Source organism: Helicoverpa armigera, chromosome 3, assembly GCF_030705265.1.
Source record: "Helicoverpa armigera isolate CAAS_96S chromosome 3, ASM3070526v1, whole genome shotgun sequence".
Taxonomy (NCBI): Eukaryota; Metazoa; Arthropoda; class Insecta; order Lepidoptera; family Noctuidae; genus Helicoverpa; species Helicoverpa armigera.
Window position 1 is genome coordinate 5,408,293 of NC_087122.1, and position 1,153,433 is coordinate 6,561,725.

The 1,153,433-nt window shown below is 36.2% G+C and overlaps 52 protein-coding genes, 7 long non-coding RNA genes and 2 other non-coding genes across 114 annotated transcripts; 32 read left to right on the forward strand and 29 right to left on the reverse strand.

The window, feature by feature from the left end:
• Positions 1 to 205: 205 nt before the first annotated feature.
• Positions 206 to 12,943, forward strand: LOC110383775 (sodium/hydrogen exchanger 6). Of its 9 annotated transcripts, none has more exons than XM_064043549.1 (16): positions 206 to 683; positions 1,392 to 1,547; positions 2,041 to 2,201; positions 2,552 to 2,767; positions 3,493 to 3,566; positions 3,886 to 4,032; positions 4,483 to 4,583; positions 5,608 to 5,810; positions 6,511 to 6,622; positions 7,278 to 7,437; positions 7,776 to 7,827; positions 8,667 to 8,696; positions 9,283 to 9,351; positions 10,435 to 10,626; positions 11,009 to 11,110; positions 11,589 to 12,943. In XM_064043549.1, the coding sequence occupies exons 1-16, from the start codon at positions 455 to 457 to the stop codon at positions 11,652 to 11,654; spliced, it is 2,070 nt and encodes a 689-aa protein (XP_063899619.1). In that variant the 5' UTR covers positions 206 to 454; the 3' UTR covers positions 11,655 to 12,943. The 9 variants fall into 9 exon arrangements, with proteins under 9 accessions (XP_063899619.1, XP_063899618.1, XP_063899620.1 ...); XM_064043548.1 differs by lacking the exon at positions 9,283 to 9,351 and adding an exon at positions 9,692 to 9,766; XM_064043550.1 differs by lacking the exon at positions 9,283 to 9,351 and adding an exon at positions 9,692 to 9,766 and having other exon boundaries at positions 207 to 683; positions 11,444 to 12,943.
• A 150-nt stretch (positions 12,944 to 13,093) lies between these two features.
• On the reverse strand, positions 13,094 to 14,275 carry LOC110383778 (metallo-beta-lactamase domain-containing protein 1). Its single transcript, XM_021344671.3, has 4 exons — positions 13,909 to 14,275; positions 13,663 to 13,827; positions 13,467 to 13,580; positions 13,094 to 13,373 (listed from the first exon to the last, which is right to left on the reverse strand). The coding sequence occupies exons 1-4, from the start codon at positions 14,057 to 14,059 to the stop codon at positions 13,165 to 13,167; spliced, it is 639 nt and encodes a 212-aa protein (XP_021200346.3). The 5' UTR covers positions 14,060 to 14,275; the 3' UTR covers positions 13,094 to 13,164.
• Positions 14,276 to 14,484: 209 nt separating this feature from the next.
• LOC110383774 (aspartyl/asparaginyl beta-hydroxylase) lies at positions 14,485 to 24,924 on the forward strand. 4 transcript variants are annotated; one of them, XM_021344659.3, is made up of 18 exons: positions 14,485 to 14,641; positions 14,775 to 14,884; positions 14,971 to 15,162; positions 15,404 to 15,513; positions 15,764 to 16,165; positions 16,257 to 16,496; positions 17,099 to 17,234; positions 17,707 to 17,855; positions 18,383 to 18,491; positions 20,185 to 20,262; positions 20,548 to 20,637; positions 20,715 to 20,878; positions 20,957 to 21,296; positions 21,748 to 21,845; positions 22,760 to 22,994; positions 23,079 to 23,184; positions 23,265 to 23,975; positions 24,103 to 24,924. In XM_021344659.3, the coding sequence occupies exons 2-18, from the start codon at positions 14,833 to 14,835 to the stop codon at positions 24,251 to 24,253; spliced, it is 3,363 nt and encodes a 1,120-aa protein (XP_021200334.3). In that variant the 5' UTR covers positions 14,485 to 14,641; positions 14,775 to 14,832; the 3' UTR covers positions 24,254 to 24,924. The 4 variants fall into 4 exon arrangements, with proteins under 4 accessions (XP_021200334.3, XP_021200335.3, XP_063899617.1 ...); XM_049836765.2 differs by having other exon boundaries at positions 14,594 to 14,645; XM_021344660.3 differs by lacking the exons at positions 15,764 to 16,165; positions 16,257 to 16,496.
• Positions 24,772 to 28,350, reverse strand: Nkain (Na,K-ATPase Interacting). Of its 2 annotated transcripts, none has more exons than XM_021344669.3 (5): positions 28,108 to 28,350; positions 27,719 to 27,856; positions 27,096 to 27,176; positions 26,738 to 26,990; positions 24,772 to 26,655 (listed from the first exon to the last, which is right to left on the reverse strand). In XM_021344669.3, exons 1-5 carry the CDS (start codon positions 28,159 to 28,161, stop codon positions 25,946 to 25,948), a joined length of 1,236 nt encoding a protein of 411 aa, XP_021200344.1. In that variant the 5' UTR covers positions 28,162 to 28,350; the 3' UTR covers positions 24,772 to 25,945. The 2 variants fall into 2 exon arrangements, with proteins under 2 accessions (XP_021200344.1, XP_021200345.1); XM_021344670.3 differs by lacking the exon at positions 28,108 to 28,350 and adding an exon at positions 27,947 to 28,094.
• Positions 28,351 to 28,708: 358 nt separating this feature from the next.
• On the forward strand, positions 28,709 to 29,850 carry LOC110383831 (ubiquitin carboxyl-terminal hydrolase isozyme L3). The gene is made up of 2 exons (XM_021344744.3): positions 28,709 to 28,867; positions 28,966 to 29,850. Exon 2 carries the CDS (start codon positions 28,979 to 28,981, stop codon positions 29,669 to 29,671), a length of 693 nt encoding a protein of 230 aa, XP_021200419.1. The 5' UTR covers positions 28,709 to 28,867; positions 28,966 to 28,978; the 3' UTR covers positions 29,672 to 29,850.
• Positions 29,851 to 31,104: 1,254 nt separating this feature from the next.
• LOC110383828 (major facilitator superfamily domain-containing protein 12) lies at positions 31,105 to 39,114 on the reverse strand. The gene is made up of 8 exons (XM_021344738.3): positions 38,173 to 39,114; positions 37,855 to 38,062; positions 37,493 to 37,577; positions 37,215 to 37,406; positions 36,742 to 37,039; positions 36,319 to 36,469; positions 35,795 to 35,922; positions 31,105 to 35,713 (listed from the first exon to the last, which is right to left on the reverse strand). Exons 1-8 carry the CDS (start codon positions 38,450 to 38,452, stop codon positions 35,640 to 35,642), a joined length of 1,416 nt encoding a protein of 471 aa, XP_021200413.3. The 5' UTR covers positions 38,453 to 39,114; the 3' UTR covers positions 31,105 to 35,639.
• Positions 39,115 to 39,203: 89 nt separating this feature from the next.
• Positions 39,204 to 41,236, forward strand: LOC110380470 (GPI transamidase component PIG-T). Its single transcript, XM_021340476.3, has 3 exons — positions 39,204 to 39,492; positions 39,597 to 40,883; positions 40,969 to 41,236. The coding sequence occupies exons 1-3, from the start codon at positions 39,327 to 39,329 to the stop codon at positions 41,187 to 41,189; spliced, it is 1,674 nt and encodes a 557-aa protein (XP_021196151.3). The 5' UTR covers positions 39,204 to 39,326; the 3' UTR covers positions 41,190 to 41,236.
• A 136-nt stretch (positions 41,237 to 41,372) lies between these two features.
• Positions 41,373 to 54,097, forward strand: LOC110380491 (myosin-11). 2 transcript variants are annotated; one of them, XM_049836759.2, is made up of 8 exons: positions 41,373 to 41,828; positions 41,910 to 42,021; positions 42,398 to 42,494; positions 42,593 to 47,313; positions 52,033 to 52,137; positions 52,752 to 52,929; positions 53,003 to 53,141; positions 53,232 to 54,097. In XM_049836759.2, exons 1-8 carry the CDS (start codon positions 41,809 to 41,811, stop codon positions 53,950 to 53,952), a joined length of 6,093 nt encoding a protein of 2,030 aa, XP_049692716.2. In that variant the 5' UTR covers positions 41,373 to 41,808; the 3' UTR covers positions 53,953 to 54,097. The 2 variants fall into 2 exon arrangements, with proteins under 2 accessions (XP_049692716.2, XP_049692717.2); XM_049836760.2 differs by having other exon boundaries at positions 42,599 to 47,313.
• A 3,234-nt stretch (positions 54,098 to 57,331) lies between these two features.
• LOC110380471 (ras-related GTP-binding protein C) lies at positions 57,332 to 60,057 on the forward strand. The gene is made up of 8 exons (XM_021340477.3): positions 57,332 to 57,500; positions 57,582 to 57,724; positions 58,006 to 58,234; positions 58,322 to 58,417; positions 58,813 to 59,031; positions 59,109 to 59,251; positions 59,447 to 59,595; positions 59,777 to 60,057. Exons 1-8 carry the CDS (start codon positions 57,498 to 57,500, stop codon positions 59,956 to 59,958), a joined length of 1,164 nt encoding a protein of 387 aa, XP_021196152.2. The 5' UTR covers positions 57,332 to 57,497; the 3' UTR covers positions 59,959 to 60,057.
• A 4,684-nt stretch (positions 60,058 to 64,741) lies between these two features.
• Lpin (Lipin) lies at positions 64,742 to 88,047 on the forward strand. The gene is made up of 16 exons (XM_049836766.2): positions 64,742 to 65,111; positions 72,234 to 72,546; positions 74,670 to 74,902; positions 75,256 to 75,738; positions 75,860 to 75,955; positions 76,787 to 77,157; positions 77,359 to 77,500; positions 77,640 to 77,832; positions 84,226 to 84,359; positions 84,453 to 84,685; positions 84,768 to 84,880; positions 84,959 to 85,107; positions 85,216 to 85,354; positions 85,585 to 85,800; positions 85,881 to 85,984; positions 87,079 to 88,047. The coding sequence occupies exons 2-16, from the start codon at positions 72,358 to 72,360 to the stop codon at positions 87,227 to 87,229; spliced, it is 2,946 nt and encodes a 981-aa protein (XP_049692723.2). The 5' UTR covers positions 64,742 to 65,111; positions 72,234 to 72,357; the 3' UTR covers positions 87,230 to 88,047.
• A 1,315-nt stretch (positions 88,048 to 89,362) lies between these two features.
• On the reverse strand, positions 89,363 to 91,000 carry LOC110380486 (mRNA turnover protein 4 homolog). Its single transcript, XM_021340492.3, has 4 exons — positions 90,800 to 91,000; positions 90,401 to 90,645; positions 89,936 to 90,184; positions 89,363 to 89,616 (listed from the first exon to the last, which is right to left on the reverse strand). Exons 1-4 carry the CDS (start codon positions 90,825 to 90,827, stop codon positions 89,404 to 89,406), a joined length of 735 nt encoding a protein of 244 aa, XP_021196167.3. The 5' UTR covers positions 90,828 to 91,000; the 3' UTR covers positions 89,363 to 89,403.
• A 950-nt stretch (positions 91,001 to 91,950) lies between these two features.
• On the forward strand, positions 91,951 to 97,022 carry LOC110380469 (14-3-3 protein zeta). Of its 6 annotated transcripts, none has more exons than XM_021340470.2 (5): positions 91,951 to 92,111; positions 94,722 to 95,057; positions 95,552 to 95,675; positions 95,780 to 95,943; positions 96,560 to 97,022. In XM_021340470.2, the coding sequence occupies exons 2-5, from the start codon at positions 94,758 to 94,760 to the stop codon at positions 96,713 to 96,715; spliced, it is 744 nt and encodes a 247-aa protein (XP_021196145.1). In that variant the 5' UTR covers positions 91,951 to 92,111; positions 94,722 to 94,757; the 3' UTR covers positions 96,716 to 97,022. The 6 variants fall into 6 exon arrangements, with proteins under 6 accessions (XP_021196145.1, XP_021196150.1, XP_021196146.1 ...); XM_021340475.2 differs by lacking the exon at positions 95,780 to 95,943 and adding an exon at positions 96,038 to 96,201; XM_021340471.2 differs by lacking the exon at positions 91,951 to 92,111 and adding an exon at positions 92,243 to 92,402.
• Positions 97,023 to 102,194: 5,172 nt separating this feature from the next.
• Positions 102,195 to 104,633, reverse strand: LOC110380492 (uncharacterized). The gene is made up of 2 exons (XM_021340499.3): positions 104,195 to 104,633; positions 102,195 to 103,632 (listed from the first exon to the last, which is right to left on the reverse strand). Exons 1-2 carry the CDS (start codon positions 104,328 to 104,330, stop codon positions 102,731 to 102,733), a joined length of 1,038 nt encoding a protein of 345 aa, XP_021196174.3. The 5' UTR covers positions 104,331 to 104,633; the 3' UTR covers positions 102,195 to 102,730.
• Positions 104,634 to 105,799: 1,166 nt separating this feature from the next.
• LOC110380493 (A disintegrin and metalloproteinase with thrombospondin motifs adt-2) lies at positions 105,800 to 125,612 on the forward strand. The gene is made up of 13 exons (XM_064043555.1): positions 105,800 to 106,451; positions 113,291 to 113,457; positions 113,901 to 114,072; positions 114,218 to 114,541; positions 114,646 to 114,854; positions 115,524 to 115,715; positions 116,112 to 116,240; positions 116,802 to 116,916; positions 117,319 to 117,465; positions 117,723 to 117,956; positions 118,254 to 118,377; positions 118,585 to 118,760; positions 124,532 to 125,612. The coding sequence occupies exons 1-13, from the start codon at positions 106,377 to 106,379 to the stop codon at positions 124,817 to 124,819; spliced, it is 2,352 nt and encodes a 783-aa protein (XP_063899625.1). The 5' UTR covers positions 105,800 to 106,376; the 3' UTR covers positions 124,820 to 125,612.
• An 11,673-nt stretch (positions 125,613 to 137,285) lies between these two features.
• On the forward strand, positions 137,286 to 153,765 carry LOC110380473 (carbonic anhydrase 1). The gene is made up of 5 exons (XM_021340479.3): positions 137,286 to 137,613; positions 148,272 to 148,463; positions 149,255 to 149,472; positions 151,328 to 151,549; positions 152,385 to 153,765. The coding sequence occupies exons 1-5, from the start codon at positions 137,577 to 137,579 to the stop codon at positions 152,514 to 152,516; spliced, it is 801 nt and encodes a 266-aa protein (XP_021196154.3). The 5' UTR covers positions 137,286 to 137,576; the 3' UTR covers positions 152,517 to 153,765.
• Positions 153,766 to 155,106: 1,341 nt separating this feature from the next.
• On the reverse strand, positions 155,107 to 157,738 carry LOC110380478 (sesquipedalian-1). Its single transcript, XM_021340483.3, has 4 exons — positions 157,404 to 157,738; positions 156,765 to 156,936; positions 156,516 to 156,663; positions 155,107 to 156,208 (listed from the first exon to the last, which is right to left on the reverse strand). The coding sequence occupies exons 1-4, from the start codon at positions 157,510 to 157,512 to the stop codon at positions 155,603 to 155,605; spliced, it is 1,035 nt and encodes a 344-aa protein (XP_021196158.3). The 5' UTR covers positions 157,513 to 157,738; the 3' UTR covers positions 155,107 to 155,602.
• A 2,788-nt stretch (positions 157,739 to 160,526) lies between these two features.
• Positions 160,527 to 186,142, reverse strand: Gpp (grappa). Of its 4 annotated transcripts, XM_049836310.2 has the most exons (15): positions 185,900 to 186,142; positions 184,218 to 184,258; positions 180,146 to 180,284; positions 172,271 to 172,411; positions 170,172 to 170,357; positions 169,636 to 170,064; positions 167,850 to 168,010; positions 167,599 to 167,768; positions 167,184 to 167,341; positions 165,856 to 166,086; positions 165,079 to 165,285; positions 163,645 to 164,547; positions 163,376 to 163,574; positions 163,058 to 163,249; positions 160,527 to 162,991 (listed from the first exon to the last, which is right to left on the reverse strand). In XM_049836310.2, the coding sequence occupies exons 1-15, from the start codon at positions 185,981 to 185,983 to the stop codon at positions 162,681 to 162,683; spliced, it is 3,552 nt and encodes a 1,183-aa protein (XP_049692267.2). In that variant the 5' UTR covers positions 185,984 to 186,142; the 3' UTR covers positions 160,527 to 162,680. The 4 variants fall into 4 exon arrangements, with proteins under 4 accessions (XP_049692267.2, XP_049692266.2, XP_063899626.1 ...); XM_049836309.2 differs by having other exon boundaries at positions 160,527 to 163,249; positions 169,648 to 170,064; XM_064043556.1 differs by having other exon boundaries at positions 160,527 to 163,249; positions 165,079 to 165,198.
• Positions 174,058 to 174,783, forward strand: LOC135119303 (uncharacterized). Its single transcript, XR_010278152.1, has 2 exons — positions 174,058 to 174,527; positions 174,701 to 174,783. It is a non-coding gene; the product is annotated as an uncharacterized LOC135119303 (long non-coding RNA).
• Positions 186,143 to 187,035: 893 nt separating the features above from the next.
• Positions 187,036 to 188,874, forward strand: LOC110380489 (ankyrin repeat domain-containing protein 49). Its single transcript, XM_049836311.2, has 3 exons — positions 187,036 to 187,333; positions 187,421 to 187,726; positions 188,261 to 188,874. The coding sequence occupies exons 1-3, from the start codon at positions 187,171 to 187,173 to the stop codon at positions 188,503 to 188,505; spliced, it is 714 nt and encodes a 237-aa protein (XP_049692268.1). The 5' UTR covers positions 187,036 to 187,170; the 3' UTR covers positions 188,506 to 188,874.
• A 140-nt stretch (positions 188,875 to 189,014) lies between these two features.
• LOC110380472 (uncharacterized) lies at positions 189,015 to 197,339 on the reverse strand. The gene is made up of 2 exons (XM_021340478.3): positions 196,440 to 197,339; positions 189,015 to 193,770 (listed from the first exon to the last, which is right to left on the reverse strand). The coding sequence occupies exons 1-2, from the start codon at positions 197,199 to 197,201 to the stop codon at positions 189,064 to 189,066; spliced, it is 5,469 nt and encodes a 1,822-aa protein (XP_021196153.3). The 5' UTR covers positions 197,202 to 197,339; the 3' UTR covers positions 189,015 to 189,063.
• Positions 197,340 to 199,057: 1,718 nt separating this feature from the next.
• Positions 199,058 to 201,623, reverse strand: LOC110380477 (probable ATP-dependent RNA helicase Dbp73D). The gene is made up of 7 exons (XM_021340482.3): positions 201,463 to 201,623; positions 201,058 to 201,373; positions 200,697 to 200,978; positions 200,441 to 200,618; positions 199,702 to 200,353; positions 199,441 to 199,621; positions 199,058 to 199,322 (listed from the first exon to the last, which is right to left on the reverse strand). The coding sequence occupies exons 1-7, from the start codon at positions 201,483 to 201,485 to the stop codon at positions 199,116 to 199,118; spliced, it is 1,839 nt and encodes a 612-aa protein (XP_021196157.3). The 5' UTR covers positions 201,486 to 201,623; the 3' UTR covers positions 199,058 to 199,115.
• A 1,642-nt stretch (positions 201,624 to 203,265) lies between these two features.
• LOC110380488 (cullin-associated NEDD8-dissociated protein 1) lies at positions 203,266 to 777,538 on the forward strand. 2 transcript variants are annotated; one of them, XR_010278155.1, is made up of 25 exons: positions 203,266 to 203,503; positions 203,596 to 203,765; positions 203,852 to 204,065; positions 204,289 to 204,423; positions 204,647 to 204,804; positions 204,880 to 205,042; positions 205,197 to 205,370; positions 205,640 to 205,748; positions 205,832 to 205,965; positions 206,489 to 206,649; positions 207,071 to 207,276; positions 207,637 to 207,830; positions 208,109 to 208,237; positions 208,319 to 208,450; positions 208,902 to 209,073; positions 209,481 to 209,629; positions 210,017 to 210,177; positions 211,567 to 211,765; positions 212,055 to 212,174; positions 212,280 to 212,417; positions 212,863 to 213,051; positions 213,468 to 213,711; positions 214,134 to 214,280; positions 214,398 to 214,591; positions 777,517 to 777,538. XR_010278155.1 is itself a non-coding variant. In XM_049836316.2 (24 exons), the coding sequence occupies exons 1-24, from the start codon at positions 203,462 to 203,464 to the stop codon at positions 214,529 to 214,531; spliced, it is 3,774 nt and encodes a 1,257-aa protein (XP_049692273.1). In that variant the 5' UTR covers positions 203,266 to 203,461; the 3' UTR covers positions 214,532 to 215,131. The 2 variants fall into 2 exon arrangements, 1 of the variants encoding a protein (XP_049692273.1); XM_049836316.2 differs by lacking the exon at positions 777,517 to 777,538 and having other exon boundaries at positions 214,398 to 215,131.
• On the reverse strand, positions 215,063 to 236,876 carry LOC110380485 (golgin subfamily A member 4). Of its 2 annotated transcripts, none has more exons than XM_049836313.2 (40): positions 235,900 to 236,876; positions 231,498 to 231,607; positions 229,181 to 229,336; positions 228,864 to 228,973; positions 227,887 to 228,054; positions 227,559 to 227,708; positions 227,007 to 227,261; positions 226,691 to 226,854; positions 225,993 to 226,146; positions 225,313 to 225,495; positions 224,991 to 225,119; positions 223,716 to 224,475; positions 222,922 to 223,043; positions 222,671 to 222,847; positions 222,468 to 222,589; positions 222,254 to 222,395; positions 221,929 to 222,171; positions 221,694 to 221,847; positions 221,269 to 221,592; positions 221,023 to 221,183; positions 220,748 to 220,873; positions 219,836 to 220,153; positions 219,583 to 219,754; positions 219,377 to 219,503; positions 219,188 to 219,302; positions 218,959 to 219,117; positions 218,623 to 218,844; positions 218,410 to 218,541; positions 218,169 to 218,333; positions 217,933 to 218,088; positions 217,764 to 217,862; positions 217,535 to 217,687; positions 217,299 to 217,436; positions 216,889 to 217,043; positions 216,434 to 216,551; positions 216,154 to 216,263; positions 215,773 to 215,947; positions 215,594 to 215,694; positions 215,320 to 215,440; positions 215,063 to 215,203 (listed from the first exon to the last, which is right to left on the reverse strand). In XM_049836313.2, the coding sequence occupies exons 1-40, from the start codon at positions 236,088 to 236,090 to the stop codon at positions 215,147 to 215,149; spliced, it is 6,894 nt and encodes a 2,297-aa protein (XP_049692270.2). In that variant the 5' UTR covers positions 236,091 to 236,876; the 3' UTR covers positions 215,063 to 215,146. The 2 variants fall into 2 exon arrangements, with proteins under 2 accessions (XP_049692270.2, XP_063899630.1); XM_064043560.1 differs by lacking the exon at positions 223,716 to 224,475 and adding an exon at positions 223,486 to 223,576 and having other exon boundaries at positions 235,900 to 236,873.
• Positions 237,144 to 241,771, reverse strand: LOC110380482 (sialic acid synthase). The gene is made up of 5 exons (XM_021340488.3): positions 241,467 to 241,771; positions 240,658 to 240,873; positions 239,765 to 240,112; positions 238,585 to 238,735; positions 237,144 to 237,775 (listed from the first exon to the last, which is right to left on the reverse strand). The coding sequence occupies exons 1-5, from the start codon at positions 241,593 to 241,595 to the stop codon at positions 237,570 to 237,572; spliced, it is 1,050 nt and encodes a 349-aa protein (XP_021196163.1). The 5' UTR covers positions 241,596 to 241,771; the 3' UTR covers positions 237,144 to 237,569.
• Positions 241,910 to 248,710, reverse strand: LOC110380483 (hydroxymethylglutaryl-CoA lyase, mitochondrial). The gene is made up of 6 exons (XM_021340489.3): positions 248,472 to 248,710; positions 248,184 to 248,329; positions 244,524 to 244,647; positions 244,214 to 244,426; positions 243,195 to 243,383; positions 241,910 to 242,335 (listed from the first exon to the last, which is right to left on the reverse strand). Exons 1-6 carry the CDS (start codon positions 248,529 to 248,531, stop codon positions 242,063 to 242,065), a joined length of 1,005 nt encoding a protein of 334 aa, XP_021196164.3. The 5' UTR covers positions 248,532 to 248,710; the 3' UTR covers positions 241,910 to 242,062.
• LOC110380484 (protein KRTCAP2 homolog) lies at positions 248,895 to 253,691 on the forward strand. Its single transcript, XM_021340490.3, has 4 exons — positions 248,895 to 249,056; positions 249,134 to 249,288; positions 252,996 to 253,123; positions 253,522 to 253,691. The coding sequence occupies exons 1-4, from the start codon at positions 249,053 to 249,055 to the stop codon at positions 253,628 to 253,630; spliced, it is 396 nt and encodes a 131-aa protein (XP_021196165.3). The 5' UTR covers positions 248,895 to 249,052; the 3' UTR covers positions 253,631 to 253,691.
• On the reverse strand, positions 250,782 to 251,732 carry LOC135119306 (uncharacterized). Its single transcript, XR_010278156.1, has 2 exons — positions 251,071 to 251,732; positions 250,782 to 250,917 (listed from the first exon to the last, which is right to left on the reverse strand). It is a non-coding gene; the product is annotated as an uncharacterized LOC135119306 (long non-coding RNA).
• On the reverse strand, positions 253,765 to 257,139 carry LOC110380481 (rab11 family-interacting protein 2). Its single transcript, XM_021340487.3, has one exon. The coding sequence runs from the start codon at positions 257,013 to 257,015 to the stop codon at positions 255,588 to 255,590; it is 1,428 nt and encodes a 475-aa protein (XP_021196162.1). The 5' UTR covers positions 257,016 to 257,139; the 3' UTR covers positions 253,765 to 255,587.
• Positions 279,466 to 280,915, forward strand: LOC110380474 (uncharacterized). The gene is made up of 4 exons (XM_049836325.2): positions 279,466 to 279,619; positions 279,718 to 280,354; positions 280,430 to 280,560; positions 280,745 to 280,915. The coding sequence occupies exons 1-4, from the start codon at positions 279,592 to 279,594 to the stop codon at positions 280,879 to 280,881; spliced, it is 933 nt and encodes a 310-aa protein (XP_049692282.2). The 5' UTR covers positions 279,466 to 279,591; the 3' UTR covers positions 280,882 to 280,915.
• On the forward strand, positions 282,200 to 284,026 carry LOC110380475 (uncharacterized). The gene is made up of 4 exons (XM_021340481.3): positions 282,200 to 282,395; positions 282,460 to 283,081; positions 283,251 to 283,378; positions 283,709 to 284,026. Exons 1-4 carry the CDS (start codon positions 282,368 to 282,370, stop codon positions 283,834 to 283,836), a joined length of 906 nt encoding a protein of 301 aa, XP_021196156.3. The 5' UTR covers positions 282,200 to 282,367; the 3' UTR covers positions 283,837 to 284,026.
• Positions 286,790 to 397,079, reverse strand: LOC110380494 (uncharacterized). 2 transcript variants are annotated; one of them, XM_049836326.2, is made up of 6 exons: positions 396,937 to 397,079; positions 362,104 to 362,523; positions 299,656 to 299,822; positions 295,184 to 295,317; positions 290,307 to 290,489; positions 286,790 to 288,788 (listed from the first exon to the last, which is right to left on the reverse strand). In XM_049836326.2, the coding sequence occupies exons 2-6, from the start codon at positions 362,221 to 362,223 to the stop codon at positions 288,670 to 288,672; spliced, it is 723 nt and encodes a 240-aa protein (XP_049692283.1). In that variant the 5' UTR covers positions 362,224 to 362,523; positions 396,937 to 397,079; the 3' UTR covers positions 286,790 to 288,669. The 2 variants fall into 2 exon arrangements, with proteins under 2 accessions (XP_049692283.1, XP_021196177.1); XM_021340502.3 differs by lacking the exons at positions 362,104 to 362,523; positions 396,937 to 397,079 and adding exons at positions 312,704 to 312,923; positions 314,272 to 314,410.
• Positions 435,157 to 440,437, reverse strand: LOC110374066 (snurportin-1). The gene is made up of 9 exons (XM_049836320.2): positions 440,299 to 440,437; positions 440,056 to 440,218; positions 439,653 to 439,743; positions 439,075 to 439,239; positions 438,509 to 438,700; positions 437,942 to 438,072; positions 437,237 to 437,385; positions 436,839 to 437,014; positions 435,157 to 436,394 (listed from the first exon to the last, which is right to left on the reverse strand). The coding sequence occupies exons 2-9, from the start codon at positions 440,205 to 440,207 to the stop codon at positions 436,293 to 436,295; spliced, it is 1,158 nt and encodes a 385-aa protein (XP_049692277.2). The 5' UTR covers positions 440,208 to 440,218; positions 440,299 to 440,437; the 3' UTR covers positions 435,157 to 436,292.
• Positions 443,304 to 445,640, reverse strand: LOC135119319 (uncharacterized). The gene is made up of 2 exons (XR_010278166.1): positions 445,154 to 445,640; positions 443,304 to 444,450 (listed from the first exon to the last, which is right to left on the reverse strand). It is a non-coding gene; the product is annotated as an uncharacterized LOC135119319 (long non-coding RNA).
• LOC135119304 (uncharacterized) lies at positions 446,097 to 447,836 on the reverse strand. Its single transcript, XR_010278153.1, has 3 exons — positions 447,680 to 447,836; positions 447,236 to 447,412; positions 446,097 to 446,275 (listed from the first exon to the last, which is right to left on the reverse strand). It is a non-coding gene; the product is annotated as an uncharacterized LOC135119304 (long non-coding RNA).
• Positions 449,003 to 467,141, forward strand: Ints6 (Integrator 6). Its single transcript, XM_064043001.1, is given in 20 exon segments — positions 449,003 to 450,228; positions 450,326 to 450,403; positions 450,919 to 451,158; positions 453,679 to 453,797; positions 453,799 to 453,857; positions 455,509 to 455,717; positions 456,798 to 456,968; positions 458,598 to 458,750; positions 460,322 to 460,556; positions 460,796 to 461,088; positions 461,692 to 461,901; positions 462,657 to 462,793; positions 462,795 to 462,855; positions 463,234 to 463,433; positions 463,435 to 463,482; positions 463,484 to 463,532; positions 463,850 to 463,967; positions 464,379 to 464,542; positions 464,989 to 465,115; positions 465,650 to 467,141. Coding segments are annotated over 20 exon segments (3,018 nt in total). The 5' UTR covers positions 449,003 to 450,111; the 3' UTR covers positions 465,880 to 467,141.
• Positions 532,483 to 647,926, reverse strand: LOC110374106 (lachesin). 3 transcript variants are annotated; one of them, XM_021331688.3, is made up of 9 exons: positions 647,705 to 647,926; positions 571,920 to 572,036; positions 545,004 to 545,110; positions 542,450 to 542,635; positions 539,835 to 540,027; positions 534,794 to 534,922; positions 534,401 to 534,520; positions 533,816 to 533,986; positions 532,483 to 533,554 (listed from the first exon to the last, which is right to left on the reverse strand). In XM_021331688.3, the coding sequence occupies exons 2-9, from the start codon at positions 571,978 to 571,980 to the stop codon at positions 533,301 to 533,303; spliced, it is 1,221 nt and encodes a 406-aa protein (XP_021187363.3). In that variant the 5' UTR covers positions 571,981 to 572,036; positions 647,705 to 647,926; the 3' UTR covers positions 532,483 to 533,300. The 3 variants fall into 3 exon arrangements, with proteins under 3 accessions (XP_021187363.3, XP_049692279.2, XP_021187362.3); XM_049836322.2 differs by lacking the exon at positions 647,705 to 647,926 and adding an exon at positions 607,058 to 607,125; XM_021331687.3 differs by lacking the exon at positions 647,705 to 647,926 and adding an exon at positions 600,416 to 600,636.
• Positions 638,132 to 638,205, reverse strand: Trnai-aau (transfer RNA isoleucine (anticodon AAU)). The gene has a single exon. It is a non-coding gene; the product is annotated as a tRNA-Ile (tRNA).
• LOC110374086 (monocarboxylate transporter 2) lies at positions 648,154 to 664,526 on the forward strand. Of its 2 annotated transcripts, none has more exons than XM_021331659.3 (8): positions 648,154 to 648,310; positions 658,131 to 658,320; positions 659,420 to 659,690; positions 659,985 to 660,187; positions 660,493 to 660,742; positions 661,500 to 661,666; positions 663,115 to 663,280; positions 663,469 to 664,526. In XM_021331659.3, exons 2-8 carry the CDS (start codon positions 658,204 to 658,206, stop codon positions 663,816 to 663,818), a joined length of 1,524 nt encoding a protein of 507 aa, XP_021187334.3. In that variant the 5' UTR covers positions 648,154 to 648,310; positions 658,131 to 658,203; the 3' UTR covers positions 663,819 to 664,526. The 2 variants fall into 2 exon arrangements, with proteins under 2 accessions (XP_021187334.3, XP_049692275.2); XM_049836318.2 differs by having other exon boundaries at positions 648,155 to 648,306.
• LOC110374091 (NADH dehydrogenase [ubiquinone] iron-sulfur protein 3, mitochondrial) lies at positions 695,026 to 695,973 on the forward strand. Its single transcript, XM_021331671.3, has one exon. The coding sequence runs from the start codon at positions 695,084 to 695,086 to the stop codon at positions 695,891 to 695,893; it is 810 nt and encodes a 269-aa protein (XP_021187346.2). The 5' UTR covers positions 695,026 to 695,083; the 3' UTR covers positions 695,894 to 695,973.
• Positions 696,957 to 721,856, forward strand: LOC110374097 (lachesin). Its single transcript, XM_021331680.3, has 9 exons — positions 696,957 to 697,170; positions 704,796 to 704,922; positions 705,478 to 705,584; positions 705,666 to 705,851; positions 708,725 to 708,917; positions 709,153 to 709,281; positions 710,018 to 710,137; positions 718,436 to 718,606; positions 719,309 to 721,856. Exons 2-9 carry the CDS (start codon positions 704,853 to 704,855, stop codon positions 719,677 to 719,679), a joined length of 1,347 nt encoding a protein of 448 aa, XP_021187355.1. The 5' UTR covers positions 696,957 to 697,170; positions 704,796 to 704,852; the 3' UTR covers positions 719,680 to 721,856.
• Dip-beta (Dpr-interacting protein beta) lies at positions 743,469 to 814,949 on the forward strand. Of its 2 annotated transcripts, none has more exons than XM_021331700.3 (9): positions 743,469 to 743,862; positions 756,538 to 756,733; positions 784,004 to 784,110; positions 787,033 to 787,218; positions 787,624 to 787,816; positions 795,979 to 796,107; positions 804,908 to 805,027; positions 813,962 to 814,132; positions 814,446 to 814,949. In XM_021331700.3, the coding sequence occupies exons 2-9, from the start codon at positions 756,661 to 756,663 to the stop codon at positions 814,670 to 814,672; spliced, it is 1,206 nt and encodes a 401-aa protein (XP_021187375.2). In that variant the 5' UTR covers positions 743,469 to 743,862; positions 756,538 to 756,660; the 3' UTR covers positions 814,673 to 814,949. The 2 variants fall into 2 exon arrangements, with proteins under 2 accessions (XP_021187375.2, XP_021187374.2); XM_021331699.3 differs by having other exon boundaries at positions 743,470 to 743,862; positions 784,004 to 784,137.
• Positions 814,950 to 887,691: 72,742 nt separating this feature from the next.
• On the reverse strand, positions 887,692 to 891,638 carry LOC110374094 (G2/mitotic-specific cyclin-B). 3 transcript variants are annotated; one of them, XM_021331677.3, is made up of 7 exons: positions 891,419 to 891,638; positions 891,138 to 891,340; positions 890,762 to 890,903; positions 889,798 to 890,214; positions 889,498 to 889,620; positions 888,993 to 889,213; positions 887,692 to 888,876 (listed from the first exon to the last, which is right to left on the reverse strand). In XM_021331677.3, exons 1-7 carry the CDS (start codon positions 891,446 to 891,448, stop codon positions 888,489 to 888,491), a joined length of 1,524 nt encoding a protein of 507 aa, XP_021187352.2. In that variant the 5' UTR covers positions 891,449 to 891,638; the 3' UTR covers positions 887,692 to 888,488. The 3 variants fall into 3 exon arrangements, with proteins under 3 accessions (XP_021187352.2, XP_021187351.2, XP_021187350.2); XM_021331676.3 differs by having other exon boundaries at positions 891,138 to 891,343; XM_021331675.3 differs by having other exon boundaries at positions 891,138 to 891,346.
• A 572-nt stretch (positions 891,639 to 892,210) lies between these two features.
• Positions 892,211 to 1,016,911, forward strand: LOC110374071 (guanylate kinase). Of its 3 annotated transcripts, XR_010278158.1 has the most exons (6): positions 892,213 to 892,375; positions 892,447 to 892,714; positions 892,996 to 893,219; positions 893,975 to 894,082; positions 895,210 to 896,292; positions 1,016,323 to 1,016,911. XR_010278158.1 is itself a non-coding variant. In XM_021331642.3 (5 exons), exons 2-5 carry the CDS (start codon positions 892,458 to 892,460, stop codon positions 896,493 to 896,495), a joined length of 609 nt encoding a protein of 202 aa, XP_021187317.1. In that variant the 5' UTR covers positions 892,211 to 892,375; positions 892,447 to 892,457; the 3' UTR covers positions 896,496 to 896,936. The 3 variants fall into 3 exon arrangements, 2 of the variants coding, with proteins under 2 accessions (XP_021187317.1, XP_021187316.1); XM_021331642.3 differs by lacking the exons at positions 895,210 to 896,292; positions 1,016,323 to 1,016,911 and adding an exon at positions 896,476 to 896,936 and having other exon boundaries at positions 892,211 to 892,375; XM_021331641.3 differs by lacking the exon at positions 1,016,323 to 1,016,911 and having other exon boundaries at positions 895,210 to 896,936.
• On the reverse strand, positions 898,008 to 899,854 carry LOC110374098 (uncharacterized). Its single transcript, XM_021331681.3, has 2 exons — positions 899,545 to 899,854; positions 898,008 to 899,401 (listed from the first exon to the last, which is right to left on the reverse strand). Exons 1-2 carry the CDS (start codon positions 899,671 to 899,673, stop codon positions 898,244 to 898,246), a joined length of 1,287 nt encoding a protein of 428 aa, XP_021187356.3. The 5' UTR covers positions 899,674 to 899,854; the 3' UTR covers positions 898,008 to 898,243.
• LOC110374078 (uncharacterized) lies at positions 901,430 to 912,440 on the reverse strand. Its single transcript, XM_021331650.3, has 6 exons — positions 912,196 to 912,440; positions 908,141 to 908,180; positions 907,266 to 907,669; positions 906,976 to 907,184; positions 906,702 to 906,900; positions 901,430 to 904,518 (listed from the first exon to the last, which is right to left on the reverse strand). The coding sequence occupies exons 1-6, from the start codon at positions 912,233 to 912,235 to the stop codon at positions 904,307 to 904,309; spliced, it is 1,104 nt and encodes a 367-aa protein (XP_021187325.3). The 5' UTR covers positions 912,236 to 912,440; the 3' UTR covers positions 901,430 to 904,306.
• LOC110374102 (uncharacterized) lies at positions 912,753 to 914,905 on the reverse strand. Its single transcript, XR_010278115.1, has 3 exons — positions 914,761 to 914,905; positions 913,968 to 914,189; positions 912,753 to 913,268 (listed from the first exon to the last, which is right to left on the reverse strand). It is a non-coding gene; the product is annotated as an uncharacterized LOC110374102 (transcript).
• LOC110374100 (uncharacterized) lies at positions 924,026 to 925,473 on the forward strand. Its single transcript, XM_021331682.3, has 3 exons — positions 924,026 to 924,524; positions 924,613 to 924,918; positions 925,314 to 925,473. Exons 1-3 carry the CDS (start codon positions 924,183 to 924,185, stop codon positions 925,359 to 925,361), a joined length of 696 nt encoding a protein of 231 aa, XP_021187357.1. The 5' UTR covers positions 924,026 to 924,182; the 3' UTR covers positions 925,362 to 925,473.
• Positions 928,008 to 930,971, reverse strand: LOC110374104 (uncharacterized). Of its 2 annotated transcripts, XR_002429409.3 has the most exons (5): positions 930,797 to 930,971; positions 929,524 to 929,685; positions 929,131 to 929,185; positions 928,530 to 928,662; positions 928,008 to 928,212 (listed from the first exon to the last, which is right to left on the reverse strand). It is a non-coding gene; the product is annotated as an uncharacterized LOC110374104 (long non-coding RNA). The 2 variants fall into 2 exon arrangements; XR_002429408.3 differs by lacking the exons at positions 929,131 to 929,185; positions 929,524 to 929,685; positions 930,797 to 930,971 and adding an exon at positions 928,782 to 928,948.
• LOC135119289 (uncharacterized) lies at positions 932,216 to 933,272 on the forward strand. Its single transcript, XR_010278122.1, has 2 exons — positions 932,216 to 932,457; positions 932,923 to 933,272. It is a non-coding gene; the product is annotated as an uncharacterized LOC135119289 (long non-coding RNA).
• On the reverse strand, positions 939,215 to 940,091 carry LOC110374092 (uncharacterized). The gene is made up of 2 exons (XR_002429406.3): positions 939,526 to 940,091; positions 939,215 to 939,449 (listed from the first exon to the last, which is right to left on the reverse strand). It is a non-coding gene; the product is annotated as an uncharacterized LOC110374092 (long non-coding RNA).
• LOC110374113 (uncharacterized) lies at positions 940,935 to 943,372 on the forward strand. The gene is made up of 4 exons (XM_021331697.3): positions 940,935 to 941,628; positions 941,711 to 941,765; positions 942,187 to 942,595; positions 943,205 to 943,372. Coding segments are annotated over exons 1-4 (549 nt in total). The 5' UTR covers positions 940,935 to 941,626; the 3' UTR covers positions 943,288 to 943,372.
• Positions 944,452 to 945,718, forward strand: LOC110374087 (uncharacterized). The gene is made up of 3 exons (XM_021331660.3): positions 944,452 to 944,884; positions 945,060 to 945,161; positions 945,293 to 945,718. The coding sequence occupies exons 1-3, from the start codon at positions 944,672 to 944,674 to the stop codon at positions 945,434 to 945,436; spliced, it is 459 nt and encodes a 152-aa protein (XP_021187335.1). The 5' UTR covers positions 944,452 to 944,671; the 3' UTR covers positions 945,437 to 945,718.
• Positions 956,746 to 994,220, forward strand: LOC110374064 (myosin-IIIa). Of its 2 annotated transcripts, XM_064043562.1 has the most exons (22): positions 956,746 to 957,102; positions 975,488 to 975,679; positions 976,908 to 977,063; positions 977,146 to 977,427; positions 977,620 to 977,922; positions 978,175 to 978,456; positions 978,764 to 978,952; positions 979,076 to 979,278; positions 979,604 to 979,784; positions 980,586 to 980,736; positions 981,307 to 981,517; positions 981,765 to 982,060; positions 982,139 to 982,431; positions 982,695 to 982,969; positions 987,915 to 988,080; positions 988,340 to 988,553; positions 988,860 to 989,000; positions 989,441 to 989,589; positions 989,906 to 990,081; positions 991,569 to 991,655; positions 992,065 to 992,169; positions 992,687 to 994,220. In XM_064043562.1, exons 2-22 carry the CDS (start codon positions 975,515 to 975,517, stop codon positions 993,039 to 993,041), a joined length of 4,380 nt encoding a protein of 1,459 aa, XP_063899632.1. In that variant the 5' UTR covers positions 956,746 to 957,102; positions 975,488 to 975,514; the 3' UTR covers positions 993,042 to 994,220. The 2 variants fall into 2 exon arrangements, with proteins under 2 accessions (XP_063899632.1, XP_063899631.1); XM_064043561.1 differs by lacking the exons at positions 991,569 to 991,655; positions 992,065 to 992,169; positions 992,687 to 994,220 and having other exon boundaries at positions 978,773 to 978,952; positions 989,906 to 990,637.
• LOC135119160 (uncharacterized) lies at positions 973,601 to 974,164 on the forward strand. The gene has a single exon (XM_064043011.1). The coding sequence runs from the start codon at positions 973,601 to 973,603 to the stop codon at positions 974,162 to 974,164; it is 564 nt and encodes a 187-aa protein (XP_063899081.1).
• LOC110374065 (alpha-catulin) lies at positions 994,518 to 1,068,164 on the forward strand. 10 transcript variants are annotated; one of them, XM_021331629.3, is made up of 15 exons: positions 994,518 to 994,641; positions 998,422 to 998,599; positions 1,051,672 to 1,051,814; positions 1,052,449 to 1,052,658; positions 1,055,539 to 1,055,676; positions 1,058,827 to 1,058,856; positions 1,059,806 to 1,060,063; positions 1,060,131 to 1,060,317; positions 1,060,473 to 1,060,555; positions 1,060,665 to 1,060,943; positions 1,061,181 to 1,061,350; positions 1,061,444 to 1,061,597; positions 1,061,675 to 1,061,881; positions 1,062,817 to 1,062,916; positions 1,063,614 to 1,063,754. In XM_021331629.3, the coding sequence occupies exons 1-14, from the start codon at positions 994,555 to 994,557 to the stop codon at positions 1,062,913 to 1,062,915; spliced, it is 2,223 nt and encodes a 740-aa protein (XP_021187304.1). In that variant the 5' UTR covers positions 994,518 to 994,554; the 3' UTR covers position 1,062,916; positions 1,063,614 to 1,063,754. The 10 variants fall into 10 exon arrangements, with proteins under 10 accessions (XP_021187304.1, XP_021187302.1, XP_063899633.1 ...); XM_021331627.3 differs by lacking the exon at positions 1,062,817 to 1,062,916 and having other exon boundaries at positions 1,063,614 to 1,068,164; XM_064043563.1 differs by lacking the exon at positions 1,062,817 to 1,062,916 and having other exon boundaries at positions 1,060,131 to 1,060,305; positions 1,063,614 to 1,068,164.
• LOC126053843 (uncharacterized) lies at positions 1,040,807 to 1,043,218 on the reverse strand. Its single transcript, XM_064043569.1, has one exon. It carries the CDS (start codon positions 1,043,065 to 1,043,067, stop codon positions 1,041,472 to 1,041,474), a length of 1,596 nt encoding a protein of 531 aa, XP_063899639.1. The 5' UTR covers positions 1,043,068 to 1,043,218; the 3' UTR covers positions 1,040,807 to 1,041,471.
• Positions 1,068,165 to 1,068,241: 77 nt separating the features above from the next.
• On the reverse strand, positions 1,068,242 to 1,093,308 carry LOC110374080 (septin-7). Of its 6 annotated transcripts, none has more exons than XM_049835996.2 (11): positions 1,092,702 to 1,093,308; positions 1,077,233 to 1,077,553; positions 1,076,444 to 1,076,603; positions 1,076,125 to 1,076,335; positions 1,075,651 to 1,075,906; positions 1,075,265 to 1,075,460; positions 1,075,014 to 1,075,182; positions 1,073,925 to 1,073,966; positions 1,073,061 to 1,073,139; positions 1,071,786 to 1,072,006; positions 1,068,242 to 1,070,927 (listed from the first exon to the last, which is right to left on the reverse strand). In XM_049835996.2, the coding sequence occupies exons 1-11, from the start codon at positions 1,092,789 to 1,092,791 to the stop codon at positions 1,070,876 to 1,070,878; spliced, it is 1,797 nt and encodes a 598-aa protein (XP_049691953.1). In that variant the 5' UTR covers positions 1,092,792 to 1,093,308; the 3' UTR covers positions 1,068,242 to 1,070,875. The 6 variants fall into 6 exon arrangements, with proteins under 6 accessions (XP_049691953.1, XP_049691949.1, XP_049691951.1 ...); XM_049835992.2 differs by lacking the exon at positions 1,092,702 to 1,093,308 and adding an exon at positions 1,087,040 to 1,087,596; XM_049835994.2 differs by lacking the exon at positions 1,092,702 to 1,093,308 and adding an exon at positions 1,084,397 to 1,084,943.
• A 6,293-nt stretch (positions 1,093,309 to 1,099,601) lies between these two features.
• LOC110374109 (regulator of microtubule dynamics protein 1) lies at positions 1,099,602 to 1,104,048 on the forward strand. 2 transcript variants are annotated; one of them, XM_021331693.3, is made up of 4 exons: positions 1,099,602 to 1,099,941; positions 1,100,020 to 1,100,208; positions 1,100,669 to 1,100,923; positions 1,103,376 to 1,104,048. In XM_021331693.3, exons 1-4 carry the CDS (start codon positions 1,099,834 to 1,099,836, stop codon positions 1,103,724 to 1,103,726), a joined length of 903 nt encoding a protein of 300 aa, XP_021187368.3. In that variant the 5' UTR covers positions 1,099,602 to 1,099,833; the 3' UTR covers positions 1,103,727 to 1,104,048. The 2 variants fall into 2 exon arrangements, with proteins under 2 accessions (XP_021187368.3, XP_049691961.2); XM_049836004.2 differs by having other exon boundaries at positions 1,099,602 to 1,099,860.
• Positions 1,104,049 to 1,105,220: 1,172 nt separating this feature from the next.
• Positions 1,105,221 to 1,106,983, forward strand: LOC110374069 (uncharacterized). The gene is made up of 3 exons (XM_021331634.3): positions 1,105,221 to 1,105,560; positions 1,105,758 to 1,106,556; positions 1,106,657 to 1,106,983. The coding sequence occupies exons 1-3, from the start codon at positions 1,105,355 to 1,105,357 to the stop codon at positions 1,106,882 to 1,106,884; spliced, it is 1,233 nt and encodes a 410-aa protein (XP_021187309.3). The 5' UTR covers positions 1,105,221 to 1,105,354; the 3' UTR covers positions 1,106,885 to 1,106,983.
• A 260-nt stretch (positions 1,106,984 to 1,107,243) lies between these two features.
• Positions 1,107,244 to 1,114,417, reverse strand: LOC110374070 (phospholipid scramblase 1). Of its 5 annotated transcripts, none has more exons than XM_021331636.3 (6): positions 1,114,228 to 1,114,417; positions 1,113,573 to 1,113,897; positions 1,112,090 to 1,112,355; positions 1,111,010 to 1,111,234; positions 1,110,749 to 1,110,910; positions 1,107,244 to 1,110,353 (listed from the first exon to the last, which is right to left on the reverse strand). In XM_021331636.3, the coding sequence occupies exons 2-6, from the start codon at positions 1,113,889 to 1,113,891 to the stop codon at positions 1,110,294 to 1,110,296; spliced, it is 1,032 nt and encodes a 343-aa protein (XP_021187311.1). In that variant the 5' UTR covers positions 1,113,892 to 1,113,897; positions 1,114,228 to 1,114,417; the 3' UTR covers positions 1,107,244 to 1,110,293. The 5 variants fall into 5 exon arrangements, with proteins under 5 accessions (XP_021187311.1, XP_021187313.1, XP_021187312.1 ...); XM_021331638.3 differs by lacking the exon at positions 1,114,228 to 1,114,417 and adding an exon at positions 1,113,992 to 1,114,136; XM_021331637.3 differs by lacking the exon at positions 1,114,228 to 1,114,417 and adding an exon at positions 1,113,983 to 1,114,135.
• Positions 1,114,418 to 1,115,078: 661 nt separating this feature from the next.
• On the forward strand, positions 1,115,079 to 1,116,989 carry Rap2l (Ras-associated protein 2-like). The gene has a single exon (XM_021331649.3). The coding sequence runs from the start codon at positions 1,115,423 to 1,115,425 to the stop codon at positions 1,115,966 to 1,115,968; it is 546 nt and encodes a 181-aa protein (XP_021187324.1). The 5' UTR covers positions 1,115,079 to 1,115,422; the 3' UTR covers positions 1,115,969 to 1,116,989.
• Positions 1,116,990 to 1,153,433: the final 36,444 nt, after the last annotated feature.

The window sequence follows — 1,153,433 nt, forward strand, 5'->3', positions numbered from 1 at the left end:
AAGATTATCTTTTGCGTTGAAATAAACACAATCAAAATAAAATATAATAAAAAAATAACAAGGTTTATATGGCATCTTTTTTTAAAAATAGTCATATTCAACACACGCTACTGAAAAATTATCTGAAGTTAAAAATCTATTTTTTATGCTTAACATCAATCCTATTAGGCATGAAACGAGTTTATTGACAATTTTCTGACAGGTTTGAAGGTTTGACTGACAGTTGCTATTTCTAAATCTCACTCACGGTTGTCTGTACGGTTTGTTCTTGTGTAAAAAATGTATTGACTATTTTTCTGGAACGAGATATAATTGGGCTTTATTACGTATTTATTTGTATGTGTATGGATTGTCCCGTCTATTGAAGGTTTAAACGTTATTTGAATAGATGTTTACTTTGAATTCAGTGCGGATATATGTGATGTGACGACTTTATTTTATTGCACTAAAAATCATGAATATCCTTCCGAGTTTCGCGTCATTTCTTTTATATTTAGTGGCACAATGTCAAGCTTCTGGAACAGACATTGCGTTGGACGCAAAAGCCACACTACTGCATCGTATAGACAGTTTAAATCTTCTAATATACACCTGTCTATTAACGTTAACTGTGCTGACTATTTGGGTATTTAAACACCGCCGTGTAAGCTGGCTTCACGAGACAGGACTTGCTGTTATTTATGGTGAGACTCATATTATATTGCCTAACAAAGCTTTATTAGTTTATAATAACAGTAACTGGTCATGTGATCACTCAATATGATGCTTAAGACCTTGAAGTAAATTATTATTTACCTGTTTGTACCTATCTGCCGCTAAATTACCGTTTTGTGTCTATGATATTGTATGTAACATCAAACTTAAGCAATACATACATTTTATTTGGATAACCTGTTGACCCTGATATCTTTTTAGGTATGTTCAGATTAAATATATTTTTTAAATTCACTTTAAATATAATGTACATGGTTTTAAATACTTAATGCTAACTAATTACTTCTTGTATTACCTTCTTAATTATCCCCATTTTCAAAAAAAATATATTCATCTTTACAATACATATAGGTAACACTTCAAACAACCAGTGTGATGTTTACTGGTTTGCAGTTTCTAGTGTTGTTTACATAACAGTTTAATTGTGCATGCGTCCATTGAAAAGTACAATGTACTTCTAGAAACTAATATTCCAGTTTTAGGTGTACTCACACATTTTTAAGAGAAACTATTGATGTAATCAATATAAAAATACCACATTTATTATCAACAGAAACCTACTAGTTTATAACTAAATGTTTTTTTCTTTCATCTCTCGAGCCTTTCCCTACCATGTTGGGGTTGGCTTCCAGTCTAACCGGATTCAGCTAAGTACCAGTGTCTTTTTTCTTTACCAGGTCTTATCGTGGGAGCAATAATTCGCTATGCAGCTAGTACAAACCAAGTTACCTACATCAATGTGCACCCTGCACCGGAAACAAAGTACAATCTATCGGTCCCACCAGACATGCTACGCCTGCACTTCCCTGATAAAATGCAGGTGTCTTCGGGAGGTAAGGAATATTAACATTGTCATATTATTTAATGAGGTAGTATATTTATAAGGGCAAAATTTATAAGCTTTTGTATTACTTACATACAGTGTTACCGATTTAATTTTAAAGAGATTTAGTCTAAAATGAGACACTACAAATTGATATGGAACGGTCCGAATGAAGTCACAGTCTGATAATTTTTATTGTCAACTGTCAAATATGTTTAAAAAAACTATTCAAATCATAATTTCCTTGACAATCGCCTTCTTCAAGAGTTTTTTTACTTAGACTTTTTATACCACTAATATACTTGCATGCAGAACAGTATGGCCTTGTTAGTTTTTTTGTCTCAATGGAATTCTTTATTTAATAACTTAAGTGTTTGTAATCTTATCATAGTTACGCCTAATTGATAGTTAAAATTTTATGATAACTTTATGTATTAGCAAATTATTGTGAAACCCCAAATTAATATTAGCAAATGGATTAACAGTAAATTATTTTTGTACAGATGCTCCAGTACCAAATAAGACTTATGCATATAGCTTTAGAGGAGAAATAGTAAATGTTGAACAGAATGAGATAGATCTGAAGGCAACATTTGATCCTGAGATATTTTTTAACATAATTTTACCACCTATCATATTCCATGCTGGATATTGCTTGAAAAGGGTAAGTGTATAACAGAAAGAATATCAATATGAAATCGATTTATTTTTAGCTTAATGGACTAGTTGTAGTTAAAACCAGTTTAAGTTGAATTATTTTCCTTCCTGAAATCATTTGCTATTTATTTATAGTAACTAAAACCTATTAAAGTGTAGTTACCTTGCGGTAATAATTTAAAATATTCGATTAAATACAGGTTGCACATTACAAAAGTGGGTTTTAAACCACACTTAGCATACACTAATTCAAGATGCTTTTGTCCAGCAGTGCGACAACAATCCATCTAGAATTTAACTAGATCGTATGGAGTATCAACAGTATGCACTGTGCTCATGTTACATTCATCTTCACAGAAATATTTCTTCCGCAATCTGGGCGCGATATTGACGTTCGCGATGGTGGGGACAGCACTATCAGCCCTGGTTATCGGCTCTCTGATGTACGGCTGCGTTCAGCTGATGCCAGCCTCCTTGGCTTCAAGCTTCACCTTTCTAGACACACTGTACTTCGGCGCCCTCATCTCACCCACCGACCCTCTGACAGTACTCGCCATCTTCTCACAATTGAAGGTAAAACACCACTATCATTTATTCAACTTATCATGTTTTCCTAAGTATTATGTGTGTCTGTATTCAAATGTGACAATGAGGATAATGAATATATTAATAAACCAACTTTCAATAGCTATGTACTTGTGTAGGTATGTAGTGGATAACATGTTGAAAGGCATCTAAGTACATCAACTTGGAATAAATTACGTTATCTACTTCGTTACTTCGCTATTCAACTATCTAGTGATACAAGTACTCGTATACTTACGACCGCAAACACGGAGGTTCCTTTTAGCGAATGCCTTAAATAGAAATAAGTGAAGTATTCGAAATATAGCGGTGGGCGCTTAAGATTTGTGCTTACTAAAATATATCGAATTCACATGTAATTTTAGAAGCTCTCATATGTTCGGTGCCTATGTTTTATGAAATAGTTAAGGCTATCAAGTTACTAGACCAACGCACAAACACCTAGGTACGACTATCGTACCTACGTATTTACCGAACATAGGAACATGAATTAAATTAAGAATCTGGTACCGAAAAGGTATTGTAATATTTAGTTTACAGACAAAAACATGCAATTACCATGTAGTGTAAAATTAAAGTAAAATACCACGGTGTTGTCTCTCCCATCAGACGCCATTATTTATCATATCAGCTGAGTCACATGCTTAGCGTTTTTTCAGGTATTCTCCCATTGTCACGCAATCGTCAGAATTAACGTGTCAATATTGTTACAGGTGGATGTCAATCTTTATGCGATGATATTCGGTGAAAGCGTTCTCAATGACGCAGTGGCTCTTGTACTCAGCGGGTAATCACTTATACAATAAAGACTTTTTTATATAATTGCACACAATATGCTATTTTTGAAAACACAAAATATTAACACGAGTAGGTAGAAATATTCTGTCTTCAAAATTATATCTGTATTTCATAATATTTTATACTATTACTTAAATTAATTGTGACGATTAACCGTTATCCAGTAATCGAGATTAAAGTCGGAAAAAACTATTTTATTTATTCTGCTATCTACATTAGACCGTAATAGCTCTATATATTTAATGGCATGCCTTCGACAATCAATAGATACGCTTATCAACGTTATATTTTTTCCTGTATTTTTACAGAGCCATACAAAACTATGAGTTGAGGTATTCCAATGATGGCGGGTTTGAAATCACGGCGTTCTTGGGAGCTATCGGAGATTTTATTGGGATCTTCAGCTTGTCGCTACTGGTTGGAGCTCTTATGGGATGTTTGACAGCATTGATATCCTTTTCAATATAATTTTCGCACATTAATATGCTTAAATATATTTAAGGTAATGTCTAATGATGTCTGTTAATCACTTTAATTGGAGTAGTGAACGCAAAGCATATTCAATTTCACAGTTGGGTGAATTGTTATCGTGTCTATAAGTTTTTATTATTCATTGGCAGTTTCTAGTTACAGGCGTTACAATGCGATTGGCGAAATATTTGTGTAATTTTCTCATTAGCTTAACCCTTCTCGAAAAACACCCGAATGGCGCGAATTTAAGCCATATAATTAAACTCGGCAAAAAACGCCCCGTCATTAGTATCGTAATCCAAACACTTCTAAAATTTTTGTTTATCTGTCTGACTCACCGTCCACGTGGCGTCTAAATATTAATTACTCTTCATACACAATGACTTTAGTACTACAAAGATAAGCAATGATTCCTTAACCAATGTTTACATGACCAAGTTCACTCACGTGCGCGAGTGGCCGCTACTCGAGTCGGCGTTATTCGTACTCATGTCATATGCTGCCTTCTTGATTGCTGAAGTCTGCGAGTTGACAGGTAATGTGGACTTTATTGCTTAGATCATACGGTTGGTATTCGTTTGGCATTGTAATACGAAATTTTTAAGGTAGTGTATGTGGAATACACGATAATGATTAAATACAGTATTTCTGGTATTTAAACGATATACGGCTAACTTTTGTTACGTGAAAACGTAACTTGGTATTGTTTTAGATAATAGTAAACACTTCGATTCAATGCAATCTTAGCTTAAAAAGATCTATTGATATTCAAAGAGAGATTCTACAATGAATAGAAAACTTCCGCATTGGCTTTTTAGACAGTCTCTTTGATGTAATATTATTGTTTCTACCACTAGAAATTATCGTTTGAGTTGTAATGAAAATTTTACGAGTTTTAAAATAGGTACACCGCGTAAAGAATAGTTTTTGTCATAGCGGCTTAATCGCTTCGTTAGACAGTCGAGTCAAATGCTGAGTTGGTACACAATTTCCGGCCGTTTGGCCTAGTTTGTTTTATGTTAATGATGTCGCCACTTGAACATTTCTTCGTGGTTAGCGGAAATAAACAAAGGTACCGTTAGTGCTATTGTGAAATTGACTTAGGACTGTGACATTGAAATAAAATGTTTAGAGTCCCCTAACTTGTAGACAACAAAGATTGTAATAACATTATTATACTCACATATAAAAAAAAACACGTATATGACAAATAGGTTGCTGGATAATTATATAGTAATGATATAAAGGGTAAATAAATAACAAAACAATCCAATGGTTGTTTGTTTACATTGATTAGGCTCCGAAACTGACGAACCGATTTGAAAAGTTATTTCATTGTCGTGGAGTTACACTGTCCCTTTGTACGCAATATTTTTGTGCTAATACTTAGTGCCTATATTTTTTAAACAAACGAATACTGTGCATATCTTTCGCACATTTCTGTAGTACTCTTTTTATGTTAAAACAAATGATGAAAATACATCTTACTAGTATTATTAAAGTATATTTTATTATATTACCTTGATATATTATAATTATAATATTACTTCTTTACACAGGTGTCGTAGCAGTGCTATTCTGCGGCATATGCCAGGCTCACTACACATACAACAACTTATCATCGGACTCGCGCAATCGCACCAAGCAACTGTTCGAGCTACTGAACTTTTTGGCGGAGAACTTCATCTTCACGTACATCGGCGTCTCTATGTTCACGTTTCCTAAGCATCATTTTGATCCGTGGTTTATTATTGCTGGTTTTGTATCCTTTTGAAATTATTTTAGACTAGCTTTCGCCCGCGGTTTCACCCGCGTCCCGTAGCCGGATGGTGACAAAAATCCTAAAACCTTCTCCCGGGTCTAAGTTACCTCAAATTTTCAGCCAAATCGGTCAAGCCGTTTTCATGTTATGTCGTACAACGGAAAACGGGTTTCATTTTTATATACTTATTATTGAATTTTACTTATGTCAAAATCTTGTTCTTATCGAATAAGCTGCAGGTCTAAGCACCTAACAATGCCTGATCAGAGTTTACTCAAATCTCTTGAAGTGCTAAGTTAATCTAATTTACTCCGTCATGTGTATTTTGCGTTAGGGTTTCGCCATATCAAAGGTGCTATTTATGCATTCTGAAATCAATGCAGAATCATAAGTGTTTCGCATACTTTTGTTTTGCCTTATTGATTACAAAGTAATGCTTTTAATATATCTATTATCATCAATAAAGCATACTATATTTACAAGATTACGAATCGATTTAAAGATTATGAAGTTTATCACGATGCTTGGTACAAATCATGTAGCCAAAATTCAATGATAATTAAGGACAAGGCTTGAGTGTAAGTAACACAGAAAATACACCAGTCGTACCTATAAGTGGTTCAACGCCTTTTTGCAGGAAGAATTATTTTTAGGCTGTGATCAATTTTCCATAGACATAATGTTCCTTAGCCATAGACAGATCACATCGGTCCTCGGACGCGCTGTCAACATATACCCACTATCGTTCCTGCTCAACCTCGGACGAAAACCGCCCATTCCTATGAATTTCCAGCACATGTTATTCTTCTCAGGTATTTTTGATTTGTTTAAATTAAGGAGCGTCTACACGGCAAAAATTTACCTGCCCATTACAAAAATATTTTACAGACACTGACTTCAGGCCAATCTATCTTATTTTATAGAAAGAATATTTTAAGGAAAAAATACTTGATAACACGTAATACTTACAAAAAATAGGTAGGTACGATATTTCTGTATCTTGGGGTATTCCGTAATCTCTAACCGCAGGAATTGTTTGTACCTATCTCGGTAAACAAGGTAAAAGTTTATTGCTACAGCCACTCCATATTGTGGTCTCGTCTAAAGCTAATTTAGAATCAATTCACGTTTTATTAAAGCGGGGGCCTAACCGCCTTTGACGCAAACTTGTGCTTGCTTACTTCAATAGTTTGAGCTACAAAACAGTAGAACATAAGTAATTAAAAAAATAGGTACATTGATATACCTAATTTGAAAATAAATATGATCGTCCAAGTATGGGAGATGTCCGAACATTTAACTTCTTGGTTATTTATTAGACTTTCCCATTCGAAGCTGATACGGACTTTTAGCGTTATTAATTATTTTTATAATTTTAATAACCGGTTAGAATTTCTAAGTAGTAGTAAGTTATTAAAATTATCTAACTTAGAAATACATATAATCATTCCAATATAATATTTCCAGGTCTTCGAGGAGCGATGTCGTTCGCGCTCGCCATTCGCAACACGGTGTCAGAGGCGCGGCAAGCCATGTTGACGACCACGTCTCTGATTGTGATAGCCACTGTTGTACTGCAAGGAGGCGCCGCTACGCATGCGCTCGCTTATCTTCGTATACCTACTGGGTATGTAGTATATTTTTTATATGTTCCCATATTTATAAAAAATCATATATTATCGACCAGACATGTCGAAAAATCTGCAAAACAATACAGGCTACAATTATTTACAGAGCATACCGAATTTCGACCTTATTTTATTTGATCCCTACGAAAATTTGCTTAAATAGGGTCTTGTTTGATAGGACCAAAAGTACTATCAGCACACGCAACTAATGACCTATTTTTTCTATTAAGTAGCAAATTATTTGAAAACAACAAAGACTCGCCCTTTTAGGAGCAGCATACCTCTGACAACAGGTTAATGTGTTTAACAATCTACTTAAATAAAATTTAATTTTCAGTGAAACGGGCAACGATGAAAATGACGCGCTACCATACCGGGATGTCAGAAGCGTAAGTTTTTTTACTCCCCTGTAAATATTGTGAATTAACTTTGGGTTGCAAGAAGTTTTAATTGATACACTTTGTAAAGTAGTGCTGGAATCACACTGGTTTTCTACTAGAAATAGACGAAATCACTTTCACTTTCGATTGGCGAAACAGTTATTTAGTAAGCATTTCGTTCATTTACATTCATTTGTATTTGTTAACTCCTTACGTCCACTAGATATTTTTTAAATTTCATTTTAAAATGTTTTGGGACGGTATCCAAAATTTTTCAGTAAAGTTTTTAAATCGTAGAGTGTAACATTTCTTCGTTGCTATTTATTTTCAATCAACCGCTGCTTTCTGTGTGCCTTATTTTTTTTCGTTTTCTAACTTCTTTAACTTCCCTACTTGCCTTTTAAAAGTATCCTGGTTAAGGCAATTCCTTTTATAATTATCTAAGAAAGCATATGTTTTTAAATAAAATACCTATGGATGTAACTTAATTGTCGATAGAAAAACGACAAAATTGACCGGATCGTTGATCGTCCATTATTTATGCTTTTTAAACAGTTTATAAGGCATGAACGTAATGTTTATACAAAATATTACCGACTTTAATTCGTCAATTGTCTTTGACAAATAATTGGCACTATTCACAAGTATATGTAGCTGACTGTACAAAGGCAAACTGGTCAAGCAATACTAGTACTTAATATTTTGTATAAAGAGTCCATATTGAGGTCATCAGAGCACTGTAGGACAGTCGCAGACGCGCACGTATCATGGCTCGTATTCGTACATAAGGCACGTTAGAAGCGTGTGTACGGGCAAGCATGTGATTAATAACTACATTATTGTGGCAGCTGTACCAGGCCACGGACTCTGCTGGACCGGTACGTATTCATAGCGCTATGTTTGCACCTTACTGGAGCTTTGGATGTTCATACCGAGCGCTTATCACGCATTGCGTTTCTCAATCTTTGTTGTACCGTATTTTTTGGGGGTATAGGGTGATAGTTGTACGTTACTAACATGTTCCATGTTTAAGAACTTGGTAGTTTTTAGACGATTGTGTTCAGGTTGAGAAACGACGTTTAGAAATCTTCTTCAAACTCCAAAGTGTACCAAATTCTGTATTTACAATTTTATTTGAATAATCGTAGGAGTGTTTGGGGAAGGTTTACAGATTCATTCATGTCATTAGATTAATTTACCTATTTTTGTGTAGGTACCTATTTATATGTCACGAGATGAAGGTTACTTTTGAAATTACAAGACTTATTCTTATTTATATTACACAATACTTATTCAATACAATTCGCTAATCTTTTTCGCTCACTCTGTGTGTTTTATCTTTCTTTACGCTCGAGTAATTTCATAGAGTACCCTTCCTACATCAATCGTCAAATTAGCAAAGGTGTCATTGAATTGACCTTAGCGTTTAATTAACACGTAACTAAAAACTGTTTTGTTGTTCAGCCCGCTGACATAGGTTTCGGCCTACGTAACATGGACTCAACGCAACCAGCCAGTTGCGACAGGGCTACAGTAAGACTAATAAATACATGCACGCATTACAATTCTGCACGAGTCTTACTAAAAATAATTATTAACTAACTTACTAAACTTCAACACCATAGGGATTGACAGCACATATCGATACTTTAACAAATTTTACTTTACAAACAGGGTTTGAAAGACAATTCTGCACTATGGCTGAAAATATTTAAGACAGTAATTTTCCACTAACTTTTTCACAGTCTATTTTATTCTTGGAATTTTCACACCACTGTATGAAGAGAAGCAGATGAAACTATAAATGTAGTGTTGTATCTTGCATGGTATTACTTTTACTTTATTGCTTTGTTTGGTTTCTTTTAATATCTAGAGAGGCCGCATGGTAGTTAAGTGGGCTAATGGAGCGAAGGAAGTGATTATGCCTTGGGAACTAAACGGTATCGAAGTATGTTGTATTTTTATTATATTGTTATTTAAGTATATAGTATTTACCACTCACATGCATGAAATACATGAGCATTATGCAAATAACACAAATCTCCGTGCATGTATTTGGTGAATGTTAATTTAGAGAAATAATAACATGACGGGTAGTGTTGCTTGGATAAATTATCATTTTGGCCATTTTTCTTGAGCTTTGAATTTTACGTTTTATTCAATTGAGTTGTTACATCCTGTTAACACACCTTTTCACTTACTTATCCAAGTATCACTGCATTTGAAATGACTGTACAGTTCTACACTGCCCTTAATTACACAAGCAGAGGGTATCAAAATCAGTTGTCACTTACAAACTTACTTCACTAACTTCAACTTTAACATGGTGTGTAACATTAACAACTTTTTGATGCCACCTGTGAGTAACTTAGTCCTTTGTATATTAAGGACCGTTTGACCTAACGTTGTTTTGTTGTAAATATGATTTTATTTCTTTCTGTAAATTGGACTTTAAAATGTTTTTTGACTGTCACATTCATGACAGTTAGCTGATATAATCTGAATAAATTAAATTTTCAAATTGATTCTAACTTCCCAACATTCCTTTGTACATAATATTGAAATGTCACCATCCAAGACAAACACCATGTTTACATACATACGTTGGTACACCAGGACACGCCCCGTGACCGCGGTGACGGCGGCACTGGACAGAAGGCTCGCCTCGCACGTCTATGGGGTGCAGTAGACTCCAAACTACTGAAACCACTGCTGACTCACGCGCGCCCGCCTCTGACGGAAACCTTGCCGGCGTTCATGAGGCCTCTAGCGAGGGTACTCACTACTACGCACCAGTATACACAGGGGGTAAGTTATATTAAAATTAAGAACACTAGGATGTCTAGGTATCGCCAATATGTATGGGCGTTTCAAGTACACAGGCACCTTTTTAGGTATCATTGAGTGGTGGAGATGCGTGCGGAATTTGAGCAACTTGTCGGTAGTGCTCGGAAGTTAGCTGCGTGCCCCCATTATGCTTGGCGAGAAATATACGTGAAAAATTATTCTAGAGGCTTTTGCAGCTCGAGTTCTTGTTACAAATATGTAGAGACTGCTTTATTTCAAACATTTTGTTTGCAGAGAAATCGACAATGTCCTTAGTATGCTTCCATATATTATCGCCGTTCTCGTTCCCGCTGCCTGCTCTCTAGCCGAAGGAATATTTTACCAACAAAAGTAAAGTAAACAGTATGTTTTGTGTCCACAGGACAGCTCGCTGCGTAGGACCGACTCCGATTCAGACCTTTGCATCGATGAGCAGCAACCAGTTCCTACGAGTATTGACCCTCAGGTAAACCGCATATAAAACCTTCGTTCTTCGACTCGCAATAATGTCAGCTGCCAGTTTGTTAGGCTTTACATTATAGCTTCCAATGTTTTATTGGCATGTTAAGTTGTTATGTATAAAATCGAGATGAGGTGTTGCACTCGATAAAAATAAGGATGTCTTCGTTAAAGCAAATGAGTTATTTTATTAATATACCATCGAAATAAAACTTGTTCCGTTATTGATGTATTTTTTGTCATTTTTGTTGATTTATCATAATATTTCTATTTATTCTATAATATATTATTATGTATACATATTTGTTTATTAATATTTCATATTTCCTTTTGGTTGCAGCTATCGATTAACGTTCGGAATGGATATGGGCATGTTTGAGCTTTGTAGCATTAGTGATCCACGGCTGTGATATGAAATTTGCTCTAATAGCATATAATAGAAAAATATGATTAATAGGAAATTCCTTTTTAATTATTGCACGCAGCAATTATGGCCTGGACTGGTGGACACGAGGATTTCTGTAGAAGGTATCACTGGTAGCAATATCTAAGTATTTGTATTGAGTACTTTGATATAACAAAATTGAAAATGGGTGCCACAAATGTTGTATAAATATTAATCATTAAAATTCTTCGCAAAACACAAGATTTTAACTGTTTATTCAATTTTCTATTCTTAGCTGAGTATTCAATACGTAAACCATTCGATATAAATGCCTTTTGTATACATAAGTAAACAGTTAAAATGTTTGTAAATGAATGTTGTTATGGCCAGTGTGTAATCGTAATGTTTACACGAATTCACTATTGGAGTTTACAATAACTTTGTATTTAAATGTGATCGTTATGAAGATGTGAATGTAAGATCTGATTATAAGGTCACGAATCCATGGCTGCAATGCAAGTAATTATAAAGTCGTAGGCTCGGGAGTCATATACAAAGCACTCCCGGTTTAGATAATGCAATTTATTTCCTATAATCGTAGCATCTTTATTTCATTCTTACTAGAAAGGATATTTTCCATTCGATTTTATTGTTTAGTTTGAGTCGTCTGTAAGCTGAATAAAATCGCGTGATCTTGAAAGCACTCTGTCCCTTAAATGTATCAATAGCTTTATTTAACTGACTTCAAAAAGAGGAGGTTAGTGTATTTTTCTTCACCAATGTTTCATTGTCTATTCGTGAAAGCTCAACACTCGCTTCACGTGATGTAAAATGTCGTCTCACCGTATGAAACACTTTTATATTAAATAATCTAGTCTACTATTATGTACCTACTTACTTCGTAATAAAATTAATGTCTCGCTTATTTCATAGAATTCGACGAATATTTTTGTTGACCATCAAATGGGAACTTATATTTCATGTTACTGGGGAAGGGTAATTATCTCATATTTGAATTTATTTTTAGTTTTTGTTTTATGTCTTTGTCCGTTTTGTATTATTAATGAAATTATTTGACATTAAGAGGTTTCTAAAACCATAAGGTTATTTCCTTACTGTTTAGATTTTCATAGAATAGTGAGAGGTACAAGTTACAGTAAAACTTCTTTTGGATCATTTTTAATCACATTAATGTAGATAATATTATGTTGCTGTCCATGTTCCTAAATGCTTTGTTTTATCGCATATCATAATATTACAAAGTATTTAACTAATTAATATGTAACATTGATTTGATCTCAGATAGTCAGGTGTCAAAAAATTTCGTATTTTTCAAAATTTTATACTAAATGTTACAAGTGTCCTCATCAATAGTTTTGTGTAATGTAAATCTGCTTCGTTTTAAAAACTTAGCAAATTGAATTTCTTTATGTGTATTAAAATCTGACCTTTAAATTGATTTTTATTTAATCTACCCAAACCCAAAAAGTATAATAGTATTTATTTCCATTTATGTATAAATCAACATTCTATTTGTTTTCATACTATTTAAATACTTGGACCCTATTCAAATACTGATAAGTGTTACAAAGCAAAATCCTTAAATAATTGCAAAGTAATTTTTATTATCTCAACAAAAATATAAAAATTGAAGCCTTAGCCTAAAAGTTTTGATCTTATGAAGGTGTTTCCGGACCCACTTGTTTCTGAAGTGTTTGTTTAATTTGTTCAGTGACTTGAAACTTGGGCCCATGTCCAGGAATAATCCAGTCTGCTAAATCAGCAACTTTTGACCTGTTCTTCATTTGTTGCACTGGGTCCTCACTTCCTGCTTCCAGCCATATGTTTGGATTTTCAATATCTTCAAACCTTTCAAATAGATCTCCTGAGAAAAATGAGTATTTATTAAACATAAAAAATAGGGGAAAATATGGTTGATTCTTACTACTATGGTTTAAATATGGTTATTAATTTTTACCAGCAATAGCTATGGTTCCTGATGGTTTAGATGTTACAATCACAGTAACATCAGATAATGTATGGCCAGGAGTTGGGATTACTTTGACATTTTCATCTATTTTGAAATCTTCACCTGAAATGTGGAAAATATACATTTTGTTACAGACATTACACAATATTTGTGTATAAGTATAAATATAAGGTTCTCAAATTACCTTTATCAAAAGGATGCATGTGGTATTCATCTTGAAAAGATACACTGAACCCAACTATGTGTTTTGCCATCAAAAACAGGTTGTTGTTACCTATGTGGTCTGAATGACCATGAGTTGAAACAACATAGTTTATATTTTCTGGTTTCACGTTATTTCTATCTAATGCTGCGAAAGAAAGAAACATAAATTTTAGATAATTTTACTTTTTTATATGTTTACATTCAGGTGAATAGAAGGTTTATTTACCAGAAATTATTTTCTGTGAATCCCAAGCCGTCATTGTGTCTACTACTATGTTATTGACTCCTTTTACCAGAGTACAACTGCAATTTGCAGACATCCTATCTTTTCCAGTCATTACCGAGTAACCATCATATAAAGTTATAACTTCAGTCATTTTGATCTACTTGTTTTCAATAACTGCGCACGAGATTTCTATGATTCAAGGAATATGGATAGCCTAGCTAATTTCCCACTGTCAAAAAATAAGTATGAATAGAATTCACTAAGCGCGCACTTTCATCATAACTCTTCTTTTTTACATTTATTTACACACTTTCTTCAAAACAGAAAAACATTCGGTTGACACTTTGACAGAGCGGAAACCAAACCTAAGAAACGTCATTTACGTCAATCAAAATTGAAATATGTGATATCGTGCTGAAACTCAAAAGTATATTTCAATGTTATTCTTTTAAAATTGTTTATAAACTAAATCGGAACATTATTAATTTAGCTTTAAAATACGTGTAAAGTAAGTTGTTACGTAATGAACTCGTTTTCATTTTTCGCAAATGGATTATTATCTGTTAAAATAATCATTGTAACTTTATCGTGCATAAGTTACGTGGAATAATTTCTAAACTAAGTAAACTTCTCGTCTATCCCTGTCTCCCTCCTCAGCTGTCTTTGCCGGTTATTTTTAGGTTAAAATCTAAAATAAATTGAAGAAAGCTGCGGTGGTACATTACATAGTTTTGTACGTAGGTTATTTTAACATTTCATCGTGCGCCATTCATTTTCTTTATTCATGAAAATTGCGCATTTGGATACTTGTATAACGCGTGTCATAATATATTATATGCAAGTCTTTATGTTCATTGTTTACTCAGGGTTATGAAACAATAAAGTGGATCTCTGTCGCCTCGGGAGCGCCAGTCTTTGTGAACCATGTCAGGGGACGTTCAGCCAAGGAAACGTAAGGATAAGAAGAGGAAGAAAGGTAAGAAATATGCAGTAAAGGTTTAATATGTGTTCTGCATACCAATGAGGTTTTATTGGATCATCGCTCCTTTATTTGCGTTTCAGATGAGTTAGGCGCAGACGAAACACCTCGTGGTACGGCTGCGGCGCTTGGTGAAGGCGATGTGTTTATGCATTCTCCCAATGAACATGGAACTGGTGGACATTGGTGTGCTAAGATCATATTCTTCTCATTACTCGCTGTGCTCGTAACTCTAATTGGACTGATTATATTGGAAAACAGAGGTCTTACAGAATGTGAGTAAACTTTAACAGAGTTTTTAAGATGTACTTTTTTTTTCTAGGATAGGACAAAGAAATCCATCACTAAAAGTAGTTCTTAAACTAATTTTAGACTGACAATGTAACACATAACTGTTCCCATTTTTCCACACTTGCAGTTCAAAATCATTTTTGCACTATTTAAGCATTTTCAACATTGTATAACTTGAAAACATTGCTCAAAATTTTTAACAGTTTATTATTTTTGACTTTACAGTGGAAGCAAATTCTGTGGAGTCTCAATACTCTGGAATATTAGAAGGTTGGCTTGAAGATGCACCGGAAGATGACCACCATGACGAACATACACTAGAACTAAAGCATCATGTAAGTAGACCCAATAAAACAATAAAATAGATACAACATAACATACATAATACAACAAGGAAAGACAATTGACTGCAATATCATTTTATAAACATTTATTACTATATTATTTACCAAGTTCCACAATCTTACAATAGTGGATCAACTGCATAGACTTCTGTAAGTATTTAATATCCATATTCTATTTCCATAAACGTAGCATTTATGTTTTTTTGTGTATAGCAATGTTTTTACTAAGATTATGACCTAGGATGATGATGAAGAAGATATTGATGATCACAGTCCAGAAGAAATAGATCATGACGATGAGGATGATGATCATGATAATGAGGATGACGATGATGATGATGATGATCATGATGATGGTGATGATGATGATGAACATGACGATGGTGATGATGATGATGAACATGCGGAACAAGATGACGAAGATTCTGCGCAAGAGGACGAAAATGACGAGCGTGAAGACAATGATGAAGATGAAAATTCCAATGAACTTGACGATGACGACGATGGTCAAGAACATGACGGAGATGGTGATGATGATGAAGATGGCGATGATGATAATGAAGACGCTGATGAAGACAATGCAGAACTTGACCAACAAGATGATGACAACGGTGAAGAAAGAAGTTTTGACAAATCAAATGAGGTCTATATAATTTTATTGTCCTGATTTGCTTTTGTGGTAACAGTTTGAAATTTGATCGTACAGTTCTTGTATTCATTACAACTTTCAACAGGATGATGATGATAAAATAGAAGAAGGCTATGGAAAGTATGAGGATAGTGGTGAAGACGACAAAAATAACGATGATGATGACGAAGATGACGACCTACAAAGGGTAGACGAAAACGATACAGGTGAAGATGATGACCAAGATGATGAAAGAAATGATAGTATTGAACACAATGATGACGGTGCTGATGAAGAAAACAGTGACGAAAATAATCAGGGTGGCAATGAATCGCGTGAAAATGAGGTGCAAAGTGTGATGCTTGGCAACAATAAAAGAGTGATTCATTTTGATTGGCACTAACATCTTCAAGCTTTTGTTTTTAAAATTTTAATTTGAGGCACCAATGTTCTAGTGCGTTTATTAAATAAATTAATGATATTATTTTTTTTTAAATCTAACAATAAAAAGAATCGCTATTAATAACATTACAGAAGTGAAACTACACTGTGGTATGGCTTATTATTGTGAATTTAGTTTTGTTGAATCTTAACATACTATGTTCGCGAATTAAGTTAATATAAATTTTCTGTCTGTTTTGTCACATTACCAGTTTAAAAAATTGATTATTGAAGCAATGATATTTGAATGTTTAATATTATGGCTAGGTATGATTTTTCAGCATGGACAAAAAAGATGTGCATGTATGCACTTGTCAAACTCATTTAAACTTTAATATGCAATGTTGTTTTAATGTAAAGGTGTATTTTTCAGACATAAGCACCAATCGATGTATTACGCTTATAGTCTACATTTCTAATTCAGTACATTGATTTGTAGACTACTATGGATGTGATTATAAAAATAAATAATTTAGCGTAGAGGATGACTATGATAAAATATTACAGGACGAAGAAGAAGAACACGAGGATGAAGAAGAAGATTTAGAGGTGGAAGTAGAGAGACTGGAGAAGGAAGTTTCTGATGATGATTTATCTGAGGAACTGCCCGCACCCGAACTTGATGATGACGATAAAAGCGAAGGTGATATTTTTACATTTAATTTTTAAAACCTCAATAAGCTAAACAAAGCAATTAACTAGTGCACATTAATAATGTAATATAACTCGAAAACGGTTGAACTGATTTGGTTGAAAGTTCGTGGAGCTTAGAACCAAAGGATGGACATAATATAGGCTTTCAGCATTTATTTCAAACTAGCTTCCGCCAGCGGCTTCGCCCGCGTAGAGTTCGGTTATATCACGTTTCCAAGAGAATTCTTCAAAAAGCCGGGATAAAAAAAATCCTATGTTCTTTCTCATGGCCAACTCTATGTCTGTACCAAATTTTATTAAAATTTGTTCAGTGGTTTAGAAGTGAACGCGAACAGGCAGACAGAGTTACTTTCGCATTTATAATAGTAGTAGGGATCGGTGTCTGTGATTTGTATCTCAGAAATCCTAAACTAAGTCTGATTCTGTTGTAAATAGTAGTAAAATATTAACAAACATTTCAGAAATATCAAACGAAATAGCTCAAGAAGATGACGCAGACGCTGACGATGGTGCCACGGAGGACGAAGAGTTTCTAGAACCCGACGATATTGACGACGCACTGCCTGAGATCGAACCTATCGTTGCGCCGAAGGGAAAACCTTTAGTTGAGGTAAATTATGATCTGTTTGAATTTTGTGCTGTCATTGGTAATGATTTTTCGAAAATAGTATATCCATTAATTGATGGTCCATCTTTCTTGTTGGTTTTAAATAATGAATCAAGCTTGTTAGCTGTTTTGACTGTAGACTTGAGATATTATACCTTCCGTGGTATACCGCTCATATAGTTATCGGCACGAATCTTGAGCTCTGATCTACATATGCGTAGAAGTGATTTATTAGCAAAGAACCAATCCCGAGTGACGGCTATGACGCGATGCACTGCGGGCCAATCACCGCTTTAGCTCGCTCCCCTCACTTCATACCACAAAAGGGAACCAAAAAATTACTTCTGCGCAGGTGAAGGTCAGAGCTCAAGATTCGTGCCTATGATTATATTAATATAGCGTTTCTGCCCAGAACTCGTGCAATGTTCAGTGACGACAAAAATTTTGGCTGGAACAATACTAAGATGTGTCAAACTTCAATCATTTTATTTGAACTTCATTATTTTTTAAATATGCTCAACGTTTATCAGGTTGAAGAAGACACACCTATCGTCAAGCCTGCTGATACTTTGGCCGAAGAAGAAGAGTACGAGAAACAGCAAGAAGAGTTAAGACGTGAACAGGAACAAGCTTCTCACAGTAAGTTTTTTCATATAATTTTATTAATTTGCATGCCAATAATAAAACCTTAACCTACCAGCTTATTACGGGCTTGTTTAGCTAATAATTCGTAATATAAAATAGTTCCCATTAACACCGTAATATTGAAATTCCATTCTGCTTAAAACATCGGTTTTGGTTTTAATAACAGGTCTAACAATTGATATAGTTTATTTCATAAAACTATGTAAAAATAAATGTTGTGGAAATTAATTTCTTTTATTTTGACCCATTTGCTTTAGTGAGCTAAGTATTTGATTTCTTTTTTCTGTTTTTTTTTAATTTTCAACACAGGTTTTTCTTTTTTTCGGAATTTGTTGTTTTCTTTTGTTGCAACGATTGTAATGTATTATTGGAAAACATATTTATTTAAAAAAGTATTGTTATGAAAACTAAATTTTCGGGCTCGTTTTAGATCAGTGGTCTTTTTTTATATTTAGATATATATACCTCGTACAGAAATCTCATACATATCTAGATCCCTAATAGTTGTCATTATAATGATTACTTTTGAATTTACATATTACAAATTACATTAGACCAAAAACCTAATTGTTAACTCTTCCACTCACACTCACGTGTACCTAATTTTGCTGAATTAATTTCATCTTTATCTTTGTAAATTTTCATACATTTAATTTTGTTTATGTTCGATTAATAACAATAATGATCGCTCTAGCTTACCTACCTCCTTACTCTAGGATCACCTGAAAATGGCTAAACTGTATCTTGTATCTTGTCTACGTTAACGCGGAAAGGGCTTTTGCAATTAGCCTACATCGAAAATAGATTCTCTCGAAGTTCTCATTACGGTCGCGCTATTTTTGTTTCCTAAGACTTTATACATATGTGAGACAAAGGACCATTTGGCATGTTAAGTTTTAAATGTATGCGACGCAAATGACCATTATTCATTGTTCTTGTTATTAAATAAATTATAATTGAGGATGTCGTGCAGACGGGCGACGGATTGATATGACCACTGATTAAATCCATGATAAACTTCAATATGTGTAAGAAATCTCAACTCGATGTAAGAATATATTTGACTACGTTTTTTTTCTCAATTAGTGCTTTTGGCCTTAAGTTTATTTTAACTGCAATGTGACCCAGTAATTTTCATGACATTGCTGTTTTAGAATCCTGTAAGTACGTATTAGGTACACCTTCAGCGTAAACATTATGTGCAAATTTTACGTCCGTAGGTGCAGCATAAAGCCTTTTACACTAAATGCGAACGATATGATTAAATACAGAAAAAAAATCTTACGACTGCAGTGTAATAGCTTGTAGAGCTTTTCGAAGAGCACACTGGTGACTTTCAGTTTCACCGCGTTCCAATCGTGATGGAGCCATGCAGCTGTCCTCTTGAGTCCATCTTTTCGCGTTTTGACTATAGCAGATCCACATCCAAAAACTACAGTTACGCGCTGTCTACAAAAAAGCTACATAACATTGTTAGCCCGCTTCGCCCAATTTTAGCGATTTTGTTTGCCCAACGATACTCCTGACCCGTAGGTATTTTGGCATTGCAGAACCTTACTGACCTGACAAAATTTTATTGATAATCAGACGTAAATTAATCAGTGCGGGCATAGTTTTAGCTATCGGCTTTGACCGTGGTGTTTGTGAGGTGTACGCAACGGTAACGCGTGTGGCGCGTGTGTTGCAGTGTGGCTGAAGCTGGGCGTGGGCGGCGCGTTGCTGTTGGCCACCCACGCCGTCGTGCGTCGAGCCACTGCCCGGCGCGGTGCGTACCATTCATTACTTTCTCATTAGAAACCATTGAATCTTAGAATAACTTTTATAAGTAGATAGAATTGGGATTGAATAATTTCTAACAATTTCATTCAATTGTGAATTGTATTTAGGGATTTGGAACTATTCCAATAAAGTTAACGTACCTATAGTTTAATTCGCATATGAGACATTGATAAATTGGCAAAGATTATCCCATACACACACACATTTAGCATAGGAAGATGTAGACCTATCAACTCAAATTATGGCAATTGAACTGCAATTTTCGTAACAGATGCATCAGCAAGTGAAGAGCACGATATTAGGGAAGAAACACCAGTGAGGGACCGTCGAATGACCCTCATATCTGAAGAAGCCGCAGCTGGTAGGAAATATTTATTACAGGCATTCATACAACATTTTTCCTCGAACCATAAGTTAATCAGTTTTTCGTGACTGCAGCAATTGATGAAGAAGAGGAAATTTCCCAACCAGTTGAGGAAGAAAATCTAGCTGAAAAGATTGCTTCTGTTATTAAATCTGCTCCACCTCAAAAGGAAGAAATTGAAGAAGAGGTAGTAGAGGAGGAAGAAGAAGAAAACGAAGAAGGACCGATAGGAGCCAAGGTAAGATTGTAATCGATATTCTAAATCATTTATTGATCAATCAATCTTCTTTGTAAACGACAAACCAATAATTCACAGGAAGTAAGTGCAAAAGGAATCACGAAAGATAAAGAACTGTACAGCGACGAAGAAGAAGATGAAGAAGTTGAGGAGGAAGAGGAAATTGTTGAAGAAGTAAAGGAGCCTCCGAAGAAAGCAGCTCCGACTCCACAAAATTCGGCGGAGACTAAACCAACGGCTGACGACGATGTACCTGATGACGTGGAAATAATCGATAATGAGCAGCTTGAGGAGGAATATGAAGAAGAAGACGACGAAGAGGAAGAAATATCAGACGTGGATGACGCAGAGCTTCTCAGCCGCCTGGAGGCTAAATACGGGCGTCTGCCCGAACCGGAGCGATTCGGACCAAAACCCAGTAAACACGACTGTATGCCTGTGTCCGCTTGCTCGCGTAGACTCGCAGTTGGCTTCATCACTTAACTTATTAACCCTCCCTGGCATGACTAACTGTAACGTGAGTGGATATGAATTATTCATTAATATACTTATATTTGTTTTGTGCTTTCATATTTTAGGTTCTGTGTTCATTTCAGATTTAATTGCCTTGAACATCTGATTCGATCTACATACATACCCTATTTAGAATTATATCTAAGTATGTAACATAGGTGTCATACGTCATTACAGATTCTGAATAGATCTAGAACTTAGTAATTACATTGACCTCCCAGATTTAGTTAACATTCATCTATTCCCTAAGCCCTAGATCCGGGCAACTGTCTATGAACTGCTCCAAATAACAAAGTGTTTTTATTTTTCACTTTTTTTCTTTATATTTTTTAAATTCTTGTATGTGCAATTTGCAGAGGATGGTGGGAACAGTATAGAGGACGACTGGCCGGGAGAGCCCAGTGATCAGTACTGGCGCCAGCAACTCGACCAAGCGGAGGAAGAGCTACGCCAAGTAAGCACTTACAAAGTTTTTTTTTTATTATTATTTCTTCAAATATATTGTATCTTTATATGAGTATGACCTGTTTTCCACACCTGTGGCCCAGGGAAACTGTTCCCCGGAACAAAATAAAAAGTCTATAACCGTGTCTAAATCACATCTATCTCAATAATTATCTAAATCAGGTCAGAGTTTAGCGTAAAAGCTTGCTTGACAAACAAACACATTTTCGGAATTTCAATGTTATGATCCTTCACACAGCAAGGATGCCGTATTAGGTATATCGAGTGTCTTTGCCTTGTTAAATTAAAATAATTGTTGGTGTATCATTATTTTCTGTTAATATGACTACCTCGAGTGTTTTGATTTTCTTATTTAATTTTAAACTGCACGTCCATATTGTTATTAACTGGCATGCTACCGAGTGAGTTTTTGGGTTTCCTAAAGCCTGTAATAGCTTTGCTCGCTTTCCACGTCATCACAACGATACACCAACAATACAAGAAATCGAGACCTAGGGGGAATTTGACTACTCCAATCGATTCAACCTCAAAATGTTTTCAAAAACGTTTCTCAAACCACTATTATATCAACTTTCAGGAGTGGCTCGACTAACTTATTTTTATTTTTTGCATCCAAAATTCGCATCCATCATACTTTGCTCGTTGTGCCATTTTCCTTTGGACTTGTTGTCGGCGGAGGGTCGGGCTGCGTCCCGCGCCCGCACCCCGCGCGGGTCGCCCCCGCCTTCCTCCGACGACATCGTCTCCCCTAGACTAGGAACTGTTGCTCACCTGCCTCAAAACAAACACGAAGTAGAAAGCAAATCGATGTTAATACGAGTGATTTGCTGGTTAGTGCGTGTTGTGGGCGGGTGAGCGGTTGTGTGTGTGCGTGTGTGAGTGTATCGTGTACTAACGTGCGAGGGCGCGTGGGGCCGGGCGCGGCGGCTGGCGGGCGGTGACGCGCTGGCGGGCAGTGCGCGCGCGCGCTGGCTGCTGGCGCGCGCCGCCGACGCCGAGGCCGAGGCGCGCCGCGACAACCGCCTGCTCTCCGCCGCCATCACCGCCTACCTGCACCTGCTCAAGATGAACGAACGCCTCTCCGACCGCAGGCTGCTCGAGGTCGCGCTAAGAACGCTTGACAGAATACGATTTAGAGGTCATTTTTATTCCATGAATATATATACATACCTATATTCCTAAATAATAATAGAAAATTATAATACACTATTTCTGTTCGCAGGTAATTATTTAAGTGCGGAACCTGTGTACAGGTTGCTCATTCGTCGGTTTCCTGACGTGCCCGACTATCACAATAATCTAACAGTGTCTTTCCTCATGGCTAACAGGTAGCTTTCCATCAAATTTTGATTCTTTCTTGCTGTATTAAAAAAATTATGTTATAAAAATATGCTTCAATATGTTTCAGGGCCGACCTCGCTGAACAGGTCATTAAAGATACGCTTAAAAAGTGGCCCAACGATCGCGTAGCACTGGCCCACCATGGCTTTGTGCTGAAAACTCAACATAACCGCAACGAAGAAGCAGTTGAGGCATTCCAAAAAGCATTGGAGGGCGACGTCGGTCCAGCGACTGAGCCGCGGTTTTATTACCACCTTGGAGACTCGCTCCTCTTGCTGGGCCGATTCAAAGAAGCCCATGAAGTCCACAAGCGTGGAGCGGCACTTGGCCATTTTCTATCACCAGCGCAACGATCACTATATAATGTAGATCGGCTAAAAAGTCAACCATGGTGGAACATAGAGCAGACTCCATATGCAAAGTTAGCTCGCGCCTTAGAAAAATCTTGGAAAGAAATCTTGAAAGAAGGAGAAGCTGCAAAAGCTCTATATGAGAAAGAAAAAGAAGGTCTCAAGGAGCGCGGCGAATGGTCGCAACTGGACTTGTTCGTTCGCGGCCAAGAAATTCCCAATAGATGTAAGAGGGCACCGGTGACGTGTTCGATCGTGCGGTCGGAAGCCGCCGCGGTGGGCTGTCGACGCGGGCAGGTGAAGTTCAGCGCTATGGAGGCAGGCACCCATGTCCGGCCACATGTCGGACCTACCAACTGCCGCTTACGGATGCACTTAGGTCTCAGTAATACCAAAGATACATACTTAAGAGTGGATCAAGAAACCAGGTGAGATAAACAAGTGGCCACTTTTGATTTTAGTGTAATTAATAATACATGTTTTTTAAGATCTTAATAATAGCCTCCTATATGATTTCATCTGAGAACTCGCTAAAACGTGTTATTCAATTGTCAGACAGTGGCAAGTGGGCAAGACGTTCATGTTCGACGACAGCTTCGAGCACGAGGTGTGGCACAACGGCACCGGCACGCGGCTGGTGCTCATAGTGGACGTGTGGCACCCCGCGCTCACGCCCGCCGAGCGCCGAACCCTGCCGGCCATCTGAACGTCCTCTCCGTCCTCGCAGTGTCACAACACTACCGTAGTCTTGGTTTATGACACTCCCATGACCCATGCGGGTGGCGTTCAGACGCCCGCAGACCATGGGAGTGTGACCCAGCTACGGATTACATGTCATAATAAGGCATCCGTTATGTACACACCTTTAGATACTATACCCATATCAAAATAGGGAACAGGACAAGCTAATAAATCCCGATGGGAAAAAGTATTTTTTATGTAAGAATGAATTAAACTAGTCAATTTTACATCATTAAAAACGCATACATCGCGTTTAGCGTTGCATTTAATGTTTACGTGGTTTCGCAAAAGTAATATTGAATTTCTTTAAAAATAATTTGACGCATAATTTTACCGTACTTATGGTAGTTACCTGTAAAGTCTGTCATAGGCATATCAGTTTAAAATCATAAGAGACTATAAATTCGTGAACTGGAAGTTATCAGTCGATTTTATAATGATCATTCATATATAATGTAACTAACATTTTTTTCTTTAAAACTAGTAAATTATTGTTTCGGCTTATTTATGTATATAGCTGGCAATTTTATAAAATATTCATGATCAGTGTATTGAATACCTTGTGATATATTTTTGAAGTCTTATATTTCTCTGTTAAGATTAATTTTAAGAATAAAATTATAGTGCTCGATATAACGTTACTTTTTATTTTCTTCTTCCAATGTATGTAGGTATCATGAGGAGAAATTGTAAAAAAATAAAGATCTGTATTTGCTTAGTAGGTGTATATTTGGTATAAAAATTACCAGATAGTCTGGTTCAAATATAACCCTATAACTTATACACTTAACCTAATAAAGCTCGTTGTAATCTAATTAATTGCTAGGTACAAAATTGGTCCACAGTTCATAATCAAGACTTAAGTAACAAATACAGTCCGATTACTTATACCTTATCTAGACAAATTCGACTTTTGCTTAAACATTTATTATGAGATTCTAGTAATTCGAGAACTTCAATCAATTGGACGGAAGTATAACACTGGAATTCCCATAACATTATAAAATAACTATTGTTTAATTTCTAATTTAGTAATAAACGGATCTTTATACAATTTATTTTGATATATACATTTACAGAACACAAGTAATGTAGTACATACATTACTTGTGTTCATTAAAAATATGTTAGGATCAGCTTCTGGAATGTAAGTCAATGGAATGGTTTAGGCTAGGATTCTATATAAAATGTAAGTATAAACTTATTTTGTGCCCAAACAAATAAGTATAAATTCACTGGGCAATCAAATCAACAATTGGATAATTTATATTAATCTTCAATTCAGTTTAAATGCTTCATAACGACACGTGCTATCGATGTAAAACTAATTATTTCTGGCAGAAACTTAACACTAACAGTTTCATTAAAGCTAATGTCTTGACATAATAATAACAATTCCTTAAAAATATGCTCGCTCAATGACCTAAACCCAAATGAAAAAATTCGTATAAAATCACATTCACATCTTGAAACACTCATTCGTTAAACACACCACTTGATGGCAATATTTCGATATGATTATCTAAATATAAATCAAAACTTAGTGACTACAGTTATAAGGCCAGCAATATTTCGAACAGCATTTACCAAATAACATCACTGAAGTAAGGCACTTAAGTACTCTGCAAGGTCAAGCATCTAGAACATTATTGATTAATTAAGCTGCTATATTCATGTTATAATGATCATTGGTGGGCTGATAGGCGGGCGGGCCAGGCGCCTGCGGCGTGGCGCGGGCGCTATAGGGCGGCGCGGGCGGCGGCGGCGTCTGCCACGCCGCCTCGCCGTAAGCGCCGCCGTACACGTAAGAAGGAGACTCGCAAGGAGTAATATTGTCTGCTCTATTGTCGTATGTGGGTGCGGTCTCATAATTTCTTTCAATATTGTCATAAGATGCAATGTTGGGCTCGTATTTCCTTGGTGGGTTTGGTTCGTTGTAAGGGCCGACTACATCGTAACCTGATTTCATACTGCTACGACCTATGGTGTTATACCTATTATTAGTGACTATAGGAACAGATTCGACTGGGGGTGGTGGGTCATAGGCATCTTCTACACAAGGAAAGTTTTCTCGCTCTGCTGTGTGATAAGAGACAGGACGCGCCGCGTGGAAATTAGAGTAGGACGAGTGCGCCGACGTCGGTCGAGACGCTCTCGACTCGCGCGGCAACGAAGCGTTTGACGATAAGTATCCAGCGTTTCTGTATGAACGACGGGACCTGCGGACTGACGAGTTATTTCCCCGAGAACCTGATCGACGTTTTACTCGACGAGGTGTCATTGGTTTCATTGAAGTTTCACTGATGTTTGTTTCTGTTGGACTTAGTTCAATTGTATACACTGGTCGACGAGACATAGTTCCTTTATCTGCAAATAAAGAAGTGAATGAGCACTACTGTTTATAGCACTTAAAATCAGTATTAAAAAAAATAACTGAATCCATTGTTACCTGCTGCTGGCTTCTGCTTTTTAAAGGATCTATAAGCCAAAACAACAGCGAGTGGTAATGCTGTGGCTGCAAATATAGCAGCAACAGCTGACTGTCCCAGTTCCACATGGTCCCACTGCATGAAACAACCCTCAACTCTTGTGGGTCTCCATGAGCCTGGACCATCCACTTCATCCCAAACTGGTTGACACCCCCAACCATTGCCTTCCCACCAGCTAACACTGCCTGTACCCAGGGATAACAGGCCACTATCCTGAAAAATATTAAAAAATATATAAATTACTTCAACCTATGATACCCCTTATCCTTTGATAAGGGGAAAAATTAAATAAACATAAAATCTTAAAATAAATCATACCCTGTTCAAAGAGCCCAAATTCAGGTAGTAGCATATCAAAAATATATTCCATACTAGCCACATGAAACTCCATATTGCATACTGTAAAGAATAAAAAGGTTTTTTTATTAAAAAATCAGGAGTCACAAACATGTAAAATCAAAAGAGAAAGGTTGAAAATAAAAATGACAATTTAATATGACTAGAGTCAAGATTGACTTATACATGCTGCATACATTCTAAAACTAGTTTGCCCAGCATCACTATGACCTAATGTGGAAAGGCAAGTTTGTTTACATAACAAAAAGATGTTTTCTTTGATAATATACACATTATTAAAATTTCCTTCAATGACACCTAACTATCTTAGGATACATAAAGATTCATTACTTTAATTTTACTTTGGAATAATAAAGCGTTAACCCATTCCCACACATGCATGAGTAAAATTCAATCAGGACCATAAAACTTCCTCCTTTTAGAGGATTGGTTATAAAGAATGTGATAGCAAATTCTTAAATGGTTACATAATGTTGTTTATGGAACCACCTACACATGGTGAAAGCAAAAGAAAAAAGTAGGTCATTTCTTTATCACTTGTTAACAATATACCATAATGCTAAACCGTCTAACTGTTGACTTACCGCTAAAAGATACTTTGTAATATACTGAACAGCTCCAAATGATCCAAATATTATCAAAATTATGTTCGTGAAGTTTGCAATTATTGGCAACCACATATATCCAAGAAAATCAAAGACTTGCCGCTGTATTGTGATGATCTGTAATAAAGAAACAATGATTATAGCAATCCAACCACTGAGTATGAGTCATTTAAATATGATTTCATATTATCAGAATCTGCATGGTACCTAGTGGAGGTCATCAGTAACTAGGTCTAAGAAGTACCTAATCACTACTCCAAGAAAAACAGTCCAATATGATAAATAAAAGTGGTAAGCTTATGAACAGTAATAAGGCACAGCCAATAGAAATATCAACATTTCGATAAGATTTTAACGGCAAGACATACCAATTCCAAAATACAGACGATCAACAATAACGTTCTTAGACCACAAACTGCCATTTCAACAAGTTATCCGACGGAATCGCACAAAAACTTTAAATTTATTTTAGGAAATATACAGGTACATTTTTATAAACACATAACTATCTAATTCTAATACATAAAACTAATAAACTAAACATTTTGAATAACAAAATTATTCCCGTTGTATGTGTGGTAAAAGTTTTTTTTTTTTAATCGGCAATGTTGAGAATAGTGATGTGGTGTTAAATCACTGTCATTATCCGATTTCAAATCGAATATATGAATATCGGATATCCCGTTTTTAAATCGGATTCCCCAGGAGCAAACACGCAGAATCTCTTTGATTTTGAGTAATTATGTGAAAATTTTGACAATATTAATGTAGCACCGGAAAGTAAATTGATTCTAAAGGCTACCATCATGCCATCCCACCCATCATGATCGTATGTAATATATTGAAGTTGAAGAGATGAATATATCGTTTGAATCAACCAATTTGCGCTTAAAATATCGCTTAAGTTTACCACATCAGTTGAAATATAATAACAACTTAGTCGATTCTCTTTTGATGAGCTTAATGAACCCACCTCACAAGGACTACTCTATGTTGATAATCAAAAAGTCAGACGGATTCGGATTGTATTGATCGGTCAGGGTTACTTACTCATCATAATTTGAATTTCCCGAATACGCTACCTCAGTCTGCCTTTGTTTTAGTATTTATTGAGAAGTTTTATAACTGGTAAGTACAATTCATTATGTATTTCTCATAGAGATTGCGTATTAATATCTGAATCCAGTAGGTACCGGTAACCTCACATGTTCGAATTTTACTTCCAGAAATAAAACCGAAATGGCGACTGAAACTTTAATCCCATTAGAATCGAACCCTGAGGTTATGAATAAGTTTTTGCAGAAATTGGGAGTACCTAGTCAATGGGGTATCGTAGATGTTATGGGCTTGGAACCTGAAATGTTGTCGTGGGTTCCTCGTCCCGTGCTTTCTGTCATGCTCCTCTTCCCGGTTTCCGATGCTTACGAAGAACATAAACAAAAGGAAGAAAGCGATATTCTATCGAAGGGGCAAGAAGTTTCAAGCAATATTTTCTATATGAAACAGTTCCTAAGTAATGCTTGCGGCACTGTGGCACTTGTGCACAGTGTTGCCAATAATACTGATAAAATAGAGCTGGCTGAAGGACACATGAAGAAATTCTTAGATGAGGCCAAAGATATAGATGCTTCCGCTCGAGGAAAATTATTAGAAAAGTCTGAAGGTATCATCACTGCCCACAAGGAATTGGCCCAAGAGGGACAAACCAATACTCCCAGTGCTGAGGAGCCTGTCAACCATCATTTTATAACATTTGTTCATAAGGATGGGTCTCTGTATGAATTAGATGGCCGCAAGGCTTTCCCTGTTAATCATGGCCCTACTACACCTGATTCTCTGCTAGAAGATGCTGCCAAGGTGTGCAAGGAGTTCATGGCTCGTGATCCCAATGAAGTACGCTTCACAGTTATTGCATTGGCAGCTTCTGACTAATGTATTGTTGTATAGAGTTGAGCTCTCTACAGCATTTTGCAGGCTGTAGTTTATAATGAGCCGTGCTTCTTATTCAAGCTTAAAAGTATTCTGACGTTTGATACTAAAAGGTGCAATGCAAGCTTTTGTGATACAATATAAAGTATTTATTTTGAAATAAACTTCATAAAAAAGTTAAATGTCTTTGTTTAGAAAACCTTTACAATATGTACCAAAAAGCTGAAACAGAGCCTAACTGACTAATTAGCTCAATGCCACTACTAAATCATAAAAACAAACTAGGCACTGAAGTAAAGATTCTTTAACCTTGTAAATTCATTCAACCAAGCCCTTTATGTGCAGAACCTTATGTTAGCTACCGCTTATGTTTACTGTAGCACAAAGGATTATATGGCTTCAGTTCTTAGGTTTGAAAACGTAAAAATCCGGCACAGTGTGAGTCGGACTCTCTAACAAAGGATTATCAAAATCACGTTATTATGGAAGCCTCTTAAAATATTACATTCTAGTTTTTTGGTTCTTGAGGTACTCTTCTTTATATACGGAACCCTAAAAAGAGCTATTTTGATAATGTAGGTAGGTTGATAGAATAACGTGTCTATACTTTTGCTACCCCAAATAAGTACCAATAGGTACCTATTTGTACCAGACCACTTTCAGACGACTTACGTTAAACTAAAAATCAATAGAGCCAGACAAGACGTATAGACACAGGTATAGGTCTGTATGTACGTACTGCTCAGCTAGACTGGAGTAAGTAGGTACCTACTAGGCAGAAATCGTCTCGCGTCGATAAACACGGTCCGTTCGCGAATTTACTGTCGGTATAATGCTGAGTGTATACCTATATACTATCATGGTATTCACCAGTGCGTGACGGAATTTCCATTTTTTTTTAAACACTAGTTGTTCCCCGCACCGCGGTTCCTACCGCATCCCGAACTCGGGTAAAAAGTATCTTAATAATAGCCAAGCTCTAGACTGACAATCTGATAGCCAAACATTTAAATCGGCATAGTAGTTTTGGCGTAAATGAGTAACAAACATACATGCTTGTGGAAAACTTTTCATTCATAAAATGTTAGTGGGATAAGTAGGTCCTACTACCTAATTCTATTTTAGATCACAAGTTGTCTGATCATTAGATTGTCTGGTGTTATTCACGACTTTATTTTGGGTTCTAAAATTATTTAATCAAGTCATTCCATCGCATCGGTAATATTGGCTACTATCGAATGAAATCTCACGAGATCCCAAGATGAGACGAAAAAAATCTCAATTAGGGTTCTTGAAGTGATAGGAAAATATTACAGGTAATATAAGGTACTCTGAGTACGTACCTACCTAGGATGAGTAGGATAATGATGACGATTGGTATTTGGTTAGGTTTAGGTGGTAAGAAGGTTAAATAACTGAAACAATTCCGACGGATATACAGATTCAAAAATAATTTATTTAATTTATAAAAAGTACCTACCTATATACCTACTGATTTACTGATGTGCAATTTGGCTAGAATAATACAGCGGTAATTTAATAATCACAATAAAAAAAATAAGTACCTACTCCATAGTCACTTTATAGTTAATATTAGGTACGAAAATGTAGCTCCATAATAATTACTTATATTTCAATAATAATTAGGTATGCAGTACTGAGTGAATATTATGTTTTTTTTTTCTAGTAAATATAATATCAATTGGTAATTAACTTGCAATTAAATATCATTTACACAATTAGCACCTGTACTATCATAACACAGTTAAAATCTTAACACAAAAATAACAATAGAATATCTAGATATGTATTAACTAAATATTCACAACAGTTGCCGGAATGTAAAATAACACTAGTAACGTGTTATCATTTTTATTATACTATGTTAATAGTCATTTTGTGCTCTAACTAAGACATCTTCACATACTACAACTTTCAGGCTGTCGCACGAGATCCATTTATTCTTCTTATACTGAATCTAACTTTAAAATATCAATTCCTAAGAGTTCCCCATTACTTTCTATAGAGATTTATTATGAGAATAAATAACCAAATAAAATATGTGAGTAAAATGCCTTTCGTATTGTTGTAACCAAATAAATAGTATTATGTTCACCTATAGGTACGTATTTTCAGCCCCGGATCTAGGGGGGGGCAAGCCGGGGCCCATGCCCCGGGCGGCAAATTCAGGGGGCGGCAAAATCAGGCGGCTGCCAAATTCACACTTCACAGACCAATGGACTACTCATCATTGATTTAACATTGACCACGGAATAAATAATAGCACAAGTACAGCAATTTTATGGCCATATCAACTTGACCGATACCCTGAGCGAGGAGAGAGATATGCTGCAAGACTGCACGAACATTTATTATTCACAAGACGAAGTTTTAACAAACTAAAACTGATTAAAATTATTTGCGATCATCTATGAGCCAGAAACGCTTATCACATATTTATTGTTATTTTAAATCCTGCTCCTTCTTAACCTATGGTGCAGGGCGTGCGAATAACCCGGGCGCCTCGGTCTCAGGGGCGCCGTAGGACGCCCCACCACCAGGAAATTTCAATGAAATTACACCCTTTTGATAAGGAAGTTTCACATTGTGATGATGATGATGTCCTCCTAGCCGATTATCGGCTACGGCGGCTGTTCTCATGTAAGGAGATTAGCCAACTTCGCAGGACATATTAAAGTGCACAAGCATTTGCGCAGATACAGGTGCACTCCCTATTCCTTAACTCTCATAGCCTCTCATAGCCCGATGGGACAGTAATCCGTTTAACATCCACTAAGTGAAAAAATTGGCGATCGCTACGCTCGCGGCTATGTGACACTACATGTACATTTTTTCTGATTGTTTATTATTTTTATTGACGCACCGAATCAACGAACACAAATGGCACTCGCTCTAATCACAGTTTCTTTTTATTTGTACTTACATAATTCCCAGTTAAATTTGTGAGTCATCAAACAAATATTTTTAAAAAGTTCGCGCTCGCTACGCTCGCGGCTACTTGTTGCTTTACAAGGTACTTTTGCGTCGTGGGCTCAAAAAATTTTGCGCTCGCTACGCTCGCGCAATATTATACATAGTTTGCCTTCGTTACTACATAAGTCGAATGTAGCAAAAAACAATTTACGGAGTCCTCAAAAACAAAAAGTTTGCGCTGCTTGTTACTTTACAGCGCTTTTTAAAACTTATTAAGTTTTTGTGTCCCAAAATTAAAAAAATTGCGCTACTTTCTACGGTTGCATGAATCTGTCTCGACTTTCATAACGTAATCCTGCCCAACAGTTTAAGCCTACAATGATTTGGACACAGGCCCGCCGTAAGCGGGCGTGCAGCGCGTGCACCGCACGCGGGCGGCACGTCCTAGGGGGCGGCAAATCGAGCGACTTATCACGTTATATTAAAAAAAAACAATATCTTCTTACCAATTATTTGATTTCAATATTTCCGAACACAGCAATAGCTCTAAGAATATTACTTACACTGCCGATTTCAGTTACATCTGTTGATCATTTTCAAAATTAAAAATTATTACAAACGATTTAAGATCAACAATTGGCGTAGCGTGGGGGGAGAGAGCAGGGGGGGCAAATGCCCTGGGCGGCACTATTTAGGGGGCGGCAAAATTAACCCATACGGCAAAATTAAACCATAATTACGTAATAAACATATTTTTACTAAAAATAGATGAGTAGATTAGCAATAAAATTTCAGAAAAACCGCCCTCGCTTTGGTCGTCCCCTATCAATTTTGACGGGTTCATCCTTTGCATCCCCAAAAAAAATCGCGCTAGCTGCGCTCGCGCCTCCATGTCAGATATCGCAGTCAGTAGCGGTTTTATGGTAGGGCGCGGTCGTACGACGGCCCAGGGCGCCGGATATAAGGGGCGCCGCAGGCGCCCCCAACCAATCCTTGTTCAGAATGTTACTCCTATTTTTGTTTTAAATTTCATCAAAGATTGCAACTTACAAGAACTGTATCCAAATGAATGGATAGCATCAGGGCCATCTTAACCTATGGTGCAGCGTGTGCGAATAACCTGGGCGCCGCGGGCTCAGGGGCGCCCAAGGCGAATTTGTGTTTAATTCGTCGTTAAATTTGAGAAATTCTCGAAGAAACACTACTTTTATGTCCCAAAACTCAAAAATTTTCGCGCTCGCTTCGCTCGCGGTTTCCTTACTTTACTCTTCAATTTTTTATCACATATAGCTACTTTTAATGTCCCAATACTCAAAAAAATTCGCGCTACCTTCGCTCGCGGCTTCTTCACTTCACAGTCGCTTTTTACTAAATATGTTTAGGACTTTTAGTGATCCAAAACTCAAAAATTTTCGGGCTTGCTTCACTTTACAGTTGTTTTTATTTTTCAAGATTTTTTAGTCTACCCTAGCAAAAAGGGAGCGTCGTTTTGAAGTTCTTTTATTAATAAGAAAGTAACTTCTAGTTTCCATATGAACTTTCTTATTTACGGTACTACTTTAAGTCCCAAAATTTTAATACATAGGCGCCATCATCAACAAAGAGTTATGTACGTTTGGGCAAAATTTTAAGTAATTTTTGTTTTGAGTTCTAAAATATTACAAAAAATTTCGCGCTCGCTTCGCTCGCGCAATCTGAAGACACATTCCAGTGTTTTTGCATTCACCAACCAGCAACCGATGGTTGAGTTAAAACCGGCACTGATCGCAATTTATCTTTGTTTAATTGTTGAGGCCTTCAATTCCGAAAAATCATTTTTCGCGCACGTCCGTTATAGCTTTTTGTTCACTTTGGCTTTTTATGGTATGTTTACTTCATGAAAACTCTAAGGAAAAAATCGCGCTCGCTTCGCTCGCGGCTTCATGTACATTTGCACTTCGTTTCTGTGCATATCTTACTTTTTGACTTTGCTTTGTTAATTTACAGTGGTTTTTATTTGTTTTGTGTCCTTAGACTAAATAAATTTCGCTCGCGTCGCTCGCGCTTCCTTACATATGAAATATGTCTCATGCGTTGATTTTTTCAACGGAAAACCCACCAAAAACCATTAATAACATATTTTACTGAAATTAAACATTGCTGTAGATAATTTAAGTTCGTAAGTTTAAGTTACCCATAATCTGTTCTAAGCACTTTGATATACATTATGTTGGTACCTACCCATTAATCACAATCTTTCAATAAATAGGGGCCACTTGGGTAATGATTGCACTGCATTGATGCCCTAAGCAATTGCTTAGTCTGCTTATGGGCTAACCCAGGACTTCTTAGGTTACTCTAAGACTTGAGCATTTCAAGTAAATAAAAAGTTATGTGTAATATATGTTATGTACCTATTGCAATATTTATGTATCCAAAAGGAAGTGCGTTTTCTGCAATCAGAGCGGTGCATGTAGATATTTTTTTCTGTTGGACAAGTAAAATGGATATGAATGGGCGGGTGGGTCCGGACCCCCTGGACCCCCACCCCCTTATATATTTTTTGACAAAACCCAGTATAATATGTAGTCGTAGGGCGGCATAATCGGTTTTGCACGCGGGCGAACAAACAGCTAGCGGCGGGCCTGTTGGACACCTTTTTTAAGTCCTTTACCTACCAAAAAAGTGACTTTCGTTCGAACGTTCTTATTTATATTCCTTATAACTACTCTAAGTACTTCGATCAATATGTACTAGGTATAGGTGGCGCTTGGGTGATGATTGCACCCAAGCGCTACATGAGCTAGAGGCGGCCCTGCCTGCCTGCATAGTGATAGCTGAAATTAAATGGATGATAAAGGTGAATAAACATAAGTAGGTAGGCAGGGCGGCATTTTTCAGTTTTTGCCCCGCCTAAAAAAAATTGAAGATCCGGGGCTGCGTATTTTAGGTACTCATCTTGAGATAATATGATACTTATGGTAACTACCCAGTCAATTATATACTTAAGAAATATATTATGTGTGCATTGCATACATATATTGTACTAAAATTCGCTTCATATACTTTCTATCGCCGCAGGCAATTGCTGTTCTTCTGAGATCACGTCAGAGTTATTTATTGAGGAGTCCACTGAAACATACAAAGACAAAACATGAAACTGTGTAGGTAGTTGTTAAAAATATACTACCAAATATATTATCAAGTACTTACCAGTGGATGATGGAGCATCAAATCTAAATCTTGGCAAGAGTAGAGTTAGCACGAGTCCTATAATCGCTGCGACGCCACACACCCACACAAGCACGGTCCCGTAGTACGCCGCCGGGGCGCCGTCTGCGCTGAAAACGTAATATCAAATTATTAGATATAGCAAAGGATACCTATATATAGCTTTTACTATTTATTTTATTGCGTATTGCACAATGAGGTCTTATGAGTTCATCGCCCTGATAGGGCACAGCAATTTAGAGCAACAAGTTAGGAATACTAATATTAGCACAGTTTGTATCATATATGGACAAGAATGCTTTGATATAAAGTAGGTACCTAAAGTAGTTGCAAAGTGGATACAGTTTTACATTGAAACAGTAGGTTGCTTACTTTTGAAAGTGACTAATAAAATTATGTGTTTTGATAAAATCAACACTATTACAAATTGTTGAAATAATATTTGAGTTCAATTAAATGTGTAAACAGAAGCATTATGTGTCACTATGAATCATTAGTTCACTTACTATGCCTGTATAATAGCAATTGCAATACCGCACGCGAGCTTATCAGTGAAACTCATGAGGCCGTAGACAAAGGCGGAAGCTTCTGTCCTAGCTCCGACTAGGTCAGCCGTCAGAGCTAGGCTCGTCACCAACATCACTGCACCACCAAAACCTGATAACAGAAATACAATTTATGAACGAAAATTCTGGGTAAAACCATATCATACACAGAATTGGAGCTGACTAACTACTTTTATCACAACAAAGTAACATAATATGTTATTACATTGTCACAGGGGTATGCGAGGCTCATTCATCAGGTTTGTTAGTTTATTTAACAGTACATAGACTAAGAGGTGACAGAACATTTTAGGATAATAGCATGGTTTTATTTACTACATAATTGAAATATAGGTCAATGTATGTAAGCTAGAGGGTACTAACCTATTAACACAGCAACCACATAAATGAAATAAACTTTGTAATCATCATCTGATCCAAGATAAATCCACACAAAACCAGCTATTGCGCATGCAGCACCGGTCAAATAATTAAGTTTTCGAGTGAAGGATCTTGGTGCCAACCTCTGTACTCCAGCAGCTGCCAGACTGCCGAGGTACAGGGCGAGAGGAACCACGGCCAGGGCTCTCGCAGCCAGCCCTAGCGTCCGGTGCAGGTACAGTGGGATGAGCACCTGAGATATGTTGACTACCAGCCTCGTACACATGTACACTCCTGCAACCTACAAACAACTTAATTAATTATTTAACATTAAATATTTGAATAGTAATGAGTAGGTAATGAGTATTGATAACTGTGTTAGTGTACTGATAACTAGATACAACATATTTATAGGCCTGTGTTCAGTTAACCAAGCTAATTCAGACATGCAGTATGTTATTTGTTTATCAACTTACTTGATACATGACTGGTTTTTGTAAGAACTCATAGTGTGCCCCGCTTTCACCTTCAGCTAGGAGTAGCTCTTGACGTTGGTAGTTGTTTTTTTCAGTAACAGAAAGATGAAATATTATTGATGTCAACGTTCCTAGTCCTAATACTATATAGACAACATGTCTAAACTTCCATGCATCAGTAGGCCCAACTTGCTAAAAGAATAAAGAAAATGTTTCAAACATATAACTCATACACAGAATTTACGATTTAGTGATTAATAAAAAACTAATAAACTTACATGCTTATCACATTCCCCAGTCAAATGTAATATAATCCATGTGATAATATAAACAAATAGATTAGAAAACACTGTAAATCCATATCTGGAATAGAAATATTAACATAATTAGTATTCTTATGAAACATATTCAATTAATATGTTTTTTTTACATGTTAAATCTTTTTTCCTAGATAACTGGGTTGAGGAGATCTAATAGGTAATCGCTCTATGTAAAACAGTGTACTCTATTGTATCCAGTTAGACTAGAAGAAAACCCGAACATAGTTGGAAAAGGCTAGGCACAAGATATAGATTTTTACCATACTATGCCCTTGATACATGAATTTTATCAATTTATAATGAACACAAAACATATTTACCTGATTGCAGTCAGATGTGTCCTTGTGTGATCATCCTCAGACAGCTCTGGTATTAAACTTAAGTGGGATATCTGAACAGCAGCCCACCCAATTTGGAATATAACAATAAATGCAGCATAATAATACATTTGTGCCCATTTGTGTGTGGATGAACAACCAATACATTCAGTGAATATGAACGGGAATGAAGCAAGAACACAGGCTGTACCTAAAACAAGTAATTAAGCATTGGTAACTATTACCAGTAAACTGATTTCATACTTAGCAAATATATAAACAGCAAGTAATTAATAATTAAAAACTTTAAAACATACTTACCAAATAAATGCCATAGTTTCCGCTTACCATACTTTATACTAAAACGGTTGTCGGTATGATCTGAATGATAGCCAACAAAAGGCGTTGATAGAGCATCCATTACTTGACCGATTAACATTAAGTTACCTGACTGAGAAGCACTAAATTCAAGTACTAAATGAAAAAATACAAGAAAATATGTAAACCATAAACTTGCACAAACATCGTTCAATACATGGCCTATACCGTAGCCCAGTTGTAACCGCAAGCTAGTAGATATGTGTATAAATTCGGTATCCATTTTAATGCACTTAATTCACGTTACTATAATTAATAAAAAAAGTTAATTCTTTTTTATTGTCGCGTCGTGATATTAGAAACTTCGTACACACATAATTAGTTCCGTAACGTTAAAGATTATAATGGTTTGGTATTCTATTCTATTCATAAAAAATATCGCGTCAAGATTTAATTTCCTTCACAGTTCACATTTATCACATTTTCTATTGTCTCACCAACATAGCACGTTCGCAAGCTGAGCAAGTATTTTTTTTGAATATCATGAAATTCAAATTGTCAACAATGTCAACACAGTAAGGTCAAAGTTGGCAGAAATGTCAATTTCATGTCATTATTTTGCCATAGACTTGGGCTTACAATTTTTAACGTTAGGTATTCTCAAAAAGCTTGTCGAGAAAGGGGATCGAGGTACGAAAAATTTGGAATTTTCTTTTTCATCTGCCATCTGCATGCCATTGCCATGTCACTGTAGACACACAATATCATAAATTAGCACGCACGCCTCACTTTCTCACCGTACGATAAGGAATATCACATCAGATTCGAATGACGTTACATTTACAAGACACTGAACTTAAAGCATCCTAAGATTCGGAACACACAATGCTCTTTATGATCTCAGTGGCGTGCACTTGGAGAGGCCTATGTCCAGCAGTGGACTGCGATAGGCTGATGATGATGATGATGATGATGAATGCTCTTTAGTCTTTGTCGTAATGTCATTTACTATTAAAACTATTTTGCTGTCAAGATTCAACCTGTCAAGTGTCAATTTTTTAGAAACATAGTGCCGAATAGGACTGATACCGAATGATTGAATTTGATTACACTGTTGATAATGAAAATCTTTCCTTAAACTCTATTCGTGGCTTACAATGGAGACCCTTCGTAAATTAGTATATTACAGTGTATTCCTTACTTATTTTTTATTTGTCCGTGGTGATGACTTTAAAGAGGAATTATATATAAAACCTTTGCCGCCGACTCATCTGTATAGCTACTTTCAATTCGTCACATTGGTAGATGGGGAGACTTCTTCATGTAAGGATTGATAACATAAATTGTTAACGGTTATATACTTGTTTTTTTCATTAAGTTGACATACTAGTGAACTTCCTTTATTCAGTGAGTATTTCTGTTTTTAGTTCATTCCCACTTGGCACCTCGATCATTGGCTGAAGTTATATCTCGCTTTCAAGTGGAGGAGTTACACTTAACTCTTACTGAAGGACAATGGAGACATAACCAATGGGGATATCCAGTACTGGATGCGGCACCTGGGGCCGAGTTGTATGCTTGGTTCTCACCTGATGTTACAGATGTTGATACACATTGGAAAAAATTAAGTGCTACTCTTTCAGGACTCTTTTGTGCTTCGCTTAATTTCATTGACAACTTTAATACTGTCACACCTCAAATGGCCCTTTGGCCCATGGGAGCAGTCAAATCTAGTCAAAATGTTACTTCACAGCTTCGATATGCTTCACTACCTAGGGAGATTGTGTGCACAGAGAACTTAACACCATGGAAGAAACTTTTACCATGTGAATCAAGTCGTGGCTTTTCTGCATTGCTCAACTCCCGGATGATCCATAACACAAACTACCATTCAATTGGAGTTCATGTAAGAAAAATCTGTAAATTAAGTGACTGCTTGGAGACTCAAATGGAATTTAAACAGACGGTGGCTCTTGTTTATGATTATGATATAATAAACAGCAATGACTGGTCATTCAGAAAATTATTTGGCCAAGGATTGCCTGGAGCTTGCCCGCTTTCTTCAGACAGCAAGATATATGTTGATATTACTTTAAATGATACACAGACATTCACATTAACACCAGCGCCAGAAAATGTTATAATGTCTCAAAGAGGTGGTAGCGAAACTAAATTAGCAGTCTACAATGTAAAGCCTGATGGCCAAATGATAAATATTGGAGCTAAATATAAATCTAAGTTACATTTACCCCTTTCTGTACCCCCACCTTTACACTTTACTCGCTACATTCTTGGTTATGGTAAAGAGTATGGAGGTATAGTGACAGAGATTACAAACAACTGTTGGACTTCTATAAATGTTGTTGTTTTGGAAAATGCTCCCTGGTGGTTGCCAATACAACTTAGTTCCCTAAGAATTAATGGTGAAGCTGAGAGTAATTTGGTTATGTCTCAATTCTATTCACCTGGTAGGAGCAGGCAAAAACCATACCATTTGGAGCTACTCATCAAACTTCCGCCTAAATCAACAACAACCATTACAATTGACTTTGAGTTTGTCTTTCTGAAATGGCAAGAATATCCTCCTGATGCTAACCATGGGTTCTATGTTGGTTCAGCACTCATTTCGGCAAACCTGCCTACAGCCAGAAACTATACAAGTCTGCCTATTACTGGCTCCACATTTGATTCATTTGTTAATGCATCAAAGATATGTAAGTAGTCCAATTTATACTATACATATATATATATTTGAATATGTTGTTTTGATAAGAAATCTCAAATACTGTTTATTTTCAGGGTACCCTATCGTGTTCAGAACAAATGGTGCTATGGTATCATTGCCTACTCCAGACTTCAGTATGCCTTATAATGTTATCTGCCTAGCCTGCACTGTGGTAGCACTGGCATTTGGCCCACTCCACAACATCTGCACAAAAGAGTTAGTTCTCAAGCCCTTGGGAACTCCTGTGTCACTAACGCAAAAACTGTTAAATTTATTTAAAAAGAAGAAGGATTAAGAAGAAGGAAGTATTAATTTTGGACTGAATAAAATAATACAGAATAATGTGGTTTTTATTCATATAAGTGAAACATTATGTGCCCCAATTGAACTCATTGATATCTCTGGAAAATATACATTAGAAAATGTACTTAGAGGGCAACCACACTACAAAGTCCGTAATTAAATCTATCATTTTTTTTTTTGCTTTTTGGCTAGGTACAAGGTCAGCCTGAATCTGGGTATCATGTATCATCGTACCTTTGTCGTACTTCATATCCGTAATGACTGGAACTTTAGCCACATTAGTTGAAAGTCTTGTGATGGAGTGCCCCGGTAGTCGCGCCGGCCGCGTGTGGTGCACGCCATACGCGTGGCGGACTGGACCTACGATGATCCCTTAGACTTGAGCGATATTGATTGATATCATTACTTATTTGTATACAAACTTCTTGGAAAATACAGAGATTACAGCCGAGGCGCGAAGGCATCTGTGCTCATCTTCAAAGACAACTTAGAAAAGGTAATCGTATATACATTGTAGTCTTTGAGGTAATCCAGTGTCAAATTGACAAATAAGACCGTTTTTGTATGTGTAACATTTTTTCTATTAGGGATTTTATTTTACATGTAGCTATATGATGGGAGTACTTGGAACGTAAGTGCAATGAGATTGCGGGGTTGTTCTAGTGTGGAACTTTTTTTTTCTAATATAACATTATAATATTATTATGTGCAGAGAACAGCAGTTATGTCCGTGCTACAAGGAGTGCCAACAACAGTTCTACAAACTAGCTGAATTTAAGGATACTGGGTTGGTGGTCTATTGTCATAGCACACGGAGAACGAATGTAAGAGAACACTTTTCCGTAACTACTTAACTAGGTTCTAGGTATGTAGGTAGGTAACAGTAATCTCTTAAAACTTTCTCACTTCATATAACTTTATGCCCACTCTGTGTAAGACAAAAAGACCTAAGATCCATAATGTGCTGGATAAATTAACCTACCTCATCATCATCCTCCTGCCCATATCCCAATTTCATTTGGGGTCGGCGCTGTATGTTTTCTTCCATGCTCTTCTATCACAAGTAATGTTATAACCGTATCTACAAATATACCTACCTACTAGGTACATTATAAGTATTGTATGTCTTATTAGGTATCTGAGCAGAGAACTAGCTACCTACATAAAAGCCACCCGCTATATTGCTATTATGATCAACAGGTCAGGCAAGGTGAAGAAGGCGCTGTAAAAGATGTATTTATATTGCATAATACGGGAGGCGTAAAAATCACAAATGCCGATTTAACTTCAGAATTGGGTAAAACGGCACTATTCATTAATTTAATTAGTGTGACAGCCTTGATTCGGTTTTCATTTACTTAAACTTTAAACCTATTGAAATTATATATATTAAAGTTTCAGAAAAAAAAGACATCAGCTGCCCAAGATGTAGAAAAACATTAGAGCATGCTCAAGAACTAATTAAAAAAATACCGTCGATAGGTAGGAGAAATACTATAGGTGTATGTGATCACTGTCGTAAGAAAGCTCAAAGAATTAAAAAGCCATGCTTTGCCTGTGAAGAGATTGTAAAGAAATTTATATCAGTTAAAGGTGAACAAAAAGAAGAGACAAAAAAGGATGTTAAATTATGGCTTTCAAGAATGGGGCATCTTTTGAAAGACACAATGAATCTTGACAATAGACACCAAACTCGTACCTATTCTGACGCACATATAAACCAAATATTTATAAAATCACCCAAATGTAGACGTGAACTAGAAGTTCAACAAATGTTTAGCCCCGAAACACACAAATCATATGTAGACATATTTGTGGATACGACAACAGAATTAAAAGAAATTAATGTGCCTGAAAAGGCTGTAGCTTTTTCTCAACCTATTGAACCATCGGAAACTGTCGTTGGAACGCATGTACCTGCACAGGAGCCCCCACGAACTTCACTAAAAGAAGGCAAACTAGAAGATAAGTTAGATTATTACAATAAACCTTCAATGGATGTTAAGGAAGCTATTAAAAATAAACATGATCTCAGTTTGAGACAAATGGTGGGATCTGGAAAAAATTTTAGAGCCGCATCGAAAAGGCCTGAAATATACGAAATTCTTAAAATCGCACCATGGGAACACCCTAAAACCGAAAAAGATCATGACGGCATATCAGAAATTTTTATTAAATTGCCTAAAGCAAAACAAGATTTAAGTTCAGAAAGTTCAGGTGATGCCGAATCTGAATTGTACAAATTAAAAAAATATGGATCAAGAACCTCTCAAAAAGAATCGAAACGGAAACCTTTGGAATATGCTGCTGATACCAAATTTAATGCTAAAGAAACCGGTAAAAGAAAGCACCCAACATCAAAAATCTCGTCACAAAAGAGTTTAAGAGGTACTCGCTCTGAGCGAGTTGGTAAATATGACCACGGTAAATTAAATAAAGAAATATCTGAATCTGAACTAATATTCCAGAAAATTAAGCGAGACGAATACCATTTACATGATAAAGAATTTAAATCAGAACAAGGTGTAGCAAAAGTAACTGGACAAAAATCCATCGGACCCAAAGATAACGTAGAAAGAAAATTGAAACACCAATTCAGCTTCTATTTTCCAAAAAAAGTCCAAAAACACAAAAAACAATTCAAAGTTCGTTCATCAGAGCTTATTAAGACAACACAGGAAAAGATACTTCAACAAGCTGAAGATGCGCAGAAACGGCTTGAAGTTGAACAACAACAAAAACAGGAAGTACATGAAAAGAAAATGCTAGCCGAAAAAGGGAAAACGCAGCAGGATGAAGAAATACGGCAGTCAATTAAGGATGAAAAAGAAGATATTAGAATGACAGTTGAAAGAAGCTTTGAAGATTTGGAAAGCAAATCATTGGCAGAGAGAGAAAAGCAAGATAGAGCGAGGGACCTCTCCAAAGAAGATAAATACAAAAGAGACACGATGTCGGATTCAGGTTTATTTGAAAAGGATTTGAAACAAAGAACACAACCAAGGGACAAAATGGAAACCGATAGAGAATTAGAAAAATCTAGGAGAGGCTTAAAATCGAAAAGTGACACAAGAGATACATATGCTGACGAGACAGACAAAGCAAAGAGAGAAAGTTCTAAAACTGAAAGAGAATTAGAAAAATCGAAGAGAGGCTTAAAATCGAAAAGTGACACAAGAGATACATATGCTGACGAGACAGACAAAGCAAAGAGAGAAAGTTCTAAAACTGAAAGAGAATTAGAAAAATCGAAGAGAGGCTTAAAATCGAAAAGTGACACAAGAGATACATATGCTGACGAGACAGACAAAGCAAAGGGAGAGAGTTCTAAAACTGAAAGAGAATTAGAAAAATCGAAGAGAGGCTTAAAATCGAAAAGTGAAACAAGAGGTACATATGATGATGAAACAGACAAAGCAAGGAGAGAAAGCTTTAAAACTGAAAGACAATTAGAAAAATCTAAGAGAGGCTTAAAATCGAAAAGTGATACAAGAGGTACATATGACGATGAGGCAGACAAAGCAAGAAGAGAGCTAAGTTCTAAAACTGAAAGAGAATTAGAAAAATCTAAAAGAGCTATAAAATCGAAAACTGACACAAGAGATACATACGAAGATGAGAAAGACAAAGCAAAGAGAGAGCAAAGTTATAAAACTGATCGAGATTTAGAAAAATCTAAGAGAGGTATAAAATCGAAAACTGACACAAGAGATACATACGATGATGAGAAAGACAAAGCAAAGAGAGAGCAAAGTTATAAAACTGATCGAGATTTAGAAAAATCTAAGAGAGATATAAAATCGAAAACTGACACAAGAGATACAAACGATTATGAGACAGACAAAGCAAGGAGAGAGCTAAGTCCTAAAACTGATCGAGAATTAGAAAAATCTAAAAAAGGAACAAAATCGAAAACTGACACAAAAGATATCTACGATAAAAGGACAGACAAAGAAAGGAGAGAACCAAGTTCTAAAACTGATAAAGAATCAGAAAAATCTAAAAGAGATATAAAATCGAAAACTGACACAAAGGATGCATATGACGACGGGACAGATAAAAATAGGAAAGAGCTAAGTTCTGAAACTGATAGAGAATTAGAAAGATCTAAGAAAGGTGTAAAATCAAAAAGTGACTCTAAACATACGTATGATGATGGGACAGACAAAGCAAGGAAAGAGCTAAGTTCTAAAACTGATAGAGATTTAGAAAAATCTAAGAGAGGTATAAAATCGAAAAGTGATACAAGAGATACATATGATGATGGGACAGACAAAGAAAGAAAAGAGCTAAGTTCTAAACCCGACAAAGAATTAGATAAATTCTTTCTTTCTTTCAAATCGAAAAGTGACAAAAGAGATATATATGATGATGGAATAGACAAAGAAAGAAAAGAGCTAAGTTCTAAATCTAAGAGAGAATTGAAATCTAAAAGTGATAAAAGAGATACATATGATGATACGATAGACAAATCAAAAAAAGAAATTAGTTCTAAAACTGACAAACAAGATAAATATGATGAAGTATCCGAAAAAGCCAAAAAAGGGTCCAAGGCTAAATCTGGACTAGGAGATAAATCTGAAGAAGCATTGAGGAAAGAAAAAGAGACCAAAAAAGACTATAAAATAAAACCCGAAAAAGATACTGAAGTTGAAGTTTCGATGAGGTCTGAACCAAAAGAAAAGGGCTTCGAAGTGCAAGAAAAAGGCAAAAAAGGAATTAAAGAAAAATATGAATCAACGGGCAAAGATGGTGAAATAACTGCCAAAAGTAGAAAAGAGGTAACAGATAAGCCCGGATTGAAAGGTAAACATGAGGACATACCCGACTTGAGTAAAAAATATCCGAAGCTCAAAAGAGAATCAGATTCAGATATTGAAATAACGTTAAAAAGTAAAACTGGACAGCAAGCTATCAAAAGTGATAGTCAGTTGAAAAAAGATTTAAAAGAAAAATCTGAACGAGTTAAAAAAGCTGAAGACAAAAAAGACTTTCAAGAAGAACACAAAGATAAAAATGCTAAAGAAAAGAAACCAGAAAAGAAAGATTGGAATAAAGATATGGATAAAGAAATGGCAACAGCTTTAAAAAATAAGGAAAAACAAGAGCTTGATGAAAAGCTACAAAGAGACAAAGAAGAAAAAGAAATGCGAGAGTTAATAGAACGAAAAGACAAAGAAAATCAGAAGAAACCATCAACAAAAGAAGCAGCAGAGATGCCAAGAAAGTCTATTAAAGAGAAAGAAACGCTCAAAAAGTCGGAGAAGCCCTCAAAAGCACAAAAATCATCTGAAATTGATATATCTATGACAAAAATAAAAGTCAAAGATCCAAATGCATCTGAAAATATAAAACTTTCAACTACGCAACAAGATTCTAAAAAGAAAAAAGGAGAAACGCCTGGAGAGATGCAAGAGTCTTCTAGAAAAGAGTCTAAGAAAGCTGAAACATCTAAAGAACCCATAGACGAAAGTTCTAAAAAAGAAGAAGCTTCTAAAGAAGATGCTAAAAAAAAAGCAAAAGAATCAGCAGATGAGGCTGAGTTTAGAAAATTACAAGCTAAACTCAAAAAAGAAAAAGAAGAAGCCTTAAAGCAGAAAAAAATAGAAGAAGCTGAGGCAAGAAAAATAACAGAGTTAGCAGAAAAAAGAGCCAAAGAAGAAGCCGAACGTAAAAAAAGTGAGAAAGCACCAAAGTCAATTGAACCACAATTGTCTGAAGAATCCACTCCAAGGCTAATAAAGATTAACCCTGCCGATGTTGACCCTAAAGTTGTAAGAGCTCATAGAAACCACTATAGATGTGGACACGACTCACAAACGTGTATACTTTGTTTCGATTCTGACTTAGAAATTGATGTTGAAAGTTATGATAATAAACTTAATCGTAAGAAGGCAGACATAACAGACATCATAATTGGCGAATACATATTGAAATATAAACCACGCCGCGAAATAATTCAAGAAACTAATGTTCCTTTATTATTTAAATCGAAATTTATAGAAGAATCTAATCTACAACCATCTAAAGAACTAGTGACAGTACCTACTGGTGTGGACGAACTCGAGAATAAACCAGTTCTGCCAACTGTCATGGCAAAGAAAGGCGCTAATGTGGTAAGTACACATACAAGTAATTAGAGGAGTGCCAGGAAAATAAAAAACCGGCCAAGTGCGAGTCGGACTCGCACACGAAGGGCTCCGTAAGTACTCGGTCGGCTAGGACAAAGCATTGAGTGGAGACGAACATGGCTTTATTTTTTTCATTATTAGCCAGTATTTTAATTTTGTTGGATTTGTTTTAAACATATATATGTCACCGGAAAATAACAAGATCCGTACGTTTATCAATTTACTAGGAAGTTTATAAACTTTCGTAAGATTCTAAACGGGAGATAAATTGTAATATTTTACGTCCACATTTATAGGTATACATTCTTTTATTTTTGCATAAACATGTCTTTGGTAGCCTATGGGTATATAAAAAAAACAAATAGTAGGTAACTGTTATTATCGTTTATTTAATATTCACTGTAATGTTTAATTTAATGTGATTAGGTATGGCACACTTTGTATAATGTACGTAAAGTAAATATAACTCTAAAAACCTACATAAAAAAAGTTCAAAGTATATAAATGTATTAACAAAAAAATTCAACACAAATACAAAAAAAATCGACTCCACTTATACATATATTAGAACTTTTATAATGCGACGAAAATAAGCAGGTCGCTGTATTGCGTTGTTCTAACACTGAACAAGTGGCCATTGAAGTTGGCCGTATTATACTTTGAGTGTTGGATTAAGTTTTTAGAAAAATAAATCAAATATTGCTTGCAAAAATCAGTCATAAAAACTAATAAATGAACTATTTAACTTACCGAAAATATGATATCCCATCCTTTTTTAATCTTCTAGACGTGATATTTTTACAGTTTTTGAGGGAACACTTCGGCATTTTTAACGACTGCTTACCGCTACTCGAGCGACGCGAGACTATTTGAAATGAGCGCAAAAGGACAATGGGCGATTCCGGTCCAAATGTCCACCACGAACGAGACCTATATGGCTAGATAGCCCGTTAAATGTAGAACATTTTTTGTTATGAAAGTAAAAAAAAATATTATGCCAGAAAAAAGTTATAGCAAAATCAAATACAACATTTTACAGATTTATTCAATTTCATTTTTTCAATTACTTTTCGTGATGTTCGATTTTCGTACTTTCTGTAATTTCTGACAAAATAGAATTGTTCATTATTAGAGAGAATACACCACCAGTTACCGCTGGAAACAGGAACCGCTGAGTATATTCAAGCACTTCTGGCGCCTCAATTGGTTAGTGATTCGTAAATCCATTGGGCAAAAATATGGGCTGTTTATATGCAAATGTGTCTTACTCATCTTAGTTTTAGATAAAATGCGGAAATGGAAGTGGAATAAAATAAAAAATTAAAATGATAACATACAAAAACTACCGAAAATTAAGAATACATTTTTGGCTATAACTTTTTTTTGGCATTGTTTTTTTTTTTACTTTCTTAGTCAAAGTTACTCTAAATTAAGTGGACTATTTAATTATATAGGTCTCGTTCGTGGTGGACATTTGGACCAGACTTCATACATTCTTGCCCAATCTCCTTTTAAATGTTGCGTTCATTTTGTGAGGACGTTTTTGACACGTTGAGTGTGCTTTTGGGTTTTTTGTATATCAATACTACATATAATAATACACATAAACATGATATAGTACATAATAAAACACAGTTTTCCCCTTCAAAGCTGCCATTTGCGTTTATCTGTGAAAATAATCATTAACATTAAAATAGGCATGTAAATGCATAGGTACACAAAGCCACAAATGATCCGTACACCTTATTTTACCGATAGTCGGGAGCAGTTAGTTCATGTTTATTTCTATATGAGTCCTTGGGTCCTTTAGGTTATGCCTTACATATTTAAAAATGACAGACGACCTTATAAAGGTCGCCGGAAAACGCTGGATGCAGGGCCCCGATTCTCCTAAGTTAATAATGTCAAAATCGAATAGAAATCGAATCGCAATATGATCGTAATAGCAGTTTTAACTATATCGGGCATTCTGGGGCCCGATTCTCCTAATTTTACTTAAGTGACCTTCGATTGACGTTCGACTCGATTCGACTGAGATCCAATCCCGACTCGATTACGATTGAAGCGTATGTGGCATTCCGCTATTTTTTCTTTGAAATAAACGTTTTTATCCTTTTCTGTCATTCAATAATGAATCATTTTGTCTGCAAATGATTTACGATTGCAAAATGATTGTACAGCAAACTACCGTATAGACCAAAATCATCAAAATAGCAGACCAATCGCACACCAATCAAATGTCAATCGAATACGATTGGTCTTTTATTAGTAGCAGAATGCCCGATATGGTTAAAACTGCTATTACGATCATATTGCGATTCGATTTCTATTCGATTTTGACGTTATTAACTTAGGAGAATCGGGGCCCTGCTACTAATAAAAGACCAATCGTATTCGATTTACATTTGATTGGTGTGCGATTGGTCTGCTATTTTGATGATTTTGGTCTATACGGTAGTTTGCTGTACAATCATTTTGCAATTGTAAATCATTTGCAGACAAAATGATTCATTATTGAATGACAGAAAAGGATAAAAACGTTTATTTCAATGAAAAAATAGCGGAATGCCACATACGCTTCAATCGTAATCGAGTCGGGATTGGATCTCAGTCGAATCGAGTCGAACGTCAATCGAAGGTCGCTTAAGTAAAATTAGGAGAATCGGGCCCCTGGTCGCCTCCGACAGGTATCTGTGGAGATCTAAGGGGGAGGCCTATGTTCAGCAGTGGACGTCCTATGGCTGAGATGATGATGATGATGATTTAAACATGTTAGCATAAATATTTTGAAACTTAGGTAGATACTTGCGTTATTTAAAGATTTTGCGTTACATAAGGCATATCCACTAGGTAATCATTTCGTTCTGCTTACTGTTACAGCCTTTTTATCGTCCCACTGCTGGGCACAGGCCTCCTCTCACGCGGAGAACGCTAATTAAAAGCTTTTTAAACTTGACTAAATTCAGTCGTCTAATGAGGTTTCTAAATGATTTAATGAAACCTAGGTACCTTCCTAAATGCGATTTTGTGAATTTTGTGACTGAATCATAGACGACTCAATTTAGTGAAGTGTGTGTAATAAGCCCTATAGGTACACCTAAACTCCACAGTTCGACTGCACATTGTAGTCGCTACGATGAAGGCTACACCTAATTCTAACCGAAGATTTGAGGATACAACTAGTTTTAAAGGGGCATATGGCCGGTTACACCTAGCTGTACTCGGTTAAACCTAAGTGGTGCACTTCGGGCTTTAGTGTGTTGTAGCAGGGGCCCGATTCTCCAAATTTTACTTAAGCGACATAGGATTCACGTTCGACTCTATTCGACTGAGATCCAATCCCGACTCGATTACGATTGAAGCGTATGTGGCATTCCGCTATTTTTTCTTTGAAATAAACGTTTTTATCCTTTTCTGTCATTCAATAATGAATCATTTTGTCTGCAACTGATTTACGATTGCAAAATGATTGTACAGCAAACTACCGTATAGACCAAAATTACCAAAATAGCAGACCAATCGCACACCAATCAAATGTCAATCGAATACGATTGGTCTTTTATTAGTAGCAGAAACTGCTATTGCGATCATATTGCGATTCGATTTCTATTAGATTTTGACATTATTAGCTTAGGAGAATCGGGCCCCAGTTTGTCAATGGCGATTTTCAGCTTGTACTTACTTAATATATATTTTTTGTGTTAGGTACTTAGATCTCATATAGATTTAAAATACGTTATATACCTGCTAGTTATCAAAATTTGATTTGAACATTATTGTCTATTAGAAAATCACGTCCAATTATTGTCTTCTCATGCTTCTCATAACCTTCGTCTGATGAATGGTCATGATGGGCAGTAGGTACGTAACCTGTGTAATGTAGGTTATCCTATTGTATAAGCCGCGATAATAACGTTTCTAGATAAACAATCGAGTTTTCTTCGTATTTCAATTTGTATAGGTAGGTACCCAACCATCACGACTTACAAGACAACAATCTATTATTATCTAATACAATCCAACCGCTAGAGAGAAGTTAGCCTTATTTTAAATTTTAGTAACCCGAACTGAAACTTAGTCTAAAAAGGGCCTACCTACGTTTCCTGGATGTACCAAATGAAGAAAATCCTTTATTCAGGGTGTTCCGCGAGGTATAAATAAATCAAATAGACATAAGGTCATTTTCGAACTTTTTGAATTCATTATGTTTTATTTTTATATGAAACTTCAACTGCACAAAATATTCTACCAACTTTAGAGCGCTAAAATAATCAAAATATCAAAATTGTCATCGGTTGAGTATTTTTTTTCTATAAGTTTTGTAAGTATTTTGTACTGGCCACTTATAATCTTTGAATATTTTCTAAATGTGACGTTAATATTTGACATTATTCTTCATAACAACTATTCGATTTTGATAATTAGGTATATTTGCGAGTAATTTATTTTATTATAGCCCTTTATTTTCATTATTTTCTAACCGAAAATGTCTAGAAACAAAAAAGCAGAACCAGTAAGTAGACAACATCGAGTCTGCCAACATCGCCCATTTTAGATTAATTTAGTAAAAAACTTACATTATTCTGAGCATAGGAAGACGCTGTGAAACGAATATATATATATATATCTTATATAGGTACCTACATAAAAATTGAGGCAAATACAAAATAAAATTTTTAATTAATTGTTAAAAACTCTTTGCAGATCGACCCGGAGCCCGCGAAAGGTATAGTACGATACGCTTTGTCCGATCGCACTTTCATAGACAAGGGTTGGACTATGCTACCAACTGAGAAAGTTGTGCGAAAGGTAGGTTTGTTTATCTCTATATTTATTGAAGGTTTGCCATTTTCCCGCTATCTCACCTGCGTCCTGTGGTAACTACTGCGGGCCCGTACCGGGATAAAATATAGCCTATATCACTCAGATAATGTAGCCTTGTGAAAGAATTTTTTAAATCGGTACAGCAGTTTTTGAGTTTGTCCTTTACAAATAAACAAACTAAAATACAAATTTTTACACTTTATAATATAGAATAGCTGTTTTCCAGCGGTTCCAGCCCCGTCTCTTTATTGTTACTCGAGGATAGACTATAGTTTCCAATTTCCCAACAGTGAAAGAATTTTCAAATCGGTTCAGTAGTTTGGGAGTTTTTAGGGTACAAAAAATGTTTCCTCTATATTATACTACTCCAGATTAGTATAGGCCTTATGGTTGTTTGGTTTCACCAGTTAGATTTTTTCAAATCGGACCAACCTAGTTACGGGTACCATAAACAAACAAACAAACCTATTCTCTTTATCTTCTTTTTTTTTGGTATTCTTTATATATTAGTACTTGATTCTTCTAGAATCAATAAAGCTTTAGGTATAGGTAGGTAACTATGTTTACGCATCTGGGATTTATATTTATATTTTTTATAGATGAATGTTTACCGTATGCGCCCCGCGCATCCCGAATTCGACTGGTTCGAACACAACAAAAATAAGCGATTGATGACTTACGACACTGGTGAAAGATTAGCAGAGTTCGACGATAACGGACGAGGTCGCTGGTATTACAGAAGTGGACGGCTGGCATTAGATTATTACGATGCTGAAGGTAATCTTGGTGTACCTACACATACTTTATTTTAAACATAATGTTGGGATTTATGCACCGTTGTGAATTTCAGAGACAAATGCTCAACAGCGGTTCGTTATATACAGCAGTGGTGAGCCCGATGAGCGCGGTCGCAGTTATCCTATTACGATACTTGCCACTTTTGACTATCTAGGAAATGGGATAGTTTTCGATCATGCGGGAAAAATACGGTAACAGCAAATATAGCTACATATATGTACGTAGGAAAAACCTCTTTAGTGTTCATACCTAATATCTTGCATAATATTTATGTTTCGCAGCCTCAAATACAATCAAACTGAAGGAGTAGTGCTCGATCGTGGTATCGGACCTGTTTCGCATTGGAAATGGCATACTCTGAACGATCCGCCGGTTCTACAACAAGTCATGATAGATACGCAAATGGCACATAAAGATCCTCAAATACTTAAACTAGGCGCGGCTGCTGACACGAAAGTTCGACCGGATAACGAAGAAATGTTAGCTATAGAGTTTGATAACTTCATCAAAGAGAAGAGTAAGAAGTTGTCCCAAAAATTCAAACCCTTCCAGATAAAAATGAAGGCTCTTAAAATCAATGAGCATTTTTCTCTGAAAGTGTTAGATCAAGCTACAATCTATCTAATCTTTAGAGACGGTACGACTAATTTGAAACTCAACATCGGCATGATATTAGACCATCAAGAAATTGTGGATACAGACACTGCTGAAGTAGGAGAAGTTTCGAACAATTTAGAAAGATTCCCAGCTCGCACTGATAGCCTCGCGGGCTTGCAGCGCAGTGTAGCGTACGCGCAGCGCTACGAGAGGCAGCGCACCGAGCGCGAGCGCAGACTGCGGCCCCCGGAACCTTGCGCCAGTGCGGATCACCTCATGGCTGCCGTCTCCGCCCCGTTAAGACCTCCTTTGAGGACTCTGCCCACTGCCTCTACGACTAGCGCCGGATATTGTCCTTGCCGAAAGCCATCAAGCAATTTATATTATAATACCCGCCTTCTTTGAATGATGTACTCGCACTTGTTAAACATTTTCTATTTCTTTTTAAAGTATTGTTATATTATTATTTTAATATTTCCATAAATAAATTAGTATTAATATAATTATTAGTATAATTACAAGATATTTCTATTATAGGTTTAAAATAAATAATTTAGATTATGCAATCCTTGTTTCATGCAACTAAAATAAGTTATTCACATCTAGTGGCTTTTAGCATGTTCTGACCCTTGGCATTCAACAGGTTGTGGTAATGCGAAATATAAAAACTACAGCGTTTTGCGCAAGTACGTTAACTATGTCTATATAACGCACATGTTAATGGCCAGTATAGTTATATCGAATAAAGCAACGACGACGCCACAGAATACATAGGTACAGAAGTCAATCTACATACAAAGCGCGTTCGAGTCACGCAGCCATAGGTGTCTATGTGTGCGTGTTCACAGACGCGCTGTCTCAAAACAACTCAAAACAGTGCGAGCGCGGCTGCCGTTTTCTTGAGATACGCGCGTCACACACAAGGTAGATAAATGTGCACGCGTCTGTAATTTGACTGTAATATTTTTAATTTTAATAACAAAAGAAAAAGTAATAATGGAGCAACAAAAAGTCGTATTATAATTGTTCAGTGGACGGTTGTTTTTATACAAAAATAAACAGTGAATTTTCGTTTTTTTTAGCCTGCCGTATTACCTTTAGTACCTATGTACCTACTTATTTTCTCATATTTCGATGGTTCGATTAAAACATCGGTAAAAAAACTTTTAAGTCAAACGGTTTTATCTTATGTGCACTGAAAACTAGAAAATAAAAAAATAGTTACTTACCTGTCAACCTACGTAGGTGGTCTTGGTCATATTAGACTAAAATAAAAACGTGGGGCCCATTAACTGTTGCTGTAGTACTTTCTTCTAGAGGTATAATAGGTGTGGATTGCATCGACTTACTATAATCGTAAATGGAGATTTTGACAATCAATAATCAGCCGTAGCGGCTTCACCAGCGAACGCCGAGCTCATGATCTACCAAAGTATAAAGATATGCTTTGCCATAGGTAGGATTTCAGAGGGGCCCCACGTTTTTATTTTAGTCTAATATGACCAAGACCACCTACGTAGGTTGACAGGTAAGTAACTATTTTTTATTTTCTAGTTTTCAGTGCACATAAGATAAAACCGTTTGACTTAAAAGTTTTTTTACCGATTTTTTATTTTCTAGTTTTTAGTATTTAATGAAAATGCCTACCGAATATTCCTCATTGTATCTAATTCATTTAGTGCATCATTATTACACGGTCTCTTACCTGATAATTTATTACAATCTAATTTAAAAAAAAAGACATTTTTTTTAACGACACCAAAAATCATCAAGTGACCCCTCCCTGGGTCAGCAGCGGTAAGGGAGTGCCAGACTCTTACTGACTAAAAATAGTTATGTTTCGTCGTAGGCCTTTTATGTACCAGGGCCATGGTAACTCTTTCGAACAATCCCGCAGCCCAGGCAGGCCTGGCGCCCTGTTGGGCCCTGCTGGGGTTGCTGACAGTATTCTACTTGTGTAGCCCTTTCATTTGATACCCATATTGAGGGGGTTGTGGAAAAATATGTAATCCGCCATTTTGTGCCAGCGGCCATATTAGATTTACAATGTTATTGATATTACTATATTGTATTGTCATCGGAATAAAAGGTGTATACAAAATTTCAGATTAATCGCTTGACAGGAAGAGGGTGTTTGAATTACTAAATTGGACCCAAGAATAAAACAAACGGGATGAGCTAAATAAAACCGTTTAAAAATTGTTATCAGCCATTTGGTAGCGGCGGCCATCTTAGATTTCAATTTTGCATAGTAAATTTTATTCTGGTTGTTGAGACCTTTCATTTGATACCCATGTTGATGGGATTGATAAAACCTAAGTTATCCGCCATTTAGTAGAGGCCGCCATCTTGGATTTGAATTTTATATAGTACATTGTATTCTACTGGTTGAGCACTTTCATTTGATACCCACATTGACGGGATTGATAAAACTTACGTTATCCGCCATTTTGTACCGGCGGCCATCTTGGATTTGCAATGTTATTGATATTACTATATTGTATTGTCATCGGAAATAAAGGTGTGTACCAAATTTCAGATCAATCTGACTACAGGAAGGCACTGAAATTTCAATTTCTAAATTTGACCCAAGAATGAATAAATAATAAATAAAACAAACGGGGTGAGCTAAATAAAACCGTTTAATAAACGCAGTAGGTAGGTACAGTTAGGTGGGTAGGTAAGCGCCCCGGGGAGGTTTCTGGCCCAATGCCGTAATAAGTTTTGCTAGTGTCGACCCAGGCAAACCTGCCTACCTACCCTCAAAGATTATTACTAGTAGGAGTTGATAATTTTTGTGATCATGGCGAGAGTATGTTGTAAGGTAGACGAAATAAAACTCGCACATCAAGGTTTCTGTAGGTAGAAGCAAGCTTAGATCGGGGACTGTACCAGCCCATTACATACAAAAATATTTTTTTCACAAGTAAAGAGTAGGGTAAGTATATATATGTATGAATAACAAAATTATAAATTGCGGTTTCTGAAAAAGTTCGGTATCTCGTTCAAACGAATTTCCGTTGAAAGTGTTTATTAACCTCTTGTATGCCACATTAATTTTTTGATTATTATTGGTTTATATTTCATTTTTCCTGTTTTATTCTCAACAATACATCAAATAATTAGATACGAGTACCACTACCACGTTAGTTTTATGCGCATAAAAAAGTTGACAACCCTAGCGCGACCGCCGAGTTTAGGCATGAAAAGTGAAGTACATACATGAGATTGACTTCTGTACCTATGTATTTTGTGACGACGCTGAGTGAAAGATGTCTTCAGGGGCTCAATTCTGCTAATTTGACGGATATCAATTGAATCTCAGGAGCAGTTTTAACCTTAGCGTGAATTCTGCTAATTCTGCTACTAATATAAGAGCAATTGTTTTCCAATGACGTTCCATTGGTCTGCCATTGCTTGCCCTATCCATTGACATATGCCCTATCTATAGGGTATTCTGCTCTACGATCGTGTTGTGTTGCAAACATAAGTTGCAGACAATTATGATTCATTATTGAATCTCAGAAAAGCAGAAAAAAAACTTATTTGAAACAAACAATTGCGGAATGCCACATATGCTCCAATCGTAATTGAGTCGTGATTGAATATTAGTTGGATATCAATCGTTTGTCGCTTAACCTCGGAAAGCCGTTCCAGTTAATGCGGTCGTTTGAGTGAGGCCCCCTCGTGAGACAAAATGGAAGCGTGTCCTTTTTTCGTAAGTTGCCAGTTTTATGTCAGAGCTGTCATGATTTTAATTGTCAATGTCACTGTCTTGTCAATCTTATGCTGATTCTGTTTCGCTGTGTATGTGTAGGTATTGGACACCTATTCATGTTTTGTTCATTATAAATACGCAGTGTTTTATAAAATGTTAAAAGTATAATAAACTCAAAATTAGAATATAATTATTTATAAACTGTATATAAATCTGTAATATAAATACTAAAATGGTAAGTTCAGTTTAGATTTCTACAATATCGCCATTGAAATAACAATGATACAAAATAGCTTTTATCAACTTTATGATTCAGAGTTATCAAGACGATCCCAGTTGTTATGTTGGTTCGTTCCCCAAGGACTTCAGCTATGGGCCTTTCGAACAAAATGGAGATGGTGACAATACTTCATTACAAGAAGATCACAAGCCTCGAATTCTTCTAATGGGTCTGAGAAGGTAATTTATATTGTGCGTTCTTGCACAACATGAATACCTAATTAGAATTTCTTAAGAGTATCATTCGACAGTCTATTAGATTAATATTCATACTTGATGTTTGCTTCCTTCAAAAGGCTGTGTATGACCTTTGCAGTAAAATTAACAACTTGACTAGTAATTTGTATGTTATGGACAAAGTGTATGCAAGAGCCTCTCCCTCTCTCTACTTGATATCAAGAAATTCATCTACAGCAAATTACCAGCTGAGCAATTTTTTATTAAGTGAATTTTGATTTCAGATCTGGAAAGTCATCTATCCAGAAGGTGGTCTTTCACAAAATGTCACCAAATGAAACATTATTCTTGGAGTCAACAAATAAAATAGTTAAAGATGACATAAATAACAGTAGTTTTGTACAGTTTCAAATCTGGGATTTTCCTGGACAGATTGATTTCTTTGATGCAACTTTTGATTCTGACACAATATTTGGTGGTTGTGGAGCCTTGGTGTTTGTTATTGATGCTCAGGTAAATGATTGTTTTATTCTAATTATAACTACAAATAAAATAAGGGAAACAAATGGGGGAGATACATGCAACTGTTATCTTTTCCAGGATGACTACCAAGATGCCCTAGATAAGTTGCAGTTAACAGTCACCAAAGCATACCGAGTGAACAGCAATATCAAATTTGAAGTATTTATACATAAAGTAAGTACTAATATTTGATAACTTAATTTACCCAAGCCTGATGTCAGATGTATTTATATTACAAATATCTGGGACAACTAATTGATTAAGCATGACTCATTTGTTAGGACAGATATCTGTTTTGTTATTCTAATTTGAAAATATTTGGTGAACTACATAAATTCAATAGCATTCTTAAATTTCCATAGCAAACTGACTTTGGAGTGAAATATTAATCCTTGATTCTGTATAGTTCAAACTGTGAAAATCAGCTATGTTGTCCTCTTATACGCAGATGTAATATGGTCTATGTTTGGGACTTCTACAAATTCATTTAACATTCATATATAGATAAAACCCTAAACATGATTTAGATTACGAAAACAAATAGTACACTTTAAACTGTCCATTTCCAGGTTGATGGTCTCAATGACGATTACAAGATGGAATCTCAGAGAGACATACACCATCGAGCAACTGAAGATCTGGCAGAAGCTGGACTGGAACATGTGCACTTATCATTTCACCTGACCTCCATTTATGACCACTCCATTTTTGAAGCATTCAGTAAAGTAGTACAAAAGCTGATTCCACAGCTACCAACTTTAGAAAACCTGCTGAATATCCTCATATCTGTGAGTATAATAGCTGTCAGTTTTTCTTTAATCAAATTGTTCTTAAGATGGTCTTTATTTATTTTTTCTTTTTCTAGAACTCTGGCATTGAGAAAGCATTCCTTTTTGATGTAGTGTCGAAAATCTACATAGCAACAGACAGCTCCCCGGTGGATATGCAAAGTTATGAGTTATGCTGTGATATGATTGATGTTGTTATTGATATTTCCTGTATATATGGGTAAGCAAAGTCTGTGGTTTAAAAGCCTGAATCAGTATAAATCACATTGCATACATAAACTTATAAAAAATGTTGAATAACAAATTTTTAATTAAATATCCATCAGTAGTGTAATTAAATATCATCAGTTTGTGTGTAATGTTCCATGTATATGAATGTTTAATAAATAGACATTTTTTTTTGTTTTTTGTTTAGCATGGTGGATGAAACAGAAGTGAACACATTCAACAGTCAAAGCTCAAGTTTAATAAAGCTGAACAATGGCACTGTTTTATATTTGCGCGAGGTCAACAAATTCCTTGCACTTGTCTGTATTCTCCGTGAAGAAAACTTCCAAAAACAAGGTACCTAACTAGTTTCTCTAAAATTCTACAACTACATTTATTTTGAATGGAATTTAGTTATTATCAAAGAATTGTGTATTCTAAGACATTTTTATGTTCAAGAGACATTTTACTACCTTAAACTAGATTTTTACTTTATTTTACACATTTTAGACTATTAAATATTTAATTTTATTTTCAGGTGTGATTGACTACAACTTCCTGTGCTTCAGGGATGCTATCACACAGGTGTTTGAGTTGCGCAACAAATGTCAGAACGTTATCACATCTAGAGCAGCGTCAGATACACCAGAACCCATCACTAATGGGGCAGCTGACTCGACAGAAAGTGCTTCCGACCGTTCACAAACCCATTTACCATAGCATATCAGCACAACGCTTATTTTTGCAAACCTTAATATACTGAGATATATGTAACAATGTTTTTAAGTATGTGAATAAAAGAGCATAATTATGTTATTATTAGATTAATTTATTTAAATTAACCCCAAACCATCCTTTGTTGTTATTCTCATTCACGTGTTTTCCTAAAATATATCTATACTAATATTATAAAGAGGAAAACTTTGTTTGTTTGGTTGTAATGGATAAACTCAAAAACTACTGGACCGATTTTAAATATTCTTTCACCAATAGAAAGCTATATTATCTGCGAGTAACATGGGCTATATTTTATCCCGGTACGGGCAGTAGTTACCACGGAACGCGGGCAAAACCGCGGGAAAACGATTACTTTGTAATAAAGGAGCTAGTGGTACAATTCGAAAACTAGAACGACATGCTCGTAAAAAAATACCTTAAATGAGGGCCCCCATTACTTGTAAAAACGACCAACTCCTTTCATTGACCCTATCGATTGCGTTCTCAAGTGCTTCAAGACTTCAATTTTAATTTCATTTGTAGCTTGCCTCAATACAAGACTTAGACATAACATATTAGATGGATGCATGCATCCTTTTTTTTTAATTTAACGCACTTGATGAAGTTAGCGTAATCGCCTAAATTTCAAATGGGCAGCTCTAATGCCAATCCATCAAATCACAAATGTCATTACGGGGAAATAAGCATTCGATTGTAGGTATCTTTTGTTTGTGCTTTGCTATTCTATTTGAGCTTATGGTTGTACTTTGAAAATAATTTATTTTCTCTGCAGTACGTTGTGTTATTGATCCTTATATTGTACGACGTCTTGATATTGGACGATTTTGGTAAGTGCTTTATTTCATAGTATAATTTCCTAGATATAATTCTGTGTACAACAAGATGTTCAAGTTCTTAGTGAAAACATAATTACAAATTGCGAAATTCTCATCTCTTACGCCTGCTGTTTAGCAATCTACAACAAGTGTAATATCATCAAACAAAATATATACGTGTGCTTTCATTATTATCGTTATTTCGCCACATACCATTCGTTTAACAAAAATACAGTGTAGGTACTAATTCCAAGGAACAAAGGATGAGTAATTTTTGCGGTTTACCCATAATTAATTTGCATTTCTTTTTAATTACCGAGTCAACTCAAACATAAACCAAACCTCAAACTTAAAAACAAAATAATAATTTTCCAGTTATTGCTGAAATCATAAACATACCCCTGTCTGGAGCTGATCTACTCAAATAAATTTCCTTATAAAAAGATCTTGGAGATTCGAATTGAATGGGCAGTTTAACTTTTTTTATTTATCTATTTAATAATTAAATTAAATATTTTTATTATAAACAGTGTATGATATTATGCTGACTAATTATTAAATTAATGTTTACCAACTTTCACTTCTGGTAACAGCTTGTTAGACATGGTGTATGAACACAGCTGAAAGTATGACATAAACAATTTATTCTTCCTGACCTGAGTAAATATTCTAAATTAAAGTTTCAGTCAGATCTTAACATTTGTTTCTAAATTATAGTTTTGTTTTGGTCTACTAGACGAAAACAAAGAATTATTGAAAATAAAAACACATTTACGTTACATAACAATGCATATAACTTCAAAGTTTTGCATCCTCCTCAGTAATATGAGTAGAACAAAGAAACAATTATGTTTTCCTTGATGTTTAATTTTTCTAGAATTCCACAGTGATGACTGTAAATTCTTATGAATTAATAACATAAATAAAAATATTAATTGTTGTGTACTTTAAATACTCCAAAACTACTGAAACAATTTAAAAATTTGATCACGGCTGGGAAACTACGATGTTCCCGTGTTACATAGGGTATCTTTTGTCTGGTCCAGAGTAGAATAGTTCCTATTGAAGCAAGTTTAGTGTAACCATGGGATGTAGCTAGCTCTTACAAAAAAAGAATGAGTGTGAATTGATTAATAGAAACTATCCACCTTATTATAAAATGTGGTTTAAATAAAGAACCAGCTCTTGTACCACCTGTAAACCACCATCCCCAACAAAATCAGTGAACAAGCTATTACTAAAGCGGGTACTTCTTAAAACCATGTTTTATAATAAGGTGGTTCGTGTTTAATTCTTTTATAGAATAATTTTAATATAGTGCTTCAAATTGTACATTGGGTTTATTTCATTATTAATAGCTTTTTTTATTTTGTAGTAGTCTACTATTCATATGATTATTAGATAAGAGAAAGTTGTATGTGAGATATAATTAAATGACCATTTACACTGTGAGTGCAGTGAAAAATAGTCATAAGAAATATATTGGTCATTGTAACTAAATGATCTTAATAAGGCAGCAAACTGGGACCTAATAGTTAGTTCTAAAGTCCTTGTAATTTTTTGGAATCAACACCTAAGAGTGAAAACCTTGTAAGTATAAAGAAAAATAATTTTGGGTAAAGATAAATAACCGAGTGATTTTCCTTTAAAAACGCAATAAAAATGTGGGTGTTCACTCTAGGCCATTGAAATGCAGTTTTTGATAGCTGATTTGAGGATATAAAAGCTTCCTTCAATCAGTCCATCTACAATTACCTATTCTCCAGCAACCAACAAGTACCAGCATAACAAGTATGTTTTTACTTAAAACAAAGGAATTTTTTTGTTATGAGAAATAATTTTCAGGCCTTGCACAATTTAGGTATTTTATACAGATTTTTATTATACATTAATGTATATTTGGATTAGCATAGGACCTACAAATGATTTTAATGCTTTTCAAAAAACTTTGAATTTACTTTATTTCATAATAGCCTCAGTATTGACCCTTGAGGGACACCTTCATCCTTAAGATTCATATTGAGCTTTTGACAAGATCAGCTGCCTTTACTTTTTGCCCTGTTATTTAAACTAATTGCTATGTAGTATAGTAAAATATAATATGCTGCAATCTTCTTAAACATTGTCACTTACATGTCTTTTGCAAAACAGTACAAGATAGAAAGGCAAAATATGTTTAATGGTTTTCTAATGAGTAAAAGTGTACTCCGATCTTTGCCTTAAGTATCACCAAGAAATTGTTGCATAATGTTTGAATTATGATGTAAAAACACTAGGGGGCTCTTTATCGCATCTTGATTAGAGGATTTCAAAAAATAAATGTTTTTCCGCATATTACGCCTCACAATATCACTGGCATGCGTATTAAGAAGTCGAAGGCCATCGGCGCGATAATGTTTGTGCGTGAATGCCGTTTTCGCAAATTTGCGAATTCGAATTTATTATTTAGAGTACTATATATACGGTTGAAAGTACCTTGCATGAGATAGTGTTTTTCAAACTGCTTGTTAAGCCTGACCTTCGTGGTTTAAATAATACGCAACAGGCATCGTATGGCGCCACATCGGTCCTCTCGGCTAGTCGTAAATATACGTCATGACACACCCATTCCTAGACTAATAAGGTGCCTGTATTTTGTTGCGCCGGTATTAATATTACCTGTTGAGTCTTCATTATAATTTGATCTTGTCTTAAATGTTAATCATCGTTTTTAAATGCGCATGTTTAGCGTAGAGCGTAGTTTAGTTAAAGAGCATAGATAAACATAAATCGGACACACCCCCTTTGATTCTAAAGATACTGCGTGCTTTTGCTGCACCTGTGTGCTTATTGCAACCTTTTATGGTGCTACTGAGCATTATTATGCAATAATTCAATCAATTTCTGTAAAGCACGCTTTAGAAATAAACATGCCTTTTCACCTTATTCTTAAAAATATGAATCATTCGACAGAATATGTAGATAATCTGTAAATGGAGTAATGAGTAAAGATAATTCATGCTAAAGTAATTTTCTGCGATAAATCAATGAGATAATACTGCATTCTGCGTTCTAAATAACGATAATTTTAATCCCAGAAGTTAAGTCAAATAATGATCACGCCATCGCCAGTGAGGATAACAAATTGTTCCTATTATGAATATTTAGTTATTTATTACGGTCAACACAGAAATATGGTAAAATAGATTCCATATTGAATTTATAAATATTTCCTCACTGTGAAACCTTTCCAGAAGATTTCTTAAGCAGGTTTCTATGGAGAATTTTGACAATACTTCTTGCAATCCATGCAACTTGGTTTTCAATCTGAACCTTATTGAATTGAAAATAAAATATCTGCTGAAATCACCTGTTAAGAAAATACAGTACATAAATACGTACATAGAGTGTACAGTGTACTTGTTTTTGTGATAGGTTCGTCTTGGCTAACCTAGTGCACTACGTCGCCGTCGCCGATACGCGGATAAACAAGCATTGTTTTGTTTACGACATTTTGGTCACATGTGTGACTAACACCTCGACTGAGCACAATAATACCTACAGATGCAAATGTAACTGCCATGATAGTACGTCTCGTTGGCTTGTTGTTGTTGTTTACATACCGAGATGTTTTTGCAGACTCTGTTCAAAAAGATTGGGTAAGTACCTGTTTTTATAGGTATGGCCTATGCTGAAATAAGTACTTTGTTTTGTATTAACTGAAGAGAATCGTTTTGTGATAAATCTACAAAGAACGTCAAGCAATGACATAATTCCAGAATTCCCGTCAGATATTATGTGAATGGCAATCTCATTACGCTCTTCCATATTAGGCGCCTTGTCCATGACGGCAATATCCATAGTTAACTTTTTACATTGCGTGTTCTTAAACTTGTGGTAAAGTTACTTTCGTAACAGCATGGCGCGACATCACGCCATGTCGCGCGATCGACCCAGCTTATTAGTACATGCAGTGCCGCATGCCGGCGACCGCGCGAGTGCGAGAACGGATTTCAGTAAAGAAACAAAGCAAATGTTCGAACCACATGGTTAGTGGTGTGAGTTGTATGACTGATATTTTGCGGTATCATATCAACAACTGAGCTACGTCACGCGACGTCAGACCATGGACGGCACTTGGACGTTCTCGCATCGTCCCACCCACATCAGCCACTCACAGGCAGTTTACTGGTAGAGTCGGCGCGGCCAACACGTGTCGAAATCTTACCTGTGTTCGGAATTGTGTACGATAATTACAGCTGACTGTAATTTTGTTTGTATAAAACATTTTGTGCCTTGGAGACATCACAGTGTAACTTTATCTCCTCAACCGTTCCTAAGGTAACAATTAATACGATTTTGCTTTTCAACATTTTATTGTTTGTAAGTGTATAGTTTTATGATGAACGTTACTATGCCATTTCATTGTAAGCGTGTAAGACCTATGTGTACCATCTTGGTTTGTTTTGATTAATAAAATTATCATTACTTAAGTGCTTAAGAAAGTCCTTTCAGAAACAATATTCTAGCTATTGATAAGTCCTAATCTTATTGTAATTTTTTCGGTTGGCAAAAATGTTGATCTGTCACTGTATCCAATTTATTCGGGATGTTTTGTGGGCTTAGTTAAAATGCCTTGATGTTGTTGCACTACACGTTTATTCAACGCACTGTTAGTTTTGCAATGTTTATTTCATTTCCACACAGGCCTTCATGCTTTTATAATGTTCATGTTTTCACTTTGCCTGAATGGACCGGATGAGAAATTAGGCAGTTTTCACTTTAAATACTTTAGTGTCTTTCTAATTTACCTTACCTTTCAGTAATTAGTTTAAATACAACTTATCTTTCAGTTATTTACTATGCTACTGATAATTTAAAAGTCAAAACAACTTAATAGTTTTAGCAAACAAAGCGATTAACTTGTTTATTGAAATCGAATAACTGATCAGATAATCATTATTGTTGTTTTAAACGACGTGGTGTTTACTCAACGCGACATACATATGGTTTATTTATATGGTTGTTTATATGTATGTGAGTCATTAAATAATACTTGGAATGGAATAGTTGCTAGAAGGAAAGGATTATCCGTTGTCCAAGCAGCACAAACAGTGCGCATATCGATCCTTCACCTTGATGATCTTGTCTTTGAAATGAAACTCGTTTCCTTACACTCCGATACCTCGCATGACTGACCTCCTTTCTACCAGTATTTTTTTTGGAATACTGAAAACTAACTAGCGCATTTCTTTAACTTTGTTTTTGTTATGCTTTATATCGATTTTATTTCTAAAACGTATTTGGTTAGGTTCTAGATGCTTATTATCTTGCATTACGTAATATAATACTAATTTGTAGATTTGATCAGGTCATATTAAGACGTATGTCGTTACGTACATCGATAAATTAAATTATCGCTGTTGTGATAAATATACTAATATAGTACCTACCTATATCTTTAATTCTCTACCTTTCCATTTGCAATTTGGTTTTTGTCTTTATTATTTGTGCTTTCAATTTAAAAGAAAATGCAAATAAGGCAAAGTTTCCATTTTCCATGCACGCTTGAATGTGTGTGTATAATGGATCTAACATTGCACTACAAACGAGTATAATGATTTCATGGAATCGATTTATTAAACTCTAGGTACATCATTATGTCATCATCTGTTATTCAGTTGAATCAAAGATTATGGTATTTTAGTAAAAAAGCCAATATAGTTAGTTCAATAATTATATCTCCCTTGAGATTCCACGAAATGTTCTAGTCTGACACCGTCGCTTCTATCTTGACACGATGGCCTTGTGGCGTGCTTATTATATCATGGGCACCAAAAGATATTCACACCAAAAACACATTTACCTATATATCAGCTAATGCTATTTTGACACACCGCTATCTTAAATACGTAAGTCAGAAACACTGTTCTGATACGATAACACTCACAGTCATTAAATCGGTTGCTAAACGTAGCTTACGGCGTCGAATGATCAATAGGTTTCTCAACTGACGTTAACATTAAACGGTAAAGAAGTTTATTGTGGTTATATAATGAGCTATATATTTCAACTTGTACGCGGTCCTGATGAATAAACACGAGCGTGGTGTCTGTACACGTGAAGAGTTGCGGTATGTTCGACCGGCTAACAGATAAGGTTTCATAAACAGTTGTTTGTTCCTGAGTCGTGTTGTTGGATCAGTTTTTCACGCGCGTACGTGTGATATGCCTTATTAGGTAGTAACTTACTGAACTATAGGTCAGTTTGAATAACCCGTGCCCGTGAATGACGTTCGAATAGACTTAGCAAGATAGATTAATTTCTTGCCAAAGTCGTATTGCCTCAAAAGTAGTTCAGTTCCAGTTTTCAGTATTGATAAACATAAATTGTACGCATATTGTTATGAATTTGTACCAGTGACTATTCAGGAAGTGCTCTGTGGTGACAGTGGTTCCACGTAACCCAATAAACTATGATAACAGTCGACTGTAAAAAAAAAACATGTGGAACTACCTCGTTCGCTAATATTAATGTCGTCCGTATTTTCAATTTTTAACTTGTTTTGCATAAATTATTTTTATGAGGTGTTCAATAAAGAATTTAAATAAGACCAACCTTGTAGTGGTGGCGGTCATATGGCTGTTTACACAGATACGAAGCCATTCTAAACACAATTTTTTGCATTTTATGGGTTCGTTACATGTTCAATTAAGTAAATAATATTTTGGAAGTTATGTTTGCGATTTATTTGCATAGGTAATAAGGTATAAATAACAAACCAGTGTCCCAGGCGAATGAAGCCTGAAGGCCAAAGACTTTTTGGTTTCATTATCAACTGGAATACGAGGAAGACATGCTAGAGCCATCATTAGGTTAAACAGTGAATCGTTATCTCTTCTAATAGAATATTTATCTTCTTTAGAACATCGGTTCAGGAACACGAACAACCTAAGGCATTTACGCTATCCAATTGTAAATAAGGTAATTCCCATTGTCTTACTACATAATCCAGAAAGAGCAAATAGCTTAAATAACCTAAACTTTCGTTAATTATTACCTACATTTGCCAAATGATGTGCTAGATTAATACTCGGGTCAATACACTTGGTCAAACAATGACCTTTGTGAGTAAGTATGAATATTTAATGATCGCAATAAGTATGCCAAACAGTTTCAGTCGGAGTTTCAATAAATTCAACGGTTCCAACCGACAAAGCGGCCGGTTACCGAGTTCCGTTTTCCGCGTAAAGGTGCGTGACCCTAACGACATGGCTGGTTTTTATCTCGGTAGACATTGAACTTGAAGCCCTTGGAACTAAAATACGTTCAGCTGCCATTCAGGTCTCCTTGGACACCTGCCACTTCGTCGCAAGCGTTAGTTGCTGAAGTATAACACTGTAAATGTATTTTCGGTTTCCTTGTTCGGAACAATATTTCATGAAATTAAATGCTAACCATACAAGTTAGGGATACACATACACTTATGCAGATACTACCTCTATACATACAGGCTCTTTACACATTCTGATATTAACCGGGTACTAGTTAGGGAAACAAACATTCTGCAGTAAATTTCCATCACTATCTATAAGGAAGTTAATTGAAGTGCTACCTTTTTAGGTTAACTCATCACGTATTGTTAGCTTCCTCTAACCTTAAGGCGACCGGAGCTATTCCCTACTATTTTCAGCATCCGGTAATCTAACCTTCACTGTCTGCTAGCGTCACTAAAATAATTTCGACCAACCGCCCATACAACCATTTTTGGTCGCAGATATGATAAAGATGTAACAAGTCGCAATAGTTTCGTAACAGGTACGACACAACGTGACTGTGTATGGATTAGCTTTTATGTGTTGTAACGGTTCAGTAAAAATGTGACGGAAACTAGATTCAGTAACTTTGTGTGGTCGCTGTGTCGATACTTTACAGCTTAATTGGTAACCACACATTTTAGAAACTTTGCGTTTGGTTTGTAACCAGTGTGCAATGTTGACACAATTGTGTTGTAACTGGGTAGTAACATGGTGTAGTCGATGTTCCAGAACACTTTGACACTAACTTGCATATATAAAAACATGATGAGAGCCAGTTATTCTCAAACTGTCTATGTTTTCTGCCGTTATCAACCATTTAATGAAATTTAAAATGAGTAAAGAACCAAAAACCTTACGTAAATTCCGATGGACTTCAACTTTTTACAGAAGAATTAAAGAAATAAGTACGCCCCAAAATATTGTACTCGTACGAGTACATGTAGGTTTTTTTATTATAATAATATTTTTTTCATGATGTTGCAATGTTGGTAGGGCAAATTGACGGATACCCATTTTATTGAACTCAAAACTTATTCTTTTCTAGGCCATTTACAGGAAAGCAGTACGGAATTTCGTACCGAGGAGCTTATTGGTATAGTCCCTAGTGCCAAAGTTTCAACTTTCGAGCTCCAAATCGCTGTTTTTTCTTTTTCTCGGCCAAAACAAGACGTCTTCGTCTTTAACCCAAGTACTCGGTACAAGCGATATTAATTCTGATGAGCCTTCTTTGGTTAGAACAATGCAAAAAGGCATCTTGATAAAAACTTTGGAAAACACTGTAACCAAATGTTAAGAGAAACCATCTTAAAAATCTAGTAATTTTGTAACAAGTTACCGTAACATGTCGACACGTGTCGACACATTATCGTAACTTTGTGACTAGTTGCGACGAGCATATTTTTCATAACAAACATCAAAAATGTTTTTTCATAGTTCATTATTTAGCAATTTTATGAGTAAATCTTGCTAAAATAATTTGTATTAGGATTAAAATATTTGATATTGTATTTAAAGGGAAGCTTTTGAGCACTCGATGTGCATCATTTTATATTTTTATTTTATTTTAACAAAGTTTTTCTTTCGCCAGAATTATTAAAACATGATATTACGGTGGCGCGTTGGAAATATCAACATATTCAAAGAAATTACACAGTAAACTTTTTTTCCCAATAAGATTTGAGCATTATTAACCATATTAATTAATGAAAACTAAAACTTTGTTTACTTCATTATCATTATCATACTTCAACCATCATTTTGGGATTTTGTATTATTTCGTCGTGTCACTCACGCACGAGCCAACGAAATTGATCGAACGAATGAATGATTGAATGATTAGTGCGAACTCTGGTTAAAATATGGTAACAATGTTACGACACGGCGACGTAAATTAGAAACCAAATGTTACTTGTTTATTGTGTCGAGATCTTCCCCATTTTTAGTTGCAGCGACGGCGCTAACACGGAACGTCGACGAGATTATGTTTCGAGATAGATCAGTGTCGACACTAAGTGTCGAAACGGTTACGTTATGTTCGCAAAAATGGTTATATGGGCGGGTATCATCTGATAGTCACATTATCCTCATTGAGTGTGCACGATGGGCAAAGTCCGCAGTCGTTACAGCTGTGTTATCAAATATATCAGTTTGACTTTACAATACTTATTACCATTTGCATACCTTCCGTCGATATATTTCATTATTTTTGTCTGATTTCTGAACACGTGTGTAACATTCTCTCCAAACAATTCTTCACACTTCTACATCATTATGTATTACCTATTATGAGATATGACTATTTGACTCGCTATTCTTGAGAATTAGTCATTGTAAGTAGATACTGGGGGCAGAGTCCCCGGTGCGTGGTCGCTGAGCACGCTCTCGGTCAGCACGCTGTCAGCGCGTGACGTTGCTAATGAAAATAGGGTATGATTTAAGCTGTCACCAATTTAATTCATTTTGTGTTTCTTAAATAATAGGGTTTGCCCTCAAAATAGTAGATTCGTCACCAAAATGTAGTCACCAAATAATATAAAATCAATTCCACAATAAATTACCGAAAATCATGGAGATATGGGGTCAAGTACCAAATAAATGGTTTCGTATGTATTATAATAGGTTTGTCCTAATATAATTTAAGCAAACTAATTTAAAGAGATCACCAATAAATCATATATTATATCATTAGAAAATTTCATGAAGGTCTAAAAAGGTAGGGTGGTCGTCATTATCCTTTCAACCAAAAGAGTCTACTACTTAACTGGCCATGTGCCTCCCCAAAGGGTCTTAATTTCCACAGGTAGTATAAATATATTAAAATTAAATTTCTAGCTGAATAGTAAATAAAACACTTAATTAAAGTCAAAATAATCAATATTTATTGTTAAAATGTAATCGTATGATCGTACCTACAACCAACCTACAACCCATACGTTGAGGCTCGAAAGCGTGCCAATTTGTCTCCCTTCCCTTCCTCTTCCCTTTGAACATATATTCATTAAAATTATAAACTGATGTATTAAATTGGTAACGAATACATTATTTTAATAACTGAACGAAATACTGTATTGGTGACAAAATAACAAATAAAAAGGAGTCGCAGTCAGGGATCGATTAATCGATTTATTTGGTGACAGATCTACCATTTTGAGCACCGAGCTATTATTTAAGTAATAAAACTATTATTATAAGAACGATGTTTATATTCATGTAATGCACTGCAATTTTATTGGTAATCCATCTCATATTTTACACATTATATTAACAATAATTTGGTTATTCATACCTGGGAACACTCTTTGTTTATCTGAGAACGAAAATATTTCGTGGCGATAGATTTATTTATTAGGTGATACAACATGATGACAAATATAAATTTTGGTGACAAAAAATATAGTTCCCATGAAAATACAAATCTAACTCTTATATAAAAAACCGTACTGCCGTTAATAAACGCGCCGCGTTGGTAACTGAAATTGCGACTGAAACCAGCTTCATCTTTATCAACTCCATACTCAAATAGATGCAAAATAACTGCCTCGATAAACTAAGAATATACCGTGTCAGTCAGCGACCTCAATAATTTCTACGAATCGTTAGTGAACTAGCAGATTATTTTGTATCTTGAGGACTGTACAATATTGAGCAATATCCTGCGTGTGCACTGATGCCTAGTTATAGTGCATGAACCCACCAACCCGCGCGATATCTGTAGTAATGAACACTTGCGCTATTTATGTCCATGTTTGTACCAACTTCGTTATAAACCATTACAGCTGCATTGAGATGTAATGTTCGAAGAACTGGGACGAAAACGTTAGTCTCTATGAGATCTAATTCTAGAATGTGCGTAGTGTTTAGATTGTTAGACTATAAAAGAACTATTACGATTGCTGTTGTTTGTTCCACAATCGTAAAAGTCACTTTCTACCAACAACAGAAGGTGATTTAAATAAATACATATTACGCATAAATAGATTATCTGTATTTACGTATTGTTAACCGGATAAGGATTTTAATCCATCTTACTTACTTGGAAGTACGACCAGTCATTATCCTTATTCTTGATTATGTAGTTATCTTTCACATTTCCTTTTTGCTAATCTTAAAACATAATAATCAGCTACCGTTTCTTTTGTTTCAGGAAACCTAATGTTTTTGATCTCAACCCCAAGATGGGGTAATTTATAAGACAATAAGTAATTTAGAATATTGTGTTTAGTGAAGTGAAAAATATAGTTGAACGAGAGACTGACAAATCAGCAGCCATGTATTCTATGAACTATATTGGCAAGTTCATTGCGAACTTTCGCGATTTTTACAATGAGATCAATGGTGCGACTCTGACGGGCGCCATCGACGTGGTGGTAGTCGAGCAGCCCGATGGCAGCTTCACGTGCTCGCCCTTCCATGTCCGCTTTGGGAAGCTCGGCGTACTGCGCTCCAGATTCAAAGTGGTAAGATGTTTTAACTTCTCTCTTTTTGGAACTAGACCTATCAGCAATAACCTCGGTTATTTTGTGGAATATGTTCTTTATTTAATTCGTTTAGTACCAAAGACGCAAGAAGATATTTATGTAATACTCGTTCTTTTGAATACTTGAACAGTGTCTGCGTCCGCAGACGCATATTATTTCGGTTAAAGATCTTATTGACCCAAGTGGACTTCGCAAGAATGTGTCGCGATGGTAATTATCGTAAATAACTAAACATCGCGGACGTCAATGAATTGTGCTTTTTGATATTACTGTTGTTTTATACTAAAAATATTTTGTTTCATTTTAAATGTTCGCTGTAAAAGGGATGTGTCACCTGCTTAATGCACGACAATTTTGGTTAATATTAGTCATATCTTACGCTGCTATAATTAATAAGCAGTTTCAGTCATGAGTGAAAACTATTTGGATCGTCATTTGCGTCACAGTGGAAAAGGGAAGCCGTACATTGAATATAAATGGCCACGCGAAGAGCAGACTTGTTTGGCCTTCGAATCAGTCATCCAACTAAAACATCTATACTTGCGACACCTAGCGACAGCCACACCTCTGTATATGTTTATTCTTTTCATATACGACACGTTACGAATGTTTTTTTGCAATATGTCGTTGGTCATTTCAATCCCATTTGCATTTATATAAGGCTATGTATTTATTATCTAGTTTATGTAAGTGTTTTCCGCAAAAAGCTGTAGGTTTTAGCCGAGTTCATTTCTTAAAATGATTCTTGTTAAAGAGTATCTACCGTCTATGGTTACTTCCCTAAACGAGTAAGTAAGAATAATTCCGAATGACAGTACAATTTTTTGCGAGTAGGTAGGTGCTATTGAAATTCGCAGCAAAAAGTTCTTAGCCAAATGATCTCTGTAGTCGTTCGGTCATGTTATGAGATGTTGAGCAAATATTATTTTAAATGATTGAATACACATCATGTAGGTAACATCTTTGAGTGGTGACATTCTAAAAACAATTCTTCTCCAAAATGATACTGACTGACATTATGTACATCACCACCAAGTGGGGTCAAAAACATATTACCTATAATATTTTTTTGTTTGTTTGCACATTTATTTAAGTCAACGTTAGTGTTGTAGTACTTATTGCAAATTGCCAGCTATCGCATCACTATAGTTTGGCACTCAATCGCCAGTATAAATTCATAGCTGACGACAGTTTCAGCTTTCGTGAGTCCGACACAGCAGTCACTTAACGTCCATTTTATTTTATCAAGCTATGTAGACAAGCTCCCCCACATTCTTTCTCGATGCTCTCTCAGTTTACGCTCCATGCACGCGTCTAGATCATTCGCTGATATTACACGTACAACCTTTTGCAGTAATAAATACGTATCTATGTTTAAAAATAAAACGTTAGTCAATAAGATAATAACACATTCAGTAATACGTAAGTGAAAAAATGCATTAAGCTGTAAGATAAAGTAATCTAATGTTCCTTCGATTTATGTATAAATAATGACTCGTTTTCTACACAAGATAAAACTAGATAATAGCAGATCGATAACCATTAGTAGATACCTACCATCATTATTCATTTCTAAATAATATTTTTAGTACATTGTTTAGTATATTAGTGTACATTGCCAAAATGAGCTTAAGAATCTGCGTCTTATTCGCTTCGGGTGAAAATTGGAATAATGCCAAAGTAGGATACAATTCTTACCAAGACTGTGGAGATTTGGCACAAATATTTTCTTTCATCCGGACACCTGTTAATATTTAAATGGAAAATAGGTAGCAATTGTCTCACGCACTGTGCTCTGGAATTATTATTTTCATTCATATTACTAAATATATTTTAATAGCAAATAAAAATGTTTTAAGCGAATAAAACATCTCTGATGATTCTTATGATGCACCGGTAGACGCCAATTATTTTAAACGGTACATGGTATCTTGAACCGCTTTACGACTCAAATGACGAATGGAAACTTTTTCTAGTTATGTATTTATGCACAACATTTCTGTAATATAAAAAATCTTAAGAACGTAAGAACATAACATTTAACACTTTTCGTATTTAGTTCATGTGGTAATCGTAGAATATAACCAAATTTTTGTGAACAGGTTGATCTCGAACTGAATGGAGAGCCGTTGGACATTCACATGAAGCTCGGAGAGTCGGGCGAAGCATTTTTTGTCGAGGAAGTTGGAGAAGATGAGGCAGAGTGTTCAGCGCATCTCGCCACCTCGCCCATTCCGGCTGCCCGCTTCGAAGATCTGTACGAACCTCGACGGAGAAACTCGCTCTCTGTGGTCGAGCCTGATCATGGACAGGCATCTGATTATACTAAGAGAAGGTAATTACAATGTACCAGTGTGAAACTTATCTCTAAATAATATTATACTCATTTTATAACGCAGCATATTATAATTTGTTTGAACGACAACATATTACATGCTATGGTTAGGAATGGAAAGTGACAGTTTGTTAAATATCACAATTACATTGCGTGCAAACTGCTCGAAAGCGAATTTCCCAACACATTTGCATTATTCACACTAGTGATTATGATAATTGTAACTATTCTATCAAATAACACTTTATCCGTTCCACTTTTGAATTGTCTCTATTAGATTATCGTAAAAAGTAAATAAGCTGTATATTATTATGTTCTTATAATAATTTGGTAACTTTCCTTTCATAAAACAGATACACTGCCGACGGACAATCTATGCAGAAACCAGACTTAAGTAAGATAACTAAAAAAACTACCAAAGAGGATACCACTCATGACGACACTGATGCTCTATTTGAAATGGATGGTCTCGACGAGGCGACTGACAAAGTTGAGGGGTTAGCGCCCAGAACCTTCGCGGCTACCCAGCTCGGCGGCGCAGAGAGCGAAGCGCACCAGGTGATCCAGAAAATCAGCGCTCACAACGACTTCAGGCCTATCGAAGCCGTGCCATCAAACCAGGACGACGTCAAACCAAACGGCGGTAACGGAAAGAAAAAGAAGAAAACAAGAAAAGCTAGCTCGAAAAAGCATCAAAGAAAGTCCTCGACAAGTTCAATTTCGAGTCAGTCGGACCGCGCGGGTTCTGAACAGCGCGCCACGCAGCCAGCACCCATTCCCAACGTGACTGACATCAACTTCTACAGCGACACCGAGGTGCATGCCGCCACACTCAGGTAAATACATCACCGAGTACTCCCTTGTGATGCGTGTGAAAGACCCCTAATAGTTGACATTGTTTGAGTGTCCAGTAAAGAGTGTTCTGTGCCTGTTGTTGAGCGACTCGCCTCATTTCAGTGAAGAGATGTCCAACCTCAAGCTGAACGGCGACAACCGCATCCCCCTGGCGTTGTCCGACACTGCGTTTGAGGTGCACGCCGCCTCCAGACACGCGTAATAATCTATAATCAGTAACATCCGTTCATTCACTCGCTTGCAATAAGCACGACCTAATTAATCGTATTGCTAGTTCCTGTTGATACCCTAACGGAAAGCCATCCATTAGAGCACACAGTAAATGCCGTAGTTTAAATAATTTTAAGTTATTTATTATTTTGTTTGCTATACCCTGATAGTTACCGTAGTGCATCCCTGTCTAACTAAAATTTGTTCGCACTTGTTGAGTCGTGCTTTCTTTCCACCTAAGTAGACTTTAAGAACACCTAATCACATTAAATTAAGCAATATTTTTTATAGTATTTAGTTGAGTAGATAGAAACCTAAAAAATTGGTATGTTCGACTTATTTGTGATCATAAATTATTATTTTAAATCCTTTTAAGATATCACCGAAGATTATCTACCTTAAGCCATTGCAATAAAGTATAAATTTCATCGCATTATTTTAATAAGCCAGATATCAGGGATCTAAATTATGTTATGACTCATGATTATTTGAGTCACTGACACTTCGTATTAATTGGGTATTCCAAAGTCTGAAGTTTAATCCCGTACATGATAATTGTATGCAATTTTAAATTATTATTTAATCACTGAATGACCTCGTTTTGCACTTACGTGATTTTACATTATTAACATCCAGCGAAGCTTGCCCAATTTACAGATGAATTCCAAAGCGAAATCTGATCTTAATGAAAAAAGAAACTAAACCAAATTTTTGCCTTAACATCCGGCACGTTTCCTAAATGTGTATTGCAATCACGAAAGCGAGGTTAGTTTAGTTGCACGAGCTGGTTGTAAGAATTCGCACGTTGTGTCACAACAGAGGCTCGCGTAGCGGCACGCCGGTGCAGTCCGACACGGAGGTGGAGCTGGGCGGGCGGCAGGGCGACAAGGCGTCGCAGTCGTGGCGCTGGGGCGAGCTGCCCGAGCCGCCCGTGCGCGCCGACCCCGCGGCCGCGGCCGCCTCGGCCGACTCGCCCGCGTCGCCCGCGTCCCCGGCCGAGCCGCTCAGCTCGGACGAGGAGCGGCCCAGCCGGCGCGGCGTGCTCAGCGGCATGTTCCGCTTCATGTCCCCGCGCGACGACGTGCCCGCCGAGGGCGTCTACCTAGACGATCTGGACCGAGGCCAGGTCGACCCTGATCTCTATTTCCCGAAGCACCACGCAGACAGATATCGATCTGGTGAGATCATTTGTAAGTTCTAAATCTGTGGCTCGGTGCAAGCAGTGCCAAGGCCATTTTTGGCTTGTACTTTTTTGTAAAAAATGATCTAAACAAAGACAGCCAAACAATGACTTTTGGACTTCATGACCTGAGCTGCGATAATTCGCATAACATTTTGCACAATTCCAGATAAAGTGGAGTAGTATCTTTAATGTTATATTGTCTATGTAGGTGCGAGAAGTGGTTCTCACCCGAGCTCTGGCCCCACGGAAGAGGAGTACGAGTCTGGTAACGGCCCCTCGCTGCCACAGTCGCCAGCCTCGCTAGAACCACCCGCACTCGACTCCGATGATGATGAGAAACTTCTTGCCAAGTAAATATAAATATGCCATTCTATACAATGAATGAAACATTTTATGAATGTACATAAGACTGAAATTATGTTCAAGTTTAGGTCTTCTAGTCTGGCAAACTTTGCCTTGATTCTCTTAACAGTAGATGTTTTGTGTTAGGGGCCAGGTTGGCGTATACGTGCAGGAGGCGGACGGGTCCCGGGAGCTGTCGTTCATGGAGTTCTGCCTGCGCGCCGGCGCGCTGGCGGCGGAGGGCCGCCTCGTGGTGCGCGTGGGCGACCGCGCCATGCCCTGGCGCTCCGCCGGCCCGCTGCTGCTGTCGCTGCTGGCGTACCGCCGCCCGCTGCCCTCTGTAAGTACATGTGTGTGCTAGGGGCAGGTATACGTGCATGGAGTTCTGCGCGGCGGCGGAGGGCCGCCTCGTGGTGCGCGTGGGCGACCGCGCCATGCCCTGGCGCTCCGCCGGCCCGCTGCTGCTGTCGCTGCTGGCGTACCGCCGCCCGCTGCCCTCTGTAAGTACATGTGCTAGGCAGGTATACGTGCATGGAGTTCTGCGCGGCGGCGGAGGGCCGCCTCGTGGTGCGCGTGGGCGACCGCGCCATGCCCTGGCGCTCCGCCGGCCCGCTGCTGCTGTCGCTGCTGGCGTACCGCCGCCCGCTGCCCTCTGTAAGTACATGTGTGTGCTAGGGGCAGGTATACGTGCATGGAGTTCTGCGCGGCGGCGGAGGGCCGCCTCGTGGTGCGCGTGGGCGACCGCGCCATGCCCTGGCGCTCCGCCGGCCCGCTGCTGCTGTCGCTGCTGGCGTACCGCCGCCCGCTGCCCTCTGTAAGTACATGTGTGTGCTAGGGGCAGGTATACGTGCATGGAGTTCTGCGCGGCGGCGGAGGGCCGCCTCGTGGTGCGCGTGGGCGACCGCGCCATGCCCTGGCGCTCCGCCGGCCCGCTGCTGCTGTCGCTGCTGGCGTACCGCCGCCCGCTGCCCTCTGTAAGTACATGTGTGCTAGGGCATACGTGCATGGAGTTCTGCGCGGCGGCGGAGGGCCGCCTCGTGGTGCGCGTGGGCGACCGCGCCATGCCCTGGCGCTCCGCCGGCCCGCTGCTGCTGTCGCTGCTGGCGTACCGCCGCCCGCTGCCCTCTGTAAGTACATGTGCTAGGGGCAGGTATACGTGCATGGAGTTCTGCGCGGCGGCGGAGGGCCGCCTCGTGGTGCGCGTGGGCGACCGCGCCATGCCCTGGCGCTCCGCCGGCCCGCTGCTGCTGTCGCTGCTGGCGTACCGCCGCCCGCTGCCCTCTGTAAGTACATGTGTGTGCTAGGGGCAGGTATACGTGCATGGAGTTCTGCGCGGCGCACAGTAGATCGACGCCATACAAGCGTTGGGACATAGGATATTTAAATATCCAAATGTCAATTTTTGAAAAACGAGTTATGCCATCGTATTTGTCTTCTTATTAGCTGTTAAAAATGTTACTAGCATTTTCTGATTGGACTCTTACATCGAGAGCTATAGCGCAAAATGTGATTTAAATGTATGGGAAGTGACTTAAAAACTGATGTATCTCGAGATTCCCTTCGCCTTTCGACTTGATTTTTTTATATGGTAATAAGACATATATTTGGCACATTTTCTTCAAACAAACATGGTGCGATAAATGTGCCCGTTTTAAGATACAAGTATAGACCGATTTTTGCAATATCATCTACATATTTATTTATAAGTTTCACATATTTTATCTCTGAATCTCACTTCAGTGGTGACTCACTGATATGGTCAGGCCATAACTCATTGGTGCACCGATAATATAATCTCTGGAAATAATTATATACTACTAATGAGGTAATTTGTTAATTTTTGGTAATTTGTTATTACCTAAATTTTAATGAGGTGATTAGCTATTTTTTTGAAAAATTAGCTAATTACTTATAAAAGACCTTTTTATTGTTTACAATAAGAACTCGAATCGATTTTTAACATACCTACCCTCATAAGTGCCAATTTTGGAAACCATATAAATAGGCGCATGGTTGACTGAAATTAAATTAAATAAAAGCAGTCGTTTTTTATGAAAAACAAAAAAATATTTTATTGTCACGCTTAGTTACTAAAAAAATAATAAATTACAAAAAATAAAATATGTAAAAACATCAAAATATACCTACAATTCTATTACTAAGATATTTATTGAAGTACTTAACTACAATTTACTAATAACTAATTTCATAATGATAAAGTAAGGACAAAATTTTAAATTGGTTGACACTAATATTTAGACATGATAAAAACAGTAAAAACAAATATTCAATATAACAAACAAAACGAAGAACAGCATCATAAAAATCAATAGTCTAAAAGAAAGTGTTAGTCACAGAAAATATCATCATCAGATTCTATTTCAGATTCTTCAGAATCGCTATCAGATATTAAATTCATAACGTCACAAAATTTTACTTGATTTTCTTCTGTGACTATCATTTCATAAACTTCTTTAAACATATTTCTCTTTACGTTACGATCCAATTTTGGTCGTATGGTTGTCAAAAAAGGATCTGAAGTGAGAAGCAGGTTATGAAGTACATCTTCATTACAATTAATACTACTACTTTTTCTCGAGTGAGCTCTAAATTTACTAAAATCTTTGTTTCTCGCTTCAGATGCTTCTTCTGACAAAAAACCGATTGGCACTATAGACAAATGCTCAATTATATGAGCTCCATGAATAAGCAACTTATGAATACTCACAGGCATATAATACCATGGATAAAGATTGGTAAACATTTTTGCAGTATCTATACAGAATTCATTAAATTTGTTTACAATAATTTTTTCACCAGAAGAAATACATTGTAGGATCACACCAAGTCTTTGCACTAAAGCAACGTCTAGTCCAGTTATATCAGCAGTTTTGGCTGGATCTTGAAAGAACCTTCTAGCTGAGTTTCCGTTGTTTGTCGTCCCACTGCCTTGTTTTCCAACGTCTAATAATAAACCAGTTTCTTTTCTGAATCTGTCTTGAATGTTCTTTTGTCTTTCATCTACAGATTTTTTGGCATCGTCTCCTCTTGATTGCCAAGATTTAATGTCTAATCTATATGCTATATGAAGCAAACATTCTATGGCACGGATCCATGCATGAAGACTGCTTAATCCATATTTATACATATCTTCGTCCACTGGTTTTTTCTGAACCAATTCTATATTGTTCATTTCCTTTGGACGCGCCTTACACAAATCGCAAACTGCTGTAGAAGTGCCAGAGATATAGGATGCCACTTTTCCATCTATCATTGTCAAGAGCAATTTATGCTTGATAGTTGCATTTTCACATTTCGTTGGATTTAAACTTTCTATTTCTGTTTCTATATTAGTCATTTCGTTTTTAACATTAAACTCCGTTTCTTTCATGAACTTCCACATAATGGGTCGGCAGAAAGACGTTGATGAAGGCCGTTGGTTTTGCCAAATAATACATCCATCTTGAGTTGTGAGCTTCAATGGCACAAGACTCGCCATGAACACGCTTTGTAGTTCTTGATTTGAACAATCCGACTTTTGTTGATGTACACTTTGATTTGAGGCTCCATCAAACCCCATTTGCTTATTAGCAGGAGTTCATCTTTGTCAAGACTTATGTCCAAACACTGAATAAGTCTATTTACAGTTAAATCTAACAGAGCTTGAAGTTTAATCTTAACAGAAGTTTCTGTTATTGTTACAGCACTGTTGTCAGGGTAGCACTTTTTCTTCTCTTCTTGAAGTTTATAATAACTAGGGTATTTACAAATTCCTTCCTTTTCACTGAAATCTCTTAGTGTTATGTATCGAAACTTTGATAGTCTTAAAGTGACATATAATGCCAAAGCTTTTTGGGATGATATTTCTTTCATTTCTCCAAATTGAATATACTGCTTTACTTTAGAGACTTGCTCTGGATTTTCTAAAAGGTACTGCAGGATTTCAGCCACATCTTTTTTTCCAGATGATTTGAGGCTCGTTTGAGCAGAGAAGACGATTTCTTCCGTGCTATAGGAGCTGCAACTCGATTCTGTGCGTCTTCTTTTTTGTTTGTTCGATAATTCTTCAAAAGGTTTGCGGCTTTCTATCGAAGTAGATGTAGATGCGTCGGAAACCCGACATTCCGGATTCATCACAACATTTGTGAAAGAATCGGATGTTGTCGCTGTTGGTTCTTCAGATGCCTCGTCTATTTCTTCTTCGGGTATAATAACATTCTCTTTCCAATTTTCTGGCCATTTGATATCTGCTTGCAACCAGGAGGAATACTTCCGCATAAATGCTTCTTGATTTCTTGAAGATTTCATCCATTTTGCATAGATCCGATAACAAAATCTACGACACCATTCTTTAAGTTCTTTTTCAACTGCGTCTCTTAACTGAAAATCACTATTGGTTTTCAGAGACGTAAATAATTGATTATAGTCCCGAATATCACCACCTTCACGTAGAGAAATGTAAAGGTCGAGGTAAGTACCGAAACCGTGAAAAGACATAATGACAACACTCGGATGAGGATGAAATTACAACTAACGCTCTTCAAGTAATGCACCTATTTATATGGTTTCCAAAATTGGCACTTATGAGGGTAGGTATGTTAAAAATCGATTCGAGTTCTTATTGTAAACAATAAAAAGGTCTTTTATAAGTAATTAGCTAATTTTTCAAAAAAATAGCTAATCACCTCATTAAAATTTAGGTAATAACAAATTACCAAAAATTAACAAATTACCTCATTAGTAGTATATAATTATTTCCAGAGATTATATTATCGGTGCACCAATGAGTTATGGCCTGACCATATCAGTGAGTCACCACTGAAGTGAGATTCAGAGATAAAATATGTGAAACTTATAAATAAATATGTAGATGATATTGCAAAAATCGGTCTATACTTGTATCTTAAAACGGGCACATTTATCGCACCATGTTTGTTTGAAGAAAATGTGCCAAATATATGTCTTATTACCATATAAAAAAATCAAGTCGAAAGGCGAAGGGAATCTCGAGATACATCAGTTTTTAAGTCACTTCCCATACATTTAAATCACATTTTGCGCTATAGCTCTCGATGTAAGAGTCCAATCAGAAAATGCTAGTAACATTTTTAACAGCTAATAAGAAGACAAATACGATGGCATAACTCGTTTTTCAAAAATTGACATTTGGATATTTAAATATCCTATGTCCCAACGCTTGTATGGCGTCGATCTACTGTGCGGCGGCGGAGGGCCGCCTCGTGGTGCGCGTGGGCGACCGCGCCATGCCCTGGCGCTCCGCCGGCCCGCTGCTGCTGTCGCTGCTGGCGTACCGCCGCCCGCTGCCCTCTGTAAGTACATGTGTGTGCTAGGGGCAGGTATACGTGCATGGAGTTCTGCGCGGCGGCGGAGGGCCGCCTCGTGGTGCGCGTGGGCGACCGCGCCATGCCCTGGCGCTCCGCCGGCCCGCTGCTGCTGTCGCTGCTGGCGTACCGCCGCCCGCTGCCCTCTGTAAGTACATGTGTGCTGGGGCAGGTATACGTGCATGGAGTTCTGCGCGGCGGCGGAGGGCCGCCTCGTGGTGCGCGTGGGCGACCGCGCCATGCCCTGGCGCTCCGCCGGTCCGCTGCTGCTGTCGCTGCTGGCGTACCGCCGCCCGCTGCCCTCTGTAAGTACGTGTGCTAGGGGCAGGTATACGTGCATGGAGTTCTGCGCGGCGGCGGAGGGCCGCCTCGTGGTGCGCGTGGGCGACCGCGCCATGCCCTGGCGCTCCGCCGGCCCGCTGCTGCTGTCGCTGCTGGCGTACCGCCGCCCGCTGCCCTCTGTAAGTACATGTGTGTGCTAGGGGCAGGTATACGTGCATGGAGTTCTGCGCGGCGGCGGAGGGCCGCCTCGTGGTGCGCGTGGGCGACCGCGCCATGCCCTGGCGCTCCGCCGGCCCGCTGCTGCTGTCGCTGCTGGCGTACCGCCGCCCGCTGCCCTCTGTAAGTACATGTGTGTGCTAGGGGCAGGTATACGTGCATGGAGTTCTGCGCGGCGGCGGAGGGCCGCCTCGTGGTGCGTGGGCGACCGCGCCATGCCCTGGCGCTCCGCCGGCCCGCTGCTGCTGTCGCTGCTGGCGTACCGCCGCCCGCTGCCCTCTGTAAGTATGTGTGTGCTAGGGCAGGTATACGTGCATGGAGTTCTGCGCGGCGGCGGAGGGCCGCCTCGTGGTGCGCGTGGGCGACCGCGCCATGCCCTGGCTCCGCCGGCCCGCTGCTGCTGTCGCTGCTGGCGTACCGCCGCCCGCTGCCCTCTGTAAGTACATGTGTGTGCTAGGGGCAGGTATACGTGCATGGAGTTCTGCGCGGCGGCGGAGGGCCGCCTCGTGGTGCGCGTGGGCGACCGCGCCATGCCCTGGCGCTCCGCCGGCCCGCTGCTGCTGTCGCTGCTGGCGTACCGCCGCCCGCTGCCCTCTGTAAGTACGTGTGCTAGGGCAGGTATACGTGCATGGAGTTCTGCGCGGCGGCGGAGGGCCGCCTCGTGGTGCGCGTGGGCGACCGCGCCATGCCCTGGCGCTCCGCCGGCCCGCTGCTGCTGTCGCTGCTGGCGTACCGCCGCCCGCTGCCCTCTGTAAGTACATGTGTGTGCTAGGGGCAGGTATACGTGCATGGAGTTCTGCCTAACCCCGCAAACCTTAACTTAATCCACAAAATTTAAGGGTAATTGAAAAAAATTGTCTATAATGACATTAACAAGGAATTGTTTGTTTCAGCTGGTATTAGAATCTCTAGAGAAGAACGAGAAGGACGAGTCTCAGTCGCGTCCGTCGGGTCCGTCGGACAGCACCGCCAAGCCGCGCGGCTACTCCTGGTGGAGCTGGCGGCGGTCCACTGCTGACTCCAAGCGGTAAGGAACAACATATGACACACTATCATCTTCATTGCGAACCAAATTCTAGTCACAGATTGATATGATATTTATCCTATATCACATTTCCAGCCCCGAAGCGTCCCCACCCAAAGATGACATGACAAAAGAAACAGTAGCCCAAATTGAAGTGGCCTCAGAGCCTAAAACCGTGACCGTGCGGGAACTTCACGAGGAGAAGCAGAATTCCGTCGAAGAAAAACCTGAGGAAGCGAGGGAAGTAGACATCGTTGAAGACATGAAGCCCATGGAGTTTCTAGAGGACAGCCAACAACTACCACAGATTGTCGAAAATCAGGATCAAGGTAGTTTTTGTTCTTGTCAACAGTATATTTTAATAGTATATAAAATGTGTATTGTTTTATTTATATTTATTCGTTTACTCAGTAGATCGACACGACCACAGCTCGTCCGACTCAGATCAAGACGGACAAGTCAAGAGGCCTAATCGCAGACATTCTTCCTTCAGAAAAACTCTTCGGTTATCTTCTGAACAAATTGTAAGATCTTTACCAATCAACATACATCAAAACCAATATTTAAAAATAGAATCTCAACATAATTTTGTTTTTTTGTAGAAAAACCTAAATCTCCGCGAAGGTATGAATGAAATGGTGTTCAGTGTGACCACGGCGTACCAGGGCACGACGCGGTGCAAATGTAACGTCTTCCGGTGGAGATATGACGACAAAATTGTCATCTCAGATATCGACGGCACTATCACCAAGTATGAATCATTTTAATAACGAATTCAAAACAAAAATAACTTTACTTCTTGGTATAAATATGACTGATTAGATAATTATAATTATTTTTATAAATGAATCATTTTTAGGTCTGATGTTTTGGGCCACATTTTCCCGTTGGTGGGCAAAGATTGGGCGCAGGCTGGAGTGGCGCAGCTATTTACTAAAATCAAGAATAATGGATACCAGTTATTGTACCTGTCAGCAAGAGCTATTGGACAAGCGAGAGTAAGTAATAGAAAGACACACTGTGCAAATCTTTTTTTATCGGTTTTAAAAAAGTTAGCTTTTTCCTTCTACTTACATCCTGTTACTGCATTAAATGAGACAGAGCCGACCCAAAGACCGAAAGAGGAAAGACAGCAAAAACTACTGTTTTTCCAAGTAAAGACTAGCTAGCTATATCTATCTGACTTCCCAAACAACTTATTTAACAATGGTTTCATTAACTTCATCAGGTAACACGCGAGTACCTTCGCTCAATCAGACAAGGTGAGCTTAGCTTGCCCGACGGGCCTCTACTACTGAACCCCACGTCGTTACTGCGCGCCTTCCACCGGGAAGTTATTGAGAAGAAGCCTGAGGAGTTCAAGATCCAGTGTCTCGCAGATATCAAGGCGCTGTTCCCGCAAGGCTCGAATCCCTTCTATGCGGGCTATGGCAATAGAGTCAATGTTAGTATTCAAATATTAGTATGTTTTTTTTTTAATAATTATGAATGTATAATCCAACTAAAACCTTTTTCGATCTACAGGATGTATGCGCATATCAAGCAGTTGGCATTCCGATCGTGAGAATTTTCACAATCAATTACAAGGGAGAACTAAAACACGAACTGACTCAGACATTCCAATCCACGTAAGTAATGCCGCTTTCCGCCTTTTTAGTAAGCTTTCCGTCACGTTCTGTTTCACGTTGCGTAGTCACTAACACCATATTTTACTCACTGTACTGAGTATTATATTTTTATTTCAGTTACCACGTGCAAAGTGACATGGTCGATGATTTCTTCCCACCACAATCAACTGAAATAATAGTTAGCTAGCGCGAGGTTTAGGTGTCAAAATTATATAACTTTAGTTATTGAAAATTTCGCGAACACACGATAATAAGCCGGTAAGCCGAATGAGATGACTTGTAAGGCTTGATCACGTTTGCGGCTGCACAATCATTCATTTTCAAAAACAAATAATAATACCATGTAACCAAAATTTTCTGTAACGCCATATCTAGCTGGATACTAAAATATTACTGACAAATAACTTGCAATCATCGACATGTCATCTGTTCTGTCTTTATATCTGTGTTGGTTTTATGTTTAGTGGTGTTTGTTTTAACATCTTGACCGTAAAGCTATACTTCAGGTCAATTTATTTTCGTTCATTTTCCTGATGCACACTACTCCTCTGTCTAATTTTATGTTTAATCATCACCAAAACACTTACATAAAATTTAAATCACACAAGGAACTCATGAATGACTTTTTCAGTTGAATGTTTAGCAGCTACATGCTCGTACCCGTAAAATAACTATTTGATTCTAAATAACTATGCATTTGCTATTCGAGAATCGTTTACTCATGATTCAAGTCTACTAATGTCTTTATAAAATCTATGTGGCACCTGTGAATGGACAATGAAATGAGCATGTCAAAACCAACTGTATATATTAAAACTGTAAAAAGCAGATCAATGCTAACATAAAGATAATAAGCGCCTGTAACAATAATTGTCGTAAAAGACGGGAGATGGTTGATACTTAGCACACTGAAATTAGCGAGAGCAAAATGTACTTTAATTTACATACAGACATGAAATATTGGGACACATCACAATGTTGCGTTGTCGATTCGGCTCATTCGTTTTGGAAAATGTCTGTTGTGATGTTTATTATCAATAAGGTAAAAAATATAATACTGTGTATGTAATACTAATTGTGATTGTCGTCGTCAGGTACCCCCACATGTCGGTGCTGGTGGACCAGGTGTTCCCGCCGGCGCAGTGCGAGCCCAGCGACGAGTTCTCGCAGACCGTGTTCTGGAGGGAGCCGCTCCCCGACGTCGAACTGCCCCCCGCATGCCCACCGCCACCCAAACATCATTAATCACTTTACTACCCACTTTCTATACACCTATATCTTATCCAAAAACTATCTCGCTTTTTTATTACATAAGATTGAACTATAGCAATGTGCCTAAACTCTGCTTGGCTTAATCTACAGTTAAAATGGAAAGACACTTAAAACTAGGTTATTAATTAACTAGTTTCGAAATACGTAGACATAGCTGGAATTATAGTTTCATTTGGGCTGCTTTAGATTTAGGATGTTTAGTTTCTTATGTCGTTAGTTGAAATATAATGATAACTGAATTGTATGTAGTGAATACCAAAAACAATATAAAATGCTTAACTTGTAGTATATCGTGTGTGTTACGTAAGTTCGATAGATGTTCTGTGATGTGTCTAGCGGATTATTTTCGTAAGTCTACTTTCTGCAGTAGCGTATATGTACTTTTGATGAGGGTGATTAATATTATTTACAATTTATTCTCTGCGAAGACTGTGAATGCATGATAGTAAATGATTTGCAGATTTAGGTTACAAAGGAATCAAGTTAAGTTTTGGTTTCGTCGATTATGTAAGCTGTGATGTCGTCGACTGATTACGATGCTTTATTTTTATACTGTGATTACCTATTTGTACGTGCTAAGTTATATTTGTGTTAAAGCAATACACATTCGTAAAATGCAGAGGCGTAGCTTCTGATAGATTTATTATATTCTTTGTAATCAATACCTCTTTAATGATTTTGAAACATTGATTTAGTTAATATTATGTCTAATTAGAATTTGGTATATTTTTTAAAATAATTTATTGTTGTTTCTGTGATTGTTTCAATAAATATTTTCAGAAATAACGAAATGTTGTTTTGTATTTTCCTCGTTCGATACTATTATTATCGTTGCCAATAATTAGATGTCATGTGTTTATCGTGGACTTATCGGTGCTAATGATTAGCATGCGCAAGGTTCAGGTACGTGATCCTGGCTGGGTCAATTATGTTTTGTCTACGGGCTTTCTTTAATTATAAGAAATAATGATAGTGGAGACTCTCATTGTTTCGATATTAAAGATGCACGTGATTTCAAACACCAGTTTACCTATGTAGAAATATTGTGATAAAATTCCTATACCGAAAGGAAAGATGGGGAGCGACTTGAAAACTCATTTTCTTGTTGTTGCCCGCGGTTTCACCTGCGTCCAAAGGGAATACCTCTCGTATCAAGGATAAAAGTATAACGATATGCTTACACCTGTTGCATCAGCCATCTGTCAGTGAACGTCCCCTCAAAACCAGTACACCTATTTTAGAGAATAGCCAGAAAAGACACGACAAACAGACAAAAAATGGTTTGCTGTAGTTATGTAACGTGAATGTATCAATAAGTTACAAGGTTATTCAATGTTATAACGATTATTTAAAAAATTGCACGGAGATGGGGGCAGCAGCATATCCGATGTTCACCAATACGGATTACGAGCGCGTTTGTGAGTATATCCCCTTGGCTTCGGAATGGATCCAGCAGTGGACGTCTTTCGGCTGCGACGACAATGAAACAGACCCGTGAAACGGTGAAACCATAGCGTAAATAAAATAGACTTATCAACTTCTAGGTATACATATATATGTGCTCAATCGACTCTGTTAGCCTAAGTAAGCTGCACATTAAGTGGCATACGAAACCGCGACCAACAAAAAAAAATTATATGTCTAAGAGTTTCGTGTGCGAGTGTACCTGTGCGGAAACTAACCCGTTCCAATTTCTGCCAGTATCCGAGGGCAAACAAGTTTTGGACTGACGGCGGTTTAAGGCAACTTGTTTATAGGCATGCATTGATTTAAAAAAATAAATTTGTTCTGACTATACTGTAGGAACGTGGGGTGCCCACTCACATCCAATCATGGGCGACTGATTTTTTGAAGGAGAAACATAGAAAACTCTGATAGCAATAGTGTAACGCACACATCCTACAAAAAGTTGGTCAGAAAATCCTTGTTAGACAGCCCAAATAAAAATCAGTCATTATATGTTCACTGTTCCAGATAATTGAAAATAGTTTGTTTCAAGGAGAATTGTATAACAACTGGGGAAAGAAAGAATTGAGTAGAAAGAACTATCTGGGTAGTGAATGTAAGTGAAAACGTGAAGAACAGTCGCTAAATAAAACAGAAAGGTAGTATGTAAAACAATATAATTCTTTTACAGAACTCCTTTGCTATGTTTCATCCTCCTCCATGGCATCTCCATCCTCAGCATCCTCATCATCATCTTCATCATCATCGTCACTGGCTACATCTAAATCTTTATGGAATCCTTTGCCTTTAGTCCAGTGGCACTTTATCACAACTTTAAACTTCGCCATTTGTATCCCCAAAAGTTTTAATATACTTGCTTGCTCTGGTGTTAGAGGAACTCCTTTTTTACAAACCTAAAAAAATACATAATAATAAAGTTTAATTGTTTATATTTATAGCTAATTTCCCTGTCCTTCAACATTTCTTTTATTTATTAGTTAACATGCCACTAATATAAAAAACTGGCAGAGTGTGAGTTGGAACCCTAATAAAAGGTATAGTGAGTGTATTTGATGTGCTTGATCCATTGTCAGAGTAAAGCAGCTGAATTGATTGACATGGAATTTAGCCTGAAGACCAGCAACACTCTCAAGATGGCAAGGTTAGATTGATAGATAGATTATTCTTTATTGAGGTTGTACAGAAAGAAGCAGATATAACCATAAATCTTACCTGATATTCTTTAATGAGGTTTATAACACCTCTTTCTAGTGACGTAGGTAGCCCAAGTCGTCTTAAGTGCGGTTCTATTGTGTGTGAGAAGTCAGCAAGAGGGCCTTGTGGGAGAATAACATCTTTTGTAGCGACAAACCCTGCACGTGCATATTCAGCATCACGGAAGTCTTTGAACCATTGCAGAACTTCAGGTACATCCTTATTTGTCATCAATAAACCACATTGACCCTTAAGTCTCTTGGACAACTGAAAAAGACAATTAAAGAAAAGGAAATTATCAATTACATCTATTAAAATTTGAATGAAGAATTACATAAAATGTAACGTTGGATAGGTTTTTCAATGTTACCCATAAAAGATGATCTGAGAAATAAAATAGGGGAAAAAAATTAACTTCAAATATGGAACTCGCTTTGGTCCATATAAAATTTTCAAAAGTTTATCAGAGATAACACAACTCACCAGGTTCAATTGGTCTTCTGCTTCATCACTTTTAGTTCTTCCAAGTGCCACAGCCATGACTTTATTTTTACCAAAGAAGAATCTTGAGTCTTTCCACTCATTGCGCAAGTCTTTTAACTTTGTGTTGCGCATGTTATCAACAGTAAACAGAAATATATGTTCATATTTAGACAGAGAATTCCTTATTTCTTCTATTATTTTCTGTTTTAACAATAATCCTTTTTTGTTTGTTTTTGTTAGTGAAACTGAAATATTAAATGTTGATTGACATGTGAGTAAAATACACAAAAAATATAGCAGTAATATATTTATAACTTTTGTATTCAAGAGTTGCAAAAATAAAATACACGTAATAAAGAAAAATTGTGTGGCTTTATTTACTAAATTAGATTATCATACCTTTCTTATCCCTTTTTGATTTCGGCATTTTTGTTTGTAATATTTACTGCACGTTTATTATATAATGCTAGATACTTCTTAAATGATCTATTAACTAAAAGATGGTTTTAATGATTAGATCGAACACATACAATCTAACCTCAAAATTCTATGAAAGAAGCAAACATGCCTCAGAAAAGAAACATGCTCGCTCGACAAATGTCAAGTATGACGTCTAATTGACAAATGACGTTAAAAACATGACAGTGACAGTAGTCACTCGACAAAATTTTTGTCTTTAATTGTATTCTTTGTAAATCGACTAAATCTTCAGATTTATTCGATATACAAAGTCGTCAAAATATGCATAATAATAACGATGCGATATATATACAGAAAAAATATTCCTCATACCTTTTTAGTAAAGAACGAATTTAAGACGAACTCATTTTGATCATGTTCAAGAACTCCTGACACTGTTGTTGTATGCAAGAATGTTCGAGAAGTGGATATAGTATTAATGCCCATTTTCACCAACAAATACCTAAATTAAGGGATCCCCTAAGAGCATTTACGGAACACTTAATAAGAATTCCGTTTCACCAAAAAGACAAACGGGACCCTATTACAAAGACTTCGCTGTCTGTCATCACGCTATATCTCGTACCCCGTGATATTTAGTCATTCTTCGCCCGACACTTCTAACTAGTTGAGTGATTGATTTAGGGGTGCAAAAAGTAAGGCCGGTGTTTTGGTGTTCATAAAGATTTGCCCAGTCATATGCTTTTCAGATTTCTTCATTACATGGTGATGGCGATATAATCTGAGATATGCTTCTCTGAGATCGTCTTCGATTCACCACCGTTAAACTACTTCCATTGTTATAAAATATCATAAATGCATTTTCATATTTTAGTGTAGGAATCAACAACCATAGCATGTGCGTAACACCTGAGATTTTACTTTGAGATCAAGACAGTTTTTAACAAGTCATTCAAAAGTTGCGCGCTTTTATCATCACTTCCTGTTACAAAACGAAGATACCTATTATGTACCATGATTTCTGTTCACTATTTGTTATCTCTTTTATATCGCCGTGTATTAGAAAGAGTGCGCAATACATTCGAAATACGTACTAAATGTGAATACGTAGCACTGAACTACGCTTCCATCGTAGTAATCCAAGATGGCCGACTCGTAATGTGAACCCTGTTCCGTTTTTGTTTCCCCTCTGGCCCCGCTGCCGTCAGTGTAGTATATCGTTCACCGCAAGACAAAAACCGATATTGTGTTGTAATTTGCTGGTTTAATTACTTTATTTCCCTTCCAACAAGTAAGTGTATTAAAATTATACTAAGTGGATGTAATTTTATGTGTTTATCTTGAAGTGTCTATGTTTAAAATTCGTTTTCTCACAAATCTGTGACTGTGACGCATAGAAGGAGTGCCCCTTTGCAGCAGCCATTTTGCCCGAGCCGGCGACACGATTTCGCGGTGCGGTTAGATATAATTCTAAATTTTTGTAATCGGGATTTATGTCCTTCTCAAAGGATTTACATTTATTAAGTACGTTGTAGTTTATACGTTAGTTATAATAAGAGTTTGCATACGACGAGATCGCCGCGTAAGTTGGATTTTTAGCTCTTATTTCATTTTCTTCATGATACGTGACTGAATTATATTTTTGGACAATTCATCAGGAACATGCAGATTGATTGTAAACTAACGATGTGATTTATATTTTATTCGTTAATTCATTTAGATCCGTTAGTAGTGCGTGGGTATCTTGAACGTTGGCGTATTCATAGAGGCAGCTAGCGATCACACTAGTGCGTCGTAATTTCGCCGTGCGTAGTCATGCCGTTATCTTGGTCAATTCAATAACTGTGTAATGTCATTGGAGGTAGTGCCAGTACATATTTAAAGGTAATTACTATCTACTTAACTTCGATGACATTCCACGAAAGTTAACGTTAATTACGTTGTGTAGGTAATTTGGTATACCTAGGTTGTAACTGTTAGACATTCAATATTTGATCTAACGTTAGTGTCATTAGCTTCGATTAACTTACATCGCTTTTCAGAAACCTAGGCACGTGCGTGACATTGAGTCGACAGCACAATGCTCTCGTGTTTGTGATACTGGATAATTATATTGTATATTATTATAACAAGGCTTACCTATGTTAATAAGTTAGTGAATAGTTTTCCTCATATTCGTTTCACATAGTATGAGATCTATACATAGGTAGGGCTCTTTCAGAAGTTTTCTATTCCATCATTGACTTGCACAAGTACTTTGTTGGTTATTTAGTAGATTATATTCATCTCATTTCATAGTTTTAATCCAGGTATATTAGCAAATTTTCATAGAGAATCAAAAACAATGTGGTTGACATTCTACATGCATTGTAAACGAGGTAGTCAGTTTGGACAATTTCAAATGATTTTATCATTATCAACCAAGTGGGCCATAAATGTCATTGGTTGATGGTAAAAAAATATAAAGTTCTTCGTAAGGCTTGATAGAATCTATACCCGAGTAAAACATTTGGCTAGACTTGGACATAACTTGGCATCCTAGCAAAAATTAATGTTTTATCTATGGCTTAAGTACGGGGCTCGGTGCTCTTGTGATATTACCCCATGCCAACTCTTAATTTGTAATAAAGTATCTACTTGAAAAAATGAATAAATCTAAAGTAAGTTCTCAGTTGTAACTGCTACATTTGTTATGACACATTGCCCTTCAGAGATTGACATCATGCTAAGTAATGACTGATACATACCTACCTACACTATTTTATTAGAAGACTAATAGACTGCCATCTCTAGGTATACATTAATAATTATTTGTTTAAGATTTATGTGGGTAAATGTAGCATAATTGCTTTTTTTCTTGATAGAAATACTGATGCATTCAGTTTAAAGCTATTTTTACAAAATGATGAAATTTTGTTTCATTAGCCGGATAACATCACAAATGGGTTTGATATCATGTTTGTGTATGAATTATGTCAAAATGAGCCCTTAGGAACTTGACTGTTCTGTATTACATCAGCTTTTGCATTACATTTGAAATACCCCCCTCTAAACAATTTGGCTACCTGTACAAAACATTCCTCCTTTATTACTCAATCCTTTCATCTCTGTAGATTGATGTCTTTTCATGAGTCATCTGCCAAAAAATATAATTGAATTGAGAAGCTCCTCCTATTTTTTGAAGTTGGTTAATAAGGACTATAGATATTACTACTGTATTTGGTCTAACTTAAGCAAAATCATTTTTAATCAATATTATTGATTTTTATTATAAATTGCTTTTATATTTTTGATGTGTTAACAGTATTATTCATTATTCAAAAATTTGATGAAATAATAGAACCAAACAACTTAAATATTATAGATAGTAATACTAGAGCCTCGCGTAAAAAGCTATAGGTAGGTAGATAGGGGTAGCGTGAGGTAGGCGCCGGGCGGACGGGCGCGGTGCACGAGGGGCGTACGGTGGGGGTGAGGGGTGTGTGCAATCGTCGCGCTAGTCGTATTTCGTCTGGAGTGTTTATCCCGCGTCGCCGGATCAATACTGTTGGCGCAGTGGCGGTGACCAAGCGGCGGCGCGGCGACACGGCGCGTGCCTAGCCTGCTAGTAGCTTGAGTCTGTGAGATGCTGTCAAACCGAGCGGACGCCGCGTCGATGTCGCGTTTGGCGTGAAAGGTGCTCTTTGAGCTTCGTTGAATTTTCATATTGCGCTAGTGCGCCCGCGAGCCTCTACCCAAGGTGCGACTTCCATCCATCCATGATGACACATACCCTATAAGCGATTCGCTTCGGTGAAAGTGACGCCCAAACGATTAGTCTTTCTGATAAACCTTAGGTAATTGCGATCCGCCATTTGTTTTCGAGTCAAATTGTTTATTCGTGGTTCATACTTAATTGCAGGGGCATCAGTGAATTAATCCTCTCCCATCGTCCACGATGTCCGTCGACAAGGAGGAACTGGTGCAACGCGCCAAGCTGGCGGAGCAGGCTGAACGATATGACGACATGGCGGCCGCGATGAAAGAAGTCACGGAAACCGGCGTCGAGCTGAGCAATGAGGAAAGGAACCTGCTTTCCGTTGCTTACAAAAATGTCGTGGGCGCTCGACGATCGTCATGGCGCGTTATCTCCTCCATTGAACAGAAAACCGAAGGCTCGGAAAGAAAACAACAGATGGCAAAAGAATATAGGGTTAAAGTAGAAAAAGAGCTCAGAGAAATCTGCTACGATGTTTTGGTAAGTTTCATTCATTATGTAGTATTTTAGATTGTTCCTCTTTAGGATAGGTAACTTCTTCGTCAGCGTGGTTATCAATTCACTTCGGAATTTATCCCAAAGTTAGTAAGATTAACGTCAGTTGCTGTCATCCTACACGAATGACGTCATGATATTTGCGCCTCGCCAATTTGAGGGGTGATGCAAGCGATCGTTGCCGTGGTCATTTCCTCCGCAGTCATAACGTTTTTGTTAATCATGGGCGTTATAATGTTGGGTAGCACGTGAGAGCATACAGGGCGCGGTGCGGAGTTTTCGCGGACCGGGAGGGTGGGGTGACGTATTGCGCCGCGTCATTGCGCGCGCTGCTATCCCATTTTCGTTCGTTGCCCTGACTCTAAACTATATTATGTATTAATTAAAGTTCAATTTTTTTGCTAGTCTCAACACAAACATTAACAACTAAGGATTTTAACAAAAAGCAACATTCAATTTTTACTTTCTTTTTGTTTCAGGGTTTACTTGACAAGCACCTTATTCCTAAAGCTAGTAATCCAGAAAGTAAAGTATTTTACCTTAAAATGAAGGGTGATTACTATAGGTACCTTGCAGAAGTGGCCACAGGAGAAACCAGAAATTGTAAGTATTAAACCAATCACAAGTTGTATTATATACTCAAATGATTTATAGGTCTAATGTACCTGTTTTATTATGCAGTAAGTTAACATCACTTTACATTACAGCTGTTGTAGAGGATTCACAGAAAGCATACCAAGACGCTTTCGAGATCAGCAAGGCGAAAATGCAGCCCACACACCCAATAAGGCTGGGTCTGGCGTTAAATTTCTCCGTCTTCTATTATGAGATATTAAATTCACCAGACAAAGCGTGTCAGCTCGCCAAACAGGTCATTATTTGTGTCAGTTACGCATAGGCTCTGTGCTGGCTGGCACGAGAGGGATGTGCAGGCTAGGCATATTAATGTACTCGCTTGTCCCCAGCCGTCGTGGAGGACTCGCAGAAGGCCTACCAAGAAGCGTTCGACATTGCTAAAGCCAAAATGCAACCGACCCACCCCATCAGGCTCGGCCTTGCGCTCAACTTTTCCGTGTTTTATTACGAGATAATCAACTCCCCTGCGCGAGCGTGCCACTTAGCTAAACAGGTTTTATCATAAAAAAGAAAATTAGTGTGTGAAAGACCAAAGTATTATAATATACTAACTGTAAAGTTCTTGCTAGTGCATTTTTCTTGTTCAGTTTGCATGAACATTAAAAAAAATAAAATTCGTTTCAAAATTAGACGTAATCTCATAGATTAAAGAACTAATAATTATATATTAGCATGGCCGTGTGAAAAGCAATTAACCCTTAATCCTCGATCCAGCCAGCATCAGAGTGTTTATTCCAAACTCTTAAAAGAGTTAGTTAATCATCCCACAAAGGGAATGATATTCAATTTATTGATGTCTCATTACTGTAACACTTGAGGTCAAATACTAATGAAGATTTGTGTTCTTTCAGGCGTTCGATGATGCGATTGCCGAATTAGACACACTCAATGAAGACTCGTACAAAGACTCGACACTGATCATGCAGTTGCTGCGAGACAACCTGACGCTGTGGACGTCAGACACGCAAGGCGATGGCGACGAGCCCGCCGAGGGCGGCGACAACTAATCTCGCGCCGCGCTCACTCCCAGCACACGCATTTGTTCTCATTGGTGTTTTATAAGAAAACGAGTAACATTCGAGAACGCCGCGCGGCGCGGGTCCACCGCCGCTGATGCGAGCCGTCGCTTGTAAAAAAATGTTAAAAATGTCGTTCGCAGCGGACCTTCACGTTCCGTCTAAAATTAAATGTTATGTGTCATCTTTGACGGTTTTGTATTTCTGTATTTACACTGGATTACAGATATCGAGCTGACCCGATGAATATAAATATTTATAACTTAAGTTATTAAAATTACGGTTTCTTAAGTTAAAAGTGTTTTCCTTTCAATATAAACTAAAAACATAACAGCCTGGTCGGCCCCAAATTAACATTCCTTTCGCCGCATGTCCGCAGTGAAATGGAGATCATGATGGTGAATGTTTAAAAATTATGCTATTCGTTATTTAAAATTTGTTAAAGTACGCCCAAAACTGACCCAATGAAATCAAAAATTTTCATCAAATAATAAATCAACCTGTATAATGGCTGTACCAAATTAAGGGCACAAAAAACTTGTTAGTGTCTTTCGTGGTTTTTGTGATGTCTTCTAACATTTTGAATATTACCAAAGGAACTTTTAATTGTTGACATTAACCATTTTGTTGTGCCCATCACCAATACCTAATTATAATAGCATTCTGAATTTTCAGGCATTTATTAGCAAAATAGTTTTTGTGATGGCCAATATTGTAACATTTCTGCTGCATTTTATCAGCCATTAATCTATTATATTTTTCATGTTTTCACCAATAAACTTTTGTATTAAATACAATTTTTAGTTTTAGAACCAATATTTAAATAAAACGCCACCTAATACCCCAAAGATGTTTGTGTAAAGTTACTAAGAGAACTAGTGATATTAATGACCCTAAAACGCAAGAAAATAACTAACAATGGGATAACTCTACATTAAGAAAATACAAAATTTTTAATTCATTAATGAATAAATAGGTTATAAACTGAATATAAATGAAGTCTAATAGAATTATCCAAAAATACTGGATCTCGAAAGCCCTTGTATATAGCTATCGTCCGTAATTCTGGCTGTAAACCCGTACCTACTTCTGTCGTGGGTTCGCCGAAGTGGGTATTGATATCAGGGGGCTTTTCGGAAAACCTACAACTAAGGAAATATTTAACTTATCGATCGATAATAGGCAGTAGAAAGATCTACTTTGTTTTCATCAACCCTCAAAAAGCTCTAAGAGCAGTTTGACTTAGGTATACTACGACAAGTCGACATAGGTGTCTATCTCGCTCGGTGCTAAAGTAGCGGAAGCTGCAGCATAAGCCGACGAAATAGTCATTGATTCAGAATCGCTTGAACAAGACAATTGGCCTAGCAAATGTATGGCAAAAAAAACCTTCCGAGGACTTGTATGATCAGCCAAATTAAAACAGTACGTTTTGCAACTGCTCTACTACAATACTCCTGCCATAGATGAACCAACATGGGCCTATTTTGGCACCCAGAACCATAGAATTGATTCCTCTACCTTTTGAAGATTGGCTGTGAGTAGGGCTGCCATCCGTCCGGGTTTCCCCGGATTTGTCCTCGTTTGTAGGCCGTCCGGGGACCGTCCGGGCGGGGTTTCATGTAAGGAAGCGCCTCATTGAATTTAAGTATATGTTAATAGTAAATGGATTACAAATTAGGTATTATTTTGTTTTAAAAATATTCGTTCGGGGTAAAAATGCGATTTACGCCAAATGTCCGGGTTTTTTTAACGTTTGTCCGGGTTTGGCAAAATTCGAGATGGCAGCCCTAGCTGTGAGTGGCAGATATTATGTGGTTGAGTCCAAAACACGGATAGGCTAGGTGCCTGTATAGCGTGACCCTGTATGTATCAAACACCTATCAAGAACCGCGAAATTTTGAAAAAATATTTCAATGTTAAATGATCAAAATCAAGAAACAACTAATATACATTGATTTCGAGGAAAGCACACTTATTTACACATACAAAAGATGGTCCGTTTAGGCTGCCTGTCCACCGGAGCGGAGCTAGGCTGCGAAGTGGAGAAACTGAGAAATATTAACCAATAGGATTGAGGAGCGGAGATTTTGTGCAATCCTATTGGTTAATATTTCTCAGTTTCTCCACTTCGCAGCCTAGCTCCGCTCCGGTGGACAGGCAGCCTAAACGGGTAAAATCGCGGGGAACACCTTGTATTAGGTACTTAATATAATATGTATGTATGTTCAATAGAGTCGGTTAATGAGATGCGTAAAATCTAGTGCTTATTTACTTTACGGGAATATTATGCTAGTGGCACTTCATCGGTTTTTGAACTTGATCGGAATACTGTAAGCGGATTTGCATTTTTTTATTTCCAGTACGTGGGTACTTATTTGAAACCTGGATTAGGATTAGGTAACCTGTTCTTTCTTTCACTTAACAGATTTAGTGACACTATTTCATCATCTGCCTAGTCTTTTCCCAAGAATGTTATTTTGGTCGGCTTCCAGTCTATCCGGATAAAGTTATGTGCAAGAGCTTTACATGGCCTCTCCGACCTCCTCCACCTAGTTACCGGGACATCCTGCTGAATATCCCGTGTGCGTTCGCGCAGCGGAATGTTGTTGAATTTAAAGATTTTAATTATGCAGATAATTAGTGTAAGACGTCCTATAATTGTGTATGGTAAATAAAAATTTGTGTATGCAGCCATTGTGGAGAAATTCACCAAAAACAGATTCCGCTGGGCGAACGTTGGCGAACGTTGTCCTGGCGGAACTTTTTAATCCATAGACTTTGTGTGTCCGAAAATTAGTGTGTATTTGTGTATAATTGATTATGTATGAATGAAATCAGTGCATGCAAAACTTCGGAGAAATTCAAGTTTCCGCTACGCGAACGTTTGCCATTAGCTAGTTTTCATATAAAGCGCTTACATAGAGAGCTGTAGATTTTTACATACGTTGTTTTGAATTTGTTTATATTTGTTTAAAAAACAGATTTAGAAAAAGTCGTAGGGTTTAAAAGATAAAAATATAAACGTAAAATACACTTATTAGGTTTTAGTTCTTAAAGTATGCAGTTTGGGGTCTAGATTTTCACGTTTACACAAACCTTGTAAGTGTCTCCAACATGTTGCCAAGTATCAATGATGGTCCGTTAGTAATTAAAAAGTTATAGGATATTTTACCATGAATAGATCACTGTTTACAAAGCAGTCGAATATCACGACGTTCTAAAGGAATTGCATGGTAAAATGTATGCCAATAATTAGTTTAATCATTCAGCTATTCACTTGCAAAATTTCATGTCATTAAATTCAGTAATTAAAGAAAGACAATTATAATACTGACTAGCATCGAAACCCTACATAATCCGACCAAGTTCGGATAGGCACTTCTACGGTAAAAATAAATCTTCAATTAATAAGTACTTCTCTATTTAAATATACGTGTACAAAAATATTTTTATTATTATTACTTACATAAATTACTTGACTACGTGATTAAAAATAACGTTAATAAACGTTACGTATTTTAACTAAAATGTCGTAGATAGTGGCATTATTATTAAAAAAATATTTTTCATTCAAGAAATGCGATTGTTTTATTTTTTCCTAACGCTTGTGTACGCAACTGTACCATATTAATAAATATACTAACCTTCCAAGTTAAGAACGTTGCTTAGACATATGGCACGGCCGCTTTTTTGTAACTATCCGAACTTGGTCGGATTATGTAGGGTTTCGTTGCTCCGTCAGTATTATAATTGTCTTTCTTTAATTACTGAATTTAATGACATGAAATTTTGCAAGTGAATAGTTGAATGATTAAACTAATTATTGGCATACATTTTACCATGCAATTCCTTTAGAACGTCGTGATATTCGACTGCTTTGTAAACAGTGATCTGTTCATGGTAAAATATCCTATAACTTTTTAATTACTAACGGAACATCATTGATACTTAGCAACATGTTGGAGACACTTACAAGGTTTGTGTAAACGTGAAAATCTAGACCCCACACTGCATACTTTAAGAACTAAGACCTAATAAGTGTATTTTACGTTTATATTTTATCTTTTAAACCCTACGACTTTTCTAAATCTGTTTTTTAAACAAATATAAACAAATTCAAAACAACGTATGTAAAAATCTACAGCTCTCTATGTAAGCGCTTTATATGAAAACTAGCTAATGGCCAAACGTTCGCGTAGCGGAAACTTGAATTTCTCCGAAGTTTATGCATGCACTGATTTCATTCATACATAATCAATTATACACAAATACACACTAATTTTCGGACACATCTCTTTTCTTCTAAAGTCTATGGATTAAAAAAAGTTCCGCCAGGACAACGTTCGCCAACGTTCGCCCAGCGGAATCTGTTTTTGGTGAATTTCTCCACAATGGCTGCATACACAAATTTTTATTTACCATACACAATTATAGGACGTCTTACACTAATTATCTGCATAATTAAAATCTTTAAATTCAACAACATTCCGCTGCGCGAACGCACACGAATATCCCTTTGCTAAGACTGGCTAGTGGGCAAAGATCTTCAAAAGACAGTCACGACCCACAATTTAACGTGCCATCGGAAACACGGAAGAAAGGTTATAACAAGGGGCCACTCATCCACGAACCGACCGCGTCAAGCGTTGCTTTACCTTGTGTCCGCGCGGCTGTTGCTTAGCCACGGGCGGGCTCGTCCTGAGTCTTAGCAAATGACGTCGTCGCAAATGATTTGCAAAACATAGTTCTAGGTCAACGAGTGTTTAGATTCCATTGAGGATTTTGAGAGAATCGGAATGCATTTTTACAGAATAAATGACTGTCCCTTCCCTCTATAATTTCGTTTACGTACAATTAGAAGTTTGATTCTTCCAAAGCCTTATGGGGTTTTATGGAACAGTATAAGGTTTAACTGGATAAATACTTTCATGCATTCTCAAAATAATGTAGATACTTTAAAGACTCCTTGATAAGCAAATTTTTCAAAGTAGGTAATAGTTGCTTTTAAAGTTTTAATTAATTAATTATAACGTTTTATTTTCTTTGAATAAGTGCCTACAAAAAACCGTGTCTATTTCTTATGATCGAGTTTATATCAGTCAGTCCCTACAAGTAAAACGACGGCCCTTGGCGAATAATCTGGAAAATCTATAAGGTAGGTTGCTATGTTGGTACTGCGGTTATTAAAATCAATAAAACCGTGAACTCCAAAATAGTTATTTGGCACTTGGTAGCAGTTGGTATATTAGTGCTTGTTGCATGACATCACCCGGGTCTGGGGTGGTTCGGGGGAGCGAGACAGACCCACCCCCGTTTACCTCGAGTTGCGTTTATTTGCGGAGTGCATTACATTGTCTGGATACTACATAACATGAAGTAGATGCTACCTACTAACTGCACCTTTAGGTTATAGTACACATACACAGTAAGCTTAGGTCCTGTTGTCCTGTTTAAAAAAGTAAAGAACTTTATTTTTATGATTTTTATTAAAAATTGGTATAAAATAGACAGCTTTTAAAAATATAAGTAGCCTACATTATAAGTATATTTTAAAATCGAAATATTCTCTTTTCTGCAATCAAGCAGAACTTAATAATAGCATTGATTATTACAAAATAAAAAGTATTTTACAAAAATAGAAAAATAACTAAAACAGTGTTCCTGATTTAGACATAGGTATCCTGTGGATCTTATAGGGTAACATTTGATATGTAGGCGTAAGGTCAGGCACTAAGGGTGAACTTTGGTAAAGTAGGTAGGTTTATAAAGGTACGTTCTTAGATCTAAGTAGCTTTTTTACTCAATGGCACTTACACAACTAAGACCTTTTTACTCGCACTAAGCAAATGCAGCATAGCGTTTGTTATGTTAATCCTTGGTTTCCTTTAATACCACTACATTTCACAAACTTTCAAATGCAACCTTGTTTAAATGCTGCATACACTACACCGTGAATAATATATCACCTCATCAGAGTTTGCAACTTTAGAAACGTTTTCATAATCACACATTATCTGCACTTGTATAGGATCCGAAAGAAAACGACTTCCTGACACGCGGCAGTAGCACTATGCTGAGCAATGGACGGACTAATGTGGCGAGTATGTACGTACTGCTGGCTGCTACGTTTACAGATGTCATGTCTGCAGTATGAGCCAAGGATGTCTCGTTACCTTGCAATGATTTCGAGTATATATTGAAAGCAGTGACAATCGACCGAGGACTACACAATACCATGTAAACGACAATAAGCCACAAAGATAACTTAAGAGCTGCAATAGATTCAAAGTATTCAATTCGAGACATTATTTTTTCATTCTTTAATTTAATGATGACTAGAACAGCAGCAGTACCCATAATGATTAGGGGTAAAAAAAGATTAAACATAGCTAACATCGAGTACATATGCAGACGTTGACTGGTGTCGACTATGGTGCATAGCACAGCATCCCTTTCTAGGTGCACTGTAGTGGCCAATACAAATTCTGGAACGCTTAATGAAATAGCCAGTACCCAAACAAATACTGATGGTTGAGTTACTGAGATTCTACGATCAGAGAGTCTGTAATCTAGGTTCATAGTTCTGGGTGGAGTCGAAGAGTCACTGCTTGTCACCAAACTATGGCGTGAACACCTTATTTCTTCATCTTCATCCTGTGCGTTTCGTTTCATTCGTTTTGCAATTGCCTTTTCTTCAATGTTTATGGTGGCCAGCGAGTGTAGAGCAATAGTTGCTACTAGATAGGATGCTGCCGTTGATGCAAACACGTTCAGTCCTCGATAGGCGACACAGCCATGATTACCGAAGTCCCATGATCTGCTATTGTAAGACCATAGCTCAGGTCCTATTGATGCTCCGAGTATAAAGTCAGCTATAGCCAATTGTAGAATGATGGTAAGCAAACCTGAAACACAAACAAAACAATAAAACGTCAGACAATGTGTTACCTATAATCATGTGAAGGTACCTAAGACCATATATAATTTCCTATGTAAATGAGTAATAATACATACACCACATACTTAGGGAAAATCCTTTTCTGTAGGTACCTACCATATATTTAGAAATTTTCAGAAAGGAACCTAATTATTGTATTTATGTATTGCGTTTTTAGAAATCTTATAGTTGAACCATCTGCAAGACCTTCATAATCTTGGAAGAGAGTTTATATTACCGATTGACGATATTAATTACTTAATTGCAGTTTTAAATACCTAAGTAGAAACATTTGTGTTGTTAGGACAAATGATAAGATGATACAGACAACTGGAGAAACGACACTGAAATAGAATTAGTTGGGCACCATAACTTCAGCTGTTTAACTATGTAACTTGTTGATACTTCGTGGATAATAACGTCATATTATATCAAAGTACTTAATGAATACTACAAACACTATTGAAAAGATATGCATGTCTGCGGACCAGGGGACTGTTATAAAAGTATTATCAAACAAGTTTGTTTACCAGTCCGCGAGGTTTTGAAGAGCGCAGCGAGCACCGAGCAGTTGGCGAGAGCGGCAGCGCCGGCGACGCACGCGACGTACGCGGCGAGCGCGAGCGGCGGGAGGAGCGGCTCGGCCGAGTGCGCGCGCTCCGACATGGCGTCGGCTGTCCGGGACTGTATCGGGATCAATGACTCGCGCCTCGGGGCCGCTGCGTCACCCGCGTTCTCCGCCGTCCCTCGGTTTTTTTTTTCAGTAGTGATTCACCGCTGTCCGAACATGTGCACCACACTAGGGCGCGCGAAATTGCTAACGATGTGAGGTATTTCTTGTCCTTACTGCGACGCACAATTTCTTAATATAAGTCTATCTAACTGGCCTGCACAGCAAGTCGTCAACTTGTCGTATGTTATTCTCGCCGACCAAGTGTGCAAATAACGTAATACTCGTAAAAGGGCTGTGTGCGCGTGCTGTAAGTTCATTATTATTCTGCGTTCGCAAACAACTACCGGCGACGGCGCCCGCATCGAGGAGTCACTCCTCCTAACTTGAGCATATCTACTTACACTCAAGTATATTCTTGGCATTTGCTGATTGATAGAGGGTGTTAGTTATATGCGCGGATGAATGATCAACCACATCAATAGGACATCAATGTAATTTGTAATTCATTCTTTATGAAAGGTTTTTATTAATCAACATAATGACTTTAAACAATTAACAAGTAGTAAGGTATTTCATGTACCTAAGGGACAGGAACTTTACCTATAATATAATATCTATGTTAAGCATTCAGGATTAAGCAGAACATCAAGTTCTAAATAGGCTAAGGCTAATACATACCACTTTAAAGGCACATGTATCTACGTACAGTCCATGAAGAGTCGGTAAAGCTGACAAAGAAACTGCGAAGCATAGGTACATACCTTAAAATTCTAGTTGAAGAGATTTATTTTTTGGCCAGTTTACTGTAGCTGACCCAAACTCATTGTACAGGAGGGTGCGCAGATATTATGGTGTCATGATTATCATCTATGATATATTAAAGATAATACCATTATCAGGCGGAGTTTAAACTGCAGGGCACTGGACATCAAGTAGACATCTTCCGAGCCCTCGATGATAACGGAGACGAGGGTCCGGCATAGCACTTTGTGCTCTTCGGGAGCATAAGTTCAGATTAAAATATGCTCTAGTTCAGAGAGTACACAGAAACATGTCTGTGGAGAAGGAATAAAGGTGAAGAAAAACATCTTGCATGTACAAGTTATTAAATTAAATACTTATATTTATTTTAGAAAAATTGATACAAATTATTTAAAAGTGGTCTATAAAAATCTGCAACTCTTTGAGATAGGTACTGATATGGTACAAATATAGAGCTCGTTCTTTATTTTGTGGTCTAATTGTGGCACAGACATGAATGAACTCACACGTCAATCAATAATTTCATGACTCAGAAGACCCTTTTCTGATTATATGAATGCGGGTCTGTCTCCCACATATCTGCAAAACCGTGATAAGATAGTACTTAAGTTATGTAGTTAAACGTAAGGGTACAAGTCGGTACAACATTCAAATAGGGACATAAATTAAGAAATGAACTGACAAGTTGTTTTTAATTTATTTGAATTATGAGAGGACAATTTTATTAGTTACAGTAGCTACTCATTAACTCATTGCACATGCTATGTAATAGGTTAGTGAGACATCAATGGGTACAATGTGTCATGGCAGTGAGTGTCGGAAGGGCGCGAGTGTCGGCGACGAGCGCCACGCCACGACCGCCTAGCGGCGTCCCTCGCTCGATATTGTTCATTTGTTGTGATTAGCAGAAGCCGATGACTGTCGGCGAGGTCGAGTGATGGATGACTCGCGACAATGCTCCTCAGGGGACGCGTGTGGGCGGTGCCTTGACAGCCAAAATCTACACTTTCCTTCGACTTTCTCTTGGAGGTGCGAAAGGTGTTCTGTTCACTTCATTCGGGGGCTCGCAATGCTTATTCGGTAGCTGGCGCCTCATAAGTGTACGCGTTCTAATCGTGCGCAACGACGGTCGGTCCCTCGCGGCACACGGTGCATCGCGGCAGCTTCAGATATTCAAAGCACCTGCATGCTACTTCCGAGTTAGCCTTTATAAACAGTGTGGCAAGTGTTAGCAAGTAACTCGTCGTGGTGTGTCTGGACAGCAATGTGAGGCGGCCATGGCGCTGACAAGTGACATAGTGCTAGTAGCGCTGTTGTGCGTGGTCCGCGGCGGTGCGCCTGCGCGGTTTCCCGTGAGTAAGCTCCGCTGCTAGGGCGGGCGGCGCGTTCATTTCTTATTTATTGATTTATTACACTGCTGTGTACTTATTTTTTCCTTTATTATGTATGATATAGATGCTAGCAATCTACACAGTTGTGTATCTATTAATATAAGTATTTTAAATATAATGTTAATGGAATGGGTGAAAATTTTCCAATGTAAAATAAATAAAGGTTAATAAAGTTAAAAATAAATTAAAAGTGCAGTGGCGCAAGCTCACTCTGCCTTTTTGATAAATTAATTTTCCAAGGGGTTACTGATTTATTTACTGACGTTCGTCTACGTGCAATGTGTAGGTACCATGCCCATTTATAAAATATGTACCTATACCTATATTTAAACAATGTAAATGTGAATAAAATTCCTATTATAAAATTGTGCTTGATTCGTATTAAAAAAACATTTACGAGTAATATGATATGAAGACACAGTAACCTTCAGTAGGTAATACACCGTAACATCAAAAAGGTTTTAAGGGCAGATTACGCGTAGACAATGTGCTACGATTTTATGGCAGCTACATTTAATAATAGGGGTTAAAGTATGAAATTGCCGATTTGTACTGAAAACCTAAATTGTATTTTTTTTTAATTTTTAACAAACTTATTTAATCAAAATAGTTGCCATTATTATCTATACATTGCGGTCATCTAATAAGAAGGTCATTTATGCCTTTACGATAGAACTCTGAGGATCTAGACTGCACAAACAGTGTGAAAGAATTTTGTTCTGCCTCCTGGGAAGAAACTTCTTGTGACGTAGATAATTGTCCAAATCACAAAAAAAAATGGTCGTCCGTTAGAGCAAGGTCTGGCGAATATGGAGGAAGACGAATAGTTTCCAACTGCAGTTCCTGAAGAGTTAAAACGGTTTATTTTGCTGTATGAGGCCTCGCGTTGTCATGGAGCAATAGCGGTGAAGGCCGATTCATGAGTCGTGGCTGTTTTACTGCTAATTTTTTCAACATTATTCGGTGTTCGGCTGGGTATCTGGGTAGTTTGACTAGGATCGGCGTTCACCGTCTCTCTTAATTTCTCGTTAATCACCTGTCAGGCGGTCTTTCTCATGGCTCGTTCTTCAAGTCGAAGTTTCCACCACGAAAGCGTTTAATCCAAAATCGCACGGCGCGTTCTTTAGCAGACACCTCTTCAAATGCAGCATTGATATTGCGGGCTGTTTCTGCCGTTCAATCCCGCGTCGGAACTCATATTCAAAAATTACTCAAATTTTCGCAGTATCCATCTTTCTTGTTTAAGTTGAATAACAAAAACAATTGAACATCGATAATCAAATGTTTCACATTTTTTAAAAGAAAAACATCACAGAAACCACGTGAAAAAAGTTCCATTCGAAAACCTCAAACCATGAAGACTCTATGGCAATTCAAAAACCTACTAGAATAAAACGGCAATTTCATACTTTAACCCCTAATATTTATGCTCATTTAATATTTAGATAACTTATTTTAAACAGTTTGCTATTTCATTTAGTTAGTTAGGTATCTTAGTAAGGTAGGTACTTTAAATCTTAGTATTCAATGAAATGAAATAAAAATATCGGTAATAATATTTTTTCGAAATTAAAAAGAACTCTAAGAGTATTTTAAAGAAACAGCTAAGTACTAACTTTGACTTACGTTTAGTCATAAACAATAGTAGATAATTAAAGTTTTCACTAAAATAACAAACACAAAAGTATGTTCTAATTTGTGAATAATGGTGTTAAGTGTTTATTTTGCAAAACGAATGTGTGATTGTTGGTAACATGTGAAAATTGGAGAAATTGCTACACTGGTCACTTTCAACTATTATTACGGGCTAAGATAATCATATGAGTTTTGGAAATCCACAACAAGTTGCGTGTGGCCGTCTAATAACTGTCCTACTGTCTGTCTGTTAGAGGCTTGACACGCTTTTGTTAGTTCTTGTTATTAAACCTCCTTGGGTTGTCCAAACCATATTTACTTGGAAGCCAATTACGTATTTGACAAATCTGAACAACCAAAAGCAAATAAAACGGCTTTGAGATATTAAAATTTCTTAGAATTAGAATATAAATCGATAGGTATTTTTTTGTTTCAATGACGGGCATTAAAAACTAATAACTGCTTAGTGGATGTTAAGAGCACCCATAAATTCTGTTTAAGAGCTTACTAGGTACCTAAATGTATTTGGAACCTTTTTGACATGACGTAAGTAGGCACTTAAACTAGCCCTCGCTTTACATATAATATATGTAATATATGTAAATATAGTATATTGTGACCTAAATTATTCAAATAGGTCATAGGATAAAGTTTTATTTGTTACTCTCTCAAGATTTACTTATTTATTGAGACTTAAAAACGTTTAGGATCAGCTACGCAGACTTTAAGAACACACATTAACCATTAAAAGGGTGTTTTAGGATGTTACAAAGTAGTATAGTGCCTGGATATAAGTAGTGTTCTATGCTATAAATTCAATTAGAGTAATTAATCCCATTACAGCAACTAAAGGTGCTTAAAAGGGAAACCGGAGGTACCTTTTTAGTTCGCAGTAGAATAAACTAAGTTCATTATTTTTGTGTTACGGATGTAAATTTATCCCAACAACCTTACCTTGAACATAATATTATTAGGTACATACACGAGGGAAAATTCTCAATATTAATATTCCCCCGGGCTCGCCATACGGTCTTGATTTATATGTGCGAAGCCGGTAAGGGCTGAATGGATTTCAAATTGATTAATGGACTACAATTCTTCATAATATGACAGCAGAAACCTCATATTACTTTACACGACACGGGAATTCGGTTTTTTACACATATTCATCACGTATTCGGATAATATTTCTGAAAATATCGAAGAATGGAAATTATTTGTTTTGTTGATAAACCGGTAAGCAAATTTTCTGAAGAAGCTTAAAGTTTTTAACATAACAAGTACTGGTTAAGTGAATGTTTTTCTTTAACAAATAAGATATACGTATTGGTCCATGTAGACCGCAATCTGTGCTCATAATTTTTACGCTACTTTTCGGACGAGGATTATATAACATGAATTCGATAACAGGTTACCTACAAAGCACATTTTCCGAAACTATTTAAACTTTCACCAAATTACAGTACATTAACAACGCTTTACGATACGATTTTATTTTGACAATTAAATTACGTAATAAAAATGCAGGTGTTTCGCGTACTGGATCACGTACAAAGTTACACAACGCTAACGTCAAGTAGAGTTTTTCAATCGGTCTCGATGAATCACAGCGAGGCTTTATTGTGGCGCTCGGAGACGCGACGTGCTCGCAGCCTCCGTATAATTGAGATCGATACCAGTAACTTTCATCATCGGCACATACCGACGTAACACTCGCAATTGAATGCCAAAATTAAAGTAATTACCGGCTCCATTATGCCCTGGCACTTATTCAAAGCCGCTAATAATTCACTGGAAGGCGCATTGTCTCGCGTAGAAGAAAAGGAAAAACAAATAGTTTTACTTTCCCCTTTACTTCGCTCGCATCCGCTAATATAGAGCCTACACTTAGCTGACTCATGTGGACTTGATTTCATTTTCACTGCTCTCCATCAGTTTGACTGACATGCTAAAATACTCTTCACACACATAGTTACAACAACAATGAACTACTGTAATAACAACTTACAGTTTCATTGGGCCGGCCGTTTGTTACACCGCTGCGAGATCATCAATCATTCGAATTGAGAAAACAATGAAACCAGAACTAACAAATACTTCACAAAAGCTTTTCGCCGATAACTTATCTTGTCGTGACTTACAAAAATGTTTTCCTGGTAGTGTCAGGAATCAGGATATTGTTTAAAAAGAAGCAGATATTATATTGATATTTTGTTAAAATATTTAATGTAATTATTATTTCTAGTACAAAGATCTTCGTGCGGTCATCATAAGCCGCAGGCAATAAGTGTCAACGATAGCATTAGTAGAGATGTGTGTGAGATGATTAGTAGAGATGATTGACCTAGTTAGTGTGAACTGCCGGATTAATATACATACGTTATTGTATTGAAAACGAGTACCATGTAACTGATTAACCATAACGTATCATGAGCTGCTGAAGTTGAGTGACAGAATATTTTAGGCGCAGGCCTAAGTATGTAGAGACTGGCAAAACACGTTCTTTGTTTGAGGCATGGTAGTTACAATTATTGCAATGAATTAACAAGGCTAATAAAAGTATGTGGTCTGGGCATTAATGAGAGCAATAAAAGTAGTGTGAGAATGTGTAGCAGGCGACACGTCCGTGACAATGCCGCGCGCCCACCAGACGCGCTCCTTGTCGCCTTCTTGTCCTACTTTATTAGACACATTTATCACCGCCTTGTTCGGATTATTTCGATGTTCCTGATACCCACATTGATTGTATTGTTAAATATTGTACGGAAGCTGAATAATCTTCATGAATGATAGCTTTAGTCATTCCGGCGAGCGGGACCTAGATATCATTTATTGTTAGAAATTGCATGAATTCATTTGGGTGATTAAGAGTTTTCGCTTCTGCAACTGCGAATCAATTCATACGGTCATTGCAGTTCATCGAAGTTAATAGGTAGATGTAATTTAATTTAACAACAATATGCCTCGCAGCGCTATTCTCTCTCGGTTCGTTGGGTGTATTTGTAAAGTTACCTCGCTGTAACAATATTGATTTCCCTGACCGAAAGGAATCAGACAGTTCACCGTGCTCTCCCGACTACGAAGGGTTCCCGACGCGACGCATGCATAAAATCGATAGCTCTATGCGACAGACATTTAGCTCATATAAACTGCATAATGAGCAGAGAATGCTTATAGCATTATTAAATTTTAGCCTCATGAAAATTCTAAGTAGAATATTATAACTATAACATACTTAAATTATGTACCTATATCTGTTGCATAAGTTATGCCATAACACATAATAACTGATTATCGTTACTATTTTTATGATCGAATTACATAACTAACAACTAGTTGTTGATCGCCTCCATGCTAGCACAAGTGGTTATTATCTATTTATAATGGTTTGAGCCACGTACTATAATTATTTACGTGTGGAAGATATTGATTTAACACGTGTTTATTTGTGACAACCCGGTTAGTGAAGCCAAGCTCGGCAGTATGAGGCCTGTCCACTCATGCGAGTGATCGCTCCTGGACCCCTGCGGTAGTCAGTCATTGTTCATCTCGTTTGGCATTTAGGTTTATAATGCTCGTTTTATATTATGGACTATTTTCATTTTCTCGGACATTTTACAGGCTGCTACGACTGCTACGAGCTGAAACCTTGTTACAGGTCTCATTTGGTTAAAAGAAACCAATAAGTTACGTACGAGTTGCTTTAGACTGAAAACATAAGTACCCATATCGTGGATGCGGTGTCATTACATTACATTATAATAACGAACATAATTAAAAAATAATTTATTTTGAAAAAGGAAAGTATGCTTGAACATATTTTTTTAATATTCTGCAAAACAGCATTTATTAGAAGTCTTGCTCAGCTTCTCATTTATCGCAACGCTTTTATAGACGAGCATTTTTCATTACGGTACTAAAAAGTTTTTAATATTTTTATTTCAGCATAGAATTTTATATTTCTGTAGATATGTATAAATAAAGTAATGACTAGAAATTTGTCATAAATATTTAAAACTCAATCAGACAAAGGGTTTAAAGAAAAACTTACGTGTCAGTTTTTATTTTATTAAACGTTGTTTATCTGCTGTTTCATAGACCAAGTTGCAATTAAAATTAAAATCCGACAGTATAGTCATCTTTTTATTAGGTACAAAGAAAAACAAACAGACTTGAGCTTGAACCCGGTTGAATCTGCGAAAGAATGTAGTTTCAATGAAACATGCAAGCGAGGCGAGAAAGAATGTCGGAGGTCGCTGGCTGTATACTTAGCATATACATATATATAGGTACCTTCGTCCATATACCTGCTTGCTACGTACGTACCGCTCGGTTCAGGACCCTTTTTAAAAATAAACTTTCTGCACACTTTCAAAGTGTGTTGACAATACACCTTTAAAATACCGAAGCCTCAAAGACAAACGAAGTATGTAAGTTAACTGACGCAGAACATAATAATCCATCCATTATACTTTATTGCGTAGCAATGTGCTACGAGAAAAATTTAGTATGTCGTGCTTTGCTACAATTTCTTTGATATTATTTAAAGTAATATAATATTTGTATTTGAAATAACAGCCAGACCTGGATCAGGATATAAGCTATTTAAGCAATTGCTAGAAATAGTAGGGAGTTGCCCTCTAGGGAGACTCGGGGGAGGCAGCAGAGACGGCAGAGAAAAAAAGCATACGAAAGGTAAAAGAATTTCAAAATTCATGAGAAATGGGTTGACGTCGCGTCGGGTAGATGAATTACGCTCGCTCATTCAGTTGCCTTCTCTACGAGAGGAAAAAATTTTTTTTATTTTTATTCCCCAACTAGCAAAAAAAATCGTTAAGAATTAGGGCGCCTGTGGCTTAGCTTGGGGCATACAAGTGCAGAATATAAGCTAAATAAGCTTTACAAGCAACACAATGACAAATGGGGCCTTTCAATATGGCGCTATGGGCCTTTCAATCAACAAGTAGTTGTATTAATCATCATTGACTAGGTACTTCGAATTCAAGTTTTTTTAGAACTCGGCGATACTTGTGTTAAAGAATTGCAGATTTGGATCCTTGGGACCAAAAAAAAATGGCAAAATCATGGAAATAATGAACAGACCTCGATGATAAGACTTCGAACAGGTCTCGATGATAATGCTAAAGCTTTCCTTTGTACTGCAGGAGTTACTGCCACTGTACGGCTGGTGGACGAATCCGGAGCGCGTGCAGGAGGGCTCCGACGTTCAGGTGGTGTACCTACCGGCGCTGCTGCCCAGAGAGGCACAGCTCGCCTCCGACAAGCCTGCCGATGACGTACCGCTTCCCTACAGCTTCGACGCTTTTGGGAGGTATGTAGATAGCTGACTTTTTACTCCTTCATGCCCAATTGCCCGTCCAACAGCATTGCAAATTCATGGATATGAAAAGCACATTCTCTTCGTTATATTTAATCACTCTTTTTGTTCCTGTATTTTTTCCGTTCTACATCTGCGTAAGCCAGTCTCAGACATGAATGTGACTAAGAACTTGAGAAAAAAATCGGGCGGGCAACCTAGACGCCTATTAGAGAAAAACCGGTTTGATCGAATGGATAACCGACTGACCTTGAGATAACTGATTGTTTTAAGTGTGTTGAATTGGCTTGTAATGCTCATACGATCGATCAATCATGTCGCACAGGAGAAAGCGTATGTAAATGCATTTGAGACATTAGATGACTAAGTGAATATAGCTTTTGGGGGTTTCACGAACGCAATTTCTGTGTATGTATCTAATTTTAATTTGTTTCTAGAAATTTTGAGCTACAGTTGGTTCCAAACCGTCGACTGATTTCCCCTGAATTCCGAGTGTGGTCAGACGTGGGCCACGAGGCAACTCTCTCATCTGTGGACCCCTCATGCCACTTCCAGCACACTGGCCCCAATGCGGTTGCTGCATTTTCAGCTTGCAGAGATCATGCTCTTGTGAGTACAGCCATTACTGATAGTAATTTTTGTAGCAACGGTGTTCCGGTTTATTTTACTCAGAATAAGAAACTGAAATAAACAAATCTTATATCAAAGTTCCACAAGTTGTCTGATGCATAAACGTTTGTTCCCTGCCTTTCAGCACGGGTTGATTGTTGTGGATAACTCTACGTACGAAGTCCGTCCCCTGGGCACCGGCAATGGGCGGGCGGAGAACGGTCGCGGTCGCACCGCGCATGTGATCCGTCGCGCTCCACCGCCCGCGCCGCCCGGCGACGATGCACGTCCTCTGCGGCCGCGCGTGCGCCGCCCGCGTGCTCACGCGCCGCGCCTCAAGCCAGGCCCGCCCAACTATACCATCGAGATAGCCTTGTTCCTTGACGAAGCTGCATACAAAATTTTCTACCCTTATCTCAACTATAGCGAGACGGATCTACGTGATATGCTTCTGGCGTACATAAATGGTGTAAGTTATTAATTGTGATAGTTGTCCATAACCAATCAATTTCTGTATTTCTTAATAATGCCTAAAACATATAGCTACTGTCAAATGTTTCGTAACTGTTCCAGGTGCAAGCTCTGTACCAGCACTCTTCCCTGGGCACGCACATTCAGCTGTCGTTAGTGCGGCTGACACTGCTGCGCTCGCAGCCGCCAGGCCTGCCCGCGCACGCGGAGCGCGGCCGGCTGCTGGACTCCTTCTGCGCGTACCAAAAGTCGCTGAACGTAGACGATGACGACGATCCACAACATTGGGATATGGCTCTGCTGCTCTCAGGGTAACTATGATTCAGTTATGATCTTCTCAGCTTTGTCTAAATATTTTAATAATGATTATTTAAATCGCACAAGTGTAAACACTGTTGACCCCCTTTTTCGAAACCGTTTAAAAATCGGTTAGCCTACTTCCTAACCATGAAGTGCTTAAAAAAACTGTCGAGGCTACCATTGTATTTAAATAATGTTCTTGAATCAAACATGCACGCATCACTGAAAAATGCAAATATGAACGGTGGTTTAAAAATTTCTTGCGGTTTGGTTTGTATTCAATGATTGCTAAAAGCCTGGTGATTCATACCGCTAAAATATTGTGCAATAATCAGTTAAAAATGCAACTGCTGTATGTATTCTGTAAGATTTTGAGTAAACCCCTAAAATGGCAAATATTTATCACATTCCAATGGGTTGTTGGCATTAAGGATCGACGCCGCCGGCAACATTATTTATTTTGTTCAAAAGTACAGAATGCAATGTAGGAGCACTTTTGCGCAATGTTTAATTATGTACATTCCCATGTAACAGATGATAATTAATTTCACACCCGGGAAGTATCCGGGATTATCTAGAAATTAATAAGATTGGACATAGGATCTCAACGGCAGGATCTTGACCCCTGTGTTAAGTTCGTATTATAGTGGTAAGGATTATATCGGCGGTCGTGTTTTCAGATTGGACTTCTACTCTATGGAAGGCGGTCGTCGCAACGGCGTGACAATGGGCTTGGCGCCAGTGGGCGGCGTGTGTCTGCCTGCACATGCCTGCGTAGTCTCGGAGTTTGGCACGGCCGACCTGCTGGGACGACCCTACCCGTCTGCCGGATTCACCTCCGTCTATATCCTCGCTCACGAGATCGGACACAAGTCGGTCACAGCTTGTTCATTTCATCTCTATATCGTTTTACAACCTGAACAATATTCATCATCCTCAATCAGAGCATACTTTCTTCAAAGATTTGTCATATTTGCCATTTTCGTCAGGCAGGCTTTGGCAAGGGTACCAAAACCGGCCAGTGACATTTCATGAAGTCGTTAACCTAAACATAATGCTTTTATGCGGGTGATGATAACTAAAATGTAAAGTTCATTTACTCAATTTATATGGTAGAATTGTAGGTATAAGATATATTTGTATCTCAAGGAGTATCTCGCTATTTTTACTCAACCGAGCGTGGAGATATTCCACGAAGATTGGACCGTCTGAAATAAATGATTTATTATTTTTATATTATATTGAATTTGATTATGAACTTGTTCCAGTCTTGGCATGCACCACGACGGCACGGGCAACAGCTGCGCGCGCGACGGCTACATCATGTCGCCCTCCCGCGGCACCAATGGCGAGGCGTCCTGGTCGACGTGCAGCGCTCGCGTTGTGGCTGACTTGCAGTATAGTTCCTTTATCTTCTGTCTGTTCTCATTTTAGTCAGTCATGTTCGCGAGAAACTATGTAGCTATGCAATTTTAGTAGTTTCATGATAACAGAGAAATTCAAATGACTCAAAAAACTATTTTATCATATCCTTCGTTCCTGTTGTAGTTCATCCTCTTCTTAGTTTTTAATAGCTTTAATAGATAATAGTACTGATCTCCCGAGGACAACAAAAGACACTGATAATACATTACTACTCACAATATTGTTTCGTAATTTTTGTTTTCACTGAAACTGATTAATCGGACGTGATTGTTGTAGTAATAAGAAAATGTTGCGTTCATTACAACGAGCATTTTGGGCAGTTGTATAACAAATGAATTCGTATGCATATATGGCATGGCAGGCATGTTTCCTCATTGTGTTTAATTACTGATTAATGTTCGTCATAACTTATGCTTTATTGGAACCGAATCTTTATCGAATTTCAGGACGTATTTAACAATAATTTAGAGCATCTACCAAGAGAAAATAAGCACATTAAACTTCATCTTTATCTACTTTTATTGTTTCCATAGATGGGCGACCTGTCTGTTCGATGGTTCTGATGACCTGGACGCGCCTACTGAACTTCAACACGAGAGGTTCGGAGGTGTTCCCGGCACCGTCTGGAGTGCGAAGAAGCAATGTGAGGTGAGTCACGACATGAAGAAACTAACTACAAAAATACACTTTAGAAAGTCAGTGCAAATTGGATACGAATTAGAAGTCTACACTAATACGCTGACCTAAATCACAGAAGATTTATTATGTTCATACATACATACCTCACCTTAGCGCCGTTTACCCGCGAGATGGTATTAATATCAAGTTAAAGATGTGTGATGTAGCTTGTTATAACACTGAAGAGAGGAATGCTTTTTGAAAAAATACAATCAGCTAAAAATATATTCTTTATCATTCTGTTTGTGTTTGTGATTTCTGGAGGTTCATGCGCCACAGAACTGCATGTTTTAAGTATATCGATATCCGCTATCCTTACCATTGTATGACTTCGAAATTCTGCTGATTTTGTATTATTTCCTTGTGCTCTAGATCCTGCTGCGTGACGCAGACGCGGCGCCTTCTCCTACCGGGCCTACAAGCGAGCACTGCACTCAGCTAGCGTGTCGCACGCCGCACAGAGCTGGGTACTACTACGCCGGACCCGCGTTACCTGGCACGTCCTGCGGCACGAATATGGTCCGATTATTTTGTTCTTAAGTCTAATTTTCTTGAAAGAATATTCGACATCACTGTCATCGTGGCAAATGTTAATATTATATTTTTTTCGGTATTGGCGCCCAACGTGGTCCAAAAATATATTTTTTTTGTAAATTTTGATGTTCATGACATACGTTCAGTACCAAACTTATGGAGCTTATTAACGTAGTTTGTATTCTTGTACCTATGTATATTAAAATATCTGACAAAAAGTAAAAATCTAACTAATACTTCAGTGGTGTCAAGGAGGCGAGTGTGTACCCGCGAGTGGCTCACCAGCCAGCAGCCCCGCTCCGCCCCCAAGTTCGGCTGGCAGTACGGGCGGCTGGGGCCCGTGGCAGGAGGCCTCGTGTCGCTCCGGCTGCTCCGAGCGAAGCCGTGGCTTCCGCGAGCGACGCCGAGTCTGTACCACTACGAGCGACGCCTGTCAAGGATCAGCCTATGATGTGCTCCTGTGTGATGATACCAAGGTTCCCCTGTCCTTTTATATATGTTTTCTCTTTATTATATTAGTGACTATAGATTATTATGTACTGCTAAGAAGCAGTTTTGGTTTTCGCAGGGCATCTTGAAGGGATCGTAAATTATTCATGATTTTTGTTAACCTGTTGTCATATTAATTGACATATAACACGTATCTGATCTGGACCTGCACTATTATATGTAGTCTAAATAGAGGCACTTTAATATTTTGTATAAACACTCGGGATTTATGGACAATCATGACTTAAGACTTAATAAATTCCTTTACCAAATTGTTTCTTCAGGTTTGTGGCAAGAAAACCCGTGTAGGAGCGAGTGAGTTGGCATCACGCAAGTGCGCTGAGTTCGCTGCTTTACTGCCGGAGCTGGACTCCCGAGGAGGTGGTCTGCAGGCGCCGCATGACCCTAGTGAGTGTACTGACAAGAAACTTTAATAAATATTAGTTTGGGGAAAAAACGAAGTAAATTAAAAAGATACAGACATTTTAGCAGATTGTGAAAAGGATTATTCAAGATTAGGTTTTCTACCTCAAAATTGGAGCATTGGAGACGCATGTATTTTTCTTTTAATTCTTAACAGTCTTCCTCCATTAATCCAAATATTTATTTTCACAGCTCGCATGTGGATGGGGTGTGCTGTGTTCTGTCGCCGCGCTTCTGGGGGAGGTTTCTACGCGCCGCGAGTCGAGCTCAACGATAAGGGCAAAGACCCCTACTTCCCGGACGGCACGTGGTGTCACAACGATGGCAGTCAGGATTACTACTGCCTTCAACATCATTGTCTCCCTGAGGTGAGCATTGATTTTTTCAAAAACAAAATGGCCGCTTTAAAGTGACTTACAGAAGGCATTAAGTTCCATTAGGTTTCAAAGAAAAATAATAATTGGCAATTCAAAACTGGCTTGTAGCATAATACTGCCATTAAGTATGATAGAAAAAGTGTTAATTCTTAATTCAAAAACCGGCCGATACCATAATTATGTCGTTCCACAAAAAAGTTCTTGTTACCTTGGTAATGCTTATTCTCAATTTAAAAAACCGGCTGGCATCATCTGCAAATAACGTATGAGTGTTAAGCCATTAAGATTACCTAATTGAAATAGAACAGTTTCTTATTCGTGAAGATTATCTAACAATATTGTATAATTCTAGAAGTTATTAATTGCGTGTCGATTATTAATTGTCGATATTGAGCGTAAACGCATGACCCCAAGATAATAATGCGATTTGTAATATCAAAACAAATTCTCACTCTCTGTACGCACTTGTATCTAAATCGTTAATCCTAAAGCAACGTCAGATTAAATGTACCGAGTGGCTTTGTTCATTTTGTCCTAACCCCGGTCCTAGCAACAGTTGCTATAGTAGTTATAAGTGGTTATAAGTAGCTTGACTCACTCGGTTACTACGATGTTAAGTACGCCCTCGCTCGGCCAATAAAGGTAAAGAGTCACTCCATTGGATCAATAGGTACGTGGAATGTTAGCGACCGTAGAGTGGTTACACGGTTTCTTCGCAATACGGTATGCTTCGTAGTGCCCATCTCACGTGGTAGATGGCGCCGCTGGTAAGTTTCCCAGATATTTTCCATCCATTGTTTGCGGTTTAAGATAAAATTGATAAAGTGCTTCGTCATACGGAAAATCGTCATTTCCACGGCTTAGCTTATCTACTTATCAGTTTATATTGTGCTGAGAGTTAGTTCCTGAATACCAGCCAATATTTTTGGGTCAAGGCTCAGGCGTGAGACTAACGAGATTTGAGAGTCTGAAAATTAAGAAGACAACGCAATTCTTTATAATCCCATTGTATGTAAACAGAATTTTTCTTCGTGCTTTGTATATGAAACACATATTTTGTTTAAAAAATATATAAGCCATATATTAAAGCATCGTAAAGCGCTTACCCCTATCCTCATGAGCGTTTATGTTACCAATGTAGGTAATAAATTAAATTAAATGAGAAATCAACAATATTAAAATAATGCATGCGTATTTATGAAATGAAATTCTTCGGTTTTTACTGGCTTTTGTCGACTTACGATCCGAGATGAAGATTTATTGAAAATTCCACGAATGTCGGTCAGAAAATAAAGTGAATGAGTTTTCAGTAAATTTTCCGCTCTAAAAACGTGAGCTGACATAAGTACCTATGCTGATGATGTCCCTTCTACACCTGAAGCTAAACCCACGTGCTGACACATGTTATTAACGAAGATACTTACAGCTCCATATACGTCCCCCCCCACATAATGAACAATCATTAGAAACCTATAACAAGTACAAGGCCCTAAACAATGTTTCATGATTCTATAAAAGGTTTAGAACATTTAGTTAATTTTATAGTGCATTGTCTTGTTATAAATAGGCTTATAACCGCATAAACGGCATTGCGGCGAAGTATAATCTTGTTGTTTGCTAATAGTGCCGTGTCATCTCACGTGATTGCTCTCACACAACGCTAACAATATAGACAAGCACCTAGGTACGCTATGACATCTGTAAAGTCACCAAAATAAATTATATAGCCTCCATAAACGGCAAGCATTTAGGTAATGTAAATACACTGCAGCGAACCGCCAATTTCCCCCGTTACAGCCCTTGCTATTTGGGTCAAATTGAAATTGAAAAAACCGGCCAAGTGCGAGTCGGACTCGCGCACGAAGGGTTCCGTACCATCCAAACTAATATTCTATATATACCTATATATTTATGGAAATCGAGCAAAAAAATCACGTTTGTTGTATGGGAGTCCCCCAAAATATTTATTTGATTCTAGTTTTGAGTATTTGTTGTTATAGCGGCAACAGAAATACATCATCTCTGAAAATTTCAACACTCTAACTATCACGGTTTATGAGATAAAGCCTGGTGACAGCCTGGTTACAGACGGACGGACGGACGGAAGGACGGACAGAGGAGCGAAAAAACGTCCCGTTTTACCCTTTGGCTACGGAACCCTAAAAAGAATATTTGGAAGTAATTGTAGAAAACATTATCTATGGTTTGGTTGGTTAATTTCCATTTAATTTCCCAAAAACAAATTCCTTTGCAGGATTTTGTTCTTGGAACAGGCAGTGAACTACAATTAGGTTTTATATCCACGACACCGAGGCTAGAGGTTTTTGATCCTCGCTCTCAGGTCACATTAGGATAACAATGTCACCGTTTAAGACCCCAGATCTTATCATCCCCAGCTGTTTGTATTTAAGGCATGTTTCTACTATAAAGTAGCAACTTGCATGCAAGTAAGGTAATGTTAGCATTCTGCGTGCTATTCCTATTTCGTATGTAAACTGAGCGCATTAAGTATTCGTGTAATGAAAACTTCTTCGAAGACATAGCTGCTGCATTTAAGGCGTACCTACCTTGTTCTCTGTTGATGTTTAGGACGACAACTTTAAAAATGACCGATTTACATCATCATATTTTGAATCTAGATTTCATTAGGTATTAGGTAATATTTGTGTGTGTGTACCGTGCATGCGTCAGGCGACATCTCATTATGTAGTGCTTAGTGTTGTTTGGCTGTCAAACATACGCGACACTTCAGTCCAACTTTCTTCCGTGCGTCATAGAAATTCAAAGATATTTACTCATTTAGAGTAAATTATGGGCCTAATTAGTCATCGTTTATCTAGACGTTTAAATTGGACTAAGTATGATAAATTGAGCAAGTATGTTCAAGATGAGACGTCAACATTTTAACAAAATGTTGACTTTTGATAAGTGTGACAAAACAAGCGCATAGTCCACTTGTCAGCTGAGTTCCGTCAAAGCTTGGCATATTGATATAACGCAACGCAGGTACATAAACCTATTATGAATTTAAAAGTTGTAAAATTTTAAGTATTTTAGATAACAATTTCAACTTTAAGTAAAGCGGAGTGCATTTATTTTCTCTCCGTCTATAACGAATCCTATTTACAATAATAAGTGTCTATTTTCAGAACAAGGTCCTGTGATAACACAGCAATTAGATATAAGATAAAGTACAAAAACAAATTGTTTACTATATTAGAGTTAAAAAGATTACATTTTTCTACTTCAAAACACAGTATGTAATGCGTTAAATCTAGCAACAGTACTCGCCTAATTGAATGACGCTAGTGTATAATTTACGGTTAAGACAGAATCTCATGTTATGCAGCATGTGCGGTTCACTAGCATGTGCATTAGAACCTAGATAAGCCTCAAACGGAAGCAGGCAAGGGCAAGCATTGTGCTGTACGAAGGCTGACGCTAATCGACGCCTGTTTACCTGTAGGTCAATATTTATTACACTGTCTCCTGTATCAATACTTCATCGCAAGACAAGTTCCGCAAACATTGATAATCATGAGAAACTTCCAAGTTCATGGATCAGTAATTTCTATGATAACACTGAAAATAGTCTCAGCAATTTGAACCAATTTGCTTTAATGGCGGACATAGTTTACAATTATTCTAAAATTCGTAAGCACGACAAAAAATGTTATCTAGATGTAATGCAGAAATAATTTTAAGTGCTTAATAATTGTTTTAAAATATATAATAATTATTATTGGATAGAGATTATTTGTCGTAATTATATTTTTTGTTTGAGTATTTATGTAGGTATATTCATAATCGTGCCCTTTAGCCTCATAATTACGAGGCTAATGATAAATTTACGAAATTTTAAGATTACCTACTGATAAAAAAATGGCCCTACCGCGTATGCCTTACAAGTTAGGAATATATTTGGGTATCGTTTATCTACTTTATCCGAAAAGATCAGCATATTTATTAAATATGTAATAACTACGCTCTTATGGGAGAATACGTTGAGTGCTTCGATTATTATAATAACAATAGAGCTAGTAGCATCCCTTGAGATAACCCTACACTCCCTGATGACCATTTCAATAAAGATTTCCTTTTGAAAGAATATTATAGTTATTGAGGCGTTTTGATTATCTTCCAACCAAAAGTATATGTAAGTAATAATATAAATGGTAAAGTTATAAGTGAAAATATTGAATACAAAGTAAGCACGTTTATAAAACTAATTAGGCTAAAAAAGAACGATTTACGCAAAACTTTGCAGAAGACTACTTACTAATAAAATTCATATGATTTTCACATTTCAAGGATCATCATAAAAAAGATAAACAAACCTATTCACATCTGGCTTCCATGTGTGATCGTAATACCAATCTTATTTATCTTTTATTTAGAGAGATCGAAGTATGGAAGCTTATAAATACTCTTCAATAATATATTAAGAAGCAAAATAAACATTTTAATTGGCTTTGAGTCAGTCGCGTCGTCAGTCTTTTAATATTTCTCATGAGCCCTCAGTTTCTCACGACAGATTTCGAACGTTTGAACAATGATAACGAGATAAAACTAATGTAATTCATATTTGACTAAGACTTTATAAGACACGATGAACGTGAAAGTCTCATATACAACAATGTTTTATTCAAATACATGATTTATCGCGAGTCTAAAGTACTGATAAACGTTTACCTTTTAAGATTTCCTGGATTTAATGTAGCCTTGTGGTTTAAGGTACATTTTAATAATAATGTAACAATAACAAGAGCTAATAATAAGGGAGGGATTACTTGTGTCTAAGGTTAATATATTCTTGAACCTTATGTAGCTGTAATGTGTGTACATAATGTACAAGCAAAGTTTGACTGGACAACGGCTCTCCGTTGCAAGGAACGAAAACAAAAGGAATACTTAAATGCTAGCTATTTATTTAAGTGAATGTAATTGGTCCAATTAATGTAATTTCGATCTATTCGTAAATGTAGTCTGTACTACATATCCCAGTTGTGTAATCTAAACGATACCATTTTGCATCCAAAAGAACTACGAAACTTGACTGTACATAAAAATAAAAATCCTAAAAATTCCTATTTCAATGTAGGTATAAAATTGAAAGCATACCAGACGTAAAGATAAAGATTAGCATGTTAAGTTTATTTCCAGTTTATAAATATTGCTATGCAATATTAATACACGGGAAAAGTTCCATATTTTCTGCGTAGGGATCAACAATAGTAATAATTTAAGTGCTACGAAATTCGTAGTCGCGTAGCAGTGAATTAGAAAATTAATCGCTTGTTAAATTTTATTGTAGCTTGCAGTTTCAAACTGTTGTACATGTTGGTTGGTTTTTTACATGTCGAAGTAAAAACCCGATACTGGAGATATTTTCAATGAGATTTCAATTCTATTGTTACAATAACGTAGAGCTACTATACTCCATTCAAAATAACATTAGACATTTAAGTAAACCTTTTTTACTATTTGTTCAACCGATTTTGACTTCTATTCCGTAGACAAAAGAACGGAATTAAAAGCAAAATAGTGGTTACAATACCAAGTATTTACTGCAGCCGCCATTAATCATACTACTAACGCAATAGAAGTCAAAATCGGTTGAACAAACAGTAAAAAAGTTTTACTTAAATTTCTAATGTTATTTTAAATGGAGTATAGGTACATGTGAAACAATCGATCAATTTATTATGCAGTTAATGCTACTCTACAATATTTTGTTTAATACCTGCTTTGCTTGTCTACAGAATTTTAAGATGACAGCTCAATGGCACATCTGGGAGCTGCCGAGTGAGGACGTGAGCGGTCCTTTCAATGCTCGAGCGTTATCTACTCCTGATGACGAGGCGGCGGCTAATGCGATCCGGGCTTACCTGTCCCTGGACAACGAAGGGGTGCCCATCGTCAGATCAGCCTTACCACCACAGATACCTGAAGAACCGGAGGACAACTGGGAAGTAGTTGACTATGTAGACATTCCTAACCAGTCGCTGAAGAGAAAGAGAACTCCCAGAATTAACTCGCCTGATACGTAATGACCAGGATTTTAGAGTCAACGGTAGACAATTACCATATCACTACATATGCTTAAATGGATCATTGTAAACAGTGTAAGATAATTAAGATATCAAATTAATGTACGAAAGTATTTATCAGTCAGTATTTTGAGACCAATTTACCTCTGAAAAAAATACGACGACGTTACAGTCGTAGATCGATTTTACAGATATTATTATTTATACTGCATTAGAAACAGCATTGCAAGTAGGTAATTCATATTTGATGTAGTTTTAAGTAAGAACCACAATCTTGCCAAATTGTAGAATGATAGCTAGATCTTAAGTACTTAATTGTAATTCCTAGTAATGTAATGAAATATGGTGCGGCCAGTGCCTTGTCGAAGCATTTATTAGAAATAACAGTATTATAGCTTGTAGAGTAGAATTATTTATTTTTTGATTCAAGAGAAAAATTGTCGGATCAAACTTTACATTCACAAATACTTTCAGTTTCAATTTCCATTTAAAAATTCGAAATCATGATTGACCGTAATACTTATGTCTGAAATTCTAAACCTATGTGAAATTGTTTAAAAAGAATAATGTTACTTATGTATGTAAAATATTTTAAGTGAACTCTTTTAAAATACTAGTCTTTGCACCCTATTTATAAGAACAGATCAACTGTTTTTTATTTTTAAAATCATAGAGTAAAATGTTTTAGTTTTATGCTCCCATAAAATTTATTTCCTTAGTTACTTTAGTTTTATGTAAGGTGGTGTTTTATTGCGTGTTTGTCGGTTTGAATAAACACCTGCATCATAATATACATGAGTGTTTTCTTTAAATTTAACCGACTTCCGATAATCTTTTATTTTCCATTCCCGGTTGAATGAAAATATTTTTGGAGAATCAATTACTTCGTCGGGCAAATAGAAATAAATCATCGATTAGTTGTGAATTCAAACAACCTCATTACACCAATCAAATAACATTAGATAACAGCATTAATTTCCCTATACAATACTTACAAGGAAATATATTCTCACTCACAAGTATTCTTGAATTTCATGCTATCCATATATCGAACTATCATTAAATTTTACGATCTTTTATTTGCGTTTGATAGGCTTTAAATCAATCAATGTACGCGGTAGATTTATTTGATTTATTTTTTTTCTTCTGGATGTTATGTATGCCCTGTATGTCCCTAGTTACCATTGTATTTAATAAGATTTATAGTTCATAGTTCGAAATAAATTGAACATTAGGCATATTTGTACACATTGTATAGGCATACGTCTCATACATTAGTGTCAGAGCTTATACGTGTAGCTTCCCCGTGATGAAGTGGCTTCAGGCCGCGCATGCGTGATGTGCGCTAAACGCTCTAATGTATGCTAACCATGTCAGGTGATACGACTTTTATTATATTTGCCAACAGTAATTGTTCAGTAACAACTTCGATGAACTTTGGGGTACCTAAATCTCATGCAAAATGTCCTCGTTTACATAGTTTTAGTAGAGCTACCTTAAGGGCGAACGCTCCGGTTTTATCTTCACATTATCTAAGAACGCAGACTACAAACAAAATAAATAATTCATTGAGCAGCATACAATTACATACAATCGGTTTGTTGCACTTGCAATGCATACTTTGTATGCCTATTGTTGTGACCCGTTTACACGACTATTTATTGGCAGTCACTTAGTAGATTCATAATGTACTTGCTTACAGATATGAAATATATTGTTCAGACTAACTGACATCTAAAGTATGAAGTTTATGACGTCACAAATGGACACGGTTGCCGGACACAATCATAAATTAGTGTCATCGTCGGTAATGAAGGGGCGGCGGTAATATCAACTTAACCATTTTATTATGATAATAACTTGGTTACGAAGACGAAACGATGGGCGTACCCTCTATTATCCCGTGTAATTGACGACACACATGAATGTATGGGGCCATGGGGCCTCACTCCATAGGAACAAAACAATGTGACAAAAGGCTTTGAAAAAAAAGACGGATGAACGATTTACACACAATATGTGTCCGTAATTCTGTGTAAATTTATCGGGACGGTGACATGTGCATTAATATTAATACCACGTAGCAATTAGACGTGATGCTAGGCCTACCAGTACCTTCACTGTCGCAGGAAACTATTTAATTCATGAGGAATAAGTAAGTGAGATGCTTAACATTATCAAACATTAGTAGTATAACCGATCATTCGCTCATCGATTCTATAGAATATTCAATATTTATTAAGGTATCCTATGATCTGATCTGAAAAACAAATAAAATCTTTTTATTGACACCAATTTATTCTTAGATCTAGAGTAGACTAATAAAATGTTAAAACTTCTGGCTGCCTGGAAAATAACCAGGCATGGAGTTCGCTGTTAAAAATCAGTTACGTGTAACATTTTTTATTGGATTTGAACTAAAAAAAGGCATTTAAATTATAGTAAACTGGATTCTTTCCTAGATTGACACTAAAATAATGATCTGGTCTTAAAATTCTATCGTCAAGTAATGGCGTCAATACTATTAATGGTCATGGTCAGATATGTTTAAATCAATCGGTCAAAAGGTTTCAGTTGGTATTGGCAAAAGTGCAGTCCAAAGAGTATTTTCTCTTAGCATTTTAAGTATTTTTAAGTTGACCGGTAACACAGAAAATAGAATGGTATCTACTTACTATGCCAATATTCGAATTCATAAACAAATACGCTTCAGATAATATATTCTAGGATTGATTTGTCTTTTGTCCGTGACTCCGTGGTCGTGCATAAATCTTTGTGTTTCAAATTTGTACGCCACTTTGCTATTCTGTTAGCGCTAAGAGATAAATTTCGTTTGTACGTTAAGCATATTTAATGCCAAAAGACGTATTAGGAATACAAGGAAGCAAATAACATAGCCACGTAATGTACCTAAGTAATTTACCTTCTAATAACCGATAAAGGATTTTCAGGAATGATAGACAAGAAAGCTTGAAATACAGGCATTATCAACACAACACTAGACTTTGAGAAACTACCTAAGTTTTTTAGTGAAACGAATTGACTTAGTCAGGTTTTTACACATAATATTATAATGTGCTATGTGAAACTTATGTACATTAAGCTTTCATAGCAGTTCTCTCTACCGAAACATACCTACTTCTAGGAAATTAAAGTGTTTCCTTACATTTTCGAATTTTCCCATAATGTTGCTCAACAATTGTGACACCCCGAAGCCTGAGGAGGGCACTTGTAGGTACTACTAACTGAAAAATACTATTTCCTAGAAGTATAATAGTTAATTCCATATCGCCAGAAGTCATTATGAAAAGTAATATCCAAGAATATAAAATATGAATTAAAATAGCCGAAAGCCCTTCGACAGAAACCGCAATAAATATAAATAATCGTTATTGTTAAGAATTTTAAAACCATCATAAACTCGTAATAATTATCTACGTAGGCTATAAAATAGACATTACCTTTTAATACTTTAAAAAACCTTCAGAGGTCCTACATAAAATGGGTACAGACTTACTCATTGCACTCGTACACACTGTACTCAGAACGAATGTGCTTTCGACCCCTGACAAGTAGGTTCTACTGTTATTTACTTACAATCTTTCATCGTCGATCTCTACTCTCCTACTATTTCCTTGGAAAATATACTTTAATGATATGGCCGGTGTGACATGCGGAATCATAAAACTAAAAAAATAATTTGGTATAAAATATTGTTAAAATGACCAGAAAATCTCACACACTACAGCTCCGAATCTCCTAGCTTGCGAAAAAATGGGTCAATTCTCGTTTCTGGATATAATTAAGTCTTTGAAGAAGAATAAAATCCATGAAGGATTCGACGACATTCAGCTGACTCCCTCGTGATGATGCCAGCGGTGAGGTGACGCGCGGATACGTATGATATCCCAGCAATTGGTGGAAGTGCTGATTGCTGTGTAATTGGTGTAAGTACACCCACGCTTCATTTATTTCTTACTGGTAGTACCAATGGTGTCTCTTACCTTATCGTCCAGAACATTTTCCAGATAATTGCTGTAGATTTTTGGGCTCATGGAATTTCTATTGCAAAATGGGAGTTATCAGGGAGCATGATTTGATAAAGCACTCACGTAACATAACTAACTTTTAGATAAGTTTCCATTTCGCCCAACATGTTTTGTTAGGAAGATTAATCTTATCGTTCAGACGCTCTTACATTCTGTTGTTATAACTAATCTAAGCAGTTACATTATCTAAGGCTCTACCTTCCATTTAAATTCTTCAGTCCGACATTCACAGGAATGAATTGCGGTATTATCTACTCTTGTAACTCTTGTAAGGTAGATACCACGGCAGTTAGAACTCGTACGAAACAGGTGAAACTCATTATTCGCTAACCTGCGAGTCGCGAGCTAATTGTAGCAACAACTCGGATTACCCTGTTCACGCTGCTTCCGATGCTAAAGTTTAAATGGGTGCGTTAGCCTGCGCTTAGTTTGAAAATCGGTTTTAACTTCATGTCGTTCTCAGTTTATACTTATTTGGAAAAAGAATAATTAAGTATAAAAGTATATGTAACAAGAAAGACATGCTGCGCTGATCGTAAATAAAACAAGGCATAGGTAAGGTAACTTATAATATAGTCAGGACAGAACTTTCAAAAAGTGTAATTATTTACATAGGTTCAAAAACATCTACTCATATCATACTTTTATGCTAAAAGGACCTCACTAATACAATTGACATTACTTACTGTAAAAAGCCTATTCAGATATAACTGTAGATGAAACACTTAAAGTAGAGGTAAGTATGCCGGTTCCATGTAACTATGTTAACAAGGTAATTTCAAGCAATTTTCCTTATTTCAAAGAAATGAGACGACAGGCCGAACGGCGAACAGATTATAATTGAACACTCGTTTCTGAACGAGAACATTCATGCTTACGAACGATTTTTAAACTGATTTAAAAATATCCACACCGATTTGGCTTTAGTAAACGCCGTTAATTAAACGGAGCAAGCAAACAACTGCGAATTTATGGGCACTAATGAAAAATGTGAAAGGGAAATCAGAGTTTAAATAAAGTTTGTACTAAGTTATAGCGCTGACATGAACTTTAAACAAAACGTCATTCAATACAACTCAATGACTTTGGGGAAGCAATAAGAAAAAGTCATTAGCCTGGTTAGGATTTTCCCACACAGAGCGGTTAACATTCATTCACAAAAAGATTCAATGTTTTTAAAATTAAAGAATCGACGTTATAAGTATCTAATTACGTTTGTGTTTAATTTGTAGTTTCTTAAGCCGCAAATAAAGAAGTTTTTATCTTGGGTTACGTAATACAAATTATGTTCCTTTATATAGATGATGTATTTAATTAGGTAAGCAGATGTACAACTTTCTGACACAATAATTCAAGAGCTTAGCTGCGTCATGATAAGATACTTAAGTAGTGAAAGTTATTTGCCTGTATCCGGGAAGAAATTAACCATCATCACTGTGGTTTATTATGCATATTTTACCTTTAATATTAGTCAGTTACCTTTTTACCTTTAAGATCAGTATCTCATCTGAACGAATGTATAGTTTCAATCCTTTATAAAACACTGCAAAACTCTTCAAATCAAATCAAATCAAAATTTATTTATTTATGTTTTGTACACAATATCTTAATTAGGTCTTACATTTTAATTATTCTAGGTAAATAACATTTCTGTGCCTGTATAGAAATTATTCTGTACCACAGGCGTCACGGTCACTTTCAGTTACTTTATGCTATGATTCTACCTTAACAATATTTATTTTATATACTTCTATATATCTAACACACAATTTATACATAGTCATACGTTTTATTTATACTTAATTTGAGAATACATTAAAACTTAACATTATTACTACGTACTACCCAATTATACCTAAGTATGTCTATTTGATCACAGTCAGCAAGTCCTCGGTTTCGTCGTAATTCAGTGTTTGTAAATACTGTGACGTCCGCAGTTTTGCTCTGTCATAATTCAGGTCGTATATAGGTACTACTTTATTTATTTTATTATACAAATATGGACCTAAAAATGCGAAGGTCGGTTTGTAAACACAAACTTTGATGTAGAGTGAGAAATACAGACAATATCTTACCTACTCTTAGATAAGTAATACTTCTGTCATAGAATACTTTTAAGTAGTAAGTTAGCTCTATCTTTTCTCATCGCGGAAAGGGTACCTTTATTTACTCTTCGATATCTGAGTGAACAACTAATATTCTATTCATGCATTCATCTCACGAAGAATTCATTATTATTTAACTACAATATGTAAATAGAATGACGAATTATTTGGAATGTCTATTATTGTCCAATTCTGTGGCATTACCGAATGTACAGATATTATACCATTTTCCTTGGTTGTGGTAACAGTTGGGGCTGAAATATTTGTTGCGTAGCTAAGTTGGTACCTATATTGTCATCGAATACATCGAATTTAACAGGCAGCCATAATAAAACATTGAGTATTTCAAATAAAATATCCAAAATATACGAAAGAAACATTTGACGCATCACGGCAATATTTTTATCGGACATCAAGTCAAGTGCAACATAAATGGACTGAGTGCGATGTTATCCCACGCAGTCGTAAAACAAAACAGTGTCTACCATTGGCTTAAAATTGTTTCAGTAGGTAATATAAAACTGAAATAGCTAAAGGACGTAATGCGAAATATCTGAAACTTGACAAAGGTAACACCAGAGATCGGAGCCAGGCATAGGAACTTTAAGTTTCCTGATATGTCAGGCTGTCATCAGCGGCAGCGACTTACTTAATTGGTATTGGTATACTAATCGAGTAGGTAGAGACATATTACACATTCCAATTATGTATCGTCAAATTATTTGTTTAGGTCATCTTCAGACAATTAACTAACAAAAAAAAATTGGATATACATGGGAAACCTAATCATGAATCAAAAATTGTAGTAATAGATAAACATATTTTGATAAATATGACAATTCCTGATACTTACAATCCTTTGGACAATTAATATGTCATACGAGGTCATTTAGATGAAGCAAGTACCTATCTCTTAACATAATTAGCTAGACAACCTGCATAATATTTGCGTTATGTAATCAAACACGTTTTCCTCAGAGATCATTCATAACTTAGGTTCGAACGCTTCCTCGACAAGTTCTAAATCCGTGCGATAGTCACATGATTGCGTAGAAATGGTAATTACGTTGTCCATTGAGTTCTCTTCCAAAGGAAATAATATATCTTTATAGCTAAACAACAAGTTTATTTCATAGTTTGCCTGTTTGCATATTGAAAGCGCGAAAAACAATAAGTATTGATTATGACGTAGACGATGAATATCCGTAACATCGTATGATGAGCGATGGTCGATTACTCATACTGAATGTTAAAAAGTACCTACATCATTAACATTTTCAGAACCCTCGCATGTGAAGCTTAGAGATAGTTTTCGCGGTATATTGGTTCATGGATAAATGAACACTTTTTCAGCTGATACCTAAAGGTTTTGTTTTCGGTAGCAGGAAAATCTTGTACCTTTTCAAAGAATAACTTTGAGGATAAAGATTGCTCACCATCGCAAAAGAGATGAAAACCTCACCTCCTTTATGCTTTATATATTTCTAAGTTGGTCACCATACTTTTTTTTATAGGTGTATTCTTTCTATTGTTTAAAGTCGTGGTGGCCTAGTGGGTAAAGAACCAACCTCTCGAGTATGAGGGCGCGGGTTCAATTCCAGGTCAGGCAAGTAGCAATGCAACTTTTCTAAGTTTGTATGTACTTTCTAAGTTTATCTTAGACACCAATGACTGTGTTTCGGATGGCGCGTTAAACTGTAGGTCCCGGCTGTCATTGAACATCCTTGGCAGTCGTAACGGGTAGTCAGAAGCCAGTAAGTCTGACACCAGTCTAACCAAATGGTATTGGGTTGCCCGGGTAACTGGGTACTCAGCTTAATCCGGTTAGACTGGAAGCCGACCCCAACATAGTTGGGAAAAGGCTCGGAGGATGATGATTCTTTCTATTGTTTACCTGTTACTCTAAGATGGAAGACATAAAGCACACCAATAGACCATGACCTGTAATTAAATACTTAGAGTAATCATTTTAATTAGATAAGAAACAACTTGAACTTCAGAGCAATTATGTAACATAATGATTGACTTTGTATTGTTGCACCTGAATCATTTATTAGCATTCTCTGATGACCTTTGCAAGTCTTGCATAAATAACTTTTTGGAATTATGTTTCCTAACTCGGCTTGCGACTTGCGACGTTAGTAGAATGGTAGAAATCGTCGCGTATGGTAAAAAAGTGTTATCTTCTACGACTACGGCCAAATATCCAAATTCGGAAAAAAAATGTTTAGAAAACAATCAAATGCTATTTTTATTTCTTCTTGAATATAATATGAATTATAGGCAAAGAATTAGGCCCAGCCTGCTAGAGATAATATAAAGTACTTTCATTTTCTGAATTATTATTTTCCTTTCCCATCCGGTCAATTTCGGAATTTTCAGTTAATTTAATTGGAATGACTCCAAGCGCTTGGTATCATGTGTATCTTGGTATCATATTGAATGTTTTGAAGCGTTTATGAAAAATATTTGTCATCCTTCATCTCTTTGGATGAGAGAAAATTAACTCTTCATGACCACATAGAAGTACCTACTACTAGTATATATAGACCTACACAGGTAGGCATATGTTCAGATGTAGGTAAATATGGGTCCATATGAAATCACAAAATAATCTATTTTTTTTAAACAAAGATAAAAAAATATAAATACTTTCCTCTTCAGCTGATGTTCGAGTATAGGGATAACGTTAACTTCAAATGGTAGGTTTATTATCATCATTTTAAGGAAAATAAGAAATGTTTGGAAATCTTATTTAGAGGTAGACTGGACTGAAATTACCCAATTAAATAAACAAAATCCGGATTCAGTAATAAACGCGAGAAGGACGAAAATAAAAGTCAGTTGCAAAAGAAAATGCATACCAATGCAAAAGTATTTTCGTAAACAAAGAAAAGCAAATCAGTGACACGATGACACGCCTGTAAAATAATGTTGTTTTAAATTAACTGTCCTGGTTTAAATCTTTGCTTTATTTATATGTATTTACTTTATTGGGTTAAAAGCGTCATCGTTCCAATTTAAAACATTTGTTACCTACACTTAGGTAAGTATACCTACATATGTATGTATATTGGTTTACTTACGGAACCAGCTTTCCACCTTCATCGAGATCACCTTTTTCCAGCAAGTTGTAGTAGGTTTCTAGTCAGGTTAGACGAGATGCGATTGAATAAATTAATATTAGTAAACTAAGTGAGAATTTTAAATAGCCCATTTTCTTTCAAGTTTATTATGCAAACATTGGATATTCGTTGCATCGGTTTTTGCATCTTCATAAGCAAAGTGCAAAAGCAGATTCGAAAATGTATCTAAGAGTTATATAGTAGAGTAGTAGAGTTATATATATATATATCCTAATATTTTTACATAAATGACCCTCAATGGTCCAGGATCTACTAACAATGGAAATAGATTAACCTTACCTACTCTACGCGAATCGCTCTGAAAAATTCGCAATAAATGTTTTTGTGGAATCTGCCCCCTAAACTTTCAACACAATATATTAGGTACTTAGGTAAAAGTTGGTTATAATTAAATGAATAAATACCACGGCACAATGAACACTACAATTTGATTGTCTTATTTACTTACTATTCATAAATGTGATCTTTAAACCCGACAAGTTCTATACACACGCTGTTATGTTTACACTGCCTTCAGATTATCCCCTTTATTTTAAACACCTTTTTTGACATTTCATAATTCTTCAGATTTATTAAACAATTAATAGTAACATCCCCTGAATATTATGCAATATAATGGATGACTCATCGGGTTTACCAAGTTTTCCTACCCCATCGAATCTTATGTCGTCATTTTGTTAAATTATCTTATCACTTATCAGAATTCCTTTCCCGTGACTTTTAAAAGTCTGTATTAATAATCTCAAAATAGGTTTCCAATCAGTATTTTCGCTGAAAAGGCGCCAAATCACTTTTGCATAAAAATATGTTGATGTAGGTAATTTAGGTATTCGTTTATAAATAAACATTATTTCTACGCGGTTGTTAAACTGTCTACAGACTAGGTACCTACTTATTAGTAATAACGAACACATCGGTCAACACATAAACATATTATGTAGTAGGTACCTATATCGGTATTGTTGCGACGCGCTTCTGCGACAAACTAGAACACAGGTTATCACAGAGGTCACGTAATTGCATATATAAATCAATGCGAATTATTATACTGTACTTGACAATATCATAATGATTATTGTTTAAAGGAAAAATATAGAATTCAATGAACTTCGTAAATAAATAGATACGTCACTCGGTTAACCGCGAGGGACCGCGCCAAGGAGTATTAACTTGCCCATATTACTTACTGACATGTAGTAAATGAAGACCGCCAATAACCTTGTACATAGCGTATTGGCTTTTGTAAATAAACCGACTTACGAGTTCTGTATAAAAAAAAATAGTACCCACGACAATTTTTTTTGTCAAAGTACACATTTTGCTATGCTTTATCATGAACTCACTCAGCGAATTTTACCCTATGCTGTACCTAAATGCTGTGTTAGATTTAAAGATATAAAAACAAATATGTTCCCTTACCTTTTTTTTATTTTACTATACCTATGAAAACTTGTACATAATTATTACCTAAAGTTGTCAAATTATTATAATAACCTGCGTACGCCAAGTCAAAGTTCATGAATCATACAAAAGAATTAAACGCATACGTTGTGACGTTTCTGTTATTTGATTGCTAAGTCGATAGAGCACTAAAGTTTTATTTCATGCTTATTTAACTGACGTTCCTATCTAATTGTGCATGGACAAACAAACGCAATATAATTAATTTTTTTTAAACCAGTAGGTAGGTACAATTACAAGATCAAAATTATTTAAAAGATATATAATATTTTTTTTATAAGATATGCCTAATCAAGACAAATATTACCTACGTAAATTACGTTAAAAAATGTGGATGAAAAAACGATCCTACTATTCACTTAAAAAATAAATAAATCGAATAAAGGCCAAGTTATGTGACACATTTCAAATAAGTTCATTTGAATGCTTTATCAATATAGTACAGTCAACTTCAGGTCAGTGGTAACAGTTTTATAGGAAAATCGTACTTATTACTATTCTGTTAAGGTGCATGACAGTTACCACTGATGTGCGGTCTACCGTACAATCTGGCTCTGATAATAAAAAAAATCTAAATTCTGATAATTTTCGTCATCTGCAGTTGAGTGTACCTGCATTGTTTTTTTCTTATTCATGGTTTCAACGAATTTAAACCTGAAAATATCCAGATTACAAGCAACCGATGCCGTTACTCATTTATTCTAATTATCACATACAAAATTAAATAACAACGTGGTTCATACGATAACAGAGTTAGCTAATACATTAAGATATACCAAAAGGAAACTTTATATATTTTTATCAATAAACACATTGGGTGTAAAACAAAACTTCTCGTTGCTTATCATAGGTAAGCATAATTAGTAAATAATTTTAACCATTAATGACTTACTTTATCTACATGTATTATGATTTATTATGTAGTAGTGAGATAAAGACTGACTGTTGTATTTCGGATGTATTTGTTACTACTGATAACAAACGGCCTAAAAAATCTGGTTATTTGAGGGCGATTTATTTGTAACGATTTTATACCAAATACAATAAGTGGCTTTCTCTACAAATTCTAAAACGAAGTCGTGTCTTTAACCCAAATTGAACTCAAGTATCTGCCTAGCCTACGGTTGGGACCATGCTGGAGTCGGCTTCGAATCTTACCAGATGGTGCTTTATTTTTATAGGCTTACTGTTCGTAGAACTATGCAAAAATAATATCCTCAATATAATTAAATAAGCAATCGACAGAAAAATAAGAAAATATATTATAGTACTATACCCGAACCCGTGATCGACAGTCCCGTCATCCCGTGCCACAAAAAAAAACAAAAATACACTAATTCTGAAATTACCTAGATTTCATTGAAAATCATCTAGCGTGGTCGTTTTACTTGATTGTCATTGTCGTTTATTTATTACTCAAGTGTAAATCGGGCTTAAAATATTCTATTAACGCCACGCACATAAGTAATCAATTTTTGGGGCACCTAAACGTGCGATCATATCATAGCCGCGCCGTGAAAATTAGGAAGCCTAATGAAAAGCTACACGGGGAAGACGTACACTCACACAATAAACGCATGTGCATGGGAATGCGGCGTATTATTGACATTGACATGTGGTAATGTATTTGATGAGTAAATAGAGTAATTACGAATGTTGAGTAGAAACAGTAGAAAGCCATCGGTGGGGCGGAGCGTGGCCTGCGCAGCGGCGCGCGCGCAGTGGGCCGGCGGAGCGCGCGCGTGCCAGTGCCTCCCGTCCCGAGCCGCGAGCAGCCGCCAGCCCGCGCCCGCGTCCGCGACCGCTCCGCGTCACACCCGGCGACGGCCTTTCTATAAAGACAAGCCGCCGCGAACACTCGCACGCAGTCACGACCCGACCACGTTCACTCGTGCACCCCGCTGACACGCGACATACATTACCCCGCGAAACACTTGACTCGTGACTCGCCTCAAGGAAGGAAGCAATCATCACCAGTGATAATATCAACGTAACAATGGCAGAAAAGGACTGGGGATACAGCGGTGAGAACGGTGAGTCCACCTTCAATGTTGAGTGCAGCGAGCGGCGCGGACCGGTTTGTTTACATCGAGGCACGTGACACACCATGTAAATAAAACTCCGAAAAGCTAACTTTTGATATCAGTTCTCGGTTCCGCGCGAATTCGGTGATTTAGTATTCTGATTGGTGTTGTGTTCCGGGTTGATATATTAATACTTTGAAAGGTATCAATATTTTGGAAAACAACAGGAAGTTAATTAACTGTTATCTATAAATAAAGGGCTCCTCTCCAAGTAGCCATGTTTACTTCTGATATCAGTTAAGCTGACATTAGATGATACTTTCGCTATGCACAGCGCTGCAATCGGAGCAAAAGCGTATGATTTATCAGTACATTACCGTGGAAAGATAAAACATGACAGAGAATAACTAAATAACTTTGTCATTGACGTCGTTTCAGCGCTGTTTCATATTTTATCTAAATTCGTTTCATTCATGCTTAACAAAGCACCTGTTGATTGCATGATCTAACTATTATTTGGAATGTGATTATGTTATTTGTTTAATCTTGTGGTACGAAATGAATGGATATCGTCATCTTATTCATTTAATAGCTACCCGCTATTAATGCCTTGATTAGAGTATACTTATTTCCACCTGTAATCAGGTAAACAAAGGAACCAGTAGGTGTTATTGACACCAATAAGCTATACAAATATAAGTACGTTAACTTCGCGATTGCACGCAAAATTAGCTGTTCAAAGCCGAGATAAACATTACTAATATTAAAAAAGAAAAATATATTTTCACGTAAAGTTCGATAATGGTGCCAAGAGAGTTAGCGTGGAGTCGCGTGAGGCGATGGCTGGCCTACTTACATCCGAACGGTGAGCCGGTTCCACTAATGAAACTTCTTCTGCACTAGTACGATACACCAACTGCCTTCTTTGTATTAACAACTTTTAACGCGAACCGCTGGAGGCGAACCAGTTTGCCGCCAAAAAGACGAAAAAGATCGCAATTCCGTAAAAGGCTCGTTTATTCAGACAGAAAACTTATGCCGAAGATGAGGAAAACCGTTTAAAAATATGTATTTACAGTAACAATCTGCATGAGTTTACATCAAGGATTTACTGCATTAAAATAAAGATTATTACTCGTTACTTTTAATTTATGGCTCTTAGGAGAAATGAAAACTGCCTTCCCATCAGTGTATTTGTTTTTCCTCAAATTACAATTATGGCAATGTATCGTATCATTGATAGCGCCACACAATGATTAATATAGAAATATTTCAAATGAGCTGTAATCAAAGCCATTGAAGCAACAAGTGGGTAACGATGTATGTCTCGTAACTCATTAATAAGTACGAGTACTTTGCCTTAACGCTTCACAATGCAGTTTTTCTAACAAGATCCAAGTTTTCGCTGACGTATAATAATTATTATGTAAACTAGCCTGAGAATCATGTACGAGTAATCCACGGTTGTCGCTTTATTAACCGTGACTAATGTCTTATATTGTTTTTCAAAAATCTTCAAATTACGAGACACCTTGCTTTTCTTGTCTTTCAGTTTCGTTACTTTACATTGTTAAATGTGTAACAATCAGGCTTAGTCACAGATTTTTCTGTGTCACATTTGAGTGACATCTATCGATCACAGTTTAGGCAGTGGCGTAGCGTGGGTATCTGCCGCCCGGGGCAGTTGTCGATTTTGCCGCCCTTTCCAGTGTATTTTTTTTTAACAAGTGTTACTGGCCGTTTGTCATTTTTAACCGACTTCAAAAAAAGGGTTTTTTTGTATCGACGTTAAAAATCATCAAATGACCCTTCCCGCTGTGGGTTAGCAGCGGTGAGGGAGTGTCAGACTCTTACTGATTAAAAACCGTCGTGTTCTGTCGAAGGCCTTTTATGTTTTATGGTAACTCTTTCGAACAACCCGCAGCCCCGGCAGAAGGGGGAGGTTCTCAAGTAGATTTTTCTTTTATATCTTTGTTACTTGATTTCTGGAAGGTTTTTAAATTCCAAATACGCGAGCGAAGCGAGCGCGAAATTTTTATCGGACTTAAAACAAATTTACGTAAAATTTAGCCCAAACGTACTTATCGTTTTGTTTGTTGACAAATACAAAAATAAGGACCATAATACAGTTTGTGAATACGCGAGCGAAGCGAGCGCGAAATTTTTATAGGACTTAAACCAAATATTACGTAAAATTTACCCCAAACGTACTTAACTTTTTGTTTGTTGACAAATGCAAAATCAAGCGTATACAGTTTCTGAATACGCGAGCGAAGCGAGCGCGAAATTTCAATTATTTTGTATTTAAGACTCAAAACCAAAATTACGTAAAATGTAGTGTCACGTGTGTTTTAAGTAGGTACCAAATTTTAACAATAATTAATTTTAAGTTTCAACTTGTTTAATGTTTTGTTATTGTTAGACAGATTTATGTAGCGGCGCAGATACTAGTTGCGCACATTTTTTTTATTGGGTAAATTTTGCCGCCCCCTAAAAGCTGCCGCCCGGGGAATGTGCCCCCCCTGCCCCCCCCACGCTACGCCACTGAGTTTAGGTATTGTATTGTAAGACTGCAAGTCTGTTTTTGTACAAAACAATTATATTTGAACTTTTCGAAACAGGTATATATATTTTTTGTCTAATAAACGCGGTTACATAATTAAATTGATCGATTAAACTGCATTAGTAAATAACGTGTTGCACGACGTTTAAATCAAACCTATTCAACTGCCTTAACGGGGATTCCCACAATTCTGGCAATTTAGAAATAACCGCACGGAAAGGGAACTATCCTTATTGAAACCAAAATATTGACTTAGGTATTATGATCTGTATTAAGAAATATTATTTTAGACTAAGAAGCGGGAAAATTACCTATAACCAAACCACATAGGTCTTCTATATCAAGGTGTGTCGAAAAATAAATGAAAAGTCTGGAACTGATTCGAGAAACGTCTCTGTATGCTTCAATAAAACCACAGATTAGGAAGATTTTGTTTAATTAAATAAAAAAGCGCAAAAACTAAAACCTAATTACGTGAGGCAATAAAAAAGGGCACAGTGATTACTTATCAAATTAAAGGAATCCCAGAATGTTGTGAGCCATTCAACAAGTAATAGCAAAAACATCATAAATTGAGTATTACTTTACCATAACATACTAAATTAACCCATCAAATTACATCAAAACAATATATCATAATCAATTGGAGCTGTAAAAAATTAATTAGTCAAGTGTTTTGTAGTAAACTTAAAATATCGGTTGGTCATCATTAGTCAACATACCTATACTATGATTCTCTTTGTGTGTAACTTAGATAAATTTAAAAAAAAATTGTTGATATCTAGAATCCTTTATTGTGTTTTGAAAAGAATTTTCTCAATAACCGCGCATGTAGGTATGTATAATGTGACAATTAACAGGGTTGTTTGTGCAGAAAAATTCATGCTGTATTCTATTTTTCCTTTTTATTTCGAACCATTTTCTTGCATAATATATTTTATTGGCTGTTAACATGACCGTACGCTATAAGACGTGTTCTACAATACAGCGTAAAGTTCTTATCTATGCTAACTTAACTATAGTTTTCATGGTCCATTATACACAAGCACGGAGTGCGCATTACTTTTCATAAAATCGGTTTGTTTTAAGAAACAACGGGTATTAAGCCATAAATAACAGATTAAGAATTTATTTCCTGTAGTTATAAAATTGCGCAGGCAGTTGGGCTGTTGCAACGAGGATATTATGTCTGATGGCAATTAAAATTGCTTCATGACAGTAATCGATCGAATACAATCGCAGCACTGCTGTAATGACTCTGGCGCATTTTATTTCCATGTACATCATAATTATATCTGTCGCTATTTCAGAGGAAAGTAGGGTTTACTCAATGTACCCATTTACCTATAAAAAAAAAACAATGAAAACCACTTAATAAGGATATAAATGCGGTTTAATAATCAGTGCCTAAAACTGAGCTGTAATTCATATCTGTTTACAAAATTTTATGTGCGATTTTAACTCCGTGCTAACGTAATTGTCAAACACTTGTTTATGGCTCGTTGACCACTACAATGACAGTTTAACCCGTTTAGCCGTAATCAAATAAAAGCCAAAAAACGCACGGGAAACGTTTTCTGGCGTACAGCAATTAATCTATTGTTTCCGTTTTATCAAATATCTCTTCTAGTGTGTGTACAACATGTGAAGAGAATTAATAACATAGCATTTTACGCAATGATAGAAAAGTGTTATGAATTCATTGTCTAACTTAGGTAGGTAAAAGACCTGAGTCACAATTCCACGTGGTCCACAGACATTCTGTCTTCTTCTAAACAATTGTAGACATAGGGTAGAGCATAATATGGAATGAATAAAACATTTAATAAATATGCAATCCATCTCATCTGTATGAGCCTCCATTACCGACCGCTCAGTCTTCGCGGAGAGCTAAGTAATTGGCCATCTAGATATAAAAACGATTACTATAACGAGAAACGTGACAATTTGGGGCAGATGATGTCAATAAAATGACGCATTTTGTCTAGAATTAGGATCCTCCAGATATCGATTCAGTTCAAAACACAGCATAAAACTAAGGCGTGGACTCAAATCAGGATCGTATAATAATTGTCGATCGCTAAAACCACGCCAAATTTCATTCTGAAGCGGAACAGCTTTAATGCCAGTTTCACGACTTTGAATCTGAAATAAGATTTGCGACTTTTCCGAGAGATTTACTGGTACTCAAATACGTGCTGGATATGCGCACGCGCAGAAGCAGTGATCTGAAACCAGAGAACCATTAGCCAGAAAATTTACTAAGCGAGGATAATGTGGTGTTCTGTTGTAAAATTACTGGAGCAGAGAGCTGACCACTTCAAATATGTCTTGCTTATTTAATATCTTCTACTCTAATCATATCAATTCTGTTTAAACCGATTAGGCCATCCCCTTAATTTTTGCACTCACTTCGCCTTTACCGAATAACCCAAAAGATATACTAGGTAATATTGGCATATCCTACAAAATGTTAACAACATTTATAAACATAACGTTTTACATTATATTATATTGGTCAATGACAGTTATTTATTCAGTAATTTTAATACCAGTGCTAATCTATACTATTTGATTTTAACTTTATCGAATTCAGTAGCCCATAAATTCGGGGCAAAAAACATTTCCACATGACTAAACCAGAACAAACGACGGTTAACAATACGTATTTACTTATGTCCGCCAACTGCGCTAACAGGCAGATCAGTCAGTCAAAACTCGCCAGTAAGTGACTGTTAATTAACTGTACTAACGCTATCATTATGATTTTATCAAGTTTGCAGAAGAACATAATAGAAATTAGAATGTATCTATAAAGTTCCCAAGTTGTTTTGGATATGTGGTAAGAACCAGATTTGCAGTTTGCGTGGCGTTTTTCCCTAGACATAACAATACATGTCCAATAATATTATTCCATTAGGAAAATTTTGGGATGTTACCTTTAAATATGACAAAATCCTTCAATATTGGATGTTTCAAAATCGGTTTATTTAAATACTTTGTAACCAAGTATCTACTACAACTCTCAAGTACCACTCAGACCATACTAAATTCAGTTAGCGTGAAATCTCAGGTTTCTTGAATAGTATCACATTTTATTTCAGAAACAAAAAAAAAAGCAGATAATATGACATTCTAAAAACAATACCAAAGCGAGTACATTTCGTGACAATACGCCTTACAGATCAATTTACTGACATTATCTAAAAAGTACCGTAAAAGTAAGTGGAAAGATGTGGTCCTTAACACTAATAAATAACTATGATAAAGAACTACTTACGCGTGACGTGACTGACTGACACACTAACTTAAAAAAACAACTAGAAAAACTGCAGGATGTACATATACTTGCGTCTATGGCAGTATATGATACATAGGTTGTATAGGTAGTGCAGTTTGATAGCGTGTAGCTAATGTTAGGTTATTAGAGTTCAGAGTAGCCATTATTGAACAATGATGAGACTGGAGGCGTACTCGACCCTCAGCCAATTGTCACTAAATACGTGTTACTGTTAAGATTCTTTTTTGCGTGCAACAAACATAATTAATGTTGCCTCTAAAAACATGCGTGATAAATTAAGAATAAATTGATATTGTTAACTGTTTCTTTTGATTAAGATTGTAGGTAGAAGGCGTTTTTGTATGTTTTCCGAAGCTTGCCGGACTCTGACGACCTCGTCCGTGTCGCTCCATTACGGAAATGAAGGTTGATCGCTCACCGAACAGTTCATATTTTCTATCAAGTGTTCTCTCAATAAGGAAATAATTATAAAATCTCAGGTTGTGCTAATTTGCTACAAAGATCTGGGCCTCGAACTCGCAATTCACTTGCACTTGCGCATGATTTGAATTGCAGCGTGCGCCTCGGGGTCATACAGTCGGTACGACGTATTACTGATATTGCACAAATACTCTTAGAATAGAAAACTGCTAAGATTGTGCGCCTATCTGTGCCAGGTGTTTCTTCAATTTTAGGAGGATATAACGAGTTTATGATGTTTTTACAAAAGCATAAAGATAAAATACTGCTATTTTGTTGTAATATTTAAATTAACTAAACATTTTCAAATCTCACTTAATATTTATGTACACTCGGCATGAAGTTCAACACGTAGTTCATTAACGGTGTGTATTGTGCGGATTATGAAGGCTTTTACAACAGAGACTATTTTATCTTAACATAAGTCTCCGTGACACTGCAAACGATAGCAACCGTTTACAGTCACTGCCATTCAGAAAAGTAATTGGCCTACAGCACGAACGAGTCAAAAGGTCTACTTCCCAACCGCACAGGGTTAAACCTAATTAGTCAGTAAAGGTGAATATTGAAACTGAAATAAAGGAAACAAGAGTTAATAATGACTTCCTGAGCAAAAATGTCACGCATTCCCAGTAAGATAAAATAAGAGATACGCATGCATGCATATGAGGGAGAGAGCATACCGGCTGAAGGCGCCAACGCGAGGGCACTTGTAAAAGTGGGTAAATAAATCTGTGAGAGATAAGTCTGGCCGAGGTCGGAGGCGACTGCACGCATCGTGACGTGTACCTACTACCAGCTACTCGAAACACCGATTGAGTATTTCTTATATCTTTTCGAACCAGCGTAGGTTTTATAAAATACTTACTTACGCATTATACCACAAATAACTTATTCCAGTATAAAATATATCCGTAAACACGTCGGATTCGTCCAAACACTGCATTAACACGAAACACTATAGTTTATCTTAAAATTACTCTACCGAAAAGATTACGTACACGGTGGTATCGGAATTACCTAATAATGGGTATCCACGTATTATAATCATTTAGGTACACGTTTGTATATAAAACATCTTTATTTATTTACACAGTTGTTTAATTCAACAAGTTACAGTTGAGGATGTTGGGATCGTGGTTTGCAAAAACGCCGCTGCCAAATCAGAAATTGTGAAATTTGAAAGGCTGCTAGACTGTGCTAATACATAATGCAGTTAGCATGTTTAACCCTTGACATTGTACACACTCTTTACGTAAACAGAAGGGCAAGGAGCGACGTTCTACGTGTTACCGAGTCAATTGATAGCTGTATGATAGGTCAGTGGATTTTGTCATTTGATAGAATCGTGTGCATGCTTCAGGTTCAAAGATCACTCTTTTATCACACGGAAGAATTTTTCTTATAAGTACCTAAATCTTATCAACACAAACTGCAACAAATTTTCGTTTACATCTGAAAGCTATTAAAAGGAAATGAGTCATGAATACAAATTAATTCAATAAATGAATCAAGTGTTTGGTTACTTAATATGCGGCTACGCACGGTGAATGATTAATTACCACGGTAGTCCAATATACTGAAACATTCCACGAAAATCGCTCTTAGCTGTGAAAACATTAGCGTCACTTGCAGGATTTACGATGACGCTATGACGCGCAGGCAAACTCTGTTTCTATAAAAAATAAATAATATCATTTACTCTTAACTGCAGTGGTTTAACAAGAGCAGATGTTTCATTTAGTCATAGGGATATAGAGTGGGAAGCTGATGATAGGAAACTTGCATTCATGAACACTATTGCCCAATGCAGATAGATGTCATCCGTGCACTGAACCCCTCAATTGGCTGACAGGCGGATGACACTCTACACAGAGCTGTATACTCGTAGGTACATATTAGAAAAGTACATATAGTATGCAATATATAGGTAAAATATGATCAATATTGGCGATTGTTATTGACACACGCGCATCCGGTCCCCGAGTGAGCTCAATTGGTAAAATGACCGGTACATATTTATTTTCATGAACAGCGCTGTCGATGTGAACTAAATTATCTATGGATCTTTATGAGTGCACAGCCTTCACGACTGATTTGTGTTCCTTCGACTGTAAAAAATACAGGTGGAATTGACGAAACTGTTTTCAGTGCTCGTTTTTCATTATTTTTTTGCTGTTCAACCTTAACTACAGTATTTAAGATCATTAACAGCTATTTACCTTGATAATTAAACGTGAACACATCGACTATTTTGAAAAATAGTATAAATAGGACATATTTTGTTATGAAGAACAATGAGTACAGAATTCCTATTAGATCTCACGTTAGAATTTAAATTTGGCATAGGCAATTGTAGATATTTTCTTAGCCAAAAAATACTGGTAACAACTGCTAATATGTACCTATACTCCAGATAAAAATATCTCCGAAAGCCGGCCGGCCGGAGGTTTTGAACGATACTACATTAACTTTCTCAATTTCTCGTGTCAACGCGTCGGAAGTTCACGATTACCATCCTCAAAATGGATTTGAACCAGCGTGGGACGAACATTAGTCATCACATAAACGATATTTTCAAGTATATGCGGTTAACTATGTAGCTTGATACCTATAAATACAACCTGATTTTAAAAGCTTCACTCCACAGCGGTTCACTTACTCCAAGAGATACAGTAAATATTTTGACGTTGACGATGATAACACATTTTCATCAAATATGTCTAAGAAGTCATAAATAAAGACAGGGATTCATCATTATAAAAATGTTTCTGTAATCGTTTCTGAGTAGACCGGCGGGCGGTAGCGTACTGATAAGATAACGCTAATGTGATGAGTTAAACAATCTGTCAGTCTCTGTGGAGAGGTGTTCACTCATCCCTCACGTTGACATTATGACATCTATGCAAATCAAGTTCACGAAAATTATATTTGTCTCTAAATTCTTCGTAAGTAATCTCTGCTTGACAAGTTTATAATTACATAACGTCTGTCTGAATAACACAGTTGTAAATATTACTAAGTTAATATTAATTACAAAAAGAGATTTTTACGTTACCACAAGTCCACGCCCCTTTGGCAGTAAATGAGGCTGATGACGCGACAATGACGTTTGTTCTCTTTCCCACAAGCACGTGGTTTGATGCGTAATTATTTTGTGGGTGTTGTCGCGATCATTTCTGTCAACGAAACGGGTTTTAAATACTTTACTTGTACTCGAACATTACACAGAGATTCATAATCCATCAGGTGTTGCTTACTATTTCAATGATTTTTTTAATATGCTTTTAGATGACAACCCAGTCGTTGCATCACAGCACCAAATCAATTTAATATTAATTAACCGCAATTTATTAATCTAAACCTATTTGTTAATGGCGATAACAGACAAGAATAGAAAATTCCAAACTTGGGAATTCCTTAGCGGATGACTCTAGAATTTTAATAAGTAGATATGTATTATACAATCGTACCTACTTTCATTTCCTTTTGTTTACTTAGCGCAATGGTATATTATATGGGTGTCAACTTTAGGTGCCTGCCTACTATCAAGCAACTTCTCTTGTAGAATTTAAGGTATTTTACTGATAAAAAATTCAGACAAAGAGTGCCTTCAACTCAGGTGTTTTGTTATAACGACTCTTTGTTTAATGTTCTCGGTTACATGAGAAAATTAATAGTCAACTACCATTACCTATATTAAACAAAAACAATGGTATTTAAAAATAATCTTCCTATATGGAGTTTCCTGCTTCTACCAAATATTTTAAAATAAACACCAGGAGCGATAATCAACTTTCCAAGAACTTATCATCAAGTACAGATTGCTTCTAAAAATATAACCAGTGGACAGTAGAGCTATAAGTGTTCGTCGGTTATCATATCAGCTGGTCCGTATATCCCACTTCTGGGCCGCTAACAATCGAGCCAATGTTTATGTTTGTGTGTCAATGAACGGCAAACAAAAAACAACAGTTAATGCGAGCGCTTAGGACGGAACAAATGTTGACCAATGAACTATTTTCTGGATTTAAGTAGACTAATCTTAGATGAAATAGTGATTCTTTAGAAATTTAAATATCATGTTGCCTATCTAAAGAATTTATAAAATGAAGAATTGAAAAAAGAAATGAAAATGAAAGAATTTATTAAATTTTTAATATGTTCATCGTGTGCACCAGAAAAGGAAAACCTTTAGTAGAATCTCGATCAGTTAACAGACTACTTTTGTAAAGGGAAATCCCCATATTGCAACCGCAAACGACTACTTAGGTACACAGCGACAACATAACGTTGTGTGAAAGGAGGCTATTTCTATACTTATTTAAGTTTATTAATTTGCAGGTCCGTCGACTTGGACGGAGAAGTTCCCAGAAGCGCGGGGCGCCCGCCAGAGCCCCGTGGACATAGACACATCGAGGATCAGCAGCGGAGGCAGCGCGCCGCCCCTAAAATGGCGCTACTCTGTCAACCACCCTCGCTCCGTCGTCAACCCCGGCTACTGCTGGAGAGTCGACGAAAATGGATATGACTCAGGTACGTGGTGTCCGAAATTTTCGAGATTTTCGTGAGCAAAATTGCTAGAGAGATACCAACTCTTCGCGCGTTATTCTTCTTCTTATCTAAAATTCAGTTCCAATCACACCTGTTGATACAGGAAATAAAAAAAAGCTATGTAAATTTTAATAATATTTATCATTTTGGCATTAAACGAAAAAAAAACATCTCAAACCAAGGTTAGTACCGCAATATCGTTATGGACTACGTTTTTTTTTTTCGTAATGTTTTATTCGAGATAAGTAATGGCTCATGTGCCTGTCACATTAGCATTTTACTAGGAAACCTTGAAATCTCTTTAATTAAGCCTGAGAACCAATCGGCACGAATCTCTTGCTGTCGGCACATAAATTGCAATGGGAATTGAAACAACTCGATGATATAACGTGTAAAAGGAAGTTGCAAGTCCTCGTGCAAAGTGAGGGCCAATTTGCATTTCCATCGACACGACGAGCGTCGCGACAGGCGTACCCCTCGCGATGAGTCACCGCGTCGTTCCTGTCCCACGCAATTTTGTAAACACCTAATAGGTGTGGAACGAAAATATCCCATATTTGCGAGGGTTACTACCCTCTTGAGAATTAGATAGGTATAGGTACATACTGAAATTCAGATTTTGACCCACTTGCCTCTGCCGACGATCCCACTGTTAGTCATTGTTAGTCTGAGTGTACAACAAACTGCTTATATGAAATCTAGTCTGAAACACTCGAAACTATCTCCGCATAGGTAATTATATAAACTCATTCGACTCAACGATTTATTTACAGAGCTTCGTGGTGGTCCTCTCGGCCATGACGTGTACAAGCTGCAGCAGTGGCACTGCCACTGGGGCGCAGTCAACGGCGAGGGTTCGGAGCACACAGTGGACGGCCGCTCGTTCTCTGGAGAACTTCACCTGGTTCACTGGAACACCACCAAATACAACAGCTTCCAAGAGGCCGCTGGACAGCCCGATGGACTCGCCGTTTTAGGCGTGCTGTTAATGGTGAGTACTTTATCTTCAATACTTTTAAGTTTTTTTGCTCTAATTACCAGCAGAGGTAGCTCCAATTACCAGTATGGTTTCTGGTAAATTAAAAAACTGAATGGCCAATAGCTGAAACTCAAAATTTTGGACAGATCAGACCTCATAAAAACAGGGGCGAATATTAATAGATAGGTATTCGTGGAGACCGTTCGTGGTTTCTGTTCTAGAATTGAAACTTAAATTCAAACATCAGTCAATGATTGTGTTAACATCTGCTTCCAGTCGACTTGTGTATCATTGCAACAGAGTGTATCAATCAATTTGTATGGTTTAGGCACGAGCCCCGCTACCTACGTTTTTACTCCTATCATACTTCACGCTGTATCAAACTAGTATTAAAGGCGAAAGTGTTTCTGTATTTTTTATTTCTTTGTACGAAAACTGCTGAACAGATTTTAATGAAACTTGACAGTAATATTTTGTAGTTATACCTAGTTAGTTTTCACAAACTAAAAGTCAAAAATATGACCGTTTAAAATGATTGCTTTGGTTGTATAGTTTAAATAAAATTAGCACGGTTGTAGCCCGAAGGTCAAAATTCACAGCAAAAAGAAACAAAGGAACTATGCTTATTTGATATCAGATGTTAATCAAATTCATCGTTGCGAAAGTTACAGACGAGAACTGCTTAGGTACATATTAGAAAGTAACTGTTTACAAGATCCTGTAGGTATTATATTACGAACGTACATAGGTACGTCTATAAATAATGTGCGATAATACAGGTCTAATGTGTTAAGAGTTCAATATCAGCAGATTAAAATACATACTTAGAGTGAATTGATTTCATACACGGCTACGTTTTATAAGTGGGAGATGAGTGCGATAACGAGCCGCTCTTTTGCACACCAGAGGAACTTTCTCTCGTCAAAGCGAGCGACGGCACAGCATTACAACCACGACAATAAGACAATTTAAACATCAATTTTAAGAACATTTCACGTCGCTTTCTTGGTCCAGTAACTTTATATTCAAGTCTATCTATAAGAAATGACTGCTGCTACTTCTTACAAGTAACAAAAAACATTTTAATTAATGCGTAACAAAGTGACTCAGTGACTACATTTTACCACAATATTAAAATAGCACCATTACTTTGAGCAAGCTGTTTACAAATTGCACAACAGTTTGTAAACACTTCAATACAATTTATATGCACCGCCCTTAATGTGCATTCGGATTTGCGATGGTTACTTAGTATATTAGAATGTTAAACTTTATGTGAATTTTATTCAGGTAAATCATTAGAACAACAAGTATTTTACTCTTCTTAAACACTCATCATTTTATGGGTATTTTGCTAAAATAAGACATAGATCAATATTCTCTAAAGCGATTTCACTAAGTTAATATGCACCGGGCAAAGTAGCGGTTATGCCACCGAAGCCTTACATCAAAATCCAGTTAACTGCAGTGTTCAATAATGTAGTGCACATGTCATTGAGCTAGATGCATGAGTTTATTTTCATGCACGCATGGGTACATCGAACGTTAACCGTCTTCTTTTAAATTATTTTCCTGATTTACAGACAGATATCGCCTACCTACTTCAGCTATTTTAATTAAATCCGCGGCAAGCCGTCGCAATCTGAATACAATAAGTCTCATTTAAATTTTACTTCATGAACACGTTCCTCTACAATGCCACTATAGGTGTAGCGAATCGGACGAACAATGAGTCTGAAGTCCTATAGAGCGAATAGTCTGAATATTCGTACCTTTATTAAATAAAATAGGTGGTTAATTTAACTTTGCTAATAGGTAAATATGTTATTTGATATTTGGCTTTAACACATTGTTTTTTCTTCCACAGGTCGGTTCAAGACATGACGAATTGGACAAAGTTATACGTTTGCTTCCGTTTATCACTCACAAGAACGACAAAGTGACCCTGTCAGACCCTCTCAACCCGGTGAAGCTACTACCTCACCAGCACGCGTACTGGACGTACCCTGGCTCTCTCACCACCCCGCCCTGCACCGAGTCCGTCACATGGATCTTATTCAAGCAGCCCGTACAAGTTTCCGCTGAACAAGTGAGTTCAAGTTTAATGTTAAGCCATCAACATTGCACGCGTATCAAAAGGCATTTAGTTTATTTGTATTGTTTGATAATGGAACTTCGTCACTTTGTTTAATAGGCTGATAATGTTCAAGTGCTGATATAGGTAAGCAGTATCTACATTGTGACGAAGGAAATGAACACACCTAGAGTATACATAGGGAAATTAGAAAACGTTTTATTTATTTTTTTCGTCATCATTAAATAATGAATGGCGCTAAACATGGGGAAACAATATCACCTAACTGAATGCGACAGATTGTTGTGAAGTTTTGTACTCAGCCCCTTGTTCCCTGACAAATGTAATTAGCGAACGTCCGAGAAAATGGGTATTATGTCGTGGATCTTTAATTATTTATGATGTCAGAACGCAAAAACTTAAGCTAAGTAAATAAACTAACACCTACAAAGTTCTACCCACATTATTATTCATTACCTTCTGCTTGGTTAGTCTTTTTAAAATGTATAATCGGATTACGAATAGTATATGACGCAACAGAAGCGATGTGTACCGGTTTCCGATGCATACAGCACTCAGCGTTCAAGTATCCACGGACTAAATAATAGCAGACGTCCGTTCACGACCTACTTTAGCAGCTACTTTCCAAATACTCATTATGTGGAATATGTTTTTTAAATGCGTATTACAGTAACGCTTTATTGCTTGCCGGGTTTAATAAACGGTGATCGAAGATAAAAATATTTGCCTATTCTCTCAGGCTAGATCTTTTAATTACTAATTTTAATGACTTCCTCTTGCACTACTTTATGCCTGAATGTACTAACATGGTATAACTGATTGGTTTCAGCTGGCTTCGATGCGGAAACTGAAGTGCGGCGAAGCGTCAGCCGGCACGGAGGCCATGGAAGTCCTGCACAACTACAGGCCGACTCTGCCGCTCGGCAACCGTGAGCTGCGCGACTACGGCGCCGGCAACTAACAGCGGCGTCCCGACACTAGTGCAGCACGGCTGCGGTGACGCTGCCACATGCGCTATCACGATACAATCACAAACAGAGCTGCCAATTGCGCAGTTCCTCCTGAAACTAGTGCCCCATTCGCATTCCGGCGAGTTAATCTAACGGATGACACGTGGGCCACGCAACTCTTATGAATGGTGCCTACGCAATGCAATATGTTCCGTATAAAACGAATCTCGTCATAGCTATGTATGTAGTATCTAGTTGTAGTTGTAAGTGAGAAATAATCTCCGATCCCAATTACGCACCTGATATCTTGTTAAATATACCTATGTACCTACTAAGGGAGGTTGTGTGATGCAAAGAGAGATTCGTTGCGTAGTTCATCGTATTCGGATAAAAAACATTCAATCACATTCGCATTTATCATGTTAATCGAGGTAATTTTAATACATAATGGGACTTCTCATGTGTGCTCGTAAGTTTATGTGACTGTAGCTTATGTAGACATTATAATGTAATAATCCTAATCAAGTGCCTCCAATCCTTCGAATAAAATGTTATCTATATTGAAATTTATATTAAATAAGATATATATAACATTTAAAATGCAGATTTAAGATGACACAATAATAGAAATGTCTTCAGATGGCTATATTTTATAAAAATTGACAGTCTTAATGGCTTAATTTTCATTATATTTTAAGAATTTACATAATACCAATAAGTTATACATTTTAATTAACAACATGCAAAAATCTCGGGGAGGTAAACCTAATGGACCAAATCTGCGAATTTAACAGATCATGAAATAAATGTAATAAAAAAAAACTTGCAGAAAGGTAAAATACAGTTTATAGGTTTATATGTCTCGAATATGATAAAGCGATGGGAACGAAATGAGTTTTCATAGTAATTTTCCCAAGAACATTGTCTGTTAACTGATAAGTATTTGGTCCAAACAAAAATTACAATTTATGTTAGGTCACTGATCTCTATGTTTTGACCCTGGCATCGACAAGACCAGTCCGTCACTGGGACAAGTCGACTGCAGTCAAAACGGTGTCTTGACTGAACAACTTACATAATACGTAATAAGTTAAGTATTGTATGTAGATGTACCTTAAAACGAGAGTGCCTCAAATGTATAAACGTCATAGTTATGTTAACTGGGACGTCGATACGATAAATTTTAATGTATTTATGTTATAACGATAAGTGTCGATGAAGCTTAAAAGCAATGTACACAATAAACATAATCTTTAGCTATTTTATGTTTTATTTAACGACTACAAAGAAGAACAAGTTAGGTATACACTTGTTGAGAAAGAAATAGATATTCATAGAAAAATAACACGACTGCACACTGCACGTGGCCTATCGCTGCAGTGAAACTGAGAGCCTTGAAATTTATATCTCGACACCGACACTCACATGAGACAATAGAAAATCCGTCTAACTTTGTAAGTAACTACTAAAGGCTCGAGCAGACCGGATGCGTATGCGTAGACGTAGACGTAACGACGCGCACGTCTACGCTACGCAAGCGGTGTGTGTGGCCTGTCTTATACATTTCCATACATTACAACTCAGTGGTACGTGCACTTCTACGCTTACGTCTACGCATACGCACCCGGTCTGCTCGAGCCTTTTAACTTAAGATTAAGAACAACTCAACCACAAATTTCACAAAAAAAAAATCTAGTTATAATTTAGAAGGCGGTTAGAGACGGTTAGGTGGTGTCTCAGTGTGCGTCAGCCAGATCATAGATTTCTATGATTTGGATCCAACCAACCTTAATGCAACCAATAAAGAACAAAAGCCAAAAGCACGCCTATATATGTCTTGTTCTTATAATTAAGTACATCAACCGAGCGAGCATTCTTAATGTTATGTAGTACTTACTGCCTCGTTGGTGTAGTGGTCGCAACCGCGGCTGCTGTGACCGAGGTCTTGCTTGGGTTCGATTCCCGGGTCGGCCAAATCGCTTTGTGGGTTTCCTTAAAACTTTCACAAAGCACCTGTAGTCTGGAAGTTGGTGATTGATTCACCCGTGCGTCGGAGAGCAGATTAAATGTCGGTCCAGCACCTGATTTCTTTCCGGTCGTGTCGGATTACCGTCCCATCGGGCTGTTAGAGTGAAGGAATATTAGTGAGTGCTCCTGTGTCTACGCGAATGCTTGTGCACCTTGTGCACAAGCATTTGTGTAATATGTCCTGCGCAGCTGGCTGATTTCCTTATATGAGAACAACCGCCGTGGCCGAAATCGGCCGTGGACGCCATTATTATTATTACTTATCGGAATGCAATTTATTAAACACTAACATTCGTTTTTGAGCTCAATTCGGGATCTCCTGAGTATTGTTTCGGACTAACGTACTTTTGCCTTTTAGGTGCCGAATAATAGGTCGGTCTATATGAGGAAAAGTCGCGGGAAATCGCTGATTCAATAATAAGAATGTAATTTATACAAGCGACTGAATTTAAGGTTTTTCAAAAACTGATTTCTGATTTTTCAAAACCAAGTAGCTTATATGGAGACACATTTGCTTGCTGGATGACTGCTACGTTAATTAAAACGCATCATCCTAAACAAACTAAAACACAGTTGTTAATTAAAATATATATTTTTATTTAAAAGCTTGTTTGCTAAGAGCACCAAATATATTTTAAAATAGGCAATATCCAAGCAAACATTACTACATTACTTTGTTCAAATACTTTACAGGACATAGCATCAAAAAGGTAGTTCGTTTTGTTTGTACAAATATTTACCTTAGAGTAAAACAAATTACAAATGGCTATCAAAAATGCTACTGAGTGTTCATTATACCTACGTTTTTGGTTTAATTTTACTATATAAACCTTATGAAATCTATCAAATTTATAAAAATCTCGAGTCCTTACTTCTTTCTATGAGTCACTGTCCCCTACAGTTACTGGAAGGCTGTCTTCCATATACTAAATATTAAATCTTAAACATTTGATATCAAATACTTTTCAACATTACAAAACATAATAATTATTGTAATTCCATAATTATATATACAACTGGCAAGTTACTACACAAGTAATAGGTGGGATCTCTATCTACTATACTACAACTAAAATTTTATCAGATCATCACTTCCATCTGTATTGTCTCTGGAAGTATTTGCTAAGTCTACAGTGGGGTTTGGAGCCTCTAAATTTTTAGGGGATACTTTTCTTCTAGGCGGAACAGGAGCTTCAGCTAAGATACTTGTTATGCCTAAATGTCTACTTTGTTCAGCAAAATACTTGACTTCTTGATTTATTTCAACTCGCCTAGTGTTTGGCGACAGCTTGGTTCTGACAGGCGGACTTGGTGCTGCTCGAGAATACAACGGCCGATTGTCGAAAATTGAAGTATCGATTGGATTCATGCTGCCCGGCATCAGAGCTGCTGTTTTACTTCGCCCAAGAGAATACACTTCACAAGAAGTTTCTTCATGTTTTTCAGTCTTTTTATGATCGTCAGTATAAAAAGTCGCCTTTTTCGAGTATTCTGCTTGGAAGTGCTTATGAGCCTGGACATCTGATTTGCTTCTTTCAAGTGTGAACGCGCCATTGGTATGCAGATGACAACTAAAGGAACTTGTGTTCACAGTGCAAGCTGGAGCTGTTGAAAATGGTACGGCTGGTGCCCACAAACAAGCTCCTTCATTTCTTGGTACCAGCAACAAGGGATCCTAAAAATATAAATAGACATATTATGTACAAAAATGTATTGCACAAAACTGAATATTATCGCTAATTTGCATTAATAAACATGTAATATTTTTATTTGAGATAAGAATTTTGAAGATAAATGGATTAATTCAATTTGATAAGTTTCTTATCAAAATCAACCAGCTGAGGTAAATTAGAATTAAAGATAAATTCTTGTCAAGCTGCTTATAGTATTCTAAAAAAGTCCCTGCCACGCTTTAGAAAATATTTTCCATGGAACTAATGCTTTTACAATTATTTATAGTAGAAAGGTGCTTAAATAATTACCTTTCCAGTGATAGCAAATATTTTTGACTGCAGAGCATGAAGTCTGTTGCGTAGATATTCATAGGAGCTCTCTCTTAGTTTCATTACCCATTGGACCACATTATCTTCAGCGCGGGCCGCAAAAACATGGCGTTTTTCAGGTTCATCTCTGTAATCAGTAACAAACATATGCTATCATGTAAAAAACAAAAAAGAGGTGCTAGTCATATGAAATACATTTTATGTAGTATTTACTAATAAACAACTTACATAAATGATATTGAAAATGAAAATGGTATACTCTGGCCATGTTCCATCTGTATTGAAGAATTCTCTAATACAAACATTCCTGCTGGACTTTTCGTATCAAACTTCCCCATTTCACTTATTTTAAAATAAAATAAATAATTATTTATCAGCCGAAACCATCGCTCTTTGAAAACTGAAAGAAAATATGTATAAAATGACAATCTGAAAGGTGACAACAGCACAAATTGAACTAATTGCTAAATTTAATTAACATGATTGTTTCAAAATCAAGGTAAATGTGTAGGATTGTTTTATTATATGATAAAATGATTATGTTTATCATTCCTATAGAAGGAAAAGTATAATATTCTCTCTATGTGTTTACTATGAGGTACCTTAACCAATCATGAGGCTTTAGTTAAGCATACAAAGCAAAGACTTGTCACACAGCTGAGTTAGACAAAATAAAGACTCAAAAATTTCATAAGTATGTTTGCATCACAAGCTATTGCCAAAAACAATGTGAAAGGGTCGGTTCTGCTGTGACTCACTCGAGGGGAACTTTAAGGAAAATCTATTTATATTTTTCACAAATTAATTAATAGTTCTCTGTGCTTTCCCGATTTGCTAAATCATATACCGACTGTGACACATACTGACCTGCCTGATTACGATAACCGCCATTAGATACTTTTTTATAGTTTAATCTTCCTTCAATAACACAAGGTTGATCGCTCAAATGAGCGAGTTCTCGAATATTGCATTTCATTTGAACAAAAATTTGTTAGGATAATAAAACATAAAAGAATACGTGGACGAAACGTAATAAAAGTAATCATGAAATGCTTTTGCACACCATTTGTCAATTATCTTTACTTTTTTTCCATCACATTCGTACCAAAATATAAGAACGAAATAAAAATTACTCAGCTAGGCTACTGACTACACCAGTAAAACAACATTTTGACACTTGGCATTTGGCATGGCAAATGGCAATTGGCTGGCAGTGACAACTGACGGGTTATTCCCGCTCGGTAACACCCTTTCGTCAACACTGTTGACGATCGGGAAAAAAAAGTTTCGTTTGTTCACAGTGTTGACGAACGCTGGTTTTTATTTTTAAAATATGGAAAGACTTGTCATGGATTTTTTAAATGTTTTAATAGATTATGTTAAATCTTTTGAAACACAATTAACTAGAAAATAAAAGTGGCCTTATCATGTGCATAATAACCATTTTACACTAATATAATAAGTAGCGTTCGTCAACACTGTGAACGAACGCAACTTTTTTTTTCCCGATCGTCAACAGTGTTGATGAAAGGGTGTTACCGAGCGGGAATAACCCAACTGACGGCTGACTGTTACATAGTTTATCAAACTTGTCTATGGAAAAAAAACGTAAATATTATTAATAAAATAATATCGTCTTTCAATAATTCTTTAAATCATCTTCTTTATAAAAATGAATTACTGTTCGTTAGTCTGACTAAAACTCCAGAATGGCTGGATTGATTTAGCTTATTTTGGTTTTAAAATGTTTGGAGAGGTCCAGGGAACGTTTAAACCGTAAACGGTATTAAGGTATTAGGGTCAGTTCACACCGAGACGCGACGCGACGCGACGATACTCAAAGAGGCCAATGATTTCGCGCTGCGCCGCTGCGCCGCACAATGTAATGTGTATCTTTTCGTGTAGTGAATAAAGTATATTCTGAGTCGCTCTGTGAAAAATGTGCGCGCAGCGTCGCGCCGCGTCGCGTCTCGGTGTGAACTGACCCTTAAACGTTCCCTGGACCTCTCCAAACGTTCGAAGTTCTCGGGTTTAGCTAGTCTATACTTATACTTTTAAAATAATATTATAAAGCTGAAGAGTTTATTTGTTTGTTTGAACTCGCTAATCTCACGAAATACTGGTCCGATTTGAAAAATTATTTCAGTGTTAAATAGCCCATTTATTCAGAGGTTAAAACGATACAAATTTCGCGGGATCAGCTGATTAAAATAATTTCAATCGTCAGTGGCGAAGTTGGTCGTCTTGTCGTATTACCGTCCAATCCGATTCTTAAGGTGCAAGCAGGACCGAAAGACCATCTGAAAAATTCTTTCACTATCGGATAGGTACAGTCTTCGCCGCGGGATATCGACTAGTATGAAATAAAATACAACTCAGTATAATTATTCGTTTATTTTTAACTTTTAGTACAAAATAAAACTAGTACACAGGGATACATCTCAAACCTAGCATTTGCATGTTGAATAGTCCGAGGCTTACGACGATAAGTCTTCTCATTTGTACTATTTTAGACACTATAACGTCACACAGATTAGCTCATTATTCCCCATCAAAAATTAAATTAATCGTAACTGAATAATGTAATCACTCCTCGAGTTAATCCGACCAAAATAGATGTTTTATTGCCGACATTACACTATATTACTATTGGTACCTACATCAGATTTTTAAGCTTACTTATCAATATACAAATACATACATAATTTTGAGGTTTGGAGCGGCATTGATGAGTTATTCAGGCACAATCAAACCAGTGCACCCCAATGTTTGTAACACATCAAACGACACTAGAAACTACAACCATTTTCTTTGATAACAATTTAATTTTTAACTTGGTTTTTTCCGATTCCAGAGCCGTCTATGTATTATAAACATGTCTGGATATTCACATTTACAGAATGTAATATTCATCGTTCTCAAATGATTAAAACTGCTCAAGTAATAAACTATTACAATCATACACATCTCACGTTACCTTGTTTTTTTTTTCAATCTTATCTATAAAACATTACACCGTGCACAGTAAGTAAATGTACTGTACAAAAATAACTTAAAAAAATAGAACCGACTTTATTGACGTCTCTCTTAATGGCCGTGGCCATAATAGTAAATAATATAACTAATACAAAAAAAAAAATACAGTTCTGAAGAACTATTTTCATTTAGTCCTTTTTTCCCATGATCATAATTTTAGCGTAATGTTAATTTTAGGTGAGCTTTGGATAAATTTGGATACACTTCAAATTTCCTACAATTCACCTGATAATATCAGTGCACATAATTAATCATCAAGTCTTATTTTAATCGTTATAAATACGATCTAGTTATCTATTAATTATTCTGAAACGAATATAATTTCTAAGCTTTCCGATATTTAATAAGTTATGCGCGATCTGATTACTACACGTACGTCTTCTTCGTCTAAGAATAAAGGCTCGAGCAGACCGGATGCGTATGCGTAACCACGCGCGTAGTCACGCGCGTAGTTACGGCGTAACCATGAGTTGTAATGTATGGAAATGTATGAGACAGGCCACACCGCTTGCGTAACGTAGACACGCGCGTCGTTACGCAAGCGGTGTGGCTGTCCATTACAACTCATGGTTACCATGCGTGACTACTGGTTACGCATACGCATCCGGTCTGCTCGAGCCTTAAGGCTGTGTTGCCCATTGACCGACACTATTATAATGCGGAATTAAATTAGGCCGGTCGTAAAATCCTAAGTGCGACCATCTTCAGAAAGTGCGTCACAACCTCCTTGCTTTGGGCTAACTAGCTAAAACGAATTCGTGGGGCCAGTACAAGCGAAAGTTGTTATGTTCCTTGAAACGACTATGTATCTAACTGTAGGCTGTCTAGAATCTCTGAATCTGCACATAATTGGTAGCTACTTGACACTAAGATTTGACGATTTGAATGAATTGAACACATTTATCAGTACTCGGTGTTATGTTTTAACTAGACATATAATAGCAACGCTCAGTGGGCCAATCAGATAATAATAATTAGAAAACAAGTCGGTCCTTACACTCTTACAGCACAATTACATTTTTACAGTTTCTGAATTCTTATTTTATATTTATACACAAACATTTAATTAACTGCTGCATCGACAGAAAGTATAAAACCGTATTTACTATTTTTCGAATATCAACAATGACTTCAGAAACCCCATTAAATAACAAATTGCTTATTTTTGTTTAATCTTATTCCTAAGAGGCGGATAATCGTCATGAGCGAAATAAAGTTTATTCCTAAGTTACTTGTGGCTTGTTACATAAACAAATGATTTTAAAGTAACTCGTTGATAAACCCCCAAAGGAACGCAGATATGTTTTGTAGAGTACTAAGAACAGTTTAAAGAGGTGGTGGATACAAGGCAATGTTAACAGTCTAATCCCTTGAGCTTGGTCTTTAAAAAAATCACTTCTAATAATTTTATTAAACTTATCAATTTCATTAAACATGTTTGTGGTAAAATAATTAAAATATAGATCCTTCCTCCCGTGCGAAATATAAATAGAGTCAAGCAAGGCAAAATTAAAATGTAATAAGTTAAGTATTATTATTGGGGGCATGGACAAAATTGATACAATTAGGCACGTCGCCAGAAACTCTTTGGTCCTATAATTATAGCTATAACGTGTATAACGAAATATATCTACATAACGTGCATTTAGTCAAAGTAAAGAAAAAGGAAATCTCGGATCGATTATACTATACTGTCTCCGAAGACAATTTGAATGTAACGTCAATTAAAATGTAAAATAAGTTGATAAAATTGAAGTTCGAATTGAAACTCTCTATCGAGCTTGTAATAAATAATACATATTGGGTTATAACAAATGGAAGTTTACCAAAATTACAATATTCGCCAATTTCGTTCATTCGTACATATTAACATAATATACTCTGTTAGTCTGCCATAATTTGTCTAGCAAAAGCAGGAATTATTATGATTTTATCAAATAATGTTAGGAAATAAACGAATATAATAATTATGGCTTCATACACGCCCTGCTCGTGTAGAACGTGCTGAACAAAAAGACATGGACAGCTTACATTTCATACAGCAATTAGTTTCTTAGGCAATGATTTTTATAGAAATTGATTATATAAAGAGACACGAGTAATCTGTGTACTTTTACTCCCGTACTATTGAAAATATGAAGATAAGCATGAATATACACGTTACCTATAACTTTCATAATAGACTTGGGATTGAGGCATAATCTTATCTAAAATAATCCTGTATAAAAATAGCGTGTCCATTTATACTATGCAATATCTACTGTTTATGCACCATGGTGTTTCTCTGGGAAAACTTTTTCTGAGGGATCACGTTAGACTTTATATTATCATAAGTATTACCACATGCTTTTAGTATACTATTAGTTTAGTCTAGCTTTTACAGTTTCACTAGCAATAAAATTGATACTCTTTACAATCTAACGATCTACCTATTATGGTCATCGAACAGCACTACGTAAAAATTAGTTAAGTTATTGTTATCACGCAGATTAACAAAACGATAGCAATAATGGTGCTTTGTGTATCACAGGACGAATGACGACCTCATTGCTAGGATTATGACAATATCAGATAGTTATCATTTCATTTCACAATGAAAATTTAAAATTGCGCTATAATTTACTAAAGAGTTCCTAATGCAATAACTTTCCGATTCGATACGTAAGAAAATTCAAAATGATCTATTCTATACAAACTCGATATAAGTACAATATTAAAAATTTAAGATTTCCCAAAGAAATGATTTACATTATTCAGACAAGAGCTTCCGTAACATAGACAAACAAAACACATAAAACAACAAACATTCACCAAACGACCGGCGCAAGAATGATCCGCTGCAAAGTCACCGAATCATGTATTTCAGACTCTAAGACCTAAATGAACACATGAAATACAATCCGCCACGGCGCAAACGTCTCGACGTCACCGAACGGAACGGCGACATAAAACTACTATTAAATAATTACACATCTTAAACGTAAAATAAACTCAATAATATACATAATTACATTATATATTCGAAAAAAATAACAAAAAGTCGACAGTCAACATCCCCGGACGCGGGTCGCGGCAGTGCTAGTCGGAGTAGCGCTAGAGGCGGCGGCGTCACATGGGCGGGCGCTCCCAGTCCACGGCGGGCGCGGCGCCGCCCCACGCGCCCCAGCGCTCGCGCCGGAAGAAGCGCTTCTTGAAGTGCGCCGCCGGCGGCGAGCCGCCCGCCCGCGCCGCGCCCGCCGCCAGCGCCGCGCCCGCCTCGCCGTGCCCGATGCCCGAGTCGGGCGACGTGTTGCACGCCTCGTCCGAGCGCCGCCGCTTGTCCTCCATGGCCGTGGACGCGAACGATATGATCTGGTCGAACCGGAACGCTATCCGGTCCTGCCACTTGCTCTCGTCGACCTCCTCGCCGGCCTCGCCCTCTGTAACGGAGCGGGCGGTGAGTGCGTCGGGCCGCGCGGCGGGCTCGGCGTCGGGCGGCGCGTTACCTGGCAGGCGCGCGCCGTCGGGCAGCTCGTCCACCAGCGGCGTGGACGTGTTGGAGTGCGGGTCGCCCGGCGGCGAGCGGCGCCGCGCCTCCTCCTCGCCCGCCGCGCCGCCCGGGCCCGCCCCGCTCGCTCCGTTCCGACCCCGCCAGTACTCCGACGCCAGTACGCGGGCCTGCAGGCAAGCTGCCAGTCCTGCGATCGAAACATTTTCATTGACTTAATGTATTTTTATAACTTCGGTTAAACAGTTACATTAATAGATTCATGGTTCTTAATATAAATATTTTACATAGTAATAGTAGTTATGGTGATGCATACCTTCTAGCGGCTGGTTGGCGGCGGCGGGCTCGTGGTACCGCGCGCTCATGTTGACGGCGGCGTTGATGATGCTCTGGTTGGAGATCTCGAGCGTGCGCTCGATCTCGCCGTTGACGAGGTCACCGATGGTGCGCGCGCCCGGCGCCGCCAGCCGCTCCTGCGACAGGTGGCGGCGCAGCGCCAGCTTGGCCGGCGACACCTGCAGGCGACGAGCGGTTAGTGCGGGGGTCGCGGGGCGGGCGGGGCGCGGGGCGCGGGGCGGGCCTCACCTGCGTGTAGTCGGGCTGCGCGGGCTCCAGGTGCATGCGCGGCGGGTAGCGCTCGCGGCGCAGGTCGCGCGAGGGCCGCGCGTAGGGCGCGGGCGGGGCGCCGCGCGGGTAGTGCTGGTGCGGCCCGTGCGGGGCGCCGGCGCGCACGTACCCGTTGCTGTAGGCGTGGCTCTGCGCCGGTCGCGACGCCTTTCGCTGCTCCTGATCCTCGTTTAGCACCGAAGTTATTATGCTTTTAAGTCTGTCCTCGAAGTTGATCACCTTCGGCGACTCCTGTACTTTGCCGACGACGTTGAGAGGTTTTTGCGGTTTGACAGGTGACTGCCGGTGCGCGAGGCTCGGCGGCGGCTGGCCCGGCCGCTGCGGTTGCGCTCTGTGTATCGGCGCGGCAGCTTTTGTGTGTCGGTGATGGTCGACGTGCCTCTCTGATTCTCTTGGATACCCATTCACTATAACATTCGGTTTAGTTATCTTGCCCGCCTCGATCTGCCGCCCTGTCTCCAGTATCTTCTGAGCTAAAATCTCTGGATTTTGCTCCTCAATTTTACCAACATCCGGAACATCAGGCCACTCTTGCGACCGCGACCTGTGTTCTCTAGATTTCCTCGGTTTAGAATTAACCGTATGTGGTTTAACAGTAGCGACGGGCACAGTCGGCGGCGGAACTTTTTGTTCGCTTGATCTTTCCATTTGAACTATTTCATTTTGCAGGTGTCCTACCTGCGCGTGTAACCTCTTCCGGTATGCAAGTGTCGCCGATATTTCCTTCAAAATGCAATCATGAGCTATGCTCTGGGTGATCTTAACATCGGGTGGTATGTGACCCAACTGGCGATACTTTTCAGTTATCTCGAAAGTCCTTTGTTTAACCAGCATCGTTTGGTCTGATTCTATATTATTCACCTAAAAATAATAACACAGTGATGAAATTATGGCAATAGTTGATAAGTTCTGGCAGCACAAATACATATCATATAACGTACTAATGTAAAATAAAAACCAATGGCATAATATCGTACATAGAAAATTAAAATTACATTCAATAAAACAATGAGCTACAAAATATTCATACAAATGTAAACAATAAATTGTATGTTACCATAAAACGGTATGATATAATACGTATAGTAGGTATCTCATGAAAATAAAGGTGATATACGTTTAAAAACGAAATATAATAATGAAATGATGAGTACCGTTATATCAAGTGTAGTGATGAACGTACTCTTCGAAAATGAGTCTAACCCGTCGCGATACCGAGACCGTACTATCTATCAGGTGCATGACCGAGTGATAGTGAGCTAAAAGAGCGAAAGTACCTAGGGACAGAAGCAGGGGTGGCATCCGGTCACTATAATCTTTGACGTTACAATAAAAGCTAATAGTTTTCAATGCACGATACTATGACATATTCAAATCGATGATGATATTTACCTGCGCTTGCAATTTGCTAGCTTTGCTCTGCAACTCTTTGTGTCTCCCCACAATTTCCTTCGCTTTGGCCAACAGATCCACTGTGTTATTGGCGTGAATGCCCAGCTCACTCATGCGCGCCTTTAACAGAGCAACACTGTCGCTTATGAGCACGTTGATCTGTTTATCTAACTGAGACGCACGTGACTTCAGTTTCTGGTTCCTCTCCTGTATTGAATACTTGCATTTAAGTTTTATATTTATGTATACTATTTCAAAGTTTTTATACTTATTTATTTATCTTATTTATAAACTGGCTGTATCCCGCGAATTTACTTGCTCCACGTTAAATATGACATTTATAAAAACTTACATGGTGTAATGTTAGACTCGAAAATATTTGAAACCTGATTATACCATCTTACATTTGAAATGCTTCATGTTGTTTTTTTTTTATCATCAAATATATACATCAAACTCTTGGGGGGACCTTCGTGGTCGCCGGCAGTCGCAATATGGTTATCGGATTAAATACTTGTCTGAATTATGTAAAGCAATTTCATCAAATGTGAGTCTAGTTTAAATGTAAAATCTATCGACGAGGATTAAGGCACACGTTAAATGCAAAAAAATAATTACTAAAACGGGAAAAATAATATGGAAACGACGCATCATTAACACAAGAAAACTAAAAACCTTTACCGTTCAAATGAGGTCGACATTTAAAACAAACGACGTACCTTACTCGTCATTGGCTAAAAAAACGTGGAGAGCCATGAAAAAAAAAAGACGACGTACCTTCTCTTTTTGAATCTGGTGTCGTATCTCGTCGGCGTAGTCGGGCGTGTTCATGCGCTCGATGAAGGCGAGGTACTGGTCACGGAACATGTCCAGCAGCAGCTGCAGGCTGTACGGCGTGTGCGGCGACCGCGGGATGTCCAGCTCCGAGTGCAGGCGATCCGCGGGCTGCAGCTGCACGCCTAGCGCTGACAGACGCTGCTCCACGCAACCCGGGGGTGGCGCGGTAACCTGAGACAATGATAAAAAATGGTTATGGTATTAATATGAAGGTGTGGAAAATACTCAGAATTATACATGATACAGAATCCTTAGACCTTGGCAGACCAACGCAACGACATCCTCGTTATAACAACTCTCGTTCAAACTTTGTTAAAGGGACAAAACTGTCAAATAAAGAGAAACTACCCACTCGTATTTCACAAAATCACTTGTCAAAATCAAATGACAGCAGGATTTTGACACAGTTGACATTAACGTACGAAAATGGGTTACCAATTAATTGTCTTACGCTGTGCCCATCAGGGTCCAAAATTGTGACTACCTCTATTGTTTTACATTTTCCACCAAATGTACATTATGGAATGCAATAAACGATAATATGGTATGATATGATATGAAATTGGGGAGATTTGGGAAAAAGAAAACACATTTAAATAAAACTGGATAATTCATTAAATAGACCGAAGGTGTTTTGTGTAGTCAGTGCCAGAAGCACCTGTATTATTCTTGTGTACACCTGTATTCTTGCTCTGGCGTCCAAGAGACGACGTATCGTAAGGTGACTGCAGAGAAATTAAAGAGATAATTGGCGCTGCGTTGATTGTCGTACGTCTAGTCACTCGCCCACTCTATCGGATGTACTGAAGGAGCTAAAAAGCTCTCCCTAGCTGTATTGATGAACTCAAAGCCAACGTCAACATTGAGAAGACCTCCGTCGAAGATTTGACCAAATTTGACCAGATTTGAAAGATATTAACTGTAGAGTAGAAGATATGACCACACAGATGAAAGACATTAACCATGGAGAGAAGATTAGACTGCGTCGAACTTCTAAGATAGTATCATCGGGAGCTACAGGATGCCAAAAATACAGTAATTGAACTTACAAGGGAGAATAACGTACGTGAACAGTATTCAAGAATAAACAACAACGTCGTTGTACGTATCTGTCGGTTCGCGATTGTAAAATCTTCATGCGAAAATCAGATCCGCCTAAAGTTATCCAATACCTCTAGTGATAAGGATTTGCCTCGCAATGGGACGACAATCTGACACGAGCGTAGAGAATTGAGCTCAAGAAGAGTAGATATGTATGGTAGACTCACAGCGCCATTGTGCAGCGTAGAGGCGAGCGTGGTGGAGTGCAGCAGGTCGAGGCCGGCGATGGCGGCGGGCGCGGCGCGGCGGCGCTTGGCGCGGGCAGCTCTGCGCCGCGCACCGCCTGCACTCGCGCTGCGCTTGCTTGCTGGCCGCCGGCTGCGATCTGTTTCAATATTAAATACGTTAAGTCGTGTCTATCCAACACTCAAATCAGACCCACAGCGTAAAAAACCTGTCCCGTTGTTCCAGTGGTCGCATAGGCGACTGCTGGTTCCCGGGATCGTGTCCTGGGTCGGGCCGATATCACTTCTGTGGGCTTTCAGAAACTTTCACAAAACAGACAAAGTATCGTGATGTCGCTGGCTATTTGTTATAAACAATATGGTCATAGAGCTATTGTGTTGCGTCGTGTATACTAACTGGAGTCGGAGGAGGAGGCCCAGGGCGCGCCCCACTCGCGCGGCGCGGGCTCGGGGTTGGGCGGCGCGTCGTCGGTGCCGCTGGACTCCTCGTCGCTGTCGTCGCTGGAGCGCCGCACCACGCGCCGCTTGGCCACCGCCGCGCGTGCTCGCGTGCGCCCGTTCTCACCCCTGCGTTACAAATCATTTTATGTTAGAAAGGCGCTCCAAGGCAAACTCTATTGCTCCATAGTTTATGGTGGCGTGTGTTACCTGACGGCTCTGGGGCGGGCCACCTTGCGGCGGCGCTCGGGCAGCGAGGCGGTGCTGTGGTTGCTGTTGCCGTTGAGCAGGTCGGGCGTGGGCTGGCGCGTGGGCGGCGCGCTGAGGTGCCGCTTGCTGCCCTCGCCCTCCTCGCACCCGTTCTGCGTGCCCTAACAATAACAACACCAGTCAAGCAATCAGCCAAACGTGATCCCATCTGTTTACACTGACGTTCATAAATATCTAGTTTGCTGAAATAAAGATAACCGCTGACCTGTTCGACCCCGATATCAAGTAACAATCTTCCCGGGTAGACGCATTTATGTTTACATTGGTAAATAATGTTCCACATGCATTAATGTATAATGTTCTCAGACATTATTTAAAAGAAAAACAGATCAAAATAAAAGGTGACTAATTTAGGTGTTAGGAAATCTGTGATGTTAGTTTCATTCACATACAACAATTATTATTTTGTTAGATTATTTGATTTAAAATCGAGAACTAAAAATCAGAATCAATAGCTACCAACTGTAGGTGTTCGTCATTTGGTATTTTAAATATTTTTTACCAGTGACTGAATTCGGAATACCTATCTAACTTAGTTCTAAATGAACTCAAACAGATAATAATTAAGTTATATTATTATATTACTTGGGTTTATTTTAGCAATGACAAGCTGAAGCAACATAATACTTCGGGTCGCATATTCGGAAAAATCATACCTAATAAAAATAACTGTTGATACAAACTGAACCAAATGTAGCAAGTTTGAAAAGCCTTACATAGGTCAGACTTTAGAAATGGAGGAAAAATAAAGATAACAACTAAAGAGATGCAGCAACCATACGGCGCTAGGCAAGCAATATAGCTGACCAAGAAGCAATGCTACCTCACTATGTAGGAAGAAAACCTGCACAGGATTCCGTAATCACTGTCCATTGATGGAGTACAATGTTCGTAAAGATATAAAATCTAACATTTTTGTAAGACATCACTGAAATCTGTAACTTGCCACAATTATGTTTGTGCAGTCGCCAAGGGACAGGTTGAAAGGAGTCAACAGCTAGATAACTTGGTACACCACATCTTCCAAACTTATTCATTGAAGGCTGTCAATACATAATAATTAAAACAAAGTTCAGATTCAATGCCTGAAAATGTTGCAGATTTTAAATGATTAAGAACTTAAGTACTTACTCTATAATTATTTTTAAGACCACCTGAGATCAAACTTTGAGTGATGAACGTGTAAGAGGCGCTGTTAAATTACGGAACCCAGATAGGAAAACTTTTTACTAAAAGCTGTTTTCATCTCATTATTCACATAACGGTGCACTTCTACCGCCAGCATTCGGCAACGAGCATTTAAGAAGTACATTAACATCAATTTTAAGTGAATGATCAGACATGTTACGAAAGCCAGGCCATGATAAGATTACAATCACAATTGACATGTGAAAGCTACTGAACTAATGCACGTGTACGAATGCTCGCGATGGATTACATAAATCCACCTAAAGCTTCAGTCAGACGAAACGACCACTTGACGTGAATGCAATTGCCACGAGACAATCTTTGCCTATCTATGAGGTATAGCTTGATATAGCACATGTAGAATACTAAGATACGAGTTCATCATGACGATTGGTTATATAAATAAGTTATGACTTTTAATTGATTAAATTCGTGTGCCGAAATGTTGCAAATATATCAAGTATGTATTCGAGTACCATATTTTTAACCACATTATTATGTTAATAATCTTATAAAACGTAAAGTGATTGGAACAGACCCTTTTGCTGACCTTGAGTTTCGGATTTTTCAGTCTTTGAAAATATCTCTCCAATTTGGTCCTATCTATAATGTGTAAATAGTAAGAGACTGGCTTCCCCGTCCACGAGACGGATCCTTTGAGCGGAGACATCTCGCTGACGTGCATGATGGTCCCGATGTCGCTGAGATTTCTGTCCGTTATCCTGAAGTTCAGCGGACAAAAACTTTTTGATGATACGATTTTAGCACCGTCTTTCAAGTCAGCAAATCTTTCTTTCAACTGATGGTCAACATGAGGGCCAAATGCAAAGTTATTCACAAAGACTATCGTCGCTGCATTTATTTTTTCTCTGTGTTCATCCAGCAGGAAGTCGCCCTTTATTAATTTATACTCTCCAAACTTTTTTCCATACCATCTCATCCACATTCTGAAGTGACCATCCATACTCTGGAAAAAAAACGTTAACTTTAAATTATACAGTTCTTTATCTAACTTGGATTATATTTTTTTCTTTGTCTATATATAATGGGCATCTGCATTTAAATGATATTCACCTCAGCATATTTACTAGGAACTTCCGCCTTTTCAACTCCGAGACAGACGCGGCAAGGTGTTGCGGCCGCCATTTGTAAGACCACCTGCCCTACGCCCGAGCCCAAGTCCACAAACACATCGTCGGGGGTTATATCTATTTGATCTATCATCTGACAGACCAGTTCATACGATGTTTCGCCGTATACCTGCCGACATTAGAAACACATAATATTAATACCTGGCTTGTGGTAAAACATATAATAATTTAACAAGATGACCATAAAAATAGATCTGGAGGATCTATTTTTACAGTTCTGAGTTTCTGATAAAGCTGGGTTCTTTTTTTCTAAACATTTGCCCTCTTATTATAAAACGCGGTATCAAATAAGTATCGGCTTTTGTACTACCTTTAATCCAGCTGTAAGTACGACCTTGAAAAAACGTTATTACAAAACGCAGTTTATCGCAAGTCCTATTACTATCTGTAGTACAAAAGATAAACCATCGAGCCCCCTAGTTTAACTGCAGTACTTAGTCGACAAACGTCAAATTCCGACATTATTTACTTTTGAGGTTATTTGTTTTGTGATGAAAAAAACGAAAGTGGATACAAATATGTGTAATTTGGAATACTTGGATGTGTTAGAATACTATAGAGAGTGTCCGGGGACCCAACAGTGTGCGTCATCGACAAAATCTCTTCAAATTATCTGACGACAATTTTCGATATAAATATCGATTTATGTTTTTCGAAATAAAAGTCAATTGAATGCATGATGATAATTAATCCATGATGATCCTATGATGCTCAACTGGGCTCGCCATAAGGTACGTAGCCTTTACAGGGCAATTAAGTTGCCAAAACATCCTATTAATTATATAAGAGTCGAAGTTTTTATTATGGATGTTTGTTTATATTCCACGCATAAACTACCACATGGATTTTGATGAAACTTCGAAAATATATCAGATTATCATACAGTTTACTGTTTATTTACAGATTCAAGACTATTTTGGCGTTTTGCACGCCGTATCTTTGCCAGTGATATGAAATGTTTGTAAAAGACTGGAAGCTTGCTAAAATGTAGGTACAAAAATGCCAAGATGAGCAAGGGAACACGATTGTGTGATGAAGAACAGTGTCCAACATGTATTAGTGCGTTTAACTGTATAAATAGACATCGGAATAAAATATAATTTTCTACTTTTATGTTGTTTCATTTTCTTTTCGTAATTTAATGCACACGATATTCTGTGTGTAAGTTATTGTGCACTTAATTTTGAAGAGGTTCTAATTAGATGCACAACGTCTTATTTAATCATTTAAATCGGGATGAAAATAATCCAAGTTATTTCTAACCTAAAAACAAAACATAACTCGGTTACGCGCGCTGACGTTCCGTTATACGCGCAAACTCGATAGTTGTTTAAAAGAGAATAATTGGATCATGTATATCGTTAAAAGATACTAGCAATATATAATTACCTTTAAATAATAACAAGTAATATTTTCAACTGCAGAGATATTTTTTTTTATTATGATAGTTATTAATTTTTCATCAAAATAGACTTAACAAAATAATGTAAAAAGGAACGGCGCACATAATTCGGAACGATTGAACGAATGATTTAAATATTTGTTGCTTATAATCTGTGGATATTATTTGAACCACACACACACAGAGACAAATCGAAGTACCAAACAGTCTTCTCTTAGTCTACGTTTTGTAATAAGGATGTAAAGACTATCGTAAGTACCGTAACAAACCAAGACGTCTTCAGTCTGGTTTAAACCACTACTTGCGGCAGTTTTTATAATAAGAGGGTTGATGTTTTTAATGTTTTATTATTTAGGTGTCCCTTTACTGAACTTTCGACGAATAAAATAATATATTTTTAAAATTCTTGTAGACAAAGATATGACAGACAGAAAAACAGAAAGAGAAAAAAAAACTGGTTACGTAATTGCAATGTCGTTCAATTTTCCTACTGAGTAAAATGTTCCATATTTTAAAATGAATACGCTATTAATAGCTCAGAGCAAAGTTAGCAACACGACATCATGACCGCGCAGCTATAAACAATACGGTTTACGTAATAAATAACCGTTAGTACTGACCTCAGGTGAGAAGGGTTCATATTGGTTGAGTTTATCCGGGTCTGATACTGCTTGGTTGTACGTCTGCTGTAATATGTGTTTTAGCAAACCCCTTGACGGATACTTGTTCAACCGTTGGGCTGGTAACGATGTGCCTTTTTCCTGTAATCAAATTATAATAAGCATATCAATACAATTATCAAAATATACGCACAAATTATTTCTGCAGAAAATACTTTAGCGCTTGATGGGGTATTTAATTTATGCTAGAGGCGGTTTCAACCGCGTCCAGAGGCAATTCTCGATCAATGGGCTATCTAACACTGAAAGAATGTTTCAAATCGGTCCAGAAATCTCTGAGATACCCATTGAAACAAACAAACAAACAAACTCTTCAGCTTCATAGTAAAAATATAGATAAAACATTAATTTCTTTCAACATTTTTTTATGAGGCGGAACCTATGTGGCGTGCTTAAAGTGAAACAATTGATTGGTTCATAAGATAATAACAATACCAAATCCAAACGAATGAAATATCTCTTGCAGTAATTGTAGCATACAGTAACTTTATTGCATAGCACACAAATAATACATTATTTTCAAGCCAATTGCAGTTAAGTAGGGCACGGTGCTTCAATAGAATTCCTGGATATTATTTCTGCGTTGTATGAAACTGTAAACTTATTATAAAACTCAGTAAAGCCTTGACATTGCGAACATGGCAAAATGACCGATCGATACAAGCAAATGCGTCATTTGAGAGCAATGTCGATGGCCTTGAGTCCGATTCACGGTTCAAGGTTTAATAAATGTAGCAACATAAGAGTACCTGCCAATTTGAACTTAAAGCTGAGGTCAATAACTTCTCACATTTTAAATAACTCATGTGGCATTTAATGCACATAAAAAACGAATACCTAACTCGATATAAAAATACTCGTTGTTTTATCACGCCCTAGCTACTAATATTAATAAACATGAATTTTGTTTGGCACTATTTAGGTATTGACATTGATTTTTAAAGACATGTAGTAATCTTTTATTTTATTTATGGTGTAGTTCCTATTTTAGTCACTAACCACTGAATGTTGGTGGTAACGATGTGGGGAATATGATTGCCGAGTTCGTTTGGTTTAGTGACCTTGCTGTTGATCTTTTATATGTATTTGTTTACGTTCTGTCTGATGCATTCATTCATAAAAGATAAAGTGTTGTATAAAATAACGTTTGATACGTATTACTTAATAGGTGTAGGTATTGAAATATCTTAAAACCGCTCTGATTCATTCAAAATAGCATCAGTGTTGTAAATAAAGTAACAATATTCGTAGAAGGGTCTTGCATGTGGCGTAGGTAGAATCTATTATGGTGCAGTAAGGTCATTGTAATGTTACCTTTTGTACGCGTAGGTGTTCACGATACAGTAAACACTAGTCTATAGAAATAGGAACGTACCTAGGTAAAGCTATCGGTTGCCGTAAGGCATTGTTTACTTTCTTTGAAGCTTAATACCTATCACAGATATAAATAATGTGCAAACGAAGTGGTGTGCGTACCCCACATAATTTGCTCCCGTTAAAATGAAGGAGGTAATGGGGTCAGGGGAGGCAGGCGTGCTCGGAAAATCAATACCAACTCTAAATGTAAACAATCTTTTTCGCGTCTATTTTTAGGATTCTTGCGTAACTTCCGCCAGGGGTAAATCTTATGTAACTTAATACTTCGTAAATCCATACTTATGCTTCGAATTATTTAATAATAAAGAGTATAATATATACAACATTCAATATTAGTGTGATGTAAATTCGATCCCTCTTATTATAAAACGCGGTATCAAATAAGTATCGGCTTTTGTACTACCTTTAATCCACCTTTAAGTACGACCTTGAAAAAACGTTATTACAAAACGCAGTTTATCGCAAGTCCTATTACTATCTGTAGTACAAAAGATAAACCATCGAGCCCCCTAGTTTAACTGCAGTACTTAGTCGACAAACGTCAAATTCCGACATTATTTACTTTTGAGGTTATTTGTTTTGTGATGAAAAAAACGAAAGTGGATATAAATATGTGTGATTTGGAATACTTGGATGTGTTAGAATACTATTGAGAGTGTCCGGGGACCCAACAGAATGCGTCATCGACAAAATCTCTTCAAATTACCTGACGACAATTTTCGATATAAATATCGATTTACGTTTTTCGAAATAATAGTCAATTGAATGCATGATGATAATCCAGGATGATCCTATGATGCTCAACTGGGCTCGCCATAAAGTAAGTAGCCTTTACAGTGCAAGTAGGTTGCCAAAACATCCTAATTAATTGTATACGAGTCAAAGTTTTTATTATGGATGTTTGTTTATGTTCCACACATAAAATACCACATAGATTTTGATGAAACTCCGAAAATATATCAGATTATCATACAGCCTATTGTTTATTTACAGATTCAAGACTATTTTGGCGTTTTGCACGCCGTATCTCTGCCAGTAATATGCAATGTTTGTAAAAGACTGGAAGCTTGCTAAAATGTACAAAAATGCCTAGATGAGAAAGGGAACAAGATTGTGTGATGAAGAACAGTGTCCAACATGTATCAGTACGTTTGACTGTTTAAATAGACATCGGAATAAAATATAATTTTCTACTTTTATGTTGTTTCAAATGTTTCATTTTCTTTTGGTAATTTAATGCACACGATATTCTGTGTGTAGGTAAGTTATTGTGCACTTAATTTTGAAGAGGTTCTAATTAGATGCACAACGTCTTATTTAATCATTTAAATCGGGATGAAAATAATCCAAATTATTTCTAACCTAAAAACAAAACAACTCGGATACGCGCGCTGACGTTCCGTTATACGCGCAAACTCGATAGTTGTTTAAAAGAGAATAATTGGATCATGTATATCGTTAAAAGATACTAGAAATATAAAATTACCTTTAAATAATAAAAAGTAATATTTTCAACTGCTGAGATATTTTTTTTATTATCATAGTTATTTATTTTTCATCAAAATAGACTTAACAAAATAATGTAAAAAGGAACGGCGCATAGAATTCGGAACGATTGAGCGAATGATTTAAATATTTGTTGCTTATAATCTGTGGATATTATTTGAACCATAGACAAATCGAAGTACTAAACAGTCTTCTCTTAGTCTACGTTTTGTAACAAGGATGTCAAGACTATCGTAAGTACCGTAACAAACCAAGACGTCTTCAGTCGGGTTTAAACCACTACTTGCGGCAGTTTTTATAATAAGAGGGGATAAGTTGATAGCACTTGTCATAAAAACGTATGTCAGACGTACTTCATTCAATCTACATACAATGTGCGTTACGCGGCCTGACGGGAGAAGGCGTTGCATCTCAGGCCAGTGATGCAAGCAGTTCTCACATGCCCGGCCGTTGCCCAAACAGTCCATATGGCGCTAAACCATTGCGTCACTCTCTATCTACTTACTCGGTGAAAATTAGAAAGCGGCCCCACGTTAATTCAGCGCAGTGCATGCAATAACATGCCGCCGTTTACTAATATTATGTTACATATGCAGCGTTAACTACTAGTTACCTGGCATTTCTAGTAAGAATAAACAAAACTTATGACGTCTTAAATGACAGAAAATAATCAGAACAATAAATTCTAGCATGACTTCTTATCTTAGAAAACATAGGTAGGTATCTAAAGTCTTCTAAACCTAATTTGCTTATCAATTAGAAATGGAGACAGCTAACAATTGCTATCACAATTAAACGTATAAGTAATTAATCAATGAGAACTTGAATTCGTAAATACCTTTTATGTATGTAGGTACTGGTTTGTCTGAACCCCATTAAAAACGTCTCCATTACGAACTTAATAAAATACTTAGAATTTAAAAAATGTTAGAAGCATGTACCTAGCTGTGTTTCAAATTCTTGCACTACTGGTCAAATAGAAACCATTTGTTTTAAAGAGTGTCCTTTGTAATATGGATCAAATCAAATGTGTGTGTGTGAGTGATTTTTTCACTGTACAAAGAACTAGCCGTTTCGTCGCGGTTTCATCCGCGTCCCGTGGGAACTACTGCCCCCACCGGGATAAAATAGCCTATGTTAAGTGTATCGTTCTAATGGTGAATTAATTTTTTGAGTTTATCCATTCCAAACAAACAAAGAAAAATTAAAAATTTTCCTCTTTATGATAATAGTGCAGATGACCAATTTAAGTTATTTAGTAGTCTATTTTATACAAAATGTTGCGTTTATTTAAAACTTAAGGTATTTTTGTATAACTGTCTTCCGTACAATACTTTAACCTCATAAACTTCGCTTAGGACCAATAAATATTATAAATAGCTTACAGTACACTACGAAAGAATAAACAGTCCAATTTTGAACACAGCTCCATTGAGTAATCTTTATTTGATAAGCGAAGGAGGATTTATATCTTCTTGTTAAAATTAAAACGACTTGTAGCCCGAACGAAGACGCTGTCGCAGCCGAAAAAAAAGGTCATTAACACTACGTGAGACATTCGCGTTCGCTCAATATCGCGGTCAACGCCCCCACAAGTGGCCCGCACTGAGTAACTCACTATAACAATGCGATTCGCGGTCCATTCTACACCGAATATAATGTGAAGTCAAGAAGCGTATTGGGACCTCCAATAAAATTAATTTAATATTTCAATGAACATGTAATTCATATTTATAAATCGCTTCAAAAGTATCCCGTATAGCCGGACATCTGTTTGACATTATTTTGAACAAATTCATTCGTAGTGAACTGAATTATTTTGAAATGCCAGACATCAATTTACGATTTGGACTTGCCCACCGAAGGCTTCGTAGCTGTGATCGTTACAGTAAATAGTTTAGGAATGGAAATATTTTTAATGGCGATTTTTAATCTTTTTGATTTTAAAGTTTCGTCGAAAAAATGCCATGAAATGAAAATTGAAGACCTTTCATCCGAACTCCATTTGAATTAACAGGTCTAGCTGTACCTATGTATTAAATACAAATATAAACCATTTTAAAAATAAAGTTACATAATTACCTAATTTTGTTAAATATACGATGGACTATGACGGTGTGAGTTTTTATAATGGGCACAAATCGAAATGCAGGAATCTGTGCTCAAATTGAATTAAGAAAAAAAAAATAACCTCATTATTTAAAATAATTTTGTCGATAAAATTAAACACACATTGCCCCATTTCGATATATGCACACTTTGAAGATTCACACCGTTTGTTGTAGAGCACCTGATTAATGTCATTGCTTTTTAAATACTTACTACGTAACGCACAAATTGTGAAGTAGTTTTCGATACCCACCATTTCATTCGTCAAACCGCAATTAGATCGCATGAAATAAACTTGACCTCGGCCACCTAATTGAAAACTAACTCTCAAGGTAAAATAAAACAAATACATACAATATTGCAAATAGTAATCTACGTGCACATACGATGCATCTTCTCGTGTATAAAGTACATAGTACGCGATAATAAATTATTATAAAACTTAGTGGCGTTAGTGTTAAGGCCAGTCACGTTCAAAAATTATGCCAGAATGAACGTAACGTTTAACTTCTCAATATGCTACTCCTCTAACCAAGTAACACAAATGACATCACCTCTTTACAACGGATTATTCTATTATTATGAAACGGCCATTCTAGATGAGTATGCAAGCCTTCGTATTTTTTTTAAATATGAACCTTAAACTGTTGCTACTTAACGCATTACGCATAAGCATTACTATTTAGGATAATCAATTTAGACACCTTCATTTAAAGAACGTCAGTCACTCGCTAGTTCATCATTAAAATTCCAAGGACCTATCAAGGACCATATCTTGGGTATTTTTAGAAAACTCATAAAAATGTGAACATCGCTATTTGTAACTTTTCTAACTAACAACGTTTTTTTATTTACACCCAGGAAGTACGCAAAATTATACAAAAATTGTCAATGTTAATTTTATAGGACTACATGTTACAATTTTTTATTAATATTTAGATGCACCTAGAATACCTACTAGATACTTCACTACAACGAAATCCCGAATGATTATTTTTGGACATCATTTCAATAGTCAATTCTCCATGTCAAAGAGAAAATGGTATGCAACGTGTATAAATAGAGTTAGCCTCGCGCGGCGTCTGCGGACATCGATCGTTGCGTCCTCGCCGCCATCTTGGCCCTCGTGTCTCCCTCCTGCAGCCCGCGCCCCACTCGCCTCTATTGCCCCTCACTGCCCCACATTCACCGCACCGTTTCGCACATGCTACATTATGCGATATGTCCGCTGTTTCTAGCTAGCTGACTCAACATTTGGCTGTAGAATTCGCAGCTCTACAAAAATAAACATCTTCAAGGAGATACTGCATAATCGATTTCCGTATTTTCTTGTTCGACCAGAATATACATACATATTTGAATTTTTGCCCGGTATTTTGTGATTTGGAATGCCTTTTATATTAAAACGCGGTATGTTTTATTATTTTTATTTATTTAATACACATATTGTTTCTCTCTAAAATACAGCTAGGCAGTAGGCAGTAAAGACGTAATTAAGTTATTCTGCCGACTACATTTTACCATACATTCCCATCTACTTCTATAATTCCATTTTTTTTTTCACATTCTGCAGACTATTTTCGCCAAAACCTTTAAAAGCTGATTATCTTAGTTTGCAATGTAGGTAAGATGTTACAAGAGTTTATTGAACTATGACATTTGTGATCTTTCTGAAAGATCCTACAAGGTCAGGGGTCGCACAGAAAATATCATCTCCTTTTTATATTATTAGAACGTGTACATCGCCAATATTTCCAGACATTAACGATCTTTGAAGTACAGGTGTGCCTGATCAACATTATTTAGTTGCCGACAGCGGATGGAACTGAAGTGAAATATAACGCAAATGAACTATATAAATCAAGTATTTTTATCATCTTTATGGGACAGTTTTGGGACCCTTTAATTGAGACCTTCGAAAAGAAGTTATCGATAATTGCTACTATTTTAAGTAAGAATTTCAGAACCTTTGCTCGGTAGACGAGACCGACTTGCAATTGGCCTGTTTTTTTGGTATACACAATACTTTGGGTAGTTTTTACCTGTATAATAATAATGGGTAATTTCGGTACAGCCTCTATTGAAATGCTAGTAAAAAGAACCGTATTGCTGACAGAATATTACATTTTATTATACGTATTTCCAAGAATGTCATGAACATAATAAAAACATAAAATCTTTCCTAGTTTTATACCAGGCATGCCCGGTCTTTTTAAGCCATATATTAAGAAACAGATGTAGTAGACAATAAATAACAAATCTCGAAACTGCTGCATACTAATTCTGATGAAACGTTAACTAGGTAGGTACTCCTTAAGTATCAGTAATTTGGGACAATGAATCGAAAATGAGCTTTTGGATCCTTTCACGCGATGAGAGCTCAAAAAAGCATAGGTACTCGTATAATACTTATAATAATGTGCCGACCATGATTTCGCTTATATTACAAATTAGTTAAATCTTATACTTTGTTATTTTTTCACCTATTTAACGACTCGTATTATGAGGTTAGTGGTCACCGAAGCATAAATGATAGAAACCACTTCATAACGAGTTTAGTTATTGCTATTATAATTAGGCACGATAGAATGTTCGGTCACTACACCGTTTGTTCTAATAACGTCCGTTCCGTTGCAATAACGTTTCGAGAATGTTGCAATTTTACTGTCGTAATACTATCGCAGCGGTCGCAAGGCCTTAGTCATAAGGTCCAACAACAGTTCCTTATAGCATTTTTTAAAGTTTGGATTAGGTATTTAACTAGAGTATTAACGTAATAACCAGTAACAAGTAGTAAATAGAACATTTGTATGAAGATCTCACCAGAGCGACGACGGAGTCGATGGCGCGGTTGAAACGGTCGCACAGGGCTCTCATGCTGTCGTACGAGTGGGTGTCGTAATCGCACAAGATGTTGTTCTCCAGAGCCGCTTTCATCTCCGGCAGGTCGTCGCACACCCACCTGCAACAAAGAAATCTTCATTAGCGATGACAAAAACTATCTAGCAAAACTCTTCTTGTTAAGACTTCAGAGGTTTCGTCACAAATATCATTGTGCCGCACCTAAAGGTTATTAAGCGTGGTCACAGGTCATATCTCTACAATTTTTTTTAATGTAAATTCGAAGTAATTGAAATGACCCAGAACATAGCACCCCTATACAGTAATAGCAGCAATCTCGTATCGAGTAAATACAGCAAAGCAGATAGGACGGAAGTGACTAGTATTGTGATACAGTGAAAATACCTACATACGTACAAAACAACTTATTATACGACATGATCTACATTTTTAGTCTTTCGGTCAAGGTTATGCATCGTGAGCCAATAATGCGAATACAAGGACAATGTTCTCCAGTACATTTTATGAGTAGAGTTATATAGGTCAATTTGAGACAGAAGAAAAGCCTAAAGTCTCGTGTAAACTACGTCTATAGAACGGATATTTCTCAACCACGTTAGCTCCTTAACTTAGAACTTGAATTACCTACCTATATTGGATTACTATCTACCATACCAGATTTCGCCCACGACTATGGATGTCCACATGGACTTAGGATATTGCTAATACCGAGCCGTTGCGGTCTCCGTTCCCTTTCCAGCATTTATTGTAGTATTATTGCGATTCTATTGCTACTTTATTCACATTCATAACTGGGTTTGTATATTGTTTATTTTGTTGGTCATTTTATTTTGCGATAAAACACTCCCTTATCATAAATTCAACGAACTTTACACTTAACAAATAAATATCTACCACCCGAGCAACAGATTTCAAATGCGCTGGTACCACCAGCTATTTCGGTCTCTAACATTTTGACATGATCTATCAGTATAATGCCCCTAAGTTTGTAGCTCGAGTTTTAACAAGTGTTGTCAAACAGGTCATAAGTCAGGCGATCTAAGATTTGACCTCTAATAGCTATCACTGTCAACACACTCGTATGATAATGATGTGTGTAATAATGTCACAGCTTTATCTTTTTTCCTACATTTCAACATCTGACAGACCTAATGCAAATACCTATGCTAATACTTACAATCAAATTAAACCATATATTTTCTTTAAATTATGGGCTAGTAGCACGCAGGCACGGCATTCAAAATTCTTATGCTCAGCAATTTTATAAGATGAAGAAATATAAAGCATTTGAGGGCCCGCCCTTATTCTGAAATAATTGGGATCGATTTCAAGGTCACGAGCGGGTGAATGAGCGCGTCCGGACAAAAAGAGGTCATAGTGAAGGTTCTCCCGCTCCCGACTACCCGAGCCCGAATCGACCTGTGAGACTTGTTCTCACTTTAACCCTACACACGATTATAAACTTTAATAAATAAAAAAATGGATTACTTAAGGTTTCGTTTTGCTTCTCTTATACCTAGTTTTGTTCATTTATTTCGCCTGCAGACATAAGAGATGTTTTAGCGTTGAACTGTACTTGTAAAGAGCATATTCTTTTTTACACTTTCTTACCAATTCCATTAGCCAATCATTTGGTCGCTCCGTTGCCTTTACTATTCGGTGTATGAATGGATCTAAGAACATTGTCGGAGGTTTTATTTATTTAACCATTTATGTTCACAGTAAACACATTTCAGAAGTAAATGTAACATTAAATAGCTTTTTAGATTTAGAAATATGAAATTCCGAAACTTGCAATGACAGCCAGAACCGGCACAATTTGTCGAAAGGCTTCATTCAAGTTAAAAGTGTGAACTTTGACCGTTATTATTGAAAGTTCCTTGTAAGGGGTAATCTTTATATTACGTTCGATTACCGAGTTGACTGTACGCATGTCGCGCACCGGCCGGTTGCCGGTGGCGCGTGCCCGACAGGACAGGTGTTTGCTATCTGCGATCTCAAAACAACGCACACGTGTGTCCTACGGGCTTTCACGTGGTACTTTCTTTAGCCGTTTTATACCACTATTATTCAGAGGAGGATGGTCAAAAATGTGACGTCTAAATGCGTAATGTAGATTCCACGAAAAAACCCCGCATTTTTTGTGGTTTTAGAGTTACTGTGACTTTCAAGTTTAATGAGCCTGAGGGATTTAATGATACATTTTTAACTTGACTTTTTTCGTACGTTTTGGTTACAGTATGAACGTTATCGAATGGCGCGTTTAATCATCAAATAGTAACTAATTGTTTCTAATGCAAATGTGTTTTTTCTACTGCAGTGAAAAAAATGCTTCTGGTCACGTGATTTGGATCCCGTGTCGATCTTGGCTCACTGTTAATTTGAAAAACATTAACACGTTTCTAAGCTTACATAACATAAATGTGGCCATGACTTACGGTTTCATTTGACTAAATTCATTTCATGGTACCTGGCATTAGCCTAAGGGTCAATTCCCACTGAAAGAGCAGCGGCCGGCAGCGGCCGTAAGAGCACGGAAAATGTAAGAGCGCGGCGCGGTGCGGCGCCGCGCGGCCCGCCGCGCTCGCGCTCAATCCCTTGCAATTACGGCCGCTGCCGGCCGCTGCCGGCCGCTGCTCTTTCAGTGGGAATTGACCCTAAAACAAGCCTAACACTCATGTATGTTTTGGGATTAGGGATTCGTAAACTCTACCAACTTGTCTGTGATTGTTATCTAATTGTTGTCTCAGTCTCCTTGATATTTTTTTTTCTTTCTCTGTTACCTTGACATCAGATTTAATTTATTTGATGCTTTGGTTAAGAAGATTAACGCTACCTTTTCGAACACCCTGTATATCGGATGCAAAAACATATTTATAATGTGTTTCAACAATTGAGTGCTTCATATTATGCAAATAAACGTTTAATATCGGTTGTATCAATGCAGACTAATATTTTAAGCACATATAATATCAGCTGGTTACAATAGAATAATGTAATAAATAACAATGAAGCTATCTGTACTTTAATGGTTATCTACATAATACAGGACCATTGAAAACAAGGTCAAGTTAACAGTTCCTAGTTTGACGACAGGAAGCTATCTGTGGCGCCAATTAAACTCATTACAGTAATAATACTTTATTTAATTAGGTTTCCATACATCTATACTCTGTGCCAATGTACACAGAGAAAAGATTTGATTGTGTGTTTCTTTGAATAAAATAGGCGCTCTAACTACTAAACCGATTTTAACAATTCTTTCACTGTTAGGAAGCTGCACTCTCTGCGCTGAACATGGGCATTGTTTTATCCGGGTATGGGAAGAAAGTTTCCACGAACAGGACTGAAACCACACAGAACCGCTAATCTTGTATAATAATTATTTTAAATAATAGTTTTTTTAATTTCATTTTAGCATTCTACTGCTGTAAACTTTTTTTTATCTTTTTTATAGGAAAAATTAACTATTTCACAATCTAACCTGCAATATTTCCAATTATTTTTTCCTCACTGCCTATGCACATAAAGTAAAAGATAAGTTAGAAATTTTGTGTTTGTGGAACCCATGGGGTATCCTAGGTTGCCAAGAAAAATATAAGTCCATTTGCAATTTAGGAATTTCTTTGGGAGATATTAATGTCTTTTTTCCAGCATAAACTATTGCTGGTTAACAAAATAAATTAATATTAGTAAGGCATAATAATATTGTTGCCAAGCAAGGATTTTATTAGTGGTGTTTTTTATGGATATTAAGAATAAGAAATCTGTTAGTAGCTAAAAGAATTGTTGGAGGCGATCTACACTTTGCAATCAATGCATGTAATGAAATTATATGTAAAGATCACCTTCATGGATTGGCTCAGTTTTTAGTGCATATTATAAATGGAGAGATGTAAATTATCATGGCATTCCTATCAGTGAGGAATCAACAAAGAAGAAATGTGTTAAATCATATTCCTTTCCAAAATTGGTCAACTAAACATTGAAGCATACAATTTAAAGATTTATTTTAACATAAAAAATAACATACCGTATGGTTTCTACTATCTCCAAGGCCCCATCGTGTTTGTCCTGAAACAATTAAAAATTATGTTGAAGCCATAATTCATAAATACTTAAAACTGATTTATAATTGGTCTTCATCGACTTTTTATGGGATTGTGTTGTTTAAAATTTTGTATTTAACCTCAAAGGCAATATTACAAAAAATTTGGATATAGGATATTAATATTACTTATTACCTACTGTGTCACTGACCTCTATTGTACCTACAGTAAAAAATATTTCCCCATAGCTTTTGATAACAATATTAGATTTCCTATATGTGTTTTGTATACATACATGTAAAGTCAAAAGGGGCAACCTAGTTTATAAAGATCAATTGCCAAATTTTTTTTAATCATAACATGCTGCAATTTTTTTATTCATGTATGAGCCCTTGCTCTGTACAGTTGTATAGTAGGTAAAAAACTATGCACTATGCCTAATTTGAAGTATAATTAATTAACACTTAATAAAAATACAATTATAAATATAGAAACTGTGCTGTTTGAAACCTGTACTTACTTAAATTGAAGATTAGAAAACTTTGTGAATACATAATTTGTGAAAAATGAGAAACTAGGTATATGTTACAAATTATCAATTCTGACTTTAAAAGTTAAATGTATATGTATATGTATGTAGGTATTTACTTTTTTTGTAGCACTGTATAAGAGGAATAAAACTAGATCTCAGCTTGCTTTTAGTATTTGACTCATTGGACAGTGATCTAGGTATAAGTATTACGTTAATATTGTAAGATCATATGATCTACAAAAAAATATTGGTAAATGACATTAAGAAATAAAAATTACTTTTTATTTCAACAACTTATCTAGTAACTTTGGTCAGAGTGTATCAAGCTGTGTGCAAACCAACATAACTCTTAGTTTTAGTTCACTTACAATATTGCATAGCAAAGAATAGGGGTTGTATTCTTTTTTGTGTATTTAATAATTACATACAAAATCAGGGTGGTCAGTACACTATGAAAACATTTTTGAAATAAAAATAGTATGAATGTACACATGTTGTGTTTATTGTAAAGCTGATCTGATCTGATTCATAAATAAATGAGCAATTAAACAGAGGAAAGCCTGGGAAAATTTGAATTAGGTAGTTGCCATCAATGAGTATGTGATACATTTATAAAACCAATAATCTATAAACAATATTTATCTTTGTGAACCACCACAATTATTAAAAGTCGCATTGCTATAATCGTCTAAAATGTAAATAAATGACGAATGAAAACTACGCAACAGTGTGTACATATCTAAAAAAAGCCGACACCTTGACAAAACACGAGGTCAATACACTCTACTGCAATACCCATGTGACGTGAAGAAGAGCTTGCCTATGTCTAGATGCTTGATAAACTTCTTGCAGTTACCACAATAAATATATTTACTTCGGAAAACTTTTATTGATGTCTATGTATAATTTAGAGGTTCACTCCATCATTTCAATCAACCTCAACCAAACACAAGCAAGTACTCAGTGTGAATAGTCACTTGTTGTACAATAGCGAGTATCGAGCCTTCTAAACAATTTAGTTACATCACCAATGATTATAAACAAATCTATAGAAAAATAGAAAATAGAAACCTAGTACTCTTGCTAGCATCATTGCAACTAACTACACGATAGTAAAATATACGATTTCCTTACCGAGCCATGACCTGAAGTGAGGGGCCATGTATAAACAACAGGTTCCGCGCCTGCAGGAGAATGCAGGCGTAAATCCAAAGCCATGATAAGAAAACCACTGCATTAAAGCACACACTTTTCACTTAAACACTAAAATAATCACTAAAAATTCTAGATAATAACATAATTTCACTGCACTTTCACACACACACACTCTGAACCACCGGGCGCCATGTTGAAATTATTTCTAAATTCCAATCATGGCGGAAAATCGGTGTTGCTAAGAAAATAATTATTAGATGGTAATAGTATTTACATAACACATAATATTAGTGCATTTTATGTTTACTATTGAAACTTTATTTTCTGTGTATCGTATATTGATATCATTACTATTGTTTATTCAGATCACGATTCTATAGGATTATACTACGATCCGTCCTTTATTGCTATCATACTATTCCCTATAACATTGATAACGCAACATTCCATACTAAAAATAATAGTAATAAGCGGTATTTCACAGGAGGTAAGAATTATATTTTAATATATTTCGTTTTATTACCGATGCTTATTACTAGCCTATCGTGATAGTGTGAATAGAACAGGAAAATCAGCAATGAATATTAAAGTTAAACTTAATCATAGTATTATTTCAGGGTCTACCAAATTGTGATGCTTTCGATTCGTCTTTAAATAAATATAAATAACAAAATACATATTCAAAAATAGGTTTAGTGGCGTCATAGTTGACTGCACGCTATGTCCATAACAACAAACATTTTAGTCTTAATTAAACCTGCAGTAACAAAGTGCAATATAATAAAAAAAAATATTGTACATAAAATTGAATTCGTTTAAAATTATTAATCATTTTTGATTGATACATTTAGGTGCAAATTACACGGTTATTTTAATTGCGCATATTATATTACGATATTGTGCTTTATTGTCGTTTACGGTAAAGATTGCGCAATAATTTTCAGTGAACAAAAAGATTGCACAATAAAATTGACCGTCTAGGGAGCTCTTAATAAAACAAAAAGAAGTTTACAGCTTCGTTTCTTCGTTTCGGCTTCGCTTTCTTTTAGCGTGTCTCTGTCATAGACATAATATATTACATCTATGGTCTCTGTACATGATTTTGACATTGACATGAAATGAAACGTAACGTCAATCTTTATTGTGATGGATGATTGATTGCGGAATTTTATTGACTTGAATTGAAAAGTTGTTTTAATAGCAAGTGAATTTTTGTGTTCTAATTCTGTTGAATTAAACAATATATAAAAATGGAAATGTCAGATTCGGAGGATGAAAACAAGGAAATTAAAAGCTTTGAAGAAATTCATGATGAGATCCAAGAGTATAAAAGAAACCCTGAAACTTCGGAAATGTTTGTATCTGGATGGGATGATGCTGATCAAGACGTCGATGTGGTTAAGGATCCCAAAGGTACACATATTTTATTAGTTATTTTATCTTCTGAACAGCAAGACTGACATTAGCAGATGCATTAATATTCTTTTTCTGTTATTACAGCAAATCCCATTGACTATGTTTTGTGGGCAGCAGAGAATGGTGAAATCTGTATTTTGAGAGAACTACTGAAAAAACAGCCAGGTCTTGTTCACGCACAAGATGCTGATGGCTACACACCACTTCACCGGGCAGCATACAGTAATCATATTGAGGTCATATCATACTTATTAAGTATTGGAGCTAACTTAAATACTAAAACACAGCTCGGGTGGACAGCATTACATTCTGCATCTAACTGGAATAATTATATAGCTGCTGCTAGACTATTAGCTGCTGGTGCAGATCCAGGGGCCCTGTCTGATGGAGGTAAGCAAAAATATAATTGTGTATGTAAATAGGTGTATCTAGAATGTAAATGTCTGTATAAATCTTTGCAGTCTTTTTCTTTAATTTTTTTTTGTTTGAATCTTAATAAAAGTTCTTCAAAAACTACAATAATTGTACGTCACAAATAACATGATAAACTATTGCTCAATATTGCTAGCAAGATTGCTTATATAGACATCTTTCTGGGCGTTTTTTAACTCTATATATTGGGTATATTCCTCAGTTATGTAACAAATAGTCCAGTCAAATTAGACCAAATGAGTGTGAAGTTACATTAATACACAACAAGCTGAAATTGGTGAGATCGTTTAAAATATAATAATAAACAAAATTTCAAAGTACCCCATGTTTCCCCTGTGTGCAAAAAAAATATATATTCAAGGTCAAAGGTAAAAAAATATGTTTTTATTTGCGTTTTCCAGTAAAAACAGCTACCAATGACTGTTAGTGAAAATATATTTATTCCATTTACTGAACAAATAAGTGATAGTTCAACATTTGCCATTGTTTCAGGACAAACCCCCATGCATTTAGCAGCAGCAATTAGTCACTGTAAGTCAACATTGTTAATTTTGTTTTTGAGAGATGATACTGTGGAAATAGCTCATAAAAAAAATAGTGCTAATGAAACTCCAGAACAGTTAGCTCAAAGACATGGAATATACGGTCCTCTATTTGAGATGGTGTCACCAGCAGTGTCATACATAAAATCTATAGCATTTACTTCTAATCCATATTTAAGACAAAAGTCTGTATAAAGATAATAAATAAGCAAATCAAAAAATATGGATTTTAATTTAACTTGCTAGAAGTTAAATATACTGAGGTTTATTCAAGTAATTGACATGAGTGCAATAAAAAAAAAATATAATTCAAGATTTTTTTATTATATTAAATGTAATGATAAATTTAAACCAGCACAGTCAGAAACCATGATTATTTAGTATTACATTCAAATAATTTTACCTTCTTATAGGCATATAATTTCTTATGCTAATTAATTTACACAATAGCAATTTAAAGACAGTACTTAGACTTAATTTTATTTGTGTGTGCAATGTGCATTTTAAGTTTTTTATAAGTAATGTTAGTGAAGCTACATAATAAAATCATAATATTATTTAAGATATCTTCTTTTTTTATATCTTCTCTTGTAAAACAATAACAGTGACTCGTAACAGTGTTATTCCAAAACATAAAAATAAAAGTAATTTCGATTGACAATCTTGAAGGTAATTTCTTAGTTTTGAGCACCATTTAAGCAAGATTATAATATGGCAGTTCAAATAAACCATATAACTCATGTTTTTAAATCCTTATCTGTAGGCTCTCAATGATAATCTCTCAATTATATGCATCGCACCTGATACAAGGTAAGTATCAGCATGTAGATTTTTCAAACTAGCAATCAGATTTCTTCTGTCAATTTTCTGTAATTCGGTAAGCGATTTTCTTGTTTGCGATGTCATGTATGGCAAAATTAAACAACCTAATCCAAATACTTTACATCTAAGGCAGTTTTTCCATATTTCTACTAAATCTTCGTCCTTTATAACAGGACAGATTGGTAATAAATTAATTGCATTTAAGCACTTGGTTCGTTGACGCTCTGTAATCGGGTAGTCAGCTCGTTGGAATGGAGATAAAATAACAGCACGCCATGCAGTATATATCACGCTATCCAGTTGAGATGTTAGTTTCAATAATAATGGAATCATTTCTTCATATAGAGCTGCACGTAATAGATGAGGAATAAGATTGCGAATTAATTGCGAGGTACCAAATTCACGTGCAAGTTCGGCAGCTGTTCTCAATCCATCTGCGTTACCTTCAGAAGCCTGAAGCAACTGTTCTAGACCACGAAGTTTATCATGCGTAAAGGTGGCCGCTATCCACGGCATATCAATGCTTTCCAAGCTAACGACACCAAACAACTCTAACAATGACATCCATAGCGCATCTCTCTTGCGATTCGCTACTTTGATGGCAGTGTCAGCATCTACTAAGCTCATTAGACACTGGAGAGCTCTTAATTTTTTTGATTTATTATTATCACTATCATCATCAAATGCAATACGAGATAAGTATATAGCACCCATCTTAGGGCATGTTGCTTTCAATATGTACTTTGCCGTCATTAATTCCTTTATATTTAAAACAGTCACCGTTTTACTGTCACCATTGCCCTTGTCGAGAATGTTTTCTAAAATCTGAATCCTTATAGAACTAACATTAATGGAATTCTTATCTGCAATTTCATTAACAGCTCGATTAACATCGTGTCGGCTCATTTTGGATATAAAATCCGGATGTAGGTATAAAGTACGAATGAGTTGTGCTGGCTCTGTTGAAAGCCGAACAAGCTCTTCAGATGCCCAATCAATTTTATATAAAGCGTGCCTTGTTGATAGAGTCGCATACAGCCTTTGCATTTGTCGAACTGCACGATTTCCAGGCTGCTCGGCGGCCCAGCGTTGCGCAAATTGGTAACAGAGATGAGCTGCAGCCACTTGGTCTGCTCCTCGTGCACATCCTTGTAGCACGTAGAAAAGACACGCTCCTGCCCACTCCATGTTGTTAATGTGTCGAACACATCTATGCGCTGCACGTAATAAAGCTTCTTCCTGGCTGGTCAAAAGCCATGGTTCATTTTTGGTATCTGCATCTACGTCATCGTTCCGTTTTCTTGAAGTCATTGTTTGTTTCACGGCGTTGCTGCAAATCATATCTCTAGCAATTTGTGCTGTAGGGTTTAATTCGAGCAAAGCAACAGCGGGTAGCCAACGTTCATACGTTTCTAAAGTTATTTCAGATTTCAAATTCGCCCACTTATCTTCTCGCATAAAAAGATGAAATGGTAACCTGAAGTGACCAATTTCAGGAAACATTCCTTTTACAGAAAACAGTTCATATTCATTTTGTTTAGGAGTACTTTTACGTTTGTATTCTTTCAGGTAGTGTAATAGAAAGTACTCTTTCGTATTCTTTACTTCGGTATCTGTCCCAAAAATCAGGCGATATATGCAAAGATATACTTCATAATAATATGGATTTATAGATACTGCACGACCATGCAGAGTGACTTCACCATTTTTCCAAAAATCGTTCAATATATCTTTTACAAAATCTTTATTTTCTATGCTATGCCAAATAATAAAACATTTGTTCAGATAGCTTTCGTCATTTTCTATGTATATTTGGCGGTGACCTAAATCATCTGGCACTATTTTATATTTCAGTTCCCACGTCGATAATAAAGCTATCAATTGAAGCGATAGGCCATCATTTGTGGAAATGTTTAACGCACGACATAATTCAATAAGTCGCTCAAAACTGGTATCCGGGCTATGCAGCAGAACATAAAACAAGATAACTTTTCCTTCCCAAGTTTCTTCGCTGTTATCAGGTAGAGCAACATCAGCCAAATTGATGTTAAACTTACTTTTAAGTATGTACGGAGGAGGATACGATACAGAACTACCAATTTCTTTGCAGACCGAATCATTGTTGAAAACGAAAGTGCAACGGATAATAGGTGATGAAAGGTACCCAAGTATGTTAGGGGGCAATTGTTCATTATTTCCTCTCAGAATATCTAGAACACTATTATCTTCTTCATAACTTTTCAGAACTAACATTAAACTTGTCATTAATAATTCATCAAGCTCTTGGTATGTGACAACTTTAGCTAACAATCGTTTTGCTATCTCAGACATGTCATCTTGCCATGTTGGTTTCACTGGTTCAGAGTTTATAATACAGTTTGAGACCATTCTCATGAAAGTAAAATCACATTTACTGTTAATACTTGACGATTCCGTTCCTAAACAGTTTGGATATTGTATGGTTTTGTAGAAATTTATCAGTTCATTAATAGCGGTACTCGACGAAATAGGCAGAAATATGTAATGGAATTTCCATGCTATTGACAAGTTTTTCACAATTATGCTAGCGTTGATCAGATTGTTCAATAAAGCCAATTGTTTCATTAAATTGTGAAGATATTCTTCACTGCAGTTCACTATTAGCTCAATTAACACATTGAAGGAATTCAGCAATAGATCACAGTTTTCACCATACTGAAACTGAGATAAAACTGCTGTAAAATCATCAACTGATACATCTTTCGTGGAAAACATCCTTATAAGGTATTCAACAAGTTTTCGCACTTGACAGCAAGTAGAAGTACTTCGCAACAAGGCCGTAAGTACTGAGTATTGAGAATGACATGCTTGTGTTAGTTGAATAACACTTCCACCACGACTAGAGCTTGCAATCGCTCCATCTTGATTGATCCAAGAATTAACTGCATTTTCACAGGTTCTTTCATTACGTATGTCGTTCATATTAAGTTGTATATTATAAGAATTTTTGAAATTGTACAGTGTTTCAATGTCGTTAATTTCAATATCATTTAGAAGATGTGTTCCCTTCATGAAGTCTATATAATTTCTTTCAACACTTAAATTAATTGTGTTTCCACAAACAATTTGTTCATATTTAGCCACCACAGTTTTGAGTAACAACTTTTTTTCCTTTGATGATAAGCTATTAAAATATACCAATGCTTTTCTAGTTTCACAATCCTGTAAGCATCTTTCAATGTATAAAGCATTGCCATAGTTTGAATAAATCGGCATTATGCCTATTATTGCTTTTAAATCTTCTAATTCTATAACTGGTACACTTAAAATTTTATGAAGTACTAACATGTAATCAGTACATGTCATTGGGAAATTATATTTCTTGAGTACCACTTTCGCATTTGCGTAATTAATTTCTGTTTGTATTTCTCTTGAGAGTAATCTTTCTGAATCAGATACAGTAAAGGTTTTACCAGCATTGGTGACTGTTTTTACTGCCAGTTCTAAGACATTTGAATTCCACGGGACATCTAGGACTTTTAGAACTTGTAATAAACATTCAAGTTTATTATTGTAGGAATGGAAAGCTTCCAGTAATATCTGTAGCCGTGCACCATCAATTCCACCACCACTGCTTGCTGCTTCGCTTTCAATGTATGAACCAAGAATTTCATCGATGTCAAATGAATACTGCAAAGCATATGGTGGCAAATAATTTTGCAAGAATGGTGTCAGGTCTTCAGTATAACAACGGCGTAGCATTATCAAAGCTACTTCACTTGGACTCTGAGAGCTCAACTCATTTAACAATACATTGATTCTATATTTATCCTTCAATTCCATTATGTATGATATTCTTGTTTTAAGCATGTCTAGGTCATCCATGGATATAGGTCTTACAGAGATTGATTTAAGAGATGTTTCAAGAATGACTATGATTTCTTCAACGAATTTCAAGCCTATCTTTGGCCAAAATGCAGATTGCTCTAACAAAAAAACTCTTTCCATAGCCCATCTGACAAATAAGTCAATGTAAAATGGATTTTGTTCTAACAGTGATGGAATAAAATTCTTTAACCAAATAATGATGGAAGCTAGTTTAGTACTACTACTTATAGCATTTAAAATACATGCAACATCATCTGTAGTTATAGACAACTTCAACTGAGAATATTTCAACCAACAAATACAAGCAATATCAAAATCACTTTTACATATAAATGTAACACAAAGTTCTTTGGGATTTTGATCAAAGATGTTGATTTCCTCGTATGAGTTATTGCCTGTAAATTGAATGTATTCAATCAAATCTATTTTGATAGACAATTCACTCACTATATTTATTAGATTATTATCATTTAGTGCAAATATTCTCTTTTGAAGAGGGTAAAGCAATGATTTATATACAATACTGAGTTGGCATAGTTGCTGAGTTATTTCAATTAGAAATTTAAAATCATCAATAGCCTCATAAAGAGGCTGTAATTCTGGTAATACAGTTTCTGGTTTTGTTGCAGTTGTAATAGTGTTTACCAACATCATCAGCTGAGCCTTGAGTGTTTCTTGAGATGCTTTTTGTACACTACAATTATCAGTATTGTTATCACTTCCAGCAAGATTTGAAGGGTCTTGGGTAAATCCAGCACACTTAATCTCCACCTGTAAAAGTAAATATTGTATGTTAGTTTAAAATTGGACTGAGGTCTAACTACTTATGGATCACATAACTAGCTCATAAGGTGCTCTCACACCACCAACATTACTGAAGTCATATAATAGACAGTATGTAAGACTTCAGTAATGTTAAGAAAGTTGATAAAAAACATTATAGTAAAATTATGAGAGCCAGCTGTCATTGCAGCCATACTGGGAAGTCAGAGAGCAAGAATCTGTCTTCAAGAGTTTATCACACTATTTGGGTAACCTGGCTGACAAGATCAGATAGTCAGTCACTCCTTGTGAAATGCTGGTACTAGGCATACATCAGAAAGAAAGCCAATTAGTTGGTGAAAAGGTTAAGCAGATGCTGACATTGATTAACCCCAAACTGGTTAAACTTGCTGCATAAAACGTGTGCGTTCGCGCAGCGGAATGTTGTTGAATTTAAAGATTTTAATTATGCAGATAATTAGTGTAAGACGTCCTATAATTGTGCATGGTAAATAAAAATTTGTGTATGCAGCCATTGTGGAGAAATTCACCAAAAACAAATTCCGCTGGGCGAACGTTGGCGAACGTTGTCCTGGCGGAACTTTTTTTAATCCATAGACTTTACAAGAAAAGAGATGTGTCCGAAAATTAGTGTGTATAATTGATTATGTATGAATGAAATCAGTGCATGCATAAACTTCGGAGAAATTCAAGTTTCCGCTACGCGAACGTTTGGCCATTAGCTAGTTTTCATATAAAGCGCTTACATAGAGAGCTGTAGATTTTTACATACGTTGTTTTGAATTTGTTTATATTTGTTTAAAAAACAGATTTAGAAAAAGTCGTAGGGTTTAAAAGATAAAAATATAAACGTAAAATACACTTATTAGGTCTTAGTTCTTAAAGTATGCAGTTTGGGGTCTAGATTTTCACGTTTACACAAACCTTGTAAGTGTCTCCAACATGTTGCCAAGTATCAATGATGTTCCGTAAGTAATTAAAAAGTTATAGGATATTTTACCATGAACAGATCACTGTTTACAAAGCAGTCGAATATCACGACGTTCTAAAGGAATTGCATGGTAAAATGTATGCCAATAATTAGTTTAATCATTCAACTATTCACTTGCAAAATTTCATGTCATTAAATTCAGTAATTAAAGAAAGACAATTATAATACTGACGAAGCATCGAAACCCTACATAATCCGACCAAGTTCGGATAGCTACAAAAAAGCGGCCGTGCCATATGTCTAAGCAACGTTCTTAACTTGGAAGGTTAGTATATTTATTAATATGGTACAGTTGCGTACACAAGCGTTAGGAAAAATAAAACAATTGCATTTCTTGAATGAAAATATTTTTTAATAATAATGCCACTATCTACGACATTTTAGTTAAAATACGTAACGTTTATTAACGTTATTTTTAATCACGTAGTCAAGTAATTTATGTAAGTAATAATAATAAAAATATTTTTGTACACGGATATTTAAATAGAGAAGTACTTGTTAATTGAAAATTTATTTTTATCGTAGATAGTGGCATTATTATTAAAAAAAAATTCAATCAAGAAATACAATTGTTTTATTTTTTCCTAACGCTTGTGTACGCAACTGTACCATTTTAATAAATACTAACCTACCAAGTTAAGAACGTTGCTTAGACATATGGCAGGGCCGCTTTTTTGTAGCTATCCGAACTTGGTCGGATTATGTAGGGTTTCGATGCTCCGTCAGTATTATAATTGTCTTTCTTTAATTACTGAATTTAATGACATGAAATTTTGCAAGTGAATAGTTGAATGATTAAACTAATTATTGGCATACATTTTACCATGCAATTTCTTTAGAACGTCGTGATATTCGACTGCTTTGTAAACAGTGATCTGTTCATGGTAAAATATCCTATACATTTTTAATTACTAACGGAACATCATTGATACTTGGCAACATGTTGGAGACACTTACAAGGTTTGTGTAAACGTGAAAATCTAGACCCCAAACTGCATACTTTAAGAACTAAGACCTAATAAGTGTATTTTACGTTTATATTTTTATCTTTTAAACCCTACGACTTTTTCTAAATCTGTTTTTTAAACAAATATAAACAAATTCAAAACAACGTATGTAAAAATCTACAGCTCTCTATGTAAGCGCTTTATATGAAAACTAGTTAATGGCCAAACGTTCGCGTAGCGGAAACTTGAATTTCTCCGAAGTTTATGCATGCACTGATTTCATTCATACATAATCAATTATACACAAATACGCACTAATTTTCGGACACATCTCTTTTCTTGTAAAGTCTATGGATTAAAAAAAGTTCCACCAGGACAACGTTCGCCAACGTTCGCCCAGCGGAATCTGTTTTTGGTGAATTTCTTCACAATGGCTGCATACACAAATTTTTATTTATCATACACAATTATAGGACGTCTTACACTAATTATCTGCATAATTAAAATCTTTAAATTCAACAACATTCCGCTGCGCGAACGCACACGCATAAAACAAACAGTTTGGATCACAAGTACTTTGAAAAAAGAAACTCGCTGGGTGCTGAAAACAGGCAAAATAGGTACCTATATGATTGAAACAGAATGAGAGGTTTCTTAAGTAATAAACATATATATCATCATTGGACTAAATATTTGTAGCAATATATTAAATATATTACCTTTTCCTTACTCCACACAAGGTAGTAAAAGAGATCATTGTGGTCCAGCACAGGGTAATAATTCCCTTCTATTTTCTCAAATTCATGTATTACTTGAGATTCCTTCAGATCAATAATCCACATTTGATTTCCATTAGTTAAGACTATCTGGTCTTTCCATGACACAATATGATCGAATTTTGTTTTTGTTGTTACATTTTCAACTATTCCAGTTATTGGGCATTTTATCATCGCAGTTCCATCCTCTATGTAAATATTCAAACCATTTATTGAATTCTCTGTTGCCTTAACACTTGAATGCGAGACATGGGCTTTCTTAAAAGGAACAGTGAGTTCATTGGTGTTCTCACTTAATCTCTTCAGCAACTCTGAGGTATCTAATGGAATAACAAAGGTATCTCCACTCTCACTGATGAAATGTAAATGGTTACTTATTCTTCCAATCTGACAGATTTTGAGGCTAGTGTTAGTATCATTTGTTACTTTAATTTGTGTACCTTTTACTACATCTATTGCAATGATATCACCACATTTGAAAACAAGCCACACAAAGTGATCTAATAATATTTTATCAACAATTTCCTTTTCAAATGTATAGTATTCGTTCTGCTCTTCAATTTTTTCATTGTTTTCCAGTAAGTTCACTACTCGCACACTGTTTTTATTTTCAAATAATACTACTTTTGGATATAATAGTTTAGCATCGATGTTAGAAGTAATACAACTATTAAGCGATTTTACTTGAGACAGTGTTATTGTCATGGTAATAAGCAAAATAGGTTGATTTTAACCTTTAGATTTAGTTTAAAAGATTCAGTTAAACTTACAGTATTCGTTACGTTTTATTGTGTAAGTAACCAGTAACAATTTGAAAACTTCGCTTCGGATTCATAACGTAAGTTTACGTCATTAAAATGTCAGTTACTAAAAAGTGTCAATGTCGTTCTGCTGTCATGTCTGTAATGGGAGATTATGTACTCTGTGGTTGTCCTTGATCCAAACCAAGCCCTGGTATTTCCATTTTAAAAAGTATCCCAAGCATGTGATATCGGTCCTTAGCAGAATTCGTTTAGGTCATTGCTGCACGCCTGTTTTTCTACGCAAAATTCGTGTTCAGGACTCGTCTCTCTGTGAGTGCGGATTGGATGAAGGGAGCCTGGAACACATATTTTTTAGCTGCCCCGTAAATTCCTCATCCTTCGACTTGTATAACCGCCTCATTAAATTAAAGATTCCTGTTCCAATTAACTTCCCTTCCCTTTTAACATATTCCTCTCCAGAACTGTTCCACATCCTATTGATCTTCATCCTTCAAAATAATATTAAATTGTAGACTTTGGCCTAGTTAGGCCATCGTCTATGTGGTTGTGGCAATATTTTTTATTTTATTTTATATATATATATATTTTGTGTGTTATATTTCTATGTTCTAACAATTTATCAATTTTTATTTATGTGTTTGTTTCAGTGCCGTCCTACTAACTCAACAAGTCCTACAAGAAGAGAAAGCAATTTTTTTTTCTTAAGTTTTATTTCTTTCTTACATTTTATAATAATATATACCTACTTGCTTCTCATATCACTTGTCAGTGGCAGAATCGTCGACACCAACATCGACGGCATTGATTGCCAGAAACAAAAAATAGAATAGAATGTACTCTGTGGTTGTCTTTTAAGATTGGATCGCACTATAGTCTGTTTTTTAATCTCGTAGACTAAATTGACACTTGCAAAATGTCAAACTTTCTAATAATTTTGCTAGCTCTGTGGTGCAGTGTTGTACTTACGACACCGGTTCGTTGAATCGTAACTTTTTATCTATAATAGACGAATTTAATATTCATTCAAAGTTTTATATTTAAAATTCACGTACGTACACATGGCTGTACGACGTGCTACAAACTGCCAGGGATATCTGACCACGCAAAGCCATGCGTTATCGCGTCTATTAGTGCGTCTATTATAGATAAAAAGTTACGATTCAACGAACCGGTATCGTAAGTACAACACTGCACCACAGAGCTAGCAAAATTATTTGGAAGTTTGACATTTTGCAAGTGTCAATTTAGTCTACGAGATTAAAAAACAGACTATAGGCGGAACTAAAAACGTTTTTCTGAAAATAATATAAAATTCAGGCTGCTGGTTACCGCCTGCCATTGTTTTAACCACATCGCTAAGGAAGTACTGCCCCACTACATTACTCTTTGTTCTACCCGCACTTGGATAAAAAGTGGACTCTAATGCTCTGCCTAGACAATCAACTTTATTGCGCCATTTATTTGGTCGTTCTATCCGTTCTAAAGACGGATGAATAGTGGCACTTCGGCTTACTTTGCCTCGCTGTACTCCTTCATTTGCTCCGATATATTTTCCCGAGTATCTCGCTCCCTGACGAACTTCACAAATAATAGTATGGAAGTTGTTTGCTATGAAGTCAGGGTTTTTCTTAAACATAAACGGTTCCTAGACCCACAATAAAATTCCGAAACATGTATTAAGATATTGTGCAAATGTATTGTCGTTTAGGGTTAATATTGAAAATTGCGTAATGATTTTTAGCGACAAAAAAAATTCACAATATACTTGTAGATCTAGGAGCCGCCTTAATAAAAAAATTATTTTAATGTTATATAACAATTTACTTCTTAATCTATTACAAAGTAATAAAAACAATCATGTAGTAAGTTTTCGCTTTTGTGGTTTTGATTTCAATCTTCTTTTAATTTCCAAAGACCTCTTAACTTTGTCATCAATCTCAGCATGAATTTGTCTTTTTGTCTCGCTTATTGCTTGCTGGTAGCTGCTTGTGAGACGGTCAAGAACATCCGCTTCGATTGTTATTTGTGGGAGTTCAGCCTTGCCACCAGCTTGTATTATTTCCTGAAATTGAAGATTTTAAAATCAAAATTCGTTACAATCTCTTTACTTACTATGTACAATAGAGCATTACGGTCTAAGTTGGATTTGAGAATGTACCTGTGATTGGATAAGTACTAACCTTGAACTGGTTTACTTGATTCTGTAATAGGATAGTAACGGCATGTCCAATACATCCAGCTCGACCAGTGCGGCCCACTCTATGTATATAGGTTTTGATATTTCTTGGGGGGTCATAAGATATTACATAATTGCAGTCAGAGATATCAATACCTCTTGCTAAAGCATCTGTCCCAATTAGGCTGCAAGTGAAATTATTAACAGAAACTTAAAATAACATTTTTAAGCACATAATGCATAAATACCCAAAGGGTTAACTTACACATTGATTTCTGATTGTGTAAACTTTTTTAGTACACTTTCCCTTTTTGACTTGTCCAATGCTGAGGATAATTCAGCTACTTTAAATTTACCACTACCCCAGGTATTAAGCAGGACAGCTAATCTGTGGGCTGCCTCTGCTGCATTAGTGAAACATAACACTTTGTCCCATTTTTGTTCAGCTAAGAAATGATAGAGCACAAGTGGTTTGTGCTCAGCATCACATGTGATACATTGCTCTGTTAATTCTTCAGGTGTGGCATATAGCCTTATTTGGTCCTCATCATCAAAATTTTGTGATTTGGCAGCAGAAAATAATTTAGGTTGAAATAGACCCCACTGTTCTAACTTCTCAGGGTCCTGAGACAGAGTTGCTGAGAACAGCAATTTCTGGGGTGGAGGCTTTTGTTCAACTAGACTGGACCATGCATTGAAGTGGCGTCCAGTCATTAGCTCATTCTCCAGTTTGATGTGTTTGTCTAAATGATAAAGCCAATCATTTTGTATGTGATCCATTATTCTGTCTGCTTCATCAATAACTAAAAATTTCAAATGTTTCAAAGAAAATCCTTCTGTGTTTTGTAGGTGTTCTACTAAGCGTCCAGCTGTGCACACTATAATGTCAATTTCACTAACCCATCCTGATGATTCAGCTGAAATAAAAGTGAACAATTGTTTTATTTACAAAACCTTCTTTTCACATTCCCTTTAAGTATAACAGGTCTTTGTTCTGTACTTACTGTATCTGACAATACTTTGTTGCTCCTGTTGCAGTGGTGTTGATCCTCCCAATAATGCAACCTTTAACCGTGTCTTCATGCAATATTTTTTAAATACCTTCGCAACTTGTGCTGCTAATTCTTGGACTGGCAAAACCACTAAGGCTCTAACATGGCATCCAATTTCATTCATGAGAATCTATACAAAAATGAATACAGTATTTTAAATGTGAATTAAATAATATAGAACATTTAATTACTGAAAACAAAATAATACCTGTACTATAGGCAGGACAAAAGACAGAGTTTTTCCACTACCTGTTGGAGCCGAGACACAAATATCATGAGGCCAAAATGGGTAACTTAATTTGTGTTCATCCAGGATAAATGGAACAACTTTTTCTTGCACAGGAAACAAATTTTTGACACCTTCACTTAACAATGTAGTCTTCAGTGTGCTGTGTAACCAATCTTGGTCCTCAACAGAACAAGATGATGATTTTAAACTTGTTGATATGTGAAATGGATGTGATAGCCAGAAAGGCAATACTCTGGAAACCTGAAAAAGTAAATATGCTTCAATTAATATATTACTAAGTAATTAAAGGTTACTTCTTCAGAATAGTAATAAGTCATACCTTCGCTTTTTTTTCAAAATCATTAACTCCTAAAACCTTAAATTCATGGGAAGGTTTAGCCTTTTTCCTCTCTTGTTTCTGTACTACGTTAGTACTAGTATGGACTTGAGGATCTTCACTCGCTGTATCCAGTTTTTCTTTATCTTTTTCTTCATGTTCCTCTACAACTATTTGGGGTTTAAGAGTAATAACATTAGATGGCTTTTTGGTAGCATATGCTGATTTCCTTTCTGCAATTCGTTTCTTCAAATTCTCTAAATGCTGAGCTTCCTGTTCTACTATGTCTACAACTTCATCTTCGTTCGTATCTCTATATCTGAAAAAGAAATACAATCATTTGATTAGGATATGTTTTTTGATATGTTTTCTGATTTATCTTAATTTTAGACAGTATAGATATGATACCTATTGATGACGAATAGATCCATGGTGTTGATATAAAATATTGAATTATATTTTCAACGTTAAAATATTATTTCTTTATTCTAGCCCCATGCTTACACACACGACTTGCATTTTATAACCTAATTCAAAAAGTCAAAACAATCAGACTGTCATTTAGACAGATTCCATAGAGTATAGTAAGCACGTAAGCACAGATTTACTATAAGGTGGCACCTAGACCTAAGTGAAATAAATCGATAATAGCACAGATTTTGTCGCTAAAAAACATTGCACAACCTTCAATATTTAACCCTTAATCATCGATATAATATGTGTACTACCTACGTAGAATTTAAGTCAATGCCCTTAGTAGTGCATTTTCATTGACCGTCGAGGGAGTGTCTAACTTTGAATGATGAACTGCTGATATTTTATTCCCAGCTCTAGTTAATGTACAATGAGTACATGAACCACTGTGTGAAATACAAATACTCTACTGTTTGTCGAATTTCTTTTATCGGTTGGTTGCTCAACTCTGCTCGGTACTTCTGCGAATCCTCCTCTTTCGAGCTTTCGTAAGTATAATAGTACCTTCAGGTGATAATATAAAATCTTGTACATATAACAAAGCTGCTGGCATGCTGCTGCTAGCTTGCTTCTGTTATCGTTCAGTTTTGGGACAAAAGTACCCAAAGACGCAATATCATCATTTCATAAACTCTCTTGTTCTCTATACTCTACAGTGAGTATCAGGGGGGGGACAGTTACCTTGACTGAGAGTTGTCGTAAAGAAAGTAGCGCCATCTTATACATGAAACGTGAAAACATGCCATATTGCTACCTATTTCACGATAGATGTCTCTGTAAGTAGATTGAAAATTAATTATTTTACCTTTTTATACAAAAATACGAGAGTATTTCAATAATTAGAAGATGATTTAAATTACGAATTCTAGTTAAATTTGGTTTTTAAAAATTCTCAATCTGAGAACCTATCTGACCTTTTTGTTAATTGGTAATAGTAACACATCATACTTCACAAGATGACCGCCATCATAACTTGCGCGTACGCTTGTCTGTGTATTTTGGTCATTTTTGTGTAATTCCTAGCAAATAAATATTTGATTTTAGTAGACCTGCTTACCAGTAAAAAGTATTTTGTTTAATTTTCCTGTTGTAATGTATTTCAAAGCATAACAATAAGAAAATTAAACATAACTTGTTACCGGCGAACGGGTATATGGGGAACTATGCTTATGTTTATAAATACATATAGGTAAGTATACGTATGTATAGCACACATTTACTTTTGGTCGCAAACTCCAGATGGCGCTTCAAAGTTGCTTGCATAAAAACATCGCGAGAGGGCTCTCTTTTTCCATAGTATTATTTTACTCTTTGGTGAGTATGGTGAGTAAAATAGTGATGTGACATAAAGATCATTTGATTCGATTAAATACGTTCCTCGAGTTTCACATTCCACTCGATCGCTGGGTAAGAAACCGTATCCAGGGTTCACCTGTTGTAGCAAAAATGATTTTTTCTTTATTTCATGATAAATTATCAGAGTCTAGCACCTTATTTGACTTGCAGACATTTTGATACTATTATCTTATAGATATATAGTTTTTTTAATTTAATCTTTGGTCTTTCAAGTATATTTTATGAATTTGAGCGATCAAATGCAAATTGGGCCAATAAATTTGTAGCAAATACCAATAAGGCTATGAAACTATTTATATATTATTATTAAAAACACAAATTCATGTGAAATCGAATGCAATATGCCACAGCGAATATTTAATCGATTTCATTTTGACAAGTCCTAAACTTGTCCTATTTTGTCTATACAATTTTAGCGAAGCACCACGAAGCAAGTTTTCGATTCGTCGCTTTTATTTCCCGAATAATCATTCAAATGTTTTTTCTTCACCAATTACTCATGATAAATTGTTAACTTTATCTTTATTTGGCTTTTGTAGTTTTCTATTGTGATTTCAGAGACTGAACACATTACAAAATGGCTAGTGTATCCTATCAAATTGCAAATCTTCTAGAGAAGGTAAGCCGGCGTTCTCATAATAACACAGAATAGAATTCATTAATCGTTCCCTAATTGCGTGCTAATAACATTGTCTTAAAAAATGTGTTCAGATGACATCGAACGACAAAGACTTCAGGTTCATGGCTACTAACGATTTGATGACTGAATTACAAAAAGACAGTATAAAGCTTGACGATGACTCGGAGAGAAAAGTAGTCAAAATGCTCCTTCGCCTCCTGGAAGATAAGAACGGTGAAGTGCAAAATCTAGCTGTGAAATGGTATGTGATCTTTATAACCATACTCACATCTAAAGTGACTTAAATTAATGAGTGAATTTGAATAATACCCTTCTGTTATATTACAGTCTCGGTCCTCTAGTGAATAAAGTCAAAGAATATCAAGTGGAGGGTATTGTGGACACACTGTGTGCAAACATGCTCTCAGACACAGAACAACTGAGAGACATCAGCAGCATTGGCTTGAAAACTGTCATATCGGAACTACCATTGGGCTCCAACACATTGGCTGCTAATGTGTGTAAGAAAATAACTGGAAAACTCAGCAGTGCTATTGAGAAGGTAATCCTTTTATAACATTAGTGTTTAAGTCAGTTTAAAAATAAATAACATACAAACCTTATACAAGCTTGAGGTGATGATGAATGAATGTGCTCTTATTTTAGATTTTTGTAAGTTACCATTAAGATAATACAGTAAACCCATTGATATTATATTTGTTGGTATTATCCCACAGTTATTTTGTTCAATAATAGCTCAAAATAAATACCATTTTAAATTTCAGCAAGAAGATGTTTCAGTTCAACTGGAGGCTTTGGACATATTGGCTGATCTGTTAAGCAGATTTGGAGGCTTGCTCATATCTTTTCACCCCATGTTACTCAATTCACTTCTGCCACAACTCGCTTCACCACGTCAGGTATTTTGAGATAAATTTAAATAACTATAGTATTTATAATTACAAAGCTATATGCATATGAAATTATCTATATGTACTTCATATAATTAATGTTATTTCGGTGGTTGTGTTCATTGTGATGATTTGTATAATTTAATTTCTCTGTGTAGTAAATATAGATAGAAATTGATGATCATGAACGTTTAGTTACCATAAACTAACCATGCTAACATCATTTGTACAGGCCGTCCGTAAACGCACCATAGTTGCATTGTCACATCTGGTCATGTCTTGCAATGCGTCATTGTACAACAAACTTATTGATCATCTGCTGGAGGGGCTGAGTTCCTCCACATCGTCCAGTGTCAGCCGCACTCACATACAGTGTATTGCATCTATTTGGTAAGATCACATACATAATAAAAAAAACAAGATAAACTTTATGTTATAAGGTATTAACTTAGCTAAATGTTTCAGTCGCCAAGCAGGTCATAGATTTGGAGAGCAGCTGTGGCGAGTTGCGCCACAGGTCCTAGAATATTCTACTGATGCTGATGAAGAACTCCGTGAGCATTGCTTACAAGCTCTTGAAGCCTTTGTACTTAAGTGTCCTAAGGAAGTGCAGCCCCATATCCCTACAGTAAGGATTTAGTTCATTATTGTACTTAGAACTTGATTTAGGATAAAATAAAAAAAAGTCCTTTCTGCAGTAGATGATAAACAAATGACTCAATCTTGACCTTTGCCTCTTTAGAGATATGTTACTTATTCAACAAATTTGTTTGTTTCTCTAGATAATCGACCTCTGCCTGAAAATGATCACTTATGATCCTAACTACAACTATGAGGATGAAGAGGAAGACGGTGGAGGTGAAGATGAGGAGATGGAAGATGAATCCTTCACTCCTGATGCTGAACCAGAGTCCGATTCCGAAGAGTACTCAGATGATGATGATATGTCCTGGAAGGTAAGATAACTTTTATACTAAGAGCCGATTTTTCAATCGCCACGTAATTTTTGTCTCAAGAATGCTTGTGTTTGATTAATTTGATGGCTTTTGTACAAACAACCACCATATTTACTTGTTGATTTCAAATATATAAATGGTTATTAAATTGAAGGTATTGAGCGTCCAAAACTGACCATCTTATTAAGATACAGTCACAAGCTATTGTTCCATAGATTTGAATAAGTAGTAGATTATCAGTTTTTAATCCCTCTTGCGTTTATCCCCAGGTGCGTCGTGCGGCAGCGAAGTGCTTAGAATCAGTTATCGCAACTCGTCACGAACTACTTGGTGAAATGTACCAAACTGTATCACCCGCTTTAATTGCTAGATTCAAAGGTACATTGCATTACTTTTATTCATTGTACACCAATCACATGTAAGTTCTAGGTAATAAACAGCCTTTTTGTTGAATGTTCTAGAACGCGAAGAAAATGTGAAGTGTGATATTCTGAGTGCGTACACGGCTTTGTTGAGGGCTACCCGTCCCCCACCGGCTTTGCAAATTACTATCGTGCCGACCGACAATTCACCGCAAGCTTTGTTGTTGCAAAGGGTAAGTCTAATTTATTATTTTTAAACTAGGAAAATATCACTCTTTTGCATGTAGTTTAAATTATAGTGTAACTAGAAAAGGGATGGTTGAGCTCATTGGTGACGCCTAAATGAAGCCAGCAGTAAATAATTTACTTTCCCATCAGATTTTCTCTTCATTCTACATGATTGGTATTCACATAAGATTTTAATGTGCTTTTATTTTTTCATTTAAAGTAAAAATGATTACGACTGTAGTGTCCACACACTACATTCGTAATCATTTTTACTTTTAATACATTAAGTCTCAGCGAAGTCGCGCAACATAGAGGATATATAACATAGAGGACACTAGAAAATTAATTAAACCTAATATTGAAGAAGGGTGAAGGCTTAAATCGGGGAAAAATACTTGCGCGTTTTCGCTATACCTCGCGCAGTTTTTATCTCATAAAAATCCTTTTTGTTGCGCTCCTATCGTTCTGCGCTGAGCCTAAGAGATACGATGTGGTGAGTAGAGTAGCTAATCCTTGTTCGTGGTGCAGGTGTCGGGCGTGGTGCGCGGCGCGCTGCGCGTGATCCGCGGGCGCAGCGTGCGCGCGCGGGGCTGCGCGCTGGCGCTGCTGCGCGAGCTGCTGGCGGCGGCGCCCGGCTGCCTCGTCGACCACGCCGCCCGCGTCATCCGCGCGCTCACGCCTGCACTCACGTGAGTAGAACAGATTTTTTATTATTAAGCTAACCTATTGCGGATTGAAACCGTTCTACCTTTTGTTTTGCGATCAGAATTTACTTGTATTACAGAATTTATTTGATATTATTTGTAAGGGTACTAACTTCAAAATAATAGGTTTTTGTAATCTGTAGTAAGTTAGGCAACACAGGGGCTAAAAATCTGTGGAGACTTATTTTCTGAGTTCCTGCTCATATCTTCCTTATTTGAAATAGAAATTCCCTTATACATAATAATATCTGGTGAAAATGTTCTAATGTGATGATGATGTCGAACACAATTGTTATGGTTTTGTATTTAATTTTATAGGTCCAAATCTTGCGCTTACTGAGAATATAGTATTTTTATTTTAATCAGGATCTTAACAATTTTTATCAAAATTTGACCTTTCCTACAGTGACAAAAGCACAGCGTCCTCCATGAAGATCGAGACACTAGTGTTCGTAGTGTGCCTAGTACGCGGCCACCCATCGGCGACCATGCGACCACACGTGGCGGCTCTGTTGCCGGCAGTGCTGTGCTGTGTGCACGACCCCTTCTACAAAGTCACTGCTGAAGCCCTGCGAGTACTCCAGACTCTTGTCAAAGTTATGCGACCTTTAGGTAAGTATCATTACGGAAATGTGTTATAAAGTTCGAGACACTAGTGTTCGTGAGATGGTAGTCAAATTACGAGGTACATATGTACTTGTTTTTTAAATTCAGTGATCAAGAGTCTGACGAAGGCGGACAGCCTAAATATTGTTATTTAGGCTGTCCGCCTTCGTCAGACTCTTGTAGGACAGGTTATCGGACCGATTTTTTGTAGAACGGTTTTACTACGATTTTATGACTTACTTTATGTAGGACGTATCTATGTGTTGTACTACTGCTATAAGTGTATACCTGTTTGTTTGTGTGTGTGTGTTTTTCTTCTACAAAGAAAAATCGGTCATTGACTAATGACGTCACTATTCACAACAGATCAGGTAGAACCACCATCAGAGACAGAGGAGATGCGCGTGGAGCCACCTCCGGAAGAACTGCAGAAGTTCATCCCCGCGATGTACGAGTGCACGCTGGTACGTCTGCGCGCCACCGACATGGACCAGGAGGTCAAGGAGAGAGCTATAGCTGCTTGCGGACAACTGCTATGCCATTTTGGTGATTATTTGCAAGTACGTTCAATATTTGTTTTATATAAATTATTATTTACTTTATGTATTTAAATTATTATGAACTAATATGTATTAAATGTTGCATTTCTGATAAAAAAAGTGTATTAATGATGATATATGTATGTACATGATGTCATTTCAAACATATACGTACTTATCAATTTTAATACACATTCAGTCCTATGTCAAGTTTGCTGGAATTAAGAATATCTTTCTTCTTTTAGACTAAGTAGTATTTATATTTATGGTACATTCATAATGTTTAATTTCTTTGTCAGCACGAGCTTCCCGTATGTCTCCCAATATTCTTAGAGCGACTGCGCAACGAAATCACTCGCTTGACTACCGTGAAAGCTCTCACCAAAGTAGCTTCGTCACCTTTGAGGATTGATCTTACACCCATTCTGGTAAGCTATTATATTATATTTCACAAAACATAGTTAAAATATTTAAAACATCGTTGTTTAATTAATAATTGTTTATTTTAGTCGGATGCTGTACCGATTCTCGGATCATTCTTGAGGAAAAACCAGAGAGCTTTGAAGTTGTCGACACTCGTCCTTCTTGATACTTTGGTGCAAAACTACAGCCACGCTATTAGCATAGAGCTGTTGAGCAAGGTATGTACTATGTATTATTTCTTCACTTGTTTTGTTTCCCGAATAGATCTAGGCTTTTGTTATTCACGTTCGATCAAAGCTGATGATCATTTTTCGCGCGCGGCTGGCCCTAGTGTAAGCAGTACACGATGAAGGTCCTATAATCCTATCCTATAAGTCGCATCTGCCACGTGAGTCAAAATCAACAACCGTCCCAGTTGAGAGTGTGCGTACAACTGAAGCTGCTTCGATGCAGTCTCCCTGACAGTTCACGGATTCTTGTTGCTTGTTCGATTTGCCGCGTGGTGTCGCGCACGCTAGCGAATGTTCGGGGGTTTGCCGCGTGCACTTTACGCACGTGGCACGTACTTTGCTGCTCGTATGCTTCGGGCGTGTACGTTCTAACTGGTTGATTTCAGAATATTTGCAAAAGTGCAAAATATGATTATTTAAAGCTTGTTCTGATGCACAGGTGCTACAAGAGGTGCCGGCGTTAGTGTGCGAGGCGGACCTGCACTGCGCACAGACGGCGCTTGCTTTAGTTCGCGGCGCCTGCATCCGCTGCCCCGCCGCGCTCACACCTGAGGCGCGTCACGCGCTCACCCCGAACATACTCGCGCTTGCCAAGTCGCCGCTGCTGCAAGGTGAGTGCTAACTGTGCAGGCGCTGGTGTGTCACGCTGCTCCGATAATCATCGCCCGAGCCTTTTCCCAACTATGTTGGGGTCGGCTTCCAGTCTAACCAGACGCGGCTGGGTACCAGTGTTTTACAAGGAGCGACTGCTTATCTGACTTCCTCTACCTAGTTACCCGGGCAACCCAATACCACTTGATTAGACTGTTGTCAGACTTACTGGCTTCTGGCTATCCGTAACGACTGGTAAGGATGTTGAATGACAGTTTAACGTGCCCTCCGAAACACAGTTTGGATCCGATAAATTACATAAATTATTTTGACCATTTTTCATTTGGGAACATGAAACGGTAACACCCGACGTACGAAACCGCGTATTTTATTGTATATCGTATATTTATTTTCTGTTATTGTATAGGTGGTGCTCTAAAGGCGATGCTAGGAGTATTGAGCGCGTTAGTAGCCGCTGACGTAGCGGGCTGCTCGCGCCGGGAGCTGCTGGCGCTTCTAGTAGCACCCGTACACCGTCTGCACGACCACAGCGCCTCTGCACATCATATCAAACAGGTACCTACTGCTGGAAACATGTGAATCAATGTATGTTTAATTTAACCGACTTGAAAAAACGAGGTTCTCAGTTTGACCTGCATGCTTGTTTGTGCGCAATTATCTCACGTTGGGCTGAACTGATTTGTTTGACATATACATATTATATTTATTTTTCAAGCACAAGAGAAGGTATATGTACTATATAAAATCTGTATTACCTATATATTTTTATGAAATTTTTATAAAAATGTTATTCTTACTTACTTTTGTTGTCAATTTACTTTCGGTATATTGCAAACTCATTATATTCGAAAGACATCACAACTCTTAAACGAAATCACATGAAATAACAATTTCAGCTGCATTTTTTTTTGTTTTTTATTGTATTCTCTATCGTTTCTTTAGGCGTTCCACTCGCTCGCGAAGTGCGTGGCGGCAGTGGTAGTGGAGGGCGGGTCGGATGCTCTGGAAGTGGTGCGCGGGTTCCTGCGCGACGCCGCTCAGCCTACATCCGACGCACATCATATGTTCGCTTTGTTGGCACTCGCCGAGATCGGAAGGCACTTGTGAGTATTGCAGTTTTGATTACTAACCTGTTGTGTACTAATCTGTTGTGTGGTGTACTAATGTTAAAGCTTCTTTAAATCTATTGCAGACTCTTTGTCAACAAGATAAAATGTGTTTAGTAAGAAAAAGTGTTTTTTTAACCCCCGACGCAAAAACGACGGGGTGTTATAAGTTTGACGTGTCTGTGTGTGTGTGTGTGTGTGTGTGTGTGTGTGTATGTGGCATCGTAGCTCCCAAACGGATGATCCGATTGTAATGCGGTTTTTTTTGTTTAAAAGGTATGTCAGTCGGGAGTGTTCTTAGCTATGTTTGGTGGAAATCGGTTCAGGTCTTCAAGGTCATCAGCTCGTTTGCTAGATGTCATAGGAATGTTACACGCTCAGTTTACTTGCAAGTATATGTGGGATCTGAAATTTGAAACACTAATGTCTTTTGGAACCACTGAGCTGGTCTGCTGTTAGGGCACGAAGGTAGGAAACGTAACCCTGAACTGCCTTTTAGTAAACCCATCGAGTTTGGGCTCGTTGAATTTGTCTTGATGAGTTCTCTTCATGTTTCTGATTGACGAGAACCTAATGCTGCAAATGGGATGTGGCGGATGAAACCCTGGAATGCCGGAATGAAACGGATAAACCGATTTATATTTTTGCTGAAAATCTAGAATGTCCAACGGTTAATCTTTATTGTTTCTCAATCTGTGCAATTCTCCCAGAGCCAGTTTGTCATGAGGATTGTTAAACAACTTCCTTTGGCCGAGATCGCATATAGCGACCCCATCTTGAGATAATATAAATTAAATAAAAAACCCCCGACCCAAAAAAGTACGCAATAATTATGACAAAAGGTTGAAAACGCTAAACCCTATAAAAAGCAAAAAATAACTTTTAACACTACGTAAACTAAATTTTGTCGTGTCGGGGGACCGCTCTAATTCATTACTTTAGATACGTGTTTTTTTTTTAAACGAATGTTGTAATTAGGTAGGTATCATTAGATTTATGTAAGTATTTATGAAGGTAAAAAGCGGTCCCCCGACACGTCAAAATTTAGTTTACGTAGTGTTAAAAGTTATTTTTTGCTTTTTATAGGGTTTAGCGTTTTCAACCTTTTGTCATAATTATTGCGTACTTTTTTGGGTCGGGGGTTTTTTTTTAGGATCATATTTTGTTGGATTTATTGTGACGAAGTGTCTTCCTTATCAATTAATCCTTCGATTTTTTATGCGCGTGGAATGGTTGAAGAAAACGTGTAAAAATGAAAAACGAACCTTTACCGATATTTTATTATAGTTGTTTTAGAGGCATTCTAAAAACTAATAACGAAAGACATTGTTCCCAACTGAGTGCCCATACGATGCCTCTTAATTAATTATTATCATTCCCTTTTAGAGACTTAAGCTCCATACCTAACTTGAAAGAGGTCCTCTTGGCGTCATTCACTCCGTCATCGGAAGAAGTGAAGTCGGCCGCCAGCTACGCTCTCGGGTCCGTCGCTGTGGGCAACCTGCCCGAGTTCCTACCCTTCATACTGGGAGAGATCGAGGCGCAACCTAAACGGCAATATCTGTTGTTACACTCTTTGAGGGAGGTAAGATGTCATCTTAAATAATTATAGTTTTAAAAAATGTAGTAAAAGAATGTTATCAACATAGTGAATATGTACATATTTACTGAATTTTTAGAATAAACATTTCATTTCATTTAGGGCAATTTCTCAATAGTCAAAATTGTTGTTTGACTAAAATGTTTGATGTTTTGACAGTTTTTTATAGAAAATATGTTGAACCGCCATATTTATTCCTCAGATAGAAGTTAACTGACGATTGAAAAATTGGCCCTAAATATGATGATGATTTCATTTTGTTATTTGTTGCCAGATAATCTCATGTGAATCGTGCACGCCTGAAGGCGTGGAAGCGTTGAGACCGTTTATACCTGAAATCTGGGTGCAGCTGTCTAAGCACTGTCAGTGCGCGGAAGAAGGATCTCGCAATGTTGTGAGTTTTTTAATAGTTTTGTAGCATTGTATAAAACATCTTTCATGTAAGTATAGCATGAAAAGAGGTAATAAACTTGTTATTTACTCAACAATCTTGTTCCAGGTGGCCGAATGCTTAGGAAAATTATGTTTACTAGAGCCTCAAGACTTATTACCACACCTTAAGGAGTTCCTCAAGTCGCCCGAACCACTCACAAGGACAACTGCCGTCACTGCCGTCAAATTCACGATATCAGATCAGGTAAGTTATTCCATTTATTTTTGACCGCTGAAATTTTCACAGGTGATTATTTATGTTGCCGCTTTTACAAGAATTACTTAAAAAAAAAACTATCATAAAATAAGTATTTTTACATTTATGTGATTTTTGTACGTGTCGAGTCCGACTCGCAGTTTGTCAGTTTTTGTACATACAAATTTTTATTGTGAAGTATTGTTTTCCTCATTTTTGTGTTGTTATATGCCACCTTTTCTTCCCAACAAAAACACAAAGGAAGTGGTGAAGGGTGGGCGTACTGGGGGTGGTCTTTTATTTTTGTCGTTCGAAAAGTGCTGATTTATTAGTCTAATTTGAATAAACCTCTTTGAGTTTGATTTTGCCGAGTTCGACTCGCATTTGGCCAGTTTTTGTATATGGAAATGTTGACGTGAAAACATATATTTTCTAATTTATATATTGTTGTTAGCCGCAAGCGATCGACCCGCTGCTGCGCGGCTGCATGTCGGAGCTGCTGGTGCCGCTGCGGGACCCGGAGCTGGGCGTGCGGCGCGTGGCGCTGGTGGCGTTCAACTCCGCCGCGCACAACAAGCCCTCGCTCATCCGCGACCTGCTGCCGCACGTGCTGCCCACCATCTACCAGGAGACCAAAGTCAAGGTAACCTAGATATACACCTGGTCTAGATAGCAGTTACTTTATAAACATGATTTCGAACAAGGGGGTGGGTTATACGAAGGAAGGAAAGATGAACGGAGATGCCGCAAGGTAGGGTCGGGCGGCTTCTTCTAGGTCAAAATGATCAGCTACGATAGACCTTAACGGTTTATTTGATACATCTGACGGAGATTACTGGTTTTACAAATCACGCGCGAGTTTAAAGGCGTATGAGGGCGTAGCCACTAACGTTCCTCGTCTCCCAAACACCTGCATTTTGGCACCGCTAGTTTCTTAAGAGATTTTGCGATATGACATCTAAGCTAAGCATTTTGTTATCCATTAAATAACCCTACCTTAATTATATATTAGTAATCATATGTAAGATATCTAAAGATGAAATATTAATCTCCCAACAGAAAGAGCTAATCAGAGAAGTAGAGATGGGTCCCTTCAAGCACTCCGTAGACGACGGTCTCGATTTACGCAAGGCAGCATTCGAGTGCATGTACACATTACTGGGCACGTGCCTGGACCGGCTGGACGTGTTCGAGTTCCTGCGCCACGTGGAAGACGGCCTGCGCGATCACTATGATATCAAGATGCTCACCTACCTCATGTGTGCTCGTTTAGCACAGCTGTGCCCCGCTGTTGTTTTACAGAGTAAGTTCATCGTAGTTATAAGTTTTTTTTTCTGCAGGAAACCTGTGTATTTTTAACAGACTTTATAATATTTATTATTAGGTAGTTTTTTGAGTAAATAACGAGTATCTTTATTGCTCATTAAATTTTGATGTCTCATCGAATTGAGCCTGACAAGTGGTCAAGTCTAATCACGTTCACTGTGATTGATGTGCATACCTGTAATTGACTTATTTACACAAACCCTTCTTATGTAATACCTAATTATCGTGTATAAGTTGTTGGTGTGCCTTATATAGATAAAAGTCACCTCAAAATGCAATAGAAGATACTGCTGCTTCTTAAAAGCCACTTAGAAAATGTCCTCTAAGAGACTATGTGACCCATACAGTTTGCTTTGAGTCTATGGGGGCTATATATAATATTTTTTTATTCTTATTCAGGGCTAGAAAGTTTAGTGGAGCCATTAAGAGCGACATGCACGATGAAGGTGAAGGCGAACTCAGTGAAGCAAGAGTACGAGAAACAGGACGAGCTCAAGCGGTCCGCGCTCAGAGCAGCCGCCGCTCTACTACAGATACCCGAAGCAGGTAAAATAATAAAATCTAATACAAACCTCCTATAAATAGCCTGCAAACTAGTCTTTATTAAATTCAGAATAATCAGTATTGTGGCGTTTGATTAAATGTCTGTTATCGTGATTACAGAGAAGAACCCCCACTTGATGGACTTCGTGACCCAGATCAAGTCGTTCCCGGACCTGCAGCCTATCTTCGAGTCCATCCTGAAGGACTCCGTGGGCGGCGCGGGCGTGGACTCCAACCTCATGGACCAGAGCTAGCCGCCCTCACACTTCGCATCTGTTCTCCCACATTGCGACCAACACCACGAGGTTATTTTATTTTGGTCTATTTTGTTGTTTCGTTTTTGTAAGAATGCATATTATTTTCATTCATGTCAAATGTAAAAATGATTGAAATTGAATAGAAGTAGTTTAATACTATATTTTAATTTCGCTTTTCATTGGGCTCGAATTAAAGAGAGTTTAATTCAACAGCTTTATTATAAAGTTACAAAGTACATAACTAAAACATTAGCACTGCTAATCGAATTCTGGACGTTTATGATAGTACGCCAGAACGCGAGTGTTCGCTATGCTCACAAGGAAACTAAGGACGTAAGGAATTAGGTCTCGTCACGGTTCGCATACCTATATTGTGACGGCGGAAATCAGACATGCATAACTATCGATATCCGGGCTAAAGTTCTTAATCCGCTTTAACTAGTACTCAACAGTTCAATAGAATGGCTAGACTCATAGATTGGTAGTGTTCTATCGATAGTTATACAGAATAATTTATTTTATTGATATGTATTGTGATATTACAAGCTATGTGGAAAAATCATAGGAAAATGGATAAATACACTATAATGAAGCGAATCTTTATAGTATCAGTTATTTCCCTTTCCTCTTTGCCGCTGGCGTGGCGCTCGCTGGCCTTGGCACTTCGTTCTGTGGGTAAAACATATTTTTTATAAGAACTACATAGGCAGCTTATATCTGCACAAGTTATGATAACCAGGAATCGCAAGCCTTACTTTATAAGGGTTTAGCAATAAGTAAATTACCGGTTTAGCTGGAGACGCGCGGGTCAGTGTGGTGCTGCTGGCGTTTCGTAGAGGCGGCCGAGACGATGAGCTCATCATACCGCCCATTGCACTCGCCGGCCGCTCCGGGCTCAGCTCTTTGCTATAAATATGAATATTTTTCAAACTATAATATTCAGTTGACACAAAAGAACATAAAGAATGGAATGTTATAAATAAAACATTATGTATATGAGCATAAAAGAAGGGAATATATAATAAATAAAAACATAATGTAAATTAATAATTACACTACCTGTTTGTTCGTGACATCTGCCCTTTTCTGCTGAATATATCGGATAGGCGCCCTCTTAGGTCGCGTTTGCTACCCGCTGCACTCATATCCGAATCTGAACCCTGTGTACAAACCAAAGATGTAATTAGGATATAAATAAAGCTACCTTTTAAAAATTTATTTATGGAACGCTTAGTTACCTGAGAAACAGTGCCAATAGGTCTGAATTCCACATGTTCCGTGCTGTCGTGGGTGTGCACTTGGTCGTCAATGGAACGGGACTTGGTTAGTTTCTTCAGTTTGCCGAAGATACTCTTCTTTTTCTTCTTCTCGGAAGGAAGCACTTCGCTTTGGGCTGATCCACCGGATAGTCGACTGCAAAATGATAATTAAGTATAAGTAAAAGGAATGCAATGAAAACCTTCGTTACCAAAACGTTCTTTACCAATATTCTTTGGAATTTTATCTTCTAGTCAAGATTTAGATATCGGGTTAAGTAGGGGTCAAAGGGAAAATTGAAAGACAAAACGTTTATTTGCAAAGAATGTTGGTAAAAAATAGAGGGTTTCCAATTATCATACCTGTCAAGGCTAGCGTCACGTTGCATCGTGAACAAACGGTTATCCGCATCTCCGTCTAGCGACTGCATCGACGACACGCTGCTTTCGTCCACGGATTTCCATATCAAGCTCTATTTACAAAAATGTATGTAAGTAAGTACCATCAGTATTTGAAGATCTTTTGTGTAAATTATACCTATTTATGGCCGTTTCCAATATTATATCTATCTAATGAATGGTTTGCTTAGTGCAGATATAATTTTGACATTAGCCTTATACAAAAAGTGACTCCTACACTTACTTGATCTTTAGTAGTCTGCTCAAGTGATATGGATCGCTTCTTGAGTGATGGAGCACGGGATGGTGTGCGCGTGGCCGGTGACACTGACAGCGTGTCTCGCGGCTCCGTCGACATTGCTCTAAGAATGACAGAAGCATTTCTTGAATAATCCGATGTAGGCACAGCCACAACAAGTCACAACCTTTAGCTAATTTATGAATTTACGATACAGCATTATCGCTCAATCCTTCTCCGTGTGAGAGGAGGCCGCAACCCAGCAGTGGGACGATAAAAAGGCTAAAAAAACAACATGGTACAGCAAAAAGGCAGTTGAAGGTTTTGCCAAACGAAGTACATAGCTTGAATTCCCATTTAGAAAGTATGTTTGTTATATAAAAAAATATCCTTAACATTTTATAGAACTAAAGCAAGAGGAATAAAAAACTTGTAGTCTATGAAGGAAGTAGCTATATCACCTTCTAGCAGTGGCCTGGTGTCGTCGCTGCCTCTCTGCGATGCGTGACGCTCGCAGCTCGTCGGTGAGGCGCCGGAGCCGCGCCGCAGTAGACGCGGCTTCTATGCCGTTCGCGCCACTCTCTGGCGTTGCCGACCGAGACCGCGACTTCGATGACTAAATGCGAAGAAGCAAATTTGGAATATTTTTTATTAAAAGCCCCAAAAATAAGATAAGTAAAGTTTTTATCTATACTAATATTATAAAGGCGGAAAATTTATTAGTTAGTGTGTAGGGGGTATCTTTGGAACCGCTGGTCGGATTACATTGTTCCCGAGTGCCATAGGCTATATTTTATCCCGGTACGGGCAGTAGTTCCCATGGGAGAAAACAGCTAGCTAATAATAATTAACTGTTTTAGAAGCGACATACCCTATTTCGTCTTGGAGGTGTAGGAGTGACCAAGTTCTTCTCCGGTTTGACAGGCGGCTCATTGCGGAATAGCTCTGGACTCTGCTTCATTAGGTCGTCTATTGTTTCTAAGAGTTGAGTTATTATTCTGTCATCCTCCTGTAAATGTTTGAAGAAAGGCAATATAAGTCCTAAGTTTGATATAATATCGAAATGAGATCTTTTAAGATGCGAAATCCCTTGCTTCATTTACTGACCTGTTGAGCACGTTTGAGCGATCCGACGAGGAGTTTGTTCTGATCGCGGTCTCTGTCATGACGCTCCTTATCGCGCCGTAGCTTCTCGTTGGCAGTTCGCAACTTAGCGTGTGCGTCTCGCAACTCTAGCAAATCACACTGCAACTCTGTCACCTGAATAGAGAATTTAGTTTGAGAGAATTGTTAAGAAATAGAGCAGATTTCGCTTTTTGTTTAAGTCGGTAGCTACCTTCTTCTTAGCCTCTTCGGTTTCTTCTTCTGTTGTTCTCTTCAATTGATCTATTCTTCTCTTCATGTCTAATCTTTCCTTCTCTCTTTCACGTTCAATCTAAAAATAGCAAAACTTGTAGTAATTCCGCAGACCTCAGCTTCTAATCAAATATGAACCTGTATGTTACCTCGAAGAGTGTTTGCCTAAGATCCCTGGCGAGTGTAGAGGTCTCTTGTAACAATCGCTGTTGTTCGTCTCGTTCCTTATGCCACGCTAGCTCCATACGAGTCGCCAATCCTGCCACTCGCGCTCGACCAGACGATAGCAATCTTTCTTCTTCATACTGTGGAGGTACAATTATGTCAAAATTTCCTTCTTCTGTTAACATTTAATTATGAAATTTAAGGTGTCTGGTGGTGTTACCTCATTCAATCTAGACTGCATTTCGGAGAAGCGTACTTCAGCCGCAGAGCGTTCGCTAATGAGTTCTGTGTTTAGTTTGGAAGCTAATAGTCTAGCCTCACACAGTTCATCTTCCAAGCAGGCTGTCTGCTGCTCCAGAGTCGCCACTTTGTTGCGGTACTCCTCCTAAAACATAATTTTATTTAGTTTTATTTTTATTTAAGCTGACCATTTTCCCATAAGAAGTGCATCCAAAACTTACCTCATCAGTACTAGATATAGAAAGCCTGGGTGTTCTTGCATTCTTGTCACCATTCTTCATTTCGGTCATCGTTTTCTGAGCTGCATCCAACATTTGCTTATAGTTGTCTCTTTCACGCCTGAATCTCGATACCTTGAAAAACAAATGTCATTTTTAAGAATTTGCTTTGGCTTAACTGCAGAATAATTTTTCTGTTGGTTAATATTGTATTACCTGGTTGTGCAAAGACTTTAGTTCGTCTCTCATGGTGTTCATCTGGCCTTCGTATCTAACCTTCATCTCTGCAAGTTCATGCTTCCTTGCTACATCAGCTTGTTCAAGTCTCGTATTCAGAGAAGACAATTCTCTCTCCAACTCGGAATTTTCTGTTGCCAAAGTCCTCTGTACCTTAGAGACTCTCTCGTAGTCTTCCAGTTTTTTCTTGGCTTCCTCCAACTGCAGAACAATATAGTTTTTTCAAAAGTGGTTAAAGCATGCCAGCTGTTTTAAACTTGTAAATTAATAACTACTATTGCAAGTATTTCTCTTGCGGGTTTTTTTCAGTCTTACCTCTTTCTTGGCCATGTCGTGATGATGCTGCAGGACATCTCGCTGGTCTTGAGCGGTGCGTAGTTCACGCTCTCGCTGTTCCAGCTTAGTGTTGAGCCGAGCTCGTTCCACTTCCCAGCCTCCGCCGCACAACCGGTCTTGTAGTGACGATATCGTATTCTACAATGAGGAATAATGAATGTAAAACCAGCAGAAAATTTTTGCATTCAAAAATACAGACGGTATTTACCTGCATTTCAGTCTTTTCTTTCGTCCATGCTGACGATTGCGTTTCATAGTTGTCTGAGAGAGTTTTGATTTCAGCTAATGCAGCGGTCAGCTCTTTTTGGACGTGTATTAACTCACTGTGAGAAAAAACATAGATATTAATATAATCCTTCACAATCTTGACTAAGAAGATTTGAGGAATAATAGTTACCCCTGTGCCTGCTCTTTTTCCACTGTAAGCCTGGCTTTAGTGACAACATGCTCTTCTTCCAATATTTCGTATTTACCCGTCAGTTCTTCGTACTCTGCCTTTTCAACGGCAAGAGAATGCTCCAATTCTGTAATCAACGAATATTTGGTATAACAAAAAGATTCATATATTTTATTTTTTCAAACTGTATCAAGTGAATTACGCACTTTTAACTGCTTCTTCATGTTCCTGCTTGAGATCAGAAATCTTCTTTGCACCTGCACCGGACGATTGCTCTAATACTTTTAGTTTTCCTTTAAGTGTAGCTAATTCTGCTTCTTTGTTCTTTATATCTACATCATGGGCCTTGCGCATACGCTCCAGTTTCTTGCGTTCAGCCTATGAAAAGTTATATTCTTAGAAATTTAATTCATGTTCAACGTCAACGTTCATATGAAAGGAGTGAATTTGTTAACTTACCTGTAGATCAGTTTCCAATTCCGAAGCTTTACTCTCCCAGTAGCTAGACTCTTTCTTTTCTGCCTGTAATTTGTTCTCGTGCTCTTTTTTCTCATTCTCTAATTTTGATATACTTGATTTTAATTGCGACATTTCGGATTTTATTGCAGCTAGTTCCTTCTCAGTCTTTTCTAGATCTCGTTTGGCATTTGCTAATTCTTCCTGTTTATCTTCAAGTTCTTTAGATGTTCTGTCTAATTTATCTTGCATTTGTGCCATTTCCACCGACGATATCGCTTCGTCGTATTTCTGGTTTGATGTATCTCGTAAGGCATCTTCCTGCAATTTTGTGGAATATTTTAATAAGCTTCCAGATTCATTATATCTGATCACTATGAAAGGAAAATCGCAATCTATATCACTAATGTAAAAGGGAACAGATTATAAGGCGTGGGGAAATAATTTTACATGCGCATGTTCTAAAAATCTATAAATAGCTGCTCTAACTTCGTAAGGGATAGTCAAACAAAATAACGGAGCACTAAAATTTGGAAAACCGGGTGAAATCCAAAATGGGGACATGCTTTGTGCTTTTCTATCAAAGGGATCGTCCAAATACCAGTTGTTTTATATGAATATCTTTGGCAGATATTGTTGATTCCAAATTGGTGATTTTATTCTCGTAATCAGATTTCATGTCCCTTAAATCTGTTTCGAGAGTTATTAGACTGCTTTCGGCTTTCATAAGTTTGGTTTGCATTTGGTCTTTTTCGCTAGTAAAATCTACCGATAGACGCCGCTGACTGTTAGCTAATAACTCAGCTTGCTCCTTTTCCAGGGAAAGCTAGTATTTTATAATAAAAAATGATTAATGATGTACTTGTATAGGCACAATTATATCAATGGAAGATTTGTAAAGGTTCGTGTTCTTACCTCTTTTTCTAATTTAGCTACTTTGTCTTTACGAACTGCTAGTTGCTTTTCGGTTCGCTTACATTTGTCCTCTGCTTCTTTGAATTTCTTTTCTAACTCACCTATCTTCTTAGCTTTATCTCCAACCTTGGAACAGATCATTTTAGTGTTGATCAATTTTATATGTTACAATTAACCGCAGTCCGCAGGACAAGACATTATAAGAGAATTCACCCATCACGGTTTGTTATATAATATGTCTCTCTAAACAGTAAATAGGTCGTTTAAGTACTTACCTCTTTGAGCAACTTTTGTTTATCTTGTTCTAATTTATTTACAACTTCCACTTGTTTCTTTAACTTATCAATCTCTTTATCTTTTACATCTATCTCTTTTTTCAGATCCTCTATTTTCTTCATACAGTCCGACATAGTAGTATGCAGTGATGTTGCATTTTCTGAAAGAGAGGTGTGAATATTCATTATTAATGTATATTATTTAGAATATACATTAGTAACGTTAATTATCATAGGAATACTCACTCAGTTCATTATTGAGTTTACTGATTTGTGACTCTAAACTCTTCTTTTCTTCCTGTAGCGTTTTGATCTGACTAGATATGCTGCTATTGTCTTTTTCCAGTGTTTTTAATTTGCTATTTATGTCTGTCTTGTCAGTTTCTAACTTTGCGTTGAGATCCTTTAGTTTAGCAATTTCTGTTTGTAATCGATTCTTCTCGTTTGTAAACTCGGAATCGTTTCTGGATAACTTGGATCTTATGTCTTCAATATCTTTTTCCATTTGAGCTCTAGTATTGATTTCAGTTCCAGAAAGTCCTGCGTTTTTCATAATGACATACATTTCACCTGTAAAGAAACCACAAAATTTAAATTAATTAAGCTTCAATTTACAATTAGGACTATCGCATTGTCAATAAGGATTGATATGAGTAATAATTATGTTTTACCGATTTCACTTTCCAAATCCTCGACCATTCTTTTCATTTGTAGTTTTGTAGTTAGATCAGTTGGTTTCTTGGGAACTCTGGGTCTGAACGATTTAATTGCATCTTCTTTCAACGCTTTTAATGCAACTTGTAATTGAGCTTTTTCTTTTTCAAGCTGTAAAAAAAAACAGTATATTATCGCGTGAGGGTTTGAAACATATGTATCAATTCTGCCTTCGAGTTATCTTTAATTTACCTTATTAAAGTTGAGTTTCAATTTATCTAATTCTTCCTGTTTTGATTTTAACGCGTCAGCGTCCTTTTTGTTATTAATTTCTCCACCGAATCTTACTTTTTTCTCCGTTTTGTCGTCTTTATTATTTTCAACTTCTTTTAATTTGGCTAAAGCTTCTTTTAGTTCAGTTTCTAACTGCGTTATTTTAGATGCATTTTGTTCTATTGACTTGTCGGATTTTAGTGTTTTTGCGTTCTTCAATAGCTGTAATAAAAAGGTATATGTAATAATTATTTACTTTTTATTATCCATCATATATGATGATTCTCAAGGTACGCAATTATACCTGTAGTTTTTTGTTTTCTAATTGCAGTTTTTCGTTATCTGCTTCTAGACTTTGTGTCTTAGAACGTAGAACATTTGCCTCTTGTTCTATGACTTGAAGTTGTCTCTTCAAGTCCACATTTTGTTGATCGCCATCGAGTGACCTACAAAAAACACGATTATTGTAGTTTATAGCTACTTCCTGTGTAATATTGACCTAATAAAGGTTTACTTACTTGCTCTTTATAAGTGAAGCTTTCGGTTTCTTTGATAAGCTGAGTTCGGCATGTAACCTTTCGCAGTCTCTTTCTTTTTCAATAAGTTTTTTCCTTAATTCTGCGATCTCATCTTCTAACACCTGGAAATCGAATACATTATTTAATTAAATAATCTTCTTTCTTTCATATATTCTTTGTTTTCACTAGTCAAGGTGACTTACTTTGACTTTTTCTTCTGCCAAGTTGTTGGCTTTCGAATTTGTTGTTCTACGAAGTGTTACTGTTGAATTCGTTTTAGATTGACTAGCGATTTTATCAGTAAGTTCTTTAACTTGTTTCTTCAAGGAATCCTTTTCCTGTTCCGTTTCTTCAACTTTCCGCCGCAAAACTGATGCTTCCTGAAATTTATTATTTAGTAAATTCTGGCTTCTTTGTATAAATGCGACCGTAGTTAATGTTTTGATTTAAGCACCTGTTCATTAAGTTCAAGTAAAAGTCGTAGTTCAGCTGCATCTTCTTCATCAGTTTTTCCATCTTTTTCATTGACATCAATATTGAGTTTATTTGATGGAGGTGTCGGTGACAGCTTACGACCTATAAATAATTTTTATTTGCTTTAGAACAGTGCATAATATTCTGGCTCCGAAATAATAAGCTTTAAGTCTTTTTAGTATATTACAGCAAAGGCTTAGATGAAAATTAGTCAAATTCCATGGTTCTGAGTCATTGTTCTGGATACGGATGTTGAATAATATGGTGGTATAAACCCAAACATTGTAAAAGATTCAATAAGGTCTAATTCTGTCTGGAGAAAATGGCTACCATCAATACGCCGAGTAATTCAAGTACACTGACAAGCGTGTTAGTAAACATCAAGGAACAAAGGTAATGTTATGAATTAATGGTTATGCAAGAAGTCAAATAAACATGAAGATTATGAATCACAACCGGTCTCAGAAGTGCGGTGATTCTTAGGAAAGGGTGTTATGTTAGAAAAACACAATCGATTTTTCACAATATAAGTAGTTTGACGTACTTCTGGCTTTGGTAGCCATTTTCTTCAGCTGTAGAAGCAAGGACTCATTGTCGTCCTCGACTCGTGACGCAGTTTTACGTAAATTATTTGCCTGTAAATATTCGTTAGTTTTAATTAATATTTCTCTAATCTAAATTATTACCAAAACTAAGATTGATCAAGATTCTGTTAAGGACAAATTACAGGTTGAAGAAAACCAACATTTAAATGGGCAAACTATTTATAAGTACCTATAAGTGGCAATCTTACAGCCAACGGACTGAACATTGATACGAAGGGGGAAGGATAGGGAGAATGAGATTCAGGTATTTTGTCTGGAGTAAGAGGAGGACTTTCAGATTTATCTTTTTCGAATATTCTGGATATTTCTACGGAATCCACTTGTAGATCTCTATAAACTGATAGCACAGTCTCTTCGCCATCAATACTAGACGTTTCAGTGCTAGCGTCAACATACTCTTTGCTATTATTATTGACTGCCTGCAGACCTTTATCATTGTATAATTTAGCTGCAGTTTGCACACTAGCATTTCTCAGTTTCTGTTTTTCAGTCTGAACAAAGTTATGTGTTCCCATAAATTCAGTTTGCATCAGTTTATTCTTCATAAATGCTACTTCAGTTTGGGTGTACATTTCCAAAATATCTATAGAGCTTTGTACAATTGAATCAAGTGTGATCTTTTTCGTGTCGGTCATTACATCGTGCATTAGAATGGTATCCGTTTGGCAACCTTCAGAGTAACTAATAATGAGATCTTGTGGAGACTGTGTGATCTGGTTAACACCAATGGACGACGGGCTACTGTCTAATGACGACAAACTCTTTTCTAAAGCGAGTTGCATTTCAAGTATTCTCTGAATCGTATTTGGTTCTATCATATCGTTATCTTTTACAAATGGCTGAGGTGAATTGGGATCAGATTGGGGAGACTGTGGTACAAGTTGTGGGCGTATCCTTCTGCCGACGACTCGTGGCCGATATCGACTAGCCTGTATGGACATAATATTCCTTATTTTTCTGGTTTAATTAAAAAGTAACATACGGCTTTTAGAGAATAACAATGTGATATACAATAATACATAATGAGTGTCGTCATGTTGAGTCACACATGTGTTGGCAATGGGCCAGCTGGCATCCGTCGAACGAGAGCTAATGCCCTAATGAATGCGTTGTTTTTCTAGTGGAACTAAATGATCGGAGAAATAAGTGGTTGTAATGGCATTTTACTGTTAACAAGAGATGAGTTATCGTTAAATTGTAACTATTTGTGCATGTTTACTGCATTCCAAGCTCGGCTGTAAAATTATATTAAGCAGAGAGGTATGTTGTGTTTACGCATGTGCGGAGATTATCGTGTTACCTATTTGCATACACTATACTAAAGAAACGTTATCGTACGATTGTGCATCTTTAAAATCATCATCATTCAAATTTTTTCGTGACATTTGGGAAGTAATGTGAAGTATGGTATATTATGTAACATAATTGTGGTGTGGATGGCTACCTCATCTTCAGCGTTACGCAGTTGTTCGCGGAGGTCAGCCTCACGTTCCAAGGAGTCCTGCAGGTCTCGCAGCAGCTGCGCCGGGTCCTCCTGGCTACCGCCACGCGTCAGCGACGACCGCGACACTTTCTGAATACAAATTTTTAATTAACACTTATTTTCTATATCATTTATCAATAAAGATAGGCTAAGATATACGCAGATAACTTAAGCAATCTTCTACTTTTGAAGGGGTAGGGCAATAACTTGGTACTTCTAGAATGAATCCGACAGAAAGTCCAAAAATTACTTCACAAGTTTATATCGCAAAAGAAGTACTGACCCCATCAGTAAGTTGGTTCTTCTTAAGGTTAGCAGTGGGAGTTCCCGAAGCCGCTGCAAGCTTCGCATTGGCCTCGGAGAGTTCCCTCTGCAGCCGTAACGCGACCTCCGTAGACCGCGCCACTTCTTGCTCCAAGTCCTTGATGCGGTTCTCACGTTGTAACCCGTCTTGGCCGCCAACTATCTGGAATACATGTATGCATAACAATTTAGCATCTTTTTGGCAACTGTGAAAGTGTATTTAGATCAGAACTAGAACAAGAGACAAATCAACAAGAACAAATTCTTTACAAGGAAACAGACGTAAAGTAAAGAATCTGATTGGGTTGGCACTTGGTTAAAAGCACCTGTCAAATCTTTAAGTCGTCTATATAAGTGAGTATTAGAAGATAGGTGGTTTGTGTCTAAAGGAGATTTTAGCTATACATAAAATAGGTGATGGTGACCTGCCTGAACATAAATTACAGGTCCAGCGAATGCTGAGATGATTTATTACAATTCATACAGGGAATAAATGACTTAATAGGATACCAGGTGTTCTGGCCGCTAGCCGGATAGAAACAGATTTATGATTGTAAATATTTGACCAGGTAATATATCGACATTGTTGTAGTAAATATTTATGGGCCATGCAAGTCTTTGAATAGACATGTACGTCCGGGAGTAAAACTTTCTTCTTACCTCTAAAAGTTTCTTCTCGTGTTCAGCTTTTTCTTGTTCAAGCTGATCAGCTTTCCTTTCAGTCTTTTTTAACTTAAACGATAAAACTCTACAATTCTTAATGGTCTGCTCTAACTCTCTTCTGAGTGATGAGTATTCATCTGCTTGGTCCTCCCTGAAAACAATATAGCCCATGACAGTTTACCTTATTGCAATTCTCATAAAATTTTATAACATCAGAAGTTTCTATATCGGATAAGTACCTACCCGCCTACATACAGGTTTAACATCTAAATATAATTTTGAGTGGTATACATAAATACCATTTACTATTTTAGTATTTCATTTGTAAGAGTCCAATGAACTCAGTTTCATATTTACATTTACTCATTAGCTTACGTATTGGTTCTGGCTATACATTGCTTTAGGTACAATTAATATTCATATCAGAAAATCGTATCACAAAGTTAATTTTACTCTCATATGTCAGTCACATCTGCGCGGTTTGTCTAAAAATAATGAATTTCATGCCTTTCTCGTGTCTTGCCAAATAACAAACCTACACCAAAAAGCTAATCTAAAAATAGATGAGTTCGCAATCTAACATTTAACCATATTTTTTCTTTGGATCTTTCTATTATGTATACCTTTATTAAGTTCTCGATTTGATTCCATACACACCTTGTTATTAAAAATTTATAATAGTGACGTAACCCTACCTGAAGTTATCCTGCATCTCCTCAATCTCCTCTTCTAGGTCTCTTAGCTCCTTCTTCATGTCTTCGTTCTCATCCATGAGCTCCTCGCACAGAGTCTCAGCAGCCAGTAGTTTGGCACGAAGCTGTTCTATTTGCCGGGCTTGAGCTTCCACTGAGGGACGAGACTGGAATTTGAATCGAATTTCAATCACTTAATAGTTCTTCATATCTTAGATTGCTGTAGGTGTATCTATTTTTACGGACTAATTACAGATTACGATTGGAAAAAAAGCTAGCATTAAATTTTTTTTACAATTGCATGTAATCGTATGCTTACCTCAAGTTCACTTTCCACTTCCCGAACTCGCAACGCGAGATGTTTCTTCTCATCTTTCAGATCTTCATTCTGTGATGTTAGCTCATTGACCTTCTGCTGCAGCTTCAGCACTTCCGAGGATCTGCCTGTACTGTACTTGTTAACCGAGTCAATGTTCGCCAGCCTTCGTAACAATATGTCACTCTTCTCTTTCTCTACCCTCTCGCAACGTTTCCTTAACGTGTCCACCTCTTGTTTCAAACTCTCTATCTGCTCCTGAAATTACGTAACAAAAGCTATGTACAGGACCTTGAATATCTGGTTTGCATGTGCGAGGTAATAAAGATAGCTGTAGTGTTTACGTCTGTTTTAACAACGTACACAAGTTGCCAAATCTGGACAGGATAATTCATAAATAGCACGCGCAGCATGTGCGCCATAAATTGGGAAATAATCTCGAAGCCGTTTAAGGGCAAATGCGTTGGAGTTGGATGTGAAACATGAACGTGATTTGAATGTATCATCGTCATTTCGTAATGTATCTTCTACTAAATCTAATGTTTCGTCCCGTACCTGATACTCCTTAACGTTAACATCAACGAGTGTGGTCTCGGTAGTGACAGTGCCAGTAGTGCTGGTGTCATCATCGGACTCGTCTCTGTCTCGTGAGGGTCCGCCGCGAACGGGAGGCTTCGAGCTTGCTGATGTCCGAGAACTCTTCACCTGAATAAACCATGGAATTAATGATTTGCGAGATTTTCTAATATTTAGGAGAATACTTAAATAGTTTACCCGAATCATTGTACATAAGTTAGACCCATGTATAAAAATATAAATCAGGAATGTGTTCTATTCCTTAGCCATGATTTTATCATAGGATAAAGTTAGGTGTATGAGTCACCTGCATCATAAAGTTAACATCGTCCTTCGTGGAACTTCTGTCTTCTTTAGGCCGAGCAGGTTTGTCTTCATGATGAGCTTCTTTACTTCTTGATAAACTTCGTCTTTCTCTATCTTTTTCTATACTTGATTCCTTTTCAAAACTATTTTGTGATTTGATTAACTGCATCTGTAAAAATAGAACAGTTCCGTAATAAGAGACCGAAACAGGTGCTACTATTTTTTTTATTCAAATGACTTCAGTTATTTCTACGAACGAGTTAGTCAAATAAACTTTGCGTCTTTATAATTTACGATACTATCGATTTTAAATGCGCAATCATTAATTAGGCTGTGTTACAAAACATTCGCCGTAACTGTTTTGCAACAACCTAAATATAGAGTAGAAACCTATATTTTAAAGTAGCGAAATCAGATAATAGGTCATTTCCTCAATTAATTATAAAGCTAGCGCATTGCCAAGCACTAACTTTCATGGTGACCTTTTATGTTTATTTTGAGCAGCGCATTGCGTTCGGTTCGGGTTGAAAGCTACGAGCATCGGCTTCAGCGGCAGACGGTTCTATCACTTTGACCCACTTCACACTCGTAATAACACGACTGTGAACCCAAGGTGAACAATACCGTGAATCGCTCAGTATATTTCTGAAGAATATCATAAATATTTACAAAGAACGTTCGACGTTGCGAAACTAATTTTACAAAACATTGCAAACTAATTTTACGATAAAGTTACTAGTCTGATGAGAAGAATGTTCTATTTAAATATTATTTATTTAGAGTAAATCTGATTTGAAAATGATTTATTATCTCTATGGACTACATTGACGATTATTCTGGAATGGCAGGCAAATGGGTCAAGGTTAACAGCTTTCTTGTTTGTTGTTTCCTCAAAATGTGTGTTAATGTGGTATGAAGTGCGGAAAGCACATGTTGTCAACACATGGGTATGTTAAGAAGATGCTGATGATTACTTACCTTTCGCACGCGTTCAGCTAGCGAGTCGTTCTTGCTTATAGTAATGGGTGTCTGCACCGGTGCAGTCGACGGCGGAGGAGATGGCGACGGTCGTCGCAGCGTCACCGTGTCTTCGAAATAAACAATACACTTTAAAAAATCCCTATCCATCTTTCTTTCTTTTTCCGTCTTGTACAATTTTAGGACCAAAAGGGGTCTTCTACCATTCCCCTTTTTTTATTATGCTTTATCATAGAAGTTGAGAACCTAGGTTCTGCTTTGTTTCGCCATCTCTTACCCTTCAGCAATTGGTCCTTATGTGTATCAATGAGTAATACCTGAAGTACTATTTTGCCCCGTATCCAAAGACGGCAGTGGTCCCGTGAGCCGCCGCTTGGGCAGCTTCAGGCTGACGGTGACAGCGTTCGTGCTCTCGGTCTCGTTTGCCCCCAGGTCCGGCGTCGACGTCCACGATGCACTGGTTCTTGTGAACCCTGGACACCGATTAAAGTAAGTAGACTTGAGTCCAGTATTTTTTTTTAATAGGTAACGTGTATCTGCTAATCTGCTAGATTTGCAGATTTATCAAGTGGGTACCTACTAAAGTTTGCGGGAAGCTTGATAGGAATGGAATGGGCTATGAATTTTCCATACAAAAAAGTTGGATGCCACCGAAGATCTATGCATTGCCTTAGGTAGTAAGTTTGATACCGATAAATAAATCAAGCCTTCATAAGCGTGCTCACTTATGAAATTATATCTAACCACTACGGCTAACGGGTTTAGCAAAATTATAACCTAAACCTGTATTGAATACCTAATGAGTATAGCCAAGTGTATCGGTACCGTAAATTATTATGTATTAACAAATATTTACCTAAATCTCGAAAGTATTTAGGATCTAGTATTATAAGCAAAGCCGGTGTTATAAAGTCATTATTAGAACGATGATTCATACATGAAGACGATTTGAGCAGTCTCTTGTGATTTGTAGCTGTTGTTTTCAAAGTTGTCGGGATATTATACAACGTTAACAACGAATAAAAAAATATGACTTAAATATGTAGGCATCTGAACTAAATATGTAGCATCAATTAAATTATTGAAGGACTATAAACTGTCATACATAGTGTTAGTTAAATGTGAAAACTTTTCAATTGGGTGCGTGTTTATAACCCACCTAACCCACATCGTAACATTTCACTCTGCGAATGTCACGGAGTTGTAAATTTAGATTTTCATTTGTTATATCGCCGACCATTGGTTTTTATTTAGCACGCACACGAGTTCGATCTTTCGTTGTTTTTTATTCTACTTACTACTTAACTGGTAAGAGATCTATATTTTATATGGCATATTACTAAGAAGGAAGTCAGTCAGTCTAACCAAGGGGTATTGGGTTGCCCGGGTAACTGGGTTGAGGAGGTCAGGCAGGGGAGTCGCTTCTTGTAAAGCACTGGTACTCAGCTACATCCGGTTAGACTGGAAGCCGACCCCAACATAGTTGGGAAAAAGGTTCGGAGGATGATGATTACTAAGAAGGAAGTACTTGAGGCACATAAACTTTATTTGCGCGAACAGTCAATAGAGATATATTCTGACGTACTGGCTCCATATCGCTTTTTCTATGCCCACGCTAGGCTGTGTTAGGATTTGATCATTATACTTTTTAAGGTGCAAACTCTTTTTGTGCCTTTTATGAGCCAAGGCATACCTATCCATTGCTAGAACTGCAGAAATATGACGAGGTGTCGTGAGCGCGATCCACAGGTTAAAAACAGAGGTTTAGGATCATAGATAGTTAATTGCTTTATATAAAGATAAACAGCGAAGATCGAAATGTGAATGTGTGGGCGCAAGACGTTTAAATTAGGATCCACAATATTGTGACTAATACAGGTGGAACATTATGGTCTTGGCTCGCGTTCTCAGATGTCTGGATTGATATTTTATTGTTGTGTTAGCGGACAAAACATTTGCCATTTGCTTTAAGTAAAGTATCTTACAACATACGGTTTGTAATAAAATATTCAGGGTTTGTCATTGCAATGTCCACAGCAGAAACGATACATACAAATACCTTAGTATGGAAATAATATATCAAACCTAATCGCAAATTGTGTACCTATGCAGGTAGATAGAAAAGGTCATCTGTCATACATGGTCATTAGATGCGCTAGAGAAGTACAATAGTAATTTACATTATATCAAGGTAGCTTAGGTATTCAGTGCTCATTATGGTAATTACGGCAATTTCGGTTCTATTGCAGTTTTTCAAGCAAACGCCTACTGCCCATCACATCGTATCCATTTTAATTGTATCAAATTTTTGGTGTTTGCACCCTTAGACCGTAGGTATGCCTACAGAAAGACAGCTTGTAGCCGGCGCCGGTCCACCAGCGCTGATCGACGTTACTCCATGCTGTAACAGTTACATTTGATGCACGTTGCTTCAATCTGCTTGCTTGCTTTATGTAACTATTACCAGCTTTCCTTCTGTATACGGCTATATTTGTATGCTTGCTTCTACATAGGTACACACTCTTAAGCAAGTAAACACAACCCTATGAAATAATCTCAGTCGAATCTACAGAGCATATTTGCTAAACCACAAACGGCTATAAACTTATAAGAAGCTAATCAAGTCCTGGTTACCTGTGGAGAAGGCGTCTTTCTTGGAGCTGTCGAGGGTACTGAGGTTGGTGCTGGACGCCCAACCTCTTCCCGCCTTCTCCACTTCCACACCATTGTCTTCATCACGACTCCTGTGTACAACGAAAGCACATTTTAGTTTTTCTCAAAACCACATAACACTATTCACCTGCAGACCATTACCAACTAGTTATTGGTTACACCTACAATAGTGCAAAGTTGCTTTGTAACCGCGGGCTTAATTTTTTTCAAAAGAGCACAAGGTTGAGAAATATTTGCAATCGAGTGCAACACGTAAGTTTTTATCCCACCTCATCGAGTAAATTACTAAATGACAAAAAAAAAGAAAATGGCGCGTGCATATGAGTATCAAATTAGAAAGAAGTATCTAGGTAGGTACCTATTTAAGTTTAATTATTTAAAAAATGGTTTAAAAACAAAAAGAGATTTAAAATCGATCTACAAACAATAATAAAAATTAGTAAAAATAGTAGAATCATTATTTTAAGCAGTAGGTAGTTTATTTGTTCAATATGTCATATTTGATTAAAAAGTCTTTCCAAGATTGTCACAAATGCAGTATTGCACCAGATGTTCTAAATTCAAATCACTTTGCCGCTCTAGACTACGGCTTTTGCACTCAGATATCGAAGAGCAAAACTACTCTTTTCGAGATGGTGGGATGAAAAGCTAGGCCCTAGGCTGCCGCATAATGAAATAGAGCTCTTCAAGAGCTTTCAAGAATCAAACGTATGGAAGCAAGAAACGTTGGTATGTAGTAATTGGGACAATCGATACCTATTATACCTATTGTGATGCTCTATTGAGAACACCTAGGTATTTATGCCCAGTAATGCAGTATTGTGTGCAATCTCATCGTAACAACTACATAATGTTGACCGCAAACCGAAGGTGAATGATACCTACCTATAGTTACATATACCTACTTACACATGCACCATTGCACCTGTCTTTGTTACTAGGTCTTTAGTTAGCGTTAATACTTTCAGCGTAATCGCAAAACATCTTCGTACGCTAGGGGATCAGTTTATACTACTTTCCCTTACCTTTTAAGGATAGTCTACCAACTGTAAAAGCCATTCGAAATGGTTACCCAATTCTCAATCGTCGATATTGAAACCTGGCGCAGGTTATCTAGTAGTTGCCTACGTATGTTTAGGAACCCATCTGGCTAATGGTGGTATCTAAACTCTAAAATGTAACAGGCCGTGTGAAAATGAATGATGTGATTACATGCGTTTGATCTCCAAACTTGTGCCAAGTAATATCAAAGAGATGTTTATTAATTATGCACTATTCCTATTTTGTTTGTAAATGTTGACAAACGGTGCTGTTTTGAGATCACGTGGTTATGTTTACATGATTGGGACCTATATGGATAATACTTTCAATACAGTTATATAAGGTAGATACACACAAAATCCTCACACACGTATTTTGAGGGTTCCGGCCCAAAGGATAAAACGGGACCCTATAACCTAAGACCGCTGTCCGCCTGTCACTAAGCTGTATCTCTCAGGGTGCTAACCATTTAGTTAGATACCTAGCTACGTCTGGGTCCTATTTGTTCAATTCATTCTATTGTACTAAATGACAAACTAACAACATTTTTATTTAAATGTGCTTAAAATGTTACTGTCCTTGCCTGCCTATTTTATTTTGCCACTTCGTATTCACTATGAGAGTGAATCAAAACGGTGAACTCTCATTTCAAACTAAATTGAATGCTTTTAGCAGTTATGGAGTTATGAATCATCGGGTTGATATTGAGTACGTAAATTCGGACTGCATCGTTCTGGGTGCACTTTACAACAATGAGATTAGACTCAAGTGATTTGTGCATTATGTTGTATGTGTTATGTATACTGTATGTAGGTATAGATAATGACAGAACGTGCATACACACGAAGGCGACTTGCGTCAAACTTTAACATCAGCCCCAGTGCAAACAATCCACAAAATGCTCAGGAATTTGGAATTCTGCCATCATTTTTTGTCAAAGATTAGAAATAATTAGGGATAGGTAGTAAAGTAGGACGGCCAAAATGGCACTTGTTATAGGTCATGGTTAACTTACGTTCTGTCTAGTTCCTTATGATGTCATTTACAAAGTATTGTGGTGCCTCCAAAGTTCAGGTTATAGGTCACAGATCATTACAACTACCCTTAATCTATAGCTGATATTTATACCTACCTCTACACAAAGATCGAAGATACACGTAACGAAGGATCGATAACCGTTTCAATGTGTGACATTAAAATAAAAACTATCTACATATAAAACATCGTGGGTGGGTTGACAGACATGCATATTTTTCTACATTTGCGTAAACACTCAGACGCAGAAAAAATGTCTCGTTCGCGAACAGGACCAGCACACCACTAATATGCCATTTTTGTATTTTTTTGCCATTTAGGCAAGTCAAAATAATTCAGCGATCTAAATATTATATACTACCTGGGTAGTTACTTAATAACATGTTTCACATGTTTCGGTCGATCATACACCTATACCTATACCATACAGTGTATTTCAAGATGAGTTTGAGTTATGTTCCCATTAGAGGGAATGCATGGTCGTAATCTCCGCTGTGTTATTTTACTGCACATTAATTTTACGCTGACTTGGTGATTGCCGTATGGCAATTTGTTGAATAATGTCCAGGTAGTAATATTTGTTGTTATCTAATAAACTTGTATTGTAAGGTTCTCCTTACTATCAAAGTTGGACAATTATTGAGCTCCATGTGATTAGGGCTGCCATCTCGAATTTCGCCGAACCCGGACAAAATTTAAAAAAAACCCGGACATTTGACGTAAATCGCATTTTTTCCCCGGACGGGTCCGAAAATAATATTTAAAAAAAGACCTTTAATTTTCTTTTTTTTTTTAATTTCACTCAATGTGTAATTTTAGCCATAAACAATTACAAAAACAAATCATTTTTTTACAAAAAAAATTTATATCTGTGTCTAACGACTTTCTGTCTTTCGTCCATTGCTGATTAATTAATGAAAATATTCGCTCTTCATTCGCATTATGTAGGTATGCAGAAAAAATATTGCGCAATCCTACTTAATTCAGTGTACAGGTGTGCATTCTTTGTTTTAAAAAAATTCAGCCAAAGCTGGTTAGCGCTCAAGTTTTTCTCTTCGTCTGAAAGATTTAGGCTAAATTCTTTCAAATTGACCCACTCGTCAAATAATTCCGAGTCGTCTATATTAATGTTTCTTTCTATCAGAAATAGAAAAGTTTTTTCTACTTCAGGCCACGATGAATCTACTGAAATGTGTTCCAACATCATCCAATCGAAGTGGTTGAACTCGCGAGGGTGTGGCGACGAAGGGCAGTCTGTTGTTATTTTATCGTGTTACTCTTACACCGAATGAAGTTAGCGTTTTGTATAATAATGCCGATAAATACGTAAATACAGTAAGGTGCTTTTTTACATGAAAAGTGTCCGGGTTTTCCCGGACGCCTCTTGAAAACCCGCCCGGACGTCCCCCGGACGGGGTCAAAACGAGGACAAATCCGGGGAAACCCGGACGGATGGCAGCCCTACATGTGATGGTAATCGAACCATAACTTTATATTCTCTTCTTCAAACTAACTCTGAAGACTCCCAACACTAATCAGGAATATGACAGATAAACTATTTGATTTCAAAGGTATATCTGGCAAATATATAAGCAGTCTTTATTTGTCAGATACCAACTTCAGATAACTAACTGACTTTAAGTTATCGGTAGCCAGTGAAACCGAGCCTAGGCTGAGGTGCACCATTTAATTATAAACATAGCCAAACCATAACCAGCCCTGAAATTGAAATTGGCTCCCATTGTTCAAATCGAGGATTTGACAACTGAAAATATTTCGGTTTCGGTTAGTAGGTAAGTATAAGGCTAACGACACAGTGTTAACCTCTTGAGTTTTCAGTGTTAACTTCAATAACAAGTATTACAATAATTAACATTAGGTAGTTAATTAAGCTTAATGAAGGAAACGGATCTAATTTTTGCACTAAGTAGTTCCTCCTAACTAGACCAATGTCAGGCTGACAGGTCAATGTTTTATGCTCAGCTATGAAATTATGAACGTGAATCTTGCATGTTTATTGAACTGTTTAGGGGTCATTATCATAATAATTATTGCTTGCGACCATTGACACACTGACCGTTTGATCAGTGAGTAAAACCTTGTGAACTTTATGGGTTGCTATGCTGGACGTTGTATCCCCGGTCTGAACTCCGTAGGTAATTTATAGAAAACTGCTTCCACTTCATCAACAGGTGGGATAAATTATTTAGCTTTAAGTGTAGACATATTTTTGAATAGACAAAAGTAGAAAAGGGTTGTTGCAACGTAAAAGAGCGGGAACACTGACCGTGACGACGGCGTGTTCCAAGTGGAGAGGCTGGGCGTGGACACTGTGAAGTCATCCTCCTTCTTGCGCACCCCGCCGTGCTCCTTGTAGTCGCGGAAGCAGCGCTTGCAGCGCGTCGGCCACCGCACCTGCGGGTGGAAGCCCAGCGGGCACAGCGGGTCGCCCTTCGCCAGAGGATACAAGTGATGCATCCTCACAACAACACACACAAATGCACTTTACAAATGTCAAAGATTTCACCTAAATGCTGCTAACGACAAGTTCAGTTCGTCACATTCCTCCTCTCTCACGCAGTCAATACCACGTCTCGTAACAGGATTGCACCCGACATAAAGGAAACTAGGAACAACCACACACACACACGCAAAAGTTTATGGAATGAATTTACGATTTTACTCTATAAATAATAATTTATTTGACCAGCAACGTGTTCAGGCGCTCGTACGTCTGCACCCAACAGTGGCAATAAAAATATCTCGCTGCTAGCACTGAACCGGGCGACCTAAATCGGCTGCTCTGAACTCGCTACTAATTCTCTGACTTTCTAGGCGCGTAAACACAAACGCGATTGTATCAGTAGGAGTATTTCTGCGAACGCCTCGAGCGTAAGCTTCGTCCACTTGGGTCGCAAAGGATCGCGTCTGAGTAGCGCGCAGCTCCGGTCATGTAACACGCAATAGCAAGGATTCGTCGGGCGAGCTAGTGGTGGGCGCGCATGCGATGCGGCGGGCGGGCCGGCGCTCCGGGGACTGGCGGCCGCGCGGGCACCGAGCCAACGCGAGCCGCGCACCGCTGCGCCACTTATGTTCTATTACACCACACACCGCTGAACCACTGCTCGCCTTCTGACCGTCTATAAAAATAAAACAGACTTGCTAATAAAACGGCTCAGGGAGTATCTCGTCGCATCGCAGCCGGGTGCGTGAGCACCGCCGACGTCCCGCCTCACTGCATTACCTGCGCAGGCGCACCTGGACCGCAAGATGAATTGCTGTAGCAATAGTTCAACAAATAAATTAAACAAAATTCTCTTTGTATGTACCAGAGAGTCATGTGTGTAAAATGTGTCCGTTTATTGCTGAGGAAATTCGCGTTAGGTGAAGATAATTTTATATCTGAAGAGTCAATAATAACTTTATGAATGAGTGTTGACGTCAAAGCGAGTATTTTTCATTGCGTAGGCAGGTATATACTTATCCATACATCCGAGACTCAGCCACGCAAATGTAAATAAAATACAGCTATTAATAGTAAAACTTTAATAAACCTGGTATAAAGAAAAATATTTGTAATATGTATGAACTATTTATGGATAAAGGTTTTTAAAGTATGTATTTTAACGTAAACTAAACTTATGTCTATGATCTATATTCACATAATTTACACTTTGAGACGTTTAATAAATTCGAATAATTATGCTGTCATTGTGCTTGCGACGATATCGTGTATAACACAGTGGCGTCGACGTTAGCGGTTAAATCCCTGTGTTATCTCATAATTATGTACTAGAAATAATAGGTAAATACTTAAAAATATTTTGTTTCTTGAGAAGGTCGTAGAAAGTTTACATGTAACGTGTGACCTGTTTCCCATATACGTTTGATAGTTACTTAAATAAAATGATATGTTATATTAGAATTGTTGGTCGTGTTGTGTACTTTGAGCGGGAGTTAGCAGAAATCTCCCTCATTGAGGGGTTCGTCCTCCTTTTTGTCGTAGACCAGAGTCTTGTATATGACATCTTCGAAGTGCAGCGCGTTCAGTCCCTTGGGTTCCGCCACTTTAATTTTGACGTCGCCGGGGTAGAGGATTTCACCTTTGTTCTTAGTGCAGCCCATCACGAGTGACTTCTGAAGTTTGTCGATGCATGGGATCTCTGAATGAATAAATAAGAAAGTGTTAAAATATACTCTACATCTTACAGTTTCCGACTTATTTAAAAGTTTGAAAGCGCATCCTCCATGCTACAGGAGGATGTTTGATGGATTATCTCTGACTAATCCAATTACGTATACTTTTAGGTTTTTGTAGTACATATTTAATTATTATTTAATTTTGTACACCGAACATGTTACTTCTTTATCCTATTCAGAAAGATTGGAAAGTCATGTCATGAGAGTATGGTGTTTGTTTTAACTCAGACTAAACACACATCAGATAAAAACCGATGCGGGAGTAACATGTGGCATCTATTTAAACTTTCTACAATGTTGTTATGTCAGGAAATAATTATTATATTGATTGGCGTGTCTATCATTTAACCGACACAGTTTCAAAACAAGGCAGGACATAATAATATTTTTTTTAACCGATACTATTGATTGAGCACGTAAAAACAAAAACGCCAATGCTCTGTCAGTCAGTACAAGATATAAGACAAAGGCCCTTAATAAAACTCCATCACAGATCAATTAACACGTACAAGTTATGTATAGTTGATTATCTTGTAACCTTTTGAATATTTAGATTTTCTGTGTTAATTAATTTTTGCTAATATTTAAAATGCCAAATTGAGTTTGTTAAACGTTTGCAGTAATACTACTAACATGGTTGTGATAATTAATATTTCGAAAAAGAATAAATGATAAAAATGTAGGAGATACTAAAGAGGCTAGGCTATTATCAGTACCACAGAAATTAAAATTGTTAGTTAGTTTTTATAAAGCTTAAGTTTATACCACGTACCAGAAGTAACGACTTTCTTGATAGGTGTGCCGAGTGCGTTCTCAATAACCCGGACATCTCTCACCAACTGCTGGAACTCAGGCGGAGTCAGCGAGCACACGTGGTCCGTGCCCTTCATCGTCTTCTCTAGAGTTATGTGCTTCTCCAGAACCTGGGTAACAAAGGGATTGGATGAATAATTGTATATTACTAACTGTTCCCCGCGGTTACACTCGAGGGAACTACTTCTCGCATAAGGATATAAAAGTAACTCATGTCTAGGCTCCAGAAGTCTAGACTATTTGTGTCCACAATAATTAAATCGCATCAGTTGTGGAACAGGCCCGGGGAAATAAACCTTTTGATGAGTCATCTATCAGCCAGTCATTAGCAGGAAATGTATATTTTTTGTCCCTATTCTATAAAAACAACGTGAGGCAACAGAAAACGTAATCTGTGTTGTAATCGCATGCTGTTACATACAATTCCATTATAAAAGCTTGTCAATATACCACCTTAGTAATAATATAACTATTTTAATACATAAACTGATAGGGTATATTTTTCATGTTATAAATGTTCATTTTTATCCACGTATCTTTGTTAAAATAACGTAGATGCCTAGTTGTATACAATTGGTATTTATTGCCCTACAATACCTATATATTTCAGTCGAACAAAGACTAGTAAAGTTTGATGATAATGATTCTGTGTACCTATCGACAATATCAAAATAAACCTTATCGCAACAGTGGCTATATAATTTCGACATCTTTTTCGATAAACCGTACTTTATTATCTAAACACGCTATCACACAACATAAATATAACAGCAGACAGACGTAAAACCACGTATAACTACAATATTAGATACATATTATATACCTACAAAAGCCTGAAATAAATAGATTTACCTTTAGTGCGCGTGCGCGTTACCTTTGAGTAAAACAGTGGTCTAAAAATGTGTGATCTAAATGTAAGCAATAACAATCTCACACAAAACTTTAATAACATTTTAAACGATGGCCAAAAGTTTTTGTGTGTGCCATTGCTTATTTCTAGCTATTCAATAAACAATGTAATTATCGACTTATTGGCATATTCAACATGGACTCTCGCCCCGATTGCATTGTACAACATAATTAATTGCATTCGTGACATCGCTAATTGTATGTACTTAATTAAAATAAAATTGAAGTACCTTTGCTCCCAAAGCGACTGAGGCCAGCGCGACAGCAGTGCCAACCTCCTGCCCAGAGTATCCAATTGGTATATCAAAAGTGTTCATGTAGTCTTGGATCACAGTCAAGTTGCAGTCTTCATAAGGCACGGGGTACGCCGATATACAATGCAGCAAGCAGAAGTTCTTATGTTGAGCAGAAATTATATCATAGATAGTCTTCACTGCAGACTTATCGACCATCCCCGTAGAGATAATGAGTGGAACATTTTTCGAAGCAGCATACTTCAAAAACAGCAAATTATTTGAGTCACCTGACCCAATTTTAATGAATGGAGCCTTTATGTTGACCAAAAAGTCGAAGGAAACCTGAAATATTATGAAAACATATTTTTAAATATTGCTGTATAATTTGTTATGATTGCAGAAAATAATAATATGAGCTTTATTGAATGACAGTCATTCATCTGGCCTGTTGGCATAATGTATTGAGTTTTACAATACAGTCTGTTTTTAATAATAAAGCTTATGCGATATTGAACTACATATTTGCTTTCTAAACCAGTACAAGTTAGTAGTTAGTTAGCGTACGTTAGCAATTTCTACTGCCTTTAATAATGGATTTGAGAGTATGAAGCGTGAAAGTGTTCGTACAGCCACATATTGCTAACATACTTTGTTCTCTGTCGTATTCATTTGAATGCGCAACTAATGGCAGCGTAGCTATCAGCAGTGATACATAAATCTGTTTACGCATTGCAACTAAATTAAGCGTCTACGAAAATATTTTAGGCCATAATTTTCTTAACTTTACTGATTTAAGACTTGTGATCAGTGAACGAATACATCGGCTTAATGAACCGCGTCTGGTTAACGTTGATAAAAGCTAATTAAAGTATGAAGAGATAACTCACCATGTCCATAGCCGATGCCGTGCATAATATGCCAACTTCATGTGCATATTTGAACAATTCCCTGTATTGGCTCTCCGAGAACTCCAGGTGGCGTTTGTGTTCACCATAAGTCTTGCCCCAAGAATTGGGGTTATCGTACGGTCGCTCCAAGTATTTCTTTGTGAATTTCTCGTTGAGACACGTCTTTTGAAACTTGACACAGTTGGCACCTGCATCCTGTAATGTCAATTAACAAACATACAACAGTGTACACATGTATTATACTAGGCAGGTATATGAATGCTATGTGCTAAAACTTTTTACAATTCTATGTTGACTGTGATAATGAAAATCTTATTAGGTAAGCCGGGTTTATTTTGTTTTGATGACATCATCTGTACAAACAAGATTAATAACAGGAAAATTTCACAGTATCACGATATTTTGTGATATAATCCAGTGTTAAAAGTAGATTTGGAAAGTAGGAGGCTAAGCTACACATCTTTGTAAATACTAAGGTGTTGATTACGAAACGAAACGCAAGCAAGAAGACATAAGATGAAATTATTGTGTAGACAGCGAAGGCATCCAAATTAGGTCTGTTTAATTAAAGTATCTACAATAGACCAATAGTAATGGGATACATCAAGGCTTAGGTGTCCGGTAGTTATCTATTGTGTAACTTTGCAAAGCACAATTCATTGTTCAATACTAATTCCACTCGAAGTCCATTGTAGTGAATGTCCGTTTTTCTTTGTTGTGTTTTCAATGTAAACAAAGCGCACAAATGTTTTCCGGCAACTAAGTATTTGTATGGAAAAGTAGCTTACCTTAGCGGCTTTTATTAGCTTTTTTGCTATTTCGATGTCTCCTTGATGGTTTTGTCCGACTTCCGCGATGATGAAGCACGGATTGTTGCCGCCAACTTTGACATCTTCGTTTATCTTCACTTCTACCATGTTGATGTCACGCTCGTTCCATAAAAACAAACAAAGCGAAACCGGCTTCGGTTCCGACGGCGCGCTGGCTCTACACTGGCACTGTGCAGCGAAGGTTTATCGACCTCTCGCTCAAGATCAAATCGGATAAATAAGGTCAATTCAATATAAAGCGGGCAGCTCGTTGCGCGGCGGCCGCTCGAGTGTGCGCGCCCGCGCCGCCGCCGCGTACCCGCACCCACTCCGCATGATAATTGATAAAACCTGTAGGTATGTACATGCCACTGTGTTCATGACCACCGGCGTGTCCTCCCGAAGGTAAAAATACACAGACAGTATATTAAAATATATTATTTATTGCACATAAATAGCATTTCTTGACTCTTATATAAACAAAGAAAATAACATTATTAAGTATGTACAGAAGCTCCAGTCTTTGTTTTCAATTTAAGAATGTTTACATTTGCACTGATTATAATTATTCATGGTCAAACATCGCACGAGGCCATTTTAGCGATATCATTGTGATTTTTGAACCTATCGCCAAGTGCACGGTTGACTTTCGACTCGGTGGGTTTGCCGAGGTAGTTGGAGATGTAGCGGCCCGCCTCCATGAGCTTGACGAGGTCTACGTGCGTGTTGACGCCCAGCCCGTACAGGAAGTACACCAGGTCCTCCGTGGCGAGGTTGCCGCTTGCACCGCGCGCGTACGGACACCCGCCCAGCCCCGAGATAGACGAGTCCACGGTTTTAATTCCATACTGCAAAAACAAGTTATGCTAAGAGGCTTGTCGGATGACGTAACTAGAAACATGCGGGTGTGTGCTGTAGTTAAGACACTGGTCAACATCATATTATTTTGATATACTTTTACAACGCTTTCAGCTGTTCTAGATAAGAACTGATAATTTTTATCAGCGGCAATGGTAACGAAGTCTTTATGTTGAGTATTTACAAACTTGAAGAGGTCTGATAAGTATACTTCTAGAATTGCTATTATTTATTCAAGCAGCTTGGGTACACCATAAGTAGTTTTATCTGTATAGAAATAGGCACATATCACGTAGTACTAAACGGTCGGTATGGACACATTGTATGCTATCGGTTAATAAAAGTGTAATAACGTGTACATTCTAAAATAATTTATCATACAGCAATAAGGAAATGTGTGCTATTAGACTATTTGTTACTGTGGGGCAATATCACTCAATATGTAGACCACAGCAATCATAGCGACCTGCCCTCATTTCGTCACGAATTTTGTGCGCTGATAAAATTCCATTTTGACTTTATTGAGCCTAATACTGATGGTTGACCGTAGGTCGTTATTCGACTTATAACTACTTAATAAAAGTTAAATATTTGGTATGAGTAATAACTATCCAAACGCAGACATCAGTCATATCGGATAAAATTAAATATGTCACTGTATCGTCACTGAAAAAGTTTGTCCTTGTTCACAAACGACGAAAACAAACTAAAGATAAAGGTCACCTAGAAATGAGCATAAAGATACACGCACTCTACTGCCAACTGAATATAAAAAAAATCATCTATCATTAATAACCGTTGTAGTGCTTTACCAGAAGCATTTGATACAGTCAATCACGTCATAGTTACCTCTAATCCAGCCAGAAGGTTCGACAAAGCCTGTCCATATGTGTCGTGGAAGTGGAGAGCCAGTTGTTCAGGCTTAGCGACCGTCAGAACTTCACGCATCAGGCGCTGGACGGAGCCCGCAGTGCCCACGCCTATGGTGTCCCCCAAGGAGACCTCATAGCACCCCATCTCAAAAAGCTGTTCTGTTATCTGTTAAGACAAATTCTATATATTATTGAAACGTAGATTTACGCTATATGTGTACGATCCAAAATGAAATTACATATAATAATTAAATGCATTTATGAAGGTAACATAATTCCGTTCCAAAATCTCAATTCCTACTTGTCTTCACTTGTACCTATGTATAAAACTGCATAATATGTATATAGCCTCCTATCCTATTTGCATCTTGTTAGGTATTCCTTTGAATTAAACATTACATCTAAGTTTACCTACCACTTTAAATGCATTACGTGCACATCAATATGGAATGCAAGCATTTGATACATTTTATGGTTGTAAATAATAGTAGTGATACAATGTTTTGTCTGGCTTTCTGTTGTACCTATTATAAGAACATTGACTATGTGAGTTGGCTTATGTTTATGAATGTTTTTTCATGATTAGAACTGTTTTCGTAAACAGTCAAGTGGAATGACGGGTAATATTATTTTTCCGTATTGTTATATTTTTCAGAACTGTAAGCTGTATTGTTAACAGATGCTAAGGTGCACGATGTCATACGAATGATAAGAATTATTGTTACTTACATAAAAATCGTGCGGGTATTGTTCGGCATTCGCAAATGACGTAAGAAATTGTTTACATTACATAAATCAAGTTTTTTCATAAACAACGCTCAACATTCGGAATTTTAAACATTTTATACTGCGATCTAAAAACACCTGTTGCATGTGTTTCAAAATTTCGCAAAATAATTCACTTTTAGTTCGATTGAATAAATTGTATTGAGGGACAATAATGGTTGAACTGCATTCAATACTTGGAATGGTTTTGATTCAAAAATTATGATTTACCTTGGCAATGCCTTTCGGATGTATCGGTCCGTCATAAGGACAACCCACGACGCAGGACACGTAGCCTCGAACCCTAAGGCCGTCCTTCACAGCCTGATCGGCGACTAGTTTGAACCTCTTTAACCCTTCTTCTACGGAACAGTTCAGATTCTTCTGTGAGAACCCCTCAGAGCCTGCTGGGAATATTGCGACCTCTTCTACATTGCATTGTCGCTGTATGGAAAGAATATGACAAGAAAATGTTTAGCGAAGTCAATAAGGCATTAACTACTTAGAAATATTATAACAGTCTACTGTTAAAAGACCTTACAGCAGTGTCATATCCCTTCAAATTTGGTACTAGTACTGGGTAGTTTACTCCAGGGGCTCTCGGAAGGTTCTTCATGACATCGACACCATCGCTCATTTGTTTCACCCATTTTGGACTCACGAAACTGTTGGCAGAATTTTTGATTACTCATCAATCGATCTAAAAATAAAGCTAACATGCCAGTTAAAGCCGGAACAAAGTCGGATTTTTCAACTTTGTGACCTGATACCTATTGGTAAAAAAATACGCGACGCTATACTTTCTAATTTTCAAATCTACTTTTTATCTAATTTGCTAAAAAATATTTCGACCATCGGCTAATGATTTATTGTATAAAAGGCCGCCAAAGGTTTCTATTATCTAATTGGACTGGTAGGAACCAAAAATGTTTTAATTACGACGTAGAAATTAGAATCAGAACAGCGCTAATTAATCGGAAATGTTTCTTAATTAGTAGTAGTCTTTAACCCAACACCTTAAGAACTAACTTGTGAAGCCGATAACGACGTAACTTCGATATGTTGTTACCACGACAAACTGTTTAAACAATGACAAGTTTCATAACGCAATGAGACGTAGGTAAAGTAACTTGATAGCTCGGAAATGTATTTGAGCGTTAACTAATTACAACGCTTTGTGATGCTAAGAACGCTGATGTTAAGAGTAAAGATTATACCACAGCGTTGTTACATAAGGCATGTACAACGAAGATACCATCTACTTTACGTGACTTTGCATAAATTTGAACCTCTCATTTTTACACTTCAGATGTAGAAAAAATAACAAATTTTATTATATTTAAGTCTGCGACTATGCGATCCACTCTTTCCGTTACTGATTATGATCTTACTCTCAGTTGTTTGATTACAGTAGTACCGATTTATTTAGTCTGCGTAAATGGAATGGACTTTAAAGTCTAGGGCACTCTAGAGATACCATTATTTACGATAGTAAAAGGATCCCACTACCGTTTGATAGAGATTGGCAATTCTTGACAGAACTATACATCCTAATAGAGGTCCTGTATTTAACGTGTTTACAAAAAGGCTGCAATATTTTCAAAATGTTTTTAATGTTCTATGATCAAACTGAAAAAACACCTAAAATATTGATATTGAAGATATAGAAAGCAGCACACACAGCAGCATATACAGTTTACATAAACAAGTTTATAGGGGGACTAAATAAATAAATAAAGGACTAAATAGGGTGGTATATAACGGTTAACATAGGGGAAGTAGATAAGAGATTACATAGATATCATCTCAGACGCAGGACGCCCACTACTGATCATAGGCCTCCCCCTTAGATCTCCACAGATATCTGTTGGAGGCGACCTGCATCCAGCGTCTTCTGATGATCTTTATAAGCCACTTTGCTGGTGGACAGACAACCTTATCACTAGGGCTTTCAATACCGGTATTACGGGGTCCCGTAATACCGTGATCACGGATATATTTTGGTATTTTTTCAATACCGGTATTGAGGAGCCAATACCGTGATTACGGTATTACAATCTTTTTATAATTTTAATTATTGTGGTTTGTTGTGATAAGTAGCAGGAAGTTGTATTAAATAAGATGAATATCTACGACTCGTAAGATGTATGTAGTTTTATCTCCAGCATACCCGCCCGCTGATAGTTCTTCAGCAGGGGTTTGTCTCCCTTTTTGAAGAACAGGACGACAACACTCCTACTCCACGCCTCTGGAGTTCTCCCTTCAAACAGGACGGCATTAAAAAGCTTCTGGAGCTCCCCCAGTACGGGCTTAGCTCCTGCTTTTAATAGCTCTGTTGTAATGCCATCCTCGCCAGGGGCTTTTCCATTTTTGAGCTGTCTCAGAGCGATCTCGATTTCGCCGCTGCTGACTTCTGGCAGGTCTTCGGTGAAATGGCGTGTTAATGTGGCTCTAGAATCCTCATTTCCGGGATAAGGTCGAGATGCATGCGATGCATATAACCGGCTCTAGAAGTTTTCCACTTCCGAAAAGACTGCCGGCACCGAAGAAATGACTTCTCCACTTGTTGTGGTCAGCTTCGTTAAGTGGTTTCTTCCAAGAGATTGTACGAATACCTTTGACCCCCAATGTCAAGAGTATTGGAGCACCGGAGGTGCCGCTAGAGCTAGAGCCCGCTTAGCTGACGAGGCGGGTTTTCACGTCGTTTCTTCATAAGCCCTGACGCTGCATATTACAGAATCTCGAACCTTCCTCCCTGAGGATCCGAACCACATATTCGTGGTTCTGGTTAACGTCTGTTGTGGTTTCCACGGCGGCAAATCGGTTCTCCAAATTTGACTGGAACGTTTCAGATCCTGACATGGTTTGGAGCAGTGTTGGTCGGAGCCTGGCCTTCATCAGACGGAAACGTTCGGCCTTGAAGTTGATATTCAGAGAGCCTCGGACAAGTCGGTGATCGCTACCGGTGTTAAACCTATTGATCACGGAGACGTCTCTGACTATGTGCTTCTTGTTCGTCATGATGAAGTCAATCTCATTTTTATTCATAGTGTCGGGGCTATGATTGGACGCTTTTTGAAATTAAAGGATTGTGTTTTAAAAGTTTTAATCGATCTAAAATTAAACTCCGATTTCGAATTAGACGAATTCGATTTGACAATATTAAAAAATGTTTACAACAGCCTTTCTGTAGTCAAAGTAACTATATTAGTTTGTAAACGGGGTGCCAATTTACTAAAAGCGGATATTGCGCTAAAATGTATGTTGACGAAGTTAGATGGTCAAGCTAATGACTAAGCCAAAATCTTGCAAAAGCACTTTTAATATCTGGAGTATTGCAATATTTGCATGACCGACAATACCGTGATCACGGTATTGAAATTTCTAATACCGGTATTGATACCGGTATTGAAAAAATCCGGTATTTGAAAGCCCTACTTATCACATTAGTTTACAAAGGCATAAGAGCATAGGGATATTACATAGGGCACTATTTTTGAGAATCACTATTGCTAAGCTTTTTTTTATATTCATTTTATTGCATTTTTTGCACATTTTACACAAATTGGTGAAAGTTTTAATCAACTCAACGGTTGAAATTTTATTTCAATAGTGAATAAGCTATTTGGTATTTAGCTAGTTTTCCTGTCTCAAATAAAAACAATAGCTTTTAAATTCATGACCGTGGAATGCGAATGAATGCTAATTAACTGTTACACAAGACTGAAGCATAAAATTAATTACTTAGTAGATATAACAGCACAAAAAATGGTGATTGCCTCATGTTAAGTCATTTTCTAACATAATAAAGTAGGAAAACTGTGTTTAAGAGTAAAGTCAACTGGTTGAATTAATATTAATTGGATTGGAAAGAAATCAAGAACAGCTTTTTTTGTTATAATTAATTATGCACCCAGTATTTAATATTCATCTACAGCCCATTTCAGTATGTACTACAATCTTCATGTGACTTTTTATATAAAAATCTAAATTATAAGACAAAGTCCGTCTTAAAAACATTACTTTAAGTAGTAGTTTACTTAACTAAAATGTATTTGTGTAAAAAGTTCCTTCAAGATTGTTTACTTCTAGATAGATAAGTGTACTCAAACAGTGTGGCTGGCTAAATTACAAGATAAAACTTCATCTATTGCTATTGAATATGTATAAAATGAAGTATTTACCTACTATATAAGCATACCTGGCTGATTCAATATCTTTTATTCCAGCCGCAGCTATTTTATTTATGAGTTCTATTTTGATATCTGTAGGAACGAATTTAGATTCATTTTGCAAGCCATCCCTCGGGCCCACCTCGTAAATTCGAACTTGCGGTGCTACTGTACTCTGAAAACATTGCAGGGATTTTAGAAAACAAAAAAACCTCACCATAATAATGTTGACTTTCCAATAATAACTCATTCAAGCCACATAAATAAGTTTATTTTCTGAGCAATGAACTTAAAAATATATAATTTTACATACTTACAAGACTACGTTGAGTTATAGTTTTCACAAGTTTTCTGTTTATTGATTTAGCAATGTTCATTTTAATTACTTTTTTTTACGTAACAATAACTACCTAAATATCACACAGTATACGCGGTCTGTAGATCGTCATCTACTTTTGTTATCAACCAGTATCAATCGCTGGAATGTCATTTTTGTTTTAATTTGTTTAGAGTTTTGATAAGAAAACGGCCTCTGAACATCTTTACTTACTCAGCAGAACTGTCATTTTCGATGTTTGAATTTGAAATAGACACATTGAACATGATAACTTTTCTATTTTCAATAATTATATTGAAATCAACCATGTAATACTAAATATTGACTTACTAAAATTAAGTATTTTACTGTTAAACTAATAAACATAATTATAAATTAACTTTTTGTCTAACGACGACAAGATCCTTCGTTTAGTTAGCGTGGCGGCGTCCTATCCTACCTATGTCCATCGTGTTGTCACTTTGCTGTCACTGTCAATTTCCAACTGAACATTGTGTTCCTTGCGGCATTTTTGTCGAAATAATTTTGGAATAAAATACTAAATAAAACACGATTTTTACAATGGGTTGAGTACTGAATTAGTTTTGAAGACTAACTTTTATAGTACGAAACATGTTTTAACTTATAATTTAATATTTTCAGCCGTGAACAGTGCCACGTCTTTCGTGTTATCATCAATTTTGACCCTGCTCATATTTTCCGGAATGCAGATGTACAAACCACTTCTGATAAGATCACCAATTACTATAATATTTGGTGGTTACCTTGGGTCCCTGATGTTCTTATTCTTCGTTACCGTATCCTTTTTATAAACATTAACGAAAGAATCTAATTAGCCGACCCCTAAGTTGTTTACAAAGCTACCTTCACTTCCTACTATTGCTTTATAAACTGAGATACTAATGCCCGTTTTCACCAACGAATACCTAAATTTAGGGAGCATTTACGGAACACTTAATAAGAATTTCATTTTCACCAAAGCCTAGGTGTCAAATTATAACCTTAAAATTTGACTTCAACTTGGGGGCCCGATTGATGCCTGCTTAAACAACCCCTATCATTATCATTACAGAATACAAACATATTTTGAACCGTGGATAGTGAAATGTACCTTTATATGTTATGTAACACCAAAAATACCATGTTTAAAAAGCAAAAAAAAAAAAAAAAATTCAACGTAAACTTTTAGAAAGTTTAGAAGCTGTGGAGGTTGTGGATATGTAAAATAATAATCATTAGAAGACCACGTACCTATCTTACGTGAAAGAGCAGATGACTGAGAAATAAGTACGATGATCATGACTTTTTTATAAGACTAGCCGTTTTCCCGCGGTTTCACCCGCGTCCCGTGGGAGCTACTGCCCGCACCGGGATAAAATATAGCCTATGTTACTCGCAGATAATATAGCTTTCTAGTGGTGAAAGAATATTTAAAATCGATCCAGTAGTTTTTGAGTTTATCCATTACAACTAAACAAACAAACATTTTCCTCTTTATAATATTAGTATAGATATAGATTATAGGTTATCACTTGCTATGAATGCACTTGCTAGGTCGTGATGTCGCTGAATTATTCAAAAATAGGTAGTCCTGCATGTCCATAGATATACAGACCATAACAGATGCAAATCTGGTAATCACTGATGTAGTTTCGCGGTGGCCGGGACATCTATAGGCCTATTCAGACCTAAGCGGTATTCGCTACCGTCTACGGCAGAGAAAACCCTGTGGGTATGCGGTAATATGACTGTTCAGACCTAAGCTGTATTCGCTACCACCTGCGACAGAGAAAACCCAGTGGGTATGCGATAATATTACTGTTGATGTTCGGGACGTATGCCGCTGCTGCCGCGCGGTATGTAGGTACTTCTACCCACAGCGGCAGTGAATATCGCTCAGGTCGCTCTAGCCGCGGTAGGTATAGTTATTGGCACGGATATTGACCCCTGACCTTAACCTGCGCAGAAGCCATTTATTGGTTTATTGCCTTGTGTACAGTGCGCAAAGCGATCCCCACTCTTCCGCCGAGAGCTCAATATCCGTGCCGGTAACTATACTTGATACTAAATACCTGAGCGAAACCCGTGCGGTATCTACCTCTACCCACAGCGGCAGCGAATATCGCTCAGGTTTGAATTGGCCTTAAATACCAAAACTGCAGTAGATACCGATGATTCGAAAATGGTGAATATGGAGGAGCCTATCTCCTAGGTGATAGGGGATACCCTCTGGAGGTAAGAAGTAGGCTAATATTGAACATAATAAAATATGTAAATTAAAACAAAGATAGTAAACAAATATTTTAATATTAGTCCTCATATGATGTACCAAACATTATCATCATCCTCCTGCACCAATTCAATTTGAGGTGGGCTGGGCGCAGCATGTTTTTACACGTCTTTCCAATTTCTCGCACCACCTGAAACTAAATAAATATAATAAATGTATAATTTTAACCCCATACTTAAATCCATCAACTCATGGAGAACAAAAATACAATGAAGTCGACAGTAAAACAAGGAACACAGTTGAACGGCAATATCTTATATTATTATACACAGATATTATTCACATTTACCTGTAAACGGTTCCTATCGCATTAAAACTATTTGTAACTGGATCCAAGCTTTGTTTTTGGCTTCGTTCGTGGTCCCATCCGTTTTTTGTTTAATATTGTGTCTCTATAAGACGTCAGCAATTTCACTAGCTTGTCTTTTTCTTCTGCAAGAAAGGTTTATCCTCGTTTTCTCTTCTCTGCCAAAATAAACTTATCTATTCAACAATAATAAACCCAAAATTAACCTCACTCTATGTACACATACACATCAGTCAATTTGACAAACGCGCGAATGACATAGGTAAAAATTCACCTATAGAAAACCTCTTTACTGTTTTATTGCATAAAACATAGCGTAATGTAGTTTAAGTTAAATTAAAATAACATCACAAGAAAAAAAACTCACAGGCTTTAGCAATATATACTCGATAGACGCAGTGTTGCCAGATGATGATTTAGCATTCTCCCCAAATCTCACCCAAAATCCCCCCAAAATGTTAGTGTTTTGAGAAAAAACCCCCAGTAATTAGAAAAACATTTAATTGAAAAGTTTTGGGAAGTTTATTGTAAAAGCGTATACGTTGACCCATGAACGAGTTGCTTACTCTGTGGAGGCGAGTAGCATGTACATCAAGATTATGTTTATTCCTAATAATTTTATGCTATGAACATCAGACATTTGAACAAAGTTAGATATGTTTTTACGAACGTACATTAAATTTTCAAAAATGTGTTGAGAGGCAACAGTCAGAATATTTATTTCTTTGAATTTCTCTCTAAGAGAAACTTTTGGACCCAGATTATAAATGGGTCGAACAGCTCTTTTCTGTAAAATAAATATAGTATCATCGTTCATCGTCGTTCTCCGCACGCAGCATTATTGTGGTAGTGTGTGTATGTTAAATGTATGTAGTGCACTTGGAGAGGCCTATGTCCAGCAGTGGACTGCGATAGGCTGATGATGATGATGATGTGTGTATGTTTTTGTGTGTGGTTCTATGGTGCGTTCAAATTAAGTAGTGAGTAATTTGGTCGTTCAGTCATAAAACTTTTTCGAAAAATCCTCCAAAACCCTCCAAGCCAATTTCAAATCCCCCCGCTGATCCCCCCAAAGGATTCTTCCCCCCAAAAAAACCCCCGTGGGCAGAAAATACCCCCAAATTTGGGGGGAATCCCCCCCATCTGGCATCACTGGATAGACGTTTATTTCTTAAGAAGTAGAGAAAAATCATTTTATCGATAAAATATCGACTTTGCATTATCGTTTGTAGAACTAGTAATCTGTCACTTACTTAAGGGATCCATGTATAAGTGTGGTGAAAATGAATTTAGGTAGGTGTCAAATTGGGAGGGGTCCTTATTAAAAGTAGCTTTTAGATAGGGAAACGGTAAGAGGTTGTTGGTGAAAACGGGCATTACACTATTATCTGACAGAGGAGTTATTGTGTATTGAAAATCCATCTTGACTTTCAGTGAATGAGATCTTGATCCAGTTATAATTGTTACCTCCTATATGATGACACACTACTTGCCATAGCATTATTTCCCATTTATTTTATCACAAACAGTAGACAAAGAAATAAATATTCGTGCATTGTTATTTTTGTATAAAAACTTGTATTGGGAAATGTTTTCATAATAAGAACAGTAATTTCAAAGATTTTCTACCACATCATTTTAAATAACTATATGACTGAGCATATCATATTTTTTTTACTTTTGCATTTTATAAAATTGTTCTCTAAACAATTCAAATCTTTGGTACTTATCGTAATAGTATACTTATTATAATAATAATCATGCAACAACATATTAAAATAACTTTCCTTATATTGTTGAGAGCCATGGCCAGTAAAGCCACGCCCATAACTAGTTAATGAGCATACTACATTGTTGCTATAATTGTTTCAAACAATATCAATATAATTTTCCTGAACCTACCACAGGCCATTGGTAACTTGGAGGCAACTATGTTTGGCAAGAACTTTCAGCTGAAGTTGCCTGAAATAGTCTTGTCTATGGCTATCTCTTTGATTGCTGCCGGCATGGTGCACAGGATCTGTTTCACTACATGGTAAATTATATCCTTTATATTTGAAACAATTTGTATATTCTACACAGCTAATAGAATAAACTTTTATCCATTTTCCTGTGGTTTCACCCGCATTCTGTGGGAACCACTGCTCATACTGGGATAAAATATAGCCTATGATGCACCAGAAGAGTGGTTTTCCAACACTGAAAGAATATAAGAATTTTAAAATCAGGCCAGAAGTCTTCGAGTTTATCCATTACAAACAAAATAATTTTTTTTCCCCTTTATAATATAAGTAGATTCAGAATACTCTAAAAGTAAAGTTTTATAATTTTTTCTGCAAAATTGTGTATTGACCTGGATGCCCTAAATAAATAAATGTACAGTTATGGTAAAGAAAGTAACTCAATTATAATGTATTTTTTTCTTATTTTCAGTTTGATATTCTCCATAATCACAATCTACTACATGAACAAGTTGTCACAAAAAACATATGCGACAGCAGCCCCTGTAGCAGTATCAACCAAAAGTCGACGTCACAAATGAACACATTAAAATAATAAGTGTACTTTTTCTATTATTCAATAAAAAATAATTATAATACAAATTGTTTCATTTTAAAGTGTCTTCATCAAGTTTCATTTAAGTTTCAGTAAAGGATTACAAATTAAAAACAAACATTTAAAAAACGTTTTATTGAAAAAATTAGTACCTGGGACAAAAGTAGACATTTTCTAACATCTGGTGGTGTGAACATACTTTCCTCTTAACTTCTTAATAAAATTAACTTAAGAGTAGGTAGTTCAACCTCATAGAAAAATAAATGATCTATTCATTATAATTAAATAAATAATCATGTAGTTTTCGATTAACAAGAAATTCAGTAATACAAGGCCTTAATTTTTCAAATAATTATACTTCAATAACTTTTTAAATATAGTTAATCTACTGTTAATTTGTTCTGTTTGTCTTTTGAACAAATATCACATGTTAATTTATGGAAGAAAAACAATAGGTATGCATATGAATCAGCTACTATTCTATTTACCTACCTAATTTTAGATAAGTCTATGACACTGTTAAATTATAAATGTTAAACAATCCTCAGATCCCCATGAATCAACTATAATATATTTGTTTAAAATATCTATAAATGTTTATGTTAATAAGTAATACTTCAATGTTAGAGTTAATCATAAAAATGTATAGACATCAACAAAACAATCTACCCACTAAGTTTTAATTATTGCACAAAGGCATTTCTTACAAAATAAGTATGATTTACGTAAATTACACGAAAGTTAATATGATTTGCACTAAAAAATACTTGATATATGCATGTTAATGCCACTATAAATAAATGAAAAACGTTTTAACACTAACAAATAAATAATGATCAACCTCATTCAATTAGATTTGGATGGATTCCTTAGGTAGGTACTTGTGTTTCAAGTCACTTTTATTAAGGCTTGGAAATTGTTTGAGCTATCTATGAAGACATTCAATGCCTTAGTCATTCTTATTATTATACCACACTTATGAATCATACACACCTAATGTGTCACAATTGCATGACACCTGTAAGATAGATAAGCCTTTTTAAAGAAGCAATAAGCATTCACATTCAATGGAATGAAACATTTTGGACATTAATTAAGTAATATAAGGAATACCAATCTAAAAAAAACCTCTTGCCAATCACACACTCATTATTATCACAAGTATGATGATGCTGTATCCGTGTTTGTTTACCTATGTGACTATTATAAAACGGACTGTGCATATAAATAAGTTTGGCACAAACTTTAGAATTGTCCATTTTCTGTTAAAAAGTAAGAAGTAAAATTGCTTTATAAAATTTTATGGCAGTGTGTAATTGTTGCACATTCTTTGATATATTACTCAATTAAAATTTCAGACTAACTATTAAACATCAATTATACTTGAGTCTGACCTTCTATAACAATACTGGCAGCAAGTATGTAACATACAGTATTTATGATTCATCATATCATTGTGATTTTAATCTTACTTCAGAGATTTGGGAAATGCAGATAAGATAAGTCATGCAAAACATGAATATGAGTAACCAAAATACAAACACAAAATTTATTTCTATCACAGACTTATTCAAATACATAAGGCACTAGTTTGTATGTGATTAGATCTATAGAAGAGTGAAAGTTGATAAGCATTAGAACATTTCCTTATGATTCATACATACAACTCTCCACTAATTTAGATACAGGTGTCACTGGGTACCCAAGTGATAGCCTAATACCTATTTTCATTATTAGAAAAACCAAGATTCCAATTAGAATTCTCTTGTTCATTTTATACTAAATCATATTAATAAAGCAACCTAAATAATGAAAGAAAGTTTCTTCAAATTATATCAGTGTTACACAAACATTGAAGAGAATGAGGCATGCCACATTAATGTTATGCAATCATGCAATCAAATTGATAATAATGCATTGAATTTTTAGGCAATTGCATAAAATTATTTGTTTCTAATATGCATGCTGTTATTTCTGGTATAAGGATTTTGTAAAATTCTTGGTGTTGTTTCCATTACTCTGAGTAGCAGTTCATCAAGATAATTTTCCAGGTCTTTATTTTTCTTTTTCTCATATTCTACATCCTTTTGCAAATTATAGACCATGACCATCAAATCTTCTCGGGACTTCCCATCAAAGTCTTTAACAATTGATTTAGGGATGTTATTGAATGCTGGATTTATGGAATCTTCCTCAGCAATATTTTCTTCTCCAACAATGATGCGTTCTTCTAACAATTTCTTTTGTTTATTGTTATTGCCAAACTTCTTGAAGAACTTAGGACTTGGTCTTTCTTTTAGTGAACTTGGACTGTCCAGTTTCTTGTTTCTCTCTAGACTTGAAGACTTTTCTCTATCAATAGCTAGTTGACTGTTGGATTTCCGCTTAGAGTAAAGTTTTTGTGACCACTCATCATTTTTGTCAATAACCTGTTCAGGTAGCTGCGGGGGAGTGAAAGTATCAAGGCTCAAGCGCACAGGTTTCTGTGGTACTGGTTTTTCTGGCACTGCCAAGTTGCTACTTGTAGATCGTCTCAAGAATTCACCACCTCCTAGGTTTTCCAATGATGCATTAACAGGTGAGGGTGTGTATTTATGTCCACGAGGTAATGTTTGAACATTTAGTGAGCTGCCAGAGCTCTTATGAGATAGGTCATCAAAAGCAAACTCGTCATCATCTTCACTAATGACCCCAGGATCAGCTTCTCCCGACAAGCGTTTGGGTGTGGAGTGATCAGGAGTTGAAAGTGTAGAACTCTTGAGGTTTCCAATACTACCACCCAAAGATGATGAATCACTCTTCTTATCCTTTTTACTCAAGTTCATTTTGGAGCCAAGATTTTTAGCAAATTTCTTAATACTCTTGCGTTTTTCGATACTGCCAATGCTCATAAGACTTCCACCTACATTCTGAGCGATGCTAGACAAAGAGGATCTGTGTTTATCTTTCTTACTCAAATCAGTCAAACTTCCTTCTTTAACAGTGAAAGCTATTTTGACTTCTAACTCTCCTCTCGGTTTATCGTTTTCTTTACCAGATTTTCCCTGCAGGGTATACCAACGGCTTCTTGGCCGCTCGTAAACATCGAGGTCTTTTAACGGAATCGATACTTGACCTAGTAAATGGTCCTTTAGCAGATCTTCATCGTAAATCTTAAGAACAATTTCAGCAGTATTACCCTGTGAAGGTATTCGTAACTCGCATTCTTCTATCCATTCGACATTCTGAGTCGCTTTGTGTTTGACGGAAGTTTGGAATTTATCTTTACCGAGAGCGATCGTAACAAAACAGTTATTCGCACCGTTTTTACCTTTGATCAACAGTCCACGAGCCCTTTGAATAGTAACTTGAACATGAGTTGGGTCCCACATCTTGATAGGCTGAATTAGATCACTACACTACTATTGTTAGGTTTTTAAACTATAAAAATATCATCGAAAACAACGTAACGATGAGCTGTCGACCGTCACTTTAGCTCATTTACTTTTTTACGCTACGTTCCGTTTGTCGCTATTCAACCTTTGCGGTTCTGTAGTTTGGTTTGTACATACTTTTATTTTAAGCTCTAATTAGGTTGTAATATAATTTAATTAAAGATTTATAATATCTACCTAAATCCAAATGATATCATAATTCAAGTTTTTCATGCACATGTTTCTAAATTAAAATATTGATTATAATTTTATTAAACAAGATAACGTTCCGAACTCTTTCCATTTTATAGTTACCGTAGTATTAATTGTCACTGTAGATGTCGCTGCGGTAGTAAAATGCATCGCAATGCAAGAGTGCAAATTAATATCTGAAAGCTCAGATGCAAAATGCAAGTGTACAAATATATAAAAGTAATCGTGTTCTTTTACTTAACATAATATGATCGATGTTTATAAAAGGGGAATACCTATGATAAATCGGATAATACGATTGAAATTAACCAATATTAGGCGTTGGGCACATAACTTGATCTTCTCGGCAGTAGGTACCTACCTACTTAACTATAAAGTTTTTTTTACGGTCATTATTATCATCAACCACTCATTCAATAGGTAGAAAAGATAGGACCTAAATCGGATGTTGAAAAATAGCATCACTAATTTTTGTAGGTAGGTAAATAGATCTTAACGGTAGCGAAATAAATAGGAAGCGGTCTCAAGGTTTCAGACAAGAAAGCAACTTCCTATTTTATGCTCATTCATTAAACATTAACAAGGCATTTAGTCTGTAAGAGCGACTATGAAAGATACGGATGTAAGGAAGCACTTGGTAAGTATGTACCTAGGTTTTTGTTAACTAGAGAAGGAGATTTTCAATATGAATAGGATCCCATGTTTTTAACAGGGTTTTTTACCGATTACTCAGAGGCAAAAGCCTATAAAACTAGCCAAGCTACATATTGACTTCTAGTTCTTAGTGGCCCGGTGTCAAAGTCGTACCTATTAACCTATTATATTTTGTAGGTAACTAGGTTTCATGTCTAATAATTTCACTTCTCTCAAATAAAGTTTCCAGAACGCACCACAAATAAAGGTGACCCTTGACCAAAACACCTACAGGCTATAAAGTCTAACTGGCATTTAAATCAAGTCTTAAATTCTGAACTGGCAGAGTTTCATTCTACCCACAGTGTTCACGTGCCTACCTACTTAAATATGAGAAAACAATTTGCTGGTAAAAAGTTATAGGTCCATTTCATTGTTCCTGGAAATCAATTTATTAGGTACTTAACTCGTAAAGTTTGTTTCAACTTGCGGTTTGTAGCAAAAACGGGTTTAAATTAATAATTCTGGAGTTTGTTAATGTTTCTAATAGTTGATTAAGCAGCCTTCGGGGTTTGCGACCAATTCAATTTTCGTTGTATTTTCAAGCAAACAACAGTAACGGCAACTTACATGTTCAAACTTTTTCTAAGAGTTCTAATTAATTAAAGTTAGTATACATAACATACACACATGCTGTAAACTAAAATTCATGTAATTTACTCACTCAACTATACCTACTTACTAAGTACTTTCCTACTAAATTCCAGTTTTTTTTTTTTATTTGACAGATATGAGACAGGACATCAAGTTGGCTTCTGCAATGTGCATTAACTGAACTAATTAAATTAAACTTGTACAAGAGACGTGACCTTTACGCATCATTACGTTTGTAGCAGATCTCAGCATTCAATATTCATCTTGAGAGCGAAACTAATATTAAGATAATTGCTTCAAAGTGGCGTCTAATTGCTTGTTATTTCCTAGACAAGTTAAATGCGATATTGATTTTTCATTTTGAAGAATTGAGCCTATATTTTAATTTACTTTAACTTATACAATAGATAAAAATGGGGGGAAACCCCCTTTAAGGATATAGGTAATGTAGTATGGAGGAAATAATGTAGGTTTATTTCCAATCTACATGATGGTTGCTAGTGTCTACAAAACATGTTTTGCAAATTGCATACTTAGGAAGCAATAAGCAAAAATGTAGGTCTACTTTAACCCGAAGAAATGACTGGATTCCTTGCAAATTAATTTTAACTCAGTCCAACCCTCTGTTTGCGTCTCCCAAGTCCGAAATAGTGGAGATCATTTGTAACAAGCCAAGGGTCAGGGTTAATTTTCTACATAGCGATGTCGACAATATAAAGTGGGCTATTATCGTCCCGTAGGGTAATTGAATCATCAGTCAGATGCCATGTCGTGGTGTTTGAGTGTAACAGACCCATCGCCACATTTCTCGGAACGATTAAGTTATTGTCTTTAATTGTTAGTGACGAATTTTACATTAGTTAAGATTTTAAATTAATTTACAAAGCACTCTCTTACCTACATAATTACGTAAATTACACTCATTAATTTACTAAGCAGATTTTTAAATTCCAGGAAATGTGGTTAAGGTCTTAGGTAGTTCTATTTTTAGGACCGCAGAGATTTTAAACTTATAACCAAACCGTATTTACCCAATGTTTTAAGAATATAACGTTGAGTCATAACATTAGGGTGTGGTCTTGTGAGCAATTATGTTCATGCACTCATCACCTACTATGGCTATTACTAGTTAAGAGGACGAATTGGAATTTTTGGCGCCAAGGATGTCAATTTTTCTCAGTAAATACAAAACGGATCAAAATACAACTTGGTTACCTGAAAATTCATGATATAAGCCTTATTTTGTTAGTTGTAGAAACATGATTAGGTAACTTTTATAACAGAGAAAAATATATCAAACATACCTCTTTTTAAAAAGAGATTCACATATTATGGGCAAACGGGACCGATTTAAGCCTCTTAACTTTTTTAGTAGTTGAGTATATACATATTCTTTAAAATGGTAGTAGGAATTTTTATTAAATTATCATTTCTAAATATTAAAATTACAAAACCATTTTGTCGCTTACGACTTTTAGTTATAAGCTAGCGCGCGTATTGTTATCCTCGCCCCGCTCAGACGCTCCGACCCCTTTTGGCGCCTTAGATGCGCGTGCCGGTTATGGAATTATTGTTGACCACTTCCTCGCCTTGAGCTGAGGTGAGCGTTGCGTTTCACCAATTACCTACATCAATGCCCATGATGTTAAGAACCAACAACAACATTGGTAGTTCTGATGTTACCTTTATATCTAAGATCTACGTTTAATGTTTGCTATAATGGTCTACATAAATACTCATCAGGTAGTCGTTACATAAACATAGGTTAACGTTAGGAAAAGGAAAAGTACTTATATTTTGCTCTTGTTATTTTTCTCTTCATAAGAAAAGTTGTTATGTAAACAGACTAAAATTGTTGTGGAATAACAGTCGTGTTTCACAAATTCACTTGTGTAAAGAAAACCTCCTTACATAATTTGTTAGTCATTTGACGCAACCTTAAGTTTTCGGGTTGCGTAGTATTTTTTATAAATAGAGGAAATCCTAGAAAAACCACAAAGTTCCAATGGTATCGTTCTGCAAGCAAACATCACAGTTTTGTGGGGTCACGGACTCAGCGCCTGAATATTTTAACACCGCGCTGAGATTTAACTCGGCCGGTGTAATACAGGAACAGTGCTGTTGGCGCGATATGTTTCTCTAAACAAAAACATTAAACTTTGCAGTATGGTTGGCTAACGTGAAACATGGTTTTGTATGTAGATTGTGTTTAGGGTTGCCAACATTTCATCAGCGAAATATAGTACATTCCAAAATAAGGTGTAAAAAAATATAGTACATTTAAAAAAAATATAGTATTTTATGGGTAAAACAAAAAAGAGACATATATATTTGTTAATTATTTATTTTTATAAAAACTATATTTTTTTGCACTTCTTGCACTGTGTAACAGTTTTTTGTTTAAAATAAAAGTGTCATATGCTTTGTCACACTCAATTTTTAAACGTAAATCAAAAGCTCATTTTTTATTAATGATAGGTATACTACTTCTGTTTCTGTTCTTTCTTCTCGCCACTTCGAATTCATAACCGAAAATATCCTTTCTGTGAATGCCGAAGTGGCGGGAATAGAGAGCAGGAATGATATTACTTTAAATAAATTTGGATTTTACATAACCAATTGCTATCACCAAAATCAAACCATTTATTAAGATAGTCTAAACATTCATCAATAAATAACAAAAAATTCTTTTGAATTGCATAACTTTCTGTAGGGAATTTTGCTTCTAATGATTGTAACATTTTTTTGGTTTCGTAACCAAAAAAAATATCTTTTTTACGTTGTTCTAGCGCCGATTTTAAAATTGACATAATATGATACACATCTATGACTGTGATGTTATTGCCTTCAAGTTGTTTAACAGCTTTATGAAAGTTATGTAAAAAATGACTCGCGAAATGCAAAAAGATTAGAACTTTACTGTTTCCATTACTTTTGTTCATCATCAAAATATTTTGAATATGTGTAGGACATTCTTCACCTAAACTAAAAAAATAATCACTCAAAGCCTTCCAATTCAAAAGTATGTTCTCCACGCAAGGAAGCAATGAAAGCCACCTAGTACCAACATGTCGTTTCAGCTCATGCCATTCACCTTCAACATGGATTTGGTTGTTAGTTTTTTCGGTGTTGAAAATATAGTATTTTTACGTACTATATATTTTTTCAACAGTATATAGTACGCAGACCCGAAATATAGTACAATACTATATATTATAGTACGGTTGGCAACCCTAATTGTGTTTGATATTTGTATTGTAAGCATGGGATAAGCTGATCAAAAAATCTACAAATTCATACGAAACAAGCAAAAAGTTCATAATAAATGTTTGCATTTAATAAAAAGGATGGCAGCTGTATTTTTTTATTTTTTATTATTTTCAGTTGGCGATACGTTATGGAAATTGATAGAGTAGAGTGGATATGGTACGTCGGTTTAAATCGAAAGAAAAATATTTTTCAGTAAAACTTAGGTATGTAACGATTGGTCTGTCAAAGGTCAGAACTGATTACGTCTCTTGAAATAAAAAAAAATGCCACAGTACAAAGAAAATTATATACCTGCCTAATACTTTACACACAAAAAAACATTATTTATCTAAACGCCTACAATTTACAAAACAGAACAAAAAAATACCAAGCTCACCAAAACCATGAGCGTTGTAACAAATTCACGCGTATTACTCAAGAGAATAATCATTGTAGTAATATCTCGTCTCACGTAGCGTTAACTACATACAATGAAGAATACAACAACTGTAGATACGTGAGAGTAAAATTATGATGGCCACGTACCTGCGGCTACAGCCCTACGTTCCAGGAATGTTATTGCCGTTTAAATATCTAAACACCTTACTGCTTACCTAAGTTTTTCGCCAAGGCTGGAAGACAGTGAGCAATCAACTGAAAATATGATGCTTCATAAGTCGGACAGACGGTAAAATATTTATAACTGTCGTAAACCGACAGATTATTAGATATTAGTTGTAATATTTTATGTAGCGCCATAGTTTTTAATTGCTGTTTTATGGTTACTAGCTACAGGACTGGAGGTTATTAGGTAAGAATAAAATTATGATGACCAACGCTTTGTTATAGGTACCTACTTGTAACGGGTCGGATTTTCAATATGAATGTTTTCGGTTGGCTTGTCACCTATCTTAAGTATACCTGCGTAACTTAGTTACTTCATGATAAAATAAAGCTTTTGTTTATTTTGTTCCTTTTCAAGTAGGTCCTGCGTAAATACGTAAGACCTAAAGCCGACATCCTATAAAGTATTCACTGCCTGAAATAACTATGTAAATATTACAATAGGTACGCACCCATTAGGTACGCAATATGTCTATCAATTACAGAAACGATGGTAACATGGTCGCATAAAAACGTACAAGGGTGGGTTCCATTATTCTCATTTTCACTGTAATATTTGGTATTCTGTCAAAAGATACAGATTGTCTTTTTTGTGACATGAAAAATATTCTGGCTGTGGTTATTTTTTTTTATATCTGTAAAAGGGACGCAGTCTATTTTCCTTGGATCATTTGTCGGGAATACGTTCTCCATTTTTACTGGACTGTACAGTGTACAGTCGTTGTAGCGAAATGGCAACGTCAAAGAAATACCTGTTTCATTCAGTTTTCATTATGGTATGCGAAGCAGGGCTAGATTATAAAACGGCTGATGATTGGGTCCTATAAATTCATTAAAAAAAAACCTGTTTACCTGTTACCAACGCATTTTTATTATATTGACTAAGTAAGCTATGGTGATCGTTTTTGAAGTCATGCAGATTAGTTATTAGTCATAGCGGACCCACCTATGACGACTGAAGAATTTTCGTATATCATGTCATGTGACATCATGATTGATATGTGTAATGAGGGGTAAAATGTGCAACTTCACCATAATTTGTTCGTCAAAGTACCTGCCAAGATACTGCGGTTTACATGGCATGTCTTGGTCACCAAGAACATGAACACCAAGACTTGGTGTTCATGTAACACGTACATCTGTACGCCAAAAGTCAGTAAGTACCTATTCCAAACACCAGGCTGTAAGATGCATTCGTGCTTGAAATTCCATGGTTGGCTGAAAGCCATCTGCGCCCGCCATTGTCCGCTGAACCAGTAAACGTTGCTGGCTGGAAGGTCCATTTGAAAAAAGAAGCCGCAAAATAAAACTGATTTGTGCCTACATTTTAGGTCTATTGTGGCCTCTTCCTTATTGGTTCTTCGCAGGTAAATGTAGCGCTACGAGAGTGAAGTCTTCAGTTCTATCGATGTTCATTCAGAATAGGATCCTCAAGGAGTGTAGGTATGTATGCCCTATTTCCTAATATAATTGAAGACAGGACTTGAAAAATTAGTCGATCAAGACATGGCCTTCACCTTCCACAACTTGTATTGAATGAAAACAAAACAATTTGATGAGCATTCAAGTGTTCAATTCAAAACTTAGCAAATACAATAAAATCGCCAACTCTATTCGAAGTTGGTAAATTAATTCGTAAATGTTCAGGATCTCTTCTAATTTAGGGCAATTACATTATTTCTGAGCAAAATATGAAACGTCGATGGTGAATTTAATTTAACTTGAGCGTTTAACATTTTCCGAGGCATGAGGTTTAATTAAACGAACCAAAAGTTTATTACGACGAGGTGAGAGTTTAAAATTTAAAAGAAGTGTTATGGTTAGGAATAAGTAGTAGTTTTAACTTCAAAGCTAATTTAGCTAATTTTATTTATTTTAACATAAAAAATATCTACTGAATAGGTATCAACTAATCGCTCGACAATGACAATCTTTAAAAATATCATATATTGCTCACTTTTTTTATCATTAAAGACAAAAAAGTATAAAACCAACTTATTACGACAGGTTTTCGCTACAGGTATCAATAATTCCGAGGTGAATTCCCACCAAAACCCTACCAACTTAAAAATTACATGGACTCTATTCTGCGAAATATTCTAACACCCAAATAAATTAATTTCGACCAAGAATGTATCCAATCGGCTTCATTGTGGCAACACCGCAATTAGAAGCATTGTGTGCAGAGGACGATATATTATAAGCGAGTAAAGGCTTACAGTCTGGAGATTGGAGGAGACGGCGAAGGCGGCAACCGAAGTACTTTGATTGATGAGTTCCTTGCTTATCAGAATAATAATTACACTAGCTTGCTACTGCCTAATCTCAAAATCTTATTCTTACTCATTTGCGGCCTTTCAAATGGTGTCGGATTGATTGATTGGGTCCCGTATCGATTATTTGTATTTATGGACTTCCCGTTGTCGATAATTTCATTCTTATATTTTGCTGCGGAAATTGACGAGTCTTTGATTATTTATGAATGTTTCAAACTTAACTGAAACTTCGATTAGATGACTTCTTTTAGATATTTGACAGTACAAAACGTAATAAGCCTCATTTTATTTGCTAAATACTATGTACGAGGAGTATGTCTTCATGGTTTCTATTAACTTTGGCCACCGAAATAGGAAGATAGTTACCTAATCTAACCATAGTTACGTTGATGTAGTTTGCTGGCTGGGCAAGCAAATGGCGGGTTACAAGGGTACTCGACTGCCAAAAAGTGCAGAAGTAATATAGGGTAAGTTTTTGGTTACAGACCGCTAATCTTTTAATACCAATTTGCAAAATCAAGTGGAGAGTGGTAATGTATTTACAGCTAAGATTACAAATCTTCTCTCCAATATACCTGATATCTGTAGCTTTATCGAACTAACCAAGACCTAAGTTTCAAAGATTTATCAATAACATTTCTGGGAACATACTTTGTTCACAAGTTGTTTCTGATAATAAACAACAAGTTTAATTTATCAGCACCCTAGCAAGTTCGGGTGAAATTCATTAGCTTATCGTGGTATCGATGCGGCGGTGAACTAAAGGCTAATGTCAATATTTTACTACGCCTCTGACTAGGGCTGTCACATCACAGGGTTTAGTTGAACTTTCGGCCTTAAAGCAGTGTATTTCCTAGACTAGCAGCAATTCTCCTGCTTAAAATCCTATACTCCAAGCTTAAACTGGTACCTATGTTTGTTTAAGACTGCAATTTCGACTATAAAGAGCTATTGTTGGCAAGCCTACGTCTTTCTTTGCAATTGTTATTTTTGGATGCATTCGTGGTTGCTGCTACACACATACCTATGTATAAGACTAACATCTGTCTGGCCGGTCATTAGTGGCATCCTTAACGATACTTTAGTAACTTTGGCAGTAAACAATTCTGCTTCCATTTAAGACCTCTTTATCATCGTGAAGGTAGCACGAGGTTAGATAATAATTATCAAGAAACATCTAGGACTAACTTTGTATCTAGTAGTTTCTAATAAGTACCTATACCTAGTGTTAACATTAGCAAATTGCCATGGGGTAAATACAGCCAAGTCTTTGTGGCCGGAGAAAGAGATATTTATCTATTGCATCCCTAGTAATATAACTTGATAACATATTATTTGCAGTAGACGTAGATACGTTAGTGAAATATTTATTACCTATTTTTTACCTATTGCATCCTTAGTAATATAACTTAATACCTAACATATTTGCAGTAGACAGATACGTTATTGAAATATTTATTCAAAATCTCTTTTTATATATCAGGATGAACCGGGACAATTTGGTATACTTTTCTGTGGTGAGATGAAATACCGAACGGGATAAGTATTATAATTGCTGGCTCAATCCGGATTACGCGGGAGCTGGCGTAATGCCGGCTCTTTGTGGATGAAATTCGTCTTTGTGATGCGGCCTTCGCAAACTTAACATTGACAATTTTCGTTTCATCTTCACGACTTGGGTTTAGACGCATCAATATGCATCAAATGATGTTGTGAATAAAATATAACAGATAAATCATAATTTAGAATATTTCGATTTCAAGAACAAAAAATGTTTCGGTCAAATATTTATGTCACGCATTTATATCATGTCTATTTCGGTTAAAATCGTGTTGTAAAAGATGCAGAGATTTCAAAGAAAAAAATAAAGAACGACTAAGATAGAGCTTTTTTATGATGTTTCAACTATAAAACTTTAAGTGTTGAATAATCATTATATTTGAAAGCTCTATGAAACTGGGTCGTAAAGAAAAGTGGTCGTTTCACAGCTGTATGCATACATACACAACACGATCTTTCTTTAAAAGAAACTAAAATAAAAACAATGCTTGATTTCTATGTTTATTAAGTAAAACAAAAGTATCTGTTCATACAATGTTGGAAGACAAAAAGGTGAACACTTCTTATTGTTCATACCAGTAGATGTTTGTCTTAAAAACAATATTTTTATAGTATTTTTTACCTCAACGTTTGATGTTGTAACGCCTTTTGTGGTTAGTCACTTGACGCTGAAAAACTCAGTCACCATATTTTTTTTCTTACATTTTTATTCGTCACCCAAAATTCGTTTGTCTTCATAAAAGAAGGGACGGTATTAAGTGTACTTTCCGTCTTGCTTTACTGAACATACTCTTAAATGATTTGTTAGGGTTGTTCGCTTGACCCAACTGGTCCAGAGGTCACCGCACCGATATCCGACTACCGATCGTATAGGTATTTATTGTTAAAAACTAAAGCTTTTCATTGCTTTATAAATTTGATTTTAAGTAGCTATTCTTATACATATGTTAACATAAGTACTAAATACAATTTCCAAGAAAAGAAATCAAAAATTTCATGACATGAAACATTAGAAGTACTCTTAAAGCTATCAGTTATACCTACCCCAAGGGATCAGACGCTTTATAAACGGCAAAACAAAATAGTACTAGATGTTCTTGTCATCTCTTGTACGTGAGGTGAATTCAGTTTCAAAAGTTAACTCTATGACAGACATCAGTTTCTGTTAAGCGTACCCTAATATTAAAAAGTTTTTTTTGGGACTGAGTATAGCAGTAAGAAGCTATGTAAGTAGATGAAGTTTTTGATGCATACTATTCTGATGACGTCATTCTATCGTTCGGGCGCAGTGATCTCGTCTTGATTGTGTGCAGTCCCACAAACGTTACAACGTAACTTGAATTCCTAGAAAAAAGGATTTAAAAAATTAAAATCTAGAAAAGCTAGGTGCACGGTTTCAAAACGTTGATTTCATAGAGAGGAATCGATAAGAAACTCTCCATGATTAAATGAATAAAATAATACATTTTCCTTAATTAATTCCTCTTTCTGATTGTGTTGCGCACTAAAGTTGAAAATTCTAAATAAATAAATTCCTGGGAAGCTCTAAAATAAAGTGCAATAGTTTCACAATTTCTCAGAGAAATATACTGAGAAATAGGTAACGATTCTCTGTAGGAAATAAACAACGAAGAAATTCTAGGTGCTGAGCAAGAGCTTAGCTATTTATACAATTTTATCATGGAAGCTATCGGCATCCTACGCAAGATCTATCAAGTATCAAAACAATTACGATAAAGTCTTGGATGTTGATCTTTAAAGGTTGAAACTAATAAGATGTAGGAGTGAAAACAATATTATTCGACTTAAATACCTTGGGGTATCGGCTCATGCTATGTACTTATGGAATTGGTTTATCGGCCAAAATATATTTTTCGAAAGTTGATTGAAAGCTACTTGGAAACCATGCTCATATTAATAAAACTGCTTACCAAGTTGAAGAACTGGCGGAGTCGATTCATTGCAATTTGACGAGTATTCGGATCATTAGTCGTGGTGCTCATGAACTTAGCTGCTATGTCCGCGAATTCTTCCAGCTCGACAAGCGTGGAGGGGCCTCTGTGTGCGTACAGGCTTCGGTTGCTCTGGAACCTCGCCCACATCTCCCCCTCCGGCACAGGGATGTACGACTCATTTTCTGGCAACTTCACCATCTTTCACTTCTTGACACGCTTAATAGCACGCAGCAAATGAAATGCAATAATGCCTACCTGGAACTTGCACTAGTGGGGATGGGACAAATGCATTCGTCCTATTGTCTATTATTTTTAACAATAAATGACCTGACTGGTTGCCCATTGTTACCTATCCCATTGATTAGCACGTGGTGTTTTCATATTTCTGAAAACAATAACCACATTCGGCACTAGCCGGTCGTGTTATTGACTCAGATATAATTTGTTGTGATTAGAGTAAACATGTTGTGGAAATGCTCTTCATTAATTAGTTAATTAATTCATGCAAATTACCAAATTAGCTAATGACTTGCACTTAAGTGTTAATTAGTTGGTCTTAGATCTTATTTAAAAGAAGGGTTCGGAAAGTTTAGTTATCATTATTTGAAAAGTGAGCATGGTGAAACTAACGGAACCGAATGAGCAGCCTGCGAGAGCGGTTGGGGAGCGCGGCAGTTCACGTGGCCCTCGGAGTCATCACAACTGGGGCGCCAGGCACAGTCGACGAGGAGAAGCTCGCCACTCAGAACCAAAAGGACTTTTAGAGTTAGAAGCTTTGGCCAACAGAACTGTTGAACTGATGGAGAAACATGCCCCGAAATCCGAACACAATTATGAACGAGCTATGGATCTACTACGACTTCAATATAATCTCGTAAATATACTTTAATACTATTGACTCTCAACTACAGTTATTACAAAGTTTAGATCCATCGAGATTCGTTAGCAAACATTTGCATTTTACTTCGAGATTAAAATATTCTGTGTTCGAGTCGGGCCCGAACAAATATTTTTTGTTTGAGCTATCGACAGAAACGTTTTATAGTTTTTTTGCGCTCGACTTGTTGGCAAGGGACCAATTGATCACAGACCCAAAACATACCGATGCAATACGTTTAATATTTTTATTTGACCCTTTTAACGGCTTGTCAAAAGAAGTATGAATATTTGAAGAAGCGCCTTTTAACTAAAAGACTAGTTGCTATTTTCGATGCTAATGTTATTTTTTATTACTTTTCAGAATTTCATAGTCCTATGTGAGAAGTGCCACGGGTCACATGGATACGATGAAATAATTGCTCCTGAACGGTGATTGATTAGAGCCTAGATTACGCTGTATTGTGGTGCGCTATGCCAATATGCGAAATGCTTTAAAATATCCATCATCAGCCTATCGCAGTCCACTGCTGGACATGATATTAAAATGTTACGGAATCAGAATTTAACTGTATTAGAAAATATTTTTGTATGTTGAAGAAATAAGCTAGTGAGATGTAGAATTGATCTTTGTAAGATATAAAAATGTAATATGTAGACAATATAGTGTTGTTAAATAATGCAATAAATAAACTAGTTTTACCATTACTATATAAGGCATAAGATTCTGTGTGATAAATAACATTAAGGTCCAATAAATATTTTAAGTTTAAAATAGAATGTAGTTTCAATATATTTTTCACCTAGAAACAATTTAATATTTTCAATAACAAACCTATGGTATAAAATATTATTTGGCAATATTAAAGGGTTATTGTACATTCGTCACAAAGTAAATTTGCCATATTCTGAAAAATCCATACATTGAAAGTAAATTCGTCACATGTATAAAAAATATGTGTAAACTCGTTATAGTTTCATAAGGGTTGTTGTTTTGTCACAAATCCTCAATTTTCATTTTTTATTGCTTCAGTAGCGATAGCAAGCAAGATTTTAGGGCTCGATATATAAATTAATAAATATAATAAGTTTGAGTTTGAGTTCGAAATTAAATATACTCCTGAACTCGCTGTCGCATCGTGCTCGCTCGTTCTCTGCATACCTACATCCCTTTCTAACAGTATCTGTCAAACGCATCTATAGTACGATGACATATGATACAACATGACAGGTGCAACTGTCACTAACACAAAAAATGGTGACCCACTACAATAGTATTAGACGATTATATCAATAGACTTAGAAGTTTAGTCATGCTTTATTTTAGTAGGTATCAAAGTGATTTTTTTATTGTAAACAATTAATACATCCTGCATATTAAAATGTCTTTCTACAACATTTCCACCGTGAAACTAAGATTGGCACTGTATGGAGATGCACTAATCGTTCATGTAGTGCAACTATTAAAATTTCGGAGAATCATGACATCAGAATTTTTCATGAATTGGCCCACACGTGTCAACCAAATATAGTAAAAACTGAAATTTTAAAGGCCAGAAATCTTTGCAAGTTTGTAGTGTTCATTTCTATGAATCTCGTTATATATTTTTTCTCCAGTTTTTGTAATAATGTTGTAGAAAGACATTTTAATATGCAGGATGTATTAATTGTTTACAATAAAAAAATCACTTTGATACCTACTAAAAAAGGAGGCTGAATATATCGATTGGAAATTAAAGAATTTCAAATTGGATATATCCTTAAAGATGAGAACACGTCGATCCATAGCCTATGATAAAGAATTGAAAACTATTTTGGACAATTACGATAAAATGTCTTTGACTGAAGTTCTTAAAAAACTTTCTGTTTTGCAGCATTTTAAAAACATACTTATAAGTCTTATTATTTTTGTATTGTTATAGACAAGTCAGCCATTCAGAACTGTGATTTTTACTTAGGTTAAAAAAAAAGTGATTATAACTGTGATGTAATTATTTTTCTTATTATTGTAATGTTGTTCGTAAATAAGCCACAAAAAAACTGTGATTTTTATGTTGTTTTTAGGTTAATGACAGACTTTAGCTGTTTTTCTTATTATTCGTAATGTTACGGGCATACCAGCCACTTGAGAACTATGATTTTTACGTAGATGTTAGGTTATTATATTTATCTATATTGTTGTTGGCAAGTCAGCAAGTCGAGAACTGTGATTCTTTATAAATGTTATGTTAAATTTAAAAAAAAGATGTTTATGGCTGTGTTTTAATGTCTTTCTATTGTTTATCTTATTATTGTTAAGGTTTAGGCAAATCGTTCACTCGAGAACTTCGTTCGATTCTTTTTATGTCAATGTAAGGTATATCAATAACCTTGACGTGATTCTGAAAAATATATAACATTTTATTCTACTTCTTGTTTATTTTTTTGCTATCGGTGCAAATAAAACCAATGTGACGAATTTACAATAAACAAAATTAATATATTGGAAATTTATTGTATAAATTAGAGTTGTGGCAAATTTACACATTCTTTATCGGGACGAATTTACTTTATGACGAATGTACAACAACCCATATTAAAAGCTGCTTTAGTTTCGTATTGTAGATAAATACATTAAAGTGATGACAGACTGCAATTTATTTGAACTAATAGCGAACTTTAACCAAATACCAGACTTTATTTACTTTTTCCCAAGAACCTGCTAACCGACCTCATATCTCCGTAAATAAAGCAGCTTTTAAAAGCCTTGTAAAATTAAAAAAATCTGTTCTGGTTAGCTTGCTTGACTGTGCACTTTATTATTCGCGTCCAACAGCACGTGCAGAGAAATAGGGGCTGTTCTCAGTTGACCACACTGTAACTTAAATAGAGTAAGTACCTCATTATTTACAATGCATTTTTTAGTACCGACTGCGACCAATTTCAGTCCAATAAAGAGTTACATTTGTTCTTTAATTTATTGTTTAATTTTGAGTTATAAAGTATAAGCAAAAACAGTGAGATTGAGACTAGACAGGCACCAACGCTCCCAGGCTATAGAAATTGGATACAACTTTCCCTTCAGATACACTCTCTAAATCCATACTCAATCATAATAACCTTCATTATTACTACCAAATATCATATTTCACTACACGAACAATGCTTTGTATCTATCTTCACGTGTCTGCCGTTTCATTTCAGGTTACTGACTGTAGTAGTAGATTGACTTGACGTGGAGTGCTATAACGTTGCGCAGTGTAAACTTTGTTAGCACAGCACACCCCACTACGTTAAATGTCAAATAAATTATATACGCGCGGAAAACACCCGGCCGCGAGGGAAACGCTTCAAAACAGATGTTAGGCTTCATATCCACACTTTGTTGGCTTCGATAATACGAGATTATGTACGTTAAAATAACTGGGTGCGCTTTGATTTTTACAGTATTTTGCTTAATAGGGTTTAGAGAACTCACTTAAATATAAATATTGTCCGTAAAATTGTTTGGTATAAAATAACATTAAGTAAGTCTAATTATATTACCTAAGTCTCAAACTTTTGATTTTAATGGTAAATGTACTTAGATCACAAAGTGTACAAAAATAGATACATTTAATTCGGTCTTAAGGAGAACTGTATGAATAGAAACTCGTCCTAAAATTAGAGAGATACGAAAGTAAACATGATGAATACGATTTCCATTTAGTAATCGACAAGAAGATAGGTCTATCTGTAGGATTTAAATAAAATAATTTATTCAGTACGTGACTTAGGAACGTAAATGGTTCGGATTCCATGTTTCAATAGGATCTTCGTGGATATGAATTGGTAATGACCTCCTTGGTGTGGCTGTGGTGTGGCTGTGGTGTTGCGGTGCGGGTCTCAATGTGCGGTCAGCGTAATACATTGAATAGCATCTCTATTACGTACGTAAGTATATTGCGTATGTCGGTATAAAGCTTTCAACTATTCCCTGCATGGCTTTACGCTTCGAGATCAAGATGGAATAGGATGAATAGTAAGACGTTCTACAATAGTAGAAAGCGATATTAGATTCACGATACAAGGTTATGTCTGCGGCGACATTGCAAGGAAGCCTTTTAGTAAACATAAAAGTGTACCTACCTAACTTTTGTAAATGAAATATTTTTAGAAGCTACAAGGAACGTCATACGTTTCACTATAATTATACTGTTTAGCAAGAAGTTATATTGTGCTTGTTAAGAATCATACTATACCTAGATATTTACTTACAAACCAAAGGATCTTTGGAAAATACGTGGTCCTACGGGGATACCCTCTTTAAGTCTCTAGACAAACAGCCAACATTTACCTGCATTTATTTTTAGTATTTTGAATACTTATCGAATTTGTCGTAATCATTTCATTGACTGTTTATAAACACGATCAGAGTAATTAGTGTGACGCGACTCTATTCAGTAATTCCTAGATTTATACAACAAGATAGGTTTAACAACTTATACTTACTATTTCAATACCCTTCGCTACAAAACGGAAATTCAAAAGCTAGTATTTGAGATTACCCTCAAATGGTTGGACATCTTGGTATCAAATGGCACTGATAGATTCTCATATTGAATTTTCAGTTATTGGTTTCAGCGAGTCGTGATCAGATTACATGACGCTTTAGATTTAAATAAGTTACTTTTTGCCAACATTTTTAACAAAACAGGTCTCTTTATCTCACTATACTTACCTCTTTTTAACCAAGTCTGCTGTTATTATTAATTAAAATTAAAATGGAGTACCTATTAGTGTACTTTTATATTATTTTCCTTGTTTTATACAAAGTAGAAGTTAATAACGGTTTCCTTTGCTAATTAGCAGTCAGTGTTGTTTGTGAGATGCAGCATTTAATTAATTTGCAACGTGTACGGTATAAAGATGGCTCAGTAAAGATTTGACGAGCTCACATCATGAACATGCTGTAGGAAAATAAGTTTGTACCTTATTCTTTTAGCTAAATAAGAAAATTCCGAAAACAGTCCAATCCTTGTAATTTTAATTTGAAAATGCTGAAAAATAATTCATCTATGTTTATGTATCGTTGAAACACGTGCTGGCATCCTTACGTGCGAATGTTAGTACTGTGGCTTGCACCTAATCTGTCAGTTTATGTAGCAAGATTGTTGAAGTGCATTAATATCTGACCAGTTGTTAGTCCAGCGGCCACTAGACTGGCTATCTTGTTTGACTTCTCCAACTTTGCACGATGATTAATGCTTCATGCTATGTTAGATAAAGTTAGTCTGCTCCTACAATAGACGTCCGACAATAGAATAGACGATAAAAACCTTAACAAGTTCCTGTGTATAGCGAACAGTTTCCGTACTTCAGTATTTATGAAGTACAACAAAAGCTTTATAATCGGAAGTTATGTTTGTGTGCGTATCTGAACATAAATATTCGTATTGTCAGATACCGGCGCCGATTAGTTAGCTTCGAACAAATATTTGAATAGGAACGACGACGGCTTTGCGGTTTATTCATGTTTAAAATTTATTAAAAGGAAAGTACGCACAGGGGTCGTCATTACGACGTCATTAACAACTCTCCACGTCTTTAGCAGGATTTCCTCGTGGCGCAGTTACGTAGATAAATAATTTAACTATATTCAAATAGCTACCTTATATTCTATTGTTCGAACTGCCACTAAACGTAAGTAAATAATTAAAGGACAATAACGCAGGGAAGGAATAGTTTCCTGGCTGGCAACAATGCTGGGTAATTGGAGTATCAGAAACACAGCTCTGATTACGATATTGATTTTCATTTGTATTGTGCATTGCTCGAAATGTTTCAAAGGGATTTATTCGATCGAACGTTGCTTTGTCGAATCACGGGAACTGCTCCTATTTCGTGGAAGTATGTTGAACATGGTTCTGTTGTTTGTCAATATTTGATTTAACATTTTCCATTCTGTTCCTAGCTAAATTATTTCGTGCAAGACCTTAATTCGTCAATATGCAAGTTAGACCATGTTAGAGTTTAACAAATAATATTTTTTACGGTCTTTTTATGTACTAAGTATTAGTGTCATTTCATGTCAAAGGTACCTAACTACTGCAATATGATTTTGTGGTTAAACTGCCAACGATAAAGTTTACCAACCAGCTGCGTTCAAATATTATGGGTTTAAAATTAATTATTTCTAGAATTTAATTAAATGCTTTAAGCGAGTACACAGTGCGGTGAACCAAAGCTATATTTATCCAATATTGAATTCAACCATAAACCAGGAAAATTTATGCACATCAAGAGAATATTTCGGAGTTTCTTTGATTAAATTAAGGTTGAAATCAACCGTGAAACGTAAGAAATGTACTGTGATATGTAAAATGTCGTGTCTCAGATATTTGGAAGGATGTTTCGAGATAGAACACTCCGGAATTGTACGCAGGAAATTAACTGTGCGCTTGGTGCTAATCTGAGGAAGCAATATACGGGCCAAGGTCCGATGTCTCCTTCTTTAATTACTGCAAATCCGACGCAACGCTTGATTAAACTATTTCCGAACAAATTAAGTGAGCCGACGGTGGGCCGCTTCACAAAATGGAACTCAATAAAGTCGTACTTGTATACGTGCTTCAGCAGGCGATAATCACGTTGAGAAGCCATTACTTTAGCCGTTTTATTAAAATCGTGTCGCTTCCATTGGCGTTTTAATGTTGTTTATGAAATGTGCAATATCGAAAGTGTAACTAGAACAGATGATGTATGATGAGGCAGCTTGCGAAGGCTAGATAGGCTTTTGTTTATCTATGAGTTTTAATATCACCCTTAGCTGAGTCAGAATTCTCAAAGTTATGGGATTCGAAGGTAAGGAGGATATTGACTGACAAATTGTAAAGCTGCTTAAAAACTGTTTTGAATCACAACTTTTAAGTCACTAATAAGGCAGCAGTTTAAAAAACCTGGTTGGTATATCATACAAAAACATCAAAATAACCATTTGTTGCAATGAGTAACACTAGATTAGGCTTTGCTTTCGATCAATTAATCCCTCAATCAATCACGGAGTTACGAGTCAAACGTCAAAAAAAGGTTACCGCACTTCGTTGTGACATAGAAAAAAAATAATTAAAGTTTTATTTCAGTTTTTATTTTGTTTCTAGCTGCAGTTATCAGGTCACCGTTATCATAAGTTAATTTAATTGCAATTCAGTTAGTAATATGACATTGTTATTTTAATTCTGGTAAATAAATAACATCCTATTATTTTAGGACCATGTGTTTTTGTAGTCGAGAGTATTATTGAATACCAATAGTGAGTCACGAGTGCAATATTAATAATCAAAGGGGAAAATAAACAATTACCATTATTGCTGATTATGAACTTTTATTGTGAAGTATATAAACTGAAAATTAAGCAAAAATACCCATATCGATTAATCCTAAGTATACATAATTGTTCAAGCTATAAATTGAAACGATTGCTTACTTCCTGAAAGGAAGTGAGTTAGCTATGGAATCACGAAAATGGCTTCCAACCAAGATTAAGTGCGATAGAGTGAGTTTTTTTACTAAATATGGACGTAAAATGGCTTTTTATCAATACTGGCAGTTGCTGTTGTAATAAAGAAACTATAGAGTATGTCTAAATCTACAGGTAAGTACTTTATAAAGAGCAAATAGGCATGTCAAATGAGCTTCATTGTTGCAATGTAATGTTTAGCCGAATGACGTGCCGTGTAATATTAACTTATTTATATTAACTTCTTTTCTATTTCTGTTTCTACCAATTATACAGTACCCATAAAATACAGTTTCTTCTGCTGATTTATTTTCACCAATATAAAAGATGCGAAAGTATTTTGGTAGTGGTTTTTCTCAGTCTACAGTGACTACAGTTGACATCAAGAGTTTAGGCAGATGTGGCTTGCCAAAAATGGGTCATGATTTCTTAGCAATACCTATTGTGAATTTGAGCTCAAAATTCTGAAGGTTATAAAGCAATAGAAGTACAGAGGCACTCAAAGCATACTATGATTGGTTCTAGTTCAGTTTTGGTTCACTGCAACCCCTCGTATAGTTCGTGACGCGAATCAAATGGAATATTCACCAACTAGTGTTTGAACGAGGTGGGTATTAGTAACCTACTTTACTGTTGTACTTGTGTAGGTATACTTGTGTGAGATGTGTGCTTTGTAATATTAGTCACGTCACTGTACATAACTGTAACAAGGTAGTAATAGATCCTTGTTCAAGCGTATACGATAGGGAGACCTTAAGAATGATAGTGGGGTAAAGAAAGTGTGAATTTCTTTAGTTAGCGTGGATTCATTACTGATAACTCTGATAAGTAACGTTCTATTACAGTCGTTACGGGTAGTCAGAAGCCAGTAAGTCTGACACCAGTCTAACCAAGGGTTGCCCAGGGAACTGGGTTGAGGAGGTCAGATAGGCAGTTGCTATTTGTAAAACACTGGTACTCAGTTGAATCCGGTTAGACTGGAAGTCGACCTCAATATTTAAGTTAGGATGATGAATAACGCTCTATTACATAAATTAGCACAATCTTATTTAGATTTTTTTAAATTGAGTCCTGTTCGCTTGATAAATAAATACGCTTTTTCCAAATCCTATAGCCTCGATATATCTAACGATAAGCTAGAAAAACTATCAACTATCAATAGCCATTAGGTACGCCTATCATAATTTGTAACTGTTTAATTATTCAACATCCTAGATCGTAGATTAACACATTTTGATATATCGTAATGATGACATTGAACGGCTGAAACGATTTGTTTACACGGTACAACTATCTATAGCTTTGTAGCTATTATTTTATTTATGTAGTTTATTATCCGTAACAACGTTAATGGATCTCTTCCATTACTAATAATAATGCTTGTTTGACGTGATTCTAACTAATGTGTCATTAACTTTCAGACTATCAGCCTTCGATCTGGAAGCTTGACTCGATCTTTAAACTCTTCATAATTATGGCATACACCTACGGATACATATTACAGAAACTATGTCAAATAGTACACAAATATTTTCCGATAATATAATGATATAGTTTCCTCAAAATGTAATTGACTGTAAATACTTTTATGTACTCAATGCAAAATAAATGTCTATCACTTCCATAAGTTCGTATGTGCACTTGGCATTGTCAGCCTTTGATTTCAAGCTTATCTACTCGAACAAATTCAAACAGAAATGATTACATTTTCTCGATTATTGAAAAAAAAATAAAACACAACTGACAGTTTGTTTCAAAAGGGCATTTTAGGCAAAAATATAAAATGATTTTTGCGTGTTTATTTTTAGTAATTACATAAATTGTTTTATAAATGCTCACAATAATAAACTTTCTCATTTATTTATTGTCTTTCCTTGTTCATTAGGTGTTGAATTACTGGAGTTTTCCTTAGCAACGGCAGTACTGTCCCTAGCTTCGAGCAATGTTAGTTGACATTAACTCCGTTTAATAACTAATTATAGCGACTTACCATTAGTGCTAAATAAAATTTTATCTTAATTAATTCTTTGAAGTAATTTTGTGTTAGTTTAAGAAGCCGTATCTCCGCAGAGAGCATAGCGAGGCGAGGAAGTGGCACAACAAACTTTCGCAGCCGACTACGGGGTTTTCATCGAACTTCACGATAAGTATTATTAAGTCATCATTTGCTTCGATCTGACTTTATTGGGTTAATATTTATATTGAGAATCAGCTCCTTCAAGCCAGCTGCTGTGGGTCAAACGTTTAATAATCTTGAACTTGATATAATTGCAATAAGTATGTTCTAAAGTTCCTTAGAATTTTAAATTCTCTGTGAAATAAGTCCGGTAACTACCTATCATAAAATAGCTCAGAAAACTATAGGATGGTGCTAAATACTTATTTTATTTTTCTGGGATTTAGTTTTATCTAACTGTAGAACGTATTGAAGTGGCAGCCATATTGGACAAATGTATGTATGCCATAATGTATGTACCTATGCTATAGTAGACAAATCATGATCATGAATCAAAAATTAATCACAAATGTCTGAAACATAATTTTATTATGATAGCGTTTTGTGAGCATGCAATAATACATAAAAAGCAAATAAAAAATAAAGTTAAAGTTTAAAATGCATTCTTAGTAATCTTATCATGACTTTTGTCTAGTGCGGTCCTCCAGTGCACAATATATGAGTAGATTTTTTTATTTATCTTGTCTGCAATGAGGACAGATCCTTGAAGTTATTAAAAAAATTAATAATTCAAAAGGAACAAACACCTTCCATGAACTGATTTTCAACCAAGTAAACGAAACGTTTTATTAATAAAATAATTTCTCAGAAGTAAATTCGAGCCATATATTTATTTTTATAGCGCGTTCTCACCAAAGCACTACGGATTTCATAAATATGTGATACCGAATGCGATAAGAGGAAATGAAAATTGTAAATTGCCGTGTAAATTTATATAGTTCACTGGTTCGATAACAGCTCAAAAGTAATTTTTCACGAGGTTTTCGACTGAGCTCCGATAATGTCGAACCTCGTAATATTTTTTCTAGGTAAGTGGTATAATTACTTATATTCTATGATGTGAATGAGCAATCAAATATTTTATGTCATTATTAAAGAATACTATTAATAAGGAAATCTTTTCTAGCTGTAATAGCAATATCAGGGCCACTGAATGTAGCAAAATCAGCTTCAGCACAAGGTTTAGACATAAACACAATATTGGAGCTAGTGCAACAACAACGTATTAACTCGGGAGCAAACAGGCTCAACAGAGTGCAGCTCGTTCAACAATCCTCAGATTCTTCCGACGATGATACTGACTCAGATGACGAAACTGAATCAGATGAACCAGAAAACCGCTATGGAAGGTCCAACGACGAGAAACTATTAGAAATAATAGAAACTTTAGTAAATGAAAATAGATATAAAGAAGGACGTAACGACTATGGGCCCAAGAAAAATAGAAAACCAAAGTATAGAGCCACCAATTCTGTATATCGAAGTGACAAGCGAGACAATTCACAAAATTATGCCCAAGTTAGAACACAAAATATTTTGGATAAATTATTTGGTAACAATTTGAATGTAGCTGAGAAGGAAACTAAGCCAACAGGTGACTATGAAAAGAAGAGACTGACTCCTAACCTTTTATTACCTAGAGCAGATGACAATTATAATAGAAACGATGACGTGACTGGTCTCGAAGATTATTCAAAAGTATACATAGTTTTGAATCCTAATGCAGTTCGACAAAGCAAGAATCAGAACGCTCTTAATGATTTGTAAGTTGCATATGGTATTTACTTTATTTTATCTTCATTGTTTTAAGATTAATTTATTTTGCTTTTAATATTTAGGATTTCAAAGGTACTCTCATTATCTGGTTCAGCATCTAAGAGGGATCGTTCAGTCAACATCAAACCCCGTCGTCTTAAAGGATTAGTAGTAAATGATCAAGTTGTAAGGAGGTCTAGAAGTTCCAGGGAGAGTAAGTATGACGACAACTGCTCCGTTTACAAACTATACTTAAGATTCTTTTAAAAGAGAATTTTTTCCAATAACATTGAAGATGTTCTCGGACCTACATATGTGTTTAATTGTCTGGGTAGACTTTCAAAACAACGGTTGAGTCTTATATAATTTATAAATGTATCTTTTGTCATCTGTTACAGTTTACGCCCCCAGAGATGATTCGAATGGCGATGAGTACAAATCGAAAAAGTCTCGTGGAAATTCAAATGCAGGACACACCGCCATACCATACGTACGGAACCGAGGAGATATATATGAGAAGACTCATCAATCATAATTGTTTTTTTTGGCAATTAAATAAATTATATTTCTGTTTGTAGCATTATTTTAGATTAGCCGAAATGTATTTGTTAAAAACTACCTGAGACATTCTAGAAATATAAATGTACTCACTATGTAGGGTTCATATTGTACCTACTGGACTGTGTTCATTGCTTGCTCCCAGTGCAGTAAGACGCCACTTATTTTCTCACAAATAAAGAACGAGTTAGTTTAACATTGAGTGTATGTTTGCTTATTCGCTGATTTTCACCGACGGCGACACGGCCAATTCACAGACATCGTAGGTGAATTTACAAAAATGAAAAATTGTTGTCAAGACAACCTAAGTCAAGTGCATTATAACCAATACATTCCACTTGTCTTTTTTGTTTGACTTAATAAAAAATAATGAAATGGAAGATTTAGTTTTTATAAGCTTTTATTTAACTGCTCCAGCATTAGGTAAATGACAGTATCGAACTATGCCACGTTATATAAAACTTATCTTTTCAAAGGTAAAGACGGATATAATTTCGCCCATGTCAATAAGTTATTGCCTTTATTATTTAGACTTTATCGCCGTTCAGAAAAAATACCGCAAAGTGATAAACGTGGGCTTTTTTACTTCGGAAACAAAAATAACGTAGATATATTCCCAGCATATTTAAATCAAGACGTGTATGAATATTCGTATGCTTAATTAATTTTAAGTAAGTTTTCCATGGCACGGGGCCGTTAGGTCAAATTACCTAAAACCCATTATACAAACACGCAAGGCGCTACGCTTCGCTTCCTTTCCCTTTACTTTGCATACGAAACTCTCACCAAGCAGGTACACACAGCTACGTCACAACATCCTTGAAATTCTTATGATATTAACGACCTTCAAATGTGTAATATTTCTGAAAAATATATATTTTTTCGATTGGCGGATTAAAATACCAAAAACTAAATTTTGAATGCATCCTTGCTGCATAATTCTCTCTTGAATTTTAATTTGCAGCGACTCACTCCGCTATATAAAGTTTTGTTTAGTGCGGTTCTCGAGTGAACAATACAGTTATTCTTATTTAAATAAAATGTCTGCAATGCAGACAGATCCGTGAAATTAAAGAAAGTAATTTAAAATGAATGTGAGACTCTTCCGTAGGTACCGGACTTTTTCTCATTTCAGCCAAAATGTTTTCAGCTATTTCGGTTTATAGTCGTCGTTTACAAATATCCGTATGTTATCATGGTTTATCAAATGAATATACCTAATTCGATATTAACATTATGTTTGAAGATATTATCGATAACTAATACGAGTGAATGAATAACGCCGAGGATTAAAATTCAATCGCGTGCGTTTACCAAAGTGCTACGCATTTCATAAATATGTGATGCCGAATGCGATAAGAGGAAATGAAAATTGTAAATTGCCGTGTAAATTTATATAGTTCACTGGTTCGATAACAGCTCAAAAGTAATTTTTTCACGAGGTTTTCGACTGAGCTCCGATAATGTCGAACCTCATAATATTGTTTCTCGGTAAGTGGCACAAAAGCATGGTTAATAAGCAGGTATATAAATTAATACATACTTATATTTTCAGCTGTTATAGCAGTGATAGAAACTGTTCCAGCTCAATCATTGGACTTAAATAAAATTTTGGAATTGATACAGCAACAACGACTTAATTCGGGATCAAGTAAGCAGGGCAGAATTCAGCTTCGTCAAGAACCTATAGAAGCAGATTCCGATTCAGATGACGATAGCCTTAGTGAATCAGATGACGATGATGCTTCTGATAATAATCGTCTTGAAAGGCTAAGAAAACAAAGTATAATAGATTTAATAGAAAAAGTAGCAAATGAAAAAAATGATAGACATAGAAATAATGACCGTAATTCGTACCTTAGTGAAAAATCTAATTTAGGACCTATACTATTAGGCAGTAATAGTGATAAGCGTGACAATTCTGATGGTGCTAACAACCTACAGAAAGATATTCTTGATAAATTATTTTCGAAAAGTTTAATTGAAGAAGAACGCAAAGAAAAACAAAGAGTTGGCTACCAAAAACAGAAACGCTTATCGCCCGCTTTGAATTTAAATAAATTAAACAATTATAAAAATGATGCACTAAAAGGTCTTGGAGATTATTCTAAAATATATATAGTTTTGAATCCTCAAGCCGCTCAAAGAAGCAAGAACAAGAATGCACTTAATGATTTGTAAGTCATGCCACTTTATTATTCTTTAAGAATAAGGTCTTTATGGTAGCTTGAGCACATTTTTAAAACTTGGTGGTCGTTGAGTGACTATGCATTTTATTTTAAGAATTTAATATTTTCGTAAAATAAAATCCTATACCTTTGTCACGTAATTTAAATTTTTACTTAGGATTTCCAAAGTACTTTTGGTGTCTGGGTCTTCATCGAAAATGTCTCGTCCAGTGAATAAGAAGCCCCGTCGCTACAAAGGATTTGTTCTAGACGACCGTGCAAGGCGGTCCAGGTCATACAGAAAGAGTGAGTATGACAACAGCTGCGGTATTAATGCAGCAATTAATCATTGTCCTGATGGGGCCGTTGCGGCCATGTGGCTATGGCAGGCCCATCGATAATGCATATTGCGTGTGCATTCTACAAGTTGGCAATTTCACACGTCTTTAACGCTTCAAGGAAATATTCATAGTTACTAATATTATTAACGTGAATGTACCTGACTTTGTCTGTTTGTTTGTTATCGTTTTTTAACGTCAAATGGCGATTTGGAAGTTTTGCATTGACTTGAAAAAAAAAAATTAAAGAGGACGTAAAGTACGCCAATGATGTAATTTACATTTTGTTATTTTGCAGATTATCGAAGAGATTCAATGGGCGATGATTATGGTCGGAAAAGACCACGAAATGGTGGCAACCCGGCTGGACACACGTCTATACCATACATACGTCATAGAGGAGACATATACGAGAGGGATGATTAAATTAATTCCTTTTTATATATTAATCTGGTTCTCCTATTAAAAAAATAAATTATATTTTTATGTATATCTACGACATGATGTGTCAAAACTGGAAACACCTTTTTAATAAAGATTTTAGGCATTGTAAACATTTAAGTATAGAACTGGTATTCAATAAACTGACCATCTTCCCGATTAATATTATGATCATCAATAAAACATGTTTTTTATTTTTGATAAAATAATCGAGTTTTTTGAAAACAATTCTTTTGTTTTACGAAAACATTTTTTCAGTGATGTATGTTTAACGAATTGAAACAAATAGGTTGCATGCATCGCAAGTTCATGTTTAAAGCAATGAACGCGAGTTGTGCCATGTTTTTAAAAGAATGAAAGGAGAAATACCGAATCAAAATATTTGAATGCAATTTTCAATTAAATTCACAGCGCAGGCAGGTTAGTATAAACAAAATTATAATCATAGCGGTGGATGGAATACACTCACTGACATATTTTTCACGATTCCGAAAATTGATATAGCTGCCGAGACAACAATACCCAACAAAATAATAATACACGGAAAATATGTATTTTGTGAATAAAGTCGGACAAAAATGCATTTGCCCTTAACAAAAAAATATGATCCGTTTCATAAACAAATATCCTAACATTTTCTCGCATCAAAATATTCCATTTCTTTCCATCAAAATTAGAGTGCAAAGCTTGCGAATTAAGATGTTTATTTCCTGCCTATTGAAACAAGGCTAGGAGGTACTTATTCAAGAGAAACGAGGTGCAATTTCCCCGCAATCCTTTATAATGACATTGTTTAAATAACACCCGTTTATTTCGTAACTAGGTTTCACGCCGCAAAAATTTGCTGCGGTTTTTCAGTTTAACTGCTGAAACAATTTTGGTTAGCCGGATAAAATATGGCTCATATCCATTTGTTTGCACCTGCTTGCTTTTAGACAAAGTTAGCCAATGGACAGAGCGTTTCCTCAAATATTTTAACACCAAATCTGTGCAGTGAATAGTTTGCTTTGTGTTATGAGCATAACTATTAATTAAACCTTTTTATTTGTAGTGTTAATATGTAATATACTTACAATGATGTACGTAGAAACCTGGCTCACTGATTCAATTTCTTCGTGGTTTTTTTAAAACAGGTTGATTTCCGACACTTACATTTAAATAAAACTACTTTTACGGATTTTATCGCGGTTACATCAATAAGTATTATTTAATCCCAACGTTACGGATCTTTTACAGCATCCATGGTCACGGGTAGACTAAAGTTGTCTTGATATTATAGTTACAAACAGCTATCCTACATTTTGATGAAAGATTACCGAAAATCCGTATTTGTTGTATTTGAATTTTTAAAGCCTGTTTTGTTACAAACTACAGACACCTACAACTAGAGAAAAGCCAGTGCACAAACTCGTCAATGAAATCTAGTTCAATCCAGTATTCAGTATGCATGTCGCAGGGATATGATAAAAACGGGGATTTGATCAATTCCCTAAGGGATTTCATCAAATCACGGAGGATGTTAAAATAACAACACGATTTTATCTTTTCCCTAAACAAATCTAGTGAATTGAACAAATCCCTAAATTGGTTCAGTGAAATGACAAAAAACATGTCAGTTCTTGGCTTGTGCCTGTAGAAAGAAATTCCTTTATGTAATTCACGATGCCACAAATCAGCTACATGTTTTAATAAGTTATTATTACAAATATAGGCATATCATACGCAACTAAAATATTTTTTATTTTTTTAAGAAATTTTTGTTCATTCTTTAAAAAAATTGTTCTAAGTAATGGGGATTTGTTATATCAATATTTCCTTGTATTACACACACCTGATTATCATAATTATGTAGGTATATCTTAAAAAATAAACCTTTAAAATATCAAAGCAAAATTATTTTTGTCATTTCACTAAACCAATTTAGGGATTTGTTCAATTCACTAGATTTGTTTAGGGAAAAGATAAAATCATGTTGTTATTTTAACATCCCTCGGGATTTGATCAAATCCCTTAGGGAATTGATCAAATCCCCGTTTTTATCATATCCCTGCGACATGCATATTAGATGTATTATGTAAGTGACTTAATGCAACAACTTGTGGCTGCGTCCGGTGGGTGGATTATGTGGCTTACGTGCAACTTGCTTCCATGTTTACGTACCTACATGAACAATATGTAGATAGATCGTCTTACCTTGTATATTCTTAACGATGCTGCTTCTTTGTAGAGGTACTGGAAATTACAGGCTTGCTTCTTTCTTGAAGTCTAGCTATAAACAAATGGCAATCTCATTGGGTGCTCCTTTTAAAATCTCGATGGCTGCTAAAAATAGCAATTCCAAACATTAGTGGCACAGTCGTCTAGGCTGAAAATTTTATCTTTGAGAAAGTTCTCAGACAACAGTAATGAAGATAAAGTGAAATTTTATAGTTATACACATTGAGGTTTAACCCTTCGGAGCCAAAAGAATTCCCAGCAGATTATCTGTCAAGTGAGGGCTTATCGGCAATGATTAATGTTAGTCTAGCAGTAATAATTTTACGTTATCAATGTTTAACTTTTACGAAACTATTTCAATCAGAAAATATCTCACTACTGGATAAAATATTACATTTCGCTTTGGGGTATTCTCATCGCGTCCTTATCAGAAAATCTGCTGTGCCCAACTAGTACAACCTCTTTACACAAAAGGCTTTTGATAGCACTACACGGATTTTCCTCATAATAAAAGCAGACACGTATAATTTAGCTTTCACGTTTTAAAATATGGTTTTATTATACTCAGTTTTAGAGGATAAAGTAGCACAACTAAGCTATAACAATTCCGCAAGGCTCGCCTCGCGCCACTGGACAAAGCCTTTTAACGAGTTGTGCATCCAAAATTAACTCCTAAAAATTTAAATTGGGTTCACAAAGTAATTAAAACTGCCTTGTAATTCAATTACGTTTTTACTAATGCATAATTATTTTCTTCTATAATAATAATTTTTATATTACGAGTATATCACAGTCTTCACTTTAGTAAGTGGATTATTATAATAGTGTATTACACAAATTGAACCGTTAGGCTATATGAATTTATAGTTCAACAGATGAAGGATAGAAAAGTAATAAAACATTGTTTGTGTCTACGTGTTGTGCCTATTGATAAATTAATGATATCGTGTAGCTAATTGCGTGAGCTCTAATTACTTAAATTAATTATTTATTAGGTACCTGTGTTTGCAGTGCACTACATTAAAATAAATATTTCCTATTTTTATTTAACAATTATCCACTTGTAATAAATATTTTACTTATTGTTTTATATCTTATTTAATAGCTATTATTTATTTATATAGATATATTTAGGCAACAGTTGACTAATACAATAATGTTTTACATACATGCGTAACGTAATAAGCTATTAGACTTCTTACTTAGGTACGTACATAATAATGTGGAGTATCAAACTTAACTCTTTACTATTTTGCATCAAATAATTTGTGTCAAGTTGTCATAACAAACGTATGAGTACGTACAAAAGGTAACATAAACCCGAGTGTACATCATAAAAAAATCCGCATTGTGCGTAGGCTCATCTGCAATTTAAAGCGAACACGCGACCGCTGGACGTGGGAAGTGGAAACAAATCCGCATTTTCATAGTATTATGCGATGTGCGTTTTTGAGGATTCTGCTGTTCGGACGCGCGTGTGTTCACGGCTTATATGCACGTGGTGAATTAAAAGTGCGTAGGCTGGCCTATCTATTTATTTTTATTCGGACCGCCAGGGGGCAATGTGAATTTAAAATGATGTACCCTTTTTAATTAACTCCAAAAAGTCTTACGTAATTATACGTTTTACCTATTAATTAATTGTTTAGCATGCTTAGTTTAATTAATTTAGCAATTTAATGGTAATACAATAATTGACTAGAATATTCAAGTTTAATCTTCATAACAATGACTAGGCCATCGATGAAAATAAAACTGTACAGTACTTGAAATATCTAAAGCCAGCTAATTATTTGGTATTTGATTTACTTAGGTAAAACTAGAGATGTAATAAAATATCAAATTAGGTAAAAAAACACATCTACTAAAAGATAGAGTATGTCTTGATTTAAGTTTTACATAAATTATATTTTATTTACAGGTATGATACAGCTATATATTTTATAAATGACTAGACAAAATAAAAGTCACAAAGTGTTGACAAAGACGAGATGTGTGGATGTGACCCGACTAGAGTTTACTTACTGAACGTTAGGCTATTCTGAATATCTAACAGCATACGAGATAGTTTTCTAGACTATAAATAATGTAGTGAGGGATGGAAAAACCAACTACCAAATTAAATATAAATAGATATCTACCTAACTCAGAATATATCATACATAGAAATCGCGTAAAAAAGTTAACCTAATATAGAAAATGGAAATTATAAACACGACACAGCCATCAATGCAATGACCCATGGTGCAAACAATACTAATTATTTGTATTATATACTACTTAAACGCAATTGATCCCATTCCAGGCAATTCATAATAATATAATCTATGCATGAATGTATGCAGTACTTACGGCTATTAAAATACTTATTTATAATTGAACTACAATTATGTGATAATAATATTTCAAATCAACCACTGTGAACATGTCAATTCGCTAATCAGTTACTAATTAAACAATGTAATGGACCCATTCATTAGCGCACAGCACGTAGCGTCACTCGACATTCACTATCACTGCGCGAGAGCCGGCGCTCTAGCACGCTGTGGAGGCGATGGCCGCTTGGGCGCCGAGCCGCCGCGCGGGCGAGCCCTGTCACCCTCAGAGGTAGTTGGGCCGCGACACGCAACAAAGCACTCCCATGCCTTTGTACAAGGATCCTCTTCGCTTATTCCTCCACAGTCCGTTAACGTCGTCGCCTTTCAGCGCGATGTTGCTCTCTGCAAAACACGCCCAGAGTTACTTACATTCGTTTGTGAGTGTGTATCGTATGAAATATTAAATGTCTATTTGCGTTGAGTGTTTGAGATAGTTTTGATGTCACGTAATACATTTGCTGCGACAGTTTTATGAAAGTTTCACGTGCTAGTGACTTTATTCAGTTAAACCAAATTCTCAAAAGAGTTTTTACATTTTATTATGCTGTCATATTCTAAGGGAATAAAGTTTTCCCAAGTGACGGTTTCTCTCGTAATGAGGTGGGTTATATCAAGGCCTGAAATTAGCAGATATTTCTTCGTCCCTAGACAAACTGCTCACATTAACACAAGTTCACATTTAGTGCGATGACTACGCGTGTTATTTCCCAGTTGTACACATAACTTCCGCGGAAAGGGCTTTCACAGCGCTAATAGTCTGTAACTACATAGATTGTGTTGGGCCAACAGCTTTATACTGTAAGAAGATATTTAGTGGAGGATAGAAAAACTATTCTGCTCCTTGGTTACAGAGAGCTCTTAATGTCAAGGAAGACGCGAAGGTGTTGCGAGTTCGTAATCCCTTTAGTTAAATAGGGTTACGTTGTTGGTAATGCGCTAACCTGCCAGAGTTAATGTACCTATTTCAGTATTGTTTCGACGGGAGGTGTGAAGAACAATAGCCACGCCGCAGAGACTGAAACTCCTTCCGGCATTTGCGTTTGAAATTACATTAAGGATTGAACCGGGTCGGTTATCAAATATATTTCTGCCAAAAATAATAGAATAAGGCGTGATTGGATACAAAACTAATTCGAACATTTTATTGACAAAAACATAGTTTTATCCAAATATTGAAATCGTGTAAGTACTCTAAAATGTTTGCTACACGCCCGGTTTCACTGACATCGAGTATACAAGAATCATTTCTACGTAAATGGTTGTAAAACGATGCTCCACGAAATATAAACGCAGTGTATTTCATGTTTGATCTGAATGTTATTATAAATTAAAATCCTGAGAGCACTGTTTCGCTGGAATAACAAATTAATACGGGATTGTTCGCATTGTAATGGCTTTAAAATGGTTCTACAAAATATAAAGTGTCTCATTAAATTGCTTTTTGTTGAAAATGAAATATTTTGTGCATTGCAGTACATATTTTTGGATTTAAGCTGGGATTAAAATGTTTTTATGTTAAAGTTATATTTTTTACATCGCATCATTGAGTGTAAATTCATAATAGTTTTATGGCCTCGTTTTCATAATTATTTTAATCCATATAGATCAAACTCTTTTGATTATTTAGAGTGCGGTCGGTTCAGGTCATACAAATAATTCCAATCTCTTGGGAATCACAGATAAACTGAATTATTTTTAAATTAATTTTATGTTTTATAGGTAGTTTGTTGTATTCATTAAATTATCGTTTATGCCTTTACAAGCACGACACCTAACTATAACAAATAGATCCAAAGTTTCACGAAGTTTTTTCTATTTCTGAAGCTTATACATCTAAGACAAGTACATAAAAACCAATACCTAAGTGATTTAAGTTCTCATGCTGCGGCAAATACTCCTGTATATCGTTGACTATCCGCGTGATCTCCTGCGTATCCTTGACGATGCTGCACAGCTCCTCCTGGTTGAAGTCAGGAGTGATCTGCTTGCATAATAGGATCTGACTGATGACGTTGCCGAAGTTGGACGGACCGGCCCGATTCTCTGTGAAAACGCTATTGATTAGACCTTCATTCTCAAATGATTTCTCCCGCTGTGGGTTAGCAGCACAAAATCAAAATCAAATATGTATTAAAACTTGGCTGCAAAACAGCACTTTTCGAACGTTCAAACGAAACAATTTTTACAAAAGACAACCCTCAAAACGCCCACCCTTCACCACTTCCTATGTGTTTTTGCTGTGAAGAAGAAGTGACGCAATAAACACTCCGGCAATATCAGCAAGGTTTTTTGCTGTGAAGGAGTGTTAGACTCTAACTGAATAAAATGCATCATGCTCCTTCTTGAGCTCTTCATGTGTCATTCACCAGGACCGCGGTAACTCTTTCATACAATCCCGCAGCTCTCGATCAGACCTTGTAATAATTCCTGGATAGGTCAGAGGTCATGGCGATGAAACAAACAATTTGTTTTATTGTTTGTGGTTTCGGTCATAAAGGCTTTGCTTTCAGGTATTTGTTGATATAACATCAATATTAAAGGACATTGTTCAATTTTGGCCTAAGAACCGATATGAATATAAATTATACTATAATTTTCGTTTATTTTTATATTGTTTGAAACATATTTTAGTATTCCACGGACACTTCAAATAAATAAATTCCAAATAAAAAGTTGGTTCACAATTATTGATGCCTTATAAAATGTTTCCGTCAGCCAGTGCTGCCAGTTTCAGAAGTTTTCGCGATTTCGGTAAATACGGATCGAATTGAGAACCTCCTTTCCGAAGTCGGTTATTAAAATTAGTTGGTAACGCTTTATTCATTTAAATACCTAAACTGACTAGCTAGAAAAAAACTAGTATTCTATATGTTTTAAGCGAAATCGCGAATTTCTAGCTTGGCATTCGAGTAGGATTATAGTTTTCGTAATTGACAACACTGGTGTACTTCAGTCAGTTTGCAAGAAGTCAGTTTGATTGCTTTGCGACTATCGTTTCTTTTGTGATTTTCTATGCGTTTCATGGTTTTATTCTAACAACTTTGGCTTGATTACGGACTCCGATTAGATTGCGTACTTGGTAGACTCGGCTGTGTGTAAAGGACTGGAGTTGTATTATAATTACAACAATGGATGCAGAATATAGTATATTGTATAAATTGTGGACCTGCTGGAGGTTTTTTGGTATTAGAAAACGAATATATACTTCGTTGCATACAACAATGGACTGTTCCCCGTATGGTAAGTGGTCTACGAAAGTGTTTTTCTAATTTTGATAAGAATGTTACTACCTACTTATGTTTTCATAAGCACACAATTTCTCGGTTTTTAAATCAATTGCCACAATTGCAAGTTACTTGACATTTACTAATGTTTTATTGTATTTATTTATTACAGGTTGAAGCTCATGACCTTATATGTACGACGTGTTGGTCTGAAGCAGTCGAGCATAATAAGATGCAATGCACTGTTGGAAGCATTGTGTACTTTGTAAGAAGCTCCTACCATCAGGCATTACTGTTGCAATTGTATCGTTGGGCGTAGAACAGTGGGCTGTTGTGCCCACATAATGACTATTATCTGGTATTTAAGCTGGGCGAGATACCAAAATTCAATTGAACGCCCTGCTCAGTTCTTAGATAATATATTATTGAGAAATATTGATGATTAAAAACCTTTAATTGAATATAAATATTGTTTTTATTGCACATCCTCAAAAACCTCTTTCATTGTTATTGGTAAACCTTACTTTAACTGTTGAATTATTTTGTGTGGTAATGACATTTTTAGTATGGTCTGTGCGGTCTTGGTAATAGACCGCGGGTTCGATTCCCGCCTTATGGCATGTAGATATATATTATGCATTTATGAAAACTAGTCACACGCACGTCTTCGCACGGTGGCAATGTAAAACCTTGGTGTAAACCTTCCTCTTGACCTACTCTATCTATTAAAAAAAATCGCACCCAAATCCATTGCGTAGTTTTAAAGATCTAAAGCATTCATAGGGACAGACAGAAAATGCAACTTTATAAAATGATCATTGTCAAAGAATTATCTTAAACTTGACTAGGTACCTACTATCTCTTTTCCTAGATCTAGAAGAGAACATATAGAGCTGTACATAGTATTGTTGATATTTTGTATAGTGTAGTTTGATAATACTACTCTGATACTTCACGCAAGCTTGGTTATTTTTATTTATAACCTCAAAATATTAACTTTTTTCGTAATTACTTTAATTTCCTGAAGTGTCCGTTCGTGAAAACTTATTTCATAGGATTCCATATAATTTAAAGAGTTTATAGAAGTCACTTTCCATTCCAACGGTTCTTAGGCAGAACATGTATGGAGCCGGAACAATGTCCTTTCTGAAAAGTGTAATGACAACATTGAAAATTTTAATGTAATTATTGTGAATAATTAATATTGTGAATGTTGAGAATTTGTGTATTATTATTACATTATGATGCTGTATAATTTCGACTGTAAACATAACATTTTGTACAAAAAGTCAAAGGCATTCGAATGTACCTACGTCATCTATCTAAACAAAGTTGTATTTTTTCGTCAACACAAATACGAGGTTTGGAAATGGATAAAATAAACATGAAATCGGCTATGACGGCTAAAAATAAAGCGTTATTGTTGTAAAGCACTTAGCCTAACAGCCCCTAAAATATTACGTTATGTTTGATTCATTCAAATAAATAAAACGTTAAACAAACTCGCATGGAATTGAATTGTTACTAATCCTACTGTAGCATTTGTAACAATAGAATAGGTATTGAACAGTGCATTTTCTAAGCTTATGCCGAAGTAGAAACAAAATTGGAAAGAAGTCCAAACGACATCCGCCAACTCCGTATTATCTGCGGATTCTAACCGAATAGGCTTTCAAAGGAAATATTAAACCTATACACGAACGAATGCGACGCTGGTTTGAGTTTCAATGCAATTGCTAGCAGATACTTGTACCGCCAGTCTGAATGGTGACCATCTCTGCCGCGAGCCTTTGTTAATGTTCACAGGTATTGTGTCGTAAATATCTTTGATCTTGTTACTCTTAGCAGCGGTAATGTTTCGCTCTCACAAATAGCGGAAATAAGTAACATTATTCCGGGAAATTTTGGCCGAGTCGAACTCCGCGGCCTGTGTCTTTAGCAGTGATTAATTGCTGCTAATTGTTCGTGGCAGCAAGCTATTAAAATGTTACTTTTATTATTGTACAATTTAGTGGTGATGTAGAAGAAAGTGTGGCTCTTGGTGTTTGAGAAAAAGTTGCTTTCAATTGGAACTGGAAAAATAAACTGCTTTTAAAATTAGGGCTTCTACAGTGACATTGATAAGTTAGCACTCCCGTCTGAGAAGAACAAAAAAGAGTAAAACAGCAATAAAAGTTAGAAATTGGTTGAAATGCTACTAAAGCATTTTTCACTTTACATTTTCGCCTAAAGCTTCACACGTATACAACTACATAATATGTATGTCCATACATGTGTGTGTGTAACTTTAATATAATCCCCTCTGCTTTATCTCGTAACTTTTAGTAATTCGCTCGCTGTCTGTCTGTTGTCTGTTTTTAATCTTTCATGTCCGTTTGGTTGTAATCGCTTTTAGCGATAAGGCCGGCCATTGTACATTGTATTTGTAATTCATTTTGTTCACTGAAATACAATGAACGATAAATAAATAATAGACAATCTAAACGGACACAATGTGGTAAATTAAAAACCATTACCCGCTACACAGTTTTCCAATACCGGTTAGCCGAAGCTCAGAGAGGAGCCGAAACGGGTCGTTCATTCTAATCGACAGGTGAATCACTTATTGTCTGCCATCCCATTACCCTCAGATGCCTCTAAACGAGGGAGGATAAACACCTGTCTCTAATGTACTCTACGAATTCGTTTCCTTTCTCAAACATGCCAAAAGAAGAAAAACTTTTGTTACAAATGAATTTATAATCGAGCCTTCCAACAATGTTTCAGAAATGTTTAAACTTTGTTTTCATTTGATATGGTAATATATTTTTTTGCTGTAGAAAATTAGAAACTGAACAATATTATAAAAATTTGGATCAACCAAAAAAATAATGTTCTAACTTTGTTGAATAATTAATTAGGTAGCAGTATAATAAAAAGAGCTACCGTCGTTAGGGAACGGACGATACTTTAGACCTTGCCAAACTTTGCTTCGGTATTTTGATAAGCGGCCAGAAGATAATACTATAAGATTCCTCGCCGGTAATTATAGGTCGAAGCCTGGATACATCGTCACCGTGACAAATGTCCTTTTCTAAATTGCCTTTCTTACTGCTTCAGGAATCTTTCTCGGGAGATATTGTTGTAATGGCCACAATTGGCAGATAGATAAGGTTTCTTAGAACGTTATTATTAATAGATAAGCGGTTGCTGGCCATTCTTCTAATACGGGTGTAATCCTTTATTCAGCCGTTACGACACCCTCGGGAAATATGGTGTGGTATATTCGACCACATACTCTGGTATATTGTTTACCTGAGTAATTTATTTTTCAGTGTTATCTGGTTGTAGGTATTTTGTAATCTACAACAGCTGCATGCGATATGTGATTTAATATGCATTAGTATTGCATGCGAGCCTAATAGGATTTAAACTGTAACTTTTTAAGCTGCTGATTTATTACATTTTGAACTGTTTTGTAGCTGAAGATATACCTTCAGATAAAATTCATTAAAGTTAATATTGGTAACATACCATAATAAGAGGTCATATCCATTGGCACGAGCTGAACTAATCGGTGGCACTTGGCGAGTTCCCGCAGCAGGAGTTGCGCCATGAAGTACAGGAGCACCATCTGCGGCTGTTCCGTGCAGCTGTCGCTCGTTGACCTGCATAACAAATATCTTTTTACATTCCCACAGCAAACGTTCGCGACTGTTCAGATCATGGAGAACAAACTAGCGGAGGTGCCATAACGGACAATCTCCTAAGAAAGCAGCGCACCAAAATGCGGGTGAGGACGAGGAACATTACTGTTTCAGCCCTTAAATGCCTTCTTTAGACCCGATTTTTTTTTGTAATACCATAAATAATTGTTGACAGATGTCTTAAATAACTCAAACGCATCGTTACTTCCCTCTCAAGTGAGCGTTTTGGTCATGCACTCGTACGAATTTGACCTAGAAGCCTGACCTGCCTGCATTATGGTATCTCCGCTTATCTTTCCTTACTCCGTGGTTCAGATTCACTCGCAAAGATGATTTACGTACGCCGTCGGATGCATCCGAAACTGGCGTGCATCTGAATATAACGGGCATTCCGCGCAATTTTGCAGGAAGCCGTTTATATATAAAGTAAGATTTATTCTGGCTTAAAAGTTAAAGAAATTATATATATTATTATGGATGTAGCTGCAATATTTTTGTATGATGATGAAGATATACGTATAAGTATCTATGGAACTGTGAATTCATTCTTGTAGGGCTGGTGTGAAACAAAACTGGAAAGTATGCAGTAAGTCAGTACATTAAATTTTTTTCCGAAATTACTGACATGGATTTTAATCTCCAAAGGACTGAAGCGATATAGCATAGGAACAGAAGTGAAGAATATTTGCACGCTGGCAGCCTGAGATTGACGTGAACCCGTATGGATTTGTACGAGATGTCATCCCATCCACTCTCAAACACACTACATGGCTGTAATCCCAGTGGGCGCAATATGACAATAGATGATAACTTTTGCAGCTTTTTTTGTATACTATACAGCTATATGCATTCGCGTCACTACTAATACATCTTGTAGTACTAAGTTACCTATAATCTGGAAGTCGATAGTTACAGATGTTTTTATTCTTGCTGAATATCAAAACAGTCTTTATATCTTTATGTTTTGAAAATTTAATCTCTACTTGTTATTTAGGTATAAGGAAACTACAGGTATCTTGCAACACTATTTAAGCTAAGCTTGGCTTAAGATAACCGCTTGAGGTTTTGTCTAGTTAAACTTGCTAGAACTTTAGTTTAGACTACCTGAACCTAGATGACTTTTGTGGTCAGTGCTAGAAGAGTTTTAAGTAAATGCTACCAGAAAAATATGAATAGACGAATAACGCAGATATAAATATAATTTATAAAGGCTCTGAAAGCATGTTTCAAAGAGTTCAAAGTACTATTTATTTCCAATCATTATAACAACAGAATAGCTACTTTGTAGAAATAAATTCAACTCGTTTTCATTTCATGAATTCAATGAATAAAACTCATCGGTACAAAGTTATAAATCCCGGCCGTCTCCATTATTAGACCGCTCAGTAAATAAATTTAATCGAATCTAAATCGGACTCGTGAACATATTAATTGTCTATCAATTCCATAAATGATGAAAACGTCTGCCATAGCTTCAGATTGTCTTTACTCTTTGCAGCAAAATGCAAAAACTTTTCCTGACGTAATTAGTTTTCTTTCGGATTCGAGATCACAGACTGTGAATTGGTTCGCCTTTTGAAATGCAAATGGCCGGGTGTCAGCGTGTACTCCGCTGTCACTGTGTACAGAAGGCTCACGGCACATTTATCTATTAAACTGAATGTTTTGTATAACATAAAGCAGAATAATGGAGCGGTAACTCCAGGGGGCAAAACGGTGCCGTTTCTGGAAATCCCTGAGCGAGCACGAACAAAAGAGTTCAATTTTAAAGACAAAATTTCCGCTGAATATGCTGTCATATAAGTACGTACGGTGAATTGTTCCGAAAATTGTTTTTCATGTGCTTTAGTGAATAATTCGGTATGCATTGTTTTGCGTTAACCGGGCAGCCATTTATCTAGTGGGGCTCGCGCATTAATCTAACGCCTGACACCGATTCGCGGCCACGAGGGGGATTCGATTTAGATACTCGCATCACTCGGTACTCGTCTTCTACTTTCTGTAATTTAATATTTACGTTATAAGATTACGAGGTTAGGCCGCCGTTCAATATTGATTTAAAATGGCTTTTCTGTCAGAGACAGAGTGGGCCGCAAATAAATAAACAAGGACGGTTAAACCCTTCTCAGATTGAGATATCGGAAATTTCTACTCGATCTTCTACGTGATCGATTCCTCGGTATGTGCAATGAAATAGGATCCGCTTGATATCTCGGTGAGCGGTGAACTAGGTGTTATCAATATATCTACGTTACACAAGTATACAGCTCATGAAAATGGAAATTGAAGGAAGGGTAAAACCATGCTTCGTTGGATGATAAAAAAACTACGTTGTTCTTTTGATAAGGGTTATGCCTCTGAGACTTGAAGGCGTGGAGTAGGAGTGTTGTCGTCCTGTTCTTCAAAAAGGGAGACAAAACCCAGTTGAAGAACTATCGACCCATTTCCCTCCTAAGCCACGTATATAAGCTGTTCTCAAGAGTGATCACGAACCGACTTGCGCGAAGACTCGACGAATTCCAACCACCGGAGCAGGCTGGGTTTCGGAGCGGATACGGCACCATAGACCACATCCACACAGTGCGGCAGATTATACAGAAGACCGAAGAGTATAATCAGCCCCTGTGTCTAGCATTTGTGGACTATGAGAAGGCCTTTGACTCAGTTGAAATCTGGTCTGTTCTGGAGTCCCTGCAGCGTTGTCAAGTAGATTGGCGATACATCCAAGTGATGAGATGTCTCTACGAAGCCGCTACAATGTCCGTCCAAGTACAGAATCAGCAAACAAGGCCCATACCGTTGCATCGAGGAGTGAGACAAGGGGATGTTATTTCCCCGAAACTGTTCACTAATGCAATGGAGGATATGTTCAAGACGCTGAACTGGAAAGGACGCGGCATCAACATCAATGGCGAACACATCTCTCACTTGAGATTTGCTGACGATATCGTCATCATGGCGGAAACGCTGCAGGACCTACAACAGATGCTGAACGACTTGGCTGAATCTTCTCTACGCATCGGCCTACGGATGAACTTGGACAAAACCAAGGTCATGTTCAATGAACATGTTCTACCGGAACCGATTGCGATACACGGCGCCGTTCTCGAAGTTGTTCGGAAATATGTATACCTCGGGCAGACATTGCAGTTAGGTAGAAACAACTTTGAGGACGAGGTGAATAGGAGAATTCAGTTGGGTTGGGCTGCATTTGGGAAGCTACGTCGAGTCCTAACATCGTCGATCCCACAGTGCCTAAAGACAAAAGTCTTCAATCAGTGCGTCCTACCTGTCATGACCTACGGAGCCGAAACGTGGACACTGACGGTACGGCTGGTCCACAAGTTTAAAGTCGCTCAGCGGGCTATGGAAAGAGCTATGCTCGGCGTTTCTCTGAGGGATCGCATCAGAAATGAGGTAATCCGTCAGAGAACCAAGGTCATCGACATAGCCTACCGAATCAGCAAGCTGAAGTGGCAGTGGGCTGGCCATATTAGCCGAAGAACCGATAACCGTTGGGGTAAACGAGTTCTAGAGTGGAGACCACGCCTCGGCAAACGTAGTGTAGGACGTCCTCAGGCACGGTGGAGTGATGACTTGCGCAAGACGGCTGGCAGGAGCTGGATGCGAGAAGCCGAAAATAGATCTCAGTGGCGTGCACTTGGAGAGGCCTATGTCCAGCAGTGGACTGCGATAGGCTGATGATGATGATGCCTCTGAGACTTGAAACGATGAGCCGTAATTTTAATAAATAAAAAATTAACATCAAACAAATTAGAATTTATGTAATGCTCAGGTTTAATTTTTAATCAGCTACCTACTGACTGGGCTCGGCAGCGGGCTGATTAACAAATATACGTAGGTATTTATATAACAATAGGTTCGATTTATGTGTGGTTTGCGGCTTCACGATACAAAATACTGAATCAATCAGCTACTGTGCCAATTGTGTCATCAAAAAGGTCACAGCTTACTTGTAAAATACCCAGCAATTAGCTTAAGTCCTCAAGTTGTGAAATGTTGGTCATAATAAATCGGGTTAAAACTTAACGTCCAAGGTTTAAGTATTTGAATAACAAATCAGCCGTTCTTCGGCTGTGTAAATTGCCTCCCAATATTTTTTTGTCTTATTTTATTATATAAATAATACACACAAATTTTTCAAACTAGAACAAGAATAAAAAATAAAATGTTTTTCTAGAAATTACTTGATCTGTCGACAGACATCGGAAATAGGTATAATGGGGACCTACAGAATTACGAAGTATCAAATACAAAAAATACAATAGGTATACTAACTTTTTACAATTAGGTAGGACTAGCTGGCTGGTGGTCTTGGTGGCCTCTACGCATGCGCGGCGCAGTCGACGGACGCGCTCGCGCAGCTCCGGACAGTCGTGAGGCTGGCCGATGTGAATCAGTAAGTCCCGGAATAGCGCCAACTGCACGTTGATCTCCGTTATCAGCTGGGAAAGAGAGCTTTATTTAGTAAGAGTTAAGGATTAAATTGAATTGGCAAGGGTATTATTTTTGATGATGGAATTTTATTTTCGTGAAGTTCCAATCGGTGATGAATTGGAGGTGAAGTCTCAAGAATTCACTTTGTAATATAATTCATAACATTTTACACCCACTTTATGATATGATAACTGTAAGTCTAGCTAGATACCAATGGAAATCCTAAGAATGTCTAAAATACAACAGTACCTATATTTTGTCTACGAATAAATAAAATAAAGTGAGCTTTCAGTCAATGTAATCTCAAAACAGCGATGGCTACCTGAAACCTTTTAAATTCGCTTGTTTACTTTACCATACCGTTTTGGGAATTAAAAGTGACATGTTTATTATTTGAAGAGACTTATCCATATTTTATTAGTCCAGGATTATAATCCTCAGATTAATTCATGTATGAGCTCTAAACACATTTGTTAAATAATGAAAACTTTTACCTGTCCTGTTAGATTCAGTAATGGATTTTAAATATTAAACTCTCTTAAAATAAGCAACAAAAATTAATAAAGCTGATTATATTCGGCTTGGGGCTTATTAACACTTGGTAAACATCAACAAGCTTAGAACTACCCTACCTTATGTAGGTGAGTAATAATTCCATCGAGGAATATCTAGCACTTATTTATGGCTTATTGATGGTGAAAACAGATTAGTTACGAGTAAGTGCGACATTATTAACTTGATTTTATGCCTGTACTTCATATGATTTAACGAGTTCGTATTGTCGTTGGCTCATTTTGGTTCTCAAATAGCACAGCATTAGCATTTATCGGTAACTAAACCTCGATTCACTAGTTTATCCACTCGAATTAGGAGACATTCATGTTATGAAATTAATAACGCTGTTCCCCGCACACACTGGGCGCTTCGCCAAATAGCTGTCAGCTAATATAATGACTCACTTTACTACCTATGCTCGTATAAACTTCCAAACACACATAAAACCTACTTCAAATTTTAATAAAACTTTCAAGTGTCACCATAGTTCTAACTGATTTATATCTAGGGGAAAACTTTTCCGATTTATTTCAACACGTTTAATAATAAATAAAGCAAATAGCAAACAATACGGCTGTTTCTTTATTCTCAGACACAAAGGGAACATAGATTCAATCAGACGGTTTCACGCTAGGCCACATGTACATGTTGTAATCAATGTGGTGTGGGCACGACCAAATTTACGAAATCGACCGAAAAAACGTAATGACGCACTGTTTCGGTCGGGTGCGATAAATCGAGAAGAGAATTCGCCAGAAGTAAATACAAGTGAACGTTAGTGTAATTAGTAGAAAGGGACCCTCGATCAGTCGTCACACACAGCTCCTGAAGCTATTTTTCAACCACCGAAATAGTACTATGGCGCCTATTTCTATTTTGAGTGCGAACGATTTGTTAGTTTCAAACTCGTGTGTAAACTTGATTGGTTTTCGTAGAATCAACTTGTAAATATGTCAGTTCGGAAGTCAGTTAAAAATATAATATCCGATCTTTTGAAGTTCGAACATCATCTGTCCATTGTGTATACCGATTCGATAACTATTGATAAACGGTCGACAGGAATACATGTCCGTCATTTATAACAGGATATAGCGAGTCGAAAAACCAGCTCGACTATGAACACGCGAATGATCAATTCCATAATTTATCAAGTACGATCGGGTTCCACACCCAATGTGCTTTGAAGGAAATACGTTTTTTTTTTGTAACAAACGATCTGGCCAATGAGGGTTTTTGAAATTTTTTCTGCCACCGGGTGGCGCCACGTATGCGTCTGGTCCAAACAGCTGTCAAATAGTATGGAATTGTAGGTGCCGAACTTATTGTTTATTGAAATTCTGTTATATTGGAAGTGTTATTGATTTTATTATGGACTACGGTCAGAATAAGGTTTCCGAACTAAAAAATGAGCTAAGAGAGAGGGTGCAAAAGTCACTGGTACTAAGGAAAAGCTTGTTGAAAAATTTGTTAACACAATATGATTTAGTTTTTTTTATTTACTCAACCGCAATAGTAAAACAATAATGCAGTGCTTTAATTATAAAATAAAAAAAACACTAAAATCGTTCACTATTCATAGTAAAGATAAGCACTTTGACAGTTATCTGGACCTGACGCTCGGTGCTGCCACCTCGTGGATTGCCATTTTCGAAAACCCTCATTACAACCGTTGAAATCTATTCCTTTTACTTTTATAGCTAGCATATAATATAACCAGTACCATGGAGTAAGGTTTTATAGCTTTTTATATGGCGCAAAAAATATGGCATCAGTTTATACTTAAGGTCAAGGCAGGTTGACTTATAACTCAATTTATTTTCACGGTGTTCGAAAGTTCAGATATATTTTGGTTTTATGGATATTTATAATATCACAAACATGTTTATTATTAGTTTTATGGCCCAAAAAATCTTATTCTTATTCCATGAATTTTATTAAGAGTTGATTTTTTAAAAGGAACGGTTTGCAGATAAATAAGAAAGGAAAGCTTGCATTTTGGAAAAATATAGCAACTTCTATATACTACTAAAGTATGTACATGTTATCGTGCACTATCTAACCGAATATGTATGGGTATGTATTTTTCTCGACCATCCGACTCTTCAAGCAGTGGCCATATAACGCAGAAATATACGTTTATATTTCCGACAAGTGTATGCTGAGGAAAGATTTATCGGAATCCAACAGCTTCGGATGATAAATAGGAGATGTGGGGTAAGGTCAAATACCTTCGCAAGAAAATCTACTATTGTGAAATTCTACGCAAATATTGATGCTTTCTAAAAGCGTGCTACTCCTTATACTTAATTACTTATAAACGGATATACGGACACCAAATTAATTCCCCATTACGACGGCTCCTAAGTATACTATTGTTATTGTTATTTGTGTTAATACACAAAAAAGTGCAATTCGCAAAATTTGTTAGTTGACTCAGTATACTTAGGAGCAATTTAGTATTGATATGGATCGAGGACTAAGTTGTTGTATAATATTTTTTTATTACAGGTACTATTTTGTTACTACTAACCTACCCTAGAAACCCCAAATTCACTGCGTCATAATATTGCGTGATGGTCGTGTGACATGTCACTTAATAATCGCGTGTATATTACTAAGTATGTAGGTAGGTATACTGGTTTAAAATAGATGTACTATAATTGCTTTATTCGGTTCAACTCTCCCAAAGCCCTTGGCCGAGGGAGTTGCGAAAGGGTGGGATGTTAAGACTTTAAGGCTAAAATATGTAATTGCTATGACGTCATATTGCAATTTTCATGACGTCAAAACAATGCAGTGGGTGTCTTCTAAAGATGTTTTAATAGAATAATTTAGAGGACATCAAAACTTTTTACTACGTAACCTCTTTTGTAAGTAAATAATAGAGTTTTATTCCCATGTCGCTAACTTTAAGACTTTCGAAGTATTACATATCCGGACGCAAAACAGTTATAAAACAGAAATTGTTTTCTTTACGCAAACGATAGTCGGGTCGCGTGTGGTATGGTCTTGACAGCCAGATAAGTAGCACAAAAGGTAAATAAAGCGTTTATTTATTCAAACTATGCCTATATTAGCGCTTGTTGCTACCCATGATTAATGGACGATAAAAGGCAAAAATATAATTTTAGCAATACGAGATTGACTCCATATTAAATAAACCTTTTTGATGGAATAGAAACGCAATTTGCAGAGTCGTGACCTGATTTTAGTACTTATATTAGGCTCTTTTTGGAACCACTTAAAAGACGTAGTCGGTACTTCAGCAATATTTTAGGGAGGACGATAATAAATGGTCTGCATCAAGAGTGGCTTTATGCGTGGTTTGTGCTGCCGACTAAGACATATGATGTACCTCACTAAAACATGAAGATTGTGATTGTGTAACATTTGTCTTACTCTCGGCTGAGTTGGGCGACCTAATAATGTAAATCTCTTTCATCCTACCATTTTACTAGCCTAGCGGCTAAGCTTACTTTATTCAAAGAATTCTTTTAACTTCATCTTTTGTTTCTATTAAAAAGATAGAAACTCTGAGCGACGACTAGAAGTTATTTTTAAATGTGGAATAACATAGTACTCGTGATCTTTAATATTACCTTCTCACTGGCCGTAACAAAACTGTCTATCACTTATCATGAACACACATCTTTCAAAACTGTATAAACAATATACACGTCTGTAGCAGTTGCCGTGTTACAGAGCATCTGACATCTCATCTCCGCAACCTTAAGGTTATCATACTTTATCCATTCTATATGTTTTCATACTATTATACAGTATAATAAACATGCAGGCGGATGTTTTCGTTCATCCATCTTATACTTATAGAATAATCTCTAAGATGTCGCTTACTCCCATAGGATGGTATCTCGTTGAAGAATTTGAAATGCAAAAATAGAAGAAATTATACACGGAATCTAAATAGATACCGCTAAGTATATCTAACTGCTGTGGAGTTTTAGACAACTAAGTACATATTTTATTTAAAGAAATAGGTAACAACATATTTGCAAAAGAAAGAAGTACCATTAATAATTTATTTATTTCTCAACTTTCATTTCATTGTGACAAAACTTGGCAGTCCAGCAAAGTTCGAATTGGTAAGTTGAATATTTTACACAAAGGACACAAATTCATAAAGACATAATTGGCGGAGGAAGCGGAGCCTACCCGCCAAAGGGATATAATTAAAATTCAGTTGAGCCGTGCCTTCCTACTGACAAAAGTGAATTGCATAGTCAAACGATCGGTTTTCATTCGCTTCCCTGAAAGATTTTGAAAGCGCAACTTTAACGTTTTAACCTTAATTACTTGAGTTTTGAGGGTTAAATTGTTGGTTTATGATGTTTTAACTTCTTTGTGGCGACAGAGGTGGCAATGTTGAAATGTTTTACTTGTTTTACCTGTTAAAATGTTTCTCTTGTTTTTTTTTTCGTGGAAAAAGGGTTAAATAAAAGGACTGAAATAACATTTGCAATGATTACACCCGTATAACACACGACCTCAATGTTACCTCGTGTTTTAATTTATTGGGTGGTATAGTACGTAGCAATGTTGCATATAGGTACCTAGGTACAGATAGCCCCACTGTGTGAACCTAGAAGCTAGGAACAGACGGCCCCAATAATTGCGGAGTTTGAGGTTAAAACTGCCAACAAACTGGTAGATCTGTCAAAATGCCAACACAATTTTCCCGTTTGGTAACAAACGTTCACTGGATTTGTGGTTTTGCCAGGTGGCATTGATATATTGGTATATTTACTTGTTTGTGTGTATTACTGATGTTTCTGGAAGTACTGAAGCGATTACCATTGCCCACTTACGAATTCTGATTCTCTTTAACCGACTACCAAGAAGGAATTATGTATGTAATACAACCATCTGAATTAAGAGCCCTTAGTAGGAAGTCCATTAAAAATAAGAAACGAGCACCAATTACATAAAGATTTTATATCTGTTCTAAGGTTCTATAATAAATTTGATGTAACCTGTATTAGGTGGTTTGACTAGTCTGAATAGGCTAGTTTCCTAAAAAATAATAATTAGTCCGTCTTGTAGATTGTCCAAAATTAAGCGATACGTATTTTTTCTTTTTTAAATTGGATCAGAACTTGTTAAGATATAGCGTGTTAAAGTTGAGTGTGACGTCACAAGTTGCTACAATTTTCAGGACACTGTGACGTAAAAGGCCCCCACTCCTAATTTTTGAAGTGTATTATCTTTGTCATTTTATGTTTAATTAAAAAAAGAAAAAATACGTATCCAATATTTTTTGATTATCTAAAAAGCGGACTAAATATTATTTCATTATTTCGACCCTGGACACTACCCTATTTAAGCCTAATCTCACGGGACGCAATACACATTAAGTAGGTAAGGTTTTTCAAGAAAGCTTTTACGCATCATCAAAGAAAATGTGTTAATTAGGTGCGAAGCCAGCGGTCGACCGTTACTGAATTATATAGAGGCGACGCGGTAACCTCTGTCATTGATTCTACATTAGGGATTTGTACTGAACCTACGAAAGCGAGTGGACCTAAATATCAGATTAAATCTGTTGAGAATTAAGTAATTAGACCTATCTGCTGATGTGACCGAGATACCATTACAGTAGGCGCTCAATATGGTAATTTTACACCATCGCTGCGACAGCAAATCTATACTAATATTATAGAGCAGAAAAGTTTGTTTGTTTGCTTGAACGCGCTAATCTCAGGAACTGCTGGTCCGATTAGAAAAACTCTTTCAGTGTTAGTTAGCCCATTTATCAAGGAAGGCTATAGGCTACTTTTCATCTGGGTTCGGGCAGAGGTTCCCACGGGATGCGGGTGAAACCGCTGGCAAAAGCTAGTCCTTTCATATACACAAGCCATGTTTGCTAAGAAGTGTTTCTTTATATAGAAGTATCTATGTGATAAATAATAAAATTGTCTAGTGATCTTTTATAACCGATCTAGAATAGATGCACCGAGTACTGTGGTTAAACGAAACAATGAACACAGTATGCTTTTGTTTTATTGTCTGTGAAACAACATTAAATAAATTGTGGAGCTGTATTGTTGGTGTTCTCGTCCATAGAGACCTCAAAGACCTTGGGACCTCAAAGTTTTTTTGAATATGACAAGTGATGGGGCGCTTTGTGTCCGTCATCTGTCAGTCTGTCATGTTTATACGTCAAGAATTAAACAAGTAACACACTTTTTGGCAGTCTTCTTTTCGTTGTAAAAAAATCATTTGAGCGTATTTCGCATTCTGTATTTCTTTGAAAACTAATCAAAACTTGATACAAAAGTTAATAATAAAACAGTTTTCAAAACGAGATTATTTTAAGTAGCTCCAGTAGCTATTGCATTCATCTTTCATACTTTTAATTTAAAGTTTATACCTGTTTTTATAGCGTGAACTGAAGATGCAAATTCATTCGAGCGCGAAGCATTGAATTTAAAAGTTAACTGGAGTAGTTCTAGACTTTACAGCCGTCAAGAGGTACGGAAACCTTATTATTATGTTTGTTGAAGTGCTTTCAAGATATTTTATATTTAGTAAGCAAATCAGGTGCAGTTTTCCGATGGTATTTTAATACCCAGTTATCATTTCTTAACTTTCTGTTGAGTTATGTTTGTAAAGCGTTTTGGAACGAAAAAAAATCTGATAGCCTCAATTAGGTACTCATAAGTCACTGATAGGTTTCCACAAAACATATTTATTTTTCGTTTAAATTAATAAGGCAGTGAGGCATAATTTGACTTTGAAAAGTCGTATCGCTTAAATAGGGACACATACTCAACCCAACAGTACAGTGAAAATTCTGATTGTTTAAGACTTTATTTAAAGTGTAATATTATGTAGAGTGTGATATTTCAGTATTATTAGGAAAGTTCCAAACCTTTTTTACAGTAAAATCTAATAAAGCATTCGAGCATCAGGGTACTAGCAATAAGTGTCAGACTACAGATAGATCTCGTTTCACAGTGAAGTAGAAGTATTGAAATCTTTTCCATCTTACTCTGAAACAGCGCTGAAGCTTCGAGGCGCAGTTTATATTGCATGAAGTCGGAAATGCGACGACCTATGAGACCCCACTAAGCTCCGTCGACAATTTTATTTACTCCTGATGTGAAATTTCAGACCTCGCAATAAAAAGACGCGGTTTTTTATTTCAACATTGTAATAAACTTTACGATTTTTTGTCACTAAGAGGTATTGTGTTATATGAGCGTTCGGGGACTCGACAAATGAGGTTTTCCACTGTTAATGGTGACGCGGCGATATTTTTTCGAATGTAGTCGCATTAATGTCGTATAGAAAAATATTTTTTATGTGTCTCTCTTGTCTATCACATGAACTACTCAGTATAAAATATTTTGCTGAAAATTTAGCTAGTCAGCAAAAATACAAAGACAAGGTATCTCTACAATAGCGTTACAATACTGTTTTACCAGTCCATCAAAGGCGTTGTTTGATATGACGACTGTAATTTTCAGCCTAGCCATTCACCCGATCATTCGAGAGCTAAATTCCAAATTCAACGTTTGGTATCTAGATGATGGGACCCTGGGAGGCGATGTAGAGACCGTATTTCAGGATTTCATTCATTTAAAACATAAATTTCGTTCCATTGGTTTAGAACTAAATTGTACAAAATGTGAATTATTTAATACTGACATGACTGACAGACAAATGACAATATCCAAATTTCAATCATTAGCACCACAGATTAAAATTATAGATAAACAGTCTCTCCGCCTCCTTGGGGCTCCCATCCTAGACCAATCTTTTTCTACATTTATTTCGGAAAAAATTGATAATTTCAACGATATTTCGGAACGCTTACAAAAAATTACAATGCATTCGGCCATCACAATTATTCGACACTGCTGTTTTGGTCCTAAATTTACATATTACCTCCGTTCTTCTCATCTCTTTAAACATAGCCACCTTTTAGACCCAATTGATAAAATTATCCGCCATACCCTCAGCTCCATTCTCAACGTGGCCCTGGACGACCGAGCCTGGCAACAAGCCACATTGCCCATCCGGATGGGAGGCCTCGGCGTCCGCAAAATTACCAGTATTAGTTTACCGGCATTCATATCCTCGGTTCACGGCACTGAGAAATTAACCAGGAATATTCTTACTCCAACACTGGCTGATTTCGAGGTGCCGTATTTAGCCGAGGCTATGGATGCATGGAAAATTACTTGCCCGAATGAAAATTTACCCAGCAACCCGTGTTCCCAAAGACAGTGGGATGAGCCGCTCTGCGGAGTAACCCGGAATAGTTTGATAGAAACGGCAATTACTCCTGCTGAGCGAGCGCGCCTACTGGCTGTGGGTAGATGGGAGTCGGGGCTTTGGCTTCAGGCACTACCGTCGTCAAATATTGGCACCATGTTTGACGATACAACTTTCCGCCTCGCTACTTGCTTACGTATAGGAGCACCGTGCTGCTCCCCTCATCGCTGCCACTGTGGTGAGGCTGTCACCAGCCTCGGACACCACGGCCTGTCGTGCAGCCGCAGTGCGGGCCGTATTGCCCGGCATGCAAACATCAATGACATTATACGTCGGGCTCTTGTTGCCGTCGGGGTACCAGCTGTATTAGAACCAAATGGCTTGGCACGCGACGACGGTAAGAGACCAGACGGCATGTCGTTATTCCCTTGGAAGATGGGTAGGCCTTTAGTATGGGACGCAACCTGTGTCGATACTCTTGCGCCATCACACCTTCCAAGTTCTGCGTGCTGTGCTGCTGCTGCCGCTGCGGCTGCGGAGAACCTCAAGCGGCGGAAATATAGTGGCCTTGTCGGAAACTATATTTTCGAACCGTTTGGGGTTGAAACCCTCGGGTCGTGGGGTCCGAATGCCCACATTCTATTTAAAGATCTCTCAAGGCGGCTGGTTGACGCTTCTCGTGACCAGAAGGCTGGCTATTACCTCGGACAAAGAATCAGCATGGCGATCCAACGAGGTAATGCTGCCAGCCTCTTGGGCACGCTCCCAGTTGACAGCGATGGGGACGAATTTTTTGACGCTTTTTAGTTGTTTGTTTTACTAGGATAGTTTTTGATTTTTATTGTAAATATGTATTGTAAATATCTGTGTAAATAAATAATCCAACTTATTCTTTTTTACATTAAACTGTGATAGGCAAATGTATTTGATTAAGGGTGATAGGAACGTGCTACTTAAATTTAAGCAAATGGAAGTGAAGTTATAGTCACTGTTACTGTAACGTACACCAAAAACAAAGGTGATAGGTTAACCCTAAAATACCTTCATCCTCCCAATACCTATCCCCAGTTTACTTAGTTCGATAAAAACGCCCAACTTCCTCCGTTATGAAGAGAAGAGAACGTGAAAGTTATGAATGAAGTTTCTCAAAGCGGAGTGATTGCCACAGAAACCTGTGCAGTTAGTGTTTCATGGTGAATGGGCTTTAACGGGTTAAAGGTCGATTCGCACTCTCATTATGGTAGGTCATTCAATCGCGTAGGTGGAGCCGTATCAACAAAAATAGATCATCAGCAAGTAGGAAAGGCTAACTTTATAACATTTATTTATAATCAAAATATAACGCCGTTTTATACATAGAGCCATATAGTGCTTTTTTCGTCTCCTATAAAGTAATCAAGCCTATGGCAATCATAATAACACAAACTTTTGCGTTTTATTCAACGTAGAGAATGACTGACAAGTCCATTTAAAATAACATAATTATAAATAAGTTTTTACCATACAGTTTGCAAGCAATAACTCATGAACAAATAATCACACAGAAGATAATAATATATAGCTTAACATACGAAGAGATAACTTATGTTTCTGTAAATTTAAAATCTAATAATAGTTTGATTAGAAACGACTTTAGATTTAGAAAGTTAGGTACATTTGTTTCAAAGTTTGAAAACCGCACTGTCAACCTCATGATGCAGGCCCTTGAACCTCCAAGCCACATTCATTTATTTATTTGCATTCATATGCGAAGAGTATTCATATAAGAGTACGTTAATATTTTCTTAATATAAAAAAGTACAGATGTTTTTGTTCCACGCTCATCTCATTCTGCTCAGTCGTACGTGGCGTAAGATATGTATGTATTATATTTGAGGTTATTTTTACTAGATAAACTTAGCTGTATGTACGAAAATCAAGTTCATAAATAAATTAAAATAGTTCGGCTTTGTATACCAATACGATAGAGTTTTTAGTTGAGTGTGACTCGTAATTTACTATACTCAGTATTGAAATGCCTTTTCAGTTGAAAAATCCTAATGAGTTTAACTTGCGAGTTTTGAATTCATTCTGAAAATAAGTGGATTACAATAAAGTTTGTGAAACTAATCAGTTTTAATGACTTCAACTCTAAATATTGCTATAAATACTTTTTTATTACAGTTTTGCAAATTCGTTAGAGGCACTCCCACAGTACTCGGTTCACGGGATGCGTAACTTTCAATAGTGACTGCACACAGGGTTGTTCCCGATTTCTCCAAAGATGATTTCCAATGTGATCAACGTAAACTACTCATATTACATATTGTCAGTGCGAAAAAATATTCCCAATTTGATCTGCTTAAAGTATACCTATCTGCTGCTTAAATTTAAACGTCAGTTTAGCACTTGTCTAAAAAAATGTCGGATTATGACGTTGAAATAAGGTCCATTTTGCATTCTACACTTTTTTTAGACAAGTTTTTGACACATGTTTAAGTTTTTGTAGTAAGACCACACATGTTTATACACTCAGCGGCACGGAATTTGGCCCAAACAAATACAAGTAGATATCAGCCCAGATAGCTGTTGTAAATTCTAATTTCATATGACATATTGTCAATCCTTTCGTAATTGTTAATTAAAATACAGAAAAATGTGTGTCTGTTTAACTTTTGTAACACTAGAAGCAGATTCCGTTGTTGGAACACAAAGCAGAAAGTTAAGTTTAAATTCAGATAGAAATTGCCGAAGTACTAAACCGGTTCCAAAAAAAAATTATGATTATGATCGTTTTTTGTTTCTCTTTTTCTCATAATTTGATCTGAAAATTACCCTTACTGCAGCTCAAGTTGCTCAAGTAGTGTTGCTAAGACGTCAAGGGCGGAAGCAGCGGAAGATGGTTGAAACTTTAAGTGCACCGCGTACAAGTTAAAGATATGCATAGAAAATGTATGACCAGACTAGCCTTTACACAAGAAGACCAGAAAGTGGGGGTGTAAGGTGTTCGTCGGCGCACGAAGACCGATTTATCGTACGTGCAATAATGAAAAATCGGTTTCTCACTGCGTTAGAGATACGCCAGCCTTTGCAAACAGCAAGAGAAGTCAACGTCCGTAAGCGCACAATAAGAAGAAGGATGGAGGAACGGGATCTGCGTGCTCGAAGACCAACTCGAGGCCCGGAACTTCTCCCGCACTATCGCATAGCCAGACTTAGGTTTGCAAGAGAACATGTAAATTAGACGCATGACCAATGGAGTAAAATTTTATGGACCGATGAATGCAGAGTCGTCTTAAGATCTCCAGACGGCCGTGAATGTGAATGGAGAAAGCGCGGGGAATGGTTTCTTCCCACCACTACTAAGCAAACATTCGGTTTTCATGGTGGGTCCATCTTGGTTTGGCGGGGCATAAGTTCAGAAGCCCGTACTGAATTATTGGCTGTCGAAAGTCGTCTGACAACAGTGCGGTATATTGAAGAGATCCTTCAAAATTATGTTTTACCCTGTCAGGGATTCATAGGAAATGAAGAATTTCGTATAATGCAGGACAATGCTCGACCTCACGCAGCTCTTTGCGTAACCGATAACTTGTTCGAGGTAGGTATTCAAAAATTGGACTGGCTTGCAAGAAACCCAGCCATGAATCCTGTAGAACATGTCTGGAACATGCTTAAAAGACAGGTCCAAGCAAGTCGTAACCCACCACGGACTCTAAGGGGACTGAAAACCGCGCTGGTAGTTGCCCGAGAGGAGATCTCTCAGGTGGAGATAAAAAACATCATCCAGAGCATGCCAGATCGTATGCAGGCAGTCATCAGATCAAGAGGAAGTAACACCCATTATTAAAATTCGATAACTTTCTGTTTTGTTAAAAATGTTGAATTCAAAAAGTTTATGGTGATTATTGCGGTAAAGGACTCTGTTTTCTAACTCAATGAAACTTAATGAAAATCCTCACAATTCTGTTGTTTGTCAGTCAGTTTCTTTTGGAAAATGAGTAAATTAAACAATTTTAAAATAAAAACTCAGATTTTTTATTTAAATAATGGTTATAAGGCTCAAATGTGCTTGGGCCAGATTCCGTGCCGCTGAGTGTATTACGTGGAAACTCACCGAGGCAGCATTAGGCTCCGTCTCATGGTGGTAGGTGGAGTGGTGTCGGATAGTGCCCGCCATGCCGTCGTCAGTCTACATGCCGTATTGTCACATGACTACACTCCTCATTGCTTTATCACATTGTCCTGCACAATCAGCTTTGAGAATACATTGCACTGATAGTTTTTGATCTATGATGTAGTAGCTCCGTGATTTATTAATAGGTAGATTTATACATCTAAATATGAGGTGAAATTTCGAGGTTTAAGGGGAATAAATAAAATACATTACGTTGTAAGGAAACCGAGCATTACAACTTAGTGTATTTTATTGGTAAGTACTATAAATAATTTAGCAGTTTGCTTTTGACACGCAATAAGTTTTTGTGCATTCCCAGCACTTACTTATTGGTAATTTATTTTCAATTTATTGGATTAACTACTTTATTTAAGTGTTTTTTTTTAGATTTTGAGAATAGTGTAGATTCGTGGAAAAGATTTATAGATATAGTAAAATCATTCACAGAGCTTCATTGTCAGATAAATCAGTCAATGGGGACTACAAATTATTTTCTCGAAACATTACTATTTTGTAATCAAGTGCTCAAAAAGTTTTACTTGTGATTACTTGTTTACAAGAATTTAAAACTCCATTCACCCAAGAGTGATCTTAAGTAACAGTAACAGCACAACTTGGTCCATTAAACTTCCAGCTAAAAGCTAACTAGCCTGCAACTAGGCGAAGAAAAAAGATGTACAGAAAAATGCAACATAAAATCCTTTACAGACTTTGGCAGAAATCTTTCTTCGAAGTTGTTCGGTAGTGGAAAACTTGAAGTTCAGCTAGGGGAGGGATTAGCAAGTGTGTCGTGCTAGGATTAATTCCGCCTCAGTCTTCGGGCGAAGGATTTCACGGGATGAGTGACCACTTCCATTGTAAACTATGTCTTGGGTATTGGTACCTCTATCGGGATTGAACCTTCATGGTTGGGTGTTTTATTTTTTTTATAGTTTGTGTTGTCACCTCCTTTCATTGTGGTCATGTAAAGAGGTTGAAGATTTTTTTGTTCTATATTTGAATTTGTTGTTTTTTTTTTGGAATATAATTGTGTTTTGATAGTTCTAATCAAGGCGTGTTTATTCGGAATAACTTAATGATTGTTATCAGTGAATAGATAAAGCTTTCTGGTCACGATTGTATTGGGATAATTACCACAGGATGGCCTTCTCAATAAATCCTATTTTATTGTTAAGGATTTGGTATAGATTTCTGAGGCTCAACGGTGATTTATTGGAGGGATGCTGAATAATTAGAATACGATTAGATGCAATCGATCGATTAGGTGTTTGATAACGGCCTTTAATATTTTTTTTTGTATGTAAATTGCTTAATCAAAATGCTTTTTGTAGATTTTACAAAACAGTACTAATTTATGAATAAAAAAATATTTCAACGAAATTATGACTTAATTTTAATTTTACGTTTGTTAAGTTATAAATCACTTGAAATTGAAAAAAGTTATTTTTATATCCAGAAAACTAACTAACAAATATTTTCCTATTTTATTCGACTATACAACAACTCACAAAGTACGACTTTATTCACTTAACATCGGCTGAGGTCGCGCGCTACGGCGTAGTCGTCGTAGCGCTACGGGGCTACGGGCCGTGTTCGTAGCGGCTGGCGCTCGACTGCCGCAGCGTGCGGCATACTGGTTGCTCCAACCCGCGCACTCCGCAACGTAATGATTGACAAAATACTTTACCTGTGTTTTCTACGAGAAGAAAAGCCCATTAACGAGGTGCAGATGGAAACATACGGAGGAAAAGTTCAAGGTTAAATGTGAAAAAAAAACTTCAGATATTTTTTTTGCATACTAAAATCAATAAAGCTGTTTATACCTATTTTTTTTAAATAATAAAAAACTAGTAGGTAAAGATTTTTATAAAATAAAAATCATTAAAATTTTTGGTACCTACTTCCATCAAGATCTGAGAACACTTGATAAAGTTTGAATATATCTAAAAGTTTTCTTCACCAAGATGAGTAATAGTGCTAAAAATGAGCTGTGCCTTCTAGCTTGCTTAGAATTAATGCAGCTTAGAATTATCAAAACTTTCAGCAGTTTTCATAACAATCGTTTTATTCAATAAAGAAGTAGTTAAATTGCGATTATAATAAAACATTTGGGGCCTTACTACAAAAACTTTAAACCCTGTTTTACACTTGTCTAATAAAATTTTGGCTGCAAAATGAACCATATGTCAACGTCATAATTTGACATTTTTTTAGACAAGGCATAAACTGACGTTTAAAAGTTTTTGTGGTAAGACGGTTGAAGTTTTAAATTTCAGTTACGCAGAACTAAATTATAGCTTTAATTTAAAACGGTAAAGTCACTTTGTACTCGTGCAAACTAACATTAAAGTAACATAAAGTGAAATAACATAAAAATAAACAAAAGGTTTTATTACCAACCCTTTGTTTTGGTATGTTACTCCACATTAAATGTTTGTAGTTTACTTAAGACTTACTTAGTAGGACGGAACCCTACACTTGCGTGCATCAAAGTATATGAATCTACGGAACCCTAATTAATACATGACTTGACACGCGCTTGGCCTATTTTTATGATTGCAAGTTTATATATGGAGGGTCGTTGAGGTAATATTTGGATATGTTTGGCTTATTTCGACTGACAAAATAAGGACACTCATAACATATTATCAAAAAAAAATATTAACGAAATTATTTGAACATCTCTGAATATTCTATTTATTATATCTTTACTTAGTAATATAATAAGGAAACACTTTTTTGTTTGTTTTTATGAAATGAAAAATTCTTTCACTATACTAAACCCACGGGGAAATAGCTAATAAAGTATGTTTGAATGAGTAAAAAAAAAACCATGTTATTTAATGTTTATTGGAAAATAAATATTTCACTTTATACCTATCTCATCTAGGTGTATCATTAAATGAAATGTTTCATAAACATTTAAAAGTAAACATCTGAGTTATCCGTATTTTATAACGAGAGTAGTTATTGCTCTCTAATATGTGTATAACGTTTTCTCTACAAACTACGGATTCTAAGAATCGTTGATTGTACCTCCAAGAAGAACTAATTAAAGAGAATTTCACAGAACTTCAGAACATTTCTCTGCACGAAAGAAACACCATTTATAAAATAAAATGCGGTTTTCACTAATAGGTATGTCATCATCTGCCTAGCCTTTTCCCAACTATGTTGGAGTCGGCTTCCGGTATAACTGGATGCTCTCTCTGACCTCATCAACTCAATTATCCAGGCAACCCAATACCCCTTGGCAAGACTGGTTGTCAGATATACCGGCTTCTGACTACCCGTAACGACTGCCAAAGACGTTCACTGACAGCCGGAACCTACAGTTTATCGTGCCATCCGAAAGACGGTCATTGGTGTTTAAGATATACTTAGAAAGTACATACAAACTTAAAAAAGTTGCATTGATACTTGCTTGACCTGGAATCGAACCCTCATACTTGAGAGGTTGGTTCTTTACCCACTTTGCCACCACGACTTTTCACGTATAGGTACGTCCAGTATTTTAATAAATGAATGAAAACAACCAGTTTTGCATATGCAAAATGGACGTTGATTAATGGTAACAGTAAACCATTTTAATGAGAATTATAATTGGGTGTAAAGTTAAAGATCTGAAGGCTTAAAAATGACTTTCATGTATTTTGACAAATTAAAGTTCGTATCACATATGCCTTATTTAGTGATTAAGCTGTAGACGCATAGTACAAGCGTAGAGTTAGTCACAATTCTGCTGAAAAATGACTCAATAAGTGTTAGTAAGTTTGACAGACGATGGGGCATTTTATAGTTAAGGCTTATACCTACCTACTAGCTATTGAAATCAATCTTTATGATGTGTTGAATTTAAGTCGTGTGAAACTTCAAGAATACTCATTTAATCCAATTCAATAACCATCCCATACATATCAATAAGATAGTTATACAACTTATTGACTGCATTAAAATATAACACCTCTACAAACATTAAACCTGCAGAATATACGATCACATTACACAGCATAACACGATACTGCTAACACGCTTGGAAAATTCAATTGAAATCAAATATAAAAGAGAGATAATATTCCTGCGTCGAATGCATACACTGCATCTGTGCTGTGTGCAGTACACTGTAAAAATAACTTTCATTCTGTGCAAAGGTAGCAGATACGAGAAACTTACGTTCGCTGATAAAACACGAGTCGACTGTAAGGTGATACTTCTTACTTTAAGAGTTCCTATTTACGCTTCGCTCGTATTTCACTTAAGGGATCAGTAAGGAAGTGTAAAATAACAATTGAAGTACTTGAATTGAATTAATTGAATAGAATTCAATTATGTAAAATGCTAAAGTTGTCTCGTTAGTGTAGTCAGGCAGTTGAGCGTGGTCGATTGTCGTTAATGCTAATTTAGTTTTTAATAGGTAAATTGGCTGCTTTGTTCGGCCTAGAAGTGTTGTAAGCGGTTGATTGTTACCTATATTTTATTGAGCACCATAGGATTTAAAAACAAAGTTGGCAAATTGGCAAAAAACCCTTCGTGCTATGTGAAACCGATGTGTGTATTTAAGTACTCAAGTAGTTACGTACTTAAGGTGTATAAATGTTTAATGATCGTGTGTATTTTTATTCTGAAGATAACCTAATCTAATTTTGGCCCATAAAACCTACAATGTTTCAATCAACCAAAGCACTGGTACTCAGCTGAATTCTGGTTTGAATGGAAACCAACCCCAACATAGTCGGAAAAAAGGCTCGGAGGATGGTGATGAAAAACCTACAATGTTTCTAAGCCATAATAAAATCTTGTTGTCATAGTTCAGGCTATTGTCATTTAAATACACAGATTTAATTGAATACAGCACATAATTCCTGAATTGCGTCTATTGTCTTATTAATAAAGGCTTACTACTAGGAAGCTGGCACATTATTCATGTCCTATCCTATAGTACGGCTCTCAGACTATATTCAAAGCAACGTGTACCTACTAATGTTATTAATATATTCATGTGTCGTGGAATCATGTCTTATTCACTAACACGGTATTCATGCACATATATCTACTAAATATAAGCTACAATCCGTACCTATATATTTAACAGTGCGCTTATATGACCAATTAGCTTCTGCCAGCGGTTTCACCCGCATCCCGTGGGAACTACTTCCCGTACCGGGATAAAAAGTAGCCTACAGCCACCTCGAAAAATGGGCTATCTAACACTGAAAGAAATTTTCAAATCGGACCAGTAGATCCTGAGATTAGCGCGTTCAAACAAACGAACAAACAAACAAACAAACAAACTCTTCAGCTTTATAATATTAGTATAGATTTGGGACCGATTAAAATGAAATTATTTTCCCGAAAACAGTTATCAAGTTACCTTATGTCCGGCTAGTGGTCTCGCGGGATGTAGGTAGGTGAAATCGCGAGAATCAGATAGTAGAGAATCTATATAGCAAGCGGCCATGTTATATGCTTAAATCAAATCACGACTATGAACTACTCAATGAAGTATTCATAACATGTAATGGATTGCAATATGACAGTCGTTTTAGCTCGAGTCATGAAGACACTGACAGTGACTGGGACTACCTGTTGAAATGGTACTTATCGATATTCGAAGTTATTTTTTTTGGGAATGGGCGTACGAAGGAATTTGTAATATGTTTGTTATTTGGTATTCCAGGTCGTTCCTTTGTTTCTCGGGATAATTACACAAATCTGGTACTAACTTTAAATTTTTTAATCGTCAATAAGTTTGTTTTTGTCTATTAAAATGTTATTGTTGACACGATAGAGTGTAACACAATAAACATCTTGCAAATAGTTAAAGAAAATCCAGACAGTAAAACGATAATGTACGTTAGCGTACTAATTTAATGATTCAAAAGGGATCAATTAGAAGGAGCAATGGTGCAGAATGCCTCAAAGAACCGCCTCATTAAATTTGACCTCCGTTAATAGCACACACACACGCTCGACTCACAAACCTTCGAAAAATTCGTTCTTAAAACACGGGGTCAATGACATAATGTAATTATTTACAGCGCAGATCCTTGACTCAATTTGTTTTTTCGGTTATTTTTACAGCGGTATGCCTCCCCGCTAAGTAATTTCAATTATGGTTTAATGTCATGAGGAAAAAAAATCAGTGAAATATGCGTGTTATCATATGTTAATGTATTTTTTTACACTGAGAGAATAGAGAATGCAAGTCAGCTTATTGATGAATAAAACACAATGTGAACTGTTGCAGCATAGTCATTTGAAATCTATAATAAACTGTTATCTATCATTCACCATGCAACACCTCGCTTATTACGTGCTAAGTAATTGAATAAGTGTCTTCAACAACATGACAAGAAGAGGCATATTCCCACAAAGTACGTACTCTTATTGCACCTTGTACAATTACAATTGAACTACCTAAATAATGTCTAAATATTACAAATTCCTTACTATATTTATTTGTAACATGTTGTTTCTTTAAAGACTTTTGACAGGTACCCAATTTTCCTTTCAATTACACACACTTGTGTCGCACGCACACCAAATTGTATAAACATTTTTTTATGAAGGCATTCCATAACGTCACAAAGGTGGATAACATCACTGAAACTGAAAGTAGGTCATTGTGTTACAAATAATTCGGCGTTCCCTACTCAGTACGTCTTGCAACAATATTATGTTACCGTGTTTATCGTTTTAAGGATAAACAGATAAATAGAATTAGTGAATTACTTCATTTATTTGAGTGATGGATTATACACATTTACTGAAGTCTGAGGTTATGTCAAGGATCGACAGCGCGGTCAAATATTTGCAGTGAGCATCGCTCAGGCCATCCCTGGGGAAATCTCAAGTTGTCTTTCCGTTTCAAACGAACAAAAATGTACAAGACGCGAAAACAACGCGTCTGAACCTTGGTTTCTGTTTCATTCTAAACAACACAGGGCTTTTAATTAAAATTAAAACCAGGTTTATTATCAAAAATGTTTTTGAAAGTTATTCTGTTTCTACATAGGTTGTGGGAAACAAAACGAAGTTAATTTCACGAAGCCCCGAGATGTGATCTCGGAATGTTTTATTTTAAACTTTCAGAATAGCTGCGTATAATAATAGAATACTTAGAGTAAAATAATGTTGTTAGAAAATTATAAGTCGACTGAGTCTGAGACATAGCTATTATAAGTATTTTCGCATAAAGTATCTACTTGAAAGTTTTGAGCTCTTTGGAAGTTTGAAAATGTTTTGTTCAATAAGAACACTGTACCTAAAACACACTACATATAGTACCTTATATTATATATTCTTCACAAGTCGTAATTAATAACAACTTACTTTTAAGAACATATGTAGATTATGTTACAATCCCGTCTCATTGAAGCATCTCGCAGCAGATTTTTCCACATACATAAAGTCAGTGAACAAATGACGTTTGTGGTGTCCTTGTAACACTTTCAGACGACGATGCGATCAGAAGGAAACGTTACCGTCATACTAGTCCAGCAAATACAGACTTTATAAAGGTCACAAGGTCCCCAATGTGATCGGGATTGGATTAAAACTGTGACTCGCTTGCATATCGAAGAGTGACGTCACTATATATTCTATCTTCACTATGTACGTACCTATACCGTGATTTCAGCTGACGTTTGAGCGTGATTATGTTTCCCGTTTCCTTGTACAAACTTCAAAGCGGAATGAGGCTTTTCCTCGGTAATGAGACATTAACGACGCTTATATATTATATCTTTGGTACACGTACGGCACTTTACACGTCATTTCCACGTTAAATTGTAAACAGATTTAGGTGGAGTATTGGTTTTATTAATTGGGTATCAGACGTGTACTTAATGTAAATAACTGTCTGTTTAATTTTACGAACTTGAATATCAAAATATAACCTAAGAACTACAATTAGACTTAAATTTTAAACTCGGATCATGTAAAGAAACAAAAGCGTACCGTTCTTTTTTCAAACACCGACCATAAACAAATGAATGGCGATTAGCAAATAGAAAAAAAAACAAAGTAGCGGGGCTATAAAAGTGGGTGATAGTGAAGATAGGCTACCTGTTGCCGCGAGCGTGGCATTGAGCTTCCGTCGCGGCCTCCGGTCACACGAGTTGTGATAGCTCTGATAGCTCTGATAAACAGACCGCGATGTTATCACAACGTAACACCGCTCTACATAATCTGATTAGGAAAGCGCTTCAATGTTGAGGAAGTCGCTCCAAGAAAAATACGAGACGTCTGCTTTTTATTTTCTTTAGCAATGAGTTGTTATGGTGTTTGTTGGTATTAAGAATTCTATATAGATTTAATATTAGTGTATTATTAATTTGATGCAATATGATCCGGAAATTGGGGCTGCTTTATTAAATAAAAGTTATGTATTGCACGCAATAATATACTAGATACATTCTTAGGCTTTATATAACGATCATGGGCATTTCAATAAAAATCTAGGAACGCTACTTATTTCATATGTTAAAAATATTTATCACCTGAAAATAACCAGTATTCGCAAAAAACCAAGAATTTATACACGTGAAATTATTCATAATCTGTATGTTACAAGAATAACGAATGTCGTGAACACGTGAACACAAATCTCGGAACGCTAAGCGTACGACTGAAACCTGAGGAAGGCGATTAGACGCACTTTCATTGCAAAACACCACATTTCTTAGGCATTTTTTACCATTAGCCGAGTTTTTCCGTTTGGTTATTTGGTTACATAAATTATTTGGTTAAGGTTTTATGTAGATATTATTTTTATAATGTTATGTTTCTCGTGTAAGACAAAGGTAGCCATTATGCAAGTGCAAGATTTTTATGTCTGAATTACTGACTAATCCTAACTAATATTATAAATGCGAAAGTAACTCTGTCTGTCTGTCTGTCTTTTCTTCACGCCTAAACTACTGAACCGATTTGTGTGAAATTTGGTACAGACATAGTTTGGAACTTGAGAAAGGACATAGGATAGTTTTTATTTCAAAAAAAAAATATTCCGGACATATAGCGCCATCTATTGGTCAAACCAAAAATATGCCGGAAGTCACTATATCATGCGAACGAAGTCGCGGGCAAAAGCTAGTATAGAAATAAAAGCATTCTGGGAAATTACTAGTTTTTATAACAAAAGTATGTTTTGTAGAATAGATGCGTAAATATTACATGCTTTACTTGACACATAAATTATAAAACCATTTCAGATTTCCCATTAAGTACTTATTAATTATTAATTAATCATTATTTAGAGTCAATGTCTGCTAATTGTGGACTGCCATAATAATACGGAGGTTCATACAAATCCCCATTTGAAATTACTAGAAATGCAATGTTGACTTAGTTCATTATTAGCAACTCTGACATTACCGAGAAAGTAGATAAATGTAGTTTCACGTTTAATTAGAGCACGGATACAAGGGGACGATTGATATATCTACTCAAGCCAATGTTTGTTGTGTTTATTTGTGTTTTAAAAAATTTCAAAATTACTGTTACTTAGAGTTAACTTTAATCAGTATACAACAATCGTACAACAAATAAAGTCTGTAAATAAAGATAATATTAATAATGCAACAACAAAAATACTGAAGAATCGAAACGTAGCAAACATCTTCAACTATCAACGACTTCGTTTAAAATAGAAATAACAGTCAATTCGATAAATGTCAAGTCAATCTCAATAAACAAAATAATTTCGTCTTCATTTAAAGTTTATCCCTATCTATGAAACTTAACAACGGGAAAAGTATATTCTTAGTCAAAGTAAAAGGCAAGAACATAGTTAAAATAAACAAGTGAACCGTTATCGCGATCTGCGTCACCCGCCCACGTCACGTTAATGATAACTCTTAAGAAAACACGCAAGTCGCAACCCTACTGAGTACACTCACGTGCAGTTATATTGAACCATTCGTTTTTGAGTACTTTTTGTGTTTTTTTTATAAAGTGCTCGTGGTGTGTGTACTTGTCATCGCCTGTAGGTAAATTAATCAGTTCAGTGTTTTAATCAGTTTAGGGGTTGACTTTACCAATGTGAACTCTTTGTTTAACTCTGGTTTGGGTATGTATCTGTTTGTTGTGCGTTATTGTCTACTTAATTGTAATTGTTAAGTATAATGTAATTACTATTACGTGAATCGGGTATGAAGTCTAAGGAATCCTTTAAAATATTCGAAAGCGTAAAGGGTCGGTAACAGTCGCAACATAATATTTTTCAGAATAATAGACAAAAGCATCAGGTTCACAAAATAGTGCTTCATTTTACATAATAAATAATATTTTTTCCTAGTATTTTCACAGGCAGTTTGTGTTTGGCTTCCATTCTAACCGGTTCCAACTGGATATCAGATTACTCGGAAAACTAACATTTCCACCATTTCATTTCCAGTAACTAATTAAGAATGGTAATCTATATTCTCTAAAATTGGAATTTTCTCGGTATTCTGGGTTTGTGATTTCAACCGTGTCATTATTTTTACTTTTTTACATAGTATGCGTTTTATGTATTTCAAAAATAATACGAACCCACATTATGTGTGAACGTTTCTGGAAAATTACGAATCTCATAAAAATATCCAATTATGGTTATATTTCTATCGCGCCAGCAAAATAAAAAAACTTTCACTTCATGTATTTTTAAAGTACCATTTCCAGCAACAATGGCGCATACATCAAAGAACTTTGTATTAGCAAATGTTATAATGACAAGATAAAACTTATCAGCGAAGTCTCCCGTCTGAGAAGTTGGCTAACTAATTCAAAGTAACTTAGGAAATCTGTCGCATAGTTAGTTAATTTTGCACGTGAGTGTACAGGGAGTGCACACTTTGTAACTTACAAGGGCTGTATATTACTGCTTTCTACAGAGCACTGATTGAATGAACGGTAATGGAGGCTAATGAGACTTGTTACAAGACGATTTTATTTTGTTTTTCCAGAAGTAAGAAGACATGCAATGTATATTCTAACGTAGATAGACTAATGATCTTCTATTGATGTAAACTGGGAAATCGATTCAGAAGATATTTTAAATATAATGCCATTGAAAAATTCACTATTTAGAAGATTTTTTACAAGAATAGAGAAACAAACGAGATTTAGGTACATGGTATGACTGTTCGGGATACCCAGAACGTGAAACCTTTTTTAATGTAAAACCTGTAAACTAGTAACCTCTTTATGTCTGTATTTTGTTTTATCTTTTTTTAAATGTTCTCTGTCAAAAATATGTCTTGCGGAATACAACTCTGATGAAATTTTCACGAAGCATTTTTTATTGATTTAACATACAATCCTATTCATTGGTCCTTCGAGCCGGATAAAATAAGAAGAACTAATTACGGCCTACGTGAATTATTATTATTTGCAAGTCTTATTAAGTTTGTGAGACATTAAGAGTTGGTATTAACTTCTTTAACATTACAGTGTAATTAATACCGGTCTCCAAAATGACCGACAAGGAGTCAGTCAGAAAACGCGCGAGTTGCAAAGGTCGGTTGACAGCATTTACCAACTATGTCAACGAGTTGGATGAGTCATTGGATGCGTCACAGGTGTGCGAATTGCAACTACGTTTGGGTAAGATGGAAAGTTTATTTTCACAATTTGACGAGGTTCAGTCGACCATAGAGTGTTTAGCTGATGATATCAATAGTCAACTACCGGAGCGTAACGAGTTTGAATCTAAGTATTATAAGATCTTTGCAAAGGCTCAAGAATTACTTACACGTAACTTGAAACCAACTAAGAATGAACCTTTGGAAAGTGATTATAGTTCAGCACAAACGCGTAATCGCAGGCTTGTTAAATTACCTACCATACAACTGCCTAAGTTTAGTGGTTCCTATGAGAAATGGTTGGAGTTCCATGACACGTTCTCTAGCTTGATACATTGTAATGATGATATTGATGATGTCAACAAGTTTCATTATCTTAAAGCGTGTCTCGAGGGATCAGCTGCTGTTGTGATCCAATCCATTGAGTTTTCCGCGAACAACTATGCTGTCGCATGGAAGATATTATGCGATCGCTATGACAACAAGCGGGTTTTAATAAACAACCATGTTGCAGCACTGTTCAACCTCGAGTTGGTTAAAAAAGAATCATCACTAGCGTTAAAACGTGTCATTGATTCTTATTTTTCTCATTGATGTCATTGATTCTTCTATTGGTCTGTAAATAAGAATTCGCGTTCACTGGAATCGTTAGGAGAGCCAACAGATCATTGGGACACACTGTTGATTCACATGGTATCAACCAAATTGGATGGTAAAACCTTTCGAGAGTGGGAAGAATTTAAAGGTAGGTTTGTTAAGGACAAGTCAGTTACTTTGAACATATTTTTTGATTTTTTGCGAAGCCGTGCAGATTTGTTAGAGACTATTGAAATGTCACAGAACAGTGCTAATAATTCATCTCTTTCTAACATTAAACATAAAAGCATGGTGTCTGTAACCAGTGCGCCAGATAAGCAGTCTAATTCATTTAAACATTGCCCGAAGTGTAGCGGTGAACATAATCTTAATAACTGTTCACAATTTTTAGGTCTTAGTAATGAAGAGAGGTTGGAGTTACTACCACAATATAAGATATGTTTTAACTGTTTCCGTTCGGGTCATTATGCAAATCGGTGCAAAGCAAGTGGCTGCAAAGTGTGTAAGCGCAGACACAACACTCTTGTTCATATTACTGATGGTAAAGCTAACTCGTCAATTGAACCATCAACCTCTATCGGTAACGACAATAACAGCAGTGAAGTTGCGAAGCCATTGCCCAATAACAACTTAACATTGTCGGCACAAGTCACGGCGAATGTGCGAAATAAAGGAGACGTTCTTTTAGCCACTTCTTTGTTCAAACTTTATGATAGCAGTAACCGCGAACATCTTGGTCGTGCTGTACTTGACAGTGGTAGTACGTGCTGCCTTATCACAGAGAAATTCTGTAATTCATTAAGTTTGCCGACTATTAAGGTTAGCGAGACATTAATTGGCATAAATAATTCCAACTCACTAATAAGTAAAATGTGTTGCGTTCCGATAAAATCATTGAATGAAAACTTTTCTGTAAATATTAATTGTTACATCTTACCTTCTATCACTGAAGAAGTGCCTTGTCGTCAACTTAATCTTAATGACATAAATATTCCGAGTGATTTATGTCTAGCTGATCCTCATTTTTATGCACCATCCTCCGTGGACTTCATTATAGGTGCAGATGTTTTCTGGGACATCTTGGGTACAGAAAAGATAAACCTCGGTATAGGTAAACCGGTACTATTTGAGACTAGACTAGGTTGGATAGTTTCAGGCCCTATGGTTAATAGTGGTCAAGTGTCGCGTTCACCCTCATTAATTTGTAATTTTACGAATATTCATCATTCTGAAGCTAATGTTATACAGAATGACTCAAGTACCGATGACATCCAAAACCATTTAATGCGTTTTAGGCAGCTTGAGGAAGTTAGCCATCAGTCATCAGTACATTATCTAGAAGAAAAAATGTGTGAAGAGCCCCTTATTAGAAACACTACGTGTCTGAAAGATGGCCATTTTTGTGTTAGATCAACGGTAAAACAATCACATTATAACTTAAGTCACTCTGAACATGTCAATCTAAGCAGTGTTTGCTTTCATTAGAGCGTAGCGTTCAGAGTCAGACATCATTTAGCATTCGTTATTGTGATTTTATGAAAGAGTATTTAGAGTTAAAACATATTTCTTTATGTGCACCTGATCCACAGAAGGTTGCATATTTAATAGCTCATCATGGCCTTATCTGTGAAAGTACTTTTACTACTGAAGGACCCGTTGAGCTGGCTTCAGCTGGTGTGCCATTACATAAATGGAAATCAAATACTCCTCAAGTATTACCCGATCATATAGGTAATTCTTCATTTAGTTTGAACATTGGTTCACTAGAACCTTGTAACATGTTAGGTTTAAGTTGGCTTACTGAGACTGACGTCTTAGTTTTTTCATTGAATCCCAATATTAATAAAGTCATGACAAAGCGTGGAATATTTTTTACAATTGTTCAAATTTTTGATCCACTGGGTATATTAGCTCCTTGCATTATTGTCATAAAAACCCTCATGCAAAAGCTTTGGGTATTTAAATTGGGATGGGACGATGAGCTGCCGTCTGAAATATCCAGAATTTGGTCCAAGATCTTACGCGACTTACCATTATTAGATGCATTGAGAGTTCCACGGATCGTACTATGTGACTTTTGGACGGACTCAACGATTGTTTTAGGTTGGATTAAAATGTTGCCAATAAAGTTACAACTTTTTGTACGTAACCGTGTCGCTGAGATATTGGACAAAACTGCGGTCTGCTCTTGGAGGCATGTTCCCATAGACTTAAATCCAGCTGACCATATATCACGTGGAACAGATGTATAGATAGTTCAACTCAGATTTGCGCGCGGCCCTATGTGTGCGTCGGCTTGTAAATATACAACTTTCATTCGTGTGACAGTGACGTCGTGCGAGCATGACGTGTTCTTATCACTTTTTGTTATGGGTACAGTCGTTTACGAAAATACTAGTTATTCACGGAGAAATTATTAAGGAGTCAGATAAAGCGTTTCAAAAAATAAAACAACATTCAAAGCTTTTTATTATTAAATATAGTTTTTCATTATTTTCTCATACGTCTTTTCAAATTGACATTGATAGTATGTAAGAATTAAATACTCCTTAAGTACATAGTTTCTAGCTCGGGGTACGCGGACAATAAATAAAAGTGTGGACTAAGAATGTAAAAAGAGGTACAATCTAGTATAATAATGTAAACAAAATGTGTGGGGAATTTTAAAAAATTATATTGCTTCGCATAATGTCGACCAACATAACAAAATAATGAAACTCATAAATGAACGTTTAAGTCAAATTGATGAAGGGATGTGGCGTAATACTTGTCGACATGTAAAAAAGAAAAAAGAAGAATACTATAGACATTTTGACATGGAAACAGAATTTATAATTCACCTTGGAGAGTAGCAAATCCGAAAATTAATCATTTGATTTTTCAATCAGCGATTCATAATCATTAAAAATAAATAAACATTAAATTACGTAGTAACCGTTTTTCTTTAAACACCCTAAATAACTGTATTGTACCCGACTATACCTCTTGTCACGCACACAAAGTCACTGTATATGTACAAGGGTTACGAACACATAAGGCCGCGCGCACGACTGAGTTGAACTTACTATAACTTCTTTGCAATCCTTAGATTTATGGTGGTCAGGCCCTGAATATTTACGATATGATATCTCTAAATGGCCTGATGATCCAGCAGTTGCAACGAAAAAACTTCCCGAAATTAGGTTCGAAGTTTCTCTACTCGTTATAAATAAAAAATCTCGACCATTTTATATAGACTTTGATAGATTTTCAAACTTCACTACACTCAAACGGTCGGTTGCATACGTATTGAGATTTATAAGTCGTTGCAAAAAAGAGAAGTTATCTAAACATCTATTTCTTACCACTCATGAGTTAAAACAGGCTCTACATGTTATTATACGAATTTTACAAAAGGTATCATTCCCCGAATACGCTGTTATTGAATAAAAAGGAACTACCCAAAAAGAGTCCCTTAAATAAGTTTACTGTGTTTTTAGACGACCAAAATTTTATTCAAGTTGGAGGTCGTCTTGATAATTCTCACTTTGCTTTCGATAAAAAGCATCCATTATTATTACAGTCCACTCATGTCGTTATACGATTATTAGATTATAGAAACCTCTTTATGTCTGTATTTTGTTTTATCTTTTTTTAAATGTTCTCTGTCAAAAATATGTCTTGCGGAATACAACTCTGATGAAATTTTCACGAAGCATTTTTTATTGATTTAACATACAATCCTATTCAATGACTGATACAATTTGTAGTTCTTTTCAGAAGCGTGAGCGAAACATGTCAAAACATTATGATACTATATTAAACGAAGCATATTACTCAGTAAAATAAATGCAATTTTAAATATTGCCTTTTATAACGTTGGTAAATTGCTCTCAAAGTTTTAAACATATTACTTTTTATGACAAGGTCAGCATTCCGCGTACTTTTCTGTACCAACTGTACCTCTTTAAAATTTCGTCAAAACGGATCATCATAAAATGCTGCAGGCAATTTATAGCTTAAATAAATACTTGGACACTTGAATTTTTCATTGAATTTCAATTAATAAGCGATGGATACTCTTTCATGGAATGATAACTCAATCAAGCGTTTACTCGTAACTCGTTATTTCCCTTTTTGAATATGTTGAAATTTTCTCAGAAATTCTCATCATATTTTGCAGTTATTTTCACACATTTCTGTGTAAAAAATGAGCGAATTCCTGCTCTCCTGAAAGGTCTGGGTCTGACTACTATTTGTGAGTTGGTAATTTTCAACAAGAAATATGATTTTTATCAAGCATGGAAGAGATATAAGTAGCTTAAAAAATGTGAAGCCATTCCATTATTTATTTGGGCTTAGCAGGATTGTAATATAAATCAATGAATAACAAAAAAATTGAAACTTTCTGCGTCACATAAAATACCAGAAGTTTATTGCACCTATCACATTAAAGTCAGACAAACACACATTTCCAACTTGAATGTGTACACAACAGCTGCATTCGCGGCATCGTTATTAAAGCACGTTGCCGGCGCATCAAAGTTTAAACGACTGCTTTCAGGTAAATTCAGGTTGCAACAAACATCCAAATAGTCGCCGTAGTGGGACGTCCCTCTATGAATCGCTAAACTGAACTGCATTAACCGTGTCTGTGCTAATCTGGTAGTGATGATATGCGTTTTGATTATTTGTATGACGGACCGCTTTCTGCCTTAAGTGATTGCTTCCATCTGTTTCAAAGGTAAGTCAAGATAATATGTTTGTTGAGATATAATTGTTACCAAGATTCAGCGTGCATCAAAGTCTAACGGGATAGTAAGAAGACCAAAATACTTATATAATACTAGCTTCTGCCAGCGGTTTCACCCGCATCCCGTAGGAACCTCTGCACGAACCCGGATAAAAAGTAGTCTATAGCCTTCCTCCATAAATGGGCTATCTAACACTGAAAGAATTTTTCAAATCGGACCAGTAGTTCCTGAGATTAGCGCGTTCAAACAAACAAACTAAAACACAAACTCTTCGGCTTTATAATATTAGTATAGATAATACTTGTCTTACTATTAATGTTACTCACTTTGAACATCGAAAAACCCAAGCGATACTGCATGTCTTCTAATAAACCCTTTGCTTTTGGAGTTATAAAACACGACTGCTGAGATCTTTGTTGCAAGTTTCATTCTCTGTCAGAAGATAGTCGCATCAGAAAACCTCTTTGCTCGATGTAATTAGGAGTCTCACGTACACCAATCAAAACAGCAATCGGTGCACTGTACTTTCAACAGATTGCATGTACACGACAAACTAATTCCAATCAAGCAATGCAGCTCAATCACGGCAGTCGATTTTATTTACTAACGAATCCGCACGGTACAATATGACCAAATAAGATAGGTACAGTTGTAATTTACACAGTGGGTTGTTCGCGCGGCCAATCGGCTGTGAATCTGTTCGCAGGCGTGCCTGACCATGTTACTTGTGAACTTTGGTTTTGGACATTGGCTGTAAAAACTGTATAGGTTGAAATTGCTTTCCTGTTAATCATAGTGTTATATAAATCTTTTCAAAAGCATTTTGGTTTTAGTTTTTTAAGGTTTCTTTAAAGGATTTACGAGTCCCTCCTATCCATATCATATATCCTTCTCCTTGTGAGAGGAGGCCTGTTCTCAACAGTGGGACGATAAAAAGGCTCTAACGTAACGTTTCTTTTAAAAGGATTTGTGAACACCATATTGAAAAATGTTTGAGGGTGAATTACTTGCCTCTTCTTTTAAATATCGTCTTTTCTTTTCTTTAACTACAATTTCTATAAACGATTTGACCAACTTAAACCTACAACCACCAGAAGCCACCATCTAATTAAAGGACGTGTAACCCCAAAACAAATGGTGGTTTTATTAGGTTTTTACACGTAAGCCGCAATAGTTGTTTTGACGTGAACATCGATAGCACCGGGCTAATTGCGGACGCTCGCACGTGCTCCATTACGCTACTGACCTACAGCAACTAAGCAACGTGATCCCAGCAACTGCAATTACACAGCCAATACTTCTGGATGCTCTATAAAACTGTGATTTTGTAGGCTTTAGTGTATGGTTCTGTTTCTGAGTAGCTAACTCAGGAAAGGCATAAGTCAAGATTTAGCATCTTGTCAACGATGTTGGGGTCGGCTTCCAGTCTGACAGAAGTAGCTGTATACTAGGGTTTTAGGCTGCCTGTCCACCGGAGCGAAGCCAGGCTGCGGAGTGGAGAAACTGAGAAATATTAACCAATAGGATTGCACAAAATCTCCGCTCCTCAATCCTATTGGTTAATATTTCTCATTTTCTCCTTATACTGGAGTGACTGCCTATCTGACCTCATCTTCCCAGTTACCCTGGCAACCCCATTCCTATTGGTACCATTGGTAGATTGGTAGCCTATTTAATAAATAAATTAACCAAAAATACTAAACAAAGAGCGTTCTTAATCAAAACTGAAATACTCATGGAATATTTTGGACTCAAATATACAATATTTTGAAATTTTGTAGTCACAAAACCTTGTATTATATCTTACAATTAAGAGCAATGTTTGGCTGATGTCTCGTCGAGGGTACGATGCCCCCATTTAGTACAAATCTAAGTAAACAAGGAAATTTCTTAATTTCCTTCGCCATCTTAGGGTCGCTTGAGCAAATGAACGACGTGGTGGAGGGTTTTATGTTAAATAGAAACAATATATATTTTAAAATAACTTTCTTCGGTAAATCAAGTATCAAGTAAGATTAACTTAACATTTATTTACTTATAGTATAAAATATGAGAATGATGATTCTGGAGAACGTCAATTGTCTTTCTCAACAAATGTCTTGGATATTTTAAAGCAAATTTTTCAATGTTCAGATAGCTTTAATGTGGAGATTTAGATTTATTGTAAACGTTAATGTTATCTGCGTGAGCATTCCAAGTTAATAGATATTGTGAAGTTAAAATAAATATATGAAGGAATATATCTTACTTTTTTCGGCACGATAAACGGAGCAGCAGTTTGTTATCAAATTGTAATATCAAATCTTACAGTATGTACCTACCTAAAATGTATACAAAAGTTGTACACACATAATTATAGAGGTAGTTCTACCTAGTTAAAACATTACCTAACTTGACAAACGACCACACAAAAACAAACTTCCTTTCCACATTTGCATTCCAATCACAATAAATCACACTAAAATTATAGGCAATACAAACATTGAGCTGTGAGCAACCATGTGCAACGGGTGCCGCAACCAGGTCGGCTAAATCAAACAACAGGGGCCAATCATTTTGCATGTGCCACCGCGCCCGCTCACGCCTTACAACTATTCAAGCGCAAACTACTTCATCATGCATCCAATCATGCAGCTAAACGAAAATTGATTGGTTTTGTTGTTCATTCTGTTTTAGCTGCTTTTCTGTGTAGGCACGTTAATTAGGTGTAGGAGATAATGTTGTAGCGAGATGTCGCATTAGATGTAAGTAGAAAGTATCGTTTAAGGCGCTACAGAGTTACAGGATTGATTCATTTGAAAGAGATTGACGTCATATTTATTTTAAGGCAACGTCATCTGTATGCATGTAATGACCTTTATTACACACAAGATGGCATACAAACACATGTACCTACATATTATAGGTAGGTAGTAGGTACACACGTACGTACCCGCAGGGACCGCGACGTGAATACCAAACGCGCGGTTAACGCCATGCCGACCGGCGACCGCTAAAGTGAAACAAAATGGCGTGAGAATTAAATTTAATCTTCGTGTTGCATAAAAATTGCAGCGACCCACATAAAATGCGAATAAAAGTTGGCAGACAGTGCCCTCTGGGACGGGTAATAACTTCTTTCAGTAACCATATTTCATTTTTTATATAAAACTAAGTGAAACTCGTAGAAAATAAGACACAAATGCAATTACTGGAAAATTTATGAAGTTGCGACTCACTCAATCCTCAGAAGATACTATTTAATAGAAGTACTTTTAGACGTAATACAACACAAATTGGTGTTTTGCAAAGAATCTACGTGTGTTGAAAATGTTCTCAGCTTAATTTGAGATAGGCCTATTATTGTCTGACTTACAGTAAATTCATTATTAATATAAGATAAGCATATACACAAAACTGAACATTGATAATTTAAAATTTTCGGACGCAACTAATGAGACGCAACTAATGATTTATTATGAATGCACACCAAGTTTTAAAGATAAATTAACAATGTCATATCACTACCATAAAAGCAAAACCACAGACGATACTGCGATAACATATTTCAAAGAAAATTATGATAACATGAACTTGAAACATGAACTTGAAACCGAATCTCAGAAGTCCAGGCTAAAAGTATGCCAAAGAAGCATGGAGCGTAGCCTGCTCAACATACGGCTAAGCGACCGGATACGAAACACCATTATCCGGTCCAAGACGGGCATACTCGATGTGGGCAATAAGTCTGCGAAGTTGAAGTGGGATTGGGCGGGTCACATCTGTCGAATGCACCCGGACAAGTGGGCCAATATAACCACAAAGTGGATCCCGGAGGATGGAAGGCGACCGAGAGGGAGACCAAGGAAACGCTGGAGGGAAGACTTGGACAGCTTCCTCTCGGACTGGCCTCAAGCAGCGAGGGATAAAGAAAAGTGGAAGGCTTTGGGGGAGGCCTTTGCCCAGCAGTGGGACAGCAAAGGCTAATAAAAAAAAAAAATGAACTTGAAAACTTGAGGAAAACTGAACATTTTCTTCATTTACTGAAGTTTCTAGTGTACACGGAACATTCTCATTGATGTTGCATTATTTCTTCAAGACGGAGTGCAGTGCGGATCCTGCATACCTGATTATAACAGTTGCAAGGCCATTTCTTAGAGCACATTGTGTACAATTACAAAGTTGTATCAAAAGGGTTCCTCAGAATTCGAATTACTACAGCCATCTCAGTTTTGAGAAAGTTGAGACCAATTAAAGCACACATCTTAGTCAGTTGTTGGGGACAAACTACACGTTTGGAGGTGATATACTAAACTATCGTTAAGCATGACACGAATGTTTGTAAACTGTGCATGACTTTAAGCACTAAAGCAAATCGGGTTAGTTGATATTTCAACCGAAAATTCCGTCGTGTGGTTTTAACTTTTGAACATAAAAATAAAACTGGTTGCAGGAGTCAATGTTGCAAGAATTAAATAGACTGTGTTGAAGCTAGATTTTCTGTATAAGAGAGAATTCTATTTTGAGTAAGCAAATACTCCGAGTAATTTACAATATCTCTCAATTGCATGCACTGGTAACAGACGTCATAACAGACATTATTATATAGTAAAAGTTTTCGTAAGACTTGACAATCTCCTCTGCGAGCATATACTAAGTTTGAACAGCATAATGCTCAAGCCATGCTATAGTGATAGAGTAATATCAATTTTCTTTTCACACTGCATAGCTTGACTGGTAAAGTACAACCATTTGTATGTATCAGTTCGGATTCACTCTGAATTTATGAATATCCATCTAACGTGAAATTGAATAGAGCAGACATATTTGTCTTAAGTGGCAGGTTTTCAAAGACTAGCGGAAGAAATTTAAATCTACTCTATTGAAACTTTATGCAATATTTCTTTTCAAGTAAGTACTTTATTAAAGAGCGAGCAATGATAGAATATGTACTAAAGTTTTTTTTTTATTGGAAAGGAATAAAAACTGGAAATGTATTTTATACTAAACTTTTAAACTTAATTTCGATGTGCAATGGCAAAAAAGCAAAATTGCTACTGTGGACATTGTTCTAATTTGTATTCAATGCATATTCGAAAAAATGCACATTTTGTTCCTACGGAACGTGAGTAGGTATCGAAAGCGGAATGTTATAATATTTCATACCACTAGTTTTATTCGAATAGCTTTGTGGTATAGATGGAATGAGTACATTTTTCACTCAATATAGGTTAGGCCAATTTATTATATTGCAAGTTGGTTACTCAAGTTTTGAGTTTGGTCACGAAGGTGGGGGTATCGCGTGCGCCGGGAATTGCACTTCGAATTTATTAATGGCTATACTATTTCATTTCGGTGTATGAAGTATTTATATTTATTTTTATAATTTTGTACAATAGTGAAACTTCCAAGAGAAATGATTATACCTACCCAATTTTATCGTAGAACAAAATAATTGAACTTTCAATGGGACTTTTGAACTATATTTACAAAATTAACAATTTCCAAAAATCTTGCAACAAATATGCGAGAAAATAGGTATTTAACACAACCAAAACTCTTTAGTTTATGTACTCTGCCTGTCTTCTGAACATTAAGTTTTTTAAGCCCTTATAAAGACGTAGCTACTTTTAGCTGGTATATCTCAACAGTTTCACTAAAGTTGCTGAAAACTTGCACTGAAGTGAATGGGCTCCGAACAATGAGGTTGTGCCTGTATTATCGAAACAATACAGCGACAGAATGACATCTTTGTGCAAGTTTAATCTAAAGCCAAACCAGCTGTTTGAATTTCGAATACTAAGCGACGTCAAACCGACTGCAATCTTCAAATGCGTTGCGTCATCAGAACTGTAAGGTGACTTGTGACTTGTTCGACCAACTATCTGTGAAATGGCAGTTTGGATCTTGCACTTTATGTAGATGCCGGTTAATTCAGGTTATTTTTGTATACTGAAAATTCATAGTAAATATCTAATTGTTTAAAGGAAATTGACGTCTATGCGGTCTGTGAACTGAGGCTAAGAAGAATCACTTCGTTGTCACCACTCACCATTCAAGTGTACGGTCAAACAAAATATTGAAAACGAAACTTTGTTCGGTTCTCCCAACACCCGCTTTAATTCCGTGTTTGAAAAGAGTACCATAACCATACCAACCAATATACCATAATAAGCCACTCCAAATAACTCAAGTAAGTAAATGAAAAGAGAAACTATTCAAAAATTTGATACTAAAAATATTTGTCAAGCAGGTCACCAGTAAAGTTATTTGTTTTTTCATGAACGTGATAAACCTTCATGTTGAGTTCGTGTATTTTTTATACTTAGATCCTTGCAGTTCCGTGTACCTACATCAGTAAATCAAATTACTCGTCGGCTGCGAGAAAGGTTGCAAAATATGAAAATGTTATTTATTATTTTGCTTACCTATCGGTTTTTCCATTCCATTTGCATATTACGTACAGGAGATTACAGTTTAAATATTTATGCCTGCTGAACTTAGGTACGTTTCGGGTGGCCGAAAGATGAAATAAAAAGATTTGTTTAAGTCTGTCATAAGTATATGAGATTTATTTGGCGTAAAGAGGAATTTTCTTTTAAGAGTCTGTGAGGCATGCGTACGTTGGAATATACTTACACGTTTGGGTAATTTTGATGGTATTATGTCAGTAGACTCAGTAGAGAGCTAAATATGTGAGCGCGAAGGCAGTGTAACGCGTTCAGGAGCTATCAAGAGGAAACCACAGCCAAAGGTCTGGAGTTAATTAGCCTTCACCGTAATTTTGACGCCACATACTTCAAGCCGAGACGAGCGCATAACTCACTGAATATCGTCTCACTTACAGCTTTTACATAAGGATAAAGCAGTGACATACGCTCTGTATAAATTCTCACATATTCGGAGATTTGACCTTTTTTCCTTAGTTACTTTTTTGTTGTGTTGAAATCCAATCTATTTGTGTAGGTATATTGTATCTAATCTATTTATTATAACGGTGTATTTGGACAGGGTAATATTTCTTATAGGTAAGCAACCTCCGCGGGGCATTCATCATCAATTCAGTAATCAATCAGGAAGCGTCGGTATACTAAATGCCAGCTCTGTTTACTACACAAACTATCGGACGAAAAACCTTTTTGTTTACAAACGGGCAGAAAAAACAATGGAAGACGAAGAAAACAAAAAACGGGAGACCTATAAGAAAAGAAATACAAAACATGGCGAAAATAGAATTCACGTTGAAGAAAACGTCGCGAAAACTGAATTCCACGTATTTATGTCAACTGCATATGTTTAATTCACTTCTGACTGAGGCAAATAACAATTTAAGAAAGCAGGCACACGACCGAGTCAGTTCGCGAAACATTTTTGGTATTCTTTGAATTGTCCGAGGCACTTGGGCACTCCAAACAGAATTGAATTCGCTGGAGTCGGCACAACTCGAGAATGCTCGGTTTACCCCAAAAGTATTCTTGAAAACTGTACTACCTACTTGAATTCAAAGTTGTATGCACTCGAGAAGGTATCCAACTGTGCTTTAGACAATATCGGTGTTCATTGAAAATGGAAGCTAAATTAAAACAATAGTCGCGACCGTGGTTGTTGCCTTATCTCGTCTAGAAAGTTGTTTTGTTTGTACTTTTACTTTTTTATCTTCTAAAATAATTAAGTAAGGATAAATACTACATAGTTATTATTTTTTATTTTCAGCAGTCCCTAAGATTAACAGTTCATTACCCGACTGCGCCAATAGGTTTTAATGAACAAGTTCAAAACCCATTGAGACACAAAAACACACTTTCAGAAATTCTATTTCTGCTTTGCACTACAAAGTAATTAACGAGTACTACTTCTAGAAAATAGAAAAATGCCACCAATACAAAACATGAAATCTAGATAGATGAGCGCTATCTATTACTTAGCCGTTGTCTTTATCCAGCGCGATGATTAATGATGATGTTTATTACGTTACAAATACACTCTTTTGCAAAAAAAACGGGCACCTATGCGAAATCTTAGTTTTAAGGACTTTACGTGTATTTCAAAGGGTTTTAATGATTGTAGTATGTTTCTAGCATCAAAAGAGTTAGCCGAGCATGCGTGAGAGTGTATTCTAAATTTGAATTTTGTACAATTGCTAAGAAATTGGTTAAACCCTGTTTTGGACTAATTACTGGCAGAAAGTTCGTCGGTGTTTTGAAAAGTTTTTGAAGTGATTTTCAGGAAAACGATAATGCAGTTTTAATTAATGATTAATGTACTTTTTTGTTAGATCAAAACATTTTTGAATAACTATGCGTATTTGATAAAATTTTCACCTGCTCTAAATGGGCTATACTGATGATTGATGGCAATGTTAAGAGTTTCGGTATTTTAGTGTTAAGCATTCTATTGTTTAGATATTGTACACACGTGTTTTAAAATATCGCTTCTTCATAAATAAACACTATTTAGAAGAGTATCAGTACCTTTGGCTGCGACAAAACCAATTTAAAGTAAGCAGTGCCGATCACAACCCGTCTCCTATCGGACTTTGACATTTAAAAAATACGATATTTTGTGATAAATGTTAAAATTAACCGCATGAAAAATGATGAGGAGGGTTAAAGCTATCTAAAAAGTCAAATTATTGCCGCGTTGAAGCTCTCGATAACTCCATAGGTATCGTTTAGTAACAAACGACGATTTAGCTGAAAGGGAGTCAAGCATTCAAAATGATTGGCCCAAACGTATGTTTCTTAGGAAATAAGCAGATAGCCAATTATTGTTATGATTTAAGCAGGAAAGTGCTGCAGATGCCAGAAAATCTCGGTGTAGGCAAGTTTATTTAATAAAATGTCCGTGGGATGAAAACACGCTATTTGAACGCTCAGACTCATAGATCTTCAGAGGTCTACGGAGTTTCCCAAGAGACGAGGTTGTTTAAAAATTAGTGATTACGAGACCTTAAGACCTCGTGCTCACAGTCTATGTGCTATTTTCTGTATTTTGTAGAATTTAAAGACTTTTAAAAATGTCTAAGTCCGATAGGAGACGAGTTGTGATGGGCACTGCTTACTTTAAATTGGTTTTGTCGTAGCTCAAAGTACTGATACTCTTCTTAATAGTGTTTATTTATGAAAAAGCTTTATTTTAAAACACATGGGTACAATATCTAAACAATAGAACGCTTAACACTAAAATACCGAAACTCTTAACATTGCCATCAATCATCAGTATAGCCCATTAAGAGCATGTGAAAATTTTATCAAATACGCATAGTTTTTCAAAAATGTTTTGATCTAACAGAAAAGTACATTAATCATCAATTAAAACTGCATTATCATTTTCCCGAAAATCACTTCAAAAACTTTTCAAATCACCGACGAACTTTCTGCCAGTAATTAGTCCAAAACAGGGTTTAACCAATTTCTTAGCAATTGTACAAAATTCAAATTTAGAATACACTCTCACGCATGCTCGGCTAACTCTTTTGATGCTAGAAACATACTACAATCATTAAAACCCTTTGAAATACACGTAAAGTCCTTAAAACTAAGATTTCGCATAGGTGCCCGTTTTTTTTGCAAAAGAGTTTATATGTTTTAGATGAAGCAAACACTTTTATGCTATTGTAATAAATAGCTGTATGATGTGAGTGCAACGAGACACTAGATGAAACTACATTTTGGTTCTAAATGATGAAATAAAGAATAGTTGCATTCAATTAGGGAAATGATTTAGCTAGATAATGAATACTTATTTGTTTAGGACCCTAGATTTCATAAAAGGACTTGTTATTTTAACCAATTGACTAAGTCGAAAATCTCATACAATGTTTATAATAAGTCAAGGCTATCCTAAATTAGCAAAGGGATTGACTTGTTTCCTACATATTTTGTCCATGGAACAAGCAGACTTGGTTATAGCGCATAAGTTTGGGTTGAGAACTACAATTTCAATGATAGGTGGCATCTATGAGACCATGACCTCTCATTCTATCAACTTGGTGAAATGTTAAGTCACCGTTTACTTGTTGTCGTAGGTCATAGTTAATACCTTTACCTAAATTATTAAGTCGTCTAGACGATATACATACTAGCGAATAAAATAAGAGAGGTTTGAGTTTAGTTAGGATTATCAAGCAATTGCACACGCTAACGAATGTTGTAAGTTTCTGCGAAATCTAAATACTTATTATAAACTTAAGTCTGACTTTACAACATCATATTTGAACTCTAAGAATTATTGGAATACTTGCAACAGTTAACATGAAATATTTGTGTTTTTAAATAGTTGTTGATAAGCAAAAGTTTTAGGGCCTTACTACAAAAACTTTAAACCCTGTTTTACACTTGTCTAATAAAATTTTGGCTGCAAAATGAACCATATGTCAACGTCATAATTTGTCATTTTTTTAGACAAGGCATAAACTGACGTTTAAAAGTTTTTGTGGTAAGACCATTAAATTCTAAATTATGTAATTAAAGTTTCGAAAAATATTTCTTTAATTTAACTTTTATTGAGACAGAAATATGGCTAGGTAGGTACTTCAAAAAGGACCAGTTCAATGTTTTCATCCACTTTGAGTCACGCTTAGAACTAACAGCTTCTGTGTATAATCGTGCTTAAGAAATAAATGCTTGATTGCAGCGCACTCAATTTGCGCAATGATAAACATCTGATTATACGTTTGTACTTGAATTTTCCTTTGTTTCAACGATTTTCGCGTGTTTTGTAAGAAAATTATTAAGTTCAATAAACTTCTGTGCATTCAGTTTTGTTATTTATGATTTAATAGTACAAGCGTTATACAAAACTGTGGAGAGCTTTTTATGTTGCTTTGTAACGTGAATGTTTTCATTACTAAAGTAACACTGAGCTTCGAAATAAAGCTTGTAAAATACATGGCTTTGAAAATAGTAAATTACAAAAAATATGCTTTCAGTTAGAAGCGACACCTAGCGAGTAAAGAGTAAATTACTATGAAGACAGTTTTCCCGGTTTTCCAAGGGAAGCTCGGCTGTCTCACTACGAGACTTGAGAGCAAACCTCCCCTGTTGATTGTGTATTTGTATCGATAGATGGCGCTACTGGTACTTTAAGAGTGAAAACCGAAGTGCAAAACTTTCAAATAAGTAGTAAGTTTTTCACACGATGGCTGTAGCAATATTGGTACTTATTAATGTAACGTTCTGTTATAGCAAACTGTGAAACTCCTATAAGTATACTTAGTTGTTAACCTCGTTTTTAACAAAACATGGCTTTTTAAGTTTTCTACTCTTTCCTACTACCAATCAAAACTAATACCTTCTGATCTTGATACAGAAAATTTTATAACAGAAGACTGTATAGGTACGTAATGGTGTACAACAAAATGGCACATAAGTAAGTACTCTATACTCTGACTTCAGACACTTTGATTAAAAAAATAATTGCCAACAGCTACGATTCGAAAGAAAACCGATCCATCGTGGAAAAGGAAAGCAGGCTTAATTCAAGTTGTTTTTCTATAACAGGAAACAAAGCTCCGGTTACTTATGTTTGTTCCAGTTTTACGTTTCAACAAAATATACGACAGCCAAAGCTCGTCTTCCAACAAAATATTTATGGACATCGAAGAAAGCCAATACAGTCGGGAACAAAATACTTACCGACTATAATATTTTAATTTATGATACTTTTATTACGCCAATAGTCGTTTGAAGGATTACGGAATATTAATTTATAAGGAGCTTAAGTTATTTCTGGATCTTTCTGCTAATAAATGTACTTTGTTTAATATTGATCAAAGTTTAAGTTGGTAAAATGTATTAAATTAGAAACCAGTGTTGTGGAAACCTAAGAATGTATAAAATATTTTTTTAAATCTTTCCACAATAAATGAAGTTAGAGAACAGTGGTTCCATGAAATAATATTTCTACCTATAAATCATCCATATTTATATTGTCAATACATAACATAAATACCGAAATATGGGTGAAATATAAGTTTAAGCATAAGGGTTCGCTAAAACAAACATCACTAGACACGTTTAACGCGCATTTTCATAACTCCTACCATAAGGCCAATTTACGAGTATTTGTATTTATACGTAATGTACTGTAAAAAGAAAAATCTTATATTATTTTGTGAAAGTTTTCAAAAGTTGTGTTCTAGACGATAAAGTTTCTAGTCTGGTGTTCTTTTAAGGTTTAGAACTAAATTGTTTACATCCATATTTATCAAAACTGTGCATTAATTTACGAGTTTACTAGATCGCTGTGAACATCAAAGCAATGATTTGTATAAACAAAAAAAAACTGTATCCATAATATGTAGGTTTATTTAGATCTTTTCTTCAAGGTTTTATAAATATTTCTTATGAAAAAAAAGCTTACTCAAATGATATCTAGACTGTTTTCGTTTGTTTTGAAAAGAAGATCGCTTTGTGTGAGAAACAATTTGGTGTTCGGGTGTAATACCGCAGACAGGAGAATTCTGGGTACTGTAGATAAGTAATGGGATTATCGTATACCCTTGGATACACAAACGTTTCACATTTGAAAGCGTATAGGTAACAATTATGGTAATATTTTTCTTAGTGTTTTGCAGACTGGTTATTTTCGTATGTGAGCACCATCTTTGGTAACTACTAAAGCTTAATTAAGATATAAATAGATAATTCATTTTGGTAAATCAAAACTAATTGAAAACAATATAATACATAACAATACAACAACATAATATAATATACACAACAATATAATTTGATTCGTCCATTTTGCTCAATTTGTATCCTTTGAACCGTAACCTCATAGGTAGCTACGTCCATAATTAATACATATTTGCTCTAAATTTAATCAAGGGGGTAGATTTGAGGGAGTGGTCTATTAAAGTTATTAAGCTCATTAGTCTGATACTCGTGTATTAAAAGCAAGGAGATAATAATAGAATAAATGAAAAATTAAAATGAGTGTAATAATGTACTTAATAAACAACGAGAAACTTATTGTGAAAAGTTCACAACACAATCGTTGAACTAGTCGTAAACATGTTTAGTTTAATCGAATGTTCAATAGAAACAAAGGTCTAGGGATTTTGATTTATTCATGTGAACTTGCGAGTAAACTTTGTTCGCTAAAACTATCGCTGAAAACAGCCTTGTTGTTACACCAACTTTACTTGCAACTCATATGGGTAACCAAACGTAAGCTTTTAACAGGACATTCCCAAAAAATACAGACAGAATTATTTTCGCACTCGTATTTAGTAAGATACACACGATATGATAATAGATACTCTCATTAATTGGTCGTTAACCACTTTAAAATAAATTACCTGTTCTTAATAACTTAATAGAAAACATTACGTTCCTAAGCTAAGCTCGTTAGGCGAGAGATATTTTATTACAGTTTACTGATAATCCGAACTCGAGAAGCCTAGGCACGGGTTGAACAGGATATTCTCAAAGGCACACAAGGATTTAGCAGCTAAATAATATAATTTTAAGTGCACGATATTGATACTTAAGTTACTTTGTTTACTAAAGGCGTTTAGCGGAAGTAAAATAATCTTTATTTTTTTGATTGAGTAGGATTGTACATAACAGGTATTAGCTAGGTATTATGATATATAGTAGGTACAACAATCAGCCCGTTTTTGCATACAATAATTAAGGCCCAGTCGGGCCTGTTTGTATGACTTGCGATTTCACATCTTTCGTAGCTTGTTATTCTGTTGCGTGGACTGTCCGGTTTTAACCGAGTTATCTGGTGCCCTTAGTCTGCGAGCCTGTGATATGGGTGTAATATCGGCAGGCCAGCGGTTAGCCAACTTTGTGCGGATGGAACGAAATCGAATCACGCAGAAGCAATATTCTCTTGAGCATTCGAGCTGATGCAGTTCGCAAATCTTACATTACAAGATTACATTTCGATAATATGAATGATATTTTAGGGGAGATTTGAACTAAAACTTTCATCGTACATATGAGAAATATTTACTTTATGTAGGTATGTTTCGTTTATTGTTTTGATAACAAAGACTTCGGCAATGTTACTACGTTACTTATTGGGATTAAATCATATTGTGTGATTTCATCGTCACACACGTGTAAACAGGTTTATTTTCAACACACATTACTTTTGAGACGGGAAACTGATATTGGAACGGAAATCACGAATAATACGATTGTAGTACACAGGTACATACAATGAAGAAAAAGGTGTCCCAGTTACAAGTAATTTCTGCCGCTCGTGTACATCTATAAAATACGTATGTATATCCTTTTGTAATGCTAATTATTTGGAACATTTTATAACAATCGAAAAATGAGAGACTTCGATAACATGGACAAAACATTTTCAAATACTCTTGAAACAAACGAACATCACAAAAATTTGATTACCAAGAAGTTTAACAAAAAATATGACCTCAAATTGGTAGTAAAATGAAGACAACGGCAAGAAAGCCAATAAATCGCGAAGTTATAAACAAACAGACAAAACGCAGATTTCATAAAAAAAGAAACATTAGCGATAACTTTCTTTGAAAACAGAAAACCTCGGTCGAAGCTCCGCTATCCCGTAGGTCGCGTCCGTAGGCTACCTAATTGCTTTTGTTGAGGACTATCCAACGATATAATAATTTCGCAAAAAGCCTTTTTAAGGGAAACGTTAATTTTAGTAGCATAGGGGCTAATAAATTATGGGGGACTTGACTGGCTCATTTTTTCGGATCGTTCGGTGTAAACGCAATCTGGCGAACGTTGCAAAGAGGTTGTATATCAGTCAATGTCCGAGGGGCACTTTAATTGCGTCCTAATTTATTGTCCTACATAACGAAGTAAAGAGGACGTAACAGTATCCTGGCATTTAGGTATTAGGGGGGAGGATCGTGATTACGACGATAAAATGAATATTATGGAGATAATGTGACGATGTTATGAATGTAAACGATTTGTTTTCGGCGTGAATACAGCTATATTCGGCAAATATGCCCAATATTGAGGCTCTTTGGTGTTCGTATTTATTTAAGGTATTCCCACAATAACATGTCCACATTTTGGACCCTTCTCACTCATGTTAAGTCACTATCTAATTACAGATAAATTGATAAACGAAAATATGGTTACCGCCGTTGAAGATAATCACAATTTATATCGTCCCAACATCGCAATTTAATTTACAGTTATCTGCGAGAATTGTTGCAAACATCTTCTAACAGCCATTAAAATGAAATTAATTGCTGTGTCGATAAACATCGATGTTACGAACTACTCGTTTCAACAACGCGTATGGGACAATAACTGTTAATGAAAGTGCTTGATAATAACTTAATATCCATTAAGAAGAGGTTTATGGTTTGTACTTAATCCGATTACACGTGCTGATTGTGAATTCTATTCCCAGGTCAAACGAAGTAATATTGAATTATTCTGTGAGGAAATTCTCAAGGTAGTTCGAAGTTTAGAACTTTTCGACAACAACAAGATCCTGGATGCCCCAATGGGATCAGTAGCAGTTTTACAGTTGGTGCAATAGGTAAGCACAAGATTATTAGATATACTCAAACTATATATTACTGATTCCGAAAGGTTTTTGTCGATAGCTGCAGCCAAATAATAGAAGAGCATAATTTATTATCTAAAAAAATCTTTTGAGGGAAAAGCGAGAATCGATTGATGCGGTAATTATACCTAATACTCGTTCCGTTTTAATGTTACCATAGTAGCCGCGTACGTCGAGTAGTACTCGAGTACTCGTAGATGCCGGTATCCATCTGGCTTAGCGCGGCGAACACACATCACCGCTTTTAGCACTAACACCTCATTAATCTTCCCCTTCACATCTGTTTACACTATCTTCATAACTCCCAGCCATTCTACGCAATTTATTTATTACGATTTTAACCGTATATTACACGCAAAAACACATTCCGAAAACAATTACCCTTCCCAGCATTTTCTATTTTGGTTTCCACCGGCCACCACTATGACACAAGGTTTAGCTTTTCATTGCGTTTTATTGCGGTCGTTCACATTACATTCGTTTACGGTGATGTAAATTTAGCGCAATGGACTGCGAAATAAACTGGGGAACTTTAGTATTTTTATAGACGTCTAATACGTCTATAACCGAGTAGTGGGTGATTTATCAGTGCTGGGTTACATTAGAACGTTTAAGTTTTTAGGTCATGTGTGTTCGGAGATGGCTGGTCATCCATCTAGCTAGAGATTGGTGACAGACCTTTATCTGCTAATGGGACAGATGTAGCCATTAATGGGTACACGAATTGGGGGTCGTTAGATCATGGCCATTAGGTATCGCCGACCGCGGTAGTATTAAATTAATTCTTTTAAAAGCTCTCCAGGTACGAAAATAATTATGATTCAATTTACAAAAGTGATACTTTACGTGGACTGTATTTTATATTTTTGCCTAATAAGAAGGACAAAGTTGTTTTCTATTCGCAGGTTTTAGATGTGCTTACTTTTTGGTAGTACAAAGTATTATTTTTAAAAGATTTTTAAGAGGACTATTAAGCTTTAAAACCTCATTAATTTTCCGAATTTTTAAATAATCCGTACAGCAATAAATCTTCGATGGAAATCCTAAACAAAACAGTTGGCTGCTTCCAATAGTTTTTTTACGTAAAGCAAAGTAAATCACTGTTAGGCCGGGATAACGTTAAAAGCGGGAGATTAATAGCCGTGAGAGGGGCCGTGTACCAACATTGACGAAGCATTTCGCCAGTTATATGAATTGTAGATTACATTTCGTACAATTAAAACCGTCGGAATCCACAAATCAAGTAAGATGTCACGAACGAGATCAGCGAAGCTCCGCGTCGATTGCGACCTCTATCGGAGATACTGTATTTTCTATTCCAATGTTATTTCAGCTCGTATCTAACGGAGTAAACCTGTGTGCTGTGGGATTTGAAGGATAAGTCTCTTAGCAAGTACTCCTTTTAATTGGAGAACTCTTTATACTACAATGTTTACGTGAAATAGTAGATTACAAAGAGGCTTGCTACACATGCGTAGAAGCGAATGAGTTATTAACGTATATAACGACTTCTACTTTGAAATTACGTAGCTTTCAAGAAATGCGACTTATAGTGCATTATATATCACATACATTGTTAGCTTTTAGTAGCACTGCTTGTAAAGTAAGATATTAAAACTTGCTACTGTATAATTACAAGTTGTAACATACATAAGATTTTATACATTGTGTAGGGTGGTAGGACATCGATTTATCTCTTTTTATTTACCGCCAGCATATGATGAAGCTGTCAGCTGGATAAAATGTCACTCTCTTTTGACGAATCTGCGCAATGTTCCGTAATTAAATTAACGTTGTGGGTTCAGTTACAAAAGAAATATGTTTATGTCAGCAATATGCCAGTTTCAGTGCATTTTTATGTAGTACGTTACACCCAGGATCTTTTTATATAACCGTGGTGGGAGATTAAATAGCTGATAGAAATTGAGCATTTATAAATATCCTATTCACAGTTTCAAAAGATGATAAAGAGACAGTTAATGCAAATACCGTAGGATCGTTTTTATCAGTTTTGTTGCTCAACTTTTTGTAAAAGGTCAAATGAAGAAAAAGCTCAAATGGAAAGTTTTTTTCATTAAAGTAGATTTTTGTAGATGTTATTTATAGAGTTTTCGTAGTCTATATATTTCTTTCGGAACGCGAGATTCTTTCTCTGTAAAATATCTGCTAACGAACGAAATGAGACTCAACGGTAGTCTACGCGCCACCTCTGTAGGTACCTATTGTTCAAATAGAAATTATTTGATAGGAAACGATTCGGCTTGTTATTTCTGAATTAATTAAGCACTGGTTTGGTTTGATTGAAGCCTTCTCTCATAATGAGTGTAACAATGTAAAGGCTTTAGTTAACATCAAACAGTATCGCGCAATAATTAATATTTTGTCTAACGAAGTCTTGCTTCGACATTAATGATTTCTGATTCATTCTATTGATTTTATTGCTAGATTTGTAAATACGACTTTTGTGTAATGCAGTTAATTTGTCAGAGGTAGCACAACGTTATATCTAAATGTGTCCAAAATATAAAATTGACTACGTTTATGAGAAAAGAGACGAAATACCTAAGTATGTCCATGGAATGAATGACGGCAAGGTGATGGATGGATGAAACAGTCATGCTGTGCAATGTTCAAATAGACTGTTTATTTATTTAAAAACATACACACTATCATTACAGTGATAAGAATAATGTGATTTTCTTAACACTATGAGCTGAAAATATAATAAAAATTGATTTAATCATAATTAAACTGTTAGTAAGTCGTCATTTAAGCTCTTATACTTCATTGTTTTTTGTATGCTTATAAGAAACAATATGAAACTTTCCATCAAAGATTTTAGGCGAAGAAAATATTGCTTCTGAATTATAATACGAGTATGTTGTTGCGAGATGAAGGCAATTTGATGTTACTTCGTACGTCTGTATCTCCGATGAAGTTATAATAATAAATTAACTGCCGAGATATTACTTCATCAAAAGTTTAATAAGTTCAGTTATATCGTATTGCGGTTGTGGATTTGCGTATTCCAGTATCTATACATTGGTGGAAGAGGAAAGTAGAATGTGGGATTTCTAGACAACGAAGTCTTTATTCTGTTTTTTTAGTTGGGATGTGATATACAATTACCGGTTTATAGGTAGTGTAGACTCCTATTCGCAATCTAGTGTTTATCAAAAGTATTTAGACGTCTCTACACGAACATTAGCACATGTTCTGAGATGTGAAATTGAGCCGTTTGACATTTTTATGAGACCTTTCCTACAAAAAGACACCTTACTTAATAAGTAGCCATTTCAAGCTTTTTTGTGACCACATTTTAATTTATCAAAAGCCCAGAATAATTATGAATATGTACATAATAACCAATAACAAACATAAGCTACAAATTGTAGCCTAAAGCGAACTATCTCTCAAAAGCGACGTACGAACAATACAAAGCGTCTCCGATATCAGGCGTCGAAACCTAACCCCGCCCTAATACTCAAACCGAGAGATTTGTACCGCTTTCTCACCAGTCATGTCTGAAAGGGGTTTAGAAGTTGATTCTATATTTAGAATTGTTTTGTTCTTATATTTAAGTTTGGAACGTATTATTTGGATATTATATTTCTATTTTATTTTTAAGTTGTATGCGATGTATTTGCTGTAAATTGTTTCTGAATGTCATCAATTATTTTAATAAAGGCTTCTTTAGATACCTACACTTTAATTTAGGCTACTTTACTAAGATATGAATGGTATCATTTTTTACATTGAATTGTCTTGATTCACAGTCTAATTACCTGTTTAAATTCCATCAAAAGGTGCCATATAGGATAACAATTTTTACTATTGAGACTAGTTGTCAACTGTTACCTACATCCAAGCATTTTATAATAACAAACTAGAACTACAAAGTACAATTAATTATAGAATAATTCAATTAAGGTTTCCAAGTAATTTGAAGTCATTTAATAAAATTAAGCAATCCATTATATCTTCGTGAAGGAAGTTAGGTACTTATCTGCTCCTTAAAATAACATTTACGATATTAAGAAGCGAGTTTTCCTGAAAACATCTCGGCTTATCTCAGCTAATTAAGTCATCACGTGGAACACCTGGCTTAAACGAATTAGCTTGCGTGCATATATAAGTTTAGTATGGCTAAGTTTGCAAATAAATAGATACAATAGAGATATATACTATCTATATATATCTATACTATATACTCTCTGTCTGTCACCGTTGTCTTACATATCAAAACTCCTGGACAGATTTACATGACTTTTGGTATACAGATAGTATAGAGCCTGAGAAAGGGTATAGGTAACTTTTTAACAGAGTGGTAGAAAGTAGTTCTCTCAGGTTGCAGGTGGCACCGTGGGTAACAGCTAGTCTATACTTCCGATTTTAAATATTCTTTCACCATTAGAAAGCTATATTATCTGGGAGTAACATAGGCTATATTTTATCCCGGTGAGGGCCGTAGCTCCCACGGGACGCGGGTGAAACCGCGGGAACACGGCTAGTAGTGGATAAAATCAAAAACAATAAGAACGATTTTTAAAAATCTTGCTCTGTTAGAAAGCCACACTCTTCCCGAGTAACATAGGCTAAATTTCATCCTGGTGCGGGCAGTTTTATCCACAGGAAGCGAGTGGATCAGCGGGTAACAGCTAGTATGATATATCTATGTATGCGGAAATCGTTAGCAAGGCTCGTTCCGTCTAATTGAGGCATAGTTGTCAAACTATTCGCGGGCACGTACTACATACGTCTTTCAATGACACTCGGGCCAAACAATGACATAATTTTAATGGTCACACATTTGTGTACGTGATAGTTACGTTAGATAGGATAACGACGTCGTTTGTTTTTGGCTGATTGTACTGTTGTCGTCAAAAACGGAATTACTTGTAAGTACATTGTGTAGAGTGATTTAAATATAGAGCAATATTTCGCTTATATGAATACCAATTATGCAAGTTTCATTTTTAATTTATTTTTTTAGTTTAGTAATTACTTAATAATTCATAAGTCTAAGTGGCAAGCACCATGAAAGTTGTTGTAGTGTTATATATTTATATTTTTCAATAAAACCCTGTAGTCTTGGTTCATACGGTTGAATGTACTAAGTCAAGTAAATAGGTGTTATAGATGTAGTTTTGAGAGATATATCTAGTAATACTTTGGCTTGTCTAATATATTAACCTTACGTGCCTCGTTTTCCATATAAAAGCAAATATGTTTTGTTCGTAACTCATTAAAATTCGTGCTGAAATATGTCTGAGCACGTATTTTGCTGCAGTGTTATTAGTACCTTATCTAACAAAAGACTCCTTCTAGCTGTTTCTATTAGGTCTTTTTAAATGGGTTTACTTAAAGCTTTTAACTTTTTTCTGTCAATCAAAATTTATTTTGTTTTTACTTTCACATTGTTCGTGAACTTTTGACGAAAAGTTGGTGTTAGACGACACTTGTCCAAATCTTCACTAATGTAACGCAGCGGGCGCTTCCAGTTTAATCATAAATTCTAAACATGTGTAACAGTCTGAAACTTGACCAAACAAGAGTTTGGGGCCCATGATACAATGTTGAATACATCGTTAAACAAGTATGTACTTACATATAGAAGGAAACAACGATTCGCAAAAAAGAATGCCATAGTTACTTTCAAAAGATCCTACTTCGAATTTTAATGTTAATATGTAATGCATGTTTTCGTCTACACGAATATTCGTTGGAAACAGCATCATGTACATTACCGAGATCCCCCTTAAAATACGCCAAGTAACTTGGTATCGTAGTCAAAAAATCATCATGGCGCACTAAACGCAGATGAAATCCTTCTACCTAAATCTTGACGATGTATTTTTGAAGCGGCTTAGGGAGGCAGTGGGGCGCTGGTGACCGAACAAGTTTGAATGCTTTCATTCAAACTTGTGGCACTGTTCGAGTCGGCTTTGAATGGCGGCTGCCACAGTTTGTCTCCGCAACTTCGACGATTTAACTCGCCGCTGTCTGGCGCACTGTTCCACGCTTATTCACACTTTGATAGCTTAAAAATTATCCCGTATTCTCTCGGATTGTTTTCTTTATTTTCAATTTAGTTTTAATTACTTTCCTTATCTTCGTCTGCTTTTGAATGTTCAATCTTGTTTCGAAAGGCGATGTTCAGAAATATTGTACAGGTTAAGTTTTTCTGATTGGGTAACTTCCCTTAGGGTTCTGTCAGTAGCAATATTAAAGTTTTCTTGACTTCCATTTAAAATATACTTCCTGTAAACTTGAACATTAAATACTTACCTACATCTGTTTTTTCATTGGAAAATGCAATAAGTAGGTACTTTTAGTGCTATCGTGGAGCCATCAGTCGCAATATTTTTAAAGACTAATCTTAACATATAATGTTGAAAGCTTAACAAATAAGAAATAACCTAACCTAAATGTAAAGCTTACATGGAAAACATCTTTATCTGGAAGTCGGTACCTATTGTCAGACAACGGATAGCCAGCGAGAAAGATGGTTTCCGCTTAGTACTGGCTGAGATTAACCTAATATCGTCAGCAAACTGTATATTTCTAACGCTTTAATGGACTCTGTATGTAGGTAATATATTCTTGTAAGCATAATAATTTGGTTTGCTGTCTTATGCATTGCCTAAGTTTTGGGTGTAACGAAAATGGCTAAAAGCGTAATCCTCTGGAACTTTAATATTCCTCTAAAGGCTTGCATAAATCCATATCTCATGCATCAACAAATAATAGGTACACTCCCGGACACAATCAAAGTGGTACCACCATCTCACAGTTCAAAGATCTGTGTACACTGACGCTAAAAGCCCCACGTCACAAGTTAGCGCTTATCGATATAGGGCAGACATCGTATTGTCACAGCACTACGCAGTGTTGCCAACCACAGCACAGAGGTAAACTATAGATATGCCAGAAAAAAACTGGTAAAAACTGAAAGTACTGATGGTAATAATTAGAATATATTTTTGGGAGAAGATTAAAAACTATGAATAATCAAAGAAAAAAATATATTTTACATAACATGACTACTATTTAAAAGCTAGAAACTATTCAAAAAGTGTGACCGAAAATGACTTTACTATAATTTTCAGTACATAGTAAAAACTGAGAGGATTTCCGAAAAACGGCAGATCTACAGTTAAAACTGAGGGGTTGGCATCGCAGACACTACGGTACAATGTGGTGCTATGCAGCATCGCAGCCACAAATACGGGAACGAGTAGAATCACTTTACTCGACAGGACGTGGTAGTACGTCGTACGTAGCTCGTCTTAGTTGTACATAGAGTTAAATACTGTTAGAAGGTACATGTTTGTAACGTGTTTGTGGGAGATTGATAGGGGTAATGAATTACAGAAGCGAGTGTAAATTTAAAACTATATAATATTTCGTTATAATAAATAATTATAATATGTTGTATTTATACGAAATCTGGGCTTTAAAAATGGTTACTAGACGAGATAAACAGTAAACAACATAAAATGTTTTCGCTAACTTATTATTTTATTTATTATTTATTATCCCCTCAAACAAGAGATTAACCTAAAAAAATGGTAATTAGGCAGCTTAATTTTATCGGTACCATCGGCTGTATAACGTTATCCAGTATGATTTAGTATTTATTGAAATCCAATGCCAGTTATTTATTTGATTAAGTATATCGTCATCATCATGTGCAAAATGATATTTAAATGAATGTCTATATTTTGTTCGAAGACCTCGATTTGCGTAGGATATTATGAAAAAATACGCCTTTTGCTACGACAATGTACAATGTGTCAACATGTTTTCACCCAGCTACGAATTCACAAGTAGGGTAATGTTTTACAACCGATGCATTTTCGAGGTTGCTCTTATCTGTGTGCTCTTCCTTTACGAAACTTTAACCCTAAAAGCGGTTGGACTAAAGAATTTCTTGTTTTTGAAGGAATTTCAAGTAGTTTTTTTCTTACTTAAGGAATATTAGTACGAGAAAGTATGTAATATTCAATAATTCACTCATGTCCCGTCGAAACTACTATCCTTATGTTACTCAGGAAGTAGGTAGCCAAGTCCCATCCAAACTAATGTTATAAATGCGAAAGTAACTCTGTCTGTCTATCTATCTGTTTGCCTGTTACGCTTTCACGTCTAAACCACTGAAGAGAGTTGACCTTGAGGTACTGAAATAATTTTTCAAATCAGTTCAGTTGTTTTGGAGCTTTTAGGGTAAAAAAATACAAAACAAAAAAATGTTTTCTGACAGTACAGTATAAAAATGATCTTCATAAAATTTAAATATTTTGTTTTATCGGTGTTCGCAACACGAATGATAACAATTATACAATTGTTACGAGTACCGACTCTCAAAGCTTACCGATTTTAATTGGGCTTTCGATGGGCTTATGTTTAATAAATCGACAATTTAATATCGTTCATTGCTGAATAATTCAGCGTTACAAGTACATAATAACAAATTAATTATTGAAGTATATTAGTGGATATAAATATTCGTTATTTACACTACAAACTTTTTAGAACTATCTACTTAAGTAGTATTATTTAATAAGCGCTTAGGTATGAGTGAAATATTTTGAATTGCATTCGAAATGCAATTCAACTTATGCAGTCTTACATAGACATCTTTTCCCCAAATGCAACTTCACTTATTTCCAACTAGTACATATTACAGAAGTGCTTACAGCTTACTTATATTTTTCTAAGATTCCATTTCTTTTAAAATCCTTGCAAAGGTGCTGCTCATATTATTCGGTATTTTATTCATTTCAGATATCGAGTGACGGCGTTTCGTGTCCGTTAACCTTTTTATGGCTCACAACAATCTCACATCTCGGACCTTTTTCACATTTCGACTTTAAATGGACTTCGAGATATTTTCTCGAAGTTATAGCGTTTCTTATATAGTTATTGTGATATAAAGACTGCCTCTTTATTACTAGGTTTATGATCTAAGTTATTACTTACATGTCTGCGTTTTATATTGGTATTTTTGTATCTTGTTCGGCGTTATTGGTTTGTTACGATTATGACGAAGTATGTGATATGATTAGTTATGATTTATGAATTGATGGATTCAATAACCTTTCTTAAAGTAATGGGTGATTGAATAACTGCGATAGAACAAACTAAGGTACTAATACATATTTATTTTAACTGTTCGTAAGCTCAAGAAACACTGTCTTTCTGCACTTTCATATTTTGCAAGTAAGTCAAATCCATAGAGATTATTGCTCAAACATTTTTCACCGAATACTAAAAGTTCTCTCAATACGTTTCAAAGTACAGAAACTGAAAGGCTATGCGCTCATATTTAGCCTTCAGACTACGAAGTCATTTGGAAAGCCTAAACAGTATACATTGAAATGAATGAATTGGCGGCTTGTACGTCGAAATGAAAAAGTGGTACTGAGCTCAGCCATTCATTAGACTTTCTCGCCTGATTACAAAAAGTACTGACATTTCAGCAGTTTTGAGGGTTATGTACCCGATTTATGTTAGAAACTATGCAGTTTCGTGATTTCTTCACAGAAAAGATAGCCTTTTATAGCACCAACAATAACTACTAAAGGCAATGATATATTAAAATTTTCGATGTTTACTGATTGCATATAATAAGAGATAGAGACACAGCTCCATAGAATAGTCTTAGCACTTTATGCAGACCTATCTCCTTCCCATAATCGCGATAATTGGATATTCGACTCGGTCCCACATATTTATGTATTCGCCGATACGATAAGAAAGGTATCTGAGATATTTGTATGAGATCTTGTCGGTATAGTATGGCACTAGGGCCGCAGTTACGCGTTCACGGCTCATCGCCTCGCCTCATGCTGATAGGAACGACTCCACTTATTGATAATAATCTTGTTCCATTCAACGACTAAAATACAACGTACTTTCTGCGAACAACTTGGCTTTTCGGATGAGATTTTTTGCAAAATATTCGATAAAGTATATTTATAACCGTTGTGTGTACCACTTACTTCGTCGAATTATAGGCAGAATTCATTTATTGTGCGTGCAAGTAGAAGCTTCAATAACATATGTAAACAGCATGATTTTGATCCATTTACGACAAGCGTGTCCTCGGCCAGAAAGTGTCTAAGCCTTAACTTTTTTCATTAATGCAAACTGTAATATTTTGATTTTGTTATTATTATATTTCCTTTCTTGTTGGCAGTACTCTTCTTATATAATGTTGTTCACAGATTTGTTTGTATATATCTGTATCTATACGTGGAGACCTGTAATTGGCTGTCCGTTTACCATACTGTTCTTAGTTTATTTTCTTTAGCTGTAGGTTTCCCATGTAAATTAAATAAATAAATAACAATATTTTTTTGTATTCGGTCTTTCATAAAACAAATTGATCGCAACTTGATAATGAGTTACATCATGACATTGTATTGTCACTTTCATAGTTATTTAAATATACTCAGTTTGACAGGAAAAGGTAATATCGTCAGATATTAATAGGCATTTATGGTTAGGTGACATCAGATGACCTTTGCAATTATAAAATTAGATGAATACCATATATACGTAACCTTTGCTGTACTCTGAACTTTATAAATATATCGGTATTTACGTTCAACATTTTTCGTATGAAAACCGGTCTGGGTTTGAGAGGTTTCCAAATTAATTTAAAAAGGCTTTCATCGACCCATCAATTTACTATATTGTTTCCATAATTAAGCAGACATCCCGATACCAATATATTTCTGAACGATTTTAAAAAGAAAGGTGGAACGACATATGGTCTTTGACCATGCCTCATTACCCATAGGTAACAAATAAGCCGAAAAAATAGCGATTTTAAAGTAACATCTATCGCAATTTTAGAAAGATATATGACACTGAAGTCTTATAGAGAGCAAAAAATAGCGAATACTTTTCACACTGAACTTTAAGCCATATTTCAGGCATTAGAAATCACAATTATTAGCATCGTGGTTATGCAATTGGCATTGCACCTGCAAATAGTTTAACCTGATTTGAATGTTTGTGCATTTCATAATTGTATTTGTAAACACAACGAAGTTAGCTCAGCTGAAATATTGCTCGGAATTTTCCACTATTTTTCTTCAATAATTTTCTACTTTATTGCGAATACAAACGGGACTTGTTCGTGACTATTTTAAAAATGAAATGTGTGAAATATAAAGCTAAAGAGAGACAAACCACTTTGAAAGTGGTGTTATAAATACTCGTCTATTTTGTCGGCGCGAAATAAAACGGTCACTTCCAAGTTCTGATACTTTATTCCGTAAAATGGAATGTATGTTTTTCTTTTGTTTAATGCGGTCTTGTTTCCTTAGGCTTTCCATTGATACAGGCGGCTGAAAATCTTATGTTACCGACGCTGGCTTTCAAAATCGAGGACTGAGATCATGGAATATTTTATACGGTTGGATTTTACTGTGATTTTTCCGATATTTTTGGCGTGTGGTAGGAAAGTCTGCACTGACATCAATTCTGATTGTACGTATAAGTATCTCTGTGTATTTTAAATGATTGAGCATAACACTATGTAAAACCCACAAAAGAAGAGTATTTATTTTACTACAAATTACCAAATAATCATTTTCATCAGGCCATTGTGGCATTAATCAACTTAAAGCACTACATAAATAACAAAACTATACAAGTTTACTGATATATTCTTCTGGTTATCCTAACCCAAGAAATTCGCGGAACGAGTTAATTAATGTTATGACCAAGGTTTTGACATCTACAACGTTTGACAAACAATGTAGTTTACGTAACATGTCTCAATAACAAATCGGGCTTAACCTGTCGCAAAGAGTATTACAAATAGATTCATACATCATCATCTCAGCCATAGGACGTCCACTGCTGAACATAGGCCTCCCCCTTAGATCTCTACAGATACCTGTTGGAGGCGACCTGCATCCAGCGTCTTCTTGCGACCTTTATAAGGTCGTCTATCCACCTTGTTGGTGGACGTCCTACGCATCGCTTGCTAGGCCGTGGTCTCATTCATAGTCTAGATTCACACATAATCGCAAGTTAAGTTCGGAAATTGCCATATCATGTAAGGTTCCTATACTCATGAATTATTTACCGTGTAAGCCAATTCTAGGTGTTTAATAATGTACGTAACGGTGTCATGTCAAGTGGCTGGGGACGCACTGAATTATGTAATAAACTAATTCCGCCAGTTTCATTCATGTCTCTAATCTAATGTATGGGATAGTAGAGTTGAACTAGTTGGCCTGTTATATTGCTTTTGGATAGTTTCGTAACAGTGCAGCGGTGGGTTACTATGCGAGACATCTGGATACACCAATATATAAAAAATATTTCAGTGAAAGTTTCAGTAGATAATAAAAACGTCAGAGGACATTCATCACAAATTGCAGTCTCACCTACTTTTCGTATCCACAAGAAGTATCATCCAAGATGCCCACACAAGGGCTTGTGTAAATTAGCATTCCTATATATGTATATTTTTCCATTCGAATTTCCTTTGATTCATTTATTTACACAACATTCCAATTAATTCTTCGTATCCCTTGAATGTTCATCAATTACCAAAATATAGGTATGAATCAATTTATTTAGCAAGAAGACCCTCATTTATATTACGATGAATCAATGTTAACATCTGAGTACCTATATATAGAATACAGGGCGCATTATTAAACCAGGGTCAAATACTAGCAGACTGTAGGAGGGAGAGCTAAATGAGATAAAAACACAAAATTGGAACATGTAACAAAGTACATATGCTGTAGGATATCAGATGAGAGTGAAATTAAAACACAGCGTGGTCCTCGCGGAAAATGCTTTTTTCACAGACGTAGGAATAATGACTTAATTTTCTTTGCCAACATTTCAAGTTGGAAGTAATTTATCAAATTGTTTCTGTTTAAAAGAACACATCCTGTTTATCCTAAGATTACGGTTATCGTAGGTCCTTTAACGAGATTACTTCTTCAAGATCGCGTTATGAAGTCAATGTTATCGCAGCTAAATAAAGAAGATTATTTGTTTTCAAGCTTTCTTTTTTCCTGTTTCCTCGTGTCTCTGACGAAATGAAAAAATATGTTGATATACGAGAAATGTGACGATAGTAATTTGTTATTGTTTGATACGTCTTGTTTCGTTGTTTTTATATTTGAGTCAAGTGATTTTCTATTACTTCCTATGAGGAAGAAAAAATAAATTCTGCTCGCTGAAGTAAACTAACAACTAGATCTACACAGAACCCTTCTCTTTCATACTTCAGTTGCTGAAAGAACATAGCAATCACCGAGATTTATTCTTGCTATTCAGCAAAGTCTAAACAGATTCAGTTTCATTAAACAACAGTCTAAAATGTTTTCCATCGTCTAAAAACCATTAAAGGATATCTAAAAGCCAATAAAAGTCTTTTATTCCAGCCACTGAACAGAAAATATCCGACAAGTAGGTAATGTAGCCTTAAGAGAAACACGCCCTAGCCACTTGTTCGCACATTGAACTAACTTTATGTGGAAAGCAGACGTTAAACTTTCTTTAGGTTACATCTTTCAGATACAACAATAATCACTTTTACTTATCGAACAAGATTTTACATAATTAGGTGAGTGTTATACCTATGTCCTAAGTGATGATGACAAATGACAATAGATCACACGATACGTAGATTCTATTTTAAAAATATCATGAACTATTTTCAGCAGATATCAAAAAAGTTAGGGTTACCTAAACTTAGTAGACTCGGCCACAAACTTCGTGTGTGTTATTGTTTGGGGATTATCGGTTAAAACAAGGTTTACTCTAATATATAATTTGTCATGAACAAAATAAAAATAAACAAAACCTGATAATTATCGAAAATGCCGCATTGTTTGAACTTTTGGCTTTCTCTGGATTTTAGCACAAATTTCGTTGTTTGCGTAAACCACTGGCGGAATAAAAACCACATCATCCATAACAATTAACAATAAATTAAATACCAAAATCACAGGAACATGTTGCGAAACATTTCATTGTTTTAATTCACATGTGAATAAAACTTTGTTTCGGTATTTGTTGGAAGTTCGCTGTAATGTCGATCAATTAGCGGAGGTCGGCGGGCCACCGCACGCTTGCCGTTTTTAACAACGCAATACAACGTGCTATTTGGATATATTGCTTAATTTCATTACTTCTATGAATTTAACATGAAGCGGTTTGGGTGCGAGCCGTGAATTTATGATTCGTATCTGAATCAATTTGCCATTCAAACCGATATATTGAACGATAAGCTTCTGGTGAATTTAATTGCTGTTGCCAGAATTATTGAATTACATGATGTATTGTTGGAACGCATGAAATCGGAAATACCGATCGAGAATTATTATGAAAATCACTCTCATTTCCTGAAATACACGTTTCCTATTTTTAAAGGTGAACTTTATGGGCAAAAAATGTAAATCTGCAGGTTATTTTTCACGTTTGAAATCTCAACTTGTTTGCTTTGAAAACATTCAGCGATACATATGACTTGCAAATGAGTTGCTTGCTGCATTTTTTGGTCCCGTGCATTTTATACGTTGTATACAAACATTTTGAAAATGCTTTCAGGTCAACCCTTTAATGTTGCTGAAAATTCAAACTGGATAATTATGGGCTTCTCGGTATTCATTTAATTCTAACGTAGTGAATATGAGGTCAATAAATAAAAGACATAGGTTAAGGCTCTTATAAGCGCATTTTGGGAAAATCTTAGGTGAAACGGAAAATCCCATTTCTTTTCAGAACTGGATCTGGATTTTTTCAATTTCAATGTTCGTCTCACCCTTATCCCCATAATTTCCCATAAGCGAGTACATCGTTTATATTCAAAGTAAGCAGGTATTTTAATTCTACGCCATTCGTACCCTTTTCAAAATGGCAGCGAGCTCAGTGTCACTTTTGCGTGATTTCGCTAAAGGTATTATCGAGAAAATTGGAATGCTAAAAACTCTATTTTGGGACCATTTAATTTTATATAAACGGAGTGAAAATGTTACGTGCAGCGAATCACAGATATGATATTTAATATAATTTTTGGCATCGGGAATACCTGCGCAGCGAAATATTTATTTGAATAAGACCGCATTTTGGAAATTCGCAACTCAGCTAGTTTTAGCTGACCTATTAAATTTTGACCATTGCGGTATATTAAATTATTTGCAATGGAAGTATTAGGTAACTGCATATTCAATGTTATTTGTAACAGCTGAATCATATTTAGAGTTAATATGAAGGGCTAGTTTATCACGCGTGAATCCTGCAATAATAAAACGTTGCATGATTGCACATTAGAACAATTCGACGAACAATAAAACGCGTACATGAATAATAAAAAATACTGTTGCAATTCACGAAAACGCCAACTGTGGCATGTATTGCGCATTTTAATTTAGCATATTCGCGAAATAAGACATTGTTCGTCGGATGAATGGAAGAATAGAGGCAAGCGTTGAGCGGTGGTACACGCTGAACAAATGTACGCAAGCCAGTAATAATACACAGTTCATGGTTATGTGTGCCCCCTGGTTGTTTGTGTACAGGCAAGCGAGTTACGCTCATAACATCGCCATTCGCCATAACTTCACGCAAATTGTTATATGGAATTTGTGACGCGAAAATTGTAATGCAAACATGGTGTGCTAACTTCTATGGAAAGTTAAACAAGGACGTATAATAGAGTAATAGCACTAATAAAACATTATACTGCTTGCATTATGTTACTTATTTCAGTAGGTATTATAAAAAGCTCCTAAAGTGCTAATATACCGAGTTATTTCTATCTATCCATCAATCATTTTGCCTTAAGATCGTTCAGTAAGATCCCGCACAGTAACTATGTGCTAACGCTACCGAGAAATATATTTTACACTCGTAAATCTGACAAGTAGTAGCGCTTTTCGTAAACATTTATATTACGCGAGCACTATCATTCATACCTCTTTCATAAATCGGTATAGTACACTCCTTTGATACGCCTATAAAAAGTTGTATACAAAAAAGTTTCGAAGAAAATTTATGGTAGATACGCTCATATTTATAATACTATCAGCCTATTCTTATCTGGGAACATGTTTGAGTTATTATTCTTTAGATGTTTCAACCCTATTCATTGTCGAGTTCACGATAAAAAGAACCTGACGCTTGAACGACAACATAATTTTCTACTTTCATATACTTGATGACTGGTTTCGTTCGACGAATATTGGTACAAGTATAAAAGTGACGTATTTGAATGTTTAGAGGGAGATACCAAATACTGATACCTGTCGCAATTACGTCGCATCTGTAATTCAGATTGATACGCGTTGAGCTAATTGAGTCATGTAGTTAAGCACTAGTATATAAAGGCGTGGGTAGACAGCTAACGCCGGTAATACGGTGTACGTACGAGGGACATTACCGTTGTTACGGCCGATTTATTATGCAAATTCCGCTCAGCTGTTACCGAAACCGTCGCAGCCTGATCGGAGGGAAAACTGAAGCCAATGATCAAATAAATACCCTTAGGAGGTACCTATAGCACGCCGCGTTTCTCAAAGTACCCTCCCGATCCTGAATTATTTATTTATTTATTTATTTATTTAACAAAACTACGCTCATATACTTGTTAGTGTTAGTTAATAAGGAATGCTGGGAATACCAGATTAGAGCAAGTCCTGATAAGGTTAATTTAAATGGGTATTCTTGTTTTGATGCCCTTTGTTTTAGTTTGATAGTGTTAAATGTAAATGTGGTACTGTTAAGAAAACGAAGTTCCTTCGTTGAATATACGAAGCTATGTGAGATTGTGCAATCTTACTTATAGTAAGACTAATGATATGCTATTCACAAAACATATGAGCGTCGGTTTATATTCCATACTAATAATACAGATTTAAAATATGTGAATATTATAAATAATTACCTTCGCAGGATCCTGGTGGTTCCCGGTAACGTAGACGGAGGCCCGGCGCCCGAGCAGCGTTCTACTGACGATGGAACTGCTTCGCCGACCAGACATACGATCCTGGGGCACCGGCAACATTTTCACTTCCTTGTACTCACTCACACACAAACTATGCCGTATATACCATCATATACTCCAATTAGCTCTCAGTAACACTCTTGATTAAATACACACTCATTTCTACACTCGCTTAATAAATTTTGCTTCCCTAATTACACAGCTTTCATTTTATAATCAATTTTACTCGAACATTACACTTTAGCACTTAATTAAATGACTTTAAATATTTTTTTTAATATAGGCACTATCATTTTTCACATCTGCTACTCTTTTTAATAATTATTTTAATTTAAAATGTTACGACAATATCTCGTTCATCTGAAACAAAATACAAATATATTTATTTAACCATTTAGTGTCGAGACAGAAAAAATGTGTGACAAGGGTCATCATAAGCGAACGCCTTTCTCGCGTCCGCCAGTCAGAGGCAATATGATATGGGTTCTTTTTCAAAATGGCAACATTGAATGGCCGTCAGATATCTGGGCAAAACATTGTCCGTTTCACCACCATACATTTACACAAAACAACATGAAGTTACGGAAACGTGTGCACATTGTCTAATTTGTATGTTTGAATTGAACGTGGATAGAAACATGTAACATGTAACACAATGTAAGTAATTTTGATGCAATCTCGTTTACTACATTTTTGAAAAGAAAAACTATACAGTTTTACTTCCACTAAATGCCAATGTTTTCATATTTTCAGACTTTATTTGCACAGAACCCAGCAAAAAACATTTCATTAGCATTTATAACTAAAAATATCAGTGATATATCACGCAACACCCACAGTGTATTTTTAGAAACGGAATAGAAGAAATAGACTTTATTCTTAGAAAGATCGATAAGTATCTCCTCGAAAAAAGAAAAAAGTTGCAGACTTAGCCACGGTTCAGAAACTATTTATTGGCTACATTTTGTTGGCGATTCTAAGTCGTACAATACGTTGGTAGTGTCGCTTTAATAATAAAATACGCTATATTTCATTACGTTAAGCTTAGGATTCAGCTCGTGTGCACTGAGCAGTAAACATTTTTACTCAATCTTTTTAAATCCCAAACGAAAGGAAAACGGTACACATAAAATCGAGTGCTAGAAATTGAATCACACTCAAGAGATACATTTAAAGAAGTTGTGGGGAACTTCATTATTTTTGCGTTTGAAACTTAGTTGTGATACGATTTGTTTATTAGACCTTCGAATATCAGTTTATATCGAAAATCTTTGCCGATGTTTTTCAGACAAAAAAAAATATCTTTGGAATAAAATGTATCGTAGGTGTGTACAGATCGTAAATATGGCTGAAAACCCATCCAGGCAAAGAATTAATTTAAAATTTTCAAAATCCGAACGAACATAAATAGCTAAGAAATCCCTTCACGCGTCATAAGGCGCACGTTAAGTGCTGATCAGATATAAATAAACGGGCACTTAGCGAGCGAAATATTTTCCCTTTACGTAAAAGAGGCGAAGTTTTTCTTTGGTTTTTCTAGGATTTGTGAGGCCGTAAATGGGCTTGGAAGTTTCCGTGCATGTGCTCATTTGGTGTGGTTTTCGGGGCCTCCTACCGCAACGTAATGCAAAACTGCCCACGCAACGGATCAAGCGAAATTGGACGACCGCGCTGTTTTCTGCCTCTTTAGGAGATACGGGGCTTTGCGGAAGGGTATACGTAAGTATGTTGCCTAAAACAAATATGTTTTGTTTCCTGTTTACATATAACTATATATCTAAAACTCTCTGAAGCGGTAAGAAACCGTGCGTTTCACAACACAGAACGGGGAGTTTTATTTTAAAAATATTTCCTCATTTAATTACGCTAATAAAACAAGCTCAAAACATTTATTTAAATCAACAAGTTCCCACTGATTACACCCGCAATCCATAAACAAAGCTAGAATCACACGGTTCATTAGCACTTAAACTGGCCCAGCTTTGCATATTTAATCACTCAACTGGCTCGCCTATTCAGAAAATAATATAAAAGAAAGAGAATACCGCCAGAAGCAGGTACACTCGTTAACCCCGCCGTGGCGGGCACGGACAGTCGTGAATTAAACACGCGCAAATACGTGACGACAGCCTCTCAGCGCAGAAAAGATGAAGCGTCGGGTTAAATTGGTGCCTTGCAGCTTTGTACTAGAAACTAGAGACCCTTTTGTCTGTGAATTTTTTATTAGTTGTTTCTTTGAAGCAGTCTTTAGAACGAACTTTCGGAGCTATGTCCTCCGAAACTCTGAAACTCTGCATAGTGTTCAAATAGGTAGCTGGCTATATTCACACAAAGGTAAATAGGTACAAACTTTTTCAGGGAGAATAAGTTTTTTCATTCATATATTACCTACAGCGATTTTGTTTTCCAACTTTGATTATTGAAGCAGACATTAGAATTGTTCGAAGTCTTCAGCGCGGAATTGATTGTCAACCGGAGACCGCTGCAATTAATGAATGGGGAGTGATTATGCTGTAATCAACGCTACGGCTATTCGAACAGTTCCGAACCACAATGTGATTTCGCACTGTGTCTGGTTGCTATATTCTGGAACGGGGCTTAGAATGTAGGTACTAATACCGATAAAATAAGGAGTTGAAAACGGAAACTAATATTGTCTGGCTTAATTAAAAGAGACACTCCACAGCTGCCCCGTGAAAGATTTAGAGATAATTGTAAATGCAAATGTCGTGGATCCACGACTATCCTGGTGACCTAATTCGTTGAGGTAACTTTTTTTAGTCACTGAGATTGTGAACAGATAAAAATTATCACTAAGTCCTTTCATCACTAGATTGGTCTCTTTGTAATAACCTTCTTAGAATATTGTGAAGGGAATTTCGAAAGAATAATATGTCAAATTGATCGATGTTCTCGGCGTAATATTTCCAGGAGTCCAGACAGATAAATGAGACATTGCCTCGTAAAAAAAGATTGAACGCTGATTTGAGCCAACAGATTCTAGATGAATGAAAATTTCAGGAAATCAAAGGATATATTTCACGGCTTTACTGCTTTTACATACTGATACAACAGAGTTTGGATTGTTTTAAAACAATAACAGGAATCTCCCAATCCGATCTCATGCATCAATAAAACCGGCCAAGTGCGAGTCGGACTCGCGCACCGAGGGTTCCGTACAAATCCTGTATAGATAAAAAGCGAGTCTCACGCCAACCGTTCAGTTTAGAACAATCATAGTTATGGTAATTTCGTGAGAGTCAAAGTAGTTAATATTTTTTATTTTATAATATAACTAAAATAATAGGCCAGTACCTTGTAAAAGTTATTTTATTAAAGGTATTTATATACAACATTTTATAGTCATCTTTCAGAAATTTTATTGAAAATAACTAATTATGTCTTAAAGGTCATTGGGCATATCTGACCCGCTTTGTAAAAAGTGGCGGACATGAATCAAAGTAGTTTTAAACTGTGGAGAATGGTATGACGTTTCTTTGAATATAAATATTTTATTAAAATTCCACGGAGACGAATGTCCAGGATTGTTTGAAAAATATAAAAGCAGTTTCAGAGGATTGTACAGGTTGCAATGCTAGTTTTTATTGTTAAAGACTTTTCGTAAAGAAGGAAGATGCCAATTCGGATGACCAGGATCTGATGCGGATCTGGAAACCCTGAGAAATCGAGGGCAACTCTTGAATATTGTAGGCACGCATCGAGTCATAACCAGACATGTGAGTGTATTTTTGAGGGTACTGGTAAACAGTGAAGGTTTGGAGCTGATTTGATTATGGAGACTACAGAGAGTCGAGGGAACTCCTGAACGGTATGTTACAACTACCACGTGCTTGGGCTTATTTTATTCGTATTGGCGAAGACTTTCCACATAGATAGGTTTGACTGCCATTGTGGGATCGATAGCAAAGATCAGATATAGTTATGGGAACTCCTTTACAATTTATAACGTAACCTTGTGTTGGAGCTTATTTTAGGTGATGAGAATTCACTACTAACTTGGGTTAAAGCAGCCATTGCAGGAATGGGATCTTTTATTTTTGAGGGATTAATCACCTAACGAGCCCCAGTTTCAGGTTTTTTTCGAAACCGCCTGACGACTTGTAGCTGTCGAATTGTAACAACGACTTCTAGAGAGTAGGATTCGGCTCTGCTGGCTTTACGTTTCTAGAGCCTTGACAAAAGTGTAATTCTGTCCCTTTCTTGGTTTTATAAAATCGGCTTTATTTTATTTTGTAGCATTTTGCACACAAATCTAACTTCAAACATTATAAAAAAGCAACAAGAAAACAAAAGCAAGAAATAAATTAAAAAGATGTTAGGTGCATCGGTCTAGAAGTCGGTGTCTAGAGGATGCATCTACATTTATTTAATAACCGAGATCTAGACCGATGCATATAAACAGTTTTCTTGTTGTTTTTAGAAGTGTGAAGTGAAAAGTTCTCGTCAATACGAATAATATAAGCCCAAACACGACGTAACTAAAACATACCGTTAGGAAGTTCTCTCGACTTTCTCACGTCTCCATCATCAAGTAAGCTCTAAACCTTCACTGTTTGATAGAATCACCAGACATACATCTGAGAATCAAGTTTTAATCCTATGCATGCCTACAATTTCTGATAGTTGCCCTCGATTTCTCAGGATTTCCATCATCAGACCCTGACCTGATGACAATGGAAATAAACGGTGAGTATACTCTTTCGTAGTGAAAAAGTATACTCACCGTTTTTTAAAGAAATTATTTCTTAAATCCGTCAAACGTGGTCGTTTAAATTCCCCAATGAAATGAGGAAAATATTTGATGTTTACACCTGATTTGCTCTAGATTCCCATGGTTCAGAAAATCAGAGCCTTTATCATTATACTGTGCTATATTTCGTTCGTATCCGCGGTTATATTGGTTTCCATACTAAGGTGCCCAGTGACCTTTGAATGGTTTAAAATTTTTCACAGTTTAGAGGCAATTATATTTAAGAAGTGTTTGATATGAATTTCACTTTTTATTCAAAACTTTAATATCTCTACGCGTTGATGTGAAAAAGGGTAGGTAGTAAGTTTATAATAATTAATAAAATATTTTATGTCATGTAAGCAAAAATAATATTTTTATATTTTATGTAACTTCAAATTTATCATTTTCGCAAGTTTTCCTTTATCTGTACTACATAACGTTGCTTCGTGCCGAATTTCAAGATTCTGAGTTCACGGGAAGTACCTTGTAGGTTTTGATTCCCTGGCGTGTGACGGAAATTCGTCTAAGGTTTCGGTAAATCTGCTGTATCTTTTGATCGCTTTAACTTAGAAGTTTGATTTTTTCACTGCTTAAAGGGACAATAGACCTAGGTATTTGATATAAATTTCAATTTGGTACCTTTATTCGTTCGTGAGAAATAAGGTAGTAAGTTTCATTTTATTAAAATATTTTTATTATATTATATAACCTAAAAAATGTGATTTTCGCAATTTTTCCTATGTTTGCATTATATAGCAATGCTTCATGCCAAATTTCAAGATTCTGAGTTTACGGGAAGTACCCTGTAGGTTTTGATTCCTTTGCGAGTGTCGAAAATTTGTTGAAAATATCGACATAATCGGTTGTATCTTTTGATTGGCTTGGCTTAGAAGTTTGATATTTTCACAGCTTAAAGGGACAATAGACCTGAGTATTCCATGTGAATTTCAGCTAGATACGTCCACGCGTTCTTAAGATAAAGGGTCTTGACAGACAGACAGACAGACAGACAGACGGACAACAAAGTGATCCTATAAGGGTTCCGTTTTTTCCTTTCGAGGTACGGAACCCTAAAAAATGCAATTCTGTTAAAAGCTTGCCAGTTATTGAAATACATTCGAAACCGTTTTAGAACATCGAACAATTTGCTTCCTTTTTCAAATTCAAATTGCGGAATATGGTCAAGCGACCGTTAGTAAACGGTTGTCAAGTCCAAGTCTCGGGCAGTGAGCCTGTTAAATGAAGATGGACAGGACACTAATAACTTTACCCTAGGGAGCCCCTCTTAGCTTAGGGCAAGATGGCGGTTAGTCCATGCAAATGAGTGTTATGACGCACACATACCGTGACGGGGAATGTACACCTTCATTACTCTGTGTAGAAAAATAAAGGTCCTCTATAGTCGAAGTTAAATAATGCTTAGTCCCTGAGTTATAACTAAGTTTGCATAATTAACTATTCTATGTTAAAAGTTCATTTTTCTGCCTGTTGTGGCAGAGGCGTAACTAACTCTTCATACTTTCCCTGGAAGTAATTTGCTTTGTTGACTGTTTGTATTAATTTTATGTTGCCAACACTAGCGGTGAGCGAAGTCACCGTTGTGTGCGTGTAATTAAAATTTTCCACATACCAGTTTAATAGGGTACCCACACATTGAACACAGTTTAGATGTGGTGGACAAGTATGCTATTATGAAGGCATTATTCAAATAGGTCGATGTGTATGCTCCCTGCAATTCCCAGTAGTCCGAATAAGTGTTTTTTTCCAGACAAAAGCTAAATTATTATTCATTTACAGTAACTAATCGCCGTCCCATCCAAATAGAGGAACAACTCAGTAATATTTACTCTTTTCTATTACTCGAACATTATGCGCAATAAACTTCTACCGTAAATAAAAACAATAGCAGATATGAAAGATACGAATGATAAATATAACATTTAATTTTCACCGCGCCAGTCGTGTGTGCGAAGTGGGTCAAACAATAGCACCCCTTGAATATTGCCAAGCTCACCAGACAGATAGATAACGCCACACTTTAATCCACTTGAGCTTATTGAATTATCTACACTATCATCGTCTTATATTCTTTGGGAATTCGAATTAAAATGCGAAGATGACGCTTTTATACCCATAAACTCTGCGCCTTAGCTCAAGAGCTAAAACATCCATTTAAGAGAAGATTTGTCTGAGATAAAATGTCATTAAAATAAGCCTTAGTAAGCTCCATTCAATCCATCTCTTAGATATCGCTTGGAATGGTGAAACCTGCCTTTGCGTAGATTGATTCATTACGGACAGATTCGCTGCTCATTGAGGCGACGCATAATAGATAGGCGTAACTCGAGTACTTATACAAAGGTTATACGTGCGGCGTTTAATTGTGGCACATTATGACAGAATAAATGCCCTTTAAAGGTTGATCAACATCCGCGTAAGTGGGTACTAATATTACATCCCGTTTCCCCGGATTTTGGACTCGTTCGTCGCTTGAAGAGCTTTACAAAGTAGAGCGATATTTCAGTGGTTCGCTCATCAATCTTACATCTCGTCTCATAATGCATGTAGGCCCTACGTATGTGTCACCTTCCACTAAATCTGTCAATCGATCAAATAAATACACACTTATTTTATTTCGGCCTGACGTTACTGAGGCTTGGAAACGGGTTCAATTGATTGGACAATTGGCAATCGGATTAAGTGACCGAAGCGAGTGGCAGCATTTAATGACATCTACATGCAGTTAAGCTTTTGATATAGTTTCAGTATTTTCAAGGGAGATTTTTATTTTTGAAACTTAGCATAAACTAATATAAGAATATCGTCAATCAGCATTGGCCATATAAACATGCTGGTAAGTTCAACAGATGTAAATATATTGACTTATTTCAGAGTCCGTGTTAATTTGTACGTTGAGTAGGAACTTCACTCGCAGTATAATTATGTACCTACATTCGGTGACATACATAGAACAAAATTAAAGTCTCAACTTAAAACTTAATTTAACACGACCACGACCAAATCTCATCGTGACGTCAGAGTACATAATTAGCGAAGTACCAACATAACATACGGCGAAGTTCCGACAAAGTTCGCAAAGATTTCTGCCACTATTATTCTGGAAAGCGAGCTCCTTAGCATATTTAACGTATTATGGGTTTAATGAGCAATGATGGCGGTTGTTCGTGCTCCCGACACAAGTCGGCTCAGCTGTTAATTTTCCGCCAGTTGTTAGTTAACGAGACGAGCACTGAACCCCAGTACTTTGCGCGTGGTGAAGGATTTACGGGATTTGAAATAATGTGCGGTGAGACTGAGAATAGTGCGCAGTCTATTTATGCCTAAGAGGGTTCCATGATACTAGGCAAGTTTGCATTCCTTTCATTAAAATAGCGACGCAAGTTATTCAGAAATATTATAATTATTGTGCATAGAGCATAAGGAAAATCATACTGGTTTATGTTAGAGTTACCTAAGTTCTGATAAGAGTTATCAAATTGTTAATATTAATTTACTGTTTGATAACACTTCAGTGATAAGACCCAAATACATTTTGGCATAAGTGCAGCTGAGAGTTAGGTACCGCGATGGCTTCCACTTCATTAATTTTTTTAAACGGTTTTTGCACTTTAGAGTAATTTAAAAAAGGAACGAAGTCCTAAAACAAAAGAAACCTGTCATAGAATTTCGTTTATTCAATTTTATCCGTATGAACCTACAGAAAAGAGAATTTCAGCCATCAAATAAAAACTAAAGGCACCAGGCAAACTTTCGTTCACAATAGTTTACCGATGTTGACTTTAAAAATATAAAATGGAACTGGTTTATTAGTTTACAAAACTATTCGGTTTCCAGAGAGCTACGGAACACAATTACATTTTAAAATTTTCCCTTAGTTTTTCAGTAACTGCGGTCGCTCGTAAATTTTAAGTCAGCAAATACACTTTTATGCTCTTGTCAGTAAATTGACATTTAAGTTTTAAAAAAGTATTTCAACGGTACTTATTCTATTTTCATTGCTGGGAAATAGAATGAGATTCTTGGTTTATATAATTTTAAATCATAATGATGCAACGAGGTTCATGCGTTTCATGTGGTTTTTCTGCTGCTGTAGCGGTTTAAGAGTACGACATATTGTGATGTTTACTTTTTAATACATACATATCGTTACATTAGGTATATTGATAAAAATTTTTGAAGAAGCATAACTTTGCTATTGCTGCAATGATGTTTTCTCGCCTTCAACGTCTCTATGTCTGTAGGTATCTATCTATTGTATTGTAAGTCATTATTCCTTTAACTCTTTCTGAGTACCTAGCTACAGTTGCATTATTTTGCTTAATAAATGGCCTCTTCTATCAGTGATCAATTATCGCCAGTAAAAGTTATTTAGTTAATATTTTTTTATCTACTTTGAAGGTCATAATACAATAGTCTTCTACATTTAAATAAATAAAACCATTAGGTAAAACAAACTTTTATTAAAAAGTATCTCGTATTAAATAACGTTAGCAACACATACATTTTCTATAAAAGGATTGGAAACAAAGAGTAAATCCTCTGAATAGCGGCGCCGGAGTTCACAAACTCCCTTAACCTAACATTAGTAGATTAACGCTCCCCCTAAACTTTCGCCTTGATTAAAACCACAAGACATCGTGACGTGAATTATAAAACGGTAGGTATAATTTATTTTCTTTGTTAATCTGTTTGGGAGAGAAAATCTTCTTTTTTATGTAAGGAAATAATGATGGATACACCTATGTACAGTCGAATGAGAAAATCCTCAAACCACAATCTTGAAATGCATTAAAGCTTCTTAATACTAAAACACTGTAAACAAAAAATCCAAAATATTATCCGCATCAAACCTCTAGATGAAAATGTTTCTGTATAACGTTTCTATAACTAGCTGAAATTTCACAGGTGTACCAAAACTAGCAACTACTAAACTAGGTACCAATCTATATTCAGAATTATCTCATCGAAAGCTACTGAGTTACCGAGTGCCACCGGCTACGTTTCATTGTGATAAACAAGTTTACGCAAACAAAGTCACAGATAACAGCTTGTTAACAATAATAAGATTAGCCTATTCTTGACGCAATCCAGTCACGGGAGATGTTAAACTTCTCATAACAATCACACAGGAATGATTCATGCGATATTAAAGCAAGGAGTTTGGCAACCATTCAATTTATCATACAATATAGTACACTAGTTTGTGTTTTGTTTCATGTAAAACAGCTTATCTGATTGACTGGAGATTTCATAGAAGTTTTATTGTTTGGCCAGTGGGATACCCGGCCAAGTTTTGAAGTGAGATATCCACTTTTTGGAGTGGTCTCGTCTTTGCACGAAATAGTAAAAGTTTTAAATGGGGTACAAAATCAATGATCATACTCACGTAATGCATTCTAAAATAAACCGTAACCAGATTCAATTAGGTACGAATGAGTATCCTTTAAAGTTTAAGATTAATCCTGAAATTGTAAACAAGAAGTCATAATGCAGGATAAGTATGTGAACTCATTCACTCATCCAGCGTCAAGTAAATAGGTAGGTACTCACATTTTACCTTAGTAATTTTAATTACTAATATTAAAATTGCTCGCTCACGTTTCCAAATAAAGTAATTTATTTATGGTTTTAATTTATGGATATTTATTTAAGCCTTAATTATCAGTGAATACAATCAGTGCATGTTCGTAATTAGAAAGGCATGCAAATTGCTACACGCTTTATTATTATTATTTATTTATTTATTGCTTAAAAGGTACATTTTACATTATAGAAAATATAAAATGTCCAACAAAACTGTATACACAGTTTATCTGTTGGATCAGATTTCTTAACTATTGACTTACTATTATAGGTTCTATTAAGTTGAGTTTACAATAATAATAAAATTAATATATTAATATATATTAGTATTATATTATATATGTATTAATATTATATATGTAATATTAGTATTATATATGTTAAGTTATCTAAGTAGTATTAGGAGGTTAATATTAAGTACGTAAGTATGAAAATCAAAGATTAGATAGATATAATCGGAGTATAGATATAGCATAAGTAAGAAAAGTAGTCGGTAGTTAGGTAGTAGTAGAAGTTAGTAGGATAGTAATACAATAAAAAGTTAAGGCAGTGTACTGAGTAGGTGTTTTTTTAGTTTTATCTTAAATCTATTTTTCCTATTTTCGTTTCTGATGTCGTCTGGTAAGCTATTGAGTACGTATGGGACACGCTTTTCTAGCGTTCGGTCCCCATAAACATTATTAACTCTGGGTACTACATATTTACCAGACGACATCGTTCGGGTGTTATAACTATTACTAACATTAGTCAACAATGAATTACGCTCTCGATTACCATGGCTATTAGTTGCGAGTAAGTACTTATGTTTTATGCTGACCGGTAATACTTTGCAAATTTTGTATAGTTTATAATAGTCTGTTTTATGTTTATTTTTAGTTTTTTTATCCACTAATAGTTTTAAGAACCTAATTTGTATATTTTCTAATTTTTCTATGTGAGATTTGAATGTAAGTCCATAGCAATCAAGAGCGTAATCAATTATTGATTCTACCATACATGAATATAATATTTTTAAGGTACTAGTAGGAACTCGATAACTTAGGTGATAAAATTTACTTAGTACAGTTTTAAGTTTATTGCACAAGAAATCTATATGTTCTTTCCATGAGAAATGCTCGTCGACTTTAACTCCTAAGTAAGTTACACAACTTACTCTCTGGATAGGTTTGCAGCCACAATTGACAAGGCCACCATGAATGCAACCAAATGTATGAGTGTATAGTGGTAGAGGATTATCCTTTAGTGGTAAGTAAGGTGAATGAATAATGATGTATTGTGTTTTATCCGTATTTAATACTATGCCGTTATCATGGGACCATTTAACTACGGCATCCACGTCTTGCTGCACCAGACGACACGTTTCAGCGAGGTCCGTACCGGCCCGCATGGCGCAGAGGTCGTCCGCGAACATATGCGCCGAGCAGTGTTGTAGCACATTGCACAGACTATTAACATGCATTAAATAGCATACGGGACCACTTCCTGAGCCCTGCGGTACCCCGCAACGGACCATTTTTTCATCGCTCAACGTGTCGCCTATCTTGACTCGGTAAGAGCGTGATGTGAGGTAGTCTCTGAACCATTCCTTCAGAGGCTTCTCCACACCACACTCTTCTAAAGATGTTATTAAAGTGTCTGTTTCTAAGGTGTCAAAGGCTTTTTTGTAATCAAAAAATGTATGAATGTTTATGTGAATTGCTCTATATAAACATTTTAAAATACTCGTATATTTATAGTTTGTTTATTAATATGATCTACAATACCTATGACTATGCTAATATGATAAAAGGATTTTTTTGAAGGCACCGAAACTACAGAAACGATTTGAAAAATTCATCCACTGTTGTGGAGCTAAATTAACCCAATTGGCAGAGACTATATTTTATCCGGGTACAGGCAATAGTTCCCACGGGACAAGAATGATACCAGGGGAAAACAATATGTACTTAGTAGGTAGTAGTATGTATATTGGGAGTTGATAAATTGATCAGAATTCCAGTAGATATAATTTGCAGAAATGTTGCTAATCCGTCGACTGCCAGTCCGATTAGTATACCTACATACAATCTGGAGCTTATAAAGATGATCTTGAACGTAAACAAACAGAATGCCAACAGTTCTATCGCAGTCTATTATGTAGAAGATGACTCAAAGATAGTCTATAACTAGTAGCGTATGTTATAATGTACTGGCTAAACGTACTGTTTCGTAGGAATGGTCAAGATTCCTTTGTTTGCGTGTTACTATTTAGAAAGATACTTGAGCTAAAATTCCGAAATAAAAGAAGCGTATGTAGGTGAACCAATTACTGGCATACTAATCTGGAGGATAGACACAAATTACTGTTACTGTTACAGCCTTTTTATCGTCCCAATGCTGGGCACAGGCCTCCTCTCACACGGAGAAGGACACAAATTAATGGGTAAAATTATTGACAACAATAGAATTAGTCGTTTATGAAAAATTGATGACCTCCTAAATACAAATGGATTACTACCCTACATCGTGCTATTGAAATGCATTCACCAGATTAATGACAAAACAGCCAACCTAATTTCGGCTTTTCAGTTTTGCCGCGAGCTAATGCCGGACATATGACAGTAAGCTCATTTTGCCCTTTTCGTGGCATGCAAACGCAATGATGAATGCTAAGTAATTGATACTGGCATTCGATTTTAATATTCATTGGAACTATCGTTGGACATTCGATACATCGTTTTTTTTTGGAACTGCATACCATACAGTTCCTATACATCACTTTTGAATTAAGAAATAACAGGCTAGATTTTTTTCTTTGTAAGTAGGTGGCTGTCCTAGTACGTACCTTCTTACCTTATTTACCTAGTAGTTCCTTTTCTGATAGAATTTCCATATTCTGTGAAACTGCGGTCAATCATCACCCTCCTGGCATAAATCCAATTTGTTTGGGGGTCAGCGCAGCATTTTTTACTGCCATTTATCTCCTTCACCCATCATCTTTGTATCTACTAGGTAAGTATTTCTTTCCTAGTCATGCCCATTTCACGCAATCCTGTCCTTAATTCTCATGCTTACATTATTGCAAATTCATCCTTTGCTTAGCCTTTTCCAACTATGTTGGGGTTGTCTAAATGGATGCAATTGTGTACTTTACATAGAGCGTTTGCCTATCTGGCCTCCCCAAAGCAGCTACCCGGGCAACCCAATATTCCTTGGTAAGACTGGTCGTCAAACTTTCTGGCTTCTGAATACCCGTAACGACTGCCAAAGATGTTCATACCTACAGTTTATCGTGTCATTACGAAATTCCCAAGTTTCCAGTGTCATTTCAGGGCTGATTTAAAGCCAATATGGTTGGAAACTCGTTCGGTTCAGTGTTCGCTTGAAACCGCGCGTTGTATGTTTGATGAGCGTTTGATGCGGTGTTCCTATAAATGTTTGATTTAAAACACGCTACGGCGCCTCTTTATGCGCCCCGTCACGCATACAGGTCGTTCTACTCAGCCACAAGTTTTGTGCATGCTGAGTGCTGACATTTCAGTTTATTGAGGAAGAATATTGAATATTGAACACCTAATGAAAATACCCACAAAAAACTACTATGAGCTAAAGTGTATGAGTAATGAAACTAATGCTTAGTGTGATTAGACGTCTCTAGGAACTGTGCTAGTCAGAGTTTTCCTAACAAACGACAATTGTATATGTAATATATGTTAGACTCACCATGTTGTCCGTAACATTGTTTTTAATATTTATTGAAAGCTATTCTGGAAAGTCTGACATCTAATAATATTCATCAAAAAGCATGAATATTGTCTATTCTCTCTATTATTAATAAGAGAAAGGGAGGGCCAAAACGATGTTAACAAAACTTAAACTTAAATTAAAATCTGCATCAAATTCATTATAACTTTTGAATAATTGGTTAGATTTGCACTAATTACCGTACTGTGTTGGAGAACTGGAGCACCCCGCTATTAGCCCAGGTGGAGGCACCCGACTGTCCTGATATCGCTTATCCGTCTTTTACGACGCTCATGAGATGCAATGGGGCAGATGCTGAGCTGATCCGACTATCGATGAAATTATTAGATATGGCTCGTTAACTAAATGATAAACTGAGAATATCTGCTGATTGTCCGCCAAAACGGTAAGGGGAGTAATGCACACATCCGATAAGGTAGCCCGAGTCCACATAAGGAAAAATCTTGGGATAATAATTATATACTAGCTTCCACAAAGCGGTTCGCCCGTGTCCCAAGGGAACCACTATGCACACTGGATTTGGGATTGGCCTGTAATGGCCGTCCGCGATAAATGAATGAGCTATCCAACACTGAAGCGCACAACAAACAAATTATCTCTTCAGTTTTATAATGTGACTAATTTTATTTGTATACAGCTTTTTCGATAAACTTCCCTACCGTATGTTTTTTCCTATAAATGTTTATTTTTGACTACGCCAAGCTTCCCACGCAGCTGTGTGCTCTGCCTCGCTGGTGCGCTTACATCGCTTTATTTTCTGCAGCGCTGCGACAGTTACTGAACAAACGACATACAAAAGAGTTTCTATTGTTACCTCGATATTAAACGGTATTCGTTGATTGTTAATTAATTGCTTGTTCTCGTGTGTGCAGTGAGGTGCAAAGATTTAATTGTTCTTGATGATACATTCTGAACTCCCTTTACTTTTATTCAGTGTTGCGAGCGGGACAATTAACCTCGAACGAATGCATTTCATTTCTCTGAAATTCTAGTTATTAAAAATTGAATTTACTTAATGACTTAAACTAAGATGTCGTCTTTAATAAGTTCTAAGTTATATGACCTCAAACATAAGTATGCTCTACTAGTTTCCAAGTTACAGTAGCCATAAATTAAAATTAAAACAGTTCAAACTTCGTACGAGCTCATAAGTGGCTCTACTTGAAACTTTAATTTTAAGTTCTTATGCTAGTAATTCAATTAGTGTTTGACTTGATTCTTAGTAACAATGCTACGTTATTTAAGCTAAGTTAATTTAATAAGCCAATGAAAGACTTGATAGTAAAACTTTATAATCTTTGTTTTTTAATAATTGACACAAAAAAATCAAGTTATATTTTGGACTTGGAATTTACCGATTTATTTACCTAACCGTATCGTTTAACGCAACATTTCCCCATCCATAACCCCTTCGATTTAACCGAGGCGTCGGCTTATCAATGAACCGTCTTAGAAAGGTTTAACGTTAACGTCCACGGTCGTCTTATCGGACGAAAGTATCGATGACGCTTCGCAGTGGCGTATCGCGTCCACGCCGAACTAATATCCCGGATAACGGTCATCCGTACGATATTTTGGGCTTATAGCAACCTGTTATCAATATGAAATGAGCTCCGTCCTGCTAATAATGGATCTGTTTGGTAATATTGCACGTATTTTCTATCGGATGTCAGTGATTGCATGCTCAACCGAACTTGTGATAATTCGTGAGCCGTGGGCGTATTTTGGCCGGTATTCGACGATAAACCTTATGATTTGATGACGTCTAGGCTTATATTCGATTTATGTATGACTATTCAGTTTTTATTACTCACACAAACATGACTATAGAATCTTCGGAGATGCGTATTTACAGTATATACATGGCTAGTACGCAAGCGTGTGAAACTAGTCGCGAATAGATTGGAATTCACTTTTTATACAAAGTCTTCCGATGTATACAGTAGCAGTACGCAAATACTCGCATATATTTTGTAGTGGCCAAAGTAACTTGCTTTGTTCCATAATATACAGTGCTAGTCCGCATGCAAACTAATCGTGTATACACTGGAATAGGCGCGAAAAACTTTACGATTTCAATCTGCAGTTGCATGCTGCCATTTTGATTAAAACACGACCTAGCATTTAATGTTAATTTAAATATTAATCATGCTCGTAAATTCAATTTCTTTTAGTATATTTTTTAAACAAGTTGATTTTTTTATGGGAAATATAAGTGCAGCCACAAAATTATTTATTGAACATATGATTAAGCTTCTAATTTTACAACATTACTTATACATTGTCATCTAATTTACTAACTGGGCCTCGTTTTTAGTATATTGCCATTTATAACCTTCAATTAAAAAACATTGTATTAAAAATTGAAGTTAGTGACGAAAACGAATCGCTGCAAAACCGACTCCACGTAGTCTTGTCTGCTCTACCCCTAGAGTGCAATTCAAAACCGCGTAGGCGCGGAGGGGCGAGGCGGCCTGCGAGCTGAGGCGCAGGTAGTTTTAACGCTCGCCGCCGCGGCTGAGGCTGACCGGCTGAGCCGGTCAGCAAGCCGAAGCTTCGGTGGTGAGCGTGAAAACATCTGCGACGATAAGCTCGCAGGGGACCGCCGGAGCCCGCAGCACCGGAGCCTTGACAGAAGCGATGCTTGCTGCATGTTGCTTGCTTACATTTTAAACGTACTGAGTTAAAAAATTAGAAGCTAATTAAATATATTTTATGGTGTCATTTAATAGTATTTTAGAAGTTTACTGTTAGAATGCATGCTACAAATTTAGATGCTAAAAAATAACCATCATGCTGAGTTGTATTTAGAGTGGTTTACTTAGAAGATACTACTGGCTAAGATAGTATTATTTAGATGCTCGTTAATTGTGGCTGACTTAGTAATTTAGAAGGCAACATAAATTTTTGGGGGCGAATAATGATATTAAAAAGAAGCCTGTTTAATTAGCACCCATTTTTAATCAACAAACTCAGATTCAAAAGCCTTTTTTATTTAATGCTTTACCTAATATTAATTTTGAATAGTTAAATTTGACCGTGTATAAATTGGAATGATGCATGTGCACGTCTAAGCTACGAATTATACTCGAGCAGTACGCAAAATTCGTGTATACTTTGAAATCACAAATTAAAAAACAGCATTACAAAATATCAGCGAGCAGTTTCCTATGGATGCGTTTTGGCTATGTACACTCTGTAAATACGCTTCGGAGATATAGCTCCTAGAATGTCAAAACAGTTATTTGTTGTGAGTTCAGTACTAGTTCTAACATCACTAATGACGATAAAAAAATATTACTCAAAAGTCTTTCTAAAACTGCAATGACTTAAAAAATAATCAAAACAAAGTTTCCCAAAACGATATTTCTAAAAGTTGCGCCGAACTTAGATTACTGTATGAGCCCATATTTTACTTTATTTGTTCAATACAAGCGGCAAAAGTGGTGATTCCATAAAAACGTTTCGGGTCCAAAAAAGATAAAACTCACGCGGAAGTTTTTCAATCTTTGTGAACTGTTCCAATTTCTATAGATACAGCCAAATGTCTACCTATTTTTATAAAGGTTTTCATTTTGAAACTAGTTTTTTTTTCACTATTTTGGTAACTGAAAAAAATGCGAACAAAAAATGGGGTTATTATGTACTTTAATTTGGCTATCGAAATTCGAGATCGGAATCTTTTTTATTTGATTTTTATTTATTTGTATCAGGCATCAGTGCATTTTGGGTACGAATCCTTATATGGTGTAAATTAGTTCACGAAAATACTTGATCAGGTAATTTAAATAGGTAGGTATCCTTAATTAAATTGAGTATCTCAAGAGGTAACCCCTGAAATAGTTGTGATAGTTTCATGCAGATCCAATTGGCGGTATTCCAATACGATTTCTTGCATATTTCATCCACCATAATCTCCTTTTCGGAAACATTAAAAGGAAACTTTATTTTTTAAATAGTATTTATGAACCTACTTTATTAGGTACCCAGATTTAAAAAAGTTTTCGCTAAATTCTGCTTCATGCTGGTCATTACCAAAATTAGATACATTTTGGGAAGAACAAAGAATTTTTAAGCCCGCACAAAATCGCTGTAAGTCACGTATAACGTTTTCTATTGAATATTCATAAACTTCAAAGTTTTAAGGCCAAAAGAAACTTGTGAGAACGATACTTTCCCAGATTTTCAAGAACTGAAACCATTAAAAGCCGGAGCAATATCGTTACTTCGTGTATACTTTTTCCTACAAATTCACCTTTACTTATCTCCTTCAAACAAGTCGCTTCAAGGCGCTGCTACGAATTTGTATTACAAAAATTGGGTTGGAAAAAGGAAAATTCTTCTATTTTCTTTCATAAATCTCTGTACATAAAATCCGTTTAAGAGTTGCAAGTCATAAGCCTGACATCTGCTAAGCCAAAACGTAACAAATGACGCAGACTGTGCAAACTGTCTTTCGGGACCACCATTTCGCACAGAGTGCATAAATTTTGCACCACGTAAAATGTTAGATATAAAAATATTGAAGGGTAAACAGAGAAAAGTGTGCAATCCAATCTCCTGTCGACAGCGGATCGATTTATTTTACACGACTTTATGCTTCTAGACATACGACGGTCTTAGCAAGGATCTGCCGTCATAAAATGTGACACAATAAAGTATAAAGTTTCTTGTCTATTCTCACACAACCCGGCACCGAGATAAAAATAGATTTATGATTAATTTAACTCTAACATTTCTGTGTTACACCCCCGCGGGGTTTGTCGCTGCAAGACTAAAGTATTAACGTCCAAACTGTCAGTCGTGACACCTTCCGTTTTTATCAAACTGCTGCAGGCATATTTTGGCTCTATATTGTAATCCCGGCTGGAACTATACTGCCACTCAGCAACTTGACATGTGACTTTTATTGCTGGTTTATAAAAGGCATTTTGTTGCCCCTAACTTATGTCACTTTTTATTATTTATTTTTTATTAGGTGAATACAATACTAATACGTAATTTGATTTGATTAAGCTTAAAATGTCAAAAATCTATAGTAAAACAAGAAATGTTAACATAGATATATCAAAAGACAAAAGATGTGTTCAGAGACGAAACATTGCGAGGAGCTTTGATGACTCTCGCTAAATGTAATCCCAAAATTCCCACTTACTCGCGACCAAATAATCAGTGGCATTATGGGCCCGACACGGTCTGACGGCGAACGCCTCCTAATGTCGGCTGAGACCGACGGCTTAACGTTGTACGACCGATCATTAATCTAGTTTAAAGTACGACGCTTGACAGAACCACTAAATGTGGCCGTCTTGGTCACTAACATAACAGAACGACGCGACTCTTTCTCATTGTATAGACTATTTATGTTAAGATTACAATTTGAATATTTTTATAGGCACAAACGTATATATGCCACATTTCATGTTCACATAAATCCAAGCTGCATATATTTCGCACATATCGCTATAAAAACATGTGACAGAAAATCTACAAGGGCTAATGATAATAATAAGCGTGCAGAGTAGTCCCAATAGGTTTCTCGAATAAAAACTAGGAATAACTGCGCTAGAAAGTTACCAATCAAAAAGTTCTCGTATCAGTGCATGTCCCCAGACTCTGTGACTACAAATCTCGTTTAGTCTTTCCAACTTCATTCGTCGGCAAAGCGGTCCCTTGCTTTGGCGAGTGCAAGTTAGACGCTACTTTCCTTTTGTCTTTTATACTTTGCTGCAATTAAATTTAAAGTTCCATAGGGATAGACGGTATTTATGTTTTGTAAGAGCAGAGAGAGAGAAGAGCTGTTCGAGCCATTTATAATCTGGGTCCAAAAGTTTCTCTCAGAGAGAAATTCAAAGAAATAAATATTCTGACTGTTGCCTCTCAATACATTTTTGAAAATTTAATGTACGTTCATAAAAACATATCAGACTTTGTTCAAATGTCTGATGTTCATAGCATAAATACTAGGAATAAACATAATCTTGCTGTACATGCTACTCGCCTCCACAGAGTAAGCAACTCGTTCATGGGTCAATGTATACGCTTTTACAATAAACTTCTCAAAGCGGTTCGTGATTTGCCTATCAAGAAATTTAAAAATCATATAAAATCCAAACTTTTGAAAAAAGGATATTACAAAATATCTGATTATTTAAATGATAAAAAAACCGGCCAAGTGCGAGTCGGACTCGTGCACGAAGGGTTCCGTAAATTACAGTTAAATCAACCTATCTCAAAAACTATAAGAGATACTTTGATCAAACCAAAAATCGTTGAAAGAGTTAATTAGCATGCATCACCTCTATTTTTTAGAATTTTATACCCCGTAGTTATAAAATAGAGGGGACATACTTTTACGACTTTGAGAGCTGATATCTCAAAAACCGTTCACTTTAAGAAAAATGTTTTTTAGAAAACTTTATATCATTTTAAAAGACCTTTCCATTGATACCCCACACGGGTATGTACATCGAAAAAAAAAATTTCATCCCTCAGTTACATGTATGGGGGGCCCCACCCCCAATTCTTTTTTTTACTATTTAGTGTCATATTTTTGTAGCGGTTCATACAACACATATTCCCATCAAATTTCATCACTGTAGTACTTATAGTTTCCGAGTAAATCGGCTGTGACAGACGGACAGACGGACAGACGGACAGACGGACAGACGGACATGACGAAACTATAAGGGTTCCGTTTTTGCCATTTTGGCTACGGAACCCTAAAAAGCTTGGGAATGAGCTGCTCGCTTAGTGAGTGATATCTTTTCAAATGCCTGTATATTGTTACTTTTGACATTTAAATATATATTATCATCAGATAACATTTTATTAATGACATTGTTTATTGACATTTATATATTATAATTGTATTTTTTTTTTATATATTATTTTTTTTTTATTATTATTATTGTGAATGTGAGTATCGTGTATGCGAGCAACATTATATATTCTTATAACATAAACACTGTCTGGCGGGTTTGAGTATTTTTGAATGGCCTACGCAAATGTTCTGCAGATCTGGTATCGTCGTGTGACAGGTCGTTGAGCTCCCTAAGATATGGTTGAGCTACACGACGACTGATGCATGCTTGCCGTCTGTTGGGACTGGTCAGCTCCAGCCTGATGTGGCTCTTTCCTCAAAAGGCCATTCCAGACCGCGTACATGGTGACACTCACAAATGATATTACTTGATTTATAACATGTTTGGACTTTAAAAGAGACTATGACCCTTGAGTTTGTTTCGGCGTTTCTTCTCAGGGATCAGTCAGTTAGGAAATGCCGACCTCAGCATTCTTAAAATGACGTGTAAAAGTGATGTAATGTCCAACTTGCAAAATAAACGATTTCATTTCATTTCATTTCATTTCATTTCATGTATGTCCTTGTTCGGTGTGAATGACCTACTAATTATTGTTATCAACTTAACGACGGTAATTGAAACGATGGGCAGGTAAATTACAATAATACGAAATGACGTAAACTGGATTCACAGTCTGGCCTATTTAGCTTGAATATAGGTACCTAAAACATCTTTAGTATAATAAGTTAAGCTGTCTTTTTTCTTTTCTTTAATTATTTCAAGTAATTAAAACCACCCCCGAGACATCCTGACCGCAATTACTGAATATTTTTGCAGATTTTTGAGAGCAGTTTACCGGTAGACTTATTATCATAACAAGAATAAATTAGCAATTAAAATTCGGCTCGGTCTGAGGCTAAATACGTGATAATTTAACGTGGCCACAGTTCTCTTTAATATGGAGCAGATGTGGAGTGCAATTTGAGCACTTTTGGAAACCGTGACTCGGAAATAGTGAGCACCGAAGTGTAAAGAAAATTCCGGCACTACAGCCTTTCAGCTCTTTGCTCATAGATAAATGAATAACTCTATCGAACTGTGCTGAATCGTATGCGAATGGAAAATTCTGCTTTGAACATCAACACTGCACTTTGTGAATTAATTTCGTGTGCACAAGTTTGAATATTATATTTTAAGGCTTTTTGTTTAATTACTTTTTCTGACTTTGCTGAGGCGTGTCCCCGCGTCTTCTTTGCGGCTTAAAAACTGAATGCGCGAGTTTTAAAGCAGTATTTTTTTATTGTTGACGTTCAAATGAAAGAAAGAGCTAATGAGCTTAGTTAGAACAAATTGTTTTTGAGCTATATTTTTCCATAAAAAGTTGAACGAAATTACATTTTACTTAAAACCTTTAGTTTTACACAGGTAAAAGTACATTCCAGAAAAATCGAAGCCTGCAACGTCTTCGAGCCAAAATATGATATTGATTCTCAGCAGCTCATCCTATAAAGTTATCAATATATCGTTATTATGTTTTGGTTACCCTACCCCAGATTTCCCAGGCGACAGAGAGACACATAAGCAATACGCAACTGATATTCAACCTGTAAATAATAAATGAGTTAAATAAATTACCAGAAAATGGTGCAAAAATCTTATAAAAAACTAAAAATATATATATCGGGTGTGTCGACCCGATATATAACTTCTATTCAATTTAAAAAAATAACCCGTTGTATGTCGGAGCGCAGATATACGCGAGCCACAATAGATTTTCTATTGTTATACATATAATTAGCGAAATAAAAGCGGCTCACACATTACATTTATATTTCCAAAATTATATTTCATTAAGTGTCCTTCCACATTACTATATTTTCTTCAAATGACCAAGGAACTTCATAACAGTGTTAATTTTCTTTCTACGTTATATTATGTGCCAGTGACCCGAATTCGGTCTTAGGCTAAGCTTACACATATTACTCGTCCAATCTTGTCCGCTGTCAATGGGCAGATAACAGATTTAATGTAGGTCTACGTATCAATTAGTTGACTGTTTATATTTTAATTAGAACGTGCTCGGAAAAGGGAACTATTCAATATTTTACTATAAGTCGAAGCTTTTACCAATTGAATATCTTATATTAGCAGAGCCGTACATCACCAATTAGCAACGCGTATAATTTCCTTCTTAAAGTGATGGGGTGAAAAAAAAATCCTCGAAAATATTAACACCTTCATCCATTGTCTACAGTTAGTTAAAAACTTGGCTTCCGAATCAAAAATGCAAACAAGCACCGATCAAAAATTTACTAACATTAAAAAGATAGGCAGAATTTTTCATTACATCACCTACGTTCAAAGTTCCACCCTGCGGTCGCTCAACGGGGAGAGGTAAATTCCACTTTCGTTACGTGGACTCCGCGTCACCCTGTGGTTCAGGCCGAGTCAGCTAACGTGTCGTGTCTGTATAGTATATTTTACAAAATTTTCAATATCACATAGTTTATAGTTACCTAAACGGCCTTTGGGAGTTGTGAGCCAATTTTCCCGTCTGCTTTGTCAAGTTTAGCTATTATTGAGTATGGAATTTTCATTAGGTTACTGTGTTTTATTCTCTACTGGACAAGTATTTTGAGGAGTCGTTCGTTAGATATCATTTAAGAACACGATAGCTCATTTAATCTCTGCACCTAAAAAGCATTTTGCAGTTTGAGTTATATCAGTAATCCTATAGCATCTTGAACATAGCATAGCTACGCTTATAAAGTACAGTTAATAATTCATGAGGGTGCGAAACGGCTGCGACAAATATTTACCTGCGTAGACGACAAAAGCGAAAATATTTTCACGAGAATTAAAAACAAACTGGGTTGATGGAACACATCTTTTATTTTCGCAGCTCTCAGGTTTATAATTTCTTTATAATCAGGCAAGAAATTAAAGTCTAATTAAATACGTAATTATGAAATATGGTGATTTGTACACGGGCCGGGGTCCTATGTTGCAGTTGCTTCTATGAAATCCATGAAAACTTTCATACATCGCCCGACTGCGTGGTCGTTGTCTCTCCGCATCCGCTCGTCCGTGCGGAAAATAATGTTTAGAATTTACACACAAGAAATTGGATCGCGGCCGTGCGCGTTTTTGTGCGTGAGTTGTCTATGTTACTTATGTACCGAAAAATAATCTTATCTTTGTTTTATTTAAAAACACAAAAAGGACACTGAATTACTTTCCTTCCAAAAATAAAAAAGTAACGTTCCAGTCGTGTTTTCTTATTTACTTTTTAACTGGAACCGTCTTGATGGGTCTGGGCCGCACACGTTTTTGCCTTCAGTACCCTTTCGTGACCTTCTCTCTAGTAAATGGAGGAAAAATGTGAAAACATATTTGTACTACATACCCGGCGTTCTTCGCTGTTATTATGTTTTTGTTGCAAGCGGTGTGAAAACCTACCTTTTTATTATTTGCACTGCCAGCTGCTTTCAAAGAAAATGCTGGTACATTTCTGTTCTAAATAATATGTATGTGGGAACGTGGTCAAAGCACAATAAAGTCTCGAATTAACAGTTTCAAATGTACTTCAGTAAACACACATTATAGATATCGAAACCATACATTTAGAATGTTTTTAGATAAACCAAAACGATAAATGTTGGGTTCTAACTCTCTATAATCTTTTCTCAAATGTTCCTTGTAAAGGACTCTAAGAAACCCATTAAGATATAGGTACTAAAAGGTTCCCGATAATCGTGACTTTTAAAACCACAACCAAAACAACCCCACAGCTGTTTACAAAAACAAAAGAACATTCTATCTACCATCTTACTAATGATGATTTAACAGGTCTTTTCAATAATGGAAAGGGTTAATTACTCGTCGTGTCATGTTTTCTCACCGTCATGGGTGCAATCAAAGTCCATTAACTAATGGTAGGTGATGTATAAACTCTGTAACGTGTGTGTACATCGACGTGAACAGTTGAGATTCTATGGAATAGACACGGCGACAAATCACGGGGTGTTCGCTTTAATTTGTTCGGTTGTACCTAAGCTTTAATTTGCGACACGATTTATTGCATTGTTTTCGTTTTGTGCCATCTGCATGTAAACTTGACAGTATTTTATAAATTCAGAAGAGAACAGGAAACGCCGTTCATCATCTTTTAAAGAAAATATAAATAAGTAGATAATAATACCACTAACACTGATCACTCATGCGATTTATCGAATGGATCCACTCACCACTCTATTAAATACTCAGCAACTTAACGACCATAAAGAAAAAAGAAATAACAATTGAATCACGTATCACCGTTTCGCAACGATATGGCAATAACAATAAGTGGAAACAGTCAAACATTCGCTTACAACAGCCCTCTACCCCATCCCTAGTTGACTCTAATACCACGCATAGAATCTTAAGTAGAACCTCTTTTATCCCCAAATCATGGAGATAATACAGTGCCTAATTATGCAAATGTAACATTGTTTGCTAACGAGATAATGTAGAAAACGGCCAGTCTGCGAAGGATTAGACCCTTCATTTGTTAAATAGAATTTCTAAATTCTATATTCAAAACTTTTTTCGTTGGTTATTAAGTACCGCTTGAAAATTTTCAATGCAAGGAGTTAGCATAGGCACCTATAAATTAGGAAAAAAGCTCCAGAATTATTTTTTATTTTTTTTTAAGTTTCGAATGGTATGGTTTATTACTAGTGGTCGAATCACCGGCTGCTATATATTTACCTTATTCGTATAATTTAGGATCTTCACAGAGAACTACATAATATCCTATTTAAACGTATTCAGGATTTGCAAAGCGGAATCCTATCTGCGAGTTTTGACAGTAGATGCAAATTAGTTGATCGTCAGCTGTCGCTTTTGTAGCAGCCCACGTAAACGGATCGCCTTTCATAGAATTTGTTCCAGTATAATGTTAGTACTTAAGTACTCACAATTTCGATAAAGTTTTCACCATTAAGATTCCTAAAGACTTAACTTTGACCTTAGGAAAATCTTCCTTCCCACTTTATAAATGAAAAATGTGACACGTTTTACAGAAATTCGGTCCGGAAATCATGTTAGGTACCCATATCTGGTCTCAAGATTCGTCCACTTTTGTTTTTAAAATCTTTCTCTCAAGTAAAAATGTTAATTTGAAAATGTGATTAGCATAATTCGCAGAATTAGGGTAAATTACATCAGGCGAACACAACATTACTGAAATACTTACTTCGTTAGAAAAACACGGAAATGCCTAATCACCTCTTTAACCCATTTCTCCCAAACGCAAACCGCTCCGTCATATTTCTTTGAGCTTTCATAACAGAATAAAAACGGGCAGCTGATAATAAAATTACTTTCATAGCAAAGTGATTGTGGCGCCCTCGTGGAAAAATGACGCAAGATATGTTAATGTGGCACTCACTTTAGGTTATCTCATGACGTTTTGGCAACACGCACGCCACGTTTATTTTAAAGTCTAGCTAAATAATTTTGTATTCGCAATATCACTCTTCATGGGTAGACCACTTTTTACTAGATACCTACACAATATGTATTGTTTGTAAATCAGAATTTAATTAAGATCTTTATCGAAAATTACATCGGGGATCATCCAAATTAGCTACAACAATTTAATTAACTACTTTGATGTAGATCAATATTGGACTACAAAAATCTGACGTAGCTATAGGTTTAATAATATCGGGTAAATAACAACAACAGCGTTTTTCATTTTTGTTCCTCAGTTTGCCAATACTTGCGGAAGAATGAAGGAAATTTCCTTGGCAAGGTCGTTCGAGATTTACGTCAGGCGACTTAAACTTGCTCAACCATTTCGGATCAGCAATATTTTTCAGGGTTTTAAGCGATTAAATAGTTTCCTGAAAACAGCTTTTTGTTTTGAAGTGAATTCAATTCATTCAAATTAATCATAATCAAAGCAACAATTTCCAATTTTTCTAAATAAAACTTATAGATAACACATAAGTGTCTTATGTAGTTACAGAAAAATATCGCACAGAATAGAACCCATAAAACCAAAAACATACCCTACTGTGAAAATCCCTTACTAAGCAAGAAAAACCTCGCGTAGGTTATTCACCGTTAATTATGAAATAACCCAAATCAGCGTTATCTGCCGCATAAACTGTTCCAATTAAAGATTTGTTTACGGAAATCATAATTATAAATACTAAGCACAATTGTGGTGCGTTCCGTGAGATGGACTAAAATCTATGTGATACATGATTATGATATGGGATTTCTACTTGGATATTATAAGGTTTTGTGAGCAATATATCTAAGCTAATAACTCTTCTTCCCTAGAATAATATTTATACCCATAATTTAACACTAAACCTAACAGACCTACTTTATATAATGTACTTACTCAATCGTTCTCAATTTCACAAATGATTGCCGACAAGGAGGTTACACATGTACGGTTATAAACCAAGTTATGATATCATGACGTCACAGATTGTCCTCCAAATGTTTACGACATTAACTGTTACTGTTGTACAATTATGATATAACTATCACGATTATGACATTCACAAACAAATAACATATATGTATGTACTGCAAAAGTAATTAATAATTTTGATATTTTTACGCGACGAGGGCGTCGCGTAAAATCTTTGTCGCAAATTATGTTGGCGCTAATTTTCCGTTTAAAGAGAAAACAGCCGTTATGAATATCATTTTAATTTGATGAGGAGTAAATTAAGTTGAAATTGACGCTTGTTTTCATGGCAAAGCCTACATTTTAACAAAAATGGAAAAGACTGACACTTTAAGTAGACACAAAGAAAGGATATAAACCGTTAATATTTTTCTTTAGTTTCAACTAACAGTAGGATGGTATACTAATAACTATATCTAAAATACATATGAATAAAGTAGATACGCTTAAAAACATTTATATAAGTAGGATTATTAAGTGGAATTGTTCTCCAGTAGTTATATTATGTATATATAGAATTAAGTTACACTATCGAATTAGATTTAATCTGTAAGGATAGTTGTAAGAGAGGAAAATAAATAAATAAATAAATAAATATAGTTAGGTATGTACATACGCCTAAACATATAAATGAGATAACATTAAATAATCTTTGTTATGATAATCCGATACAAAATTAAATCTCCTTAGCAACAGCATCAATAAAGCTGCAATTAATTAATATCCAAACTATTCGCGTCTAGAGCAAGACTCCCAAAGCTATCCAACTTGTTTTGTGTGAGTTAACTACATAATTCAATAACTATCGTAGAGTTGATAGCATAGCTAAATACATAATTTGTTGTACTAACGGCAGATTGAACGTATTAGATATAAGTAGAGGTTGCACCTAAATATAAGCGGAACTGCATTACGTTTATGATGATATTTTCACCGCCTTTCTTTTCCGTTTAACAGAAAATATTTAAGGTATTGTGTGTGTGTGTTTTTTTTATATTAAAACTTCATTGGATGAATAAAATAATTTTCCTTTAAGTCACACTGCACCAGGGGCCTTGGGAATTTGTCTTTTATTTTGTCATTTCGGTAATATTTTTGTTAACTCTATAAAAAAGTGTTAATATAGAGGTACCTACATTGCTATAAGTTGATGTATGTATGTATATCCTTATATGCAAGGAATAAGTCTGACCTTATACTTGATCTCCGAGCCTCGCTGCGCTTGGCTAAGCCTCTTATTGCCGCAACAATATTTGTCATGTAGACAACGCTCTATCTTCCTCTAGAATTATAAGAAAATAGATCTCTCTTAATCTGGATTTAGAGAATTAGATGATGAAAGTTGAGGAGCAAATACTATATCTACACTAATATTATAAAGCAGAAGAATTTGTTTTCTTGGTTTGTCTGTTTGTTTTCTTGGATGCCAATCTCAGAAAATATATGTACGATTTTGAAAAAATCTTTCAGTGTTAGTTAGTCCATTTATCAACGAAGGCAATGGGCTACTCTTTTTCGGATCTATGTATATTAACCAAAATCCAGAAGCCAGTCACTCATACCACCGCGACTTGTTAGTTCATCTATTGTGCAAACACTTAAGTCTACCTACACTGCAACACTTAGAACCTGACACTCACAAGATCGCCTGTTATTCGGTGCTAGACATTCGATGGCCTGATTGAGCAACAATATACCAAGAACGCACTCAATTGGGAAACTGTTCGATACTATGGAGCGTGTGAATTGTAAGCCCTTGTAAGTTATAGCTTCTACACGAGACTTTGTCTGCGTTGACTTCAGGATTTGGTCCTGCTATGTATGTAGGCATGTAACGCAAGATTACGGGGGAAAAGTGGTGAAGAAAGAGATAGTTATTTTAATACAGTGTAGTAGTTTTTTATGGTATATACTTTGTACGTCTGTATATTTTGAAGGCCCAGAAAAAGATACTCTCAACAAATAGAGAGCAACTATAATTGATAATTAAGTCGGTTAAAATTAATTAAGTCGGTTTTATTATTTAGCGAAAGCATTTTTCATTACAATTCGGTATATTTCAGTGCTGGATCTAACAATATATAGGCATGTACACATAGATTATAATAGTTATACACTGAAGAAGAAGTTCGCTTATAAACTCAGTTTGATTACGATAGAAGACGCACTGTTTGAAGTTTGAAAATGTTTATAGATACATCATGTGTATCCATTTTTATTTAGTAATCATCATGTCTGACTTCTAAGGAAGCCGTAAAAAATGCGATTAATACGTCTATCAACAACTGTTTAGAAAATAATTTAGTAACATAATCATATACCTAACTGTCTAAATCAAGATAAACCGTCTCAATGTTCAAGGGTATTAATTGATTACTACTAGCTAATACACGTAGATATTATCATGCAAAGCTGTTTAGATGAACAATATAAGAAATAATAAGACATTCACTTAACACTTGAACGGTCCACTCTTTATACAAAACTTTTTTTTATGTAACGCTCACCTCTCTCATCTGATCAACCACTCAAGCGGAATCCAAAACAAAATACAAATGCCTATCTAATAAAACATACCTAAACTATTGGATAGGTAGGCACCCCAAGTGTAATTGGTGTCCAAAATTTCAAGCTTCGTTAACCACAGACTGTCTAAGATCTACAAATAACACCCTAAACCACCCCAAAACGGTTTATGTGCTTTTGTGTCACAGAGAGGTTTCAGTATGAAATAGATGGTCACCCAACCATGGATCCCGGACCATCCACTTAATCTTGATCGATTGGTCTGTGAGACTGTGTCTCAACCGCAAACCCTTACAGTAACTTCCTAACTAATATTGTAAGTGCTAATGGGAGTTTATTACTTAAAATTATTGGTCATGTTTTCAGCTCAACGTACCTATTTACAAAAGATCATCATCCTCCGAGCCTTTTTCCCAAACTATGTTGGGGTCGGCTTTCAGTCTAACCGGATTCAGCTAAGTACCAGTGCTTTACAAGAAGCGACTGCCTATCTGACCTCCTCAACCCAGTTACCCGGGCAACCCGATACCCCCTGGTTAGACTGGTGTCAGAGTTACTGGCTTCTGACTACCCGTAACGACTGCCAAGGATGTTCAATGATAGCCGGGACCTACAGTTTAACGTGCCATCCGAAACACAGTCATTGGTGTCTAAGATATACTTAGAAAGTAAATACAAACTTAGAAAAGTTGCATTGGTACTTGCCTGACCTGGAATCGAACCCGCGCCCTCATAGTCGAGAGGTTGGTTCTTTGCCCACTAGGCCACCGCGACTTTTTTTACAAAAGAATTATCACAATAATTACTTTTCTTGCACCATTTCTTTAAAAAATGTGAGGAAGTGGTAAAAAGTCTTTAGAGGGCTGTATAATGTATTTTTTGACGTTCAAAAAGAGCTAATTCTCAGCCTAGTTTGGACAATTGATTCTATTTATTTTAGGTGAGCGCTTCGCTAACGCAGACAAACCATGCAAAACAACTGACAGTTACATTAAGTCATTGCACCTAATAATACAATTCCCTGAATTGTTACTAGGCTAAACCAACATGTCTGTTCAATTACTCATAAAGAATACGGGCGATTCGTGATGCTTATTGCATTAGTAATGCATACAGTATGCACAACGGCTAAGTTACAGGCTAACTATACTTAGCCTGCGAGCAAACTGCAGACTAAAAAGTGGGCGGACTGTCGGGCCGTAGTAGGAAAAAACTATAAAAAAACCGGCCAAGCGCGAGTTGGACTCGCACACGAAGGGTTCCGTACCATTATTTAGAAAATGAGCAAAAATATCACGCTGGTTGTATGGGTGCCCCCCAAAATATTTATTTTATTCTAGTTTTCAGTAATAGCGACAACAGGAATACACCATCTGTATAAATTTCAACTCTCTAACTACCACGGTTGTTGAGATACAGCCTGGTGACAGACGGACGGACGGAGAGAGGAGCGAAAACAATAGACCGTTCCAAAAGCCAAACGCCCTAAAAACGTGAATTCAATCGAAGTATTTAGTCGATCTAATACCGTATAAATACCTGATCGTTGTTACCTGTGTAGTTCCTTCATCTTCATACTGATTTATGAGCCCAAACCTACTATCGGCCTACTAAAAGTTTTGAGTGTGCGCATTCTCTTTAAATTGGCGTCATCCTCTGCAGTTAAAGCCAGTCTAATTGTGTTAGAAACCGGTTCACTGCAATAATTCAACGAAATTGTATTTGAACTTCGGACCTCGTTTGGCACCACAGTGTGTTTAAGCACTTACATCATTAGATAATTTTAAGTACGACTGAATTAACATTATGTTCAGAACACTACCCCTACCTACTTAAATTTTATTCCTGTAAAGTTCATAACGGCCAAAAAAATGTTACTCTATCTTGTAATATCACTGTGCTATTTCCATATTTACTTAAGAGCTATACTTAATTGCTAGGATTACGAGTCAAGCTAAACCCTATTTACTGACAGCGGTGGGTACCATATTAAGTACAACTCATAATTTCCCTTTATAGACTGAGTAGGCTATTAGGTTACACGCAACTTTAATCTTGAATAGTAGAAATAATAACATAGGAAGTTAACGCAAGCTATTAATTCTAAGAAATAAAATATACTTTCTAACAACGGAATTTTCCAGTAAGTACCCGATATTAATCATTTGTATAAAATTCACGCCTAACAAGCTAAATAAATCTCTCTGGAGCAAGTTAACGGGCGAGAATAAAAAGTCACGTCCACTCGATACTTTAACTTTTTCATTATTTTAATCTGTTTTTCTGACTTATGGATCTTGACAACTGTAAAATTAACGGGTTAAAAAAAAGAAGAAAAAGCGATCTATTACAAAAAGTATAATCTTCACTAAGTAGATATAGCCAATCTTTTTTCTTATTTCGCTGGCGGAGAGATGCCTGGGAGTTTTCCATCTTAGGTCGTTCACAGAATGTCAAATATTCAAGAACAACAAAACGAACCGAAAAGTAAGCATTTTCTCGTTTATCGGTAATCGTATTGCCGTTGTTTCGATTACAAAGATGACATGCCAACCTATTTTGGATATAGAAGCTCGATAAATTCTATAATATGAATTTTGAAATTGCATCAATTTATTATGCAGTTCTGTGGAGTTCCACTGTGCAATCACTTTGTGAAAGCGACATGCAAAGGTGTCGAGATGTCGGACTTGCAGGAATATGACTACTGAATGCTGACACTTGTCGTTGGAGATTGAGTTAAAAGCTTCCAAGGCTTCTATGGTTTAAGTGCTTATGGTAAACGACAGTTGACAATACCAAAAACAGTGTATGAATTACTAGCTTCCTATGGTGATTCATCCGCATCCTGTGGGATTTACTCCGCTGACCCGGATAAAAGTTTAAGTATGCTTGTAGCCTTCCTCGATAAATAGAAATAATTTTTAAAATAAGTCCAGTTGCTCCTAAAATCAGAGCGTTCAAGTTAACAAACTCTTTAGCTTTATAATAATACTATGGATATTCTCCGCATATACCTACAAAAGGTACTTAAGAAAAGAGAGTTTTTGCAGAACCCTTACTATAATTAAATATAACGTATAGCACATATGTGTCTCTACAGTTTCGTAATCCAATGGAAAGAGGGCCCGTGTTGTTTGTTGGTGTATAATTAAAATAATTGAGTTAGCCATGTGGTCGGCTAAAAATACGAGACCCAATCTTTCTCGAGGGCGCCATTAGAGGCGACTGAAGGTTAATGGTTAATGGCGAGGAAGAGTCAATATGAAGGTACATGTGTACTGGTATAATGACTTGTTGTGATCAGCGATAATTTGGTTAGCTGATGATGATTAACAACATCATCAGTGTATGTATCTATGATGTAGGCGAACTGACCAAGATTGGAATAGTTGTTGGCTGTCCTTTGAGCATGCTGTGTTGAGATAGTTTTAAGTTAATTTGCTGCGCCCTAACAGGGTAATGTATACCCAGGATAAGGATGCATTTCTGTAACTATATTCATTTTGCAATAAATAAATAAATAAATCCTGTATTAAGCTTGAAATATGAAATATGATGAAAGGGTAATAGGATCAGAACCAGATGTAGGATCCTGAGAAGGGGATCTTTCTTCAATGGTCGGTTTTTAGAGGTCATAAGGTCACCAGCGACCAAAATCCCTGTTTACACAGAAAATAATATTGATCCCAGGCTAATCATTCACTCGCAAATGAGATCACGTCCATTGTTTTTAACAAGAAGCCGAAGTCTAGTCAGTCCAATCACGATCTGAATACAAAACCAACAATTTATGTATATGTATTTGTACATGGTATATATATGTATATGTATCTAACTCAGTAACCCCTATAAAACTTGCGGCTACTTTTTAGCTGATTCGATTCTTAACACAGCTGGGCCTCACTCCATCAAGTTTTATTTACATATTTTCTTGAAATATGAATTACATATCGGTTCAGTATTTTCCAAGCTCCACTCTATAGGAATTTTTATTCCTGGAAAATAGGCACTTACTTCTACGAGTGTATGTCCTTCCCAAATGGTCAACTCCGTACCAAATTCTATCTCAATCAGTTCAGAAGTTTAAGTATGATAGCGTGATAGAGTCTTACTATGGATTGCACGATTTAACTGTAAAGTTAACTGAACCGTCTCCGGTTGTCAAATGACCGATTTCACCAATAGGCGACTATATCACGGCTGCTTATATTTAGGTTATTTTTATGGTCAATTGGTGCAACTCACACTTATATAACATATTTGGAATGTTCGTAAGTATCAGTTGAGCAAGATAAGGCGACATTCATTTATTTAGTTGGGTTTTATCACCCGGCTTACATGTCAGTCATCATTAATTCGGTGCTGACGTATTACTGGTCGTTTTTCAACTATTCTGCCTGTCAACGGCCAGTAACGAGCATGCATGGAAAGATACATAATTGTATTCAATATTTATGGTCATATATTTTTCGCGTGTCATTTAATTTTGTTAATAAATAAGAGACAGATGCGTCATTGAATTGAGTTTGTTGTATTGTTCTTATAGTTTGTTATTGCATACAGGAAAATGTACCGTTTTCCTTATCCAAATTAGAATATGTTATTTTGTATTTTATGTGTAGTACAGGTAAAATACTAATAAATAATACCTGTAACATATTTTAAACTAGTTTTTTTAAATTATAAATGGGTCAAACAGTCTATTAGTATCGTTATTATTTACATTTTTATTAATTTAAAAGAATTTCTTAAGAAAACAATTACGCTACACACACAAAAAGCAACAAACTTGAACAGTTTTGAAACTCATTCGCGTAATCAAAGACGTAACTACAAACAGTTCTAAACTCAAAATTCGTACTTGCCTTAAGCACGTGTGATAATGAATTCCAAGGAACAGTGAACTGGCACTTAATGGAGTTACGAAAGTGATCAATCGTAAATGTTCTGTGTGAAGTTGCGTAGAAGTCGCGGGTACAGCGGTGCGGCGACGGCCGGCTTCCACGGACCGCACGCGCTGACTGAGCTACGGGCTACGAACTACGGGCTACGCGCTACGAGGACCAACAGATACCGATACGCTGACGATAGTTCAATTTGGGTATTTGTTACTGGAAAAGTTAATCAACCTTCTTACAGTTTTAATGGGATTATAGAGGAATTTCGTCAAAGACAGCAAGTTCATGCGAACTTTTATAAACTAACAAGAAATATGGCAAATCAATCAGTTTTGCTTGATAATTAATTGTTCAAAAATTAATTTCATCTAAAGTTACCTTCCTATGCATTATTGCTTAAAAGGTGGTTTAAAAAAACCTGGGTAGTTTTTTTCAAGGTAATTAAACAAACGCAACAATAAAAAAACACGGCAATAGACTGCGCAGACTTCTCGTAAAAACAAGCGAAAGCTCTTTGCGTTTTACAAGACGGAGTGCGCCACGTGAACGGAACTAAGTTTATTGTTTCTCAAACATGAAGAAAACGGAATGCAGTAGAATCGACGTCTGACGTTCAACCGCCTACCACTTAAAGGCAGTTCAGACACGCCATTTCCTGACTACACAAGTCATAATACTGGGAAACGGTTTGTTTACTTAACTTTATTGAATGTGGGATTGGTGTTCTGGTTTTAAAAATATACCACTGGTTGTAGTTGTAAAAATTATACGTCCTCATTTCATGTTGTTGCTTTACTTATTACTATAAAATTAATATGGAGTCACTCACTACAAGTTACACACTAAAAACAATGTTTAGCCGCAACTCTCCATCGCAATTTTTGAACACACAGGTATATCAAATTTCATGCATAAAAAAAGGAATTGAAATCCACGTGTACGGAAAAATACAAACAAAAACACATGTTATATTTTTTTATGCAAAAGCCAATGTTTTGGAATTTCTGTATTTCTAAAATAGATTACTGGATTAAGTTACTTTATAACTAAGGCGTACTTTTACGATATGAGGCGTACAATCAGATTTAAAAAAAATTAAAATAGGTTCCTTAAGTAAGTCGGATGGCATGTTAAACTGTAGGTCCCGGCTGTCATTGAACATCCTTGGCAGTCGTTACGGGTAGTCAGAAGCCAGTAAGTCTGACACTAGTCTAACCAAGGGGTATCGGGTTGCCCGGGTAACTGGGTTGGGGAGGTCAGATAGGCAGTCGCTTCTTGTAAAGCACTGTTACTCAGCTGAATCCGGTTAGACTGGAAGCCGACCCCAACATGATTGGGAAAAGGCTCGGAGGATGAGGATGGATGATGGTTCCTTAAGTAGGTCGGTTCCTCAGAATCCAGTCGAAACCTCAAGAGACATCTCATACTTAGTAACATTATTACAAACACTAACAATGTGGTTTTACTATCGTCTATGTGCTCACACCCTTGGAAGCTAATAACGTATTTCCCAGCCAACTTCCCAAAGTTTCGCGCGTAATCACTATTACGCAATGTTGGATGTGCTATAGATAGTGAAATTTAAAGTTTTGGCCCTAATTCATGTCTTATGTGGCCGTCAGTATAATACTTAACAACTTAGATATATTAACCAAAGGATATAAAACTTCTTGAAGGAGTAGACGTGACCTAATGGGCAAAGCACTAACCTCTTTTTTTTTCCGACGTCAAAAATCATCAAATGACCCCTCCCGCTGTGGGTTAGCAGCGGTCAGGGAGTGTCAGACTCTTACTGACTAAAAGTCGTCGTGTTCCGTCATAGGCCTTTTATGTACCAGGGCCGCGATATCTCTTTCGAACAACCCGCAGCCCCGGAAGCACTAACCTCTCAAGTAGGTATGAGTTTTGAGGGTCCGATTCATGTGAGTCAGACAAATATAGTAAGTGATGTCAGAAATCATCAACCCTCATTGAGTAAGCGTGGTGTTCTTCTCTGAGTGAGGAGGCATGTGCCCAGCAATTAGACAATTAAAAAGCTGGCTGGTGATAATGAAACTTTATTATTTTAAGCATGAACTCCTTAGATGTCATACTCAAGTTATGCACTTCTTATACTGTTTCCATTGACCTATCCACTTTAAATCTGACATATATTTTTAAACAACACACGTAATTTAAAATAATGTCCTCTGAAAAACTAGTTTTATTTCGAAATAACAAAATCCCGTTGTCAGAGAGAATGTAGTAACACGATGAGTTATGGCCACAAAACGTGTATCCTGTTACAAAAATATCTACTCATGCAGTGAGCGAAACGATGACAAATGTTTATTATGCATTTGATAACTTAGTTGGAGCTGTGAATGGGTTGGGATCACGTGTAGAAAAAATAAATTATGACACAGGCAATTGGTTACTCTGAATAAGAATAATACATACATAGGTAATAAAGTATCAAATCAAATATAAATGAATCTCATAAAATCATAATGTTTTGTGTTATCAACCGGACACGGTTGATGTTTTAATCAACTTTCATAGATGTTAATAGGCCACTGGCTGACGATGATGAGTCGTTCCAAGTTCATTAAGTTTAGAGAAACTTAAATATTAAGCTCCAACCATTTTATAAAAACAACTACGATAAAACATCTCAGTGTTTCAAAAACATATTTTCTATTCCAATCCTACAACGGTTGTACTTACAGAACCATACGAAGCCAAGATAAATATTGAAGCAATACAGAACCCTGAAATTCAGCTATAAATTGGACGGGTAAATAATATGTAAATGAGGGTTTACATTATTGACTGGATCACACTGTTTGATACCAATACATTTACATTAAACCCTGACCTAATTGCAATTTTGATTAGCAACTCTCTACATGAGTTTTCATAAATATCAGACGTTCCTGTTTGTTTTGGATTTTATCCTGTTTACTTTTATGAAAAAGTAAATATGATGAACTAAAATATGAGCGCTTAGATGGCTTCTACGGCTATGAGAAAATCCACTCGATGCTCGTATATAATATCCTGTATCGAAGTTGGGTTTACATGAATCTCAAAGGCTTAATCTTAAACCTAGAAAAAGTAATATATGTGTCGTTTGACTATCACTAAGATTACCCGCAGACTGCAAACTTTTAGTAGAAAGTTTGGTTTATTTGGTAAGTTTCATACTGATTAGTATGAAGATGAATTTGTAGCACACACATTACAAAGATAGGTAAAGTATTTAGCTGTATCAGACCAACTCATATCATTGTTTGGAAGATCAAAATTTTCATTAAAAAAAATGACAATCATCCTGTCAACTGTCGGCCAAGCCAACTGTTTAGTCTGCACAGTTTAGTAGATCAAACGTTAGTGAAATTTTAAATTGTTCCTCTAGTGTATCCTCGATTTTTACTACTGTTAAAACAGAGTGTTAGGAAAAGCAATGACCGGACAACCTGAAAAATAATAACCCAATTGAGTCTTTAATTCTTAAAAAATCGAACTTGCAAAATAAATTATACATACATAATAAAGTGTCCAATCTTTCCTCCTTATATAAATAAAAAAAGTGGATAAAAAGGCCTACATGTTTCCATATAAAAGCTGTGTCCCACAGACACTAAAGAGGTTACACGCCATTCAATATTCAATAAAATCCGCCAGCGCTTTGAAGCGTGAAAGCGTTTTAAGTCAGATCCTATTTGGTTGGCACTTGGCATGTACACGGAACTTGGTGAATGGTCTTGCAAGACGTCAGGAAACTTTGCCGATCGCGGTTCATATATTGAATGTTATTGCTATCTAAACTTATGTCAAGTGATCATTGCAGTTTGTGTATTTTTGTGTGACAGACATATATTTGTATCAGTCTATTTATACGAGGAACGGGTTTGTATATGCAAGATAATTTTGTTCTGGCTTCATTGATTTCAAATAGATTTGCCTAAGCATCTTGGTTTTAGTCTATATGTATCTATCTGTATGATGTACGATGAAGATTTCCCATCGATAAAAGCAACGTAAGATAAAAGTTAGACTTACGAAATAAATACAATTGAATGAACTAATTTTTCACTTTTCCTTCAAAAAAAGTCAGTCAGTCAGTTAGCATCAAACGAACAAGAATAGCGCGCAAAAGCTACGTTTAGCACAAATATGTGCAGGCACTTGGTAACTGGGGCATAGTATGAACTACACTGCTGAGCATTGACCCACTGCAGATGAAAGGTCATGAGTCACCGAAGATGCTTGCCACTGACGTATTTACTCGCATATAACTCTGTTTCAATATATCTAAGGGTTTTTTATACTTCTAAAATAAATATTCGAAAAAGATGGTTCCACATTTGCACAAATTAAAAGCCACCATTTTAAATTCGTTAAATCAAAGTAAAAATGTTCTGTTACGTGTTTTAGTCGAAATACATTTTCAAGATAATTTGTGGTGAAGTTAGGCAAGTCTAACTTGTCCTATTAAATTCTTCTGCTCAAGTTATAATTTCTTTGTTAAAGCTTTTAACGACATCCTGACGAATAACTTTAGTTATCTACTGAGTTATTTTAAATTTCTTAACAAACTTTGCACTTTCATGAGCTTACTGCATAACAAAAGTGAAACTTCAAAACGCGGACATTGTGTGTTCATGTCAAAAAGTCCAGGAGATTTATTACGTTGGTTTTTGTAAATCTATACCGCGTTTTGTCGACAATATCCAATCAATGTGATTCCAATCAATCAAGATGATTTTGATGGAATATAATAGACAATGTCAATTATATTCCATCAAAATCATCCGATTCATATAGAAATGGTAAATGCGTTTCGCGTGAACAACTCTCAGGCAATGAATGGAATGGAGTGAGCGATGTAAAGCTCGTGACACACTCGAATGGCTGCGAGGGATGAACTAAGAGACGAGTGATTTGGACTCACGCGTCACTGCCGACGTTATTGCACACTCCGAGTGCCCCTTTTTGTTCTTGTTTGCCTACTGTTATATAAAAGTTTTTTTTTTAATCTACATGAGTTAGGTACCTTTACTATGATAGAAAACTGATATATATTTTAATGTCTCTAATGGGTGAGTACGTTATATAAAAATAGCATCTTCCGTGCGGTAATTGCTTAACTTAATAAAGTTATTACCTAAAGGGTAAAGCATATTTTACAAAGTTCACTAACAATATTACAATCACGATTATAAAAAAGTCTAGAGAACCCTTCTATCTGGACACCACTTTTCAAAAGCTTGAAATATAACGGTTAACCTTAAATTACATAATTAACACATTTTTATATCGTTATCATCTGATACAGAACAATAAAAACGCTTACCAATGACTACGAATGTTTGCGTAAACAAAGAAATTTTTTGTTTTTCGGCAAAATTTATAATCACCGTGTAGCGATGAATAAAGTCATAAAAAGGAAATAAGGATGAACTGTGGAAGGCTTTTTCAGCATTAATGTGTTTGCTGTGTAAATTGTGTTTTTAGTAGAAACAATGTTTTTATTAATATGTTTGTGGTATAAAAAATGCTTATTGTATTAAACTGTTACAGGTGTATTTAATGTACTTACTAGCACTACTCAAATACCTACTGATTTCCAAACTGAATTTGATAAAACTATTAACTTACATATAAGCATAAGACCCAACTTGCATTGTAACCCAAACAATGCTTGTCTTATCTCGAACACAAAGGTAGAATGAATTTCGCATAATAGGAATATAATACGAATATACACAAATGATAATAGTTATTATTTGCTGAAACTAACAAGTTGAAGCTAATCTAGCTTTCTCAGGCTTTAGTTATCCAATCAAAATGCAAATGTGCCTTCTACGACTGACTGACGTGCCATAAAATAAAACTTTAAAATTTTGCAGCCCGTCCCTTTTTTATATTAAAAAACCTCTTTTATTTAAAACCTTAGAGATTGAGAAAAAGAAAATGTGTTTTCACTTTCACACAATTAAAAAAAAAATATAATAAAAGAAACCTTTTCTTTGTAGGTAGCTCTCTACCATTGCAATTGTACCGACTCATTAATTAAAATTTTATCTCATTGTTTTATTCAGTACAATTAAATAGATAATTAGGTGTAAATAGAGGTAATAATAAAGATATATATTTTTTTATATTTAGTCATGGACTAATTTTACTAAAAAAAAAACATATAATTTCCCAACGAAACTACATATATTTTCCTCCAATTTTACCACCGAGATTATATTTTAATACGCAAACCAAGTAATTTACAGGGACTACACAGACACAGGATGTTGCTTAAATCATTGCACGTGTTTCTGACATCCTAGAAACTCAAAATATACACACATATTATCTTCATATGCACCTGCATGTACCTTTATACGTAAACCAGTTTCTGCAACTGAATACGTCCTCTAGAAATTAGGGTGCATTATGCTATATTAATTTTCTATCACTATAGAACATACCCAAGAGCTGTATGTACAATTTTATCGAAATCGGTTGAGTATTTTAGTCATGGTATGAACGTGGACGGATATGGTGGAAGAACGATGGTGGATTGTGTGAAAGTCGATATGGATAGTAGGAGTGTGGCTTGTGAGATGACGGCAAATAGAAGAGTATGGAAGAAGAAAACATGCTGCACCAAATAATATTGGGATAAGGGCAGGAGTATGATGATGGTTGAGTATTTTAGTCTTGAAAGGTACAACTCGCTTTTTATACTTACGTTAATTCCAGCCACTCGACTCAGTATAATGTCTAGTCTGCAAAAAATATACGAATGAAAAGAGATAATTTGCGACATTCATCTGATGACAGCCACTTAAAATAAATGAAGTTTTTTATACTATTCCTCACGCTTTTGTGCCATATTTTAAAAAATTGTTAGAGATGATTTCAAAGTTTGTTTACCTACGCAAGATTTTTTATTTAATAGAAAATCGTTCTTGAATTGTGATTAAGTCTAGATTCCAAAACTATTTTAATAAATAAATATGACACGTAATCTGACATCCTAAGAAAGAATTTATGATGACCACCCAGACTCTTAATAAATAATTACTAAAAAATAATTTGCTTGATCATTAAAAGTACAACAAAATAAAGCAATGAAAAGCGCTTAATTAGGTGTATTAAATATCGCAACATAATATTCACGTAATTATATAAATTTAAAACAAAACTTTTTGCTCATTATCTCCGTTACAAAGGTCCACGCAGTGACGATTATTCAAAATTATCTTAAAACGATGTTCTTATCCTTGCAGTGAGCTAATGGACGTGACAGACCTTCGTGGGTGATTACAAGCAGACACACCACTTACTAACAAAGAGTATAAAATAGGAATATTCAGAAACTCCACTTCACACGTAAGTAGTTCTAGTTTTGAGATCGTAAACCGAGAATGGGTTATTATGCTCAGCATTCGAAATAAACTATTAATTTAATTTAATACTGGCACCAAGATTTTGTGGTATCACTGTTATGTATTTAATCCATATACTCGAATTTGTACAATCGACGAGAAAATATAATGCTTATAGTAGCAGAGTTTTGAACAAAAATCGATGAGTCTTTTTATATCATGAGAAATATTTTTAATTGTTCCATCGACATATTCAGACATATTGCAAATAAAATTAGATTCCATGATAGCGTTACGTTTCATATTATTAATTTCAATGTTTTGATTTGACTAACAAAAATATTCAGTAATAAAACAAATTGCAATTCAACTGGCCAGTTTGCTGTCTGGCTAAACTGTGGAGCTCCCATCGTACTTTTCATTTTAAATAAAATGCAAGTCCTTTGTCTAATTAGGACTAGCTTTCAGCTGAGCTCTCGATACTCGACTGTCTTATTTAATTTTAATGTCATAAAGAGGTAACCCACCCAAAACAAAAATGTGAAAGACTGCCAAGTTCGATAATATGGGAATGCTTCGCCTATAAAAGAAGTGAGATCTGAATAAGTACCAAGTTCCATACACATACCTCAGTTAAAAATAGTTACTTTTTAATGATGACTTGGCAAGTTTTCATACACCTTGTTATAAACCTACTAAACGCAATGAATCAAGTATTTAATTTTCTATTAAAACTTGCCAAGTAATCATCATTAAAAAGTAACTATTTTTAACTGAGGTATGTGTATGAAACTTGGTACTTATTCAGATCTCACTTCTTTTATAGGCGAAGCATTCCCATATTATCGAACTTGGCAGTCTTTCACATTTTTGTTTTGGGTGGGATTTCATTTATTTTTGCAAGGTTGTTCATTTTATTTTTTTCTTATGATGAAGTTAGTTAAAGAAATGTCTCATTTATACTATCTTTTAGATTTTTTAATATGCACTATGTTTCTTACAAAGAAATTAACTAGATTAACTAAATGGACTAGATTTACCAACTGACTGACATGACATGTTATCATATATTATGTTCGTGGATCAAAGTTACACATTCGTTATTTTCGAAAGTGATTCACACTTGGCCGTTTTCAGATTTTTACTTTACTTTGACTAAATACAAACCTTTGTACCATTCGAAGATATATTATATAAATATAGATAAATTTAGTTATTTTTAGTTCCTTAGGGGTATAAATTTACACCGGGTATAAAACACCTTCATTATTTTGAAACCGACTCACACTTGGCCATTTTCAGATTTTTCCCTTTACCTTGACATAAAGACCTACCTCCATGCCAAATTTCAAGTCAATACGACCATTGGAAGTGGTCTAGGTTTTTGATGAGTGAGTCAGTGAATCAGTGAATCAGTGAATAAGTGAATCAGTCAGTGAGTGTATAGTAAAAATAGCGATTTTCTGACGTCAATATCTCAAGACCTACAATAGGTATATTAATGAAATTTTGTATTTTAGATAAGTGAGGGGGTCTCAACAGATACTAGAAATTTGATATGCGTAAATAAAATAGATTTTGAGTTACAGGGGGGTCGAATTTGGCCTGAAATGGTTCGTGTAATATAACCCACGGCCGGTGTGTCGCCTTTTTTGCTCGAACTTGGCGGACACACTGCCGTGTGTCTAGATTTGGAGCTAGTAGCCTTCCTCTTGTACTTGTAAGTCGACCTTCTTTGTATTCAGATATACAGCTGGTTTTGTGTTTATTAATGTGCTGAAATACGACCGTAGTTCAGGAAATACTGCAACCTCAGCTTGTAAACTGACCAACAGTTTGTACAACTGGTGGGATGCAATCAAAAATGAGCGAGGTACACTTGTTAGTAATATAATTAGGACATTCATTATTATTTTGCAGGCAGTAGAAGATAGTCTACTCATCTCATCATCACAATGAGTAGTAAATGGGGAGTATTCCCCCTAAAAAACCAAAACTAAAATTGTGATCACCATTCGCTACAGCACCATCACACTTTCAGCACAGATTGGAATTTGACATTGGTGCTGAAAGTAACAACAAAAAATAGAATTTTTTATTACACAATGGCAAATGGCAATGCAAGCCAGCATGAGTTTCAGTACACTTTGGTCAAAGCTCTTGTAGTACAAGTCTTGAGTACATTAACAATCCCCAATCATAATAAAACATTGTATAAAAGCACTGGGTGATGTGATTCGTGCACCAATACGCTGTAGCCATTAAACTTATAATGTAAGTTTAAGAACTTGAGTCAGCTGTTACGTGCACTGGACTGGAAATATCGTAATCGCTACATTTTAAAGGGTTCCGTCGAAGTACAGTTGACCTGTTTGATCTCTTAAAGCGAAGTTCTATAAGTATTAACGATGCTGACCTATATATAATTCTTTGAATAAGTAAGTACTACGTAAAGAGTAAGAGAAGTTTCTAATCGATCAATGCCTATAAAATATCTACTGAGAAACAAATTCAACATTATGTTAAATGCTCTTTTAGTATAAATTTTGCGTAAAAAAAGACTTCAAATACTTTTTAATTTAACTTTGCAAAAAATACTTCTTTTTCCATAAATTAAAGCTATTAAAAGTTACACGTAATTAACCTATTAAACTATGCACTTCCGCTAATTAATCACGCATATCAGGCCATATTTTATAAAAATTTACAACGTTGCATATACAACAGTCATAAAATTTAAATATTTACGTCGCCTTCATGAAATATTGCAAAGATTTTCAGAATTTAAATGTTATTAAAAAGCTCATTTCAATTAATTAAAATAGCCATAATAACAAAACAACAAAAGCTTCGATTAAAATTATTACGAATAATTTAATAAACAAAATTGGACCCGGAAAAAACGTGACCTCCCGACTGTACTGGAATCACGTTTAATATTTTCATTGCGAGTGTACATTACTGTCGGTAACAGCGCTGTGTGGCTCGTTATTGACAATAGTACGACAATTCCGTACAAATACGAGCTAATATCCTTAAAGCACTTGAGCACTGAAGTGTACCGTTTAAAAATAGTACTAAGCTTTTATGAAAATTCTGTGTACACTTTCAACGTAATTTGCTGATCTTCCGTCTTTCCAAATTGTTTAAGTGCCTTTAAGATCCATTAAGTAACAAATACTATAATGTTCTTTTACGAAGTTTGAATGTTTTAGGTAAATTAATAAGATTAAATGTTTATCTGACTAACAACCCACGAGTCTTGCTGGTATTTAAAACATTTATATTCTATTGAAGTACTTTCAAAATTAGAACACAAATCTATTCCCAATTAAACCTAACCTCCAATGTCCCAAATAACAGTTGGCAACTATAATCAGCAACAAAAAAAAACAATCCTATTTGAACAGAAAACGTGTTTGCAATACTAACAAGGACCTTTTCGATTGCACTGTTAGTTCGGCCGTAGGTAAACGACTTTATTGCATTGAGAGAAAAAATCGCTCGTTCTCCCAACGTTTCGGCGCGGGCCCGACGCCCATATATTTTCTTTATCACTACTTACACCCCTTGACCCTTTCACTCGAGTCCGATTGTTTTGAGCTTTAAAAAGCGAAATGTGTGTTTGTTATTACCGCCCAACGAATAAAACGCACACTCGTAGCTTTCTGCGACAGAATAACATTCAGGGGCCCGATTCTCCTAAGTTAATAATGTCAAAATCGAATAGAAATTGAATCGCAATATGATCGCAATAGCAGTTTTAACCATATTGAGCAGTCTGCTACTAATATAAGACCAATCGTATTCCAACGACATTCGATTGGTTTGCGATTGGTCTGCTATTTTGGTGATTTTGGTCTATACGGTAGTTTGCTCTACAATCATATTGCAATCGTAAATCATTTGCAGACAAAATGATTCATTATTGAATGACAGAAAAGGATAAAAACGTTTATTTCTAAGAAAAAATATCGGAATGCCACATACGCTTCAATCGTAATCGAGTCGGGATTGGATCGCAGTCGAACATGAATCGAATGGCGATTAAATAAAATTAGGAGAATCGGGCCCCAGTTCTCAGTTCACGAGTTATTTAACTAAGTTTCGGTGTCGCAACACATAAGGTTTGGTACAATAAAGAGAGAGCAGGATTGGCCTGATGATGCTTTTTGATGTTCACGCCACGTTGCACATTGAATGTAAGAGCGTTGCCTCCGTGGCTTTCAATGTTAAAAAGAAGTTAAATGACATGGAAAAATAGAGTTAAAATTATTTTCTAAGAATATATTTTTGGATCTCAATTTTAATAGCTTTAAAATTGGTATGATTAATATATTTTTGATGACGTCTTTACATCATAAAATCCAATGAATTGCTTTTCGGTAAATGATTTTAATTTCTAAAATTAGATTAATTAATGTGAATTTTTATTTCAATGTGTTACAAAAAAACTACGTCCCAGTTTTATGTTATAGAAGTTCACAATAGCAACGTATCATTGGGTCCACTCACAGTTTTCCATTAGAACGATCGGACGGCTATATGCAGACACGGCTTTGCTGTACGAATCACATCGAATTAATAAGAAAACAACACAAAATGGATATGACATAACAATTACACTAAAAGGATCGCCTTTCTGTGATGAGTCTCCGATTACTTGTTTCATACATCACAATCTCCCAAAATAGGTATTTCCCGTGATGTACCTGACAACGTCGAATTCAGTTTGTTTTGTTCCATTTCAGTATCTCACGACCCACCCAAAACAAAAATGTGAAAGACTGCCAAGTTCGATTATATGGGAATGCTTCGCCTATAAAAGAAGTGAGATCTGAATAAGTACCAAGTTCCATACACATACCTCAGTTAAAAATAGTTACTTTTTAACGATGTTACTTGGCAAGTTTTCACACACCTTGTTATAAACCTACTAAACGCAATGAATCAAGTATTTAATTTTCTATTAAAACTTGCCAAGTAACATCATTAAAAAGTAAATATTTTTAACTGAGGTATGTGTATGGAACTTGGTACTTATTCAGATCTCACTTCTTTTATAGGCGAAGCATTCCCATATAATCGAACTTGGCAGTCTTTCACATTTTTGTTTTGGGTGGGATTTCATTTATTTTTGTAAGGTTGTTTATTTTATTTTTTTCTTATAATTAAGTTAGTTAAGGAAATGTCTCATTTATACTATCTTTCAGATTTTTGAATATGCACTATGCTTCTTACAAAGAAATGAACTAGATTAACTAAATGGACTAGATTTACCAACTGACTGACATGACATGTTATCATATAAACTCTTTTGCAAAAAAAACGGGCACCTATGCAAAATCTTAGTTTTAAGGACTTTACGTGTATTTCAAAGGGTTTTAATGATTGTAGTATGTTTCTAGCATCAAAAGAGTTAGCCGAGCATGCGTGAGAGTTTATTCTAAATTTGAATTTTGTACAATTGCTAAGAAATTGGTTAAACCTTGTTTTGGACTAATTGCTGGCAGAAAGTTCGTCGGTGTTTTGAAAAGTTTTTGAAGTGATTTTCAGAAAAATGATAATGCAGTTTTAATTAATGATTAATGTCCTTTTTTTTTAGATCAAAACATTTTTGAAAAACTATGCGTATTTGATAAAATTTTCACCTGCTCTAAATGGGCTATACTGATGATTGATGGCAATGTTAAGAGTTTCGGTTCTATTGTTTAGATATTGTACCCACGTGTTTTAAAATATCGCTTTTTCTTAAATAAACACTATTTAGAAGAGTATCAGAACCTTTGGCTGCGACAAAACAAAATTAAAGTAAACAGTGCCGATCACAACCCGTCTCCTATCGGACTTTGACATTTTCAAAAGTCTTGAAATTCTACAAAATACAGAAAATAGCGCATAGACTGTGAGCACGAGGTCTTAAGGTCTCGTATTTACTGTTTTTTAAACAACCTCGTCTCTTGGGAAACTCCGTAGACCTCTGAAGATCTATGAGTCTGAGCGTTCAAATAGCGTGTTTTCATCCCACGGATATTTAATTAAATAAACTTGCCTAAACTGAGATTTTCTGGCATCTGCAGCACTTTCCTGCTTAAATCATAACAATAATTGGCTAGCTGCTCATTTCTTAAGAAACATACGTTTGGCCAATAATTTTGAATTCTTGACTCCCTTTCAGCTCAATCTTTGTTTAGTAACCCGATACCTATGGAGTTATCGAGAGCTTCAACGAGGCAATAATTTGACTTTTTAGATAGCTTTAACTCTCCTCATCATTTTTCATGTGGTTAATTTTAACATTTATCACAAAATTTGGTATTTTTTAAATGTCAAAGTCCGATAGGAGACGGGTTGTAATCGGCACTGTTTACTTTAATTTTGTTTTGTCGCAGCCAAAGGTTCTGATACTCTTCTAAATAGTGTTTATTTAAGAAAAAGCGATATTTTAAAACACGGGGGTACAATATCTAAACAATAGAACGCTTTACACTAAAATACCGAAACTCTTAACATTGCCATCAATCATCAGTATAGCCCATTTAGAGCAGGTGAAAATTTTATCAAATACGCATAGTTTTTCAAAAATGTTTTGATCTAACAAAAAAGTACATTAATCATTAATTAAAACTGCATTATCATTTTTCTGAAAATCACTTCAAAAACTTTTCAAAACACCGACGAACTTTCTGCCAGCAATTAGTCCAAAACAAGGTTTAACCAATTTCTTAGCAATTGTACAAAATTCAAATTTAGAATAAACTCTCACGCATGCTCGGCTAACTCTTTTGATGCTAGAAACATACTACAATCATTAAAACCCTTTGAAATACACGTAAAGTCCTTAAAACTAAGATTTCGCATAGGTGCCCGTTTTTTTTGCAAAAGAGTGTATTATGTTCGTGGATCAAAGTTACACATTCGTTATTTTCGAAAGTGGCTCACACTTGGCCTTTTTCAAATTTATACTTTACTTTGACTAAATACAAACCTTTGTAACGAATTTCAGATCGGTACGACCATTCGAAGATATATTATATAAATATAGATACATTTAGTCCGTTTTAGTTCCTTAGGGGTATTTTACACCGGGTATAAATTTCCACCTTCATCATTTTGAAACCGACTCACACTTGGCCATTTTCTGATTTTTCCCTTTACCTTGACATAAAGACCTACCTCCATGCCAAATTTCAAGTCAATACGACCATTGGAAGTGGTCTAGGTTTTTGATGAGTGAGTCAGTCAGTCAGTGAGTGTATAGTAAAAATAGCGATTTTCTGACGTCAATATCTCAAGACCTACAATAGGTATATTAATGAAATTTTGTATTTTAGATAAGTGAGGGGGTCTCAACAGATACTAGAAATTTGATATGCGTAAATAAAATAGATTTTGAGTTATAGGGGGGTCGAATTTGGCCCGAAATGGTTCGTGTAATATAACCCACGGCCGGTGTGTCGCTTTTTTTGCTCGAACTTGGCGGACACACTGCCGTGTGTCTAGATAAAGCAAGCTAACTATCAAAAATATTTTTATATTTTTTCGTGACTGAAAATGTAATCCAAAATCTAAAGCTAATATTGTATATTTCCCCCCAGTTATGTTACTTTAATCCGACACACGCCATTATTTAATATCTACAAGGTGTCGTGAGCTTTCCTTATAACACTACAGTGGATTATTCTTTCACAATATTGTATATTATTTCCTAGCTTGACGTGTTCAATATATTGCATTAGTGTCGGGTCGCGGCACACACGTGCTATCGCCGACTGTCAGCGAACTGTGATTGTCGAGCCGACTCTACCCTACATGTTCCTATTCATGAACACAACACCACGTTTTTTCACTCTTTCATTATTTTCTCTTTGCAAACGAACTAATGTGACTTTGTGCTTTGATAACAAATTAGCTACGCATGACTTTATAGACGCACAATTCCAACGATTTCTAATTAAAAACCAGTGATTCAACAAAGTAAATTCATGCGGAAACTCTAATTACTTTCGATGCCCAGAAACCGTTTTACAATATTGGAGTAACCGAAAAAAAATATCTACTTTACCGCGTAAAGCCTACAATCGTGAGAAAGCCGAGACGCCCGGCCAATTGACATTTCCAATCAACTTTTTTTCAAGCCAATTATCGTCGATCGTTTTCTTTCGCAGACCGCTTCCTCAGCTACTGAAGAGGAATAAAAGTGAGCTAATGAAATAATAGAGGCCAGCAGTCGTCCGTGACGGGAACTATCTCCGTTAATTAACGTCCATTCGTAATGTTTACCTACATGAACAATATTCAATTATTGTCCGCTTTATCGGACACCGCAGGCTCTGCGAAAAAAGCACTCGTGAATATTGTCAATAGGTTTACGTACCTGTCAGCACAGTGCTCGCCGCGATTGTTAAATGTCACTTCACTAGCGGTAATTTTAAAGTGGCTGTAGAAACAAAATGTTTTATTATCTTTATTTTCCTCGTCGTTCAATAGCTCCATTGCAAATTTCTGATGCAGCACCAGCTGACGGTTCGTTATTTTAGCTACTAACAGGATAATTGGGATTATTTCAGCACTGATGACATAATAGAGTGACCTTTTGACAATAAATCAATATTCTAGACTTTGCTCAAAGTGACCAGTCGTTAGAAAAATATGTCAAATGTTAAATCAAACCGTGTATGGGAAACATCATGGGGTTTCAGCGGGCGGTCATTTTTATTTCATTACGTTGGCGATGGCACGGCGTCCGTTTACATCCAATTTTATCAGTATCACTCCCGGATGACCATCTCACTCACCATAACATGTCTATAGGTAGATGCACTGAAGGTGACCTTTTTTAACACGTAGGTAATAATTTAATATGATATCCTATGAAATAATATATTGCAACGTTTCATAGAATGTCGAATGACAAAGTAGTTCATTATTGCTACAGATGATCGATGATATTGATGTAATGACAATCTTATCTTATTTTTGCAAGCCATACATCATCAAAGGCTCGATGTTTTGGCCCGGATTCAACCTTTATTATTACCTATTTCTAAATTGTAGTAAGTACTAACAAAGTAAAATAAGTAAAAATACTACTGTCGTACACCAGTTATTGCACGCGAATTTCCAATAAGATTCCGATCCACGGCGGAATAGTGAGGGGGAAGCGTTCATACGCACGAACGCCATATCGATGTAGAAACCCACTGACAGTTCATTAATTAACTTGCTTTACTGGATAAATAAGAACGTGAGGGAACGGATACCGTCTATAGTGTCGGTGTCACTATAGCTGCGGGCGAAAAGTATCGATTTAGATGAGTTTTCGTCACTAGGCGCCTCGGAAAATAAAGTTAAGTAGGTTTTTATTTAAATGCGATTTATCCTTTGCCAATATAATCATTTATCAGTTTTAGGATATAAATTAGCGGCATTAAATATATTTTAATCCATTAAGATTTGGCATTCAATTTTAGTAACTCAACTCTATAAAATACACTAGTATTTCATAGAGTTGTTTAAAATGTTTGTACATTAAATACTTACATAAAGTGCTAGTATTTTCTAAGTTTGAGAATCACTCGTAAAATTTTTATATGGTCAATGTAGAAATGGCTTGGACTCCAGCAACGGCTACCTAGGACATTTTAATTTTATATAACTGTTCAAGCACAGCTGGGTTTTATCGCTAGTCATATCGTAAAACAAAATTTCCCCCCAAAAATTGCTTTATTTTTAGGTCAATAGGTTGTAAGTAAGCAGCGTAGTATTAAACCCTTTTACAGGACATTTATTTTGTGAGAAATTGCTGCTATAATATTTTGCATTCTAATTCTGGCGACTACAAGAAACACAAACGAGAGATTTCTGAAATTTTATTTGGGTTGGTCTAAAAACAGTTCCGTACCAGCAATTCACTCATCGGAACTGAACTTTCAACTGTCTTTCCTATGATCCCAACAAATACAAGATGAAGGTGACTTTGTACGGTACCACTTTGTAACTTATTACAACCAAGCATGCCATGTTTAGGCCATTAAGTTCTTCAGGAAAAGTCGTTCGACGGAAGCTTTCAGAAATATATCTTTAACAGCATTCTTTATCGGGAGCACTTCATTAAAATCTCATTATAAAATATTCACAAGAGGGTCATAAATATCGAACAGAAAATAGGTTTCTACATTTTCCAATATCGCGAACGTATGCGTAATCTATCCTTTATCACGCATTTCAACAACTTTTTGGAGTGTCGGATTTTTTGGGTGAAAACTATTTGTCTCAGTATATCAGTGACAAAACGTAGCGAAGCCCGCTCGTTAATCAAACTCTAGGCCGACAAACATTACTGACAAATAGATTTTCTTTCGCAAAATCTTAATAGTAGGCGGCGAACAGTAAAATGATTTAAAGTATCATCACGCCTCCATTATCAAAGTAGGTTCTTTAATGTCTTTAGGCTACATTATAGTGTCGTTACCTTTTATGCTCGTGACAATATTTTGCTGGACAAATTTTGTTCGAAGTTTAGAAGAAAGACGAGATACTTTTGTTGTATATAATAGTTGTTTGTGATTATAATAAATCAAAACAAGTAAATAACTTCAAGATTAATTTCAAAGAGTAATTACTCATCTTCATTTATCAGTTGCACGTGTGTCTGAAAATTATCTAAACAATGTAGGTAATTGCCCGTTGCAGGTTCAATCTACATAGCTTTGAACATTATCAAGGCGAGGTCAATGAACAAAACTTGACAATAACAAAAACTGTTCAAGCCGCAACACCAACATTATTTTTGTAAAAGAAATGCCTGTTTAAACTCGTTCGGAAGAATTTTTGTTCCTCTTACAATATATTCAGGGGTGTAAGGTCGTCTATTATTCTAAGCCCTTGTTGTGGAAGCTGTGGTCCCACGCAGAGCCCTTTACATGAAAATAGAATATCCTCTCAGCCTTCCCACCAGCGGGGTACAGCCTAAGCAGATTGTCCGAGTTATAAATGAGCCAATTCCGAGGGAAAGGCGATCAAAAAAATACTTTAGGGGATTCTCAAACAAAATCTTCTCAATTAACCGCTTTAGTGTACGCGAGAGGCCAAAGCACGTGTTTTGCATAATTTAATTACGGCCATCTGTTATAATGTGTGCGAAACTACTAAATAACGGTAATCGTTTGGTCATGCGGGATTAGGGCTCAGTGAGAAAATTGTGCTATGAAGAGCATCGTAGCTGGAAAATGGTATCTAAACCAAAAGCCACTTAAATATAAAATGTATGCACTTTCTATACTATATATAATATTAGAAACATTGTTTGTTTGGTTGTAATGGATAAACTCAAAAACTACTGGACCGATTTTAAATATTCTTTCACCATTAGAAAACTATATTATCTGCGAGTAACATAAGCTATATTTTTACGTACATACTTTTTAAACTATAGGTACATCACACACACACACACTATTGATATATTTAACAAATTGATAGATTCATCACAGCTTTGAATTATCGGAACCATGTGCCTGCCCGAAAAAGGAAGCGTTTTAGGGATAGTGTCTTTGTTGTTTGCATAAGTGCTCATAAAATTTGAAACTGTCTATGACCGATACTCAAGATCGCCTGCAGAGATTGTTGCATTAAAAATCAGGAAAAATCTTTGCCATAAAAATTTTCATCGACACTTACATATATTCATTTCGACAGTGTAGCGATAATATCTTAGAGAATGTGTATTTGTTCTCTTCATAGAAAAATCGTTGTTGCCATATTCTGTTCCATGAAGCAAAATGTTCTCATATTGCACCAATAGATAAATCTTGGTAAAAGACAGGTAGCTCCAGTTATCGCCTTTAAAGGAAATGCTGCAGTCAAAGATTTTACAAAGTAAGAATTTTACGATTCGTACGTCCTCTATTTTATGTATTTTTTTGGGATTGTGACTGGGACATTGCATGGATTTTTGTTCAGAATATTGGTGGCAATAAAATGTACAGTGTACAGTGCAATTATGGACAGTTGTGCATAGAAATATCTTCATTCTCTTGTGTTGTTTTTTGAGACCGGTTGGGGTTTTTATCCAACATCCCAAAAAGGAGGTTCACAATTCGTATGTTTGTATGTTTTCCACATAACCGCGGATAACCCAACTTCATAAACTCCGACAGCTTTTTTAAATCATTTCACAGTTCGTATTGCCCAGCGCTCTATATCAGCAAAATGATCCTTTAAATACATTTCCCACTAGGTACGTACTACAAAGGCTGTAAACAAGCTCCCACTTACATCACAATACTTCCTACAGCCGACACAGAACATGACAGCAGCAGATAGGCAATCCGATGGTATCACACGTGCGCTGCAACTTGTGACAGACTTATTAATGTGATGATGTTATTGACTTTATAATGAACTAGTGGTGCGCTTGTTGTAGGTAGAAACCTAATCGTTTATAGGTATGTCGAATAAAGTCTGAAATTATTGTTGGTCTTTCTAAGTATTCCAGCATTTTACCCAAAAGGTAGTAAGTATATCTCAAAGTTATGAAAAAAAAGTTTTAGGTGAAAAATTTCTTTTAGGTGTTAATATAACAAATCACTCTAAATTAACTTGAATCCCAACTTCATAAACATATACAAGGTTTTTAAATCTTTCCACAAGTACGTAATTGCCCAGTGTTCTAAATTCGAAATATAAAAATCATCTAATCGTTTATTCGTCGATTGAATAAGTATAGCGCAGATTCCAATAGTTTCCTCAGTAGATCTCGTATAAATTATTTAAAAATATATATATGCATTCTGAATCTTACTGGATCTTACTATAGGTACATGTAAAATAACAATACATATGTAGGTAGGTACCTACCTAATTCATTTCTAAAATTAACTTATATCTCACTAAAGCGTACAACATAAATTCCTCATTGTTGAGTCTATTCCTTACTAAGTATAGGTAACTAAAGCAAACATTGGATGCTTAATCAAACCGTAAAATTTGAATAGATTTACATGAAATTTGAGACGACAGAGTTAGTCGGAAGTCGGAAGGAACTATCTCGTATTTCGTTATCAAAGGATTGACAAGTTATTACGAATGAGTTTCTTGTCTCTAAACTTCCTAAGCTATTTATTTATATTTTAAGTAGTATTTGCTACTCGTACTGTTATGTAATATTAAACATAATACAAAGTATATTCCTTTTTAAATGACAATGTCATACTTAGGTATTGTTAAATATGTATTATGAATGACACAAAAGCGCCTGTCAAAGCCAGATGTAGTTTGGTCAGGGAATTTTGGATGCATTTTAAGTTATATTTTGACACCCGTCACTGTAAACCACTTCAAACAACTACTACATATTGTTGCAGAAATATCAATCACTGTCAGCTCATAAATAGGCTGCCTACACTAAAATCTGCCCAGGGATTCACCCGCGTCATTTGATTCGCGTACCTAGATATAAATTAGCCAAAACTTTTCTTGGTAAGTAAGCTATTTAATATCTACTGATTTTTTTTTTCAAATCGGCCCAGTCGTCCCTGAGAAAACTAGCGAACACACTCTTCAGCTACATAAGCTTCAGCTTCAGCTATAAATGACAATGTCCTTTTCTTGTCATTCCAAGTTGAATCGAGCATCGACCGACGCATGATGCTCAGGCTAAATTGGCAACACCACGTGTCTATTTTTTAGCTATAAGACGAGCCTAATTTCCTATACAGCGCGTGAGTAGCGTTCAAAATAAAGTATTTCAGAATATAAGTCGAAACTTTCAAAAGTGACATACTACGGGTCGTTCGTCGTTTCGCCCCAATCGCTTATGGGGCGAAACGTCGAACGACCCCATACTACGGCATGTCATCAAGTTTAGAAAGCCTACCCATAGAAAACCTCAACCGATAGTGTGTTGATGTCAAAGTTTCAAATATTCAACATTTTCATCTATACTGCCCTGTAGCTCGGAGCGAAGGCACGCAGATTAAATATTTAGCTGAAATTCTTTGTCTTCGTAAATTGCATACAATCTTGGAATAGCTGTGCAAACTGAACTCATAATGGGCAATATTTCACGGTACCTTACGTCAGCGTGTTAAGCTAAACGACCTTATTTAATACTGACGAGATGTATTTAAGTTTTGAAAACCATTATTTAAAAAATAATTGAGATAAAGTAATGAAACCGAGTGTTATGACATTCCATGTTCATTTTTAGCGTAGCTAACATTGCTTTAAAAAGTTGTAAAATAACGGTTCACTGCTTTGCAATTTTATTACTACCTGTTTGGAAACGGACAATGATTTCACTAGGGAATTTATAAATTGATAAACAAATAAAACTGTAAAGTATCTATCTGTTGCTACTAAAGTGTAATTTTAAACTCAAATGAAAGCCACGCTCCAGTATTATTAGTCTCTTGCTGAATGAATGGCATAGCTGAATGATGAGTCTTCAGACCTCTTCCAACTTTCATTAAAATCGACACCGCAACCAAAAAACACCAAAACGAGAACCAGACAAACAGATACTCTGTGGAAAATAAAAACAAAATCAGCTAGAGAAAACATGATGAAAATTTCGGGCTTTATTTCATTGAACTCGTTCTGTTTAAACAAAAGGTTGGAAGCTCTCGACAGTTTGACTCAGGTTTTATTCCAAAACAAAAATGTTGAATGTTGGAATGCAGCGTGCAGTGGAATTGACTTGCAAAGCAGACAGCGACCCTCGGGACTGCATGCCGTCAGATTTGCTTACCAAGCCCGCAATCAAAACTTGTATTAGGCTGGAGACGTTTATTCGGGGCACTTGGCTTTTGACTACGTGCTGCGTTTTGGGGCTTATGTTTTTTTGATGTTTCTTTTTGGGAGTAGTACTTATGGAAACTCATTTTAGATGCTAGTAGTAGAAGAAAAATCATATAACAAAAAGTTATGTCTGAAAACATCAAACTATAAACTATACACATAATCGGGTTTGCGCAGAAATGCACGTAAAACCGCAACGAAATATGAGTATATACAAAATGGTTTGTTTTAACAACAAACCATATTACGGACGATTAAATTCGCGGAACAACAAATCACAGTTTACTCACAAAATTAACCACTGCCAGCCAGTTAGAAACTAAAATAAAACAACAACAACTATCTAAAACCAACCGCCAACATAATCATATTACCGCATGGTAGTCAACAAATATGATAGCGGCCATATTTCGGTCCCTCGTGGATCCAGCTAAACTAGTCGCGGTACATATCAACTTATATCGGGTACATGTTTGTGTGTATACCGATATTGACTTGGTCTAAGTCAATAAATATCCTATTATTGGCCGACGACCTCCGGGTTTGCGCATCGCACATGACTTATGATTTTGGTTGGACGAAAAATGATCGAAGGAAAGAGGGAAGGGGTCGTCAAAGGTAAAGCTGCATCAAGCAAATTTAAAAGAAGGTGAAGGCTGTAAAAGGAGGTTCAGAAGTTGGTACTCGATAAACGTAAATGGAAGGAGCTGCACCGACAAGAGCTGAGCTCTTAAATGTAAGAAGAAGAAAGTGGACTTCAGAGGCCATTAAAATGCAGAAAAAAAATCAGGTACAAAATAGTTTTCTGTTGTCAGTCTTGTTGTTTCTAGACAGTGTAGTTGAATCATAAAGTTTTTGAGTAACTCATCTAGTTTGCATATTAATTGCAGTCCGTCTGTATGCAAACATCCGAGAACCAATGTACCTACCTAGGTATCCAAGAGAAAATGTGAGTTCCATAACGTCAGTAGATTTATTTACGGAGAATTTAAAATATGAGTAAGTATGGCAAGAATTAGGCAGAAATGGAAAGATTTGGAGGAGGTCTACATCCGAAGACAGACAAGACAACCTAGGGGCTGTGATGGATGGATACAGCATTAGCATGCCTACGTGATATTTTACCTACCTATGTGTTTTATGCAATTATATTGAAGGATTCAAATCAATTAGCCAACTGTCAGCACCATAGCCTATCGTGGTAATTAAACCTTCTTTCTTTTTTCACATGAGTATTAAGGCTGGTGCTAAGATTATTCAGCGAGGATGCACTTAATAGACTTGTCGACTAGTGCACTTTGTTCGTCTTCTGCGCTACGTGACTCGAATCGTTGCAGTAATACACAAAATATTTGCATTACTAACGCGTACTTGTTCTATATTCTGTATCAGATTGTTTCTGTATTTGGTACCAAAATTCTGGAAACTTGGAACATCTGCTAAAAAGGCCAAAAAGTAACTGCAGTCTACTTAACAAAGAAGTCATAGCTAGTTAACCGACTAAGCTTAAAACCTGGCCATAAAAAATCATTGGTTCATCGCGTGAAAAATGTAATGAACCTTTTCAGCTTTGATAACTTACCTTTTGAAATATTTTTAGAAAAAAGCCGCTTTATATAATACTAGTTTTTTCGCGGTTTCACTCGCGTCCCGTTCGAACTACTAAATAGTCCGAAAAAACCCTTAACATTTGGTTTGGGTAAGCTCGTACTTGAGCTATAAATTTACAACGAAAAATTGACATATTTTATATATCTACCTTAATAGATTTTACATCAAAAAGGTACAACACGATCTAAACAACTTGTAATTTGGCTATCCAACACGTTTAACCCTGTAAGATTTCAAATGCAATCTCCAAATGGAATCTGTTTCCATCGAACACGATTCTTCAATCTTCTGATCCGTCATGATAGATAACGGAAGCAATCTATACAACGGCTCGAAGCCTTGTCATTCCACTTTAGATATATTGAATTTGTCACCGTGTTTAGTACAAAATGTACAAAGACAAAGTAATTGTTAAATATTTTTGGCACGTTTTTCGGTTAAGTGAAAATGGTACTAATTATCAATTTAAAAAATATGAATACTGTTTTTAGCTTACAGTTTTCAAGTTTCTTTTAATACTGCTATTATAGGTTGGTTGGTGTTTCTACGGTAGATAATCTACCTACCTTAATTAAGTGTTCCATCAAATGATGTTTGGTTAAAGACAGAAAGGCAGTGGATGGTCCCAGATTTTTACACACCGTTTTTAGCTGTCTATACTCCATCTATACCCATAAACGAGGCGTCCCGATTCTGAAATATACTTCCACTTTATCACAACGCTGCTAGATCAAACTTGTACATATTTCTGACGTAGTCTGCTATCATAAAAGGGTACGGTGAAATCAAGAGAAATAAATTAAGCATTCGTACAAGTATATAAAACTACAGCCAAAGTGACAAAACTTAAGTAAATATGTTTCCATAAAGCCAAGGTTAGATAATTGACACTAATTGGCTGCATTATTCAGAAAAATTATAAATAAAGATTAAAATATCACTTACATGCACGAAGAGTTAAACTGATTACATAGCAACGTAAATTATTTATAAAAGTGTATGTAAACATTTTCCATTACAAACGTTCCAGAACCTGTTGTAGCTATAATTTCGATAAAGAGACCCAATAATTGCCGTTTTCCCATCAAACATTCATTAAAAAGTAATCAACACGTTGCGCCGACACGGCTGGAGAGAAACTCGCTAATTTCTTACAACAATACAAGCCCATCTCAGTTGCCATATTTTCCCCGATTTTACTGCCATCACGAAGACCCAAAAAACTAATCAAGAAGAATAATAGGTATACCCTTCAGGTAACGTAATTTCCAAGTTGGTATGTTGCAATTGTACTTACCTAAGTCCGAGGTGTTTATAGCCCACCTTCTTAAAAGTTTATTTCAAGAACCCTCCCAACTTTACGTGTTAAACGAAATTTACACACACGGTTCGCAGTAAACAATCTAGGTAGTACTCAATGCATACAAAAAAGTCCCGGTATATTGGCGAACACCTGAACGACGAGAGGTCTACAGCTTCGCTTACGAATCGCTCCTGAAATTCCGATCACGTGCTCGTAGGCTTAACTCGACCTCGATTCCACTCAATTTAAACGTCTAACACGATTTTATTTCCACTAAAAGTATCAACGGGTAGTGAATTGTTGTCGACCTATAATTGTAATCTGAAAACCTTTGCTGTCTGGAACAAACATCCGAACAATCCTATCTCAAAGCGCTTATGCAAACTATCTCTTTGTGTTTTGGAGTGCATTTTTCAACTGTTGCCGCGTCTCGACCTTAATAAGTGTGCAGCAATTAGCGCTGAGAGAGACAACAGCGCACGATCGCGGGGTTCATTACCGCGCGCGCCCGCCATCCGACAGCTTTAATGATCGTCGCTCGAGAATTATGCATAAAGCCATCCCTATTACGTCAAAAATTTCAAGCTGAAGGATTAAGGAGGCACTGTATAGGAACACGTTATTCAAAACGGGCCCATTCACGGAATGTTGGCATTGACAGCTTGATCCACCCTGCGGGACGCAGCATCACGTCGCGTCGCTTAAATGTGGCGTAGAAAAAACTTCAATAAAACCAGCGTAAAACGTCTCTCTGTGCTTTATTGCTTGAAAGTCGTTCACTTGCTGAAACAACCATCCCGATGCGAAGACGTTCGTTAAAATAGCTTTTACGATGCCGTTGTTATGATATTGCGTAGGAGTACTGCCTACATAATATATAGCTAGTATTCTTATCAGAGCAACCCTGTAATAGCTATGAAAGCAAATTATTTGCTTCATATACGCGCATGATAGCGTTCGAAACATATCGTAAGGTTAATATGGGTACAAAAGGGCGCTCATTTACTTTTTCCTCAAGAAGTAGCTGAAATATGGGCTGACATAAAGCCACTTGTTTGAAAAAGCGTTTTCTATCTACTTGGGAATTCTGTCCACGCACGGTGTACCATTCGCACGTGTCTGGCGGACAAAAAAATGTTCTGTACAGTATTTGAAGTTTATGAGTGAAGTACAAAAACTTTGCACAAACTTCTACGAGTAAATCCAGGAAGCTTTAGTCATGTATTGGGAGATTAGGATACGACTCGAAGTAAGAATGCTCCCTTCTTGCTGAGGAATACAAATAGTGCTTAGTTTTATTAATACTGACCCGGCAAAATCGCATTGATGGGTAAAGTTAAGACTACCTAATAGTTTAATTCGCGTACAGTCCATATACAATTTACATTTAATGTACAGAATCATCTACGTACGTAAGTATGACATATTATTATCATAGTGCCATCAGGAATCCGGCAGTCAGGCGAACTAATTATGTCAATATCCCACGGGATTTTTCGCTATACGAAGGATCTGTTATGAATAATTACGAAGTGATGTGAAAATATTGAAGCTGTTATACAATACTTACCAACTTAATATGCCAAGTGGCTTGTGATCACTTTATTTATTTTAACGAGGATTATTAATAGCAATGCTAATCCCGTAGTGTTTTAATTGTAAAAAAAAAAAAAACATTCAAACTGTGTGTAGGTGCCCAAGTATTTATTGCATTTGTTTTTGTTAAATTAATTCTTTTTCAAGTACTACCGCAACCGCTATCGGTTCCATTGTCGCTACCACTATGGCCGGCGGTACCGTAGTGTCTCTTTTGACCAACTTTGTCTGTTTTGATGGCACTTTGACAAACGCCACACGTCAATTTTAATGATAATGATAAATGACAAGGCCGCGTTTCCACTGACGCGGAGCTGGGCGGAGAGGAGCTTAGCGGTGCACAAATTGACCAATGACTATGCTTGAAATCTCCGCTCCGCTTCAATGGAAACAGTACGAGCGGGGTGGAGCAGAGCTGAGCGAATATTCTTACATCGAGGCGGTGCAGTGCGGAGGACAGCGAGCATTGGGATGCAGAGCGGACGACAGCGGGGCGGTACGGAGCGGGGCGGTGCGTGACTCGCGTGCAGTGTGTCAGTTGTCTTCGTTACGTCACTAGGTGCATTCAAAATCTTCATCGCTCCTCTCCGCCCAGCTGCGCTCCTCTCCGCCCCTCTCCGCCCAGCTCCGCTTCAGTGGAAACACTGACCACTTTTCACCGCTCTTCTCCGCTCCTCTCCGCCCAGCTCCGCGTCAGTGGAAACGCGGCCTAATTGGTCACGCTCGCTTACGGACCCTGACACCCTACCAAGTACCTATAGTTACGCAATTTAATCAGATGATTGTATATAAGATCGCGTCAGAGATAGACGTTTGTTAGTACAATTTAAGTCCGCCAACAATAAAGTCCGTCATAAGAGTTTTATTGCGTCGTTTATCTCTGCTGGATCTTGGCTGAATCTCAGTTTCAATCTATTTTAACGACGCCCTTAATATTTATACACTCTGTGTACTCAACGAAGTAAATAATTAACATTGGCTCAACAAACAAAACACTCACACCGGATTTTTTAAAAGCACCCTCATGAATTAGTGTGCAATTTAAAATATAGGACTTTAAACTTAAGGACCTTAATCAAACCTGACAAATTGCAGTCAGTCAGTCTTAAATTCAATTTACTCGAATTCACTTTAAATAATTGAGTTGAAAGAAAGCAATCATCTTAAATCGAGGATTGTCAGACTTTATTTGGTTTGTAACCGACAAATAGCTTTTGAGTAACGACTTTAAAGAGCTTGAGTATTTTTTTTTATAAAGTGAAGATACTTTTGCTGATGCTGATAAATATAGTACCTATATGTATCTTACCTTTATTTATTGTCACTGTTCTAAGATATATTTGATGCATTTCTATTGTTCTATAACGATTTCTGTCTTGACAATAACGTATCAATGGCAATCATTAAAAAATATATATTTATCAAAGATCATGAAACTTGATTTTTTTATCATATTTCCTCAAACCGAAAGGAAATAAAAATGCGATAGTTTCATTTAACCCCTCATCTATCACTCGCAACAGAATGTATCGCGTTCTCGCGTGACGTCACATTTCACGACATGAAATAACTTAATGCAAATGGAAGAGCTCTCGGCGAGTTTGTGAAAGCACGATAAGTTGGATCCTGAGAAATGAGCTACTCGACTAGACCGCCGCTCATGTGAAAATTACGCTATCCGTTACTGCAAGACAGGTTCTGATACTGGAGAAATTGTTGTGGCACTTCTATTATTTTTATGTCTTCAGTTTCTTGGAAGGTGTCTCTATTTATAGTACATTTAAATATCAATCTAAATACTGATGTAGGTGTAAACATGCATTTGTCCAACAGAAAACAACTAGGTATTAAAATTAAAAAATTAGACCATTGGTTGCAATTTTAATGTCGAATGAAAAAGAATGAAAAAGTCGTGGTGGCCTAGTGGGTAAAGGATCAACCTCTCAAGTATGAGGGTGCGGGTTCGATCCCATTTCAGGCAAGTACCAATGCAACTTTTCTAAGTTTGTATGTACTTTCTAAGTATATCTTAGACACCATTGGCTGTGTTTCGGATGGCACGTTAAACTGTAGGTCCCGGCTGTCATTGAACATCCTTGGCAGTCGTTACGGGTAGTCAGAAGCCAGTAAGTCTGACAGCAGTCTAACCAAGGGGTATCGGGTTGCCTGGGTAACTGGGTTGAGGAGGTCAGATAGGCAGTCGCTTCTTGTAAAGCACTGGTACTCAGCTGAATCCGGTTAGACTGGAAGCCGACCCCAACATGATTGGGAAAAGGCTCGGAGGATGGTTGCAATTTTAATGCAGGTACACGTAACTAAAAATACCTTTTTAGCATTTACGTCAAAATAATGAATATTAAAGTTGATATCTTTAGCTATAAAAATATCTATCGTGAAGTTCACACTTCAGACCGTAGGGATATAAAACAATAACCAATCGAGGCTACTCGCCCCGAGGGATTGTACTACATCGGCTGCAGCAGATGACATGATACAAAATGATGTTATAATTTAATCAGCCAGTGAAACTTCATCCAACACAAGCGGTGGGTATATTAGAAATTCTTCACATAGAAGATGAGAGTGGAGACTGCTTCTAGACTTGCTAGATGATGTTGAATTTTACTCAAATTCTATCTTCAGACATCGTATAAAGTAATTTCGGACGAGATTTTCAAAAAGAGGTATAACCATAAGTAAATCAAAGTTATCTTGAAATTAATTATTACAACCAATTCTTATCAGCTTGCAGATTGATCGACCACCAGCACTTCAAATAATAATGCATAACACTTTTCTTAGCTATAAAATCGGGTGTTGCAAAGTTATCCCCTAAGCCCTAGGGTACGTCAGGAAAATAGCCTATTGAGGCCGCAGTCCTTGAGTGTAATCTCTCTATCTATCCTTTCAGATTACAAAAGATATCGAAATAGCCTTCAGAAATATACTTTAATCGTATATTCCGTCGTGGGTCCTGGTGTGTGGTGGGGTCGTGGTGGCCTAGTGGGTAAAGAACCAACTTCTCGAGTATGAGGACGCGGGTTCGATTCCAGGTCAGACAAGTACCAATGCAACTTTTCTAAGTTTGTCTGTACTTTCTAAGTAAATCTTGGACACCAATGGCTGATAAAAAGGTGAAGGAAATCATCTTGAGGAAACCTGGACTGTAGTCTGAAATCACCAACCCGCATTGAGCAAGCGTTGTGATTAATGCTCAATCCTTCTCCGTGTGAGAGGAGACCTGCGCCCAGCAGTGGGACGATAAAAAAGGCTGTAACAGTAACAGTATATTCCGTAGAAATCTTTATTTTAGAACGTAAAATATTTTGGTGACATATTTCTTAAACAAACTATGTTGGCATTACTACAAAAACTTAAACACCGGTTTTACACTTGTCTAAAAAAATTGTGGCTGCAAAATGAACCATATGTCAACGTCATAATTTGTCATTTTTTTAGACAAGGCTTAAACTGACGTTTAAAAGTTTTTGTGGTAAGACGGTGTATGTTTAAGGCTGTTCAAATATTGGTTCGCCTGCCTTAGATGCGGTTCTCGAATAAAAAGCTTACCAACTATAGCTTCCATAGGAACCTATTTTAAAATCCAGTTAAAAATCCCTCACACAAAAGTTTCGCGCACAATAGAATTGTCTGGCGCGAAGTTATCCTGGGTTTGATGTGAAACAAAAGCCAATCATGGCCGCTTTCCCACGAGACGGTAGGTACCAAGAGTTCCGACTTCATTATCCTAGATGCGTCACTGCAGTGGATGTCACTTCCAGTGAAGTGGTAATGTGATCAAGGATCTACCATTATTATAGAGATGATTATACCTATAGACAAGAAGTTTGTATTGGTCGTACGCTAGATTCATTTCATACGGGTGTACCGAGCAGGCCCAGTGGTTAGTAAAAATCTTACTTGTGTTCGTTTTCTAGACAGACTATAACTTGTAAAATTCAACTTCTGAGATTCGAAGCTATATAAAGTAGGATTTTATTTTAACGGTCAAGTACTGCAGACGTCGACGCCATGATACCTAGGTACCTACAAATAGATACCTATAGCTTGAGCTTCGGTCGAAAATCCTTTGAAATCAGGAAAACAATCTTAAATTCTATAATTCCGATCTCAGGCATTCGTTCTACCTATAGAATTTCGATTGTGCTACTGGAAATTTTCAGGTCAATGCTTATGGAATGGTGAAAATTCATGAGTTGTTCCAGACGTAATTTCATAAAATATTCTTTATAGCAACCATTTCAATATGCATATTAAAATTCCTTCGTTTCCGGCTTTATGAATGAAAAGCAAGCGAGCTGCATATCGTTTCGCGCAAGCTCTGAAAGTTAAATTGGAAAATATCAAGTATCTACGTATTGTAGAAGTACCTACAGCGATCACAAGAGATTAGTATGAAAACTAGTGACCTTTTAATCTAATCTCTATCATAAACTGAGCACTCGAGTTTGTCATCGCCATTTTTAACGAAGACCATTAAAATAATGCACACGAAATATAATGTGGGTTAGGTTCCCTTAACATCGCATTTTCTATCAAAACATAAGCAAAGCTGTGTGATGCTGAACTGTCGCCTGCAATCATAAGAACAACTACCTAGTCTTTAGATACAAAATCTTTTATGAACTCTGGTGCTCTAATATGTACAAAACCTCTATTCCCAATAAAATACTTTTGCCTACAATTCAAACTTTTTGCTCAACTTCCGTAAAAAGCACCTAACTACTTACCTAGATGACGAAATGTAGGCAGGTAGGTATACAAGTCATATATGTCATATAATACCTACATACAAGTCGAAAGACACGTCATCGCGGATACATCCATTATACACTCATTTAAATGATGATCGTCATTACTATATTTGACTGCAAAAAAACACATGTCGACTTCGCGCGCTGATCAGTGTTGCCATAAAAACAAAACGTGAGCATATACATGGTAGGCACAAAGTCACGTCTACAATTCATGGAGGTGGTGCGTAGTGGTTTTTCTATGTAAAATATATGACAAGCAGGGTGAGGGTCACATTTGGAGTCGCAAGTGAAGTTCGGGTCCCCAAAGCATATTTGAGAACCTCAATGCTCAAAGGATTAAGGGAATTTGTTTTTCGGATTCGTTTCTTGAAGTCTGTCTGTGGGCAATGTGAACATGATGACTTATGAACAATTGAAAATAGGTAAAATCTTCTTACCTAAATCTTTCTACTAAAGTAAAATTATGCTTTACACAACTTCAACCTTAGTAATTTCAGACATCAAATCCATTATCGTACATCTGTATGAACCAAACAATACGGCTTCTAATTTATACGAGCTATTTCACAATGAATTAGTGCTCACATTCAATTTAAAACCTATAAAACCACGATTTCATAGGCAATAAATTTGCTATTCAGTACTAATCGACGTCCTAATAAATCTGAATGACTAGAAGCGCCTTCGTTGTCTAACAATAAAAATCCTGATGTGGCTTCTTTTATAAAAACAAGTGAGTTTTATAGCTCATACATAGCGTGGCTAAGTGCTGGATACGCCACAAGACGTTTGTGTCAAATTACTCTTTTTATTTCCGCAGTTTTTATTATGGTAATAACGCGAAAGGCCCATGAATAATGTTCAGCCCTATATTATAATGGGAGCGTGAAGTTCTTTGCCCCTTTTGTTACCTACATGACTGGATTCAGTATTATGATAATGATAACGTGGCTTACATTTTTTTATCCTGTGGAAATCCTCCTCTCGCAGCTCGTTTAGGGGTGTTAAAAGGGTACGTAGGTCTTACCTAGTGACTAAACCCTCACTTATGATCCAGTTACGTAAGCGGTAATGGGCGATGGCAAAAACACCTTAAAATCATATTTCTAACTCTACGGCTTATAAAAATTCGTTACGATATTATTTTTAGACATTTGTGTAATCCCTGTTAGGTGACTACAGCCGAAACAAAAATAGGTACATGTCAGTCAGATACATATTGTAGCCTTACCTACGCGAGCTCTTAGTTGATCCGAAGTAACTATTAAGGTAATCTGTGTTTGAACCATGAAACTCTACCGAAGCTTGGTAGGTTCATATACATATATCATAAGCATGAAGGTTCATATACTCACCCATCGTTATTCAGTTAGATATTAGTTCATCAATCATGACCAAACTAATATCATAGAGAGGACAGTTCCGTTTGTTTGCTCGGGCATAAAAACCGCTTATCTGATTGATATGAAGCTCTCCTATCGCTTATTACCTATGTCCAGATTGATAACTCTAAAAAATATATACCCATAACTGAATATTTAAGGATATATATATTTTTTTAAATATTGTAAGCTTTCCTTAAATGTGAGATCCCCTTCATCCCGCTATAAATCATGGGATTCCTTCGGTCGAATAAAAAGTTCCTTTCACAAGTTAGTTTGCTGACCCATAATAGTCATAGATAGGTATCTGTGCAGATAGTCACTTTTTTGGGACAGTGACCATGACCGAATTCGGTTTTCAAGAAATATGTAGGTATCTATATGGTAAGGTAAGATTTTTATCTCATGCCCATAATCATCATCATCATCATCTCAGCCATAGGACGTCCACTGCTGAACATAGGCCTCCCCCTTTGTTCCCACAGATACCTGTTGGAAGCGACCTGCCCATAATTTTTAGAAAAAAATATAAGTAAGTAGATAAATTATGAAAGACTTATTTCAATGTTTTTGTAACATTGGGAAGGTAAATTACGCCACAACAAACAATACAATGTTATGGTAGGTATATAAGTAATAATTATATTGTGTTTATTGTTTACGTGTTCTCAGAATTACGTTGACCTAGTTACCATTTGCTAATAAATATGTACTTCATAACATGCAACTCCTTGTTTTCGGATGCGTCTGATTGACCCCCCACTGAGCAGCTAATGTTCACTTGTTATTTATTAGAACTTTCCAGGAACAAAACATGTGCCCTGTAGATATACACACATATGTATGTACATAAGTATATATGTACAGTTACCTACACATGTTTCACAATCCTAATGGAGGAAGGATATCTGCCTGATTCTTGTGAACTCTACGAGTTGAATGACCTTAGGCCACGGGTTTCTGATTATGTACCTATACTTAGGTACTTATTTCCTTATGAAATATATTTCTAATTTTAGATTAATGCTAAATAATAATCGTGTTAGTTCTAACATTCAAGAGTGGGAAGAATAAACAGCGTAATTTTCCAGCAATATGTCAATTTTCCCTGAAATAACTCAACCATACTTATTTTTAACCTATTACAATTTTAAAACAAGGCCTTTTAGCACTCGCTTTGGTTCAATTAGCCTTAAATCAGTGATTAATTGAACCATAAATACGTGGGTGGTATATTCTCATAGCTCGCGTTTTCATATCTTCAAAGGGAGCTTGTAAGAACGCGTCATGTGCGCTATTATACAAAATTTATAACCGTGTGGATTTGTTCGCAAGAAATAAATTCGTGTAACAAACACCTGAGACAAACCGCGCAAACAACCGGTAAAAATATTTATTTTTGAGGTTTATTTTTATAGAAACCTCGTATGTAAACTGTTGTTTCAAGTAAAGATTGTAGCCGACGTTTTTTTGTGCATTTTTACAACTTAAGGATGGAACTGCATTTATTTTCGAAAAGCAGTTTTATAAATGTCCAGATAATAAGGCAAAAACAGGACTCAAATTGAAGGTCGCTTTGGTTTGAATGGGTTGAAAGGTACAAAAAACCGTTAACTGTTCATAACTTCCCAGAGAATCATTAAAACGAAAACTAATATACTTCAACAAGTTTCTTGGTTCAGGAGTCCCGAAACTTCTAGAAAATGAAGCAAAAAGCTAGGAAAAAGAACACGGTCGGCAAGGAAAAGGCAGCGAGTTCAGTGAGGTTGCATTAAATCTTTATGAAATAATATTTCAGTCAGTTATTTTGAAAGCTATTGACCATCATCAATATCTACACTCCTTCGGGACACAATCATGGCAGATTGCCAAGCCAAGCTACAAGTCAGCCAAGCCGTAAATCAGTCCTTCGGTAAGAAGAGGCACTACTAGTAGTAGTAGGTACCTAGGTTGATCTACCAACCAACCATACTAATTAAAATATTTTTTTAAACAAAGAATCCGCCTGCATGAAAAATCTCAACAGGCGAACTGTAGAGAACTTAAAATTTTATTTGATAAATGTATTTCGACCAAAACGCAAACTGAAAAGGTCAAACCATGGAGAATAAAATGCAACGCCATTTTTCATTCGACTTTGGGTGAATCCTCATAACTTTTGGGCAGATAGTGAATTCATACGCGCAGGCATGGTCACGCATGGTTCAAGATTAACGGTAAGCATTTCTTTATAAAGATTATCTATTAAATATTCGCTGAATACCTACCAGGACCTTATGTGACATGGGGATACCGTAATATCTTACAAATACCGATTTATCGCGTTCTTACGGTTCACTTCTCGTTGGAAGAGTTAGGTGCTGGATGATATATTGTTTCTTACCTATTTCAGATGCTGAATGTCTCTATTTTCTCACGCAAAGGAGTTTTCATGCCAACCCCTTCTTATTCGACCATTCTTTAGCCAATAGATACCTACCTAAGTACCAACCATACCAACTTGCATATAGATAATAGAATGCCGAATATACCTAAGTTTAACTTATATTCGATTAGTAGCAATTCAAGTAGATCTTTTGTGTTGTTTAATCTTCAAAACAACCTCTATAAACAATGTTTAAAAAGTAAAACTATTTATCTCAAGAAAATGTGATGTTTATTAAAGAGATTTTACCCTGAAGAAATGCGTAAAATTGACGCATGCGGGGTCCGTAAAATTGCTCTTATCGTTTAATCCGACAAGTGATAGTTTAGTGAAAGTGAAGTGAAGTAAGATATCCTATATATAGGACATTTAGATATGCAGCTAATTAAATTCATGCATCAATTTCACGGAAGATATTATAAGGTATATTAATTACAACATATATTATTATCTTTCTACGGTTAGGTAATTGTAACAACACAGATCCAAGGAAATTTTACAAGAATATCTTATTCTAAGAGACCATACCTACTATGTAGAAGTACATACTAGAAGTAGGTAAGTTCTACACTTTCTGTAAATAGACATTAATATGCAAAAGTTTATCTACTAAAAATTCGGTTTTGCTCACAATTCTCAGTCCAAAACGATTCGTTTTACTTTTTTTATACTTAGTTTGAATTGTCCCACTGCTGGGCAAAAGCCTCCCCATTCCGTCTCTACACCTCTCGTTCCTTACGAGTGTTCTCACAGTTTAATTTTACTTACAATTATATTATTACATAATTTTTCGTCATTATACGCTTATTCGTCATTCTAGGGTGCGTCCACATCTGGCGAATGCGCCGCGAATGTGCAGCACGCGAGCCGATCGCGAGCTGTCCGCGAGCTGCGCGCGTGCAGTCACTGCAATAGTTCGGTGCGCCTCTTTAGCGCAGCTCACGCAAGGCTCGTATAGAGCGCGCGAGCGGCGCGCGAGCGGCGCGCGATCTGCGCGCAATCAGTTCTCGCCCTTACAGTTCCGTATATTGGCTCAGTACTATCGAAGATGGCAGACGTCGCGCGCCGCCTGCGCGCCGCTCGCGTGCGGCGCTTAGGTCGCGCGCGAGCTGAGCGCGGGCGGCGCAGAAGCGGCGCACGAACAAAAATGCACGCGCGCAGCTCGCGGACAGCTCGCGATCGGCTCGCGTGCTGCGCATTCGCGGCGCATTCGCCAGATGTGGACGCACCCTTACATCCCCTTTTTTCATACGAAAAATACGAGCATAGCCTACTATCACCACTGAAGGCAGGTTGTTGCTTTCAGTCTCTCCGATTTCTTCCTAGTTCTATTAATCACCCATAGAAATCTTAAAAGTACTTGTGTCTAAGATACAGTTAGTGACTGCAGAAGACACATTGTAACTTTTCAAGTTTTGAACCCTCAAGATCCTATTCAAAATGCTTGCACATAAACAGGACGTCAGAATATTACAATATCGTATTTACCTATTAAGATTAATGTTTTAAGAAGGTTTTTTTTTTGAGTTTTCATACGTAAATTATTTCTATTTCTACATTTGCTGATCAAAAAAACAAGAAAATCTGTCTTCTCTAAGAAAAATACTGCTAAATGCTATAGAAAATATTACGAAAGAAAATTATCACAATAACGAAAAAACAGGCATTGCAGCAACACATAAAAATAAGCTTACCTCATGGCTGCATGATCATTTTTAAAAGGCTTTAAAAAATAGGTAGGTATATAAATATTATCTGTAGCTATAGTAGATTTAGGAAAATAGCGGGCGGATGAAGTGGCTCGGAGCGTTGCAAGCGTTCTTAAAGCTGATCTGCAAACTCAAAATCAGGCAGGTAATATATTTTGGATGTTGTCATAAGATTATAAAAATAATAATAAAATATGTACACAGGTATTTGTACAAGGATATTTCCTAGTATGAATAGTTAACAACAACCATATCGATAAAAATCGCTACGTGGTCAGTCGAATACAAAACTAGATAAATTGGGGAACAGCTCTAAACTATAGTTTATTAAAAAAAACACAACTTATCCCATTGTAATGCGGTCGGCGTTCCTCTGCTCTCTCCATACACGTTGTTATTCTGCATACACATAATTTCCCGAGCCACCTTTGTTATAGGATCCTGTAGCCGTAGATACTGCTGCATTCGAAGACGCCTGTATAACAAAAAAAAACATGCTTTAATATATTTGTACGCTTCAATTTCTTTGCAGTCCAGGAGCCCGATTCTCCTAATTTTACTTAAGCGACATACGATTCACATCCGACTGAGATCCTATCACGACTCAATTACGATTGAAGCGTATGTGGCATTCCGCTATTTTTTCTTGGAAATAAACGTTATCCTTTTCTGTCATTTAATAATGAATCATTTTGTCTGCAAATGATTTACGATTGCAATATGATTGTAGAGCAAACTACCGTATAGACCAAAATCACCAAAATGGCAGACCAATCGCAAACCAATCGAATGTCGTTGGAATACGATTGGTCTTATATTAGTAGCAGAATGCCCGATATGGTTAAAACTGATATTACGATTCAATTTCTATCAAATTTTGACATTATTAAAACTTATTAGAATCGGGCCCCTGGTCGAAAATACCATTCGGTATTTATCATTTTGTTTACACAAAACCACTGCTTTTAAAGAATCGCTGTAACCATTTTTAAAGTAGGGTTGTATGTGTGTCTAATTTAGGTTATGAAAACAGAAGTGTAAGTAATTGTGACCCAACAAATAAGTGTTACCCTTATTTCGATACTTTTTGGGTCACAATTACTGCAAGTTTTCAGATGCAGAAGCACATCGAAGTAACTGTCTATCAGACACTCAAATCGTAATAACTAAAAGGTTTAAGATGGTACAAAATGAGGAGACAAAGGCAAACATTCGAGACTTGTATCCATTTATTTAGAGTTCATAACAGTTTGCTTAACTCTAGGTCATGCTACATTCAATAAATAACATTATTCAAAACTTAATTAGGTACAACAATTGAATTACGGTCAAATTAAGCAACTGCCCACTGAACACATGCAGTGTTAAATCTATTTAACATGTTCATCATTAAATATATTTTAAAGTGATAATATACCTACTAATGTTTTTCACATATGTTACATATGTATATTTATTTTATTTAATACTCACTAAGGATACTGACAACATAAAAAATATATACTCAGAGGAACAGTTAATGTCGAACTTAATGGTGACTTGGAAAATTATCATCAGCAGCCAATGAAAATAACAAGCGAGTATACCTACATGTGTTTAGCAGGCAGTTGTGCAAATGGGCCTTAATTCATTAAAAAATAAAGTTAACCGGAATTGTCTGAAGATGAAGTTAACACATCATACACAGAAGAGACTTATTTTATGAGTAGCTAATTCAGACTATTTCAATTATTTTAAAACTACTGTAAGTATTAAAATAAATTTATCGTGTACACAGGTTGAATAAATAAAATTTTTGCAGCATGCAAAATAAAAAACATCAACAAACACGTATTGGTAGACTGGAATCCGAAAATTCGCAGACGAATTGAATTTGAAATCAGTCTTAGAAAATATATCTGAAATAGTTTCATTTCAGAAAACTCGGTTCCACAGAATTTAGGATTCGACATCCAAAACGTGTTTTTTTGGCTACATAATTGTAAGCGACGTGAGATAACACAAAATACATAAAATTCCAAAACAGTAACATCATAAAAATACTACTTACGCCCATTATCACAGACAACATAAACGTCAGTCATTCTTAAAACCACAGATTAAAAATTGAATGTGAAAAATAGTAAGGTGTTGTTTTAAAAAAAAAATACGTTCATGTTGCGAACTTGGGCCTTATTTCGGTACCATGTAATCCTTCCAAGATTGGATGTAGATCTAAAACGACATACACTTAAAGACTAGTTTTTAAGCTCTAGCTACTGACAATTCAGTTTCTCAAAAACTACACAGCATAATCTAGTTTACAGCCTTGTAAATAATTCCACATTTATCAAACAGGCGAGAGTGCTTACTCCATCTGTTCGATACTCTTCTTGTCATCTTTGTTCCAATTTTGAACTTCTGTCGTTGGGTCCAAATTTTGAGGTACAGTCTCTGTCGCCATTGTATTCTGTAAAAAATGGAGATGGATTTATAAAAAACTGAAGTTTGTTAGCTTGAACGCGCTAATTTCAGGTGGTTTTGAACAATCCCTTAAGTTTAAATAACCCATTTATCGAGCAAGGCTATAGGCTCCTTTTAGTCTGAGAGTGTGAATTATTTCTCTCGAGACACCTGTGAGACCGCGGGAATCAGTAGCTTACATAAAAATTGAAATGAAACTATGAGGAGACTAATATTAAATAGAAGTTTTAGAGGGTAAGCTCTCTATATCTGCAGAATCGATTATTTTTTCAATTCCTATACAAAATATACAAAGCTGCGTTTATCTTCTGAGCATCGGAAGCTATGCTTTATCGAGTACAGGGAGTGCTTCCCTCAAACTCAAGTGACTTAGGAATCAGCCAGTACTTTATAATGATGTATAGCATTCCATTTATGCATCTATACTTACACTCTGGTCATTCTCGCTGTTGGCAACTACAACGGGCGCGATATCCATACTTTCACACCGCTGTTTCCACCTCCTGTTAGATTTTGCCTCTTTCTCTGTGAACTCATGGATATAATTGGCTTGGTTCACATAATTTTTAGGCATTCCAAGCATGTATACTGGGTTTACTGTTATTTCTGAAAAATGAATACATACACTATTAAGATCACGAATACTAACGCTGTCCAAAGACTTAAAAGGGGTTCAATTTTTGCAATGTACATAATATTATCAACTATTCATAGCCGATGAATTAAAATAAATGAAAAAAAAATGACCAACTTTATTCCAACTACAACACAAAAATACGGTATTTTTTATATAAAATACAGGTTCAGCTCAAAAAAAAATATATTTACCTCTTCCTAAAACTTCTGGTACCATAAAAGGGTACAGCCAGGTCACTAAGGGAGTTTCTCCGGCAACATACTGAGCTTGCTTGTGGTAAAACAACAGGCCATCCAGGCTAGGAGTACAATTTGGAAATGGTGGATACCTCATCATAAATCTGCAATTAAAGAACAGCCTTAAACCAGACATTAGATACAGATGATTAGATGATAAATAGTCGTGGTGGCCTAGTGGGTAAAGAACCAACCTCAAGTATGGGTTTGATTTGTTTCAGGCAAGTTCCAATGCAACTGTTCTAAGTTTGAATGTACGTTTAGCTTAACGTACCTAAGTATAGCTTGGATATCAATGACTGTGTTTCAGAGGGCATGTTAAACTGTAGGTCCTGGCTATCATACATCTTTGGCAGTTGTTACAGGTAGTAAGAATGCAGTAAGTCTGACAACCAGACGACCAGTCATACCAAGGGGTATTAAGTCGCCTGAGTAACTTGGCAACTCCTTGCAAAACACTGGTGCACATCTGCATCAGGGTAGACTGGTAGCAGACCCCCAACATAGTTGGGAATAGGCTCAAGAGAGGACGATTATTAGGCATTATCAGATACACACACATACTCAAATCTGTCAGTGTGTTGCTGTTTTTGAATTTATTTGGAAACAACGTTGCACAATTTTTTTTTTATTGAAGCCATTAAATAATACAATACTTACTCATTAAAGTTTTCTGGATCGCATGTTATTTTTGGTAGTATCTTAAATATTAACTGATTCTTTTTACTGTATGTCCCTAATTCAGGAATGTCATCTAGATTGGACAACAACCAATAATGTCTGAATTCAGCCTGAAAATAAACAGAATCAGTACGTTATTCATCTGACTACTATTTTTGGTCACAACTATCCTATAACTGCGACAGCAGCCTCAAAAAATAAAAAATGGGTAAAAAATGTGCCCACATCACAAATCAGGAAATTATTTTCAATTATGAAGTTAGAATTTTGCTTGACTCAGAACATTATAAAGTTTGATTAAGTATGAAGGTTAATTAAGGATATACATAGATAGCAATCTGCATTTGGTTTTTTCTGAATAATCAAATTTTAAAATAGTTGTTCAAATATTACTATATGGACTATTAAGTCTGAAATCACCAACCTGCATTGAGCAAGCGTGGTGATTAATGTTCAATCCTTCTCCATGTGAGAGGAGGCCTGTGCCCAGAGGTGGGCGATAATAAGGCTGTAACAGTAACAGTGTTCACATAAAAAATTGCTCACCTCTCCATCAGTCATTGGCTGGCAGTTCCAAGCCAAGAGATCGAGCACAAACATTGTTTTTAGAGTTTCTACATAGAAACAGTCTAGAATGCAGCAACGTCTTCGGCTCACGGTGGCCGGTGATCCTCCCGGTAATGCAGTTCTACATTCAAATCTGAAGTGACCGTATTTACTGTAGCATTGTGTTGTACCCTGAAATTGTGAATGAAAACTATTGAATAATTAAATTATTGAGTTTAATGGATGGATTTTTTATTTTACAAGCTTCTCCTTGGAGTTTCAACTGTTTCCAATATTAAAACTGTAACACGTAGCTTTGCTGCAATTATAAGTCTTTTATTTGGACCAATATTGTTAATGAGATGTTTGTTCGTGCACAACCTAGCAAAACAAATTGTTTTTGGGTACATTACCTCTGCTTATTTTAAGTTTATGTTAATAAGTAAATAACTATATTATGACAAAACAAAATACATTGTTAACAGAAATTAGGGGTTGTTGGACTGTAACCATGTTATGAAAAAAATCCAATCAAAGTAAACATACAACAGTTTTTAAATACTCACATCATTAGCAATTACTAACATCCTAACACCTTTTGGGCACGGCACCACAAACCAATTGTCATGGAAATCCCCTGGTTTCTCCACCATCCACTCAGATAACATTAGAGTATTGTTGTAATTACATCTGTTGAAACCAGCAACATATATCTGTGGTCTGTAATGAACCTGTAATATAAATGTTATGTTTACATTCTTAATTTGTTTTTTTTTTTAACTAAGCAAAGGGGGGCAGAGGTGAAGTGTTATTTCAAACTGCATAGTATGCACAATAAATAGAATTTTTTTTTAACTTAGCAAAGGCGGGCAGAGGTGAAGTGTTATGTCAAACTGTATAGTGCTGCATAATAAATAGAATGATTAGTTAGAAACATGGTTTCTTTGATTAAAAGTTAAGCAATATTTGTGTTGTCAGTTCATTGATATCTGACAGACCATGTCATTGCTAACTCCTCTGTAAAATAGAAGGTCCTGCTTGTAAAGGTACTTCAGCCATTTTATGAGTAAAACTATATTCCAGAAAGTCTGATAACCAGTTTAGAGTAATTAGATTGAGTACTTCAGACCGCCAGCTTTCTCACCTTCTTTCCTTTGAAAATTTGGCTTTGTTTGGCAGCATTCTCTACACCTTCCAATATACCTCGAAATGTGTCTGTGAGAGCATTACGGTGACTGAAATATTAAAACTTTAAATAAAAACAAGTGAATTCATTGTGAATAAATACTACAGTAATACATAATAGTATAAGTAACACTTTAATACCAAAGTGATAACACTATTCTTCTATATATCTTCCAAAGTAATAACGACTACAATATGAATGTCTCTGCAGTTGTGAAAACATTGTGAGAGAAAGGTTACACTTATGGGGATATTATAAACGAAAAGGACAATAATTATTCAGCTGTGAAGTATTTTGGCGGAATGTTTTGACTGTTTACTATTTCAATGACCACAAAAAAAACTCCTAGAGTACAACTCACGTCTTTTGGCTGGAAAGTATTTCCTTTCGTCGCTGCTCCTGGTTGTCCAATTTCCCCCAGTATTTGTACATTCCTTCAAAATTTGTACCGGCATCATTGCTAGGAGTATCGTCCTTGCTGAGCGCACTGAATTTTTGCAGTACTTCGTCCATAATTACAGGTTCTACAACATATATAGACATATATTACTTTCCTCTATGTTCTATAACAAATTGTAACTACTCAATCGACAATAACACAGACCACTGAATTAATAAATGCTAAAAGAGAATTGGAAAAACAATTTAAACCGAACACCACCGAACACCGAGCTAAACAGATGGCTCAACACGACCGTATGGCACAACAGTAATGTTGACATTACTTTGACATCACTGTCATACTGCCAACTGTCAAGTATTTATTGATTTTTGCGTGCAGCTTTCGCTGGTGATGATTCCTCCTTTCGCACGCATAATGTTGAGACATTCAATCACTATTTATTATAGTCATCTAAGAATAAAATAATTATTAACGAAAAGTAGAATTAACTGACTATAGTCATAATGGATTATATTAGAGGGACCCAAAGGATATTCTAAAGGTCTACATCTGTTCCGTGGTTATTTTCCGCGTATTGGCTCCCGTTGGATTCAAATCGATCATCTTAAGCGGGAAGGTTAAAATTGCAATTTCGTTTCTAACGATTCTCTAGCGATAGTAGTTCTTTGTCCTTGCAATTAATTCCTCTATCACTCGGGCGGGACGAACCAACCAGGGTTCTATCTAACAATGTGAATTTCATGAAAAGTGGTCCAGCTATTCTGCCGTTATACAGATTTAACATTGTATAACATTAAGAATAATTAGAAAATAGTAAATAAAACCGTTTCTTCATCATCATCTCACGAGCCTTTTCCCAACTATGTTGGGATCGGCTTCCGGATAACCGGATTCTTCAAATAGGTGCTAATATTACAGTATTGATAGTGATTTCTATACGCTCTACCAATATACCACATAAGGTAAAGGCAGGAACATATCAAAAAATTAAATGTGATTGAAGAATTTTTTTTCGTCTCTTCTTCTGCCTGCCCTCTTACCAATTTCATTTGGGGACGGCGGCGTTGTTTTACCGCTTTCATTTCTCTCTGCCATTTGTCTTTCTAGAAATGACTCCCTACTTATTCATGTCATCTCTCAAGCAATCATCCATCCGTATTTTCTACGGTCTTCCTTTCCCTGACCCTCACCACCATCTACATTCCCTTTCATTAGCTCCTCATTACACGTCCATATCTCAATATAGGTATTCAAATCAAATCAAAACGTTTATTCGCGTTCATGACGCACAAACAAAAGCGAATATACATAAAAAAAAAAACACACAAAAAAAAAACAGTAATAAAATATAAAACAGAAGAATAGGGTTAGAGGAAAATATGCGTCAGAATCACGCTCAGCTCAGCCCTCGCTCAGCATATGCAGCGACCCTATGCGAGACAGAGTCGAGAGAGTATTGGTAATAGGTAGAGGTATTATTTATGTCATAAATGAGTGGCGAATCTTGGCGGAGGTCTTTGTTCAGCAGCGGACATCTTTCGGCTGAAGCAACAACGATGGCGACGAAATGAAATAAAAATAAAATGGAACATTATATAGGTACCTACCTACTTAATACCTTTATACATTTATTTCTGTTCGTACCCTTAACTGTTTTTGTGGTGTTTTTGAAACCAAAGTTATAGAAATTAGTTTAACAACAAAGAATTTCTACTTAAAATTCTTTGGTAAAATTATGTACAGGTAAGTAGGTACTTCAGAATATTTTATTGTTATGTCAATGTTATTTATTTTATTTAGGTTTATTATAAAAAACGCCATATACTTATGTAATTCATTTTGCGTAAATAACATAATAACGATTTTAATAAAATGATGAGATTAAATAATAATTAGGTCAAATTAATAATCGAGTAAATCTGCCAAAGGTAATGTAGAAGCCTGCCCTATGCATTCTATATTTGAATTTACCGCTAATTATAGAGAATGTATGTTGAGTGCTTGTTGAATTTCATAAAATTGTGTTTCTTGTTCCTTGCAGCGTTTTATATTATGAAAAACTTTATGTGACTTTTACTTTAGTATTTTACTTATACATTTGTAATATATTACAAGTATCACAGTCGTTTCCATACTTATTAATTACACTTAATAGTTACCAGGGTTGCTACCAAAGTTTTATTTGCCCGAAATCAGGAAAAGTTGTTACATAGTACAGACACCTACACCTCATTTTTTTAAATCATTTGAATCTCTAAAATGGTGTAAAAATAATTTCCAATATTCTCACTGTAATAAGACTGTACCGTTGACACATTTTTATTTTCAATTATTTTGATTAAAGCATCTGTTGGGCATCTTTTGATTAAAAGAGAACCATGTAATTTGTGGACATTTATTTTTTTACAAATTATCTTTCGAAAGTAATATAATTACTAAATTTTAACTTAATCCCATTATTATTCAATAAAATCTTTTGCTTTTAATTAATATTATTTTGTTACCAAACCTTGAGGAGCCAGTACAAGTACTTTAAAAAGTGAGAAATTTTATAAAACAATATGTTTCTTACTTCAGTCCAAACACAAATTCGAAATATTTATTCGCAATGTTTCAGCTATTGGCAAAACACGATAGGGTTCTATAAACTTCCATGTCGTTAATTTTCTTTGTCTTCTATTCTATTTATTTATTTATTTCTGTAATGATCTGACATTTCTGTAATGAATGAAAGTAATATTCTAGCGGCATCAATTTGCGTAACATAAGATTAAAAAATATGGTAAAATTTTATTAAAGCATGGCAACATTTATCGCTAGTCAACGGACATTGCCGACGAATTCCGAACGTGTGATTAGGTCACGTGGTACTTTTGGAGTCTTCGTCGTGGCGTACATAGATAATACACTATATAGAGATAGATACGCAACTCATCGTTCAAAACAACTTACTAGCGTGAAAGTTAACGGGCCCCCGTCACAAGATGGCGTGGTTACTTCATGTATGGTTAGGGTAGATGGCGCTTTTCAAGAGTTCTCTTAAATATGTTTTTAAATTTGAAAATTGAAATCACTGTTTTAAATTCAATTTACTGTAAATTGAATTTAAAACAGTGATTTCAATTTCCAGTTCCAGTTTCCAGTTTTCAGTTTCCAACTTCTAGTCTAGTCAATAATATTATGGGAGATAATAAAAAAACAAAAGATAAAGAGTACATTTATCGGCTAAGTATATTTTATTTCCTTTTTTTATGTGTATTACAATATTTAAATGCTTGTAACTTAATTTCATCATTTACATCGAAATTTGTTATTTTTCCGTTAATTATTCTATTAACCCCGGTGCACCAACTGTGAATGATTAAATTAATTGACATATTAATTATAAAATCAATTAATTTATTTTTATGAACTATACAAGTAATTATACTAAAATCACAATGGCAATTGATGTAAAATTTCATTTTTCTTTCAGATATTTTATTTCAGGTGAATCTCGTAAACATGCAACAATCATATAATATATTTCATTTAATAATTTTATAAAATCATCACATGCATTAAATAAGGATTTTTCGTATAATCTATTTCATAATTAAATGATTCAAAATCAATTTCCTTTCTTAATATATCATTAGTACATGTTCCACATTTTTGAACACTTTACATTTCGATTTTTTACAATGTATCCTGCTACATATTTTTTTGATTCGGCATGCAAAATCGAGTCATTCCATTTAATTTGGTTCATTGTATTAATTAAAGAATCAATAGGAAAATCACCACTAACCAATTCAATTTCATTGTTTTGTTTTTCAGCAAGAAGATCTTTGAAAGATTGCAGTGATTTATTTTCATCTTTTCACAGTTGGCACTTACAGAATGGGGCGAATTTAAATTATTAAGTAACAAAGTTTTGAACGCATTAATAAATTGTAGGCACGAGGGATTAACATTTCGTATCCCATTACTTCTAATGTTACAAAAAATTTTCAAGAGGGTCCTGATTGAAATTTCTGGTTAAAAGGCTAGTAACTTTATATTTGATTTTTAAAACTCCCACATTTCTTTAAACGTTTTAATATTGTGGATCCAATTTTGAAGGGATGGCACTTTTTCATATCTTACTTCTTCTGTACCATCCCGTTTTTTTTTTATAGTTTTAAAAGTCATTGAATCCAATATAGGAACTACCTCTGTCCATAATCTAAAATGAGGAGAATTATTCATTACACACCCTTGAAAATTTTGGATCACCTGTATATGAATGTCCATTGAAAGAATCAAATAGTTTGTCCATAATGAGTAGAAAATCAGCAGTTTCTTCGCACTCCGCCGGAAGAAGGTTGTGTTCTGAAACAATATATTAAATAAGTACTAGAATACAGTTCATATCAATCTTTTTTGCTATTGTGGACCGAAATTAAAGAAAAAAGAAAGAAAATACATTTATTCGACCCAGATTAGGGGACACAAAAAAACAAAATACAAAAATTTAATTAAAAATTAAACGGTGTGCCTCACGGCTGTGTCGAAAAGGCACAAACTTACAAACTTTAAAGTGGCAGTAACGATTTACTGTGCGTCTTTATCAGTTGGTTCAGTAAATAGTTGTGGGTGTAAATATAATTAGTAAGAAACCAACATTAAACTATATTTTGTAGTTTCATAATGTCTCAAATTTTATTTCAATATGATAATTTTAATTTATTATTTCATTTCAATTTATAATGTTATTCCAACAATATATCTTATGCATCTTAAATATTGACATAGCCAATTTTAGATAAATTATTAGATATGAATTGTATTTTTATTTTGAATTTTATCGAGAGAAATAGCATCTCAATTGTTTGTTTTAAATATTTTTGAACTTATAAATGTAGCCAGGACATCTAATATTATTTTAAAGAAAAATAATGAACTTTCTAATTTGTCTGTGGAGAATGAAGATGGTTAAAACATGTAAATTAAAAATAAAAATCTAATTTAGTAAATTAATAGCAATTTTTTAAATATATAGAGAAAATAATGAGAACAATAAAAGCATACTTACTTGCTAAGAATCTCAATGCTGATGATACCCTTTGGCTGAAAACTTGTGCAGCATATTTCACTTTCATTTTGGAATTTTCTCTTTATTAACATGGTTTTCTGTTAATTTATTAACAAGCCTAATTTCATCATCCCCAACATCTAACTTCAACAGCATCTCCAAATGTTCCCACTTTGCATACTTTGTTTTCCCATCTTGTACAAATTTCAAATGTTTGGCGAGTAAATTATTTCTCATTCCCTTTAAAAGATGTGGAGGATCAAATAATGGGAAGACCTTTTGGTCTTCAAACTCGAAGGCTTGGGTCCTATATTCATTACCCTCTTGTAAATATTTGCGTTTTGTGTCTTCTTGAAGACTTTTATCACAGAAATATTTGTGGCTGATTGGTCACATATAGTGGCAATAACTATCAATCCAGTATTGGAGATTTCTTTTATTATTGTTTTGATCAGCTTCTTTAAATCGTCCTTTTCGTGGCACCTTGGCAAAATGAAAAGCATAAAGGTTGTTTCACTTTGCTTTTATACCCTTGATCATAAAGACCAAGGCATGATCTGCGAGTTTTTGTTTGTCTGTGCCCAAAATCTTCAAAACCAGTTATCTGTTTTAGGGCAGGGTTGTAAAAACACCCGGAGCCAATGATACCTCATCAAACAGTAAATTGACCAACTTTTTTCTGCCGGCAATTTTGCTACTGTAGCTTTTAAATTTTAAATATATCAGGATTGAAGCCTGGTTTCAGTTCAAATTTACTCAACATTTTTGTAGGCTGCGCTTTGATGGCAAGACAAACATTTTTCGCATGAGGTTGTAAGCTTTCTGACTCTGTTTGTAAATGGTCAATGCCATGATTTTTCGTTAAATGTAAATCGCCTGCCTCGTGGTTTCTTTTTCCATTTCATTTGGAGGGAAGTAAATATTTTTATTGTTGCAGGCATTTTATTTAACTCTTTCAAAATGATTTTGATGTGGAAATTTTCCTTGCAGAGAGTTTCTTGTTATTTTGTTCCTTATATTTCTTTTTCAGCTTCAATACTTTCTGTTTTAACTTTATTATCTCCTTCTCTTTGGAGGTGACGACTCGTTTTAAATATTGACAAGTCCCTCTTTTCCTAGAACCTGTAATTTAAATTATGTTACACCTCAGATCAAAGAAATAGTGTTACACAAAGTTTTAATAGAATTGTGATAAAAATATGTTACATAATATTGTTCTGTTATTATATTATGACCAGAGATTGGAATAGGTAGGCTTCGAGGAACAGATACAAAAGTGGAGACTTCCCTACAACAGCAGATACAAGCTTGATAAATATTTTTTATGGGGATTTTATGGGTAAACAAAAATGGATATAAAGAAGATCATTCAGACTCCATACATTTTTGGGCCTTTTCTACCAACGAAAAAAAATGGTATGGATGGTTAGAACTAGCTATTTGGATGAATAATTATTATGACACATAAGTTGTAGGATTATATCAAGTTATTATTATTAATCCATTTAATTCAGGTTTACAAGTTCGGAGATTTGTTATTGTCTTACATTTATTGATTCCTGCAAGTGCGGAAATAATCCTACCTAAAATTATAAACGCGAAAGTTTGTAAGTTTGGATGATGTTTGTTACTCTTTCACGAAAAACTACTGAACGGCTTTGGATGAAATTTGGTATGTAGATAGCTTATACCCTGGAATTAGACATAGGCTATTTTTTATTCCGGTATACGCGGGTGAAACCGCGGGACGCAGTTAGTATGAAATAATCCTATACTAGTACTAATATTATAAATGTTGTGAGGATGTTTGTTCCTCTTTCCCGCGAAAACTACTAAACGGATTTAGATGAAACTTTACAGTAATATAGCTTATAAAAAATGTAATAACACATAGGCTTCACTACATAGTATAAAACAAAGTCGCTTTCTCTGTCCTTATTTCCCTATGTACGCTTAAATGCCCACTCTCTCTCTCTGCAAGAAGTTTTATGACCCTACAGTGGAAACAAATTGGAATCCTGATGATGGAAAGAAAAACCTAATGTTACAAGTCAAAGGTCAATTGTCAATAAAAATATTTACCTTTAGGGCGTTCAGCTGTCTGTAATGCATTCTGTACATCACTATGATAGTGGGTAGAGCTGGATGGCTCAATGACAGCAAGTTTATCTTGCGAAATGTTTAATAAATTCGACATGTCTGCCTCGACATGTCCCGATGGACCTTCAAGAGTTTGACCAACTGGTAATGTAGATAAATCTGCAAAAGGATGAAATTATTTATAGTTACTGTATAATTATGTAGAATATAGAACAATATTCATTTAATTCTTAGAAGATAGCATGTTGCATCAATTATTTTGGTATATAATATTCATTTTATTTTCTTCTAATTAGGATTAGATTATTCAGTAGAAAATTTTATTTAATATTTGAGGAACAATTTTGTTATTACAGCGAAGGCAAAGAAATGTGGTTTTGTTTCTATTAAGATTTAAATAACATAAGACATCTAAATAGTAGGTACCTAGAGTTGGTATTGCATTTGGAGTAAGTCGGTGACTGGCTGAACGGTAACACTCTTCAAAATGTCTGTCGCAAAATCGAATTTGGTTATAAATGTAGATGTCGCCTTTCTCTTGTAAAGCTTTATCTAGTACTTTTTCCACGAGTTAAACTTTTCCAAATGTGGGTATTCAGGTTTAGGAAATCGGTGCAATGGGCCTGAAATCAAGAAGTTTTATACATGAACAACTCACTCTCATTAAAATACCGTAATAGATATCATCATCATATGTATAAAATTTTAGTAATGTACTGTGATACCATCCTTGAATATTAATCTAACACTAGAAATAATAGCTGAGGTCTAGCAGTACTAGAACAGGAACACCACAGTTGAAGTAAATAAAATCACAGTAGCATAGCATGGGGGTGCCGAGGGGGCCATGGCCCTGGGTGGCGCTACTCTAGGGGCCGGCACCGCCGCCTAGCTGCAGCATCAAGCCAAGTAGAAGCTGATAGCGTTGACAGTAGAGGCAAAGGCATTTTTTGCCGCCTTTACATTGTCAGTTCCTATTTATGCCACCCCATAATACAATTTTCTTGAGAAGAGTCACTATACATTAAAGGTTGTCTGTAAAAGATCGCTTTTAGCGATAAGACCACCCATTGTTACACCCCTTTTAGTTATTAAGTTTTAAATTGTAATTTGTTATGGTGTACATAGTGTGTATAGATACCACCACCACCACCATAACAAATACAACAAGATAGATAGATATCTATCTATACTTCTAGCCTACCTCCCAATAACTTCTTGTCTACTAAAAGAAGATCTAACCTATCAGGCAGGCAGGGTACTAAATTTTTCGACTCGCTCTTGAATTTTTACATCTGCTTGTTTTTCGTTTAATTTGACAATAAATGCTTAGTCCACACAAGGCTTTATGTTTTTTGAGCTTTAAAGGAAAATCTAACATATCCTAGTTTGCAAAAAATATTGTTGCATGCTGTATGAATCGACAAAGTTATACATAGATCATTAGTGTATGAATCAACAAAATCCTAGGTAGGATGCTAAAATTTTCACACTGCTGCACTACATATCAAAGAGAGCCAGTAACAATTTCTGAAAGTATTCCTTCCAGCACCCTAGTGAATCCCAAAATCATGGGCTGAGACCGCACCTGGTCATGAGTCGATATCAATAATAATTCTTTCTTGCCAAAACCATCTTTAGAATTTTATTAAATTGTAGTCATTTGAATTTAAATAAGTACCTAAATAAGGGGGCTCGCCCCTAAGACTACCCACTGACCGGCAGCTAAATATACCTGCGCCGGCGGCGGAATCCCATGCTACGCCACTGTAAAATCATAGTTTTAAAACCTGATGAAGTTATTTGGTCAGAGGGTCGTCTAGAGCGGGCTTTGTCTTATACGTAGATTCCGAGTCTTTTGATTGGATATAAAAGTTAATGTGCAGTTTCAATTGTTTGTGTAGGGTCAGGACAGGAGTGTGTGTGGTAGTGCATCTTAGATTTTTGATGACTCAAGGACTATGATGACCACAGATTGCACGGATGACAATAATGGATATTGTGCAGCCTATCAGCAAAAGATAAATTACGTGCATTATAAAGTTAAAAGTTTTGAACTTACCGTCATTGTCACAATCAAAGTAGCACTTATATCTTGACGTTGATGGCATTCCGCCCTAAGACGATCCACTGGACGCATTTTCTAGTCCTAAATACGGTGCCGGGTCAATGTAAAAGCAGTCGATCGAGGTTCCAAAATACAAAGCCGGGTCAATGAAAATGCAGTAGATCACAGGTCCAAAATACGAAGCCAGGTCAATCACAGAAGCAGTCAGTATCAGAGTCCAGGAACACGCAACAATCGTAATAAAAAAACCAGAAAATAACACTCAGAATAAACCAACACGTTAGAAAACGGAAAACGGTTTAATTTAAAAGTATGGTCGACTGTCAATGTCAATCGTCAGTGTTTCAAGTGGTTTCAAGTAGTGTGATTATTGTGATTAACTAAGACGTCCTCATAGATAAAAAAGAATTAAAAATAAATCATAAAATTATTTAATTACAATATTTGTTAATATTTCTAATCACAAAACTTTTTTTAGATTTGTTATTAAATCGATGAAATATCGGTCTAAGGTGCAGTGACATCTAGTGACTAAAACGAAGTACAAATACCCAAGTTACGGGGCATCCGTCACTAGATGGCGCATTTCTAAAAAAAAACCTCAGAAAATTATTGTACTTCAGTTGCATCCCCATGGTGGCGTAGCTTGTTCAGCTGCTCGTCGAAGCGGCTGTCGGACGGTCGCCTCTCAGCGAGTCAGCGTACGATGTAGCGGCCATTTTTGTTCTTAGTTCATAATAGCGTGCGCATATTTTAATGTATTTCGAAGGACATTTAGGCAATTTTCACGATGACTATTATAGTTTTCCTAATAGATACTTCAGCTTCTATGAACCAAAGAGCTTATTTGGGCGGACGCCCAACATTGCTCGATGTAGCCAAGGGCGCTGTGGAAACGTTCGTAAAGGTACGTGCAGTGTCATCGACTCGTCAACCGCCTCGTTTTTGTGATCGATTTGTTTATCGCGTGTTAGTGTGTTGGACTGATCAATTTTATTTCTTAGGTTCGTCAACGTTCCCCCGAAAGCAGAGGCGACAGGTATATGCTTCTAACTTTCGAAGAACCACCCGCGAACATCAAGGTTAGTATATCAGAGTGAACACGTTAGCGAAGATTTTCTTATGGATTGTGCATAAGTGAGAGTGTTTATGCCGGTTGAGTGGTGTCCAAATGTCAAGCACTGTAATCTGCAATCCAGAACATTTACATATTTTGAAAGTGCGAAATTTACTGAAATAGACAGCACGACGTAAACAGGACGAACCGCCGCCGTTGCTGCCTCCGCGATAGCGCTCGCTACTGCGCCGCTCGTCGCACACTCTCATTGGCCGAGCCCGCACACTACGAAATGGCGATTCGGGGGGGAAATTCAAACTGATTCACACATCACAGCCAATTAATTTCTTATTAGTTTTATGTGTATTGTTCTGAAATATGTATTGGATGATAACAATCACTTTATTTCATGTAGAGCTTCAACTATTGCTTGGGGTTAAATATAAGTAGTATCATCAGCCACTGTTATCTCTTGACACAATACTTCCTGAAGTACTTGTACAATATGTGGCATGGTTCTCAATCTGTTTTATGTTTCAGGCTGGTTGGAAAGAGAACCTAGCAACATTTATAAATGAACTAAAGAATTTGCAATGTCTGGGCTTGACAACAATGGGTGCGGCCTTGAAGCATGCCTTTGATGTTCTGAACATAAATCGCATGCAGACTGGTATTGACACATATGGCCAGGGAAGATGTCCATTCTATCTTGAACCTTCTGTGATTGTTGTTATTACTGATGGAGGGAAGCTTTCAAGCAATGCAGGCATTCAAGAAGAGGTGAGTTACTATACATTTTATTATTTTTTATCAATTGTAAAGTCATTCATTTTGTATAGTAAGTCAGGTACATATTGATAATGAGTTTGAAGTTTAAACATACTCATATTGTTTATGATTGCTAGTTTTACTAGGCTAACTTTTCTTTTATATCTTTCTACTTGTACAAAAGTTACAGATGGCCTTATTATCTTAATGGATACTCTTCTTGGTTTTATACTTTAGTTTGAAATATTCCAGTAAGCTTTTAAAGTATGATAACCGTGATGCATTCAAACTTAAAAAAAAGAACATACTTATTGAATCTACTTTAAATGTTGCTGCATGGTTGTCTCTGTATTTAGAGAGTTGTTTCAATAGTGGGGGCCTACATGTTGCAGTGGATTAATCCTAATAAGTTTCTAATATTATAAAAAAGAGATAAACTTTGTGACATTTTAGAATTTTATCACTGGATCAGCTGAACCAAAACTACTGAATCTCTTTTTCTGTTTTACACTTATTAAGCCTGTGAACCGTGCCTGTGAATATAAAACTTATTATTTAATTGTATATTATACTTATTAATTTTACACTGTTAGTAAATATTACCATGATGAAAGCTTTATTTCGCCTAAATAGGTACAAGTTGACTTATTAAGTACATACTTAGAAAATTTTTAAACATTAACTGCAAAGCATCAGTTACAATGTTTAACAAATTACGCTTCCATATCTTATCTAAGTGGGGCTTAAGTTGTGTTGAATTTGAGTTTTTAAACAGTTATCCAACTAATGTTGTAGGTATGATTAGTATGAATGCTTGGACAACACATTTTTAAAAGTGATTACTCCTTTCAATAAATGAAAACCTGGCTCTAAGTTTACTCTAGTTCAAGTTATCAGGTAGTTTTTGATATGCAATCAGAATAATATTATAATTTAAAAGTCGTCAAAAATATTTAAAGTACAGTCAGCAACAAAAGTTCATTAACACAAGCAAAATAAAGTTACCTGAACTCTAAAATCCTTCCTTAGTAATGACTCTCAACTATGGAACAAAATAGCCTGGACAACAGAGAACCAGAAAAGTCAGTTAAGACTTGTATTTTTGTACTACTGGAACTTATTTTAGGTTGACTAGTATTTTAGGTATATTGGCGGTGATTGCTTACTGGCTTTTTCACTTACTACGTATTTTAGATTGATATTTATAAATCTGATTGTGTTGACTCAGTTGCAGTGAGTGCAAACATAATTTTTGCTGACCTACTTTTGAACATCATTAATATCTGCAATAAATGATGCACTATAAATTTCGGCTAAGGTCTGATGCACACAAGACATTTATATCCATAAGTATAGGGCTTAGAATACCAGTCGTCAGTCTTTTTTTTTATCGGTTTTTATGTAAGCTAACTTTTGTCCACGACGTTGTCCACGTTTGAGATTTAAGAAATTAGATAGTAACAATATAATTTTTGAATATTTTGAAGATGATATTATTTTTTGCGTGATTTTACATAAATTATAAAATATTAAGTAGGAAAAAGGTTGTATGTCACATCATCATAGAGTAAACCAAAGTCACAGGTAAAATGTGCCACAAGCCTAACACGAGCTGCATAACTGCAGAGCTCTCCAAAGACTAAGTTTTATCGTTAGCAAGTAACTTCAGTTGAAATCCGTTTGCGTTCGGAGCTACAAGTCTGGTTGTCCGCGGTATTATGGCATCGACGTCTAGAATCGTGGCAATTATTGTTCCTCAGTGCCTTTTCAAAAACAATAAGTTTGTAAATAAAACGAAGAGGATATGTGACGTGTCTACAAGCATTCTCGTTGGTTCGACATGGTCATTATCCTTATAATGAAAACGTGGGAGGTGTAAGATAAATCAGTGTTCTCGCTACGGATGCCGTGGCTATACTGAAATCTGGCTAGTTATCTCCTATAGACATCCAGTTTTATTGAATGCGGAATGACTCATGTTGTAAAGGGGTGGAGTTTTTGACTATGTATTTAATGCGTAATCTCTGGAACCACTGAGCTAATTGTAAAAAGAATACAGAAAGCTATATTATCTTCGAGTGCTATATGATGTTCTATGTGCATATAGCGTATGCAAGGGCAGAAGTTTGACACACAAGTTTGGCACACTGACAGCCTGTAGCTTAAATCTGTTCAATTAACAATACAGTGTGCAGCCAGCTTAAAACTGACTTTGCCGACTGTTGGTTACGTACTGATAGGCTAACTCGTGTAGTCATATTGCATCTTACGTTTAGAGGTCGCTCATGCGTTATTCAAAATTTCACCAACAAGTGTTACATTTGAATACTGTGTCAATAGAATAAGAAAATAGTTTTTTTTTTCAATGTAGGTATTAACTATTAGTATCCGAAAAATATTCAAAGTTGTAGTTACAAACGATAGCTATTCACGTGTCATAGTTTTCAAATAGTGATAACAGCATTTCCTGGCTCTAATCATAAATGCATTTACCTACTTTTAGTGATAAATTGTCATCAACGTCTCTTGCAGTTCAATTTGCCGATGAACTGCCCAATACCTGGTTCCGAGTTGACTCGCGAGCCGTTTCGATGGGACCAAAGACTATTTTCGCTGGTGCTAAGGCTTGCTGGGACGCCGGCTGTCGAGAGACACTGGCCTAGTGCCTTCAGACTCTTCGCCTATCGACGCGATGTGTGAAGTTACTGGCGGTAAGTCAATATTTTGTGATGATGCTACACTTAATTTGTGACCTTTGTCCAGACCGGAATTTGGTCACGGCAAAACGACTAAAGAGACTTGCAAATTACGCAGTAAAAATTAATTTAATAGCAGAGTCTAATAAGACTATTAATTTAATAAAGAGCAAATTCAGAGTCAATTAATTTAATACATGAGTTTGAATTTGCATTACAGTATTCTCAGTTTTTTTTATGGAAGGTCAAATTGGCTGCTAATGGTGTTCTAAGAAATTGGTCACTCTTTCATGGATTGCTCGCGGCGAGCACTAGCTATACATTATATCGTTGCAGCTGTTAGACCCCTCATCCACTATGACGCCTTTCCACTATTTATACCATATTGGACGTCTTGATTTTGTTAATACTCTTTGCAAATACAAACAGTAATATGTATACTTACTGCATTTATCACAACTATCTACAAGTTGCAGCTCAACATAATTTTGCAACTACACTAATAAAAAAATTGTTTGAAATTACTTATGGGCTTAAGAATATGCACGAATGTAATAATAAGTATAAAAATGTAAAGAGACTTCGGTTGTAGAAATTTCATATTAACAGGGGATAGGAAGCCCTTTAGAAAACCAGTCTGACTAGTTTTTGTGCTGTTCATTTAGACTTTAGAGTCAAGGTACATATACTTTAAACATATACCTACAGCTTTGAGTAAAAATAATGTTTTATGCTGCAGTCCTAATAGCTGGTTTAATTAACCATGAGAAGTTATTGCCTTAAGTATTAAACAAGTTTTATGTATAAAATATTAAATTCAATGCAATAAAAGTTTTTGTTGACCAATCATGAAAATAATACAATGATATCAATGGCTTGGCATTCCTACAATATGGATTTTAATATCGTGTGATTTTCCTGGTAATTTTTATTCAGTTGGTAAGTAATATCGATGTCGATAACACGTGGCCCCTTTCAAGTCCAAGATAATGAGTTCGGGAGTTTAATAATAGTATTCTGGACGCTTTTGTGATTTATTTTAAAAGAGAACTAATTTCACTTAATGTTATTCTGGTGTAACTTTAGCTTCAAGTCTAACCTACTCTTTGACTAATATATTCCTGATAGGTTAAGACTAACGTAACTGTGAAACTATCAACAGACATAATGAGTCATTGATAAAATAATTTCCTCACTCTATATTCCACACACAAAGTACAGTTTAAATAAATTACTATCTGTGAAAAATGTGTAGTCAAATTATTATGTTCCTCATCGAAGGGAAGGGATGTCCCGTTTAGTGACCTTAAGTGGTCCATTTCCAGAAACATATAAAAAATCTTTTCCAAACAATTTTCTAGCTATTCATTGTAATGAGAAAAATGTCTCAATGTTACATGTAAAAATTAACTAGTCTTGCTCTACATTGAACTACTTAGATGTAAATATACTAAAATATAGACACATAGTTAATGGGTAAAATATTATGGTACTGACTGTACTTAAAACTTTAGCGAGTGCCCTTTACATGCGCACAAGACCAACTCTTTGGAACCATGCAACTAGTTTGACGTTTCGAAAGAGCTTTCATAGACATAGGAAAAAAAAATGATTTTGACTTTGAAAACTTCTAGATAAATTACAATATTTTTCTATATATTTGCAGGTCGCTCATACTGCATCACTTCCCATCGCATGCTGATGCAGTGCATCGACAGTTTGGTGCAGAAAGTGCAGAGTGGGGTGGTGATCAACTTCGAGAAGATTGGCCCCGACCCGCCGCCTATTGACGGGGCTAACAGCAGGGAGGGAGAGGGGGATGATGCCATCCATGAGGGGGAGAAAGATATTGACGGTGATGGGGAGAGAAATGGGGTAAGTTTCTCATACTTAGTGTACTTTTAAAAAGTTGCGTTATGTTTAAAATATCGGGTGTGTTTGACTGAGTAATTGTAGAAAAAAAAATGCAGGTGGTTTCAAAGGTTCTCTTTGTTCAATGTAATGGTTTTTGTTTCATAAGATACTTAGATTTTTTTGACTTGAGCTTCTGATTTTTTAGCTTAATCGCAAGTCCTATATTTACATTCTACGGTCCAATAAATTAGTCAGTTTACTTGAGAAGCGTGCTAAAAATAGAATTTGCAAATTAAATAGGATTTCAGAATTGTAAAACAGAGTTAAAAGATTTCAGACTCCAGTACCTAAAATGCAAATGTCCATAACATTAATATGCATCAGGCAGATAGCAAGTAACAATAGATAAATTATTAAATTCTTAACATAGTGGAGATTTTAGTAAGACACGTTCTCTTAGTCACGCTAACGGTACTGCGTATTATGATAAGCGAGCGCTTTGTGACGCAAGTGATGGGTGCAAAGCTCTACACACCTGCTAATCTATTAGCGAAGTATCGTTACTATTTCGAAACCACATTAGTATGCACAGGTCTTTAAATATGGTACACTACCACTAGCGGAAATTATACTCATTAACTCCTAAAGATTGATCTCAAATACCCGAATAGGTACTTTCTAAATCATAATTTATGCGCGCTTCGGATGTTATGATGAAAGTGTTCAAATTAAGATGGCTGTAAAGAGTTATTTGAAATACTTAGAACAAGAATTTGTCAATTTACAGTTTTCTGAGAAAATAGCGATTGATTTTGATCGTGTATCGATAAACGACTTATTTTTAATATATCGATAACTATCTTTAAAATGTAGAAAAAAGTGAACTACTTAATTTAAGTACTCGGTGGCAGTTTTATTAGTCTTTTTCACATCATTTTACACAAAATGTCAAATGACTTGGTCTGAAAGATTTGAGCACCTTAAAACCTGGTGTGAATTCTTAGCATACTATTCTATCACGATCATCTTCTTTATCGAATGCCGAGAAGAGTTATTTACCTCTTTGGTACTTATTTCTAAGACATAATAACCTCTTTGCAGCGTTGGAACAGCGGCCAGTATCAGACCCAGAGCGGTCAAGGAGCCCCCCAAGCGTGGCACTCGTGCCGCCGCCTCATCTACGTGCCGCGGACGGTCGCGCAGAAGGGCTTCGCTGTCGGCTTCTGGCCTATACCGGAGTCCTTCCGATCCGACCCTAACGCGCAGACATTGGTGAGTGTTACTTGTGTTAATTGTTGATAATGTGTGAGGACTAATTTATGTATTGTACTTACCTACCACTCTTTTTTGGAGTGGGAAATAAGGCAGGTTTCTTTGCTCTGTGGATAGAACTAAAGGGGCGCGGGGTTTTATAGTCAAAAAATCCACCTGTGGTTATTCTATTTCTTTACTTACATCTTTATGTACCGGAATCAGGGCAGCTCAAACCAATTTGCAGGACCTGCTAATTTTAATAACCCTTCATTTACGGACTGTTTATTAATGGGCTTCATTTTGATTTCTCCAAAATCTATTTGTACTGCAAAGGTTTACTCATACAAAAATATGAATGTTTACTGAAATAACAAGGACATAACAGTGGAATCAAAATTGTCTATACTTTCAATACGGTAGTTTCCAACGAGTCAAATTCATTACTTTTATTTAACTGTCAAAAACTGTCACTTTCTTTGCAATATGTATGTAAGCGCAACATATGACGTCACAGATTTTTCACATCAAACTGGATTCTTATTTAGCTTATATTATCAATAAAAAAATTTAATCAATTATTCCATCAAAACGATAAATGGAAGTGACATTATTTTTAAATGCTTCACTAAATGAATATGACAACGTAATTTATTTTTGACCTAGTCATCCACCCAATTCTATAAAACCAGCGCTTTATGCTCAAAGCTGCACGGCATGACAACAGCATAATTACTTCCAAGAATCGACAAAACTGAACGCAAATCAAGCATGATTGTTTTATAATAGATACTATTTAGTCGTAACTGTTAATATTTCATGTAACAACAGGTGCTGCATATTACTGCAGTTCCCATGACTTGGTCGATTTTTATTATCTATACTAATATTATAAAGCTGAAGAGTTTGTTTGTTTGTTTGAACGCGCTAATCTCAGGAACTACTGGTCCGATTTGAACAATTCTTTCGGTGTTAGATAGCCCATTTATCGAGGAAGGCTATAGGCTACTTTTTAACCGGCTTCGTGCAGAGGTTCCCACGGGATGCGGGTGAAACCGCTGGCAGAAGCTAGTTAACAATATAACACACTTTTATTACGTTGTTCGGATACTGTAATAATTAAACATTGTTCGTTTGTCCGTAAATATTGGTTATTTTCGATATTGAAGAGTTCTCGATTCTTGAAAGCGATTGCATTGTGTTTGTTTATTAAGTTAGTACTTGGTTCGGTCAATATGGAAATGTAAAGTTGAAGTGCAACAAAGCTTTTTTATTCACTGGGGATGTAATGGTAGCCTTGGCACAAATTGATATTGAAATTACTCGTTTTTACAGAGAAAATGGCTTACTATTATTTACATGGACTATTATTATTTAAATTTCTTTTGATAGCTTACTATAAGTGTTTTGCGCAAATGCCTTAGCAACAATTCTTAAAAATAAATATATTTATTTTTGTCAAGGTAGCGTCTATAATTAGCTGCAATTTGCGCATTTAACGTATGGTGTTAAACACGTTTGTGACATGTATGCGGCAGCATAAGGGCGTAACTTCAAAGATCGAAGTCAGATACACAGAATTCCCCAATTATATACGTATAATCTCACATAATTGTATTTTATTAAAAACTTTTTTCTGTTATTTCGCAGCCACCTCGTTCTGCACATCCAGTGGTCAAGTTTACTTGTTCCAGTCAAGAGCCTATGGTGATTGACAATCTGCCTTTTGACAAGTATGAATTGGAGCCCAGTCCACTCACGCAGTTTATATTGGCTAGGAAACAGCCCACTATATGCTGGCAGGTAAGATGTTCAAAGCAAATAGTTCAAAGCATATTTATGTTGTAAATATTTTAGGTCATCTAGGCCTAGTATCATTGGCTACCGGTAAAGTGACAGTTAGTTATCCGATAGTTAATGCTATCTACCAGATAAATATTATTTCTCTGATATTGTTTCTAATAAAAATAAATAAAATAAAGGCTGCTCTGCGAAACCAAAAGATACAGTTTATCTGTATGTATAGGCTATCAGAGATTTTATCAGTAAACTGTGAAACTGGCCATTGTATTATTATAGATGTCAAAGGACCATGGGCAAAAATGTATGAAGCCTGGGCTCACCCACCAACAGAGATGAGACCACTTTGAATATACTTGTAAAGCACTAAATATAAAGATTTTAACTCATTTTTGCGAAGAATCCATGGGGTTATTTTGCTATAAATATTTTTCTCCGACCATAAATAAACTAATATTCTGCAAAAAGTTGTGCTGTTATGGCATTGTAGGTTTTGTTATTGAACGCCTTTAACTAGTTTTAATGCCAGGTTTAATGTATACATGAAAAAAAAAACAGCTGCTATTAGTTAAAAATATTTTTGTTAACATTTCAATCAATATCAATAATAATGTCATCTAAATATCCTGATGGTGGATTAAATTGTGTGTGCCTGCCTAACCCTAGATACCATATTATTGAAATGATATGAGCACAACTTCCTACTGTGCATCTACCTATTAGACACGAGCAGTAATACTGAGCGATGGCATCTCGACCCATTTCGTTTCTGTTAACCAGAATGTATACGTAATAATGAATGTGCACGAACATGTCTTGACTATATCCTTCCTCTTAATAGCCAAATCGGTCTAGGAGTCTTCGAGAAATCGGTGAACATACAAAAAAAATAAAAAAAAAAGATCCCGACGAATTGAGAACCTCCTCCTTTTAAAGAAGTCGGTTAATAATATAAATCCTGCGAATTAAGCGCACTACGACTCCTAACAATCGTCTTTTTCTACAAAACCTATTTAGGTGCATATCTTTTTTTTGCCATGGAATTGAAGGTAGTGCCCATAGTAACAATTTTAGTACAAACAAAAACCTTCACAACGGCATATGCTATAACTCTGTTGGACAATGAGCCCAATTTGTCTCATGGTCCTTTAGTTTTAAAATAGAATTCTTTTCTCGCACTAGGGCAATGAGCTTGTCCACTCAAGCCAATTTTCGTAAACAGAGAGTAACTAAAGATATAGCCAATTGACTTCAATTTGAATTAATTTATTATGTAGGTTACCTTGTGTCGTGTAAACAAACTATCAAATTGCTCGCCACTAATAAGATAATGTGTGCAATTACTGCTTAAGTGTTCAATAATTCATTGACAAATAGACATTTACGCATTTGCATAATATTTTAGTATAATCGTTTATTGAACGACGAGACTTCACCACTTTTCCTGATCGAAATATTACAAATTCGTTTTGCAATAATATGCCAATTGAAAATGTAATTATTATGTGCTCAAAAGAGAATTGTTAAATACTTTATTCCGAAAAAAATCTAATATCTTTCCATTTATTTTCCAGGTCTTTGTCGCCAACAGCGGTTGCAAGAACTCTGAAATCAACCATCCTTTCGGTTATCTAAAGGCGTCGACCAACCTGACTTGCGTGAACTTATTCGTATTGCCGTACAACTACCCGATGTTATTGCCTCTTTTGGACGATCTGTTCAAAGTGCATCGATGCAAGCCCACGCCAGAGTGGAAGCTCGCGTTCCAACATTATCTGGATAGGATGCCTTCTTACTATGTTGCGGTGAGTTATATAATTATGTAAACTAACTAATATTAAAAGGTGAAGTTTGCTGGAGATAGTATAACCATATTGTTGAATTACATAGTCTTTTGCCTCGTGAGCATTCAGTGGATGGAGTAGAATTGCATTAAGGAGTAACTGGATGCTTTGTATTTTCTGCTAACCTTAATGAGAATTTTGCGTGTCGTCTATAGTGTCTAATCGTCAATAAAATCGAAAGTTAATTCAGAACTTGAGTGGGAGTTTGTATCGAAGTATGGAAAAAAACATCACTGATCAATATTTGCAAGACATCGTATATTTCTGCTACAGCAATTTATAAAATCATTTTTTCTTATTTCAGCCTCCGAAGAGCACTGACTAAAATGGGAGCATCAGCACAACTACTGCAGAGCTTGATTCCCGATTCTCAAGACAACTCGCTCAGTTTCTCCGTATTGAACTATTTGAAAAGACTGAAAAATCAAGCTAAGGTAGAATTCGAGAAACTATGTGCTGACGTCATCAACAAGTCTTCCAGCAACAACACGCAAAAGGTAAATTAATAAAAATATAAATCTCGTGTATAACTGTATATTTATTGGTAGCAATTTGCATTAATTGCCTATTCTTTGATTCGTACGCGCTATAAACGAAGCGATGTTTCTCCAATTAGTAAATGGTCATGCATAAAGATTATGCATATTTCTTATTCTTTTATGCATATTTTTCTTGTTCTGCCTCGTTGGTCTAGTTGTTGCATAGCGAGATTGATCTGCACGAGGTCTCGGGTTCGATTCCCGGGTCGGGCTGAATTCGTTTTGTGGGTCACAGAAACACAAAGCTACCTAGAGTCTGCAAGTTAGAGACTGATAAATCTGTGCGTCGGAAAGCACTTTGATGTCGGTCCTGCGCCCGATCTCTCTCCGGTGGTGTTGGATTGCCGTCCCATCGGGCTATGAGAGTGATGGAATAAGAAGTTCATCTGTGTCTGCGCAAATGCTCGTGCCATATGGCATGCGCATTTAGTTGATCTCCTTATAATAATATGAGAGCAGCCGCTTTGGAAAGGACGCCGTCACTTTTAAGGCTGTGATCACCACTTTTTCTTTATTGGACATTGCATACTTACTTAAACCTTTGTTAATATTAAATTTCAGGTAGCAGAGAGCGTAAGAGTAATGCCTCGTTCACCTCTTCGTAAAGACTTGACAACGCATCCATGTCTACAAGACAAGTTCTCAGCACTTCGCGATCAGTTGAACGAGTTCGGCGGTTTCGTCGTAGGACTTTCACGAGGAAGGCATAAGACGCAAGCCCATACGTATAGGAATCCCTTTGATATTCAGCGGAGAGACTTATTAGATCAGGTAAGCATTATAAATGTAATTAGCATGGATAAACTGTTTCTTATTGTCAAAATGTGGGTTAAAATCCAATAGAATGGGAAGAAGTGTTGCATTTCTATTTCGTCAGTTATGATTTGGTTGGCTCTCAAACATCCATCTTAAATTGTATGTAAGTACATGTACAAACATTGGTATTTCATATCTGCAATGTTACTTGGCAAGTTTCCAAAATACATGCCTTATTTACATATTTATCAGTTTTTGTATGCCATAACCACATTGTATTGTAATAAGGCAGGGTGTGCGAAAGCCATTGTTTGTTTTATTTATATGGCATTTTACCTAACGGTTTTATGAGATGTAGTCGGTAACAACGTTGAACGGACACTTATATAGATATTTTTGTTTCCATTTTGAGTTTGCAAAAAGTAACTGAGGGCTTTAAAGTCATGAAAGCAAGCAGTCAGAATGACAAACAATTTATATAGTTTTATCTTTAGTAATTATCCGGGTTTTGCAAAGTAATATGGCTATCTTTCCATTCAAACTATTCTGATCCACTTGGGTAGTGGAAGCTGTCTTCTTCTTGCCCTGTTTCCAAGTTATTTGGGGTCGACGCAACCTGTATTCAACTTCCATTTCTCTGTGTCAGACATACATCCACTTATATTTTTACCTACATAGCGAAATGCCCCTCTTATTGTAAGACTATTCAAAACCATCTCAATAAATATAAAACAAACCAATTTATTAACAACATTTAACCCAAATTCCAGGTAGTACGAATGCGAGCGAACTTCCTGCAACCATCTTTAGCACATACTCGCCTGGTCGACGAGGACAGCGTACACTCCATGCCGGTCGCGCAGATGGGCAACTATCAAGAGTATCTGAAGAGAATGACGCCGCAGTTGAGAGATCGAGTCCCAGCCTGTGCGGCAGCATATGTTCGGCAACCCGTTTAAGATAGACAAGGTATGCATAATATTTATGATGAGATATAAATTAATGATGGAATTTGTTATGATAATAAGATTTCTTTTAGTTGGACTTTGGGATTGGGATTTTTAGTAGTGGTGTTTTGCAATAGTTAAGAATAACGATAAGCAAACCATAGCCAGTGGTGAAATTGTCGCCCATTGGTCAATAGGCGACGTCGCTATTGAAAATGGTATGGTTATCGTTATGGTTAAATGATGCAAAGTTCTTACAGTTTGTTTAGCCAAAATAAGGTATAATAATGCCATCCTCGAGGCTGCTGAAGCTACAGTTTTGTAATTTAAAAAAGAAGTGTGAATAATGTGAATTGTTATGCGGTTTTCAAAATACTAATGGATGATTATACTATTCCAGCGCATGATGGTAGACGAGGCGGACATGGACCCAGTTGGCACGGTGCGGAGCGGCGGCGGCGGCGGCGGCAAGCGCGGCGCCGACAGCCCGCGCGCCGCGCCGCCCAAGCGCAAGCGGGCCCCGGCCCATGTCGTCGCGCGTCGCCCTCCGACCCCGCGCCGCGCCCCGACCCCGCGCCCCACCCGCAGCCCCACCCCGCCCGCAGCCCGCGCCCGCCGCGCCGCTGTCGCCCGCCACGCAGCGCCGCCCCGCCGCTGGCGCCTGTACCCTCTGATCTGCCTTCTGGAAGGCCTCCTGAGGTATGATGATGATGCTCTTTGTTACCTGCAATATTTTAGTTAAGATTCATTTAGTGAAGTACGTATGTGGTATATACTACGCCATCGTTCACGAATTATATAATAATAAACTAGTATCCTTTATTTATCTCGGGAAAGTTCTATGTCTATCTCTGTATAAATGTGGCTTGTGACTACCACAATTTTGAATGGTTAGAGCAATCATTTTTTTTTTGGATATTGGATATTTATTTATATCTATTTTTGATACAATGAACTTAATTTATATTAAGACCCATTAATGTTAAAATTTACGAATGTTAATATTTACATTCTAGGAGCCACCTAACATGGATACAGGCGGCCCGGCCATCGGTCCAGCATCGCCGCCTGCGTCTCCGCCTGCAATCGCGCCTCCCAACCTGCCGCCTGTCGTCAAACCCTTCCTCAATGGAGGTAAGTCCTATTCACATATTAAGCATTTAGAAAATGGGGCATTTTATATTCAATACATTTCTCTAGTAAACGTTGAAAGCATCCATGGATGAGAAAAAGATAAGCGGTGATGCCATAGGGCAAGCAAGTCAGGAGTCTCCTTCTTGATCAAATAACATACGGAGGGCGTGACCAAAACGCTCATCTTATGAACTAACGAGGCGTTCGGGTAATTGCCTCCGGAGAAGGGCGGGTTCTAAAGAAAGCGCCAGTAACGTTCCTCATCTCCCGAACACCCGCATTTTGGCGACGCTACTTTCTTAGGAGATTTTACGTTTTTTATTTAATTATATGCTTCGCAGGTTTTACACACAAAATCCAGTAACTAACACCACGATCGTTTATCTCACAATGCCCTGTATATTTCCATAGACGCGTACACGACAATGGGCAGCAAGATGTCCCGGTCGCCGTCGCCGCCGGGCGAGGCGCCGCCCGTGCTGCACGACTCGCAGGAGCTGCAGATCAACGCCATCCTGCAGGGCGTGGCTGCCGAGAACAACTCTAATGCTCGCTCGAGGAAGAGGAAACGAAAGGTACTGTGAAAAGTTAAGCTTTCGTGTCTGTTTGATTAGGCCTAATAAAGTTATCAAGGTTAGGGCAATAACGAAATTAATTTTATGAACGAAAAAGAGAGATGATCTCACAAAAATTTAAAAAGACTAAAAGCTCATGATCCCAAAAAAAAGCTAGGGAAGCCTACTGCAGTTATAAACTGTTCGATTACACTAGAAAAAGTATCATGAATAAATATTAATAAGGTGAATCCATAAAAAAATGGGTACACTAATACTTAAACGGGCTAAGGGACTTGTGTTCTGACTTGAAAAATTCTATTTGTGTTAGAAAACATTTATCATGGAAAAGTTATAGGTATAGGCCACATTTTGTCCAGGACCATGAAATATCGGGCGAAACCGCTGACAGAAACTACAGTTACAGTATAAGTAAATTAACAGTAATATAATTAATTTTATTTCAGAACGATAAACAGCCACTACAGTTGACGATGCCGCCGCAGCTGACCCGCAAAGAGCTCGCGGACATCAGGAAGCACAACCTGGACGTACGATCTGAAGTGTTCCGCGCTGTCAGACGACCTGGGAAAGGTAAATATATAATAGATTTTATCATCGTTATTGTATCATAATGATGACTATTGAAATAATATAAGAGACAAAACTAAATTTTCAATAGATCAAAAATATGTTTATGTTATGTATGCTTTAACTTTTGGGCTTTATATCCATCAAAAATAAACGTATTAGCTAATTTTCGAAATAACATCTTTCTTGTTAGGCGAATACGACGAAATTGTCCAAATTGAATGTCGATTCTAGTATTGTTTTCTTATAGTCATTGTCTGATTTAAGGAGTCATCAAACTCTGAAGAGCAATCGATAAAAAGCTTTACCTCGTCAAATATGTGTGCATGTTTGTTTTGATAACACAGACTCGATAAATATGTATTTCCTAAATAAACAAATTCCTTATTTTTGCGTAGTTTTTTGGTATTTCTGAGTTATCAGTGTTATCACAAGCCATTCCATTCAATGTACAATAATCGTCACTAAAACGTGTATGCTATCAAATGGTATTCAGCGATAACCTTGGATAATGTTGCTTAATCATCTTGTTCACAGATTACACGAAACTGTTCGAGAATTTAAAACAATTGCAAGGTGGTGTGGACGTTAAAAAGGAAGTGATACGCGAAGTTATAAACGAATCGTTAAGGTTTAAGCGAAAGGCCCTCGCCAAGCTTTTGGAAGACTTTTTAGCGGGACTAGAGAAAAACGGAAGCAGTGCCTCTATTACCATGAAGAGAGTGAACAACTCAGTGATGTACAGTAACTCCAACAACCACAGCTAGTAAAAGTGAACCCTGTGGACATTTAATGTGATGTTATGACTGGCCACATTTGCTGTTCAAAGTCGGGAACTTAGTTCGACGGATTTACGACACGTAGATATTTTAAACAATGGACACAAGCATGTGCTGTTATGATATTAATTTCTGTGTTAATTTTATTGTAACAAGCCAGTGAACGTTGATATTCTGATTGTTATTTCTACCATAGAATAATTATATTCGATGATTTTTGTATTGCGATTCCGCCTGATAAGTAGTCATGTCGTCAGTGTACAGTAATAACACGAGATGCGATGTAAATGATCTCACAGGCTCAGCGGTGACTCACTGTTGAGCGAATAGTTATTGCATTGTATGCGAATCATTTTGTTTATAAGATACTAAGCATATTTTGTCAATCTGTTATGAATCTTAACATTAAAACTGAAAGAGTATAAGAGTTGTTCTTTAAGTATAGTAGAAACATTAAAACATTCATAAGCGAAATATCATCATATCATATTTATGTTTCATTAACTTCAAAGCATTTTATGAAAACGTATGCATTGCAGCCATGTCTTGCTGAATTGTAACAAAGTTTATTGACCAAGGAACGTGAATTTGTGTCGGCCAAAACTAACAGTTTTCCTGTCATTTTGATATTTTGTGTCTTACACATACAATGTATATGAAGCAATATAAAATTTGGTTTTATTATCACAAAGTGTCTTATCCAAAGTGGCAGTAAAATCGTGAGTTTCATGTTGTAAATAAAGTTGTACATATTATTAGAATGTTATAGTTATTACCAATGGAATGTATGTGTAGGATGCTTTTATGCATCGGTCACTGCGACTGTTAATGTGGCTGGATGGACCTGACAGAGATAGATATTAAATATTGTTAATAGATTAATGTATCCAGGAATGCTCATACATTTTATGGACCTGATGAATTTAATAAAGACATTTATATAAAATGTTAGTATTGTCATTATTGACTTCCTTCAGTGGAATTTTAAATGTTTTTTATTAAAAATACTATACGCGTTCATCACGGTTTGTCTGTGTTACACGATATTGTGGACACTTGTACCAAAGTATAGTTTATTTTGGATGTTCTTTATCGGGAAACATCATTACATAAATAAAAGAGAACTGTGATACTCGAAATTTTAAATTATCGAATATTATGGGTGACCCGCCACATTAACATGAGTTCGGTCAATTGTAAAGTGTAATATATCATTTTTTAAATAAATTATGATCCTTATTGGATTTTTATGTAGTGTTTCATTCGTATCTAAATGCAAGAACGATTCCCCTTAGTAACACACCCCTCGACAATCACTTGAATTTTATATCAACTAATCAAAGTTTTAAGTATCGCATCATAACTCCCTACTCAATATTAATTATATTTTAGGCAGTATTTTGTAGAGATAGATTTAATTGAGGCGTCTGGCTTGCAACAACAGAGATAATGTAACGCAAAATTGGATGCGCCACGTCCGCCCGACCGATCTATACGAGTATAATATGGCTCGTCGCTTCGTAGCCCGGATAAAAGGGACTATATTCAGTAGATCATTATCTTCACCGGACATCCTGTTACAGTTTGCTGTTATGAAAGGTGCCCGGAAAAGTTCTGTAGAAAATGTATAACTGAATATTTTGCTGTGGGGTGCTTAGTTGTTTTTTGGTTTTTGAATAAAATAACAACGGCTCTAGCAACATATCACGCTAGCATAGAGTTATCATTTAAGGCTCCAGCAGACCGGATGCGTATGCGTAGACGTAAGCGTAGACGTGCACGTACCATGAGTTGTAATGTATGGAAATGTATGAGACAGGCCACACCGCTTGCGTAACGTAGACGTGCGCGTCGTTACGCAAGCGGTGTGGCATGTCTCATACGCATCCGGTCTGCTCGAGCCTTAATTAAGGCTCCAGCAGACCGGATGCGTATGCGTAGACGTAAGCGTAGTCACGCGCGTAGTTAAGGCGTAACCATGAGTTGTAATGTATGGAAATGTATGAGACAGGCCACACCGCTTGCGTAACGACGCGCATGTCTACGTTACGCAAGCGGTGTGGCCTGTCTCATACATTTCCATACATTACAACTCTTGGTTACGCCGTAACTACGCGCGTGACTACGACGTGGTTACGCATACGCATCCGGTCTGCTCGAGCCTTTAATCGATAGCTTACTCATTTTGCGATCTCGTTGAGAACGTTGATGAAGTACAAATCACATTGCTATCTTGTGAGCATAGAATATAAGCTATTTGATTTGAAATTCGGACTTAGATTATTAGATTGCTATTTAGAGACCTATAAAAGCTGAAATAATATTTTTGACAATAAATAGGTAAATAAAAACTTTATAATAGGTAACTTAACAATTGTTACGTAAACGGCAAGTTAAAAAAACTAACATCCTAATTTATTATCTCTTACTCCTATTTTACCTTTTTTAGAGTCGGTATCAATTATTTTCGTTCTATTTTCTAAATCCGTTAATAAATAATAATGGCCACGTGAAATATAGTAGTTACCTATATAGTAAGCGTTGGTCAAGAGCAGCCGATACCGCATTAACAGCTGGGGTTGCCTATGGCCCGTTATTTACGGCCAGCGCAAGATTTATTTACATTTGTATCCATTCCCCTATCTAAATTACCTGCTTTATCGCTAATAGTTTGTTTAATGTGATTTTTACTGCTAACGATAATATCATCTTTATTTCTTAGCAGTGTACTAAGGTTCACGCCATTTCCTGGTTGGGGGTAGGTTGAGACTTTAGAAAGTTAGTAAAATAGGTATCTATCAATTTAAATAAGATTGGTTTTACGGATTTTATCGTTTTTATATTAATATTATTTAATCCCGACGTTTCGGATCCTTTACTTACAGCATCCATGGTCACGGGCAGACTAAGGTGTTGAAGAGACATACCTACATAACCCAAACTAAAAGTAGAGAGAGATGCATCATATATAGGCCAAACTATTATAAAAGGAGCATAGTGACCCGCGTATAAGAACACATCGCCGATGTCAAACACCGCTGTTCCAGAAAGTCAGCAGTTTGTGAACACACACTAGACAAACCCCAGCATTACATCAGATTTGATAAACCACAAGTCCTTGCACGAAAGAAAATTTATTTAAATGTCTTAAATTGGCGTGAAATCATAAATGTACTTCCAACTGCCTTCTGCCAATGTGCCAATGTTTAACCAATTTTTTACCATTATTTGTTTCCACGTGCCCGATCTACTGTAAATAGCTAACTCTCCATAGATTTCGAGTGCCCAAACCAAACGTTCACGCGCTCACTTAATTTGTATTCTCCGTGTTGCGATGCATCATCACAAAATTCTACACCTAAATTACAGTTTAGAAACACAGCTCGCTCAGCATGCAAGCCAACTGGCTGTAAATCAACTAGGCATGATGTATTTTATAATACATATAAAAGGTTTGTTTCGTAGACTAGATCCTTTTTGGGGTGAAATTATGAGGTCCGCATAGTACGTAGGGTAGGCACCTATATATAGGTAGAGGTACTCATAGGTACAAAGCTTTCTTACCATAGACGGATATATTATGGGAAAACGAATTGTTTCGTCTAAATTCACCTTTAATTAAGTGCTAGCCATAAAAACTTTTCCCACTTTTTAATCTCAATTCTTCGTCTTAATTGGTTCAGTCGTTTTACGGTGCAAAACGCACGGACAGTAAAGCAGACAGATAATTATTCTTTTATGAAAAGGATAATAAACAAAATAAGAATGAATATTGTATGTAGATTAAATACCGGATAGCTGGCTAGCTACCGGATTCCGTAATTTCTATTGTATCGAAACAAGCAATAAATGAGGCTTAATTAGCAACATTTTGATGAGCTAGCTTTATTATCTATCTAGGTTTATTATTATACGAGCTTTTGTATCAGTGATTAGGCTCCTAAAATACGATCATCATTAACAGAATAATGCTGTATTTAAATTAATCAACATAATTATCATTGAATGGGTTTATATGTATGGATAGTTAGTGTACCTCTGTTGCGTAAATTGTGTATATTATTTTTATCAAAACAAGCACTAAAGCTTTCTTTTTAAATATGATGACAGTAAAATAGTATCCAATTTTTCCTAGACTCGTACTGGCTGGAGTGCGTCCTCTTATATTAACACCAACAATATATTTTTCATGAAAGTCACCTATGAAATTTTTATGGCATTTTTGTTAACTACACCGACGAATATCGCAATAAAGATTTTTTCATTTTTTAAGCTACGACTTAATAGACTTCGTAAAAAATGTTGTTAGTGGAATATTGCCGCGTGAACAGTTTGAAAGAGTTATAAAAAGTTGCCAACCTTTGTGGTTGTCTACAACTTGTGTTTATGACGTTTAAACATTGTTATTACTTTTAAATCAAAAGAAAGATATAAAGGTATCTAATATAAAGCTTTTTAGTTTATTCTACATTTATTTCGATTAGATTCATGATTATGGTATATAATCACCATTATTAAAATTGATCTATTTATTATTCGAGGCAGGTGTGCCACTTCTCTCCAAGGAGGACATCAGGTAAGATCTGAATCTATCTGTGTCTGCTTAAAGAGCGAAAAAATGGCTGCAGGATGTCTTGCCGGCTATTTCTGTGTAAGTATACAATTCTGTAGATACTTCGAGAATAGAGCAAAGTTAATAAGATGTTGTAGAAAACAATCAAGTTCACCTTGCGACCTAAAAGAGCGTTTATCTCGCTCCACAGACGAGGTGAACCGGCCTCAGCTATAGTTTAATTAATTAATCTGCCTTCGACTTTACATTTTGACAGTTTATTAGTCAAGTTTGAAGTTTAAAGAATTTTGGAAGACTTACGAATTAAGTTTTTGGTCGGTTTTTTGGAATTTATTTAATGTTTAATTAAGGCGTTTTTAATTTAAGACGTCCACCTGTGTTGGGGATTTTGGAGTCAAATGCAAACCATTTATTAGCTACATAGTTTTTTTAAGTAATTATTTGTCCGTCATTATATTAAAAAAATAGTAAAAAAACCGACTAGACAATTAGTTCACCAATTTTTTTCGATAATAATAACTATGTCGTTATTTACGTGTTATTTCTGAAAAAGTATATTAGATTCTCAATAGGCTAGTTTCCTAAAAAATAATAATTAGTCCGTCTTGTAGATTGTCCAAAATTAAGCGATACGTATTTTTTCTTTTTTAAATTGGATCAGAACTTGTTAAGATATAGCGTGTTAAAGTTGAGTGTGACGTCACAAGTTGCTACAATTTTCAGGACACTGTGACGTAAAAGGCCCCCACTCCTAATTTTTGAAGCGTATTATCTTTGTCATTTTATGTTTAATTAAAAAAAGAAAAAATACGTATCCAATATTTTTTGATTATCTAAAAAGCGGACTAAATATTATTTCATTATTTCGACCCTGGACACTACCCTATTAATATTCCGCGATACCAAAGGGCAACACAAAATAATCTGTTGAGAATTTCTCAATAGATACCTACATGAAATAATGCATGAGCAATTAAACTTAAATGTTAAGCAAAAGCTATAAAAATAAATGGGAATTATTTTCTTCTTGAATAGTTTCAAAGTGGGAGTGCATTGGTGAATTATTGTTGTACATTAGCTTTTGACTTTATTTCGGCCATAAAATAGTCTGAAATATATATTTTTTATACGATGAAACGTAAACGATTTCGTATAGTATTGGCAACGCTAAATTCAAATCTCCTTTTGTGAAAAATTATTGATTTCATAGTATTACATTTAGTAGAGCATAACCCATTTCCATCCATTCCCAAGTTAATAACTAACTATTTCCCGCGGTTAAGCACATACAGCCGAGCATACATGCTCATGTAATTTTTATATTTATCTCCTACTTACATGAAACACTACGCATTTCATTCATGTTTTCCCTTTTCCCACAATTTTTAAGCACACGTAATATAAAATAAAGCAAAGGTCAGAGCTCACGCGGCGTGGAGGCGTCGTAAATTCCAAGTGCCGAATTACACGACTCACTTGTCCCGACGTGGCGAGCACTGGCAGACAGTAGGTAGGTACTTACGATGCACTTGCCTTGTCTTCTGATTCACGCAGGAAGAGTAGCTTAGGCTCGTGGTTTTATGGTATTTTTAAATATACCGTGGATAAGCCTTATCTTCTTCATTTTGCTCTGTCCCCAATCTACCTATTGGGGCTAGGGCATGCAATTTCGGTAAAACAAAAATTACCGGTAAAAATTCGGTAATAAAAATATTTTTACCGGTAAACCGGTAAAACGGTAATTTTTGTAATTTTTTAAAATGTGATATTATAACAATAAGATTGGGTAGTCTTAAAGCAAAAACAAAATAAATATGCAAAGTATAAGGTGGTAAACGTTTTTTTGTGACGTGGGCCGTAACAAAAACATGTCAGTACGCGATGTCGCCGACAAAATGCAAGAGAAACGGCTGCGATGGTACGAACATGTAAAAAGGAGTGACACCTGAGGACATCGGCAGTGTGAATGTGATACTCAATCTCAATATACCCGGTCAAAGGCGCAAAGGCTGGCCGAAACCGTGGTGGTTGAGTGTCGTAACGAATGACATGAAAATCTGCGAACTCGAAGAGGAAGATGTCTATTCAGGAGGATAGAGCGAAGTGGAAGAAGGAAGATACGGAAAGCCGACCCCGTCACAAGACGGGATAAACGCTAAGAATTACCGTAAAAAATATATTTTTCATTGGAGTGAAAGCCCTTTTTTATGGTAAATCATCAAATGACAGACTCTTTCTGTCTAACACCCATGTTTTTTAGTAGGCGTTTTATGGACCAGGGTCGAGGTAACTCTTTCGAACAATCCCGGGAGGCCTGCTGGGCCCCACTGGGTTTGCTGACATCTCCCTGAGGAGCCCGTGGAACAACGCGCGCCACTGACACGGGTCTGTTGTCTATGCAGACGGTGGAACGATGAGCCACCCGAACTCACCGCCCACAGACCTACACCTACGGTGGCCGGGAGTCGTCTCTCGACCCTTGGCGCCCGTGTTGTCTTCCTGGTCCACTACAACGGCTGGGATGAGAGGTGCTACTCGCAGTCGCTCTGTCGTCTCCTTCTCGAGCATGACTGCTTCGCAGAAGGAGGCGACGGCTTCCCATTCCCTCTAGCTCCGGACCATGGCTTGAACCAGGGAAGGACGCGAAAGGTCGCCCCTGCCTATTGCCTCGACGACAACATGGCGGTACCCTTCCCAGGCAGTGCACACTTGGACTGTGTGCTCCACCGTGTCCTCAGAGCTGTCCGCATGGTGGTGAAGTAAAAGCCCTTGCTTGCTCAGTAAGGTCATAGAATAGGTAAAATAAGCATTAGCTACCGTACCTAGTATGAGCCGACAGCTATGAGGAAAAACAGAATAACCGAATGAATACAATTTGTTTAGATTTTATATATTAAGATGAGAAAGAAGATTTGTATCTAACCTAGAGAAAGTTAAGGACACACAAGTTTACTTTCCTAAAAAACAGCAACTTTAACACTCTTACAATACGTAATGTATGCAACATTACATTATATTCAAGCTACATAACAAAGATTTGACGTTAAATGAACAATTGCTATATTTTATCAGAAAAACGTAAAAACCGGTAAATTACCGGTTTCATATTATTTTTACCGGTAATTTAAAACTCGCAAAAACGGGCGATTTACCGGTAAAAACGAAACCGGTTAACCGGTATTGCATGCCCTAATTGGGGCGCTTCCATTCCTCTCTGTCAGCCGTCATAATATTCATGTCTCCTCTTTCAGGCAATCTATACATTTCTTCTTGGTCTTCGGTCCAATGTTCCTTCTTAAACTTATTGACATGTGGACATGCTTCTTTCCTATATGTGCTTTAAATATTTGTCTGCACATAAGTATATTGATGAAGACGAAGAGATTGACTGAAGTAACTTCAACTTACAACTACACGTAAGTAAGGCTGCAAAACTAGCTGTTTTGTGAAACCTTGAGCCTTACTACCGAATTAAACAATTTAATTATGTACATAATTAATGTTTATAACTTTTTTTTTGATAAAAACCTCTTCCTTTTGATGAGTTCAACTGACCTTTAAAATCCTTTTATTTTAAAGTTTGCTCTGTTAAAACTCTATTATTTACCATAACAGTATGTAGCCTTTAAAGTAAGTAGTCGTTCACAAAAGTATGTTCTCCTCCCGCCTTGTTGCGGTTCGTAAGGTGCATCGATCGATAACTTATTATCGTAGGTAAATTCAGCCCGTATCGTATTTTCTGTGTCGCTTGGAGTACTACTTAACATGCAAGGGGTTAAGATATAGATAGTTTTGTATGAACGAAGATAAATTGTATGCTGGGGTACGCGCGTTGCTGTTTTGGGACAAGTTAATAAAGGCAGAGTCTACCTTGATATCACTACTTTGTAATCAAGGGTTTGTATTTTTCTGTTTAGATGTTAGGGTTAAAGGTTCACTGATTTCGATAGGAGAATATAGGATATGAGCAAAGTCGCGTGATAATTTTACAAATATATGTTTCTTTGTTGTCTTAGTTTTGATTGGAAGTATAACGTTCATCTTCAAATACAATGATTAATGATAGCTAGTCATTGTACCTGAAAATGAATGGTTAAAAATAAATAAGAACTTCCATACATTACATATAATATCGGACCAAAGGTTCTATTTATTTATTCTGTAAACAAAATCGTGTTTACTTAAGTATCAATTCTAAGCAAACGTTTTTCCGCTTCAGGCAGCATTTGTCCGCGAAATTTTGTGGGTAACATTATATCGGGGTCACTGATAAATTTCATGATCATATCTTTCAATTTTATTGACCGTTAGATTCGATATTAACGTCGCGGGCGTTCAGAATAACATGTCTTTCAGCTGAAAGGCTAGCCATTTAGGAAAATGGCGGGGAATAGACGGACTGTGAAATATTCTTTAACTTTAGACTCTGTAGAGAGCTGTTTTGCTTTTATAAATAAGTAGTTATCTTTGTTTATTCTCGATGCTTGTAGGTAAATGTATTGAATATGGGTAAAGTATGACATGTTCAATATAATTTTATTTACTAAATAATTGTGTAAATGTTCCCAACACTACTTGGGAACCAAAAAGACAAAGGGTTCTCAAGACCATCTAGTAAAAAGTTATCTGTATTTTTTTTTCACTATATTGTAGTAATTTTCGCAAAATACGATTTCAAACAAAACGTCTGCGACATCATCAAAAGTATTGACAGGCTCCTACCATTATAGCACTGTTATTTTAGTTGACGAGACATTATTCAACGGGCATTTGTGGTCGCTTGACCCTCCGTGAAGTATTCTTATTCCAGTAATCTTATTTATGGCGTAATATAAAGAAGTTTCGGAGACGATTTCAATCGCTTCGGTATTTATGGTCAACTTTGGATATATTTTGTTTTTTTTTTTATTTCTAAGATAAGAATGCAGAAAATTTGGCACAGCTATACAAATGTAAGCCGTAACTTATGGTTTGGCGAAATTATTTGTTTTCTCGAGATTAAACACTTCTATTTATTTTAACATGTACTTATGTTTGCTTGGATTTATAACTGTCTGTTTATTCTTCAGCAAACAGAAAATACTGTAAGCTGTCTAGTGTCTGTCTGTAAGTCCTACCTATCTGCAATATTTTTTTTATAATATGTATAACTTAACTAGCTATTTCCGCATTTACGCATATCCCAGGAGAACCACTTCCCGTTACTAAAAAGTAACCTATGTCCTTTCGCAGGCTCTAGCTAGACTATCTGCGTACCCAATTTTAAGTAAATCGATTCAGTAGTTTTTCGGTAAAGGGTGACAGATAGACACAGTTACTTTCGCATTAATATTGCTGTTACCACCACTTCTGCTTACCCCGTGACAAACACACACATCCATTGTACTGTAAACACATTAGCTACATAATGACGGTGTATCTCGACAGCTAGATAAAATCTGGGCGTACCATTACAAGTGCTAATGGGGACTCGGTGATGATGTTCGATATCTGTTTAACTGATAACGTGATGTTACTGAGCTTCTGCCAATTCTCTTTATGAATATGTGTTGCTATTTTTTTTCATAATAGTCTTCCAATAAATACATTGTTGCTTCCTTTTAAGGTCTAAAAAGCACGAAATATTGACGCTACAATTAGGAGTAGGTACAAATCTTGGAAACATTCTAAAAATTGCTTGTGGCAATTTTTCCAAGTTTTCAGGCATCAGGTTTTTAACTTGGGTACTTTATATCAAAGGTCTTGCCTATAATATTAGGTTTTCCTGTGTTTCTACTTGCAATGTAGGTAGTTAAGTAGATATTGGGCAGCATGATCTTAAAACAGCTTTCTCTGTGAGAGTAGGAATGTGCAGATGAATGGATGGATATATTCTGATACAAAAACAACTTACTTAATGGATTTTGATGTAACTTTACAATACATTGTGTAACTCACGATAGCTTATTAGCTATTTAATATCCGGGAATCCCTTAGGAACAACAAGTCAATAAAAAGAGCAACCAGAATCCACGCACCATATGTTTTAACTTTAGTGTCCAAACAAAAATAAAAACACTAACAAACAGTACAACGGTAACACAGATCAGTAATGTATTCCCAAATAAGTAAACCACTTCATTTGCTTCCAATATTGTATTTTGGTAATCGAATTTTCAATTAATCCGATGATAATAGCGTTGCGTTCCGTTTTCCCTATTGCTGTAGGCTGTAGTGGTTCGTTCGTTTACGAGTGTTTCGTCTCTGATAAAACGAGGAAGCTTTCCTTTTAAAGATGACATATTTATTGTTCATGTACTTGGCACCAGCATTATTTTTGAATGGATTCTGAAAAATAAATAAATTAGATTTTTTGAAGACCTTTGTGAAGGCTCGCTTTGTATTGTGTGCGATTGTAATGTTTTTTTCAGTAGAATTTTGTATTTTGTAACCCATTTTATTTCCACCAAGGAAGTTTTGCTTACTAGGTATTCGTCCTATATTTGAATCTAATATTAGAGATGAATGTTTATTAATGATTTTATTATATAAACGTATACCTATTTACTCACTTATGTTGATATAAGAGTAAATTTTCAGCAGCGATAAAGATAGTTACAACCAACCATACTTCATAAAAATACTTAATTAAAAACAACGCTACCAAAGAAGCTTAATCATAATAACATAAAAAACAGCTAATCTACACCGAACAAGCCATGAATATTAATTTCAACAAACTCGACTGAAAGACACAAGAACATTCGCCAAACAAAACAAATGAACATACGTGCATTGTTTTTAAAAAATAAAGACAATGTCTGTGAGCCGTCCGTCGACAATTTATGTTTCGTTCTCGCCTCTAGTGAAAGCCCGCGATGAAAGTTCAGCGTATCTCCAAACTGCAGGCGTGAAAATAAAATTGAAGCGGGCTTTGGGTTTTCCAAAATGGTTGCTATCGGCGAGGGGGAGTGCGGTCTCAATGCTCGGTTTTGTTTGTAATTATTTCTTTAGCTTGTAGCGAGATTCTATTGCTTGTAATCGGTTTTTTTTGGTTTATTTTCTGTTTCGGTATAAGCTCGTGTACGTTCAGCGTAATACCCGATAGAAGTGTGAAAGTTTATTATAAAAACGTAATTATCTATTCAGTAATCAGATGGTGCAATTCGTAATAGAGAAGTCATAATATGATACACAGTATTGAATATGTGCGTATTTCAATTACTGGCTGTTTGTAATGGTAAATATGTCACGCACGTCGGAAATATTTGCTGCTGGGTTGAAATAATAGTTCAAAACTTGATTGTAGGAAAATTACTTGGGACAAATACATCAGTGCATTCATAAATTAAAATCGTGCAATGTAACAGTTATTCTGTGATGTATTTAAAGATGAAGTAATAATATTATAAAAATAATTTGTAGATAGCATCGTTAAAAATAAATCACTCTAGTCAATAAGTATTTTAAAGTATTCTATTTTATTCCAAGTCAACAAGTGAAATAAAATTAGAAACATTTGATTCAAGTTTCTAATGTATTGGAGTAATTAGTTACAAAGCCGTTTGAGTTTCCGATGAATGAGAAATACCTTTTTCTACAAAGGAAATTTCAAGAATATTTATGCTTAAGAGTTTCTTTATATTGAATGAGAATTGCTTTTAAAGTGGACGGTTCATTTACCTCGGATCTTGAGATCGACGGAGTGTGTTGTCGGTATGTCAATCTAGACTTTTAGTGAATCTATCGGCTCAGGTGACCTATTTTCTTTCTGGAGTGCCGAAAATAGAAATGTGATGGAACGCTCTGAATACGTTTCTATTTTGTTTTTATAGACAATGCCATTTATAGATTATTGGGCTGAATTGGGCATATAAAAGCCGAACGGCATTTCTAGTTTGCACATTATAATAAAGATAGTTATTAGGTATAGTTGTTGCTTGACTTGTTAGAGAATTAGCTAAATGAGCCTAGCTCAATTATGATACAAACATTCTTAATCAGTTCACGGAATGGTAAGTTTTCTCTGTCATCCATCTGTATGGAGTTTGAGGAAAATACATTAATTAGATCAGTACCAAGTATTAATGTAGGGATTCTCATATCGTATTTAAGATAATTACTTAATGAGGAGATTCCACGTGTAGCTGTAGCAATTTAATTTATCATTTGGCATCTAGAAGGTACTTTCTCTCATTTTCAATTAGGCTGGCTTCAATTGCCTTTATCAAATTCAAGGTAGCTTTTATATACTGTGCTAGTCAGTAGTAGTATAGGAGGTCAGATTGGCAGTCATTAAGTGTAAATTAGTATTTAATGGAGGTCAGATTGGCAGTCATTAAGTGTAAATTAGTATTTACACTTAGGTAATGACTGCCAATCTGACCTCCATTGACATATTTTGAAGTCAAGTATAGTCAATTCTAATTGGACGTTTAAGGACATGTGTTAGCATAATGTTCTCTGATAGACCGTTACGTCACTGTCTGTTAGACGATTGATCGTGCGACCATCGACAATAATTGTTCTACATGCGTTTGTAATCGCTTGAAGTTAATCAGTTGTGACTTTGGACTTAGTGTATCAACTCGAATTGGGTTAAGGAATAATGAAGGCTTAATTGTTGGGTACGTGCTGCTGCCGCTTCGATCCTAAACGATTTCTGTAAATACATACAAACTAGAGGTATAGTAGTGTAGCTGCAGCTCGCACGATCGGCAGTTGCCGCCGGCAGCTCGATTCTAAAACGTACCTTTAATTCGAATCTTTTGTGGTTTTTTGATGAAATTATAAGTTGACAGAAGTAAATTGACTTATATCTCGAGTCAATTTGCTATGTTAATTTTACATTTTATTTTAAAATGGCTTTTGAGGCATTGAATCTGCAATCAATAATATTTGTTTGGTGGATCTGTATCAATTTGCTTTCAGGACATATTAACCTATAAAATATCTGCAAGTGGAAATATTTATTTAAGTTAAAAATGTTTATAGATTTATAAAATATTGATATAATTGGAACTACAGGTACGATTCAAGGAATTGTTGTGTACATCAGAAAGCTGAACTTTACTTGAGCAGTGTACTTTGTGAAAGTGGCTTACAAACTATAGCGCTTTATTATTTATTGTGCAAACACGAGTAATTTTAAAAGAAAGAATGAAATTTTACGACTGAAACGAGAAAAGATTCTCCCAGTAGACTTTCAAATCATTTATTATAAGTGGTTGAACTTTAAACTTTAGTGTTTTCGTAACTTTTGTTCTAGTTCTAGAAATGAACAGATTTCAAAAACCGAAAATAGTTGTAAGCTTTTAAAAAGCTTAATTAATCAAATAACAGTAAATCCCACTTAATTTACCAGTAACAGACAAACGATGTCAATCGACAAGAATTTTATTACTTTCCTTATGATCATCCAACCTACTGCCAACCTCAAATACGCCCTTAATAAACTCATAAATACTAATACAAAATCCCTATTACGTAATATACCTATAAAAATACGCCGACCTCCGTTTGACAAACTCATAAGTAGACGGAGGCAGGAAATAATGAAATATTCAATAGAAAGACGTACCTATCAATCGGCGTCTTAATACCTTAGAGGTCGGAAACTCGGAACATTGTTTTCTGAGTAAAAAAATGTGTCGGAGAGCAAGTCATCTCGTTTTTATCGTAGCTCTTTCAGTTGGTTGGGCAGTCTGAATGTGGTGAATTTATTGCGATGTACAATCTTCGGTGGAGCGCGACGAATTAGCTGACAATCGGCCAGGGTGGATCGTGACGTCATCTTGCGGTGCAACTGATTTATTACTTGTTGTTCGGACGATATTTTAATATGAGTTATGGGTGTTGGTCCAGTAGTGGGACAATATGCGTCAGTCAATGCCGTGGGGGCTACACAAGGGCGGTTCTTTCTATGTATATTAAGGTGTGTATGATCAATTTTGTTCTGTATCTTATCAGGGTTATCCTGACTGATCTTACTCATTATTTTTTTACCCTATTAATGCAGAAAGCTAAATAAATCAATTTCATCTTATAATACTAATTGCATCAAATAGCGATGGCGATGTAATCATTAAATGTAAGCAGTAAAAGTGCTGTATCTATGTAAAATTATAATCTATCCTCCGATCATTATCATCTCGAACCTATTCATAATTAAAGTATCAATTTAATATTCGGCTCAGAGATTTCAACATAATAAGACGATAAACTCGCAGGTGCACTAATAAAGTGGTGTCTGCTATTTAAGTATTAATTGGGCACCTGTTGAGACCTTCCAATGATATAGTAGGGGGCATGTGACCTTTGTCCGGGCACTTGTATATCAAGCCAAGAATTACAGGAAAATGTATTGTCTGAAATGTACCTATGTTTAGGATTAACGATCGGACAAGCTTTGTTATCCTTATTTACTCCAAAATATGGTCCCACTAGTAATTTGAAAGTAGTAATTCATTTGTTTGTTCGATATCGAATGAATTTTGAATAATCGAAATCTTTTTACGTCAATACATATTAAAAACAAATGAATACAAATAACAGTGGAATTAAAACTCTTTTATTAATATTAAATTTTGAATCAAGTGAAGTCTTGCTTGGTATTCAGCGTACGATACGAAATATAAAGGTTAATTTGTATGCCTTTTATCGTAACTTAACGTTCAGCAGTTCAACAGCCTTTAGCAAAATCTTCGAAAGGATCATGCTCGATCAGATGTTAAGACATTTTAATTTAAACAACATATTTCATGACCGTCAGTACGGCTTTACAAAGGGTAGGTCTACCACTGACGCAAGTGCAAGATTGATCACCCAAATCTTAAACGCCTGGGAAGATTCGCGGGATGCTGTGGGCATTTTCTGCGACCTTTCTAAGGCGTTCGATTGCGTTGACCACGACACTCTCATTTGTAAGCTGAACCACTACGGAATTCGTGGTAAAGCTCTCGCGCTCGTCCTTTCTTATCTGTCAAATAGACAGCAAGTAGTAGACGTAAGTGGCTCAACTTCATCTGGGTCATTAGTAAAAATGGGCGTGCCGCAGGTCTCAATTTTAGGTCCCTTTTTATTCTTAGCTTATATAAATGATCTCCCGTATATGATGTCTGTGATCTCTGATATTATTTTATTTGCCGATGACACTTCCCTTGTCTTCAAAATTAACAGAAAGGAATCTAGTCCTATAGACGTAAACGATAGCTTGGTTACTCTGAGCAAGTGGTTTGCCGCGAATAACTTGCTTCTTAATTCTTCCAAAACGAAATGCATTAAATTCTCTTTACCTAATGTAACACCAGTAGGGCTCAATATCGTTCTGGACGATAATAAATTAGATGTTATTAGTCAAACCGTCTTCCTGGGCATCACCATTGACTCTAAATTGCAATGGGGTGCCCACATCTCAGCACTGTCAAAGAGGCTGAGTTCCGCAGCTTATGCAGTCAGAAAAATAAGACAGATTACTGACGTTGCTACTGCTAGGCTCGTGTATTTCGCTTACTTCCATTGTATTATGTCCTATGGTATTTTACTGTGGCTGACGTAAACTCAATCTTCGTTCTCCAGAAAAGGGCAGTTCGTGCAATTTATGGCCTCGGCCCTCGCGAGTCATTAAGAGAATTATTTAAAGAAATTGATATACTTACACTACCTTCTCTTTATATACTAGAAAATATCATGTTCGTACGCAAAAACTTAAATCAATTTAGTGTTAAAAGTGATATACATTCCATTAATACAAGAAACAAGCACAAGCTAGTAGTTCCGAGATTCAGATTAACGAAATCAAATAAATCGTTTTTAGGGAATTGTGTCCGTTTTTACAACAAGGTGCCTAAGTGTGTAACCCATCTCACAGATATAAAATTTAAGAAAACTTTAAAATCCACCCTAATTAAAAAAGCTTATTATAAAATTCAAGACTTTGTTGACGATAAAGATATTATATGGCGATAACTCATCTCTCCATGTGTGGCTTCCCTGGCAATTAAACGACTTTTTCTTCTCCCTTTGCATTGTATAGATTTACAGATAAACTTTCTTGCATTGTATAATTCTGTGAGCTTACTATTGTTATGTAATAGACTGTTTGTACTGTGACTATATTACTTTTTAAAAAGAGTGTCTATGGAGTTTCTTGCCGGCTCTTCTCCATGAGACCAACTTTTTGGAACCGTGCAACTAATGTGACGTTTCATAGGTGCCTGCAAAGGCCTATGTGAAATAAAAAGATTTTGATTTTTTGATTTTGATTCAGTAGTTATATTGCTTGTGATTGTTTTTTTTAAAGAACCAAGTATCTATCCGGAAACAATGCTGAAATATTTCACATGTAATTACCAAACAATTTGAAATAGAATACTGAAGGTTAGAAGGATAGTTTAGTAGTAATGCTTTGAATCTGTTCATAAAGAGCTTTCACTGCTTTTCTACATTCAAGTCGATGGACTCGACATTTTTTACCTGCTTATACTTAGTCCGAGTACCTACTTACAAATATATTTCTCTGCTATACTAATATAATAAAGGGGAAACATTTGTTTGTTTGTACCACGAAAGCTCCGATACTCCTGGACCGATTTAAAGCTACACTATCCCACAGTAACATAAGCTGTAATATATCTGGGCACGGGAAGAAGTTCCCATCGGACGCGGGTGAAACAGTGGGAAAAAACTAGTATTTATGTACAAAGGTGTAGATGTTTTACGTCATGAAAGCGGATGATCCCTTACATGTGTGTGTAATCGTCATTGTTTTTGTATGTATGAGCTCAGTAGGGATTAGTTGTAATCGAGAAACCTATTAATATTTTTTTATCGAGAGAGATTCGAATGAAGACGAGTGAGACTACAAGTTACTTACAACTTACAATGTGTAAACTATGTATAGTTGTTCACAACTAAGACTTTATGTAAGCATGTTTGTAGAAACTTGATTGTTTTCAGCCTCTGTTTCAGCAAAGCTATATATAATGGCCTATTATTCGTTGTGTGTATAGTGTGTTTATAATTAAACAATGTTGGGGAACTAAGTTAATTATGATACTTAATTAGTGATGAATAAATAGGCGGATAAGCTGTATGTTTAAGTAAACCTTGAGCGTAATATGAGTAGTGTAACCACACATATTTCTTCCGAAGTCTCGCAATTTTTTAGAAAAAAAGGAAAAGAAGATCAGCGATCCAATTTAATTTCTTAAATTTCATTTTTATTACAATAAATAAAATATTCTGAAAACCCTTCCGCTTTTTTGTACTGCAAAAAAGCTTATCCGCTAATACATTTTTTTTTCTTGTTGATAAGGTAATCATATGATTTGCCATTAATTAGTACCTTCACTGTTACTGACAACGCGATCAGACCTACCTACTTTATTAAATTAATCACTCACGCCAACTCTCTAGAAAATTAGCAAAGTCTTAATGAACTAAGTTAAGACTTAATTATTTTTCAAAATAATTGAATTCAGGGAAAAGGTTATGCTGTATTTATAAGGTCTATTTTTAGCGTCTTTGTAGTTTCTGTGTTAAACGTCACTGGCTGACGTCAAAGTCTCTGCTCAAACGACTTTCTTTGGTAAGTGATTAAAATTGATTAACCGATTCTGTAAATCTGCACATTTTTCTTACTTCGGTTGTATACTATAATCTAACTAAACAGAAAATTACACCTGTCTTGTCGTTGTCCTGACCTGTCGTGATTTTAGGGAATAACATAGGATTGGTAAACTATTCATATCAGACGATATCGTTCAAATGATAAAAACAGGTATGCTCTACTATACCACGCATCAAACCTTTATCTAACTTCATTTTCCAAAGTTGCACAAAACAGCGTCCCACCTGATAGCGCTCGCATCAGATAAGCGCGTTTTCCCGCCATCTGAGTCGCAACCCCGCGGACCGAGCGAAAATGAAAACAATTCAAAGCGATCTCGGCCCAGATCATTACTGAGATCTCCAACTTCAACGATGTTTTAATATATTTTTTTCCCGTCTGGCTATCAGATGCTGCTCCGAAGTAATTTGTAGAGAAACACGTTTTTCTTTAACGGTTTGATGGAAATTAATAAACTGTTGAGTTGCAGCTTGCGGTGTTACTTCTTTTTGTTTAGTACTTTTAGTGGCTGAGTCATAACTTTGATTACTTTAACTAAGGGAATTCTAAGTACCTTTATTCTAAGTATCTTTGCTTATCATCTAAAGTAGTGATAATGCACCTTATTTTCTTAATATGTACTCATTTTAATGGAAAAAGAGTAAGTCATTAAGAACGCACTTGCGATGCCTTTATAATTACTATAAGCATGATTTGTGGTAAGCTTATTTGAACTTCGAAAGGTTTCATTCGGTAAATTGATATGCTTTCAACTTCACAGTAAATAGCTCTAATATTATTACTCCTTCAAAAAAATTTTTTTTTTGGTAACGAATAATAAGGATTAAGGTACGTATAGGCAAAGGCCCTGTCATAATTTCAACAAAGCTTACCACACGCTTGCATCAAAGACGACAACCCTTCAGAACGTCAGTGAGCTCTCACTTCACTGGATGTGATTGACAATCGGTTTAGAACTGGCAGCTCAGACCAAATCAATTACTCAACCATCCACAGTTTAATGTAAGCCAAAAAAGTCGAAAGCAGGGATTGGGATCCGGCGCTGGCCAACCAAGTGAGGTAATTAATTACGCGTGGCCGTTTTTGTAGCGGCCGGCTGCAAGAAAACGGCAAAAGATTTATTGTTTGCGCCACTTCACTTCTCCGTCTCCGGACGGGGAATTACTAATCTTTTCTTTAATTCTGATCCCTTGTTTTCTTCCGTCTATAATAGAGCCGTAAGCTGGATTAAAGGGAATACTCATTTCAGGCTCCTTCATAATGCATTGACTCGGAATATAATGGAGCAACAATAAGCTGTTTAATATATACTTAGTACGTAATAACACGATATTTATAAGGTACTATAGGTGTTGCCTACGGATCCACCTGCTCCTATAGGGTCTCAATACTCGGATAAAAAGTTATTCCTTGTTACATCAACCATGTGCCAGTTGAATTCTCGTTATAATCGGCCCCAAGATATCAGTGATAAGCTAGAACAAACATAAAGTCAGACAGATAAAAAAGTTGCTTTGATATGTGTACCGTGTATACTGACTGACACCCACATTCATTTATTCTAAGCGGTTATTTTCACATTACAAACGGACACTCCAATTTTATTTATTTGTATAGCTGTATAGATTAACTAAGCTAAGATTAATTAACTCCCGTAACACAAAACCACGCTTCGGCTAATAATATAGGGTGTAGGCAAAGATAAATTGAAATTTCAACGATTTTAAACAAATATGTATGTTACTAATCCCAATTGATTAATAAGAGTAATTCAACTCAGACGAATGAATTAGAAAGTTGGTCCGTTTGTTCGGACCAAGTATTAATATGATTGGAAATTGCTCGGGTTATTTCTGTATGGTAATGAAACACGATTAATTAAAATAAAATAATGTTAACAAATAAAATTTTATGCTTAATACATTTTTGAGAAGCAGTCTCTCATTCATTTTATTTTAATCTAGTAAACTAATTACTTATTTATATGTAGATCGAGAGATCTATTAAAACTTATTATGCGGATAAATATTATAATAAAAACATGCAATGCTAGAAAACATATACAATTTGATATACACATTGGTTTTATTCCACGAAATCAGACATGAAACGGTTCAAAGATAAAATGCTACAATTAATCAAAGGATTCGTTAGATAGTCTTTAATTAGTCGTATATTTGTAAGGTAATTAAAGTTTCCAAATGGATGCCTTAACAAAATTTCAATATAACAGAAAGGTCGAGAATTTGTCCTTCCATTTATTATAATACCCAAAGGACAGTTGGTCAAATAAACTTGTATACTAGTAAATTGGGTTGTTCCCATAAGGGGTTACCTTGTGATTGAGATTGCCTGTATACAGATATTTAGAAAATTACATGGATTTTCCTATGTAGGTATAATTGAACATTGTTGATTTATGATACGTTAGCTTCCACCTACGGTTTCACCCGCTTGCTTATAGAAAAACTGCCTATATTAGGATAAAAAGTAGCCTATGTTTTTATTCTGATGTAGAAGCTGTGCTACTGCCAAACATGAAAAAAAGTTCAGCCGTTTGTGCCTGAAGAAGGAACAAACATCTACGGACATACAACCAAAAACTTTCGCTTTTATGTTAGTGTGATTAATAATTTCAGTGAGTATTAGAGCTAATTATTATTATTCTGTTTGAAGAATGTTTCTATATACCAGAAAAGTAAAGTAAGCTAAAAATTATTTGAGTAGATTTAATCTGCCTCTCAGGACTTTCGAACGTAGGTAATTATGTTCACTATAGTTTACATACGTGAAGTTCTTGGAAATATGTTCACATGCTTAATTATTTATGTTGAAACCTGCTACATCATTCGATATTTCCCTCTAAAATACTGAAACAATAAACAAGGTTTACATTGTTATCAAACTTCTGGGGAAATAAAATGTCTAATTAGGTTTTATTTCTACATTTCTTTTAAATAATGATGAAATACCCAGTAAAATAATATTTGATTCTTATTTATCCATCCAAAAAAAATTGAAAGTTTCTATTTGCATGATACTTTTTTATATCTATAATATGCACCAATTTATCTATAATATAAAAATGAATCGCAAAATGTGTTGGTAAGCGCATAACTCAACAACGCCTGGACCAATTTGGCTAATTCTTTTTTTGTTGTGTTTGTTATTGTCAGGAGAAGGTTCTTATGCAAAAAAAATAGGGTAAAGTAGAGAAGTCAGTTGACGGGAGCGAAGCCGCGGGCAAAAGCTAGTTACAACTAGATTCATTCGATACTAAGAAAGGCTGAATATTCATTGTAATCAGACAGAAACAAAATTATATCTGTAAAAAGTTACCACAGACACAAAACTTCATAGCCCAACTGGGTTAGAAAAAGTCTATATAAAAAAGAAATACATTTGCTCCGACCAATAGTTTGCTAATGAGCATAAAGCTAGTTTATATGAAAGTAAAGTAGGGTTACACTCGCTAACAGAAAAACGTGGCTAACAATCTATCAACAACTGCCAGTGAAGTTGCTGAACAAAACATTGACCCCTCTCAGAGATTGCTGTTTAGTGTTTAATCACTATGTACTGGGAAAATTGCCCTTTATTTTGGCACTAATTGTACCAGAGTCAGTTTTGTTTTCACCAGTTTTAGTATATAGTATAATATACTGAACACGTTTGTCGTTGTGTGCTCGAAGATATTTGAGAGCTTAGTGAGAGAAGAAGAGAAAGTAAGCGAATTGCTCATATTAGCTCCGAAATTTCTATCAATATGTTGTAAATAGTGGCTTAGTGCAAAGGAAAGGAAAAGAAACGTCAAGCGTGCACCGTATTGTTATAATAATCTGCTTACATGACACATACACACAACTTGACAAAGGAAAAAATTTTAACGTTACATACAGGACTTTTCGTATAAATAGGCAGGTAACTAGGTAGGCTTATCTAAGAAACCCAGCTAATATGTCTAGGATTATTGGCGGTCAGATACGGCTTCGTTATAATGTTAATATTGTTACTAGATATCAAAAAGTAAGTAGACTACGTATTACTAGGCTTAGGACAGATAAACGAGGGGTTTCAGTTCGCAGAACCGAATACTCAATCCATCAAAATAGCCTTAAACGCGTTGACGTACGACATTTCATTTTCATATCAACCGTGCAACATGACGCGGTCATTCAGAACCAAGCCTAACACAAAACCCATTATTTTTTTCTCATCAATTTACTTTCGAAAAGATATTTCCAAACTTTTGTGGGATAACGGTTTATTTTTCGTACATAAGTACAGTCTCTAATGAGGTATGGCTTTAGGTATTGTTGTTGTGAAACTTTGGTCGTTAATTAGTGAGTGGAGGGCGTGCTGTGGAGTTGAGCGTCGGATCCCAGGTGGGATGTGCTCCTGCGTTACACTATGTATTTGCATAAAAGTTAGTGCAGTTACAGAATATAGCCGCCGGTGTACCATGAACTACTGTTGACTGCGAGATAGTTTGCCAGCGCACAAATATTATTTGAAGTAAAATTGTTTTGCGACGGAAATGGGTTCCTATCTTTATTGTTCATATGAAATGCATATTGAATCGGCTGAGAGTCCATGGAATAATGTTTACGGAAGTTTGAAAACAGATTTGTATTTGTTTTCGTGTCAGCGACTGATATCTGTTGTCTGTGGCGCTCGTAGAACATCTTATAAGCTGTCGTCACGACACCGCGCCCTTGCTTTGTTACGTACTACTGAATCCATATTTCATGTTACATGCTTGCTCTTTTTGTACTAAGATGTTTTCTCCGATTTTCCTCATGATAAACGGAGCTTAGCCTTAGTGCTCCATAAGAAAGGAATGGTTGGTGAATTTGAAGTCTGTTTTTTTTTTAATTGAACATCAACGTTTGATAGGGTTAGGTACTTTTGAAATCGAAAATCATCAGTTTTAAATCGACTTATAAAATAATATATAGAAAATATTTTCAACAAGCTCGTTTATTTAAACAAGAGGCCATTACTCAGTATCGTGTAACGTCAAAGGAAACCTGTCTCGCAAACTTAAACTGTGGACAATTATCGGATTTACAATTTTCGCCGTTCCCCGACTCGGAATAGTTGTCTATAGGCCGCGGCGTCTTGCAGATCCCGGCGAGCGTCGAATGAGAGCTAATGGCCCGTTAATAATGCTCGCCAGTCGGTCTGTTAGCAGCCTTCGCCGCCACGAATTACGACTTGGGGCTTTCTGCTAAACTGCCGAGAATCGCACGCCTCGTCCTACACGCTAGCGCCGAGCCTTAATGAGACGTAGATGGGGAGATCGCTGCGCGGTCATGTAGGCATGATTAGGTCCCCGCCGCTCCACTATCCTCACGGAAATTATTACTTTTAGAGGAGGCCCGGGAAATATTCGACACACTTAATTACACAGTACGCCCTCAGTGTACTTTCTACTTTAATACATTTTAAAATAGAATTTAGGCGGAACAGCATTTGTCCTGATTAAACATTGTGCCTAATGCACAGAAATTAATGACACAGTGCTGTGAGTTCTGAAATGTAGCGCAAAAACAGTTGATAGGGAAGTGATCAGATACAAAACAATGGACAGTTCCAACGGCTGATACCCAAATATCAAACATCCATTACATTAGGTCTTTGTGTAGCGCAGAACAATAGTTTGAAACTGCGTCACACAGAAGAGACTTAAAATAGAAAAGGAATTTATAAAGATAAATTGCTACGGATCCGACGTCGGCGGTGATTATTTCGGCGATCTCTTCAATCGGCAGTTTTGTCTTTGTGTGCTGTTTCCTGACCTTCCTCCGACTCCACAGGTTTTTCTGCGAGGCAATAATTTTCTTCACTCACGAGGCTCGTCCAAGCGAAAAGAGAAAGATAAAAAAGGTGGTCTCAGCTCTTTTGTCGTTCGTCTGTGAGTGGGAGCTCGATTTGTAACAGATATCTACGTTATGTAGATGTATGTTCGTGCAACTTTTATTTTCTTACCGCGAACTGCACTGGAGAACCGCTTTGCAGTTTCGCTCTTTGTACGTTTACCTTCGTTGATTTAAACGGTAAGTTGTCGTAGAAAATAAACTTTGCACACACGTAGTCTATAAAAACCTCTTACTTTAATGTTTGCTGTGGTTTCTGGTACAAATATTCTGTGCTACTAGAATAGAAAGATCAGAGTAGCTCAATCTACAATATAAGTCTCCCCATTTAAATATGAATATAAGGCGAGGGTGTTTTGCCCTTGGTAATAAATTATTGCTCATGTGTTTCTCTCCACCTGCTCTGTGCAAAAGATATGGGGCCATTTTTGAATGTCATTACACACATGGCTGAAAACAGTATTTCAAGATACAGTGTATATTTTTACATATTTGATTCTTTATTTGGTACAGAAAAGCTACTCTAGACGATATAATTAGTTAAGTCTTGTCTTATTAAATGAACATAGCAGAAAGAAACGTTTAAACGAAATACTGTAAAAGGCAATCCTTAGAAGATTTTAGTTGGAGAAATACAGGCACTTGTACTAGAGGGAGTGTCTTAACGATCAAACAACTTGACGTGGCGCGATCTTCGCTATGAAACGCTCCTTAATTTTATTGGACAAAACATAGTCTTTGTCCCAGCGAACAAATCGCTCTGGGATCGTATTATTTTGTGCGTAGATTTATCGGCGCAGGCGGATCGAGGCCCTTTTGTTGGGCTTTTCCATAAATCTTTCTGCTATTTAAACGGTTATTAGGACAGGAGCGATTGATGTCCACTGGATCCTTCGTGGGATAGAGAACACTAAATTCTGTTTCGGATTACGATTTGACTTGTCGTTGATTTTTGTGGCGTCATTATTATTGGATTGGGCGGGGATTTTGGCTATTATTACTACTATAGAACGAGGTATAAAATATCATTTTCATCCCACCATCTCGGAAAGAGTAGTTTTACCCTTTGATATCTGAGCGCAAAAGCTAAAAGTTTTTATCCTCTAGAGCGGCAAAGTGATTTGAATTTAGAATATCGTGTGCAATACTCCATTTGTGACAATCTTGATAAGACTTTTCAAACATATACATATTAAACAAATAAAATACTGCTTAAAATAATTATTCAATTAATTAAGTAATTTTTATTATTGTTTTTACGTATATTTTTAACCTCGTTTCATTTTTAAACTGAGTTTTCAAATAAATGAACTTTAATAGGTACTACTTTTTAATTTGATACTCATATGTGCGCGCCATTTTGTTTTTTTTGCATTTAGTAATTTCCTCGATGAGGTGGGATGAAAAGTTACGTGTTGCACTCGAGTGCAAAGATTTTTCACCTTGTGCTCTTTTGATTCCCTCACTAACGCTCAGGATTCTAATTATTGAAACACTCGCTACGCTCGTGTTTCAATTTTAGAATCCTTCGCTTGCTCGGTCATCAAAATTGAGCACGCGGTTAAAAAGCAACTTTGCACTCTTGTATAACAAATAACTATTTTTTATAACAAAGATATTGTAGGTTTTAAAAGGCAAACTTTCAATAATGAACCTACATGAACCTACATAAACCATGTAATATCATATATCGTAGGTATGAGTGAGTTTAAAAATTGACTTCAGTTACGACCCCCGCGGGAAGACACAGGTTAACGTATTATGGTAGGACATGGCAAACGGACCATAAAGCAAAGGAACTTTTGTTTGTACGTTTAGAGTTCATTCAAATGGCTTTGTTGATTTATAAACACGCTTTAAATTGACTTAACTTGTAGGAATATTATTAGATTAGAAGCTATGTCGGTTTTTAATCAAATCTCGGATATTTTTGGCTTCCTAATTTTCCTGTTTAATGATTATATGATTTTTTGCTTAGATGGTTTTAAATGTTAATGCCTCCTGCTAGGCGTATAATACCTCTTTAGAAACAAAGAAAAGTGACTATCACTTAGATTAGCAAAAGCTAAAGAAGTAAGTCGCTCATCCAAAAGAAAAGTAGTGTAAGCCCTTTCGCGGGCTCTGTATCTATGTAACAAACATAGTAGTTCATATCTGTCCAGTAGCGTTGGTGTATAAGCGTGACAGACAGACGGACAGAGTTACTTTCGAATTTATGATTTCAGTAAAGATTCTTACATCTCTGACAATACTAAGTCTATGTTAAAGTGGTCACTATTGGAGGCTGTACACACCGAGATTAGCTCGTATGATCGGAACCACACTACGAGATCACCGCAGATCCAATTACTAGATAGCTATTGAATCTCTAAGACCATTTTGCATTTAGGACCATTTCTGATAAATCTTACAATTAAAATATTGTTCGAAGTGAAAGATGTTGACGAAAACTGTCTGAAGTGTAATCAAACATATTTTTAACTGAATAATTATATCTCTTTTACATATACTAAAGTGCCATGCAGTTTATATGACATGACCGTTAAACTTAAAGAAATGGATTTTCAGACAGTCCTATCTTGTCAGGAGTCAATGTAGTCAGTAAACAACACAGATAAAAAATCTGTAGTCGACAAAGACACGTCTTAATATATGTCGTGGCATACCCTACACGGTTTTTAAAGAGAATTTACCTCCGTAATATTTGGACTTTCATGATTATATTTTGGATATCTTTTTTTTCTTTTGCTACTAGAGAAGAAAGTTTCAGTGCTTGATACACTTTGTAAGGAAGAAATGAAAAGTCATGTATTTACCGCACACTAGTGTGTAAATTAACAGAAAAAGAAAATTAGAGTAAAATATGACTTAATGAAGTATAAGCATATGAATAATTTGTATGCCCTGAAATATATAAGGTTTCCAAGAAGCCGACGAAAAGCGGCTACAAATATAATTTTAGAAACTGTGTGCGTATTTCTACAAACAATGTACTGAACCTAATCGTAACATATTATCTTTCCACACTGATTAATAACCATTATTATATTCTATTTATATAAACATGGCCCAATTCCCATTTGCAGAAAGTAATAAGAGTAGATGGGCTATTTATAAATCCAAATTAATAAGGGGCAATTATAAGGGGGACATAATAAATGTGTAAAAATACGTTTTCTTTCCTCGGTCTATTCGTGGTCTCGGATAAGATATAAAACGTGTCTAAATATTTTTTTCAACGAATTAACAAAACACGATAAAAAACAAGTACCTGAGTGTTCTTTAAGAAAATCTGTCCTGCTGAGAGCACTCTGCTGTAATAAATTCACTCACAATTTATCTTTTTGTGGATTGCTTTGCTTGTAATAGCGGCCGGGCGTGGGAAATTCGGCAAAAAGACCACTGCGCCCTCTCTACTTTGCCGAACAGACCCATTACACAAAACATTATTCCAAATTACATTGGGCGCGTTACGATAATGTTTTTGTTCATTTGATAAGAGACGAAATGTTGTTTTTCAATTATTATAAAACAAAATTACACGGAGCTGTGCGTCTGTAGTTGTTATTGGTCAACGACCGACCGTTAAATAGATATTTTCTGTTTCAATTTTCTCCTTAATGATTCCTTTTGTGGTTGCGCTTGTAGTTACTTTACGAGTGTTGAATTTAAGTTTCATTTCTTCGAATAAGGGAATATCGCGGCTCTATTTCCCTAAGGGTAGGTTTTCTTCTCAAACTTTAGTAGATAAACACTTATATGCACTTATTATTATTATATGCACTTATTGTAACTCCCATGTGATATAATCCAGTCTATTGACATCAATGGAGCACAAATACGTTCCCTTGTGTAACACACTTGAAAATTTCACTATAATTTTTTCAAGTTTAGAAAAGAAGCATCACGCACACATGCATTTTCAATAAATGTCATTTTTACAATAGCCCTGAAATCGCTGACATGTTTCTATAAAGTATTGTTGTAAATGTTTTCCCGTGATCCGTTCGGTGTAAGTAGTGTCTGCTATTAAATATTTTACGACCTTACAACCTGTTACTATACGCCCTCGGGGTAAACATTCGGTGGAATTTATGTACTGCATCGTGTTCCTACAGAACGGACCGACTATAGTTTGATGTATTAAGTATGTAGAGGCCGCGGTTTGGCAAGCTTTTGTTAGACTTTATGACAGATATGTAAGTGTGTCTGATTTAATAGTAAGATTTTATCCACGAGATAAAAAGTAAGATTGAACACTACGTAGTTTAAAGGCGTATGTCCCTCTTTCTCCCTTTGTTGTAAGAAAAGAAAGATTGTGCATAGTATGTATATGTACTAAATAAACCAAAATTGACAACCTTTTAGTTAGCCATGTTTTTAGTCATATTAACAACATTTACCTACTAATATACCTGCTCAAAAGATTCTTGGATAATTATATATGTATTATTATATTATTAGTAGGTACTTTTACTTAAATAGTAATTTAATAGATCGAGAGTTTCAATTATAATATACTTTCAATAAGAAACTGATAGTTTTTTTACTATGTTTTCACATTTAGAAACTAGTAATCCGAGATAGAGAGTGCATTCTAACGTAGTATTTGACCGGTTGATTGCACCTAGAACCAATGAATGTGGTTCTTTGTTTCATTTGTAAGAAAATAAAGATAATGTTAAATTAATGCTGGTTAGGAGTTACTCTGAGCTTATTTCTTTATTTAAAGATTTCGATTAATTTTAAAAGCAAAATAATGTATGCTTTTCTCATACTTGCTCAGCAAATGAAGCAATTTTCCTTCATGTACTTTACAAGCACGCAATATTTTTAGGAACAATTACAACGGTACTAAAATTTCGAGTATGTTATGCGTTGACAGCGCAGTGTTCAAATATTTTGACTTGTTATTGACATCATATTTTTTACTCTTTTCGGGAATTATTTATTGTAAATGTTTATTTCAATTGACCATTTCATTTTATTTACAGAGAAAAAATATAAATGGGTATTTTTTCCCGAGGACGGAACAAATTTTGATTTATCATACTACCTTCGTGTATGATGAATGTTGTCATGGTTCCTATGGTAAAGCTTACTGTTATTGAAGAGAAATATCTGAATGCCGGTCCCAATAACACTTGACCTCTTGATCTCCAGACCATGATGATGCAGCCAAGAAAATTCATAAATATCGATATAGGTATTTCTTTGCATTTAAAATTATTCAAAGTTAAACAGTTTATATTTTTTTTTGTACGAAAAATGTCGCGGAAAGTGTTACCGCAGTTCTAAAACATTATAATCCTAAAGTATCCAGCTGGTCTCACTTCGGAGATTATTTACAACGACTACTAGAAATTAAGGTAATAAATAAAGTAAGGAGGTACGTTAGAGCTCGCAGTGGCCTCGATACTCTTTATATAACAACAATTTTACGCGTTCAACAAATGAATAATGTCCTCAACTTTAAAATGTACGTTTATGATATCAGTTTTATGATTATCTAATGTGAAATTCATTTGATAATGAGGTAAAGATTAATTTATAACATGTTTTTTTTATAATTTGTGAAGTAATTGTAAAGAATATTATAATTTTCAAACCACATTTAACGCCAGACATTGTAATGAAGTTTTTTTTATACGTTAATTAATAATTTTCTATGGTCTTTATTGTTGCTTATTACATTAGTTTGTGTGATATTAACGTGGCCTCTTCAAAATCGTTGAAACATAAAGATTCAGTTCGTAGTCACTGAACCATTCAAAATTTTATATTTTTAGTATTTATCTCAAGAAAAATATGACACAAAAGAATAATGTGTTCAGTACACAATGAAGACACCTTATTATCCTGAATGCATTTTCTAGCTCGAAATACAACAAAGGACTGTGACAACAAAATTGATTTATTCGTCTCCGAAGCCGAACTCGGCTCACCGTACCGATAAGCCCTTTATAATTTTGCGAACAGATAGGCATTTCAATAAGATTTCTCTGTACAAATAAAGACGTTGGGCGAAGACTAATGGGGCGTTAATAATTCGCACGAGTCTCTATTCAATGGAGGCCTTCGAGATTTATCACTACAGGATTCTGGCAAACTGCCTCCTGGCAAGCGCTGATTATGCACTTTTTAAACGTTCCTACATCAAATGTTTCAAACGATTACTTCAAAGATTTAAGTTGGAGAAATTAATTCTAGAAAATTCGGTTGGAAAAAAAGAATTCGGAAATTTGAATTCCGAATGCGATCTCTGAGTGTGTCATCGCCAAGCCTTTGATATTTTTCTTAGATAAAATTTATGGTTTAACGCCTTCGTGGCTCCAATTTAAACCGCATTACACATTTTCCTCTGGAAACTTACTGGAGATAATTATTCCCATTCTGTACTGCTGTTCAGAAAAACGTCTTTATTTAGTCAGCAAAGAAGTTAAGTGGGATGTTTAAATAGATTACGAACAGCTATTATTGATGAATTCGATACAAACTTTATTTTGATTCAAAAGATGAATGAGACAAATTATGTACGGGAATATATTTTTATTTTGTCAATTTGTAGAAAGCTTAAGAGAATTAAATGTCAGTGCCGATTAAAATCGGCTTAAAATTGGTAAATAATTATGAGATGTCAAAACAAAAAGGCTCGAACAAAAGATTTCATCGTCTAATTAACAATTTAATTATCAAGGTGTTCAATCTCAGCGCCATTACTTTAATTTAACGAAGAAAAAGCTGATTTAAGAAGAAAGTTTTTAATAAACATTTGGTAGAATTGAACAAATATACTCAGAGTGGTATTTTGGATTCACGCTGGCCTCAAAAATTTATACAAATTCCCTACGGAGTACCGCTTATTATTTTTGGTTACTTACTGCGGTAGTCCTCTGAAAATTGGAACACCTAGTGGCCTATGGTCTTGGGTATCAAGTCCTGATTGAGTCGTACATTATATATAGAAAAAGGATCGTATCAATATTAATATCCCCAAAACTCTTGACTCCCTCGTTAGTCTATTCGTGTGACTGATAAACTTAAGACTTAGAGAAAAAATTGACAAAAGCATTACCTGATTTTTAGTAGGTTTTACCTGATTTTTCCATAAGGAATTACTCAGTGAAATCGGAGAGTGTTGAAGAAGATTAATATCACACCTAAAATAGCAGTAAGCTATCTGACTCTTCGAGTAAAAATAAAGCCATTGAACACCCAAATACTGCACAACCAACGGTCTTATCTCCAAAGGGGAATCAGGCAACATTGCAAATCACCACAGGTATACTTTATCTATTTAACAAAATCCAAAAGTTCACTAATAATTTGCAAGCTGTGCCGCGCTTTACCTTATTATCCCAACATGTAATATACATGTAAACAAGTATACATAGATACCTGTAGAGACATAAACTTTGGTATCGGTAACAAAAGTTTCGTTTTGAAACAGGGTCGTAACATAAAATTTTACAACAACTTTAGACGTTACGTTATTATGGCTTTTTGATATCTTGCCATATCTAATAATGGGTTTATTACTTGTAATTTGAACATTTTGATACCTGTTTTATTCGTGCAATGATTATTTTTTATCGAAATTAGATTTTTGGTCGGTAATGTTGTCAGTGCTTCGGTCAGAAGCGGTAAAAACAGCGATATTACATTTCGTAGATAGAGATTTATTGTAAGTCTTTATCATAATTTGAACTTTTACAACTAATGTAAGTGTATTTTCGCCGCAATTTGAATAGCAGTGAAACAAATGAGCATCTACAAGTGACTACTACAAGTGATACTAATGGGTCAGCCATGTGTATACCGATAAGCACGTTCTCATCTCATTGGTTCTGAGGAACTGGTTAATCTCGATTATATCGATTTACTTAAAATAAATTAAGTTCCTTTGCGTCATGTTCACGAAAATAGCAAATAGTTGCTCTTGTTTGGGTAGGATCCACAGAAAAACATGGTATTTGATATTTTAAATGAATTTGACGCCCTGTAGCCTTTCCAATGTTTAAAAAACTTCCTGCCTACTCGGCTAGCCGTAACAAAGTGTCACAAAAAATCTATAACGGTACTAAATATAGAACCTTGTTTCAATATCTAGACCACACAGGAATAATTTAATCCAACAGTATTGTTCGCTGCTGACAAAATAATCCATCTTTCGCAGTCCCGACTGGCGAACGTACGCGAATTAGTTTCAACAACATACATGAACACAGTTCCGAAGCATGCACAGGAATTATCTTATACAACACCTGTTTCAGCAGATTAATTCGCACTTCACAGTACAAATTTCGCTTATACATGGAATCAATAAATCTATTGTGTATACATAATTGCCTGCCGTTATCTTAATATAGCTAATATAATACAACAAAGGTTTTGTACAATAGCTAATCCACTACACAAATGAATGGCGCTTTCTTGATAGGCTACCTTATTGTATTCTGTTCTACGCGAAAACTAATTTGCGCGTTTTCAGAGTGGCTCACTAATAAGGTAATTACCTCGTTTCGACACATTATGCGTTGCGTTTTAACATTGTAGCTACAGAAAGGGGAGTTTCATTCTTTGAGAGAGAACCTTGTGAGACGACAACAGGATTTAGAAAAGGATTGCAACGTTAATTACACTACAAAATTGCAAGTTTTATTGTACGTAATGCTACAGAAATGTGTGGAAAAAGAATGGCAATTTGTAATTCTGTACGGGCAAGAAATCGCTAGTTTTGTATGCCCAAAATGTAGCACTTAAGGGTAGAAATGAGGCGTATGTTGTGAAAGGATCAGCTCAGTTGTAGCAGAGGTTTGATGCTTGACATACGAACTCACGTATTTTCCAACAATGTCTACTACACTGTAACAGTATAAAAACCAATATTCAGCTCCATCACCGCTGTAAGCTGGTCGCAATTTAATTTTAAAGTTTGTAAGTTAGCATCGCGGGAGGACTGCGTAGATTTGCATATTTGTGCGTTTAAGCACAGCGGGCCCTCCGCCGGGAGTGCTGACTGATTGAATTATTTACTGACTGGCATCAGGCCCACAGGTACTTTGTCCGACGTGAGTTGTGTACGCGCCACGGATTTGCGTGGGCGCTCATAATTGTTATAATTACCCACCGCTGTCTCGTTCCGATAATGGGCGCACGTTTGCTCTAATAATCCCCCAGTACCATCTCTTCAGAATAATAATGGCGCAACATTGTTATTTATTGTATTTGTTATTGCTTATTGTGTGCTCCGATTGGTTATTCCCTATACAGTTAGTACGTCTGTATTTTTAGATCAATTGATTTCGACATCCTTTGTCGATATTTAATTTTGAAATTTTAGTTTTACGAAACAATCTGGTGTGGAAGTGGGTGGTTAAAATTGTTTGTTGTTTCCCTTTTATTATTGGTGTAATGTGGTATTTGCTGTTGGGTAGTCCTCGAGGGAATATCCTCGACTATCCAGATACCGCGTCAGTATCGTTGTCATGTAGGATTATTTGTAATTAGCGAGCAATAGAATTGAATGAATTTTGTTTGATTAAACTAATAAGGGTCATTTTAGTGTTTATAATATTATTATTGTGACGTTGAATGGGCATATAGGTATGTACATAGTTTGGGTATATTTCATAACAAGTTATATTTGAAGTGTAGCAAATATTAATGTTCAATAATAAATCATTTAGTTTTCACTAGTAGGTATTTATTTGGATTAATTTATGTGGATTTAATGCATTTGGACTGGCTGATTTAAAGCTCAATCATTATTAAATTCAATTAGTCGTGCATGCGTTTAATTGTAAACGTAATTACATATGGTTTACAAATTAAACAATTTATCATACTCAATGGACACGGTATTACTTGAGTGCACTAAAATATGTATAGGTACTGCAATATTCTGAAATGACCCTGTTGATCAAGTTAGGTATACAGGAAACAAGATAGTTGATGTATCATGTCGACAACGTGTTTTACTGTTTAATTAATTATTTTTTTCAGATTACTCGATATCTGTAGCTATTTCTTTACTATGTCCTACCTAATAACAATGTGTGTACTATCTATCTCATAGAAATTGAAACCTATAAGTAGTAAGTATGACCAAGTTCGAAAGTTTAAACGCAGTTCGAAACTTATGGGAAGCTGAGTGTTATAAGCATATAATAATGACTTGTGGATGTGCATTTATGATCTTTTAAGTAAAAATGTGTTTGTATGTAGACTTTTGTATTTATTTGTTTGAGTCATTAACATTAGATTACACCATTACAATATAAGGTAAATACATATAGTTATAGAAATATGAACACAAGTGTAACATCAAAATATAGGCAACTACAATATTGACCAAGACAATTATAGAAAAGAGATTTTATTATACATGTAGGCAGTAAAGGACATGTCTTATACTAAGAAGGATTTCTGTTATATAGAAGGTCAAAATCCCTTGTTCTAGGAACTGCTACTCAACTTCATATTGAGTTAGCTCCCCACAGTGGTACAGAATAATAACTACGATTCTATTTGAGCTGGTACAACATCTATATTATGTTTCGTGTTCCTCAAGTTTCTACAGTAGTTGTAGCCAACAATTATTGTTATTTAGATAAATTTTGTGCTTTGAACCCTGGGGACAACGTTAAATTATTGTTTTGTGATTTGATCTTGACCATTTGTATAAAGTAATAATAAACATTTATAATTAAACTTTACACCAAATTAGTTACAATTATTGTTTGGAGTTTCAAACTACTGTATTATTATATTACAATAGTACAGCCAATCCATCACATCCATGTTTATTCACATGCTATTAGCCTGTTTGGTAGATTAGGTTTATATATGTTCAATAATCAAGCGAAAACTGATTTATCTACGTGTAAATACCGTGGGAATAATAATGAGTAGCGCACATACATATTATTGCCCCACAGCGCATGTTGATGATAAATTAATATACCGTTGGCCATAGTAATGTCTTATAATAAATTGGCCACTTTATAGTGGAGTAGGTGTCAAGATCACAATGCAAACTTGGTGCGATATATCATACATTATCATGGCTGGAAACCGCGGCCCACTGCGGCGCGCGGTCTTCGTGAAAGTAATTTTACAAGAGCCCCCCCCCTCCTATTCTCGGCAGAATACCTCACGCTGGGAAATGGGTAGCGTGACGTGAACGATACAACATTCCTTTGAGGTGAAAAGTTCGTTAGTCGTGTGTGGATCACGAGTACCTACGGATGAATCTCCTCGATGCCGCAGACGGTCGCCAGACAACGCGCGCACCTCGCACGTCGTCCACACGTTTGACAATGGAAGCGGAACCCGACAGAATACATTATAATAAAATGCACTCAACATTTAGATTTAAATTGCATTACGAAATTCAGAGTGCCATCACAGTGACGTTGTTAAATTAAATCAAAATTGTAATCATAATAGAACAACTAAAACGTGTTAACGCCGTTATATTTCACGATTCAGCAATCCAGACGCGATTAACTTAATTAAACGTATGCGCAAATTATTATTCATATCACAAAATTATTCACAAAGTTTTGTATAATGTTGTCGGAATAAAAATTTTGGCACGCAAAGACTTTTTATGAAAACCAGCCGGTAAATAAGGCAAAGGTCCCAGTCGTACACATTTGTCCCCCCGGAGCATTCGTGGGAATGGCCAAAAACAAGTGAAAATAAAGTGAAAACATTGTTATTCTCGTGTGGATTACCTTGCGTCGTGTTATTCCAGCCGGTGTGCTGTCTCCTCGGATAACAAACTATGGACTTTACCAGTTCATACATTTAAATTTAAAAATAATTTTTGTGAGTCGCGGAATTCAAAACGAGCACTAATTGAGTCCATTAAAGTTTTGTGGGGGGAATTATTTTTGTTCATGATTATATTTTCGCAGCTATAAAAAGGGGGAGCGTAATTACTTAGGCACGTTAATGTCCGTTATTACGGGTAATAGGGTATAATGTGAAAAATTATGTTTGTTGTAATGTAATTTACTGGCATAAGACCGTGTGTAATCGGACAGTGGGATAAAAACTTTGGGAAGTTTTAATCTTGAAAAAAGAATTTGAACCTTTGCGTTTATTACCTGGAAACGAAAATTTAGAAAGCCTCTGCTTGTTTATGCTTTTTGCTGGGACATTTTTCATGGAAACGTAAATGGAAAAACCTTTTGACACAGCAAGGTTTGACTTGGAATATAAAAATTAGTAAGCAACAATTTTCTTTCACATTCCGCTCTATTTGTAGGGAAACTAACTAGGACTGGAAAACCAGCTGCTGAATATACTGGAAACGACATTATTCTTGTCGAGATTATTTCTTGGTATCTCAGACTTTTATTATTTTCTCTTGGACATGACTATTCTGCGGTGTTGACATTAATATAAGAGATTCTCTTATTGTATGTAGTCGTGCTTTTTTCCATTTTTGTATTCTTTGCTCAGAACTTTGAATGTTTTAAAGGGTATTTATTTACATGTTTTTACATTTGAATTTTTTATTTAGAGAAGTCTTGAAAACATTAGTGAGGCTTCACATAGCCCTCATTTCTATTGAATAGGAAATGTTATAACAACTCAATTTATTAAATGTTTTAAGAAAAGTATTTTTGTTTAAAGACGTATGTTTGTTTAAAAAAGAAGGCACATTTATAATTCTTTTTTTTTGCATAATTTCATCAAATTCATCATCAGCTTAAAAAAAAAACAGCATCATTAAAAGCCATCGTTACAGATAGAGACAACAATAGACAGACAGATATACAAGTCAAACACAATACCCTTATTTTTGCTTGGGGGACTAAAAAAAATTATATCATTATTTCTAGCAATAGACAATATTCAGTAATTACCTAAGTCCACTAACAATTTGAAACCTCACAAATGAAATTAAAGTACTCAAAATACTTCATACATAATTCACACAAATTCTGTACCTAAAGGTAAATAAAAATATTTAATATGTAAATTCTACCTTTATGTAGGAATGGTACGAAGTAATCTTTGAATAGTTTCAACTAAATTATATTTCTGGGAAGCTTTTAGTCGCAGAAATATTCTTTTTCGAGATCGTAACTAGATTGGTTTAATTTAGATATTACAGGACTTTTATATTTCTAAGGTAAGTAATTTAGTGTTCCGCAATATGAAGTATCCTTGATTGGAAAGAAGTCCCTTGGTGTCCCATGTAAAGGGCATGTTTATACGATTCAGGATTTTTTTCCAACTGAAAGTGATTATAAAGGAGAAATAAGAAATAATTGAACACAATCATATCAACGAAAATTACATTTCCATTCATTTCAACGCGAACAGTCAATTATTTTCTACGAACACATTTTCGTACCTAATAAAAAAACATAATACACAAGAAATCCACGGCCATTTATCTAAAGCAACATCGCTATGGTCGCAAGTTAGAGGAACTAGTGAATATTTATGGCGACCTATATTCTAGCGGTGGTATAGCGGTGGTATAGCGGTGTACAATGGAGTGCTTGTCGGCCGTATTTGCGAGTGTAAATTGAAACATGTCGAGAGTTAATTGCGTCCAGGCCCGGCGAGGGAGGGGCTTGCGGATAATCCTGGGACCTGCGACCGGCGACCGAGCCCGCGCCTTGCGACCTTTCGCCAAAGATAAACGCTTACCGACACCATCGCTTGATAGTACGAATTAACAACGAACATTGCTGTATTTTGTTTTAAATTGGTTTGGTTAAATTGATAGTTTAATAAATTAAAAAATACGCTGTTAGCACGCACAAAAATTTGCTATTTTGAATGACATTTCATAGCTAGTCATGTTTCGTCATCAGAACTCGGAACGTGTACATTTCATCCTAATCGAATGCCGGGTCAAATTAAGATTCCAAGATTTTCTTACGTTCTTACAAGTGAAGCTAATATAAGCGTGTTAATAAAAACTGCTACAGTTTTATAAGGCTCTAATTAAGCCATAAATAAGTCCTATGTTAGCGCAGACGAATTGAATTGCGTACTTAAGTAGTTATCAGGTCATTTATGACCGGCGGAACGTTGTTAAGAACGAATGCGTGACTATGGAATGTTATGCTACAATAAATGTAGCCTTCATCTGTTTTAGAGGGTGCGTGGTTATTTATTTTGTAAGAACCTTTAATTATGCAGAAATAATCTACAGAAAAACATGTCAAAAAGAGAATTGACCTTGCTAAAAAAAGGATTGTTAAAAATTCAAGTTAAGTCTTCAAAGTACAATTATGAAACTTAATCATAGATCAGAAGTTAACTTTTTTCTTCGTGGAGTATATTTATAGAATTAATCCTGCTTAAGATTTAAACCAATTAAAGAACCCGCAGTAATCAGTTATAACCCGTTCCTTACCGTGGTTCCTTCTTTATATTTACTGGTTTACGTGGCAGCTTTGTGTTCAGCGGCGTTCATTTACGAGCTGACAACTTAAATAGATAAGACAGTGACTCGTGTTGCAGTAAAACCTGAAAAGGGGGATTGTTTTTATTTTGTCGTCTTTGTGTATTCATCATTTCAGTTTATCGTTGAAGCGTACTTGAATGTTCTCTGTGTTCCATTCCATTCTTTACTCATTTGAGAAAACGAGAGGTTATGAGTTTTTAGAAAACTAATTTTCGCATTTAGATAAACTTCTCTTGATCAGGGAAAAAATATTAGCATGATTGAAAATTGAATTCATGAAAATGGATTCAATACTTTCCATAAAATCGTAGCGGACAAACAAATATACATAGTTGCATACGCATTAATAATATAAGTTAGTATTCATTATATTAATACAATTATTCATGTGTAAAGTGAAGTAATTAATAGATTGATCATTTGCATCTGAGTTGTTCTCCTTGCTATTAATTAGAAGCTGAGACGGGCATTCCTTGAATTTCTGGTTCATTGTGCCATCTGCTGCATTGTGCAAGATTGGGCTAAATGAGCGGGTTTATTAATAAAGATATTACATTATTTCAAAAATAGGTATGTCAGATTTAATTAAACATACTTTTCAGTAAATTTAACATCCTTAAAAATATTCACAAAATTAATAAAGATAAAAAGCGCAAATCTCAAACAGCCAGCCCTAAGCCGGTTGTAGGCAACAAACTTTACACAACACAAGCCAGGAGTGTCATCGAGTAGTAAAACAAAGGCCTCCTTATTACACAGGTTGAGCTCGTCATAATTTCAACAGTTTATGTGCGTTCAACAAGAGTAATGTCGTACCTGATTTATGTTTCCCGCCTGCTGTAGACTTAGGACGGAACGGGTTTATGAATCTTTGTTGCACGAAACTTTCGTGCAAAGGAATGTGTTCGCAGAATTAAACAATTGAAGGATATGTGTGTGATCCTGGATGTTTTCTGTGAATTCTAGAGTGTGTAGAGGTGATGCGCAGTTATTTTGTTTGGTATATGATTTGCCGTAAATAGTAAACGTGTTTGGGCTTACAACCAAATACTGTTTTCGTCTTTGTCTACTTGTATTTATCGAGCGTAGTCGAGTGGTGTCTAGTAGCCTTGGTACGAACTCAAAGAAGAAGTATTAAGAATGTAGTAAGTATGAAGTATGAATATGGCTAATTCACCCAAACTCCGTAGGCGTACTTGTTACGTGACAAAGGATGTTTATCCTTGTAGCTGTAACAGCCAAGCGGTTTTTGGAGCAAATATTCCTTTAATCACAAACTTCTCATACAAACCTAATTCCAATCTAAAAATGTCTATGTTACGTAGGACACGCGCGACGCGTGAATTATTGGACTGTGAAAGAGTGATATTAACTTTACCAAGTTGCTCTTCACTTCGACTTAACATTTCGCCGAAATCATAATAGCTTTCTTTTCGCTTCGATCGTCAATGTAGACTTTGAAAGTCGAATCCAAGCAGAGATTTTGTTATCTTTATCTTTCAAATCCGATCGAAGTCAAAGAAGATCTCTCTGAGTATCCGCTTCGCAGTAATTTACAACTTATATAATAGTGTACGGAGAACTTGCATAGGCATCTCCATCGTTCTTTCATAAGTTCCTCGGAGCCTCATCGCGGCAACTTCATTCCGTTGTTCTTAAAAGCTTGCACGCAAGTCAAAGCAATTGCAACTATTCCAAGAGTCTCAAAAGCGGAGTTCCAACTAGAATATTAACCGAGGATTTAGTATTTAGTCGGGAGTGGAAATTGAAACATGTCGGGAGTTAATTGTGACTAGGGCTCGCGGTCGCCTCACTTCGCGCCAAATTTGGAATTCAGGGCGTCGACACAATGCAAAGTTTACCTTGTTGTTTGACAAACTCTTTGTTGTGCACATCGAATAATAAATTCTGATCGCCGAATTTGTTGCATAAGTCACTTTATATTTTTCAATTTATTCAATCGTAGCAAAAAAAGTCTGTGATAAAGAACACAAAACAGAAATATACAAGACTTTATTGTGTACATTCTTGATCTATTTAGGTCATGTGTATAGTAGGTACACAAGTTTTAAGTAAAATAATACAATAGATTTCTAAGACTTCACATTATTTCATTTCGAAATATGAATTCTTGGAATTACGAGAAAGTTTGAAGTGTTTCACTTCAAGCGTAGTTAGTAGAACACACAAATACAATTTGCTATCCATACATCGACTTTATAAAATCTTATAAGATAAACCATAAGTTCTATAGAAATATTTACACCAACTGAACAAGCTTTAAGTGAAGCTTACACAAAAAGCGAATATAACCCGTAAACAGAAAACAAAGGTGTTCAATAGCGGAATGTTAAATTAAACAATTAAATAGATCATTAATGGATGAAGTGTGGATGTAAATGAATTGGGTTTCGACAGTTTTGTTTGTTTTCACGGGTGGTGGGACGATGGCCCTTGACTGGGGCGAAGCCGCACTCGGCCGAGCTTCGGTAACCAATTTCACATCGGACATGAGTGACGGACTTCGCTTGTTACATTAAAAGGTAACATTACGGAATCCTCGTTAATTTATATTGGCGTTCTGTTAATCGGTACGGATGGTTAATGATGGGGAAGCTGTTTTGTACGGTGGTTAAACATGTTGATTAACCTATAGAATAAGTATCGATATTTTTGACTGTCTTGATGGTTAGATTGTTATAGATCAGTAGGTAAATTATGCCTAAAATTGAGTGGGTAGGTACCTAATGCCAAGAAGAGCTATTGGGTACCTACCCACTCAATTTTCTACCACATATTAAACTGAAAAGTCTGGTTACCTTTCTCTTAAAAGATTACAATATTGGAGTCCGTCGTTGGATTAAAAAGGGACACATCGCAAAAAATATCGGCCAAGTGCGTGTCGGACTTGCGCATGGAAGGTTCCATATCTATAAGTATACTCATCATTATCATTATTAGAAGGCGGCTAAAAATTACGTTTGCTGCATGCCCCTAAATAATTTTTTCAGTACCTAGGTATAGCGGCAACAATAGCACATCATCTGTAAAAAATATGGTTCATGAAATACAGCCTGGAGACCATATGTAGGTATGTCGAAGGACGGACAGTGAACTCTTGGCAACAGGGTCCCGTTTTTCCCTTTGGTTACGGAACTCCAAAATATGAACAGCAATAAATATTCAATATTAATTTCAGTTGAAAGGATCAGTTATGCTGGAGTTAATTAAATGCCTGCTGCCAGTGTCATGCGCATAGATAAAAAAACTGATTTTATACTCGTAGTGTTCTGCTGTACGAAATTTCACGAATTATTTGCCATTTCCATATGCAATGCCAACGAACGATATTCGAAATATGATTTTTAAATCGATTAATTGTAGTACTACGATTGATCCCTTTGAAAATATTAAGTACCTATGTATATTGTAAGAAAGAAACCGCCGCTCATACATATGTAAATACATAATCTGAGAGGTTTAGTAACTCTTGATTCGACTTGATGGCTTTCTGCTTTGAGATCGAGAGGTCTTACAGACTTAGGGAATTCTTTAGACCTGTACCTAATCTCTCTGAGTCTTTATAAAGTATAGAATGTTCACTTGTATCTTTACATTATTTTGTACTTAGGTACATGTGCTAAGCGCTCCTGCATACTGCAGAATAAATAGTCAGCCCACAGTTGGCTTGATGGTTGAAACTTTTTTTTAAAGAAAATCGTTGGTCCTATCAAAGTTTTATTTGGTCTGGTAAAATATCTGAGCCAAATAATTATAACGTTAAAATGTGTACTTATTCATCTTCGTACTGATTATGAGCCCGAACAACTTTCGGTTGACAAAAAAAATAATGGACGGGAACTCTAGATTTTTTAGTGCATTTTCGAAATTCAGTAGACAATAACCAAATACCCTGATCGGCTACTAGATCAATACCTTTAAGGGTATCAAATTATTTTGTAACATACGTGTTACGATACACGTTGAATGCGATTAGTTAGCTAGAGATAATTACACATTCCATTTGTCCGGTTAATCCGGGCCTAATCGGATGGCGCTTGATAAGGGTCGTGCCCACCTAAGGTGAGATACCACTGCGTCACTACTTTGTTACCTATATTTTCGTTGTAATTGGAGTTCGTATCAGTTTAAGGAAGGGAGGTTAGGAATGGTTAGGAATCAATTAATTTTGTTTTTACACTGTCCCAAGTAAGTAACCCCTAACATTCTACTAGCAGTTCCCCGTGGTTCCACCCCTGTCCTTAGGAATCTATTTCTAGCAGCCTGATAAAAAGTAGCTGATACCTTTTTTCAGTCTGTAGACTATCTACGTCATTTTCATTTAAATTGGTTCACTAGTGTTGGCGTGAAAGCGCGACAGACAGACTTTTTTTCGCATTTATAAAATGAAGTAAGGGTTAGTAACGACATAAAGCCAATGAAATTCAATAGAAGTTCGAAATAAATAAAAACACCAATTTAATTTAACCGCAATGTCAAGTCTGGATCTTTGAATACAACTTGCTAACCTTTATGGATTGTTATCGCCCACAACACATGCCAACACAAAAGCACTGACAAGGTCCTTCCGAAAATAAACAGTAATCCGTTTTGAACGCAAAAATCTCGACAGACGTTAAAAGGAAGTAAGAGAAATCATTCCGATGGTTTTCCGCCATTTTTGGATATAACAAGTCATGAATAAGATACCGTTGAATTGATGTGACTCGCCAAACTTCAACGTTCAGCAGGCATCTCCTTTGGCCCTTTTATATAGAAATTTCACGGCTACTAACCGCGAACGATTTGTGAATTTAACACGGAATATTATTAGATTCTCCCCATCCTTTTCCATTCCTTCAATCCACGTTAAAGTGGTGCGAAATTTGAGAGACGTAGGCATCGCGGATATTATTAACATTTCCTCTGGTGTCTAAAATAAACGAATTATCCACCGCTAAATACTGAAACCTCATTTGTGTGAAATAATTCTAATTAATATTAATTAAGCTCAAAAGCTGTGTGACATTCCATAATTTTAATTACCTTTTTCATTGTGTGCTGTTTATTACATTTTGTTATCGGTTGTGTAATTAACATGAAAGCAGGATACTATGAAATATATTCCTGGAAACTAATTTATGGTATTAATTTCTCATTAGATATCTTCATGATTAGTGTTAAACAGCAACAATGATATCGGTTTAAACTAATTAAATTAATTATTGTTTAAAACAAATATTTATTGAAATTAATCCTCACAGCTTTGTGAGTACCATTTAATTGAAATTACGTTATTTATGTGTCAAATTGTGAATGTTCTATTTACAAATGGAGGAAAAAAGTGGCGAATGTGAATTGAACAGTTTCTTAGAAGCAATATTGTCAATAGGGAAGCCCTCAAGACTCAGCCCGCAATATACTCGTGGTAGGTACTTGTGGTCTCTGGGAGAGTACCGACGTAAGTAATTATGTACTGACTCCATATAACTTGAAATTATAGTCGGTATACATTTGAAGCTACACAACGGCACCCGCATTTGTCTGCTACTCCATAAGTTTAAAGTGACACTTCATAAGCGCGCGTTCCATGTAAGACGGAGAGTGAGTCTATAACTTTTTGCAGTTCAACGCGTTCGGAAGCAGTGTAAAAACCGCGCTGCCAACACGAAAATAACTCATGTGTTGAGAGACAAGAAAATGTAATAAAAATATTCAGTGGAGTTGAAAACAAAAATATGGGACGGAAAATGAGAACAGAGAGGAAAATCGCATCAGTTACTCTCACGCAACCTTACTGAATATTTTTTGAGAGTTTATTGAATAAATATACATAATTTTCCTTTGATGCTTCAAAAGTGCTTTACACCGTCGACGCGGCTGGTCTAATACCTTTCCGCCCGCCGACAACGAAATAAATACACGCTCTGTCAATGTAAGGAGCGTTACGTTTAATAGACAAATCTTATAAAAGACGTCAAAAACGGTTTGGGAATTACGTTTGTACTTATAAATTATATCGGCTTATGTTTTCCCACTGAAGCAACTAGGTTCATCACCACGCTTTATTCACAATGCGTGGGTAAATCGAAATATTCTCCAATCGCTAATTCGTGCCTACTCGAATGTACCAGTGCACAATGCACATACTGAGCGATAGTTTTTAATAAAGAAATCTTTAAAGCTTTCAAAAAGTAACTAATATTTGTTATTTATTACGATTTTGTAAAACCAGAAATAAAAAATCCAATTTTTATGCATATTTCAAGTATTTCTCCATCTATAAGCTGCTTATGTTTAGTCAATCATCATATTTCTGAAGACCTTTTCAAGTAAATTGGAATCTATTTTAACGAGATGCGGCTCTATTCCTATTCACATTTAATATGCTACTGCCTGGAAACTAAAGAGAAATATGAAATATTCTGAGACCTAATTCTATGACTTCGGAGTATGGGTAGGTAGGCTCCATGGTTTCTTATACAAGAAATCGGTTTTTCTAAGAAAATGTGGTTGCTCATCTGGTGTTCCTGGAACACCACGAACGTTACTCTAAAGATGAGCTCTGGATAGCTCTGTTGAAAAATTCTGTAGCCTCCCTCCGATATTACACAAGTTCTTCATGATCATCTTTCTGAGTACTAAGGTAGTTAATTTCATAGATGTAACTAGGTAATTAAATTGGAATTTTCTCACACTTTAGTTCACGAGCATGTATTGACACCGAGTAGAGCATAGCAATATTTTTTGTTTGAAGTTAAATTCATTGATTCTTTACATTTAATCGTCAAAACAATATACAATTTTAATACTTCAAACTCATACAACAAACTCAAGTAAAGAACTCAACACGCGCAATTTGACGTACAGCCAATTAGCCATAAAATAAACAACCCTTTAAGGCTATGTAATACCTAATTGGAGCAGCCGCTTCCCTCCATACATAGGTTAGTCGGACAGGTATCTCGTCAGCGCGACAGATGGCAGCTCGGAATAATTCTAGCGCAATTTTATCGCCACAAACTGCACCCGTCTGGCAGCGGCTTTGTATTCCTCCTATCTGACGGTGCTTGTTTTATGAGATTTGCATTCCTCAATTTATTGTATTTGCATCTTCTATTGTTAGTTTTTGTTTGATAGCTTTCATTTGTTTTTTTTAGTTGTGCGCTAGTGCGATCGCTCGTGTGATGTCTCACTCGTACAATACCTTCTTTGTGTGGATAAAAGTGTAGCAGTTGAAAATAATGTAAGTTTGCCTTCCAATTTAACGGATACGGGAAAATCGCGAAAATCGTTAGCAGACAACAAATTCAATATCTTGTACAGTCGGATAAATAAAGTGAGTTTGACCCCTTCATCCGCGGTGTATTTGTTATCATAATCCCCTCTGGCCCATATTCGTCATGTGTCGGGGGACGGTTCCCCGAACAGCTCCCACTTTCTGAGTATTTGTTTCATTTCTCAGTCGTCACTTTGTTTTGTGACAGGATTTCGATGTCGCAAATCCGTGAAGATAATTGAAATGGAATATCACGATTTTCATAAGAACGGACTTTGTACGTCAAATTCAGGTCACCGTAATCCTGTCAACGTTTATATTTTTCTTTTAATATCATGGTTTATTTATACGAACATCTAAATATTGGGAACATTCTCGAGATATGAAAGAATAAATTATAATAAAAGTGCTCTAAAGATCGTGTTTTCTTTGATTAGATATTTTTGCTGAGATAAAAAATCCCTACTTACATTCGTATTCATGAATACGATTTCCGTCAAGAGTGTTTCTCTCAATCTAAATAAAGAAACGAGTCTAGTTTACACTTAATGTAATATGCATTGGTTGACAAGAAGCGCCGTGAGAGGCTGCTAATCTAATCCGCGGCTTAGCTCAAGAATAATGAAACACACCCGCATTCACAGACACCGAAATAAATTTCCCTCCTGAAGACTGTTACGGGTAAAATTTAATAAAGCAAATAGGAACAACGTTACCAACTGGGATGCTTAAGCATATTTTAAGAGATTTATAAGCGGCGAAACAAAGCGCGTTATTTACAATTAATTTAGAATTATGTAGCTAATGAAAAGTGTTAGCCTGACGGCTGCGTATTGTTATCTGCGTATTTTAAAAGGTAATATCGACGTGGAATAACTGTTATGAAGTATTTGGTAATGTGTTTTTGATGTAGGTTATTCGATTACATGTATTATTAAATGGAATACCTACATTGTATTTCGGCTTAAAGCGATTTTCTTTGTTGAGCTTTATAATAAATTTACAGTCTGGGGTATTAATGTATTGTTCATTAAAATGGTTTCAGATGAGGTCAGTAGTGGTCAGCGCAGACCAAGTTTATGGCGAGAAGTCTGGACAGTTTGTAATACTTAGAGAGCAAATAACTATACGACTATTCTAGTTTGAGACTGTTCGTTACGACACTAACGTTTTGTTAGTTGGTCCACAGGTTGTAGCTTAAAGACTATTATAGTCCATTGTTTTAGACATGCTTTAATTATAGAAGTTTAACTTTACCATTTTTGAACTTAATTGTTTAATTTTCAAACACATAAACGAACGCTTTTGAAAATCATTAAGTTACTGGTACAGCACATCAATTTCAAATAAGTTACTCCGGTTATCAAACTCCTGGTTAATTTTATAGAGCGGAAACATGAAATAGATGTGTTAATCCCAAATGTATATTATCACATATTATCAGAGTTTCGAATTGGATTCGTATGCTTCAACTCTATTAAAAGTTAGCGAGAGTGACGTGAGGACGCGGCGCCGGCGGCGGACGCAACGGTTTTGTTCAAAATGCGAATGTCGACGACACGCTCCGAATCATAGTTACCTCCATTAACGTTTATTGTTCCGGATTTTATGTAACTGGTAAAGGATTATTTTAATTCAATGTTCAAAAATTTAAGCCTTTAACTTGTTGGTTGAAATGCTCTGTTTCATTTATTGGGAAAATGTTTGTGTGTTTTTTTACTTTATGCTGTTTCTGTAGGTTTGATTAACCTCTGTCTCTTTTTATACATGCTTTATCTTCGCTGATATATTTATTTAAATATTATCGGTCGTGACTAATTGTCTCCTTTCAATATATTGTTCAAGTATGAAAATTATTTGATACTTAAGTACGTGTTTATGATCAGTTAATTGATTGACCATCCTTTTTACGGTATCTACTTATTAAGTTCATTGGAATATTTTATTTAAAAATATGATTAATATTAAACTATCAATATGTTAAGCTAGTAGATATAGTTCTCTACAGGACCTCCTTTCCATATTTAAGCACTAAGACTTTTGCTTCTAGGAAAAGTTGGCCGTTACTGAATAAAGATTTTCCATTGATTACTTTCAGGAGGATGGCGCAAAAAAGGCGATTTCACCCTACATTTTTCTTGACCTCCCTCATTTAAATTTCGTATAACCCAAACTAGTTTATTTAAAACACTAGGTCAGAATTAGTGTCACTAAGCTTACGGAATAAAAGATAAGGTATACGAAAACAAGAAAATAATTTATTCCGGATAAGTTCATTGAAATAACTTACTTGAAAACTCTGTATAATGTTGGGGATATTATATTACAGTTTTACGTCCGACAGTATTTGCTCCAGATTTCGCTGAGTATAAGTGGGGTGATATTTTTTTTTATTTGCCAACTGTACGGCACCGTCAGGAGAACTTAATTTTTCCCCAGTCTCTTGGGAATATAATGGCAACAATAGTTAATGCAAACTTGTATTTTTAACGTAGGTGTCTTATTTAAGGCGATTATTATAAGCAGGATGGAAGGTAAACTTTTGCAGGTAAAAAAGCTTGACTTTAGGTGAACTGACTTAGTTTTAAAAGAGGTTGCTGAAGATATTTTGCTGTATAGTAAAGATGAAGATTCAGTCTGTATTGTTTGTTAACGGTACGAAGATTAGCCTATGCTCATAGGAGAAAACTCCATAGGAAAATTCAGTCAAGGGAAAATAGTTAGTGTCCCAGTCACCCAATTGCAGTAATAACAAGTATTTAAGAGACAGTATCAGGTCAAAAGCCTCACAACAGATGCAGTGTCACGAAAATTCATAGGTATAGGTACCGTACATTCAGTCTCACGAATCCCAAAGTCAGTCAACTAGCTATAGAAAGAGCAATGTTCGGAGTTTCTCTACGTGACATGATCCGGAATGACAAAGTCGAGGTGGAACCAAAGTTTCTTGGAATTAGCAAGTTGTCACAGGACAGTCCTTTTAGCTGCGAGAAACGAAACCGCTGTAGAGAGCTCCTTGAATTGCGATCATGAATTGTAACTAGTCTGGAGAGACAAATGGCTTACTAAATGTCAAACGTTCGCATAGTTGCGTTTAAAAGTGACGGGTTTGTTACTAGTTTGAAAAGAAGTGATTGGTTTTGCTTTGACAAATGTTTTTTTAAGATAAGTTTTTCAGATATGGATGTGTGTACGGTGCTAATATCCATGCAAACGGCTATCAGTTCCTGCTGTTCTGTCACACTATTTTGGTAAATGCGCGGTATGACTGGCAAGTTTTAATTGCGAGACTGCATCGATTTTACTATTCCTTTATTTTGAACCTTGAACAGCAAACAATAACCTTACCTATAAAAACACACACAATTAAAAAAAATCGAAAAAAAAACATCTGAAATCAGATTTTGTTTTATTTCCATCTCTCGTTTACATAAGCCCCAACCCTCGGCGTTTAATTATTGTACCGCAGCTCCCGGAAGGGCATACGTTAATTGCGGTTCTAACACGAACGCATTACTTAAACCTTTGAAACCCGACCGCGTTCTATTTCATTGTTCACTACTACATTTCGTAGGTTTGAACCAACATTTGGGTAACAATGTGTGTACATATCCTTGTGACAAGCACACAGGTCTTTTACGGCACAAATGGAATAAACACCGCCTTGTCGGGTAAATAAACACACGTTTTTGACTCGTACACAGCGCTGGGATTTATTTTGTCTCGGGTATCATTAGTACTTACACTTACAAAGTCTCTTTAAGCACCAAGTTTAGGGTGGCCATTAAACTAGACTTACTTAGTTGTCATCCAATTATTTATAGTATCTTAAATCAGTATGAAAACGATATAAGCGGCCTTATGGATGTTACCAGAAGAATATTCGAGTAGGCCTCTATCAAATATCTGATTTAGGTATCTGTCATTACCATACTGATTGTCTGATGCCCGCTAGGCAGTATTTTCGAAAACTATCATGTTGATAGACCCATATTTTTCTACAAGATAAATGAATTTTGTAGGCATGGAGATACAGAAGAAATTGGGGAAAATAAAATCTTGTTTACTGTTACTAAGGGGGTTTTCTCACGTAATGGCAGTTTAAGTAAGTCACATGTATAACGCACGTGATTGAGTTAAAGGAAGCCTGAATTTGACAGGTTTACGCAAATATGGATGTTCGTGGAATCATACACTTATGGTCTAAGGTCGTTGATCTGAGATTTAGTCAATTAATGGAAAGATAATTTTAGATTGGATCAATACGATTTAATTTATTATTTGTAACTATTTTTCTGACATCACAAACACTATATTTAAGGTAGCTACCAATTTTGTTGGAATTGTAATCATACGACATAAATCATATAAAATTGGTTGGTATAGTCAACCAATGTCATACCTAGAAATTTTATACTAGACTATTGAATACCTAGAATCTGCATTGAATATTAATTTACAAGCACACATTCCATTACAGTTTATTGAGCCCGCGATAATGTTTGACATATTATTGTTGGCATCTTACTTTTTTATATTTGATTCCAAAACTTATGAAAAATATAAATTCATTGCCCTCTGAAATATAAATAAAAATTCATTCCAATCAGGTGTGATCTTAACAAACACATAAAAAAGACAAGCTAGAATATAATATTGTAAAAATAAAACTTCAATCTTCAACCAACAATAAATAATTGAAATAACCATGAAATATAATAACAAAATTATTAAAAAAGTCAGTCAGCCGTAAAATTTATAGAAACATATTAAGTTTTTTTCTATTTTTTCGGATAGTTTGTTGTGACGAAATTTTCGTTATTATATTAAAAAATATCTTCGAAAGGCGTTCTTTTTCTGGACTCAATCTATTTCGACATGAAACCCGTTTTACATCATGTAATTTCGTAAGATTACTCGACAGCAAATAGCCTTTAAAATTTTATTGTGTGTCTTCAACGTTCAAATAATAATAAAGACCTTATGATAGGTTATAAAAAAATCATGCAACGATATTTTTTTTCCAATTTATGTTAACAACTTCTTTTTATAACTTAATATCTGAAGGCGATAACAGATTTACACATCAATTATAACTTTGCCAGCTTTTCTTTCGTTCGTTCGGTACTTTTCCATTCGGAGCCGGAGCGGATTTTCTTTGTCATTTGTATGTTGTGACCTAGAATCCTTTCCAAGTTTTGATTTGTTAACATTTATATTAGACCTTTTGTAACATAATAGTATTTTATTAGGGTACCGTAGGTATATAAATGATGAAAATAGAATGGGCAACCATTTTGGGTCATACGTACCTATATCACGAGCGATTTAGAATTTTTAGCTCATCTCTTATTTCACTTCAGTACCTAATCAAATGCCTATTCCAATAAAAATACCGGATTGTGCGTTAGTATAATAAAAATGAATTTTATTTAACTCTACAATTAAATTCTCACTGTAAAGCTAATCCGGTTAGCATACATTGAAGCGATGACTACCTGGTAACGACTATTACAGATATTCGTGTAATTGTAATGTCAATCGATGTGGAATATTTAACGGTCATAGACGGTTAGGTTGTAAGGGATTATTATCTGGGCTACCACGCTACGTCCCTGCATTTATGTACTCCATTATACAGAGACAAAATACATCCGCAATATGATTATGATGAAAACCCACCCTGTTAAGTCCCGGGTAGGATGTTAGCAGGAACTAACTTAAGTACATTTGTTTACGAAATGTAAACTAATATATTTTGTAAACAATCCAAAATAGACAGACTTCAAAACTTTTTCCATTAACGACCGCTTGGTACTGCGGTAAATAAATAAATCAAGTGACAGCACATAACAATTTGGCTGTCAAATGTTCAGCGTCAGATATAGACGGGTTCGTAAATCATCGTTGAAAAATTTGCCAGTTACTCGTGAATGGGAGACTTGTGCGGATTATGCACGCGCCATTAGCTCAGTTCGCGCCTTTGTGTGGGACGCTCCGTGAGCTCGACTCGGACTCATTGTGATTCGAAAAGGCCTGCACCCGAGACAGACTTAATTACACGCGTCTGCATTTCCAGCTTCAATCGAGTGTAGTGCCCCGACCAATTACATTGTTTACTAAATGCGGGGGGAATTTAAATTTGGAATATCAGACGCGTGGCTTGTGTTTGCAGATTGGAGAAAATTAAATACAATATACGTAGTACTTATCGCTCTGTTATAGGTTTGTTTTGTTTTTAATTATGGGGCAATGAACTCGGATAGTATTAGGGACCCGTTGTGTACCTTATCATACACATTCAGCGTACATTTGATCCTGTAAAGTGTCACTCGGGTGGAGATTAGTTTTCATTGACAACGCGAAATGTTAGCGAGAAATAAGTGTTTTTACTAATATCCTTTGGAATTTAACTCCTCTAAGCTGAGCTTAGTGAGATGCTTACTGGATACTTAAGTGCATCCAAGTCGTTTAGTATTCTGAGAGGATAGAAAGAACTTATGTACTTGCTTTAAATCACCCTGTATATTTGTAGACTTGTGTAAAATTAACACTTTTAAAATATTTTTACCCAATCTATTTTATCTTTTGTCTGCATACAATACGACAAAATATCGAAGTATGTTCTAGACTATTATAGTGTGTTTGTCCATTGTCCAACATTTTCATAGCCTTAGAGTCCATGAAAGTCTAAGCTATCATTAAAATAGGCAGAAGTTAAAGACAGACCAGTGTACACACGGTCGGAAGTCTCACCTCCACTGAATTGATAATGTTAGCACATTGAACCGTGTTCTCAACTCTATCCTGTGTATTTAGGTTTTAGAACTTAGTCTACACTGTTATGGTTTGCAAGTTAGATTTGCAGTGCAATATTAATATCTGATAGAGCTTTTAGGGGTTATAAATTTTTAATGGAGTATTTTTTAGTTCAGTTTAATGACGCTGTCGTGTGTGTGCGAGGTAAAATTATGATTATTGTCTACCTGTTAGAAGATTTACAAGCAGGTATTTCTAAAGCGATAAAAATATTGTCTTTATTATGGTATGGATAATTTCCGAAAAAATGGACCGATTCAAGGTACCACTTCCAAAATACGAGTATGTACATTCCGTGAATGTCCTTCTACATGTGTAGAAAGACATGTGAACAAAAAAACAATATAATTATTTCACTATTTTTCTTTGAGTACTTTTAAAAATAATTGCTTCTTATTTTAAAAGCAATAAAACAAGTTATTGAATTCCCGCATTTAAAACCTTCTTTCTGATGTCTATTCTTGAACTGCAGCGATTTGCTTTTGTTTTTCTCTAAAAAAGGACCGAAGCTGAGACTTTGTAGAGAGTTCCCAAGTAGTTCTGGGTATAAAGAAAGTTAGTTCAAGTTTAAAGAGTCAACGGGAAACTAGTTGTTTTCCTACCTAGTCGGTGTTGCTGGCAATATGTTTGCACATGAACTATTAAGCTTTGCTATTGTGGAAATACGAACTTTGATATTATATTAAGGTAAGCAATTTAACATAGACTCCAAAATAGAAAATATAAAAAATATGTTATGTTTTTACGCGAATGTCCACAAAAAGGCGTATCTTTTTTAGTGAGTATGTTTTGTTAAATGAACAATCTACGTGGATGATTTTAAAATTCCAATCAAAAGTTCTGACGTTTTCATCTGCAGTTTAGGTTTCTACCGTACCTATCTTGCCGAGAAGGTCAACGATCCTTCAAACTTTATGACGGTTTGGTCGAAGCAATATTGATCAGGTGCAAAGACATCGAGATGGTATATCTAAATATAAGCTGGGAACTCGGCACCTTACCGTTTGGAACAGCATCTTATGTAGGTATATGCACCTTAGACAGCTCAGTCGTATGAAATATTGATGCCCGCTTTTGCTATGCATCCTTGCTGATATCACTAGTGGTTTTCTCCGGTTTTACGTGTTACACTTAAACTGTTATGCTACGTTCACACGCGCGCCGCGCAGCCCTTCGGGCTGCCTGGCGGGCTGCGCGGCGTGCAGCCCGTCGCGGGCAGGCGTACATTCAAGCTGTTCACACGCGCGCCGTCGTGTCAGTCAATACAAGAATGGCGAGCAGCGAGGATCTCGGTGTTGTTGCTGTCATAGCCTTTGGCTTAACTTATTTTTATATTGGAAAAAGAATCAAAATGATGAACGACGTTAACCATTCCGCCATGTTGTAATCTCCGATCGTAGCGACTTTCTTAGAACGTTTAATCGTCACGAAAGCGCAGGAGAGACTGACTGCCCGCGCGCGTGTAAACAGTCGCCGGGCGCCCGCACATTCATCCTTTGAACTTTGCCAAAAAACCGACACTCGACCGGTTCGCGGCGTTCACGGGCACGGGCGCGCTCACGGGCTCGGGCGTACCGTTTACACGCTCGTGAACGTGATTGTGCCCGTTGAATGTCGATTTGAACGCGCGCGTGTGAACGTACCATTAAACTTTCTTCTTCAATACTGTACTACCGTATATATGGAAATATATGTATAGAAACTAACATTACAAAACTGAAGAGTTTGTTTGACGCGCTAATCTTAGGAACTGCTGGTCAGATTAGAAAAAATTGACAGTGTTAAGTAGGTAGTCCATTTTTAGTAGGGTGCATGGAGTAGTTCCCATGGCTGAGAGCGCTGGCTGAAGCTAGATAATGTGCATAAAGCTAAAGTCGAGACAAAGTCTTTTACAATAAATAATTGAGGCTATCAGGTAACTTAAGGTCACAAAACAGCTTTTAAACGCGTAATTCTTTAATAATATAAGCAAAACCGATTTTAACCGATTGTACAGCTTACAACCCATCAAAAACATCACGTTTAAAATGAACCGAATGAATTGGAAACAATGATTTCGTTCCCATCACAGTTGCCACGTACAAACCGCATATTTTGTACCAATATTGGGTGGTATGGAAATGTGTAACAAAATTGAAAAATATTTTAATTGCCTACGGTGGGCCGTTGTTCTCGACCGATATGGCATCGGTTTATTGAATGTCCGTTTAATTTTTACATTTTAACGATTACTTGCCATTTTCAATTATGTGTTATTATGTTTTAACCGACTTCCCAAAAAGAGGAGGTTTTTAATCCGTCGTTTTTGCCTGGACCGATTTATTAAAATTCTTTCTCAAAAGTCTTCCATTGACCTCATACTGAACATTTAGATAATTAGAACATTCGAGAAGGTGTTCGAATTTTAAAATTGATAAAAGTCGTTCAACCGACTTGACGCTACTTTTAAATTTGAAACAGCTACATATGGCACGCGTCATATGAAAGAGATAGATTGATTTGTAAGAAAGAGTAAACAAATGTTTGAATAAAAACAAAACACACGCCAATGACGTCACGCACGAAATGAAAGGGATAGGTAATATGAAAGAAAGAGAAAACAAATGTTTAAAACAAAACACACGCCAATGACGTCATGCACGAAATGAAAGAGATAGATAATTATGTAAGAAAGAGAAAACAAATGTTTAAAACAAAAGACACGTCAATGACGTCACGCACGAAATGAAAGAGATAGGTTTATAAATTAGACAGAGATAAATAGATGTTTAATGCAATTTTCAAGAAAGACATGCGTCTGGTTTCTTTTGATACAAAACTGGTTCTAATTTTGAAGTGAATGAAGGCTGTGAATGGGATGCTTGAAGGATATAATATTTTGACCAAGTTTTGCTTTTTTCATGCCATTGTTATCACTGTTGCTTGAATTTGGCAAACATTTTTTTTTCTATTTAACGTATATTTTGATTATAGATGTAATGTTGATTTATTTAGTAGAAGGTGATAAAAGATTCAAATAATAACATAGTGTTAATTTTCAGATCATTAAATTAATTCGTTCTATTTGCAACCAGCAGTAAGTATATACATCTTAGCAGATAAATAAATAATATAGTGCATTATTTTCCATCTAAAACAAGACTACCACTGACCTAATAAACGCTTAGTTCTATTTTAAAAGGGTTTCGCATTCCTTTAATTCCGAAAGTAGAATATTTATGCATGAATTCGAGAGACCGAGATCTAAAACTGTGAACCACTAGAACTATTATCTACATAGGTATTCATTTATAAATGGAATGTAACGGACTAGCTTAATATCAGTTTGACTCACACACTGATTCACATTAGTTCATATTTATGTAATTTTTAGTGTTTCATAATGTAATTATATAAAATAGTAGGTTTTAATGATGTCAAAATAAGTAGATGGAAATTCTCACGACCCAAGACGCAAGACATAAAAAGCTTTATTTTAACTTGTTATTGCCTAAGTAGATTTCGTTATACCGTGACAGTACCTGCATAGGTACTTACCTACTCGACAAATTTTTACGAGAAAAAAAAAAAACAAAAATTAGCAAGTCCTTCAAAAATATGTTTCAATTAGTCTTCAACTCTCTTAAATATCTGTTTTAAGTATATTAAATTATTTTTCCTCTTCCTTGGTACTTACAAGTTTACACCACCGCTAGCTTATCGCACAAACACATTATCACTAACCCCTGTAAACACAAATCAAGTTAATTCAATTAGCAATAACACATTCCAGTCGCCTAGTCTAATATGTTCCTAATCAGTTACCGAGCGATAGGGCTGGCCACGTGCCCGTCTTTCTAGAATGTTCATTATCAAGTACCCACATCTATATAGCTGAGTTAGGGTTGAAGCCACGGAGCAAGGAAGATAAGTAGAGATGCTATACTGCAGGTAGGTCAGACGCCTTATTATAAGTAGGTCAAATTCGTTGGCCACGACCAAAACGATCTGTCAACGATGTTGGTTACAAAAATGGTCGACTCCAAAGAAGGCGTATTGTACGGTGATTACCTTATACCTAGATTGCTTTAAACTGTTAAATGTTATGAGTACCGTGCCGCGACCCAGTTAGGGAATTTGTTTTAGTAAAACGATGTTTACTGTTACAGGGATTTATTGGCACTAAAGTAATAAATTGACAATTGAAGCGCTATGCACCGCATCGTGAGTGCAAGCATCAGCGTTATTACTGAACAATACAAAATTTACGGATTTGCTCGTACACGTATATAAGGGTGAAAAGAGTAACGTTCCGCCCGCATTTTGGCGCGCATTTGAGACGTTTTTCCGTCTTGGCATCTCCGCTAGTAATTTGTTTCTCCATGGTTGAACCCCTCCTATCACACGTGGCCCAACTTTCAGGGTTGCTACCTAATAGTTTTAATTAAACGTTAGTTAAGATTGCGCGAATAAATTGCGTTTTAATGTACTCTTGTATGTTGGTGCTAGAATTTTTGGTGTGCTGACGAAATGTTTTAAATGGATTTAGGATTTGAAATTAATGTTTTAATATGCAAGTTTGGGGTGATGTGAAGGTTGTTCTAGGTATTACAATGCGTTATAAATAATACCTAACTATTTAAAGTGCTGTTTTTCGTGTAGAAGAGCCTTTATGTCCTCTATATTGTTTTAGTTAATTATGGTTCATTATCTAAAAGTCTATTTTCACGTAGTATTGTTGTTTTTGTAGCAGTTCTACTTAGTAGTCTAGTATATCGTGCAATACAATAACACTGCCGGTTAGGTAAACTTCAGCGTATATCAAACCAATGTTCAACAGTACCTACTGTTTCAATAATAAACTTAATGAATTAATTATCTACTCAAATAAATGAATATTTAATCCGCAACGATGACACTTATATCAAAATTAATAATTAAAATGTTTTCATCACATAATGAATACAGTAATCAGCTTATTGCATTATGAAGGGGTGTTTCGTAATAACTAGCTGAAAATAATTATAAAATAAACACATTTATAACAAAGGGAAACAGTGACTGCACAGCACTGATTGTTTGAGGTCACATAAAGCTTGCCGCGGCCACTATGCGGACGAGTCATGATATTTTATAAGGTTAAAAAATATGTAGATATAAAATATGCTGTTTATAAATGAAATAAAAAAAAATAATTATATCTACTATTTAAACTATACCATTATCAAACATAACATAATTGTAAAATAATCTTTACAGAATTTTATAAAAATCTGTTCCTTTAAAAAAGCTTTTTTCTTAAATAAACCACGAATGAACCCAACCTACTTGTTCCGTAGTTTCGTAGAAAAATAGACTTACTTAACAGAACAAAAGGAAAATGATGGAAAAGTTTCGACACGGTATCGCGTTTCATAGCGGTGTTACAAGGGTTAAACAGTAAGTTGATCCTCACAGCTCAAACCAAAGACTGTATTTTTGCTCATAATAAGATACTTTGCAACTATTTTTATTTACTGTGGTATAACTTTTTGAGTACAACAGCATTTTTACACTAGCGGATTTTCCGCATGTAGCAAAACCGAGGTACCTATATACGCGTTCCGAGCGCTAAAAATCTGTCGCGTCGTTTTGACTTTCATCCTTCGAAACTGTCATCCGTACCTATGTGCACAACGCCTATTATTATTGTTTTCGCTCGGAAAACTGAGCGGAAAATCCGCTGGAGTGAAAGCGCTGTAATTTTATAAGGTGTTTAAATTATGATTATAATCTCTAAATATTTTATTATGTAAATCCTTATTTCGATTTACAGTTCTGAAAAGTCTTGTGTAATGCTTAGTGCTTAATGGCTACCTGTAGATTTATCTACTTATTGGTTAACATTTAGGAACGTAACCACAGTTTTGTGTGTAAGCTGCCAAAACTAAGAGACACGTGGCATAATTTGGACACGGCCTAATGACCCCAAAAACAGTGTCAACAATGTTCACCAAAATGTTTAGAAGTCCACGAATAAATTATTGTTTCTGACCTTACCCTTTCATGGTCAAGCACAATTTGACTTTGCTCTATTTAACTGTGAGGTCAAGTCTGTTTAACCGAACTAACTTCAGTATTAGTATTCGACCTCTGTTTGCTGCGGTGTGAATGGAAACCTTTAGGCTTGGTGCAGACTAGGCATTCTAGGGCTCGACGAACGCGCAATGACGCGCAACCCCGCTATCGCATTTATATGCACACAAGAAATGCGCTAGACAAGGTCTACGCGTCTTCGCTTACGCATGAAAACATTTTGAATATGCAGGTTTGTACCAACATACACCGTGCACGCTATTAAGTAATCTGTGGCCTTACCACGGCGTCAGCACTTGTCTTCAAATTGTATACGTGAACTCTAACTGAACTTTCGTACCTGTGTACGCGTAAATGTCTACGCGCACATTAGACCGTGTAGTCTGTAAAAGGCTTTAGCAGCGTAAGTCATTGTGATTAGCGTGTCAGTCTTCGTTACGTGTTGTGTCTTAGTGATATAAAGCACAGTTGGACTTTTGGTCAGACTTGACGTGTCTGAGACATTGATTTAAAGAATATTTGTGTAGGATTTAAGAGTATTCTTAACAGACTGTCAAGAATTGATGTCAAGTAATTTTTTGGCCTCGAATCGATGGTAACCCACGGGACGCACATATAAAAGTTTAGCCATACACACTTACTTGTTTGTTTATTTTTATAACATAGTCAGACTTTTGGATGCGACTACTAATAAACAATGCATTTCATTTTTTACCTTACATATTTAATTATTATAAATACCTTACTTCAGCAATATAAAGTTTGTAATACATTAAATAAAAGTTATAAAACTACGCTTTTAAGCGCTGCTCCAAATAATGTCCAATCCAGCTGCGGTCGGCGAGACAGCTTAAATTCTACGCCAACTCGAGTGTCATTGTTGCACGGTTTTCATTAGTTATCGCTTAATTTCGCCTGCCCGTCACGCTGGTGCAGCCTGACAGTTAATCCCCCATATTTTAGGATGAAACTCGTAAATATCAAGTTTTTCACTTCTCCGCCCGTTCTTCTCCCTAGGGAGCTGGGCAACTAGAATTTCTGACCTCCATAGGTGCTTGTAGAGGCTTAAATGAAATACATTGATTTGACTTTTCCAAATTCGGTTTTGTAGGTCCTAACCATGGAGAACAAAATGACTAGCGGACATGTCATAACGCAATACGTCCTAGGAAAGTAAAAAGTATCGCGACAGAATGGTGGTGTTCGGGGACTTTGACAGATTGGTGATCTGACAGAGCACCCGAACGTTCTAGTAACTGTCGTTTTGATCACGCCTACCGTACGTTACCGTGACCTCAAAGAAGGCGCCTGACCCACCTTATGGCATCTCTGCTATCTTTCCTTCCTCTGAGGTCTTAATGTGTTGTATTAAAATGACGTTCTAAATAATCATACTTACCCAAGAAACTGTGTCTGTTAGAGTAGAAAGGCTGAAAGCTTTATTTAGCCTATTACAGCTTTATAGTACCTACACGATTCCAGAAACTTGATTATCAACAATCAGATCAACAAAATATTCTACAGCATTTTAAATATACTGACCTAAACCTTAAGACATGCTTTTCCATAATCCTTCATTTTTCAGAATCTCACAAAAGTACGTCTGGAATAACAGGTTTAAGTTTGAAATTGCTTTATAAATTAATCCAATCAAATAATAATCTATCAAAAAATAGAATCATCTAGAGCTGGCACTACACAATTATTACGACTGATTGAAAAACCCTAAAAACTCTCCACAAATAAAACATTTCTAGCCTAAATATAAGTAAACTCAAATATAATTCTGCCATCAAAATTCATTTAAACACGCCAAGGCCTTGTAATATTCCAATATCTACCCAGACACTGATATTCTGCCCAAAAACGTCTGGTTTCTTCATTACATACATTCTGAGGTTATGAAATTTTCCTAAGTCTGAAAGCAACAGTTGTTCTAACTTTAGACCTAAATAATTTTATTCAAGAAGGTTTTACTTTAATTTAAGACAACTTTTTGTTAGGCAGGTGTTCTATGTCTTTGAGAATAATATGTTTTGGCTTTCCGTCAGTTCATTTCGATTAAAAGTTTCTTAATATCGTGTAGAATGTTCTGGAGTTCGGTCTGTTTTAAGTTTATTTTCCTGAGTTGTTTTATTTCGGCGGATATAAAATCGTGTTTCGTATGATCAAATTTTACGGTGCTTTTAACGTTAATTATTTGCTGCCAATCAAAGTTTGGTTGTATGAAAGTATTGTTTCAGTGAGAAGTGCTTGAGTAATGTTCAATAATTATAGGTTTTGTTATTTACTTTTCACATTTCAGAATTATTCAACACACGTACCTATAGTTATGCTTCACTGCTTTTTCTTTATAAAACAGAATTAAATCGCCCACAAAATATATAACCACTAACCATAACTTCCCACTAAAGAAAAACATAAGCATATAAAAACACACTTCCGCCCACAAAAAACGGGATAGCAAACAAACATCTTAAACAAACTACGAAGGGTTGCATACATTTCTGTGTAAACTATTCGATAAAAATTCCGAACAATAGCTCGAGTGTATATTTTTCAACCAACTAGCGGAGCACAGACACGGTCCGATAGGCTGAAACGTGTTACGAACTGACATTGACAAGTGCATTAACCTCTATGCATTCATACTGCGTCGATAAAGTGTTCGGGGAATAGGGATGCTAGAACGAATATTGTGTTTTTGAGGTATCTTTTGTATGGGGTTTTACTTTTTGTGGCTGTCGATTCTATGAGGTTTTCTTATAAAAGATGTTTTTGGTACATACTACTAGTCATTTTGTGTGACAGTATGTGTAAGTTTCTGTACATAATTTGAGTGCAGAAAAACACTTAAAGGTCTAAAAGAAGTGTGTGTTGTGTAGAATTTTATTACATCAGCAATTTCATATTAAAAATAATATAGTCGGTTCGCCATTGAAGCTATTTTTATTCAGCTATTTTTAAAGCCTTGAAGTTCCACTTACAAGATATTTATCAAAACAATTACAACAGTTTTAATTGCTCATAGTTAAGCTAAGTCTTGAATAGCAATCTTGCGTTCCTCGCCAACTATAACGACGGTGTTCACAGTAAGACGTTTAATATAACCCCAGTTTTAATTAGAATCACTTCATTCGAAGCTGAGAACGACAAACACTTGAAACATGAAAGTGTCAATTGAAACCGAATTCATTGAACTGCACTGCCAAACTTCAATTAGGCTGGACAACTATAGAAACGAATTTAGAAGTACTCGAAAGGTTGGGCTAATTGAAATAGAACATTTATACAGCTTTGGGCTAAACCCAACCCTAACTTTGAGTTGTTGAACATTGAGTTGGGTAGGTATGCTGCGGCTGAGGCAACTCGGGCAAGTTCACCGTATAATTATACCCGCTATTATTTTATACATGTATGTATGTTTGCGCACAAAGAAACTTCAGGTGCACTTGTAGTTATCAAACCTCTTTGTGTATGTGAACGTAAAACTGCTTCAGTGTTCGTTGAATAATACGCGTGTAGTGTGAATGACTGGTTGATAGAGCTTGCAGCTACGTAACCTACCCGCTGTTTTGTTTTCAATCGTCCATCTGCACTGAAAAGCTTGTTTGCATTTTCATCAACTAGAAAAACAATTAGCGCTGCGAAACTAAAGATAATTTATTTGCAACAATAGATAGTTTGAATTAGTTTGTGAAATAACTTATTCCACAATCGCAAACTCAAAACTTTTGTTTTGAATTGAATGGATTTTCAGTTTTCGGTAAGAACGGATTTAATATTTGGTGTTGAAATACTTATTTGTGGTTAAAATTTTATTTAATGGACCACTGGAATTTAATGATGAGAGGGATTGATGGTTTAATTGAGGCAATTTATTTATTTTTGTATAAGTAATAAGATAAATATATATAGGTACTCGATAGGTAAAAACAGTACCGCAGATTTATCAACCGTTTTTGTTGATCAATATTTTGCAGTATTCAACAATTCTGCTGTTGCAAGAGTAACAAAATTTCAATTTAAACGCGAAGCTAATCAAAACTGAGCATTATTCATAATTAAATACGGACTATATTGCTTGTAAATTCGAATTGATTTATCAATTTCCTGTAAAGCAATGGCGGCATTCTTCTTGATTACTGTCACGTAGAAACACTTGTTACCCAAACGGCGCGAGGGTGTAGGCATCAATCACTTTTGCTCTGCAATGTTTAGATTGCCCAAATTAAGGGCGTTTGTGAGAGCTCTCTCTTGTCTTGACGAAAAATAATGGTGATTATTCAACTCTTCTCCTTATGTTGCTCGGGAACACATGTGTAATTCAATTATGTGAGTTTTGTTTGATGGCGTCGATACACTGTGTGTGACTTTGTGGTGTGGAGTGAAATATTGAGATCAACGTCAGCTGAAGCAACGTCTAGAAAATTGTATAAATTGCGTGTTATGAAAAAGATTTGATTGGCAAATTGTTTTATGCATATACAACACAGTGCCTAAAATCATCTAAAGTCAAGAAAAATCTAGAACAACTAACAGATGCTACAAAAAGAACAACAGCGTACTAATTTTGTTAGACAGATACAATACTTATTATAGCATATTTTTAATTAAAACCATACTGAAACGGTTTACATTTTAACTTAATTACAATTAAGAAAATACGTACACATAATCTGACCGCTTCGACCGGCACGCATAAGTGGGTTATAGTGATTGACAGTTCGGGCTTAGCTAATTTGCCGCCCAATTACTTAACCCGTGATACAGCAGATTTTGAGCTTAAGACCAATAACATAATGAGGTCAGTTTCGGTGCAATGCAGTGAGATGTTCAGATAAAATTGTGGAAGCCATTAATTACTTTATAAGTCAAGTGTATTGAGGTTAAAATTTTAGAGGATTTAGTAGAAGTTGAAGATAGATTTTATGTTTTCTAGAATTATTTGCATTCAGTTACTTTGTAAACATAAAGCGTCGTACCACAAAAACTTTTAAACGTCAGTTTAAGACTTGTCTAAAAAATGACAGATTATGTCGTTTAAATGAGGTCCATTTTGTAGCCAAATTTTTTTAGACAAGTGTTCGACAGATGTTTAAGTTTTTGTAGTAAGACCGAAAGGGTCCTCGTAATACAAACCTGAAATGAAACAAATATTAGTAATGTAAACAGTCCAATGTGAAGTTTGTTTACTATGTCGAAAGCTGCTGAAAGCGGCTTTACTAAAACAGTTGAACGTACATAATGTTGCTAAACCAAAAGCACTCATGTACCTCATTATTGGAATACTAGTGTAATTATTTTATTTATCAATATAATATTAATTTTCGTCCATTTTCGGATGTTGAAAAGCCACCTAAGTTTCACAATTGTAATATGCATAACAACAATATTTGGTTATCATTACGCAGTTCTTAGAATATCTTTAAATACGTACCCAAAATATTGTCCCTTTTCTATTTATTTATATTCAATTATTTTGTTGTGACGATAGGAAAAAAACATGAAAAAATACAGTATTTATATGTGAATAAGGACAAATAACGTAAAATGAGGATCAATGAGCACGGTTGCACGAGGCAGACTTCTTTTGATGATTTTTCTTCGGTAAACTTAAAATAAACGCTATAAATAAAATACTTTAACAGAATAATTCTGTTGGTGTTTCCTCAAGACGTTTTCCTTCACCTTTTTATTAGCCATTGGTGTCCAAGATATACTTAGAAAGTACATACAAACTTAGAAAAGTTGCAGAATGATATTGTAGGTAATTTAGATAAGTGTGTAAACAACTTTATCTACAGCTGGTTAACAGAATAAACATATGTATTTTCATTTCATAGCTATGTTCCATTTTATCATCAATAATACTGATTTTCTTTATGCATACTGGTCGTGTATTGGCGTATATTATGTTGGAAAATGCATAAAATATGTATATTCAGTGCTGGAGAATTCAGACAATTTTACTAGAATGTCATCAAAGTACAATACAATAGTATTAGTACTGGCTATGAATAATTCTTCTTGCTTTATTTTACACTGTACTGGAAAATGCATTTGTTTGATACTTTTTTTCAATATGTTCTATTAAAGTAATTACGGAGAATTCGTGATATTTTTTTTCCTATATTTGGGAGTCTGTAAATTAAGTTCTTATTTGCAAACTAAATATGGGAGTATGAAGGATAGTATATAACGGAGTACATAAGGGAGTATAAAAGGGAGTACATAAGGCAGTACATAAGATAGTATATAACGAAGTACATAAGAGAGAACCTCAGGGAGTACATAAGGGAGTGCATAATCGAATGCATAATTGAGTACATAAGGGATTACATAAGTGAGTACATAAGGGATTACATAAGGGAGTAAGTAAGGGAGAACATGAGGGTGTGCATAAGGGAGTACATGAGGGATATAATGAGAAAGTACATAAGGGTGTACGTAAGGGACATAAGATAGTATACCTTATTCTGAATACTTACTTCTGAATTCAGTCAGACATAAATTGTTTCTGAACATTTGTTTTTTTTGATTATTATATACATAGTGTATCTTTCTTACTGCTATTGTCACTTTTAGACTCATATTATGGCTACGGATAAAAATAAGAGCATGAGTGGGCTATCACCTTTAACTTGACTTATTCAAGTGGTTAGGGTACTTAATCTGCCGACTACCCACACAATTACCAGAATTAGATTACCTTAATTTGCAGCGGTCAATATCTTTATTTATTTATCTACCACAACATTCAAAGGAGAATTACATAAATGAAATACTGTTTATTTGATACTAAAATTAAATCATCCCTTAATTGGATAACGCAAATTGATGCATTTGTAGTCAAGTTAATTGAATTAATTAGCCTGAACGTAATTCGTACTGTGATGGTATTGAAGGAATTTCTTTTGTTTCATATGGTATGTGGAACAATATTGATTGTGATTACGTTAATTGCTATGTGTACTTAATATACATACCGGTACGTTTTATTTCATGTCAGGCTGCTTTATGAACAGTGATTGCAATAAGTTCCTCTGATATTTAATAAGTATATATCTGTTGAAATATTCTAAACTTCGTCAAGTTACAGAGAACTATGTTAATCAGCTCTCAATACAATGCTAGTAATAAAGCTCCAAAGATAATTGAACTTATATTATATGAAACATTTGATGGAAACCTCACACAAAATACACACCATAATAGAATTCGATTTTCCCAATAAAGTTCTTTATCAAACTTAAATGTGAAAGCAAGTTTAGTAGCGTAAACTTATAACAATATTTGTGCATATGACGGCATAGCCAAAGGCTAGGTACCCGACTTTGTGCAGGTATATTATTATCATGAGACCAAAGTATTAGCTTCTTGCGAAAACTGCAGCTAAATTTAAATAATACGGTGGAAATATTGCTTCGTGGTGTCGGACGAAATTATGAATGTGTGGGTTTAAGAATATGTTTTGACATATTTTTACTCTAGCATGCTGTTATAATTTGGATACGTGCAGTGAGGGTTGTGACAAGGTTAGGACCGTCAAACACCATACAAATTCAATTGTATAATTTACCATATCCATTGAACCTTATTCTTAGAACGCCATCTGTCATATAACAGGAATCACGCAATGTGTAGATCAAAAGTAAACCTCCAGTGTAACCCAATTACCATGCAATTAGAGCAATACCTTTGACAGATTCGAGCAGTTCCATCGATCGTCAACTGGTCTTTATCAGTGACGCCGACAGATCCCAATTGAAACGGTTATATTTTATAAAACGTATGAATTTTAGTCAGAATAACGAAGAATATCATTACCATTTATCACCCCTCGCAACATTAGCATAGAACGCCGTGAAATATTCAATTAGGTATTAAAGTCCTCGAGAAACGAAGGTTTTGGATGAAATTAAGAGGCAATGCGACATGTCCTTGATTTTATTATTTTTTGTAACGATCAGGATATTAACGTACATTGTTCGGAAGAAGTTACATTATTATTCGACTACATTATTTAGATATACGCGGAAATTACTCCATCTGCAACTTTTGATATTCCATTAATAACTGTTTCAGAAACTGTTGAACAAATCTCAGGAACGCAATAGCAAGTTTGTTTAAGTGGTGAGATACTTTAGGCAGTAAATCTATAACTACGTATTGTATCTTGTACAAAAGTTGCAACTGGAGGGTAAGCACTGGAAAATGTAACTTTAAGTTGTATATACTCGGCAACTATTAACTGTTTCATATGTCTCAAACAAGTCATTAAGTAAATATGTCCTCTATCGCTTACATATCAATATATTATTTACAATTAAATTTACCATGCCCAATAAAAACTTTAATATAAATGTCTCTATTCAAGTTAATAGCAATATACATGGCACATTCATTTATAAACATTTGCTTAAATCTTATACGATCTCGTAAATGTATTTAACAATAAATATCAGAGATGAGTTACTATTATTTATATTCTTACAAACAGTTCGGATATTCGCCTATTACAAACTATATACAACGTTATAAGACTAGTTATTATCACGTTACACGCTGATGGAATAAAAAACTATGAAACATAATATTCGCCGACTCTAAAAAACAAAAGAATAAACGATGCCTACAGAAATTATTCCAATCAAACGTAATTACAGGCTGTGATTGTTGACAATTTACCTGAATTAGCATCAGGGCTGACGATAAAAAAGGAAAAACATTTATTGTAGCAGTTATAGTAATTATAGCAGACTTTTGATTAGACACAGGAAGATTGTTGTCGTCGTCGTGATGGTCGACGAGGCCCCGGTGGCTGTCATCACCGTTACCTTACCATCATTCGAGTACCATTTATTCGCTCTATCTGGTACTCTGTTACTCTTCATGCTATCGATATCCTCATCATCATCGTCATAGGCGTTGTTCCCGTACTCATCATCCGAGGTAGCTCGAACGTCAGGGTACTGGTACGCATGCCTATCGTTCCCAGGAATCTCTGCGACATCATCAAAAAGTTTTTTTTTAAATTCTATCAACACAATAACCAACGTGTGGCTTCAATATGCGAAGTTAATTGCGATTTTGCATTTATTTAAAGTATTTGTGAATTGGAATGCAGATTTGAGAGTCATTGAACACGTTTTATATGCGTTTGCTGTTGCAAATATTTGTATTCGAATATCCAAAAGCTGATATTTAAAGTATGCGGTGTGTCGTACAATGTTATTTTATCAGAATAAAGAGAGTATGAACGTACCATATAATCTTATCTTGCTCTCGACGTCACCAAGGGAATTCTTAGCGACGCAGATGTAGCTCCCCAGGTCTTCCCTTCGAATATTCTTGATAGTCATTGTCATCTCAGCTTCGAACATTGACTTTTGTCTGACCGACATCACGTGGTGCTCCGAAGGTATGATCAGCTCACCTGCAGAACAATTTATTACTTAAAACACACTTGTTTTCAAATTCAATATTAGAATTTCATCTTTCCTCAGCGGAAGTTTTATGAAAAATGTAAAAACTTCGTGCAGACACCTAGGAGTTTTATGGCTGCCTTATAATTTGTTTCGCTTTTATCGCGGATGCCTTACCTGCCAGCCGAGTTAATCAAACGGTATTAAAATTCGAATGTTGGACTTTTAAAGCGTATTTATATTCAATCCGGGATGTAAGATGATTTTTTTTGCTTTTATCACCGTATCATAATTTTATGTTTATGATCGTCAGAAAGTAACTTGATCTTGTTATCGTTTTCAAATTATGTCTAAGTATGAAGACTGCGAAGGTAATAAACGTTATCTTCTAAATATGATTAAAATATTTTCGCGCGTATTTTTACCTGGATCCTTAACCCAGTAGTTGATGGACTTGGGCGATGACTCGACGTAGCACTCAATGGTGACGTCAGTACCCAGCGGAGCACCCACCAGCTGATTGGGCACTTGGATCACCGGGTGAACTGCACAAAAAACCAATAAGTTAAATTACATCAACATTCATTAGAAGCTCTTTTAAATTCACCATCCCAACGCTGAAAGATTTACGAAGAAATGTTTACGAAACAGCATTCAATTATCTTAATTATCTCCAAGACCTTTTTAAATCAACTACACTCCCCGCCGGAGTGAGATTTGATACTTTCAAGTTGTAAAAAAAGGGAATCTTTTTACGGCTTCATTTTGCTTAATTGCCTGCCTACGAAATACATGAAATGTTATAAAGATCGGCTTACAGTGTACACTGATGTGGATCCGCTTGCTCACTGTGGGCGGGACCCCATTACCGGCGATACATAAGTATGTGCCCATCTCTGAACGTGATATTTTGGTCAGCTTCAACACTTCACCCTGGTACGATAGCACTGCGAACAATTGGCAAACATGTTACTTAATATTCTGGGCATAAGTTGTCTCAAGACACTGAAACTTCGCTACAAAAATTAACGCGTAATTTGGCAAATTCCGTGGCTTGAGAAGTGTATTTGGCCTCTCAGATAACCTGCTTCTGTTGGCACTTTCCAAATATTTTTCTCTTTTCCATCCAATCTTACGTATTTCCGCGCCATATATTTTGTCTCCCATTCTTATCTGTCCAGCTTTCACACTATAATCAGTCACCTCACCTCCGTATCATTCACATCCATCCACGTTTACACTCGCTATTTGCTTGGTAATTACATCGTACATTCATGCTATACCTGTAGTAATGTTTAAAACAAATGAAAATGGATTCATCTTAAATCCGAGTAAAAAAATATGTGAATGTTTTTTCCTCAACTTTTGGACACATAATATTGGGGTCCAACTTGAAACACAGAAAACTTTTTATCTGGTCATGGGAGAATTATTTATATATTTTTTTTCCCAGAGGATTTGTTTATGTTATTCTAATATCTACATCTAAAAAAGTCGCATTTTTCATATCTACAGATTCGAAATAGTTCCAAACCGCAATGTAATAATTTTACGCTCGATATTTGTTTACTAATACTAATAACATTCTACTGCCAGCCAGAATTTAGTTATTGGGTTAAAGTTTGGCAAATGTTGAAATGAACACAACATTGACTTTACGTTCAACTCAATTCGTCTGTTCGTGCGTCAAATATTATAGTGAAAAGTGGTGGTTAGATTTTGGTGTCATACCGCTACGCTTCCACACTAGCGGGTTTTGTCGCATCCATATGATATTTTGTATCCGTTTTTTTACCTCTCACGCGATTTCAGGTGTCATTGTTTGTACAGTCAACGTCAGGTCAGTGGTAACAGTTTTATAGGAAAATCGTACTTATTACTATTGAGTTAAGGTGCATGACAGTTACCACTGATGTGCGGTCTACCGTACCACTAGGAGTCAATTGTTTGTAATTGTCCGTATACTTGCGTCACCGCCCGTACGACCCGAGAGTTGACGCACGGAAAAACCGAGAAAATCCAAGGTATCCAGATGTGCACTGCGTGTTTTATGAAGCAAATCTTAACAGCTAAATCATTATGCCATTGTAAAATTATTAATAAAACCCACAGCCGTTTAGTGTGACTATAAAAGCGCTGAATAACCCCATTATTGTACCTACACAGAATTTATGTCTTGTTCGTTGGAAATTCTTAAAATGTGCAGTAAAATTTAATTACATTAATCGTCCAGCTTTGTGCTAAAGCGGTAACCATTGCTGGAAATATATTGCACTATTCAAGTACGACTTTACAAGATAAAATGCTAGTTTATTTGCCGAGTTTTTTTGTTTTCACTAACATGCTTTAATAAGCTTGATTTGTATGTGAATAAATTCTGGTGCATAACTGTGAGTTTGCGAAATTACCGCTTGTTTGTAAAATGTAAAGGCAACTGGAGTGTGCTGATGTTTGTCAAGTCAAACTGCGTACTGTGAGCAATGAAACCTCGGTGAAATCTATAACTTCTAGGTGAAGTCGAAAAGGCTATACGAGTCTAAGTTATTTAAGTACAGGAACATAATAATACGATGATAATAAAACTGAAAACAGCTTATTTACAACAAAATGTTACTAGTATCATTTACTCTGAGCATATAATTAGGCACTATTGTGCTCTAGTAAGCAGCACCACAAAAAACTCTTTTAATTTAATTAGTAACCTGCAACTCCCCATTCAAAAAGCAACACGACCGTAAATTAGTAACTATCCCATACACACTCAATAAATTATTCAAACGTTATTCACCATTCGTACAGTGAGACCTAGAAGTGTATTCAACGGCAGAACTCTACTAATTACGACAAACTTTAAACAATACTGGACGCGAAACTCATCCCGAGAATAGTCGCCGCGCGCCTCATTGTAGACCCACAAATGCGGTCACACCGACTTTCGTATTATACATATTCAGAAAAACAATGGCGCCCTTGCTCCATTCAAATAAACTAAGACAAATGAAATATTTTTTCCAGCTATTTAACGAATAGTTTTCGGCTTTATTAATTTTGTAGCGTTTCGTTTTTGTTTTTTGCGACGTTGATTTATGAAGTACTTTTAGTTGGGTGGATGACAATGGACATAATGAGAGCCATGTTTACCCACATTATAACTATAGACGTGATCATGTTTCAACCACTTATAGGTAGTGACATTTTCATACGGCACAAAATTCAAAAGCACTTCTGCATTCGGATCAACCTAAACATTCTTGATTAGGAATTCTGCGACGAAAATGTTTACAAGCAAAAAGTTCCTCCCTTAACTGAAAGTGGTCTGAAGATTTGATTTTAACTGTTTAGTAGTACCGAAGCTTTTATACCAACCATAAAATAACAAGCAAACTCTTTACAGTATTAATATAGATCATTACCTACATATTTCTCTTTTAAAGGATAATACTACACAGTCTAGAATATTATTTTGAGACACGAGGTTTCGTCTGCTTCCATTCTTAATGATACGAAAATAGGAAAAATTCCATATACCTACGTGGATACCTAATACTAAAGATCGGATTGAATAATAGAGTTCCTTTCATATCAAAATAGCTTACTAATAATATTCGATAAGCCTGAGATAGAATAAATAGAAATACTACGAATTGTCTCGAAAGTATGAGAAAAATGTAGTGCTTTCTGAATTTAATCAATAAGTATATTTTTACCTGAATGCGTGTCAGATTGAAAGTTTTATTTTAATTCAATTGCTTGTAAAAAAGAGATTTTTTATTCTTGTAAATAAAAATACTTTGGTGTCGGCAACTATGATTGAAATGAATAGGACACAATGCTAATAATTACTTCGGTATAAGGTTCGGTATTATTTTGGGTTTGAAGTCACTATTTACTTATTATAAAAAACATGTTATTTCTCAATCCATAGATACCTAATTCGACCAACCATAGAAAGGGTCCTAATTTTCACCTGATATGATTAAATATATTAAATGCTTTTAGTAACAATCTCTAGTTACCTAATCCAATTAGGAATTCCATCTAATAAAACTAAAAACTAGCATCAATACAATGAAATCCGTTGGTATTCCACATCAATATTTTTTAGCTTAGTCTTCGCCATAGCCAATCACTTAACTTTTGCGCCATATTTTTTTTAAAGGCACCGTATTGTACGCAGGCTGAGGTTTTTAGTAAAGAAAAAGTTTTATAAAAAAGTATTTACTTTTTACTGATTATGAATTAGTTTGACGCTCTATTGTAATTTTTAGTAATGTTTTGGTTATTTATTTTAGATTTTTCAGGCATTTTTTGTGTGTAGGCAATAATAGCATGCAAAACCATTATAAAATGGCTTTTTAAATCATTCTCATAAACAAATCAAAACAAAACACTACGACAAACCCTAAAATATTCACAAAAAATACAATAAATAACTGATGAACAGACTTCATAAAGAATTTAAACTGTTTATATTATGAATCTGCAAACCACAATCAGATTGCAACCACGAACTGCGGTATTTTTCTATCCGATAACTCTAACCGCTAACAATATTGTGACGTTCATTTATCAAAGGTTTTTACTAGCAGAACTAACCTATGAAATTGTTGAACAGATACAATTTTACAATACAAAAACAAAAGAAGTATGGATGGCGAGATAGCTGTGAAGGTAGCTTTTATTTGTTTTGGTTAAAAAAATACTATAGAAAGTCTGTTCTTTTTTGTGTGTGAGATAGTTTTTTTTTTATGTTCGTGAGCGTTTTCAATCTATGTATTGTAGGATTTACTTTTATTTAAAATAGAGTCATGATAATCTTCTCACAAATCTTTACACTTACCTGGCTAATTTAACCTTCCAAAATTGAAAGTATTTTTTAATTTTCGTTAATAGATGACCAAGGCTAGACGGCATGCAAGAATATTTTAGCGAATCAGTTCAATGTTCTAGCGTACAAGTGTACACGTAATTCCAGTAGAAACAAGCATTCAATCACTATTTGCGGTTAGCGTGCTCAATGTTGATTTTATCGTTGCCTTATTTCGTTGTTTGAGGGGTCTCGGATTGCCTTCTACACCGGTAATTTGTGAAACAATACCTCCTCCCTCGGAATTTACGAATTTACCCTAAGCATTGTAATAATAACGTTTACTATGAAATTTTGTAGTCGCCTTTAGCGATTTAATCAAGTCTCAAATTTGATCTTTGGTTAATTATTTTGTTTAATTGTTCACGATCAAGGTTGAAATTTGGTTCAATTTAACTTTTGTGAATTGAACTTTTGAGCTTAAGGTAGCCATTGTATTTTATATTGATTCACTGGAATATGGGACTGTTTAAAACATTCGCTTTGTAATTTTATCGCGTTTGTCGGAAAACCAAATTACGGTGTACCACACATTGGATATTATGTATTTAGGGGGAGCACAGAATTGTCGCTCTGTTATTATTATCCACTAATGTACGTACATTCTTGGTAAGTGCGGCTCGCGTGACCGATGCCCAATGTACCCCGTGTTTATTGCAATTTACAGGTTATTACAGTCTGCTATTATTGTGAAGGGTGGGTTTTTACGGTCACCCTGTAGGCAGTGTTGGCTACCTTCATCAAGAGATCAGTGTAGGGAAGTCCGACACAGAGCAATCTACTTTTTTTAAATGTTAATGAAAATGATATAAATATGATCTGTACCAGAAGAACCAAAACATGCGAATTATGAGGAAGTATTTAAATAGCTATTGTGCCAAAAAGAACATCAGCACCCAATACCCACTCTGAAATACAATACCGATTATTTACGGAAACAAAGTCGGGTAGGTAAATCACCATTCATTCCGCAGATTTTACTATAGCAGTACCTTTGCTTTTCGCTCCAGTTTGGTCCCGTACCACAATGTCCATTCCATCTTCTCTCTTCCACATGACCCTCGGAGGCGGTACTCCTCGGGCCTTGCAGGACACTCTCGCAGTTCCACCTTCGGGAACCATCGTGTCTCCCGAAGTCTCTTCAGGGATGAAGTCGGGTGGTATCACTACGTCTAGGAAGCCCATCTGAGGAAGAAAGCAGTTCCATTAGACGGAGTTTATTTTTTGTTTCTAGAACTGACAGGTTGAAGAAGGTTAGGGGTAGGAATTGACTCTTGAAAATATTTTCTTGTAACGTTATTACAGTTAACCGGCTGAAACGATTGAGATAATTTTAGGCTTGATAAAAGGTTCTTATCTGGGTGCCGAAAGTAAGTAGAAGCAGGTGAAACCGCTTGAAACTGCTGGTATTACCACAGTTAGGCAGGATCATTTACGCGTAATAAAAGCTCATAATTTCAGGCTCTGTTTAAATCCGAATATAATCCATGACCATCCTGATTTAATCCACAAGCTGGGCACTACAGATTATAACGAAAATACTGTTTATTTAATTATGATAATTAGTTTAGCAATCCGTATTAGGACTTGGATATTTAGACTGGTTATATTTAAAACTCAAACTAACTTAATCGTGCTTTTATACAAAAATCTTTGCAACCATTTGAGATTGTATTTCTTTTAATTTTAACAACATTGTTATTTATTATATGAACATAGCTCCAGATCGGATAACACACTAAAATCAATAGCCCATCACAAGTGTAAACAGGATCATTTAATTATCGAGAAACCTAACATAGTTCACACTGTTGATTAAATTAAATCTGAATTGTGCGGTTTTCCGATCGCCGATGAGAAAATATTTACTCCAAATTGCTAAGCGGGATGCTCTAATCACATTTTGGTACTAAATTGATGTCTTTTCAGATTAATGTCCGGTGTACTGAACAAGCAACGACGGAAAATAAACAGAAGTGGCAATTAAAATGGAAGCTTCTGTATAATAACGGTGTTACAGCACTTTTTGATGCAAAAACCTTTGTATTGAAGGAGATCCATCGGAAATATTATAATTCTCAACAGATTTATTCCGAGTCCAGCAGATTAATAAGAGCGAAGAATTATTTGAATTGAAATAAGTTTTAGCGTTTCGTTCGTTTAATAAGTTTGTCGGATGGCGTTAAATGTTCGAAACATTGCGCCGCGGGATGAAATAAAATGCTTCAATTAATTAATTTGTTTGAGTGCTATGGAATAGTTAATATTCTTCGTCTGTGGACAGATTTGCGCTGTCATATTATCAACCACTTTTTAAATATTTCGTCTCATCTTATTAATGAAATTAAGCACCTTGAATTTGATAAGAACATTTTAGGGTACTTAAACGTTTACCATTACTAGCTCTTCACCAATACTACATCTCCAGTGTCCCACTATTACCTAGTACTATAAACATTCGAAAATATATCCTCAAATCTAAATAAGCATAATCACACAACCCTTTCACGGTAATAGAGATCCGTGGTGAATCAATCAGCGTATTGAATGCTACCGATGTGTCTACGTCACGCGGCCACTGATGCCCAACGGCAGGTCAGGATACACGTTAAGAATTTTATTAGTAACCAGGGAACTTTCCCACTATTTCTCCTTTCTATATTTGGAGGTAAAAGTATTATTGTAACGATATTGCTGGCTTCGATTTGAAGGTTTGTTGTGGGAGTATTTTGGTTTTAAGCTATCGTGCGATTGGCTTCAATGGAGGTTTGTGTTTTGATGCATATAGGTACAGACATATTGTGTGTATATTTATATAATAAGGATGCTCAACTTATAGTTTTCTGTAAGATCAAACAGTATTGGCTATATCCAAGTGATATAGAAAAGAAATACTTCGAAGAACAAGTAAGGTTTTCATCACGCCCCGGCCATTTTAAGTGTTTGTTCTGTCCAGTTTCAGTACATTACACTTTTCGTATTTAATTTAGGCCTTACTGATAACCAACTGTTCACAAACCATTACCGTTCTCATAAATAACGTTTTCGCCTACTTCAAAAGTGGTTAAAAATGCATGAGTACCATGCAGGGCACTACCGCATAAGTTGCAATTTATGTCAGTATATTGGTTAAAGTGCACCTCGGCGCGTGACGCATTCTCGTTAAATCGTTCCTGAAATTCAGTGCACCGCAGTCCATTACTTTGTAACAAGGATCTCGGTTGTGGTTCATTCAAAAAAGATGCTTGAATTTTACGCACCGTGTAGTGTAGTGATGGAATATATCCTGCTTTTAAAATGTTATTTTTTCTAGCTTGATGATAACAGCGGTTTCATACTGATGGTCCTAAACGTCATCTGTGCACAGCTAGTTGTCAATTGTTTTCTTTGAATGAGAAAGCGCTTCAAGTGATCAGTGTAACTTCTAAAGTTTTCGTGTATGTTCTATTTATCACGTCCATTAGAATTCAGGAAAGAAGAAATAGATGTAGACAGGTAATAAGAGAGAGCAATTTTCATATTACTATGGGCTTGCCGGTTCCGTTCCAACGAGGTTTATTAAATATACGCGAGTCTGCCTGTCTATTTGACGATATGGGTAACTCACCTGACTCTTCATAGGATCAGTATTAATCTGACACATGTACTGCCCTCTATCCTCTTCTTGCACGTTCTTGATGTGCAGGTACCAGGTGGAGTGGTCACTATGGGAGACTGACACCCGAGGGTTGTGGGTGATCACGTGCTCGTGGATAGCCTGGATCGCCTTCGTGTCTGCTTTCACCCAGCCCACCTGAAAGAGTTCAGTTTTTAGAAGGTTCTAGAAATTAAGAATCATTATGTTAATTCCAAAAATGGGCACCTGAATGTGGGACATACAACAGTCCCTAGTAAATGAGCGACACAACTTCATGGCTAAGTATTATAAAAATGGTTTTTCAAATAAACTGTAAGGTATATTGAGAAATATAAATTGTAATTTATATTGAGAAATTACTCCCCCGTTTTATTAAATAAATCAAAAATGCAGTATAATATATATTTAATCTGTAAAATGATGTGTATATTACATAAATGTGACAAATTATCCGGGCCACTGGTGTAAATTAAGTCTTTATTTTGTGTGAAGTTTACTTTATATTTTACGAAAATTCTCCTTTACAGTTAAGTCAGTTTTAAACATTCACTTTATGGACTGAAAAATTTATATGTACATTATTTCCATTTCCATTATTTAAAAACGTTCGCATAAAAAAGTTAAGTCCAATGTTAAAATCTTCATTTGAATACACGTGTTACAAGAGTACAGTTACTACGGTACCTAATCTCTATCTACCTACCATTAATTGATATGGTGATTTTTTATGTATTAGTTTATAAGTATTGTAATGTACTATATATGTGTATTTGTATTTTTATGGGCCCTAGTTGCCTGAAATAAAGGAATAAATAAATAAATAAATAAATAAATTAATTTCCTAAAAGCGAGGTCTTTTAACCTTAACAACACTTCAAAACTCATTGCGTTGAATAATGTAAATCAGCAAAGTAAATTAATTAAATACATTAAGTAGGTTGTTCTGCCTTTTACAAGAGAGAGGCCTACCAAAACAATTGAAAGACGCCTCCGAAGCTCCCGAGTCGATTTGACTCCGTTGTATACTTCTATTTTTAAAAATACTTTGAAAAACGAACAGGTTTTTGGTACAGAGTTTTTTACCAGCTTAATTTCCAGGCCAAGTTAGACATTAAAATAAGGAAAGGGTTCGCTTAAATTATACATAAACAAAACTTATTAATTACGCATGCGGCCTTAGCTAGTAGCTAACCTACATTTCTTTGTAGATATTTTATTTAAGATTTCTGTTTTCTGTTACTTGCTACTGGGGTCTTTTAAAAGATGGTAAAAAGGTAACGAGTAAGGAGAATGTACCTTAAAATATAATTCTAATGGAACGATACTAACTTTAGATTGTCGTAAAATAACCTAGAAACCTGGTTCACTGAAATATATTTTTCATTCAGTAAACTATAGAAAGTACTCGTATCCTGGTATATTCTCGGAAGCAATCTGAGTTTAACAATAGCTAATGTATAAGGTGCTCGTTAAAAATATCAGAAGGATACCGTTATCCTTGACGAGCTCGCGACACAGGAAACAACATTACAGTAGTGTAAGATCAGACAGAATCGGATGGGATTGATCGGCCCCCTAATTACCCCCAATCGGCTCCCTAACTACTCCCAATAGGCCCCCTGGTAGGTATCTTTCAGTTTCTATTGTGATACGCTTTATTTTGACTGTCGAAAATTTCTCGATAAAAGTCTACACAGACCTATGCAGGAATATATGTTATGCTCATTGGGAGAAGCAGGGATGATTACAATTGATCTCAAATGTCTTTGCTAATCGATAAGATTAATCGATTCAGCGAAGTTTAACATGAGTTTAATGCAGAATTCAAGTGAAGCAGCAAATCTGATATTCGCTTGTTAAATATAGCGAGCGCTGTATACTTTATAGTGCGGTTAGAACAATCCGGCTCTCTATCTCGGTTCATCGCTAATCTGGTGGTGCAAAACTTTTCGACTTCGTAATTTTACTGTTGCTAGTAGTTTATTCGGCCTAAAACCGACAAGCTAATTCAACTTAACTAACATAATTAATATTCAGTCTCTCGACTTTATTATATACTTGCCGGAGGGACGGAACAAGCTTTTTGTCTACTCAGACTATTAATATAGATTGTGCGAAGTTATAAAGGCTTGATTTAAACGTATTACTTATTCAGTTTGCTATAGGTTTGAAGCTAAAATTCACTGAATATGATATCGATATAATAATTTGAAGTTGAAATAATTTCGCTAATTGATTAAGGGAATTGAGTTGTAGACGATAAGCTGAAAGCATTTCGAATGAAGATTTTTCAAACATTTTTGTTGTTGGCTACCTCTTGAACTTACATATATATCTACCGTATGTATAGGAGTATGGTGTACAAGGAGTTAATATATATAATTGTTACCGTGGAAGCGTAATAGGATATCTTCTAATTACCTTACACATCATGTAATCATATCATCTAATCACCATTAGATAATGTGAAGCATATAATTTGCTCAGGCGTTACGCTAAATTAAAAAGTATATAAAATACTCACTCGAAAGTTCCCCAGATTGACAACTATGCACTCAAATGTGGCGTCCCTCCCTATAGGCACAGTCAGGTTTGTGATGGGCTCACCAAACTCCGGTACTTCCACACCTCCTGGCAACAAAACAAAATATATGATAAGATACAAAATAAATAATTTTATTGAATAAAATGCTCCTTAACCTAAATACTTGCAGTACAGTAGTACAGTTATCGTAAGAGGTTTTCGTGAAAAAAATACAAGGACCATTAGGCACATTTTCACAACTTCGTCTAAATCTAGTACAAGGCCGCAAACGAATAACCTAGATAGTCTAAAAACAAAGCAGTGCTCACAGTTCCGTATCGTGGTTGATGAGCGTGACATCACCATTACTTAGCGCCGGTATGTAGGCTTATCACGGACGCGCCTACAAAGTTGCAGCGATACTGTCGCCAACAGTTGCACCTATCTAGGACCTTGCAACAAAGTGTCAACTAACCACTTCAACTTGTTCCGTTATTCGCGGTCCCAACTTCAGAAATGTGAAGTGACACGAATAACTTTGCCAAGTGATAGTAACTGTGTAGACCGCTTGCGCCCGCGATCTTGTTTGGGACAATTGCGCTGGTGGCGTGAATTTCATGCGCCGTGTAAGTGTTTGCTTGATATGTAGGTAGCGTGACGATACGTGGGCTTGTAGTTTAGTTCATAACTTTATTGTACCTATGTTCTTTACCTACGTGTATAGTAACTGTTATAGGTATGGATAAGACTGTCTGAATTTAGCTGGTTAAAAATACCGTTTACCTAATTATCTTTAGGAATGAGTGAGGGGTATATACTGAACTAATAATGTCAAATGTCTATAGTTAATGGCATGGAAATTCTATTTTGTATTCTGTTCTGGATACAGCATTATGCTATCAAGGATAATGCTAACATAATATAAATCTTGGAGCCAAACTAAAAGCACGCTTGTGTGAGGATTATTATGTTAGATACCCTGATAATTTTGTCACGAAAATAGCAAAATATTTCGGGATCGAAATAGGGAGCATCCGATCATCACAACCTATTTTGTCACGGTCGAAAGATCCCATCCCGAAACCCAGACTCTAATACAACTACATTCTTTCGTCACGAATATTCATGTGCAAAATTCATACTATAACAATTTCACATTCTCTAAAATATTAATGCTATGTTACACAGTTTTAAGGCTAGCGTAATTTAACATACTATAAATATAAACAAAATTCCACTGTAGTGCAACTTTAGTGGGTAAGTTTCATACGTTTTGTAAATAGCCAGGGCTCCTAAGTGAGAAAATTGCAGTTGGGCTAGAGATACGGTGCGTTAGAGGAAACTAAAAACGATGTTTTGTCACCTTAACGAGCGTCGAGAGGCGGCAAAGTGTGAAAGCTCGCTTGCTAACATTCAAAACATCATTTTGCTTTTTCCATTGCTTATGTTAGTATACTTAGTTTGTGAAAACGAATAGCATTTACCCGACCAGTCCGGCACAAAATAGTCCAAACTTATAAAAAGATCAATCGATCGTAAAAATAACAACAGTTTTATGAAAACCTGTTCCTATAAATATTTTAAACAAACTTTATTTCCGCTTCACCGTCTTAATTCAGCGTTTGCTTTTGAAACTAGAGAAGTTTTCCTATTGCTTTACTTTACCAATTTCTTGAGAAAACTGAAGGCAAGAAGTGTATGAGTTAAAATACTCTTACTTTTAAAGTACATTTCTCAGTATAACGACAACTATGGCGGGGATGTAACGTTACCGACCGGGTTCGTGGAAGGCAGTAAAAAGTGCCATTTTGCAGCGACAGCGTCCACAATATCGTCACAGACGGGGACGCAGTAAAATGTTTACAAAATATCCTGCTTTTGTTGTGGGTGCCACTAGAAGTGTTGGATATTGCTTTTGTATTACCGTTTTAGCGTAAACTCAGTCGGCCATTTTCCTGCAGCTGCGGTAATCGCTCTATTTTCGGTAACACTTGTACACTCTACTCTCATCTGTAGGAAATCTCTATTCATGTTAGTCGTGTTTTAAATTTAAACTTTTCATGATGTATTGCAATGTTATTTTATGGACTTAACAATGGATTGTTGAACTGAACACTGGATTGAGTTTGGATAGGATTAAAACATAGGTATACAGTTTTCGATACAATATAATAAGTGTTGAACTCGACTCTTATTATTACCCGGCTATTTAAATAGAAAAATATCATCCAATTATACGCTCCAGTACCTGATTGAAAAGTGGTCTAAATACATTTCAGTTTCTATAAAATCACTAACAATATCAAAACTTGGTAACTATATCACACACTCCACATAAGTCATCATATTACAAAACTGTAATAACATTACTTTACAAACTTATTAATAATGATTAGTGCCAAAGTTTTGTCCTAACTTTAATCTTTGCAGTCACTTAAGGCCTAATAGAGTTAATAATTTCTGTAATTTTATAACAATCACGCTATGTATATGTAACTAGCCATTTTCCCGCGATTTCACCTACGTCCTGTGGGAATTACTGCCCGTACCGGGATAAAATACAGCCCATGTTACTTGGAAAGAGTGTAGCTTTCCAAAAGTGAAAGTTTTTCCATATACATAGTGTAGTTCAGTAGTTTCGGAGCCTTTAGGGTACAATCATACAAAAGAATGGTTCCCCTTTATTATATTAGCGTAGATATGTGTGTTCGATATTAATTACATGGTGTAGTAGTACATACCATGTTAATATCAGAGTATGGAAGCCAACACATTGATTAAGGATAATGAGACGCGCTTATAATATTCAATTACAGCTTATGTTGGTATGTTTAGGTTCGGAGTTACGGAGACCGCTCCTTAAGCTACCTATTCTTTTCTATATACAGTTCAGTTACAGCCTTTTTTTATCGTCCCACTGCTGGGCACAAGCCTCCTCTCACAAAAAGACGGAGAGCTTTTCTATATAGTCTATAATGCTAAAATATTGCCTATGGTTCCCAGGCTAGGCTATGAACCTAGGATAGGTTCGTGTTATATTATCTATTTTTACTATCACAATGAGAAAATGTAAGGAACTGATGAATGGAGGAGGAAACGAATGAAGGGTACCGCACGCAATAATCTCGCAATGGTATACTACTATACACTTTTATAATACATAAAATGTAGACATTTAAGTCTGTCCAAAGGTTACTTTACGCTTCTAATCGCTGATCGGCTAAATTAAGTTTCAATATTGACAAAGATAAGATAGGAACTGAGAGCGTGAGTGGAATCTCAATAGTACGAACTTGATTGGGACCTGATTCGTGCTTCGGGTCGGCTTACATCGTCTAATGGGTTAATCGCCGTCAGCTTTTACCCGACTGTGTCAAAAGGAAAGCTATATTTAGCGTGTAGAGATAGGTATATGTCGAAGTTATTAAAAAAAATTGAAATCAACTAAAAAGCTAGCTCTTTGATGGATCAACGCTATTCAATCACTCGTCTTACATTATTATTGAATAGTTGAAGTGCTTACAATGCTCAATATTGCAGTTAATTGAATAGTCGCCATATAATTGAAGTACTTCACTTCAGTAGTTCATAGTTGTAGAACATAGATACCTAGTAATATTTATATAGGGGAGCTTCTAGCGTCACATATGCACAACTACACTGGCCATTAAATACAATGTTTATCACAATTTTACGTACAAATTTTCAACGTCGCAATATCAACGGTGATACGTTCATAAATTCAATGAAATTACCCATCTTTCTGCGCTTCAAAGACGCCATTTATTTTCCTGTAGACAGCGTCTTGCCATGTGGACCATCATGCGAATGATAAATCAGTATGGCGAGCAATATCTACTGAAATATCGCGACGAATATTTAAACTTTGGAGGTTGTCATTTTTGTATGACAATGTTATTTACTTATCTACTTATAATGTTACCTGTGTTTGTATTATGTTTGGTGTTTTATCAATAAAACGGTCCTTATTTGGTCGTGCTAGTATTCTAGTCTATTTTATTATTCGCTGTTCAGAAATTAAAAGGATCATATGAGTCCTGTATATGTTTTTAGTCATTTAATTGAGTTTCATGAGCTATAAGCGACAGAAATTACGATATCTTTCCGGGTAAAGTAATGAATATTTAGTCAGTTTTTTTAACAGATATTTTTTTAACTAAAGACATTGCGGCTTTGTCTTCGTTAATGACCTGTAGTCATTATAAATCTTTTAGAAACTAAGACCTAAAGTCATTAATTTCTACTAAGCGGTGTCAACGACTCGCCGGAATTTGAACCTATAAGCGTGTTGAAGGAATAGATTATGATGTTATAAACTCAATGTTCAGAAATGTGAGATTTTCGAGGGCATGTTACATAGACCTCATATAATTTGTAGTAGGAATAGGGAAATCAATTTTTGTTGCTAAGCAAATTGTTCTTTCAAATATTTTTTCTTGGTTTAGTAACAGTTTATCTTTAAATTCTTTAAATTCTCTGAATCGTCCTAGAATTTTCCCCTTTACAGTATTGTATACGGACTAAATTACGATATAAGTGGGTATATAGGCACTTATTGCATATTGCATAATATTGGATGCACGACAGCCCCAGCTTATCTCAGGACGCATACCTATCCATCGCATACAGCTTGCCTGATTAATTAAAAAATTTTGTCCTATAGGTAGGTGACATTTACCTACCCATGCAGATTACTTATAAAGTGAAAGAGTCATTATGATACCGGATAATAAGGATTTACGTTATGACAAAATGCAAGGATGTTATTTATAAAAATAGGTTTGAGTAAATCTTCAGACATTCATAAGGGGTTACTCGCTAAATCTAAATACCTAGTATTATAATTATATACCAATAGTATCAACATAAAATATTTTTAAGCGAAATTAATGTCATTCGATTACAGGTCAAGCAACTCTTGTCGCGGTCGCTCCGTTGATGGTCGACCACCTATATGATTACCTACGAGTTCTTCCGATATGTACGAAAATATTGTTTCGAGAGAGAAGCATGTCTGAAAACATTTCTTGCTAACCAGCTGTCAATTTAACTTCATACCTCAACCTTATTTCTCCCTTTTCATAAATAGCTAAAAATGTTTGCAGATTTTTACGAATCTCATTCGACGAAGGGACCGATTACGATGAAATTCGGAATGTAGTTTAAATACAACTGCGAAAGTAGATTTCATACTTTATGCGAACAAACCCCGAAATATGAGTTGAGGGAATCAAAAACTAGTTTAAAAATAAAGGATAATCAAGCGGCTTAAACAACCCGTTCCCTAAAACAATAGTACCAACATTCAGCTAAGTTAGCTGCTTTAAATAGTTCGGTACTAACCGGCGCAAATACCGAGACTAGGGAGGAGAACTGTCGATAATATCGACATTATTGGTACTTAGCAGTAGTAAGAATCATTAGAAGCAAATGGGATACTGAACGTGGCTTCAAATGGTTCTACAGCTAATATTCAACGGTGTTCTAATGTTACACTGATATTAATTTGCTTCTTTTACTGGCTTAATTGACAGTATAGTGATCATTAGCGCAATCTATACAGTTTGGTTTTCAATTCTTAATTCCAGCACCTCGAGTGTCACTAGCCTAACACAACTTAAAATAGTGTTTTTTAACAGCAAATATTCCGAATTGAGTTACCTTTATACACTCAATACGAAATAAGTAGTAACTAGTTATTCTCGATGGTATGACGACAAAGCTTGAATTCCTAGATTTCCTAGAATACTTACGTTCTATTAAAACGGCTTATTGTGTATATTCCTCGTTATAGTGGGTTATTGCATGTCATAATATGTAATTATTCATATTAACAATAAGGTATAAACACGCTTAGCTTTTGCGTGTTTGCGCAGGAGATGTCTCCGAAGCGCAACCTTATTTGCGAAGTTACAGGTGCACTCTCTTCTCTCTGACTCTCGTAATCCGGTAAAATAGCCGACATGACCTGGGTGAGATCAACCCCGGGACCGATGTCTTAACACCTTCTCAAGGAAACGGGGATCTTGTTATTTTAAGAAAACGGCTATTGATCCTATCTATAGGCTATAGGTATCCTTAGCCAGGACCTGGATGTAAATCAAGTCTAAAATCAAACTGTTGTTTTTTAAGCATTTTTTATCGGATGTTTTTATTATCATTGTAGATGAACCTCGTTCCAAAAACGGGGCTATTGTAAATAATGTAAATATAACGACGTGCACAACGTCCGGTAATTGATACATTATTTACCATCGAAGCTGCGTAAAATGGTGAAAATGCTTGCTTTCATTATGAAGTAATTACATTATTCAATAATTGGTAATTTTGCTGTGAAATGTATTGTCATCCAGGCGCTTGAAATCTGTTTTGAGTTACACTATGGAATGTGCTGTTGGCATTTTCGGAAATAAATGTTTATTTTAAGTTGCATAATGTAGTGTAATGTGAGATGTATGTAACTTTAGGATTATTAATAAACTCATCGTAAAATTAATACGAATCCTTTCCTGTGGAAGAGCTATACCTATGTAGCTCGTGGTTTACTTACTTCTAGTTTGTAGATGACACTGTGACAATGTTGACACTGTCTCATATAATATGCTGGTAGCTTTGATGTAGCTCAAATAAGCTCTCAAGTAAAAAATCGGACACCCTAAATAATTATTTTGGTCGCTTAATTCAAATAGTAAACTAAATGAAAGTTTCAACTGGTCATTTGTCATTGGACGTGCAGTGCGCGCCGGTTCCGACCGTCCGAGTTCCGGCTGCAAGCTGCTTTTATTAATACATATTTCCAGCGCGAATCCACGCTTTATTAGCAAACAGCCGTCATGTGGCTGATAAATTATTAATGTGGTTGCAGCACAGCTTGTGTTTTGTGACCCGCTTTTTTAAACAACACCAACCCGAACGTTACATGTGTTTTCGGCAGACTAATGTACTTAATTGATAGCCCGACGCAATTGCATCGCCATAGCGCTCATGAAATATGCAGCGAGGAAATTATGATAAAAATATTCGAGATATTTATTCTCGCTGCAAGTTTGTGTGAAATCGTTGCGAAGGAAAAACTTCGGAAAAGAGGGTCGTTTCTTATTTTTTTGTAGCTGAAGAAAGTAGATGATGTATCTACGTTCTGGCATCGCACTCGTAATTGGCAAGTGAACGTTTTGTTTGCCATCTTTCAGAACCGGAGTCATTATTGTGTTGTAAAAGTATAACAAAGAATACGTGAACCAAATTCTTTTACATTACACATACATGTTTTTTCATCCGTACGAGCAAAGCACCAACACAATAGTATTAGATTTCTCTTTTGCAATTAATGCAAAGCCCGCATGAAGTCGGAACGAAATTATGCTGCATTTTTCTATCAAAAGCGCTTTAAAGCGGAATGAATAGGTAGATACGTCACATTATTACGATGGATGACTTGTCCCTTCCATAGTTTAACCGTCTGGGTACATTCTTAAAGACAGACGGAACCATTTATCATGAAGCTGAATGTCTCGGATGCAATTTTCAGCAATGCTGCCTGTTACTGTGCACTTTTGGTCACTATTATAAATTGCTTTTTGCTTTCGTAGATAAGTACTTCGCTTTAATGTTTATCAAATGTGATGTAGTTGGAGAACGGAGTTAGGAATGTAGGTATTTTCCTCTGAATGGATGGCAGTTATTTATAACTCCTTTAAATAAGTAATGCCAGAAATATACTCTATTGAGTTTTACAAGTATCAATATCGCCTGTCCGTCTCTGTTACGCTTTCACGCTAGAATGGAGGTATAGGTGGTACTTTAAAAACAGACATAGGGTGTTATTCGGTTGAGGGAAGTAGTTCGCTGTAGATGCGAGTGTATAAAGTCAACGATAGCGTAATACAACACATAAAATTTTAAAACGCTAAAATATAAATATAACAACTTTGATAGAATTTAGAAATTAAATTGACCACAACGCACTTGGCCCTTAATAAAATATTTATACTTTTCCGTCCTATATTTGAAATGTTAGCTTATCCGTATCTTTTAGAATATAAAATTCGCGTGTTACCTAACTTTGGAAAGATGAAAAAGGGTTACCTTTTCATGCATAATTTATGTAGTTTTACCGATTCTAGGTCTTGTAGTGGGTCTATTAATCTTGCTTTGTAGCCTAACCTTTGTTCGTCCGTCACCTTTATCTGTGGGCTACAACTTATGTTACCGTGTTTTGTGGCATTTCAAAGTTGTCTTCAAGATTTTCTTTAGAATATCGGCAATAAAGGTTTCTAAGGGACTTGCCTAGTGGGATTTGGGGAGATTTGACAATTGTGTTGGCGCATTATGTCCCTGCTTGGAAGATTTTTTTCGATTTTATATTGCATTTGAATATGGAAAGAAAATACTTTACCTCAAGTTTCACACTCAATTTAAAAATCTTAAGTAGGTATTAAAAGATCGATGGCTACTTATAAATTATACCGGGTCTCAAATCATCAAGTTTTTCTAACACAGTAATCGAACAAGAGACGCAATAACACACAAGTTAAACGAGGCATAGCAAACAGTGAGTAGGTAGAGGAAAAATATGCTTTGTCCATTTCTGCAGGGAATACAGTCCATCCCGTTATGATTTTATGAGCTTAATTTAAATGTTAAAGTGTAGGACGACCCTTGGAGAGGTTGTTTTTATATTTATAATGAGCTACTGCTACATTCAGTCTAATTACATACTAACATTTTAATTTTAAGAGCGTTGTAATGGGAAGTAAAAAACATACTGAAATTTGGGTTCCGAAACTAAGCTATATGCACATTTTCATATCACAAAACAATAAATGAAGCACCTATGTTTTGAACTGTTTTTTTTGTTTCATAAAATTATATCTACAATACAATTTTTCAGATAAATGGATAAACCTATGAATAGAAAACCTACAGTTATTTGTAAATTGGGTTGCCTTGTTCAGATCTGAACATCTACTTTTAGAAAAGAAAATAATATATTTCTCCCATAAATACGAGACAAATCTATGCTCGGAACGTAAACTGTTGAAACCATTTGCAATTCTAACGTTCCGTATATAAATATCGGAACGGCTCGGCGCAAGACTTTGAACATATTATATTATTACGTGAAGCTTTCCAATACTGAAATAACTATCTATTCGAACAACGCTATTACTAAGTATATTATGTATTTTGTTTAAGAACCCACACTAATACCATACAAGTTCTAATTTCATGTACCTTTGTGGTTTTAAAAGTAGATAAAAAAAATTCAATCTTTTTTGATTGGTTCAATCGAGTAATGACTGTGATAATTCATTTGGGTGATTTGATTCAATTGAATACCTGACAAATGAAGATCGATAAGTCGTGGGCAGGAGATTTCAAATGAATACTCTTATATGTTTTGTTTGTCTATTGACGTAATATAAATTTAGTTGGTATTATGTATCAGAATACTATTATTATAATGTAAGTAAATCTACCTGCCCCGTGTGACGTATTAGGAGAGGTAATCAAAGATACAAATAGTTACCTACGTGTAAACAGAATCAGTAACATGTTTGCTTTCGGGCTATTTGGGTCTCAATATCAAACCGTTTAGTTCGTAAACATGGCTAATAGGGTCGGCCCACATTCCCTTCGGTATTATAGAAATGAACGCTTAAAACTTAAGTTGAGCCTGACTTAATTAACTAAACGTAAGTAATACATTACAGTCTGGCGAGCCAAAGGTTTAATCCCAATTAAAATAAAACCACAAGTCATAGTAAAATATTTATTACACTTTTGATCAAGATAAATGTTTGTTCATTTATGACTACTCATTTAAAACGTTTATTAAGTGGTAAACATAAAACGGCAAGTTTACCTTAACTTAGCAACAATGTCTAAACAAGCTTTTTTATTTTAGGAATTAAGGGAGGAAATTAATTTTTCATGACATAAAAAGACGCAGTCATTTTGGACTTCATTAAAAAAATTGCCCGAAACTCGATGGCGGTAAGAATGAACTTTTCCCATTTCTCATTTTCGTAATTAGTCTTAAATCTCCTAATTGAAGAAACCTGAAAGTGGATAGCAAACCGCCAAAACTAAGATTATTGGAATTATTTCGCAATAAATTTCCGACGGCTGCAAATAAAAAGTTTACGCAGACTATAAAACAAACTTTAAACGACAGCTTCTTCCAGTTAATATTTTAGATTGTTCTTAAACAAATTTTGGTATATAATGGCAAACAAAGTAGTCTTATCATTTGCGTTTTATGATCAGCTACAGTCTGAATACAGATCATTGTAAAATTCTTTGTGTATTTAGTGGAACTAAGTTTTAGGCGCAGGATCTCAAATAAAAGGAGAGTCACGTGCGAGTGAGTGATATCACGTCTACGGCTCATCAGCGGGTGCGCGTGACGACTTTAGCGCAAACAGATTTCACAACACAACCACCAACACAGACCTCTTGCGATACTCGTCTTTCAAGATTCTTTCAAAAGAAATGTAATAGGAATGAGGGACTGTGGCTCTTGTTACATTGGCGGAGTTAATAAATACGCAAAAGAGCGCGGGTGCCGCGGCGTTGCCAAGTTTTCTTTCTCCAAACTTTATTACGCCATTAGCGATCGCGTGACGAAGAATCGCACTTTCTCGCCTTAATATAATTTGTTTTGATGGTTGTATCAAACGCACTACCCTTTTTCATGTCTTATTTTTGCTTGAGTACCTACTTAGGAGAATCAATCAGTGTAGTAATGAGATTACGTGAGTGCGGACGGTAGTTTTATGACCTGTGTTCTGTATGGGACTTACTAGGGACTTACTAACTTTGTAAAGTGAATTGCGGCTTTATGATGTAGGTATAGATGTTGGAAACACGAAGTGAAATATACTTACCTAAGAGAAGGTTATATGTTAAAGAGCTTATAAAATATTTATGTTAAAAGTGCTAAAAAATTACTCTCATGTAACTTGACATTTACGTTATTTATGTTAGAGCTGAGCATAGATTTTTTTCTCCGTTGTGAAAAATATTTAACGCAAATCATTTTCTCCGTCAGAGTAAAATATAAATCAAGTGGTGCTTAAATTCCCTAGGGCAGATTCTAATTCATAAATCAAAGTGGAATTTCAACCATGAAATACAAATAAGAAGTATAGCATTTGAACAGCCATTCCATTTCTATTCTGGCCACATCAACCACCTACAACACCTATAAAGATTACTGAGTAACGATGAACAGTAAACCCTAAGAGCCGCCATTCGTTTTTTATTTTCAAAAGAGTGTAATAATACTCAAAGTTTGTAACAAGCTGAGGGTTATTGAAATAAAAGAATGGAGTAGGATCGTCTGGTACGGGTTTATTACCAGAGGTGATGCATAGCGGCACCGCCCTACGTAAAAAGGCGGTACATCGCAGATTTATTATTTTTTCTCAAGACATTTTTCGTGGTGCTTAAGACATTTAAAAATACATGGCCGGCTGTATTGCGTTCTTTTTTAACTGTCGTCCCTTCTATTTCGTGAGGGTGTATATTTTGTTCGAGGTTATATGGCCCCTAAAAGGCGCCCGAATTTCCTGTCCCTTCAGAATGTGCTTCTTATATTTACGAACATACCCTTAAAATAGTATTTATCCTTAATAGCGTGTTAACATCTATAAAATGTGTCGTAATTTACTTTTTACTAACTCGTATAACAAGTAACAGTAATATTTCTTGGAAGTAATATAGACCCCAGAATGTTGACAAAAACACTTTTTGTGTTTTATTCATGGCTCTATAGACTAACTTGATTCTAGATTGTTGGTCAACCTTATTGCCTACTTGTAACGTCTAATTAATAACTTTATCTATGCATGCGATTATTAATTAGAAACAGGAAAGGGTGTGGCTATCGAATAGTCTTAGCTTATGGGGACACATAAGGACTCTGTAACTGTTTAATTTTATATTTTAACATCTTAAAATAGCATCGTTCAGAAAAAAAAATGATGATAAAAAATGATTGTCATTTTATTCCACTTAGAATCTTGAAAGAGTTAATGAAATTGTTTTTAAACTTAGCAGACGTCTTTAATTAGAGCCAGGTCATAACAGTGCCATCTGACAGATTTTAATTTAAACTTTTTAAAAGTATATTATCCTTTTTATTTATTGCTCTTTTACTATAATTATCTATTTCTAGTAATGTGTTTTTTTATTACTTTGGCACCCTCTTGTCCGGAAAAAATAAAAGACAGACGCCTTGACCGGATAAAAGAAACCACATTGTTTGCGTAGGTGGGTTTCGATATCTGCGCCTGTCCTGACACTTCTCATCCCAAATAAAAAAAAACTTAGAGTAAAACCTTTTTAAGAAACTCTAAGTTACCCATTTAATTAAAAGAACAAAAAGACAGTAGCAAATATTTAAACAAATTGAAACAAAGGCACAAAAATGGCCACAATCAAGAAGGAGATAAGAATTAAACGTTTTCAAGTAACTTTATCTGTTTCGAGTAATTTGTTAAACGAGGTTGCGAATTCCGACCCATGTTTATTGAAACAATAAAGTTGCGGAGTTCACAGTCATTATAATAATTAAAACAACAGCTTAATGAAAAAATCCTCACACCTAAACAAAAGTTGGCTATGAAGTTCTTAATAGAGTATTCCTTGCCGAATTTATTTCGGCTTGTAAATATAATCGAATATGAAACAGGAGTTTCAACCTTTCGCTTATTCCAGGAAAAATTATAATACAAAGTATTTTACAGGCATTACGAGGAAAAACATTGTTCTAAAGTAAAATATGATTAAATTCTTCTGAAATTACAGCGAGAACAATCCTATAAATAAAATACATCGTAGAAATGCCCACTGCTGAACACACGAAAGCTAAAACGGAGACAAAATAGATAGATACAAACAAACATCTTATTCGACCTATTCGCCATTAAAATAGAATACAAAAACACGTATTGCTAACAAAAGATAAATATACTTCGTACCCAATTAGCAGAGGCATAATAGAAAGAAAATGGCGTATTATCTCCCGATCACAAGTATTGTTAACGGCTGCACGGTACAAGTGTACACGAAAAGATTGGGGTGTGAAGTCATTAGGGCTCTTCCTGGGCTTAATTGCGTCGATGGCGACTCGGCAGGAAGTCGAAAGATTGCCTTCAAATAGCAAACGTTTTCGTCCCGTCTGTCTAGTTATTTGACGGACCGGCTGAATTAGAAGAAAATTGTTATATCCTTGTAGTTTCGCAATGGAAATTACTTGGCAATAACGAATTTGTTTCTACGATTGATATTTCGATTTCCAAAAAAACTTCTTTACAATTTCAAAGTACATATTGTACTTTTACAACCCACATTCATGAGAGTGTCTGGGTTAAAAAAACTGATTGTATGTAAGATTATTTTATACCACAAAAGGGGTTTTTGCATACATATACCTATGTAATAATGCATCTCTCAAAGGCAAAGGAAGAAAATTATTCAGCTAATTGGCTGGCTTATTATCAATACAAACTTGCAACGGTTTATATTTCTAAGTTTAGCTACGTATTAAAATGTACATAATTTAATAAATTAATTACATAGCTTTAAAGAATATTAGGAATGTTATATTATAAGTAGGTATGTAGCAAGCTATAAAACCAATTACTTAATGATACGAAGGATCTAATATTAGGTATAATTTATGCCTTCGCCGAGTCCGCCATTACTAGAGTACTTTCAGTAAAAAAATAAACAACCTTTTTTTCGCCTTCTGAGCGGCGGGCAAAGGCAAAGCCTAAACTGTAATTACTTCAAAATGAAAAGAAATAACAGAGCTCAATTTTGATAAGTAAATCCTTAGTCATAGTAATTATAACTAAAAGAAGAAAAAAAACGTTAGAGGCAGTCGTAGGTAGGGCATTTTTATTTTTGCGTGGTGCTGTTCAGTTCTAACAATGCGAGTGACGTCGGGTTCAAGAGAAGGCGGCAAATGATTGATGAGGGAATTAATTAATACGCCACTTCCTTTTGGAGCTCAGAAAAAAACAAAATCAGCAGCTCACGGCATAAATACGTTTACGCTAGTTTCGCTTTGATTGAACAGATTTCACACGGATATAAATCAAAATTAATTGGGTGTTCGCACAGTTTAGTGAAAATGTTTTCAGTATGTTTAGGTTTTGTTTTATATTTCGTGAATTGATGAAAATATTTTATATTACGCTTATAACGAACGAAGTATTCAAATGTAGAATTTACATTGCGTTCACACTAGCGGATTTCCACTCGGTTTTCCAAACTTATCAGTACAAACAATTGACAACTACTTCGACAGTAAAATGTCTTATCTATTTCGTGTTGGATTGGAAAAATCAAGCGACAATTGTACTATTAATATTTAAATACAAAAGAAGCGCATTATCTGTTAAGTTTAATCTGCAAAATTCTAATTCAAGACTTCTAGTGGAAAAACTGTGGGAATTAAATAGAACCACACCGCCATTACTATCCGCGAAACGCCATAATTCTCAACCCTTTTTCCCGCTGTTTCCAAAGTTTTAATTAGTGCCAGAGGACATTATCCAGGCTCTTCCTACTGGCCTCGGAACTCCAACTTCCTTTCCGAATTATCCGATTTTTACTTTAATGCGAATTAAGTTTTTCTTAGTTTGACATTATCGACGAATCTTTGATCGCCTTCACATATATTTTTACTTATCTGTTTGTTCTACGTTTATTTAAGAAAAGGGCATCTTTAAGGGGAAAGAAGGTTGGTTATCAAGTTTAGGTGAAAGGGCAATGTACCTTATCGAAGTTCTGAAATAAGTTGATCTGATGTTTAGGGTAGATTTTGTTATGCTACCTTTTTGTTCAAACTCCTTTATTTTGCTATATTATAACGAAACAATGAAACGGTACATTGTTTCTGTTATGCTATAAAATAACGAGAATATGAAATTCTGAATTCTAGAAGTACCAAAAATGATGTGAGTACATTATTTAAAATAAGTATTTTGCCATGAAAAGTTAAAGTATTTTTAGCTTACTATTGTACTGAAAGCCCGGAGATCTAATAATAGTTTATCTATTTGCTGCAGCCATTTCCTCAACGTAAGGGATTCTCCCACGTGCCTTTTATAACAAATCAACCACAAAGCCCACTAGGACGTTTCCAAATAAAGTATCACAACTATATTTAGCAACAAACATTAATTAGCGAGCTTACGTCATGTTGAAAACGCTTAAAACTGTCGTCAGTTGGAGTCAGATGCTGAAGATGCGACCTCGTTTTATAATCCTCGCAAGCGCTGGATGAATGGACATAATTTTCTGCACTTGACACCGTGTCTAGCCCCGTCATTGTGGAGCACAACTACTCTGTTTTGTTCATTTTTATTGCTCTAGCCGAGATCCCCGAGTCTCGAGACAGCAGTATCGTAACTGTCCGCTTTTTCTTACTTTTATAATGAAGTGTCGTAATTTCAGCTGTTTGAACCTTTTTTTAATTGTGGAACAAGAAGACATCTATCAAGAAAAAAATGGAGCCCGGATTTTACGACGGAGATTTGAACACACTTTGTTTTATGTATTCAGGGAGGATTTCTGTAAAAACGTCTTTTGCAGATTTTGCTGGTTGTCCGCTAGTCATTTGATATTTACCTACATAGTTATAATTCTAGAGTAATAGCAGAGAGTACTGGATGAACTTGTTACTCACAAAGCCATTACAAACATACAACAATTAACCAAAATTTCGCAAACTAATGAGAGTAGTATACACAGTAGGGTCAGTAAATGGTTCTCAACAACACGGCGTAGTTAAGCTTCACAAAGCAAAAATTATAGTTTCAGCGCCGTACTGTGCTGAGTAATTGCACTGAAACGGGAGAAAATACCTCGTCCTGACTGCATTTGATCTTCTCATTCAGCTATGAATGGAACCAATTTAGTGTCGGTTCACTACTAAATGTACATGAAATCAGAGGCAGGTATTCCTTGCTGTTGTAAATTATTCACTAAAACCCCGGTTTATGTGGGATAGTGATACGAGCCTCTCAAATAAACAGCTACTTAGTACGCTTTCAGAAATTTGCACTGATTTATCTGATTATTTAAGGATCAAAAGGATGTCACGGAAACAATACCCAATTAATGAAGAATTTTGTGTCCTCCGGTTAGCTTAAATTAATTAAATAAGTGAATCGGCTTATTGGGCGAAGCTCGTGAGCGCAGCAAGGCTTATTAATGCAGTATTTATGCGATATTACAATTTTAAGCCTCATTAAGACGGCATACGTTGAGGTAAAGCACTCGTTTCCAGCGATTTTCGAAAGTATATGGCGCGAACAAAGGATAAGTAGGATCTGAAAATTTCATTTACAGCGAAACAATGGTTTATTTAACGATGGTGTAAGTGGTAATTAATTCTTCTGTAATGAGAAAAAATGCTTCTTAATAATGAATAATAAATTATAGCTGGGAGGTTTAATAACGAAAACCAGCTTATGTTTAAAGAGTTAAGGTACTCTTTTGAGTGTTACCATTTTTAACTTCAGAAACGAGGTAAAGAAGGCAAGTGACTTAATTTGTGTTATAAAAAATGTTTCAATGTTATTTCTATAAAGTCTCTCATTAATCAAAACCAGCTGAATATTAATAAGCAATAACTTGTTTTTAATCAGTTGCTAAAGGTGAAATGTAAATTCCTGATACTTCTAATTTTTATAAATGATTGAATAACTAGAATATTTAAAAAAGTTTAAGAATTTCCTAAGAAATTAAAACAAAAATTTAAATACAAAAGGAATACGCATATCTAGACTGGCTACGTAAACTCAAGTGAAGGCCCCAAAATGGGCATGTTCGGACGAAAAAGACCTTGTTATCTCATCTTAACTAGATACGGCGCTGAATAATTAATGATCCGTGATAAATTCCTCCTCGAGTAATATCTAAAACGTTGAAAGAGTATTCTATTGTTTTTATTCAGAGGGAATTGGCTTATGAAAGCTATTCAAATTTGCAAGAGATTCAATTTACATAACGAGCGATTTGTACCTCATAGAGATTAAACCTTCTGGCCTCCGTTTTGTTTGCAGAATAACGCGGCCCGTTTTTCCTTTCTGTCGGATTGCTTCCTTTGCAAACCTCCTCCAGAACATTCTTAATAGTATTTGTTACAATCGATCTGTATAATTTGATTTAAAGATAAGTACGCTTACGTTCCACCCAGTTCCGAGAGAAAACGTTGGCTGTAATTTCACGGGCTTCTTTAAATATTAATACGAGGGTAATGCTGACTTTGTAATCATAATTAATTACTAGCTTTCACTTTATTTAGAACATTAGCAGACTTACATTAATGGGTAAGACTACCATTATACTAATTTGAAACATTCTTCCAGTAAAACTTTGTTACGGTCGCGTGCCATTTGCAAACGTCGATAGCGGGAATTGTGCTTCTTAATAGTGTTGCTATACAAGTTTAACTATACCAATGCACTTTAAGTTTGTTTCATCGACCGTAGCGTAATGAAGGCTACACTTTTTTAAATAAAATTACGTCTGCCTGTAGTATAAGTATGTAGCGGCAATGTCGTAACTATCGTAATAAGATTACTGATAATGAGTCAAGAGTGGTCCAGAGAAACGTTCCAGTCATTTGTCTTGTTGTTGTGTGACACTTTAAGGGCCATTAAACGAAAGATGCTAACTTTAGGGTACTGTTATGTATAACGACTTTCTGCCTAGACTTTAATGTAGTTGTCTATAGATAACTATTAATGTGTGTAGTAAGAAACGAGGGTTCTCAAAAGCGTTACAAAAAAATAACAAAGTAATTTACCCCACATCCAAGTTCTAAATTACCAAGAAGCTGTAACAAAAACTGCCTCCTATCTTAATAGGTCAGAACAAGGTTAGTTTAAAAAATATTTTCTATTTTCGCAAGATGTATTCAGAGCTGCAGAGTTTTTCAATGGCAGTAATAATTGTAAACGACTCCTGGCAGGCGCAATTAAAGCAAGACAGAAGCGGCACAATTCGTCGGGGCCGTCTTTGCTTCACAGTTCAAAGTTTTAATTTGTGTCGAAGATCATTGCGAGTGCGACACTGATATTTTATATTAATCCTTGGGAGACCCAACTTTGTCCGCATGATAATTTGGCTTCTATGAATATATTTTATTCTTGTGTTTGGTAGTCGTCTTAGTTATTACTAATTGAAGAATATTTTGTTAGACCTATTTATTGTGCATGATGTTCTTGAATTATAAATATTATCTGTTATTAATCTAAAAAAAACATTGATTGGGTTTGATGTGGTACCTACAATAATTTTTATTAATATTTATTTGGATAACTCGTAATTTGCTGTCTGTTATCGAGGCCACAGTAAAATCATTCTTAGTTGTTTCTCTCGTTACAAATTAGGGGTTAATTTAAAGTACATATTTTTGAATTTTCAGCATTTAATAACAATAATAATTAGTTGAAATACAATATTGTGACCTTAGCAGGTTAATTAATTGTAATGAATTTAGGTATAATTATTTATTTTTTGAATAACTTATTACATTTTATAAATATCATTTGCTTTATGTAGGTAGTGATGAAATAAATGAAATTCATAGTTACGAACATAATATTTTTTCTGATATACACGATGTAATAACGTGTGTTATATTTGTGTTTTACTTCCAAAAGCTTACTTAACCCACAGCCGCGAGTTTCTTGGAAATATTTTTAGTGGAATTGAAAATTTATATTCATAATGTTTTTGTGCGCCATAATGCTTTTGCTAGTTATATTGTGAAATATTTGGTCATTTGTTTTGTTACTTACGTACGAATGGGACAACAAAATAAAATATTTTTGTTCTTTCGCGTTACACAAAATTTTATAATATAATAATACTAGTGCAGTGATTTTCAACTTTGAGGGATATTTAATTCACGTCATTTACGTCTTCATCGGCTTATTTTGTATAAGTTTATTATCGGGCTTAGGCTTCTGTCAACGGATGAAACGGGTGCACGTCCGCTGTTCAGGTCTACTCGTTTAACTTCTATGATAGCTGTCAGCAGATCGTCTCACGAAATTGCTAGCCTATGCGGCACAAACAATGTCCATCCTTTCATCTCCCTTATTTCTCTTATCTATCAACATCAGTCATATTGTACCCTCCCTATGATACAGAGTAAACTACCCAGGTGTTACCGTACCGGGAATGAAACGTGGGTGAATACTGACCACTTCATCAGAAATTATGATCCTTTTTATCTACAACTATGAATTTTAAAACAAATAAACATCTTCATCGTCTTTTATACGAAATATTTTCTAATTTTAAACTTTATTTAAAGTTCAAAGTATAAAATCCTGGTTTACCGCGGCTCCACTATTACCGCAAGTTTCGTTTGAAACTTGCGGTAATAGTGAACAGCTTGTTTTTAGACTAAGTTTTTCTTTGTTGTATTTATTTGGAAAGTAACGTTCATTTGCTTCTATTCCTTTTGTTGTTCGGATGAAAAAACTTATTACATGTCGTAGTATAAAAAGTGTGAAGTTTTTGTCTGTCCACGTAAGGTTAGAGTTTGTCGGACTGACTTATTATTATTTATTAGCTTGTTCCTTTGTTTGCCTTACGGGCAGGGTTCAGAGTTGATCCTTTATCAGGTTTTATTCACAGAATTGGTTTTTCTTTGACCAACGTCTCGCTCGATATTGTATTCAGTAAATACGATCCGAGATGAAGTGTAAATTCCTAACTCAGGACTTGTAGTTTTTGTTGGAATAGAGCTAGATTGAAACACATTATAACAAAAACAAAATACATACATAAATACACCCATAAATAATACTATGAATCTTTCAACTTTATTAGCGTAGGTAAATTGCGATTCAAGTAATCAGCGAAGACTTATTATGTCATCGTCGTAGATATAAAAATAAAGTAAAAACTCTTTATCATTGAGCAGTGGCGAAGAAAATTCTACCTCTTAGTAGTAAGTCGGTCACAACTATACCGCTGGTCGTCTTCACTTAATGACCAAAAATAACAAGGCACTTAGATCGCGAGGGTCACTTTCACAGATAAGTAAAAACATTTTTCTCATGAATCGACCACTTGAACGTTCATTGCTATTGGAGATAGCGCGACCGGTTTCAGTTTTATTTGTATTTTTTTTTCTAGATGTTTTAATGAATACCGAATTGAATTTGGTGTGCATTTCAGTTAATATTAATATTCCGTTAATATTATTTTGAACTTACGTAAGTATCTACAAGTTTAAAAAATGTTAGAGCCACAAGTTTACAATTAGTTCAAAAAACCTGTTAATAAAGTTCTCGTGAATGTAGTTCAAAATTGAAATTATTCCTGTAGCGCAGATTGGGTTCACAATTCAATGTATCAATAAGCAAAGTTACAATACGGGAGCGCGATCATTAAAAACTAACACTTTGTTTTCGTTCGAACACTGTAAAACAAATAGCAACTTGCACATCGAATCCCTAACTAGTAATCGCTAACAAGCTAGCACCAAACAATTAAAACTAAAAAAAAGTTCCACACACATAGATTGCAACTCCTGGGTTAAAATAAACGGGTCGTAAGGTATTCCAAATTTAAACTATGACAGCAGTTGTCAAATTCAGCGGGTGGATGGAGTACGCGCACTCGCGTCATCGGTTTCTGCTAATTGGATGTAACTTTTCAGTGGCGTATTGCATTGGCCACAGATGGATGGCATGCGAACGTCGCGTCGCCTGCGTTCATTTGGATGAATGATTCACACGTCGTTGGCTCTCCATCGCTCATGCGGCGTTCGTTGAATATTGTATTAACTCATAGCTGATGATCGCACAATTAATTTTTTGGTGGATGGGAATTGAGTGGAAGTAATTTGCGGCTTCTTTTATTATTCATGTACCTAGAGCTCGTAATAAGTGGAAACGATGGTGGACGATCAATTTATCGTAATTGAAATGGAACCTTGTACAATTTCGCATTTAAATCGAAAACTTTTTTGTTCTATCCTCGGTAAAATAGAAAAATCAATTTATCGCTTACATAAAAACTGATTGCTAATTTTTATGCCAACACGATCGTGCTTAGTCAATATTGTATGTCAAATATTTTGACATGATTGCAATAACTGTTCCAGGAGTTCTAAATATTTAGGAACCACTGTTTAGAAATATGAATTTTGTATTATTTATCGATATCTTTTAAGTGTGTCTGAATCTTTCTTGTAGATATAAGATAGAATTGTAGATTGAAGAGTATGAAAGGAGAAAACATGCTGCACTGATCCCAAATAAAACCAGTTAAAGGCAGAATAGGATGAATATGCCTGATGAACACTGGCAGGCACTTTTTATTAGGATTGAAAAATATTTTTGGGATTAAATTTCAACAGAATCATATTTGTCTAAAAGCTACGTGTTTCTTTTTCTTCAATAAATCAATAGAAAACAGAGCCAAGGTGTGGAAAATATTGGCGTATGTTAGAAAAGTACAGGAGCCAAAAAAGTTCGGAATTCTGACAAAACTTGAAATGGCCTAAGCGAAAAACTTTAAATTACTTTTATTTCTTTACTTAGTGTATCGTTTATTAATTTCACGGTGAGTTTTTTTATGATGTTTATTATTCTTGGGAAAATGATGTGTTTTCTGTTTGTAAGTATTTACATAATATCTTTTGCTAAGTATAAGTATTTTTTTGAATAAAGGCTTATTTTTATAAGCATATTTTTATATTTAATGCAGCAGATTTTCTAATGTAGGTATCGCGGTGTAAGGAAGATGCAGTTTTATTAACAAATTGGCAGTTATTTCAACTTATCATTTTTTATTTTTCTTTCTCTGAAGCGGTAAAGGGCATCTATTGCTAAGGCTTTGTTAAAAACAGACAATGCTCGGTAACTAAATAAATCAGTTTAAAATCTTTTGGTACGGAATTCGGTGGTTTCCTCGAATCCGTAACATGATATCAATGATATTCTCAGTAACCATATCTTATTATAGAACAGACGATATTTTACCAATTTCTAGGAATATTAATTACACTTGTAAATTAACTTGGCTAATAGGTATTTACACTTATAATTATATTTAACCAACGATAATCAAATCTTCATTTCCTATAGATTTCCAAATCTTCTTCACCTTAATTAAATTTATTATTGAAATATATCAATTTTAGATACAAGAAAAGAGCATGCATATTTTATACGTACCTATTTACGTTTTAAAATTCCACAAAGTAAAAAGTCTTCTATCATAAAACCATTTTCACATTTGCATTGAGCGCATACTTTCGTATGGAGATGAGAGACAATCTTTCAGCAGTACATACATTTGAAATTATATTGCAATGTACTGTATAACCGCTGTACTCGAGTATCCAGAATGCTACTTACATAAATTGTGGGGTGAATGACCTTTACACCGCAGAAACCAATTTACTCCCTATCTATGTACGAGTACCTACTTGTTTTGAAATTGATTTATTTCTATTCCTTCACTGGGTATTCGTGTTTTTTTGGAATTCAATTATTTTGTTCGTGTACTCATTTGTCAAGGGAAATTAATTAATTTTACTTATAGGCACTATAACATACCTACATATGTTTATGTCAACAATTTTAATTTGTCTATAGGTAAATTGTAAAGAGAATACTAAGTTTCGGATTAGTTCTTTGGCATTGTCACATGATAGGTACATCACATACTCGTAGTTTTAGATAGGTAAGTTCAAGAATCGCATTAGTAGATTAAGCAAAGAATTCATTTTGAAAAAAAGAAACAAATAGGGAACCAAATCTTTCTGTAATAATATTGTTTTATAATAGACGACGCATGAGTGTGTTTTTTGTCATTTGCCAGTTATCACCTGGTCCCAGCCAGTATGTAAGACTAAGCTGAGCTCGGGGCGCGTTATTTCATAAAGTAAATATTTATGAAGGAAAGGAGTTTTCCTCGCGCGTCCTCCCGTAAGCCTCCTGATCCGAAAAGACATAAACCTCTGGGGATTCAGTTCTAAGTTCACAAAGGCACTGCTCCGTTAGCTCGCGTACATATATTTTTTCCTTTTACAAAGTTAGGCATCTTTGTATCGACAATTGTGTTATTATTGCGGTTCTTGATGTATTTCTAATAATAGCCCTTTTTACTTGTGGAATTTTGTTTGTGGTTTAATCCGTCTTCTTTTTACTTAGAACGCGGTCTATGATGGCTAAGTTTGGCTTTTGAAAAGTTCTCGAGTTTTAATGAAGTCTTATCGCAAAAGAAATCTTTATTTACACTTTTTAAGCATCTAAGTCTTCACAGAATTTTGTCAAAGTAACATACTTTAAAAGAATTTAGTCATACTTTCTTTGACAAGACCAAGTATTTATTATTTCTTAGGCTCTCGAATTCTGCGAAATCGTATAATACTATGATGTTTAATGTGGATTATTCGTATTGTTTTTGTTTACAGTAATCCTTATTCAGGCTTAGCGGTATAAACAGTAAACTCAAGGGAATTATTACTTGCGTGTAGGCGCTACAAACTTTGCTCAAGACAATACACCTAATTCTATTTATGGTCTTTAGAAAATTGTGCCCTATTCACGCGCATTTCTGTTGCAAAGTAAACTGAAACTAGAGCTGATATTATACATCACGATTATGTTTGATCTCACGGCTCACGGTGAAATAACACGTGTTCCATCAACGTATATAAAATAACCTACTTAATATATATGAGGGTGGCTTCGGACGGAACATTCTCACTAGGATTTTTTCTACGTAGATAAATGTACGAGGGTAAGGCAGGGATGTCGAGAAATCGGCACCGAACTGACAGATCGGTAAGAACAGGCATTTTCCACTGCCACAAAAATATTCCGCTCACATTCAGTAACACCATTAACAATTATTATAAAACTTTTTCTTTCAAAGTATTTTATGAAACACTTAATAAGATATTGTTATAAAATGAGTTAGGAACGAACGGTATAAGAGATGATATAAAAAACGAAAGTAGAGAAAAGTGAACAGGGCGCCACGAGGTTTATGCAAATTTTACGCGAATTTTTTTAACTTACCAAGTCTGTTTTCTTATTATTTGCAAACAACAGCGGCTGAGTCTTAATGTTATTCTGTTTGGCCTTAAAGATGTTTTTGAATAGTATAATCCGCGTATTAAACTTGGGCCATGAAGACGTAATTGTATCAAGATGGTAGTAAGAAGTTTGCGTGTATTTATGGAGATGACACTGGCGTAAACAAGCTTATAATGTAGTTTGACAGTTTGATAACGACGGCCTGAGAACATAAGGCCCCTGGATGTTGTGACTTGTGCGCCACTTAGATACGCAGCCGCAGTCGGATTGTGTGATATCGGATATTCGAGTTCCGATGCGATAATGCATCTTACTTTCGAGTGGCTGCATGTCAATAGGGGACTTTTATGTCCCCTGATATCTTGCAATGTTTGTACTCGTGCGGATGTGGGTTATGCGACACCTTTTTTGACAGTTTCGCGTGTCCCGCATTTCTGTGTTACTTATTTCTTTTTTCATTCTTCTCTAAGCTATTTGAAAAATATATTTCTTTGTGAGCTATACTTTTCTCTGAGTGTATTTGATGAATGTTGTTGATCATGCCTTACGACGATTTTTTTATCTACACAAATATTTCCACCAGCTTTATTCCTAGCCACATTTATTTCTTAAGTTTCCAAACTTTGCTAAAGTTACTTAATAGTTAGTAAAAGTTAAGGCGTAGAGGAAACGTTTCGCTTTCATAACTGATATAATTGAACTGTAAAACTTCCATGCAGCTTTGCTGAGGTGACCCGAATTCCGATCGCGATAAAGAAAACGTGTTTTCAATGAATATCGCTGTTTTGTTCCTGTTTACAAAATAACACTGCTATTTTGTTATTTACTATGTTGATGTGCATTTTGTTAGGTTTATTTATAAGTTGTTTTGTACAATAATAATAGCAGCTAATCCTTCCTAAGCCTGTTTTGTTTGCAACTTTGGTTCCATGGTAAACATTAAATTGTCTTAATGATGCATTGAAAACTTATTTATTTTATTTTATTTATTTATTATTGCTTAGAAGGTACATTTTACATTATATAAAGTATAAAATGTCCAACAAAACTGTATACACAGTTTATCTGTTGGATCAGATTTCTAAACTATTGAATTACTATAGGTTCTCTTAAGTTAAGTTTACAATAATACTTAGCACTTTGTCTACTTTATATGAAAAAAAAAAAAATGGATGGATGGACAACCAAATAAACCCAAAGTTTTTTCCTCCAATGCGACCGAAGACCGAAGTGCAAAATAAAATATTTCACAAAACAATTTAAATTTCGCGGGTCCCGTACATTAATAAATACATTTTACAAGAAAAGGGGCACGGGATTTGTAATGCGGCCATTGACCCCGTTTTAATTATGTCAAATTTTCCCCGTGCCTTAATGAGACTGGAGTGTTCGTCAAGGCAGTTTATGGAGGCCTACGTTCAACAATAGCCGTTGACTATAGGCCTATAGCCGACACGCCGGCAAATTGCACGCCAGGAATGTGTGACTCCTGGGCGGTAGAAGATTTTAGTAGGATTTTTTTGTTTAATAAATATGGGCTTTTTAGGTCGGAATGGTTTCGTTGCCCAAATAAAAGTTGTGTATTGGCAACTATTATTGATATTATGTGAAAAGATAATGAAAAAGATCTATAATGTAATCTGTAAAAGTACTGAACTGACAGTATTTAGGTATTATAAATACTGATGAACTAGTGAACTAGCTTTCCAGCAGTTGACTCAGAATTTCACGTAATAACCTCCACACGACTACACAGACTTATCGGAATAACTACATATGTAGCTTTTATTTCAAAGAGATTTTTTTTGACGTTTTGGTATCACCAAGGTAGTTCGTAGAATTCGAAATGTCACCAGAAAAAAAGTACAGAAGATTCTGCGTCACACAATGGGTGTATAGAAGCTGAAAAAATTATTACCAAATAAAAAAGGTTTGTCTGCTTCTCGTGTCATGTAACAGCGGTATGTAAGGTAACAAGCAGTAGTCACAAGATCATGGAATTGTTAAAAGAAATTTTTGTAGAACCCGAAAACGAAAGCTAAATAAAATACTCAGAGTAAAGTCATTCTCATCGCACGTGTCCCCGAATGCGGTTTTTTGAGTGCTCCCAGAAGCGAGCGTTATACAGGGTGGCATGTTTATTTCATGTTATTATTCCAGCTAAAATGTATACTTTGCTGAAGTGTGTGTCATTATTTGCATTCATATAACAGCGGCACAATAAATGCTGCAGGGGATACAAGTGTGAAGAAGTTTTAAATTTTTCCCATTTATTTCACCCCCCAAGTTTTGTAGGGTGTATAATATTATAACATTCACGCAGATTAAGTCGAGGGGGTCTGCTACATAATGTACATGTACAAGATGAATCTCTGCCGAGGGTCGCGTCAATACATTTGTTTATTTTTTGGGAGAAATCTTTTTTAAGGAAGCGAAGATTTCCGCTAAGATTTTTTGCGAGGGTTAATATTTTCATGTGTAGTTGTTATTTTGTGAGAAAGATAAATAAAAGCAGTCAGTCACTTTATTGTACTAAGACTTAAGAATAGCTTTATGTTTTCATGATGTATGTGTTTACTTATCTTTTAGAATAGTAAAATAATAATAAAATATCGAATTTCACTCCTCTTTGGAATAGGCTATATGTCAGCTTAGATAACTTTATTTTTACTACTGGACTGATCTGGGATTTTAATTTCGATTGCTTACACTTTAGAAGGATCGAAGCCTGCATGTTACCTATAAATTCTAACTATTAATTAAGCACAAATTAGCCGAATAATAATAGAATACATACCGTGTTTCCCGGTGTTGGCTGCCGCGAGGGCGGTGCTAAGTATTATGAGGTGCACCAGCATGCTCCCTCCTCGCGCGCCGGACGCACATCGAGCCGAAAGCGCACTGCTTGCTGTTACTGAAACAAATCAAATATGTAAGGATAAAATAATATTTTTTAATACATTTTTATGTCCTTGGAAAGGTATGAACATCATTTCTTAGTGCATAAGAACTTACATAATTATGCTGCTAGGACTAACTATTTCTACCGTCCGTTTTATGTTTAAAACCGGCAACAAAAAGAAGTACGCTGTTAATTCTGCATTCGTCCCTTGAAGAAGAGTTTAGAAACAAACAGATGTGAAATCAAAATTCCCTATTTTTTTCCTAGAATTTTTTGTTGTATAGGAACAACGAACCAATGCATAAGAACCAATCGGTTCGTTTTTTAAGTTGCTGTTGACGGAGAACACTTTGTCTTTGCTTGTCCTGGATTTTAATTCCGGTAGTGCTTATTCATATTCTATTTATTAAGTTCTAAATAAACGAATGAGATATCTAGAAGGGTCTAAAGTACACATGTTATTTGATGAGGTGGAAAATTGTAAGGACCAATAATTGGGTCGGGTTTAATGTGTGGTCATTTGACCAAAATGTATCTTACCTTTACGGTATCGAGGCCACGATAGATCGAAGATTCAAGGTTGAAATCATAAGTTACAAGTATTTGAAATTATAATGTAATAAGGTCCTCTTTTTCTTTATTTTTTTAGTAAAGATATTATGACCAGACTCTGTCCTTACATAATATTTTCTGGATATCTAGGTAACGTCAAAGGCAGAAGATTTTACGGAGCGCTTACATTGTTTCTGACGGCGCGTAACAAAATGTTAGTATCCAGCCGAATTCAAATCTTGCCAGGGAACGAATCATAATGTTTCTGAGGATTATTCCGTATAAAAAGCTCCGAGTAAGACATAAACGACAAACGTATTCAGTCTGCTCTTCCACAGTTGTTTCAAATTGAATAACATGAACCCAAAGATATCGGCAACAATTCTAATCCAGAACCAAAAATTAAGAGATTATCTAGTATAATCTTAAAGCCGCAGCAGGGATCCAGAATGGAAAATTTATTTTAAATACACAATTGTTAATAAATTCGTACAGTTTCCTTTCGAAGAAATGTTCAACTGAGGCTAAGTAAAGCAGAAAACAAGTACCGCAAGTACCAATAAGAGTTTTCGTTGTGAAATAAAATATAATTCCATCGAGGAACTGGGAGCGGTTTGAATAACAACTCTTTAATTGAAAGTTTAGCAATTTGCTCTTACCCTCCCAAATGGACCCAAGGAGCGCGGGGCAACTCATCCAGCGCGTTCCAAAATTGAACGTAGGCAGATGCGCTTAATTACCGGCCCAGATGCTGGCCTCCTCGTCTCACCGACGCTTATCTCGAGATGAACCTCCTAAGAGGAGGCCACCGACAATATTTGCCCGCTAAGAAGTGCTCCAATGACTTTTTTCAGAGCTCCATTCGCATGCCGACGCCGTCGGTAATTAAGAAGTTAATCGGGAATTAAGTAATTAAGAATCGTCACAAATGATTATACCTCTCAGCAGAAGTATAAGTGGCAATTACGCAGCACTCATTTGCGGAATACAGATAGTAATTATTGCAATATGCTAACGTGAAACTTTTTTGCATGCCTTAATGTTGGTGAAAGTTACGTATTCAAAATTCGTAAAAGTGTATAAAGAAGAACAAGTTGCCAAGATTGTGAACTTCGCAAACCTCTGTGTATCTAATACGGACTGAATAAAATTCGATTCCTCGGATTTGATATTAGGTATCGGATTCAGACTAGGTTTCCAATAATGTTCGACTAAGTGTCCTCCTCCCGGAGATATGAATCGTAGTCAAATAGAGATAGCTGGTATAAAGAGGTCGTTACGAGGCCTCGGGAGGTGGACGGGTTTCCTACGTGGGATGTCACACGAGCCAAGTGAATCAAACTTCCCTTTACATTTTATCTAACTGCAAGGGCGGTCGAGTTTATGTTCCTCGCCCTACTTGATTTAGTTTTGATGGCGGAAGGGAGACGCTTTTAGATAAATGATTTTCACTAGCCCCACTAGACGGTGAAGTGATTTGGTGCTAGGATTTGCAACAATGTTTTACTTTATAGGTGTGGTTTGTTCGATGCAGCGTTATAAGGGACTTAATGGAATGGGTTTCGCCTGTAAGGGACGTTAAAGTGGATTAGATATTATTGCTCGTAGCGACAGATGGGGCTTAGCTACCCCTGTTTATAGTTTTCATTGGGCTTGTGGCATTTAAATTGCTTGAAATTAATAACGTTTTGGTTTTTAAAATATAATAAGTACCTATATGTAAAAATCACGTGGATAATTACGTTAATAAAACAATAAATTGAACATATATACCTACACATATAAATAACTTTTGGTATCACATACAATTTATCTGCCTTCAAACCAATGTTCAAATAGAGAGATTAACTGCAATAAACCATATTAACCATGCAAATGTTCATCCAAAAGGACAGTTAATATCTGGAATGTAAACAAAGCGTACCTCTATAGACCTGATTTCATTGTGTAACGTCAAACAGATTGCTTTTATAATTTGAACATAGTTACTTTAATCTACAAGGGAAATCTGTCACGACACGCCCTTTTCACGTAAACACATCATTAATTATTTTATTTGGTAATCGTTAAATAGATGTTTGAACCATTTTGTGTTGGGAGATTATTGTTGGTATATGGCGCAGGAAATTAAAATGTAATAAAGTGAATTCTTGTAAGGTTGTTCTTGTTTTAATAGGCGAAAAGCGCCATTTATTTGTATACTTTTATCCAATTCGTTAACGATGACAGTTTTTTTGTAAATAAATTTCATCATCTGCCTAGCGTTTTCTCAATAATGACATTATCAGCTTTTATTAGTATTAAATGTATTTATTACATCACAAGGGCGATTGCTACAGTTTTGCAACTTTGAAAGTGTTGGTTCCACTTATCCTGCGTAAGAAAATCAATGTTTTAAAGTGATTGACTACCTTTTGAAGTTTGTAATTAAACTGTTTGGGGTTCATTTTCAAACATAGGATTTTCATAATATCGTTGAAACATGCACAATCATTATGTATAGTCTACTCAGAAACAGATCTTTTTTATAACAGGAGAGTTTTGAGTTTCGACTAGTTACATTAGGGTGAAATCTTACGCATGTCTGCCCAGGGCATGAGCTGTAAATATGACTCATATAGACAGGAAGACAGACATTAATTTCACTGTGTAGATTACGTCTAAACCTCGACAAAGTAACAAGATTACATAGTTATAAATCAACGTATTTGTCTCTGCAAGTTGATTAGAGTTTCTGCACACATAGCTATGATCAGAGCGTTTCTCAGGCAATTCGTGCCAAGAGCGAAATGTGTTAATGTTCAGTTCTAATCAAAGAGTCGTTAGCCGCGGGCTCAGCAGTCGATTACGACTATTATAGGATACAATGGGAACTACTCGACACTTCCTAGAGATAAGGACGTCGGGAAGCGGTGTGGCAACACGGATCTCTTTTGTACGGAACCGTTAGCTGTTTGTTGTGCATTATCCGTTAAGGGATGGAAAAGGTTGAGTAGAAAGAGCAACCTTGAAGGCATATAATTTCTTAAAAAAAAAACAAATGTGAAAATATTCAAATACGCATTACGCTCTTAATTAAAAGTGAATTACAATGATATTGGTGCACTTTTTTTGCTATATTTTTTTTTTTTTTTTTGCTTAGTAATACTTAAGAGTTATTTATTCACAAAATATTTACATTAATTGAAAATAAAATAAACTTATATATATATACAACTTAACACTAATATAGGGCATCAAAAAATTGCTCCTCATCGCTGTCACTGGGTAATGTACCCAAAAGACTGGCAGCATTGCCACGTTGGATGGCAATGCTCAACCTCTGTGCGAAATAAAAGCCAGCCTTTGGGTCCCGGGAAGTGTCAACCAGGCGCTGGGAGATATCCCTGGCAAGAAGGTGGGCGCTCGGACCCCACGGCCCTAGAGTTTCAACCCCAAACGGCTCAAACATGTAATTGCCTATAAGGTTACTATATTTGCGCCGCTTGAGGTTCTCTGCTTGTGCAGCGGCGGAGCCAGCACGACATGCAGTTCCGGGAAGGTGAGATGGCGCAAGAGTGTCGACGCATGTCGCGTCCCACACCAAAGTCCTACCCACCTTCCACGGAAATAGCGACATGCCGTCTGGTCTCTTGCCATCGTCGCGTGCCAAGCCATTTGGTTCGAGTACGGCTGGCACGCCGACGGCAACAAGAGCGCGACGGATCACGTCGTTTATGTTGGCATGTCGTGGTATGCGGCCGGCACTCCGGCTGCACGACAGGCCGTGGTGACCGAGGCTGTTGACAGCTTCCCCGCAGTGGCAGCGATGAGGAGAGCAGCATGGAGCACCTAAAAGCTGCTAAAATATAGAAATTAACCGTTTTTGTCCTAACATGAAATTAAACAGATTTCACATAATGTTTGTATAAATAGCATTGGAAGCTAGGCGTAGGTTCCTCAAGACACAGATAGTAATATTATAATGATTGATATTATACACATGGAACATATAATTTTAGATACATTGTTCTACATTGTACTATCACGGGTAAAATCAACCCTTCAATGTCGACGACCAAATCAACTATGTGTGATATTAATTCATGCAAGAAGGTTAAGATTCGGGAGAGTGTTATAGATCCTATGTAGGTATGTATACCTATATTATTATTATTAAACTCAAAATTGATCCGACCATCTATATAAAGCAACCCAATTGAAAATTGGTAATAATTTACTCATAAATCCAGTCATTTTCAATCTGTAATAAAACAAATTCTGCCACTTTCCTGGCATGCGAGATATCGGATTTCACTGGTCCAAAATCTTCGAAATTCTATTGTATTACGCCAGTCATGTTCGATATGTCTCACATTTCGAGAAAAGAGAATATAACAGTTTATTTCAAATTCTTTCGTACGACTGTTCATATTTTGTACAATACCTGAAGTATTTTTTATTTCACTTGGTTTGATGTAGAATTGTTTGTTTGGATTAAATATTTCTTGAATTAGTAGAAACTGGGTACATTTTTGTGTTTTAACCTTTGTTGGAAGAATTAAGGCATGCTTGATTTGATTTAATGCTACAAAATACAGATTAGATGGGTAGTAACTAAACTGCTTTTTAAATTAGTAAGAAATAATAGGTATTTACAATGAAAACGTAAGCCTAACGTTATTTTAACTAAATTGATGAGAGTGATTTCATTTAATTTGCGTTCAACATTTTACGTGTCTAAAAGACCAATAATGCACCAGGCGTGGTTGACACGTTAACACAATTTGGTCCTTTCACCCGCACATAAGGACAATGTTTTGCTTTCGACCAAAAATAAATTTTAATGATTCATCATTTCATATATCACGAATGTCCATGGTCTGTCGGTCACCTTTATAAAAGGGAGGTAATGTGGTATGCCATGCTTTTATGAGTATAACAGTATGATGATGATTAATGGTTGAAAATAATTTTCTATTTAACGTAATTTTCTTAGCTGGTATAGGTATCTATTCAAACATTTACGTAGTGTGTATGGTGTAGTGAGCCTCGTCGTCAACAATTAATCTTCATTAATGGTTCACTTAAGCTATGTGCGGTTTCCGCCGAACTCAAGAGAATACGCCTTGTATGTGACCTTAACTCCTTTGTTTTACTTTAAACTATTTTAATGTCGTAACAAATTAGGATTAAGTACACTTTTAACAAGCCGTTAATATTTATTCGTGTTTTAACGCAAATGGGAAAGCAGATTTTCCATGGGTTTTGATGTTAAAATGTTAATTTTAATAATGCATTTCTTCGAAGTTTTTAATATTAAAAAAGCAAGTCTGTTTTAAATTCCTTTCTCCTCTCTTCAAGTCATTTGTATAATTTTATTGTCGGCATGACAAAATTTTAACGGAAAAGGAAAGCTTTATAAATGAATTAATTTATAACAATATTCAGAACGCACTCTGAATAAATATTGTACATAATTTTCCTGTAATTTACACTCAATCTCGTTGCAAAAAACGCCCAATATTCAAGAGATCTGTAATGAATGCGAAATTAATGCAAAGTGGTTAGCTATAAATCTCCAGAGCTTTGGGGCAATAAAACAAAAAATGTGAATTACCAGTTTGATAAAACAAAAACTTTGTTTGGCAAGTGCCCCAAAGGACCGCGCCTGAACTCGGCCTGTGTCGGCCTATGGAGGACGGACCTCTGCCTCTATTCCAATTTGTACTTTTTGTACGCTTCGGACACGTTCAATATGGCTTGTTTATTTCAGTTAGTGCTCGCATACAATGCGCCGACAGTTAACAACGTTTCGCTACTGCTCCCCACATTTTTAATGAATGCGTAGGAATTCATTGCTATTGTTTCGTTTCAATAGTTGTTAGATACATAAATGACATTTTGAAAAATGAGCGCTCGATCCCGTTTTTGTTCATCAAAAATATTCTTGTATGTAATATTTCCCTTTTGTGGTACAATCCAGGGGATTTGTAGACGACGATTCTAATATCGTTATAGAACGAACCGAAATTAGAAGTTACATCTTCTAATAGAACAATATTAACAGTTAAGCAAGTAATTGGAATCAACGGCTCGGGTAGAAACTAAAGTAACACCACAGTATACATAGATACAGTGTTAATGATCGGTGCTTCGAGCTCCCCTCTAAAAACGGTCCTCATAAAATTTTACGAAGACTACATTTTGTAATATAAAGTAATACCGTCACGTCCCGTCCACACTTGACATCGCTAGTTTTTGCGACCTTAGAATCTATTAACTTTTACTTAGAAAAACTATTAAATTTTCTTCTCGTATAAAAAATTGTAAGTAAGGAAATAATTTTGTGAAACGCCTTAATTAGATGACCTATCTAAGATGATATACCCATTATATACGAGTGTTTACTACCAAAAAGAAAACACATTATATTTAAATTACCAAATAAATCAAGCAAATGCTTCTCCTCATTGAACAAATACGAGTTTTCAATATCTTTCGAAGCGTTTTTAAATACATTGTATATAGGTACTTGTTTATAATAAGTACGCAGTATTCTAGGGCCATTTGCCCCGCCATAAACATGAATGGCGCCAAAACGTCTCTCTTATCTTGGGCATTTCTCGGAGGGCGGAAGCGGGGCCCTAAAGGCGCCGTATCGTTCTTCAAGTGTGGTCCTAAAGGATCTCGAAATAAGGGCCGAGAGATCCCTTTGAGAAAGCACTACGTTCTTAAAGCAAATGGACTGTAAGAAGAAACTCGCAACCGATTGCGATATTGATTTTTATTTAAGCGATACCTCATATTACTCGCGTCGGCTTATCTTCATCTGCTAACAGATCTGACGTTGGGGGGATAATATTCTTATGTGCGTATTTGTAGCTTGACTGAACCGTATTTTGTATTATATCGGATACTGTTAAAATTGATTGTATAAAACGTAGAAGGTATAATATACAGTTTATGGGTGCTGCTCTTTTTTAATCCGATCTATTTTTTGCCAATCAAATAACTAATTCCATGCCATTCAAAGAATGCAGTCTACCAAAGTCACTTATAGAACAAAAATAAAAACTATCTGTACAAATGTAGGTTCCATATTTGTTCTCAGTACATCTGCACAACACACGAAGTCTTGGCAGAAGTTTTACTGACGGGTGTAACTGTGGAGAAATCTGGGGTAATTGGTCGTTATAATATGAACCCTTATTTTAGTTCTACATATTCATGGGGTAAACTTGATGCGGCGGATAAGTCGGTGAATTCGTCACCAGTCCCACTGGAAGTTTGTGGCTTATGAATATTTATGCCGTAATGCAGTTATAATACATGCCCGGTGCGGTGTTTATGTCGTATTTAATTACCTGGCAGCTAATTTCTTGGTTATTTGTTTTAGAATATATAAATTTTATATTTGCCTTGCATTTAACTTACTCGAAATGGCGTTTTACCTGGTTAGGTTACTCTTTTTGAAAAGTTAATTTTAAGTAAGGTAGTGATCAGTTTTTTCAACTGCTGAAAAAACAAACACAGAACCTGAAATCTTTTTAATTTTCAAAAACGTACTATTTATGTATTGTATAAACTACATAGCAACCGTAAAAATGTCTGTTGTTTTTTCAACTTATTAGTCTGTGTAATTTTGTTTCGTTTGCTAGAGGAATATAGGTGTAAAATTACAAAACGGCATGATTGTTTGCGCACAAACAGACAGTGTCCGCTTATTAGAAGGGCCCACTGTAATAAAAACATCGCCTTATTACAGTTGGGATATTCAGCCGTCGGCGGAACACTGAAATTTAAATCTCGACATAAAACGATTTGTTTTTGTTGGCGCAATAAAAATAAAATCACATTTAACAGCATGCCGTTTATGCTGAACAGTTAAGTTCCATAAGTTTATTTATACGTATGTTTGCAGAGATACATTGCACATTGTCGCTTCATTTATACACGGCCACAGATCACGAGTAAAGTTGTTAAAAAAATACGATACATTTCTTTGTTGACCGCAAATAAACGTTTTTCATATTTTCGAGCGTTTTCATTTAAACTACTACGGCGACGAAATATTTTTTCGTGTCATTTACTTAAGACTTTTATTTACATTTCATTATTTTACCATGACAAACAGAACTGAGGAGAAAATTGTATCTACATACATAATTGAATATTTGGCATTGTGGAACATGTTTTATTCAAATAGTTTTGTGTAAGTATTTGAGGGCGTCCTTGATTGTACAAGATGTGGTCTGGAAGTATTTTTCCAACATTGTTACCGAGCGAGAATAATTGACCAAAGCGTGACGAAATAAAAATTCAGGTACCTTTCGGTCCAAAATGAAATTGGTCCTACGGTCTTAAGTTTATATCCCCATGGGAATACTTATGTTTCGACACCGTAATTGTAATTTGAAATATTTGATAACTTATGCTCATGATTTCAAATAAAATATAAACTTTTTGGACCAGACTAATATAAATAGATAATCCCATATGAAAATATTTTTTAGATACATACTGTGAATGTTAATACAATTCATAACACATAATTGCCCTTGGGGATTATTTCTCGTTGTTTAATTTTTATTTGGTACACGTACCGAGTTGGCGGCCCTGTAGGTGTTAAAGCTCACGATGAACGGAAAAAATGTTTTTATTTGTACGTTAATTTATTTAGTATGCCTACCCGTGTTTGAGCTATTCTGTTTGAATTAGAATTTCAGTAATAAGTGTTGAAATATTGCTTTTATTTGATTATATATTTTTTGTAAATTTTTAGATAGGAGTTTCAGACATAATTACAGGATTTTTTTTGTTGAATTAACTAATAATATTTTTAAACAAATTTCATTGAGTCTTATCGTTTATTATAATATATTAAAACAAAGTAAGCTTTAACTTTTAACTATCTTAAGTAAAATGTATAATTATGTATACATATTATATCCCATACTTTCTACCCAACCTCTTAATATACTAAAAACCCAAAAGTACTAGTCATATGTCTATATCTCTAATGAGGCAACAATCGCCAAACGTCGGGAATTAAGTGCCGATCAAAGGATTGCGGATTGAAAGCCGACCCGCTGAATTACAGCGGTAGACCTCTTTTAACTCCCGGCTAATTTAGCTTAGGAGGTACCGGTCTCGTGAACACTGGCAGTATGCTTCTTTTAACGAATGGTTGGTCTAATTTTATGGGGTGAAAATAAAACTTTTTCGTTTGTTCTTTATCATTTTTTCCAGCATGTAGTCTATAGTTTTTCTTAATAATATGTATTTTTCTAAATTTTATTTCTACATATACTTAGGCACACTTTCTGCTGCCATTATTGCACACATTTTATAAATACAATGAATAAAAATTACTCGTTTCCAACCATGCTTGGCGCGCTGTAAATTGCAATTATTTTCGCCGAGAGGGGAGTCCCCTAGACCAGCCGTTAATCAAGTGAATAAAACACACACTTTTATCACACGGCACACGGAAATAGAATACAAACACCCTGTTGATTACGTGTGTAATGGCTATGTAAAATTCAACGCGGCACTTTCAACCGAACATATACAATGTACTTGCGAAAATTCCCTCCTACAGCGAAGTCTTATAAATATTAATATTTCCTATCTCAGCTGTTAATTATCCAGACAACTACGGATGAACCCCCTGTATTCATTAGCCAACCTTAATTAGTACAGAAAACCGTGCAAGTTGCGCGGGAAGTACGAATTCTTTGTCAACCATATTGAATACGGCATCATCCTGTTGCCTTTGCTAACTAAAAGAAAATTTGCGTTCCTAGCTCGTTTGTATGTTTTTAGTGCAACAAAGAAAGTAGGATTTTATAATGTACCGTTGCAATTTTCACAACGAGTTTGTTGAGGATATTTTTAATTTGTGGTTGATTTTCAAATTGTTGTGCAGTTCTAAAGTGGTTCTGGTTTAAGTATTCTGTAGTGTTTATTTTTGAGTTTTATCAAAACTTCGTTTGCCTTAAACTGAGTTAATCTTTGGATTGTTAACACGTTATATAGAGACGTAATGAAATGTAATAACAATTAAGACTGTTTACAAAAAAAGTTAATACAAAAATCTAGCGGTATTTTCAGCACTTTCTTCACTAAGTAGATATTACTTTTTTAAAGACTTTTAGCTGTACTTTTTACTCATTAGCTAGTATCCTCGTGTAATGGGACGCTGCATACTTAGTCCCAAGGCGAACAAGCACGCAAAGGGAATTGCATATATTCTAATATTATTAGAAGGAGCCACTATATACAATATGTAATTTCCTTGACCAACAACATTGAGGAAGTTCATCATTTATTCCTTTCCTTAAGACTTTACAGACTGCATATGTCTTTTGTGGTCATACTTTTATCAAATATTGAAAGTAATGGTAACAAGTAAAATACTTAGGAAAAATAAATTTTGTTTATATATTTTTTATTTTTTTGTATCCAATTCAATCTTGTTAAAAATATACAAACAATCGATTTTGAAAACCAAACATGGTGCTTCATGAATAATATAATGAACCTAACAAAACAGAAAAATGTGTTAACATTGTTTTAGACAAGCGACGTCTGTGCTGTGATGTCATAGGGGGAGGGGGTGTATGCATAACAATGAATGGTGTTACGAGCCCCGTTGAGATAAAAATGGAGTTTTAATGTGCAGTTTCACTCATGGTTCAGTTGTACTTTTTAACAAGCCTTTTTTCTCCGATGGTGAAGAGGGGTACGAAAATTTGCAGTGAAATAATAATGTGTATTTCAGTGTCACTCTTAACTATATTAGGCGCATTACATGTTTCTCTGATATGGTAAACATTTTTGAACATAATCGTTACTTTAATAGATTCTGTGAGTGTGTAAACCCACCTGTTTGTAATAAAATTCACTGTTGCGTATTTTTTTTATTTACGAACAATATAGGTATAGGTACAGTAGAATTCATATATAACGACTCCGCTTATAACAACTAATCGGTTTTAGCGACGATAATCTTTACTCAAGTTAGGTTTCGTATATATGTACTAAGACAATATAGCCGTTTAGTGCGACTCCGGTTTAAGCGACCAACTGCTTATAGCGACCAATATTTATTATAGGTAATACGTCCGGTTAAAACGACACACGCGCAATGTTCGCACTCGCACCCCCGCTCCGCGTTCGTATCGTTTAAACCTTCCCTGGACCTCTACAAACATTCTAAAACCAAAATAAGCCAAATCGGTCCAGCCATTCCGGAGTTTTAGTCAGACTAACGAACAGCAATTCATTTTTATGTATAAGAAGAAGACTAGCTGACCCAACAAACTTCGTATCGTTTAAACCTTCCCTGGACCTCTACGAACATTTTAAAACCAAAATAAGCCAAATCGGTCCAGCCATTCTCGAGTTTTAGTAAGACTAACGAACATCAATTCATTTTTATATATAAGAAGATAATAATATGTATTAGTAAGTTATGTATGTATGTACATGTTAAGTTATGTACTTAAGAAATAATCCGTCCGTTTTGTGCGTCGTCCGGTTAGTACGACATAGTATCGTCGGTCCCTTGAAGGTCGTTATATCCGGATTCTACTGTAATTATATACAACATTAACTATGATTGACATGAAATATAAACAAAGAGATTCTTCATAGCAAAAAATTACATTAAAAAATGCAACTCTCTCAATTTTACATAATTGTACTTCACAAAAGTATTAATACAGTACCTTTCAACCTTTCAATTTTAATATAGCCAATTATTTAAAATAAATGGATCAAAGCGAAAATGAATCGAAAAGTATTAATCCAAAATGATAAAATAAATATATCCTTTATGAGTCCAATAACAGATGACTCTAAAATGTAAATAATTTACGTTCGCATTGCTACATCGGTAAATTACTTTGATGACCTATATCGTGGATATTGGTATCGATGGGAATATTTAGAGCATCAAACATCGCCCTTCCTTATCAGGTCTTAAGGAATTTTCCATTCAATAAGTCATGACATGAGGGGGCGGACTCGCAACATATTCGACTCAAGTAATCTGCCATTAGGCCAAAAAGCTCTCCTCGCTTATCTGCGACATCTGGACCATGTTTATATTTTGAGGGTCCCCGACAACCTCTATAACGACTCGGCGCTTATCGTCGGCCGCCTGTCTAGGTAATCTCCCGTACCTTTACGCAGCAAATTGTGCCCTACTGCCCAAGCAAGAAATGCCACAGTGTATTGAAACTTTTTGTCTAAGTACCTGTTCGGATCGCCGACCCTGACATCTCATATCGAATCTAAATTCCGCCACATAGAGTACATTTTTCTGACACAATCTTTGTAACTCATATGCGTATCAAAAGCGACTTTATTATTCTTGTGGTTAAGCCTGTTTTTGTTTGTGTAACGAATACTGGGTAAACAGAGACATGTCAAACATACTCATGTTTAATGTCAGATCTGTCTGTAGAATTTAGAATTTGACCCCTTCCCTAATGACCGTGAATTTTCTTCCGCTGCACTCTAAGTATTGAATTATCCAGTTACCTTTATGGCGATGGCTATAAAAACGTGCTCATAAAGGTAAATGTTTTAATCCGATAAAATAAACCATAATAATAAATATGAAGGTTTTTAGATAAGCTTGTGTTAGGTAGACATGTTTTCATTCCCAAGCAGGTACATACCTATCACTCTTTCATTATTACGTCCAGTTAGGTACCATAAAGTTTTATGTAGTCTTCTTAAAGTTTTGTATACCTAGCGTATTTGTTCCCTCTATTTGACGGAGATATCGATATGCATGGTGCGGTATAGCCATCGATATAATACATCAACCAAACGCTTCTACATGAACGCTCCCAAACACGGCTATAGATTTGAACTGACGGTATGACAAGAGGAATGATCCCTTTGCGAATATCTATTGGACTAAATTCTTTATACGTACACAATTTAAATAAAAACACGATTAATAAAACTGGTGACAAGTATTATCAGTACATTTTTAACTGTTAAGTATGGGCTCTAATAACTTAGTCCTTATCTGATAACGCTAGAGTAAATTAAATTTTATGGTTACAATTTTTTTAAGTACATTGCTAAGTTATCTCACCACACTATTACACATTTTATCACACGAATAATGTGAGTAATTCTTGACGTCTAAATGAAGTCTTCATTATTAAAAGCCCAAGTTTATTTTAGCTAAGACTAGCCGTGGTAATCGCAGCTATTTGTTATCTAGTGCTGGCATAGAATGGCTACATTTTCAAGCGAAAAAAGCATTAAGTTTGCAAAAAGAAAACAAATAGGAGTATGCATTAGCGATTTTGTTCGGTGTTCTGTGCCTACTTTTTAGCCTGTGGTTTTCTTTATCACGACAATTTATTGCGACTGGTTTGGTTTAGGACTACTGAAGGTAATTTTAAATGGCACTGCATACTTAATTAGTTTTTGTGATTTTTTCATGGCAAACTGCATTAAGACTATGTATGAGTTATACATAAACGTTACCTTAACTAATATTATAAATTCAAAACTCACTCCAACTCACGCCAAATCTACTGAATCGATTCAAATGAATTTTGGTACAGTCTCATACAACACAAAGGCTACTTTTATTCTGCGGTGGAGCGGAACTTAGTTCCCTTGGGATGCGAGTGGAACCGCGTAGAATAACTGTGAATAATAATTGTGTTTCTATTAAAAGTAAGTACTAACATAGTTACGTAAGTTGTATCGCTAACAAACTATGGAGCATGTCTCCGAAATAAACGTTTATTATTATTATAAATGTATGTCTCTTTCTGACCTCGGGACTACAGAGTCCCGGATTTTTGGGAGGCGAACGTGGGGCCGAAGCCAACACGCTGAAGCCCTTTTGAGACAACTTTAATGAAATAATAATAATAATAAATAATAATAAATAATGTCGGGACACCTTTTCACACACGGTCGGTTAGCCCCATGGTAAGTTATTACTTAACTTGTGTTATGGGTGCTAACACAACTGATAAACTACAAATAACTACATATATACATATTTATAAATACATATTGTTACACCCAGACCACGGCCAACAAGCATGCTCATCACACAAATGTCGACCGAACCGGTCGACATTTGGAAAATGGTGACACAAAACCGACGATTATCCCTGTATACACTATAGAAATGTACCCAAGGACAATCCCCGGTTCTGTGCTAAACTATTGCTAAATATGGATGAAAACTACTTGGGCTATTGTGATGGGATGCTAATGGACTAGGAATGGGGAAACTACGGGAACTATGGCACCTGCCGATAACAATGTAATAAATACACGTAAAAATGGCAGGTGGAGACTCGCCAACTCACTTACTGGGCCCCCGGGAATCAGTCACTGAAAAGCAACAAGAGGGCAACAGGGACATGAGCGGCTGAGAAGGGTGAGGATACCTCGGCGGACTTTAAACGCAGATCACGCGCTCCCTGTGGGTCCAGCATCACCGGCCCACTCGCCACTTACCACGAGGCACCTACCCTCCGAGCAGGACTAACCTTGCTCTAGCGACTCCACTCTGACCGGCCGATGAAGGCAAGCCAAGAGGCGGGAGACCTATCCCCCGTCATGCTTCACTCCGGCAAGCCGGAGATGGGGGACAGTATACTCTCCCTGGAGCACTCGGATATATAGCCCCGCGGGGTCGCTACTCCCCGTCATCCGCCTCAGATGCCCTGCGGGGCTTATTATTATTATTATTATAACTAGTGCTATATCATGTTTATATTAAACCATATACGTTGTTAAGTTTGATCTACCGAACGACCCAAAAATCATACGTTCAATTAAAAACTTTACCGCCAAAATGTTTTAAACAATAATTAATACCTGTAATTAACAGCACAAGTACAATCAGTCACGAAAAATTAATTATCAACTCTTCACAGACAAAATAAAGCTCTTTGACAAGTTCGAATTTCAATTAGAATTGATTAGCTGAGAAGTTTATTTGCTATTAAAACAGACCTTGATTGTTCAAGTGGCTTTATTGTACAAGCAATCGTTTATAAAGAGATCTTATGGTAAATCTGTAGTAGAAACTTTCGCCAGGAATTATTAAGCTTTTAGGATGAGTACGCTGTGCTCTTTTAGGACTTCTTCCTGAATAATGTACTGGTTTGCTTATTCGGTAAAAGCACGATTTCTATCACAAATAGAATTTGTGAATTGAGAAATCTGATAAATGATACAAAATATAATTGGTCATTAATATCGCGTTCTATCCCTGCCTGTATAACACGTTGACCTTTTTTGTCAAAACACGAAGACTGCTAGCTAGCCTCGAGTGCTAGTTTAAGCCAATAAAGGTCAGGAAGATAGGAATCTGTAACAAGTCGGCAAGTAAAGTTAGCTTTTAGTTAGCAGCTAACATATGGCTTTTAGCGTTTGGCAACAGTTTTCTTGTTACGTATGCAAAAAGGCTCGTATTTGGTGGAGCACTATATTTCAGCTAAATCTTTTGGGGACACCAAGTTTTTCGGCGGACAGAAAATCGATAAAACATTATCAAGATAAATGTTTAAGTGGTTACTTTTTTTGAATATCAAACCAAAAGCGTGATATGTCATTGTTATGAAGGCGTAGGTACTGAATGATTCAGTAGACAAATAGATCTTACGAATATGCAACGTCTAATACTCTACTGGAGAGCTTTCACTGTTCGTATGCAAGAAAAAGCATTATTTTATATCTGAATCTTTTTTAGTACAGACAAATTGATACGTATTGAGCCTAGTTGAACATCTCAGATCGTTGATAAGCGTTAGATAGATCTTAGTTCCAAGCCTTTCAAACTTGAAACTAAGCCTGGTATTTTGGCATAAAATATCAGTTGTGTAGGCAGCTGAATCAACTGAGCACTGATAACGGGTACTGTTACCTCACTCCGCCTGTCAAGTGATTATGCATGCATTATCCCGTAAGGTCGTTCCTTATAGCGGTGTATCGGAAAACCCATGCTCTTTAGAGGTCAATGAGCCTATCATAGCTACCTAGCAAACCCTTTCTCATATACATATGCTTAGGTATACGAAATTTTCCGAAAATTCTGATACGATAACAAAGCTAGCTTTTAACATAAACATTTATGTACGAAAGCATACTCAAGTACTTTGAAATTTCGCGTTTTCTGAAGTATACCTTACAGATCTTAAGTAAATCACTGGTTCTGGGTAGAGGCTTAAATATAAGACCTCCTTTTAACTAACAGGAGCACACAAACAGAATAAACCTCAACCCTCAAATCCTGTCCCAAGAACTGCAAACGTCCTAGACTGCCTAGACTGGATGACAGCACATAACACAATCGCATCGTTTCGAAGATTACAAGATCTTGCATATTCCTTATGTACAAAGGATTGTACCCCTTTTAGGTGAACAAGGATCCTTAATCTCTCTTTATGCGGTGTCAGTCGACGGGTCGGTAACTCATGTTTAACATGACAGGTGGCGTTCCCTGTCCTCTCTCTCAGCATTACATGTTGTTGGTTTAATATAAATACGCCGTGGGATATTTTTCTTCTGTCTGCGAATGTACCTATTCGGCCGTGAAACGTGGATATTTGGGGATGAATAGGAGTTATGTGTAGATAGTAACAGATTTTTGTGTCTAATATGAATGGAAGACTTCTTAGTATTTGGTAAACATGTCTCAGTGGCTAATATTCTTATTATCGACCGTCCATAATTTCTTGGTAGGCTAGCCTAGATGTAATATAGGTTTAATATAATTGCATTAAGCATCTCGAGTGTCAAAATAAATCGATATCTAATTGGACCCAGACGCTAGTGAACCCTTCTATCAATCGCTCCACTAAAGGATGGCCACTATCCTATATGGAGTAACTAATTCAATTAACTTCCTATTAAGGGGCCAGTCGGTATCGTTTGTCGAACTCCCCAACTTTTTGTGGAGAACGGCTTTGTTTGATTATGTTCCTTATTAGAGGATAGTTTCTTTTCGAGGAAGTAAGGAACAGTTACCATGTGGCCATGTGATTGTTTGTTTGTCTCGCACTCATTAGGGCAACGCCCCTTTTTGTTGTGAACACGACAGTCTTTTATTTGAGTGTGGGACTTTATTAATGTGGTCATCAGCTGTGTTTCCCATACAATGATGAAAATAAACATGTTTGGACTCTGGCAATTTTCTTTAGAGACTGTATGTATTGGTAGGTATATATATACTTTACGTATGTATATTCTATTTTTAAAAATAAGAAATTTTATTTTTAAACCAGCGTGGTCGTATTGCATGATACATAATAATAGGTAACAAAGTGAACCCACATATTCTGAGATATCTATTTGAGATGGTGTAGGTATGACACAAGTACATTGAGTGAAATGCTCGAGTTCAATTGATATATCGAAATATAGTGAAATAGATATGGGTTTTAAGACATTTGAAGTTTATTGAATACAAGCCATTTACTGATGTAGCGAAACACATCTATTTGAATCAAAACTAAATGAAGTAACGTTAATTTTTCTCATAGCTTTCTAAAAAATAAACACTATAGGCGTCCACGCGTCAAAATTGAAGCCTCCTTGAAGGTATATTACTCAATCAAGGCTACATCAATAACTTTTATTCGCCATAAAGATGACTAGAGCACTTTGTAGGTATCACTAGCAACAACCATTAAAATAAATTATGAAACTTTCGACGGCTAATAGAAAACAATAAACAGTTTATGATCTGTGACGGGAGAAATTAACGATTGCACGTGCCGAGAGAGAAACGAGTTAGGGGTGTTCATCATGTGAACTTTCCCGGTTTATTTATTCCCGGGGTCTTTCCCGGAGCGGCTTAATGGCGCCTTAAGCGGTAATGTGTGGTCATAAATTAAACGATAATAAGTTCGGACAACAGCACTGCCGTTAATGACTGTGAGGCGGCGATAGTGTGACGACGTAGACGGTCCTTCGACACTTTCTTCAGTTATCTGCAAGGCGAACACGCGTCCCTTCCGGGGTACTATCCCGGGTTTATATGAGCACTGCTGTTTGTATCGGCGTTTGAGGGTTATTTTTTTATCGTGAATGGTTTTAGTTATGTTCGGTGTAGGAAGTAAGGGTTGCGGATAAATATGGCTTATGAAATAAAATTAGGTAGCCAAAAATTTTGCAGATTTCTTGTTCTTGTACTCAAAACTCTTAGGAAAGACTTTGAAAGACTAGAAAAACATTTTGCTAAAATCAAAAACTTATTAAAATAAGGTTAACATACTACAAGATAGAATAAACTAATGATTCTATCAACCTGAATGGCGAAGTGCGACACAATTCTTCTTGCGAGAATGGCATTATGGAGTTCCAATTTCAAAAATTTTGCGTCAATAGAACGGGCGGCGCGAAGCCACTTCAAATTGCAGCGAAATTGAAGGAATAGCAACAACCGTCTAACTATTGTTGGTAACAATAACATTATTTTGTTGAATAAAAAAAGCTTATTTTTATTGGGAAAAAACACCGTCTATAAAATACTATTTATTTATATTGGTACGCAGTAAGAACGAGAACAGTAATTTAAAATACGAAGAATAAAGACGTTCGATTTTCAAAATAGATAAAATTAAAAATGGAAGCATTAAAATAATACCTTTCTTTTTATGTCGAATTCGAACTTTAAATTGGATTTGATTTAATAATAATAAAACAATAATATTTACTGTCAAATGCGTATTACTTTTGAAAGTCTTTCCTAGATTTTATTTTTTTTCAATTTTGAAAACACTCTTCCATAAAACGCTAACCAATTAAAACAGCCGACAAAAGACACGACACATATTTCACAATTCGAACTTCGTTTTCTTTTTTTTGCTTTTTGTTTTTCACTTGTGTAACTGGCCAACTTTGTAGTGCGCGACGATCAAACAGTACGGTTGTGCCTATGACATTCTTGTCAATTTGGACAAAACAACAGTTTGTAGGCGAGTTTGCAAGGCGAGGGCAAATTGTGTTATGCTGTGTTACCTATATGTGGTGCATGTATGTTCTTGCAGAGGCTAAAAATAATGGACGCAAGAGGGTTTCAATGACATAAAAGAAGATTTCAGTACAAAGAAAAGCTATCAATGACTTAATAAACTGAACTGGTTTACGTAGTGATCAGGGTTAAGCTACACTTGTCCTGGTCTCTTAAATCGTAATAATAGATGGGTGAGCTAAAACTGATAAAAAAATCAAGGTTAAGCACTTAAAACTTGCCCGGTTTCTCAATAGATGGGTGATCAATTGTTTGGAAAGGTTTATTACCTTATTTAGTTCAGAAAACTTAACCTAAATAAAAAATCTTAAGTCCCACTTTAACCTCACCTCTTACCCCTTATTTAACAATATCATAATAAAATATATTTCAGAGTAAAATCTTGTAGTAAGTAGGACTGATTTACAGGAGCTTGAATACCGGTATTGGAATGCGTTGTAGAGAGTTCGATTTCCGCAACGGAACAAATATTTATATTGGCGTTCAATGTTGGTTCCGTGTGTAATGGTAACTTCAACGTAAAGTGCCGTATCTAGATAAAATATTTTATTGAAGATCTAAAATTTCGAATTTTGTACACACGATGATGGCAAAAATTATAATAAGGTGAAAGTATTTGTTGTAAGCATTTTATACACAACTTGGGTCTGACCAACTATCAAGTTACTATTTTTTTTGCAAACTTGGATAAAAACAGAACAGGTATGAGGAAATTTAAAAAGTAAATAAATGTTTTTCAGTGGCCAAAGACCAAAGACTTTAGTTGAATCTTCACTTTGGTCTGATCAAAAGGACCATGGGCAAAAATGTATGAAGCCTGGGCTCACCCACCAACAGAGATGAGACCACTCTGAATATACTTGTAAAGCACTAAATATAAAGATTTAAACTCATCTTTGCGAAGCATCCATTGGGTTATTTTGCTATAAATGTTTTTCTCCAACCATAAATAAGCTAATATTTTGCAAAAAGTAGTGCTGTTATGGCATTGTAGGTTTAGAAGTCAGTGTCTAATGAATGTTCCTGAGTTTATACGCCACCGACTTCTATGCCGATGCACCTAAGAATAGTTTTTTTTGCTTTTCAGTGTTTTTGGGAGTCGGTTTTATTTGTTTGTAAAAAGTTTTTTTTTTATTTTTGGCTTTTCAGTGACGAGCATAGTTGTCACCATCGCATTTGTGGAAAGTTCCCATCAATACGAATAATATAAGCCCAAACACGAGGTAGTTTAATATGTAAGCTGTCGAGTTCCCTCGACCTTCTCCGGTCTCCATCATCAGGTCAGCTCCAAACCTTCACTGTTGCATAGTGTTATCAGACGTACACCTCACTGTCAAGTTTTTAACCTATGCACGCCTACAATTTTCGAAAGTTGCCCTCGATTTCTCAGGGGTTCCATCATCAGATCCTGACCTGGTGATTATGAGGTGGTCCCATAATCCTAGCATAATCAAATCCTGCGAATTAGGTTTTATGTCAAGAACAACCAAGCGCACTACGACTCCTAACAATTCTTTTTCTACAAAACCTATTTAAGTGCATATCTTTTTTTTGCCATGGAATTGAAGGTAGTGCCCATAGTAACAATTTTAGTACAAACAAAAATCTTCACAACGGCATATGCTATAACTCTGTTGGACAATGAGCCCAATTTGACTCATGGTCCTTTCCCCAACTTTAGTTCCTATGTGTTGGCTCATGATTTTCAACACTCGAAATAATTTTTAATTTTAATTGTTAAATAATAATTATATAAAAGAACACTATGCAATAAGAATATTATATCGTACTTATTCCAAGTGTCACAAATTATTCGGAAACCCAACTCTATCTAGGAATTTCACCAGTAATTCTGACTAATTCTGATATGTAGTCAATGTTTAGTTTATCCTCATGGCTCACTTCTGATTGGTAGCTAATTAATTACAGGAAAACTGGTACACTAACTTTCAGGTAATATATACACGAAAGTAAATCAAAGAAAAACATGCTACCTGTTGCTGATATGTGTCTTAATATGATGTTAATAGAAGGCATTATAACTTAGGCATAAGTCACCCAAACGTGGGTTTTTTGTTTACTTGGCTATCTCTGAATAGTTACATCCTTTTTTATAATGATGGAGTTAAGCATATGTTTAAAGAATTTCATTGAAAAATGTATTCAAGTTGAGAATGTCCCATTATTGTAATTATGAACTTAGCGAAAACCATTTTGTTTCGATTGAAATATGCCGACTACTTATTATGTATATGCAAATATCTAAATGCCAGCTTGTATTTGGACATTAAAAATATTTAATCTAGTTTCATACATATCCTGTATATCAAACCCTGGTCTAACAGTATCCGAAATGAGACAACTAGTGTCCAAGAATGGCTGGCAAGAGGCCGTCAAAACTGCCATAACCGCTGGAACTTTTGTCGTTTGCTCTGCACATGACCATATAAGTAGCCTAAACTTATCCGGGTACTTGCATAATCTATGTATGTTTATATATAGTAAAATTGTGCTCATATTTGGTTGTTTATCAAACCTATCTATACTAATATTATAAAGAGGAAAACTTTGTTTATTTGTTTGTTTGGTTGTAATGGATAAACTCAAAAACTACTGGACCGATATTAAATATTCTTTCACCATTAGAAAGCTATATCATCTGCGAGAAACATAGGTAGGCTATATTTTATCCCGGTGCGGGCAGTAGCTCCCACGGGACGCGGGTGAAACCGCGGGAAAATGGCTAGTATTGTCATATTATCACTTTATTGGTATGCATTGGGATGTGTTGTAAAGTGGTTGACTCATGTTTAGCCACTTCACTGTCCACGACGACACAATAGTGTGTATCACATGTGACTCATGAAGCAGGGAAGTTGTTAGATATAACATCTTATAAGCTCACATTCAGCCTTTATGTATATATCTTAGAGGAGACCAGACAAATAACAGAAGCTTGTCTATAGATAATAAGCTCAGCAGTCACACAAACACAATTTCTCACAAATTGAAGAGAAATCAGTGCGTCTTAAAATAATGATGTCACTTTTTTTAAACTCGACAGATTTTTCTAATAATTGAGCCATTTGTAACAATATGAATTGAATAAGGAACGACTCAAATAATGCTGATGGTTTCTAGAAAAAAATACACCAAACACTCGTTTTAAAAACATGGCAACTTGCTTAAAATCTGTATCTCTTCAAAGTCATAACCAAGTAACCAATAAACAGGTTTACTCTCTCCGGTTAAGCGTTAGTGCCTAAATTACCGCAACACTGCACACTCGAGCTTGTTTCCTTGTAAGACAGGTGTAAGTTCGTTAACGTGCTTGTCGTAAGCGATATACTAGCGATACTCAGGTAGAACGTGATCGTTTTCCTACTAATGGTATGCTTGTACTAAACGGGGTGATGTTGAATTTTAGGGAATGGTTGGGACAATATCTCCGGTTATATTATCTTTATTTTTCTTGTAATTTTATGCACTGTTAAAAGCAGTTTAACAATCGCATTAACAAGTGCAGTACTTCTTTAAAAATATTTTTTGACGTTCTGTTGGCTGAGTACACGCATACTACGAATGTTTAGTCGGCCGATAGTTGGTTTTTGCTCATAAATCAATATAAAGCCATGTATTCACTGAGAAACAATTGTTTATAAACACTGTTTCAGAAACAATATCTACGTGTTTCTGAAACAAAATTATTTGTTTCAGAAACATATAATTTTGTTTGGACGATGTGGCAGAGTTTCCGAAACATTGTTGCTGTAAACATCTACGTGATGTTTCAGAAACTGTGTATCTGAAACATTGTTTCCCAGTGAATACATGGCTTCAAGATGAACACACACAGTATCAGGTATTTGTCCGGTATCAGACGGACATTTTTTTTAACCAACCACCGCCCAGGTCAACAGTGGGGCAACTGTGTACTCTTCAGTGTGTGCGTACGCTAAGATTTTTAGTTCTATTTTTCAAAACCATTACAATGCTCTTTTTTTTTTTAGCGACGTAAAATCATCAAATGACCCCTCCCGCTGTGGGTTAGCAGCGGTGAGGGAGTGTCAGACTCTTACTGACTAAAATCGTCGTGTTCCGTCATAGGCCTTCTATGTACCAGGGCCGCGGTATCTCTTTCGAACAACCCTCTTTCTTACATATCATTAATTCTTATTAGCCACACATATAGGTAGGTAAATAAACTCCATGTAATATTTATTACGTTGACAGTATGAACTGTATAGTTGAGCCTGATATCTGAGGCATCAAACATAATTACATCAGCCTTTTATAAATAATTCATAAATAAGGACAGCCGTAGTATTGTTTGTCATACAAATAAGTCTAATATACACGCACTTGTGTTTGAAAGGGTTATTGATTTCACCTTTGAATATTTCCATGCTTATTTTTATTTTTATTCTACCAATTAACGTTGTTGTGGTTAAATATTTTCCATGAGCGATTATCAAAACTTTTCCTTTATAATTAAAACCGGTACTCATAAAATAAAGGCGATATTGTTAGCAGGACTATTTTACACAGTTCCCAAAGTGCTATCCCGAAGCAAATGCTAAAAGTCCTTTCTTATAATTACCAGATGTTTCCGTAGAAGGAAAGGCGGTAACAAGCAAAACACACGATTTCACTCGTATCCTATGGAACTACTTCGCACACCCAGATAAAAAGTAGCCTTTCTCAATAAATAAAGTATCTAACATTGATTAGACCCGAGATTAGCCTGTTCAAACAAAATTTTTAGTTTCATAATATTTGCACGGATTTTCAAGTAATGAACAGGGATGTTGACTTCTAGAACACTTTGCATAACATGGTATGTATAGTATAGGTATTAAAAGTTGTACATTTACTAAGACGAAGCATGTGTAAGCAATACCTTAAGTAATTAGTAATGGATGAATGTTAGCCTATAACTTGTGTGTATCTTCTAAGGTTTATTCCTTAAGAGGGCTATCACAAATTTTCGAGTTTTATACGAGTTTTGATGCGTCATTATGCTTTGGATATAGTCACAAAAAAAAAACAAAAATAAGATTAAGAAAGTTTGATCATTTATCTTGGGTCTGTTTTCAATAAATATTTTAATTTGTCCACGTACATCAGTAAAATCTTTGTCTCTGCAAAGGATGTTTCATAAAATGTTGCTTTTGGGAATCTTTTGATGCTTCAGTACTACGAGGATATAGCAATTTAACCATTTATAAAAATGTTCAAGATACAACTATATCTTGTACTTGTGCTTGCTTACACCAATTTATTACAATTCATACAGTAATACACCAAAAATAATTCTATAAAACTGAGAGTTACTGACAATTTTCCGTACGAAACTATATTTTTTATCTATGAAAGTATAATCCAAATTCAAATAAAAAACATTTAATAATTAAGGTGGTATTGTTATTAAGCTTGAAAAAAAAATTTGGTCTATTTAAAAGTAAAACAATATTTTAAAATAATTTTTGTTTGCAATGCAAAAATCAATATAAATCTTGTGACGCGCGGTGTTCAACTTTAGTCAGCGCCAGGCGCTTACCGAGGAGGGACGTATCGCTCGCTGTTGCGCCGCGTAAACTCGCCGGAGTTCGAAAAATATAGCGCAACCTACGCATCTAACACGTTTTGATACTAGTGAGTTTTTATTTTATTTATTAGTTATAATGATCTGATTGAAATGTAATATACATAAGTATTAGCCCATGATATTCTAATGCGAAAATGTTATAGATTGGGTTCTCTTTTTTTGATGTTGGTTATATAGAAATATGTACGTAAATGTCATCGTCGTTAGTTTCGCTGTTGCATAATAATATTATTGGATATCTTTGATTCTTGCAGGATAATGAAAGCATATTTAATTCAGATTATCAGACTCAATCGGATACCAGTACAAATATGGTAAGTATTTTTTGTCACTCGCAACAGACATATTTGTTTTAATAAACTATTTACATTCCTAGTTTTTACATGGAAGACGAATTATAGATTTTAGTTTTTTTTTATAAATCAATTACTTATACCTAATTGATAAACATGGTGAAAAGTTTGGTTGTCGATTAAATAATTTAAAAATTGTAAACGATTTTGTTTATTGTAACTCAATCGAGCTATTCTAGGTTATAAAATTCATCGGTACAAATAATATTTCATAAACTATAAAACCAATAAACTATTTCGAAAATAAAAGTGGCAAAGTCTCAAGTTTGTTTGTGCCGCGTGGCGGTCCGCAGGTGTGCGTTGCGTATTTCACTAGACGCACACGCGCGCAAGTGCTGCCGGCTATCGTCTAATTTACCTAAACCTGAGCGATTCGATTTTGTAATAGCGCTCTTAATAAGCAAGTTACTTCATTGCTGTATCGTTTAAAATGATTCAATAGCTAGACTGTATCACTATCGGCTTAGTCAGGGTTATTCAATATTTATACAATAATATTAACAATACATAATTCTAATGCAAAAGTAACTACGTCCGTGTGATACGCAGTCTTCAACAAATTCAAGTGTTATTTGGCACAGAGATTGGTGGTCCCCTGAACTCAGGTATATGGGACTTATAATCTAGATTCTAGATGATGGGAGTAGTTCACTTTAGACGCGTTAGTAAGTTTGAATGAAAACTAGTATTGAGTATTTACTTTAAATAACATTGCATTTTCATTCATCTCACACATTCATGCAGTATTCAGTCCGGAAGGGAGATAATGCCTTGTTATCAATAATTTATATCAATGGGATATTAAGTTGGTTTATTATTAACTGTTATATTTATATAACATATTGATAATATTGTTATCTGTCAATGGCATAAAAATAAACTTACTTTGTTATTTTGTTGGTTTAATAAAACTGAGTCACTAATGTTTTTATATCAACGGCGATGTTACTGTCAATATTTTTTCTTATTATCGTATGAAGAGCCCAAGGTTCAAAACATTTGCAAGGATTAGACGATGTTATAGACGTAAATGCATCAGATCTGAAGTTAATCGTAGATCTTTACCTGCCAGGCTTTTGTACTCAGTTGCCTTGAAAAAAAAGTTTGTTAGCTTTACCAAGCTGTTACGTACCTATACAAATAAGAACTACGTTTGAATTCAAGGCTCTGTTAATACTCCATATGATGACTAAGTGATATATTGTGTTACGTCTGTTAACAGAATATAGAAATCCCGAATATATGTACAAGTTTATATAATTTAAACGTGAAATTCCGCGATAAGTTCTATCTATACTAATACGTTTGAAATATACATATGTTCCTGGAATTCCGAGATTATGTTTAAAGCAACGTAAGGAGCTTTGTAGAAACCATATTTGTTAATAAGGACTGTGGCTAGTTCAACTAAGGCTAGGCTTTTTGAGGTTATTAGTTTATCGATAATATAATTGCTGTATGTCTGTGTATCGATACTGGTATTATTGTTTCGATATAAGTTCCTTCGTATTATTTGAAAGAGTTACCGCGGCCAAACAGCTTTGGAACAGGAACAAGGTAGATAGTAAGCAAAAGTCTGACACCAAAAAAGGTAGGTATATCAATAGAGCGTAATGTACACAAGTTTTTATCTACAACCAAAAAGCTAACAGTCAAATACCGTAAATAATACACCAGTAGGGCAGCGACGTTCACTGTGTTTTCTACTCTAGTTTCCGAACTGTAGCCGTCCGGCCTAAGTCATTAATGTGCAAAACCGTCCTTTGTGGCTTGTTTACACAATAAACACGGCTCCGACTAGTTTCAATAACAAACGAAAAACTCACGAATCCACCCTAATTACTGAACTAACTTTAATTAATTAATACAACGTCAGAAGTATGTTATTAAGCCATTATTCAAGCTTCAAATATGAAGCGCTGGGGTTAATCGTGTAAAAGTTTTTTGTTTTACAATTCTGATTTCAAATTTTTGGGCTTTGAATTTCAAATAACATGAAAAGCTCCGCTTTCCCTATTAAACATATTTTTAAATATTTACAACTACATCGGCCATTATTATTAAAGTAACAATGAAAATATTGAAAATCCAGTCCAATTAAAAAAAAATCCATTGTGATCATTATTGAAACAACCATACTTTGAAGCAAGAAATAACTGAAAAACTTAAATCACCAACCATAATAAAATACATAAGCATAGTAAGTGCGGTCGAGTTTCCATTTATATTTCTTTACAAATCTTTTCACAGACCCAAAGCGGCCAGAAGGATATTCAACTTGGGTCACTATTACGTCACGTCAATAGTGCACACACTACAAATGAACGACTAAATTCTCAGAAACCGGCCATTGAAGCATCGAAAAAGGCAAGCGAGAACATAAAACTCTTGGGTATTAGTTAAGAAGAAAAGGTCCTTCTAAAGCTAAGTCTACAAAGCGTTTTACTAATTATTTTTCCTTTTATCTCGTACTGGCAACGTAAAGCGATTTTGACAATACGGTGAATAGAAAACAAAGGATGCTCGAATAAAACCGTAAGGACCTTCGCCATGATCGGAGCTCCTCTTTGTTTATTATGACACGAGTCAATGGAAATGTTGGAGCTAGATCACGGACGAACACCTAATTTAATTATAGCCCTTATCTTTCCCCAAAATCTATTTCGTTTATATTCTGTTTAAATTTCCCGAATATGCAGTGGGAATATTAATGAACTGAATTTTATCAGAAGCTGTATAAATTAAAAATGTTTCATTTTTACTATATTTTTTAGATCACTGTGATTTGATAGTAGGTTTTTCACTAAATAATATTTTTTGTTTCATAAAAAAATAATAGTGTACAACAAATACTTACAAATCCTAATAGAAAAAGTTGTCCACTCGCAATTCAATTCATAAATCACTAATTAAGAATCAACAAACCAACTCGAAAAACCGAATGATCAATTTAGAAAGTTACGATTGAAGATGAAAGTTTTCGTAGCGTGTCGGCTACGAGTCTACGAGAGGGGTTCTACGAGCGCGCGGCGTAGCGTCCGCCCGGAGCGAAGGGGCGCGTAGCACTGAGCGCCGGCTCTTGACAAGACAATCTTTGCCTGTACATAGTGGTACTCAACAGACAACAGCAACTTGTGAGCTTTCGCACGGATAACGGGCGTAACGGGAGCTTTGTCTTCCGCCCGCTCTTTTTAACTTGCTCTAGTGTCATATTGTTAATTGGCAGCGCTTTTCTCACTTTTAAATTAAGTTTAATCCTTCTTTTCAGTCTCTTGATTGTAGATTAAGATCTTAGAAATAGCGTTGATTTGGAGAAACTTCAACAAAGATTCGTATCTCCTCAACTCGTAAATTGCAGATGCGATTTATATGTAGATATTCAACTTTTAATGATACAATTTATATGTATAATAATCCTGTTATAGTGCAAGTTTGTTGGACATAAAAGTCGTGTTAAATTTGCATGCAACTCATAAGGTTAATATTTAAAGTAGTCGTAAATTACCGCATAATGTTTCAGAAAGAGAATGTGATAGCATGCTGCTAAAAGCCTAAAATTACATAAGTTTGCTTTACCTACAGGATATAATTAGATCCAGGCACTGTGAGCGAGCTTTAGCTAAATGGCAAGTTACGTGTTACAAACTTGTTAACTAAATTATACGACATTTTCACGTCTGTACTTAAGTAAATCTAATTAATTATAACGACATAGAAGGATACTTAAACTAAATAAACACGTGCAACAAAGTAATACATCAGCGTGACAAAAACGAGCCTGTAATGTAAGGGATGACAAAATGTACTCACAACTCAGTATTCTAAAGATCTTTCTCTAAAATACGTTTATTTTCCTCGGAGGCGTACATAAAAACAGGCAAATCACGAAACAAGATAACATTCGCTAGGTCTTCAGTGCGGGAATCTCATTTTCAATATGTTTTTATAACTTTCAGTGAGGAAATGAGGTGGTGCTCGGGGCGGCGCGCCATTGTCATCATAAACCAAGCAAGGCCTTCTTCATAAATCCTTAGCAAATGTACCTTTATACGCATTATGGCGTAACACCGACGAATCTTTTTGCCGCGATACTTTGGGACCTAACAATAAAGTATCTTGTTTTGGTTTATTGGCTATACTCATGTTGTGTTTGTACCACATTTGTATACACGCTGTATTCATATTGATGAGGATCATGTGAAGAAGGTTTTGAGCATGAATGTGGAGACTTGTGAAGAAGAGGATAGCTAAAGAAACGTTGGCTGGATTGTGTGAAAAAAATTTGGCTCCAAAGAATGTTCTTTGGACATGACATCAGATCATAGAAAAAAAAGGAACTGTATGGGATGACCAAAAACTTTATGGGTTAAAAATCATCATGAAACCGGAACATAATTTGACAAGTGCTATAACGGTTAGATTTCTGTAGCCATATTATGTGGATGTCTTTGACCAGCACTGTGACTGCAAACGCAAACCGATACACTGTAAATTCGAAATTGAATTCGCTTGTGTATGTTGGCTTTCACTAAAAAAAATCTAAACCGGTCTCAATAGAAGTTGTTTTAAACATAGCTTCAGCTTTATTGTTTTTTTTTCACGGGTACATTGAGTAGTTTGCCCATACCGGTACCCAAAAAAAGCTAATATAACCCGACACGTTTCGAGTCTGTTTTTACGCCACCTCGTATTAAATTGAGCAATTAACATGCGCCAATTTACAAAAAAAGTCAAACATATGGGAGTACGGTTTACAAAAAAGATTGCGCTTAAAAATATGACGCGCCATTAAACGGGAGTCTTGTATTAACATACGGTATTGTAAAATTAATGACAACAATTATTATTGCCTTGGCTAACGGCCAAGTGTCGCGGAATAAATTCTTGCCAATCTTGGCTATGTGCGCATTAAAGATAGTAAATAACTACCTAGTTAAATAATGTTCATATTTATAAACAACGCTTCTTTTTGTCATGTTTAAAAAATACCGAATAGTTGTCCGTTTACTTTCGAATTTTTGTGCTAGTAATTTTGTACCTGGACCTCATGATTATTATTTAAAAAAAGTTTACGTAAATTGTATTTCCAAAAATACACCGTACACACAAGAACAATTAATCTGCAAGTACACAATAACAATCACTTCATGAAAACCATTCGCACAAAAAAAAACAAACAGAAAAATAATAAAACCAAAATGTTTGTTTAATCGTTATGCGGATTGGAATTTCCAAAGTGTTCCGTGGCGATGCAGAATGCAAAAATCTTTTCTTGCTCATTTTTCGCCAGTTCCAACATAATAACTGCTTGTTGGCCCCGCGGCCTGAAGCACTCCACAAGCAATAAGACAGTAATAAATGTTCAGACTTCAGATCTAAGACAAGAACAAAAACGAATATAATAAGTAGATATTGTGGATGGCTTGTGAGAGTTCAATATTATTGCTTCATGATAGATAGCTTGCGGTCTCGATCCGTTTGCGTTGCCCACTTATCATTATGAGTTCCAATTGTGACTGTGTGCTTTCGTGCTTCGCTTTCCAAGTGCTTTGAGGAACAGCATGGCGGAGAGCCGGCTTATAAGTAATGGACGATCTAACTTTATTTTTATTTGGTTTTGGTAGAATAGTGATATCCTTTATTTTTGCAAGCTGAAGATTTTTGGAGTACAAGACAAGAATACAAAAATGTGGATGACTCCATTTATTTATTTACTTTCTGATAAACCATACATAATTTTGTAACTTACCACATTGTGGCCGATTATTGAAATATGATACATTCGATCCATACTGCGTAAGTACTTCATATAAACCGCTTAACCCATTTCAGCAACAAATAATAACCGAAGCTTCACTCTCATTAATGATAAAGCATGCTGAACATTACGGTTATTATGGTATTAACATAACAACATAATCATACTCATAAACAGGGCAATGAATAAATAATTTTCGAGTCGGATGAACGGCAAAGGATCCCCGGTAGCTTCATTTCGAGCAGCGCGGATTATCCATATTATCCGAAAATCTCGGAACGCCAGCCGTTGCTCACTACAATGATCGAGCTCATATAAAATGACTACAATATTCCCTCTTTTGTAATCAAAACTAAGTTTTCAACTATTAACTACTTCCCAGTATTCCCTCTGTCCATTCATAGCGCAATTTTATTAAATTTTTACTGTAATTTCGAAACTGTATCGCTATAAATTTTGGATTTTGGATCGTCGATGCGAAAATTCAAGTAAAATGTCACTCAATGAATAAATTACGAGTTCAGTAAAAATATTACAAATTAAGAGGAGTGCTTTCTAATGAATGTCCCTACTTACTATAATTTGTCAAATCAACGGATCCATTTCAAAAACGTAGCATTAAAAATTTGTAATCATATTACTTTATTTTAAAATGTTATTGTATTTAGTGTGATCACCACTTTATTTTAAGCAGAGCGCTTCGCCTGTAGTAAACTATTTTAATTAAACGGTATTTTAAATGAAATCGAAGCGAATGAAACTTTGTTCTCTGCTAACTGCTAATTGGCGACAAAACAAAAGCAAAGACAGTGCTATGCGGACCGAATCTTAAATACGTGGCAAATGAACGTTCAAAAAACCGCGAATAAAAATAAAGGTTTGGTTACACGGCACTTGCATCGATAAGCTTTATTGTCACAGACTAGGTGAGATGTGGCGGTGCCAGCGAAAGGCGTTAAGGTAAAACGTTTCAAGGGTTTTTTGTCAGTTAATGGAAGTTCTTTGTACGGATGTTCCGAGCGGGCGGGCGGTCCGACTTGAAATCGGATTAGCGATATCGGGCATACACCGTGATAGAATCGCCCGAGCATTATCTTTCACTGCAGAATTTTGTGACACAGAAATAGTTTTGAATGCTTTTGTTGTAAAATAGAGTGGTTCTGCTAAAGGGTAATTTGATTCAAGTGGGTGTTTGATGTGATGCACGCGATTTTCTGAAATTTCACAAAATTTAAGTGGCCCTTTGATGTTGGATTCGTACATTTCGATTTATTTAGCTTTTGAAATTAAAATCAGTAATTTTCGAAATAAACGTTAACATCGTCAATTTCCCGTTTCGCTGAAAAACAAAAATACCATGTTTTTCATAATAGCTTTGTATTAATTTAATTCTGTCATACTATTCCATCGCTAAATATATACTTAGTTGGAGGATTTTTCCAATTGAAGTTTGTTATCAACTAAGCTCACTGTCAAACTCACGAGACGAGATGCACTTATCTTGCAATCAGATGGACTGTCAGCTTCAGTAGACCATATTCCGGCTTTGCTATCTTGATTCATAAAAATCGGTAAAAAAACTTTTAAGTCAAACGGTTTTATCTTATGTGCACTGAAAACTAGAAAATAAAAAAATAGTTACTTACCTGTCAACCTACGTAGGTGGTCTTGGTCATATTAGACTAAAATAAAAACGTGGGGCCCATTAACTGTTGCTGTAGTACTTTCTTCTAGTGGTATAATAGGTGTGGATTGCATCGACTTACTATAATCGCAACTGGAGGTTTTGACAATCAATAATCAGCCGTAGCGGCTTCACCAGCGAACGTCGAACTCATGATCTACCAAAGTATAAAGATATGCTTTGCCATAGGTAGGATTTCAGAAGGGCCCCACGTTTTTATTTTAGTCTAATATGACCAAGACCACCTACGTAGGTTGACAGGTAAGTAACTATTTTTTTATTTTCTAGTTTTCAGTGCACATAAGATAAAACCGTTTGACTTAAAAGTTTTTTTACCGATTTTTTATTTTCTACTTTTTAGTATTTAATGAAATTCCTCATTCTATCTAATTCATTTAGTGCATCATTATTACACGGTCTCTTATCTGATAATTTATTACAATCTAATTTTTAAAAAAGTCATTTTTTTTAACGACGCCAAAAATCATCAAGTGACTCCTCCCTGGGTCAGCAGCGGTAAGGGAGTGCCAGACTCTTACTGACTAAAAATAGTTATGTTTCGTCGTAGGCCTTTTATGTACCAGGGCCACGGTAACTCTTTCGAACAATCCCGCAGCCCAGGCAGGCCTTGGCCCTGTTGGGCCCCGCTGGGGTTGCTGACAGTATTCTACTTGTGTAGCCCTTTCATTTGATACCCATATTGAGGGAATTGTGGAAAAATATGTAATCCGCCATTTGGTGCCGGCGGCCATATTAGATTTACAATGTTATTGATATTTCTATATTGTATTGTCATCGGAATAAAAGTTGTATACAAAATTTCAGATTAATCGGTTGACAGGAAGAGGGTGAAATTTGAATTACTAAATTTGACCCAAGAATAAAACAAACGGGATGAGCTAAATAAAACCGTTTAAAAATTGTTATCAGCCATTTGGTAGCGGCGGCCATCTTAGATTTCAATTTTGCATAGTAAATCGTATTCTACTTGTTGAGACCTTTCATTTGATACCCATGTTGATGGGATTGATAAAACCTAAGTTATCCGCCATTTTGTAGAGGCCGCCATCTTGGATTTGAATTTTATATAGTACCTACATTGTATTCTACTAGTTGAGCACTTTCATTTGATATCCACATTGACGGGATTGATAAAACCTACGTTATCTGCCATTTTGTACCGGCGGCCATCTTGGATTTGCAATGTTATTGATATTACTATATTGTATTGTCATCGGAAATAAAGGTGTGTACCAAATTTCAGATCAATCTGACAACAGGAAGGCACTGAAATTTCAATTTCTAAATTTGACCCAAGAATGAATAAATAATAAAACAAACGGGGTGAGCTAAATAAAACCGTTTAAAAATACTATTGCCTCCACATTACGTAATATCCATCTTTAACTTTTTTAGGGCTAAGTATTTTTACTTTATAATATTATTTTCACAAAAATTTTGACCCCATTTCAAACGTGAGCGTAAGTGAAGATCATAATCACTGATACCAAAAGATCCAATAACCCAGACTTGTCTACAATTCAGTTCACCATTCTGAACGCAGCAGCTGGCATAGTTCATCTGTATGCCCTGAGATAACGCAGCAGCCGTCAGAACGTACCGGATAAGTGCCGGCCCGAGATGTTTGGACGTTAACGAACTATGTCCAGCTTACGCGATGAATATTCATTGATAACTAATAACAGTCATCTTGGATTGTGTGGTATCTTAATTTGATTCTCGGTAGGATTGTTACTGACACTGCTGTTGCTGTGCAGTTGCGGGTTTGGGAAAGAGATTGTTATTATATTACAGTAATTATTTGATGTCGAAAGTTGTGTGATAGATGATTAGTTAATTTTACTTGCTAATTGAATGTTACGATAACTTACCACCGTAAATTACAGCATACCTACCAACATTTTAAGAACTTCTTTTAGTATTTTTTTTATTATAGTACTGATACTCAAGAATAGTGAGAACGACGTGATTTACTAGATATAAATATCATCTCTATGAATAAGAGCCATTATTTGAGCACAATGCACTAAACCTACCTTTTCAGTATTGTGATCTTCAATCCAATATATCCAGCACGGTAAACGTTGCCGGCATGGTCCCTGTCTACTCTTGGAATGGTGCCCGCTGAAAGGAAAACGAGCGTAAATACGTATTTGATAGACAAACAATATTGCTTATGGCAACATTTTCCGATATCAAAATTTCAGGGATTGTACCTACGCGTGTAAAATAATATAAGTTTTGAGAGATTATTTTGTAACGAATATTTATCAAACATGATGTTTGGATGATAAAAAATTCAAGCTCCCAAATCAGTTCCTCTAATAACCCAGAGTTAGCGCATTGAAAATCTCAGCTAGTACCGAGAAGTTTTAAATGTTACTTAAAACAACGTTAGGGTGATTAAGAACGTTTTCGTATTATAAATTCACGTTTTATTGGATGAACATGGTTTTCTTTTTCTAGAAAGTCGATACGAACTACCAAGAATTCAAACCGTAGTAAAAAGATTACCAAGTCAGCAGTTTCATGGCGACTCTGATTGGCCACTTTATCTTCCATAAATTCCTCGAAGCTGTCAGTTTAGGGGCATTAAATTAAGTATTTATTATAACCCTAGTGTTCTAGGACTAAGCATCAACGTCGTATGCGGGCCACTTTGTAGATTCGCCAGTGGGTCATCGGCTTAATTGCGAGAAGCCACGCCCTTCGTGTGTTGTGATCGCAGTTACCCCTCATATATAACATTGTGATGGTCGGCCGTCGCTTCGTGTCAGGCCCACACTTCGTCACCTTCGCTCGTATTGTTATCACCTAATAGTTATCAGACTGACGGCTCACTGTCAGGAAATATGGAGTGTTAATCGTGGTAGTCACATCTGGTGTTCAATAGATTATGTTACTTTTTATTCATTAACGATTGGATCGAACATCATTCGTATTGACGATTAGTGCAAAGTTTCGTCTCCTTGTATATCCACACCTTTTAAAATCCTATAATGATTAACTACATATTTATTTGGTAGATAAATAGATACTTACAAGTAAATATGTTCACACTATACACACAAGCTTAAACTACTAATTGTATGGTCTTTAAAACATTTCTAATTTTAAATTTTCAATCAACTTGCAAAGAGAGTTTTGTTTTGTAAAAAAGTCGTAACATCTAGAACTTTATTTCAGAAAATAAACATTATCTCTCTATTTAAAGAAATAGATTCACATTTGAAATTAATTATGTAGCTATGTGTTTGAGTTCTCACACTACGATACCAGTTCTCTTACTTGAGTAATACGAAAAGGGTTTCAAAAAAGTTTTCACTCGGCCAACTAATTCATACATTTAAGTCGCCAGCCAGATTAATTACGTTCTCGCTTTATCAGCAACATTAATTTTATTCAAACAAGTTGCAGAGGCACTAGACCGTGAACTATCAACTAGATTTAAGTAACATAATAGTTAGACGTCTATGCTGCACGAATCTTAAATCTCTCCCGTTAACCACATTTATCTTCCCATTACGAAAAGTAAAAGTACAAAAAATTCTTAAAATGTAATACAAAACGAGATGAGAGAAACGTCAACAAATCTCATTTATGGAGTTGTTATTTTTTCAGCTTATCTTTGTTTTTTCGTACAGTAGGTAGCAAAAAAGCTGGGAGAGAAAAAAACATTAATGAAGTGAATTAAGCCCGGCACGGCGATGCTAAGAGGAATCCAACTAAGATGGATGACGTAATTTTCTCCTTCATTAACCCATTTACTTGGCCCCAGTCAAAATAGTTCAGATGTCAACATTATATGCTTGCAATGTTTTTATATGAGCTAAATTATTGTCATGTAGTGAAAACACTAACACTTATGAGGACACAAAATGATAAAGACATCTTGAGAAAATCTAAATTATGTTACGTTAATGTCATAAGGTTCTGAACATAACTGAACTTAGTTAAGTGGCACAACGATTAGTAGCGCCACTAATTGTGACCGTGTTAGGAGTGAATGTAATTATGCGTGAAGTGCTTACATTAGTTTTAGATACAAGTGATATGTATCTATCTACGACTAGCTATGTCAAATTTATCCTGAAGTACCTACTATTAAAGGTCAACGTCTGTCAAGTATTTTTGTATTTTGTCAATCTTGGTTCAATAAGCCAACTAATGACTTACATAGTTTATTTTGAAAGGACGTTAAAAGGTTAATGCTTTACCGTATATTTGGTATTGTATAGTGTTTATTAGCTAAAAGGAAAGTGATTACAATTATCACACGTTATTCTAAGTTTGGATTTCTAAGCATTCAATGACCTTTGAAATTAAGTGGCCCAAGGTATTTATTGATCCTCGCCCTCCAATAACAAAAGATATAGTAAACTTTTCATTCAAGGAGATTGGTTACTATACAAATAGATTTTGAAAGGAGGTTGCGACTTCCTTTCATTCAAAATTAAGAACTACTTGAGCTGTTAAAGTTCAATAAACAAGGAGTCGAAATACGAACTTAATACTCCACAAAGGTTGGTTGTGATTCCGTTGCCTTACAAAGAGCTAGAAATATATACGCGCTGGTTGCCAATTTATTGGACCGCAATCCGTCAAGCGTAAATCCTTGCCTATCCGGAAGGTTTCCTTTCGCTAAAAAAACACTGCACCGTCTTTGAAAGCAGGTATAAAATTCCGCCAAACGGAAATAAGGATGTTAAAAATAAGTTTTTTAGACAGAGATAGATCAGGGCAGATTAAACCTTCCACTTACTCACTTATCCACTTTTATAAATATCCTTTATTGCACACACTATTTATAAATAATACAAAGACATTTTGTAGAAAATGATGTTAAGGGCGAGCTCGACTTATAAATGGGTTTTCTTACAGCAAACGTTTTTTTTTATTATTCCTGAATGAAATGTAGTTTTCTTCGATTACCTATGTGAGTTATATGAACCATTTTAGTAGCTAGTATCTCTTTTTGGCATCGCATATTTAAATTAAAACTGACCCTTTGGTGCTTACCATTTGTCACAAGTCTCAAAATAAATCATAATTTCGTCGCCTAATTGCCTTCAAGTCTATAAACAGCAAGTGCTAAGCTATGTGTGGTGTATGTTCATTCGAGTATCACGTTTTCAAGGGGCGCCAGCTGAGTGCGCATCCGAGATATGCCTTTTACTGAGTGAGCGTTTGAAGAGCACTCAGAGCGGTAGATGTCCGATTTGGGAAATCACGTTACGGGCCCGACCGCGCCACCGATACATGTCCCTACTAGAGATACGGGGATATAACTAAGTTTGTATCGCAAGAAGTTTAACGGTCATATAAGTGAATTATTATCATTTGCATTCCGATATCAATGCTGAATTGTCGATTTTTGCTGCAATAAGTAGTTGGTTAAGCACCTTTATAAATAGATTTTCAGAGTGCGTTTACTGCAGGTGCAAGGTGACACAAGGTACACCGTCTTTCTATTATTACGTATGAACCAATGTTATCAATAGACAGCAACTCTAGGGAGATGGTTAAACATGCGAGAATTTAGATAATCACGTACTCAAGTCTAAATTAAATAATATATATGAAAATTATTGATAGTTAGGTAATAGAACTTAGATTATATTTATGTCATTCGTAGAAATATATTTTTGCCAGTTTATTTTCTTCGGAATACACAGTCGCACATACAACGATATTGTATGCTCACAAAATATCAAGTTATTACGGAAACTGTTTGTAGTTTGCACAATGCCATATTGCAAACCTAGGGAAGCCGTGACAACCCTCTTTGTCAAACACAGGTTTAGTGCGAATATTTTACAAGTTATACCGACTTGATGGCCTAAACTCGAGGGGAATTGAATATTACAAGCAATGTTGTAATATTTTGTATTGCTATTACATAGTAATGAGCCCAAAAGTAAAGCAATATGTACCATAACGCATTATCGTTACCGTTTATGAACCGTGAAAAGGGAACAAATAAATAAAATTGTGTATGTGTGTATAAGGGTTTTCTTCAAGTATAAAATTAGATAGCAATCTTTAGATAAAGATGCTTGGATATAAGTCGTAAGATTTTTTGAAATACGTAGATACCAAAAAAATATTTAGGTAGGTGTATTTGATATGCTTTACGCATGTAGGCATATTACTTTGTAGACTTTTCCTTATTACCACTTATAACCGACATTTTATATTGATAAAAGTTCTAAGGAAATAGGTAAAAATATTTTGTTTTACATTTGTAATGATTGAACACTTAACAGATTTTCTGGTAAATCAATTTCCAGCTAAAATCGAACTTTCTCAGGTCTATAATCTATAATCTCATCACAGCTGCTTAATACTAAGAAAGTTCTACACGATGACCATTTCCCCAAAAACCTCAAATACACTTGAAGCCACAGAAAATGGGGCATCAAAATCATGATACACACAAGTGCACAGAACTCGGGGCAGTGACACGTATCATAATCATAATGTCTGTTGGTGCTAATATCGGGCGTGTTACCAACGGTGTGAGTGACGGCTCGGTGGAGTGCACTTAAGATGGCGATCGACGGCTGATAGCGACGGCCATGATATTAAGACAGCGATGTACATCGGATCAGTGAGATTGGAACTATTTCTGGTTGGATTAACTTATCAAAATCGTTTCTTATATTTTAATGTGTGAACTCTGTCTGTCTGTCGTTTCTACGTCAAAACTGCTGAACACATTCAAATGAAGCTCAACAGATAGTTTAGCCACAGCCTGAGAAAGGTGGTGACGGAAAATAGTTTTTACCTTTTTCGAGAGACCTAGTATTTATATTTTTAGTCTTTTAGATTTGACTTGGTTGTAAGAAGTTTCGCCACATGAAACAGGCCGATTCGTGTGTTTGGTCGACAATTCTTTGTAGGAATGATGACTTAAGTGTACTAGGAAAACTCCTTTCCCGAATAAACGAAATTACGTACCTATAGGTATTTTAATCAAAACATGAAATTTCTGAAAATCAGTTAAAACTGACGAAAAACTATTTCGATAAATGAATTGGAAATCGTAAAGGCTGATTTCTACGAAGTATTTTGCCATTGATATGAAGCTGACTGAAAATTTGATTGTTTACCTTTCACTATTTTGTTGATGTAAGTATATTTGATAGTCTAGTCACTGTTTGATAAAAAACTTCTTCGGCAATTTAATTAAATACTATATTATTATCTAATTTATTTTATTATTATTTATTTGTTCCTTTAGATACATCAGGCAACTAAGGCCCATATAAAGTAAATACAATATATAAGTACAATACTTATAAACTAAAACATATAAAAATAACAATTATCAACTAATAGTTCTTTTGGAAGTCCAAACCGATTTTAGGCAATAGGAAAAACATGACTACATTCGCATGCTTTTACTCAGAATATAGTTGCGGACCGCTATCAAGTTTTGCGAGACTAGAACTAATACTAAAACAACGAAACACCTGATAGTATTAACGATCAAACGAAACTACTCATAAACTGGTAAAATAGGTTAATATGGTTCTCTGGAACGAAGTAGCATCTCAACAACATTTGATGCGCTCCCGATATTTTATAATGTTTTAAAACTTACCATCTTCTGGTCGACGAGAGTTTCTACTGAAACAACTATCGGTTTTCATGTGATTACTTAGAAAATAACCTGAAAATGTTGGAGTGGCGTTTTTTTCATAAGCTTAGGATATTGCCTATTTTACCAACATTTAGCATTGATATAATTCTAAATTCATGATGATGCAGATGATGATGAATTTTAGTAAAACCTTTGAGTAAAAATAAAATAAAGATGAAATAAGGAGAGCGCGTAAATGTCGGTCCTACGCCTGATCTCTCTCCAGTCGTGTCGAATTGCCGTCCCATCGCGCTATGTGAGTGAAGGAATAGTGAGTGCACCTGTGTCTGCGCAAATACTTATGCACTATAATATGTCCTGCGCTGATCTCCTTGTGTTAGAACAGCCGCCGTAGCCGATAATCGGCTAGGAGGACATCATTAGGACACGTCTATGAACTCAATATTTATCACATACCTACAGTTGTTATCCACACAAGTACCACCTCAGAAACATGCTTATTTATTAACACGTCCGTCTATAACATGTTTCCACAGATTGAGTGGTAGCATGATTGGTTTACCACAACTAGCGATTACACCTCGGAACTTGTGGCTTTACGACCAACTTTACGCTCCGCATTTGGTAACTAGTGAGCGCTGTTTAATCCAATCAAATGTCGATAAACAGCGGTCCTATGTGTTATGTGGATGGTACTCTGCAGTCGTGACGCGCATGTATCATCGTGCAAATGAGGTACGTTTTGGTGTTCTTTATATTTTACTGGTGATGTGTTTTATGTCCGATATGAGAAGAAAAATAAAGGGTTTCGACATAATTTTAAAAATTGGACTCAAAGTGATTCCTAGCAATATCTTGTCCTATTTATGAGAATACACTTAAATGTAACCCTTTGTTCGCTTTCTATGACGATAGAGGTAAGCAAAGATAAAGAAAACAGAAAAACTGAAAGATTAGGAAATAGAATAACAGAGTCGGCAAAAAAATACATAGGACATAATTTACGATACACTCCGGTTACAATTCAAAAGCCAACGCTTTGTCCAAGTTGAACAGAGCAGTTGAAAACGTCACCATAGGTACACTAAGTTAAAACAAATTCGAACCGGTTCTGTAAATTATGAAAAGTTCTCAATTCAATGGCGAATATGAATAAAACAAAGTTCAGCTAAGCTAATGTTCGATACACCTACAAATTGTTAGACTATTCAAATTCTAGTACACACGGCCTCGTCGATATTATATTAAGATCCTTTGTTGGAATACTTGTGGGGCATTAAGGTAATAGAGAACTAGCAAATCACGTTACGCCCCAAGCTATTACGGGATCCTCGTCCCCACCTAAGTATATTAGGGGCTATTTATCGTGACATTGAGAACTTCGAGTCGTCACGGGCAGTCATCGCGGGAGTGACAGACGCTCATGATTGCTTTCTTAATAGATTCTTTATTGGTAATCAACGGACTAGTGTTTGCTTATTTGTAGACTATTATCTTTTGGTCTTGGTAGTGAGTGAAAATATTTATTGGAAAAAAATAATAGTTAAAAAAAACTAAAAAACACGCTTTTTATAGAAAAAACGAACTAAAAAATAGAAAATAAATTTTAATGAATTTAAATTAAGAAAACAGTGTTAAAAATTTCAATGAATATAAATTAATAATAGTGTGAATACAAAAAAAATATATTTAAAAAACCGTGGGGTGCATGGTGTTAATAGTTATAAATATTTTATTGACAGATATGAGTACAGTGATTTTCATTTCGATAATATCTTAAAAAGCACCCCACGCTTTTTTTAAATATTTTTTTGTATTCACACTATTATTAATTTATATTCATTGAAATTTTTAACACTGTTTTCTTAATTTAAATTCATTAAAATTTATTTTCTATTTTTTAGTTCGTTTTTTCTATAAAAAGCGTGTTTTTTAGTTTTTTTTTACTATTATTTATTTTCTACTTTTTAGTTTGTTTTAAAACTATTATTTGTTTTGTAGAATTAAAATTCTCTTTAGTATACAAAAATTTGTCAATATTAGAGAAAACGGCTAAAGAAAATTTATTGGAAATAAAAATTAACGTCGAGTCCTGCCTTATCGACTGTAGAGAAAAATTCTAGAAAATTTTAAATAATTTTCTTACCTTATCGACTATAGATGAAAATTATATAAATTAACAAAAATCATATTTTGCAAATTGAAAAGCCTAGAAGTCGGTGTCTAATGGATGTTACTAAGTTAATTTTGCCACCGACTTCTAGGCCGATGCACCTAAAATTAGTTTTTTTTTGCTTTTTAGTGTTTTGGGAAGTCGGTTTAAATTTTTTGTAAAAAGGTTATTTATTTAAAGCTTTTCAGTGATACGAATAGTTGTCACTATCCATACAAGTGGGAAGTTCTCATCAATACAAAGAATATAAGTCCAAACGAGGTATTTTACATTATTCAGTTGTCGAGTTCCCTCGACTTTCTCTGGTCTCCATCATCAGGTTAGCTCCAAATCTTCACTGTTGCATAGGTCTTATCAATACGAATAATTTAAGCCCAAACACGAGGTAGTTTACATATTCAGTTGTCGAGTTCCCTCGACCCTCTCTGGTCTCCATCATCAGGTCAGCTCCAAATCTTCACAGTTGAATAGTGCTTTTAGGCGTACACCTAAGTGTAAAGTTTTTACCCTATGTATGCCTACAACTTTTGAAGGTTGCCCTCGATTTCTCAGGGTTTCCATCATCAGATCCTGACCTGATGACTATGGGACTAACTGGCAGCTATTCCGAGTCGAACAAAAAAAGAATCACGTAAATCGGTCTATAAACCTCGGAGTAATCGATGTGTATGTGTAACCTCCACCTTTTTGGGAAGTCGGTTAAAAATGGAATAATTTTATCAAATTAGTGTATTGTCATCGGTCCTCAATAAATCTACAAAGTTTGAACGAAATCTGGCCGTTTAAAGTGGGTCAAAATCGCGCCGAAAGAAGTCGGTTACAAACATACAGGTGAAGCTAATAAAAAGCGTGTAAAAATCGTTTTGTTCAGTGATGTTTTGTATAGTGATGATGATTTGTAAATAAATAAGTGATACAGTATGATAAGCATATCGCCAATGAATTACAGGCTAAGCTTTAACTGTAGTTGTTCATCGTCACCTAATCAGCAGTTACGACGTCATATCCCCGATATTGCTGAACATATTAGAGTAGTCTCTTGTTCTCCTATCAAGATACAGCACACGTCTAAATTAACGTACAACTAATTACATTGCATGTTGAACACGAGTCGACAGACTATTATCCGTTTGTCAAGTCCTGTGACCACGGTTGGGGAGTATCGGGTGTAGCTTTGGGTTTAAGGATCTGATCTGAAGATAAATAATATAGTAAAAGTAAAGAAAGGGTATTTAAAATAATAAAGATTGACCTATACCTTAATATCGTAAAGAAAAATATTTCAGATGTCATATTCAAATAGACACCAATACTTCCCGGTAAAAGATCTTATACTGCATGTCTCGATGACATGTCTGTGCGTATATTTCGGAGTCATAATATAAGTTTACGACTATAACATCCACGCCAAAATTTTGAATATGTAAAACTCTAAGCAAATCTTGTCGCGAGTCATATGACGCACAGTTCAAATGTCATTTAGATTCATGTTCGTGGCATTGTCCGAACAATGTGAGGAATCGAGGAAGCGTACCAAACTATGAGCTAACGGACATTCGCGTACTATTCCTCACATAAGTGCATACACGCTCCAATGGAATGAGCTTGACTGTACTTCAGAGTTCGTGTGAGGTCATAAAATTTTATCATGTTCTTAAGTTAGAGGGCGTCTGCATGGTTTTGTTTATCGTGCTAGTATAGACGATCGTCTAATGTTATGGTGCAAATTAAGATGCTTGGTCATGGTAGAAAGTAATCTATAGCGATAGTTTTTTCACGTAATTTGTACGATATTGTATTTAAATCCTATTTTATACAGACAGACTTTTACGGTATAAAATGGTGCCTTGTTCAACATAATATCAATAGACAATAACTTACAATCTGATATTTCGACAAAATAGAAAATGTAACAGTGTACAAAAGACAATGTAATAATTTGACCGTTTACAATCTTAGCATAAAGCAAAAAAAAAAATACTTTAACCTTCGATTTTTTAAAAAACAATATAAAGAGCTTTTAAACAGTTGAGAACTTCACAAGGTGTACCGACCCGTAACTCCTGCGTCTTGAAGACATCTTATAAAAAGGAAGATACGGTCCGGAACAAACAAACGTATTGCAATGTCTTCGCTGGAATATACGACTTAGGTACCAGGCGCACAGAACTATAGTGGACATTCCTTTTGTTACTTTGAGTATTTTAGCTCCAGATTTTTTGTGGGAAGTTCAGGATTTCGTTTTGATTTAGTTCGATCTCCTACTGGTTTATGTAGTGCTGGTGGTTAATATGCAGTTTTGTATATTCAATTTAATTTTATTTATTTTTTGAGAGGTAGTAACATAGTGTTTTTCTCTTATTACGTGTAACTTTATTGCAGCAACTTAATTTTTTTATGTAAGTAATAGTTATTTAATGTAAGAGAAATATATTAGACTGAATGAACATCTATAATATGCATGGTTTTATTTCTGAGCAATACCAATACCTATGTATACTTAAAAATATACCTCTGAGTTTAAGCAAATAAGTACCAACCAATATTTAGTTTTAGAAAGATTTTATTCCGACCACAAAGAAGCTACTGATGTGGAATTAAAGCTTTAAAACATTTACTTGATGCTCACTTTTTTCTTTTTACAAAGACTTTCAAAGAGACCTTTGTATTCCTATCTTGACCTAGTCTAGGCTGAGACCATTAAAGTCAGCTGATTTTATCACCCCTTTTCTACAATATTATAAGGATTGTTGCTCTAACGACATTAGCAAGTTTAATGAGGATTATTATGATAATTATACAGTTTTGATATTCGGTATGTTACAGGGCTTACTAAACTGTTACTGACCCTTTTTTTATTAGCCTATGTTGTCCCACTGCTGGGCAAAACCCTCCCCCATAGCCTTACACTTTTCTCTATTCTTCGCTGTTTGAGGCCAGGTACTGACCCTATAAAGTAGAATAATGTAATAATATAAGAATCATTATTCTCATCATCCTCACACAACCTCTTTATTTAATAAAAGAAACTAACTAAATAAACTTAATTAATTGAAGAAAGGATGGGGGAACCAAACGTTCTGAAATAAACAAATGACCATCACAAGACAAAAAAGACTATCGTCCACGAAATGCTCACACAACAATCACATACAAATTGATTCAAGGAAAGCCCACACTGCACAGTATTGGCGGCGATTTCCTAAGGTTTGATAGCTTGATAGCAGTCCTCAGTTTATTTAGCGACACAAACAGAGGGAGCATTTCGACTCCGTAGTGATGTGCCTATGGGACAATGGGACTGTTAAGTGGATTCAGGTACATGTTTGCGGGTTAAAACTACTCTCTAGACTTTGTTACAGGTTATTTGAATGCTAGTACTTGGCTTATGTCTCTTTACTAGTTTAAAAAGTAAAGTTAAGCTTGAACTGTTTAGTGTTCATGATGCGGAGATTATTACACTGTGGCAAACTTTATCTTAAAGGCTATTATTTAATAAGTAGGTACCTAATTAATGCATTGCCAATGGGCTTGGCTGTTGAAAAAAGAAAAAGTAAGACTTATTTCAATTGATATAAAAAGAAAATACAAAAGCTTTGCTTTGTGCGACATTAATCAGGTATTTTTTCACGTCTGTTTAAAGGTGCTTTAGAATTTTTATGGTGTAATGCAAACTTTGCATCCAATCCGTAGTAAATAGTTAAAAAGTGAACATTTTAATTTTGATTCAATAAAAACATTTTGTATATTTATTGGGAATCTGAGAAAAAAAAAACAAAAACAATTTATTATAAATTGGGCCAAATAGATCTTATAAAGACAGAGTGAGAGCTTAATCCGTACCTATATATAGGCTGAGTTGGTTAAACCTAAAGACCTTTTAGCTCTTTTGACATCTACGTTAATAAAATAAAGTTACGTAGTCAAATCTCTGCTTCAAATAGACTGAGATTTCAGCATTTGGGCAAAAATCTTTGCTTTCACACCTTTAGAAACCCAAAGGTTACTCCCAACAGTCGTATAGCAATATTTTTTCATAACCATATACAACTTCGATTACTTTCTGCGGAAGAGTATAGTTGCAGCAATAAAAAATGCCACTTATCGTTGCAATTCCCCGTATGCAGTGGCGATTGTTTGCCCGGCGGTGCCCAGCTGTTCCGTATTAAACCAATAAATATTCATTATGAACTTGCTTAATTTCGTACTACACTATTTTACTATTTCACTAATTTTAGCTTAACGGGGTGGTGTGGCCAATGTTTAGGAATTGATTTTATTATGCTATCTTGGTTCTTGGTAGTAGAATGTGAGTTTTGATATTGAAATTATAATGAAGAATGAATGAATTTTAGAATGAGTATTTTTATACTGACATAGTTATGAGTTTACTTTAATAACGCGCAATATTCTAAGTCCACGTAGTCGAAGTTGTGGACAAAAGATGTGTATGATAATTATAAATTAATAAGTACTTACAATTTTTTTTATCTTTTTTCAGGTATCATAAAACAATAGTTATTAAGCATCTAAGAGGATAATTAACTTTAACAATTATTGCTGAACAAAACATCTTTTATTCATAATTTCCAACAAGTTGTAAAAGAATATTAAATCAAATAGAATGATATTTAGTTTCCAGTTTTCACGTAGGCGTTATATAAATGTTTGGCAATTTCACGGCTTAGCTCGTATTTCCTACTGATCTGGGAATTAAGAGCATAAAGCCTATTGGCTGTTCATGAACCGAATGGGCTGAAGACCCGTATTTATGAAGCTGGTGGGGTTAATGAACTTTAAATCGTTGATTAAGGCTTTAGGAAAAGGAATGTAAAAGCGATTTTTTTCAATTGTTCCAGTTTTTGATACTTATTTTTATCTAGGTTTCGGATTAGTTTTAGTAGTATTCAGTACCGGCTTTTCTCGATAGAACTACCTCGCCCCTGGATAAAAAATAGCTTCTCCTTTCTTAGGCTCTGAAGTATTTGTATACCTATTTAATTTTAGAAAGATGTAGGTGTTTTGGCGTGTAAATGCAACAAAGCGACGAACTTATTTCCGCATTTATTGTATTAAATAAGATTTCAGCATTTTTTATAGGTAACACATATTTTATAGGTTTCAGAGGTAAGAAACTGGATAAATGAATATAAACAAGAGCCTGTTTGTTACAGGTTCATCAGCTGAAACCTCATTTCAGCATCGAACGTCACACGGAAGAGCTCGCAAAATGGAAAACTTACTCATGTGTTACCCACACATACAAAGTACACAGACACCACGTAATAGGTAAACAGTGAAAGTATAAAAAATGCTCTCTCAAGGAAAGTGTTTGGTCCGGATAGGAAATTGAAAATCCGGTTTGTTCAGTACTGTTTCGGTTTTCAGCACTATGGAATATCATACGAGTAGATACACGTCATGTTTTTTTAAGCTAAGGTGTTTTGAAGAACATGGAAAATGAACCAGGCTGCCCTGAATATTTTTTTAAACATTATAAATAAGTGTGCAAGAGTAAAAACTATAAATATTTATTTTGACCTCATTAAATTTATATTTTATTCGACAGGGTTAAAGGTTCGACCTTTTTGAAGTTCGCAAACCCACGCAAAGCGTCGCAGTCAGTGGGCGAAAGAAAACATTAGTACTTAATAAGTAAAACCTAATTTAGAAGTTAATTTTGACTATTGTGTCTATTCTTTGATTAGTAAGCCAAATAATTTGGACGATAAAATTATTTTAGTGATCACGTTCGTCCTTGTATGACATTCGTGATATCCTTATTTAGGTAGTATATCTTAAATACGTCTGATGATGTAATGTCAGCTGTTTTTTAATCTTATCGTCAAGATAAATAACAATAAAACGTCATATATGTAGATATAAGTAAGTTATGTATCGATAATGCATGTGTAGTAAGTGTAGCTAGCATATATCTCTATCTCATTAATACCGGATTTAGTATGTGAATTTCATTTAATTATAGTGCCTATCATACAAAACTAAATTGCAAAAAATATCATACAATAAGCGTTCATGATATATTAGTATGTCTTTCTCTCTTTTGTAAAAATGCTAAGTAAATCCTGACTGAACCGACAATTTTCATAAAAAGTGAAGAGATAACATTGTACACAAGTGTAAAATATGCCATTCACATGAACCATGTCACACCAGAGCTGCCCAATACCTACACACAGAGATTAGCATCTTTTTAAATTAACAGATCGTTGTAAAAGATTTCATTTGGCGCCGTTTCCTCTACGAGAGAAGAGACCAGATTTTTATCGGAAGCGTAAAAACATGTTGATATTCTGCTTTATTATAATAACCTTTTTTGCAAAAAACTACCTTTCTGACGTTGCCTAGATTTTTGACAGCTTAAAGGTAGAGCGAACCGTAAACTAAATGATTCGTTTCTTATTTACAGGAACTCGTCATAAAAATAATGTATCACAATTATCATCTGCCTAGCTTTTTCCCAACTATGCTGGGGTTCGCTTCCAGTCTAACCGAATGCAGGTGAGTACCAGAGTTTTACAAAGACTGCTTATCTGACTTTCTCAACCCGGCATGATGTACGATAATAATATAAGTTTCCTATTAAATTGATAAATATGAAAAAGCAGTAGAAAAGGGCAGAACATATTTTAGTTTCGGCAATCTAGGTAAGTTTAGCACCCCGTAATTAGGTATCACCTATTTTTGTTTATATCCCTCCCGTATTGCCTACTACCTAGTTAGGGCCTGAGGATATTATTTATGTTAATCCTATGTTAGTTCTAGTCTTAGCGTGGCCTACACATGTGCAGCTAGATGATTGATCGAGGATTACCCGCGTTATAATGTAATAGCAGGACTAAGTAATATTAATTTGAATGGACATATTACATTAATTCTGTCTATTTCCCTATGTTTTGGAGTAACACAAAATATTACTTATCAGTATGTAAAGTCATTTTTAGGTGAATTAACCATTTATCCATCTTCTAAAATTTCCACGAAAAAATAAGTTAGTAGAGTAAATCTAGCTTAGCTTTTTCCAGAGACTTGCATTCACCTTAAAATACTTATAAAACGAAAGTTACCCAACAAAATCTTTTTTTCATATTCTCAAGCCAAAATTCCACAAAAACTATTCCGTAAAAAGGTACGACCGAAGCGCCCTTTCATATTCCTTCTAGAATAAACCCGTCATTCTATATACTAGAATAGAGCCATCACCAAGTATAGAAGCGTTCAAACTTCTGCTCAGATCATAGGGAAAACGAGCGTGAAAATCTATATACATATAATAAAATGATAGGAAAGTCAAAACTGTAAATTGAATATTTTTTTTTAAGAATACTTGGGGGGTGATCCATAATCGATTCTGAACTCAAATATGTAGTTTTAGAATTTTTGTCTGTATGTCTGTTTATCTGTTTGTCTGTACGTTTGTCCCGGATAAACTCAAAAAGTACTGCATAGATTTAAATCAAATTTTGCATGACAATTACCTGGGGGCCGGTTCAACACATAGGCTATACATAATCACGCCATCACCTACGGGGGTTGAGCAATGAACAATTAAATAAACAAAATTGGCAAATTGGAAATTCTATATGCCCACGCAAACGAAGTCGCGGGCAACAGCTAGTAACAAAAGATATGTTGAAGAGAACTCTATAGAGCAGATGTTGCTTTATCTAAAACGACTACACGCACTCGTCTTCCCAAATAAGTTTGGCTACAATCGACTTACCGGGATTATTGAAAGTTGCTGATAGTTGGGGAATCTTTTGCTACTTAGGTACGTGGCTTCCGAACGAAAAGTTTTCTGCTTTTGTAAGAAAGTTCTTCATGAGGCCTATTAGTGGTCGGATCATTTTGAGAGCAACATAATAATTTAGTAGGAACTTTTATTTTTGTGTAGACTGTTTTAGGGATTGATGGGTATATTGGTATGTTAAGTTTTTTTAATGTCATTGTTGACTTACTTATAGCGCGCAAAGCTTTTTTAACCATGTGATAATAAAATGTCTGTATTTGTAAATTCATTCGCAATATAAAGGAAATCTCAAAAATATAACGCAACCAATTCTACTTAAAAGTAGATTAAAGAAAATCTACCTGCAGAAAAATCTGAAAGCAGTTCCCTAAAAACTGTTTACACGGATACATTTTATGAGCCTTTAATACCAGAGCAGGCATCCAGGTAATAATTTTTACTTAAAAGTTTAATGAAATTTATGGTTTACATGAAAATTTATCGCATAAGCCTCACACAGCCAATTTCGGAATTCTGACTAAATGTTAGTTAATTAATGTTCCCGAGTATTATTTCAGTATCAATATTGAATATAAACTGAACTAGACCATAATACGACGGTAGATTATTAAATTAATTAGGTTTCAATCAATATGAATAGGGGAATATTGTAATTACTTTGAAAGGAACTTTTCACGGCTGATTTAACATTGCCAGTTTATTTCAAGACTATTCGAAAGGGAGGCTATTCAATAACCAGGTAAATATACTTTGTATAATTTAACTGTTACCTACATTGTGTCATTAACTATAACTTGTAAAAAACACAGAGCCAGAAGAGCAACTTTATTTAAAAAAAAGTTTTTATTTTGACGAGTCTTCAAAAAGTTCTAAAAAATATTTCCCAAAAACCTGCAACAAACAAAGAAATTCCATAAAACTGTTGACTCTGCCCTATCGGCAGCACCACCAAACATTGGCCTAAAAAATCCATTGTCACCGTACCAAACAAAATCGAAATAGCCGAAAGCAAACATAACAAAATAAAACACTAAAGCAATCGCAATGACTCGTTGATAATTGAAACATGTCAACTAGTCTTTGATGTTTCGGACGCTAGATGGCTGTCTTTGTCCAAACTGATGGACAGATACGTCAGTCGAATGTATACGTCCATCGGCATCATGTCAGGTCTGTCCATAGTCGATAGTTCGCATTCAATTTCCGTTGGTGCTATGTGCGAATACCGTGCACGACAGCGGCGTATTATTGACTGAAACGTATGAAGATTTTGATAGCACTGCGATTTACTGGTGAATGTGCCGTATACCGAACGTTGTTTACGGTGTAAAATGACGTATCTGTGATATGGGTTTGGGTTTTAATTAATGAATTTGTGGTGGTTTTGGTGTGATTATGTGTTACTGGTTTGTAGAATAGATTCTTCGTTGGCAAAATTGATATTGTTTATGTCAGGTTAGGTTAGGTTACTAAAAAATCTAGTCAATATGGATTGAAATGACATGAAACAATATAAAAATATGTTATGAAATAAAATTGATTTTACAAGTTAGTGTTTTAAAATTAAATCTGAATTCAAAAAGAGCTCAAAACTATAATTGTGCATTTAAAGTTAAAGATCTATTTTCAAAACAACAAAAAGAAAAAAAGACCCAATAATATCACGCGCCAGCTCTCACGTACATCCATAAAATTATCCTATCAAAAACCGAACACAGATCGAATATTTAAAAGATTTTAATAAAATTTCATAAACTTAAGCCATAGATTAAAATAACGCGCTGAACAATACTTAGAAAGCACTACTCATAACTTGGCTTCATTGCTATTCAGGATGCGAACGTCGACTGGAGCAAATTCTTAAAATTGAATCTACAGTACGAGTCGTGCTGTGATACAAGTATTACAGGCACAATGCTTTTGTATTTTACAAATGTTCAAAATTTAATTTGCGAATATTTATTTAATCATTTTGTAATTAATCAGTGATGTACAAATAATAAGGAACATCGATGAAAATAACAGTTCCTTGAAATAACATTACTCGTGTGGGATGTATGTGAATACTGTTCTCGAAATTGATACATTTACAGAGGTATAATGCAAGTACATGGAATTTGTGTTTAATATAGAGGTATCTACTCTGTGAATACCTCGGTTCCTAGCAGAAAGGTTACTAGGATAAAATTGGTAGACTATCTGTGTATGTATAAGAACCTACAGTTTGCAGAGACTTAATCTAAACTATCTCCAATCCTTTAGTATTTAAGGGTTGTATTTTTATCTATTCAAATGAGTTATACACATTTGATTAAAAAGCAGATAATACAAGCAATTTATTTTAATTTATTTCTTTTTAAACTTGCAGCTTTGAGTGTGTGGTTGAAACCTGCAATTAGTATTTAAGGGCTTCTGTCTCGAGCTCATTTGTTTCAAATGGAATCATAACAAAGACTTTATTACGCACCGACGCTATTCCTTTTATTGCGTAGAGATTAAATTTTAATTATATTGCTACACTTGTATTTTTCTATAACGTACTTTTTTCAGTTGGTATAATTGCTGTAAGTTTAGCAAAGAATATAATTAGCGAGTACCCTGAAGGGCTTTGCTATGTTTTACTTTTTTTGACTGTCCGAGTAATATGGATAGGTATTTTAACGAATGGAGTTTCATAGAAGGCGTAATCTTTTTTTCCTCTGAAATCTGCATGTCAAATTATTAAAAACGATAGTCTATGGTTAGGTATAAAACAAATTATATTTAAGGTTGCCCCAATTCAAATAAGGTTAAATATTTATGTAATAAAGACACTTCAAAACCTATTCAATAGTTAATATACCTCGGAAGAAGTACACACAAGTACAATAATAAAGTAAACAGCACTCCTCCAGACCCTTGTAATATTACATCAATTCATTAAACTCATATTGTACGTAGGTCCTGATTCATTTACTTTCTCTCATTATGCCCTGACGTAAACGATTTAATGTCTTCATTTACTGCACAAAGAGAAATTAAAGAGGCTGCTAAAAGCTTGACATGACAAAGTGCTCTTTCTATTATAACTTTTAAGACCATAAGCTTACGTACGTGCTGTAATTTTCCTAATTACTTTCGTCGTTTAGTTTGGAGTAATTAAAATTCGTTAGACATTTTTGGTTTATTTTTTGGCTGAGATATAGACTGGTGTTAGTGGTTCAAGTGTGTATTCATATTTAGACTACCTACTTTATTTTATAAGTAATAAATAATACACGGGTAATTGGCAAATTATTACTAAATATATTCTCTTGTTATGTTAATTCGTCCCACGTCCTCATTTGGTATTTCTTTGAACAAATCTATTTCCATATCTTTTGACACAAAAAAATAATCGTTAACAAATGATTTGACATTTTATTAATTCAATAGTGACTATAACAATCTAAATAATTATCGTGTCTTTGTATTCATTGGTATGCCATCACATCTCGCCACTATTCGAAAAGGCCATAGTATTCTATGAACCAATAAGGTATACTCAATAGTCGATTTTAGCTGTACTTGAGCGACCAGAGCGATTAGCAGACTCACTAAAACTGTAGTGCCGCTACTTCGAAGAGATTTATATCCAGTTGTGAGCCCCAGCTCACTCCGAATAATTGTTAAGTAGATATCTATAGATTTTGATGCAGAACATGTAGTAGGTACAATATTTAAGTTTAAATGAAGAATTAAAGCGTATTATAATTACCGGATTTTTTAATGAATTCAGAAAATATTGTATTGGTTGAATCGCGTATCAGGCTACGTTTTGTTTGCAATTGCACTTACATATTTTGTTTATTTTTCAGAGAAACTTGTAGCTCATGAACAGCCACGTGGGTCGATCAATCTGAAGGTTTAACTGCGCTTTATGCGGTCAATGCCTGGTTGGCATTTCATATCCATCCATTAAATCCATTCCGTGACTCAGAAAACGCTATAATCTCTGGCAGTTCAGCAGCTAGAAAATCTTAATTCCGAGGGGTATCGTGTGACGGACTCAGGAACTCGTTACTAAAAGGGTGTTCAGCAGCATTTGTTAATATAATTGTTCCGTACAAGAACAAAAACTGCTAAGTTGATAAGCTGAGGTAAGTTTATTTATTAACAAAAGAGATCTTTTAATTCTAGAAATCTATAAAGTTAACGTAAATAAAAGATTAACTATAAAAGAACGATTGGATTTTAGCTATGAATATAATGTCCAAATTACTCAAAGAATACCCACATTCTTCGTCCTTTTTGAAGTTTCTTAATTAAATACCTACTTCAATCAAGGCTTAATAAAATCTTAAATATAGAGTACAATACAAATACCAATAAGACTGTAAAAGCAAGAGGTTCTTGTAATGAAATTCTCAACAGCGTTTATGAATCGGAAACCAAAGTTCGTTTTGAAATAAAGCTATGTTAGTGCTGTTTATATTTCGACGCACGGCTCTGCATTGCTGGTTGAATATCAATATGTGAGCATGCAACCCCATTGGCTGCCAGATTTAAGGATAAATTTTGCCATTGCTAGAAAATTTATGGGATACGGTAGTACGGTTAATTTCGATCTAAGAATAGAATTTTCGTATAGGGCAATTCTTGATAGCCAGAAATAACAATGGAACGAAGTTTAAACAATATCTGCCGTACCAACGTAGTATGTTTTTTCTTAAGTGATGACGATCATCTACCATCATCATCATATGAATCCAGTTGGCAATTAATGGCACTTCGGACAATTGCTCAGTTATTTTAATAACGTGCTGGAAGTACACAGTACTTCAGTAGGATGAACGTATAAAAAAGTTAACAAAAACACATCAGTTTTTTACAAGAACCCACTACCACTCTTGCTCATAGTAATACAATAAATATTGAATACGGCAACACTTTTCCCCCACTCGGGGGCAAGTATGTCATCTCACGCAAGCTGCAAGAGTCAACTAGGGGAATGGGCCATTGTGGTGTCTATTGCGCAGCTAGCGACCTATTACGGGCTGTTCACTGCAGCTATTGCAATTCCTGCCTCCCAATGTTACGGCCATAGAGTATTTATGTTGGTCAAGTGGGTCTAACTTTTGTGGAGATATGTTAACCTCTTTGGTTGGTTATGGTCGTTTTTAGTGGTGTGGTTGTGCTAATTCTTGTGTTTTCACTTTTTAGTCTCTGGAGCATTGATGTAAAGGTTATTTTTATAGCAGGTATCTCATAATATAATGATATTCAATATTCTAAGTTAAAGGACATCTTATGAAGTAGTGGTTACTTAGAATATTTCCTCAATGCGGCATTCGAGCGTTCGATCCAAAATGTAGTGTTATAATTTTAGCACAAGTCTCTAAGGCGTTGTATACACATTTTAAGATAAAGTATCTAAAATATTAGATAACATAAATATACCCCAGCTGACTACCCGTGCCGACTAAGAGCTAAACTGTGTGAAATCACTTTGAGAGCATTATCTCTTTAGCTGCAGTAGTTAAATTGCACAAAGACTAGAATTTAATGCCCGTGCCGACTTATCCACGACTTTAACTCGTAAGACTTGATACCTTGATTTTTTCTTGTCTCTCTCTCTGCATTGCTAAATAGGATTTTAGAATAAAGTCAGCCTGATAAACCTTTGTTTCGTTCCAATATAATTCTGAGAATATTCAATGACTGAGAACTTGAAGAATTAATCGCATCTTTTGTATTGACACAGAGCATTTAAACTCCTTGGTCATATCGAGGCACCGTATACATGGTGTAGTACTCATATCTTTCATAGCTATCGAACGTCTATAAGACTGAAAAATTGGAGTGTTTTTGAAGCGTCAGACACACAACTGTCATTGTAAATTGTGCTATTGACACTTGGACAAAACAGGAAAATTGTGGCCTTATTTAATTTCCTTACTTTGAGGTATAACAAGAATCTCTTTTGCTTCCTACCTGAAATTTCTATCTCACGTTTATTTGAGAACAATTTTCATCTGAAGAAAATGAAAAACATTGCAGTTAATAAGATCCTATTTTAATTTGCTCGTTTTGCAATAAATCACGAACATTTCGGAAGCAGGCGAGCTTGTAAGTAGGTGAAGCAGTGGCCTAGATAATTTTGGAAACGGAATTCAGAAATACTTAAAACCTAGATAACACTGCAACTGAAAAGTAAGCCATTGATAATGATTTGTGGCATCAAAATATTTGTTTTAAAAATATATTTATCAAGAAAAGTGATAAAATCAATGTTAAATCAAAACGAAAACACATGATTAAGTGCGAGTCGTACATTCACACAAGTGTTCTATAATGTTACACAGTTACATAATTTATGTTTTTTTTTACCCATTGTTTTGACTGTACCTATCAGACAATATGCTCAAAGAAGTCAGTTAATTGTATCAACGTGTCAACCTTGCGGTGTGACCAAAATATCAGTAGGTAAGCATTGTCAGTTAAATTATTTAGTATCGATAGTATCTTTTTTGGACCAAAAAAATAATGATATTTTAAAAAGTTAATAAGATCGTAAAGCATTCCTATTCTATGGGTAGACCATAATCCCTTGTGGATATTATTGAAACAAAGTAAACAAAATAAATTAGTAAATCAATTAACAAACGAATAAAACTTCTTAAAAGCCAGAATCGTCTTAAAACAATCATAAAAGTCATTGTTAAGATGACAAAAATCTCGTTTCGTTTTCGAGTTTGTGTACCCCTCCGTGTCGCATTCAACTCGTTTCCGAAAATTCAATTTTGAAAATTTGTTTCCCCCGTCGAACTGTGTACGGAATACTGATAGGCCACGAGACTCCCCCTTAAAGAAGTACTTGAAAGAAGTTTTTTTTTTTATTTCAACAATATAAAATATGTGTCTACTTTGCTCACTTGACATTTTAACGTATTACTTAGTAAAAGAGTTGCTCAGTGTACGACTTGGATTTTCTCGAACAAATTGTGTGCATACTTAATTTAATCTGTTTTGTCTTGGTTGATTAAGATGCAGTTCTGTGTAAAGCATTTCTAGTTGTGTTCCCAGTGAATACATAACAATGAGCTCAGACCGCGCATTTTAAAAAGAGACTGATAAACTAATTTGAATTATGAATTCATATTTTTTGCATACATATGACTTGTTATGAATTTTATGCGTTACCATTCTAATTTAAACATTATTTGTAGTTAGAAAGTTTCCAATATACAATTTTAATTATAATGATTAACATGATAAATTAGTATGGTACCTATTTTCTCTTTAATTTATTTTCATAAATTAGGATAGGGACGGAGGATCGAAGAACCTACACTCTTTTGTGGTGAAAAATGATGTATAGGTACTTAATTCAAAAGTGTGAATCATACAGTTAAATAAAAAAGTTTACAAAAACGAGTATCTATGTCACTAAACAAGATGTAGCAAAAGATTTGTTTGGAAACTAGGTAACATATCAAATCAGGGGCATAAAGTACGAAGTTTGCCTACGTTTCACCGCACTGCAGTCCCGAAGAATAAGTATCCACAGCTGAATCTTTGCTGCGAAATTATCTCTTTTCTTTTTGTAGTTTGAAGTTTTTGAGCTAGATTTGTTCTGGATTTTTTTTGTAAATAGTGATGTGTTATTTCGTAATTAAAATGTCTAATTAGTATGTAAACGTATATTATAAATCATAGACAAATGGCAAAGTTTGGTAATGCTTTGGTAACTGAACCCAACTCTAAATTCAAGCAAACCAATCCGCCAGAAAAATATTTATATTATGTTTAAGAAAGTAACTTATATGAAGTAAGGTTCACATTACAACCGGTATCATAGTCAGTTATCCAAGAGTATCGCCCTATCCAACACAACCTCGATAATTGAATCAACTGGCGCCGCAAACACCTAATATTCCCGTATTTATTTAATCGCCCATAGCTAATGTTCTACGGACAATTATACCGTCATTGGGCAAACTAATTACCGGATCTACCTGGCTTGTGCCTAATGACAAGTAATATGCAGTACATTACTGCAATGCAACGCAATATTATAGAGTTATCCTGAGCTTTGCGCGTAATGGACGGCCGGTTCACACCATCTGAGACCGGCGTTGCACTAAATTAATAGACTATTGTTAATCCCTCGGATCAGGATTGAAGCGTAAATGCAGTACCTGTAAGTGTTTTGGGCCAATTACACGATTATAGTGGTTAGACTGAATAAATAAAATCAGTCAATCCTTTTGTAAGAATGAGCACATCTTACATATCTCTCTATTTCTTCCACAGAAGTTAAACTACCTAAGGACTAACTTCGTTTAATCATAAAAGCCACATCAAAATCTTCAGGTATTGAAAAATAATTGAAAAAAAATAACATTTTCATGAGTTAGATTCGATAAGTTTCCCTCTCAGTAACAAACATTATCGAACACTCAAGTCGTGTACATTGGTTCTAATAGCCCGATCAACAGATTCAGTTAACTCCCTCCCTTTTGAGGTAGCTATGCAGATTCGAGTGTGTTTGGCGAGTCAGTCGCCTTAGTTCATACAATTTGTAGCTATTGATGTAATCGATTTGTTAACTAACTTACCGAGTAAACTTAGACCCTGCTGGTTTTCTTTTGTATGTGAAGACCTTCTTATAACCGATACGAGTTTTGACGAGCTAGTGCAATTATCAGTTTTGTGAACCTAACTTGGTCGCTAGGTCACCTCTAACAGGCATCTGTGGAGATCTAAGGGGGAGGCCTATGTTCAGCAGTGGACGTCCTATGGCTGAGATGATGATGATGATGAAACTGGTCGCGATCAAAGTGGAATCACTCCGCTAACGCTGGACATATTTTGTTTTTTACATTAGTGCCCTGATATTTTGACTTTATGAGATTTGCTCTGAAAATCTTTTTTGCTGTGAGTTTCTTTATTATATTTCTCGTCCCACATAAGAAATAGTGTAGTGTGGGCTTTTATCCTATCGTAACGATGACCTTTATAATACTGACATTTGCCAAGTGTTGATTTTGGTAACAAATGAAAATAAATCATTTTTGTATGAGACCAGGATAAACTTCCCATCTTTTATTAAGATACCTATTAAAGAATTAGAAAGATTACTTGTATTCATAGATAAAAGAAACACAAATGAGCCGATTATCTTACAGCGGGGTTTTGCTTACTTACGGAGCTAGGATCAGGGATTAATAACCTCGTTCTACATTTATACAATAACTAAATAGAAATTGAGCATTAATTATGAATAGATTTTTTGTATCTCTTATTATTGATCTATCTGTATTTACGGGTAAAATTAAATTGAAACAGATCTATTACAGGATATCCAATAAAATTCATATGTAGTTGGCGAAGTACTCAAAAGGTGGTACAGTCCGGTTCATATTTGCGGATCGTTCACAAGTTAAACTGAACTCCAAGTGCACTCGCGGGGGATTCTTATAGTTTTATAACGCAATAACGTTACGTCTTCCCGCACAAGGATATTACTGTTCCTAACTTTCATTGTACTACTTTATGATACATTGAATTGTTAAAATGCATTGATGTTGTTGAGATGTTTCGAGAATTGTATTAGAAGCTAGACAGTAAAAGTAGTAAGTATTGTTGTGATTGTTTAGACCGCATATGCTCATAGACTCCAATCTTCAAAATGAACTTGAAATATGTGTTAAATGTGGGCTTAAGTATAGGTACCATAAAAAGGCGGCTGGAAACTTGAATTTAAAGAACGGGACCAGGCGGTAGTCTGATTAAGGTGCAAAAACGGTCACCTAACTCTTTTCTGACATCAGCAAACACAGCTTACTATAAACCAACTTCAACTATCCATCATTCATTCCTATCCTTCATCTATTATAGTTACGACTTAGTTAGATTTTATCTTTCATACACTAGTTACCAGTTCCTAAAACCTATGTACGTTACATTTCCAGTAATAATTCAGATTTAAACCTCAGAGATCGTGACTGACGTTCATAATTAGAGTATGTTTCTGTATAGTTTTATTCACATGGGAATTAATTATATGAACGCGAAGTTGGAGTCGAGACCTCGCCCCGTGACCACGCCATGGCTTTTATCTCCGTTTCAATTTCATAGAAAACACGTGAGAGGCAGCAAAATATAGTATCTTAGTTCAAAATTAGTAGAATTGTTAATGCAGTTTTGAATAAAAGTGAATATGTGTGGTGTAATTATTGGATGGTCTTGCAACAGTCGTTTCCTTTTCCAATTATTGTTTAATTTTATACTAGTCCTTATTTCTATCGCTATAAAAAAATAAGCTCGGGGAAGTCCACAGAAGGATCAATGACTCAGACACATAGTTCACCTAATTATATTTGCAGTACTTTTATATATTTTTTTGAAAGCACAAAGCAAATATTAGGTGTGTGTCGCTTAATCAATACTATTAAATCTAACTGTCGTAATATTATCAAATTCAAATCAGATGAAGAATAGATTAGATAGTAACTTACCAAACATTTACCTAAAGATACTTTCTTGCATTATCTCAAACAAACAGCGCGTACTTATTAAAATATAAAGGCATGACTACATCAAAGGATTTTTTACAACGAAGGACTTGTTTCGAAGCGGTACACAAAAGTTTTTCCTTTAAAAAGTTTCCCAAACTACACACCTTACTGGCCGTCAATGTACTTCGCGCGAAGTCCATAGAGTTGTTTCAGTTGTCCACGAGCGTACCAAGGAGGAGTTATTACCGGTGCTTTTGTTCCACGAATAAAAGGACCAAGTTTTACCGTACACTGTATACAAATAACTAGCATTCTCAAAAAGTACATCGAACAATTTTAATAGGTGGTTATGCCTAAATATTGTTTTAAAGCGATAAGAGAAATCTTTATAATAGACACACTTCAGCCTTCAAGGGAACTGTATTGTGAAAGTATTGGTTTCTTTGATAAGTTTAATCTTGGAAATTGTTTATTGGATATTATTATGTTGGTTTGAAGTGATACTTTGTCAAGTCTATTATTAAATATTATATCAAATTGTTAAATGAAGAACAAGAATGCATTGTCCATTATTGAGTTCCATTCATGTTTTTACCTCGTGTATCTTTATAAACATAGAACAGAACAACAACGCAAACAATATCGTTTCAATCTTGCTGACTGGTATCTTAATCTCTTACATACTTTAATCCTAATTTACTACTAGTACTATTTTTTACTCTACAAGCTTTCTCTTACAAAACCCTTACCAAAACTCATGGCAAGGCAACGAATTTACATATCCAAAACCTACAAGCTGAAGACTATCCCTATACTATCACCTTGTATTAATGCAGGCTGCACACGAAGCCGACATAAATTACTGAGTAAGTGCACAAGACGACTCGACTCAGCACCAGTGTGTCAACAGCCTACACTCGCCGGGACGGGCTGTGACGTCAGCGATCCTGAGCTTGACCGTCCGTTGATGTACAATTATTGGTAAGGGATGGAGGGTGTAGTCTGGCGTGATTCGGCGTACTTGTGAAGGCTATATTATTTTGATTGACAATAGTTTCAGGACCAGCATAAGGTATTTGGACTGTGGGATTATTTGGAAGACTTACCGCGGCTCTGGTACATAAAACACCTACGAAGGAACACGATGGGTTTTTAGTCAGTAAAAGTTTGACACTCACTCACCGCTGCTAACCCACAGAAGAGAGTAGGTCATTTGATGACTTTTACCATCGTTAAAAAAGGGTAGTAACTATTTTTGGTTGATATTATGTTCGTATTTTTAAAAATCTTGTATACCTACGTATTTCAATATCACCTTTTGCGGTGATTATATTAACTATGAAACGTTATGACAATTGCAATTTAAAAAAATAACTCTAATTTCTTAAAGAACACTACCTAATGTGTATGCCTATGCAAAAATACTCTATGTCAAATTAAGTTCTTTTCAAGACACCATAATAAATACCGTAATACCGTAACGCTGGTAGTAAATTTCGGGACGTGTTGCAAGCAGTTAAGTTCAGTACACTAGCACTAATCAGGAGTGGTGCTGTGCAGCTGACAGCGAAACTCGAAGGAGCTAAGATTACTACTGCCAATACACTACAAACGATTTGTTTAGGACTTAAGAACGGGGTAATGGGATAGTGGTATGGATAGATAAAAAATATAGATAGGTAATTGGAAAGGAGTTAAGGATTAATGTGTTTTAGTTGATGCTTTGAAAAGGAATAATCGAATATTTTTGAGGTGGGTCCTTTTTGATGTAAAATAACTTCAAAATATTTAATTTGTATAGGCATGAGTGAGTGCTGACAAATAGAAAATATGGATGGAAAACTTCTTCAAAACGAAATCACAATTCCACGATTTTACGAGTGATGTGACCAGAGTTTTTTTTTAATATCACTAAAAACTATTTTTCACGCAATACGCAACACCGTCACAATAAGGACCTCACATCTTTTTTGCTTACAATAGGTAATGTAGACTAAAAAAATTGAAAAAGAATACAACTGAGAAATGAAATAAAAATGTTTTTATTTTACCGTTCTTAAAAAAGGTTTTGAGATTTTTCGGTCTGCGATAAAATTGAGCGAGAAAAAAAGTTCCTATCGCCTACTTAAACAATCACATCACGGTTGATTGTAAACTTTTTTTGAGCTCTCTTCATTGTTCCAAGTAACAATGGTAACGATTCTAAGAATTCGGGGCTATGTTATGAAGAAATGAACGATACGAATAAAAATCTTGTTGAGAATTAAAATTATGAAATAATAACAGACGTGACCAAAACTTGAGTGAAGTTTTAGATGTGATTGAGGTAGATTTTAGTGGCAATATTGTTAACCTACTTTTTTTTCAACAATGTATGTGGAACTCCAATCAAATAAAATAAAGAACCTCACAATTGTATAGCTGTAAAATTAACAACATTGCAATACTTTATTTTCTTCACCATCGAGCTATTGTGTTGAATGTCACTTTATGATAAACTATGCGCAATCTTCGGGTATCCTTGTACCTATTTTACACATAACAAAAACAATGAATTTCGATAATATTCTCAACAATATTATAATAATGACGTTTACTTATGATAAATGTTCATGTTTGTCATAATATTTTTCTGTCACTTGAACATCGCATTATTTTGAGTTATCTGATATGTACCTAATACCTACGTTTCATATTTAACCGCATCTTTGATGTTTCAGTAGATATCTAAAACTCAAGATTTTTTAGAAATATTCCAGATAAAATCTTAGTCTGACATCAAACAAATTTTCTAACAAAGACTGTTGCAGACACACTGAAAATCATCAAAGAAATCATACAAATGTCTAAATGTACTCGTTTAATAAACATAATTTTCAATATTATTTAAGATTTTAATTCTAAGTAGAAGCAAAATATTTCATTGATTCAAATGACCAAAAAAAATAAAAACAGTATTCAAATTTCAGTAACACAAAGGTATTCACTTTTGCAATGAAAATGCAAATGAAGGTTTTGCGAAAAAGTGAGACGCACTGATACCATACCCCGTCTGCAAAGTTTTTCTTTGAAAAGTTGGCGAACAAGTGAACAACGCACCTGTCTGCGTCAATAGGCGCCTAAAGAGCTCCGGCTCTTTTGGCTGTTTATACCGGAGTGCAGGTGAATACACTATACTTTCTAACTAGCTAATTATGAGCGGGTTGTGTGACCAAATTATTGATAAGTAGGTACCTAATACAGTTGATCGGTGTACGTGTGATGATGACCAGTGTTAAAGCACTGAATGATTTTGTTTTTGGTAAGAAGTAGTGACACTGTTAATTTGTAAACATGCAAGGGTCAAATGCTATATTTGAAATTCTTTTAAGTGAATTCTTTGACGGCACTATAGGTACTATTCTTATTAACCAAAGATCTTGCCAAGAACTAAGAGGTAAATAGCAATCTTTGCTTCAGGATTTTCTGTGATTTTCAAGTGTTTCCCCAGGTACGTACATACAAAATTAAGTGTTGAGATCGAACCCACGACAAGGAATTTGAAATTGTTATTCAACTACTGTGTCAATCAAGGCTTCTGCTATATGTCGGGTGATAAAAAAATATCAGAACATACGAGAAAAACAGATGAATATCAATGCATGTATGCACATTATCTTCATCTCGATAATACACTTTATGAAATGCAGTACTGGCTGAATTGAAACGTGGTCAAAAATATAGTTAGTTACAGCCTATTCATCGTCCCACTGCTGGGCACAGGCCTCCTCTCACACGGAGAAGGATTGAGCATTAATCACCACGCTTGCTCAATGCGGGTTGGTGATTTCAGACTTGATAGTCCAGGTTTCCTCAAGATGTTTTCCTTCACCTTTTTATCAGCCATTGGTGTCTAAGATATACTTAGAAAGTACATACAAACTTAGAAAAGTTGCATTGGTACTTGCCTGACCTGGATTCGAACCCGCACCCTCATACTCGAGAGGTTGGTTCTTTGCCCACTAGGCCACCACGACTTTTCAAATCTATACATAATGATAATAATCGTAATCGTGCACTTGGAGAGGCCTATGTCCAGCAGTGGACTGCGATAGGCTGATGATGATGATGATGATGAATAATCGTAGTCCACGTATTAAGGTAATTAATATAGGTCCTACCTATATCATTAAAGGGTATGAGCTACAAAAAAACTCACATTTGCCGTTATGACGAAGATTTACCTAATATACATAAAAAGTTTTTAGCCAAATTCAAGGCATATGCAGAACAGAACCACTGAATCGGGAAGCATCGATCACTGTAAAGTAGCTGGTAAATTAGATCAGTAGTTCCTGAGACCGGACGGATCGCTTGTTGATGACTGGCAATTCAATGTCGGGCTATCTCTAATGGCCAGCTGCCGATGTAATTCTGGCTGTTAGACTCCGCTACCCACTAAGTACTGAAGACAAATTACTGGGAAAATACTTTTAAGTATTTTTAGAAAAATATTTCTAAGCTAGGTAAATGGTTAACTAGTTTAAGGCCGCGTCCGAGAGGAACTACTTCTGGCATATAGATAAAAAGTAGCTTGTATGTTATCCTGATATGTAAGCTAAATTACTGCAAAGTTTCATGAAAATACATTCAGTAGTTTTGCTGTAACAGATCCTTACAAACTTGCGTGTTTATAAAGCTAGTAGCATAGGCAGAGTTTATATAAGGAAAAAGTTTTGTATGTAAACGTTCACTCTAATCATCATGTCACTAAAGAATCAATGTCGATATGATCAGATATTTTTGTTTGTGTGTTTTTATGTCCTCTACTTGAGATAAATTATCTCATCTTTAGGTAATAGGTTTGATAGAAAGGCGACCGATAGCAAAGTACGTAAGTAGAGACTTATCAGTAACTGTCAATCGCTCGAATGAGATGTTATGAGTCAGAAAACATACAACTACCATATATATAATATCATTGCAACTACCTAACAAAAACAACGTAAGCTGTTGAAAGTACCTAATGCCTACCAAAATTATGAAAGTTATAAAATGCATGAATAACGAAGAAAATTAGTAAGTCAAAAAACTGAAAAGTGGCCCATGAGGGGATCGAACCCGCGACCTTCGCGTTATTAGCACGACGCTCTAACCAACTGAGCTAATGGGCCGATGGTCGGAGCCGCTGAAATTCAGGTCCCAATCTACAACATTGCAATTACAGCTGTATTACCTATATTATATCTTATACGTTCTAGTAGTATCTGCGAATTTCGATAAAGACTGTAAAGCTACAGCTCAAGATACAAAGTTATCAATAATGAAGATACGTCAGCAATATCTTGGTGAATGCGTTGTTTGTTAATGTTTGTCAAACTTACCTCTTTAATTTGAGTTTCATTGTCCTATAAAAATTGTTAAAGTGTATATTAAAAAAAATGTTACATATAAAATTATTTTTCAGATCTAATAACACCGCTACTGCGTTTAAGAAAGTTCTACACATTTAGATGCATTTTCACGGAAAATATTCTGCTAAAAATAAACAAGGCAAGCGGAAATTAGAAGCTATATTAATACACCGCTCGAGCCAGACAATGAGATGGGTTCTATAAAAGGAAAATATATTCAAAATAAAGGTGAAAGAACAATAACTCCTAACACTTTTCAAAAACCGACATTTATAAATTTTAGCATTCAATTGTTCCTTGAATAACTCGTCAACTCCAGTTGGTATAACTATCTAACTTCAGATTTCGCTTAAAATTCAAATATGTTGTTCAAAATTGTTTTGTTTCGTTGAAAATTGCATTAAAATTTCCATTTCTAGTAACAAGTACCTAAGTATTGTTTCGATACAATTAATAATTCTGTGTAACAATTTAATTGCTACATTTAGAAAGTATTTAGAAATACGACGAAGGATTGCCAGACAGGCCGATGCCCTTACCTATTTTAACAACGAATTGCAAGCAAAAAACAAAGGAAAAACGAACGAGATATATTTAGAGATGAAAAGACGAGAAAAGTAACAATTCTTTGTACTTGATACATCTATTAATAACGTCCTTTATTTGTTAAGTCTGAAGAGATATGTCCTAATTCATCTTAAGTAATAGATATGTTAGATTGATGCTGAATGATATAACCTAATTATACAAAGCTATAGATTATGACGTGATTGTTGATGTAATTGCCGATTTGGATCCGAATATACGATATGGATTTAGAGTAATTTGATTATTGTTTGTAATATTGGTTAAGTGGATGTGGAAAGGTGTAACTAATCAATCTGCAAGTAGAACCAATATTTCTTTCTGACTTATAAAATAATAGTAGAGGTTTAGTTAAGGGCGATAAAACGCAGAACCCTCCCAAGCCCTGCATTTCAAATGGAATAAAAATACAATATAAACGCCCTTCCTTTATAAATCATCTTAAAAGAATACGGACATTCAAAACGCCATTAAAATTAGCATATTCAAAACTAGATTCGTATAACCAGCATACAAAAAACTGAATTACACTTAGCGGCACATTAAAAGAGGCGTCTTGGAATGTTGCTAAATCTCGCAAGACGTGCCATAGGAAATGTTCTCTTTATCTTACACCATCCTGTTTCCGAAGGCGTACCTTCCGCTCCTCGTTCCGCCTCGCCGCACTATACAACGGAACTGACGGGGATTTATTTAGAATAAGACAGACCAGTTTTATTGCGCATTATTTAAATGCTCCAAAATATGAATTAGGGTTTTGCAGATGATTTTTTGATGTTTTTTGAATTCTCATTTCTGAAGTCAACACTTATTTCTTAAGCTCTAAAGTCGATTTTAAATAAGTTCTTTACTCATTATTAATTAAATATTGTAGTAGGTATTAATTTACTTTAGCAAAGTTGAATAAAGTAAGCTACATTCACATAACAAATATCAGTATCCGTGTAAATGTCAAACAAAATTGATAGGGCGACAATCGATGCGCACCGGAAAAATAGTATTAGCAGTGCAGACGCGGCGAGTGCATTGTTTTGTCGCAGATGCGCCGAGGATTATCATCAATCACCAACTGCAAATTGCACATAGCCTTTCGGAATGCACCCTGTGCCATTTGTGTGCCACCGGCCAGGATTAGGCGGCATTAGTTGAATCGAATTCCGTGCTAAGCGCTCTGCGGAGCTATGTGTTACAGTATGCGAGAACGGATCCTGTAACTGCACTGCAATGGCCTACACAGTACACACTCACCACCGAAGGAATAAATTATTGATTCGTCCTGATACCAACTTAAATCGCGACTTAACTAAATTTTAATTAAACTTCGACGATTTGCGCATCCTGCTGAATTGCTAAATGGTCCGCAACGAAGTTTGTTGCTAACAGATAGATGTAACTTATTTTTATCGGTTCCTTGAACGTGACCGCAGCCGGCTTGTTTCGACGCTAAGAAAATGTTCGTTCATGATCATTGGCTGCGTTACAGAAATATAGATATTGCCAATTCAATGTATTGGGGTTTATATCCGGTTTAGCAACTTTTATTTCAATAGTCGGGAAAACTGTCATGGATTTAAAGGATACTTTTTGCTGTCCGTTTTTTTTTGTCTTGTCCATATTTTAGTAGCCGAGTTTTTGATTGCATTGAATGTTTGATTTAAATATTGTAAAAACTTTAGAATATTCTATTTGATGTTCTATTTCATTGATTATGCATATGTGCAGTGTGTTATGTACTTTAATTGTTACATTTAATTACCCCAAAATCATTTCAAAACACGACAGTAATTAAAGCAATCTCATTACTGCTGCGCCTAACAACGCAACAAATAACTAGAACAGTTACAGACTATTTACAGAATAAATATAACGGTTGTTTGTAAGAACATTGCTTGTTCAAATTAAGGAAAGCGTTCTATACAATTAAGGCCCGGTCACAGTTCATTCGAGTCTTCTTTAATTACAGTTCCTTATACGAGTAGCTCGCTTAGATCCGGAGTTCCGAAACTATTTGTGGCACTAAATCCAGTTGCCAGTACAGCACTATCTAGGAGCGCAACATGCATACCCATGTAAATTTCAAGCGGAGCGGGCCTCGTTAATTTGGGTCTTGTCACGAGGCACATCCCTTTCTTAGTAACTCTGTAGCCGCTGCGTCGCTGTGCTTTCACCAGCTAACGGCTCCTTGGCTGCTCGAAATTGCCTCGGTTTATCTTCGTACTATCGACCCTGAACACATTCTGAATAAATGTTTCACAAATTCGCTTTCCTGTACTCAGGAATACCCCTTTTATTTATCTTTACGATTGCAAGATTTGCTTTAGTGATTTTGATTAAATCTCTTTAACTTTATTGGTGGTGTTTAGCGATGTCAATGTTAATTCAATCCAAAATAGAGTAAATTAATTGTAACTGCAACTGGTGTTACTTCCTATCAACTTAGCCAGTCAATACTACAAAACTGAAAAATCTTATCCACATTCCAAACCACATGATTTTTGCACGAAACATAAGAATAATACTAAAACACTAATTTGTCTAGAAGAAACACTTACCGCTCATAAATACAGCTTATACTGCCAATAATAGACCACAATCATTTGTACTCCTTTTTAGGAAGAAATATAAATAGATTAGTACTGTAATTACTCAACGGAAGAGCCTAATACAAAATTGTAAAGCCTCACACTTAGTGGTTCTCTATAATAATGTATGCTTTGACGTCATGCTTCCATTGTCAATAAGGTTTAATAAGAACTCAAGACCATGTTTTAGGCCAGTGTCTCACCGAACACTAAGACACATACAATATTTGTACCGATTTCCTTTGTGTTTTTTTTAAATATGTAGGTATCTACATGCACATAGTAACTAATGATTGATGGCAATATAAGAGTTAGGTATAATTAGCTTTTTAGGTGCGGTGTTTCCCGATTATGTAAACTTTAATTAGGATAATTTTACCGAGCAAATTAAGAATACTTTCACACATTACAATTAGCAGATAAGATAAAGTCATACATTTACGTTCCTGGCACATATCCTTAAATAAGAGAAGACATTCAGAATTAGAAATAGGGTTGGCCAAAGTGGAACACATACCACAAAATGTTAAATAGATCGTTTCGGGACGGCATAAAATTGTTCTCGCAACCGATGTACCAGTTTTAACACCACGCAGTGGCAACCCTAACAAGACAAATTAGCAGAAATGTAGCTATTTCTTATATTTTACTCGAGGAATGTTTACTTTTATTACACTAGTGACTTTTGTCCGGCGATATTTCGCTATCTTCAGATAATTCAATATTTTTACGATTAACTTGATACTGGATTAATTATAGCCGCATTCTTTTTGCTTTTTTTTTAATCTGTTCACTACTTTGGTTCGTGGTATTAGAGAGTTTGAAATACATATTAACACCTATTGACTGACGAAGTGTTTAAACATCATACAATACCTTGCAATGGCCAAAACTAGATAGGTATGTCATGGATTCAGTTCTATTATTTTAAAAAAGAACAGTCGCCATTTTTTTTAACATTCCACATTCCAGTTCACGCATAGTTCCAGGATTTATTTAAGTCTAATTGGCTAGGTCTAAAATGGACCCTGAAACTGTCAAAACAAATTCAGCCGCTATGGAAAAATCCAAATCGATGGTCTGATTTCCGATAAACTACTTTATTATCACAATTGTTTTTCAACGTATGTAGATATCTACTGAACTTCATTTCTTATAGAGTTGCCGTTAATTTGTTTATTCTTTATCTTGTTATCGATATTTTTAAAGAACGATAGCTGGTCAAGGGCAAAATATAGAAATCGACAGCTGTTTTTCTATAGATATGAGTAAGAATGAGAGGAACACGAATGGAATTCGTTTACAGTTGTACAACCCTATTTGAATAAATTAATTAACTTTCTTTGTACAATAAAACAAGGAAACTGAACAAAAACATGGATATTGCAAATCATCTAAGAACCTATAAAAATAATCCATTAAATTGAGAGTGACTTTGTTAATTCTGGTCAGTGGTCAAACATCCTTTCGGTAATAGCAGTTTGGGAAAAACCTCTTCTGTAGAGGAAAATAACTAGGCACTGGACTGCACTAATTGTTGATACGACATATGCATTTTAAACAATCAATGATTGGTATTAGGTCACTGCAGATGGTTTCATCGATAAGAGAAACAGTTAGTGTAATAACTCTCTACATTTTACTACTTCATCGTACACTAGTTGTTTCCCTCGGACTTACTGCCCGTACAAAGTAAGCCTATGCATATAAAGTAAGCCTATGGTACTCGGGAAGCTGGCTGTCCAAAAGTTAAAGAATTTTTCTTATCGGTTCTGTATTTTCGGAGCCTTGAGGGAAAATAAAAATACCTTTTTATTATATTATTCAAGTAGTACACATTTAAATAAAATAGGTACCTACCATTAAGAAATCAATCCAAATAATTTTGCAATACTCTGGAAACCTTTACGTACACAAAATGCATACATTAACATATAAACTCTTTTGCAAAAAAAAACGGGCACCTATGCGAAATCTTAGTTTTAAGGACTTTACGTGTCAAATGTCAAAGTCCGATGGGAGACGAGTTGTGATCGGCACTGCTTACTTTAAATTGGTTTTGTCGCAGCCCAAGCTACTGATACTCCTCTAAATAGTGTTTATTTATGAAAAAGCGATATTTTAAAATACGTGGGTACAATATCTAAACAATAGAACGCTTTACACTAAAATACCGAAACTCCCAACATTGCCATCAATCATCAGTATAGTTCATATAGAGCAGGTGAAAATTTTTGTCAAATACGCATAGTTTTAAAAAAATGTTTTGATCTAACAGAAAGGTACATTAATCACTAATTAAAACTGCATTATCATTTTTCTGAAAATCACTTCAAAAACTTTTCAAAACACCGACGAACTTTCTGCCAGCAATTAGTCCAAAACAGGGTTTAACCAATTTCTTAGCAATAGCACAAAATTCAAATTTAGAATACACTCTCACGCATGCTTGGCCAACCCTATTGATGCTAGAAACATACTACAGTCATTAAAACACTTTAAAATACACGTAAAGTCCTAAAAACTAAGATTTCGCATAGGTGCCCGTTTTTTTTGCAAAAGAGTGTATTATTTGACACTAGCTGTAGTTCCACAAGTAAGTTCGAAGAAATCACTCCTCGCACCCGGATAAAGATCCTGAGTCCTTTCTCTTATCTACTAATTCCATTTAAATAGGGCAAAAAAAATATTTTTTTTCGGTAAATGACAAACAGTTGTATTGTTTTGTAGATTACTAGGCCTGCACAATAATTACAATATCACACAATAATTACAAATCACAATTATCATAATATTTATGTCAAAACAACTTATTTTTTTCTTCGTGCCGATATCACGAGCCTTGTTCATGGCCCGTTGTAATAATTAATCATTGTTCGTAACAGTATCACAGATTGATATAAAAATAATAAATTAGATAGTGTCACTAATATTTTCTTGTTATATAAGGAAGAGAAAAATTACAGGTGTGCAATCAGCAGTTAGAATCTCACAAACTCGCTTGATTATGTAAATAAAAAAATACTGAATATAATTTCTGACAGCAAAAATCGAACACAACTTAATTGTTGTTGTTGTCAAAGCTAGCAGTTTTCACTGAATAAATGCAAAAAACATGGTTACTATAACTCTGAAAGAGAAGTTTTCAGTCAAATATTGCATACGTGGAAGTTGTAACACTATTTAATGACTAAACAGATTTAGATAACATTTAAGATGTTGAGAGATAGAACATGGGATTACAATTTCATCTTAGAGGAAAATGCAAGTAAAACCGCAAGGATTAGCATATTCTTGTATTACAGTGACGTCTGTGTGGATCTATAACATTTCGTATAAGTAAAGTTATAGTTACGGTGAGTTGCAGCACTAGTTAACGTTAAAAATATTCTTAGATACTTACTTACTTTTCCTAAAGTTCCATATTTAAATCACTTTCTTAATTTTTTTGTTCGAAGTGAAACTCCTTCTATATATTTTGGCTCAATCGCTGGGTTAAGCTGGGCCAAGAATTTAAAGGACTTAAAATACATATAATAACAGATAGGTAATTTGTGTATCATTTTATTCATGTTCTTCCCAGAAGGGGAATCCTTTTGACGCAGCTAAAGTTTTTTTATATTTTTAAAACTTTTTTTGTTATACAATATCGGTCATCTTTACTTTACTAAAACGTATGTTATGTGTTAGAAGCAGCTAAAGTTTAAATACCTTTTATGAAATCAAATCAATTCGCGAAATTCACTTCATGCGACGATCACTTGAACGTAAGATTCACTGATCATCTTCATTACTCACCGTCAAACACATAACAACAATTGTACATATAAAATCTATAGAACAACCCATTATCTTCTAAGCAATACACTGAAGAACAAACAAGTCTATAATACAGTCTACGTTGAAATTACCTTGATCTTGTTCATGTGTAACACTTTCGTCATCGAGTAAACTATGTATGTTCTCAAACATGGATAAATGTACTGAGAATTGTAAGTGATTCATACGTTGCGGTACATTTTGTCATCATTGTCTATGTGATATGTCTAGTCGGAATTGATAAGTGCTGTTTTATTGTGATGAAAGTTGTGTAGGTACATAATTGTACCTATTAGTTGTAGAATGTAGTGTAGGCATCTGTACTCTTCGAAATTTGAATTTAATTTGATAGGCTCAGCACTTCTTTCGCGGAGAACAATATGTTTAGAGTACTGTACAAATTCTATGGTGCTAAATACTATTCACATAAAATGGAAAACAAGCGAAATATGGTCAAAAATCCTGTTTAAAAATTGAATCCAGGAACTGATACAACCGTTGCATTTTAACGGCATCATCATGTTATCGCTGTCTGCCTAACGAATATCATCACCCCGTCCAACAAAAGGTGGTTCTAGCTACACAAAGTTTGGCAAAAAAAGGAACATGATATACCCAGCAAAGATTTTAAAAATTCTACTGTTGAAATGTTTGGAAGTTTTCCTGTCTTTTACGGCTTTCGTGACCACTACCCATGATCACAAAGTTCGTCTGGTGCACACAGTAGGTTCTCTGTAAACCCAGAGTACACCTAATGCTTAAACTTAGTTTTATTTTGTTGTGAAGTCGTATTCTTTTAGAATTTTTAAATTACAGGACTACTTTTTACCGTCGATGTAGCTCACGAACAATACCTAGGAGAGAGACATGGTTTAAAAGAATGCACTGTTAACGCTGTTTTGAACGCTTTTGTTAGTTATCATCATAGATCGACCAATTTGGATCACAAAACCCTTCATGCTGATAGTTAAATAATAAAAGAAAGTATGTATAATATATGAAAGTTTCAGTAAGTTAAACGCGTAAACAAATGAAGTAATATTGTGTGTACTAGACTCCTTAAGTAACTTAATATGACAATCATCACAACTTTGTAGATGATGGCGTGATAATGGAACTCCAATGGAACAAATGACGACCAACACAGGTGATAAACTGTTGGTAGGTAAGTAGTATAAGCCCCCACTCAAGGGCACCATTCTGGCCCATTTCTCTCGGTTGACCCTTACGACTTGAGCTGAATGTTAAGCAGTCGATACACGTTATATTTTCTTTTGTTGCATCTTATTTTGTGGATACTAACGTTTGAACTAAAAATAGCTCTATAGAAAGAACTTTAACTTGTATTCTCAAAACTGTAATTTGTATTCTTATAACTCAAAATACAATATTATATATCATGCGTTTATTATTCTACTTTTGTCATGTTACGGTGTTGTGCAGTATACTGATAACGAACATTGAATTTGCACAACAAGATCACAAAGTGTGGAGTATAAAAAATAATAACCAAAGTAATCTCTACCAGGTAGTAAAAAACAAAAAAGATAGCTATAATATTTGGCAAGTCAACTTCACTTTTACGTAAATTAAACTATCATTTGAACATTGACGCATAATAAAAACATTATCAATACCGATAGTATTTATTACTACACATTTCATAATTACGCCTTCCTGTTATAAACAGCTGGGCACATATCAATCGTTGCACACTGTCTTATGTAATTAAAACATGGTACAATACTACAGTTTTATCATAATTTTGTTTCATTGTATATGCTTGAGAATCTTACTTGAGTCTGGGAAAATTGTTCCTTTGTGCGACTAAGGATTTTATAAAGAAATAACTGTAGACTGCTCTAACTGTTAAAATAGACAGTTATTTTTATAATACGCATTAATCCATGGGAAAATTGCTAAGAAGACTATCGGCACCTTTCAGAGAAGTACACCCACAGTTTCCTCTTCAACAAATCTAGATATGACTTCACTATATTACTTAGAAATTACTGAAGGAAATAGAAATCACCATTTGCTCATCATAGACCAATGAGGTAATATGGCTAAATATACCTAATTAATTTTATAAGAGGTATAAATATCAGTATTATGTATTAACAGCTCGAAACATGTAATTAATTATGATATCAACACAATATTACGTAAATTCCGTTGAACACGTGAAACAATGTTCGAATGAACTCCATTCACCCGCCAATCCACGTGGATATGTTGACATATAAACATTGTACCTATCTATAAAACCTCACCTGCCGAATGTATGGGGAAACCGGCTTCAACTTGCGGCACTTTATGCCCACAAAAACTCGTTCAAATTACGGGTAGCCATTTTTTGGGTAGAATTACTTGGTAACACGAGACGTTGGGCAAAAAATTTAAATGAGCTTAAGCACAAGAAAAATGAGACATGGGTATTGAAGTGTGATTTCGATGGTCCAAGACTTCACACAAATGTAAGCGAAGACATAGCTGCAGAAGACTGTTAAGTATCTCCTGAGTGAACTCTAGTTCCGCTTTTAGAAAAATCTTCATTGCATTGTAAGTCTCGTAAGTTTATGCCACACAAGACGTCATATTAATTCCACTTTTTTATGAGACACTGTAAACAAGTCTAGCTCAATACTGACCAGTAAATACTTAGCAACAGTCCCTAATAAATTATAAAAGGTAGCGTCGTGTTTTATCGCGTTCGCCTGGCTTAATGATACCCGATGTCAACGTTCATTGATGTAAGTGAAGCCGCAGTGTACAGACGCATGAAGAACAACTGATGAGTCAGTGTGTAACGAGTTGACTCGATCGCGCCATTGTTATACGTGATACGATTTTGAATATAGAACTTACTGTGAGAGTAGGTAAGGGACCTTCTTTATTTTTATGTTCTTTTTTATTTTTAATTTTACGCGGGAAAAGATAATTTAAAAAAAGAACGTTAATTTTTTTGACATAAATGCACCGACTATATTAATCAGCGTTTAAATATTTTTTTGTGTGGACTGCAAAAAGTAAACAAACAAATTGACCTAAATACGATAACAATATTTGCACATAACATGCATACCTTGGATTACGTTGATATGAATTCGACAAAACTATTGAAATCACGCGCCAAATGTTATAAAATGTAAATAAATTTTTTACTATTATTAAAACTAGCAAGTTACATTATTGTGCAAGGATTATGAAATACAGAGTTCTAGTTTCTCATACATAAAAAACACTTTGACCATTTATCTCACAAATAAAAAAATCATGACGAAACATTTGTAACAATTATTTCACACTCGAAAATTGGCGCTAACTGTACTTAACATGTGGATTGTGACGTCACGTAAGTTCCTACTGTCATAAAGGCTATATTGGCTTGTTTCCTTTGCCCAATAATTTCGTTAGCAACGAAGGGCAATCCTTTAATTGAATCAATTAAGTAACCAAAACGTGACACATGTTTTTTTCTTTTGTAAAAGGTGACGCAAAAGATTATATGCTTAGGCTACATACGGTTATCAGGAACTGTGTATTTTTTTTAGGTATCTGTATTCACGAGCAGATTAACAAATTTCACGTCTGATATGGATTTACCGAACTAGCGTGCGTATTTAAACGTTTTTTATCTAAAGGTAAAAGAAATGTGATCGGTATTTTTTTAGTTATGAATAACTTACCCATTATGGAATCGTCATAAATTACCATTACTACTTAACCATATAACTATTCAAAATTAACTTTATCATACCGAAAGAACTCAACTCACCTAAAACCATCCGGCAAGCGAAAGATTATTTTATAAATACGAACACTTTCTCACAATACCGTCCTCACCTAATTTATCGTGATGTCGGAAAAATGACGCGAGCGCATTTCTACGGCCTTCGACAAATCCTATTGCAATTGTTGAAATTGCGGAACATTCATATAGGTACTTACCTACGTCCGTAGATGACAACAGCTATATCAATCCGATAAGCACTTTTACAATGATTGTTTAATTAATGAGTCGTGAATTCTTTTTATTGATTTTAATAATAGATTGGATTACGTTTTATCGGATGGCGCCTGTAGCTATGTAGGCAGTGTTATAAGTATGCTTATTACTCTTGAAATTCATCTCCTCTTTCACATAGTTACTATTAAGTTAACACAATAAAATGTGCTATGTCAGTACACGCATTATTTTAACTAGCGTCTGCAAATCGCTACTGAACAATTATCATTACAGTGCTACTGAAAATCTTGTTAACGCATTTTTTAACAAGAGTCGACCAATTTGTGAATTTTTCACACGGCATCGCAAGATAGCCAATTCGAAATTATTGTTACGATTGTTAGTTTTCATTAAGCGCGTTTTATGCATGGTCCATAATTGGATACAACAGGCTTCAAGTGTCTTATTTCTTAGATGAAAGCATAGAGTCAACCTCACCTGTGATGAAAGAGGTAACGATTACGAGTTCCCAAATAAAATTGAACTTTAATTTGCAGTGTCAATAATTTTTATACTAAACTACTTACTAAACCATAACTATTTTCATTTTTAGTTTTCTATTTTCCCTGACCAAGGATAAACTCCGCAAATACATTACACTGGCAAACAGGACGCCATATATTTTTAATAATAAAGTTGGTACACACAATAGTGCCAACATTAGCCGCAGGAACCATGGTCTGGTGGTTCAATTCTCTTAGTGATACTATCTAGGGTATTATTAGTTGTACTACAAATGTTTATGTCCGTTTACTAGGACCTAGCGAAATAAAATGAGGTATAATTATGATGAGGTCGCATAACTTTTTTGAAAAAATATGGACAGTAACATCAAAGTAGGTTCATCATCATCATCATCATCCTCCTGCCCTTATCCCAATTTTATTTGGGGTCGGCGCAGCATGTTTTCTTCTTCCATACACTTCTATCTGCCGTCATCTCACAAGTAACATTCTTTCTTACCATATCTACTTTCACACAATCCATCCATCGTTTCTTTGGTCTTCCTCTTCCACTATATCCGTCCACGTTCATACTCATCACCTTCCTCACAACATGACTCTCATTCCTCCGCATCACATGCCCATACCACGACAGCCGGTTTCCACGCAGGTTTTCTGATACCGGCGCTACTTTCAAACTTCCTCTTATATACTCATTCCTCACTCTATCCATTCGCGTAACTCCACACATACCTCTTAACATTCTCATCTCTGCCGCATGCAATTGTCTTTCATTCGTCGCCTTTGTGGGCCAGCACTCTGATCCATACAAGACAGCAGGCCTGACCATACTCTTGTAAATTTTCCCCTTAAGTTTAAAGGGAATACGAGGGTCACAAGTTGTTCCCGTTACCTGCCGCCATTTCAAAGTAGGTTATGTACCATAAAAAATATACTATTCTATATGTGTATGTAATTAGATTAGTAAAAAACATTTCTTTTACTTTACTTGTTTGCGTAATGTTAGAGATGATAAGTAATCATTAAATCGCTTTGTTGTGTAACTTTTGACAGTGACCTCCGAGATAAAAACCGAATATTAGAATGGATTTTTTGTTGAATACACGTATAGTGACGTATTGTGAAGATTCCGGAATCATTAGACACGTGTAGATATGAAGCTGTCATAAAGTATTTTACGTTTAGGAAGTACCTTACTGTCTATGAGAAAAAATATTTTTCTCAGAAAATATTTTTAATGTAACGCTTTTCTTAAATAGGAAATAATATAGATATGTTATACTTCGTTTTTTATTTAAATCATTGTCCTTAAAAGTGCAAAACAAAGTGAATAAATCAGAATATTTTAAACAGCAGTTTTTTGGTGTTCTCCATTGTCACAGATACTAAGTGACAGGATATGACGCAGAGCGAAATTTCTTTTATGCCAGTAACCTTCGATTGTTTAACACTGCGTCCCGTTACGTCATTTCATGGCCTATCGCTTGGCATATCTAGATTATTCATTTAAAGAGCAGTGGTTTTTTGTGTGCCTCTCACACGATCTTTGGTCTGATGCCTGGTGTCTTTTGAAGTTGCCTGCGTGACGTCGAGCGATACGGCGCGTACAGCGTACATATTTAAATTCGCTTCGGATCGCGTTCGCGTCGATGGACGCAATAGTCATCTTAGGCGTTATTAAGAAAATCACGTGTTTTATTTTAAAAATAAAACTAAGTGTGGGACTATAAAATATAAAAGGATTTGCTATACCTATATTTACTCAATAGCGAGACACAATGGGCAATTCACATTTCTAATCAACCATTTTACCAAGATCAATGCGTGAGATATACATATAATTGCATATGTTGCTATATTCTTTAGTACATAGATAAAAAAAAAATATTGATTATCATGGTATATAATTAACATCAAAATGTATAGCTAAAAATAGTTACTAACAAATATTCGAATTGAAAGTTTCCTCGTTTTGGGAAGTCGGCTGCAAACTGCGCCTATCTACTTATGAAAATATTTTCGTACCCAAAATCACAAAACTCTTCATATGTTATTCTTTGCACCTTTTCTTCACCTGGAAATACATAGGTAAACCTAGCACCTCACTCTAGCGCTTTGAATCCAATTAGCCGCCAAGTCAAGGCCGTTCTTTATCAATTGCTTAATCAAAACATACTGTATCATTAGCACGTGTAATAACACAAAGTCATGGTCAAGGTTCAATTGCACCATGAGTCGCACTGGTTGGTCCCCGCGGTTCTACTCGCGTTCCTAGGAAGCCACTTCATCATTCGTCGTTCACCCGGATAAAAGAAGTCTATGTTCTTTCTCAGGCTCTACACTATACTGTATGTTTATCAAATAACTTGCGTGAAAATTTAACAAACAGACAGACAGAGTTACTTTCACATTTAAAGTATTAGCAAGGATTTTCATAATCTTATGCATTACTGCACGAGTGCAATTCGTGAACAAAGTTATCGCAGACAGACTTATTGATATCCTGATAAAGGTTGTCGAAAATGTGCATTTCTTGTCCTAGTCAATCAATCTGATTTGCAACGAATTAATGTACTTTTCGAGACATTTATCCATCGAATATTTGGTCAATGGTAGTGACCAGGCAAGCGCACCTTATATTGCCACGAGCATACTACTTAGTTGCACACTGCAAAAATACTTATTGCAGATATTTATAATCATTATTTCATGGTGTTAACAAAGACATCACGCGATTCTTAACATTAACAATAATCAGATAATTTGTTGTCGTTACCACGTGGTCACTGTACTTTAGACACAGAGTAATCTGTGGATCACTAAAAAAGCGTGTACGTAATAATAACTTATTAGATATGCTAGTTTTTGTTTCAGCCCAAGCATGCGAATCATGAATCACGCTCTTTAGAACTATGACGTAAGCTGGCTTATCTTAATCCACGGAACAATTATAAGCATGGCATTTATAAAATAACTCTTAATTAAATTACAATAATTCCCATATAATTATATAACACGTTCAGATAGTAAATAATTATATTATTCGTTGGGAAACATTCGTGGCAACGAATTGAAAAACCGTTTTCAATTTACTAGCAGATTTCCTCGTTTGTGGTTCCGCGCTTCAATATAGCTGTGATGATGATAAAAGAAGACAAATTCCATTAATTTTCACATTTTCTTCTGTACTTTGGAAGTACCTATGATTTACTTTTTGAAAGTTGATTAAAATTATGTGCATTTACAAAGATATAAAAAGAATAAATTATTATTATTCAAGAATCTATAGAATTAGGTTCTTGCTCTATAAATTATTACTATTAATAATTTAATAAATTATATTATTATACTTAGAAATATACTTTTTCTCATTACGGTTTCCTGTAACGGTAATTTATTGTTCATTGAAAAGCCTATAGAGACATTCGTGAGGAAAATCGAATTAATATTGTTCTTTTTTTGTGTTAATTGAAAGAAAATTATACATAATTAACTGTTTAACACTTACCCTAAGCTGTTTGAAAGACAATGAATAATTATTACTTCACATCATCATAAATATAATTGAGACAGTAATATTACTGTACCTACTAATTTTATAAAACTGTGGAGTTGGTTTGTTTGCTTGAACATGCTTAGGGGGAAGTCCCGTAACGCCGGGCGGCACCTAGCGCCGGACACTCGTACTATTTAAGCGTGTATAAATCTGTTCGATTCAAAATACAAGTGAAAAGGGCGCGGGGGGCACACAGGTACAGGATCACGTGCCGCACCTCACCTGTGATGCACACGACCACGGCAGGAGCAACCGTTAGCTGGTTTAGGTGCGAAATCACTGCGACAGCTAAATATCAATGTAAGTAATTCTAGTATATTTATGCATTTACATTTGAGTGGTATTCAAAGATAAAAGTAATACTTGATTGTTATCCGTAAAATGGTAGAATATTATTAGATCTTTTAAACAATTTTGGTAGGTACCACCTAATGAACGAAAATGTCTGTCCCTTAGCGCCGGACACAAAGTCGTCCCTTAGCACCGGACAGTAAACATATGAATATTTCTTGTGAGAATTTACGTCATTCATTCTAATTACTTAATTTGTTTTAGATTATAGAAGAAAGGAGATAATTAAAATGGAAGACAAGAAAAAGAACGGATCCTGGGAGCCACAGAGCTTACAATCTGCTATTGATGAGTTTATGTCAAAAAAAGCGAGACAATTTTCGTAGTTTGCTTAGAAGACTGGATCTAGTGCTCGTCCTGTCGTGGGTGGATACGTGAAGTATGTGAAGACGTTCTAGAGTGTGAAAATGGCTAAATATGCTGGTTATTTTGAAATTTCCAGTGCTAGGGGTATGGCGCAAATAGCCGTCCGGTACTAGGTGCCACTTTTTAAAATTACGTTTTTTGTTATCAAGGTTTGATTGATGGTATTAATTATTTTGGAGCAGAGGTTGCATTTTTGATAATTTAATTTGATTTCTAACTTTGTCATCTTATATAAATCATAATTTAATAAACATTTCTTAAACTATTTTTTGTTTTATTTATAAATAACCTTAGGTGTCCGCCACTGGGGGACTTCCCCCTATCTCTAAAAAAATGCTCGATCGATATGAAAAAAAAAAACTGTATTATAATGTAAAATTAGTGACCCTCTCCGGCTTGGCACCAGATAACAGTATTTTCCCAATATTCAATGTATGTTAATATACATATAAACCTTCATCTTTAATCACTCTATCTATTAAAAAAACCGCATGAAAATCGGTTGCGTAATTTCGAAAATTTAAGTGTACAATGGGACATAGGGACAGAAAATATGGCTTATAAGTTATAGTTATAAGTCTGCATGGAGTTTCGACGGGACGCGAACGAAGCCGCTAGCAGGAACTAGTATTACATATCTGTGGGTTTGTTTACGATATTCTTTGTATTTTAGGGTTCAAAAATGCTTTCTCCCCGGTGGGTTTAATCTGTTTATGTTATAACGGGTCGGCTTACCTTAGATCAGGCTTATTTCTCGAAGGTCATGGTTTGAAGCCTTGAACTTTTATTAGTTTTTTTGTCTTATGGTTTGCAAGGAAGAGACACCGAAACTTCTAAACAGATTTGATAAATTCTTTCACTGTTGGAGAGTTACAATATTCCCGAGTGAAATAAGCTATATTCTATTCTAGTTAGGGAAGAAGTTCCCACGGTAAAACCGCGGGAAAACCTTTAGTTTTAGTAAATCTATGGAAGCTAAGAAATCGAAGGTATAAAACCACTACTAAGTATGATTATTTACTTTTTCCAATTTATCTTTTTATGCGGTGTACGATTACGTCACGTCGCATTGGTTAGTAACCAATCAAACAAAAATAAATGATTGATGATTATTTCTTTTATTTGTTGTTGCTATAGGTATCATTAACTTTATATAAAAAAACGCTAAGTAGGTAGTAGTGTTTGTTTCTCAGTAGGACATGTGATTAGGTTAAGTAAAAAAGATGGAATATTTTTACAGTACAAATTATTGTTTGACGTTAGTCAGTGGTGTGAAGGGTAGGTAAAAACCCTATTCTATTTTTCTTTTTCATGACATGAAAGGATGGCTTTGGAAGCATCCAATTAATCCTTACTAAAACTAACCGTTTTGAAAAAAAAATGGGGTAAACACTAAACAGTAAATAACGAAAAATTACACTATTCTAATTAATTAAAAAATACACGTTAACATAAAAAACAAAACCAGTCAACATAATATTGCATCATCACAGATCAAAGTACTAATACTTTGATCTAAATACGAGGGAATTCTACCAGTAAAGCAAAAAAAAAACATTGAAATGCGTCATACGCATATGAACACAAAATATGTAGATACCGCGTTATCAATGTACGACACTGCTCAGAGAAAAAGAAAAAAAAAAACAAAAATCTTTCTACTTTATCCCTACCGGATATTTTACATTTTCTGGGCCGTAAGAAGAATAAAATTTTCATATTTTCCCTTTTTCTTTTCGTTCGACAAAGTCTTTCGGCTTCTTAAGAAGTCTTAGATGAGATTTGTTATGGTCAAAAGCTAGCGTTCAACTTTTTTATTTAATCGTGTTTATAGAAATGTGCTCAAGTTACACTTTTTTGGAAAATATCTAAGTAGTTTGAGATAATAGAAAAAATATATCATGGCCACTTTTAAGATTCTGTTGTCTACTACCTACTACAACCTGTCAGAAGTCTGTAATATATTATAGTTGTGACCCAAAACTTCAATGCTAACTTGTTATCAGAATTCAACTCTCAAACTCAAGTCTCATTATCAGGATGATGAACTTTTGACAATTGCTGAAGATCATTAGAGATTAAAAAAAAGCTGTATCTTAGATTAGACTAACTCACGCGTATGTTAGTCACGAGACCCAGTATACCATGACGGTTTAAAAAATATATTATCAGCATTTATTCGGAGGGTTACCTTATCTCTAAGGAAAGGTCACATAGCAAAATATTTAGAATTTGTTTGAAATAATTGTTTACTTTAACATCATGGAGAATGACACTGAACATTGGTTCTTAGATAAAGATTACACATGTAGTAAGTATATTACATAAATGTGTTACTTAATTAACGAGATCTATATTTATACATAAATAGAATAATCATTGTATCAATACAAACCTAATGGCTTTGCAATAAATTACACGTAAACTATATTAATGTTGATGATAAATATTTTTAATCTGACTTCTGCCAGCGGTAGATATTCCGTGGGAATCCTTTCTAATCGGTCATCCGGATAAAACACCTAGGGATGTATATTTTTACTGACTTCTGCCATCGGTATCAACCATATGCCGTGGGAAACTACCTGGACACCCGGATAAAAAACACCTACGGAAATGCCGGTTTTTTTTTTCTTGAGATTTGCGTTTACAAGTGAACAGTTAAAGCTTTATAATATTAGACTACAAAATAATTATTCACTGTAGATATATTAATGAGTTACAGATGATATATTTGATCACTTTTTTTCTTTCAAATGAGCAATGTACGATACCATCTAAAATACACTATCTTTAGAGGAAGTGTGCAAAAAACCACGGGGAAAGTCGCTTAAGTTATTTATAAATCCAGACTCGCAAGAAGTTGCTCCACACTGCGGTATTGTTACGTCAAGCTGAGAACGTGTGAACGGGCTTTGACCTTATATTTATTATTATAATTAAGTATAATATAATGTATGCATATCGTATTAAGCGACAGGGTTCACCGATGGGATCATTCGCTTGATCATTTTATCTTTATTTGCTGGAGTGTGAAAGTTTCACTCTCGTTAATTGTGTTTAGGTATTTGTGGGTTAGTGTACGGCGTTAGTAAACCCCTTATCAGTTTTCTTTTGTTTTATTTTATTTATGATGATTTTTTTTTCTTTCATTTATTTGAAGTGGTATCGATATACCTACGACAAATACGTATATTCTCCATAACTTCCAACAAATAATGCAAAACGCCTCGTGTGTGTTAGTATTGCAATAGGTTTTACATTAGCGTCTGAATCAATTCACATCAAAGGAGTTCAAACTCTTTCCAAAGATTACAAACAAAATAACGCTCTGGAAATATTTTAATTGCATTTGCATTGCATTAATTAACTCTCACTCAATAGCTTTGTTTATACAATGTTCGGAAGATACCTTTATCTATCGCTAGCCAACGACCCCCCACGAACACAAAGTACTTCAGAAAAGAACTACAACAACAACGATTTACTTTTGTTTTCATTATACACACAAATAGGGTAAAAAACGGTATAATTCCGTTATTACTATTGACGAGAGATAAAAGGTCGTAAGTCGCGAACTCTGGTCTAATTATACAGGCGATATACAATCGGACACACCCCAGTCGTAAAACGACGTAACAGCCCACAACGTAAAATCTTTTTATTACTTTTATGTACACGAAATGCATGATGAGATGAAACATGAAGTCTTGTTGACAATCAACCCACGTGGGAAATTAATTTCAAGTTGTTTACATTTACGTTTAAGTGAATAGATTGTTATCAGAAAATACTACTGCATATTTTAATAATATTATCGTTATCTTATAATTCAATCTACGTATAATATTAAGTGACACACATTGCACTCGAAGCAACAATTATCAACTTCCCTACTTTTGCTGGTTTTAAATCCAAACGAAAAATATTTATTTCGTATCTTTTTGTTCCAGGGTGAAGAGAAACATCTGCAAATCAAAGTATGTTAAGCTGATATAAAAAAGAAAAATAAAACAAAATAAAAAAATGGCGACTGAAAAAAACTCTTTGGTGCTAACTCCAAAGACACAGAAAGTAATGAAATTAGTACCGCCCGATGGAGGATGGGGGTGGATGGTTTTAGTAGGGACAGCAATGAGTAATGTAAGTACATATTTTTATATATATCTATACTATTTATGTGAAATATCTTAGAATTAATTTTCGTCAACGGTTTCATTCGCATCCCGTGGAAGCCGTAAATCACAGTGAAATATTTTTGCTTTGTAGTTTCAGAGATTAACACGTTCAAAGAACAACAATCCTCAGCTTTATAATATAGCATGTTCATAAATATCACTCTCTTTTTTAAAGAGTACAATATTTTATTAGCTAAAACATGCTACAACAGCATGCAACTGCTGTAATAGATATTCTGCAAACATAAATAGAACTCAACTTTTCGACATAATCACGAGTAGGTAGGCATTTGTTCACACTCACAGTTCATTACCAAAATGAAATGACAATAACAACAACAGGATATAGTGCGCATTATCTCTGGCTTGCCAACTACAAGGCCGCTTAATTTATAACATAACCCCACATTAGGGAAGCTACCAATTTATCAGTAACCGATATCGATTGGCTAGTTGATAAAACAACAATATTCGGAATGTATTGTAGTACTTAACGAAATTTGCGCACTAAACTAGATAACGTTCAAAACATTGTAACACTTCACTTTTATTTAGAAAACATACGGTACCAAGCACTCAAATTAATCTTTAGTAAAATATTTTTTTCCCAAATCTTACTTCGACTTTCGGTTGTAAGACCCCGCATAGGTTCAAGAATCTGGGTAATACGTACAGTAAATAAAGTCCCAAATGACTCGCGAAATTCATACAACCATCTAGGGTAGACTTTTAACAAAATATCTATCTAGTGCGAGTCTCAGACAGGCTATTCATAAGTGCCATTTGACCTCAATCGCTTTACGATCAATTCTGGAAGGTTTCACATTCATAGCGTCTGTCATAGCTTCAAACTCGTTACTATTGTTAGAAGTATTTGTATAACAACTGGGTCACATGTTCTCGTCAGAGAAACCATAATAAAATAACATATAAAAGTCACAGTAACAGTTTTCGGATCAGCCATTTTTTGAACGGGGTTGAAGTGTATTTATGTCATGCTCTCACGCTGTATTCTATACTTGCGGTACGTTGGTCTGCATTCAAAAACTGGACATTCTTTACAGATTTTCAACCAATCAATGCTGTCGCTATTCAGTTTGCTATACGGAGATGCGTTAGAGGCAATGGGGCACAGGACCCAAGGCGCCGCCATTGTAATGAGCACGATGTTGTTCATCACAAATTTCGGCGGCCCAATAGCCGGGGCCGTAGTTAAGTTGACATCAACAAGATTTGTAGCGGTAACCGGAGCGTGCTTCTGTACAGCCGGAATTTTCTTCAGCGGATTTTCAACAAATATCTTCCATTTGGTGTTAACTTACGGCGTCCTATTAGGTAAGGCTGTCTTGTTTGTTCTTCAATGTTTATTGTTTAGCATAATGCGGTACAATTGACGTTGACGGGTTGAAATGCGTACATTTTCGTAATTAATTATGCTATTTTCATGATTTTGGAGGTTAACGATTATGATGTATGGAACTTTTAATGACCTACATAACAATACATTATAACAAAACAAATGAAATTATTAATATTCTGAATAGGCCCAAATCAAACCACGAGCGTTGGTAATTTCGACCCATATTCCAAATGTTTGGTAAAACAACAAATCTATTATGCTTATTACAGGTTTGGGTTTGGGTTTTATCCAAAACTCGTCATTTGTGGCTATAAATAGCTATTTTAAGCTGAAGAAAAGCCGTGCAGTGGGTCTTGCGAACGTGGGCACAGGTGTGGGACAGACCTTAATGCCTCACTTAGTGAGGTACCTTCTAGAACATTACGGGTTCCGTGGCGCTTGCTTGCTGCTGTCGTCTCTGAGTTTGCACGGGGTAACTGCCTTTTTTATTACTTGTTTATGTCCAAAACTTTGGTTTCGTCTAATTAGCTGGTTGCATCGTCTTGATGTTTATCGTTAGAGTTCCTAATATTTATTATACAGCAACATAATGTGACTTTTTAGAAGCCTCAATAATTTATGATTGAACCCAGATTGTAAGATAAATCTTTTTGATGTGACTAATATTGCTTATAATTTTCTTGTTAGTCGACATTATACCTAAACGTTTTAGCATAAAATCAGAGCAATAATAGAATAAGTTATGAATTCGTATTAATATTTCCCTTATTTATTTAGATTGCCGGTACCATGCTGATACAACCAGTAGAATGGCATATGAAGAAAGTAGAAGAAGAAGTAGCGATAGACGAGAATCTACACTTATTACAAGACAAAACAAAGGACGGAGTAAGAAAATCATCACAGAGCAATGGTGACGCACAAAATCAGGCAAATGGGTGTGAAAAGTCTAACTGGGGAAGCAAAACGAGCAATAAAGAATTAAACGGTGGAAACGTAAATAAATCAGACGCGAATGGTGCAAATGGTAAGGAACGCTGTTTTTGTTTTCATTTTCAGAAAGTCTTAGAAAAGTTATTTTGAGGTCAACTGTTCTTTGACGTGGTTTTAGAAAACCTTGAGATTTTATTTCACTGTGATCTCTCTATTTTATGCTATCTCAATTTTCACTCATTACCCATTACGAAATAATGCGTGCCATCTGCCTAGGCTTTTCCTAATTGCGTTGGTTTCCAGAGATATGAAATAAAACATTTTTATTTTATTTTTAACTTGTTAAGTTTTACTCCAATTAATTATTTGCAGAACTATTCATAAATTCCAAAAAAAAAAAATGTTCACATCAATCAGTACTAGCATTTTCTAGTCTTCAAATTCAATTATTATTAAAATATAATGCCCTTATTATGATAATTCTACTATAGAAAGTCTCAGAATTTAGGAGTAAACGATAATTTATTTTCACATAATTTAGGTACTAACAACTGTATTAATTGCCAATTAAAATTAAATTCATTCAGTAGTGATCAAAGGATTTACTCATATTAATTGGTCTGATTGATAAATATTTATTTTTATAAGTGCTAGTTAAGCGTTACCTACGTATCAAACTTACATTATTGCTATGAAAAAATTCTGAAGTTGGTTTATTTCATAAGTAATTGCATTTATTATAACGTGGAGGTATATTCCCTTAAAAAATTGTAGGTGGATCTTAGGAATCTAATTACCATCCCATTGAACGCCTGAATTTTTTTTATTTATTTCCAAACAATTTTTTTCAGGAGTATTATTCAAGCCAGCACAAAAGCCGACCGTGCTGCAAAAATTATACGATCTTTTTGGTATCTCCTTGCTATCAAACACGAGGTTCCTGAACATCGTGATCGGTACAGCCTTAGCTGTAACTTCTATACAAAACTTCAGTATGCTGTACCCATTCTTTTTACAGGTAAGTCGTGAACTACAATATATTTTTAATACGCCAAAATATAAATAGAAGGGAAATGGATACCTAAAAAAACTACAGTACTTTGCGTTTACCTATAATATTACAAATTAAAATATATTGAAATATGGTTTTATATCAGACAAAAAAAAACATAACACGTTCATATTACTTTATACACATGGCTCTCTATAGAACGTTATAACAACATATGATAACCTATGAATTAACAATGTAATTTTTCACAATACAAAAACATTGATAAATCAGAAGCGCATGACAACACTTTTAGCATTTTTACTATTGATACCGAGCTAAAATCAACAGTGGATTCATTGAAATTCAATTGTTTATGGAATTCAATATTTATTGGGTTCTTTAATTAGTAAAAAAAAATGGGTACAAAAATTACATGTCTGTAAAATAACCCTAATTGTAGTTGAAGACATCATCACACTATGTTCTTGGTCCTGGTTAACGGACTTTTTCAATGAGAACAATATCGGCATGCAACTCAGTACCTCAGTGCGTGAAATTCAAGTGTTTTCACCATCCACGTGCAAATGTAGGTAATTCAATAATAACTGTGATAAGTAATCCTTATTTGATCACCGTTCTACCAATATTTATAGACTCCTTTATGTTTTATCTATATTCTGATCATTCAGTAGGTCTGTGATGATCACTATGTCAATAAAGTTGTGAATCACTTTACTACAATTGATTACACACTGAAGAATTTGTCTCTCTGCGACGAATATTTTATAAACTGCATTACTCGCAGAAGAAACACCTTAAACGCATCGACTCTATTTTCACGAAATAAATTTATATCTCCGTAATGTTTCCGTAATTTATTAAATCTATACTATGTTTTCATTTAAATCTACCAATCATCATCATCAGCCTATCGCAGTCCACTGCTGGATATAGGCCTCTCCAAGTGCACGCCACTGAGATCGATTTTCGGCTTCTCGCATCCAGTTAAAAAATCTACCAAAGATACAAGAAAAAATGCAAAGCCACGCTTCCTGGTCGTTTAGTACATGCAATAAGAAACACTAGTTCAGCTCTAGTTGATAACATAGTTGTTTTATGTGTTATCGGCCGTGAGACAATTGCCGTAAATAAACTATAATTTACAATACTTGATGCTTGTTTTGATAGTATTATTTATCCAACTCGTTTTCTTTACAACATACACGCGTTTGATGATAGACCAATCAAAACACTAAAATTCAGTCACCTCAATAACAGGGACAAAGTCCAGTAGGGTATAATGGAAGTGGGTTCTAAGTATTTGATATCGTAATTCAAAGTCTACAGATAGCAAGCATTGTATGATTCACTTTACAAAATACACACGTACAGTTTAAAAACAATACAAATTAGAAAACTATATAGATTTGTTCAGTTAAAAATGTCTTCAAATGGCTCTTTTAATGTTACAGCATGTAGCATCCATGGACAAACAACAGACTGCCAACTGTATGTCAGCGGTCGCTGGTGCCGATATCGCAGGTCGACTGATCCTGCCAATCTTCCAAGACAAGTACAAAATCAAGGCCAGGTGGATGCTCATCATGACAAGCACCTGGCTCATCGTCGTCAGGCAAAGTACGTAACATATTCACTGTCAATCCATAATCTTTAGCACTTAGGATACGAAGAATAATGGAAAAATTATACGACCATGATAAAACTATTATCGATTGGAATTTGTTACTCGATAAGCGTTCACCTTTAAGGTCGCAGCGTTATCGAGTAGTTGATCGATTACTTAAAATAAATCTTATTTGTTTCAGTTTTGGCGTACCAGACTAATATTGAAGTGTTGATCTTCATGTCCTGCCTTTATGGTGTTGGTAGGAGTATGATTATTGTCGCGAGGAACATCGCGATATCGGAGCAAGTGAGGATGGATCAAGTGCCTGCTGCCGTCGGCCTTGGAATGTTGACAATGGGCATTATAGTACCCCCAGTTGGATACTTCCTCGGATGGGTACGAGACTACTCAGGAAGCTACATAACGTGCATTACAGCACAAAATGTTCTTCTTGTGATCCTCTTGGTGACATGGATCCCTGATATGTTGTACTTAGTAATGAAAGAGAGAAGACAAAAGAAGTTAGAAGCTGAACAAGCCCAAACATAGGAACTGACTATTGTATAGTTGGAGTTAAATTACTTAATATTTGGAAATACTCTCTAGTGCAGTGCACTATTCTGTCATGACAGACAGGAGTTTAGTTTCATAAGATGAGCAGAAACGATCAAGAGTTCCGTAGTCAAGATAAGCATACAGTATAAGATAAAGACACAATTGATTGACGTATGACAGAAATAGTTCCTACTTATAATAATACTACGAGTTGTGCCGACCATAAAGAATGTATTTACTAAACAGACAAGGAAACGTGATGAACAAAACTGAGGCCTATTAATAGTGATTCTGATTTCGAATAGGAGCTTCAAAGTTTAGTGGTCATAGGACATTTTTCTTTTGATAATATGACCAAAGTACCTGAAGAATTTAGTGTAACGGCTGTGAAAACACGTTTATATTTATAGAGAATGCTTGAAGTTGATCAATTTGTACTTAGTGATGAAAGAAGAGTGGAACACTTAGGTTATTATGTTAATAAAGTTACGATTTACATTCCAATGACTATTTTGACAGTGAATTATGTGACAACAAATTGTGAAGAGTTAGTTTATAAGAGAAAATAAATGCAAAATGAATATGAATACCTTAACTAGCCATGCTTAAAATAAGACTTAATTTTAGATTATCATTGTAAGTTTTGTATAGATAGGTACATTTAAATTTCTAGTCTAACAAATAAATATCGTTATGTTTAAAGTTTTGTTTTAATTAAATTAAAATGGCACTTTGTAAGGTTGGGTTCAGACGGAGGTAGCCGCAGTGACAAGTGGCGCTTTGGCGATGTTCCTTAAATTTCACGTATTTCAGACGACGTCTATGCAAATGAGGACATGAGACGAGTCTACAGCAGACATTACGCTTACGGCACTGACCGCAGTTTCAGCAAACTGAAGGTACAAAAATAACTGGCGCTGGTGTGATAATTTAAACTGAGTTTTAGTGAGCTGACATATTCTGTTCGTTTCAGTGAACCTTTTACACGTTGAGTTCGTATTTAAGACTGACTTTGTATTACGAATATACTCTTGCGAGAGTCCGTAGCTTTTAGATAATATAAACGAACTCTTCTTTATTTGAGTTTTCAATTTACAATTCGACAACTGTTAAGTAAATAGGACCTCAGTCCTTTCATATTTATTTGGACGAACCAGGATACGTAAATAGCCTCAGAAACTTAAGCATGATTTCAAATCCTTAACTGTGACTCGTATTCTAGTCGTTGCATTGTAGTTGTATGATGAATATAGGAGTATCTTACCGGGTAACTGAAATTACAGTTTTTTAATCTGTTTCTGGTTGCCTATTTACTACTAAGCGACTATACATTAATTAGACGTGAATAGACGTGATGCGACTATAATAATGTAAGATAATACATGTGCTAATTAGCGAAGCTCCCATGGTAGGCATATCCTGAAATGCGATGAATTCTGACGTCGATGGTAACAAAAGGGTTTAAATACAATGCGTATTATAACCTAAATGGAGAGGCACTTATTGGGTATCGATAGATTTGGTGTTCGAATATTCTGGTAGTATTCTGGTAATTATAGGCTCAGAATCAGGCTTAGTTAACATAATATGTATAAAAAGTCACTTTCATTCGGAAAAGCGTTTATACTTGAACGGATATACATGTTCCTCAGAAAAAAAGTACCATTTTGACGTAGAATATTCAAGTAAAAATGCAATAAACGTAATTATGTTGTATACAAAATCCTTGTTTTCAGTATCTATGTTCCGTGTTTGAATGATGTATTAAGTGTATTAGAAATGAGGAAAAATGTCGGCTTATTTGAAACAGATATAAGGTAAGTAGATAGAAGCTGTTAAGACGGGGATTAGATTAAATTAATCTTCGAAATAAGGAAATTCTTTTCCATACAGCTGTAAAAATATGAAATGAATATTAAGATGATTGTGTATGTCATAATTGCGAAAATCGTTTCGTACGTAGGTACGTGAGATTATTATTTTCAACAAAAAAAAATACGTCCTGGCTAAGAATTTTGGATTTAACGTAAAGTTGATTTTTCCATCTTCAAATCATCAATCATTTTACTTGAATTTAAATGTTTTAGATAAAAACTATTTTTATATTTTTTTCAATAGGTATATTGAATTTCACTTGTTTCTACTTTACATAAAGACAAGTTATGATACTGTAGATACCTTATTTTTTGCTAAAATGTAGTAGGTACCTGCAACATCCCAAAACCACGTCATGCATAATGCAAATATCGCGTCGTGCGTGCGTCACGCCGCGTCCCGTCGCGTCCCGTCGCGTCCCGCCGCGTCGCAGCCAGACGGTCACCGACACGCATACGCGATGAAAAGATTTGTCTCGTAAACACCTCAGCCTTTTACAAAGAATTTCATAATATTTGAAAAGGATTTTTTTGAAGCAATTTTTCATAAATGTTCTAGGAATTTTTGATTCTGCCATAGTGACTTTGGTTTCTTTATAATAGAGATTTTTAATAAAATAAAGAGGCTTTTTGCTAGAAATTGGGGATTAAAAAAGAAAATGTTAAAACCCGCTTTTCTGCTTAGTTATAATGCCCATTTTGTCAATAATCACAAACGCTAGGTCATTCCATTATTTAATGATACGTACTAAACGAGGTAACAATTCCTTATGGCGACACAGCCCCCATATAGAGTGAAGTCACGATAATTCCCGAGTTCTATTGCTTCTCGAGAAGCATAACAACCCATTTTGCTCAGTTGCCTCTTGTTAATGGGTAACAACAGCCTTTAGTTCACACACACATAATACTAGTAAATCAGGTCTGAACTTGGGTGGATCTTAGTAATGTCATCATCTTTTCACCTATCCATAAAATTAAGTTGGCAAAAGTCGGACAGACAGAGCGACTTTCGCATGAATTACAGATGAAAAAAAAAATCCTCTCCATTTCATTGGTTTAAAGACTGTCAATGAACTCTAAGGTTGAGTTACACCTTTTAACTATAACGAAATCAAAACCAGCCGTATGCTGGCCACGCATTGGTCAAATCAGCAGTTTGACTGCTGACAATTGTTCGGTTATCATTATAGTTGGTGCAACCCACTGTAAATGATTCAAACATCGCTTACAGTAGCACATTATCTGAAGATATTTGATCAAGTTAGTATCAGATCTAGTGTACCTAATCGCTTGCACGGTAAATATTTATCTAATTTGTTAATCGTTAGATAGTAGAAAACCTTGAGATTATATTAGAGCTATCAACGTCAAAGTACGATAAAACTATTCCTAAACAGTTTGTGATAAGCGTTTGAATTATGTAACAAACTATTTGTTATTACGTTTGAAACGTAATGATTCGGTTAAATACTTTTGGGTTCTTACTGCTAACTTGGATACAGTGACTTTTAACTTCAGCTCAAATAATATTGTTCAAATTAATATTGGTACTAAGATCAAGTTTAGGTCAACCGTATAGAAACTTGAATACGCGTAAGATCTTCATTGGTAACCTTTTGACGTTTGGCTAAGCGTGTGTACTTAATCAAAGTGGGGGCTTTAATCAAGGCATACAACTCTAGGCCACTCAAGTTTGACTACTGGTTAACCCGTAACATGAAGTAATTAATAAAGGATTCAGACAGGTATATTTTTTAAGTAGGCCTTCACAAGCTTTTATGAGTAGCTAGAACAGAGCCACTGTTTTATAAGATACGTCCTATGGAGAAGGAACCGGACACCGGAACCGTACACTTTGTCACTTTTATAAGAATCTATGATTGGTCTTCATGAACGTAAAAATCTTTGCCTTTAATGTTTTGTTTGTCCAGCATTTCGCAATCGTGCATTCCGACTTCATAAAAACTTATGAACAGTAACAGCAAAACCCGCTTACTTTCAGTGTGCATTATGAATATATTTGTGTTTAATTTTGTCGTGGGAAAATAAATTCATTTCGTGCTACCGTGAATCAGGAGGGTCCTTTTCCTATTTACCGCTAAGATACTGGAATTACTCTCAACGCAAAGAATTTTATGTATTTTGCTCTTTGTTACTACATACATACCTTACGATGTTTACTTCTATTCTACCAGGGTTACTTTCATGAGGGGATCAGATAGGCAGTCTCTAAATTTAATAATGTCTCCATGAAGTATTTTATACTGTCACTTAGTTACAGAGAAACCTAGTCCAACGTGTTTGGAAAAAAGCTTAGCACATGAAAATTATTATTGGTTTAATTAGACACTACATTTTACCGAATTTTTGTTTGTAAATTGATGGCACATACTTATTAGCTACGTTGCTGCAAACATATTGCTTACCTGTAGACAAACGAACATAAAATAAATAATTCACGCGACAAAACTATCGATCTAGTTACAGAGTAACATATGTACAACATGCAGTCATGTAGAACATATTCGTGCACATGACGTAACTGTTTCCCCAGTAAAGTATTGTGTTAGACATAGGGTGGATCACACGAAATAAGCCGGCGGTTTGCAAACAACGGGTATATTGTTTCTTCGTCCACAATGCTAGAATACGCTCAGGCAGCTTTAGGTTACGTTTAGACAGTTGAAACGTATAGAAAATTGTGGGAATAAGTGGATAGATTCGACTAGAGCGTTGTTTTGTTTAATTGTTTATGAGTTTTTTTTTTCTTTGAATATAGATTTTTGTGACCACTGTGCTGCTATTTTTATGAATTCAGTAATCATAATTTGAAAGTTATCAAAGAAAAGTGTCTCAATAAAAAACAGTAGAATTTTATTGGAAATCGTTTGAAAAATCATGTTGTAATAAGTATTTTTTCTAGTATGTTTTTGACTTGGATGATGTTACATAATTTAACCGCAACATGTGAGTTACAAACATCAAAATATAAACAATGCGAGAAATCCAAGTTGTATGATAATTGCATGATACTCCGTTGTTGTCTGCCCCAAACTTTCGCTGTTAGATACCTGCATACATTAACTTTTCCCAAAACAAACAGGTTTCATGAATAAACTGCAATCTATTTTATTATAGTATTCTGAATAATTGAACCTTTTTTTAAAAGGTTACAGTTCAAATTATACTCAATTATTTGTCACAAAATGTACATTGTTTTGAGCTTTACAAAGAAACATAGCTATATTTATAAAATAAAAACAGCTTTATTGCGATGCATAATTTACAAATATGTAAAGCAAAATTTAAAAACAATGAAAAATAAACAGAACTAAAAAGTTTTTGATTAAAAAGCATAATATTAGTTCGGAGCGCTGACACGTGGGTACGAAACTAACATATTTCGAAGCACTGTGCAGCATTTTAATAATTTCATTGAGAGTTCTAAATTATTTAAAGCTTTTGCACTGACTAAAACAAAACACGTCGAGTGCAACAGAATATAAATTGCTATATTATATGCAAGTTTGAAAGTACCTGTAGTGTCGCACTAAAAATATGCATGATAATATTCTACAAATATTTGAGAGTATGTAGTAACGAATTTTCTATGCATATGTTTGAATTTAATTACTTACTTTAATTTGTAATTATTAGGCCATTAACACTGCTTCAAACTAAAGTATGCACTATACATACATATATCCATCCTACTTAGTAACTAATGGTTGCTTAACTATGAATATATGTACCTATAAGTATATGAGTATGATGAGTGATGGTGTTTTAAAGTTACAGTCTTTTTTTATCGTCCCACTGCTGGGCACAGGCCTCCTCTCACACGGAGAAGGATTTAGCATTAATCACGTTTTAAAACGAATTTATAAAAAAAAAAACTTTCAAAAAAAGTTGCCGTGTTATTTAAATCCCCTAACATTATATTTTATTCACATCTAAAAAAATAATATTTGGCTATCTGGCACGAAGTAATTGCAATCATTCAATCAATCATTTATCAAATGAAACTGTAGCTGAATTGCGAATTTAGTGTTATTTTGGGTTTACAATATTTATAACAAAATCCGCCTTCAGAAGTAGGGTAAAAATTATAATTTTAATACTAAGATTTTCAATACCTTATAGATATTTTCGTATGTTATCGATATAAGAATTTTTATCAAAAAGTATAGTTAATACATAAAAATGTTATAAGAAAAATGCAGGAACATTATGACGGTAAATTCTCTTGTAATAAATGAGAAACAAAGCGAAATCTGTTTTGAAAACAATTTTAAACAATGGAAGTAGAATACTCGGAATTATTATATTAGCTTGTATGTGGGTAATTAGACTCTGCTTACATGCATTAGATATTGTGTAAGTACTCTCTGGGTCATTGACCTACCTGTTAAAATATATTAATTTGGTAGATATTCCTAATAAAAGCTACATGTATAATAAAAAAAAAAAGTTTTTATTAAGGAGACTGCAGTTTAATTGGAGAGCCCGGCCTATACTTCCTTATTATATGTTAGTGTTAACATTTATCTGTAGTATATGGATCTTATAAAAAAGTCAAATAAAAAGATTTTCCAAAAGAATATTACAAACTTGCTAATTGACTTCATGATCTACTTTCTGCCATCCACTAAGGGTAGAAATACTTAAGACATCAAACAGCTCTTGCAACTTGCAAATGCAACAACAAATCATTCCCAAACAATAGCGAGCATTTCAAAGTAAAATTCGCAACTAGTGTCCTCACGTGGCCTCAAACAACATCTTAACGTTACCAAGAAAAATAAAAGCATAGTCAAAAAAACATCAAAATCTCATTAGTTCCATTTCATGCCGCGGCGACACTGCGGAAGCTGTATAACTAATGTACAGTAATAAACAGAGACGGAGGAATGTCGTATTTCTTTTTATAACTTCTCTGTGCCATCCATTTTCTGGTTTAAAAGGTAGCTACTGAGTGGCGACGTGAAAACAGTTGGTATTACTCGATGTTAGTACTCGGACGTAAAATACTTGGCGAGTTATAGCCGTGGGAGATAGGTGCCGAATGTATTGTGTGCTGTGAGGATTGGAAACTCTTTTTGGATACCTACTACTTATTTGCTTGAGCCGTCTTGATGCAAAGCATCTGCACTAATATTAAAATTACAAAGCTAAAAAATTAGCTTGCTTTAACACACCACCTCAGGAACTGGAGGATGGATTAAAAAAAAAATACATTATTAGAAAGCCTATTCATCGACAAAGGACACTATAGGCTAATTTTAAACAACTAATTCACTGGCGTATAATTTTATTTAATTATCCAATATCTAAGCCTAGCTTGATCTAATAATGACCGTTCAACAGTTCTGATTACACAACACCTACAAGCCGACATAAAATAAAACTATATCAAATAAATAATATTAGCTTCAATTACTTCCTCAGCAAATAACTCAGAAAATACAATATTAATTTCCAAGCACCCACTCGCCAACATCATACTTGTAAGCTCCGCCTTACTAAGTCTTCTAGCAGAAAAATATATTCTTTGTTTTGTGACCACAGTGTTTAAAGGCTAAGACCTAGACGTTTTGGTGAGGTAAATGGAATTCTCTTGCTCGTCCAGTCGACTATCGTAGTTGTCTGTTTAAATTTGCACAGGCGGGGTATCGTGCGCTCCCTGCGAACTTTATACTTCTTTCGACGTAAGCCTCACTTGATTTTTATAGTGTTATTTTCTTCCTGGTGTAATAGATCTGTTATGTACCTACATAGAAGCGAATTTAAAAGAAGTACAGTATTTAACATCAACTGAAAACATTAAAATTTAACACTGCACGGGAAAGCAATCAAGAAATTCATTTTTAGAAAGTCATGCTACAAACACTCGAACAATATGGCAATAAAGAGATAGTAAACAATATCTATAAGATAACACAATCTTATGTTTGCAGAACTATTTCAAATGTGTGCCATTACCGTATTCCATTCTAAAGTTTACGACTGTCCAGAGACTAGAACCATAAAGTTTGAGAGCTTCATTACTCTTATCAAACTTTTTAATTATATTATACCTAGTTGTCTATGGTTTAACTATGGTTTTATGTCTAACCAGCACAAATATTAAATAAGAGGATTTAAAAATAAATAGCCAATCAAGCAGAGAGCATTTACTAAAATACCTAAAAATAAATAATAACAAAGGCAAGTAATTAATATTACGCAATTTCTTAACGAGACGAGAAATGTTTAATCTTTTGTCAAAGTAAGTAGTGAATTGTGATTATTTTCCTTGACTGGTTGCCGCTGAAAGAATTCCACCAGGATTAATTACCTGAAACGGCTTTGTAACTCCTTTGTCTAAACGGGGAGCATTCCTAAAGAAACCTTACAAGATTTAATTGAAATGCTTAGAGATACGATTTTTGTGGACGGACATTGGCGTGCGATGAAATTAATTATTTATCGTACTAGCTACGGCTGAGATATGTTTTAATTACATTCCAGTATGGATCATTAATTCACTTTCTTTTTAATAAGGGTTGAAGGGTATTTTTTGCGAGATGAAATATAAATAATTAAAAATAAATATAGATTTTCCGTTAATCACAAAAGCATAGTAATTTACTCGGCGTAAGGATGTAGAAATATAACATTTTACACCTATCATCACCTACCTTACTAAACATAAACTGCATGAATGCAATGCAGTATTTTATAAACATCTTAGATGTTTGTATCTTTGCGAATAGGAGGCATTTTAAAATGTAGGTCAGGTTATTTTTATTTTTACGGCTCTTCCCTGTTGCGCTAAGGGCTGAGTAATTAAACGAGGTATATATCATTGCTTTATATCTATAGGGAATTAGTTACCGAGTACAACAACCAAACATTTACTACCCAGCAATAAATCAGTAACCGTTTACATAATCAATCCCCCACTGTCCCATTACCCACGAAACTCGCGCAAATTGAGAAAAGATAAAAATTAATTACTACGCCAAAAAGAAACGTGGATCCAGCACGGCCCTAAATAAATGAGTGCTTAAAAGGAACAAATAAAAGGAAGGAAATAAAAAGAGCTGCATATTGTGGAACGTTCGCAGTCAATGGTTAACCGTAGTGTTTTACTGAGAACGAGTATTCGCCAACCATTGGAACTCAGGAGCTTCTGAATGGAAAGCGAAACAAATCCAATCAGCCGCAAACATTCCAGTTGCAACAGAAAATGTTGTTACATTTTAAAATTTCCACTTCCATTTGAAACGTCTTTAAGTAATTAATGGAGTTATTTCTAAAAGCTGTTTATTGATCCACGTTTGTTTTATTTTATTCACATTTTCAAAATAGGTCACCTACATTAGCAGTAGGTATTTTAAGGAAATCTTTTTTGTTCGATATAGATATTGTTCTGGCTCAAATTACCCACTCAACCGTTAAAACGACTACAAAAGTACAGTCACCTACTTATCGTAAAACATTTAAACAAAAGAAACTCTTTTCTATCCGGAACTGCAGCATCATAATTTTGCGAAACGGCTGTCAGTAGGTACCTACTTATTCGAGCCAGCATTACCATCGTAGGTGTGGAAGCTTAATTTATAATTTAGAGCCTTATCTCCACAATCCCATTTAGGATCTAACTATTAATTATTATCGAGCGCTCCGTGTTTCTGGCTAAGAATAGCTCATCTTCCTTGCTGTGAGAATATTATTTAAAGCAAGCACGTAGTTTAAAAAGTGACTTTTAAATGGTAGCCCTATAATAATGTAATGGTTAGTACCGTATTTCCATGCTCGCAAATAAAAGGTTTATCTTAAAGCTGGGATGTGTAAATGAAATAAGCCTTCAATTATGTATTTTGAAATATAAATATAGGTGATATCTATAAGCAGATAATATAAATTAACTCCTTGTCAGAAGCCCCTAAAGAATTTCTCATTTAATTTATTTACTAAATATATTAAATTTTACATTGATTTTCGGTCAGAATATGAAATGGAGTTACTAAGTAAGTTACGGTACGATTCCACCAATATGGTGTTGTGCGCAATGTTATTTGCATTCATTCTGTGCTACTCCCCAGTAGTGTGTACATATGTTTACTGGTCAGAATCCTCTCTTCAATTTGTTGATAAGCTAAACTTCAGTAGAAGCAAGATCAAGTTCACAAGTGACGTACGAACTGGCAAGTATTAAAATAAAAATAAACTATGTTTTCGTTTTAAAATAAATTGCACACATGTGAATGTATTTCCATTCAATTGTGCAAGCTCACAAAATTCTGTAATGGTGGAATCGTAGCTTTATAGGTTACTAATAATTCTATTCGCACCATTAGGTTCGAACTAATTGGAACTGCTTTTAATAATAATAGTAAATTCATTAGCAGCAATATAGGTTAAGTACAACGTGACCCATTTCAGCACAAAGTTTTGTATGTCTGCTAACAAGCCTCAAGAAATAAAAAGCGTCGCGTCATGTCTTTTTCGTCATTTTATACGCAGATAAAGTTTAAAATAAGGCCCATTTGGATCCCTTTAAAGTTGTGAAAAGTTTCTTGTAGGAGCGCTCGCGGGCGATACCGGTGCAAATTTAAAGTATGTATTACTAGCGCCGCAAACCGTGAGCGGGGCGTGCTTGTGTTTTTTTATGAGCAAAATATTTATGGGAAATATGCTACTATTTTCTTTTATAACTAGACTATTTAGTAAAATGCATGCTCTTATAAAGCATTAAAGGCAAGCGAGAATATTATTTTTTTTTTTTTGTTATATTCGAAGCCCGTGATGGGAGTTGTTTCATAAATAAACGCAACCGAGAAAATTGGATACCTTTAACCAGTATTTGAGATTTATGAAAACATATTAACATATTGATCTTTCCATTCTTTATAAGATATTACTGTACCTATTTGCGATTGTACTAGTACCTATGACTAGCAATCGAAACACAAAAAAGTGTGAAAACAACAAAATAAAGAAGTAAAAAAATAAATAAATGAGTATCAATAATAATCCTAGTCCTTAAAACTAGATAAATGTAGAATTAAAAGAGTACAAAAAACCCATTTTACAGTTTACAAGAAAATACAATGACCTAACATTTATGGAGCGTTCCACAACGTTATTGCAACTGGTAGCAACTGCTAGTTACGCTATAAGGCGTCAGCAACGCTCGGGCGATAACTAGTGGATTTATTTAAATCGCCCATTGACGTTACGCGTTTACACAGGGAATTATAGATTGCCACTGTTCTGTTTCAGTCGTGTTTGCCAGTTTTTTTGCGTCATAAAGTGCGCACAGAACATTTTGTTTAATGCAGTATCTTTTTTTATATATAATATATGTATTTAAATGCTGCAGAGAATTATTTAACTTTTTTGACTAGGGGCGTGTGTTATTGACATATCGTTATACCGAATTTATATAAAGGCCGGTTTACACTTTGCGAAGTGTGAAGTGATAAGTGTTAAGCGTTAACTTTACGCGATAAGTCTCAAGTGTTAAGTAGTCTTTTCCATCTCCGTTTACACAGTGTTTAGGAAGAAGCTCATAGTGGTACTGTCCGTTGTGCATAGTGTCTCTAGAAATGGAAGATGAACAGCGCCTAATATTGAGACAAATAATTAAGGAGATTGTATCTGTTGTGGTATCTGATATAGAAAATGAACTCAATTTTGAAATCAATAGGCCTAAGAGATTATGGCAAAGAAAATGGATTACCAGACGTTCTCAGTATGGAGCCAGCAATAAACTTTTTGAAGAAATTGCTAAGGAAGATCCTGCTGAATTTACACACTGATTAGTACAGGCAAATTGCGAGAGAGGGTAGTAGAATAGTTGAGAGGGGGTAGTTACTTAACAACAAAAATAGACCTTGATTCTATTCACTCGCACTAATCAATAAGTACTAATCGCACGTATCACTTAACACTAATCACTTTACGCTTCCGTTCACACCTTGATTACTAAACACCTGCACTAATCACCTGCAGTGTTAACTTAACAAAGTGTAAACCGGGCATAAGTTAAGATTTTAGCGAATTTTAAAGGAACGCTGTAGTTTTACACCTTCTGCATACTTACTGTTTTTAGAACACATAAAATAATGAATAAATGTAAACACAATTGGTAATTTTATTTTGAATCCCTAAGTAAAATTAGTATAATTAGGCCCTTGAATTTCAACTTATGATCATAAAATATAAATGTAGACATGATATTATTTTATTACGTTTTAATCTTAAAATATGCAATATATTGAGTGCTACAATAAAATATTTAGTACCCATTAAGGTCGATGACCTCACAAAGTGCAAAATTTCAATTGCATTGAAACGCGCATAAAATTACACTAATGATTAGTTCACATTACCTAACTCGTTATTTGTGTATATTTGCATTTAAAACATCATAATTTTAGACCTAAAATTAAATCAAATGGATAACACACTTACGCTTCCGATGTTTTTTAAATAGGTATTGCTCTTTATACTCATTTACTTACCGAATAATGTAGCTTTTTGAAAAAGTTATGGCTAAAGGTAATGCCCTTCTATTAGGTCTAGAAAAATAAAATAAATGATAAATTCACACCTTTGCACGCGATATAATTTTTTATCTTTTTCAATATATTGCCATCAATATGATTAACTGTAAAACAATAATCGAATCAGTACCCGAAAAAGAAACATTGTACAAAAATGATCAACACGAAGAGCTCATTAAGCTTTTTAATTAAATTCTACGTCCATATGACGCGGTGCACGGTACCTACGTACATAGGTAAGTGAATTTGCCTGACAGACTGTGTCAGGCCCAGGATAATACACAGACGTGTGTTGAAATACTGGATGCGTAGAACAACGTGTATGGGTGGTGAGGGGAAAATGGTGCAGAGTTTTGCGTTAGAAGTGGAATAGTGTTGATAATATGATAGAAGCTTAGAAGAAGCAAAATTTAAGATAATCTAACTATCCTCAACCAAAAACAACTGTAATTAATAGTAGTTTTGAACCTTAGAAGTAATTAGTTGTACGCGTTAAAATTGGTGACATTAGAGTACTGAACTGCTTAAGCAGGTACCATTGTACCTAGGTAGGTACCAAATAAAATTAAGTAAGTATTTATTTGATGTTTTTTATGACTTATACACTTATGGAACCTATTTTTGAGAAAAATGTATTTGTATTTTTGCAATGTTGACTATTTCGCGTTATGACTTGTAATAATAGCGTAAGTATTGCGTAAAAAATAGGTATAGTTTGCAATTGGTTAATTTTCTTTATAAAATATCGATAAAATGTATGCAACAGTAATCAAACTATGTAAATCACTCTTTTACGATAGTATACACTTTCATCGATCCTCGTTACTCACGATAATGGAACGGACATAAAACAACAATCAAATGCTAAACAAAAGACGAGGTAATTGGTTTTCTGTACAAACCTATGTAGTGCACATTCGCTGTTCCCGCACAGAAACGACGTGGCGAGCTCATAAAACCTTATCTGTACCCTTCGGGGAGCGTTCACACTGATTTTGCTACTTGCTACTCTCCCGGGATATTGGGCGAGTAATTTTTTTGCTTTGACACCAGCTTTTAGTGCGTTGGATAAATAGTTGGACGGTCCTCGAATGATGGGCATGTGTGTCCCAGCAGTTAGTTAAAGGTTTTTGGACCCTACGGAGAATAAGACGCCAGATAATTTGACAACCAAAGTGAGTTTGAGTTTGAAAGTTTGAAGCCAGAAACCAGTCTGCCCGAGCTCTGTCAGAATGCCAGGATGCAGAAAGTATAAACAAGATATACATGTATCTATACTAATCTCCTATGTGTGGACCTATGTGTATAAATATGTAAAACATATAAAAATGCATTGCTCACAAGCAACGCGTTAGATAGTTCATTTATGGAAAAAAGCTATAGCTATAGTTCCCATTGAACTAAGATGACGTCACTGGCGGAAGCATAAGCATATAGGAAAATTACATGGAAATGATAAGGTGTGCGAATGTGCAGATCCAAACACTTATAAGACCAATATGATTTCTCATCATCATTCCAGGGCTCAAAAAATATAGCACATAAAGGAGTATACATATTATAAGGAAGTACTTAGGGTAACACATGCGGGTGTACATAAGAGAGCATATAAGAGATGTACAACAATACAACAATTGAATAAAATGTTAGCTATCGTTCTACTTTACGAACAGTGGAAAACGACCTATCTGCGACAGCTACGCTAACTGAGAAATCTTCCGTTCCTTCTTGTCGCATCTCGATCTCTAACAAATGTAGATGGAACCTCAACCTGCCAGTCTCAAATTTATCAGTAGACCGTAAAAGAAGTGTGACGTGACAGGTAAATTAGGGTAGTTGGCACTGCCCAGTACGGTAGATCCGCCACTACATCGTACATCACCTTACAGTGGAACAGAATAGTTAATATTTTTATTTTTTCTAGAAATATCTTCTGTTTTTTAGAAACTACAAAATGAGAATAAACATCCTTTAACGTCGTGTCTACGTTATAAAAACCAATATTTTCAACCTGGTCTTTGAAAATTCCCATTGAATTGATTTGTACTGAAGTGGTTATTACAATATTTTGTTAGTTAACATGTTTAAAAAACGAATTTCAGGTCTTCTAGTGTAACCTTTTGCTACTCTCTCGAGAATATCAGACATGGCAAGTAAACTCGCCCATTCAAACGCGCCAACGCGTCGGGGATTGAAGTACCAGCAACAATGACGGTCTTTGGCTTTTGTAATACTTTATTATGTGCGCCCAAGATCCCCTGACAAAACTTTATTGGAACATCGAGTATGAACACTCGCTGATATGAGACACTAGTTATAATAGAGTGATATTATTCGATAGACTCGTGACAGAAGCCTTATAAACTAATGATTTATGTATTCACAAGTAATGGGTTTCTCTTGTACGGTTGTTTATGTTATTTATAGGGAAATTACGTTTTATTCGTAGCGTATGTAGGTCGCAAAATATGTGATTTTTTTTTTGTTTTTCTTTTGTGGTCCACATTATTTCCAGATGTTTACGTCATTTTTATAAAGTATCTACTTTTTAATACTTATAAAAAATACAGTTTCGTTATTACAGACTTTTATTATAAAAAGGTCAAAGTAGTATTGAAGACAAAGGCATAATATAAAATGGAAATTACTTTCACATTAAGTACGAGTAAAAATATTTCCTGCAATTTGCGTAACCAAAAAAAGACTTTTAGGAAAACTTAATTTATAAGCATTTTATTTTCTCAGTGAAATGTGGAAATAATTCCTCAAGAAGGTTTTATATAATGATTTACCGTTTCCCAAGTTTTGTCCTCGGTGCCATAGACCTAGGTTTTTTTAGGTTTAGTAAAAAAATAATGTCACTGTTTTTTTGACCCCTTTACGTATTTGCTAACCGCGATCAGTTCATCTTACTAATATGAATAAAGAGGAATCATTTTTTTTGTTTGTTTGTACTCTAAAGGTTCCGAAACTACTTAACCGATCAAAAATTTTTTTCACTGTTGGAAAGCTACGTTCACTCTCCCTGAGTAACATAGGCTATATTTTGTGCCGGTACGTTCACTACTTTTCACGGGACGCGGGTAAAACCGCGTGAAGTCGACTAGTTGATAGGAATAGAGAGCAATTTGATGAAGTGAATAGTGCACTCTCCTTAGTTACGCACTGGTTTACAACAAATAATTTAGTTCTTAATGCTAAAAAAACTAAATGTGTTAAGTTCACCTTGCCTAATGTGAAACACTTAGGACCTAATATTATCCTAAATAATGAAGTTCTTGAAACTGTGAAGTCAACAGTGTTTCTGGGAATAACAGTTGATGCAAAGCTACAGTGGGGCTCGCATATATCTAGCCTCGCGGGAAGGCTTAGTTCTGCTGCCTACGCCGTCAGAAAAGTAAGACAATTCACTGACGTAGACACAGCTCGATTAGTCTATTTTAGTTACTTTCATTGCGTTATGTCCTATGGTATTCTACTGTGGGGCAAAGCTGCAGATATCGAAAACATTTTCGTACTACAGAAACGAGCCGTTCGTGCAATATATCAGTTAGGTAGCAAGCATTCCTTAAGGGAGCTTTTCAAAGAAATAGGTATCCTTACTGTGGCATCTCAATTCATCCTTGCTAACATACTATATATTAGGCAGAATATTCATCTCTACACTAAGAAAAGTGATGTCCACAGTATCAACACTAGGAACAAGCATAAACTGTGCGTACCCATTCACAGGCTTCACAAGGTGCATGGAACATTTAAGGGGCTAGGTATACGATTTTATAATAAACTTCCTCAGTCGTTACTAGAATTGCCATTTGATAAATTTAAAGTCCAAGTCAAATCTATTCTGTCGAAGAAAGCCTACTATACTGTAAATGATTACATAAACGATAAGAGTAGTTGGTCCTCATGTTAAACACCGGACAGCTTCAAGAGTTATCATTGATAGTTGATGTGATTTACTTTTATTTTATACGTGACATTTTCCATTTTGTATGGTATAGGTACTGACAGATTACCACCATCGTACTGTTTTCACGATGAGTTGTATCGCAATTTTGTAAATGGTTTACTAGCGACTGTAAAACTATTAGTATTAACTGTTTTCTTGTTATGTGGTTGCAAGTCGTCATGCTCCCTTAGACAGTATTGCTTGCGGTAGCGTCGGTGGTCGGGTTGCCTCCCTCCCTCAAAAATGTGCGAGGGGGGCGATGGCTGATCCTCGCGTTATGCTCGTGAACGGGTGCTGCTTGTGGTACCAGGTCGTCTTGCTGACTACATAATTATTTTCTTGACCCGTAATATAATGTGTATGACTTTTGATTTGAGCAGTAGTCCTAGTTCACCGTTTTCACTGTTTATGTTGTCGCTTGGTACGCCCTAAAACTATACCTATTTTCAATGAATGGAGACATTATGTTCTCTCTTTTTTTTCCACATTATTTTTTTTTGTAGCTTCTTGAGTAATAGGTATGGGAAAGGTGTGTACTAGCTAACATGATTACATGTTTACTTGTTTTTTTTTTATATACAAATTTATGTGTATTATTTTTAGTGACATTTTTATTTTATTTTTTTGTATACGGTTCTTCAAACCATACAGACAGAATTGTGTTGCTGGGGAGTTTGTTCCACCACTTCTTCTTCCCAGCAAAAACACATAGGAAGTGGTGAAGGGCGGGCGTTTTGGGGGCTGTCTTTTGTAGATTTGACGTTCAAAAAGTGCTGATTTTCAGCCTACTTTGAATAAATGACTTTTGATTTTTTGATTTTGAGTTTTAGATAAAAATATAGCGTTAGTGTAGTTTACTTGTATATTTAGTAAAATTTATATAATGACGAAAGCTGAAGTTAGTCACTGTCAGAATATTATAAATGTACTTATATTAGCAGACGATACTTCGGCGATCCGAAGCGGAACGCACTTCCTATAGTATGACCTGTTATTTCGGGTTCAGTACATCGGATCTGTACACACTACACGACTTTTAGCCACCCACTCATATCAATAGGTTATTAATTCGACCTTTGGAAAATTCCGTTATTATGCCTACTTATTTCTACACGTGGAAATGTGAATCCATGAAAGAGTTTCCTGCTTCAGAAATACTTTTTAATGTAAACTATGGTTGGTTACAACAGCGGGGCTAAGTGATGGACCGAGGTCTCTCTCATACGATCTAGACCACCATGATTAATTTGTCCAGGTCATCCGATTGACGTCAGGCAATCTATACTAATATTACATTCTACATATACCACCCGTGTGCATCGTTTCACTCTTGGCGTGTAACAACCACCATTGACTGGTCATTCCTCCTGCTGCCGCCATGTAGTCTAGTCAAAGACGATATAATATCACACCCCAGCGCAATCGCAAAGGTAATCACGACTCTTAGCTTAACTCACTTATTGAACCCTGGACATGTTTGTGCAATACTTGAAGGTGCCAAAATGTTGAACCAAAAGTTTAAATCTAAGATCAAGTGATAGTTGGCAATGGTAATAGAGTATGTACAAAATAACATGTATCTAAGTGTCAGTAATTGACTTCAATAACGGAACTTATATACAAGCTACAGTAATACGTATACTAGATAGTCTATTTTATGCTCTGAACTGAAGGAAACTTTACAGAACTATGGGTACATAAGTCGTGATATTGATGGTAAATAGTAAAACAAAGTTTATTAACTTAGCTTACGGTTTTCACTCATTTGCAACCGACTTAAAAAAGAAGGATTTTCTTCATTCAGTTTATTTTTGGAACTACTTTTTTTTTTGGTTTGTACCTATCCGGTCAGTGTTTTTTTATATTTCACAGCAATAAAATAATTGCAACTTACATTTCGAATAACCAAACAGACCACAAATATAGCTTTCGAAATTATTACAGTTTATTTACACAATCTCGTCTGGAATGGCCAAGAATTAATTACTTAGAAATGTTAGCATACCCAAGACGACATTCAATGAAAGATGTACCTTCCAGTTGTACGGGTCCATTTATCATATAAATGGTCTACCCTAATTACTGATTCTACTCTAGTTAAGTGAATCGATGATTACGAATGTGAAAATTTAAATCTGTGTTAGCAATTGAACTGGGGAGTATAAATAATAAAAAAATGTTGTTAAACTTGCAGCTGTTACATTAAAGTTGCTTATAAATACTTCATGGTTACTATTTTGTAATATGATAGCATGTAAATGGTGATGAAGCACGTGTGGTTATAATTGAGCAAGATACTTGATTACTTTATCGGCGTTTCCCAAAACGAACGCCGCCAATAATCAAAGCTGGAAGTAAAATAACAACAGAGGAAACCTGTCCAAATTATATTAAAAAATGCGAACAAATGGAGTGATGTGTGCTGAGTTTTACGGCAGTAATAACTCATAAGTCATGGGCGTAATGTGCGTGAAATAGATTCTGCGCGCCCTCTGCCAGAATCTAGAAGAAATGTTTAAATTCTGCCGGCGCGGCCCGCTGGTCCGGAACGCTAAATTAGCCTGCCACGCCGCAGATCGCGTTGTTTGAAATATTATGTCAAATGATATGAGTATTAACTTTAAGTCTTTGTTAACATTATTTAACTTTATAAATGCGCATTTGTATTAGTTCTTTCTGCCACCATGTTAATTAGTTTAATGCCCGTGTTACACGAGGCTGCTAGGATAGCAAACTATTCCCTTCTGAATTGGGCTTACTGACTCCTGCTTGAAAAATACTACCTAGTTCTCTCTCATCTCAGACATCTGAGTCTCTAAAATAATAAGCTTCATAAATGATGAATTAACATTATTTATTTTAAACTCGTTTTAAATAGTGCCGTTTAAATTGCAGGTGCATTAAAATCAAGATGTACTAACGCATATAATTCATTTGCATAATTGTCTTTATTTATCTACGTAGTTAATTTTATTATAATTTATTACTCTTTGGAGTACAACAGAAATTATCTAAACATGATATTGATAATTATTTAGTAGTCCCGAGGGTGCAACTTAGTAATAACTGATTCGAATCCAGATTCTGCTCTATATCTACATGTAATTTAAATATTGCATGTAGATATATTCCTAAGTATTATTTTATTAAACGTAATTGTAATTAATTATATTTTTTTATTATTATTTTAGGTAATTAAGTTTTAAGTTATCAGTAAATTAATTTGACCTAATAAAGTAAGTGCTTGATGCAATTTCTTTTTAACACTAAAAACATTTTCTTGTTACGTTGGATCCAAGGAGTCTTATTTACGTTGATAGCTAAATGTCACATATAGGTACTACATGTGTTAGCCAAAAGTAGTAAAATGCAAAAAATCTCAAACCACACCTATAATAATCTAATAAATAATAATATCCAACCACATTTTACATTCATCGACATAACATTGGTACATTTGGCCTAATTCGCTAAAAAGGTATTGTGTAAATTGACAACGACAGCGTATTCCGCGTCGGAATCAATTCGCGAATGTTGAAAAACCACAACAAATTGAAATACACCGAGACCGACAAAGCTCGCAATATTATTAATTGATTGAAGTAGACGCGATGCGGATATTTTCATCTATTTGTTGATTGTACGTATCCTACATAAAGGTATCGTAGAATATGTGTGTGTTTTGACATGCCCAGTTTTTTTCTATCTCCTAATTTTATCTAATTTCAGCTAAGTAATTAGCCAATAAATAATGGCAGATTCAAGTTTTTTTTATAATAAAACAATAACAAGACAAACTAAAAAATCAGCACCAAAGACATTGAAATAAACCTACGAGAACATAGATCAGTAAAGTTAAAACGCTCTAAAAAGTCCGGGGCGATAATAAAAAAATCCGCGCGGAATAACGGCGCGACGGAGCGTTGGCGCTGAAGGGGCAATGAATAATCCTAACGTCAGCACCACGCGAGCTCACTGCCCAATTAAAAACGTACTCTTTCCACGATTTTTAGCTTAGAATATTGTATAATAAGCCAATAAAATACCCCACTTAACGCCTTCCGAGCCCCGCCGCTATGAAATATGCACTTCTCAACCTCATTATGGCAAGCTGAAATTAAATGCAAGAACTACGACGAAAACGTCGCTTACAACTTAACTAATTGAAATTTAACGTTTTAATTTGTAATTTTATTAATATATTGTTTGTAGCTGGGTTTAATTTGGACTATTTAGTATTTAGAAGATTCGTAATGATAAACTGTGAGTAATGTACGAAGACACTTTAATCCCACAACTAATAAGGCCGATACGTAGATACTAGATACATACTTACATACGTCGCAAGCTTGACATTTAACATTTCAGCTGAAGTTGAAAGGTGAGCAACCGTGGTATCTATCACTACTATGCAAATGACTACAAACTTTAGGTTAACCATTTTCAGGCTAGTTTTCGTTTTTTTCTAGGCAAGTAATGACCGTATAACCTTCATAGCTTCTTAAAGGTAGATGAAATATTAATGTCAACCTCAGTCATCAGTAAATTAGCACAAGTCACATGACTCTTCACTTGAGTACCGAATACGTCACCTTTGTAGGTACATTTATACATCTGTCCCATATTTAGCTCACTATAATAAGCATCTTTACAAGCTCCAAAATTATCTACACTTAATTGCATCTACCTAACTGCGATACTCTAAATTCATGCTCCAAATTACGTATTAATGTGTATGTTCCAGAACCTTCGATTAGACACATCGGTATATAATCAAATTTCACACTCTGCCAATAGCTAATCTGTGCTAGGAACACACTGCTGTCTTTGACGTGGCGTTCTGGCTGATTCGAGTATGAAATGCATCGTGTGTACTTGCCTTGATTGCGTTAAAACTATGTATGTAGATAGTTATTAATTTGTAAAAACATCTTGAGACAGTTATTTTTGTTGGGCAGGAACAGTGTTAATAGGTGTACCATATAAATTTTTGCCAAAGGAATAAAATGCATGTTGATTAAAACAAGCAGTTTTTTTTTTCAAAATTACAGTCATACGGTGTCTTAAATATATTGAGTCTATTAAGTATAAAGGCACTTCATGTCTATTATTTTAGAAAAATGCTCATTATAATCAATCAATAAATAATTTCTTCTCTTATATCCTATCACTATAAGAGATCCTTCTTAATTAATAAAGCAAAAATCGTTCATGTAGTTTTTACCCAGCATTAGAACTCGGTGACAAGCAGAAAAAGCATGACTTAAAGTTCCAAGTCGGGTATTATATCCCCAAAATGAAAACATAGGGATATAAATCTTGAAAGTATGCAGCAGTGTTGCCAAACGCTATGTAAAGGTATTTATTTCGCTCCAAAAATCATGAAAAGATCGTCGGGAGCGTCTTTTAATTCATCGTGAAAAATAGCCATCTTCGCTACTTGTAATTTGGATTCAATTTAACGTGTTCGGCTAACATATAGCTTATTAAATGCTGATGTAATTGAGATATAAATTAATATATTGAACTTAATTTTAGACTAGCTTCCAGCCGCGGCTTGGCCCGCGTCGAGTTCGGTTATATCGCGTTTTCAAGAGAACTCTTCAAAAGTCCGGGATAAAATGTTCTTTCTCAAGGTCAACTCAATCTCTATGTCAAATTTTATTAAAATCAGTTCAATGGTTTAGACGTGAAAGCGTAACAGATGGACAGACAGAGTTAAGCAGAGTAATACTAGTAGGGATGTCAATGAATAGAAGATGAAAATATGTATAAGTTTACAATGAACCATCATTGTAGAAATAGCGGATTTTTTACAAGCCGAGCAGATAATAATAACTTGAGTTCAAGAAACTCTCAACATTGTACATAAGTCAAAGTATGAAACCCATAATTTGTGTAACACGTCATTTAATAAATAAATTGTAACCTAAATATTAAAAGTGAGGGATCAAACGCGCATTGTTTGTTTTCCTTCAGCCGTTCCGAAGCGGCAACAAGTGGCCTAAAATAAATAAATGCCCGTTTTGGATAAGTATGTTTGTGTTATGGTTCTCACAAAACGTTACCCTTTTATGGTAAAAGATAATATGAATCTAAGATAGCTGGTTATAAACTGGACTGCTTTTATAAAGGTTAATAATTACTTAATATGTTAAAAAGAAACGAAATTTATACCGTTAAAAAAACACATTTAATTTAATTTAAGATGTTTTTTATTGACTTACCAAAAAGGAAGAGGTTCTCAATTCGGATTCTATACTTTCTGTAACAAATAAAAATAATAAATCTCTGTAGTGATTACAAAACATGTGAACTTATAATTTACTTCAAAATACTTTTCATTTTCAATAATAAGAAAATAAGCCCATATTCACAAATAGCATCATTATTTTAGCATTCCTCCCCCAAATTATAAGCATAAATAAATACAGGCATATAAATCTAAATTATCAGTCATCATGGAATGAAAAATGAAAAAAATGTGGCAAATTATTCTTCATTATTTGTAAAAAATCGACGCAACCCCAATGTTTGTTTGTGCTCGCCCTAATTCAAGGGTTGTTGAGAAGTAAACAAAATGGAGTAACCATGGCGTAACACATTGCTCGCTTGAAGTGATGACAGGTGGTGAGAAAGATTACATCTTCTTCCAAGAAGATTTTTTTGTCAAGGGTTTTTGAGATGTTCGAACGCTTTACGTATTATAATTGATTAGGATAGGTAGTTTTGGTAGATATCTTTTGCGAGTATATTCTCCATATTGTAAAAGAAGTAATTGCATGACTATTGACTTGTGTGTTTTACATTTTGAACACAACGATCCGTATAATTTCCTCCAAATTTTAATAAAAACATTTTTACGTTCATTCACAACAAAAATCTTACAACGTAGTACTTTTCATAATGCCAACTCCATTCCACCAAAAACTAAACAAATTATAATAAGACCGTTTAAAATTATGCTCCTATTACCAAATTGGATAAAGTCTAGAACAGTACACGGAGACAATTTCTTTAAAAGCCCTTAATATCTTTTTAAGAGTTCTTATCGCGGAAGGGGTACTAAACAAGGCGAGTCGCGAACATTATTTAGAAAAAAAAACCACAAGGAGTTTACTTGTTTCGAAAAGGCGGGTGGTTGCGGCATCAGATAGTAGCAGATTTGCGGCCGCGCCATTAACAAATTACCTCTTTAAAGCGCCCCTTTATAGGAAGGTTTAGCCGACTTTATTTCTACATTACTTGTTAATATTTGCACTAGTTTAAATATCATATTTTAGCGATTGATTTTTAGTTTAAAATCTTTTTCTTGACCATCGATGGATTTAATGATTTTGGAAAATGTAAAATCTATTTGTGTACTTAAACATTTAAATATACACAGATCAGTGTATTTTCATGAATATTGATTCGACTATTTAGTACCACTAAATATCGAAACGTAGGTGTATCACTTTACCTATATTTTTAACTATTTATGAAAGAACTTAGTTCTATTTTCACACACGGTCGCGTGTTTACATGCGATAATACAAAAATGTATACGGTCATTTTGTATAGAATCTAGTATATAAATAAGGTACATACATCCTACTCGCGTAGAACTCCTTTGTCTAGGATATTATCATAAATATCGTGCGCTTCTTTCTTTGCGGAACTTACTTAGTATAGATAGTCACGGTCAACACGATTTTATTATAGAAAACTACGTGGAAGTGAGTTGTTGAAAAGATTTTCTAGTTTACATAATAAAAACTTTAACAAAAAAATAAAACCGACTTTGAGACATAGAATCTTTTTTTGAAGTCGGTTCAAAAGATTGTGTTTTTTTACAAAAAAGTTTGTTTATTTTAACTGTATTATAACGAAAGTTTTCAGTGGCCTGATAATGGTCATAAGTAGGTTCTTTTTTCTATAATTTTGTGTGTCAGTAACACAAATTATCCAAAGCCCCAAGCATGAATGAAATAATATTTCTTAGCGTTTGTCGAAATATTTTCACTTCGAGATAGAAATATTTTACAGTAAATCAGCCTATTTAATTGTAAAAACGCCTCGCTATAATTTACAACCCTCGTGCCATAACTCAATTAAGTTCTTTAAATAAAATCTCATGTAATGCAACGTATCTTTTCTTTATGTTAAAAATTGTGTCCTAAGAATAACAGGAGGTAATCATGGCGTCTTTTATACCTATCATATTTCTGTTTGCAGCTGAAGTTCCCAGTACCAAAAGATTTGTGTAAAAGAATACAAAAAATAATACATAAATCGAAATATTAGAGTACCTAGGCTTGTAAGTTGTAAGGCAGCTAAGTTACTCCAAGCGTACATTTTAGTTAAATTAACCCTTTAATTCGCAACGTTGCACCGATGCAACTATCCAAACAAAAAAATATATTGCAAGGACCATCATTATTTTTTCTTATTTACATAAATTTTAATAATGGATATACTGCTGCCATCTATGAAAAAAAATATTTAACCAACTCACGCGCATCATTACTTAGTTGTGACCAAAATGATGTCGCGTCGACATTGCGCTCGTAGACGACCGGTGAGTTTTAATAAATATAAATAGTTTTTATGCATTTATTGACAACTATTATTTGAAATATTATTGTTTATGAGCCATATAACGCCAATGTCAAATTCATATTCTACTATGAAATATAAGCACGTATTTACCGACGTTGCACATTTGCGACACTGCGAAGCTTTAGCATAAGTACTTTTGATTTCGTACGTTGCACGGGTGCCACGTCGCGCTTTTACTAACACCGAATAATTAGTATTTTCTTTGTATGGGTTTTGTGTTTTTTTTACATTTATGGGAGTTGACGGTATTATGTTTTTATATTGACTGTTCTGAAAGTTTGCTAATGTACGACTAAGCTAGATTACTAAATAATGAATGAATATCGCTATTACTAACTATCTTCTGACAGCGGTTTCACCCGCATCCCGTAGGAACCACGGCACGAACTCGGATAAAAAGTAGCTTATAGCCTTCCTCGATAAATGGGCTATCTAACACCGAAAGAATTTTTCAAATCGGTCCAGTAGTTCTTGAGATTAGCGCGTTCAAACAAACAAACAAACTCTTCAGCTTTATAATATTAGTATAGATATGCTCGTTTTTTACTAAAACTTGTGTTAACTCATGTATGGTGTTGGTGATTGCTGCATGTTTGTTTTTTTTTGCTTATTACCAGGGAGGCTTAAAATAGCAGAGAGCAAGACAAATTTTAGCTTTGGTTCAAACTCAAATTGGCTCGAGTTCGCTCAAAAAGAAGTGCTAACTGTGTACCAAGAGTTGTAGCTAAAAGAGTACAAGAGAACTCTTCTTAGTTTCAAGTGGCAGCGTGGGAAATTCAAATATCCAGCAGAGTTTGATATGCCTGATCTTAGCACTGGTAGTACCGTACCGCAACAGAATCTCCGTTAGACTATTTTCTTAATTTTTTTTCTGAAGATATAATAGATTATATTACGGAGCACACCAAATGTGCAAAGCAATTGTGTGGCTGTCATTGAACATCCTTGGCAGTCGTTACGGGTAGTCAGAAGCCAGTAAGTCTGACACCAGTCTAACAAAGGGGTATTGGGTTGCCCGGGTAACTGGGTTGAGGGGGTCAGATAGGGCAGTCGCTCCTTGTAAAGCCGAGTACTCAGCTACATCCGGTTAGACTGGAAGCCGACCCTAACGTAGTTTGGGAAAAAGGCACGGAGGATGGAGGATGATGACCAAATGTGCAAAGCAAAGAAGGTAAATCTATAAACGTTACCAGAGATGATGTGCGTGATTTTCTAGCTATCACAATTATGATGGGTATTGTAAGAATGCCGTCATATCGAGACTACTGGAGTAATGATTTCAGATTTCCTGTCGCTGATGTCTAAAAAAGTATGAGTTCATGAGAAAATATTTGCATTTCATGGATAATTCGGATCTGAATAACGATCGTTATTTTAAGGTTCGGCCGATATTAGAAAAAGTAAGGACACAAAAGTACAGATTTGATAAAATTGGCCATTTTCCAGTTTTTGTACAGCGAGGTAGGTGCAAATACTGCAAAACTGGGTATTCAAAAGTCCACTGTTCACAATGTGAACAACGTTTGTGTTTAGTTCCCAAAAGAAACTGTTTCTTTAACTTTAATAATGTAGAATAAATATGTTTTTTAATATATTTTGTTTTTCATTTATATCTACACTAGCTTTTGCCCGCGACTTCGTCCGCGTGGAATAGTGACTTCCGGCAGATTTTTGGTTTTACCCACATAGTTCCCGATCTCGCGGGATTTTTGAGAAGTTCCCGCTCCCGCAGGATTTTTGGGATAAAAACTATCCTATGTCCTTTCTCGAGTTCCAAACTATGTCTGAACCTACCAAACTTCATCCAAATCGGTTCAGTAGTTGAGTAGTAGTTGGGCCGATACCCAACCAAATGCGTGTAACGAAACCATAGCGCGATCTATTTCGATCCCAACGCCATCTATCGAGCATAGTGACAACTCGGATTATTTATCTATACTCCGTTCGGGCATTTTCTTTGTACTAAAAGTAGTATTATATTGTTATTATTATTTTTTTCATACCTTTTTACTATTTATTTACCTTTTTCCGATGAATTAAAACAATATGAACCGAACTCGTGTAACGATCGACACCATTGCGCGTAGTAGGTACTAATAGAATTATCTATACTCCGTTAGAGCATTTTCTTTGTAGTAAAACTTTTATTATATTAATATTATTTTTTTTACACCTTTTTACTGTTTATTTACATTTTTCTGATGGATTTTCCGATGAATTAAAACAATAACATGAACCGAACACGTGTAATGACACCATTGCGCGATTAACGCCATCTATCTACGGAGCATAGGAATAACAGCTCGACATTTGACCAATAGATGGCACTGTATGTCCGTAATAAATTTTATTTTTTATTTTTATTTTTTGTAATAAAAACTATCCTATGTCCTTTCTCAAGTTTCAAACTATGTCTGTACCAAATTTCACACAAATCGGTTCAGTAGTTTAGGCGTGAAGAAAAGACAGACAGACAGACAGAAAGACAGACAGACAGACAGACAGAGTTACTTTCGCATTTATAATATTAGTTTGGATTTTATTCCGTAACGTGGGCACTGTTGTAAATATACAACACTGATTTCAACCTGTACATGTTCTTGTGTTTCGCAATGTAGCACATTTACAACATACTATATTTGGATATATATGTATACCAGATTTTTATTTTTATTTTTTTGAGCACTTGTAAGATCTAAATAAACAATAAATAAAAAAATAATAATAAATAAATTCAATTCTTTTTTTGAGCTTTAAAGGGTTAAAAGAGCATAGCTGGCTAGAACTTAATATAATAATTTTAAAAGCAGGGTCCGTGCAATATTAATATTTTTAAGAACGCGTCGGCTTAGATTAGAGTGGTAGGGTCGAGAACGCAGCCGCAGTCCGTTGCGGCCGGAAAGGAAGATTTACCCAAATTTCGAGCTACGTTAAACACTCAGTTTCATTTTTAAATATTTAAATGTACCCACCGTATGTGCTCACTGAATGTAAAGAGATACTTTCTGTATCTTGGATACGTGTGGTCTTTCAGTGGCTAGGAATGTTTGACTATTTCTTTGACGTATAAAACCATATTGGTTTTGGATCGTCAACTGATCAAGGAGTTTCTTTGTTGGTATTTTTGAAAAATTAAATAATTAGCTACTAATTAGCATAGTTTGTAAGTTTTCTTCATGAAATTTCGTGGATGTATCGTAACCGTTGTTCTTATTTTAAATGGGGCGTATCACGATGCGGAAGTGACATGCCGTGACGTCACATCCGGGCGGTGTTACGCACAGCGCAGGCGCAGGGTTGCCACCGGAAGCAGGAAGTTGTGGTGTTGCGGCGCACAATCTGGAGTTGGACGGCGGGAAACACTGAATCAAGTGCAGCCTGAGCTTTCTGTTTTATATATGAGAGTGTAAAAGATATATGGGTACGTTTTCATATCATCCGCCGAGGTAATTCCCGTTGTTAGGTTTAATTGTTCTTACATGCGTGTGTCCGCTGTAGTGGGCGTGCAGTCGTGCGTATGTAGGCGTGAGCCCACCGCCTCGGTGAGAAGATACCTACCTACATAGGTACTTGTGTAGTGACGGGAAAGGGGATTAGTGTAGTGCTACCGTTTACCGTTTCAATTGATTTAGACAATTAAGTTGGACTGATTTAATGTTATCGCTGATGTATCTAATGGGAAGTTGTTCAGGAAGGCTTGTATCGTCTATTCCGAACATAATAATAATATTTTAGAAGTATCATAAAATTGGCTTATAAACAGCAACAATACCACCCTGTGTTAAATTTTGATTTTGGAAAGTATCCAATAAGGATCGACTTAACCCTACTTTGCATTATACTAGGTAACTAAATATAATAAATGGTCTAACAATATCCATTTGATCACTTTTTAAACTTTAAAGAAACGCGTATAAAGTTATGTAGCTACATATCGAATGTTGGATGACTATTTGTCTAAACTAAAGCTTGTAGGCTCAGTTTCGTTGTAACGTAAGTGAGTCAATACCTAGAAGGCGCTGAATCGCCCCCATGATCTCGATAACGTAATGAAGCGTAACTGAATGTTATGTCTATTCGCATTGACGGAGGTGGTGTTGCTCAAAAGCTATATTTGGTGAAACAAAGAATTTCCTCTTCTCGCTCTATAATAGTTGTGGAGCAGGACAGATTGATTCAGATGGTAAAAGACAGCGTCATTTTAAACACTCAGTTCGAATCTCTCTATCCGATTTCACCAAGAAAGTTGATCACTCTTTCCTCTATTGGTAATAGAACAATCTGATACGTACTGATAGTAAAAGACAGCGTCGCAGCTCTTCTCATGGAAGTGGGGAAAGTCCCATGGGAGACCGATGTACAATGTGTCGGGTAAAGTTAACAACTTTAGTTTTTTATTAGTAAAATATAATATAGCTGTCACTAGTCCAGATGTAGAACACAATTAACCAAATCCATCGCATTAAACGTTCTAAAATAGTTTCGTCGAAAATCTTCATAACACAATCCGTTTCAAAATTTATTTGTAGACATGTAGAGACGTGGATTGCGAGACTTCCGAGACATGTGTCTGAACTTCCACTCGAAAACTTCATCGGAGCAAAGAGTAAAGCCCTGTTCTTGTAACGTGCACCGGGAACGGTTTTATATCTTCATAATTTAATAAAATGAGTAATTTGAGAGCTTTTACCGTAATTAAGGTTCTTATTTCTCGAGGAGTGCCAGTTTGAAGGAATATTTTGTTCTCGTTTCGAGTGTGTTTTGTTTTGTGGTACTCGAATGAGAAGTTATCTTGTTTGTTTAATTAGCTACTCTAATAATTTTATTTGAATTTTAATTAATTTGTTTTATTGTTACCTGAAACTGAATTGTTAATCTTTGAGACCGAAATATTCTTTTCACTTCATAATAGTTTTAATAAAATATAGTTCAAATAAAAAAAAAAAACATTATTATTTAAGAGATTTGGGCAACTATTTCCTGAAATTGAACACTAAAGTTGTCGCACAATTTGTAAGAATCGGGCTTGAAGACTTCTAGTCCAATTCAATTTTCACGTAAGCCCATCCAGGTAACGATTTGTAGCTGGTGTCAAATTCTTTGAAAACTATTCTTTAAGTTATAGGTACGATTTACTTCACAAACAATAAATAAGTACCTACTTAAAATAATTTATATTTATTTATCTAATATCCTATTACACTAAATCCTAGTTCCAATAGATCTAAATCCTCTAAACCCATTCGACTTATCGCTTTGAATTATCTTCGATATTGATAGAATCACCTAAAATTCTTCACGGACCGTGTTCCCGGTGCATGCACCTGCATTTTATTCGTTATAAAACAGATCATAAAAGTTTAATCAAAACCAGACATTGGCACCTCAATTTCGGTTATAACAGATGTTGGGATATGAAGAAGGCGTACGTAAATATGGTGATTTCGGAATTTCGAGGAAATTTATATCTATTGAATGATAGCTTGGAATTTAACTGGTATTTTTAATATGCATTATAAACCTTGCTACATCGCTGAGATGATGTCATTTACTATTTATTAAATACTTACTAGCCTCCGCTCGCGGCTTCGCCCGCGTGTCGTGTTGATGAAAAGTAGCCTATGTGTTAATCGAGGGTATCACCTATCTACATACCCAACGAAATCGGTCCAGACGTTTTATCGTGAAAGAATAACCAATATACATTCTCACAAACTTTCTCATTTATAATATTAGCAGGAATAGTAACTAGTAGGAATATTAGGATTTATAATATTATTCAGGAATATTAACGTCTCGACTTATTACAAATCCTAGATAATTAAACTGGTAACTGCATCTAAGAACAAATACAACAATATAAATTTCGCAATTTACAAAAACATTATCAACTTTGCTTTGCGCATTCTGTCACCTAAAAGTTAGTTTTCCAATCGCAACTGTTGTACCGGACAAACTCCTGTTCTGCGGTTAAAAATTGTATCAGTTAAGCAACTGTTGTTAGTTTGCGCTCAACTTTACATACTTGCATGATTTATTTTTTTCAATAAACTCTACTTTTTCTCTTTTATTTTGAGTGTAAATAATCCCATGAGATGTAGGAATCTGATGTCCAATTGCATAAAAGAGGATCGATAGGGCAATGTGTAAAATAATCAAACCTTTCTTAGACCATATACCTATTTATGAAAAAAATACGCAACATTTGTTTGTCATCAATGACATTATTGTTTCTATCGCGTTATTTTATAGCAAGGAATAATATTAATAATCATGAATTGCTTATTGTCAAAGCTAGTAAAAAGGACTTTGGTAACTTCGTTACCACGTAAATTCCTTATTGGCATTCCTGCTGCAGAAAAAGATATGCAAGTTAATAACCCATTACTCATTGAACCGTTAGAATATGAAAGCCACACATTGAGGAGACATGACAATGCCAAACGTCAAAGGCTGTACGAATATGGTATATACGTAGGAGCGTGCCTGCCTAAGTGGGTGCAGAAGGTCCAGCTGCAGCAAACAGATGAGCTGGAGATACTGGTAGCCCCTGAAGGTCTGTACCAGGTCCTCACTTTTATGCGCCTCCACCAAAACGCTTGCTTTGCTCAATGCTCTTCGGCAACTGCTATAGATGTACCCAGCAGACCATTCAGATTCGAAGTAGAATACGACCTTCTTAGCTTTAGATTTGGAGAACGAATTCGTGTTAAGACCTACACAGACGAGTTGACACCTATTCGTTCTGGCTCCGGCGTCTGGAAGTCCTGTCAGTGGTACGAACGAGAAATATACGACATGTTTGGAGTTATTTTCAGTCATCATCCGGATTTGAGGAGGATTCTCACAGACTATGGATTCACTGGACATCCATTACGAAAGGACTTTCCTTTGATCGGGTATATTGAAGTTCGTTATGATGATGAACTGAAAAAAATAGTTTATGAACCAATGGAATACCCTCAAGAAGCGCGGTCGTATGAGTTGCAGACACCGTGGCATTATTTGAACAAATTCCATCCGGGATATGATGAGCCTAAGCCTCCGCCTAAGCCCCCTGCATCCGCTGCTGGCACTTGTTAGGAATTTAATTTATATTCAGTAATACTCAGAAAGTGTGTTATGTTATTTGTCAATAAATGTTATTTAGTTTCAAAATCTACTTAGCATAATTTAAACTCCTCAAAAATATGCTTTAATATCCAATGTCAGAATTTCTTTGGGCGCTGCTTCGTTTGAATCCAGCTTATTCACTAATGAGCTTTTGTCTTGACACAATGGGCGCCGCTTAGTGGAGCGTCACACATAGCTCAAGATAGCTCCCCAGCCAGATGACGGCCCTTTCTAACGCCTCAATTAATAACTTGGAAATTAGCGGAAAGTGGCTAATTATTCTATCTCGGTTTCATTAAGTGGCTTCGTAAGTTGAACGGTGTGGGTCACTCAAATTGGATTTCGATTCCTCATTATTATGCAGTTAATGCGGGATTTTAAATTGGTTGAATTATCTTTTTAGAAAGAGTAGCTGACTTTGGTTTTCTTTGTTAGTATACGATGAGCTAAACTTGGATCACTGTCTTAGCTATAGTTCCACAGAGTTTACGTGTGATAGAACAACGATATACGAATAGGTACATTGTGTAAGAAGGAACACAGTATTTATTATTACAGAAACACAGAAAACGATGCTGATTCCAGATATTAAAATAAAATAAAATTCTGAGACTATATTACTGAAGGAATAAATATCAATTCTAATATTTTAATGCAATGTAAAATAAAGATCAATATTTGTACAGTTTTGATGAATAAGCTATCCAATCCATTCTCTGAAATAACTTTTTAAAACCATAAACCTACTTACACAGCAAACAATCAGTATTAAACAATTAATTACAGAGAAGGCGTCAACAAAAACCGACTCAATAATATTTATTATTGAAAGGGAACGATTCTAAGAATTATGAAAAAACTCCCCCGAGAAAACTGCCGCTGTTGATTCAAAATAAGTACTGAGGTTGGGTAATGAAAATACCTACAAAATTGTGTGAGAAGATTGTTGAATTTTTCGAGGGATTCCATCGGCTTCATATCTGGCGATCATACGGACATCTGCGTAAGAATAACGACAGAGTGGAGAGCTGAATGAACAATTGGTTCAGTGTGTGTCGTGGGCGAGAGTCGTGCGCACGGCCGCGCGCTCCCGGGAGACCGGGGAAGTTTCACGCGCTCGGGAAACTTTACACAAACATTGGGACCAACGAACAATAACATGCGCTCATGTATGAAGAAGCAAACGTTTCTGGATCATTCTAGAAGTTAATTGGCTTCTTTATTACTGATTGAGTTATTTGTAAAAGGTAAGTTGCATGTATTTTTTATATTTTTTGGTAGACTTTTTGTTTTCGTTTGTGTGATTATTTACTTTTGCTATGTGTAGTTTCAATAATACTAAAATTACTATCGTTTATTTGTTATTTTTAAGGTTTTATTTCACTTTAGAACACGTAATTATTCGCACTTTACTTGATTGACTTTATAATTTATTGTTAGTTATTTTTTAAACTTAAATATTTTTAAAAATAACCTACAAATTCCCTAAATAATAATATTTTACTACCAAAGGCGTTTTATATTATTTAACTTTGTAGATATCAATTACGTTAAATTAATATTAAATTGATCGTAATTCTAGGAATAATAATTGAATTATTTGTCTTCCATAAACAATATGAAAGATTTTCATTATTATGAAATTAGACGTTTACATCGGCATTCCTAGTAAAAGTTTATTAATTTAATATTATAAAAATAATATAATGAGCAAATTACTGCAGCATTGAAAAAAATCGTACATTATTCGTTATTTGCTTATAAAGGTATTTTGTTATGGAATTCCCATGAAATTGTATCATATCTAATTATAACAAGGCATGTGTTTATCAATAGCTATCAACAGCCTCAGGAAGCCTTGATATGAAAGTTAACAAAAACAACTGAGATAATTATAATATTTATGAAATTCCCTGCTGATACGAAAGTATTATTTTTAGTGTACTATCCTAACTATAGTACATATTATTTTATTTTTCCCAGGCATATTAACAACGTGATTAAAATACACAATTTAAAATATTTAATTTAAAAATAGATAAGAATTCAATGAAAATAATTAAATAAATATTATCTCGATTTTAGTTTGACAAAGTACGCATTTAATTTTTATACATATTTTCATAATTATTCATTATAGGTAATAAAATGTATTCAGTGACTTCAAGGGAACACTTCCAAATTCCAAACAGTAACAGCGAGTAATAAACATTTGCACGATATTAGTAACTAATACATTTATGAGGCTTCTTTCAAAATTCCTAACACCTCTTCAAATATTTATTTCCTGCTTTCCAAAGGAGTTTAACACTCGAGATGTTAATTGGAAAGCCCTTACCGACACACTTGTAAAGCTATGGGTACTTAATTAGTACTCATTAGAACATTGTTCTAAGGCATGTTAAGAACAGTCAGTATGGTTAGCATGTTTATTGGTTGACCTGGGTAGCTATTTTTGGCAGATTTAGGCTAAATAATTGAAATGTATTTGGGGATTTTAATACCAGTAGAATTCGAGTGGATTCTTTTAAGTGGAGTAGTTGATTAGCACGGTTAGGCAATAGTGTTAAGTTATACGATTTTAACTGCATTCTGGCCGTTACTTTGTCAAGTAATAAATATTGTATGACAATTCATAAAAGTATGTTACTCAATCCGATACTTATAATTTTTCAAAAACTGGCCCGTAGTTCCTGAGATTTGTGCATTCAAGCGAAGAAACTACAAACAAACTCTTGAGCTTTATAACATTACCAGGTATAGGTAGATACATTGAACTTCGGAATACCTGAACATTATCCTCGCAACACTTGAAGTTACGCGTTCATAGTAAATCTACTTAGTATAAATGTTTAGGGTATGAAGTTTGCCGGCCGGCCGGTATGAAATTTCCGACAGCACAACGTTTGCAAACTTTGTTCCCACCAAGTTGGGGAGTCTAAGACAGGTCGTTCAAGACAATGCACATCAAAGCAAGGCCTAGAAAATTATTGCGATTATAGTTACTTTAGTTTCAACTGCTTTACACTTTGGGCTCAACTGCTTTACACTTGGGTATGTCAGATAACTTACTATCTTTGGATATCCGTGATATAAACTTTGTTTGACCTACAGCCGCGGGCTTAATAGCCAAATATGGTGTCGTGTATGTGCCAAATAAACTTGGTTATTGTTGAACTCTGTCTTGCTAGTGCTTGGCTTTATTAAGTACTAAAGATGCGGTAGTTGTGCGTTCATTAAGATGAACGTGAAGTTTGTGTAACAATTTTTTTTTTTCCAACATTTTTGTCTACTTAAATTTATTTAGCACATAGCACAAGCACATTATGAATTATATGGTTAAGAAAGTTTTTACATTATTTTTTTATTTATTTAAATTATAACTTGACAAATTTCGGTTTATAAAGCTAGGTAGGTATATTGCTATGGTAGCGGCAATACAAAAAATATACCTATTAACTAGCTGTTGCCCGCAACTTCGTCTGCGTGGGCAATATAGAATCGTCAAAATACTACTTATCCCGTAGGTGCATTCTTTCACGTGACAGTATAATTAGGATTAGCACTTAGCAGTCGCATAGATTCATTGATCAAGGTTGTGTTGTGGATGTGACCATTTATCTAAACAAAAGAAGTAAAGTTTGTGACGTTGTGAATATCTCTGGATCTAATCAGCCAATTTGGAAAATTATTACGTATAGTGCGTAAGTAATTTTCACATGAAACAGCTATAATCTATGTCTATATGCTTTGAGTCTGACAAAGCTGTCATTTGTACATTTTCTGCAGCTGCTGTGACTAATCAGAAGCCAGAAAGTCTGTCAGTCTTACCATGGATAATGTCTTGTAATGTGACTGGATTAAAGAGATCAGATAGGTAGTCGCTCCAAGCAAAATATTGGTACTCGAACAGATTCGGCGACTGGAAGCCAACACCAACATAGTTGGGGAATAGCTGGATGGATGATGAAATGAGTCATCATCATCAGCAGGCGCATAGGGTAGGATAGTTTCACTTACTCACTATGGTAAGGCTGACCCACATTAGGCGTGCGCGATCCTCGGCGTGTGAGTAGCGCGGGCGTCGCGAGCGCGCTGCGTGAACATCGCGTTTTGCTGCCCTGCGGCATGTGTGAAGAGTGCAAGCGACGCGCTCGAGGCGAGCACGCGGCGCTCGAGTTGCGTTCTTACCCCTTCGCCCGCTATCCCCGCCGCCCGCTAAACGCCTTAGCAGTTAAACGTCAAGGAGAGCGGCGCGTGCGCGCTACCAATGCCACAGGGCAGCAAAACGCGACGATCACGCAACGCGCTCGCGACGCACGCGCGGCGCCCGCGCTACTCACACGCCTGAGGATCGCGCACGCCTAATGTGGTGGCCTAAGCCGGGACTCCACCGAAATGTTTGCATTAGTTCACGAATAGGCAAAATGTACGTATCTGAGAGAGTCCACTTCATGTGTTCGTACTTGAAACCTGAGGTTTTGCCAAGATTTTCAAAATGTACGCTCGCAATTTGTCATTTCTTGGTGGAGCCAGCAAATCAAAAGAAACATAAGTGTAGTATACTGTGCGTCACTACCGCACACTGGGAAAATTTCGCTCTTGCGGAGGACGTTTATATACCATATTTTGTGTCACACGTAAACAGGACGACAGTAAGTATCCACCGAAACACTTTCAAAGATCTGATGAACGAACAAATCAGACCTGACTTGGTCACCTGGGGCCAATCAGAGCTCTATGAAGCGATAATACGCTTTGGCTCCTACTGTTATTGTGGTTTCTGAAAATTTATTCACCTCATTCAACGATTAATGTAATTCTGATGGTACTATTAAGAACACTTGCTTAGCGCAGAAGCTGACGTTGGCAGGTCAACTCTTTTGACTTCTCGAATAGGATACCATTGGTTTTTGTGCAATGCACACCTGCAATGCATTCTGGATTAGGATAGGATATAGGTGGATCGTGTCGTAATTGAATTCACTAAATTGTCCAGCAGTGGACTGCGATAGGCTGATGATGATGATGATGATGATGATAATAGGTGGATAGGATTTGCAACAGAGAACAATTCTGTCTTTGTAATTGAATGATATCAAACGTAGTTTTATATAAAAGGTGTTTTTTTAGACTTGGCTCGGGTCTAACTGAGACTGTTCGTAATCGTAAACAGTGTATTAATTGCGATCGGAAGTTGAAAGTAAGCATGTCTCTGGTATGCGACGCGTATTTTGTACGTTTTCAGACGCGATAAGGCAGCTCCCATTACTTATCTGCACTTTGTATCTGGGCTGGTTTTTAAAGCTACAGAAGCCTACATTATCTCACGCTTAGCAGCGCTTGCGAGAGATAGATCCTGATTTCTTCTAGGATTAAGTTTTCATATTTTGCATCAGAAAAAATAATACTACTCACTCAAAGTAAAGGCCACCACATTAGTGGAAGATAAGCTAAACTATGTTTATGAAAAAATCCTGATATGAACTCCATCTGTAACTTTAAATTATAATTAATTGTTCCACTAAAGTCATCATTTTTGACATAATGTTCAAAAAATAATTTAGATGGCACCGTTTTAAATTTGGCTGAGATCTATTAATTTTCCTTTCATCAAGGTAATAATTATAGTTGGATTTTGATGTGGCACGGCAAACTGACAAACACTATTGAAATGTCTATCGAAAAATTACACTACGTGTTAAAATATGGTGAATTACGGAAAATACACAACTCCATCTATTGAAATAATAGTATATAAAGAATGTAAATGGTAATTCATTGTTATTTACCACCTCGCTTCTTGATGTATTTTATTTACCACAGATGGAGCTACTTTAACCTGTACTGTTTTGTCAAACAGATTGCGTGTCGTAATATTTTACATCTTGAATTCACTAAATTAATCATATCTTTTGATAGAGTGAACCGATTTCGATGAAACAAAGCCTAAGTAATACCCCAAGTTACGTAGAACTTTTGTATATAAGCATTGTCTGCATTAAATTCGTAGATTTTACGTGAATCCCGAACAAACAATCACTTTCTACAGATTTATTATATGTATAGATTTAAAAAATAAGCAACATTTTTAAAACATTTTTTTTCATTTTGTGTTCGACTTTGTCCTTTTCGGGCGTTGTTTTATTTCTAAATGTTTTAGGAATGAAAACCAATATATTCGATTGCGTTGTAATCCGACTAAACTGAAAGGGGCAGCTGACGGACAGATTACATTCGCACTGGCTTTTAGTCTGACATCTGTAGACTTATACTATGTGTCAATGGGTATATAGAAAAAAATATAAAAAACCAGCATATAGTGGAAGAATTAAACGCTTGTATAAGTTTGATAGAAAACAACTTGAGTACCTACTTTACAGTCCTTCATTTTATGAGTCGTTTCTCGTGTAACAAGCATGTTTTTATGTAACCAAAACATAGTATAGGTACATTATCTTTTTATAACTTCTGAAGTAAAAATAAATAAGAAAATAACAGGCTTTTCATTTCAGTAACATTAATTATTCAAAGAAAAATCATCAAAAATATTACAACTTGCTACCATAGAAAATCATAAAAAAAACTTTATCAATATAGCAGACAAAACAAGTCCCCATGAACAAGGCATTACTGATGTTGTAACAAACAGTTATGTATAACATGTTGCGACACTGCCAATAACAATTGAGACCGGGATTATTCTTCGACAGGCATGTTCCACTGACCCGCCTGTCACGCTCCCAGCATTTACCTTATTTATTTAGATATTTCGTGTTTCATTACATTTTCTGATTAAAATCGATGCCAATTCTAATACAAGGCCGTGTTTGGCGCTTTGTAAATTAATTGTTTGTGACTTTCTATTATGTTTCTGTGGACAAAAGGAGTGATGGTTTAAGAAATTATTTTGATTGAAGGTTGAAGATTTTAAGTTGTAGAAAACTTTAAAGCTCTGTTTTCATTCACCTAGTCCTTTTTATTTATTTCTTTGACTGAAAACTTTTAGTGATAAAAAATGTAGGTACACAAATTGAGAGAATCAATCGGAGCCGCTACGCATACCCGAAATGTAATCAGTAAACATCTCAGTTAGTACCAAATGCTCTGTTATGAGTAGGGTAGACTGGGTACAGTTGTGCCAATTTTCGTTTGATCACCAATAATTTTGTTATTTTACTAATTAGCTCCCAAAAAAGGAACTTGTATCGCAATTTGGACATTTGTGTACGTAAAAACACTAATATATTGTTCCTTAATACAATGTATTACTCATAAGATCAATTTTTTTTAAAATGGGAAAGTGTCACAACCGGCCACATACCAAGGGCGGTTGTGACACGCATAAACATATGTCAAAATGGTCTATAATATGTTTTATTGTAGAAATGTTTAACATAATAAGCTTACAAACATAGTTTTAATAATCAACAAAACAACATTTACTCTGTTAAAACTTGTAGCTGTAGAAAGGCTTGTAGCTTGAGCTACACGTACGAAATCCCTTGTTTCGCTTCTTCATCGGCATTTTTATATTTTTTTATATCACACTGCGCTCTTTCGGTCTTCCACAAACGTATTCTGGACATCTAAAAGCAAAAAATAATTATATGAGATTTATTATATGTATAGATATTCGTCACAACCGTACCCAAAAAAATTGACACAACCGTACTCAACGCATCATTTTGAAAACAAAAAATCGCCATGATTTTGCCAAATACTTTACGTAAAAAGAAATCACTTGTAATTACATATTAATGTCCAACTTTTAAAGAAAAAAATAACAAGATAATCTATCTGTATAAAAATAACAGAAATTAGGAAAAGAATTCGAACAAAAATACTTACTTTTGATTGTTGAAAACCAATGTGGGCTCCTGCTTACGTCAACGTCCTGCGCCGGCTAACGCAATATTGGGGAACGTGTTTAGGCGTGTAAGCCACGTCTTTCTCCCTTACACCCCTCCCCCGTATTACGTATAGTTTCGTTACAATTGCGACTGTCACTACCGTACCCTGGCACAACCGTACCCAGTTTACCCTACATCCTTTAGATTTCAAAATGACATCTCACAACACCATATATTTTTATCTAAACGCACACTGAAATAACACGGTTCATATCAATACGAGGGTGTAGGCAAACTGATTTTTTCTCAAACATTATATCTTCGCGGAAAAGTAGTTACCGGTGCTCGATCGCATCCGTGCTCATTTCACACGCTCTGCCGTTGTTATGATGTTCACACGAACGACTCCGATAAACAGGAATAGTCGTAACAACGAATCATTATTGAATCGTAGGGTCGGAAAATCGAACTTTCAAAGGTTTCTCCTTATGTGGCACGCATCATAATTGCCACAGTGACAATGAGCCATCAAAATATTTATGCCACCTCTCTCGTTTTATGTTGATGCGATGTATCATAAACACCAGCTTTAGCGGTTATGGAACAGCAACTTTTTAGCTCACACTGTATCCTTCTAAATGGTATCGTTAAGATATTAATAGAAGCCATAAAAATATTGGCTCGATGTTTGTATTATAAATCAATGGGGAGATTGTGAGATGTTTGGAGAACGTTATGGTGGTGTTAGAGAGATCGAAATTCTATTTATGTACGTATCGTGTATTGGTTTTGAATGTATCACCGTGCAGCCCACATTCTCAATCAATTATTTATTGTCAATGTTCGTTTCCCAATAATGGCGGGGATTTGCTTCCTAATACCTGTCGTGTAATGTGTGTGTGTTATATCTACCAATAATTACCTACATCTGTGTTTCATACATGTGAGAACATATAGTATAGATTTCTATTCATTTCGCAAAAAAGTAACACAATTTTAGCAGTGTTGTTTGGTTGCAGTGCCATGGCAACCAGAGGCTTTGCTTGAGAGCAGAGCCGGTCGGCGTGCCTGGAAATATGCAGCAGCCTTGGTGGTCCATATACTTACTGGCTATATTCATGCTAGGACTAGACTCGAAGCTCGTTGGTAAGTACATAGTGAAGTAGCATACACATAATGAACTTTGAATAATATAGTACTTATTGCCACAAAAACAGAAAAGCAAAAATAATATCTTCATATTATGACCATTACTTATCTCTAGAAATGGGTATCGCAGGTCTTCTGCTGTGTTGATTTTTCCACCGAATGTAAGAAATCCTACTTATATTATAAATGTGAAAGTTTGTGAGAATGTATGGATGTATGTTTTTATTTTATTTTATTCAATCACGCAAAAACGGCTAGACCGATTTGATTGAAATTTGGTATATAGATAGGTGATACCCTGGATTAACACATAGGCTACTTTTTATCAACACACCACGCGGGCGAAGCCGCTGGCGGAAGCTAGTAGGTATTTTTATATTTACAAATAATAAACAATATGTAGTACATACAATGGGAAAGAAGATTATGAAATAATTGGGTCTATAACAGAAATATTTTTTATTTGTACTTCTAAATAAACCTACACAATATAAAGTAACAATCCGTAATATACTTATAATATGAATTTGTAATAAAAACAAGAATTTTCAGGTCAAGCATTTCAACCAGAATTCGCTGAGTCACTAATGAATCTGACTGTACCAATCGGCCGGGATGCAACTTTCAGATGTCTAGTACAAAACTTAGGCGGATACAGAGTAAGTATCAGGATATTAGTAATACAGGCACTTAGGTATTTCAATTTTCTTTTTAATCAAAATTTCAATTGCGTTTCCCAGGTAGGATGGGTAAAAGCCGATACTAAAGCCATTCAAGCAATACACGTCCACGTAATAACAAACAATCACAGAGTCGGAGTATCACATAACGGTCAGACCGTTTGGAATTTACACATTAGAAACGTCCAGGAGGAGGACCGGGGTCAATACATGTGTCAGATCAATACGGACCCAATGAAAAGCCAGGTACGTACCAATAACTTAATGAGCCTTTGAATACGCAGACTAATTTGACGCCATTGCGCTCCAAGACACATCATCCTTGCCAATCTCGCTGCCTGAGTCTGTTTTCTCTTTTTGCTGGGAGACAATAACTGGCTTCTTTTTCTTATAATAGCCTCGTATACGTACTTGTCGGTACAGGAACTCTCTGGTCATTATTTCAGGTACAAACATTTTTCTACTTCTATACAAAATCTTGTCCTTAGGGCCCCAACTTGTTTTAGCACAGAATAACTTCGTAAGTTCACCTCGACGGTAATATTTTAATATTCGTGCTAATAGTCCGATAGTTAAAATAAAAACATAAATGCTCAGTAAAATATAGAGAACAAGCATATCACAAGACATAGCAACGGAATCAATATAATATGAATCTTTGAACTCATATGTGCCTATAATCTCCCATCGAGCGTAGAGAATAATGGTTACAAAAATCGGATTTAATAACCATGCTAATTTCCAAAGGACATTCGTTTTGATTCCTATCATGAATATTATGTCCACGTTATGGTTCTTAATACCGTAAAACCAATACAGGGAAACGGAAAAAATTAAACAATTCATGGCCTGAATAATTTCTGTAGCATCTGTAAGGATACTAGCGACGTCCGAACATAAAAACGGCAGAGTGCAAATTATTACAAAAAGTAACAAAAACATACAAGAAAGTTTAATGTAGTAATGAGCCGTACTCAGTTGAAGCAACAGTTCTTTTAAAAATATGTATAATATCCAAAAGTTTATGAATAAACTAAAAAATATGGAAGAAAACCACAAAAATCCCCAAATAGGCAAAGCATCAAAGTAACTCAAGATTTCGGTCATTGAAGCAAATGCCGGAAAAAATAAACTGGATCCAATTTCTAGGACATTAACTTCTTCTCCATGATAATAAGACATGGTTTTAATACCGCTAAATGCTATTAGTGCTAACATGAACGTCACAAATAGTGAAAATAATGGCATACTTATAGCAGTCATCGTGGCATGGCTGCGGAATGATACATCGCGAGTTAGGAAGATTATTATACCATACCCGGTGCCTACTGACAGAAACCCCCTTGCAATTGTGCTGTAACAATTCAGGAAATTGTAGTGACTCCAATTAATACTAATTTTTGTTGCGTACCAAGTCCCGTTTGTAGACAGCGCAACACAAAAAAGAACTAGTATTACAATAGAAACATAGAATGCTGAGATTTTCGCTGCTACCTGAATCACTTTTTCCTTTTTAATGGATAAAATGAATACAGCCATGCAGATTGAAATAAGAGCTAAAATTGTCTTCCATGGAATCAAGCAGTATACTCCAATTTCTATAGTAGAATTATCACCTATTTCACGTTCGAAGAAGCAGTTGCTCGCAGTTTTCATGCCACAATCCTCTTCAAACAATATTTGGGCTTCTAAACAATGTTGGAATACTGAGACATTGACCCGTTTCACCATACACTTGGTATGTCCGTAGTCGTCACAACTAAGCCAAGGCGGTACATCCAAGGCCGCATAAAATGAGTACACTAAATACCAAGAACCTAAGACCAACAAGTGTATTGTTTTCAACCAAATCAAATATAATGTACCGTATCCAACATTCCGGAACAGGGGGAAGAAATTCCACATGGTGAATATATTGCAGTTGGTGTACTGAGCCACACATATCTCTGAGTACGCCAGTGGCATCCCGACCACGAGTACTGCCAATGTTTGCAGCGCAGCATGCGCATAAAATCCATTATGCGATATCTCAGCAGGGGAGAACACCACCGTTATTTCGTTCATCATCCATGCCCATACGAGGACTTTGTAGCTGTTGTAACTACTCCAGCGACATTTCTGTTCGGGGCCATATGATCCATCAATTTCACTTTTCTGTTCTGGCATTTTTCAAAACAATTGTAATTTTGACTGCCAACTCAACTCACATCACGAGAGCATTGTGACCATATAGATTAAAACTATTCCAGTTGGTATCTTATCGTGGCATTTATATAAAAGTGGAATAGTGCCCTGGGAAGAATAAATGGGCGCTGCATATCAGAGAAAATTAAATTGCAGTTAAAATAAACATTGGAGAGATAAAGTGAATTAAGCCACGCAGACGGGAGCGGGCGAGGGACGCAGCGGGTAATGATTCGTGCATGGTGCACCTAAATTATTGCGCTGCGCTGTAATTTATACCCGGAGCTGATAACGACATAAATCGCCCGCGGCGACAGCGCTCGAGGTTTCGACTCCGACGTTGACGCGCCATGACGCCACTTGACGCAATGTGCTTTCGATAATTGTTTCACATTGTTTGTACGAAATGCCTTTTCGTTGTTGTTAATTATTTTACTATGAAGGGGTGCAGTGGGCCTTTTGTGAATTCTTATTAACGATATTTACATCTGTAATAGTCGTGGTGGCCTAGTGGGTAAAGGACCAACCTTTCGAGTATGAGGGTGTGGGTTCGATTCCAGGGTCAGGCAAGTACCAATGCAACTTTTCTAAGTTTGTATGTACTTTCTAAGTATACTTTGACACCAATGGCTGATAAAAAGGTGAAGGAAAACATCTTGAGGAAACCTGGACTATAAAGTCTGAAATCACCAACCCGCATTGAGCAAGCGTGGTGATTAATGCTCAAACCTTCTCCATGTGAGAGGAGGCCTGTGCCCAGCAGTGGGACGATAAAAAGGCTGTAACAGTAACATCTCATCATGTACAGATTATTTAAAAATAGGATTGCATGCATTGAAGTCATGAAATAACTTGTGTCTCTATAGATTTATGTAAGGGATTATTAATACCTACAAATATAACCTTTGCCTTTATTAGTTCTTTCTTTTTGTCAGATGGGTTACCTAGAAGTGGTAATCCCTCCAGATTTTATACCAGAAGAGACGTCAGGAGACATAATGGTACCTGAAGGTGGTACTGCCAGAGTCTCTTGCCGTGCAAGAGGCATGCCAGAACCTCGTGTTCTTTGGAGGAGAGAAGATGGGGCTGATATCGTTATCAGGGATCCAAATGGTACCAAAACTAAAGGTGTGTTATACCTTGTCCTAATTTTTTTAGGGTGGATTAGCCATTGTTCCACAATCCATGAGAATATATGTTTCAAAGATATTCAATTATAGGCAGTTAAATATTTTAAAAGTGTACATCAACTTTAACATGTGCCAATATTCTTGTATTTTTACGTATTAAATGTAAATTTTCTTATTATCATGTTAAAAGAAAATGCTGTTATTTATTGCATATATATATATTTTCCCTGCAGTTGCCATGTACGAGAAAGACGTGTTAACACTGACGAAAATATCTCGTTCGGATATGGGCGCATATCTGTGCATCGCGAGTAACGGTGTGCCACCCACCGTGAGCAAGAGAATTACTATCAAAGTGCATTGTAAGTAAACTTAATGGATTCTTTAAGGATTATTTTTATCATTAATTAAGAAATATTTTTTGTTATTTTAAAAAATAAAAAAGTATGAAAGCTGAAACAAAATTATGTATATCTGTCAGATTATATCGATAAATATATACATGTTGCCTTAATAAAAATGACAAGACCAACCACACAGTACCAATTAGGAAACCTAATTGGTACTTTAACCAATTAGGTTTCCTAGGAGTCTACTTTTTCTCCCAAAAAATGTCTTAGGACCAGCCTCATTCTGTAGACGAAATAGGTCCTCCCCAAATTCGTGGTAATTGTTGTTTATCTTGGCAACTTTCAGAGGTTTCTTGTTATTAATGGTGTTATTTAATGTCAGCGAGTAGTAGCTTTTAATTATTTTCTGGCTGTAGGGACTGTTTGTGTCTTCGCGTCAACTCGAGCGGACAGTTCGCTTTTATGCAAGATTTAACTTAAATATTATTAGCCCACTTCTCTTAAACAAAATTCGGGCTAACGAGATTTTCTTATTGCATTGTGCAGCGTGTAAAATTTTGTGACTGGTTCTTAAGTGATATAAGGTTCGTACCTTCGTACCACAAAAACTTTTAAGTGTCTGTTGAACACTTATCTAAAAAAATGTCAGATTATGACGTTGAATTAAGCTCCGTTTTGCAGCCACTCTCTTTTTTAGACAAGTGTTCAACAGATGTTTCAGTTTTTGTATTTTGGGTCTTTTGTTCAGTTCACCCGGTGATCCAAGTGCCCAATCAGCTGGTGGGCGCTCCGCTGGGTACTGACGTCACCATTGAGTGCTACGTCGAGTCATCGCCCAAGTCTATCAACTACTGGGTCAGAGATTCAAGTAAGCAACTTCAAATTACCTCTTTATCTTTTAATGTTACTTAATCAACGAATTTATTTCATCTCTACAGCCTATTTGGACTGTAATTAAAATCTGCGTACCTGTTAATATTTTTTGCAAACTTTGCAAGATTGAAATTTCAAAACCACAGCAGTGAAAATTAACTTTGACTTTCATTGTTCTATTTAATTTTGTATTTAACTACGTTATCTGACTAAAACTGTTACCGAATAATTCAAATAAATTAGACGAGAACTTCATTTTGGAAATGTTGTATTTTAGTTGTAAAAAGCTTTGAGATATCGAGTTTAAGCATAATAGTAACAATTATTAGCAACGCTTTGAGATTTGAGTTAGGTACCTATTTTTATTTAAATCCACAGTTTGGAATAATATTTTTTACTCATTCAGTACTTGCGAGCTATTCAAAAAAATTATTATTATCCAAAGATATATAAAGTTGTAAAATAAAATATTTGAACTAGTTTCTAAAAGTTTCTACAGAGCATTTGTACCGCAATAAATAAATACACAAATGCAGTTGAATTTACAAACACACACGTGGCTGTCAGTGTTGCGTGCTTAGAGCTCGCGGACATGATTAATTTTGCAATGTTACAACAATTTCACGAGATATTTCAAAACTGCCTACTTATTTGACGATCATACTTACATACAACATACAAGGCACTGTTATAAACATACTTTCAAGATACTTTATTGCATAGCATTGGTCTACGGTGCTACGCTTTTTGTCAGTGGTCTACGACACTACGACGCTGTGTAGCAATGATATTTCCTATCGAGCTGATAAACATTTTATTTTGAAGGAGGTTTGTAATTAAATAATGAGGATTATGAATAACGCATAGTTTGTGCCTAGGAAGTCAGTTTCGTGTCGTTGGAATTGAACTTACCACGTTAGTGTAAGGTTAGTAACTAAATAAACGGTAAAGATAAATGGTAAACAAACTATTATATCGCATGGGAAATACTGTCCAAAAATGTTCACATCCTAGTACAAAAAATATTGATTTCCAAACTGTATCAAAAGCCGTTAAATAACGCAGATTGTGTTGTGTCAGTAAGACGGTTGGTGTCGTGTCCAGCTCACTTTAGCACTCCTTAGGGACCACGATTCTCGGTTGCCATAGCAACGGCACGCAAGTGACCTCTAAAACGCTGAGTTTAATCGCAATTGCACAAGTAATTTAGGACGACATCACTTAGGAAATGTTACTAATTACTACTAAGATTTATTTTGATAGTAACTCTGTGGAGTTCGCTTTTGTATTTGTGAAAAAGTGGGCACTTGAGTTGTTAAGGGTCATTTGGAATGAGTAATTAGACGAGTATACTATTAAGTTCAGCCATTTTCATCATTTGCGTCCTTGAAGTTACTTTTGGTCAAAATTAAAGTTGAGGTTACTAACTATTATTTCGTGACTTGAGACTCCTCGGTAAAGATGAAAATAAATTTAATATAATTTATAAATATCTTCAAAATTTTCACAAAAAAACCGAAAGCGTTTAAACGCCCACAAAATTATTAACGGTTCATTAAACAGGCACTTAGAAACAAGGAAATGTAAGTGACTATCAAACCAAAAAACGCCATGAAATTGATACGTTACCAACCTAACTTAAATTTTTTAAATCCGGAAAATCCGAGGTGAAATAAAGAAAGTCTGGTTATAATTGAAGTTTTTTGGCTCGAGCCAAACCGGGCGTAACGCTTGCAAGTAATGAGATATTAGTTTAAATTTACGAGTGCGTCGGTTTAAGTCTTAAGAAAAGTGACCTATTGTGGTGAAATAAGACAATGCTCGTTAGTTCCGTTCGACTGGACGCGTTTACGACTCTCTTCGTTCAACAATGCCTTTATAATTAACTAGTTTCTTCCACGCGGATTCACTCTTTTTAAAAGGGAACTTTATAAAAATAAAATGCGTATAAAATTATACGGGTTATCTTCTATACCCAAAAGAAATTTCAACAAAATTGGTTCATCCGTTTGAGCGTGACGCAACGAACACACACAAACTTTCTTTTATAATATTAGTGTTATAAACTTAAAGATGTACGATATAACGAAAGCCATTAGCTTTTATGTGGTGCAGTGTTTTTAAAATAACTAGCTATTAGAAATTTATCGTAAAAGTGTGGATGGTATAGCAGTTTTCTTTCAAGACTGTTCAGTGTTCATCGTTGTAGAGTTTATGGAGCGGCTCGCGTACGAGTTAGGTAATGGGATGCTTAACGGTTGATATAGTGGGAATTATAGCTTTAGTTAAACTTGTAGTTACCAGATGAAAGTGAAAATGCTTTAATTTGAACCAATGAGCTTCTGCAGTGTGTCTTCAATTTGAATGTGCAAGTACAATTTTAGATATGGTATATCCATCTCTACAGACGTACCTATGCATACAAAAATTATATAAAGGATTTTCCAGGTATATAAAATATTTGTTATAGTTTAACTAACTACCTATACTGACTACTCATAATCACATTACCCAAAACCGTCTTTAATACAGGACGTAAATACATTAGAGCGTACACGATTCGTAGCAGTCTAGTTATCTTAGCATGAAGTCTGAAGGCAACACCAAGTTAACTGGCAGTGCAAACATTCCACCAACTCCAGTCAAGCTTTTGATTCAGTAAGTTTCTGCTTAAGCGACCAAGCCGACCGACGACTTACTGCCACTGCTGTATAGATACAAGCCATGTTTGGGGTCTTGTATTTAGGTTTTAGATAATAATGTACTAATAATGATTTTTTATATTTACATACCTTTAAATTCGTATGAAATAAAGTCAAAAAGTACCAAAACACTATGGGATATTCCTAGATAAACACGTAATGTTGTTCTGGACATTCTTCAACATTAGATTTTAAAAATGTGTATAAATATGTCCGGAAGCTTTAAAATATATATTTAATCTACACTCACTCTTAGCTTATTTTTAAGTACCAAATCAATAACATTTAATGCTCATCACACCTTTTTCTCAACCATAAAAAACCTTATACATGCTATTAACCTTTACAAACCCCTTATGTGCATCGCTATAATCACAAGGTCATAAAAACGCTATCAAACATAAAAGCAAAAGCAATCACCTTAAAACTCCAAGCCAGATTGACAATGACTTGAAGATGTACCCCCATATTCTCAAACATGGTATATTTGACGGAACTCGAGTGATCATTACACACTCCGTGCGAACAAGGTTATTCGAGCACGAAATGTTCGTTTATTCAGCTGATGAATCCATATTTTATTCATATTGCCATGTATGAGGTGAGGAAGGCCTCCGTCTCTGCAGGATTCCTTCTGAATTTCATATAAAATTCTTTACAGACGCCGAGTTTTCGCATAAATCTTTTTATGTGCTACTGATATTAGGAGTTGTCATTCGAATGCTCTTTATCAGTTAGTGGTGTTGATGGCGGGAGATTCTTTTGCGGAATATCTGTTTTGCTTTTTTCATTGTATTTATTTATTTCTTTTACAGTTTACAGTTTTTAGATCTTATTTTCGAATATTTTATTGGGTTTGGATTTCAAACACTAATTATGTATATTAGTGTGTAACCTTTTCTAATCGTCAAGTTTTAACTATTCAATTAACAATACATGTAAATCGAAACAGTAGTTTAGTTGGCAATTAATTACTGTCATTTGCTAAAATGTAATTCTCTCAATTATTGTAATAAGACCAACATGTCAACGGTAATACCTCCACAAGAATAAAGCCATAAGAAATGTGAAAACTACGTGACGTAACGCGGTAGATACCACGACATATCGGTTCGTAAAGGTCCCAATAGCATAATTTGAATCGCGTTTCCCATACAAAAATATCATAGATCCTATTCCAATAATCGGCTCCGTCACGCAGCCGAGAGCTCGTAATACAGTCGTATAAACCAAATGTTCACATTGAAAAGTAGAAAACATTACCAAAGGTATCATAATAAAAGCCCACGTGATATCTTCTGTGAAAAATCCATTAACACTTATCCGGGCGTAAAATAAACCAAAGTAACTTAGGTACTAGGTACGTACGTAATAAAACAATAAATTCTTCTCCGCAATTCCTTTTGATAATAAGATATCTGTGCTGAGGGTGTAATGTGAAAGTCCAAAATCATATTATGATTTCGCGAAGAATGATAGCGCGTCAGGCAAATAAATGTAACAACGCGTGTGTATCTTACTTTGGAACAAAGATCGGTATTGTTTATGTAATATCATAGCTATGTACAAAGCTACAGTTCTAGATCAGTAGGTATGTTTGAAAAACAGTCCTGGTTGTGTAACCTTTTGTTGGTGGTTGTAAAAAGAAAGCAAGAGATTTGGTATTTTCGATTCAGACACCAATTGATTGCATTAAGTATCTTGTGCTGGGCACAGGATAACAAAATGGTATAACAATATAAAATTTATCTAATCTCAATATTATAGCGAACTAAAAATAAGAGAAGAACACAACACACGTTTAAAAACAACCCCCAATTTTTAATAAACTACTTTCGTATAAAAAAAAAAACTATCACAAATCTCACAACCCCATACCAAGGCAACGTGCATATTGGCCGCAAATATTACGTATCAAAATCAGTTTCCATTCACACAGTGAAGTAATGAGCTGGTTGGAGCCCGTGGCTGTTACTTCGTTCGTCCCCGCCCCCGCTCAGAGCCGTCGGCGGTTTCGCAAAGTTCCCCATTCGGCACTTGTCGCGCGAAATTTACGGGTTAATTTTCAATGGGACTGGGTTTTGAGCTTCTGGAAATTTTAAGTTCCACATTATGCTTGGCTCTCATCCGCAGCGGGAATGTATGATGTAATAAAGGGAGAAGTTTCTTTTTTATGTTCGCAGATTTTTCTGTTTATGAATTGTTGATGAATCTGGGACATGATTTGTTATGGCGAGCTTCTAGGTTGTAGCGTAGGTCGCTGTACAACGTTTCTATCCAAAAGATTATAATCTTGTTAGACTTCATAATATCTTTCATGTTATTTTTGGTATCAATAATACTTCACGTTGTAAAAGAAATATTTTACCAAAATTATGTTAATCTTATAAAGTGCGTACATAATTTACAGTTACCCTTACTTACGTACCAGACTTTCACCAACATTAAATATAACCTAACATCAACAAGCAATTTCCACAGCAAGCGAGATGACTTGCAACTAACGCCCCGATAACAACATCAACTTTCTCCAGACTAATTCAAAAGCCACAGAATTAATATCAGTTGTTGTTTCGTAAAAGCACATTCATTCCATCAAGCCATTTCTCTAACATATGCAAAGAGTTACATAGTAATAATTTAGAACATAAACTAGTACATTAAGGGGTAACTATATTAATTAAGTAAGTAAGCCAGTTCCAGTCACAGACAAATGCGAACGTGATAAATCATCTGGGTGTTGTTATTAGTTTTATGATCGTAATTGTGTGAAATCATCAATAACAAGTAAAGGTAGCTGAAAGTTAAAGAAGGTTTTATTTATTGCTGTTACTACTATTAAATTTTATATCTCCAAATACTTTAAATTTCCTCTTCTGATTAGCTACAAGGAATTGGTTCCGCATAGGAACAGAATCCGCAAAAGTGTAGCAAACAATAGCTTAGCCTTCAAACTAAACATTTCCTTTATATACGTAACGTTCTTTGTTTGTATTGTGTTAATAAAACAATTTGCTCACTCAAATTACTGTCTTGCTTTCTCTGCTCTCTACAAACTAAATTAGATTTCTAAATCGACATATTTAACGCAGTGCTGAATTTGAACGAACGCGAATCACCGAGCTTACTCACTTTGCACGAACAAAATTTAAGAGATAGATGAGGTTTTGAATAAATATAAAGTCCTGTTTTATTATAATTTTCTTATATATTTTTCTAAATTAAAAGCATATCAGCCAATTAGCTCCCCCAACTACAATGTTCACTGCCATGGCTACATTACGCGTTGATATAGGCGAGATTTTCAAAACCATTTTAAAGCGAGTTGCTTAACGCAGAAGCTTAATTTAGTTTGGCGATAGATCTCTGCTCACCCATTTACCCACAAGCCGTATCTGAGTAATAAGTAGCCCCTATGTTACACATAATTTCATTACCAGGCATGGTTTGTGGTCGCCTTTAGCACACGAGTGCTTTGTTCGCTTAGTCCATTACGCTGCTTCGCACAGCTCTCGGAAAACCTCAGGGGAGACCAGTAACAGTCATAATAACTTCTGTCGAATGGTCGATACTGTTGCTCGTGCCATTCACACAACTCAATATTATCTAGCTGGGAAGTTGGTTCGTAATGCATACTCCCCTGCTTTATAACTAGTGTAAACTATACGATGGAAGTGCATTCGTTTTATAATGTTAAAAGGAGATGTAGCAAGCTTGTGCTTTCTATACGAGAATGCTGAATGACTGACATAAAGGAACCAGGTAAGAGTACGATTCTGAATTTCGCTCTGAATAAAGTCAAGTCATTTCATAATATTGTTCACCCAGCATCTGTATAAAAAGTTTCGTTCTAAAATACAGACCCGTTTCCCAAAATGTTAGTATATTTATTCTACGTAGCCCAATTTATACAACATCGAGGGCTAATTATTAAAACGCATTAAGGTCACAAGTTGTTTTACGTCTGCGTTATGATCCATGGGGGCTTTGTCGGCCGGCGTACACAGGCCTTTGTTCGGCCGCCAACTTGCGCCCAGTGACTGGCGCTTTCGCTCCGGCTCGCTTCCAAGCCCAGCCCTAAAGGGTAACACTACAGGATCGTCATTTTCGTTTGTCATCAATCTATGTTAGGGTGGCTGACATGTAAGTGTTAATTAAGCAGGCCTCACTCGAGCGTAATTAAGAGTGTTACAGTGTTATTTTAGACATTAATTGAGATGAAATTTCTTGTTATAATGAAACGAGTAGACTTCGAGATTGTCGAGTAATTTCCTCCGAAGGCCATCTTTGGCGCACGTCGTAAAGTCGAAGCACACTGGAGAGTAAACAAACCGAAGTTTCGATCGGAATGAAGATTAAGAAAGGCGTTACTGGTGTTATCGTTTCCTTATAAAGTTCATAGCGGGCGATGAAGCTTAAATTAATGTCTTTCTAAATTATGTTGTAAATATTTTGGTTGCTATAAATAGTTCGGCGATATTTTATTGGTTCTAATAAAATGGAGCGGTTAAAAGGAGTGTTTACAGGACGAGCTCCGGTGCAGTGTTTCCGAAAGAAAGCTAGTCGCTTTATCATTTGCGGACAACAGGCGGTAGAGGCTTACCATCGCTCGGAGGCGGCGAACGACATACTTACGTACCGCACTGTAGGGATTGTTTGGGCCACCTCTCTAAAGGGGTCCAGGAAATGTCGGCGATTTGGAGCTTCTTGAAAAATATCGTTTTCCCTGCAACGGAATTTTGTGAGGGACAACTGGGACACTGTTTACCTTATCTGGTAAACACTTGCCACAGCTGGATACAACACGCGAGATAAGGGGATTTCACATTTCTCGCGTAATAACTCGTATTTTTCCTTACAATTCAAATGTATTCGAAATAATAGCCGGAAACTCGGTGCAGATATATCATACTTCAACGAGCCCACGGTAGCGTGTAATACTGTGTAATAGATTATTGTGTGAACCCCATGTTTCTAACTTTCTTATTTTCACGAAATATATTCATGAAATGGAGTGTCAAGTAAAAGAAAACTGAAGACATAATAATTCTTTTTATGAGTTCTCTTCACGCAGATCTGAAGGAAAAACTTCACTGTAAACTATTTTGCTTTGCTCTGAGATAGTGAAATTGTATTATTTGAATCTGTTTTTCTTTTTATATTCAACAGTTTATTGCCCTAAGTTTGTTGGAGTTCACTATGAATTTATAATGTTTGCTTTACGGCTTACTTTTAAAGTTTTGATTCAATTTGCAACTTAGTTCACAGCCCTGGTGTTGATGGCATTTTGTAGTAAACATGAACATATTTAGTTATTTACGAAATTATTAATCCCTCAGTTAGTAGGTAATTCGATGTTTTGAGGAAACTAAAACTCAGTATACAACTAACTAAGAACTGAAACTCATTAACTAATAGGATATATGGCTTGTATTTTTTTCAATAATGCATATTATTTAATATTGATAATGAACGATATTTTTTCTAATAATTAACCTTTCATGTATCCAAAATTGTACACTTTCTACCTATATCAAAAACACCCATCAGCACAAAACCACATAAACTAACCCACCAATATTTCCCCCCAGACGAAATGGTGATATCATCAAGCAAGTACGAAGTCGTCAACACAGTGGTCAGCTCGTTCGAGAGCCGCATGACGCTGACGGTGCGACGGCTCACGGCAGCCGATGTGGGGGGGTACCGGTGCGTCGCCAAGAACTCGCTGGGAGAAGTCGATAGCGTCATCAGGTTATATGGTGAGGAGTTGCAATTATTTTATAATAAATAAGGTATTATACATTTAATTATGTAGTTATATGAAGGCTTTAGTATAGCTGAAGTGGGGCTTATTCGAGAAGGTTTCTGATTTCGGTGTAGGTAAATTCTTCACATAATGTACCTCCACAATAATTTACCTATCTGAATAAATACAATACTGCCCTATCAAGGTAGCTATTTATAAATATATCGTCGACAAATTGTCTACATACTTTATTAACATAGTATAGGTATTCATCAAGAAACTTTAAGAAACGAACCAAATTGTATGAATAACTACAACCCTCAAATCTCCACTCGAGGAAAAGGCTGTAATTTTATCTTTTTCCGCCAAGATGGCCATTGCAGGAAAGTTCTAAAAAGTTTAATTAATTAAGAACCACGACAAGGCGAGAGAATACAGCTAATTTATCTGTTGCAATGATATTATACGGCTTATAAAAGATTTGTTTTTTATAGTAATAGTTATTTATATTTAAAGGGATATTGCTTACAAAATTAAAATAATTTAAAAGTTAACTCACAGAATAGGCGTAAAATTGTTTATACATATACATCGATACAGCTTGATTAATGAAACAAAGGACGTTTTAATTATATCCGACCCTAAAATACAAACTTTATAGAACTTTACAAAATTGAGGTTTTGCTAGAAACTTTATTGGCATGTTCGTCCACAGAAATCCCAGGGCCAACTGTAAAGAACACGAGTCCAGCATACAAAAGAGACGACTACAAGTACTCGACGCCGATAGAGGGGCCTGACAATCAATTCGGTTCTGCTGACAGCTCAGATGACGAAGATGAACGAGACACGGCCACATACACCACCGACAGACATTCAAATGCATACAAACACGAAAACGTTACTAGAAACAGAACAATCCATTACCCCCCGACAACGGAACAAAAGCTCAGCAATAAAGTCCGCAAAATTATTAACAAATTCGAAATAGAAGAGTTTGGCAACAACAGATGTTGTGTGCACTCTCTTCTCGTAATAAACTGTATTCTTTCGTTAGCAATTATTGTAGTACTAGATTATACGTAGAGAAATATTTGTGCTAGCTGTTATTGCTAAATGTTTACAATGTTAACCAAACGATACTTCGGTATTCATTCCAGTATATTGTAAGTTACGTGGATGCAAGATTTTAGCCTTCGAATATTAATTAATTGAACGTTTTGAAGTGGATGCGAAATTGATATTGATGAGAGAGTTCCGTAGCTATGGAAATTAATATTACATTGACGCGATATCGATACATTACATTATTATCCATTATAATCGAATATTTATAAAAGCTTCACCTACTCTGATACGTGTGTGATATGATACCAGACTGTGATGAAGATAACAAAGAAAGCCACTTATATCAAACAGCGTATTATTGACTTATCAGCTGTTATTTTAACTAAGTATTGGAAAAATGCCAAATGATGATGAATCCAGCTGTTTAAATTTTATTCAAACAACATTTTCCTTTGATTGGCATACAGATTTTAATTAATCATAGCTCAGTGAAATGCTTTATTATAATTTTAATACGTAATTGATTTAAATAACACATGAATCATGCAATTTTATGACCCGAATGAAAACAAAAGTTTTTCTAATTATTGTTTACTACTGACGTTGTTTGTTGAAAATAACTAATAAAAATCAAGGGAACGAATATAAATGGTCATACGGAACGATCAATTTTAATCAGGCAGGTAGCTAAATAACAAACTTATTATACTTGTGTCGACATATTACGAGTACATTTGTGATTTCACCAAAATCTACATTCGAAAAAGTTACTTCAAAGTTTGTTTTTGTTTTCTTAAAGCTCTTCAAAGCCGTCATTTATGCACGTTTTCCCACAAGATTTTTACCCAAAAATGAGTACTTGAAAAGGTTTGTCGTACACCGACAGACACGATTTTTTATTAATGTAAATGCGGCTTTAAATGCGAATCCGTGGCGGATACAAGTATGAATGGATGTTGGTGACAATACTTTTTCTGAATATTTAAAATTATCATCCCATACCATGTGTTGAGGTTTTGTTTCAACTCTTAACGTTCGCTTTTGAATTTTGCGCTACTCGTTAAATCTTTGCTCATTTGTTTGTCTTTGGGAATAATGTTCATATGTAGATATTTTGTTCTTTTTCGTGTGTAACAAACATGTGCATATGATGGGTAAATAAGAAATATTTTATGTTATAAAACTTTCATTTTGTTTCAATAGTACCTACAGTTTATATTTATTCCATAACAGATTTACACTGGTGAGGAAGATTTTAACACGTAGTTAAGTACAACATACTAGCTTCCACCAGTGGTTGCATCTCTGTTCTGTGGGAACTATCTCTACTTTACGCACCAGGATAAAAGCTTATAGCCTTTCTAGATAAAATAAGTTTTCTAATACTGAAATGTTTTCTTCAACTTTTCTACTTTTTTCAAGACATCAACTTTCTAAATTAGTACAGATTATAATTATGTCCGTTCATTTTGGGCATATAGCGAGCGAGTATTTTGAGTGAACAATGTCTCAATTTCAGTCTCGAGAAGGTATTGCTTTGCATTCTAGTAGTAGTTAACTAATTCGAATCTGTAGCAGATGGTGTAATGCGCCAACATTTTAGATGGTACCTTAATTGCGGTTTTGCTATCCAAATAAAAAAACTTAACTTATTAAAAATTTAATTAAGATTAACTTTTTGTAGAGGTATACAGGAGAAAAACCATATACTACTTATTCATGAAATGTATGTTCTGGTATCATATGACTCACGAAACCATTTATTTATACAATTAAAATTAAGTATCTTTTTTATACTGAACTATTGGACACAAAAACAATAAAATCACAAATCGTATTTGTTGTGAAAGTAAGAAAGAAAAGTTATCCATGTAAAGTCCATAAGTAAGAATCATGATTCCAAATAATACATATTAATGACCAAATTGTTGTTAAAATATTGACGACCATATAAGTTTACCGACATATTATATGTCTCACAAAAAATTAACCAATATAATTTATTTAAATGTCGAAGAATACTTTAAGCATTTTTATTTAATACAAACACATAACAACTTCTTGAAGTTTATAAAAATGTTCAAAGTATTCTCGTTATGAACAATTATATATTGTAACCAATTCTATGATCATTGGAACTGAATCGCTAGATAGAACATGTCATTATAAATAAACAAATAAATTATTATTCTAAACATGTGTTTGAATCGACATCCAGTATTTTACAATGTGGTTTTGGAACAAATGTTGCGCACTGATTTAATGGCTGACACCATTTTAACAGTTCAACGGGTACATTCTCACTAAAATGTACATTAATTTCCAATGCAATTATTTGTGAATTCATTTTATGTCTAAACTAATTTGCAGTGAGAAACAATACATTTTTAATAGTGTAGTTAGCGTCCAATACGCAATAAATTCAGTAATTTACCAACTAGTCATTTTGTTTTCCGTGTTTATTTTAGCAGTCATTGGTCCTTTTACCACAAATAACAATTGAATTACTACTAGGTATTTTTATCTTTTTTTATCTTTCAAACTAACATAATTGAAATAGGACCCAAGTATGCTAAGCTACAAGAATCGCTTTTAAAAATAAAATAAAACACAATATGAAGTCGAAGAGCCTATTAAACTTTTCAAACTTAATCCCTTCAACTTTCAAAACGTATAAAGATCGCAAAAACTCAATGTACAGCCTACATTAGATAACAATACATATCACGCATCCACACGCCTGAAAAATAAGTGGCAAGTCTCACGAGTCAAGTTGGAAGACGCCAAGACTTGTGGTTTGTAGCAAGTTTCTCGCGATGTGGCGGATTACCCTTCCCTCATCTTCATTATACAGGAGGAACTTTGCCATTTTCACACTCCCACACAAGTCGGCCGTGTTTTGTTGCTATGTATGCAAATCAGGCGCTAAGTTCACAAACAAATAAACTTTTTGGTTATGCCGAGACGTTAGCTTAATACGCTGTGGCTGGCTTGTTTAATTTTGTTGAAAAAAGTATTTTGGTGGAATTTTATGAAGCGAACGGGTTAGAAAAATATTTTTCTTTCCTTTTCGTTTTGCAGTATGGACAGCTATAGATATGAAAATAAAGGCCATAGCTGTATAAATGGATTCCGTAGTTAAATGTGAGTAGTCTTTGGCAATATCTGTAGTGTTACGATCTACGAAACTAGGCAAAAGTTGGATGTGTCAAGCTAAAGACCGTACAATATAGTTATCATATGCAAAGAAATTTCGGTTGGGAGGACTGAGTATTTCCACACGCTTTTTAAGTAAAAAAAATATATACCATCTTTGCCTGAGGTTTTACAATTAAAAGTTATAATTTCCTCGTAACACCAATACCAGCTGTCAATTCAAAAACTTTCGCTAGTCTAACTAATATTTAGATGGTACACGTATGGAACAGTTTGTTCTCGCGCCGATCCATTGTACGGTTAATTAAAACTCCACTGAATTCCCGGTTGTAAATTTTACGTTTTTTTTACTGAACTTTTCGACAGAGCATCCAGTTTTGTTTATTTATGAGCTTTGGCCAGTGCGAACGGACGAAATGCTTCGCCAACAATATATTCACATTAATGCTGGCCGGTTTCGCAATACCGATTTAGGGACACGAAAACATACGAGGACGTTCTAAAAGGCGGCCTTTGTTTAGGACGTCTTTAAAAAAATATACTTTAACGCGATGAATATTCAAATGTTCTGAGAATGCGGGTTGTCGTGATGTTTCAGGCAAAGCCGCTGCTAAGGGGAATAATTAAGTTACTTTAGAAAACATTGAACAAACAAAAAACTCGTGTACGCCTAAGTATATTTAGATAACGAATTTGACAATCCCGCATTTGTTCTCAATACTAACTTGTGCATTACTTTTCAGCTATGAAGGCCACAACAAAATAAAGTTGCAAACTGACTCGCTGGCACTCTATCGCTCTTCCAGACATTTCTGATTAAAGGTAAAATTAAAACTATATACGACAATGTATATAAAACAACGGAAGACACGGACGGAGTAACGAGAAAATAATCAATCTTCCAAGTCCACTTGGAAGCAATCAACGGTCTGTTATTGCGTCCGTCCAATCCGATAAAAGAGCCGATATATCAAAGACGTCCGTGGTTCAATTACTAACCAATGTGCTATCTCTTAGAGGCAGTAAATCGAAAATGAAAATACTAGCTGCTCGCTGCAGGCCTACAACATTGCATTGAACGATGGGTATGTCAACAACAGGGACGATGTCGGGGCAAATCGATAGGCGACATATTGAGTGTACTTAGTACATTGATACGATTGTTTTTTTAAGTTCATATTTTATTATTACTTTGCGCATATCCTTCGACTCATGACTGAAAGCGACAAGAACATTGGCAGTGGCCTTTCAACTTTGTGACCATTTTTAATAAATAAATATGTATCTTTATTTAGTACGCTCTTATCACACTCAAATAATTTCTACTTAAAAAGACGCACAATTACTTAGGTTTACTTATTGTAATTGTAGTTTTTACCAACTACTTTTATTCTTTGTGATAAATATTTTTAATCGAATTTTTGCAGTTTTTTTTTTCAAAAATGACAAATGCTGAAAAAAAATATCGCATTTTTTTTTACTTATCACAAACGGTGTATAAATATAAGAGAAAGAGCTGCAAACGTAACGTTGTATGAAAATATAACATTGTATATTCCATCAGAGAAAAATTTACGCTTTTTTTTAACAATTACGCTGTCAAAAAGTGTTAAGATTTTGTCACTGAGCCGCCTTTTCCATGAAAGGCTATCACCATTCACGTAGACAACACACTCGAGCTGTTGCAATATTTTAATTTAAATACCCCAATATTTGACTTCATGTTTAGCATGCATCATGCTCTAGCGCAGGCAAGATCTACAAGCGTATAGTAAGGGTCGTAAGTATTGTAAGTATGAAACGTCACTATCAAGGGTAAACTGTGTATCCAAAAAACCTTCCTTTACCTAACACTTTGGACGAATAAACCTGATGTTATTTCGTCATGAGTAAATATCGATTTGCGACTCAACAAAGCATAGTCTTCAAAAGAAACATAATCAAAGTACAGCACAGGTTCATCTAATTTCGTAGGTGTCGTACGTCGGGACATATTAACGCAATTACGTGTTAAAAGGCTCGTGGAGTGCCCGGGGCGGGCTCTCAAAGACACACACCTATTGAACACCGCCCGTGTAGGTTTCACACAACGAGTTTGCATATTGTGGCTCTGTTATTCCCCGTAACTGGCTCTTGTTTAGAGTTCTGTTTCCAAGAATTAGCAAAGAGGTTGAATGTGTGCGAGAAAATTGGTTAGGTTTGTGTTGCTTTTTGGGCCTGATTTATGGCAATGCCTGTCCGATTTGCTTTGACAATCAGTCTTTTGTAAGCGTGGTCATCAATGTGCATATAATTCCCTGTTTGAGAAGCAGTCTACAGCATTGGTGCACTACATTGACCAACGGCGGGGGCCATGACTATCTAGGTATGGTTTAATTTCATAATAAAACCATGTCAATAAAAAGTTTAGTTTAGCATTGCAACCTAGATAAGGATAGGAGAGATCCTAGATAAGCGGAAATTAAAACATGATAAAAATAAAGCAAAACCCGCACAGTTCTTGCCCTCCTTTCCTGCTGCAGTATTTCTTGGTAAATGTCTAGTAAAATATGATATTAACATTCACAAATTAAGATCCTACTTTGTCTCCGCGTACAAGGTGGAAGTTGTTTAAAGATTCATTCAAAAATTAAACGAAGTGTATTTCTCGTTCAGGCGCCTCCCAGATTAAACCTTCTAATAAGGTTCCCGCCTTCATACCAAATTGTTTTAGTGTGTTTAACGGCCAATTTGAGCAAGTTCGAGCTCATTTTGTATACATAAAGAGAAATTAGGTAATTTGTTACTTGTCCCTTTTTATGTGAGTCTTTGTTCGGGAATATTTACTGAACGCTAGAGCCTCGATTTATTGATAATCTTAGATACATTGGGCGGCATTGTTAGTGTTTTCATATTGTTGCTGCTCATCTAGCTAGTAATATTTCGTAGTACAAGTTATTGTAGTCATTAATATCTAATGTTCACAACAATATGCTTGGTAAATAGGCATATTGTTACGAAGAACCACTGGGGCAATCTAGGAATACTAATCAATACAAATGAGAAATAATTTAGTAGTAGAATAAACATCCTATATTCGTAAACCTATATCTAAAAGGTTAAGGAAATTGTATCAAACCTGTTCACATTATATATGTATCATTATAAATATTCGACATTTAGATAATACAATGTATAGGTAAACTAAACTACCGTATATTTAAAGTTACTGACCACGCACTCTACAAAAAAACACACAACCACTGCCGTATATCAAAAAGTTGTTCAAACAGCCAAAGGTTTACGAACCCTGTCCCGACACAGGAGTGCACAACTTTGGGTAGGCGTTACAGTGCAGGCTCTAACGAAATTCAACTGAAGTGAAGCAAGTGGCCCAATTCATCGGGATTGAACTAATGTGAGAAACAGAGCGGATTTAGGTTTCAGAGTAAACGAGCGTCGCAATTGTTTGCCTAAATCTGACAGCTGTACCTAATATCCAGCTGTAAGTAGTTTCAACTATTCGCTGGAGTTTCGGACCCATGGAATTAGAGAACGGGGATACAGACATTTTAGCGTCTAAATTAATTTAATTTAAAAATTGGTAAAAATGTGTTGATTTCTGACACTTACGCGAATATTAGACATTTAATTAACCTTTACGGATGCTATCGGGATTAATTTATACCTACTAATATAACCGCGATAAAATCCGTAAAAGTAGTTTTATTGAAAGTTAAAAAATATGGACAAATACGGTACTATGTAAAAGAATACATTTTCTCCTTTTGTAAACTGAAACAAAATATCAGTATTTTTATTAAACGCTTTTGGAAGAATGAATTTTAAGTAGACGTTAAATGCATATCAAGTTATTGTTTCTCTTACCTTCTCCCATATGGTTTGTATGAAAGCAGTAAACTACAAACAAATTATTTTTATTTGTCTGGTGAAATTGAATTTTAAAATAGGTAAAAATAGATTCTGCTTTTGTGTGAAGTTTTAGTTAACAATAAAATAGGGGAAAATTTTAACAAAAAAACTTAGTAGGATAAAAATTAACATTTTACTTAACGGTGAAATGTAATGGGGCGGTATTACGACGTAAAGGATAATTAATTTTGAAAGAAAGTTAAGTGCTGTAAAAATTAATCGTGTTAAAGAATATTAACGGCACGCGTTGCACGGAATTGTATTAAAAATAATGGAATTACTGACTTTAAAGTTTTATTTTACAGCATATTCATTTTTTATTTTACTTACACCCTGATGACCTTATTTGATTAATATATAGGAACTTTATCTCAATTCAAAGTCAAAGTCAAAGTCAGATCATTTATCAGTTGGTAAGGGTTATTCATGGACAGAAGAATTGAGTTCCTGCCATAACGTATATCCTTATTTAAACCGAGATTTTACATCAATTATAACAATAGTCTTAAAATACCGGTTGCCTCAAATCGTATCCACGATATCTGTTAACGGCGCGGTGCGAGTCGATCGCCTGAAACGTGCCAAAAAGCCAAAGAGAGCATCCATCGTTTCGCACCCATGTCCGCTATTGCGCCTGACAATATTTTATACAGCTGCGAAAATTGCAACCGCTCTCCAACTTTAACAATTTACACGCCCGTGCAGTCGTCGCTTGCATATTGCTTCACTAAGGCAGCGCCATACTGTGTACATGCGTCTCCATCGATTGCTGCGACGAAACGGATTCGGGTCTGCATAAAATTCCAAATTCAAAGAACACCGCAATGGAGTTGTGCGAAATATGGGAGCAGTACAAAAGCTAGGTTTGAAGGGATTTTTAAGTCTGTCAAATGCTCAAAATTAAATTTCCCTGAAATTCTGTAAGCCCAAAAGGACTGATGTACTGAGAACTGAGCAGTTCAATCTGTAATCAATTTGACAAACAGGAATATGGCTACAGGTGTGCACTAAAAGGCTGAAAATAGTTACAGATGTTATTGTCATTAGTAACGATCAATCAAGTGCAGTAGGTAGTGTGGGAGGCTCGCATGAACTAGTGACCCGAATCACTTGTCGTTACATTGCAAATACAGCTGCACTACACATGTCGTTTCGCTCCAGTGTGTGCACTCAAAACATGCCCTTACAACGCTCCTTCTGCGAGTTCCTCTGATTCTAGGCTTAATTCCCAAGCAATAAGGACTATCGCTCTCAGCACCAATTACACAGTTACTAACAACCTTTTCAGATTTACAACCTGTTACGAGAGAAATACTGAAACAAAGGCATTTATACATAACGCTTAAGTTTTACATGTAATTAATAAATTAACTTGCCAACATACTTGGAAAGTGTAAGCACACTTGACATGCCCCTTGTATTCCGAAAATAATTAAATCCAAGTTGATAGAAGTTTGGAACGGAGGATAAACTAATTTTGATAACCTCATCATTTAAATACAGCTGTCCCATTATCGTAATTGGATAAGACTCCCGTATAATTTCCGATTACACTGAGGATGAGACTTAATAAGGTACATACGACTATTGTTTGACTTGGAAATTCGTTGATAGGATTTAGAATCCTCAAATAACCGATAGACAAAACTACAAATAACCGATATCACGAAACGCAAAAAAATCTAACACTACGAAACAAACCAATTCAACCACAACGTTCAACCAACAAATAGGAACAAAAAAAGGCTTAACATAAAATAATCCCTTAAACTGGAGTTCCCTAGGGGTGAAGGATGAAATATTATTTATATAATTTGCTACCATGTTAACCATGCGTCTTTCCGCAAAGGGGATATTTGGCCCTAAAGGCGAGACTATCCCTTCGTCAGTCACGTAGAGCCATACGTGATGGGATTAAAGATTTCAGTGTGAAAATTGTAACTTCCAACTACGTTTATCGTATGATCGTACATACATGATAACTAGATCGTTGGTTATGTAGGCTGTAATACTTTAGATATACCTAATATTCCTAGAAATAATTTGTGACGAGCAGATATATTTTTTTAGAATATAGCGAAATTAAGTAATACATAGGTACGAATTTATAAAACGGTGACAAAGAAGAAGTGAAAAATGTATGTTTGAAAAAGTCTTTCAAGTCCTTTAAAACAAGCTATTTTTATATACCTCTTCAGTGAATATGTTATTATGAGATTGGTTAATAAATGTATCTCAAATAAAATCTAAGTCCTTTTACGCTACTCTTAGATATTTTATTCGACAATACTTTATGAATTTCATAAACCCTTCTATTCGATACTCAGAACAGGTACAATACAAACTCTTTACATAGTAAACAGAATCTAATTTTAGAAATATTATAAAACTTTTCGCGTGGGTGAAGTCAGAAGGTTTTCAATAAACAAAATCTCTTTCTAAAGAACCTTAGTAAAAATACGAATAATCCAATTAAAGTTGTCCAAAGTTGCAAATATATGATCAAGTTAGCATACAGGCTTATCAAATCGGGTATTGAACCAGTGGCGTAGAAACGATGGCAAATGAGATATTCAGTGACGTACATAGGTACCTACAAATATGTTTACCTATGTTTATACGTATTGGAATTGAAACGAGTAGGTTTCGTGGGAACTATAGTTTCGTGGTTTCACGGCCTGTAAGGATCCGCCTTGAACTTTGTGGTTATTTCGCTAAAGGAGTATGAGGTAATGATAATTTGATCAGTAGGTAGTCTTTCGATCACGATTACGATTTTAGTATCGAGTAGTTTAGTACGATTTTAGTATTGATAGATATAGTGAAGGCAATAAAATATTTTCTGGAAAAATAAATTACAATATTTACATTGTAGATAGTAGCTGAGACTGTACCGGAATTATTATTATATAATTTGGATATCAAACAAAATAAAATTCAAAGTTTGTAACCATTCATAAAATAAATATGCATGAGGAGGTAGGTATGTATTTGGTAAACGAAATATACAACATACTTACCTAAAAATCCTACAGCATGATTAGGTATTATGTAAGATTAGGAGGCACTATTAGTCATTAGAAGCCCAAATACAAAACAATTAAACAGAGAGCAGTATTCTGCGACAATCCGTATTTATTGCTCACACGTGGTTTGGGTAAAACATTACAATTGAAATGAGACCCTAATTTCACTGAAATATTTTCCTAAAAACCGCTAAAACTTTACTCTGCTCTTATCAGGCTCAACACAGCACATTTATTAAAATATCAGTTGTGTACATAAAACTCGGCGAGACGCGACAATTGTTTTTATAAAGGCGCACTCAAACGTTATTATGTACCTAAAATATACAATTTTTTTCTTGTACAACGCTAATCCGAGTCCGCACGTACCTACGTTATTAGCATGCGGAGAAACAAATCCAATCTGCCAAACGCGTGGTGGTAACAAGACGCGAGAACTTTACGGAACTCGGCACGTATACGCGAAACGGGAGCGTGTGTACATACACGCAAACTTTTTTGTGCACGCCTATACAATGTTATTGGTACCGAATAAGGTTTAGAATTGTTTGAAGTAGCTGTATAAGAATTCGGGTGCAAATAGGAGGTGTTTCTGTTCAGCTAGGAGTATTTCTATTCTCTACAGACATGAATCACTTGCACGAAGTAATGCACGCTCGATGCCACTGTCGTATTTTCAAATAATAATATTATATTTGGGGACAAATTTTTGAAGTGTCTTTTGTTTTGTTGTTATTATTTACATAACTTTTGTATTATGGGATCTCGTATGTTATGACTGCTATTGTAGTTAACTAATAGGGCTTCAAGTTTTCAAATGAGTAAATGATAGCAAAGTTTATTCATATTTTGACTTATATCAGTAGCAGCCTGAATATGTACCCTATCGGGACCAAAGATTTGTACGAGAATCCACTATTGCCAATAAACACTTAAAGACATAGACGAAATGGTCAAGACTATTGTAAGTACAGCCACGTTTACTTAAAAATAACTTGTAACACTCGCTCAGGACAAAACCGCTTGTAATAAACAGATAATGTAGGTTTGGCAATGTAGATTTTGTACAAATTTCATTATTAATTTTTTGTAAAAAAATATTGAATTATATTTTATTACTTTTTATCTCATACTTATCTACTTAAAAACCTCATTGAACTAAACTAAGAGTCTCCAATTTAAATCGTGCCTAAATAAATTAACAGTTCATTTGCATACTTAGCCTAATTAAAATGTACCATTAGTACCTACACAGTACTTAATTTGAGGCAGCCGATTTTATCTATTTTAAATATGACTAGAAATAATTTTAACCATACTTTAATCTTATGCACACAAAAAATAACTGCTTATTTTTAAAATTAACGCGAAACCTTATTCAGAAATCTATACTAATATTATAAAGAGGAAAACTTTGTTTGTTTGGTTGTAATGAATAGGCTCAAAAACTACTAAACCGATTTGAAAAATTCTTTCACCATTAGAAAGGTATATTATCTGCGAGTAACAATGGCTATATTTTATATTTTATCCCTGTGCGGGCAGTAGCTCCCAGGGGACGCGGGTGAAACCGCGGGAAAACGGCTAGTAAAGGATAAATTACAAAAAGTTTTAAAACTACTATGAATCGTGTATGATGCCCTCTCGACTATGCATTACGAAACTACTTCGTAACACTACAATGCCATCTATCGGACATTTTCTGAAACAAACACAGAGGACTGTTTGCTACGCCGGTGCTACGTCACGAGCGTAGCTTCGTGGCCCATTATGAAATCGTAGCGCCCTCTGTCTGAAATGAAGCCATTTTCAAAGGAAAAGGTTGTACCAAAAAGTTTCGTATATGCTCGCCGATGATAAATTATTTGCTTCGAGGGTACTTTCAGTATGTGAAAGGTTTGGTGTCTCAGAAAGCTTGGGACAGCGAATCACTACTGATGCGCTATAGATGGCGGTTTTAAGAAACAACGATACGAACTAGTACTTTTTACTGATGAGCCAAAGTGTTAATCTCGTTATTTTTTTATTATGTCGAGATAGTTTTAGCTTATTAATATAAACAAAAGAGTATAAGTCCATAAGGACTCTGCTTACTATAGATGTAAATGAAGGATCAGGCATACTTGCATATTGTAATAAAAACTCAAAACTGTTTTTAATTATTATTACCCAAATTGCAATTCAATAGTCGATAAGAGCATGCGAATTAAGTACTGTTTATTACGTGGACAGTGGACTTAAGTAAGTGACTCATAGACTTCTAAATATTTATTTAAACCGCCAGCACATGTGAATTATACAATTAATTCGGACACCACAATTCTCATAGCATCACTATCATCTAGTTAGCCAGTTATATACTATTCGCCAATCATCAAATCCCAAAGGTGATCATGACGTCAGTAATACAACTTCACATTCATAATATATTGATGCCGCTAAATTACATTGACGTAACCAGGTTTGATTGCTATGAGTACCTACTGATTTAATTACCGAGGCCTGGGAGACCGCATCGATAGCAATAAGCTATCAAAGATGACAATAATTGGTAGTACCTATCTAACTATAAATGTATAATAATGTAATAAAGAGATTTTTTTGGTGACTCCGAACCTATTGAACTGATTTGAAAAATTCACTGTTGGAAAGCTACACTCTTACTGAGTAATATAGGCTACATTTTATCCCGATAAGAAAGAATCGATGGTAAAAACAAAAATATATTTGTGTAAAAGAAAAACAGTCGATAGTACTCCACAAAAATAATTATTGAAATGTATAATGCAAAAGAATTGAAATGGTAATAAAATAAAGTAACTTAGTGGGCACCCGATAAGGTCCTAACAAGTAGAGTTCAAGATAAAGGAAAGTATTAAAATTCTCAATGCATTCGGCCAAATGAACCAAGTTTTTACAGATGTTTGAGTACGAAGTCTGTGGAGTCGACATTTTAAATATTTTACAAAAGAAAAATAACACAACAAGGTTTTAGAAATTTTACAACAAAAAAGTTAACATGTTTACCGTCATTTTATATAAACAAAATCGTTTACGTATCTGTTTATACCAACATATTGTTCACCATCATTATCAACATTAACCCAAGTAGCAATAGCAATAGTCAATATAGGCATCAATGACGTTACACCAACTAGTCAAATATTATTTGATAAACAAATCGAACTGTGTATTTTTTATCACACAGGTTTCATGAATAGATAAATTCCATTAGTGTTAGCAATGCAATCTTCATTTTTAACCGAAATTCGTTGGTTCCATGCCTATGCATCATGTCTTTTGCAAATATTAGATTGCGTTCGTGATATTGTCAACTTCATTACAGGTTTATTTACATAATTATCATTATTTATATCATATTATATTATTTATTTACATAGTTTATTTACATATTTAATCAAAGAATATGTTTTGTTTATTATTTAAATAGCTAATTTGACGTCAATAAAAAAATATTTTAATAAAAAATCAAAGATGACTACTCCATTGGAACTATTGTTATGGTTCAGGATGGAAAACAAGAGCACCTATTGAACTTCCTAGTGATTAGGTTTGTGTTTTATTTTTACTTTCTACTTTCAACGCGTACTTCTGTGAACTAATTTAATTATAATGTTAATACTGTAAACTGGGAGAAAGCACTAGTAACAAGAAAAAAATATACTGTCCTTCACTTCAATATAAATATCTTCATAGTAACTCATCTACATATAAACTTCTATATGGCATTATTAAGGTACAGGCTCGAGATTTAACAGTCAAAATAAAACTGTGTCAAAAGTAAGCATTATATTTATTCCTTTGAATGTAACTAGGTACAGAAAAATAAAACTCGAGCAGAATTCCAACTGTAATAAATCCGGGCTCGCCTCAAACGAAGTAGCTTAATAATTTCATCTCATAAAATACTTTTTCGTTGCTTTATGTACCAGAATTCCATAGAAAGGAGTGGTTCTGTATTGGACTGAGCTGCATGCTGTTGTAATGTTTAACTTAATAACAGCGAGGTAGTGAACAGCGTCGCAGCAATTATTGCTACATCCCAAACGTCTTTAGGGAGGTGCTGTGGTACGATGTAATTATTTTTTTTTGTTAAAATTTCAACGCAGCCTGTTGTATAGATAAAAGAGATAGATACAAGTCATTGGGCTTTTTTTCGACGAAGCAGACCAAGATTTTGTAGTTAATACCTAAGTAGGTATGTATTGATAACAAAATCTAGGGTATGTGTTTATTTAATAAGAACAATTATTGATAATACTTAAAAAAAACCTTTTATTTTAGATGACATAATGACAAATTAATAAATCGCCTAGAAACAAATGACTACCGCGTACCTAAACAATAAACAAACTCCCGTCCACCGTTAACACTAACAAGTGTACTCATTACCCGGGCGCTAATCCAGTAACCGAACACAAACGCGTTTATAACACAAATCACATCGCTGCAGCCACTTTCGCGGCGAATTTAACGGACAAAATTTACTTTATCCGAGATATCGATATTCGCCCGGGGCTACGCGCAGCACTGTCTCCCAGTGACTTATGTTCGCCTAGTGTTAATTTCACGACGTCGTCTGACAAATTCACTCGAGGCGTTGCGCGCACTCTCACACCTTTTTAATGGCCCTCCAGACCCACCCCTAGATCCGCTAAAGGCTTTCTTTTAGAGAATTAGTTCATAATAGCTGCAGCACGGTAGTTAAGTTTACTTCGCTGAGTTGTTAAGAATCTCTTATATCTCGTTATTGTAATCTGCTTATTTCTGCTTCGTGTTTCTTTTTTGTTTCAAATTAGCGCATTTTATCAACCGTTTTTAGTAGCGTATTGTTTTTAAAAACGACGACGCACGCGGTATATGTAATTACGTTAGTTACGCTACACGGTTCTCGCTTTTGACTATATTTCAGCTAAAAAGTGAGTGTTTAAAAAAGCCTGAGTGGAAATCGAGGTGGATTTTACAACTACTCCATTCAGGAGCAAGTCAACAAACATTGTTATCATATTCAGACCAGCGCACCTACAATAATAAAGCTACCCACTAAATCTAAATCAAAAGCTTCTAAAAAATATTTACTGTTACACGGTCGCTAGCAAAAGATGTTCTGAACGCAGACAGTTTGCATGAAACTTTGCGTCTTAAATATTGTTCTTCAAAAGTGCTTTAACACCTCAAAATAGGGGGGTATAAGGTTTAAATTTGCGTGGCATATTGTGAAAGTTAGAACAAGTATTTTTAAAATGTAGTTGCGTGTTCCCAGGGCATACTAACCGTAGCACTGAATAAGTAAACGCCGGGAATAAATCAAGTTAATTGCGTCGGAGCACCTCCTTGTATGAGCCACCAGGCCTCAAGTGCAGTTTCGATAGATAGTTATATTGTTCGCATCCGGCACCTCTCTATTTTAGAAGGCTTACCATCAATTTATGGTTGGAAAATGTAAGGCTGTGAAGTATAATTAGTAATGTATAAGTCTTGTCATTATAGCATATTTTATCGAATAGATTATACGAAACGTCCGTATGTAAAAAATATATGTTCCAGGTCAAAAATAGAGTTGCAATTTAACAGTAAATACTGCTAAAGTTTATTCCAGTTATTTGATTCATAAATTAAAAAGCTCGACTCTTTGAACAACTTTATGAATTCCAACAATTTCTTACATTTCACAGCATACCTACTACAGCCGTTACTTGAATTGTACACATTTTAACATTAATAGTGCAAAATACTGAATACCTGCATTTTACTATTTACTTCTCAAGACCACTTATAAAATCATCATCATCTCCCGAGCCTTCTCCCAACTATTGGGGTCGGCTTCCAGTCTAACTGGATGCAGCTGAGTACCAGTGTTTTGCAAGGAGCGACTGCCTATCTGACCTCCTCAACCCAGTTACAATACAATTCACCTTAGTTAGACTGGACTGAAGAACACGTATAAAATAAATATCGTAAAAAACATCAGAGTAAACATAACAAGACTGTAATTAATTGCAAAAGTATTTAACATCGGAACCAATGAACAAGAAAGGATTGCTTACTTCAGAAGCGCGATTAAAACTTTAGATTAGCCCCAACGAAGTTTAAATAAAAAGCGCCAATATTGAACTATACATTTAATTTGAGCGAGCTAAACTCACCCGAAAATGCTAAACTCGTAAAGTTGAAAACTAATAATGCAACTTGCGTAACAACTAAAGAGTAGAAGGAGGTTTGAACAAAAACTAAAGCTGGCTCCAACTACGCCAGGCATTCTTCTGTGCAAATATTAAATACATTGTTGGAAGATTACGGGTAACGGGCTATTGGAAGTTGATTAAAAACTTTCTTGCTTGTTTATCTAACGTTTAATAGAGGTTACGAGGAAAATGTGGTCGCATATAATTTTGTTTTTATTTTTGAGCTTGAAATTAATCGCTGTAAATTGAAAGTTACCAGAGAACCGGTGACGATATTTTTTTGCAAATTGTGGAAAATGCATTTTAAAATCTTTAGCTAGATGCAGACAACTCATACCGGAAATTCCACAGGGAAAACTATTTAAGCATCCATTCATTATTTAGTAACGTATTACATTCTTTAGATGACAATATGTCGGAGTGCTGTAAGTACTTACTCACTGAAACTATTCATGTACGAATTAAAATTATAGCTATCAAAATCAATTCAAATGTTTTTTGAGTTTAAATTGTTGAGCTTACTTATTATCTACAGTTACACATATACATGGCAAATTGAGTTGTTTATTCCGAGATAGTCAAAATACCACATCTGTGTGTTAATAACACGAAGCCAGAAATAGGTACGGTAGTAAAGCCGGTTTGGTGAAGGATCACAAGGGGCTTTACTACTGTGAAACTACCAACTTCAACTAAGTTCTTCATACAAGAGAATTCCTAATATGGATAATTACGATGTTAGATATCTGAAGTGTAGCACCTAATTGATAATGTTTTTGCTCGTGTAATATAATTTAACGAGGTAGCTTCGATCTACATATTTTGTGTGACAGTAAAGGATCATATAATTTTTATAACTTGCTATACTATGAAGGGTATAAATAAACAATACGAGTGCAATCCTAATGCATCACACAAAGCTTAGACATCACAGAAAACCTTGAGTTACATCATCACCAAATGTAAACAAAAGGAGAAATATTAAGTTTACCAAATAAGAATTCCTACCAAGCGTATTTTTGCTACCAGCAAATAAAATTATGAGACGAATGAGAGCAAAACGCAAGTTGATTTTAATATATGTACGTATTCGCGAGGATAGCAATCCTGCCGTTTAAAAATGCTGGCATGCTCCCCCAAGCTTGAAATTACATTCAAAAGGAAAGCAATACACTTTTTATTCCATTATATGGCTTTTATTTGAACTATAGAACCGCCGGAAACAGTTCTTCGAGAGCAAATGTTTTTTAATCTGTATTTTTATCTTTATTGTGTGCACACCTCATACACGTTAAATAAATATTCTTTCAGAATTAAAAATAATAAAAATATTTTGTAGTAAAGTTACAAAAGCGCTTGGTGCTTTTATTTATTTATTCAAGAGTTGTGTTATCAATGGAAAAAGCAAAATTCAGTCGGGAAAGTGTGAGTGAAAGCTTGCAAACTAATCAAAATACATAGCATAGTAGAAGTTGTTATTTCATATTCGTATGGTTCTGTTGTGTGAAGCCGAATAAAGCAATTTGTTTGTGTTCCAGAAATGGTTTAATCTCATGTGTTTGTCATTTATGTAAAACTATGTATTTGCTTAATCAATTGCACTAGTGGCTGGTGTCAGAACCTTATCGGCGATTTATCTATATATATTTACTCTCAAAAATTAACCGGCCGTATAAGTAAATGAAAAACCTGAATAGAATGTAGAAAAATATTTTCACTACTTAGAACTAAACAACTTTATAACTACTCCGAACTCTTGCTACTCTGACCACATAGTTAGTATCTGACTCTTAAAACGAAGCACCATTTACACAATACGCGCTCACCGAAATATCCCAAACTCAACCCAGCTTAACACATAACCAAATTAACTATCGTAAAACGCAAAACAACTGAATTAATAATTTAATGCGTGAAAGATAATTAGCGCAAATCAAACACAGCAACATCAATTATCGCAAAATGGCAAACAATCGTTTAATTACCCAGTGGCATGGAAACCGCTAAATTAAGCGACAACCGACCCCGTGTCGTAAATATGTTGCAGACGATAATTAACTTTACATGCAAGCTGCAATCACTATGTAATAACAATAATTGGGGACACCTATATGTTGTAGTAAGCCTTCATTGAAACTAGACTGTAATTATTTTCAATTAGGATTTTGAGCGTTATAGGAAAACTTAAATGTTACAAGTTCCCATAGTTAGCGTAATCTACAAATCTAATAAAATATCTTTGAAAGTTCAATCATACCTACGAAGCATACGCGATATCTTATTCTCATGTTAAATGCCTAATTTATATGTTATGTCATGCAGTTCGGAATGTTGTTTGGTGAATTAAACATGAAAGCATTCAATTAAACCCAAAGTTCCTGTTAACACACTGAACAACATGGCCGACACCAGAATCTTTCTTCTTGTAATCTTGTAAACACTTCCAAAAAGGTAATTATAGAAGTCAGCCAATCACCAGACGAGATAAAGATGTAAACGACGATAATACGAACACGTAACACGCATTATTATTTTAATTTCTTCCCAAACAGAGGTCGGACGCGTAGATAACAACAATACTCAGCCGAAACCGCATATTCCTCTAAACAATGAGATCTGGAGACGTTAAGGCGACCCCACTCGCTATTGTTTAAGAAATTCGCTTAAACACGTCGGGTGACAATGGAAGGACATTTATTTAAAATTTATACAGTTCGACGTTCTGTTTTTAAAATGGTTTTTCGGAGATAATGGATGTTGGGTAATGAATGAAAATAAGATATGAGGTTATGAGACACCTGAAGAAATCAGATACTAGGACTTGATAAGTTTAAAAAATGCAGGGCAATCGATATCTTAAAAATAAGATTAATTGATTAATTCAAACCAATTTGTAGTTTGGATAATCTAATTTCAGTAAAAAAAAAACGTGAAAAAAGGGTTAATTGTAACAATAACTGAAAATTAAAATGTCTGTGAGTAACTAATAGAATGGATTGAAATTTTACATAGCTCTGATACCTTTAATAAACTTGTAGCGTGGGTGACTAAATGGATCTAAAAAACAAAATAAAGTAAAAAGGTTAACTGATTTTAGTCCAAACCCACTGGGTATTGTTTTGCTCAGATCTTAATGTATCGTAATTTATTAGCTCTACTTCTATTAAATTTATTTGAAGTACCTATATCCGAGTTATTATGCCACGCTTGTATTAGAATATATTTTACTTTAAAACGCTCAAACAAAAACTGACCATAATTTTCATCTGGAAGTAAAACTTATCATGGTATCATTTATCAAAACTAAGACAAATTATACACTACTACAACTCTGCCCCTATATCTTAAAGCCACCAGAACAATTTCAAAAGGAATCATTTTCACAGTTCACGCAAAAGTCTAATTCAAGGTATGTTCTCGAACAAGCCAAACACCAGTAACCACGTAGACCGCCAACTACGAACTTTAAGAGTCATCCATCCAACTAGCTGTGTACCAAAACTTCACCATTTCAATATTATGAAAACGCCAAAATTAATTCGGCCGTGCATTAAAATAAACTTGTAGAAATTACATTGACATGAAACCAATTAGCAGATGCCCCTTGGGAGTTATTGGACGGACAGAAAATATTATCCGGTTAAATATGTTCGGTTTAATTTTTTAATATTATTAAAATGCTGATGTTTTAATTGATTAAGTGGGTTGGATAATTAATTGATTTGTTTGTTTTGCTGTTTAATGAGTATGATCGATGCAAAGCTCCATCAAAGAACTACGAATAGTTGAAACTTCTGTAGGTATCTATGTTTAGAGACATAGATCTTGGTTGATTTATTGAGTCCCCTTATCTGTTAATCAATGGAAAAGTCAATTAATTTCTAGTAAATTTTTTGAAGCATTTTTTTCTTGTAATTCATCAGTCTATATCGATTGATTAATTATTGCGATTCTCAATAGCTTCAGATTAGTCCTCTGATAGATATGTTCGAGAAAACAAAACACAACTCACTCGATTGCTTGAAGAGGCATAACAAGAAGAAATCATTCATAAACCATTGAATATACTGTCGTGAGAGTACAGGTGAAGTTTTCTCTTTACCTAAATGTAAATAAAGAAAATTTGCCTAATATAAAACAACTTTCCGTTCAAATGGAAGGCTCCTTCCCCTTTATCGTATTTTCCTGTTTCGCTCTATAATAAAGTTTATTTATGTTCATTTCATTATCTAGATATTTTGTAATAAAATCTTCACTCTCAACGGTATTTGTGAAAATTGAGGGTATTGGAAAAAAGTGTAGGTATCTACCTAATTTTCTACGAAGTAATCACAACGAATATTAAAAGGGTTTAGTTAGTTTTCAACCTTTTGTTGATGGAAATAAATAACTTATGTATTTCATTTTGTTATATCTAAAACGAAACCCTTTTCAGTGTGCCATTTATACTCGACGAGTGACGGAAACTATTTGGTGACATCCTAGCTCGATGTTTGATCCGGCACAAAATCCCAACCAAGTACTCAGAAATCAATAAAAGAACTGCATAAAAATCAATAAACTCGTTTGACGTGGTAATATTTCCGCCAGTTGAATCATCGAAACAGCGTCTAGTGAGGCTCGATTCCGAATCCCTACAGGGTTGACTTAATCATAAGAACGGCCGCGAAATCGCTCCGGTTCAAACGAGGCCCGAGGGAGCGACCGACTATCGGCCTCCTTTATTTTGCTTCCTTTGCCCCGAGACGATCTAGCAAACTTCCCAGGATTACATTGGACTTACCCCCACCAACTGCTGTATGAAAAACTTGAGCCGTTAAAGTGTTGTTGCATTTTTTGTCGACTTTTAAAACGTTAGCTCGATTTTAAAAGTAGTTCAGTTTAAAAACTACGCTTTTACGGAGGTTTCGCTTTTTATGATTCATTAGCTACGTAAATAGTTTGTTACCTGTTCGTCTAGTTTATTTCACGGTTATTGTAGCTGTTTATACCGATTTCATTTACTTAACGCTTTTAATTCTACACTCATTTTTACGTTGATTTATCAAGATTGTTTTTTCTGTACTTTATACATTGAGTTTTAAATAAACAGTCTCTACAAAACAGATATAGGCTCTACTTGTTATGCTGGGACTGTGGGATTAGTCGAAATAGTTTCAGTGGCCCTGGTACACTAAGGCCTCCAGAAGAAACATGTTGTGCCTGCTGCGCCTACACAGCAAGAAGGTCGTCCAATGACTTCCCCATCTTTCAAAAAGAGGCTCTACTAGTCAGAACAACATTATTCTTCAATTTAATAATATTTATATTGTAAGATAATATTGACGTATCTTTTCTATTATTTCTTTTAATATTATAATTTGGAAACGCAAATTCGTGAATAAATCACCCGTTGCAATAGTAAAGAGCCAATGTTTTTGAATGACATGTAATTTAGGAATACTCAGTTTAAAATATAGCTGTCATTATTTTAATAGTAAATTTTATTTATGTATTTATTTATGAGAGGTAACTTCACAGCGGACAGTTTTTTTTTTTGTTTTGACTACTGTACTATTACTCCTTAAAAGATAACGCGCCAATTCAAAAAATAACTCACTTTATTCGGAAAAAATGTGTACCTAATTTTCCTTAGTCACTATCTTCATCAGCCTTTTTATCGTCCCACTGCTGGGCAAAGGCATCCTATCATACAGAGAGTTCTTTCACCTACATACTTACACTATTAGCTAACGGGAAATTCTATTGATAGATTGATTGATTTGATTAAATATTTCAAAGATTCACCTTCCTGTTTGGTGATTATTCAGGTAATTTTTTTAATGGTTTATTACTTTGATAATCGAGTATGTTGCCATAATTCAAGAAAGCAGCTGATCTAGGATGAAAATGACGTAAAAATAGCAAAATGCCTATTTACATATAGAATTTTCTTTTGAATTTTAAATAATTTGAAGTGTTTCAAACGCAGTAAATAGACAAATCTTGGTTTTTCTCGTTAAAAGTTTCTTCCTGTTTATGTTGAACCGTCATCCTTATCAAAAGGTTTGTGTTTGCATGGTAAATTAGCATTTTTTAAGAATGTTATAAAATATTCAAAGCTTTTCTAAAAATGTTTAAAAACAAAATTATTGTATTGAAATTTTTCTATGCCTAGGGGAGTAGGTACAGGGTTTCGGATCTCTGGAAAACGAATACATTATGTAGGTTTAGTTGGTATCAAACTAGACGTGAAAGTTTTATGGAATCACAACATACCTACATGACTAATTCATTTTTCACAGCAAATAAAATTGGGCCAGATAGGTACCTTTCCTCCAGTATAAAAATTACTCTCGGTCCATAAAAGTATAAAAACTAAGAAAAAATAACCTTTTCTATTGTAGATTTAAAACATTCAGTATTTCTTCCGTCGTTTACCTTTCAAGTTCCAATATTAACTTTCAGCAATCTTATTTCTACTCCTCGCCATTTCTCAAGTTAGTAAATTATTATGAAACCAGGTGCTAATATCATATAGCGCAATTTAGTTTATAGATGTCACTCGTCATTAGGATCGCGTTACATACGACACTAAACAAATAGGTGTACACTTAATAATGATTGAATATCAACATAAAAGCTTATGTACACTTAGAACCAAGCTCGTATTTTAGACTCTAATGCTCAGATCATAAGGTTGTAATTACGGTGTACGGTTTCTTTAAATTTGATACAGTAAATAGGACCCCCAGGACGCGGGGTATTAGAGGTGGCTTATGGCACTGTATTAATTTTGAACCGTTGTAACTTAGGTGGTGACAGAACTAAGATACCAACGCATAATTCACTTGGTAACACAAATGAAACTAGCGCTTAATTTACTGTTATAATTTAGTGAATTCCTTTACAGTCCAAAGCGTTGTGCGCAACTCAGCCGCGGTGAGATGGGATACGTGCTGTGTACCCATTACTGTAATATTACTATGTGGTTTATGGGATGATACTAGCTTTATTTGATGCCACTTATTATAGGTTTAAAATATTTAATTTAGTAATAGAAAAAGGATAAATAAAATAAGTTGATAGGATTTTACTCTCAGGAACGTTAAACGTAAATGGAAAACTTTTCTAAAATTTAACATGTATGCAGCATGAATAAAAGTTTTCAAAGTTTACCCAGCCAGAACAGAGCTCATCATACCACTTGTTCTTATCTTACAAAGTTTCCCAATTTTTATTATTATTCCTCTACATATGAACAAGCAACAGCACGTGAAATTGCCGACAAAAAAGAAAAGGGAAAATCACACGGAGCGTAGCATCACGGGCCGACTCGGTTCGCGAACTACATTACAGTTTACATAAAAACATCGCGTTCAACGACAACGGGGCATCAACTTTCCCAGCGAAGACATAAGCGAAATTGAATTACACATATTGAAAAAGAAATGTGTAGCTCCTTGGTAGGCGTGGTTTTGGTGGAAGACTCCTCCTACCCAGTGATCCGCGCATGAATCGCCCCGGCATCGCTCTCAAGTCGGCCGGTCGCGCCGTGTGTCACACAACTAAGTCAGTGCGAAGCGAGCCGCGCGCTAGGCCTGTGTCGCGCCGCACCGCAACTTGCCTCTCGCACGACGACCCAACTTCCCGGTTGTGTTTTGTTACGCGAAAATACACAAAACTTTCGTGTTTAACTTGCGCTAAATTTAATATAACTTTACCGGATCAACACGAGAAGTGAGACGGAGGAGTAATGCCTGTTAACAAATGATTCGTTGATTAAACCGACGAGGTTTGAGTGGAATTCATGTTCAGTGAGTGTGGCGAGGATGACAACCGCACGTTTATTTATTACAGATCTGCTCTATGAGCTATGACCAAGCCCAGAAATATTGTTTCGTTTTATTGAACTGGTGTAGGTGAGTATTCACTAAGGAATTTTAAAGACTAAAGATAAAATTAAGTTTTCTGAAATAAAAAGTTTTTACATAATCCAAATTGAAAAACCGTAAAATTTAATTACATCTAGGTAATTTAATCCGCTCTTAAGCCTCTGATCAACTTTTGCCAAAAATAGTTTCTATATTATTTATAAAACCAATAACTTTAAGTGAACTCAAGTCTTTTTGACAGCAGAAGCTGCAAACTATACAAAGTTTATCGTAAGATAAGTGAGTAAAGTGGTCTAGCTCATAAATTATGCCTGAACGTTTGTGGTTTAAGTTTACTGAGTGAAGGATGCTCAAGCTTGACTGCTTGTCTAATTAAATGTGTAGGAAATAATTGAGGAAACTTTGCGCTAAGATTTTGAAGAGCTCTAAATATAGAACAAAGGGTCAAAATTCTTACAAATTTAATTAACACGAACAGGTACATAAAATTCACTAAATACTGGAACCATAATTAGGAGTAGGTAAAGAAAATAAAATGTAGCCCGTGGCAAACAAAATTGTTGTAGGGTGCCCTGCCAGTGACGTAGACACCCACTTAGGGATTTTTCCAAATCACCCTTTAAGCGAGGTAAAAGGGATAAAGTACATTTTCACGGGTAACGCCACGGGCCAAGCGGCTAGCAATAAATAAAGTTGCCAATTGCTCTCCCCAATGAAACTGGAATTTCCCAACCATAAACGGCTCGAATTAAAGATTTATAAAATCATTAAATTGACTGGCTTTACAAATAAAATTGTGCAAAATATTTTAAAATGTCGCTTTTGTAATTTATTAACGCTTATGTCAATAAATATTATTTTTGCGAAATAAATAAAACCAATACAAAACAAAAAAAGAAAATTCATATTTCGATCGCCTACTATACTTTCAAATAATCAAAAATAAAATTGTACAAATAAAATGTTAAAACATATTATCGCCATTTTGATGAATACATAAATATTTTAAAACTGAATGTAAAAAAGCAATTGATTTTATTTACATGGAATTTTAATATTATTAAAAATCCATGGGTTATCGTGGCAATTAACCATTTATTTTCTCACAACTTTATTTAATTTAAAGTGAATTAATACTCAGTAGAATATTCATAATTATTCGTAACTAGATCTTAAAATGTAGGTATCAAGGGATCGAAAAATAATTATGTAATTTTTCTGTAATTAAATTCCACCTCTATAAATGAGTGATACTTAAAACATAGCAATCGTTTTATTATTTTAGGTCGCTATGCAAACTATTTCAACACAAGGTTATTTATTTAAACTAAGCAAACGTAATATCAACTAATTTTATCAGCTAATGTATTATTACTATAAAAATAATAATGCCCATTATTATATGGTTATTAATTAACGTTGATCAAATTCTCAGAAAGGAAACAACCAGTATAAAAGTCAATAGATTTTTTAATAAGTTGTTCATTAACTTAAAAGCTTCTTGAAAGCTTAACAAGAAGCTTCGTCAGTTTTACAAAATGCGGACCAACATAATTTAATATTCTATTCATTTTCTGTATGAATTCCTGTGTACAGAATTTTTAGGAGCTTTTTATATAAAAAAAAAACGTATTTTTTTTCTATATTTTACATTCTGCCGCGGTATTATTTATATTTCTCATTAAAAGAGTTTTATGAACATAATATTTATGGTACGTTCAGTAATGAGTACAAGGCTTTACATCGCCTTATATTCATTAGCTAAGATATTTCTGAACGAGTATTATAAAACTGACGTTTAGTAATTCCGTTCTTGGGAGCACGAGTACACCTTGCTTACATGTTTGTTAGGATAAAACATGCTTCAATATTTCGTGTTTACCTTGTTTACTTATATTTAAGAAAGAATTTTCTAAATATGACAGCTTTTTTTTGAGTTTCCTTGAGTAAAAATATACAATAGGTACAAACAACTACAATAGACACTAAACTACTTAGGTATAACAACAATTCTGAAATCTAAGTCTATCAATAAATAATATAGAATTTACGTAGGTAGTTTTCCTAAAAATATATCGGCAGAGGTATACTCCTTTTGCTTGCATTAAAGGGTTAAAAGTATCTATATACATCATACTAGATTCGAACTCACGCTTTCCTGATAAGTGTACTCTTCGCATGTAGGGGATGCCAAACCACAATAGTGCATGGGACTATTATAGCCACTCAAATGTCTCTCAAAATAAAATACATCACATGCTTGTATGGAGAACTCTTTTCATGGTGTGAAATATAGGATTTTAAGCGTTAAAGCTACTATAGTACTTGAGTTAGTTCTAACATTATATAACAGGTACACTAAGTTCTTTTATATTGATGATGGTGTATGAGAATACTGTTACTATCAATGAAATTTGTATCTAAAATCATGTCTACATGATGGTTTAAGTGTGTTTCGTAATCATGATTTCTAATTAATTTTATCAGAAAAAATGTGGCTTAACATCGTGTCCCTACCTTACCAATATATCTTCGAGACACAATCCCCTTGTAACAGGATACAATTAAAATCAATTACAAGCAAGGGCGATTTTTATTAGAACCGCTTATCTAAATAGTGTGAGAAGTACGCTTAAGTGGATTTGTAGTCACGGCAAAGCCAATGTTTCCGTAACAGTGAGTAATTTAAAGACGGCCACGGCTGATATCTGCGGGGGCATCCATTACCCCCAACAACGGACTACTAGGCTCCCATAAATTATAAGGAGGAATACTTATACGCTGATTTATATAGAGCTGTAAATTTTCTATTCTATATAGTATTTAGACGATCTTTATTATGGCTAAGGTTCAGCACATGTGGGCCAATTACCGCAGATGGTAGAGGTTATACGCGTTCCGTTATTGAGTGGAAAAGATATGTTATACCGTGACCGAAATGTATGAGGGATATTTTTAATTGGCCGATGCGTGCGCCGTGGCTTGTAATATGGGGCGATTGAGCTTGAATTAATGTTTTACTAACCTTTTTGAAATAACGTTAATTGGACAATACTTTAAATTTTAACTTGTATAGATAGATACTCTACATGAAAGTGACGAATTCCTTCAAGTATCAACTCTGCAAATAAAAAAACCAAGAATACATAACCTACATTTTTATCTCAAAAATCCTTCATTTATATTCAAAGGCGTCATCAACACAATTTTAGAGTAAACGGTCTCTTTGATTTCTTAATTACGCAACAGTATGTCAGACAAAGTTTAAGGTTCAATTTGCAAACCTTCCGAAAAGTTTTACGCCTTGAATTTTTTCACACAAATTGGAACCTACGCCGTTTTCTTTCGGCATTTTTTTAAGGTTGACTGACCTTTTAGTTGTTGCTTTTTACTTTTTCTTATTATTAAAGACGTCACCTATTTTAGATATTCCGCTAAATAATGCATTGAAGCGTAGCAGACTACGCTGCTACGCCGTAGCACCATTGTATATTTAGTATTGATAAAGAAACTTAAAACAATACATGAGGATCTTTTTCCTGTTACATTTAAAAATATTATTTCAAAATCCGGATTTTCAAGTAAATGTAAAACATATCGTTCAAAAATCCCGGTCTTAAAATCGTATTGTTAAAATAAAATAATCGGGAACACGTATTTCCGATTCAAAAAACACGCGACATCAGCATTTCGTTGAATTTTAAAATATCACAAACATTGTTGAATAATAAATTATTATTTGAACAAAAGCGTCGAGATACAGAATAACACCATGTTTTCGCCGAACATTTTTCACGTCTATTTAATACACGAACACTAATAAAAATTAAAGGGTCCGTTGAGACAGTTACTGGCACTAGTGTTTTTGCCCTTGGCAGTAAAAGGGCAATATTTGTTTTAGTGGTCCGGCTACCTGCCGTTATCCGAGTCTTGCGGCTTTTGAACAAGCAAACTTGGGTTGAATAATGTCGGGGTTACATGTCATTACTTTGAAATTAGACTAGGTAATTAAATCAGCCGATAACTAAACTTTTGATGCGATCATATTTTTAACTTTAAATTAAATTCATATTTTTTAATCCTTGTCAAAACTCATTGATTCTTTACGATTTATGTCCTTTGTAATTAATTGTGAAAAGGATAAAAGTAAATAACTTTAAAAACTTGCAGCTCTGGAGTCCTCAGAGATAGAGAATGAAATATTATCTCTCTTTGTTATTCATTCATGTCTCGGTGGATTCATAATTTTGTCAACACTTAAAATCTGCGACCGAATCCTACTCAATTTAACTTTCTAAATATAGTATCTGGTATTTATAAAAATAAATTCAAAACGTATTAGAGACTTCAAAGAAATCAGTCAATACAAATAAAATCTATTTTTAAACTATGATTACCTAGCTGTTTTCTAAGAAGCAAAAAAGGTTGAGCATTAATTTAAACTATTTTTTCAGTCTATTTTTTCCAGTAAAAACTTCAAATACGATAATTTTGCCACTGTAAAAATAATCATGAACGATGCATGTCCGTCATATTATACCGTTTCATTAGAAGGATTTTAAAACATGTTTGACATGCTGTAAGTCAGGTTGCTTCAAATTAGGCAGGATCAAATCCTATCAAAGAATACACCTACATATATACATTGAAGAAATATTTACTGACTACATTAGTAAAAGTAACTCCTCATAATTAAAAATACATGGAACGTTTGAATGAGATACAAAGCAAGTTTCTTTATAACCAAAAAAATCTCCAAGAATATTACTGACCATATAAATAATAAAATATTAATTTAATTTCTGAAACCTCTGCATATCGTAGTAACTTGAATCTTGCTTTTGTACAAATTATTTATATGGTGTTATTTTAAAAACAAATTATTATATTCCAAAAAAGCGCAGTCTTTATATTTTAAGGGTGATATTATATTGTATCTCCGTAGATAAATTTGCAGCGTTCGGTCAGTGTCCGGGTAAAATCAATAACCGCCCAATATGTGCCTATCATTTTGACATCTAGAATTTCGTACGCAGCTTATGGTAACGCTCAGCTATGTCAGGCTGTAGTGAAAGCGACGAGTCGGGATTAAAAAAACCTCAGTTTTTTATGCATATGCATGACACAAATGAGCAGTGGATCAATTTCAATAAGACAATAAGCATAGGTCGCTATTAAATCTTTTATTGGTTAGCCCTTAATGTATATTTTTTATAAATAAAGCGATTGTTCCTGAGTACTCCGCGAAAAAATTTTAGGAAGAATTTGATAAATATTAAGTTCATTAATCCGTTTCATATCATTCTCAGTTTCATCCGTTTCATCAAAGTTACCGAACTAAAAAATGCCTAATCAATGAACACATGTCATAAAATTTTAACACCCGATAAGGCCTACCTCATAACCCGCTAACAGTGCGACGCATCTCATCGGCCGATACCGACCGCGTGTTGTATGACGGGCCAGTTTTTGTGCGACACGGTACACCCGCTATTCATTAGGCCGACGCTGCCCATGTCCGCATTAATTACAGGACGCCTCTGACGAATGACACGCAAATACGGCACGGATAAGGCAATAACAGCCGACGGAATGTTGGTTAGCTGATGAGCGCCAGGAAATAGTAGGCGCTTACGTTGATTTCATATAATTTGTCTCAACCCCCTAACATTTACGTCACAACCCAAAAAAGAACGGAAATAAACTCCATGGTGTCTTTGAAATCAGTTAAAATAAATTATTACAGTATCTTTAAAGCCACATCTCCATCTCCCGACCCTTTTCCCAACTATGGTTGGCTTCCAGTCTAACCGGATTCAGCTGAGTACCAGTGTTTTACAAGGAGCGAGTGCCTATCTGACCTCCTCAACCCAGTAACCCGGGCAACCCGATACCCCTTGGTTAGACTGGCGTCAGACTTACTGGAGTGTCTTTAAAACCAGTTATACCGAAATATTGTAGTGTAAGTACTAGCGTTCGTAATTAATCTACACGGTTGGTACAGGCAACTATGTTTGTACAAGCATTTTCTCTGAAATCTGAATATTAAAATAAACTTTGTACAGTCGGTAAATCAAGAGCAGCACTTCAAACTTAATACATAAAATACTTAATGCAAGGTGAGAAATGAGATTAACAAGTTCCAGTTCGAAGAATTAGATCGTCGTTTATTAATTAAGGCCTTTGAAATTGAGATTATATATCAAGAATTTGCCATGATTCTAACTTGAGTGTCAGTTTTTAAGGTGCTCTATGCCACAAACGAACACTAGCTATGTTCAACATTTTTTTATTTATATTATAATGCATGCCAATTGGTAAAATATGGCGGATCATTTACCCTTATGTAACAAGAAAATTGTACCCGTATTTGCAAAAATAAAAATAAATATCTCTTTATCTTTAAATATTTTGCCTATTATTAGTAAAAATGAGAATCCTTTACCTGACTTTCACATGTCCAGAGGGGACATATCTACTATCTGTGTCATATTTGTTACCACTAAACCAAAGAAACAAATTCAAAATTACCCAATAATCTGGACGTCTTCACTCGCGAAACGAACGAAATTTCCAGAAATTTCGAATTAATCACTAAGCAGTCCATGCTTGTACTTGTGTAAGTTCGCCTTGCAGTTTATAAATTTGTGGTGAAGTTGCTGTCATAAATCGTTGATTTATATTTTATATTTCCTAAGTAAAATGTACAGAAAGAACTCGTATTTTAGTCATACTTAAGATGTGTTAGTTACTTGAATAAATACAAGGTCTTAGAATAAGTAGTCGATTGAAGGAAATAAGTTATCAAATCAACCCTATCTACTATTAAACTATTTGTTTTTCATCAGTAAAGATACGTAATATTCACACTAAAAATATTTTCAAAACTTTATACGCAGTATTATACACATTTCAATACACGACTTTATTCTGAATTCATGTTATACAATCTGTGGGCTTAAAGCTGCATAGCATAATACTAAACTCAGTACCGTCGCATACGCATCAGAAAACAAGCATAAACTGACACAGTTTCACCACTGTCATGTATAGAAAATACATCACTAAACATGGCTGGTCAAAGGATTCTGTTCAGTTAGAGTTAGGGTTGTGCAGTTGAATATCGATAGTTTTCTGTCATCGATATAGAACTATCGATAGCCTACTTTCCCACATATAAAAACTGTAGAACCTTTTAAATACTAATCTCCAATCTTTCTGTTTAGACATCTACCAAAGGAACGGTTACTCTGCAAGCATTAACAAAACGAATTTGAGCAACGCATTGACGGTATTACGGTCTTCAGTATTCAGTGCTCATATATCGATACTGCACATGTATCGATACTTTTCCGAGATCCCTAGTCGGAGTTCGATACGCCGACCATTCACTGATTACGCCGGTTTATAATTGCCGCTCTCCCAAATGAGCTCGAACTGCCAATCTGACGAAAGCAAAATGTGTTTTCAGTCGCGTGATCATTAATTTGAGTATATTGTGTCAACTCTCACATTGATGATTTAAATGGAATTGCAGTCGTTTTGATTTCGAGTTGTTAATAATGCTAAGTATAAATACTGATTAACGTTTGATAAATGTAATGAATGTGGTGTCATGAGTAGAACAAACAAGGGTCATTTAAATGATCATTTATGTTGATTTTGCATTATGGTTCATCAGATAAAAACAAACTGTGATTCATAGAAGGTGAGCTGCATTACATTTTACCTCATAAAGGGAATTAATAGAATTAGGAGTGCCCATTATTTTACCATTTAATTGTCAGCCTTTTTCATATGTAGAGACATTCAACCCCTGCCCACCAACACCTACAACCGTACCTACATTAAGAATTATAATTTTCTTCCAAAGAATGTTATCTTTCTGTTAGTGTTAAACATTTTTCTCGGTTTCTTTGTTCACAAAAACTAATCAAGTGAAACAATCTCCAAGTAAGTTAGTTAGAAACAATTTGAACCACTTGCGAATTGAAATAATTCTCAGCGGCGTGACGCGTAACTTTATTGCTTTTACACATTATGGGTACATAAAACGCATTTACTTTCACGAAACCTACGGAAGCATTAAACAAAGTCATATAAATTGAAACAGAATACTGTATTAAAGTATTCCTAAACTGGCCTTGGTCTGTTTCCTAAGTTTGACTTACTTCATGTGTTTTCAATATTTTTCTAAAAATTATTTCTCTTGATCTTTTCTGTAGGTACTACACATGATGAACCACGTAATTTCAAGCATGGTTTACAGTAATTGCAAGCACTATAAGGTATAGTACCTTACAGTGTCTACTCTAGGTATTCTGAAATCAGTTATAATTACCATATTTTTATTTTTTCTTTATTTCTTTTATTTTTAATTACTTTTAATTTTTACTTGAACAACCTAAAAACAATGTTGAGCCTACCTTTAATTTAAGAGCATACACTAAATGTTGTTACCTATATTTTTAAGATTGTCTGTATGTGTCTTAGTTGGTAAGCCATAATAAATAAATAAGTAGTTGTAAAATAATACAAGAAACACGCAACTGATTTCAGAATGTTACGCACTTACGAACAAACGTACGTATTGCTGGTAAAGATAGTTAGGGTAAACTACTCGTGTGTGTTAGCTTGCTCGAACTAGGAGCTATTCATAGGAAGAACCGGATTAATGTGGACTCTGTGGCTCGCGTTTGATACACTAACAAACAACGTGTTTGCTATTGCTGTTATTGAGTAAGAACTGCCACTGTTATTGAGTAAGGCTTGCCATATTACGCATTTAAAAACATAGCATATTTTTGCAGGTTTAATAATCTATCTAATTTGTTGCTTGTCAAAAATATAGTAGGTTTAATTTTCCTATTTCACTAGCCGTTAATTTTTCAGAACAATTTTTACTATAAAACTTATCATTAAATTGAATCAATAGTATACAATTAGAACCTATACCTTATTAACACCTATACCTTATTAACATACCTAGTTTACAAAAATCAAAAATAAAACACAAAACATACAAGCGCACACAGTCTCACAAACAAACAAGGAATACGGTAAAGGAAAGGCATAGCGCTCACCAGCATTAATTACAACTTCGTACGGCGATCGCAGCGTTATCGCAGCTGAAACGCGGCTGCGTTGCGTTCCGCCGATTTGTCATTGCCATGCTGCTTTAGATCGATAGTTGAGTGCCAAGCTTTAATATTTATTTATTTAATATTTTTTTATAATCCTTATTGAAGTATTTATTTACACAGATATTTACAATACATATTTACAATAAAAATCAAAAACTATCCTAGTAAAACAAACAACTAAAAAGCGTCAAAAAATTCGTCCCCATCGCTGTCAACTGGGAGCGTGCCCAAGAGGCTGGCAGCATTACCTCGTTGGATCGCCATGCTGATTCTTTGTCCGAGGTAATAGCCAGCCTTCTGGTCACGAGAAGCGTCAACCAGCCGCCTTGAGAGATCTTTAAATAGAATGTGGGCATTCGGACCCCACGACCCGAGGGTTTCAACCCCAAACGGTTCGAAAATATAGTTTCCGACAAGGCCACTATATTTCCGCCGCTTGAGGTTCTCCGCAGCCGCAGCGGCAGCAGCAGCACAGCACGCAGAACTTGGAAGGTGTGATGGCGCAAGAGTATCGACACAGGTTGCGTCCCATACTAAAGGCCTACCCATCTTCCAAGGGAATAACGACATGCCGTCTGGTCTCTTACCGTCGTCGCGTGCCAAGCCGTTTGAACGAGAGCCCGACGTATAATGTCATTGATGTTTGCATGCCGGGCAATACGGCCCGCACTGCGGCTGCACGACAGGCCGTGGTGTCCGAGGCTGGTGACAGCCTCACCACAGTGGCAGCGATGAGGGGAGCAGCACGGTGCTCCTATACGTAAGCAAGTAGCGAGGCGGAAAGTTGTATCGTCAAACATGGTGCCAATATTTGACGACGGTAGTGCCTGAAGCCAAAGCCCCGACTCCCATCTACCCACAGCCAGTAGGCGCGCTCGCTCAGCAGGAGTAATTGCCGTTTCTATCAAACTATTCCGGGTTACTCTGCAGAGCGGCTCATCCCACTGTCTTTGGGAAGACGGGTTGCTGGGTAAATTTTCATTCGGGCAAGTAATTTTCCATGCATCCATAGCCTCGGCTAAATACGGCACCTCGAAATCAGCCAGTGTTGGAGTAAGAATATTCCTGGTTAATTTCTCAGTGCCGTGAACCGAGGATATGAATGCCGGTAAACTAATACTGGTAATTTTGCGGACGCCGAGGCCTCCCATCCGGATGGGCAATGTGGCTTGTTGCCAGGCTCGGTCGTCCAGGGCCTGAGAATGGAGCTGAGGGTATGGCGGATAATTTTATCAATTGGGTCTAAAAGGTGGCTATGTGGCTAATCCTTATTTAACTGTTTGAATTTTTTGAATCTATGAGCAGATGTTTAATCTTTGGTTATGAATTTTCTGAGAAGCTACAACAACAACAATAATATAACTATACTAATCGAGTAACTAATATATCCAGTTTTTTTTAATACCTATAGAAAATTTCTTATCTGAATTGATTCTACTCCATAATTTTTTATACTAATACAATCACCTATCCGTGTAAAATGAACCTTACATCTATGCATAGGGTTCACATTATTACTTTAACTTAATTTCTTTGCAATAAACATGCACTTGAAGGAAACTATGCTGTAGAAAAAAAAAAATAAAAAATATTCCATTAGCTTAATACATTACATATGTGATACGTAGGCACTAGTAACTTAGATTTTATTTCATAAAAGAATTAGAAGCCAAAAGATTCTGCAGTATCCATTTTGTGATTATATGAAATTCTACTATAAAGCAATACTAGAAGCGTTTCAAGGAAAACATAATTTATTTTATTTCCCGCTATTTTGCATTTTATATTAAACATTTTTTATTCTGTAATGAATAATTTAATTATTCTCTGTAATTGTTACGCATTTACTTCTCATACTTAAAGTTTATGTTTTGAATAATTATTTTCTACCATTTTTCATTTTTGCATGCTTTATACTATTTTCATTTTCCATTATTTTTTTATCAGACTTTATTAGGATCAACAAATGTTTTATCATGAAGTCTCTTGAATTATCTCCAAACAATCACACTATTATTATAAAGGTAAAAGTTCGTGAATATGTACATAATAATGTTTTTGTGTCTGCGTGATTGTTTATTACTTCCTCACGCGATTTTGATGAAACTTGGCAGTGATGTGGCTTATCTAATTTTACCCAGGCGCGGGAAGTAGCGCTCTCAAGTAACCGGTAAAACCGCTGGTAAATTCAAACCAAAATTAAATTCAAACCAGCATTCCTGGTATAAAAACCATATATATGAGCAACCAGCACACAGTTATGTAGCAGACTCCTACATGTAAGTTTATCCTGGCATTCATCAACTGTCAAAGTCTCGTTGTTCAGTAACACAATACACCACAACAGGTAGTTTGACGTTTAGCAATAAGTACTCAATATATTGAGGATCACAATAGCATACATCGTCAATCTATATAAATGTACGAAAGTGAAAAATCGGAGATTATCTCCTGGGGCTACTTAATTAATGTCATATAACTTAAACACAAACAAAAATATATTTCAAGGACTAGTAGATTCAATAACCCTCTACATGATCTAAACGCAAAATATTCAATCCCCTTTCTGATATATTATTTAGATTTTTATTACATCCATCGATATGAACAAATATCCCGTTAAAATCGTAGGCAAGAACAATTGGCTCTTCCACAACGCCTAATTTCATGTCGCGGTCCACCGCCGTCCGTGTTTATGCTGCCTCGAATCTTTGATATCAAATTCTTTTATAAGCAACCGCACGTACCCTCACATTCACTCATATTTTAGATAACGTTCGACTGTTTCTCTGGTGCTCCGCCGAATGTGAATAAAAATACGAATATTTTACCATCCCTGCGAGTTCGTGCATAGATACCGGAATTTATTGTTAGGTTAGGTCATATATTTTTATTTCGTTTTGATGAATAAAATACTGCATTGATAGAATTTGTTCACAAATCCGGTGGAGGCCAATGAGCACCATTTTTTTGTGAATAATAGCCATAATAGAATCTAGTTTATGAAATATAAAATTCATAAAATACTTACACTCTGGAATTCAGTTTAGACAAAGAGTTTAGTTCGCTAAAATCTCTTTCATGACATTTAATCTGGGTCCATCCTTTTGTTGGTAATCCTTAGCCTTAAATCTAAACTTAGTAAAACTGCGAATATAATAAATTAACAATCACAGAATTAAACGTCCCACCAAATTACTTCATTGTTCTTAGGAAAAGGAAGAAGTCTGTTTTCGCTTTCTAGAATCGTATACTAAAAATATTATAGGGACAAATCATCTTAGTCAAGAACTGCTCTTCACTACATCAACTTTTATTAAGTCGATGATTTTTTTCATCATTATTTATTTCATTATGATTATGATGATGACCTCCTAGCAGATTACTTCGGCTTTTGTCATATAAGGAAATTAGCCAACTTCGTAGGACTTATACGTACACAAGCATTTGAGCAGACAGGCGCCCTTTCTATTCCTTCACTCTCATAGAGAGAGATCAAGCGCAGGACCGCAAAACAAATAGGTACCTCAATACTTAACATTCATTCATCTTTTCACAGATAAAACACCAATCAAATGTGGGACCGAGTGGAATAGTGTTCAAAATGAGAAGACTCAAGTGGGTGTCGAGACTGGATAGCGGCGGTAGATGGCAGCAGCGGACGGTGACGCGCTGAGGCAGGATGGCGACGCACGCGCAGGGCGGGCCGCTCGCGCGCCTACTAGTACTGGCTGTATTACATGTCAATTTTATTGGTAAGTTTTCATTATTATTTTCGTTTATATAAAAAAGCTTTATAAAATTCTATAGGATAAGTGAAAAATTATTAAATTCTTTATCAGATTGTTTTCATGGCAATAATTTAAATACATATAAAACATAAAATTATTCAGTCAGTTCCTATATTTTGCCTGTGCTGTGAGGAAAAAGCAATTTTTTTTTTACATACATAATATAACATAGCACAAAATAAGCTCCAATTAATTATGAAAAGGAACCATTTTCATAATGATTTAAGAAAAAGCAGAAAATTATCGCCCTAAAGCTTCTTTAAAATGGGTTCAAAAATTGCAACATTACTTTGTAGTGACAGATTGTTCGCTCATCGCCTCGGGCCACTACACCGGGCCATTTCCCGAGTTGACTCCTAAAATTACCGTGGGATGGTAAACAACTGACAAACTGCACTTCATTCTATTTTTAAATTGGTTGATACTGGTTTCCCATAACTTACCGACCGGTAATAGTCGAAAGAATACGTAAAAACAAATTATTTTTTGTAGTATAGTGAATTAAAATTCTCCAAAGTAAGCTATAAGCGTGAATATAAAGTGAAACCGTCACAGCTATTTAAAATATTACACCCCTATTGTAACACATTAACATAAGTATAAATCAAAGCTCTTTTACATTTAGCTTATTCGTGTACCCTTCTCTTAAACCAACAGAGCATAACAACATTTTTTTGTTTTTACGCTCATGTCACTGAGTCTACAAATATTCAGTAAATCGTGGTAAAGGAATCTGTTTGTCTAGGCCATCGTGTGGGTTGTCAAAGCCTAAACTCAGCAACGACATGTAAGGGTAAACACAGACTTGTGTACAAAATGAAACGAAACGCGCGATATCTTGGCCAGGAAAAATAAATAGTGATGAGTATGTTACGGGCGTCTTATCAAAGAGTTGTTGTGGTGGTTTATGTTATTTAATATTGATTGCAATATTAATAAAAAACTATACTTATGAAAATATTTTCAGTTATTAATTTAACACACATTGATATTATGTAGATAGGCATAGAGATCTGATCACCATAGATCTCTGTTACTGCGTAATAGAGCGAATGACGACGAACAGCTCCCTCTAACAATGGATGTTAACAGATTGATATGCACTGTGCGGTTTCAATCAACTAATCGTAACGCACCGGACGCCAGATTCGGCGAAACACCACAATACTCTTTGAACTATAGAAGTTCGCTATTCGTGCGTGTTCGGTTCGTGGTTACGTGGTTACGTAGTAATGTACGCAGACCTTTACGCGACGCTTACGACATTCGGGCCGCGTTCACGGTGCTTTGTTTCGGACCGCTCTCATTTCACAAAGTGCAAGCTTTCGCTGCGTTAACGTAGAACGCTTCATAATACTAAACTATTGTACTTTACACTGTTATGGGGACGGAATCGTGGGTTAAAATGAATCGAAAAATTAGTGAAATGAGTTTTTGTTGTGACTCAAAATAATGTTTGATACAGACAAGGAGGGCTGATTGTTTAGTGACGTTTTAAGTTATAGAACTTAGTAGATTAACATCCTATATTCAACCTTCAATTCCAAATCCATAGTATCTGTTATAAATATAGTTCATTAATATTACAAAGTTGCAGGTAGTGGACATCTAAGTATTCGGACATAACACTAAAGTCCTTACAAACATTTATGACGTCTAGACAGACTTGCCGGACTGTTTCTACTCTAATAACCTCTCAAATTGAATTACACTTCTACCTGCACTCAAACTGGAAACAGACAATCATATAATTGCCGTTAATATGAATTATTTACTTTAATACCTATGTCACTAAGTTTATTATTGAATACACCCCTAGGTACAGATACGTTCAATTTTAACAGCAAGGTATCCAAACAAGAAAATGATTATCAAAAAATTTAATTAACTGACCTTTAGATAATACTAGCAAGATGACGCCTACTTTAGAACCTATGTATAGCCTTAGTTAGGAGCTAGTTTATTTAAAATACTTTCAAAACATTCCCAAATAACGTGGCTTCCTCTACGAACCCACTATGAATTACTAGAGAAATATTCAAAGAATTTCCTTTCAGGGCAAAAGGCAATATTAATTAACTACATCATCAAGCGGTCCCTTTATGCCCTCAAAGTGCCTACATAAAAAGAGTATTTAATGGTTGCGTAGAATAAATCCAACGAGACATTTTGCAAATGGATTTTTTGTAGTCACACTGTAGCAATTCATTTGACGTTGATAAAAATATAAAAGCATCGTAGAGTAACGTGGATAACCCTTTCAGGGTTCAAAGTGATGTTCGGTTTCCTCATTGAAAAACCGTTGGGGACGAAATAGAGAAGGGACATGCGTCCCTCGCTTTAATTGCTGATATTTGCCACTGTAGGTGTGGATTTTGGATCGGGTATCGAGTAACTAGCTGATAGATATGTCTGGTTTCGTACTAACGCTTTACTATAGCTATTAATTTATATTGTACCAGTTTTGACAGTAGATGTACCCCAGCGTTTAAATTAGGATTACTTAAACTAAGAACTTCCAAAATAGGTGTGTATCATTCCCACATTATTATAGCCTGAATTATCATGTTGCCTAGATTATTAAATACGATGAGTTATAGAAATATATAAGAAAAAAATATATATTCCTGTAAGGACACGGTCTTTATTTATAACACTTACCTTATGATTAAATTATGTTAATAACAAGGAACATAATTAATTGGTTCATTTATTAATGGGTAAAATTATAACAATTTATTGTACATAGCAATTCAATAAAAGTGAAGTGGCAATACTCAATCCGGCTGATTCGGTACCGATTTTGTTCAGATTAAATGGATAGGATTTATATTGGTATTTATTTGATTAGTTTGTGCAGTTAATCTGCTAATGATATGTGTGCCCTATATTCAAGTATATTTAAAAACATAAAATTAAAGACCCAATTTCAAAATTAAATAAAAAAACTTACTTCTGAGATGGCTTTCAAAGTCGATGTCTCTGGCTGTGTTTATTTAGGCACAAACTAAATCAGCTAGCTAGATAACTAAACTGAATCTCTAGTAGAAAGTTTCTTTAAAAAACTTTAAGGTTAATGATGATAAACAAAAACTAGAAGGTCCCTTAACGAAACTTATACTGATCACGATTGTCTCAGCGCGCAGAGACGCCGCCCGCGACGGAATTGAATTAATCTCGTTCTAAAATTTTCACTTGCCACCTTATCTCCTGTCGTATTGTCGTTTTATTGTGCCTACCCTGGAACCATTAGCGAAAATGTCACAGCGACGGCATTGTAATCGCCCGCCCGCGGCCTGCCCCACAATGGTGCGGCCGTTCGACCCCGCCACTCTACACGCGCCTTTTACCTTTACTATGATACAAATTTGAGTTTCTATAATAAATGAGAATACCCTCAGCACTCGCATTATTCACGGAATAGAACGCCGCTTTACCTTTCCACAATCCCGGACCAAATTCCAGAGATAGTCGTCGATCGACGTGGAAAGCTTAGCTTCGGAACGTATGAATGAGTAAACACTTTTACGAATTGTGTCGTCTACATTTCACCTCTCGGATTCTTCACATAGAGTTAGCAAATCTCGTGTGGTGATTCACGTCACGTTGTGAGCGAGTGGCCGACAAAGGAAAGAGGGCTTGCATACCTTATTACCACCTTTTTGCCAAATCCCCACTTATGTGAAACACGACGCACTCGTCGGCAACTCGGAATGACAACTACGTGTTAACACAAAATAATGTTGTCTGTGGGTGTAATATTTTTATTCTCCCTAGAAAACTCTTTTAATACTATTCAAAATTCATACCTCACCTTCATGGAAGTGTATTTGGTTAAATGTGGATCGTGTTTGTTTTGACTAAATACAAGTACGTCACTTCAAGCCAGACATAATATTCAGACTTACTCACAGCCATGTTTATCTTTTGAGTCAACATTTATTTTCACAAATTGAATGATTCGACAACTATAGGTGCACGTAAAAATACACTTATATTTACTGATATACTTGTAACTTCGCACACAGTTCAATCAATTATTTGCTTATAAACCTTAAAACTTGGACCACCACAAAAAAGTAAGGTGAAACCTTCCAAGTCATTAGACAATTAGGGCGTATTTATTTCTTTGCATATTTTGGCACATCGGAATGTCACCGCGGGCCTCCTTGCAATTAATCAGCAAGTCAATGAGCCGTTTTGTTTGGACATCGTCGATGAGTAATCCTTCCCCAGTGATTTACTGGCGGACGAAAATATCCCTGAAATAATGTTTGTGTCAACTCGCAATTTTATCACTTTTAATGGCAAGGGTGCATTTGTGAATTGGAAAGCTTTTTACTAATTTTAATTGATTTGTAATCCTCAATACATATCAAACTCATATGTTTTTCTTTAATGTGCATCGGTCTCGTAGAAAGAAAGCAAATATTCATTCTAAAAGAATGATCGTACGTAAGCAAAGCACAGAACCAATATCAAACTTAATGAAACAATTGAATACCAAAACGTACTCAGACTAATATCAATAAAAAGATTTATCGAATGCAAATGACAGAAGCACAACATTTATTAGATCCTAAAGTACACAAACGCAAAGAGCTTGGCTCGTATTTATTACCCTTATCTTATTTGCATGCAATTCTGTATATTGGTGTCCCCAGCATACACCATAAGCCGTGGCTTCCGACTTGTTTATAGAATATTCGCTCATAAACATGCAGATTGCGGATGAGACGCGTTTTTATGTAAAATTGGGGAAAGGGGAGCAGTTTTATTTATTAGCCTCTTGACTCTGGAACACGTCGAGTGACAGAACACAAGCAAGAGAAATTGCTTGTAGTTCATATCGAGATTGAACCAAGATACAAAATGCATGCGAGCAGTTTAAATCTTATCTTTCTTTTGTTTTCTATTTCTGCTTGAGTGTGTGTTTCCGATGACTATTCAAATAATGAAGTCTTGCCAAAATAAGCCGGTACCAATTCTAGCTCAACCAAACACAAATAAATTAATTCGTGTCAGCCTGTACTCTAAGTCCGAAGTCATTTAATGTAAGAATATTATTAAATAGAACTATGTAAATAATACTATATTATACAGGTATTTACTTTACTATTTATTTAGGGAAGCGCCTGGGAGCATTCTCCGGAAGCGATACCTAATTAACCTGAAGGCAGATAAAATAAACTGTCACCAAAACATCTACTTAAAACGAAAATATACTCAAAGAAAACCTATTGAATATTTCCCAACATTCCCATATGCGGCAATAATTTCCAAGTTCTATTGTCCATAGTGTATAATATGTTCCCTGGGCACAGTTTCAAGTCTAGAACTCATTTAGTCGGACGATTATCGGCACGGCAACAGATGAGACCGACCGTTGCCACCACATTATATTATTATGTTTTCCCATTGAAGCTGCACTGGATTTTATACTAAGTTATTAAGTAAACAAATATTTTCTCTCTTAATAGCAACAGTTTTAGCTCCTTGGTTAGAGAATTTTGCTTACAGAGGTATTTTGTGTTAGCTTATAATTTTATCTCGTAGTTAGGTTCTTATAAAATGGATTAATAAATTTATTATTCTTTGGTTACGCATATCGACGGAAGGTTTTCAGCTAGCTACATAACTGTGTTTTTAAACTAGGTTATCGGAATCATTCTGAATTGTTTACACGATGACCTTTCAAACTTCTCAAACAAGATTGTACACAAACAAACAAAGTTCCATAAAACCAAAATAATATTAGGAACTCGTTCAATAAATATGTACCGAATAAATAGTTATAGTTTCTATTTCCCAGTTCGTGATTTCCGTTCGAAACGAAGGATATAAGTAAACGACAAATACTGTGTCCACAAAATGTCCTACACACAATAAAAAATAAATATTAAAAAATATCTGTCGTGCGGTGTCGGGTAAAAATAGGACAAACTCGAGGGTGTTGACATAGGTGACCAAGGGATAAAAGGTAAGAGGGATGAAGGGGGTACGAAAATAGTTGCTAAACTAACACAATTACATAGAAAATACCATGGTATTAAAACACATTTAAATTGGATCAGTACAAATTGTGCAGCGAATTGCAATATTCCAATTGAGGAAAACTACCAGCGTAATTTCCTAACACAACAATAAATATAAAATGCTTGATGCAAATCAGTCAGTTCCACGAATTATTACGATTTATAAGCGATGTTTTGATCTGAAAATATTAGCCTCAAACACTACCTATCTGTTTGTTGACTAAACAAAAAAACATTACAAAACATGGTTTTTAGTTTAAACTTAAAACTTTTAGGGAACTATATTTTTTGTCACCAAAATTTATATTTGTCATCAAGTTGTATCACCTAATAAATAGATCTATCGCCACGAAATATTTTCGTTCTCAGATAAACAAAGAGTGTCCCCAGGTATGAATTACCAAATTATTGTTAATATAATGTGTAAAATATGAGATGGATTACCAATAAAACTGTAGTGCATTACATGAATATAAACTTCGTTCTTATAATAATAGTTTTGTTACTGAAATAATAGCTTGGTGCTCAAAATGGTAGATCTGTCACCAAATAAATCGATTAATCGATCCCTGACTGCGACTCCTTTTTATTTGTTATTTTGTCACCAATACAGTAGTTACATTTTATTTCGTTCAGTTATTAAAATAATGTATTCGTTACCAATTTAATACATCAGTTTATAATTTTAATGAAAATATGTTCAAAGGGAAAAGGAAGGGAAGGGAGACAAATTGGCGCGCTTTCGGGCCTCAACGAATGGGTTGTAGGTTGGTTGTAGGTACGATCATACGATGCAAGTATATTATCGGATTAGCCATAGGCGTAAAGGTGGCCAACCCCCCACCAGAAGCAAAAAAATTACTTATCTAATCTACTTATATATAAAAAGAGGGCGCCCTTGAAAATCCAAACCAGCGCTGATTATTCAGTGATTGTTATTTTTAACAATAAATATTGATTATTTTGACTTTAATTGTTTTATTTACTATTCAGCTAGAAATTCAATTTAAATATATTTATACTACCTGTGGAAATTAAGACCCTTGGGGGAGGCACATGACCAGTTAAGTAGTAGACTCTTTTGGTTGAAAGGATGATGACGACCACCCTACATTTTTAGACCTTCATGAAATTTTCTAGTGATATAATATATGATTTATTAGTGATCTCTTTAAATTAGTTTGCTCAAAAACTATTAGGACAAACCTATTATAATAAATACAAAACCATTTATTTGGTACTTGACCCCATATCTCCATGATTTTTGGTAATTTATTGTGGAATTGATTTTATATTGTTTGGTGACTACATTTGGTGACAAACCTACTATTTTGAGGGCAAACCCTATTATTTAAGAAACACAAAATGAATTAAATTGGTGACAGCTTAAATCATACCCAAACTTTTATCTACTTCTGTACAGAAAAAAGTTATCTAATCTGAACAGATATACCTAGAATCCCACTAGTTTTGCTTAGCATAGCTTACCTAGCACGGCATTCCCAATCCCAACTAGCACGCATCACTAACCTATGCTCGATACAGTCCCATATTTCCAAAACTGTAACAGTGACCAAAGAATAATGCACACGTGCCAAATCAAGGCCTGTTTATTGTCAACTCACGGCCCCAGGTCCAAATAATTAGTCAGGCCAAAGCTCTCAATGAACAAACCGAGACCAAGTACACAGACCAAACTCCCCCTGACACGTTACGGATGAAACCAGGGTAATTAAAAACGTGACCGTCATCACTTGTCGCCCAACGCCCATAAGGGTTTTATCTACTGCGAACCACCCCCAAGCTTTGTTTATTTATTGTAACAAAACTTTCTTGTTTGATCGCTTTTATAATCAGCTGTGATTATGGGGAAAATTTTGAGGTAATTTCGGGAAGATGCGGTGGAAATATTCATTTAGGATCATGTCTGATGACATTTTCATTATTGCTGAAATGTTTGTGGTTTTGGTGAAGGTGCTGAGTGCCAGGTGTAAAAGTTTCACAACGGCTTGTCACGAGTGCTTGTATAAAGTTGTACCTATTCACATAATTATGTATATGTAGCTACATACGTAGTAAGTCATGATAGAAAATTAAACAAATTAATACAAACAAATGTTTAATTCTAAAACTGTGCAATAAATATTTTTTTTTTAAGATGTTATGCAGCTGACATTTTTTTTAACTCTTCTGAAAATATTTTGTAACTCAGGTTAATTTAAAGGCAAGCTTATTGAAGGTTTAAACTGAACACAAGTTTATCTAACATCATCAAATTAACTCAAACGATTACTCGATAAGATATCGCCAACACTTACAATTAAATAAATCATTTTTCTACGACGTTGGAACAGTCTTGATGCATGCGAGGACAAATTGAGCTATAAAACCAAATCGTAACCCAACGACGAATAAAATCGCCCATTTTACGTAAAATAGTGCAGATAGATAAAAAGACACGTAAAAATATTAAGCTCGTTTTAAAACACTTGCGTTGAAGTCTAGGTATCCTTCGATGAATATTCAGAGTTTAATCACCGAATTGATTGCATTAAAATGAAATATATATCTTGTATATTTTTTTATAATTTTCTTTTTGATTCCAACAAAGATGAACTAATGCAATACCACTCATAGTACAAGAAATGGTCCAAACTGCACAACACAACATGGTTTCATTGCAAACAACATTGTAAATTCGCAATGAAAAACTGTATTGACACTTATACAGCGAGCAAAGCTGAGGGTTAATCCTAGTAATATTTTACTACATGTTATTTTTATAATGTAACTAAACTGGGAAATATGAGTAAGGAATTTATGTGTTGTAAAAATGTTATGTGTGAGGCGATTGGGTCACGCACAGGGGAGCCATTTGGCCCGCTACGATTTTTATTAACTGTTTGGATATGTTGTGTCGCCGTAAAACTAAAACGGACCCTTACGTCGATTGGCCTTATTGATAGGAGCATCTTTCCTGCTTCAACAGTTACACGGGTTTTTCCACGTATTCTAATCGTACTTAAAATATTTTTAAACTTTTGTGTCATTTCAATTTTATCTTCATCTGTAAGTAAAATCAGCAGAATTTCTTTTGTTTAAAGTAAGATTAATTTTAGTTAAAGTAGTAGCACTTTTATCAGTGTTTAAAAATTTTAAAGCACAGCACATACTGTGCTAAATTAAAGAAAAACATAGGGCACGTCAGCCGCATATCATACCCGTGGGAATTGTGTCAACCACGGAATTCAGTTACCATGATATTTGAAGCTTACAGGATTATTTTCCAATCACTAGTGAATTTTTGTATGGACACTTTGCTATTTTTTGCTAAATTAACTGTGAATAAAAATATACATAAACTAGCTTTTGCCCACGACTTCGTTCGCGTGGAATAGTGACTTGCGGCAGATTTATGGTTTGACCAATAGATGGCGGTATATGTCCGGAATAAATTTTATTTTTATTTTTGTATTTCTTTGTAATAAAAACTATCCTATGTCCTTTCTCAAGTTCCAGACTATGTCTGTACCAAATTTCACACAAATCAGTCCATTAGTTTAGGCGTGAAGAAAAGACAGAAAAACAGACAGACAGAGTTACTTTCACATTTATAATATTAGTTAGGATTATGTAGGTACCTGCATAAAAATCCATGGTAGCCAGATTGCCTTGTGAATTGCATGTATTTACCATGGTCCGAGCTACTCATGTTCGAGAGGTCGGACCGATGTAATGTTAAAATGAAAATCTGAGCTATTCATTCTATTGAATTTTAAAATTAAAATGAGCACTATAGACATTGGTATCATGGCCTGCAAAATCTCGCCGCTCCCAATAGAACATGGGACGAAACAAAACTCATAAAAGCGATGAATGACTTTTGGATATTTCTGCAGGATACCATATATTTTTCCGTTGCATTGTGGTGTTCGTGCAAACTGCCAATAGATCTCAATTATTGCCCAGTTTTGAATCTAAACCAAAATGTGAAAGACAGTTCAATGCAACTCATCAAAAAGACGTGATAAATGATCCATGGACAAATGACATTAATTATTCGTAGTTCCGAATAAAACCCGTTATTGTATGCTACAAAGTAGGTATAAGGAATTGTTGCAATTAGTCATAGTATTTTTGTACTATATATAATTAGGTTTAACATGCTGCATAATTTAAATGCCATGTCCTTAACTAAATCGTTTAAAATGATCCCGTCATCCAATTCATGTCGCAGCATAAGAACACACTTGAATAATGGACAATTAGCCTTAACTTGTAGAAAATGTAGATACCTACTTACCCTAAAACGTTGATAAATATTTTTTGAACAAGTCAAAATCATGATGTTTCAAAGCATTGTCTAAGTTACCGCAGCTATTTTACGCATCAAACTTTCTGTTGACAAAATTTATTCATGACATGATCCCTCGTAAATACATTTGGGACTTTATTGTCGTAATGAATTTGATATGGCTTATGAAAACAGACTTATCTTTTACTCTATTATGTTAGTTTATATTTTTAAATGCCCGTTTTATTACATTTTGTTATGATCTGATTTATTTTTCTGTTGTTGTCATTCCGTTTTGTTCCTTTTCTCTGATTGAATTTTATACTTTTTGGATATTTTTTTCCGTATTTAATGTCAGTCATTTTCAAATATTGTTTAGGTACGTTTAGCTACAAAAATACTTCTCTGTGCCAGAAATCTTATTGAAAAATCTTAAAGAATCAGTTTCGTTTTAAAATCTTTTCTATTGTCTCTTGCAGGGAGGTGAAAAGCGCGAGCTAGCACATATTTCTTCGTGCTTATTTCACCTACTGGCTTTATACAAAATTGATACAATAAATCGGGAACTAACCCAGTAGGTGGCAGGCGGCGTGCGTTCGCTGCGGGTACATGCAGATTTCTACGTTTTGTTCTTTACTTGCGGTCGCATTCCTTGATCAAATTGAAAATTCCAACCAGATACCTATGGTACTTTGTATGATTCTTGTGTATTTACTGCGTCCATAATCACAATACTATCGATATTTGATATTCAGTATCGATGTGTAACAAAACCTGCGGCCCTACATTGCATCACAAAACTTATAGCACTTTTAATATTACCTAGAGAAATGGTCAGTTTGCAACAAAAAGCATTTCTATTACAATGCGTATTAATATTTACAATGGAATTTTAATCAAACTCAGTTCTCTTATTGTGTGTGTTTTCTACTGAAGAAATTTTGAAATATTTTCAATTTTCATATGCAGCAGTAACCATATTAATAGTGTCTTTTTAGAAAATGTCTCTATTAAAATGTTATATTACTCTTTCAAAGAAAATCAATTTGTCCGCCAACTATTACATCGGCGACCACAAATTGATAATAAATAAAACCGCTTAAAAACTTTTAATATGAGGAAAGAAATTTATTCACGGAGAACATGTCCTATCAAAATATCTCGGGCCACACGTTATGTCGGCACATTCTTCTCCTAAATTGAAATTCTCGAACGCTCTCCCTTCGCAAGTGGGACGGGTTCAGAGCCAAAAGACAAATACTTTGAATGTTCGATTAATGTGATCAAATATCATCTTTTCTTTAACGGTTTATTTTATTAAGCTTTTTCTGTATATATTTTTGCGGTTGCCCTTTATGAGATTGTGAGTTATCTCATATTTTTATCTTGTTGGGATCATGGAAAATCGGCTTAAATAAATTGTTTGTAATAACCGAACTAATATCATGAGAATCTTTTCTTGGGATTACATATTATTTTGTTGGAATATTTATGAACCAAAATTAACTAGCGTTTAGAGGATAAATTCTTGGAAAAACTCTCGTTCGTATCCAACTACTTGGGTACTTGACTTAGTCAGTGCTGGAATACAAAATGAAAAACAGACTAGAAATGAAAACGTGCTTTAAACATTAAAATCATTCCATTTGAAATTAGTGTTGTAAGTATTCTGCGCATCAAGATAGATAACATTATTTGATTTTTCTTCTTGTTTATTAATGAAACAATTGTTATTGTTTTTTACCTGTAAGTACCTTTTCAATAAAATGAAATTTCTCTTATACATAACGGACAAAAAGTCTCTTTACGTAGAAATTTAATTTTGCTTCCCTTCAATCCCAAGCGCATCATTTTTTTATTTGTCACGTCAATCAATGTTTGTTTTACACCGTTTTTGTTTAACAGCGTTTTTTAACATTGACTTTACCCGAGATGTTTCCTTTTATACAAGGGAAATTTAAAATGATGATTATATTTTCTGATATTTGTCATGTCGCCATAGGCTTGTTGACGGCAGAAACAAAAGACACTCCATCATCGAAAAAATAATACTGTTTGAATTTATTGAAAGTGTTACCAAGGTAGTCGTAGTTTAAGAGATCTACAAATAAAAGGTACTAATTTCATACAGATTAATAAAATAAAACTTATTATGCAACAGATGACGTCAGCATTTTAACAACGAGAAAAAAAAAACAGTTTTTTCGATGCTCTACAAAAACCTGTCGATAAACGCCCTCACAGAGGGATAAGAAAGGATGTGTTTTGTGCCAAGTGCTCATGATTCTAGGAAAGAGGAGCTCTATACCCTTGTACATTGATCTGAGTGGGAACGTACGGCTTGTTTCGAGGAACATCCTTTGAGGCGGTCGGGCGGACGAGCCTTTGAACGGTAGCATGGGTGCATTTTGATAGCGATATCGATTTTAACAGTGAATAGATTTTTACTTTATTTCTCCTTGTTTGCTTAGTGTAAGTGTGGGGCTTTTGTTCGCGGCCATATTTGTAGATGGATGTACAGCGGATGTTTTTAATGGCAGGATTTTATGGATAGGTATTTGTAACTTGTACTTGTTTACTGTTTGATGAAACTTGATTAAGCTTCAAATTACTTAAGTATTTCAGTTTATCTAGAATTAACAATGTATATAAATATGTAGGTAAGAAATAGTATATTTTCTCAAGAACATCGTCCCGTTTGTTAGAATAATTTACATATTTTGCCCAAACCATGACTACTCTCACTGCTTACTCACTAAGCACTACTTCAATTTGGCAATACTCGTAAAGCAAAAAACAAGCGTAAAATATGATAACAAAAACCCTTGTAATCCGTCTAAAAGCTTACATGTAATCAAATCGTATAAAGTCACCCTCAATCATAACTTCCTGCGCAGCGGGGTGACTATGAACCCCTTGCATATTTCACTTTATCTCTCTCTATTCTGAATAAAAATTACTGAAAGCAAACTAACGGAAAGCAATAAATAATAGCATAGCTTCCGCATACATTCTAGACTCGAACTTAAAAACGAGATTCGCGGATGTACGGCGAATAAATTTACATTCGTTTTTTGTACGAACTGAACTTAAAAGACGAGTTTTGCATGACGAAGTAAATCCGCGAATAGAAAGATGAAGTAATTATTCAGCTTAGTCATGCATTGTATTTCCGCTCATTAGGTGTATATTTATTTAATTTACAACGGCTGGGGGCCGACGATAAGCTCCGGAGCGTGCGCCGCTGTGACTTCGTCGACTGAATAACAATGCAAACGGACGTCTAAAATGCTGCTACTCTGTTATGCAAAAGAATAGGGAAAATTGTATTATCTGGCGGTGCTGTTACATTTTAGAGGCGCTGATCTAGTTGTCGATGTTAAATTGGAATAGAATTCTCGTAATATAGTTTGTGGTTAGAAATACCTAATTGTGACCTGATCAAGACTAGCGGTTATTTGACCTAAAAGAAGCACATTGTTTCAATGTGCTTTTATAAAAAATATCGTACAGTTAAATTATTGTCTACTCAACTTTAAAGAGGCTTTGACAGAAGAAAACGCATTCCTACAGCAGCCAGACAGAAAAAAACATCTCTAATTGTATCTGGCTTAAAAACAAACCCTCGCTAATCATGCGCCGTCGCAAATACAATTAACTCAAATTAAAAGCGCTTTGTTAATAAACAGAATTGTAACAACGTTAATCTGAAAAACAAGGAGATTATGAGAATATTTTTTGAACAATCCTGCTTTATAACTTTTTGGGTGGCGTGCCTTCAGAGCATAGTAAAACAGTCGCCGATTGTACCTGCGCTGAAAACGCGGGATTTTCATTTGTTTTATAAATAGCCGCGCCATTATAAAAAGTGTCACGGTGACTTATTCCGCATAATGATGTATATTAAATGAGACTTAGTTTATTCGTGACCTACAAGTTTATGGACTGAAACATTATGAATGGTATTTTTTATGTATTTTAGGGTAGGTAAGAGAAAATAAAAAGTGGAGACAAATACTATTGAAAATAAGCAGACCACTTTCCTAAAAAAAGATCTTATAAAATCATAAGGCACAAAACTTTTTCAAATTTCATACCAATACTTATATCCCTTCCCAAACTAAAACTCAAGAAAGAAAAAATCACGGAACAAACTACCACTAAATTCATTTCGAATTGTGTAAACCCGTGTATAGCGTGTCGAGTGGACCCACGTCAGAGAAGAGCAAAGTGGTCCGATAACCACGCGAAACCGCGGCCTATCGCTTTTTGATAGCATCACTTTACCCAACTTGCCATCTGACGCCCATTAGCTCGAGGATATTGAAAAAGTGAGCCTCGTCGATGGCTACAGTTCGTTCGTATTTGTGACGTCATATGCCAGCACTTATGTCGTGTAAGACGTTAGTTGTAACCCAAGATCTGTTTTAGATTGGCTTTTTGTAAGTTTCTTTGGTAGTTTTTTACTTGATTTCAATAAAATAATGTGGCTAGTGATTCATATATTGGCGAAGCTGTTCTAGTACCAAATTGTTATTTAAAAGTGGTTGCTAGATCATTAGATTCCTTCAACCTAGTAGTAGTAATACAAACCTAATTTTCAGCATTAGTACCCAACTAATGGTGAAAATTAGGTTTGTATTCATGGTTCAGAATTTCAGGCTTTACTAACGCTGAATATAATTCTAATCCGATTACAGTATTTCAAGAACAGCTAAATAAAGCAATGAGCAGATTCTACTATTCACGTTACTTCTCGCACTCAGTAAGCTTTTACGTAAATTATAGTACGTTCTATTTCAACTCATTCGGTCTGAAACTGGCTTGCAGTTGAAAGTACATCGACTGCTACCTTCAAAGCCGATAACTTCCAAATTTATTCACCTCAATTACCGTCCGAACTTGATAGCTGCAATTTTGCACGTATTAATTCGCCTCCAATGTAACCTACCTGTACGATTTAATAATTTAATTATAGGTTGCATTATTAAAATCAATCAATACCTATACTTTGTGCGTGAATATAAATAGTAAAATTAAGTTATTTACTTATGGTGATAATCTACATAAAGTCGATTGATTACACAATATACCACTAAACTTGTACACATATCTCGATTTCTTACACTTTCGCGAATATTACACATTTAAATAAAACTATTTTTACGGATTTTATCGCGGTTATATTAATATTATTTAACCAAAATTGTCTACCTTGATTACAAAACGTTTTTCATGTATCTATATTTAAAAATGTACACTAGATGTAGGTATGTAAAATGAGATACATATTATTATGTAGAAATCGCTTTTACACAAAAGATCTCCGAAGTTAGGCAACCCTGCCGTAGCTGTTAACACAATAATAGTGGGTAAATTGGTTTGTTATCGATAAATATGTGGCTAACACGAATCACGTACCTATATTCCGGACAACACATCATTTTCTTTGTAGATCAATTTAGTAATAATCAGAAGGGGAAGATTTATTGGCTGTAGCTATTATATTTATATTTTTCCCGCGTATGCCGTTTCCCGCGGTTTCACCCGCGTCCCGTAGGAGCTACTGCCCGCACCGGGATATAATATAGCCTATCTTACTAGCAGATAATATAGCTTTCTAATGGTGAAAGAATATTTAAAATCGGTCCAGTAGTTTTTGAGTTTATCCATTACAACCAAACAAACAAAGTTTTCTTCTTTATAATATTAGTATTGATAAGTTGTAGGTCTTTTGTACTGAAAGATTTTCTGACTACGTGAAAATATACCTATTGCAACAATCATTTTAATGCTAATTAAGCTCTTAGAAAATTAATAATTTTGTTCGAGTTTTACCCCCTTTTACAATTCCAAATATCAAAAATGCTACTTGAGTTCTATTTCGTGTCACAACGACCCCAGAAGGTACAGTCAGCGTAATTGATAACAAAGTCTTGTAATTGGATCAAAGTCGCATTAAAATTCGCTTTGTGGCTTTTGAATTATTATCGCCTTACCCATTTTACAGAAGTTGCTAAATATTCTTTTTTTTTTTTGAAAACAGCAATGGCTTGACAAGATTCTTTTTTATGAAATATCTACGTTTAATAAATAGTATTAAAGAAGATTAAAAAAGAAGATTTTAGGAACTGATCTTAATACCCATATGTAATAGTGAAGTTTACTGAAATTACTAAGGTACTTATTCCTACACAAATATGGTACTTTACATCAAAATCTTCAGTAATTATATGAAAGCAATATCCTACCTAAAACAACACTACTAATATCCAGCAACATAAATACACCTTCGACAACATGTAAGGAAATATATTACTATTCCATCTGTTAACGTGGGCCCTAAGTAAAGATTTTTCGAAATTCGACCCGCAAGGATAGGAAGGTTCGTAATGCCCGGACAGCACGGCTTGTTTATATTTATATAAGTCGTCCGGGTTCACTTCCCCGCCCCATAATATCACATTTGTTCTAGTTCACCCTCAATTTCTTTTGCCACATACTTTGCTGACTCATTGAATCCTTTTTGGTCGTGCGTAACTTTTTTGATATTTTCTTTACAAATGGGCTTTATAATTAGATTCTTCAGTTATTTTTGGCGTGTGTACTTTGCCGAATTTATCTTATGAAGTTTTTGTGGAAATATAATAGCGTTTACATGGAATTGTGCAATGTATGTAGGCGTCAATTCGTCCGAATTAAAAACAAACGTACTTTAAACAGTTTTCCGAAAATGACAAACAAAGAAAATTGGCAAAATAATCCCTCCCCGTTTATGTATAAAAAAAGTAAAAGGAAACAGCAAAGTGGTTGACTCTGTAAATAATAAATGCCAACTAATGTAAACAAAGAAGATCCGAACATTTATATTAGAGTTTTTATTTGTTTTTAGTTTAATTGTTATACGGTTTATTCTGGGCGGGCAGTTTATTTATTTGTATGGCGCAGGTAATTCGATTACCCGTGAGAATAGTTTCAACACGTGCCTGCGTCTAGACGAATTGACTGTAATGGACTTTGTGCCCGCAGTAGTGCGCTGTATCCCTGTGTTTCCACAAACAGGGAAATATTTATTGAGAGATGTTAACATTGGGATACGATAGTACCTTCACTGTATTAATAATTGCGTTGGAAGATGATCTTTTGTTGTCACTTATCAAAATATATAAATTGCATACGTCATATTATTCAAATAATTAAATGTAACCAAACTAAAAATGACACTATAGTACACTATAGCTTAAACAAACTGCCAAACATCATAAATAACAATAATAATTCAGGCTCATAGAAGGCAATGGCGCACGGGCACCAGACAAATTGTTTCGCGTCCACTTCGGAAACCATTAATTAACCCATTTTCTGCCGTCACTTTACAAACTGTGGAAAATAAAGTACTAAAACTACGGTAGCTTAGTGAGGTTTAGTGCGCTAACTTAGTATTCTTTGATCATATCTCTTCATTCACACGAATCTTATATGAACATTTTTAAATGTCAAAGGTAGATAAAAATAATATATCTAATAATATATGAATTTGGTATTCTCCAAGTTAGAATGATGTATCACATTTTACATAGTAGAATTTCGATAACTTTATACGCGAGAAAAATTTCAGCTCCAATGAGACGGTGACAAACGTTTCGAGAGAGTTCATCGATTCTAATCCCTAGACAGACATCGGTCGCTGTTATAGATATTTTTATTGCTGAAACGAATAAAAGAACATCGATAGTTCAATTATCGAATTTATAACTTCAATCAATCATGTACCTACAGTTTTATTTTAAACAACGAATAGAAACTTCATCGCAAAATGGTTACGTCCTGTCGCCGTTACGGTCAAAGTTACCGACTCACTTATCGATTTATAAGCAGCAACTTTCAACCATACAATTAAGACCTTCTTAATCTAAAAACACATTAGCAAAGTTGACACACAAAATGCCATAAAAGTTCAGCATAAAACAGAATACATTTTCAAATGGGCAAAGAATAGTAGAAATCTGTTCACATCAAAACTTGGTAGACGGGCGACCTCAGCAATTAAGTCACTCGAAATATTTAATGAACAGTGCTAGTTCCGCGCCGGAAATGACACTTAATCGGCTTAACTTCGCCTCAAAACTTACCCCGGGCAAACACCCTGCCCCCACTCCGGCGCCTCCCGCACCATACCTACACTGCATCAAAGAAGTTGGAGAATGTGCAATTATGAGATTGTTTTAATTTAGAAACAATGTTGTTAAAGAATTTCCTTACTTCGAATGAGCTCTCTGAAACCCCAAACCAGAATTCTTGGTTTCCTTCTACATTGTTTCTCCGTTATTGCTTACTGTCGATCTTTAATTTATTTTTCTCTAGTTAACAATTTTCTTAGGAGATGTTTGCGTTCACTTTGTTTGTTCCGTTTAGATCCGATGCTTTGTTCACATGGATTATTTATTAAAGAGAAAGATAAATTGATTTATCTTTAGAATACGGCTATGGTTGTAATGTTTATGATAATGTATTTTTAATTACTCGGGTAATCCGATTATACTCCACATTTTAGAAACCATTACACTAGAATACAGAGAACAACAATCAAAATGTTAATTCCGAGTAATTGTAAAACATTTGCAAGGTAAACGATCCCCAAATGGGAACTATAGCAGTAATATGAATAATAAATACGGTAGACGAATGTTTGTTTCGTACGGTACGTCTGAACCTCTCTAAATATACTTGAACAACAATAACAAGGGTACAACATCTCGGAGACTTCGACGTCCGAAATAAAGTTTGGGCCAACATTTAACTAGTTGGAGCAAACAAATCCGGAGTGCGACTCTAGTGGCGCGAATTGCACTCGGCCCGTGGACCGGCCGTCTAACTTGTTCGTAACGACTTCAAAAACGTCTAGGAAAATATTTGTTTTGCAAACCAACAGTACACAAGATCTGATGCCACGTCTGTTTAGATGTATTGTTTGTACGCCGCTGGCCGCCGGAACTTTTATTGGATATGATATTGTTACATTTGAATAATACTGGCTGAACAAGCGGGATTATTGACGCTGAATCTAAACAAACATTTGCGGATTCTATATTGATAGAAAAGCAATTAATCTTGTATTATGACTGCATGAATCAACCATTACAACTTTTAACCTCATGATAAATCCCATAAAAAGGACACACAAGACTAATAAAAAGGACACAAGCGAAGTACAAATCAAATCTGCCGTCAGTACTTATCAACTTGTTAGATAACCTCTGATTGAGATCCGTCGACAGCCGTAAGTGGCGGGAATCGGATCCCCTCACGACAATAGGCGATTTAGCCAGTGATCCACTCAGTGATATCATAAGTCGATTCGACTCGATCCAGAACAAATGTATCGTGAGTGATTGTTCGAGTAATTTATTGAGGATGTTAATGTGATCCCTCTTGACATATTGCTTATGTATTGTTTCTTGAGTAGGTGCTTGAACGGTTTTATTTTACGGGTGGACTTATGTTTTTTTTTTTAATATAAATGTACTATAGCAGCGGTATATTACCTCTATATTAATAAGCTTTTAGTACAGTTTTTTCGTTCCATTTGAGTACGTGAAAATAAGATGTTTAATGTAATTATCTTCAACGACCTTAAAAAATAAGCTAATTGTCTAAGTAATTACATAAATGGTTATTCTGAATACCTTTAAGCTAAAGCCCAAACAAAAAATACAATAGGAACCTACATCCACTAACACAAATTATTACGTCCACAAAATAATATGAATAGCAATGTTTTAAAAGCAATTTGTATAAAAGGACGACGAATATCTCGAACAAGGCTCCGTAATGCATCCTTTGCCACTGGAACAACAATAGGCATAATTCACGGACAGCGTTCGCTCAGCTTAAACGAAATCACTGAACCAAATTGCAAATGAAGCGCCTGCCTAACTCTAGTAATGCCGTATATCAGATCTTATAGCTGTACTACGTGTTTGGCCGCGTAAGTGATTAATATTCGACTTTATTGCACGTTCTAGGAATGCTAAGGATTTGTTGTGCTCTGTTTGGGTTTTATTACAACTTATTCTTGTGTCGCACAAGGGTTGTTGATGTTCTATGGTGGTCTATTCTTTGTGTGTAGATATTAGGATATGTAAGTTAAATACCTAATATTGTATTATAAAAACGGCCAAGGTCTATACTGCGATTCTATAAAACTCGATCAACAACTCGCATTTCACTTCGATTCGTAATGTCATTTCATACTTTAGGGGAGGTAGGGGAGGGATGGGCACTTTTTCACAATTTATTGCATAAAAAATCAGATTTTACAGATCATGATCAACTTTTATTGCCATTTCTTATATTCAGCTAGATATAATGAAAGAGCTTTCCTAAAAATTACACTCAGTTTCAACATTACGAGATATTTAAACGGTTTTATTTAGCTCACCCCGTTTGTTTTATTATTTATTCTTGGATCAAATTTAGTAATTCAAATTTCACCCTCTTCCTGTCAACCGATTGGTCTGAAATTTTGTATACACCTTTAATTAAATCCAATATGGCCGCCGGCACAAAATGGCACAGCCCCCTCAATATGGGTATCAAATGAAAGGGCTACACAAGTAGAATACTGTCAGCAACCCCAGCGGGGCCAACAGGGCCAAGGCCTGCCTGCACGTCGATTCTATAAAATTCGAACAACAACTCGCATTTCACTTCGCTATTCACTCTCACTTCGCATTCGATTCAGAACGACCTTGATTTTGCATTCTGTAAACATCACCTAATCACTTGCGAAGTGAAGTGAGCTCGACATCGACCAATGCTGTGCTAGTGACTTCCCCACTCGACAAAATGTCAACCGAGATTAATCAGTTTTTAATTTTATCAGTTTTGACACAGAATTTTAGCTAAATATGATGTTTTAGTTATAATTTGTTATTGTAAGGAATTTGAGGCAGCTTTTAAGTATAAAATAAACAGAAATCTCTAAATTCGTGCTGTGATCTATGCTTACCCTACGAAAAAAAATACTGACAGCGCCAATTTGCCTTTCTTGCTGATTTTGAGGAAACCTTATATATTTTTTTACTACGGCCGGATTGTTCAGAGCTTCCACTACTTCATTTATGCAACGAGATGCAGACGGTTGCGATAAATAAGTTCTGATGCCCTCTTTAATAACCTTCTGGTAACTGCCACTAGCCAAGAATGATAAAGTACATAGTATCTGTGAAACAATAAATCAATAAAAAATGTAATACCTACTTTATCTGGATTTAGTGAAAACAAAATTGAGACCAATTTGGTTATTTTCATGCTTAAGAGAATACCAATATTATAACTGAAGTACAGAGTCTTTTGAAAACATATCAGCTGGCGGGGAAACCACATAAAGGGAATACTCCTTATTAAGAACTAAGTGTTTTTCTTATTATTGTGTGCTTGATTACAATTTTTCAACTATAAACTGTGTCAATACTTACTTTTACACGAGTTGTAAGTCCTTTGCCTCGACGTTTTGTGGGCTTTATCAGGGCAGTAAATCAGACTCCAGTTGGTCAATTAGCTCCTTCGACAATCTATATATGCTCACATAGTCATCATCGCGAGTTAATAAAGATAAACTACGAATTCTAGCAGATTGTTGACGCTTTTCTAAATTATCTAAAGCATGAGCTTCTTCTAATAAAGATTTAAGCAAAAACATTCTAGCCATCGTTAAAGGTAGGCACTTAATCACTTTAAAACACTTAGAACTTTATTTAAACACTATTTTAAATATAATAGTCTCTAGATCAAGTTGGCAACGGTACCTGAAACAAGATTCTATAAAGGATTTTTCGCGCAGATTTATAACCTCACAAATTTTCACTGACGAAGAAGAGCAAAATTTACAAATTATACATTACATGGTATGTCCAAGCCTCCCTACCATAGGGAGCATTGGACACTTTTGACTTAGTTTATGAAAAAAATCGGTAAAAACTTTTAAGTTAAACGGTTTTATCTTATGTGCACTGAAAACTAGAAAATAAAAATAGTTACTTACCTGTCAACCTACGTAGGTGGTCCCGGTCATATTAGACTAAAATAAAACGTGGGGCCCATTAACTATTGCTGTAGTACTCTCTTCTAAAGGTATAATAGGTGTGGATTGCATCGACTTACTATAATTGTAACTGGAGATTTTGACAATCAATAATTAATAATAGAAAATACACATACCTTTCATTAGTTTTCTCTTTATAACGATCCGAAACCGCAACAAAATATTTAAGTACTTTTACGAGTGTTTGTTCTTGACAACTCACAGAAATGACAGATAGTCTATGGATGAACACCGTTACCAGTCGGTAACGTAAACTACCCAATAAAAAAAAACAAAACTATGATCAGAAATCAGAATAAAAGGACCCCCTTTTATTCTGATTTGATCATGTCTCCCAACTGCCCATCTCTCCCTACCTCCCTATAGATAGACAGATTTTGGCAGATCTGTCAAAATCTCGACTTTAATTTAGTTCAACTTGTCAACACGCTCGATAGTGAAGCGCTAGTGTAGTTTGACAATGTCAATCACGAAACTTTAAGGTAGAATTCCGTGGGTCGCGATTGTCGCAGCCGCGCGCGACAAAAGTCAACCTATGAAAATGTATGGCACCGCTGCCGAGGGCTGCGACAGTCGCGCGCGGACGACGAATTTCGTGAGCCGCTCGCGGCCGTACGCTTCTCAACATGGTCTAGCGCTTAATAACATCTATAGAATTTTAGTAAAACCAGAATTAAATTTTTGACAATGCCGCGAGCAGCTTACGAAATTCGTCGGCCGCGCGCGACTGTCACGGGCCTCGACAACGGTGCCATACATTTTCATAGGTTGACTATTGTCGCGTCCACGGAATTCTACCTTTAGATCGAAGTCGAAGTGAGAGTGATGTCGAAGTGAGTTGTGATATTTTATAGAATCGACATGCTGTTTACACTACGTGACGCATATTCATTTACCTAAATACCTACAGGCAAATATTATAACAGGTTACGTAGAAATCTATAACTTTCGAACTTGATCCATCTTATAAATATTATACTTGGAAAGTTGACTACCTGTTTGCCTAAACTTTCGAGACGCTGTAAATCAAATCTACATGTAGAAAATCGTCCAATTAAGCCGTAGGACTTTTGGCCAAGAGTTGTTAGGTGTACCAACTCCGAATCTCGACGAAAGTACGAAACCGTGTTAGCAAATTGTTCGCAGTCGCGCACGTGCTCGAATACCGTACCAAAATACGTAACGGGATTAATTTAACAAATTAGAACTATACATGCGATTATTATACAATTGCTGACGATACCAATGCGTAGATAATACGCCAAGGATCCCTTATACCTGCTCCCGATGAACACAACAACCAAATAACCGCCTATTGTTTTTAGAATTTATTTCAACCGCTTTGAATGGAAAGTAGGATTAGGCTCAGAGTCGGATTACCATAGAATTTACAAATATCAGTTGGTCGGGCCGGTACTTACGATTTCAGCTGGTTTCGACGCCAGCATTTGCTGGTTATTGGCAGTGCGATCTCCCGACCTATACAAATCCAACTGTATTTACTTTCCGAACGTCTGTACGATTCGGACATTTGATATTCACTACGAGATCGTGAAATCATTTCCGCTGAGATATTCCAAGAACTTTGTCCGCATTACAACAATATACGAATGCGGCACCACCTCACAAAAGAAATTGTGCTTGCTGAATTTAATTGTAGTTTTCAATCAGACTTACAGATAATTTAATTATCTTCCGTATGACCGTATTTAATCATATTTTATAGCACGATTACCGGCTACAGTCGTAGAATCGTCGGAACGCTTTTCGCAGTTAATTATATTTTAATTGGCAATGAATATTTGAAAATTTAAATGCGGGATGTTAACACGGCTCCGAAGCCAGCGGACATTTTGTGTGTTCCCAATATAGAACGGGAAAGGCTTGTGTATATCGACGACATTTAGTCTGGCGACATTTGCTCTGGTGCTTCAATTGACCCATTCCGTTTGCCACACATGGACGTGAACAAATAAGGGCCGAAATGAATTTAACTCCGTTATGTATTGAAATTTATTGGACCCCGCTTCGTGTTTCCCCGATCTGTTAATGAAAGGAAAACATCAAAAGCTTAACTTTCAGTGGGAATTGTAGTCGTATGCGAAGTCACTTACTATGAAATCGGAGTTTGTAGTTTACCTGTAGATACATAAAGTAATTACTGTAGTATTAATTTCTTCCTTGTAAAGTAGATCTAACTTACTTAGAACTTGTTTATATATAGAATCAATGTGATGTTGTCAACTAATTCCTAATCGCCTTATGCTTGCAGGTAGTACATGTTATTCTGAGATATGCAATAACATAAATAAGCAGCACCTGTTTAGTATTTACCTTCCGAAATCCATTCAAAAGAAAATGCCGTCGGATCGTCTCTAACCCGAAAACATAAACGGATCGAATGCACCATGTAATCCGCATCCTGTCGCGTATGTACACGCGAATAATTCAACAGTGCGATCGCCATTCTATGAGCAAACAGATAGTCCTCACTTCCGACACATGTTTCCGTGGCCGACACAAGTAACTGGTCACGTAGAATATTGACGCCTCCAGCTATCCATTCGCCGGGACAATACCTACGGCGCTAAGGGAGACATTTTTATGCGGAACTTACGTATATCATTCTAAACATTTCGTGAAGAATAACGAGCATTTTCTGCGCTTTAAATTCCGTGAACGATTCGTTTGTGATTCCGATCTGTTGTGTCTAAAGTTGTTATGGACTGACTTTAAAAGGACTTCTAAGCGCTGCGGGACCAGAGTTCTGTGGGCTTCTGTGCACCAGGGATTAGAAAACTTGCTAGCTATGTATAAAACTCTAACAAAGTTAGATTAATGTAGCAAAATAACAATGATTGTTATATTTACGAAACAAATAATTAAAAGGTACAGGCCGTCCCTTTTGTCGTTATTAATTAAAAATAAATTATTATCTATATTCCCCCCGAGTAATTTTATCTTATTTTATTATCGTTAATCAATATTCATAATTTTATAAGCACTTGACAAGTTAGTTTAATTTTAATGTCTTTCAAAACTAATTTTAAGGAAATAAACAACCATCTGGTGTCGGATCTTTATCCATTCACTTTTGTGTTTTGGTAAAAACAATTGAGTTTTGTAAGTAAGCATTTGATATGAAATTCCAGCGTTGTGATTAACGCTCATTCCTCTTCTATATGAGAAGAGTCCTATGCCTTCCAGTGGTACAATAGAATGGTTGACGATGACGATGATGATGAAGTTCGTTAAGAGTACAATTATGCCAAGATACCTATTTACCCAGAATTTGACTCAAGAATAATAGCCCTCTCTCTTATCAGCAGCTCACGAAGCCGATAAACCAATTAGTTCTCACAAAATTGACCTACAATAGATCATAGGTACCTAAAAACTGAGTTCATCATCTGAATAACAATTGGGAAGACTCGCATTATTAAACAGATCATGTTCGAACATTTAGTCTCAGGTACAACATTAGGTTAAAATGTGAGACGTTATGCTAATATTACTGAACAATCGTATTCACTGAACACGAGGGGAAGACGCTGATTTATTCTCAAGTTATATCATTTAATTCTAAGGGTTGTAATGCTTGAAAATGTTTGTAGCTTTCGATTTTTTTCTTATGTTGTAGCCTGTTATGTATGGTCGCAATAAACGGTGTCTATCGCAAACTAAATCTATTTGTTCTCATTTTTTTAGTTAAGTAACTTAATCGTGTAAAAAAAAATTAAACCAGTTCTTTGAAAAATTTAATGAAAAATCACAAAAATTCGAGGTTAATCCCTTGAAACAAACTCCAACAATTTTAAAAAGACATTACAAAGACGAAACAGTTACAAATGATACACTAGAGTGACTAAAGCAACCCGTTAGAAAACCAGCGTTATAAATCCGACGTTAGCCTAATCTCAGGAGAAACGGCTCCAATGCGAGAGCTTATAAATAACTTTCTTTTACTATAAAAACGGCATTCCTATTTGCTTTGAGACTTTCAAGAATTCAACCATGGCTTCAATCGACTTTAAAATTCGAAAAATATTGTAAGTTGCGTTAAACCCTTTTTCGATTTAGCATTAAGGCTAAGCTATACCTAACTTAAATTCATCGAAACTCCATCGTTTAGGTTTTTCATTTCTAAAAAAATATTATTGACCTAAAAACTAATAGTGGTGGGAATTTTTGTTTTATTTATCCACAAACGGCTAGCTGGCAAACAACTCTTTTCATATATGATATACGGAATATTTGGGTATAGTTCAAAATGTTTTATAAACGTTTTGCTGTTGCAACAACGAGACTAGATTTGCCATATAAAAATTCAAAAATATTTGAAACCACACAAAAGTCTAATCAACAGACAGATTTTACAGGTAAACTTTTGAGGCGTGCTTTGTATCTATGTAGACACCGGTTTCTATATTCCAATTAGATTATAGACACAGACACAAGACCATGCGATACAAAAATGAGCGCGGTTGTCTGGATGACAATCACCGAACTAGCTTTGGAACATCTAGTCGTGACTATAGCTGTGGTGACACCAATGCGTGCTCAACCAATCAGTTTTTCTATGACGAACTAAAATTCACTCGTTAGTTCTTCATTTCATTCTTAATAAAAATGCTAGTGAAACAATACCAATTCTTCTTTAGATGTTTCTTAACGTCGCGACGTTAAGAAACATCTGTATAATAATATTTTAGGTAGGTAAGGCATATTTTCCTCAACAAAACTGCCCCCAAAATACCCCCTCTCATTTACTTATATACTAATGACGATTTTCTTTCCAGCACTAGGTCTAGAGCCGGACTTCCTATACCCCCTGGAGAACGTGACGATCGCTCAAGGCCGGGACGCGATGTTCACGTGCGTGGTCAATAACCTGGGCGGTTACAGGGTGAGTGGCGACTCCGCCACGGCCAGGGTGTGTATCAAACTGACTCATTACAGCTACCTAGAGGAGCACCACAGCACTTTTACTATGAGATCTATAATTTATATAAAACCTTCAAGCATTTTCTGGAACATTCTCTTTTTCCAAAAACTCTTAATGCCTGGTCCAAATTCACTATCTTTAATCACTAGAGAATGAATTGAACGATCAATTATTCAGGCATGTTTTTCTATCACTAGATTTATTAACTTAAAATTTTCCTTAAAAAGTTGTCTTGACAACAGTTTGTAGACTGTTTTTTCATCAATGTTTTGTTTTACTAAAGTTAGTTTGGCATTGAGTAGCTGAAGATGTTTTCTATAGTTGTTACCATCTTTCAGCTACAGGCGTGTCTGTTCAGTCGCAATGGTATACTGACTTACATACACATATGACTTAATCACTCTCAGTCACTCTAAAATCATAAATATTGAAATAAAATTATAGATCTCAACAAATAGACCTTGCACCACTACTTCCACACTTCTTAGCACACTACCTTCAATGCACTTTCTTCGGCACTCTTCGAAACTCACAGCACCACTTTATAGAACCTCTCTCTATCCTAGAATAGAGTAACACCGGTACTATATTTGCACAAATCTACTGCAAGTTTGTCCACATAGCCGTAGTGTTGGCACACTGTGCACAACTGCATTAGACACTAACACTTGCACATAGAAACTAAGATCCAAGAATGTGATAAAAACAGTGATTTATGCAACAGTGAACGAACGTTACTATTCTTGGGTTTTAAACACCAATGCACAATTACGTTTATTTTGGAACACAAGTTTTGAGCATGCTTTTACCAAGTGCACTTTATTCCTAAGTGACGTTTTAGTTGAAAAATAAAATTAATTTAGCAATGCACGTCAGTTTCACGTTAGTCAATCATTGTCGGAACAAAAACCGCACCCCACTATGATAGGATCACTTTAGTCCAAGGAATTTACGTTGCAAAACAGTCACTTTAGGAAATTAAAATAAAGCCAGGACAAACCCCCTCGGTCCCCGTTCAATCATTTCGAGAGGCGGAGCTCTCAAACTGTCCCGGGAGTTAATCTAGTACACTATCATTATGATATACGATACTGTATCGTGTGCGATATGTCTTCCTTTGAGTCACCAGTCTAGAATTATATGTCCCATTTTTGTATATTTTTGTTTTTAGTATCGCACTTTCATCTTGCAATACTTGTATTTAAATTTTAATTTAGCCAGATTTCCGTATAAATAATTTCTTTAGCAATCATCTCAAATGCCTATTCCCTGCCTAAACCAAAACACGATCAACATAACAACAAGAGAGCGTGTAATAAAGTCGGACACAAATACTTATTCGCAAATCTTTCCGCCACGAGAAACAAGATTCGATAATAGTCTCTCAGGGGCCGTTAGCTTAGATCACTCGATTTCTACGCGACTATCGATGCTACGTATCGATACATATTTGCTTTTCTATATTGATCCCGCGTAAGTAATTACACAAGACTAATAACATCTCCGCATGTGTTTCTCAACAATTCCCACGTGGCTTCCGAGATGAATATCGAGATGATATTATCACGATGGCTTTATAAGGAATAAACACCAATCGAGTTATTACTCCGATAAATATAGGTATCTACCTACATATAGCCAGTATATTATTATTGTTGTATCTAAATTGCGGTTCACGTAAAATAAAATGCTTAGAGGACGTAAATAAACACAAATACAGTCTCAATACATAACACACAAATAATCAAAAGATCTTAAACACATCTCCGATATGCACCGCTGGTATGGATGAGTTCAAAATTTGGTAAATATGAATTATTTTGTACCCCTTTATTTATTGTGTGAAATTAAGCAGCGATGCAATTTCTTAAACGTTTTGAATCTGAAATTACATCGCTCTACAGCTCTGCAATCCTGTCGTCGTTCATTTCAATAATGCAGATAAGCATAGCGAGAGAATTGTAAGGCTGTTTCTACAAAAACAATGTTGTGTTAAAGTACTACTTTAGTTACATTTATTTTGACTGTAGTTCCTAGGCACCTAATTAGTGACTAATTAGAGTTGCACAAGCACTTATACAAATGTAGACCACTTTCTAAGTTGCACCTCTATTAGTGCACTTCTTCTTGCACTCTGTCTATTCACTTATACGTTACTTATTTAACTATAAAGTCAATATATTTCTAGAAATCTGTATAAAATAAAAAAAAAACTCGAGCATTAAGTATATCCCCACTTTGAGAATACGCTCTCGAATGCAGACTTTAGCAGACACATAAAAGGCTGATACCTATTTTACTCGTTCAATGAAACCATTGAATTGAAGAACTTTCGCCGGCATTCAGCAGGAATTACGAAAAAAAAATATCGCTCCAAATAATATTTTCAATAATAAAGTTATAATACCGAGGAGGACGCGTATCGTAGACAAGTACAAACGCCGTATTTCTGTTCGTATTTTTTGTTACGCGCTATGCAGGAAATTAGGTTCTATTGCGATGTCGACGCTTTTGGTAAAGCGGGTGAAACGAGGGCGTTTTCAGTGCGCCCGCAGCCCGCTTCATGGCGGCGACCAGACGAAAATGTAATTAAAAATTCCGAGAGCATTTTGCGCGGCGCTCGCAACAAGATAGTGTTGCCGGCTCGAGGATCGTTGTCGTGACTGCCTCTCGGGAAGCATTCGCTTGTAATTAGACTTGTTCGTTGAAAGTCTTCATCGTTTACAAACAAAACATCATACGTGAAGCGTACGATCGTGACAGGAATGCGGCGTTTGTGTACACTTTTATTTTTCGATGTACTTACGATGTTCTTTCCTCCATGCACACTTTGGGCGTACAATTTTGCTGGCGTCGGCTCGCGGGTGGCTTGTCGCGGGGTAGGTAGCGTGGATCAAAGCAGACACGAAGGCGATCCTGGCGATACACGAGCACGTGATAACGAACAACGCGAGGCTGAGCGTCACGCACAACGACTACAACACGTGGACGCTAAACATTAGGGGCGTCAAGCGGGAAGACAGAGGACAATATATGTGCCAAGTTAACACTGACCCTATGAAAATGCAGGTAAAGTGCTGCTAATTTTAAACCATTATCCGTAATGTATTGCAGAACTACGATTTATTTTAGTGCATGGATTCTGTTAGCTGCATAATATATTACTTGAACATACGTATGGACCGATATAACGAGGACTGGAGCCAGTTTTTTGAACAACCTTTATAGTTCATGCCTCATCAATTTACCTGTTTAATGGTGTCAATTCTGCGAAAGCGCATTGGCGTTTTAATCTGAATAACCATGCATGTTACTGTGAAAGCATGCAATTCTTAAATCAATACACTATTATATAATGTGGAGACTATTTAATGATTCATGGCGCTCTTGTTAAAATACACATTAATTAGAACATAAAAATCGTTTTGTGCGTATGTTTTAAACTGTAATACTAATAGCATTGTTTAATTTCAGACAGCATTTTTGGAAGTAGTAATCCCTCCAGATATAATTTACGAAGAAACGTCTGGGGACATGATGGTACCAGAAGGAGGGTCAGCCAAGCTGGTCTGCAAAGCCAGGGGTTACCCTCCTCCTAAAATTGTATGGCGTAGAGAAGATGGGGGAGATATCATTTCAAGAGGGGGACCTCAGGGGAAGACGAAAGGTAAGGATTAAGATATTTTCATTACTTAAAATCAATTTATTTAAACTTTCATACCTTCTTCCTAAATTCTCATGTTGTATTTGTTTTAATAAAGGTAAGCACTGGGTATAAGCATTTGCTGTCTGAATTGTATCTCAAAGGTAGCTGTTTAGTTTTAGTTCATCTAATAACACTGTTAACAACAAAAATATAGGAACCATCGTTCGTCCACGTTTACGTACATTCGGTATAAATCAGTTTGATGTATCAAACGTTCACTATCAACTGCACATAACGTCTTTGACACCATCAAGTCAATATACTATACATATTAGGAGCACTATGCTTGGAGACTAAATAGGTTATTAAATTGAGATGTTAAGAGCGTGTACGCTCGGCGCGCGATGTCAACTTTAGGTAATTCAACGCAAAAAACCGCGCAGACTAGCGTCGCGGCTGTGTGCGTGCCTATCATACTTCACGTATAGTCACACAAACCATTTTGATCCTTTCGCGTGAAATTGGTAGAACAAAAAATATATTATTTAGTAAATAGTTAATAGCGGGAAAATAGTGTAAGTCTATGGATGTCTAAAATATAAAAGCATGAAAATAAGTCGTTAATACTTACACTCTTTTGCAAAAAAATCGGGCACCTATGAAAACCTTGGTTTTGAGGACTTTCTGTATATTACATACAATTTTCAACAGTACTAAATAGTCGACTGATGATTAATGACAATGTTAAGAGTTTCTGTATTTTAACCGATTTCAAAAAAAGAAAGAAGGAGGTTTCAATTAGATTGTTTTGTGATTGTTCTCGATTTCTCAAAGACGCCTGGACCGATTTGAAAAATTGATTGTTTATATGAATGGTCCAGTCCATCCAGACCGAAAAATTGTGGTCAAATAACAACAATTGCCGGAAAGCCAAATATTGGTGAAGAGCTTGGGTTTACCATTGCAAATAAAGTTTTAAGTTATCTATCCTATATGCTTCAAAAGTTATTCGAGATCAAAAGTCAAAATTTGGGTACATCCAAAATGAAAAAAAAAAAATATAGCTCGATTGGTAACAGACATCTGCAATAAGTGATTTCTAGCCTAAGGAGTCCGCCATATTGGATTTAGACTCGCGACACATTTTTTTTCGAGTTATTCATAGCAAGCCCTTTCATTTGATACCCATATCGTAGGAATGCATTAAAACATTTTTTCTCCATCTTGGGTATACCGCCATATTGGATATAGAATCATACATTGTCATTAAAACTGAACATTCAAACAAAATTTCAACTCAATCGATAAAAAAAATATGCTTCAAAATTGAGCTTTAAATAAAATAGTAGGTAATGTATCAAGATTTGTTGGTCGCGCTTGAAATGTACTCTATTCTCGGTATCCACGGCAGAGGTTATTCACCCTACGCGATGTGACGGAGCGACACGTCCTCTCTCTGTGAAGCCTTGCGGCGGTCTGGTTTGAGTTGACTCGCGTGCAGCGTTTTATAGTAGTTTTTAAATAATTTATAAAAAAATAAAAACGAGAGATTAAATTATAATATAAAGTTTATGTTTTAAAGAAAGAGTTATATTACTATAGTAAATAATTGTTATATTAAATTAAGTAAGATAGATAGTTAAAAAAAGCATTTGAAATTCACAATTTTTCACATTGTTAAAATATTTTTTTCTGAAAGATAGAGACCTAAATCAAAAAATGTTTTCAATTAACTATAGGCATGGGGATTTCGTCTATGAGTAAAAAAATAAATATGATTAGATTTGCCACTGTTTTCACATGAATTTAAGCTTCGAAATAGACGCTGAACGGGAATTTTATAAAACGTCTGTTACGTTATAGGGGTTTTAAGTATTTAAAATACACAAATTGAAATTTATGTTCAATTAACTATATAGACAGTGAAATTACCTTGCGTTATTAAAAAATAACATAGTTATAGGATAAGTAGTTACTGAGAAACAGTGGTTTGAAAAGTACCATTTTAGGCCAAATGGCGCGCGGTTGACGTACACGCTCTTAATAGACTAGTAACTCAATAATGCTAGCTGCGATGCAATCTATAAATTCAATATGTTACTATTAAGAACGGGCCCCCACAGCTGAGTTTTTAATCGGCCCTTGGTAAGTTTTTTTTTTGAAATTTGTGAAATCATCAAAGTTTTTAGTTGCCCCGATACCAAAAAAAAACCTAATCGTTGTTACGTGTCCTAGTCGTTAGTACTTAAAATCATCTCCATAATATTTTGGCTCATAAATCATATGAGCCAAAATCAACTGTCGGCCGACTAAATGATTGTAGTCTGCATTCGCTCTAAATATGGCTAGGCACATACTGATACACAGACGTATCGAAACTGCGTGGAAACTCAACGTTTCAGTTTAATTCATCGCTTAGCGTAAGTCGGTAACTTACACTGGGAGTTACTCTCGTCTATTAGCAGCTAACACCAATTTGTGGACTGTTTGATTGGATTTTCAGCACGTTTAAATCTTATACAGTATCAGTTTCACAACAGGCTCTTTGAAATATACATCCTAATTTTTTACTACGCAGAAAAGTGGCAATGTTAACACACATATTTCAAAAATGATTTGTACTTCTGCGGTGACATGCGTGTATCCCTATATAATCGCTAAATCCGATTACAAGCTAATAAAACAAATGATGATGAAAGCAAATGGAATTAGCTCTAACATGACCAACTTTTGTCAAAACAATTACACCAATTAATATTCGTGGCCAAAATCCCTCATTAAAAATAAACCAAACCCTCACCTCGTGTGAGCTTTTGACTGATTATAAAGCTATTTCGTAAAACTATGAAAAACAAACATTTATTAGTGAAATCATGCAAAATTTACTAAGGTCAGTGGCGTTTGCGTGCTATGAGCGAATCATTTACTTCTTTGAGGGAACTTAAGGCCTCTTAACACGATAACTCCTGACTAATCTATCGTTACACTCGCACTTAGAAGGTATTTGTATAAAATTCAAGTTCCTGATTGCAGTTGCTTTATTAAAAGAAGCCGGATTTAATTCCTACAATGGTTCGTTCATTAAGTCTAATTATGGAGACGTACACAGAAGCGGAGTTATAAATAGACATCTTTTTATGAATTCCAGGACTATATCATAACGAACCTTTTTCCTTTGTGTATAAGTAAAGAGTTTATTCGCTTGTTGTAGTAATAAATACAAAGAATTAAATATTGTATGACATTCAACCTAGCCTCTTTCAATGAAGCTGAACGAAATAAAAATACATTCTTAAAACTTATTTGATCAGTTTGTGTGATACAGAAAAAGCGGTGGAAAACCAACAAAGGCAAATTAACGAAAAATCCACCTGTTTTCCAAAATAGCCTCACGAACAAACTGTTAGCAGAAAAATTCTGTTAAACTAGTTCGGTTTTACAAAGGCAGTTTCGCCGTTTATATTTCGATTAAAACTATAATAATGCATGAAAATGCAGGCCGAGTTCAAAGGTTCATATAAGTTGTACGAGGCCGACTCTCCTCAAACTGTGGAGCAAAACTAGGCAGGGCTTAACCTAACCCAGTTTCTGTATTATCCACCTCTAAACTATTCCAGCTTAAAATGTCGTTAAGCACATTAGTTTTAGAAGCATTACTTGCAAATATGACGCCGACAGTTCGTTCTGTTAGTTGCTAAATGTATTAGAATAATGAAATTATTTTCAAATCATATTTTTAATCTATAACAACAAAATAAATAACTAGCAGTCTGAGTACTAGCTAAATATTAATGTCTGAATATTAAACAGTGTTGTAGTCCATGTTGAAAGATTTGAACAACTTCAAGAAACGACTAACAAATAAATCAGGGCTTAAAATATTCACTATTGAATCTTAGCAGTAAATCACACCGCAGCACCTCAGGAACTCCTATTACCATTCACACCGCCCTTCCTAATCCCGCCGGATTACAATCTCGAGACGGTCCGGGAATAATTACTTACCTACTCATCTCTGCACTTGGTCAAATAAAACCAGGATAAAGGGTTATTACTAAACCCCAAATTAACTAGCATTCCACAAATAAAACATTTTCAATTTGAAAACAAATACCAACGTCACGTATTTAAACACTTTATTTTTGATATGGCAATAAAATTAATCGCCCGTTGCCTAAAATTCGAACATCCATTCCATTTATGAAATTGAAAACGTAACGGCTTATTTTTGGAATTCAAACGCTGCAATGAAATAGTATTGGATTGGGCTATGGGGAAAGCAAGTACAAAAATTATGCCAGCACAAGGGGAATTCGTGACGAGTGGCAATTGGAAACTGTACTGACAGGGTGATTAATCAGCAGGTCCCACTTAACCCTACCACTGTTCAGACCTCCTCTTGCCATCAGTCAATTCATTAAGCTAACAAAGTACTACCGGTAATGACTTTCACAACGAGCCGAGCACTTCAATACTACAGCTAAGATTAGAGCACACTTAGACCTTTTCAATTCTGCACGTTCGATATTAGTGTCAATGTATACCTGCATTCCAGGGGCGGCAGTGAGCGCCGACTATTAGCAATCGTTTTCTTCAGATTAAAATGAAGACATTCGATTTTAACGGTCTAGAAGACTCCCCGTCTTCTTTTATTACATCAAATAAACTTTTACCTGTGAAAGAGATTGAACGTGCAATTGTTTTAAAGTAAAAATGTATTTCCTCCAAACTTTTTGTACGAAATCGTATAAATCGAATAGTCGAGCTCAAAAACCACAAACTTTCCAAATTATACGTAATTGAATGAGTGGCAAGGTGAGACCCGGCCCCACCAATTTTAAATTAACTAACATCAATAACAATCATCAATTTGAGTGAAGAAGTCTAATTAAAGAAGCCGTTACAAGTTACCTCCATAAATCTGAACAGAATACAATACAAGCTATCCATTACTTAGGCCGATGTTTCTTCACGAATATTCCAATGAGGAAACTTTGAGGCCGGCCAAGACAAATATAGTTTTTTAATGACTAGCTCGGGCCACTTTCCAATTTGTTATCTCGCACTGAGGGGCAACTTTGGCCATATATAACAAATTAACTGCAGGAATTTAATATTGCCATGATATATGATAATACTGCATCGGCGAAGGTATCTTAAAACTTCTTCATTACGAGAGATTACAATATAACCATTTTCGTTTTAAATAATATTATTTATTGTGTATTATTTATTTTACAAAAAGAATCTGCAATATTTCTTTTGTTGTTTGGGAATTCTCTTCATGTTATTTCATTATCTTTACCTACCTTGGAATTTTTTTGGACGAGATTTTTTCATAAATCTTATAATCGTTAAACACATTAACGGTCTGCTTTGTTCTGAATGTAAATCTAAAATCTCGAGACAATCATATTTTAGTCAATCCGAGAAGAATAAATTAGGTAGATAGGTATGTACGTAATAATAATGATAGCGACGACAGAAAACAGCGTACCAACAATAGGGTATTATTCAAAATTTGCCCTTTATTGTTTCGCATAAAACATGTTCGTGGTGACAACAGCGTGTCGCGTGCCTATTTGTTTCATGTTCAACACCAAATTATGCAGATAAGCGAATGAATGGTGGAAACTTAGTCGTAGACTGATGCAAATTAACTCCACCATCCTTCCATTCGACGCTTTTCATCAGCACCACAAAGTTTGAAACAGATACGACTACGTTCTACGATATCCAGAATTGTTAATCCCAATTATCGAGTAAGTTGTACGTCGGTGATATTAGGTTTCATAACAATTGTTTGCGTGCTTCAGACAAAAGTTCTTGGCGATCACATCAATTAATAGAGTCCATTAAGAGCTTTATTTCTACTTATTAAATAGAAGCACTTCTCTTAGAAGGGTGGTAGCCCACCCTAATACAAAATAAATAATTACCCACTCAGTACAGAACGTTTCGAATTCATAATTAAAATTATAACTTTGGAACAAGGAGTGATGAGAAAATGTTGGTTTTCCATTTTAGTCGACGACACTTTACCAAAGTACTGGACTTTTGTCGCCTTTACCGTAGACTTTAGCGGTGACGCGATTAGTGCCAATATTATTAGAAAACTTTGAAAATAAACTTTGAATCCGAAATTTAATAAATTGAAATTCCTTTTATCAGTTATTGGCTATGTTTAAACTTCAGTTCAATCGTTCAACACTATTAATTAAAGTTTTGCAAGACAAGTCTTAAAGTTCGAAACACTAACTTCTTCAAATGCTACTTATTTTGTTTTATGTGCATTATACTTCTTTTGTTTTGATTAAAAAGCACCAAAAACCCGCAAAGCATAAAAAAAAAACTATTATGAAAACTATTAAGTATTTATAAAGGATCCTTTTAAAGATTTCGTGTGTCTGTGGCAAAACCACTAGGGGTCCGGGGCTCAAGCGTCACTTGACTTATGACACATCGACAGGCCAAGTTTATTCAACGGTCCGCTTCGAAGACAGCACAACAATTCGTGGAGTAGTGTGTCTACTAATATTTTTTACAATTATTTTTCTCGCATCTTTTTTCTCTATAATATGTTTAATGTTTTTTTTGTTTGAAGATATCGTTATTTTATAAAATGGGCATGTTTCTGTGCGTAGCTTTACATGTGACTTTCGGATAATATTCTACAAAAAAGTCAGTTTAATAATCAATTAGTCAAAATTTGTATGTCAGTCAAAAAGTGGTATGTTTGAACCCTATAATAAAAGTTTATGTACGTCATTTAATTTCACCACAATGTACTGTAATACTATTTGCATATCATTTCCTAGTTTAATAACACGGCTACTTAACACAAGGAGCTCTTTCGGAGCCATTCGAAATATTACATCTAAAACAACGCGATTCGACTCAACAGCTTGCCCTGTGCGCGCATTGTTTGCTAACGAAGCGTCGTCCCGCCACCGAGAGCTCTACACTTTAAACCATCAACGGTGTACAGCTCCTTCGGAAAATATTGCCCTAGCTTTTTATCCTCTTGTTTGAATAATGGCTGTAAACGTACTTGGCCGCCATTCGAGCAAGGTGTCAGGAAAACAGCTCGAGTTGGAACCACTAACGGGGCTTGTTTACACAACCCGTCAACTTTTGGCGGTTCACAAGTGTTTTTGAACAGTTACTGGCGAAATGTAATGTAAGCACTTCGACAGATAGTGCTCAAAATCGTTTTCGTTCGTCTTTGCTTTGGCTGTTGTTGAGTGTGTACGTAGTACTGTTGGTTGGAGCTAATTTTGAGAACAAAATAGGTAGTTTGGAAGTTTACGTCTTGTCTGTAGGAATAACATAAGTAATAATTCACATATTCCAAGTGAAAGTAGCATAACTTATGGTAGTATAATTTTTTTGTATAAATAGGAAGTGAGTACCTGAACATACAGATTTTTTTTATACGATGTGAATATCTAAGGATTTATTGGCACCTTGGCACTACTGAATTTCCTAAACAATCTTGTACTTCAATCTTAGTTCAGGTAAAAGTTTAAAATAAGAACTGAAGGTGCTTCCTAAGTCTTTCCACTGCTCATTCAACACAAACGTAAATCTCGTTCATTTATTTTCAAGTCAGGTTTCAATGATAGAATGAACTGGAAGCTAAACGCCCTGATTTCTTCACTCTTTTTCTACAATCTGTTTTTTTCTAACTAACTTGAGCACTTGTTACGGTTTTCAAAGTTGCTAACGGAGTGTTTGAGTTGCAGTGTAAATAATGATTCCATATTTAAAAGACGGCTTATAAAGTAAAATAGAAGTGTTAGATAATAAAATATAGTTAGGAAAGTTCTGAATAGAAATAAATAGATGATTATATTATTATTTGATATCGCAAGAAAAAGACAGTAGAAAGTTCCCGGGTCCTCGGGATTTTTAGAAAAAATTACCACGGCCCTGGTACATAAAGGGCTTAGGAAGGAACATGGTGGGTTTTAGTTAGTAAGAGACCGACACTCCCAGGGATCATTTGATTATTCCCCACCAAAAGAAATGTAATAAATTTCTTACTTACAAAAACACGCATTGATGTGTCATCCCTATGACTAGAACACTGTTAATACTACTAGTAATGAAAACGTAATCAAAATTTTACTCATAAATCTTATTATTTCAACATGTTCTTCTATGATTCTCATTTGTTCCAGTGACGTCACTAGAAGGAGAAATAGTGAATCTCACGAAAGTGACGCGCTCAGAGATGGGCGCATACCTGTGCATCGCTGCGAACGGAGTACCGCCCTCAGTGAGCAAGAGAATAATGCTGCATGTACACTGTAAGTACCAGTTTGTATATCCTATATCTTTGTGTATACTTAGAAAGCTAAGTATATCTAGTACACCAATGGCTGACAAAAAGCCTGACTAAAAGAAAGAAAGAAACCTGGACTATAAAGTCTGAAATCGCCAACACGCATTGAGCAAGCGTGGTGATTAACGCTCAATCCTTCTCCATGTGAGAGGAGGCCTTTGCCTAGCAGTGGGACAATAAAAAAGGCTGGAACAAGTAACAGTAATGACACGTTTCGGATGGCAGGATAAACTGTAGGTCCCGGCTGTCAGTGAACATCTTCGGCAGTCGTTACGGATAGTCAGAAGCCAGTAAGTCTGACAACCAATCAAACCAAGGGGTACTGGTTTGCCCGGGTAACTGGGTTGAGAAGGTCAGATAGGCAGTTGCTCCTTGTAAAACACTGGTACTTAGCTGCATCCAGTTAGACTGGAAGACGACCCCAACTTAGTTGGGAAAAGGCTCGGGACATAAAGCTGCATGTACACTGTGAGTACTCGAGTTCATTACTGATAAGATTACTGATATGTGTACAAGTGTAATAATGTAGGGGAGACGGATGAGTTATTATTATTATTCTGTGTTGTGTGTGGTGGTGTTTTGTAGTGCAAGGAGATAGGACAATGGTTTGTGTTTATAAATTAAAGGGGTAAAATATAAGGTATTTAATATAATACTTTTTTTAAAACAAACAATATTGCATAATGAAGTATTTTTTAGAGGAGCCGATGATTGTCATATTTTATTGGCTTACTAAAAATGTACAATACACTTTATTTACATTAAAAAATCATAAAGCTATCGAAATAAAAATTCCTCGAGCTAAAAGCAAATAAAACGCTCAATGCAGCGTTAATCGAATTATTCTACCCGAAAACAAAAACATGGGACGCACAAAAAAAACCCATCGAATTAATTTTGTAGCTCATCTCCCTTCCGATTCGATTACATATTCAAAACGTGTATCGATTCAATGATCGATAAAGTCTACTCACCTGAGTTAAGCATGAGCAAAAAGCGTTACGTTGCGAACTCACTTATCAAACGATCGTCCTAATTTATAACCGGGACTTATTCAATGTTCCGCTGGTCTCAAGTTTCTTAACTTAAGACATGGAGTATGGAGTCAATGGAGTGGGCACTCTGGCCACTAAAAACACAAAGTATAATACTAACGTATGTGTATAATTGTGATTTATTTGCAAATCCAACGAATGCGTTATTATTTTTATGTGAATTATATTTAATATTTACATAACCTGTTTTATTTAATATTACTCTCTATTTCCGAGTGATACCACTGACCTACTTAATCAAAACCAAAAATAAATATACAGATTCACTGAATTTAAGGTTTATCTGGTAATCTGGAGATAAATAAAATATTAATATATTTATTTTGTTGAAAGCAACTGACAACACGTCAATAATAATCTGAATCATTCATGTACCGCAAATAAACAAATTGCTTCCATTTATTCGTATTAAAATCAACTGGTTAATAATAACCAAATAAGTTAATAAATATCGGTTATAAAAACCAGTAGGTTTTAATAAATATTTAAATTTGATTTTTAAATAAACATTTAAAATTTGTGAGTCCTTAAAGGTAGTATTTATTGTACCAAGTTATCACTCCATTTGCTTATCACTCCGTGACTTGAGAACACCGGCCCCGCCGGCTCGAACACGTAAGCAATTGGGAGATTTTCGTGTTATCACGTATCATCTTCGGTGCGTGTCTTGCATCCAAATTATTCGCTCCAAAGCGTAGAAAGTTACTGCCCCGTTGACTATTGAAATTTAGTTTTAGTACCGTTTTCAATTATAGATAGAATAGTCTGATAAGTTTGAGTTACAATATTTTGGTGCGCTGTAGATTATTCAAAGAGACTCTCACTTATTCAAATTCATTTTACATTATACAATGCTTTGTTATATATAATTCAGTATTAGATTATTATCATCGTATCTAGAGAGGGATAAATTACACCATGCGCCTCAGAGTGTCGTAGCTGCGTAGCAGACGAGCTACAAATTACGTAGCAACTACGACGATGTTGTAGCGTACTCAGCGTAGCAGCGCTATTTGCTACGAGAATTGGAGGCAAGAATTAGTTACTCTATAACAAATTCTGTTGTTAATGCCAATCACTTCATTTTAATACAACATGTTAAAACAATCGTCAGCTTTGTATCCGAATCTAATTTGTTCAATTTCGAAAACTAATCAACGAAATAGTTTCGTTTGTTTTGCTTATCGGTTTGTGGTTATAAGCGCTAAATTTTGAGCCCTTCGGCATTTGAATCTGGACTAGACAGTGTAATTAGGTGATAATACTTTCATCAAAATTTGTGGGGAGGCACAACTAGTATTATATAACCTCAAAGAACCATCTAAGTGTAGGGGACACTCGGATAAAATGGTGTGATATTATTAATCAGAAGACTAACTTTCATAGATTGATACTCGGAACCTTAATGAATAAAAATGCACATACAAACATTCCTTTACAATGCATTACAGGGAAAGAAAAAAACCATGTATCTATGTTTAGCTCTCGCCAGCACTCAGACAAATTAATCTCCTATCTGTCGGGATCAACCGTTCGTATTCGCACGGCGATCGCAAAATCACTGGCGGAATTATAGTGTGACGCACAGGTGCATACGCCCATTTCCATTTGCATGGATAGTGTTATGCTATTGGGAATTGAAGCTGATCAGTTCATGAATCTGAAAACCGATGACAGTGTAACCACTTTGTATTTATGTTTAGTTGGCTGGGTAAATAGATGGGGAAGATTTTTTTTTGTGATTAAAAATTTTATTTTTTAGCTAAGGTACGTTGGTATGTCTAAATATTGTTAGGACTGTTAAACTGCATCAAATGAGCAAGTTGTTTTTGAGTCTTTTACACTTCTGAGTAAACTACAAGAAGATGCCGATTAGGTAACTTATAACACTTCACATAAAACATAAGAACTCTTACTAGGACGACTACGACCTATATATTCACATACGTTTACATTAATTTATACCTGTTAATATTATATTGTGGAATATTTTTTAACATCACAGTGTTTTACAAGGAGCGATTGCCTTACTGACCTCCTCAGGTAAGACAAACTCCTGGGTAAGACTGGTTGTCAGACTTACTGGATTCTAGCCGTATCGAGATAAGATGTTCAATAACATAACATTAAAAATCCTACTGTTTGATGAACACAATACTCAAATCCGCAAAGACAGTGTGACGTCATCCCGTCATAATCAAGACGTACATTGCACAGTGAGCATGGTGCTCAAAGTCATTTGCTGGAACGTACCTTCGGGGATAATGCTATAATGAACACGCGGCGGTGCAATCACCCTGTGTTATTAGTTCACAGGTGACTCCCACTACTTTGCGCTCGTATTATTCAGCTTGTCGTTATTAGAATTAATTAACACATGTATTAAGGACGATTTGGGGTAGTTGCTCTTTGAGAGTGTATGAGTGTTTTTGGGATTTTTGAAGTTGTATTAGTTCATAGTACAACTGCATCCGGTTAGACTGAAAGTCGAACCCAACACATGTAGTAAGGTGAAAGCTAAGCAGATGATGGAATGTTGAGGTCAATCATTGATGTCCAATTAATCCTATTTTTAATTGTTAAATTTATCATCAAGCTTTCTATTTATAACTTGAGATTTTCGGTTAAAAACAATGTAAAATATGTTAAAAACAACCGCAGCATAATGTGTGTATTTGCAACGATCCATCAACGTTCATTGTAAATTTATAAAAGGGTTTTTTATTATTACAATGATCAAACAAAGCCTTCAATCACCAGACCTGTCCAACGAGAGCTCGATACTAAATTGTGTTATCTTTTTTGGTTAAATTATCGGCTATTTTTAGGGTAATCAGTGATAAAAAAGTTTATTTATATTGCTTTTTACGACGTTTTAAAATAATTATCTTCTAAATAGCCAAAAAGAAAATTCTTTTAAAATTCCTGAATTCAGTTTAGCTACACAAATGCAAAAGCTGGTATACTGATTCAGTTTTCATTCCAAAAAGGGACAGTGCTATAAGACCTGTATAGCACTATCTCTGTTTGACACTAAAATCTAAATCACTGTCGTCATAAAACAGTCTATGAGACAGAGATGCTCTATGAGATTGTTCCTGTAGTAAGAGTACGTGGGCGTCATTTGGGCAAAATACAGAGGGATCCGTTTTGTTCTTAAATATAGAACCCAATTTGTTGTATAACTATGAAGAACAATATTTTTATAATTACTTACTTTGTAAGTATCTACGTCAAACTTCACAGTCAACCATAAAAATACCCAAAAGTAATAATAATCCCAGTGTGAGTGTCTGGTTCTCTCGCGCTTGACTTCAAAGTCGCGCCTATAAAAGTTTTTCGTCCAGTTAGCGGGTCAGTGGACGGACGGATGCGTTGTCCAATACGTATTTGCATTTTGTTATTGGCAGTCGATGTAAACATTCTGATTGGATACTATATTTGTACGGACGTACCAACTAAATAATTCAACAAGTTATTTAGATTTAATCACAGAGTTGCCAAGTGCCGATCGTTTACAGGAAATAAAATGTTCGCTTGATATAATCCCGTATAAATCACGCATCGCTCTATAAGTGTACATTTTAGATGCTTGACATTTCATATCTATAAAACAAATAAAAGCCAACATCGCTTGACGACAACCGAGAGAAATTCACTTCATAGGAAACGCAATTTCAAGCGAACAAACAAACTACTGCCGTCTGAAACCCTTCCACTCAGTTTAATTACTTCACAAAGAATGCGTCGCGTTCGCTCGATGAGGAGACAAAATTAACGCTCTCAAATATTTAATTTAAATTTCCTCCCCCCGAAAACGAATGATAACAGCGGGCTGGGTGGACTTGTGGCCGCGAAGGTACATAAAAACACTTTTTTAGTAGTAGAAGTGAAGCAATTCATTCGAGCCTGTAAGTGCTACGTAACGCGAGGACTCTCAGTTGATTCACCGGCAGCGGGCGACACGCTAAATTGAGTTTAGAGAAAAAGAAACACGCCAAACGAACGTGAACAAATCGCGATCAATTTGCAAAGAGGATCCAGCAGTTAAGGATAATTAATTTTAGTATATATTTTCTCTTGTAGTGTTAATTCCGCGCTCGCCCTGATTTATGAGTTTGTCTGAGTTCGGATAGCGTCGTGAATGCAACGTATTTGTAAGGATTGTTAGGTTAAAACTGCAGCTAAAGAAATTCCGAAGTCAACTAAAACAGGTAATAGCTACAAAACGCCAAGAAATCCGAAAACGGCGAAAGCGTGTGCGCCGCTCGGTTAATCAAACTGTCACTTCAAGAATTCCGCGCGGAATCCTTCCCGAGAAAACTCCCCTAACTTTTGATTGCTGCGAGAATTCCTATCTACTTATACAGTTAGGGATTGCTTAATCACGTTCTTTAAGGTACACATAGATATACTGCGCACTTAACACACATAGTATAAACGTAAAATATTCCAAAGCTTGAACACTTTTAAAATACAACTGAATAAAACGCAATTGCAATTAGATTAACGTCTCGACTGTTCATTATTCCGCTTTATTTAATAAGCAAAAGGCTACCCTCGTAGCCCCTTGGAGTTATTAATTAGAACAAAAATTCTGATCGTTCAGATTTTGTTCGCTAAATTGGCCACTCAAACTCGTAAAAGCCGTCCAAAGGAACTTAACGACGGTCAAAGAGAATAACCGCAAATAAGCTCCGATCTAAGGTCGTGGAAGAAAATTCCGTTTTCCTTAATTCACCCTAAATAGACTTTTGGGGATGCTGGTGCGATTGTTTACATTTTCGAAATAATCCGTTCGCTTCAGAACAACTCGGCGCTTTCGTTTCGACATTTTAACCTTTCGGTATCTTTTCGAATCAGGGCCTTTGTTAATTACGAAACATCTTTTGATTCAAATAAAAGCATTATAAAATTCTTTTCGCAACTTACCATTTTGTCGAGTACAGATGAATGAATACAATTTCAAAAGTTATAATGAAAGGCTGAGTTGGCTGGGGCCTGCGTTGGATTACGTGCCTCACTAAAAGTATAGTACATAACGCTGCGAACTAACCGTACCTTGTCTGAAACTGTAGTTTAATTGCGTGCAAACATCTAGTCCGTTAAATAGTTAATGCAAACAGAAGTAATGCAGCCAGGCGGAATGATATTCAATGTAAACACCTGACAGACGCAGCGGAGTTTTACCAAAGTGGCGGAGCGAGGCGAGCAAACAGAGTGCGCCAACGTCGCCGCGTCGCCGGGAACGCTATAGACTGCGCACTGACAACACTACCCAAACTTGCCAACTAACTAATGATTTGTGGAAACTAAGGTGTACTTCGCACATACGTATCTTTCGACAAACATTGCGTAAAGTAACATGAAGCTTAAAAGATTTTGTCAAAATCGTAGCGTATGCACTACGCCGTAGCTATGCCGTAGCCATTTAGTTGAGTAGCTACCGAGACGTTAACAAAACATAATATCAGTAAGTTTTATTAAAAAACAAAAGCTACTTTTACTTCTACCCTATCTGAATTAGTGTAACGGTCTTTCTAGAACGAACATTTATACATGCGCACAACACTGCGCTTTTCAAACATAACTTACAATAAATATACGTACACAGTTGTACAGTCAGTCAAAACCATAACTCATTACCAAAATAGATTAGATCGTATCATGTTTAATGCTCGTATGAACGTAAAAGTTTATTCGCAACTAATGCAGTTCACCCCGCAATAAATTACCGTCATTCCATTAATTAACGCGAACGTAACGCTAACCACAGTTAATAATATGACGTCATGATGCAGTTGACTGACAAATATGAATGATTTTGTATGCAATTGCAGTGGATTTTGAGTGGCAATGAGAACCGCCCGTTGCACTTGTAAAGGAACGGAGGCTAATGTGTATTTAACAACGTTTTGCTTTGATAAACTTTGAAAAATTATCATTACTAGGAGGCCGTTCACATAAATAAAAATTAACAAACGATAAAAGGACGAAATGCTGATTTTTTTTTTAAATATAAATGAGAATAACATGGAATTTTATTTCCCTCAAAAGCACGACATAATAAAAACACAAATAGTGCGAACACAAATCGGGTTAAACTAAGCAAATTCTGAATATTAAAAAAGCAAACATATTCACACAAACACAAATGTTAACTTTGGCGCTATTACAAACATTTTGTTAACACATTCTCCTTTATTAGTGCGCGAAGTTATAAATATAAAATAACATGTTTCCAAAGTATGCAAGCGAATGCCAGCGTATGCAGTTCATGCCAAATGCAGAGGCTTTGAGCGCCTATTTATAAACGCAAGGCGAAAATAGAAAGTAATGTAACAAAAATGTGAATGAAACTGCTCACTAGGCAGCCTCGTGTTTCATTTCGAATATTTCACAGTATATGAAATTATTTCGAAAGAGTCAGATGTAATGATTTTTCTTTGTGGATTTTGTGTCGGATGTTTTTTAGAGATGACGGTTTGTTTGTAATAATTTTTTTTGTTTTAAATTCTTGATTAATTAGAATAGTAAAAAAAATCTATATCACACAATGATCAATTTATTCTTAACTTTGTTGATAGTAAAGTTTCCGCACATATTATATACGACAAAAATGTTAAAGTAATTAGTTAAATTATACAGTTACATTTTTATAGCTATTGTAAAGATAAACTAATTTCGCCTAATTTAAATTATTATCAGAATATAAATTAGCTCGACTACACTCATCGCTGCGATGAAAAACATAATATTTACCATGAATAAATTTGGTAGGCAAGCATTTATAACGATAATTTTAATTTAAAATTTAAAAGTCCTCTCATCTTCACCACAGTAACTGATAAGGAGAAGTTTTATTTATAAAATAAATTAGAATCCTCAACTTCATCAAGATAATCCCAGAATTAACTATTTCGTCAACATTAAATGAAACAACCAGAGAACTACAAACTAAAATGAAAGTAGAGATAACATATAAAGAATAGCTAGAAAAAAAACAAGTTTGGAATTCTACGAGTATAAAGATGTAAATTTTAAAGAACATGTCGATAGCGTCATTCGACTAATAACTTTGCTCAGGTGGTACGCAACGAACAATTTTTATTTTGCCCTTTTCTTATAATATTATTGTTCATGTCGTGAAAATCGAAAGGATTTTATAAGATAAAAACGCATTTTTGACCAGCAACCAGATGCTCAAAGCACCCACATCTATTGTTAGTTGGGCGGTTGTAACTTGTGATTTGCTACCCACAAACCAGCTAGTTGCTTAACACCCACTCACCACTGCCACTATGACAATGACGTTAAGATTCTGACTGCAATTAAAACCTATTAAGTACACATTTAAAAGTAGTTTTAATCATCACCTGTTTAACCTTTTCTTGAATATGTTGAAGTCGTTTTCGAGTTTTAGAGATGCAGCTGAGTACCAGAGTTTTGCCTCGATGCAGCGACTACCTACCTGAGCTCCTTAACTGTCCGACTTTCTGGCTTCTCATAACGAGTTACTGAAAAATATGCACAAGTGTCAGCGGTGCCCTTCTCATAATGATCACCCATCCAGGGACCTACTAAGCATTACTTAATCTTGTATCTATTGACCCTTGATGATGTTACTTAGCAACTAATCAAAGCATTTACTATTAGTTCAGCTAGAATATTGATTACCTATATATTTTCACAATTCTCTTTTGTTCGCAGTTCACCCATTGGTGCAAGTGCCTAACCAGTTGGTAGGCGCTCCGACGGGGACCGATGTCACTCTTCAGTGCCACGTCGAGGCCTCGCCGAAAGCCATCAACTATTGGACCAGAGAGAATGGTAAGATGTTTTTTATAAAATAATAAACTTAAAGGTGGGTATTTAAAAATTGACTGAATAATATATGACATCAGCCACTATTTTTGTATATTTTGTATGTATTCATGAACCCAATTTTTATGTAATTTACTAAATAGAACTTAATCCAACATTATTTACGAGCTGTAGTTGACCAGTCAAAGTACAGATTCCGGCTAGGCTCTTTGCCAAAACCATTTACTTAATATATTCCTGTTCGGACGATGAACCTCTTTTGAATAGACACAAAAATGCTGGCAGTCAAAGAGCTAGGAATACGATAGTTTTTGTAACTCGTATGAGTAAATCCAGGTATATCTCCAAAACTAATAGCAAAAGTTAAAGTGTGTTACTAATTAGTTGAGCAACACCACATTTTAGTCTGTTAACCTTTGAGCATAATTAATGACGACAGCCTAGACTCAGGCCAAACTTTACCTTTAGCTTATGAAAGGTTACTTCGCTAATAGCTACTTAAATTTGTAAAGCCATTATTGAGCAAATCTGAGGTTTTGAGGATGAGGATAATCTTCATTTAGTTAATTAAAAGAACAAAAACAAAACAACATTAGATATTAATGAGACATCATCACGCTTATTGTTGCTGTGGACAGACAATAATCAGTTACCAGAATATATTTAAAACCTTGAACACATTCAAATTGGCTACGGTGACGAACACGGCTGCAAGTTTGATAAAAGTAAATATGAGTAGCTGTATTCTACAACAATCAATCATGAATACTTCTACACTTTTAAAGTCTCATTATCTAAAGACGCAAGAACCTTCCTCACTAGAAACTGACCAACAGTATACAAAGTTTTTTCTTCAAGTACTTTCCGTACGCATTTTCTGTAGATGTGACCACAGCCTTTAAGCAAAATGTGATAACATTTAAGACGCCCACAACTGAGGTATTTGTAAGCAATTTCCACAGAATGAAACCGCCCACCACATAATTTTCAACCCTTAATAACTGGAAGGTGGAAAAATGATTCTTTTTCTAAGTTTTAGCATTAAATAAAAATACTCGTAAGTTGAAGTTTAAGAAGCTTGTTTAAATCTGTTCTGGCTAGTTTTATGGTGGCCAAACTTGGACAGCCACCAAGGCGACTTAGTACAAAGTACTGACGACAAAGAAACACTACAATGTTCAACATTAGTCTACAAAGTTGATCTTACACACATACACAGATTAAGTAAAGATAGAAGGTGGCTTATTTAAAATATTAATAAATAAACTACATTAAAGTACGTTGATGAATATCGAGAAAATACAAATCGTACTCGTGGTAATTCTCGGAATCTTTTCTATTTATATTAATTAATTCTTACGCGTTAAAAATCTTTGTAATAAGGTGAAAAAGGAATAAATTATATGTATAAAGAATCATATAAATACTTATGCATTTCAAGGAAACCAATTTTTCATGTAAAGCTTTAATTGAAACTAGTTTTTCTCTAGTTTCGCTTGGTTATCGCCACTCTTAATCAGCTAACGCAAGCTATAATTAGTATAATCTCTGATTGTGTTCTGAAGATGTTTACGAGCCGCGCTACTCATAAACTCTATTAAGTACTAAGCACGAACCTCGAGAACGGAATAAGCAACTAATTTCATTATTCATAAAGCACATTGAAAGCGTTAAAGCAGTCATTAAAAGAACCGTTATTCATGTTCCTACTATCCTCTTTGACAGGCCACGGGGGCTAGTGCTTGCTTACAAGTTATTGCCTTTTTATGGACGTATTTAAAGGGAAAAAATATGCGCTTATTTCATGTCCGTTTTTCATTTCGCAAAGATTTATTTTTACTTTGATTATATGGCGCCTATGTTACGGCTTATTAACGACCTCATAATTATAGCGACGATGACAACGTGAAATATTGCTGGGCCACGAATTAATTAATGAGCCTTGTTTTTGTCGGAGATTAGAATACCTCAGTTATATTGGAATAAATATGTATTTGAAATATTTTGTCTAGTAGGTATTGATCAATTTACCCTTATTAAACTAAACGTCTAGTCAAATCATCTAACTGTAGGTATCAGAATCTAATTATCATCACTATTTGTAGAAACAAAGCGCGAGGAGCAATTTCAGTAACATTAAGTCAGCCGGTTAACGTAAATAGCCGACCGTCAAAAGGTGAACTAAATTGGCCACAGTGAAATATAACCTGTGAAATACCTATACAGAAACACGTGCTAACTAATACAAATAAGGCTCTTAACCTAACAAAACATCAGAGAGGTCGGCAACTTCATTATTTCTCATTAAAATGACAGCCTCAGGATAAAAGTTGCTTATTTAGTGCTTGGGTGACAGATGGACAAAAGCACTCGGAGAGTAACGAAGGGAGATGTGCCAGAGATAAGCTCAATATTTACTTTACGTTTGTTTTACGTATGTAGATGAAGGAAATAAAGATCAAATGCTAGAGATTATGTCGTGACTCTAACAAAACTGACCCAACGCCACGCGCCCTCGTAAATCCTAATATTCATAAAACTGACAATGCAGTGCTGGCATTCTGTATAATTTCGCAATGTTTATGAAATAGAGATGCAGCAAATTGCGTTAGTTGAGACAGACACCAAAAATAAGCATATAAGCTAAAATGTAATCAGTGTTACTTTACAGGGTTTAATTCATTCAGTTTTATTGCATCGAAGACAGGCCAACGCAATCGGAATCCGACATACCAAAATACGTTTTAGTCGAAGCGCTAGTTTTCAAGTGGATAATGCGTTGCAACAAACAGCCGGCACGGTCGGCAGACAACGGCCGGCCACTAAAGTCGAGTTAGGAATGGATTTACGGGTTTCGGGCCGTCCGGCGCCGTCCACTGCCGTCCTCTGCCGTTCGCAGTCATCTGCCGCTCGCCACCGCACCGCATGCCGCGACATGTGTGAACGGTCCTCCACCAAAGCCCGATAAAACGAACAAAACTTTTTCGCAATGCGGTCTTTAAACTTATATTTTTTGTCGGTCTAATCGAACAGTTTATGCGGTCCAATGCGAGTTCAGTCACACTTTGCTGAAAGTTGGACGCATTCAAATTGAGATTTTGAAATTAATTTTGCTGATTGGTAATATTTGAGTAATATTTTTAGATAACTATGAAATCTACATACATTATTATGATAATATCTTACGCAATTATCAAAACCAAAATCATTGTACTTGCAGTTCAAAAATTCACCGTTATTATTAGTTAGAAACTTTCAAACAAGTTCATAACGCGATGAAATACTAAGCCACACCAATACACTGAGCAACCAAAGTTCAGACTCAAACAAGAAGGTGAGAAACTTGTACGTTATCTTAATCAGAAATAAACACCGCTGAGACAAATCCTAGCTTTTAGGAGTATCAGTACGAAATAATTGGTTATAGCCTAACAAGGCCAATGCATAGTGCAGGCAGATTTAGATGCAGTTACAAAGGCAACCGAGCTCGCTATTACGCGGTCGAAGCGACCACCCGCGCAAAAAGCGGACCAAATTCTATTACCGCCCGATATGCAACAAAGACCGCTGGCCCGCCCGCTTCAAATTGCTTTAGGCTACAGTCACAATATTTACTCTCACGTACGTACCACAATATTCGTACAAATCTAAATTCAATTCCAAATATTACTCGCCAAAACTAAACCGCCTGGATTTATGCACTTTAGTTTTCCATTTGAACCAAACGAAAACACGTAGTCAGTTAAAATTCAAAGTTCAAAAACATGGCCACTACCTAATTATTAACTATGCAAAAACATTTTCCAAAAGATCGCATTTAGGGGTTCAGGCTTTTGATCTCTTGTGCTCCCTCACGCATTTGCACATTTAAATATTCATTATGGAAATTAAAATTCATTATTTTGATAATATTCAATATTTTTTGCATGCTTCATGATAAAACGTACCTACTTTTATTGCATTTTACTGCAGAATCATGAAACAGTTCTAGCATTACTAATCTAATTTCTCGAATTAAAGAGAGGTACTTTGGTTTTGTCACCTCGCTTTGCAAACTTTTAAGCAATTAACAATCAAATGACGTACGGCACATATGTCTGGACTGTTAGTAACAAACAGTGGGGGTAGACGGCTCTTCTGCGGCCCATAAATTGCGGGGACTACAAATTAAATTAGGTAATACACGGGCGTGACGAGATGGGACAAGCGGCGTGCCGGCCGCACCGGACATGGAATGGGAGTGTCCGCCATTCGCAGCCAGGCCTTGCGACAACTTTTTGTTGTAATTTCAATCGGGTTTTATTTAAATAAAATTGCTTACTTTATTGTCATGATGTACAGGTTATTTTCCGATGGCGCTTTTTACGAAACATTTTCGTTTCAATTTATATATGAAGGCTTGTTTAAATTGCGTCATGACTGTAGATGTACATTGTTCTGTAGCGGATAAAAACTCGTTTTCGCTGTTGTAATGTAAAATAATAAACTCGACATCGAAACAAATGAAAAAAAAAACTTATTATTTGCAATTCCTACGCAAAACATCGTAAACTATTCGACAAATTTACAATTAATCTTCACTCTAAGTTCTTGACATGGCATCGTCCGATCCATTCATTACCATTCGATACGCCTTCAATTGAATTCTGTAAACTGACAATTAATTAACGAAGTTGTCAACAATAAACAAAAGAGGGCGTGTCAGTGGCGGCCGGCCACCGTAGAGGTGTCAGCTGCATCAGGCCGGCCGCAGATTTGTGGTCAGCCGGGTCGAGCACCAAAGCCACGTCTCTTGACAGATCTCGATGTCTTCGGTTTTGACCGCAGTTATTAATGAAGCTATTGTAATCGTGTTGCTATTAGGTAATTGTTAAGGTTATTGATTAACACGAAGATCATTAATTATCTTAACAAATTACTCGAATTGAATTTGTTATGGAACAAAATGTCCATTTATTTTAGTAACTCGTGGTTTAACGTATAATTTATCGATACATAAATTCCTGAAACATCGAAGAGGAATACCAAGAACCATTTGCTTTTAACTGTATTTATTTTGCGTGTATATTTTAAAATTTAATTCTATGAACTAGCCTGCGGTCTCGTATATGTATATCCACGTTAGTTTGCAATTCCCAAATGCTGTTGTAGTACTTGCATATTACAAAAGATTTATCCTCAATCTTAGCAGTTAAACAGTGTGGGAGCAGTAATAACATGTGATGTTTTGCTACCATTTGCCTGGCATGAAGCAACATTACTACAGTAATGTGCTCACTTCTAACATATGATAGCGCCTTAGGAGTAATAGCTCGCTAGTGCTCAAGCCCCAATTTCAGTTCGCCATTACGCAACAATTTTGGACAATTAAGGATATTAATTTATGCCTGTGATTAAGTTTCGTGGACTCACATAGTTTAAGTGACATGAAACCTATTTCATAATGTCCTATTGCTGTTATTATTCATCTTATTTACAGTCAGACAGAAAGACACACATTTATAACATTAGGCTAGAAACGTGCAAGTTTACAGCTTGAAAGTGTGATATACTTTAACAAAATGAGTAGGCAACTCAGAAACTTTTTTTTTCCTCATATGGTACATGTTTTACAACTACGTGTACATACTGCCAACAGCCACAATGGCGCATCAAGTTTATTTGTAACGAAACTACAGCGATGAACTCCCCCTAATAAATTAATGCCATTTCGTGATTGGAGCGACACCTTTACCCTTCGCGAGGGAATAATATGCAATCAAGAAGATACTTTCTGAACATTTCTTTGGTATTGTTTTTCTCAACTTATTTGTTAGGGTACGATTTCCCTGAAGAATTTGACGTACACAGACAAAGTGCAGCTCCGTTGCATATGCTAGGTTTAACTGTTTTCATTATGTTTTGGAATTTTGTTTATAGCAACAAAAATTACGAAAAAGTCCATTAAATTCTCATCCCAATTTTTATAGGCCTATAATATTATATTCTGCACTTTTTTTACTTAACGCACTGTGTAATAAATTGAATGAAACTGTTACATTAATTTAAAAGAATAATCTAGCTGCATCACTCTGTCTCTTCCCTATTAAACCCAAAAACTATCCAACGAATTTTCACTAGGGTTTCGCCAAAAACTTGAATATTTTACGATGAAGGTTAAAGACTGTATACACACGAGAGCGATTAGTAGATACCTGTCAATAATATAATTTTAAAAAATACTTTTCAAAGTAGAATAAACATGGATAAATATCCACGACTGCTATAAACGCAACCCTCAAACGAAGCTTCCCATCAATTGAAGTAAGATCAACCGTCGAGTGGGTTCGTGTGTAACAGAGATTAACGATGGCATCAAGTCGCGACGCCAAACTGTATTATATTACTGTGAACTTGCCGTCTATTTAACATTTATTAAGATTTACTGGCGTATGGTTCGGTTTATAAATAGATCATTATTATTAAACAGGGAATTTGAATTTAGTTTGGGTGATATTTTGTATCTGACCAGATTTAACTGCACTCAGACGTTTTTTTTTTCTGGGGACTGCCTGGAGAAGAGATGTCGAATTATTGAATAACGATGATGTTCGTTTGCCAATCCCTATAGGAACAAAAAATTATGTTATATCCTGCATTTGAATTATCATTCTGTGGAGAGCGTACAACTAATTGTAGTTAGTGTCGTTGGCTAAATTAATATAGCTTAACACCGCTCGTCAACAGGACAGAGACACGACTTCAAGTCTTCAACTTAGTTTATACCTAATTACAATGACTTCCTACTGTTGCTATTGTATTGAGATCATAGTCCTATTATTAAACTTCGAGATTACTGAATAGTTTCGAAACATATTATCTGGGCAGGAAGTAATTTCACATTTCAATTATAGTGTTAGAATTAAACTCTGTCCTTTATAGAATACAACATTCGGAAAATATAATCTAGGTAGGTCATTTTAGGTAGGTAGATACTATATCAAATTTCTAATATTGTGACAAAGCTGTTACATTCACTAGTGGATCTTCATAAAATGTTGGTACCAAGTTCATAACAATTTAGCCTAACGTTCTACGATTAAACTGCAAAAAATGAGCATCTATATTCCAAATTCAAATTACGCAGTTAGAATAAACAGCAAAGTGAATCCTATTAATTAAAAATACCTATAACCAAAATTTCAATTTCATACCAGAAAGCCATGGTCACTGGCTGGCAATAAAAAATAAAAACCCGCCCACAAAATAAAGCGAAGCAAGAAGAATGCAAGCAATTTTTAATGTTGAACGAACGAGGCATCGCGGGCCCCGCCACGGTAATAATGTAGCTCACGACAAATATTCAACGAAATCGCTGTACCCAGAATCTACTCACACATTTTGAACGTTTTCTTTCAATAACGAGACGTTTTTACTTCTCTCGTAGTGGTAATTTTGACGATTTTAATATTTTGTAAATTAATTTAATTAATGTCTTATAATAATTACCGTTAGAGCAATAATAAATTGTTTAATTACCTCTTAAATCACGATGTATATTATTATTAGCATGTCTCCATATTTTCCTTCAGAAAAACTAAGAGCTAAACTCACACAAAGTCGTTAAACTTTAAAAAGTTTGAACGTTCAGCTAGTTCGGACTCCATGCAGGTTCAATCATATTTTCAGTATGCAGCGTTAAATCCATTACAAATACATAGATAGAAGAAACACAAACATATATGCAGTACGTATAGTACAGATCAAAAACACCAGCGCACATAGTATCTATTATTCAAAACGTTGGCTGTGTTTAGATTCGCACACCGATTGTTTTCGCTGGATTCACGGATTTTCTAGGCACAAATCCTGTAGTACCTATGACTTTATATTTTATTCAACAATTTACCGACATTATTGAACTGGGTTTGGTTTCAACTTAAAAGTGTTTGAAGTGATTTCTTGATAAATCAGAACATTAAAAAAATAAAATAGAAAGGAACTATTTCTACAAAACAATACGGTTTCCTTCAACCTGGTATTCTTATTAACTTCGTTCACAATATAACAGGAAAGATACAGACTGTTCCAGTTATAAACACGAACAGTAATAATAATTTGATCCCAAATGATATCACACTGAATAGAGAGAGAATTAAACCCTTAATGCAAGCCAAATAAATAGGCAATATTCATAACAAGGCCCACATTTTGATTGGCAAACAGCGAGCCCTCCAACCGTGGCTCGGTCGCGACATACACCGCTATTAATGGATTAACAATCGCAAAGCGGCAGTTTATCCTTGTAATTACTATTGTTTTGTGAAGCACATTAAGCTTTCCGACTGACAAATTGAACACGAACGAATAATGTTAACACTTGCCCCCAAAATCAACATTTGCTTGTTGACATTGCAACATGGGATGAAATGAAATTGAATATTATTTTAACCAAATGCCGTTCTGCTAGCACATACTGCAAAGTAGATACATTATGTGAGCATATAGTGTATTGTTCCGCACACGACATGCCGAAACAATATTTCAATTCGATATCGGCGGACAATGGTCGGAAGTGGCCGAATATAAATGGACGGAAAGGCTTGTGCCTATCGAATAAAGGGCGATGAAACAAATGACTGTATCAACTGAAACCAAAGACTTTGGCATTATGTAAACAACATTTTATTAATATTTGATAATTGTGCAACAGGACGTTTTAATTTACTGATGATGAACGTTTTTAATTAAATTTTAATAGGTTCATTAAAAATGGTTACTTTAATGACAGACAATTTGATGGTAGTCATCTTTTATATCGGATAATTAACAACCAACAAAATAACCACATAATTTAAACAATCGCCTTGTCAATTTAAAAATACAAACAATACCTACCTACATTCAACTATCCCTTTTCACAATATCTTTCTACATAACTAACCTTATATGAAATTCCAGGTGAAATGATAATATCGAACGACAAATACCAGATGACTGAGATCAACAGCTCTGCCTACAGCGTGCAGATGCGGCTCGTTATCCGAAACATACAGAGAAGTGACCTCGGAGGCTACAAGTGCATATCTAAGAACTCTATAGGCGACGCCGAAGGCAACATTAGGTTATACGGTAAGTAAGATCTTGGACAAAGGAGGCGCCATGCTGTCTTTGTCAATGGAACTTTGTATAGCAAGAACCGATTGTAAACCATCTATGCGGCTTGTTCTGTCTGATCGTGTTTCTGAGATAGTTGCGCTATTGTGTGCTGGTTCATAATATAATTTAAATTTATGTTGAAATAGGGAGATATTTTGTGAAAAACATGATGCTGCCATGTTTTGATACATAACTTCTCAATTACCCTGCAATAAATGCATCATTGAATCAACATCATTTGTATGACAGAATGTGAAAAATATTTTCTTTTTCATCCTCAATATAGAAATGGAGTTGCCAAATCGCAAGTCTCGCGACGACGACGATCGCGACTACTCTATCGAAGAAACAAATGACGTCCGCTCCAGTCTTCAGGGTCCACTCCGGGAAGGTGGGCCAAGAGACGAGGACGCGAGCTTCTTAGGCGGAGGCGGGCACGTCACCGCCGCCGCGTCCGCGCTCTCCGTGAGCGCAACCTTTTTAATAACGACCTTAGTCCTCGCTACATGCTAAACTTTTACTTATAGCCATGTGCAAAGTTAAGACGAAAAAATCCTCGAAAGTTACTCGTTTTCAGATTATAATAGGAGTTTTTATGGCGTGTAAAGTGAAAGTACTGACCGGATAAGTACTGCAAATGCAGAAATTCATTTTATTATGACCGATATAATATTTTTTTACTTTTTCTGGTGTAAATTGTCTCCTGACTACTTATCATCGATGATGTCCATTAAAATCTAAATAAATATTTAGTTTTCATATTCAATTTTCTCCTTCAAAAGGATTTGTTTCTATACAGGGTGTTTGGCGCATGGACCGACAAAAATTTTTGGGGGATTCGTGAGGCCATGTACTAGTTTTCACTCATAGACCCAATGTCCTATATGTCACTGTATTCGAGATACGATTTTTTTTGTTTGTTTTTAAAAATTACCGGAACTATCACCTTTAAAACGCTATAACTTTTCAGTCTGTTGTCGAATTTACACCAAATCACTTTCATTGCGTTCTCTGATGTATTATTATTCCAAATAAAACATAAATTCATAGCACTAGATGGAAAAAAAATACTTGTTGAGCTTCCAAACTCTTAAAAATGAAAAAACGTATGAAAAATGTCAAATTCAAAATTAATTATAAAAAAGTAAAAGCTTTTATGAACTTCGTTTAATAAAAAATTGCCTACTTAATACCCTTTCCAACGATATGCCACATGGGTGTGAAATCATTAATAATGTCGTCAAAATCAGAGCAGGAACGAACACGCACTCTAACGTCTCTAACAACGAACCCGTTTGATAGAACAATGGTAAGCAGGTAATTGGCAGGTAAACTGCCTGTCTCTTTCTTACGCATGAAAAATATCTCTTGTCTTTGTCTATCATTGGGTTGGAGTTTGTTATGTGATCCTTGTTTAGTCGAGATTTGACTATCTCTGCTATCGGAAGTGTCCGTGTATTTCACGTTTTCCTATTTCGTTGTTTTTTGTTAAAGTTTGTTTTTGTTAAGTTTTGTTTGTTGAACTTTTCTGTTAAACTGTTGGTGTATTCACCGTGCTTGTTACAATGCCTAACTTCAGCAACGAAGAGTATGCTGACATGTTGTTGGCATATGGCAGCGCTAATTGTAACGCTCGTGAAGCGCGTAGAATTTACCAGCAGCGTTATCCTAACCGGCGTATACCACACCACGAGACGTTTGCTACAACCTATCGACGTCTGAGGGAGACTGGAAACATAAATTTCCAAGAGCCTCGCGTTAATGTGAGGCAACATAATGTTGTAATTGATGAAAGCATTTTGCAAGCTTTTGATGAGGATCCAACGACAAGTATTCGAGTTGTAGCTGAAAGACTTCACTTGTCGGTTTGGAAAGTTTGGTCAGTTCTTCGGGAAAATGGAAAGCATGCGTATCACTACACTTCTGTTCAAGGTACGTTAAGTACTTTATTTATTTTATCAGGCGAAATCGTAAAACTAAATTTTGAACCAGTTATCTTCGACCTTATTGTGCTGAAATTTTGCACCCAAAAAACTTGTATTTTAAAATGGTTTTAACCATACACTTATTTTAAACGTTTACAAATATCCTTGTAGCTTTACTGGTTCGTTTTTCAAATAAATACCTAGTAACTTTTATTTTTCTAATTTTATCTTTTAAATTTATGTTAGTTTTTGCCATTCAAAAAGTGAATTTTTACCAGTCTTTAATGGATTGTTCTAGGTCTCATAGATGATGATCACAGGAGACGGCTCGATTTTTGCCGATTTATGATGCATACGGACGTAGATGATACAAATTTTTAAAAGAATTTTGTGGACTGATGAATCCAATTTTAATCACGAGGGAATTGTGAATCTCCACAACCTTCACCATTGGGCGCAAAAGACAAAATCCCCGCAAGAAAAGACAAAGTTCCTTTCAAACTAAGTTTAGTGTAAACGTTTGGGGGGTTATTGAAGACACCTGATCGGTCCACATTTCTTACCAGAGCGCCTGACCGGAGAAAATTATTTGAATTTTTACTCGAAGATTTACCTGAATTGGTATTACCAGTATTAGATGGAGAACCAATTATTTTCCAAAATGATGGCTGTCCAGCACATTACCAGCGAGACGTGCGAGAACATTTGGACAACTGTTTTCCAAATTCATGGATCGGAAGAGGCGGCCCAATTCCTTGGCCTGCACGTTCACCAGACCTGACGCCCTTGGATTTTTATGTCTGGGGCCGTGCAAAAGAAATTGTGTATGCGACTGAAGTACCCACAAGAGAAATTTTAATCGAAAGAATAAATTGCGCCTTTGAAATTATGAAAGCAGAAATGCGACTGAGGACGACGACTGTAGAAATTAGAAAAAGATGCCGTGCATGCATTCGCAACAGAGGCAGTCATTTTGAACATAATTTATAACTTAAATTTAATTAAAACATTTTAAAACATTTTTGTGTTTTCATTACCCTGGCACTGGTTAATGTGTACCTTTAGGTTTGTGACGACATTATTAATGATTTCACACCCATGTGGCATATCGTTGGAAAGGGTATTAAGTAGGCATTTTTTTATTAAATGAAGTTCATAAAAGCTTTTACTTTTTTATAATTAATTTTGAATTTGACATTTTTCATACGTTTTTCATTTTAAGACTTTGGAAGCTCAACAAGTATTTTTTCCATCTAGTGCTATGAATTTATGTTTTATTTGGAATAATAATACATCAGAGAACGCAATGAAAGTGATTTGGTGTAAATTCGACAACAGACTGAAAAGTTATAGCGTTTTAAAGGTGATAGTTCCGGTAATTTTTAAAAACAAACAAAAAAAATCGTATCTCGAATACAGTGACATATAGGACATTGGGTCTATGAGTGAAAACTAGTACATGGCCTCACGAATCCCCCAAAAAATTGTGTCGGTCCATGCGCCAAACACCCTGTATAATTCCCAGCGTAATTCGTCACGTATTCGCGTGTAACGTAATTAAACTAATTCTTTTGTGTTGGTTTGTCTTAAAATTGTGCATGGCTCAGCATTGTTCGGCAATTAGAAGTGTCTGTGTCTTACTAATTGGACGTAAGACAGTGTTTATCGTTTAGATTAAAGACTATGGTACTGCGTATGGTACGTTTTATAGAACGGTGAACGAACAGTAAATAAGTGTAACTACGTATGTAATAGTCATTAGCATTTCATCAGATGTCAGCTTGTATTAACATTGTAAATGCTTAATAATGTATGGAAATAATATTATTGAGTTAATAAATACTGTTGGAACTTTAAAGTATTGAGTGTATTACATCCATATTCATGAACATTTTTTAATAATTATGTTACTCTAAAATACTTATATTGCTGTTGTATAATATTTTCTACTAAAGTACGAAACTCGATTGTGTTGCGTCGCGTGCGCGTGAAACTACTCAGTGTCATAATAATTGTATATCTAAATAATAAACTGTTAATGTATATGTACATAATATAACGTAGCTAAGCGGTTATAAACGTTAGAACTTTATTTGCTCATTCATATAATTTGTTATCTATAAAATTTTATAGCTGTATTATGAGAAAATGTATGTAAATCTGAAATGCTATAAAATATAGAGAAAATTTTGTAAATTGTTAACGTTTTTAATATTGTTGAATTTATGAAAAAAATAATTTGTAAACTGTATCTATAATACTAAGTGGAAGTTTCGTAGTCATATTTTATGCGGATGTGTTGTGTTTCATTTTTCTTTTTACAAACTGGCGAAAGATTCAGATTGTGTGTATAATCGTGGAGCCAGTGTTTCTTTATTTATTGGCCTTATGTAAATGTATGATATTGCCTGCGAAACAAATATAAACGAAGTAAAACTTGTGTGACTGTTTCTCTTTACCCAGCGTTCACAAACCTGTAGGTAAGTACGTAGCCGAGAGTTCCAGGAACCATTACCGTGACAGTGAGGTAAGGTGATTACTATAACACAATACTCGCACCGTTCCCAATTTCTTAGACCATTCGTACACTCAAACTATCGTACGGCACCTTAATATTAACACTTAGTCAAAATATACCGGAGAAGGTCTGACAATATCCCGTGTGTCGACCCTCTTAATAGGTACCTTTGAGCGAAGCCGCTGTAAGTGCGATGTAGATAGGGTGTAACCACTTGCATTAGCGAAATTACCTAAGGCTTTGTTATTTTCATTGCGACAACCTTAGGTACCGTATATGTGTGGAAAATAGAAACTTGCCTACTAGGAACAGTGGTCCTGTAGTCACGTAATACGCAAACAATGAAATGTGCTGAGTTTTCCTTGAATAAATATGGTAAACTAGAAGTGGGTTGAAATGTTCTGTGGATGTTAACTTTATATTTCTATAGTAATGTAATGTTTGAGCGCTATTTTCATGAGAGTTTGTTTCACCCTTCTAAATAAATTGAAAAATCGACAGACATTTATATGCAGTTTCGGACAACAATAATAACGATTAATTTGTTCAACTTAAAGAGCTTTTAGATGTTTTCAAACATCACTACGACATTGAATAGGTACATTTCTAATCTCTCATACACACACCATTTCCTCTCAAAAAACAAGTCAAAGAAACAACGTATTTGTACCCAAACCTATCTAATACACATCAATAGTACTGGAAGAGGCACAACGCCACATAAAAGTCACCAAAGCATTTTATTAATGGCACACCCTCACAGAGGCTCCCTTTGAAGTCTTTGTCCAGTCTGTCAAAGTCAAAGTTTAGGCCGTTGGCTGATATTCGGAGATCTTTGTTCGGTATAGCGAGGTAACACAATATCGGCTCAGTACATTTCTGTCTGTCCCTTGTGTATCAAGATTTGTACGTCACTGTTTGCATCTTAAGTGCTAGGACACCTACATAAGTATACCCATAATATATGGAATCTATGGGAGTACACTTTTTGTGACGTTCTTATGTTTTCTCGTGGGATGTGGTAGTTTTAGGTGAGCAAATAATACGTGAGGTACAAAGGTTGTATTGTCAGGTCGGGTTGTATTCCCCTGGTAAAACATTGCCGTGATCCAATATGTGGAATAGAATTTGAATGTAACTTAGTGTTTCGTTTTCTTTTCTATGAAAAGTATTGAAAGAGTTGCACCGATGGGTAAAACTTAAGCGAAATTAGAAAACCACATCACTATATTATTCTGTCTGTTGTGCTGCTATCATCTGCAAAGTTAAAATTAAAGCAAACTGCACGTTTTTGAGGCGGAACTTTTCTAGCTCTTTGTTCCAACTCCGTAGCTTTTCACTATTGCGAAAAGTTACCTAGTTTCGCATTCAATGGAATATATAGGTTACAGAGGGGACTTTCACTGCATACGAAATGTTAATGTGGTCGTTTTGACATTAAATCGTGGTGTAAACTCACTGAACTATCTACATAAAGGTGTACGTAGTGTTTATTCGAACTGCGGCGAGTTTGTTCCCGACTGCTGACTTTGCCGGAGTTTGGACTTCATTTTAAAACAGCTTTCTCGGTTTTTGAGCAAAGTTGTCTCTGTGGTTGAAGGTAAAGTTGAATATTAGACGGTTCTTTAAATGAAAAAATTATAAATTTAAAAAAACCCCCGACCCAAAAAAAGTATGCAATAATTATGACAAAAGGTTAAAAACGCTAAACCCTATAAAAAGCAAAAAAAAACTTTTAACACTACGTAAACTAAATTTTGTCGTGTCGGGGGACCGCTCTAATTCATTACTTCAGATACGTGTTTTTTTTTTAACGATTGTTGTAATTAGGTAGGTATCATTTGATTTATGTAAGTATTTATGAAGTTAAAAAGCGGTCCCCCGACACGTCAAAATTTAGTTTACGTAGTGTTAAAAGTTTTTTGCTTTTATAGGGTTTAGCGTTTTAACCTTTGTCATAATTATTGCATACTTTTTGGGTCGGGGGTTTTTTTAAATTTATAATTTAATTTTATTTCATGCTTTTTAAAGGAGCTCCTTAATTTTTCCTTCTTTCATTTAATTTATTTTATCTTAAGATGGGGTCGCTAAATGCGATCTCGGCCAAAGGAAGCTGTTTAACAATCCTCATGACAAACTGGCTCTGGGAGAATTGCACTGAGAAACAATAAAGATTAACCTTTGGACATTCTAGATTTTCAGCAAAAATATAAATCGGTTTATCCGTTTCATTCCGGCATTTCAGGGTTTCATCCGCCACATCCCATTTCCAGCAACAGGTTCTTGTCAGTCAGAAACATGGACAGAACTCGTCAAGACAAATTCAACGAGCCCAAACTCGATGGGTTTACTAAAAGGCAGTTCAGGGTTACGTCTCCTACCTTGGTGCCCTAACAGAAGACCAGCTCAGTGGTTCCAAAAGACATTAGTGTTTCAAATTTCAGATCCCACATATACTTGCAAGTAAACTGAGCGTGTAACATTCCTATCACATCTAGCAAACGAGCTGATGACCTTGAAGACCTGAACCGATTTCCACCAAACATAGCTAAGAACACTCCCGACTGACATACCTTTTAAACAAAAAAAACCGCATTACAATCGGATCATCCGTTTGGGAGCTACGATGCCACATACACACACACACACACACACACACACACACACACACACACACACACACACACAGACACGTCAAACTTATAACACCCCGTCGTTTTTGCGTCGGGGGTTAAAAAAGGAACCTTTAAAAGTATCTCGACTAGCTAGCTAAGATTACATGCGTTTAGTTCTCAGTGAGGGTAATGTTTCATCCATGTGTACCCACACATATGTATCTCTTAAAGTTTTTTTATCTACTGTTACTGTTTTTACATTCATCATACTTTACCTTTTCATTACCAAATCAATAATCTAATATCAACCTTACTACAGTGTGAAAAGCCTTATATCATTGACCTTAAGAAGAACATTGTTATCAAATCCTCACTTGACAATAAGAGTAGAACTTTAAGTCACAACGACTACAACAATTTGCATTTCCAAGAACAATTAGCAACAAGCGGTTATTATCGATGTATATTTGTTTGCAAACATCTCATATTGGAGGGTCGGTGCCGTCCGGTAACAATCTGCATAACAATGCTGGTCATAGTTACGTACTCTCTAGACGGATGCTAATGCCCCCCATTCATAATTCATGTCTTAATGAAGTGGACGAACGAGCCTGAGCTATAAGATGTCACGACCCTTTGTCTGAGACCAGTTAATATAATATGCTGTAATCCGATTTATGCGCAGAGACCATGGACTGATATAGAATTTACGTTAAATAATACCGCGATCCAAAGGACTGGCGAGAACTTACTAATGCCATTGTAGTGTTAATGTGAGCTGTTTGGAAACAAGAACACTCTATCTTAAACTATACCAAATCAGTACTTTGAAACATATACCTAGATTCAATAATTTATGCATTCTGTACATATGAATAAAACCATCAATTTAAATAAAAAATACGTGCGAAACGAATATTTTCCATTCAAAAATAACTCACGTACACATTACGATTACATTAGTGCGTTCGTGCTAACCTATGTTATTAGTCATTCATATGTTCTTGTGGAAGTAGACAGCATTTAATATATTAGTAACATTGAAGATACATTTGTCCGTATTTGCTCTAGCAAGAATAGTCCATCCCGCAGGCCCGGCACAAATTCCATGACAGTGTGAAAATTCTGTCCATACATTTGATTTTCCCAGTATTAGGCAAAGCCACGCTTTGACCTTTGCATACGAAAATACATATCGTTTCCTGAAAGCAATGAAACGATACTGTGACTGTAAGTTCCATATATACTTCAGAGACTTTGCGGTCCAGAACTAACCTCAATACTGAACGCTGGAACCGATCTGCGAATTCTAGTTTCAATTTCATTCAAAGGAATTTTAACCTCTAACAGCTTCTTGTGTAACCTCAATTCCTCGCCAATGCTCGAAATTCTATTTTGTGAATTAATGTTTACTTAAGTATTTAGAACATGAAATAGTAGCTGTTTCTCACGGACGCTTGACAAACGGGTCATGTAACACTGAAAAAATAATGCGAATATTTTCATGCGAGTAGTGTCTTGAAAAGATAAAATACTATATATTAGAAAATGTTACAAAGTGACATTGATGTTTTAAAATAAAAACCTTAGCATATTAAAATCAGTTTGTGAAAATTACAACAAACAATCTTAGGTCGCTAAAAAACAAACTTCTACTATATGACCTTCGACCGATGTATTTTCAAAAGGTGGTGAAGTGCTCGATTGCCTTTTGTTTTCCTCTTCAACCCTCTAACGGCGAAGTGGTGCCGATTCTTTCCAACTACTTTAGAACTGTAGAACTCAAAAATAAAAGGCTGGACTGCAATATATATTAAGCTTAAACATTCAAAGAAACTGAGAAGAAATAGATACCTACATATTTAATTTATCTAAAAAAAAAATTCTTTATTCGTGTATTCAATGAAGTTTACCTTCAAGCATGTCGATTCTATAAAATATCATAACTCACTTCGACATCACTCTCACTTCGACTTCGATCTAAAGGTAGAATTCCGTGGACGCGACAATAGTCAACCTATGAAAATGTATGGCACCGTTGCCGAGGCCCGTGACAGTCGCGCGCGGCCGACGAATTTCGTAAGCTGCTCGCGGCATTGTCAACAATTTAATTCTGGTTTTACTAAAATTCTATAGATGTTATTAAGCGCTAGACCATGTTGAGAAGCGTACGGCCGCCAGCGGCTCACGAAATTCGTCGTCCGCGCGCGACTGTCGCGGCCCTCGACAGCGGTGCCATACATTTTCATAGGTTGACTTTTGTCGCGCGCGGCTGCGACAATCGCGACCCACGGAATTCTACCTTAAAGTTTCGTGATTGACATTGTCAAACTACACTAGCGCTTCACTATCGAGCGTGTTGACAAGTTGAACTAAATTAAAGTCGAGATTTTGACAGATCTGCCAAAATCTGTCTATCTATAGGGGAGGTAGGGGAGAGATGGGCAGTTGAGACATGATCAAATCAGATTAAAGGGGGTCCTTTATTCTGATTTGATCATAGTTTTTATTGGGTAGTTTACGTTACCGACTGGTAACGGTGTTCATCCATAGACTATCTGTCATTTCTGTGAGTTGTCAAGAACAAACACTCGTAAAAGTACTTAAATATTTTGTTGCGGTTTCGGATCGTTATAAAGAGAAAACTAATGAAAGGTATGTGTATTTTCTATTATTAATGATTGATTGTCAAAATCTCCAGTTACGATTATAGTAAGTCGATGCAATCCACACCTATTATACCTCTAGAAGAGGTACTACAGCAATAGTTTATGGGCCCCACGTTTTATTTTAGTCTAATATGACCGGGACCACCTACGTAGGTTGACAGGTAAGTAACTATTTTTATTTTCTAGTTTTCAGTGCACATAAGATAAAACCGTTTTACTTAAGTTTTTACCGATTTTTTTATAAACTAAGTCAAAAGTGTCCAATGCTCCCTATGGTAGGGAGGCTTGGACATACCATGTAATGTATAATTTGTAAATTTTGTTCTTCTTCTTCAGTGAAAATTTGTGAGGTTATAAATCTGCGCTAAAATCCTTTATAGAATCTTGTTTCAGGTACCGTTGCCAACTTGATCTAGGGACTCCATATTTATCAGCTGTTAATTTTATTTTTTAACCTTTTGATACCTCTTGTATTGCTCGTTATATTAAATCTTTAGGAATTTCCCGTCGCAAACCATTCTTTTTAACCCCCGACGCAAAAACGACGGGGTGTTGTATATCAAGGTCATCAGCTCGTTTGTTAGGTGTGATAGGAATGTTACACGCTCAGTTTACTTGCAAGCATATGTGGGATCTAAAATTTGAAATACTAATGTCTTCTGGAACCACTGAGCTGGTCTGCTGTTAGGACACGAAGATAGGTAACCCTGAACTGCCTTTTAGTAAACCCATCGAGTTTGGGCTCGTTTAATTTGTCTTGACTAGTTTTCTTCATGTTTCTAATTGACGAGAACCTAATTCTGGAAATGGGATGTGGCGGATGAAACCCTAGAATGATATATAACCCTGGATCAACAAAGGTCCATCTTTATTGTTTCTCAATCTGTGCAATTCTCCCAGAGCCAGTTTGTCATGAGGATTGTTAAACAGCTTCCTTTGGCTGAGATCGCATTAGCGAACCCATCATAAAAAGAAGGAAACATTAAGGAGCTCCTTTAAAAAACCATGAAATAAAATAAAATTATAAATTAAAAAAAACCCCCGACCCAAAAAAGTACGCAATTATTATGACAAAATGTTATAAACGATAAACCCTATAAAAAGCAAAAAGTAACTTTAAACACTACGTAAGTACCAACTAAAGCATGTCAGACTAAACAAAATTTTGACGTGTCGACGGTTTTATTTAAACCGTTTAAATATCTCGTAATGTTGAAACTGATTGTAATTTTTAGGATAGCTCTTTGATTTTATCTAGCCAAACATAAGAAATGGCAATAAAAGTTGATTATCTGTAAAATCTGATTTTTTATGCAATAAATGTGAAAAAGTGCCCATCGCTCCCCTACCTCCCCTAAAGTATGAAATGACATTACGAATCGAAGTGAAATGCGAGTTGTTGATCGAGTTTTATAGAATCCCAATAAAGATGTAGGTAATCGGATGCTCAAACGCAACGTACCGTGGAATTAAAGACACAAATATAGGGCACACTTAACAAATATTCAGTGTTCAGAACATAGGTAATCTTGTTGCTTAGAACTTATTCAAAAATACACGAAAAAATTGCGTAAGGTTTTTTTGTTTTCTTTTCTTCACCTATCCGACCCACGATAGCATTACACAATTCAGACCTTTTCTAGTAAAAAGTGGTTTATTGTGTTCTTAAATAAAGTTATTCAGTTTACTTCGCGGGGTATTGTATGGGCCCATTGTTGGCGGCCCAGGTGCGCCCCTACACGCTCGCCTACAATAACGTTATGAATGTCAAAAACACGTTATTTTTATTTACCTTAAACGACGAAATTGTATTGTTATGGCCGATAAAGTGGTACAATGTTAGACGATACAATTTTAAATGATGTTTTCTTATTGGAAAGAAAATGGCACACGTATATCTAAGTGAAACAAGCACGTAAATCAATGGTGTTGTGTAATGTTATTAATACAAGAAAGAAATAGACTACAGCAACTGTGGAAGTAATATTGTCTCATTAGTCCAACAAATTTAAATAAGCTTACAGCGATCAATTAAAGAAAGTTTTGAAAAAAACTTAACCAACGTAACTTTATGCACTTGAGATAAAAAAAGACAAACAAGTACATTTAGATAAAAAAAGACTGTTACACCAACTATGGTTTTCTACACTCGAGTAATATTTAATACAATGTTTTCTATCCACAACCTTTTTCTCATTTTATTTACCTTTTAACAACAAATAAAAACACTCTTAGAAATGAATTTCCCAGTTACATATTTTATTTAGTCACGTCCTTACTTTAAAATCAATATGTGCTAACGTAATATAAGTACATAAATACTTGGAATATAAAAAGTTGTTCGTTTTTCTTTTAGCAGATTATAATTACATAAAACTATAATATTATGCTTATGATAAAGCTTGCACACGACTCAAAAGTACTGTAAACTGTAACATCAAGACTTATAACTTAAGGGATAATTGGTTCTACAACATAACAAATTATATGAGTATGTAAACTGTTGTATTTAATAGATATTTTCTCACTTCAATGACTAAGCTAATTCTCGATCTAAAATACTATGATTATTTAAAGACAACCGCCAAGGATCACACGTTCGCATTGGTATTTGAAATAGACGTTGATACAGTCTCACTATAGATTGCTCTTCAATTAATCAGGTGCAGTACAACCGCATGACCTAAATATTTCTTCCCGTCCTTACCTTTATCAGACAGCTTAGGAAATGAGCAACTTAAGCTAGCTAGATCAATGTGTCAAAACAGGCTTTACAGCACGATTAATTTATTAAAATGTCTGAATACCATAACTTTATTCTGAATCTAGGTTTTAAGTACTGAGCGTGCGACCACAACTGACCTACACAACTTTGTTATTTTTGGTTGGATTAAGTTTTGTTTTTGATGAAAACTATAGTACCGTTTTATGTTTGGTAGAAGGAGAAATTAGAATAATATGCTCGATGTAAAAGTAATACCTACGTGCATAGTGTATCGGAATTGCATTATTTTATTGATTTAAGGCCTGGATCTTAATGATGCAAAAAATAATTTGAACTCACAATATAACTTATTCGATGTGCTCAAATTAGAATATGCCAAAAAACTGGTCTAAAAAACCTTTTGTTTTACATGATGTACTTAATCAATTCATATTTTACGCAATCACCAAAATAAAGCATCATTTAATTGCGCTACCCTCGGTCTACCTTCTTCTGAATAAATGATACGAACCTTATTTTTTGTTAGACAACATCCGAGGTGGGCTTAAAAAACATTGATAATGACTTTTTTGGCAATGTCACGAATTCCTTAGAACAAATTAAACTTGGCTGGTCTCCCTCATCTAATTAACTTCTTGAAGCGCACTTTAAATAAACAACCTGTTGGTTTGCGCTTCTAATTTAGAAAATAGGCTGAAAAGTGAACGGTTATCCCGCTAGTGGAGGATAAGGCAATTTTAATTCTGTTGTTTGCTAGAATTCAACAAAGTAACTTAACGTTTGTGACTTTATGTCTTGCAATTTTCATCTCAATGCAACCATATGTTGGTTGTATGCCTTTGTAACTACATATATCTTAAATTGATTTATTTTTTCTGAAATAAATCGACTATTTATATTTTATACTATGCAGATAATCCGGCTATCATTTAAATTAGTTATTAAGAACAATATAGAATCGATGTCTTCTACATATAGATATTTATTATATGTGAGACATCCCATCAAACGCTGTACGCACATCATAATTGAGTTACACGACTAATGATCCCGTCCGACGCAGCCATTGATGCATTATACTGATACCACACACCTGTTTGTATCGCCATGCTTATTATAGAGTGTGAACAGGGGTCTAAATCTTGTGTATGGATAAATAGGCCCAAGTTTTTCAAGTTCAACTTTTACCAGGAATTTTCACGTTCAATTTTCAAAGAGTGTTATGAAAAACTAAATTTCAAGCTGAATTCGTTTCAATGTCAAAAGTTGACGTTCCAGGAGTGCAAATGCACCGATGATATAAGTGATGATCGAGAAACTATCAGTACCTTGTACCTAAGCAGGTATATGTTAACAATTTAGAAACACAACTTGTTCCAAACGGATACTGAAATGGTTACATTTGATCACAGTACCAATCATGACGTATTTATCGGTTGTTTAGAACTTCCAGGATATTCCCGCCCTATAACAACGATGGTAAAAGCACTTTAATAAGCCGTCAATTAGGCGCTCAATACAAAGTTTAAAAGCATTATTATCCGATGTCACTGGTTATAGACCGCGACACATTAGTGTAATTAACCAGATAGGTATTGCTTAATTGTAATGAACGATAAAACATGATTTTCGGTAGATCGGTTATTTATACGAAACGGTAATGGATTCTGGTAGCTTCGTACATAATGATAGTATGCAATTATGCAGCAGTAAATACAAGAAATAATATTAATAGTAACAACTCCAGCTAACCGTTTTTGATAAATTACTGTCGGTGAAGTATTGCTATACCTACACATCGCAAATTCACAGGATATTAGAGAATGTTACTTATCATGATTGGAACAAATGAAGTGCCAGGCGGACACTAGTAACAATAGCTACTAAGTTATTCGTAATTGAAAGTAGCGTGGCGTAGAAATATACGGCGGTATAAACAGCTCTTTTGTCGGCGGCAGCTGCGTACTGCAGCCCATTGGTATGACGGCGCGTCGTCGCTCGTATAGCTACCTAGCGTGCTCATGGCTTCACTTGAAAAAATCCATGCACTTAGCGCTGAAAATAAGCGCGGCTTTCGACCGCATTCACTTTTAGCGATGTAGTTTTTCTCCTTTTACGCCCTCCACACCCATTCTCCCATCTGGCATCCCCCATCTCACTCCAACTTCGCATCTCTTCAACTATACTCGGTTCGCTTTAGCGTTCGTGACACAAAGCAATATGTGAGTTAACTTCAGTGTAACGGTTCTTGTTTGAGTTGCGATTTAATGCCTCCTTAAACTGAGATGGTTTACGGGTTAACCGGGTTGAAAAGGATAAAAGTATCCACAGTTGTTTACTTTTTGGATCTGCTTCGTTTCAATAAAAACTTTGAATCCGTTAAAGGCAATCGAGCGCTTTAGACATGTACGCTTTATTATAGCGAGATTTAGTAGAAACTTTTCACTTAAATGAAAATTGAATATTGATCCGCTGTATCGGTTTTTTCATTTATTACCTAGAGTTTGATAAAAATAAACATGAAAGGCGTATATTAAGGAGCTCATATTGTTGAACTTTCTAGGGTAAATTATTTACTTGGGAAAGTAATTATACTTCATATTTTGAAGAGCAAACTCCTTCTCTCATCTAGGTACGGAAGCAGATACGTAATTAATTTAATAGGCAATTGGGCGACCTTCGACGTGACCGACAGTTGTTCTACCTGCGGAAGTATTACAAAAGCTACTTGACCCGAACGACCCTGTCCCGCCACGAGCCGGACCCCGTTCATCTGGAAACAATTTCGTGCGAGAATCGGTCAGATTAAGAGCTAATCTATATTTACCAATGAAACAAGCATCAGTGTCGGCCACAACTTGTCCAATTTACATGACGAAGGTGGCGATATCGCAAAAGAAAGTTTCCGACAACTTTTATCAGATCCCAGCCCACTGCGGCTGATGAGTTGGCACCGAACTTTATTTACTGATACGACGATTCTATTTAATGGAGACGGATACGGGAATCATTTAACAACCCTATTTTTTTAATAATATTCTATTACGCTAATTTGCTCTAAGAGATTTTGACTTAATTAAGTATGCATGAAAGTTTTCTACACCCAATAAAAAGGCAGTTCCACTAATTATGAAAAGCTGCACGCCTAAGCTCCAAGCGCACGTACGTTTGAATAAGATTTAAAATTCTAATTAGTCAGCTTTAAAAATGTGGACTGACTATTAAACCACTTTGAAAGTTGAATACAAACGAAAATAAAGAGTCGTACTCCATATTAGACGCGCTCGCTCGAGACTCGGGAACTGGCTCCGAGGGACTGGGATTAGGCACTGCCTACAGCCGAGTACGTATTAGACGAAGAGATTTAAACTGAATTAACCGTTCGATCGTAAAATTGGAATGCCACACAGATAATTACCTGACACTCACAGAAAAGGAAGTCGCTTAGAAAGGGATTCAAATAAGCGTGTAGGAAGGACTAGTCGAATGGACCGCCAACAAAGATTCGGGCGAGATCCGAACATGAAAAATAACTGATACCAGGCTATCAGAAAGCGATCGAATGGAACCCGATACTCGCTATTCAATTGGCCCAAAGTGTTTAGAAATGCCAACTGAACGTTTTTTCGTAAAAAACGATTTGGGACTGAGTTTTTCAATACAGGTAGGTAAACAACTTCCTTTGAAACAATTATATCGGCGTTGTTTTAGGTTTTTTGACTAACAGCAGCAATGTAGCAGTGTTTAGAGACGTTTAATGATAATGAAAATGCATAGTTCATTTCAAAGCTCTTAAATACTTCTCAAATTCAGAAACACTATAACGCATTTCATGAAGCTAGAATCACGACTGGCAAACGACCGCCGACAGGTGAACACGGCAACATGGACATCCTTAGGGACCGACACGACTAGGAAACAAGTCATAGATGAGTCCACACTGTAGTCAACACACACGGACTGATTGCGACCATGACTTTGCTAGGTATTTTTGGAAGGATTATACGGGAATTCTGCTGAAAGTTTAGGTTTTTATGTCTAGTTTGTATTATGGTTTTAGTCGGGGAAAGGTTAGACTGATGAGTATGAAATAATAACATTGTTTAAATTTTTAATGTAATTTTTGTTCTAAAGCCATTATTTTTTATATAGGCAGTCTTGATTTTTTTTCGGTCACGAGTTTGAAGTTGCTGATAAGAACATAAACGCCGTGAAGAATAAGATAGTCGTTATTATACAAAAATAATTTCTACTACTGTCATGACAAAAGTTGAGAACATCTCCAAAAAAGTTGATGAAACTCCACTCCCGTGCACATTGACATAGGATTACTCAAGCTGGCAGGAATCAACCTACGGATTTGTGAATTACGATGGTTTCATGGCCTTTGACCGCCGTGCGGAGTACCATGAGATAGATGGATGACTGACGAGGATTAATCTCAAATAATGATCCCTTCGCCGAACGAGGTAGGATCCTATTTCGGTACATGCTTGAAAACTTATGCCTCAAATATTTCGTCAGAAATAGTGCTTAGAAACAATTAATTATTCAACGGAAGGGAAACTGATAGCCTAAACTAAACAGTGTTTGGCCGGGTTCAGTTCACAAATAATGCCTACTTAAACAAAATAATAACGTTAAATAAATTCATTTCTAATAGCACTTAATATAGAACTGGCAAAAAAATAAGTCTTAAATTGAGATAATATTGAACCCAAAAATTCTTAGCTAATTCTTTTGTGACCACCAGCACAAGAAATAAATCAACATCTACAAGACACTGAAGAGAATCACATTTCGGAAATAAGTAGTATACATGTATACCTATGTATATTAAAGCTTCATATGGGCAGTTGATGGACTCCACAATACCTACCTACCATCACTCACACATGCACAGGTGTACTTGAGATAGCACAACAGCCCGTATTAGCGACGTCACCGAGTCGATCTCTCACGGCTGTCCGCGACAGCCAGCTGACATATGACGATAATTCCGAACAACCAATACATTTTAAACCAGTGATGCGAACTGCTCGATGGATTGCGACTTTGTCGATTACAGACACGAATTGAATGAACTTAATAGGCGTGAATCATTCGCATTGTGTTTTGATTTCGCTTTGTACTTTATGGAATAATATAGAGATTGCTTGTGTTAAATATGTGACTTGACTTAATTTTTAAATACCTTTAAAGTTGTAAAGCACTGGTATTTAGCTTCTTCCGGTTAGACTAGAAGCCAACCCCAACATAGTTGGGAAAAAGGCTCGGAGGATGACGATGATGACTTTTGTAAAGAAATTGTAAAGAGGCCTCCCACTTCGATCACATACGGTAAATAAATAACTCAGGTGGTGTGCTTAGCGATACGAACAACATACTTTTTTCCCGTTGTTATATAGAGACACGACCGAAATATGAGGCAATCAATTTGTGTACGCACCATTTTCTACATGATATTGTAAAAACATTACCTTTCTTCGACACAGGCGGGCAAACGCGATGTATCGGGGCTTGAAAACAATTTCCTTTAAAATAGAAGATACAACATATATAGGCACATAAAATATACACATACACATTTGTATCAACCGGTCTACACTCCGTATTAAATATATGACGGCATCCTCAACATCTTCTCTTACATACAGTTTCGGTCTATCGCAAAACATAGATCACAACCCTGAAGTATGACATACTACACGGGCCTTAGTAGGACATTATATTATCTTTGTCATCCTTAGCAGATTGTCATTGAAACCTATCATATGAAAGTTGCTAACTTAAGGTTCCTCGAAATTTTCAATCAGGTTGCAAAATACGCTCCAATTTGTTATACGTACTTTAAGTTAAATTCAAACTTATTATAACTGAACCTCAAACTTCTGTTCAAAAACAAAGCCAGGTAACTTAAAGTTTAAAGTAACATGTGAAAGTGAATATGTTAACTATGGGGTATTAAGTTAAAGGGACCGGTACCTTTGCGAACAATTACGGTAGTGAGATCCAAGGTACTTGATTAGAAGGATGTCCGTTGTCCTCGCTCGCGGCCTCTCCGTATATTGTTTCAAACAAATGAACCATACACAGAGGTTTTAATAACCTAAGCTTGCCATTAGCACAAAGGAATGCTTGTAAGAATACATTATTTTAGATGTAGAATGTTTGATCTGTTTCTGCTGGAAAAATAAACATAATGGTACCGCAAATTTATATTTTCAAACAAGGTCAATAATGTCGTATCCCATATAGCCGATAGCTTGAATAACAAACAGTATTATTTAAGAAGACTGATTCAGCTGAAAATATATAACATTGATTCCATTGTTTAAATAGTTTCTCCACTGGTTAATTACTACCTTACTTATTATAATTATTTTTCCCAGAAACCGAACCTTTAAAGATCTCTATAAAACAAGCTACAAGAGATTTTCATTCGAATAACAGCATAACAACAACACGAAACACTACATGGACGTAATAAACAGCTTATATACGAGAGCTTACGGCTTTTGAGTTAAATTTTATTTGATTGCAGGCTCGTCACGCAGACAAGGCTGATTGATGTATGGCCGTCGGGCCGGCCTCCCTGGTCAAAGATTACTTAATTGATGCATCGTGTTTGCACATATTCATATTAGCTACTATATCACTTTTGTAAATGATTACGCTTTCATACGTTTTAAATAGTGTTGATTTATTCAGAGATTTGTGGAACACGGTTCGTAGATTAACGGTTGGAAATATCTCGGGGCTTGATATTTTCGTTACCTATGTAAATATGGTTTTATTAGAAATATCTGTATGTTTCAGGTCGTGTTTCATCAATTTGTTGCTGATGTAGAAGATATAAAAACAATAAGTGGATTTGATGTGCAAGGCAAGAAAAGCTACCTGGAGTTTTGACTGTCGTACTAGTCGTAAATTGCGCTAACTAAAATATTCATTTATAAAAAAAAACAAAACACAATCACATAAAATATTAAATCTTAAAGACATATCCATTCCATACAAACAAACATCACCTCTCACCAAAATCATAAGCCGCGTTAATAGATCAAAAGTCACGCGTCCCGCCACTAATCATTCGACGCCCTAAAGGCCACGACACACGAATCCGCGATTGAGATAAAGCAATAGCGCCCCTTTCATACGACATTAGGTGCGTTAGTAACGCCACATTGCCTAACAATCTGCAGCTTCGCCCATTCGCGTGTGAATCCTTAGATACAGACGCTCATTTCCTCTTACGTTCGCGGGTTAATATTGTACATGAAACATGATCGAATTTGGGATTTATTCGCTGGGTGACGTCGTAATAATAATGAGATTGTATTTGTTTGTTTGTGATTTAATTATGTGACGGCATTCGGTCTAATAAGTTTAGAAGATTCTGTTCTTGGTGACTTAAAAAATAGATGAATGAGCAAATTCAATAGTAAAATAAATGGTTTCTCACTCAATCTACAAACTTTCAATGCATTTGGATAGATAAGTAGATAATAATGATGATCTTAGTGTTTCAGACTCCATTTTCGTGGAGCGCAAAAAAGACTTCCACCATAAAATTAAATGACTTGCAACTCCAGTAAACTTCAATCGTCAACGACAACGTGTAAAATATGGTTTTACGTACCTACATACCCTAGTCGCATGCGGGAACATCATAAATTCCACATATTTTGTTTCATGTACACTGTCATATTTGGTGTCAAAGAAGTCATTTTGTAAAGCATCTCCTCCGCCCGATACGATAGTTATTGCTGGTACGTTTGCACGGTTGTAACGTGTGTGAATTCCGTGAAAATTTTAAAGAAAGCAATAAAATTTCATAGCTTTACTCGGCGGGAGTGACAATAAAACTGCATCTCGATTCTGATCACACTCGTTTCAATATGTAGATGCGGGAACACCTGAGACGACGGCCCGCTTGAAAAATGCTTATTATATTGCCCCAGCAAATAAGTGTACATATACCGTGTTTATTCGGAAAAAGAAACGACCCAATTGTCATTAATTTTGCCGTTCCGCACTTCAGGCACGTTGAGACTGTTTTCAGTTGAATAGTTTTGCTACCTCTAGCTAGGTAAAATGGGTACCTTAAGTATTCTATTCGTGAGGCAATATTGTTATTTTATAATTATGTGTAGTCAAAATTATTTTAGGTTATTTTCAGAAATTCCTCTATTTCCGAGGATAAAAAAATCGTCAAACAAGATAAAACTTATACAAAATAAATAAGTGACAGGGTATAGTAATTATAAAACTCCCAATTTACCAAATAGGTATAATGAAACAATAAGGTATACCTATTAGAAGCGAAGTGTGAAGCCGAGCACTTGAAGTTTCATATCATAATATCGACTAAGAGAGATGGCTCGATACAGGAACCATGCACTTACGTTAATGGTTTCGAAGCGGACTTCTATTTCTGGACGTTTTTTGCCGACCAGCAGATTATAAATTCATAAGATCAAAATACCCGAGACTTTCTTTCTTTCTTTATCGCAGAAAAATATGAACGAGCTTGAACCTCACTTCGATATCTAGCATTTAAGACAAGTTAAATTGGGATAAAGAACTAAGAAGTTTTCGAGACAGTCTGATAGCAAAAATAACTGATAGTTCTAAAATATATCGGCGTGATATCCGATCGAATTAGTATTCATACGAACGCTAAACGATAAATATGAAACGTGAAATGAAATACTATTTTTGAATGTACATAGTATCAATGAATAGGGGTAACATATCAATTTCTAACACTTGTTGAAGATCAATATTTATAGACTTGTGTAGCAACGAAGTGATGAAGAAATAACTTCGCATTTTAAGTGCGACAGAAAAGTAATACCTACTTTATTATACTATATTGTAGGACATTCTCTTGGTGTTGCGACCAAGAGAATATCCTATAACATTTCATCAATTCGTGGTGTTTCATAATACTATACAAAGTGAGGGATGTGGGGTGTTCTCAATGAGCCGCAACAGTGTGAGAAGGCTGTTATTGACAAGGTTTTGTAGTTTTTAATCTCCTGCTTGATTATGCATTCCGCACACGCCTATTCCTTGTTGGGTCGGGTGCGTTCACTTGACTCGCTCCAAGCCGAAGCAAAGCTCAACTTTCCCAGCTAAACGAAGTTTTTGGATTTTTATTGCTTTTAAACAACGTGAGATGAAATAATATTATTTTAAATTTTAGTACTCCAACCAAGAGGAAATGTAGCTGTATTATTTTACCAAAATTGAATATTAAAGATCTTTTGAATGTATGTGTTTTCCTTATTCAGTTTTATTTTAAAATTGTTACAACCAAAATCATGCAATCTATCTAAATACTAAGTATATTTTTGACACAAAATAAGGCATCGAAAAATCACTTAAACATCAAACTTAGTCGATTAATTAATTCAATTTTAAACTTTAAGTCACAAACTTTTACCCACCCATTCACACCACCACAGAATTAAACAGCCTCCCAACCAGCCGTCAAACGATATTTAAAAAAATCTCGTAAACATCGTTGTCGATCCACGTCTCAAGATCATTCGTCTCCCGCACAATCCGTCTGCACGGGACGTGCGTCGTACTTTCGCTAAAAATGCAAATTGTACGTCGAACTGACACCACGCCCAAGTACAGGGGGCCGCATCGCTGACTTAGGGACCCGGGGTATGAGGCCTCACAATTTTTCACGAAACGAAAATGAGCAAGACACACCCCTAGGACTCGTTCTGTATGGCATTCTTTGGCAGTGTTTTGTTATGTGATGTGATTTTCTTCAAAAATGGTCCATAGTAGGTTAAACAGAAAATACTCTTAGGTAAAAAAGGTCTATCTCTATAAAATCTCCATCAACTAATTTCTTAAGAAAACGGATTTGTCGGCAGTTTTTTTCATATCTGGCGCAGAACTTCGAACAATCTTTAAAACATAAAACCATAAATCCAATAGGTACCATAAAACCGTAAGACTTGTGAAAGTAAAAACTCCTTAATCTTTGCTCAACAAACATGTCCCGTTCGCACAGCAAGTTCCTAAACTTACACATGTCAGTGAATGAAACATACAGACACTCATAAGCAACCCAGACACTACTCCAGCGATATCACAGGAACGTAATGTACTAAGTAACTCACTTATAAAACCAGGTCTGCACGTACATTTGTTCACTTATAACTTAACCACGACTTCAATTTTCTTGCGGTTTTCTTTATTATACGAAGCGGGCACGGAACTTTAGTGACGTCATCCAACAAACCCTTTATATACTGCGTTAAGTATCAAAGTTGTTTGTACTAAGATCATAACAATATCTCGTACAATTCCCAGATATGTTACGTATAGTTTCATTGTATCTCAAAGATTAATTGCGTATGTTAATTGTATTTTATTGTGAAATATTTAATTAGACAGTAGAATGTTTGCATGTGTACTTTTATTGCAATTGTCCACATAAAGTAACAAAGTCAGTATTAAAAGAGGCACCAACTTATATTTTTATTCTTTCATTTAATTCTAGATGAAATACTTGGAATCACATGATTGTATTTACGCCACTTTGTTAGCTTTCCTATTTTTCCATTCCATTTGACTCTCTTCATCTTCGATATTTTGATCGATATTTTCTATCAGATCAATCAATAATAATAATCACAGCTTTTAAAAAACACGTAAATATCAAAAACACAGATTCTTCACCCTTTTGATATTTTCCTGTTTAATATACACATTTGAAATAAATGTATTCAGCTTGAATCAACGAAAGTTAGCATTCCACAGCGCAGCGTATTTAAGTTTGAATTCTCACTAACCTTACTTTGTGTTAAGCGTATGGGGAATCTACATAGTAAATTTTAATCATACCATGTACTGCAGATAAAATGTTTGCAAATGTAAATATTTATAGGTATAAAATGGCAATTATAAAAACTAGATTCAGTTGTTTTTATGTTTTCATAGTGTAGACTCATTGCAGCATCTCCGGAAATAAAGTGTAAAATAATGTAAGTTGGTATTATGTTCCAAAATAACGTTGAATGTTATATCTAATCTGAAATTTTGTATGGCCATTTAAAAATATCAACATAAATCAATAAAGATACAGCAATCAGTATCAGATTTCCGCATATAAATTTAAATGTTAATTTTCTAAGCTATTAACACATTAGGAGTGCACAACGGACGGTATCGTAAATCAGAAGTACAAACAGTGTATTAATTACGAATGCAAACAGCGAGTGTGGTCCGCCGCAGCCGTCTCTATCCTGCTAATGATTTGCAGTGTAGCTCCAGTCTAACGCACACCAACAATCAAATACTTAGATACCATATAGTGTTTACGAAAAGAAGATAGTATTTTGAGTGCTTTTATTTGGTAAGGAGTTTTGTCTTTTTGTAATGTATGTAGAAGAAAGTACGATATGTAAAAGAGTGATAGGAATATTAACGGGAAAGAATAGAGAAAAAGAAACGTTAATGAAAGTTGTAAGAGGAAAACATAGTGGGTGACAATGAAGAATTCTATGAAAACAATTATGTCTGCACTTAAAATTCCGATAGCTTGGTGTTTCAGATAGAAAAAAACTGTTTCAAACTGCGTTAATTGATTAAAAAGAAAAGTTTAAGTTGCACCTGGTTGCGTGTAATATAAGAATAACGTAAGTAATTAGATTCATAAAATGATTTTTATCACAAAATTTTATTGATATTTTATTGTATAAACAGTGTTCTTTAAACTTTTATTAGATCAAGCGATGAAGAGCAAGTCGATCTGACATTGTTAATTACAAACACAAACAAGCATCGTGTGGTGGACCGCAGTCGTCTGCGACACACGTACTATGAACAATACACACGGACAAATCGTTCCGTATTGATAATAATTTGTTCTTATATTTGGCGTTTTCTGAAGCTCTGTAGAGGTGTGTTTTATAGTATTTTAATTAAATGATTTTGATTGATGTGTCAATGATTAACACACACAGTTTAAAAGCGAACCAATTAGAAAAGTAATCAGTGACTCAAGGACCGTTCCGACTTTTCATCTATACTAATATTATAAAGAGGAAAACTTTGTTTGTTTGTTTGGTTGTAATGGATAAACTCAAAAACTGCTGGACCGATTTTAAATATTCTTTCACCATTAGAAAGCTATATTATCTGCGAGTAACATAGGCTATATTTTATCCCGGTGCGGGCAGTAGCTCCCACGGGACGCGGGTGAAACCGCGGGAAAACGGCTGGTCGTAAATAAATTTTACCATTTCACCACATCAAACTAGCACCAGATTATTTGGCGACACTGCAAACGAAATAGCCTTTTCGACTAACCATTACATTCGTTCCCCTCAAAACCAACCCTTTTGTCGTTAGTATTTAAATTGATTCTGGTATGAGCATTTTATTCAATGACTTACGACATAAATGGTTTGATAGGCAGCTGATACGCTCCTTTGTTTTCCACCGAAATGAGTTTTTCACTGATTGTTACTGCAACGAGTATTTATCGAGTTTCCAGCAATTCGTGCGATAATTACTCAATTGAGTATTGTGCAAAGGAAAGGGGAGAATTCGTTCTTGTTGGGAAATTAGTCAGATAATACGAATAACCGGGAATGCTCGCAACTTGGAATTATGTAATGGAGCCTCTATAGCCTAGGCTTACTCAATTTAATCCGTCGAACATGAGAAAATATCCCCTCAGTTTACACCCGACTCTCTGCGTTTAGTTACAGCTCCTTTAATCTGCATAAATTGGAGCGTTACGCATATTGCGGAATGAATCCTGCTCTTTAATGCAGCCGTTAAAAGTGATTCACTTGACGCCGAAGCCATTTTGAATAGGAGAAATAGGTGAATAAAATATATCTTAAGAATTCAATTAAAATACCCGATTTCTTCCTACTTCATTCGAAATAATTTTATTGCTTTTTATGGGTATGGCTGTATTAAGTAAGGGAGTGGTTAGCTAATGCACTTATTAATAGACAATAGAAACTGCCTACTTACAAGGTAAGTATGTCATTTATTTACTAACATTAGCTTACTGTCCTCAACTACTTTCAGATATTGCGTTTTATATAAATTCCATACACCAAAAAGAAGTGAACGACATGTTAGACACCAGGAAATAAGCAGAAATATATGCACGCTATCCATTTCCGAGATGAAAACTGCCTTAAAATAATATGCTCAACAAAAGTGGAGTTACTAGAATATCGTTTTGACGATACGAACAAAACGTTCGACTAAAAGCTCCATTTTAATTTCATCACCATAACTCAGCCGTGTAAAGATACGGTTTTGCATGAAAACTGAAATAAAAAGGTGCAGGTACGACGTCGAAACAATAATGCGCGATTGTAGTTGCTTTTACAATGGCAGTCGGAGACATGCGGGCGGGGTACCGCCGACGTAAAGTGAAATCGGTCCTTTCAAAACATTTTACTGTGCGAGCTTGAAAAATAAAACGTTGAAGCACTATTCAACTACCCACAGTGGTCGCGGGTAAAGTGTCCGCGATAAAGGGCCTTCACAAAAAAACGCGCTTCTGTAAACTGGGCCGGCTCGCACGGTAATCAACTTTATACTAGCTTCTGTTTGGTGGGGAAAAATTGAATGGCTTTGTAGTGACGTCAGTGTCCAATCTATCCATGAACGTAAGGCCTGTGTTTAATAAAAGTGCATATCGATGCATTCTAAACTAAAAATATTTTGAGAGGAAAATGATCAATAAAATCGCCATATCTAAGTAGACTGTCCTAGCCGATCTCAATACATTTTTCAATAGCGAAATTCGTTCCAATGTATTCTCAGGAACACTCGGTTTAAAAATAAGTTCCACATAGTTGGACCAACTAACCTGTATAATATCCGAATTTCGAAATCGAGTTGGAAGTCTCGCAAAGGAACCGGGGTCGCATTGCCGAAGCTCGCGAATATACGATTCAATCGTCTCCGCCTCACCTCGCCTTAAGTGTGGGAGAACTATTTTCGTAACGGTGTGATAGCGACACACTGGATGAAGGAACTCGGAGTGTACCAACCTATTTTCTCAGCACTATTTAAATAGTAATGTTATTAGCGTATCGCGAGATCGCATGCTTAGTAAAGAGGTTTACTCTTAGCGACCTCATTTCTCGTCGTGATACTGATAACATCGTTGAACTAAAATCTGGTTTCTTGACGAGGTTTTTGGAGTAAAGATAATGTGAATATTTTTCGTGTAAAAGTTTCAGAATTTAGCTGACTTCAATATTCTTGTTATATTCGAAAGCTTCTCAAGCAACGGTAATAAAATATTAGCGAAAATTAAAACTACCAGCAGGATTCTACAAAAAGTTAACTTTCGTCTAGTCCAAGCAGAGACTGACTGCACTACACTCCTAGTACTGGAAAGGCAACTCATACAGGCAACTAAGTTAATTACATATTTCATAAACGGAATATTAAAATAAGTACCTACTTAAAGGGCATTGCCATATTTTACTTACATTTTATCATACTTTAAATTGTAACATTCCCAGGCTGGAATACCATACCGTATTTGATTTAAAGAAACTAACCACTCTATTCTCTTTACTGATTCTGATCATAGTTCTATAGTGTATGAGTCTGTGTGGGAAGGTGTAATAAATAGGAACATAGGTGATATTTTTCCAATTGAATTAAAACAAAACACATGGTTCACGGCGATTGTAAAAGCTATTGTCGGCTTCGTGGAGCGCAGTGGTTTTTACACTGATTTTTTCCCTATTTTACTACACTGTAGTTTCGTGGATCAGGTCATATTTTTCCAATAATATTTAAACAAAAAAAATTGGAAGTACAGTGTGTTTTTTTACCCTGAAAGTTTATTTTAATATCTAATAGTTTATTAAACAAAACTTTTATTAATCTGCGTTCTACTAAAATCAGTCCCTTTTAACGTAGAATACCTATATAAGTAGGCCTCACGGTAATATAGCCAATTAAGTAGGTATCTAGTCAAATGTATTTCACAATCTTGAATACCACCATAAAGTAAGTACGAATATTTCCTAAAACGAGCAAGTGCATGTCTACCACATAATGTAACTTGGCTAGCAGAGTGGCTTTTCTGTTTGAGAGCTGCATTTGATCTATTTTTATCTCGCGCATGCCACTGTGTTTATCTTTTAAAACGATCTGTACGGCACACAAGCGGAACATTGCAAAAATAAATCTATTCCGTTTTTTCGTGCCCCTTGTCTCTCCATGGCACATGACAAATACCGAACAGCGTTTACAAAGAAACTCTCGCGTTGTTTTAACGTAACATAATGGATAAGCTCTTCTCTGTAGTTATTCAATTTCATCACTTAGGTAGGTATCTCGTTGTCTCCTCCGCAATAATCGATCATCATTTTCCCGGAGGGTAGATAAGCAATATTGTTTCGTCCAATAACATTCGAAAAACATATTGGCGTAAGTGCTCGATATGAAATTGCATTTAAGCCAATAGGTGCAAGTATTCATCGTGCGTCATATTATTTGTCACGAGCCGTCAGCGGCAGGCGCGAGCGGGCGTCGAGTGCGGCCGACGCATGGCGTATATCCAATTACCCATTCGCAATATTTTCTATGCGATGACGCATGTGGAAAATGCAATCAATCTACAATACGAATATTGTCTAAATTATTATTTGGTAAGAGAATGAGTTATGGTTTGGTTTTTTGATCAACATTTTTTAAGGAGTAATTTGGAATTGAGTTTTTGTATTCTGTCTGATGTAGAATAGTAAGTAGATACTTCTCTGAGGACCGTATAGAGGCTTACTTTCTTTTTTTTATAAAACATAATTTTGATTGTAGGTTATGTCGTAACCATGTTTTTTACAAAACCAATCAAGATATCTAAGTAACTTCTGTAATTTTAAAGATTAATTCTAAGAAAGTAAACAAAATTTTAATAAGCGAAAGATAGTCATAAAACACATGAATAAGTAAACACGGTACGTAAGATTAAACACCCAAATAACAACAGTTTTGTTGGCACGACTTAAGGTTTAAGGAAACTTATTTTTCTTCTTGGACGAACTCCAGAACTGGTAACAAAGTGATAAACGTTATTATTGGACCTCATGCTTCATTTCAAGCGCGTTTTTATAATAATCGAAACTTTTTAACAGAGGTGAATTGTAATTGCGGAGCTAATTATAGTGAAAATGTCTTTGGCAATAACCTCTGACTGCGTACTCATATTGTATGTAGATATGACGCAGACATAAGCATAGTTAAATATATTTAACTGTCTACAATATCAACTATTCGTAAATCATATAATTGCATTAACAAGAGCAACTTGACTGCGCTAATCAATAAACCTCAGCGCACCGAATTTATCAAATCCTAATTCAATTGAGAACTCGCTAATTCACATCACCTATTCATTACTCGTCTAATCTGTTAGTATTCTCGTAATACGCTCAAATTGGTGCACACCTCGTTTTCACCCAATCTCTTTGTAGCAAAATAGCAGTACATTATCAGCCGGAGTTACTACTCGCATTCACATAATCGTCGCAATCAGTAAACGCATGTATTGTTTCTGTCTCGTCGACGCACCAAACTAATGAAATCGTAAATCAACGTGCATACATCGACAGATTTTCAGCGTGCAAATATTTTGCTTTTCAACATAACTCTCGACTCCACTGACGCCTTGTTAATTAATAGAATTAAAACCAGACTTGATGAACAGCTCAACAGCGTGCCAATTAAGCGCGGCATATTTTTTCTGTCTCTTTAATCTAAGTTGAAAAATTCGAGGGCCGTAAACAGTCAATTATTGTTTGTTGCAATTGTAAAAAACTTGTAGCGAATATATTTTAAAGAAACTTAATTATATAGTGTAGACTATTTGATGGTTTTGACGTGCCTAAATGTGTCATGCATATCATTATCAAATCTAAATTCCTACTGCAATACGTACTGATGTTGATAAATAATATCAAGTAACTAGAACAATATAAATTCTCTAAAACCTCACAAACCTAACAAAATTATGTACATAACAATTTAATTAGGAATATGTTAGTATTTCCGCGCGAGTGAGCCGGGGATAACGCGACCACAACTCAGAGAGTCAGACAACCAATTTTGTTCAGCTTTAAATCAACTACACGTATGTACGATTAACGTTGTGGATTATTTATATCGGATAGCTCTCGACTCACACACGAGCGTGTCTGTCGGCACTCGGCCACTACATCAAAAACGGTGCACTCAAACTAATTGCATTTGCTATTGATGTGAGCCTATAGCCCACACTGCTGAATACCTAGGCCAGCTCTGCCTGAGCCCGGCCATCGCATGTCGACTATTAGCAATATAATTTCAGGGCGCCCTGTGTATATTTGGCACACCAAAATAGAGGAAAGCATTCATTTGCTTTGATTCGATTTGATGCATTAATAAGTACCCGGTGTCATTAGCAAAGTGAATTGATATTTGTAGCTTAAATGCGTTGACATTTTAGGTGAAAAGCATGAATTGACATTATGCGTTTTATGAAACGTAATTAGCAGAATTTTGTGATTACATCAGTTTCAATCGAATTGACAGTCATTTATACGTTTGGTCATTATGATTTCAAAACCCATTCATTAAAGAACTACATCATATTTCATTGTTTTGAGCAAAGGCACAACTTATCTCATCTATTCTTACAAAAGAAGTGAACAGCGAACGGGAATGGCAGAAATCATAATTGGCGAGTGCACTTTGTGAGAAAAAAAAACATTTTTGAACAGATAGGTAGTATTCAGTTGTTCGTGCTTTCTGCATAAAGGAGGATGCCCAATTTCGCATGAAAGTTGAGCCCCCAGAGCGTGTCAACTGATACATCGTTAAAAGATTCGAGCAATATTCTGATTCATTAACAAAAATGTGAAAAGATATTCGTGGATAGTTTACTTTATTAATATTTTGAGCATTCTGATACATGCCTAGCAATCATTAAAATATGTATTACTTGTACGTTTGTATCTATACGTATATGTAATTAAGTTAGTGCTACATAACACACATCTGCTTATTTTAATATAGCGTTTGCTTCAAAACAATGTATGTATGTACATACAGTCATGGACACATAATTAAAGACACCCCCCGACTCGAAGTGAAATAAATAGTTATGGTACTGACATGAGCTTAAGCACGGTATAAACTGTAGTGTTATAATTATTAAAACAAACATTACATTGTGTTCTTTAAATTAAGGACAAAAAATATTTTCTTTCTTTAATACTTTAGATATAAAGCTCTATGGGAAATGAACACTAACTTTTGTAGCTGATACTTGGCTGGTCAGCTAATTAAAGACAGTTAAAGGACAGTTGCCGTGGGACGCCGGCTTAGAATTGCGCTCCCCCCAAATCATCCCGTGGGTGTCGTAAGAGGCGACTAAGGGAAAACCGGAGGTCGGGCAGCAGCGCCCTCTGCGAACTGTACATACTCACTGCGATCGCCAACCCGCCTGCCAAGCGTGGCGATTAAAGGCAAATACCCTCCTAATGAAAAGCACAGAAACCAGGCCCCCAGTCCCCGGCAGCTCCGCTATCCCTGGCGCGGGTAGCGGTCAAGGTAACGGCGGAGCAGGGGGTGCTAAGAATCTCCGGAAGAGATCCGGCTACCCACCCCCACGACGACTGGCCCTGGTAACACACAACATACGCACATTGAGGACTGACGAAAAGATCTGCGAGCTGGAAGAGGAGTTGAGCAAGCTACATTGGGACATTATAGGGTTATGCGAAGTCCGTAGAGAGGGAGAGGACACCGTAACCCTGAAGTCTGGTAACTTGCTCTACTACCGGGAGGGCGACCAAAAGTCCCAAGGTGGTGTCGGGTTTCTCGTTCACAGGTCCCTCGTAAACAACATAATAACCATCGACAGTGTGTCGAACAGGGTGATATACCTAATACTCAGAATATCCGAAAGATATTCGCTGAAGGTCATTCAGGTATACGCACCGACCTCGTCACACTCCGATGATGAGGTGGAGACTATGTATGAGGACGTAAGTAAGGCCATGCATAGTTCCAAAACCCACTTCACTGTTGTTATGGGGGACTTTAACGCTAGGTTGGGCAAGAAAAGCGGTGATGAGTTGAGAGTGGGGCAATTTGGGTATGGGCAACGGAACCCTCGGGGACAGAGGCTGGCCGACTTTCTGGAGAAAGAGGAACTCTTTATGATGAACTCTTTCTTCCAGAAGCCGCCTCACAGGAAATGGACCTGGTTAAGTCCCGATGGTTTCACGAGAAACGAGATAGACTTCTTCATGACCGACAAGAAATGGATATTCAGTGATGTCTCTGTGATCAACAGGGTAAAAACCGGTAGCGATCACCGAATTGTAAGAGCCTCACTGAATATCAATGTTAAACTTGAAAGGTCCAGTCTGATGAAGTCTACGCTCCGACCTACTCGGTCCCATATTCAAAACCCGGAAAGCTTTCAACTCGAGCTCTCTAATCGCTTTGCTTGCCTCGAGAACTTAGTGTCAGTGGACGAGATCAACGACGGGCTAGTGGAAACTGTCCGCACGGTAGGGTCTAAGTTTTTTAGACCCTGCCGTAAAGATAGACCTCATAAACTGACCGACCAAACCTTAAACCTCATGGCTGAACGACGCTTGCTACAGTTGCAGTCTTCCCACGACGCGAAGTCATATAGGCGGCTCAATAGACGAATATCCAAGTCCTTGCGACACGATCTGCGTCTCTTTAATACGAATCGTGTTAAAGAGACCATACAGCGAAACCAAGGCTACAAAGTTTTCGCAAAGGACAAGTCTATTGGGCAAAGCCAGATGACTAAGCTGAAACGGGAGGATGGCAGCATAGCGTCGACCAAGGCAGAGGTTTTAGGCGAGATCGAGAGGTTCTATGGACAGTTATACACTTCGGTCGCAAAGCCCGTCAACAGCTTGGCAGGAGATCCAAGAGCCAAGCTGTCCCGACATTATACCGAAGATATCCCGGACATCAGTCTGTACGAGATTAGGATGGCCCTGAAGCAGCTTAAGAACAACAAGGCGCCGGGTGAGGACGGAATCACTTCAGAGCTTCTGAGAGCGGGTGGAACACCGGTACTTAAAGTCCTCCAGAAGCTTTTTAACTCCGTCCTGTCCGAGGGCAAAACGCCTCAAGCATAGAGCAGGGGTGGGGTGGTGTTGTTCTTCAAAAAAGGTGACAACTGCTTATTGAAGAACTACAGACCCATCACACTTCTAAGCCATGTTTATAAGCTGTTTTCAAGGGTTATCACGAACCGTCTCGAACACAGGTTTGATGACTTCCAGCCTCCCGAACAAGCCGGTTTCCGAAGAGGCTTTAGTACCATAGACCACATCCATACGCTGCGGCAAGTTATACAGAAGACCGAGGAGTATAACTTGCCATTATGCTTAGCGTTTGTGGACTATGAGAAAGCCTTCGATTCGGTGGAAACATGGGCGGTACTTGAGTCACTCCAGCGATGCCATATTGACTATCGGTACATCGAGGTGTTGAAGTGTTTGTATAATAACGCCACCATGTCGGTCCGAGTACAGGAGCATAGCACGAAGCCGATTCCATTGAGAAGAGGCGTAAGACAGGGGGACGTTATCTCCCCGAAACTGTTTACCGCCGCAATGGAAGACGCCTTCAAGCTCCTGGAATGGCAAGGACTTGGCATCAACATCAACGGCGAATACATCACTCACCTTCGGTTTGCCGACGACATCGTAGTCATGGCAAAGTCGATGGAGGAACTCAGTATGATGCTCGATGGCTTCGACCGAGTTTCACAACGGGTGGGCCTGAAAATGAACATGGACAAGACGAAAATTATGTCAAATGTCCATGTTCAGCCCACCCCAGTCTCTGTTGGAAGCTCGGTAGTCGAAGTTGTTGACTCATATATCTACCTAGGACAAGTAGTCCAATTAGGTAGGTCCAACTTCGAGAAAGAGGTCAACCGCCGAATCCAACTCGGCTGGGCAGCGTTCGGGAAACTACGCAATGTCTTTTCGTCCGATATACCTTAAGTGCCTCAAGACGAAAGTCTTCAACCAATGTGTGTTACCAGTGATGACTTACGGCACCGAAACGTGGTCTCTCACTATCGGCCTCATCTCAAAGCTCAAAGTCGCTCAACGAGCTATGGAGAGGGCTATGCTCGGAGTTTCTCTACGTGATCGAATCCGAAACGAGGAGATCCGTAGACGAACCAAAGTCACCGATATAGCCCACCGGATTAGCAAGTTGAAGTGGCAATGGGCAGGTCATATTGCTCGCAGAGCAGATGGCAGATGGGGCCGGAAAGTGTTGGAGTGGAGACCACGGACTAGCAAGCGCAGCGTAGGACGTCCACCAACGAGGTGGACAGACGACCTTATAAAGGTCGCCGGAAGACGCTGGATGCAGGTCGCTTCCAACAGGTATCTGTGGAGATCAAAGGGGGAGGCCTATGTTCAGCAGTGGACGTTCTATGGCTGAGATGATGAAAGGACAGTTAAGAAAAAAAAACGAAAGATACAAATAGTTGCCATACTTTTTTTTAGAAGTGAGTAAAATACTTATGAAAATTCGAATTAGGTAATAATTTAGGTTTATTTCATTAAAAATTTTCATTTTAGTCCTATCAATAAGACTAGAACAAAAATTCTGGTAAGTAAAATGTTTTAGGCTTTTTAATATTATATTTTGACATACGGATTTATTCATACCACTTGATCTATTATAGTAAGGACACGGTAATAAATTTATTATTAAAGATTTCTTATTAATGGCACTAAAAAAGGCATGGTTTGAGAACAACTGAAAACCGACCCCAAGGAAAACTTGTCCGCAAACAGTCTTTAAGGCGGTGCTATAGGCAAATAGTGAACCATTTACATGATTCGGTACTGGTTTTTTTGGGAGTCATCTGATGCCAAAAGGACGACAATTGTGTCTGCAGAACTTTTAGACTACAACCGGGTCGGGAAAAGCTGTAAGGCATGGGTATCGGAAGATGTTACTTTTGGAAAAGCACCGCGTGTCCATACTGTAGTTGGCTATTTCTATCAAATGTGAAAGGTGCAGTTAACAAGTGTTCAAAAATGTATTTTTTTTCTCATTAAACAAAGAGATACGAATAATTCTAAAATAATGTATCGAAATTAGTCGCCTCCAAAACATGAGATGGAACCAAAATACACTAAGAAAGTTCTCAAACATAGGAGGCGAAAAAGTAATAGTGTGGGGCTTCTCTCCACTACTTGGTGTGGTGATCTTTTAGAAAGATAGTATTAAAAATAGGCGAATTCAAGTACTTTAATATTTTAGAAATAGCATTTTGTTATATGCTAAGCATAATTTACCGGTCCTTAGCCCTTTCCAAATTAGAAAAGTTCTGAAAAACACTGTAAGAGTAGTAAAAAGGACTCTTTGATCGAGCAACTTATGACGGTTTTGGTTTGGCCCATCGCAAATTTAATAGAAAAGAAACTGGTGATCGGCCAGAAAACACAATGGCGATAAGTCATACATGAAACATTGATCAATTTTACACAGATTTTTATGAAGCATGGAAGAAAATTCCCGTAGCGACTTAAAACAAAACTGACCGCTTGCACGCTTAGGGATGTCGTGCTGTCATTGAGGTAAAAGGAAATAAACCAAATATTAGTACTCATTAGTATGCTTAGTTACAGTGTAGGGAATGTTGTTATAGAAAAGTACCATCAATAATATTAATAATTTGCATTTCTTCCTCTGAGCAAATGGAATGTCTTTAATTATATGGCCAGGCCACGTTATGGTTCATACCGCTCGAGATTCGGATAAAGCGAAAAAAAACTTGTCGCGAAGGATCACTGAAGATAGTCTTTAGTTTTAATATTTCACAATGCCCTCTTAAATATTTTAAAATAGAAAATAAAGTTCCAGTAGCAATCAGACAAAAGAAATACAGAAGAAATGCGGCAGCAATTTAAGATTCCAACAGTGTCTTTAATTATGTGTCCATGACTGTACATCGATGTAAGTGTTGCTAATACATAGACCGGTTTAAGTTTCAGTTTATCTGTATACGTTTTACTACTTTGACACTTGCAAGTATCAAATTATAATAATTTTAGATGGATTTAGCAGTATTTATTTGATAATTATTATGTATGGTGTCAGTCAGTTTAATTGCTTCTCATATACACCAAATCATCTCCTACTTGTTCAAAGTGATAAGGTCTACAAATAACATTTAATAAACTAATTCCAAACCAAATTAACACAACTGCAAAGGCCAAATCTAAAATCTATACACACGTACTTCTAATTGCAGTGGGGCACACTAATATCGTTTCCATGGCAACGGGAAGGTTCGCTAAACGTACCGCAATTTGTACCTACCTGGCCCTCAAATTATTTAGTTAATGCTTATTCAACAACCTATAAAAACAAAGAGGTAAGCGACAAGAAGGGTCAGAGACTGTATTGTGTATTAATGTAAGCGACGCTATTCTCTCGCTAGTTTTGGCAAAGATGCAATTTCATTTGAATATTGTGCAAGACTGTTGTAGTGCGTTATAGTCGTAACTGTAGCAGTTTAAATACAAAGTGCTCATAAAAGTAGTGGTAAGTGTCGCTTTTAGTTGGTGTTAATTGATATTGGAGTTATAGTGAAGTGAGTGATGGGCATTGAGTAGTCTGAAGTTAGGCTGATGATTTAGTGTCGATTGGTGTCGATGGACACACAGGCACAAGCTTCTTTTTAAAGACTTTAAAATAAATGAAAGCCGAACATCATCATCCTCAACTAAATAATAGTTATCAATGAATATTATGAATATTGATATTTAAAATAAGTCTTTATATTCGGAATAAGTATTCTGGTAGTATGCAATTCAAAGGATCAAAAAGACAGGATGACCAATTTCAGTATAAGTGGTTATTTTCCATTTGCATAATGAATAATAATTTAAATTTAATTGTACGCACTGTAATTTTCATTGATTTATGTATCGAGTGAACTTATTTACTAATTATAATGATGACGCGGTTCGAATTGAACTGAGCTAAAATATTAATAATATTGGCAATTAATATGAACAAACAAGCTCGCTAAAAGCGCAATTATTATATTAAACAGAATATTTTAAATATCGCTGATTTACTCAAATAGTTTATTCGTGTTTTAATTTCTTCCTGCTTGTGGTTCCTCTTTTTATTTTCATAGTTAACTAAATGAATACAGCTGATTTATTTTTGAATCCCTTAAAACAAAGTCAGATTATTTTTTTACCACTAAAACGAATTAACGAATTGCCATAGTAAAGGTTGTTAAATCATTCAAATGTTACCAAGTCAAAAATTATATAATAAATTATCACATAAAACAGTGCGCGTCTAAATAGAATTATACGAATGGCAACACCTATCCATATTAGGTAACAGGGTACGTCGTACGTTCACGGCGGGACAATTAAAAGGAAATTTTAGCGCTTGCGAGGCGCAGAGCGTATATGTGTCTCATTCCGCGTGTAAGTGCGCCTTCTCGTCACCGTGTCTCCACGATTTATGCTGGCAGTATTACACGCCATTCGACACGTTGCCACCGCACCACGAGTTACGAAGATAAATAAAACGTGTTTTTTTTCTACGGAGTGGTTTTTCTTCAACTGGCTCCCCGAAGGACGACATTTGAACTGCAACGGTACAGCGTAAAGTTATACTGAATGACGATAAAACTCTGTGATATGACCCAGTATAACATGTGAACTTTGTGATATATTTTCCCCGGACTGAGTTAATAGGACCACTCCCGTCATTTTGGCTCCCAATTACAGACATTTTCATTATTTTCTCATTCGGTTTTTTTTTGTAGTATGACATGGCAGCATACTAAAATACCAGTGGAAAAATGGAGCAAGAATTCGATTACTAGACTAAAATAATTACAATCAAAGCATAATATTCCTCAAGGAGCGTAATCATCGTAGCATCATGTCGTAGCTACGTCGTAGTAACTACGGCGTAGCAGCTGTTAATATAAAGTAGAATGAAATATTTCGATTACAAAACGTCTCTTCATATTATGCTTTTCAAAACTTGATTATATGTCTGCCAAATAATGCCACCTCCACTGCGAACGTGGCTCCTCCCCACCACCTAGGATGATTGTGCCGCTTGTCTAATTGTTTCTTGCAACGCCGGTATATTAAGCAGTGAGATGCCGCCGACTTTATGACTTCTTGAATGAGTCATTAAGTTGTCGAATCAATTCGTCTTCGGCCTCGGCACTCGGCACTCGGTATTATTTCTGTCGAGACGAGTTAGGGGAACGTTATACCTCAGTAATTTTACAACTATCGTCGCTCTTGAATTTAATACGTTTATATAAAGCAATAAATCAGGGTAATTTATGATTTTCCTGCGAAATGAGAAGTCTCTTCATGTAGATCCTGCAAGTTTCATTGTTTTACTTGATACCGTTGAGGAATCATACTTGAATCTATTGGCAGGTTTTTCCACGTCATAAGATTTAAGATATGTAATTCCTAAGGTACTAATATAAATTAGGCTAAAGATGATTAAATACTGTAAGTTGCCAACAGCAAATCAAAAAGATAAATACTGTATACACTTTATAAAAGAAGATTTCATAAAGCTCAGTTTTAATAAACACAGCGATAAACCAACAAACAGATGGTAACATTTTAAATTCATATGAATTAACTTTATTGGCTGAATGCAGCTCAAGAAAAACAGAGCGAAAGAACTAGTTAATATTCAAAGTTAAGTCGGTAGAAAACTTAATTAAAATAGAACATTTATATAAATAAGATGTGGAAGTTACGGCCAAGTACTACAGTTCGACACTAAGTTATAACTTGAGAACTGAAACTGGACCGTAGTTATGATATTTTGGTACTCAGTAGTAATTAAAGAAAACTTGAGAACTGTTCATTTTGTATATGATGTAATTATGTAACACTGACTTTTATTTAGAATAGGTAGTCATATCTTTAGAGATAACTGAATAAAAGGTAAAACTCATTAGAACTAAAGATCCAATTACTTTGATTGTAGTCCATGGTAAAACAACGAAAACACTCGTTATTTTACGCCAAGTAACCTTTGATTTTCGTAAAAATGTTCCGATATTCAACAGAATAATTCAGTTAACAGAATTATCATAATTTTAATAGGTACTGGCATACCTAGAAAACGTTATTTTATCCTCACTCTTGACCTGAAAACCAAATTAAACGCGACCTTTACGAAAAAGCCGACGCTACCTATTCTGGGCATTTCGAAATTGCTACCAAACTTCGTGGTCTAATCAATTTTATAATCATTCTCCTGGCATCGAAGAAACAAATTGCTTCAACAATCAAACCGAATCAGCCAACAATATCCTGTTAAACTCAATCACAAGAATTCACAACTTTTAACAAATTTCATAACACTAATTTGTGAAGACTGTCAATATTTATTTTTGTATAAATAAGTTTGTTACGCTCGTGCGGTTCTAGAATAAAACAGACTTTTAAAACTTAACTTGTGTTTTAAACATGAATGTGAGATCTCTTTGTTTGTATTAGGTAATGCTGAAATAGTAAAGTGGTGGAATTAATTTAGATAGAAGTTGGTATTATAAATATAGATGGAGTTGTTAGTGGTTATAAGATATTACTCTATACGCACACAAGACACGAAGAACCACTGGGGAAACCGTGGCGAATGGAAATGATTACATGATTACAAAACTCAAACTATTTAATAACTACTTTGGTCTACCCTAACCCAACATTCTTAATATCGAAGCTAATGCGGACATGTCTTGCAACTTCGATTCTCTCTTTCACGTCTGTATAACAACATACTACAACAAAATGTGGCTTAAAATATAAAATTACGCAGGTCTCTACAAATATATCACAAATTGAATTTAGGTTCATGACCCTCATTCATATAACAACGATTTCGGAGCGGTTTTTTCATTCAATGGGCTTTTTCGGTCATTAAGTCTGACACGTATACAGATGCAAATTGATTAGCTTCCAAAAGATATAATAATAAAATTGGTGTAACGATGCAATAACGTGCCTTTGTAACTGCTGAAATTTTGTTTTATAAAACAAAGCGGTTATTTTTGGTATAATTATGCGTGTTTTAACAGCACGTTTTTAGCTTATAAATGTTAGTTGCATCAAGGTTTTCTTACCGGCTGGGATTGTTGTGTTATTTATATAAATAAAATCATTTAACAGTAAATAGAAACGGTCATATTCGCACTATGTGATTATTGTAAATCAGGTTTACAAAACCCATTACTTATATGTTACAGTTTATACTCCAAACTGCGTACAATAATTCACGCGTGTACAAAAATGCCACTGTTTCACCACCCTTATATTTGCACGGGGCTGCAACCCAAAGATATCCATTACAAGAATGAACCTTTCGCAAACCGCCACAGCCCCTAAACTATCCTGAGGGTCATTTGCCATAATTACAACGGCTTGTGGCGCTGGTATTCGCACAATAATATTATTACACAACATCAAATGCTTTGCTGTAACTGTAAATTTGTTTTGGTGAGTTAGAAATGAGTTAATGTAGTAATCATGCAGTTTCAAAATCTACATATTGTAATGAGCAAATGAGCACATACTTAACTCGGATATTCCTCGATCCGTAAAAAGATGAAAAAGGAGCAAATGTAAGTAAAAGGTAAAAGCTAACATAATTATTTTATTTCGGGAAGTAACGTTCGTTGAACAACTAACAATACGACGTGTCGCGAAGTCGAAAATAAATCTGAATATAAACTGGTTTAAATTATGAAAACATTTTCTTTAAAGCTTTTATTTGGGACCGGGTAGCAAGAATTAATAAAAACAGGGCGGGAGAGTTCATAAAGAAAAATGTCACTGCATTGCAAAGTAATGCTCTCTCGTTCTAGCGTCGACTGGAGAACGCAAATTTGCAAACCCTTGTTCTTAAAATATTTGAAACGAATAAGGATTTATTGTCCCTTGTAATAAATTATGCACTCGCAGTAAGTGTTGTCGTTTTGTTTTAATTTACAATCGAAAGATCAGATAGCATTGTTTTAGTGGAGTGCAGACGCAATTGTATTTCAACTTGTCTGATAATTTCTGAATACGAAAGCTCGAAAATGAACTTTAATCAGAAAATAAAAGCTAGACTATTCATGGAGTGCTGTTCGGAAAATGTTCCCCGACGGGCTGGATGTCAGTATTTTGTTAATATATGAATACATTACAACAAGTTCGAGGAAGCAGTTTCTCGCTAAATTAAAATCTCTCACGGGCGAATTAAAACTGGAAAGTTTTTAAGCTTACTAGGCGTAGCCGCCTAATAATATTAAACTGTTGATTTATAAACAACAACGCTATGAATTACGAGGTTTTTGTACTAGTTTTACTTGCCTCTACAGAGAAACGGAAGCTTTCGTGGATGTTCTTAGCTAATTAATTAATTATTTAATGATCCTCTGGTCTAATTTTGGGTCTAATAATTCTATAAGGTCTGGTGTAATTTTTCTTTAGCGTAGTGTTCGATCGCTCATTAATAAATACCATTTTTTTAATTATTCTAAGAGTGGACTGAAAGAAAGCGTGACTTATGGAATAAAAGGTATTTTCGAAAACACAAAATAGAAACCACGTATATTAATGCCTATCATGTGAAATTTTTTAATAAATGTATGTACTTATAGAAACTTCCAACAAACGCCATGTACATTTTTCTTTTACCTTAAAAATTCAGTTGATTCGCAACTGCGAATGCTATGAGCTGTGAGCTGTGGAACTCCACAGCTCACAGCTCATAGCTCAAACACGATATAAATTCAGTTTTTCAGTCTGTTTAGTAGGTGTGGTGTGTACGCTAGTTTATAAGACCGGCGGGGCTCGGGCGGCGCGGCCCGGACCGTGCCGTATCTATCATCTCCCGGCGCGGCGCAAACACGCCGTTACCTCGCCTCATTTTATTAGGGGCCCGTGCCGACAAGCCGAAACCACTAACGCGATGCGCTAATAAAATTGAATCAGCCTTCTTTCTACTTCGGAAGCCGGAATAGTAATGGAATAAGATGGTTTGCATTTTTTTGTGGATTTTCGCTGTTGTGCTGGCTTGGTATAATTTTTTGTGAGTACAATAGTATGCTAATTAGTCTATCTTCTTTCTCTCTGAGTAATTGTTTCAACGTCTCTCCAAACGTCTCTCCAAAAGTTTAGAAGATTAAAACAGAAGAGTTTTTCATTTTATGGACTAAGCAAGTAAAGCTTTTCCAAAACATATGGGGTGATACTGAAGCTTATAAAGTTAGAAGTCATAAGTTAAAGGCCCCAGTACACGTTGGCCTGTGTTGGGCCAAGCTGCGCAATGCACAAATGTAGGCCACGATCAAATGGTGTTTACACATTGGCTCATGGCTCATTGCTGCCTGGCAAACCACTTGCGATGGACGTCGAGGTAGTTACGGCTGCGGCTGTTTATTTGTACAATACCGGCTGTTTATTTGTATAATATATATTTATATACTACACTACTATATTATTTACTACTATATTTATTTTTACTCGCAACACAAAAGTGTACTATCCTCAGCGGTCAGTGACGAACTAAACATTGGCCGAATGTGTAAACACCACACGCCAAGCTGGGCCAAGATTCCTTTGATGTGTGCCCAAAAAACCGACAACTCGCCGAATGCGCGCCAACCTTGACAAATGTCCGCCAACCTGCACCAATACCCCGTGTACACATTGGTGATGGCGTGTATTGGCCGCACTTGGGGCAACGTGTACTGGGGCCTTAACATATAGCGTTTGTTCTGCAAATAATATCCTGGGCGTATATGTTAATTTATTATATTTTTTTAATGTTCGTAATACGCACGTTTTATATGTTTCAAGCCTCACAGTAGATATTCCAAATCAGAACACAACATAACGCGTTCCAATCCATTCCAATTTCATAGAAGCTCTCCCGTGGCGTCTCAAACATATCGGTTTGCTAAGACATTACGAAGGTTCGACGCACATGCGAGGTGGCCACTACTGACATGCTATCCAATCAGAGGTTCGCATACACCGAATTTAAATGGACAGCCGTTTGAGACATCTACGACTGTATGCGCCATTGATATTATAAAGGCAAAGGAAACAGACGCCGCACGCATTTCTGAAAAGGTTTCATTACGCCTCTATATATTTTAGGTAAACAGAAATAAAAATTCCTATACTACATGTGAATTTTAATAGTAGGTCAGCTTAAAATTTAAGTACCCAAGCATACTTTTCGCATTCATTTTGGTACAGAAAGATGCTTTTATGTTAACTTGCTTCTGTATTTAACGTAATTAGCATTATCAGCATTATTAACTTGACCTTTACAAGTAGGTATCCTTTGAGGACAGTTTCCACTTTACACGTGTCACGAATTACATTATGTTAATTTCAATGTATTGGGAGAGGAAGCCAGTTGTACGTCAGTAGGAAAAAATAACACAAAAGTTTCATAATTAAACCGGTAATTTCAATAATTAATGAAGTTTTCTCTAGTTTTTTTTTTTATTTATTGTAAATATGTAACTATATATGTAACTGTATGTATGTATGTAACTCTATATTTCTGTAATTTATAAATAAACAGAGTACTTGATCGTGACATCTCAAAGTGAGAAGCATTATTTTAGGTACTTTAGTAAAATTAAAGATTAACAAACATAAGACACCTTAAAATAAAAGAAAGTTCGTACTCTCACCTATTCCTTTGAGTATGAATATAGTTACCCAGATACCCACTCTGTATGAAATATGGGGCTACGCAGAGGTTCCGTGAAATATGTCGCACTCTTAAGAGAATGAAAAATATTGGCAACTCATTGTACTCACGTTATCTGTGGAACGATTTATATTTTACTGCCAAGTTTTATGCGGCATCGAAGCTTTACATCCTTATTTGTGTATTCTATATGTTTATCTAATATTTACACGCTTTAATACGTTACCTTTTATAAATTATAATGGGGTAAGATTTAACAGTTTAGTAAGTACACCTCTCGCTCCCTCGAACTCTCTAGCGACACCATGAAAGTAAGAAAAAATTGCAATTTGAATAGAAAAAAAAATAAATTAAACTAAAGAAACAAAATAAAGAAGCCAAAAGAAACTAAACCCGCAGCAGTATCTCATAGAGAAAACAACTAAGAAAATACGGACTCAAATGAGACGCTATACTTAGAGGTCCCTCGAGGCGTCAAAGTGCGATACGCGACTGCATTCGACCGCACGACTGCACTACTGAGGTTTACAATGACGTCACATTCACACCGTGTTGCCACATCCACTGGCTCGCATAATATTTTGACGTATCGCCCCCTTGAGTAAATACTTTTTTCTTCGTCGACCACTCTTGGCAAATAGGGTTGCTTATTATCTTAATTCGCTGATGTTATCAATTCTCTTTTGTTGTTCTTTTTTTTTTTATTTACAAACAAGCTTTTTAATGAAGCTCGTTTAATTTAACACGAGTGTTCATTGTAAAGACATTTGTGTTATATTAAACAGTGAGGTTGTTTCTAAAACTATTATTAGAAATCGATTATAAGTTAAAGGTTTCTCACAGGTAAAACCCCAATTCGACGAAATCAAAAAGCAAACTAACAATAAATCGATATTATGTTTGTGTTGGTGTAAGCGAGGTATCTGCTGATCAGCAATTATCCGATGGTTAAGTGTACACAGCTCAACCCTGCAGCGGGCGATTGCGATCAAGAGCGGCTCCGTGGAAATGAGAACGGCCGGCCGGGGACCGCGCACAGATAAAAACTTTCACTTTTTCCGACAACTCTCCGCGGCGACATTCGCTGGCGACAATAACGCCGGCTGCGGCCGCCCTTATTACGTTATTGTTTGCGTAATTGTGATAAACAAGTTTCGTCATAAATGTCGAGGTGTCCTTTCTTACATACTTACATATTTGACCGCAAGAAATGATACAAATGCTACATGTCGAGACTTCTAGATCCAATAACGTCCCACTGTTCTTTTTTATACGTCTGCTTCGAGTTAATACTTTATGAACAGATTTTCGTATTCAAATCTTGAATATAAATCTGAAATTATGAAAATATCAATAATATCCTTCCTGCGGCGTACTCCACCCGAGTCTTCTTAAGGTGATAAGTGGAGCTTTCGCAGCGAGCGCGGGTGGTTTACCGCGGTGGCAGTTTTATTTACGATCCAGAGCAATATCTGGAGAAGGCAGCGTCGGGTATACTAATATCGGTCGTGTGGGCGCAACCGATAGCCGCTCGATAGAATAATATGACGGGCGCGCGACCGGCCCGCTGGCACGTAGGCAATAAGCCGCCGGCAGAGAGCCAGCGAGCCGCCCGGAAAAATAAGATTGCACCCGGACGCTCCTGACCCTCGGCGCGTGCTCCCACATGCCCGACGCTGCCCCGTTGCCGCACAATGCACGGCCGCGCTCGCAGCCGCCTCTACCTACTGCACATTCCACTCGTAACAAACGACTATTTTAAAACTTTCCAGCTATCTTGTTACTAAAGAAAAATACTTTTCTTCAAACGTCGGACTGACTTAGAATGCGCTTTTAAATGAAACTTGTCTAATTGTTTCGTACAATTCAAAGTCTCGATGTATAAGCTACACCCTGGCATCGTAAAATAAAATACACCCATTGCAATAACTTCGACCCAAATCTAATATCAGAAATATATTCAGTGCCAAAAGCGCAACTTTAAGACACGAGAAAATGAGCGAAGTCAAACTTTCACATTTTACATCCGTACGTGGGCAATGTAACTAACGTGTAACATATTCAAAAAGAAAACGTCCCGCCGAGGCGCGCCTTGTTTCATTTTACGATCTTATCGAAATAATCCGATCTCGCTTGTTATTTACTGCCGCCTTCCCTCGATTCCGGCTCTCACGGCAAACGTGTCTGCCAACCGCAAATAATTATCGACCTTATTCCCATAGCATTCGACGCTAAATGCGTTATCCTAATCCGTCGGCACAGCTCCTTACACTCTCGACTTCATCCAGAAAACGACGACCCGAAAACGATTTAGCAAAGTACACACAGTCGGACTTACTTCCTGCTAAATATAATTCATTTTCGGAAGTAACTTAGAAGGACTTACGATCTTTCTCCTCGGAGAGTTTCCGTAGACGTACCTCGAGAGATTGAGAGGAAAAATCTAGGTGTTTTATTTCACATGAGACTGCGGTTGTGAAGCCAGACGCGCTATCACAATAAACACTTTGCGGTCGCGGCGGTCGTGTAAATTATTCATAGGCCAAAGGTTTGTGACAAGTCTTGGAATAGATACTGCCAATAACGATGGTTCCATCTAAGTGTTACGGAACGAAGAAGATTGTACAGCCACGCTTTCGCGGAGCGAGTGCTACAAGTTCGGAGTGTTTTTATTTTTACCACACCATTTACACGTTTCTTTGGTATAATCCAAGTGTTTGTTGTCCATATATGTACCTATTTACTGTGTATTAATTCCACGCAGAGCTATTGTCCCAGGAAAAGCAAAAAGCCTCTTCTGATTTGACAGACGCTCGCTGTCTCGCGTATTCATTGAATTTATTTTTATTCTTTGATTTCAGATCTTCTTCAGAGTTCCACTCCCGAAATAACAACCTTTATAACATTCCTAGTACGCTAAACGATTTTCTAATTCTGTTCGACATAAACAGAGACAAACTGTAACGTGCTAGGGGAATAACCCTCTGCGCTTCCACCACACGCTATGAAAATACTATTATGTCAGTGTATGTGACGTCACTGGGCCACAACGTGTTGCAGAAACGCCGACTACGTGACACCAAGCCGGGGTCGGTTACTTCTTAAGCTGAAACAAGAACAAAGCGCACTGGTCTAATGCTAAGACGAAAAATTCAATATGGCAGTTGCAAGACTCGAGTCTCTTGCCACTACGCGTCTCGAAGCACCTAATAAGCGTGGACGAGAATGAAGTAAAAATTCCCGCCATTGTCATTCTAGCGGCGTACCACTGGTAATGAGCTAAGTTCGCCGTAACGCCTCGTAACTTACATACCAATCGGTGGATCCTTACCACCCGACCTCCATTGGTAATCATGCCACAAACATGGAAAACAGGAAACTTCAGGTCATGTTTCGTACTGGATTTGACGGCTATTGGTTTGAATGAAAACTTTTTTGTAACTTTAAATTAATTTCAAAACCGTCTTTTTCGCGGCAATGCCTATCCTTTTTTAACCCCCGACGCAAAAACGACGGTGTGTTATAAGTTTGACGTGTCTGTGTGTGTGTGTGTGTGTGTGTGTGTGTATGTGGCATCGTAGCTCCCAAACGGATGATCCGATTGTAATGCGGTTTTTTTTGTTTAAAAGGTATGTCAGTCGGGAGTGTTCTTAGCTATGTTTGGTGGAAATCGGTTCAGGTCTTCAAGGTCATCAGCTCGTTTGCTAGATGTGATAGGAATGTTACACGCTCTGTTTACTTGCAAGTATATGTGGGATCTGAAATTTGAAACACTAATGTCTTTTGGAACCACTGAGCTGGTCTGCTGTTAGGGCACGAAGGTAGGAGACGTAACCCTGAACTGCCTTTTAGTAAACCCATCGAGTTTGGGCTCGTTGAATTTGTCTTGACGAGTTCTCTTCATGTTTCTGATTGACGAGAACCTAATGCTGGAAATGGGATGTGGCGGATGAAACCCTGAAATGCCGAAATGAAACGGATAAACCGATTTATATTTTTGCTGAAAATCTAGAATGTCCAAAGGTTAATCTTTATTGTTTTTCAGTTTGTGCAATTCTCCCAGAGCCAGTTTATCATGAGGATTGTTAAACAGCTTCCTTTGGCCGAGATCGCATATAGCGACCCCATCTTAAGATAAAATAAATTAAATGAAAGAAGGAAAAATTAAGGAGCTCCTTTAAAAAGCATGAAATAAAATTAAATTATAAATTTAAAAAAAACCCCCGACCCAAAAAAAGTATGCAATAATCATGACAAAAGGTTATAAACGCTAAACCCTATAAAAAGCAAAAAATAACTTAACACTACGTAAACTAAATTTTGACGTGTCGGGGGACCGCTTTTTACCTTCATAAATACTTACATAAATAAAATGATATTACAACATTCGTTTAAAAAAAAAACACGTCTCTAAAGTAATGAATTAGAGCGGTCCCCCGACACGACAAAATTTAGTTTACGTAGTGTTAAGTTATTTTTTGCTTTTTATAGGGTTTAGCGTTTATAACCTTTTGTCATGATTATTGCATACTTTTTTTGGGTCGGGGGTTTTTGAACATTCGCTTATTCTGATCTGTTAGACATCATTAGAGAGAGTGTGTCAATGAATCAAACAATACACTGTTATAAAGATACAAAATGTTAACGATAATCCACTAGGATATTTTAAATCAACATATCAAGATACCCTTATAAGTAGGTATTTAAAAAACTATATTCAATTTTCGAAAACGCATAATACTACCAAAATGAACTTTAGGTCCTTGTCACCCCAAAACATAGATTTAACAGAATTATATCTCTTGAAATGAGACAGTACATTTCATAAGGCACTAAAGCAGACGTTGAACACTACATTGTACTGCGTAAATATAATAGCCATGAACAGACCAGAATCTAGGTAACTAGTCAGTTTTCGAAGGAGACAAGCCACCAGCTTCTTTTGACGCCTGGCCGCCGACTTTGTAAATGGAATTTGCAAGTAATTTCGCCACCACCGCCCCTTCACCCCCGCCCTTGCCTTGCTCTCTTGTCTCCGCGTGTCGCTTCCATTACAAATTGTGTTGGAATAAAAATATGGCCGGATTCGTATGGAGGGGTTGACACCGTGTTATAAAATACGTTTTGTGATTATACAATAACAATCGCATTAGTAACTATTAGCAAGACGTAGGTACGTAACAGATAACTATCAAAGGTTTTTTGCCTCCTGCCAAACAGACCATTTTTTTCAGGTCCCACTGTAAAATTAATTTGGTTTCCTTTTTTGATTGCATGAAACTTAAAAACAGTTACTTCAAAAATTTGCTATTCACAACAAAATTATTTTATTTATTGCACCATCTATGTACACTAAAATACGTGAAAGAAAAAGTAATGCAATAAAATATTACTAAAGTACTTTTTTATTCTAATGAAATCTACTAAAGTATAATTTCTTATAAAATCTCATTTTGAAATATGTATCACATAACTCGTTTATTACTAATCCAATTTTCGCACAAACCACTCTATATAGTTCAGATTCGTTCACGGAAAGAAGTGGGCGTGTAATAGGAAATGTTCCGCATATTGACTCCGGCGTCGTTCCCGAGATCTCTAAACAATGACACACGGGTCCAACTTACACCATACAACATGCATTGATTTTTAATCTACCTTTAACAAACTTTGGGATTTATTGGCTTGATTATTTATGGGAATGTTTTGGGTTATTTATTTTTGGGTTTGAATTATGTGAAAAATAATTAAGCTAGATTTGTCTGAGAGCTTAGAATTATTACTTTTGCTACCTTTACCTTGTTAAAGACCTGTTAGGAGAAGTAAGGAAGTTCTTAATACATAATACAGCTATGATATTACAGTCGGTATTAGTAGAGAAGACAATTTGATCTCCAAGTATGTTCATTGCTTTCATCCACTATGAATTATAATGCTTTTTAGCTACCATAGGTTTAAGTAGATAAGCATTAAATTCCTCATGTCCTGAGCTGTATTTTCGAGCCTTTTTGGATTTTTAAGGTCTTTATGTACTGTTATGTATTGATTCATTTCTTTGTATATCTGCTTTACTTATTATCTATTCCTTCCATTACGATGAACTTAACCAAATTCACGTTGCAAGCAACCAACTAGAATTTATTATGTCTCATGTTTATTCTCTATTGTTTTGCCAGTGGAGTCGTTTAATGAATAAATCTTAGATTTAAAACAATTCACTTCCGCGTGGCTCTTGGACAATTTCCTGTGATTTGCATGTTTTCAGCAATGTTGAATTACGGTACTGCTGGCGAATAAACCTTTGTTAGGATTTGGTTTCCCGTTTATTTTCAGAATTGTTACTTGAATACGTAAGAACGAACTTTGTTCTCGAACAGGTATCGTAAAAGGTGATTTAGAAAGATGCTCGTTTTAGGAGACCTTAAAAGAAAGGTTCTTTTGTAAAGCATTTATGTGTTTATCTTTTGTTTTAAGTGAAGATTGACCGTTGTAACTGAAACCTACATGGATGTTAAAGAAAAGTTGAATACAATAGAAGTTTTTATTCAATGTTTATAAAAACTTAAAGTTATAGGGCTGTTCAAACAATAAAATCTCTAGATACCTATATGTAAGAACCGCCATACATTATTCAGGCATCTTAATATAAACGAAGTGTATATTTTGCTTTCAACAAAACTGCAGGAAACAATAACAATATAAGTAAATTTAATGGAAAAGGAAATACCTGTCATATGAATAGAAATATACTGTGTGTGAATTTGAAATCCAACTTCATGGACAATTAAACGCACAGCGTATTTCTTGGACTCGGGGCTAGGAATGCATTTGAACAAATGTTACAACAACTGTTGGAATATACCTATACAAACATTTTTTTTAAAGTACATAGAGGTATGTAATTTATACGTGTACTGTAATTTTTTGCAACCTTGTACTGCTCAAACAACGACTACAAAAGGGTTAGTTTAATAAATAGGAACAAGGATACCTATTCATCCCTGATATTAATAAGTTAAATTGAAAAGTAATACACATTATTTATTTTATTAAGAATGCATATAATCTAATACCTAGAGAGGTAACTAGCGTATACATACAATGGCAAGCAGACTGAACATTACTCGTACTTTAGATACTCTCTCCTAACCCTTAAAAGTTAAACAAGCACAAAAAATAAGCAGCTAATAAACCATGCTACTAAAGTGTAAAAGTAAAATGTAATATCCCGAATAAAAAAAGTAAAAGTAGCAACCTCCGTAGACAGAAGCTTTGAAAGATAAACAGATTTTGATGAGCCCGCCAAAGCGGGAAGATAATTCGAAAATCGCTACCGCTGCTTGGTTAAAGCAAAGTTAAAATTGGAAAACCGTCTTGATGATCCGAGAAATACCTCGGGGCAAACTTTAACTTCGTCCCTTTGAAAACTGAAAAGCTGATCTACACGATAGACGTTATTGGAGAGTGTTTATGTTAACCCTTATCAATATATCTTTAGCAACTACTTACTGGGCTGTAAACAAGCTTATAGATCAACCGTGATACGGAAGCGAAACTTGCCTGTTAACACACTTAATACATCTACACAACTTTCAAATAATAGAATTCGATAAACTAACGAAATGTTTATTGAAAAAAAAAAACAATTCCGTGTAACCTTTTTCTATTCTCTAATACATATTCTATTCTACATTTAAAGTGCCTGTGAAAAGGATTTCCTAGGGTAAAAGTTTAAATAAGTTTAGGCGAGTTTCACAGACCCCTTTTACGAGTGCAAAAGGGCAAAGAAGGCAAATGTTTATTCAAAGATTTTATAGATTCTGCGGAGCGAAAGGGAGACAAAACTAAAGTTCATAGATCAGTCGAGTGAAGTGTACATGTGTATTTTCCGATACCTAGATGTAAGTACGTATATATAATTTATACTTACAACATACATATACAAGCATACATTGTAGGTAAACCTCTGGGAAATTGTGCTAAGCAAAGTTTTTCGATATTGCTCTCATTTTTATGAGCGTTTGACGCAGTACGGAAAATTGATAACGATATTCCCTTTTTATTTTAATAGAATTTTATTGGTGACGAAACTTACTACTTTATGGGTAAAAAAAGAAGTTGATGCCACAATCAACATCCCAACTTTCTTGACACAAATTACGACGGATATAATTTAATCTACGCGAACTTCGTTAATTTTATTTTTCCTTTGAATTAATTTAAAAATTCCTGCTGAGATCCTGGCAGTTATCGAACTCGGGACGTCGGAAACTTTCAACACTAGTAATATTAGCGAAGTCATTCCGAGAATTTCCGACTTTAGAATCTAAGATTGCAGACGTTAATTCTTTCACACGTTGGCGGAAACCTACTTATATAACAGCTTAGTTTACTTAACTTGAATAACAAAAGTTGAGCTGTATCTGATTGTACCCACTTCCGCGAATAAGACAGCAGTTAAGTGAGGGATATTGAATTCGGCGTTGTATTCCGCTAACGTTTTACGCGTCGCTTTACGCAGCAGTAATGCGAAACAATATCGTAAACGTAGTGTGTCGTTGAGAATCAAAGCTATAAACTGTAGGTCGGTAGCAAATCGGTGAACGTGTCGCGGAGCGGGGAGACAGTAAGAAGGCTTTAGGACAAGCGACGTGCGACAAAGTTTTTATTTCCCTGGGGACACACCGATCGTAGTGCCGCCCAGGTGCTCCCCGCACCGATGGAAACCTATATTATTTGTTTGAACGAAACTTTCTGGTCTCGCGTGAGATAAGTAAATTATGTTTGCGTCCCGAACACCGCGTTGTATTCAATGTCTCGCCCCGTGATTTGCTTATTTAAATTATTTGTTGGAAAAACTTCGACGAATTAAAGTTTTTGCAACTAAATTAACTTCTGAATAACTAACCTTGACTTTTATGCCCGATGCCCGGTATTCGGAAGAATGTAAAGAAAAGATAAAGCCAAACAAAACGTAACAAATTGTATATGTAAAGCAAACAAAGAAAAGAGATTATAAAAATATGGCTCGGCATTCTTCCCATATACAACCGAAGTAAAAATGAAAAAAGTTCTCAAAGAATACGAGCAATAAAAAATTATACAAACGATCGTCATACATTACCGATATTAAGCGTTGATGAAACTGTTTTAGCGGTTCGCACACTCCAGATATTCGAGGAAATATTGCTTAAATAAAATATGCAGACTGCAAATTATTCCGACATAAAGAAGCTTGAGAGGTTTATGGTTATACCATATAATCGCAATTTAAGAGTGCGATGTTGGTATAAATTTGAAATACGGAAGGAATGGCAACTCTCGGCTGAGACACGATACATCAAATTTTATTGCAAAGGTTCTAAAAATGGTTATTACGAATAAAATTGTCTATAACCACCTACTATATACTTAGAGCCATACTTGTTCCATCCAAAAATGTATACAATAAATATCTTCATTCCACATTTCATCCGAAAGCACCGCTAATACTTTTATCAACCAAAACTCAATCATCTGCATGAGCCCTTAATAAGGGATCATTTACATAACACATGATTGTGATGCGTACCTACACTCTAGAGTTAACAGTCCCAGCATTAATACTTACAAAGCAAAATGCAAAGTAACAAAAGTTAACATCACATTGTTCACGCGCTCGTTACGAACTCGAATCGAATTGGTAGCTAGGAGAATGTTTCGAGCCAAATGTGCCTGGAAGCCTGATGAATCTAATTTTTGTGTCGGGGCGAAACGGCGCGTTTCTTATGAAAATTATGCCCCATTCGAAGGCGCGGAACAAGTTGAGAAGTTGAAATAAACTGTCCCGCCGTGACTGGCACTCTGATCGGTGAAGCGAGCGTGCGGATCGCGGCGATTCCGACGCTTATTTAAATTACGTTTACATTGTTACCGCGACGTGTGGTATGTACGTTTTTATTTCGACCAATTATGTAGGCAGGAATGAAGTCTGTCAGTCCCGAATTCGAAACCTCTTCAAAACGCTGCAAACGTTTTCGTTCCTGTAAAAATATTTTCTTGAACAAATTTTCTAATGAATATTGTTGTTTTAAGGTTTTTTCTCAAAAAGGTGACTTAAACGAAACCTTTCCTTTAACAGGAAAACTAGTCTATTAATAACTGACTTCAACCGGAAAAGGTGGTATTTTCCCTCCTACATTTACCCTCAAATATTCGAAATTTTCTAAAGTTTCCACTATTGGCACTAAATGCTATAATTGTTATGAAAGCCTACTGGTCTGGGTGCAGTGAAGCAGAGAGACGGCGAACGTGCCATTATCACCGAGGCGGACAAAAGGATGAAAACAGGTGGCACCACCTGAGTGGAGCGAACCGTGCTGCCGCTGATAACCAGATCAAAACATGCCAATGAAACTTTACCAACGAATATAAACATCTTCGGTAAGTCTGTTTATATTTAACTCTTTTATTTGGAATTTAGATCAAAGGGGGAGGCCTATGTTCAGCAGTGGACGTCCTATGGCTGAGATGATGATGATGATGATGATGATGATTTGGAATTTTAACAATAATTTTGTGGTTTTCTGTAACTAGGTTAAACGTAATTTTTTATCAAGTATTTTCTACATTATTCAAGGAAGGTGGATTTGGCATTAAAACATGGTGTATACACATATATAGGAAGTATATGGAGCCACGAAACCAGTAACAACCGAACTTTGTCTTCATAAACCGTTTTATCAAATAATCATAAAATATACACAAAGCTTAGGTTTCTGCTCACACCGCAAACAAATCCAAGCGCTTCACATAATTATGGGCCCAGTAGGCGATTCGGCATGTGATTCACAAGCGGGCTATGTGTTAACGCGTTGTGCAGACAGAACGCGGCACACGAATCGACCGCAGCTAACGTGGGAAGAGTACATTTATTATGTCGAGTCACGGTACTCATTTGGGTATTAGAGATAAAATTAAAATTTACGCTTTGCCCAAAGCAATTTGTAACCGCCCGCTTTACTTCGCGCAGAAAATAGGCTTTGGTTTATCCTCGCTTTACATTAATTTTCATAAGTGGCTTACATTCAACGAATGCGGCTAAGGTCCGGTTAGTGGGAGACCGTCGCGACGGACCGGGACGTCCTCCTGTCGCCTCCTCACATTACACCGCCGTGTTAGCCACTTAGGGATCACGAATTAAATGTTTTTGTGAGCTGCTGCCTGATATTTTATGTATGAACTTTGTTTGTAAGAAATTATGAAATAAGAGCGAACATATAGGTACGTGTGTGACTTGGCTGTGTTATTATTATGCGCGACGTCTAGTCTTATAATTTGCACATGGTATATAGAAGCCAAAACTTCGCCTTCGTCTACCTAACCTCACGTAAGTCTTAAGCGTCTATTAGTCAAAAGAAAGGACCGTAGAGCAAGAAATGCCAAGATAATTTGTCAATGAGAATTCATTGTTGTTTGGTTTAGTGTAACCCGCTAGTGAGACTGATAAATGTCCTTTCAGAGTGCGCCGTCAGTCAAATCGCGGTTGCCTGCCCACAAGATATATTGTGGACCCAAGGCTCGTCCTTGTGGAACACCCGACCCTGGCGTTACTTTAAAATTAACCGTTCCAGTGATTATTTACTAAATAACTGATAAATGTACTACCTAAATGTCAAACAAATACTACGAATACATAGTGCTGTAGAAGTTAACTGAAAGTTGGAGCGAGTGAGCCACACGAATGTCAAAAGACCACACGAAACACTCGACTTGTAGATTTTGTAAGTACTTGCGATAACATTTCTCGAGTTTCCACGCCGGCAGATCATTAAATCTAATATTAAACCGTCACATGTCAATAAGGGCTTAGTTTATCAAACATAGTTTTAGCTTTATAGGTCATTTTATTTCTGAACACAACGAAATTAACAAAGCTTAGTACAAAGTGGCTCCATTAAAGGTATCTCATTTCAGGTCTAAGACAAAGGGCCTAGTCTGATTACCGATCAATCAACCTAAAATCGGCATCTGACACTTACCTCTTCAATAGCCGAGCTTTAATTATTTCGTTGTAAGCATAAAACTATTCACTCACTTTGACGTGGGTAACATTTAATTTGCGAATGCTAACAGTTTTGGAAGCGTTTTCGACTTAGGGCGACCGCAGCAAGCATTGGAGGCTGAACAAGAACAAACAAAGTAATTAAACACATCAAACGTTTGAAATTGAAGCTGTGACTCAAAGCGCGGCCGCTGGCCGAGAAATGGCAACGGTCACGACTCATATTACAAGCTGGCATCACAAAGCACGTAACGATTAGATTAAATTATGAGTAGCTAATAGAAAACCGCTCTTCTACGGAACTTAGCTGCTACATGCTTGGAATTTGTAATATACCACAACAGATAATATTTGTGGTTAACGAATTTGTCGAATCACAACTCAATCTAGCCATCGTTAATCAACGAAAAAAAAAAACAAAATTATAAAAAGACACTTGCAATACATACATTTTACTATTTATGTATATTAGTAGGTACATGCATTATGCTATATTGATTTTTGTTAAAATTCAAGTTAGTTTTCACACTTAAGTAGCGAGTAACCTACCTACAAAAAAATGTGCTCAGTTTTATTTCTATTTTTTATAATAATTATTCCAAATATTTGCATCAAACAAATATGATAATAGAATATAGTAAATTACTCAACAGTTTCCAAACAGTAAAATAGTAGCGCAATTTGGTCAGAGTAAAAGATACGGCCGGGAGCTTAATGGTTCTAAACGGAGCTCGAACAGAAGCCGACCACAGCTAACTAAATACGTGCGACTTATATACGTCCTTGTAACTAGCTTATGAAGCCTCAATACTTACTTTATGCATAAATATCTATAGTTATTTGTGGTAACGCATAATTTAATTAAATATACCATATTTTACCAACTTAAAATACAAACACGTATTGCAATAAGACTGTAGTTTTTCTTGTATTGCATGTATCACCAGAAAATAACAAAACTAGAATTGATCAACTACCTAGAAAATTTATCAACTTACGATTCTTGTAATTTTATGATCACATATGCAATCTGGGTACCTGTGTGGTCTGTGTGGATTCATTCTGTGTTTCAAGTCTCAACCTTAACATTGATAATGACTGTCATGGTTGGAGTCATTTCTGACCTTACTGACCCTGACCTGATCGTATTGACTTTGAAAGTTTCTTCATTGTTTCAGTGGAATCTAACTTAAACTTTGAAACCACATTCCACTTTGTAATTGTAGGGAGTCAGGTTCAGGTCCTATATTCAGGTGGCCGGTTCAATGACCTCCGGATCATGACGTCGCTATTAAAAATACCTTGAATTAATAAGTAAAATAGCTATCTAATTTAGAATATATACGTATTATGGATACAGCTGCAATCTAAACAAAATTATCATATATGCATAGATTGCCACCTCGATAACCACGATTAGCCTAATAGCAGTTTGCTCTAATAAAATGAGTAGCAATATTAACAATAAGCGATTAACATAATTCAACAATGTATGTAATTGGGCGAACATTTCTGCATAAATATTAACATAATATCAAGCTTAGTTGTCAGATTGGACAGGCTGAGTGGTAAGTAACTCCAAACACCATTTTGCACCATAACTTTAGTCCACTTGAAAAGAACTTAAGTCCACCTGATAAAATTGTATTGTTGGGATGGCATATAAACTCCGGGCCAGTGAAATCATTTCCAAATAGGAATAACCCAAAATGAAATATGTCTGATTCGGGAGTTGGACCCTAAACACCATATCACCATAAGTACCTACCAATAAAAGATTTAAAACAATGTAATGTTAATAATAAAAGGTGTAGATAGTATTTTCGTATTGCACAACTACAATAAAAAGCCATTCCATAAAAGCATACTGAATTCCACCAAAATGATACTATGATGATCATTTATTCAGTTTTGAATGAATTTTATAAAGCCTTACTACTTTTACTCTTGATGATACGTTGTTATTTGTCTGAATGTAATCAGTATCGAGTGAAATATAGAATGCGAACAACGATGATTCTATTCGAGAGTGCGGTCACCGCTGGCGCAGCATGGTCACTGCGGCAGTGGACTGCAATATGCTGAGTTGATTGATTGATTGATTCTAGTCCGCAGTAGACCACGTAGAACAATAACATTTTTTGTTTCGACAAAATATTGTTAAAAGGATCTCTAAGAAGCAACAAAAGCTCGACCCATTTCTGGCAATGACAGGATATAAAACTTACATTAAAGCGTTAAAGTAGTTTAGGTATAAGTTGTGTACCTTTACATATAAATAATCGACAATTTCAAACTCGCAGTTTCAGCCTCCAAAACTGCCGGGTGACAGCTATGAAGACCAAGTTTTGACGCGCTTTATTACTTTTAAGTTTTGTGTTTGTAACGTGAATATAGGTTCAGTTATAAGAATAACCTGTTATTAATAATTGAAATGAATTAATCAATCAGAATTGTCTGTCAAACAATAAATAAGTCTCAGAATCAAAAGGACCAAATTCTGAATTAGAACTCTTTTACTTCAAAGTTAAAAGTCGTTTTAATAGCAGACAAACGCTTAAGTCTCGGTCAGACTCGCTCAAGAGGACTCGGGACAGACCCACAGACATTTATAAAGCAATTATTTGAACCACGCCCCGTCTTGACCGCTCTTTGTGGAGTGCGAATTGTATTGAGCTCATTTTAATTCATTAGTGGGTTTGTAGGTAAGTAAACGGGGGACGGGATGAATCATCAATTAGAAAACCAAACTTAATACATGGTGTTCTTCTACTGAAAAACGAATGAACCGCTTTTGTTTGGTGTGGAGGGCGATTTATAGCGGACCTAAGAGACGGTTGGAGTAGGAGAGTTTTGCTAATATGCACCTCATGGAAAAAAAAACTTTTACCTGCCACAAAATATAAGCGACTTCAGTGGTATACCCGAACCCTTCTCCTAAGACTGACAACTGCGCTGGAAACTGCATCAAAGTCGTTTTAGACAAACTCAGATAATTGCGCACAAAGAAAACAAACTGAGAACCCACATTTTTGTAAGTTGGTTAAATAAAAGCTGGTTAAAAGGTTGTAATAGCTAACTTATCAGTTTTAAGGAAGGCACAATATGTCTCATACATGATGTATTGTGAACATCACCTATAATTGAAGTGGTAGTAGCTCAAATCCTCCTTAACCGACTGCTTAGATTGATGGTCATCTAAATTTAACGGCTAATCCCTCATATAGCCCTATTTAGCCATTAACAGATGATTATTATATGATGTCAATTGAATAATTCGTGCAATTGATATTGATATGAATGTATACTAGATCTAGTTCATTCGTATTTCTATCGTAAAAGTTTTGAGGTGGAACTTTTCATTTTTTGTCAAAATTCCAAGAAATGATTTTCCGTTTGAAAAAAATGTTGTCGCGCCATTCTTAAAGGCTAAACAAACCCTGGTCCCCCGAATAAAGCACAGAACAAACTACATGAGAACATAACAAACACATAAGTAGCAGTAATTACAAATAACGAGCATCGCGGCTGGCAATGAGTATATTTTATCGGATTACATACACGTTATCACGCCCGCCGGCACACAACCGCAAGGCTTGTCGATGGTGTACTAACACCCTTATGACGTAACAACGATGTCGTCATCAAACTGATCGTCTTAGGATAAAGCCGTGAAATGTGGCGACCTTTTTTGTTTTTATTGATATTGTGAGGCAAGTGTCAATGTTTAGAGGTGTTGAATCATAGTTAAAGAACGAGACTGAAAAAGATACTATTTTTATTGCAATGGCTCTTAATTCATAACTTTCACATCCAAAGTTCATAAAGAGTGAGACTAAAGGCTTAAAAGGCTTAATATCCCTAACTAAAGATTCAGTCTATGAAATTGCATCTCAGCACCTGTAAGTTCTAAAGTACTGGTAAATGGTCAAATATTTATCTTAGCAACATGGCCTTAGCATAACACATATAAAATAGGATTTAGGCAAACATCAAATACCCTTTGAGTTTTAGCAAAATCTTAAAGCAATGGTTCTTTACGACCTAAAAATATGTAGGTAAGTAGTAACTGAGCTCTCAGTAAACTGCGTTGCATATTTCGAAACTGTTACTCGGCACTTTAATGGTCAAACCTCTCGTTTACAAGTGAAGAAATTCTAGCAATTTCTGATGCAAAAACTTAAGAAAGGAATAATTTACAGTTCGTCAGAACTAGGAAATAATTTTCTGAAATTATGTAGGTAGTGTTTTAAAAGGTGAAAAGACTATTTTACCAACCAGGCAAAGAATAAAGTTTCTTTTTTTCAATAATATAAATTTTTAACAATGTGTTTAGCAGACTCCGTATAACCATACAGGATATGGTTATCCCGAATTTTACTAAAAATATTGCTTTTCTAATATGTATTTGTGCGGCGAAGTCACGGTGCGCTGAACATAGCCGTAGTCAGCATAAGCCTTTGCTAGAGAAGAATTTCCACTTCGTTAATCATTAAATGCTTAGAATAAACTTAAACAAATACAAAAGCCTGAATAGAAACCTCTCCGAAACCGGCTAAGATCCTCTTCGTAAGTTATCATTACCTGTTTATAACTAAATCTTTCTTGAAGTTTTTATTTTCGAGTATGTTATAAATAGATAAAATATAGACTATATACTAGGTATTATATGATGTGATCACAAACGGGACTGAGCGTAGACTTTTTTGGATCTTTTCATCTGAAAGGTTGTGAGTAGCAACATCCAGTCTTGATCATCTTCCCACTTCGATATTTTTAATAACACATTAATCGGGTACATATGATTTTAGTTCATAGTTACTTTAATAGGTTTTTTGCATGCGACAGCCCTAAAGCCCTGAAACCCCCGGGGCCCGCGCTTTGAACATAACTTTTGATTGGCAGAACGCAATCCAAAAATGATTTTAAACAACGATTTTATTGACGTCAAATATTTCACTTTAGTTCGCCGACACAAAGCGCCTTAAAATCAAATTTCAAAACAGCTGGATACCTAGTGCTTTTGCAAAGTTAAGATAATTATTGTAACTATGACTTAAATGCTCTTGTAACTGTTTCACCCTGTCAGAGGTTATAGGTAATAGCTATTGTGAACTGCACTTCATAACAATAAGTAAAGGTAAATTAGCTGAAAATAGTTGTCGGATTCAAAATCAAAATCAATCAAAATCAAAATCTTTTTATTTCACATAGGCCTTTGCAGGCACCTATGAAACGTCACATTAGTTGCACGGTTCCAAAAAGTTGGTCTCATGGAGAAGAGCCGGCAAGAAACTCCATAGACACTCTTTTTAAAAAGTAATATAGTCACAGTACAAACAGTCTATTACATAACAATAGTAAGCTCACAGAATTATACAATGCAAGAAAGTTAAACTGTAAATCTATACAATGCAAAGGGAGAAGAAAAAGTCGTTTAATTGCCAGGGAAGCCACACATGGAGAGATGAGTTATCGCCATATAATATCTTTATCGTCAACAAAGTCTTGAATTTTATAATAAGCTTTTTTAATTAGGGTGGATTTTAAAGTGTTCTTAAATTTTATATCCGTGAGATCGGTTACACACTTAGGCAGCTTGTTGTAAAAACGGACACAATTCCCTAAAAACGATTTATTTGATTTCGTTAATCTGAATCTCGGAACTACTAGCTTGTGCTTGTTTCTTGTATTAATGGAATGTATATCACTTTTAACACTAAATTGATTTAAGTTTTTGCGTACGAACATGATATTTTCTAGAATATAAAGAGAAGGTAGTGTAAGTATATCAATTTCTTTAAATAATTCTCTTAATGACTCGCGAGGGCCGAGGCCATAAATTGCACGAACTGCCCTTTTCTGGAGAACGAAGATTGAGTTTACGTCAGCCGCTGCCCCCCACAGTAAAATACCATAGGACATAATACAATGGAAGTAAGCGAAATACACGAGCCTAGCAGTAGCAACGTCAGTAATCTGTCTTATTTTTCTGACTGCATAAGCTGCGGAACTCAGCCTCTTTGACAGTGCTGAGATGTGGGCACCCCATTGCAATTTAGAGTCAATGGTGATGCCCAGGAAGACGGTTTGACTAATAACATCTAATTTATTATCGTCCAGAACGATATTGAGCCCTACTGGTGTTACATTAGGTAAAGAGAATTTAATGCTTGATTACACAATAGCCAGCAATACCAACAATACAAAACCCATAACCATCAAATAAATATTGACAACAAAATCCTTACAAAGGCGCACTATAACTTAGAAGCACCGCAGCACCACACAACAAGGATCTAATCAGGTTATATACTGCAGCAATATTTACCGACAATTTAAATATTGGCCGTCGTCCACCGTAACAAGACACACGGACGGTAAAAGAACTTGTATACTTCTACGGAGTTTGACGTTCCATTGACGTTTATAGCAGGAATAGCGACCCGTTCCGGCTTCACGCGGGATAACAGTATTTCCCCAGTATTTCATGAATGTTATTATACATATTAACCTTCTTCTTTAATCACTCTATCTATTAGAAGTTTTGAAGTTTTGAAGATTTAAGCGTACAACGGGACACGGGGGCAGAAAAAACGACTTTGTTTTATACTGAAGCAGCGCCGCCGTGAAGGGTCATATTACACTGGTGACGTAGGCTTGTGGGTGAGCTGCGGACAACGATGCGAGTCCGAGGGTCTGCTGACACGGCTCTACCCCTGACTAATGCGAGGCATTAATATTCCCCGTAATTAATTGTTTGCATGTCCGCCGAAGAAACGTCCCGTCTCATGAATTCTCTCGTATAATTTAAATTACCAGACTGAGGCTACTTCGCACAGTCGCGAACAAAAATGATGATCTAACTGTCGTGGAACAATTGTTTCTAATCCGACGGTAAAGGGTGCTTATTATTGTTTTGTAAATAAAGGATGAATGGGTTTTCGTGAATAAACTGGGGTGTTGTGGATTATGCGTTCAAATTTTAACAGATTAGATAAGATACGTTATATTTAGAACCTAGGTTTACTATTGTTATTGGTAATAGAATTCGTGCGTAGGTATTCCTTATAGATTAACTAAGAGATCAGGTAAAAAATTATTAAATGCGTACTAGTGTTTACTACGCCCCATCCATCCAAATACCAAACAATTTTTTCTAAAAAACAAGAGAAACAAATAAAATATTTTTCCCAAAAACATTATAAAAATACGGCCCGAAGGTATGAGCAAAAATGTCCTGAAGGTAAAACAAGAGGAAGGTGTAAAACACGATGAAGGTAATTTTGTCCACTCGATACGGATGTTCGCCTATTGCTTCCGTGGGAGTGCCCTCGAGCGGGACGGATCGTAAAATACGACACTTCAATATGTATGGGTGAAAGCAGCCCGTTTACTGCCCACTTAGAAAAAATGCTGGCTTAATTCAACTCGTCATTTTCCCCTTCCCCATAAATACGCGCGATTCATGCGATTTGATGGCGGAACACTTGAACCGGTAAAGACTCCGAAGGGGTAATTAAAGCTTTTACCTCTGTATTTTTTTTTTATTTTTTACAAAAATAAATGTTGTTTAGAAATCATTCGATGTGCGTCCGCGATCTCGTCAGCATATTTTCTTTCGCTGTACGATGTTTGCGCAAAGGGGACTCGCATTTCTATTAACATTAGCATAATTTGAAATGGAAACGTTATTTCTTTGATGCTGTCGTTTCTATGTAAATCTTATAATCTTAAAGCTTTCAGCATACAATTAATTTTGGTACCTATTTATCGAATAAAATAAATAAATAAAAAATAATGTACGTTGTTCTTAGCGCGGCAGTATAAAAATAAAACGTGAGTGAGGCGCGAGGCAACGAGGCGATGTTCCTTTCAATAGACGTTATATTCGGTACACGTCATCTATTTCCTACTCGAGCGGCGATCTGGACAATGAAAGGAAGAAGTGCGGTCCCGAGGCGGCCGAGCACAAAGGAGTACATACGTACCTGCCGTGGAAAAATAGTGGCGGCATGAAAGTGTACGTCACGTGGGCTCGATCATACGCGACCCCTTGCCGCACCATCCGCAAAAACACCGACATAATAAAACTGATTCTTGCTTTTTATTTTTCCTTTCACTTTTGAACGGTTCTGCGTCAACACGGAAGAATCGTGAAATGTTTGGTCAACTAGTGGGTTTTCCAAATTCAATGGGTAAACCCTCGAACACGTATGCGTAGTTCCTTTCAAAACGCAGTAAGTACTTACTTTTAAAAGCATAGGTCACGACATAAAATAGAAGTATGTGTTAGTGTTTCGGAGAAGAAGCATGCACAGATAAAAGTGAGCACTCAAGTCTGCAGTCGCTTGTCTCATAGGAAGTGTTTTATGCTAACCAAAATTTACGACTATTCTGAACTATAAAAGATTATAAAAGCGTCTATTATTTTGATGAAGACGGTAAAAAAGGTCAGTTAAAATAATTAATTGTATAAAATTTTGTTTTAGTACATGAAGTTTTTTTTCGTTCGGTGTCGGTGATCGGCATGAAACTTAAAAGCTTCGATACAAAGAGAAACATACATCCGGCCTCCCGACCATTGTGCACCGACCTCTCCGCAGACCTCTTCGAGACGCTATGAACTATGAACATTTTCCTTAACGTACCAACTATCCCAATAGTTTGTGGTTGTGATTCTATATTTAACATGATTGTAATTTAAGTATAAAGGTCAATGGATGTGGGATGTTTTCTATTAAGAAACATTTTTCTCTTATTTTTTCTGTAGAGAGAATGAGGATTTCAGGTTATTTTTAGGAATTAGAACTACATAGATAAAAGTAATAATTGAGTATATGCCAGTGGTAAAAACCACCAGTAAACTTTCATATAGCTCTGGGGTATTAATTACACACGTCCAAAATGTTTGGCAAGCCACTAATAAAATTCATATTAAAAAGCCACGAGTGGAACAATACGCTGTACCTTGTGTCAACCTCAAATATTAACATCGAAAACATTTTACTTTAAAAGCAAATGCTTTTTACTGAGCGCAAAGTTAGCTTCACGTGAACACTATGTGTCAATAAACAGAACAATCGCAGGCCCTAAACAAATGCCAAATAAACTCAATTAAATAAACATCACATATACTTTATGCCCATTGAACATGAACTGGCCGCGTATTTACAAAACTCGACCTCATATGAGTACAAATTCATTTCAAAGGAATTTCTAAACAACCGGATCCCGAGTTCCCAATGGTATTCGAACAAAGCCTGGAAGTTGTAGAGGTATTCCAAATTGTTTACAAAATTCAATCCTAAAGCTTCGAGCCAGATTAAATCTAATTTCAACTTCAAGGTAAGTCTGAAATAAGTCTTCATAAAAGCGGAACCCTTTGATTTAACCCTTCCCGAAGTTGAGCTTGCTGATTGCCCGAAAGTTAGTCTCGCTTGTATTTCACGTTGTCTTTTTTCGTAGGAAAAAACAAATCGAAAACAAGCGAGTAAGTAATGGCTTAAAAGTGACTTCTGGGATCGAGCCCGGTGCGTCGCCGATCCGGGGTTTAGCGGGTGCCTCTCGAAACGTCTTAGCGTAGCGATTACACGCTGCCACTCGCGTAATCACTTTTCCTTGTTTGTTATACTGTTATCCGCTGCTAAACCTGTTTGATATTTTCTGACTGTATGCTGGCAAGAATATTTTGTATGTAGATTTATCAAATAACGTTTATTAATAAAGTATGTAGTACTTATAATTTTACAGTAAAATTATTATTTTTTATAATTAATCTAATTGGCCATCATGCAATAAAGCTTTAAAACCCCTATTCAAATTATGGTATTCCAAAAACAAATATTTATCAATTTTCGCCAAGCATTCGCTTTCGAAAACCACTGGGTACTTCGCGCTCCAAATAGGGCCCAAAGGAGCGTTCATTTTTGTAACGCTTCATTTGCAACACAACTTTTAAGTAGTTGAAGCTCTCGCTCGCTACCTGTTTCCTCAAAACAAATACTTAGTAGGTAGGCAGCTTTCTACTCTATCCTCAACTAAATGTTACGGGGAAATTTATTTTGCAAAACTTGTAAATAAATTCCTAACTTAAAAATGAGATGAAGGGAATACGAAACTAGTTGAGAAGGACTTTTTTTCAATTTATGTTTATTTTTACGAGCAAATGAATAATAGTAATAAAGTATCTACGCTAGAAGCTCATATTATGTCTGATATTTTTAGGCCAATTTAATAAAGCCTTATACCGCCCACTACGTTCTTCAAAGACACCAGGTTTGTGTTTTTCGAACCTACTTTTTAGGTCTATATAAAACCAGAATAATTTTGACCATACGTTCTTCTTACTCATTGTAGGTACAACCAATCTTCACACAACTTACAACCACTTCAAATCGAAGACAAAAAACAAAAGAATGCAGCCAATAATTCTTGAACAAAGAGAACTAGCAACATAAATATTTGCGGAGAGCTCGTATTTTACAGTTGGGTGCCGACAATGTTCTAAGCATCAGAGTTATGAATCTGAACCGGTAGTTGACTGCCGGCACTCCGGAACCGGATGGGATACAGCAATTGACGCGAGAGTCCCGCTGAGCGAGCTCTGATCATCCCCGTATATATTTTTAAAGATATTGACACACCATTTATGTGACAGCCTGAGCAGTTTGTAATTTAGAAAAAAGCAAGTGATTTGCTTAGGAGCGTGAGCTTGCTGTGTTGACAACATACAGAAAATACAGTAATACTTAAATAGGAATTGAAAAGTTTTTTTATGTTACTTTTGATCCCGATTGTATCGTATCAAATCGTTGGCCATTAATTGCTTTCAATTTAATAAAAATCTATTTTATTGTATTGTATTATAATTATAAAACTATAAATACAAAACTTAAATGAAAATAATAATGAATTTTGTATCTTGAAATAGGCTGTCTATTTTATTTCAGTTTTAATTTAATTTGACACTTACAGGTAACAATATCGTCGGCTCGGGACTTGCTATCATAACGACAAAAGGGAAAAGTTTATTTATGACAAGTTTATTGCATGTTAACACCTCTTTTGCCTTAACTCGAGAAGTTAACGTAAAAAACTTTTTGAAGGTAAGTAATATTTCTCGAGGCCCATTTTAATACAAAAAGTGTGTAAGACAGAACATCATAAAAATCTCTGTAATAAAATGTCTACAGATTTAAATAAAATAAAAAAGATAGAAGGAGTTTCTAGAACTTCTGAGCAAATAGCCTGATTAAATAACAAGTTGTAACTCTCGTATGTCACTATGTACTTGTGTAACTTAACTAAGTAAATACACCATGACACTAAACAAGGAGATATTTTTAACAAAGAAAAAGATATTAAAATCCACAAATCTTTTAAAACACTACGAAACTTAGCACTACGCACATACTACGAAACATGTTACTACGCACCATGTTACTACGCACTACGTTACTTCGCGCGTGCTACGAAAAAACACAGCTCAACACAAAATTGGACCACTTAGCGCAAGTTGGTAACTGCAGACAGACATCCCTCGTACCACAGGTACAACATGTGCCCATTGAGCACGAGACATCGAAACAGTTTACACGTACAACCATAAAGTAAATAATACCTGCCAGTTTGAAACGGTAGAAAAATCACATGGTTCCGCACGGTTTAAGAACCTTAAGTAGGTACCGAGGTCCTCTTAGGTAATTTTTAAGTTTCCTCAAGCTCAATGTAGCACGCGTAAATAGAAGGAAGGAAAGATCTGAAAGGTTACTAAAAATTTTCTTTGGTTTGTATCACCGGAACACACTTTAGGACTGTCTGATTTTTTAATTCGAAAATAGTCAAAATAATAATGATCTTTGACATCATCATCTGCCTAGCCTTTCCCTATGTTGGAGTCAGCGTAAAGTCTAACCGGATGCAGCTGAATACCAGTATTTCTAATGATCTTTTACAAGTAGAAGGTAACTTCGTATTTCAAGTTTCTCTTGGGAACCCTAAAAAAACAATGCGGTCGGCTGGCTGGCTGTCGTATTGCTCCGTTTTACGCGACGCATTTAGAATCGCTTTCAGTTTAATGTGGGCTTTACTGCAATGTGCATCGACAATAGGTAATTTTATCGCTCCGCTTTGGAAAGAGAGGTTTTGTCGAACAATACTTAACTGATTCGGTCTGCTACTTAATGTTATGGCTTAGAGGTACGTTGATGGCTTCAGGTAATGCTATGCTTAAGTTAATGTTCAGTTATGTGTTTTAGACAAAGGAAACTTCATAAAGGCAGACGGCACATAAAAGAGGTAAAAAATATTTTAAGTAATTAGCTAATTACATTACCTTTGAATTTGGAATTATAAGCAAAGCTCTGCACAAAACGAAAATAAAAATAGACGTCTAGCTTTATGGTGAAGCTCTATTTAAATCTCCCCACAACCACTATCCTTTATTTATAATATTCTTTATATAAAGGGCATATTACACTTGACTAAATTCAGTCGTCTAAATGATTCAGTCACTAAATTCAGTCAAATGTAATCGCATTTAGGAAGGTAGTTTTCATTAAATCATTTAGGAACCTAATTAGACAAACCTAATTAGGCGACTGAATTTAGTCAAATGTAATAAGCCCTTAAACAATACCCCCGTTCTGACGTTTCTGCCGAAGCGCACCTCCCATCAATAAGGGCCGATAATTTGGCCTCTTATTTTATTTTCAGGCCCTACGGTCTTGTACTGACAGATGGGGCAATCAGGCCGACCCTGGCCGATGCTGACGTAGATTTCACACCAAAGTCTCACCCCGACAAGGGAATTTATTTATCACGTTGTAAATCCACACATCGTGTTTATGTAAAGCTACAACTACGGGGAGTCCGCCATTGTCGTTCGCCATTTCTTCTGGGATGTGATGACGAATTGCTATTTTATTGTCGGTGACAAGACAAAGCAAAGAAACTTTTTTATTTGAGGAACAGGTATTTCGTTGACCTTATTATAAAGGATTTTTTTTTCACTTAGCGATCATTTTAACATCAGAGCTTAGTATATTAATTCTCCAAAAAAGGATCGACAAGGTTACGAAAATATATCTTTTCTCATTTTAAAGGGCGCCTACTTACCTTCCTAAAAATACATCGACTCAAGACACAATAAACTGACAAAACAGCATCTCCAAAACGTTCGTACAGACGCCCTAATCTTTATACCAAACGAATCAAGCTCTTGGCGAGTTATCGTCAAACGTGTGGGGTGACGATTGCCCTACCTGTCCCCGACAAGCTGATTTAAAGCCACGGTTGCTAATAAAATAAGCCGCCTAATAAGAGCCTGATAGCATCCGGCTAGAGCGTCCTAGTCGCGTTAACGATAATTTAACTGACACTCATATTCGATGAAAAGTTTATCGATGTTTTTTTAAATTGTAAGTTAAGTGTTCACGTTGATGATAAGTATTGTAAATTAATCATGGCGATACTCGGCTCAACTTTCTGAAATAATCAAAGCAAAAATTAATTACTTTCAAAGTCGGCTTATAAAATTAATCAGTTTCGCATAAGTATTCCTTACAAATTTTTAATCTTAAATATACATCCTACAACCAAAAAAGTCTTTAATAAAATCATTTACTTACCACGTACCTAACCATACTTACTACAGCCTCCCAGCTAATTACCGCGAACAGAAATATTCACTTAAACCCGGAACGTGTTTCTGGAATGTTCGATATCGACACGGCTCGTCACTCGCGATCCCGGCCGGGATCAGGCGCACGTCGACAGTTTTCACCCCATTTGGGGCGGTTTTTACGACACCCACTCATCCGGGAGGCCCTTTCACAACAAACAGTGCGATCAAACGTTTCCCTCTGAATGCTATGCTAGTGTCGTTAGATTGTCGTTTTAAAATCATTGTCGAACTTCTACTGCGTGTGTGGGTAGGTACATAATATGTTTTTGAATATTGTGTGTTCGGTATTTCGTTTAATTTCAAAATATCGGCAATATTGTAAGATTTTTGTAGGGATATTAAGAGATAGCCAGAAGTAGATATGAGGCTGAAAAAATATGTCATTATTTACTAAATAACCTCAAAGATAATCATGATACATCTCCAATCGAACGAAACTAGCACTCAACTCTTTCACAGTTTTCTAACAAAGAGTTTACACAAAGTTCCTATTAGCCATAAATTTCGAAACGTTTCATTTTGCCGTCGCCACACTATATGGCGTAAAATACAGCATAATTCACGCCTACTGCATATTTTTAACTTACAAAGGGGAATAAAAATATGTTCTACGTTTAAACCGCTCTCATTGCCAAGAAAACTACTACATAAACATACGTACCTTCAATCGTAGATGAAATTGCAACGGTGCAAATTAACGGAGTGCGTTTTTAGCTTATGCTCACAAACATTTACGAAAACAGTCTTGTTTATTAACTACATATTGTCTGTATGAAGGTAGGTACAATTAACTAGTGATAACCGAAACTTGCACATAGAACTATCAAACGGGTCGTGATCTACCGATTACGCGATTCCGGACTACCCTATAGGCACGCAATCATTAGCTCATTCGAAAAAATGGGTTATAAAGAAAACAATTAAAACAACGGCTTCAGTATTTTGGTAATATCAAACCCTAATAGAAGGTGTGTATCAACGTGAAAAATAAGCAACCACTTTTTGTATAAATGGATTTACCTAAAATACCGTAACACATGGAATATCTATTGTTTTCTAACGAGTACCTATTTATTTAGTTAAGATTGAATGTTTCACACATTGTTTTGAACAAAATTTATTGTATTACAAAAAATACGTTAGAATTTTAAACCGGCAACAAACATTTTAGCAATTTTGCAAATACCTTTCAAACAAGTAGGTACATGTATATTTCGATTGAATTTGCAAATGGAAATGAAAGAATATCGTAAAATATCGTCGCTAACGTAAATGCTGTTGGTTGCGTTATTTATACGGCGCTTTTGAACGGTGCCCCTTTTAACGGCAGTTTTAAGTGCTACCCATGGTCCGACGGGATCGCTGATCGTAAGTGAACTGCTATGAGCGATAGACAATGGTGATTTGCATAGAGCAACTGTAGGTGGAACAGCGAATTTATTCTGCCGACTGATACCTATATCGGTGGAAGTCGTTTATATTGGGAAAGTTCTTTGTCTTCGAAATCTCATCACGATTTTCGGCCCATTTTTAGACTTGACGATTGATTTTTTCGATTAAAAATAGCAAAGCTACATTTAGGTAGGTACGTCAGTGCATGCCTACGCGACATTGGCAGACTGGAAAGGCGAAAGTATCCTTTAAGTTAAAATAATAATTGTACCTACTTAGTTAAGTATAGGTGTTCTCTAGATTTATTAGTAATCCTACTTGTTCATTTTACATAAATAGAAATTACTTTGAGGTTATTTAACATCTCACTTTCCGTTTGGAAAGATTAAAAAACTCGCCCACATCTCATGATTTGCACCCAACCAGAGATCAATTCAATGGAAAATGTTGTAAATACCTACTTACATAGCTTGTATTGCGGGCGATAATAATGCTCACTACTTACATAAATAGTCTACTTACTAAAATGTGAGCAAACCTATTTTAAAACCCAGTTAGATTGTCGGGAGACACACTATAAAATGCCTAAACTAAACGCCTGTCAGTAGATTTAGCAAAAGTAGTTTGCCAGTGTATTATTCATAGCCGTCGTAATAGAAGCTAGGTATATCTTTGACTCTACTAGGCATCTGCTTGACGCACCTAATTATAAACTTCCTTTGCCAGATTCTTAACTCATCATCATCATCATCTTCCTGCCCTGTTCCCAAGTAATTTGGGGTCGGCGCAACATGTCTTTTTCTTCCATTCCTCTCTGTCAGACGTCATACTTACATCCACTCCCTTCTGCTTCATGTCCTCTTTCAGGCAATCGATCCATCTTTTCCTCGGTCTACCTCTGCCTCTCCATCCTTCCACACTCTTTGTAGCAATTTGAATTCTTAACTGACCTCTCAAAGTAAATTTTCTCCTAAAAATTATCTGTACATCAGCTGTATCAAGATTATTTTGGCCAAAAATATAATAAAATATCTGTTAGGGGATGTAACATATGTGGGTGTGAAGTCGCGCCGCCACTCCGTCGGCGACGGCACTTCTGCACTTCCAGCCGTGTCCGACAAACTCGTTAAAAGTTGGCGAAACAACGGAAGCACCGTTACTTGGAGACACCGACACACTTGCGACTCGACGTTAAGTAGAAAAGTATAACACGACAATAATATGAAACATTTTGTTGCCAGACAAAACTAACGCTGGGATATTTAAGCTGATATCTACAGTTCAAGAAGTTTGCACTTTTGTATTTTTCATTTTGCTGTTTGCTCTTGTGTCTGCGATGGTTTGAGGTAGCTTTACGATGATACAAATTATCCAGTCTCGAAAAACTTTTTCATCCCTTGGTATTGTGAAAACTCTGTTTCACATTAGAAATCATATTTTACATTCGTCAATCGTTCAAAAAATATTTTTACAACGCGAATAAATGTGTATTCCAGCAGTAATCTAAAGAACAATAGCGGTTCAGTGTGGTCGTCGTTAAAATTATAAATACCCCCGGCTCACTAACTGCCCCTGTATTCCGTTAAGAGGATTCCCAAAGCTGTAAATTGCGTGCGCGAAATATTTACGAGACAGGCTTTCGCGGCATTACAACGACTATGTGCATACATTTCGCCGCGCGCTTGTTGCAAAAATGCAACAACATGGACCGGCTATTGCATTAACAATCCGCCACCAACTAGATAACTGCGCTGTTTATTGGCCATGACGCTTTACTACGAGTTTGCAGCAATTGGCACTTACCTTAACGATAAATTCTGTTAATAACTTCACATGACTATTGCTGCTACCAATTCAGACTATTTAAAAAGTGCCTTTTTAAGTAAATGCCTAGTAGTTTTTTGTTTCGACTTCGTTAGTAGATCTTTCTGTTCAATTAGTTAAATAATAAATTCTTACTAATAAAAGCTAATATCATCTGCATACGCTATTACCAACACACGAACGAACGGACTCGTGAAAGCTTGCAAAAAGAAAACGGTTTTAAATAAAAAAAAGGTTCAGATTTTTCTGTTTTTACACTAGTCTCGCTGCAGCAGGAGTACGGTCAGTGAAAAAAGGGGAAACAAAAACGATTCGGCTAACCGCCAAGCGTTAATAAATTCTTCGAATTTGCGGAGAGGGCTGCGCTGCGGAAAACGCTGTGTCCGAGCACGGCCGGCTGTCCGCTAACGCTGGACATAGCACGCAGGACACCACTAACATTACCAAAATATATGTTTTACACAAGTTCTTTTGTAATGCGGTACTGTGCATACTTTCTTAAAATCTAGCTGATCTACTTAAATTAAATGAATAAGCAAAAAAAATGCATTTTCAAAATTACCTAATTCCAAGGACAATGGTAAATGCCTTAACATTAGGTACACGATAGTAAAATAGCTGGTTGCAAGAACTTTTTACATAACTACGTAATGATTGCTATAAAAAGCTACAATAAACCTTCAGTGTCGAAGCAATCATCTTTAATATCTACTTCACCATTAGAAACTGTCCAACTTTAATGAGACCTGTCAATTTTGTTCCTCTGCCGCGGCGTCAAAAGATCACAGATTAAGCTCAGGAAATCTTTGCTCTCATTTCCTATTAAATCAGGGCATCGATTAAATTTAAAACTTCCAAAGAATCGTCTTGCAGTGGGTAATATTAGCTGACAAAAGAATTTCAAATTAAAATAAAGGGAACCGTTATTATAAGAACTTCAGATAGTTCGTTTGACGTTAAAATTGTCTGGAAAGTTGGAACATGTCAAAATTCCACATAGTAGTCTAAGAGTTTCCAACATTAGCACGTCCATTATAAAATTATATCTGAATGCAACTACCTATATGCGTTTAATTTGAGAAAAAAAATGCTAAAAATCGGGCCGTAAATACACTACCATTAGGAAAGCGCATTTTCAGCGATACTTCTTTCGGGACTTTTGTTAAGTTTCTATTATTTGGATTCTAATCTCTATTGAAGCCATGAAGTTGAATCTCCATGTCATCTGCTCGTGTAACATACGTGTGCTGACATCTATAGTGCAGTGTAACAATTTCATGTATCTTTATACAAGTGACACAAAAATCAAAAATATTACTTATAAACATCGATTTATTATCAACAATTACATCATATATTCTAATCACAGTATTATCAAATTACATTCAATCAAAATATCCTATCAATCATAGTACATAATAGCAACTTATGAGTAAAAACATCAAATACAAATCGCATTAGAAGTCAGCCAAATTGTGAATCAATCGTCTTCATGGCGATAAAACATGTCAAACATTTGCTACTTGTGAATAATTTGAATATGTTAATTCCAGAGTTACTACACTGGTTAAAATTTGGTGATCACGCGTCGGCTGAATTTATTCAATCCTAAAACTGTATTAATTTTATTAACTACTTTAATAGAATTATGTCAAAAGTAAATCAAAACATGTTTCATTATCATCTGAATATTTTTTGTCTATATTGTTTTATAAACAACCAAGTTTATAATGAGTCTGAATAAAAATTTTGGAGATTTCATAAATCTCAATAAATAATGAAAATACAGTTTCTTCATAGAACACAAAATATCGGCGACTAAGCAAGCTGTATTCATAAATATACATCAAAAACAAGATTTTAAGAGGTTGAAGATAGAGCAAAAACACATAAATACACATATACTACCTCGTCAATAACATTAAATTAGTCTCATTGTTACAAAATTACGTCTAAAAATTAAACTATTTCTAAATTAAAACTAGCAAACAAACCAGGTCCCTAAAACAAATTCTAATATAAAACTCAGTCCTTTGTCCAGTACACCTATCAAAACATTGTCATGACTACATAAACGCTTACACAAACACACAAAATACTAGTTCTGTATTAGTCGTAATTTGATGGCATTTTAGCCAGTTCAGCAATAGCTTCGCCTTTTAGTTGGTGCAGGCTGGATACCCTGGCTAAAGATGTGTCCAAATATTTGTTGTACACTGCCTTATATTTGCAGTTATCTACATTGACAACTATTTTAGCCAGTTTCCTAATGATTGGGTCAATGTGTTCGAGGGAGTATCCTGAGTAGTACGAGAGTGTAGGGGTCCATACCTCCTCAAGCTTTTTGCTGGAGAGCAGGTACAGGGAGAGGCAGATGGCGGCAGCCGCGAGCTCCGAGGGCCGGTAGTGCGCCATCGAGTACTCAACAAGGCATAGATCTACGAAGTATTTGGCTAAGTGATGATTCTTTGAAGTTCCATGAGCAGCTTTTACAAACCTGAAAAAAATATACAAAATTAACTCCTTGATAAGATACCTAACTATAATACTAAATATATAACTCGGAAACTGTACATAAACAAAATTTGATAAAAGTAGACAATATTACTATACCTTCTCAAAAAGCTGAGTGGAATAGGTCTAGCGAGGCAGAAGCCAAGTTTCGCCATGATATCCCTCTCGCACTGGAACATTTCGGCTCTGGAGTAGGCATTGTCGGTAACGTACACGAAGTCACCGATGTCGGGCGCGTATATCTCTTCGTACTTGCTGGCTATGAACATCGCGGTCACGCCGACCAGCTGCAGCTGAGTCCTTGGAAGCGTCGGTACCTCCTGCAACACATATACTTTTTAAATATGCGGGTCGTTATTAAGACTTGCACAAAAATTGGAATTGATTAATATGTAACTATCCTAATATAGTTCTTTCAAAAATATTAAGTAAAACCATGTTTTAATGTCTGTGTGACAACATATTTCCTGATGAGTATGCAAATACAATAAGATCATTTGTAAACTCTATTTTAAACTATGTAACTAATAACACATGTGAATATTTTACACGCTTTTTATTCATGTTATTGTATTATATCTAATGTTGTGTGTACAATAGTTACCTGTAGGTATCGGTCAATAATCCCAACTGTCAGGTGGAATGTCTCCAGCACCAAGGAGAACTGCCTCTGCACCTCTACAAGCCAGTCAATAAGAGTTGCCCTCATCTTTCCAGTGATTTCCTTCTGCAAAGAGATATAATTATTAGAAGTGAACAAAATGAACACAAACAATTCTATAATGACTAAATACTACAAAAGATAAGTCAGTGTTCTAGCATTATTTGCATTTACAAGACAATATCAACAAACTGAAACACTACAAGAAAAAGGGTAGAAAATTTAAAAAAAAATCATAAGTACCTGATGCTTCAAATGTTCAACCTCAATAGGATACTTCTCTTCTAACTCGGTCAAATATTTGTAAATATCCTTAATGTAGATGGACATAAGCAGCGGGCTGTTGTTATCACCAGCGTCAATATCTTCAATGTCATCAGGTAATTGAGGAGTCACGTTCAAGTCATGTTTCAATGTAGCTTGTGCCAATTTCTTCCTATCTATAATGGAGGTGGTTCCCTGACCTTCCTCCAACTTCAACTTGCTAAGTGATTCTGTGGATACTTTAAGGAAAGGCTGCACTGCTCTTGTTTCTTTATTTTCTTTCAATGTCGGTAATTTTGATGTCTTCTTGGTTTCTTGAACCTTCTTAGTCTGAATGTAAATGTTAATAGATTCCTTCAGCTCGGATGGCTTGTTCTGCACATCTTTGAGGATTGCCTAAAATAGTGCCTTTTTAGTTAATTTAATTTCTAACAGTGAGGTTTATGAAATAAACTAGTAGAATATAAGGATAAAGTATAATTGAATATTTGAAAAAATATAGGTATTCAAAAGTGAAAATATTTATTTGTGTTAGCTGATATTTAAAATATCAAAACATTCTACAGTATACTTTAGAGAACCTTTATGATTATGATGGTAATTTTATTAAGTGGTGGGTTGGCATGATAACATGTAACAAAAACTGTAAGAAAATGATTTGAAGTTACTTTAACTCATGTCTGTATGAATCAACTATTCATGAAATCACACATACTTTTCTTCCTTTCCTTATATACAAAATTTTTAAATGGTTTACATTACTCGCAACACAATGAACATGTCATTATATTAACAATGGAATGGAGGTAGTATATCTAAAAGATGATGTTCACTTCTCAGAAGGTTTGTAACAACATAACTATTTAATAATGCAAATAACTGTACACAAACAATAATAACAAGGTTGCATCAGCATTTATGGTACTTTGCCTAAGTCACTCACCCTATTGCGAGCAGCGGCCCTTGCAGCAAGGCCTGCAGTGCTCTCCTCACGGCGCAGCGGAGGCCTCGACGACGGCTGAATGACTGCCACCTTGCTAGTAGCCAATCCTGTATCCACCTTCGACTGGACATGGCTGTAATTGCTGAGAAACAAAGAAAACATTTTTTTCATCTACCTCCATGACAAAAAATAAAAAGAATTCACACATGAAGAATACGAAGCTAAATAATCGACCCACTAACCGATGATTGGAAAATAACTTTCAAGTATTGGTATATAGAACTTGAAAGATAATACAAAAGTCAAGGGAAAATCACATGTAGATTCAACAGCTGACGAACAAAATAATAATAAGTGGGTATCGGAAATTAATTACCTTTTTACAACAGCTCGATTTAGGGTCGCTTTCTTCTCGAACTCCGCGGCAGCAACAGCTACTTTACCACCGATTTCACGCTGCGTTTGAACATTAGTGTTGATGTCCCCCAAAGCCCCACGGACAGTCAAACCTTGCTTCTTAGTTGGTATCGCCACGTTGGCTTTTCCTTTAATAGCATATATATTTTCCTGGTCCTGGATCTGCTTCTTAGAACAAAAAATACACTAATCAGTAAGTTCAAAAAATATCGGTTGAATCCAATAACGACAATCTCTTACCGTTCGGTGTCTCCTCGTATGGATCTCCATTTTGACTTGTTTTATTATTTAGCCCGTAAGCAAATCAGCAAACAGCCTCAGGCAGATCCTTAATTCTTAGTTTCTTCAATGCAATTTTTCTTTTCATCCAGCTGTGCCGCCACTGTCTAAGTTCGAACGAAATTCGTTTGCTTCGCTTGCTTTGCTTTGCTCGACTCCGCTCAAAATAACGGTTGATATTTCAATTATTCAATCAGTTGCCTATGGTTTTCTGTGATTGGCTAAATTCGAATAATTATGATTGGCCCAAACGCTCAATACGAAAGTCAACCTCAGTACTCTTTAACTTTTGCAAGCTCTTTAACAGAAAAATAAAAAAAATATTTCTAGTTACAAACAGAAATAATTTTTGTATGTTTAATTATTATTTTGAAAACTTTAGCCTACTTATAATTTCTTTATTAATATAACGAGATAGTGAGTTGACTGATATCCGCTGATTCGTTGATTTCTTGTCTATGTTAAATTTTCTGATATTCTCGTTTTCAATCTGTCTATGATTAATGCGTGATTTTGTTCTTGTCCAATTAGTCAATCATTTAATATTCTTTGAACTATACCAAATTGGATATTTGGGAGCAAAAGTGATTGAGAAGGCAGTTGATTGAAAAACAAACTCATTACACCATGTTATGATTTTTCCAGGGGATATTCTAGTACACACACCTAGCTCTATATATTCTCGATTGTCTATGAAAAAACGTTCCGTTCCTCCTAATTATCTTGGAGTGTTTCATTTTACGTATTTATTATATCTATGCCTTTCTTTGACAATCAATCAATTGACAGTTCTTCGCGTTTATTACGAGCACGTATTTTGTGATACAATATTAAATTATATTACCGGGTCGATTTTCCTGAGAGAACATTACTCTTACTCAGTAACATCTAACTATTTAATCACGACTCTATTAAGATGTAAGATAATATTTGAATATCCGTTCAATTAAACCCATGCGGCATTTGTAACATTATTTGTTTGTTCTCAGTTTTCTCGAGAATGGTGCAGAAAGGTCCTCGTCCGTTGGTGCTGTGTGGACCTTCTGGGTCAGGCAAGAGTACTTTGTTGAAACGCCTTCTCAAAGAATTCCCGGATAAATTCGGGTTTAGTGTGTCGCACACCACAAGGAGTCCTCGTCCAGGTGAGAAGAATGGTGTTCACTACCACTTCACCACCAAAGAAGACATGAGCGCCGCTATAGCGAGAGGAGAGTTCATAGAGACCGCAACTTTCAGTGGCAACATGTATGGAACAAGGCAAGTACATTTTGTTTTCTGAAGAATCTCAATTGGCCATGTGCTTGTTGTTTTGGGCTCATTGGCATATTGCCAAAAACGAGGTGCTCTTATTCATAAAGTCATTGTTTTCTTAAATGCATTTACAGCAATATCTTGTTAAATTCTTTATAAATACATTGTTTACTGGCTTGTCTGTCTGTAAGAACATAATCCTGTTAGTAATAAAACTGCAGAGAACAGTTGCTGTTATGAACATTTTCTATGTGACCTAATAACCAAAGTTATTTTGAAACTTTCAGTAAACAAGCTGTGGATGATGTGCGGTGCACGGGCAGGATCTGTGTGCTGGACATTGAGATGGAGGGAGTGAAACAAGTGAAGAAAACTGATCTCAACCCACTGCTGGTGTTTGTGATGCCACCTTCCATTGAGGAGTTGGAGAGGCGGCTGCGAGCTCGCAACACTGAACAAGAGGATGCTTTGGCTAAGAGGCTGGAGACAGCACGCAAAGAAATCGTGTTTGGTGAGTACTTTTTATTCAATCTGATAAAAATAATTTATCAGTAATTTGTCTTATCAAAACTGCAAAAGAAATTACACATCTGCATGTTCAGAAGCCAATGTAGAGCAACCTATTATTTACATTTGTCTATGAATAATATGTTTACTCTGTACTGTATAAAATTATCAACAAAAGGCCATTTCTACTGTTATTAGTTAGGTGTAATAAAATTGGTTTATTGAATTATTGCATTTTATGAAGCATACAAATTCAATTTGGATTTCTTATCCTACAGTGAACAAACATAACTGCAGTTTAAATAGCCTTCAATTTAAAAAAAAAATACTTTAGTAAGAGATTTATTTTAGTATCTTAGCACATGAAACATATTTCATAGCTTTAATAAGCAAAGAACTTATTGTTAATTTTAATACATAGGAACAGCAAATAGCTGGAGTATACATTCAGTGGTACAATATCCAATTAACCACCAATATTTAAACCCAAAACATTGTTCAAAGAATAGATAGTAGAATGCAATCTTGAAAACAATAAAGCAAAGCACTATAATATATGTAAAGAAGAATGTTTCTTACAATAAACCTCTTTTCTTTACACAGATACAAAAACATCTCCATAATAACAACATGGATGTTTTTGCAAGAATAATATTTGCGCTGCTTACGCAACTTGTTTTATTATCAATGAACTGATGTTTACAGTGAGTGTTAAAAATATAGCTGATATATTTAACATGTCTGATGCAATGGTTTCAGGTCAGGAGCCAGGGAACTTCCACATTATTATTCTCAACGACAATTTGGACAAGGCATACTCGGAGCTGCGTGAGTTTATATCTCAAAACATGGAGGAAAAGGAGAGAGGTATGTGTTGTTTTGTTAGCTGTTTCTCTGCAAAACAATACTAATAATAACTCGTGCAAACAAGAGTGTGAGTCAGCATGTTGTTGTGGTTCATATGCCTATTTGATTGGTATGTGTGTGTGTATACAGTTTGTGGTTTTGTGAAAGTAATTTGAAAAACATGTTGGCTAGTTTAACATAATAATTTAATTTTGCCTTACGCAATTAATCTGTACTATTACTGTAAAGCTGAAGAGTTTATTTGCTTGAAGGGGCTAATCTCAGCTCTTATTAGTCCAATTTGAAAAATTATTTCATTGATATATAGCCCATTTATCGAAAAAAGCTACTTCTTATCCTGGTTTGTGCAGAAGTTCCCATGGGATGCGGGTGAAACCACTGGTTGAAGCTAGTAATGGAAATAGCAGTTCACAAAAAAACTGATTGTTAAAATTATAGTACTCAGAAATACATTCATTATAATTAACATGATACATGAAGTGCTTTATCAATTTAAACTACTAAAGAAATAATAGGTATAATGATAAAACACAGAAGATAAGTGAAGAAATCACAACTACATAGTTTAAATTAAAAGTAATCAGTATATCACTTTGTTTATAAAATAGGCTTATCAGCTTATCAGAGTGTTTAACTATAACAATCGAAGAATGTCCAACTTCCAATCTAAACCATAATTATTAACACCAGAATGATGCTTTAGGTTAGATGGTTCCACATATCCAGTTTAAGTACCAAAATTAAATAATAACTCATTTCAATCTACTGATAAAATTTTTTGACTGCTGTCTTTTGATGTAGAGGTCCAAAAAGTACTGATTTATCAGTGTAATTTGTATTAACGTCGTTGAGTTTTACACAATTTTTTTCACACTACATAATGTATAGAATCCTAAAAAACGTCGTGTTCCGACGTAGGCCTTTTATGTACCAGGACCGCGGTAACTCTTTCGAACAATCCCACAGCTCCGGCAGGCCTTGGCCCTACTGGGCCCCGCTGAATACATATAATCCTTAGAAGGAGCAGTTTTAGTACCGTTTAACAGTTCAATTCTTAGTACATACTATATACAGACCATTATATTTTTAGAGTGTGTTAATAACTCCACTAACATTCTTCCCAACAGATGACAAGGACAAGAATGGCGGAGACAACTGAACAACCTTTGCATGAAGCATGATATCCATGGGATACATAAAGATGTGCATAAATGTTATCCTCTGTATTTGATATTTTTAAATTGGTGTTAGTTGTGTGTTTAACACTAATAATGGCCCCAATAAACAAGCATCTACATGCTTTAAAAACAAATCTATGAGAAACTACCTCCTATTAAATTTTAAGTAAGTACACAGTATTGTCAAAACCATAAAATGGTTGAAGGGACAGAAACCGATATCAAATGTTTAGAAATTGCTTATACATATTTAGTGATTGTTGTTCATGTAATCTACATGTTTTGAATGTTAGAATGCAGTCACTTTTATAATAATATATATGCGCAGCATGTATTTTTGCAATTTTCAATTAATCACTTGTCTTTTGACTAAAAAGCATAATAATCCTTGTCATGAAAAGGAAGCTTCAAAACCTTGTATGTCTTTTTAACTTTCTAGTATTACACAATATTTCGTAACACAGAAACCCAAATTCTTGAATGAATTTACCATTGTTTTAAAGTAACTACCACTTTTAGAGAACTTAATCATATATCTTCTGAACTGAAATGTTGTGTACATACTAAATGAAACTATACAGCCTAGTCTGAGCTTTACTATTTCGTGGAGTTTACCTATATTATGTAGTTCAAATGTTATTATTATATTACGGTCAGTACATATAAGTAATGGAACCAAGAACCAACTGTCATGTTTACAATATGCATTTACTGTTAAAACACTTGGGAATTATATGAATCTCACACCAAAAATACCTTGCCATATTTGCGATGATGTAAGCATTTGTCCCTTAAAAGACATTCCATAAATAAAATAGTTCACTATAAAAAAATAATATGAGTTAGCAATACTTAATTACCAGATTAATGATTTTATTTTAATAAAATATTAGATGTAAGTTTTATATTAATATAATATCATTCTGGACCTGCTATTTTTCGTGCCAAATCTATTACAATTCCAACGATTAATAATAATCATGCAATTAATGTATTAGGCGGAACCTAAAGATAGTGAAGATTGCTTTTTGTGTATATTTCGTTTCAGTTTTAACTTGCACTAGGGATTTGCATTTTATATCGTTACACTAGAGTAGGTCTTAAACTATATTCAAGCTTCTAATATAGACATTAGTTAATCTAAATATAATAGATTGGTTGATTTTTCAAATATTTATGTAATGTTTAAATAAATGTAACTTTTTCTGCTTATAGCTGTTCTTCGAGGATTCTAAGAAAACCGGCGCTGAAATATCCTTACTTATCTGATAAATATATGTATTAGTATTATTTGCTAATTAAATACTCGTCAATCAGAATGTATCACCTCTGCTTTGATGGCAATGTGTAAGAGATAAAGTTATCAGCAATTGTTTGTCACTAAAAGTGGATTCAGTGAGGAGTTACATTCTTGACAAGTAGTGTTATATTTTTGTGGGGCTTATTTTTATATAACTATCAAACTCTCCATTTTGGTGTTCAATTTAAACCATTCCAAGAAACTAGCAATGCTGTACTGCTATATACATGAAATTATTGTGATTTGCATAATTTTTACTATTTATTAACTTGCCTATTTATTTATTCCAAAACGGGGTTGCGTTTGCAATTAAAAATTTACGCGGATTGTATGCATTAAGTGTTGTCTGTATAGAAAATAAAAACATTGAAATCAATTTATGTTGTTTTAATCTTAGGCAAATTAATTCAGTAGAAAGTTTAGTGTATTTATATTACTGTTGCTGTCTATCCCTAACAGAATGTATTATAGATTACCCACCCACCACCAACCCAAACATAGTAGGCGGTAGGTGAAATAATATTCGGCTGTGTAGAATAAATGGCTGTGCACGACAGTGTGGCCAAAAAACAATAATCTTAAATAAATTATGATTTTTGGTTTCAGAACCCTCAGATAGCAATATCTGGCAAATATTTCATATAAATCACTTGCATTTACGGCCGCTGCTCTTTCAGTGGGGATTGACCCTAACGGTAACCAGTGATTTATTCTTTCGTATACAATGTTGTATACTTATACTTTTATAAGGTCAGATAATATAGGCTATTTTTATTTTACTTATACTATGTTGAGTCAAACGGAATCATTGAATGTGAATGAGATTTCTCAACTATCTAGTTAATAATATTTGCATCCTGATTGCAAATTGCCGTCAAATGAGTTCAAGCTGACTGCACATAGATTTAGGATCCTACTTCTATAGTTCTGGTAAGAGCTCTGCCTCACTAGGACGCCATGGCGACGTCGCCAGCGGCACAGGTCTGGCTACTTCTGGCATCCAAATGTCGCCAAGTCTAATGGCCATGGAGTCTCGACAGTCAATTGTTTACGTCGTCGCTGAAGAAATTGCACGCTGACTGGCGACCACATTGGCGACTCTGTGAGGGAGGTGCGCTTTACCGTGTACATTATAGTGGCTACTGTGGCCACGTCGCCAAGCTCCCACGGTAGCCAAAAGCCACGTAGGGAACTGTAGCTCGTGGCCACGCCTCCAATTTGGCGACCTTGCCTAACCATCGCCAAGTGAGTTAGGTCCCATACATTTCAATACTAACTGCTTGGATACGTAGCCGGCAACGTCGCCATTGGCGTCCTAATGAGGCAGGGCTCTAAGAGTCAAATGTTCGGTGTACGCGTCCCTGTGGTCAGTGAGTACTATGACTTGCAGGCGATTGCAGTTTCTAGCGAGTGATGGCTTAGGGTGAAAAAATAATAAAGAATAAACTTACATAAAAAAGTTTATTGTATATCATAATGATTACTGCTAGGAAAAGATAACAATACAATTTATGTTTGTTTCATTGAGCAGTCAAAAATTGCTTATTTGTAGACATTAAAGCATGATGTCAAAGAAAATTGTTCATTCTTAACATTTCAATTCACATTAACATATTAAACAATTTCAAAGGTACAAAAATATAGTTAGCACAGCATACTTGCTATAAGTTACACAAAACAATTTCAAAGTACAATACTGTTGTCCTTATCCCAGCGATCGCGATGTGAGTGGGGAGGAGTATTCTCACAATCTCCACCTATTGCTGCAGTTTTAGAAATGTTTTTCAAAGAAACACTGCTTCCTCCAGGCATTAAGCCTGACTGCTTTGTTAAACACTTCAGTCTTGGAATATGTGATACTCTTTTAGGAATTTTGGAAAGAACATTCTTTTGGTTCTTAGGGTCATATATAGTATTTGCTGATTTAGACCGGGTATGACCAACATCTGCTTTGTTTTTCATACAAGATAGCGGTGTCCTAGAGCCACTGTTACTAGCAGACTTGGACTTCTTTGGTGTATCACTCAGTTTAGTGGCTTCATCTTCATAAATCAGCAGACCATCAGCATTTGATTCTGGTTTGTTGCCAGTTAAGCGAAGTTCAGCATTAGTATTCTGTAAGACTTTAATAAGTGTGTCATCTGACATTGTTTCCACATTTGAGTCTTCTTCCAGTTTAGCTACAACAATAGGTGTTCTCTCAATACCAATTGATGGAGAACGAGGATCATCATTGAGGATTTGGAACGCTTGCCCATCATGTTCATCTTCATTTACAACATCAGTCTCTTCTATGCTATTAATATTTTCTTCGCTGTCTTCAAATCTATCACCTTCGCTTTCTAGATACTCAAAGTTGGTTTCCAAAAACTTTTTCTGTTGGTCTTCCTTTGAAATATTATTTTCAATAGCTTCACAAGAAGCTGTGGATGATCCCAAGGGCTCCTCAGGCTCTTTCAATGTATCATCTAATGTAATATTGAAGAATCCATCGCACAAGTTGCGAGATACAACTAGATCTGGACTCTTCTCGCATGCTTCAGCGCAACTATCGCAACTGTCGTCGTTGTCAGACTTTAACACAGGACTGGCACAGTTTTCACTCTGTAGTCTTAATAATTTCTTGTCATTAGCTACTCCATCAGTTTTTGTCGAAATTATTATAGGTGTGCGTTCAAAGTCTTGGGTAGGAGAGCGTGGATCATATGACTGCAAGTGGTTTTTTATCACAGCCGAGAGAATAGGATTATTGTGTATCAATTTTTGTTCACCGTTAACATTTTCGAAAGTCTTCCTCAAATCTGCGTTTTTTGTAATGTTATGTTTACCGGACGCCTTATTCTGAAAAAGAAATAAGCAAGTATAAACTAAAAATATAAATACAAAAACGTTCTACATTTAGCACAATCAAAAAAAATGGAGGGAATTCCAGTCAGTGTTATTTCTCAGTTCTTGAATTATTAAAACTAGGAACCTGTACGCACCTGTAATGGAGTCCGAGTAATTTCAGGAGTTGGAGATCGAGGATCCGAGTTATTATCAACGTCCAATTCATTCTTCACTGGAGCAATAGTTGGGGCTTCATTATTGGGTTTACTCGTGTTTGTTCCCATTGTTGTTTAATATAAAATAGTGTTAATGTAATTAGAACCCGATGCTGTTTAGTTACAACAGAATAATCATTTTAAGCTGACGACTTTGAGGATTATCTAAATTATTGTTTTTTTTTACTTTTAACAATCCGGTTGACGAACTCAAAACATTTAACGGCCGCAAATGTCACAACGATTCTATTTTTAAAATTGTTTCGTCAAGAAATGACACAGTGTTACTGTGTTTGGGAATGTGCATTAATTTGATAACTGGGTAAAATGAACGTATTTTAATTAATTATGTATATTTTTAGGATTAGTTAAATGTTTTGAATTTGATTGTTGTATTAATTTAGTATAAGTAAAATAGTATTGAACATATTGAGTATTGATTTTTTTTTCTTAATAGTATTGAATTTTTCAACGAATGATTTTTAATAATTGCCATATTTAAAAATAAAAAGCAATGGAGGCCGAAAGAGCATGAAGCAACAAGCCTTCAAAAGAATCAAAGACCATCAAGAACTACTAAAGATGCCACACATACTCGGTATTTATACTTGAAGAATTACTGTTCAGGAGTTCGAACGCCACAAATCCCAGTACAAACAAACAAAAAAATATTTCCTCTTTATTACATGAGTAAAGATAAATATATCTTAAATAAGTAGCTACTAGATACAAGATATTTACCTATCTCCAAGATATTTTTTTACGATACATATTTCTTTCGATTAAGATCTCAATCATAACATAAACTTGTTAAAGATCTCAATCATAACATAAACCTACGTATTTGAAATAGGGAACTAATTGTATACCTACTACCTAAATCCATCAATAAAAACATTCACAACAGTAACTGATGCTTGTGATTCCGAAGATGAAATCCCAAATGTATGTGGCCGCCCTTATAGACCCACCGGTGACGTTGGATGAAATGGGCAGCCGATTGAATACGAAGAATTCGGCCGTAGGGGCAACCGTGGCAGCACTGTCTACTTACTGGTTTCTTTGTTTCTCTGTATTTTTATAAAATGACTTACCTACTATCGCTGCTACAACACCACATGCAATCGCCCAGCCAGCGAAAAAATTTATGTATGTACTTAGATACCTATTCGCTGCATGTGCTGTTACAGGCAGTTGAAAATGATTTTAATCGCTAAAATTATTGCAATAATGGCTATATATTTTTCACGTAATGGAATGCTGATATCAATGGTTCAGCCACAAGAGATTGCGCAAGAAAATCTTTAAGTATATTATGTATGGTATTTTATTTTCAAAAATCGTAGTGGCCTAGTTGGCAAAGAACTAACCTCTCAAGTACGAGGACGCGGGTTCGATTCCAGGTCAGGCAAGTACCTACTGATGCATCTTTTCTAAGTTTGTATGTTCTTTCTAAGGATATCTTAGACACTAATGACTGTTTTTCGGATGGCACATTAAACTGTAGGTCCCGGCTGTCATTTCACATCCTTGGCAGTCGTTACGGGTAGTCAGAAGCCAGTAAGTCTGACACCAGTCTAACCAAGGGGTATTGGGTTGCCCGGGTAACTCGGTTGAGGGGGTCAGTTAGGGCAGTCGCCCCTTGTAAAGCACTGGTACTCAGCTACATCCTGTTAGACTGGAAGCCGACCCCAACATAGTTGGGAAAAAGACTCGGAGGATGAGGATGATGAGGTAGGTATTTTATTTAAGTAGGTACCTCCTACCTACCTCTACATCTAAGGTTGATAGGTAATATGCCTTAGCACTGAAGAAAAAACACAAGAACAATGGATATGTTTATTGCAATATAAAATACATTTTGTTATGTTAATTGTACTTATTTATCGATATCATGCAGATCATTCTTAAATTAAAGTTTATTTGTTATAGAGACTTATCTTATTACAATACCTATTTATGATCATATCAGTGGAGAGATACCTAATAGTAATTTATTTATATTATTGTTACTTATATTATAGTAATTATAAATATTTTTTGATGAGTTAAACAAGGACATCCAAAAATACTTTGAGCTATGTTATCACCGCAATCAATAAGATCACGCCGCAAATAAGTAATACATCGAAAAAACACTTTTGTATTAGAATTTTCACAGTGAACAGTTAAAAGTATGGCTACACGACTATTTGGTCCGCTTCGACAGACGTACGTCCAAGAGCCGCGCCTAACAAACAACAGTAACTTTAATTTGATGATGATTTATATATTGGATTGTTTGATACATAGCTAAGCTGCGCAAGAGTTCCTTGTCTGCATAGTGACGTGGTTTACATATGGTGTAATAAATGGACATGTGTTTAATTTAATAGAAAAATGTATTATACACACTCATTTTTATTCAAACTTGAATGATCGAGTATTGTCATTCATACGATCTGTGGAGCATAACAGTCCCCATAAATTGTCTAAATCTGCCCAAAACCCAGTGTCCGCAAATTCACGACAGGCAACAACTGAATGACCAGTGCAATTTTCACCGGTATAAAATCTTGCTGGATTTTTCGATCCATACGACGACACTCGCATCTGCCATTCTGTAGGTAGATTAACACATTGTCCTTTCTTCGTATGTATCGTCAAGCTTTCACCCTTGTGATTACGATGCTCAGATAGCTTTATCGACCGATCTTCAGTCGTGAATTCATGTATGAGTTCACGTACAAGTGCAGGTACAACCGCCAAGGTGTTGTATTTTATAGCCACGCTGTCCACCCTGCCGGCATACATCCTCTCAAAGTTTTCGATCGCATTGCCAGAAATACAATCACCACTGCTAGACCCGGATGTTGTACAAAATAAATGATGTCGACCATCTCCGCAAATTTCAGTTTCACAAAAAGGTAATAAATTGTCCATAAAGAGATTTATCTTGTACGGATCTTTCACAATAGAAGTGCTGTGACTAACGGTACCACTTTCGTAATTATAACACTGGCCCTGTTTTATCACGAATGAAATTTTCGTTGAGGGACAATCCGTTGATGTTGCCGTAGCAATCATACAAATAATTCCGATGAAAATTAACTTGTTCTTCATTTTTACAATTACACACAAATGTTCAATCTACGCACACGATATATGTAGGTACTAGGAAGGTCTCGTTACGTCGGGATCCGATAATACAATGAACTGTGCAAGACTCTCTTATCTATTATATATAACTACCGAAACGTATTCGGGTTTCCCGATTCGGGATAATATTATCGTTTGTGTCACATATTAGGGTTATTCATTAACTGCACACAAGAGACCGGACACACGTGTGTCCAGTTGGTGACACTCAAAATAAGTATCACTTATTATTTAGTCATCTGGACACGCCAAGATTTTTATTGCTTGCTACTTGGTGAAACTTAAATTATATCACTTTTATATGTTCACCCACTGGCCACAACAATTTTTTTTTTTGCAAACATAGTGCAGTCAGGTTCAAGATAGCCTCGATTTCATGAAAAGTATTTTTCAAGCTTAAATGCAATGACGTTTTTAGCACTGTTTAATGTATATCCTCTTTTAAACAGTTCTGAAGCTGCTTCTAAGGATCGTAACAATGTGGCCCACATATGCATGTGCATCGACGAGCTGTTATGTTCTTCTATCGGAGCTGTCAGTTCTCAGTGTCGGCAATAATATGAACTACAACTGGATAGACTTTGGATAGAGAGAGAGCGCCACAATACCAACTTCAATTCGTTCATGGTGCGAGACATTCCTCAAGGAAGAGTTTTGGCCGAAGGGTGTCGTCTATCGGAGGTTGGCTACGCGACACCTCGCAGCGTAACACGAACTTCGTGTGCATTAGTTTTAAGTTGTTTATAAAAGATGAGTATTAGTATATGATTTGATGTTATAATATTTATGAATAGTATTTTCTATAGGCATTTGTAGTCTGATTTAAGCAAATAAATAAAAAATAAATAAAACTACCATATGAAGGAAATTCAATCAGCCTTGACCAACTGGACACACTTGTATCCAGTCCCTTATGTCCAGTTGGTGAATAAACCACATATTACGATTATTAACACTGTTCGTCCTGTTGGCAATGATGACAAAATTGTTGCCGTTATCGGTTGATTTTCCCACCACTCAATTGTAGTCACAGGCAGAAGTAATGACTGTTGGACAACTATTTGTTTTTACGGAGACATTATGCAGAGTATGAACCAGCTGATCAACTGGGTGTCTCTGATGCTGATGCAAGGCAAATGTACCTATACAGCACTTTCATTCAGCATTTTCGATCTCGACACAGCAATCAATGGTACGAACTGTTGAGTAAGATTACAAACATCATAGAAAAAGTACCTACCTAAGTAAATAATATTACCTACTAGTAAATATTACTACCTAATTAATACTATTACTATTTTTACTTATACATAATAATCACAATCAAGTGATGCTTCAACTGGTAGCGGAAAATTCAACTATTTTTTATGATTAACCAAACCGCAAGAACTTTCAGAGTGAAACAAGAACATCAAAAAAGCTATGTTATGTTAGAGGTATGTTATTACCGCGATAGATAAGATCACGTCGCATATAGCTTGGATTTTGACTTAGGTAAGTAAAAAATGGAATAACCGTAGTACATAAGAATTTCCCTCTCCCAGTTAAAAGTATGGCTACACGACTATTTGGTCTGCTTCGGCAGACATCCTAGATCGTAAGTCCAAGAGCCGCGCCTACACACGGCCATAGACCGAGAGCTCCATTTCCATCCGCGAGCGCATCTCACTCGGCAGCTGGAGCCTTCGTTGAGCCCCCAGCCGTTTGGTGACGTCACGCCCTTGCAGCTGACTCTCCCGTGCTCGGGGGGAGGCGGGGGGCGACACCACGAGCGAGCTGTGGAGAATACACAGTGATATTTGTAAATAGTGGAAAATCAACAGTAGGTACCAATAAGTCGCATTCCTTTCCTTTCCATTAATACCTAAGTTTAAACAATCGAGTATTTTGGCAAATGCGTACCTCGTAAAATATGAAATCTATAGGAGTTACCGGTATATAAATAGGTATTTATTGTGAAGGTGGTGTAGATATTAAATTAAAAGAACTAATGTAGGTACTAACTACCTAATAAATACGGATATTCAATATAAACTAATACATTTAAAATTATTATATTAGCCTATTACCTATATTTTGTTTGTTGGCAGATATCTAAGGAAAATGTTTATCTAAAATCGAAGTACCTAATTTAATAAACAATAATAATTTTGGTGGGCGTACATACATATTCAATATAGTTTATTAGTAAGCTTTATCATAAGTCTGTATCATAGGGACATTCATAATAATTTATTGTTGCAATGTGTGAAGTAGGCAGCCCCGGATCTTCAATTTTTTTTAGGCGGGGCAAAAACTGAAAAATGCCGCCCCGCATACCTACTTATGTTTATTTTCACCAATGAAAGTCATTTTTTTTGTAGGTAAAGGACTTAAAAAAATGTGTCCAAATCATTGTAGGCTCAAACTGTTGGCCAAGTTATGAAAGTCGAGACAGATGAATGTACACAAAAAGTTAATAAGTTTTAAAAAGCGCTGTAAAGTAACAAGCAGTCTGAAGCGCATTTAACATTGCGCGAGCGAAGCGAGCGCGAAATTTTTTGAGCCTATGACTCAAAATTACCTGATCAAGTACATTGTCAAGTAACGAATTTTTTAAAGATATTTGTTTACTTACAATTTAAACTGGGAATTATGTACAAATAAAAATAATCCGTGATTAGAGCGAATGCCATTTGTGTTCGTTGATTCGGGCGTCAATAAAAATAATAAACCATCAGAAAAGTAGCACACACATTGTCATTTAGCCGCGAGCTTAGCGAGCGAGAATTTTTTCATTTAGTTGGAGGATGTTAAAAGTGAAAAATAATCTAAATGATCAATTAAAAAGTATCGTGATACGATGGAACTTCCTTATCAAACGAATGTAATTTCATCGAAATTTCCTGGAGATGGGGCGTCCCGCGGCGCCCCTGAGACCGAGGCGCCCGGGTTATTCGCACACAGTGCCGGTTTTAACTCTACCAGCGCCCTGGGCGAGACATATATGTAGTTGTCGATTGCGCGAGCGAAGCGAGCGCGAATTTTTTATATTGTTACCAAGTCAAAGCAAAAAATACGTAAAATGTAACCCAATCGTACATAAGTTATTGCTTGTTGGTGAATGCAAAAACACGGGGACATGGCTTCTGATTGCGCGAGCGAAGCGAGCGCGAAATTTTTTGTTATATTTTAGAACTCAAAACAAAATTACTTAAAAGGTAGCCCAAACGTACATAACTCTTTGTTGGTGTTGGCGCCTATGTATTAAAATTTTGGGACTTAAAGTAGTACCGTAAATAAGGAAATTTTTGAGTTTTGGGACATAAAAGTAGTGTTTGTTCGAGAATTTCTCAAATTTAACGCGGAATTTAACACAAATTCGCTTCGGCGCCCCTGAGCCCGTGGCGCCCGTGTTATTCGCACACCCTGCACCAAGGTTAAGACAGCCCTGATGCTATCCATACATTTGGATACAGTTCTTATAAGTTGCGATCTTTGATGAAATATAAAACAAAAATAGGAGGAGGAGAACATTGTGATCAAGGATTGGTTGGGGGCGCCTGGGGCGCCCCCTATATCCGGCGCCCTGGGCCGTCGCCCAACCGCGCCCTACCCTAAAACCGCTACTGTTCGCACAACTGCACCGTAGGTTAAGACGGCCCTGTAGGTAACTATTATGGTAATCTGTGATGTAGGATTTAAAATCAGGCAGCCGCCTGATTTTGCCGCCCCCTGAATTTGCCGCCCGGGGCATGGGTCCCGGCTTGCCCCCCCCTAGATCCGGGGCTGGAAGTAGGTACACGCACGCGTTATGAATCATGGTGATAAAAGAACATTTCAATGTCCCACGGCCTTGTTCTTATGACTATGACTCGATGGCTGTTATAGTTTACCCCTTTGTTTTTAACTCTGGTTGATGCGGCTGTAGCATAATCTTGTTAATTAAACAAAGTGCGCGAAATGATTAATGATTTTACCATTACAAGCAGGCAAGTGTCCCGACCACTTCATGTCGTCACCACATGTCAGTGTTCTTTGTCCTCGCATTTCAGCTTTCGGGTCTCGGCACGTAAAGTTGCAAGCTTTATTTTCAGCATCGCAATGTGGCACTAAATATTTGGGCACGACACAAGTCTGTACCAGGACATGTATCTGCATTTTGCATGTTTGAAGAATCTGGAACGAGCAACATTAGCGTTGAAAGATTGAATGATTTATAACAACGATAAAAACTTATAAAAATAAACTCACTTCGTCTTTATGCATGATTCGACCGACAACCATGTGGGAGCCCTCTTTCAGTAGAGAGCCGAATTTAGGCCCGAACATGTGAACGAAACGTACGTGCCTCGAAGCTTTCCTTCCCGAACATGAGAATATCCGAGGATATTGTAACTTGGCACGATCAGCACCTGGCCTGGTAATCAATGTTCTGTCAGGGGGGCATCGCACGCAGATATCTAAAGAAAAATATTTTCAATGTTTTAGTTGGACGAGACCTTGAAATAAAAAGTAATTAGGTAAAGTGTATTAACAATAACCTTCATCGATGTTGTTAGACTCATTATCTCTCAAACGAATTGGCAGCGATCGTCTGCGGCTTACTTCGCCTGCTCGCACAACTCCACGTCCTATGTAGACGGACGACACTTCATTGTTCAAGTTCTTCCGATTAGTTTCTTTAATATATGCATCAGACTGATAGAAGAGCCGCGGGTCTTCTCTTGGTTGGTATATTTTACCCGTCTTCTCTTCGGTAAGTGATGGGGCATCGTACCGAATGTGCAGCGGCGGCCGTAACTCGGTGAACCGGCTGCTATAATTGTCATAATCATTTCTTCGGTAGTGATCGGTTATTATCGAACGACGACTGTGATAATTTGCTGGTAGGTTGCGATAATTTGTAGGTCGACTGTGAAATCCTTCTTTCGGTAAAAGTTTTATTCTGAAAATAAGAGGATTTATTTCAGTTTCGATGAATGCAATTACCACTTACACGTGAAATTCGAATGAATATAATGCTAATGATAGATGCAAAGAAAAAGTACTTCTTTCGTCAAGGTTTTCACTCTTAATTCTAAATATTTACACCAAGAACCTATTGAGTTTTCTCAACACGAAAACTAGAGCTTGTAATCTGTTTAGGCAGTCAGGTATGCTATGGGAATAGAATTGACGTATGGTTGCTATTTCAGCGAGCCCTAATGTTAGCTTTTGGATACCATATTTATTGAGCATTTATTTATCTATGTTTTGATGTTAAGTGATTTACAACTGCGTTTATTTCCTGGTACGAACTAAAAGGTTACCTTGAAGAGTGTTTTAGATAAAAACAATTTTATTTGAACAGTTTCGAATGTTGATGTAATAAACAATCTTTTACTTAGTGCCAAAAAGTTTACGTCAATTTACGAACCTGTTGATGTCTATGTCCGGCTGGCGGGCTCTCAGTGATCCTAGAAAAAAGTAAATACAATGTTATGGCAATGTATGTTTAATGTTATTCAAACACGTGTAACAACTACTAAAACACACTCAAAGTTCAATACATTGTATACGACGCATTTTACAGTTGCTGTTCTGAAAGTCTAAATATTTTTGAGAGTAGGTAGTGGCTCATACTGTAGGTACGTGATGACTTGATGCACAAATCTATCTAGCTCTAGTCTCTTATAATGTTGTTTTCATTTGGTTATAAACTTCTTTTGTTTTCTATAAACTAACTATGAAATCAATAAGAGATATAAAGTATCTGGCAAAAGTCCCACATTCCAATGCATTTGATACATATTTGATTGTTGTTTAGTATTATGCATGACATGTTGCTGGAATGACTTGCCGCTGGAATGAGCTAGGAATAAACCATTCCATCATTGCTTTCAGACATGTAAGGTGACTTTATCAACCTTTTAAACGTGGCCTGACTTCCCTAACAGTGGAAACGAAACTATATTTTTTCTTACAGCGTATTAGACGCCCAGACAATTTTTATTTCAATAGTTTATGTGATTTTACCATAAAGTGCAACTAGTGTTGAACGTTACCTGCCTATAATTTTACATTTATGGGACTAGGTGAGGCCATTGGTATAATCTGGATTTCTGGATCCACGCGGTATAGCGTACCAGAATGCTCGTGAAGATTTCTTTCGCAAAAATAAGAATTCGGCTAAGGCTAAGGGTAAAGGGAGTCGGGCCGTGGCTGAAACCGCTACAAAATGTTTAACTTATTTATTTGAATAATCTTGCGTTTATATGTGGTCGACTTCAGTTCAGGACAATTACAAACGAATAACCGATGAGAATCTTGATTGACGTCACAAATGTGCATCAGGCTATAAAACAATTTCAAGCATTGACAATATACATTTTGTAAGTGGCCTGAGTGCAATAAATTACGTATTGACCACCCGTACTGCGTTCAAATTACTGACATCAGAATAGAGAGACCGCTATCAATAATGCTACGCTTAATAATTCATCAAAGTCTTGAAGTGTCGAACAATCCTGTTACGGAATTATTGGAACTTACTCAACAATGCAACAGATGTAAATTTTGGTTCGAACTTCACAAAAGACTCGATTCTAGATCTAATCTGATAATTTCGGTAATAACCTCGCCATGCTGCGTTACGGCCATTTTGTATTTACTCTAGAAATATCCCATGACAAAAGCTGCTTTATTTGGAACTGTTGTTTCTTCAAAAAATCTGTTCTTCGGGAATGTGTTGCTGTATAAGAACGTGTAACGACATAAAGAAGAACTTAAAAATACTGAAATACAGTTTTGTGTAGCTCGTGAAAATCCGATTGAGCCAAAAACTGTCGCTTTATGAGCACTCATATAAGCAGTATGCTTGTATTCTCCCATAAGTACCTACCTACTGTAAGTGACGAGCTCTAGTAAATTACTATAACCAGGATTGCCCCTACTAACTATGAGTTTTTTGATGACAATAATGTCACCTGGTCTCTCACAGAGTTTCAGAAGTCCAAGCTCAAGGTTTGCCAAAGAGCAATGGAGCGTAGTATTTTAGGTATCAAGCGGATGGACCGAGTACGCAATACCGTCATACGCTCCAAAACAGGAATCTTCTTCTTCTTAATGTGGGCCAAAAAACAGCAAAATTAAAATGCGACTGGGCTGGGCACACCAGCCGAATGCATCCAGACAGGTGGGCCAATGTTGTTGCTCAGTGGATACCACAGGATGGCCACCGCAAACGTGGTAGGCCCGGGAAGAGGTTGCGTGACGATCTGGACGCCTACAATCCTGACTGGTGGGAGCACTCTAAGGATCGAGAGGTGTGGATACAAAATGGGGAAGCCTTTGCCCAGCAGTGGGACAATAAGGGCTAACAAAAAAAATGTCACCTGCCTACCTATTAGAAAAATGCATTGTTTCACTAGAGGAGCGAATGATGTTCTTGAAAATTTGGCAGGGGTATGAATGCCAAATATTCTTATGCATAATATTACTCTTAATTACAATAGCCACGGCTATAATATTTCAGCCCGTGACATGTTTTGTACGAGACGAGAAGCATTTAGGTACGAGTAGGTCCCTACTACAATAAGACAATGAGTTCTTGGCAATTCAGAATGAATGTTTCTTGGTAGGTACAGTAGCTATAATATTTTGACGTTTTTGGTAGATTTGCTGCAGTTGGCATGCATGTCGAAGAAACTACTAACTTCTCGCATATGGATAAAAATTTGCTATCTATATTAATATGAAACTCTATGGTAACGGGGCGGACGAAATCAAGTACACATAGACTACTGTTGCAAATTATTTTATTACATTAAAAGTGTGATTTCTAATAGCGAATTAATAGACTATTACCATAAATAATTGAATAACCACATACCTACCTCCTAATATGCAAATAAGAGGCTGGCAATGTTAGTACCACAACATAAGTATTAGGAAGTTATTGAGATATTGAAATAATTACAGACGCAGTTGCATGCAAATAACTAGCTAAATATTCCTATAGTACATTTCATTAGACATTAAATCGTCATATAAATGCTTATGATGTTTCACCTCTCTTTGAAATGATGTCATGTATAAATAATAGTTGATGATCTAAAAGTATGATTCTATTAAAGTTGTTTGTTCTGCACTTTGTATTAATTGATCGTAGATAAACAACAGTGTCAACTTGTATCGTGTCCTTATACAATTTTAAGTTAGCTACTTATAAAAAACGTTCAGCAGTACTTAAAGAATCTACAAGTCATCGAATTAGGCTGCATTTTTTGTATCGTATTTACATTTGGAAGTACTCGCTGTTTCTTATGTCACTGCTCTTTGATGACTCAATTAAGGATGAGTTCTGAGATCTATTTGCACTACTGTTTTACTAGTCCGTATTTTGGACCTGATCTTTATGAACCATGCGTGTCACTTTAGTGAAAGCTTTGTACCTACTTAATGTTTTTATAAACAGTCCCGATTTGTTCGCTTTGTTTGTTAGATAAGATATTTGGTATTATACTTTGATGAACGTGTTTAGTTAGTTTCCGTATTATTTTTATATCTTGCTATCTAGAAGTTGTTGTTTACCGAGAAGGGCTATTTATATGCTTTCCAGGTTTTTATCCGGGTGCGCGAAGAAGGATGATATTATAAGGCGCTGCTACTTTAATTAAGTACGTAACATACATGGTAAGTATCTGCTTGCAGCTGAATAGTGTGCACTTCGCATTTGCCTTATTTTGCCAAAGTACACAAAAAATGTTTGTCAATGACATTATGCACATAATGTCGACCTACATTACAATCTGCCGTGATAAATGAGTACGCTTCTAAATGAATCCGTTTCTCCCTGAACTTGACCAGAAGAGACAGATGATGTTATCTCATATGAAATGTTGTCTAGACATTATTATTTTGTAGTAGCAAGAATTCGGCCGTTTTATTATTTCTTAGAAGAAAAAGCATTTAAACCTGTTTTCGAAAAAATACTTCAGTAATTTTTCATGATAAATATGACCGTTTATTCGATATATTTGGTGACGCATTAAATGATATATACTCTGAGGCTCTGATATATTTATGTTCATGACTACTGTTTATAAACAAAGAGATGCATTGTGCTCATCAAATATAGATCTTTTAACAATTTATTAATGCAACAAACACCGTATTTTGGCCTTTAAGAACTTGACGTTTGTTATTGAGACGGAGTCTTATTTTTATTAATGTTTGTTTTGATTAATACAGTTAGATATAATTAGCATCAAAGTACCTAACGGCAACCGGGACTTCCCTATTATAATGAGTGGGTGATAATGTGACTGTGAATTGATTAGTAGGTAAATGAATTTCGGGTTGTCCTAAAAAATGTTATTGATAAAGAAATATTATAATGTTGTGCAATAACTTGTCTATCTCATCCCAAAGAAAACTAGAGGTATTTTCTTTTATTTTGTAATATTTTGTCTATTAAAATGTAAAACTTACCAATAATATTAAAAATTAGAAGAATAAACACAACTGACATCTTGAGGCAAACATTCGTATTAAAGAGTAGAAAATCACTTAATTGAAAAAAAAGTCACAGGAACGCGGTTGTTCTGAAGTCACTGAAACTGTCGGCGTACGTCGTAGTTCAAACCCGACAAAGGCAAGTGTTCGCGAAAAGCGCGCGAAAACCACTAGTGTCGGAAGCTCAGCGTGGTGCGAAGACGTGGGAGGAATGAGACGCATGCCAGAATAGCATTAGAAGTTTATAAACAGGTTTCTAAGTACCTACATCATATATCATTATATTCTGCATACTCGTGAATTGATACCAATGTCACTGATACTTTTATTCAGAAACCACCAATTACCCGTAAATTAGCATCTACCATTTATTAGCATCTGAAAATGTTATAATTGCACTGATTTAACAATTATCGCCGTTGAAAAAGTTAGATCCTATTTATGAAGTACCTACCTACCTAATAGAGAACATAAAAATATGAGAACAAAAAATGGTTATGATTTAGAACAAAAATAAAAATAAAAACTCGAAATGCTATGTATCTCATTTATTTTGGACAACACAGTTTACGATTCACAAGTACGACATCAGGACTGCACTTCCACGAACTTACGAAAAACATTGAGTATTCCTTGAATTTGAAGCTTTCGGGAGAGCTTTAAATCAAGGACTTGGAAACGATTATTTTTGCAAGGTCTAGGTTGCAAAAAAGTAACACTCTAAGGCATTAAAACAAGGTCTTCCAATAATGCGAGGCCTCCTTGCTCCCGAATTTTGTTTGGAGAACCTCTGACTGCTAATCCAACAGTTGCTTGTTTTAAAAACCTTCGAGGTTGATTTATCATTTAGATATTAGACGTGTTTGTTGCAAGTGTGGTAGCAGCAGGGATGGTAGGGCGGGTTGGGGCAGGTGAAGGCCTGGCAGGGCGGCACCACGGGGCAGCACTCGCCGGGGTACCAGACAGTGCGCGCGTACCGGCCGCTCGGCCTCGTGCACGCACCGTGGTTGAAGCAGTGAGCCTTGCAAGGGTAGTCGTAACAGCAAGGCCTGGGAAAAACAGAGACCAAATAATGGATCGCAATCTCACCTCAACCATCAATGATTCTTTCAAACTTTTGACAGACGAATTTAGTCTGGTGGTAGAGTTTGGACACATGATACTAAGGCAGAAGCATTTTGTTGAAATTTTACATGTGCAACAGTGCTTGCTCGGTATTGGTCGCAGTTTTCCACAACAGATTCGTCTATCTATCTATACTATTTCTGCCCTTACACAAGTATCGTCTCAATCCAAGCGAAGTAATTAATCAATTTAAACCAAATATTTACATACACCAAGCATAATAGAACATTATCATACGTGTTCGTAGCAATCAGTTTTATTTTAACCCATTCATCATGTCTAAATAACAAACAACCTATTTAACTAATCTTAAACGGGCTATAACAATATTGCTGTATGTACCTAGTACTGAATGTTCTTAACGACCCGTTTTAAGATTTTACAGGCCTGTTAATCCATGACGGTCTATTTAAGAGTTTCTATGGGTTAACTGGCTCACCTTTACCTGAATGACTGTGTTCAATTCAGAGTTTAGTTAGCCGAGTTTGTAAAAATGGCATAGGTTACCATATTTTGTACGAAAAACAAAGTTCGTAAAAGTGATAATAATTTCGGCAGGTTGTAAATGGAAATTGAACAGATAAAGAAGAGCCTGAAAAAAAAAAGTAAGTATCGTATTTTACCTCTCACATGGTGCGTTGCTAGGACATCCCCAGTAGTAGCAGGCGCACTCTCGCTGGAAGGGCTGTGGTCTGGGCTGGCCGCACCGTGGCCTCTTGTAGTAGATGCTGTACTCTCCGCGAACACAGCCGTACCTCGGAGGAGCACGGCAGCATTCGAACCCGCGGGGCAACACTGACATACTTGTGAACCGTAACCCTGTCTACTTTGCTTTGATAGATTATCTGCCAATAAAGGTCTCTTGTTAGTAAGCTAAAAAAAGTAAATTTTTTATAAGTACCGTAAGTACTACCATAATGAACTTTCTTACCAAATGATATAATATTTGAATTTGCGAAGAAACATGAAATATGAAAAATTAAATACGGTCAGTAGTTTCAGCGTACTGATATCTAGATAGGACACATCTACACAGATAAGTGTTTTAACAAACGTACTGTTACGCAGAAGTATACTTATCTGTCTGTATCTGGGTAACTATATTGAGAAACAGAAACGGATTGCAGTGGCGCCATTTATAAGATGACGTCATTGATAGATCTGCTGTGGGGTATTGTGGTTAAGGACAATGTCGGCTCAGGCTATGTTCAAATCTTTAATTCTGTACTATTATAAAGCTTTGTTTATTTGCAGGAACACGCTAACGCGCTCAAGTAAATAGATTTGAAAAAAAACTGTGTTAGATAGCCCATTTTTCGGGAAAGGCACCCGCGGGTCGCTGGAGAAACTCCTGACTGAAACTAGTACCTAATGCAGTTCTAAATACATACCCATAAATAAGTAGCAAATACTTACTGATAGTTTTTTGTGGTTTATTGTTATAAAATTTTCCAATTTTTTGAAGGTTTCGTTATTTTTATAATTTTTAGTAATTTAGATGATTTTCATAGAAATGATGTTATGACATTAATGAATGTCATAGTGGTTCGAATGCAGAACATATTGTTCTCTGTAACTTATTCATATTTTGTGCCAGTCAGTCATATTATCACTGAATAGCGAAAAAAGTAGGTATCTTAGCTTAGTCATCTACACTAGCTCCTGTCGATGATGAGGCCTCTCTAGCCAGACGGGAACTCTGGCGGTCCAGGAGTTCACTGCCCACTCCGTTTATCCCGCTCTTGGAAAGTCTCCCTCCTGGACACGATCTCCCGAGAAGAGTTTGGCAGTCCCTAAACAGACTCGAACGCAGGTCGGCCGAAGCAAAAACAATAAATAGGTCCAGGTGGGGTTTCACGGGCGGGGCGGACCTTGGGTGCGAGTGCGGGGCTGCTATGCAGACCATGTCCCACCTCATCGCATGCCCACTGTGCCCTGAAACTTGAAGAATCTATACTAGCCTTCTACAAGACGCAACCCGAAACTCAGGTTTCAAGGATTTATCTCGCTAGCTATGAATTACTACGGCACCGTAGTTGAAACACAACATAATTTGACTCATCTCTAAGTACTAATATTATAAAGCTGCACAGTTTGTTTATCTTAGGGACTACTGGTCCGATTTGAAAAATTATTTCAGTGTTAGATAGCCTATTTATTTGGGAAGGTTAGGTATAGCGTTAGTTTTTATATGGTTCGGAATGCAGATGAAACCACTGGTAGAATCTAGTATATAATAACTAAACGACTTCGCAAAAAAAGTAGGAGGTTTTCACTTCGTCGGGATCTTTCTTATTTTTAATGGATGTTCGCCGATTATTCAAAGACTCCTGGGCCGAGGTCTCTTTTTTGTTCAATAGAGTATAAGGTAAACGCGGGTGAAGTCGTCATGCCCCAATAGTCGTCAATTAATCTTAAAACTTTTATTATTATTTTCTACTGAACTTAAAATGGGCCGGTTTATATATCAACATATTCTTGATAATATATTGCACAATTGAAATAACAATACGGGGTTTTAACAGTCACGGCTTCTAAGATATGTTATTTGAAACGTGTGTGCCCTAACAAAATCCTTTTTTCGTGAAGTTCAGCTGTCAAAAGTGAAACTCACCACGTGGTTTTGTTTTTTGATTTACATAACTCCAGTGGGGTCTGTGGTATGTTTCTTTGTTTAATTAGATGGTTAAGTTTATTTGCTAGCGATGTAATATGCAATTTGGAATACTTTTAACATAGAAGATATATTTTTTTAATGTGACATCTATTGGTACTTCAAAACTCCCATTTGACCCAAAACCCGTCAATTTTACAATTATTATGACGACTTCTGGGACATTCTCAAAAGTTGCACCTAAATTCGTCATGATGAGGATATTTTGTGTTTTACAGTACAAAATGCGAATAAATAGCTAATATCGGGACTTTTACAAAATTGATAACTGTCTAGAATAAACATATTTAAGGTTTATACTACATTTGTTCATAAAACTGCGTTTCTTTTAAGCTTTTTCTTAGGGGTAAATTTTACTCTGGTGGTTCTAGCTAGATGCACGTACACAGTCATGTTATTCGATTCAATTCATATGTTTCTTAATGGTTAAATCCCCTGTTTTCTATAAGTATGCACTTTCTACGAGTGTTTTTTCAGGTATATGTTGGCAGCTGTAGGCCTCCGCCATTCGATTAAGATCTACCGCTTTGGGTACAAGTAGGTCTAGCACTAGCCTTTGTTTCTACTATGCTCGGATTACAATTTGTGGCAAACAAAAATTGACTGTTCTTACACTACGCTTTTTGTTCGAAATAACTGCATTTCGTCACGCGTATTGTACCGCGTCTTCCTAACGTGCCTTAATAGTGCCTGAATACAAATTATGTCATTCAACTAGTTTTGACGCAAAAAATATTAAAATCAGTTTTAAAACTAAGATGACATAGCTTCCGTCGTTGTCACTAATTTGCTTGTCGTATTCGATATTGATGGGTAAAGAGTAATCTTAAGTAAGATTTTTTTATTTAAAATTGTCTGTATTTAGTGATTGCATGATCGTAATTTTAATAGCAGATCATGACTGAAAGAAACTACAAGCAAGAGGGCCTTTTAAAAGTCATAAAAGCTGTAAATCAAGGGGCCACACACACCATCAGATGCAGCAAGAAAATTTAAAACGCCCTTTTGAGACAACTTTAATGAAATGGTGACACAAAACCGACGATTATCCCTGTATATACATATATACTATAGAAATGAACCCAAGGACAATCTCCGGTTCTGTGCTAAACTATTGCAAAGTATGGAGGAAAACTACTTGGGCTATTGCGTTGGGATGTTAGTGAATTAAGATATAGGAAACTATAGGAACTATGGCACCTGGAAAAAAAGTCGTGGTGGTCCGATTCCAGGTCAGGCAAGTACCAATGCAACTTTTCTAAGTTTGTATGTACTCTCTAAGTATATCCTGCAATGACACCAATGACTGTGTTTCGGATGGCACGTAACACGTTAAACTGTAGGTCCCGGCTGTCATTGAACATCCTTGGCAGGCAACCAGTCGTTACGGGTAGTCAAAAGCCAGTAAGTCTCACACCAGTCTAACAACCCAATACCCCTTGTATTGGGTTGCCTCGGTAACTGGGTTGAGGAGGTCAGATAGGCAGCGCTTCTTGTAAAGTACTGGTACTCAGCTGAATCCAGTTAGACTGGAAGCCGACCCCAACATAGTTGGGAAAAAAGGCTCGGAGGATGATGATGATGAGGAACTATGGCACCTGCCGATGACAATGTATAAAATACATGTTAAAATGGCAGGTGGAGACTCGCCACCTCACTTACTGGGCTCCCGGGAATCAGTCGCTAAATTCGCAACAAGAGGGCAACAGGTACATCATGAGCGGCTGAAGGGTGAGGATACCTCGGCGGACTTTAAACGCAGATCACGCGCTCCCTGTGGGTCCAGCATCACCGGCCCACCCACCACTTATCACGAGGCATCTACCATCCAAGCAGGGCTGCTAACCCTGCTCTAGCGACTCCACTCTGGTCGGCCAATGAAGGCAAGCCAAGAGGCGGGAGACCTTCACTCCGGCAGGCCGGAGATGGGGGACAGTATACTCTCCCTGGAGCACTCGGATATATTGCCCCGCGGGGTCGCTACTCCCCGTCATCCGCCTCAGATGCCCTGTGGGGCTTATTACATATTATTATTATTGGGTTTGAACAGTTAGTTGTACCTAATCATATTTTATTTTTTGATTGATACCTTTAAGACAGTAGACAGTTTGAACTGTCTATAGAGATTTTTGCAAATGGTACTTAGCATGCGCTAAGCAGTTCAGAAGTTTTGATGAATGACAACCTTACCTACATATCTATGAATGTTAGTAATTATTTCGCGGAAAGCTATAAATGAATGTGGCTTATATTTTTTGTGAATACTAATTATTTTATTTTACAATTTAAATATTTTAAAATTAATTATTTTACTCGTGCTACATATGCACATGACTGCATGGTTATTATGATTAAGAAATTTAACATATGTATATTTTATTTTATAGACTGGTTTGGTGATTCCAAGCGATTGATAGATAGGACTATAAATTAAAATGCAACTATGTATCTGTTTTATTGAATACCTGCTCTTCTAACACATTATGACCTGCTATTCTAAATAGGAAATGGTTTTTTTATCTATCTACCTATCTAATGTTTCAAAAGCACAAGTATGCTTAACAAATTCAAGCACAAAAAAATGTACATAACTTGAACCTTATGTTCAAGAGCAGAGAGTTTACATTAGCATTAAAAGTTGACGAGTACTGGAAATATTTGACGAGTATCCGTACAAATCAGACGACTATTGGTACAAATCGCCCTTTTTTTACTTTTGCCTTAATAAGTATATAAACCCATCAAAATGATTAAAAAAACATTAGTTATTTAGAATAATGAATAAATACTCTATCACGTCATGCAAAAACTTTTATTTTCTATTAAATATTTAACACACAGTAGCGCTTCAAAGTCAGTGATTTCCGAAATCCGACGACTATTGGTACTTTTACCTTACCTTAAGGGTGCGTCCACATCTGGCGAATGTGCAGCTCGCGAGCCGTTTGCGACCTGCCCGCGAGCTGCGCGCGTGCATTTTTGTTCGTGCGCCGCCTCTGCGCCGCCCGCGCGCTGTTCGCGCGCGACCTAAGCGCCGTACGCGAGCAGCGCGCGCGCGACCTAAGCGCCGCACGCGAGCGGCGCGCAGGCGGCGCGCGACGTCTGACATCTTCGATAGTACTGAGCCAATAGACGGAACTGTAAGGGCGAGAACTGATTGCGCGCAGATCGCGCGCCGCTCGCTCGCTCTATACGAGCCTTGCATGAGTTGCGCTAAAGAGGCACACCAAACTATTGCAGTGACTGCACGCGCGCAGCTCGCAGACAGCTCGCAATCGGCTCGCGTGCTGCACATTCGCGGCACATTCGCCAGATGTGGACGCACCCTAATACCGAGTTTACACTCTCGCCTCGCGCCTCAAATCGCGCCTCGCCTCGTACCTCGTCCCGCAGCTCGCGAGGTAGCGAGTGCCTGTTTTCACTCTCGTGCGTTCGGTTTGCCATACTCGCATCCCTTTGACTCGTGCCCAAAAAACCGCCTCCGAGGCGAGCGCCGCGAGTGGCGAGGCAAGCTGCGAGGCAAGGCACGAGGAAGCGTTTACACTCTCGCCTCGCGCCTCGCCTCGCAGCTCGCCTCGCCACTCGCGCGAGAGTGTAAACCGGCTATAACGCTTAACGAAGTTTCAGGCCTTAAGTCTCCCATAGTATAGTAGCCTTTATGGATATCCGTTGATGTGATTCTTAATTATAGCAATTTACAAAAATAAAAACAATAAATTGGCAAGTATTCCAAAAACATAACTGTATTATAAAGACACACACACATAACAAAATATTTTTTTTTTAGTACTCCACTACCAAACGGGCATGCATGGTCCACAGCAGCCACAGCCGCAAACAGGCACTCCTGGATAGCTGCACCTCTTGGGGCAGCATATCCCGGGCTCGGTGCAGCAGTAGCAAGGACACGGCTTGCACCGGTTTGGCCGACAGCACGGAATCGCTACTGTCTCACAAAGAGGCACAGGCTTTGGCACCGGCGTCATAGGCTACAAACAAAATTAAATTGTTGAAGTCTAGACTAGAAATAACATTGAAAAGTATAAAAGTAAACATTTTGTCAGAGTGCCAAGAATCATAACTGTGAAGCCAAATGGAATAATTTGACTAAAATCAGAATTCAAGGTTGTTTGTGACAGATGTGCAATAAATAGAATAGAAAAGAAAGTACCTTATCGCATGGTGGACAAGGTGGCAGACACGGAAGGACCGGGCATGGTGGACAGGGGGTGGGGCAGGGCCGCACTGGAGCCGGGCACGGCGAGCACCCACCCCCTGGACACACCGAGCACGGCCTCAGGTCGTTACACGACGCAGCGCAAGGCTTCGTGGTGTAGGGGTAGCATGCACCGCACGGCTGCCCCGTGCACACGCAAGGATCATAGCTGTAGAACGGAGCACTCATTACGATTTTTCACTTTTTATGTTTATATTATAAAATATTTAATATTTAATACAAAACAATTTTGATGTTCATAAAATTTTTGATTTTATGACAGTTGTGGGTGAAATTTTTTATTCTTTTCTTTAGAAAAACGATGAGAAAAACTAAAACTTTGTGCACTATAAAAAGTTTTAACTAAAATTCAGCTTCAAGGTTAGCTCAGCTGCATTCTGTTTCCGTATTAGCCTGGACGCACACATTGGATTTCCGGAGTTTACCGATCAGGAATCCTGCTTCGGGATTCCGTGAGACTAGGGCTTTCAATACACAAACCTCTTGAAACAATGAGGGGTGACAGCTTCAAGCTGTCGACCGGACGAATCAGTTCCAACTGTTCAAGTGGTTCGTGTAAGTGCGTCCATGATAGAACTCTGCAGTTCACCGTGCAGAGAGCTTGAAGCTATCGCACCTGACTGTTTGTCTGACTGACTTGCTTGTTCTGACTATGCGAGCGCACGGAAAAAATCACCACTCTCCGAATCACAATCAGAACCACTTTCGTTTGTCATTTATTGAAATTCACCTTGCCTTTACGCTATTTACATTGATTTTTTGTTTGTTTGGATAAAAATGTGCGAAGTAGAAAATTTAATAATAAACATAGAAAAAAATCCATGTATATGGGATTTGAATAATCCAGGCTACCATAACAGAGACGTAAAGGATTTGGCTTGGAAGCAGATTAGTAAAAATGTTTTTAGTAACTGGGAAAATTGCCCAGACAAAACAAACAAATGTAAGTACATAATATTTATTGTTTTTATAGTTAAATCAAACTGGGTTGATAATTTTATCACTGTATAGATATGACAATTTTCCTGACGCCGTCATGACGTTTTCAGCGAAATTATCTCTTATTGTTCGACCTCTGTTTGTGGATGGTCCTGAAGAATAAAATGGCAAATCCTCGAAATAATGAGTCAACGTACCAGTAAAGTTATATAACCATCTTTTCTGCGTATAAAATTATGCAATACACTTGCTGTTTTTGTTAGTCGAACAGCAAAATCTGGTGGTATGGTCAAACTAACTAGTATGAAATATCCTCCATTTGTTTGAAAGAATGCCGAAAGCGCATTCTACAATACGTCGAGATCGAGTCAGTCTATTTTTAAAAATTCGATGTTGATTATTGAGATTAAACTTTGGATAAGGTTTCAAAAAATTATTATTTATTATTTTTTTTTTTTATGTAACATGGAAGACTTACAGCTAAAATAACTAGAAATAACACAAGTTTAGTTAACAGGGAGCCAATGACAAGTCTTCACTTATAGCAATAGTGTAACAATTGTAAAAAGAATGAGCAAACTGAGCATGCACAGGTTTTATAAAATAAAATATGTAACTTATTGCCAACCAGTCAAATAACCAGGCTAACATAAAATAAAGTAACATAAAGTAAAAAAAATAAAAATAATACAAGAACAATGGTAGGAACAAAAACAAAATATAAGAAAACTAATCTAACTTTTGAAGAAGCTACGGCTTAGACACCTTCTCGCCGACACAACACTGGTTATAAATGGATCGAAATCATGCTGCCTGCACAGGTTGTTGAAGCAACGGCTTGCTCGCACAATATAACTATTTTGTCTGTAATTGGTAGACGCATTCGGTATACGTAGTGGTGGATTGAAACGAACTAATTTATGTGGGATGTTAAAGAAAAGTTTTGATAAGAGTTCTGGACTGTCGATGTCATTATTAATTATTTTTAACAAATAAATAAAGTCAGCAGTTAATGGAAAAGCTTCATCTCCTAGAAATATATACGATAGAAGTGGTCCATTAGTTCCTGGCAGAGATTTGGGTTCCGTTCGGGCAAATTAAGGCGATTTTCATTTTATCTTTTACCAAAAACCCAATAGTTAAAAATATTGCTGTCACTGTCTCTGCCAAAGGCTCCCACATCTATAGCTATGAACCGGTAGTCGGAATCGACTACTGCCATCAATGCAATTGAGTAGTAATTTTTTATAGTTGTGAAATGCAGATCCACTATATTGGGGAGATATCAAACAAATATGCCTCCCATCTGCTGCACCTACACAATTTGGAAAGTTTTTATTTTTATAGAATGGTTTCGCAATTTCAATCCAACGTTCTTCTGATGATGGTGGCTTCATTTCTGCGGTTTGGTATACTTTCTAAATAGCTTTACAGGTTTTTTGAACAAGCACAGAAATAGTTCGGCTTCCCACTATAAAATCGCCCTTTAATTCTTAAAAAATCAAATCCGTTGCCAGAAATGGGAAAAAGGTAGTAAGTATTTACTTTTCTACCGAAAAGAAGTTTAAAGAAACAAAAATATTCCCAGCGGCAGTGACGCCAAAAAGGCCAAACATTTTTAGTGACTTACTTTATTTTCTTACACCTATTTTTAGTAAAAGGGATTCTAAGACATATTACCCAAAGGAAATACATGCTACCTAAGACAAAAAGGAAGACCAAAATTAAGATACTGAAACTCAAAAAGATAGACTTAATCCTTTGGAGTCATGATCACCACCACCACCACCACTGGTAATAAATAAACCATCTCTTATATCAAATATATTGCAATGGAGGCCGAAAGCAACTGCAAAGGTAAGCAATAGGTACTGACGAAGACGACGATACAAACTTTTTACTAAGTTTCAGAAGCTACATGAAAAAAATGAATCATCAACAAAAAATAATTTTCAACTGGGCGTGCTCCAACTGGTAAAAAATGTCACTATGGGAAATGAACCATCGTCGTACAATGACAATTCACCAGCTTTCATTCCGAGTATGCAACGAAAGATATATGTACCGCAAAGTTCACCTCATCAAGTTATTTTTATTCATCTTTCCAGCAACCTGTCAACAGTGAGAGTACCTCTTAGCCCAAAATTGTTATCCGCTCCATTGCAAATCTTGCATCTTCCAACTACCCCGAACTATCTATATACAAGAAACTGCTGTTGAAGATAGTCAAGATTCACAGTTTTAAATTTTACAGTGTGAAGATTCCCGAGAGGGAAAAATTAAAAAAAAAATTACACAGAGTTTATTAATTATAAGTAATTGATTTTAAATAAATACATACCCCAATGATGTGGTAAAGTTTTGTTCTGTATTCAAACATTTCAAACACAGTCTCATGTGAGTATTATGTTTTTTATTTTCTCTTGCCTTTATAAATTTTCATAAAAAAATGTTGTGGGTAACATAGAACTGACTTTCAGTCAATCTTTGTGTAGTAACGAGGCTTCCTCTTTTCTTGTTCAGCGCCACTAAAAGTGCAATTGCAATCAAATTCGTCATCGTCCATGACGGCGTGCTTTCACTATAGTTACTCTATACGTATTGGTCATGTAAATTCCGAATTGAAAAAACCGGACATCTGCGCTACTGTCACGGAATCCCGATTCGGAATTCCGGAACCGAATGATCTGGAACCGAATCCGGGAACCGAATGTTTGCGTCCAGGTATAGAATATTGGGAAAGGGCCACCAGCGATTCTAGCGCCAATGCTCTAATCTTTTTCTGTTGAAAGGGGCTGGCTGGCAGAAGATGGAATGATTGATTGACGATACAAACACTACATTATTATCTTGACATAAAAAGTATATCTATATCAAAAATATATTTTTATATAATTTCCTAAAAATGAACTAAAATCAAAAAAACTACAAAAAAATAAAAATTATTGAGTAATATAAAATAGAATTAGGTTTATAAAATCTGAAAAAATGTGCGCATGTACTTTCTGCCCGACCTGTCCACCAATATTACCGTGTGGTACGGGTCCTTGTTGTTACTCGTGTCCCCCGCCGTGCCCATGCTGCCAGCCGTGCTGTCCGCCGCCAGTGCCTTGTACGCCGTGTCCGCCGTGTAAATGCTGCCCAGTGTTCCGGCAGTGTCCGGCCCCCGTGATTCCTGACTGCGTGCCACCTATAGTGCCGATTTTGCCACCGTGTAGACCTCGTAGGTGCCCGCCTCCTGAGCCGTGCCCGCCTCCTCCACCTCCACCAGTCTGTTGTCCACCTGTGCTTCCCTGCTGTCCCCCACCTCCGCCATGCGATCCGCCACCGGTATTGGTTTTTCCACAGTATACGTAACGTTTAAATTATTGGTTAGTATAGTAACATACATTTTACAAATCTTTTCATATATTTCCAGGTCTGTCCGTGCCCAGAGCCAACACCATGCTATCAGCCGGTGTTACCCTGCTGTAATCCCCAGTGCCCTCCTCCTATTTTACCCAAACAACGACCTATTTGCCCCCGGGCGCCTCCTTGCCCCTACCCATGCTTGCCGGTATGCCGTAGTTGCTGCCCACACTGCGAACTTGATCCGGTAACACGACGACGGCCATTAATAGTTCATGACAGTGTGTTCCACACTAGGAAGACTGGATTGCCTGGCGAGTGTTTCACGAGGACCTCCCCGAACATACGGTATAAAGTTGAAAATTATGTGAGACAGGTAAGAAAACTTCCATATTACTTGTACTTTTTAGGGTTCCGTATCCAATGGGTAAAACGGGACCCTATTGTTTTTGCTCCTTTGTCCATCCATCCGTCTGTTTGTCACCAGGCACCTCATGAACCTTGTGTACCTCATGAACCATGATAGTTAGAGAGTTTAAATTTTTACAGATTATGTATTATTGTTGCCGCTATAACAAAAAATACTGAAAACTAGAATAAAATAAATATTTAGGGGGGCTCCCATACAACAAACGTGATTTTTTTGTCCGTTTTATATATAATGGTACGGAACCTTTCGTGCGCGAGTCCGACTCGCACTTGGCCGGTTTTTTTCTAAGAAATAATAAAATCAAATGCTGAAAAGTAAATATTCTCTTTTGTTCATTTCAGGGCCCACAAGCTTGTTGTTGGTATCCAGTCCCAGTTCCTCTACGGTAGCGAAAGTTATTTTTCTAATTTCTGTATTGTATCATGTGCCATGATTTGTGATGAAATAAATTTTAGTAGTGATGTTGGTGATTGTTTTGAAATAAAAGTAATTTTATTGAAACATGGCTTTTTAAATCGTATAATATTATACATACTTTTGGACTTAAATAAGATTATTAGATAATAGTAAAATGATCACCAAATATACCAAACCGCTATTGTACAGATATTTCTAATATTTGATCTTTAGTAGAGATATTTCTAACGTGTTTCAAAACCTTCGACAGTTATATAAAATTTTACAATATAGAGAAAAGTTAGTAAAAGTCGTGGTGGCCTAGTGGGCAAAGAACCAACCTCTCGAGTATGAGGGCGCGGGTTCGATTCCAGGTCAGGCAAGTACCAATGCAACTTTTCTAAGTTTGTATGTACTTTCTAAGTATATCTTAGACACCAATGACTGTGTTTCGGATGGCACGTTAAACTGTAGGTCCCGGCTGTCATTGAACATCCTTGGCAGTCGTTACGGGTAGTCAGAAGCCAGTAAGTCTGACACCAGTCTAACCAAGGGGTATTGGGTTGCCCGGGTAACTGGGTTGAGGGGGTCAGATAGGGCAGTCGCTCCTTGTAAAGCACTGGTACTCAGCTACATCCGGTTAGACTGGAAGCCGACCCCAACGTAGTTTGGGAAAAAGGCTCGGAGGATGGATGAGAGAAAAGTTAGTACAGTCCACTTTCCTATTAGTATTCCTAGTGATCGTAATTTACTAAACCATTTCCGAAAACCACATCGTCTCGTGGCTATTCAGTTTCAGCCGATCAGGTATTTTATAGAGATACCAACTACTAGTACCTAACTAACTAGACTTACTTGAAGGACAAAAGATTAAAACTCCAACACGGTAGCATAGTTGATTTTATTGAGTTTCACAACACTATTTTCACAAAATCGTATTTCGGTTTTCTTCACTTAAGGTTACATAATTTGTGTGTTGCAACTGTAAATGTTGATGCACGGGTTTACGGCGTAACATCTCGGTGCAGGCGGACCATTCGGAGGACACTTCAATGGATACATCGGTGCGCAGTTCGGAGACGGAGGAACAGGGCAACAATAGTTAGGAGGAGCAGGACAACAACCCGTCATTTTGATTTTTTTACTTTAAAATTTTGTTACTAATATGGCTCGGTAACTCGAATGAAAGCCGCGACTGGAATGCGTGCACCTATTTATAAACCTCTCCAGGCCTACCAGATTTTTGGGTGACTAATAGATTTTTCAAACAAATCTAGTCGGCTGAAAGGTGTAAAGCCACCTTTCCACTGCGGTATTTATGGCGAGAATTGACGGAGAAGAGTAGGGTAAAGTGGTAAGTTTTGTGTTTTCTTAGCGTTACTTACCTTCATTCAGATCTGTAAATTTTAGAATAACTTAATAGATTAGAGCATTACTACAAAAAAGTGGAAGTTATTCCATATATTCCTCTTTTCCCATGGTACACTGGAAGACACTTCTTAAACACATCTAATCGTTTTTTAAAAACGAAATAAAACTATTGATATAGTTACAAAATATTGATTTATTATTAGAAATTAAGTTGAACAGGATTTGGCTTCTATGCGATCTCAAAACTTTGTACGGTAGAAGAATTGCGTAGAGACTTGTTTTTTTTTTACATTTATGTTTTTGGTGGGATTATTTATTTCCTGGTGTTTTTTTATTCATTAATACCAAATTATATCTATGTTAGTACGATGTACATGCTCGATTAACAGCAATGGTTAAACTGCGCTTAGCACAGTTGGATGGTGGATAGCTGTCATTTCATAGCGAGTTCTTGGAGCTGAGCTGGTCTTATAGCGTTTAGGCTGATACCACATTCGGCGTGTGAGTTCTTCGGGTTCAAGCGACCGTCGCATTTGGCTGTCACGTGAGTGCAGCGAATTGAGAAGCCTCTCTATATAAATAAGCACCAAAATGATTACAGATGACGGCCAATCGGCATTTTACATCTCCTTGGACATTTGACTTTTATACGTTGGGCCTTTTTTATCAGCATGCTCAAAGACATTAGATATGTTATTCGGTCCGTCCATTGCTTCAAGCACCCTGGCGCTGTGGGTCTCATACGACATTAAACAAAGCTATAAAATAGGCTCACAACCTTGTCGTAATGTAGATATTGTATCATACAAATTTTGCTGCAATGGCATGAATGCGCATGCTTTCCTGGTCCACACGCACGAGCAGACTGGATAAGGCGATTTTTACACTGCCCCTCATCATGCTGCATATTGCGTGTCGACGCACCTACGCGCGTTCCTGCGGGAGTGCAGATCTGCATCATCGTGCGGGTTTTTTGCGCACTCACGCACGTAGGTGCGTTTTGTAGATTCACGCACGGCGGCTCTCATATTCACCGTTCTCTGTGGTGGTCCTGCACACACGTCACGCCCATTCAAAATCACGCGCGGCACTGCGGGATTCGGTGTGCCATACCTTGCATCTCGCCCTCGCCTTCGTGTGTGATCATATCATATCTCAGAATATCATAGATAGCCCTACAAAAATCGGTAGGATTGATCTCTCCTACAAAAAGTCTGAAGAGGGCGTATAACATATGTATAGGTATTATACCCGTAAATATAAACAAATTAAATATAACATTTTTTATTGACACTTTTACATAATAACAACCAGTTAATTAAACCACGTGACGGTACAGAACTTTTACCAGACAAATTAACTTATTAAATTCCTTCTTTAGCCTGCCTCAGTTTCAATGATGACCAATTTCTATAACCGCTTTGTCGAATGCTGCAACTGGTCTTGGCGGCTGGCCCACCGCTAACACGGCATCTGTAAAAAAAAGAAAAACTATTGTTACTACTTACTAAATAGTATTGACGCACTGCGAAGAAAATTTCTATTTTGAAAACCTGAGATGAGAAGACCTTCGCGAGAAAAGATTTTGATAATTGATATGCAAGGCGAAATTTTGTTTGAAAAGGATCCCAAATTATTGGGATTTGATTGTGGTCTAATTCCGAAACTTTTAATTGATGATTAATAGATGGAATTATGGAATACAGGCACAGATGAGAAAGATGCCACAAGGAGTTCTATTTAGCGATGATTGATTCATTGAGGATTAGAAGCAAAGATAGGTATGTGACTTAGTAAGTGATCGCGAGCGCGGTGGCCCGTCACTGGATATGTGCTACTTGACTGTATACTGTGACGAGGGAGCCGCTGCCACAGCACGGCCGGCAGGGTCGGCAGCAGTGAGGTCGGCAGCCGCCGCAACCTCTGAAACAAATATTTCAAGTGCATAGATATTTGGAAAGTATTTCCTGTGAAAACTATACTCGAGTTGCCTGAACTGTAGAGCGCAAAGCAAAATGTAGACAAGAATTTGTCAAACTTACTGAATTGCCGACATTACTGTCTGCAATTGACCAATAACACCCATTCGATCACACATTTTTGTGGATTTATTTCTTTATATTTTAATTATTTATTAAAAACTTCCACTCGGATAAATTTTGCTCATCCAAAATTATGACGAATTGAAAAACTGTCACTGAATGATTGATGTCAAACCCTTCCAATAAATATGACAGTTCTCTTTTCAAAATGCGCAGTTTTTCTTTTATATGTCAGAAACTATACTTTCTTTTTCACTAAATAGGCCGTCATAAATGAGGTAAATCTTAATTGTCCGTATCTATGATTAGTTTTGTTAAGCATTAGAAAGTAGTCATTAAAATTATTTACCAGATTAGCAGCAACTATTGTAGGATGGAGAACATGTCGGATAGTGCGATTTTACCTGCAAATTAACGGTTTATTCTATTATCTATCTAGTCTTTACAACTGAAGGGTGGTGAAAGAAACGTGAGGCCAGATAAACATAACGGATTAAAATATAGTCTTATATCTAGGCTTGTTCCTGCGTGTTTAAAACAACTAACACGCACATCGTTCGCATTTTAAGACGATACCTGTTTTATATTAGACGAAGTCTTGGATAACCTACATGCTTTCGCAATATTTTTCGAAGACACAGACCTAAACAAAATATAAGGAAGAAGCTAGACGATACTAAAAATATCAAGAATTTTCATTATCTTCCTTACGAAATTTCGAAAAAAGTAAGGAGGTACATACAGGCCGTTCAAAATTGATGAGCTGATACCGCACTTTCTTGTCCTGATTGTTCAACACCATGCCAGGCCAGCTAGTGGGTCTGTAGTCAAACGTGCTGTCATGAACGATGAGGGGTCGGCGAACCGTCCAATTATCCATACCGCAAGGCAGGCATGGTGGACCCTGGAAGAAGTGTATTTTTTATCATTTTGGTTTGTTATTTTTGTATTGTAAAGAAGTGAAATTAATCTGATGATCGTGTAAGCACTTTACCTTTTACGTGCAAGGGCATTCAGAACTAGATGGCTCGTTATAGGTATTAAAAATTAAAAGTAGCCTTTGTCGAATCAAAAACCATGAATCTTCTACAGTAGGTGGAGCGGTAGAAATGTCAACCATTTTGCCTTCAACTTTTGATGGGTTGCCTTTTTCAACGATTGTATTCTTTGCGGGGTAATTCTTTCGAATAAACTGATTACAATTTCAATGATACCGCCGTTTAAACTACATAATTGTATCTCCCTTACATAATGTTATATACAGATCTGTTGTAGCTATTCTCACAATCGTGGTTATTGCGCACTTGATTTCTGCAGGCGCTTATGTCCTTCCAAAAATTATTTTTTTAGTTTCTTAGGTAATAGAAGACTATTTAGGAAGTTGTTAAGCCCGCGTCTGCACAGGCAGCAAGGGACGATCCAGCTCTTTAAAAGGGCATATCATACCTACATACCTACGTATGGAAGTAAATAGGGGAGTGTTTAATGAAGTACATGCGAGTACCATCATCCATCATCATCAGCCTATCGCAGTCCACTGCTGGACATAGGCCTCTCCAAGTGCACGCCACTGAGATCGATTTTCGGCTTCTCGCATCCAGCTCCTGCCAGCCATCTTGCGCAAGTCATCACTCCACCGTGCCTGAGGACGTCCTACACTACGCTTGCCGAGGCGCGGTCTCCACTCTAGAACTCGTTTACCCCAACGGTTATCGGTTCTTCGGCTAATATGGCCAGCCCACTGCCACTTCAGCTTGCTGATTCGGTGGGCTATGTCGATGACCTTGGTTCTCTGACGGATTACCTCATTTCTGATGCGAGTACATAAGGAGAATATATAGGAAGGTACATAAAAGAGTACAAAGGGGGAGCATATAAGGAAGTATACAAAGAATCGCAAATACTTCAGTTGTTCCGCGTGTCATAATCCTGGTGCCGATATTTTTACCAATCTTAGTTTTTTTCCTGAATACAGTAGACGGGGAAAGTAAAGCCCAAATAGGATTACAACTTACTCTGATGGGGATACAAGGAATATATGTTGGGGGCTCCTTGTAACTTGGCAAGCATTGGATGGGGCTGCACATTGTTTTTCTTGATATTTAAACACTTTTGTACAAAATTTATAAAAAAAATTGTTTCTTTGATTTTCTGTATTTTCACATCTGAGTTTTTTTTCAAGATTTTGACAGATCTTTAAAAAATTACCTGATTGCTTTTGCCATAAAAAATAAACAGATAATGACTGGCCTGCATGGCGGAATATCTTGTTTTAGCACCTGTTTGGACCATTGTGCCCTGTGCATATCAGGTGCCCAGTGGTCAAGCGAGGCATAGGAAGCTGCAAGGTCCAAGTCCATTATACCTAATGAATTCATCATAAGCCTCTTTATTTCACTGCACGGCACATGCCAACATGCCATTATCACATACAGAAAAGGAATAATAGTTAATCACCACGCTTGCTCAAGATGGATTGGCGATTCCACACATTAAAGTTTCATCGAGATGTTTTTCTCCATGTTTGCTCAGAAACACTCAGAAAAATATTCCTAGATATCCCTAATATTATAAATGCGAAAGTAACTCTGTCTGTCTGTTACGCTGTCACGTCTAAACCACTGAACTGATTTTAATACAATTTGGTACAAAGATAGAGTTGACCTTGAGAAAGAACATAGGACAGTTTTTATCCCGGACTTTTGAAGAGTTCTCTTGGAAATGCGATATAACCGAACTCGACGCGGGCGAAGCCGCGAGCGGAAGCTAGTACTTAGATAAAAGTTACATGTACATAAGTACCTGATCTTGAATCAAATGCGCATAATGCATACATACATACGTGAGAAGCTTATGCTTTGACCACTAGGTCACTATTATGGCTTGAAAAAATGTATATACACGTAATATAAAAAATATAAAATCGTGTATAAGTATGTAGATTACAATAGTGCAGACATTTTCTAACCTCTGACTGACTACCCATGTGGACTGCCAGAGATATTAAAATGCCAACTGGGACCCGCAGTTTCAAAGTGCCTTCCGAAATACTGTATATTGTACCGACTTGTTGCTTTTTGTGTTTGTATACAGCACGGCTATGGTGTTTTTATGTCATACTAGCCGTTTTCCTGCGGTTTCACCCGCGTCCTTTGGGAGCTACTGCCCGCACCGGGATAAAATATAGCATATGTTACTCGCAGATAATATAGCTTTCTCATGGTGAAAGAATATTTAAAATCGGTCTAGAAGTTTTTGAGTTTATCCATTACAACCAAACAAACAAACAAACAAAGATTTCCTCTTTATAATATTAGTATAGAAATGCATTGAAGACCTCCTTTGGAAAATTAAGTAAGTAAGTAAAGGCTGAATACAAAACTTTTTAAATCATTTGAAAAATACGTCTCCGAACATGTCAAAAAGTCAAAAAGGTCGCCGAATGTCAAAATGAAATCAGTTTTTACAAATCTATCGTGTAGTTAACAGTAAATATAAAATTAAGCAAAAAAAGTAGAAAATACGCGTAAAGATATAAAAACACAGTATCTTCTAAGAAAATAATTGAACAAATCTATTTGAATAAACTTTTCATCACTATCACAAATATTGTTCACCGTCGGTGAAGATTATTTTTATCTATCTACAGTAACTATATCAAACATATCCTCAAAATGTAAGTAATGAACTGTTTACACTTGTATTAAATCTCTACGGCCGCGTCCGTTCAGGCTGGCGGCTTGCTTAGGGCCTAGAAGGTTGGGAGAGCTACCTTGCGCCTTGCTACAAAAGCCAACACGTTTACATGATGCACTCCAAGCGCGCTGTGCTGGTCGATCACGTACATCTTCGAACGTTAGTTTTTACCTTTAGCTTCGTACTAAGCTACTTTCGAGCCTATAGGCACTAAGCAAGCCTGTACACGGACGTGGCCTGAATCCTCGGTGGCTCTACACAGCGGACCTTCACGCGGTGATACACGCGAATAACACGTAGTCTGCCAGTTAGGGGCGATGCGATTTGTCTTTTTACAAGCATATTTCAAAAAAAATCCTACCTCCATGATCATGTCATGGTCATCATGGTCATGATTTTGCGAAGTCGTTGGTGAATAGTTAATAAAAATATTGTAATTCGTCAGGTGTGGAGGCTGTGGTGGATGCGGTGGCTGCGGCCCTTGCGGTGGATGCGGGGGATGCTGCGGTGGTTGCTGCGGACCCTGCGGGGGCTGTTGTGGCGGGTGCTGCGGTGGCTGCTGCGGAGGCGGCTGCTGTTGCGGATGTCCCAAAATAACGATCCACACGTGTTGTACAAAGATTTGTTAATCGTGAACAAGACACGCAAGAGCTGCAAGAGACTAGTACTCCGGGTTGGTTGCGATATGACGTCTATTCTCAGCAAATCGGGAGTTCAGTCTCGAAGCGTCTTACCCCAGTGCTGTTCCATTCGTTTTGTGAAACTCAGTGGCGTATTAAAGTTTGGTTCATTATATTATACTTTTTCATTTCTATTCCCTATACCCGGCCAGTTTAGATGTCTAAGCACATGGTGCTACTCAAATATGACTGAATTAATCAGTAATTAAGGGCTTATTACACTTGACTAAATTCAGTCGTCTAAGGGTGCGTCCACATCTGGCGAATGTGCCGCGAATGTGCAGCTCGCGAGCCGTTTGCGACCTGCCCGCGAGCTGCGCGCGTGCATTTTTGTTCGAGCGCCGCTTCTGCGCCGCCCGCGCGCAGTTCGCGCGCGACCTAAGCGCCGCACGCGAGCAGCGCGCAGGCGGCGCGCGACGTTCTAGTTATTAAATAATTCATAACTTACCCGTTCAGTTCGTTTCTGATTACTGGAGGCTAAGCTAACGCCGTTGTCTCTTTTTTTTCCTTTTATCAGTAATATAATAGCTAATGATGCAGCAATTATATTAAAAACACTAGTGTCGTCTGACATCTTCGATAGTTCTGAGCCAGTAGACGGAACTGTAAGCGCGAGAACTGTGAGTGCGCGCAGATCGCGCGCCGCTCGCGCGCTCTATACGAGCCTTGCATGAGTTGCGCTAAAGAGGCGCACCAAACTATTGCAGTGACTGCACGCGCGCAGCTCGCATGCAGCTCGCAAACGGCTCGCGAGCTGCACATTCGCGGCACATTCGCCAGATGTGGACGCACCCTAAGGCTAAGAACTCACGAAGCGATTTTCACCCGCGACCGACGCGGCTGCGGGCCCGTAGCTTCTGTAGAATGCAGATATACATGTAAAAAATTAAAGCACATTTCACGACGTGTTTTACGCCCGCAGTCTGCGCGTTTGTTTGCGGGTCCCGCTGCACCGGCGGGCAACTAGTAGAATCGCGCGGGCCGCGGTCACCCGCAGCCTCGGCGGGTTGCGCCCGCGCGCTCCGCGGTCGATTGGCCGGCGATCGCAGTAGCGCAGAGGCTGCCCGTCTTGCGTCTTGCGATCATTGGCCGCCACATTTGCGGGCGATAATCTCAACCGCGACGGATGTGTAACCGCGCAAATAACCGGTCTCGTGAGTTTGAAATTAAAAACGCAGTTCCGCCACCGCGGCGGGCACGGTTCAAAATCGCTCCGTGAGTTCTTAGCCTAAATGATTCAGTCACTAAATTCAGTCAAATGTAATCGCATTTAGGAAGGTAGGTTTCATTAAATTATTTAGAAACCTAATTAGACCGTTTGTTGCCCGTGGTACTACCAATAGTACTACCAGTAGTACCACAGGCAATTTTTTCTTCCCGTAGTACTACCAAGCGGTCTGGTAGTACCACGGGCAAGAAAAAACTGCGGCAAGCGCGCGGCCGACGAATTTCGTAAGCCGACTTAATAAAAAACAATTCAATTCTGGTTTTACTAAAATTATATAGATGTTACAAGCGCTAGACCATGTTGAGATACATACGGCCGCGCGCGGCTTACGAAATTCGTCGGCCGCGCGCGACTGTCGCGGACCTCGGCAACGGTGCCATACATTTTCATAGGTTGACTATTGTCGCGCGCGGCCGACGACTGTCGTAAGCCGCGCGCGGCTGTCGTAGCCGCTATCCACGGAATTCTACCTTAAAGGTACGCTACATTGCTGTCGCGACATTGCTGCCTAGCTCGGAATGTAATCTCATATAAGCCAATAGAAATTGTACGGGGACCAGTAGTGTCGCGGCAGCACTGCTGCGGCAACACTGCTGCTTGCTGCGTCGTTCGGAATCAAGCCTTTATGCTGTCCTAGTACATACTTCACTATTTTGGTTCGGCCGTATTCTGTAAATTAGTTTTTGACTAATCACCTCGTCCGCGGAAACTTCTTTCCGTACCCGGATAAAACGTACTTTGCGTTCAGCGCAGAGAGTGTAGCTTCCTAAAGGTAGAATTCCGTGGGTCGCGGCTTACGCAGCCGCGCGCGGCTTACGACAGTCGTCGGCCGCGCGCGACAATAGTCAACCTATGAAAATGTATGGCACAGCTGCCGAGGTCCGCGACAGTCGCGCGCGGCCGACGAATTTCGTAAGCCGCGCGCGGCCGAATGCATCTCAACATGGTCTAGCGCTTAGTAACATCTTTATAATTTTAGTAAAACCAGAATTGAATTGTTTTTTATTTAGTCGGCAAAACTTCCTTTTGTTTTCATTACAATACAAATGCTTTTGAATCAGTATTGGGTAGTATCCTTCATCATTTCTACTTTTTAAAAATAGGGTCGATTGGTAATCTATTTTCATAATACAGCCACAGCAATACGTCATCCTCTTCTTCTTCAAGGATATCAATTAGCACTTCGACTAGAGGAAACGGACGAACAAAATCTACTAATTTCAACACAATGCCGCGCGCGGCTTGCGAAATTCGACGGCCGCGCGCGACTGTCGCGAGCCTCGGCAGCGGCGCCATACATTTTCATAGGTTGACTATTGTCGCGCGCGGCCGACGACTGTCGTAAGCCGCGCGCGGCTGCGTAAGCCGCGACCCACGGAATTCTACCTTTAGGAAGCTACACTCTCTGCGCTGAACGCAAAGTACGTTTTATCCGGGTACGGAAAGAAGTTTCCGCGGACGAGGTGATTAGTCAAAAACTAATTTACAGAATACGGCCGAACCAAAATAGTGAAGTATGTACTAGGACAGCATAAAGGCTTGATTCCGAACGACGCAGCACGCAGCAGTGTTGCCGCAGCAGTGCTGCCGCGACACTACTGGTCCCCGTACAATTTCTATCCAAACTAATATTATAAATGCGAAAGTAACTCTGTCTGTCTGTCTGTCTTTCTGTCTGTCTGTCTGTCTTTTCTTCACGCCTAAACTACTGAACCGATTTGTGTGAAATTTGGTACAGACATAGTTTGAAACTTGAGAAAGGACATAGGATAGCTTTTATTACAAAAAAAAAATAAAAATAAAATTATTCCGGACATATAGCGCCATCTATTGGTCAAATCAAAAATCTGCTGGTAGTCACTATTCCACGCGAACGAAGTTGCGGGCAAAAGCTAGTTGGCTTATATGAGATTACATTCCGAGCTAGGCAGCAATATCGCGACAGCAATGTAGCGGCAGCACTGCTGCGCGTCAGGCTAAGAACTCACGAAGCGATTTTCACCCGCGACCGACGCGGCTGCGGGCCCGTAGCTTCTGTAGAATGCAGATATACATGTAAAAAATTAAAGCACATTTCACGACGCGTTTTACGCCCGCAGTCTGCGCGTTTGTTTGCGGGTCCCGCTGCACCGGCGGGCAACTAGTAGAATCGCGCGGGCCGCGGTCACCCGCAGCCTCGGCGGGTTGCGCCCGCGCGCTCCGCGGTCGATTGGCCGGCGATCGCAGTAGCGCAGAGGCTGCCCGTCTTGCGTCTTGCGATCATTGGCCGCCACATTTGCGGGCGATAATCTCAACCGCGACGGCTGTGTAACCGCGCAAATAACCGGTCTCGTGAGTTTGAAATTAAAAACGCAGTTCCGCCACCGCGGCGGGCACGGTTCAAAATCGCTCCGTGAGTTCTTAGCCTGAGGCTCAATTCACACCAAAAGCGCGGCGAAGGGCAGCGAAGCGAAGCGCGGTTTGAGTGTCATTTGAATTTTTACTTTATTCCCATTACTATAATGTATATTTTCGCATGAGAAACTCGAACGAGTCGCGCGGATGCCCGCGGCGCCGCGGGACTTCCCGCGAATTCCATGAACGGAGTCGTGCGACTGCGCGGGAACTCCCGAGAATGCTCTAGCAGTAGCGAGCGGCCGCTGGCAATATCCCGCCTGTTGCGAGCGCGCGAGCGAGTGGGTTTTTTCTTTTTAGGCGATTATCACACTGCCCCGCATGATGCAGCGTAGTGCGTGGATGCGTTTTTTTCCGTTGTATGGAAATATCTCCGTTTGTATGAAAAACACGCATAGTCCAACACACTGAAAATGCATCCACGCGCGTTCATGCGGATCACGCACATACATGCGGAGAAACACGCACCCCCGCGCGTAGGTGCGGGGCGAAACGCATGGTATGGCACACTGATCCCGCAGCGCCGCGCGTGATTTTGAATGGGCGTGAAGTGTATATTTGAAAATGGAAGCCGCCGTGCGTGAATTTAAAAAACGCACCTACGCGCGTGAGTGCGCGAAAAACCCGCACGATGATGCAGATTTGCACTCCCGCAGGAACGCGCGTAGATGCGTCGACACGCAAGATGCAGCGTGATGCGGGGCAGTGTGAAGATCACCTTAATATTTTCTTTTTTCTCGTTATCTCTTCGGCTTCTTCCTTTTCAATTATGGCGATTATCACACTGCCCCGCATGATGCAGCATAGTGCGTGGATGCGTTTTTTTCCGTTGTATGGAAATATCTCCGTTTGTATGGAAAACACGCATAGTCCAAAACACTGAAGATGCATCTACGCGCGTTCATGCGGATCACGCATACATGCGGAGAAACGCACCCCGCGCGTAGGTGCGGGGCGAAATCAGTATGGCACACTGATCCCGCAGTGACGCGCGTGATTTTGAATGGGCGTGACGTGTATATTTGAAAATGGAAGCCGCCGTGCGTGAATTTACAAAACGCACCTACGCGCGTGAGTGCGTGAATAACCCGCACGATGATGCAGATCTGCACTCCCGCAGGAACGCGCGTAGGTGCGTCGACACGCAAGATGCAGCGTGATGCGGGGCAGTGTGAAGATCACCTTAATGTGCAATAATGATTAAATCCAAAACACCCATATTACGGTGATCTTCACACTGCCCTGCATCACGCTGCATCTTGCGTGTCGACGCACCTACGCGCGTTCTTGCGGGAGTGCAGATCTGCATCATCGTGCGGGTTTTTCACGCACTCACGCGCGTAGGTGCGTTTGTAAATTCACGCACAGCGAAGTTCCATTTTCAAATATACACGTCACGCCCATTCAAAATCACGCGCGTCACTGCGGGATCAGTGTGCCATACCATGCGTCTCGCCCCGCACCTACGCGCGGGGGTGCGTGTTCCTCCGCATGTATGTGCGTGATCCGCATGAACGCGCGTGGATGCATTTTCAGTGTGTTGGACTATGCGTGTTTTCCATACAAACGGAGATATTTCCATACAACGGAAAAAAACGCATCCACGCACTACGCTGCATCATGCGGGGCAGTGTGATAATCGCCTACTGCTTATGCATAAGTTTCCTCTTGTTTTGTTGAAAGTCAACTGCGCTAGAAGAGCGGCCCGGCATCGCGGGCGGGCTCGAAAAGGCGCGCGCAGTCCCGCGACTTCTCGAGCATTCCAGCGAATTCTCGAGCAGTCGCGGGAATCCACGCGCGTTCTCTACCGAGCGGGTCGCTGCGCTTCGCTGCCCTTCGCCGCGCTTTTGGTGTGAATTGAGCCTAAGGGCGAGAACTAATTGCGCGCAGATCGCGCGCCGCTCGCGCGCTCTATAAGAGCCTTGCGTGAGTTGCGCTAAAGAGGCGCACCGAACTATTGCAGTGACTGCACGCGCGCAGCTCGCGGACAGCTCGCGATCGGCTCGCGTGCTGCGCATTCGCGGCGCATTCGCCAGATGTGGACGCACCCTGAGAATCGTGACATGGCGTCGTTGTGGTGTGGTTGTGGCTGTGGTGTGGTGTGTGGTTGTGGCTGTGGTGTGGTGTGTGGTTGTGGCTGTGGTGTGGCGTGTGGTTGTGGCTGTGGTGTGGCGTGTGGTTGTGGCTGTGGTGTGTGGTGTGTGGTTGTGGTGTGGTGTGTGGTTGTGGCTGTGGTGTGGTGTGTGGTTGTGGCTGTGGTGTGGTGTGTGGTGTGGTATTGATGGCATTGTATTATTGTGTGGAGAACACCTTAGGGTGGGGCCTAGTGATGCTATATTAAAAGATTTTTTTACAAAGTGAAGTGGATCGTACGTGTACAAGAAGCTCGCACAAGCAGCAGCTTGCTGCCCGACGGCAAAATAAAACTAGACAGATACGCTTATTTATAGTAGTTTATTTCCACAAAACGGCACGGAGTGTACTTCGAAGACAAAAACATCGAAGGCGTCGGTACACCATCATCGACGCAGACACCATGGCTTGTCTGCGCGAATGGGTGTCACTCGGTGCCACTAGCAAATCTTCGTGCAGCAAGTATAGATGGTGATGCAGGGACAACAGCATCCACCGCAGCAGCCGCCACAGCAGCCCCCGCACGGTCCGCAACACCTACGAAAGGAATTTCACAGCGTTAAATTAAAACCAAGAAAGCGTTCAAAAATGCTTTATAAAATAATATACTTACATTTTCTATGGGGTGTAAAGAGTACTTAAAAAGGCCTAAAAAACAAGTCGGTCGATTAGACCCAAAACGTTGTGGAAAGTCACTGTTTTTTAAAGAGTTTTTAAAAGATTAAAGTTTTTTTGGGTCTTTTTATATAGTGTGTATCACGCAAGCGATTTGATTGTACTACCCTTTTGATCAAACGACATTGTTTAGAACACCTCGGGTGGCGTTTGAATAGAGAAAAAAACGTTTGTCAGTGCAATTTATTTTTTAAAATAAATTTTCCTTGTTGACAGTATTACATCATAAACAAAATAGGTTAGATTCATTCTCATCCTCCGAACCTTTTTCCCAACTATGTTGAGGTCGGGTTCCAGTCTAACCGGATTCAGCTGAGTACCAGTGCTTTACAAGAAGCGACTGCCTGTCTGACCTCCTTACCCGGGCAACCCGATACCCCTTGGTTAGACTGGTGTCAGACTTACTGGCTTCTGACTACCCGTAACGACTGCCCAGGATGTTCAATGACAGCCGGGACCTACAGTTTAACGTGCCATCCGAAACACAGTCATACGGTCCAAAATAGGTTAGATTATAATAAATAATAAATCGCGATGGTTCAGGAAGGTATTTTAGTTAAATTTTATTTTGCATTCAAATACCTAACATGTAGTGATACATTTTTTTTTAAATTAAATTAATAGGACAAAATTAAATTTGTTTAAACCTTTACAAATCAATATTTAAAATAAAGCTTTCCCGCGGAAAATGAAGTACGATTTTTGTGGAAATTCCGCTACTTCAAAACCGAATGTTTTATCCTTCGAGTACGATGGTGATATTTTGTGTTTTGAGCTAGATTTAAAGTCAGTGCCACCTCCAGCCACCTCCGATATTGTCTTTCCATGTTGTGTGAAAGAAAAGTCAGATGGCAAAATAGGATCAAATGTAACTAAACTACGTAAGACCGACATCGACAAACGAATAAAATCAAAAAACATAAAACGAGATGGTTTCAAAGAATGCCTGATCCCATTAATTACTAATATGGTCAAACCATTGACCAAACAAGACGCCAAACACGACTGTTATCTTTATGTTATCAAAAAGCAAGAAATAAACAACGCTATCAACTTTACAAAAGATAATATTAAAGATGCAGATACATCTGGATTACAAAGAGGTACGAGTGAAAACAGTGACCGAAAATCCCCGAATAGAAAGAAACCAAACACATTTATGAAATTGGGAACTACTGTGCGCGCAAGCAAAAGCCGTGAATTACGAGGTGGAATCCTCTCAACAGATTGTTTCTGTCTTCGGAGAAATGGCCTTCAGTATGACTGTCGCAGGACTGGTTGTCAGAACAATCCACAGTGCTCGGTTCTGCCTGCACCTATATGCGAGCCCTCGCGTGTTGCCTGCATTGCACATTTTGCCAATCCACACGCCGAAGAATTAAGTAGCATCTGTAAACTACGCCCCTCGCGTTAAGCACTAGCACTCGTTACTGTGCAACCGCGACGAGCAGTGTACAGCTGCAGCGCGGATCAACCACAGACGACTGTCCCAGTTTTGTTGCAAACCGCAAATGAAGAAACTAGCGTTGTGTAGCCGCGCCAACGAATACAATGACCACGACTGTAGGCAAGTCGAAGAACAAAGTTACGTTGGAGACTTAAAAAGCTGCGAGTATGTCAAGCCTTCAGAATGCAATATATAATATGCTTCGCAACATCTGTAAAATATAAGAATTTGGATGAGTTTATGCTCTGACTCATGTGTGCCCTTGATCTTATTTTTATGAAGTTTGGTATCAAATTGTTGGCTGATAAGAAAGTCACAAATCCTGGCACAGAAGCATTTAAAAAAAAAGAACAAAAAAATTGAAACTAGACAAAAGAAAAAAAATCGTTGACAGAAGAAATTTTCACTTCGACTAGTTTAGATGTATTTTTATAATAAAAATTTGTAAATTTTAATAAAATAAACTATTGTAAATTCTTGTGCTATTTTCATGTAACTAAAATTGAAATCACAAAATAATAAAAATATTAAAAAACACCCTCCTCCCTGCTATTCCTGAATATTTAAAAGGGCCGTTAATTTTAATCTCAAGATGTAAGTATTTTCTTTTCTATATCGAATGTGTTTGATAAACTTCTAACATCTTATCACAGAAATACATAAATGTTTTGTTTAGGTGTTCACCGTGTGGTCCTATGGTTTGCTATAAATACGAAGACTGTGGTCCTCCGGTAAGTTGATACCCGTCGAGATTTTTAACATTATTATAACTGCATGGATAGAAATCTAATAGCCATATCGATGTTCAGCTACAGTGTCTACCGCGATCTGCGTTCAAGCGCAATGGACTGCAAGATTGCCAGTTCTTCCAGCAGGGTTCTATACGGTACCTGTGCCGGGCAGACTGCTGCTGCCCCCGGCCGTGTCCGCCGTGCTGTCCGCCGTGCGTGCGACGCCCACCTCCCGGCAAGACCTACGTCACACGCTTCAGCGACTTCGACCTTATATCACAATGGTAGTGATAAAGGCCTTTTCGCGACGTCGTCCTCTACCCCTTGCCTCTTGAACATCGGTAAATTATTATTAAATCACTCACGGCGGACAGACTATAATACTCTAAAGGCGTTTAAAAACAAATTATCATCTTTACAGAAAGGTAAGCCTTCGGATGGAGGTAACAGAGTGGTGGAGGAAGGCGAAGAAAAAAAGAGTGAAAAGGAAAATCAGTTGAAGCGAATCAAGAGTCGCGAGTTACGTGGTGGCATCATGTACTACAGTTGTCATTGTATTAAGCGAAATGGGCTCCAACACGATTGTCGCCGCACAGGATGCGGTGGCGAGCCCGCGTGTCTTGTCCTACCCGACCCATTGTGTGCGCCCAGTCAGTTGGCTCGCGCTCGCGGTCTCGCCGACCCTGCTGCGCTGGCAGCTCACACTCAGGCTCAAGGTGGTGGTGGCTCAGGTGGACCAGCAGATACTAGCTCTGGAGGAAAGAAATTTATCGTCTGCGAGCTAAAGGGTATTATTCCCGATGTAGCCGTGGATAAGAGCGGGAAATGCTGTAAGTGTCCAACTACATTAGTACCTACTCAAGCCTCTGGTAGTGGTGGAGTAAAACCTCAAATGTTCGTTGTGCCTACACAAGCGTCTGTCAATAGTAGTGGTGCGAAACCGCATACGTGCCCCTGCCCCGGCGTTTCTGTTCCAGTGAGACAAAATCCTCCTGCTAATAACCCAAATGACTTTTGTCCATGCTCTTGCAATAGTTCTGGCTCTAACGCTCAAAATACTCATCCTGCTATGGCATTCGATGAAAAAACTATCAATCAAATACTGAAACTTTTTGAATCAAAAGAACTGGCGTCTAGTGAAAAAAAGGTTACTGGACACAGCGGTCGTCCTCATAACGCAACAAAATCTGTTGCCAAAGAAGAGCCATGTACTAGACCTGGGTGTATACACTGGCAGCCACCGCCGCCATGCGTTTGGGACCTTCCGTGTAAAGCGGACTGTTTCGAGACTCCACCTTCAGTCCAACCAGGCCGCAATCCGCTGTCCGGCGGCGGTGGCTTCAATAGTGCAAGAGGAGCCTCTGGACGTAATAACGTATCACAGGGTATGCAGAAACCTCACGAAATAATGAAACTGTTGACGCCTGAATGTTGTACAGGTTGTTCTGCACCGAGAGAGGGAGGCGCAGCGAGTGGCGGCCCGGCACCTGGTTTACCTATGTTGGTGATGAAGCTTTGCTGAACGCGTTTTGTCCTATGCTTACTGATTTTCTGAAAGCTTAAGAAAAAGTGAAAAATAATCCGAAAGCATTAAATGTTTAAATGTATTTGGTCTTTTATTTGCGTTTAATGATTAAAGGTCTAGCAAAGCCTAGCGACTAGCGCTGCAAAATTTTTCTCCGACTTCGCTCAAGCCATGTGAGTGATGCATTGCACAGCTATTCTCTTCTATGCTCTGCTTCTTCTCAGTGGAGCTGCAGCCTTAGCAGGTTAAAATGTTTTCCTGTGAAGCGAAGCACTGTAGAACTGAACGGAGTGGAGCAGTGGTACAGTAGGTTGAACCGGAGTGCACCGAGGTGGACTGCAACGGTGCTGCTTTGACGCCCATAAGCTAGAGTAACACCCGGTGCGTGAGTCCCCAATGAAACGCATTCTCATTAAATTTCAACAAAGCTCAAAGCACCATGTCATACTTTTTGTTGGATAGATAATCGGGCCGGTCTTTTGTAGCGAAGTTCTGATAACAATTTTCTGACCGACTTTTTGTGGACCAAACGTCCACTTTTGTTATGGCATATTATAAATGCGAAAGCAACTCTGTCTGTATGTCTGTTACGCTTTCACGTCTAAACCACTGAACTGATTTTAATAAAATTTGGTACAGAGATAGAGTTGACCTTGAAAAAGAACATAGGATAGTTTTTATCCCAGGCTTTTGAAGAACTCTCTTGAAAATAAGCTATAACCGAACTATACGCGGGCAAAACTGCGGGCGGAAGCTAGTTAATAACAATTTGGGATGAAATATTATAAATGCTTTGATTATATTATAAATGATATATTATATTATAGTACAGGGTGAAATATATGACGAGCGATAAAAAAATATATCTTAGGGTGTAATATATATTATACTAGCTTCTGCTAGCGGTTTCGCCCGCGTGGTGTGTTGATAAAAAGTAGCCTATGACTGTGTTAATCCAGGGTATCACCTATCTAATCGGTCCAGCCGTTTTTGCATGAAAAAATAACAAACATGGTACATCCATACATTCTCACAAACTTTCGCATTTGTATTATTAGTAGGATATCCCATAGTGAAAAGCCTGGCACAACGCTCTTTCTCGCGACAAATGGACAAGACTTCTAAAATTGCTGGCAGATAATAATCAACTACATCCTTTTTCCTATCTTTCAGAAATTTTGATTGACGTCAATATCATCTATTAATTGTTAAGATTATTTTATAGTACCCATACCCAATAACTTATAAAAATTGTAAAATGTAAAGCAACTCAGTTACATTTATTATTCCCGTTAGCAATCCCTCATAATGTATTTTTGGTGAAAGTGGCAGTAAAAATGGAGTAAAATTTTCAAGTACGCCTACCCGAAATCTGTTAGCGATGGCATCTATCTACAAAACTGTTCGTGCTGCTATTAATTCCCAGATAAAAACAAAAATTGATATGTTTCGCTGGGTTCCCAGTGGCGATGAATTGGGATCGCGCTTTCGTAGCAGCAGTTGCTCTGGTGGTGGTGACAAAGGCGATAAGCAGCCCGTACTAGGTCCCAGTTCTGGGGACAGCAGTAATCCCGGTGCTCCTACTATGTATGATGTAAGTTTGAGTTTGGTTTTCTACGTCTATATATATTTATTAAGATTTTTTACGACCGTAGAATTTTGTCTCTAGAAAGCAAATCAACTGATAGGCATCTTTTGGAACCCGCAGTTGCTTTATATCAATAACCTTATAATACTTAATATAATAAATGTGTGTATTATTGTTTCAGTCTCGCAAGTTGGGTCACAAGCTGTCCACTAACGATGTGTGCCCCAACTTTGAGACTTTGCCAAACATTCCCACTGGAGTCTTTCGAAACACATCAGGAGAGGTAATGTCAAATATGTCGATCGTTTTGATCATTGATTTATTTATATCTTTTATTTTCTTTATCTTGTTAGGTAGGTCCCTCATTTTAGAACTGGTAGCGTCCATGTATTATGTTATTTATTACATTTTCAGGTCCTCGGCCGAGACGCTGGCAAATGCTTGTACTATCAAAATCCGGAATATTTTTCTTTCCACCACATGAGCTTTTATGATTTAAACATCGCTTTAAGAAAATACCGAAGACCTTCTCCAAAAAGTGGCAGGAAACCCATTTGATGTTTATGTGTAGAGCATAAAAATGAATAAGATTATCATCACAAATTTTAACCTTGCAACCTCCTCAGGGTTAAAATTTGACGCAAAGTGGTTTCCATAGCAATCAGAGACACTGTTTACTTTTGTCTAAGACGGGAAGAAATATATTTTATTTCCTAGCCTGTGGGATAATGACCTACTACTTCTATAGTACTCTCACGGCGTTCTATGTCGCATTCCTGTTGGCAATATACTCTCTCTCTCACTCTCTGAAAGGACACTAGGCACGCAGACTGAATTAAGTTGATATTATGTACGTAAAATATTAAGATTTAATGAAGGTTGCGTACCTACTAGTATCATGAACCATTACATAAAAAGGAAAAACTCGGGAAAGTTAAAATAAAATTAATTTTGCTTAACTAATGTAAATTGGTTTTGTTGGAAGATTTATTTGTTTAGTAATCGAAATTAGTTTAAATTCGTTATTTCTAGGCCACTCACCCCCGCACTCAGAGACATTTAATGATTACTTAAGTCACTCCTTAGTGACAGATTCTCATAGAAATTCTACACTAAGGAACGACTTAAGTAACCATTAAATGTCTCTGAGGGTGTCCATTAGTCTCGGTGACCGGCCTGGCTACCACAATAACGGCTGCAGTTGACGTTCAAAATCGAATGAATAATATAAAAATAATGAAACGTCTTCAGATTTTTTTGCTTAACTAATCTAAATTAGTTCTGTAGGGAGATTTATTTATTTTGTTTCAGTAATTATTTTTTATTCGTCTTTTGTAAGCCACTCAGTCTCGGTAATCGGCATGACTACAAAAAAGGTTACAGTTGACGTTCAAAATTGAATGAATAATATTTCAAATATCAAAACGTCGGTGTGTACCTTACATTATGATATCCGGGCACAAACTGCTTCCTGATATTGAAATTACCTGCATTGTAGCTAGTATAATATTTAGTAAGTAGTTCTAGCATCGGCATCGATAAATTTATGTTCTTATGTATGTTCAATACCTAAGTAATCAAATAACATTTTCCATCATGAATATGATACAATGAAAATTACAAGACTATTTACAGCATATTTGTGTTTTTTTTTTGTTGTATTAATTTTTATTTTTAAAGTAGTAAAGGATACACTTTTCATATTATAGCTAAACAAAGCTAAACCACGTGGTGGCCTATAAGGTTACGGCATCAGGCCCTAAAGTTCGCACTAAAGAATGACCGGATTCGCTTCCGGGTCAGACAAGTACCTACCAAATATTTTTTTCTTAATCATATTTCGGTACTGTATATCCCGGACACCAATTGGAGGAACTTGGACTTTATGTATCTCGGAGCTGCTTGAGCAATCGTACCTACTTTATTACTCGAATCAAATTGGGGGATTTCTCTGGCTCATCAAGGGGTGTCGGGTTGACCGGGTAACTGGGTCGAGGAGGTCAGATAAGCAGTCGCTTCTTGTAAACCATAGTTAGCTGAATCCGGTTAGACTGGAAGCCGACCCCAACATGGTTGGGAAATGGCTCGGGAGATGATTTCCCTCATTCTGTATGAATAGCATCCATTTGACGATCATAATCTGCTCCTGCCATTACTGACTTTTCTCTTTAAACCATGCTGTTCCGACCGTATTAGAAACATGGTCTGTTTTTTAGAATGGAAAAAATGGAGCTTTAAAAGAAATCACGTATTGCTATCAATCTTATTTTACAACTTTAAAATATCTCTTAGGTTCTAATGAAGTTGCTTTTTTCACTCTCATTAACTAAACCAAATAACAGAGGCGGCGTGATTTATGGGTGCTAGTTAATAAACATGCTGGTGCAAATTGCTGCTCGTTCCAGCTCGGTAACTGCTTAGTTCGGGAGAATAAATGCAAAGAATGCAAAATAAAATCCAATGCATCACATTAAGGTGTTAATCACCGAAAGGCAACAGATGGTGACGCATGTGAGTATTTTTTTTCTTATTACAAGGTTGCTATGCCTCCCTCCAGTGATACTATTATCCTCTGAAAGTATTGTAAAGTAAGTTCAACTCAGTCGTGCGCGCGGCCTTATGTGTGGGTAACCCTTGTACATATTCAGTGATTTTGTGTGCGTGACAAGAGGTACAGTCGGGTACAATACAGTTATTTAGGGGTTATATACGGGTGTTTAAAGTAAAACAGTTATTACGTAGGTAATTTTATGTTTATTTATTTATAATGATTATGAATCGCTACTTGAAAAATCAAATGATGAATTTTCGGATTCGCTACTCTCCAAGGTGAAATTATAAATTCTGACTCCATGTCAATTATTCTTCTTTTTTCTTTTGTACATGTCGACAAGTAGGTATTACCCCACATCCCTTCATCAATTTGACTTAAACGTTCATTTATGAGTGTCATTACTTCCGTCTTATTTTGGTCGACATTGTGCGAAGCAATAAATTTTTTTTAAATTCCCCACACATTTTGTTTACATTATTATACTAGATTATACCTCTTTTTACATTCTTAGTCCCCACTTTTATTTATTGTCCGCGTACCCCGAGCTAGAAAATATGTAAGGAGTATTTAATTCTTAGATACTGTAAATGTCAATTTGAAAAGACGTATGAAAAAATAATGAAAAACTATATTTAATAATAAAAAGCTTTGAATGTTGTTTAATTTTTTTTACCTGACTCCTTAATAATTTCTCCGTGAATACCTAACTAGTATTTTCGTAAACGACTGTACCCATAACAAAAAGCGATAAGAACACGTCATGCTCGGACGACGTCACTGTCACACAAATGAAAGTTGTATATTTACAAGCCGACGCACACATAGGGCCGCGCGCAAATCTGAGTTGAACTATCTATAACTACTTATAAGTAAGTAATTATTTGAAGAAAATTAAAGACATCTAGGAATGTAGTCGGGAAGCGTGCAGTGTTTCGGAAGTGTTGCATATTACGTTATAATGCTTGTGACCAACAGATGGCATTGGGAGAGCCAAAAAAGATGAAAGTGCCACAGATGTTAGTTGTCATGTGAAATGCGAGATGGGGGAATTTCAGCACTTATTATCCTCTTATTTTCTTTTTTTAATGGATAAAAAGCCTGGGAGTATTGTAATAAGTTAGTCGCAACGGAAATATTTTTTTTATGTTTTCGACTTAACATGTCACAAAAGTGACGAAGCCGAACCGTTCCTGATAATTTAAATAAAATAACACATGAAAAATTCCAAGAAGTACTTAAAGAAACAACAATATCTTTGGGGTGTCTGTAGGAAAGCCAAGGTCTGATTCTGATTCATTTACAAGCTGATTATTTCGTCAGCTATTTAGCCTCCAAATACCAGAATATAATATTTTTTGCGACAAAAAATCGAGAGCACATTATGCATAATTACATGTCGCTTTTGCGTAAACACGGCATTTCTTTGCACTTGGCTTGCTAATTGATGTATGAGAGGCACTGCGAAAGCCATACATGTAATTAACAGTTGCCATTAAATTACAACGGGGCCATAACATGCATCAGAAATCAAAATGCAAAGGAAATTAATAAGTGAAAAAAATAATTGCTCTCAACAATAGTCTGTTTAACAGCTCCGACAAGAACAAGTTCACATTATGGGTGTAAAAACATTAAATCATCAGCTATACCTGTTTTTGAGTCACTCTCATTACTGTCAGGTCGAATCTGTTACGCGGCAATTAAACCAGTATTCTTTATGCTTCATGAGGTGCTCAAACTTATAATTTTCCTATAAATTATAGCCATCGATAGCACCGGATTACGAGTATAGCCAGATTATAAACCAGATGCACTGCTTAACATAAAGTACTGTTTCTATAAATATTCAATATGCATTCACATACATACTTGTTTCTCCGGTGCATAAATAAGGATCCAATATACTTACTATCTTTTACGAAAATGCTGTAAAATCACCCACTCAGTCATTTTAATTCATATCGATACGAAAAAATATCCGTTCAAATCACATATAAATTCAAAGATTGGGAGTCCCACAATGAGTGGGTTTCCTTTATCCTAACGTGTAACGAGTCTAAAAGAAACCTAAGGTAAGTTGTGGACATGTCACCCAATTTTCGAATACTATGATGAAATATTTATTTTCTTTGACGTGATAGGTGTTAATCATGAAACTAATAAAGCGAACATCTAGAGGCACCTCAAAAGTTGTAGAACCTCAGCCGATTCGACCTACCCAGATAAAACAATAGTTGAAGCAGTCACGCATCTCACTGACGTTTCCAATTTCCCACAGCCCCGTGTCGATAGCGGGACGAGAGCTTATCTTGTGCCACCTCACTTGTTTAACTGCACTTCATAATGTGTTTATTACCTAACAATGTTTCTTAGTAACTTATTAACACTTTGTACATTATTATAACAATGATGTTTTACAAATGACTGGTTTGCTTAAGGCTCGTGCAACCTTTTGTTCTTAATTTTGTGCTTGCTTTACCTTTTTAGCTTATCCGATTTTGTAGTTTGGACTTCTTAAACGTTTAAGTGTTGTCCCTTTGTATGAGAATAGGATTTCATTAATTAATGCAAAATCTTGCGTTTAGCATTCATATGTACCTATATGAATACCTACTCTCAACAATGCTATTTATTGGTATTTTATGGTAGTTTTATTTCAACCTTTTAGTGTGCTATTTGAAATAATTTTGAGATACTTTTGTCAGTCATTCTGTTTGAGTTATTTTCTTCTTGATGAGTAAGGCAATTAAACATACATTTAGGTAAGTACCTACATATAAATATTTATGATTTGAAGCGCTTTTTGAGGCAAGTTCTTAACACAACCAATTGTAAACTAGCTTGTAGGCTAAATACCATTCGGATTTTTGTAGTTCTGCAATATCAATGCTTTTCTAGTGAAGTTTACTACAAACACATTCTATTTCGATAATTTTGCTACTTAGACGAATACTTTTTTCACTTAGGCCTATTGTAAGCTATTGTTTGTTACAAGCAAGCGACACAAATGTTTAATATCTAAAATATTGTAATCATAAATTAAACGAACACGGTGTGGTATAAATCATTTCAGCGTAATAGTTAAACAAGTAAATGTGTACTAATAGATGAACACATCAATTTGCACGTCCATTGATGAATGATGATAACCAGCGACTGGTGTTACTTTATACGCACCTTGTTTACAGACTCTTATTAACACTGAACAAGTTTCCTCATTGTTTTTGACTAACTAATTAATCACCAGTGTATACAGATCGCGTGCCTGGTTGTAATCCCTTTTCACGTAGCAATTTGTTTAAATATTACGTATTTGCAGTTATTAATTGAACTATATGCGTGAAGGAGTGAATGTGTGCGTGTTACTCTAATCAACTTATACTGGCATATAGCCTACTTTTTATCCGCGTGTGTGAAGTAGTTCACTCGGGACCCGGGTAAAATCGCGGGAACAGCTAGAGCATTGTTGTTAGGAACGGTTAGGTTTATAAGTATGCACTATGCAGGTATGCAACGGAATAATCACACGCTTCACTTGTTACTAGATTTTCAATTTTGCTGTAAATAACCACATTGAAAACTTTTTAATTACAAAAGGAACTTCTCACCTTGAATAGGTTTCATTCTAGCCCCACCATGATTGGTATACTTACGTCAAATAAATATATATCAAACTAGCTTTTGCCCGCGGCTTCGCTCCCGTGAACTGACTTCTCTACTTTACCCTATTTTTTTTCATAAGAACCTTCTCCTGACAATAACAAACACAACAAAAAAAGAATTAGCCAAATTGGTCCAGGCGTTGTTGAGTTATGCGCTTACCAACACATTTTGCGATTCATTTTTATATTATAGATATGTAATTAAATACAGTGATATAGGTAAATGCATAAAAATGTAACAAAACTTTTGGTCTAATGTCTATTTGTAGATGAGATTTTTTTCTTCTAAATTTTATAGTTATTATATCCACAGCCGCTAACAGTTATTGAAACCATATTTGTAAGTATGAAGATATGTTTACTTTGAACTACTACATTAAATTTATTTTCAAGCAGGCCACGTTCAGCAGACGTGCTTAGTTTGGCTGCATTACGCTAAGATCGGGTTGCGTGCATAGAATAACTTGGGATATATTTATAACATTGTAGCATCCAAACGGTGTTTTGAATTTGCCGTAGATGCATCTATGAACTGAAATTAATTTCAAACTGTGGTAGCTTTTACATATATGTTGATTTAGGCATAATCATTGTACATGAATATAGAATTTGTCAGGTCCTAAAATTAAAGATTTGGTTTGTAGTTAGATTTACAAATTAAATTAAATGTTCTTCGGAGAGGCATCTGTATTTTTTTGGCAATTTTTGATCAAATATTTCGACGCTCATATATCAGTTTGGTATTAGGCTACAAGTTATCACGATAGAGCAGTAAGTAGCAGCTAGAACAATGATATAATCGTAGAGAAATTCGCTGACCGACGTGTGTGACAGATGACGGTGATTTGTTTTGTGGCCGCAAATAGCTATTTATATGTGAGACTTACGAGTTGTTCGTATAATGACATGATTACTGTACTTGGGAGGCTGCGAAGAGTGCATGCATATAGAATACTTCCTTTCCGTTCACTTTCATCAAGGAACTGATTTAGGCTTAGTAGTAGTTTGCAGGATTCATGTTGGATAGTTCACTCAAGTGGTTTTTTCGATTTGTAAAAGCTGTTTTCCTAATTAAAGGGAATTCCAACTCCCTAAGACAAAGATTTTAGTTAACTTGATCGTTATCTGTCCCCACGAGCTAAAGTTGAGATTTAGTAACGTCCTCAAAGTAACTGTTGATGCCACCTGACCTCCACAACCTTTAGGGAAAGCAGATTTTCGCATTATGTTGTTGCAATGTAGCTATGCAGCGACACCTTTGCATTGTAATGGCATTTGCGACATGCATGACGCAGAGATACCTACTATGCATGAGATGCTACGAAATTGTCCTGAAAGTAGGTAACACATGAATAAGATTTCCATGTTTGATATCTGAATATTGATTTCTGATTCTTAAGACTGAAAACAGATTTTCGTAAGTGTTCTTTGCAAGTTATACCGATTTGGTATAAATTACTTATGTATTTTGTTCTATACTTTTGTATGTCTGTTGTATTATCTACTATTTTATATAAACAATTTCTGTAAATCAAAGTACCACTTCCGTGCCTCCGTCAAGACGAAAGTCGACGAAGAGTCTAGCAAATCGCAAGGGCACCACTAACCTTTTCTCAAAGCGCTTCTTCGTGTTTTGAACCTTTACCTCATACCTGTTGTTGTAAGACCATGCAAATATGTAGTTTACATGTTTCCTAACATTTATTAGATGATGGTGTAGTATCTCACACAATCTCCTCTCCTCGAAACTACTTCTTGCACGATTGATTTCGAAAGAAAATATTTCGATCACGCAATACCGTTTAAATTATGATTAAATACGTAATTGATATTGAACGTACTTATAACCAACATCGTAAATCACCGTTGTAATGGTATGTGACTCGTTATATTGCCATTAGAATACATATAGCACGTAAACTGTAATTTTGACCACTATTTCATTTATCAAAATATGATTATTTTTAACTTTTTTTACAAGCTCTCTGTAAAAGAACCTGATATGTAAATTATTATTATTAATGGTATATTAGGTGCGTAATTATCTAATACAGTCAGAGGTCAGAAAAAAGAAAGCTCATTTAGAGTCTAGATTTTCGACCCGTGAATTCACTTATAGATAAATCTTTTTTAGGTAATAAAAGTGATAAGTTACTCGTATATTTATTCAACTCATGACTTATGCAACTATTATACAAACTAAAAGGGAAATAACTAATGATATTATTTATCCTATCTCTAGCTTTTATTCGGTAACACCTTCAGTATGGTCAAGACTGGCACAGGAAATTAAGGATATAAAATATATTATAAACACTCAGTAAGTAAGTATGCGGTACCTACAGCAAAATTCAATTCTAAAATCAACTATTTCTTGATCAAAGTAAGTAAAGTGCAATAGAAATTTGTATTCCAATTGGATCACTCTTCCTAAATTCTAACTACTAAGCATGCCAAACAATGATTGTCTGTCGACAATCTTTATTGGTAACAAACAAATATCAAGATTCTACAAATGTTTCTCGAGCAATGGGAGTTGTTTCTACGAAAAATGCTAACATTTTGAAGAAAAACATTGACAAGCAAAAATGCTACCATTCGGAAAATACACAGACTGTAAGTCTTTGTACCTATGTACTATTCACAAAATAGTGATGATGTACTTACATAACAAATATTGGATACTTTTCCTAATATCCCACGACTGACCCCGCTTTGCAAGTTTCAGAAACGAAACAGAATCAGAAAACATTTTGTATATGCATCCGTTCAATCTGGAACCTGACCCCAACATAGTTGGGAACGAAGAATGTTGTTTCTACATCCGTTCATAAATGAGTTCACCTTAAGTATAGTGATTGATTTTTACGTGACAGCAGTGTTTGCTATTATATTTTCAAACGGTTCAATTGTGCCTAACGGGCTATCTTTAACCTGTCCTATCGATAAAATTAGATGCTTGCGGTGAAAATTGAACACTGCTTTTATATTGTCGACTAGTTTCTATTTCAGAGTTTCTATAAAATTGTTACCTGCAGTTCAATTTCCATACTGTTGGAGCCACAATGCCATGGCAAAATGTTTGCCGGTAATCGCTGCCATAGTTTTCTACGTGCCAGAATCATGATACAATTTTCGTGATATTTAATACAACCTTGCGCACGTTTTTAAATGTTTATTTAAACATTTCTTATACAAATATTAACTGACCTTACGATATTGTCAAGGAGGCCGTGACTCATTTCAACTCAGGGTTTAATACTAAAATCAATAAGTACTTGAGCCTACGAGAAGAATTGTACATAGAACTGAACAGAAAGGAGAAGGCGCGGAGGTCAAGCGGTGCGTTTTGTGCAGTTTCGTGCAAAGATCAAGGTGACTAGACAGATAACATCTCAGCCGCTGGCAAAGCAACAAAAACCTTTTTTATACGCTAAGGTTCCTTGCACAAACCCGTGAGACTCAGATTAAAAACATACAAAGAACTATGCAAATGAGCTGTAGCGCTTTTGTTAGGTTTTGTAGTCGAAATGAAATCGGCATTATAATAAAATTCCGCGTTGTGATTCACGCTGTTCGGGCACAAATAAATACCTGCCATGATGTCATCAGTGATGTAAATTAGTTGTGTTGCAACACTTTGAGCGATGAACTCAAACTGATAAAACAATGCAGGTACGAGTACAATTGTAATAATATTTTTATGGGATATGGTTTTCATTAAGTTTAGCCTAGAACGAACGCTTTTTAAGCCTGTGGTATGTACATTATTAAAACTTTCTAGTCTCAAATCCACTCCTCTTAAGGACATTATCATGAATCACGTTCGCCAATGAATTCCGTTAACATGATACGGCGGCACCCAAAAAGGCCTACCGTTGATTCAGGCACGCTCTGTGTGCCGCCAATTCCCCTGACATTTGCCTCACGACTAGCTCTAGTAAGTGGTAAGATAATATCAAAGTGTCGCTGGCACTGCAATACATATGCTTTATATGCACAAAATATCACCAGAAGTAAAGCTGGCAAACCATTTCAATTTTGTTTTGTTTGCTTGTAGAATTGCAAAACACGAAATGTTTTGGAAGAAGGAAAATTCGATATGGAAAGCAGGCTAAAAGTCAGTGGGTTTTATTAACTTCTCAAAAATATTCATGTGCCATAGCGAACAACGATGATAGAAGCAGTTTCGTAACAAAACGCTCTAACGGTGAACATAAACCTGAATCACACAGTTCAGACAATTCGCCTAGCGCTGATGGAGTTAACAATCGACTATTATTTAATCGAACAGTGAATCGATTTGTAACAACTAATTGGAATGATGAGGGCCAGTCGTACTTGACAATAGCGTGGTGAGTGGCACTGGAGCGGATTCATTTGGAAAGTTCTCAGGTTATTTTGCATAGACCTATCAGCTAGTTACATTGTTTGTGCGTAAATGTGAAGAGATTCCCACAGTATAGGTACAGTATTAAATTATTAAATTTTACCTACATGGCGTGAAAGACCTTGCATTGCATGCCAAATTTTACTTTGATTGCATTCTCATTCTCAGTCCTTAGGAGCAATTAGTCTGCGTAGTAATAGCAGGAAAATATGACTGATTTTCTAAAATGCTAATTTTATCTCACAACGTATACCATAAATAAGGCCAACGATTCTCTATGACTTTTGTGAAAGGACATAAAGTGCAGACGCAATGAAGCCCAAGTTGCTGTCATTTGAATAAGCCCCCTTAGGGTCTATGGGCCTAAAGTGAAACCTTGCGGGACACCTCGAGTGTGCTTTCTGCATGTTGCAGCGTTAATATATCTCGACTGGTTTTCGCACTAGTGTGCAAACATTGGAATTAAAATGTTTTCTGTGTTTGAATGAGTATATTTAAATCCTTGCGGCCTTTCTAGAGAAAGTACAAAATACCTGTTGAGAATAAAATGTCAGGTAAGAGCGTTTACTTAAAGTGAATTTTCCTTGTTTAAAAAAATATATTTTTAAAACCGGGTAAAGGAATCTGTAAAGAACTGGCAGTCTTATGTAGTGCATAATATAAACGCCTTTTATCTGAATTATCCGGGTCTCAACTCCTATTTGTAATACTAACATTTTAGCTTTGGAGAATTGATAGACATAACCAGTCATTACATGTAATGAAATAATGTTTCCTAATACATAAAGCAACTGTGTAATCTCTATTCATTCTTAATTGCAGTCATTGTATTGCATTTGATTATAGGTATAAATATATGTATTTAGATACCTATTAGGTATATGAGTTACAAATAGAACTAGGAATATAAATTATTTATGGCTTTAAGTAGACAGTGTACAATTGAAGCAGGGAAAGTTCGTGACAATAAGTGTTAAGAAACTCTAGGCTTTTCACAGTGGTCTTACAACGGCAATAATTAGTGGTAGATAGTAATTATGTATTATGGCAGACGATTCTTCATGCTGCATAGCTTCCCCGCATTCATAAATACGATGTGAGAAACAAAATATGATTGAGATACTAATAAATCTTTTACTACATCAACATAAGCGTTATTCATTCCGTAATGCAGTCACGCACTTAACACGAAATTCTTACTGTATTTATCGGAACTGATAAGGGTATGACTAAACTGGCTATCAGAACGGATTTTCGGCGACCGGCGTCAGACGTACTCACGCAAGTGCAAATTCGGACAGTCAGTACCTAAGTTAATCCGTAAATAAACATGCGATAATCTTATCTGGTGCTTATCTGCGGCATGCGGCAGCCGGTGCGGTGGGGGGCGTTCCGTTACCCGCGACCAAGCCACAGCTGATTTCACATGTGTCTAACCGCGGAGCCGCGCGCCCGCTGTGCGTTTCTCTCGCGTGAAAATGCCGGCAACTTAATACTTCGAACAATAAAGTTATAAGTAATTCCGAAAGTGAATGTGCTATTGATACCTTTATATGGACCATTGATAGACCTTACAAGGATACGGACGCAGTTGCCGCTGCTATTTTGTTTTTAGCGGGTAAGTCTAAAATGATTGATTGGATGTAAATACAATAAGTATCATTTCACAATGTCAAAACATGTACTTGTTGAAATATATTTTTATAGGCAATTAAATTTGTTATTCTTTCAATAATTAAAATATTAATATACATTTTTGATATTCCTAATAAGTTTTCACTTTTAAGAAATTGAACGACATTAATGATATTTTTATATGAAATTTTCGAGTATGGGTATGCTACGATATTCTGTGTGATAAAATGCATATAAAACGAGCTATTCTAAAATTAAAATATTCATTTTCAATATAAATAGAAAATAACAGATGGTTTATCAATTTTCATTAAATATTCATTTATTATTTTAACGGCACAATAAAATGCTGAAAACGTGTTAGATTTTATATGATACTAGATGCATGTTAGTAAATTTGTGGTAAACAAGTATTATATTTACAAAATACTTAGCAAGTATTTAACTTGATAAGGCATACCTACTTAATCAAAGTTAGATTAATAATGTGTTTCGGAACATTAAACTGTATCCCGGCCGTCGTTGAACATCCTTGGCAGTCGTCAGGGGTAGTCAAAAGCCAGTAAGTCTGACCACCAGTCTTACCAAAGGGTATTGAGCTGACCGGGTAACTGAGTTGAGGAGGTCAAATAGGCAGTCGCTCCTTGTATAACACTGGTACTCAGCTGCATCCGTTTAGACGACTCCAACATATTTGGGGAAAGGCTCGGTAGATGAGGTAAGTAGTCAGTGGTAACTTAACTCCATCAATTTAGCCGTTATTATGATAGCTGTATATCGGAACACCTTATATATGTATACATACAAATTGAAAAACCCAGTTGACAGCCAACAAACATACTCATCACACAACTGTCGGGAAATGAACCCGGGAACTCAGATTCGACAGTCCATTGATGATCATTGCGCCATCAGGGTAGGCTGTAATTTATATAATTTTATGTTAGGTCCATATAGGACAACTCTTAACACTAGGCTTGCAACATGTTCTGCATTTACTAGTGTACCTATGTTCAATGCCTTTGTCCTACAGCCTCCAGCACACGATAAGAAAATAATCAGACTGTCTAATGCAAAAGCCCTATAATGCTGTAATCTTTGGCGTTGAAAGGAGTTTCATGTTACCTCATAATTAGCATTAACTAAAGCTTAATTATACTATTACAAAATGTTTAAATGTAAATAAACATTAGATAACGATTTCCGTTTAGGTCTTTTACATAGATAATAGACCATTTATCTACAAATTGTTGCTAATAGGGTGATAAAATCATCAATTATAGTCTCTTAAAATGCTAAAAATCCTAAATGGAAAGGCAGAATTGATTTTTGGGTTTCATGTTACTAATTAATATTCAATTATTCTTACAGTTTTGAACTTTTACCTTTTACTTTTTTTAATAAGGCTGCTCACTGAAATTAATTAATGAAATGTTTTATTCATGAACTAGCTGTCTTATTTTTAGCAATAACAAACAAAATACAACCATCGGAGGAAACTTACAAGCAATAAAATTAAAAATAACTTTAGCAATAACACTTTAACACTTCCTTGATGTTTGTGATCGTTTAGTCAATTATTTTAACTGCACCTCACATTGTTCTTCCTGCTACATTCCAATTAACATCAATATCGAGAGGAAAGAGGAAACTGAAGTCATTGGTTCGTGTGTTGTTGCCTTTACTTTTATAATAAGGCATAGTGAGAAATTAACATTGACAAGAGGAATTAATTTCGTTTCATAAAACAACACATAAAATATTGCAGTCATTAAAAAAGTTACGTAGGTATAAGTTGTTACATACAGTTTTAATGAAGAGTGAAAACTATAAAAGTACGTAAGTACCAATTTTCTTGTTGATTGTACGCACGTCTCTGCAGTATGCAATTGGCATAGCCGAGGTGAGAACGTACCTACATTTCAATGGATCACAATAGTTTCTAAAATGGCAATTGAGTACTATTTGCTTAAAAATGTTCACGACAATGATTATGACCTTGACTCTAGTAATAAATAAGAGATAAGTATAATTTACAAGCTCTTCGACGTTAGCACGTATGAGTTGCGTAAACAAATAATTGCCGTTATAAGAACCGCATCGAAGTGTGGCAGCCGCAGGGTTGCCGATCAACATTCTCACAAATTATTTGCATCATCACTTCAATCCTAATCTTGTTATGGAAACATCATGAAATCGCATTCCTATTAAAGTGTTCGAATTTACAAGTATGGTATGAAAATTATACCATAAAAGTTGTCGATTTTGAAACTCTCTTTTGATGATTACTTTGCCTTTAATCATTCTTCAGAAGATTACGGAGCAAGTTGCCAAAGATGCGTTACATCATTTCGGTAGATTTCAAATATAGTTCTGCAATATCTCGTTACAATACAACCCTGGCATTCTCTAGATGTTTCTCCGTACATCGCGTTCAGGAGATCAGTAAACTCGAACAAACCGATACAATTGAATGCTCATCCCACTTTTTACGTCCCGCGCGTTACCATACGTGGGAGTGTTTTGTATAATAAATCATTGTGCCGTTTTCGCATGATTTCATATAAAACTACCACGGTATTGTTCGATCAACTGGTGCATTTGTGCCGGAAACGCAACGAGAGCATTTCATTTGTCCGCGATGTGGTAGTATTTATTGTCAAATTAAGCTACTTACGAATCGCAAGCACGTACCATGTTAGACGATAGTTTATTTGCTTACTTTTGAATCCGGTTTTCATTTGAATGCCGTCTCGTGATGGCTCTTCCAAAAGTAGTTCCTAAGCAGTTAGGTACAGTTTTGTTATTTAGTGGAGAAAAGACTTTTATTTAAACAGATTTTTTGTCAATTTGTTGAACAATCGCAGCGGCGAGCATTAGTGACGGCTCGTGGTTAAAACGCAGGTGAGATTCTTCCGGATCTAATTGTGGAATGGCGACATCAGCCGACGCTCACTCGTGTTCGCACTCAATGGGAAACATTTCAATTTGTTTCATATTTCGCTCGGTACAGTCAAGTTATTAATTCGAGTATTGGTCGCGGTCGGAAAGTGTGACGCTACCGATACGTCACGCCGGTTGTCAATCAGACCGGACGGAGTGATGCGCTTACAATTGCATGATATCGACCCGGTTCTCGACAGATTTCACTGCGTCTCGATAGATTAAAGCAACAGTTCAATTCGTTCAATGTCGAAACCTATGTTGCACCGTTATTATTTAGGCCTAAATTTACAAACTTTCCGTGTTATCAAGATATAAATGCTTGCTATAGCTTAATGTGCAAGGCTTTTTTGCAAAACATGGAAACGCTTTTAAAGCTCGCCTGCAATTTGAAAATAGAATGTAAATGTAAGAAGGTATTCTATATCGGTTCTTAATTAATTATGTATCACAGCGTTTCAAAATCTAGGCTATAACCTAAACATGAGCAAACAAAAAGATATTTAATTAAACGGAACAGTTAGATTGGTCTTCAAGTCTTTAAAATTGCAATAATATTGTTAAAGACTTCACATTTAACATCAGCTTATTTTACCTATACGATAATAGATGGACTATAATACCCATTGAAAAAGACAACACTGTACACTTTTGCTTCTATAACGGCCAAAAAACAGTTTCATATGTGACTAATTCAAAGTATTATTGATTATGCTGACTTTCTCCCTATACATGCTTTCAATGTTAGGTACATTACCTACTTGTCAGTTTACAGTTATGTTATAAGTTAGCTACTGTTTTTTCAATTGAATCTCTTTAATGAACGAGTAATAAAATGAGAACGAATATGATGAATATGGATTTAATGTTTTTATGAAAGATTTTCTAACTGTATCTTGAATGGAAAATCTTTGACTGATATTGCAAAAAGCCATTTCAATTTTGTTACCTATCTTTCATTTCTTTGACAGCTATCTGTAAATAATATGAACTGTTAATTATAACTCTTCAGAAACTTATTCGTGTTTATCGAGGTCATAATATTGTGCCTGCCTTAGCATTCACACGATATGGGTAGCCAATTGCAAAATACGGCAAGTCTCATAAAGAGCATTTAGTTCTAAAGAATCGCGAGGGGAATTAAAAGCAATTGAAAATAACATCGTCGGTCAATTGAAATTGACTGTGGATGATATGGACCAATAAACGGTTAAATGTTAACCAGTGAATCACCGCGATAGATTTATGGAAATTATCAATAATGGTTGATTTACTGGCTGATAACAGTAAACAAGTCCTATTGCGCAAATAGATGATCTAATCTTAATCCTAACAGCCTCATGTGTATAACTTAACTGGCTTTTTCTTTCGTGAATAATCATATTTTGTATCTGCTCCGAGGCTTGCTCTGTAGTACATGAACATAAAAGCAGGAAAACATAAGGACAAACTTTAGATATATGAGTATGTAGTTAGATGGGCCATATAGGCTAATTTCATCGTTGTCAACAAGCAGCGCGTTATGGACCCAAAAGACCCATTCTTTCGGGATGTTTTGTGTAGATTCAGATTAAATTCTATTGTGATTAACAAGATAATATCGACTGTTACACAGTCAACTGGCTCTAATATGCAACTATCGGACAAATAAATCACTTTTTTTGATCTCACAATGGCAGCTGCCTATTGAAATAGGTATTTTCTTATTTAAGCCAGTTTTCTCTAGACCCAATACTGACGGAAGCCTTTTGATTTATATCGCTTTTTGACCATTGCGAACAAACTTCCTATTAAGAAAATTGCGAAGTATGATTGTGATTGCACTAAAATTCTCAGTTAATGTACCAAATACCTGTGTTTGTAACGCGTGAAGTTACTTATATTATTAGAGTTATATAATTAGTTTGAACAATGCAATAATGAAATTACTGCAAGGTGCATTATTAACTAACACGATCTCTGCTGGCGACATAAATATTTGTTAAGTTTCTTTTCACTTGCCTATGTATGCCTGCTCGTAAAAATGAATTCAATCAGTGTTTAAATGGAACATTTAAATTTATGATCACTTTACGGGACAACATGATTCGTTGGTAAATGGATACAAATAATACTGACGTATGTAATGGCCAGTGGTCAATGGAATATGGGCAGGGAAATGATGATGCAGGCGCTATTAAACTAAATGTTTGCAATTTTCACATTTCCACGTTGGAAATGGGTTTCTAGATCTATTAAGTTCTAGATTACACATCTGCATATAATCAGAGAACTGCACTATTAGCACTCACAAGTAATCATCAAGCACTCGCGTAATCTATGAGGAAATTGTATGTATCTAGCTAATTTTCAATTGATTTCCTTTCTAAACTTACAATTATAGTATGGGTACAATTTTTTTCAGCTGTGTCATTAATTCATTAATCACTACAAACCACTAATCTTATGTCATACTTAATTCATTGATTTATATGTTATATGTTGACCTATTGAATAATTCAAGATATCTAATGATCCATAATTTAAATTCGTTTGTACTTCAACAAATTGTTAAGAGCCGAAAAAAACTGCTCCCAAAGTTGAACACGCTTCGATTATAAAAATGAGTGCGCTTCGTTAAATTCTCACTAGTTTAGATTCAGTTATAGCAATTTACACACCTGCAGCATGGTTGAGTGGTATACATGCACTGAATACTTTGGACACAGAACAATAACGAGACAACAATCGAGCGTTGGGAATTGTCATTGAGGCAAAGCGTGGTACAGACTACATACACTACAGACCCGGCGAGTTTGGCTTGTCTTTGTCTAGCGCTAACTAAAACTGAAGGAATGTCTTGTCTGCTACAAATATGCGCATATATTTACGACTAATATTATATTTAAATTATTCCTTAACATTTCCTGTTTGCAAATAAAAGAGGTTGAACGACCTAACTGCATTCTCATTAGCAAATCAAACATCAGGTGATGTTCAACTATCTGATCTGTAAGAGATTAAAAATCCATATGATTAATTATGTAAAGACTATGTAAAGTACCGACTGCTATAATAATGTAATTTTTTTTCAAGAAATATCATAATAGCATTATCCTCAGTTGAAAAACTCATTTTAAAATTAAGATAAAATTGTTTTCCGCAAGTTTGGATATTGACAGTAAGCATGTACTCTAAACATCACCTACGTATTGCGCAACCTTGGTTGTATGCAACTAAGATCTAGAATGCATTGCTCTCACGAGTTTTTATAATAAGAAGTAGACTGACAAAAACTTGCTCTATTCTCACCTACTTACATTTATTACAGCTTTACGTAGTTGTGGGTGTAAATCAGGTTTAGGCTGCCAAGTCATTGCAGGTGTGCTAAAATTAATCTTACTAAACAATTATATTCGACCACCTGGTCCATATAGATCATACTTTTGACTCCTTGGCACTCTTAAAGTTTGACCTTTTTCCGAAATTAGTTCCTACAATAGATTCATTTTGTGGGTAATTGATATATTCTATCCACTTACTATTTGAATAACATGACAGATAAAACCGCGATGAGACATCATGTTATTTTAACGTTTGTGAAAATAAAACAGAAATAATGTTTTCATATTTATACGACCGCTTACGCCATAAATGGATGAAGAGAAAATCATGAAATACTTGCATGGCAGTCACGTTACTCGCCATTTTATTTGAAAGGAATATAAACTCAATTAAGTATCCATAACAAACATTATGGTTCGCCAAAAGTCTATAATTTTCTTTGAGATCATTTCTATTCTGATAAGGAAGTAACTTTTCGTATTTGGTCAGGCTTATTTGGTAAACATACCTATATTAGGAATGAGTCATGAATAAATGTTTTGTTGAGATCTGAAACTTTCGCTTACAGTTATAGCTACTACTAATTAATGAGGGAGTTAATAAAAATAAACATTTATTTACTTATGTGTGATAACTGTTCTGATAGAAGAAGATTAACAGTTTTATGTATTCACGAAGACGCAATTATGCAAATTAATATATTCTTGCATTTATTTATTTAAGCATGTCGTATGTTAAGTCTTTGTGATAATTTACAGGCTTTTTCGAATTTAGAGAAAGTTTTTGGAGAAATACCCTACAAAACCCACTATGCAACCATTCTTCTATGAAGATTCAAGTATTTACAAAGTGGCCGATAATTTAGTACAGTATAGAAATGGAGCAATAAAAATCCCAAACTTATCCATTTACTTATAAGTTTTAGCTGTAACAAAAAAATACAATGAATTCAAATTAACGATGTCAAAATTCTAAGCATTAAATCCTTATTTCGTGGTGTCATATTTTTGTAATTTGTAAATAGTAAAAACTACAACTACCTATTTCACACATATTCTAAAACATATGGCATTGAAATATTGATCTCAATAACGACATATTCGTGTTGCATAGATAAGTATTGAATATATGATTATATTAATTTTTGTCATACGCAAAGCTGAATTATCTTTGATTCTGAAATACCAGGTTACATACGAATTTAAACGTAATCATTACCGTCTCCACTGATGTTTAATAACTAATGCTTTATAGGATGTTCGTGTAATAATGACCATAGACGTAATATGCAGACAGATGCATTTATTTAACTGCAAAATAGCCAGGTCTGCTATTTATCATTGCTTTACTTACGAAACTTGACATAGATGGATTAAGAAGTACAGCTTTAATATTATCAATCATGTTTATTGAAATTCAAAAACTCGCAAAGCACTTCCTAAAGTGAAAGACAACAAGACACACAACTGGTTCACAAACCGGTCAGGTAGCCTGATGCTTAATTATCATACTTTATTTTTTATTGTGCACAATATTATTCTCGTGCGTGTGTTTATGCGGTTCTTTAGTGCAATTATAAAATAAAGTATTAAGTATAATAACTCATTTTTAAGCTCTAAAAACTTCTTAATTTTATATCATTTACTTTTGACGAACTTACTAAACATAGTCAATACTGTTACTGGATAGTAGCAAGTATCTGCCACGTTATGTACTCGAGCTTAGCGTAAGTCTTAGTTTTCCATAATCCTTGCCCATCAATGTTTGCGGAAATTGAATTAGAAACCGTACTACCAATTCATCCCCAAGAATGAGCTTCACCCCAATGAATGATAGATCCCTACTTATTGTTATGGTTTCCACGTGTTCACGATCAAGGTGACGGTGGCGGATTAGCCTTGCTCGTGACATTGCGAACCTTCACGTCACGTGACGATCAATGTAACTCCTAATTAGGAAACCTTATCGGTTCTTTAAATTTTAGTCGAAGTCTAATCATAGTAATTTCGTCGCTTTGGATTTCTGTGATTAAGGCGTCATATTAGGGCCACCTCGATTTTCTTCAAAGCTGAAGTTAGCCTCATTGTTTTTATTCGCAAACTATCTACATTATCAATATACAATATCAAAATATAGGTCTTTTTAATATCTGTCTGCTTATCCCTTGTTGTAGATACAGTACATATCTTTTCATATTCATAATTCATTTGAAATACATAGATGTAAATAAAATAAAGATTTCTACGACTTGGATATTTGTTTACAATAATTCTAAATACCAAGATCATTTTCTGGCCTTGTGCAGACATTTTTTAGGTAATAGACGTAGCCATCGGCGCAATTCGTGACAGGTGGTTAGCTCTCAACTAGCATCGTGTACATTCTACCAAAACCATATTAAAATGGCATTAGGGTCACAATTTATTTCGAAAGCTACTGTAACTTAGAAATCCATGACATTTGATCCCCCTTTTAAGGTTGTTGCAGAAATAGAAATCGTTAAATTATTCAGTGTCGTCAAATTAGACATGGTTCAACATACAAAGGGACGTAAATTTTGCTTTTACGCTTTTTGTGGAGACGGCGGGCGTTCTAGATTTTTGCTGAGTTGTTTATTTTTATTTTACACGCCGACGTATGTAGCTAAGAGGCCGCATTTTCTTTTTCCTGTAGAAGGTTTAATGACGTAGGCAGTAGGCACTCTTGAGACGACAACAGAAATTCGATGCGAAACTATGAGGTTTGTTGTCCAAAATAGGTTTTCAAACTTTCTCGTTTTGTAACTTTCCTTTTTGATACATTGGTCTCTCCTGAAGATCCTGTGACCATAACTAAAAAAAAATAACGAATGACAACATTTTATGCAAGTTCATAAAATATTATCTGGCCACTAGCAGGTCCACAGAACGCACGCTCCATTACTACCTACAGATAGTGTTCAATTAGAAGAGCAAGGCGCACAGGAAGCGCGGCCCAATGATCACTATTGTCCACCAAATGCTTTTAAATGGCTAATCACACGGTTCAAATGTTAAACCACTGACACAAATATAAACGAATTTAGTTTTCAGTTTCTACAAGTGAAACCATTTCTATTTTTCTATATCTTTAATGGTTGTCTGATATAAATCTATACGTACGATATGAGTTACGACAGACGGAGATTATTGATAAAATATAACAAAGAGTTTTGCACCAACTGTTTTATCATATATCTAGTAAGTAATAAAAATCCCCATTCATCTTTGTATAAGTTCAATTGGCTGATTGCGTTTTGCGTTAATGAATGCATGGATCAAAAACGCAATAGCCGTTCTTTATAAAGAAAATAATTTTGTACCTACTTGTGTCATTTATCATTAATTTGAAAACATTTCAATAGATATGATAAAAAAAAATGATCGTTGTCTATAAAAAAACTTTAGAAAGTAATCGTGAAATATCACAATCTATTTCCTTTCAGCTGAAATATGTTGATGGAGGGACTTATGACACAGGAAAACATAAAATAGTTATAAAAATATAATTTCCCCAAATAGGTATTTTCTAATGCTTAAAACAACAAATAAATATCGTAATAACCGACGGCTTTCAATAACTATACACACTGCAAAAGTTAATTGCAAATTGATCATGAATCTAAGTAAACGCAAGTTTTTGCGTGTTCAGCGGATCATATCAATATATCACGTTGTTTAATTTCATTTTATTGTTATTTTACAACGAAGGAAGGAAATATAACTCATTCTTACATTTTGAGATTGCTGCAACAATTCATTTAATTGGGAAAATGCATTTTAATTTGTATTTATTTATAATCCGAATGAGCTCTGATTACAAATACGCTTTGCGAACATTCTTGAGGTCAACATGACATCATTACATAAATTGATAGCGAAAAAACAAGTTTATTTAATTAATAATTCACAAATAAGAAGGTCAGTGTCATTCAGCCTATGTAATGCAGTTTTGTACCTACTTCCTCATTCCATCAATATGTTTTAAATATATTAATTTAGTTGACGAACATATTTTGTTGACGAATCCTAAATTGAGATAGTTATAGAAAATAATAAATGTAGGTATGTACTTTCGTACTGATGCGCAAATAAGAACCAACGCATACCTACGCAACAATAAGAATTACCGACTAAAAACAAAAAAAGAAACAAATCATTAAGAAACTTGTACTTTATTACCCATGGAGAAACTCCTGCAATTTACTACAAGTAACGTATCAATAACGGTTATATAATTCAGTGAAACGAAGCCCTCTTGAGTCACGTTACCAAAATGGTGAATTTAATAAATATCGTAGTTATATCGCATGTTAATGGCACGGTATCGGCCAGTCCGTGACACCGCGCACCGTTACTAATGATCGATGCACAACCGCCACGCTTTAATATTAATAAGCGTTACTACGCGATTCTATCCACACGATAAGATAAATCGGGTAAATTAAAATACCACATTTATCACTAAATATAATATCCATCAAGAAAAAAGAAAAACAATAAAAAGTCTCTCGCATTATAAAACAGTCCGCCATTGCTCACGCTTTTGCCTTTTATAGCTCATCAAAAGCTAGTGAAGGGTCCATTACAAATCGACCATAACATTCGGAAATAATCGTGTACATAAAAATAGTTACGCAGTTGCTGCGTAATGAGCAATAATTTGTGAAACTCTGTTTTTTATGGTAACTTAAAAATTACTTGAAATACACTCTTTGAACGAAATCCTTTCGGCGCTAAAAAGTACCTAAGGAATTATTCGACGTTTAGAATTTAATAAAAACACAAATTAATGACGCCCAATGTGCAACAAAATAACTTTAATATCTGAATTGCACAAAAATAAAAATAGAAGCGGATGACGTGAAGCGGGAAACGTTACTAGAAGATCTCTGATCTATAGGCTGAATATATATCAATGGCCGAATACAAAGTTCTCGTTGCCCATTAAAAAAAAAACACATTTACTCGCAAAATGGCGCGAATGTTGACATTGTAAACGTGTTAAACTATTTAGGTGTCAGCTATTATTTTGTTTTCGATGAATTTTGTATTACTATTGATGTAAAAAGTAAAGTCGATGTTGATTATTGCTTGAAAGTGTTACTTTCTCGTCATGGCTACAAAAAATAATTTTAGTATCACGTTTATCAAAGTCTTTCACACCGAGAGTCACGGCCGCAAGATGTTTTGTAAGTAAAATTTCTCTGAGTAGTGGAAATATTTTTCACTTATTCCTCATTTTTCAAAATTTTCATTGCTTGAAATGCAACACTTTTGATTTCATGTTTCTATTTAGGAAAATGTTTGTGGTAAGTGTCCATGTGTAAAAACTTGGTAAAAACACTTGTAAATGCGCAACGTGTCAAATTGTATCTAATGAGGTTTACAAAGGGTTTGCACTAAATGAGGTCATAAACTGACAAAATTATGACTGTATTTACATAGTTTTTGCACACAATCTCAGAAAAAATTAATACCTTACTCTTTGATTGTTCAAAGTTCCATTAATTTTACTTATGATCTGTGCTTTATTTGCGGTATTGTCTCGGGCTATTGATTGCGTTGTTATTTATCGGTCTAGATATTGAATTCTCGGTGAGATCTGGTTACTTTTTGTGACCTATTGTTATTGAATTTTATCTTTCTCCCGCTGCTTACGAGACAATGGCAATGTTGAGCTTATAATACAACTGAACGAATCAATAATATTGCACGTACAACTTGATAACTGTGGTCGATAAAGCCATGGTTCATTGAATTTATGTTGTAAAAGAAATACCTAGTTATTTTTAGATATTTCATGTACGTCCACGAAATAACAGCTACCAACTTTTTAAAATCCATGATTGTTTCTGCAGAACCTTTTCATACGCATACAAACCTACAAGTATGTAATTTGTATACCATTTCCTACTTGTTAAGTAACTGATACTGACATATAGTAAATTGCAAGTATTCTGATATCTGAACTCCATGCATCATATTACCAGCACGACTGTCAAACAAGGAAGTTTGGTAACTCGCTGTGTCTATATTACACGTAACATAAGTACCAATGATCTCAATTTTATTTAACGTGTGAACTGTCGTAAACACGATATTGTAGTGTTGTGGAAATACTCCAATTAAGCAATATTAAGGTAGTATCAATATGCAATGTAAGTTTTGTTATTTTAACACTTGCATTATGTTTTTTCTCGGTAATGTAACATGTGCTGACTTACGTCAATTGAATAAATTGTGGGTATCTGCATTTTAATCACTAACCAAACATTTTCGATTTAGATACTATCTGAGTCTGATTGTAATCTAATTAATTAGTTTGTTTTAATGATTATCTACAATCATTGCAATAGATAGGCGATGATTAAGCTTACTGTGGTTTTGATACCACTGTGCAATTTCTGGCTCGTCACGAATGATAAAACTTCGCACACGTATAAATGCGTGAGCATGTACATGGTCAGGTATTTTGCACGTGTCAGCACTTTACAGGCTTGATTCGTCCATGTGTGCGTAGTACCATCCCCCAGACAGTTCGTCCGACGACCGTGGCCGAGCATTATGAGGTTCACTATAATGCCATGAAAGGATTGCATTATGCATTGCTAAGGCTTCGTTGTACTACAATATTGAATCAACAAAGCTAAATCCATTGTCTTACATTTTGTTAGCATCGGCCAAAGGTCAGATCGCAGGTCATTTGATAATTTCATTAGCTTTCTACCAAATGCTGGGAAATGGAAATATGTTGTTCTTAAGATTTCTTTTTAATATCTACTTTATAAATATTGGAAGAAAAAGAAATTGTTTTGTTTACACCTAACTGGACCAGATGCAGGGATTTGTTTTATTACTAGTGGTGATAACTTTTGAATTTGTATGATGTTCAAATGTATCTGAGCCTATTTCGTAAACCTAAGTACCTACCTTCCTCTTTACTCTCGGTACTGCGAAACGCAACTACCGACGCAATACAATACGCTCAAGACGAAAATGTTAACAAATTTTCTTGAACGCTTTCGCTACAATTACCAGTATAAAATTGATTACCCTGCACTACAAAAGAAATGTCGGTTCACGGCAATGGACTTCACTACTATCTCGCTTATTGGAAGTAATATTTCAAATTGACTATCGGCTTACATCGGCCATTGGACCAATACTTAATGCTCTTATTCCCGCAGCCGAATGGCGGTCATTATTGGCTTGGCACGTCATTATTTTGAACAACTCTTTCACATGTTCGACCATAGAAAATTATTTGTTTTATAGTCGAAGCTTAGTAAATGACTGCTATCCAATGTAAGCGTTATGTAGTTCCATTTGTAGGAAACATTTTCGTTCTTTGTAATTCATGTTTTTACACATTCGACTTATTATCCTACATTGGAATCATGTGCACCTAAGTATTGTTTTTTTATCATTTGCCTGACCTATGTTCTAACTTCTAAACCTATTCTAAACCTATGTTCACTATATCATAGACTATTCTCACTAATGGCGAAACGTTCCCTTCTTATGCATTCCGTGGTTTGCCTCCCACTATATCGGAACTTGTACCGTTATTGACCAGCCGTCAGTAACCGTTCGAAACCTATTTAATACTAAATAGAACACACGAGGTTTACAGACAAGGGGCAGCGAAATATAAACTATGAATAAGTATTATCTTTATTTGTTTATATTATTAAACAACTAAGCTATCAAAATAGAAAGTGGTAAGCAACAGGAAATGGCTAATGCTATTATTAAAATACAATACCCGCTATTGAACCTGAGAACGCTGTATCTAAAATGGGCATGTGAAACACATTGCCCTCTCATGACTCGCGATCGTTCAGCACGTACTGAAATTCCTTCTTATTAATTAAGGCTTGTATAAGTTGCAATTAAAAACGGACTAGATTAAGAAAAGATTGGTAATAATGTTATTGTTCACATGCAGGAACGAAACAAAACAATGAGTTGAAACACGCGGACCCCTTCGACAACGTAATAAGAAACTCGGAAAGCAATGTAATGCTGCTAATTTCCTATTTATTGAATCACATTTCACATATTCACATATGTAACAACTCGAGTGTGACTGAACATAATATACACGGAAACTTACCAACTGAAGAAATTCTAAGAAACCTTTTTGCTTGTCAGTTTGAAAAGCAAGCATTACCTTGTTACAGTTCTCACAGTTATTTATTTTATAGTAGCCATCCTCAGAGCCATCAATATTTCTTGATAAGCGATAGCAAATTGGCTCGTAGATATCCAGCTACTTTAAGGTATGAATAACAATGATCGCCTTGAGCATCTTGCATGTTGATTACCAGTAGTTTGTCTCTAAAAAGTGGCTATTAACATGACAACGATGTTAAACCTTATAATTATCAAAATGAGCTCGGCAGGCCGTCGCAACGTCTTCGTGACAAAAACAATCAGTGAAAGTGTAGCTTCAGTCGCGGCCGTCAGTCACACTGAGCGAGACCTCTTTTTACATGAAAACATTCATCACAACACATCATAATGTCCATTTATGATGTGTTGTGTTGACTAATTGCAGACGTGCGCATTTAGCGCCGGATTAGGATCAATGCTCGATACAATCGCAAACATGCAAAAAAAACTGGGTTCTAAAGTAGTTTTTGTGTTACATCATTATCACATTTGGCTTCAACAATTTGTTCTCAGGAAAAACACTGTCAGTTATGTTTACATCCGAAAAAAATTGTTTTAATGAAGCTCTAATTGACTTTGTTTACCGTACTTAAACATGATTAATATTACTCATTTTCGCAGAAAACATGGACGTCAACAGTTAATCTTCAGATTTAAAAGAATTACCACAAGTTACCTGCTTAGTTTGCATAAGTATCATAAAATGTAAAGCATGTAATTCTGGGAATAATATGCAATACGCAAGTGTGTTGTTATTTACTTAGTGAAGAATTAGATATAAGTTTGTATTCTGTCCCTACCTACATACTTATTTTTTAAATTTATTTCAAACCTAATTCTATTGACATAACCTGATTTTACCTAAGCTCTAAATATCTCATAATTGCCAGTTGTCCACTTGTTATTAGCAATACAATGTTATGTGCAGTGCATGATGTCATAATGTCATACCACGGCCTACAAAGCAAACAAGCGTCCATTTAGTTAACGTCTATAGGTACTTACCTACATATTTTATAAATAGTTTAGGTTCTTTACCTGATAAACATACGTCCGCTACTATTATCATTATCACAATAATCAATTTACTATTACATATAAAATTGTTGCAAATTACCTATCAATTCATTATAAGTTTCATGTCATAATAAGAATACAAATGCCTTGGTTACGTCTAACATACAGCTAAGTCACTATTCCGTACAAATTACCTCAATCGTGAATGTTTGTTTGTCCTCTATTCAAATATTGTCGACTCATTTCTCAGTTGGGTAATTGCAACATACGGCAATCCAAGGTTGGCACCAATTTGACACCACACAAGTAGTAGATAAGTACGTCTTAGTTACACCATCGTAATTTGTGTTACGAATATGGCAACATTATGTGACAGAGTTCCTCAAATGCATTAAAACTATATTTGAAAGTTAACGAGAGATTGCACTTATCCAACCTTTTGCGGAAATCGATGTTATGTTTCTTGGTGTATTTTATTTACGATTAACGATTACTGTAATCAATTGTGTAATACATAGTAAGTACATTCATTCATCTATAATTACAAGGAAAACCTAAAGAATAATAGTTATTTTGTATCATCGTTCTTTACATTTCATTGTTTGTCCTCGTACGGTTTTGAATCGCACAAGATACTTGGTTTGGACGTGTAATAAAAATTAAATAGTATCTTGAAGGTATCTTGTCACATTATTGTTGAGCAAGTTTATTGACAACCGCATACAGTACTTCATCCTATCCAAGCACGCATGAAGTCGCCACGCGATGGCGCATGCAACGGTACATCCAATTTATTAATTCCGTTTCTTTCCTTTTTCAGAAATCACCTCAGTATTCCTAACCGAACAACAAATTGTCGTAAACACTAATAGAATCTTAGCCTAGAAATTCGGTATTAAATATTTATTCCGTTAAACGGTCCGTGGAATGTGACAACTTGTATAATTATCGTGAATTCACATTCACACATACAGAATCTTTAAAATATTGGCGGGGTGAATAATGGGGCGGGGTGAACGCCTCGCGCCTCGGCAAGTTGAGGCGCGCAGGGCAGAGCTCCGGCAAGAGGTAATTGCGGAATGGGAGCAGCGACTTGCGCAACCCACGGCAGGGCACGCCACTATCGCAGCGGTAAGGCCCATCCTAAAGGAGTGGCTGGAGAGACGCCACGGCGCCCTCAGCTTCCGGCTGACGCAGGTTCTTACCGGACACGGGTGTTTCGGAAAGTTCCTGTGTCGCATAGGCCGGGAGCCTACGCCCGAATGCCACCACTGTGGCATCTGCAGCGAGGACTCCTCGCTGCACACGTTGGTGGAGTGCCCAGCATGGGCAACGCAGCGCCGTGACCTGGCAGCAGCAGTAGATGCTGCGGGTAGTCTTTCGCTGCCGGCTGTCGTGTCCTACATGGTCGGCAGCGAAGAAGGGTGGAACGCCGTCGCCTCCTTTTGCGAGGATGTGATGGTCGCAAAGGAGAAGGCGGAAAGGGAGAGGGAAACTAGTACCACTCTCCCCGCCCGCAGTAGACGTAGTGGGCGTCGCAGGGTGGCCGATCTCCGGCCACCATAGGGCGCGGCCTGCGGGCGACAGACTAGGGGCGTCTGTCGTCCGAACAGAAACAGGCCTCGAGACGGTGGCGTAGTGTTGCGCGCGCCTCTCCTAGTTGAGTTCACTGTGGCCGCTGGCTGATGGCCACTTACGGTGACGGGGCCCGCCTTCAAACATCTGGCAGGCCAATACCTGTCGGGGGTGCGGAAGAATGCTTAGGCGATACCCGTGCCCTCGACACAAGGTAATTGGTGGCAACACTGGGTGGGTTTTTAGCCGGTAAGAGTCCGGCACACCCCCTCCACCGACCCCAGGTGGAGGGTAGTCCATGAGGATTTTCCCCCTGTTAAAAAAAAAAAAAAGGGACAGACATAATATGCATGCAGCTATCTGGTTATCGTTTCCATAGAAAGCCTGTTTAATAAAAGACTCAAACACATAACACAAGTTATTAAAAGAGTAGCTAATAATATTTATTAGAAATCAATATAGTTCTGCGGATGTGTTCGATTCTCTGCGGTACAGTTATTTCTTGCCGGATGTTTCAACTGTTTCACGTGCTAATTACTGGACTTAGTAGGTATCATAAATTCATAACATTGTAATTTTAAGCCTTTAATGTGACCATAATGAGTATCAAACGCGATTCTGACCCCAATTTATACCTAATTTAGGAATGCGTCACAAATAAGTGAATCTCAAATAGGTACGTATCTTTTTTTAACACGCTTATTATCTCCTTTAGCTATTTGTCAGTCTATCGTCTTACGTTCAATGATAGTCTTTATCTTTATCAAACTTAAGCTTTTCAGTAATTCAGTGACAGGAAGTACAGAATTATTTATATTTTTATTACTTACGTTATAGATAATAATCAGTCTATTAATTAATAGGAATTGCTATGAGAATATCGACATCTTCATGCGCTTTTATTCTTAATTTTTTCCTTGTTATAATTGGTAAACTCGACGTAATGCACTCATGCATAACCAAGCAGCATACTAAAACAAAGTGGTGTCGATGTCGACACATTATCGTACATTAGGTAGTTAGGTGTTATCGTTCGGATCTCTTAAGAAACTTTACTGTAGCGTGTAAAAATGCAGATATTTCTAATGTTTCTTCATAGCCAGGATGTTGATTAATTTATCCGAATTTCGAGCCGTTAGGTGTGTGTAATAATTGGCCATTGTTCAGGCTGTAACAGCTATTTGAAAAAAAATTCAAAGTGTATTGCAATGAAAATTACAATTTGAGCGTGAGCGTCAAAATTAAACCTCGGCAAAATCTGCATTGTATCACTTCAAAGGAATTCGTTTTTAATTGTCAAATATGTTGTTACAGATGGTGTCTCAATGAGATTGCTGAGCCATGCGCAGCGACGTGGCTTACCGCGGGCTCTCGCAGCACGTGGAGCTAGACCGGGCCGCCGACCCTCGCGACCGGTTCACTCTGCAGGAGCTCATCGGAGAGGGCACATATGGAGAGGTCTACTGTGCCAGGGATAAGAAGTCTGGCAGACGCGTCGCAGTTAAGGTATGTTCTGTCTAAACGGTTGTATGTTGAAAAGAGATTGAGCGCAGAAATATTGATCAGAAACAGTTTTAAAATAAATAACAACAGTGCAAAAGCCCATAGTTCAAAAGGTATGTATCTTACATTCACAAAGAAACAATTCGATTGGAAGGCGTGACAAAGGAGAGAAAGACAGGATTGACAAAGTCAAATCAAGTTTTAGGCACTTATTGCGAAGGTCAAAAAGACCGCTAAACCTCCGGTAGAACGAATAGAATAACAGCAAATAAAATGTTGGAATAATCAAGTAGGTGTAATTTTATCACTTGTTATGATTATACCGAAAACCTTGGTGTAGGTCATTTTAATACATCTAAATTATAGCATCAATGTTGTTAACATCAACAGGTTGAACACGTAATCTGTAGCCAGTTTTACTGCAGAACTGCCGGCAGTAAATTAGTTTTTTATTTAAACCTAGACGGATATCAGCATTAGTCACAATAAAACTGGTTAACCTTATCTTAGGTTTACACATGAGGTGACGTCACTTAAAAGCCATCGTTCGAGAATGCCGCAGTGCCTACGATTACTTCCACATGTTATTTTAGTATGAACACGACTAAGGTCAACAACATTTATAGGGCATGCACTCGTAAACTGAACGGGTGAAATCCGAGAGAAACTGCCTCAGTCACACTAGTCCTACAACTTTAACTTTATTAACTATTCAAAGTAATGGGTTCCCTGTTAAGGCGTAGTTCTTGAATAGTTTAATTTGAATACAGATTACGGTTATTTACTGACAAATTACTCCCCAAACTGCGTCTCATTAAATTAAGCACGTAATTACTGCAATTATGCGCTTCTGGGAAGATTACAATTTAAACGGAGGTACATATGTATTTGTATAAACGTGCGATTACAAGTAAGTACTATGTACTATGTGTATGAGAATACCATGTATACAGAATAGGTCGCTGAATTTTTATGGAGGTATTGTTAGCATACGCATATAATTGATTGCATAGATGTTATCTCAAATGTAGTATTGATGTCAAGGCCGCTTAACAATACATGACACGGCATGGCTTGGCAGCCTCTCTTTTGGAACACAATAACTTAAATGAATACCAAATGTGTACAATATACATACATACATCAACCGGCTTTATCTACTTTTAGATTTGTTTACATACATAAAGCCCCTTTCATTCAATCAGATTTTGTAATCTATTTATATTTACAGATATTAGAAAATATCACAGAAAACATTGAAGAAATAGAAGAAGAGTTCCTCGTGTTTCGTGACTTGTCTGGGCATCGCAACATCCCTGAATTTTTCGGTCTGTTCTTAAAACGCGGCGCGTGTTCGGATGACGACCAAATATGGTTCGTCATGGAGGTCGGTATACAATTTATTTATAGGCTGCATATTCTGCGGTTTATGCGAGAGGCATAAATCAATGTGACCTTTATATTTGCAGCTCTGTACTGGTGGTTCGGTGACTGATTTATGCGCGGGAATGCGGGCTCGCGGGAGCAATCTCACCGAACCACAACTCGCGTACGTGTTGCGGGGAACCGTCCGGGCCTTGACACATCTCCACGCACACCGATGTATGCACCGTGACGTCAAAGGGCATAACATTCTCCTCACCGAAGATGCTGAAGTCAAACTGGTAGATTTCGGAGTATCGTCACACCTGGCTGCAACAGCCGCTAGAAGAAATACATCAGTCGGCACGCCCTACTGGATGGCGCCAGAGGTAAAATGTCAACGACTTTTTTAAATATGAACAATTGCATAAGTACCTACTTGCTATTATCTAGCTGTTCCACATAATGCGAACAATATTCGTGACCCCGAATACAATACTTGTGACGTTTTGAAAGTAGTTGTAATGATCTCGTGTTATAATGACTGTTTAAGGTCACACGTGAATTGTTTTCGGTTGCAGGTCATAGCGTGTGAACAACAACTGGACGAATCTTACGACTGCCGCTGCGATGTGTGGTCAGTAGGCATAACGGCCATAGAATTGGCTGAAGGTGAACCTCCACTGTCAGGGCTACACCCTATGAGGGCACTATTTCAAATACCTCGGAACCCACCGCCATCTTTGTCACACCCTGAAATGTTTTCACCGCAATTAGTGGACTTTATTGCGGACTGTTTAATTAAAGACATGAATCAAAGACCATTCGCGAGAGAACTTTTGGAACATCCTCTACTACTCGCAGTCAGTAGCTTTGAGGATAAGGTAATTTTGTATATTCTTTTATAAAAAGAACACTTATTTCTGTATCATGTAACATAATTTGTATTTATATTCACAAGGTTGTCCGATCCTTTGCTATCAGCGCTATCTTCGATAGGAATTAATTCAATGAGCTCTAGATAACATGAGTAATTGATTTGTGACTGTTACCCATCTTTATGATACTAATAACGCAGATGCATTGATGGGAGAATCCTTTATAATACCTTTAACAAAAAACATACTCTTCTATAGATCCGTAAAGAGCTTCAAGCAGAGATAAAACGACAGAGGGCCGAGGGGAGAGGCTCTCGCGCGCCTGAGGCTACGACTAAGAGAGGGAAACTCAAATCGCATCGAAAAGCACGACCTGAGAAAATGTACACAGATGACCTGGCGACATTAGAAGTATTGACCGAAGACGCCATCGTAGAACAACTGCAGAAGAGATACACACAGAACCAGATATACACTTATATAGGAGATATACTAGTCGCTGTGAACCCGTTCACCGACGTGGGAATATACACCACAAAGGTAATTTAATGACGCCGAAAGTAACCACAACATTAAAAATACTCTGCTTTAGGCGGAGCGAAGGTGTTTAATTAATTCGTCCTCACGCATTTGGACTTTATTATTAATGTGTGGGTTACGAAGCGGTGTTTTGCTTTGCTGTTTGCGCGTGGTTGAAATGTAGAACGGGATTTTTGACACGTTTTTCCAAACTCCTTTAGAAGCAGTGATGAACCAACTATATCGAAGACAATATTATTAGTTCCGATTAAACTTGGCTTTTTTGCTTCTGAGCGCATGACTATGTGAATTATTCTAATTGTTCTAGACTCAACAGATATACCAGGGTCGGTGCCGGTCGGACAACCCGCCGCATATCTACGCGGTGGCGGACGCGGCGCATCAGGCTCTCATGCATCAGAAGCTGCATCAGGCGATTGTTATATCAGGGGAAAGCGGAGCAGGGAAGACAGAGTCTGCGAATCTGTTGCTCAAGCAACTTGTGTTTTTGTCTAAGGTAAGTAATATTATTTTCTTTTTTTTCAGGCACAACTTGTAAGACCATCAGTATAAACACTTACGATTTTGTAGTAGTGACCTATTTCCACCAGGCAAATGACTTGACCATATGTTATTCCAGACTCAAAACCGCAACTTAGAAGAAAAGATCTTACAAGTGAATCCTATCATGGAAGCCTTCGGCAATGCTCGTACTGGCATCAACGCAAACAGTTCTCGTTTCGGCAAATATCTAGATTTGTCTATGATGAGAGTTGGGCGAATATCTGGTGCTCGCATATCAGTGTATCTACTGGAACAGTCTAGAGTTGTACACCAAGCATTGTAAGTAGAACTCATTTTATTTTAAAATTTTCAAATACAGTACTTTCTATACTGACCTGCAAAACTTCCGAGTAAATCGTAAGAGCCAATTGACCGAGATAAAGTTTGAGTACCGATGAGCAATAAGTATAAAATTCTTCGTCGATGCGGGTTACTGGGACTGGGGACAAACTTTTTGACTTATCAAAATGTATTTGAGGCATAAAATATATTCCAACTTTAAGAAGTGTACTAAAACAGGCCCAATTAAAATTACCAGTTCACTTTTCCTTTGACATTCTACGTTTATCTAAATGGGCTAAAGTTTTCATTGTAAAATGTTCAGGGGCGAGAGTAATTTCCACGTGTTCTACTACCTGTACGATGGACTGGAGAGCGAGGGTCGCTGGAGGAAGTTCTACCTGGACGAGCACCTCAAGTCCCGGCACCGCTACCTGCAGCCGCTGTCCGTCGCGCACAGGGAACACAATGTGCATCGCTGGAGACAACTCAACCAGGCTTTTAAGGTAATACAATTGGATCGATTCGAATAAGTTATCTAAGGGTGCGTCCACATCTGGCGAATGCGCCGCGAATGCGCAGCACGCGAGCCGATCGCGAGCTGTCCGCGAGCTGCGCGCGTGCAGTCACTGCAATAGTTCGGTGCGCCTCTTTAGCGCAACTCACGCAAGGCTCGTATAGAGCGCGCGATCTGCGCGCAATCAGTTCTCGCCCTTACAGTTCCGTATATTGGCTCAGTACTATCGAAGATGGCAGACGTAGCGCGCCGCCTGCGCGCCGCTCGCGTGCGGCGCTTAGGTCGCGCGCGAGCTGCGCGCGGGCGGCGCAGAAGCGGCGCACGAACAAAAATGCACGCGCGCAGCTCGCGGACAGCTCGCGATCGGCTCGCGTGCTGCGCATTCGCGGCGCATTCGCCAGATGTGGACGCACCCTAATATCTATCTATACGTGATAATTATATGCTGAGTTGTTTTTGAAACCTATGTAAATTCATGGGCAAACTTCCTTACAAAGTACTCGAAATATGAAGATTCAAAACTTTTCTGCTCCATAAAAAATTCCATCATCCTCCGAGCCTTTTTCCCAAACTATGTTGGGGTCGGCTTCCAGTCTAACCGGATGTAGCTGAGTACCAGTGCTCTACCTACAAGGAGCGACTGCCTTATCTGACCCCCTCAACCCAGTTACCCGGGCAACCCAATACCCCTTGGTTAGACTGGTGTCAGACTTACTGGCTTCTGACTACCCGTAACGACTCCATAAAAAATTGCAAAACAAAATAACTGAGCATCACAATAACATTCCAGGTTGTCGGTTTCCAAGAGGAAGAGGTTCTAGTACTGTACAAGATGTTGGCAGCCATCCTGCACCTCGGTGACATAGAGTTCGGTGAAACCGCGGGCGAAGACAATACGGACAACAAGGCGACGATCATCGACACCGCGCCGCTGCACAGAGGTAACTAATGACCGCCTTACGACTTTATAATGAGGCCGTTTATCTGATGCCAGGAGACACGGTGCTTTGTTTTCGTAGTTTACTTTATTTTTAGTGTCTAGACGACATTCGAGACTTTTTTGCTAATTATCTTTTTGTAAGAATTATAGTGGATCTCCATTTTATCCACCAAAAGCGGGTAATTTATTCAAGTTTAATGACACCAGATGACACACCATTTACTCAGTACGGTACATAACATTTGCTTGCAATGCAATTGGTTGTCAATTCATATTCATATTATTTATTTGTATTCCTCAATGTATACAGTAGGTGCTACAATTTGGCTAAGAGCTAGGTAGGTACAATTGTGGATCCTGTAGGTCACAGCAAAATAAAATTTGAAGTTCTTCAACTAAACTTTAAAGTTGAAGTAAAACTCAACTTTGGTCTTGCAAATTAACCTAATATTTACAACGCAGAAGTATTTTTAAATATCATTCTTATTCACATCACCATCATTGAAATATCTTACATAAACTAAGATCTCCTTTACCTTCGTATCAAAACTCTTGTCTTTCCTATCCCCAGCATCATGCCTGCTGGGCGTGGAGACGCAGGACCTGCGCGAGTGCCTGACGAGCAGCAGCGTGGTGGCGCGCGGCGAGACGATCGCGCGGCGCAGCTCGCCGGGCGAGGCGGGCGTGGCGCGCGACGCCACCGCGCGCGGCCTCTACGCGCGCGCCTTCGACCGCATCGTCGAGAGGATCAACGCGCTGCTCTGCCAGAATAGGCCGACTGTGTAAGTACACATACAAATTACGTATAAATCTACATGGCACAAGTAATGTAACTTATCCTACTATTTAAGTAATTGTAGCATGACCGCTTCCCCTCTGAATCTTCTCTGACTGTGTTTCTTTAAAAAATATGCAATAATTATGTATCATTTATAAATGTGTGCTGGGAAACTTATAAATGAATTTCCATAATTATTTTTAGAGTTAATATTATCAGATCTAAATTAATCATTACATTTAAATTTTCAGAAACGAACAACTCTCCATCGGCATACTCGACATCTTCGGTTTCGAGAACTTCAACAACAACTCGTTCGAGCAGCTATGCATCAACATCGCTAACGAACAAATCCAGTACTACTTCAACCAACACATATTCACCTGGGAGCAGCAGGAATACATGGCTGAAGGAGTTCCAGTGGACCTGGTGGAGTTCTCTGATAACCGACCAGTGTTGGACATGTTGCTGTCGAGGCCGATGGGGATGCTGGCGTTGTTAGACGAGGAGAGTCGATTCCCGAGGGCTACTGATAGAAGTCTCATTGGTACGTTAACATTTTGCACAACAACAGTTTTCCAAAAAAAAAAACTATAAACTTAACGTAAGATATATGTGATTACAGAAAAGTTCCACAGTAACATCAAAAGCAAATACTACGTCCGTCCAAAGTCTGACGCTATTTGCTTCGCCGTCCATCACTTCGCGGGCCGCGTGGTCTACCAAGCTGACGGCTTCTTAGAGAAGAACCGCAACTTCCTCCCGCCCGAAGTAGTTCAGCTGATGAGACAGAGTCAGTACGACATCATCAGGTTCCTGTTCCAGTGTCCTATTACTAAGACTGGCAACTTGTATTCGCCATTACAAGGAGATATGGATTCTAGGAGCCTAGAGAGTCCAACATCTAGTGAAGTTAGGGTAAGTGTGAACAAGAAAATATGAGAAACTAACATAAAAATGAAATTAAATGTGCTAAAGATTCGCTCGTCCGATTTTATGCAAACTTCACGTAAACCATCTATTGGTTTTGTTACATGAGCCCATTCTTGAGTTATAAAATTACAACAAAAAGTGCTATAAATTTCTAAATATGCAGATAGAAAAAAGGTAAAAGTTTCTGTTGCATAAAACATTACTACGTTTAATTGCAAATAAGTTAAGCAATATCACAATATTTCCAGGAGCGCTTCAACAGTCGCGGCCTAGCATCTCAATCACGAGCTCAGCAGACGGTGTCAACATACTTCAGGTACTCGCTGATGGAGCTGCTGCAGAAGATGGTGAGCGGCACCCCTCAGTTCGTGCGCTGCCTCAAGCCCAACGACTCGCGTTCCCCCAAACACTTCGACTCCGCGAAAATATTGAAACAACTTCGCTACACGGGAGTCTTGGAGACAATTAGGATAAGGCAAACTGGATTTTCCCACCGACTTTCGTTTGAAGAGTTCTTGAAGAGGTAAGTGTTTTGTTTCAATAAGAAATCAAAAAAATAAGTTTCAAACATTAGTTTAATAAGTGATTTAGAACTTTGTCAATCAGAATTAGACGTATGTAGGTCGTTTCATGACACTGAAATTCAGCGCTTACAGGAGGAACTTCATATTAAAGAAATTTGTCTTAGGGATATTTTCCACAAATATGAAGCTTCACAACAGGATTTGAGTAAGCGCATGCAAGAGGCCTGTGAGCTGGCAGACATAGTGAGGTGCAATGCAGAGAGGTATGAGTCATTGACAAATAACCTTTCCTGTAGTTGTACTTGCTCCCCGACACCTGAGCCCCAGTCAGTTAAACCGGCACCACAGGTGACTCAAGTGGCTGTCACCCATGATTCTGATTCTATTACAGTTATAAATAAAAGTGTTACATACATTTTTTCTGACAAATTTGGTCAAGGATCAGGTAGTATATTTAATCAGTGTTCGCAACAATATGTAATTAATAATTGTTTACCTGGTGCCAGTTTTAGCCACTTAATAAATACTATTAAATTGACAAAGCTAATCCCCTATTCTACTATAATATTGCTTTATGGAGATAGCTTTAATGTTACAAAAAAAGATATTATAGATTGCATTAGTCTTGTTCTACATTTAAGTGAAATAAATAAATGTAAATTCATAATAGGTGCCTTACCTTACTCTTACAGTTTGACTGAGGAACAGAATAGGCACATTTTCAATCTAAATATGTTAATGTACAATAGGACTAACCGTCTTGACTCTATTTCAATTTTTGATGTTAATCAGTTTGATAATAGATTTCAATTATCTGAATATTCTATGTATTTGCCACCTAGCTGTAGACGACACATTGCTAATCTTTTAGCATATAATATACACATAGACACAGGTACTTGTCATGTACCTCCGGATATTGTTAGTAATACTACTAACATTCTTATTGATATGCCTACTAGTTTAAACTATTAGGCACGACAACAGGTGAGTCAAATGTTTTGAATCTTGTACATCAAAACATGCAGGGCTTATCTGGCAAGGAGTTAGAGTTAAGTTTGTTTTTGGAAGGTTTTAATGTTCATGTCTTATGTTTGACTGAACATTGGTTAAAAGAACCCGAAATATTGTTTTTAAATGATAGCAAATATACTGTACAAAGTGCGTTTGTAAGGAAGAATGCCATACGAGGTGGATCTTTAATATTAGTTTCTAACGAGTTAAAATGTAAACAACGACAGGATCTGGTTAATCTTTCTGTCGAGCGCACTATCGAGTTGTCTTGTGTAGAACTTGAGCGATATGTTATAATTTGCGTATACCGCCCCCCCACAGGTGATTTCAACATATTCGAGTCAGTTATAGAAGACTTGTTTAATAAATTGAAATCTAATAATAAACGTAAAATAATATGCGGAGATTTTAACGTAAATATATTAGAGGTAGATTCTCCATTAAGTATTAGACTCGTAAACCTATTTAGATCTTATAACTTAGTCAATTTGTTTTTTGAACCTACTAGAATCACGGCCACTTCTTCAACTTGCCTTGATAATATTTTTTGTGATTGTGCAGCCTCAAGTTGTATGCTTCTTAATAACCTGACGTCTGACCATTGCGGACAAAGTGCTTGTTTTCCCATGGTAATCCACAAAAAGCCATTTAAAATTGAATGCAGGCCTGTTACAGCTAGTCGATGTAGTAGATTTAAAAGTAATATAAACAAAAAACTTAAACCTTCTATTCTTGCAAATGAAGATCCTAATGTCATGTATGGATCACTCTTTGATGTTGTAGAAAAGGAATTCAATTCCACGTTTAAGACTAAAACCATGACTGTCAATGCTACCTCTGCCAACTTTAATAAATGGGCTACTGAAGGTATTTACAAAAGTCGAGCGAGGCTTTACGAGTTATACGGTATGAAAATGTACAGGTTTGATACTCCGTTCTTAGATTATGTTAGAAAATATTCAAAATTATTTAAACAAATTTGTAATGTTGCTAAAGCAAAATATTTAAGTAATACAATAAAAAATTCTTCTAATAAAGTAAAGACTACTTGGAAAATTATTAATCAGGAAACTGGAAAATCGACAAATATTGAGAATAAATTAGAAATAGTCGCTGATAATAAACGTATTAGTAATGCGGCTGACGTAGCCATGGCATTTAATGAGTTCTTTGCTAGCATACCTTTAACTACGACTCGCTCCTTGAGTTCTTCTGCTACGGACGCTGAGAATCTCCTGCATAATAGTGTCCCAAAGTGTGACGCTATTTTTAGTTTTGAGCAAATAACGCCAATTGATGTTATTAACGTTTTAATTCGCTGAACTTAAAAACAGTGGTGACTATTGGGGCATTTCCATTAAACTATTAAAGAATATTATCGACATTGTTGCCCCTATCTTGCTATCACATTTAATAAATGTATTGAAACCGGAGTTTTCCCGACCTAATGAAACTAAGTAAAGTCATTCCTTTATTTAAATCAGGCGATAAGAAGGATGTAAATAATTTTAGACCCATATCCATCTTACCCGCTTTTAGTAAAATATTCGAAAATTAGTACTCAAGCAGTTACAAAGATATTTCAATGTTAATAGCCTCCTTCATAGTGAACAATATGGCTTCACAAAGGTCGTTCGACAACAGATGCTGGTGTAGCTCTTTTAAAACACATTTTTAATGCGTGGGAAAACTCTCAGAATGCCATTGGAGTATTCTGTGATCTCTCCAAAGCATTCGATTGTGTGCACCACGATACGCTTCTACGTAAATTACGTTATTACGGAGTCCAAAATGAAGCTCTTAGCGTAATAGAATCCTATTTAAATAACAGAGTGCAATGCGTAGATGTCAGTGGCGTCAAATCATCAGGTTTATCAGTCCAATTAGGTGTGCCACAGGGCTCAATATTAGGTCCGTTCTTATTCCTGGTATATATTAATGATCTACCATACCATCTGAAGAATATCTGTGACGTTGTACTGTTTGCAGATGACACTTCACTTATTTTTAAAGTCGACAGAAATAGGGATCAATTTGACGACGTAAACAGTGCACTTTCGTTGGTTACACACTGGTTTAGTACTAATAACTTGGTCTTAAATGCGAAGAAAACAAAATGCCTTAAATTTACTCTACCGAACGTGAAAAACTTAGGCCCAAATATTATATTAAGTAACGAGGTTCTAGAAACTGTCAAATCCACAGTATTTCTTGGTATATCAGTCGATAGCAGACTTCAGTGGGGCTCGCATATAGCTAGCCTCGCGGGAAGGCTTAGCTCAGCTGCGTACGCCGTCAGAAAAGTAAGACAATTCACTGACGTAGACACAGCTCGAGTAGTCTATTTTAGCTACTTTCACAGCGTTATGTCCTACGGTATTCTTCTGTGGGGCAAAGCTGCTGATATTCAAAACATATTTGTATTACAAAAACGAGCTGTTCGTGCGATATACCGGTTAGGTAGTAGACATTCGCTAAGAGAGCTTTTTAAAGAAATAGGCATTCTTACTGTGGCATCACAATTTATCTTTGCCAATATACTCTACATTAGGCAAAACATTCATTTGTACACCAAAAAAAGCGATGTTCACAGTATTAACACTAGAAACAAGCATAAACTGTGTGTACCCACTCACAGACTTCATAAGGTTCATGGATCATTTTTGGGGCTCGGTATCCGCTTTTACAATAAACTACCTCTAACTTTACTACAATTACCGTTTAATGCATTTAAATTACAAGTAAAGTCAATTCTTTCAAAGAAGGCTTATTATAGCATTAATGATTATTTAAATGATAGGAATAGTTGGTCGCTAAGTTGAACACAAGGCAGCTCATTCTTGTTATCACTATAACTAAATTATTAACTTATTATATTTTTTTACATTGTTTGACATTACTTCTGACATTAATTCTGATTTTTAATTTTGCTTAGCATTGTTTCTCTATGGCTTGCTAGTACTGCAGTACTTCTTACACATTCTACTTTTCTTGAATAGCTGCAAGCACGTCATGCTCCCTTAGACGGTATGGCCAGCGGTAGCGTTGGGGGTCGGGTTGTCCCCTTCCCTCAAAAATGTGCGAAGGGGGCGATGGCTGATCCTCGCGTTATACTCGTGAACGGGTGCTGCTGGCGGTACCAGGTCGTGTTGGTGGCTATTGACACTATTCATAATAGTATGATTTTCTATTAGCTTTTTTTGGAGAAAATAATAATACTGTAGTCCTGGCAGGTACACCTTGTTTGTGTTGCTACAACATAATCATCTGCGCATGTGGGTGGGCACGCCGATTTTATGCTTATATTAAAAATACATTTCTATTTTATTAACAGGAGGCTTTAGGTACACTTAATAGACTATAAGTAATGCTTGAGTACCTACTTAGTCTTTATGGGTGTAAATCTGTGTGCTAGCCTACTTGTGTTAAGTTTGTATTTTTTTTTCTTTCCTAATTTTATATAATGGTTATCATGTGATAATGATATTTTTATTTGACTTGTTTTGTATACATTCTGGTTCTTCAAACCTTACAGACAGACATGTGTTGCTGGGGAGTTTGTTGCGCCACTTCTTCTTCCCAGCAAAAACACATAGGAAGTGGTGAAGGGCGGGCGTTTTGGGGACTGTCTTTTGTTTTTGACGTTCGAAAAGTGCTGATTTATCAGCCTAATTTGAATAAACGATTTTGAGTTTGAGTTGAGTTTGAGTTTGAGTTCAATATTTTGTAATAGTTCTGAAAAAAGCTTTTTCATGTAGTATTTTCCTTTTCTGTCTGATCCAACGAAAAAACAAAAATTCATATAGAATGGAAAAAGTTAAGATTCTCCTTTATCTGCAGATTTTCTGTCTAGGTTAGTATGTCACATGCACGAAACTTGCACGTTGTCAGCGAAATGAATGTTTCTAATTTTACGATATTTATTCTCAGGTACGGGTTCCTGGCATTCAGTTATGACGAGGAAGTGAAGCCGAACCGTGATACTAGCAGGCTATTGTTATTAAGGCTAAAGATGGATGGTTGGGCCCTCGGCAAATCCAAGGTGTTCCTTAAGTACTATCACGTCGAAGTGTTGGCAAGAATTTATGAAGAACAGGTAAGACCAAGAAAGTACTTTACAAGATTCAGCATGAAATTATCGTCAAAGTCGTCCAATGTCCAATTTATTTATTGGCAGAACGTAAACACAAGCCTCTATTTATTCAGAAAATAAGAATCAAATAGTAATAAAGTTGCTGGACTACGGATGTACGACTTATAAATTCTTCTGTCTCGCGTTTTGACATGTTATGTATGAAGTATGAACCTATCCTTAAATGTGGTTTACCTTCAAAGAGAATTTCTATTACCTCCAGATAAGGAAAGTAGTGTTAGTCCAAGCCTGCGTCCGCGGCTGGCTAGCTCGACGGCACTACCAGCGGCTGAAGGCGCAGATGGCTATCTCAGTGCTAACACTACAGAAGCACGTGCGCGGCTGGCTGACTCGCAAACGCCTGCAAGAGAGGCAGAGGCAGCTGGCCAGGGAGTTCCAACTCGAGCAGGACAGCAAGAGGAAACAACATAAGTCCGGTAAATAGGACATTTATACATGAGACTAGCCTCTGCCAGCGGTTTCACCCGTATCTCATGAGAACCTATGCACGAACCCGGCTAAAAATAGCCTATAACCTCTCTCGATAATTGGGCTATTTAACATTGAAATAATTTTCCAAATCGGACCAGTAGTCCCTGAGATTAGCGCGTTTACACAGACGGACAAACTCTTTAGCTTTATAATAGCTGGACAAATCTACAAAAATGTCCAAACGCTTGCAAAGCGTGATTTACAAAAAAAAATAAGAATTATATGAAAATAATATAAATGTTCTTCTTCAGGTGTCCCAAACAAGAATAAAGCTTTGATGAAGGCAAAGGTATTGAGACGAATGACGTCAGATGACAGCGACACCAATGAAACTATGTCGGGAAATAAAGAGAACATTGATACTAACAAAGCAGCAGTTGTTATACAAAGTCGTAAGTATTTGCATTGAATGATTAAATATGACAGTATTAGTGGTTGGTTTGCGTTGATATCAGCACTACCAGGACCTTTTGTTTTTGATGGGAAATCATCAAATGAAAAATGATGTCAGACTCTTACTGTCTAAAACCCACCATGTTCCTTCTTAAACCCTTTGTGTGTACAAGGGCCACGGTAACTCTACTAACTTTAGGACAATCCCGCAGCCCCGGCAGGCACAGGCTTTAACATGCTCTGGATTTCTTGGTTGTTGCCATGACTTTCGTTGAAATCTTCTTTGATTTTTGAAGCTGAAGTTTAGTCTTTCCCCGCAGACTTTTTACTTATTTATTAGTAAAAGGAACACCAACAGCTTTTGTGTATAAATTAACAAAATCAAAGTATAACAGGTAGGTTATCCTTTTATCTTTTTTACCTTTTTTCTTTTATCCAGACTTCCGCGGCTACACAGCACGTCGTAAGTGGGCAGCAGGTCGGGCACCGCCGCCGCCGACACACGCGGCGCCCGCGGCTCCGCAGCGCCTCATGCAGCACTACTCCGTGCAGGAGCGAGCTGACCAGCTGCACGCCTTCGCTGACCAGGTAACTGCAATATTAGTAGTGTGGCTTGTCCAGGCTTGTGGTCCGGTCTCGTCGAGACTGTCTTCTGATGCTGGAACCTACTCCAAATGTCGAATGATTGCTGACACTGCATCAGTCTCTAAGTGTGTATCAAAATGTATATGTAGGTATGGCTAACATTTCGAATTAACCTAGAGGGCAGAAAACTGTTACCTAAAACGACTCGAGATATACAATCAATATACTTCAGACAAGATCTTAACAAAAAATTTTGGAGCAAGTATATTTTCTAAACTAAAATTATACCTAACTTAAAAAATAACCTTCCTCCACTCAGGTCCACGACAAGAACCAAGAAGTACACAAGAACCTCCGGCGCAACAAGCCCGGGGTGCGGCTGGCGGAGGTGCAGCGCGCGGACGAGTACCGGCAGCCGCCCGGCTTCACGCTCGTGCCCGCCATCCTGCGCGGACAGCCCACGCAGCTCGAGCGCGACGCCAGCAGGCTGTCCAGGTAACCATGTGCTCAGTATACCAAGAAGTACACAAGAACCTCCGGCGCAACAAGCCCGGGGTGCGGCTGGCGGAGGTGCAGCGCGCGGACGAGTACCGGCAGCCGCCCGGCTTCACGCTCGTGCCCGCCATCCTGCGCGGACAGCCCACGCAGCTCGAGCGCGACGCCAGCAGGCTGTCCAGGTAACCATGTGCTCAGTATACCAAGAAGTACACAAGAACCTCCGGCGCAACAAGCCCGGGGTGCGGCTGGCGGAGGTGCAGCGCGCGGACGAGTACCGGCAGCCGCCCGGCTTCACGCTCGTGCCCGCCATCCTGCGCGGACAGCCCACGCAGCTCGAGCGCGACGCCAGCAGGCTGTCCAGGTAACCATGTGCTCAGTATACCAAGAAGTACACAAGAACCTCCGGCGCAACAAGCCCGGGGTGCGGCTGGCGGAGGTGCAGCGCGCGGACGAGTACCGGCAGCCGCCCGGCTTCACGCTCGTGCCCGCCATCCTGCGCGGACAGCCCACGCAGCTCGAGCGCGACGCCAGCAGGCTGTCCAGGTAACCATGTGCTCAGTATACCAAGAAGTACACAAGAACCTCCGGCGCAACAAGCCCGGGGTGCGGCTGGCGGAGGTGCAGCGCGCGGACGAGTACCGGCAGCCGCCCGGCTTCACGCTCGTGCCCGCCATCCTGCGCGGACAGCCCACGCAGCTCGAGCGCGACGCCAGCAGGCTGTCCAGGTAACCATGTGCTCAGAATGCCAGTATGTACCCCTACTGAGGGACCCATAAGGAGCCAATATGGGTTGATTGCATTGAACATGGACAAATTATAATTAAAATAAACCTGAGGTACGATCAACGATTAGAAACCCCAGTTTCTAGTACAAACACAAGGAGGTTTTCTTGACCTAGGTATAATAAAGTAGAAGGGGCAATAAAATGCCTTTTGGCATAGGTATAAATAATAAAACCCTCGCCTAGCGTACGCATGTCTTCAACCAGGATTCTTTAATCAGACCGTTATAAAACCGGGCATCTCTATTACTGTCGACATTTAGTGGCTTAGGATTTATAAACCATCGAATACCTACCCTACGATATAACAGCTGTGGGTCGTCGTCTTAAAACCGTTTCGATTATTTACGATAGAAGTTCATAAAAATCTTCCTTTCATCTGTTGATGAAAACACGATTGCGTCACACCACAAGTTTTATAGTCTATCAGGTAGTCGTAATATCTACACAATATCTGCACATCAATCAGAATTTTCAGTTTCGATAGCAATAAAAACGTAATAAAACGAAAACTCGATTTGCGGAACGCAAATGTTTACTTTTAATTAATTGCCCCTTCATGAGTGTGTTATTTGAGTTTGATTTCTTAATCAAATATTAAATCAATCACAGATTTTACCAATACTCTCAATTTTTTATTAATATCAGTCTTAGAATTGTTATTTGCAACTGTTCATGCTTACTCTAATGGGATGGATGAAGTCCTTCGCCCGAGTTCCTGGAGAGTCCCGCTAGGCCATGGGACGAACCGTTGATTTGTAAGAAAGATATTGAGATCAAAAACCCAAGGTTTGTTGACAAGTTGTGTGATGCTAACTAGATTCATCAAACATCACAGTACTTTTCCATCTTAGCAAAATCATGAAAATACAAATCTACTTTCAGTAATATAGTCACTATATATTCACGTCTTTATTTAATGTCACCATAAAAATGTTATCAAATCATAGTATTTTCAGATAAGAGGAACTTTTATGGCTGCTGTGTATAAAACATAAAAATAAAATTGTTCGCAATGTTTACTATCTCCGCAGAAACTATACATACCTACATACAAGTAAGAGAACAACTGCCATTTCATAAAAGTTCTGCTACTATAAACATTCATCACCAAAAGTCATTATTAGAGTGATTCAATAGAGATACCTACTACTTGAAGTTTAAAGTCAAAGTACTGAAGTACTCACAATCTTCGCAGATACCAGCCCACAAGCAACGGTCACATGTACCAGGACGACAGACATCTGCAGGCGAACAACTGGCAGAACCTGCCGTGCAGCCGGCAGTGCGGCGGACTAGTCAGGTACGATCCCCACGACAGGGACTACAGGGAACACCGGGATAACAAGGACTCCAGGGATTACAGGGAGCCCAGGGACCACAGAGATCATATGGAATACAGGGATCATAGGGACCCCATAGATACTAGAGAACATATGGCTTACGGGGACCAGAGAAATCATGGGGAACATAGAAATTACAGGGAATTAGAATCGGCTAGCTTCTGGCCCTAAACGAAACTAATTCTGTCTCATTCTGTCACATGCGGCATTCATTGTGGACAGCAGAAACGATGGGTATGGATGTTCGTTATTGGTAGATCGCTAGAGTTAGACTGTTGACTGCATTGATGTTCATAATAAAGTTCCCTTTTAAACCATATGTACATTTTTTACATAATACATATTTCCCAATATACTGCCGTTAAAAAGCTTAATAGAGTAAATTTTGAATTATAATCTGTCATCACCATTTTCAAATGACGAAACCGATACTTAACGCAAAATAGGAATCATACTAATAGATGTTTTTCTCAACAGCAATAAAATCAACGAGCTAGTAAGAAAATCTCAAAAATCGGAGCCTCCTCCGCGCCTTGCATACAACCCCACCTACGACCCCGAGTCCGACTTGCGCAAGATACTGCGGAACTCGCCCGAAATACTTGCGACCCCAGTCTTCAGTTCCGATGACGACTACACGGAGGGCCCCTTTAGGTTCAAACAGTTATTGAGACCCACGCTAGGTCCCACTGAGAGCCTTCGCAAGCGGAAGGTCAGAAATTCGTCGGGACAAAGCCCCTGGATGTCGGACAGTTCACAAGACAGCACCAGCTCCAAGCAAGCCTTGTGCAAACGTCGTCCGCAGATCAGTATGGGCGTCTACTACAATTGATAAGCTAACTAGCGGGAACTTGGAAAGTTAGGAGCAAGCGAGTTCCACCTCTACCTCCTAGAGATAAGGTGTTCTCAATTTCCCAGTAGTTTGACTGCTACTGTCAGGAAAGTTTTGCAAAGCTTGTTGAAAACATATTGTATTAGATAGTTGGGCATCACAGTTAATGTCCAGAGTTTCTCTAACACTAAGATGAAAGCGTGAATAAAGTTCCTGCACGATTTCAAGCTTTCCTCGACACGTTCCTCAGACTTCCTCCTTAGTTATAAAGATCGAATATTAAAACTCGAGGTGACTACACAGTTGCCGGCTATTTTGAACAATACTGATTGTGCTTGCCTCACAGCCATAATTTAGTAATATTTAAGAGCACGTAAAATTAATGTAACCCATAAACTTAAATGATTGGAATTTTGTAACCGTTGCCGTCCTAAATATTATTTTGCTATTTATACTGTTCATATTTCATGTTGCAGTGTATTGCATGTATAATTTACATAATTTCAAACCGTGTAAAACTATTCGTATGAACTTCAATTGTGTTCCTGTAGAAATATTAAACTTGCAATGTGTTGTTTGTTATAAATTATTTATTATTTAGTAACATCTTGTATATTAAATTACACCTACTTGGCTTATTTTGTCTCATCTTCTTAAAAGTCAGAAGCCAGCTTGTTTTAAAAAAGGAATTATTTACTATTTGTGTTCTAATTTAACTAAAACTGAGCATTGTACTGTAATGTAAGAAATCTTCTTTTAAATTATCTATTCTTCAATCTTCACGCAATTACCAAAGCCTTAAAGATATTTTTAGTCCATAAGTTATAATTTTGCTATATCTTCAGTAAATATTTAATTTCAGTAAAAATGAAAGTTCGAATAATCTGAATTGTTTTCTAATATTTATCAGTATTAATACATATATCTTATTATCTACTTATTAATATCGAAAGTAGGATCTCACCGGAAAAGTGATTTTGTTTCAAAATGACTTGTTATTGCCATCACAGTTACAGAGAGTAAAACTATTGATTGTTATCATAAGTACCTATGTATGTAAAAATTATAGATAAATCATTGACAACCTTTGTGATAATGTGCCAATGATTAATAATAAGTTAATTAGTGTTCTGTTCGGGTGGTCAACGATATGAAAATAAAGTTTGTGCATCAATAAAAGGCTTTTAATTTAGACCTGCATTACTACATGCTTGTTCCCCTTAACTTAGTCCGCAGTAAAGCAAATAAATAAAAAAATATGGGTGAATCGTGCACGTGGATGTATTATAATTGGAGCTCGAAATCAAAACAAAGTAAAACACGTAAAGCCGTAGTTTTTAAAGCCCGCAAGAGTATGTGTTAAAACCAAACACGCAATCGCATGTTTACGGCGGGCGGGCGAAGCCCGTGGGCGGCTGGCGGGGGGAGGGGGGCACGTGACGGCGCTCGCTCCGCCAATGGCGGCGCCGGCCGGGCATGCGCGCGCACACGCGCAGTCGCGCCCGCGCCAGCCATGGCGGCCACCGGCCTGCCCGACGTCGATCTCTCACAGATAAAAACGCGCTCCATCGAGAGAACTCTGCTCCCCCTCATCAAGCAGGTATGCACCAGCGCCTCGGGCTCGGCCTCGCCCGCAGCCGGCACCACTCGCGCCGGCCGCGTGCCTTACGCGCCGACCGAACGGATTGCGTCGTCGGCGGCCCTGTGACGTCGCGCTCGACGAGAACACCGACGATAATTCCCGCTTTTACGTACGCGACTAAAACCGTACTTTTATTTTCGTAGTAGCTGTAATTTCTATTGCGTCGCCGGTTTGACGTCCGCGATTAGAACTTCCCGCCCACGACAACAATCTGTTGCTCCTCGGCCCGCGCAGCCGCGACGAGGCATCGAGTGCGGCGGCTGTTTCAAAAGAAGCTAGTTTATTATCAACAAGACTTTTACCATGTCTATGTATGTTTGACCCGTCCAGGATCGCTTTTAAGCATAACCTGCATGCTGTTTGTCAAGCTTATTGACGAAAGATAAAGTAAAGTATAAGTTAGTAGCGCCAAAAGTTTGGGGTGTCATAGTAAGCACGAGGGGCGGGCGGCCACGTGGACTCGTAGCGGGCGGCGCGTCGTGGGGCGGGCGGGTAGGTGCGATCGATGTGCGCCGGGTCCGTCAGTGCCGCGGCGATCGCGGGCGGAGCGGCGCGGTGCCGCAGCGACACGCCAGCGCCACGCAGCACGTGCGCGCCCGCGGACTGCGCGCCGCCGAGCGCGCCCACCGCCCGCGCGCCACGCGCTCCAAGACATGGACGCTCTCTCCGATGACGATGAATTCGCGCGCCGGGAGCCTCAGGTACGTGGTGCTCGCTGAGCTCGACCCTCAGTGCTGTACCGGCTCCCGCACGACCAGCTCGTCTGCTGGCCATGCAGCGTGTAGCGCAACAAGTAGTGTTGGCGCGGGGTGGCAAAGAAGCTCGCGTGCAAGAACGACCTTGATCGGAGCTCGCGCCGCGCGGTCTCGCCCCGCGTCCCGGCCGACGACACTCAAACCACCTTCCAAAATAATGTTTAATTGAATTTCTTGCATTCTTACGTCATGGACTCAAAGTTTGTTGTGGTTTATGTTTTTCTTATAAATATCTCGATTTATTTTTGAGATGAATGAGGCAAGTTCAAGATAAAACTTAATTTTAATTGTTGCATTAAAAAAAGCAAATGAACCAAACATTCCCTGGCATCATGGTAATCAAGTATTTATTAAGTTATGCAAAGTTCGGCATTTAACTTTTAATTGAATTCCGTTCGTCTTTGTATTTTTTATTGCAGTGGTAATTAACCGTAGGAACTACATTCAGGTTACTTCTTTCCTTTATATTTATATAAATGTAAGTTGTGAGCACGACATCCACCGTAGTTTTGTGAATAAATACTCGCTATTTACTATTTAGCGTTTGCGTAAAACAATTATTTCATGATAAAGACGATGTTTACAATATCAGTCTGGAATAATTAAGGATCATAAACGCCATCAAGGTGTAACATTGATTTGGCTAAGCAAAGTTTTCAGTGGCTTACGTAACGTGCGAGTGACTGGAGTTGACATTGTACTTGTTTGACTTATCTCGTACTCGGAGCAGTCAACTAGCTAAACAAAGACGACGCGCCGCAACTCAATGTCACTGCAGATCCTTTGTGCAACACGACCCTGTGGACATCTTGAATTTTTAATTTAATCTATATCATATTAAGCCCATAAATAATTCAACAGTTATTAATTGAAACCAGGGAACAATCCTTTCAAGAAAAAATATTGCGTAAACATAATAAATTTTAGAGCTTTAACCTTCGATACCAGACACAGCCAAAGGCTTTTAATTCTATGCAAATTAGTTGCCAAGCATGTTTATGGTTTACAAATTGCCCTCAATATCAGATGTTCTGAAATAACCACCATGCGAAACAATTATTGATTATTTAATAAATCGTTGAGTTAGTTCGATGAATTGCATGTTTTACCGTAGTACAGTTCGATAAGCAAAAACAATTCTACGAGTGAATGCTGGGGCGCAGATCCCTTGACAGATTGATTGAATCTTTTGCGTCATTATTCCAAACTCCAACGATGTATTATAGCACCTCGCTGAATTTAAAGGAAATATTCCGTACCCTCGAACCCGGTCGTCTTTCACCGGATTTAGAAAATCCCGCAGGTGTTCTGATTGCGTTCGCATTGTTCCTGCCAGTCTTCTTATCAAATCTTCTTTTCCCATTAAATAGAAATGATCAAACATTATTTTTAATCACTAGGTCATTAACTGGCGGAATTGCCATTTTCGCAATGGTTTTTCGTATCAAAGCTATATTGCAGCCTTTGTTCTTAAATTACAGATAGCCGATGGTTGATTATTACCGTTATTTACTTGACATTATTTCTTCATGCCACACAAAGAAACTTAGATTACGAGAAGTTACTCACTTTATTTATTATTCAGTATCGGACACCTGCAATTTCTCACACAAACAACGTTTAAGTGCAAAGTTGCCGAGTTATAAACATTTCATGTGATTTTCTGTATTTGCGAGGAAGGGTTAAATAATATTAGAATTGAAGTTTCACGGGTTTCAAAGGATCAAAGGAGCTGTGTAGCTTCAAATCTAAATAGTCACCGTATTCCTTTATGTGACGGTTATGACGGACGGCTGAAGGATTAGCCGGACTCTGTGAAGACATTCAAAGGCATTCACCTGTATTAATATCATTGTCCTGTTTTCAATGTAACATGCGCCTCCGAATTAATTTGTGGAACCTGAAAACAATTTGAATGAACGCCTGATTATTATTCTTTTGTATGAAAATATCATATCATAAGTACCTATATTACAAGTACTTTCAATATATTTTTTCTTGTTTTATATAAAGTTACCGTACATTATTTGCAGACCGACCCTATATATTTAAGTAGCAAAATGGTTTGCTCTCCAGTCTCCATGAAACAATGTTATGTTATATTTGTACCCCGAGAGCTTTCCACCGCAGTGTGGCTGCGGCGACGCGTAGCAAATCAAGAAGTTACGTACTTTCTTACTCCAATGTATCTGACTTTCAGAACTTTTTGACCCTCGTTATGATCTTATTTAGAGGATCGGAAACCCTTATCATTAATTATATCCATACACAAAAGCATATTTTTACACAAGTGAAAACGCAGAAAGAAGTCAAAAACAGTAAAGGCGTAACTCAGTATATTATATCTTGAAGTAATTTATATCTTAAAACTTATAGGAGTTGATAAACATGCCGTTAAATAATGAAAAGGTATAAATAAGTATTCTAAATAAGCAGTAAAGTATCCAGCCTATATTCAGTGCCCCCGCTATCTCGAGCTTCGCAGGCTGCCAATTTATGTTACCGATATCTAGGAACTTGGAAAATGAGACACATAATTATCATTCTCGTAGACTAATATCGACATTCTGCCTTCACGACAAGCTAAATGTGACAACCGATAGGCAGCGAACCTGTTACGTTTTTCTTATTGCCAGAAATCTAATATTATTTTCTCGTAGGTACCTGTTTATTTTCTGCAAGGCATTTTCCCACTGCCAGGCTATCAAATGAACAATAAACTGCCGATAACTCTATTGATTTTCCAATTTAAAGCGTAGTTTAATCAAGTAGCTAATCTTATAGCATCGACGTCGGACGTCGAGAATACAAATTGGATGAAACGAGAATACGGGGAAAATTTTCTTGAGAAAAAAAGAGATCCAATCTCACTTGCGAGGAAATCTTAAAATTAGGTTGTCATATTTGGCCATATATTGCAATAAATTGTTTTTTTTTATTGTTTAACAAAGAACATATGAATGATAATGGCTTATTGTCACAGATCAGCAGTCTGGTGGCGTCACGCGGCGAGGCGTCCGGCGGGGCTGCCGTGCAGCGCGTCGGGGCGGCCGTGTGCTGCGCCGTGGAGCGGTTCGTGGCCGTCGGCGAGACCATCGCCGATGACAACCCCGACGTGCGGCACAGCATGGTGCTCGCCTGCAAGGAGGCGAGGGCCGCAGGTCAGTCGCCACGAATAGTTGCCATAAGTGTCGCTACGAATGTTTACAGCTTATCGTTAACTTAATAGATCAAAGACATTGGCGTAGAAGAAAATATAAGTGTCTAGGTGTAAGTGTTACGGTACACTTTCTGTTAAATATAATACGCATAATATACCGCTAAGTGAACAGGCCTTAAAATGTAGGTACTATATTTCAAAGTGGAAAAGGGAGAATTGCGTAATAAACAAAAATATGAACTGTATAATTTTAACAGAGGCAATATGACGAAGCTATTATAAAATTCAAATTAAATCGTTCTTTCATTTTATTAACTTCGAATTTATGTGCTTTCACATAAATTTTCGTGAAAATTGGACAACTTTCGGGATAGTTTACGTTTGCTTGGTGCCATTTAACCGAAATAGTTTCTTAGCTATTTAATTAAAGCTAAGTCCTTTAATAATGACGCCACCCCTCACCGACAATAAACTTAAACTTAGGTATACAATCAACTTGCTAATGTGTTTAAGCTAGGCAAACACAACAATTAAACTTGAGGCGTCAAATTACTCAGCTATGTACCATAAACCATCCGTAGATTACACGCTGGTTACATTAATATTTACATTCGCAAATATGTCAAGTGGTTTAAGCTTAAAAATCCCAAGAGCTTTAGAAAGCTGCGGAAATGTGTAAATTCAAATATTAATTTAATAACGTAAAATATACAAATGGAAAGCGGTGGGATTAAACCCACCCTCGCATACTACCATTCAGAGGGTTTTAATCAAGGCTTGCGTGACCTATAAATCTCTTCAATATCTCTATTGTGTATTTAAGGGGCCTCCATATATATTCGAATGAATGGACATGCACAGTTAAATGTTAAGAAATAGTTCGCATAAGGTGGGCCTTGAATCACTGCGACAAAAAGTGGATTTATATCCGTTCGCGATTGGCTCCTTAATTTAAAGTTTTACTGCTACATTTCACTCGGGTCGGGACCCTCCCATTGTCCCCGGTGACAGGGACGCGAATTATTCCTGAATAATGAATCTATCTTAGCGCTACGATTTATTCAAATAGTATGTTTGTACAGCTTTTTCTGAACATTCAGATTGGATTACTCGTATGTGAGCACTCAGTCGTAAGCTTCGTATGGAAAGAGTTCGTGCTCAATAAGTACATTAGGTATTCTAATCTCAAATATGCAAGATATGTTCATTATTCTATTTCGTTTTTCAGATTCTTTACTAAACGTGTCGCGGATAATGCGTAGAATTATAGCTACCCTTTTCTAACAGCCTTCATAAATTTGTGTCAACAACCTGACCCGAATTTTAATGCTTGAACGTTATTACCGGTTCCAGCATGCCAACAAACAAAAGATGCAAACAATGGCCGCCCCTGTCCCTCTGCCCTTCAGCTTACGGGAGCCGATCAATTTCGAGGCTTGCCGTGCTACAATAAAACGTGTTATTTTCTATTATAGTCTTTTGAATGCTGTGATTTGATCGCAGCTTACCGATTTTGTCTTTAAATTGCTTAGGAATTTGCTTAGAAATGAACGCTGAAAAACAGAAAGTGAAGACTTGTTTTATTATCGACTTTTCATCATTTACTATTGAACTATATTATTACAAAACGTTATATTTTATGATCTTGGAATTCTTGTGAGAGATGATACGTGAGTGATTGAGATTTATCTAATCAAATACTGCAAAAATTACGAACATAATATAATAACAAACATATGCAAGGAAAAGATAAGGGTAATGCGAGACTATAACAGTATCAAAATCCCGACTGGGCTCGCTCGCTTACTTGATAAAATCGGTGTAACTTGGAAATAAACCACTTTTCTTTATTCCACTTTTTATTGGGTCACTTTTACGATGTATAAATTATTTATATGCCACTAAAACCTAATTTTGTGAGTGTTTCGTAATGTGGGTCGTGTTTTGACAAAACATCCGATCGGTAGAGTTGTAAACCTTGTAGAGTGTGTGAGCGTCATCGAGTATGACACGCGCCTCCGATGTCATCGCCAGAGTAACAAACTGTGTGCAATGTGCATCATACACGTTCAGTGTAGTAAATGCGCAGACTTCAGTAAAATTCATACATATTACTTTTTCATGAACTGGTGATCACGTCGAATGGGCTACGAGAGCGCACTCCACACATCATCGTTCGACGCCTCGTTCGTTAAAATTTTAGGTTGCTTTAAAGACGAGGGTGCAAACCGTCCGACCGCAATACCTTATGCGAATACACAGCGGAGTTCAAAACATACAGTTATACGGCCTTTGAATAATGGCTTTAGCAATTGACATGAACGATTTCAATATCCTCTCGAAACCCAAGCCGTGGACATTGTATTCAATTCAAATTGATATCGCAAATGTCATCAATCATGAATGCCATTGTAATTCAATCTACCCTTATCATACCGTTAAATTCCTTAATGATTTGCTTTAGATACCAATTAATTTCTGACTGACGGACTTCACTATAGTATTATGGTTTTTAATATGATTTGGCTTAAATAAGGAATTATTTAAGACTCCGATTTCAGTTCAACATTGATAACCCCTCTTTCTCGAATTTATATAGGCAGAATGACATAATATCAAAGCTCCCGAGGCGTTACAGATGAACGCTCATGTAATTACTTACCATTAAGAGCGCCATCAAAATCGTAATGGCCCTCCCGTGAACGTTTTTCACTAACCGAAAAATGTCGTTCGTTCATTGGGTTTGCCAAGGGCGCGCGCAGTGGGTCAGCTGTAACGAGATTATCCGGGATCGAAACAAATCTAATAAATAACAGGTGTCGACTGTGACCTTCGCCGGCCACTCCTATACTTCTAAGCTAATGGATAGTTGTCCTAATGCTGTTCTTGCTCAGCCATTGTTTGCTGAAATGGCTCACAATCACAACTATTAGCTATTTGCGGATCCATCGACATAATTAGGGGGAGCAGCTTTTCATCAACTCTCAAGGATAAGCTTCTGTTTGTTTTATTACAAGCGCCGAAACAGGCAATTAAGATTTATTTGCATAATCAATGGAAGGTTACACACAAAATCATGAGCGCGTTTCAACGAACATGCGGCTGCCAAAGCCAATTTCGTGTGTAATATTTTATTTAGGGTACGAATTGAAATCACATGGCCCAATTCTCGACCTAATAATACGTTTGATAATATCGGCGTAGCTTCTAAGCTATTCTGGAATCTTCATTTTGTTCTACAATGGAGGTAAAAACTCGGTTTCTTTCAGGGTTTACTTAATCTTACTAATCTTTTTAACGACTAGAATTACCCATCATACACTTAAGTAATCTTGTTACCTAAACACAGAAAAATTAAATCAGAATATTTGGGTCATTAAGGATGACAGAGCAGATGATAAAAATACATTCCGTGCCAATTTCAGTTAAGTTTAAACCATAATAAGCAAATATCGACCGTTCATCCGGATTTGTGAAACCGTGTGCCGTATAGATAAAAATAATCGGAAACTGATGCGGCTATAAATGTTGTAGTACATACTTAACGACTATTAAAGTAAATATTTACGATATATTTTGACACAAACGATGCGGTAGTGGTTCGCTAGATAGTTGTTATTAAACACAGTTGTGTACACACTGCGTCGGTGAACGAACGGCAGCTAAGCGACTGTTTATTCCGACCCCGACGCTGACGTACGAGCATGATGCCGTGTTATTAATATGCTCTTTTATGGCGAGTGTGATAATGTAGGCTATTCCCAACTCTGCGAGAAAATTAATGAAAACATTCACCTCAATTTGTGCGACTGGGGCTATTCAATTCAAGTTTAGAAGAAAGTCTTACGTGGTACTTTGATAGAGGTTAACATTGCTCGGGAAATGTAACAATTTCACACTAGTAGATAAAACATTTGATAGGTACATAAACCGTATCAGTACCCTCTATTCTTGAAAGAGCACAGGGGCTTTCTGATTCAATGAACCTTTCGCCAAAGCAATTTCAAAGATAATATTTTCCACTTGCAGTACCCGTTTGTGTTCATAACACCCACCTCCTGAACGTTACATTTTAAAACAGTTTCAGTAGGTATCTGCGCCATGAATCGTGGAAAAGTAATAAAGTAAGGCAGGTACACACTTTCAGTTCACGTTCGTGGCTCCTGAAGCAGAAGGTAGCGAATGCAATATTCAGTGCTCTTAAACGTGGTCGGTAAATATCGGCGGAGTACCGCAGCAATTACGCAGGTACCATCAACTTGTACAGTAACCCTAAACTCAACGCTCGTAAAATCATCCCGGAGAAAGTTGTTTTAAGCCTTTATTCGTGACGGTTACTCGCTAGCTGATATCAAATATTAATGACGTCGTTAAATATCTTATCACGTCAAGCTTTTTACTAAATATTGTTTGTTTTGGATATGTCCCTCATTTTGTATCGGCAAAAGGGGCTGTTTTATCCATGCGCTATATTCATGAAAAAAGTTATAAACATTTCATTACTAGGAATAATATGAAGTTAAACAAACACTAACGTAGGTACGTCGAGTTATTAAAAAAATACAAAGAGAGCACCGCATACAGACCGTTCCTTATAAACTCAGAAAAAGTCAAGTGCCATAGGCACATTTTGCGACCTTTACTTAAGGCCAGTAGATAAAAGAAAAAAAGCAATTTCCATTTTTTCCCTTCATTTCGTTTTCTTTGTCTGAACCGATTATTAATTCAAATTGGTACCTTCGTTTATGGAATTAAGTAACATTCATTAACAATTCTGTTCGCATCAATAAATATTCTCTTTATTAATCTACTTTTTTTAATTTAGGAGCGAACAAAATGATATTTGCAGAAGATAAGGTATACAATAAATCCTTCATAAGATTTACTTACTTCATATCAATGTTTAAATCTTCCGTAAATCAAAACTTACATCAAACCGTATATTTTATTCAACCTTGTCACAGCTGTGTATTTTAGGTCGCGTTCATGCGCATTATAATGAGCTCAGGACCAATTTTCGGGTTTACCTTGCTATTATAACCCCCAACGATGGCACTTCAAACAAAAACCATCCGATAAGACTACTTAAAACGTCCAAACCCGACATCATAGAACCAACAACACGACGCCTCCTGTTAAAGCGATAAAGTGGGTTTGAAAGGTTACTTGACAACGTTACACAAAAGCTTTGTGAATCAACGTTGTAATATTACTCAAAGTAGTTAAAAAGGAAACAAATTCTCGTCTGAAGAAATATTCAAAGGGTCTTAGGCGAAATAGGCACTGGATGACGAGAACGAGTGGCGCCTTTGAGATCACAATCTTCTGGATCGAAAAAGTAATTATTCTTCGAAACATTTTACCACCTCGTACTTACTGAGGGCTTGTTGCCCAATAAATATTAAGTACATGACTATTTAATGTCAAGCTTTTGTAAGCAGAAGTTTTACAGCTCTTGAAAGAGGCAAACTTTTTGCGAAATTAAATATAAATGTCTCCAGAGTCACATAAAATAGAGTTTCATTTTCTTCCGTACTACTAACACGTATATTTCACAACAGTTGCAAGTAAATAAAGAAATCCTCTAGCGGAATTCATAACCGAGAAATAAGGAAAATTCCTTTACCTTACAAGTTTTATGCTACAGTTTAATAGGACTTTATGAGAATACTAGTTTTATTAACAACAAAAGAATTTTAGAGTACGCCACTAGAAGATTTACTTCATGCTTACCATTTGCGACTTTTAAAGCGGTTAAGAGAACACTAAAATACCGTATAAAAGTTTATAACTTTCAAAAAAAAAATTACACACACTTGAACTGATAAAGGAGTAACTATGTCGTAGTTGCTGTAATGAAAATTGGTCATCTTTCAATTCCATGCAAAATCTCTAACTAATCTGGTTACGTTCGCAGTAAGAACACCTGACTATAATCGAGACCAGCCCGGTGGGACATTTATGACGTTTAACAGTGGCAGAGAGGCTGTAACGATTATGGCATATAACTGCCTTGTCCCAGATGAATCGTAAAAAGGGAAGTTGTGAAAGCTTTATTGGATAACGGCCCTGCTTACAACACTTTTAACTTGGAACAGCTAAGTTGCCGACAAAACTTTTGTATCGCATTTAACATCTCTCTCGCGTCCATTCTTGCTTAGATTCTATTTTTTACTTTGAGTTACTTTTTAAAAACTGTGAGAATTTATCCATGTGACAGCTCCTAATCCTAACAATGTTTAAAACTCTTCAGTTGCTTTCGAATTCGGTTTCAGTTACCTAAATGTTACATTAAGATTTAATTTTGTTCATAGAGATGTACCTAAGCCATGAAGCAAAAATAACATTGTCATATAAAGTAGATGGGGCGCGACCTCAGTGCTCGTTTCCTTAAGTGTCAAGCGAGTCACTGAACAAAAGTGCGACGAAGCCAACGACGCGTGACTCTCTGATAGAGGCTCCCCCAGACATAACTTTCGCTCTTTTGAAGAACTGAACGGCCCCTAAACCCCAACGCAAAAAAAAACACAAGAGACACTTTCCAGTTAAAACTTTTTAAAGATGAAGACATAATTTTTGATATATAACAAAGGTTAGATGAACTTTAAAGAAAGTCATAGTCGGAGCGATGCCCTTTCGAGACGAAAGTCACTGTGCAGGTCTATTGAGCGCGTGCTTAAATATTTTAATAAAATTATAAAGGCCACTAAATGCCAGCGATCGCCATTTCATTGTTACTGCTATTGTTGAAATAGTGTATCTAGACTGTAGACATTTCAGCGTTTTGTTGCCTACTCGTGTCTTCATGTTTCAGGCGTAGAAAATAGAGAAATAGTGGTCAGTCAGACAGGAAAATAAATATCTTCAATATCTTCAACCACTACCAAAACATCTTCCTTCATGTTTACAACAAATATGAATCCTCTATACTGAAATAAAAATACTTATGATAGTTAAACACTTCAAACTAACACTCAAGAGACATTCGTATCTATACTTTTTAAAACGATTTCTATATACCTAATATGAAGAAAATATATAAGCTAGAAATAACGGTCATAGTAAGGACAACCTTACTAACGAGGCGTTTAAGTTGTAAATCACTATAATAAATAAGCAAGTTGACGGTATAAAACATAGACGCAGCATTAATAAAAGGCGCTTCAAAAAGATTATTGGCATAAATCCGGCATAAATGTGACGTCACGGAGACGCTGAGGACTCAGCCACGCATCAGCATAATGCCGTGATAATGCGCCCCTTGAGTGCGGCCTACATCCCGCACCCTGTGGATTATGGCCAGGGGCTCCACGCCCAAATAAGATCTTTTTTGGCTTGCCTGGCCATCCTTTGTGAGAAATTGTGATTCCGCTGTATTTCATAAGTACGAATATTCATAGAATGGCTGACAATCACGCCTCGGTCACGGACAAGAACTCTTGGGTTTCTATGATTAGATGAGTATTTTGATACTAAAATGAGGCACGTTTGAAGGCTATTTTCACACTTTACTTAAGTTTACACGGCACGCCTTGGAAAGAAAACTTATTAAGTTACTTAAACAATGTTATTTCAGAAACATAAAATTTTGCTGCTTACAGAAAAACGATTTACAAAGGCATTCATGTATTCACATGTCAGCAACTGCGGTAGAGCACGGCAAAATTGCAAAACTTCGTGTTATTATTCAATTTTTTGTTAATTAAACGGTCGCCTGTAAATTGACCTGAATGAAACTGTAATTTATTAACTGTTAGCGCAAGTTATTTTGCGTCACAACAAAATATCCAATAGTTTATTTGTGAACTAATTACATGATGTCAGATTTGATGTTTCTCATTTTGCAAACTGCTAGAGCTTTGGCTCCGCGCAAAATGAAGTACCTACGTTCTTGAAATTGGATAATTTACCTCTAATTAATTTTCTGCTACGAGTATTTGCAGTAACTCTTATAACCATTTGTCACATTTTTTTTGCCAACACTTTTTATGTTAATTTCAACTCTTTGTGGACACAATGAAAACTCTAAATAAATCCTGGATATTTCAACATAGTGATAATACATTTGTGCACCTCGTGTCCATTACCGCAGTCGTGTTGCAACTGTTTTTAACCGCAATTTTCAGAGTTTCGTCGTTTTATTATCATCACATAATACCCTCGTCCACAAAAATACAGGACCACTCCTACCTAGTTATCATTATGCAATGAAATAACGTTAAGTACTAAATGAATGTACGCAGGACTAATAAAATGAATACATTTTTGAAATGCTACAAGGAACAATAGATAATTGCGAAATTCCGAATAATCATGTCGACCGGCACTTTCGAACCTTCCAGAAAATATTTCGACAACTGTCAAATAGACCTTTAAAACCTATTAAATTGTTCAGAGGACTCCCTTCATCAAGATTCTACGAAATTAAGTTGTCACTTTTCCCTTGGCTTGTCAATTCCAACCAGTGAGTGTTTCATTTAAATGTCATTCCAAGTTGTCACATTTATTTGCTTTGCAAGGAAAGCACAAGGGGTGTCATTGTTCGTTTGCGTATATTTGGGGAACCATGCACAGGAGTAGGTATGTTGCTGTAAGTATACCTACTTATAGACATACATCTTTACGACTGCAAGAAAAGACGTGATTAGAAATCCATTTTTCCAATACACAGTTTCAATTTGTAGTGACGGCGAAGTTTACAATCTGTATAAATATAGGGCAGTGACGCCCGTTCAGAAATTTATAGCCACATTTGGCTCTAGTTTGGTTGAATATCTCTCTTATTTGCGATTCAATGCCAACTTTCGACCTTTGTGGAACTGCCAACGACTTCCGGTCCGCTTTTTGACGAATACACGTTATACCTTACGAACTTCTCCAATGGGCTAAGTTTACCGCGAATAGCTATTTATCGAGTTAGAAATAAAGGGCCGTTAAATTTAGGAAAACACGCGATACAATGTTTTGTCATTTAGAGCGAGCGCTAAACAGTTATCGGCGAAAGACATTAATCTGTGTAATGTCTGCTGTTTCCGTGGGCAGGTATCTATTAACGAGTCCGGCAATGTTTAATAGCTTGCGGAAAAACGTTATTTTTCAATGAACTGACATACTGATAAATGTTTAAAACTCTACAGTGTAAATAACTTTTTATTTCTGTGTTGGAGTATCTGGAAATGTACAAACTCACTCAGCCTTACAACCAACTCCAAACGAGTATAATATAGTAGATAGTTTTGGTGTAGGTACCAAAGATCATAAAGCGTATTCAACGACCTACCACTTCTATTGCACAAGTAAATAAAAGATTCATATACTAAGGAGAAATACCTATATAAGCAAGTAGATACGTGGGTTCCTTCTAACACAAAGAGTCCACAAACACTTAATACAAATAGCTGCGATATAGATCACACTTACGAAGTACGTGAGTACAAGAGGTAGTATCGAGCAACACATCCGGGATAAGACAAGCCCCGGCCACGTTCGGAACCACTTAATTCTGGTACAAACGGCTCTAAGAGAAATTACCCCCGCCTGCGATAAACTCGTCTCGGCCCTCTGGTAAATTACGTACTTTCAGTTCAGCATATATTCTAAGATGAAAACATCTTCACCATACTCATTCTATAGCTGTTCGGCTCAAGTAGTCCAATTAATTTATTTTTTGTAGGAAACAAACGAGCGTAAATTATGCTGGAAGTGAACGCTAGCCAATATGGCAATAAAACACCCGTGCTTCCATTAGTGACGATACTTAGTCGCACCCTAGCCTGTCTAACTTACTGTCACTTGTTTTATTACATGACTCAATATTTAAAAGTTGCTAACTCCATAAATAACAATATTTTAAGTCAGTGGTCTTACCTACATAACAGACTAACAAGATTTATAGAGCAATAAATTCGTATTCATTAATATAAATCAAAATTTTCTATGAACCCTGTCAAGCATTATGTTTGTTCAGAAATCTTTCCCAGGCAATAAAGTCAGTGTTAAACATCGTTCACGATAATTTGATTATCGTTTATCCCGTTCGGATACGCTCCATCGTTACGTGCTGGCAGTTTGTTTGAAAAATGACATGACAACCCTCCCGCGCGTGAAAATCTTCACCATCATTTGTGGAAAAGAAATGATGAGTGATGAAACGTTCTTTTAAAATCGCCTTGCCAAACGCATAAAAAGAATAACCTAACCAATATCACTAGGTCAATTTACCGAATCAGCTGTGTATTGAAAGTACAACTTACGTAATAGTAGCGTAGTAGTAGGTACCATACACTCGCTTTTACTATTCACCATTTCATGAATCAACACACACATATAAATGAACAGTGAAACGGTCCAGTTCTAGGAAAACCATGAAAATTCATCTCTATTTTATATATTGCGTCGGGTCGACTGAATGCAGTCCCGTTTCAGTGAAACCGTGACCTACCTTGTTTACAAATAGTAATTCCCGACCCTGTAAATAAGTTATTGGAAAAGCAGACAACTTTCACTATGAATGAACTTGACATAGATAGCCAGCTGATATTTTACCGTGTGTATTTCATGTTGGCAGAGGAACTTTATTCATTTACATTTTACAGTTGAGTATAAAATATCCTACTTGTTCATTTACGTTTAATACTTCTCTACTCGTATTAGTATAATGTTAATACTGTACCAAAACAAATCCATTAAGTTGTATGTATGTATGTATGTTTGTATGTATGTAACTGTAACAACATCGAGACAAAAATATCGCGCAATAACAGACAGTTACCAAAGAACTCAACGTCAATAAAAGAACAGCTCTCATCAACTCCGATTCAACACTCTCATTTGAACTAAAAATACAGACGTAAAGTTGAGTCGAAAAGAAAACAAATCGGCGATGTGTACCACGGGATATTGCAAAAACCTAAAGGGGCACAACACATAAATCTTGACAGACAAGGCCGAGAATAGAAAATCCGGCATTCGCTTCAGTGCCGTGCTATATTAAAGTGCAACTCCCGGTTTCTGGGTCGCAGAGGGCTGAACTGAGGAGTTACACGCACTCATTATGAAAATGTATCGTACTTTTTTGAATGCTGCCATTATTCCCACGGTGGGTGGTATGAGAAATCAATTGGGTATTTGTGCTTCCTTTGTTTTCGTAAAGGAGTATCTTTGATACAACATTGTCAACTGTACCTATGCCTGGATAGATAGATTTTCATAGCAATATGGAAAGCCTAATTTCCAAATAGTCTTGTGATCAGCCACCGGGTGGTAACCCACAGGTTGTTTTAAACAGAAATTCGGCAGGCACAACAGGTAAACCTAAAGAGTATCTGAGTCACAAAGCAATAGCCGCATGAAGTCAGTAATCCAGCCATCAGAAGGTAGAGTGGTCGGAGCCCACAAGCCCACATACATTAGTAAAAACAATTCGATGAGAGCCGGCGTCGTGCGCAGAGGAGTATCAAAAGCAGGACGCAACAGGCCTAAGCCAGGGATTACCGCCCTCAGGGGCTTCTCGCTGCAAATTGAATGAACGCAAACATTCCCCTCGTATAGGTACTAAACACACAAAATAAATGCAATTACTTCAAGACGAAGTCAAAGGAAGCCGGTCGGTGCTGCGTAGTAGGCGCCATACTCGCGTTATCTACTAAGTTTACACGAGGTAGTTTCAGTTTTGAAACTCGTGAGGCATTATGGCGCCGGCGTCATCCCGTAATGTTTGCGACACAATTTGTGAAAAACATGTGGCTGTTAACCGCAGCAGTAAAAATAAGCACTTAGATCTCTCAAATAGACTCTTTAAATGATTTTGTAACTGTCTCTGTTATCATGTAATCCAATAAACTACATGGTTGAATTCAGTGACGAATGTTAAATGCCAGAACTGGGCAATAGTTTAGCTAGAAACTTCAGTAGCAAAATGAGTGTCTGATGAAATAAATCTGTTGTGTAACATGTTTATAATCTAAATGTCGGACAGCTTTCCACGTGAAAATAGATGATACCCGTTTTATTATCGGAATAAAAAGTGGCGTGTTGACATGTTTACAGCTCTGAGCTCGTGGAAGTTTTCAAGACAAATAACTTATTGATATTACTAGCGCAAATACTTTCAAACATGTTCATAAAATTATACTGAACGCTTTTAGTTTTGAGATGAGATTATGTGATTTATTTGAGTCCCAGAAGATACTAAAGGAATTTCAATAAGCTGAGAACTTTAAATTCAACACTGGTCTCTTTTTGGAATCACAAACTAAATCTTGCTAGTACTTTGTGAATATCTAATCCGTGGTAATATATGACCTTGAAGAAACAGGAAGCTACAGAAAATAAATATCCTACGACGGAAAACAGAAAATAAATCTTCAGGATTAATCGCTATCATAAAACTAAAGGCTACAACTGCGCAAGTTGACATAACATCATTAGTATTGATAACAGTTTCAGGTAGGAGATATATTCATCGCCATCATTTATCCTAAACATATTGAACGAATCGCGAAGGTCCCCGTTACGGCCTACACATTCACGTGAACGCTTCGTCATTTCCCGGAAATATGGACCCGGCCGTCGGAAATTCATCGGAGGCTCGCGCAATTGGGGGCTCCCGTTGAAATTTTTCAGGAAACTAGTCCGAACGGCCTAGCTCAGGCAAATTGCCATTTATTTGAACTAATTAGTTCGTTAGGAGGATTGTTCTGCAATACGAAGCAGACGCAATCGTAACATGAACTGTTGAAACTCGAATTAAACCATCCAATTTCATGCAATGTCCAGACCGTTTCAAAATACGCTCGCCAAAGTTAATTTTCAAATAGTACGAACCTTTTTCAGGCGCTAGTTTTATCGCTTTTAATCTGCGCTCCATGTTTTATTCATGAAAGCGAGTATTTACTTCGGAAATATTTAAGTTAAATCTTTGTCTTCAAAATTCGACGTCTTTGTTTTGGGCCTTTTAAACATTCTGCTCCACTAGCTGTACGTAAATTATATTTTATGCGGGAATTTATGAAAACGAAAGTTTTAACTACTATAATGTAACGAGGGCCGTATTCTAATGAAGGAAAAGGGATCTAGTAGAAGTCAGTAGGAGCACACCAATAGAGTGAAACATTGAGCATAATGCATCGAGACGGATGTAGTACCTACATAGCCTACTCTCTAGAATAATTCCACAAGTTCTCTCAAGGTAATATTTCATAGGTAAACTTAGCAGTTTTTATCGCTTGCTGAAATGAAATATCGGAAAATGTTCGCACATTTTCTTGGTAGGTACCACGCTGTAGTAATTTATATCTACATTAAAGTTAATGGTTTGAAAAAGATAATATACCTTCAGCATTTTCTACTGAACCAAGAAAGTTTGTAAACAACTCTAACAAACAACTTTGATAATGCAGTTTAGAAAGTAGTGTGTCCACAATTATGTCGGAATAGTGACTACATTACACAACGATTAAATCTCAAAAAGACATGCGATGCACTAATGATCGCAGTCAATTAAGCAGATACATCGGCAAATTGCTAACTCATTTAACTCGTTAGTGGAATGGAGGCCCGCTACACCTAACAATTACGCCTCCCCCAGTACCTAGGCAAACTTAACGATATTCACGGAAACATAATTATACTTTATTTTTGTTTTACACTGATTGCAGTAAACTTTTTAGGTCAAATGACAATAAAATAGTTTATCGCGATAACCTACTTTCTATAATGTAGTATTTTTAGGTAAAGTACTGAAAGTTTGAACTCCCTCTTACACAATATTAAAACTTACAGCAACTACGGTGCGCTAGTTTTAAAACAATACCTTTGTTGTGACACTGTTCGCATAATTTATTACCTATCCGGTTTAAAGAATATTCTTCGCTGTAAAAATGATAGTTTGGATCATATTTTGTTAGAAAAGTTCGTCTGAAGTCGCATTAATCTATGTCTACGTTGACAAAAGCGAGCGGTCACAAAAGAATCACGATCCACTTTGTCTCTCCCTTACACAACATTATGCGGTCTCCGTGACTTCACACCATAATGATGTTAGTCTTATAATAGTATGTGCCCAAAACACACAAACATCGTAGATACACTAACTCCGTGCTCACATAACTTAATTTTAACAATGTTGCGCGACACAGTTACAATTTATTAAAGTAGCTCAGAGTGGGGTTAAGAGCACTGTATGTTCAAGCTATTTCTCACGTTACACTACATTTTTGGCTCTAATAGAACTATTTACAGAAACTATAGTTTATTATTTATGTGCAGTAAAGTTCATTAACAGTTGCAAGAATTTATAAACAAAGACGTTTCAGTCTTGAGTCTTTAATTTGCGTAACAAACAGCGTGCTCAAGATTCAGACACCGTCGAAATAAAGGGCTTATGTATAGCGGCAGTATCAATAACATTAGCAAGTTTAGTTGGGAGGCAGCGGGTTGCCGCTACTTTACCCGACAGAAAGTCGACGTGGTCATCACTTAGCCGCTATCGATCGCATCGTCGAGCCGCCTCATTCATGCGGACTCACTCGCTGTCTGCTGATGCACCTCATACATGAAACTCGTGTATAACAGTCATTACTTATTTAAACAAGGTCCAATCTGCTCGCTATCTGTTCCAAAATACATTAACCTTTAAGCTGAACTGTCAATTATTTAAATCCAGCGACATGAATAAAAGATTTAATGTTATTTTTATCCCGGGTACAGGATGTGAAATAGTTAAAAGTAAGTTTGAAAAACTTCGTGTCATTTTAATGGCTATGTGTCCGAATATACTTTCCACGTTTTGTACATTTATCACTCTTATCTGCGCCGCTGTAGTACCTCAAGTAGGCTCTTCAAGTCTCTGTTAGATAATACTCCTCTTCTTATTACTCACGATGACGTGAATTTTATTTCACGAAAGCCGAAAATCGTTATATCAATTAGCTTTTAAATCTCTACCTATGTGTATATTGAGGTACATAAAAACCAGGTACACATGCTCCGAATTTTGTTCAACCACACACATATGGCTTAATGAGCCTTTGATATTGCCTTTGCTTTTGATATTGTACTTAAAACATGGCTGCTCTCCTATTAAAATTAAAAGCTACTTACACAAAGTCTGCACAAAATATTTAATTGGTTAGCTTTGACTGAACACATAAATAAATTAATGAGAGAATTTTCCTTCACTTTGAATATTCACCATAAGAAGGCTGTATTTGGTTTAGAAATACAGTTAAACGGATGCATACTTGATAGGTACCTATATGATAAAAGTATTGGCAAAACGGTAGTGTGGACGTTGATTTGCAACAACAGTGCAATTTGTTCGTCGGAAAACGTCAATAATTTCCCGGGAGGCGTCGAGCCCGAGGCAAGAACGACGCTATACACTATTTATTGCATGGCTTCTACAACAATTACCCACTACTTTTAGTAGTTCTATACACAACAGGATCTTTTATAACACACTGCACCGCATTGCCTCTTACACGAATCTCCCATGTGATGGAATTTTAATATTTATTCTCAATCAATCCATATTTCTAGTATTTTTAAGAAATGAGTTTACAAGTGGACATATCTACTAATTGGATCGTAATATAGATTTCATAGGTATGGAACGATTGCGTGAATTAGTTGTGCAATTAATTATCACAGTCATCTTGAATCGACATTCGGTGATGATTTATAGCCAATCGTTTGGTTGCGTCTGCTTCATCATGTCATTAGCAGAATCGTAAGAAACTATTTATATTAAATCTGGAATAAATCAATTATGAATCGACTATTGAAGAACAAAGTAAACAGTCTTGACGAGTGTAAGAAACAAAGATATTTTTCTATACAACTTAGATGATTATGAGAGCAAAGAATGAATGGAAAGATTTGCTTTTATTTCATATATGAAGACTCTGAATTATAAAATAGGCTGTTCGTTGAATAGGTAGTATTCGGTACACGATAAGGAACATTGACCAACATTGTACTGCGCCAGTTTTAGTTAGAAGAAAAACACATTTACGTGTCCGGAAACATTACGTAAGGAGCCATACAAGTTAAGTAGCTCCATTTAAGCCGTATTTTACTACAAAATAAGTTAATGGTCACGCCATTCTATATTTTCCTTAGCAATTGAGACAAAAGAAATTTGTAAGCGAAGCCACACAGAAGGCACCCAAATGGTTTGGAAAGTTTAACTGGATAAGTTTCCCTGACATTACTCCCGAGACAGGAGCGTCTCCAGGCGTTGTTTATATTTATAGTCTTTGCTCTAACTCGGGAGTATGCAAGCAATGTTTTTCCGTAGTCAATTCCCAACTGTCAAGCGCACCGCTGCGGGTAATTGACGACGTATCAGTACATCCCACCGTTATCGAATGAACAACATTATTATTTTGTTTAGAAACAACAGTCTCAACAACTAATAAAATGCCAGTTTAACCTTTTAGGGGTAAAACATTGCTTTGTTCTTTTTCCGTACATTCGTTAGGTTTGTGATTGCAATCATTCTTTTTACTTTCGTTCGCAATGCCAACGCTTCTATTGCGGCTGTAATCCAATACTGGCACAATAAAACTGCAAAATTGTGCCAGAGAAGTGAAATAAATGTCTTCACAAACAGAGCTAAAAGAGGAATTGAAAGGAAAATAACACCTGCTGATAAATATTTGTATTCAATCTATCCAGAAACCTAATTACATTATACATGTGGACTCAACTGTAATCTCTTTTAATATCAACTGATAGTAAGTATATCACGCATGTTGCTAGTTGTAGCTTTTTGTTGTTTAAAGATTTATTAGACTTTTTCAGCAAAAATCCCACTCTAGTAGGTACTATATGCAGATTATACTGCAGACTATATTGCAGATAGGAAGGATTATGCGGTACAGTACCCATGCGATATATGAAGGTACTTATTTGTGGAGCTTAAAACGATAGCGAGTGGTCATTTGGGCAAACGACTCGAGTGGAATTTACTGTGTCCTGTTGTGGTACAGGTTCAAATGACCTAGATAATTGTAATTTTAGTAATCAGAAACCACCAAAAATATTGCTACAAAAACAGTCTTCTCACGAAGAGAAGACTACCCAGGACTGAAGTATTAAAATAAATCTAAAGTAATATTGTAAAGGGAAAACATTTTTTGTGGACCCTGAAGTCATTGGCTATGTGGTGCAGGAAGAAGTTCTCTCGGTTGAATCCGCGAGAAACTGCTAGTCTTCCACGCAATTTTTTAAATCGATTTAATCATTGCTTAACTTTTTAGGTCACATAGTTCCCGATATTCAGTTACGTAGTTGAAATTTTTTTCATTTGAGACTCATTACCAATAAATGTTTCATTCTAATTTTCCTGACGTTTCAAACTTTCCACTTGGGAAGGAAAATATATATTTCTACGTAGGAACACGCTTCATATTTTCCTGATGATTTCTCTGCGCGCGTATTCATATCAATAAAAAAGTGCTCAGTTGCTTTCAGCGTAAATATTTGTGAAGCTTTATACATGTACCTACGTCACCGTTCCGTGCTACGCATCTACGTAGCTAACTACATATTAGAAAAAAGTGTGAATCAACAAAAACTGTGAAATACAGCCAGAATGGCTTTTCTTTTGGGAAAAAGTCAATTTTGATTAGATTAAAATGGAATCATTTTTGTATAAGAATTCTTGATTTTGTTTTCATTGTAGTTAGGGCATATATAACACCTTTTGTCTTATATTAGGGTTCCGTAGCCAAAATGGCAAAAACGGAACCCTTATAGTTTCGTCATGTCCGTCTGTCCGTCTGTCCGTCTGTCCGTCTGTCCGTCTGTCCGTCTGTCACAGCCGATTTACTCGGAAACTATAAGTACTACAGTGATGAAATTTGATGGGAATATGTGTTGTATGAACCGCTTCAAAAATATGACACTAAATAGTAAAAAAAAGAATTGGGGGTGGGGCCCCCCATACATGTAACTGAGGGATGAAATTTTTTTTTTCGATGTACATACCCGTGTGGGGTATCAATGGAAAGGTCTTTTAAAATGATATAAAGTTTTCTAAAAAACATTTTTCTTAAAGTGAACGGTTTTTGAGATATCAGCTCTCAAAGTCGTAAAAAGTATGTCCCCCCCCCCTCTATTTTTATAACTACGGGGTATAAAATTCTAAAAAAAATAGAGGTGATGCATGCTAATTAACTCTTTCAACGATTTTTGGTTTGATCAAAGTATCTCTTATAGTTTTTGAGATAGGTTGATTTAACTGTAATTTACGGAACCCTTCGTGCACGAGTCCGACTCGCACTTGGCCGGTTTTTTTTTTTCTTCTTTTCTTGTCTTATATCTTATACATTAATAAAATTGTACTCGTACTTTGCTATAAGATCCCTTTATATGTACGTACAATGTATTCTGCAGGTGACCGGTCCAGACAAACGTTGCCCTAGGGCAACCGCAGGACCCGTCTGCTAATCATAGCCACATCCCAGCCAGCACAAACCTTTTGAGTATTTTTTGTTTAACAGCAGTCATAGAAGCTAATTGCAGAAAAAAACTACTGTAAATAGCTGATATGGCGCTTACTCAGACGTTATTCAAGCAATTTGGGCACAAAATATACTGCTTATGCTATATTAGCTGTGTAATAGCAACGTAAAAGATGAATAATTTTTGAATAATTGTACGACAAGCTGAATATCTTCTACATAAAAAGATTTTGTTCTTTAACACAAGCATTACAGCTCTTTTAGCCAGATGATGAGTGAATGATGAATGAACATATTATAATTGACTGAGTTCTTCAAAGCTCAGATATTCAGATCATACACAGCGTTTAGCTTATTTCAGGTATATTTTAGCAAGAAGTTGATCAAATTAAATATTGACAAATCCGAACAGAGAGTTATACATATTCGTAGTATAATATTTTACCTATCGTAAATTTTACCCTTATTTAGGCTTGATGAAAGAAATTGTAGGTGCGCATGCAACTTTACCGTGTATATATATATATATTTCGTGTAAATTTTTCACGCGCTTCCTGATAAGCCGGGTTTTGAAGAAATAAACAAAATTTCTTCTAGTTATGTTTTTTACGTGTAAAATATTTTTTTAGTTTATTTCAATGTAAGGGTTCAAAAATAACCTTGTAAAACTTTTTTAAGAATATTTTATTTATTTCGTTATTAAACTTGAGTAATTGAGTATAAAATCCCACATCATTATAATTAGGTTATGTTGTTCGATAATGGCGACGCACATTCTGAATAAAATCTGATTGCACAGTGGCTTACCGTCTAATGTATGCATAACAGACTATAAGTGTCCACTTATTAAGTTGTGCTCTGGTTAAAAGTGGACTGCATTAAACATTTTTCGACAACTGTTCTATAATAACACACATTCGTACTCTAAATCAAACAATTAGGATTCAGTCATATAATAATAAAAACCCACATTATAGGAAAGCTATATTATTTTTTATTTTTAGTTCTTATCAAATTCAGATAATTATAGAAGATTCCGATGAATTGAGAACCTCATTCTTTTAGAAGTCGGTTAAAAAATATTACGATACGAAAAATTACATACTTAATTATAACTAATTATTGTAGTACAGAATTCATAATAGTACGATACAAATAAATAAGCATAGTAGGTACTATATACCTACTACAAACGTGCGATGCATTTTCACGTAGTATAACCCTACAAAACAATTAGCTCTGTCAGCCGGTTAAATGCTGACTAACTTTCCAGAACAGCTCTTCTAGCTTAAAAATGTCTAAGTACTTCTCATTACGCAGCAAACTTCTGCATCAGAATCTGTTAATATTGCTTTAACTACAGTTAGCTGCATATGACGGTAATTTCATACTCAAAGCGTCATAAAGTAGTTACAACAGCTATCTTTATTTCTGTTAAGTCACTATATGCTTCATAACAGAAACAACGCCTATTTTATACAGCAGCTGAATAACTGTCAAGGTGTAGTGTGTAATACAACTAAAAGAAAACAGAATACAGCTTATCCAGTATCATGCTTGATAATGGAATTTTATACCAATGTTATACAAAAGATTACACGAACTCTTGAGTAGCAGGTCTTTTTATGATGATTATTCAGTTTGAAGAAATAAAATCCGCAAATTACTAAACTAATTCAGCTGATAGCATTATTATAGCAAGAAATAACTTTAATACATAATTTGGTAATACACTCAGCTTATATTCATATATAATAAAGCTTAACCCTGCATAGAGTTCAATTCTTGGCCAGTTATCTGACTTGTGTGCTGCCTGGGATTTAACCACAATTATGGCAACCGTATTTCTCTTTCTAACCAATTTCCATACGCTCTCAGTGCCGATTTATCTCTCTCTTTTGGTAACCACAGATTTGCAACGGGTATTGCGAATGTGACTTTCGCCGTTAGAACAGAATACAAAGGTTTAACAATTATATATCTTCTATGTTTTTACACCATGTTATGTGGGAAATACTTCTTAAACAGACTGCAAGCACTTACGATAGCATCTTTACTTGCAAAGTTAACTAATAGGCACCCTAAAGTAGAAAATACTCAAACTATTCGCCCCTTGGCGCTGATTACCGCTCACCTTAACGATCTAATCCTTTAAATAAGCCCGGTTTTACTTCACAAACTATGCCAAGTATCGTGTACAATCCTGAGGCAACTTTCACAGATTAATTTAGATAGGTACAATGCTTAAATAACACTTTTCACTCATTTACTACCGTGGTTTGAATAGCTCTAGTACCAAGCAAAAAGGTTAAAACAAAGAATAACAGAAAACGTCTTCAGATACTCCAAAGATAAATTTCACAAACGCTGGTTATATTCGTATACACTGTGGGACATCCGTAAGTTGTGACCATCACGCTCCAGCGAATATCTAAAGGAAAAGGAATATTTCGTATCTGCAGACACAAAATGTAGGTACAAGTAAGTTATAGTCACCAGGTGGTCCGATTTTTCCGAGACGTTCCGTATTTCAGAAGCTTTAGATGGAGAAAATGTTCTATCGGCGATATAACCAAGTATTTTATTGGCATTTTAAACACGTATCTATCTAAGGAAAATATTCTTCGTCTTCAAATAGAATCTGTAAGTGCTATTTCAGTATAAAGTTTCATGAAATTTTATGCCAATGTATGAAAAAGAAATTGCCATAATTAATAGGGGCAGAATAGTATGAATCATTTTAAGTGGCGATCTGAGAATGTGTCGCCCAGAGGCCTAAGACAGTGGCGTGATAGGCTGTTGGCGAGGCGCCGCGCCACTGCGGCGTCACCCGCCACAAACACACCATTCCAAAAACAACTAACACGAGCTTTTATTCATCGAGCATATATTCTGATCACGGACCAATAAACCTGTTTGTTCGTTTTCACAGAGCGGTTACAGCATTATCCGAGCGCGACACGGAAGGTGTTTAGAGAACAAACAGTTTTCTAAATGTTCACTTTTTCTTACTTAGCAAACATATTCAAAGGGTCGATCCTGAATAAATATCATTGAATACGTTATTCGGTGAGTACCGCTATTTATTAATCATTGTATCGTTGCTGTCTCGGGAAATACAAAGCCTTATCTTTGCTTTATAGGCAGTTGTTAGGTTTTACGACTTTCTTAATGTTCTAAGAAGGATATATTATGTAGTATAGCTACTATTTAGTAGTGTTTATCTACAATCTTCGCTTAATAGTAAGCATTCAACTGACGATTATGTCTATTTTCACCTAAATATCCAGTAAACACGCTGAACAATTGCTAAAATCTTTAAAATGATAGCTTTCTTTATAAACTTGAAGTAGACTCAAAACTGAGCCCGCAATGCCTTATAAAGGTCTTTCATTTAAAGGATCCACAACGAGCACGTTTTCAACGTTAATGACCTAACAAAATACGCTTTCCTGCAACTACATCGAATAACATTTAATTTGATTAAAACTTCAGGGAATAGCTCCCAAACTGAACTTAGTTGTATTTTATATTTTAAAATAAAGGGATTAGGGTAGGTTTTTAAAGAAAGGGAAGAGCTTATTCTGGCGCTCAGCTTTATAACAGAACTCTTCGGTTTTATTACTTCGTACCGTAGACAATTCCGCTCCGCCTCCTTAGAATAAGGTAATCAAAAGGGACACACTAATTGGAAAAAGTACATTGTTTTCAGCGCTTTTCTTCATTTTAGGCTCTTGTAATTTTTTTTAATATTAGACTACTTCGATTTCAAGACAAGCATTAAACATCAGCTATCAGCTTGTTATTATTAGATGACTATAAATAGGTAGTTATAGTCACTTCTTTAACCGTTTAACAAACTTTCTAAGATAAAGGAGAATGAACAAAGGTGTTAAAACAAATGCTAATAAAGCCATTTACATAATCTAGCAACTCTGGCATCGGAATTATTATATTTATATTTTTAGCCCAACATTGTCCTTACTTTACAAGTAGATAAATTATGGAAGTAATTTAAAGTCGAAAAGATCTGGACGCAAAATGAAACAAGTTAAAAAAACTCGAGTTTATAAGTAAGTATAATTTAAATCTTTTATTTCAGAGTTTTTTGGACCGAAGCAGATGTTTAGATAGGAACATTATTTTAGCTATTCTTTTCTTAAATCATTTTTAAATTATCATTATATAAAAAGTTATTTAGTCAGTGATAGGCGTTATCTAAAGTAAATTCCTCAAAAGATACAATCATTAGGTTCTTCAATATCCATAATGATGTAAAGTATACCCGACGGTATTTCAATTTCCATATAAAAATGTATTGGGCCCTATGAAGTCAGATCGCGGATTATGTAAGCTTCATCCCAAATACAGCCATTTCCCTCCAGAGTTACCAAGCTGTAACGTACTAGATAAATATACACATTTGAATATCAAATCGTGACAATCGCGATACCTATCTTATGGTTTAAAGAGGTACCAACGACATAATGCAATGGAAGTTAGGCTATACTGTGGTAGTGTAGTTGATTTTACTCAATACTATTGAGTTTATTCTATTATTGACTCAATACGTACCTAATATCCATTTTTTTTCAACTGTTTGAAAAAAAACTCAGTTACGTAGATGATTGCTGAAATAATATTAGCTCACTGTAAAAGGCCATTTTATTTGCACAGAATATTTCAATATGGCTACAAAAGTGAGTAGCTATGAATATTGACGTGCGTGAATATTTCCGATAATCTGGCTGATTCAATTACTGACGTTTATTAACGGCTGCAGTCAATCGAATCTCCTTTGTATACAAACGTGTTAAACCTTATTCAATATTCAGGAGGAAGCAACCGAAGGATGCCGTAACTTTTTACGTGCATTTCAATATTAAAAAACACGCTACGCGACATATACTGTCTACGTGCGTAACACAAGTTGTTAAACATGAAACATGTAATGTAATCAGTTGTAATTACGTAAGTGGGTAGTGTGTAACATGTAGCATGTGGGGTGGCGGGCGGCTCATTACGGCTGCACTCTGCATCCACCTCATTAACATAAGGCATATTGCCCCGCGCTAACGAGAATCCTCGCTCACCAACAGGCCAGATGCTCTTTCGCTGCGAAACCCACCGGATAATTACTGCGGTTAGTACTTTATCTATTGTTGGTGGTAACTCTCCCGTTGGCAGCAATTTGCGCCGTCGAACCTCCAGGCCGAGTCTGAAAGTTTCGTTTGTCAGTACACAAAAAAGTATTCCGCCTCCTTCGAGTTTTCGGTATAATTTTTTCCTTGTTGTTTATTTATTCTGGTGACACAAAGAAACGGATGTGATAAAAGCGAAAATGTTCACGAACATGAAGCGTTTGTATGTACACATTTACACTCAGTTTTTGTGTAAGGTTTTATACGTTAGGCCTACTAATATTAACAACGTAGTAGCTTGTATAATAATCGAAATAGGCTGGCTGTAGTGGGCTGTTTTATTAGCTCGGAGAGAGACGCATTGTTCCAAGGCAATAAAGAAGCATTAAAATGTAAGTAGGTAAGTAGTACGCAGGAGGCGGGAGAAATAATATTAAAAGATTTTAAAACAAAACACGTAGACGGCAGCATATAATCGTCCTCTTATGAGCTCTCGTGCAATACCGCGCTCATTTCACATAAAACCTTCTTGCACACCTAAGTTAAATGCCACTCCGACCTCGGGTTTTCTTTTGAATAACGCCAACGTGTTCATTGAGCCTCTCTAAAAGCCTCTCGAATAGGTGTTTGGAAGTAGTTTTTCCAAACTTATTATGAAATCCATAGTACCTAGAACAAAGGTGTTAGTTTCAAATGTCAGGTATACATAAATATATGGCGGATAGTCGTATTGTCCCTGCAAAGCTCTACATCTGCAAAGTTGCCGCAGTCCTACAACATCGTGAGTATCTAGCGCTATATGTATGTATAGTAAGCATAGCTAATGATAACCCCCATCTCAGACTCTGAACTAACATGTTTCCTTACTTCTAAGCGAACTCCATTCCTTTGATTTACACTTTAATTAAGAACATCTCCCTTTAAGAATGATGAGTTTAGGAACACGGCTAATATTAGGGTTGAATAGAATAATAGGTATTTTTAACTGTTATGTTGTGTTCTTAAACACCTTATAACATTCAGCGCAACAATCCAGAGGAATTACCTGAATTAATTAATACCTAAATATTTAAGAAATTTTATTCAAATACGTGTAAGTATGCCTTTCCTGGACAGATTTATGCGTAATATATGTATATATTAAGCGACGTTCTATTTATGATGATGATTTTCTTATATATATAACAGACCTATCTGATAAATTATTCAGACAACAAGGTACAAGTATTGGACGCTTACTGTATCCTAAAATTTGTCGCGGCAAGCGTGCTAGCGCCTCGTCGGCTCTCGACCGCCCTCCGCCGAACAAAAGAATGAATACATACACAGGTGCTTGCAAAGCGCTTTTTCCTTTTCATACTCCGTCGAAAATGGCATTCACCGCCTCTCAGACACATCTAGTGGATGAATGCAGCTCTCTTAAAAGCCCCAAGGCATACAGCTCGAACTTGATCATCAGTGGCATTCTCAATACTTTCAGTAATATTCTGCCCACACATTTGTTATTACGAAATGTTCACATTTGTGGCTAACTACTTATCCCGCACAAAGTTTCCGCCGGTAAACTTGCACAGTTCGCAATTATCTGTTCATTTATCATCGCGAAGGTCGAGTAATGAATGTTTCGCACGGAAAGGAAGTTAAAACTATATTAAATAAATTTCACATTTGCTACAACTTTTTAATGGTACACGCGACGGTGACAGTTAAATAAAGTTTACGAGATACTGTATTACTGCCTACATTTTTATCCGCGTAGGCACGCCGCAGCATAATTTATTCGCGAAGGTATGAAGTTAATCTCGCTTTTGTTTCTAATTTGTTAGTTTCAAGTTCTTAACCAAGACTCTTTGGAGACAAATTAAAAAACTCAGCCACTCTTCAGCACAAAAGCTGCATAATTAAAAAAGGGTTGAGCGTCGTTAATCTTGCTTGAGGCAGTGAGAACAAAATGCGAGCGTCATTAGTGCCAGCTTTCCGCCGCTCATTCACGCCATCCATCAATATCTATAAGTTTGTTAATACTTCATACATGAATACAAAATTAAGTTACAATAATTTATTATAGGAATACTCAATCGAAAAATTCACGATAACACTCTGAAAAACCAAGTACCTACCTATAAATATCTACATATGAATGATGTAAAGCTATGCGTTGCATTTATTTATTTATTAACAGGTGATATAGTGTTATACCTCTATATATATTAGGTACAGGTTAAACCAAAACGCTTATAATGTTATCCGAATTACACAAATTATATAAATTACGCACTGGTACTTAGTTATCTTTCTCCTTTTACTTCATATTACATTAATCACAAAACAATCAATGGGAACGTTTGTTAATCGTTCTCAGATTACTGTTGAGCGATCGTGTTCTCGCGTGCAGGTATTTGCCATGATATTCAGCCCCGAAACACGAGTCGTCAAGAGGCGTTTGAGATTTATCTAAGTGCGTCTAATCCAACACTCGAATGGAGCTCGCAAATACGCCAAGATTAATCACAAGGATGTTGGTAAGCCGTACCTGTGGGCCGGGTTAAGGCGCCGAGAGCATGGCCTTGTCCCACTATGGCGGTCGTCTATTTTTAGCTCGCTCCCCCCGCGCCGCACGTCCCGCCGACAACACCCGTCAATGGTGCTATTTAGAGCGAAAGTGCCTCTTTACGAGGGATAAGAAAAATAATAGTCACTGCAAGATCGAAAATTATATCGATATGGCACTCAAAATCTTAAAATCGCTTTGTACATCCTCACTAGCTTACGAAAGTAATCGCGGATTATTCGATGTTACATATAGAGCGGAGCAATCTCTAGATTTTGGCATTCATCTTTTATTTATGTTATTCATACCGCCGTAATTACTTAACGAGGGATCGGTACAAAGATAAGCTCAAATAGATGTGGATATTGCATTGAATAAATAAACAGATTCAGGTCAATTTAGATTTTAATTAAAGGGCAAAAGGGAAAGTGGAATTAAAGGGTGAAGTTAGTGGGCGCGCCCGACAGGCTGACAGACTTGTGACGAGTCAATCGTGGAGCACTGCCGCGGTATCCTCAAAGGAAACGTTAACATCATAATACACAATGTTTTTAAACCTTGACATGATGTTATTATTACACGAGGACGAGATCAAAAGACCCAGAGGACGTTGTTATATGTCATGTGATAAGTCGCATGATATACAAGTAATAAAGAGAATAATAATATTACTGAATACAAATTACAATTTTCTAGTCTGATCATAAAACACATCTGGCGTTCCCCGTTTCGGCGAAATCTATGCTGTAATAAGGTGACACCACATTGCGTTTAGCCGTGCTTCGCATTCAGGGTAGGATACTGAAACCACTTTACATAAACTTAACCGTCAGAGTCTACGTGTATTTTCAGAGAATTTCGCCAAAATACAGCTCAAGCAGTCAGTTCAGACAGTTCTAAATCAATTTATTCTGAATTGTCGTAGCTCTCGTAGCAAGTTCGTAGCTCACTGTTACTTAGGAGCTACAATTTATCAGGTTCCTTTGTTTTATTTACAATTTATTTTTGTTTCCGTGTGGAGAAGCCATTTTTCTAGACAACATCCGCAATATTGGAGGTACTTATACGATACAAAAATAAATAGTGATTCTTCCCTTATAAAATGCTGTTTGCAGTTTAGTGTTTATTTTTTTATTGCAAGAGTTATTACTTTGATAAAACGTAATGTATTGCTTCCATAATAACGAAGTCCGAAATTGTTACATCATAGGTACATAAAAACAGGAACGTTATTCAAATCCGGGATAGTGTACCCAATGACCCTTAACGCTAAGCTTCGGCAAATTATTGTCGGGGCCAGCGGACGCCTCCACCCGACACAAATATTATATGTGGCGGAAACTCACTAACTTTGTTAACTTTAGTCATTACTTATAAGTACCAGAGCAAATCCTTAACGGACAGTTTAATTGTACTGGAGTCTATTATTCCATTCCCTGGGCTGTTATTGTGTTGTTACGTGCTGTATAATAAATTAGTTGAATTGCCTTTGAAAGGCAATTAATGAAATGACTTTGTAGACATTTTATAAATATCCTTAACATGAAGTTTAATTAACTCGACATTTGTAAATATAGGTACCTACATAGGTACATACATAGGACTTAAAAAATCTTCTAAAATTATGGAGATCCATATGCTGCTTACAAAACATTTGTGTGAAATATTTATTTATTTATTTTTATCATAGAAAAAAGTTCACAATTTCTCCCATCAATCAAAAGCCGTAACGCATCAGAGATGCAATTGAAAAGTTGTCCACCGGTAAATAAACGTGGTCTAGCAATGCGGGCCGGTGCGGTGAACAATATTCCCCGGCTCAGTGGCGTCTGGGACTGCCAACTGAACCGAGACGACCGCAAACCTGAGCATTAGCACCTCCGCCTCAGATACCGGAATTCATCTAAGAGATACACAGAATTTAACGACGATAACAAACGGATACGGATTTCGAACATCTATTGGTTACACAATGCTCGTTTATTTTGAGATGGAACTTAACAAGGTCCTGAGGATAACAACAAAGGACAGGTCCGAATATCCGTGCCAGCGCCAATATGCCGTGATAAGTCGGGTTTTCGTACACGGTCAGTCAACCTTCACAACAAAAGGAAACGGTTTCAGTACTTATCATTTCCGAGAGATAAGCAAGATTTCGTTAACTTGGTACAGGATAAAAGTTTTCAAAGATACAAAATGAAAGTCAAGGTCTGGCGACAGCTATAAAATTATCATCTTTTTTAATAAAAATAATTGAAGAAAATACCTGTAGGTACGTACAGATTTGGTATTTTCATATTCATGATAACTTTCACTCCCTGGAAATTTGCCAGTAGTTTTAAATTCTACCCAGCATCTAAATTATTGTCCATGTGCTTTAAAATAGGTTTTTTTTAAGTTTTATGCAAGTGTAGCTTTTTTATTTAAACAAACAAACATACGTCGCGTAGGTTATTAAAGATAAATATCTCTTCACGTATAGGTAGGTATATGCACATCCGCGTGCTTAACAATGCATACGAAGTCGGTCTCTCAACGGAAAAACATTGTAATCTATCTTATTCGATGCTGACTGGTCGAATGCTGAAGTAAATTCTTAAACACATTCGTCAGAGAAGGTGCCTCGTCCCGTCCCAGGTCGGAGGCTGTCAATCTCCCGTCGCCTCCCGTAACACTTTCCGCTCCTTTGTCCGCGCTAACCTGCATGAACCGTTCGGAAGTTTTACACTGTATCACCCTATCTTCATCAAGTATTCTCAGAGCTTTTACACCCCTTAACCACAACTACTGAATAATTGACGGTAGTGTTAAGCCGAACTTCCTGAATTCAGTTCAAGCACACGAGTTCACCTAAATTATTGAATGGAACGGCTCCTCAAGGGAAAGAAATCTCATTTACACAATGTTATGCCCACAATTGCTAGTTTATTTGGCGACGAAACGATACTCCAAGCTCCCGTTAGCAAATAAATAACACAATCTTAAGTAAATAGGCTGCCTATTTCTGCCGTAATAGGCGTTTAACTTAGCTCTCGGCCTTATTCCCGACAGCCAAGGATTCATTGCCAACTTTGAGTTAGTAACGGCTTCTTAGCCTAATAACCGTTTTAATCATTTACAGTGATTCATAGTTTTAGCTTGTTCTGGACTTCAAATACGTTTAGAGATTAGTTTAAAACACATGCTCGAATGATTGAAATTCATAACAAAAAGTCACTTTGTCGAATTGAATCCTCTTAACCAAATTGATATCGCAATAACGAGCGCGTCCATTACGGAGTGTCGCCGAGGTAATTCTCTGTAACTCACCTTCCACAATGTCTTCCCCGAGAGCTAGCTATTCATAATTAAATTAAGTCTTGCTCTTTTCTTGACGGTCTACTCATTCCGAGTTTAATTTGTTCTTTTAATACAGTTTGACTGCACGGAGGAGAAGCGCAGTAAATTGACACAAATGAACGATATTAAAAGCATCCAGAAATTGCGAGTGAGAACGTAATAATTTAACATTACGCTTGCTCTACGTGGGAGGACTATTAAGCACAGCCACATTCCTTCATGTATTTAGAAGTCATATATTACTTACGGAGACTTTTTGCCTCTTACAGCATTGACAGCATAATCTTAGGAACTTCACACGGACAAATCAACGTGGTGACATTTGTGATTACAAGGCCAGTGCTATCGTAGATACATTTTCCTTATACAATGTAATATCATCGCTAAATAAATATGCCTATTATCAACTGCTACATAGGAAAACTGTTATGGATCACTTTCATATCTGCCCAAATGGGATAAAACCGTTATCAGATAGTATATAATGCCGATTCCCATTAATCGTACAGGGCCGGTACAACACGATTCCTTTCATATTATCTTTCTAAAGGCACTCACTAGATTTCTTCCATTAGATCGCTACCATTCGTCTTGTACTGTAAAGCTTTCAGTTTTTGACTATGGCCCTAAAAAGGGTATCCATAACTGCTACTCCTATATCTAATAAAAAAGCATTTCATAGGTACTATAATTTATTAAACTATAATTTGTTAAATCTATAAATACCTATCTATATTGAGACCCTACATAAATAACAGATGTCCCACTTCCCCGAGCCGAATACAAATGAAATAAATCCGTAGAATTGTCCCGGCTCTACCAGCTTAACCATGATGGGTATTCAATGTACCCACGTAGTCTCAAAAGCGTCTTACAAGAAATTGCATGCACTACAATAACGTAACCGAAAAGCGATTTCAGCGCTTGCAGAGAGATAAACCTATATCGCTTAAAGCTGTGCAGCGCAATCGAAATTCATAGTGTGACCGTCAATCGGATTAATATCGATGTTTAACTAAGGATTACGGCGAGCGATGATTAAGGCTCGATTCACACTAATCAACACTGTTATTGATAGAGTATTATCCGTTCAGTATCGGTTCAGACGAGATAATTGCTAGAATAGCTTAACGTTTAACAGTAATTGAGCTACATTACATACGGAATAATTGTCAATAGATATGATATGCAAATGTTATTATGTTTCTCAGATAACGTGAAAGGTAATATAATTTTCAATTTAATTTTGCTAATGGTGTAAAAATGAGCAATTGTCCACCTCAACACTACCGCCTGCAGAATCACTAATCATAAAGTTTTACCTTTATTACATACCGTTTCCCTAATGCATACATTCAATAGTACGGAGGTACGCGTATATTAATCACGGATCATTAAGCCGTAAAGGAAACGACCTACTGGTACCTATACATACAGAAACTCATACGCCACTTCCCTACGTACAATAGGCATTACATCCCCGGTTTTGGTATTCCTGTCTCGTAAATTTGTCAGCCACGTAACAGAGTGGTTCTGTATGCATGCCTGAACACTGCCTACGCAGGTAACGGGTTACAATCACTTAATGTACGTACTAAGCTGCGATGACGGGCTGTTTGCATATAGGATTACTAAGTACGATGTAATATTAATGCTGTTTACCTTGTTCGTGTTTGATAGGTTTGTTTATGATTGGTGCGGCTGAAAATGAGCAGCGAGAAAGGTTCCATTCAGTTTGGCGGTTCATTGGGTGTGTTAGCTAGGTAATGGCAGCCAGAGGACTTTATTTTCTTGTGTTTGATGACAATAATGTCATCCTCTACTACATATACCTAGGTATGACTGAAATAAACCGTACTTTCAAAAGGCACTTCTTCACGTTTACTACTAGCTATTCCTCGGAGAACGTTAAAGTGATATTTTTACTGTTATGGTGTATTTCTATGCAAAATAACGACGATATTTTCTGTGAGGTGCAGGTCGTTTCGTCTTTTTATCGGAATCTATTTATTTCCGGAAGAAAATTGAGTTGGTTGAGGGATGATCTTTAAATTGAATTGTGGCGTTCTGATGGGAAATCCAAACTTTCCTGCTCAGCCATCTTTGGCAGATTGTGTCACCATCCTCTTAATTTATTGAAATAAAAAGCTTACAGGATTTTCTCTGACCCAATTTTTACTCTTGACGATACGGCTATTATCACACAGGTAAACAAAAGTGGTAAACAAAGCACGAGTAGGGAAATCGCATATCAAGAGTGTACTTACGGAATCCGACACTGGACTGCTACTGAAAGACAAACACTGATATCCCCCTATTACACTTTATCCGACTTAACAAACATATCCGACTTAATAAGGGTATTTTGTACTATTCCGTGAATCAAGTGTATTTCGCCATCAAATCACTTCCCAAGAATAATAATGTAAAAGTAAACATAGTTCGTTTATTTTTATTCGTCGTGAATATTCAGTGTTTCTGATTCCAAAAGGTTCAAATATATTTGAAGTGATATTTTTCTTCTATAATAATGTTACTTCAGCAGTGTCGTAGGTTGTATTTGGTACATTAAATAAAACTGAAAGTTGGCCGCGCGCCATTTTGTTTAACTTACCTAACAGGAGAAAAAGCTCTAGCCACGTGCACACGAATACTATTTTTTTATGAAGCAATGATGAGCGAGTGAGTGATAAAGAGTGGATGAAAAGTCAGAAAAGTAAAATAATCTTTATACCTACATAGGTACCTACAAAGCGGTTGGTTATTTATTGTTATTACGGGTCTATAATTTTTCTTAAAAAAATATTTCGGAAAAGTCGATACCACTTTCTTATTACACAGTCAACTAAATTGGTCTGCTTATCTTTTTAATCCTTAATGTTTTCATATAAGCAAGCCAGTTTAATTACCTAGGCAAACATTAACACATGTTCATCAATAGCCGAAATACGTGCAAGGTAGCACGCGACACATTTGATTTATGTTCCACAATCGTGATTTGCATGTGACGCTATGTGGCCCCAATGTGCGGCTACAGGAAATTGAAAGCTATACGTAACCCGGACCGTTCCCAAACCTGTATACGGACTGTAACTGCCCGTAAATAATACAACAACGAAACTTCAGCCGCAACACTAGAAAAACTGACTGGAAACATTAATTTCCAGGTTTCTGCAAGAGGAAAAAGACAGCTGCAACATGTTAAGCTCCACGACTAAGTTGTAAAAGTTTTGCAAGAAACTTTCCTTTGCTTTGAATTGTGAAGCACTGTTACGGCCATAATGAGGCATTTTATCGTTTTCCCACGTATGGCTTAACCTCGTAATGCGTAATAAAAAGTGGCATTTTATTAGTAGGTGATTTGAATTGGCCCTTTGAAGTATAAAATAAAAAAATTTTTACATTTTCTACCATAAAATAAGGCTATGCTTCTATAAAATTTGAATACAATCAACATAGCATTTTTAATATTTTTCTGTTTTTGAATTTCTCATTTCAACAGAGGTCATAAACAATCCTTCGCAGTTTATATCCATACTGAGCAGGCCGCTTCCTCGTAAATTCAGCTTTTGCTAGCTAGGGCCATAAAATATTCAATTTATTGTCAAACCCAACTACAAACCTATACCCTTTCAGGCTTTTCGTGCTCTAAGATCCTGTAATAATACCCACTAATACGAGCTTCAAACTGCTTCGAAGATTATTCTGTCATTCAACGTCAGCTCTGACTGACAGTTTGTTTCAAATGGAATATTTATTCATAATGTAAGTTTGTTATTCCGCAAATAACTCGAAGCTCTTACGAATCCCAGCGGGGATGTGGGGAGTGCATAAATAAATATTAAAGGAGTTAACTCGTTACCGCGCGGGCCCTGATTGTATGCGCGATACGCGATGTCTTATCGGAACTCGGAAGGCGTAGTAAAACACCGTTTTGACGCAAACCAATATACTTTGTGGCGGGAAATAAATCTTCCGCAGCAGAAAATTACGGCCTTAACTTGTCTATGTGCTGCACTAGATACGTGAATCAAATACATATTTTGTATCGGTTATTATTGTTTGTATGCTAACATTACTCGCATATAGGATATGGTTAGTAAAACATTACAGGCAGGCTGGTGTTAGCCTATGTGTGATTGCAATTTGTGTCTAGTTAGCATTGCACTACAAGAGTGCGCCGTGGAGCGACGGATTAATCGATCAAAGGATTAGCATTGTGACTACGGACTGAACGGCAGTTCCAACAGTTGTTTACTTTTAGTACGTGCCTGGTTTCTCATTATGCTTGTTTATACACTTTAGGTCGCTGTTACTCGTGAAAAAGTTATCGTGAGTGTCAAAATGTACGGTGCCGCTACAAAATTGTGCTAACATTTTCCGCATAATATTCCGCGCATATTACAAGTTGTTCCCGGTAATGAGGTGTCGTTATTGGCTAGATAAAGCGAGAATAATGTACCGTGCGTGTTACTCCTCAAAGGTGAAATGTACCTTCGACGCATGAATAACGTAAAACATCGCGATTCTAATAAAGATCACGTTTCCTCGCACATCATTACAGGCGTTTGCAAAATCTTTGTTTTTCAAAGTCGTGCCTGTATTTTACATAAAGATGCGTAAATCGATACATTTTAATCGAGTGACAACTTTTGAGTGTAGGAAGCGACTCGGCTTAACTTTTACTGAATAACTGATGGCCGGAGTGACAGTTTCAGCGAATTCCTAATCCTACGTGACAGTTTATCGGGTTACGAGGATCAAATTAGCAGTTGAAACCTTTAGCTGAGTCACTTAGCGCGTCGCAACTTTTGTATTATATATCAGCTGTGTGTTTTCTAGCACTTGGGCTATGTCATGGTGCAATTAGAATGACAAAAGTACTTTTGTTATTTTACTACTTGGCAGTTGGCCAATATTATGGACGGCATCAATGATTCAATGAACCCCGTCATAGCATCTAAACATGTTCTTTGTCGTGGATGTCCTCACCGAACCTGAAGATTTCCGATAATTTTCCAAAAAGGACATACCTGTGTAAATCACAGTAGTTTATACGACAGGTCGTTTTCGAAGAAAATGCAATAAGTCAATCTTCTCCCGAAATGCAACGAAATTACACACTGTAAACTTCGCTTTCAAAAATGCTCAGTGGCGGAGAAAACTCACTGAATGCATCTCACGAGTTTACGAAACTTTGTAACTTACAGACTACAGTCTTACAGATATGCTATGTATTTTATAGTTTTAAATAAGGTGCTCGTCTTACCTTAAATTATGACACGTAAATATTTTTAATTTAGCATATAAGTAGGTACTTATGTATATTATAACAGGGAATTTAGGAAATGCAAACGAAAACAATAACTACTTACTTATTTTGAAACAACTAAACCAACAAAATAAGTTTCCCTCAGGGACCACAGACAATTAACTGCTCAGTGGAGCTCATCAAAGTTTTACTAGAAAGAAATAGCCTCGCTTATATGCATCTAATTGTTCAATAAATAAACTAAATTGCTCAAAGAACCAAGTCAAACAAATAACAAGAAACGGAAACGGTAATAAAATAGTTAAAGTAGAAAAATGTTGAATGCATTTTAAAAACGAAGAGAATAAAAGCGGAAACGATCGTTTTGATCACTATTTCATCTTTAACATGAATTTTATTTAAAGAATTTTATTTATTTTCGTATGATGTTCAGTAGACAGAAAACAAGCATGTAGCTACACAGGTACCTAACTATAGATTTATTTTGATTTAGATACAGCATTCAGAAATATTCTCTCTAATCCAACGTTACGAATAAAGGCGTCATTTTGTGAAATAGTAGGCGAGCCGGGGCATTCAGCTGAAACACGCTGACTACAGAACTCTCCAAAACCAATATTTGTATAACAGAAGCGATACAACATAATAGCGGCTCACCGCTTACGCAAGCAAGGTAATAAACCATTACGCGCCTGGAAATAATGCACGAATGTGTTTAATATTTTTTATCGGACAATTTATGACGACAGCGGCACGTCATTACTTTCGGTCCACACGCGCTCCGCAATTCCGCGGGACACAAATGGCGTCGGTCCACAAATGCGGATTTGTTCAGTTGCAGCATCCGCAGCGGCCGCAGAGACCACAGCTGCGAGCCTGGCCTTAGTCCGCAACACCACGTGACGGGAATTAGAAAACGCTCCGTGTGGGAGAATCTGATCGTATACCGCACACGTGTGCGGTGACCTTATAAATGATTTATTATGCTTGCTTGCTTAGCTATAAGCTCGCTCCCTGTTTTTGTGTTTTGATTCACATTGTTTTGAGTGAAGAACTTTCCCTTTATCGACATAAGAATTTCATCAAATTTACATATACCTATGGACCGGATATTGCAGCAATTTCCTTAATTCCACAACTAAGAAACATTAAGAGGACGAATTGGAATTTTTGGCGCCAAGGATGTCAATTTTTCTCAGTAAATACAAAACGGATCAAAATACAACTTGGTTACCTGAAAGTTCATGATATAAGCCTTATTTTGTTAGTTGTAGAAACATGATTAGGTAACTTTTATAACAGAGAAAAATATATCAAACATACCTCTTTTTAAAAAGAGATTCACATATTATGGGCAAACGGGACCGATTTAAGCCTCTTAACTTTTTTAGTAGTTGAGTATATACATACTCTTTAAAATTGTAGTAGGAATTTTTATTAAATTATCATTTCTAAATATTAAAATTACAAAACCATTTTGTCGCTTACGACTTTTAGTTATAAGCTAGCGCGCGTATTGTTATCCTCGCCCCGCTCAGACGCTCCGACCCCTTTTGGCGCCTTAGATGCGCGTGCCGGTTATGGAATTATTGTTGACCAATTCCTCGCCTTAAGCGTCAGTTGAAACAGCAATTCACATAATTAGTCAAAGCGTCCGAATTTATCCGATTCACCCCGGAGACCAGATGACAGGCCTGACAAGCGGAACTGATACTGAGGCTGACAGATTAATGAGCTCTCCTGAGCACGGAAGCGGATAGGTGTCACACCTCATAATCGTTCCTCCGTCGGACGGCTGCGGGCCGTTTATTTGACATAATGAATTAAACTAACAGAACTATTAAATAATCCTCCTAGTCCTTCGTCATGCTGCGAATTTTACTTGACTGAATCTATTGCTAGCTTATTATTCAGCATTGAATTGGGTGAAATTTATTGGTATGATCCTATCTGGCAGAACGACATTGTCATGACAATATTTGCATGATTTACTTTACCCATAATATGCACAATAACAACGACATTATTCAAAACTGCATTCGTGGATTAACAAAAAAAATATAGTTAGCATCTACTTTATAAAAATAAAAAATCTAGTCAATTTTATCACATAATTTTCTTACAACTCCTGCATGGAGTTTACGGGGCACATAACTGTGTATTAAGTCAAGTCTGAACAGATTAACGGTTTACGAGCAAATTTATGTTTATGGCTTCTTCGGCTCCGTTTTATAAACACGAGACTACTGAAACCGCTGAAACTAAATGTTGCCCGCGGAATGCTCGTAAGTGCCCACATAAAGTTGACCAACTGTTTCTCGCGTTTAAATGCAACATTGTGTAAGAATGAGTGCCTCTTTACTTATTTAGTTTAATGCTTTGTTTTACTGTATTTTTATTAAAATACACAATGAATTTCTGAATCAAGAAGTTAATTAAATCATCACCCCCTTGATAAACAAAAGCAACTTCGATTGCGTCCTCATAGAAAAGTAACATCCCTACATAAACTCGCCTTAGTTTATCTATAAACTGGTTTTCTAATATTCAGTTTAACTAGAGGCATGCAAATGTAACAGTTTCTGACATAAGCTACAAGCTGGCGCGCTCATAACTGCTTCAATATCAGAGTGTAGCCGTTACATTCCGAAATGCACGGCTTGAACACATTTCTTAGCGGGCCTTATATGAAAGTATGTCTTAGGTAAAACTAAGGCATAAAGAGATGTTAATCGAAAACGAATTCTTGTTATCAACTATACTGGGGCCTTTTCAAGCTATAGGTACTGGGGTCTGCTTTCAGATTAACCAGCATACAGGACGGATGTAGCTGAGTACCACTGTTTTACATGGAGCAACTGCCTAGTTAACCCTCTCAACTGGACCTGGGCAACCCATATCCCATGCCGCATGACCACAGATTTGACTAAATAATAACTGTATTAATTTGAATATTTTTTTCAGTTAAACATGTAAAGTTTCCTTCCCTGGATAATATTATGTAACATAACACCTATGTAGTAGATACGTATGTATCTTCATTAGCATCGTTAGTGCTATAATTTCCCGCTGGCTTCCTATCTGAAGCATCCTCGAGGTTTTTCATAAGTGTTATGAAGATTTAACGACTTGTCTCCATTATCCTTAACCCCAATACGAGGGCGCCATGCCAAACAGTCATAAAACATACCAAATGGTTACACGATTGTCCTTATAGTTATACGATGCCTTGTGTCAGATAATGGGGAGTTAATAAAGCCATTACTTAATAACTATGTAAGCACATAAACTGCCCTTTTTTTTTCTGGTCGTTAGTTTAATGTTGTGGGTTTTATTTCGAAGTAAATATTAGTATCGATTTAGAATTCTCCTTCATAAGTTCGAGAATAACAAGTTGCAAATTGCAGTTTTCACTAGTAAATTATGATAGAACCGTGCTATAAGTGCACACTAATAAGGCGTTTATTAAACATATGTACGATAATATCTTAATAATATTTCAAGTCACGAACTCATAATACGTTAGGGAGGATAAACTTAGGTCGGGCAGCGCGCATCCCAATCAGGGCCGCGCTAATTCCCCTAAATGCCGCAATTGACAGAACTCATTATGATTTAACACTTAGAATTATTATACTTGGAACATTAATTACGTAAATGTATTGGCTTTAAACAAGGAATATAAATGCTATTTGGTTTACCGGCTCTTGGTTAATAAATCGTTAAGTCTACATAGGTACCTATACAAATGTAAGGTATGATGTTGGATTCGTCTACGATTGATTTTTTTCTTCCTTGACACTTTTACTCTACTCTCTCTGCAGTTAAGGTTTAATATTTTTGCTCTTGGAAAAAACTTAGTTTCATCCCTTACAGTATCCCTTAAAGTATCATTTCATATTTCCGATATCGATTCCTTCCAAATTGCACTCCAGCTAATTATGAGCGTATGTAGATTTTTCATTATACATAAAAACAGGTCGCATATTTAAAACAATAGTAGTCCAAAAACGTGCCAACTCCAGCAGAAAAAAAACTCGTTAAGCACCATAACAAAAAGTAACCCTCTGATCGGCCATTGTAAAGCTACAATGCCTGTAGTTACCAGTGAAATACAAAGAAACATTTTTCCATTGTTTCGTAAAAGTACAGCAATCGATATGGTTGGCATCGATTAATTAAATCGATATGCACCGGCGGCCGCCACTAATAAATAAATGAAGGCAACTGTGTTACACTGCAACACAATTAGCAATTGCTTTAAATTATTGTGATACTGCAATACTTCGAAACGTCCGCTTTGTGCAATGTTCATTTAGCAGGAATTGTATTATAAAATATTTCGAAATACACGGGTTTAATGCCTCACTGCTAATTTAATACTTAACTTACAAATTGTAGCTACTACCTCCCAAAGTTGGTTACCTACGTGAGAACTAATTCACAACTACCTAATAGGTAATTTGTCAACTTTTGTGATATACAAATCTGTTCTGTTATACAAAGGACATGTTGCTTTTAACATTGTTAAAAATGATATATGTAATAGAAAAGTTTAAGCCAATAGAATATACAAATCTATAGACTATCGGCATAAATGTCACTGCTTTAAATAACAAACTGGCTGGAAAGCCAGCGTGACGGTAGGCTGTGCTGATTGCTCACTGAACAATGCATGTAATGGCTTCTTTGAACACTAATCAGAAACAATCACTTCATTGCTATCCAAAGAAGAGAATGAACATCTATTATATTATATAGGTTCCTATTTTATACACTAGTCCAGAAAAATAATTATTAACAGAATTTTCCGCAAACTTTTTTCCTGGAAATAAGTACAACCTAGTTCCTGCTAAACTAATTATTTTACTACATGGTTATACCCTCTAATTGGACTCAACGTAGTTATAATCGTTGAAGATAGTAGGTAAAGAGCTTGGGGCTTACAACACTCCGTTAGGAACATTCGCTGTAACGTGGTATTATACTTTACCCCTTACCGTAGTCTGCTCTAATTGCAGCTAGTGTATAGCTCAGGATTTTTTATTTGACCAAGAATCGAAAAAGAAACATAGCGACCTATTTTGACTTAAAGCGTAAAAACCGTACCTATCACTCGTATGTGAGAGACGGCCGAGGTTCACACAGCCAGCTATTATTCACACCACGCTTCTAGTTTCATCCGTCTGCTGGTTTAGGCAACAATTTACCCCACTTCCCAAATTGCTACTCTACCGAATGAACAACTTTTTCAATCACTAAGCAAAGCCTCTGAAAGATGCAGCTGTGCCCTTCTTATTTCATTTTCAAATTAAAATTAAAATGAACATTAAATCTTATCTTTTGTACACAAAGAATACAAACGATTTAATAAACAGATTACGAACATTGTTTAACTACTTAATAGTGTTCCAACTCGCTATTCTGAACATGCAAAGTTATCGTGTTAATAGTTATACTCGGGAGAGTTATCAGCTAACCCGTTCGGCAGGCGGCGGTCAATTTAACAATAAGCGGCATGTTGACACGCAATTAAGTCTGCACCCACTGGACAAACCTCGCGTGCCAATGTAGCACGCTAAAAATCACAACCAACCGACCGGGGTTTGGTTTTACTGGTAAACAAAGCTAGGTCTAACAGCGGTGTTTTAGTGTTAAATTCTGCCAGTTCAAATTCCATGAGGGTATTTTGCACTTTTTGTGTACATATAACAATAAATTGTAAACGTAGCTTTTGGTCGGCTTCCATCCACGGTGCGGGAAAAAGTTACATTTTTTAGTTCTATTTTACGTACAGATCTAGGTAACAGGGTATCTATGTATATGGAGCTTGGCGCACCCACAAAAGTTGTAGGACTTGTTGTTAAGAGTTTACTCAGTAGTTGGGACTTCACTCAGCACTCAGGGCGTGAGCTGGTGACCTATAGCAGTGGTGCCCTATTGCCGATGACCAATACGCTTAATCGATGCTAGGGCGGCGAACGTGCACTTTATGTTTCATAGAAAAATAGTAACTTGTACTCGGAATGTTAATTACAGCAGCCATTTGAAGAATTATGCGGAATATAATTACTTTTGTACGGGCAAAGCGTACATAGACGAGTAGGTAAGACAAAAAGGAGCACTTAATATTATTAGGTATATGTTTGACTACGATAATACTTACCTATAATTTGAACGTTGTTTCTTAGAAGATTTTTCACACAAAAGTCGCATAATTATAAACGTACGGACAATATCAACATAATATGGCTATGAATAAAACAAAGCAATTTCCGTCACAAAATATGACTTTTAATTGTAATTTAATAATACCGCAATATATTTCTACGTACATAATACACATTAGGGACAAACATTCTGGTGAATCGAATTAAACTCACAACCTTCGCCTGACAGCAAAAGGGCTTTATTTTTATTTTATGCCGGTTGTATTTAAAGCGACGCGCCCGACCCAAATAGAATCGGGCACGTGGAACTTAAGCATAAAAGTGTCAAAGACATAATAAATTGTAGGATGTGCACGAATCTCTCCAAGCCACATTAGGGGCCCCTTTATTAATCTCATTTAAGACCGATTGCCGCTCCAATCGACCGTGAGCGATTTTCGTAGGATTTGTGAATTTCGAACGAGATTCTCTCTGTAACCGGTTTTTCTGCAAATGTTAATGTCTACATTTAGGTGTGAATATCGTTTTCCGATATAGCACTAACCGAACCGAGCGCTCGTGACGCGCGGTTGGGTTACGTTGACCACAAAAGACATTTCTACTGCCACAAAAACACGCGGGCAAAAAATGTAACACACTTTTATTTCAGTTTATACAGTTAAAAAAAGATACAACAAAATGCATGCTGTCGTAATAACTAGAATAACCAAACCTTTATAATGTTTTTTTACTCTGCGTAGCCAAGCGTAGCGTTTCGTAGCACAAGGGTCTACGAATGGTCTCGCGTAGTACCTACATTTGTTACAGGATCTGTATATTTTATTAAATGTACCGCAAAATTAATATTTACACTTATACTAGAAAGTAAATGCATGCATATTTATTACCTATATATTTACATTCCTATATTTATCCTTTAAACTGCAAGATAAGCTTTATCTATACAATGTTGGACCTGAATCAATACCTTAGCTTACAATAAAGAATACACAATCAGTGGAAATAATCTCGGGATATTGCTTTTGAAATAGAGTCGGATCTCAGTTGCAATAATATGGGCGATTTGTTCGTCGGGCTGGGTGTAAGGTTTTCGGATAATCCAGTAGGGGTGGCACCTTCATTACTCGTCTAGACCCGTGTATACGTGGTGTCGGACGGTCCGGCCCCGGGTCGACAATAACGCTCTCCCGCCCTCCCAACCAAAACACGTACACGTTTGATTGCACTTTATTTCACCCGCCTTCATCTACCTTACATTCCATTACGTTCTGTTACGGAGTGGGTCGGAAAATGGTTTTTAAAAAAAAACTATTTAATTGGCTAAAATAAAAATGTATTGAAAAATAATTAGAATCACAAGAAAATAGAAAGAAAGTTGCCCGACGGAAGTCCAATCCAAAACTGAAGAAATATTATTATCGCTAATTAAAATAACATCGGTTTCCTATTGCATTGACGTCAATGCAATGGGAAACTCAGCAATTTAATTTTATATTGGTAACAGGGGTTATTTCGATATAACAACCCCCCCGTTAAGATCGATCATCACATCTCAAAGTGATGAGAGATGTCAGGATTGATGTATGCTAAATCATGTATGCTAAATCGCGTATGCTTAAGTGGATTTACGTCGGACATTACAATAAACAAAAGAAACATATTTAAAACACCAAAAATAACAACTAATTTCAAAAGACATCAATACAACTGTTAAGGATAGAAAAGTTACTCAAAAATAATAATTATTAACTACATTTATCATTATTTAGGATGCAAGGAAATCCAGATTACAGTTAACAATAAAAGTATTTAAACAATTAAACATTATTGATTAATAAGAGCAATTATTAAAATCTAGATAAATCAAGATGACAATATGAAAAGAAAGAAAATTATTACTTAATTACAAACCATGTGCATTCATTACAAATTAATTATCATGAGTCTTGCCAAACAGAATATTCCTTTTAATAGGGGTTGGCGTCACTCGTAAGTCCTCTATAGACTCTGACTCGTCCTTATTGACGGGTGCTATTGTATCACCATGAAATACAGTTTGAGAGGTTGGAACCGAGTTATTTTTTGTGTTATGACATTGGTTAAATATTTGAATGCAACATGGGGCATTAGTACGACAAAGTAACTTACGACTCTTATATAAAATGTAAAATAAGGTTAACATCGAGATGCATAAACTAAAAGACAAATAGTGAGTGCTATACATTTGAAAATGAGATGGATTTTCTATCTTATTGATCTCTTCTTCAAAAGAGTTCAAGTGAATACTGGCTTGCAGCAGAGAATCAAGATTATCTAAGTTATTTAACTTTGAGTAAGGTAATCGTTCTAGAGTTTTATTTAACTTAGATCGCTCACAACAATCATCTTGTAAGATGTTGAAATTTGATATTTTATTGGTTACATTTCCAATAACTGTTTCGCCAACAGCGGCGAATTGCAACGTCTTGTAAAAAGCCTTACAGTTTCTAGGCAAAGACAAGATACCAGTACCAAACAAAATAACGTCAGAACTTATGTCTTTATCATTACAAGTTACATGACCCTTGCCAGGTTCAGATTGTACAAAAATCCAACGATTTAAAGTTAACTTATGAAATAGATCAATTGAACCGTGAATGAGTTTTGTAACACAAATGTCAGGAAGTTTGCTAATCACATCACTTAAGAGAATCGTTTCACACGTAGGGTTAGCGATTGCTGAAAACACATTAGTTAACACACACACGTAACACTTATCACTTATTAACTTGCACTTGTCTATGTCTGCGATAAGTGAATAAAACATGCGATCAGCTGTGATTGCTACATATGAGCTAGTTGGCTCGATAAGAACGTAGGTATCTGGTTTCAACATATCGTAGGGAACAGGTAGGGGAATGATCCTATACAGGTCATACACCTGAGGTAATACGAGAGGGATCTTGACAACAATAATTACCTTATTTAAATGGAAAAAGCACACAAGTTGTGAAATGTCAATAAGATTGTGTATATTTTGTAGCGTTAAAGGAACGGGAAGTTCATAATGGCTAGGAAGATTATTCCTATGCTTATCTAACTCACTGTACAATTGGTGTGGACTGAGTACAGTGGGATGCAACACGTTGAGTTTTGCGAATAGAATGGCATTGTTAATATCTTCGATATCAAAAGACAAAGTCATTATAATAGACTCTAATGAATTTAATAAGGAACTTAATTCAGATTTAATTTCTAGCTTGTTGTTACTATTCACAACAGTTTCTAGTATTTTATGGATTGTTTCCATGTTCCTTAAAATGTGGTTTTCGTTTTCGTTGACCTTAGATATCGTGTTATTGAAATATGATATGGTCGACTTAATTACATGAATGTTATCTTTCATGAGATGAGCGAGACGTTTCTCATCAGTTTGTACTTCGTCTATGGCTTTCGAAAATCTCACCGCGTCTTCAGAATCCAAAGTGCCAAAAATAGTTTTAAGGAGAGAGCCACCGAAGTCCATGAGACCTCTTTTAAAACGCATATGGGGTTTTTCGTCGACCAATAAATAAGATACGGAAGAAAACTTACTAACGTTAAGAATATGACGATTTTTTAGAGCGGACAACGAATTGATACAGTCGGACTGTATCTTAGAAGAAGCTAACGAGTTGCAGAATACATTGAGCTTTTCAAATAAAAATTCGACCTTATCTAAATTAGGTTGTACATGACCTATATCAACATATGCTATAACATTCCAATCACTATTAGTAAACTTAATGTCTAGAAGCTTATCAAAGTAGACGCCAGGACTGCTGACGATAGAAGAAACGTATTCGCATGTGATCGGCGATGATCGGCGAAATAACAATGAAACGCTCATGTATTACGTTACTACTGTTGCGTCACTGGCCGGCTTGATTTCGTCGTAGTGGTGACGTACGTGTTTACGATTAATAAGCAGCGTAACAGAATGGTTGCCATTTAGTTTTATTATTTTGAAAGGGCCTTTCCACACAGGGGATAAGGCCTTATTTTGCTTGTGATGGCAACGGACATATACCATGTCTCCTGTTTTATAGGACAATGGTTTCGTACGAGAATCATAATAAGTTTTTGATTTCTCTTTTGAGGATTGAATATTTTGGAGAGCCTTCTGACGACTGTAGTATAGTCGGTGATTAAGGGCTCGGATGTAATCCGTATAGGTGTTTGTATCAAGAGTATCGATGCTTGAAGGTAAGTAGGGTTTGAACCCGAAAAGCAATTCCAGGGGTGAGTAACCTGTGGTACTATGTATATTTGAATTATATGCTATCATAGCACTAGGAACATAGAGGTCCCAGGTATGTTGGTTCTCACCGATATATGATCTAAGGTATTCCTTTAGAGTAGAATGACTTCGTTCAAGGCTACCACATGTCTGAGGGTGGTAAGGAGATGCGAACACATGTTTGATGCTGAACAACTTCTCAAGTTGTTTGAAGACATCAGAGCAGAAATTGGTGCCTTGATCGGATATTATTAATTTAGGAATCCCCATATGGGATATGAATAGAACTAAAGATTTCGCTGTTTCTTCAGCGGAACAAGATTGCATAGGATAAGCCTGAGAAAATTTAGTCAAGTCATCTTGTAAGGTAAGTAAGAACTTATATTTGTGTTCATGTGTTTCAGGAAGCGGACCGACTAAATCGAGATAAAGTTTTTCGTTAGGCCGAGATGCTGTAGATGTTATAATCATAGGGGCCTTATTCGTTTGTCTTAGAGGTTTATTTATTTGGCAAGAGCGGCAATTTTTCACATAATCCTCGATGTCTTGCCGCATGTTTTTCCAGAATTGGGTTTTGATTCTATCAAACATGCGCGATATACCCGGGTGGCCAGCTAGAGGTGAATCATGATTATCTCTAAGAATGCTTTTGACCTCGTCAGGGGTCGGATAACGTATAGAATTACGATAGATGTTTACTTTAATATTAGTGTTATGAAATAGAAATGATAAAATATTATAAAGTTTTGTGTAAGATAATTTTGTGTAAGGATCTGTAAAGTCTGATATAGCGAATTCTTTTTCTTCCATATACCAATACTTTATCATTTCTCTATAATCACGAAGGAGGTTAAATATGTCCTTGTAACTCATTTCATCATAGTGGTTAAGTTTTAGAAATAAATGTGTAAATAAATGATTATCATTAGATGTGGAATAGTAAGTGTTTAATTCGCGTTCTATGTCGCAAATTTTAGGTTCACTAGTGGAGGCGTCCATGATATCCTTGCAATATGGCACGGATTCATCTAAGTCAATGGACGTCGGATAAGCAATAAGCTTACACTTTGCTTTCATCAATGACTCGTTATGTTCCTGGATAACGGTGTCGAATGACACGTCAGGCTGTTTTATAATTTTAAGAAACTGCTCGTAAGTTTCTGATATAGATGGTGAATTACGTGCGTCTTCTTCGTTGTTAGAAGTCGATGGATTGCAGATAGCTGAATCGGAGCCTTCGTTATCCTGTAATACATTTATGGGGAAACGCGATAAAGCGTCGGCGTTTGCATTTAATTTACCCTTTTTATAAACGATTTCATAATCGTACTCTTCGAGTTTAAGACGCCATCTGACGAGTCTAGATCCTGGATCTTTGACATTGAAAAGCCACACTAGAGGCTTGTGGTCTGTAATTATCTTAAATTTACGGCCATACAAATAAGGGCGGAATGTTTTCACGCCAAACAAGATTGCTAGGAGCTCCTTTTCGATAGTCGAATAGTTGCCCTCGGCTTTATTTAGGGTGCGCGAAGCGTACGAGACGGGTTTGTCAGACCCGATTGCGCCCTGAGAGAGTACAGCACCTATCGCATAATTAGAGGCATCAGTTGTTAAAAGAAAGGGTTGTGTAAAATCAGGATACTGAAGCAGAGGCGCCGAAGTTAATTTATCCTTGAGGGTGGTGAACGCTTGTTCTTGGCTGTTCGACCATTGAAATGTGGCATCTTTTTTCAGTAGGGCAGTCAGTGGTTTAGTGATCTTGGAGAAGTTATTAATAAAACGACGATAGTAGCCGACTAGCCCTAGAAACGATTTTATATCCTTTGGATTCTTAGGAGTAGGGAATTGAGAAACGGCCTTGACCTTTTCGGGATTTGGACATACACCTTTATCGGTGATTATATGCCCAAGATAAGCGACTTCGCGTCGCAAAAACTCACACTTGTCAGGTTGGAGTTTTAAATTGAACTTTCGGATGCGGTCAAAGACTAACCTGATTTTGTCCATATGAGATGTCAAGTTACTACTATAGATTATGACGTCATCAAGATAAACATATGCATGGAGACCTTGGAGACCAGAAAGGACAGTGTTCATTAATTTCTGGAAGGTCGAAGGGGCGTTTTTAAGCCCAAAAGGCATCCGCAAGAATTCGTAATGCCCTGTACTGCTAGAATTAGTGTTTATTGAGAACCCCGTTTTTTGTGCATCTTGGGAGTTCATTCTGATCTGATGAAAGCCACTGGAGAGATCTAATGTGCTGAAATATTTTGAGTGGCCTAACTGATCTAATATATCAGTAATAAGCGGCAAAGGGTAACTCTCAGAGACAGTGACGTCATTCAGACGGCGATAGTCTATTACTATACGCCATTTCTTTTTACCTGAAGCGTCCATCTTCTTGGGAACTACCCAAACAGGGGCGCTCCAAGGTGACGTTGACGGACGTATAATATTTTGATCGAGCATCTTGCGGATTTGTGAGTCCACTTCTTCCTTGTGGCACTCAGGAAAACGGTACGACTTTACGTGAATAGGGGCTGAATCACCCGAATCTATAGAGTGCTCGATCGCGTTCGTAAATGATAGAGGTTCGCCCTCTAAATGGAAAATATCTGTGTACTCAGAACAACATTCTAGCAGTGCCTCCTTTTCTTCGGAGTTTAGATGAGAACAACGTATTAGATTCAATACCTTTTGAGGTCTGTCAGATTCTGAATAGGATAAAGCATTGACGGATTCGTTTATATCTGTGGCAGTATCATATTCAAGAGGCGTTAACTGGACTTTAAAGTCTCGAACTTGGATATCAGAGTTAGTAGTATTTAAAACGGTTACGTTAATCCTTTTATTAGGCTTTATAGTAACAAGACAATTTGCGATATAAATACCTTCGCTTATAGAATGATCTAATAATAGGCCCTCATTATTTTTATAATGTTCAGGTGAGTAATTAGATACTGCGCATTCGATGACCGCTTCGGAACGTGCGGGAATGACGTAAGTCGGTTGAATATAGTTTATGTCCAGGCTCTGTCCGCATATATGAACTGATTGTGAGGTATAGTCAATATTGGCTTTGAAATGATTTAAAAAGTCGCTGCCAATGATACCGTCATACTCTAGGTTAATGTTATCGTCAACTACATGGAACTTAAACTCGTGGCGATTATTATTCAATGTAAAATACATCTGACACGTGCCTAAAGTTTCTGAATAGGTGCTAACATTATTAAAACCTTTTATCTTAGCTATTTCACGAGATAGCTCAGGCGCTTTAGTTAAACTTGACAGTTTGACCAAACTAATACTCGCTCCCGTGTCGATAAGAAGGCGCAACGGATGAATGGAAAGAAGTACTCACATATACGTGAGGCAATGACACCTTTTTAGAGTATGAAGATACCTCGTAGACAGGAATTTCGGGATTGATTTTAATTTCCTCTTTAGGATAATGCGGCATAGCGGACTCATTATGAGAAGGAAATTTTGGACTCAACGATACAGGGGCTCTAATAGGAGCTTGTTGAGATGAAATGGTATTTTGACTCGACGAAACAGCGGTTCTCTGTGGAATGTGTCGAGATGAGACAGAGTTTTGACTCAGCGAAACAGGGACTCCTTTTGGAGCGTGCTGAGATGAATTTGGCTTTAGACTCAACGATTCAGAGGCTCTTGGAAGAGTGTGTTGAGATGAAACAGTGTAACGACTCAGCGAAACAGGGACTCTCTTTGGAGCGTGCTGAGATGAAATAGGATTTGGACTCGACGAAACAGGGACTCGCGGAGGAGCATGTCGAGATGAAATATTAGAACGACTCAGCGAAACAGGGACTCTCTTTGGAGCATGCTGAGATGAAATAGAATTTGGACTCGACGAAACAGGGACTCTCGGAGGAGCATGTCGAGATGAAATAGTAGAATGACTCAGCGAAACAGGGACTCTCTTTGGAGCATGCTGAGATGAAATATGTTTTTGACTCAACGATTCAGGGACTCTCGAGAGAGCGTGTTGAGATGAGATATCGTTTTTATTAGATTTATTTATAAAGGTACGAGTGCCTAAATTATCCGGATAACGACGGCACATTTTCGTAATCCGTGGTGTTAGTTTAAAGAGTTTTCAGGGTCGTCGCCGTTCTCACAAGGAACATAATAAGGTGTCGGTGACGGCGCCGATGATATCGGCGGCTCGAATGTAACATGATGCATCGCAGCTGGACGGTCGCGATTCTCGGAATTAAACGTATTACGCCGTTCGCTATTATATTTTCTTTTGCGGCATTGAGTAATATCGTGACCTCTGTTTTTGCAATATTTGCAGAAAAGTTGGGACCCCGAGTTATAAAATGATGTTGATGGTTGAGGCCCCGAAGGAGTAAATGGTGGACCTGTGCGCTTTTGTTTCTCTCGGCATTCAGCATCCGAGTGCCCGGGTTTACCACAGATCCTACATTTAGGCTTAATAGATGTTTTATACAGGAGGTTTTGTATCTTTTCCTCCTCGAGAGCCACGTTGATAGCATCATTAAGTGATTTTGGGTTTCTACATCTGACATTATTACTCAGTCGTGGATTTAATCCTAAACTAAAAGTAAATAATGCCAAATCTTCGGTCATAGCGATGCGACCGGATATGTCCTTCTTTAGGGATTCAGAATTATAAATTTCTGATTGAAGATCGGTGAGGCAGCTTTCTACACGCAGGGCAAATTGCGCAACAGTTTCGTTTGTTGTTTGCCTGCACGATTGTAAGTCTAGCAACAAATGATTATAATGCTTCCTCTCACCGAAATTTTGCTTAAGAAAACATTTCAACTGATTAAAATCCGAAAATATTTTATTAGAGCACGCAATCTGAGCTTTACCTTCAAGGCGTGATAGAATATATTTATTTAATAAAACTATTTGACTTGGTGATGCTAAATCTAAGGCATTTTGGCAGTTGGTGAGAAAGGCGGTAAGAGTTTCGCGCTCTCCCTTATAAGGGCTAATAAAATCACAGAGCACCTTGATGGGAAACTGTTCGCTCAACGACATTTTCTTAGAAGAGGAATTTTCGGCTGTTTCCGTAGACATTATGAACTTGAAAGGAAACTATAAAGGTAGACGAGTAGCACGTATAATTATGATAGAATAAGGTTTACGATATGTGATACCCTAGGTAATAAAAATACCTAATAAGAATTAAGAATATTGTAGCGATAACAGCAAAATAATATGTTCTACTCACAGACACAGGAACACGAAGAATTCGATACGCATTTTCTGGCACTGAATTAGCACGATTACTGGAACAGGAGGACTGCGGCGCGATAAGTCGCGGCCAGCAGCAGCAGGAACGTCAGGAACAGCGGGGTGGCGATGTACGGCACACGCGCGTGCACAACGCGTACACGTGGCAGCACCACGCGGCAGCTCCGCGTGGCAGGGCGGCAAGGGCGATCACCGGCTCCTTGCGGCGATATCAAGGTGACAGAGCTCGCGTATATTGAGCTCTGGGAGATGGAATTTGGAAATTCGGGACGATCGGCAGGCTTACGCAGGACACTCGTAAGGCTTACTGTCGCGACTCGTCTTTGGAGATGGCACTGAGTTTGTCGAGGTGTGATTTCACTTAGAGAAAATATAGACACCCCGGAGCTGGATTATCTCGTCGGCAACGTGAAGTTCACACACGATAACTTTTCAGTTTTCAGGACACACACGACCCGTTATGGAATACCAGTGGAACGATTACGGCGATATCAACACTGGTATCCCACTTCTGACACCACTGTTACGGAGTGGGTCGGAAAATGGTTTTTAAAAAAAAACTATTTAATTGGCTAAAATAAAAATGTATTGAAAAATAATTAGAATCACAAGAAAATAGAAAGAAAGTTGCCCGACGGAAGTCCAATCCAAAACTGAAGAAATATTATTATCGCTAATTAAAATAACATCGGTTTCCTATTGCATTGACGTCAATGCAATGGGAAACTCAGCAATTTAATTTTATATTGGTAACAGGGGTTATTTCGATATAACAGTTCCTTGATTTACTCTCTGTTATATTTTTGCAACCTTCGAGTAAGAAAATATTTCTGTTGAACATGTTACGCGATTATTGCTAGTGCCTTCTCTTTATGATATGCGACTGTACTGTTAATTCTTGTATGTACTACTGTGCTATATCATATTGTCAATGTACACTAAAATTAAACTGTCATTTAATCCTGCAAGTTCCTCAGTTTCAGTTTACGCTAACATTTTAATCCCGGTACAAAACAGTAAATTATGCGGCCGCTGTAACAGCGGGGCTAAATTGCTACACTGAAAGCACTAAATACTAATATATTAAGCAAATTGCTCATTAAAAACAACAATGGAGCACCTGCGTTTTGTGACTGTGTAGTACACAATACAATACTGTACGAACGTACAACACTGCTAATTAGTACCCACTGCTTTGTGAAGCGAGTTCCGTATCGTAATCACGGTACATAACAGTAAAGGTTAACACATATCAATAAACAATGTAAACGACGAATCTTAAATAATTTGCGGAAACAGAACTTTAAGCTACTGCTTGTTATCGTCTTTGTTTGTATATTGCACAGGGCTGCTTTACTGGGCCTCGTAGCAAATCCTGCAAAAGTTATATAATTCTCCATTACGGTGCTTACGATTAAAAACCCCCTATGTTATGTTATGTTACGTTCAATACAAAAAAAAATATTGACACCAATTAACCATTATTTGAAAGCTGCGGTAAATACAAGCACGCGAGTATTTTGTTGATTGCAGGCAACGACATTGATCAATAAAGTCATTAACTGGATTCACACGCAATGAGTATTTTATATGTAAACGTAACTTCAACTATGAAATTAGAACAGTTTCGAGAATAAAATTGGTAGAATAAATAACCAAGAACTTAGTATCATCTTCATCATCTTCCGAGCCTTTTTCCCAAACTACGTTGGGGTCGGCTTCCAGTCTAACCGGATGTAGCTGAGTACCAGTGCTTTACAAGGAGCGACTGCCCTATCTGACCCCCTCAACCCAGTTACCCCGGGCAACCCAATACCCCTTGGTTAGACTGGTGTCAGACTTACTGGCTTCTGACTACCCGTAACGACTGGCAAGGATGTTCAATGACAGCCGGGACCTACAGTTTAACGTGCCATCCGAAACACAGTCATTGGCGTCTAAGATATACTTAGAAAGTACATACAAACTTAGAAAAGTTGCATTGGTACTTGCCTGACCTGGAATCGAACCCACGCCCTCATACTCGAGAGGTTGGTTCTTTGCCCACTAGGCCACCACGACTTAGTAGATGTAACAGAAATAATAGAGCTTTGGCAGGGTGCTTAAAACATTATTCTTAATAATGCCATTAGACATATTTGTCTACCAAACAAAAAGAAAGGGATATTTCTTACAACCTTAGGTATTTCTTAAATTTTGACCTTTGGTTTCCACTTTAAAGACCGTAATTATTTCACGTATATTATACGAATATTATGTTAGTATAGTAGTTAGGAACGCATAGTTTTCATGTACTTAGTCTGAGGAAATTGCGAGATTTTCCCGCCGCCACGGGTCGTCAGAAAGTCATTATTCGACGTCAGAGTACCTACACTAGAAGCATCTTTTCTTACCAATATATTCAAATTCATGCTACTGTTGTAGATTCAGGTTTTTAACTGATTACCAATCATTTACAATTAATTTTGTAGAACATTGTAATAAATACTTATTTCTGTTGCCAACCCGCGATTACTTTGGTGTTTTGATTTTATATTGTCAGCAGAAAATGTTCATAATTTTGCTATCTTTCTAGTTAAAAATAAATAATAATGTTTCATTCCTTGTCATCAGGTCGAGCAATCGAGCGTGTGTGCGCGGGCGCAGACGGCGCGGGCATGGTGTCGGCGGCGCGCGCGCTGCTGGCGGCCGTCACCAGGGTGCTGCTCCTCGCAGACATGGTCGTCGTACGACAGTTGTTGCTGGCTAAGGATAAGGTTTTCTTTAACATTGCAAAAGCTCCAAAAATATCGTTGTTTACTTCGGTCTCCATTGGAAGCCACAAAAATGCTATAAAAATAATTAAAATCTGTAGCATGCAAAAACCATTTGGAAAACAATATAAAACTTACCTAAATACTACTATGTAAATCAATGAAATGAAAAAGATTAAATCACAGTACCATCCGCGTCATGTAGAACTTTTTAATCCGCTATCTAATTATACATAGATTTACATTACCTTTCTAATCCAAGGGTAAGCGATTAATGGACAAAGTTATATAGAACTGCCATCCACCCGAGCCGTAGATCAACGTTGTACGTACCTCAATTCCGAAGTCAGGCCTTGACCTATTTACTGAGAACGGTAATACCGAAAAGTACGAATATTTGTAAATACGACATCCCGCCAGTCTTAGCAGTGCACTGCACGAAATGTGTAGAATGCGGTTAAACTGTTTCACATCCCACGTGGCAAGTATCCATTACAGTATTACGAAAGTTTGTGAGAGAAGTTTCTCCTTGCGGTCCGTAGTTCGTCTGCAATGTTCCGAGTTCGTGCGTGACACAATTCCTGGTTTAGAGGTGTGGTGCGTGCATCGTTTTTATAGGAGTTTGTATATGCGACAGGTGGCACGTTCCCTGGACCGATTGGAGTCGGTGTCGAACTTCGCGGAGTTCGTTCGTGCATTCACGGAGTTTGGCGGAGGCATGGTGGAGCTAGCGAGGCTAACCGCGGAGAGGAGAGCAGACCTACGCGACGAGCGAAGACGAGCACAAGTAGCGGCAGCAAGAAACGTCCTCGAACGATCCACCCTCATGCTACTCACATCCTCCAAGGTTTTTTTTTAAATTGATTTAAACTTATCAACTGTATAACTATTTTATCATTATGTTCATCTTTCATCTTAATACAGATTCAGAAATATTCAGGACTCGTGCAAACTTTCAACTAGCCTGCAGACGAAAATTGCTGGCTGTTTCTATTACACTTTGTGTCTATATAAATGTTCGTATAAACCATGTAGTTGATGTTGTTCAATCAGTCTCTGCCAGTTTGTGGGTACATAGCGGATGGCCATCATTTGCCGAGCACTCACATGTATAACATTGTACAAGGCAATCCACTTGCCAAAAGTGCTCATTACAATATTGCCCGCTCCAGAGCATTATACATCCAGTTTGAACCGCTTTAAGTTATCGCTTCGCTACCGTGACAACATGAATTCCAGATCTAAAAATTATAAAGTTCCAATTATTGACTTAAAAGCCCTCAATACAATACCTTGATGTAGTGAAGGGCATGTTCTTAACACCACTGGACAGTAATAAATTTTCAATCGGAGTGTCCGGTGAGTCCCGTGGCTCGCGTAAATTAGCCCTGTCGCTTGGCCGCCGCCACTCCTATCAATTATGTAGGTTCCAAACCCAATTCGGGACCACACTGCGTTGTTTGTGACACAAAGGTTTATGGACGCTCATTTCTCATACGATTTTGTAGTCTAAACTGTATAAGACAATACCAATCACAATCTGCAATGTTTTGCTAAATTATGGCTTGACTCTTGACTTCGTCGGCAGTCACCGAGTCAGTCGAGAGGATGCGTCATTCATTATTTTGTAGAATGATGTTTTGACAAAAGCAGTGTTAGTCATAGCTGAGGCATAGTTAGTTACTTTTGAAAGAAAAGCAAACGAAGTTGCACTATTCACTTAGACAACACAGCAGTTTTACCGATTGCTTTTTATTTATTGAATACTTTTTGCAAATTTTACAACTGCTGACTTAACGCCTTAGGCATTTTCTACCAGTCTACCTCTGGGTGGTGCTTTTTTACCCTCAATTTAACCGTCTGTTTGCCAACATTAGGCTCGACTTGATTGAATAGGTACGATGCTACGTTGTCTTAAATTCTTTTACATTTCCCAAGAAGGAGCTAGGGGATAAAATGTACCAATTCCCATCGCAGGTATTTAAAGACAAACTTTTATTACTTAAGAGAGACTTAAGAAATAAAATATTTCAAGTACCTTGTCAACTTAAGTTTAGAAGGAGGCGTTTTGTAGAGACGATCTTACTTGGTCGAAGGTCACTCGCAAACTGATCATAAACTGCTAAGATGCGCTCCGTCCGATAATAATGTTTTATTAAAATAAACGTATGCTTATTAATTTAGTCTGCCTAACCTTATGGAAAGATGAAAAGTGTGGTACTTCACTGAACGCAGCGTAGTTATTACTGGCGGTATAGATGCAAGTTTTTGAGGATGTAGCTGGTACATATTGCTAGTGTCAAGTGTGTCATGAGTAGGGTGAGTGAACAATCGCAGTCAGCTGTGTGATGGCAAAGCTAGCAATTTGTCAGCGCTTCCGAGCGAGCGTCGAGCGTGCCGCACGCCGCCGATGCCTCCCCCACCCATTCACATGACATATTTTACAAGACTTCATTTTTTCCATCGCTCTATATTAGACGTGTCACATTGATAAAGATCTGATTCCAACTATTTTCCTGTGCTGCGTCCGCAACAGTTGAAATTTTGACTCATTGCAGTGCAGTATTTCGCTATAATAATAGTTGTAGAACAATTTAATCGTTCGCAACTACACAAGTTTGCACCACCTATGTCGCAGTTTCCTACGCCTTCCGCAAACTATGACTATGAGGCACAAGTATGTACGAACTTAGCGCAGTCATCGTGCAGGTACTCCGTAAAGTAATTTATATTGAGTGTGAACTATTCTAAGGGGTTCCTCTTATTCACTTGTTTGTACCTACGTTGCATATTTTCCTACTATGTTCATGAACTGTTGACTTCATATTTGGATCAATAATATTGTTCGCGGAAAGCCAACCGCAAAAATGTAGGCCGCCACAAAGCGGCTGACAACTCGCCATTACTGCTATTAGCCACTAAACGTTTGTGTGAACGGCATACAAATGCAGCTTCGATAGAGATTGTGAAAACCGCACTGGGCAAGAGCAGCGCGTGGGCAGTTTAATTACGTGATGCTTTTAAGTTGAACAGTGCTTAAACTGAATGAAATGGCAACCGTTTTACCAAAGAAAATTTAGTTTCAGAAAATATATTTCATTGCTACACTTTTTGTACCTAAAATATTCAGCGTTACTGTGACCGTGTTAACAGTGCAAATTCAAAAAGTAGTGTCCGGCCTCATCTTTTCACAAGGTCTAAAAGCTGCTGCCCCTGGTTTACTATCTTTTTTATGACACACACGTAACTGATGGGGCTTCATTCATAGTAGAGTCGAGGCTTCTACCGCAGTCGCTTTGTCTTCAGACTAGCTAAATATTTGTTCTTGACAGGCATGCCTGGGGCTCCCGAGCTGCGCGTTGGTGCGAAAGAATCACAAGATTTTTTGAAGTAGTACTAGGTCTAAATAGGAGAACCCTTTAGAGTTCCCACATATTTAAGTTAATAACACTTATAGTATCATGAAATTTTAATTTGTAAAAAGTAATTTGAGAAGTTTTTAATGTTACGATTTTTTTCTGAATTTCTACAAAGAAAATAAAATTACTAGTTAAACCACTTCGATGGTTGGAAAATCATATTAATTCGTATAAAAATCATACAGGTACAGGTAATGATATCAGTTAGGGTCAACAAACAAAATTTCCATGAAATCTACGACTACTTTACGGCGTTTATGTCAAACAACAAACAAGCTTCGAGCTCAGCCAATGTGTTTTGTTGGCAGACATGCATGAGGCACCCGACGAGCGCGTCGGCCCGGGAGAACCGTGACACGGTGTTCTGTCAGATGCGACGCGCCATGGACCTCATCCACTACGTCGTGAGGGACGGCCTGCCCGGACACGAGGAGCAATCCCATGAGGTTTGATGTCATACTCCTACTCTTAGACAGCGTTGAAATATGCATTTTACTTTGCTTCAAATTCTTAATCTTTTTTGTCTGATACCTAACTACTATAATGTTATTTACAGTTATATAATTTTTGTAAGCGTTCAAAATACCTCATTTAAAAATTAGTTAAGGTAACCCATATGAGACTGAAAGTGTTGACAATAAATTCGGCCCATTCTTTAAAAATCCTATAGAAACACCATAAAACGTCGAAAAAGCTTCGTGAAAATAGTACGTATAGGTAAGGACATAAATTGCGTGGCACAGTCAGGCGCTGGGCTAACAACAATGGATGCAGTAAATAATGTTCACAATACGCGACAACAAACGCCGTATAGGCGCCGTCATGTATTCCTGCGGGAACGGTCCGATTCACCGATGTATGATCCGACTTGAATTCATTTGTTTTACGATTACATCAACACATTATCGCTTTATCAAAATATCCTAACGTTGATTGAAACCATTCGTGATTCGTCTGATAACGGCTTTCAGACGAACATGTGACTTAGAAAAGATGTATAAATAGTATGAAAACAGTTCAAAATTTTATCAAAACAAAGCACGTTCCATGGATAGTTTGAAGTCCTATTCTTTATTATAAATATGAATTCATCATACTATTACTTCTGGCCATTAAGAGCCGGATAGGTACCACAACGGTAGGTGCCACGCAATGTTAACATTTGTCCATGTCCACATAACCTTCTTGTATAAAGTGGTACCCAGAATTAGGTACCAGCCTACCTACAAATTCGGTTGAAAGGAAATAGCTTATATTCCGTCCCATATCCCAGAGCTATTCCCTATCCGACCGATCCAAGTAAGTAGCCCATATCCCTTTACAAGACATAAACTTCCTTTATGCAAACACCCAACATCATATAAGGACAGCAAATGGACGAACATACCTATTGATTCCTTGCCTTCTGACATTTTATTACTTAGATTGCACTTTAATATAATAATTTAAAAGTCTTAACTGACTTAAGAGTTTGCAATAGAAACGGGTATCTACGGGGTTAAATTGTCATTGTGGATGCAAAACTCCGCTTAAGAAAATAAGACGTTGAAGCCAACTTAATTGGGAATCAAGTTTAGCTTCATTTGAAAACTTTTTTCTTTGTAAGGGATCTATTCTAGAAATACTTTCAACTATAGGATCAAAATGTAAATGGGAAAATAAAACGATGCTGCATTTGAAAGGTTTTCACAGAGAATTGACAGATTTTCACAGATTGCCGCTTTTTGTGAACATGGAAAACGAACAAAAGCTTCAGTAAAAATTCTGAATATCTGAATTTCATGCCAGCAATGCAACGGCAAAAATTGCGAACAGTTCGAGCTGCATTTTTTATTTATGATAGGAGTATAACGCTTGAAGCGATGTAAGCCAAGAAACCATTAGGTAAGGCGCCACAAGTGCAAACATTTGCCGACTAGTACATGTCATCGTCTAAACAAGTTTAGCGGAGAGACGCGCGCCATTAAGCACGTTCCGGAGTGTAGTCAACACACGTTATAGGAAACTGTTGTTTCTCTCACACATTATATTATATGGATATATTGTATAATATGTTCATAAGATCACATACATTTTACTGAAATATGGACATAGGTTCGACATTAATAGGTAATGTGAACACTGAACATGCTACTTATCATATTGGTAGATCTGATAGAAAGCACCTTCGTTTGTGTAAAGTCAAGATTTAAAAAAGTGTACAAGCATTGTACATTTTTTTTTTTTATATTCATGTTAAGATGAAAGTGGAAGTTTAAAAAGATAAACTAAACAAACGAAAAAAAGTTCAAAACTACCCGTGAGACTACAAGTGATGTCTACAATAGTGATTAATATTACTAAAAAAATATATATTGTTCGACTTTGATGAGTCGAGATGGCTCTCCTTAGTAATGGTGGTTCTATAATACAAGTACACCACTAGCTCGTTTGCATAGTACCTAGTCGTACGTATACTACATGAGACACTAGAGAGGCTTCCGCAAGTCCGCAACTCCGGGACTACGGAACAGATATGTACAAACTACCGTGGACTGTCCATAAACTTTGCCCAGCTGATTACGAATATAAATCCCTATTATTTGTATCATGTAATAATACTCCTATACACAGATTGGAGATTATAACAATTTTATTTAGAATTCAAAACTGCATCAGCGTGCAAACAAGAAAATGGCGTTTCAATTTTTAATTTTCACTGAAAATTTTTGCCCATTTTATACATATTGTATACATGTACGGTCCTAATAACACTTCAAACGATGCTGCATCTTAATTTGATAAAACACAAATATATTTTAAAAATCTATTTTACATTGGCTTACTGTACCTACATTAAAAATTTTATGAAAGTATTCTAAACCATTTCTTCAACTGTAACGAAAAAAGAAATACCAAAATTTTGCAGTTTTCGAAACTGAATCTCTTTTTTAATCTTATTAATGTAATACACATATGTATATGTATAAATATTGCAAGTATTTTGTAACACTTTAGCGAGAGACCCTACAATAAGCGAATAGAAAGCTAATTGAAAAACGACAATATCGATGGGCTATCAAGCTTGCTGGGCTACATCTACAGATAGACATCGACGTGCTATCGCGATGGGCAGTCTCCTCTAGATGTCCGCTTAGGTATATACCTAACAGTATTTAACGTATTGATATATTATATTCAAGTCCAATAGTACATATTTAAGACTCTGTTTTTTATCACTTAGGGGACAGTCTATCAATACTACACGCACTTATATTTTACAAGCTTTTATTTTTACTGTTTAACTTATGTTTTGTAACAACAATATTAAAATAAATGTAGTTACCCCTACCTCTTTTGACAATACTTAGGTACTTATTCCGAATATCTTTTTGATTCTTCAAAATCCTCAAATGTGGGCACCTGCCTACAATGTAACATAAAATCTACTTTCAGCATAAGACAGCCACAGCTGAGCAAAGCATGGAAATATCGCCACTTTTTTCTAGAGATCGAGATTTATTTTTGTCTCTGATTCTATATCTGTAACCTACCCTGTGACACTTTCTGATGCGTATTCTTCGAACATAAACATTCTTTTATTTCTTTTCTTGTAGATGAAACCTTTCTCGGATAGTCATGAACAGGTATAAATTTAATGAAAGCAGGTAGTCGAGTGCATTATCATTTTTATGTAAGAATTTAATTGTTATTGTATATAATAAGCACTAGATTATTCTCTTGCTCTTGTATGCTTTATTTTTAATCATATTTTATAAATTATATGTATTTTTAGTACCAAACTATGTTATCTGTCTATGCAATTTGCTTCCTCATACTTTGTTACCTAATACTCTATACCCAGTTATTTTATTATTTTTTGTTCTTATTTACTTACAATAGATATTATTCCAGATTTTGTATGATTAATGTCCTGATGTCCTCGATTGTCGTTTGGTACCAAAACGCTCGTTCTTGTTTGTATTTCAGGATTCATGTTCTTATTAAATTCGGACTTGAGGAAGCATTCAGATCTGTAAATTATTATTATGTAATGCACCTATATTTATATAAATGTAGTTACTTATAGATTGTAAAGACTAAAACTTGAACTCGTCACCAAATTCTGCTAACAATCACGCTCCCAACAGCTTAGCTATAGAGGCCTGGCTAAGCTTCCCGCTACTTAACTAACATTGTAGGTACGTATACTAACTTTCTGCGATTAGGTTTAAAACTCGGTACGTAAGTACAGACACTCTGCAGTGGTAAGTAATTATGTAACGCCTGCATAAAACGTACTTATTTCACTATGATAGAAGTTATAAGATTTAGAAGCCCAATTAATGTTATAGATGTTTACTTTTGCTTTTTAGATGACATAGCACTATTTTATTTAACCTTATTATCAACATTCATATCTCAAATACTGTACTCACCTTTTTCAAAGCTAACAATTTTCACAAATTTTGTGTACCTTAGGTATTTAGTCGTCCCGTGTTAGATAAGCGTAGGTAAGGTAGGAATCAGCTATTTTCAAGTATTTTGGATTTTTCGATATGTTTAGTTTAAAAGTAAAATAAAGTGAACATACAGGCCGCGCAATGGGAGGCGGGCACGGCGCTGGGCGCGCTGCGCGGGCTCACGGGGCAGGTGCGCACGGCGCGCGCGCGCGGCGGCGCCGACATCACGCGCCGGCGCTCGCTCGCCTCCACGCTGCGAGCACTCGTCGAGCGCACGCACGACTTCACCGACTCCGCCTACACCTCTCACGAACATCGACAGAGAATACTCGCGCTCGCCGAGAGAATAGCCTACGAATTAGAAAGATTAGTTGCCGTCGCCGTATCGTTGGTAAGCTACCACTGTCATCTGTAATGATCACGTCGTATAAAGAGTTTATTAAGTTTTCGTGATTCAGGAAGAGCAAGGTGCCAATGGTACTGCGACGGCGCTGGAGAGCGCGTGCACGGGTGCGACGAGCGCCGCGTCGGAACTTGAACGCGCGCTGGTCGCTGCGGCGCGCGATCAAGCGCGAGATCTCGCCCCCCTCGCTGACGAAGCGAAGAGACTCGCCTCCGACCTTGCATACATAGGTAAACAACCAGGTATAGAGTATTGTCCTAACAATATACATTTTAGAGATTTGCATGTCCAGCTTTTCTAGAATCGACTAATCGTTATGGCTTAATTCTAAATTGAGTTTTTAATCTAAACAATTCATCGAGTGTAAAATAAAGCAACTAAATGTTTTCATCTTCAGCTAGTTCCTGTGGTGAGAGAGAATCAGAGAGACTGCACAATATAGCCAGCCGGCTCCATGAACAATTAGATCACATAATAGAGGTAAAAGCAAAAATATTTGCTTGGGTTAGTAATATAATCGTGTGAAAAGGTAACACGAAGTAACTGATAAGGTAATCTCGAAGTAATACGGTAATGTTTGTATGAACAGGTTTGCAAATTACTGAGGCACATAGCTTTGTCGGAGACTCTGCAAGTGAGTGCAAAGTTTGCCGAAATAAACCTTAGGATATACGGTCCGCAAGTGGTGACGGCTGCGCGCACGCTGGCGGCGCACCCGGGCAGCGCGGCGGCGCGCGAGAACCTCGACGTGTTCGTGGACATGTGGGCGTGGCTGCTGGGCGACGCCGCCCGCCTGGCGCGCGACCTGCTCGACCTCACCGACGACCGCCCCGACAAGCAGCAGTACAGCAGTCTGCCCAGGCCAGGGGTATTATCACGTCTCATTCATCTAAATCCTGATCACTATAAACCTCATATATTTGAAGTTCCAAATTAATCCCTTTGATCTTTGAAGCTTCTTTCACCCGTTCGCAGTTACAGATTTTGGTAATACAATCTGAGTCAAACATCACTTAGGTACTTCTTTTATTTCTTCGTAGAAATATGAAAACACCATTTTGTTTACAATCGTGTCCATAATTTTATAATGCAAATTAATCCATAGAAACACGGGACAACCAGCAAGCCTCTGAAAGCAGTTAGGCTGGATTCTGACGAGCAAGCGAAAATCGCAAAATCTGGTCTGGAAATGAAGATGATGTCTTCTGAAATGGATGCCGAGACTGAAAAATGGCAGGGCGCAGCTGCCGATGAAAATAACGATATTGTGAAGAGGTACATAACATATTAATAATTGCTTTTTAATGTACTAAGTACTTAATTAAAGAGATGTTGTGTAATGCCAGACTCGTCTTTTATAAATTACAGGGCAAAAAATATGTCTTCCATGGCCTTCGCTATGTACCAATTCACAAAAGGTGAAGGCCGTCTAAACACTACTCAAGACCTCTTCACACAAGCGGAGTATTTCGCTGAGGAAGCCAATAGACTTTATAAAATTGTCCGACAGTTTTCTTATCAGGTAAACGTATTACGCATGAAGACTTATTATAGTTCACTGCTATATGTATGTATCTGTCATATAAAATATATTTTAAGGTACCCGCGGGAGCAACAAAAAAAGAACTTCTTGAGCATCTTGATAAGGTCCCAACGTATGTGCAACAGCTACAATTCACGGTGAAAGAGCCGACGGTCGGGCGCGCAGCCACCTTCAGCAAAGTAGACAACGTTATACAGGAGACCAAACATCTTATGAACGTTATTAGTAAAGTCGTTACTACATGTTTCGATTGCGCGAACAAGGTGACCGCTCATTCCATACACTTATTTGACTATACAATTATATTTTCCGATTTCTTTTTCGAGCAACACATCGCACATTTTGACAGTTTAGTAACTTTTCTAGGAATTGTAAAGATTTTAGTGCATTGGAACATAATGTTCCTTAGGTACCTTTGCCGTGGGAGGCCCGTGTGGGAGTGGTTAAAAGGCACCAGAGTGTTGCACCTGTTAAGTACTTTAAAGATTATATTTAATTCGTGATTGTTAGAGTTTCGGGAAAACGGTGAAACAGTGTGATTAAAGTAAAGAGATTTATTCTTGATATAATTAAATATAAAGAAAAAATAATATAATCGACTGATATTTTAAAACTTGTTAAGAAGACATCAAGAATCAATCTCATTAGTTATTTAGAACATAGTTTTACTTAGTAATAGAGCAGTTCAAATTGTGACGACTCCCACTATTTTTTACGGTTTATTAATTTTAATTATATTTATTTAGTTATATCTGTTTTTCCTTCTCCATGCACCGGGTGGTTCCGTCCCCTCCAGGGTCTTATTCCTCTGGACAAAGCGATAAACAAAACGTCAGCACAGACGAGGGACGACTCGGTCTGTCTCTACCTTGCACCCGCTAACACATCATATTCACCGTTCTATATGTGTACTTTTGTATACGTAGTTTCCCGAGCATGTCCATAATGCAATTCCTTTACGAATACGTATGCTAATCAACATCTTTCTTGTACATACAAAATAATCTGCCAACCAGGACATGTATTATACGAGGACAGCTAAATACACATCGTAGGATATTATCACCGATGTCTATTATGAACTGTCTCGACTATACCTCGTGTATTCCGACTTCTGTTCCTATTATCTTGTTATTATTTTTGCTTTTTCCATACCTCATTTATATTGTTTGTGTTATTTTGTTACATTTATTTTCAGTATTCCCTATGTATGCCTGAGAGAGTTCCTATGCATTGGAAGCCAAATTTACAAAAAGCATCCACGTATAAGAGTGAAAATAGTGTACTGAATGGTTGAAGTAGGTATTTGTGGATACAGATTTTGTGGTTTGTTTTACAGTTCAGTTTGTATCTAACGCAATTCATTAACAAACTGACAACTTACTAATATCGTGGATTTAGTGTAGCATTGTTTGGTGTAACCCATAGCTAATATCAATGTTGTTGGTGTGATGTTGCGATTGATAACTTTAGTTTAGTATCGGTGTGGTATTTAAAATATTTTAATTAAATGTTTATTCATGGAATATAAACTTAAATGAATAAGTTTCTTTTTTCTCTTTTATCTAAGTATTTTTCTACAATTAATCTAAAGTCAATTGAACCCAAGACACTTGTTTTCAAATTATATTTTTGGAGATTAATTTACACTTACATAAAAGATATGATTTTAATTTATTCTTGGATTATTTCAACTATGTGTTGTATTATTGAGTATTAACCAGAAATTGGTTCGCGAGCATGGTGTTTCTTGTCATTTTGAGAATTGTGTATATCTTTAGATTTGTGTGTTATTAAAAATGCTACCTACAGAATTATTTCAAACATAATTAAAGTGGAAATCTGAGATTAATCTAAAAGCACCTTCAAAATGGTAGGAACTGTCCTCGTCACGATCAAAGGGAAAATTTTCCTTGCTGGAAATTTTCCTTTTTAGTGGCGTCCGTAGTGAGTATTGTGTTGCATAAGTGTAACTTGTGTTGGTATGGCATACAGTACAACCTGGACTTCACGGGGCTGACGGCGGGCGGCGCGAGCGGCGGCGGTCGCGGCGCGGCGCGGGACGAGGACGCGGGCGGCGGCGCCACGGGCGACGCCAAGCCGGGGGGGAGCAGCTCCGACACGGCCATGTGACAGTACGGCATGGGCCGGCGCGGCAAGGGCGACGCGCGCCGGACCAGGGTCAGCTTCCTCTTGTTTTAAAGACTTAAACGTCTTGAAACTACTCGTCGCCTGAAGTCGGAAGAACCGACACTGCGTCTATACATAAACCTGTGCTAAAATGCCTTTAATTATTGGATGGGTGGGACGTTTAGGATACTTATGATTTAATTAGTGATTGGATAGACATTCAGTTAACAGATTTTTATAAATAAAATGTTAGCGTAAGTGGGTAAGGTTGTAAACTATAATTGGTGACTCAATGCATGTTATAGTAGGAGTATCTGGAGTGAAAGGAAAAAAGAATGATGATATAGAATGAGGCGTTTACACAACGAACGGCATTTCGCACCGCTTTATGAATATGTAGCGCAGTACCGGTACTGGGGCCCACATGCAATCATGCCTAACTGTGACACAATGCCTAATATAACGCAGTTAGGTTTCACTGCGTGTGGTACTCGCACTCCGACCTTTGCTAACAAATGATTGTAACTCGCATTTAAAGTACGGCGGTTATTGAATCGTTTGCAGCAAATTAGTTTATAGTAAGATGGACAGTACGATATACAAAGTAAGTTTCTGCAGAGCACTTGCGACACACAAAGCGTCTCTTCAACTCAACTCTTAGTATTTTTACTCTTAACGCTAGATCGCAAGCGTGCGGACGCAACGCATTTGGCTGTGGATCTTAAGTAATAATATAATATTTAAATGATACTTTGTTACTATTATCAGGGCCTTCAATGTTAACACCACAATACTTTACATGATATTCTCAAACGTAGCTTTCAGTGCTAACTTAATAATAGAGTAGAAATGGCATAAACAGACATTTGAAATCATATTATAAATATTGCCTCGAATAGAACAATTTGTGATCAATAATTAAGAAGAGTGAAATCGTACAATAAATATAATACTTGTTACACTTTCATAATGTTACACATTGTTACAATTAATACGTAAACAACACAGAGAAGCCTATTTTTTTAAGTTTCCCTCTCTAAGCCTGTTACAATAAGTATTTCTAATCCTACTTACTAACTTTATCTATTATGTAATATATGTCCTTTACTATTGTTTACACCTAAGCTACCTTCTCTGCGCACCCTACTGCACTCTCCGTGGTCCTGTTGCACTTTGTTTTGCGTTATGCACGAGCGCTTCCTCACTTTCATTTGGCATCGGCGGCGACTTTACTTTCAGAACATGCTAAGTACTTTACTACATTATACCTACTTCAGAACTACACAGTGTTACTCTTGCATTCGATGTTATCGCATTCTTAGTCATTTCTCCTTCAACGAGTTCGTGTACATACATTAGAAAATGGTCATATTGACATTAAACTTGTGCAAGCTGCGCGTGCGGCTGTATACATTGCATGATTGTGAAACGGAACAAATAGATGTGTGTTGCATGTGTGTACCGTGGTTAATGGATGTCGTACGTCATCTTTCCGACGGGAGGATGTTTAATGTTAAGATGAGGGAAATTGACTCTGGTGGTTGCCCCAGCAACCCCCCCGTCGCCCAGAAACGCAGTGTTATATAGACCGTCGGCCAGTGGCGCCGGCGCAGAACGCGGGCACTCGTTCCACAACCGCTCATGCATGCTGCGATGTGTATTCGGCTGGCATTGCATGTAGTCGCGCATCGCCCGGCTTCTCTGCAACACCGCTCATCGACTGTATGTTTCGGCAATAATTAACATATCAGTTTGTAGGTTATATTTTCAACTGCCTACAGACGAACGACAAAGTCGTTATTTAGTCTTTAAGAGCTTTATCAATAATCATAGAAAAATGAGCGTGCCTAACTCTACGAAACAGTTGAGTAGTTTACCTAGGTATAATTATCTAGATAAAGAAAACATTTTCGCATAAAACAAGCGTAATTACGCTAGATAAGGATGCCGAATGAAACGATAGGATCTAAATAAATTGTTGCAGTTTTGCAAGGTTTAAAACTGGCTTAAAACAATGTCCCCTACCTAATGACGCCAGTACAAGGTATGTAGTACGCTATTATAATATGCACTCCTGGGAGAACAGGTCTACTGTTACTTAATATACGTGTAAATAATGATCGACACTATATTACGTATGTAAGTAGTTGTCTAAGCCAGCTGCAAGTTTCACTCGTAGTTGACTGTAACTAGTAGTGCGCCGCTTCGCCACCGCTACGACAGTGTGACTCACTCTGTGTCTCGCCGGTACAACGGTGCCTGTCTTCTGTGCTCGAACTCACCTAACATCGGTCTATATAACACTTCGCTTGTCTCACATACTTTTAGCATTTACTCTTCTGAACTATGTGAACGATGTTGGCTTTCATATTACCTCTAGTTATATCTTACGAAATTGTTATCTAATACGATACTGACTACTTTAACTAATCTTTAATCTTGTTTATTGCCTTCTTAGTTACCTACTTCATAGAACCTAATGTATTAATCTAGAATTCTAATAATTACCTATAAGTCAGTTTCAATTGTAAAACGAGATGATTAGATTAGTTACCCACAATATTATAACTAATGTAAAGAGCTTGATTAAGCTTTATAAAGAAGAGTTGTGAATCGAACTTGTGGCCACGTAAAGTTAGAACAAAGTTTAGCGTAACTGCTTTGACTGTTAATAACAATTAAGTTTATTAAGGATTTTCACTAATTATAGTGGAGTGACATGTCTATCGATTCATGGGCTATGAATTGATTAAAATGCCATCATATTGATTTTATAGAAAAATAAATAAAATAATGATTGCAAATGCTCTAGGCAAGTGATGGATTAAGTAAAGTACTTACAGCTGGCCGTTATGTTTAACTGCTAAATGCAAGCAAATAAGACTATACTTTTTGTATAGTCAGTCATAATAAGATATACTTTGTACAATATGTTAACAACATTAAAAAGTCAAATTACAAAGAGTTGGTCCATACCGAGCAAGATTAATATTGATAAGCGCTCCGCCACAAAACTAATTGACAGTCACTGCTTTCACGGTCATTTCATGGTATAAAGTTAACGAATACATGGTATAATTTACTAATCATAGTATCATTGGAGTACATACGTATATTGTAGGTCGTGAATACAATAGCTGTGCCATTGTGCCTCCTCGCTTAGACTTAGCGTTTAGCGAATTAGCACCGTTACAGAAATATTCCACGTTATCAAATCATATAATTTATCATAAAATAATAGTGAATTACACAATAATTAACGGTCATCACATTATCGATATCATAATTTATCGGTTAGTGTATAAGTAGAGTTTAGCGATACAGTGATTTGTGATATTACAAGATACTTATCGAGATTTAGTACAACGTCCTATAATTTCAGCGTTTTATAGTAATTAAATTTAGTAACACGAAAGAACACCAAGATAGTAACCATAAATACTAAATAATTATATAATTATAGTTAAGATATTATATAGAAAAGGTATATAGTTTGGGACCTCGATCGAGGAGACCATAGCACGAGATTCTTCTATTTAACTAACAGTAAGTTTAGTTCATGCTGAATTTGAAATTGCCTAAATGCAAATTATCACTTAGCAAGACATTGATTTCAATAGCGAATAGTTAGTGAATGAATGGCCTGATAACTGTTGACCTACCTCGACGCTGAGCAATCTAAAGCAAGGAGACAATTTAGATATAAGGACAAGTTATGTAATATTGTTTGCACTTCAAATAACGTTGGTACATTTAAAGAAGTGGCTTAATTTCCATTGTTTAAAAATAATATATCTAATAAAAAAAACTGAGCTTCCGAAAGTTGAATGCCTATTTCCTTAGCGCGTATGTACCGCGCGTAAGCAATAATCTGCAGAGAAATAAACAAATCATAATTGAATGAATAATGGATCAGACACTTAATATCACACATGAAATGATGTGCAATGTACCTAAGTATAATACATATATTTTCTATTATTCTCTTGTCATGTAATGTGTAAATTGATTACCCTGAAGGAGTAAAACCCCGATAAATGAATAGATAATGTAAATAAAGTAATTTTGATAGAATTAAATTCAGTGAAAATGTCTTAGTTAATTCACGTATCGTCAAATATTTTAAAATCAATTTAATGTTACTTTGTGTATAAAGATTGTATTGTCGATAAACTGTTGTGATTGTTATAATATATTTGAAGTTGCATTTTCATTATTATAAGTAGAAATATATTTTCCATAGTGCTGCCAAAGATATTTAATAATATATCTAGATGTAGTAACGTTGTTTACATAACAGAATATTTTGAGGTTGTTCGTGAATTTATGGATTGTATTTTGATGTGGTCGACGAATGTAATAACACTGTGTACGTGATCTATTACATCACCAAATAAATGAGGATTCATACAAGGATCTGTGACTTTCATTACATCTCGCTCCTAATTGACTTTCACTTTATTGGTATCCAAATATAAAATAAAACGATCTACTCCTATATATTACGTATTTATTTATATTTATTCAAAGGTACAATATATTACATCGTCTGAACTTCCTTCCTCTCCCAACACATCACAAGTCCATCGTAATGACTAAGCAAATGATCTGTATGGTAGTGGGCCGTAACCCTACACAAAATACAAAATTAAGCATAATCTTATTACCTAAAGTACTAAATTTAACGCGGAAGTCAATACTGTAGTGGAGGAAATAATACAAATGTATTCAAAAATTGCATGCTGATTAAATAAAGATTATGCATGTCTCATAAATAACGTGTCATTTTGTAACATAACCGGATAATATATATTTTGCTCGTAAGATAGTAATGACTAAACAAAATATTTACATAACCTAAAATAAGATCGCTAACGATAAGCGGTATATTCATGTGTATTATGAGTCTTAAGAAGATATTAAAACAACAGTAACTTTATAGCATGTATTAAAGTCGATCAAAGATTAATAGCAGAGTTGACAAAAGTATGAATATAGATTTGTATATAATTGTAGACTGCTCGATGAGTTCGTCAATATTTGTTGTTGGTGAGAGATCCTTACATCATTCCCTTATCCGTTACTATAAAGAAACGCTAACAACTAGCTAGAGCTAGATTCTATTTCACAACTGAACTATGAGCATATTTTAATATCACTAAGCACAATATAACTTTGTATAGTTATAACAAACGCCGTGCGAATCAAACCTCCGGCAGGTGGAATGCACCAATTAAGCCGAAATCGTATTACACTGTAATGATATAGAAGTAAAAAATATTTCTTATCTAATTCGCTTTAAAATTTAGAATGGTGTTTTACCTAATGCGAATTTTTCAAATAGCTACAGTATTCTCTCTCTACTTATAAATATAACAGAAAATAAAAGCGTTAACATAAGTATATCTCCAATATTATTATATTGAAATTTTATTATGCTATATTTATCAGTAAAGATATAGATTTAGTGCCTATGCTTAATTTCATCCAAGTATTGAGCTGAATCTTTCACTTTCCGGATTAAGTTTGTCTATCTAGTGTTTATGAACATATCATAATATAATAAATACAATAAATCATGAGACAACTGTCTTCGATCAAAGTATACCGTTAATATAATATTAAGCTATTTGGCATCTTTCTGGACGTAAATGTCTACTCATAAGCTGTAATATTGTTTGTGCTACGTCGAATGCTGCAGGCAGCTAAAACAGTTTCAAACCCCAAAAGTAATAAATAATTATATAAAATATGTATTACAAAATATTTTGGAAACACAAGAAGTATAAAATTAGGCCTCACTTATCATAATAAATGCTTTGTCATGGAAAAGTCTTATAAATAAAATACATACAAAAGTAATCTCATACAATGTAGACTTGTGGTAGAATTTTGTATTAAGTTCCTCAACGCAATATCAGTTATATGTTATTACATCCTGTAGTCTTCGATAATCGTTGTTTCATTATGCTAAGTCCATACAACTATAAGTTACTAATTAGTTAAGTGCGCCGTGTGCGGACTATGGTCCTTATTATATTACTATTCCAGTTGCGACACTCTTAAAAGACCAATCTGCAAATGACGTAAAAAATCTCAATACGTGACGTAAAATTACAAGAATATAGTCAATTACAATATTTTTGGCATACATCAAAACATTTTCAAGTGAGGTTCAGTGGCACACCCTTTTACTTAATTATTTATTGTTGAATTTAAGTGATTAAAACTTTTATAAGGTTAATAATATGCTGAATCTATTTCATTACAAGTAAAAAGGCATACGTGTACCGTTGTTCAAATAGAAACAGAAGAGTCACCAAACAAGTTATTTAGTTAATAAGACCTGAATATACAAAGGTTTGAAGTACAGTAATTAGTGAGACAAATACTTATTGTGAACACACATTGCTGGACAGAAGACAAAAGCAATTTCAATAACAATTATTGTGTTTACGACAGCAAAGTTACTCGTCACAACACTGAAAATGGCACTATAATATAACCCAGTTAGGTTGAAAATTAAAAACTTATTATGTAACAAATCTCGCTACTCAAAGCTGATTTTCAGATTTGAAATACAAAGACAATCACGAGTTATGTTTCAACAATTTAATCTCGATATGTACAGTCCCAATAAACTAAGGTTTGTCAATTCTAGCAATCAGAAGGTTTTAAGTATCTATTTTACAACGCGAATAGAGTTAAAATACGTATAGTATTTAAATAGTATTATGTTCGAAAAGTCACAGATATCATAGACATTAAAAATAATTTCGTCGAGTATGTTTTGTTATCAAACAAGAGGCCGCAGTAAGGATGCGGTCAGAAAATGAAATCTCATTTAGCATAGTTATGCACTAATAGTAACAATCATCGATCGAATTTATTCGGGTAATTCGGTATTAACGAATAAAGAGGCTAAACGCCAAGGCATATTTCGTTATTTTTAAATTTAAAACGCGACATTAGGAATCAAACTTGTATAATTTGTACTCGGACCTCCAAAACGTATGCAGTGTGCGACCGAGGATCCGACTGTCGATCGATGATGTGGCGCCGGTCGCCGCGAGGTTAGTCACGCGCAAGTAACGGTGGGTGCGAGGCCAACGAGACTATGGGCGAGTTTAAAACAAACCTTTCTTTTTCTTATCCTTCTTATCCTTGCCGTCGACAGTCCTGGAACATCAAAATAATGTGTTAACACATACACTCCTAAAGAAAAAATGCCATGTGTGGCGGATCACGGCATGAACATATTTTATTTAAGTATGTGTATCACATATAACCCAGTAACCCGGGTTACTGGGTTGAGGAGGTCAGATAGGCAGTCGCTTCTTGTAAAGCACTGGTATTCAGCTGAATCCGGTTAGACTGGAAGCCGACCCCAACGTGATTGGGAAAAGGCTCGGAGGATGATGATGTGTATCACATATAAATGATTTGAAGCTAACTTTTCAGTATATTTTTCTGTACCTCATGGGCCTTTACCCATTAGGTAAAGTCTAGAAAAGTAACGTCATACGAATCAAAAATAATGAAACTTTATTGAGAAATAAGTACATATTGACCTTTGAAACCCAGAAGGGGAAAAAGGGGAGTAAAAAGAAGGTGACTCGTGGTGGATTGTGATGATATCCGTAATACTGTAATAATGTAGGTTGTGCGCACCTCCCGTCTTTACCATTCTTTTCATCATAGTAATATTTGGAATTTTAATCAGTGCTGTTTCATTCAACTATTTTTTCCTTACGAACCAATTTATCTTATATGTTTAGCCATTTCCCAACAATGTTGGGGTTGGCTTCCAGAAAAACTGGAGCGACACCCTGGCTGACCTCCTCAACCTATTATCTGGAAAACCCAATACTCCTTAGTAAACCCAGGCAAGGACCGACCGCGCCAAGCAATTTATTGGTGAAAATTGCATAATACGACGACGACGATGTACGACAGCTGGGATGTCCAGTTGTTTTGGTGCCGCCGCCTGCGACTGCTGCAGCTGTAGCGCGGTACAAGAGCACAAGCAGTACGTACTCCTTGGAGTTGGCCTCGAGCGAGCGGCGGCGCAGGTCGTCGAGCGAGAGGCCGGTGTCGCGCTCCCAGGCGAGGCGCTCGGCGTGCAGCGCGCGCTGGCGCTCGTCCAGCTCGCGCGCCTGCGCCTCCAGCGCGCGCCGCGTGGCCTCGTGCCGCCGCGCCAGCTCCGCCTCCGACTCCTTCAGCTTGGCGCGCTTCTCCCGCACCTTCATCTCGAACACCTGGTGACCGGTCAAACGATAAGATCAATATTTTATACCGTACTAGTGAACCGCTGACCCTTTCGTACCATTACTATTGACAGTCACGTCACCCGCCCACTGGCGTGGACCTTGGGAGTGCCACTGCATCACTAACGAATGTTCCAAGTTATAGCAATGGAAGGATATAAGGGGGCCAACCAACATCATCGTGCCAGAATTAAAAAATTCATTGCCCAAGGCGCGCCTTGCTTAAAAACGGACGAGAATGTGGCGAAGAAAACGTAATCCATAGCAACGCTTTTTTTTAATTTGGAATACCGCTCCAGAAATGTTGTATGAAGAGGCATGTTTTTTGAATTTGGAACATTAAACTGAATTTAAATCAATGCCACTTTTCGTTATAACTCAAGAACGGGCTCACCTGTCCAAACCAAATGTTGATAGGCTTTGTTCGGACAGATGATTTACGTGAAGTTTTCACAAAATCGGCCGAGCGGTTCTTTATTTATACATAGCGAAGCGCGTAGTTTTGTATGAGATGACGTGCTGGGGTTATTATATACTTTATGAATGGACCTATTTAACGCTCATCAGAGTTATTATTTTAACGGCCATTTAAATATTGCTCAAAATTGACGTTTACAGTAATAATATAATATTGAAGATTCCGATATATTTTTATTTTTTTATAGCGACCAAAATTTTAATTCCAAAATATTTTTATTGTAATATGTATAGCACAATGCTATTGCAGGTCTAGGGCCACCTTAGAAGAAGACCTTTTGTTTAATATGTACAAATTACGTTCACGTGGCTGTATAGCCATCAATGCATTTGCCTTTCGCAAAGCTGAAAATTAGTCGTGATTTGCTATTTACATAATTAAATAAATATTGTTTCATTCCCAGATATTCTTTTGGGAAAAGCATTATATGCCTCGGCGGAAATAGCAATTGCCTGACCCGTATAAGTGAAGTCCTCGACCTGCAATTGTCTATTTCGCATTCTTTGTATGTAATCATTTTCAGCACCGCTTTGGTGTACAAGTAATACAAATGTATGAATAACTAACCTGCTCCATTTCACTTTCCATTTTCTTCATCTTAAGATCATGTTCCCGCTTTTCTTCCTCCATTTGCGCCAAAGGATTCCTGGGAACAAGTATTATCATTTAAAACTACATGCTCGACCATAGACAACATCATAATAAATAAAAAAAATCACCAATAAAATAAAAGAAGTAAATTTTACAATGAATTACGTATCAAAAAAGACATGCAAAACAGGTCAGCAAGAAATGGGGCTCAGTCCAAGTATAATTTCTTTTATTCGACATATTCATTGTTTAACGACATTCACATCAATAGGTACTTCTATAGACAAAGGAGGTAAGGCGGTATGTGAAATGTGGGCCACAGTAGACCAGTCACGTTTAAACGACGGCCAATTCGTCTAGTCCAATTTGTCAATTGGGTTTATTAGTTGACGAGAGCAATTTCTTCGTTTCTAGAATCAGGATAAAGTTATTTTACATGCCAGACGATATTAACGCGTTGAGATATATCCGCTGAAGACAGATACATGAATATAATACATACAATGACAAAATGGAAGCAAAAGCATGCATGTCACCAAACCCAAGTCTACACACATAAAAAACTATACAATTAAATCTTATAAATTTTTGAAAGCTTTAACTTGTCATTTTAAAATAGTTTCCATCCGTCTATAAATACCGAATATGACTTACTGTAGCAAGATAGATTACAAAAAGTAAATGAAGTGACTCCTAAGTTAAAGCTTACACTCTTTGGAAAAGAAGCAGGGGGATAAAAGAAATGATTCAGTAACTGAATGTTCGGGAACAAATAGACAATAACAACGTGCTACATGTACAAGCTGCAGTTATGAAAATACGTCGACGCGACGGACTTACCAAACGGTCATGAAACTGTTCATCAATCCTTGCGGGCACAAACTGAACCAACACAACCAGAGTTAACGACACGCGGCTGTGACCCGCAAACACTCACAGTGGCATCATTAACAAACACAACAACACACAATAAGCAACATTTCAATACATACGACTATTGCGTAAAACAATAATCTGTTTCATATGCATAGTCATTAACAAGTTGTGTACATTAAGAACATAAAATACAGGTAATTTTGCTTTTTTCGTGTCCGTGTGATGTAAGCGGTTTATTGCAGTTGAAAGACAGTTTACAAGACATTCATGTACCTATTACACAAATGAATGCTGAGAAATCAGTGTGCAGTCGAGTGTGACACACGCAAATTAGTTGCAGTCATCACTATTTGGACGCAACGAACATAATGAGGAATAAATTGTTATTAATGCCACTGTGTAAGCGCGTGGACTGCAAGTTATTATGATATATGATATTAATCATGGTTATTTTAAAAAACAACAGCATTAAACACATAAGTTATTTTTTCAAATAATTCATGAAACAAAGATTATGACAACAATTAATATTTCATTTCTGCATGCCCAAGCACAGAACATTCATTAATTAAGGAATATCAATGCAGAGCTATTTTAAAAAATGTATCTAAGTAGTATTAAAAATAAAATAAAACTCTGTAGCACATAAATGCGACAGTAAATAGAAGAGTTAATGTTAAAGGTGACCAGACATGCAGCAATGAACAGACTGTTAAATGACCACTCATTAATGTTTAAAGTCTTGATAAAAAGTTATTTTAGTCCATGGAATCCCAAAATGAAGTCTGGTCACCTTAAATGCGGTGACAGCAGTAATAAAATAAACAAATGTTAGAATATTATTAAATATATGTACGTTTTAGCAACCCTGTCTACTTAGGTTGTTATGTCTAATCATGCCTGTTTCAAAAATATTGTTGTAAAGATCTACTAAGACCCGAGAAACAGGTAAACACTCGATTGAAAAGTTAATCTGTTAGCACAATATAAATGACAAGTTGACATGGAGAGCGGAATGAGGCGACAGATAGAGGTTAGCAACGTTCGTCTTACTTGTTGGAATTGATTCTGTGCGGTTTCCCGTCGTGAGAGAGGCCGGCGAGCTTCCGGCAGCGGTAGTTCTCATAGTGTACGGAGCTCGTTACGTCCTTCAGATCCTGGAGATGCGTCCTTATCACCATGTTGCGCAACGCCAGAAAGTCGCAGTGTTCCAGGTTTTCCACTGTAAATAATCAAGCGTATTGTTATAATTTCAAGTCAGCTGTACATTAAATGGTTCAAGTGTGAAAGTAGAGTGAGTGTACCCTCGGCGATGCCCCAGGGGTACTTGCGGCCGCGCACGCGCCGGCCGTCGGTCTCGATGACGGTGTTGGCGCCCACCACGGCGAACGGCACCCGCGTGCGCAGCCCCCGCGCCGCCTCCGCCACCTCGCCCTCCTCGCCCGTGCTCTCCGGGAAGTCGTAGATCTTGATTTTGTGTTGACTTATTTCTTTCATTATCTGCAAACGAGTTGTTTTATTTTTTATGAACAGTAAAAACAAGCCGTAGGAAAGACAAACTACCTCTTGATGATTGTACAAGGTACTCTGCCGCTTTTCGATAAGGAAAATACAATTGACGTTTAACTTCATATTTTTTAATACTAAAGAATCATAAATTGTCACGGTTTCCACTTTCCACGTAACTCACCTGTTCTTTGAAATCTTTACACTCCTCCGGAGTCATAGTGTCCGCTTTCGCGATGACCGGAATGATGTTGACTTTGTCTCCGAGCCGCTGCATGAACTCGACGTCTAGCGGCTTGAGGCCGTGCCCGCTGGGCGCGATGAAGTACAGGCAGCAGTGCACGCGCGTGTCGGGCGGCGCCGCCTTGCGCGTCACCCGCGACTCTGCGTTCAGGAACTCTTCATACTTCGACTCAACGAAGTCGATGATAGGTTGCCAACTAAAACATTAAACATTTCAGAACCAACAGTATCAACACTTCAATAAGAGTCAATAATGAAGTCTAAGACAATCCACCGTATTCTGCTCAATAATGTAAATGATAAATTATTATTGTTTGGTGAATGTCGTCGACGAACTAATTTCGCGTGTTGTGTGTTAATTTACGACAATATTATTGCATGCAGCGTTATCGAAAGGATGTTTTGAATCACGCACCAATTGCTGTTGTCGACTGCATCGCCGAAGCCTGGTGTGTCGACTATTGTTAGTGTAAGGTTGACTCCATTCTCTTTGAGGATCACCACGCTGGTCTCCACGCCGACCGTTTTCTTGACGCGTAGTGAAGGACCCGGATGTTTGTCCCGATCGTATACGTCCGTCAAAAACAGTGAGTTTATTAACGTTGACTTGCCCAACCCCGTTTCACCTAAAAATCGTAAAACAAGTTAATTAGTCACTGAGTATTTCAATCATCACACAGCTTAACTTGAATCATCAGATATGTCCCTTATTCTCTCACTAAGAAATATCTTACCTACAACCATTAACGTGAATTCGAATCCCTTTTTTACTGCTTTTCTGTATACTTGGTTTGGTAGGTTTGCAAATCCGACATATCCATCTAATTCTTTGGTTTTTGGCTTTTCTAATTTTGGTAATTCAGGTTTTGGCGCAACTGGTGGGTGGTCCGGTTTCTGAAAATTTTGAAATAAAAATAGAAATTATATAAACTTACATGAAAACATCATAAAAAATTATTAGGTGTTGGATGAAAACACTAAAACTTTTTACTCGCATTGTTTGAATACCCTCGAATGAATACAAACACTGTTATTGTTCTGAGTGACCGCTTATAATGAACACTGTTATGAGATAATGATCGTCGTGGTTGTATGCAATTTATTATTAGCACGACGAAATAGGTAGGTAAGCTTCGTGATCTATCTAGTTGCACGTGATAGAAAACGAACAAATAAGTATCATGTATATACCTACATTATACAAAACACATTTATTCAAATTAAGCTGAAATATTTAAGCTTTTCTTCTGTATATTTTACAAAAGGTAAGCCACGAGAAAAATCCTCTAGATACACTTTTTTAAATAAATAAGATACGGAGATGCATACGTAGTAGGAAACAAGGCAGCTGTGCTCTAGTAATTCAGCATCGCCAAGTAACATACTATTAGGCAGTTACTACTAATGACTTGAAATGGAACAGTTTTGTAGCAGGAAGAGGAAATATTAGCGTGTGCTGACTGCCAACTGTTTATTGAATTTCATGAGTTGTAATTATGTCTACTTAAGCGGAAACACCTTACCTTGATGATGTTCTCTGTAGAGCGCAGCGGCGCACCAGGAGGCGCCGAGGTGGGCACGGGGGGCGCTGGGGTAGGGGGCGGCGCCGAGCTGGGCGGCTTGTTGGCGTCCACAGAGACGCTGTTGCTGAGCTTGCTGATGCTGCCGTTGGACTCGTGGTGGTTGTTCTCCAGCTGGTCGGGCAACGTAGTGGCGCGCTTGGCGAGCGCGTCCTTCAGCACGGAGGGCGGCGCGGGCGGCGCTGCTATCGGCGGACCCGTCGCACTCACGCCGCCGCCACTCACTGAGTCCGACTTGAAGAACAATTCTCGTTTACTTTGTAACTGGAAAATAACAAAATTGTCATTTAGTAAATTTCTATTTTGCTTCATAAGTGATCTTTAAATACCTTACAAATTACTAGGAAAATGTGAAAAGAATTACGTAAAATGTTGAGAATTCCTACCTAGTTTTTTTATTAAACATGTACTGTGCGCATGTCGTTAAAAATCAATAAATGGATCGCATGCTTTATTCAGTGTACCGAGTTTATAAGTAAAAGTTCTCTTTCAGTATTTTAGCTATTAAATTATATTACTGGAATGCAGGATGCACTGTAAATAGAGTTCCTTTACAAGGTTCCCGCTGCGTAAAGCTATAAATTACCCATCAAATAATGAATAGAGTTGTATGCAACGCAACATCGTCACAATAAATACAGGCAACTAAAGTATAGCCGTACAAGTCGGTCTAGCCGGCTCCATGCGAGCGTCAGATGACTCACCGATTCCAAGGTAACATTACTGGACAATGAAGTTATATATATCTATAATGCTTAATTAGGTACGTACAGTATGATACGTCGTATACTAGTGCGTAAGATAAATTCCACGTAGAAAGAACAACAAGAAAGCGCAAATGGCCCGGTCATAATATTAACATAGCTAGTTACTACGATGGCATTACCCAAGAAAATATTAAAGTGTGCAAACGAGTTAGTTTCACTGTTTAAAACAAATACGTGCATGAAGTAAACACGCATCGTTGCGTCGTACCAATAACTAGTAATTACGTAGGTGCTAAGAACGAAAGCGATGACTCACATACTGCATAGTTGGTACTTAAGATTCACTGAACTATCACAAAACAAGCCCTACTCTTATATTAGGACGAGTTTTCCGACAAAACCCATGAAATTAATGAATAGAAGAACTTATGTAGTCCACTGAATAAAAACTCTCAACTGGCCTTAAAATATTAATGAATGTTATACATAACATTGATTATTTCTGGAATTTCAAGCCGCACATGTCAATAATATCATAAAGCATCTGATCTAAGACAGTAGCAAAAGATAAAACACACTTGATAAGCTAGTACTGTCCACATGCATATGCTGGACATTACATATTTATAAATAATACAGCCGCCTGGCCATTTAGGCATATGCAAAAGAACAAGAAAGTGGATACGCAAACACGTATGCAGTTTTGCGAAGTGCGACGACCGTAATGCGTCTGTGACGGTTGATTCTAATAATATCTACAAGCGATGTCTCAGCCTAACAACACCCTAACTATTGCAGTTAACCTTAAACTTACAGTGAAATAGCATTATGCTTAACTTCTCCCACAGTCATAAATACACAGATTTTTAAAATGATTTTTGAATGTTCATAACCATTTTCTTAGGGAGTGTGAGCCAGATGGGAGAGTACAGAGATGTTTCTATCTCCGATAGCTGGCAGTTACATTCGTGGAGCAGTTGCAACATCGACACACGGCGCATCACGCATAGAATACATTTCACCATTTCACATGACAGCACACAAGAACTTCGCATTTATTGTTAGCAATAATAGAACCTATTACACTTCAAAACATCAGTAGTCATTAATGAATCACATACATCGATCCAGAATAGCAATAGCCTACTGAGCCCTCGTAGCCCAGCACTGCCATCCGGCGAGTGTTTACCACAGCACGGACATTGTACTGTAACGTAAATAATCAAACTCAACATCGAAACGGAATTTTGTTTGTTTGTAGAGCAAGCACGTATAAACAACCTATACCGAAATCTTGAAACAAGTATACTACCACTCAATCGTGAAATTATCGGTACCGTATCGTTACGTTATCCAACAACATTCTGTACTTACATTTTCACTGTCAATTTCGTATTTAATTTTTCCGTTCTTCCGTTTCTTTAAACTTAATGTTTTCTTTAGTGTACTAAACATTTTACATATTTTTTAAATACTGAAGATAGCTTAAGGACATTACTAGGAAGATTCACTGTCAAACTTATCAATCCAACTGACTTTGAAAAGGTGAACTTGAATGTGGATAATCGTATTACATATTATCATTGAACTAAAACATAACACTATTGAACTTCAATAAGGATAAATCGTATTAGTTATCCGTATGGGAAACTATGCAACCACAGGCTCCACGGTCGTTCTTAACTCAACTGAGTAAAATTTATCCAACAATTTATTGTTTGCGCGAGGCGGTCACGCTGACACACTGTAGCTGAAAACGACGCTGACTAATATTCTACAGATTAGTTAGGTATTGTTTAACCGTAAAGCGACATTATATGCGTAATTAGAGGGACTTGTCATCTAATGCCGGATTCACAATCAGTTCTACTATACTACAATTTGCCATGTGTAAGGATGTGTTGTGCACCCTTGTGCTACAGTCTGTAACAAACTCTTTGAAAATTAGCAGCTTCTTTCACATGTTTGGTCAGTAGTTTGATCCACCTCACTTTGTACTTGATACTTTGTAATAGGACTCCACCCTTAAAGCTTAATAGAGCAATAATTAAAACACTAAATAATGAGCCTTAGAGGCAGTAATTACACGAGTGATTGGATATCGACAATGCCGTATTGTCCTCCGGGCCAAACGTCAGGCGTCAATAACCAAAATATTGTGGGTATACAAACGATCATTCATTTGTGACGATGCTTTGTGCTATGTTATAATGTTATCTCAATTAAATGTTACTTGTTCAACATCCAACCACAATAATTTTCCATTCATTGTAATAATTCTTATCTTTGTTTTCTAAGCATGTAAGTCTGTATAACACTAAGAAACATACAACGGTAAATTTACACGCATGTAGAATAACAAGCAGTATCATCTGGCAAAGCTGTGAGTCGACAACGTCGGTGTTTGCCTTATACCGATAAAAAAAATCCGTCTCAGACATTGCCAGTAAAATTGCAATGCTTTACTCGCAGCGCGTGGCGCCACGCTACAGAGACAACTTGCTCGATGAGACGATGACTCTTCCCGGTGGCTGTATACAATATGACTCATGACATGACAGTGATACCCAAGAACACGATCTTAATTTCCGTTTCATGGTCAAATTTGGTTTTAATGTTATAAGTAAGTAAGTGGCAGCAAAACCTGCATAATGTCTTTCAATACAGTTTGTAAGTTGTGATGAGTCGAGACCTAGCAATAAGTAGTTATAGTCGTTAATACAAAACAAAAGGCTTGATTCATTAAATGCGAAGACATGGTTGCGGTTAATGTGCACAGGTGTGTTCGCGACTTCTTTATAGTGCGTACCTACGTACTCTTTTTCGTCTAGAACTTCAGCATTATCTTCGACACAAAATATAGATTGGGCTCTCAGTAACTCGTGATTTCCTTACCTAGCATTTAAAAAACGCATTTCAATTTCGATCGCTTCGGTTTCACCATAAAACCAAAAAGGATAATTTGGGTCGCCAGTAATATCATACTTAGCCTGCAAACTTTCTCTTCACAAACCACGCGTTGCTCTTCAACCATTTTTCGAAAGTGTTTCTTATTTTCTTACTAGGAACTTAATTATGCAGGCTGATTAATAATACTTGTAAACGAACAGGTATTATTTATGGAGTTGTTATCAGAATCCAAAGGTTTACTAAAAATTACTTTCAAACGTATGGCTTGATAGAAGAGTAAAATTACCTTCACCGATGTCAATACAAATCGGGTCGTCGACCGTGCCATACGAGGACTGATATAAAAGCAAATCAATTCACTGACAAGTGAATACCGTGAGAATTGCGAATACAATCACATACGTGAATTAGTTACGCAATAAAATAGATCGCTTGCCAACCTACGCTCCATAGAAATTACGATTTTAATAATCCTCTCATGAACAGATTGTAAGATACATCAGTAGTGGGCGGAGGACCCTCGAGCGTGGGCAAACCGGAGCCAACACAAACTCATCGAGACCAAGAGTAAGGAATACGTATAACAATAACTGAAAAAAACTTTAAATTAATTCCGTACCTCTACGATAGGCATACCTACACGAAACAGATACAAATTAATATGTATTGTAACGGTACAATGCATTGCTGTGACGATGTCGGGCAAATAGAAATTATTGGACAAATCCTATTGAACGTAGTCTGAACGGAGAAAAGCACGTAAAAACCATGAGAACTAAGAACAAAGTCAGTAAGTAGGTCTGTGGATAAGAAAGACTAACATGCACATCTATCGTTCCACACTGTAGAGCAATATTACAATGTGGAATCGATTGTAGATTGCTTACACATCTAATCACAAACGAACTATAATCATAAAGAAAGTAGATTGATATTCAATTTACGGGCGTCACCTACTATATACTTTCATTTGCACTTCGTGATGTACCTAATTTAACAAATCTCACATTCAATTCGTATTTTACAACAAAACTTAAAGTATTTTTTAACAGATATTTTTTTGAGGCTACTGAATTTTTAAGTGCTGTAAAGACGAAGGTGAACCCAATAAGTATTCTCTGGTATAAATACCTTTGTGGACAGACAGGTTAAGTACACATTGTATTTATTTTTGAAGTGTATTTTGTGAACTATATGCTCCGAACTAATAATAAAAATACAAAAAAAAGCTACAGAACCACATCACGTTAGCAATTAGGGAGACCTGGTTAACTACAATTAAGGAAGGAAATGGAGCATCAAGCATCGTGTAACTGAAAGTCCATTACATACATTTCACATTAAAACTACATTCATAGGTTTTCTGTTTGTTCTTGAAATTCTATATCATCGAAGTCAAATAAAAGCTGGAGAATACGCAACTCAATCTATGTTTTGATATTAAAGTACCCCTTAAACCTGGAAACATGAATACGGCGAATGCTTTATTTCAATCGATAGCGTTCTGATACTCCGATATTCCGAACTCGACCTAAGCTTCTTAATCAGGTACTTTCTGAAGTACTACCACTCCGACAACTCAGCAATTCTTTACCCCAAGTGCGAAGTACGAGCGTCACTTTAATTTTTTGCTAAAGAATCAAGAATATTAAAATCGATACTTTATGACACTCCTCTGTTACGTACCTGTGTGAATCGAAACACAACTGAATGGATTTTTATGTGATTTAAACTAGATCACTTAAACTTTACTATAAACTATATGTAAGTATAATATAAACTATGTATATGTTTATAACGGGTCTTTAATCATAATTTAAGAAATAACCACGATATAACGAGAAGCATAAAATAAAAAGAAAAAAAATTGAGCCATAAAAAGTCCAATAAAGCATAGGTAGGTACAGAAAAACTATTTTTCTATATTGGCAACAGGTCTAGTAGGAAGATAATCATTATGTTTTAGTGTCATTAAGCTTAGTACGCCACCGGCCATGAATTTTTTAATTGAGGTTAAATTAATTGTCACTTGAATTAACATTGTGAACTTACATATGCATAATGGATCATTACGCGGATAATTACTAATTGAGGCAGAAGGTTTGTGCTCAATAACGAAGTTATAATTATTGACATCAGAATCAAGAAAAATCCCGACGTGAATAAGGAGCTAGCGTGCTAGAGCTACTTCGAGTTCTGGACCTCGGCTAATCTACAACTAATATATGAATTGTGACTATTTCCAGCTCAAGAACTACTAATAACATAACATAGTAACCCGTGCGTGAACCAAAAGTAAAAAAATTAGCATAATAAAGCCACACCAGACAAGCCGAAGCTCGGGATATTTTCGTGGCAATTCATTTAAAATGCTACTAGCTAAGGACTTAATAAAAGTTTACACGTGTTTCTAAATTAAGACGATTGAATGAACCTCTCCTACGAATGTAGAATCTTACTTACAGCAATCTTAGTTTATATTGAACACAAATTTTTAAGTTTTCATCGGTTTTGCGATTCTCTTTTTTTGGGATTTTCTTTTTCAATATTTTCCTAACTGATGCCTAGATAGGACTGATCTTGGTACGTGAAAGCAAGAAATGGAGCGTCATATGTTATTAACGTCATATAATTTTCAGGTCGTATAACGAAACGTTCTTGTCATCAACAATTTAAAATATAGAAAATAGAGAATAAAAATGGAATAAAAGGAGAAAAGAAGTCAGTCAGATTATTATCCGAATGTCCCGAGAGATTTTGAAAACAATTTGTCCAGCAACCTGAATATCTTGGGTCGCGGTCTCGACTCAAAGGGCTCGCTGCAATGTTTTATTTTTTTTAACTTGGCAAAGGCTCACTAACGTGAAGTAGGTACAACGACATCTGTCTTTTGTTCTTGGGAACTATATTTTTTTTAATTCTCAAAAAATAATCCTCCCATTGAACATTTCGTTACATTACGTACACATTTAAAGACTCGAGACTGTATTTAATGAACGTAAGGCTGAACATAAAAACTAACAAGTTATCTAAGAATATACTGGAAACCATGTTGTTAGATAGGTATATGGACGAACGTAGTAAGTGTGATTGTGACTTATTACGCTATTGACAAGTCATCGACCCGGGAACTGACGAGGATTAGGAAATAGTTACTTGGATCTGTTCTGCATGAAGAAACGGGAAGTCAATCTAACTCATATTGACAACCAGTAATATAAATGCTTCCAATGGATAGCATGAGACATGCATACAAACGACTTTCTGTGCCAAAGGTTCAATTGAGTTACTCCGTTATCAACCACAGTTTATTTATACTTAGACTCAACAACAGACAAGCAACAGGGTTTAAACGATGCTACAATATGGGTACATATTACGCACGTACCAACTGACATAAGTTCTAAAGGCACATCTGTTATTGCTTGGTTACGCACGGAATTTCCTACTTAAAGTGTGAAATTATTGACATAGTTATTGTTTTATTCACCTCAGCTTTCCTGCGCAACGATAAGTTCCTCCAGATATCGCGGGGACTCGTCCATCCAACTTTAGCTTTATCAGTTGCACTGTCTCCAACGCTGCTAGAACATCTTGTTAATTTAGTTTGATGACCGTTGGCGTTATTTAGTGCGCGGTTTTCCATTTTAAACACATCCGAGTATACGTCAACGGTTGAAGACAACAAAAAACACAAATGACGCTTCACTATTGATATCCTCACAAACTGGTCTGTATCTCATGACCATTGAAAAAACACTTTATTAAACATTGTAACAAGCTAATCCTTTAAAATTATCCTTTTGTATTACACAAAATACGTTTTGTGCTAAGTGTATACCGTTTCGGTTGTATTGATGCACTGTGCGTATCGACATAACAATCCTCTTCGTCTGTTACCATAACACTGGATAACACAAGTAATAAACAGTTCTTAAAAATAGGGAAATCACAATTACTTAAATTATTTATCTTGATTTAACGAAAGCCTATAAACAGACACTGTTTGTTGTAATATGAAGCACCGTTCACGACTGTCAGTTTGAGGTTAAGTTACAAGCGATACCGGCTGCCGGTTGGCGCGCCACACCAGCGCTCGGTTTCGAGCCTGTCCTACACGGGTTGATTAAGATTACAAACATTTTGACGTTTTTGTTGCTCACTATTGGAAAACCAATGAAATAAAGATTACTTATCATTCCCGCCTTTCTCAAAAACATATCAATATCCTTTTTTCGTCCTAATAATTTCTAACATTTCTCATTTGGAAAATAAGCTTTATTATCGCTGTACCATGTTAAACATTTGTAAGACATCTTGAACACCTACCTACATAAAAATACCAAAATTAATCGAATAGGTACGGTCTCGGGCGGTAACAAAAAGCACCACGTGTGTAAAGACCTCCTTAAACTCAGGTACCGCTGAGTTAATTATGACTGTATCTATATAGACGCAAAAGGATCCAGCCCGTCACACTTATGCCCACCAGACACACAAAGGCAAAGCAATCGTTCCAAACAGGGTAAAATAAACTACCAATGAGACGCAAAATGGTTCTTAATACGATTGTATCAAAGTTGAGAACATATCGTCACTCAATGGCGGTTAGTTTTTTGTACACAAGACTTCACAATGCAAGAGGAGAACGTGCCCCGACCGCTTTTGCCGGTTGGTGAAAAACTTCATACCAAATTCGTTTCAAAAACAATATTGGATTGTTATTTTGATTTAATCTTTTACTTTGCATAAATCCAAATTACAGCAAATTCTCAAAATTGATTACTACATAATACTTGGATTCCCTATGCAATGGTCCACGATAACGCGTTACCGATTAGAATTCCAAGAAATTGTACCTACTTGACAAACAGTGATAAAGAAACATTCTCAAATATGCGTGCCTTGTGAATGATGCTTACTCATGCGACGAGATGAATAGACTACTTAGTTTTTGTAAATTATTATCACACTCATCTGTAATTTGGCAATGTAATTTGCAGCAAATCAAAAAGAACTTTAGTAAACGAAGGTCCATGATTCAAGTATGTATTTAATTATTGTTCCAAGAATTTTCAGGTCAGGGTGCGACCGTGAAACAGTTAATGTCTGTTTAGTGAATTCGACACATGCGAGCAGAATGTCCGCCACTGCACGAGGTTATTTTTAACCCTGTAGACACGGGGTCAGTCACCCGCTCACCCCTCCCGCACGCCGAACCAGTCCTATCACATGAGGAACTGCGTGGGAATAGGCTACCAGAATGTCTTACCAAGACCGATAACACAAGAGAAGACGTTACATACTCTATTTTTTAATCCATGGAAAACTGAACTTTAGCCATTAGTCACGAACATTTTTCGAAGATGAATCACGAGTAAGGATTGCGATTTCTTATACCTTACTAGCATTCCATATAAGTATTCGTGATAAGGACAGTTTTAAATATGTATTTTTAAGTAGACACTTTTATCATTATGTCAAACCATTCTTTCCATAGATATAATAATATAAACTGTTGTTGCTTTCCTCTGTCACAGCCTTTATTATACTTTGAACTTATACTATACCAAAACTGATACAGAATGTATATCAATGTCGTCTGTTTTTTTTAATAATTTGGTAAGCTTTATATGTTAGCCACATTAACTTAAAGGTCTTTGTTTTTCCTTTTTTCGTAATACGTTATTATTTTAAAACTGCTGCCTGTAAAAATAACTTGTCTGAGCTGACAACCCTCAAAGCGATGTTAATACAAGACTGTTTTATGTAATGCAACACCTGACACGGTTAAGTACCTATGTGGTTATGGTGTCGATATGTCTCAATGTAAACAAACTAGTTTCAGGCTCACTGCAAGTAACTTACATCATCCGATAAATGTTTCGGTGTTTTGAAGCTAAGACAAGTTAGCTTCAATAATATTACGTTTTTTTTTCAGCGATTCGTTTATTGTATCCAGAAACACCGATGAATAAACTATCGAAATCCGGTATGACAAAAAAATAAAAACATTAGTTTTAGAGGGCTATTCGGACTAAAATAAAACATCCCTTCCTCGGGGTGCGTTGACTACTATTAGGGGAAATATTGAGGGTGCACATGAAAAACGGCAAGGGGCTCTGACACTCACCGTTGCCGTGTCGGTAAGGGTGACGGTAGCAGAAGTGGGACCATTCGGAGGTGCATTGAGCGTAGACCCGATGGACACCTGATTATTAGCATTTTGTTCAATGATACGCTGACGAAGTGCTAATCTTTCAAGACTGGCTAGGCGATGTGATCCGCCAGTGCCTTCTCTGTCTCGTTCTCTAAGTCCTGTAGTGCTGCCTGCGCTGAATGAACCACTGTATTTAGGTAATGTAGGTGGTGGAACAGGTCTGGCTGTGCCGCTCCTGCCGAGTAGAGAGCCACTGGAGGTATAAGCATAACTGCTAGGAGTTCCAAGTGTAGCTGTACGCGGCGCGGCACCGATTCCATTTAGGGCACCTGTGGTTCCATTGACGGCGCCACCATTCACCGTCGTCGTGCTGCCGTTCATCTCCCTATAGTATTTACCGTCATGCGAGTATTACAAATCACACACTCAGTCACTGCGTACTTCGTTACGATCGCGAATTAGTGCGGCGTCGTGCCGGTGCGTTCAAGCCGGGTGCCCGACGGAGGCGGTTTGACAGCTCGGCGGTGCAGACGAGGCGCGCGGGCGGGCACGGCGCCCCGCGCTCGACGCCTCCGACGTCGCGGCTTGCCATCGCTGCCTACCCCGCTTCATCTCTGGATTACTGCCATACGACCGCCAGACCGGAGGGTTGAAAATGCATTGTTGATGGCTCTCTCTCTGTCAAGGTCAACATATTCTTGGAGAATAGTAGGCACCTAGGAATGTCCAGCATTAATTTGTGAGTGTTTTAGTAGCCACTATATTTTTTTTGATTATGCCACCGACTCAAGATCATTATTATGTTGATCCATGAGGCGATAAAAGATGCATTTTTTTAAAATTGATAAACAACAAATAAACTTAAAACGTACTTTCTCTTCGAAACAACGGGACCGAAGCCAAATGTCGCTTTCAACAAAAATGTAGATAACAAAAAGATTCATTTACAGACAGATTTTTCATCAACTCACGCTATATGAAACGAGGTAGAATAAATTGTAAGCTAACAAGAAAGGAAATGACGCTGTCTAGTTCATCGGCCTGGATCCAAGAAGCATTGAGGCGACTACACTAACGGAAGTACATTTAAGGTAGGTAAGTACAAAGATTCGTTGTGTTATAGGAGTTCCCATTTTAAATTCGAAAGACAATACCTCTTCCAAATTAAGGACCTTTTTGGTAACAGTCAGTGTAGGAGGAATGGACGTAAATTTGACGTAAATAGTATTTGAATGTGTATAAGTCCTGAATAGTATAAGCGATTCATTAATGTAGGTAATGAGAAGGGAGCACGTGTTAGTCGCATGTGGCAGTGAGGTCCAGCCATCGACCGCCACAACGCGCATGCGCGTTCTCACCCCAATCCTGCGACCGTCTCTCTTTGCACAACCCCTCAGTGCATGCTTCACCAACGTGCTTCCTCGTGGTAACCCCCTCTGAATGACAATAGTGGTATTGCACTAATTTAAATAAAATTTTGAGAGAACTTTGTGGTACTTATGTTAAATTATACCAATTCTAAGAACTGTTCTGTTAAGGCTCAGGAAACCGACTAATAGATTGATTAAAAGTTAGACACGAAGTGTTGCCGAACCATTGTAAATAAAGAAGTCCAAAAATTCGCTTGTTAAATCTCATTATAATTGCTTTATTCTAGTTTTTAGTATTTGTTGTTTTAGCGGCAGCAGAAATAAAACATAATATGCAAAAGTTTTTACTGACTATCAACGGTTCATGCTACACAATTGTCTGGTGAATGACGGCCAGCAGTCTATGGGTACAGAACCATATAAAATAATAATCAGGTTACAATTCGGAATTCAATTAAATACATTGATAGTCCTATTATAAAATGTTATTTATAGTGTATAAGCAAGCGCCATCTAACGGATGTGGATGTCGTATTCAACATACATGCACTGCACATTACCGCTAAACGTAGCATGAAGCGGACAAATGTAAACATCGTACACACAAGCGACTATTGCACTCATGGATACAGTGTTATTACTGGCTAATCACCAGGTGGCGTTGACTAAATGCAAAACTTTTAAATTGGGCATGTAATGAGGGATGATACGCATGCAAAAAAGTGTGTGCTACGTATGAATGTAGATGGATGGAGAGAAGAGGAAGACCTAAGAAAAGATGGATGGATTGCCTGAAAGATGACATGAATAGGAAGAGAGTGAGTGTCAGTATGACGAGTGACAGGGGAAAATGGAAGATGATGGCATATTGCGCCGACCCCAAATAAAATTGGGAACAGGGCAGGAGGAAGAAGAAAGGACAGCCAGCAGCTGGGTAGCAATTGTAGAAACTTTTCAGATCTTAGACCAATTATTATTAAACTAAAGCAATTACCTGATGACATTTGGGCATTTACTTCGGTCACACAAACCTAATTGCCCGGAAATGTTTATTTTTTTTTACCAGCCAGGACTTTAGATAGAAGCGACAGAAAACTTGTCTAACCAATCTAACTGCCAGTAAATAGAGCTGATCAATCTCTAGAAGAAATTAAAACATAATTATGTAAATTGTTTGTATGATTCATTCATGACTTATGGTCATGTGTCTTCACAACACATTGTGCCGATTTATAGAAATCGTATACATAAGATATTAGATACCAGAACAGAAAATGAGAGTATGTATGAATGCGTAATTTCAACGAGGTACACAACAATCTACTTTTCTCATTGAGCCTCGAGTGAGTAGAACAGTGTGTTGAACCGTATACACGTTGAAAGATAAACTAAAGATGTAAAGGTACACATCTACAGCTATACAGCACGTTTGGTACCACCAGCTGAAATGGAGCACACGTAAACATACGCCTAATCTTACAGGTTTTGTTCGAAGTAATCTTAGAGAAAGTCATAAAATTAAATAAATAAACTGATTTAAACCTTCATTGTGCGTCCACTTGCTATTTCTGCACTATATCTATATTGCGATGTGCACTTATGTGTTGCGGTCTGAATTGATGCCGTCTGTTTAGTAACGAACCTCAAGCTAAATCAAAACATATGACGACGGACTGGCCATGCTGTTTATTAAGTAATTTATGTTGGAACATACCAATAATAGTGGTGCATTATTTTAGCAGCTTCAGTTGGGAAGTAAATTCATAAAGAATTTAATTAATAAGCTTATTTGCTCTAGTTTTAACCGTTCTCAAAAAATGATGATTAATTCTACATTTTATTTACATAGTTGTTCATAGGAAGGTCCTGCCTAAAGTGTATTGTTCGTGGTGTCCATACAATCACACTTAATATTCATGACCAATGCAATAGTATGTATAAGTATTAACCCACATTTCACCAATTTGGGAAAGAAAAAGTGCCGTTGGTAAGTACGTTACTGAAATATGTTTGGACCTAATTTATTAATATGGAACGGAGAAACTTAAGTTAACATGGACCCACATCATAGTAGCCGAGACAACCACCTGTACAATTAGTCCAATTGAAAGTTACTTAAATTTGTTAGAAATCGTCGTACTTAGCTTTAAAGATAAGATGCATGGTGAGTCAATAATACATTATGTACACATTAGGCGTGATAAAACTATTGAGGTTGGTAATTACCCAACTAGCGCGCTTGACAATCATTAGTAATCAGCTATTACTACATGCCTTTGCAGACTAAAATGGAAAACGAGGCTAGAGCATCAATTTACCTCGTTTAAGTTGTTTCTTTAAATGGGGTGTATTGGTGTTCACCATGTGCACTACGTGCTTGCAATTTGGGATTAAATCTTAAAACCTTTTCAGATGAAATACGATTCCGGTAGAAATCCACAAAAGCGAAATTAATCACTGGCTACAAATATATACAGCGACGAGCGTGCCGCTAAGCTAAACAGGCACGTGCGATCATACTAACAGGCCATGTTTCTAAAACAAACCCCAGTACACAAAGCACAATTACAACTCAAACAATTCGGCGAAGTCACGCTGAATCAGAAATAGAACGTAGCATAGTAGAACATAACATTACAACTGGTCAATGACCAAACTGCACCAATTGGGACGCAAGCTTGCCTTCTAAATCGATATGTAGAAATAATAAATATCAATATGTGAAGAAGATAACGTATTTGCATAGCGCGACTCATATGCAAGGGAATTTTAAGAAACTTTCACAAAGCAGCGAGGAGTCTGGAAGTTGGTGTTTAATACAGTGTGTCAGAGAGCATTTAAATGTCAGTCTTGCGCCTGATCTCTCTCCAATCCTGTCGGGTTACCGTCCCATCGGACCAAGACGAGGAGTGCACCTTTGTCTGTGCAAATGCTTGAACACTATTACTATCCTTCGTAGCTGGCTGATCTCCTTAGAGAGAATGCTGCTGCACTGTTGCCGACAATCGGCCTGGACACCAACCACTATTATAGCATTTGCACAAAGATGAGATATTCACGTATTTCTTTCATTCTATCATACCATATTAGGAAACTCACTCTTTGGACAATTAAGAACTTATGTACATATTTAAAAAATTAAGTACTGCCATACCATCGAATTTAAGGCCGTCACATACGTGGGATACCTGCGATGATATGATATGTCATGATGATAGAATCTCGAGTAATTATTATTTATCGAATTTAAGCGTAAAACAAAACGAGTAGTTTGGTACTTTGATGATACGAATGAGCTATCAGGTGATTAGGTACAGATTAGTACAAAATCCAAACAACAAATAAAAAAATATTGCAAATTATTTTGAAGAAAAGACTAAGTTTTTTAAGTGTTAATACATATGGGCAGAGAGAGAGAGGCAGACCATATAAAATGGGTAGTAAATAGGAAGGAAAGTTAACATATAGTGAGTATTAATATAACGGAAGACAGAACAATTGAAGATTAAACGAAATTTTAAATTCCTTTATGACCTTAGTCATTAGAGCATAAGGCTACATTGACTCAACCATCGTTTGTTTCAGAGGTTCTACTCAAGGTCAGCTAGGAAACACTGTCCTCATCTTGACGTGTAAAAATATAGATTTCAACCTATTTGTTTAATAAATGTCATTTACAATCTTACTCCTGATCAACCTTAATAACAGTTCCAAAAGTCTTATTTTTGTAGCACATAGGCAGAAATATTCTAATAACCCTACTATCCTACTAATATTAATACTAAAATTATAAATGTTAAAGTTTATGAGAATGTATGGATGTACGTTTGTTATTCTTTCGCGCAAAAACGGCTGGACCGATTTGGTTGAAATTTGGTATGTAAATAGGTGATACCCTGGACTTACACATACCTAGGCTTTTTACCAAATCACCTCGCGGGCAAAGCCGCTGCCAGATTTTACAGAATAACGACAAAACATGGTCTTCGGAGTTGATATTTAAAATCCTTCAAAGCGGGCAATATCTTGTTGCACTAAAACACTAATAATATCACCAGCGACCTCTTCCCTCTATACAAATACATAACATTGATAAGAGTATCAACATAGCTACTAACAGTGCTATGTCACTGTTTTATCAAAATCACATTCTTGTTAAACTAGACAGTATTTGCTCGTTCAAATGGGTTTAGTTACTGAACAGGAAACTCCTGTATGTTAATTAGGTCATAATGTTTATTCTAATAATAACAACATACGCTTACCTGATCTGAAGAATCACCACAAGGCTTATATCGAGCCAAAACTGGTCTATTTCTTGTCCTATTTAGTGGAGACTCTGATAAAGACGTCATTTTTACGTATTTCACAGGCACAAGTTTAATTGTACTTATTTTATTCAATTATGAATAAACTACACATCCATATTCTGTTCAAGAGGAAAACATACTGTTTTAATTACTGCAAATAATGTTCCACTACTCACTAACAAACGCGATACCACATTTTTTCGTCGACAAATCACATCCGGAGAAGAGTCGAGTAAAGACCGTGTGGGTGATTCAACTGATTACGACAAGCACTTCGCCTAGAACTAAAACTGATAAACGTTAATGTTGTTTCACTAATAAACACACCCCATCTGACTCATAAAATTGTAGGCCACATATTGTACAACTCGCCTTCACGTTAGTCAAAAAAAACCCCGTGTGTTGCCATTTATTGCAACAAAATCATCTGGGATCATTGACTGCCTGGTGTGAAAATGTTATTTTCAAACAGACCGGAACCAACAAAATGACGTCTTTTAGGATTCATCAATAAAGTTGTTTATTTCTCGTGGTCTAATTTGTTGTTTTTATAGGCTCAATAAACATTATTTTCACAATAATATCACAATGCAACGACCGTTCCACGATTACAAATTTAACTTACTGAAACAATAAAACAATTGCGCGTCGTGGATAGCGAACTGGTTCGTCACTGCAATCAGTAGGTACCGATGTGTAAGTGCGGCCCAGCTCGCGCCGACGACGGTCACCATAGGGAATTGGTATCGGTGTCATGGTGCTTGCTGCACCCGACAGGCGACGCCTGAGGGCCGAATAGCGGTCGCGAATTCCTACTCGTAATTCAAATGACGCACGCAACACATACGTGCCCAGCGGACAAACGGTCCTGGCGACCTAATAATTCCAACAACTCGATATCACTGCATTACTAACGATATCTATGAATTTATACAAGTAGCTAGCGACGAAGTTACCTTAATTAACCACTAACCATAAAGTTTCATCTATTCAACACTACCTATTTAAAATATTAACATCTTTGTACCCATATTCCTATCAGAATTAACGATTTAATTTGATTAACTGATCTGATCAGAGCCCTACCTTTTACATAATTTCAGAAATTAAAAAAAAAAAACAGTTTAAGAATATTTTAATAGGAGAAAAATACACTCACCGCTGATGATGTACCGTTGATATTGCAGCACATGAAACAAATAAATTAAAATGTTATTAAACATCGTCATTTTTTGGTATTTTAGTCCAAGTATTTACTGGTATTATTTTAGCCACTGTTCACTATATATTTTTATGCACAGTTTTGTATTTAAAATTTATATCCTTTCAACATACCTAGACAGGGGAGACAACATGTACCTACGTCCTCAAGACTTTCTGTGCTCATGAAATCAACGTCCATTAACGACAATTATTTTCACCTGCTTTTTGTTTTATTTTATGTACAAAAAATAATAATTAAAGATGCCAAATAACACGCAACTATGTGTGGCAAAGCGAGCCATACTACTTACTCTGTATAGCAAAGTCAACGCACGATTCAGTGAATCACTAGACCTGTATGCTAGCATTGTTTTGAATCCCGATTGTTTTCACGTCGTCATTGATGGACATATTAAACAAATGACGCGACCCATTAAATATTAAAATCAATAACAAGCCGGGTTTTCTTTCATCTAGCATTGTCACTCTGTTACTCTTCCTCCACCACGCACGGGGTAAACCAAGTTTAGTTTACCCCATGTTGGATGAGTCCGTAATTTAATAAAAATAGTGATATAAATCCAAGAGTTTTTTTTTATTAATATAAAAACACATTAAATCTTGTTCTATAATTTCAATTAAGTACACAATTAAGAAAACTACAGCAGTCGATAGGTAAATATTAAAATAATTGTTTTTTAGAAGAAAATTTAAATGAAATAAAAACCCTTACACGATAAACCGGAAGGTTCCATAGCTTCCATGATAATTTATATTTTTCTTGATGTCTTCTTTTTGATAACACATTTAGATTACTGTCATAAATATTATAATTATTTTTTGGAGAATAACTTGCCTTCTAAAAGAAAAAGAATGCATCACTACACTTAGGGTTGCCTACGATTAACCAACTGTACATCAACCTGATTATTAGCAAATATTGACAATGTGACAAAGTTAAGAGTTAGCTAGCTTTGTGTACAACAATATACGACAGAGACTTTACTAGTTGTTTACATAAGTATGTGAGATAAGTATGCGTTTTGCGGCGGCAACGAAGAGCAGGCGGTGTGCGCGCTCGTCAGCGGGGACTGAGCTGGCAAGCGCGATACTGCACAGCGCGTGCAATTGCACTACAAGCTATTTCAATACATGCTGGGAATTCGCGAGTCGGCGGATTCCAGCCCGCGACAGGGTGGCCGCGCGCTCTGCTGCGTCGCGTGCCCCGTAAGGTCAATCGGCTTAAAACGGGAGAAACATGGAACGCTTGGAAGAGAAACAAACATCCACCAATCCACAAATCGTGGAGGATAGTTTTAATTATGTATATTTTTTAAAGGCATCGAAACTATAATATTATTTATTGGTCTATGATATTATTAAGGTTAAGATGATTTTTTTTTGTTCATTTGTATATTTAAAGCTAGACTGCTTATACTTAACCTGTTGCAGAGGATGCTTCACTATCCCGGAGTGACGTACGCTATATTAACAGGTAACAGGAAGTTCCCGGGGCCTCGGATTTCTGATTGCGATAATTTAGGAAGTACACGTAAGTGTATAGATGTGATAGGAATATATATTTCGGAATAATAGTTATTAGTTGAACCCTTTTCTTTAAGACAGTACCTAAGTGCCTATTTAGTCTCTGAAGAATTCTGTTTATGTTCCCACAAATAAATTGTAAGTGTAATTTATTGCAAACTAATAAAATGAAGGTCACTTCCATTATGATGACAAACATACATATCAATATGAAATGGGGACTGATCAGCTACGTCCAAAACCAGATATTTTAAGAATAAGTGTATCATTAATAATTTGAACACTAATGTATTCTAAGCATAGCAAAATGTGAAACAGAACATCAGATTAGTATAATCTTAAGCACGCACGTAGTAAAATAATTTTGTACACAGTATCTTTAGATTAGTGGTTTATGGTTTAGATTAGGCGGGCAAGAGCGGCCGAGTGTACCGGGACCGCGCAGAAAGGTGTGGATTACAGCGAGGGCGACATAGTGGTCAGTTTCCGCGTGAGGGCGCACATCCTGGGATGAGGTCACACGCTTCATGCACACGTCTGCACACGACAATAGGTACATCTATCCAACAAGAGGGCATACTACACGGTCAAGCACAAGTGCGCTAACTATACGCACATCAAGGTGCTATAGCAATTTTGTTGCAAATTATTGTTAATAGTTTTCTATGAGCCAATCAATCTTCTCTTTTTTTTTGTATATTTTCAATCACAAAAATATCTATGTAACAAACACACAAAAACCAATTGGACTAAAAAAACCCATCAGTATATTTTATGTAGATATGGAAAGTAGTAATGCTGTTGAAACTGTTAACCGCAAATAGATCAAAATATTTTTATTTCACTATGTAGTCTTTGTTTTTTGTTCAGTACATCTCAGTAACTAATGCCCATTTTCACCAACAAATACCTAAATTAAGGGATCCCCTAAGAGCATTTACACAACACTTAATAAGAATTTCGTTTTTACCAATGTTTAGGTATCCCTTATCCATAGTTATTTATGTCAAAATTGGGAGAGCCCTTATTCTAAGTGGCACTAAGATTAAGAGATTGTTGGTGAAAATGGGCATAAGTCCTTACTTCTAAAATTCAAATAAAAATATTTTTCAACAATACTTTCACTGGTAGCGGGAAAGATGTTTTACTTAAGATAGCATTCCATATGTGGCATGATCATATCGATCACAGTAATATAGTACCTCAAACAAATAAACTACCATCTCGAATTAGTGCACGAGATAGTCGCCATATGTTGTATGTGCCGATTGTTGGTACGGCCAATGGTCTGATAACCAAGAGCCTCAAGCAACACTTTATGAGGCTCTCGTTAGGCTGGATCAAGGGACTGATTCAGTAGGCAGTACTCCTTGATACATAGGTTTCTATCTCTGGGGCCCTAACCAAACAGTACCTTGGACCCTGTGCCCAATATCAATGGCCACCTATTATATTTTTTTTATATATTTATTTATTAATACTTCATGCACTTTTTGTACAATGGCGGACTTAACGCCTTAGGTGTTTTTTCCCAGTCTATCTTTAGGTGGTGGAGAAATGGTAGTGGTAGGTGCAAAATTTTTGATATTTAGTTTAAAAATATACAATATATCATATTTCTTTGTAATTAATATTTGGAAATGTCAAAAATATATTGTTAAATAATTAATTTACCATTTATAATTAACTCAAAAGTTCTGTTATAATTCAAGTTTGAATTTCCCGCTACTAGTTGAGCATTCATGTTAACAGATTGAAAATTTTGTCATGATGGTTTTCAGGTTTTTGTTATTAAATAGATACCGTATTTATGTGTTCCTGATTCACACTAATGTCTGAATAAAATTAGCTCAAATTAGGCACACTAAATATCTGTTTTTAAAACATAGGATAGGCATGGCAAGTAGATATCCAAGCATGCAAATGAAACTGCAGTCATCTATACTAATATAATAAAAAAAAATTTTTGTTTATTTTTACAGGCTAAAAGCTCTAACACTACTGAACCAATTTGAAAAATCTTGTTGGAAAACTCTTCCCAAGTAACATAAGCTTTATTATATCATAGTATAGACAGTAATTCCCTCAGAACCATGTGAAATCGAATAGTAATTTAACCTTTTCACCGCCACGCCATATCGGTATTCCTATGCCCTGTACGCCAAGCCCGAAAATCTTAATTAAATATCTACTAAAAAACACATAAAAGTAATGATTTAATAGGTTTATTTTGTATTTTTCTGCGACCTGTTTTTTGTCGAGTATAGCCGTCGTTGGCGCACAGGGCACGCTTGCTCATGTCGGCTATAGCCGACATTGGCGTTCAAAAGGTTAATATTGCAAAAGAAAGTTTGTTTGTTATACTTTCATGCTTAAAAGGCTACCCATAGTTACACTTGGTACCCTGTACCATACTTATTAAATCTAGTTTGTTACAAATAGATACCAAAGCAGTTGTAAAACATCCACTTTGTATATCATTTCTAGTACAGAAAAATAGCCCTAAACCAGGCTGGTGTTTTGAGTTAAACCCAGTTGATTTATGTATAGTTTGTAATTAGTGTTTTATTTTTTCTCCTGACAAGATATTTTCAATTAAATTTTGTAAGTAATAGAAAAACAATATCAAAATGGTCACTGTTCTTGTCCTTGGACATTTTATTTGGATGAAACCAAACATTGAGCTTAGTTTAGTTTTTATTGGCTATATTATATAACACTTTCTTAAGATGAAGGCTTCAGAATAAAACGTGTAACCACCAATTAACATAATTAGCATCAATGCCACTGAATAACTTACTATGTAAGAGTTGACCAATAGGATCTTTAGCAAAACTCTTATCAGAGTAGCATTAATTCCTTCACTTTTAATTATATTAAAAAACGTAAACTTAATAGTATAATTCATTTTGTGGATGATGTTGATCAAACGAGATCAAACTAAGTACTTAATAATATGTGATTCAAATCACAGTGATAGAACATTTCACAAACAAGTTTTAACTATTAAGTACCTATACATTTTGATTAGTCTAGTTGCAATTAGATTTTACATTGTCTTTGTAGATTATTACTTTCAAACATGATTACGACATACACTTTGGGCATATACATACATAAGATGGGTAAGATGCATTTCTTTCATCAATGGTAAGAGATAGTCACTCTCACTATTATCATACTATAGATGTAAGAATATATAACAGCCAACCACGGTATGGTTTCACAGGTAACATTTATATACCAACAATATGATTTTAAATAGTGTTCATCTGAATACAAACATTTGATTGAATACTCGCGACCGTTTGAACGAGAAAAAGAATAAGAATTTGGCGCGAAGTAAGCAATTCTCGCGTTTGAAGCGTAACAAATAAGTGGTAAATTATTGAAGCTTGGCGATACCTGATCTCTGCATAATGAAAATCCTTTGAATCCAATATTTAAACCAAAAACATTTCTTGAATCACCAATTCAACACACTCTTCAACGAACTGTCAACAATCTCACCCGCCCATGGACCGCGTAGAAATTGATTTTTGGCTATTGTTGCCACCAACGAAATATTTTAATGGTTACATTACAATAAATTCATTGGTGTACGGGTTAAACATGGGATTAAAATAACATGAAAATGTGTGTCTACGTTGTTTACTATAGGCACTGTCGTAACTAAGCAATGTAGCTATGTTAGAAATGTTAGGCCTAAACCCTAAGAGCGGCTATACCTAGTTCTAGCCGGCTAAAGCTAGAGTAGGTTTAGCGGATTCTATCTACAACGTCCCTTATTTAATATCCCAGATATCACCATGACTTTACGTATGTACCCCCTTTGTACTTTTTCTGTGGACTTCTTTTACATACCGCCCTTATATACTCCCTGATAAAAATGCCACTTAAATATCCGTTTCTTTAATATTTTGATATCAGGGAGACTGCTGGGAACGACAATAAGACAAGAATCTGAAACAAAAACCGCAATTTAATTAATCGTCTAAGAAGCGCTTTATCAAAATTTATTTTTCGATTTTTGATAAAGCGCTTCTTGGACCGTGTATGTACGTGTAAACGCCCCCTAAAGAAGCCACTTTCAATGTTATCTGTCACTTGTCAGATTGACAATGACATTATGTAAAATTATATCGTTTTTATTTAGTGGTCAGTGTTTGTTTACTGATGTTTACAAAAAATAAAGCTTGTGTTAATGTGTATTGTAAGAATTTTCTTTAAAAAGCACATAGTTTTATCTAAGTTGGTTTTAATAAAAACGCGGACGAAACAGATAAAATTAAAATTATACCCATTCAAAAACAGAACGCGTACGTAGCTTTTTAGTAAAATGAGTATATTTTACAAATTAAATCCTGTAAGTTATAGGCTTGTTCAGAAAGTTTTTAACCACAATAAACTTAATATTATGAATAGAAGCAAGAGAGTATTAGTACAGGTACCTACCTAAATGCAATGATTTTTATTATTTATTAGTTAGTATCTTATAAAGATGTAATTACCTATTTGTTTCCAGAGTGTATTTCCTAAAGAGGTGCTGGTTTTATCAACCACCTTAGCGTTTATATTATGGCCTGTCAACAAAACTAAGGAATTGGCTGAGAGTATATCATCAAAAGAGATCCTGTGTGTTATAGAAGATGCTGATAAATTATTTGATAATGGACACTATGAAGAATGCTATAATTTGCTATCAGAACATCAGGTAGTTATGGTGCACTAATTGGTAAAGATTTAAAACCACCATGGGTGAGTTGCACGATTTAACTACATACATATAATGAAAACCAAAACTTAATCAGCCATAGTCTTACCGCTCATTGGCTAGAAAATGATTCTGTTATAGTTAAATAGTGCAACCCATCATCAAGGAATTGAACTGAATAGCTCCATAATATTCTCTATAAAAGATCACTAATTGCTGTCAAGTTACCAAGGTCTGACTTACTGACCTGCCGTAATTCTTCAATGTACAGAAGCTAGTTTAGTAGAGAAAAAATATATTTGGGTTTTGTTTCACTTCTAATATTCTAAAAACCAACATTCAATCATACCCATATCATAGTGCCTACGCTTGATAAAAAACTAAATTTCAACATATGTTTTTGTGATCTTCACAGATATATACCACATATTATAATCAAAAGTCAATTTATTATTTTCAGGATAAAAATAATGTTGAGGTGCAATGGCGAATATGTCGAGCATTATATAACATGTCAAAAGAATCAAAATATGACAAGCAATACAAGAATACTCTTGTTCTTCAAGCATATGATATAATATTAAAAGTTTTGAATGAATCCCAAGACCATTATGCAGTACATAAATGGTATGCTTTACTTTTGGATGCCAAGAGTGCACTAGAAGGGGTCAAAGAGCGAATAAAGCAGCTGGAAAATGTAAAGAAGCATATGGATGTATGTATTTTTAGTTCTTGTTTTACCTAAGATAAACAGATTTTGATAAACTTATGTAACATAAAATAGGGTATTACATGCATTTTTGAAATATATCTTAAATAAATTCTTTAGTCTTGATATATCTCTAAAAAATTAAAAATATTTTTTTTCTCACGTTATGTACGAATATAAATTAATTGTTTTATCATAATTTCAAATTTCGCGCGTATTATGCGAAAACGCGGCACACAACGGACGCCATGATTGTTTTTTGGTCATGACGTCATTACGCTACTACAGCTGTCAGTAATACATATTTTGATAGGGTCATTTCGCCTGTTGGCGACCATTTAGTGCAGTTGGCAAGTTTGACGGCGATAATAAAAATGCTCCAGCACTCATTTCCATGTCAAATTTGTGTAATGTATTCCTTATATACTCTATTTTAAGATTAACTTTCAGTTGTATAAGAAATATCTTACGTTTTCTATTTAAATCGATAAACCTCAGAATTAGGCGTTTTACCCAGTTTGCGTCCACAAAATCCAATTCGCGTCCACCCATGGTCCAGTTCGCGTCCAGCGGCTTTGAAAAGGAATATAGGGGTGAAATTGTTAAGAATTAATAAAGAAAGATTGTATTTGAACAATTTCTTTATTTAACAATACACTTAATTATTAAAAATCAACATTATCATCATTTAAAATTAAATAAAAATAATTCTTCTCAACATTGGTTTAAGTAACTTAAAATTAGGCAATTAATTTTGAAACTTGAAGAATAAACAGTAATCAATTCTGTTAATTTTACTCTAAATCACAGGGAATGCTTAAGATCCGCCTTGATTATACTAAGTTTTTGGCCATATTATTTTTTTTTTTAGCCTATGCTGTCCCACTGCTGGGCAAAGGCCTCCCCCATAGCCTTCCATTTTTCTCTGTCCATCGCTATTTGTGGCCAGTCCGAGAGGAAGCTGTCCAAGTCTTCTCTCCAGCGTTTTCTTAGTCTCCCTCTCGGCCACCTTCCATCCTCAGGGATCCAGTGTGTGGTGATGTTGGCCCACTTGTCCGGGTGCATTCGACTTCAACTTTGCAGACTTATTGCCTAAATCCACTATGCCCGGATCTTGGACCGGATAATGGTGTTGCGTAGGTATCCGGTCACTAAGCCGTATGCTGAGCAGGCTACGCTCCATGCTCCTTTGGCATACTTTTAGCCTGGACTTTTGAGATTCTGTCAAAGACCAAGTCTGAGCGCCGTAGGTTAGGATGGGCAGAATACACATGACTAGTTTCCGCTTCAGACATAAAGGGAGTTCTCCCTTCATGGACCAGTAGCTCTTCCAGGCGTTTTCGATCCGTAGATCGATTTCCTTTCATATTAAATTAACAAAACAATTTAATAATTTTGTGTAAACATACAACTAAAAGAATTGTTGAGTCAATAAATTATCAGACAAGGTAGCATATTCTTTGCATATTTTTTATCGATTTATTCTTCTCTCGAATAAGATTTAACGCTTTATTTAAATCTTCTTCTGTGTATGTTGTCTTTTCCTTCTTTTTTCCTGTATCGGAAGAACTTATCTTAAATGAAATTACTTATATCAGTTGATAATTTAATTATAACCACGTATATATCTTAATAAAAAAATGTACTGTTTAATATATTAATATTAAACAGTATGTTTTAATTATTTTTTATAAGCAAGTATTTAACGAAAACAGTGGACGCAATTTGGTTTATTATTATAGAGGATAGTTTTAGTTCGCGTCCATTGTGGACGCACAGTGGAAGTTTCGTAAAATTCGATGTAGTAATTCGCGTCCACCTTATTTTACTCGTTAAATATAAAAACATTACCAAATTCATAATAAACATTATACTTTTATTCATCATTAAACTGTAGAAATAGCTATCTATCCTAAAATTCACATAAAACAATATAAAACTTACCATCAAACACGCCGCTGCACACTAATTTTTATCTAAAATTCTGCGTGTTTTCGCTTTCTTGTTGAAGAGCCTAGACTAATTATTTTTTCTAAAAGGATTGGTTGGACGCATAGAACGTTTGTCTATCTGTGCGTGCCTCTTATACATTAACGTATTAGCGGTAATGACTTTTCGTTTGATTAGTGTGTTAATTGACTTGTTTTCGAGGATTTTTAAAAGGAGATCGGCAAAATGGACGCGAACTGGGCTATGGACGCGAACAGGCGAAATGACCCTATGTATTGAAAATTTTAACTGACACTACCGTAATGACGTCATTAGCATGGCGGCGACATTTCGTAGTGTTCAAAGACAGATAAAAAAACCTAAAAACTTTAAACTGCAATAAAAAATATATTTATGTACCTTACGAAGTGAAACTAACATTTCCCGATTGCTTTTCCTCTAAACAATCATTGTAATTCACTTTTAATTTTTTTCTCATCTAGACTAAAATACCCTATTCTATTTCTAGATGGCTGTCACACTAAACCCCAATGATGCTACAATTTTACACATGTTAGGTGAGTGGTGTTATCAGATTTCCGAAATGCCATGGCATCACAGAAAAATTGCAGAAGTGTTATTTGCTTCACCACCATATTCCTCATATGAAGATGCTCTCGAATATTTTTTAAAAGCAGAAACAGTGCAGCCTAGATTCTACAGTGTAAACTTATTGAGACTTGGGAACTGCTATCTCAAGTTGCAAAAAGAGGATCAAGCAAAATATTATTTACAGTTAGCTGCAAGCTATCCAGCCAAATCAAATGATGATCATCGTGCAAACACTGAAGCTGCTGAGTTGTTAAAAAAAATTAAATAGCCATGGTATCAAGAGTATCAACCATCACCACCATTATTATATTTTTATCTTGATGGTGTCAACTCCATAATGCACAACTTTCCATGACATTTGGCATAACTGGAACAGGAAATGGTTGTCATGTACATGTTGTAATGATCTAATATTTTTTGATAATTATAATAAACATGTATATATTTAATTTAGTAGTTTTAAGAGATAAGTTATTGCAAAATTATTTTTGAAGTACCTATACAATAACAGGTTTTATTTATTTTTATACAAATTTCAGAGAATATGGGCATAATTTTTAAATTTTGTGAATTAATAGACATTGTGCCTATCATCTTGTTTCATTTATAGCAATCAGTTAATCCAATACAACTCTTGTTCACTGTTAAGGGTTATACCTGAGCCCCAGGGGAACTACTGCCCGTACCAGGATAAAATATAGGCTAGGGAAAAGTTTAGCTTCCCAACAGTAATAGAATTTTTCAAATCGTTCAGTAGTTTCGGAGTCTTTAGGATACAAACAAACAAAGTGTTTCCTCCTTATTAAATATTAGTGCAGAAGGCAAGCCGTTTGTGGTTTCACCCGCGTCCCGTTGGAACTTCTTTCCCTTACAAATAGATAGAATAGGTAAAAATTTTCAAATCAGTTCAGAAGTTTAGGTTCATTTAGGGTACCTACAAACAAAAAAAAATTGTACACTACATGCAGCTAAACTTTAGTGCAGATACAGTATGGATTTATAATACCTACTATATAGCAGTTTAACGCGTGTTCCGCTGTTACCACTTCCAAAGAAAAAGACGTTTTGTTGTCATAAAGGCGCGTTTAAACGGGCAATTTTTTTTGCAATTTGTAGCATATTTGCCTGACTATTAGGAAAAAAAATTACGCGCACTGATGTGCGAATAATCAATCTACCGCTGAGCCATGAGTTGTAATCTGCATTTATACATCTTTGTATAAATTGTGGCATGGTTCAATAAAGTCGCAGAACTCTGCACAAATTGATTTCAAAATCTCTCGGGACATTCTGATAAGAATCTGACCAACTCCGGTTCTCCTTTTATTCAATTTTTATTTTCAAATTGTTGATGATATCGATATATATGTACTAGTTGATGAATGACGAGTACGTCTACTTAAATGACCCCAAAATTATGTGACGTTGATATGACCCTCCGTTCCTTGCGAGTAACGAACCATGATCGTCATCACTTAACAATGTAATGTAGGTACTCTGTGATCGTCATAGTCTAGGCATCAGCTAGGAAAATAATTGAAATAATTCAAAATAATGGGAATTTCTTTTTAATAAGTTCCCAAATATATAGATGGCGTTGTACCGACTACGTGAGTGTACCTTTGCCAAGTAAAAAAAAAACATTGCACCGAACCCTTTGAGCAGAGACCCAAAAACTTCAGATTTCTGAAGAAATGTTTTTAAAATCTTTTGGGATATTCAGATAATAATCCAACTAACTCCTTTTATTTCTTTTGTATTTCCTATTTTTTAAGTTGTTGATGACAAAAACGTTTCGTTATGTTTTGAATACAGATGGCAGCTGAGGAGAATATGGCATTTGGCAGTCAGTGTCATTTCAATTTGAAAGAAACAATGATTTGAAAGAAGTTCGTTATGTGTTATTTTCAGTGTGTAAAATATTATTTGATTATTACTGCAATTATTTCATTTACTATTGTTTACTTTGTTAGAAAACGCATACTATCTGCTACAATGTCATTGTGTAACGGGGATGAATTGAGTGACGACGATGTATTCTTTGGAAAGCTGACTCTCAAGGAACTCAAAAAACATATTTTATGGGATAAGCAACAGCAAACGTAAGATTTTATACACATTCTTATAAAATTAACTCATAGTCCCAAACTAATATATTCTAATACTTTTCTAATTTCTATTCTGTCGTGTGAAGTAATTGCAAACAATAGTTACTTGAGTAGTTTTAAACTGTTTCATTATATATTTAAAGCCGCCGCTAAGATAACCTTCTGACCAATATTTATGTTTGCATCCCCAGAATACATGCTGCCAGTGCAACAAACAGCCCAATAAATTCAGATGACCACAATGCAAGTTTGAAAATCTTACAAGCACACTCCCAACCCAACCTATTACCTAATAGAGAAATTTCTAATCTTGATATTTCTGAACTCAATAATTCTAGTTTTGACAAAAAAGCTGCTGATGACAGTTTTATTAGAATGGAGAATATGGTCGCAAAGTTATGTATGTCGCCAAAAAAGAATGAAAAGACTGAAGAATTGAACAATACGTTAGAAGTCATCGAATATATTTTAAATAACCCACCTGCAAAAGTAGACAGGCCACTAGTGAAGACTGAAAAAGATATAATAAAAAGTGAAATTACATCAGATTTATCTCCACAAAAATTTGATAAAAAGTGCTTAAAACCAGATACAAATATATCTCCGAAACCTCCTCAGAACACTCCAATCAAAGCTGCTAATCAAACGCCTAAGAACAAAGAAGACCACTCAACTCCAAGGGAAACTAAACATAAACCTATTTTTAAAACACCCTCTCAACCCCTTTCATTGAAAAAACCATCTGCAACTTCCTTGAAGAAAACCCCTGGTCGCTCTAATGCATATCAACATATAAGCAGCCCAGTAGCATCTTACATTAAAAACTGTCCAATAGCACCTTTAGTGAAAGATGTTCATCCTAAAAAGCCTTTGCCTGGGACATCCTCAATCCCAAAATTTGTGAAACATGCACCACCAGCTAAACCAAGTAATAAAGAAAATGTCAATTTGCCCTCAGTTGCATACAAAAGTGCTAAAAAGACAAGAGTGGTAAGTACAAAATACTCTTTCAAAGAGTTACTATCATAATGATTCATTGTTTTTCCTGTTTAAACCTTCAACATACATTTTATTTATATTTTAATTGCAGATTGATATGCCTGATGAACAGAAATTGCCACAATGTCAATGGGCTAAGAAGATAATGTCAACTTTACCAAGACCCACTGTTATGAAGCATGATCACAGGGAGTTGAATTTAGCTAAGAAAAAAATAATGCCTCAACAAGAAGACAGTTTTGCTGATCTTTCTTACCATCAAGCTGAAGTATCTGTTTGTACACAAAAATCAGCATTCAAGGCAAACAAGAACTTTTGATTTATGACAAGCATAACATAGACTTATCAACTTAATGTTATGGTAATATTATTTTGTATTTTTTGTCTTTTCAAAATATAATGCAGTGTCAATTTTTAATTATTTTTTTCATATCCTGAACGAAATCCATACTTAGCTGTTAGTTAGACTGGTAATAATGAATAATTGACTTAGTAGCAGTAGTAATTGACTTGGTATAGCTAGGTAGGCACAAACATGATTTAGTAGAAAACGTCTTATTTTTAACTAAAAATTAACCATAGTTTCCCGACATATTATTATAGTTTGATTTTAGTCACCAAATGCTGAAAATAAAAAATGCCTCTTGAGTATTTATACATAACAATAACACAAAACAATGCAGTTTAATAACACTTTTATTCATAATATAGTTCCTTAAAAAGTACATAATGATTAATAGGCTGTAATAAATATATTAATCGGAACATGTAATGTTCAGCTAAATTACTGTAAAAGTTCTTGTGCGAAACGTTTCATGGATTTCTTGTGACAGCCGCGCGCGTCTATTGACACGATAGTCACAGTATGGAATCGTATGACAAAGTTAACAAGGCACACTACAGCCGGGTTCCACACAGACGCATGACGTCAACTCATACATTCCCAAACTGTGACAAAGCAAAGGTAGGAATTTATGTCATAGGAGAAATCAGCTAATTGTGAGACTTGCCCTGTTGGCAACGTGGTTGCAGAAATTCATTGGACCATCGCGAAACATCATTTTGGTGCGTATTCATTACAATGCCCGCATAAGCTACATTTAGGGAAAAAGGCGGCTCACAAAAGCTGCACGTCTTTGGCGACAGGTAGGTAACAGACGTCAACACATACATTTCACTAATATGACGAGCCGCCTGTGTCCGAATGGAAGATTTACTACATAGTACTATACACATTATTTGCCAGTCAGTGACATAAAATCCTGACATGCATACATAGACTATTTTGGATCCGAAAATCCTAACAGTATTGTTGATCTCGATCTAATGAGGATTTCTAAAATGGCGTCCACCAGGTGGCGCACTGAGTCGTCAGGTCCAGGTAACTGTCAAAGTGCTTATCTTTACTATGAATAGTGAACGATTTTAGTGGTTTTTTTATTTTATAATTAAAGCACTGCATTATTGTTTTACTATTGAGGTTGAGTAAATAAAAAAAACTAAATCATATTGTGTTAACAAATTTTTCAACTACCAGTGACTTTTGCACCCTCTCTCTTAGCTCAATTTTTAGTTCGGAAACCTTATTCTGACCGTAGTCCATAATAAAATCAATAACACTTCCAATATAACAGAATTTCAATAAACAATAAGTTCGGCACCTACAATTCCATACTATTTGGCAGCTGTTTGGACCAGACGCATACGTGGCGCCACCCGGTGGCAGAAAAAATTTCAAAAACCCTCATTGCCTTTGCAGTATTCGTTATAATGCTATTATTTCCAATTTGAATAAATGCGTTTTTTTCAGTTGTACCTATGTACTGTGTATTTGCGAATTTAAATTTCTCTGTCAGTTTCATAAACGTTCGTTAAAATACCTAAGTTGTTTTCGGTTTCAGTTTACTCTTAAGTTAAATGCATTTGTTTTACATAATTAATGTACTTACTTAAAAATAGTATATAATTAGTAACAATTTATACATATATAGGTATTAAGAATATAGTGGAGATTAAGTCAAGCAGGCACATTATAATGCATCATTAATATATTAATTTTGCGTCATTATTACTCACATATAAATAAATCTTTAAGAATAATAATTCAATTTTAGATTCGATCTCCAAAAGGTATACGCTTATATTAGTTATTATTATAAATATATTAGAATCAAAAAATTACGTAAGTACATAGAAACATGTATACAAGTTGTCTACATAATGTTAATACATAATACAGTATAGTAGTAATAATTATTCTTCGGTTTTCTACGTAAAAGAGGATTTTTGTATAATTAGCACCTGTTCATATTGCAGATGGTTAATATGAGTTTCAGTTTTGTTTTAGTCACCCAAAATTCATAGGATTTTTTTCAACAGTTACATACCTAATATAAACCAAAATGTCTACAAGAGGCTGTGTTAACAACCGCATTGATGTAAATTCATAAGCGTTAGACAGGATGCAAATTGTATAAAAAGTTAACATCATTATAATAATAAGTTAAATATATACCTAACATGGATACGCCAAGCGAAAACCAAAACAACAAAAACAAATATCAGTATGTAAATGTCCCAGATAAATGGTTAAAACAGTCATTCAATCAAACAGCCAGGATAGTCAAAGCGGCGAGCGCGCGAGTTGTGCACTGCTTCAATAAGGGCGCTTTCAACTTATGCGTTTCTTGACGGCCTGCTGCGGTGCCGAAGCGGTGCGGCAACTGTTGAAACGCTTAAGTTGAAAGCCCTTAAAGTATAAAGCTAGACGATTGATTTAACAGCTGCTTCAACCAGTTTCCTATCACAATGACAATAACATAAAATGCACAATAGACTAGAACAACAAAAGCATGTAGTAAAGACGCTTTCCCAAAATTATAAATATGATAAATATATCATTCATAAAACGTAAAATACATTAATTTGTGCTTAAATTTATGCTGCAGAAAATTAGAAAACAACTTCATTGCAGATTTAGGAAAAAATACTTTGATTTGACATGACAATGAATGAACGATATAAAACAATTTCTGCTGACTTTCATAATAATTCAAATACTCAATTCGTGGACTAACATTACAATTTTTCTAAACAAATCAGACAAGGTATATTCGAGATAGTTCCAATAATCATAACTTCATAAGTAATGCATAAAAATATTTTTATCAAATATAAAATACCATAAGCAAAATATAAATTTTACACTTATTCTTTTAGGATTAGTGTGTTTATCGTGATTCAAAATCAAAAGTATAAACACGCATGCAAATATTTAAGTGGCGTCGTGATACCGTCATTCATTAATAATAAGTTTCCATTTAAGTCTTTATTATGTATTAAAGACAAGGAACTCTTGTGGCATTAACACGTTATTCAAAACTTATGCACAGCTCAAATTCTTTTAACTTAAATTCTCTGGGAAAGAATACATTACAATAGCTATGTAAATAGCTTTTGCATTCGATTTGAGTATGACGACTTGTGCGTACTCAGTACCTAGTATTAACTTCACGGCGCCACCAGCTTAAAATAATTGTTAGTATAAAAATACAAAATTAGAGATTCTTAAAACTATAAAACACATAAAAAATAACAAGTAATAGGTAATCCAAAAGTAAATATTTATCCAAAAAATAAAAACGTAATCAAAATATAGTTTTGTAAAATGTTACTTCATACGTTGACAGTAGAGCTCTTCAAACGTGTGATGAACAAGCTTTCTCATTTTAGAGCATGCCTGGACGGTCACTCTCCTGGTTACCAGACTTCTCAAAGAACATAAAATCCTGAAATACAAATACATTTAACATCAATTTTCTTTATCACAATGACCTTTGGAAACTATTTTATTCTTCGAAATATTGTTGCAGTACTTTCGAAGCCTAAAAAACAAAGCCGCCGCCGCCGAAAAGCCGAAATACATCATTTTTTTTCTCTTTACAATACGTGTGGTGCCGTTGACATCAGGACAGGCTGAGGATGACACTACAAGAAAGGTTCAGAGTTGATCTTATCATGGAGACAATAGAATTGTTCAAGCTTCCTTATGTTCCCGTTTATTTTATTTGAATTGATGAGATGTATAGGCTGAGATGGACTATCCATGACTCAATAACCTTTTTTTATACTTTGATGATCTGATTCTTATTAATCCTTACAAAATAAAAAATAATATTCTTACAATGAGGAAACATGCTCCAAGAAGGACTGCCTTTATTTTCACATCCAGATCCATTGGGAAGGTTATTCCAAAATAATCTGAATCGGTAAAAGCTTCACGCGCTAATCCTGACCACTGCTTCGTAATCTTGCCAACTTTGGTTTCACCATCCTTGGAGTATACCTGAAATCAAATTATATTTTTTTACATTATCATCTGATAATAGAACTATAATTATGAGACGCGATTTAGCGAGAGATAGGCAATCCAAAAAGCACTCACGTGAAACTCGACATCTCCACAAATCGAAAAAGTGCAGATAGGCCCTTTTATTCTAAGAACAACATCACCAGCTGCATTTTTGATGCTGTAACAGGGTTTACATATAGACCATTCTTGCTCAATTGAGCCGATGACAGTGCCCGGTGGAGCTGAAACCTCCATGCTTTGCAGCCAGCATGGGCACCAGCAAGAGTCACACGCCAATGGACGATTTAAATGGATCACCTGTGAAACCGCAAGTAATTAAATGAACATGCAATATGTTCTAAAATTTGAACTTCCATGAAAAGTGAATAGGTACCTAGAGATAACGAAACATCCTCCGATTCTGAGTACCCAACCAGTTAAGTAATAAGATATAATTTAGCTGATTATCCTCCCCACTCAGAGACATTTAATGATTACTTAAGTCACTCCTTAGTGATGGAATGTCATACAAATCCTTCACTAAGGAATGGTTTAAGTAACCATTAAATGTCTCTGAGTATGTCAGGTGAGACTATATTTTCAGCAATCCCTACCTCATTTACACTAAACTACAGACAATAGCATATGTAAAATTTATTTAATAGATTTTCAACCTTATCACAATAGTGGAAGGGTAATGCTCCATTGGTAATGAGTCATTACTAATGACAGATAGTGACAGATTCAGTAGTTGGCCTGGTGGCATCTGTACCTACCTACAATTTTATGCATAAACTGTGAAAAAATATAAGATTAAATTTGTATTTTTTTTTTGCCATTGTGGTAAAAATAAGTTACATAGCATGACACAATGTCGTTTTATCGCTAAAAATTATCACAGCACAGACAACTAGTAGGTATGTTAATATTCTTTTGTCACATGATTTAAAATACAAGCCCACATAGCCCACTCCCATCATAGCACAGAATTTGATGAACTCAATAGTGCTCAAGGACGTTTCTATTCATTGTAATTAAAATTACTCACAGACAAAAATTTTTTGCAAGCTTACTTTGAAAGTATCCTGCTTTTAAATCAAATTATTTACAGTCTTACTAGATACAACCATCAAACTAAACAACATGGTTAAAAGTAATTAATATTGAAGTTACCTCATTTCTGAAGTTATCCATAATTTTCATATCAAATGGTCTCATGGGCCCACAGCACATTCTAGTGCAGCAATCATTGTCTTCAACAGCATAGTACACTTTTTGCCCAACACTATTTTTTACAGTGTACTTGTTATTGGTTTCAAAACCAACAAAGGCCTCCAATAGTTCCACTTTTTGATGTACCAGTAACCCATCAATCATAGAAAGGTATTCCAATCCTGGTGGACAATTGGTGAGCCCTTGTGGAACACTCATCCACCCACCTGAAAAAACAAATTCTTATAATATATTTCCATAATAAAAGAATTAAGTAGTAATTTAAAATTAATTTGATATTCTTAAAAACACCAAAATTACCTGTGATAAAACATAATACATGTATACTTCTAAGCACACAGACAATGACAGACTCGATTATATTATTTAATACAAGGCAAGAATATAAAAAATACACTACATATACAATCAGTAAACACCCTCCACCAAACTACGGTCTGTAGGAAAACAAAACCTTTTCTCTTCATCTGACAAAAACTTTTCATAACCACTGGAGCGTCTTTTGAATAGGTTTCTATAAATTCTATAAATACTTCTCTTAACACTTGAAACACTTAATGTTTCAAAATAAACCTTTTTATCTCTGATATCACCAAGGGTAGGATACTTCTTGTTAAAATATTTATTTTTTAGCCAACTTGTGCACTTTTTACTTTTCTTATGATTGGAATCATCGAAGAATAATTCACCATTATTTTTAGTATCTTTTAACATACTTAAATTTTAAGAATGAAATAAAAATAAACTAGAGATAAGTTATAATTGATTGAACAGAGAAATACCACTGAACATAATACAATGCCCACATATTATCAATTTTCTTGAAGCTAGGGTATCATTGCAGAAACAGTAAACACCCTTATCTTGAAAATGTCAACAACTTTGTGTGAAGAACAAATAAGACAAAGACTGAGTACCTACCTACATACCTCTGTAATAGTAATAACAAAGTAATTACTATTTAAGTATTATGTAACATTGTCTTGTTATCAGAATGCTTATTGTTTCTCAAAAGCTGCTGCAGGCAATATAATTTACATCTTGGAGGAACATTTTGAAGCCCTTTTTGCTCTGGTAGAACACTGCGATCATCAAACCTTTTATTAACCGACTTCCCAAAAAGGGGTTCCTTAATTCAGTTTTTTATATATACTTTCCCAGGTCTCAGGTTCAGGACCTGATGATAGGAACCCAGACAAATCGAGAGCAACTTTTGAAAGTTGTAGGCAAACATAAGTAGATACTGAACAGTCAGGTCACTGTCTGATAACATTATAAAACAGTGAAGAAGAAACACAAAGCAAAAAATAAAAATGAATTCCAAACAACACTAAAAAGCAAAAAAAAACTCGTAAGGTGCATGAGTAGATGCAAACCACTGAGATTCCATCATGATGTTAATATAATGTTAAGGTTTTCTTACCTGGTGGCACCTGCGGTCCTGGCTGTTGAACTACAGGACCATATCCTGGTTGTGGGTAGCCCGGTTGTGGATACCCAGGTTGAGGGTGAGGGTATCCTGGAGCAAAACCTGGTTGAAATCCCGGCTGGAAGCCAGGTTGGAAGCCAGGCTGCATTCCTGGCAGTGGTTGGGCTCCAGGTGGAAGTTGTGGTCCCGGTGGTGGACCAGGGTAGCCACCTTGCGGATTCATAGGATAGCTTTCAGCTTTGCCTTCTGGCGGTGGAGCATATCCTTGACTCTGAGGGAAATTCGGCGAATAGGGTGTAGGTTTGTGCGACATTTTCACCTGCAATTGAGAATAAAATTATCAGCAGAGAATTCGTAGAGTGGGTTTGAGTCACTTCGCAATTATAATAGCCCAATCTTGTGACCTTAATGACCTCAATTTAAATTGCAATTTCTATTAATTGAGAGCATGAATTTGACCGGTACCGCGCCTAGAATCAGTAAATACTGTCAAACGATTCTTAGGATATTCTATTTCTAAAATAAGATCTCAGCCGCTGAAAATAGTAGCCAATCGATTAGGAAACGAATGAAAACGTAAATAGCATCAGGAAGAAAAATAACGATCTAAAAAATAATAACAAGAAAGGTATTAAATGAAAGTACTTACTATTTTATGTTAATAGTTGTGTTTAGAAACTGTAAACATATTTTTTATAAAATAAAATGAGATTTTCGCCTAGTTTTCTACTTAGAATAGTTTATTTTTTCTTCCAACAAAGTAATGACTATTAATAACCATAAAGATAGCATATATTTTTTGAAGCCTATGGGATGGGCCAAGGATGGGCCTATTGTATTCTTCTAGGTTTCGCTATCGATATTGAAGAGAATCAGACAAATCTTAAATATAGAATAAGATTTTTTCAAGATTTTCTTATTAGTCAAATCATATTGTTTGTTACGTCGTGAATTATAATTTATATGTGTTCAAAATTGTATTTTATTTATTTGAATTCATTTAGTACTTTTGTCTATGCGTATGTATTTCTGAACGAATAGCAGTAATGGCAACTCAATCATGCAAAGTACTTCCGGTTAAATGTTACCATATTTCTTAGAGAAAGTACCAAATGGGAATTTCATATATTGGAAATAGGTTTAGATACTTATGAAAAAAAAAACATTCTAGCAGAATTGAAAACATGCACCATAGGAAAGTTTAAATATTATGTATATTTTTATTTTAAATGAATGCGAATTGGGAATGTGTCACTTGAATCAAACTCCAAAGCAAAACCAAACATCTAAATTATGCTAGATATGCACTGCAATAATGATGAAACGGTATTTTTTGTAAAAATAAGCAATTCATGTATTTCTGTCGAAAGACATACAATATTGTTTTATAAATAAATAATCAAAGCGTTTCACGTTCTTGTCGTGTTCTAAATCGTGGCATACGTTTTAGTAGAAAATATTGGCATAAGCTGGTTACACTGGCATCCGTTTGGTAACATTTACCATTCACCAATCAAACCATTGCAATAAGGTGCATTGACCAACCTGCTGCTGCTGCTCATTCTAGCCAGCAGTGAACAAGTCAGTTGGTAGATGTTTGCTTCCGCGTTTGTATCTTTGAAGTAACTACCATCGCGATGCAGTCAAAGTTGTTTTGCCACTCATCCAACTAAATAAAATGGCGTCGCTGTTTATCAATTAGCTTGCTGTATGTGTACATTACTCAGTGATCGTATCCGAGTGAGTCATAAACCAACATAGCAATGACATTTTTATAGCACATAGTGAGAATACGTTTCTAAAACGTTGTGTAGACTGGCAAGTGTGATTTGAGGAACACAATAATGCGCGAATTCAAAGTGGTCGTGTTGGGCTCGGGTGGGGTCGGGAAAAGTGCTTTGACTGTGCAGTTCGTGTCAGGATGTTTTATGGAGAAATATGACCCCACAATAGAAGACTTCTATAGGAAAGAAATAGAAGTGGACAATTCACCATGTGTTTTAGAAATATTGGATACCGCCGGCACGGAACAATTCGCATCAATGCGAGACCTGTACATAAAAAATGGTCAAGGATTCGTCGTAGTTTATTCATTAACGAATCATCAAACGTTTCAAGATATCAAGCCAATGAAGGAATTGATAACGCGTGTAAAAGGATCTGAACGCGTGCCTATCCTGTTGGTGGGCAACAAGGCCGACTTGGAGCACCAGCGCGAAGTGTCGAACGCCGAGGGCTCGGCGCTCGCGCAGATGTGGGGCTGCCCCTTTGTGGAGGCGTCCGCCAAGAGTCGCACCAACGTCAACGAGATGTTCGCCGAAATCGTGCGTGAAATGAACGTTAGCCCTGAAAAAGAAAAGAAAACTTATTGTTGTTGTACAGTGCTTTAATATTTAGAGTGTAATGTGGCATTTATTTCTCGTAAGACTGCAAAAGCGAGGCAGGATCGTGCCTGCCTCCGCTCGATGGCCGATCGTCTCCAGTGGGGAGCTCGGCGACGTCGCGCCGGCCCCGGCCGCTGGGGCTCCGGCGGTCGCGATGCGCGTCATATCACATTGTTAATATCGTTGATACATACCATTGTCCAATCAAGGTGCTTTACTTATATTTTCATACTTTATTACTGGTAGATACTCCCGCAATAATGGTTATAATATGAACAAATATCCTTATTGGAGCATAAATAGCTACTCAAATGCAAAAAAACAAGCTTGATTTTGTTCATCATATTAGGCAAACAGATGCAATAGCCATGTCTAAAGCAGAAACATGTATTGTAAAGTAATATTAGTCAACTTTGTATATAATTTCATGAGATTAATGATGTTGAAGGGCAAGGACAATTTAGAAAATTAAAAAGCCATCCAATATGCAATAAACTAATGATTGTGTAGAGTGGTGTGCGAGGATGAGTAAGAACTTACACCTAAGTGATGTCGCAGAATATATTTTATTGTGTAAATTATGTTTATATGAAAAATCAGTAATCAAGGAAAGCAGTATGTTTTGTCAGTTGCGTGATTGTGTTTTAAAGTCTACCAGGATTTGTGATAATACATATAACAAAATACCTATAATAAAAGTTTTAAGTGGGAGATTGAAAAGTGAAGTTTTATTCTTCAGTAAATAAGGTAACCAATCCATTTTGATATTACACAATTTACATGATATATTTTAGTACAAACAGTGAAATAACACTTGTATTTACATTCTAGATTGAGGCAAATGGAAACAAAAAAATAGTAAAAATCATGCAATTCTATTATAATCAAACTGTTCTTTCATTGTGGTGAAACTAAATGTTGTGTTGGTAGCAGTTGTTTTGTATACTAGGCATAATATTTATAGTTATTATATACCAATACATTTGTGATATTCAATAGAAAGCGAATAAATTACATTTGCATTTCATTCAAGTAATTTTCTGTAAAATCCAAAAAAGACATTGCTTATCCTTCTTGAATGCAATTACTTTTTGCTTTCATGCAATACCTAGTTCAACAGTTATTGGCAACTAATTGCCCAGAGCATACCAAGTGGTCAGTCATCTGCGCAGATCATATCAACTACAACATTCATTGAATTCAAAATGCTACTTGTGTAACTTTTGCTGCTTAATGCTTAAAACATAAAGTAACAAGTGTATTTTGGGAGATAATACTTGGAAAACGAATTTATTATGGTTTCTTGTGGCAGTGAGGCACAAAGTAATAGTTAGTCGAGCCCTGTTTACTTTTCTAGAACAAATTTAAATTTGTGAAGTGGTGTGTACAAGCTGAAATATGTGCACTACACCAGCCAGTAATTGCATTAATTTGTTGGAATATTGTTGCGTTAAATCGCGATGATTCCTTGTGGCAATCGCCAAGTGGCACGGGTAAACGACTGGGCTGTTGGCGCGTGCTGCTAAACGGTCAGCAACTGTTGGACCGTGACGTACGGTGAGCGCAACCATCCTCGTTTCTGCAATATTCATCTACTTAGTTATTTTGCCATAACTGTTACACATAATTTAATTGCCTTCTCTATGTTTACTTAAGTCAACTTCAGTATTTATTTTTAGCTGATCATGTACCTACTCCAATTTAAATGAACATGAATAGGTCCCCTACCACTATATCTCGAAAACCTTGTTTGCATTTATCAATGTTTTCATTTGCGAATAATTAATGACGCACTAAAGTGGTAAATCAGCTAGGTATTTTCTGATAACTCATTGATAAAATAATATATAAATGCTACATGGTAACTTCCTGAACAACACATGCATTGATACTGAATCTGGTTATCTCTGTGACAATACTTCAAGACGAACACAATGTTACGGTCCGTTGCGTGACCTTTACCGCACAAAAGAAGGCATCGACGTAACCGACAATCTCTGTAGCGTTATTTTGCCTACAAAAATAAAGTTACGAAGGCCACTTACTGTATAATAATTAGAGATTGACTGTACCGTAGTCAAAAAAGTGCTAAAGTTTAATTGAGTAGCATCAGTGTTTAACAGTGAACTGATTGATACCTAAGTGTAAGCAGGCCCACTCTGTGGCTTATGTGGCACGTTATCGAGTTTAAGGCCATGCTTCGATTGCTTTAGTGTTTTCGTGCGCTACTACTGCTTATGTGCCGTTAGTGGCCCAGATAGAAGCTAATTTGCCCGGACGTTGACGGGAGGGTGTTGTAATATCATGTTTACTTCCTGGTGCAACAATTATTTACGAACCACTGAGTGCATCTCCATCTTTAATGACGGAACTAAACATGACATAAAGTTGTACTTTTGTTATTTGTCTTGCTTAACCAGAACTTAGTGATGCTCATTTTGCAAGGTACACTGTGTGTACACTACTTGCTGATGTTTATCTCTGATGTATGCATAAACATGCATTCCCTGGGAAAATGGATTTCCACATACCAAGGACTCGACAGAATCAGTTACAATACTCTACTTAGTTTTCTTCGTTTAATTAAAACCACGGAACCAAAGACTTTTTAAACTTTGAGAATGTCTAACACTCGTGTTAAGGCGCTGACAGCCCAAATTGGCTTGTCTCAAACAATTTTTTGGCCAAATGATACAGTTTTTGACGGCAAAAAAAAATAATCTTGAACATATTTCTGAGAACCCTGTTGATTTCAAAAAACGTTCTCGAAAAGCTTTCTCGAATAAAAAAAAAAATTAAACTTTCCTCTTAAAATGATCTTCTAACAAAAATATCTGTATATTTAGCAACGTGCATTGCTAACATTTGTAACATTTACGAGTCCTTAAGTGAATACCGAGCTTGGTTAATTTTTATTTTTGACTACTGAACTCATTTGAAATCTATTAATTTATATACGAACGTCGCGTCAACATACTTCTTTCTACCTCGTACGTATTTTGTTTTGGGTGCTGCCAGCCTCTTAAATAAGACAATAGGTACAGGTACCTACTGTGCTGCCGTATGATTACTAGAATGCATTTCCTCGTGACATGACCATGATGCAAGTAATAATAATTGATGCTCCGAGAAACACGTAGGTGCCGTTGACTCTATCTTTTATTACCATTTAACGACTCACCGTCCAAGTCTCTGGTTGGTTCCAAAGTGTTTGTTATACTTAATACAGCTGGAAATATTAGCTTTGCTCAACATTTATTGCAATAGGTACATGCATCACGTTATTCTGTACTTTACCTATGTAATTAGAAAACTGGATTTACCGCCTACTTCACCAGGCAGGTACAGGTAGGTACGGCTTTTCCCAATATAGGTAGGCCATATGTTGATTTACTTAAAAGGGAATAGGGATAGAATTTTGATGTTACAATTGATAGATAGATACAATATTGGGAACGGTCGTTAAACGAGGCACAAATCCTATCCTAGAGTATTCTAATAGGTAAACCTATATATAGGAATTAAAAATGATTTTATTATACATAGAATTTACCGGATATAAAGCGGATTTTCCTTTTATTATACATTTATAACTAGCAATTCATAATGTGATTTATTATTTTAATGTTAGGTAGAAGGGAACTGCCTACTTTCCCGAAAACTAAGAATATGACCGTTATCCTAATTTAAGCTAAGTTTCATCTAACAAAAATCTCTAGGTGTCTGCGGTTGACTAATAAACACCTCATTTTCTTTTTAAAAGTTGAAATAAGAAGTAGGATTGTAAATCGATGCTAATGTTGCATTTACTGCGTGACTTTATTTGTACAGTTCTCCTCATATTCCCAACTAGATAGGTATGTAGTTTGTGAATAGATATACAATTTTGGTTTCGCCAGACAAGCGGGAGGGCCACGGCCTGCGTTATTGATTGTATTACACAAAGGGAATACACACGAGTTTAGTCAAACCTCTACATGTGAATACTAATAATACTATTTATAATCAGCTTGCTTCGCTGTATCGTCTAGTACCTAATCATCTGAAAATTATTTTCGCACCTATGGGAATTGATGCCATGTGTGTACTTCTTAGCGCAAGCGTGTCATAAGTTATTCAATAGGAAGGTAAGATATAATCCCGTAAGTAAATTGTTATCAACCCGATAAAGAGAGACCAACCTGGGCAACTGAGAGCACTAATATGCATAATAAAAGATAGAGCACTTGTGTCTGCAATTTGTGTCGCTAGATTCAGAAGGAATCAAGACATTGTGCTCTACACTATAAGGCTACATTATAATTGAGTTGGCATTGATGAGACATGATACTGATTTTTGTTTGATAATGTTGCAATCGAAGGATATTCTTCATTGTCTTGGGAATGTCTTCGAGGAACACGCAAGGTCTCGCCTGGAATAGATGCGTCTCGTCGGGTCTCCCGCGCACCTCGCGCGCTGCTGCTGCGTGTGGGGCGGCTATAAATACCCTACATAACATACGCTACGTCCGTTCAATAAAAATTATACCATAACATTGTATTGTAGCTAATATAATTCATGCTGCAAAAATACTACTTGAACATGGTCCGTTCATGTTTAAAACAAAATAAAACTTCTCGAAATCTGTGTCACTAAATAATCACAATACCAGAATATTGTTAACAGTGGCACAATATGCAGTTTCGAATAATGAAACCGTTGTTTACTTACACAGTTCGTACTTACGAACGACAGAATGGCGCGGTGCTCTCCTCTGTTCTCATGGTTTGAACGTTCTCATGGAAACAATCAATGCGGGTGCCGAGTTATTATTACATTGAATGCTTTTAATTTAACATCTAATAAGTGCTTTCATGGTATGGAATTGAATTTATCGTATACTGAACACATGTGTACCATGATAAACTCAATATTGTAACTGCAAGATGCTTTATTAAAATATTTGTCAGATATCATACATAACACGAAAACTTATTTTATTATAGGTGCGCGGATTGCACAATTTACGTGGGCAGGAACTGCCTTGACTGAGTTCCTAAAATGGTTTGACTTTATACCGTGATGCAGGCTTCTCCCAGACTCTATGGCGCAAGTTGCGTCATTGAGTTAGCATTGCATGAGATGATGGTAACAACGTGCCTTTCTGGTTGAGACTGAACTGACCATGAGGCAGCTAGGCCAATTAACGTCCTTAAAAAAAAGCTAAGTAGTTTTAGTTCTCCTAAAATGTTTTTCTTTATCATTCCCAAAAAAATATCGAGTAGGTAGATGTCGTGTGCGTGACATAATATATAAGCACATTCAAGAGTGAATATTTCTTCATTACAGATATACCGAATTACCCAACTAACTAGGACGCGGAATGCACGACACGTGCTCATCTTCTGAGCCTTCGTCACAATAACAAAGTGAGAGACGTCCATTGTTTGGTATCCCTCTGTCCGAAATGGAACCACGTGTTGAACAGGTTTTAATAACCCTACACAGTGCACAACTTCCGTTGACACTGCATCCTTTAGCTCCTCTGTAACGTAATCTGTTAAAATTATAAGCACAGTGCTGTCTAAATTGCTTTTTAGTAAATTGAGCAATGATTAAATTGATTTGTTATCTAACTGCAAGTTAAGAGTTTTTTGAATCACATTTAAGCATTCAAGTGACAATCAGTTGCGTCTTAAAATCCTTTAGTAATCATTATCTTTTGATTGTTTTTTTTATGTACCTACCAACAGAAACAAAAACTAACTTCAGTATCCAAGACTCAATCTCTTCTTCGTTAAATAACTATGTCTAGCTTATTAAGAGGTCAATATGTAGAGGAAAGGGTGATATAATAGGTAGGTACGTATTTTATGCTAAGGATAAATTGAGGAATTTCCATATTGAGATTTGCATATAAGTATCACCTAATAATAGGTTTGTTGTGTTTAGTATATTGAGTTGGGTTGTAAGTAGGTATGTTCCTATAAATACGGCAGGTTGTGTATGCCAGGTCATCCTTATAAGAATCTTCTAGTTGACGTACGTTAGTCATCATCTGCATAGCCTTGTCCAAACTATGTTGGGGTCGGCTTCCAGTCTAGCTGGATGCAGAGTACCAGTATTTTACAAGGATCAACCATCTGACCTACTTAATCCAGTAACCCGGGCAACCCAATATTTCTAGGTAAGACTGGTTGAGTTGGCATACGTTTGTATTACTATTTAAGTCTTAATTCGACGACCAGAATCACATTGATCACGATGCAAACTGTCTCTTTTTGGTAAGAACGACGTGTTTTGATCCCGAATCAGTAACTAAAGACTTAATGAATAACCAATTAAATTGCCTGAATGCCATCAAAATGGTTATTTAGTAAGGTCATAATGACGGTGACAAACATAATTACCATGGTACCTGTACAGATATCAAGGTGGTAAAACGTCGACATACATGGTTAATTACAGAAATTGAGATAAAGCAGGTATGTAGGTACATAGTTTTGAAGTTTCTATAATTTTGCCAGAACAGTTAGTTACTTTAATTGTCATCAATTCATAATTGTTTCTCATATTTTCAATTTAGGATGTAGAATATTTTGGTTCCTTTACCTCTTTGCTCAGAAATAATGACCGTCTCATTAAAAGCCGAATCCGTGTAACTGCAAAGGAAAAGTATTGCCTTGGTAGTGCGTTATCGGCGACAGAAGTACCTACTCATCAGAAGTGAAACCATATCGAATTGAATATCACGAGCAGGCGGTTGGTACGTGTCTAGTTATTATAAGACTTCGCGTGCGTGAATTAGCGGCACTATTGAAACATGCGATGTCGATACGAATAACTACCAAACTAGTCAATGCTGGAAAAAGTGAAACTATTATATACCTACCTATTTAAGTTGGTACCTACTTACACTTTGGATAGTAAAAGTAGGTAGGTACCTAATTCTTAAGTGTTGCTCGGGTTACACGATACTAGAAAATTATTTCTAAAATTGTCATAATCACTAAAACTTGTAGGTGGCAAGAACATAACTAACTTCATAACTAGAAAAACATAAGTTTTGTTGTCTTCAACCTCTTTTTATGCCCGATCTGTCTGGGTGCTACAAGTTGGATGTAGGTACAGGTACAGATTCCGAAAGTTCTTTTCATAAAAGTAACTCAAGAAGAAAGTTATTCAATGGACAATATTATCGTCAATAGGGTAGGGTGGTAGCCAATGAACCGCGTGTACACTATGAACCATAGTACCTACCGGCCATACCTAACGTTGCTAGCTCGCGCAAAAATTATGTCGAGACTCCCTTGCCACGTCAAGAAGTTTAGTCTATTCGCCGTGGGTCTGTCGCGATATACTCACCTGTGAGCCGCGTCTTAGTCTTCTACTCAAGCAAAAACGACAAAAAAAGGTGAGTTTCTTTTTGTTGTTACTTTAATAATCTAACTCTTACTTAACTATGTGTGAATTGTATGTGTAAAGTAGATCATTAGGCTTATCTGAGACTATTTTTTGGAAATAATTCTCAACGGTTTCTGTATAAAACATGACCTAACATTTCCTAAGAGGGGGTGGGTACGCTGTGAGCCATTTATCCTGGGTAAGCAATGAACCACGGTTCATTGTGTATTGTGTACCACATCTAAGTGCTTTGTATAATATATGAACAGGTGGGAAGTATTATTAGACAGTTAACATCTAAGTGTTAATGTGAGTACCTATAATTAATTACCATTTTTCGTCTATTTCAGCATGGGGCAAAACACGGTAGGGAGGAAAGCACGTAAAAAAGGGTATCACACCGCGGAAGCTACACAAAGAGGTATAGAAAAAACACTTGTCGGGATTAAGCATTCGAAAAGCAGCAAAAACTGCAACCTTCTCTATCCAGTATTGCGACAGACGAAGTGTTTGTGCGAAGATATGTCACAAACAAAGTACAGGAACAATCCGTCTTGTAGACTAGAGCCCCATTATGATGCAAGTAAAGTTCTTACTGCCCAACATGAAGACAGCATAAAGAAATGTTGATTGTTACAATTTGTGATTTGGACAATAAAAAAACATAAGTCTGAATGTGATAAAAACACGTCGACTTTATAATGCTAAGAGCATTTTAATTAATATAAATATACAAGTACAAAATGTTTTTTCTTTTTTCCCGGAAAGAGTTTGTGCGTAACTTTTAAGATGTTCATAATTATTGTTAAAAATTAAGTTTTAAGGCTGATTTGTTGGTTCTTATATGTATGTATAACCCGAAACTTAATAATTATAAAAAGTTATAAATAGTGAATTTATTTTTCTTTAAAACAAATAATAATGTTTTTTTATATTACCGTGATTCATTGTGTACCACATGGTTCATTTAGTACCACCCCCCCGGTTCTTTGTGTACCCCTAGGAGTACGCTATGAACCATTTCTCATGTTTTAAAAAAACATGTATAAATTAGGCAACAGCAAATGTTTTCCACTTATTTCAACACAATTTGGCAGCTTATTAAATAACCTATCATTTGAGACAAAAATATTTTCTTAGACTGTAAAAACGAGCGCGCTAGAGATCTCCAAACTTTTGGTGGTTCAATGGCTACCACCCTACCCTATCGAACTGTTGAAGTTTAGTTGTTCTATGTTTAAACTATGTAGTACCACAGTGCAGCTGCAAAATGCTCAGTTTTATTGCAATTTATTAATTCCCTTGTAAACTGGCCGACATAAAGCCGGGATTAAATCTGTAGTTCTGTAAATGTTAAACAATTCTGTACCCATAGTCCCCCGGTGGGTCAAATTTTACCTTCGCAAACTGACACAGGACAATCTATTGTTCTTTCAATTCAATTGTGTTGAGTCATATACATTAACATTAGATAAGGCATCTCGCTGATTAGCATTTTATGTTTATTGGTTCGTTGTAATACTTACATATTAAATAATAAAACTTTATTAAATTGATCCTGATTACGGTACATTCCTTTTTTTTTGTATTGTTCTTTTCGGTTCATGATAATAGTATTTTAATTAATAATTAATTGTAGTTAGCACACAAACCCCTCAGACTCAGTGCAGTCATAACATAATAAAATCTATAACTTGTGTCTGGTGTTCCTTGCTTAACTAATTATGTACTTACTGCACTCGTACAACTCAATTCTGCTCAATGTTAGTTCCATACAATATGTTCATTGTTCACTAAGCAGTGACCAAACTTTGGCCTCATCGATATTCCTTACGAACCAGACTTTTTTTCATAATAACCTTTCTGTTTTGTTTCTAAAGTAACGAAGGGATGTTGCAGAATTGTTAAGCTCATTCATAAAACATGTAAAGGGACGCACGTGGCTCGAGGGGTGAGGGTCTCATTGTCAGTTTCTTCACAGTTTCTATGCCTTCACAATAATGATCGTATTACATTTTCGCACTAAACATCTTCGAAGTCACGGTCTCAATCACAATTGCATAAAAAAATAAGAAAAAAATATCCAAAGCTCGGCTCCCCCACGACTAAGTTTTGGCATTTGGTCCTGTGCCAATTTCCTTGCGCAGACACCACAAAGTTCAATGTCGACTTGAATGTACGAAGGAAATCTTTTGTTATTTAACTATGCACTTCAGAACATATTTAGTTGACTTGGTGCCTAAGCCTAATGTGGGGTATCTAAGGAATGATAAATAGATACTTATTTTCAACACAGAAACCACATTTCACAAGAATGGCCCACGCCGGCTGACAACCAATGTATTCTAGCAAGTAGCTGTTGTAACAAAGGTCATTGGGAAGTGGGACAACTGTTTTTGCTGTTCTTTATCTACCGTCGAATCGAGCGAAAGGTATCATCGCAGCGCTGTTTCCCGGTGAAATCGTGTGTATTCTCACACGAGACTGGCAAAAAATCGCTAGTTGCAGCTACAAGTCGTTAATTGTATTGAAATATGCGAAGCGCGTCTCACAACCGCCCGTCATAGTCAAGAATCGGGTGTGTTTATATGGTTGAGTCACGGTTACTGCGATGGCAAACCGCCAATGCTCCCGACACTAACACGCAGTAGAGAAGGAATAAACTGCGATCAATGAAAATAATCGATGTTAAACCATGGGTTGCCCTAAATTGTTTAATTATACCCTGAAACTAACAACAGAATAACATTAATTAACTGGTTTTTAGTTTGGGTATAGATCATTCATCCAACATTTTTAGTCGTCATTCATTGAACCAAATCGGTCAGTTAGTGCATTGGTGTAAAATACCTAAGTATTACATGTACCTAACTACATAGGTAAATCTTAACAATGTTTATTTAAATCCGATAGCAGCTAAAGCAAACTTATAGAAGGCAGGTAGTAATGTCCTTAGTGATGGCTCAGTAGAAAGTGAACGTGGGAGCTGCACTGGCTGCGAGGCGCGGGCGCACAGGGCAGCGGACGGTGCTGCGTGACGTCATACCCCTTCCCCCCACAGCCACAGCCCTCCCCCCGCGGTCATCAATATCTGCTAATATTATAACCTTCATGGATGATATGATTGATGATTCATGCCGTCCAACTACCCTATTTTTTATGACAGATGACGGAAGAATGTGTTTGCAGTTGCGCATTGTCATATCTGGATAAATGTACGTAGATCTTCAATTCGTGGTACGATTTTAATTTATTATTAAATTGTAAAATATTCAGGCCTTTTTGTTATTTCAATACAATAATTTAGTGAAACAATAAGGGTGACGAGAAAGGGTTCATGGTGCAGTTATTAATTTAGAGGGTTCGGCTTTTTCATAGAGGACGGTGGTCACACGGAAGAACTGCACATAATTTATATCACATGCAATAATTAATTTCAAAAGTAGGCAGAGATAAATTATGTTGACGCAACGATGCATCACGGGATAGGATAGTCATGGCCAAAGTCGCGATTTAGAATGGATATACATACCTACTCTAGGTCCGGCTTCAGACATCTCACAATAATGTGTACTTGTGTCTGAGTAATACTTGTTATAATTATGTGTAGATTTCATTCTAGTACATAATATCAGAGGAAGACAAATGATAAATGCAATTGGCTGCTTACGACGACTGTGCTTCTGTAATTATTACCATCAGTTATTTTCAATGCGTTATCGTTCTAGATCAGTGGTTCTTAACCTTTTTGACATGAGGGACCACTTTAACTAAAGTTTGTCTTGCCGGGGACCACCTCATCGGTTTACCTAAATTAGCACTTATTTCTTTATTATTTATCAAAAAAAAAGTCTGATTTTTTGGGTCAGTTCTACTCAAATATGGCGCATGGCGGTAGTTGTGTAAGCAAGCAAATGCAAATAAAGAAAAACCGGCCAAGTGCGAGTCGGACTCGTGCACGAAGGGTTCCGTAAATTACAGTTAAATCAACCTATCTCAAAAACTATAAGAGATACTTTGATCAAACCAAAAATCGTTGAAAGAGTTAATTAGCATGCATCACCTCTATTTTTTTTAGAATTTTATACCCCGTAGTTATAAAAATAGAGGGGGGGGGACATACTTTTTACGACTTTGAGAGCTGATATCTCAAAAACCGTTCACTTTAAGAAAAATGTTTTTTAGAAAACTTTATATCATTTTAAAAGACCTTTCCATTGATACCCCACACGGGTATGTACATCGAAAAAAAAAATTTCATCCCTCAGTTACATGTATGGGGGGCCCCACCCCCAATTCTTTTTTTTACTATTTAGTGTCATATTTTTGTAGCGGTTCATACAACACATATTCCTATCAAATTTCATCACTGTAGTACTTATAGTTTCCGAGTAAATCGGCTGTGACAGACGGACAGACGGACATGACGAAACTATAAGGGTTCCGTTTTTGCCATTTTGGCTACGGAACCCTAAAAACTTGCCTTTGTAGTTTCCAAATGCGCGAGCGAAGCGAGCGCGAAATTTTTATCGGACTAGTATTAGATACCTACTAATTATATCTGTACGCTCTACGAGCAGGGGATAGTGAAACATTATTATTATACTAACACCTTGTAACCTACCTATGTTCACAAAATAAAGAGCTCTGACTTTGACTTAAACCAAATATTATGTGAAACGTAGCCCAAACGTACTTAACTTTTTGTTTGTTGACAAATGCAAAAATAAGGGCCATAATATAGTTTCTGAATACGCGAGCGAAGCGAGCGCTAAATTTTATCGGACTTAAACCAAATATTACGTAAAATTTTGGACAAACGTAGGTACTTAACTTTTTGTTTGTTAACAAATGCCAAAATAAGGGCATATAGTTTCTGAATACGCGAGCAAAGCGAGCACGAAAATTTTATCGGACTTCAACCAAATATTACGTAAAATTTAGCCCAAACGTACTTAACTTTTTGTTTGCTGACAAATGCAAAAATAAGGGCATACAGTTCCTGAATACGCGAGCGAAGGGAGCGTGAAATTTTAATTATTTTTTAAAGACTCAAAACCAAAAGTACGTAAAATGTAGCCCAAACATACATTTTAATGAATGGGGGGACTAGGTACGACACACCCGATATACGTACATGCGAAAACCCCCGCTCGCAAATATAAGTCGATAAAAATTAAGTTAGACAACGTATAGCAACGTCGCGCAGCTAAGCTTCGCGGACCACTTGGAATGCCTCCAGGGACCACCAGTGGTCCGTGGACCACCGGTTAAGAACCACTGTTCTAGATAATTAAGTTTAAAGTGCGTATTTGCACTTGTTGTAGCAGACACTGAGAAAAACAACACTGGTGCACTGATAATAATTATCAAGTAAACGCTAGTATTTAATTGAAGTCAATCTTTTCCCCGTCATTATACTTAGCGTTTACGGTAATTAATACACTATTGACATCACCAGCCAGTTCTTTGTCTCAATGTCACGGGCTCACGGTAAAAACGGTACGGATGCAATGCAACGCATGCAGCCCGTTATTGTAAAGGCAAGGTAAGGTGTAACAGTAAGTACTTTAACATTCAGCGATTTACGTAAGTAAAGGTCCGCTTATCACAGCAGCGACGACGGCGACGTGACGCCACGTAGAAAGCGATTTCAAGAACATTTACGCAATGCTTGGACGAAATGGTTCCATTTGATTAACAAAATAAGAATGTTATTGAAAACCGTTGTACTCGCTTTTCTAGCTATGCCAATAAATAGTTGCCAAATATCGGCAATAAGCACATTCTTCGAGCATTTTTATGTTTGAAATGTGCCAGGGAGTAATTTTACGTAGTGCACAAAACAATAGAGCGTGAGAAATCGGTAATTGGTTTTCACCCAATTAACTGCGGTATTAAATGACCTTTCGTCTCAACGTTGATTTCCAATTAATTCTACGAATAATTAAATACTTATCGACTACGTTAATTTGGGAGAGATTCACACAAAACGTCATTGCATACACATCAACGCATACATGCGTTGAAAAATGTTACATGGAGGTTCGGAAATAAATAATTCAGATAAAGGTAAAATAAGTGTCAGAAAAAATCGTTGATAACATTTTGTTGAAAATAGATTGTTTATGACTGGTTTCGTTATCAATGCGATTGTTATTCTGATAAAATGAAATAAAATCTGCGATGATAACTGCTCTTGTGGTGTTGTTATTTCATCAGTATTATAAATCTGCAGGATTACGTTAAGTAAATATTTTATGTTCCTACGTCACAGATCTTTCCATGGTGACGTGGACAGTTCGTTCTGTTTATCTTATTAGACCTACGAATTGAAACGTAAAGCGATCGTCATAACTCGTATTTCTTTAGCAGGTGGTGATTTTAAATGCAATATGTAGTTATTAAAAACGGTATGCATCACATATCCACGGCGGATTAAGGCGACACAGCGAGTACGGTGCAGTGGCTACACGTCAAAACATTAACACAAACGAGATACTCGTACAAGTCAAGCCAACCCATCGCTCGTATTCCAACTCTTAACGCACCGCTACGTTATCCGTACCATAATTGTTAAGTGTGAGTGAGAGAACAGTTCACTATGCTAAGAAGCACAGGGTTGCTAGCTTCAACATCTTTAGAAAAAAATGGAAATTAAAACACAGCTTCATTTTACTCGCCACCTTATTTAGTACAATGAATGGCCTCATCTTGGGATCTGGTTATATAATCCACAGCATGTGTTCGTTACATTGGTTATCTTGCAGCCCTACAGCCGCAGTGCACACAATACGGGTGTCGTACGGTCGGGAGAGCTTGCTTGTGCGTGTGACTCATTTCGCGCTGATTGGCTCATCCGGTTCTCTGTAGACATTTTAACTCTTTAACTAGACACATGTTTTATTTTTTAAAACCCACAGTTGTGTGGTCGATACGATAATTTGAAAAGTAATTTAACGTGTGACTCATCACGTTAAATGAACCGTTGATGGCCGTTGTAATTAGAAGTCAAAGATTTCGCTAATGTTCTGATTAATTTGGACAAGGTTAGGCTAGCTGTTCGCACCAGTAAACAGTCCGAAGTCATCTGAAGGGCACGGAGATCTGGCTGGGCGTGCGCGCGCGCCTCTCAAGTTGCGGCTGCGGGCTCGCTAACTGCTCCTGTTATTTATTTTTATGTTTTTTGTCCTACACATCCCTGCTAAGTGCAAATGCAAATGGTTCTCGTCTCGTTTACAAAGATGTTTTTATAAACTTGACTGGCTATTTATTGAAGTATCATTATTCTGCAGTTCTGGGAAAAGTCGTAAAAGAAACAAGTTACACGGAGCACACAGATGTCGTAGAACATCCTTATGATAATACGATGTGATCATATTGCTGGTTACTGATCAACGGTTTTCAACTTCTGTGATTATTTATTTCATATCCTAAACGAGTGATAGTATAATTACTTAAATGTTTAGTTAACGAGTGTCCACACTAATAGAGTATTTAGTAAACTACATACAAACCTGAATTAAGTAAACTGTCTTAATTCTAGTTAATAGCTACAACAAATCCTTCAATCAGATTGTAAGTAAATATGTAGTTAGTCTATAGATACCAGACTAACAAGACTTCTTAAAAACTACACGATGTGCTATTTAGTAAATGCGTACAAACATAAACGGTATCCGATGTCATTTACGTAACACGGTGTCAGCGGGCTAATCTTGTTTTATAAGAAGATTACGCTACTTTCCGTTCTAACAAAATATACCTACGAAAAAACTTTGGACCTATACAGGTCTCGTTCGTTGGCATGAACACAAACCTTGATAGAGGTAACTGCAATTTGTGCGAAGAAAGTATGTATAGGGTCGGTGTATTCGCCGATCAGCCTACGTGTTTGGATCAGTAAGTGAGTAAGGCGAGTGGTTGACCCGCAGTTGCACGGAGCACCCTGCAGTCAAACCAGTTGGCCTGGGGGGCGCCGCGCGGACGCGGGCCCCGCGCCTCCGCCCCACATCCAACTAAACAATAAACATGATAAACACTTACAGCCTTACTACAAAAACTTAAACATCTGTTGAACACTTGTCTAAAAAGTGTGTCTGCAAAATGGACCTAATAACGTCAGAATTTCTAATTTAATAGACAAGTGTTCAACAGACGTTTAAAAGTTTTTGTGGTACGACGGATACTCCTCAAATATCATAGCTTTATAAAATGATGCTAGCTGCTGTAACAATCTAGGTAAGTTACTAATTTTCAAATCAAGACAATCGATGTTTGCGGAACAAGTTGAAGAATTTTCCAACAATGGCCAATGTACCTAATTCATTGCGGCCTGACTACGATGGTGATAATTTTAAATGGAACTCTTCATTTCAATGTTCAGTTAACTCGCTAGAAACCTACAAAGGTACCAGTATACTTACGTAGTTACAGCCTATTTATCGTCCCACTGCTGGGCACAGGCCTCCTCTCACACGGAGAAAGATTGAGCATTAATCACCACGCTTGCTCAATGCGGGTTGGTGATTTCAGACTATATAGTCCAGGTTTCCTCAAGATGTTTTCCTTCACCTTTTTATCAGCCATTGGTGTCTAAGATATACTTAGAAAGTACATATACTTACGTACTTAAGTTTATTAAGCAAGTCCCGAAAGTATCTGAAACTAGAAGAATTTGTAAATAAGGTCGTGGAGATCAATTGCAATAAAAAGGGGTGGGGCGGCAGAATGGAATAGCAATTTCAATATACAACCTTAGAATCCGATAGTGAAATGAATCAAAACAAAACAAATGACATCTACAGAACTCAAACAAACAGAAAACCGAATTCGACATCCGAATTCGTCAAGTTTACTATTACTTTGGGTTATTGTCGAAACAGATATCATCGTAAACCCAGAAATAGATGTCCCGCAGGATTCGTCATTCATTGGACTGGAATTCACTGATACACAGATAAAGGAATGTTGATTTTCTATTAATAGTTCATCGTTATCTTTGATTTTGCTTTCAATTATTTAACCGCTTGGAAACTTCTTGCCTAGATCACCAAATATGCTTACCCAGATCAACCACACCTACCTCTTGACGTAAGTATTTATTAGATGTATTAATAGTATTGATAATGATTTCCCTAGTGATTTTCTTAAACAAGTTCAACCTTTTCACCGCCACGCCCCATATCGGTATTCCTATGCCCTGTACGCCAAGCCCGAAAATCTTAATTAAATATCTACTAAAAAATACATAAAAGTAATGATTTAATAGGTTTATTTTGTATTTTTCTGCGACCTGTTTTTTGTCGAGTATAGCCGTCGTTGGCGCACAGGGCACGCTTGCTCATGTCGGCTATAGCTATAGCCGACATTGGCGTTCAAAAGGTTAAAAAAATGTAAAACGCGAAAATATTGTCGATCATGTGAATTCATGTGCAATTTGACTTAGATAAATAAAACAGAGCAAACGTTTTACATAGATTAGTAGATGAACATAATTTTATCTAATTCATTTTCCGTTTTATCTCAATAGATTCATAGAAACCTATTTACAGAGCAACCGATAAAGCGTTAACGGGTGATTATTTCTTATCTGTTTAGGACATGTTGTCCAGACGATAGTTAGTCAATTTCCTAGTCAACATTTCAATGTCCACGACTTCCCAGATAACTACGATTGATGGAGCCGCCTCGTTACCACAATTTATTTATACACTCGGAGTATCTGGTGCCTGGTACGCGTACGTAAACGTTGACGTGTATGATTTTCTCAGTTAATTAGAGATATTATCTGCGTGTTCCGTTAGTGTCGCCCTAGGTATCTGGCCGCGGGCCGGGGTACGAGAGGCGTAGCAATTATCCTGGAGCGGGTCGCTGCGCCCGCGCTGCCCGCGCCTCGCACGCAGCCGCATGATGCACGACACGAATAATAAACCAAGCCACTTCCTGCCCAGCGATAAGCGCTCATACATACATCACATCACATCATACAATACTACGCACGCACACTGTCACAACACACTAATATACATATTATTATGGCAACCTAACTACATGCATTAGTAGTGACAAATACATAGAGATACGTATGTGTTATGTTCTTTGTATTCACCACATTATTGCTTTGTTCACTACATTTAAAACATTCTTCGTACGCAGTAATAGCTGCGCATTAAGTGTTCATAGTCTCATACATTGTAACATTATTAAAGTGGAACCTCTACATACAAACCAGGTAAAAAGGAATTGAATACAAAACGCACTCTTTACCTGTACAGCTACCTTTAATATTGGTCAATTGCTAACTATCACATATCATCATAAATATGCAAATTAAGGATGATAAGGAAATCGATTTATCAATTATGTTTTATTTATCTACTGCTGCGATTATGATTATAAAGCGAGCCAGATTACAATATACAACAGAACACTATATAGGTACATGTATGCAAAATTGGCTAATAATACTAAACTTGTGAAACCTGCATTGGACGAATCATAAAACAAAGACTGTGTAAAGTAACGAGATCGAACGCCCCGGGGGTCACTATAGCAAAGTGATGATTAATAGCATTACAATTAAATTTGAAAGTGGGCCATAACATGGATCATTGGTTTTTATGAGTCACAACTAAAAACATCATTCATAATTTACATATTTTATTTTAAAATGCTGATATTGGCAATACGAAATAGCAGCGCAAGAGGAAACAACGATTAGATAACAAAGACATGACTCAGTTTAGCTGGAAGACCTTGTTTACGTAGTATCTGCATTCTGAATATTTCTACTCGGCGAGCAAGTGATAGAGTCGGTGACTCCATGAAGCCCCCACAATGACGAACACACGCATGACGCTGACGAATAATTTCAACTTGATAGCGTAGTGGACTACTGTGGTGACCACCTGTAACTTAAGAGGTCTAAATTCTAACAGTCAATAAGTCAAGTCAGAAGATGTACATAAAATTACAGTTTCCATGTAGTTAGTAATTTAGGCTAACGGTAGATCTCCTGGCCTCGCCTCTGAAGTCTGATGGGCTCCCAAAATTCTCATCTTCTGTGCGACTATGAATACTAAGTGGGCACAAGACATTGGCAACTTGTAACTTTGCTGATTTGATCTGATTGGAATGAAGAGATGGATGAATGCTATGGCTGCGTTATAACTCGCTTATTTTATAGTGCATACTTAATGATTCAGTGGGAAACGATGGATTGAGTACACGCTGCTGGTGCAGAATATATTGATATGTCGTCGAATAGATATTATGATGGATGTTCAAACAAATTGTGAGTCGGACGTCATGATGACGACCTCGATGGCAACGATTATCTCGTCAAGGAAAAACTAAAAAAACAAACGATAAGTACATATCCATAGATAAGTACTCATATTTAGAACCAAGTATTTTGAAAGTTCGGACGTGGTGTTTTACCATTCAATTGAACTAGAATAAACCGGTAGCCAAAACATCGATAAAAGATTTTAATTATTATTGTTGCCTTGGGTCTTAAGTTACACGTCCGGGTGATGATTAAGTTTTATCTTTAGAAAGTGACGCTGGTCGGTAACTAGTACTTTTATTTTATTGTTCATCCGGTAAATGGGTGTGCTGCTTAATCACTTCGTCTATTTACCTTGGAAGTCCAGTGTCTCCAACGTCATTACCGTTGAGTCATACCCTGTCGTTTCTGCACTTCAATGAACAAATAAATGCCATATTTCTCAGAAGGGTCACCAAGTTGACGTCGGATTTTTACTACCTCTTACTACAGTCATTGATTGCAGTTGTCTTTGTTGCGAGCGCTTTGGGATGACGAAATTAAATTACGAATTTTCACGATTTGGGCTTACAATAAATAAGTATTATGATTCAAAGAAAAACCCAGAGGGAATTAGCGCAAACCATTTTGTTACTGACATATCTCACTGTTGAGTAGAGTTCAGAATCAGAATCATTAGGACCATTTTACATATTGTAAGTTATACGTAAAAAGTTTTTTTCTATTAGAAAAAGAAAATGATTAGCTGTCTAGCAAAAGCTAGAAAATATCGTCACATTTTTTGTTGCATTTTGAGAAGGCAGGAAATGTTTATTTATGGTTAGAATAAACATATCGTTACGCTGAACTACGAGATTAGTCATCTTTAGCAGTAATTAGGTTCAGTAAAAAAATCTAGTACAATTATGTTATTTGTGATATATATGTATAAGTAATGTTTTTTGCTGCCATTATCTTATCAGTATTCGTTACATATCTGTTGATCAGATTGTTTGTGCACTTAGAATTTCTAGAATGTACCTACTATCGGATAAAGATTTATTTGAGACCTGAAGCAAAACAAGCCTTGTTATAGCGCTAGGCTTACGTGAGTAATATGATAACCATTGTCGTCATGGACGAGGTACGGGTCAAACGAATCTTAACTGTAAAATCCGAGTGTTTCAACTTGTAGGGATATTATAGCACGGAGATTCGATTTCCGCTGCAGCGTTTATGTGGAACCGGCTCCGAATATCGGCTACTAGAACGAAAGTATAATGTACAGGGAAAGATGCACCTATCACTCCATGCATCTTTAATATCCGGTCCGCTTAGAACATAGTTGTTAAAAATGTTTAATCGCAATGGACGGCTGCACAGCATTCACTTAGGTTTTGTAAGCACGTTGTACAATTACGAATTTTTAGCTATTGCCCATCCTTAGCGAACGAGGTCGAAGATACGTAATTTTAGATTTCTTTCTCGACACAAGTGACTCTTAATGTTCGTGCTAGGTAAGCATTGTTGTTGGATATGTGTAATAAAACGCCATTAGGCGGTTGTATCACCGTTAATTCACGCTAACAATAGTAGGTGCCGTGTAGTTGGCACGGGCTCCCACGTCAGCATCTGCTCCGCGGCGCCCGCCTCGCGCCTCTGGATACAGATCATACATACATCTGTCGCTAAACATCTCTGTAATCATAGCTAATTTCGTGACCACCAACTATTGATTCCAACCCAAGACCAACGACACCTGTTGTAAAATAACACCTTCTGTGTCATTCTAATTAACGAATCGCCAACAAACGACAGTTTGATATATTTTTTATGTGCTACAATACAATGCATTCGTTTGTACAGAGACATCTCTGCACTGAAATAGGAATGTGTTATTCAGTTCAAGGTGAAATCAATGACAATGCAGTTAACTTAAAATGTAGTTTATTGTGAATTTCCATTCGACGACAATGTCACCACGCTTAACTAGAGTCGTAATATTGTGTCACGATGTGGTGCTGATGTAGGGATAGGTACCGATTTAGGTTACGAATTTGGTAATTGTAATTACTGCATAGTAAGGATATGAGTGCAAGAACAGGTTTCCCACAGAGTGCTTGCGGTCGTAACGAGGACGCGATGACACATGTCTAACGGTAATTCGATTTTTACACGGGCTGAGCGCGTGCGCACGTGATATTCCAAAGGAAAACCATAAACAAATGCTGGAAATGATCAGTTGTTTATATAGAGTATCGGACACGAGGAAGTCACCAAGGACGCGCTGAACATAAGCACACGTATCGACACAAACGTGTCATATTTATGGAAAAATTTACTCTGCCATAACTTGAACTTGTTAAGAAACGTTAACTGGCCTAAAATCGTGACATGTATATTGACAAGTTCATGAATGAATTTAGAAATAAACAAGAGGTTGCATATTCAAATTGAGTGTGGCTATCTGCCTACAACTGGTATTGATTTTGGAACGATTATACAACATTTCAATACCAGTAACTTCGTGAGCTGTTATGCAAATTGTTAACATATAAAAACAGTGTAACATGATTCTTTTCATATTAAAACTTCAACATTAACGGTAACGAAAGAATGATAAAGGTAAGTAAGTACCTATACCTTTTGATGGGTGAGTCAGTGTCTTGTGACCTATGTTTAAGAAATACTCGAGGATGGTATACAACATGACGATTATAATAAAGTTGATTCAGTGCGGTGTAAGTGGAACGGGCTGTGGGTCAGGTTGCGGCGCGGGCGCAGGGGCGTCTGGTGGCGACTGACAAACTGTCATGTAACAGGCTCGTCGTGCGGTGTTGCAAGGCTCAGCTGTACAATAACATTATACATGCGCCGAGGGGCGAAGGCTTTCAATTGATATATTTTCGAAACCGGTCTTCGTTTTCATAACATGCTCCGTAAGATTCGATCTCGAACCTCCTCTGTTAAGTAAGCATAAGTGAACAAATCACTTGTAAAGACCTTTCTATAATAGACGGGTTAATACTAGATAAGGCCGAAGTCGCCTTAATTAATTATTTTTTTTGTTTCTTTCAGACAAAACTACAGTAAAATCTAATTAGGACATTTCATGAACTATCGAAGAAGTACTTAGAGAAGAAGTATCCAAACCATCGGATTACAGTATTCTTAAGTCATGGTCTAAGCTCTATTGTGTATTTTGTAGTCTAATGTCAGTGGCAGTTTTTTGATTCAGTTGAAGTATTGTCAATTATTTGTTGATGTATCCTTTCGCGTCTTCAGCACTCCTCATTCTGTACCCAAGTTGAACATCAGGTGTTATTCCCATTCTGTCAGTGGGAGTAGTTAATAACAGCCACAATCAGTCACACGTTAGAAAGTAGACAATGCGATACAAGTAGTATGTCATGTTGAGATGACAGCTTATATAGTGTTCATGCGCGCTGCAAGTGTTCGGTGTCGAATGGCGCTCAGATAAGTATCATAAAAGGCGCATGAGTGGAGCGGGTGTCCCACTTCAGCGAACCGAAGGCCAGAAGTCAATTTGGGGCGAAGCTGGAGGCTCCCCGGCCGGCGCAAATGTCACGCGTGCTATCTCACACAATCGCGTTACATAACGCACTTGCAGCACCCAGCAAGTCAGCACCGATCAGTGAGGTAACCATCAACTGTGCTAACGGGTCGACTACTTTCTTCTACCAAAATTCTAATTAAAGACGGATGTCACCCAACTTCAAGAGCCTTCGGATTACATCATTGTGATCGATTTATTGCGGTTCGAAGTTGTATACGCACTGGTTCTTTACAGCACCGTCACAGCAGGCCTAATGTAAATTGATTGACACGCTTTTTAACCGGGTGTAGCTCGCGTGGCGTGTATTTTGGGCGTAATGGGCGCACTGACGTAAACCAATTCCGCGGACGTGGGAGCCCGGCGAAATCCTTGTGTTTGTTGCTGAATAGTTTTACGGTGCATTGAGAATTATAACATTATTAGTACGCAAATTACGAGAATATTTAAGTAATTTGAAAAGTTTTATGAAAATCCTTGGAAAATTCAATAGGTGCGCGTAATGGGGCATGTAGATTACAATAGAATAGGAATGCGTCAATTGCAAAATAAATGATATAAAAATCTCACGCTACATGATTTCTTTCATTAAAGTCGCGATATTGTTTATTATCAACAAAGGTCGTCTGAACGAAAACAAAAAGAACGTAGAGAGTCATTGTATTTGAACAAAGCGTGTGAACCCTGAGTTGAAAGTGTGCGTCCGACAGCCAATCTGAACACGTTCCCCATGCCAACTCTGCTGTATTTTTATATTGCAGTTATGTTTCACAATAAACAGTTCTAGATATTGATACTGATTGACAAGTTTCGCGTCCCACATACTGGAGCTGCATGTGTAACAAGCGACTCGCGGGGGCGGCACCACAGTGCTCATTGTCTGCCAGACTTGACTTGTCTGCGCTTCGCTCTACCACTACTTACTATCTAAAAACACATCTCATGTCATCTTTGCGATCGTTTAATGACTAAACGATTACTAAGTGATGTGTCCTTCTTTTGTTCACTGCAATATACGTAAGTATGTACGTACATACCATGTATGATCTTGACGAAGATACATGATTTAACGACGAAAGGATTTATTTAACCTATCAAATAGTTCTTCCAATAAAATTAACTGAGTAACTGTGACTCGGTGACTCCGGCGGTCACCACACAGGCCACACGTACATTACCATAATCCGGCATTAGGCTCGGAGCACACAATAAAGGGTTGCACGATAGGGATACGGTTCATTATGCATGGTATTGCCTTTTCCCCCGTAATGAGAAAGAAAAATAAGGATATGCACAGTGCACACGAGTGGAAACGTGGAAAGGAAATATTCCTCTACATATGTAAAAGTTTCATTAAACTCTCCAACTCTTGAAACATTTTTATAATTTACTGCAGTATGAATGACATGAATCAAATGGATTCATCTGCCATAGCGGAAGAATGAGCGAACTTTCAACCATCGATCTAAATATAAAAGTGGGTTGATGTGTTTGTTTGCATAGACCATGAGGAGATATTTATTTTCATTCGGCAGCGGCCGCAGTTAGCGTTTTCACATCTGTTTCTGATGGTACGATATTAATAATATTGTTTCTATATAGTATTCAGTTTTATTTCATATTTGATCGATTAATCTATTTCAGTGTTGCAGCGGTTTGGCGTGTGTTATGCTCGTATGTTGTTCACTTAGTAACAGAATTAATATTGCGTAGTTAGAGTTCGTCCGCAGCCGCTTGTTTAGGAGTAGGACCACACAGCTGCGGTATTAGGTCATGTGAAAGTACATATGTATATGCGTAGGAGTAGAATATAGAGGATGTCTAAACTGTAGTTGGGTGTGGGCTCGGGAGTGATGCGCGTCCTCAGCCCTGCTCTGAACTGGACTAGTGGGACGGATTAGGATAAACCGAGTCAATGGCCGGGTCACGTGGCTATTTGCGTTCCACTCCTTTCGCGCCGCCTCACCGCCCCTCGTCTTCCGTTCCCTTGTTTAAACTACCCGCAACCGACTAATTTTGGTCACTAATCTGTTTAACAATAAAGACGTTCACAACACGCTCAAGGGTTGGCTCTTATTTTCTTTTATTTTAGTCAAGTGTTTACTGTGTGTAAACATGAACACAGTGCTTTGACAGAGAAACATGATATAAAATTACGCATTGAAACACTTCATTATTGGGTATCTTCTTGTCTAATTTAAATCGGTTTAACACATCTCTATTAGGAATTAATTGCTACTTACGAAAATACGTTACTATTGTTTACAGAAAAGGAAACGCCCATTCGTTAATCAAACCCAGACCTACATGAACAGTTGAACATGTACAGTGTACATTTGATAACTGTTTCATCACAAGGAGGAATTACTAGGCCAGTGATATTGTTGGAATTAGGCGATGTTTAACTATGATTAATTAACTCATTTATGAAGCTGTGTATAGGCGGAGCGTGGCGGGTGCGGCTGTGCCCAAACAAACAGGCCGATGAAACACTTTAGCATAGTATTACGTGGTTAAAGCTAAATGTGCCATAGTTCCCATTTGGGCCAGATTCTTATAACTTCATCGAAAAGCTACTGAGGTTGATCAGTTTGCATGACTTTACAGTCTACATCTAATAAATATTTTTAATATTAATGTAAAAATAACGAGCGTGTAGTTTTCATATAAATATAGGACTTTCAACATTGTGTGCATTGCAATTTCTATAGTAACAGGGTAGGTCTATAAGGAAGCTCAAACTGTTCCTTTGTGAGAAGACCTTTTAATGTTGGTCAGTTGGCATTGCATTTTATCTTGTGTAAATAAACAGATTTATCCTCTTGCTAAAGAAGGAAACGCAGTTCGAAATTAATTAAAACATCATTGCGGAAGGCGAAGTTAATTGGTTTACCACAATAATAATGTTATCATTTAACATTCGATAAATGAGGGGCAAATAAAAACTCAAAGATACGTCCCTAATCCAAAGATACGTCGATTTGTATAAGTAGACTAATAGGCCACCTGAAGATAGGAGAGGTCGATAACCCTTCACAAAGAGAAGGGTATCAGGTAGATGACATCCAAGTTTTCAAATGGAACCGTTCTGGTTTATATTTAAACCTCGATAAGGTATGTTATGACTTAAATTAAGTTATATAGTTTTTAATAGTCCCAAAGTATCAGTATAAGTAGACTTGTGTAGATAGTGTAGATTTCCTTGATTAAACAATTAATGTTGACTAAATAATTAAAAATAATAATAAGGTTGTACACAAAGTATTCTCCTGACTTTATTCATGTTCATTTTTCTGTTCACTTTATTTCTTCCCTCTCATCAGACCCAAAATTAGGAAAGGCATTAACTTTCTACAAAAGCTGATTTTGATTGTTTGTTCACCCAAACCATTTGTCGGAAAGTTTAAATTGTTATAGTAGGTACATAGTTAAGGTGCAAGACAAGGCAGCCTCTATTGTGAGGTGACGAAGGTAAATAATAGTCTCAATTTCGAGTGTACTAGGAAGCTTTCACTGACACTGTAATAATGTAGGAGTTTGTCGAGATCGCGGGAATTGGATAGAGGTACGTAATGACTTATTGTTCGAGCACAATCGACCTTATAATAAGGAGGACGGGTGACGGGACACCTTTACAGATGACGGGCTTCGGTGTATATGGTGATAAACCCGGCTCCAGTCTCACGGTCGCACTATCCTGTCTAAGGCTACGGCTGCGGGTGACTGCTGAGGCGCGGAATGTTGACAGACTAGTTGAAGACTAGAACAATGCTAGGTTGACTACACATTCACAGTAGTGCGCTATGTGCCAGCACCACAAGCGTTTGTGTTCCATGAAATGATGAACGTCAGCTTTGTAAAGAATGTGTAATCAAAATGATGCCAGGCGCGTTGTTGTCGGCGTTTGAGAAACTTGGCGTTAGCTGGTTGAATGGTTTGTTTTTAATTCGACGTTGTTTGTAATAGGCTATGTGAGCTTTTTGGTAAGTAAGTTTTGAAAAACAGCAACGATAATTTGGTTATTGTTTTTGTAGGCATGAACCACTATTTGTATGAGAGTTGTCACTGGTGCAAGCTCTATACTCCATGTTTAATGAATCCTATGTACACCAATCATGAAAAAACCCTGATAGCTAGAACAGGCTAGAACTTAAACAATACTGACACAAGAATGCACTAGAACAACAGACAGATAGAGTCCAGTAACTACGTACTTACCTATATAGGACACATATCGTAAAAAGGATGCGCCCATATCAGCGCATATACCGATTTGTACTTACGAAGCGACATATCACACAACATATAGGTAAATATAGGAGGTACTTGCGATACATTATCGTGTTAAAACACTCTCTCTTCAGTTTGAATTTTAGTAATCATAATTAGCAATGACATATAGGCAACCAATATGGCTAAAGTAAATAAGAGGGTTTTAACAAATATGACTGCTTTGTTCGAAAGGGTATGTGCGTTGGTGATTGTTTCTCAATTAGCATATTGCTTCACTGACTTGTATAAAAATATGAATATTATTGTGCAGTTGAGCGCCGAATACTTTATATGGGTTTAAGCGGAGAGTGGGCGGCTGTCGGCCGTGAGCCGTCGACTTGCGCGATTAGCCGAGCGGCAGCGCGCCTCGCCCGCCCGCCAGTCGCGCGTTGCGACACTATACGCACCTACTTCAATAATTACCTATTATAATATCAATATCATACTCTTGCCTTACAATACATACATGCTCGCTTTATCCCAGCAAACGACGTTGTGTCAAACACAGCCTTTATGTGACGCCTTCGACCGGCACAGAATACCGAGGAGCCATGCTAGTGGAAAATTAGCCGTACCTATTCTAGTGTAAAAGGGTGCATCTCGTCAGTGGATGTTACCATGTATCCAAGAGTTAACAAACTAAAATTTTCAATAACTTTCATCTTGTAGATCTGATACTGAAAACTACGAAAAAGCTTGTTATAGCTTTTCATTGAAATGTTAAGAACATAAAAGTTTTGTAAGCACTGGTGTCTCGCTGACAGCAAAAGTTTATAGTCGGAGTCTCTGATGTTAGCACATATAGTATTCCTTCATTTTATTTATGTAAGTATTTAAATTGTGTGTACTTTACCAGGATTTAGAGTTAACAAGTGTAGTGGGATTTGTGATTATTGAGCCATATTATGTCCTATGTAATTCTTGGGGGACGACAGACAGCGTTGTTGCGAATGACATGAAAACCTACTAAAGGCCAATTACGAAGTTAGCGTCGTCCGTCGCGCTCTGTGGTAGTGCACCGAGCAGAGAGTACCGAGTGCCGCGAGACGAGTGCATGCGTGCAGTCGTCCCAGATTTGTGATAGCCGCGGCGCGATCCCGACAGTTGAGTATTGTGCGACCCCTGGGGTGAACGATCTCCTCTGAGTCGTCGACACGGCCGCGATAATTACTGTCGCTTGGAGTCGCCGAGCTCTCGGAGCCGCGACCCGTCCCTGCCTACGCCCTATGCCCTCCGAACAGCTGTACCCAACGCTAACCGCTAATGTTACTAATTGAAACACTTTTGCTTACCTCGCCTTGACCACGTTGTCTTCGTCGTTGCGACAGATAATTGCAGATGGAACAGTGAACCGCTTGAAAACTTAAACAATGGCTCCGAAACTGTTGTTTACAAACTCAACCAATTTAGTTTTACCACTGTTACATTCACCTACAAAAATATGAAAACCAGGATAAATGATGTTAAGTCAAATAAATTACAAACGAGACAGAACATAATGCAAACAAAAAGGAGAGATTTCCTTTGGTAATATACCTACATATTTGTACATTCTACTATACTTCTAAGCAGCTAGACGTATTGTACCTGTAGGAAAACAATATTTCTGGGAATTTATGGGAAAAAAATATCTTAAGCGACCACATGTATAGATATTGTTGTCAAATACAAATCTTCATGAGTTTTAGATTAACGACCCTATTTCAGTCATCAGCCATTTATGGAATTTTTTTAATTTGGCCATATTTATGCTTTCAAGCTTTTCACTTTCCATATCGACCATACCTTAACCGTAGCCTCAAGCAGTGTTTATTATGATGTGTAAACTGATTTCAAAGACTAGCCTAGTTTATACAATATCTAACGTTGTTTTCACACGTTTGGCCGCTTTTTAGCCAACAGATGATGAACATACTGTGGCCTAATTTCATAGTGTACAATACATTATTATGCAAACAGTTCGTTATGTGGAATACGGATCTCAACCGAATCAAATTATTTACGAATGCAACGATGTAGCTATAAAACAAAGGGACGGTTTATTTACGCTAGAAAAGAGGTAAAAGTATTTTAAAACCTAATACGGATCGATAGGCATCAGTGCCAATGTTCAAAGGTTAACGAGGTATTAACAATTTAATATTACGTGACTCCGGTGACCGGCCCTTCATTGTTTTCAAGGTGAAACGTTAAATATTAAGGGAATTGATCTTTGTCCATGCGTTAGTGAAACAAACGGTCGTACAATAAACATTACGTATGGTGATTTTATGGGGACCGAGGTTCGGTAGCGCTGCCAATACCTCGAATTACTTGAAGTTTACTGGTCGATGTTTAATAAATACATATGATACGGGGATAATGCCAATTGTTATGCTTGCTGCGTATCGGTGATCTTTATTGATTGCCTATCGGTACAAGTCTGGGAGCGTATCTCGAAGAACACCATGAAAGGTAATACATGTTAGCATGCGCTAGAGCATAACAGTGTATTCTGATCTACTTTAGGTAAGTCTATTGGTCATTGAATAATTTTAGTGTTTTACTTGTAAAACACGTTAATTGCTATTTTGCACATGAATTATTTAAACACACACATTCCTAAAATACTTAGGTTACGTACGAGGCGAAACTTAGGGTTTTATAGGATGGCAGTGTTTGGGTTTCTTCCCCATTTTCCTTCCTCACCTTATGAATTAAAACGATCATTATGTACAAGTCAATTACAAATGTAAGCAGTTAGAACCTTTCCGTGTTAAGAAGCCACGGTATCTTATTCTGATGTAACTGCATCTATACCAATTCTTCCAAGGAGTTTGAAATAGAATCTTCATTACTACTACTACACGACAGTGCGCATTGACCGTCATCGGACCGTCAACTGATTAATTATTACAGAACCCCATCAAACAAAACCCTTCAAAGTAAATGACAAAATGTCTCGGGATGCCTTCGGTCACGATCTTCACAGATTGTATGTTAAACAATGCGCATGCAAATTCGTTTTTCATTTCGACATTTTCCAGCGAAGTTTAGAAGACTCGTTTACGGTATAGTGGCCACGTTGGAGTGAAAAGGTCTATTTTCTTTGTTCATCCAGAGCGTATTTGCCGGTCCGTCATGTCCACTCACTCAAGGGCTAGTGCTGGCGCAGGGGGATAATGGAACTCACGTCCAAAGGGATTTAAATAATGGGCCGTGGGACGGCGGCCCGTCATCCGTCTCCGCTGTTTACGCGTGTCAGTGTAAACCGATGTGAATCCCAGTGCGCTGTACGCGGACATCGAAAACAAAACCGTGTATTTGTTTCAAATAAAATTGTGGTTTGTAGGACAACGTCGTTTAAAAGCCTATTTTTCCTCTTCTTGACTGTGACAACTCTACTGACAGTACTGTAGTTTCCTTTGACTTAACTGCTTTGGCATCTGTTTACTTTAATTATAATTACTTTTGCTTTTATCATGCACACAATATAAGATCCAATATCCAATGGATTTTTCATATTAATCAAATACTTTCCCTTCTGCTTGTAAAGGCGATGAAATTAATCGAGAGGAAGTCCACACGTTTTTAATAAGCTCTTAAGGTGCGCCGAGAATCACGAAAGGCAGCACCACCTACCAACTAAGGTATGAACTACCGGTGCAACGTGGACACAGTGCAAGCTATGCACCGCTCTAGGCGAGTATCCTGCTCTTACCGTGTAAGACTGATGTTACCTGACGATCGATGTTACCTCACGACTGGCTACTAAAATTACTTCATGATTTCACGTGATAAATTGAAATAGGTAACACTATTTAAAACTGTCGTATCGCAATGTCAAAGCTCGTTTATGCTATCCGTGTTTAATGGTAGTTTGGGGTTCAATTATTGGAAAATCCGTTAGCGCACGGAACTGTTAGGCCTTGATCCATTTGCATCACGTCGCTATGCGTTTATTCAATTACCAAGTCAGACGTTGATTTTGTCCCGGTGCTGGCTGTTGCAGAGTATATAAAAAAAAATAAGCTTTATAACAACTATTAATAGATATTTATTAAAAGCGTGTACCAGTTCTCGATAATACATGTATAAATTAATTCTGCCTTGAATTATTATGCAGAACTGCGCCGCTACCGTCGATGGTGTACTAAAATTAATCCTGTTCGTCCATATTTGGCGTGTTTGCTTATGCGGTCTCTTTAATTTATTCTCCTTACTAAGTTCCTATGGAACCGGGAGTGTCCAACTGTCCACATAGAAAGTTTATCTACGGTAAACATCTTTTATCGGCGGATACATCCCCGACATTTTGGTGGCTTCTTGGGGAATATGAGACGGATAAAAAAAAATTATCTTTATACTCTTTATACTTGGTTTCATACATTAATATGAAAGTTACAACATAAATCAAAACTATTATGGTCTTGAAAGCTTTTTTCGAAAACTTTTTAACAGCATTTGTGCTTCTCAACATCTTCTGGTCAATGATATTTTATTTGATATTCTCAGCATAAAAATTATGTATGTATGACACGTATTTAAATATGGGTATGATTTAAGCTGTCACCAATTTAATTCATTTTGTGTTTCTTAAATAATAGGGTTTGCCCTCAAAATAGTAGCTTTGTCACCAAAATGTATCACCAAACAATATAAAATCAATTCCACAATAAATTACCGAAAATCATGGAGATATGGGGTCAAGTACCAAATAAATAGTTTTGTATGTATTATAATAGGTTTGTCCTAATAGTATTTAGGCAAACTAATTTAAAGAGATCACCAATAAATCATATATTATATCACTAGAAAGTTTCATGAATTGTATTAAAATGTAGGGTGGTCGTCATCATCCTTTCAACCAAAAGAGTCTACTACTTCACTGGCCATGTGCCTCCCCAAAGGGTCTTAATTTCCACAGGTAGTATAAATATATTTAATTAAATTTCTAGCTGAATAGTAAATAAAACACTTCATTAAAGTCAAAATAAGCATCGTATGATCGTACCTACAACCAACCTACAACCCATTCGTTGAGGCCGAAAGCGCCCAATTTGTCTCCCTTCCTTCCTCTTCCCTTTGAAAATATTTTCATTAAAATTATAAACTGATGTATTAAATTGGTAACGAATACATTATTTTAATAACTGAACATAATAAAATGTAACTACTGTATTGGTGACAAAATAACAAATAAAAAGCAGTCGCAGTCAGGGATCGATTAATCGATTTATTTGGTGACAGATCTACCATTTTGAGCACCAAGCTATTATTTAAGTAATAAAACTATTATTATAAGAACGAAGTTTATATTCATGTAATGCACTACAATTTTATTGGTGATCCATCTCATATTTTATACATTATATTGACAATAATTTGGTAATTCATACATGGGAACACTCTTTGTTTATCTGAGAACGAAAATATTTCGCGGCGATAAATCTATTTATTAGGTGATACAACTTGATGACAAAAATAAATTTTGGTGACAAAAAATATAGTTCCCTTTAAATATTGGTGCATCGATATCAAGTTTTAGACAGATTCACGGCCGAAGGAGCTTTGTCAATGTCCTCTTAACCCAGATTAGCAGTGGCCAGATGAGTGGTCAGTGGGGCCTCGCGCCGGCCTGCGCTGGTGGCGCTCGCGTCGTGTCGCTACCGTGACGCAAGCGCGCGTGACCATGACACCAGTTCTTCGGCGCCAGTGCCGACACCTATGATGGATTGACCGAGACGATTTCCATTTCAGCGCGACAATGAAAGCGGATGTGATGTCACTATATAGAGTAGCCGGTCCTAGCAAAAGAATAATGAATCGGTAAGTTTTGTGATCCGAATATTGCAAATGAACGACCCTATAAGAAAGGTAATAACTCAACTAACCATTTTTACATGCTGAAACTACGATTTTACCATATCAAACTGTAGTTGCTAGTACGTGAGCACTTACATATTGGAATTGAATACAAATGTATTGTAGTAGACATTTATCATAATCAAACTGTCCAGAGTGTTTGGTGCGGAAAACCGCAACACGAATGAGTAATTTTCAAATTCTAGTGAATGTTTGGTATGTAATTCGAATTTACCAAGCCATTGACATTTTCACTCGAAGCGGTTTAATTCAATTTATTGGAATTAAAAAGTAAATGTATTTTTTTATGTATGCCCATGTCATGGGATGTGCTCTGTGAGAGAGTTGCTGATGGAAAACATTAAATATAATGTTCTTTAATATTATTTAATTGTATTCTCCCAGTCACATGAATATAATTTTAGTTAGTTAGTTAGTTACAGCCTATTTATCGTCCCACTGCTGGGCACAGGCCTCCTCTCACACGGAGAAGGATTGAGCATTAATCTAGGTAAGTAAATATAATTTATACAGTCTAAATAATATTTAAGTTATTTTTTTATTTGAAGTAGCGGGTACCTTATTAGATATAAGTACTTGCACAATTATAAGGAGAAAGTTGTATATTTATTAGACGTTTTTAATCTTAAAATCTAACATTAAATCATGTTACAAAATCCACGCAAGAGTTAACACGGGAGTTAACCCTCACGTTTAATTTACTGGTTTAGATGCAGGTAAGTATGAAAACCAGTTTCTGTCCATATCTAATATCAATCAACTTAATAAACCAAGCAGGAAGCATCATTCGACAGAGACAAAAAATAAGTACTCCATGGTTCACGGTCATGAAGTAATTTTACAATCCTCTCAATTTGTAGAATCGTGATGTTCCCTTTTACGTTAACGAAAATACATTTATAGCTGATGATAAACCTAGTGTTAGCTTTATTTATACATGTTTATTTGATTCGCACTCACACCTACCACTCTCTAGTATAGCGTCTACTTATCAATTAGGTACTTACTACAAGAATATTTGTGCCGAATAACAGTGCACCTCTTCATATAACTTAATAGTACGAAATGGTGTCAGCGGCGATAACTTATGTAACGATAATTTCCATGTTGATATAGACATCGTCGGTAGCACACCAGTTTAAATAGTGTTATCAAAGACTAGCCCAACATATCGTATAAGGCAATTGACCCTAATATCGGATGACACCGCATTATCGCCTCTCAACATTACTGCCCCACATGCTACGAATATTAGATAGTCTCAATGATTTGCGATCTATTCTCACTTCCTTTATTGCTCACAATTGAGCATTCCTCTGGTTATTATGTTTTCTTAGTAATGGCTCATCTTGTGAGACGCAAATATGCTGCGAGCTGTAAGTTGTAACTGCTCTCGGATCCTGTTATTTCCTTGTACTTACGCACGTAATTAGACAGAGATGTAAAAACGTTTAAGTATAAGTGAGCTGTGTCAACTTGACTGGCTAGTTACTGATAGTGTTTTAAGAGAACTTGGAGTATTTTTTAAATAAGGTGCAGTTAATGTAATGTCGTTTGTTGTATGTGCGGGCGTCAGAGATGGGGCATCGTGCGCGACGGAAGTGCAGCGACGAGCGTTTATCAGCTCGGCAGGCGGCCACTGCGCCTGCGTCGTTGTATCGCATCACAGGAAATGGTGGTCAGCCACTAGGCCACCGGCTTTTACAACGCATTTTATAAACAAGCGACGCTTCTATTCATAAGGAATTTATGTTATATTGCTGTTTTCTTGCGGTTTGACTAACGTTCCTTACGATATAGTTGCGGGACTTGTAATGACTTCATTATTTTATTTGAATTTTACCTGTTTATTAGCTGGAAGAAAATAATAAGACTGATACTTTAAACTGATTACTTAACTGGAATGGCAACAATGGTGACACTGCGGTCAGAGGTTGCCCTAGCTAGGTGTTATAATCTCAAAATATTTGAGAATACTTGGTTCATTTTGTAACCGACTGTTGACAATACTTTATCTAAATATATAAAACTCAAAGGTGACTGACTGACTGACTGACTGACATAGTGATCTATCAACGCACAGCTGAAACCACTGGACGGATCGGGCTGAAATTTGGCATGCAGGTAGATGTTATGACGTAGGCATCCGCTAAGAAAGGATTTTGATCAATTCTACCCCCAAGGGGATAAAATAGGGGATGAAAGTTTGTATGAAACTTTGTCAATTTTAAACCGATCCGACTGAGACTTTGCATGCATAAAGCTACTATGGCGTAGGCAACCCTTAAGAAAGGATTTTGATAAATTCCATCCCTAAGGGGATAAAATAGGGGATGAAAGTTTGTATACATCTTCTTAGATTTTATGAAGAAGTCCTGATGACGAATCAGAATTTTATGATGACGTTCGCTTAAATACGATTTTGATTAATTCAACCCCCACGGGTGATAAAATAAGGGATGATGAAGGATGTAAAATGTATGAAGCCACTATATTAACTGGGTATGCAACAGGGGAAACTGTATTTATACCACGAATCCCATTAATACCTAACGATATCCCGTTCGAATTTAAACGATTACAGTTTCCCCTAAAAGTCTGCTTTGCCATGACAATAAATAAGTCTCAGGGGAAACTCTCAAATTTGCGGGTATTGACTTGAGAGAACATTGCTTCTCTCATGGACAGTTTTATGTTGCTTGCTCACGAAGTAAGTTCACCCAATAACTTAATAGTTTTAGCGCCTAATGACAGATTAGTAAAGAATATTGTGTACAAAGAAGTTTTGTAGGCCCTAATTTTTTACACACGCTAAACAAAAGTAAAGCCGCAAAAACCATACCTAATTAATAATAATACTTCTTAAAGCGAGCGAAGCCGCGGGCAAAAGCTAGTTTCTACCATAATTTTGATTTGATGAATCTGACTGCCAGCCACGAATGGTTTGTTTATATTTAGATGAAATCTCTTAAACTTATACAATGGATTGCATAAAAAAACAAATGATGTCTGAGCAGCAAGTCTGATTCTAAATAGATATCTTGATTTCAAAACTGCATCACGTAATGATTTAGTAGTTTTAAGATTATGCTGCAAAGCTGGTTCTGTTTCGATTCGCTTCGTCGACTATTAGAGTAGAGCATCAAACACTAACGAGGGGTCAGAGGTTGCCTTTACGTATATGATTTATAATGATGGTGGAGCGAGTAAACACGGCTGGCGGCTTATCGGCGTCCCGCGCAGGTTCTTCACCCCTGCGGCTGCAGCCTGACGCTGCACGCCTCACGCACGCCTGTCACTACACCCCAATGTTCTTCCACGTCCATGGTTATAAAACTATAGCAGTATTATTCATTTGACACCGTTAATTCCTATTACGTGTGACACTGAAATAAAATGACTCACGTGACAATATCCCTTTCAGAATTCAGCGCGTCCAAGTAGTACAGAAAATTTAATGTGTGATGCCGTGTCGCTATGAATAATATTATGAACGGTATCATAAATGAATATTGGAAATCCTACAAAAACTCTTAGAACCGGTGCGGTGGTGCCGTGTGATTCAGTGATTAATTTACGTCCGTGTTACTGCACGCTTCAAAATAATTCGAAGAAGTCGTCAAAAAATAAGGAACCTAAATGACCGAAGCGAATTATAATTACGACGACACGTTTATAATTTACACATTAAAGTGAACGATGATTGATATATAGTTGGAAATACAATAACAGCTAAACAGTGATTTACTGCTGTAATATTTGCACTGGAGTGAACCTTTTATCACCAGTTTGATTAATGCTTCCATGGCATGTGCGACACTGATATTGCTTGCACATTAATGAACAGGATGCGACGTCATTGTTTGATATAATATGTGGCATTTCTATGAAAATGGAGGGCCAACGACCTGCGCGAGATTTTAAAATTCTCAAATACTTGTGTCAAGTAGAATGCAAGCAAGCAACGGTTCAATCAATAACAATATTGAGTTGTCACGATGTTGAAGGCTTTTTTTAAGAATATGCGCACCGGATGGCCACCGCGCACCTGACGGACGTGCGCCGCTTTGCAAATTAATACGAACACAATCATGGTTGCCATAAGAATGTCTGCAGAACGTTGCTGCTGTAGTGCGGGCTTGCTGACCACGTCGTACTCGGGCGCTACTCCGAAACGCCTCACCTACTTACTCTTTAGTGCTCTACGGAATTACACAATATTACACAGGTGTCTTAATTCCAATGTTCTTACTCACACATGCCTACATCTTGTCTGACTTAGGTATTTCTGATACCTACCTGAGCCTTTTATTCATATATCGAGTTAGGTATGCCTTATGCACATTTTTTGTGAATGTTAAAAGCATGTTTATTTCCATTTTAGTTTTCTTTGTCTTTATGGCTCAATTTTTATTGACTTTATGTGGGCAGATTAGGAATGGTATGCATTATTCATTGTTTGTGCGATCGTTATTGGTAGACGAGGTTATAGACGATTTGTTACGAATGCGTAAGCGCATCGGTGGCTGGCAGTGGGCCTGGGCGACCGCAGCGCAGCGCCCGCGCACGGGCGTGGACGCGGATGAATGAATCAACCGGACCGAGCCGTGACGTCACCGAGAAGGCGCGTCCTTCTCATCCTTCTATAACGTTCCATCACATTGTTACCCATTTTGTAAAGAATCCAACGCTTCGTGTTTCGGCCGTGGAAGTATGAATTCGTTTTCTGTTTTATTGAGCGAAACAATACGCAATAACAATGTAAACTTCCATTTGGGGTTAACTTGTTATAAAATAGAAAATTCCGTTAGGTAACCGAACAACGGTTTATGAAGGTTGAATGAGTACAAAAAACTTAACAAATGAATTGCTAAGTAGGCATAAGCTACTTCTTAAACAATTATTTTCCGTCTTGATTTTGATATTTTATCATATTGTGACTTACATATAAAACCAACGATACCAATAGGTACGCCCACCAACGTGTTTTATAAGGACTTTTATCAAAACCATATGCAAATAACCCTAGCAGATCTAAAACCAAGTGTTAAATATCACGCTGTAATATCACTCACTTCAACCAGTAACATAAGGTGCTAACTTTTGA

Coding starts and splice junctions, on each gene's coding strand:
- LOC110383778 (XM_021344671.3), bottom strand. CDS start 14,059: ATGACTGAAGTTATAACTTTATATGATGGTTACTCGGTAATGACTGGA. Junction 13,828..13,908: donor TTCACAGAAAATAATTTCTG/GTAAATAAACCT, acceptor TTTCTTTCGCAG/CATTAGATAGAAATAACGTG. Junction 13,581..13,662: donor CATGCATCCTTTTGATAAAG/GTAATTTGAGAA, acceptor TCCACATTTCAG/GTGAAGATTTCAAAATAGAT.
- LOC126053843 (XM_064043569.1), bottom strand. CDS start 1,043,067: ATGCGTTTTAAAAGAGGTCTCATGGACTTCGGTGGCTCTCTCCTTAAA.
- LOC110374066 (XM_049836320.2), bottom strand. CDS start 440,207: ATGGACGAAGTACTGCAAAAATTCAGTGCGCTCAGCAAGGACGATACT. Junction 437,015..437,236: donor ACCAGAAGTTTTAGGAAGAG/GTAAATATATTT, acceptor TTCATTTTTCAG/AAATAACAGTAAACCCAGTA. Junction 436,395..436,838: donor ACAGCGAGAATGACCAGAGT/GTAAGTATAGAT, acceptor CATTTTTTACAG/AATACAATGGCGACAGAGAC.
- LOC110380477 (XM_021340482.3), bottom strand. CDS start 201,485: ATGGATCTATTCGTCATCAATAG. Junction 201,374..201,462: donor GATCTATTCGTCATCAATAG/GTATCATATCTA, acceptor TTTCTTTTTCAG/ATATAGAGATACGAACGAAG. Junction 200,354..200,440: donor ACAAAGTATTGTCAGATACA/GTAAGTACAGAA, acceptor CTTTTATTTCAG/CTGAATCATCAGGATGGGTT.
- LOC110380493 (XM_064043555.1), top strand. CDS start 106,377: ATGGCGCTGACAAGTGACATAGTGCTAGTAGCGCTGTTGTGCGTGGTC. Junction 113,458..113,900: donor AGCTTCGACGCTTTTGGGAG/GTATGTAGATAG, acceptor ATTTGTTTCTAG/AAATTTTGAGCTACAGTTGG. Junction 118,761..124,531: donor AACATCATTGTCTCCCTGAG/GTGAGCATTGAT, acceptor GCTTGTCTACAG/AATTTTAAGATGACAGCTCA.
- LOC110374106 (XM_021331688.3), bottom strand. CDS start 571,980: ATGCTGGTGCACCTCATAATACTTAGCACCGCCCTCGCGGCAGCCAAC. Junction 540,028..542,449: donor CTGATCCTATGAAGAGTCAG/GTGAGTTACCCA, acceptor TTTCTTCCTCAG/ATGGGCTTCCTAGACGTAGT. Junction 533,987..534,400: donor CTACTGGGTTAAGGATCCAG/GTAAAAATACGC, acceptor ATTGTTCTGCAG/GTGAGCTGATCATACCTTCG.
- LOC110383774 (XM_021344659.3), top strand. CDS start 14,833: ATGTCAGGGGACGTTCAGCCAAGGAAACGTAAGGATAAGAAGAGGAAG. Junction 14,885..14,970: donor GGATAAGAAGAGGAAGAAAG/GTAAGAAATATG, acceptor TTTGCGTTTCAG/ATGAGTTAGGCGCAGACGAA. Junction 15,163..15,403: donor AAACAGAGGTCTTACAGAAT/GTGAGTAAACTT, acceptor TTGACTTTACAG/TGGAAGCAAATTCTGTGGAG.
- Gpp (XM_049836308.2), bottom strand. CDS start 185,983: ATGGCTTTGGATTTACGCCTGCATTCTCCTGCAGGCGCGGAACCTGTT. Junction 170,358..172,270: donor ATGAACCCTTCTCACCTGAG/GTCAGTACTAAC, acceptor TAATGTCGGCAG/GTATACGGCGAAACATCGTA. Junction 166,087..167,183: donor CTACGCTGCACAATGGCGCT/GTGAGTCTACCA, acceptor TCATTGTCTCAG/GTTACCGCGCCACCCCCGGG.
- LOC110383775 (XM_064043548.1), top strand. CDS start 455: ATGAATATCCTTCCGAGTTTCGCGTCATTTCTTTTATATTTAGTGGCA. Junction 5,811..6,510: donor GGTTTATTATTGCTGGTTTT/GTATCCTTTTGA, acceptor AGCCATAGACAG/ATCACATCGGTCCTCGGACG. Junction 6,623..7,277: donor GCACATGTTATTCTTCTCAG/GTATTTTTGATT, acceptor TAATATTTCCAG/GTCTTCGAGGAGCGATGTCG.
- LOC110374086 (XM_021331659.3), top strand. CDS start 658,204: ATGGCGACTGAAAAAAACTCTTTGGTGCTAACTCCAAAGACACAGAAA. Junction 659,691..659,984: donor AACTTACGGCGTCCTATTAG/GTAAGGCTGTCT, acceptor TGCTTATTACAG/GTTTGGGTTTGGGTTTTATC. Junction 663,281..663,468: donor GCTCATCGTCGTCAGGCAAA/GTACGTAACATA, acceptor TATTTGTTTCAG/TTTTGGCGTACCAGACTAAT.
- LOC110374071 (XM_021331641.3), top strand. CDS start 892,458: ATGGTGCAGAAAGGTCCTCGTCCGTTGGTGCTGTGTGGACCTTCTGGG. Junction 893,220..893,974: donor ACGCAAAGAAATCGTGTTTG/GTGAGTACTTTT, acceptor CAATGGTTTCAG/GTCAGGAGCCAGGGAACTTC. Junction 894,083..895,209: donor CATGGAGGAAAAGGAGAGAG/GTATGTGTTGTT, acceptor TCTTCCCAACAG/ATGACAAGGACAAGAATGGC.
- LOC110380474 (XM_049836325.2), top strand. CDS start 279,592: ATGTCGAACCTCGTAATATTTTTTCTAG. Junction 279,620..279,717: donor CCTCGTAATATTTTTTCTAG/GTAAGTGGTATA, acceptor AATCTTTTCTAG/CTGTAATAGCAATATCAGGG. Junction 280,355..280,429: donor CAGAACGCTCTTAATGATTT/GTAAGTTGCATA, acceptor TTTAATATTTAG/GATTTCAAAGGTACTCTCAT.
- LOC110374069 (XM_021331634.3), top strand. CDS start 1,105,355: ATGTGTTATTTTCAGTGTGTAAAATATTATTTGATTATTACTGCAATT. Junction 1,105,561..1,105,757: donor TGGGATAAGCAACAGCAAAC/GTAAGATTTTAT, acceptor TTGCATCCCCAG/AATACATGCTGCCAGTGCAA. Junction 1,106,557..1,106,656: donor GTGCTAAAAAGACAAGAGTG/GTAAGTACAAAA, acceptor TTTTAATTGCAG/ATTGATATGCCTGATGAACA.
- Lpin (XM_049836766.2), top strand. CDS start 72,358: ATGTATTCTATGAACTATATTGGCAAGTTCATTGCGAACTTTCGCGAT. Junction 72,547..74,669: donor TGCGCTCCAGATTCAAAGTG/GTAAGATGTTTT, acceptor TTTTGTGAACAG/GTTGATCTCGAACTGAATGG. Junction 84,881..84,958: donor GGTTATCTTCTGAACAAATT/GTAAGATCTTTA, acceptor GTTTTTTTGTAG/AAAAACCTAAATCTCCGCGA.
- LOC110374094 (XM_021331675.3), bottom strand. CDS start 891,448: ATGGAGATCCATACGAGGAGACACCGAACG. Junction 891,347..891,418: donor ATACGAGGAGACACCGAACG/GTAAGAGATTGT, acceptor TTTTGTTCTAAG/AAGCAGATCCAGGACCAGGA. Junction 889,214..889,497: donor TTATTGACCGATACCTACAG/GTAACTATTGTA, acceptor TATGTGTTGCAG/GAGGTACCGACGCTTCCAAG.
- LOC110374087 (XM_021331660.3), top strand. CDS start 944,672: ATGGCATCTATCTACAAAACTGTTCGTGCTGCTATTAATTCCCAGATA. Junction 944,885..945,059: donor GTGCTCCTACTATGTATGAT/GTAAGTTTGAGT, acceptor TTATTGTTTCAG/TCTCGCAAGTTGGGTCACAA. Junction 945,162..945,292: donor TTCGAAACACATCAGGAGAG/GTAATGTCAAAT, acceptor TTACATTTTCAG/GTCCTCGGCCGAGACGCTGG.
- LOC110380482 (XM_021340488.3), bottom strand. CDS start 241,595: ATGGTAGAAGTGAAGATAAACGAAGATGTCAAAGTTGGCGGCAACAAT. Junction 240,113..240,657: donor CGGCATCGGCTATGGACATG/GTGAGTTATCTC, acceptor ATAATATTTCAG/GTTTCCTTCGACTTTTTGGT. Junction 238,736..239,764: donor CAGTCGCTTTGGGAGCAAAG/GTACTTCAATTT, acceptor TTTGTTACCCAG/GTTCTGGAGAAGCACATAAC.
- LOC110374064 (XM_064043562.1), top strand. CDS start 975,515: ATGCGCAGCGACGTGGCTTACCGCGGGCTCTCGCAGCACGTGGAGCTA. Junction 977,923..978,174: donor TCAGTAGCTTTGAGGATAAG/GTAATTTTGTAT, acceptor ACTCTTCTATAG/ATCCGTAAAGAGCTTCAAGC. Junction 978,457..978,763: donor TGGGAATATACACCACAAAG/GTAATTTAATGA, acceptor TAATTGTTCTAG/ACTCAACAGATATACCAGGG.
- LOC110380488 (XM_049836316.2), top strand. CDS start 203,462: ATGGCTAGTGTATCCTATCAAATTGCAAATCTTCTAGAGAAG. Junction 209,630..210,016: donor CTGCACATCATATCAAACAG/GTACCTACTGCT, acceptor TCGTTTCTTTAG/GCGTTCCACTCGCTCGCGAA. Junction 212,418..212,862: donor AATTCACGATATCAGATCAG/GTAAGTTATTCC, acceptor TATTGTTGTTAG/CCGCAAGCGATCGACCCGCT.
- LOC110374097 (XM_021331680.3), top strand. CDS start 704,853: ATGCAGCAGCCTTGGTGGTCCATATACTTACTGGCTATATTCATGCTA. Junction 705,852..708,724: donor CGGACCCAATGAAAAGCCAG/GTACGTACCAAT, acceptor TCTTTTTGTCAG/ATGGGTTACCTAGAAGTGGT. Junction 709,282..710,017: donor AATTACTATCAAAGTGCATT/GTAAGTAAACTT, acceptor TCTTTTGTTCAG/TTCACCCGGTGATCCAAGTG.
- LOC110374109 (XM_021331693.3), top strand. CDS start 1,099,834: ATGAGTATATTTTACAAATTAAATCCTGTAAGTTATAGGCTTGTTCAG. Junction 1,099,942..1,100,019: donor GCAAGAGAGTATTAGTACAG/GTACCTACCTAA, acceptor ATTTGTTTCCAG/AGTGTATTTCCTAAAGAGGT. Junction 1,100,924..1,103,375: donor ATGTAAAGAAGCATATGGAT/GTATGTATTTTT, acceptor TTCTATTTCTAG/ATGGCTGTCACACTAAACCC.
- LOC110374098 (XM_021331681.3), bottom strand. CDS start 899,673: ATGGGAACAAACACGAGTAAACCCAATAATGAAGCCCCAACTATTGCT. Junction 899,402..899,544: donor TTACTCGGACTCCATTACAG/GTGCGTACAGGT, acceptor TTTCTTTTTCAG/AATAAGGCGTCCGGTAAACA.
- LOC110380483 (XM_021340489.3), bottom strand. CDS start 248,531: ATGAACATTGCTAAATCAATAAACAGAAAACTTGTGAAAACTATAACT. Junction 244,427..244,523: donor TGAAGGGATATGACACTGCT/GTAAGGTCTTTT, acceptor CTTTCCATACAG/CGACAATGCAATGTAGAAGA. Junction 243,384..244,213: donor ATCCGAAAGGCATTGCCAAG/GTAAATCATAAT, acceptor TTGTCTTAACAG/ATAACAGAACAGCTTTTTGA.
- LOC110383831 (XM_021344744.3), top strand. CDS start 28,979: ATGGCGACTGAAACTTTAATCCCATTAGAATCGAACCCTGAGGTTATG.
- LOC110380475 (XM_021340481.3), top strand. CDS start 282,368: ATGTCGAACCTCATAATATTGTTTCTCG. Junction 283,082..283,250: donor AAGAATGCACTTAATGATTT/GTAAGTCATGCC, acceptor ATTTTTACTTAG/GATTTCCAAAGTACTTTTGG. Junction 283,379..283,708: donor GTCCAGGTCATACAGAAAGA/GTGAGTATGACA, acceptor GTTATTTTGCAG/ATTATCGAAGAGATTCAATG.
- LOC110380484 (XM_021340490.3), top strand. Junction 249,289..252,995: donor TGTTCTTATTCTTCGTTACC/GTATCCTTTTTA, acceptor AACCTACCACAG/GCCATTGGTAACTTGGAGGC. Junction 253,124..253,521: donor AGGATCTGTTTCACTACATG/GTAAATTATATC, acceptor TCTTATTTTCAG/TTTGATATTCTCCATAATCA.
- LOC110380492 (XM_021340499.3), bottom strand. CDS start 104,330: ATGTCGGAGCGCGCGCACTCGGCCGAGCCGCTCCTCCCGCCGCTCGCG. Junction 103,633..104,194: donor CTTCAAAACCTCGCGGACTG/GTAAACAAACTT, acceptor TTTGTGTTTCAG/GTTTGCTTACCATCATTCTA.
- LOC110374100 (XM_021331682.3), top strand. CDS start 924,183: ATGTGCGCATGTACTTTCTGCCCGACCTGTCCACCAATATTACCGTGT. Junction 924,525..924,612: donor CGCCATGCGATCCGCCACCG/GTATTGGTTTTT, acceptor ATATATTTCCAG/GTCTGTCCGTGCCCAGAGCC. Junction 924,919..925,313: donor TTGAAAATTATGTGAGACAG/GTAAGAAAACTT, acceptor TGTTCATTTCAG/GGCCCACAAGCTTGTTGTTG.
- LOC110380471 (XM_021340477.3), top strand. Junction 57,725..58,005: donor CTTCTAATGGGTCTGAGAAG/GTAATTTATATT, acceptor TTTTGATTTCAG/ATCTGGAAAGTCATCTATCC. Junction 58,235..58,321: donor TGTTTGTTATTGATGCTCAG/GTAAATGATTGT, acceptor TATCTTTTCCAG/GATGACTACCAAGATGCCCT.
- Dip-beta (XM_021331699.3), top strand. CDS start 756,661: ATGGCGACGCACGCGCAGGGCGGGCCGCTCGCGCGCCTACTAGTACTG. Junction 796,108..804,907: donor AATAATGCTGCATGTACACT/GTAAGTACCAGT, acceptor TTTTGTTCGCAG/TTCACCCATTGGTGCAAGTG. Junction 805,028..813,961: donor CTATTGGACCAGAGAGAATG/GTAAGATGTTTT, acceptor ATGAAATTCCAG/GTGAAATGATAATATCGAAC.
- LOC110374091 (XM_021331671.3), top strand. CDS start 695,084: ATGAATTGCTTATTGTCAAAGCTAGTAAAAAGGACTTTGGTAACTTCG.
- LOC110380470 (XM_021340476.3), top strand. CDS start 39,327: ATGGAGACCCTTCGTAAATTAGTATATTACAGTGTATTCCTTACTTAT. Junction 39,493..39,596: donor AGATGGGGAGACTTCTTCAT/GTAAGGATTGAT, acceptor TTCTGTTTTTAG/TTCATTCCCACTTGGCACCT. Junction 40,884..40,968: donor TGTTAATGCATCAAAGATAT/GTAAGTAGTCCA, acceptor GTTTATTTTCAG/GGTACCCTATCGTGTTCAGA.
- LOC110380489 (XM_049836311.2), top strand. CDS start 187,171: ATGGAAATGTCAGATTCGGAGGATGAAAACAAGGAAATTAAAAGCTTT. Junction 187,334..187,420: donor TGTGGTTAAGGATCCCAAAG/GTACACATATTT, acceptor CTGTTATTACAG/CAAATCCCATTGACTATGTT. Junction 187,727..188,260: donor AGGGGCCCTGTCTGATGGAG/GTAAGCAAAAAT, acceptor CCATTGTTTCAG/GACAAACCCCCATGCATTTA.
- Rap2l (XM_021331649.3), top strand. CDS start 1,115,423: ATGCGCGAATTCAAAGTGGTCGTGTTGGGCTCGGGTGGGGTCGGGAAA.
- LOC110380486 (XM_021340492.3), bottom strand. CDS start 90,827: ATGCCGAAATCAAAAAGGGATAAGAAAG. Junction 90,646..90,799: donor ATCAAAAAGGGATAAGAAAG/GTATGATAATCT, acceptor TTAATATTTCAG/TTTCACTAACAAAAACAAAC. Junction 89,617..89,935: donor ACCTCATTAAAGAATATCAG/GTAAGATTTATG, acceptor GTATTTTTTTAG/GTTTGTAAAAAAGGAGTTCC.
- Nkain (XM_021344669.3), bottom strand. CDS start 28,161: ATGGCAGTTTGTGGTCTAAGAACGTTATTGTTGATCGTCTGTATTTTG. Junction 26,991..27,095: donor ATTTGGGCTCTTTGAACAGG/GTATGATTTATT, acceptor AATATTTTTCAG/GATAGTGGCCTGTTATCCCT. Junction 26,656..26,737: donor AAAGCAGAAGCCAGCAGCAG/GTAACAATGGAT, acceptor CTTTATTTGCAG/ATAAAGGAACTATGTCTCGT.
- LOC110380491 (XM_049836759.2), top strand. CDS start 41,809: ATGATGGGAGTACTTGGAAC. Junction 52,930..53,002: donor AGATTATTACGATGCTGAAG/GTAATCTTGGTG, acceptor TGTGAATTTCAG/AGACAAATGCTCAACAGCGG. Junction 53,142..53,231: donor GATCATGCGGGAAAAATACG/GTAACAGCAAAT, acceptor TATGTTTCGCAG/CCTCAAATACAATCAAACTG.
- LOC110374070 (XM_021331636.3), bottom strand. CDS start 1,113,891: ATGTCGCACAAACCTACACCCTATTCGCCGAATTTCCCTCAGAGTCAA. Junction 1,110,911..1,111,009: donor GTGGAGATGTCGAGTTTCAC/GTGAGTGCTTTT, acceptor ATTTGATTTCAG/GTATACTCCAAGGATGGTGA. Junction 1,110,354..1,110,748: donor TTGGAGCATGTTTCCTCATT/GTAAGAATATTA, acceptor TTTGTATTTCAG/GATTTTATGTTCTTTGAGAA.
- LOC110380494 (XM_049836326.2), bottom strand. CDS start 362,223: ATGTTGCCGGTGCCCCAGGATCGTATGTCTGGTCGGCGAAGCAGTTCC. Junction 299,823..362,103: donor ACCACCAGGATCCTGCGAAG/GTAATTATTTAT, acceptor TCTCTTTCCCAG/CTGATAACGGAGATCAACGT. Junction 288,789..290,306: donor TGAGAACTTAAATCACTTAG/GTATTGGTTTTT, acceptor CGTGTTTTGCAG/AGAGCAACATCGCGCTGAAA.
- LOC110380485 (XM_049836313.2), bottom strand. CDS start 236,090: ATGCATCACTTGTATCCTCTGGCGAAGGGCGACCCGCTGTGCCCGCTG. Junction 227,262..227,558: donor TTAACGTTAAGGAGTATCAG/GTACGGGACGAA, acceptor ACGTAATTTCAG/GAGCAGATAGAGAGTTTGAA. Junction 219,303..219,376: donor GAAAAAGAGCAGGCACAGGG/GTAACTATTATT, acceptor TTTTTCTCACAG/TGAGTTAATACACGTCCAAA.
- LOC110380473 (XM_021340479.3), top strand. CDS start 137,577: ATGGCAGAAAAGGACTGGGGATACAGCGGTGAGAACG. Junction 137,614..148,271: donor GGGATACAGCGGTGAGAACG/GTGAGTCCACCT, acceptor ATTAATTTGCAG/GTCCGTCGACTTGGACGGAG. Junction 149,473..151,327: donor TTTTAGGCGTGCTGTTAATG/GTGAGTACTTTA, acceptor TTTCTTCCACAG/GTCGGTTCAAGACATGACGA.
- LOC110383828 (XM_021344738.3), bottom strand. CDS start 38,452: ATGGATACCGAATTTATACACATATCTACTAGCTTGCGGTTACAACTG. Junction 37,407..37,492: donor CTGGGGAATGTGATAAGCAT/GTAAGTTTATTA, acceptor TTATTCTTTTAG/CAAGTTGGGCCTACTGATGC. Junction 36,470..36,741: donor TGTGGTTGCTGTGTTAATAG/GTTAGTACCCTC, acceptor TTCTGTTATCAG/GTTTTGGTGGTGCAGTGATG.
- LOC110380478 (XM_021340483.3), bottom strand. CDS start 157,512: ATGAAATGCAATATTCGAGAACTCGCTCATTTGAGCGATCAACCTTGT. Junction 156,937..157,403: donor CGGTTATCGTAATCAGGCAG/GTCAGTATGTGT, acceptor ATTTTCTTTCAG/TTTTCAAAGAGCGATGGTTT. Junction 156,209..156,515: donor TATTTGCTATCACTGGAAAG/GTAATTATTTAA, acceptor TTATATTTTTAG/GATCCCTTGTTGCTGGTACC.
- LOC110380469 (XM_021340470.2), top strand. CDS start 94,758: ATGTCCGTCGACAAGGAGGAACTGGTGCAACGCGCCAAGCTGGCGGAG. Junction 95,058..95,551: donor AAATCTGCTACGATGTTTTG/GTAAGTTTCATT, acceptor TTTTTGTTTCAG/GGTTTACTTGACAAGCACCT. Junction 95,944..96,559: donor CGTGTCAGCTCGCCAAACAG/GTCATTATTTGT, acceptor GTGTTCTTTCAG/GCGTTCGATGATGCGATTGC.
- LOC110374113 (XM_021331697.3), top strand. Junction 941,766..942,186: donor ACGAAGACTGTGGTCCTCCG/GTAAGTTGATAC, acceptor TCATCTTTACAG/AAAGGTAAGCCTTCGGATGG. Junction 942,596..943,204: donor GGATAAGAGCGGGAAATGCT/GTAAGTGTCCAA, acceptor AATGTTGTACAG/GTTGTTCTGCACCGAGAGAG.
- LOC110374080 (XM_049835992.2), bottom strand. CDS start 1,087,447: ATGAACGGCAGCACGACGACGGTGAATGGTGGCGCCGTCAATGGAACC. Junction 1,075,907..1,076,124: donor GCAGTCGACAACAGCAATTG/GTGCGTGATTCA, acceptor TTAATGTTTTAG/TTGGCAACCTATCATCGACT. Junction 1,075,183..1,075,264: donor CCCCTGGGGCATCGCCGAGG/GTACACTCACTC, acceptor GATTATTTACAG/TGGAAAACCTGGAACACTGC.
- LOC110380472 (XM_021340478.3), bottom strand. CDS start 197,201: ATGACAATAACACTGTCTCAAGTAAAATCGCTTAATAGTTGTATTACT. Junction 193,771..196,439: donor TTGTGTGGAGTAAGGAAAAG/GTAATATATTTA, acceptor TTACTTTTACAG/GTGGAGATTAAGTGTGCTGG.
- LOC135119160 (XM_064043011.1), top strand. CDS start 973,601: ATGGGGCGGGGTGAACGCCTCGCGCCTCGGCAAGTTGAGGCGCGCAGG.
- LOC110374078 (XM_021331650.3), bottom strand. CDS start 912,235: ATGTCAGTTGTGTTTATTCTTCTAATTTTTAATATTATTG. Junction 907,185..907,265: donor GTCTAACAACATCGATGAAG/GTTATTGTTAAT, acceptor ATTTTTCTTTAG/ATATCTGCGTGCGATGCCCC. Junction 904,519..906,701: donor ACACTTGCCTGCTTGTAATG/GTAAAATCATTA, acceptor TATTCTCCACAG/CTCGCTCGTGGTGTCGCCCC.
- LOC110374065 (XM_021331627.3), top strand. CDS start 994,555: ATGGCGGCCACCGGCCTGCCCGACGTCGATCTCTCACAGATAAAAACG. Junction 998,600..1,051,671: donor CAAGGAGGCGAGGGCCGCAG/GTCAGTCGCCAC, acceptor CCTTGTCATCAG/GTCGAGCAATCGAGCGTGTG. Junction 1,060,318..1,060,472: donor ATACATAGGTAAACAACCAG/GTATAGAGTATT, acceptor TTTCATCTTCAG/CTAGTTCCTGTGGTGAGAGA.
- LOC110380481 (XM_021340487.3), bottom strand. CDS start 257,015: ATGTGGGACCCAACTCATGTTCAAGTTACTATTCAAAGGGCTCGTGGA.